The sequence below is a fragment of the Chiloscyllium punctatum genome, chromosome 41, assembly GCF_047496795.1.
Source record: "Chiloscyllium punctatum isolate Juve2018m chromosome 41, sChiPun1.3, whole genome shotgun sequence".
In the NCBI taxonomy this organism is placed as follows: Eukaryota; Metazoa; Chordata; class Chondrichthyes; order Orectolobiformes; family Hemiscylliidae; genus Chiloscyllium; species Chiloscyllium punctatum.
The window spans coordinates 12,461,098-13,614,530 of NC_092779.1; the positions used below are offsets into that span (position 1 = coordinate 12,461,098).

General features: G+C 41.3%; 9 protein-coding genes across 27 annotated transcripts; 4 read left to right on the plus strand and 5 right to left on the minus strand.

Moving 5' to 3' along the window:
* Positions 1-1,745: 1,745 nt before the first annotated feature.
* On the minus strand, positions 1,746-54,435 carry clec3ba (C-type lectin domain family 3, member Ba). 6 transcript variants are annotated; one of them, XM_072560379.1, is made up of 10 exons: positions 54,186-54,435; positions 45,096-45,197; positions 39,983-40,077; positions 38,167-38,332; positions 35,238-35,308; positions 33,284-33,407; positions 31,418-31,573; positions 9,122-9,269; positions 5,600-5,698; positions 1,746-2,753 (listed from the first exon to the last, which is right to left on the minus strand). In XM_072560379.1, exons 1-10 carry the CDS (start codon positions 54,240-54,242, stop codon positions 2,356-2,358), a joined length of 1,416 nt encoding a protein of 471 aa, XP_072416480.1. In that variant the 5' UTR covers positions 54,243-54,435; the 3' UTR covers positions 1,746-2,355. The 6 variants fall into 6 exon arrangements, with proteins under 6 accessions (XP_072416480.1, XP_072416482.1, XP_072416481.1 ...); XM_072560381.1 differs by lacking the exon at positions 54,186-54,435 and adding an exon at positions 54,112-54,130; XM_072560380.1 differs by lacking the exon at positions 54,186-54,435 and adding an exon at positions 43,574-43,707.
* A 59-nt stretch (positions 54,436-54,494) lies between these two features.
* LOC140464853 (palmitoyltransferase ZDHHC3) lies at positions 54,495-89,150 on the plus strand. 4 transcript variants are annotated; one of them, XM_072560389.1, is made up of 8 exons: positions 54,495-54,930; positions 55,749-56,075; positions 63,627-63,751; positions 65,678-65,774; positions 68,520-68,601; positions 71,317-71,447; positions 86,402-86,468; positions 87,927-88,020. In XM_072560389.1, exons 2-7 carry the CDS (start codon positions 55,776-55,778, stop codon positions 86,444-86,446), a joined length of 780 nt encoding a protein of 259 aa, XP_072416490.1. In that variant the 5' UTR covers positions 54,495-54,930; positions 55,749-55,775; the 3' UTR covers positions 86,447-86,468; positions 87,927-88,020. The 4 variants fall into 4 exon arrangements, with proteins under 4 accessions (XP_072416490.1, XP_072416486.1, XP_072416489.1 ...); XM_072560385.1 differs by lacking the exon at positions 86,402-86,468 and having other exon boundaries at positions 87,927-89,149; XM_072560388.1 differs by lacking the exons at positions 86,402-86,468; positions 87,927-88,020 and adding an exon at positions 76,300-79,431.
* A 25,187-nt stretch (positions 89,151-114,337) lies between these two features.
* tmem42a (transmembrane protein 42a) lies at positions 114,338-134,718 on the minus strand. Its single transcript, XM_072560390.1, has 3 exons — positions 134,512-134,718; positions 126,621-126,764; positions 114,338-115,562 (listed from the first exon to the last, which is right to left on the minus strand). Exons 1-3 carry the CDS (start codon positions 134,671-134,673, stop codon positions 115,419-115,421), a joined length of 450 nt encoding a protein of 149 aa, XP_072416491.1. The 5' UTR covers positions 134,674-134,718; the 3' UTR covers positions 114,338-115,418.
* Positions 134,719-139,194: 4,476 nt separating this feature from the next.
* Positions 139,195-217,271, minus strand: kif15 (kinesin family member 15). Its single transcript, XM_072560391.1, has 35 exons — positions 217,083-217,271; positions 209,977-210,013; positions 208,268-208,454; positions 206,220-206,296; positions 204,937-204,974; positions 204,323-204,423; positions 203,497-203,676; positions 201,498-201,707; positions 201,047-201,172; positions 200,623-200,745; positions 199,813-199,936; positions 197,403-197,503; positions 196,394-196,603; positions 192,959-193,136; positions 192,594-192,735; positions 189,906-190,047; positions 188,479-188,676; positions 186,914-187,021; positions 185,939-186,044; positions 183,658-183,823; positions 181,218-181,377; positions 180,199-180,284; positions 169,687-169,765; positions 167,215-167,301; positions 165,075-165,179; positions 162,250-162,372; positions 152,903-153,049; positions 151,825-151,923; positions 150,542-150,706; positions 148,047-148,144; positions 146,874-146,943; positions 146,593-146,630; positions 144,130-144,295; positions 143,577-143,708; positions 139,195-141,332 (listed from the first exon to the last, which is right to left on the minus strand). Exons 1-35 carry the CDS (start codon positions 217,099-217,101, stop codon positions 141,231-141,233), a joined length of 4,230 nt encoding a protein of 1,409 aa, XP_072416492.1. The 5' UTR covers positions 217,102-217,271; the 3' UTR covers positions 139,195-141,230.
* Positions 217,272-217,409: 138 nt separating this feature from the next.
* kiaa1143 (KIAA1143 ortholog) lies at positions 217,410-231,441 on the plus strand. Its single transcript, XM_072560392.1, has 3 exons — positions 217,410-217,657; positions 226,423-226,567; positions 227,397-231,441. Exons 1-3 carry the CDS (start codon positions 217,550-217,552, stop codon positions 227,609-227,611), a joined length of 468 nt encoding a protein of 155 aa, XP_072416493.1. The 5' UTR covers positions 217,410-217,549; the 3' UTR covers positions 227,612-231,441.
* A 116,029-nt stretch (positions 231,442-347,470) lies between these two features.
* On the plus strand, positions 347,471-384,556 carry ctnnb1 (catenin (cadherin-associated protein), beta 1). Its single transcript, XM_072560393.1, has 16 exons — positions 347,471-347,635; positions 372,596-372,653; positions 374,170-374,397; positions 375,004-375,257; positions 375,491-375,729; positions 376,160-376,361; positions 376,439-376,583; positions 376,668-376,771; positions 377,153-377,491; positions 378,521-378,679; positions 378,760-378,879; positions 380,511-380,661; positions 381,373-381,494; positions 381,668-381,728; positions 383,405-383,631; positions 383,787-384,556. The coding sequence occupies exons 2-15, from the start codon at positions 372,641-372,643 to the stop codon at positions 383,611-383,613; spliced, it is 2,346 nt and encodes a 781-aa protein (XP_072416494.1). The 5' UTR covers positions 347,471-347,635; positions 372,596-372,640; the 3' UTR covers positions 383,614-383,631; positions 383,787-384,556.
* A 14,284-nt stretch (positions 384,557-398,840) lies between these two features.
* On the minus strand, positions 398,841-894,123 carry ulk4 (unc-51 like kinase 4). 5 transcript variants are annotated; one of them, XM_072560394.1, is made up of 37 exons: positions 894,080-894,123; positions 889,465-889,621; positions 883,203-883,302; positions 881,771-881,910; positions 881,073-881,235; positions 880,000-880,101; positions 878,609-878,692; positions 876,434-876,509; positions 866,370-866,468; positions 862,705-862,826; positions 860,484-860,553; positions 859,674-859,767; positions 845,525-845,602; positions 841,213-841,273; positions 839,087-839,268; positions 814,961-815,007; positions 804,044-804,122; positions 753,136-753,243; positions 750,130-750,213; positions 735,787-735,948; positions 733,915-734,097; positions 727,520-727,647; positions 716,586-716,719; positions 697,176-697,297; positions 689,817-689,873; positions 678,299-678,350; positions 673,624-673,718; positions 621,835-621,886; positions 621,565-621,709; positions 620,254-620,346; positions 586,300-586,348; positions 556,001-556,106; positions 526,141-526,307; positions 517,496-517,594; positions 512,956-513,141; positions 408,316-408,404; positions 398,841-399,411 (listed from the first exon to the last, which is right to left on the minus strand). In XM_072560394.1, the coding sequence occupies exons 2-37, from the start codon at positions 889,600-889,602 to the stop codon at positions 399,348-399,350; spliced, it is 3,810 nt and encodes a 1,269-aa protein (XP_072416495.1). In that variant the 5' UTR covers positions 889,603-889,621; positions 894,080-894,123; the 3' UTR covers positions 398,841-399,347. The 5 variants fall into 5 exon arrangements, with proteins under 5 accessions (XP_072416495.1, XP_072416498.1, XP_072416497.1 ...); XM_072560397.1 differs by having other exon boundaries at positions 894,050-894,107; XM_072560396.1 differs by lacking the exon at positions 894,080-894,123 and adding an exon at positions 892,915-892,941.
* A 19,454-nt stretch (positions 894,124-913,577) lies between these two features.
* trak1a (trafficking protein, kinesin binding 1a) lies at positions 913,578-1,119,434 on the plus strand. Of its 6 annotated transcripts, none has more exons than XM_072560400.1 (18): positions 913,578-914,192; positions 994,182-994,274; positions 1,005,682-1,005,980; positions 1,023,664-1,023,858; positions 1,072,068-1,072,144; positions 1,078,739-1,078,855; positions 1,081,441-1,081,541; positions 1,083,677-1,083,785; positions 1,085,028-1,085,106; positions 1,089,724-1,089,854; positions 1,091,583-1,091,657; positions 1,093,132-1,093,269; positions 1,095,537-1,095,613; positions 1,100,390-1,100,629; positions 1,103,752-1,104,071; positions 1,106,913-1,107,239; positions 1,110,655-1,110,757; positions 1,117,383-1,119,434. In XM_072560400.1, the coding sequence occupies exons 2-18, from the start codon at positions 994,270-994,272 to the stop codon at positions 1,118,188-1,118,190; spliced, it is 3,201 nt and encodes a 1,066-aa protein (XP_072416501.1). In that variant the 5' UTR covers positions 913,578-914,192; positions 994,182-994,269; the 3' UTR covers positions 1,118,191-1,119,434. The 6 variants fall into 6 exon arrangements, with proteins under 6 accessions (XP_072416501.1, XP_072416502.1, XP_072416505.1 ...); XM_072560401.1 differs by having other exon boundaries at positions 913,579-914,192; positions 1,106,913-1,107,128; XM_072560404.1 differs by lacking the exons at positions 913,578-914,192; positions 994,182-994,274; positions 1,005,682-1,005,980 and adding an exon at positions 1,031,363-1,031,457 and having other exon boundaries at positions 1,023,756-1,023,858.
* A 17,270-nt stretch (positions 1,119,435-1,136,704) lies between these two features.
* Positions 1,136,705-1,151,202, minus strand: LOC140465113 (cholecystokinin-like). 2 transcript variants are annotated; one of them, XM_072560978.1, is made up of 4 exons: positions 1,151,115-1,151,179; positions 1,150,220-1,150,347; positions 1,145,640-1,145,885; positions 1,136,705-1,137,116 (listed from the first exon to the last, which is right to left on the minus strand). In XM_072560978.1, exons 3-4 carry the CDS (start codon positions 1,145,881-1,145,883, stop codon positions 1,136,980-1,136,982), a joined length of 381 nt encoding a protein of 126 aa, XP_072417079.1. In that variant the 5' UTR covers positions 1,145,884-1,145,885; positions 1,150,220-1,150,347; positions 1,151,115-1,151,179; the 3' UTR covers positions 1,136,705-1,136,979. The 2 variants fall into 2 exon arrangements, with proteins under 2 accessions (XP_072417079.1, XP_072417080.1); XM_072560979.1 differs by lacking the exon at positions 1,150,220-1,150,347 and having other exon boundaries at positions 1,151,115-1,151,202.
* Between the last annotated feature and the right edge of the window lie 2,231 nt (positions 1,151,203-1,153,433).

Sequence of the window (1,153,433 nt, forward strand, 5' to 3'; positions counted from 1 at the left end):
ACTCAGCAGTGGAGACTGGGCCATTCAGTGTATTTTCATCTGGGATGGAGGGATTGCTGAACTGTTGGAGAGCTGAGGGTTATGGCGAGAGGCAGAAGCTCAGATCAGCCATGACTTTACTGAACTGGTTGGAGGGGCTGAATGGGCTCTTTTGTTTTGCTTTTTTTTCATTTCCTGCTTTCTTTATTCCTATTCCTAAATCCTTTGTTTTTATTGCGATACAATTGCGCTAATAATAATTAGGGGGATTTAGAGACAGCAAATTATTTATTGACAGTAAATAAACAGAAAATGCTTAAAACACAGAGTCAGGCAACATCTGTTGGGAGAAGAGAGAGTTAACACGTTACGTTTGTGATTTTTCATCAGAACAGAGTTTGGGATAAAATGCAAGGGAAGGAGTGTAACTACAGAAGATCAAGTCTGTGATGGGGTGGGTGGAGGAGAGTGAGCATGAGCAGGATGGATTAGTCCCTATGTGTCTGGGTACAGTCCCAACAACGTTCAAGAAGCTCGACACCATCCAGGGCAAAGCAGCCCACCTGATTGGCACCACATCCACAAACATCCACTCCCTTTACCTGCGCTCAGTCGCAGCAGTGTGTACCAGCGACAAGATGCACTGCAGAAATTCACCAAAGTTCCTCAGAACAGCACCTTCCAAACTCACGACCACTTCCATCTGTAAGGACAAGGGCAGCAGATACATGGGAACACCAACCTCTTTCAACATGCCCCCCTCCAAACCACTCATCATCCTGACTTGGAAATATGTAACACCTGTTCCTTCACTGTCACTGGGTCAAAATCGTGAAATTCCCTCCCTCAGGGCATTGTGGGTCGACCCATATCACATGGATTGTAGCGATTCAAGAAGGTAGCTCACCACCACCTTCTCAAGGGGCAACTAGGGATGGGCAATAAGTGCTGGCCCAGCCAGCAATGCCCACATCCCACAAGTGTATTCCCTTCTCATTCAAGGGATTTGGGTGTTGTTGACTAGGCCAGCATTTATTGACGATGCAAGGTGAAGTGGGAGAGTAATGGAATGAAATAAAAGATAGTTGGAGGAGATACAAATGGCAAAGGCAAAAGATCTTATCAATGGCTGCTGTCTGAGAAATAGAAGCAATAGCAGTGATCTGCAACAACATTCATTCATTGTGGGGGTTGGAATCACTTTTTGGGCATCACTGTAATAATAATAATGCAACCTTCAATAAACTGTAATAGTAGCTGAAACTGAGCAAACCCCTCACGAGGTTTTGAGCAAACATGTGACATAATGTGTGTAGTTCCTGAAGTAAATTCAGATTTCAGAGAGAGAGAGAGAGTGTGTGTCTGTGAGGCGAGGGGCAGAGTTTGTGTCCAAGACCGTGCTGGGGCTGGGGGTGGTGATGAGGGAGAATTAAATGATGCACCTCCAGCTGCAGGAATTACAACTACCTTTTTAAGTGGGAGGGCACACACACACATACACACGCTCACACACACACTCACACACACACAACTCACACCAAAAAACACCACACACACAGCCATGCACATACATAAACACACTCTTACACACTCACACATAGACATGAACACACACATATACATAAATCAAGACATACTCACACGCAATCTTACACACATATGCTCTCACATGCATTCACACACAAACATACACAGGCGCACACTCACATGCACTTACACACACACTCACACACTCAGTTGGATGGGAATACAATACAGCAACTTCCTTTGTCTTTGAATGAATGGTTTTATTTCTGGTCACAACAGTAGCATGCATTACTGTGTTTACAATGGGCACGACAAGAAACCTGGACTAGCCACAGAGCCAAGCAAGCTATGAATTCCTGCACAGCTGAGTTAGCAAATAAACCACAACAAGGGGAGTACAACCAGGTGTACCTGTGCTTCAGTGTCGAAGCAGCCTGGCATGGGGAGAGATGATGGGGGTGGGGTGGTTTGACCAACCTAACCGCCCCTTCCAGCCTCCCCTACTCTGCTCAGCTCCTGATGTTCACTGTACTGCACTGAGAAAGACAAGGGCGGGGAGAAGGGGGCGTTCCACTGGGTTTTATCCGTATGGCCTGTGGTATTCATGTGGGTCCAGGATTGGTGGCATCCTGGCATCATGGTAGTTACCTTGGTCTACCATCTCCAAAACAGACATAGTCCTGAATGGACAGAATGTTAAGGAATGAAGAGGACAGTCAACCTGGGTCAATGAGAATCACTTTGTACCTGTACCGCTCGCAAGGTATCATCACTGAAACAAAAACCCCTAAAGCATCCGTAGCGAGACTAAACCAGTCAGGCTATACGTGAGGTGAAACTCTGCAGCTATTAAAGAATGTTAAATTGACAGTAGTAATTTTTCTGGAGCACACAGGAGTCGTCGAACCACCTGCCGTTAGCCGGGCCTGACATTGCCACACAATTGGCCTTTGTGCCACCATCAGGTTGGCGGCGAATGGTCTCCCAGTTGGTGTAGTTGGTGGCCTTTCCAGACACATCCACCCAGTCTCCCTCAGTTGCGATGTCAGTGATGCCAACCCAGATGTTGTGATCGTCCCCCAGGGTCGTCTTGGCATAGTTGTACAGCTCATTGTTCTCGTGGTAGTTGTGTGGCACGCCGAGGATGCCCCCATGCATGATGCAATCGTCAGACGCTTCATGGAAGTTCTTTTGTCCGTCCATGAGGAGGAAGCACTTACGGTAAACCTTGAGCCCTCTCAGGCACACTGGACAGAGAACATGGGGTGTGGGATGGGTTAGTGATAATGCAATGACTCGCTTCCCCAACATTATCTAATGTGGACATCGTTGGGTTTACTTTGGAAGGAAGACTTGTGTAGCTTCTTCTTAAGATGCACCCAACACCAGTAAACCATTATATAGATATTGTGCCATGTCTAGTTGCTTATGATCATTAAGTCAACGCCATCATCTGAGATTGCATTCATATGTGGGCTAGACTAGGTAAGGATAACATTTTTCTACCGTATAGGAAATGAATGAACCAGATGGGGCTTTCCAACAATCAACAATGGTCTGACATGGTCGTCATTAGAATCTTAATTCCAGATTTTTATCAAATTCAAATTCCATCATCAGCCTGGGAAGTTAGCTTCCCTTCATTTTTCCTAGTCATTCACAGGATGTGGGCATCACTGGAGATACTAGCATTTATGGCCCGTCCCTAATTGTCCAGAGGCCAGTTAACAGTCAACTGCATTGCTGTGGGACAGGAGTCACATGTAATCTAGGTCAAGAGTCAGGTGCTGGAAAAGCACAGCAGGTCAGGCAGCATGTGAGGGAGCAGGAGAGTCAATGTTTCGGGCATAAGTCCGTCATCAGGAATGATGATGAAGGGCTTATGCCCGAAACGCTGATTCTCCTGCTCCTCGGATGCTGCCTGACCTGCTGTGCTTTTCCAGCACCACACTCTTGGCTCTGATCTGCAGCATCTGCACTTTCTCCTCACATGTAATCTAGCCCAGGTGAGGCAGTTGCCTTCCCTAAAGGGAACTCAGTGAACCAGGTGGGTTTCAATGTGGTCAACAATCAACATGAGAATCTTAATGCCAGAATTTTTAAATTAGTTTCAAGTTCCACCATCTGCCATGGCAGGATTCAAACCCATGTCCCCAAAACGTTGGTGGTCTATTGATCAACCGTCTAGTGATAGTACCACTAGGCTACCGCCTGCTTTTATCAACCAGATTGAGTTTTTATAACAATCCAGTCATTTTATTCTTTGCTTCTCTGTGCCACTTCACAACTTATTAAAATTATTATTATTCGGTTTCATCACTTGTCATACGTGATATTTGAGTCCAAGTTGTTACACCTCCATAACCATAAGGGGACCACATTGAATATACCCAACCAGTGACTCAGAGACATTGTATCGAACATATAAGATCTTGAAGGGCTTTGACAGGGTAGATGCTGAGAGGATCTCTCTCCTTCTGGAACGAGGGGCACCATTTCAAAATAGAGATTCTCCCATTTAAAACAGATCTGAGGTAAATTGTGTTTTTTTTCTCTCTGCGTGTTTGAAAATCTCTTACCCTGAGCAGTGGAGGCTGGGTCATTGAACACTTTCAAGGACAAATTCGACAGATTTTTGATTGACAAGAGAGATGATCAAGGTCAGGCAGGAATGTGGAGTTAAGGCCACAATGAGGTAAGCCATGAGGTAAGTCACTGCCTGTGACCAAGTGAGGATCCAAGGTGGGACCTCACTCAGTCCATGTTCCTGATGACCGGGGAGTCCAAAACCAGGGGTTACAGTCTAAGGATTCAGGATAAATCATTTAGGTCTGAGATGAGGAGAAATGTCTTCACCCAGAGACAGGGGAAGCTGTGGAATTGACCACCACAGAGAGCAGCGGAGGCCAAAACACTGAATGTTTTCGAGAAGGAGCTGGATATAGCACTTGGGGGGGTTAAAAGGATCAAAATATATGGGGGAAAAGCAGGAACAGATTGTTGAGTTGGATGGTCAGCCAGGATCATAATGAATGGCCGAGCAGGCTCGAAGGGCTGAATGGCCTATCGCTGCTCCTATCTTCTATGTACAGAGGAACCTCGATTATCCGAAGGACACGGGCAGGGAGTATTTCGTTCGGTTTGTTGAATGCTGGATAATCAATGCCAGATAACACAGTTAGCCAAGCATCGGGACCTTGTGATCTTGTTCGGAGAATCTGAAATTCAGTTAATTGAATGCCAGATAATCGAGGTTCATCTGTATCTATAAGAAAGGTGGGGTGCGGTGTTCAGGCATTAGAGGGTGTATAGTTATTTTATTTTACATTAGGATTAATCCCTGGCACAACATCATGAGCCAAAGAGCCTGTTCTGTGCTGTATTTTTCTATATTCTATGTTCTATGTTCACCTTTCAATATGTTCCTCGCTCATCTGGATATGGTCTCAGCCTCAAGTCTCTGCCTATCCCCTATCAGCCTTGACTCCCGTCTCAATCAATATTAATATAATTCCGCCTTGAACATATTCAATGACCCAGCCTCCACTGCTCACTGACAGAGACTATTTCAAAGATTAATGAGACAAGAAAGTCCTGCTTATTTCTGCCATCTATAGTGGACTCTTTATTTTGAAACTGCCCCAAACCCCCTAAAAGGAAGCATTATCTGAGCAGCTACCCCTTCAAGCCCCCTCAGAATCTCATCGTTCAGTAACATCACCTCTCCAAGTGAGTATCAGCCCAACCCACCCAACCTTTCCTCAGGAAACAACCCCTTCCATTCCAGGATGAACTGTTTCCAGTGCAAGTATTATCCATCTTTAAGGAGAAAGTGAGGACTGCAGATGCTGGAGATCAGAGCTGAAAATGTGTTGCTGGAAGAAGGGCTTATGCCCGAAACGTCGATTCTCCTGTTCCTTGGATGTTGCCTGACCTGCTGCGCTTTTCCAGCAACACATTTTCAGCTCTTATCCATCTTTAAGTAAGGAGACCAACCTGTACAGAGTACACCAGGTACAGTCTCACAAACGTAAGGAGACTTCCCCACTTGTTTAGTTCACTCCTAGCACCATCCCGGCCCACTCCCCTTTACCTGTCTGCAGTGCCTGTTTCTCCTTCAGTACGTTCACCTCGTTAATGATCTGAGCAATCTGATCCTTGATGTCTTCGATCATACTTAGCGTCACCATCGCTGTCCAAAGGTGAAGGACATGAAGTGAGTGGTCATGCTGCAAAAGGTTGGGCGTGTAGAAAATCAATCTAAAAATACCAATGGGGAGTGGGGATCAAAGACATTGGCTACTTTTACCAGTTTGGTTGTGGAAGGGTGAATATCACTGACAAGAGTAACATTTTGCCAAATCTTTTCATTTTTCAGTCATCAGGACAAATGCAAGAATGCAAGAATCAAATGATGACAATAATTTATGCTAAGGATGTAAAGGGTGTCAATTGGTCATTCTGATTGGTTGAGACGTTGCCATGGATAAACAAATGGAATAACGAATGGGAAACTATAAGCTCCAAAAGCCTCATGGGTAATTCCCAAAGGTACAAGGCTAGACAGGAAGGTATATTGTTTCTCTGATGCATAAATAAGATACTTGATGAGCTAACAGGTTATTTTAATTGGTTGTCAATGCAGCCATTGGCACACTTGGGATTGTTAAGCGAGTGGTGCCCAGTTGTGGAATCCCATCTAATAACTCTAAGTTTTGTAGGCACCGTCAGTTGGCTGTACTCTGCCCACTTTGAACAATGGAACAAATATTTTCCTGTGTTTGGTCAGTCAATCGTTGGAACATTAGCTACACACCTGACATCACACTGGCATTGAAAACCATGGCCATCTTGCATTTGACCTGATGAACACAAGTCTGAAAGCTTTGGCAACCTGTATATTTTGTCACTATTTTTTTTAAATTTAAGTTGACTAAGAAGATGACTATGATTCAACAATATAACTCAGGATAATTGTTTTATTCAGTTATTTAAAATAGGTTTAGTCACAGATAGAGGATTCGACACTGGTTCCTGCTCAATATCTGTTATAATTCCGTTCTCTGTGAATGTCTTAGCTAGCATTAGGTTCCACCTCCTCCCTTCCTGGTTCTCTCTCTGTTCCGACTTCAATGATGCATTGTACCAGAATTTCACTTTCACAGCATACTTGCTATGCATCATCAAACCACTCCCCTCACCCATTACATCCATTCCCAGTCCCTTAATGAATCTTGCATTCCCAGCACAAAGAGGTGCCCTCAGCTGTAAGCTGGCAGCTATTTGACTCAGTAGGCATCACGACCTTTGACCTTACTTTGGGAAGGCATGCTGTAGCCAGTCACACGGCAAGGGCACCAATGGAAATAGATCGCCACACTCCAAGCAACTGCCCTTATTTCTGATATTCTTGGCTTGGATATCCAGTCAATCATCCATTAATAAACTCCATTGTTTGTAGAGGAAATACAGCCAATGACAGCCCTTATTGTACTGATACCCTCCATCCTTTACTCACATACATCTAGAAACTTAAGCACAATAGCTAAGCCTAACACTCCTGTGTGGTACTGAGGGAGTGCTGCACAGTCAGAGCTGCCGTCTTTTTGATGAGACATTAAACCAGGAACATGCCATCTCTATTAGGTGGTTGTTCAAGATCCCAAGGCACTATTTTAAAGAGTAACAGGGTTTCTGATAAAAGGGACATGCTGCTGAAGCTCTTCAACTTACACACATCAGGATCAAACACAAGAATTTCAAATTGCAAATGATCACAATTTATGCTACATGACAAAAGGGTGCTGATTGGTTGTCAAGTTGACTCTTAATGGGTGAAATGTTGCAACAAAGAAAGCAACTACAAATATAGGTTCAGCAAGCTCCAGGGCAATTCCAAAAAGTTTAATTAAGCGAGTCATTTAAACTTACTTGAAATGGCACACATTCAGATGCAATGACCCATTCTCTGCAAACAAAAGGAATATGTTCAAGCCTTGTATTCTTCTTTGAAAAACATGGGAGTTTGGGAAGCCTTTAGTTCCGCTATGTTTTCTCCATGGCAATGTCTTGGCTATTCAGAGTCAAGGTGCCAACAAATCAGCACCTTTTTCTCCTATGGTGTAAACTGTTGTGCTCGTCAGAAATTTGGCATTCTTGTATTGTGTCCTGATGAGTGCACATCAAGAAACTTCAGATGTATATCCCTCTTTGCAGTAGTGTATTATATCTCTCAGTGTTTGCAGTCAGAGTATCTCATGAAGTCAACTGTATGTAGTTTCTCTACAAACCTCTGTATTACCTAGTGACTAACAGAGTTGCATCCAGAATAACAGGGAAGTCATTCTGCTCAATTATAATGACCCCTCTATTATTATGTTCCATCTTAGTGAAGGACTCGCAACCTCCTCTGAATCAGAAGATTCTGGGTTCAAGTCCCACTCCACTGACTTGTGCACACAATCTCGGTGGTGGCTCCTGTTGCGTTATTGAGGGACTGCTGCATTGTCTGGGGTGGGATTTTTCAGATGTGATGCTAAGTTCCTGTTTGCTCTTGGAAGTGCAAGATTCCACATCTTCAGTGTCCCAATTATCCTGCCAGAAGTAAACTCTGTGATCAATGGGCACTGCCATAACCACTTTCCTGCGACATTTCACAGATGTGGAGGTGCCTGTGTTGGGCTGGGGTGGACAAAGTTAAAAATCACACGACACCACGTTATAGTCCAACAGGATTATTTGGAAGTGCCAGCTTTCTGAGTGAATTGAATAAATCGAAACCTGCAACCCATTCTAAAAGGTGAAAGATTTAACAGCAATTTAGGTTTGTTCCATATATCGCATCAGTGTATGACTCGATGGTCTTTTGCTATAAATTCTGTGTCCTATGACCCCACTCCACTAGCTGCCTGACAAAGGAGCAACACTCCAAAAGTTTGTGCTTCCAAATAAACCTGTTGGACGATAACTTTGTGTTGTGTGAATTTTAACTTTGTCCGTATTTCAGAAAGATTAGATTATTTCTTAATTGAGGACAAGTGACAGTGATTAATGAGAAATCAAAAATAGTACCTCGTGGCATAACCACAACTATTACATAAACCACATATCTGCACAGTTTGCAAATCTAATAAACACATTTGCTTGTAATGTCTAGTGAGATTACAGACCTTTAAGCATTGGGAAGCCTAACCACTGCCAACAAATTCTGGTATAAACTTCCTGATTTCATAAACAAAGAGGTGAAGATGTGAAATGTTGTCAGACAGTATTTTAACATGTATCTTCAGTTCTACTCACTCCACACTTATGTCTCCACTCCTCCTCCTCTCAGGAATATTGATGCATGCTGCAGCCCTGTAACACTCCCTCTATCCAGTCCCTTCCTGAAGCTCACCTCCCTCACTGGCTGTGTTGAAATGCTTGCTAGTAGATATTTGACACTGGTGGGCATCACAGTTTTGCAACTCCTGCACCTTGACAATCAGCAGACAGAGCTCATTACTGTCCATGCTACCTCCTCAGTGGAGGTAAGCACAGACCTTGGGTCCTTTAACCCCTGGCTGGCTCTGGAGTAAACCCCATCTGACCTCTAAAGGAGAGGGACCCAGCTTACCTTTCTTTGCAGCCCCATTCTTCCTCGGTTTGTTTCTGGCTACCTGCTCATGGGTCATCTGCAGGAGACACAGAACCAGGAGTACGAGGGGAATTGCTCTCAGCTCCATGGTGTCAGAGGCAATTGGAAGGAAGGCAACAGTCCTGCCCTGATTTATTCAGCAGAAAAAAAAAGTAATTGAAACCTTATGTCCAGTCAACACATCCAAAGAGAAATCATTCCAGATCTCTACCTCATAGTTCTGGCGATTAGATCCCCTTGCCTACACCACCCTCCCCAAGATATATCCCCACTTGGGTAAGAAACACAACAGTGGGTCAGTTATATTTGCTCACAAAGAGCCATTAAATTGAAAACAAACCATCGCAGCATTGTAACTTGCCAAAGATCCCAATCCAAGAGGTGAATCAAACACTAATCTTCCACAAGGGAAACGTCAAGGTTTGGGCTTGATTCAACAGTGGGATGGGAGCAGGAGGTACAGAGACCAGAACATGAAATCAGTTTATAGAGAAGTTCCACAGACAATCAAAGCCACAAAGGTTAGAGAGGCAAACTAATTGAGCAAAATTAGTTCATTTAAAAATCAAATTGCAGTTTGAATGCATCACAAAGGGATCCTCGGTTAAAGAGAGGGGACAGTAAAGTGTAAGAATGGGGAAAAGTAGCAATTAAATGATGAACTGCTGCTGTCAGTGAGACAGATCCTTAGTGGCATCAAGGCCCCAAGATTGATTCTGAACAGAGTGAAGGCTTGAACTGGGTGTATTTAGAATCCCTATAGTGTAGGAGCAGGCCATTCAGTTCATCGAGTCTACACTGACCCTCCAAAGAACATCCCACCCAGCCATACTCCACCTACCATATCCCTCTAACCCTGCAACTCCCATGGCTAATCCACCTAGCCAGCACACTATGAGCAATTTAGGATGTTCAATCCACCTAACCTGCACATCATTTGCCAGCCTTTGTTTCTGAGAGAGAGGATATTTTGCAGAAATGGTGTAATTTGGTGTCAGCAAGGGGAAGGTAACCAGACCACAGGGCTGTTCTCACATTAGAGAGAGATGACTGGTAGTGGTTTCACCTGAGGGTCAGCACACTTCAGAGAGGGGTGAGGTTGAGAATGTGAGTCCTTAATGGCAACCTCAGCTAATGCAGGAATTTAGCTCATGTTGCTGGCATCTCAAGGATTGCAAACCAGCCATCTGACCCCAGGGGGCAGGGTGAGAGGATGAGCTGAAAAATGTGTTGCTGGAAAAGCGCAGCAGATTAGGCAGCATTCAAGGAGCAGGAGAATCGACGTTTCGGGCATAAGCCCTTCTTCAGGAATTAAATTCCTGAAGAAGGGCTTATGCCCGAAACGTCGATTCTCCTGCTCCTTGGCTGCTGCCTGACCTGCTGCGCTTTTCCAGTAACACATTTTTCAGCTCTGATCTCCAGCATCTGCAGTCCTCACTTTCTCCTAGGGTGAGAGGATGGACAGGTATGGACATAGAGAAGGTTGATGAAGTGAATCAACTCGGAGTGCGATGGGGCAGGTAGAGAGGAGTAACAGAGCCTCACGAATGGCCATCAGAGGGTACGTACTGTACATGTGTGGAAGGAGAAACCTGTCAAGGACTGAGCAGACAGCAGATCAACAATGATGGATTTGTAGAGCACCTTTAACACAGCAAGACTTCCCAGGGAGGGGAACATACAGCAAAACTGAACTGGAACAACAAAGCTGAAGTAGCAGGGTTCAGGAGAGCTCTGTGATTGGTTAATGTATTACAGGTGTGATATGCTGTGATGTGGTTTGTAGATGAAGTTTTAGAATTTAAATCAAAAAGCTGATTCATGGAGAAGGACTATACATTGAGGGGGAGATAACTCTGAAAAGAGAGGTGAGTGGGATTTTATGCAGGATAGGATAGGGCCAACTGGACTTTGAAATCCAGATAGTCAGGCATTGAAGCTTAGCTCTACACATTAGAAAGGTGTGAGTGCACTTCAGCTAGAAAGGAGTGAATTGGAGGTTTCTCAAATTGGGAGTGTGTAGCCTTGTTTGTTGTATTAGGTAGTTAGGAGCTGAATAAATTGACCGATATCAGGCGTAAATAGCACATCTAGATCTGAAAGGACTGCTCCTGGGCAGAGCTAACCAGATGTCTGGTCTGCTTCTGAGTTTATCATCAAGGCTGTGTAGGATTGGTTAATAGCACCTGGCAATGTGAGTACACTCTTCCGTGGAGCCGGATGTCTCACAAGAGACTGTTGTGTATCTTAGTGATAATGTAACTAGCTACTCAGTAATATGTCATAAGCATATCTTGTTTAACTAAGACCGAGTCCATCTTCTGCCAGAGATTTCATGTGGACTCATGGTATCAGTACCTTAGACTAACACTGATAAGAAAGGTCAACCATTGTGATAATGAACATGGTGAACTGTGGTGCAGATTTATCCAGTTCATGCCAAGCTGAAGAAATCATCAACTTTACTCAAATCACAGCCATCCAAGAAGAAGGAAGAATTTTCCAAACAGAGAACTGTGACGGTCTGTTGGAATGTCCTGCAACTTAAAAGCAGATAGAGCCTGTGAAAGCAGCACAAAGAAGCCACAACACTATGCCTGCCTGTAAAATTCAAATCAGCTAAAGACAGCAAAACAAAATTGAGAAAACTGGTGAAAACCCAAGCGGAGTCTTACCAAAGCTTGAAGGGGAAGAATCTGAATTGTAAACCTTGGCTACAATGGTCAATATTAGGCAATCAATGTGGTTAAAGTCCCTCAGTGGAAGAGTGAAGATGTTTACATTTAAGGATAAATTTTCAGCTGGGAAGGGGAAAAAAGACTTTAAATGCTACATCAAACAAATTATCATTTAAAAGGCATCTGGATGGATTTATGAATAGGAAAATTTAGAGGGATATGGGCCAAGTGCTGGCAAATGGGACTAGATTAAGTTTGGATGAGTTGGACCGAAGGGTCTGTTTCTGTGCTGTACGTCTCTATCACTATGACTGTATGTAATTATTTTGCAATATCAGGAAAAGCTGCAGTAACAGCTTTCTAAAAAGGACACACTGTAAGAAAATTGGGAAAACTGTAGCATAACTTGACTAATTGGCATAAGGTGGAAGTACAATTTATTAAAAACATTATTGTGAAGGAGAAACAAGTTTTTGTTATTCAACTGAAAATATGTCAGTGTGGTGCCTTGTTTACAATATAACATGGCATAAAAAGCTCAGAGTAGAACAGACTAGAACCCAAGGGCACAACCTCTGAATCAAAGGATGACCCATTACAACAAGGATAAGGAGAAATTTCTTCAGCCAGAGTGTGGTGAGGCTATGGAACTCATTGCCACAGAAGGCTGTGGAGACCAATCATTGAATGTATTTAAGACAGAGAAAGATAGGTTCTTGATTATTAGGGGAATTAAAGGTTGTGGGGAGAAGGCAGGGGAATGGCATTGAGAAACCTATCAGCCATGATCAAATATGGGTGCGTAGACTCAATGGGCCTAATGGCCTAACTTTGCTTCTATAGCTTATGGTCTTGTGGTCTAAGATAGAAGTTAAAAATCTACATGAAGACAAGAAAGCTCTTAAGGACAAAGTTTTATTTACAATTCATCTTCATTATCCAGTGATGAAAGAAAACAATTACGACCTTTAGAAAATTTGCAGAGGAAAATGTAACATTAACACAGTAACATCAATTACATTTACAAAAAAAATTAGAAAATTCTTGCAACTGTACTCAAAGAAATCCTTTAAGTTAAAGAAACAACAACAGATAAATATGGAGCATGCAGGAAGATTTAAAATCACATATCCTTCAGACAAGGAAGTGAACAGAAGTATTTGGGAGAGACGATTCATGTGATATAAAATTGCTTCAGGATTAGAGAAGAAACCTAGAGAAGAATCAGTGAACTTCTTTCTTTACTCTGTAGGTCCTGTTGTAGATTATGATTTAAAATGACAAACTGTAACAGAAGAGCAACAATGGGAGTGTAATGGTGATGGCAGATGGTGGAATTTAAATTCAATAAAAATTTGAAATTAAGGGTTTAATGGTGATCATGAATTCATTCCCGATTGTCAGGAAAAACCCATCTGATTCACTAATGTCTTTTAGGGAAGGAAACAGCCATCCTTACTTGGTCTGGCTTACATGTGACTCCAGACCCACAGCAATGTCATAGAGTCATAGAGATGTACAAGATGGAAACAGACCCTTCGGTCCAACTCATCCATGCTGACTGGATATCCTAACCTAATCTAGTCCCATTTGCCAGCACTTGGCCCATATCACTCTAAAACCTTCCTATTCATATACCCATCCAAATGCTTTTTAAATGCTGTAATTGTACCAACCTGCATCACTTCCTCTGGCAGCTCATTACGTACGCGCACCAGCCCCTGCATGAAGAAGTTCCCCCTTATGTCCCTTTTAAATCTTTCCCTTCTCACCCTAAACCTATGCCCTCTAGTTCTGGACTCCCCCACCCCAGAGAAAAGACCTTGTCTATTTACCCTATCCATGCCCCTCATGATTTTATTAACCTCTATAAGGTCACCCCTCAGCCTCCGACGCTCCAGGGAAAACACAAACCCTCCAACCCTGGCAACATAGTCCTTTATCTGGTGCCCCCCAAAGTTCTACTTTTGGGCGTCTTAGATTTCTCGTCAACATGCTGTACCCTGACAACCTAATCTGAAAATAGCCCAGCAATTTCCACATGTGCTCTGATAACTCTAGGTCTGCCCTCACCTTCACCTCCTTTGATCTGTGCACCATCTCCAGATTCGTCATTCTTAACTGCTCTCTAGACAATTAGAGATGGGCAATACATACTGGCCTAGCCAGTGAGACCCTCACCCTTGAATCAATTTAAACAATATTCTAAGAACATTTTTGGCAATTATTTTATATCAAATGCCACTCAGATATTAGAGAGAGCAAGACTTATTTAAGAAAAATCCAAGAGAATCTGTTGACAACTTAATCAATGTTTTACACATAGCCAGAATCTTGTGACTCAGGTGATTTATGACCAGGATTATTTTGACATAGAAATATCAGTATCCCTGATAACTTTCAGTCAAGTATGTTTCAATCAAAACAGGCTCCCATACTGGCATGTGGTGTCCAGGTCATAGCAGAAGCTGAACTCTGAAGGCAACATGAGAAAATAATAGGTACAGAAAGCTCAAGAATCTCATCAGATAATGTTCACCCAAACAGGATTTGGAACTCTTTGTCTATAAGGATGGTTCAGGCCAGAATCCTCAAGACATTTTAGAAATATTCAAACAGTATGGACACGATGGGCCAAAGGGCCTCTTCCATGCTATAAAATCTTTATGGTTCAATGAATGATAGCGCTATTTCGAGGGGCCAAATGGCCTATTCCTGTTGCTTGCTCACATGTTCTATTTTGTATCCGACATCCTCACCTTAATGAATGTGCCAACGTGAGCAGACCTTTAGCATCACAGTTAAGTCTTGATATCCCTGCTGCCTCACAGCGCCAGAGACCCGGGTTCAATTCCCACCTCAGGCGACTGACTGTGTGGAGTTTGCACACTCTCCCCGTGTCTACATGGGTTTCCTCCGGGTGCTCCGGTTTCCTCCCACAGTCCAAAAATGTGCAGGTTAGGTGATTTGGCCATGGTAAATTGCCCATAGTGTTAGGTGTAGGGGAATGGGTCTGGGTGGGTGCGCTTCAGAGGGTCAGTGTGGACTTGTTGAGCTGAAGGGCCTGTTTCCACACTGTAAGTAATCTAATTTAATCTAATCCCCATCCAAAACCGACACCACACTTTCCAGCAAAGATTCCTTGGATCACAATCAGAAGGATCTAATGTTAGGCATGACTTTCCTGGCACCAGTCAAAGGCACTTAGATGGATTGCACATGTACAGTGGCTGAAGTTGGTCAAGTTAGCACAGACTAGGAATCAAACTGTTCATCTCTAACATAGTTAAAAATCACACAACACCAGGTTATGGTACAACAGGTTTAATTGGAAGCACTAGCTATCTAAGTGCTGCTCCTTCATCAGGTGGTTGTGATTTCCAATATTTTTCTGGTTTTCTTTCAGAGTTTCTTACTGATCTGTTTTGAAGGGTTCTTAAAAATGGGGAAGCTCCCCAGTAGATGCAAACAGTCCATTGAAATACATATTCTAATCAATCTACAGCAACCATTGGATTTTTCCACATTTTTCTGGACAGACGGATGGGCAAAAGTAGTGGAAGGATGGAGAAGGAGAGGGCACAAGCTAAAGGTGATTGGTAACAGAAGCAGCATTGACAAGAGGAGTAACTGTCTCCCTCAGTACATGGCCTGGAACAATCTGTCAGGGGAGTGTGCAGGATGCAGCTTCAATTGTATAATCCCTAAAGTGTGGAAGCAGGCCATTCAACCCATCGAAACCACACTGACTGTCCAAAGAGGATCCTGCCCAGAGTTGCCCCCTGCCCACCCAATCACCCTAACCCACTTAGTCTGCACATCCCTGGACACTATGGGGTAATTTAGCATGGCCAATCCAACTAACATGAACATCTTTGAATGTGCAAACTCCACACAGACAGTTGTCTGAGGCTGGAATTGAACCTGGGTCCCTCGTGCTAACCACTGAGCCACCGTGCTGTCCGAATCAGATTGAAAGGTTGGGAGAATGCTCAGATAAGATGCATTGCTCATCTGGAGAGCCTGCACATAGACAGAAGGGCCGAATGGCCCCCTCCTGTGCTGAGACACTCTGGTAATTCAGTCCTTACTCCTCCCTCACCCTCTGTTCCCCACCTCATCCCTCCCCAAAGTAAATCGAGCTTTGATATGTGTCGACGAAGCTGTATTGAATTCTTCCTGTTTTTGCACGGCCCTGTGAGCCCATAGAAACATCGATGAGTTTGTGTGACACTGAGACATTCAGGCAGTTCGTAGGCTTCAGAATGTTCGAGAACTGCATCCTCCTGTTTTCACAACAGCTGCAATGCCTTTACTTCACCCTGGTCCCAATCCAAGCTGGAAATGTGGCAGCCTGCCTGCAACAGGAAACAAGGGGCAAAGCAAGGAGGGAGTTCATGATTACTTCAGGCTGTTCTCAACTATTGCAAGTGTATCTGTCCTCCTCTGACCACAGAGTTCCTTTTCTGTGCTTTCTGCCTAACTCAGTTATTTTCCGAGCAGATTTCATTTTCCCTCAGGAATCATCTCATTCAGCATGACGCTCCGCAGTCTATCTGATCCTGTCCCAGGGAATAGAATTGGGGTCGCTCCTGAAGAACGGTCACTGGACCAGCAACGTTAACTGTTTCGCTCTCCTCAGATGCTGCCAGACCTGCTGAGTTTCTCCAGTGATTTCTGTTTCTGTGTCAGAATTAGGCTGTAATTATGTGGGGCAATGCTTTGACACGCACATTTTACAAAAGAAGATAGTTTTCATCTCTCCAGACCACCATGCCAATCCAACAAAGGGTTTTTGTCTTTGCTTGTTAACTCCTGAATTGATTCAACTCCTATCATTTTGTCCCCTTCCTTTCCATTCCTGGTCTTTTTTGCTTTGCTATTTATGGGATAAATTGACTGTCAACTTTCCAAATTGCAAAACTGAATTGAATTGAATTATCTTTATTGTCAAAATGACTACAAGGAAAGAAGGTCACCACTTACAGCGCCAGCTTAGGTACAATCCTCAGTTACAGAATAAAGAAATGAAGAAAAGTTACATTGCAGCTGACCATAGGTCAGAAAAACAAGTAGCAAAGTTATAAAGATGAACATCACAATCTTTCTCCAAAGTGTCTTCAGAGCAAACCAGTACAGGGGACCTCTGACCACTGGCTGCCACCACCCTCTGCACCGGGCCCCTACCTCCACCACCCTCCGCACTGGGCCCCTACCTCCACCACGCTCCGCACCGGGCCCCTACCTCCACCACGCTCCGCACCGGGCCCCTACTTCCACCACGCTCCGCACCGGGCTCGTACCTCCACCACCCTCTGCACCGGGCCCCTACCTCCACCACGCTCTGCACCGGGCCCCTACCTCCACCACGCTCCACACCGGGCCCCTACCTCCACCACGCTCCACACCGGGCCCCTACCTCCACCACGCTCCGCACCGGGCCCCTACCTCCACCACGCTCCGCACCGGGCCCCTACCTCCACCACGCTCCGCACCGGGCCCCTACCTCCACCACGCTCCGCACCGGGCCCCTACCTCCACCACGCTCCGCACCGGGCCCCTACCTCCACCACGCTCCGCACTGGGCCCCTACCTCCACCCTCTGCACCGGGCCCCTACCTCCACCACGCTCCACACCGGGCCCCTACCTCCACCACGCTCCGCACCGGGCCCCTACCTCCACCACGCTCCGCACTGGGCCCCTACCTCCACCACGCTCCGCACCGGGCCCCTACCTCCACCACGCTCCGCACCGGGCCCCTACCTCCACCACGCTCCGCACCGGGCCCCTACCTCCACCACGCTCCGCACCGGGCCCCTACCTCCACCACGCTCCGCACCGGGCCCCTACCTCCACCCTCTGCACCGGGCCCCTACCTCCACCACCCTCTGCACTGGGCCCCTACCTCCACCACGCTCCACACCGGGCCCCTACCTCCACCACGCTCCGCACCGGGCCCCTACCTCCACCACGCTCCGCACTGGGCCCCTACCTCCACCACGCTCCGCACCGGGCCCCTACCTCCACCACGCTCCGCACCGGGCCCCTACCTCCACCACGCTCCGCACCGGGCCCCTACCTCCACCACGCTCCGCACCGGGCCCCTACCTCCACCACGCTCCGCACCGGGCCCCTACCTCCACCACGCTCCGCACCGGGCCCCTACCTCCACCACGCTCCGCACCGGGCCCCTACCTCCACCACGCTCCGCACCGGGCCCCTACCTCCACCCTCTGCACTGGGTCCCTACCTCCACCACGCTCCGCACTGGGCCCCTACCTCCACCACGCTCTGCACTGGGCTTCGACCTCCATGCTCCGCACTGGGCCCCTACTTCCACACTCCACACTGGGGCCCTACCTCCACCCTCCACACTGGTCCCCTACCTCCATGCTCCGCAGTGGGGCCCCTACCTCCAAGCTCCGCAGTGGGGCCCCTACCTCCTACCTGGGGGTACGGGGTGCAATATCATTGCCTAAGTTGACCATCCTTCAGGAAGGATGTCAGGGCAGCAGAAGTTTACCAGAGTGATACCACAAATAAAGAACTTCAGTTTCATAGTGAAACTGAACAAAAGCTGAGTTTATTCTCTTGGGAACAGAGAAGATTACAGGGAAGATTTAATAGCAATTGGAGGACGATGATAAGGAGAGATTGTTTCCACTGGCAGGCCTGGTAATCGAGGAATAGAGATTTCTAATGATTGGCTAAGAATCACAGGCAACAGAAGGTTAAAACAAAAATTATGTAGGAAGTTGCCGTGATCTGAGATCCACTGACTGAAAAGGTGATGGGCACAGTAATGACTTCACACAGAGTCTGCTCCACCACTTACTGAGATCATGGCTAATTCAATAAATCCTCAATTCCACTTTTCTCCATAAACCCTTGATTCCCTTACTGCTTAAATATCTGTCCACCTTAGTTTTGCATATACTTAATGATGCAGCCTCAGCAGCTCTCGGAGGTAAAAACAATTAATTAATTTAATTAAATTCAAAGGATTTCTCAGAAAGGCCTCCTCCTGTGCTATTATACTTCTGAGATTTTCTGAAGCCATAAAATTGGAAAAGTTATTTTTGTTTCATTGCTAATTACCTCATTTTTCATGAATGAACAAGTTACAAGAAGGTTTAATAGATAATCCTCATTGAAGATGAGAAATATCACTCGCTATATTGCAACATTTATTTATAATAGAAACAGTGACAGCTTTTGTTAGCAGATAAATCTGCCAGTTAGCTATTTCACACAATGCAAATTTATAAGCTTCTTAATGACACCATCAATTGTATGCCATGTCATTTGTTACAATATCACAAAGACCATGTATGCAATTAAATATCACTGTATAAGGTAATGGTAAAGTCATTATAGTCCCAGATGACCTAAGGGCTATTCTCCCATTAGAAAGACATGACTGGTGGAGGTTTAACCAGAGGGTCACCATACCTCAGGTGAGGGACAAGTTTGAGAATGTAGGGCTTCCATGTAAACCTCAGCCAGTGTGGGAATTGAACCTGTGCTGTTAGCATCACTCCAACTGAGTTAACCGACTCCCTATTAATATATTACTTAAACGAAAGACATGTGCTGAAGCTTTCATACAGATGTCCATTTTCTACAACAAAAGCAACATATTCAAGCACTGTCTTTTTTGTATTACTCAAAGGACCCATTTATCTTCAGGGCAATCAAAATCAACTTGCCAACCAATTACCATCCCTTCTCACCTGTAGTATCAATTGGCGTCATCATTCAAAATTTGGAATTCTAACATTTGTCCTGATGAGTACAGGATAAAAACTTGGGCAACACCTCACCTTTACAGCAACATTGCGGTTCTATATGACCTGATTATTTCACTTCATAACAAGAAATACTGATCCATTGCTGATTATTTGAGGTCACTGATACTGGACTGGGACTCATTACTGCACCTTACTTCAGACTCGAAGTGGGAATGTGAGGTTAAAATTTGAAGTCAACACTAAAATTGGTGGGTAAAGCTAATAATGTGGAAAATACTCACCAAGATAGAGACATGCTTGCAGTGGGTGGTTATCAATGACAAGTGCAATTCGAGATAGCCAAACACAAGGTTGACCTTTTTTCTTGTTTGTTCATGGACATTGGCCATCACTAGTTGCCTTCAGGAAATTGGCGGATAGCCACCTTCTTGAACTGCTGCTGTGCATGGGTTGTGAGAGCACCTATGGTTCTGTCAGGGAGGGGGTTTGACCCAGCAACAATGAAGGAACTGTAATATAGTTCCAACACAGGATGGCGTGTGGTTCGAACAGGGACATCTAGATGGGGACATCGGTTAGAAATCATTGCCTTGGTGCTGCTGTTGGCCCCAATCCTAGCCCCCAGACCCTGACACAGTGGCTCTGGCCCTAATCAAGAACTCTGAGCCTCAAAGTATTTAGCTGATGTAACCCTTACTCTGGGCTCTGGGTAGTGGTGTTTCAATACTTTTGTTGCCTTTGCCCTTCTAAGTGATGATGTTGTTGAAGATTTCCTCTGTAAGATTCAGCATTTGCTTGACTGCTTCAAGTAGTCATTGGGCTTGTTAAGTGCCAAAGTTGCTAAGACCCTATAACTTTCTTCCACAATCATTCCGAATCTTTCAAAATCGGGAATCATAATTGAGCTAGATGTGCAAATTTGCTGCAGAAGAGGTGCCAGAGCCGTCAGTTTAATGGAATTTATCACTAATGTTACAAATCACACCCTTAGGGAAACACTGCTTTGCTGCTCAAGACCCTATGTAAGCAGAAAATTCAGCTGAATGGAAATGTATCAGCCAACATGTTCCCACACCCAGCAATGCCTCACACGGGTTATAATCGATTCCAGATGCATTAAAAAACAGAAACAAAACATTACAGATTCAGATTAGCATGCTTTTTCTTCAGAGGCTGTGAACAGAATGGTGGGGAGCGGTGGTGGTGGCAGGGGGCAGTGAATCCAGCTTACTTAATGGATATGGCAACTATCCGTGAAAGTTCCATGCAGAGTTCCAACATACAACAGCCATAGAAACAGCAAACAACAAATACTACGTTTTCTTTAAGCACTTTTTAAATAAAAAATGTTCCCTTCCTTTTTTTTCTCCTAAGTCATCTATCACTTGGAATAAAACATGGAGGAAACAAACAATAGCTTTAGAGCAACAGATGCATGAAACCTTCCTAGACTAGAACCTGGGGTCACGGTTGGAAAATGAGGGCTGTCCCATTTAAGACAGCAATGAGAAATAATTTCCTCTCTAAAGGTTGAAACTCTGTTGCCCAGAGAGCAGTGTAGGCAGCATCACGGAATATTTTTAAAGGCAGATGTAGGTAAATTCTAGACCAACAAGACAGTAAAAGGTAATTGAGGGGTAGTGGGATTCAAGCTTCAATCAAATTAGCCAGCATCTTATTGAATAGACTGAATCTAAATGTAATGACCCACAGCTCAGTAACGCTCAACATGGCTGACAACAAGGTAACTGAGGGCACATTAAATCCGCATCAGAATATTAAAATTAGCATTTATTTAAGGCAGTACCTCTATTTGGGTGTCACACAGGACTGATCATGAACTTCAAAATGCTATAGTTCACTCTATAATACCTCCATAATCTCAATCAAGTCACCACCACCACCCTGACCCCGAAGTTCTATTTTGTAATTATTGAACTATGTTGTTTATTCTGGAGAATAATTTCAGTCAGCTCCAGGGATTCAGAATTCATCAAAGGTTGCTGAAAATCTGATCTCCCACCGGGAGTCCAGGATATCATCTTTCCTGTGGTCACCTTTCCCCACTTCACCACCCTGCCCCCACTTCTCCCTTAATCTGCAGTTCCCCTGACTCCCACCCCCAGACCTGAAGAAGGGTTACACCCGAAACATTGACTTCTCCAGCTCCTGATGCTGCCTGACTCGCTGTGTTCTTCCAGCATCCTGCCTGTCTACTTTGGATTCCAGCATCTGCAGTTTCTTTGACTCTAAAAAGGTTACGTGAAGCTGCAGGGTTTGAAGCCAACTCACAATCTGAAGATGGTTCAGAGAAGGGGTTGCCCATGATTCTGCAGATAACATTCCCGACAGATCTTTCCAGAGAGAACATTTGAGGGGCTGAAAATGCATGAATACAGTAATGAGAAAAGAAAGCAGGAATTCAATGAAGGAAAAGGAAGCTAGTGCTGATGCAGAAATCTGAAATAAAATCTGAGTGTGTTATCAAATCCATACAGTATGGAAGCAGGCCATTCAGCCCATCAAGTCCACACCACAACTCCAAAGAGCACATTACCTAGACTCACCCCAATACCCCCAACCTATCACCCTACATTTTCCCCATGGTTAATCCACCTAGTCTGCACATTCCTGGACTTCATGAACAATTTAGCATGGCCAATCTGCCTAACCTTTATATTGTTGGACTGTGGGAGGAAACCAGATCACCCAGAGAAAACCTGTGCAGACGTGGGAAGAATGTGCAAACTCCATACAGATGGCTCCTGAGAATGCAATCAAATCCAGGCCCCTGGCACTGTAAGGCACTGAGCCAGTGTGCCACCCATACATCTATTGTGCAGCCAGCAGTTTTTAGAATTATACAATCCCTACAGTGCAGATAGAGGCCATTTGGCACCGCGAGTCTGCACTGATTATCCGAAGAGGATCCCACCCAAACTCAATCCCCCACCCTATCCCTGTAACCCTGCATTAACCATGGGCTAATCCACATAGCCTGCCCATCCCTGGATACTGCGGGAAAGTTAGAAAAGCCCCACAGCATAAAACATTTCGATCTTCTTCAGTCAGTGCTTAAGAGTGATATTTCACTCAAAACGCTCTGTATCTCTTTCATCAGATGCTGCTAGACCTAATGGGTTTCTCTTGCACTTTCAGGAATTAAAAAGCTTTCACAACAGGCTTATTATCCAGTGGTACTTGATAGAACCACTGGGTACAGAAGAGGTACAGTAGCACAGTGATAATGTTAATCTAGACAATGAGCAGTAAGCTAAACAGAAGTTTGAGAATTTGAATTCAACTTAGACAGAGGGAATCCAATTAGTGCATTTCCAAAATGCTTATTAATATATTTGCTCTTGTTTCTCAGACACTCGCCTGACTTACCAGAGTCCTATTGCCTTGCTGAGGCTCTCCAACATCTTGCTCTTTGTTCAGAATTCAATATTGTCTTTACGGAGATGTTCACACGAAATGTTTCCCAAAATGGTGACATTAAGTTCAAAGTAGCGAATGTCCCATTTATAAGTAAAATGAATTTAAAGACCAACAAATGATTTTTACAAGTCCCAAAATACTTTCCCAACTTCATCCTCAAAATTGGGAGCATTAATAAACAGCAGTGAAATTGAGACGACATAAGTATTGAATAGCAGAAAGATCTAAGGAGTTCTTTCAATAAAATGTTCGTTTTACAACACTGGACATAGGAGAAATGATAATGGAGAAGAAAATAATGGCAATTACAGTCATAGAGTCATAGAGATGTACAGCACGGAAACAGACCCTTCGGTCCAACTCGTTCATGCTGACCAGATATCCCAACCCAATCTAGTCCCACCTGCTAGCACCCAGCCCATATCCCTCCAAACCGATCACATTCATACACCCATCCAAAGGCCTTTTAAATGTTGCAATTGTACCCGCCTCCACCACTTCCTCTGGCAGCTCATTCCATACACATACCACCCTCTGCATGAAAACGTTGCCCCTTAGGTCTCTTTTATACCTTTCCCCTCTCACCCTAAATCTATGCCCTCTAGTTCTGGACTTTGTCTATTTACCCTATCCATGCCCCTCATGATTTTATAAACCTCTATAAGGTCACCCTCAGGCTCTGACGCTCCAGGGAAAACAGCCCCAGCCTGTTCGACTAGGTCCTTACCATCAAGTCCTTTTGCTTTCCCAAAATGCAGCACCTCGCATTTATCTAAATTAAACTCCATCTGCCACTCCTCAGCCCATTGGCCCATCTGATCAAAACCCCATTGTAATCTGAGGTCACCTTCTTCATTCTCTACTACACCTCCAATTTTGGCATCATCTGTAAACTTACTAACCATACCTCTTACATTCACATCCAAAATATTTATATAAATGACAAAAAGTAGCGGACTCAGCACTGATCCTTGTGGCACACCACTGGTCACAGGTCTCCAGTCTGATAAATAACCCTCCAGCACCACCCTCTGTCTCTTACCTTCGAACCAGTTCTGTATCCAAATGGCTAGTTCTCCCTGTACTGCACGAGATCTGACCTTGCTAATCAGTCTCCCATGGGGAACCTTGTCGAATGCCTTACTGAAGTCCATAGAGATCATATCTATCGCTCTGCCCTCATCAATCTTTTTTTTCTTAATTACCCTCACACTACCGCCTAACTGCGGTACTGCTTATTTTTTCCGCAGGCGTGCAGGTGTGAGACACAGCGAAAGACACAGGTGCACAAACCTTTATTCAGTTTCCACCACCAGGAGGAGAAGAAACACCCAAGTGGCCGGTGACAAGCAGCACCCTTCACAATCAAAGGGCAATGCTGCGAGATCAAACAGTGAAGGGAAGGGCATGGATTAAATCAAAATAGAGTTGGAGGGGGAAATAATGCACTCCACTCACTGCACCACCCACCTCTCCCTGAACGGCTCCAGGGTGTTGGTAGACACTACATACTCCCTCTCCAGAGACACCCGGGCTCTAACGTAACCGTGGAAGAGGGGCAGGCAATTGGCCCTAACGACCCCCTCCATGGCCCGCTGCCTGGACCTGTTTATAGAACATAGAAGAATACAGCGCGCAGTACAGGCCCTTTGGCCCTCGATGTTGCGCCGATCCAAGCCCACCTAACCTACACTAGCCCACTATCCTCCATATGCCTATCCAATGCCTGTTTAAATGCCCATAAAGAGGGAGAGTCCACCACTGCTATTGGCAGGGCATTCCATGAACTCACGACTCACTGAGTAAAGAATCTACCCCTAACATCTGTCCTATACCTACCACCACTTAATAAAGCGATGCCCCCTCATAATAGCTGACTCCATACGTGGAAAAAGGTTCTCATGGTCAACCCTATCTAAACCCCTAATCATCTTGTACACCTCTATCAAGTCACCCCTAAACCTTCTTTTCTCCAATGAAAACAGCCCCAAGTGCCTCAGCCTTTCCTCATACGATCTTCCTACCATACCAGGCAACATCCTGCTAAACCTCCTCTGCACCCGTTTCAGTGCCTCCACATCCTTCCTATAGTATGGCGACCAAAACTGCACACAATACTCCAGATGCAGCCGCACCAGAGTCTTATACAACTGCAACATGACCTCAGGACTCCGGAACTCAATTCCTCTACCAATAAAAGCCAGTACGCCATATGCCTTCTTCACTGCACTATTTACCTGGGTGGCAACTTTCAAAGATCTGTGTACATGGACACCAAGATCCCTCTGCTCATCCACACTACCAAGTATCCGACCATTAGCCCAGTACCCCATCTTTTTGTTACTCTTACCAAAGTGAATCACCTCACACTTAGCTACATTGAACTCCATTTGCCACCTTTCTGCCCAGCTCTGCAGCTTATCTATATCCCGCTATAACCTGCCACATCCCTCATCAGTGTCAACAACTCCACCGACTTTTGTACTTTCGTATCATCTGCAAGAATGGTCAGTTTGGCCAGGCCCAGGAGCAAACCTACGAGGTGGTCTTTAGACCTGCCCTCCCCCCTCCGTACCGGGTGCCCGAAGGTCAGGAGTGTGGGACTGAAGTGCAACCAAAAACAGAGAAGGTTTTTTAGAAAATCAAAAAGGGAGTGCAAACGCCCACACCCAATGTATACATGGTCCAGACTCCACAGCACAAGCAGGTGGGCTGTGAGTCAGTGAGCCACCGCAATCTGCGGTTGCAGGGGACTGTGCATGCAGCACCCTCCACCCCAGATCCCTGAGAGAAAGGGAGAGGACTCCCACATCAATCCTCTTTGTTACTTCTTCAAAAAACTCAATCAAGTTTGTGAGACATGATTTCCCATGCACAAAGCTATGCTGAGTACCCCTAATCAGTCCTTGCTTTTCTAAATACACGTACGTCCTGTCCCTCAGGATTATCCAAAAGCTTGCCCACCACCGACATCAGGCTCACCGGTCTATAGTTCACTGGCTTGTCCTTTCTTAAATCGGGGCATCACGGTAGCCAACCTCCAGTTTTCCAGCACCTCATCTGTGACTATCGATGATACAGCAATCACTTCCCTAGAGTACACCTGATCAGGTCCTAGGGATTTATCCACCTTTGTGTTTCAAGACATTGAACACCTCCTCCTCTGAAACATGGACATTTTTCAAGCTGTCATCATCTATTTTCCTACATTGTATATCTTCCATGCCCTTCTCTACATTAAAGACTGACGCAAAATACTCAGTTATGGGTATCTCCCCCATCTCGTGTGGCTCCACAAAAAGGCCACCTTGCTGGTTTTTGAGGGGCCCCATTCCCTCCCTCAGTTACCCTTTTTGAGAGAGAGGGGGGAAAGAGGGGGAGAGATCATTTAGAGATGGTGCCTGGGCTCCTACCGATGTCCAGGACTGTTCGATTTCAGGAAGTCTGGCTCATTTTTAATCATTGTCAAGAAAAGACGTGATCAGCATTGAAACACTGCTTTGATGGAATGTTCCTATCGGGACCTTGAGATCTTCTTTGGATAATTGATGTTCAGATAATTAAGGTTCCTCTGTACTCGTACTACCTTTATACTCTAAGGATTCACTCAATCTATCCTGTCTATACCTGACATATGCTTTCTTTTTCTTAACCAAACACTCAATTTCTTTAGTCACCCCTACACCTACCAACCTTATCTTTCACTCTATACTGTCTCTGGACTCCCGTTATCTCATTTCTGAAGGCTTCCAGTTTTCCAGATGCTCCTTTACCTGCAAATATCTGCCCCTAAATCAGCTTTTGAAAGTTCTTGCCTAATACCGTCAAAATTAGCCTTCCTCCAATTTAGAACTTCAACTTTTAGATCTGGTCTATCCTTTTCCATCACTATTTTAAAACTAATAGAATTATAGTCACTGGCCCCAAAGTGCTCCCCCACCAACACCTCAGTCACCTGCCCTGCCTTATTTCCCAACAGTAGGTCAAGTTTTACTTCTCTAGTAAGTACATCCACATACTTAATCAGAAAATTTTCTTGTACACACAACACTGTGGCAGTCCCAGTCTACGTTTGGAAAATTAAAATCCCCTACCATAATCATCCTATTATTCTTACAGATAACTGAAACCTCCTTACAAATCTGTTTCTCAATTTCCCACTGACTATTAGGGGGTCTATAATACAATCCCAGTAAGGTGATCATCTCTTTCTTATTTCTTAGTTTCACCCTGGTTGTATTTCCGGGAATATCCTCCCTCAGTACAGCTGTAATGCTATTCCTTATCAAAAACATCACTCCCTCCATCTCTCTTGCCTCCCTTCCTGAAGCATTTGTATCCTGGAACATTAAGCTGCCGGTCCTGTCCTTAAAAGGTTTTGTTTGGCCGTCACAGAAGACACAAACAGCTTCGCAGAAATGCGAAGGAAACAATGGTCTAGTGAGAAGGAGGAATTAAAGGAAATTAGTTTGCATTAAAAAAGGACAGTGGAGAAATTTATGGAACTAAAATCTGATACAAGATCCCTAAGGCCAGACAGGCGAAAGTGAAGACTGCAGATGCTGGAGATTAGAGTCGAGTGTGTGGTCCTGGAAAAGCACAGCAGGTCAGGCAGCATGCAAGAGCAGGAGAATCAACGTTTCGCGCAAAAGCCCTTCATCAGGAATGAGGCTGTCAGTCGAGAGGGTGAAGAGATAAACGGGGGGGGGGGGGGGGAAGAAAGGTAGCTGAGAGTGTGATAGGGGGTGACGGTGATAGGTCAGAGGAGGGCGGAGCGGATAGGTGGGAAGGAAGATGGACAGGTCAAGAGGGCAGTGCCGACCTGGAAGGTTGGAAATGGGATAAGGTGGGGGTATTGGAGGAATGAGGAAACTGGCAAAATCCACACTGATGCAGTGAGGGCAGAAGCTGAGACGTTCTTCCTCCAGGCATCGGGTGGTAAGGGAGTGGCGATGGAGGATGCGTAGGACCTGCATGTCTCTGGCAGAGTGGGAGGGGGAGTTGAAGTGTTCGGCCGTGGGGTTGGTTGGTGCGGGTGTCCCAGAGATGCTCTCTGAAGCACTCTGAAAGTAGGCGCCTTATCTCTCCAATGTAGAGGGGACCGCTTCAGGAGCAACAGATACAGTAAATGACACGTGTGGAAGTGCAGGTAAAACTCTTATAGATATGCATGGCTCCTTTGGGGCCTTGGACATGATGAGGTGGGAGGTGCAGACACAGGTTTTGCAATTCCTGTGGTGGCGGGGGAAGATGGTGGGAGGGGAGAGTGGGTTGGTGGGGACTATGAACCAGAGATATATTACCCTCCCCACCCCCTATCCACTTTCCAGAAAGACCATCCCCTCAGTGACTCCATCGTTAGGTCCACGCCCTGAGAAGGTGTGCATACGCAAGGCAGGAAGCAGGATATGAGAGATAAGGGTGTGAGCAGCCAAGATTGAGAGGGGTAAATGAGCAGGAGAGGGAATGAGGGTGAGAGGAAAGAGAGAAAGGGCTAAAGAGTCATTAGAGATAGATATCAATAGAACTTGCATAATTTAGGCAGTTTGTTGAGTGCAATGAAGAATACAAAATACCTTGATTTATCGGCCACTCTCCACAAACATCAGATGTAAACTTCAATATGCAAAGAGGATTCTCACTGGGCGCTAGGAGGGCAAATCAATTAGTCACAAATGAGTATTGATTGAGTGGCAGTGTCAATTAGAACACAAGGACTCAGCTTAAGAAGCTGGTTCCATCCAAGATAATGAAAATCTTTTGTGGATTTTCAACACATGCTTGAGTCAGAGATTCTAAATTGAAGAATATCCTTAAGGTGGAGAAATTGCAGTCCACAGGGACAACAGTAGGAAGGAATATCATGCTGACACTGTGACTGCTCCTGATAGTCAATTAGTCTAACCTTGTTTCAAAAGCAAGATGCCTTTTTCAGCATGAAACAAGTATATATAACACTTTCCAATCATGCAGATAATATGCCTCCAAAGTAGTATATCAAAAGATACAAGTTGTAATTTTTATAATGTACAATTAATTGTTGGGAAAAATATTAACTTCCCAAATTAAATACAGTAAATTCTCTTCAGCCGCACAAACATTTTAAATAATCTTTTATTAGAAAAACGTACAGTGCAGAAGTCAACCAAGAAATCCAACTTTTTGACGTTTCTTTCCTAAACTTTCTTCTTTCTCCAAAGCAGTTTGTAAAGATATATGCAATGCTTTTCCAACTCGATTTCCTGTCTGAGGGGGGGGAGGGGAGGAAATAAGGGGAGCGTAATAGGTGGGCGAGAGAAAGTGAGAGGGAGGGGGCAGAGAGAGATAGCGGGGGGGGGGGGGGGGAAGAGAAGGAGGGTGGAGAGGGAGGAAAGATTAACTTAAATATAAAACTTTTTTTTTGTTACTCCAGGTTAAGAGTGATTTTCCATCTTGGCATTGAAAGTTCCATAGCCTATTTGAAAACCCACTTCCTTAGTCCTTCGACACAGTTATAAATCTCACATTACAGGATGTTGACTCATCGGTCAAGTTAAGTCAACAGAGAAATATCAAGAAAGAGAGATTCCATTAGAGACTGTGCACAGACCACAGATTCCCTCAAGTTCAACATCTTTAACCTCAATGAGGCTCCTTTTCCCCGTGATTTCTCTAACCCCACCACCAACTGCATGGTCTCACCACAAACACAAACCTCCACCATTAAACAGACCAAATTTTCTGTAATATCACTTGATAGTGCTTTACCCTCAAGTATTGTTCAAGCAATAACCTAATGCAGCTTTTGTACAATAGCATTTTGTTTGTAACAGTTCCAATATGCCAGTATTCAAATAGAGTGTAGGAGGGTTTAATTCACATCGTAGCATCATAATAGAGTAGTATGATGGGAATCTATAATCTCCACTTCTCAGTTGCTTTCACTCCATTAAAAGCATGCATTTACTTCCAAAGCTCAAACACACCAGCAGTCCGGATTAGGAAGCTTAAAATTATTAATTTGGAGTGGGGGCCGGTGGTGGGGGGGGGGGGGCGGGGGGAGGTGGTGGTCTTTTTAACTGTGCAGGTGATTATTATTTCAACAGTGAAAACATTGAGTTGGACAGCTATGTTAATTTGTAAATTATGTAGGAAACCAAATTATGTTGGCATCTTGATGCGAGTGTCCAAATCAAAGTGACACTGAAAAGAATGAACATTCTGGACACAAGAACTGGCAAACTGAGCTTACAAGTTAAAAACAAAAAAACAACTGGATGTCTTCAGCTGCCAGGATTCCACCATTACCACTATGAACATTGTAAGCAGAGGCAGCAGAATGCATGCTTGTTTTGAACACCATCATGACCAATGCTGTTACTCACTCAGTGACAGAAACAAAAGGCTGCCTGGCATTGCTAACAGTTACTGCACATGAGCAACACATTGTGATTCACTTTCAACCCACCATGTTAGATTTGAGATTTGTTGAAGAGAAACAGGTAAAAATTTGAAATACTACCTGGGGGATGGGAGCACAGGGGGGCTCAGTTCAGTGGAAGAAGCAATAGCAGAAATAATTACATTTGACCCTCTACAACACCCACTGATAGTCTTCCTCTGACAATGGAGTTTGGCTGGAGCTGCACATTTCCATCAGTCAGCCCGTTCAATTGTGAAGACCATCATTGAGCTGGTGTTACATGATCCACACTGGGTCGAAAAGAACCATCAAATGTGAGTGAACTACTTTCACAGAGAAGGGAGAGGGAGGAGGTATTAGATTAGATTAGATTAGATTACTTTTTTGATTAGATTAGATTACTTACAGTGTGGAAACAGGCCCTTCAGCCCAACAAGTCCACACCACCCCGCCGAAGCGTAACCCACCCATACCTCTACATGTACATCTACATCTACATCTACCCCTTACCTAACACTACGGGCAATTTAGCATGGCCAATTCACCTGACCTGCACATCTTTGGACTGTGGGAGGAAACCGGAGCACCCGGAGGAAACCCACGCAGACACGGGGAGAACGTGCAAACTCCACACAGTCAGTCGCCTGAGGCGGGAATTGAACCCGGGTCTCCAGCGCTGTGAGGCAGCAGTGCTAACCACTGTGCCACCGTGCCACCCATGTGCAGACATTTCTACCTGTAATATACTTGCACACCACGTAGCAAATAATTGAGCTGTCCTGATGGTCAACCAATCATCCTTTCATTTAGGAAAGGACAAATGGTGATATAGTGGAAGCCAATAGGAGTGATTTTGTTCGCCTTTATGCTCAAACAAAGCTTAATTAGCTGACAACAATCAAACTGCACAGCAAGGTCAAAGCCCAAAACTACTTTCATCCTTTGGTTTGTTAAGGCAACTGACCCCAAACCCAAGCATTTAATTAACGTCTTGATTCATACCTCTAACATTTCAAAGATACTTTCTGGATCCAAACTGCCTCCTCCAACTTTCCTGAAGCAAGTGCTGGTCCCTTTGCTGGTGACGGAAACCAACAGGCTGGCCATGCAGCACGCTTCCTCCTGCGAAGTGGCATCAACTACGTGCCTGTGACCGATCTATGGAAAGCAAGCAACAGCAGTGATATGTTTAGCGCAATATGGAGTGGCTGCCTCCGCTAGCTGGAGAGTCTAAGAGAAAGGGTCACAACCTCAGGATAAGTGTTGCCTGTTGTGGACAAAGATGAGGAGAAAGGTCTTCACTCACAGGATTGTGCATCTTGGGAATTCTATAGCTCAGAGGGTTCCAGTTGCTCAGTTAATGAATAGGTTTGGCTAGTAAGGTAGTCAGGGTTTGGAAACCATGATCATATTGAATAGCAAAGCAGGCTACATGGTCTATCCCTGTTGCTATCTTTGATGACCTAATACAATTTGGCAAGTACCGTGGATAATGACCTCCAGTGGGAACACCGACTGAAATTTGGGGCTGACAGTTCCGATGCAGCAATGGCTCTCTCGTACCTCAGTGCTGACAGCTGAATGCTTCAAGAAGCCTGGGCCTCTTCTCTGCTGTCATACAGAGTAGTATCTCTCACTTTAATGCACAACACTGAATCAATATAGATGATTTGTTCTGTAAATATTATGCTGTGTATCAAACTATGTCAGCAGAAAACATGGCAATCTCTTAACACAAAATATTTTGAAAAAAATACAAGGAAACATACTTCAGATTAGGGCAAGACCATTTCGATGCAGCCTTTTCTGGGTAAAGGAAGTTTAGAACTTAATCTTCCTAAATGTCTTCAGCACTGAAAATTAAATGCTGGCATGGAAATTTCTTTGGTCAACAAGTGTTGCTAAGTGAAGCAGTGTTAGCAAAGTGTAAAGTTGGGTTCTGAGTGCTAAAGACATCGGGTAGCTTTTCATGTCTGTGGTATTTCAGACACAGGCTTGAAAATGTTCCTAATATTTCTTGATACTAATGGGCAGGCACACTTTTATCACCTCTGTTCATAGAGGTCGCATTCTACTTAACAGATACGCTATACAATGGCCTCTAATCAACTTCTAATTGGATTGGTTTTGGCAGAGGCCTGATAAAAACGAAAAGGGGTATTTAAAGGGGTTAATAACAAAGTGACAGATCAACTCAACATTACAGCTTATATTAATCTCACTGAAAGATGGAACAAGCACATCTGCTCATTCAATTTTCACACAATTATTATGGTGCAGTAAGAGGCCATTCAGCCCAGCATGCCTGCATGATTCTTTTCCCTCATCCCAATTTCCAGCTTTTGCCCCATATCTGTGCACACCGTTTCTATCCAAATAATCATCCAATACCCTCTTGAACACCTCAACTGATTCCTTCTTGTGGCACTTACCTGCTCACCTTTATGTTGTCCTGCATTACCTGACCATTCAAAGGCTTTTAAATAGCCAGAAGACCATTCACTTTCATTCTCAAAATCTTTCAAACAAATCCTCATTAATTATCCTCACCATTTACCTTTTAAAGGGAGAATCCTTTTTTGAAAAAAGCTACAGGAACTAGTGGAAATCAGTCCCTGCACAATACCTTCCACAGAGCACCTAGGTTTTAAAAAAAACTGCTATCCATTGAATGAGTAATCTTTTGAGAAGTCAATTTTTAATCAAATGTTTCTTTAGAAGTTGGTTGTAATACAGTTTTAATTACATAACTTAAACATGAAGATAATAGCTGTATTTCAATACCAATTTTATATGCAATTAGTAAGAGGTCATTTACTTAAAAGGCTTTGTGCAAGATATTTGTACATAGAAGTAGGTTTATCTTACTTTGCTTAAAGTGACTATGCAAGGTACATTTTCCACATTGAGTCGAATGCAGTCATATGGATCATCAGAGAGCTCAATTTCCTTGGCACCCTCATCATCTTCGAGCACTCGGACTTTTGGAATTCTTGAAAAGATGGAGAAAATAAAGTGAAAATGGTTACGTTGAACTTTATCTCCTCTTTGTAAAGAAGTGGTCTTTCAGCCAACTTCTCTGCATGAGTACCTACAGGAGTTATTTTGTAAAATGATAAACAATAGAAAAATTGAGAGATGTTAGAGCACACACAAATATAACAGACAGACACATGTTTGGCTCAGGAAGCACTACCAACATGTAACCAGGAGTCCGGAATCCAGGGGGAATGGTTATTGGGTTTCCATATGGATGTTCATTACTCTAGCATTTCAGCAAATTATCTCAAAGCTTTCAGAGAAAGACAAAGCTACAAATTCAGCCACAGCAGCTCTTAAGCACAATATCGATGAAGTTCTGGAGACATTTCTAACTACAAGTATTTAATTTCAAGCCATCCAACAGACTGGATATTTAACACTGTTAATTCATTAACAATCTTGAAATCTAATCCTAAATGAATGCCACTAGTTCATAGTGATGTTAAGTCTTGTAAGTTTATAGTCAGCAAGTTGATGTTGCATTCCTGAGGCACACCTGAACTGTTTTTGCAATCCAAAAAATACAAATAAGTAGCAACCGACACTTTAAAGTTTGACGGCTACTATTTTAAGTGTTGCCAGTTCATAAATACTGCTATATCAGAGAAAATGTGCTAAACACACAAGGAAGGAAAGTACAGTGGGTCATCTTGAGAAGGTAAATCGGAGAGAGAGTAAACAACCAACCCTTGGCTTATGAGTCAAGTTCTTATGATTTGGTATAAAAAGATTAATCAATTCAGTCAGTGGTCAGGATTGATAGTGTAAATGTTAATATAATCCCAACTGCTTATGTGACACCATTACCTTGCAGGTATAAACAGAGCGACAACCTGGACATGGGATTAAGGATTGGTATGCTGCCCTTGATGAATGTTCTTATATAGTTAATGATTCTGGTGCTCATGCAGTATCACAGAAGTATGATGCACCAAATGGTCATTCAGCCCAGTGTCTGCAGCAACTCTTTGAATGAGTGTAACGACTCAGTGCTAGTTGTCTGCCTTAAACCCATAATGCTGAATATTGATCCTACATAAATAATCATCCTGAATACCTCAACTGAACCTTGCTCAACCACACGACCAGATAGCGAGATCCAGACCCTAACTGCTTGTTGGAGGATCATAGAGATGTACAGCATAGAAACACACCCTTCAGTCCAACTCGTCTATGATGAGCCAGACATCCTAAATTAATCTAGTCCTATTTGCCAGCATTTAGCCCATATCCTTTGGATGAAAATGTTTTCTTCCTACATTACACTTGCATCTTTTGCAAATTATATCTGTGCCCTCTCGTTGTTGATGCTTTTATGTAAGGGAACAGTTTGTCCTTGTCTACTCTGTCCAACCCACTCATGACTTTTCTTTCCAATGAAACAAGTCCCAACACCCCCAGTCTAACTTTATAAGATTCTTACAAATCTCTTCTTCACTCTCTCTAATGCACCATTCACATCTTTCCTAAAGCAAAACCCCCCAGTGCTTTTTGTCGCCAAAAGGCTGAAGATACCATTTGCATGATCATATCCTACATGTTATTAAAAGGGGCATAGCATACGTTCCAAAAATACAACAAAATTCACACAGTTCATTCAGTGCAAGTGGTACTATGTTTAATAATAACTGGTGATCTAAATTACTTTTGGCAGTGCCCCTGAGATATATCTTTCCTCCAATTTATTTCTGCTGCTGCACAGGCCTATGAGCAGCTGTGTGGCCTAGTAGCTTAAAGGGAATGTTGCCCAGGACACAAAACACATGAATCCAACTCTTACCTAGTGTTATGAAGTGCTGCTTTGACTGCTAGAGAGATTGCATCAAAAAGGTTTCCACCACACTCCAACAACTGAAAAACAGACAACTTCAAGTTAACAAAAGTTGTATATTATGGCCTAGCCTTTTCAAAATGTACTCTTGGGAAGGTTGTGTAAAACACATAGTCAGATTGTAAAGGAGGGGCAGAGGGGAGAGAACAAGTCTTATTGAGCATATTGTCCTTTGTTGGGGAAACACGTGAAAAACATGCAAAAGGTTACTGCATTGCACAAATTGACCTAAAGCAGGACAGAACAGATTAGGAGAAGTGCACACAACACAACCATAGCTGTCAATGAATTGAAACTGGACAAATGTGAATACACACTAGAATACCCAAGCTTTGTAGCTATAATAGCTAGCCACACTAACCATATGAATGTTTTGATCATGCACAAAACATCATTTACTTGTCACTAATCCATAATCCACTGCAGAAATAAAGACTATACTTTCATATACATTTATTGAAGAAAAAGTTAAAATGATCAAACAAAATAATGCAAGAACAAAGACCAAAATTTTCAGACTAAAACGATTGCTCTCCAAGTTCTGTATCTACAGGAAAAAAAAATTGTCTCGTAGTACATTTTAATATATAAAAACTTGGAAATTTGACACAATTTTGCATGCCCAAAAAATGTTTCTAATTCACATATGTACTACTATACATGAATCACTGTCATCAAGTTCAGCCCAATGACGGTGTGTATGGATTCTGAACATCTCATCCTGAGATAAGCATCTAATTCTTACCATTCTCATCTTTTCACATTATTAGAACATAGAACATAGAAGAATACAGCGCAGTACAGGCCCTTCGGCCCTCGATGTTGCGCCGATCAAAGCCCACCTAACCTACACTAACCCACTATCCTCCATATACCTATCCAATGCCCACTTAAATACCCATAAAGAGGGAGAGTCCACTACTGCTACTGGCAGGGCATTCCATGAACTTACGATTCGCTGAGTGAAGAACCTACCCCTAACATCAGTCCTATATCTACCCCCCCTTAATTTAAAGCTATGCCCCCTTGTCATAGCTGACTCCATACGTGGAAAAAGGTTCTCACTGTCAACCCTATCTAACCCCCTAATCATCTTGTACACCTCTATCAAATCACCCCTAAACCTTCTTTTCTCCAATGAAAACAACCCCAAGTGCCTCAGCCTTTCCTCATAGGATCTTCCTACCATACCAGGCAACATCCTGGTAAACCTCCTCTGCACCCGTTCCAGTGCCTCCACATCCTTCCTGTAGTATGGCGACCAAAACTGCACACAATCCTCCAGATGCGGCCGCACCAGAGTCTTATACAACTGCAGCATGACCTCAGGACTCTGGAACTCAATTCCTCTACCAATAAAAGCCAGTACGCCATATGCCTTCTTCACTGCACTATTTACCTGGGTGGCAACTTTCAGAGATCTGTGTACATGGACACCAAGATCCCTCTGCTCTTCCACACTACCAAGTAGTCTACCATTAGCCCAGTAATCCATCTTTTTATTACTCTTACTCTTATTGATTGGGAAATAAGTATCGCTGGCTAGGCCAGTATTTCTTGCCAATTCCGAATTGCCTTGAAAGGTGCTGGTAGACCAGATTCCTGAATTGTTGCAGATTTTTGGATGTGGATCTACCCACAATGCTGTTACGGAGGGAGTTCCAGTGATGTTGAGAGAATAGTGGTATAGTTCCAAGTCTGGATGGCATAAGGCCTAGAGGGAAACTCTCAGGTGGTGTTCCCATGCATCTGATGCCTTTATTCTTCTAGATGGTATGGTCACAGTTTTGCAGGGTGCTATCTAAACAGCCTTGACAAGTTGTAGAAGGCACTCTATTGCTTCTTGGTGTCATGGTGGAGGAAGTGAGTTGATAAGGAAGGAGATGAATTGCAGATTAAACTGACGGCTTTGTTTTGGATGGGGTTAAGCTTCTTGAGTGTTGCTGGAGGCACTCATGGAGACAGTATACCATCACACTCCTCAGATGACTTGCCAATGGAAAATGGTTTTGGGAGTCAGGAGGTGAGCTACATGAGGCAGCAATCCTAGCCTCTGACCTACTCTTGTGGCCGTAGAATTTACAGGACTGTTTTAGTTTTTGATCAATAGTAACTCTCAGTATGTTAATGGTCAGGCTTTGTCCATGGAAATAACCCACACGTTTTAAAGATGTTGACATTTGTTAACAACTTTTTATCCTTTTATTCAATATTCCTACAGAAAGTTAATGTTACTGGTTGGACATGACAACTTGATGGTTAGAATAGTGATACGTACGTTATATGCAGAATCAATTCACTGACTGGGTGTCCATGGTTCTTTGTGAGAAAGTGTTTTTTTTCCCTGGGATAGAAACATTTAGCTGAAATTGCTAATTTTGTTTGGTAGCATCAGTCACCATGGGAACACACAAATTGACCCAGGGAGTCAGGGCTAGCAGCAAATCATTCCCGTTCTTCTTCAGCTTTCTTGCTGAACCCATTGTGTTTGACCAAGTCAGGCAATTTGATGCATTGGCTGTGTGGCTGCTTTGAGACAGGACTTTGATCAAATGTGCCCAAATGAGATCTTGCATCATTCAACAGCTGTGCCATACTTTCCCAGAGTGTGCAGCAATCGGACAGTCTAATTTCAGTGCTGTCTCACTTTGCATGACAGATGTCACCCCATTAAAATAAATCAGTTAAATCAATTAAAATAAATAAAATAAAGCCAAGGTCAATATCAAACTCTTCAATTCCTGGCAAGCTGAATTAGTGTTCCTTTCCTGCATTGAACTACTGTCTTTAAATCCCAAATCTGACATTACATAAACATATCTGTTTTAATTTTTCTAAATTTATGACTCCAACTTTCTGCTTTCTGAAGAAAACCTACCAGTACATCTACATACAGAATCCAGCAGTGTTCTCTGGGAGTAATGCACAGTGTCTTCAACTCCAAGGTACTGGTGTTATCAAACACTCTGTACAGGGTGTTGGCGATTTCTGTGCCCAGATCTTCTCCTCCTCGCCCTTCAAACTCAGGGGTTGCATTGGCAGAGCTAGTGAACAAAATCATATTTAAAATAACTCACTAATATTGTGTTCAGATATGATGAAAATATTGCATTTTGATTTATAAGTCAACGCTTTGACTTCAAATAGGTAGAGAAAAATTCCAGCTGATCCCAGCCCTCATTTCAGTCTCACATATTAAATGAAATCAATCAACATTAGAAAGCACTCCACTATCACCATCCAGTGGATTATTCATAGAAGTACAATTCACGTACATGCATGTTCAGTGCACTATGTAATGTAATGATTTGGAGGTGCCAGGTGTTGAACTGGAGTGTGCAAAGTTAAAAATCACACAACACCATGTATAGTCCAACAGGTTTAATTGGAATCACTAACTTTCAGAGCGTTGTTCCTTCATCAGGTGGTTGTTAAGCCCATTAATCGCTTGCTAACGACTTAGGAGCTATATAAAAAGGTGCTCTGTAGGAATATTTGAGACCGTTGCACATATAAGGGCCAAAAGATTGGTTGTAGAGGTAGAAAAGGTAATGGTGGTAACGTCACTGGACAAGTAAACCATATGCTCAGATGATTGGTTTGGGGACATAGGTTCAAATCCCACCACAGGAACTGGCGAGATTCAAATTCAGTTAATAACCCTGAATCGGATCATGACAGTGATCAATAGTTGTAGAGACCCACCTGGCTTGCTAATATCCTTGAGGAAAGGATATATGTTAGGCTTACCTGATGAATACATGTGATTCCAGGCCCACAGTAAGGTGATTGACTCTTGGCTGTCTTTTGAAACGGCCTTGCAAACCACATAGTTTAGGGACAATCATAATCCAATTAGGACTGGCCTATATCCTAAAAAGTACGTTTTTAAAAGACATTTTAAAAGATAGGTAAGGTAAGAATTTAGATTTAGGTAAGAATTGGGCTTGGGACCCAGGCCCCAAATTAAGGCATGAACATCAACAGCAGGGCAATTAAAACTGACGACACTTCAGAGGCCTAATTTTAGGTGTACAGTTATCTCAGAATGTGGAACTGAGAACATTACAGAGATAGGATGGGGCAAGGCCATTAGGGTAAAGGGGCAGCAAATTTAAAATATAGGAGTTGAGGAGAAACTACTTCTCCCAGAGGGTTGTGAATCGGTGGAATTCCCGACCCCAAACTGTGGTGGATGCTGGGACAGTGAGTAAATTTAAGGAGGAGTTAGACAATTTTAATTTGTAATGGGTTGAACAAATATGGAGTGAAGGCAGGAAAATGGGGGTGATTGAATGGCAGAGCAGATTCAATGGGCTGAGTGGCCTAATTCTGCTCCTATATCATATGAACGTATAAGGCAATGGATGAATTAGAAAACAGGATGAGAATTTTAAAAGTAAACTATTGTTTAGCCAACAGCCAATAGGCTCAATATGCAGAGAGATGATGGGAAAGGGGACTTGATATGAGACTTGGGAATGAGCAGGTTTTATTTTAGCCACAAGTTCACAGATGGTGAGAGATGGGAGGCCTATCAGGCCTGTATTCAAATTGTCATGTCCAGAGGTACAGAGACGAGGAATTTTTTTTATGCCTGTCATGATCTTCACATCTTTTCAGACAGATCCTTATTAATTAAGTGGATTAATGTGGAGCTTGCCTTGAGGTCTGTCATTTGACAAGCATCTTACCAGTCCACAAAGAATTCCAAAAAGCCTTCGTATGGTCTCTCCAGTTTAGGCGTGCCCATTTCAGCTTTAACACCTACGAGAATATCTGTGTGACCCTGTGAAAAAGTAAATACCAAAATACATTTTTTACTTCTCTTAAAAAAAAAGAACTTTGAACAGTACAGTAACACGAAGCATTTCCCTCAGTCTTTTAACAATTAAATCAATGTGACTAACATGCATATTGCTCAATTCAACCCACTCCAGTTAACCTTGCTATTGTATGTACCAGCATCAATACTGGTGGTGGACTGAAGGAACATCGTACCCGATATCTTTAATTGCCTTAAGTGCATCGCTGGCACTGACGCCTCCAGTGGTGACTACCATGCATGCTATAATACATTTTAGTTACATTGGGTTATAGATGGTACAAACCCTTCCCTGATTTACAACGGCACGACCGAAAGCATGCTAGATAGCTCTTTCCAAAAATAAACCCTCCAGCGCTAGTCCTAGAGGTTGGCAGCCTTCCCAACCCTGAAATGGTTAAAAGCAGTGTTCTCTTTCATCCTGAAATAAACTTGAAGCCATCTTTAAAAGTGGCTTATTTCCATCACTACAGCATTCCTTGACCCCAATTTTGCCTCAATCCATCGATATAAAAATGCCATTTTTGCCAAATGGTAGCTTAGCTTGCAACTCCGATTCAGAATGCCAAAGGCTGGTTTCAAGAAAACTGAAAGTCAGACACTCCGAGACTTTACACTAACTCCCCTCTTAAAGTTAGCAATCATTTCCTACTACTCCAAACCTCCTTGATTGCGATGGGATTCTACTTGATGAGCTCTGCCTAACAGTTTGGGCATTATTGCAGCTACTTACCTGATCTACCTTCACACAGACATTCTGGAAAGGCAAGAAAGGTGCCAGCCTTGACAGATAACTTGCACTATCTATTTTCCAATAACATTCACATTCCTAAACAAATCTTTCCTATTACAGTGTCTGTAAAATGTCCAGTGTACTACACTTTGAAATGCAGCGACTAATGAATAAACCAGTACAAAACTAGAATCTGAGCAAGCGCAGAATGGCATCCCCAGCACAAACACAATCGGCTGAATAGTCTTTTCAAGTGAAGCATCATTTTAATGTTTCACCCTGGCCCAGCTTAAAAAAACTACTCTCCAAAGCAATGAATTGCATCAAAGCTCAGAGCATTGCTGACCAAGTAAACTCAGAGTGCGAGGTGGATGTTGGTAACAGACTATGGTTGGCACCTTCAGCAACAGCCTGGCAGAACTGGACCCATTCCAACATCACATGTTTCGTGATGCAGAGGGAACATCTTGACTGCGTTTTCTTAAAGGAACAATTATACCAAGCGCCTGCATGTGATGTTGGATAAACAATAGATACAGAAGCATATTCATTGTGTTGACAGGCTGTTAAACTTGGTCCCTTGCAGATTTCCAAACTTCAAAGTTTTATCAATATCTTGTGAAACATATCTTGTCAGAACATAAATGAAGCTTGCAATATCTAAACAGCATTAGACACGATAAATACTTTAATTCTAACATCGAAAGCATAACAGCAGATTTCTGAAATTGAAAAATGCCTTTGAATCAGCCCAGTCTCTTCCTCTGAAGAATATGGACCTTGAAAATTGTGGTGCTTTTTTCTCTTGCATCTGATGGCAACCAACAAGCCTCAATACTTCCTTCATTCTTGCTCTCAAAAAGTAATACTTATGTTGAAAATCAAATCTACAGCATACAACACAGACAAATTCAAATTTTGTTCATAGCAAGATGAGGACTTGCAAGACATACTTACTACAGATTGAGCTGTTGTTTGAAGCTTGAATGCAATTGAATGCAGGAAAGCTACTCTGGAGTAGCACCAGGTTAGATCTAGCTTCACTGTTGTGCCTGAATAAAGTAACCATTTTAATTGGCTACATTCAGGGTGGCATTGTGACTGCCCAGAAAACACTGGTCACTTTAGTTATACTTTACTATGATTTCCTTCAGCTTCCAGTTAAAGACAACAGTTGTTGTCAGGTGTGAACATGGAGGTTACTGCACTCATACAAGGAACATAGTACTGAGAATATGTATAGGGAATGAGCAGGTAGGGAAAGAGTTACGTTTTGAGTTTTGTGAAACAAAAGGTTCAGCTAAGCATGACTCAGATCAACTAAGAACTTGCAGTTAACAATGGGGTGCTGAAGGCAAGGGTAATGGGTTAACAAGGTGGAAAAGTATTCATTATGTCGAGCCATTTAACATTATTGGAAGCATTCAGTATGTAAGGTCAGATTAATAAGGTGAAAAGTATTCATTATGTGAAGCCAGTTAAGGTTAAGAACATTCATTGTGTAACAGCAGATGGCTTAATCTTTACTATTGACACTCGCTGATTAGAACAGTAACCCAATCTACATGTACTTTGCCTTATCTGGATGTTTCTCCCTGTAAAATGACGCTATAATTCATTAAGAAACTGCTGTTTGAGTGAAGACTGAGAACTCATGTCTCTGTGCACATGGGTGAACATTCACTCTCCCTCCAGGGCCTGGAATAAAGATGAAGGAGGTAAAACTATACTGTGGCTCTGAGCATTTTGCTTCAACTGAGGGGGGGAAAACAGGACAACAGTACCATATGGCAAATTGGTCTGCAACACAGAAGAATTTGTGTCACATCATCCTTCTGGCTCCTTCAACACAGAATCACCCAATGGTTGCAGAGTAGGAGGTCGTCATTTGACTCCCTACTTGCACCAACTCTTCAAACAAGTGAAATTACATTGTGCCAATATCTTGATTCTTTTAACATATTCTCTGAAAACTGCAATAAGAGGTAAGATGTGGTGTTATATGATTCCTGTGCTGGAGGGAATCTGCATCATTGGCCTTCAAAGTGGTGTGGCGAGCAAACTGAGTCACCTCTGTTTCAGTGGTCCAATACGACAACTTTCATACAACAGGGAAAGATTTCAATGGGATGTCTGGCTGATTATCTTTTGAAAAGCTACCTGAGATGCCAAATAGAGAAATTAGGTGCCTCCTTCAATGGTTCCCAGCAGGCAGTGTTCCACCACCTGTGTATTATGTACTATTAATGAGAAAACATTGCTTCCTCTGATGATACAACCAATTGGAGACAATTCGCTAGATGAAAAATGCACCTAGACCACTCTGCCACCAGAACCTAATTTCCACAACAATAATCGTCTAAAAAAACCTTATTGATCGTCCAAGTGTATTTCAGCAAAGTCCTGCTTGAATAAGAAGTTGATGATGATGTCTCTATTAGCTTTTTATCTTGGAAAAGGAACTAGCATTCATGACTCTCACAGGAACAGAAGTAGGCCATTCAGCCCTCAAACCTGCTTCATTATTCAATGAAATTATGGCAGATCTGTGACAAACTCTATATCTGTCAGTATCTACTGTCTCTTCAATGCACACATTTTGGCCTGTCAAACCGAGCTGTTGTTAATCTTAGCCTGCCAATCCTCTAGAAATGCCAACTGTTTTAATTTGAAAGTATGTTGGGATAAACAGTGGGCAAACGGATTATCTCCACATTTTCAACTCACCACCAATTCACAGATTTGTTGGAAAGTTTCCTCTGGCCCAGACTTCTTTTGGCACAGTCTCTGAATCAAGCCAAGAGTCAGATTTTCATCTTTCACAGTGAAGAGGCAAGTGACCATGAAGTCAAGGGAACCCACTAGGAAGCAGACATTACAGTTCAGATGAGGATTATAAGAGACAGGATTTATAAACATCCAGAAAGGAACAAGTTGATTTGGGATAGTCAACACAGTTTTGTGAAGGGAAGGTCGTAGCTCACAAAAGTTCTTTGAGGTGACCAAACAGGTGGAGGAGTATAAAGCGGTTGATATGGTGTATATGAATTTCAGTAAAGCATTTGACAAGGTATGATATGCTATTGTAGAAAATATGAAGGCATGGGATTGATCATGACTTCGTGGTTTGGATCAGAAACTGTAAGAAGACAAAGGGTGGTGGTTGTTGGAAAAATGTTCATCCTGGAGACCAATTGCTAGTGGAGTACTTTAAGGATCTGTTATGGAGCCACTGCTGTTTTATAAATGACCTGGATGACAGTGTAAAAGGATGGGTTAGTAAATTTGCGGAAGACACTAAAGTTGGTGGAGTTGTGAGAAGTGTGGAAGGATGTTGTAGGTTAGAGAGGGACATAGATAAGCTGCAGAGCTGGGCTGAGAGGTGACAAATGGAATTTAATGCAGAAAAATGCGAGGTGATTCACTTTGGAAGGAGCAACAGGAATAGAGTACCAGGCTAATGGTAAGATTCTTGGTAGTGTAGATGAGCAGAGAGATCTGTGTGTCCATGGGCACAGATCCCCAAAAACTGCCACCCAGGTTGATAGGGTTGTTAAGAATGCATACGGTGTATTAGATTTTTTGGGTAGAGGGATTGAATTTCGGAGCCATGAGGTCAAGCTGCAGCAGTATAAAACTCTGACACGGCTGCACTTGGACTAGCGTGTACAGTTCTGGTCGCCACACTATAGGAAGAATATGGAAGCATTGGAAAGGACGCAGAGGAGATTTACCAGAATGTTGCCTGATATAAAGGGAAGGTCTTATGAGGAAAGACGGAGGGACTTGAAATAGAAGATGATCAGAAGATTAAATAGGGTGGGACAGTGAGAGCCTTTTTCCTTGGATGGCTCGCACAAGGAGACATAGTTTTAAATTGAGGGATGATAGATACAGGACAGGTATCAGAAGTAGGTTCTTTACTCAAAGAGTAGTAAGGGTGTGGAATGCCCTGTCTGCAACAGTAGTACACTTGCCAACTTTAAGGGCATTTAACTGGCCATTGGATAAATATATGGATGATAATGAAATAGTGTAGGTTTGCAACATCGAGGGCGGTAGGGCCTGTATTGCGCTGTAATGTTCTAAGTGATACTTTTTATGAACATACATTCTGGTGAGAGTTTGAAACATCCAGGTGACAATTCTGTCTCTTCCACCACTATCAAAGAATCACAGTTGATATTCAAATCAAGTGTTGTGATAAATTTTTCAATTTAGAATAAAGGCAGCACTGCTTAGTACTTACAATTTTCACTCTAGCAGATCCACTTGTGTTTGACACAACATCTGTTTCTATCTCAGTGTGTCTATAATCTTCACACCCACGACCGTCAATTCGTAGATCATCCTGAAGAATGGAGATTGGAGAAAGTCACTTAAAACATCAGTTCCCAACTGCAGAAAATCATATTATAGAAATTATATACATATATGTTATATATTGCAGAAACAAAAGGGACAATGCTTCTATAAAGAGATAGGATCCGAAGTAGACTATAAAGCTAGTTGAGTCTGCTCCAGAATTCAATGTGATCATAACTGATCTTGGGGTTCGACTCCACTTTTGCCACCATGCCCCAAAACCCTCAAATAAAAGCAAAATATTGCAGATGTTTTATCTGAAATCAGAAATACAAACAGATAATGCTGGAGGAACTCAGCAGGTCAGGCAGTATCTGTGGAGAAAGATACAAGAGTTAATTCAATTCTGAAACAGAATCTTTTGATGAGCAATAGTAACTGTCCAAAAACTCTGGGAAAGAGAATTTAGAAGATTTACCACCCTTTGACTAAAGAATTTTTTTTATCTTGGTCCTAAAAGATAGAGTCTTTATCCTGAGACTGCGCCTGTGCTGTAGATTGCCCAATCAATGGAAACAACCACTCAGTCTCCACCCAAAATGCATCTTTAGAATCTTACACATTTCAATGAGATAACCTCCAGTTCTTCTAAACTCCAGAGATCTAATTTCATCAGATTCTCATCATAGTCAAACCCATCACTCCAGGGATTAATTTAACAAACCTGAGCTTTACTAACTCAATGCAAACATACTTTTTCTTAAATGCAGAGACTAAAACTGCACACTCAGTTGGGGTCACACCAAAGCCCCTTATAACTATGACAAGACTTGCATGTTCAATTACTCTAATCTCCTTGCAAAATAAAAGCCAATATGCCTTTGGCCTTCCTAATTGCTTGCTGGATTTGCATACTAACTTTCTGTATATCTTGCACAAGCACACCCAAGTCAGTTTTTTTAACATATCAACAAAGAAGTTTGACAATTTTTTTAAAATGTTCTGTTTTTCTACCCTTCTTACCAAAAAGTGTATTACTTCACACTTGCTTTCTTTATAAACTGCCTGTTAACTTGGTACCCTCTCACTAAACCTGTCTATGTCTTTTTATGCCTCAGTGACCTCCCCACACTTACCTTTCCCCCTAACTTTGAATAATCTATAAATATACATAGATTACCTTGGCTCTTCAAAGTCTTGAATGTAGATTATAAATAGCAGAAGCACAATAACTGACTTTTAAGGTATTTGACTATTCAGTGCCTGCTAACCAGAAACTGTCACCTTTGTACGCACTCTCTGCTTCCTTGGTGCTGACCAATACAACAACTATACTTCTATTAGCCCTGCAGGGGGTTGATTAGCTGCCATCCAGTTGGCTGGAGGATTGGTATGCAATGCAAAAGTGAAGTCAACATTGCAGGTCCTACCGGAGATCACCATGAAGGTCCAACCTTCTCAATGTCTCCTCTCAAAGGCACAGTAACACTCAGTATCAGGTAGGAGACAGTTAGGTCTGCAGATCAGAGTTGATCAGAGCTGGAAAAGCACAACAGGCTAGGCAGCATCCGAGGAGCAGCAAAATCAAAGTTTCAAGCCAGAGTCCTTCCACATCCCTTCCTGATGAAGGGCTCCAGCCCAAAATGTCAATTTTCCTGCTCGTCAGATGCTGCCTAACCTGCTGTGCTTTTCCACACACTCAACATTTAAACCACTATCCGTTGTCTCTCTCTCTCTCTGGTAAGAGAGCAACTCCAGGGTCCTCTGGTACTATGTCGACTTTACCGTTGTAATGTTAAAAGATTAAGTTGTACTCTCTCCCTGGACGCTAATGTAATGTTAAAGGGTTAAACTGTACTATCTTTTTCCAGATGCAGAATACTTTGGAAGTGGGTGGGGACAACATTCATGCAGAAATGTGGATGACTCACTTCTTCTGGCCAGTCATTTTCTACTACTCTACTGCTATTATCAAATTAAACTCTCATTCAATCCCTTCCATTCAAAAAATGCTTTCACAGCCATCCCCCAGCCAATCAAATTTGTTTACACAATCATCCCCCAATAATGAAGCATTTCACATCTCCATTGTCTGGGGAAGTAGCAGAGCCAGAAGCAGTTTACAGGGTCGCCCTGAAGTTAGAACATATCACACCTACACTGTCTTGGGGAATCATGGAATCAGGAAATCGTTTGCATAAACGAGTCGGCCTTCCAGCCCTTTGAGCCTGCTCCACCACGTGGTCCCAAACTCCAAATTATCTATACAAATTGTAAATAATTGTGATCCCAACAGCAATCCCTTAGTCACACCACTAGTCACTGATTGCCAGCCAGAATAGCACTCATTTATCCCCACTCTTTGCTTCCTGTCTGTCAACCTATCCACGCTAATATTCTACCCCTAAACCATGCATCCTTATATTATGCAGTAGCCCCATGTGCGGCACCTTGTCAAGGGCCTTTTGGAAATCTAGGTACACCGCATCCACTGAGTCCCCATTATGCACCTTGTTTGAAATGTCGTCATAGAATTCCAAATGATTTGTGAAGCACGACCTGCCCTTCATGAACTCACGCTGCTTCCGTACAATGGGACAATTTCTTTTGAGATGTCCTGCTATTTCTTCCTTGATAACAGACTCAAGCGTCTTCCACATTGGTTAAACTCACTGGTGCAAAATTCCCCATCTCTTGTCGACTTCCCTTTTTCAACAGTGGTGTCACACTTGCTATATTCCAACCTGCTGGGACTGCCCTAGGGTTCAGGGAATTTTGGAAAATTACTGCCAGTGAACCTGCTATTTCTCCTGTCATCTCTTTTAGTACCCTGGGATGTATTCTATCCAGGCCAGGAGACTTATCTATTCTTAGATCTATTAGCTTATCCAACACTAGCTCTTCCATAATAATTGTTTCCAGGGGGTCCTCATCTACCTTAATCTCTTTGTCACTTATTGGCATGTTATTAATATCCTCCACTGTGAAGACTGATGCAAAGTGCCTGTTCGATGCTTCATCCATTTCATCATATTCCACAAATGTCCCTTCTCATCACCTGAAGGACCAACATTTACTTTAGCCACTCTTCTTCGTCTTACATATTTATAGAAACTTTTGCTGTCTATCTCTATATTCTTAGTTTTTTTCTCATACTCTATTTTACTTTTCTTTATATCTCATTTTTGAAGCTTTCTGTTGACCTTTAAAGTTTTCCCAATCTTCTACATTCCTGCTGTTTTTGGCCACTTTGTATGCCTTCTCTTTTACTTTGATAGCCTGCTTTATTTAGTTCGACACCCATGGCAGATTACTGCTCCTCTTACAGTCTTTCCTTCCTACTGGAAATGTCCAATGTCTAGATGTAGGCTTGCTCGCTGAGTCCAAGTGGGGTCCTTCCTTATCTGTATGTAAGGATACTAGTGAGAGAGGGTCATGTCATTTTGTGGCTAATTGGTATTCATGTATCCTGGTGGCTAGTTTTCTGCCTGTTTGTCAAGATACATACAGATAAGGAAGGACACCACTTCGACAGGTACAACACATCTATCCTCAGACAAGCCAAACAAAGACACGCACGAGAATTCCTAGAAGCATGGCATTCCAACCGGAGCTCTATCAACAAACACATCAAGTTCGACCCCATCTACCACCCCCTTAGAAAAGGAGCAGGAAGTGACTTCACCACAGGAAATAACATCACCAACCCAAAGAATCCAAACATATAAATAGAAAGCAGGAATCTTCAGCATTGCTTTGCCTGAGGCTCACTGAAGATGTTACCCAGTAGGGTAACGAAACGTCAGGAAATTTCAGCTCAGCGAACAAACCTGCATCCAAAACCTCAACGTGAGCTACAAATCTTCTCAAAACTGACCACGTTCAATGTCTCTCCAAAGTCCTTAAGATAGCTTATCCTGTCTCTCCTGCTCAGCAACCAACATTTGCATGAACAAATCTATTTCATTTTACTTCTGGCAAGTTTACTTGCATATTCTACTTTTTCCTTTCTCATTATCTTTTTAATAGGCCTTTGGTACTTTCCAAAGCACACTGAATTGTCAGACATATTAAGTTTTGGAAATAACTTCCAGACTGAGCCATGGATTGATCATCCTTGCTTAATTCTGGACTTTCAACAGAATGTACTTTTGTTGAATATTGTGGATTGTTTCTTCAAATGTTTCCTAGTTAGCTAAAGTGAGGACTGCAGATGCTGGAAATCAGAGTCTAGATTAGAGTGGTGCTGGAAAAGCACAGCCGGTCAGGTGGCATCCAAAGAGCAGGAAAATCGATGTTTCGGGCAAAAGCCCCTCATCAGGACTGAAGGCAGGGAGCCTCCAGGCTGGAGAGTTAAATGGGAGGAAGGGTGGGGCTGGGAAGAAGGTAGCAAAGAGTACAATAGGTGGATGGGGGTGGGGATGGAGGTGATAGGTCAGAGAGGAGGGTGGAGTGGATAGGTGAGAAGGGAGATTGGCGGGTGGGACAGGTCAGGAGGTTGGTGCTGAGCTGGAAGGTTGGATCTGGGGTGAGGTGGGGGAAGGGGAAATGAGGAAACTGGTGAAGTCCACATTGATGCTCTGGGGTTGAAGTGTTCCGAGGCAGAAGATGAGGCGTTCTTTCTCCAGGCGTTGGGTGGAGAGGGAGTGGCAGTGGAGGCGGCCCAGGACCTGAATGTCCTCGGCAGAGTGGGAGGGGGAGTTGAAATGTTGAGCTACAGGGCGGTGTGGGTGTCCCAGAGATGTTCTCTAAAGGGGTCTTTAATCTTAATCAATTCTCTCTCCCTCCTGCACTGACCTCACCATGTGCTTCCTTTGTCTGTTCTTCTCCCTCTTAAAACTGGTGTTCTTTTCATTTTTTTTTCCCCCAAAGTTCCAAAACAATGCAACAGCATATAAATCAGTAAATGCTGCTCCTGGAATTAGAGGAAATCACCTCCAGCACCTAAAATACCTCAAATAAAAGGAGCAGCTGTTACAGCCAGAAATTTTTCCCGTCGTCCATTTTGTTTTGTCTGCACATTTCCCAACAGGGGATCAGGTCAGGCAGGAACAAGGTAGGACTAATAAATTAAACTGCATTTATTTGAATTCAAGGGGCCTAACGGGAAAGGCAGATGAACTCAGGGCATGGTTAGGAACATGGGACTGGGAAATCAAGCAATGACAAAAACATGGCTCAGGGATGGGCAGGACTGGCGGCTTAATGTTCCAGAATACAAATGCTTACAGGAAGGATAGAAACAGAGGCAAAAGAGGAAGGGGAGTGGCGTTTTTGATAAAGGATATCATTAGAGCTTTGCTGAGGGAGGATATTTCTGGAAACATATCCAGGGAAGTTATTTGGGTGGAACTGAGAAATAAGAAAGAGATGATCACCTTATTGGGATTGTATTATAGACCCCCTAACAGTCAGAAGGAAATTGAGAAACAAATTTGTAAGGAGATCTCAGCTATCTGTAAGAATAATAGGGTGGTTATGGTAGGGGATTTTAACTTTCCAAACATAGACTGGGACTGCCATTGTGTTAAGGGTTTAGATGGAAAGAAATTTGTTAAGTGTGGACAAGACAATTTTCTGATTCAGTATGTGGATGTACCTACTAGAGAAGGTGCAAAACATTAACTACTCTTAGGAAATAAGGCAGGGCAGGTGACTAAGGTGTCAGTGGGGGAGCACTTTGGGGCCAGCGACCATAATTCTATTAGATTTAAAATAGTAATGGAAAAGGATAGACCAGATCTAAAAGTTGAAGTTCTAAATTGGAGAAAGGCCAATTTTGACCGTATTAGGCAAGAACTTCCAAAAGCTGATTGGGGGCAGACGTTCGCAAGTAAAGGGACGGCTGGAAAATAAGAAGTCTTCAGGAGTGAGATAACAAGAATCCAGAGAAAGTATATTCCAGTTAGGGTGAAAGGAAAGGCTGGTAGGTATTGGGAATGCTGGATGACTAAAGAAATTGAGGATTTGGTTAAGAAAAAGGAGGAAGCACATGATAGGTCATGAGCGTCCTTAGAAAAGTATAAAGGCAGTAGGAGTATAGTTAAGAAGGAAATCAGGAGGGCAAAAGGGGGACATGAGAGCGCTTTGGTAAATACAATTAAGGAGAATCCAAAAGGGTTTTTACAAGTACGTTAAGGACAAAAGGGTAACTAGGGAGAGAACAGGGCCCCTCAAAGTTCAACAAGACAGCCTTTGTGTGCAGCCACAGGAGATGGGGGAGATACTAAACAAGTATTTTGCATCAGTGTTTACTGTAGAAAAGGATATGGAAGATATAGAATGTAGGGAACCCTGTGTCTCACACCTGCGCACACACACCATGGGTGCTGGGGGAAACAAATAAGCACGACCGCAGTTAGGTGGTCGTGTGGGGGTTAAAAGAAAAAAATATATAGAATGTAGGGAAATAGATGGTGACACCTTGCAAAATGTCTATATTACAGAAGAGGAAGTGCTGGATGTCATGAAACACAAAAGTGGATAAATCCCCAGGACTCTGTGGGAAGCTAGAGAAGTGATTGCTGGGCCTCTTGTTGAGATATTTGTATCATCGATAGTCACCGGTGAGGTGCCGGAAGACTGGAGGTTGGCTAGCGTACTGCCACTGTTTAAGAAGGGTGGTAAGGACAAGCCAGTGAACTATAGACCAGTGAGAGCCTGACGTCGGTGGTGGGCAAGTTGTTGGAGGGAATCCTGAGGGACGGGATGCACATGTATTTGGAAAGGCAAAGACTAATTAGGGATAGTCAACATGGCTTTGTGCGTGGGGACTCATGTCTCACAAACTTGACTGAGATTTTGAAGAAGTAACCAAGAGGATTGATGAGGGCAGAGCAGTAGATATGATCTATATGGACTTCAGTAAGGCGTTCGACAAGGTTCCCCATGGGAGACTGATTAGCAAGGTTAGATCTCACGAAATACAGGGATAACTAGCCATTTGGATATAGAACTGGCTCAAAGGTAGAAGATAGAGGGTGGTGATGGAGGGTTGTTTTTCAGACCGGAGGCCTGTGACCAGTGGAGTGCCACAAGGATCGGTGCTGGGTCCACTACTTTTTGTCATTTACATAAATGATTTGGACACGAGCATAGTTAGTTAGTTTGTAGATGACACCAAAATTGGAGGTGCAGTGGAGAGCGAAGAAGGTTACCTCAGATTACAACAGGATCTTGACCAGATGGGCCAATGGACTGTGAAATGGCAGATGGAGTTTAATTCAGATAAATGCAAGGTGCTGCATTTTGGGAAAGCAAATCTTAGCAGGACTTATACACTTAATGGTAAGGTCCTATGGAGTGTTGCTGAACAAAAAGACCTTGGAGTGCAGGTTCATAGCTCCTTGAAAGTGGAGTCGCAGGTAGATAGGATAGTGAAGGCGGCGTTTGGTATGCTTTCTTTTATTGGTCAGAGCACGGAGTACAGGAGTTGGGAGGTCATATTGCGGCTGTACAGGACATTGGTTAGGCCACTGTTGGAATATTGCGTGCAATTCTGGTCTCCTTCCTATTGGAAAGATGTTGTGAAACTTGAAAGGGTTCAGAAGAGATTTACAAGGATATTGCCAGGGTTGGAGAATTTGAGCTACAGGGAGAGGCTGAACAGGCTGGAGCTGTTCTCCCTGGAGCGTCGGAGGTTGAGGGGTGACCTGATAGAGGATTACAAAATCATGAGGAGAATGGATAGCATAAATAGACAAAGTCTTTTCCCTGGGATGGGGGAGTCCAGAACTAGAGGGCATAGAGTTATAGAGATGTACAGCATGGAAATAGACCCTTCGGTCCAAACTGTCCATTCTGACCAGTTATCCCAACCCAATCTAGTCCCACCTGCCAGCACCTGGCCCATATCCCTCCAAACCCTTCCTATTCGTAAACCCATCCAAATGCTTCTTAAATGTTGCAATTGTAACAGCCTCCACCACTTCCTCTGGCAGCTCATTCCATACACGTACCACCCTCTGCGTGAAAAATTTGCCCCTTAGGTCTCTTTTATATCTTTCCCCTCCCACCCTAAACCTGAGCCCTCTAGTTCTGGACTCCCCGACCTCAGGGAAACGACTGTGCCTATTTATCCGATCCATGCCCCTCAATTTTGTAAACCTCTATAACCCCTCAGCCTCAGATGCTCCAGGGAAAATAGCCCCAGCCTGTTCTGCCTCTCTTAGTAGCTCTAATCCTGCAACCCTGGCAACATCCTTGTAAATCTCTTCTGAACCCTTTCAAGTTTCACAACATCTTTCCAATAGGAAGGAGACCAGAATTGCACGCAATATTCCAACAGTGGCCTAACCAATGTCCTGTACAGCCGCAACATGACCTCCCAACTTCTGTACTCAATACTCTGACTAATAAAGGAAAGCATACCAAACACCTTCTTCACTATCCTATCTACCTGCGACTCCACTTTCAAGGAGCTATGAACCTGCACTCCAAGGTCTTTTTGTTCAGCAACACTCCCTAGGACCTTACCATTAAGTGTATAAGTCCTGCTAAGATTTGCTTTCCCAAAATGGTTTAGGGTGAGCAGGGAAAGATATAAAAGAGACCTAAACAGCAACTTTTTCACACAGAGGGTGGTATGTGTATGAAATGAACTGCCAGAGGATGTGGTGGAGGCTGGTGCAATTGCAACATTTAAGAGGCATTTGGATGGGTATGTGACTAGGAAGAGTTGGGAGGGATACGGGCCGGGTGCTGACAGGTGGGACTGGATTGGGTTGGGATATCTGGTCGGCATGGACAGGTTGGACCAAAGGGTCTGTCTCCATGCTGTACATCTCTATGACTCAAATTCTCCCCTCACACCTGTGCAATTGCCTTTAAGTTGAGATTGTTGTTTGCATTCGGTGGACATCACTTTCAAATTTAACCCTGAATTCAAAGGTTTTGTGACCACTGTTTTGCAGAGAACGTTTTACCACGATATTACTAATTAACCCTGCTTCATGACACACCAGCCGAGAGGGCAGTGCTAGAAAAGCACAGCGGGTCTGGCAGCAGGAGCTTCTCCTTCCTTCCTGCCTCCTACCTGGACTCCATGCATCACATAAACCTTCTCCGCCTCGCTCAGCACCACGGTCGCCATTTTACACTCGCGTCATCACCATGCGACCCGCATGCGCCGACCCCACTCCCGCGTCGACCGACCAACCGTCATTTCCCCCCCCCCAACCGACGGAACTTTATTTTAAAACTCGGGCGGGGTCGATGGGGATCGGCGCCAGGACTGTGGGGGGGTGGGGGTGAAGAGTGAATTAGAACGCCACCCGATGTGACGACGATGTGGTTATTGTTGTTCACGAGGCGGTTGGTTGACCGTATTTTGTGACGTTGGGTCGCACCGGACGCCTGCGTCAATTCCGGTTGCACCCCACGGAATTGGAGGGTCGATTTCCGTTTCCGGTTTTCCTGCCCGCCCTCTGTTGAGCGTCCACGGTAACGGGAGGCTCAGTTTCCCGAGGGGTAATTGGCGGCGGTGGCGGTGTGGATGAGGAGAGCAGCGGGAGCCGCACGGAGCGCGGGGTGGGGTGTGTGTGTGTCTGAACGTCTCCACGGGATCGGCTGGAGTTTCCTCCCATCACACCCCCCCCCCCCCCCCCCTCTCTCTGGGCCTTACTCTCGGTGTTGATGAAGCCTGAGGCTTGGACTGGCGGCGGCTCCTCCCCAGTGTCTGCCTGAGGGTCCTCCCTCCCTCCCTCCGGTTGACTGCCCTGCTGTGTGTGTGTGAGGGGGGGAAGGATCCGCCCAAGGGGAGCAACCGGGTGTTTTAACGGGTGAGTGTCTCTCCTCACGTTCAAACCCTTCACTTTTCCAGTCAACGTCCATGTCCGTGCCCCCTGAGCTCACCCTCTCTTCTAGATATTCTTGGTGAAAACAAAGGTACCTGTCGAAGTTTTTTGTGTCGTACTCATGACCACTCGAGTTCTGTCTCACCGTCTGTTTTATAGAGTCATGGAGATGTACAGCACAGAAACAGACCTTTCGGTCTAACTCATCTGCGCTAACCTGATATCCCGAATTAATCTAGTCCCATGTCCCCCTAAACTCTTCCTTTTCATATAGCCATCCAGATATCTTTTAAATGTTGTAATTGTACTAGCTCCACCACTTCCGCTGGTAGTTCATTCCATGTAAGCACCAACCTCTGCGTGAAAAAGTTGCCCCTTAGGTCCCTTAGCTTTAACCTGTGCCTTCTCATTCTGGACTCCTGAATGACACTGAGCTGCCCTCTAAGTTGGCCCAGCAAGTTACTTAGTTGAAGGGCAATTAGGGATGGGGAATAAATGCTGACCTTACCAGCAATGGGCACAACCTTTTTTTTAATAAATCTCTCTGTCCCCAAAGTTGTTCTTCCAAGGTAATTTAGTTATTGCCCTTTTCTTTCTGACAGTTAGATTTATATATTGTGACTGAACCTGTATCATACCTGATATTAGGTAGCTTTGTATATAAAAATGTGACTTTTAATGCTGTTCAACGCCATTAATGTTTACATGAAGGTATTGTCAAAATTAAGGATCAGTTTTTGAGTTGACTTTTTAAAGTTATGTTTTTTTAAAAATTGAAAGTGCTTTCTTTTCTGCTCACACAGGTTTAATTATGGACTACTTATTAGATCATGTCATCCACTAATCGAAACAGGGATATTGAGCGGCGAGCTGAGTACCTGCAAGCTGACCAGTGTTTGCCACCTTCCAGTGATAACTCTATGGATAGGATCTGGTTCATCAAAGATGGCTGTGGTCTGGCCTGTGCCATCGTGACCTGGATGCTGATTTTCTACGCAGAGTTTGTTGTTGTTTTTGTCATGCTAGTTCCAGCAAAAGACTTATTGTACAGTATCATTAATGGGATTATCTTCAATACACTAGCTTTCCTTGCTTTGGCTTCTCACTCCCGAGCAATGCTGACTGATCCTGTAAGTCACTCACTCATAATTATGTTTGTGAATATCAAGAGTTTATCCCATACCATTTTAAATTCTTGTTATCAGTTTGTTCTCATTTCATTAAGAGAATGTGCGAAGTTTGGTTTATTAAATTGCCGTACAAGTAAACATTATGAAACTGCTTCTGACTACAAGCTAAATGCACCACATTGTGTCGTACTGGATTGTACAGTCCAGAAACGAGCAATTTTTGGTCTCTGCTGCTAGCTAATTTGGGGTATGGTTGAGATATTACATTTGACTTTCTTTCCTCTGAGATTGGTCAGGGGAATGAGGGTAGAGAGGGAACATCAGCTTGTTCGTGTGTCTGCAACTGTTCATTGCTTGGAAATGCATCTTGGGAGAGACCTGACTCTTGTTGTTCATCCACAATATCTTATCAGTTAGGTTGTTATTGCTCTTCCAATGCGAATGGCCCATGACAACAAATCAATGAGTGTTAGTGCCTCCAGGAATCTCTCCAAGCAAGTGTCTTGAGAGAGGTTAGAAAATATGAACAGAAGAAAATACAAATCTCTGACAGGGTCAAAGAATGACAGGATGTGACTCCTGCCCATTTTTGTATTTCCTGGCTCTTTGAACGAGTTCTCCAATTATTCCCACAGCTCTGGCTCTTTTTTTGTAATCCTACAGAGATTTTTTTCTTTCACCATACCTATGTGAATCTGCTTTTACCATCCTTTCATGCAGCATGTTCTAAGTAGTATTCAGTGCAAAGAGATAATTCTCTGGTTTTGTCACCTTCCATCCTTGTCCCCAGGTTCTTGACCACCTGCCATTGGAAACAATTTCTTCCTGTCTAATCATCAAAATCCTTTATCATTTTGAATGCCTCTATTAAATCCCTCCTTAATTTTCTCTGTACAGTGAACAGTTGTACTACTTCTAGTTTCTCCAATGTAACTAAAGTCCCTCATCCTTAATATTTTAATAATCGCCTTGCATCTTCCCTGGGGCTTTGACATTCTAATCTGATGTTCAAACTTGGACATGAAATTCTAGCTAAGATTTAATCAGTGATTTATAAACTTTAGTATAATTACTTCGTCCTCTGTACCTGAACAATCTTGCTGGCTTTCTACTTGCTCCTTCTGTTTTACTTTGTAGTTGTGGTTTTCAATCCACCTGGACTGGGTTTCTTTTAAGCTCATTAGAATCCATTCACAGCTGAGTGTTTTTTTTCTTCCCATTTGTTAAATTCAAGATAGTAAAACTTTTCAAAAAGCTTTGTACACATATTTATCCTAGCTGAATTAATGTGTCAACAAATGTGATATGCATTTATATATACAGTATAGAAAATGCCTTCAAGGCATCTTGCAGAACGCAATCCGACAAAAATGGAGTCTGAGCTGCGGTGGCAGTGAGCTAGTAATTTCACTGCACTAGTACTCTAGCTCAGATTCACGTTCTGGGAGCATTAAAGAATTCTGTGGGATTCAAAGCATTAACTCTGTTTCTCCCTCCACCGATACTGCCAGACCTGCTGAGTTTCTTCAGCTTTGTTTTATTTCTGGGAACGTGGATTTGAATTTCACAATGACAAGTGGTGAAATTTGGACGAAATAAAATTTTAGATCTGGGATTAAACGGGAGTCTAATGGCAAGCATGTAACTTTTATTGTAAAAACCCAAAGGGTTCACTGATGCCCTTTATGGAAGGAAATCTGCCATCTTTACCCAGATTGGCCCAAATGTGACTCCAGACTCCCCAGCAATTTAATTGACTCTCATTTGCCCTGTGAAATAACCTAGCAAAGCACTCAGTTCAAGGGCAGGAAGGGATGAGTTATAAATGCTGTCCCAACTAATGATGACATATTAGGACCAAATTATCTTTAAAAGCTATTTGGGAGGGATTTATCAAAGGTAGCATATGGGACGATCTAAAAGAAGTTGAAGAGGCATTGTTTGTGTTATCGAAACCAAAGCAGAGTGATGTTTTGGTGAGGACCTTTAGACTGGGGGAGGTTTAGCGCTTGGTGCGTGCAAGAATATGCAAGTTTTAAAATGGAAGCATTGAGGGCTTCAGTGTAGGTCAACAATCACACTGCTGCTGTAAGAGAGTGCCTCAATAAGAGTTGGACATGACTAGCAAAGCTTTGAGGGAGCTGAAGACAGTAGAGGGAAGAGGGTACTGGAACAGACAAGTCAGGTGTTTACAAGGGCCTGGAAGGAGGTTTCAACAGCATGTAGGCTGAAACAGGGAGGTAGTGAGGTTTGTGATGGAGGGGAAATGAAGTTCCATTCTCATTTTGGAGTTGAATTGGGTGTGATGGTACCAAGTGAGTGGAGCATGGAGACTGTTTTAATGGTACAGGAATTATGGTGAGAACAATCTCGAGCAGCAACCTAGACTTGGAAACAATTTCATTTCATTCTCATCTTTTTGAGATGTCCAATTGCTTTACTACTGTTTCAAAGTCTGATTTTGGTTCGGTGTATTTTATCTGAGAAATCCTCTTAGTAATAGAATCCTTACAGTGCAGACAGAGGTCATTTGGCCCACTGCTGCAACAACCCTCTGAAAAGCATCCCACCCAGACTAACCCCATCCCCATACACCTGTAACCCAATAGAAATAATCCAAGCAGCATAAATGTAGATACCATTATTACCAACTGACCAATTAGACAATATGCTGTGTTTCTTTCCTATTCTGGGAGCTACCACTCTCTGGGGTATGTGCTTCATATGCCCTATATGTTACTTCATTATGATCTCTAATCATCCACTTTACAGGAGCAATGGGTTCACAGAAAAATCAATGAACTCACCAATGCACAGGACAAGGGGACAGAATGCAACTATCTATCTGGTCAGATATATTTTAAGTCCATGGTTTACTCACAAATTTAAACAAAGCAGTTTGGTGGAAAAGATAAGCATATATAGGACCTAAAGGTTCATAATAGCAGCATTTAACAAATTAATTCAATAACATAAAACCTTTAATCATTGAGAAAAACTTACATTTAACCAAATATTAGTATCAATTGCAGTTCCTGTAGACTGTGCTTGTGCAGTCTCTGGTAACTATTAATTACAAAGATATACTTTAACTAGAACAGACAACTACTACAGGGTTTTTAAAAATTAGCAAAGTGCAATGTATGCTCAAGTTGGAGTAAGACAAATGCAAGTCAGCTGATTGCAGCCATGTCAGAAGTGAGGGCGTAGTGTTGTAGTTTATCTTGAGCTCTCTACTGAAACAAAACTAGCTAGTCCACTCTGGCTTCTAACTCATGACCTCTTGCAGTTCTTATATATATGACTTCTATTTTGTCTTCAGCCTCCTTCCCGCACCACCAGTCTGTTAGTCTCCAGTCTTAGTCTGGCTCAGTGGCCTGCTTTTGCTCAATGTTGAAAGTGCTGTACAGATCATGTTGTTAGGGATTACTTGTACGTAAGTGTTTTACCAGAAGGTGTCCAGCCCCCCCGTGTTTTAAAAAAAACAGGGTGTTCATGTCTTTTGAAGAGAAGAACAAATGAGCAGCACAAAGCAATGGTTTGTCCCTCTTGGTGGTTCTTGGCTGCTTCATGGTGGGAAGGATTTTTATTCTTGCCCCCGATGTTTGTATGTGATGTGCATGATATTACAGATTTATCAAGTGAAAGTGCACACTGAGAATAGTTGAGTGTGGATGTTGGGCGACACCTAAAAACAAAGAGGATTTACTTTATCTCCTGGGAGCTAGATAAAGTTGAGACAACATTTTTGTGCTGTTAAATTACTTTATTTTTTCTGTGCTAAAATAACAGGAAGTAATTTTTTTTTAATCTACAAGGTTAATCTTTGTTGACAATGTGTAGATTTTCTGTCTTGTCTGTCACCGTCCACATTCAACAGTCACTGCTGTACCCAAACTTTGTCTTGCTGTATCTGAGAGGAACAATAATTTCCTTTCAGGCCCTGCTTGCCCACCACCACTGATTTTTAAAAAAAATTGAAATCAAGAAATCTATGTGAAGAGAAATAGTTAATTCAGGCTGATGTAGCGCATCAGCCTTTGCATTTCCATTGAACGCATCTATTTTAAAGTTCCTGGATGTTTTCTGGTAATATCAGGTGTTTGTGCCCCTCAGACAGCAGTTATTAACTTTGCCAGACGTGGCCTGTAGTAATTTAAAGGTGTTCTCATTTTAGTGCATGTTTGTTCCAGTGATCAGAATAAATAAGCCTGATTTAAATTATAACAAGTGACCAGTATAATTGAAAAATAGTTTTTTATAAATAAAAATATAGTATGCAGTTGTATATGTGCTATCAACTTGGTAGATTTACACATATCAACTGTTTAGGGATATTTTCCCAATCAACTTGTTCAGATGATATTACGCACTGCTAGAGCAAGTGGGACTTTAATTTGGACCTCCTAACTCAAGTAGACAAACTACCAGTCTGACACAATCTTTCTCAGCCATTTGGATTAAAATAGAACAAAATAAGCTTAATATGATAAATTAGAGAAGCTTGGATTGTTAAAGACTGTAAAATGTTTAGGGAGGTATTAAATTAGAATCAGATAACCTTGAGGACAATGGTAATTGCATTTAGACCTGAACAAAGCTGATTTGGTGTGATTTTAGAAAGTATTAATTTTCAATCTGTATTGCCCAGATCTTCAGAGACTATAGGGTCATATTTATGCTTGCTTTAACTGGCATGCTTGATGTTGCTGCGTCTGTGCAGCTTTCAGTTAAGTTAGCTGAGAGCCCAGCTGTTGAAAGCAGAGATTGTAGGGTGAGGAAAAGACAAAACTTCAGAATGACCACTTTAGAATTACTTACACTCAAATCTGTTGTAACTTGCTGTGTTGCTCAATTCTCGCATGCAACCAAATGGTTGCAAGAGAATCGTCTCATTGCCTTTGAACAGTCATTGTTGAACTGCTGGGATCTGCACAAGCTATCTGATAACCAGAAGCTCAGATTTTTATTGTATAAATAATTTAGATTATTGGAACACTGAATGATAACAGTGGCTCTTGCGTACTGCTAAATACAGCACTCCACAGATGCAACAGTAATTATTATTCAAGCAAAGTAAGATTGCAATATCTAGGGCACTAGCAGATTGCCTTTGAAAGTCTGGGTATAGAATACCAGCAATATGACATTTAGCTATTCTATCCAGTTTTTTTTAAAGGTCACAGCATTTAGCACAGAGTAAGCAGATAGTAATCCAACATGTACTTTGTACTTAAAACAAGGTTAAATACAGGAAAACAATTTCCTGGGTTTGCTTAAGCAAAATATGTCTCCTCTGCCAATTTATTTAAATTGCTTGATGTCAAGGGGTCAATTTGTTTTTGAACTAGTGAAGTCTATATTGTATGATGGACTTTTGTAGCATATGTTGTCTTGCTATGTTTTTTAATCTTCCCTTCTCTCCTCCCCCAAAATACTGATCATGTTTCAAGCAAGATTGTATTTTCAGCTGTCAAGATGACCATTCTCCATGGTATCCCGTAAGATATATTGTCGGTAACAAAACATGGCTGAACCTAATCCGTTGTCACCTTCTGGCCACCTGTGCTTCCAAAAATGCATTATTGAATAGCAATTAGCTATTAACTTAACACCAGACTTGGCATTGGATCTAGTGCCGCCTTTAATTTTTTTATTCAGTCACTAATAGGATGTAAGGTTAGCATTTGTTGCCTATCCCAAATTGCCTTTGAAATTAGTGATGAGCCACTGCCTTATACTATTGCAGTCCAACTGGTGTAGATGCATTCAGTGTTGTTAGGAGGGAGTTCCAGGAATTTGACCGGTAACAGTGAAGGACCAGCAATATTGTTCCAAGTCCAGATGGTGTGTAGCTAGGATGGGAAGTTGCAAGTGGTGATTGTTCCATGTGGTGCTGCTTTTGTCCATTTTAGGCATTAGATGTGGGTTTAAGTGCTGCCAAAGAATATGTTGGGCCCAGCTGCAGTGCATCTTGAAGTTGGTACGTGTTGTGACTGTAGTGCTTTGGTGCAGAGAGTGAATGTTTAAGTTGATGGTTGCAGTGCTCCTGAAGTAACTGCTTTGTCCTGGATAACGTTAAGTTGGCTGAACAATGTTGGAGTTGCACTTATTCAGCCAAGTGGACCATATTCCATCACTTTCTTGTCTCTTATAAAATATGGTAAAACATTGGGGAGCTAGGAAGTAAGTTGTTCAGGAAAGGATACCTAGCCTCTGGTTAATTATTATTGCAGCAAGTGTAAATGCTGTTGAACCTGAAGGAGATAAGTGTAGATCTTTCTTGTACATTGACAATACAAAGCACTTGTTTGGGAAAAGTTTAACTTGCCACTTAGTGGCACAAGCTGGAATGTTGTCCAGGTCTCCTTGCATGTTGATGCAGAATCATTATAGTAGACTTTATTACTATTAGGTATGTTGTATTTTCCTGTGCAGCATTTGGAGCATCGTTTTCTCTATCCACATTGTGAAATTGGATTGTCTGATGGTTCTGGTGACATCCAATGTCTGCATTAATAAGTGTTTCCCCAGTGAGTTGTTTACATTTTTTCAGTTAAGATAAACCCAGTTTGAATTAACAATACTCAAGATATTTTCCATTTAAAGTATCTGGCTGATTTGAACAATTGATATCTTGGCAGCTAGGTACATTTAGGTCACTAAACCTTTCATTCTACAAGAACATAAAAACTTGAAACCTCAAACCACAAAGGCATTGAAATAAATGTCATGTGCATACAGTTCCTCCCCTTGGTTCTCAGTCAGCTTTTTTTTAACAAAACCTAAATCTTGGCTGATCCTGTTCCATTTTTGTCTTAACTCTGTTTCGTGGGCAATAAGGTGGCAGATGAAGTATAATATGGGGAAGTGAGACCGAGTGGCTTTAAGAACAGAAAACCTCAATTCACCCACCCCAGATTTTTAAGGAGATGAAAGGTTATTGAGTAAGTGGGAATGTAGATTTGAAGTTACGATCAGATCAGCAATGATCCATCTTATTCAGTGGCAGAGCAGGCTGGAGGGGCCAAGTGGCCTACTCCATCTTCTTTTACTTCTGCAAGGAGACAGTTACGATGCATGTTCACCAAACAATTAGGAAGCTAATTATCATGTATTGTTGAATTTTTTTTAGCCCCTCTCACCACCACCCAATCTAAACAGCTCTTTAATTTGGATGGAAATCAGTATCTTGGGGACATGGTTTTTTTTTTGTTGAAAGTTAAGGACATATTGTAATAAAGTCTAAGTAGGTCAACTGTAGCTTATACATCAACAGCCTTGTGAAATCTAAAACTTTTACCTTAATAAATTCTTCAGTTGAACAGGAAATTAATGTTCTGCAGTTGCTTTGTGTACTGTGAGATCTTGAGTCATGCTTATTTTGTAAGTGATTTTTAATCTGTTTTCCTACAGCACCAGTTTTACTCTCACTATATTACTTGCAGTGTTTCAGTACAAATAAGTGTTTCATGTTCAAAGCTGGAACGCAACAAGGTACCAGATACTTTGTGCTCACAAACTATGATGCCCTTATTCATTGTTTGGCAGGGTGCAGTACCAAAAGGGAATGCCACTAAAGAGTTCATTGAAAGTTTACAGTTGAAGCCGGGCCAAGTGGTATACAAATGCCCCAAGTGCTGCAGCATCAAGCCAGAGCGAGCACATCATTGCAGGTAACAAGCAATATCAAAATGCTGAACTCCAAACACTGGTTTCTCTTCTGAAATATTCCTATGTTTATCACTTTTAAAATTGGTAGAACAAGATTTACTCAAGTCAATTTAAGATCAACATTTCCAAGGAACAGGTTTCGAAGAGCAAAAAACAGAATAGCATAAGAGCAGGCCCTTCAGCCCATCAAGACTGGGACACACGATCTCTTTCTAAAGTAAAAAGTCTTTTATCTTTATGCTGTCTATATCCCTGTATTCCTGTCTGTTAATGTATCTGTCAGGATGCCTCTTAATCATTGTGATTGTATCAGCTTCCACCACCACCTGTACAAACAAAACTCCCGCATCTCCTTTTAAATGTTTTGCCTTTTACCTTAAACCTGTGTCCCCTAGTAATTGACATTTCTATCCTGGGAAAAAGTCTGATTGTGCCCTTCGTCATTTTTATAAACTTCAGTCAGCTTGCCCCCTCTCTTTTGACATTCATGTGAAAACAAATCAAGTTTGTCCAATCTCTCTTCATGGCTAATACCCTCCAAGCTAGTTAACAGTTTGTTTCCTCTCTAAAACCTCCATCCTTCTGCTAGTGTAGCAACCAGAACTGTATAAAATATTCCAAATGTGGCCTACCTAAAGTTCTATGTAGCTGCAACCTGACTTGTCAAATTTTATATTCTGTGCCTGACTAATGAAAGCAAGCCTGCCGTATACCTTATTAACCATCCTATCCACTGTGTTGCCATTTTCAAGGAACTGTGGACTGATATGCATGGATCCCTCTGTACATTAATGCTATTAAGGGTTCTGCCATTCACTGTATAAAACCAGAGACTATCTTATTACTTCACAATAATGACATTTCACTTTTTCTTGTTGAATATTAGGATCTGTTCTTTTTCTTAAAAAAAACCTCAAGAAATACCAAAATTTAAGTTGTATAAAGGCAGAACATCTGATCTGTACAGAATAAACCTTTCAGCATAACAAATATTGCTGGTCCTTTTAAGTGCCCTTTATAGCAAACAACGCTAACTTTTTAAACTTTGAAAAATATTTGACATTTCTGAACACAGTGGCTATAAATAAATGCAAATAAGTACAACTGTCAACTGTGACCAACTAAATAGTTTAAATCAACAGAATTTTCTCCTTAAATAAACTACATTAATTTACTAATTCTTCATGACATATATTCATTGTTGTTTACCAATTATCCTTTTAAGTGCTAGGGCTCAGGAAAATGTTCTTCCTTGAAATATGTTTGCTGTGGTAAAATTTCCACTGGCTTGACCCTTTAAGAAATTTGATTTAGAATCCTTGACTTAGCAGAAAAGCTACTGCGAGCACTAAGAATTAGGAAATTTTCCATTGCCTTCCATTCTCTGGGCCACGGTGACAAGTTGGCTGTCGGCTACCTCAGCTGGTTTGGGAATCAAATCTATGCTGTTGGCATTATTCTGAACTGCACTAGCGATCTAAACAACTGAGTTAATCAACCCCTGTGTCAGTAAGATACTCTGAAGAAAATATTGTATAGATAATTGGAGAAAATTCATGTTTGTGAAATTTAGTTGTCCCAACAATGCAATGGAATTTGGAATGCAGCTGTTTTATGTTCAGCAACCCTGTCTTGCTGCCAATTTGGCAACACCCATTCTGCTCAACAACAACAGTACATAGGAAGAATGAGATGAATCAGAATAAGTTGAAATATCATCTAGAAGATTGACCTTTATGCTATTTTTAATGTAGACCTAGGCAAGAGTGGGAGTAAGTGTTTTCTAGATGAAGTATACGCTAAGCTTTTTAAAAATGTCACCTCTAGTTTGGGATTACTGGAATAATGGGTATTACAATCGTTATTGTGTAGCTTGCTATTAAAAAAATCTGAAGAAGTTACTGGAGTTCTTTTTAAATACATTCCAGTGTATGCAAGAGATGTATTCGAAAGATGGATCACCACTGCCCATGGGTTAACAACTGTGTGGGAGAGAATAACCAGAAATACTTTGTCTTGTTTACAGTAAGTACTGCTAATAGTGTGTTTGCAATACTTGGATGCAGCCAAAATCATCTTGAAACAAATGTTGTGCTAAAACAGAAATAAAGTGCTGGAGAAACGCCACAGTTTTGGCAGCATCTGTGGAGAGAGAACTAAAGTTTCAAGTCCAGTATGACTTTTATCTGGAATTCATACTGACTCATACTAGACTCAAAACATTAACTCTGTATCCCTCTCCACAAATGCTACTAGACTCGCTGAATTTCTCTAGCCTTTTGTTTTTATTTGGGATTTTCATTATTGCAGTATTTTGCGTTACATAGACTGTGATGAGTTTGGTTTTCATATTTTTAGTTTGGTGGCGTTGTGAACTCCGTTGCATCACCTGAGCCAGACTGAACAGAATATTTAGGCAATCAAATGTGCAATGTATGTATTTTACTCCACATCTTAACTACAATGGAACATTCTGCACTGCTTGCTTCATAAGAGTGTGCAGTGAGACTACTGCTCTGTACGCTGACATGCAAGATCCCAGCAGTTCTCATTGTATTGGCTAGGGCATCTGTATACTGCAAGTCCCATCCTCTGACTAGTATGACTTCACTAGTATATAAACCAATTGGACATGCTGAGCAATTTCTCCTGGATAAAATGTAATATGTAATCACATTTCACAAGTCGAAGACTAAGAATGGGTAGGAGATTCTAACCACCCATTTGTTAACTCCAGTAGTTGTGGTTTCCAATGTAAGGAGGAAATAAATTTCTTAAATTACATCTGGGAGAACTATTAGCCAATAGTCTTAATGTAAAAAGGAAGAGGCAGTCTGGACCTAATATTTGGAAATTAATCTGGGTGAGTGGAAGACCTTGGTAAGGGAGCATTCTGGAAATAGTCACTATAAACTTTAGCCTATTATAGCAAACAACGCTAACTTTTTAAACTTTGAAAAATATTTGACATTTCTGAACACAGTGGCTATAAATAAATGCAAATAAGTACAACTGTCAACTGTGACCAACTAAATAGTTTAAATCAACAGAATTTTCTCCTTAAATAAACTACATTAATTTACTAATTCTTCATATATTCATTGTTATTTACCAATTATCTTAGCAAAATCATAAAATAGGACCGAGGTTTATGTGTGGGGGGGGGGGGGGGGGTGCAGTGGAGGAGGAAGAACAGTTTTAAACTGGGAAAAGCTACTGCTAAGATAAACATTTAACCCAAGTGGACTGGGAACAGTACTACTTGCAGAGAAGTGTCCGCAATGGGTGGCTTTCAAGAGGAAACTGTGAAGAATCCAGGGTAAACATAACCATATTCCCATAAATGGTGGGACCAGGACAATACTGGATCTACGTGGCCATAAATGTGAGAATTATTACGCCTCATTGGGGTGATGTGTTGGAAATGAGGACCTGCTATTCCAGGAGTTATCATGAAAAGTTGTTTTTTTTTAAAATGTGCACAATTTACTGTTTTTTTTAATCCAAATTGACAAAGCTCAGACCAGGTTTCAGTATTTAACAATGGTTATTTATTGCAAAGAAATAGATTCTAATTACACCAATAATTATGAATCATTGGCCTGCAGATGTAGCTCTGTTCACTAAAACTTTGATGCCCTTATAAGCTCCTATGCCGCATGAAAACACACAGGCAGGGAAGAACATGGAGGTTATGGGCGGGGGAAGGACTAGATCAATGGTTCCTGTCCACAGGATTCACTTAAATTGTCCTTTTTGACTGTTAGGATGTGTTTGTTCCTTCATTCTTGTTCTGCAGATGCTTCCACTTGCTGGAGGCATAGTGCGATTGGTTTGCAACTTATTATAGTCCCTGGCATAGTGGTTAAGAACCATCGTTTACAGCAACTACAGAGGGGGAAGTAAACTGGCTACCTTCAGGTTTAAGATGGTTTTTACTTTTGCAAAAAGTGAGTGCTTCTGCCCTCCAGAAGTCCAATGGATGCTGCCTATCTTGTTCACATCCTTTGGCTGGTCACTTACCTGGGGGCCAATTGCATAACTTGTTGGCAGGCATACAGCCTTTGTCATCAATAACAGGTCCTAGTCTGCAGACCTAGCAGCTACGTATTGGTGGCTGAACTTCTCCATACAAAACTTCTTGGCCCAAAAATGTGCAAAGAAGAATTGTATTAATGCTTGAACAAGCCACTGTGTAGAGTATCAGGTTTCTTGTTTTTAAAAAAGTGTAGTGATGCAGAGATCCTTCAACAATCCTTGCTTTTAAAACCGTCCATTTCAGTCTGCAATCAGGAACACAGAATAAAGATAGTCTCCACAAGATGAACAAAAAAAAGACGAAGGCAGATACCAGAAGCTCAATAAACCAGAGTCCAGTGAGGAGTATAAAAATGCGCACGGGGAATTTAAAAAGGAAATAAGGAAAACTGTCTGAGAAAGCATTAGCATATAAAACAAAAGAAAAGGGTTTTAAAAAAAAAAGAGTAGGTACCAAAAGGGTAATATGTGGGGGGTGGGGGGGAGGTACTGGAAGGGATTGGAACTGTCCTCCATAACTCTTTGTATTGGTCTTCACAGTGGAAAAGGGTGACATAGATATTGGACATTATTGTTTGCCTTTTTCTTTGTTTTGTGGCATCACTTGACCTAGTTTTGTACCTGCACTCTTTCCTCATGGTCATGCACTATTAACAATTTGCGTGGCATTTAACTTTTAGTTGTAATTCAAATTTAACTGAATTACTGAAAAAGTCTTGTTCTTTATTTCAGATGTACATAGCTTTGATATCACTACATGCCCTTATCATGGTTTGCTTTCACTTTCTGTATTGCTTTGAAGAAGAGTGGACAAGTAAGTATCATTCAGAAACTTCAATTCTGTTTTAGTAAATTAAATTTAACTTAATGAACACAAAGATGCCCACCAAGGATCATTTGGTAAAAAAAAAACTTTATAATTTGTGTCTTCCTACTGTGATGTAATTTTATGCTGAAATATAGGGTGTTTGTAATTGGGAAAAGAGCAAGTAAAGAACCATATTTTATATATGTCATATATACTTATGTATAGATTGATCACATGTATAAGCTGACCCCTTATTTCTGGCCAAAAATCTTGTATTTTCCATATCTTGCATATAAATCAACCCTAATATATTGCATTAAATTGCATTCGTTCATACCGGTAACACTATTCATTGCTCTTTGTTTACGATATCGCATCTCTATTCCTTCATTCATAACTCTACTTACCGCACTTAGTTTACTACAGCACATTTTGATTGATTCATTCGTTCGTTTAGACCAGTACTAAGTCTATCAGTACTTATCACGTTTTGTTCACCATACATCCAAAAGTTAATATTGTTAAAAAATGCAGCATGAATTTCAGCTCCTCAAAACTTGTACCCCTGTATTAGTTGACCCCCTAATTTCAGTTTTAAAAAGCTGTCTTCAAAATTCGACCTAAACACGATTATACACAGTATATTTTTATGACTGGCATAATGACTCATTGATTAGCATTGCTGTCTCAGGGACCAGAGTTCGATTCCTGCCTTGGATGACTGTCCATGTGAAGTTAGCATATTCTCCCTGTCTCTCCGTGGGTTTCCTCAAGATGTTCCAGTTTCCTGTCTGTCCAAAGATGTGTAGTTAGGAGGATTGGCCATGGGAAATGTGGGCTTGCATGGAAAGGATAGGGGGTTAAGTTTGGGATGCTGTTCAAATGGTCAGGGTAGACTCAATGGGCTATACAGATTCTAATAAAAAAGTTATATAGGTTGTCCCCTGCACCCTGGCATAAATTTATAATATCTGTGTAAAGCTTACACTTATGGGAGACTTAAGCTGCTTCTGATTCAGCCTTGTGTGCAGCCAAGATAGGATGATTTTCAGTTATCAGATTGGTCCAGGTTGGGGTTTTACTACATTCTGCAGACTGAAACCGCCAGTGGTGGGGTGATGCCAGTGAGGGGAAGGGAAGTAGTCTCTCATTTCATAGCTGGCAGTATCCTCTGTCTTAATTGTCATTTTTATTTTGAAATGTAAATATGGCTGTACCTTAGTGCTCAAATTAAGTATGATATATTAATTGAGACTCATCCATTCCAAAGAAAATATGTTTATGTATATATAGAAAAGTTTGATAATAGTGTAGATCTGCCCATGGATAAATCTTTAGTCTGAAGCATTAACCACCTATTCCATTTTCATTTGTTGATTCTCTTGTTTTCTGTTTTTGCAAAATATGCCGTCCTCTTTGAGACATCTGTTCGAAAGAGAATGGAGGTTGAGTGGAAATCAGGGCACCCCCTTCCCAGATCCCTTTTCTGAAGCAGCCTCAATGATTCTGATTTAACTGTATAGCCCATCTGTTGTTGCAGTTTGAGTGCCACATCTATTGTCATGCGATAGCATCCCTTTTGTCATTTAACTCTGCCTTCTACCTTATTGGCAGATGTTCTCTTTTGTTCATAGCTGCCCCATTTTGCCTGCTTTACCCTTTCCCTGCCACTCTGCTTAACATCTGTTACTTGTATAGAGGCTTCTAATTTTAATGGATGGGTCACAGAGCTGAAATGCTAATTGTCTTTCTCTCTCTGCTTACAGATACTGCCTGATCATCTGAGTATTTCCAGCAGTAACCCCTGCCCCCAGGGGTGTGGTTGTGCCATCAGGCATGCAATTGTTTGTAGTGCTCCCATTCAATGAAGATTTGTTAAACATGATCCAAAAAGCATTGTGAAATGTTAATGGTTTGGCTGTTGAACTTTCATTGTTTTTTTGTTAGAGATTGTTGGAAAAACAAGAAATTGGATGGAAATGTTTGCTTTGCTGTTTAATTTAAGAATGCTACTTCTGATTTGATGTTGTAGTATTTCTGGTTGTTTTGCCTGTTAAGGTAATTAAAATCCACTGAACAGTTTGTCCCTCTACAACAGACAGAAATGATTTTTCAAAGCAATAAAGTCTTCAGATATGTGTATTCTAAAAGTAATAACCAAATGCTACCAATACTTCATAATTCAATATTTTCCCTAACCATATAAAACTTTCATATGGTCTTTCTTAAAATGGAACTTATTTATTTTCAGTCAAGCCTGTGAATGAATGCAGATTGTATTCGCTAACCAGTATGATTGCCTATGATGTTGTGTGTCATGGGTTCTTGTGTGGCTGATGGGTCTGATACTAGGGCCACATCTCCAACCTGTTTCTGGTGGTGGAATTGGGCCTTGGCCTTGAGATTGCTTTCTCCAGTTGCTTTATCATGTTTCCCCTTGCTGACAGGGTTTCTCAAAGAAATGGCTCCCCTCATGTAGGAAGTTCCTCCAATTGGTTTCTTCTGAATGAGGGTCCCTTGTGTGTTGACATCTATGTTGCATTGCTTGAAGAAAACCTTCAGGGAGTCATTGAGAATTGTCATTCTCATTTAAGTGTCTTCCTTGAGCTGGGCAAAGATGGGCTTTAGCAGATGGCACTGCATCTGAAGCATGTGGTTGGCCTGACATGGTATATGTGGTACTTTGTGTTTGATATTAGTTTGTTCTATCTGTTTTCTTAGAATGCAGCTCATTCTCGCCACCATCCACAGTGATACTTCTCATTCTACTGTGCTTTGAGGGTCTTCTATTCCTTATTTTCACAGCCGTCATGTTTGGCACCCAAGTACATTCTATCTGCTCAGATGAAACAGTGAGTACTTAATGTTTTCACTCCATACATGTCAAAAGCATTCATTATTTATATTATTAAAGTCCCAGGAATAAGTGAAACAACCCACCCAGTCATTTGCTTATTATACATAGACTGTTATTAAAGGGCAGGCACCTAGTGAAATGCTTTCTCCTTGGAAGAGAGTGAGAGACCTGGAGTGCAGTGTGTGAGCTGAGGAAGGAAAAAGGGAATTTTAAAACAAAAACTTGCATTTGTTTGTCTAAAAGCCAGCCATGGCACTTAATACCTCTTGAAAATTCCTGCAGACACCTTGTGCGTATCAAGGTCTGTACAAGCAACAGTGAGGTAAATGGATTAATTAATCTGTTTTGCTTGGGAATGCTTCCCTGCTCTTCAAATTGTTTCCATTTGCCAATGTGAGGCTTTTTAATAATTGGAGAATTAGTCCTCTTAAGTTTCTGCATCTGCTTACAGATTCAAATCACATGGGAAGCATCAGGGTGCAACAAGCTTCCTATTGAGCCACTGTGCTTCAAAGTCCTCCCTTTTCCCATTTTCATGATGAGTATGGTTTCACCAATATTAGGATAGCTTCCTACTTTGATCAAGTGCCCATTTTTTCTTTTACATGTGAACTCTGAGAACCATCCAATGTGAGAAACGAGTATTGCAGCTGAATGTGACCCTTTTTATGGTGAGAGTGACTGGAAAGCAGCCTTTTGTTTCTTTCTCAAATCCCACCCCTGTAAGACTGGGAGAGATTCCTGGTCAGCCATGCGATGTTGGAGCCTCTAACCGTCACTTCTGACAATATCCATATTCCTAGGCTACAACAGACATGTGAAAGTACATGTTCTCTGAGCAACTCAAACCTTCTGTGAACCATTGTGCACTACCACTACCACCACCACCACTACAGTTAGCTTTCGACCAGGGAATGCAGTTAGTTTGAGACTTGCATTACTCTGTTGCGATTGTATTTATAGGTTGTAAACTTATTATAGTCAGATATGGGGTTAGAAGCATGCCTTGATGTGGGCTGCAATTTTTGTTTAAAGTTTCACTTGGTGACGATTTCAATGTTCAACAAAATGATTCTTGGTGACACCCAAGTAAATTTAAATTTGTATTTTCTCTTACTGTTGTGTTCCCAACAAATTGGCCAAACTTTAAAAATAGGTGCTGCTTCTTTCATCAGGGCTGTAGATTTGAACTCGTCACAATTGAATGCTAGCAGTAGTGATGCATATGAACTAATTAGTCAGCACCAACTTCCAAGAAAGTGATTTGTTCAGGCAGTATTCATCATTTATTTTGCTCGAAACGAATGTCAAAATCCCAGCATTCAAATCATTGTCATGAGAGATGACCCATGCAAAACAGGTGTCTGAATGGTTGCATTTTTCAGTTAGTCTTGTGGCGGAGTTTTGTTTATCAAACTGAGGGCTGTGTATGTTTACTGTGTTATAAAAATTCCCAGGCAGCAGGAAGTGTGGTCAGACCCAAGGGTGAGTTTCCTTCTTGCCATGCGCCAACCAAAATGTTCAAGATGCTGCACTGTAATTTGTAAGGGCTTTTGCCCATCAGCCCATACTGCTTTAGATCCATTGCCACTTAAATTAGAACGCGTTGTCATGTCTGTGGTCAACAGACACAGGAGTCTTTGATTCAATTGATCTAGCCAGGATTTGTATCCAGGTTCTGAAAAGGTTTGAATCTCACCCACTCCACAGCCCAGTAGCATGTTGTTTTAGTTCAATCATTTTGATTATATTCCAAGGATTTGAATAAATATCTGTTCATGAAAAATAACCACCAATAAGTCCCAATCAAAGTTGATCAATTAATTTAGGGTAACTAAGCAGATTTTTCGCAGTGACCATTTTTTTCCCCTTACTGGCCATGGGATATATCAATCTGGTTTGCAATTCCAGATTTCTGAACAAAAAGGCTCAAACGTCATGGTGAGCACTATAATAGCAAATCCATCTATCTTCTCAGTGCAACCATCTCTCTTCTAAGTGCAATGTCCTCCTTGTGCACAGTGTTTTCCATTCAAAAAAATAGTGGTGATTAGCCCAGTAATGCAAGTTAGTGGGGGTTCATTGTTTTAGAATGGGTTTAAAGCTTTGGGATTAGTTATTCTTGCAGTTTGTCTGTCTTTGAGTTGTTTGTAGATGCCAGAACTAATGTATAAATGCATGCTCACGTGTGATGGACTTTAGTTAAGCCTTTTGCCAAGTTTCCACATGTTAGACTGATTAAAGTTAGATCACATTGGATTCAGGGAGAGCTTGCTAATTGAAGATAAAATTGACTTAAGGTAGGTGACAGAGGGTGGTGATGGAGAGTTTTTCAGAATGGAGGATTGTGACCAGCTGTATTTGGAAGGGATCAGTGCTGAGTCCATTGTTGTTCGTCAGTTATGTAAAACATTTGGATGAGAATATAGGAGGCATGGTTAGTAATTGTGCAGGTGACACCAAAATAGTGTACAGTGAACAAGGTTATCTAAGATTACAAAGGGATCTTGATCAATTGGATTAATGAGCTGTGAAGTGGCAAATGGAGTTTAATTTGGATAAATACAAGCTATTGTATTTTGGTAAAATTAATAAGGGCAGGACTTATATTGTTAATGGGAGGGCCTGAGATAGTGTTGTTGAATAGAGAGATCTAAGAGTTCAGGTACATTAGTTATAAATTACACAACATCAGGTTTTAGTCCAATAGGTTTATTTGGAAGCACTAGCTTTTGAAGCACTGCTTCTTCATCAGGTACATAGTTCTTTGAAAAAGGTCACAAGTAGACAGGGTGGTTAAGGTGTTTAGCACGCTTGTCTTCATTGCTCAGACCACTGAATATTGGAGTTGGGCCATCATGTTGAAATTGTACAGCATGTTGGTGAGGCCACTTTTAAAATATGATGTACTGGTTGGCCTGCTATAGGAAGGATATTATTAAATAGGAGAGGGTGCAGAAAGATTTTCCAGGATGTTACTGGGAATGGAGTGTTTGAGTTTTAAGGATAGGCTGGGACTTTTTCTACTGGAACTTAGAAGGTTGAGGGGTGACCTTTTATATGTGCTTACAAAATCATGGGCATTGATAAGGTAAATAGTCTAGGTCTTTTCTCTAGGGTGGGAGTGTTCCAAACTGGGCATATTTTTAAGTTGAGGGGGGAAAGATTTAAAAGGGACCAGAGGGGTGGCTCATATGTGGAATGAGCTGCCAGAGGAAGTGGTAGAGCAGGTAGAGTTACAACATTTGAAAGACATTTGGACATTTCCTATTTATTAAAGGTTTAGAGGGAAATGGACCAAACACAGACAATTGGAACTAGTTTACTTTGGGAAATGTGGTTGACATGGACAAGTTGGACCGAAGGATCTGTTTCCATGCTGTTATGACTTTGATTGTAAATGTGTGCCTCGTTGAAAATCTGACCAAACTTACAGCAATGTTGACCATTTGAAATATCTCTGAACTAGCTGCCACTGTGTCATGCTGAAAGAAATTGCATATGTGCTCCTATAGGGAGATGAATGGCTAGACGATGAAAAAAGCAGGTGGGTAATGGCAACACTTGGGACAGCAGTTTGTATCCTGCACTCCATGCCCAAACACAACTGGAGAACTGTCATTGTTAGATAAGTGGTCCATGATTTTTTAGGAGGTGAATGGCCAAGTGAAAGTCAAATATTCGCACACTGCCAGTCATTTTATTTTTTATTGAGAGGTCATAGTTTTTGGATAAGGGGTAGAAGATTTAAAACAGGTGAAGAATTACTTTGCTGAGGGCGATGAATCTTTGGAACTCTGACGCAAATGGATGATGGGTATTGAGTAACTTTGAAGATCGTTTCAAGGAATTTGGGGAGCAGACAAAGTTGGGTTGAGGCTCAGATGAGATCAGCTATGATATCAAATATTTTCATCTGTCTGGGTCCGAAACTCCGTTATTCTCTCTCTGTGTTAGTGATTCTTCTCCTCTTTCTCCTCCCCTTCTCTGCTAAACCACACCCCCTCATCCCCCTTAAAACCCTCCTTTGACCAAGCATTTAATTACCTGACCAAATGTCGTCTTATTTAGTCTAGTGTAAATTTTTGTCACTTTGTTCTTTAGAAGCCTCTGGAGATGTTTTCTTTTGTTAAAGGCACCTTATAAATGCAAAGTATTGAATGTGTACCTGTTGGATATTTGATGTTGTAGTGTTATTTTGCTAAAGTGCTTTGTACTTGCTGTAGCAGTTTAATAAGACTGTGCCCAAGAATAACCGACCATTTTCATGTAGTTTTCTATATATTGTGATGTCACGTGTGCTCTAATTAGTGACTTTATTGATTTGAAATTTTCTCCTATAAAGAGGTGTGTTTAAAAATGTGGTCAACAGTTGGATTGATGGCATAGCATCTCAGTGCCCAGCTGTACTGCATCATGGTAGAACATTGGGGCACCCCCCTTATTAATTTCCCCTTGGCTAGTCAGTGGCTAAGTCCCAACTAGGCTACCTGCAGAGGCAATCCTTCTGAACAGTGGTGGGAGGAGAATTTGAAGTCTACATACATTGCTGTTCCCAGTTTCTGAAATGAGATTGACCAAAAACTGGGAAATCAATCACTTGGGCAGCCACTTACTAGAAGGCGAGATGATCACCCTTTGTAAATAGGTTGGGGGAAATTGAAAATTATATGCTTAACTACAACTATTTGGGTTTTTTAACTGATTGAAAATTTAATTGGATGTTCACTTGAGTGTCAGTGACCTTTGCTGATTGTATGTTCAGGTATTGTTTGTAGTGGGTAGAAAAGTCCTTCCCCCCCGCAATCTTACCTACGTGATTTAAGCTGTTCTATTTCTGTTTCCAGGGAATAGAGCAGTTGAAAAAGGAAGAGAGAAGATGGGCTAAAAAAACAAAATGGATGAATATGAAAGCTGTGTTCGGTCATCCATTTTCAATAGAATGGCTCAGTCCATTCGCAACTCCAGATCAAGGGAAGGTAGACCCGTACCAGTATGTGGTCTGAGTCATCCTAGGCCAGCAATCCAATTCAAACTGGTTACTTAATAACTATTTTCACAAGTACCAGTCATAACTTACTATATAAGTTATTTACAAGCGACTGTATCCTTCCTGATCCAAGTGTTTTTTTAGAAGCATGGATGATGAAAAAGGTGCACGCCATGGTTCGACTTTATTCCAGCAGTCTTTGATCCATGAAAATAATAAGACAGTAAAATGTCAAACTTCCTTTTCTCCGACACTGGGATATTGTATGATACAAGCAGGCTTCTAAAGTCTGCAGTTCGAGCTGTAAAATTGAAATAAAGGAAACTGAAGTAAATCAAGTGATTGAAAGTACTGTTAAGGATCAGGCATCCTTCTGAAACTTCAGGATATATAATAGGGTCTGGATTAATTCTTTAGACTTGATTTGCCTTTATTGATTTATACCTAAATGTTCTGTAACAATTACAGTTCTGAAGTATAAGCTGCCTTTATTAACCTGGTATTACAGTAATTATTGAGTGCTATGGGGTGTTGCTAAGGTGTGCAAATGCTAATCACAGATGAGATGAAACTGCTTGCTTAAATTTTCTGTCCCTACTTTGTAGCCTTCAAAATGCTGACTTCCTGATCTTACTCTGTCCTGTATTTGCTCTTGTGTGAATAATTTACACTCTGGTTCACTTGATCCATAGTGGGAGAGTGGTGTGCCCTGGCCTTGCCCCCTCAGTGTTGGTGGTCTTGTGCGATCCGCATTATACCAAAGAAGCAGATGACCCTCCTTGTTATTAGGAAATCACTTGGCCTTTTAAACTGACCGTTACTAAACAAATCCTGTAAAATGAAGATTGTTAATCAAGGTTGTGGAAAGAGCTTTTAATGCAATGGTGTATCCACTGATATTGGTTCACACCTGATGGCATTGCTCTTCCTCCACTTCTTTTCATGGTGTACATGTTTGTGACAAAGGATTTCATCTAATTTATGTGGTCATCCAATTTTGTGATATGACAAAATCATTGTTACGTGGACTGTCAACATGATACAATTTCTTTTGCATCTTTTAAAATTACTTTTTTCGGATGTTATTTTTTATAACTCTTGTCTGACCCATCTCCATTTTCCTTGTCCTTAGCATGTTAAGTCAACATAACAATGAATATGCTAAGAACTTTAGTTATTAATTCTTCAGGCTTGTCCATAATGTTAAACTATTATTGCTCGATGTCCTGTGTAAATTTATTCATCCCTAATATTTGCAGTTTTCAGCAGGCAGAGTAAATTCAGTCTTCCAAACACTGTAGGCAAAATGGCTTTTTTTATACACGTTCAGAAGTTACATTTAAAAGCATGACATTTTTAAAAAATCTTTTTAAAGAAAAATTCCGTCTATTACCTCATTTATTTTTAAACATTGTTGTGGATTTTTTTCAATGTTTTTCCAAGCTGTCATTTCTTTCCTTAAATTGGAACAGGAATAGGCAAATCAGTTGCTCAGGACTGTCCCATCATTAATGTACCTTACCCAACAAGAATATATAGATTTGTCTTTTTACAGCTTAAATTGAACCAGTGTCCATGATGTGCTAATGTGATGAAAACATTGCTTCTTGTCTTATCAGTCCACAAGTACAACTTAAAAAGCTCTAGTGTTCAGATCTGAGAACTGGGATTGAAGTGAAGTGATTCCTAGGGCTTGGTGTTGACTTTGTTCCTGACCAACCCTGCCAAACAGCAAGTTTTTATAGCCATCCTGTGGCAATGCTCCTATGTTCACAATCTATTCGTGCCATAAACAGAGGGCTTTATTCAGAATAGGCTAATGTTAGGGCTAGATCAAATTTTGTTCACAAGATTCTGTTTTGTGTTTTAATTATTTGCATCCCCAAATGTTTATTTTGAAGTTGTTAATTCTTGATGCATTTAGTCAAGTTTATAGACATGCATGGGTAGATACAAAATGACCACAAAAAGATTGAAATTGCATCTTTGAATCTCCATCAGCTCAATCCAATGGCTGTGTCTAAATGTATTGAAGACCTCTTCTTACTGAAACTCCAGTTAAGTGTTGGTCAGTCTCAGCTATGGTGGTTTCTGAAGCTCCCAGAATAGAAAACCGGAAAATCCTGTTTTTTTTTTGTTGAGCACTGCAATGTAGTCTGTACATTGGATAGTGTAGTGATGCACTGTAGACCCATTTTAAAAACTGTTACTTGCTGAAGGTTCTGTCAGGGCAGGTAGTACATGAACAATTGTACCCTAGCATATGTATACCTCGTAAAAGTAGTAGACTGTAGTTTGAGGACTGTTAGTATGAAGTTTTTGTTTTAAAACTGGTCAGAATTAGAGGAGTACCTCAATAAATATCATCGTTATTGTCTTTGTATATCGTGGGATTTTGAAGATATTGTCTTCTAATAAATGCAAGAAGATTTGAATTAATACACGTGCACATTTGAGTTTTTTAAAATTCAAGACCCAAGATGTTGGTTGCTTTTAAGAGTTGAGCAGTTCTAAAATTGGATTGTAATTTTGATGTGGGAATAGAACTTAACTAAACAAATTGAGCTTTTGTTTAAAAAATTTTAAAATTGCTGTGAAAAGAAGACATCTCCTGCAATGCTGGAATCCAGAAAATGAATATTCGTGTATTACTTGGTAGGCCATCAGAGGCATTACTTAAAATCAAGTCAACAAAACTCTAGGTTTTAGTCTTGCATTAAAGCTGCCAATTGAATTTGCTTTGCAGAAATAATATATAACTGATTTAAATGTTTTGTTATATAACAGCATTGCCAAAAATGCAATTAGATCATTATTTCTGACTCTTGTGACCTCTGTATATTTGGGAGAAAACGAAACTACATCTGAAGAATACATTTAACATGGGGCTTGGGATTTTTGTGTTTGTCTAATTGTTTGCTTCAGATGCAATCTGAATACTGTGTGAGTTGGGTGCTATTACTGAATAAATAAAACATTTTACAAATAATTTGTGTAGTGTTTGGCTTTAGCTGGTGTTTACTGATCTGCATGGCTAACCGTACTAAAGGAACAAAACAAAGTATCTTTGGGTTTTAGGGTTATTTCAGACACAGGAATTGAGATTAATCTGTTTGGTATAGAGTTGGGTGCAGCTGAAAATGGCAAGCTAGGAAACTAGTGAAAATCATAAAGGTTTACATTTTTCACTGAAGATTGAACAATCACCACTATGCAACTGACCTAATTAAACACCAAGTACCTTATCCTTCATTTACTCAGGATTTTTTGACTTTGGGTGAGCAGGGCTCATCGCTACACGAACTGTTGTGGCTAAACTTACTAAATGATGGGTCCAAAACGTCTCATTGTTAATAGTCAACAAGTCGTTTTTTGTCCATTATTTTCTATTGATTTAGCAATCATATTAAACACAAGCAAAATACATCCACATTAACAACACTTGCCAGCCTGGGAAATGAAAAATTGTGGATTCTGCTGTCTTCAGTTTAACCAAAATTACCTTTCACCATTCTATTCATTGTTTAGTACTTTCCTACAATCTGTTTTTAGTCACAAACTATGTTTGGAACCACCACTATTGTTCAATTGGAATTTTCCAGTATAACCAGCAGGTCTCACCTCCACAAGGTCACTCTGTTCACGACTTTTCCCTTCCTGCTTAACACTCATATTTTTTAATGTCTTTACAGGCTGATTAGATACACCTGTGGAACAGGTGGGAGTTTCAGAAACACATACCTCTTGCCTTAGAGGTAGGAACACTGCCACTGTGCTTACAAGAGCCTTTTGCTTAACCATTATAAACTTGGATGCTCCTTAGTCATGATGCAATTCTTAACAATAGCCATTGTCCAAAGGAATGCAGTTAATTCAACATTAGCTGCCTTGTTCTGGTTGACTGCAGCATTATTTTTGACACCTGTATTGAGTGTCTGTATCTGTTTACTTGCACTGCATTTGGCTTGTTAAGATAGCTATAACTTATTATTTTCAACCAATATTCCATAACCTGTTCACTCAGGCTGTATAGAGGTCTGCCTTTTAACAAAGGATTTTATTTAATAGCATGTGACCTCCATTAATACCTTCCAAGGTAAATGCCCTGTGTTTTTTTTAGGGTGAGGAAGGACGACCAGGAAATGGTTCCACAGCAATCTCAAATAGTACTCCTGGCAATGAAATGCAACTCTTGTCTGTACCATCACATCTTGGTCTAAACTTGCATTAGCTGACTTCGCAACAGTTTGCTCTTGGTGATGCTGATCTGTATGAGCCAATGCCTGAAACACAAGTTTATTACAAACTTGTGTTTCTATTTTGTTAAATTTTACTTTGCAATACAAGGACACTGACAGTTCCTTAACCACTTTGCAAGCAATTGCTTTAATGCAATTTTAATTATTATTTGCATTTGTGACTTGTTTGAACTGTTACAATATGGGGTATACTCTCCTGCTTAATTTAAACCGGCAACACTATTTATCTCATGCAGTAATCTGAAAATTCATAGGCTAAGAACTAGTTGAAATAAAAATTAACTATTTCTTAGTGTATAACAAAATAATTACGTAACAACTATTTACAACCCCTTCCTCTAACCTATCTTTTTACCTTCCCTTCTATAATACTAGTCCAATAAAACTCCCAATTACGATTTATAAAATAAAACTACTTTTTTCAAAACCAGGCAGCTTTCATGTCTTTTCTGTATTTTGGTAATCTTTTCTTGGGGATTCTGCTTCAGGTTGCTGATTGATAAAGGTACCTCCAGAGAGCGCTTTTTTTGGGCAATCTTTTCCTTGCTAGTGGCTTCACAGTTCTCCTCTTAACTTTTCAATTTTCCCTGGTCTTATACCCCCAAAGCATCAGATTGTGTCATTGGCTTTTAAGATTGTCAATGTACTAAATTCAAACTGAATTGGAGTTTGGTATTTTTCAGGATATAATTTAAACTGTTTTGCCTAATTCAAATCTGTTTTGTTGTTTCCAGGCAACCAGCTACCCTAGTAGCTGAACCACATGTTATCTAATTGAGAATACTTGGTGCTGTCACTGCTGGCTTTTTAACTCTCTTAAAGATACAGTACACCCACATCTTCATAACAGAACTATAGGTTTCTATTGAGAGCCTAGTACTAGTCAGAGTCTGGGGAGGCAACTGAGTAAATGTTCACGCAATGCTGTACAAACCTCCTTAGTATTCCTTGATCATAGGAGCAGGGTAGGCTATTCAGACTCTCAAGCCCGCTCCACTATGCTAGATTGTGGCTGATCATCTACACTATACTTATCTATTAAAATCATTAGTATCCAGAAATCTATCAACCTTTGTCTTTAATATAATGATTTGAGTTTCCACAAACATCTAGGGTAGTGCGTTCCAAAGATTCACCACCCTCGAAATGAAGAAATTCCTGCTCATCTCAGCCCTAAATGCATTCCTATCTACCCAGTTTATCTCTTCAAGAACTTTGTTCATTTAAATTGGATCATCTCACCTTCTAAACCCTAGAGAATACAAGTCCTACCTCCCCTCAAAGGACAGTCACTTCATCCTAGGAATTATCCTGGTGAACTTCTGCTTTTCTCACTCTATAGGTATGTCTTTTCTTGGTAAAGAGGCTGAATTAAGTTTTAATGTGTGATCTCACCCATGTTCTATCAAAGTGAAGCAAGACATTTTACAATAATAGTCAACATCCCAACTTGCCTTCCTAGTATCTTGCTGCATTTTAGCTTTCAGTGACTTATAAACAAGAACACCCTGATTTAACTAGCACATTCAGCAAGGTTTTAAACTTCTGATCACTATTTCAAGATCATTGCTGGAAGTGAGAACAGGACTATGTTTAGCTTTCCTGTTGTATCTTTGACTACCTAGCAAAACACATGCCTGGTAACAAAGAATGGCTGGCCATTCTAGAACTAATTCAGGATGGTGCATACCCACTCTGAGTGGAAAATTGGAGGCCAGGGAATTCGTTAAGATGCAAGTTAAGCTATGTGGACCCTCTTCACAACAAGGGTCCATTTTAGAATTTCTGGAAGTGTTTAAGATTGGAGGGAATGGCAAATCTTGCTCTCTGCTGTGAGCCATCTGCAATGTGTCACAATCTCCTACATTTCCATTGGGGTATGTTAGGAATATTCATTACTTTGGATAAGGTAAATGCTGAAGCTGACTTCATTGTTTGCTAACGGGATCAGTGGTCATTGTAAATTAATTAACCAGCGAAAACTAAAATTACATTAAATATTTCATGAAACCACATGGAATGGTACATACCTAAAATGTTACATAAGGTAAATGTGGCATAAATTTTTAAAAATGGGAGAAAGTATCTTGGACATTATTATCACCTCTCAATTTATCCGTGTTGTGGAGTCTTGTAACTTATAGTTTTCATTTTTGTAATTATATCTTAATATCTGTTAAAGATTTCTTCTTGTATCTGACTCCCTTTTTATATCAGTAGTTGCCTTATCCAGTGATTGGTTTATATAGAAAAGAAACTGCTTTAGTGGGTTTTACTGAAAGTGTAAAATTTTCACCTGTTGCAGATTTATCATCTTTTATTGTAGGGCTTTTATTATCAGCATTCTGCCCCAACAAGCCCAACTTTTCACTTTGTATCTCTAAGAGGGCACTCTATTTTAAATTGGGTCTTAAGGACAAGCAATTAGAAGCAAATCTGGCAAGTTTATTTCACTGCATTGCACCAGAGAAACTTTATGTTGCACATATTTCTTTTGTATTATGTCATCTGGGTTCATGGATAGCTGTTATTGTGGGCAGTACGTGTTGGATTGTCTTTTTCCCCATTTGGGCAAGATAGAAGTAGAAGCAGTGGGTTAAATGTTGAGACTCCCATGCATATTGTGTCTAGGTGAGTGAGGAGGAGAATGTAGAGGCTGCAATGGGATTTAGACTAATTAGGCAATTCGGCAAAAATGTGGAAAATGATGTAGCAAGTGCAGAAATAGAAAATTATCATCAGTAGCAACTGAGCAGGATCTTCATAAGAACCACAGTGGACTCAAAATGTTAACTCTGCTTCTCTCCACAGATGCTGCCAGGCCTGCTGAGTTTCTCAAGTACTTTCTTTTTTTATTTCAGATTTCCAGAATCTGCAGTATTTTACTTTTATTATTGGAAATCATCCGCTTGGGTGGAAAGAATGGAAAAACACTATCTTTTTAATGGGTGTGAGAGAAACTATTAAATATTTTTAGAGGTTTATGTATCCTGTACACAAAGCATAGACAGTTGAGGGTAATCAGATCAGCCATAATCTCATTTAATGCTGGAACAGAACTTTTGGACCAAATGACTGCCACAGGCTCCTACAATTGTGGTAAACAATTACCAAGGTAACTGACATGTTCGTCATTATTGCAAGGGGAATTTGGATATAACAGTAAGGAGCCTGACTGCAATTTTACAGGCTTTGGTCAGACTACATCTATAGTGTGTGCATATATACAAACATATGGATTAGGAGCAGTCCATTTGCTCCCAGAGCATGTACAATGCCCATTGTACAATTTTGACAACCCTACCTAAGAAAGGATATACTTAATACTGAGCATTTGCAGTGAAGGTTAACTGATGCCTGGCCTGAGAGGGCTGTTCCTGTGGTGAAGAAAGGTTGAGAAGAGTAGGAGTATATTCCCCAGAGTTTCACAGAATTAGAGCTGATCTGCTTGGAACGTACAAAATTTGTAGAGTGCTAGATGTTGAGATGCTATTTCCTCTCCTTGAGAATCTAAATATGTGTCACAGTCTTATGATAAGGGGGGCTCCCAGTTAGCATTGAAATGAGAAATATCTTCACTCAGGGTTGTGAATCTCAGGTATTCCCTAATCGGTTGCTGGATGGCTGGTTTATGATGCAGAGTGACATCGACAGCATGGGTTCATTCCTGCACCATCTGGGGTTACCTTCTCAATCTCTCCCCGAACCTGAGGCATGGTGACCCTCATGTTAAGACACTACCAGTCATCTCTCTCTAATGAGAAAGCAGCCCCATGGTCTGGTAAGACCATGCAACTTTCACTTTACCCCAGAGAGCTGTAGACGGTCAGTCTTTCAGTATGTTCAAGATTGAGACTGATAAATTTTGCAGACTAAACTAATCATGGGACATAGGGCTAGGAAGTTGAAATTGATGTCAAATTTAAACCATTATCTTATTGAATGGTAAAGGACACTTCATGAGCTGAGTGGCCTCCTAATTTCCCCATTTCCTCATCCCCAGAACTAGTAAGAGAACCTTGAGATAGTTCCTAATTTAACAGCAAATAGATTCTTCAAAAAGTCCCTAATTGGAGTGAAAGGGCATTAGAGGCCTGTTTCCATTTAAGGTTCATGCTGTTGAAGGATGTCTCAGCTGAGATCATCAATAATGATTCATTTCTGGAACTCTTCCTGCCCCCTTTAAACTCCCTTGCCTCTCCCGCAGCAATGTCCTCCTATTTTCAACCTAGGATAGCAGAAGACCTTATCATTCTCACTATAAACTCTAAAGCCATTACTTACACCACATTTCCTGACCAATTGCTCTGGACTGTAAAGCACTGGGGATCTGTTTGACTGAACTTTAAACACCATGTCTATATTGAATTACCAAAAATCACCTATTCCCATCCACTTTTTCCACATTTTTCTAGATTTGATAATTTCACTACCCTCTTCTGGCCCATCCCACAGATCCCCGTTATCCAAAGTACAGCCACATTTTTTTCTACAATCTCCTCTGTCTGGCCTTATGTCTTCCCTACCACTGCACAATGGTGGCAGATTTCTTGTCCCCATTTCTCTTTCTATCCCCCTGCTTTTCTTGCTTGAAAAGCCTCAAAAACTCACTCTGCAACAGGCCTGCAATTCTAATTCCTTACTCCTCCCACCAAGACTTGATATCCATTTCTCTGTTTACTTCTATTTGAGACAACCCTTGGGTTGTGTCATACATATTTACAACTTGTATTGGCCATCAGTGTGTAGTGCGAAGTTGTAGAAACTAATCATTTTATGCTGGAGCTGATCTTGCAAAATTATTCAAAATTCTGAAGGATAAATGCAAGGTAATCTGTTGGATATTTATGATAGTCACAAATACTACATAGGGCCAGACCCATGTAAACAATGGACTGAAAAAGAGAGCCTTATATGTATATAGAATCTTTCACAACCATAGTGTTTTTCAAAGCAATTTTGAAGCATAGTCATTGTTAAAACTTAAAACCAATTTACACCCAGTAAGTGATCACATTGAGCAGTTTTAAAATGTCCAGATTAGCTGTAATGTGACATTGACTGAGGGATAAGTCTTGACCAGGACACTGGGGCCAACTTGCTTTTCCTTCTTCAAGTTTACACCATAGAATCTTTTACATTCACCTGAGAGCAGATGGGTGTGTATTTAACATCTCATCCAAAAGTTAGCACTCTTTCAGAACACCATCTTTGTGCTATAGTCCTGGAGTTGGACTTGAAACCGCACCCATCTCACTCTGAGGCAAGAGTTTTAGGGACTGTTCTGTAGCTGAGAGGGCACTTCGAGAAGCTGATTTATGTCAACAAATTGATGGGAGAGTTAGGTGAGTTTAAAAAAATCCATCTCTTTGGCAATGTTTGGGGGAAACTATGGAATACTTCTGTGACACGTGAACCAACAGATGAATGAAGACTTTTCCAGTGCAAGTGAGGTGAAAATGTGTAATCTTTGAGATAGCAAAAGGAGCAGCCTCAGGTGAGCTGTTGATCACATTGATAAAGAAGAGGAACTACTGCATCAGTCTAACAGATTTACTGCTCATTTTTAATAATCATTAACATCAACGCAACATCTAACCATCATTTTCATAGTTTCAGTCTGTTTGAATAAATCTGTTTTTCACCTTTTTCTTCCTCTTTGACTAACTGACTTTTTTTTCTTGTCTTTTAACGCTGCAGCCTATCATGAGAGTAGTCTTGGTATCTGCACAAAACCTTTACTGATATCTGACCCTTAATAATCCAGGTATATGTTCTATGTGAAATATCCACGTGCTTCATTTAACTAAATGTTGCTTGTACTCTGGAGCTGGGTTATTCACCTTTTCCTTGATGGAATTGGAGCTTTTTGACTCTCAGCATTTAAGGTCATGCGGTATAATTGACTCCTGATGGTTTTAATGCATAGACCTATCCATGTCTCAGATATTTGAGAAAGGAATAATTATTCAGTGGACTGGAGAAATGCCCCAAGTAATAGGAATAACAAGCAAACTGGTTATTATTTTTATCAGATATTAAAGTAGGGATGCAGCTATGAACTGTATATACAAAGTATTGTAAAAGGAATCAATGTTTTATTTCACCCTAAAGTTAGAATATCATTACCACAACTTTCCTCTCATTTAAGCCATGTTAAAATAAAAATGCTCACCTGGGATATAGGCAAGGCCAGCATTTGTTGCCCATTCCTAAATGCCCTTGAACTGGGTGTCTTGCTAAGCTATTTCAAGGGCCCGAAACGTCAATTTCGAAGCTACTTGGATACTTCCTGAACTGCTGTGCTCTTCCAGCACCACTAATCCAGAATCTGGTTTCCAGCATCTACAGTCATTGTTTTTACCTTATTTCAAGGGATAGTTCACAGTCAACCTTGTTGCTGTGGATCTGAAGCCATACAGAGGCCAGACTAGTTAAGGACAGCAAATTTTCTATCCTGATAAAATAAGATAGATTTTTACAACAGTTGATGATAGTTGTCATTGTTATCATTACTGAGACTAGCTTTATAAATTTGGATTTCATTAGCTGATTTTAAACTCCTCCAATTGCCATTGTGGAATTTTAATCCAAATCTCCAGCGATTTCTAGTACAGTAATTATTTCTGTAAAGAAATTGCTCCCACTAGCATTTATGCTTATTTATGCAACTCTGCCAATTTTTCAATATAGAACTGACCTACATTAAATTAAACACTCCATGCGATTTGCAAAGTTAGTTTGCCTGAGATTGCACTTGTCTTTATTTGGTGGCCCACATCTGTGAACTTTCTTACTAAATGATATGTTTAACTTAGAGCTATGTGCATTTGTATAATAAGACACATAGGCACAATAAAATGCCTGCTGAGGAGCTTTTAAAACATTTCCAAAGGGTCTTCAGTTGAAGAAAGCATTAATAATAGGTTACCATATATTATCTTTCTGAAGGACTTTTGCTATAATTTACAATCACTATGCAATACAGAACTTGCATTTTGCTGAAAGAAAAGGCATGCTGTCACAGCTTTACATCAATAACAATTTATACCGGATGAAAGCAATCAGCACTTCTTTTCTCATGCAATATAAATTATTGCTCCAGTTGAAATTTGGCATTCCTGCAAGTGTCCTGAGAAGCCTCGAATTATGTTCTGGTGGATATATTTGACATCAAACTGATTTCACTGCAGCCATTATATTTTGTTGTCATAATTGTTTCTAGGGCATAGAGCGTCTCAAAAATGAAACACCCACCTGGGAGAAGAAATTGGGATGGGAAGGAATGAAGGCAGCGTTTGATGGAAACTTCTCCTTGGGATGGTTCAACCCTTTCTCTGGTCTTCATTGCAAGAGGAAGGGCAAAGCGGTTAATACAGATGACTTAGAAATGACTAAGGAAGATGTCACAGAAGCATTAACTGAGTAACAACACTAAGTCATTATTTAAATACTTGATAAAATCCATTTTAATGGGATGAAAGTTTTTTTTTCTCCACTTTGCTGGACAGTTTTAAAAACAAAGTTGCTTTCTGGACCACTGACAGATCGCAGTGGAGTGACCCATGTACTGACAACTAATGAGAAATGCATTGTGCATCACTGGGCATCATGCTTTAGTATTATTAGTGTTTTTATTAACATAATTTCCTGTGCTTCTGAAACAAAGCAAACATTCATGGGGTGTGGGTGAAAAGTAACTTTGGAAGCTGTTGAGTCATAAAATGCTTCAAAGTATTATAGCGTGAATTTTTAAAGTGTCATTTGGATCTGCATTTTCTACTCCTATGGCATGGAGCTTGGAGAGGACTGCCAGGCAAATAACTTCCAAGATCAACACTATCCCTCTGTAAAACAACCAGCTGTGGGCTCCTGAGCATAATAGCTCAAGCCTTGACCCTTTGCTGAATTATTAAGGCCTGTGTGCCGAAACCCCATCCAGTGTTACAGGCCCAAGCAGGACAGTCATTTTCTGAGAAATATTTTTGCAAAACTTAAATCATTGCTACTTTAGAAGTGTTCATGCCTAGTAGATAATGTATTTGTACCAACATTATGTGTGAGATTTTGTGGTTCCCCTTTATCTTATGTATAAATGGCCCCAGGAATCTAACAGTGAAACTTAAAATTTGTCCTATAATGATTGAAAGAGAAATTTGAACTATAACCTTCTGAAAGGATGACACTTTGAGATTACGTATAGTAAAAGTGCTTTTAAAATATCAATGGCTAAGGACAAAACACCATTAAACATTTTTGATAGAAAAATATTTTAAACCAAACAGAACCAAAATCTCCCATTTTGTTACATTACTCAACATCTTAAGTAGACATCTACATCTGGAACCAATCTAAAGTGTTTCATCTTTGTAACACAATTATAAAGTGGACCTTATGCGGCTTTATGTTTTGTGTAACTCAGAAGTATGTCTGCACCTTGTATAAATTAAACTTTTTTTTTTAAGAAACAATTTGGTCAGCGCATTTGTTCAGGCAAAGTTCAAGGATAAACCTTTTGGGAATCAGTGCTTGGAATTAAGATGGAATCTTACTGCATGAAATGTTAGAGAATTCCTTGAGCATATTTGTAAAGCACATACAAAGATCAAAACACTTACAGCCTTCTTTATTTCTTCACATTATGTGAGTTTGCTTCTCCAATCAAATACACTCCCACCCTCTTCTGGCCGAATCTCCTTTATAGATATTTTCTAATCAACCTGTTCAGAGATACCCTTACATACCTCTGGAACAAGTAGGTCTAGACACGGGCCTTCCTGGCTCCTCTTTATATACATTTTAATACAAACTAATTCACAATGCCTATGTGCCTTGTTAACTTTAGCTTCTAGGTATTTTGCATCCTATGAACAGAATGTAAGACTAACATGGCAAAGCACCCCAGGAGGGCCAAACAGCCTGTTTCTGCTCCTATTTCTAATGTTCCTTCGCATGGAATGTGAACCTAGAATTGTAACTCAGAATGAACACTTTCATGGAATGACTTACTTGTGCTTGTTTCGTAGACCAATATTCATATGCTGAATTAGGTAGCAAAAGACTTTCAGAGATTTACAAAGGTTTTATTGTCAATCTATAACTTAGCACAAATACAAGTTGTTGTGGTTCTGTTCGCCGAGCTGGGAATTTGTGTTGCAGACATTTCGTCCCCTGTCTAGGTGATATCCTCAGTGCTTGGGAGCCTCCTGTGAAGCGCTTCTGTGATGTTTCCTCCGGCATTTATAGTGATTTGAATCTGCTGCTTCTGGTTGTCAGTTCCAGCAGTCCGTTGCAGTGGTCGGTATATTGGGTCCAGGTCAATGTGCTTATTGATTGAATCTGTGGATGGCTGCCATGCCTCTAGGAACTCCCTGGCTGTTCTCTGTTTGGCTTGTCGTATAATAGTGGTGTTGTCCCAGTCGAACTCATGTTGCTTGTCATCTGCGTGTGTGGCTACTAAGGATAGCTGGTCGTGTTGTTTCGTGGCTAGTTGGTGTTCATGGATGCGGATCGTTAGCTGTCTTCCTGTTTGTCCTGTGTAGTGTTTTGTGCAGTCCTTGCATGGGATTTTGTACACTATATTGGTTTTGTTCATGCTGGGTATCGGGTTCTTTGTTCTGATGAGTTGTTGTCTGAGAGTGGCTGTTGGTTTGTGTGCTGTTATGAGTCCTAGTGGTCGCAGTAGTCTGGCTGTCAGTTCGGAAATGCTCCTGATGTATGGTAGTGTGGCTAGTCCTTTGGGTTGCGGCATGTCCTCGTTCCGTTGTCTTTCCCTTAGGCATCTTTTGATGAAATTGCGCGGGTATCCATTTTTGGCGAAAACATTGTAGAGGTGTTCTTCTTCCTCTTTTTGCAGTTCTGGTGTACTGCAGTGTGTTGTGGCCCTTTTGAATAGTGTCTTGATGCAACTTCTTTTGTGTGTGTGTGTGTGTGTTGGGGTGGTTCTTTCGTAGTTAGCTGGAACTGACAACCGGAAGTGGCAGATTCAAACCACTACAAATGCCGGAGGAAAGATCACAGAAGCGCTTCACAGGAGGCTCCCAAGCACTGAGGACAGAGGACGAAACGTCTGCAACCCAATTCCCAGCTCGGCAAACAGAACCACAACAACGAGCCCCCGAGCTACAAATCTTCTCACAAACTTTGAACAAATACCAGTTTCCACAACTCCCTCTAGACAGTTTTTTTTAAATCTAGAAGCCAACAGACTACTGGGGAATAACTTTGTTCTTTTGTTTTAAGACGTTTGGGCACAAAATTATTTTTTTCTTTTGTTCTGAAAATCAACAGTTTTATCACAAATAATCGAGCTGAGCCCACATGACCTAGTTATTTTAAATCAACTTGATCAGATGCGTTATTACACAACTCAGGAGCAGAAGGACTAGAACACAGGCTTTCTGGCCCAGAAGGGCATACCACTGCACCACAAGAATCCCAAGAACTCAGTTCTTTTAAAAGAAAACTCCTAATCACCCAAACAACTATTTATCAGATAACATAACACACTGCCCACCAGAGGAAGTGTCACAATAACAAAAAGAGGCAACTCTTTCCTGCAAAGGATGGTGCGTGTATGGAATGAGCTGCCCAGAAAGTGGTGGAGGCTGGTAACAACTACAACACTTAGAAGACGATGAGTACATGAACAGGAAGAGTTTAAGAGGGAAATGGGCCAAATACTGACAAATGGACTAGAGTAATTTAGGATATCTGTGACTCTATAAACCTACTCGTTTTTTCAAATTTCACCATTTGCCATAGTGGGATTTGAACCCAAGTCCCCAGAACATTAATTTGGGGTTTTGGATTACTAGTCCAGTGCCATTACTATGACACCAGCACCTCCACCTTAAGCACTCAACTTTATTTTTATTTAACCTATTTCTCTAATCAACCTGTTCAGAGATGTTATTACATACCCAGCAGACTGGTACTTGAACCCAGTCTCTTAGTCCAGGGGTAGGGACACCAACACAGCACCACAAAACGGCCCCCAAGAACTTGGCTCTTGAATAAAATATCCAATGAACAACAAATGCTTTCAAATGACTCTGGAGTTGTTCAATTTGAGCCTTAGAAAGGACCTGCATTTCTAACGCTGACAGTGCTGTCCCAGTGAAGAGAAGGCAAACTTCACTAGTTCACAAAGTCAGGGTAAACAGAAAGAGTGCTGCCTTAGTCTGCAAATCTCCTGATAGTCAATTTTGGAGCAAGATTATTTGAAAGCCCAAGACTAACAACAATGGATGGAAACTCTTCTTCAGATAAGGTCCTGTGTTCTTTCCACCTCCATCCTGAACTCTCCAAGGGGTGCACCTTGGTTTCACTCTGAAATTTCAGAGATCTTCAAGACAAATGAATGGTTTGGAATTGTGTTATAATCAGTGATGGCTCACCATTTTACAGGCTTTATTAGCTGCAAATTAAAGGTTCCATTTTCATACCGATTAAAGATGGACTAATGCACGAGATGATATTCAAACGTATGTCTCTTGGTACCAAGACTAAATATGTTTGAAATTAATGGAAAATTATGCACTCTACCTAGCACATCACATACAGGGGGAAAAAAATCCAAATCAAATTGTTTTTTTATTAGACTGTTTGAAAAGGAGAATAACAGTATTAAAGAACCAAAATCTTCTGTTTGTTAAAGATTTTATAGGAAGATAGCATTGACAATGTTTATTTTAGATTTTCAGAAAATCTTTGAAAAGATGCTGCCGACAGATTCTTTTACAAGGCTGGGTTTTATGGGATCAGTGGGAAATACTACCAACAAAAAAACCGCTGGGGAAATTTAGCAGCATCTGTGGAGAAACAGAGTTTTAGTTCCAAGGAAGAGTTATATTAGACTCGAAGTGTTAATTCTTGTCTCTCTCTCTCTGTTTGTCTCGTTTCCCCCCCCCCCCCCCCCCCATCCCCACAGATACTGTCAGACCTGCTGTTTTTCTCCAGTATTTTCTGTATTTCAGATTTCCACCATCTGCAGTATTTTGCTTCTAAATGGAAAAACATGATGTGTCCTCGTGGTTTGAGCTTCTATGGGTTCAGAACCCACAGTTCTGTCCTGCACTTTGGAGACTTTGCTAGCTTAGATTCATAGTCTTTTCTACTTGTATGTGACAGTTGATTTCCCCTTTAGCTATGAGTAATTACCGTGTGACTCTGGTTGGATTTTGCAAATCCTTCAATTTACATTTTACATACTAGAGGCTGGAAACAACTGTAATATGGAGCTTGTTCAAGGAACAGCTACTGTGTGTCCTTGATAAGTATGTACCTGTCAGGCAAGGAGAAAGTGGTGGAGCGAGTGAACTGTGGTTTACTAAAGAAGTTGAATCTCTTGTCAAGAGGAAGAAGGAGGCTTATGCAAAGATGAGACGTGAAGGCTCAGTTAGGGTGCTAGAGGACCTAAAGGGAGAGCTATGAAGAGCCAGGAGGGGACATGAGAAGTCTTTGAAGGTAAGAGCAAGGAAAACCTGAAAGCTTTCTACAGGTATGTCAGGAATAAAAGAATGACCAGGGTAAGATTAGGGCCAGTCAAGGACAGTAGTGGGAAGTTCTGTCTTGCATTTTGGAGACTTTGCGAGCTTAGATTCATAGTCTTTTCTACTTGTATGTGTCAGTCGATTTCCCCTTTAGCTATGAGTAATTACCGTGTGACTCTGGTTGGATTTTGCAAATCCTTCAATTTCAGTTCACTCGCTCCACCACTTTCTCCTTGCCTGATAGGTACATACTTATCAAGGACACACAGTAGCTGTTCCTTGAACAAGCTCCATATTTCAGTTGTTTCCATCCCCTACAGTTTCCTTCCTCATCCTAAATCTTGCCTAATCGTAATATAATTGCCATCACTAAAGTAAACAAAACTGAATTGTGGTCACTACCAAAGTGCTCACCCACCTCCAAATCTAACACCGACAACTCTGGTAATTATAGCTTACTTCAGTTGTGGTAAAGTGTTGGAAAGGATTATAAGAGAGGATTTATAATCCTCTAGAGAGGAATAATTTGATTAGGGATAGTCAACACAGTTTTGTGACGGGCAGGTCCTACCTCACAAACCTTGTTGAGTTCTTTGAGATGGTTACCCAACAGGTGGATTAGGGTAAAGCAGTTGATGTGGTGTATATGGATTTCAGTAAAGCATTTGATAAGGTTCCCCACGGTAGACTATTGCACAAAATGTGGAGGCATGGGATTGAGGGTGATTTAGTAGTTTGGATCAGAAATTGGCTAGCTGAAAGATGACAGGGTGGTAGTTGGTGGGAAATGTTCATCCTGGAGTTCAGTTACTAGTAGTGTATCGCAAGGATCTGTTTGGGTCCTCTGCTGTTTATCATTTTTATAAATGATCTGGATGAGGGTGTACAGGATGAGTTCAAAAATTAAACAGATGACACCAAAGTTGTGGACAGTGCGGAAGAATGTTGCAGGTTACAGAGGGACATAAATAAGCTGGGTTGAGAGGTGGAAAATGGAGTTTAATGTGAAAAAGTGTGAGGTGATTCATTTTGGAAGAAGTAACAGGAATAGAAATACTGGGCTAATGGGAAGATTCTTGATAGTGTGGATGAGCAGAGGAATCTCAGTGTCCATGTGCATAGATCCCTGAAAGCTGACACTCAGATTGGTAGGGTTGTTAAGAAGGCGTAAGTGTGTGAGCTTTTATTGGTAGAGAGATTGCGTTTCAGAGCCATGGAGTCATGTTGCAGCTGTACAAAACTCTAGTGTGGCCGCACTTTTAGTATTGTGTACGGTACTGGTCACCGCATTATAGGAAGGATGTGGAAGCATTGGAAAGGGTGCAGAGGAAATTTACCAGGATGTTGCCTGGTAAGGAGGGAAGATCAATGAGGAAAGGTTGAGGGACTAGAGGCTGTTTTCATTAGAGAGAAGGTTAAGGGATGACTTAATAGAGACATACAAGATGATCAGAGGATTAGATAGGGTGGTCAGTGAGAGCTGTTTTCCTCAGATGATGGCTAGCACAAGGGGACATAGCTTTAAAATGAGAGGTGATAGATATAGGACAGATGTCAGAGTTAGATTCTTTACTCAGAGAGTAGGAAAGCCAAGGAATGCCTTGCCAGCAATAGTGGTAGACTTGTCAACATTAAGGGCATTTAAATGGTCATTGGATAAACACAGATGGTGAGGTTAGATAGGCATAAGATTGGTTTCACAGGTTGGTACAACATCAAGGGTCGAAGAGCCTATAATGCACTGCAATTTTGTCTGTATGTATGTCTCTCTCTCTTTTGGGTTTACCAAACTGTGGTTGGGACACCAAATAACGTCAGCAACCAAGATTTTGGTGTTGTGAACTCCAATGCAGCAATGGCTACCATGGAGTTCCACCAAATGCTGACAGTTTTAATTACCTTTTCAATCTTGTACTTTGATTTTAACAGTGGCCATGGCCTAAGTTATGTCCTAAATCTAATAGGATTGTTTGTGCTTTTTACTTAAAGACCCTGTGGATTAAACAGATTCTCTCCATAACTACCACTCTCTTTCCAAATCCCCCATGCCAACAGGCATCCTATCCTCTTCTCCAACCATTTGTATTCCTAGATCTGAGACTTCCAAAATGAGGTCATAATGGCAAGAATTTGGGAAGCTTTGCACTCAGAGGTTTAGGAAGCCCTGTCATTGTTTGGGGAGCGCTGCTTAGTTGAGGATTAGGATGTTCTGCTCTCGTTGATGGAAAGCTTGGCTGTAGTTGAGGTTTGGAAGCTCCACTAGTTGAGGATTGGAAAGCTCTGCTCTCATTGATAGGGAATCTCTGTTCTAATTGAGGTTTGGAGAGCTTGCTCCAGTTGAGACTTGGGAATCTCTGCTCTCATTGATTGGGAAACTTGGCTATAATTGTAGTTTGGAAGCTCTGATTTAGTTGAAGAATAGGAAAGCTCCGCTCTAGTCGAAGATTTGGAAGCTCTACTCTAGTTGAAGTTTGGAAAGCTTTGCTCTTATTGATTAGAAAGCTTGGCTATAGCTGAGGATTGGGAATTTTGGCAGTAGCTGAGGTTCAGAAAGCTCTGTTCTGGTTAAGGCTATCTTTTTTACTGTCACTAAGATATAACTGCTAATGTTACTGCTACATCATCTTATGCATCACCACTTCATTATCATATCAATTTTTATTATCCAGCAGCTACAATGGATTAAGAATTGGTTATGTTCTGTGCATAGGTTTGTGATAGACAATAGACAATAGACAATAGATGCAGGAGTAGGCCATTCTGCCCTTCGAGCCTGCACCGCCATTCAATATGATCATGGCTGATCATTCCTAATCAGTATCCTGTTCCAGCCTTATCTCCATACCCCTTGACTCCACTATCTTTAAGAGCTCTATCCAATTCTTTCTTAAAAGAATCCAGAGACTGGGCCTCCACTGCCCTCTGGGGCAGAGCATTCCACACAGCCACCACTCTCTGGGTGAAGTAGTTTCTCCTCATCTCTGTCCTAAATGGTCTACCCCGTATTTTTAAGTTGTGTCCTCTGGTTCGGCACTCCCCCATCAACGGAAATATGTTCCCTCCTGCCAGAGTGTCCAGTCCTTTCATAAGCCTATACGTTTCAATCAGATCCCCTCTCAGTCTTCTAAACTCAAGGGTATACAAGCCCAGTCGCTTCAGTCTTTCCGTGTAAGGCAATCCTGCCATTCCAGGAATTGACCTCGTGAACCTACGCTGCACTCCCTCAATAGCCAGAATGTCTTTCCTCAAATTTGGAGACCAGAACTGTACACAGTACTCCAGGTGTGGTCTCACCAGAGCCCTGTACAGCTGCAGAAGCACCTCTTTGCTTCTATACTCAATCCCTCTTGTTATGAAGGCCAGCATGCTATTAGCCTTCTTCACGACCTGCTGTACCTGCATGCTTGCCTTCATTGACTGGTGGACAAGAACACCCAGATCTCTCTGAACAGCCCCTTTACCTAATTTGATACCATTGAGGTAGTAATCTGCCTTCCTGTTCTTGCCACCAAAGTGGATAACCAGACATTTATCCACATTAAACTGCATCTGCCATGCATCTGCCCACTCACCTAACTTGTCCAGGTCACCCTGTAATCCCCTAACATCCTCATCACATTTCACCCTACCACCTAGCTTTGTGTCATCAGCAAATTTGCTAATGTTATTGCTGATACCATCTTCTATATCATTTACATATATTGTAAAAAGCTGCGGTCCCAGCACGGATCCCTGCGGTACCCCACTGATCACTGCCTGCCATTTCGAAATGGAGCCGTTAATCACTACCCTTTGTTTCCTATTAGCCAACCAATTCTCTATCCAATCTAGTACTTTGCCCTCAATCCCGTGCGCCCTAATTTTACTCACTAACCTCTTGTGTGGGACTTTATCAAAAGCTTTCTGAAAGTCCAGGTACACTACATCCACTGGATCTCCCTCGTCCATCTTCCGAGTTACATCCTCAAAAAATTCAAGAAGATTAGTCAAGCATGATTTCCCCTTCATAAATCCATGCTGACTCTGTCCTATCCTGTTACTATTATCCAGATGTGCCGTAATTTCATCCTTTATAATAGACTCCAGCATCTTTCCCACCACTGAGGTCAGACTAACTGGTCTATAATTTCCTGCTTTCTCCCGCCCACCCTTCTTAAAAAGTGGCACAACATTAGCCGCCCTCCAATCCTCAGGAACCAACCCCGATTCTATTGAACTCTGGAAAATAATCACCAGCGCATCCACGATTTCCCGAGCCACCTCCTTCAGTACCCTGGGATGCAGGCCATCAGGTCCCGGAGACTTATCAACCTTCAGACCTAACAGTCTCTCCAACACCAAATCCTGGCAAATAGAAATTCCCTTAAGTTCAGGTCCTTCAGCCACTGTTACCTCGGGGAGATTGCTTGTGTCTTCCCCAGTGAACACAGATCTGAAGTACCCATTTAATTCCTCTGCCATTTCTTCGTTCCCAGTAATATATTCCCCTGCTTCTGTCTTCAAGGGCCCAATTTTTGTCCTAACCATTTTTTTGCCTTGGACATACCTAAAAAAGCTTTTACTATCCTCCTTTATATTCTTGGCCAGTTTACCTTCGTACCTCATTTTTTCTCTGCGTATTTCCTTCTTACTAATCCTCTGTTGTTCTTTAAAAGCTTCCCAGTCCTCCGTTTTCCCGCTTATCTTCGCTAAGTTATACTTTTTCTCTTTTAACCTTATATGTTTCTTTACTTCCCTTGTCAACCACGGCCGCCCATGTCTCCTCCTGGGATCTTTCTTCCTTTTAGGAATGAACTGATCCTGCATCTTCTGCATTATACACAGAAATATCCGCCATTGTTCCTCCACGGTCTTCCCTGTTAAGGTATTAAACCATTGAACTTTGGCCAGTTGCTCCCTCATAGCTCCATATTTCCCTTTATTCAACTGAAATATTGTCACTTCAGATTGTACCCACTCCCTCTCAAATTGCAGATTGAAGCTTATTGTATTATGGTCACTACTTCCCAATGGCTCCTTCACTTCGAGGTCACTGACCAATTCTGGTTCGTTACACAATACCAGATCCAGAATCGCCTTATCCCTGGTCGGCTCCAGCACCAGCTGCTCTAAAAATCCATCTCTGAGGCACTCCACAAAGTCTCTTTCTTGAGGCCCGATACCATCCTGATTAACCCAGTCTACCTGCATGTTAAAATCCCCCATAACAACTGTAGTAACATCTTTGCGACAAGCCAATTTCAGCTCCTGATTCAACTTACCTCCAACATCCAGACTACTGTTTGGGGGCCTGTAGATGACTCCCATGAGGGTCTTTTTACCCTTAGTGTTTCAAAGCTCTATCCACACTGACTCTACATCCCCTGACTCTAGGTCCGCCCGCGCAAGGGACTGAATATCCTCCCTTACCAACAAGGCCACCCCACCCCCTCTGCCCGTCAGTCTATCCTTACGATAACACGTGTAGCCTTGAATATTCATTTCCCAGGCCCTGTCCCCATGAAGCCACGTCTCAGTTATCCCCACAATATCGTATCTGCCAATTTCCAAAAGAGCCTCAAGCTCATCCACCTTGTGTCTAATGCTTCGTGCATTCATATATAGAATTTTTAATTTGTTACTGCTCTCACCCTTCCCCTCAACCCTTATTTCACTCAACTTTACAGCATGATGCCTTTTCCAGTTTTCTGCCTCCTTGATACAGTTGTCTTTCTTGACTTCTCTTGTTCTAACTACCCCTTCAATTTCCTTTTTAAACATCCAGCTTGTCCCCTCCCCCCCGCTACTTAGTTTAAATGTAGCGGTGTTGCAGCAGAAAACCTGCCTGCCAGAATGCCGATCCCTGTTCTATTAAGGTGCAAGCCATCTCTCTTGTAGAATTTATGGTTACCATAAAATATACCCCAGTGATCCAAGAACTTGAAACCTTGCTTCCTGCACCAGTTCCCCAACCACACGTTCAAGTCCATTATCTCCCGGTTTCTGGCCACACTAGCCCGAGGAACTGGAAGCAAACTGGAGATAACCACCTTGGACGTCCTGCTTTTTAGCCTTCTTCCTAGTTCTGCGAAGTCTCGCTGTAGTATGTTCCTCCTCTTCTTCCCGACATCATTTGTGCCGACGTGTACCACCACCTCGGGCTCTTCACCCTCGTCCTTGAGGATGTCCTGCACTCTGTCCGCGATGTCTTTCACTCTAGCACCAGGAAAGCAACACACCATCCTTAAATCCCGTCTGCTGCCACAAAAACCCCGGTCAGTTCCTCTCACGATGGAGTCCCCTATTACCACGGCTCTATGTGATGTCCGACTCTTCCGCTCTGCTTCTGCGGCAACTTTTGATTGACAAACATGGCCGCCTTGCGAACTGGTAGTGTCATCAGACTCTACTGTTTCCAAAAGTTTCAACTTGTTCCTGACAGGTACTTCTCCCGGCGTCTCTTGCACCTGTCTCCTCTCTGCCTTCCTCATCGTCTGCACTCTTCTGCTCTCTTCTGGCATGATTGGTGTAATAACATCACTGAAGGTCTTGTCCAGAAAGATCTCGTTCTCTCGGATGAGCCTAAGGTCTTCGAGTTCTTTCGTCAGTGCTGCAATATGCTCGGTCAATTGCTGAATGTGCGCACACTTTCCACACACAGGTGGTGATAGCTTTGGACATGCTCAAACTGCAGTTACTAACACAGTTGCTGAGTGATAGTTGATTGGAAGTTTAACTATCTTCACGAAAGATGATATATGGACTGAGGGAATGCTACACTCATCCTACAGGTGTTTCTGCCCCTTAAAGCCTCTCATTAGATCTGCAGTCAGGGAGACCTCCCATTCCCTGGCTGCCACAAGAAGGAGAGCAACAGGAGGGCAATGGAAGTCGCCTGCTGAAGAGTATAAGAAAGTTAAAAGTTCAGCTCACAGCTGAAGAGGATGCTAAGGCTGAAAAGAGACTAATTTGGCCTGAGAGTGTGGCTGGTAGGGGAAAGGAGAAAGTTTGTGTTGGATGGGTCAAGAAATTAGCTTTAATCCAGAGGAAACTATGGCTCAAGCAATTCTGGTTGTTGAGTGTGGAGACAAAAACCTCAAGGGAGGCTGTGAAGGGGTTAACACTGTACAAATATATCAACATGACTCTTGAAATGAGAAATGTTTTAAATATTTTTTCCTGCTATTCAGAGTTGATGGGTGAGTAAAACTTGTTTACATGAACTGCTCTATGTGGAGTGTTATTTCCCCCTTGTCTTGCAGTTTTCAAATTGAACAGTTACAGTTTTTATCCATTTTTCATAGTTCAGATATTATGATCCCTGTTTGGTTTGGGCTTCATAATTGTAATTGGCAATTACAGTCTGTCTTAAGAGTCTGAAGCACACATTTAATATCTGAACCTCAGCATTTGGAAATATGAGAAATTAAATTCAATTCCATTCACTGATTGAAAACAAACAGTATATAGTTCTAATGAAATACCCAACAATTTCAAATATTAATTCTCTCTCCACAGCTACTGCCTGGCTAGCTGTCTTTGCCAATATTTTCTGCTTCTCTTTTCACGAAAAATTGTATCTAAAGGGGTCTGAAATCTGGAAGAATTCACAAAACCCCTTTTTAAATGATCTCCCTTCATTTTCCTTTTAATGTTAGGACATTAAAGAACTTAACAGCAACTGAAACAACAGGAAATGATTCAGGACAACATGTTTTCCTGTATCTTTGCTGTAAAGCAAACAATCATACATTATTATGAGAAAGGATTGCACACAACTCAAGCCACGATACCATCAATTCTCTTTGCATTTATTAAAATACGAGACAAATCTGGTTAATTTAAAAATCATGTCACATTTTCTGTTAAATGTAAAATTCAATAGGAACATGGTTGTCAGTGAGATACTGTTTCTCTTGGTCATGGAATCATGTGGGGCTGTGATCCCACTAACTTTTTCATTTCTGCACAGACTTTTGAGGTTCCTGTGCAGCATCAAATCAGTAGTGCAATCAATAATTGCCATGCGCAGGCCCTCAGAGCAGCTTAGAAGGGATATTGGGAGGGACATCAGTCTCAGGATAAGGGGGTGTGCACATTTAGACATGAGATGCGGAGAAATTTCTTCAGTCGAAAGGTTGTGAATCTTTTGGAATTCTTTACTCCAGAGAATTGTGGATGCTATAATGGGTGAATATACATAAGGCTGGGACAAACTGAATTTTGGGGCTGGATATTATATTTGCCTGCAGGTGAGTTTGAAGAGCAGAGGCAAATAAAATCCATCTAGTGTTCTGCCCTTCCCAAACTGTTTAATATTTTTAAAAAAAAGAGTGCAAGGAAACTATATAAATTTACAGACAAGAAAATCCTTACCTCATCTGGCCTACATGTCACTCCAAATCTACAGAAATATGGTTGACTCTAAACAGCCCTCTGGGCAATTAGGGGAAAAAAAACACTGGCCCAGCCAGTGATGCCTCCGTCCGTTGAATACGTTAACAAACTTAATGGCTACCCAAAAGCCATCTCCCTGCCAAATGAATTTTAGCTACAGCAGGAAGTAGACCCATGCCATGCAGGTGGCCTGGCAACTTTATGACTATCCCTTTGCCCACACAGCGAGAGTCATAGAAATCTACAGCACAGAAAAGGGCCTTTTGGCCCATCACACCTGCACTGGTCAAAAACCACCTAACAATTCTAATCCTATTTTCCAGGTTTGGCCCATAGTCTCGTATTCCTCAGCATCACAAGTGCATATCTAAATACTTTTTAAATGTTGAGGGTTTCTGCTTACACCACCCTCACACATCTCTTCTAAATTTTTTTCCCTTTACCATATCCCCTTTTCATTTACCCCTCCATTAAAGGGGAAAAAAAATTTCTTCCTGTCTACCTTCTCAATTTCCCTCAATTTTATACATCATATTCTGTCAATCTCCTCTGCTCTATCCAATCTCTCCTCATAATGAAAACTCTAAGGCCCTGGCAACATCCTGGTAAATCTCTGGCTCTTCCTTTCCAAGGCTTCTCTAACTCCATTTCTGGGGGCAGGCTGTCCACTAATATTCATTACAAACCCAAGGATTCTGATATATCCCCCTACTGAACTTCCTCACACCTAATGATTCCATTCATTTCTCAGTGTCTCCATCTCAAATGCATCTATTCTGATGATGCCAACTTCTATAAACGGAACTTTCAACATGACTTCCATTTCCTCAACCAAAAGACACTCACCCATTATGATAGATGTTATTTCAACTGTGTCTGACCACCACCCCCTCTCCATTCCCCCACACTTCAGTTCTCACACTCTCCAAGAAACATTACATTCTACCCCAATAGCCTCAGCATTCAAAGCAGCATCTTCTGCCATTTCTAGCATCATGGCATCAAATACATTTCCCTGTCCTCATTTGTGGGTCCCTGACAGCATCAAAGGCTGCTCCCCAAAGATAACTCAATCCCTTTTAGCCTTTCCCTCTTGTATCCTGCTTCCACCAACCCCTCATCTTTCCCTTACTGAGACCCCAAGCCCAGACTTACCTAGGCTCAGGATGGGTCTGCAGTGGTCACAGTGCCTGGTAGCACTACTGTGCCCACAGAGCTGTCACTATTTCCAAATGGTCAGTAACTTTCTACCATGGAATTTAACTCCAAGAAAGGGCTGAAATCTTACTGCTTCTATGCTAATTTGTTGCAGGGCAACTGTGAGGATTATGGGCATGCTTCCCAAACACTATTTAATCAGGGTTGGGACAAGACACCATGCAAAATTCAGACCTTTTTATTAGGACATTGTGGGACATGACAAGTGGGGAGGAAAACTGAGCAGAAGCCAAAATCAGCATAATTCTGCTGAATAGCAGAGTGAGCTCGATGGGCTGACAGGTGCAGGAGTGGGCCTATCACATGAATTCTTGTGCGTTGAATGTGTTAAAAACAGGCTGCCTTTGTCAATTCAGCAAAACCCAAATTAACTTTTTTTGAATTTGCTTCAATTCTGCAAGATTACTTTGAGAAAAGTCTTGATAGCAGTGGAGATGCTTCAATGCATTATTAACCGCCTAAAATCCTAGCAACGCAGTGATCCCTGCTGGATTTCTCTTTATAATGACTTTATAACTCTTTCATAGATCTGGAGCACAGCTCCAAGCTGTATTACAGGATAGCAAACAGCAGTATTTTATTTTGCAAGTGGCAAATTGAAATATTCCCACCAAATCTTGACTTAAGTTAATCTTTTTACAGAAAATTTGAGCATTGGAGTGTTTATTGTTACAGTTAGGGAGCAGTGAAAAATCCTTGTTAGTTTTTAATGGGCTTGTGTCAAAAATCAAAAAATTGCTTAATCATATTTTGAGCAATGCACAGGCAAGTAGCAATCAAAGCCATTAGGTTAACACCTGGCTATTAGGGTACTTGAGTGGACCCTAAGGGTTTGAGTGCAACTCGATATTATCCTACTACCTGAGCTTGGTTCTGTATTTGAGATTAGTGACGTTGGGAAATATAAGATTGATGTAATAGAAATAAATTGAGCCTCACTTCACTAAGTCCTGATGAATGTAAACTGCTGAAGCTTTGACTGGCTGGCACCCTGCCTCACTGCTGCCAAGCACATATGATATGAATGGGGCAAAAGGAATTACTTATTAGTACATTAGTAGCAAAGCTGAGAGGCTTAGTGCATACATGTCAGCTGGTCTTTATTTCTCCCAGCCCCATAGAGTCTCTACTATCATAGATTTCTCTCTGGCCTTTTGGATGGAACACTGACTCCAGTCTTTACATTTGCTGATAATTTTGTCCTTAGTAGTGCAAATATTTTATGCTGTACCACAGAGGACAGGATAGTGTTAGTTCATATATTAAAGCATTTCCAGCAGAAAGAATGATTTTGTTTGAGGAATAAATATTGGCCAAACACACCGGGCAGAACACCTCCGCTCTTTTTTGAAATATTGTGGTCAGAATATAAATGGTCTGACTTAACTGTGTAAAGTTACATTTCAGTAACTGTGCTTTGAAGTTCTGGATCAGTGGGAGCAGAATTGTTTTTAACCAAAGACTGTGACCTTGCGGCCTGGTATATCCCTCACTCTACCTTTAACATCAAACTAAAGGATCAACCCTGATTCAAGAAGTGTGCAGAGGTCATGCCAGGAGCAGCAGCAAGCAAACCTAAAATGAGTGCCTACCCTGTGAAATACAAAACAAGGCTAGTTATATGCCAAACAGCAGGAAAAAAAAGTGTTAGACAGAGATAAATAGTCCCACAATCAACAGAATGTACAAACATATGAATTAGGGGTAGAAATAAGTCATCCACCCTTCAAGCTTGCTCCTTCATTCCATGGTTGATCTGTTCACATCCCAAATTCCACATTTCCATCTACCCCAATAACCTTTGATCCTCAAGAATTTATTACCTCCACCTTAAAAAAAACATTCAACAATAGTGTCTTCACCACCTTCTGAACCAGAGAATTCTGAAATTGCACAAACTTTCGAGAGAAAAAAAATGTAATCTCTGTCCTGAAAGAATTAACTTTCAAACAATGACGAGGCGAAAGTGAGGACTGCAGACACTGAAGATTAGAGTTGAGAGTATGGTGCTGGAAAAGCACAGTCAGGCAACATCTGAAGAGCAGGAGAGTAGACATTTCAGGCAAAAGGGCTTTTGCCTGAAACGTCAACTCTCCTGCTCCTCTGATATTGCCCGACCTCCTATGCTTTTCCAACACCACACTCTTGACTTCAAAACAGAGACTCTTAGTTCTGGTCTCACCCACAAGAATAAACATCCCTTCCATTTGCACTTTTAAGGATTGTCAGGATCTTACACACTTCATTCAAATCATCATGGAAACAGATCTTTCAGTCCAACTAGCCCACACCGACCATGTTCCCAAACTAAACTAGTACTATTTGCCTGATGTTGTGGTTCTGTTCGCCGAGCTGGGAATTTGTCTTGCAAACATTTTGTCCCCTGTCTAGGTGACATCCTCAGTGCTTGGGAGCCTCATGTGAAGCGCTTCTGTGCTGTTTCCTCCGGCATTTATAGTGGCCTGTCTCTGCCGCTTCCGGTTGTCAGTTCGAGCTGTCCGCTGTAGTGGCCGGTATATTGGGTCCAGGTCGATGTGTTTGTTGATAGAGACTGTGGATGAGTGGCATGCCTCTAGGAATTCCCTGGCTGTTCTCTGTTTGGCTTGCCCTAAAATGGTAGTGTTGTCCCAGTCAAATTCATGTTGTTTGTCGTCTGTGTGTGTGGTTACTAAGGATAGCTGGTCGTGTCGTTTCGTGGCTAGTTGGTGTTCATGTATACGGATCGTTAACTGTCTTCCTATTTGTCCGATGGAGTGTTTTGTGCAGTCCTTGCATGGGATTTTGTACACTACGTTAGTTTTGCTCATGTTGGGTATCGGGTCCTTCGTTCTGGTGAGTTGTTGTCTGAGCGTGGCTGTTATGAGTCCTAGTGGTCACAGTAGTCTGGCTGTCAGTTCAGAAATGCTCCTGATGTATGGTAGTGTGGCAAGTCCTTTGGGTTGCGGCATGTCCTCGTTCCGTTGTCTCTCCCTTAGGCATCTGTCGATGAAATTGCGAGGGTATCCGTTTTTGGCAAATACCTTATATAGGTGTTCCTCTTCCTCTTTTTGCAGTTCTGGTGTGCTGCAGTGTGTTGTGGCCCTTTTGAATAGTGTCCTGATACAACTTCATTTGTGTGTGTTGGGGTGGTTGCTTTCATAGTTTAGGACTTGGTCTGAGAGTGTGGCTTTCCTGTAAACCTTTGTGGTGAATTCTCCGTTCGGTGTTCTCTGTACCATCACGTCTAGGAATAGGAGTTGGTTGTTCTTTTCTTCCTCTCTAGTGAATCGGATTCATGTGAGTGTGGCGTTGATGATCTGGTGTGTGTTCTCTATTTCTGTGTTTTTAATTATTACAGAGGTGTCATCCACGTATCTGACCCAGAGTTTGGGTTGAATTTATGGCAAGACTGTTTGTTCTAACCTTTGCATTACTGCTTCTGCTATGAGTCCCGAGATCGGTGAGCCCATGGGTGTTCCGTTGATTTGTTCGTATATTTGGTTGTTGAATGTGAAGTGTGTTGTGAGGCACAAGTCCAGTAGTTTAAGTATGCCGTCTTTGTTGATAGGTTCAATGTCCTGTTGTCTGTTGTTATGTCTGTCCAGCAGGTTGGCTATTGTTTCTTTGGCTAGGGTTTTGTCAATGGAGGTGAACAGTGCCGTTACATTGAATGAGACCATAGTTTCTTCCTTGTCTACGTGTATATTTCTGATGATGTCCAAGAATTCCTGTGTCGATTGTATAGATTGTCTGGATCCGCTGATCAGGTGTTTCAGTTTCTGCTGTAGTTCTTTGGCCAGTTTGTGTGATGGTGTCCCTGTTAGTGATACTATGGGTCTGAGTGGGATGTCTGGTTTGTGCACTTTGGGTAGTCCATAGAATCTGGGGGTGTTGTTGCTTTCAGGTTTCATTCGTTGTAGGTCAGACCTGGTTACCTGTCCGTTTTTTTTCGTAGATTCCTCAGTGTGTTGTTTATGCTATTGGTGAGCTGTGGGGTGGGGTCAAACTCCCTCTTTTGGTAGGTGTTGGTATCTGCAAGTAATTGTTGTGCTTTCTGGATGTACTCTGCTTTGTCCAGGATGACCGTCATTCTGCCTTTGTCTGCTGGTAGTATAATTATGTTCTTATCGTTTCTTAGTGATTTTAGTGCTTCCCTCTCCTTGGTGTTAAGGTTATGTGTTTGCCTTTTTCTTGTTATCAGCGGTATGATACTTTGTCTCACAGTTTGTTGTGTCTCTTCTGTCAGTCCATTGTTCCTGAGTGTGCATTCTAGTGCTGCTAGGAAGTCTGCTGTCTTGGCGTCCCTGTGATTGCAGTTGAGTCCCTTGGTCAGTATTGTTCTTTCCATGTCTGCAAGCTGTCTGTGGGAGAGGTTTTTAACCCAGGTGTGTGTTGTGGTGTCCTCTTTGTGTGTTAGTTTGGCCATTTTTTCTTTTAGTGCCTTTTTTTGTGGTGTGTGGTCCTGTTCTGTCCTATAGTGACAGCCTGGTCTATGGTCCAGGTCCATTCCTGATTGGTGGCTTTTGAAATTAACGATTTTTGGCGTGCAATTTCTTGTCTGTATTTGTGTAGTCTGTTGTGATTGTCTGTAATTATTACCTGGATCATCCTGAATCCGTTCTGCCTACTGTGTCCCTGGCTTGTGGATTGTTGACTGGTGGTCTGTATCTGACACATAGTGGAAGGATTCGATTCTTTCGGCATTCATGCGGCTTTCCTCCAGCATTTGTAATGGCCTGTCTCTGCTGCTTCCGGTTGTCAGTCCGAGCTGTCCGCTGTAGTGGCCGGTATATTGGGTCCAGGTCGATGTGTTTGTTGATAGAGTCTGTGGATGAGTGCCATGCCACTAGGAATTCCCTGGCTGTTCTCTGTTTGGCTTGTCCTATAATGGTATATACCGGCCACTACAGCGGACAGCTCGAACTGACAACCGGAAGCGGCAGAGACAGGCCACTATAAATGCCGGAGGAAACAGCACAGAAGCACTTCACAGGAGGCTCCCAAGCACTGAGGATGTCACCTAGACAGGGGACGAAACGTTTGCAACACAAATTCCCAGCTTGGCGAACAGAACCACCACAACGAGCACCCGAGCTACAAATCTTCTCCCAAACTTTGAACTATTTGCCTGACTTTGGCCCATATCCCTCAAATCTCTCTTATTCATGTACTTATCCAAAAGTCTTTAAAATTGTCCACCACAAATTCACCTGCACCTCCACACACATCATCTATTGCATCCGCTACACCCGATGTGGCCTCCTCTATATTGGGGAGACAGGTCGCCTACTTGCGGAACGTTTCAGAGAACACCTTTGGGACACCCGGACCAACCAACCCAACCACCCCGTAGCCCAACACTTCAACTCCCCCTCCCACTCCACCAAGGACATGCAGGTCCTTGGACTCCTCCATCACCAGACCATGGCAACACGACGGTTGGAGGAAGAGCGCCTCATCTTCCACCTACGAACCCTCCAACCACAAGGGATGAACTTAGATTTCTCCAGTTTCCTCATTTCCCCTCCCTCCACCTTGTCTCAGTCAAATCCCTCGAACTCAGCACCAGCTTCCTAACCTGCAATCTTCTTCCTGACCTCTCCGCGCCCACCCCCACTCCGACATATCACCCTCACCTTGACCTCCCTCCACCTATCGTATTCCCAACGCCCCTCCCCCAAGTCCCTCCTCCCTACCTTTTATCTTAGCCTGCTGGACACACTTTCCTCATTCCTGAAGAAGGGCTGATGCCTGAAACGTCGATTCTCCTGCTCCTTGGATGCTGCCTGACCTGCTGCGCTTTTCCAGCAACACATTTTCAGCTCGGATCTCCAACATCTGCAGTCCTCACTTTCTCCTCTTTAAAATTGTGCCTACATCCACCAGTTTCTCTGGCAGTTCATTCCACACACAAATTATTCACGGCCTTTCTTGTCTCATCGCAAAAATATGTCACAGTTTCGAACGCCCCCACCCTAGGGAAAGATCCTTACTGTTAACCTTATCTGCGCCACTCATGATTTTATTAGATTAGATTAGATTAGATCACTTAGTATGGAGACAGGCCCTTTGACCCAACAAGTCCACACCGACCCTCCGAAAAGCAACCCACCCAGACCCATACCCCTTCACGTAATACTACGGGCAATTTAGCATGGCCAATTCACCTAACCTGCACATCTTTGTGACTGTGGGAGGAAACTGGAGCACCCGGAGGAAACCCACGCAGACATGGGGAGAATGTGTAAACTCCACACAGACAGTTGCCAGAGGCAGGAATTGAACCCGGGTCTCTGGTGCTGTGAGGCAGCAGTACTAACCACTGTGCCACCGTGCCGCCGCTATAAACCTCTATAAGGTCAGCCCTCAACCTCTTATGCTCCATGGAAAAAAGTCCCAGTCCATCCAGCTTATCTTTATAACTTACATTCCCAGCAACATCCTGGTAAATCTTTTTTGAACTCACTCCAATTTAATGATATCCTTCTTATAGTAGGGTGACCAGAAATATGCACAGTACTCCAGAAGAGACCTCACTAACATCCTGCAGAACCTCAACATGACACCATGACTCCTATACACAAAGGTCTGAACAATGAAGGCAAACATGCCAAATGTCTTTAACTTTCTATGTGTGACAAATTTCAAAGAATTATGTACCTTAACCCCGAGGTCTGTTCTAAAAAAACATTACTCAGGGCCTTACATCAATTGTATAATATATTGCTCTTCCAAACACCAGTTAAAAAAAAAGGCCAGTTTGCCAATCTTTCCTCCTTAAGCAACTCAATCATTCCAAGTATCAATCTAGTATATCTCCTCTGAACTGCCTTCAATGCATTTACATTCTTCCTTAAATAAAAGGAGATCTAAACAGCATAAGAAGGAGCAACAGGAATAAAGAGTATGGGCCAATGGCAAGATTCTCAGTAACGTAGATGAGCAGAGAGAGATCTGTGTCCATGCACATAGATCCCTAAAAGTTGCCACCCAGATTCATAGGGTAGTTAAGGCGGCACAGGATGTGTTAGCTTTTATTGGTAGAGGGATTGAATTGTGGAGCCACGAGGTCATGCTGCAGCTGTACAAAACTCTGGTATGGCCACACAGAGTATTGCATACAGTTCTGGTCACCGCATTATAAGAAGAATGTGGAAGCTTTGGAAAGGGTTCAAAAGCAGATTTGCTAGAATGTTGCCTGGTATGGAGGGAAGAAAGTGAGGACTGCAGATGCTGGGAATCAGACCTTAAAAATGTGTTGCTGGAAAAGCGCAGGTAAGGGAGCAAAGGAGAAAAGGCGGGGGAAAAGAAAATGAGGAACCCTCAGACTCAGCACCGCCTCCTTGACCTGCAATCTTCTTCCCGACCTCTCCGCCCCCATCCCCTCTCCGGCCGATCACCCTCACATTAACCTCCTGCCACCTATTGCATTCCCAACACCCATCCCTCAAGTCCCTCCTCCCTACCTCTTATCTTAGCCTGCTTGGCACACCCTCCTCATTCCTAAAGAAGGGCTTATGCCCGACACGTCGATTCTCCTGTGGTATGGAGGAAGGTCTTATGAGGAAAGGCTGAGTGACTGGAGGCTGGTCTCATTGGAGAGAAGGTTGAGAGGTGACTTAATTGAGACATAAGATAATCAGAAGGTTAGATAGGGTGGATAGTGAGAGCCTTTTTCCTAGGATGGTGACAGCTAGCATAAGGGAATTCGCTTTAAATTGAGGGTTGATAGATATAGGACAAATGTCAGAGGTAGTTTCTTTATTCAGTAGTAGGAATGTGGAATGCACTGCCTGCAACAATAGCAGACTCGCCAACTTTAAAGGGCATTTAAATGGTCATTGGATAAACATATGGATGAAAATGGAATAGTGTAGGATAAATAGGCTTCAGATTGTTCAGATCTGTGGAACCAGAAGGCCGAAGGGCCTGTATTGCGATGTTCTATAGCATACAGTATTCGCGATATGGTCTCTCTAATGCCTGTTTAACTGAAGTATAACATTCTGATTTTTCTGTTTAAATCCTCTCAATGAGATAACACTCCATTAGACTTCATAATCACTTGTTATACCTACACAACCTTTGACTCATGCACCAGAATACTCTAATCCTTCTGCACTTCAAAAGTTCTGTAGTTGCTCCTTTGGAAGAGATTTTTCACTTTTCCTGCAAAATGAGAAAAATGATTTTGCCACATTACACTCCATGCCTGATGTTTGCCTATTTACTTAAGCAGTCAGCATCCTCGTTGTGTGATGTTCACAACATATTTTCTTATTTACCTTTGTATCATCTGCTAACTTAGCCACCATGTCTTCAATCCCCTCATTTAAGTCATTCATCTAGATTAAAATTTGAGGGCCCACCAAAGAACCCTGCAGGAGCACATTTGTCACATCCTACCAAGGTGAAAAAGATTTTGTGTATTGTTTTCCATCAGCTAGCTAGTCTTCTACCCATACTAACATTTTAACCCCAACACTGAGCTTCTACCTACAACCCATTCTAAAAGATGAAAGACTTAACAGCAATCTAGGTTTGTTCAATATAATAATTTCAGTTGCATGACAGATCTTTTGCTATAAACTCGGTGTCTTATGATCCTGCTCCACAGATACTTGATGAAGCAGTAGCGCTCCAAAAGTAATACTTCCAAATAAACCTGTTGGTGTTGAGAGATTTATGTACAAATATCACACTCACAGGCACACTGGTGGCTAGGTTAACATCTGCATAAATTGCATAGAGCATTTGGTTCTACTAACATGTCATGCTTTAAGTGATCAGAGTGGAGATAGGCTACTGATTGTTATACCCTCAAGTCACATGCTATAAGGATATCATTAACATCTCTCAGATATACTTAACTAGCAGATGGGGATTGTGGTCAGTAGGAACCAGTTTGGGCTGAAGGGTCTGTTTCCATGCGGTGTTACTCTATGACATCAAGAGATAAAACAACACTGGGGTGGGAAAGCAGCAGATAAGAATGAAATTAAATTAGGGCAGTCTCATCAGTCTTGACAACGAGGGAAACAGATCAGAGGAGGATGGTATGGGCAATTATTTCACAGTCTTCAAGTTTTTGACTTGTCATTTTAGTAGTGTGGTAAGAAATAGATTTTCAGCAGGACGGTTCAAGGTCTGACAGATTAAGTTTGATAAATAGGGAGAATGAAAGCAAAAGCGGACAGACAGTATAAGGAGATCTTAGTTGCATGTTGGCACAAAAACTGTACACATTTCAGAGATCAAACTTCTCATTCCTTAGAAAAGTAAAAAAGTCAAATAAGAATCTGTTAAAAAAAGTGAATCACATTGAATGCGTACAATTTAGCAATTAATGTAGTTTGATTAAGCAATGCTGACTAAGTAAGAAGGGCAAATCACGTACGACAAATTTAGAAGATCTGAGATAACATGCAAGATAGATAAAAAGGGAAGCAGTGGACTTACTATCTGATTGAGAAGGCCTTTGTTAAGGTACCATAGTTTAGGCTGCTTAAGAGCACTATATTAGTATAAAGGATTGGTTAAACAATTGAAGATAGAAAATTGGGGTGAAGGGAATTTTTCAGGATGTAACTAGTGGAGTGCCACAAGAATCAGTGATGGGTCCACAATTATTTACAATAGAGGGCATAGGTTTAGGGTGAGGGGGGGAAAAGATATAAAAAGAACCTAAGGGGCAACTGTTTCACACAGAGGGTGGTACGTGTATGGAATGAGCTGCCAGAGGAAGTGGTGGAGGCTGGTACAATTGCAACATTTAAAAAGGCATCTGGATAGATTTATGAATACGAAGAGTTTGGAGGGATATGAGCCGGGTGCTGGCAGGTGGGACTAGATTGGGTTGGGATACCTGGTTGGCACGGATGGGTTGAACCAAAGGGTCTGTTTCTGTGCTGAACATCTCTATGACTCTATATTAATGACTGGGTGAGGGAAGCGAACATACTGTAGCCAGGTTTGCTGATTCCAAACAAAAAGGTGGAAAGGTAAGTAGTGAGGATAGCAAAGTTTGCAGAGTATACATAGATTAAGCAAGTGGGCAAAAATATACCAGATGGAATGCAAAAAAGTTTGAGATTATGCACTTGCACAGGAAGATTTAATGATGAGCTGAATAGTATTTAATGGAGAAAGACTGCAGAAACCAGGAAGTGGGAATCCTCATGAAATCACAAGGATAGCAGATAAGTTCAGCAGGCAATAGAGAATGTTGGCCTTTTTTAAAAAAGGGAATGGAGTATATAAATAAGGAAGTCTTGCTGAAACTATACAAGGCCACAGTAAGAGCACTGAACAGTTTTGGCCCCTTATCAACGATTACTGGCATTACAGGCAGTCCAGAGAAAGTTCAATGGGCTGTTACCAAGCATGAAGGGTCTGTCTTACAAGGAAAGGTTGAACAGGTTGGGCTTGTACTCAGCGGAGTGGAGATGACAGCCGACCTTATTGTAACATACAAAAAAAGATTCTTACAGGACTGGTCAGGGTAAATGCAGAAAGCTTGCTTCTTTTTAAAAAAAAGCATTCATGGGATGTGGGCTAGTCTCATTAATCTCAAATATTTAACTAAATTAAGATCTAAATTTGTTTAACAAGACCAAAAAACAATTTCCTAATGCAGGATTAGCAGAAACTTTCATCCTTTTTACAATGAGATTTCTTGTTGCTGTCCCATTGTCTCACATTGCCATTTTAGATGTGTTTTTCTTCTGTGCTCTTGAAGCTTCTGTTATGCCATTACCTGCATGGAACAATGAATCCTTAGAGCCATAAATTAAAGTTAACTTTTTCGTAACTTTTAAAATGTAAGATGGCCTCCACAGATGAACACATTTTTGTGGATTAAATAGTTTTATTTCTTGAGAAGACAAAGTTAACCTTTGATTTAATGTAGATCAGGGCTTCATTTATCTTTTCATACACAAAATGTTTTATTGTTGACCAAGACCTCAGTTGGGAGAAAAATTCAGACTGTTGATTAAATAATCACTGTCTTATTTAGGTCATACCCAGTATTCATTACAAGGTCATATAGTTCTGTGTTAAAAGCTATAAATTCAGAATAATTTCCAGACAAACGTCCCCTGCATCAGATAAACATCCAAGCATAATTAATATTTTGAAATAAATACTTTTCTTCCTTTGTTTACTTTAACCTATTTCATCATCAAGTTCTCCACAGAAATCGTTCTGAGCAGATCAATTAAGAATCATAACTGTAGGTTTTGTTCTACAAAGACTTTTACTTCAATCAAAGCAACTCAACTGAGAAACATTAGCTCTTCACCAAAACAGAGAGAGAGAGAGAGAGAGAGAGAGAGGGAGAGGGAGAGGGAGAGAGAGGGAGAGAGAGGGAGAGAGAGGGAGAGAGAGGGAGAGAGAGGGAGAGAGAGGGAGAGAGAGGGAGAGAGAGGGAGAGAGAGGGAGAGAGAGGGAGAGAGAGGGAGAGAGAGGGAGAGAGTTAAGCTCCATTCTTAATATTATGGTTCCATCTCCTGTGAAGGAAAGTTGCAAGAGTTAGACATCACATTTTTATTAACCTCTGGGGCTAGGATGAATGAAATAAAATAACCTTTTAATATACAAAAACTTGCTTCTGGGTTAAAATTGACTCAGGTTGAGTCTACAAAAATTATGGGTAAATAAAAAGGAAACAAAAAAAAGACTGACACTTGCCCTCATTTTATTTATGCATTAGATTTCTGATTTTCATCTTTCACAGAAAAAATACAATTTGTTCATCTAGAAAAAGGTAACTCACCTGAAATTATAGAAGTACAATTCTGACAGTGGAACTGGAAGCCTCAAATTTGGTAGTGATTTACTTACATTACTATTCCAAGCATTGTAAGTCCTCAATCTCTAGCAGATGTTGTGGTGAAACTGTGTAAATGTGTATCAGGGATAGCCTATAGGGTTTCTACCAATCACCAGCCTTTGTTATGCTAGGAACATGAAGAACCTTTGGAAAGTCTAGGTATCTACTTGTAAAGTCCTTATTCTAATTTTGTCATTACCTTATTTTTCAAAATACCTTCAGTACCAACAATTTTTTTTTGTGAAACCCTGAACAGCAAACATTTGCATTAGATCTGTTTCATCCTTTAGAAGAAGTGGTTTCAAGTATTGGAAAGCCTACATTTTAGCTGCTTAAAAACAAACTCAAAGTTAGGAATTGGTCTGATATTATGCACATTCAGCAGACAAACAAGTGCATTCTCTGGGACACAATGGTTCCTAAACTGTTGTATACCAAAGAAAACTCACCTGCTGGCATTAGCATCCAGGGCTGAGTGTTGTGTGGAGATGGATAGATAGCCCAGTTTGCTTCATAACTTGAGAAATTAAAATGGGTTAAGTAGAGAAAGGGTAGGGCTGATGTTGTGAAAAATTCATTCTTTTTGCAGACGTTCAGCAACACCTCTTCTAGTAATTGAAAAAAGGACAAGGTTGTCTGTCTTATTTGACCCTTACATTCCTCTTGATTAACAAATGGAGGGAAACATATCTTGAAGGTTGTCAAGTAACCATAGATTACACAGAAAGCTAATGGTAACTTCTGCCATGCTCTCAACAGTTTCAGTTCATTTATTTTCCAGTTATTTCATAGATGTGAGTCATTTCCCAAATACAGTTTATTCCTCTTTCTTGTATGCATCATTTTGGTCCTTCGTCTCCTTAACTGTGTGAAGCAGCAGCAATCCACATAAAGTTATTGTGACCCCAATCCACCATAACATTGCATGAACTTCTCCAAACAACAATTTTCCAAGAAAAGCCTGAAATAAATAAGCCATTGTCACTTTTTATATTGGAACATAGAAAGACATGAAATCTATGACAAGTTACTTATGAAATACTCAGTGCTTTGGAGAAAGGAAAGTAATCCGAGCAGTCAAGTTTGAATAGTAGCCAGAAGTGGCTTCCAGAAATTCAAAGGCCTACAAAGATACGATTCGCATTACTCATGGGTTTCAAATTAATGATTTCCAAAATGACTAGATTAAAACAGGAAGAGTCATGCCTCCATCCCCTCTACATACAGAACTGAAACAAACCCTTAGTCCAAATCAATCCACACTGAACACAGTTCCAAACTAAGCTAGCCCCACCTGCCTGCTACTAATCCATATCCCTCCAAACCTTTCCTATTCATATACTTATCCAAATAATTCTTTTAAAATGTTGCAACTGTCTAATAGATCCATCACCCTTTTCATAACCCTGTGTCCACTAAATTGTGGACCAGGGTGGAGAACCCAGAGCCTCAAGATTGCATGCGGCCTTTTGGGGAACTAGTTGTGGCTTTCTGCCTATTTGCTCGCAAATACTAAATCCATATTTTATACACGTGTACCATTTTAAAAATTTTGACTGGTAACCCAGTTATATCAAAAACTAAGAAAGGAACATTTTTAAAAAAGGGAAGAGAACAGAGTATTCAATGAAGAATGGGAATATCAGTATTACATAGTTGCTGTGAAAGATAAAATTTGCATTTGCTCTGCGATGCCATAATTGCAACAGTGAAGAAATATAATGCAACCACCTGAAGAAGGAACGGTGCTCCGAAAGCTAATGATTCCAAATAGACTACAACCTGGTGTTGTGATTTTTAAACATTGTCCACCCTAGTCCAAGATTGGCACCTCCAAGTCAAGAAACAGATCAAAAGCAGCAGCAGGTATTTAAAATGATATCAGGACAAGGGACTGACATCACTGATGCAACTTATAAAATAGCATATATTCTTGGAAGAAGATGCAAGCCATTTAGCAATATGGAAATCATAAAATAATGTATTGTTGAAGTTGTAGGATGTTTAGATTCAGATAAAGTTCATTAGTACAAACTACTACCGTTTCAAGAAGAATTCACAACTGATCGGCAACATGAATTAGACTTCAGTGTAACAGAACAACTTTATACATTTTGCTAAAGTGGAGACATTTATTATTCGATTGCCTTGGATGAATCCACTGACATTACTGACTCAGTGCAGGTGTTTTTTAAACTTGGTGTCATAACTGCAAATTTGCATTGCCACAAGGAATTACTGGTTTTGGGTACCTTTACGACGAGGACATGCAAGATGTCAATTCCAGTATCTATCTTCGAAAAAATGTCGTGAAGGAAAACTGAATTTATGTAATTTAGCAAACATGCACAGAGAGTACACCTTCCATGATTGGAAAACATGAAGAATTTTTTGCATTACTACAAAAAGGAATTGCCAGGTCCAGATACTTTGATTTCCTGTCATTGTCTTTTGCATCAACAGAACTTCTGTGCCAAATCTACTGTTAAGTGACACATGAAAAGAAAATTATAGGTACTGTAAACTACATCCAAACAAATGTATCACAGCAATTTTGCAACATGCTTCAGCTTGATGATGAAACCTTCAGTGTGGATCTGCCATACCATTCTAAAGTGCGCTGGCTGTCACAAGGACAAATATTTGTAAAACTTATTTTTGCAAAAACAAATCACAAGATTTTTTGAGGAACCAAACGAACCATGTGAATTTTGAAAAAGAGGATTTCTGTACAAATGCTGACATCACAAAAATGTAAAGCAAAATGATCTGAATTTTTTTTTTTACATAGTAAAACTAAATCTATATATGTGGCTAAAAATCCAGGCATTTCAGGAAAAGCGGACCTTTTTCAAAACTGTCCTTACTCGATTGGAACTTTCAGCTGAACACTTAACCGGCAAAGGTAATTAACAAACACGATACAAGCAAATCATTAAGAAAATGCAATGTGAAAGACTCCCTGATTGAAGAACAATGAAAGGTTTGCAGATTTTGACAAACTGGATCTCACACAAAACTAGCTTTTCTACCACCCTGGTTGATGCCTTCAAAGCAAATGACTTACAGATGGAATTGATTCACCTCGAAGATAATATTTTGAAGTCTCTATTCGATGCTAAGAAGGATCCTATTGAAATATGGCACATCCACATCCACATCGAATGCTGTTGTGTTTTGGCACAACCTGCTGTGAATCAACATTTTTATACGTGACAAATAAAGCTTGTTTGAGATCTCAGGATGGATATTCACCTGAAGGATCAACTAAAGCAAGGTCAACAGTGTTGGAATAAAACATCTGATTCCTATCTTGCAATAAGGAATGACAGAAGTCTTTAAATGCTTCCTTGTCTAAGTTTTTCGCTTATTAGTTCTATTGTCAACTTTGTCAAACATATATACAAACACACACACAAAAAAGTGACATTTTGTATGTTGACATTTTGTATATGTGTTAAATTCTCATCATGAGGCCTAATGGGATCTCAGTTAAATAAAATGTGACCGTACAATGTAAAAGGTTTCCCCACCATTGCCGTAGACCTTCTGATGCTTTCTTGTGCTGGTAAAAGCTGACAAGGTAAATACATCATTGATGCTCAGTAGCAACAATGTGCATAATCTACAAAATATATTGCAGAAATTCACAATGGCTTTGTAGGCAGCATCTTCTAAACACATGACTACCAACAACTGGAAGGGCAAAGGCAACATATCCATGGGAACCTGAATGTTCCCCTCCAAGCCACTCACCATTCTGACTTGGAAATATATTTCCATTTCTTAAGTGTGGCAGGGTCCAAGTCCTGGAATTCACTAACTGCATTAATTGATTTACTTACAGCAAACAGACAACAGCATTCAACAAGGCACCTTATCAAAAGGAAACGAGGATAATCAAATGCTGGCCAACAAACAATGCCCAATCTCTTATCTTTAAAATGCTGTCACCCCCAATTCTACACCTATCTTTCTTGGTTTATTAATTTCAAATCAAGCCAAAAAAAAGAGCCTAAAGTCACAATTACCATCTGAGTAATGCAATACACAAATATTCTGTAACCTTAGACAACTACTGCCTTAGCCAAAGTTCTTCACAGTTGGCCAACACAATAAGACCATCGTCACTTGGATCTACACTCATATCCAACTGCAACACCAGCATCTCTAGGTAAAAACAATAACTGTAGATGCTGGAAACCAAATACTGGATTAATGGTGCTGGAACAGCACAGAAGTTCAGGCAGCATCCAACGAGCAGCAAAATCGACGTTTCGGGCAAAAGCCCTTCATCAGGAATAAAGGCAGTGAGCCTGAAGCGTGGAGAGATAAGCTAGAGGAGGGTGGGGGTGGGGAGAAAGTAGCATAGAGTACAATGGGTGAGTGGGGGAGGAGATGAAGGTGATAGGTCAAGGAGGAGAGGGTGGAGTGGATAGGTGGAAAAGAAGATAGGCAGGTAGGACAAGTCAAGGAGACAGTGCTGAGCTGGAAGTTTGAAACTAGGATGAGGTGGGGCAAGGGGAAATGAGGAAACTGTTGAAGTCCACATTGATGCCCTGGGGTTGAAGTGTTCAGAGGCGGAAGATGAGGCGTTCTTCCTCCAGGCGTCTGGTGGTGAGGGAGCGGCGGTGAAGGAGGCCCAGGAACTCCATGTCCTCAGCAGAGTGGGAGGGGGAGTTGAAATGTTGGGCCACGGGGCGGTTTGGTTGATTGGTGCGGGTGTCTCGGAGATGTTCCCTAAAGCGCTCCTCAAACATTCCAGAAGATTCCCCTGGCCTCGGAAACGCCATCAGCCATGCGGCTGACGCAGATACCACCCCCATGCTGAGTGATGATGTCACTTCCGCCCCCATCATGGCCGCTCCCACAGCCACTTCCGGCCCTCATCATCGCTGATGCCACAGGCTCAGTGACTTCCCCTCCTGCCATGATCACCACCACTTCCAACTCCACCAGCGCCACTCACCTGCATTCTGCTGACACGCCCCCCACAGACCCCACTGTCACTATCCCCACCCCCCAGAACCCCGAGGGGAACACTACCCCTGCTCATGCCTCCACCCCCATTCCACCCACCATCACACCCACTCCAGGTACTGGCTCCGACCCCACTCCCAGCTCCCGGCCCTGCTGAGTTATCACCATCCCTCCAGAGCTCCCACTCACTGAGGACGAACGATCAGTCCTCAGCAAAGGACTCACCTTCATACCCCTCCGTCCACGCGTCAATGAATTTAATACACAGCATGACATCGAACACTTTTTCCGTCACCTCCACCTCCGAGCTTACTTTCACAATCAGGACTCCCGCCCACCTTCTGAGGACCCCTTCGCCCACCTCCAACACACTGCATCCACCTGGATACTCCGCGCTGGCCTATTACCTGCCCTCGACCTCTTCATTTCCAACTGCCGCCGGGACATTAACCGCCTCAACCTGTCAACCCCCCCCCCCCCCTCCCCCACTCCAACCTCTCACCCTCACAACGCGCAGCCCTCCAATCCCTCTGCTCTAATCCCAACCTCACCATTAAACTAGCGGATAAAGGGGGCGCAGTGGTAGTCTGGCGCACTGACCTCTACACCGCTGAAGCCAAACGCCAACTTGAGGACACCTCTTCCTGCTGCCCCCTTGACCATGACCCCACCCCCCATCACCAAACCATCATCTCCCAGACCATACAGAACCTCATCACCTCAGGAGATCTCCCACCCACAGCTTCCAACCTCAGTCCGGGAACCCTGCACTGCCCGGTTCTACCTCCTTCCCAAGATCCACAAGCCTGACCACCCTGGCCAACCCATTGTCTCAGCATGCTCCTGCCCCACTGAACTCATCTCTACCTACCTCGACATTGTGCTGTCCCCCCTAGTCCAGAAACTCCACACATACGTTCGAGACACCACCCACGCCCTCCACCTCCTCCAAGACTTCCGTTTCCCTGGCCCCCAACGCCTCATCTTCACCATGGATATCCAATCCTGCTACACCTCCATCCGCCATGACCAGGGCCTCCAAGCCCTCCATTTTTTCCCTCTCCAGACGTCCCCAACAGTACCCTTCCACTGATACTCATTCGTTTGGCCGAACTGGTCCTCACCCTCAACAATTTCTCCTTTGGATGCTCCCACTTCCTCCAGACCAAAGGGGTAGCCAAGGGCACACGTATGGGCCCCAGCTATGGTAGTCTCTTTGTTGGCTATGTAGAGCAGTTGATCTTCCGTAATTACACCAGCACCACTCCCCACCTCTTCCTCCGCTACATTGATGACTGCATTGGCGCCACCTCGTGCTCCTGCGAGGAGGTTGAGCATTTCATCAACTTCACCAACACATTCCACCATGAACTTAAATTTCACTGGACCATCTCTGACACCTCGCTCCCCTTCCTGGGCCTCTCCATCTCCATTAGTGACGACCGACTTGACACTGACATTTTTTACAAACCCACCGACTCCCACAGCTACCTGAATTACACCTCTTCCCACCCTATCTCTTGCAAAAATGCCATCCCGTATTCCCAATTTCTCCACCTCCACCGTATCTGCTCCCAGGAGGACCAGTTCCACCACAGAACACACCAGGTGGCCTCCTTCTTTAGAGACCGCAATTTCCCTTCCCACGTGGTTAAAGATGCCCTCCAATGCAATTTGTCCACATCCCGCACCTCCGCCCTCAGACCCCACCCCTCCAACAGAACGCCCCTGGTGCTCACCTTCCACCTACAAACCTTCAAATAAACCAAATCATCCGCTGACATTTCCGCCACCTCCAAAAAGAACCCACCACCAGGGATATATTTCCCTCCCCACCCCTTTCCGCCTTCCACAAAGACCGTTCCCTCCGTGACTACCTGGTCAGGTCCACACCCCCCTACGACCCACCCTCCCATTCTGGCACTTTCCCCTGCCACCGCAGGAACTGTAAAACCTGTGCCCACGCCTCCTCCCTCACCTCTAGCCAAGGCCCTAAAGGAGCCTTCCACATCCAAAGTTTAACCTGCACACCCACTAATATCATTTATTGTATCCGTTGCTCCTGATGCGATCTCCTCTACATTGGGGAGACTGGGCGTCTCCTAGCAGAGCCCCTTAGGGAACATCTCTGAGACACCCGCACCAATCAACCAAACTGTCCCGTGGCCCAACATTTCAACTCCCCCTCCCACTCTGCCGAGGACATGGAGGTCCTGGGCCTCCTTCACCGCCGCTACCTCACCACCAGACGCCTGGATGAAGAACGCCTCATCTTCCGCCTCGGAACACTTCAACCCCAGGGCATCAATGTGGACTTCAACAGTTTCCTCATTTCCCCTTCCCCCACCTCATCCTAGTTTCAAACTTCCAGCTCAGCACTGACTCCTTGACTTGTCCAGACTTGTTTGATCTGCCTATCTCCTTTTCCACCTATCCACTCCACCTTCTCCTTGACCTATCACCTTCATCTCCCCCACTGTACTCTATGCTACTCTCTCCCCACCCCCACCCTCCTCTAGCTTATCTCTCCACACTTCAGGCTCACTGCCTTTATTCCTGATGAAGGGCTTTTGCCCGAAACGTAGATTTCGCTGCTCGTTGGATGCTGCCTGAACTGCTGTGCTCTTCCAGCACCACTAATCCAGTACCAGCATCTCTAGTTATGGCTTCTCTTTCAGCTTGCGAACCATTATTTCCTAGCCTTGGTCCCTTCTTACCATGTCTCTTGATAATATAGTCGGAAGTATTGGGACCTAATTCCATATGTATGCTAACAAAATTTTCAGATCCCTTGTCAGTCTAGAATAGGCCAAAATTTACCAGAGTTAAATTTTACATTAAGCATTATATTCAACATTCAGCTGAACATAAAATTCAAACCATCACAAAGCCCCACTTGCTACTTGCACCTCAACAATATTACCTACTCTACCTCAGCAACCTGCTGCTTACACCAGAGCACCTCCCCTTCCATATCTTGGCAGTTCCAAACTTTACTATTCCAATGCTTTGACTGTCCTCCATCAATGAATTTTAAGCCATTTAATTTCTAACTTACGTTTGTATACTAAGCTTCTGAGGAACCTAAGCTGCATGCCAAAAGGATGTTACCCCTGTAGGACAGACTAAAACTAGGGACCAGTTTAAAAATGAAGTATCTCTCATTTAAAGACAGATGAGAAGTTCGAGGATTTTAAGTCTCTGGAACTCCATTCCTCAAAAAGCAATGGTGGCGAGGGTCATCGAATACTTTAAAAGGCATAGGCACAGAGATTCTTGACTAACAAGGGAATTAAACATTATTGGGATAAGCAAGAATGTGGAGTTAAAGCCTTAATCAAATCAGCCATGGTACAGGCTATTGGAGCCAAAAGGCCCAATCCAGAATGTACATACATATTGTTTCTTACAGATGTTTCAAATCACATCTTATGCAGCAATCACTCTTGCCCTTATTAGCCTACATTGTTCAAATTAAAAATTGATTCTTGTATTTAAATAGCTTCACTGCTTCTCAGAATGCTCCTGAAGGCTCATTTCTTTGTCTCAGTTTTTGTTCACCTTTCAATATTTTATTTCTTGGCACAGCATTCATCTCTCTAGACAACACTTTTGTGATTTCCCTTGATGTTTTCTCAGGCTAAAAGTGCTTATTTCAAAGCAAGAACTATGCTCCATGACCAGATTTCAAAAAGGTACAAAATGAAAAAAAACACAAAATGTTGATTCATCTTAATAGCACATGGGAAAAGTCAAACCATGCAGTTTTCCCGAATGAGCAGTGTTACGGCAGTCCTAGGAATAAATTAACACACGATGATAGAGACAAGAATACAAACAAAAGCTTCTTCCACAAAATCAAAAGGTAAGGGTAATCAAATAAACAAAACTATTCGTAATAAGAAAAAGACAGAATTATAAATATAATAGATTGACAGCAATTTTGTAGACAACAAATCCCACATGCTTAATGATTTTGAACAGGAATAGGAAGTTGGAGATCATTTAGTACATTAGGAGGACAAATGGTGGAATCTTACTTTTTTGCTTTGCTAATTGTGAGCCTTGTACAGTATGGAGTGATGGTCACTGCTAGGCCAAGTGAGTTTCCTCACTGTTTCTTCCTAAGTTTGCCATTTGAATCCTATTGGCAAAAAAAAAACATCACACTGTCCTGCAACTCCATCTTACATGTCAGCCTCAGAGCAACTCAATGGAGATCCTGAAAGTGATTATTCCTGGCAGCAGCACCATTTTAGAAGGCTACTATGCACCTGCAGTCTGGAGCTGTCTTGTGTGGCTCCAGGCCCAGGACTTGATAGACTGTGAAATCCTTGCCTATGGAGACTCCGCTGAATGGGGTAGTGCATGAATAAGATGATCACCTGCCTAAGGCCAGCAGAGGCCAGATCAGACCATGCCAGCCCAATCCAAAGTCACAACCTTCGAAACAAACAATCTCAACCTTCTAGAGGAATGCCCAGCCCTGCAGGAAGAAGGTTAATGTCCAGGTAACACTCAAATATCTCACACTACTGCACTTGGCTCCAACAAAAGCTTATGCTCCACCACTCTCTAATACATGCAACATCTTTCCCATTCACCCAGCCCAAACCGTGACACTAACTCTGCACTGCCCACTCACTTGCTCAGGAATTTTCCCTTCTGCATCAACAGTCATAGGTGTGCAGCCCACTTTCATCTTCCATATTACATGGAAACATAACAGATAGGAGGCAGTCAATTGGCCCTTCAAGCCTGCTGTTCCATTCATCATTATCATGGCTGATTGCCCTACTCAATAGCCTAATCCAGCTTTCTCCCCATTACCTTTGATCCCATTCGCCCGAAGTGTTATATCTTGCCACCTCTTGAATACATTCAATGTTTTGGCATCAACTACTTCCTATGGTAATGAATTTCACAGGCTCACCATTCCTTAGGTGAAGATATATCTCCTCATCTCAGTCCTAAATGGTGTACCTCAATCTTCAGACTGTGTCCCCCTGGTTATGGTCACACCCACCATCAGGAACATCCTCTGTGCATCTACCCTGTCTAGTCCTGTCCAAAATTTAAGTATCTTTGAGATCCTCTCTCATTCATCTGAACTCCAGCAAAAACAATTCCAACCTAGTGACTCTTTATATGTTAGTTCTGCCATCCCTGGAATCAGCCTGGTAAAACCTCTCTGCACTCCCTCAAGACACCAGAATGTGTCTCAATCCGTAACAGGGCCGGAAGAGTGAAGATGGGTGATATGCAGCCCATCATGTGACTTGTCATGCCCGATGAGGTCCTAATTAACTGCCCCAGGCAGAAACTGCACTTCCCTGAATGAAGGCTATCCCCTTTGACTGGTCTGCTGCAAACAGCAGTAGTCTTCTGGGCTTTGTGCATCTTTTAAATAGGGCACAATCCAGTTGCAATGAGAGTCAGGTATTTTTTGACTGAGGAGGGCCAGGTGGAAAAATGGTAAGGCAGGATGCTTTGTGTGAAAATTAACAGCATATAGAGAACCAAGAGATGCAACCTGGCACGTCCCTGAGCACAATGATTTTGCCGCAACAGTACAATGATAGTTGCCTATGCAGCCTGAAGTGAAGAGCTGAAGTGCAGAAATGCTATGCAAGTGAGTCAGATTTGCTTGATGGCTTATTGAAGCTGGCATGTCAGATGCAAATAGTGCATGTGGCCCAAGCTGTTGCTGCCTGGAATCCAAGAGGGAGGTCTTTTGAAGCAGGTGGCAAGTTGGATGCATCAAGAATCTGCCCTGCCCTGGTATCTAACAGTTTAGGAGAAAGTGAGGACTGCAGATGCTGGAGATCAGAGCTGAAAATGTGTTGCTGGAAAAGCGCAGCAGGTCTGGCAGCATCCAAGGAACAGGAGAATCGACATTTCGGGCATAAGCCCTTCTTCAGGAAGGGCTAACAGCTAGGTTGTCTCACAAATATAAGAGATCCAACTCATGGCAAGTTGGACTGTTAATAAGCCACTTAAAAAGTAATAAAGAGCATCATTTGGGAACTCGCGGCTCCTTAGTGAAAATCTCTCCAAATCATTCAAGTAAAGTAGGGTAGCTGCAGTGTGATGGTCAGTCAAAATGACCATGCTGTCTGATTCTACAATTCATCTCAGCATAACTCAGATAACAGCCTGATACAATTCTTAGTTATGAGGGGCATGAATAGGATAAATAGACAAAGTCTTTTCCCTAGAGTCAGGGAGTCCAGAACTAGAGGGTTTAGGGTGAGAGGGGAAAGATATAAAAGAGACCTAAGGGGCAACTTTTTCACACAAAGGGTGAAAGTGTATGGAATGAGCTGCCAGAGGAATTGGTGGAGGCTGGTACAATTGCAACATTTAAAAGGCATTTGGATGGGTATATGAATAGGAAGGGTTTGGAGGGATATGGACCGGATGCTGGCAAGTGGGACTAGATTGGGTTGGGATATGTGGTCGGCATGGATAGGTTGGACCGAAGGGTCTGTTTCCATGCTGTACATCTGACTCTATCCAGGTGTTGATTTCCGTGGAATGGATTATATTCAACAGTTTTTAAATTGCCATTTTTGCTTAATTGCATGTACAATATTTCCAAGTTTGAATTATTTTCTGTTGCTTTACAATTATAAAATGTGCATGGGTTTCTTCAATAGGAGGTAACGGTTTACCAAAGTATAAACCATTGACTTATTAGCTCTCAAAAATCATTCCACAGATGAAGATACCAGGTATATCAAAAGTGCAGCAGTTTTACTTCACTTAGCTGCTGTTTTACTGTAGGAGCAGCCTGGATCCAGAATGGAGACTTGCCCAACACCAGAGAGAAAGGAAGACCTGGGCTTCTGAAAATACACATGTAAATGCACCCTTCCACTGCACCCCTGAGCATCTTGGAGAGACTGTAAATACAATAGTCAGCCAGAGCTCCAAATTGGTAACTATCAATTACTTTGGGGTGTTTAGTCAACTGTTCTATACAGGCAAAACATTTAAAAATATAAGATGCTTTAATGAAGCAACCAATCATACTTACTGTGGAGAGAAAGTTTGAAGCAATGGTGGTCACAGATGCCTGTGCTGAAGACGAATATCGTAGTGCTTTGGCAAAAAATGTCCACATCAGAGCATTAAACAGGAATGCCATCCCACCACAGCCAACCCGAAGCAATATATGCAACTGCAATACAGTAAAATCTGAGGTTGGTCAGAAATTAGAATATCATTCACTAAACATCAGAGTTGACATTTAGAATTAAAACCATTGCAACCTTGCAGCAAACAGATGATATGGCTATTATTACCTAAATACTGGCATAAGTGCAAGGCAATTGCAATAATGTACTTTCAAGAAGAAATTCCAAGAATTTCACAGTATCTTCATCTGTGAAAATCTGTCAAATGGAAACTTCTCAATCCTTTAAGCAAATGAACAAAGCGCAAGCATCATAGAATGGAAGTGGACTGTGTAGTTTTGCTCAAAGAATAAATGGAATGTCATGCTTAACAGCTAGTACATATTTTGTTTACAGTACAGACTTTACAAATTGTGTACATACCCAATGATAGTAGTGAATTCAACAGCATGCACTGCCATGGCCAACACATCCAAACTGCAGTCCTAACAACTGGACAATCACATTCTAGTGTTTTCAGGAGGAAGTTTTTGGGGAAAGAACTGCTATTGATTCTGTTTAACCCATGTGAACAATGACACTTAGTGAACTAAGTCCCAACCTGGGATTTTTCTAAAGTATCAGGGGAAGATAGGCTGTTTTAGAATTGTGGCAGAATTTGAAAACACAGGTCAAAGTCTACAGTGTTGGTCTTCCCAATACTGAGCTGCAGGAAATTGTAACCACCATAATTGCTTTCAGATTATGTTGTTGGTCATCTACCCTCAAGCCTCTACGGTTTGGATTTCAGAGAGACAAAAAAAGTATGCCTGGGTGTTGGGCACTGCATGTATGAAATGGAATCCTTAACTGTCTTCACACAATATCATCACAGGGCCCTGAAGTCATCTAGACTTGGCCTGCTGTGATTTCAAGCATGTTTTATCATCACCACAGCTGTTGAAGAAGTAGTGGGATTAGAATTGTTCATTGAGCAGGACTGCATCTCTGGCCAACTTGTAGGGAGGTACCTCTGTGACTCTGTACATAGCCCCAGCCCACTTCTCCCATCTGCTCCTCCTTCCTCCACACCATCACCTACCCCTCATTCTCTGTCCCACTGCTACCCTATATACACACACAACACCATGTACTCAATTCCTCCCAGTTATCCGCAGATTTAACCTTTCCCCTCACACTCCATGTACATTTAAGATGCAAACAATTATTATTTATCTTCACAGAATTATAGAATCTCTATAGTACGGACACAGGCCCTTTGACTAACAAGCCCATACCAACCCTTCGACAAGTAACCCATTCCCCTACAACTCTACATTTACCCCTGACTAATGTACCCAACCACCATATTCCTAAATACTATGGGCAAGTTAGCATAGCCAATTCACCCTAACCTGCACATCTTTGGATTGTGGGAGGAAACCCATGCAGACACGAGGAGAATGTGCAAACTTCACACAGTCACTCAAAGCTGGAGTCAAACCCAGGTCCCTAGCATTGTGAGTTGAAGATTGTGTTGCTGGAAAAGCGCAGCAGGTCAGGCAGCATCCAAGGAGCAGGAGAATCGACGTTTCGGGCATAAGCCCTTCTTCAGGAATGTGAGGCAGCAGTGCTAACCACTGAGCCAGCATGCCTAAGACCACATACTAACCCCTTCATTTACACAATACATTCTCCGCCTCCCAACCCGCATGACCCTTTCCAACTGCACCAACCCTTCCCATCCCTGTAACCACCAATTCACGCCACTGACCTCGCTGCCTCTTCCCCTCCCTCCGCCCCTCCCCCCAGCTCTCTCTTCCCCTCCCTCCGCCCCTCCCCCCAGCTCTCTCTTCCCCTCCCTCCGCCCCAACCCCCAGCTCTCTCGCCCCCACCCGCCCGGCTCCCTCCGCCCCCCCCCCCTCCCCAGCTCTCGCGCCCCCCCCCCCCTCCGCCGCCCGCCCCCCCCCCCCTCCCCGGCTCTCCCGCCCACCCCCTCCGCCCGCCCCCCCCCTCCCCGGCTCTCCCGCCCCCCCCCCTCCGCCCGCCCGCCCCCCCCTCCCTGGCTCTCCCGCCCCCCCCCCTCCGCCCGCCCGCCCCCCCCTCCCTGGCTCTCCCGCCCACCCCCTCCGCCCGCCCCCCCTCTCCCCGGCTCTCCCGCTCCCCCCCTCCGCCCGCCCCCCCCTCCCCGGCTCTCCCGCCCCCCCCCCCTCCCCGGCTCTCCCGCCCCCCCCCCTCCCCGCCGGCTCTCCCGCCCCCCCCCCCCCTCCCCAGCTCTCCCGCCCCCCCCTCCCCAGCTCTCCCTCCACCGCTCTCCCGCCCCCCCCCTCCACCGCTCTCCCGCCCCCCCCCCCCTCCCCGGCTCTCCCGCCCCCCCCACTCCCCGGCTCTCCCGCCCCCCCCTCCGCCCCCCCCTCCACCGCTCTCCCGCCCCCCCCCCGCCCCCAGCTCTCCCGCCCCCCCCTCCGCCCCTCCCGCCCCCAGCTCTCCCGCCCCCCCCTCCCCAGCTCTCCCGCCCCCCCCCCTCCGCCCCTCCCGCCCCCAGCTCTCCCGCCCCCGCCTCTCCCGCCCCCACCCCTCTCTTCCCCTCCTCCGCCCCCCCGTGCGCCCCCCCGCTCTCTCTTCCCCTCCTCCGCCCCCCCCGTCCGCTCCCCCCAGCTCTCTCTTCCCCCCCGTCCGCCCCCCCAGCTCTCTCTTCCCCTCCTCCGCCCCCCCGTCCGACCCCCCCAGCTCTCTCTTCCCCCCCGTCCGACCCCCCCAGCTCTCTCTTCCCCTCCTCCACCCCCCCCAGCTCTCTCTTCCCCTCCTCCGCCCCACCCCAGCTCTCTCTTCCCCTCCTCCCCCCCCCGTCCGCCCCCCCCAGCTCTCTCTTCCCCCCCGTCCGCCCCCCCCCAGCTCTCTCTTCCCCCCCGTCCGCCCCCCCCCAGCCCTCTCTTCCCCTCCTCCGCCCCCCCGTGCGCCCCCCCAGCTCTCTCTTCCCCTCCTCCGCCCCCCCCCAGCCCTCTCTTCCCCTCCTCCGCCCCCCCGTGCGCCCCCCCAGCTCTCTCTTCCCCTCCTCCGCCCCCCCCCAGCTCTCTCTTCCCCTCCTCCGCCCCCCCGTGCGCCCCCCCAGCTCTCTCTTCCCCTCCTCCGCCCCCCCCCAGCTCTCTCTTCCCCTCCTCCGCCCCCCCCCAGCTCTCTCTTCCCCCCCGTCCGCCCCCCAAGCTCTCTCTTCCCCTCCTCCGCCCCCCCGTCCGCCCCCCCCCAGCTCTCTCTTCCCCTCCCCCGCCCCCCCCCAGCTTTCTCTTCCCCTCCTCCGCCCCCCCGTCCGACCCCCCCAGCTCTCTCTTCCCCCCCGTCCGACCCCCCCAGCTCTCTCTTCCCCTCCTCCACCCCCCCCCCAGCTCTCTCTTCCCCTCCTCCGCCCCACCCCAGCTCTCTCTTCCCCTCCTCCCCCCCCCCGTCCGCCCCCCCCAGCTCTCTCTTCCCCCCCGTCCGCCCCCCCCAGCTCTCTCTTCCCCCCCCAGCTCTCTCTTCCCCTCCTCCGCCCCCCCGCCCAGCTCTCCCTTCCCCTCCTCCGCCCCCCCCAGCTCTCTCTTCCCCTCCTCCACCCCACCCCAGCTCTCTCTTCCCCTCCTCCCACCCCCCGTCCGCCCCCCCCAGCTCTCTCTTCCCCCCCGTCCGCCCCCCCCGCTCTCTCTTCCCCTCCTCCGCCCCCCCCCGTCCGCACCCCCCAGCTCTCCCTTCCCCTCCTCCGCCCCCCCCAGCTCTCTCTTCCCCCCCGTCCGCCCCCCCCCCAGCTCTCTCTTTCCCTCCTCCGACCCCCGTCCGCCCCCTCCCAGCTCTCTCTTCCCCTCCTCCGCCCCCCCGTCCGCCCCCCCAGCTCTCTCTTCCCCCCCGTCCGCGCCCCCCAGCTCTCTCTTCCCCTCCTCCGCCCCCCCCTGCTCTCTCTTCCCCTCCTCCGCCCCCCCGTCCGCCCCCCCAGCTCTCTCTTCCCCCCCGTCCGCGCCCCCCAGCTCTCTCTTCCCCTCCTCCGCCCCCCCGTCCGGCCCCCCCCAGCTCTCTCTTCCCCCCCGTCCGCCCCCCCCCAGCTCTCTCTTCCCCTCCTCCGCCCCCCCGAGCTCTCTCTTCCCCTCCTCCGCCCCCCCCCAGCTCTCTCTTCCCCTCCTCCCCCCCCCCCCCGTCCGCCCCCCCCAGCTCTCTCTTCCCCCCCGTCCGCCCCCCCCAGCTCTCTCTTCCCCTCCTCCGACCACCCCATCCGGCCTCCCCCAGCTCTCTCTTCCCCTCCTCCGCCCCCCCGTCCGCCCCCCCCCCAGCTCTCCCTTCCCCTCCTCCGCCCCCCCAGCTCTCTCTTCCCCCCCCGTCCACCCCCCCCCCAGCTCACTCTTCCCCTCCTCCGACCCCCGTCCGCCCCCTCCCAGCTCTCTCTTCCCCTCCTCCGCCCCCCCGTCCGGCCCCCCCCAGCTCTCTCTTCCCCTCCTCCGCCCCCCCCTGCTCTCTCTTCCCCTCCTCCGCCCCCCCCAGCTCTCTTCCCCCCCGTCCGCGCCCCCCAGCTCTCTGTTCCCCTCCTCCGCCCCCCCGTCCAGCCCCCCCCAGCTCTCCCTTCCCCTCCTCCGCCCCCCCCAGCTCTCTCTTGCCCCCCCGTCCGCCCCCCCCCAGCTCTCTCTTCCCCTCCTCCGACCCCCGTCCGCCCCCTCCCAGCTCTCTCTTCCCCTCCTCCGCCCCCCCGTCCGGCCCCCCCCAGCTCTCTCTTCCCCCCCGTCCGCCCCCCCCCAGCTCTCTCTTCCCCTCCTCCGCCCCACCCCAGCTCTCTCTTCCCCTCCTCCGCCCCCCCCCCAGCTCTCTCTTCCCCTCCTCCCCCCCCCGTCCGCCCCGCCCAGCTCTCTCTTCCCCCCCGTCCGCCCCCCCCAGCTCTCTCTTCCCCTCCTCCGACCACCCCATCCGGCCCCCCCCAGCTCTCTCTTCCCCTCCTCCGCCCCCCCGTCCGCCCCCCCCAGCTCTCCCTTCCCCTCCTCCGCCCCCCCGTCCGCCCCCCCCAGCTCTCCCTTCCCCTCCTCCGCCCCCCCGTCCGCCCCCCCCCCAGCTCTCTCTTCCCCCCGTCCGGCCCCCCCCAGCTCTCTCTTCCCCCCCGTCCGGCCCCCCCCAGCTCTCTCTTCCCCTCCTCCGCCCCCCCAGCTCTCTCTTCCCCTCCTCCGCCCCCCCGTCTGCCCCCCCAGCTCTCTCTTCCCCCCCGTCCGCGCCCCCCAGCTCTCTCTTCCCCTCCTCCGCCCCCCCGTCCGGCCCCCCCAGCTCTCTCTTCCCCTCCTCGCGCCCCCCAGCTCTCTCTTCCCCCCCGTCCGCCCCCCCCCCAGCTCTCTCTTCCCCTCCTCCGCCCACCCCAGCTCTCTCTTCCCCTCCTCCGACCCCCGTCCGCCCCCTCCCTGCTCTCTCTTCCCCTCCTCCGCCCCCCCGTCCGGCCCCCCCAGCTCTCTCTTCCCCTCCTCCGCCGCCCCCTGATCTCTCTTCCCCTCCTCCGCCCCCCCCAGCTCTCTCTTCCCTCCTCCGCCCCCCCCAGCTCTCTCTTCCCCTCCTCCGCCCCCCCCGTCCGGCCCCCCCCAGCTCTCCCTTCCCCTCCTCGCCCCCCCCAGCTCTCTCTTCCCCCCCGTCCGCCCCCCCCCAGCTCTCTCTTCCCCTCCTCCGACCCCCGTCCGCCCCCCCCCAGCTCTCTCTTCCCCTCCTCCGCCCCCCCGTCCGCCCCCCCCCAGCTCTCTCTTCCCCCTCCTCCGCCCCCCCGTCCGGCCCCCGCCAGCTCTCTCTTCCCCCCCCGTCCGCCCCCCCCCAGCTCTCTCTTCCCCTCCTCCGCCCCCCCGTCCGGACCCCCCCAGCTCTCTCTTCCCCTCCTCCGCCCCCCCCGTCCGCCCACCCCCCAGCTCTCCCTTCCCCTCCTCCGTCCCGTCCACACCCCCCCCCAGCTCTCCCTTCCCCTCCTCCCCCCCCCCCAGCTCTCTCTTCCCCCCCGTCCGCCCCCCCCCAGCTCTCTCTTCCCCTCCTCCGCCCCCCCCGTCCGGCGCCCCCCAGCTCTCTCTTCCCCTCCTCCGCCCCCCCCAGCTCTCTCTTCCCCCCCCGTCCGCCCCCCCCAGCTCTCTCTTCCCCCCCGTCCGCCCCCCCCAGCTCTCTCCAGCTCTCTCTTCCCCTCCTCCGCCCCCCCCGTCCGGCCCCCCCCCCAGCTCTCTCTCTTCCCCCCGTCCGCCCCCCCCCAGCTCTCTCTACCCCTCCTCCGCCCCCCCCGTCCGGCCCCCCCCAGCTCTCTCTTCCCCTCCTCCGCCCCCCCCCCCCAGGCCCCCCCCAGCTCTCTCTCTTCCCTCCTCCGCCCCCCCCCCAGCTCTCTCTTCCCCTCCTCCCCCCCCCCCGTCCGCCCCGCCCAGCTCTCTCTTCCCCCCCGTCCGCCCCCCCCAGCTCTCTCTTCCCCTCCTCCGACCACCCCATCCGCCCCCCCCCCCAGCTCTCCCTTCCCCTCCTCCGCCCCCCCAGCTCTCTCTTCCCCTCCTCCGCCCCCCCCCCTGCTCTCTCTTCCCCTCCTCCGCCCCCCCCCCTGCTCTCTCTTCCCCTCCTCCGCCCCCCCCAGCTCTCTCCCAGCTCTCTCTTCCCCTCCTCCGCCCCCCCGTCCGGCCCCCCCCAGCTCTCTCTTCCCCTCCTCCGCCCCCCCCTGCTCTCTCTTCCCCTCCTCCGCCCCTCCGTCCGCCCCCCCCAGCTCTCTCTTCCCCCCCGTCCGCGCCCCCCAGCTCTCCCTTCCCCTCCTCCGCCCCCCCCAGCTCTCCCTTCCCCCCCGTCCGCCCCCCCCCAGCTCTCTCTTCCCCTCCTCCGACCCCCGTCCGCCCCCCCCAGCTCTCTCTTCCCCTCCTCCGACCCCCGTCCGCCCCCCCCAGCTCTCTCTTCCCCTCCTCCGCCCCCCCCGTCCGCCCCCCCCAGCTCTCCCTTCCCCCCCGTCCGCCCCCCCCCAGCTCTCTCTTCCCCTCCTCCGCCCCCCGTCCGCCCCCCCCCAGCTCTCCCTTCCCCTCCTCCGCCCCCCCCCAGCTCTCCCTTCCCCTCCTCCGCCCCCCCCCAGCTCTCCCTTCCCCTCCTCCGCCCCCCCCCAGCTCTCCCTTCCCCTCCTCCGCCCCCCCCCAGCTCTCCCTTCCCCTCCTCCGCCCCCCCCCAGCTCTCCCTTCCCCTCCTCCGCCCCCCCCCAGCTCTCCCTTCCCCTCCTCCGCCCCCCCCCAGCTCTCCCTTCCCCTCCTCCGCCCCCCCCCAGCTCTCCCTTCCCCTCCTCCGCCCCCCCCCAGCTCTCCCTTCCCCTCCTCCGCCCCCCCCCAGCTCTCCCTTCCCCTCCTCCGCCCCCCCCCAGCTCTCCCTTCCCCTCCTCCGCCCCCCCCCAGCTCTCCCTTCCCCTCCTCCGCCCCCCCCCCAGCTCTCCCTTCCCCTCCTCCGCCCCCCCCCAGCTCTCCCTTCCCCTCCTCCGCCCCCCCCCAGCTCTCCCTTCCCCTCCTCCGCCCCCCCCCAGCTCTCCCTTCCCCTCCTCCGCCCCCCCCCCCAGCTCTCCCTTCCCCTCCTCCGCCCCCCCCCAGCTCTCCCTTCCCCTCCTCCGCCCCCCCCCAGCTCTCCCTTCCCCTCCTCCGCCCCCCCCCAGCTCTCCCTTCCCCTCCTCCGCCCCCCCCCCAGCTCTCTCTTCCCCCCCGCTGTCCCCCCCGTCCCCCACTGTCCCCATTGTCCCCCCACCAACCTGTCCCCATTGTCCCCCCCCCAACCTGTCCCCATTGTCCCCCTCCCCGTGGTCCCTCCCTTCCCACACAGACCCTCACCCTGTCAGTTACTCACCCACTTGCCCATCCCCCGGTTTACTAGCTCCAGGACACTGTCGCCTCCGAGGGAGAGTTTGGCTGCGGTGGAAGCCAGAGCCCCGAATAAACCGGCCGCCAGGGCCATCGCCGAAGCGGGGCCACTCACCGGCCCCGAGCCGCCAGCGGAGACCGCGGGCATCCCCTCAGATTCAAAATTTAAATTCCAACCGTCTCTACAACCGCCGGTCACAACGTCACTTCCTGTAGTCACGCGGGCCACCAATGGCGGATCACTGTCAATATCAATATATTTAATAGTTTACCCTGTCAATAATCTATTAGATAATATCCAGCTCTGATAATAACATACTCTATTCATACTTGACCTCTATCAATAATACTTCACCCTATGCCAATAACTCCTTCCACCATTCATTATCCAATAAATAGTCCACCCAATAATGTTATCAGCAATACTATTCATAATCCAATAAGTAATACCTCATTCACTATTCATGATCAAATAACTCATACTTGATCCCTGCCAATAATTCTTAACTCTCTGTCCATAACAAAAGAACTGATAACTCACACCTGTGGTTTCCTTCCAGGCCAAAGATGTGCAAGTGAGGTGGATTGGCCATAGTAAATTGCCTTGTAGTGTCTTGGGATATACAGGCTTGTTGGGTTATCTGAGGGGTTCGTGAGGTTATAGGGATTGGGGGGGGGGGGGGGGTCTGGATCTGGATGGGATATTCTTCTGAGATTGGTACAGACTTGGGCTGAATGGCCTCTTTCTACACTGTATGAATTCTATGACAGAAACATTCTACGACATAAACTCACCCACTTTCCATAATCCATAAACTAATCTAAACCCTATCAATAATACATATTCATATGTAAGGTACCCAGTCTCTCTCCATAATCCAATAACTAACAGTTCAGCCAACATTCATGATCTAATAACTAATACTTCACCCACACCAATAATTCAGTAACTAAAAGCTCACACCTCATCCGTGATCCAATTAGTAATATTTGACCCCGTCAACAGAATACCACACCCTCTGTTTATGATCCAATAACTATTAGCTTACTTCAGTCACCAGTAAGTCATCTAATATTTCACCCCTTTCTGGATTAGTGGTGCTGGAAGAGCACAGCAGTTCAGGCAGCATCCAAGTAGCTTTGAAATCAACGTTTCGGGCAAAAGCCCTTCATCACTAATCCAGAATCTGGTTTCCAGCATCTGCAGTCATTGTTTTTACCTCCCTAATATTTCACCCCTGCCAATAATTTAAGATTCCCACTGTAAATAATGCAACATCGAATAGTTCACCAGCCATTGCTTCGCTTCAATTCGAGATCAATAAAAGTACTTCTGTACATCACTGTATACCTGAGACTGCAACAAATTTTAAATAGCAGTTAATAAAAAAAACTTGCTCAGCAGTAATTAACAGGTTCACTGCACCCAGTTTAAGTTGACATTGATTGAGGATCTTTTGGCACTTCTAGAAGATCTGGGCTCAAGTCCCACTTGTCCCAGAGGTATAGCATTAAATGTACAAACAGCTTCATTAAATAAATAAGGTGTGCATGGAGCACCTTCATGTGCCTTGGGAAAAGTGCTGATTATTACTAACCCAGAGCTGGAACTAGCAATGGTAGTGTCCCTACCCCTGAACCAGACAGCCAAGGTTCAAGTTCACTTGCTCCAAAGATGTGTTATAATATCTCTGAAAAATAGGTTAAAAGGGAACCACCAATGGTCTAATTTCCTGAATTGCACCAGCAGTTAGAAAACTGTCAAAAATCAATCAACACAAGACCTTCCTGGATTCAGAATGAACTTAATAAGAAAAGCTCTCTTGAGTTTTAAAATATACTTCAATGGGTATAAGATATTTACAGCACAGAAACATTCAACTCGACAGGTCCATCTTAGTTTTTACACCCCATTCAAGTAAGAAGTGTTAAAGATTAATGAAAGCAGCGAACAATTGTTGTTATGGAGTCAAAAAGTGTGACGCTGGAAAAGCACAGCAAGTCAGGCAACATCCAAGGAGCTGGTCAGAAGAGCAGAAGCCTTTCATCTCTCTTCATTGTCTATATGGATTTCAATGAGGTGTTCAACAAGGTTCTGCATGTTAGGCTGGGTTAGATCACATGAAATCCAGGGAGAGCTGGCCATTCAGATTCAAAATTCGCTTGAAGGGAGGAGACACAAGGTGGTTGGAGGGTTGCTTTTTTGGACTAGAGGCCTGTGACTGGCAATGTGCCACAAGGGATCAGTGCTGGGTCCACTGCTTTTTGTCCTGGATGTTGTTTGGATGTGAATATAGAAGATATGGGTAGCAAATTTGTAGATGACACCAAAATTGGTGCTGTAGTAAAGAGTGAAGGTTATCTCAGAATACAACAGGACCTTGATCAGACGGTCCAATGAGTGGCAGATAGTTTAATCTAGATAAATGTGAGGTGTTGCATTTTGGTAAAGCAAATCCAAGAGGACACATATACTTAATAATAGAGCCCTTGGGAGTGTTGCCAAACAGAGACCTTGGGGTACAGGTTCATGGTTCCTCATAAGTGAAGTCGCAGGTTGATGTGCTAGTGAAGGTGTTTGAAATGCATGTCTTTATTGGTCCGTATATGGAGTATGGGAGTTGAGATGTCATGTTGTGGCTGTACAAGACCTTGCTTAGGCCACTTTTGGGATACTGAGTTCAATTCTGGTCTCCCTGAAAAATGTTGTGAAACTTGCAAGGGTTCAGAAACTATTTACAAGGATGTTGCCCGGATTGGAGGGTCTGAGCTATAGGGAGAGGCTGATTAGATTGGGGCTACATTCGCTGGAGCATTGGAGGCTGAGGGGTGATCTTATAGAGGTTTATAAAATCATGAGGGGCGTGGATAGGGTGAATAGCCAAGGTCTTTTTCCTAGAGTAGTGGAGTCCAGAACTAGAGGGCATAGGTTTAAGGTGTGAGAGAGAAAGGCTTTAAAGGAACCCAAGGGGCAACCTTTTCATGCAGAGGGTAGTGCTTATATGGAATGAGCTGCCAGAGGTGGTGGAGGAAGCTGGTACAATTACATTTAAAAGACATTTGGATGGGAATAGTAAGAGTTTAGAGGGATATGGGTCAAATGGGACTAGAATAATTTATAGTATCTGGAGGGCATGGATGATTTGGACTTAAGAGCCTGTTTCTGTCCTGTACAATTGTGTAGCTCAAGTCTCTTCCCCATGCCCTTCATCTAAGCTCATTAGCATATCCTTCCATTGCTTTCATGTACCTATTTGCATGTCCATTGAAGAAATCTTGTTATTTCACCTCAACTACTCCCTGTTGTAATGTGACTCACTATTGGGTTAAACAAGGCTTTCCCAAATTTCATATTAAATTTTAGTGACCATCTTACATGAGAAATTGGAACTGGGGCTGTAAGTGGAAATATTTTCTCTACGTGGAATCTGTTATGTCCTTTCATAATCTTGAAAAACTTCTGTAGTTTCCCTTCTTTTGCCAAGAACCACCAAGAGTCCATTATTTTCTTCCTGATAGGTCTGATTTAATTCAGAGTTTGTACCCAAACTCTTCTTCGCATGTGCTCCAATTCTTCTGAATGGCCCACTTGCATTTTTAACTTCCCAGAAAAAAAACTGAGTAACGTGTAACTATACATAACTGCAAAATGAGGTACTCATTTACAGTTCCTTACATTGGGCTGTCAGTGGACAAAGATATTATAAGTAGAAATAGCTCTCTTCAATAAAAGGCAAATGCAACTATAGGAAACCTACGTTTGTACACAAATTCAATCCCAGTCTCCAATGTTCTTTCATGTGCGATCTGACTCCACCTTTTCAGGCATGTATATTGCAGCAAGTTACAGCTTTAAGCAGTTTGCAACACTGTCAACTTAACATAACTTTTTAATCAACATGCAAGATATTTAAATATTTTCAAGACAAGGCAAAGATATCCAATCGTACTCATCTTTAATCAGTGAAACAAATGAGTCTTAAAATAGATTTTGTGAAACCTGGAAATGTTCATTTAGAGTTAGTACACTGTCACAAAGCTGTTCCTTTTCCCAGTCTTTTTTCCGAGGGTTCATAAAGCACTCCAGGCTCCGAAACGACTGGTTTGGTACAGAGATGAAAGCCTTTTTGTTTACACATAAACAGATGAGACTTTGCCCCAAAACTTTTATGTTTTGAGAAGTAATCTGTACAAGTCAAGGGGTGTGGCCAGCTTTTTAGCTGAACAGTTCAGTCCTAGATACTGAAGTTTAGTTTGAGTCAGTTCAGCAATGGACTATGTGGAAACAGTCTGCTAGATTCTCTCTCCTTCTGCCCTTCTAACTTCGACCTGTAAGCCTTAGTATCATTTTTATTGTGTTTAAGGGGTTTGTATATTGGGACAGTTGTGCAAATTCAGAACAGCATAATTAAGTCTAGTTTGGATAGACTGAGTTCTGTAGGTGTTCTTTATTCTGTTCTTGTGTTTCGTTCTGTAATTTTTCTGTTTTAAAACCTGGTAATCAACCTAGCTACTTAGAGTAAGTATCACTGTACACTTACTGAAACAAATTGCAAAGTTATGGACTGCCTGAATAAGAATGTTTTGAGTGGTCTGGTCTAGTCCATTACAATAGCAAAAATTAATTCTACATACAAACTCCATGCAGTTGGACACCACAAACAAAAGACAAGGTACATAACTTTTAATAACTCATTTACAGTTTGAGCTGCCATTTTATTTACATTGTGTGACTAATAAGAATGGTGAATTGCTGGACTTAGTACACTCAGACTGCTTCTTTTTTATTCCATTTAGAAGTCTTTGCAGAAACTGGATCCCTTTCAATGTTCATCAACACTGTTTAGAATCTAGCATCTTACATCAGTCACAAATTATTCCAATAGCCTTGCACCATTAATGGCACAATTTCACATATTTTAAGACAAAATAACAGAGCTATTGTTGATTTCAGTTCTTGCCCAACTTTGCTTGCCAGGCCAGAATGCAGACATCCGATTTGCAAACGTAAAGACACATTACAGCCATACTCATCATTATTCCTTTAAAAATACAAGAAAATTTCATTTCAGAAGTTCATTTTTTAAAAAAGGAATCAATATAATTTTATTGCATACAGATCGGTCATATTTCATTGGCAATGTGTTGAAATGTGCGTCTCTTTCTTTTCAGGTAAGTACATACATACTTAACATTGTAAGTTAGCCACAAATCTTCTCAAAACTCGCTAACATACAATGCTCTATTACTCTAAGTACTTAACAATAATGTGCTTTGTTTTTGTTTCACCTACTAAGAAATACCAACCAGGCAGCAAACATGAATTACACTCTTGCTTCCCCTCTCCATCATCCATAGTGCTTGGCTCTATTTGGCATTGCTCCCACAGATAGTATGACCACGATACTAAACTTAGGGTGAAATCAATTGGGTAGATGCATGTACATCTGACTTAAGTGATTCATAAAAAAAAAAGCTGTTCCTGGCTCCACATTGCATGGAATGAGAAATGTTATGAAATATGCTATTAAACCTTTTGCCCATTTAAATTTATCTGATGGAGGCGAACAATGCATCAGTTAGTTCACATAATTACTTGTTTGTTTCTGTAAGAGGTAGAAGGCATTTTTGTCTGTCATCAGCTCCCAAAATGACAGCACGATAATAACCTCACATTGTTTTAACATTTTTACACAGTAATATTGAACTACATATACATACTTTCTGCTTCAGGAATATTAATTCTCTGCATTTTACTATTCTGATTTATTAATCTATGAAAATTAGTAGGTCCCAAACAGGTTCAAAACAGGGTGCTTTAATTAGCATTAAATCCTTGGATTTTGAGCAATAGGAGGAAAGAGGAAAGGAAACAGACTTTCTATCCTAGACTGCCATCTATAAATCTAGGCAGAACTTTCCCACATGCTCAGATATCAGACACCTATCCAGGGTTATGTAGAGCTACTAACTCTCATAATTATACACTTGCACCTATCATTTTCAGGAAGAGAATGAGAGGGAAATACAGGGAAAACCAGGCATGCCCAGTAAAACAGTTTATTTGCTTATGTCAGAAGTCAGTAAAACTATACTGAAAATTCAGGACTTGCAAGTTGGAGCACTGCAACAATCTGAAAATTATCACAGAAGTAGGAAGATGGAAGGTTACAGAGGTTACTGCAGTGACTCCCTGATAAATTTGATTTTGATTGTTTGCTGAGTCCGGACTGCAAGCTTGACTTTGACTTTACTTTGATTTGATCGAAATCTACTATGCAAGTTTAACATCTCTCCTCTCAAATCAAAAGAAAAATCCATTAACATATAAAGATGCATAAAAGTAAAATTACAATAAGTTTTGGTACGTTTTGGTACCAATTCTAAATAAAGAATAGCTCATGACAATCTAATGGTGGCAAAATTTACAATGAATTGTTCATTGGATATGCAGACAGAGCTAAAGGTTGAGACTTGAGAGATATTTCAACAATTACTAATTGAAGTTAACAGTTTAAAAAAAAACCTTCTGGGAGGCAACTACACCCAAGTATGAGGTTCACAACAATCATTACTTAATCAATTTCAACTCAGCTTTTCATAAGGACAATATGATATGGTACTTCAAATTAGATTGCTGTTGACAGATTTTTAAAAAATCAAGTTTGATATGGTCCACTAGAACTCAAAATAGAAAAATAACATTTACACATTATTTACACCATTCTCAAGCAAAGGAAATTCATTTGGATCATTCTTCTTAAGTTCTTTCAGTTTCATGTTCTCCAATTTCAGCATGTTTACTTCCTAAAATAAAACAAATATTAAAAATGTAATATGCTAAAGCCATGAAATATATATCTTGAGCTGCAAGTGACAGTGGAGAGTGCTTTATATTGTCCTAGGATGGCAGTAGTTAAACTTGCCTCAAAGTGGATCTGAATGTACACAGGAAAGTAGTTGTGAATGAATCTAATTTATTAAATCCACTGGAATATAAAAAAAGCATGACTGAGAATAAGTGGTGTAGCCACAACATACATATCATGCACAAGGTCAGGTCAAGGGCTGGTTATAATGCAGCAAGTAACGATTGTCCTGCCTTCCCAAATACATCCACCATTTACAAAGTACAAATCAGAACTATTGTGGCATATTCTTCACTTGTCTGGATGAGTGCTGCTCCAACAAAACTCAAAAGGGCTTAATACCTTCCATCTTCAACATTCACATTCTCCATTGATGCACAGTGCCAGCAGTGTATACCACATTCCACAGCAACTCATCAAGTGGCACTTTTCAAATTTGTGCCCCTCATAACCTAGAAAAACTGGGAAGTGATACGGGCAGAACACAAACTAAAGGTTCCTCTCCAGGCCACATATTGACCTAACTTGGAAATATATCACCATTCCTTCACTGTCATGGGATCAAAATCCTAGAATCCCTCTCCAGCAGCACCGTGGGTATGCCTAGATTAGTTCAAGGTGTCAGTTCACCACCATCTTCTCAAAGGCAATTTGAATCTGACAAAATGATAGAACAAAAATATTAATCTATGATCGAATCAAAAAGTTAATCTTTGGAAAGGAAATCATAGAATCCCTACAGTGTGGAAACAGGCCATTCGGCCCTACAAGTCCACACTGACCCTCTGAAGACGGACCCTCCCAGATCCATTCCCCTACTATTCTACAGTTACCCCTAACTAATGCACTTCCCTGAACACTATGGGCAATTTTAGCAAGGCCAATTCACCTAACCTCTGGAAACTGGAGCACCCGGAGGTAACCCACACAGACATGAGGAGAATGTGCAAACTCCACACAAAGTCACCCAAAACTGGAATTGAACCCAAGTCCTTGGCGCTGAGGCACAGAAGGGCTAACCACTGAACCACTGTGCCGTCCTAGGTGTGCACAATGGAGATAGGGGTAATGGTGATAAGTCAGAGAGGAGGGTGGAGCAGATAGGTGGGAAGGAAGGGAGACAGGTAGGACCAGTCATGAAGGTGGTGCCGAGTTGGAAGGCTGCAACTGGGCTAAGGTGGGGGGAGGGGAAATGAGGAAACAGGTGAAATCCACATACATGTCATGTGGTTGGAGAGTCCCAAGATGTAAGGTGAGGCGTTCTTCGTCCAGGTGTTGAGTAGTGAGGGAGGGATGATGGAGGCAGTAAAGTGTTCAGCCACGGAGCAGTGGGGTTAGTTGGTGTAGGTGTGTCGGAGATGTTCTCTGAAGCACTCTGCAAGTAGGCATCCTATCCCCTCAATGTAGAGAAGACTGCTCTGGGAGCAGCAGATACAGTAAATGACATGTGTGGAAGTGCAGGTAAAATACTGATAGATGAGGAAGGCTCCTTTGGGGCCTTGGACAGAGATGAAGAGGGAGGTTTTGCAATTCCTGCAGTGGCAAGGGAAGGTGCCATGAGGGGAGGGTGGGTTGGTGGGGGACATTGACCTGACAAGGGAGCCGCGGAGGGAATGGTTTTTACGGAAAGTGAATAAGGGTGGGGAAGGAAATATGTCTCTGGTGGTGGAGTCCATTTGTCGGTGACAGAAATGGTGTAAGGTGATGTAATCTGCTCCACCCTCCTCTCTGACTTATCACGATTATCCGCACCTACATCTATCTATCGTACTCTCAGCTACCTTCCCCCCAGCCCCACACCCCCCTCCCATTTATCTCTCCACCACCACCACCACCACCGCCCCCACCCCCCCACCAGCTCAGCCTCATTCCTGATGAAGGGCTTTTGCCTGAAATGTCAATTCTCCTGTTCCCCAGATGCTGCCTGACCTGCTGTGTTTTTCCAGCACCACAATGACCTCTACTCTAGTCAGTCAATGTCTTCATAGAAGTTGGGAAATATATATGAGAAAAAAAACATGATTGTAATTTGACCAATAAGGAATTGGAATGGAGAAAGAGAAGAAAAAGCATATGAAATAGCTTATTTATTGTGCTCATTGTGTGACTTCCAACAGAACAAAAATACTGCCCAGACAAAATCTAACAAAGATAAGATTTCCTGTGGTTTTAAAAATCATACCTCGAGGAGACGAACATTTTCCTTCTTGACTTTAACCAAATGCTGTATTTTTTGTTGCAAGTTCTGATGCCCAACTAATTTGCCATTCTCTTCAGTCAGGCTGGCCACTTGTTCCCTAAGAGTTTCAACCTCCTGCAATTTAACAATAGAGAATTAATAAAACTTCTTTATGAAAAAGATGGTGTGCCATTCTTCTGAACTTGGGCATCTGGCTATAGACCAAATCTACATGGAACCAAAACAGTTTCTTGTAATCTGGTTTTAAAGAATACTATATGAACAGAGATTTTAAAGTTGATAGGTGAGAAGAACTCAATCTTACTGGGCATGGGTCTGCATGGAAAAACAGAAGTTAATTTGCCATCTCACTTAGAAAAGTCACAAAAGGTGACCTGTGCACAAAATGAAGTTGGGAATTGAAAAAATGCAAGGTCAGAAAATGATTAGTTTTCTGAAGATTATGACAGTGTACAAAATTATCTTATTACTCTCCATTATTTAAATGGGGCCCACTCTCTATGCTCTCAACTTGACAAATTTGTTCATTCATTACCCAAATAAGTTTCTCTTTCTCTTCACAAGCAGATTCGAGTGCTGACCGAAACTCTTCTTTATCAGTGAAAGCTTTTGCTTCTAAACTTCTGGTCCGCTCCACTTCTTCCTGGAACCCTTTAATTGACGACTGAATAGTTTCAAGTGTTGATCTTTTCTCGGTTAGTCTATAGATGGAAGCGATTTGTATTTACAATTTACTAAGTGTAATTGCCAGGGCTACATTAACTTTTGAAGTCTTTTAAAACAAAAGCAAAGTTTGCATTGTATATAAAGCTATTTTGCCAAGTTATTTCTTTAATCTTTTTCAGACTTGTGTACTTAATTTTCTTTAAAAAATGACATGAAAAGGACCCTCTTTGCAGTGGACAATTTCTTTATAGATAAATGCATCATTTCATCTTGTACAATATAGACACAATCGAACACACAACTCTTAAGTACCAAAATCAATCTCAGCTGGAGAAGCAGCCAGGTTAGCCCCTCTGTTGTGGGTTAGAAGAATTGGTGGCAGGGGAAAAAACAATTAACCATGGTTTGCTCACAAATCATATCTAAATAAATCCATGCATGTGCAGGAAGTTGGGTTTGTGAGGCCTTAGTGGTCAATAGAAACAAAAAAAACTGCATGTGCTGGAATCCAAGATAAAGTAGTAGGAGGCTAGAATAACATAGCAAGCCAGGCTAGCTGGTGGATTCTGCACTGGATATAGCATTGTACAGCCCGGCTTGCTGTGTTCTTCCAGCCTCCTGCTTGCCTACCTCAGTGGTCAATAGGCATTCTGATGCTCAAAGTGAATGGTTAAGATATACTTAGCCAGGTAAAGTTATATCTTAGAAAGAATCAACACCACACCGTCAGAAATGAAAAGGGCAAAATAGCTGGGGAAACATACCATCCATCTTAAAACAGAATTATCATGGAACATGGAAAGAAATAGCTATCAGGAAATCTTTAAAAATACTCAACAATTACCAAAACACCTTTGTAAAAAGGATCTTTTCCATTATCAACTATTTGTTCATTGTTGGTTAGGCCACCCTTAATTGCTCTGGGGAAGAAGGTGGTAAGCTGCCTTCTTGAACTGTTTCACTCCTTAGGTTGCAGGGACACCTGCTGTTAGGAGCTATTAAGAATGCGGTTAGGAAACAAGTTCCAGGATGTTGATCAACAATAGTGATGGATTAGTGACATGGTTCCAGGTCAGGATGATGCATGGAGGTTAACTTGCATACATCAGGGACCCTTGGCCATGTACTTACATTTACCAGATGCTGCCAAAGGAGCTTTGATGAATTGCTGTAATTATAAAGGAGTTTTAAAGCTTGATTGCACCCTCTTATCCATAGACAAGAGGGAAACATATTTTCTCATGCTTCAGTGTGCCTAGTTTCACCTCAACAGCCTCCTTATCCAAAAATCAGTCCAGCAGACAGGTTTTGCTTCCAGGTAGGCAATGAACATGACTATGGAGGAGACTGCAGGACCTAGTCAGTCTTATATCTAAGAGGCACTGAGCAGGCACCCTCCTCCCAAAGACTGTCCATACCTTGCTGGAGCTGCCAATTTATTGAGTCACGGAAAGCCCAGTCCACAATTAAGCCCATTAAGCAAGTTAAATCAAATGATTTCTGCTTTAGCATATTGAAAAATGTCAACCTGGTCCTTTTCTCAGAATAAGCTACAGGTTTGAGATGAGGAGGAAGACCTTTACTCAGGGTAGTAAACATTTAGAATTCTCCACCCTACAGGGCTGTGGATCTTCAGGAATTTTGTAGTTCATGTTAGATATTGAGCAATTTCTAGATAGTAATTACACCAAGGAACATGTGAATAGGATGTGAAAATAGCATTGAAGTCGATCATCAGCTAAGATCTAGAAGTGTTTGTGGGGCTGAATGGTTAAGTCCCATATTTGTATTCACAGGAGGACTGCTCACTGTAGCCACCTCAGGAGAAACCTGGAAGCTAGCACAAAACATTTGCTGATTTAAATACCCTTCCCATTACCATTATCTCTCTTCTCTACTGAGAACAATATATATGTAAATATGATTCCAAAGCACGAAAACCTTCATCGGCAAGGCCAGACAGCTTACCAGCCTTCATCGATGGTCAGAGGAATCATAACTTTATGGTAGTGAGGTATAATGGAAAAGCAGGTATGACAGACCAAATAATTTACTCCCATTCTTATGTTCATGCAACTTCGATATTAGTGTAGTTCCCAGCAGATATTACTCGATAGCAACCCTGATGGGCTTTCCATCTCTAGCCCAGGGATGAAGCGATCCAATTCTAGGACCCATTTGCAGAAACCCTGAACACTGATGTATTCAATTAACAGCACAGATCAAACTAGTTATCTTCAGGATTGATTAACTGATTCATATGGTGACTTGATCAACTGAGCTGGGCAAATTTCATGTTATGGTTATATTAAAATGAAAATTATTCACTTACTCAGTTTCCACAATGGCTAGCTTTTGTAACGCTGCTTCCTGCAATTTTAAAATCAAGAATATCAATTTTGTGACCACAATAAGTTGTAACAAATTTTGTTTTTCAGGATGTATGGTCTAGCAATTGTGAGGAAGTATAACAAAAACACTTATAATGCTTACAAAGTTGTTCATTGTTGGTCTGGCACTCTGCACATTTGTAAACACAACTGAAGAATAAATTTGCTCACAAGACTGTATCCAATCTTGCTACACCAAAATGTCATAAGAAATTAGGAATACCTTGGCCTTCATTTCTTCTTTGAATTTCTTCTCAACATCGTTTAGATTCTCCTGGTTGGTTACATCATCTCTTTATAAAATATCCAAACAAATTTAATATAATTATGTCATACAAAAGAAAACATGAACCATAAAATCTAACCAATCTGAAAGTGATTAATTTTTTAAAAAGTGGTCCAGTTGATTATTTCAGTAATTTTATATTCATTAAAGCGTATTAGTAATCATCTTAATTTCATTTGTTGTTTATTTACTCATGGGATCCAAGTATCGCTGGTGCGACTATCATTTATTGCTCATCTCCAATAGCCCTTGAAATCAAATTTCATTCAGATGAAAGATCACAAAGATAAAATGCTAATTCCGTTTCATAGATACTTCCAGACTTGCTGAATATTTGTAACATTTTCTGTATTTATTTCAAATTTCCAAGATCTGCTGTGTTTTATTTTGGGGCCCTCTAAAATGCACAAGCATGTAGCAATCCAAAGTTTGTCAAGCAGGGGACAGGTAGTGCATCCATGAGTGGTTACCTCAAAGAAATATCATAGCATAGAAAAAGGGATGTTTCAAGGAAAGAAAACTAATGAAGGGAAAAGTGGGTCTCAGGGTTCAGCAAATGAACATCAGTTATGAGAAGTCAAAAGTAGAGAATTATTCTTTTATATTAAGTGGTCTTGTAGATGCATGTTTAGTCTATCTGGTAAACATACTAAAATGCTGAAAGATATCTGGTTGCTCTGCAGATCTATCTTCACATTAACTACTGATTTGTAACATTCAACTGTTTTTTTGGAGGCTACATGTTTTAAATTTATTAAAACTGACACAGTCATAAATAACATGACTTTTGAAAAAAAAATTATATGTCAAGAACATTGTCCACAATGGTTTTTAAAAGTGCAATTTAAAAATAAGTCCTCTGAAACATGATGCCCAAACCTGAAAGAACGGAGTCAACTGCATGAGACAGGGCAATTGATGCCAAAATGTTTCTGGGCATCACCAATTATTGCTTCAAAGAGTAAATTCACTCCAAAATAGGTGAGAATGTAATGAAAGATGAGGTGGTAGATTTTAAAATAAAAGCTTGTTACATCTGGACTCAAAGCTTTCAAATGGCAGTTTATTTTAAATGGTTGTTTTAAACATGAGTCTATAATAGACTTGTACCCGTTTTGTGCTTTTTCTAGAGAGCTTTCCAAATTCCGACAGTATCTCTCCAAAGCATCCATTTCCAAACGCAGATTCTTTGCTTCACATAACTGGCTCTAGAATGGTTTTGGATGGACAGAGGAGAAGAAAAAAATTGTCAAAAATTTTTAAAATTTAGATTTCATTATTATCAACTTTCCATTGCCTTACACTGTACATTTCAAGAGAACCTTCATGAACCAACATTGAATTTTGAAATCGTTTCAGCCTGAAATCCATCACTGCCTCCAGGTTCAGGAGATATTGCTCTACCTGGCAGTCTTATAAATGCCAGTCATTCAGGCAGTGACAAAAAGAGAAGTGCCAAAATATTATGTATATCTTAAACGCCCCATTAAGTAAGCCAAAAACAGATCCGCTGCAGATTAACAAACAAAATCTAAACAACTTAAAAATTAAAAAAATAAAGTTTGCATGTAAACCTTGAAATTCTTTGTAAAATACATTAGGTTACATATACATTTTCTCAACAGTATGATTGTATTGTGAAGGCACACTTTTCCATAACTAAGTTTTAAAAAAAGAAGTCTATTGGAAGTATTCATCACTGCATCATCAACTATAGAACATTCCACTAGCAATACTGTTGGCCACATGCTCCAATTGCTAATTTAAATAACACTACTGAATTTATTCATAATATCTGGACAACAATCTTTATGCCCTCATTGATGAATTCAGGATAATAGCCATTCTCTCTGACCTATATTACAGAGTCCACCACATGGTTTATTATTTTGATATAAAAATCCAAACGAACAAACAAAACCAGGCAACCCTTAAAGGAAATGTGCTAAAAAAAATCATTAGTGTAAGCCCTCTAAACTATAGTTGCATAATGCTTCTATGAAGCACAAGTTTTTCAATTCTTCCTTTCACTGTTTAAAGAGTTAAACAACTGAAGCTGAAATCTTACTTCAAAAACTATGACTGTTGATATGCCCAAAACGTTGATTTTCCTGCTCCTTAGATGCTGCCTGACCTGCTGTGCTTTTCCCGCACCACTCTAATCTTGACAGTTGATGTGAAGCACAGGCTCATTAACTATGAACTTGTGTAGAAAAAGAGAAGACAGACAAGTCCAAACTCTCTCAGTGGTTCAGTTGATCAATATATTGGGTGATGTATAGAACGCAGTACAATGTAGGTTCAGACTCTGGTCTAAAAATTAAGCAACCTCAGACACTATAATCAGGCTCACAGTCAAAATCTATAGAAGGAGTTTAAACAAAAGGCCAGCTAAGTCTCTATTTATTTGAAGTTTGTGATCCTTGTTGAAATTCTGCGTAGACAACTCTCAAGGACCATAATTCAGATGTAGCTGAGCTGCCCACTAGCACTTACTGACCATCTTACTAATTTCTACATGGCATTGGATGGGCATGGTTCTTGGAACCATCTACAAAACAGGTAACATCTCTTTCAGCATAAGGGGAAATAAGAAAAAATAGCATCTTTCCTCAAGATAAGCACAAAACATGCCCTGACTTTTTAATTTAACAATGCAGTAATTTTTGACTTCTAGGCACACAGCACAACCCCACTGACAAACGAGGTGAAGGACTTATTTTGGTGGTTCTAGTTGAAGGAGACATGTTGTCTTGTGTCCAAGAAAAGCTTCTTGCTAATTTTAAATAATGGCATGGGCTCATTCACATTCATTTAATTAACAGGGACAAGACAAGATTTCAGTTTAGCATCTTATTGGATTGACAATGTCGATGCCAATGCAGCACTCTCTCAGTACTGTACTGATTGTGTGCTTAAATCTTGGATTGAAACCTGAATACTCAAGCCTTTAAGTTAGAGGTGGCACTGAACCAATATGACCAAAGAGGAGAATTGTTGGAATATTCCAATACTTCTCAGCAGCAGTTTCGAATTCAAATAAACATGTGTCAGTAACTCATACCTTACATCCTCTAAAACTTAAATGGAACATTAAGTTCACTTTCCATGATGTACAACCTCACCCTTGTTCAGAAATCATGCATGTCTTCACCTCTACACAATCCTAATGTCCTCTAAGTTTACAACCCTCAAATGTCTGCATGTCTTAAATTCTGGCTTCTTGCACACCCCTATTTTAATTTATCTACCACTGGTGGCTGTGCTTTCAGCTGCCAAGCTTCCAAGTCCTGGAGTTCCACCCCTAAAAGGAAGAAAGAGGACTGGAGAGATTAAGTTACTTCTTAACCAGTTCCTGCTCTCTCCAGAAGATTCAACTTCCATTCTGGAAGACACTAGTTTACAGGCAACTTCGTTTTACTACAGCTAGCTTTGGATTAGTAGCAATGAAATTCTAAAACAGTCTATCTGCCTAGAGTTTGCTCTTAATGGCCAGCTATTCAATATGCAAAACACTTACATTAAACCGTTTTACCAAGCAAATATCTAAAACCAAATTTTTATCTACAGGAGTTGAATAATGAACATAAGCCCCCATATGTAACCTTGAGTTGTAGAATTTGTTCATTCTTGGCTGATCTTTCTGCTTCCATCTCACTCAACAACAGTTTTAAGGTGGCTTCGGATGCCCTTCGATCATCTAGTTTCTCTTGTTGTGACTCAAAAGATCTAACAGGATGTATATGGGAAATATAAGGTGTCCTTGGACTCTGGGGAAAGAAGGCATCTGTAAATAATCATACTTTTGAACACAGGTTACTACAATGGCAGTATAGGCAATCAGTTGTTGTTACACTTGTTATATAAGCCAAATTCTTAAGGGGATCAGAATACTTAGACTTACATGGGTAACTAGCAGTTATACCACATAGGACCACACCCACGACTGAATTTGCAAGGAAGCAAGGCCCAGTGTCAACAGAAAGAGGAGAGATCTCAGTTCATGTGGCTGGCACCAGAAGAAAATCTTATTTTGATGCTTCAAGGGTCTCTTCACAAATAGCAGCCACTTCCCCCACTACAAATTACTTTTTCCAATTCGAATTCAGTGCTCACAGCGAATCCCAATTTAGATATCCAGACAGGGAGCAATTCCATCTGACAGACTGGTATAACTGGTATGAACTGGTATACCAATTATAAAGTCCTGAGCAAGAGCAAGTGTGTGATAAATCCAGGTAAAGTCTCATTCCCCCATGGCAACACTGGCTTTGTAAGGCTTGGCATGAGCCATGAGACTTAGCACAGTATCTACTTCAAGACCAAATTCAAGAAACAATTACCATCAACTGTAACCATTCAAAATGCATTTGTGGACCACCATGACATTATTTTATTTCCAAATTACATCTGAGCACATTGCTCTTCAGTTTACAGTACTCTCTACATTTAGTATTCTGCTTCAATATTTTGCTCCGAGCTGGTCTTAACTTCATGTGGTGAACTTCAGCAACATTGAAATAGCAATGAACTTGTCTGTGCATAGTTTCTTCATGATGCTCAATAACTATTATATAGAAGAATTGCATAACAGCTACGCCTGATACAATTTGGTTGGAGTGAAAAAATGTCTCTGCAATAGGTGTCAGATGAAAATAGTGTGGGCAGCATAGCAATAGAAAGCTCAACTTTGTCAAACCTCAAAGCCAGCCCACTATTTGTAACCTTAAGATCTAAAAGCAGTGCTGGTATCAGCCTATAGTTGGGGAGCAACCACTTGGATGTGGTACCCAGAATATTTTTGTCGAGTACAGTTACTGCCTGTAGAACAAAGGGACAGAAAGGACTGGGGTTGGGGACAGAAATAATAACTTTTCAGTGGTCTCACCTGTGGCTTGTTAGCAGAAATGTCCCTGAAGGACTCAAGCTGAAGTTTCTGTTCGTATGTACTTTTTGTTGCTTGAATTTCAGCATCTTTCACCTTAAGCTGGAAAAGAATACAGCAACATTTATGAAGAATATTTTAAAAGAATGAACACAATATAATCCATGTGGTGTGGCGCATAATCACACATTCTATAGCAATTGAGTTACCTTCGAGTCAAATGCCATAGATGCTGGAAATCTTAATGAGAAACAGAAAACACTAGAAAGAGTCAGATCAGGCAGCATCGGGTGACGGAAAGAAAGTTAATGTTTCAGGCTGCTGACTTTCGTCAGTTCTGAAACGAGCAAAAAGATTAATTTTCTCAGAATAATACCTAATGTCATAAAAGTTCTCAGGAATAAGTCTTTATGTCATATTGGCTCAGATAATAATCAGTGTTCTAGGCAATTGTTTTAAATAGGCATTAGACCCCAAATTAATGTAAGCAGGGCCCTATTGCCTGTTTTGTACTCTTCTCCAAAATTAGTCAGAAAATGAGCATAGCAAGTCACTGCAGGAGGTTGCCAAGATCCTGTTAACCAAATGACAAGTTCATAAAGTTTGAAGTTCTTTGATTGTGGAACTGAAAGAGACAAGAGTACACTTCATGGTTCCATAGCAATGTGGATTGCTGCTAAGCTGTACCTCATTTACCCTGACCATCCCCAATATAATTTAGGAAAGCTGTCTAATCAGTTCATGCCTGAAAATATTTATTAAATTTCTTCCCATAGCCCCATTGTTAAAAGAGACTTAAAAGTCAAAAGAAGAGCAGATGGATTATATTTATTAACTAACAGCAAAAGGTCAGAACCTGCCACCTGAAACTGAAACCACCTGCACAACATAATGTTACTTTTACTTATATTTTAAAACTACCAAACTAAAATTCACTGTAAAGTGGAACTTATGACTTCAGTACAAAGTGATCAGCAAACATTCCAGCAGTTAAAATGCAACTATTATTGCAGAGAACTTGAGTGCCAACATCTTATCGTATTTTTACATCCAGAGAAGTAGAGACTTTTAATTTCATTACCTGATCATGAAGTTCTTTAATAGTCACTGCATTTTTCTCTGCTTCTTCTTGCATTATCTGCAATATTGTTGCCTGTTTTTTGGAGTCCTCAGTCAGCTGATCAAGCTGTTGAGTGGCATTGGTCAAATCTTCACAAAGCATCTCCATCTAAGGATTTTAAAAGCAATGTATGTGAACAGTGAGCAACATACAATTTAACATAAGAACACAACATCTTGCACCTGGGATTTGAGTTGGGATTTGTTTTTTCATTCCAGTAGCACAAGCAGAAGTTCTCAGATAAGGGACGTAATTTCTACAAAATATGAAACTCAACTGTACCGGTGGTACAATTTCTTTGCTGGTAAGCCACGCTTTTAGCATGTGCCATTGCAACTTCAAACCAAAATTACTGAAAAAGTCAAATGGGTGTAGTTGATTTTTCCACATACAAATAACAGACTCCCTCCCCATATACATTCATCAAACTCCCAGGACTTTAGCACAGAGACATTACCTAGGGTCCAAGTGCACAGAGAGGCACTGCTGGAATTCAATCAGCTAAGGCTACAAGTAGTTCTTCTATAACACAATGGATGCATTCTTGTGCAACCCCACGTTATAGAAAAATCAGGTTTTAGAAAGAGAGCTTAAAGTGTTGGCGATGTAATCACATTATAGCCAACACACATTTTAAAAGTTCGCAGAAACATTACCTTGTCAGTTTTGGGGATCAGATTTAACAATTTTACTACAGGGCTGGCAAATTCCTCATGCTCCATAGGTAGAGACTTACCTAGGCTCCAAAATAACTCCCTTTACTCGTATTTTGCTCCCTTACACATGCACACGTCTTTCTTCAGTTAATGCATCACATGCACAAAAATAGATTTAGTGAGAGTAACATGCATTGAGATGGATTCCTCCCTACTTCACTGAACAATATGCCACCCTATAACTATTTTGACCTTTTGTAACTATCTGCCTTTTTAAAAAAAAAAATTCACTTGTAGAACAAGGGTATTGCTGGCTGGCCAGCATTTATTGCCTATCCCTATTGCTGCACAACTCAATCATCCAATTCATCATTTCTGGATGTAGGATATAGGCTAGGGAGACTGTTCCAACCATAGTTAGGAAATGTGATCAATAAAGAAACCACAGGCAGGATTTAAAATCTACTGATAAGTGTAAAGAAAAATTAATATCACTGTAACTGATGCAAAATGGAAATAATCACAGCTTATTTCAGAGTTACAAATAAGTCACTGTGGAACAAAACTGAATACTATATGTAATATCTCCACTGAGGACAGTATCCCATCACAAAGTCACTCTTTATTTCTACATGGAGAGTCCTTGACACTGATCCTGCTCGGAGTGATCAAAACCTCTGACATTCATGTTTATATTGGTCAGCCATGGCTCCGAGTGGACCAGATTAAAAGCTGCAATCATAGAATTCATACCCTCAGGTCCACTTGGCCGACCTTGTTATAATGACTACATCCCTCCCCTGTGTTTGAGGACATAGGCCTGTTCTTTTGTTTTTTGTTGCTTCTTCTTGGGCATTTTCCAGGTTCGTCCAACTCTGCCTCTGATACAGTGCAGCTCAGCTCTTGCACCCGGAGGATCTTGGAAGAAATTCATTCTCCTCTTCAGGCTGCAAACGCATTGAGACAGCAACATCCACCAGTATCCATCTCAGATTCTGAGCTATTTTCCGATACTTGACAGAAAGGGAGAACGTACGGGTTCCTTAACATCGGAAATGGGGTTGAGGAACAGGGCACATTTTGCTCCCGAACCATTTGCAAGTTTGCAGCTTTCGCATGGTCCTTGCGCTTGCTCAGGACAGTTGCATCTCCTCAAACTGGACCTGACCTCACATTGACCATGTCTCTTATCCATGCAGGATCATTCCCATGGTTCCTACACCATATTTCATCTGCTGAAGTAAACTGCTTCTCCAGTTTAGCTGAGTCTCGTTTCTGGCATTGTTTCGCGCATCAATGCTTTTTCTGCCAGATCATTGGATGATGGATACCATTCAACTTTAAGAAATATTCAAATTCCCAGCTGGTAAACAATGGCTCATTATCTGTGACCAACAGTTACGGTTGTCCACGTAGTGCAAAACATTGAGCAGTTTTTTCTATTCTCGTCTCCATGTTTGACAAATGAACTCTATGCAACCAATCTGTCCAACCATTTTGAATGGGTGCCTATAATGACAAAAAAATATTGAACCCATAAAAGAACCTGCATGGTTGATGTGTAACCAAGTCCAGGGTTGACCTGGTCATCCCCACAAAATGCAGGGGGGCTGCCAGCAGTAATTTTTATCCTTGTTGGTGCTCTGGGCACTACACCACCAATACAGCTATGTCTGCATCCAACCCTGGACACCAGACATAACATCATAGCAACATCTTCATTTGGAAACTCCTGAATGACCTTGGAGTTCAGCCAGAATCTGGTTGCAACCTTGGCTTGGGACAAATCACTCTTACATCCCAAAATATTATGCCATCCTCTACTATGATTTGGTCTCTCTAGATACAAAAGGATTTCAATTCTGGTTATGACAACCCATTGGTTTCTCCCATCACCACCAGCTGTTTCAGTTTTGCCAGGAGCAGATGTTTCTGCATCCAAAGTCTGATATCGTCAGCTGCAACTGGAAGTGTGTCCAAAAAATCTAAAACCAATACAGATGCTTATTGTGGCAGTACCACCTGTGGTGTATCTGCCAGCTGGAGAGGGCTCAATGCATCCGAATTTGCTACTTGTCCTCCCAGACGGTGTTCCAACTTTTAATATTATGCACTTAGTATGTCAATGCTTTAGAGGATAATGGCAGTTTCTTCACTTTCCTAAAGGTCATGGCTTGGCTATGCAACCATTTTTAAAGCTGACCCCTTTTAACAGCTGATGCAAAGGTGCGAAGATGGAGGCGAGGCTGTGTGTAAACTTTCCATAATAATTCACTAGCCCAAGAAAAGACCTAAGCTTTGGTACGGACGTGGGAGCCAGGAGTCCGTTGATTACCCTCATTTGTACTTCCAACAGGTACGTTGTCTTATCGACTCAATAACCCAAATAGGTCTCTTGGGGTGCCTGGAACATACTTTTCCCTTCTACACCTGCCTGGGAGAAATGTTTTAAGGACTGTGTTCAAGTTCTCTAAATGCCCATTATTAGCACATCATCTAGATAAATGGCAACCTGGGGTAGACTTCCATCATCCACTGAAAAATTGCAAGGTTGACGATACCCCAAATTCAGTCTCATATTATTACAAACCCTTATGGGTATTAATTGCAGCATAATTCTGGATATCCTCATCTAATCACATTTGCAAATACCCATGGCTCATGTCCAGCTTCGCAAAGGCCAGACCCCCCACCTGCTTTGCATATAAACCCTCTAAGTGAGGGATTGGGTATTTATCCAGCTGTGAAAAGCAGTTTACCATCGTTTAAAATCTGCACAAAGATGAATCAACCCATTGGGCTTCACAATCAGTATGGCTGGTGCCACCCATTCTGTGAAGTGGACTAGTTTGATGAGTCCTCTGCTTTCCAGCCTTCTGATTTCTGCCACTTCTTTAGCCTATAAGACAGATGGCACTTGGACAGGCCTTGCAGAATCTTGGAATTGCTTCTTGGTCAATATACAAGGTGGTCTTGCCTCCCTTGATAGTTCCTAGACCTACCTAAAAAGCCTCCAGGTACTTAATTATGACTTGACTCAGGCAGCCATTTTCTAATTGAAAAATGTTCTCAACTAACTTTGCACCATCAAGCTTGGACACAAGCCTTTTACTAGAATCAGTGATAACTGAACCAGCTGCTTCTCAATAACAGACCAGAACCAAAGTTGTACACTTAATCTGTAGGGATTCTCTGGTATAGGTTTGTAGTCTAGCTGAAATATTGCGCAAACTTAAAGGTTAGAATCCAGAATAAATTTTGTTAAAGACTGGTTCTGCAATCACAAATGGCTGTATCAGTATTGAACCGGGTGACCATTTAACCAGATATTTATTTTGATTGTCCGGATTTGGATATTGCTAAGAAATTCAACAGTCCCAACCCAAATGGATGTGAAATTTCTGGGGTGTGCACACTCCTTGATATTGGCCTATGAAATCTCTTACTCAGTTTAAGTCAAGTGGGAGTCTTTTGTGGTCTCAAGTCCGCACACCAATAGGAACTACAATGGCTTGCTGACCAGGATCCTGAAGAAAATTTTAACAGTTTTGCCAAGACTTGGCTTTGTTTTGGGGTTTTGCAGTGGTCTGACCTAAAGTCCCTCTGTTCAGGATATGTCCTGAAGGCAATTGCTTTCACCCAAGTGGTGCTCTCCAAGCTCAGAGTGGCAATACTGGAATACCCTGCACTCATGCTCCACTTGCTGCATTCTTTTCTGATAAAACCAGGTGCGACGTCTGTTGAATTCTAGTTCAGCTTCAGCTAGTAGGTGCTTCTGCATAATTACATCATTAATCCCACATACCAAATGGTCTCTCAGCATCTCATTATGGTTTAAACCCAAGTCATAGAACGTGGTGTACCTAGATTTCCAAAAGGCCTTCGACAAGGTGCCGCAGAAGAGGCTGCTGCATAAGATAAAGATGCATGACATTACGTGTAAAGTATTAGCATGGATAGAAGACTGGTTGACTAAAAGGAAAGAAAGAGTCGGGATAAATGAGTTCTATTCTGGTTGGCAATCAGTAACCAGTGGTGTGCCTCAGGGATCAGTGTTGGGACCATAATTATTCACAATTTGTATAGATGATTTGGAGTTGGGGATTATGTGTAGTGTGTCAAAGTTTGCAGGTGACACTAAGATGAGAAGCACAGCAAAAGTGTGCGGAGGACTGTGAAAATTTGCAGATGAACATAGTTACTTTAAGTGAGTGGGCAAAGGTCGGGCAGATGGAATACAATGTTAATAAATGCTGCTACGCAGAGGGACCTGGGTCTCCTTGTGCATGAACCACAGAAGGTTGGCCTGCAGGTACAACAGGTAATTAGGAAGGCAAATACATTTTGTCCTTCACTGCTAAACAGATAGAGTTTTAAAGCAGGGAAGTTATGTTGCAGCTGTATAGGGTGCTGGTGAGGCCACACCTGGAGTACTAGGTGCAGTTTTGGTCTCCTTACGTGAGAAAGGATGTACTGGCACAGGAGGGGCTGTACAGGAGGTTCACTAGGTTGATTCTAGAGTTGAGGCAGTTAGCTTATAAGGAGACACCAAGTAGACTGGGATTATATGCATTGGAAATTCGAAGAATGAGGGAGGAACTTGAACAAATAAAATTATGAAGGGAATAGATAAGATTTCACTGGCAGGTGGCACTAGGACAAGAGGGCATAAACTCAAAATTAGGGGAGCAGATTTGGGACTGAATTGAGAAGAAACTTCTTTACTCAGAGGATTGTAAATCTATAGAATTCCCTGCCCAGTGAAATAGTTGACGCTACTTCAGTGAACATTTTAAAAGCTAAGATAGATTTTATTTGAACAATAAAGGAATCAAGGGTTACGGTAAGAGGGCGGGTAAATTGAGTTGAGGCCATGAAAAGATCTGCCATAATCTTATTGAATGGCGGAGCAGGCTCGAAGGACTGGATGGCCTACTCCTGCTCCTAGTTCTTATGTACAAGCCTCTGCCAGTCACTTCTGTCAAAAATCCCAATATAAATTTGCCTGGTTTTTCAATTGCCAAGTTAAACTGATGGTGTTTCAGAATCAGAAGAGGTTCGGGTTCATAATACTCCTTAACTAAATCTGTCAACTCTTGAAAAGTTTGCCTCAGGGAAAGTTGGGCTCCTAATAACTGAAAAAGCTGCAGTTCCACAAGCTGTCAGGAGAATGATTTGTTGATTTTCATCTGTCCCAATGTCATTTGCCCTGACACTGAAACATTCTTCTCGCATACTGGGTCTAGTCTTCGACGGCAGGATCAAACCAGTCAAGTTTGCCAAATAGCAGCATGATGCAAGAAATGCTTACCCCAACTCAAAGATGACTATGTGATCCAATTTCTTTAGGAGCACGTGATTTTCTCTTGTCACCACATGGCTTTCTCTTGCCACCACAGAGGAGAACATCCCATCACCATGTCACTCTATATTTACATATGGAGAATCCTTGACACTGATTCAACTCTGAGTGAACAGAACCTCTGAGACTCCTATTTAGATCTATCAGCCAGGACTCCCTGGTTGGGGCTGTTAATCTCGTCCAATCAGGGACCTCCTTCTATGAAATCTACCTGGCTGAATTTGTTACTGTTTAAACATTTTTGTGTAGTAATTGTATGTAAATATGCTAGCTTCAGCTGTAAAATATGAAGCACTGTGTTCGGTGGTCAAATTCCAGTGTTAACTGGTGTTCAAATGAGTCTGCACCTGCTTGATGAGTTTGTTAAACTTATGTAGCAAGCAACTTACCTTCTGACTCTCCAAAGCCTGGCCACTTTCTAGAAGGGTCAAGTCAGGAGTGATGGGATGCTGTCTACTTAGAGTCATAGAGTTGTACAGCACAGAAACAGACCCTTCAGTCCAACTTGTCCATGTTGAACATATATCCTAACCTATTCCACCCTGACCTTAAATTTACCTGGACCATCTCTGACACCTCGCTCCCCTTCCTGGACCTCTCCATTTCCATTAGTGATGACTGACTTGACACTGACATTTTTTACAAACCCACCGACTCCCACAACTACCTGGATTACACCTCTTCCCACCCTACCTCTTGCAAAAATGCCATCCCATATTCCCAATTTCTCCACCTCCACCGTATCTGCTCCCAGGAGGACCAGTTCCACCATAGAACACACCAGGTGGCCTCCTTCTTTAGAGACCGCAATTTCCCTTCCCACGTCGTTAAAGATGCCCTCCAACGCAATTAGTCCACATCCTGCACCTCCGCCCTCAGACCCCACCCCTCCAACCGTAACAAGGAGAGAACGCCCCTGCTGCTCACCTTCCACCCTACAAACCGTCGCATAAACCAAATCATTCACCGACATTTCTGCCACCTCCAAAAAGACCCCACAACCAGGGATATATTTCCCTCCCCACCCCTTTCCGCCTTCCGCAAAGACCGTTCCCTCCGTGACTACCTGGTCAGGTCCACACCCCCCTACGACCCACCCTCCCATTCTGGCACCTTCCCCTGCCACCGCAGGAACTGTAAAACCTGTGCCCACACCTCCTCCCTCACCTCTATCCAAGGCCCTAAAGGAGCCTTCCACATCCAAAGTTTTACCTGCACATCCACTAATATCATTTATTGTATCCATTGCTCCCGATGTGGTCTCCTCTACATTGGGGAGACTGGGCGCCTACTAGCAGAGCGCTTTAGGGAACATTTTAGAGACACCCGCACCAATCAACCAAACCGCCCCGTGGCCCAACATTTCAACTCCCCCTCCCACTCTGCCGAGGACATGGAGATCCTGGGCCTCCTTCACCGCTGCTCCCTCACCACCAGACGCCTGGAGGAAGAACGTCTCATCTTCCGCCTCGGAACACTTCAACCCCAGGGCATCAATGTGGACCTCAACAGCTTCCTCATTTCCCCTTCCCCCACCTCATCCTAGTTTCAAACTTCCAGCTCAGCACTGTCTCCTTGACTTGTCCGGACTTGTCTGACCTGCCCATCTCCTTTTCCACCTATCCACTCCACCCTCTCCTCCTTGACCTATCACCTTCATCTCCTCCCCCACTCACCCATTGTACTCTATGCTACTCTCTCCCCACCCCCACCCTCCTCTAGCTTATCTCTCCACGCTTCAGGCTAACTGCCTTTATTCCTGATGAAGGGCTTTTGCGCGAAACGTTGATTTCGCTGCTCCTTGGATGCTGCCTGAACTGCTGTGCTCTTCCAGCACCACTAATCCAGTATTTGCTTTCCAGCATCTGCAGTCATTGTTTTTACCTCTATATCCTAACCTAATCTAGTCCCATTTGCCAGCATTTGACCCGTATCCCTCTAAACCCTTCCTATTCATATAGACATCCAGATGCCTCTTAAATGTTGTAATTATACCAGCCTTCATCAATTCCTCTAGCAGCTCATTCTATACATGCACCACCCTCTGCATGAAAAAGATGCCTCTTGGGTCTCCTTTATATCTTTCCCCACTCACCCTAAACCTATGCCCTCTAGCTCTGGACCTCTCCACCCCAGGGAAAAGACTTTGCCTATTTATCCTAGCCACGCTCATCATGAACCAGATATCCTAAATTAATCTAGTCCCATTTGCCAGCACTTGGCCCATATCCCTCTAAACCCTACATATTCATTTACACATCCAGATGCCTTTTAAAATGTTGTAATTGTACCAGCCTCCACCACTTCCTCTGGCAGCTCTTTCCATACACGCACCACCCTCTGCATGAAAAAGTTGCCTGTTAGGTCCCTTTATATCTGTACCCTCTCACCTTAAACCTATGCTCTCTAGTTTTGAATTCCCCCACTCTGGGGGAAAAAAAAACTTTGGATATTCAGTCTAACAATCCCCATAATGTTTTATAAACCTCTATATGGTCACCCCTCAGCCTCCGATGCTCCAGGGAAAATAGCCCAAGCCTATTCAGCCCCTCTCGATAGTTCAAACTCTCCAGCCCTGGATGAGTGTAGTTCCAACAACATTCAAGCAGCTCAACACCATCCAGGACAAAACAGCCTGCTTGACTGATATCCCACTATTCACTTCTAATATTCACCTTCACCACTGACATACAGTAGCAGCACTATGGACCATCTATAAGATGCAATAACTCAGAGGCTCCTTTGACAACTAGTGATCCTTATTACCCTTTTATGACATAGACAGCAGAAGCATGGGAACACCAGCATCTGCAAATTCCCTTACAAGTCACACACCATTCTGACTTGGAATTATATCACCATCCCTTCACCAACCCTAGGTCAAAATCCTGGAAGTACCTTTCTAACAACATCGTGGGTATCTCTACACACCAGGTGAACCTATCAGCTATGCTCAGTAACGGTGACCATGCAATTATTGATTGTCATAAAAACCTTTCTGATTCACTCATGTTCTTTGGGAAAGGAAATCTGCTATCCCTATTTGGCCTGGCTGATATATGACTCCAGTCCCACAGCAACGTGATCAACTTTTAACTGGTCACTGAAATAGCAAGCCACTCAATTCAAAGACAACTAAAGATGGGAAACAAATGCTGGTGTCAGTGATAATGACATCTTATGAATGAATTAAGAAAAGGATTAGAATAATTCAATGCCTCCCGGTTATATCCAACAAAACAAGAAGTTATGTGTAAAAATTTGAAGAGTATTAAATTTTATGGTCTCACCTGCACATTGCATGAATTCTCCTTTCTCTCTACAGCCTCTTTCATGTCCAAGATTTCTTTCTCCTTTCTTTCAATAAAGGCTTTGTTTTCTTCCTTAGCAACCAGAGCAGCATTGTACTTTAACTGAAGCCGCAACAGAAAATATTACCGTTTTCAAGTATTTATTATCAAAGCAAAACTGAAATTTAAAACTTGCTGTCAATTTATTTCACATCATAAGAGCACTAGTGAAATTCCTAACTACAATTCTCAAGAAAAAAAACTCGGATTCTATTGCTCAGCAAGCCCACTGAAACCAGAGATCTTTGGGTCTACATCATGCTGCAAGTTAACACAATAGCTTTTTGGAGTTTCTTTCAGACCATATAAAAAAGGTGAAGTATTTTTTACTTGCTAGGAACAAGTGCTCCATTAAAAAAAAGTTTAAGCAATTTTAACACAGATCCAAGTGGGCATGAGTGCACAATAAACATTGTTAATTAAACATGTGTCAATAAAATCTTAGAAGACCACAGTTTCTCATGTCAAAGGGGGAAAATTGTCACTGTCTCTGAGGGCAACACTACAGTACACAATCAGGGCTCTCAGATCAGTAAATGAACTGTGGTATTGCCTCACAGCACCTGGGACCTAGGTTCGAATCTAACTGTCTGTGAGAAGTTTGCACATTCTCCCCATGTCTGCATGGGTTTCAACCAGACGCTGTGACTTCCTCTCAGTCCAAAGATGTACACATTAGGTGGATTAGCTATGGTAAATACAAGGTTATAGGAAGGGTCTCGATGGGATGCTCTTCAGAGGGTTGGTGCAGACCCTATGGGCCAAATGGCCTCTTTCTGCACTGCAGAGATTCTATGAAATGGCTAACCTGATGATTTGTGGGAACTTTATTTCCTTCTGCTAGGCATAAATGACCAGATACATGACAATGAATGTTGCAACTTGTCATGATATATTTTGGCACTGTAATGGCTATGGTGCCGGACGAATAATTCAAAGTGAGTTCAATGCAAAATAGTGTAATTGATTATTTACTGTTTATTTAACATCTCAAATAATGAACGATCTTATCATGAAGAAAGGTTTGTAGAGTTTGAAAATTATGGAAGATATACAGAATATCTATTTAGCAAATCAATAATGAGACAGTGTTAAGATCACTAGAAGGATAAAGAAGGAAATTAGAGTACTTTCATTAGAAAATAAAATCAGGTGATTAGTTATACAGCAACTACACTGAATAGAAAATTGGATAGAGTCGAAATCTGACTTAGATTATAGGGTCAGAAGTCACAAGACACCAGATTATAGTCCAACAGGTTTATTTGAAAACAACAAGCTTTCAGAGCGCTGCTGTTTCGTCAGGTGAAATGGAGGGAAACATATAGGCACAGATTCGAGATGCACAGAGATAGTGGCAGGATAATTCAGGCTATTAAGAGTGCCAAAAAGATAACTACAGACAGTGTGAGTGGAGGATTGACAGGCTGAATAACAAGTCTTTGCAGGTGATCAAAGCGTCAAACGGTGTGATTAACGTGTTAACATCTGAAAAGCAAGTGAAGGGATGACCTATGATCCAATTAATTAAGGCAGACAGATAGATAATTACACCAAAAAAATTTTAAAAGATAGCGCTTGAGACAAACCAAATGGCTGGAAGAACAGGATAGGTATAGAAGTTGCATAATGAGGGTTTATCCAAAGTAACAAAACTGTACAGATTTATTAAGATAGTGAGAGAAGTTATGTGATAGTGTCATAACAGATCATTAAGGTAGATTTTACACATAACAGTATGATGGGGTTACATGTAGCGCGGCATGAACCCAAGATCATGGTTGAGGCCGTCCTCATCAATACAGAACTTGGCTACCAGTTTCTGCTCGGTGATTCTGTGTTGTTGTGTATCTCGAAGGCTGCCTTGGAGTATGCTTAACCAAAGATTGGAGGCTGGGACGGAACACTTTAGTGGTCAAGGACATTCCGCCTCCAGTCTTCATTAAGGTGGGCTTCTAGATACACAGTAACACAGAATCATTGAGCAGAAACTGATAGCCAAGTCCTGTACCCGTGAGGACAGCCTCAACCGTGATCTTGGGTTCATATCACACTACATGTAGCCCCACCATACTGTTCTGTGTAAAATCATCTCTTCATTTGCTATTCAGCTGTTGACACCTTACTCACACCATTTGGCACTTTGGATCACCTGCAAAAACTTGTTATTCAGGCTGTTGACACAAAAACTTGTGATTTTAAATAAACCTGTTGGACTATAATCCGGTGTGGTAGGACTTGTGACTTTGTCCACTCCAGTCTAATACAGGCACCTCCACATCATAAATTATAGAGAAAGGACAAAGAAAAATAAATTATAATTAGCAATTTAATTTGAAGGGTTAGCAGAAGCATAGGTTTATTTGCTGATGAGCTGCCTACAGTGCTTTGATTTCTATAAATTTCCATGAAAAGAGCAGTTATCTCAATGCAACTTCCCAGGCTGGTATCCAAATTTGGGATGATCCTGAGGTGATGCATAAAAACTGTGAGATATCCTAGAAATACTTTCAACCCATTTTTGGGAAAAAGTTTTTCATTTTGCACTTAAAGTGTGCTACAGCAAAGTTAAAATCCATATTCAACATCCATTTCCAAAGCACAGTGATGCAGCAGCGATGCAACATGGAGGCATGCTGCTAGGTATAGTTAATGACTCTGTTAAAGGTCATAGGAGTTCAGTTTATAACACTAGTTTTACATCGCCAATAATGCTAAAAATCTGGAGTTACAGAAAGATTACTGTAGACTGTAATTTAACTCACCTTGATATCCTCCAATTCCTGAGTCAAGAGAGATACATCTTCTGTTTTCTGACTACATGAAACTCTCATTTCCTGTATTTGATTCATCAGGACTGTTACTACTTCCTATAAAAAGAAATTCTGAAATTAGTAAATTCTAATACTTCAGAAAAGGCTATGGGTGACTCATCAGTTGCAAGTGCTTAATTTTCAGCATTACTGCCAACTATTAGTTGCTGAACAAGAAACCATGGAGTTTTCAACTCTCATTCCAACATGTCGAACTTGGGTCTTTTTCAATTTGCCTGGTTTTAGTTAATTCAGGCTTTGGGTGCAGCTAGCACTATGTGAAAAAGATATATTTTTAAAAACCCAGATATATCCTCAAAGTACACCAGAAAATGTTTGGATTTTAGTCTGAGAATCTCACTTTCCATGTTACCCAAAAGACACCGCCAACATTTTCCACTAAAGGATCACCTTTAACATGTTTAGTCCAAGCATACAGTGATAGCTAGATGAGTGGCTATACTATGGTAACTAATGCACAGATGAATAAACTAGCAGTTTTAAATAAAGTTGAGAAATATAAGTAACTATAAACTATCAATATATGCTATAAATGTAAATTTATGTTCATACAGTATCAGAAGTCATACCATTAATTTTTTAAAATTAATGGCCAGAAATACCTAAAGCCACAGGGAGGTTTCACAAGATTGGTCTGATCACTTAACAAGTTATATTTCAGGTCCCAAAAGGATCCTCTTAAAACATTTTAGTGGTTAAAGTGTGTGCTTGCGTACAATATCCTTACTTCTGGACTGATCAATGTTGCAGATGGTTCTTTTTACTCCACATGCTCCAACAACTAAAACTTGTATTTTTATAACATTTTTTGATATCATACAACTTCCCAGTGTGCTTAAAGTATTAGGCACAAGTCTGCAGAAAATCTAGCAACTACATACAGTTCTGCCTTCAAATTTCTTTGCCACTTTATCAAGTACATGATAATATTAATTAAACAACACTTTGAAGATTCAACTGTCCTGGAAACAACTTGGGTACAAGATGTAGCAGTGCAACTTGGTCGGATTGTATCCCCATTTTCAATTTAGAGCAGTGGATGAGCTGCAGCCTCGGACAGTTTACTATAATATAAAGATAAGCAAAGATGCATAAAGAATAACCCATAAGATCTATCAAATTTGAACATCTGTTGCAACTACATCCGACTCAGTTGTACATACCTGTGCAGATTCCATGCTTATCAAAACAGCTAATGTTAAATAATCACACTTTTCAAAAGATTTTCAAAATTAAAATGACTCATACTGGAATAATTGCTTGACTAATTCTTAGAGAAAATCAATTCTTTTGAAAGGTAATGGATTCAGTATACACAACAGATCTTTTTATTTAAAAACAGATTTTGAGTTTAAAGTAAGAAAGCCATGTGTCGAGACCACTCAAATGCTACAACAGATTATGCTAACAAGTAACTAAGTAAAGCAGGCTAGGAAATTTCTAATCTTGCATGCTGTGCTATGTTGGATTGGCTCTCAGCATAGGTATTGTGGAAAGGAAAAGCAGGGACCGTTGACCATTATCTACTAGCATGATTGAAACTGCAGTTGTCAGTACAGGAGTATCAGATCAAACTCGACTGCAATACACCCTCTCAAGTAAAAGTTTGTTTTTAGAAAATGGAGGAGAAAACTAACAGAAAAAAAAGGTACACCATGGCAATGTACTCTGTTTAGTATAGGCACTGCTAAGAAGAATGCATCAGTCAATGATGACTGACAGCTAACTGTCAAAGTTTGATTAAATTTTCAACAACATAGCTTGTAACCAATCAGCACTCTCTTCTCAGAGTGTGAAATTGGCAACCCTCTACATTACATTCTTGCAAATTATCTGACAGGTGCAAGAGGAAAAGCTTCAACAAACTGTTTTATCAGCAATACTCAAATAAATATTAATTAGGCTGTGAAATAGATGGGGGCCAAATCAGTGCATCATATTCATTGTTTCCTTCGAAGAAAAGTTCACCAGATTTCAATTCCATAAACAGATGGAGGACAGAGCATTGGATAAGGTTTCCTTTTGGATTAGGAGGCAAAAATGCTATTGCTTTTCAGGTTGCTTCTCATACCTGGTCAGCAGCATTCTTCTTCTCTCGATCAGCGATTGTCTTTTTTGCATCATCCAGGCTCTGCTCCTTATTTTTCAGTTCTGTAGCCTTAAAAAGCCATGTAAAAGACAATATTCATAAATCCAGAAATTATCCAAAAAATATAACAGTACCACACCTCGTGGCACCTATTGGAAAAGCATCAGGGACAGAAGTATATGCCACTTCAGATTTCAGCTTTAGAATTGGAGATAAACTTGTTGAATTCACAACACATTGCAAATATACAAAATAGAAATAGCAATTCCCAGATTAAGCTGATTTTTTAAAGCAAGTGGCAAAGCCATTCTAATTTAGTTCAGTCAGTAGTTATTAAGGTCAAGTCATGGTCTGAAATCACATACTGGGCCCTCACAGCTTTTACTCAGTATTGTTTATTTATTGAAGGATATGTTATGTTAATTTGTAGAAGAGTATAAATAGTTTTGATAGTATCTGCTTTTAAAAGCACTACCTAAATATATTTTGAATGAGAATTTTTATAATGGGCGGCACAGTGGTTAGCACGTCTGCCTCACAACGCCAGAGACCCGGGTTCAATTCCCGCCTCAGGCGACTGACTGTGTGGAGTTTGCACATTCTCCCAGTGTCTGCGTGGGTTTCCTCCGGGTGTTCCGGTTTCCTCCCACAGTCCAAAAATGTGCAGGTTAGGCGAATTGGCCATGATAAAACTGCCTGTAGTGTTAGGGGCAGAGGTAAACGTAGGGGAATGGGTCTGGGTGGGTTGCGCTTCGGCGGGTCGGTGTGGACTTGTTGGGCCGAAGGGCCTGTTTCCACACTAAGTAATCTAATACTAACTGACAAATTAGCTGAACATTGTGGGGAACAATCAATCCTAACATATTACTGTTTTAATTTGCTCCCTAAATCAGATTTCAGATTGAGTACGAATTCTTAATTTTGGATGTTTGTCTAGTTGCAAATGATAATCACAGGAGATATTTACTGATTTTGCACATATACAGCAAATGCTCCCCCTAGTGTTGCAACACAAATAAACAGTCTTGTACCAATTACAGCACAAACGCTCATGTTATATTGACATGCCTATGGTCTCATAAGGAGGATTACATGTATGAGAATAAATCACCTTTAAGTGCAAAAGTAAATGACTTAAATGGATTTTTATTTTAACAGAGAAAACATATGGATTCCACTTCTGGATTCTTATTTGTTAAATCTTTTATTTGATGTCGCGTCAACAAATATAGATGACATTGTCCAATAATTGTACAAAAACCTTCACACCAACAGAACATGCTAAATGGTCCACGAAAATAAATTTTTCAAAGACCCTGCTGAAACCCTGGCTTGGATAACAAAAGTAAGCTGAAATCAAGTTTGCAATGTTCACTGGCTAAACTTGTCAGACTAATAGGAAAGCAAAGTGCTTCCTCTTGGGAATTTATCAACATTTTATTTTTTTAAAACCCAGATTTTTCAGAAAACTGAAAATGAGCTTTCAGTTCAGGTTTCCCTCACTCTTAAAATTTGAGCAGAAGTCAAGAGAGAGAACCTGGGAAAGAAGGAATACAACCAAATGAAACTTTAGGCGAAGCACAAAGCACAGAACTGCAGATGTACCCAAAAATACCCTCCAGGAAAGGGTGCATATAAGTGGGACAAACAAATATCTCAAGAAATTTGTAATTACTATAAATCTATGGCTGAGGTTAGGACAGAAGGGCAACTTTAGAAAAATCCAAGAGTTAATTTCTGAGCTACTCTATTACAATTTACTGGACATACATTAGGGTATATCAGGAAGCAACAATCACCAATAACGAGTTGAAAAACAATCCTTGTTAAAAAAAACACTCAGATGGCATGTTGCAGTACTTTTTTTGGATTCAGTCCAAAAAGTTCCCGAGAATCAGCTAATTGTGTCTTTAGATATTTTCTAATGCCAGATAGCCATATCAGCTAGAAGGCTTTTCAATAATTATTTAAACAACCCTGGTTGTCTGGATGTCCTTTTATTCTTGGATTGCAAATCTTGTCAATTGAATGAAATGGCTGGGAAAGTGGTCTCTGCTTTTCTCAATTTGTTTCTATTTGACAACGACCATCTTTGACCAAGAACTGTGTCCGTTTATGCTCAAAACCTGTATTTTCCCCCAGCCAGTTAAATGCCACAATAGGAAGATTGCTTCCCTGTAATTTAACTAGTAGGAATCTGAATACTGTAGAAAGATTGCAGGTTTAATTTCCAATTTATGCTAGTTAATAGAACTCAGCCATGGTCGCAGTCGAGATGGTAGAAAGGATGCTGGAAATATAGAAGCAATAAAGCCAAAAACAGAAGTTGAAGTTACACAAAAGTACAGTAGGAAATCTAGGATATTGGACCCTGCACAAAAGTGAAAGAGACTGATAAAATTTCAAAAAGGATATGCTCAGTTTCTATTCAGATTTCCTTAGAATCATATTTACCTGTTGTTCAGTCTTCAATATCAGACCAGATAACTGGTGTTTCAGCAGATCGTTTTCATCTAAAGCCTTTAAAAGCTCTCTGCATAAAAGATACATTAATGTGAATTAATGAAAAATAAACAAAGTCACAGTTCAGAACAGCTATTGTCAAAACAATAATACCTTTATTGAAAGAAGCAAAATATTTAATATAACTTTTAATAACCCAGTTAAAATGCCTTCTCCAGCACGATTTGGCCTATACAAGTACCCACTAGAAATGTATTAAGTACGTATCTGTACCTCAGTATGTTATCAAAGTTTGATAAATGTCGCTTAAAGTTAATAAGTTGTCAGAATACATAAATGCAAATGCAAATGCATACTGAAAGTATCAAATCTTTGCTCTTCTCCAATTTTCTACAACCCAATAGAAAGAGGAGGCAGCACCAGAAAATGTGAATTACATGATTGAAGAATACATGGACTAAGAACAAAGCAAACAATTACACAAGCTAAGCAACTACCTGCATTCTTTGTGGCTCACATTCACATCAACCTTGTTTTAAATAGAGAAATGCATGCTTAATGCCATGCTGTTTTAGACACGTGGATGGTACAGAATCCTGGATCTGTTCTAAGCACAAAGCTCTGGAACACTAAAAGATACCAGGGGTCCATTGTGAAAATTCAGAAGCAGGACAAAATCATAAACCACAAGGTTTTCTATCATGCAGGGCTCAAAAGATTTAAGATTACAATCCAGAAAGTTCAATTTACAGGTCAATAAGGATTAAAATTAAGTTTTAGTGTTTTGTGTATTCAAGTACCAGGATACAGGAGTAGTGTGAATAGTGTGCAAAGTTGTCATTCCTAGTGCTATCCTAGGTACAAAGATACCTAGTAACAAAATGTTAGGTATAAAGTAGAAAAATAAAGAAATAAAATTAGAAGTTCTCTTACAGAATTCTCAAACAGATCTGCAGTGGGGAACTGCATCAGGACAAATAATTAACGCTGTCAGTTTAGTGATTATAACAAGGTCAGCCAGGTGAACCTCAGAATGAGTTTCCTTATTGAGACTCTTAATGTGGTCTAATCACAGAGCTTTGGCTGACAGATATAAACAGGAATGTTTGATCACACAGCATTGCCCTGTGGTTTGAAGGGCAGTGCTTGTCACTGGCCACTCGGGTGTTTTTCCTATCTTCCTGGTGGTGGAAATTGAATAAAGATTCGTGCACTTTGTGTCTTTTCACTAAAAAAAATAAAAAAATAAAAAAAAAAATAAAGGGGATTGTTTTGATGTGAAGGGCACTGCTTGTCACTTACGAAAAAAAAAAAAATAAACAGGAATGTTTGATCACACAGCATTGCCCTTTGGTTTGAAGGGCAGTGCTTGTCACTGGCCACTCGGGTGTTTTTTCCGATCTTCCTGGTGGTGGAAATTGAATAAAGATTTGTGCACTTTGTGTCTTTCACTGTGTTTTACACCTGCACACACACACACCATGGGTGCTGGGGAATAAAAATTTAAAAAAAATAAACAGGAATGTTTGATCACACAGCATTGCCCTTTGGTTTGAAGGGCAGTGCTTGTCACTGGCCACTTGGGTGTTTTTCATATCTTCCTGGTGGTGGAAATTGAATAAAGATTCGTGCACTTTGTGTCCTTTCACTGTGTCTCACACCTGCGCACACACACCATGGGTGCTGGGGAAAAAATAAGCACTACCGCACTTAGGCGATAAAAAGAAAAAAAAAAGGGGAAAAAAAAACTTTGGCCCCGCCCTTTGATGTGAAAGGCCACTGCTTGTCACTGACCACTCGGGTGTTTTTCCCCCATTGTGTGGAGAATTGGATCAGTGTGGGGCTGTGACTCTGTGTGCACACACAAAAATAAGAAAAAAAAGAGAAAAAGATAAACAGGAATGTTTGATCACACAGCATTGCCCTTTGGTTTGAAGGGCAGTGCTTGTCACTGGCCACTTGGGTGTTTTTCATATCTTCCTGGTGGTGGAAATTGAATAAAGATTCGTGCACTTTGTGTCCTTCACTGTGTTTTACACCGGCACACACACACACCATGGGTGCTGGGGAATAAAAATAAGCACTACCGCACTTAGGCGGTAGTGTGGGGGTTAAAGAAAAAAAAATATAAAAAGGGCATCACATAGCATTGCCCTGTGGTTTGAAGGGCCACTGCTTGTCACTGGCCACTCGGGTGTTTTCCCTTTTGAGAAAGAGAAGAAAAAAAAGGAAAAAAAAGAAAAAGAAAAAAAAAAGAGAAAAAAAAATAAATAAACAGGAATGTTTTGGCTGCACTTCAGTCCCACACTCCTGATCTTCGGGCACCCGGTACGGAGGAGCGAGGGCAGGTCCAAAGACCTCCTCGTGGGTCTGCTCCTGGGCCTGGCCAAACTGGCCATCAACAGGTCCAGGCAGCGGGCCGTGGAGGGGGTCGTTAGGGCCGACTGCCTGCCCCTCTTCTGCGGTTACGTTAGAGCCCGGGTGTCTCTGGAGAAGAAGCACGCGATGTCCACCAACACCCTGGAGTCGTTCAGAGAGAGGTGGGCGCCGCAGGGAATGGAGTGTATTATTTCCCCGTCCAACTCTATTTTGATTTAGTCCCTACCCTCCCCTTCACTGTTTTGATCACACAGCATTGCCCTTTGATGTGAAGGGGGCAGTGCTTGTCACTGGCCACTCAGGTGTTTTCCCTTTTGAGAATTGGACCATTTCTGTGACTGTGACTCTGTGTACGTGCAAGGACTCTCCCTGTTGCTGCTTGGGGCCTGCCTCACTGCTGCTGCCTGGGACTTGCCTTGGGGCACCGCCCCAGGACCTCCACCACTGCTGCTGCTGCTGTGGCCTGAGGAGAGGCCTGCCTCCACTGCTGCTGCTGCCCGAGGCCTGCCTCCACCAGCGCTGCCTGGGATTCGCCTTGGGGCCCCTCCCCAGGACCTCCACCACCACTGCTGCTGTTGCCTGAGGCCCACCTCCACCGCTGCTGCCTTGGGCTCGATTTTGGGGCTGCCTGGGACTTTCCTTGGGGATCCTCCCCAACAGGCCGGCCCCCCCCACCACTGCTGTGACTGGAGGAACTGCCCGGGACTTGCCAGAGGCCTGCCTTCCGCCACCGCTGCCGGGGACTTGCCTTGGGGACCCTCCCCAACAGGCCTGCCCCCCACACTGCTGCGACCGAGGGCCTGCCCAGGACTTGCCGGAGGCCTACTTTCCACCACTGCTGTTGCCTGAGGCCTGCCTCCACCACCGCTGCCTGGGACTCAATTTTGGGGCTACCTGGGACTTGCCTTGGGGACCCTCCCCAACAGGTCTGCCCCACACCACAGCGACCGAGGGCCTACCTGGGACTCGCCTGAGGCCTGCCTCCACCACCATTGTCACCTGGGGCAGGTCTCCACCGTCACTGCTTGGGACTCACCTTGGGTGACTGGCCTTGGGCAAATCCCCAGAACACCCGGCAGCAGAGGATGGCGAGCCCGAAGGTCGCGGGGCCCAGCCGCACCTACGCCGGGGTAGCCGCTGCCTTAGGCTCGGCTGGCCCAGCCCCGGCTGCAAACCACACCCCCTTCAGGCACCTTACTAAACGCCTGGGGGTCAAGGCCTATCCCCACCCGAACATGACCATCGAGGCCTGCAGCAAGGCCATGGCTAGTGTGGTCGGCCCACTGGCCATAGTCGCTGCGGCCCGGATGTACGGGAAGGCCGTATTTTTCCTGAGGACCGAGCAGGCGGTCCACCTGGCCGTGGAGAGGGGGCTCGCTGTGGGCGGGACACATTTGCCCGTCGACCCTCTGGAGGTTACGGCCCAGAGGGTCGTGATCTCCAACGTCCCGCCCTTCATTGCCAGCGAGCTCCTTCTCCCCCACCTCACCACCTTGGGGGAGATCCGGTCAGGGATCCAACCGCTCCTGCTCGGTCTGAAGGACCCCGCCCTCCGGCACATCTACTCCTTCCGACGCCAGGTGTTTATTTGCCTGGCCCGGGAGGAGGTCACGGAGGGCTCGTTTACTCTCCTCCACGAGGGCGCGGCCTACCGCGCCTTCTGGACGGCGGACGGCGTGCGGTGCCACCTGTGCCGCGAGGTGGGGCACATCAGAAAAAACTGCCCACCCAGAAGGCCGCCCAGCCGTCGCCAACGGCTGACGGTGGTGCCGCCGTGCCCACTCCCCCTCCCCCACAGGCAACACCACAGGCCCCGACACCGGAGCCTGAGCCGGAGGCTTCCGATCCTCCAGCCTCCGGCAGGGAGGGGGGTGAGCGTCCAGCCGGCCGGAAGGCGCTCAGGAAGGCGCGACGCGTCAGGCCCGCCCACGGGGAGACCACCCTATCCCCATCCCCGACACCCAGCCCACGACCTGCCCCGCCCCGGCACGACAATGCCCTTCCGGCCGTGCCATCGTCGCCCCGGCGCGGGAACCCTGACCCCCAAACCCCCGAACCCGTACCCGACCCTGACCCCACTGACCCCACATCTACCCCCCGCCCCGATGGAGAAACCCCTGGGGCTGCGACGCCCGCCCCGGGCACTGCAACACCTGGCCCGGGGGACCCTGAGCCCGAGCCCGAGCCCCGCCCCACCCAGCCACACCCTGGCACTAACCTGGGGGGGACCACCGCTGCCCAACCTCCCGCAGCGACCGTGTCTCCGGGCCCCGGAGAGGGAACTGGGCCCCTGCCCCGCACACCATCACCTGATAAACCAGGGGCGGGGCAGGAAGTGACACAGCTGACCCTCCCCACTCTGGCCTCGCCCCCTGCCTTGCCCCAGCCAATCGTATTCTGGGAAAGGCTGGGGGGAGGGGCCTCAGGCCCCATGACCACCAAGGCGGGCGGGGAGGAAAAGGCCCTTAAATCCCCCCCTGTCTCTCTGGGGAGGAGGAGCTGGCCCTTGGAGAGGAGAGACAGTCCTGCAGCGCGCCGGCGGCGCTGCCCCTCTCCGGGGGACGGGCCCACGGTACCCCCCAATGATCCCGCACCGCGGCCTGACCTGCCCAATAACAACGACGAGGGCCGCGGTGCGGGCGTCGACAAAGGACCCTTTACTGGGTCACCGAGCGGCGGAGGGGAGGTAGGTGTTATCCCCGCTCCTCCCTCCCAGACTGTTTTTCCGGGAGCCTTGGCCCTGGGGGAATGACCTTTTCCTGGGGGACGATCTTTTCCCCGAGGAGCCAGGCGTCCCGGTGTCGGGAGGAGAGCGGGGCCCCGAGCCCCCGCCGCCCGACAACCCGAACTCGGGGCGTTCCGGGACGGGGTGCGCCGAGGAAGGTACCGCCGGTGACCCTGGGGGTGGGGTCGCCGGGGGTTCGAGGCTGGTTGGCGGCGCCGGGCCAGCCCCCATCCTCTCGGTGGGGGAGGGGTCGGCGACCGAGAGCAACCTCCCGGAGGAGGGTTCGGGATCGGTGGCGGACACCGGGGACGACGCGGACTCTGTCTGTAGTGACATTTTTGAGTCCCAGGTGCCCCCCGCCGATCTCCCCCTCATCCCCCTTGGGGAACTCTGGGAATTTGTCGAGGAAACTCGAGGTCGCCGGGATAGAGCCCAACTGGCGCTCGACCGCTGGAGCTCCTTCGAGAAAGTTTATTGGTCGGTCCACGCTGCTCGCCAGGCGCCTGGGCTCGACGTCAACGAGCGAAAGCGAGTCAGGAACTTCCTGGGGGCACTCCTGGTGAGGGCGAGGGACTCCTGTGCACCTCCCTCGTCCTCCCAGTAATTGTATTTGTTTTTAACTGTACTGGTGGTGGTAGCACAACGCTTCCGACATGGAGACAACTATAGCCAGCCTCAACATCAACGGCAGCAGGGAGTCACAGCGCAGATTCCAGACCCCCTCGGTCCTTCGGGACGGGAGGTATGCGGTGTGCTTCCTGCAAGAAACCCACACTACCCCGGGAGACGAAGCCACCTGGCTCCTGGAGTGGCGAGGGGGGGTCTACATGAGTCACCTCACCCGCAGATCTGGCGATCCTGTTGGCCCTGCATTTTCAGCCGGAGATCTTGGGGGTCAGGGAGCCGGTGCCAGGCTGTTTGCTTCACCTGACGGTTCGGCTGGGGGGCGTGGTGCTTCACTTGGTGAACGTATACGCTCCCCTGGCCGGGCCGAGGCAAGCGAGCTTCTTCGAAGAACTGTCCGCTCATCTCGCTTCCATCGACGAGAACCAGTGGGTCGTCCTCGGGGGAGATTTTAACTGCGTCCTCGAGGGCAGGGACCACGGCGGTGCCCGCACTGGCTGTGCGTCGGGGAAGAGGTTGGGGGACTTGGTCAAGTCCTTCGACCTGGTGGACGTCTGGCGGAATCTCCATCCCGACTCCATCGCCTTCACCTTCGTGAGGCCTGGGGTCGGAGCGTCCAGAATCGACTGCCTGTACGTTTCGCGGGCGTACGCCTCCTGTTTTCCGAAGGCCTCCACGCGGCAGGTGTCGTGCACGGTCCATCACCTGGTGTGGGCGGAACTCCTTCCGTTCGGCGTCAGGCTCGGCTCCGCGTACTGGCACTTTAACAACCTGCTGCTGGAGGACGAGCGGTTCCGGGACTCGTTTCGTCGTTTCTGGGCCGGCTGGAGAAGGAAGCGGGGAAGCTTCCCCTCCCTGAGGCTATGGTGGGACGTGGGCAAGGCTCACGTCCGCGTCTTCTGTCAGGAGTACGCGAGGGGGTCGACCAAGAGGCGGAAATCCAGGATCGTGGAGTTGGAGAGGGAGATGCTCGACCTGGAGTCACGCCTCAGTCAGCCCGATGCGGACCCGGCCCTGCGCGGGGTGTATGAAGAGAAGAAGGCCGCGCTCCGGGACCTGCAGCTCGTCGGGGCTCGGGGCGCGTACGTGAGGTCGCGGATCCAGCTCCTCCAGGACCTGGACCGCGGCTCCCCCTTCTTCTACTCGCTGGAAAAAAGGCGTGGCACCCGTCAGCAGCTCCTTGTGCTGCTGGCCGACGACGGGTCCCTCGTCTCGGATCCGGAGGGCGTCAGGGCCCACGTCCGAAACTATTACACGGCTCTGTTCTCTCCGGATCCGTCCAGCGAGGACGCTCGCAGAGTTCTGTGGGAGGACCTGCCGCAGCTCAGCCCGGAGGACGCCGGAAGGCTCGACGCTCCCGTCACTTTAGAGGAGCTGACCGGCGCCCTCGACCAGCTCTCGAGGGGCAAAACCCCGGGGCTGGAGGGGCTGACTGTGGAGTTCTTCAGGGCATTCTGGGACGTCCTGGGGAACGACTACGCACAGGTCCTGGGGGAGTGTCTAAATGCCGGACAGCTGCCCCTTTCTTGGCGCAGGGCGGTCATCGTCCTGCTGCCGAAGAAGGGGGACCTTCGTTCTTTGAAGAACTGACGTCCGGTCTCCCTCCTCAGCACGGATTACAAAATCTTCGCCAGGGTGTTGTCTTCTCGCCTGGCTTCCGTGCTGGCCCACATGATTCACCCAGACCAGTCCTACACGGTCCCGGGCCGGAGGATACACGACAACGTCCACCTGGTCCGGGACCTGATCCATTTCTGTCGACGGGCTGGTCTGCCGAGCGCCTTCCTGTCTCGACCAGGAGAAGGCGTTCGACAGGGTCGATCACTAGTACCTACTCGGGACTCTGCGGGCATTCGGGTTCGGGACGCGGTTCGTCGCCCGGATCCGACTTTTGTACGCCGCCGCAGAGTGTCTGGTTAAAGTTAACGGGTCCCTGACGGCGCCCCTTCGCTTCAAGGCTGCCCCCTGTCCGGCCAGCTGTATTCCCTGTGCGTGGAGCTTTTCCTGCGCCTCTTGCGGAGGAGGTTGTCGGGGCTGGTTCTGCGCGGTGCGGGCACGGGGGTGGTCCTCTCGGCCTACGCCGACTACGTGCTCCTCACTTTCACCGACCCGGCTGACCTGGGGAGGATGCACGAGTGCCAGGCCGTGTACTCGGCGGCGTCTTCCGCCAGGATCAACTAGGCCAAGTGTTCCGGACTACTGGTCGGTCCGTGGCGGGTGGACTCTCTGCCGGAGGAGTTACGGGGGTTCAGCTGGAGTACCACCCATCCCCTCTACCTGGGGGTCTACCTCAGCCCGGCTGAGGAATCCTGGCCAGCCAACTGGCAGGAGCTGGATGCCTAAGTCTCTGCTCGCCTAGGCCGCTGCACAGGACTGCTCCGAGTGCTATCTTACAGGAGTCGAGAGCTGGTGGCCGCCATGCTGTGGTACCGGCTGGTCACTTTAGTCCCTCCTCCTGGCTTTGTCGCTGACATCCAGAGAACGTTGGTCGACTTCTTCTGGGACAAAAAGATGCACTGGGTCGCCGCACAGGTTCTGAGTCTCCCTATTGAGGAGGGCGGTCAGTCGCTGGTGTGCGTCCGCACCCAGGTTGCGACGTTCCGCCTTCAGACCTTGCGGCGATACCTTTACGTCGAGCCTCCTCCTAGGTGGTGTGCCCTGGCGACGTATTTTTTCCGCCAGGTGCGTAACCTCAACTATGACACGCAGCTCTTGTTCGTCGACCGTGACGGTTTGGAGGTCGCCCTCCAGACGCTGCCTGTCTTTTACCAGGACCTGATCACTGTCTGGAACATGGTCGAATCGCGTCGCGCCTACCCTCCGGCTGGAGTAGCGGCTGTCGTCAGGGAGCCGTTGCTCAGGAATCCGCACCTCCGTACTCGCGGGTTCGAGTGGCTGTCGGAGGGGAGGGCCGTGGCAGCGAGGGCGACCAGGGTCGGGGACGTTCTGGGTGCCGGGGGCCTGGGCTGGATGCTGCCGCAGGACATAGCTAGCAGGGCAGCGGTAGACGCCCGGTACGTGGCCACTGCCATCCGACACCTTAAAACGGCGGTGCTCGGACCCGACGTAATGCACCAGTTGGAGGACGCTCAGGTGTGCGGTGGGATCCCGTCCGCGCTCACCCCGGCCCGGACGGAATTTCACATTGGCCCCAAGGTCCCGTACTTCCCGCGGGAGCCTGTGCCCCACAACCTGAGCCGCCTTCGGAATTTTAATTTTGTCCCCTTAAAGGATATTAAAAGGAAGGCCCTGTATCGACTGCTGCTGCACACCGTCCACCTCTTCTCCCTCATCCACCGTCCGGACATGCCTTGGCGTGCCCATTTGCCACCGGGCGGTGGAGATCCCCAGTGGAGGGCTCTCTACGCGGGAGTCCTCCCCCTTTCTCTCGGGGATCTGGGGTGGAGGGTGCTGCACGCAGCAGTCCCCTGCAACCGCAGATTGCGGTGGTTCACGGACTCCCAGCCCAACTGCTTGTTCTGTGGCACTGTGGAGTCCGTGGACCATGTATATATTGGGTGTGGGCGTTTGCACTCCCTTTTTGATTTTCTCAAAAACCTTCTCCTCTGCTTTTGGTTGCACTTCAGTCCCACGCTCCTGATCTTCGGGCACCCGGTACGGAGGAGGGAGGGCAGGTCCGAGGACCTCCTCGTGGGTCTGCTCCTGGGCCTGGCCAAACTGGCCATCAACAGGTCCAGGCAGCGGGCTGTGGAGGGGGTCGTTAGGGCCGACTGCCTGCCCTTCTTCCGGGGTTACGTTAGAGCCCGGGTGTCCTTGGAGAAGGAGCACGCGATGTCCACCAACACCCTGGAGTCGTTCAGAGAGAGGTGGGCGCCGCAGGGAATGGAGTGTATTATTTCCCCGTCCAACTCTATTTTGATTTAGTCCCTACCCTCCCCTTCACTGTTTTGATCACACAGCATTGCCCTTTGATGTGAAGGGCAGTGCTTGTCACTGGCCACTCGAGTGTTTTCCTATCTTCCTAGTGGTGGAAATTGAATAAAGATTCATGCACCTTATGTTTCACACACTCTCACTCACACACACACACACACACCCCATGAAAAAAAGAAGAAAAAAAAAAGAACAAGTGTGTCTGATCACACAGCGTTGCCCTTTGATGTGAAGGGCAGTGCTTGTACTGGCCACTCAGGTGTTTTCCTATCTTCCTGGTGGTGGAAATTGAATTACAAAAGGATAAACAGGAATGTCTAGGGTCTGGGGCCAGGTTTTGCTGTCTCTTGTATACAGCTGTAAATGTTAACTGTTTAATAAAATAAAAAAAAAACAGGAATGTCAGAGGTTCTATTCATTCAGAGCTGGCTCAGAGAGCTGGATTACTGTCAAGGACTCTCCACGTGAGGGAAAAAAAAAGGATGATTTAACAACAGGATACTGTCTCTATGGTGTTATTTCAGTCAGTACAAACAATACTAAAAGACACCCTTAAAAAAAAAAGTTTTACAGATATCTGCATTAAAGATCACCTCGCTTTTAGTAAAATTTGCAATAACCAAGTGTGCCCAAAGGAAACTGCAACTGCAGCTGCAGAAGCTCCCTGAATACTGACAACAAAACGATCTGCCAGATCTGCAGATACCATACCAATCCTGCACTGGATTCTTCAGTTTGGTGCAGGCCCCCATATCACAATAAAATCATCATCACCTTGGGCACATTTAAAAAAAAACAATTAAACACAAAACAAATTGCCAGTAGAAAGGTTTTTTCTTTATAGCTTGCAGTCTGTATACTGAGGTATAAAAGTATCTTACTTAGAGTTGATTTCAATGTCTTGTTGAAGTTGCGAAGCAAGTTTTTGAGTTCGTTCTTTTTCTGTCTCTAAATGCTCCATTAAAGACTACATTTAATGCAAAAGACAAAAAAAGTTGAGAAAATTCAAAATTAATTCCAATATGCATCAGGTAAAAGGAAACAATTCATATATATTTCGAAGTGGAGTTTTAAAACACATTGTATATGGATGGTATGGATAGTTAGATTTAGATTCATTACATGTTGGGCATGTTGAGTGGGAATAGCTGACAACAACAGCAACCAGGTTAGCTGATAGCACCAGGGGAGAAATCAATAACCATTTCCCATAGCAGTTGCTATTAATCAAGTAAGATTCACCTTTTGCTTTCCATATATTCAAGGCTACCACTCAATCAAACTAGAGAAACACAATAATTTTTAACTAAATCATGTACTACAAAACCAAACTACTTTTCTCAATGCAATTATATACATTAGTTCCAGTACAAACCTAGAGTTCTTAAATAATGTCAAAAATAAAACTGAATAGTCTCACCCAATGCTAACTAAGTTCTATGCTGAAAATCATACTTATTTGAAACTACTTTTGGATTCTTCACAAGACAATTGGAAAATTTGGACAATAATTGAGGGAAGATCATTATCATCAGTGGCTAAACTCTTCTTTAAGACACATGTCAGAAGGAATGTTAAGCTGTTCCAATTCAAAGCTTAAAATTTAAGATTCCCTCCAATAAAACAGAGATTGCAATACTAAAATAATGAAACATTAAATTTAGTGTATCACTTAATTAGAAAGTACCTTTCCTTTGTTCTCAAAAGCTCCTGACTTCAGGTGTCATGGTCAACAACTAACTGTTAAGGAAAACTTTGGTCCTTGTCACATGAATGCTTTTGTCAAATGAGCCTAGTGATTGAATTTCCTCCTCCCACCACACACAAGCCAAAATTAGGATAACTACAATCATTCCTTGTACACATCATTTACATACATTTAAGTGTCTCCTTTACTTACACAAATTTCAGTTCGTAACTCTCCATTTTCTACCTTCATCTGTTCTAGATTCTCCTGCAGATGATCAGTTTCATATGCCTTAAACTCCATAACTTCCTGTAGGTTATCATAAGTGTCTTGGAGAGACCTCTTCTCTTCCAGAATTTTCTCATGTTCCAGCCTAATACCAAAAGAAGTGTTTATGACATAAGAACCTTATTTATTTTGTACAATTACCAAACCAGTAAAGATTACAAAAGAAAGCTTTTCAGTTCAACTCCAATGGCACGTATTTTGCACCAGTAATGATGATAAAACTGTCAGCACTTAGGCATTACTCCTTTGAAATTTACAATTATCTGGAATCCATTGTGCAGTTAAATGTGGAAATCCAGAAGTTGCTATCAGGCAATTCTACGCTGCTCCATCAAGTGCATAGTTAAGATCCTCACAGACTTGCAAGCTATTATAAATCACTGAACTGGGAATTTTACCTTCCACATGGTAACATACAACCAAAAAACCAGATAGTTTCATCTCATTAACAACTGTATTTATATAGCTCCTTTTAATCTAATAAAGGCATCACATTCTATAGGTTCCTTAGTCATTGAACTACATAAGGGGTTATTAGGGCAGAATGATCAAAAGCGAGGTTAAAGAATTAGTTTTTATGCAGCAACTTTAAAGATGAAAGAAAGATAGATCAGCTGAGGTGTTCGAGGGAATATCAGAGTTTAGGGCTTTGACAGTTGAAGACATTGCCACTAGTAGGAAGCAATTAAAATCATGCAGTTCATGAGCACTGTATGGTTGGACATGTTTAGTGGAGGGTGCGGAAAGAGAGGAACCTGTAACCAAAGAGAAGAATTTTAAAATTGAAGCATCCATTAATCAGGAGCCATTGCAGGTCAGCAAGAAAAGCGTTTATGGGCGACTTGGTGCAAATTAGGACAAATAAGTTTTAGATGACCTCATGAATATAGAAAAATAGAAAATGGAAGTCTGGGATTGGAATAGTAAAGTCGAGAGATAAACTACAGAGTTTCAGCAGTTCCTGCAGTGAGGCATGGATGAAATCAACTGATGTTACAAAGGTAGAAACAGGTTGTTTGAGCGATGGACATGTAAACTCACAACAGGGACTAATGTCACTAAAGTTGCAAACACGCTAGTTCAGTCTCAGCCACTGAGAGGGACTGAATTGAAAGCTTGAGAGCGGAGTTTGTGGCAGGTACTGAAAACATGGTTTCAACCTTGTCAATATTTAAATTGAGGAAGTACTGCATGTCAGACCAGCAGTCCAACAACTTGGAGACAATGGAAATATCAAGAGAGATGGTGGTGGTGATATAGACATACATGTTATTAATACATATCTGGAATCAGATGTGCATTTGTTTGACGTTGCTGGGAAACAACAAAAATGAGGAATAAAAGGTGGCCAAGGATAGCTCCTGAGGGACACCATAGCTAACTTTGCGGAAGAAGAAAGGGGAGCCATTGCAAATAGTTCCCCAGCTACAAACAGAAATGATGAATTAGATCCTGGATGTTGGTGGACAGGTGTTCAAGGAGAATGGTGTGATCAGCCATATGAACATTGCTGTTTCGTTGGGCCATCATTGGCATGGAGATAAAGCAAGAAGAGTTACTTGTCAATTACCAATAGTTACCGAATAATCAGCACACTACTCTTACGCTATATAAAATGGTGTCCCTTTATTAAAATCTATTTCTTCCATTTGTGCTCCGACAAGTGCAGGTTAAGAAGTTTCAATTTTTAGCAATGCTTTACTGAAGTTCTACCAAACAATTATCCCAATAATGTCTTCAGGTTGGCAGGGAGAGACAAGGAGGAATAACAGTCACATTACATGCTATTTGTGTTTTGATAATCCATTTCAGTTAAGTGTGGTTTGGAAAGAGGGGCAGGGGAGAGGACTGATTAGGGGTATTCAATTAGAGTTCCAAGAAAGATGGACTTGCATAGATTCTTAGGTGAGGAGTAGCTAGATTTTAAATGATGTATCATGTCACACCTGCTACTGAAGAATCTACCTTACCCTGGAAAATTTGTTATATCATTTGTGTGGTACCAACTATTTCTTTTCTGATATAATCAAAGAGCTTTGAAATTTTAGTTCCTTTTTAAAAAACAAAGTGTAACTCCAAAACATTTATTTTTCACTTTTCAAATTTGAATAAAAGGGGTGAAGGTTGAGCAATGCATTTTACTTTCTGTTTTTGCTGCAATTAGTCATTAATACTGCTTGATGATTCACTGTTGCTAGGCCCCTCACAACAGAAGATTAAAATCAATGTTGGAAATATAATCCATGTCACAGAGATACTTGCTGTTTACCTTATGTAAAACTGACCACAAGATTCAGCCGTTCAATTAACAAATAGTTTATTTTTTTGAAAAATGCCATATTAGTAGACATGCCATTAACCATACCTGATTTTATCCAGCTGTAACTGGACATTAATGAACTGCTCAGAAAGATGACTATGTTCTGCATCTTGCTTAACTCTGTAGGAGCTGTATTCTTCCTTTACAGTGGTAAGTTCTTTGTCAGCTGAATGCAGCACAACACGCAAGTCATTTACTTCACTCTGTAATACTGTCAAAACAAAAGTAGTTGCCATCATTAATTCACAATTTTAGAGTCAACTACCATACATTTAGATAGTAACAAAAAGAAAATCACCATTAAAAGAGATGACTGGAAGAAAGCAGGCAAATTGAACTGTTCATGAGTTAAAATGGAAAATTCAGTATTCAATAGAGCAAGTTCCAAAAAGACAAGTTGTTTTCCAATTTAAAAAAAAACACATAATCGAAGTACATGTCAAAATGCTAGCCTTATGCCAACCACTATGAATTGACTATCCCAAGGGAAGAATAACCTCACTGAATTTAGTCACAAGTCTAATCAGTAAGTATCTGGTTCTTAAGCTTTTTCCACAAATGTATGAATTGCTTGCTATCGGAAGGATGTTGTGAAACTTGAAAGGGTTCAGAAAAGATTTACAAGGATGTTGCCAGGGTTGGAGGGTTTGAGCTGTAGGAAGAGGTTGAATAAGCTGGGGCTGTTTTCCCTGGAATGTCAAAGGCTGAGGGGTGACCTTTTAGAGGTTTACAAAATTATGAGGGGCATGGATAGGATAAACAGATTAAGTGTTTTCCCAGGGGTGGGGGAAAACTAGAAGACACAGGTTTAGGGTGAGGGAGCTAAACGGCAAATTTTTCACACAGAGGGTGGTGCGTGTATGGAATGAGCTGCCAGAGGAAGTGGTGGAGGCTGGTACAATTACAGCATTTAAAAGGCATCTGGATGGGTATATGAATAGGAAGGGTTTAAGAGGGATATGGGCCCAGTGCTAACAAATGGGACTAGATTAGGTTAGCATATCAGGTTGGCATGGACGAGTTGGACTGAAGGTCTGCTTCTGTGCTGTACATCTCTATGACTCTAAGTAATAAATTAACAATGAGATTCAGCAAAACACTAAAGAATTCATTGGATAATTAACTAACTCGAAGGCGGGGAAGAGCCAGAAAAGGTTATAAAGATTTAAACCAGTGATGAAATTTGGCAAATAAATGGGGAAGTAAAATGAGTAATGACAAATGCAAGTACGGCATGCTGGAAGAAAGAATGAGCAAAATAATGAATTAGTATGTGGAAGTGGTTAGAGAAACAGAAGAACAATAACAGATGCAGATTCACAATATAAGCTTGTAGTAAAAACAGAATGGTACAACGAATAGCCAAAACACTGAATCCAAGGTACATTGCTGCCTTTGAATACAATGTCAGATGTTACTTTTATTCTAAGGTTCTTGAGCTTATGATACTATTTAGATAGATATTTGTGAGGAGGAATCAGGCTAAATCCCAAACACACTTCATCCTGGGAATCATACAAAAGATTTAAATGGGAGAAATGTTCTGACATGCAATTGCAAATTGGAACAGGAGTGATGCATAAATGCAAGATCATTAAGCAGACAGGAATAAAAGGTATGTGTAGACACAGTGAGAGATGAAGTAGCATGAATATGGTGGCTGAAGACTCACATTTAGCATAAGTACAGAACTACATTAATTAAGCCAAATGGTCTAATGAAAGCAAAATAGTGTGCATGCTGGAAATCCGAAATAAACACAGAATGTTTGAGCAACTCAGCAAGTCTGGCAGTATTGGGTGGAGAGAGAAATAGAGTTAGTCCTTCGAGTCCTATATAACTCTTCTTCAGGCCTGGAAAGGGATTGTAAATGATGATTTTCATACTTTTGATGGAGGAGGAGCAAGGAGAAGAAATGGTGAGTGTTAGTGGGCTTGTAATGGTTATAGCTGGGCAGGCTTGAAACACAAACAGAAAGGGAGGGAAGTGTCAGCATATCTTTAGGACTGTGTGTGTTTGGACCAAATGATCTGTTTCTGTGCTGTATATTCTATATAAATTAGTGTTTTAAATATTGTTTGGCCAGCAGCAAGCTGCAGTATTATTTTAACTACAATTCAGATCAAGTGAAGATAGCACTGAATTCATGCATCTATTAGAATAATGAGTATCTGATCACCTCAGGCATTTTAAAATCTCGCTCAAATATGGAACACCAGAGCATTGACTAAAGCTAACATATGATCCAGAGATCATAATCTTCAGCACGAGTGAAAAAAACACAACGCATTACTGTTGCAATAATTTAAGCATTTATTTCACTTACTCTCATTTTTATTCTGACAATCCTGTAGCTCTTTCTCAAAAAATGCATTCTTCATTATCAGCTCCTGTTGGTCCTTGTTCCTATCATTCCGTTCAGATATGAGCAGCTAAGAGCATTCGGTCAAATAAAATATTACTCACATTAATATTGTAATGTATTTTAAAACTAGAATTATAGATATTTCTAAATCAACCTGTTCAGATGTTGATTATACACCTCTGGAGCAGTTGGAATTTGAATGGTATACTTACTCATTTCAGCAGTGATCGCTGCATTTAAAACAAAAAAAAGGAAAAGAACAAGGACTTCATTCAAAATTAATGGCAATAAGCTCCTCACTCCTTTCCATAGAGTGGAGGAAAAGAGAAGAAACATGTTATAGTTGGCAGTGGGGAAAAAAAAAGTCAGGGGTTGCATTTGCTTGCCAAGGTATCCCTCAATTCACCAAAGTACAGCAAGTCTGAAGAAAATTGGTGTTATTTAATTAGATCTAGCAAATGAATGACTAGACTAGGTTCACCTGTTTAAAACACTTAAGTTTACATCTGTTAGACTTGAGGAAACAGAGCTAGGACCATGGTGGAATAAAGACAAGGTTGAACAAGAGCAGCAGGTTTGAGACCGCTGTAACTGGGGAGGCTTAACAGCTGAAGTGTATGGAGGAACTGGGATTAGAAGATAGCAGGGAAATGTAAGCGATAAGGGATACAAAAAAAGGAGTGTTTCTCATCACTGACCAAGACATTATGAATAAAAGAGAGATTATGCAAGATGAAAAGGATAGAATGGCAATGGACAGGGGTGGAACAATTATTAGATGGACAGCAAAGAAGGGCAGTAAAAACAGATTTTTCAGCTCTGTAATAAATTGCAATTCTCATACTTCTCATCGACAAATACATATTTGAAAGTTTAAATGAAAACGTTACTGGGGACAAAGAACTGCAAGATTCACAGGTGTCTAAAAATATCTACCTCATTTATTTGAGCAGAATGATGTTCCAGTTTGTCAATGTTCTGTTGAAGTTTTACATTTTTGGTCTCGGCTTCATCCAGTTTAGTCTGCAGATTAGACAATTGTTCCTATAACAAGACCAGAGCCAGTTTTAGTTTACTTACACATTTAACCATTTCTAGCATAAATGAAAAAATATATTTTTAAAAAGCTAATTTCCAAATAAATTCACATTTAGAATAGATTATTGGCATAGAAGATGCCATTCAACCAGGCAGGCTCAGGCCACATGTTATAATAAAGATGACACTGAGTTCTTCTGGAGAATTTAAAAAGGTAGGTCATGGGAAGCAAAGAGAATATCAAAGATTCTCTCCACCGTACCCTTCTTCAGTTATTGCTGTGGAAGTGTAGATCCAAATTACTTCAATCCAGAAGCTGACATTAGTCAGTCAGTATCAATTTCATGCTGCAATAAGCAGATACTACAGCTGTAGATAGTCACTTAACTTGGTACTATTCCTCCACCTTTCCAAAATTTTTATTTCTTAATATATTTATCATGTTCCCATTTTGTATATATAAATAGATTTCACATCCACCACTGCAACTGGTATGGCATTCTAACACTCAATGAGAGTAAATGTCTAATTTAATTTAAGAGCTTTTGGTATTCCCAACACGGTTATCAGATGACCTCGTAAAATTCAGTGCTAATGCAAGACAGAAACGCAACAGCATTGATACAACCTGGGTTCATCAACTGTCAGAAGAGGCACCGGTGCACAGAATATTCTGCTGGTGAGACAATGATGCAATAACATGATATGCATAATTTTAATCAAAAAGGATTCCTGTTGGTTGCTGGTGCCAGATCGTCTAATTCATGAAGCCCACAATGACCCAATTATTTTCTGGGAACATCACTAAAATATTTCAAAGAACTGCTAACAAATTGTTGTTTTGCAAGATTAGTTCATTTCTATGAGGACACAGTCAGCACTCAATTCTTTTTCCTTTCCTGGATTTGTGATCAAGCTCTACTTTATGCCTTCAACATATAATCTAAGATTACAGCAATACCAACAGACTGCTGTACCATTGGAGGAGACACAATTCAGACAAGACATCAAAGTCTCTGGCCCTACTTGAAAAGCAGGGGTTTTGCCTGGTGCCATGTCCAACATTTATCCCCAAGCCCATGCCATTAAACACTAATTGACTGATCATTCCTTATTTGCCATTTTTGGGGGGCACTTTTACTCAGCTATGCAATTTATTTTGCACTGTTACCGACTTAACAAAATTACTGCACTCCAAAACTTTACTTTTATTTATTGGGGTTAAACCAGAATGTATTAAAGCAAAATATTCATGCAAGTTCATCTCTCATATCCACTTGTAATGATGCTACTTTTCTTATCCTACACAATCACTTTAAACATAAAATCACATAAAACAACTTATTCGCAATAAGCATCAGAAGTTATTAACAAAGAAAAATGTTTCCAATATAACATTATGTAATGTGTTTTGGTCAAAGCAAATTGTTGGAGTCATCCAACTGTCAAAAAAAAACACTAACCTGCACCATTCGAAGCTCTTCAGCAATCGCTTCATAAGCCTGTTCATTCATTTCAGGTGGCAAAGGCTCATTCATAATATCACCTTCTGGAGTCCCTGGCTCCATTTCTGTGCAGAGACCAGGCGTTCCTTCAGGACTCATTCGCAGAATCATTCGAGATCGTAGATTGTAAATAGACTTTGTTGGAGTGGTCAAATTCTAATGAGACATGAAATAGGTATTAGAACTTAACCTTGTAACAGTAAACATCATTATTTAATCCTGATCTAAGCACAATGGGATAGTAAATGGGAAAAGAGAAACAGCTACACTAGCTCAAAAACAACATTATTGTGGTGGTAGGAACTGGATGTATTTTGTTTTACTATATAAATTAAGGAATATCAGCAAATCACATACCATGATGGCTTGGATATGTTGAAAATCCTCATCATGTCCAGTTAGATTTTCCCAGTTAAATATACTGTGGGTTTACCTTCACGACAGAAAGTCATAGTGGTCTACAGAAAAAGGAACCTGCGCTGGTCAAAAAACTACCACTTAACTATTCTAATTAATTTTCCAGCACTTGGTCCAGAGCCTTGCACACCTTGGCATTGCCAGTGCACATCAAAATACTTCTTCTATGCTTTAAGGGTTTCTGCCTCTACCAACCTTACTGACACTGAGTTCCAAAGTCCCACCAATTCCCACCCACATTTTTTCTTACATTCCTTCTAAACTTCTTTCCCCTTACTTTAAATTTACTTTAAATGGACCTCTCCAGCAAGGGGAAAAATTCATTCCAGTCTATCCGATGTATGCTCCTCAATTGTATGTACCTCAATCATAACCCACCTCCCCCCCCCCCACTCTCTTCTGCTGCAAGAAAAATAATCCTCTCTTTCCAATCCATCTACAGACAGCAGTGGTTTAAGGCTACTCAAAAGCAACTAGGGATAAGTAACAAATGCTGGCAAGAAATTTCACTGCAATTATCCTCAGGGACTCATTTTACTTCTAAATTCTTCAACCAAAACAAAATATCCCAGAGGTTTTCAAAGCCTGTTCAGAAACAATTGAAAAAAAGGCATTTACACAAACAAACTCTGAATGAAATGGTGCTCTGGTGCATTCATTGACTCCCTAATGAATGATAGTATTGGTTCAAGTTGCAAGGATAATTTTCTCAACGGCATTAACTGTAGCAGCAATGGGCACAGTTTACTTCAATTCTAAAACTCCTTGGTTTTTGCAGCAAGATATTAAATTCTACGATTGTTAAAATAAAGCTTTTTTTGCCAAAATGGTGCAAATAGATGATGGAGTAAAGCCCTGAGAATCCAACTCTCCATTGAAATCAGTTATTTTTTAACAAACCACAGCTGTATTTTAGTGTTTAAAATGTCCTCATTATTTCAGTAATGGAGTGCACCAATAAATACTACCTTTATTGTCTCAACATGCATCTTATTTAGCTGGGAGACTTCCTGACGTGTGAGAGCCTTTGTTGCCTCCAAAATATTTTCTAGATGCTGGTTGGCCTTTTGAAGGGTGTGAACCTCTGATTCCAATTCCATCTGTCGCTTCCTAATGGTTATAATTTAATCAATCAGAACACAAAAATCAGTATTTGCATACTTTGCAATTATTTCCCTGAATTATAAGTAAAGCTTGTAAAGCCAGTATTCAAGTCACGACTTGTAGAAATTCTACAAAAATTAATGAAATTGAAAATATGGAATCTGTCAAAAATTGAGCTTCAAGCACATATATGCAAGGACATTAAAAGTGATAACTCTAAATGGGCTCGAAAGGAGCAAACAAGGATTTCTACAACACTTCACAGTAAAATTATAATGCAGAAAGAACACAAGATGTTGGTAAACTCTGGTCATCTTGGCTGGAAGGTAACTGTCCACATGCTGGATGAGTGATGCAAAGTAGGCTTTATTCAGAAAAAGAACTATGTACTGGCTTGGGAATTCCCTTTGCTTTCAAAAGCAGCTGATCAGTTTTATTAAATTGCTAGTTGCAGTGACCCTGCACAAACTTCTCCCAGGAGTTCAAATCAATGTCACAAATCCGAAGTGAAGCTTTCAGATTGTCCTGCACTGCTTCCTTTGACCACCATGTCAATGCACCCCAGTCTTAAGCTGAATAGAGGATTTGGTCTGGTAAGCGTGTCAGGCATTCTAACTACATGACCAGCTCAGCACAAATGTGACTGTCCCGATATAGTGAGGATACTTGGCATGCCAGCTCAACTGAGCACTTTAGCATCTGATAACTTGACCTGCTAGCTGACCTTCAGAAGTGACCAAACGCAGCTCAAGTGAAAGCGATCAGGTTTCTTGGATTGTCTATGTAGCACCATGCCAATTGCACAAGCATAGGCATTTTCAGCACTATACTTTATAGGCTTTAATTTCAATAGGCAGATTTCTTCCTCTGCACTCAAAACCTGATGCTCAAAGTCTGCCAAAAGTTACACTTGCTTTGGCAAATCTGATTTATGTCTAGTCATTGTAGACATCTCTAAAGCATGCTGCCGGGACAAGTGACCATTTCCACTACTGGTAAATGCTCGTCATGAATTGAAACTTTAAGTTTGAGAAGTTTCCTGGAGAAGGCTGGTATTGTATTTCAGTTTTCTTTATACTGAAACTGTTGCACGCACTGGAGAACAAGTCTGTGCTATGTTACTTATGAATCAGTAAACAGGAAATAACAAAAGTATGCCTTTTGATATCTTGTTCTTTGCCCAGAATAAATTTCAGATTGAACAACTTCCTGTCCATGCAATAACAGTAATGATCTCCTCTTACAGAAGGTGTGGGCTAAGCACAAGCTCCACGTCACCAACAGTTTTCCAGCTCCCTAATTACAAGATATCTTGCATGCAATCTCAGTTCATATATTGGCATCTAATTGATAATGTCATCACCAGGTAGAGGGACAGGAAGACGTGCGTATAATGAAAACCATGCATGGCACTCGCTGCTGGACTGGCCACCTTTGATTGTAGAAGCCAAATATCAAGACCTATCTTAAGATGGCCCTAGGGCGCATAGTCCAGAAGAATCTCAATGTCTCAAAAAACAAACAGGAATTTCTCAGGGAAAAGGGAGAGCTGCCAATGTACAAAATAAAAAGGACACTCATTGCATTTAGTGTACTGAGGATATCTGAGCAACCTTACAATTCTCTAGAGCAGGCCCCGGTCTTACCTTTCCCAAGAATTAAGACTGTTTCAATGAAAACAATAAAGGCAAGTCAGAAACATCTGAAGGTAGAAATATCATCTCTACAGCGTTTTAACTCAAGGATAGATCAAGGTGGAGGTAACGTTAATGTCAAACACATTTTAAAACAAAATGATAGATACAGTGGCTATGCAATTAACAAGATATCCATTAGTTGGTAATGCTTTTATAAATCTGGATGAGTAAAGAAGGATAGGAGAGCAAAAATAACGATTCTTGCTGGTAACAGACAAAGAACAAAAAGAACTGTTTGCATCGGAATCCATATATTAAACAAAATCAAAACAAAGACTCACGTAAACATTACAGAAGTGCTGTATTTTGAAATATTCATCTCAAATCATGAAACGGAAAACAGAACAAAATTCATAGACTTAATAAGGTCAGAGGTGTCATTTGAAAAAATTAAGTTCAATTCCCCATTAACCTAATTTCAGTTTCAGGCAAACAAACTTAAGATATTCATGGAAAGTAATCGTTGGGTCAGCATTATCCAAACATCCTCCGTGTCAATAGTTTAGTTTCATGGAGGCTGAATCAAACCTGCCCATTCTATTCTCCCAACTCCTCAAATTAAGAAAATAGATCAGCATACTGACAAAGTAACTAGCTGTAGTAAAAACAAAATGTTGGAGAAATTCAGTGGGTCTGGCAGAATCTGTGGAGAGAAAACAGAGTTAATGAGTCCTGTGTAGCCCTCTGTGTTCACAGATGCGACTAGACCTATTGGGCTTCTCCAGCACTTCACGTTTTTATTTCAGATTTCCAATTTCCAACAACCACAGTATTTTGCTTTTAAATAACTAGTTACGATGGATTGTACTTTATTAGTTGTTAAATGCCTCAAACATTGAATACAAATCAACTTACTTAGTCAGCTCCTGAAACTCTTCATATTCCTGTTTTACTGAAGATATGTCATTCTGAGCTTGTAGAAGTCGAGCTTTAAGCCTCTCTTGTGATACTGTAGAAACGTTTTCAACTTTGATAGGTGACTGGTACAAGGTCTGACCTAATAAATGGATTGACAAAGCACCTCTTGCACATCACAATTTGAGGGAACAACACAGCAGATATTAGGGCTAAACTAAGAACAGTGAAAAGAACACAAATATAGTCATTCATAATACTAATACATGCTTGTGGGTACAATCAATCAAGCTATCAGGCAGTAGTTTTATCAAGCAAATTAACCTCAGATGTTAAATTATAAAGCTGTATAAAAGAATATTTACCTCCAGGATTTTTATCTGAAGTAGATGCTTGCAAAAATGCCCTTTCTAATTCTGCTGCCATGCAGGAAGTAATTTCCTTAGCACGTTTCACTCTGTCCAAGGAGTTTAAGTACTTGTTTTCTTCCCGCAATGCACGATTCTCCATTGCATAACTGGCAACCCGAGGGTCTTGTTCAATCTAGTAACACAAGACAGCATTAATTCATATAAAATGCCTTATAGGAATTTTAATCAACGTACACCTCAGAAACAGAATATTTGGCTCAACCGATCCATGCTGACACTTTTCCACCTTATGAGCTTTCCTTCACCTGACCCAGTCAATGTATCGTTCTATTTCTTACTCTCTCACTAATTATCTAGATTCACCTTCAAGGAATCTATGCTTTAAGTGTTCCAGATTTTAAAGTATTAAAACGGTCTAGTCAAGTTTTTTTAAAAAAGACAATTTTACATTTATGACCCCAAGTTTTGGACTCCTTTCAAATGGAATACTTCTCTAAAAGTCATGACAGGGGAATCATAAAAGTCTCTTTATTAGTTCAAAATTCATCTTCTGCTTCCTACAGAAAAGAAACCCAGCTTGTCAATCTTTCCTGACAAGTATACTCATTCTTGTATATCTCTTCTGCACCATCTCAGTAGTTGTACGCTCCATTTATAGATGATAATAATGCACAATATCCCAATGTTCTACATACCAAAGTCCTAATGCAAAGTCAAAGACCTGAAACATTAACTCTGTTCTTTTCTCCACATATGCCATTTGACCAGCTCAGTATTACTGGTATTTTCTGTTTTATTTTGTATTTCAAGCATTTTGCTTTTAATTTTAAAGTCTTGTAGAGAGGAACCTCGATTATCTGAACAAGATCGCAAGGTCCTGATTCTTGGCTAAACTGTGTTATCTAGCAGTCAATTATCCGAACATTCGATTATCTGAACAAAACACGCCCCGCCATGTCGTTCGGATAATCGAGGTTTTTTTTAGATTAGATTAGATTAGATTAGATTAGATTATTTACAGTGTGGAAACAGGCCCTTCGGCCCAACAAGTCCACACCGCCCCGCCGAAGCGCAACCCACCCATACCCCTACATCTACCCCTTACCTAACACTACGGGCAATTTAGCATGGCCAATTCACCTGACCTGCACATCTTTGGACTGTGGGAGGAAACCGGAGCACCCGGAGGAAACCCACGCAGACACGGGGAGAACGTGCAAACTCCACACAGTCAGTCGCCTGAGGCGGGAAATGAACCCGGGTCTCTGGCGCTGTGAGGCAGCAGTGCTAACCACTGTGCCACCGAGGTGCCTCTGTATAAGTTTAACATAATGCGTGTGCTTTTTAATTCTTCCTCTAAATATGAACAAGTACAGTTAACATTTTGAAATGGAAAATGAAACTTGCGTTTGTTTCACATTTTCAGTATCTCCAGCTCTTTACTGTATTTTACGTATTAGCATTATTACACCTTCATTGATTTGTGTTATTGCTCTTTATGATTTAGAGCATGTACTTCTGGAACCATTTGTTCCACGGAAAGATGAAACTCAATAACATTTTCTTAACCTAATTGATTAAAAAAAAAAGCAACACCTTACATCACATAACTTATCATTTGAAGGTCTTGTACCACAACAGATATCAATCCTGCCTCTGAATGAAAACCTCCAGGATCATGTCCCACCTCAGAATTTGACAGCCAAAGGTTTGCTCATTATTTCGTGAACAGGTTTAATTATCAGCCTATAAATCCTTACAACATACGCCAATGGCTGGCAGTAACAGAAGAAATTCATGATCACCATACAATGAATAAAAAGTTGGCATTTCTATCTTCACTATCCATACCTTCAGGCTACAATAAGCATGTTAAAAAGTGCGTGATCTATTACACACCACCATTGAGCATTTTTAAAAAATGAAGTTAATCTTAAACAATTATTGAAATTGTTTTCAACATCTTGCTTTGTTTTTTTACAATTCTTTTCAACAAAGTAATTTCACAGTTCAAGAAGTTAGAAATTCAAATATACTATTGTATTCAAAGATAATTCACCATGGACCAGGTTAATAGGTTTGAACAGATTGATATTAAGAAAGTGCATGTGCTGTAAATTCTGGGAAGCATCAAGATTTACTGGACCAGATATGTAGGGTCAGAGTCATACCTCATACAGGGACAGGTCATGCCTAACAAGCCTTACTGAGTTCTTTGAGGATGTGACGAGACAAGTTGATGAGGGTCGAGCAGTGGATGTGATGTATATGGAATTCAGAAAGGCAGTTGATAAGGTTTCCCATAGTAGGCTCACTCAGAAAGTTAGGAGGTATGGGATACAGGGAAATTTGGCTGGCCGAAAGAAGACAGCAAGTGGTAGTGGATGGAAAGTATTCTACTTGGAGGTCAGTGGTGTCTGCAGGGCTCTGTTCTTGGGCCTCTGCTCTTTGTAGTCTTTATATATAACTTGGATGAAGAAGTGGAAGGGTGGGTTAATAGGTTTGCTGATGACCCAAAGGTCTGTGGTATTGAAGATAGTATTGAGGGCTGTTGAAGGCTACAATAAGACATTGACAGGATGCAAAGCTGGGCTGAGAAGTGGCAGATAAAGTTCAACCTGAATAAGTGCAAAGTGATTAATCTCGCAAAGTTGAATTTGAATGCTGAATAAAGGGTTAAAGGCAAGATTCTTGGCAGCGTGGAGAAACAGAGGATCAGGGGTCCATGTACGTAAAACCCTCAAAGTCGCCACCTAAGTTGATAGGGTTGTTAAGAAGGCGTATGGTGTTTTAGCTTTCATTAACAGGGGGACTGAGTTTAAGAGCAGTGAGGTTTTGCTGCAGCTCTAAAAAACACTGGTTAGACCATACTTGCAATATTGTGTTCAGTTCTGGATGCCTCATTATAGGAAGGATGTAAATGCTTTAGAGAGGGTGCAGAGCAGATTTATCAGGATGCTACCTGGATTGGAGGGCTTGTCTTATGAAGAGAGGTTGAGTGAGCTCAGGCTTTTCACACTGGAAAGAAGAAGGAAGAGACATGACTTAACAGAGGTGTACAAGGTAATGAGAAGCATAAATAGCGTAGATAGCCAGAGACTTTACCCCAGGGCAGAAATAGCTATCACGAGGGGTCATAATTTTAAGGTGATTGGAGGAAGGTATGGCGGAGATGGCAGAGGTAGGTTCTTTATACAGGGAATGGTGGGTGCATGGAATGCATTACCAGTGGTGGTAGTAGAGTCAGATACATTAGGGACATTTAAACGAATGCTGGTCAAGTACATGGACAACAGTAAAATCAAGGGGTGTGTAGGTTATGTTGATCTTAGAGTAAGATAAATGCTCGGCCTGTACTGTACTGTACTGCTCTACATTCTAAGTCAAGTTAAAATTCTAAGCATGCCAGCTTCCTGCCAAATATCTCACCTGCTCTTTTAAAGCTTGAATTTCTTCCCTCAGCTCAATGATTACTGCATCCTTTTCATCAGGAGGTAGGGTGTCTTGGGATTCCTTCAGGACCTTTTCCAAACGTGCTATGCTGGTTTCTCTGAACTTCACAATCATCTTGTTTGACTGAAGTATCTTTTCCTTTTTGGCGCACACATCTTTAAGTTGACCAATTTTTTCTTTCAGGTTCTGAAAAATAAAAATAAAAATAAAGAACCAAGGCACAAGTGTCTAACACACAAATTATAACAATTGGAGCAAGTACTTTCCTTTTCCACATTCACTAACCTTCAAACTCTCCAAAGAACACATGGAAGAGATGGTATTAATAGTTCCAAGTCAGGATGATTAATGACTTGGAGGAGTAGTGCTCCCATGATCTGTTGCCTTGTGGGTGGTAGATGTCATGTGTTTAGAAGGTGATATCAAAGGAGTTTTGCTGAGCAGCCACAATATCTCTTCTAATTAGTGTCCACTCTATGATGGTGATGAAGTGAGTGGATTACACGGGGAATGGATTGCCAATCAATGACTGCTTTGTCTTGAATAATATTAAGCTTCTGGATATTGCTGGAGCAGCATGGATGCAGGAAAGTGGAGTATAATATTCCATTGCTTCCTGGACAAGGACACTTGTAGACCATTGACAGGCTTCAGGGAGTCAGGAGAGTTACTTGGCAGAATTCCCAGCTTTCGCATTTGTATGGCTGATACAGTTAAGTTTCAGGCCAATAGTCACCCCAAGAATGCTGACGGCAGTGAATTCACGGATGGTAATTCAGTTCAATGTCAGAGGGAGATTGATTAGGTTCTGTCTTATTGGAAATGGTCATTGTCTAACACTTGTGAGCCCTGAATTGTTACTTATCACACAGTACTTGACATGGGAATACAGTGATGCCTTGCAGCTGCAGACATTGACTATTTCATTATCCAGGATTACCTGTACATCCCCTCAAAACAGAAATAAATTTAGCTGCAACCTAACCTGGTTTTGACTTTCACTATTCTCCAAAAGAAGCATGGCTTCCAAAAAGCGATTCTTCCATTCACTGTCATCTACTCCATTTTTCTCCACAGAATCAGCATCTGAAAAAAGTGAAAGAAAACATGCAAAGCATTCATTCGGTTGAGCTTTTAAAAAGCAAATTTCAGTAAACCTACATTAGTCTTATACAATAAAACTGAGCAAAAATGAAGTTGAAATAAACTAACTGTTCAGCAACAATTAACTGATTGATTCTCTGTTTTTTTATGTATCTGGTGGTCAACTGTACAGTCAGCTGCAGAAACTGAAGTAGACCACTTAGTTTCAACAGCATATAGTCGGCTAATCTCAAAAACCCTTCATTAGAGTCAGTAGTTTCCTTAATAACTGTAACACTAAACACAAGACTGATCAATGAGTCATTGATCTGTACATTCTCTTGCTCTTCTAGAAAGTATAATCAAAAGGAAAGTCTTGTTTTATGTAGTGTCTCTGACAACCTCAGGATATCTCAAAAGCACTTTAGAGATTATGAAGAATTTCTTATGTATTATAAAGTAGAAATCATAGCAGCCAATTTCTGCACAGCAAACTCCCACAAACAGATTTGACAAGGATACAGTTCTTTATATTTTTACAATAGTGGAATTTTGACTAAGGTATAAGTATTTATCCATTAGGGATAAAACATCTTTCTTTTTCTTGAGTTAACACCATGGTATCACTTGCATCCACTAAAGGATGAACAAGGCCCCAGGTCCACACTTCACCTAAATCAAAACAAAGCTTGTTGCTTGCAGTTCAGAAACAAAATCTATATTTACTGTTTCAATTCTATACAGTAAGTAATTGGAGCATATTTATAATGGTAACAATGCATTTAATACAAAAGTAAAATTCATTTAAGTATAAGCTTATTTATTTGGGCAGAAAAATAATTCTGATTGCTGGATCAAGTTAACACCTTCAGGCAAGAATAAAAAGCAATTTTACAAACTCCCCCAAAATATTGTAAAATGTTCATCATTTTTTGGAGGCAAAGAATTTATAGCAGGCCATCCTATGTCAGGTTCTGGATTAGTGGTGCTGGAAGAGCACAGCAGTTCAGGCAGCATCCAAGTAGCTTTGAAATCTACGTTTCGGGCAAAAGCCCTTCATCAGGAATAAAGGCAGTGAGCCTGAAGCGTGGAGAGATAAGCTAGAGGAGGGTGGGGGTGGGGAAAAAGTTTATCCTATGTCAGGGTTACTGCTCCACACATAAGCCACATCCCATTCTTTTACTTTGTCCTAGCTTATATGTTCTTCGATTCATTTCTCCTTTAGGTGCTTATCTATCTTTACCTTAAATGTATCTACACCATTTGCCTGTATTGGACCATATGTTGGTGAGTTTCATATTTTCAATACACCAAGTTGTTCAAGGGGCTCTTGGAGCACAGTGATAGTGTTTCCACTTCTGGGTCAGGAAACCAGAGTTCAAGTCCCATGTTAAGTGTATAATAACATCACTGAACAGTTGATTAGAAGATATCTTGTTAAAGCAATGCATCTAACTTTGGCCCAGAAAGGGAACAATTTAAAATAAATCTCCTCTATTTTCTATCGTACAGCAAACTTTGTTTTAATCAGCACTTTGTCACCTGGCAGTCTTGATAAAGCAGAAAAAAAACACGATCTACTGTGATGTCCGAGTGATGTGTATACCCCTCCATTACGTTCCTATTACTTACCGGGTGTTTTTACATTGATTTTAGAAGGTCTGCTGATGTTTTTACATTGTTTTTTTGAGAGACGGTGACATCTTGAAGCTTTGCTTGGTCAGGGTTTACAACAGTTTTGCATACCTCTTTATTATCTGGAATATTTGATCAACCAGCACCATCCTGGTCCCATGCTGTTCAGTCTTTCCTGTTAGTTGTACCTTCTCAGTTCTAGGATCACTCTAGTAAATCATTTCTGAATTTCAGCCAGTGCTTCTCTATCTTCCTGATGAGACCAGAATTGTGTACAGTGTTCAGAGTGTTTTTTAATCAAGGTCCTACAGAAGTTTGAAATATTTCTCTGCTTTCAATTTATCTGGAAAATGGACTCCAATTTTTGAGAGAGTTTATTCCTTTTTAAAAAACAGTTACCAATCTGTAATGACACTTTTAGTGAATTGCGTATCCATACTCTTAGATCCCTCTCCTCTACTTTCTTAGTTTCTAAGAATTAGGCAATCTCCTTATTCCTACAAATATGTACCATCTCCATTATCAACAATGAAATTCATTTTCCACTTGCAAGGCCATTCTACTGATTTGATAACATCTATCTGTACTTTGATAGTGTTTCTTCTGTATTAAACTTTACCATACCACCTCACATACATATATTCTTCAAAGCCTAAAATTTTAACTGGCTTCCTTACCTCTCTTAACCTCTACCCACTGTGACATTTGTCCTTTAGACAGCTCAGAAAGCTGTTCTTTCAGCTTCTTGATTTCTGCCTGTAGCTGGGGAATGTTGCCTTGAGTATCTTCATTTACTATGGCCTACAACAAAAGGTGAATAAGTTGATGTTACATCAATCAACAGCTTCACAGTAACCCATCAATAAAAACAAGGCACCAAATTATAAAAAGTCCTTACACAGCATTATCCATCTTCAGGCTTGGCTGACTATAAAGTTAAAACAAATATTGAAAAACAACCATTTTGTTCATAAGAGAGCATCTGCATGGATCATTACTGCTCAATTTCAAAATACTGAAACTAAATAGAAAGCCTAAAGGGATCATAACATTTCCAGGCATAAACATTACTCTTCACATTTTGTTATTTTAACATTATTTTCCCTGCACTCTTCCAAAACAACATTTGTTTTTGAAAGAATACATGACAGCAGGCTATTTAACTGACAGACACTGGAACCAAGCACATACACAAGTATTTTCCTTCCATCAATAGTCACTGGATATAATCTGGAACGGGACCATCTATTTCTCAGCCATAGTCTGGATTCTGAAACCAACCGTAAGACTTCTAAGGCTGCCCTAGTTGATTCAATCTACTATGGGACTAAACTTTCTTGGGGTTATATGGTTCAACTAGCCCATAACCAGATAAACAATTAGGGAGGCTGTTACATGGTCACAATTACATAAGACATATAACCATTACTTCATTAACTAATATTAAACACCAACATTGAACAGATTTTTAAAAAACTTCAACTCACTTTATTTTTGATTAGCTTAGCTCTACGAGCAAACTGAAGGGTGGAGAGTGTTTCACCAAAACATCGTGACCCAGGATGAACATTTGCAATAATATAAGTCTTCGCATTTCCTCCAAGAGAGTCCTGCAACAAATGTTTTATTTAACCAGTTGATAGTTCAGCTTTTTTTTTCCATAACAGTAGCAGGTAACCAATTCACCCAATAATTTGCTATCCATTGATATCTCAAAACTTCTAGAATATTAATCAGTACAAGTTGTTGAAATTTTACCTAAGATTCATTTATCCAAAAGCACAGTTTCAAATTTGCTAACAAGGCTCTAAAAATCTGTCCTTTTTCAAAATTATGTTTTTGATTAATGGCACATCGTCTTTAACTGATAAAATTTCCAAGAAATGATCAACAATCAAATGTTTACATTACCCTCAGCAAGAATGTCAGCTTAGAATCTCGGTAACAGATGTGGCGGCTTTTCCCATTAGCAAGATCAACAAGGCCCATAATAACATGTCCCAGACAACTCAGTGATCGGTTTATACTACTTGCCTCCTAAAAGGTGCAGAAACAAAAAGTAACAATTTTAAAAAAAATGTCTATTTTTAATCTCCTGATCTTCAAATAATGCAGGCTGATTAAACTTTCAATTAGCCACAAAAATTTACTAAAAGATAATTTGAATAATTTTTAGATTGCAATCAAGACTTATCCAGATGCCATGCGAATTTTATTGCAAAGACAGTTTCGTTTTGCACTTGTTCAACCCCAAATCTATATGCAGGGATGGAGTTTACAGGGAATTGTGGTTCTCGTTCTCTCTGGCTAAAAAGTCAGGAGGGAAACCAACTCTCAAATCTGAGGGCTGATGACAGCTTACCTTTAACCGAAGCCCTTCAGCATGTGTATCTTTCTGTCGTTCTGACCCTGCCAAATCAACTAGATTCAACTGCGATGTTCGGATGTTAACTAGGTTGTTGATCTTTTCCTTTGACTGTATTGTAACTGAGAAGACAGCATGAGACCGTGATGATTCTCGGTTCATTGAAGTGGAAGCTACACTTCTGTTGCGCCAACCCATGGATAACACCTATCAGGAATGAGAAAAACATAAGAACATACAAACTAGGAGCAGGAGTAGGCCATCTGGCCCTTCAAGCCTGCTATGCTATTCAATAAGATCATGGCTGATCTTTTTGTGGACTCAACTCCACTTACTCGCCCTCTCACCGTAACCCTTAGTCCCTTCATTGTTCAAATAAAATCTTAGCTTTAAAAATGTTTACTGAAGTAGCGTCAACTAGTTCACTGAGCAGGGAATTCCATGGATTTACAACCCTCTGCGTGAAGATGTTCCTTCTCAATTCAATCCTAAATCTGCTTCCCCTAATTTTGAGGCTCTTGTCCGAGTTTCACCCACCAGTGGAATCATCCTCTCCATGTCTATCTTATCCATCTCCTTCATAATTTTATACGTTTCCATAAGATTCCCCTTTGTTCTTCTAGCTTCCAATGAATATAATCCCAGTCCACTCAGTCTCTCTTCAGAAGCCAACCCCCTCAACTCTGGAATCAACCTAGTGAACCTCCTTTGCACCCTCTCAGTGCCAGTATATCCTTTCTCAGGTAAGGAGACCAAAATTGCACACAGTACTCCAGGCGTGGCCTCACCAACACCCTATACAGCTGCAACATAACATCTCTGCTTTTAAACTAAGCCCTTTTGCAATGGAAGGACAAAATTCCATTTGCCTTCCAAATTAGATTAGATTAGATTACTTACAGTGTGGAAACAGGCCCTTCGGCCCAACAAGTCCACACCAATCCGCCGAAGCCATTCTCCTACATTTACCCCTTCACCTAACACTACGGGCAATTTAGCATGGCCAATTCACCTAACCTGCACATTTTTGGATTGTGGGAGGAAACCGGAGCACCCGGAGGAAACCCACGTAGACACGGGGAGAATGTGCAAACTCCACACAGAGAGTTGCCTGAGGCAGGAATTGAACCCAGGCTCTGGCGCTGTGAGGCAGCAGTGCTAACCACTGTGCCACCGTGCCGCCCACAAAATTACTTGTACCTGAAGCCAACCTTCTGTGATTCATGCACAAGGTCACCCAGGTCCCTCTGCACAGCAGCATACAGCAACTTTTTACCATTCAAATAATAGTCCTTTTTACTGTTACTCCTACCAAAATGGATGAAATTTCATTCCTCACATTATGACCACAATCCTGCATATTTGTTCAAAAGGATTATATTTAAAATTGCTACTGTATTCATTTATTTTTCTATTCGAATCCCAATCTAATAGAATCACTTTAACATCTTGTTTCTTAAAACTGTGGTTATCACATTGCATAATTAAAACCTGGGTTTTCATAACAAACAGGATAAAACAAATTTATGGTCAATTATGGTTCATGTAATAAAGTAAAAACAAACTTGCAAATCTTAAAAATGCTTCAGCAAGTTTGTACAACAGCCCTCTTCAACATAATCAATGGATTAATGCCATTCCTGTAGTTTCCATGATAATTTATGTATAAAGAGTAGTTTTAATCATGCACAGACGCTTACACATCAACAAGTAATCTATTGCAGCATGATTCACTGTAACTGAGAATATGATAAAATATGATGTACTTTCACCACAGATACTATTCATTATTTAATGAACTCAATCCATTAGAAAACACCTGGATATAGAAACAATCCTCCTTGAAAATGACAATCTGCCAAAAAGTGATCTGGTAAATTATAATGGTGATCATAACTAAACAAAGTACATAGCAATTTGGATCATTGTATTTTTAAAATACAATCTGTTTGGACATGTTGTTACAACTGTGGCAGTGAAGAGATGTTAAAATTACCTGATAGGCCTCAGCTGCTGAAGTTATAACTTGTTCGACTACCCCTTCCACAAAGACACCAGTTTTTATATTTTCTCGAAGAAATAAGCCTGTTGAAGCAGGGTCTAACAGATCAAATATTTGTTCGTTGTAAATCTCAATAAAGGAGCACTTGCACAGAAAATCCTTGCCTTCACCACTCTGTTAAAGAATACAGAATTAGACTATGAAACTTTAAAAAAATGTAATTTAACGGCTTGTCTTAGTTGATGGCTTTCTCAGCTGTGGCTGGAGGTCTTGTAACTGAGTATGTATCATCCCTGCTACTGTGCCAGAATCGTCAGGTTAAAGTCCCACTCTAAAACTTATTGGCCACAGAAGGAACATTAATGATGAGGTTCAACAGGTTGATAATTATCCTGCTCACCCTTTCAAATCTTCCCTATCGTTCAACAAGGAAAATATACTTGGCATTAAAATCAAACTAACCATCAATCAGTCTCTGGCCCAGAAGGTGCACATTCAAACATAAGACTTAAGATTTGCAGTCCACAGTAGCATTGAAAGAATGTATGCTCTCAGAGATACTATGTTTTAGATGAGGCATTATATTGAAATGCTCAGCTGTAACAGAGGAACTGGCAAAGAACAGAGTCGTGTGTCTTAGCCAACATCATCCCTCAAATAATAACAAAAACAAATGCGCACATCATTATGAGTATGTTTATCTCTGCAAATTATGGTAATTCACTAAAGTGTTGAGAAGTATTTTAAATCTGACACTTCACACTATTTTAAAAACAATAAAAAGTAAATGTAAACAAGTGCTTAAAATTGTGAAAAATACCTTTTCCTTTTCCCGACTGATTAAGTAAAAGAGGTATTCAAAACTGCGAGGAATTACACCTCTTAAATTATGAGTGAAGTTATCAGAATCATCAGATGGACCTGAAAACACAAACCACAATGTTTATTACTAGATATAAAATTTAATGTCCGTAAATATGGTTGAAGAAAACAAATTATATGCCAAAGGTTAATTTTTGAATGACAATAGACTGACCATAGAATCACACTGCACAATTACTTATACATTAATCAGGCTTTATTCTCAACTGCCTTAATTAGAAAATTAAGCCTTTCAAAATTATTCCCATCATTTAGCTATGGGTTTTAGTACAAGCAAGTCAATGTCTGACAAAAAATTGCATTTATACAGCTCTTTTTATACTCTTGATTATATTCTAGAAATAATATTTAAAGGATCACAAAATAACATGTCACCATATTGTAACATTACAAGTTAAAAAGCATATCTTAATGCTTTCTTATAAGGTTTTTGTGAATTATACCTAATAATAGGTTAAATTGGCAATATGGATTTTCGAATTAGATTGGTAAATCACATCTTCCATCACCTGACAGAGTAAAATACAAAAATGTTCAAAATTGTCTACGCACCTAACATTGTGAATGTCTTTCCTGAACCAGTTTGTCCACTAAGAAAAAAAATAGTTTTCATTAATCACTTTGCAATGTTGATATGCACAATTCAATATTTTATGTTGCTGAGAATTTTTAAACAGTCTAAAAGTTTAGCCAGCTTTCCTTGTTCAATAGAACATATGAGATTAACAACTGTTTCAAATTCCACTGCTGACTCATTTTTAACAAACCACTTGAAAAATCACCCATTTCAGATTCAAAAAGCAACAAAACATCAAAAAGAAACAGAGTTGGAGAAAGTAAAAAAGATACACCAGAAAAGGAGCAGATTGCTGACAGAGATGATTGAAGTCATAAAGTTAAATTTATAATTTAGGTTTTTAACTTAATACATAGTGGAATGGCAGCCAATGCAGTTTTGCAAGGGTGGGGGTAATGGACAAACAAGTCTTGATGTATGACAGGAAATGAACATTTGCATTTTGGACAAAAAAAAGAATTCATGTAGTGAGGATTAAAAAACATTGCAATAAAACTGTTGGAATCATTGCACTTGGAGGTGAACAAAAGCATGGATTAGATTTCCAGAAGTGGCAGTGGGGCAATGTTGTGGAGATAGAAAGAAGCTCTTGTTCTTGACAAGGACAAGGCTGTTGTGTTTGGAGTTCGCATGAGTGTTGAACATGCTGCAACACCACACCACAACTTCTTCCAGCTTAGGTTACAGTACAAATCTCTGTTAGAACATACAAATAACGACTGATCTCAGGAATGCCACTTAAAGAAAATTTGATGCATTTACAAAACAGACTAATGATACCATATTGCAATCATCCAGTAAAGTGGGTAGATATCTGTTCTAAAGGTAAACAATGATTGCATTAGAAAAAGAACACTTACCCAAAGTTTCCAACATGAACATCGATATTCTTAGACTAGCTTCATGTCTGCATTCCTACAAATCTATCCCAGTCTAGAATATTCTACATTCCATCAATAAACTATGGTCAATTAGATTACAAATGGAATAGTTGAGTACTGCTGATCCAAACACTGGCAAAAAGATAACTCATCCAACACTTGCTACTGACACGGCAAAAACGAATTCTGACTGGAATTACACTGAACAGCTAAAAGCAAAACCTTTAATGATTAGGACAATTAGACTGAATGAATCCCAGCAACAAACTTGATTTTTTTTAACCACTTCATTATAATCTGATTATGATGCAGAACAACAATTATAACTCGTCAGTAAACCAATTACTTCATTGTAAAATAATTTACAAATTACTTACTAGGCAAAAATTGTACCATTGTATCCGTTCATGCAGGACTCAATAGTGCCCCGAGCCACAGCTGAAAACACTGCTTCCTGCAGAATGATGGTAAGAAAATGCATATTTAAGATTCAACATTTTCAGGACACATGAATCATTTTGTAACACTGCATCTTTTTATTTGAAATAATTTAATTGGAACAGCATAGATAGGTAATAAACGCTGATTTAGCTAGAGATGACCACACCCCATGAACAAAAAAAATTAGTATAGCTTTAAAACAATATTTATCCCTCAACACAAAAACCTGGTCATTATCAGAATTGCTGTTTGTGGTACATGGCTGTGGACAAGCTAGCTGCTACATTTCCCATATTGCAACAGTAACACTAAGAAAATCACTTAATTGGTTGTAAAGACCTTTGAACATTCTTAGGTTGTGAAAAGGGCTGCAAAAATGCAGGCAACAGTGGTTTTTTTTAAACCTAGCAAAATAGCTAACAACATTCCCACCTTTCAACTGTGAAGGCCTATCTTCAAAGTACTCAACTATTATCTCAGTAATAACAGGATTATGTTTTTTGAAGTTGTGGTTGACCTGGAACAGTACACAATGGTATGGATGCTTGTGGAGCAGAGAATCATCAGTCAATGTTTAAAATGACATGGGGAAAGGGGAGAAAGATATCTCAAAAATATATCAGTAAGAAACACCAGACGCAACCTCTCAGCCTGGCAGTGAAAGCTGTGAGATTGTGTCCAAATAACGACAGAAATCAGTGAGTGGCAAAATAATAGCCTCTTTTATTCAGCAATTACAGCAAAAGCTCGAGGGGGCAATAGAACCCCAAAATACAGTTCTTACAAGAGCCCCTTATACAGAGTTCTTAAATATATTAAAATTCCAATACTATGACATTACATTGTTTTATCTATACTACATAAAGGTTTGAAGGGCTTCAGTCCTGAGAGACAGAAGATGGGTTAAAACATGCTAAATGTTGGCTACTACTTCTGGTGGGATTAAGAGTGCCTGTCTGGACTGCTTGCATAATTAAGAGGTCTTAGTCCTTTTGTCTTTTAAGTTAGTAAATATTCTCAAAAATACTAGACCTATATGCTCTCAATAAGTTAAAAATTGTACCTATACTTAATAAAAGAATAAAGAGTATTAAACTGATTATCACGGCTGGTTGTGAGATTTGTTTACTATTCGCCAGTATGAGTTTCACTCAGGCATGCAATTTCATGGAAGCCTGTTTTGTTACTTAGTTTCTGAAAGGAATAATATTGTACAGGTACTTACTAACTGGGGAATCTATTCAGGTCCAGAAGATGGTTGTTAAGGGCTGATCAATATTATAATATTTCGTGGAGATTTGATGGGGATGGTATTGTTCTGTAAGCTACACTTAATCAGAGGTAAACACTGCTTGTAGCTAATAAGGTGTGAAAATGCAGTAATGGTTTTGCAAGGGCTGTTTGATTAGAAAGGGTTGTTTTGATTTGGATAGTAACATATGCTACAGAACTGCTGTTTTATGAATGAATGAAACTGTGTTGTAGTAATTAACAGGTTAGTAAAGGGTTATGAATGAACAAACAGGAACCTGGTATATTATTGAATATAGTGAGCTGGTGAGTGAGTTAATAAAGATAACCTATAACACAATATTGCACAACACAATATCTCACAAAACAATGCAAGCTAATTAAGTTGAAATTTTACATATAAATAAACATGGACCATTGTTAGAATTTCTGGGGTAAATTTTTGTTTAAAAAGTGCAATTAATACATTGTAATGTTCAACAATACTTTTCAGAACACTTTTATCTGCTGCCTGAAATGACAATGGGACGTTTTCATCCATGCAAAGCACATAATAAACAATCTAGCTGGACCAGTCAGGAGAAGCAAGATGATACGGTTCAAGCGTGGCAAAGAACTTAAAATTAAGAACACTTTCATGTTTCCTCTCCACGCATCATTTGTCAACGTTATGACATTAAAATTGATATTTATTCACTATAGAACTCCAGGTTTCATGTTATCTCTACAGTACCTGGGTAGTGTCCACATCAGCCACATGATCGTATGTGAAGATCCTGGCATCAGGTTTTGAATTAAGACGAATAGTGGTTGATGAGGTAACTGCCAAACACAGTCCTTGATCTCCATCTGTAAACAATTCTGTGTTCTTTGCTGGTGGTCGCACTCTTACATAGACCTTGATAGAATCACCTTCAGCACTGCAGTGACAAAACTTCAAATTGCAAAGTATTCTCCAATTCAAATATTACCAACAATTGAATTTTTAAAAAATATTGTCAGACTACATTTACTTTGGATTTCAACTTTTACTGATTTAACAAAGAAAATGGTTTTAAAGATGAAAGCCCCAGGACATCATTTCAAGTGTGCATTGATCAGAATGAAAACAACTAAAAGAAGATTAATGATATTTAGAAAATGCATCACTTTTGAATTCAAGTTTCAGTCCAGTCAGTACCCCATTGCTCAGTATACGTATAGTGTTGATTCATTCCAACCAGGATAAATCCAGATTCAATTGCCAATATGGCCTTATTAAATTAGAAATAAATCCAACAAAACTAGATTGCCCTCAGTCAAAGGCTGGGGGGTAAAATAGGTTTAAATAAAATGTTATCCTGAAATTAAAACATTTTCTGATTTTATTTCAGATTTGCCATTTTTGAGATTTGTAGCTCAGGTTGCGGTTCAGGTTGTAAGTTTGCTCTCTGAGCTGGTAGGTTTGTTACCATGCTAGGTATCATCATCAGTGAGCTTCCATTGAAGCACTGGTGTTCTGTCTGCTTTCTATTTGTGTGTATCTTGGTCAGTTACGGTGGGTGATATCATTTCCAGTTCCTTTTCTCAGAGGTTGGTAAATGGGGTCCAAATCAATGTGTTTATTGATGGAGTTCCAGTTTGAATGGCAGGCCTCATGGAATTCCCACGCATCTTTGTTTAGCCTGTCCTAGGATGAATATGTTGTCCCAGTTGAAGTGGTGTCCTTCTTTGCCTGTGTGTAAGGATACTAGTGATAGCTGATCATGTCTTTTGGTGGCTAGTTGGTGCTCGCGTATCCTGGTGGCTAGTTTCCTGCCCGTCTGTCTGGTGTATTGTTTTGTTGCAGTCCTTGCAGGATGTTATGTATATGACATTCATTTTGCTGGCTGTTGGTACAAGGTCCTTTTGGTTCATCAGTAGCTGTTTCAGTGTGTTGGTAGGATTGTGGGCTACATTGATGGAGTAGTCTAGTCATGTCACAGATGTCCACATCTCAGGAATTCCTTGAGGCCTGGCATTTAAACCAGAACAACAATCAATAAATACATCGATTAGGACCCCATCTCGAAACCTTTGAGTAAAATAACCAGAAATTATATCACCACCGTAACAGACTAAGACACATAAGTATAAAGCAGGACAGAACACCAGCACTCCAATGGAGGCTCACTGCTGTTGCCGAGCATGGTGACAAAACGTCTGAGAACAAACTTACCAGTTCAGCAAGCAAACTTACAATCTTTATTTCAGATTTCCAATATCCACTATTTGCTTTTGGCTTGTGGAACTGCATTTTTCTCTTCCAGCAGACATTGGATGAAAATCTCTCTTCGTCCAAATCCTAGACAATGCAACATTGACCACAGCCAACTTGTAATTTAAAAGACCAAGGATAACAAGTGTACGATATGCAGGAAATAATGCGACATTACTTTGTTCCATTCAAAAATAATTGCTTACCTTGGTAATTGAGCAGAAGACATATCCATAGCATCTCCTGAAGAAATACATAACAAGTCAATTGTAACAGTACAAAGGCTATTACAATCCAAATGGCGGCATTTTGTATGACACCATCAGGAGCTTAGTAACAACTTATATGGCATTGGCTGAGGCACTTTTAAATAAGGGTTTCAGGTTTTAATTTTTTTCTCTGCTCCCACTTGGCAAAACTTCCAAATGTAAATACCTCTCAGACCTTGTGGGGTTTGGGATCTTAAAGTACTTCCATCCTCTCCTTTCCCTTCTTACCCAGTGATATTTCCCTTTAACTAAGTAGGAGAAAAACCTACTTGGGTTCAGTGAGCCATTTCTCATTCAATAAATATTTCCTCAAATTCCACAAGTGTAGCGATACAAATGCCCAATTAAGAAAAGCTCGTTAATCCATTTACAAGATATATAGTGGCTTTTATAGTAGCTGTAAATGATTTCAATAAACTTCCTATAATTCAGTTATGAAGTTCTTCAATGCAAAACCACAATTTCTGATGGAGAAAGAAATAAACCTGCTCCTAACTGTAACTTTTAAATCATTCACTCTGCTCAGAATCAGAGTATAGTCCAGTACAGAAAGAAATCATTGAACCCATTCAGTCTAGGCTCCTAAATAACCATTAGCAGGAGTAAGCAATATCCAACTGCTTCAGACAAGTCCTAATCAATTTGAAACAGTCTGTGGTCCCACAATCACAACTACAAAGTATTTCTTCAATCAAACATCCTCTACCATTTCTTAGCTTCTTTTTTTAAAATCAATTCACCATCATCCTGGTGAATCAAATATACAAATATCATGGATCAAGTAAAATCTCAAAAAGTTTAGAATATGGATAAAGTGAAAACATCAAAAAGACAAATTCAACAGTAGTTAGAAGAATTCCTTAAAAAACAGGAGCAAAGATTTAAGTGAATGGTGCCACTCTGGAGTAAGTAGATAGGTTTGTCTATTTAGCACAAATAATAACAGACGATGGTAGATGTAATGTGGAAGTTAGAAGGACAGAGATTTTAAGTAGAAGACATTTTGTGAAGATAAGTTTCTTTTTGTTCACACATTCAAGCCCGTATCAGGAAAATCCTAGAAGATGCTACATTCTATCCACTTTCCTGAACCCCTCAGAAACATGGACAATAAATAAAGGTCTTGCAGAAAACAAACCTTTGAAATTTGGATGTTTAGACGCACACTAAATGCTACTCACGCCAAAAACATGACAAAGGAAGAGGTGCCTGAAATTGCAAGAGCAAAAAGAACTCTAAAAAAGGATATCCAGAAAATAAAATATTCGTCTTTCTACCAGTTGATCAGAGCTGGAAAACTCATGAAGTCAAAATGGAAGGCAACAGAAATAGGGTCAACCTATGCATGGTTGGATGAAGAGAATGACAAATGAGCATGCAATAATACAATAGCAGATCTTCCAGCAGGTGTAGCAGCAAAGAGCAGTAGTAGCAGCCACAAGTGTCCTGGCTCCTTGACCTGTTCCATTTCTTAACACAAAATTGGTTTGAAATAATTTTGTACTTTAGTTTTCATTAATACTTCAGGAATAAGCTCTTCCCCAACACTGACATGTTACTTCTAACTCTAAATTTCAATTTCCTCCACTTTCAGTCCATACATTCTACTTCAATATGCAGTATTTTAAAAGTCAAGTGTTTTGTTTTTGAAGTAGCATTATTTAACTGACATTTAATGCCTACAAGTGAAGAGACTCAATTTACAGAAAACAGAAATAATTGTCAGAGGTTAGAAATGGAAAAAAGTGAACAATGAACCTTTTACTTTGACAAGGATGCATTCCTTTTAGGATCTTCTGTAGACTCTAAAACTGTAGTCTAAGATACCGATATTTTGTCATGCAACTAATCTATAAAAGAAAGCATTAAAAGTAGATTTAGACCAATTAAATAGATGAGTTGAGGAACGGATTTTGACTTTAATATGGGTACAAATGCAAAATAATTCATCAAAATTTGGAGAGTATTCCATTTAAATGCTGTAATTGGTTCCATTGCTCAAGTTTATGCCACCAATTTATTTAACTGGGAAGAAGAGAGAAGACAGTCACTTTCATGGATTGGAAACATAGCAACTAAAGTAGGCAATTAAGTCCCTCAAATCCTATTCCATGTTTAAATTAGATCATGGTTGAATTCATTTCTTCCATATTCTTCAACATCCTTACCAAAGAAAAGACTATCACTTCTTTATGAATCAGGCCAGACCCCGTCAAAACATTTCAAGAAAATGGCCCAGACCCTAACTTTGCTGGTTGTTTTAAGCAGGTATAATGCAGATATTTCAGGAGAGATGTAGTTGGTCAAACCACTTAGTTTTAAACAAAACAGAATTTATTTACAAGATTACAAAATGAAACAAAAACAAAAGAGAACAGAATACCGAATAACTTAACATATCCAAAAACCCAACAGACTATATTAATTGATTATGCTGTTCCCAATACTTGCAAGAATCCCCATAAACACCCCTTGGCACAAAACGTAAAATCAAACACAAGGTCTTACAGGAGAGATGTCAGAGAGAGGACCAGCATGAACCTGTTTCTTTGGGTCCTGCAGCTTCACAACACAACTGCTTGCTAATCAAAACAAACCAGAGTAAAGCTGACCTGGAAGAGCTGGCCACTCCCCTTTCATTGTACAAGTTTTGTAAAAAACAACTTGAAAGCCTTTTTCCTGAGACAATATCTGCTGGCTATAATCAAACTGGCCCTAAACCCATCAAAGCCCAGACTTTTCAGAGTCTGTGTATTTTGTGACTGCCTGAGAAAAAAGCCAAGGACACCATAACCTTGTTAAAGGAGCAGCAGTGTTACACTCATGAGAAATGATCCAATATTCACAATATATTGCGGTGGCTAGTTATTGATTCCAAATGCATCTTTTTGTGGGATAAAATGCTTTGCAATTTCAGACTTAAATGAACCAGATCAAATCTTAAGATTATATTAGGCCAGATTTTCCAAGTGACAGCCAATCAGGTTGCAGCTTGGTTCCTATCTTTTTTTATTTTTAAGACAAAGTTTTGTATTTCTAGCACACAAGATTCCAATCAAGACTCTTGCAGAAACCAAGAACATACAGTGAATTCAACTGATCTCATTATGTAGGATAGTTAGCAGATGGCAAATCACAATACTTTTTCACAGTGGCTGATGCTGTGTTTTGTGGTTAAAATGTCCAGCAGGTCAGGTGAGCCACTTTGTCAAATTCTGTGAAAGTGTATGTAAGGCAAGTGCAAACTTAAGAGTGCCAGGTAAATGACTGAGAAATTAGGGTAGATTAGGATGGTTGGAGGAATCGGCTGGGTGAGAGAATTGGATCCAACAGGCAGAGGGGAAGAGGGACTTAGTCAGAGGCATGCAAGGGGGCTGGGGAAGCACAATTTGTCAATGGTAAGTTGCAGGGTTAGTTCAATAGTTACTCAAGAATTAGACAAGGTTTTTAATTGTCTAACATTTCCTAATTATCTTAACTATACCAGAATCCTCCCAAATTTTCCAATTAAATGGATATACTCAGGATTCCAGATTCACGTGATTTGCCCGTCAGAATCTTCAATTCCCTGAGACTGCTATGTAGGGAGGTACTGACATGCAACTTCCGACTGTGCTGCAGAAACGATTATTTGGTCGGCATAAAATCAGGGCTGTTGGCTTGTCAAAGTAATCTGTTAGCCACATATTTCCGACATTATTTTATATTATCTCTAACATACAGAAGTCTACAGATTTAATTTCTTACAGATCTGGCTCTTAAACAAGTTAATACAGCACAGAACACAAAGATGCAATTAGATGCTATCTTCAAAAGTGTGAGGGATGCTCAAGTGCTCTCCTCAACATAAGTAGTGGTGTGGTGGCACCTTGCATCGTCTGATTCATCATGGTGTGATGCTCCATGACATGGCGACACTGACCTTCACATTCAAGATGTGAAAAACTCAAGAATGCAAATTTTAACACTCACATTGGCCATTCCAGTTAACAGGAGCCAGCATAAATCCACTATCAGAATGAACTGAATTGTGGGATACATGCAGTATAAGAAATAGTGGCTCATTGAGCCAAAGTTCCCTGATTTTAAAACGGTGTCAACCAAATCTGCACAATGCAGACAGTTTGCGAGTTTTTTTTAAAACAATTCATTCTTTCACAAGGGCAAAAATTCCTAGGACAGTATTTATTGCCCAATTACCCTGAAGATGGCAGTACACCTTCTTGAACTGCTTCAGTCAATGTACTGTAAACATACCCATGACATTGTTAGGGAGGGAGATCTAGGACATTAAGCCAACAAGAGTGATGGGATGGTGATATAATACCAAGTCAGGGCAGTGCAGGACGTAGAGGACTTGTAAGGGGTGATGTTCCCACACATCCACTGTTTTGACTCTCTTGGATAGCAGACGCCACAGGTTTGGAAGGTGCCACTAAAGAGGGCTTGATGCATTGCTGCACTATAAGAACAAATTAAAGAATAACCTGAAGTGCGATGTGGCCACAAGTCCCAGACCCTGAAACATATTACATGGGAGGTTGAGAGATAACTTTATGGAAGTTGATAAAATAAACAGGGGTATAGATAGAGTAGTTATCTTTGCCATAGGATGGGGGATTTCAAGACTTGGGGGCATATTTTTAATGTGAGAGGACAGAGACTTTAAAAAAAAAGACACGGGGGCAGATGTTTTCACATGTGGCATGAACGTCCTGAGGAAGTTCATTGGATGTGGTACAATTATGTTTAAAAGACACTTAGATAAGTGCATGAATAGGGAAGGTTTGGAGGGATATGGGCCAAGAGAAGGCAGATGGGACTGGTTTAGTTTGGGATTATATTCTGCATGGACCGTTTGGACTGAAGAGTCTGTTTCCATGCAGTATGACTCTACGAACCAGCCCATTGAGATCTGCTGCAGAGCAATTTCATTTCTCCACTTGGCATTTCAGTAGACCAACAATTGGACAAATTAGGCATCCATAATACGTTTCCTGTCATATGAAAGTAATAGCAATACTAAAACACCATGTACACCTGTCCCTGAAGGTTTGTGTTTACCAAGCAAGCCACATCACAGCTGTCTACCATGTGTTCAGGCACAGAAATGGAGGTGGTTCTCGTGGCGCACTTCTACCTGAGCCAGGAGATCAAGGTTTAAGTCCCGTCAGTTCTGGAGGTGTGTAATAACATTTCTGAACAGGTTAATTAAAAATATCTGGCACATAAATTACCATAAAAATAATGGACAGTGTTAATATCTCTCTTATCGATACACAATTATTGAAGCAAGATAGGGGCAAATAAAAGGTTATACATGTAAATTAATTATTACTGACTGAAATACTCTGCATTTAGTCCCCTTGCTAATTGTGTTATCAATGAAATACATTGGCCAGCATGAAGTAGCTGTATTTGCAACAATACAGACAGACTAAACTCACCAGTTAGAAAATGAAGTGGGGAAGTTATTACTAAGTACTTTCTAGTCAATGTGATATGTTAGTTGCTGGCAGTTAACTTCCCTAATAATGCAAGTGAATTAATACAATTGCAGAATGTTATTCCTTCAGAGTCCAATTATCAGAGAGTTTAAAAATTTAAAGTATTTGCAAAGTTACTTTTCTGTTGTTCATTTTATTCGTGCACAAATTCAACTTTTCTTTCTCACTCTACTTCCCTTCCTGTACCTTAATTTGATATTGATTTCAAACTCAGCTTCTTTCTCAGTCCTTGTACTGTTTATTCACAATCATTCAATCTGATTTTGTTTTATGCATTCACAGGACGTGGATGTCACTGGCTTGATCACTATTTTAGTTCCCACACCTAATTGCCCAGCGGCACCTGACAGTAAACAACATTGCTGTGTGACTGAAATCATACGTAGGTCAGATAACGATGACAGATTTCCATCCTTTAAAGGACACAAGTGAATCAGATGGGTTTTTACAACATCAATGATGGCTACATGGTGGCCATTAGGCCAGCTCAAATCCAGAATTTATTAAATTCAAATTGCACCATCTGACCATGAGAGATTCAAATCCATGTCACCTGGACATTGACCTGAGGTTCTGTTTTACTCATTCAGCGACACTACTACTACGCAGCCCCCTGTCTTGACACAAGAACTGTTTGTGCTGTTCATGCATATCCTAGATCCTGCTTCTGTCACTATCATTATCTTGAGCTTTCAGCCCAACTAATGAAAGTAAATACGAAGAACAGATCCACTTATATGGTAAACTGTAGCAAATGATAAGTCACACAACACTAGGTTATAGTCCAACAGGTTAATTTAAAGTACAAGCTTTCAAAGCTGCCTGATGAAGAAACAGTGCTCTGAAAGCTTTTATTTCCAAATAAGCCTGTTGGACTATAACCTGGTGTTGTGACTTTTAACTTTGTCCACCTCAGTCCAACACTGGCACCTCCACATCATACTAAGTGATGCCAATGCCAGTCAAACACCTTGCTGAACATTCATTTGGGGGAAAGTCCTAGAAAGACAAACACTGACTATTGAAATGTAAATTAACGGAAGGTTATGATCGTTTAGTCTTAATTTTCCAACACAGGAAAATATTCAAAATTAAACAAACCTTGTTCCCACTTTTTAATAGAGGTAGCAACATTATTTCCATTAACACTGGAATCACGAGAAGTGTTAAGAATAACAACAAGCGGTGGAAATTAATCACAGAACACTCAAAAACTGACATTGCTGATAGGACTTAATTTAGATCATATTTCTTAGTCGCACTGCGTTTTGCAGCTGGTTGATAACGTTCCTGTTTCAAGGTGGAGGGGGTTTAATAGGATAAAGGCACTTTATAAATGCAAGATCCTTGCTAATGCAGATTAATTTTACCCTGGGGCGCAGAGTGAATTTCGTCAGTTTTGTTTGTGCGTTGTCTATTCATTCACTATCTTTCTGGGCAGAAGTTTATATATTAGTCCTGTCCCAGCAACAATTGCCGAGGAAGAGGAGACGACACACAAAGGGGGGAGGGGGAAAACGCAGGTCACATACTAACCTTTCCCAGTTGGAAGCATTTTCCTGCCTCTTTATGTGTGTATAGGAATACAACCAAAGTCCTTTTCTGATTAAAGTAATAAGTTTTCACTTTATCACTGTAAACATTGCTTTAAAATGGCGGCCGCCAGTTTAATTTAAATTTAGGCGCCAGCGAGAGCTCACGTGGTACTGTATGGGCGTGGGGATGGCAACGAACGTGTGATCACATGATCTGGCCCCAGGCCGAGTGGGACATCAAAGGGCGGAGAACATTGGGGAAGGACACGTGATAAGCACCCGACCTTTCAGAACAGGGGGCGTGGCCAAGTGGGAAGAGTGCGTCGGCCGCAGTTAGCCGCCCCATTGTCACGTGATGTAGTTGTGTGCCCCTGTTTTTCTTCCCCCACCCCGCTGCATGTCTTCCATTGACTTATCAATAACTGGGATTTAATGGAAGCGGTCGTCGTCAGCGTATACATGTAAAACATGAGTAAACGAAGCAATGTCTCGTATGTGAAGCCGGCCGAACCCGCCTTCCTCAGGAAGTTTAAGGAAGATGTGGGTTACACGTCCGGGCCGACGGTGGAAACCAAGGTCAGTCCGACCCCTTGAGCCCACCCCCAACATCAGACTAGGCCAAGTGTCATTCCCTTCGCTGATCTGGTTTGAAACCCCTTAAAATATCCGTGTTAAAGCAGGAATAGAATCCATTTACTGGGAAATGAGTGTAGCGCGCGGAAGCAAGAACATAAGTTGCTGGAAAAGCACGTTAGGTCTGGTAGCATCTGTGCAGAGAAATCAGGAACCTGATGAAGGACTTTTGCCCGAAACGTCGATTTCGAAGCTCCTTGGATGCTGCCTGAACTGCTGTGCTCTTCCAGCACCACTAATACAGACACAGTGGGCCGAATGATCTCTTTTCTGTGCTGTCGAACATAGAACAGTACAGGCCCTTCGGTCCTCGATGTTGTGCCGACCTTTTATCCTACTGTAAGATCAGACTAACCTACATAGCCTTCATTGTACGATTTTCCATGTGCCTATTCAAGAGTTGCTTAAATGACTCTACTACCACTGCTGGCAGTGCATTCCACACACCTACCAAGCTCTGTGTAAAGAATCTCCCTCTTCCCTAAACCTTCGTCCAATTAACTTAAAATTATGCCCATTCGTAATAGACATTTTTGCCATGGGAAAAAGTCTCTGGCTTTCCACTCTATGCCTCTCGTCATTTTTCATACTTCTTCGCTGCAGTGCGAAAAGCCGTAGGTTCCTCAACCTTTCTTCATAAGACATGCCCTCCCATCCAGGCAGCACCCTGGTTAAAAACCTCTGCACCTCATCTAAAGCTTCCACGTCCTTCTGATAATGAGGCAATCAGAACTGAATTTCATCATTTCCAGTGTGGTCTAACCAGGTGTCTGTAGAACTGCAGCATAACCTCCGCTATTAAACTCAATCTCTGCTAATGAAAACCAACACACCATATGCCTTCTTAACATTCCCATCAATTTGTGTGATAACTTTGAGGGATCTTTGGACAAGGACCCCAGAATCCCCCTGTTCCTCCTCACTGCCAAGATTCCTGTCTTTAACCTTGTATTCTGCATTCAAATTCAACCTTCTAAAATGAATCACTTCACACTTTTCCAGGTTGAACTCAATCTGCTACTTATCAGCCCAGTTCTGCACCCTGTCAATGTCCTGTTGCAACCTACAACATCCCTCCACACTATCCATAACTCCACCAAAGTTCATGTCATCAGCAAACTTACTAACCCACCTTTTTGCTTCCTCATCCAAGTATTTTTATTAAAAAAAATCACAAAGAGCAGAAGTTCCAGAAGCAGTCCCTGCAGAACACCACTGGTCACCGAGGTCTAGGCTGAATACTTTCCATCTGCCACCACCCTCTGTCTTCTATGGGCCAGCCAATTCTGTATCCAGATGGCCAGATTTCCCCGTAGCCCATGTGTCCTTGCTTTCTGAATGAGCCTACTATGAGGAACCTTCCAAACACCTTGCTAAAATCCATACACACCACATCCACTGCTCTGCTTCCATCAATGTGTTTTGTCACATTCTCAATAAATTCAATACAGTTTTTGAGGCATGACCTGCCCCTCTCAAAGCCATGTTGACTAATCAAAAGCCGAGAGTGTGGTGCTGGAAAAGCACAGCAAGTCAGGCAGCATCCGAGAAGCAGGAGAATCAATGTTTTGGGCATGAGCCCTTCACCAGCTACCTGACCTGCTATGCTTTTCCAGCACCACACTCTCAACTCTGATCTGCAGTTCTCACTTTCTCCTGTCTCTAATCGAACTATGGTTTTCCAAGTAATCATAAGTCCTGTCTCCCAGAATCTGCTCCAGTACTTTGCCCGCCACAGACATAAGACTGATCTGTAATTCACATGATTATCCCTATTCCCTTGAACAAGGGAATAACATTTTCTACCCTCCAATCATCTGGCACTACTCCAGTGGACAGTGAAGAAGCAAACATCATCGCCAAAGGCGCAGCAGTCTCTTCTCTCGCTTCCTGTAATAACCCATCTAGCACAGGGATTTATCTATACTTATGTTTTTCAAACTTTTCAATACACACTCCTTAACATCAATGTGTTTGAGCACATCGCTCTGTTTCATGCTGTCCTTAGAAACATCAATGTCCCTCTCAGTAGTGAGTACTGAAGCAAAGTATTCCTTAAGGACCTCCCCAACCTTCTCTGACTCCAGGTGCAAGTTTCCTCCACTATCCATGATCAGCCCTACCCTCTCTCTGGCCATTCTCTTGTTCCTCACATAAGTGTAGCATGCCTTCATGTTTTCCTTAATTGTACCATGCTGTTGTTCAGTGGTTCAAACATATTCTATATCAAGCTAGCCCACCTTTCAAAATTCTAATATAATACAAAATCCCATGCAAGGACTGCACAAAACACTACATAGGACAAACAGGAAGACAACTAACGATCCGTAAACATGAACACCAACTAGCCACAAAACGACATAACCAGCTATCCTTAGTAGCCACACACGCAGATGACAAGCAACATGGGACAACACTACTATTATAGGACAAGCCAAACAGAGAATAACCAGGGAATTCCTAGAGGCATGGCACTCTGTGGAGATTCTATCAACAAATCCATCGAATTGGACCTAATATACCGGCCACTGCAGCGGACAGCTGGAACTGACAACCGGAAGCAGCAGAGACAAACCACTATAAATGCCGGAGGAAACATCACAGAAGCGCTTCACAGGAGGCTCCCAAGCACTGAGGATGTCACCTAGACAGGGGACGAAACGTCTGCAACACAAATTCCCAGCTTGGCGAATAGAACCACAACCGTTTTAATGTTTTTTAAAATGCAGTATTTACAAGAATGGTTCCAAGAATGAGGAATTTCAATTAAGATTGATTTGAGGAGTTGAACTGTTTTCTTTGGGGGAAGAAACTGAAAGGAGATTTGATAGAGGTATACAAAGTCATGAGTTTGGACTGAGTAGAATTGGGAGAAATTGTTCTCACTTGTGAAGGGATTGAAACAAGAGGTGACAGATTTAAAGTAATTGATAATAGAAACATAAGTAATGTGGGGAAAAGATTTTTCTCAGTGAGCAGTTAAATTCTGAAAGGTACTGTTGGGATTGTGGTGAAGCTGTTCAATTTTGAAAGAGAATTAGACTGTTGCTTAAAAAGGAACAATATGCAGAGTTACGAGTAGAAGGCTGGAGAATGGCATCAAATGAATTGCCCATTTGGAGAGCCAGTGTTGACACACTGACTCAAATAAAAACCTTCTGCGCATAACAAATGTGATTTACTTTGTATCACTTTAATACCATAACATGCACTCCTTGGTGAAACTGCTAGCTCTCTGCGCTGCAAAAGGTGCAATTGTAGTTTGCTACTGCCTCCAAACTCCCCAGCAGCCACCAGTAAGGCATTGTAAGCAGGCCATTTAAAATCCAATAATGTAACCAATGAAATTCCTTTGTGAAAGTTTTTTTTAATTTTGTGAACATGTGTTAGCATCAGTAGAGAGGTAAAGATAAGTTTAGCTGTTTAAACTTTGGACAGAGAGGTTTTGACCTGAATGATTGCCTCCATAAATGCCTTTTCTCAATAAACCAATAAGAAGAGAGCACTCCTATTTTGTTTGAAAGGGTACAGCTCACAAAAAGCTAAACAGGTTAAAAATTGTATATATTACACACCACAAGGTTCAAACATGTAAATAAGCCTCACCTTCTTCACTACCACCTCCAAGGTCATCTGGATATGAAGAGACAAACAACCCACATGACACCACCTCCACACCCCCGTTGGGTGCATCTGACTCTCCCGCCTGACTCTCTGTTCCCAGTGAACTATTATCAATGCAGCTAACTTAATCAGTAGAAATGTTCAAATCACTGTTTACAGCAGACACTTTGCATGTTGGACCTGAAACCAATGTTTATCACCAGACTTGTCCGGTCTGTTTATATTTCAGATTTCCAGCACATGGAGTATTTTGCATCTCCTTTTTAAAAAATTTGACTATAAAATATGTTTACCCACAATTTGTTGATGCTGACACTGATGCAACAGGCCAGTGTCACTCCTCCCAAGTGTTGCTGGATAAGCATGAGAATTTGTCATTAATTTTGCTGATGTGGCTCCCTCTTTTCCCCTGCTTATGGTTGAAGTCCAGTGACTGTTTGCCTGGTAATATAATAGTGCATTGGAACAGAGGCCCCTTAGATCTGTTCCATCATTCAGTTTAATTGCAAGGGTCTCAACTGCATTTATTTGTTTCTGACGGCCCTCATCTCTCAAATTCCTTCCCTCAGTCTGTTTGAACCTCTGTCACCAATAGAGATGCTCCTCAGCACCTACTTCTGACAAGGCAATTCATCCCTTCTTGTAATATCTGTTTGTGACTTGGCATTAAATTTTGTTTTATAATTCAGCCTGTGAATTGATCATGTTCTACAGATTTCCAACCTGGAGAACAAGTAGCCTTTGCTTCTATATGATTTAGTATTTTATGGTAGATTTTTTTTATTGTTGGGAGATGCCAGAAAAGTTAACTGACTAGAGGTTGAGCCAGTGACATATGAGCCTAGATTGTGGTGGTAAGGGCTGTGAAACTGTCAGTGATTGCCGTCATAATGCTTTTGAAACTGACTCCAACTTTGGACGTCTAAATGTGCAGTTAAGTGCAGAAATTCATTGCCTGCTGTTAGTGATTCTATGCTTTTCAATAGGGTGAGCTGTGGTGGCACCATCAGACAGGAATCAATCAGAACTTATTGAACTGAAGAGATTTTTTAATGCTCTTAATCTTACTGTAAAAACCCTTTGAAAAAGTTGGATCCTGTTCAATAAATTGCAACGGGATGTTTGATGGTCTACTAATTTCTTAAATGCTAATAAATAGTGTCATTGGTCCAGAAAGAATTTTATATTTGTTGGGTTTTAAATTTCTCAAATGTGATAAATTTCACTTTTTTTCAAGTAAAATTATTAAAGTTATTTTATCTTCTAACTACATCCACTGTCACAACTCAATTGGGAAGATTGCACCAACAATTAAGTCCCACTATTCCACAAACCACCAAGATGGTGAATTTACTTGACTGCCTGCTATTGTCATTCACAACAGGTTTTGTCATTGCCAGGAAGGTAACTCATTATTATAAGAAAGCATCCCTTAACAAATGGCAAAGAAAAGTACTAATTTACTACTGTACGATGTAGATAAAACCTTTTAAAACTCAAAAAATATTCAATCATGAATAAGACATACAAAGCAAACAGTTTGACAGAAATATTATAGTTGGAAAAATATAGATGCAAACAAATTCTGTAAACCAAAGTCCAGATCGCAAAGTTGGTTTGATTTGTTTCTCTCAGTACATTTCTTTATATAATGTAACTGTGACACAAAGTTGTGTTTTATTCAGTAGCTGAATGGGTTGACCCAAGTCTTTTCTCGAGAGTCTCTCGGTGTTTTGTCTTTTTCACTGTCAATGAAAGTGCTGAGAGCCTTAGCTTCTGGATTTGCCTGATGCACTGCATTCATAACTATATGACAAACTGCAGCTGAATCAATTTGAAAGATGTCGTTGGGCAGTTTTTCCTTAACTCAAATACGACTGGTGCTACTTTAACTCATAAGGTATCTACCTCACTGCTCCAAAATATAGCAATTTTGTACAGCTGAGGTGCACACCACAGAATCTCACTAGATCTTCAAGTGGCAGGACAAAACTACTGCTGGTACTTTTTAGCTATATACTGGTATCCAACCTCCATTCTCCATTTCATACTCCATAAAGAAAAATATGTTGTTTCTTATAGCATCCAAGTTATTTTGTTGTCACAAAAAAATAGCAAGTTAAGAGTAAAGTATTTCAGTGTTTTTTAATGTCCTGGTTTGCTGTCTGAGAGAAAACTTTGTTATAATTGACTATGGATAGTTCTTCTGTAATGCGATGGTTGCTTTCTTATGCAACCTTGCATTATTGAAAAATCCCACTTTAGAAACAGCTTTGAGCCAATGCACATTTTAAAAGTTTGCGCTTTAGACAATGTCCTCAATTTGCCAATAATTTTCCAGCAAATTTGTACAATCACTTGTACCTACCTTTCTTGGCAATGCAGCAAACGTTTTTATTAACCTGCACCCTTTGGAACTAGGAGTATTTTAGTTGGTCAGATATTCTACTTGATCAACAGGTCCACATAATCAATGTTAAAACACACACTAAGTAATAAAAATATAATGCAGGAGGTATACACATTACAGTTATTAGATTAGATTAGATTAGATTAGATTACTTACAGTGTGGAAACAGGCCCTTCGGCACAACAAGTCCACACCGCCCCGCCGAAGCGCAACCCACCCACACCCCTACATCTACCCCTTACCTAACACTACGGGCAATTTAGCATGGCCAATTCACCTGACCGGCACATCTTTGGACTGTGGGAGGAAACGGGTATGTTTTACTTACAGCAATAATGACTTAAATAACAATGTGACTTAAATAAAAAAATTACAAAAGAGATCCCTGTCAATTGCTCCTTCAACTGATTATCACTATTTCCTTGAGGTTTGTGTAATGTAGTAAATGTCCGGTGTTTCAGATATGTAATTTTTGCTGGCTTATCAAGAGGTGCTGTATTAGTGATGCTAGCTTATTTTTCGAGAAGCTTGGGCATGTATTTACTGAAGTTTTGAAGGATTAGAGATAATCTCATTGAAGCAAACAAAATTTGTACATGGTTCAAAGGGATAGTTGCAAGAAAGATGTTTTCCCTGGCTAGGAGGGTTGTCTAGAACATGGGAACACCATCTCAGAATAAGAGAGAACACCACATAAGACTGAGGCAAGGAATTTCTTCATTCAAATGGTGACGCATCTTTAGAATTCTCTACCCCAGAGGTCTGTGGATTTTCCAAAATTCAGTATGTTTAAGGTAGATGTTGATAGATCTCTGATGCAAAATATACTAAATAAAGCATGGACCTTAATCATTCATAAAACTGGAGCCATGGAAGCAATGGCTGGGGCTCAGCGTGAACCCAGATGATGGCAGCAGCAATTGGCAGTTGGCAATGCTGGCACTGTCTGTGGTGACATTGTATGCTTTTCACTGGACTTTTGTACCCCTTACTTAAGTACACACAGCAATAAAACCTACATCTAAAATATGTCAGTGGTAACGGGAATAGAACCAGAAAAAGGCCATGATATCGAAGATCAGCCATGAACTTGTTGAATGGCAGAGCAAGCTTAAAGGGCTGAATGCCCTACTCCTCCAACTTCCTATAATTCTATGCCTGAAGATTCACTTGATTTCAGAGTCAAAGAAATGTATAATGTGGAAACAGACCCTTCAGTCCAACTTGTCTATGCTGACCAGATATCCAGAATTTAATCTAGTCCCATTTGCCAGCATTTGGCCCATAACCCTGTAGTCCCTTCCTATTCATGTACCCATCCAGATGCCTTTTAAATATTGTAATTGTACCAGCGTCCACCACTTCCTGTGGTAGTTCATTCCATACACGCACCACCCTCTGTGTGGAAAAAGTTCCCCCAAGGTCTCTTTTAAATCTTTCCCTTCTCACCTTTGCCCTCTAGTTGTGGACTCCCATACCCTGGGGAAAAGACCTTGACTATTCACCCAGTCCATGCTCCTCATGACCTTATAAATCTCTATAAGGTCACCCTTCAACATCCGACACTCCAGGGAAAATAGCCTGTTCAGCCTCTCCCTATAGCTCAAACCCTCCAACCCTGGCAACATCGTTGTAAATCTTTGCTAAACTTGAAAGAATTCAGTAACGTCTTTCCATATCAGGGAGGTCAAAACTGGCCTAACCAATGACCTGGACAGCTGCAACATGACCTCTCAACTCCCATACTCAGTGCCCTGACCAATAAAGGCAAGTGTACCAATCTTTTCACTATCCCATCTACCTGTGACTCCACCTTCAAGGAACTATGAATCTGTACTCTAAGGTGTCTTTGTTCGGCAATACTCCCTGGGACCTTACCATTATGTCCTGCCCTGATTTGCCTTCCGAACGTGTAGTACCTCACGTTTATCTAAATGAAACTGCATCTGCCACTCCTCGGCCCATCTCATAAAGGTTTCTTTAAGAGGTAATCCTCTTTGCTGTCCACTATACCACCAGTTTTGGTGTCATCTGCTAACTTAGTAACTATAGCTTCTATATTCAACCAGATTGTACTGATATTGGAGATGCAGAAATCCACACCATGGAAATGAATGAATGATTTATTGTAATATGTATCTTGAAGATACAGTGAAAAGTGTTTTGATGCTACAACCCAGTGCCATTTTGAGTTACAATAAGGATTAAAATAAATTATTTAAATAAAAGCTCAAATTGGGGTCTCAAGCTTAGCTTAAAGGTATTCCAGTCCTCGAAACTCACTCCGACGATGCCAATAGCCTAGGAGACCTGGGCTCGGCTGCTGCCATCACCTCACCAACACCCTGTAGAGTCCAGCCTCCCGGCATCAACACCAGGAGTCCTGGTTCATGCCACCAACGCTGTAGCTATTAACACCACCCCACCCTCAAAGTAGAAGAAGAAAAGAAAAGAAGACAAGAAGTACATAGAGAAAACGATGCCATCAGCCAGGAACGGTTGGGCTCCGAAGAGCCTGAACACTACCCACTGTGCTGATACCATCTTGGAGCCTCGGAGGGAAATCCTTGCCACTTTTTTGATTAACATGCTTAAAATAAAAGTGAAAGGTCACTCTAATAATGTTGTAAATCTAATTTTGAAAATTGAATTAATTTTTCGTTCCCTCCTTCAGAGCCAGCAGCTCACACCTGTTGATAGTGACAGTGGACAGAGCGATCCAGAAGACGAGCAGCCACAGGTTGTAGTCCTTCGTCAGGGGGACTTGACAGCTGAAGAAGCAGCAAAAATCAAACAGAATACAGTAAACTCAAAGAAATGTATGTAAATATGTAGTACTTGATCTTTGAAAGTACATTTAACAGCTTTCCTTTCTGTAGCCGTGTGCTGTATCCTATTTTTAACAGCTATGTGTTAAAAGTATCCAAATACATCTGTTATGAGCTGCTTGGATTCAGCTATTGATAGTGTGTGGAAAGGCATTTACTCAGTAATTCCACTTTCTCCAGTGGTTGAAAGGGTAAATGTGGCCTTGGCACGTTTTTTTTTATTTGTAGTGAAGTCACTCACCATCCATTGTTTTTGGGACAAAATCTTGGAACACTCTCCTAGACATGATTATAGTTGTACCTCTATGCCCTGCCATGGTTCAAGAAGGTGGCTTCACCAACATTTTCTCAAGGGCAATGTAGAATGGGCAATAAATGCTGTCCTTGTCACTGTCTCCTGTATCCTGTGAATAAAGAATACATTTTTTTAAAATGGGATGCAGTAGAGCAGTGTTTAAGTCAGGGAGAGTTGGGTTTAAGTTGGATCAAAACCTGTAATCTTACGATGAATTAAGAGGATCAGGTGATTAAATTCTTAGCTTCCTCTTTGTGTGCAATCCTCTGTATCTGTTGACAAGATGATTTTCCTGTAATCCCTCCCGCTCAGTCCATTGCTGTCTGACCTGATGGATTAGAAGGTGTTGTTCCATGGGTCACCCATCAACGAAAGCCAGAAGCTTTTTCATGAGTGGTGTGGATGTAAAAAAAAAGAGGAGAAAGTTCTCCAAAAGTATGAGTGTTTTGAGTAATAAATAGGGTATTTCACTGTAAGCAAATACTTTTCCAGATTATTCTTAAATTGTTTGTATTTTGTGACCAGCTGAGGATCCAGAGCCAGAGGATGGAAAGCATGTATTCAGGAAACCGGCAAAGCGTTCTTCAGGTGACAACTTTACAGGCCTGACTGCCACTTCTAGCAAAAAGAAAAAGGAAGAGCGAAAAGAGCAAACAGAACCCTCAAATTCAGAGAACAAACCAAAGCAAATAAAAAACAGCAGCTTGCTGTCTTTTGAGGATGATGAAGATGATGATTAGAGAGAGCAGGAAGTACTCTATCTCTGTTAGGTTCTTATTAATAGGAAGCTCATGGTAAGGGTATCCTGCAGTTGGATGAACCCAACTTATCAGCTCTGTACAGTTCAAAATTGATTTAGTTACATTGAGACGCAGCTAAGGCTGGTATTTTATTGCTTATAACTGTAGTAGTTAACTCAGTCTACTGTTGTTGTGTTGTTTCCTCCTTCGTCATGGCCAAGAGCTCAGTTGTTATTATAAATGTGTTAAAAAGAGTATGAGGAGGCTCGGAGGCAAAAGAAAAAGGGATATCACTCATCATCAAGCCAACTTAAATGCATATTGTTTTTGCAGCTGAAACCTGCAGCAAGCTGAGTGCTATATTTAATCTTCCTGTCATTGAAATCAATGGATGAGGCCCCAATGAGTGGTGTTTACAAGAGCAAGTGATGTATGAAATCAGAGTGGTGAGGAATCAAATTAAAATGAGAAATTTTTTAAAAAACAAGAATATAAATTAATTGTCAGTGTTTTATTTTGTCACTGTGTTCAACAAGTGATATTCAGCCCTATATCTGCCTTTAAATTTTAATTCACAATTGAGTGCATATTGAAGAAAAACAAAATTCTACATCTGATGAAAGGTAATTGACCTGAAATGTTAAGTTTGTTTTTCTTTCCACAGTTGTTGCCTGACTTGTTTATTGTTGCCAGAATTTTCTGTTTCAGATTTTCAGCAGCATCAGAACTTTGCTGTTGTACACTTACTATATTGTTTTTGGTGCAGTACGTAGGCTTAATCCCTTGCTGGCAATTCCTGAGTGTGAGCTGATGAATGAATATGAGAGAGCAACAGTCTTTACAATGTTAACAAGTTCACTTGACGTGCCTAACAGGGGAACTGTTGGAATCAGATTGGCTACCTGTTTTACATCCTGACAAATTCCACTTTCTATTCACTTCAATGCAAAATAAAATGAGGTGGGATGTTAGAATGGACAGTTGACCAGATCCCGCCACTTTCCTGCTGAGCAGGTGTGTTTAAACTAACCCATTTTCTGGGTCTCAGTAATGGCAAATGGCTTACTAGTTCGAGAACGCTCTCTTCACCTTTCCTGATTTGGCAGCTCTCCCACCCCCACTGGCCCCAGTTTCTCATGCACTGCCATGGAATATCCACAGAATCCACAAATCTGTGCCTGTCATTCCCAGATATTCCTGTTTGAGACTCTATGACTCTAATTGTGTTTCCGCCAATGCTTCATAGATCACATTGAAGTTGCTAATAGCATCTTGTGACTATGTTAAACTGTCCCTCTTTGTCCTTCTCAATCTGCAGCACTTGATTCCACTACATATTCTTCTTCAAACAGCTATCCTTCATTGTCTTCCTGGATGGAACTGCCATACTCGCCTAGTTCCATATCACGTTGTAGCCAGAGAATCACTAGCAGTGGCTTCCCTTCCTGTTTCCATAACTTTAATCCCATTGACCACCTCCTGTTTCTCACTTTCATGCTGGCCCTTAGCAACTCATGCAAAAGCACAGTTTTCAAACACGTTGACAACACCCAGCCTTGCGTCACTGTGACCTCTCTTAACTTGTCATTAAATTATCTGATTATCTATAACTGAATGTGCAGATATTTCCTCCAGTTAAATATTGTGAAGACTGAAGCTAATGCCTTTGATCCATGACTCAAACTCTGCTCCCTTGCCACCAACTGCTGTCAGACGTTGGATCAGACAGTTCACAACCTCGTGATTATTTTTGACCTCTATGTATTTTCCACCATATATCTGCTTTTAGTAGCATAATCTTTAAGGAGGTAGAACAACCATTCTCATTCCACGTGGGAATGCAGGTTATAAGCTTCTTTTTGGGAGCCAAACAATGTGTTTTTATTGTGATGTCACTGCATCCGTGGTTTTATCCTTTGTGAGATTTGTATTGAAATGCTCATCTTTGTGCATTTTTTTTTACTGTAGTAGCATATTAGAGAGACTGCTTATTTCCACCTCTGAAAAATCACCATCCACACCCCTTACTCAGTTCTTCTGATGCTTGAACCCTCATCCATGCCTCATTTGCTCCAAACTTGGTTTATCTGTCACAGGCCCACCTCCCAAATTCCACCCTCGAAAACCTTATGAAAATCTCTCTTACCTATATCTCACGTGAAGCCCATTCACTCTTCACCCAATCCTTCCTGGTTTACATTGGTTCTTATTCAAGTAGTGCCTCAACTTTTAAAACTCTCACCCTCATTTTCAAGTCTTTGTGAGGCGTAGTTCCTCTCCAATGTTGCAATTTCCTTAATAATTTCCAGTATAGTCGCTAAGTAAAAAGAGTGGTGCTGGAAAAGCACAGAGGGTCAGGCAGCATCCAAGGAGCAGGAAAACTGTCGATTTTCCTGCTGCTCAGATGCTGCCTGACCTGCTGGTTTCCAGCATCTGCTGTCCTCACTTTTGCCTAGTCTAAGTGAAAAGATGCTGCTGTGCTCTCCCTTTTAAGCAACAACTTGAGCATCTTTTTATCCTGTCATGGGAAAACTTGAAAAGCAATGTCATGCATCCTTTTTCACAGCACAGTTAGTAAATTACAGAGGTGAGTTGCATACCCAGTATATTTGTGCTTTGTACAGCTCCATTCACAAGTAAAATGATTCAGTACAAGTTCTGCAGTGCTTTCTTTTCCTTCAATAGCTAGAGAGTTTGCATTAACTCAGTGGCTGCCTCAGGATTGTAATAACTCTACACATATGAAATGCTCAGCAGGTCAGGCAACATTGCTTATGAGAAAAATAGAGATAACGTTTCTGGTTGATGACCTTTATGACAGATGCAAGAAAGCAAAGATAATAAAGATTTCCGCAGTATTTGTATCCCCTGAAACTGGACTGGTTCTACTGTATATTTTGGTTACTCAGGCTAATCAGCAACTTGGGTAAGAAGTTCAGCAACGCTGAATTCCAACTGGTTTGTCTCAAAAAATGTGAAATAACTTATTTGCATGTGACAATGGATTTATTGTTTAAAAATGGAGTAAATCTGCACATGGAGGTGATTTAGTTAACCATATACAAAAATCAGTGCATTTTCAACCTGTATATTTAGCTTTGAGTTATCCACAGAAATGGTTTCTGAAAAAGTGCATTTCATTGGTACTTGTCTATCACTTCACCCATTTTCTCCACTTCATTACTGGTGTCTCTTGCCCTCCAGCATTCCGCCCAAGTGCTGATTATTTTGAGAGGTTTTCACTGAAAATGGTAGAAGGATAATAGGAATGTAGAAACCAGCTTTATCCATGCATACCTAGTTCCTTATGGAAACCATCAGAGTGATTTCTCTTTGCGATTCCGAGCTGATTATCCACTTCTCCAATACAAAGGTTAAATAGAGAGTGCAATGATATTAAACCAAATGTGCATTTAAGGAGGTTTGAGTCCAAGAGTTTTAAGAATGCCAAAACATTGATTATTTAAATAATTACCATAAAATATCTGTGTCTCATGATAAGAAGTGAACACAATACCATTGGTTTGCCTAAGTAATAAGAGCTTTTAGTAGCATAATCTTTAAGGAGGTAGAACAACCATTCTCATTCCATGTGGGAATGCAGGTTATAAGCTTCTTTTTGGGAGCCAAACAATGTGTTTTTATAGAGATGTCACTGCATCCGTGGTTTTATCCTTCGTGAGATTTGTATTGAAATGCTCATCTTTGTGCATTTTTTTTTACTGTAGTAGCATACAAATTGACAATGTTTTTCAATTTTGAATGTATTTGAAAGGACAACTTTTACGAAATATACTGTGGTTTTCATGAATAAAGTGTGACATCAATCATTTCAATAGTGTACACTTTAATTAAAGGGGACATCATTTCAGTGGGATGAACTCTACAGTTCATAATGTTATGCAGTTATTTCCCGATCTATGGTGTGATATAAGACAGAAGAATCAAGAGGAGGCTAGTTAATCCCCCTCAAGAAGAAGGGGAATTTATAGAACACCTTTTAATATAATTAAACCTCCAAAGATAGTCCACAGGAGTGCTTTAAAACAAAATTTGACACTGAAATACCTAAACCGATCTTGTGGCAGAAAGCCAAAAGCTTGATCAAAGTGTTAGGGTTTAAGGAGTTCTCTAAAGGATGAAAGAGAGATGAAGTGGTTTAAAATGGGTGAGGGAAATTCCAGAGCTTGGGGCTTTGGCAGCCACTAGTAGAGCAATTAATTCAGGCATGCTCAAGAGTCCAGAATTAGAGGAGCATAGATATCTTGGAGTGTTATGGGACTGCAGCAGGTTACAGGGCTGGAGGCAGAGTCCATGCAGTAAATGAAAACAAAGATGAGAATATTAACAGCAAGTTGTTACTTAACAGGAACCAGTGCAGGTCAGTGAGCACACGGCTGATTGAGAACAATAATTTGTTCAAGTAAAGGTTTGGATGACCTCCAGTTTATGAAAGTTTGAAGATGGAAGAGTGGCAAGAACTACATTGAAATATTCAGGACGACAAAGGCATGGGTAAGAATTTCTGCAGCTGAGGCAGGGGCAGGGGCAGGCAATGCGCAGAGATGGTGGAGGGTGTTAGTGCAGAAACACATTTGGGAGGCCACCAAAGGCTCAAACATAGCAGCAAGATTGTGAACAGCCTCAGACCCATTGTTGAGGAAAGGGATTCATTAAGGTCTCACTGCTGGTTATAGAACTGCACAGGCATAAGCATTTATTTACAACCAGAGTTTTTGGTTTCAAGAAAGTATATTTTTATTCTGTGGGGTGGATTATGCACTGGATAGTTAAGTTCCAGCAGTGTCCAGGTGAACAGTTGGTTGTTCTTGGGTCTTAGTCCTGCCATCCAGTATCTAAGTTGTTTAAAGAGATCTGTTAAATATTTCTCTATATTAGAGCACATAGTGTATTGAGCAAACGGAAGGAGCTGATATTAATCCATCTTAGTGTTCTAGATTAGGCTTCACCAATGTGGCTACACTTAACGCTAAGATCAACCTTTCTCAAATATTCGGGCTTGGAAAGTTCAAATATTTGGGTTTAGAAAATTCAAACACCAGAAACAAGCAGAAATAGGCAAGTGACCTGTTCCAGCAAAATCTAGCTATGAATGTCGTCACTCTGTCTCATACACCATTCAACACAAGAGGAAGAGATTAAAATGAGGTCCTGTCTGCTTTGACATATGCAAATAGGTCTTGTTCAGAACAAAGTTAAAAATCACACAATGCCAGACTATAATGCAACAGGTTTATTTGGAAGTACTATCCTTTGGAGCGCTGCTCCTTCATCAGATAGCTAATGGGGCAGGATCATAAGACACAGAATTTATTGCTCAAGATCATAGTGTCATGCAACTGATACGATATACTGAACAAACCTAGATTGCTGTTAAGTCTTTCATCTTTTAGAATGGGTTGTAGGTTTTGATTCACTAATATGTTAATGCCAGAACTTCTTTCAAGTCACATTCCCGAGATAACATAAGGTTTTATATATATAAAAAAAGTGACAGCTCAGGCAATGCATTAAAGGTATGAGGTTAGAGTCTGTCTGTATTCCAATCTTGAGTCAGATTGGTTCTATTTCCAAAAGAGGAATTTATAAAGTGTCACATGGATTGATCGCCTGCAGCTTGGGTGTTTTTTGAGCAAAATACCTACAAATACAATTCTGCACACCACCGACACCTCCTCACCTTGTTCAGAACAGTCTTACAGTACTCAACTCTGTTCATCTCTCCACAGATGCTGCCAGACCTCCTGAGTTTCTCTAGCACTTTGTATTTTTGATTCCATTGCCTTACCTGAAGAACAACATGGATGTTTTGTTTAATATCCTGGCCAATATCTATCCCTTGAGACATGATGAAAACTATTTCTTGTCTTTTTTTTTCTGTCGTGGTGTAAGAGTGTCGCAGCCAGGCTGACTTAATTCCCCTCAAACTGAGTGACTTGCTCAGCCACATTAGAGGGTAAAGAGTCAATCACATTATTGTAAATTCCCAGTCAAATGTAGTTCAGACCATGAAAGGATGGCAGATATATTTCACGGCGGAGCATTAGTGAAATCGATGGGTTCCGAAGACAATAAACAGTCGTCACGTGGTCACCATTGCCAGGCTATCTTTTAATTCCAAATCTATGAACTGAATTTAAAATCCACTAGCCACCATGATGGGATTTTAACTCATGGCCATAGAGTATTAGCCTGGGATACCAGCCCAGTGATATTCACTATGCTAAACATCACCACTGTTTATGTTGTGCTTTGTGGGGCCAAGTGCAGAATGACTGCTGCATTTTACTATGTTGCAGAAGTTGGCTGTGAAACTCTTGGGGAATGTTGAGATGATGAAAGGCACTGTTTGGTCTCTGTCTTATGGAATCGTCTCTTGTGTCTAGTGTTCTAATGATATGATGTCTGCAGAGTTTAGGTAAATGAGAGTGTTTTCTCGTGGTGTAAAGAAGGCAAAACATTTCACAATTCCCCTAAACGGTAAAGTATTTCCACTTATGCTCGGGGTTTAAAGTGTTGGAACGAAGGTGAATATATTTCTGTGCACACAGGATATTATATTTTGTTTGGTGTCATGTTGTGGAAAATGTCACATCAGTGTGATCTCAATCTGTTTAACATAGACTGCTAGCCAACACAGATGAGGGTTTTGGCAGATACGGTGAGCTTAGGTTTGTTAAATTGTTAGGAATTAAATTTGTATTTTGCTATTCTAAGCATATTCCTCTTTGAAGTTTCTCTTCATGCAGTCTCATTTCTTGGGAAGATTTCACCATGCTTCTACATTCCATTAATAAATGGTGCGGTTACTGTAGAGTTTATCACTTTTTTCTAGGTCCTTCTGTTGATGAGGTATCACATTAAACCCCTCAGCCAATGGCCAATAGGAACCTACCCCTATTGTGACATTTATTTTAATAACCAACAAGACAAAGAATCACAAGATGCTTGATTGGCACTTACCTTAAAAGTGTTGACTCATGAATGTCAAAGAATTTCATTAGTTATTCATAAATCAAATATTTTTACACCATTGCAAGCTTCTTGCAGTCCATTGCATTTCATGGATCAAACCAGAATTTTCAGTTTGTGGTAAATAAATGGCAACTTTTAATTGCTGAGGCTCCAAAACAGTGTGTCTTCCTTTACAAGGAACCTGTGTGAGCAAAGTAAGCAGTAAAATGCCTCCTTAACCAATCAGATTGAAGAATCCTTACTGCAGAATCTAAGCCAAGAGGTTGAAGTTAGAATATTTGATTCAAAGTAAAATTAAGTAAGGGAAGCAAGGTAAAGAGACAGGAAGAAAGATTGCATTAAGAGAGAAAAAAAAATTCTTTCTAATTCACCCATAATTAAAAGCTGAAGGAATGAAAACCCACACTTGTAAAATAACTTTTTAAATTGCTCAATATGTTGTTTGGAAAGAATCAAGATGCATTGCACAGTTTAAAATTCAGTTACAATTGACTGGACAAGCCTCACCTTCTTTGGTATATGCAGAGGCTATCTAATAATAAATATTGCTACTTCCCTCTCCATGTATTTCAACATTGAATTTCTTCGTGAAGCAAAGCCAATGAAGGAATATGATAAATTGGACTGTAACTTTGTTTTCTGTATTTTAATGTTCTCGTCATAAGTTGCTGTCTGACTCACTCCACAACAATGTCCAGCAATAATACCATCACCAGTACTGTCATTGCAAAATCTATGATCTCAATTCTAACACCACAACTTACAAACAATCAGACCCTGAATGAAACAATGTAGATTTACAAATGTAACCCATATGTGGCATGATCCTATGAAATGTCGACCACTTTCAATATGTTTGGAGTCTCTTCTTGAAGGGAGACCGAGGTGACAAATTCTTTACCATCTCCAATATGCGAACTCAATTTTCAACCAATTGAGGAAGGGTATATGAGAACCAGGATCTTTCAAACCTGAGACTAAGGTCATGCCTTAATGATCCCAACAGAACAAGTTCTTCAGAAACGTGAACTGCGTATTCTCAGAGTAGTGGAGAAGAACCACCTGCAGTGCCTTTGCAGATCCAATTAATCCCATGGCAGGAAAGGCTGCTTGACAGCATCATCGTTTTCTAAACCTACTTGTGCGTGGGAAATCATGTCTCACAAACTTGATTGAGTTTTTTGAAGAAGTAACAAAGATGATTGATGAGGGCAGAGCAGTAGATGTGATCTATATGGACTTCAGTAAGGCTTTCGACAAGGTTCCCCATGGGAGACTGATTAGCAAGGTTAGATCTCATAGATACAGGGAGAACGAGCCATTTGGATACAGAACTGGCTCAAAGGTAGAAGACAGAGGGTTGTTTTTCAGTCTGGAGGCCTTTGACCAGTGGAGTGCCACAAGGATCGGTGCTGGGACCTCTACTTTTTGTCATTTTCATAAATGATTTGGATGCGAGCATAAGAGGTACAGTTAGTAAGTTTGCAGATGACACCAAAATTGGAGGTGTAGTGGACAGCAAAGAGGGTTATCTCAGATTACTACAGGATCTGGACCAGATGGGCAATGGGCTAAGAAGTGGCAAATGGAGTTTAATTCAGATAATTGTGAGGTGCTGCATTTTGGGAAAGCAAATCTTAGCAGGACTTGTACACTTGATGGTAAGGTCCTAGGGAGTGTTGCTGAACAAAGAGACCTTAGAGTGCAGGTTCATAGCTCCTTGAAAGAGGAGTCGCAGGTAGATAGGATAGTGAAGGCGGCATTTGGTATGCTTTCCTTTATTGGTCAGAGTATTGAGTACAGGAGTTGGGAAGTCATGTTGCGGCTGTACAGGACATTGGTTAGGCCACTGTTGGAATATTGCTTGCAATTCTGGTCTCCTTCCTATTGGAAAGATGTTGTGAAACTTGAAAGGGTTCAGAAAAGATTTACAAGGATGTTGCCAGGGTTGGAGGATTTGAGCTATAGGGAGAGGCTGAACAGGCTGAGGCTGTTTTCCCTGGAGCATCGGAGGCTGAGGGGTGACCTTGTAGAGGTTTACAAAATTATGAGGGGCATACATAGGATAAATAGACAAAGTCTTTTCCTCGGATCGGGGAGTCCAGAACTAGAGGGCATAGGTTTAGGGTGAGAGGGGAAAGATATAAAAGAGACCTAAGGGGCAACTTTTTCACGCAGAGAGTGGTACATGTATGGAATGAGCTGCCAGAGGAAGTGGTGGAGGCTGGTACAATTGCAACATCTAAGAGGCATTTGGATGGATATATGAGTAGGAAGGGTTTGGAGGGATATGGGCCGGGTGCTGGCAGGTAGGACTAGATTGGGTTGGGATATCTGGTCGGCATGGATGGTTTGGACCGAAGGGTCTGTTTCCATGCTGTACATCTCAATGATTCTATGATCAGCATGGAGGTCTTATCACTCAAAACAGCCAGCCCCACTGAGTGAAACATGGTGTTAATTTGCCTGACACCAGTTATGGCAGTAGAGTCCCAGGAGGACAGTTAAAAAAAATGTCAACACAGACTTATATAATAAGGCTTTGGCAAGGAAAGTTCAATTAAGTTGTTAAAAATGCATTAATGGAAATGTAATGGTTCATCCAAAAGTGTTACTCTGAAATTTGTGTTGCAAACTTGCATTAAATCAATATTTTTGGACTCTTTTTTGCTAATTTAAACATTATCAGAACACAGTTTTTATTTAACCTATTATTCTAATCAACTTGTTCAGGGATATTATTACACACCTCTGGAGCAGGTGGGACTTGAACTCCCATCTCTTGGTCCAGAGGTACTACCACTGCACCACAAGAGGGCCCCAGAATGTGATTTTTTTTTGACAAATTTGTAGATAAAAGATTATACATCACCACCAGCTGGTCTCAATTAGGAACAGCAAGTAGACACTAAACAGTTTAACTTTTTTAAATTACTTCAGACTTTGTGGTGAAGTTGCAATTGCAATGTTGCATGTTAGGGAGCTACAGTGTTTTGGCCCTGGAATGGTGAAGGAATAAAGGATTATTATGCAGTGTAAAATGTCCCAATTAAGAAGAAAAGAACAGCTCAAATCTACTGATTAAAAAGAAAAAGATAACCATAGGATTAGCTGTAATTATATCTTTATCTTCTGAGGTAGTCCTTTAGGATAGAAGAAGACCTGTTTCCACTCTGATTCAGTAGTATCTGAAATGTTTGATACTTCCAATGCATGATGATCCCATCACAGGTGGGGAGGATAATAGATATGCTTCAGGGATATCTTCAACAAATCCCTGAGGAGATCAAACATCCCATACTGGCTCCTGAGAGACTCTAACCGATGACTGTGCAAAATGGTGAAAGGTCATTCAGGAAGATGTCAAACACATTGGAAATATGCAGAGGGAAAGGTGAGTATTTAGGGGGGGAAAGCATATGCCTCCAACCAACTTATCTATCTGACCCTGGCCCACTTGTGATGGGATCTTCATTACTATATCAGTGACACTTAATTGCAACTTAAAAATGTATTGCTGAAGAAGGACTTATGCCCGAAACGTCGATTCTCCTTCTCCTTTGATGCTGCCTGACCTGCTGCGCTTTTCCAGCAACACATTTTTAAGTTCTGATCCCCAGCATCTGCAGTCCTCACTTTCTCCACACTTAATTGCAAGTTGTTGCATGCTCAAGGGAATCCCCAGGTCAGTTAACATTGGTTTTTATTACTCACTAGGATAACAACTTTTAAAATGTGGTTGTGGTGGAGGCTGTTTATGCAAGAGCTTTAGGACCCTGTGATGATGCTACAGAGCTTCTCACTGGACTTAAATAGCACATTGTGGGATTGAGAACAATAAAGAAAAATGAGAGAAGTATGTGGAGTAAACCAACCAGTATTATGTGATTAAATTTGTAGAATAGTCTTTCAATAATTTTAACAGTAAGATTTAAGCCTGATATATCATTGAATACCATGTATGGGGTATTTAGTTTATCTTTGAATACCATGTATGGGGTATTTAGTTTTAATATGTAATAAACATTGTTATAAAGAAGCCCAATCTTGAAATCACTCCTTGACCTTACCTTCTCTTCAACCAGTCTGTGTTGAACCCCAAACTCATGGCTGTGGGCATAAAACCACTAGAATCGGATGGGTAGCAGAAAGGCAAGCAATCAGGTTAGATCAAGTGTAAAAGATCCGGAATAAAAAGGGCTGTTAGGTACAGTTAGACAGAGGAAGACAGGCAAGTGTGAACATAGGAAATGAAGATCAGCAGATTTGTTCTGGCTATAAATGAAGGAGAAATTGAGCATAGCCAATAGAAGCAGTAAAACCGAGTAGGGGGCTAACATTGAGACATGCTCAGAGGAAGCTTGAGAAAACCAGAGAAGTCAGATAACAGTAATAGTGACAATAGATGAGTGAATATGTTTGAAATGCAGTCCAAACCACAAACTATGAACTTCATAACACTCCATTCTAGCCCAATGGAGAGATACTGGTAATATTACTAGACTAGGAGAAAGTGAGGACTGCAGATGCTGGAGAGCCAGAGTCAAAAAGTGTGGCACTGGAAAAGCACAACAGGCCAGGCAGCATCCGAAGAGCAGGAGAGTCCACACTTCGGGCTTGGTGAAGGGCTTATGCTGAAAATGTTGACTGTCCTGCTCTTTGGATGCTGCCTGACCTGCTGTGCTTTTCTAGGACCATGCTATTTGACTCAATATCACTGGACTAGCAATCCCAAGGTCCAGGCTATTATTTTAACGACAATTTAGTAGAATTTAAACTAAGTTAATACATAGTGCCATAAAGCTAACATTGATCCTTTATGAAACCCATTTGGTTCAATAATGTGGCTTAGGGAAGGAAATCTGCCATCCTTACCTGGTCTAGCTTATGCCTGACTCCAGACCCACAGCAATGTGGTAGACTTGAAACCGTCCTCTGAACTGGCCGAGTGAGCCTCATAGCTCGTTGGGTAATTGAGGATGGGCAACAAATACTGGCCTTGATAGTGATTCCCAAATTCTATGAAAGGGGAAAGATGAGACAATGCTATTTAATTGGATATGAAAGAGCAAAGTGAACAATCACTGTTCAGAACAATGATCAAACTCCATGTTGAGGCCTTATCGACCTATCAGTTGAGCCCAAACTTTAAGCTTGAAAATTATCTCCTTCGCTTTCAAATGTGAAAATGGTCTATTGACAATATGTTAAAGAAAAGTTTGTAAAAACATGAAGTCTGTGAATATAGAGTCTGTTTGAAGCTGTTTTGCAACATCCTGTGTACAAAGCACTGTCCTGAAGACATTCCAAATTGTCCCACATTAAAGGGCTGCAGTTGTCTTTGAAATGTTTGGTGAAACATCTTACACTGATGCCTCCTACACCTGTTGTAATCTGCTCCTGAGGCTGTCATTCAGTTTATTATTTGGCTTCTATACAGCCTCAATTACTCTTAATTTTCAAAAAACATTGACAGTTCCAAAGGAGATAATACATTTTTGTATTAATGTTGTAATAAGACTTTGATTATGACACACCACAGCAAATCCAGACAAGTTTGCCTTTAGATTATGTCCAGTTGGATAAAATTCACTCATCAGGATCCAGTGCTTCAGGCACAGAAGAATAGTGAAACAGCTAAATATTGAGCAGCTGTGGCTCAACATAGTGCTCTTAATTGAGTTCAAATTCCATCCCAAGACTTCAGTGTGAAGCTTAAGGCTGATATGTTCTGAAGAAGTGCCACAGGTGCTGTGTTTTGGATGAGCTGTTAGATTAGATCCCCTACAATATGGAAACAGGCCCTTCGGCCCAACATGTCCATACTGACCCTCCGAAGAGTAACCCACTCCCCTACTCCCTACTAATGCACCTATTACTATGGGCAATTTAGCATGACTAATTCACCTGGCCTGCACATCTTTGGATTGTGGGAGGAAACTGGAGCACCCAGAGGAAACCCATGCAGACACAGGGAGAATGTGCAAACTCCACACAGACAGTCACCCAAGGCTGGAATTGAATCCAGGTCCCTGGCACCGCAAGGCAGCAGTGCTAACCACTGAGCCACCATGCCACCCCTATTAGTCTTGAGGTCTCATCTACCTGCCTTGGAAGATGCAAAGGACCCAATCGCATTAGTTTGAAAAAGAGGAGGTTGTTATTAATTGAATGGTACTTTCTCATAAGTGGATCATCAGTGAGTTTAATTAGCTGGATGGCTGGTTTGCAATACAGAATGATACTAACAGCATGGGTTCAAATCCCACACCATCTGAGGTTACCTTGAAGGTCTCAGCCTCTGTACCTCACCCCTCACCTGAAGTGTGGTGACCTTCAGGTTAAATTCACCTCCAGTTGATTCTGTAATGAGGTCATAGCAACTTTTACATGTCAACAGAAGTATAATAAACAAAACAAGTCATGTTACCATAATTTTAATTGGTGCCTTCGAGCAATTCACATTATTGGCTAAAAGTAATACACAACCATTAACATGAAGGACTTGACATCATTGTGCTCAGCAAAACCATGCAAGTGGAAACTTATGCAACTTTGATCCAAGCAAATTTTCAATAAAATTCCATATTTTATGATTAAACATTTTGCAAGTGCTAGTGCTTATCAATCTTGGTAGATGATGATGTAATGTAAACTTACTGGACAAGTCCTACAGAGGCCCAGGTTAATTGCTCAGGAACAAAACATAAATTGCTGGAAAAACTCAGCAGATCTGGCGGCAACTGCAGAGAGAAAACAGAGTTAATGTTTTAAGTCCAGTGATCCATCCATGGCACCTGGTTGGATTTAAATTCAATTAATTAAATCTGGAACATAAAGCTAGTTTTAGTGATGGCAACCATGACAACTATTATTGATAATATCATAAAATCCCATTTGGTTCACTCATGCTCTTTAGGGAAGCAAATCTACCATCCTTACCTGGTCTGGCCTACATGATACTCCAGACCCACAACAATATAGTTGGCCTCTGAAATGATTGTTCAAGCCACTCAGTTTAGGAGCAATTAGAGATAGGCATTAAATGTTGACCTTGCCAGCAAACCTACATCCTGTGAAAAAATAAAATACTCATTTTCAGGAGTGTTTTTAGATACGGGACAATTTTTAAAATTAAAAGTACATTTTAAAGTACTATTTTCTATTAATGAGAAGAAATGGGTTAGATTGATCATTGTCAGGAACTGCTTTTTAATGAGCCACACGTTGGTGATCCCGAGATTAAGCTTTTGCAGATGTTAAGTTTTCTATTTAGTTTTTAATTCATTCATTCACGGGATTTGGGCATTGTTGGCTGGGCCAGTATTTATTACCTATAAAGAGTCTACCATAATAGTGTGGATTTGGTGTCACATGTAGGCCAGACCATGCAAGGACAGCAGTTTTCGCATTAGCAAACCAGCTAGGTTTTTATGATAAGCAGCGTTGGTTATAGATATTTTCTAATAACCAGGTCAGGTAAGTTATTACACATCTCTAGAGCAGTTGGGCTTGACCCTGGCCTCCTGTCTCAAAGATAAGGGCATTACAACTATGCCACTGGGGCTCTGCCTTGCAATTAGGCTAGTTTTTTTTATTCCACCACCACATCACCCCTCCTCCCCAAACACAAATTCTCATTGGCAAAGCAGGGGAATCAATTTCCCTCTGGGAAAATTGTCTTAGAAGTCAAGACATGTGGTGCTAGAAAAGCACAGCCAGTCAGGCAGCATCCAAGGAGCAAGAGACGCAACGTTTCAGGCATAAGCCCTTCATCAGGAATGTGGAGGGGAAAGGGGGCTGACAGACTAATAGGTGGGTGGGGCTGGGGCTAGGGGAAAGGTAGCTGGGAAGGTGATAGGTTGATGCAGGTGGGAGGGTGGGGGTGGTAATTGTGATAGGTCAGTGGGGATGGTAGAGGGGACCATGCTGTGGATTGCCAGCATTTGAGCAGATGAACGGCTGGGCTTTAAATATAGCACAGGCACCGGGAATCTGAGGAGATGCTGAAAATGGCCAGTACTTCCACCTGTGACAAATGGATGCCATAAAGGCATGGCTTTGCAGCAATTTTGGAAGTTTTGATGATAAACTCATGTCACAGAGAGAAATTCTCCAAAAATTACATTTTGCCGATTTCTGGGAAGATTCGTCCCTCTGTTTGGATCCAAACTTGTAGGTGAATTTTATACAAAATCACAAGGCTTCTCCTGAACAGCTTCCATCTCCTCAACAGCCTCCTCTCTTAAAATTTTTATCACCCTTTTCTGACAGGTAAAGACCCATTTCCGTAGCTATCACTGTTGCGTTCCATGTGAAGGTTAGTATGCAGTAAAATGTGATCATGATATCATCACTGTATTATAGCTTGTGACCCAACGGTATAAGGTCCCAGTCTCCAACTTACTGTGCCACTTGTAGCATGACATGTTGAAGAAGGAATACAACTGTTTTTAAATGAATTGTTCAGCACTATCCCAGATCTAGAAATTCCTGCAATTGCAGTATATACAGGTACTAGAGCTATAATAAACACCAATTGAATCTTTCAGCAAAAAAATTACAAGAGTTAACATCAGTAACCACTCTTTGTGAGGGTAGAATGGATCAGGCACATCCTGAGACTTGAACCCAATTCAAGCCTAGAGGCATGGATACTACTGCTGTGCCACAAGACCTTATTCTCGTATTGGGGAGAAAGTGAGGACTGCAGATGCTGGAGATCAGAGCTGAAAATGCTTTTCCAGCAACATGCTGCCTGACCTGCTGTGCTTTTCCAGCAACATATTGCCTGACCTGCTGTGCTTTTCCAGCAACATGCTGCCTGACCTGCTGCGCTTTTCCAGCAACACATTTTCAGCTCTTATTCTCATATGGCCCCTTTATGTAACTATGTAATTTAAGGCTTGTCTGGCATAGTAATAATGTCCCTAATTCTGGATGAGGAGATCCAGGTTAAAATCCCAGCTGCTCGTGACATGTATGATATTATGTCCTTCCCCACACCTCCACTACTAGCCTTTAAACAACCGCCAAACCTCAAACAGATCATTGTTCGTAGCAAGCTGCCCGGCTCTCAGGACAACTCCATACAACCCTGTCACAGTAGGCGTTGCAAGATGTGTCAGAGTTTGGACATGGATACCACCATTACACGTGGGGACACCTCCCACTTTGTACATGGCAGGTACTCATGTAACTCAGCCAATGTTGACTATCTTATACATTGCAGGCAAGGATGCCCTGAGGCATGGTACATTGGGGAAACCGAGCAAAGGCTACGACAACGGATGAATGGGCACTGCACAACAATCAACAGACAGGAGGGTTCCCTCCCAGTTGGGGAACACTTCAGTGGATCAGGACATTCGACTTTGGGATTTCGGGTGACCATCCTCCAAGGCGGACTTCGGGACGGGCAGCAGCGAAAAGTGGCCAAGCAAAGGCTGATAGCTAAGTTCGGTACCCTTGGGAGAGCCTCAACCGGGACCTTGGGTTCATGTCACATTACAGATGACCACCATTGCACTATATACACACTCACATACTCCTACACACACACTCTCACACATACACAGATACTCCTATACACACATACACACGGACACACATATACATAGACACCCACACACACCCTTACAGACACACACACTCCCACACTCACACATGCACCCCCTCACAGACTTAAGTCATTCTGCACTCACTACACACACACATACGCTTTCTCACCCTCACAACCCCCAACCTAGACAGACACACACAGACAGACAGACAAAGATCCACATGCATACGTATATTTTGTGGGGTGAATTTGTACTTGCAGGGTTACATTGTAGTTTGCTCAAAAACTCCATGCATTCATGTAGAACTCCGTTATCTCACTTTTTAGATTAGAATCAATCTAAACATCATGGCATAGACAGAGAACACAGGGGGCCAACACCTTCAACATATTATCTAGCTATCACCATTGTTAACAGCTAACCTGAGAATGCAACTTTTTTTATAAAAAGATTTTGTGATTTACAGATGGAAGAAGTGAAACTATCATGGTATTCTAACAGATGAAAGGCCTAACAGACAACCAATTTTTCAATGTATAATTTCAGTTACATCACACTGTAAATTTTTGCTATAAATTCTGTGTGTTAGTATTGAGCCCTCCACTACCACTTAATGAAGGTGTGACACTCCGAAAGCTAGTGTGCTTCCAATTAAACCTGTTGAACTATAAACTGGTGTTGTGTGATTTTTAACTTTGTACACCCCAGTCCAACACTGGCATCTCCAAATCCTGGATATTATGTCTGAGCAGGTTGACTAAACGAAAAATTCCTACATCCAAACCAGGAGACCTCAGTACAAGTCCCAAGCTCCTAATGTATGTCATAACATCTTTGAAGAGGTTGATTAGAAAATATACACATTCAAAAATGCTATGACACAACTTACAAGCTGATTGGACTTGGCCTGAGGCCTCCTGGTTTAGAAATAGGGATTTGTTTTGTCATCAACCTCTGGAGCAGATGAGACTTGAATCCAGGCCTCAACGATTTTGAACAGGTTGATTGGGAAGTATCTATAACCTGACAATTTACTCATCAGTCAACATCCTGTCATCAATTTTCCTTTTAACCTTAATTATTTAACATTAACTCAGTCTCCACAGAGCAGACTTCCTTCCTTAGCTGTCCCATTGTATAGAAGTGCAGGTTCTCCATCCAAACTTACTGACAGGGAGAGGGGAAATCCAAACAAGAATAATAAATTTTTTTTCTTGTCCAAGTGAAGATGTAGTGACTGGCATTTTAAAAGACTTGCATCACAGGTCATCTCTGGACCTTTATGGCTGCCACTATGCTTGTGTGATCTGGATAAGACAGAGAAAAGAGAGAACTCAGTGACTTTGAGTTATTTAAATTATTCCCATCCATGTTGGCCCATTGTGAAAGATGAAAGATAAATGCTTTCAAGCGACATCTTTGAAGTCATCCAAGAACGCACCAGAGATATGGTACATTCCTTTCAAAGCCCACTTGAGTTCCAAAACAAATTTGTGTGTTTAAGCTATTAAAATTTGGAAAATGTCTGTAATGACATTCATAATCAACAAAACTACCTTAGATGGCTGAGTGATTTTATCGCTTTGCCAATAATGTATTAATCTCTGGGGGTCAGTTAACTCAGTTGGCTGGACAACTAGTCTGCCATGCAGAATGAGACCAACAGCATGGCTGGGTGTTTAGTATGCTTTCTTTTATTGGTCAGAGTATTGAGTATAGGAGTTGTGAGGCCATATTGTGACTGTACAGGACATTGGTTAGGCATCTTTTGGAATATTGCATGCAATTCTGGTCTCCTTCCTATCGGAAGGATGTTGTGAAACTTGAAAGGGCTCAGAAAAGATTTACAAGGATGTTGTCAGGGTTGAGGATTTGAGCTACAGGGAGAGGCTGAACAGGCTGGTGCTGTTTTCCCTGGAGCATCAGAGGCTGAGGGGTGACCTTAAGAAGGTTTATAAAATCATGCACGGCATGGATAATATAAATAGACAAGGTCTTTTCCCTAGGTTGAGAGAGTCCAGGACTAGAGGGCATAGGTTTAGAGTGAGAGGGGAAAGATATAAAAGGGACCTAAGGGACAACATTTTCATGCAGAAGACAGTGCATGTATGGAATGAACTTCCAGAGGAAATGCTGGAGGCTGGTACAATTACAGCATTTAAAAGGCATTGGGGTAGATATATAAACAGGAAGGGTTTAAGAGGGATATGGGCCAAGTGCTGACAAATGGGACTAGATTGGGTTTGGATATCTGGTCAGCATGGATGAGTTGGATCGATAGGTCTGTTTCTGTGCTGTACATCTCTATGACTCTATGACTCTAATTCCTGCATGAGCAGAGGTTACCACAAAGTGCTTTCCTTTCCAACCTCTCTCATCACCTGAGGTGTGGTGACTCTCAAGTTAAACCATCACCAGTCATCTGTCTCAAATGAGTGAGCAGCTCAGTGGTTCAGTCAGACTATGACAGCTTTACCTTTTAATTTAATAACAATTTTGATTTAATGATGTGAACTCTTTTTGAACAAAATGATTCCACTATTTTGCTTGTATCTTCACGTTTCCTACATTACAACAGTAACTGTTCTGTAAAACAAACTTAATTGGCTACAGGGCATCCTGAGGCGCTACAGAAATGCAAGTTTTCTTTTCTTCTTCCTCCTTCCGTCTTTCAAGATACTGAGTCCAGGCTGGGGAACAGTTCCACAGGTAACATTCCCCTTTCAGCACTTCAGGATGCCCTGTCTACTCTTTGAGTTCAAGAGAGCTCTAATTTCATACAGTCACGGATTTTCAGCATTGCTGCCAATGTCCCTGGACGTTGTTTAGGAATAGGATCTACAGCAGATTCCTCCTCTTTGGGTGGAGATGTGAGATCACTGTTAGTGCTCCTGTACAGGATCAGGTAGTTTTCTATGGAAATGAAGTTAGGACAGTTTCTCAAACAGGCAGTTTTATACCAGATATGAATTGAAAATCTGCTCCAATGTGTTCATGAGAGGAGGAAAGATTCAGCCAAAAAAACAAGTGATGAAGTCATAGTTGATGGAGTTAATGAGGCTGACAGTGTAAAGAGTTATAAATAATTCCCTGTAAGTGCCATAGAATGAATCATAGTCAACCCAATAGTTTCACAAATCACAGCAATTCAAGTTGCAGCAAAAACATTCCAGACAAATTATGACAAGGTTTGTTTTCAATAACAGAAGAGATTTTGATACAAAACATTCGCAGCCCCACGTTTCCTGCTGGTACAATATGGTGTTGCAGTGCTGAAAATAACGGTGATTTGTAACCATAAAACCATTCAGGTACATATATAGGAAAAGGAGGAGATCATTCAGTCCCTCAAATCTGATTTGCTATTCAACAAATGTTGAGGTCACCTGCAAGTTAAATCCATAGAGAAACCTTATTGTTATTAATTGTATGGATGAAAATTAACACCACGAATCATTTTAATAAAAGTAATACATTTTAATGATAGAGTCTCAAGGGAAATGAGAGATGAGCATTAAATGCTGGCTAAGCCATGTTCCATGAGTGAATAAAAAATCAATGTCCTGTCCAACATTTATTCCTCAATCAGCAACAAATAAACAGATGATCTGGTTATTAGCACATAGCTAGTCATGGGAGCTGACTGTGTGAAAATCGGTCCTCATATTTCCTACACCACAAAAGTGACTATGTTTCAACAATAACTTTTCTGGATCTAAGCATCTATAAGACTGGTTCTGAAAAGCACTTTATAACTGCAAGTTGTTTGCACATTAGTGACATGCTATCCTTTTTTTGGTTAGGGCAGAACTCCGCCTGACAATGCAGGAATTGGTATGGGACCACATTCCCTCTAGACTGCAGGAAGCGCACAGTGATGTAGCAATCCAGAATGCACCACACAGTGCAACAATCAGGCTGTGCTCAACCTATCACGTCTTAAAGGGACTGCACTGTGCAACAATGAGGATGCTCACAACAAAGGAAAATCAGAGGGGCCACTAGCATGACCTGAGCATGTGTGCAGTCAGAGAGGCAGGGAGCAGCCATTCGAAGTGCGTGTGCTTAAACATGTGTGATTTAATGCCACATATATAGCCTTTTTACTCTTGTGTGAATACTATTGAAATTGAACTAGACCACAGTGCTGAGATTTTAGCAGTGCAAACAATTTATGCTATTTCTGAAGACAGCAGCAACATGTACCTGTAGTGGGCTATTAAAGTAACATATCATTTTATCACCATTCCCCGATGAAGCATAAATAAATTGCACACATAATAGCAACAGAAATAACTAGGAAATTAAATATTTATAAGGCTGAACTATGTAGTTTGAAAAAACAAGCTGCACTGCATAATTGATTTCATTGTATAAATTAAAATGTTGGAATATTATGAACAATCTTAAATTCAAAAAGGGAAGTGTAGATGATTGATACATGGAATTGCTCTGTTTATGCCGCTGTTAATCTGCTGGTACTTCATCAAAGTAAATTTATATTTATAAAAGCTTAAAGGCAAACAGGAAACATTATAATGCTGTTTTAATGAGATGTCATGACTCAGAGATATTACTAATGACTGTCTGTAAGAGCTCCTTTCAGTGTCCTGGCAATACTTAGCTGGAGAGCATGTTAGTTCTCACAACTAGTAATGTTGGATAGTTATAAGAGAAACAGTCAGCTTCCCGACGTTCAAGGAGAGACTGAGAAATTATAAGGATGGTATATCAACAACGCCTCACCTCCATGAACAAAACTGAGTTTTGCTATCTTCCTCATAAACTGTGATGCACACTTCTCTAAACTTGTCCGAAATGGAATGAAATACTTAGTGAGGCCTGGACGAATTGTCAAAATGCACAAACTTACCGATAACAAGTGAATAATGACCTCACTCCATCTCACTTCCCTTCTGCAAAAAAGGGAAACAAAATAATAAGCAGCATATCTGGTCCCATTTATGATCTGAATAACTTGATTTCAGTAAAGCTATTTTTCTCAATAGAATCTATCGACAAAATTTGATCTCCCGCACTGTAGCTCCCAGCTCCAAGCCCAAAGGACATCCCTTGTGCGAAACCCACCTGTCAGCAGACAGCATCAGTGACTGACAGTGCAGCATTCCCTCTACACTGTGCTGGAATAAGTGTCCCTGGAACAGTACTCGAATCTTCTGAGTTCAAGGTGAACAATCCACTGAACCAAAAAACAGCAACTTGACTTAGCTGTCAGAAAGTGTGAAATCTTACAGCACCCTCAAGATGAAGGGAACAATTACTGAAAGAACAAAAAAAAATCAATGGAGCTTTGCAGGGAGTACTGGGAGTAGTGGGTATAGGGTGTTAGTGAAGAAATATGTTGATAGGTCAATTAAGTGATTGGAATGTGAGAATGAAAGAACAATAGTGTGTCTCCTGCCAAACAAGGATAGTAAGGATAGTGGCGGCAGGATGGCTCAGTGGTTAGCACTGCTGCCTCACAGCACCAGGGATAGGGTTTGATTCCAGCCTCAGGTGACTGTCTGTGTGGAGTTTGCACATTCTCCCCGAGTCTGCATGGGTTTCCTCCGGATGCTCCGGTTTTCTCCCACAATCAAAAGATGTGCAGGTTAGGTGAACTGGCCATGCTAAATTGCCCAGAGAATTTAGGGGTGTGTAGGTTAGGTGCATTAGTTAGGGGTAAATGTAGGGTAATAGGGCTGCTATCAAGCCAGGTCATCATTTAGACATCTAAATCCTCATATCTACTCACTGTTAGATTTTGTTTGATGACACTCCAAGGAAACACCATGAGACATTTGTGCGCTCTGTACTTCCTCAGAATCTTGACAGTGACCCCATTTGGAAAATCATCATCTAATCAAAACAGGAATAGGTCTGGGTGAATTACTCTTCAGATGGTCAGCATGGACTTATTGGGCCAAATGGCCTGTTTCCACACTATAGTGATTCTAAGTTCTTATTCTAAGTGGGATGAAGAGGGAAGGACATGCTAACAAGCTAAAATAAAGGTAAGAAATGTTCAATTTTCAACTAACTATTAAGCCCAGAAGGTTGTAAAGTGCCTGGTCTGAAGATGAGATGAGTTGCTGCTGTGATTCAGTGGAACACTGCAACATGCCGAGGATAGAGATGTGGGCATGCGAGTAGTACGCTGTGTTAAAAGGAGCAGCTACAGGAACATCAGGGTCCTTCCTGCTTGTGCATAGACTGGAAGTATTCTGCAAAGCAATCACCCAGTCTGCGTTTGGTTTCTCAGTGTGGAGCAGGCCACACTGGGTTCCCCCCACCACTTTAAACTATTGCATAAATGCTGTCCCCTCCACACTTTACTTCAGCTCTGACGAAGAGTCAGCTAGACTTGAAACATTAGCTTGTTATCTCTCTCTGGATGCTGCCTGACCTGCTGTAATTTCCTCATTTGTTGACTTCAGTACAGATTCCAGCATCTTTGGTCACTTGTTCCTGAAAATTCTTATCCTTGTCTCCAAATCCTTCCATGACCTCTCCCCTCCAGAACTCACTGTTATCAAGCCAGGTAATCATTTAGACATCTAAATCCTCATATCGACTCACTGTTAGATTTCGTTTGATGACACTCCAAGGAAACACCATGAGACATTTGTGCGCTCTGTACTTCCTCAGAATCTTGACAGTGACCCCATCTGGAAAATCATCATCTAATCAAAAGAGTCATCATGGCATCAGAAAAAGGAAGTTATGTCTGACTAATGCATTAGAGGTTTTCAAGGAAGTCACAACCAGAGTTGATAGAGGGGAACTAGTAGTTGTGTTGTATTTGGACTTCCAGAAGGCATTTAATAAGATGCTTCACAAAAGGTTAAGTCAAAAGAGACCATAGTCTTGAAGGCCTATACCTGTATTAGCAAGGATAGACAATTGGCGCATGGACAGGAAACAGCAAATGTGGATAATGTTTTCAGGTTGGCAACCTATGACCAGTGGGGTTCCACAGGAATCACTGCTGGAACTGCAACTGTTTAACATATTGATTAATGACTTGGAGGGAGGAAGCGAATGTACTGTAGCCAAATTTGCAGAAAACACAAAAGAGGAGTGGTGAGAGAGATACAAACAGCTTACAGAGAGATACTGATAAGTTATGTTAGTGGGCAATATGTTAGTACATGGAGTATAATGTGGGAAAACGAGAAGTCATTCATTTTGGAATGGAAAACCAAAGAACAGTATATTATTTAAATGGAGAAACACTGCAGAAACTGGGGAATAAAAGACTTGGCGATATTTGTGCACGAAACACAGAAAGCTTGCACCCAGGTCCAGCAGGTAATCAGGAAGGCTAATGGAATGTTGACACTTATGTCAGAGTATAAGAATAGGGAAATCTTACTGCAACTGTGCAAGCTGATGAGGCCACATCTAGAGAACTGTAAGCAGTTTTAGTTCCTTTATTTAAGAACCGATATCATTTCATTGGAGGCAATTCAGAGAAGGTACACTAGAGTAATCCCCAGTATGGAAAGATTGTCTTATGAGCAAAGGCTAAACAGCTGGGATTGTACTTACTGCGGGTTAGAAGAAGGCTACCTCAGATCACAACAGGATCTTGATCAGATGGGTCAATGGGCTGAGAAATGGCAGATGGAGTTTAATTTAGATAAATGTTGCATTTTGGGAAAGCAAATCTTAGCAGGACTTGGACACTTAATGGTAAGGTCCGAGGGAGTGTTGCTGAACAAAGAGACCTTGGAGTGCAAGTTCATAGCTCCTTGAAAGTGGAGTTGCAGGTAGATAGGATAGTGAAGGCGGCGTTTGGTATGCTTTCCTTTATTGGTCAGAGTATTGAGTACAGGAGTTGGAAGGTCATGTTGCAGCTGTACAGTACATTGGTTAGGCCACTTTGGGAATATTGCATGCAATTCTGGTCTCCTTCCTATCAGAAGGATGTTGTGAAACTTGAAAGGGTTCCGAAAAGATTTACAAGGCTGTTGTCAGGGTTGGAGGAATTGAGCTGTAGGGGGAGGTTGAACAGGCTGGGGCTGTTTTCCCTGGAGTGTCAGATGTTGAGGGGTGACCTTATAAAGGCTTATAAAATCATGAGGGACATAGATTGGATAAATAGACAATTTTTTTTCCCTGGGGTGAGGGAGTCCAGAAACTGGGGAATAAAAAACTTGGCGATATTTGCGCACAAAAAACAGAAAGCTAGCACACAGGTCCAGCAGGTAATCAGGAAGGCTAATGGTTTAGGGTGAGAGGGAAAAGATATAAAAGAGGCCTAAGGGGCAACTTTTTCATGTAAATGGTGGCACATGTATGGAATGAGCTGCCAGAGGAAGTGGTGGAGGCTCGTATAATTGCAACATTTAAAAGGCATCTGGATGGGTTTATGAAGAGGAAGGGTTTGGAGGTATATGGGTCAGCTGCTGGCAAGTGGGTCTAGATTAGGTTGAGATATTTGGTCGGCATGGATGAGTTGGACGGAGGGGCCTGTTTCCGTGCTGTACATCTCTATGACTCTATGATTCTACGAATAAGAGGTGATCTCATTGAAACATATAGGATTCTTAAGGGTTTTGATGGGGTAACTGCTGATAGGATGTTTCCCCTCATGGGAGAGTTTAGATCCAGAGGGCATCATCACAGATTAGAGGGGCACCAATTTAAGACTGAGACAAGCAGGAATTTCTTCTCTCAGAGGTCTATGAGTCTTTGGAACTCCTTGCCACAGAGAGTTGTAGAGGCAGAGTCTTCGTGTATATTTAAGGCTAAAATAGATAAATTCTTGATCAGTCTGGGAATCTTGATCAATAGGAGAATCAATTGAAAGGACAGGAAGGTGAATGTGAGGAGTGTTGGATCAGCCATGATCCAATTGAATGGCAGACCAGGCTCAAGGTGCTGAATGGCCTACTTGCTTCCTATTTCTTATAGTCTTGGACTCCAAAATCCTGTTCCCATCAGCTACCTTGGTGTGGATTTGCATTAGGTTTTGCACCTAACTGTGAGCTTGTTCTGTTAAATGAGGACAGCAGGTTAAAATCTCCTGAACTTCAAGCTCAGCAGTGTGGTGTGCTAAATAGTTTGTCGCACTTCTCAGTCCAAGTCAAAATTGGGCCCTAGAGTTCTTTCATGCAAATAAAGAATCACTGAATAACAAACGTAACTGAGTCAATCCTTTTGATACTTTACTGTTCACCCTCATGGTGTCATTATACAGGTTGGTAGTCTCCCTGTTGCATGACTTTAATATCAATGTTAAATCTAATAACATTTCAAAACCTCACTGAAAATTCTCCAGCAGAATGAAGATTAAAATTGAGATTGGTTTTAAAAAATTGTACTTTCCTTCTTTGAACTGCACATTTATTCTGAAATCAATCGGTTAAAAGCAATGGAAAAAGATAGATGGATATGGAACCTGATCCAAGTCCTTGAATTGGCAATTCTAAATCATACTTATACCATTACAGCTTAATAAATATCAAAACCATCTCCTATAATGGACAACTCTTTTTGAGTAGGCACAGCACCAGGAGGTGACTAATTGCAATCAGCAAATGCATTGCATTGGCCTTGCAAGCCATTGAGCTCAAAGGCAATTAGAGATGGGCGTCTCCAGTGTTGCCTACATTCCATATAAGAATAATGAAAAGACTTGGCCCATCAGATCTGTATTTCACTCCATCCTCCACCACCTTCATTTATTGAAATATTCTTCTACTCCTTTCTCCTGCATGTACTATCCAGCTTCCCCTTAAATGTTTTTATGCTAGTTCGCAAGAGATAACTGAGAGGTGACCTTAGACTCAAAAGACTATTAAATGTTAAAATCCTGCACCAGGAGTTGTGTTTTAATGGAACAGGGATAGTTTGAGTGCCAGTAGTATCATATAAGGTACTGAACAAGTTAACTTACATGCTATATTGAGCTTCATGCTTTCTGTTGATGTCACACAGTCTGTGGGTGGAAATGATGAGTTCTACTATAGCCTTTGTAGTAAGCAGCTGAGTTCTGTACAGTTCCCAAGAGCCCTAGCCACTCTGCCTGACTAGTAATGTAGTTGTGTTACATACAATAAACCAGCTCATTAACAATTAAAAGGGCCTGTTTTGTAAAGACTCTTTAGTGGTGTATCATCTACCTCTGGGAGAAAGTGAGGACTGCAGATGCTGGAGATCAGAGCTGAAAATGTGTTGCTGGAAAAGCGCAGCAGATCAGGCAGCATCCAAGGAGCAGGAGAATCGACGTTTCGGGCATAAGCTCCTTGGATGCTGCCTGACCTGCTGCGCTTTTCCAGCAACACATTTTCAGCTATCATCTACCTCTGACCATTACACAGGGCCTGGACAAAGTATATACAAAGGAAGACTGGTGCCAGCGAGCTACCTCAAACAATTCGTACTCTGAACCACAGACGGGCAAAGATGGCACATAGCACAAGGTGCCAGCCATGGCATTTAGGGTCATGTCACAAGTGTCTCCCAGCACTTCACAAAAATGGTCAGGCATTATATGTCCAGGAATAGGCAACAAAGCTCCAAGGTTCAAAAGACATTATTGACTGCTATATGTGTGACAGCGGATTATTTCATTGTACTGAATAATGCAGAAATGTTTTTAAATCCTCAAGAGGAAGTCTTGTATTTATCTAACAATGTTCACAAACTCAGAACATTCCAAAGTACACTTAACATCATTGCCACTCTTATTTATTTTCATTTATTCATGGAATGTGGCCAGGTCAGCATTTATTGCCCAGCCTTAATTGCCCTTGGAAAGGTGGTGGTGAGCCACCTTCTTGATCCTCTGAAGTCTGTGGGAAGTAGGGACTCAGTGCCCTGAGGAAGGGAGGGAGTCCAAGATTTTGACTGAGTGAGGATAAAGGAACGGTGATGTAGTTCCAAGTCAGGATGGTGTGTGGCTTGGAGGGGAACTTAAGTTTAACGGTGTTCTCCTGTTCCCATCATCCTGGGAGGAAGCGGTCACAGGTTTTTAAGGTGCTGTCAAAGGAGGCTTGGTGATCTGTTAATGCAGGAAATGCAACGAACGATTTGTGCACAGCAACTTCCCACAAAACAATGTGATAGTGACCACACAGTCTGCTTTTTAAAATGATGTTGATTGACAAATAAACATTGATGAGAGCTTCCCTGCTCTTCAAATAATACCAAATGGCTTTTTGTGAGCAGGCAGGGTCTCAATTTAATGCCTCACACAGTACCCATCACCTCCTACAGTGCAGCACTCCCTCAGTACTGCATTGCAGTATCAGCCTAGATTTTTTTGTTTACATTAGCAGGGTGAGACTAGAGTCCAGAATCTTGTAGCTTTAGACATAGAGCCATAGCCAATACCTCAAGTGACTGTGTCACTGCTCAAATAGAATAATGGAATCATACAGATATACAAAACAGAAACAAACCTTTTAGTTCAACTCGTCCATGCCAACCAGATAACCTAAATCAATCTATTCCCATTTACCAGCATTTGGCCCATAACCCTTCCTGTTCATGTACCCACCCAGGTGCCTTTTAAATGTTGTAATTGTTCTGGCCTCCATGACATCCTCTGTCAGCTCATCCCGAACATGCACCACCTTCTGCGTGAAAAAGTTAGGCCACTTAGGTCCCTTTTATATCTTTACCCTCTCATTCTAAACCTATGCCCTCGAGTTCTGGACTCCCCACCCTGGGGCAAAATACTGTGAATGCCTGGAAATCTGAAACAAACGCAGAGAATGCTGGAGGAACTCAGCCTGAGGAAGAGTCACACCAGACTTGAAATGCTAACTCTGTTTCTCTCTCCACAGATAGTGCCCGGCCTGCTGGGTTCCTCCAACATTCTGTTTGTTACTGTGTAACTATTTGTTTCTCTACGAGTTGTCAGTTTTCATGGATCTATCTGTGACAACACTTTGATTCTGAAACTGTTGGTTAGTTTATGCTAGTTTTCTAGGTGGCATGCATGGGCATAACTCAGAACACTTTGCAAAGTTTTTGATTTAAGAGTTAGTTAACTCCCATTTAGCTGCATAAGATATTCAGCTGAATGCAACTGTAACCGCAGAGCACTGCACAGGGAAGCCCTCAGGCACTGCCTGGGACAATGAAAGGAATAGGTAAATGCTTCTCTGGTTCTTCAGGGAGCCACAAAGCACATAAAGGAAGATCATTAATCTAGCTGGAATCGAATATTCCGGTCACCAGTCAAGAGTTTTAATGAAAGGCAATGCAGCAGTCAGCTACCAAGGGTTCCTTGGAGGCCTCACAGATACAGTGTGGCTTGGGGAATGCACCTAAACATAATTTGTTGGGAAGATATTTGAGTGGATGACTTGCTTGATCTTGCCTTCCAACTGAAACTTTAAGAAAGAAAGGCTTCCATTTGCAAAGTATTTTCCACAACCACTGGATGTTGACTTACAGCTCCCTGCAGCTGGTGACGTGCTTTTGAGGTGTAGTATTGGCTGTATTGTGGGAGACTCAACTTGGCAACCAAAACAGAAATTGCTGAAAAAGCTCAGGAGGTCTGACAGCATCTGTAGACAGAAATCAGAGTTAATGTTTCGGGTCGAGTGATCCTTCATCAGAACTGATAGCAGCTAGGAAAATGTCAATTTATATGCAGAGGATAGGGTGGGGGGGAGGGGTTTAGGAGTAAATGATAGGTGGGTTAGAGCCAGAGAGAGAAGCACAGTTGGATAGACAAAGGAGTGGATAAAAATATGGCTAGGAGGGTGAATAGCTAATAATGGGGACTGTTACTGGCTAACGATGGATTGTGTGGAAAAAGCAGTCAGTGTGAAAACAAGACCTGGTATGTAGGAGTTAGGGTAAGGACATGGGAGAACTTAGGCCCTAAAGTTGTTGAACTTGATATTGAGTCCAGAAGGCTGCAGATTCCTCAAGTGAAGAATAAGGATCTGCTAACTTGGCAAGTTGCAACAGCAAATTCTCACGAACGGCAACCTGATCATGAGCAGTTCGCAATGTTAACCAGGTGATAAATATCAGTGAGGCTGCTGAAGGTAACTCCCCTGCTCTTCCTTAAAATAGTGCCACAGGATCTTTTCCATCCATCCGTGGAGGCAGATGGGACCTCAGTTGAATGTCTCATCCAAAAGATGTCACCACTAACGTGTGCAGCACTCCTTCAACTACCATATGGAGTGTTAGGCTCGATGCTCAAGACCTGGAGCTGAGCTTGAAATAGGACCACTACATCTGAGAGACAAGAATGCTGCCAAATTACTGACATTTATGGTGTCACATGGACCTCAAAGAATCTCTGCTCTATTCCATTTTCTAGCGTCTCCAAGCTGTCACACCTCACTGGAGGTAATGTGCTGGAAATCAAATCTAGCCATTCCGAGAGTCATCAGTAAACTTAAAAGATTTTATCAAAGCACAAAAAATCCTCAATTTACCAGTCTCTTTAGACCCAGGTTAACAAAAAGCATGGACCAGGTTTCTGTCCTAAAGAATTACTATTTATTACAAACAAATACATTCTAGCTCTAGGTGAACAGAAAATCTACCATGTCAAACTCTACCCCTGTTATAAAACTCTCCTACATACACACACGTGTTATGGATGGAGGGAAAATCTGGGAAGGCAGTTCAATGATTCCTGTTCATGGAGTTCAGTGACATAATCGTTTTGTCCTGCAAGGACCTTTCTCCAGCTGCTTTTCACTTTCTCATAGGAGGCACAATGTGACTGATTCACAAATTACAAAGTCTTCTGATTAAAAGCCAGAGCTTACAGCAACTAGTGAAAGAAAATAAATTGGCTTCCTACAGGCTTTCAATTTTTTTTACTGCAGAGAGAAAAATATATTCTTCCCCTTTCTTCTGGCCATATTGTTCAGTTACCCAAGAGCTATCACGTTGTTGCCAGAGGACAGCAGGCCTTTGTCATTGACATATGGTCACCACTCCAATCAGCTATTTGTTGCTGGCCGAATCTCACTTTGTATATGCCAGCCAGTCTACAGTAACATTCCCCTCCACTGTTGGAACAAGCAGCACTTGCAATGAGTGTTGGTAATTTGCTTTTTAAAGAAGTGCAGCAAATCTTCCATAATTCTTGGTATTTAAAGTAGTCTTTTTCCCATGTCATTCCACAATCAAAAATGCAAAAAAGTAAAAAGGTATGGTCTTCACAAAGAATACAATCTCCATCTTCTCTGATCCATGAATTTCAGGCCTTTAGTACCATCAGACTGTCCAATAATAATCACAATCCATCATACCCACAGCCAAGGTTTAAGTGAGAAGGTTGAATTTTAGGACTGGGACCTCAAGTTCATTTTACCCACGAATCCCCTAATACCTGCATGGAAGATACTGCTGTTGCTCATGATGAGGTCTCCTGACTCAATGCAGACTCATATTTATGTGTTTAATAGTTTCCTGAGTAACTATTTACTTAATGTTATCAGAACCTTCTGAATTCTCTGATTTAAATGGATACATTTGGAGGATCCCAGGTATAGGGAAATTGACCATTGGAATCTTCAATTTCCCAGACAATTCCTCTGGAGTTTGCTACAATGGAGACTTCGGGGTGCCCATGCACAGCTACCATCCCCATTGGCAAGAAGAAAATCCAGGTCAAAGTCATCTCTCTCACACCTAGGTCACAAGATTCTTGATTCAAACCCCACCAGAACAGAAGCACAAAAATCATGACCTACACTTCAGTGCTGAACCGAAGGTCTGCTGCACTGTCAAAGGTGTTGTCATTTGAGTCATAGATCCATCTCAGTTGGATATAAAGGATGCTGTGTCAGTATTCCAAAGAAAATTAGGAGTGTTCTTCCCAGTATCCTGACCTTCACCTATCCTTCAATCGCCATCACAACAAACAAATTCTGCTCACTATTCATCAGAACTCCTTAGATAGCATCTTCCAAACCCATGTCCACATCTGCCTAGTATAACAAGGGCAACAGATAATGGGGACACCGCCACCTTCAAGGTTCCCTCCAAACCACTCACTGTCCTGACTTGGCAACCATCCGAAGAGCATCCCAACCAGACCCACTCCATCTCCATAACCCTGCATTTCCCATGGCTAATTCATCTAGCTTAAACATCCCTGGACATTATGGGGCAATTTAGCACTGTCAATCCACCTAGCTGGGACATCTTTTGACTGTGTGAGAAAACCAGGGCATCCAGAGGAAACCCATGCAGATATAGAGAGAACGTGCAAACTTCATACAGTCACCCAAAGCAAAAATTGAATCCATGTCCCTGGTGCGGTGAGGCAGCAGTGCTAACCACTGAGCCAATGTGCCGTTGTCAAAATTAGGCCAAAATCTTGGAACAGTTCAAGAAGGCAGCTCACTAACATCTGCTCTTGGGAAATTAGGGAGGAGCAATAAAAATTGACCCAGACACTGAAGTCCACTTCCCCTACATAACTAAAAAACAATATTGCTGATTGCAAAAGCTGGCTGTTCAAGTATTAGCTGCCACGGTTCTTAAAGTACAACAGTGAGCATTCAGGCAAAACAACTTGAGACGTCTGGTAGTCGTGAGATGTACTATTTAATTGGAGTCTTTTTTTATTCTTCTTCAGTGCTTTTTAAGATCAGTCTCTCACAGTAACCCAGTGTGAATTGCTGTGCAGTAACTGTGCTATGTAGCTGCAGCTTGGGACTTTCCAGTGAAACTTGAACCATTAAAAAAACAAGAAAGTTCAATAGTTTTGCACCAAAAAAATCATTGGCATGTTTTATAGCACAGGCGAGACGGCTCTCCAATTGGAGCTTTCGCATAACTGGTTTTATCAGCTTGTGCGCTGTTTGACAGCAATTACCGGGTCATTTGAGACTTGGGTTGAACACTGGGCTGTGTCATGTCAGTACCACTCATTAATGAATACAGCTAAGGCGCTTTTGAATCTGAGTAGGGTTCCCAGGAGAACAGTGCTCCATTGGAAGGCCTCAAGGGCTGGCCTCTCCTATTCGCCTGTTTTTCCTCTTCAAATGAAGGACCCCTGTGAATGGAGAGTCTTACGGTTGCTGGCTTAAAGGCAAAGTGTAATCTGGCTCTGTGTTTTTACAGGTGAAGTGAGAGCCAACAGCAGCCTGGAGGACCCCCTGCTAAACAGGAAAGACTGATTTATGTAACACCATTCACAACATCAGGAGGTCCGTGAAGCATTTTGCAGTCAATTAGGTACTTTTAAAGTTACTCACTGTTGTAATTCATGAAACATGGCAGCCAATTTATACACAGCAACATGATAAAGGTTAAGTAATGTGTTCTTTAATTATGTTGATTAAAGAAGAACAACCATTGGGCAGTACACTAGAGATAACTCAGTCATTCTTCTTATAAATACAGTCGCAAGAACTATCCCCTCCATTGACCCGCCAACCACAATCAGTAAGGATTGGTGACAGCACCTGCTCCACAATAACCTTCAACACCAATGACCTGCAAGGTCATGTGCCCAACCCCAAACTATACTTCTTATACATCCACAACTGTGTGGCCAAATTCAGCTCCAACTCCATTTACAAATTTGTTGATGACATCACCGTAGTGGGTTGGATCTCGAGCAATAATGAGATGGAGTGCAGAAAGGAGATGGAGAGCTTATTGGCATGGTGTACAGACATACAGACAACAATCTCTCCCTCAATGTCAGCAAAATGAAGGAGCTGGTCATTGACTTCAGGATGCAGAGTGGAGAATACGCCCCTGCTTGTATCAATGATGCTAAGGTGGAGATGGCCGAGAGCTTCAAGTTTCTCAGAGTAAATATCATCAACAATCTGTCCTGGTCCGTCTATGTCGTCTCTACAGTCAAGAAAGCACAACAACGCCTCTACTTCCTCTAAAGGCAAAGGAAATTTGACATGTTCATGATGACTCTTACCAATTTTTATAGATGCATCATAGAAAGCATCCTATCTGGATGCATCATAGCTTGGTACAGTAACTGCTCTGCCCAAGACCACAAGAAATTACAGAGAGTTGTGAAAGCAGTCCAGTCTATCGTGAAAAGCAGCCTCCCATCCGTTGACTCTGTCCATACTTCCCACTGATTCAGAAAAGCAGCCAACGTAATCAAAGACTCCTCCCACCCCAGTTATACTCTCTTCCACCTTCTTCCATCAGGAAGAAGATACAAAAGTTTGAAGACATACCAACAGATTTAAGTACAACTTCTTCCCCACTGTTATCAGACTTATGAACAGAAATTGCATATATTAGAGTTGAGTTGAAAATGTGTTGCTGGAAAAGCGCAGCAGGTCAGGCAGCATTCAAGGAGCAGGAGAATCGACGTTTCGGGCATGAGCCCTTCTTCAGGAATGAGGAAAGTGTGTCCAGCAGGCTAAGATAAAAGGTAGGGAGGGGGGACTTGGGGGAGGGGCGTTGGAAATGCGATAGGTGGAAGGAGGTCAAGGTGAGGGTGATAGGCCGAATGGGGGTGGGGGCGGAGAGGTCAGGAAGAAGATTGCAGGTTAGGAAGGCGGTGCTGAGTTCGAGGGATTTGACTGAGACAAAGTGTGGGGAGGGGAAATGAGGAAACTGGAGAAATTTGAGTTCATCCCTTGTGTTTGGAGGGTTCCTAGGTGGAAGATGAGGCGTTCCCTCCATGGACCACTCCCTCCGTGACTCTCTCGTCAGGTCCACACCCCCCACCAACCCAACCTCCACTCCCAGCACCTTCCCCTGCAACCGCAAGAAATGCAAAACTTGTGCCCACACCTCCCCCTTTACTTCCCTCCAAGGCCCCAAGGGATCCTTCCATATCCACCACAAATTCACCTGCACCTCTACACACATAATTTATTGCATCTGCTGCACCCAATGTGGTCTCCTCTATATTGGGGTGACAGGCAGCCTACTTGCGGAACATTTCAGAGAACACCTCTGGGACACCCAGACCAACCAACCCAACCACCCCGTGGCTCAACACTTCAACTCCCCCTCCCACTCCACCAAGGACATGCAGGTCCTTGGACTCCTCCATCGCCAGACCATAGCAACACGACGGTTGGAGGAAGAATGCCTCATCTTCCACCTAGGAAACCTCCAACCACAAGGGATGAACTCAGATTTCTCCAGCTTCCTCATTTCCCCTCCTCCCACCTTGTCTCAGTCAAATCCCTCGAACTCAGCACCGCCTTCCTAACCTGCAATCTTCTTCCTGACCTCTCCGCCCCCACCTCCACTCCGGCCTATCACCCTCACCTTGACCTCCTTCCACCTATCTCATTTCCAACGCCCCTCCTCCAAGTCCCTCCTCCCTACCTTTTATCTTAGCCTGCTGGACACACTTTCCTCATTCCTGAAGAAGGGCTCATGCCCGAAACGTCAATTCTCCTGCTCCTTGGATGCTGCCTGACCTGCTGCGCTTTTCCAGCAACACATTTTCAGCTCTGACCTCCAGCATCTGCAGTCCTCACTTTCTCCTCAAATATATTAGAGTTGACCCAACCAACTTGTCACCTTCTCAAGCTGTGCCCACAAGTAGCCATTGTACTGTTGCCATTCTTACAAGGGAGTTAGCCAGTATCATCATGGTGAAAAGTCCCAGCCTCGGTTACAGAATAATACCAACATTCATCATATCCCTTTAAACCCTTCCTCTTATATACTCATAGTTTTTAAATGGTAATGTACCAGCCCCTACCACTTCCTCTGGCAGCTCCTTCCATATACACACCACCCTCTGCATGAAAAAGTTGCCTTTGGGTCTCTTTTATATCTTCCCCCTCTCACCTTAAACCCATGCCCTCTAGTTTTGTACTCTCCTACCCTGGGAAAAGACCTTGGCATTTTAACCTATCCATGCCCCTCATGATTTTATAAACCTCTATAAGGTTACCCATTAACCTCCGACTCTCCAGGGAAAACAGCCCCAAGCCTATACGGCCTCTCCCTATAACTCAGACCCTCCAACCCCGGCAACACCCTTGTAAATTTTTTTTGAACCCATTCAAGTTTCACAATATCTTTCCTATAGCAGGGAGACAGGAATTGAATGCAGTATTCCAAAAATGGCCCCACCAATATCCTGTACAGCCGCAACTTGACCTCCCAATTCCTATACTCAATATACTGACCAATAAAGGCAAGTGTACCAAGCTATCCTATCTACCGGCTACTCCAATTTCAAGGAACTATGAACCTGCACCCTGGGGTCTCTGTATGGCAACACTCCCCAGGGCCTACCATTAGATGTATAAGTCCTGTCCTGATTATTGATTGTACCTTATGCTTAAGTAACATGATACAATTTTCCCCACAGCTGTGGCTCATATGGGCTTCTTACTAGTTTGGACCAGGTCTAGGTTTTGCTCACTGTGCCTGATGAGGTTATCGTTATGAAGTTGTTCAACCAATCAAAGTAATCCTTTCTTGAGTTAGCAGCTTGGTCCCACAACGCAGCAAGACATGGCTCGAGATGATCTCATGCGGTTCACTGTTCTGGGCCGAGACACAGCATGTGCCACAACTCATAGAATGATCTTTCCTAACATTAAAGTCGCAGACAGCTCGCAAAAGCAAAGGGTCCAGTGATGTCCTCTTTAGCTGCAGCTCCCACTGCCAGCCAATTTGATTGATTGCCTGAAAACTTGGGGCAAGGGTAAAGTTCCTCCCTTCTGAATTATTTCTTTTCAGAGCTGTCGATATAGATGTGATGTGGGATTTTTGAGTTGTGAGTCACACACAGATGCCTGAATTATTGCCTCATATTAATATATTTATGAGCCTCCTCATGGTCGAGTAAATGAAAGCACTGCCTGGTGTGCTTTACAGACTAGACAGTCCCCCGTTTGTACTCCTGCTCAGTCACGCGTTCACTGACCTCAGACGGAGTGTATTTACGGTTTTGTTGTTCTTAGGCTGGGAAGAGGGAAATAACACCTGGAGAAGAAAAAAAGTACTGTGGATACTGGAGAAACTTAACAGGACTGGCAGTGTCTGGGGAGAGAGAAACAGAGTTAACATTTTGAAGATACTGGACAGACCTGCTGAGTTTCTCCTGGATTCTCTGTGTTGATAACAGCTGGAGACCCTTCTCTATCCAATGATTTCTAATGGAAAGTACTTGGCCTGGGGTAAACTGGATAGGGAGGCAGTTAAAATTATGTCAGCGAAGAAATTCATTATTTAACCACTTTTAAGGAGTCCTTGAGGTTGTGAATGTTGTATAAGGTAATGGTTGCAAAAGGGTTAATGTTCATTTACATTGGCTTTACCTATTCTAGGGACTTGTTCTGTTGGTGGACACAAGGAGTTCTACTCTTACTTTCAGATGGAACAGATGTATCTGTACCAGCTCTGTATGGTCCTTGTAATTATCCCTGACCAAATGGATTTGTGCTTCTTGCTATCATGCAATAAATCTTATTGCTACCTAAGAACTGTAACTCTTCAGTTGATATTTGACAGTGGTGTATTGTCTAATACTAAACACTTACATGTTCCCAAGACAAAGTAAAGACAAAAGGAGGATTGGTGGCAATGAACTACCTTAAAGGACCCTTTCCCACTAACACATCTTACTAGAGAAGGTGAAACCACAAGGTGCCAACATTGATCATCTTGGAAAATGCCACAGTGCATAGAATAGTAGCTACACCCTTGTAGTGTTCCAATTTATGTATAAATCTAAACTGAGTAAAAAGGACAGCATAGTGGCTCAGTGGTTAGTACTGCTGCCTCACAGCGCCAGGGACCTGGGTTTGGGTCAAGCCTCAGGTGACTGTCTGTGTGGAGTTTGCATGTTCTCCCTGTGTCTGTGTGGGCATCATATAGATGCTCTGTTTTCCTCCCAGAGTGCAAAGATGTGCAGGTTAGGTCAGGGCACTTAAGACTCCTCATTGTTATGGGTCTGGGGTCACATGTAGGCCAGACCAGGTATGGGAAGCGGTTTTCTTCCCTAAAAGACATTAGTGAACTAGATGGGTCTTTCCCAGCAATGGGTTTATGGTCATCAATAGGCTCTTAGTTCCAGATTATTTAAAATTGAATTCCAATTCTAACATCTATTGTGGTGGGATTCAAATCTTGATCCCTAGAATACTCCCTGGGTCTCTGGAATAACAGTCCAGTGATAATCCACAAGACCATTGCCTCCCCTGTCCGCTAACTTCTCTGCTCATTCCTCAAGGCCTGCCAATTTTCTCGCCTTCAAGTACTTATAAGGGGTTACAAGACGTGGAAGCAGAAGGAGGCCTTTCAGTCTTCAAGTCTGCTCTGTCATTCAATGATATCATGACTGATCTGATAATCCTCAACTCCATTTCCCTGCTTTTTCCCCATAACCCTTGATTCCCTGACTGATTAAAATTTTGCTTATCTCCACCTTGAACATATAGACTTAATGACCCAGCCTCTACTGCCCTCCAGAGTAAAGAATTCCACAGATCCACTACCCTCTGAGAGAGGAAATTCCTCCTCAGTTCTTAGTTGAAGTTGGCGATCCCTTAGTCTGAGACTATGCTTTCACAGTTCTCTTGTGAAAATTGCTGTTGAACCTTTTTCACCTTCAGGTGGTGCATTCCAGATAATGAGTTAGATATGGGCCTCTGTGTGAGATGCTGTGAAACAACAAATTATTTTTGTATAGCCCCTGGTCCTATGACACCAAACCACATAATGAGATGTTGGTTGGATGAATAAAAAGCTAGGTCAAACAGTAGGTGCTGTGGATGCTGAGGTATGTATTAATTTCAGGCAATTCCAGAGCTGATGCCTTGGAGATTCATGGTGCAGCCACCAATAATAGAGTGATTAAAACTGAGAATGCTCAAGAGGCCAAAATTGGTAGAGTGCAGGTATCTCAGAGATTTGAAAAGTTGGAGGAACAGAGATTACAGAGATGGCAAGGAGCAAAACCAGGAGGGAACCTAAAACAAGGAGATGAATTTTCTGTTTTGGAACTGTTAGAGCATTGGAGGAGGCCATTTAGCCTAACCATGCCAGCATTGACTCTCCGTAAGAGTAAATTAGCTCACCACATTCAATGTTTGTTGACCAAACATTATCTCATACCTGATCTGGTGAAAAAGGCATTGATCAGCCAGCTGACTATGCACAGCTGTGTTTGCCCCCCTAGCAGTGCAACACCCTCCAATCTGCAAATGAAGTATATGCGATAACGTGAGAAAAAATTTGCACGTAGTGAATTTTTAAAAGATTTGTTCATGGAATGTGGCCATTTCTTTCTAGGTCAGCATTTAGGAGTCAACCATACTACTGTGGGTCTGGCGTCACGTGTAGGCCAGACCAGGGAAGGACAGCAGATTTCCTTCCCTAACGGACATTAGTGAACCAGATGGGTTTTTCCTGACAATGGACAATGATTTCATGGTCATTATTAGACCCTTTATTCCAAATTTTTATGAATTCAAATTACACCAACCACCGTGACAGTATTTAAACTTGGATCCCTAGAACTTTACCTGGTTCTCTACATTAATAGCCTAGTGATAATATCAACCATTGCCTCCATGCATGTATGAAATGCACTGCCTGAAAATGTGATGGATCCAGGTTCAACTGAGACATTTAAGAGAGCATTGAATGATTGTCTGGATAGAAACAATATGCAAGGGTATGGGCACAAAACAAGAGATTGTCACTAGAAAATGATGCACATTTGAAGAGCCGATGTGAGGAAGATGGGCCAAATGTCCTCCTTCTGTGATTCTGAATTCAGGCTAGAGTGGCAGGCTGTCTCCTGGAAAATTGGTGATATTTTCTGATTCTTTTAGTTCCCAATCTCCTTCTGCCCCATCCTTAATTAGTACATTTGATTGACCAGAGAATGGAAATGATTCAGCTCCAGCATCTCACATGGGCTCAAAAGCATACTTTGTGGCAAAATTAGATCCAGGCCACCCTCCAGGCTTTACCAGAGATCACGGGTAGAATGTCCTGATGTGGGCTTCCAGGTCACACATTTGTGTATTGGCAAATTTAAATTAGAAACAGCGGTAGTGTCTCTGCCTCTCAGCCAGGAGATCTGGGTTCAAGCACCACCTCAGGATTTGAAAGAAAAGGAAGATATATTGGTAGCATGGCCAAATAGGCTGAATGTAAACTTCCAACACTATAATTTCCCCTCCCCTGTTATCAACAATGCCCTCAGTCGCATCTCTTCCATTTCCCAGACCTCCATCCTTGAACCCCCCCCCCAAACCGCAACAAGGATAGAATCCACTGGTCCACACGTTCCACCTCGCTAATCTCCAAATCCAGCACATCATCCTTTCATTACTTTCAGTCAGACCCTACCACCAAAAACATATTTCCCTCCCCACCCCATTGGCATTCTGTAGGGACCGCGACTCCCTCATTAGGTCCACACTCCCCACCAACTACCTCTCCACACTGGGACCTTCTACTACTGTAAGAGGTGTAAAACCTGAGCATACACCTCCTCCCCTCACCTCCGTCCAAGGCCCCAGAGGATTATTCCACATCCAGCAGAGATTCACTTGCATATCCTTGAAACTCATTTACTGCATCCGCTACATCGGAGAGACAGAGCGCAAATTCGCAGAATGATTCAGGGAACATCTCCAGTCCATGCACCAACCCCAGCTCCCGTGGCCATTCATTTCAACTTCCCCTCCCACTTCCCTCTATGGCATGTCCATGCTGGGCTACCTCCTCCATCGCCTAAACAAGGCCACCTGCAAACTGGAGGAGGAACACCTCAACTTCCACCTCGGGAGCTGACAACCACACGGCCTCAACATTGAATTCACCAGTTTCCAAATCTCCCCATGCCACCACTCCATCTCACATCCAACCCTCCAACTTGGTTCCACCCTCTTGACTTGACCTACCTGTCCATCTTCCTTCCCAACTTATCCATCTTCCTTCCCAACTATCTGCCTCACACTTCCCGCTGACCTATTGCAATCACCTCCTACCTTCGCCCGCCAGTCGCCATCCCAAGGACCTTACTTCCACCCCCACCCTCCCCCCCACTACCTATTTCTCAGCTCCATCCCCCTCCCGAATCCTGATGAAGGGTTAAGCCTGAAGCGTCAACTCTCTTGCTCCTCAGCTGCTTCCTGACCCTTCTGTGCTTTTTCCAGTGCCACACTTTATCGACTCTTAATATAAACATGAAAATCTGACCAAACAAGGGCAAATTATGAGAGTTGGAGTTTCCTCATCAACTACAGGATGGGACTGAAAGTTGAGGCTTCTGCCAACACTCCACATAATGTACAGGTGAAAATGTGTGTTGCCACTGCGATTTGGACTCCATGAGTGAACTGTAACGCAGAATCACCTGATTTAAGTTGGAGGAGATTTTAACTCATTCAAAACTGGGGGCCAAAGCTTTAGGAGCATCTTGATTTCATCTCCCACTCAAAAATTCAGCACAACTGAACGAACCGTCTGACTGGAACCAAACTGAGTTTACAGTTGCCTGTGCAATGATTGGCCCTGAAAACATACTAAAAGGTTCAACAGTACATTCTGAACTTGCCGTTAACTTGATTTCAACTTGCACCATTCTTTATGGAACTACTGACAATTTCATTTTAAACCAGTTTCTTGATCAAATGTACTAAAACTTAATCAGATAGAAACAAATCCTACTCTCCAAATGTAATTATTTTTCCTCAGAGTCCACATAAGAGGACTTGAGAATGGTGTTAAAGTAAATTGTGTCCAGCTGTATATTTTACAAGCTTTATTTAGAAATTTGTCTGGGAATCTTGCTGTGTCAGCTTTGTATAGGAAATGAAAGATCAGCAAGTGCAATTTTTTTTTCAAAGATACATTAATATTTATACCACGTTCACACTGAAAACTAGAGGAAATATAGTGGCCCTATTTCAAAATATACAACATTGCAATGACAGAGTGACACAAAGCAGCCGCATCTGAATTTCCCTGACACATATGCAACAAGGACATGACTTCTGCTTGAAGTATGAAGATAGGGGTTTTCAGTGCTCAATATCATGACTAGTGACCTCTATGCAGAACAAAGTTATCTCTGATGCCCAGGCCAATACTTATCCCTCAGCCAACATCACTGAAAAACAATACAGACAACAATTTATTATTCCAGTGCTGGCTGACTTCCCATATTTTATCTGAGGTGCTATTGATTGAAGAGTGATGTCCCATTAAGAAACTCAACATGCTAATAAGTCAGGTCATCACATGACCAGGGACACATTCATTTTACATGGTTGTACACTAGGTGAAAACTGTGTCCACAGATTATTCCATAGTGACCGTATTAGTCTAGCTGTAAATAAACACACCAGAGATTTACAAGTGAATGAAAACTACTTACTTTGTGTTGCACTTAGATAACATAAGAACATACTACACTACCCTCTGTATATTTGAGGTCATCTAAAACTCTCTAGTCCATGTGTAGTGTTCAGTAATTCTGTGTTTGATAATTTGAGTCTGTTTATTAGTGATGATCACTGTACTTGATTGATTATGCCTGGGTGTGGACTCAGAGAAAAGTAAATAGAGCTGCAGAAGGAGTTGGAGGTTGGAGCTAAAGTTTGGTGTAAACATATTAGAGTACTGTGCGCTAAATCTGTTACATGCAACAAAACAAAAGTAATTCCTGAAAGATTCTGAGATATAGACAACACCATAGCTGAAACCACACCAAGGTCCATTTATATCCAACCTCGTCTTCTTGCTGACCTGCACTGGCTACTGATTTGAAAAGTTCTGAGGATGGGTCACTGGACCCGAAATGTTAACTCTGCTTTCTCTCCAAAGTTACTGCCAAACATGCTGAGCTTTTCCAGCAATTCCTGTTTTGGTTTCTGAAAAACCTCATTCTTGCTTTCAAATTCCTTCAGAGCTTCAAGCTTCCTATCTCTGTGAGCCTGAACCCATCAATATGGATCTCAACCTTACAATCTCCCAATTTTAAACATTTTACCAAGGTGCCTTCACCTGCCAAGACCCTCGCCTCTGAAATTCCTTCCATGCATCACTTTGCTGTACCATACTTTGGCCTCCTTGAATATAATACTGAAGTTCTTGGTCATGGGTATGTAGGTTATCTGATCTTAGAGTAGGATAGAAGGTTAGCACAACATTGAGGGCCAAAGGGCCTGTACTATGCTGTACTGTTTTATGTTCTATGTTCTATATTTCCTTGTGTGATGTGCTCTCAAATTATGTTTGATAAAGTCTCTGTGAAATGCCTTGGGATGTTTTATGATGTTCACGGCTGTGAATAACTACCAGTTAAAACGTTACTCCAGGCAGGTATTTTGCCTCTCCATCACTCCCTTTGGCACTGGATGACTAACATTTCTGAAGGAGGCATAGATTCAAAGTAGGAGGATCAGGTAGGGGATAAGGAAACATTTCTTCCCCCAGAAGGTGGTAGCAGTCTAGAACTTACTACCTGAAGAGGTGGTAGCAATAAGAACCTTCACCTCAATTGAAAGGAAAAGCACCTGAAGTCTCATAACTACCAGGAATAAGGAAAGGTGCTGGGAAGTGGGATTGGGTATTTGGCCCCTTGTCCAGCTAGCTAAGACACAATTGGCAGAGTGGCTTCCTTCCACGCTGTCAGCTTTTCTACATTGTCTAAATCTTCTAAATATCTGAAGTGATATGAGAATATGATGGAGGAATGGGGCACTATTGAAATTCCACCTCACAAGGGTCAGCATGGGTACGATGGATCAGCATGAGTATGATGGGTCAAATGGCCTTCGTCTACGTCACACAGATTCTACAATTTGTTTGCTGAAGCTCAAGGTGAGCTTCTGCTCTTCAAATAGGGCCACAAGGGCTCTGACATTCACGTTGCCAGCTTAATCTGAGAGTTTAGTGTCCCATCAGAAAAATAAGGTCACTGTTTCACTTCACTACCATGCCAGAGCGTCAGCTTAGGCCTGAGGCCGCAATGTAACATGAAAGAAGATGTGGTCTGAACAGTATTCACTCTCAACAATCAAAAACTACAGTAGAGGTCCAAAGAGACTTGGGGTGCAGGTACACAGACTAATAAAAGGTCTTGAACATGTCGAGAAAGTAATCAAGCAGATTAATGCTTGCCTTTGTATAGAAAGACAATTAAAATTCAAGTGGGTAGAGTTTCAGATACACAAAGGTCTGGTTAGATCAATTTGGAATTATTGTGAGCAGCTCTGAGTATACTGGCCTTGGAGGGAATAGTAAGATATTAAGAGTGGAACTTATAGGGTAGGCAGTACTGAATTAGTTTCCCCTGGTTTTGGAGTTTGAATGATAGAACAAAGTCTAAAGGTTAGAGCCAAGCCTTTCAAAAGTAATGTTCGGTAACATTTCTTGGTGCAAAATATGGTGCAAGTTTGGAAGTTCCTTCCATTAACAGCAGTTGATATGAGATCTATTGTTAGTTCTAAAACTGAGATTAATAGACTTGTGTTCACCAACATTGTTAAGGAATATGGGGCAAAGATGAGTCGGTGCAGTTAGCTATGAACTCCTTGAATGGTGGAACAGACTCAAGATGCTAAATGAACTTGTCCTATTCCTGTGATGTTCATTTATAGAGCAACTTTAACAATCTCAGCACACTCCAAAGCACTGTACAGTCATGTAAAGTATTTTCGAAGGTTTTGTAAGTTTAGAGAGAGAAAGATCGCTCAATCAGTGTGTGCCGTAATCAGATCTTTTATTGACGTCAAGGGATAAATATTGGCAAAGACACCAGGGGGAGCTCCTCTTCCAATAACACTGGGATTTTATACATTCACCTGAGAGAGCTGAAAGGCTTCAGTTTAACTTTGCATCTGAAATACAACATCTCTAACAGTACTGCTTTGAAATGTCATCTTAGATTTTGGATTAAGATTCCAGCATGGTAATTGATCCCACAACCTCAATTACTTAGGGGTAAGAGACGCTAACACTGAGCCGCAGTATAAAATGATTCAAGTTTGCACAGACAAGTAGATTGTGTCCATATGGAAGGGATTAGAGAGTAAACTTTACAGGGCTTTTTCACATTGGTCAATTGTATTGCAAATTTCTTAGGTTAAGTCTGTTTTCCATAAATAGTTGACAGATTCATTGAATCTGTTTTACCTGAATTTACAAATCTGCTGTCATTCTGGAGCTACATTGAACAGGCTAAACATGGGGAATTACTTCATGTATGGCAGCTGACCAGAATTAGACTTAAAAGATCAATGTAAGACTCGACAGATTTCATGCAGACAGCAAACCTTGCCTGTGTGGATTTCTGGTAACTTGCTTCTGAGGCAAAAGCTAAAATTTCACCTTTGTTATGGGGCCCAGTCTGCACTGCTCTACTAATTAGAGGTATAGTGTTTCTTTTCACTTGGCATTATGATGCTTGTGTTTCTGCCAATCTTTTGTAATTGTTTAAATGTTTCTCCTAAGAACTGACTGGCATCAGGAACATGGTGAGCTCTGTGGCTTATGTACGCACAATCCGGTACTTGATAAGGTCAGCAAATGGACTCGCTTTTGGCATTAGGCACAGAAGCCTACACTCTGTGTTGCAGCAACTCCATCCAGATCCAGGAATTTAATGTTGTGTTAATGCTGTAGCATTTGACATGAGTCAGTTCTAAGCCATTGTCTGGGAGCCTAAAAAAACAGATAACCTGGAACGGGGCCATCCAGACCACAGAGGTTCCAGGTTCAAGCTCTGGTATGTGCTGCTGGCTCTCTTTCAGCTGGGATAATGGTTGGATAGCTTTGTCCCTGGGCTAGGGAGAAGAGAGTGAAATAAAATCAATTGTAGTTCCTACAATAAAGTCCACCTAAATGCCAGTCTCAAACTCCATTGTGATAACGCTGGGACGGAATGTCCTGTCAGTGTCCATTTCTTGATTTACAAGGAGGAATAGCTACACTGGACGAGATATCAAACAGCTGACCATGCTTAAGCATTATACACCTTATCCAAGGATGTAATGGTATTGTTCAGTGGCCCAGATGAGTGTCCTGGGGAATTGGCTTCATAATCCCACCATGGCAGCTAGGGTATTTAAATTCAATGAATGAATTTGGAATTATAAACAGTGACCATTAAATTCATGTTACAAACACAGAGAATTCTTGAAGAGAAAAGTAATATTGAAAATGAGTCAAAGGACTTAAAACATTAACCCCATTCCACTCTCTACAGCTGCTGCCAGCCCTGCTGAGTTTCTTCAGTATTCTCTGTGTTTGTTTCAGATTTCTGGTATCCTCAGCATTTTGCTTTTAAATGAATGTTGTGCATATAGTTTTAAACAATCCATCTGGGCCACTTAATACTTTATAGGACAAGAAATCTGACGTCCTTATCCAGTCTACATGTAACTCCAGGTACATAGCTTAACTCTTAATTACTTCCTGAAATGGCTGAACAAGCCAGCTGACCAAGGGCACTTACACATGAGCAGTAATGCCCACATCCCATTAGAGATTGAACAATTATATTGTATATAGGGTAAGCACTCAGCTACCCAGGTCAGTAACGACCCCTCCATTCTGGTTGAGGTCTCCTCAGTGTTATCCTGCTCAATGATCAATGCAATTGTGGACCAGCTCCAGCCTTAGGAGTGAGCACCCATTAGTTTGCTGAATCCTGTGTTAGATCACACTCTGGCACCTACTTGTCTCTGGTGCTGTATTCAGCTGTCTGTTGGCTTTAACAGAGTGCTGAAAATGCAGACATTTATTTTTGAATGCCAGCACTGGTTTCACAGGCTGCTTTACAATCCTTTCAGACTGTTACACACCAACAGACTGTTAGTTTCTTTATGTTTCCTGTTGCTGGCTACTCATTCAGCCATTTTAATACCTGGCTTTTGGAGCTCCCTAAATTCTAGCTTGCCAACTCCTCTGAAGATCACTTCAAAATGCTTTTTAAAATTATTATTCATTCTTCTGGGCTCCACTGGTGAGGCTATCGGCTCTTAATTGAGAAGATAATGCTGAGTTACCAACTTGAAGCTGCTGTTTATCCATTTGGTATAGATACACCCACACTGTTGTAAGGGAAGGAGTTCCCATCCTGACTCAGTGACAGTGAAGGAAAAGCGCTATAGTTCTCTCAGGATGATGTGTGGTTGGGAAGGGAGCTTGCAGCTGGTGATGTTCCCATGTCCTTTCAGGAAGTGAATGTTTAAGCTGATGCATATTCATCGACCAGCTTGGATGGTGTGCAATTTCTTGAGGATTGATAGAGTTGAACTTATTTGGCAACTGGAAAATATTCCATCGCAAACCTGACTTATTCCTTGTAAAAGATGGACAGACTTTGGTGAGTCAGGAGGTAAGTTACTCACCACAGAATTCCCAGAGTTTGACCTGCTTTTTGTAGCCACACCACTTATATAGTTGGTCTGGTTATGTTTCACACCACTAATCCACAGGATATTGATGGTGGAGGATTAAGTGATGGTAATGCTCTTTCACCAATGTCTTTGGTTATTGCATTAGCATAGCGATTACACCTCAAATTTACATCCCACCGATATCCCCCTTCCACATCGGTCAAATATGTTTTAACAAGCTCTGCCAAATGGATGTTATTTTGTGCTGATAGATCGTGACCTTGACAAGCAGACCACAGCTGGAATACTGTGGACAGTTTTAGTCCCCATATCTATGAAAAGATATATTGCCACTGGAGGCAGTCCAGAGACGTTTCTCTAGGTTGACACCAGTTATGGAGGAACAGTCTTAAGAGGAAAGGTTGAGTAGATTGGGCCAGTACTCAGAACGGGCAGTGACCTTATTGAAACATCTTAGGGGTGAGAGTGGGATGCTGGAAAAGCACAGCAGGTCTGGCTGCATCCAAGGAGCAGAAGAATCGATATTTCGGGCATAAGACCCTCATCAGGAATGAGGCTTGTGAGATGAATGAGAGTGGGGGTGGGGCTTGGGGGGAAGGTAGCTGGGAATGAAATAGATAGATGAAAATGAGGAAGAAGGTGATAGGTCGGAGAGGAGGGTAGAGCGGGTAGATGGGAAAGGTGATGGACAGGTCAAGAGGGCGATGTCAGGTTGGAGGCTTGGGACTGGGATAAGGTGGGGGAGGGGGAATGAGGGAACTGGTGAAATCCACATTAATCCCGTGTGGTTGCAGGGTCTCAAGGCGGAAGATGGGACGTTCTTCCTCCTGGCATCAGGTATTTAGGGTTTGGCGATGGAGGAGGCCCAGGACCTGCATGTCTTTGGCAGCGTGGGAGGGGGAGTTGAAGTGTTCAGCCACAAGGGGTGGGGTTGGTTGGTACGGGTGTCCCAGAGATGTTCTCTGAAATGATCCGCAAGTTGGCATCCTGTCTCTCCGATGTACAGGAGACCAATTGGGTACAACGGATACAGTAGATGACATTGGTGGAGATACATGTAAATTTCTGTTGGATGTGGAACAATCCTTTCGGGCCTTGGACGGAGGTGAGAGAGGAGGTGTGGGCACAGGTTTTGCACTTCCTGCAGTGGCAGAGGAAGGTGCTGGGAGTGGGGTGAGAGCTGGTGGGATGCATGGATCTGATAAAGGAGCTGCAGAGGGAATGGTCTCTCCAGAACATTGATAGGGACGGGGAGGGAAATATATCCCTAGTGGTGGGGTCTGTTTGTACGTGGCAGAAGTGGCGAAGGATGATGCAAGGTTGGTGGGGTGGAAGGTGAGGACTGGGGGGTTTCTGTCCTTGTTGCATTAGGAGGGGTGGTGTTCAAGGGCAGAGCAAATTGTGTTCTTTGAAGAAAGAGGACATCTGGGATTTTCTATGGTGGAACTGGTAATCCTGAGAACAAACGCGGTGGAGGTGGAGGAATTGGAAATAAGGAATTGCGTTTTTACAGGAGGCAGGGTGGGAGGAGGTGTAGTCCAGGTAGCTGTGGGCGTCTATTGGTTTGTAGTAGATGTCCGTTATTAGCCGGTCACCATTGATGGAGATGGAGAGGTTCAGGAAGGGGAGGGAGGTATCCAAGATGGTCCAGGTGAATTTGATGTTAGGGGTAAAAGGTGTTAGTGAAGTTGATGATCTATTCAACTTCCTCATCGAAGCATGAGGTAAAGCCGATATAGTTCTGTGTGTTTCTCATTTCCCCTTCCCCCCCCCCCATGTTATCCCAGTCCCAAGCCTCCATCTTGGCATCACCTTCTTGACCTGTCCATCATTAGATGGAGAGGAATTTGTTGAGAGTGCACAAGAACATTTTCTGATTCAGTATGTGGACGTACCTACTAGAGAAGGTGCAAAACTTGATCTACTCTTGGGAAATAAGGAAGGGCAGGTGACTGAGGTGTCAGTGGGGGAACACTTTAGGGCTAGAAACCATAATTCTATCAGTTTTAAGATAGTGATGGAAAAGGATAGACCAGATCAAACAGTTGAAGTTCTAAATTGGAGGAAGGCTAATTTTGATGGTATTAGGCAAAAACCTTCAAAAGCTGATTGGGTGCAGATGTTAGCCGGTAAAGGGATGACTGGAAAATGGAAAACCTTCAGAAATGAGATAATGAGAGTCCAGAGGAAGTATATTCCTGTCAGGGTGAAAGGAAAAGCTGGTAGGTTTAGGGAATGCTAGATGACTAAAGAAATTGAGGGTTTTGTCAAGAAAATGAAGGAAGCATATGTCAGTTGGTCAGGAAAGATCTCCATAGACAGGAGAGATCAAGTGAATCCTTAGAAGAGTATAAAGGCAGTAGGAGTATACTTAAGATGGAAATCAGGAGGGCAAAAAGGAGACATGAGATAGTTTTAGCAAATTAGCTTAGATTAGATTACTTACAGTGTGGAAACAGGCCCTTCGGCCCAACAAGTCCACACCGACCCGCCGAAGCGTAACCCACCCATACCCCTACATCTACATTTACCCCTTACCTAACACTATGGGCAATTTAGCATGGCCAATTCACCTGGCCTGCACATCTTTGGACTGTGGGAGGAAACCGGAGCACCCGGAGGAAACCCACGCAGACACGGGGAGAACGTGCAAACTCCACACAGTCAGTCGCCTGAGGCGGGAATAGAGTTAAGGAGAATCCAAAGGGTTTTTACAAACACATTAAATGAGAAAGGGTAATGAGGAAGCGAATAGGGCCCCTCAAAGATCAGCAAGGCGGCCTTTGTATGGAGCCGCAGGAGATGGGGAGATACTAAATGAGTATTGTGCATCAGTGTTTATTGTGGAAAGGGAAATGGAAGGTATAGAATGTGTGGAAATAGATGGTGACATCTTGAAAAATGTCCATATTACAGAGGAGGAAGTGCTGGATGTCTTGAAATGCAGAACCGTGGATAAATCCCCAGGACCTGATCAGGTGTACCCTAGAACTTTGTGGGAAGCTAGGGAAGTGATTGTTTGGCTCCTTGCTGAGATATTTGTATCATCGATAGTCACAGATGAGGTGCTGGAAGAGTGGAGGTTGGCTAACGTCATGCCACTGTTTAAGAAGGGCAGTAAGGACAAGCAGGGAACTACACACCAGTAAGTCTGACGTCGGTGGTGGGCAAGTTGTTGGAGGGAATCCCGATGGACAGGATTTACACATATTTGGAAAGGCAAGGACTGATTAGGGATAGTCAACATGGCTTTGTGCGTGGGAAATCATGTCTCACAAAATTGATAGAGTTTTTTGAAAAAGTAACAAAGAGGATTGATGAGGGCAGAGTGGTGGACGTGGTCTATATGGACTTCAGTACGGCAAGGTTCCCCGTGGGAGACTATTTCGAAAGGTTAGATGTAATGGAATACAGAGAGAACTAGCCATTTGGATGCAGACCTCCTTGAAGGTAGAAGACAGAGGGTGGTGGAGGGTTATTTTTCAGACTGGAGGCCTGTAACCAGTGGAGTACCACAAGGATCAGTACTGGGTCCACTTGGTCCACTACCTTTCGTCATTCATATAAATGATATGAACATAGGAGATATAGTTAGTAAGTCTGCAGATGACACCAAAATTGGAGGTGTAATGGAGAGCGGAGAAGGTTACCTCAGATTACAACAGGATCTTGACCAGATGGGCCAATGGACTGAGGTGTGGCAGATGGAGTTTAATTCAGATAAATGTGAGCTGCTGCATTTTGGGAAAACAAATCTTAGCAGGACTTATACACTTAATAGTAAGGTCCTAGGGAGTATTGCTGAACAAAGAGACCTTAGAGTGCAAAGTTCATAACTCTGTGAAAGTAGAGTTGCAGTTGATAGGATAGTGAAGAAGGCGTTTGGCATGCTTTCCTTTATCAGTCAGAGTATTGAGTCCAGGAGTTGGGAGGTCATGTTGCGACTGTAGGGGGCGTTGGTTAGGCCACTTTTGGAATATTGCGTGCAATTCAGGTCTCCTTCCTATCGGAAAGATGTTGTGAAACTTGAAAGGGTTCAGAAAAGATTTACAAGGATGTTGCCAGGGTTGGAGGATCTGAACTACAGGGAGAGGTTGAACAGGTTGGGGCTGTTTTCCCTGGAGCATTGGAGGCTGCGGGGTGACCTTGTAGAGGTTTACAAAATTATGAGGGGCATGGATAGAATAAATAGACAAGGTGTTTTCCCTGAGGTGGGGAGTCAGAACTCAAGGGCATAGGTTAAGGGTGAGAGGGGAAAGATATAAAAGGGACCTAAGGGACAACTTGTTCACGCAGAGGGTGTTGTGTGTATTGAATGAGCTGCCAGAGGAAGTGGTGGAGGCTGGTACATTTAAAAGGCATCTGGGTGGGTATATGAATAGGGTTTGGAGGAATATGGGCCAAGTGCCTGCAAATGGGACTAGATTAGTTTGGGATATCTGGTTGGCATGGACGAGTCGGACCAAAGGATCTGTTTCCGTGCTGTACATCTCTATGACTATATGACTATATGAATTTGTTACTGGGCACTTAGAGTATTAGAGTTATATCACATGGAAACAGACCCTTTAGTCCAACTTGTTCATACCGACCAGATATCCTAAACTGATCTAGTCCCATTTGCCAGCAATTGGCTCATGTTCCCATCCAGATGCCTTTTAAATGTTGTAATTGTACCAGCCTCCACCACTTCCTTTGGCCGCACATTCCAAACACGTACCACCTTCTGTGTGAAAAGGTTGCCCCTCAGATCCCTTTCATATCCTTCCCCTCTCACCTTAAACCTATGCCTTCTAGTTCTGGACTCCCCTATCCTGGGTAAAACACTTTGGCTATTTATCCCACCCATGCCTCTTCATGATTTTATAAACCTCTATAAGGTCACCCTTCAGCCTCTGATGCTTCAGGAAAACAGCCCCAGCCTGTTCAGTCTCTCCCTATAGCTCAAACCATGCAATCCAGAAAATTCCTTGTAAATTTTTTCTGCGCCCTCTCAGGTTTAATAATATCTTTCTTACAGCAGGGAGCCCAGAATTGAATGCAATATTCTAAAAGTGGCCTCACCAATGTCCTGTATAGCCAGCACCACATTTTTCAATCCTGTATAGCCACAACATGATGTCCCAACTCCTACACCCAATGCACTGACCAATGAAGACAAGTGTGTCAAACGCCTTCTTCACCATCCTGTCTATCTGTGACTCCCACCTGCACCTCTAGGCCTCTTTGTTTGCCAATGTTTCCCTGGGCCCAACTGTTAAATTTATTAGTCCTGACTTGGTTTGCCTACCCAAAATGCAATGTCTTACATTTATGTAAGTTGAACTTCATCTGCCACTCCTCAGCCCATTTTGCACACACCATTGGTTGATATACGTTTAGATCCCATCATGACAATTGGGAAGTTTAAATTCAGTCCATTAAATAATTCTGATTAAAATACAAACAGCTAATAATGACAACATGATGGGTTAGGCCAGCTATGACACTGGAATGGTTTGTGATCTGTAGTGGGGTCAAACTGGGTTATATTCAGGCACTAACACTCTGAAGTGTTTTTCTATTTGCTGCTTTCAATGCATGCACAGAGGGTATCTGTTTATCAATGCTACCCCTTAATTTTTTTTTCCCATCGTGTGGACCTCCAGGGCCTGTGTGTGGCAGGGACATTGCTATTTACACACTGAAACTGATGGAAAGCATTTGGGCCTTGCTCACCTGAAATTCATCACAAATAGCACCAGGTGCTCTTTGGAGTGGCTCCATGCTGACATTGCTGCATTTGCATTCCACATCTGCAGACACCTTCAGCAGTGAATCACCAAACTCTCTTCATTTTTAGTAAGAGCTTAGTTTGACAACCAGCAATCAGGAAGACAAAGGTCATGGTCCACAGGACTACCACAACGTCGTCCTCAGCCTTGACAATACAATGCTGATAACTTTACATCTATGCACATTACAATCGACAGTAATCTGTCCCTTTATAGAATCCCTACAGTGCAGAAAGAGGCAATTTGGCCCATCAAGTCTGCACTGATCCTCTGAAAAACATCCCATCCAGAATCACCCCATTCTACCTCCCCAACCCTGCATGACGTTTTTTGCCATGGCTAACCCATCTAACCTGCACATCCCTGGAACGACAGGGCACTTCTTTTTAGTATGGTCAATCACTCTAACCTGCACATCTTTGGAGTGTGGGTTGGAAACTGGAGCACCTGGACAGAACGTGCAAACTCTACACAGAGTCACCCAAAGTTGCTCCAGATGTGGTCTCCTCTACACTGGGGAGACTGGAGGCCTCCTCGCAGAGCACTTCAGGGAACATCTCCAGGACACCCGCATCAATCAACCCCACCGCCCTGTGGCCCAACATTTCAACTCCCCCTCCCACTCTGCCAAGGACATGCAGGTCCTAGGCCTCCTTCACCGCCGCTCCCTCACCACCCGATGCCTGGAGGAGGAACACCTCATCTTCCACCTCAGAACACTTCAACCCGAGGGCATCAATGTGGACTTCAACAGTTTCCTCATTTCCCCTCCCCCCACCTTACCCCAGTTCCAACCTTCCAGCTCAGCACCGTCCTCATGACCTGTCCTACCTGCCAATTTCCCTTCCCACGGATCCGATCCACCCTCCTCTCTGACCTATTACCTCCATCCCCACCCCCATTCACCCATTGTACTCTTTGCTACCTTCTCCCCAAGCGCCCCCCCATTTATCTCTCCACCCTGGAGGCTTCCTGCCTCTATTCCTGATGAAGGGCTTTTGCCCGAAACGTCAATTTTCCAGATCCTCGGATGCTGCCTGACCTGCTGTGCTTTTCCAGCACCACTCTGAACTAAACAGAGTCGCCCAAGCCTGGAATTGAACCCAGGTCCCTGGTGCTGTGCGGCAGCAGTGCTAACCACTGTGTCCACTTGATGCTGAAATCAGCACATGCTTGCAAAAGCTGTGGCTGTTTTGTCTAAGCTGAGTGAGAGAGAGCAGGCCAACAGCAACCCAACTGAGGATACCGAGCTGCGATTCTACGAAGCCCATATCCCCAGCATACTCCTCGACAGTATTGTTATGAAGTTGAAGGCGTGTCCTGTACCTTTAAGAGAGAGTGAGTGCTGTTTTGCACTGAATGCTTTGGAGCATTTGTCATGTGACTACCTAGCAGTCTCAGAGTGGACTGGAAAATTGAAAATATGTAACATTTGGCTGTGAAATAGATAACTGAGTTGGTTGTCGTTTTAATGACAATTTGAATTTTAACTAATCAGTTTAAATTATACCCCAGAATACAAAGACCCAATCAAATTTGAATTTCTTGCTTTTGCCAACATTAAACCAATGAGACAATCTGATGTTGGGGGAATAAAAAGCAGGCATATTGAAAGTCAGACAGAGTAACTGACGTAAAAAAAACAGGCTGTTCAAAAACATTCTCTATTGAAGGTACCTTTTTCCATATAAAAAAAATATTCACAGTAAGAGAAGGAAGATGACCCAGGGAAATCTTCAGCTGGAAGAAGATAGACACTGATGAGGACAGCTGCTGTGTGGTGTTGAAATTAAATTGATGTAATTTTAATACAGGTTTTATTGGAACAATATATTGTGACAGAGTTGGAGGCAGATAATAAGCAGTTAAGAGAAAGGGGGAGGTTTAGAATTGTGAATAGTTGTTGTTTAATGTTCACTTTTAGAGTTAAAGAATAAATTGATATTATTTTCTTTAAACAGTAGAATTTGGAAGTTCTCTGACACTCATATTGTAACAGATTACAAGTGAGGTGAGCTTTTCTGGTTGTGTGGTTTAATTAACAGAAGTGTTCACCATTGTGTTGTAACAGTATTGAGACCTAGGCGATATGTGCCAGGCAGGAGAAACAGGCAGTTTCCACCATTGTTGTCTTGGACAGCTCTTGGAAGGACAGAGGTCACCACAGAAGTCCATCAGAGTATCCTCACTGCTAAGCCAATGAGGTCTGTGCTAGGTCAGTCACCATCATCAGATGGATGGCAGTTGTATGCTTGAGATTTCCTGTACAGTTACCTGGACATTTGTGTTTCCATTTCCATGGCATCTATTCAACAGCCAGGTCATTAAATATATTGCCGATAAATGGGAGATGTTCATTGCTGGCTGTGACTTCTGCAGGCTGACTGATCAAGAGAGCATGGGGAAACTAGAACCAGAAACTAAAAGCTCAGCCAGTCAAGAAGAGAAAATTGGATTCTGATGAATTGTACACCTTCTCAACCCCCATCCTGTCTGCTCCAAATATGACAGGCACTACCATGTTTGAGTGGCATTCCTGAGTCACACCAGGTGATGCCTAACATATAGTTGACACTACGAGGCAACCATTATCCTGATAAGGTAGGACGCTGCTGCTTATAGCTGTGAAACTACTGAATCATTTTTTAAAAAAATAGCGTTTTGTCTTTAAGGGAAGGAAATCTTCCATCCTAACCTGGCTTAGCCTACATCTTTGGATGCAGATTTTAGATTTAGGTTTTATTGTCACATGTACTCAAGTATGGGCTACAAGGGTACAGTGGATGCTGTTTAATGTTGCCACACATGGTGCCATCTTAGGTACAAAGTACCAAGATTATTAAAGGATTGGACACTCTGAAGGCAGGAAACATGTTTCTGCTGATGGGTGAGTCCTGAACCAGAGGACACAGCTTTAAAAATAAGGGGTAGGCCATTTAGGACAGAGATGAGGAGAAACTTCTTCACCCAGAGAGTGGTGGGTGTGTGGAATGATCTGCCCCAGAGGGCAGTGGAGGCCTAGTCTCTGGATTCGTTTAAGAAAGAGTTGGATAGAGCACTCGAGGATTGTGGAATCAAGGGTTATGGAGATAAGGCAGGAACAGGATACTGATTAAGGATGATCAGGCATGATCATAGTGAATGGTGGTGCAGGCTCGAAGGGCAGAATGGCCTACTCCTGCACCTATTGTCTGTTGTACAAAATTCTTAGTTACAAAGTAGAAAAGTAAATAACCAAATTAAAAGTTTCAGCACTACAGTCGTCTTGGAATAAAAGTGACAAATAAAGAAGTAAGATTAAGAAGTCTAAAGTTGTGAAACTTGGAAGGGTTCAGAAAAGACTTACAAGGATGTTTCTTGGGCTGGAGGGTTTGAACAATAGGAAGAGGCTGAATAGCATGGGGCTGTTTTCCCTGGAGTGTTGAAGGCTGAGGGTGACCTTATAGAGATTTGTAAAATCATGAGGGGCATAGACAAGATCTTTTCCCCAGGGTAGGGGAGTCCAGAACACGAGGGCATAGGTTTAGGGTGAGAGGGGAAAGATATGAAAGGGACAACCTTTTCTCAGAGGGTGGTGCATGAGCTTCCAGAGGAAGTGGTGGAGGCCGGTACAATTGCAGCATTTAAAAGGCATCTGGATGGGTGTATGAATAGGAAGGGTATAGAGGGATATAGGCCAACTGCTGGGAAATGGGACTAGATTAGGTTAGGATATCTGGTTGGCATGGATGAGTTGGACCAAAGGGTCTGTTTCCATCCTGTACATCTCTGACTCCATGCCTCTAAGTGAAACGTTACATTCTTTTTGTAAGCCCTGGGCCTGTAGATGCTCCAAGCTGGGTTTTTCCAGTACTGGGCAGGTTTTCACCTGCATTGGGCTAAGACCCACCCATGCCCATTAGCCATTTTGGCCCTGACCACAACTTCCACCATAGGAGCAAGTGCTGGGTCCCAAACATTGCTGCATTAACCACCTCACTGCAGAGTCCCGCCCTGGTACTGCTCCGAACATCACTGACTGTGACATGTTGCCTCCATCCAGCTGTTGTCTTTGCCATTGCTGCCTCTGCAACTGAGCTGCCCCTAGAAGGTAAGTACTTAAAGGAAAACAAAACTAAAGGACTTTGGAGTATTGCATGCAATTCTGATCTCCTTCCTATCGGAAAGTTGTTGTGAAACTTGAAAGGGTTCAGAAAAGGTTTACAAGGATGTTGCCAGGTTTGAGCTATAGGGAGAGGTTGAATAAGCTATGGCTGTGTTCCCTGGAGCGTTGGAGGCTGAGGGGTGACCTTATAGAAGTTTACAAAATCATGAGGGTCATGGATAGGATAAATAGACAAGGTCTTTGTGGGTGGCACAGTGGTTAGCACTGCTGCCTCTCACCACCAGAGACCCGGGTTCAATTCCCGCCTCAGGCGACTGACTGTGTGGAGTTTGCACCTTCTCCCCGTGTCTGCGTGGGTTTCCTCCGGGTGCTCCGGTTTCCTCCCACAGTCCAAAAATGTACAGGCTAGGTGAATTGGCCACACTAAATTGTCCGTAGTGTTAAATGTAGGGGAATGGGTATGGGTGGGTGCGCTTCGGCGGGTCGGTGTGGACTTGTTGGGCCGAAGGGCCTGTTTCCACACTGTAGGTAATCTAATCTAATCTAGTCTTTTCCTTGGGGGGGGTTTAGGGTGAGAGGGGAAATTATTCACGCAGTGGGTGGTGCATGTATGGAATGAGCTGCCAGAGGAAGTGGTGGAGGCTGGTACAATTGCAACATTTAAGAGGCATTTGGATGGGTATATGAATAGGAAGGGTTTGGAGGGATATGGGCCAGGTGCTGGCAGGTGGGACTAGATTGGGTTGGGATATCTAGTTGGCATGGATGAGTTGGACTGAAGGGTCTGTTTCCGTGCTGTACATCTCTATGACTGTATGACTCTAAAACTTAAAGAAACAAAGAAGAAAAGAGGACAGGAGGAGAAAGAAAACCAGTCAGGGTGGACGAGCTCCAATGAGGACACCTATTCCGCTATAATTACCAACAGTAAATACTGTTGACTGTTATTTGCCCTCTGAAGTGTCATATAGTCGTAGAGACCTACATCACAGAAATAAATCCCTTTGGCCCATTGAACGTGCTGATCAACAACAACCACCTAACTATTCTAATTCCATTTCCCAGCACTTGGCCCATAGTCTTGTATTCCTTGGCATTGCAAGTGCACATCTAAATAGTATTTAAATATTATGAGGGTTTCTGCCTGTCCCACCCTAACAGGCTGTGAGTTCTAGATCCCACCACCCTCTGAGTGAAAATCTTTTCTCACATCCTCTCTGAACGTTCTGCTCCATACCTTAAATCTAACACCCTTGGTTACTGATCCCTACATCGTGGGAAATGTTTCTTCCTGCCTATGGTTCTCGTAATTTTATACGTCTTCATCATCCCAATCTGTCTCCTCTGCTCTAAGAAAAATAGACTGAAGAGGGTGCAGAGGAGATTTACTGGAAAGTTTCCTGAATGGAGAGTTTCAGTAATGAAGAGAGATTGCACAGACTGGGACTGCAATCACAGCCCTCCTATAACGTGGATTCCACTACCACACACACCAATACAGTTCCTCCCTGCTATTAAACTCTGTCTTGGCTAATAAAGGTAATTACGGTATCGTTATCATATGCCGCCTTAACCATTTTATCTACCTGCCCGAATACCTTACGGGACCAGTGTTTATGCACATCAAGGTCTCTCTGACTCTCAGTGCATCCTAGGATCCTCCCATTCATCATGTATTCCCTTACCTTGTTTGACCTGCCCCAAGTGTATCACCTCAGATTTACCGACCACCAGGTAATCATCACCATTGCCATCTTCTCAAGGACAATCAGCAAGGGGTCAATAAATGCTGACCTTGCTATCAACATGTGGCTTTTCGACAAGGTCATCTTGTTATCTGACACACACCAACACTGTGTATGACTCAGTATGTCTCTGCTACTTTGTCAATCGGCCATCGACTGGACATGTGATTCTGTTTTCCAGATTACAATTTGTTAAAGCCATAGTGTTATTTAAGGGATAATGTTTCAACTTTTATAACTTTTCTCCCACTGGATTCAGGTAATCCAGAAGAAGTGTTAAATCAAAGCCACATCTGTTTGCTCAGGTGGAGCTAAAGATTGTGTGGCATGGTTTGATGAAGAGTGGAGGAATTTTTCCAGAGGGCTGGCCAACATTCTTCCCTCAATAGGTCATTTATCTTATTTACTACGTGTGCATCTGAGTTCTTAAACTTAGGTTTCCTTCCCTCCCTGTTCCAGTAAACATTCTCACCCCTCATATCAAAGCATTTGGGAATAAGGGATTTTGTGAAAACTGTTGCCAAACCGATGACAATGTTTTCATTTTACTGCTGTTATGGTATCTGATGAGCCACATTGAACCAGCTTAAAGAACCTTGAATAAAGACAAGCCCATTATTTGTGATGGCCCTGTCAGACAAAGAAGTCACAGGTAGCCACTATCCCTGGGATTATCAATGTTCCTGAATTCAATATCTCTGTCATGGCCTTCTATACAAGAATGCATGTACACAATGTATTTATGAAGAGTCTATACCATCTATAATTATGGCTGAAAATGTGTTGCTGGAAAAGCGCAGCAGGTCAGGCAGCATCCAAGGAGCAGGAGAATTGACGTTTCGGGCATAAGCCCTTCTTCAGTTCTGATCTCCAGCATCTGCAGTCCTCACTTTCTCCATCTATAATTATGCACTTAGCGAAATAAGGAAGGATCTAGGCAAGGTGATGAAATTAACAGGGAGTGGGACCTGTCAACAAAAGTAACTCTCACCTTTTATAATTCCATGTTGAAGAATATATCCGATACCCAGGTGAGGAGATGTTTAAGGTGAAGTGTGGGGAAAAAAATGAAAGAGTGAAAGTGAGGGGCATAGGGAAGTGTTTGAACACGCTGGAAGAAATAGATTAGAATTTGAGGATTGGCTAACCAAATGAACAACTAGGGTATGAAGTGTGCCTTGGAATTTATAATGCAATAAAACCTTAACACCACCATAGGTCGGCCATTCACAGTCGAAAAGTGTGGCGCTGGAAAAACACAGCAGGTCAGGCAGCATCTGAGGAACAGGAGAATCGATGTTTCGGGTATAAGCCCACCATCAGGTATGTCGCTTCTGATGAAGGGCTTCTGCCCGAAATGTCAATTCTCCTGCTCCTCGGATGCTACCTGGCCTGCTGGGCTTTTCCAATGCAAGTCACACTTTTTGACTCTGATCTCCAGCAACTGCAGTCCTCACTTTCTCCTAGGTAGGCCGTTCAGCCCATCAAGTCAGTTCCATTTTTCAATGAGATCCTGGCGGACCTGATAATCCTCAACACCACTTTTCTGCTTTTCCCCCAACCCTAAAATCCTTTTCTGATTAAGAATGTGTCTCTCCTAATGATCCAACCAGGATATCTCACTGCAGTAAAGAATTCAACCTTTCGGAAGAAATTCATCCTCATCTCTGTACTAATTGGGATACCCTTTACTCTGAGATTATACCCTCTGGTCCTACAGTCTCTCTCATAAGGGATAACAACCCTCTATATCTACCCTATCAAGTCCCCTCAGAATCAAATATGTTTCGATAAGGTCACCTCTTCTCATTCTTGTAAACTCTAATGAGCGGAGGCCCAACCTACTCAACTTCTCCTCATGAGAAAATCCCTTCATGCCCATGATCAACCTACTGCACCTTCTCTGAACTGCTTCCAATATCAGAACATCATTCCTTAGATAAGGAAACCCAAATTGTTCACAATATTCCAGGTATCGTCTGGTGATTCCAGGTGATTTATGCAGAAGGACTCCCAAATCTCTCTGTGCTGCAGCTTTCTTCAGTCTTTCTCCATTTAAATAATAGTCAGCCTTTCTAATCTTCCTGCCAAAGCACATGACTTCACATTTTCCCAAGTTATATTCTACCTGCTAAACTTTTCTACACTTGTTAAACCTATCTATATCCCTGTGCAGACTCATTGTGACATCCTCATCACTTACCTTCCCACCTTCTGAACACCATGGATTTTTATCTTATTAAATAGTGATGGAGGAGGATAGACCAGATCTAAAAGTTGAAGTTCTAAATTGGAGGAGGGCCAATTTTGACAGTATTAGGCAAGAACATTCAAAAGTTGATTGGGGACAGACATTCGCAGGTAAAGGGATGGCTAGAAAATGGGAAGCCTTCAAAAATGAGATAACAAGAGTCCAGAGACAGTATGTTGCTGTTAGGGTGATAGGCAAAGCTGGTAGGTGTAGGGAATGCTGCATGACTAAGGAAATTGAGGTTTTGGTCAAGAAAATGAAGGAAGAATATGTCGGGTATAGGCATCAGAGATCGAATGAATCCTTAGAAGATTATAAAGGCAGCAGGAGTACACTTAAGAGGGAAATCAGGAGGGCAAAAAGGGGACATGAGATAGCTTTGGCAAATAGGTTAAGGAGAATCCAAAGGGATTTTATAAATATATTAAGGACAAAAGACTAACTAGGGAGAGAATAGGGCCCCTCAAAGATCAGCAAGGCAGCCAATGTGTGACACCGCAGGAGTTGGGGGAGATACTAAAAGAGTAGCATCAGTGTTTACTGCAGAGAAGGACATGGAAGATATAGAATGTGGGGAACTAGACGATGACATCTTGAAAATGTCCATTTTTACAGAAGAGAAGATGTAGGACGTCTTTAAAAGCATATAGGTGGATAAATCCTCAGCACCTGATCAGATGTACCCTACAGTTCTGTGGGAAGCTAGGGAAGTGATTGTTGGGCCCCTTGCTGAGATATTTGTATCATCGATAGTCACAGGTGAGGTGCCGAAACTGGAGGTTGGCTAAAGTGGTACCACTGTTTAAGAAAGGTGGTAAGAAAAAGCCAGGCAATTACAGATCAGTGATCCTGGCATTGATGGTGGGCAAGTTGTTGGAGGGAATCCCAAGGAGTAGAATTTGCATGTATTTGGAAAGGCAAGGACTGATTAGGGATAGTCAATATGGCTTTGTGCTTGGGAAATCATGTTTCACTAATTTGATTGAGTTGTTTGAAGAAGTAACAAAGAGGATTAACGAGGGTAGAGCGGTGGACATGATCTAAATGGACTTTGCTAAGATGTTCAGCAAGGTTCCCCATGGGAGGCTGGTTAGCAAGGTTAGATCTCTCAGAATACAGGGAGAACTAGCCATTTGGATACAAAACTGGCTCAAAGGTAAAAGACAGAGGGTGCTGGTGGAGGGTTGCTTTTCAGACTGGAGGCTTGTGACCATTGGTGTGCCAAAAGGATTGATGCTGGGTCCACTGTTTTTCATCATTTATATAAATAATTTGAATGTGTACATAGGTATAGTTAGTAAGTTTACAGATGACACCAAAATTGGAGGTGTAGTGGACAGTGAAGAAGATTCCTCAGAGTACAATGGGATCTTGATCAGATGGGCCAATAGGCTGAGGAGTGGCAGATGGAGTGATATTTAGATAAATGTGAGGTGCTGAATTTTGGAAAAGCAAATCAGGACAGGACTTATACACTTTGATGGTAAGGTGCTCGGGAGAGTTGCTGAACAAAAAAACATAGTTCCTTGAAAGTGGAGTCGCAGATAGATAGGACAGTGAAGAAGGCGGTTGGTATGCTTTCCTTTATTGGTGGAGGCTGGTACAATTACAACTTTTTAAAGGGCATCTGGATGGGTATATGAATAGGAAGGGTTTGGAACGATATGGGCCAAGTTCTGACAAATGGGACTAGATTAACTTAGGATATCTGGTCGGCATGGATGATTTGGTCTGAAGGGCCTGTTTCCATGCTGTGCATCTCCATGACTTTTTGACTTTAAGTAGCCTAATGTATGATACTTATCGCATGCCTCTTGGAAATACAAATATATGACAACCACTGGTTCTCCCTCGTCTATCCTGCTTGTTACCTCTTCACAGAATTCTATTAAATTTGTCAGGCATGATTTCCCTTTCATGGTTATATTACGTATTCCTAAATATTTTGCAGTTACATCCTTCATAATAGATACTGACACTTACCCAAAAACAGATGTTAAGACAACTGCTGATAGTTATCCATTTTCTGTCTCTTTCCCTTTTTTAATCAAGGTGTTCGATTGGCAGATTTCCTATTCCTCTGGCACTTTTTCTGGATTTTTAAGGTTTCCTTAAAGATTACCACCAATGCATCCAATGTCTTTTCAACTCCTTCCGTTAATATCATGGACGCATCCCTTTAGGTCAGGTATTGGGAAGCTTTAATAGACCATGTAAGAAATAAACATGCAATTAGGAAGATTGCTATAATTTGTGAGATGCATAATAAAGGGAATACTTAAAATTCATGCACCTTGTGTCTCTCACTGTGTCTCACACCTACACACACACACCATGGGTGCTGGGGAAAAATAAGCACTACCGCAGTTAGGTGGTAGTGTGGGGGTTAAATTTTAAAAAAGGTTAAAAAAAAGGGAATACTTACTATGCTATTGCATGCTGCTAATGGAAATGTAAGTATCATTGAAGACAGTGAATTTGAATGTAAAATATGCAATTTAATGTATATATCTAAAATTGGGCTAGGCCAACATGAAAGGCACTGACATACTGACATAAAAGGATAGGAAATGATAAAATTAGTGGAAGGATGAAGTATCACTTCTATAAAAGTCAGAGAAATAATATCAGCGAGCTTGCAATAAACCTGCAAAGATGTTTACAACAAAAATCAATAAACATATATCAAATAAGAGGGGAGGCGATGGCCTCGTGCTATTATCACGGTATTATTATTCTAGAGACTGTGTTCTGGGCACCCAAATTTGAATCCTACCATGGCAGATAGAATTTGAATCTAATAAAAATCTGGAATTAAGACTCTGCTGATGACTGTTAAACAATTGTTGTAAAACCCATCGGCTTCACTAATGTCCCTTCGGGAAGAAAATCTGTAATCCTTACCCGGTCTGGCCTACATGTGACTCCAGGCCCACAGCACTGTAGTTGACCCTAACTGCCCTCCAGATAATTAGGGATGGGCAATAAATTCTGGTCCAGCCAGTGAAGCCTACATCCTGTGACCGAATAAAACAAAGGTAGGCAGAACTTCTTAAATTAGTGAATGAGGTAATAGAGACTTATTCACAATGTGATGTAAAAGAAGATGGAAAGTGAAGCAATCAAGAAAGGTGATAGCCTGGTTAATGGTTCTCTATTGTAGATAACAAATGCAATCCTGTGATATGGAAGAGCAAGATATTAGAGCAGATGGAAAAAATGGATAAACATTCAAATGAAGATTATTTAACAAATAAACTAATGTAACAAAAACTGAAATGGAGTAATACTGAACTTGAAACATTAATTCTGTTTCTCTCTCCACAAATGCTGCCTGTCTTATTGAGTTCCTCCAGCTCTCTGTGTTTGTGTAAGGTTTTCATTATCCACAGTATTTTGCCCTTTAACAAATAACTTATTAATCAGGAAGACAATAAGAAGTCTCACGGTCTCATAATGACATTGTCCAAAATACAGAAAAACATTTTATAATAAAAATTCTGAAGTTGGATAAGGTATGCCAAAAAGAAATCTATAAGACTGCACAAAGACAATTTTGAAGTGACTAACTAGGAAAATGAGGAGTGGATCCAAAGGATTAACTATTCTCTTGGTATTAAAGAATTGGATGAAACTTTTGAACAAAATGGTAAACAAGTAATAGTAAAGCTGACATCAGTAAATTCTTATAAGCCATTAAAGAAGCTAACATCAATAGATATTAATGAGGTGGTTGGATTTAAAAATAATACAACTGCTGGCCTGGATAGAATTACAGTCTCTTGTCTTAAAGTTTCTTATGACCTTCTGGCAACATGCTTCAGACATCCATAATATCAAAGAATATTAAATTGTTCAAAATGGTGCTGTTAGTAAATCCAAAGATCCTGTAGTCCAAAGAATGTTTGATAACTAAAGACCTAAAAGAATTGGTTCTGTTTCATTATGCCTCCTTAATAAGATCACATCCAAGAGGTTAGTGGAAGCTATCAATATTAATCTGAGATGAAAGTGATTTGTTGTTGGTATGTTGGGATGTCACGTGACTATTTTACAAAATTGTTTTGAAAAGGTAGAGAGGGCTACAAAACAACTTGCAGTCATATTTCCCAACTTTGCAAAAACTTTTGAGTCAGTCCGGCACAAATTGAATAATAAAAGCTTAAAGAATTTGAGGGCTTGTCTCAAATTTATTAAATTTGTTGATATACTTGTAACGAATGTTACTGTGATGGTAGAAGGGGATGGAAGTAAAAATAGAACCTATTCAAATTATTAAATGGGTATACTAGGGTATACTACTTTGTTCTTTATTATCATGGACATCCTATTGAGCATAGAGGAGGATAGAGGATCGGAGATCATGATGGGTAATAAGTGGAGGCCAATTAAATGCACTATATTGACATCCACAGACAATATTACATTAATGATTCATATAGAGAACATTGAAAATTCGTGCATATCTTTTATCGAAATTTCTTGTCCAGTCTTAACACTCAGAAGGCAGCTGGATGTTTTATAGCCAGTAGATAAAACATTCCTATTTGATAATGAGGAAAGATGGATAATTAAATGGCTTTGAATTGGAACATGTAAGTCCAGGAGCTTTTGAAAAATATTCAGAAGCTCAAATTGATCTTTGGGCCAGTGTACAAGAAGAAGAATGATGTGCCAAATTACACAAACTGGATTAGGAGTTGGAAGTCTGGGGACTGACGCAAAGGGTGGAAGTTTGGAAGTCTTTCATGATCCCATTTTAATATTTGATGAGGTATTGTAGTACACATCAGTTGGTTTGGATAATGTTTATTAAAATGCAGTTCAAAATGTACCACATTTTTCAAATAAAAACCGAATGAACTGCCGGAAATCAGAAACAAAAACAAAAATTGCTGAAAAAGCTCAGCAGATCTGCCAGCATTTGTGGAGAGAAATCAGAGTTAACATTTTGGGTCAAATGACCCTTCTTCAGAATTATATTTTCCAGCTGGAACAACAGATGATGTATTAAAGAAAAATAGAACTTGAGGGATGTGTCTGCCTAAATTGGAATTGCAAATTCCTGTGGCAATCGACAAAGTGCCAGAAGAAATGAGGCTACCAAGGGACCCCATCATTAGGGCTACTTTCTCGTGTGGTGTTCACAGGGAGGATGAGATTGGACAGTGTATGAGATTAAATGTGTTACAGGAAGTGGAGGAGAACCTGGATGAAGAAGAAGGTGAATGCCTGAGGTTGAATGAGGAAACAGAAGATGATGGTGAATTTGATGGCAAAATATGAGGATGCATATGATAAATAGCGAGAGGCTGAATTTCATAAATGAGCTGCCTGGAGTTTAAGACATTGATATAAGCTATTTCTCTAATGATCCAACTTGGAGCCAGTGGCTGTATTTTAATATGTTTAAGCAATGAACATTAATAATGTTGCAACTCTGGTCAAGTACATAATACATGAAATACTTACTTGCTCTTGGAAGAACAGAATGAGCCATTTGGACATATTCTATTACAAAGAGCACATCTTATTTTTCTATATTTTTGCCTATGAACTGAATTGCAAAAAAAATGTTTTAAAAAAACAAGGATTGTGGAAGGAATTGTTTTTTTTAAAGCAAGCTACTAAGTATCTCTACGCTGCAGCTTGTTGCAGATACAGTTCCTCTCTTCTTCCCAACAAAGTACACATTTTCCTACATTATATTTCATCTACCAAGTTTTTGCCCATTCACTTCACTTGTCTATGTCCACTCTGAAGACTCTTTATGTCGTCCTCTTCCCTTGCCTTCCCACCTATTCTTGTGAGCTGTAACATTTATAATTGAACAGATAATTTCAGCAAGCTTCACTTTTGCTGGTCAGTTGAAATGCTTTTATCCTATTTCTTTAGTGGTGGTTTGCCTGGCAGCTCTCACAGCATGAGAGTCTTGCTAGATGGCTTCTAGTATTGAGAGAGAAACTATCCTTTTACCTGCAATACAGGGGTGGCTAGTGGGTACTTTTTCGTGTGACATTTACTGCGCACAAGAGCTGAAACCCAGGCTAATACACATGTCAGTTCACTAATACATCTTCTTCCACATCTTCTTTCTATCAGCATACACAGAATATGTTAGCAGTCAGTTTTTAACTTATTTCTTTGGAAAGGCAAAACACAAATAGAATCTGCAAGAAGTAACTTTATTCAGAGAATGATGGAGATTGTTGGATCCTTGTTAACTCCTCCTGTTACATTTCTCTTGCTGTTTGAAGTTTCTCTAACACTCGACAGATAAAGCATACCATAGATACCACATCAGGATTTTGCCTGATAGCACTGAATTTACATCCACGTTTTCTTTTCTTGGTCCATAGAAATCTTTCACAAAACACCTTTTGGAATTTAAAGGTTAAAAATGTCAATTTTTGGGGGAAGGGGTTTCTGATTTTGTCCTCATGACACCATTGGAAGTCTCAAAGTGTCTCATAGTCAATGAAGTACTTTCAAAGTATTGACAATGTTCTACTAATATTCACAGGAGAGGTGATGGTCTAATTGTATTATTGTTAGACTGTTAATCCAGAGACCCAGGTAATGTCCTGGGGACCTGGGTTCAAATCCCACCATACCAAACAGTGGAATTTGAGTTCTACGAAAATCTGGGATTAAGAGTCTAAGGGTGAATGTGAATTCACTGCCAATTGTTGGGATAAACCCATCTGATTTGCTAATGTCCTTTTGGGAAGGAAGCTGCCATCCTTATGTGGTTTGGTCTACATGTAACTCAAGACTCTCAGCAATGTGTTGGATTCTTAACTGTCTTCTGGTAATTAGGGATGGACACTAAATGCTGGCCTAGCCAGCAATACTCTCATCCCATGAACCAATTTTAGAAACATTGTAATGCAGGAAATACAACAGCTAATTTGTACGCAGCAAACTCCCATTGACTGAAATGTGATCATGACTAGATAATCTGTTTTTGTATCCTGCCTGTTGGAGCAAATATTAGCCAGGACACTTGGGGACAACATTCATGCTCTTCTTCAAAGCAATGCTGTGGGAGTTTTCATGTCCTTGAGAAGACAGAGATTACAGTGTTCATTTCCTGGCCTGGGATATGAACCGAGAACCTTGCAGTCTAACTCAGTCACAGATGACGACCCAAATGCTAAGAGACAGAGACAGGCATAATAGGTGGTAGGGTATCACTAAATGTTCTTTGTGCAGGCTACAGCTGTGGGAGAAATTTCCGAACAACAGATGTTAGGATCACAGCTCCAAAATTACTTATTTTGCCTTAGAATTTGGGAATATCCAGGTCAATTCCAAGTTGGTAGGTCACCAGCAGTGTGCCGCTCAAGGACTGATTCGGGATAGTCAACATGGCTTTGTGCATGGGAAATCATGTCTCACAAACTTGATTGAGTTTTTGAAGAAGTAATGAAAAGGATTAAAAAGGGCAGAGCAATGGATGTGATCTATATGGACTTCAGTAAGACGTACGACAAGGTTCCTCATGGTAGACTGGTTAGCTACAGGGAGAATTAACCACCTGGATACAGAACTGGCTCAAAGGTAGAAGACAAAGGTTTGCTTTTCAGAGTGGAGGCCTATGACTAGTGGTGTGCCAAAAGGATCGGTGCTGGGTCCAATTGTTTTTCGTTATTTATATAATGGTGAACCTAGGAGGTATAGTTATTAAGCTTGCTGATGATACCAAAATTGGAGGTGTAGTGGACAGTGAAGAAGGTTATCTCAGAGTACAACAGGATCTTGATCAGATGGGCCAATGGTCTGAGGAGTGGCAGATGGAGTTTAATTTAGATAAATGTGAGGAGCAACATTTTAGAAAGGCAAATCAGGGCAGGACTTATACACTTAACGGTAAGGTCTTGGGGAGTGTTGCTGAACAAAGAGACCTTGGAGTGCAAGTTCATAGTTCCTTAAAAGTGGAGTTGCAGGTAGATAGGATAGTGAAGAAGGTATTTGGTATCCTTGCCTTTATTGGTCTGAGTATTGAGTACAGGAGTTGAGAAGTTATGTTATGGCTGTATAGGACTTTGGTTAAGCCACCATTGGAATACTGTGTGCAGTTCTGGTCTCCCTGCTATAGGAAGGATGTCGTGAAACTTCAAAGGGTTTAGAAAAACTTCACAAGAATGTTGCCAGAGTTGGACGATTTGAGCTATATGGAGAGGCTAAATAGGCTGGGGCTGTTTTCCCTGGAGCATTGAAGGCTGAGGGGTGACCTTATAGAAGATTATAAAATCATGAGGGGCATGGATGTTTTCCCTGGGATAGGGGAGTCTACAACTAGAGGGCATAGGTTTAGGGTGAGAGGGGTAAAATTTAAAAGGGACCTAACGGGTAACTTTTTCAAATAGAGGGTGGTGTATGTATGGAATGAACTGCCAGGGGAAGTGGTGGAGGCTGGTACAATTACAGCATTTAAAAGACATCTTGATGAGTATATGAATAGGAAGGGTTTGGAGGGATATCGACCAAATGTTGGCAAATGGAACTAGATTTATTTAGGATATCTGGTTGACATCGATGAATTGGACTGAAAGGTCTGTTTCAGTGCTGAGTATCTCTATGACTGTATGACTCCATGCTGGAACCTCAGCTAACTGATAGTGAGGTATCCAAACTCAGAGTTACAAAGATAGGTAGAAAATTCAGTTTTGAGGAAAGTACAAAGGATCTGCAGAAGGATTGTAAGGTGGGGGTGAATGTCCTCCTTTCCTGTTGTTATGATTCTCTGTAACCCTATGAGTGAAGGTGAAGAAGGTGGCAGATGAAGTATAAAATGGGGAAACTTTCTTTAAAAATAATAAGATATTTTGTCTAGTGTTCAGAGTGGATTTGTTTGGAAGGCAAATAGTGTGATAGTCCTTATGACAAGGGTTTAGGAATAGAAGAGTAAGGAAGGCTTTTACAGAGTTCTGATGGGAGTTCTTGAGGAAATATCTATTCATTTCTATGTTCTGTCCTGCGTGTTATCTATCACAGATCAGCCAGGATCTCAGTAAATGGCAGAGTAGGCTCAAAGGGCTTATTCCTGCTTCTATTTTCTATGCGCTATATTCTTATTGAATGCAGGAGCTGTAGCTGCAACATACTTTCTTCATGGCTGGTGAACTGCAGCCCTCTATAGTACCTGTCCTCAGTCTTCCTGAATGAGCCACGGCCACTGAAGGTTACCACAGAGTTCGCTGTGGAGAAACTAGGAACGTTTTGAACACAGCTGGCTGTGGGCCTACACAGTGGCTCAGTACACGCATCTGCTCATTCTCTGGCTCTCCCTACTCATATGGCCATCATCCAAGTGAAAATAACAAACCATCCTTTGAAAAAATCTGCTCCTGCCTTGGTGTGTTTATGTCCAATTGCTCGCCACGGGCTGCAATGAAAAATATGGTTTTCCTGCCGGTTTAAGTTAGGGACTGTCTGAATCATCAGCCTAAATAAAGAATAGTTGTTTTTGCTTTGACATGAATGCTGCTCACAAGAAGGATTAAAAAATGAAGGGGCAGAGGCAGCACAGCTTCGAGAGCGTCTGTGTCTGAGTGGGACCAGAGGATTGATGGGTGTTGAAGATGAGAAATCAGGAGCAATAGGGGAGAGAAGTCCATAAGGAGGAAAATTTAAGCAGCATGTATATCATTCTGTCCCATTTCAAGGAAGAATTGAGGAACACTGACAGTGCACTCCCTATCTGACCAGCTTGGCAAGAATCTTCAAAGTATGAACATATGAATTAGGAGCAGGAGTAGGATACTCACCCACTCGAACCTTGTCTGTTTTAAATTAGTTCATGGTTGATCAGATTACTCCATCTTCTTATCTACACCACCCTCTTCCCAATAACCTCTCACCTCTTTTGTTATCAAAAATCAATCTACCTCCATCTTAAAATTCAAAAAGTCTGCCTTTTGAGGAACACAATCCCAAAAGCTTCCAACCTTCTGGGAGAAAGAAATTCTCCTTATCTTTGACTTAAATGGGCAACCCCAAATTTTGAAACAGTTGTCGCTCATTCTCGATTCCACTCCAAAGGGAAACGTCCTCTCCACTTCAACCTTATCAAGGCTTCTCAGCATCTTCTGCTTCAATCAAGCCGCCTCTTCTGAACTCTAGCAGACCCAAACCTAGTCTGTTCAACCTTTCCTCATAATACAACCTGTCCATTCCAGGAATTAGTCTGGTAAGCCTTCTCTGAACTGCTTCCAATGTGTTTTAGTTCTTCCTTTAAATAAGGAGACCAATACTGTTCATGGCATGATGTCCCAAAATGGGGTGTCTCTGTATAAAAGATCAACTTAAAGCTATTTCTTACTTTACAAAACTGTTCAAAGGTAAGACAACTAAGAGGGCTGAAAGATTTCTAAGCACAAAGATTTAACTCTTCACTTTAGAGCCCTGTTTGGAAGAATAGTATGCCAAGTAAAAACCATCCGTTCTCAGGCAGATGCCGCTTATTTAGAGTGGTCCTCACCGACTTCAGTTTGGAAAGGCAGAGTATACGTCAGTCTGATCACAGGTTCAAATCTGACAGAGGTGTGAACAGAAATGTAGGTTGTGACTTCAATGTGAATTTAAGAGCTAGTGTTCTGTTGGAGGTGCTGACTTTCTTGCTTTAAATAAACCTAGGCCTCTCAAGTGGATGCAAATGCTTTTGCAAAATGATATTAAAATAATGGTGTCCTGCTCAATATCTATCCCCCCAATTAACATCAACAAAACAGATTGTTATTAATGGCGATTATTATTAGTTGTGAGGCATTGCCTGTGTACACATTGTGCTGTGAGAATTCCTGTAATTTTGTTACATCAGAGAAGAACATTTACAGAATCTGCTGATATAAGGAAAACATGAACACTACCATGGTGTTACCTTGCCATGAGACATCAAGAGAAAGAGAATATAATGCTGTATCACTTCCTGTGATGATGTATACTGTCTTATCAGCATATCACACCGTCAAACCTAACCCCTTATAGTACAGTTCCATCAATGACTATACTTCAAGAAGTACTTCATTTTGGTATTTTGGTATCTCTTGAAATTGTGAAAAGATCTTTACAAAAATAAATCAGCCTTTCCTTTGTGATGATATTATGCCTTGAAGTGTATTTTGTCCTGGTTTTCTTTTACGGAGAAAGGTTGAGACAGAGGTGCTGAGCAGTCTGCTCAAAGCCAATAAAGTTAACAGTTTGTGATGCCTTGAGGATTTTTTAAAAATTGGAACAATAGGAGCCTGAATGGGTGAGGTCAAGCTCCCACAGAGCCAGGAGTTTTAGCTTTAGCTTTCTGCAGTTGCTGGGGCCTTGAAGCTGGATGTGGAAGCTTTTGTTCCTCTCTCTGTTACAGGTTAAAAGCTGTGTTCTCTTCCTGCTGCTAGGATTGCATGTGATACAATCTAATTTACTGAGTTTGCCTTTGCTGAGGGTGTGTCTATGGGATGTTACTATATTGCACAAGTTAATTAGTAGTAGTTTATATATATATATTATATATATATAGTTAAGCATTTCAATAGAGATACACTTAAGCCAATTCTTTTCTTTTCCTTTTGTCTGTATTTTAGCGGTGATGTAAAATAAAGCGTGTTTTGCTTAGAGTCGAGTAGTTTGACCAATTGAATTGTATCTGGAACACAATGCTTTACACTTTTCTTTAAAATAAGAAAAAGAAAGTGTTTAGCCTATCTTCTCAATATAGTTTGAGAGGGTTGGTCTGGTCCATAACAACAAACTGGGAGCTTTTGTCAGGATCAAAATCTCTAATTCCTGGTTGGGTTTAGGATTATTGGACTCAAAGGCGGTGAGTGGTAAGTGTTGGTGTTCTGTTTTCTGGCATTGCATTCAGTTGGGTTTAAACATGTCTTCTGTAGTAATGGCTCTTTCAGTCACTAAGAGTTTCCTGGGGACGAAAAAAAATCACTCTGGGAGGTTTAGAGAAAGTGAACAAGACAAGCACACTTGGAATTGGTAGACAAGCTAGAGTTGGGGTCATCATGTCCAGCCAAAGGGGAGGTAATTGGAGCAATAATTCAACATTCTGGAATATTGCTGGAAATTCCATCGGAATTATTAGAAACAACTAAAGTTCAATTACAAATGAAGCAGCTTGAATATGCAAAGGAAATGGATAAGTTTAAATTATGATTAAAAGCAGAAGAGAAGCAGAAAAAGAGAATAGCTCTAGCAGAGGAACAAGAAAAGGCAAGGAAGGTCCTAGCAGAAGAAAAGGAGAAAGAGAGAGTCTTTGAACTTCAGAGGTTGGAACTGAGAACCCAAAGTCAACATAAATGGTGGAGGTAGAGGTGAAAGGTTAGAGCAGTGATGAGAACAGTGATGGAGAGCAATCGCATTGTAACTAAAGGCCTGGTGAGAATCTGTTTATAAATATGTCCAAGTGTTGCCTCAATTTGATGAGAAAGATGTAGAAGACTTTTTTATTTAATTTCAGAAAATGGCTAAACAAATGAAATGGTCAGTGACCATGTGGGTATTTTGATCCAAACAAAGTTGGTAGGTAGAGCGAGTGAGGTATTTGCATCACTATCAGAGGAGGTATCTGGGGAGAATGGGGAGGTGAAGAAAGTCATCTTAAGTGTATATGAGCCAGTACCAGAAGCCTACAGACCAACTAAGAAGGGAACCTGGTCAAATGTACATAGAGTTTGAAAGGATCAAACAAAGTAATTTTGATAGGTAGATAAGGGCATTAAAAATAGATCAAACATATGATGCTTTCGGAAAGATGATTATTTTGGTAGAGTTTAAAAATTCACTTCCTGAAGTAGGGAGAACTGATTGTGGAAGAGCAGAGAGTTAAAACTGCAGGATTAGCAGTGGAAATAGCAAATGATTGAGTTGGTTCAGAAATCCAAGTTTGACTTCCAACATCAATTTCAATCCGTGAGGGACAGAGATTTTATAAACCTCTATAAGGTCACCTCTCAGCCTCCGACGCTCCAGGGAAAACAGCCCCAGCCTATTCAGCCTCTCCCTATAGCTCAAACCCTCCAACCCAGGCAATATCCTTTGTCTATCTTTTCTGAACCTTTTCAAGTTTCACAACATCTTTCCGATAGGAAGGAGACCAGAATTTGATTAGATTGGAATTATTGTTGTCACGTGTACCTAAGTACAGTGAAACATTGTGTTTTGCAAGCCATACAGGCAGATCATAACATACAAGAATGTATAGATCATAGCGTGTTTGGACAGTGAGGCATTGTTGGAATATTGCGTGCAATTCTGGTCTCATTCCTATCGGAAAGATGTTGTGAAACTTGAAAGGGTTCAGAAAAGATTGACAAGGATGTTGCCAGGGTTGGAGGATTTGAGCTATAGGGAGAGGCTGAAGGCTGGGGCTGTTTTCCCTGGAGTGTCGGAGGCTGAGGGATGACCTTTATAGAGGTTTACAAAATTATGGGGGGCGCGGATAGGGTAAATAGGTAAAGTGTTTTCCCTGGGGTGAGGAGTCCAGAACTAGAGGGAATAGGTTTAGGGTGAGAGGGGAAAAATATAAAAGAGACCTATGGGGCAACTGTTTCACGCAGAAGGTGGTACGTATATGGAATGAGCTGCCAGGGGAAGTGGTGGAGGCTGGTACAATTGCAACATTTAAGAGGCATTTGGATGGGTGTATGAATAGGAAGGGTTTGGAGGGATATGGGCCAGGTGCTGGTAGGTGGGATTAGATTGAGATGGGATAACTGGTCGACATGGACAGGTTGGACCGAAGGGTCTGTTTCCATGCTGTACATCTCTATAAGTCTGTGACTCTATACAAGGTTATGGCTGCACAGGAGGTGTACAAAAGCAAGATCAAACTTAGATTTGAAATTTGCAGTTTCATAACAGCAAAGAAAAATCTGTTCTTGAACCTGCTGATGCATGTGTTTGTGCTTCAGTACCTTCTCCCTGACGGAAGAGATTAGAATGGAATATTATCAGGGTGGGAGGGGTCTTTGATGATGTTGGCAGCCTTTCTGGGGCAATGTGAAGTGTAAATGGAGTCCATGGATGGGAGGTTGGCTTGTGTGAGGGTCTGGACTGTGTACACAACTTTCTGTAGTTTCTTACAGTCCTGGGCCGAGCAGTTGCCATACTAAGTTATTATGTATCCAGATGGACCGTGTCTGTAAACGTTAGTGAGGTTCCTTATGGATATGCTGTATTTCCTTAGCCTCCTGAGGAAGAAGGAGCTTTGTTAAGCCCTTTTGACTGTTGATATGTGGGAGATCCAGGACAGATTGTTGGTTATTGTCACTTTTAGGATTTTGACACTCTTGACCCTCTGCACCTTCGCTCCATTGATGTAGATTGGAGCATGTCCTCCTCCTTTCTTCCTGAAGTTAATGAGCAGTTTTTAAGTTTTGCTGACATTGAGGGAGAGGTGTTATCGTTGTACCATGACACCAAGCACTCCTTTCTGTATTCTGACTCATCATTGTTTTGATGTCCAGCCTACAGCGGTGGTGTCATCAGCGAACTTGTAAATGGCGTTTGTACAAAATTTGGCTGCACAAGTGTACTGTACGCAGGGGCTGTGTATGTATCCTTGCAGGGCACCAGTGTTGAGTATTATCGTGGAGAAAGTGCTGATTAATCTTCAATTCCTGTAGACTTGAGGCTGACCGTAGGGGATTGCGATCCCGATTGGGAATTCACAGCCAGTCAGTTAACCTCAGAGTAAAAGTTATTGTGTTCCACATCCAACCCTTCATTAGTGAAGATGATTTGGGTTTTTAGATGAGAAATTACATCCAAAATGCTGATTGACAAGCAGGTCCAATCCAACATTTGTTTGATTGCGTTTACGACCTGATCAGAAAGTCTGCTGATACAAAGTAGCCCTCGGGTGCAAAGGGTTAACTATCTTGCCAACTAATCATGGTTTACAATCTCTTACAAAGTAGAGTTTCACTTTGGGCAAAGACATTACTACCAAATAGATAATTACAGCCTGCATTTCGTGGTTGTCATGGAAAAAGGCTTTGTGCTGTAAATTTCATCTTTCTGGCGAAGAAGTTTAGTCTCAGACATGTCTGCAGCTGCTTGGAAACTAACAATAGATACTCAATCACCCCCACCCACACCCATGAATCATAGACTCTGCCCTTAGGCACTAAGAAGTTCTTTCATAGAAGTTTCTGCAGATATCAATTAGCTCTTCAGCTCTTTCTCTCTTGCCATGCATGTGTGCTTGTGTGTGTGTTACCAGCTGTGACTCACTATTGCACTTCATGTCTGAACATGCTTAAAATTGATGTTATAGCTCATGGTCTAATTAATAGTATACAAAGACATTTGCACAGGGAATAATTAATACATATAAATGATTACAAGGCAACTATTTAGTTGAGATATTCAGATGGGTTTATATATAACATAATGCACAGTAATTATAAGATGGCAATCTAATTGAGAGGTTCAGTTAGTTTCTATAGATAGAGAATCACGTGCTGGTCAATAAATGTCATTCCAGACACCACCAAAAACAAGATAACTGGTCATTCACCTCATTGCTTTTTGCAGGATATTGCTGTGAGCAAATTGGCTGCTGCACTCGCCAATGTAATAGTCTCTGTACTTCAAAGTTGCTCATTAGACATGAAATGCCTCAAGACGCTTCTGTAAGACTTGATAAAACCACTGCGCTAATGTAAATCTCTCTTTGATGCAAACCTGGGAGTAATTAAAGGACATTAACCTCATCAAGTGTTCAGACGGCTGTATATATATATAGAATAATGGGAGGGAATTTATGCCATTAAAGCAATTGAGCATTTCAGAGGATATTATAAACCACACAAGTAAAAGCCTATGTATTTTAAAAAATGACAAAAAAAATGATAGGTTTCCTACTCTTTGCCTTGCTGCCAGCAATTTTATGATCAACGTTCTCAGTAAAACAGTCACCTCACTATAATACGAAATTCACGAAGTGATATTTAAGTCATTTATTGCCAGCAGTGAATAAAATTTTATGTATATCATAATCAAAGGGCTGAGGTAGAATGGATAGGAAGGACCTACTTACCTTTGTCGACAGGTCAATACCCAGGCAAGGTAGGTTTAAAATAATTGGTGGAAGGTAAGTTGACAATATTTTCTCATGAGAGTGATGGAGATCTGGAATTTGCGAACTTTTTTTTAAGATTAAATTCCCTACAGTGTGGAAACAGACCCTTCAGCCCAACCAACCCTTTGAAGAGTAACCCACCCAGACCCATTTCCCCTCTGACTAATGCACGTAACACTATATGAGCAATTTAGCATGGCCAATTCACCTGACTTGCACATCCTTGGACTGTGGGAGGAAACCGGAGCACCCGGAGGAAACCCACGCTGATGCAGGGAGAATTTGCAGATAGTCACCTGAGGCTAGAATCAAACCTGGGATCCTGGTGCTGTGAGGCAGCAGTGCTAACCACTGAGTCACTGTGCCACCCATTAAGATTCATAGAATTCCCACAGCGTGGAAACAGGCCATTCAACCCAATAAGTCAACATCAACCTTTCAAAGCGCATCCCACACAGACCGATTTCCCTTATCCCTCCCTGCAGCTAACCTACACATCTCTGAACAATTTGGTATTTTAAAAAATTCATTTGTGGGACTTGGGCATCGCTGGCTAGCCTGTATTGATAGCCCATCCTTGTTTGCCCTTGAGAAGGCGGTGGTGAGCTGCCTCCTTGAATCACTGCAGTCCACTTGCTGTGAGTTGACCCACAATGCCGGTAGGGTGAGAGTGACCAATTTCCCCCTAACCTGCCTGTCCTTGGACTGTGGGAGAAACCAGAGCACCCAGCAGAAAGGGGAAAAACATTATTCCTTCATGAGATTTGGGCATTGCAAATATGCATTTCCCTTGAAGTGATTGTCTTGCTAAACTATTTCAGAGGGTAATTAGAAGTGAACCACTTATGGTGGGTCTGCAGTCACATGTAGACCAGTCCAGGTAAGGACAGCAGATTTCCTTCCCTAAAAGACATTAATGAACCAGATGTATTTTTATGACAATGAAATTTCATGATCACCATTACTAGGTTAAATTCTTTAATTCCAGGTATTGAACGAAGTTAAATTCCACCATCACTGCATTGAATTTGAATGCATGTCCCCAAACTGTTAGCTTGAATCCCTAATCTGGTAACAAAGTTAAAAATCACACAACACCAGGTTATGGTCCAACAGGTTTAATTGGAAGCACTAGCTTTCGGAGCGTCGCTCCTTCATCAGGTGGTAGTGAGCAACGCTCCGAAAGCTAGTGTGCTTCCAGTTAAACCTGTTGGACTATAACCTGGTGTTGCGAATTTTAACTTTGTACACCCCAGTCCAACACCGGCATCTCCAACTCATAATCTGGTAACAGTATCATGACGACACTATCATCCCTGAAATGGAAGCCAAGGGAGAAAACCTTATGTTTCAAAAAATTCTCAGATGTGCTGTTAAGGTGCCATGTTGGAAGGACCAACACTGAATTACTTCAGAGTGTGGCTCCTTTTCTGAGCCAATCAGCCTCCATATGCACAGCAAACATTCGGTCTTTGTCAGACAATAGCCTTTCACTGTCTCATGGAGGCAGCGTGGGGTCCAAGAAAACATTGACTGCTTCGGTTGTGCTAACATCACAAACAATGAAAAGGCAGGTATCACATGGTCACCTTACTCTCTCCCCTTTTGATGGTGGCACTCTCCATATCAGCAACCCCTTGGTACTTATGGAGAGCAGTCATTCAGATTTAAGCCAAGGTAGTGATTGGCTCAAATTTTCTATGGATTCCAAAATCCCTGTAAGGAGATTGATGGATGGTTTGGATCACCCAATGGACCAATGGTCTTCAGCTGACAGTGTAACTAAATTTCTACTCTGTCACTCATTTTCAGGTTGAATGAGAGCAGGATTAAAATTAATAATGTGCATTAATGTAGTGCCTTTCATAGCAACCTGATGTCCCACATCATTGAACAAATGTGGTTCCTTTCTTTCTGAAAGGTAGCCTTAATTATAATGTAGGAATTGCAGCAATCAATTCATACACAACAAAGTCCCACAGTCAGTTATAAGATTGAACAAAGATCAAGTCCTACTGGAATGTGCTTAACCAGCTGTGGCTCAGTCCATCGTGTTCATGGCTCTCAAACAGAGGGTTGTGTGTTGAAGTCCCACTTGAACAGCAATCATAGTACAGCACTGGTGGGTCTGCCTACGGGAGTAGGCCAGTGTTGGATGTTCTACCTTTCGGATGAGATGTTATACTGTATCTTTGTCCACTCTCTCACATGACCATAAAAGATCCCATGGCACTGTTTTGAAGAAGAGCAATGATGTTATTCCCTGGTGTCCTATCTGATATGCAAACAGCATCGCAAAAATAGATTTTCTGGTCACAACAGCATGGATAAGTTGGAGTCTTTCTTTTCCCCAGGTAGAAATGTCAATTACTCAGGGACATATGCTTAAGGTAAATCGGGGAATGTTTAAAGGAGATGTGGGAGGCAAGTTTTTACCCAGAGGGTGGTAAGTGCCTGGAAGGTGCTGCTGGAGGAGATATAATAACAAGGTTTAAGAGGCATCTTGACTGATAAATGAATAGGCAGGGAATAGAGGGATACAGACCACACAGAGGCAAAATGTTTTAGAAAGGTGTTGTATCTCAGTGCAGGCAAAAGGGCCACGTAGGGATGTTCTGTCTTTTGGGTGAGATATTATACTGTGTCTTTGTCCACCTGAAAGACAGAACATCCAACACTGGCCTACTCCCATAGTACAGCACTGAAGGGTCTCCCTATGATTGTTGTTCTGAAGTGGGGCTTGAACACACAACCCTCTGACTGAGAACACTGAGTCACAGCTGGTTAAGCAGATTCCAGCAGGACTTGATCCTGCTACCTTACCATGTCCACATTTTCTACCGCTTCCTCAGAGAGGTTGGCCTTGATTACTAGGCCCGTTGACAGCTTTCTGCACATAGATAAGCCACCTCTCTGAGATCACCTGACCATTTACACACAAAGAACACAAAAAACAGGAACAAGAGTAGACCTTTCAGCCCATTAAGCTTGCTCTCCCATTCAGTGCGAAGTGTCTCAATATTGAACTCCAATACAACTTTTCCATCTGCTCCCTATGTCCCTTGATTCCCTGAGAAGCCAACAATCTGTCTATCTCACTCTTAAACATACTCAATAGGAGAGAATTGGGATAGAGAATTCCAAAGATTCACAAACATTAAAGTGAAATAATTTCTCCTCATCTCAGTCCAAAATAACATCCATCTGTTAACATGAGACTGTCCCAGCCCTGTTATAGACCCCCCCAGTCAGTGGAAGCAATCTCTCGGAGTCTACCTTGTCAAGCACCTTCAGAATCTCACAAGTTTCAATGAGATTGTCTCTCATTCTTTGAAACTCCAGGGAAAATAGGCTCAATTTATTTGAGTTTCTCATCATGGGACTACTCTCTCGCCCCAGGTACCATTTTAGTGAGCCTTTGCTGTATCGCTGTCCAGTGCAAGTATATCCTGCCTTCAACACGGATCCAAAACTGCACCCAATTTGCCTGTCATGGGGAAAACCTCACTCATGTCTAATGCAGTACCACATTTCAGATTCCAGGGGAAGTGTAAGAATAATGGTACTGTCACTGAGGATAGTAATCCAGAGACTTGAGCTAATACTGGAAATATAGGTTCAAATCCCTCAAAAAGCATTCAAATTAATTTAGCAAAAATAAAATGTAGAATTCAAGGCTAATTTCAGTACTAAGTTAACAATCACACAACACCAGGATATAGTCCAACAGGTTTAATTGAAAACACTAGCTGTTGGAGCGCTGCTTCTTCATTAGATGGATGTGCTAGTGACCATGAAACCATCGTCAATTGCTGAAAAGACCCATTTGACATCCTACTGTGGCCGATGATGAAATTTAAACTCAATACAAACTGGAACGAAAAGCTAGTATAATGGTGAACATGCGACAGTTGTCAAAAAGCCCAACTCGTTCACTCAAGTCCATTATAGGAGAGGAAACCTACCATGGTCTGGCCTACACATGACTCCAGACTCACAGCGATGTGATTGACATGCCCTCTGAAATGTTCCAGCTAGCTATCCTGTTTCAGGACAATTAGGGATGGGCAACAAACACTGACCCTGTATCAACACCCACACCCTGGGGACAAATAAGGGGAAATTTAACCAGGAAATCTATGATGGAACCTTCCCAATTTCCTGAGCATACCTTTTAAGGAAGCCAAGATGGAATATCCCAGATCTCTTCCCTCATGTGTTTTACTCAATGCACAGTGTTCATGGTAGTGAAATTGTGAACTTGTAACTTTCTTAAAAATCAATGTAATACCTGAATTCAACCCTAATATATTAGTCTTTCTTCAATGTCGCTGGGTTGAAATTATGGAACTCCCTTCCTAATGGTATTGAGGGTCTACAGCAATTGAACTGTAGTGGTTCAAAAAGGCAGCTCACCACTACCTTCTCAAGGGCAACTAGGGACGAATAATATTTCCTAACCAATTATGATGCTCATGTCCCATGAATGAACTTTTAAAAAGATCCTCAACACTGCAGAATCAATGTAAGGGGCAACCTGTTGGAGCAGTTTGATCACTGTTTTAGTTGAGAAGCAGAGGAAAATGTAGGGATAACGATCTAGGGGAATACTGAATTGGTGGTGGGTGGTGGGGGGGGAGGTGTTTGTAATCACAGTTAGCTAATATCGACCTTTGACAATTTGGAGCAATTTTCTGAGTTTATTGAGTTGGTTAGGCAGCAGCAGTCTAGACATGATACATCAGTCGATCAGGCCAATTGAGGAAATATTTGGCCCTGGACAGATGAGAACTCTTTACTAATCCCAAAGGCACCCTGTGGAATAGAGCAGCAGGGGTAGTGAACCCCAAAGGTTTTGCAGCAGTGGAGTGTACACTCCTGATGTCTTATAGTTGATTGCAGCAGTCTTTGCTCTTCACTTGGGCTGCCCTTCCTGCTCTCATTCCCAGAAACAGAAAACGGGAGCCAGAGTAGGTCATTCAGCCTTTTGAGCCTGTTCTGCCATTCAGTATAATCATGACTGGTCATCCAACTCAGTACCCTATTCCCACTTTTTCCTCATACCCTTTGATCCCTTCAGCCTTAGGAACTCTACCTGAATCTTTCTTGAAAACATTCAATATTTTGGCTGCTTTCTGTGGCAGAGAATTCCACAGGCTCACCACTCTCTGAATGAAGAAATTTCTCCTCATCTCAGTCTTAAATGGCCTACCCACCATGTACTATGATCCCTGGCTTTGGACTCTGGTCAGTAGGAACATCCTTCTTGCAGTTACCCTGTCTGTTCCTGTTTAGAATTTTATAGGTTTTTATGAGATCATCTCCCCTCCCGCTTATTCTTCTAAACTCCAGTGAATATGGTCCTAACTGATCCAATCTCTCATGTGTTAGTCCAGCCACCCCAACAATCTGTCTGGTAAACCTTAGTTACCCTCCCTCCATCGCCAGATCACTTCACCTTAATTATAGAGACCAATACTGCACATAATACTCCAGGTGTAGTCTCACCAAGGCTCTGTACAACTGCAGCAAGACATCCCTGCTCATGTACTTGATTGATTTTTGCTATGAAGACCAACATACCATCTGCTTCTTCACTGCCTGCTGCACCTGCATGCTTACCCTCAGGAGCTGGTGTACAAGGAGAACTCAGGTCTCATTATATTACCCCCTTTCCTAATCTATCCCCATTCAGGTAATAATCTGCCTTCCTGTTTTGTGACCAAAGTTGATAACCTAACATTTATCTGCATTATATGCATCTGCCATGCATTTGTCCGTTCATCTGTCTTGTACAAATCACACTGAAGATGGTGGCTCATTCCCCTCAATCCTCTCACTCATCTATCTCTCCATCTACCCCTATTAGACCATAAAACCATAAAACATGAGAACAGAAGTTGGCTGTTTTCCATTCAATAGGATCATGGCTGATTTGACACTTCTCATGTCCATTTTCCTGCATTTCCCCTTGATTCCCCTACTGATCAAGAATCTGTCTATCTCAGCCTCAAGGACTCTGTCCCTTCAGCTCTCTGGAGTCCCAAAGAAATTCTGCCTCATCTCAGTCTTAAATTGGTACCCCTTAACACTGACAGTCCTAGATTCTCCCATAAGGGGAACCATCCTGTCAGCTTTCACCCTGTCAAGCCCCTTAAGAATCCTGTGTGTTTCAATGAGATTGCCTCCCATTCTGCTAAACTCAAGTGAGTAGAATCCCAACCTGTCTAGACTTTACTCATAAGACAATCCCTCCATACCAGAGATCATCCACATGAACCTTAGATAAGGAGACCAAAACCTCTCTCAGTACTCCATATGTGGTCTCACCAGCACCTTGTATAATTGCAGTAAGACTTCCCTACTCTTATACTCCAATCTTCTTGAAATATAGGCCAACATTCTACATATCTATTTTTGGGAGCTGGTTGTCCAAACTGTGCCAATCATCTCTCTAATCCCTCTTAGCCAAATTGATATGTCAACTATTCATGATGTTAGGATGATCATTGTCTCCTGCCCACCACCATTCGAAGGTTAGTTTACATCACTTTTGAGAACAAAAATGTCTCGCTTTCTCAAATTCTGCATCAGTAATAGAGTAGTGTGGAGCCTGATAAATCTTCGACATGAGTTATGACCACAGTGATCCTTATAATAGCTCCTGTGTTTTCACATGCTAGAGATCTGTATTTATTTGCAGAAGTCTAATTAGTTAGGCTTTACAGAGAAGACTAAATATGAAAAAAATTCAGTAATAAAGAGGACCCCAATTTCGAACAGAAAGACATGCCTGCAAAGCAGATAGGAATGCATCTGATTCACGGGAGGGGTGAAAGGTGATAAGGGATTTAAGAAAGAAAATACGATTCTACAGACAGGAAAGAAAGACAAGAATGAATTTGGACAGGAGAAATAACCCAGGGATATCATTTTTCAAAAAAGGGAGTCAGGTGCAGAAAGGAGGATTAAGACATTGGTTTGTTTGAAGCTGAAATTGAGACGAATCAGCTGAAGCTCAGGCTGACGGTGAGCTGGAGCTTCAAGATGCCTGTGACACCTGGCCAGAAAGTGTTTAGAGCATCACAACCCCCTCTGTTCATTACTTGCCAATGAATTTTCTGCACAGTGGTCTGGTAGGAGGCCTGATGATTTTGTCCCTACAGTGTGGAAACAAGTCCTTCAGCCCAATTAGTCCACACCAACCCTCTGAAGATTAACCCACCCAGACCCATTCCCCTCCCCTTTTATCCTATATTTACCCCTGACTAATGCACTTAACCTATGGGCAATTTAGCATGGCTAACCCACCTAACCTACACATCTTTGGACTGTGGGAGGAAATCCAAGCACCCAGAGGAAACCCACGCAGACACAGGGAGAATGTGCAAACTCCACACAGACAGTCACCCAAGGCTGGGGTTGAACCTGGGTCCCTGGTGTTGTGAGGCAGCAGTGCTAACCACTGAGCCAGCATAACATGTTAAACTTGACACCTGTGAAGACAATGCAGCTTTTGCAGTGGAGCAGGGGATGATACTTTATTCTGGACATGTAACATTTTTCATCCCTCCCACATTCCCTTACATACCCCTCACATCTCCTCAAACCTAATGTGCCCTGGGCTTGTGATGGTCAAATTATTTTTGTTGCATGTCTACCTTGCCTTTAAGAGAGCTCACCTTTAAGGATTCCATGTGCTGTGTCAATGAATATTGTGACTTTGCCTGGCAATTACGCTACTGTAATGCACAGACAGAAATCAGTTATCGTGCTGTAGTATCTACTTCATAACCTATAACGTGTTTGCAGTTTTAAATGGACTAGCTCACAATGTTAACGATTGATTATTGGACCATTATCACTGATATGAAAATTTTCTGAGTTAACAAGGTTGAGACTGAACTGAAATAAATACAGAAAATGCTGGCAGCGTCTGTGGAGGGATGGAAACAGAGTTGATATTTCAGATTAATTGCCTTTTTGTCAGTTCTAATGCAGATTCGTGGACCTAGTGTTAACACTCCTTCCCTTGTCATGCACACAGTCAGATCTGCTATTTCCTGCATTTTCTGTTTTTATTTTAGATCTCTAGCATCTGCAGGATTGAGAGATATTGGCTGATTTCAGTTAAGAATCTTAAGTGTCACCTGAAATACGGACAGCTGTAAATGAAAATGTCAAAGCTGTTTATAGTTGATTCACCATATGAATGTGTGGAACTAACGAACTTGATCATCAATGACTTCTTGCTTTGTGCTGAACATTTCAAGAACTTTTAATCCATAAATTGTGCTGAGCTGCAAAGGAAATAAGTGTCAATCCTGCACAAATCTCTCCTTGGGGTGTTTAAAAAGAGCTTGGTTGAAAGCAATAACATCTTTTATCCACAATTGTTTTCTCACTGCGACAATGTAAGTAATGAGTGAGAAAAGATTAAAAGATTAAACTTTAGGTTTACCTTGTAACCTGGAGCAACTGATAGGCTTCCTTTGAGAAATCTTGATTCTTCCTCATCTCAGCGTTCCGACCAGCCCCATTTCTCTTCACCACCTGAGGACATCAGTCTCTCCATCTGTCTATCCATCCATCCATCTATCCATCTGTCTATCCATCCATCCATCTATCCATCTGTCCATCCATCCATACATCCATTCCTCTCTCCCTCCGTCTGTCCAGAATTATGCTGTAGTCCGAATGTGGTCTCACCAATGCCCGATTATAATTGCAACTCTTGGGCTCAAATAGGAGGTAAACAATTGTATCTTCCCAGACACAGTCCCTGAGGATGGTGAGGCCACGGTGCTGAGGGTCTGCACCCAGGATTTAACAAAGAGAGCACTTAAGTTTTGTTGTGGGGCTTGTTGGAAAGTTTTGGTGATGATTATTATCAACAATCCAGAATCGTAATAAAGTGGCAATTCTTTGGGTGTTGCATGATGACTGACTGTGTCTTATTTTAATTCACTCCTGGCACGTGGGTATCACTGGCTGGGCCAGAATTTATTGCCCATCCCTAGTTCTTTTTGAGAAAGTGGTGCATTCTTGAATTGCTGCAGTCCATGTTCTGTAGATGAACCGAAATTAGGGAGGGAATTACAGGATTTTGACCCAACAACAGTGAAGGAATGGCAACGTATTTTCAAGTCAGATGGTGAGTGGCTTGAAGGGGAACTAGCAGATAGTGATGTTTCTACCTGCTTCCCTTGTCCTTCTAGATGGAAGTGTTTGTGGGTTTGGAAGGTGCTAAGGATCCTTGTGAACTTTTGTAGAGCATCTTGTAGACGGCACATGCTGCTACTGAGTTTGTGGATGCAGTGCCAGTCAGGCAGACTGCTTTGTCCAGGATGGTGTCAAACTTTTTTGAGTGTTATTGGAGCTGTACCCATCCAGGCTAGTGGGGAATATTCCATCACATTTCTCGCTTCCGTCTTGTAGATGGTGAACAGGCTTTGGGGAGTCAGAAGGGGTGTTACTCACCACATGATTCCTCACCTCTGACCTGCTCTTCTAGCCACTCTATTTATTTGGCTTGTCCAATTCAGTTTCTGGTCAATGGTAACCTCCAGGTTGTTAATAGTGTAGGATTCAGTGATGGTAATTCCGTTGAATGTCAAATGGCGGTGGTTGGATTGTCTCTTGTTGGAGATGGTCACTGCCTGGCAATTATGTGGCCCAAGTTTTACTTGCTATGTTTCAGCCCAAGTCTGGATATTGTCCAGATCTTGCTGCATTTGGGCATGGATTGCTTCAGTTTGTTGTCTGCATTGCGACTGCAGACATTCTGAGCCAGGCTGCATATTTGTGAAATTAGCCCTTTTTTACTTGTCTAAAAAAGAATTGTTTTGTTTATATCAGAACAGAGACACAATAGTGCCCCTCATTTAGTGGTCTCCGTTTCAATTACAGTGGAACATTTCTTTGATCTGAAAGTTTTTAAAGTGTTTTTTTGGCGCTACAAGTGATACCATGTGACATGAGATAAATGACTGATTTTATGACTTAAGCCCTGAAGGTATATTGGATCAAAATGCAACAATGGTATCATTTTATTATTTATATGACTGTTCTCCACCAATCTTACATTCCAGGAAAATTCACTGTCAAGCTTTGTGTTCAAAAAATTAGGGGATAGCAGCTGCAATGTGATTCTTTTAAAAGAAATACAGGAGGTTGCCTGTTTTTAACCCTCTTCCCAATAACATCACACACCTCCTCCCCCCTCCCCGCCAAACCAGCTCCATCATTAACATTTCACTAATAAATCCACAGGATGAGCAGCTTTAAATTGTGTGAAGTGTGAGAAGATGATTTGTGAACAGCTTGTCAATTATAGACACCACAAAAGGTATTATTGGGGTCTCACTTTTTTTTGCTGAAAAGGATATGCACTGGGTTCCCAAGATTTACATTATTTCCAACTTCTACTCAACATGTACCTTATTTCTACAAAGCTTAGAAAGATTTTTTTTTCTTTCTGATCAATTTAATATTAGTATGTCCTCCTACAGACATGGCGACCTCTCAGTGGCCCAGTGTGGCAGCCTCTCGGCCTAGCATGGTGGTCTTTCAGCAGTACGTGGCAGACTCTCAGCCTTACGTGACCTCAGTGTGAACTTCCAGTCTCAAAGTGATTCCTCGAAGTGTGGTCCCACCATGGCTAACCACTTAAGAAAGACTGCAATAGAGTCATAGAGATATACAGGATGGAAACAGACGTTCGGTCCAACCCGTCTATGCTGACCAGCTATCCTAACCTAATCTTAATCCCACCTGCAAGCACCTGCCCCATATCCCTCCAAACCCTTCCTATTCGTATACCTATCCAGATGTCTTTTAAATGTTGTAATTGTACCAGCCTCTACCACTTCCTCCGGCAACTCATTCCATACAAGCACCACCCTCTGCATGAAAAGGTTGATCCTTAGGTCTCTTTTATATCTTTCTCTTCTCACCTTTAACCTATGCCCTCTAGTTCTGGACTCTCTCACCCCTGGGAAAGTACCTTGTCTATTTATCCTATCCATGCCCCTCATGATTTCAATCAACCTCTGTAAGGTCACCCCTCAGCCTCCGACACTCCAGGGAAAACACCCCTAGCCTATTCAACCTCTCCCTATATCTCAAACCCTCCAACCCTGGCAACATCTTTGTAAATCTTTTCTGAACCCTTTGAAGTTTCACAACATCCTTCCTATAGCAGGAAGACCAAAACTGCACACACTATTCCAAAAGTGGGCTAACCAATGTCCTGTACAGTGCAACATGATCTCCAAACTCCTATACTCAATACTCTGACTAATAAAGGAAAGCATACCAAATGCCTTCTTCACTATCCTATCTATCTGCGACTCTACTTTCAAGGAGCTATGAACCTGCACTCCAAGGTCTCTTTGTTCAGCAGCACTCCCTCAGACCTTACCATTAAGTGTATAAATCCTGCTAAGATTTGCTTTCCCAAAATGCAGCACCTCGCAATTATCTGAATTAAACTCCACCTGCCACTTCTCAGTCCATTGACCCATCTGATCAAGATCCCATTGTAATTTGAGGTAACCTTCTTCACTGTCCACTACACCTTCAATTTTGGTGTCATCTGCAAACTTACCAACTATACTTTCAGCTTTATTTCTTTATTTTCTGTTTAAAACTAAGAATTATAATTACTTTTAACTTTTAAATGTTTAACTTTTAACTTTTGTTCTTTCTTCCTAACTTCTTCTTCTTAGGATTCTGTACCTCGGTCATTGTACCTAAGGTGGCACTGTGTGTGGTGACATTATACACTTTCACTCTACTCCTATACTTTTGTACCTGAGTACATGTGACAATTAAATCAAATCAAACTACATTAAGGTGATACATTGAGTCTCATGACTCATTCTGAAATAACTCCACGGAGGCCAGAATCCCATCACTAAGTCACCTTTTAATTACATGTGGAGAGTCATTGGCACTGATCCAGCTCCCTCAGAGCCAACTCTGAGTGAACAGAACCTTTGATATTCCTATTTATGTCTGTCAGTCAGGGTTCCCTGATTGTGTCATAGAGATATAGAATAATAGAGATGTACAGTGTGGAAGCAGACCCTTCAATCCAAATTGTCCATGCCAACCAGATATCCTAAATTAATCAGATTAACAGCCCCAATTAGGGAACTCCTATTCTCTGAGGTCCACCTGGCTGGCCTAGTTGCAATCATTGTATTGGCCTTATGGGCGGCACGGTGGCACAGTGGTTAGCACTGCTGCCTCGCAGCGCCGGAGATCCGGGTTCAATTCCCGCCTCAGGCGACTGACTGTGTGGAGTTTGCACGTTCTCCCCGTGTCTGCGTGGGTTTCCTCCGGGTGCTCCGGTTTCCTCCCACAGTCCAAAGATGTGCAGGTCAGGTGAATTGGCTATGCTAAATTGCCCGTAGTGTTAGGTCAGGGGTAGATGTAGATGTAGGGGTATGGGTGGGTTACGCTTCGGCGGGGCGGTGTGGACTTGTTGGGCCGAAGGGCCTGTTTCCACACTGTAAGTAATCTAAGTAAAATCTAAATCTAAGTAAAGCTTTCTGTGGTAGAGGATACCATCGTTGCTCTATTTTTAGACTTTCAAAACCTTGGGCTAATGGGGAAGGATGTTCCACATGGCAGTCAGATCCAGATCCATCTTTAGAATATTCTCAGGATCCCACTACCTCATGGGACTTCCAGTAGGTTAGGAGTCAGCCTGTTCAGTTACTTGAAGACATGGCAGTAACATGCAAACTCTAAGTGAACATCATCATTGAAATGAGGGACAACCGATGATGGATTGGGTGTACTGGATTTAGCAGTCGTCAGAAGGAAGCAGGTGGAATACTGTGAACAATTTTGGGCCCCTTATCTCAGAAAAGATATCCTGGCATTGGAGACAGTCCAGAACAGTTTCACTAGGCTGGCACTGGGTATGAAGAGACTGTCTTCTGAGGAGACATTTAGTAGGTTAGGCTTGTACCTATTGGAATTAAGAAGAATGAAAGATGACTTTATTGAAACATCCAAGTTTCTGAGGGAACTTGATACAGTAGATGCAAAAGAGTTGTTTTCCCTTGTGGGAGAGTCTGTGATTAAGCTGGATAATCTAAAAATAAGGGATAGCACATTTAAGAGAGAGATGAAGATGAACTTCTCACAGAGGGTAAAGAATCTGTGGAATTCTTTGCCATAGAGGGCTATCGAGGCTGGGTCTTTAACTATACTCAAGGCTGAGATTTTTAAATTAGGTGTGGAACAGAGGGTTGTGGGAAAAAGGCGGGAAGGTGGAATTGAGGATTATCAGATCAGCCTTGATTTCATTGAATGGCGAAGCAGACTGAATGGATTGAATAGACTACTCGCTGCCCCACAAAGAAAGTGAGGACTGCAGATGCTGGAGATCAGAGTCAAAAAGTGAGGAGCTGGAAAAGCACAGCAGGTCAGGCAGCATCCGAGGAGCAGGAGAGGCATAAGCCTTTAATCAGGAATGCTCCCTGCTCCACCTCCAGCGTCTTATGATCTTTCCTTCTTTAGCACTGCTCTGCCAAGGGGCTGGCATCAAACATGTGAGAGCCAAGCATTTTGGCTAAAGAGCCTTATGAACGAAGCTGGGCACTGATTGGGTGAACAGGGAGGGAGAGGCTACAGGATAGGTAAGCAATAATAAGTGACAAATCCTAACAGCCAAAGATATCAAGTATCCATCTACAAGGCATACATCTCAAAATGGAATCATTTGCCTGTGGACAAACTGATAGAAACTGAGATGTTCATTTAACGAGCATTCTGCATATTCATTTTAAGTTGATCAGACAATACTGCCCTGCACTCCGCTCTCCTCCTGTACTCTCAACTTCTGTAAGGAGATCAACTACACACACTGCAGGGGTTTCCATGTGCCTCTGGCAAGCCGCCAGTACCCAAGAAAAATACCGGCTAATTGGTGCTATTATGGCTCTAATTGTCTCCTGAGAATAATGGCTGGAGGTGGGAAAATGTCAGGCAGCCAGCCCACTGTGCTTCTTAATGACTTTCTCAATACCCTCGGCTTCTGAAAGTGCCCCCAACCACGTCCCTCCACACATGCACACACACGCAAACACATGTACACACAGACACACACACACACACACGTGCACACACGTACATGGACATACACATGCAGAGGGGTCTGGGAAGATTTCCCCTAATGTTTGCAGTAAGAATCCTGAACCAGAGACCTTTAAGAACAAGGTAGTGACTAATGAATCCAACAGGAAATAATGAAGAAACATCTTTACCCATAGAGTGTGAGAATGTGAACCTCACCACCTCAGGGAGAGGGCTCAAGGGAATAGTATCGATGTACTTGAGAGAAAACTGGATTACCTGCATGAGGAATAGAATGGTATGTTTGCAGGGTTGGATGAAGTTAGGGAAAAGTGGTGATGGTGAAGTTGTATCATTGCTCGGCTATTAATCCAGAGACTAAGTTATTGTGCTCTGGACCTGTGTTCAAATCCTATCGGGGCATAATTTTAACTTAAAAAAAGTCTGGAATTAAGAGATTCATGATGACCATGAAACCATTGCTGACTGTTCGAGGGATTGGTGGTGGAAACCCGTCTGATTTGCCAATCCCTTTGACAGAAGGAAATCTGCCATCCTTACCTAGTCTAGCCTACTTGTGACTCCAGACCTACAGTGATGTGCCTGAATCTTAACTGCCCTCTTGGGCAATTAGGTAGAAACAACAATGCTGGCCCAGTTCGCAATGCCCACATCCTGTGAATGAGTATAAGAAAGTAATGTGGGAGAAGGTTTGGGCCAAATGGCCTGTTTCTTTGTTTAAAAACATACTTCAATCCTGGAATGAGTCTTGGATCTTTCAGTTTACATGGTGATGCCTGGAGTGTACTGTGGATATTTGACATAACATTATAATTCAGTTTAGTGCTGCTCCTTGTTTGGTTGAGTTATCGTAGTCCTAAATTCCACATGGGTAACCCATTTCAAATAAACATTGTCAAAGAAACAGCTGAGTTGTATAAATCAATTTGTAGATTGTTTTTGAACTAAGTAAAAGTTACATTTTAACAAAATCTTCTGAAGCTGCCATCTCAACTTAAGCTCAGGTCCAGTTTGATTGGCTTTCGTCTTACAAGTACAAAATGCAATTTATCAAGAGGAACAGATAGGAAATTCTCCAAGGTAATTAATCCAATTTAGTAATGCTTGGTCAATGTATTGTTTTACAGATTGCCACAACACCCTTTAAGGAATGTATTGACTCTGTTATATACTAATCCACATTCATTTAATATCAACACTTAAGGGAGGGAATTGTCTGTATTGTCACATCTAATACAACTGAGTTGAGAATCAGTGTTGGCAGCTGGGTTATTTGATTACTATTCCGTAATCGGATGTTAAAGAAGCCATTTATCATCTCCACAGCAAGTAGTCATGGTGTTCAAAGGTCAAATGTTCTCACAATCTAAATGCTTGTTTAACATAAAGTGGAGACAAGCAGACAGTTACCATATTTCCAAATCATTAGCTAGTGCTCTCTTGTCAGGCATCTGTCAGCTCTCAGTGTTTGATGTACTTTACAAGGTAAACAATTGCTATCATTCACCCAATGACCTGGGATTGTGCTATGAAGAGTCATGGAGCTGACTAGACCTACATTCCCTGGAGTTTAGAAGGAGAGAGAAGGAGTTCTCAGTGAAACGTGTAATTCATTAGATTCATACAGGGCAGAAAATGCCCTTCGGCCCATCGAGTCTGTACTGACATCACTACTATTAAAGGTGCATAATTCCCAATTTCCTGCACATGGCCCATATCCTTGATTGTTACGATATTTGAAGTCCTCATCCAAATATTTTTTAAGGTTGTAAGGTTCCAACCTCTATTCCTAGGCAGTGCATTCCAGATTCCACCACCTACCGAGTGAAACGTTTTTCCCCATACACCCGCTGAATCTCTTGCTCCTTCTACTAAAACTATGCTCTTTCTTGATTGACCCCTCAACTAAGGGGAACAGCTGCTCTCTATTCACTCTGTCCATATCCCTCATAATCTTATACACCTCAATCATGTCCCCCTAAGTCTTTGCTCTAAAGAAAACAATTCAAGCCTGTCTATTTTCTCTTATTAGCTCAGTTACTCCATCCCAGACAACATCCTGGTGAACCTCTTCTCTACCACCTCTAGAGCTGTCACATCCTCCCTAGAACAAGGTGACCAGAACTGCACACAGTACTCCAGCTGTTGCCTAACTGTCTATACAACTCCAACATTACCTCCTTGCTCTTGTACTCTATGCCATGACTGATGAAAGCAAGCATTCCATACGCTTTCTTAACTATCCTATTACATGGTCTGCTGACTTCCGGGATCTGTGAATAATTACCTTAAGATCCCTCCATTCCTCTAAGCTACTCTGTTAAATAAATACTCCCTCATCTTGTTTCTTCTTCCAAAGTGCATCATCTCGGACTTATCAAGATTAAATACCATCTGCCACTGGTCTGCTCATCTGACCAACCCATCTATATATTCCTGTAATCTACCACCATCTTCTACACTATTAACCAGTCCACCAATCTTGGTGTATTCTGAAAACTTGTTTCACATTCCTTTCATATTTTCGTTTATATCATTTATCTATATAACCAACAATAAGGGTCCTAATCCTGATCCTTGTGGTACACCACTGGACACCAGCCTCCAGTCACTCGAACAGCCTTCTACCACCATCTTTTGTGTTCTATTACTTAGCCAGTTTCTGGTCCATCTCCCAGATTTCCCTCAATACCATGTACTTTAACCTTCTCAATCAGTCTCCCATGTGGGACCCTAAAAAACTTTGCTAAAATCCATATAAGCTACATCAACTAAACTTCTCTTATCTGTATAGTTGATCACGTTTTCAAACAAGTCTAACAAATTCTAATATGACCCCCTGTGGCAAAAGCAATGAGTTAAGTGGATATTAATTTTCTCCTTCAAATTTTCTCCAGTAGGTTCCCTATTACTGACGTGAAACTTACTGGTCTATAATTCCCTGGCTCAACTGCACATTACCCACTGTCCCAGCATCCACCACACTTTGGGGCAGTGAATTCCACAGATTCACAACCTTTTGGGAGAAATAGTTTCTGTTTTAAATTTACTACCACTTATCCTAAGATTATGATCTCTCGTCCTAGAATGCCCCACAAGAGGAAGCATCCACTCCATGTTTATTTTATCCATACCTTTTATCATCATCAACATCTCAATTTGATCTCCCCTCATTCTTCTAAATTCCATTAAGTGTAGGCCTGAACTGTTCAATCTCTCTTAATATGACAAACCTCTCATCTCTGGGATCAATCTCATGAACCTCCTCTAAACTGCCTCCAATGCCACTACACCTTTCCTCAAACAAGGGGATCAAAACTGTGCACAAGACTCCAGGCACAGTCTCACCAATGCCTTGTATAGTTGCAACAATATGTCCTTACCTTTCTATTCTATTCTATTCTATTCTATTCTATTCCTTTAGATAATAAAGTCAACTTTCCATTCGCTTTCTTTATTATCTGCTCTACCTGCATGCTAGTTTCTAGGACTTGTGACCAAGTACACCTAGATCCCTCTGCACCGAAGCATCCCATGTCAATACATTATCTCCTCTCCTATGTACTTTAATTTTGCTAATTGACCTTTTGTAGGGCAACCTTATCAAGCCTTCGGAAAATCCAGTGAATTCCTTTATCAACTTTACTCGTGATGTCCTTGAAAAGCTCCAACAAGTTCATCAAACGTGATTTCCCATTTGGGATTTTCTAGCTTCCAATCTGCAGGGAACAGTACAGAATCTATAAAGGTTTATAATCATCAATGCCTCAACTTGCTCTAAAGCCAGCTCCTTCAACATTCTGGGTTGGAGAATATCAGATCCTGGAGATTTATTAACTTTCATCCCCACTAATTTCTCCAGTACAACCTTCTCACTGATATCAATTTCCTTCAACTTCTCATTTGGATCTGTAATTCCAACAGATTTATTGGATTTCCCTCAGTGACAAAGACATATTGTAATAATTTAACTTCTCTACCATTTCTCAATTCTCCATTATACATTCTCCTGACTTTACTTATAGTGGACACATATTAATCTTAGCCAAATGTTTCCTTTTTATGTACTTATAGAAGCTTTTACAATCATTTTTATGTGTTTTTGCTAGAAGGCATCCATATTTTAGTCTCCCTTTTTTATTCTCCCTTTCCTTATCAGTTTCTTGGTCCTGCTTTGCTGTATAGTAAATACACCCAAATCCTCAGATTTACCACTTCTTCTGGCAACTTTATAAACCCTTTTTTTTAATCTTGTAAAATTTCCTTTGTTACCACTGTTGACTGACCTTTTATGAGGAGAAAGTGAGGATTGCAGATGCTGGAGATCAGAGTTGAGAGTGCAGTGCTGGAAACGTACAACAGGTCAGGCAGCATCCGAGGAGCAGGAGAATCGATGTTTCAGGCATAAGCCCTTCTTCAGGAATGAGGCTTATGGGCCAAGGGGGCTCAGAGATAAATGGGTGGGGGTGTGGAGCTGGGGGGGAAGGTAACTGAGAATGCAATAGGTAAATGAAGGTGGGGGTAATGGTAATAGGTCGGAGAGGAGGGTGGTGCGGATAGGTGGGAAGGAAGATAGACAGGTAGGACAGGTCAAGATGGCAGTGTCGAGTTGGAAGATTGGATCTGGGATAAGGTTGGGGGGAGGGGAAATGAGGAAACTGGTGAAATCCACATTGATCCCATGTGGTTGGAGGGTCTCAAGGTGGAAGATGAGGCTTCTTTCCTCCAGTTGCGGGTGGAAAGGGTTTGGCGATAGAGGAGGCCCAACACCTGCATGTCATTGGGGAGTTAAAGAGTATGGTCTCGGGGTGGTGGGTTTGTTTTGTGCGTGCGTCCTGGAGATGTTCTCTGAAGCGTTCCGCAAGTTGGCGTCCTGTCTCCCCAATGTAGAGTTGACTGCATCAGGAACAACGGATACAGTAAATGATGTGTGGAAATGCAGGTAAATCTCTGATGGATGTGGAAGGCTCCTTTTGGGGCCTTGATCTGCTCTACACTGGGGGGAACAGGACACCTACTTGCGGAACGCTTCAGAGAACATCTCCGGAACACACCCTCGAAGCAACCCCACCAGCTTTTCCAGTATCACAGTCTCGACTCAGATCTCCAGCATCTGCAGTCCTCGCGTTCTCCTGACCTGAAATCAGCCAAAGCAGTTAAATTCTCTGAAAATATATTGTATAACAACAATTTGCACTCATAAAGCATCTTGACGTTAGAAAGCACTCCCAAGGCTTGACAGAGGCCAATGAAATCAATTTTCTTTAATCCACAATGATGGTGTCATTCACTTAAAATGACCTCTCAGTAAAATAAAAGCAGAATACAGCCTGAAAATCTGAAATAAACCCAGAAAATGCTGGAGAGCCTCAGCAGATCTGGCAGAATCTGTGGAAAGAGAAACAGATGTAATGTTTTGAGTCCAGAGTGAGTCTTCTTCAGAACTGACACAGCTCTGAAGATGTCTTACTGGACTAGAAACATTAATTCTGTTTCTATATCCAAAGATGCTGTCAGACCAAGAGATTTCACAATATATTAATCATCAGAGTGTACATTTGCAACACAAATATGGCCACCATCATCGATTCATGCATGCGTAGTTGCGAATGGTATTACGCCAGTGTGGAAAAACCAACTGGCTAGTTCATGATCTGAGTTACAATTTTGTTTTCTGGTATGAATAGGTTGAGATTTCACAAGTTCACAGATGCAAAAGCTTCTGTGACACATTTTAGCTTTTTCTGAATCTGTAAAAACTCCAGAGAAGGCATCTCCTGGCTATTATTAGAGGCATGGAACTCTTGAAGGCTGTGAATCATCAATGTAACTGGACTTGTCCACTTAAAATGCTTCTTCAAGTCTGTCATAAATGCTGTGCCAAATGTGTTTTTCACAACCAGCTGCTTAGAGAAGACAGCAGTCACACATTTGAGGTACTATTTAAGAAAAGCAGAGAAAATAATTTGTTGAAATCACAATTCTGGTCTCAATAAAAAAGATTAATTGTTAGACAATGTCACACAGCAAAGCTCCTTCTAGTAGCTGGGTGCATAGCGTGCTGCTGCAGAATGTGATAGGGCAATGCTGAGTGTTGTGGAAACAGTGTCCCACATAGATCAGCACGTTTGTTTCATAGGTTGTTTCTGCTTTTACTTTTTGCTTCTTAGTGTCATGGAGTCATAGAGATGTACAACATGGAAACAGACCCTTCGGTCCAAATCGTCCATGCTGACCAGATATCCTAACCTAACCTAGTCCTATTTGCCAGCACTTGGCCCAAATCCCTCTAAACCCCTCTTATTCATATACCCATCCAGATGCCTTTTAAATGCTGTAATTGTATAACATGCTCCCAGAAGGATAAGGTGCGGTTCAGGGTCACTGTCAAGTATATCATGTTTGTATCATATTTTAATGGCCATTCATCCAGATATGTAATTATTTTTTGGCATTTGACATTGTGGAGGTGGACCACACTAGATAATAATTAATTTGCATTATAAGTAAGCCAACTACAGTAAGGGGTTAAAAAAATGATGATGCTTTGATTTTAGGATCAAAGCATCATATCATGAAAAACAGGGTTCATCTACATAACAAGAATAGGGATTAGGTGAATGGGCCAAAATTTGGCAGATGAACTTTAATGTGGATAAGTATGGTTTTATTCATTTTGGTCAGAAGAGCAGAAAAGCAATTTATTATCTAAATGGACAAAAATTTCAGGTGCTTTGGTGCATAGGGATCTGGATGCCCTTGTGCATGAATCAAAGAAAACTAGCATGCAAATAGAGAAGGTAATAAGGAAGGCAAATAGAACTTTGATTCCTTTTGCAATAAGTGTCAATCATAAAAGTAGGGAAATATTGCTGCGACTACACAAGGTGATAGTTATCACATTTGGAATACTGTGCACAAATTTGGCCCCCTTACTTGAGGAGGGGTGTTGTTGCATTGAAGACCATTTAGAAGAGGATCACTCAATTGATCCCTGAAATGAGGGTTTTGTTTTGTGAAGAGAGATTGAGCAGTTTAGTCCTATACACTCTAGAGTTTAGAAGAATGAGATGAGATCTAATTGGGGATATAAGATGCTAAAGGGGTTGACAAAGTAGACATGGAATGATGCTTCCTCATCTAGAACAAGAGATTATTGTTTGACGGTAAGGGATAGCAAATTTAAACAGAGAAGAGGAGGAATTATTTCTTTCAAAGTGTCATGAATCTGTGGAATTGGCTATGCCAGAGTGTGGTGGATGCTGGGATATTGAGTAAATTTAAGCAGGAGATGGACAGATCTTTAATTAGTGAAGAGTTATGGAGCATGGACAGGAAAATGGGGTTGAGACTGTCATGAGGTTAGCCATGATCATGTTAAATGGCGGAACTGGCTCGAGCAGCTGAATTGCCTACTCTTGCTCCCAGTTTTTAATATTCTTATAAAACCAATCAGCTTCTTGCTGCCAATCAAATCTTTATCTGCACACAACTCTTCAGCTCCAGTTTATCTGCAACTAAACTTCAATTATTGCTTGAAAAAGCTGCTGTGTAAACAATGCTTACTATAAATGTTAAAAACAGCTAGCAATCCTACAGCAGTCCTTACTTTAAAAACAATACTCTTCTCTGTTCAGAACACAATTTGAAAAATAGGAAATATGTCTTTAAAGGAGAAATGTCCAGGGTGTGTATAATATCTGGATTGTATTAATCTGGTGAAAGCTTGTTCAGAAGTCTAGCTGAAGACAATAATGATCTTGGCTTGAGACGCCCATATCAATTCTTCACACTGATTCAAATATCAGTTTTTAATCCTGTTGTAGGACATGGGGGATCACTGGGGGCCAGCATTTATTACATGTCCTTAGTTGCACTTGAGAAGATGGTGGTGAGCTGCCTTCTTCGGCCGCTGCAGTCCACATGTTTTGTGTTGAACCACAATGCCCATGGGGAGAGAATTCCAGGATTTTGACCCAGCAACAGTGAAGGAATGGTGATAAATTTCCAAGTCAGGATGATGAGTTGCTCTAAGAGGGAGGTGAAGGTGATGGTGTTCCCATGTGTCTGCTGACCTTGTCGTTCTAGATGGAAGTGGTCATGGATTTAAAAGGTGTTGTCTAAAGATCGTTGGTGAATTTCTGTAGTGCATCTTGCAGACAACATACACTGTGCTAGTGAGCATCGGTGGTGGAGGGACTGGATGCTTGTGAATGTGGTGCCAATCAAGCTTTGTTCTGGATGAATCAAGCTTCTTGAGTTTTTTTTAGATTCCCTACTGTGTAGAAACAGGCCCTTCGGCCCAACAAGTCCACACCGACCCTCCAAAGAGTAACCCACCCCCCTCTGACTAATGCACTTAACAACTATGGACAATTTAGCATGGCCAATTCACCTGACCTGCTGTTGTTTGTGAATTCTCTCTTTCTCAAACCTCAGTAAAAACGATCTAAAAGATATGTATTGTGGATGGTGTGGTGGCTCAGTGGTTAGCACTGCTGCCTCACAGCGCTAGGGACCTGGGTTTGATTCCAGCCTCAGATGATGGTCTGGGTGAAGTTTGCACATTCCCCCCGTGTCTGCATGGGTTTCCTCCAGGTGCTCTGGTTTCGTCCCAAAGTCCAAAGTTGTGCAGGTGAGGTGGATTGACCATGGGAAATGTAGGGTTATAGGGATAGGGTAGTGGGGTGGATCTGGGTTGGATGCTCTTTAGAGGATCAATGTGGACTCGATGGGCTGAATGGCCTGCTTCCAGACTGTAGGAATTCGATGATCCTATGAATTGGAATATTCCCAAAGGGGGCTAGGATTATAAACCACTTTTGAGGCACACATCTGACCACCTGCTCACAAACCCCCATCATTACCTGGAACCAGTAAGTCGTTCTAACAGCAGACTGAATTTTGAGAGGTGCTCACAAAACTCTGAAAGAGCACCCCCTGTGGAACTTATGAACCCAGGCGCTCAGAAACAATAATCTTAACATTGAGCGATTCCCCCTGGCTTTATGTCAACTCAGCATTCTCTCTGAACGTTTCAACTTAATGTTGGAGATCTGTCAGCTGCCTTTTGATCAGAGCGTATCCCATTTTCACTTCTCAAACTTTCCAAAGGCAAATCAAGAAATAATCACTGCATTTAGAAACCAAAACCGAACTGTTAACACACTTCATTTCACCAGCAGCAATGGCTATGATAGGGTTTATTTAAATCAATCAATAACTTAACACAGTCAAAAATTTAAGCTGTAGCAATGAAAAATCTTAATAAACACACTACACTTCACAATCAATGTTGACCATCCTGCTTAACTTAAACCCAAATAGGTTTCTAATCAGCCTTCTTAATCCCAAGCCCCTGAGTCTGTGAAAACCAGGCTTTACAACTCTTCTTCAAACCTGGTTGCCAGTATGTTTCTCTCCAACCCAGTGTCTCTGAGTGACATACAACTAGAGGGAGAGTGAATGCACACACAACTTGTTCTGAAGTTCTAGGATCTTGGACATCCCAATGCCTACACAAGAGATAAAACTGAGAAATCAGAAAGAAAAGGAAATCCGAGTTGCCAAAACTGTAGAACTGCTTGGAGTTGTCAATTTTTATGGAGTTGTCAATTTTTATGGAGTTGTCAATTTTTATGGAGTTGTCAATTTTTTTTGCTCATCCTTTGTATTTATCTGATTATCCTCAGGGAGGTGTCTCATAGTGGGGAGCATTCCTGTCACTGTGCAGACACTCTAGGCTTGGGTCTTCTCTAGGATTTAGAGTCATAGAGATGTACAGCACAGAAACAGATCCTTGAGTCAAACTCATCCATGCCGACCAGATATCCCAAATTAACTGAGTCTCATTTACAGCATTTGGCCCATATCCTCCTAAACCCTTCCCATTCATGTTCCCATCCAGATGCCTTTTAAATGTTGTAATTGTACCAGCCTCCACCACTTCCTCTGGCAGCTCATTCCATACATGCACCACCCTCTGCATGAAAAAGTTGTTTCTAACATCCCTTTTAGAGCTTGCCCCTCTTACCGTAAACCTGTGTCCTCTAGTTCTGGACTCCCCTACTCTGGGGAAAAAGACCTTGGCTATTTATCCTATCCATGCCCCTCATGATTTTGTAAACCTCTATAAGGTCACCCCTCAGTCTCTGATGCTCCAGGGAAAATAGCCCCAACCTATTCAGCCTCTCCTTATAGCTCAAACTCTTCAATCCTTGTAAATCTTTTCTGCACCCTTTCAAGTTTAACATCTTTCCTGAAGCAGGGAGACCAGAATCAAATGCAGTGTCCCAAAAGTGGCCTAATCAATGTCCTGTACAGACATATCATGTCCTCCCAACTCCTATACTCAATACACTGACCAATAAAGGCAAGTGTACCAAACACCTTCTTCACTACCCTATCTACTGTGATTCCACTTTCAAGGAACTATGAACTTTCACCTCAAGGTCTTTTTGTTTGGCAGCAGTCCCTGTGGTGAATGTGTGTTCATAATGTTGTTCATTAATTTTCACTGTGACGATGGCAGATGACATGCTTGATGGTGGGTGGTAACCCTCAAAGCTCTCACCTCTTTGTTGCAGGAAAAGCATCCTATGGAAGACAGATTCAGGCACTGCTTTGCCTCATGTGTCTCCTTACACAGGACGTCTAACAATCCTTCATTCACTCATGGATTTTGCTGGTCCTGTCTTTATCTGAAGACGCTGCTGTCGTTTCAGTCATGAATTTAGCTTGCTGGTCTGTTTCCACATTGGCTTTGTTGAGTGCACATTTGTAGTAGCCTCCACCACACCTCCAACACATTTAGCAATTAAAAAGTGCAAGCCTTTGAATGACTATCAAACAAATGCAAGTAATAATTAGAGGACTCAGAATCAAAGGGCTCAAAGGGAGATCCACATGTTACACAAGAGTTTGAACTTGGTAGTCAGCAACACTGACTGTATTACTACATGAAGCCACCACAAGTCCAGTGACTCTCTGAATCTTGCAATAGTCCCCTTCAAGCAACTCTATCCTCAACATTGTGCTGAACAGTGACAATATATTCATTGATTTTTGGCTTGAGTACCCCCTCCTTTACTTTCCCCATGTGGGGCAATTTTATTGCGTGTATCTTCTCTTTTGATGTTTTTTGTGTTTTCCTAAATCGCTGTGAGGTTTATGGTCTGATCCTGTGGGATATGATAAACAAATATCATCCCCTCTGTCTCCTGCAGGCCTGAGGGTGATGACAATCTCCTCTACACCACCTGCTATTCTTTTGTCTGTACCTCAGGCTTGCATGCAGCCTGCAGGTTTCCCCACAAACTCCCATTCCAAACAGCAGCCTTTTGTCTCTTTGACCCATCACTTTGTTATCACAGCACTTTTAACAGATTTGCCCAGCTGGCCATGCTATGATAGAGAAAGGACCCTGATGTTTTGTCTGTGCACTTCTGGGACTTCTGACATTACAAGTGTTCGCAGATTGTGTATGTTGAAGGGCTGTCTTTATTACAATTTTTGAGTGCTGACGTCAATATCAACATTGCTAATGCTTCACAACTTGAATTGCTTCAGTGAAGAATAGGAAAACATTGAGTGTCTTCCCTTAATAAAGCACTGATTGACTCACAGTATTGAATAAATGCTACCTGGCTTAAAGCTGCTTCAGTCAGAAAGTAAATTGAAAAACAGCCTCCACAGGAAATTTAACCCATAAATTATGGCACAGATTTTGCTGATCATTTGCTGGATCTTTCCTCCATATCCTTTAGCTCAAATTTTATTTTTTGACCTGTAGTTTGTTGGGAGAGACGCAACTTTTGCATTTTAAAGTCTCTAATGGAAATTTATTACTTGCAGGAATGAGATGTCACCACTTCTGTTGTTTCCTTTTGGGATCAGATAAAAGAAATACTTGCATTTATATAGCACCCTTCAGAACCTCAAGACATCACAAAACTCTTAACAGCCAGTGAAGTGCATTTGCAGTGCAGTCACCGTTGTAATGTAGGAAATGTGGAAGTCCTATTTATGCACAGCAAGCTCTCATGAGCAGCAATGTGACAATGTTAAGGGTGGGATAAATATTTGAGGAGCATCGCTCCGAAAGCTAGTGTGCTTCCAATTAAACCTGTTGGACTATAACCTGGTGTTGTGTGATTTTTAACTTTGTACACCAACACCGGCATCTCCAAATCAGGGATAAATATTGGTCATGATAAAGGCATTTGCTCCACTGATTTTCTTTGAAATAGTGCCATGGGATCATTTGTGTCCATGTGCAACTGCAGATAGGATCTCCATTTAACATCATATCCAAAACACAACATCTTCAACACTCTCTCATTAGGAATATCCGCTTTGATTTTAGGTCACGAGTTCAAGATTTGAATCATAAATTTTCTGACGCAGAATTAAGAGTGCCACCCACTGAGCTGGCATCAGATAAAATGACAGAGCAGGAACATGTTTGTATTGTTAAATATGTGGCAAGCTTAATTATCGATTAAAATGCAACTGCAGCAAAATCATAATCAACAGGAAGAATCTAAGACCACTTCTCCATCCCTGACCCTGGCACTTTCAGCAAATTATATTGATCATGGTCATGAACCAACCAAACTGTTGTAAAAACACATCTGGTTCACTAATGTCCTTTAGTAACAAGGAATTGTCATTCATACCTGATCTGGGCTATATGTGGCTCTGAACCCACGGCAATTCGATTGACTCTTTATTGCCCTCTGAAATAGCCCAGTAAGCCACATGGTTCAGGGGCAATTAGAGGATGTCGATTGTTCACATCCCAAGAACAAATTTAAAACAGAATGAAATGAGTGAAAGGAAGAAAATAAGAGAGGCAAATTAAAACATTCTATGTGAACACATGCACTTTGGTTTATTCATGTAATAAACTTCACATGATCTCTTTCGAAAGGGCTGTGGTAGGTTTGATTATGGCAATGATTGTAGAAGACAAGTTTGAAAATCCACCTCTGATTCACTAAAACAGAAATCCTCTTATTTAGCTGACAGTGCCAAGATCCCCATTCACATGATGTCTTAGATCATTTCCGGGACATGTTTGACCTTATTGAACTTTAAAGACCTTAGAACTGAGTTCCTCAATATGACACTCATGGCAAAATAAGCACACACAAAAGAAAGATCCCATGTTCAAACATCATCAATAAGATCATAAGATGTAGGAAGAGGATTAGGCCAATCAGCTCATCGAGTCTGTTCATCAGGTGAAGTGACCTGACCTCCTTCACCTAATGAAGGAGCAGCGCTCTGAAAGCTTGCGATTTCAAATGAACCTGTTGGACTATAATCTGGTGTCGTGTGACTTCTGACTTTGTTCACCCTAATCCAACACCCGTCTCTCCACATTGTGATCTTGTTGGGTGGTGCAGCAGGTCCGTGGGGCTGAGTTGCCTAATCCTGCTCCTAAGCTGAGCATTTGTATATGAGGTAGGAGCATAAGTAGGCCATTCAGCGAAATGAGCCTGCTATGTCATTCAACTAGATCAGACAAGGGGGAGTACTGCATTTGGGTGCAGTGGTCTTGGGATAGAGGGAGAGAAGGAGCTTGGCCAAGTTTCTGTTTCCTACTACTCGCAATGGTGAGATTTTGCACTGAGGCCTGATTATGCTGCATGGAGCCCCAGCGCTCCTCTTTTAGAGTCATAGAGATGTACAACATGGAAACAGACCCTTCATTCCAACTTGTCCATGCCGACGAAATATCCTAAACTAATTAGTTCCAAGTGCCAGCACTTGGCCCATATCCTTCTAAACCCTTCCTATTCATATACCTATCCAGATGTCTTTTAAATGTTGTGATTGTACCAGCCTCCACCACTTCCTCTGGCAGCTTGATTAATACACGCACCATCCTTGACATGAAAAAAATGCCCCTTAGGTCTCTTTCAAATCTTTCCCCTCTTGACATTTTAATGCACCATCTTGCTGTCATGTTGACATTTCTCGGCTAGGCATGCTGCAATACTCGAGTAAAGCCCAATCCAAGCTGGACAAAAAATATCTCTTTTTCTGCTTAGGAACTTTATGATTTTCAGGACTCAAGATTCAGTTCAACAACTTCAGAGCATGAACACTGTCCTCCACTTTGATTAAGTCTCTTTCCACCCCAGATATCTAATGTCCCTCCTCATCCCCTGAGTCCCTGAATTCCTAGCACCCAGGCAGGGATAGGAAAAAGTTAGGAAGCCATACCATCAGGGATGCTGGGCCAAAGTAATAGGAAGATGTCATTAGAATACCCCTTCTTCAAAGTGACTATTCAGCAAGTGAATCTGTACCTGACCAGTGGGGTGGGAATACAGGGCACCTGTGTGCACTCTGCCATATTTCCACTGGTGGAATTGCTCTAAAGACCTTCAGGCCTCATGAGAAGAGGCTTGCACTTCAGATACACATCATTTTGCCTCAAATCCAACACTTGCCACAATCTCAGTTTAAGGTGCCTTTGCACCACTCTGCGGGACCACCTCAAGCCATGAAATGAGCAATGAGATTTATCATGGAATGCTCACCACTACTAGTGTTACTACATATTTTCAATCCATCGTGCTAGTTGATCCATCTCTTCATTTAACAGTGCTGAAAAACAACATAATTTTTCTCTAAAAGTAGGCCCCAGCATGTTGTCTCAAACTCCTATTGTAGGCCCCCCCTAAAGAGGGCAGCGTTCTGAGCCTATCCTCTTGTAGGCTCACAGCTTTCGAGGTCAGTAGTGGAGAATCTAACACAGTCCTTCAAGACTGCAATCCAATCAGAGAGCTCAATGGTCCTCCACGTGAGATTATTGGAAGATTTCAGATGTTTAATATGTCATCAGTTTACTCACCACCTTACTGTGAGCTGTTTCCAGCATTCCTTTAACAAACACTTCTTCACATTTCGATTAACTCACCTCATAATTGTAAGCGTCTCAGGAGATTTCAAGAAAAGCTCGTGCAAAACAGAAACTAGTAATTGCGGCCCTGGAAAGGTCACGAATAATTTAAATTAAGTGCCTTCATTTCTTCCTCCAAGTGGTATTATCGCTGGACTGTTAACCCAGAGACCCAGGTAATATTCTGGGGACCTGGGTTTGAATGCTGCCATAGCGGATGGGGGAATTTGACTTCAATAAAAATCTGGAATTCAGAGTCTAATGATGATCATGAATCGATTGTTGATTGTTGGAAAAACTCATCTGGTTCACTGATGCCCTTTAGGGAAGGAAGCTGCCATCCTAACCCAGTCTAGTCTACAAGTGACTCCAGACTCATGCAATGTAGTTGACTCTTAACTGCCCTCTGGGCAATTAGGGGTGGACAATAAATGCTGCCTGGCCAGTGACACTCTCATCCCGTGAACGAATATAGAATCTCCAGTTCCCAAAGCAGTGCAGCTCACCCCTGTTGACGCTCCTGACCCTAGTGGTATGTCCTGCAGGACATTTTAAGGTAAAGGACAGATTTCTCCCGACATCAGGGTCAAATGATGAGAAAAGGGTCCGTAATTTTTCCTGAAATGGAAAATTAAGGATGGCAAGTCAATAGCTGGAACTGGAAGACCCAGCAGGAGGTCTTCTAGAATCACAATTGCAGAACTGTACAAAATAAGACCATTTGGCCCATCGTGTCTATGCCAGCTCTCTGAATGGTTATATCTGTGCATTTGTGTGAAAGGTTTTCTCAAGTATGAAGTCCTCCCTAAAGCACATGATGACTCACAGGATGTCTGTATTGGAGCCCTGACGGGCAGATACCTGAATCATCAATCATAGAGTAGTCATAGAGTCAAAATGTCCCTGCTAAAGGCTATTCGGCCCATTGACTCCATGCCTGATCTTCGTAGAGCAATCCAATTGGTCCCATTCCCCGCCTATTCCCACAGCAGTACACATTGATATCTTTTGAATAGTAATTTCACACACAAATGCTTAGATTTCTGCTTTAGCGGCCTTGAGCCTCCAACTCATAAGAGATTGTGTTTAACTCAGAATTACAGAATCATGGAATTGTTACAGCCCAGAGATAGGCCATTCAGCACATGTCTGAATGAGCACTTCACCTACCGTCCTTCCATCATGATCTCGCCCAGATCAAAATTCAATTCCAATTTGAGCGTCTTGATTGAATACACCTCCACCAAACTCTCAAGCAATGCTTCCAGATCCTCACCACTGTACGACATTAACCTGTTGCCATTGCCCCTTTTGACAATTACCTTAAATCTATGCTCTCTGGTTCTTGATCTAATGAGTAAGGTTTAAATGACAATAGAGGTAGGAAGAAAGAAAGACCTGCATTTATGTAGCATCTTGCACCACCTCAGTACGTTTCAAAAAGATTTTCAATCAATGAAGCAGTTTTGAATGATTGGAGGAATATGAGCCAAATGCAGTCAGGTGGGATTGGTTTAGTTTGGGATTTATGGTTGGCATGCATTGGTTGGACTGAAGGGTCTGTTGTATGACTCTATGACTCTGTGCTCAGTAGACATGTAGTGGCAAGAGGACTGGGCAGTCAGCTAGGAATTAGCTGAACTGTGAAGCCTCCCAGAGCTGAACAGACTGGCTATGCCCTTGTGACTTGCAAATGGGAGGATGAGACTCTTTGAGAGAATGCTGAGGATATTTCTCAGACTGTTTGCAGTGATGAAAGAGTTTGAGTATGAACAGTTGTTTGAAGAGGCTAGGGAAGAACCATAAGATGTTCTGGGTTGTGAAGGTTTAAGCTGGCTTTAGAGTTGATTGAGAAAAGTCAATGACTCTATCACTACAAACGATGTCCTGTTGGTCATTGTCAAAAAAGAATCTACTGCTATGAAAGAGAAGATGAAGAACAGGATCAGTAAAGAGTGTTGGTGAGATAAGGTGATACAGTGAAGAAAATTAATCAGGCACTTACACATAATATTTTCCATTCCTACACAAAGAATGTTGAAAAACCACTCCTTATATATTTCAAATATCATAAAGGACAATGATGGAAATTGACATTGAAATTCAAGCAGAATATTTATATATTTTGTTATGATCTCTCCAGGGACTGATCATTTTAAAGAGTCATGAACTTTCAGTTGATAGCTAAAAGAACAACACACCAAGATTTTACATTCCCAAAATTTTACTATGACAAATGACTGAGCAAGGGCAAGGTCAGAAATCATGGGCCCTGTTGCTGCTCCTGACCAGGGTCCCAAGGTTTGCCCCACTACCCTACCATGCCAGGCCATGAAGTTACAGATTGTGCTGGACTACAATTCTGCTGTTGATGGCCCACAGTACTTCATGGGTGTCCAGGTTTGACTTGCTAGAACTGTTCAAAGTCTGTTGGGCCTCATGGACATGGACAAAGTTAAAAATCACACAATACTGGATTATTATCCGACAGTTCTGTTGGACTATAACCTGGTATTATGTGAATCTTAATTCAAGACTTTTTTAATTTAATTCAATTTCTACCATCTGCAATGATGGGATTCAAACCCAGGTTCCCAGAACATTAGCTGAGTTTCTGGATTAATTGTCTAGCAATAAAACCACTAGGCCATCACCTCCCCAGAATCTTCCAGAAATCTAGACCCTAGTTCAGGATGCATCTCTTTGGCTAAGACTATCTTAATCCTCCATCTGGCTGCAGTAACTTGCAAAGTCAAGGAACCTTTTCTCTCTGTTGAGCACACACAATCTCTGTTGCCCATCTGTGATATTATTGGTTTGTAGGGAAGCCTGTAGCTGATTTCAAAAATAGCTTCCTCTGCCCTCTTCCTATGAAAATGTGAAATGTTAATCTTGCTTCCTGGTAGAAATGCTAATTAGATTTCCTTGATCCGAATTTCTTTCACCTTACAAAGAAATGCAACTCAATACCAACAACTTTCTGGTACTTTGGGATACTCAGAGTCTTCTCATTATAACCTTGGAGACTACTATGTTGTCTGCAAGTATGAATCCCTTGCACTTTCTTCCCACTAAGATAATATGAGCCTTATTTTGATTTCTGGCAATCAAACTTTCCCAGCTTATTATCAGCTTAAAAACATGTCAAATGAATACTGTATCCCAAACTGTTTTGAAATATGAACCTCACAATTGTAACAAATTCCAATTCGCACCTCTTCCCTCTTCTGCTCCTTTGAGGGCGCAGTCTTTTGTTGAAGTGCAGTGCTATGCAGGACCTCACCCACGTATTTGACGTTTTGCGCCTATATTGGCTTGCACAGCATCCCGCATTGCAGGGCTCAAGATTGTCAGCACGTAGAGGCTGCATGTACAAGGGGGGAGATTTTGGCCTGTTGCACTAATGGAAAATTTTAGTCCCGTTTACAACATTTTCCATTCAGGATGGAGATAAGACAATCATGGATTTATTTTCATCTACTTCAGCAAAGAAAGGAGTTCACGGTGGATCATCGATTGGGGTTGTTATGAAGTAAAACAATACAGGAAAGGGAAGAATCACAACCGCATTGAAAAATAACTTAGTTTTTAAAAATTTAGTTTGAAGCAACAATTAAACTTGACTCTTGATAAATGCAGATGATGCAACATTACAAAGCTAGCAGCCACACGCCACAAGTTCGAGTTCCGTTTGAGCTATATTCCCGTGAGCTTGATTTTGATGTGACACTGTATTTTTCTACTTGTCATGGGGGAAGGGAAGAGAGCATATCACTAAAACTTAAGGAAGCAAGCTGCTGGGCTTCCTTTATATCAAGCAGGAGAGCAGCAGGGACTCTCCCCAGTCCAGCTTTCTCCCGTCATGAGCTGAACTCTTTCATGTATTCTCACTCAGGGCAGACAAACTGCGCCTAAATCTGTTCCTGCTGAGACAAGTCTGCACGATTCCACAAGCATTACCCCCACCCCCACCCCACCACCCCACATCCAAGATCTTAATCTTCTGATAATAGCATGAAACAACGTCCCGGAAAATACCACGAGTTGCCTACTGGTAGAAAGCATTTTCGAAGAATTCAATTGTACTACACTTCATTCCACAAAATGTTAAGTGACAAAGAAATGCTTTAAAACAAACATTACAGCAACAATGTTGAAACCTAATTTCACCAGCTTGCTGATTGTTTTTTAATGATATGATTTCATGGTCTTTATGTGTGCTTAGTACCATTCATCTTTCTCTAAATCTCTTGTGGGAGTTTTATCACCCCTATTACTTCCATTTTTGTGTCAGAGCGTCACACCATACCTAAAGGGGCATCCGATCTGCTTTCGGGTGGACACAGCACAATTAGCCATGACTCTCCCATATTAATCTTCTAAAATTCACCTCGGCTATTGAGCTGCTGCTTTGTATCTACTGAGAAGGAACTTTAAATAAAACAGCGTACCAGAAATTTGGCTGCGATACATCATTAATAAAACTACAATGATATTAAGTCACAATCAATATCGGGTTATGGGGGTTCAAAGAGCACTGCATTAATTTATTTTACCACTTTAATTAGCTTATTACTCCTCTCTGTATTGTAGCTGCAGGATCATTCACTCCAAATAGCACATACCGGTATTAAATCTGCACTGTCTGCACCAGGTTATATTTTCCAGAGGATAAATTTGTAATGTTTGTTTTTTTTTGTTTCTCCTTTGGTTTCAATTTATATGGACGGACACACAAAGTATGTGTTCACTCAAAGAGGCCGGCAGTGAAGTGGCCCAGCATTTAAATCCCCTTTATTCGATATATGTGTTTTCTTTTGCTGATTTCAACAGTGAGTGTGAAAGAACATTCAAACAAAGATGGCGCAGGTTGAATTTATACGAGCGAATGTTATTCTAATATGCGCAGAGGGAAAATGGCGAAGATTTTGGGAGGGGGGGGAGAGTGGGGAAAGAATGGTTCAGTTTTCACAATATAATGGAAAAAGGCATACAAGGCTTGGTTTTCATTGTTGATAATACATATACACAGATGAATTCTGTCTTTCGTTTGTTCATGGTTTTCACTCTGCACAGCAGGGATGTTCTTAAGAACTTGCCCTCTGCGTAATTTCTCTAAATAGAAGCCACACACCCAGTGAGATGTGATTATATTCAGATCAGCCGTTCTCTCGGTACGAAAGTGTTATAATTTGAATCGATGAATGAATCGCACATTTTCATTACCGGGGATTTATAAATACGCATTTATTACTATTTCATTTGCTTGAGAAAATGCTGGGCACCTTCGTTGTTCAAAATGCATTTTAGTGATTGACAAGGACGTGTCTACTGCCTGCAGTCTCCGCAATAGCTCACCACGTTGCCTGCTGACCAGGAGATCAAAAATTATCGATTTCATGCAACTGCGTGCTTTGGATATGTAAGTGAGCTTTAAATTTGGACCTGAAAAACACAACTGACAAGTTTTGCAAAACCAACAAATGGTGTGGTTGCTTGTTGCGTTCCAGGTGATTTTCCTTTTTTCTACCTCCCTACATTTTGTGACCCAAAATATTCATTCTGATGATTATTGAAGTTTTTTGTCGCAGTCCACATCTGCAGTCCCAGAATCCTTTGTGGATCTAATCTTGCCTTCAATGTCTTGAACGTTTTCAATCTTTTTGAGGATTAAAGATTCAAACCGTTTCAAAATATGGGAGACGGACATTAACAACTTATAAATTATAGCATTTCATTTTGTATTTGTTGATAATTTGGAAAAAATAAGTATTTTTAAAGGCGATGGAGGGTGAAAGCTGCCCGCTTTTCTTCTGTTACTTGTACAAAGACGCATTACCACCCCCTACCCCTTATTATTTTGCTTTGTCAACTCACTTGATACGCTATTTTTTTGTTTTATTTCAAATGTCGCAGCACAATGTTCTAATCGCGTGCAATAGCCTGTAAGTAGTTTTAAAACATTATATACGCTTGCAATGCCTTTTCCAAGACAGTTCTTGGGTGATCTAAATAAAGGCTTTGGTCATCTACTGCAGTCACCTTCTTTGTGCAAAGGTGAATACTTTCAAGATTTGCAAGTTCCATTTTGCGCAACGTTCGAATCCTGCGTAAATTTGCAATATTTAATATGATATCGTTGAAGTCTGAAACCACTAAGTGAGTTTTATCCAAACAACGCCTTATTGGAGCAAAGCAAAATCTGCATTGTATTTTTGCCGTGTTGCCACAGAATAATACTACCAGGCATGAAGAGTTAAGTACGGTGCTGGCTAGATTTTATTAATTATTTTAATGTGAAGGCCAAAACACTGGCAATTCAAAGACTTTCTACAAACATTTATACACCGCGAGTTCTCAGGGAAAATGGTAGAAATCATATCGTACTTAAAAATACTTAATGAAATAAACTGTCTTTGCGCATGAAATGAAGGAAGTTGTTTTGCAGGAGAAAGGATAATCTGAATAAGTGTATGATTTGTGCTTTTCGGGAATAAAGGATTTTTATACAGCACTAAGTTTTACTTTTTATGGCATAGGAAATACATAATATTTCACGTTTGCCTATGTCAGTACACCTTGTGTAGCCATCCAGTAATTCGTGAATGGTCTTTGATTTTTCATTCACGATTTGTATTCAGTTGTAGCTGTGAACACTTAATAGCAATTACTGGACATGTAGGGGTGAACACATATGTGTATTTGTCAATGCATTATGGACATACTGTATGAATGGAGGTCATTTACTTAAGCAGGTTGAAAGTATTTCTATAGATTATTACGTGTAATGTGTATATATGTATATAATGGAGATTTCCTTACCACTGCAGTAGGGGTGGGGTTGCAATGTTAACGGTCAACTAATGCAGAAATACAATATTTGGTAAGAACTAAAACCAAAGCGCGAGATGTTAAAAAGCAATATTTGTGAATAGAATATTAGTAATGCCAACTCTGTGTGCCTATGAATACTTGCTATCATGCTGAGTGTGTATTCACTTCAAAAGATTAAACAGAGATGGAGAAAATCTATTTTATCCAAAGCAACATTAAGCACTGCTAAACTATTAATATCCAACCCAGTTTAATTACATAATATAAGCTGTTTTTTTCTTTCCAACTTTCTACATTAAGGGAATGAAAATATGTTCATTTTGAATAAGTATGTTAGCTGTTATTTTTATCTCTTGCCCACACCAACATATTTTAATACATTTCATTAATGTAAAGTGGCTTTATCTTTCTTGCAAGTCTCTGTGAGTGTATTTACGATTCAGTTGTTGCTTATAATTGGACCTAAATAATGCAAGCTTCAAATCTTAATTTAAAATATTTGTCTGGCCAAAGATACTTATTGCATTTACTTTATTTATGTTACAAAGGCATTGTGTAATTTTTCTTTACACATATGCACAAAAATTTAAGTTTTAAAATATTTAATGACAAGGCTAATATCACTTTGAACCTTTTTTTGCACGAAAAATAGAAAGGAAGGTAGCTTGAATAGAGCAAAGACAGGTTCAGAGAGGTAAGATTATCCTTTATGTGGGTTACGTATTCAATTTATAATGCAGTGGTCTAAGAAAGACTTAAATGTTTGAAAGCAAAGCTATTTAACTAAAATGGTATTAGTGTCCTTAGAGATTTCCTTAACGCTGCAATAGGGGTGCGGTTGTAATGTTAATAATGAGCTAATAGTTTTTGATTTTAATGAAGACAGAAGTGTGTGATATCCAAAATCAGTATTTATTAATAGAGTATTAGTAATACCAACATTAGCTACAAAAAATTACTTGTTTTCAACTTGAGAGTAAAATCTCTTCATTGTGCTATCCGTAGAGAAATCACATAAAACATATTTAAGAGTAAATTACAAATATCAGAGCACAAATGTATTTAATTTTGAGGATTTTAACTAGCATCCTCCTAAAAAAGTCACACAAATGTACTTCTGTATAATGAACAACCCAATATTTTAACAGTTAATGTATAGTAATGACAATCATTAATACATTTTGTGATAAAAAGAATTAAACTGAATTATTTTAAAATGTGTATGGTATTACCTGAATCATCAGTACAAAATTGAGTTAAAAACCAATCGAGTTATGGCTAATTATTTTGATTCACTATACTTGAACAGAAATTATCAGTTTAGTAATAATCAAAATTCAATATTTCAAAATTTTGGGAAATTGTAGGTCAGAAATTCCAATACAAGCCATTTCACCTAAAATAATTAGCACATAGGGTAATTAATTTGATTGAATGATACAATATCTGAATATAAAATAAAACCTTCCCTTGGGAGCCGTGAAAGAAGTAGTGCATAGTCGGGTATGTTATTATTCAGCTTGTCTCTAGTAAAAAGAGTTATAAGCAAATTTCTTATAGTGAAAGGTTACGATTACATGAATTATAATTTTGTGTTTGCTTTCACAACAAAGGAATGTGGTTGGGAACTATTGTCCATACAGGGAGTCCATGTTGCTGTGGCAACATACATTTTTACATGTGTGTTTTAGTGTGGAGCTCTGGACTGGGATGGTACAGGCTCCAACATTCTTTCCATAAAATTATTGGCTTGGAATCTCTCCCGCTTTCATTGCTTTCCATTGCTGTGTGTTGAAAGGATTTTCAGGTTGATGACCAATCTGTGTACCTGCATTATAAATAGCATCTACCTTGGCCTCAAATACAATCATAGAATCGTAGAGTTGTGCAGCATGGAAACAGACCCTTTGGTCCAACTCATCAATGCTGACCAGATATCCTAAATTAATTTAGTCCCATTTGCCAGAATTTAGCCCATATTCCTCTAAACCCTTCCTATTCATATATCCATCCTGGCGTGAGACTCAAATCTGGAGCTTATGGCTCAGAGGCAGGAACACTACACATTGTGCAGGCCAAAATGTCCTCCTAAATTGCTTACAAAGCTCTAAAATGCCATCATGTAACTTTGAACATTGATAAATTGGGAACTTGCACATTCTATGAATGAAAATTCTATATAAGGGCATTATATACATATGTATTTCCATTAGTTTATATTTGAAATTAAGCCTGGTCAGGACACAAACTGTTGAAATTCCTAATGTATCGATAATTCTATTTCCTGGTAAGTTATGTTACTCTGAGTCAGACGGCCCCACTGTCAGAAAACAGAATGCTTGTAATTATAATTTTAGAATTGTCAGTTTATTTCATTGTTGATGCAACTCCCTCATAATATTGCAGGAGTATCTTGGCACAAAAATCACTATCAATTCACAGCTTTAGTTCCAGAATTCTTACTTATTATGAATTTATTTTGACTCTGATTTGTTGTGGTTGTTTCATTCATACACATACAGTTTGATAATTATCAATAGCTGAAAAATGTGTTGCTGGAAAAGCGCAGCAGGTCTGGCAGCATCAAAGGAGCAGGAGAATCGACGTTTTCGGACATAAGCCCTTCATCAGGAATGAAGGGCTTATGCCCGAATTGTCAATTCTCCTGCTCCTTTGATGCTGCCTGACCTGCTGCGCTTTTCCAGCAACACATTTTTCAGTTCTGATATCCAGCATCTGCAGTCCTCACTTTCTCCTAGTTGATGATAACTATCAATTTTCTAACAGGAAAGATCATTGGTATAATATCAAGTGATTAATGATTCCTTCTTTCATCCATTCCTATCTTTTCATGTTGCAGTGTGTGTTAGACTGTGAGAAGTCTGGGGTTTGCACTTTGACTACCATTGCACAGTTTCTTCATGAAGTCTTTCCAATGACCATTATGACCAATTGTGTGGCATGTCTAGCTCCGTTTGTTTCTGATCATAAGTTCGTATACTGCTCAAATCCAAGAATCAAAAAATTCATTTGAGGGGTGTGGATGTTTCTGGCTAAACTAGCATTTATTGCCCATCCCTAAAAGTCAACCACATTGTGTGGGTCAGCACTTACATGTAGGGAATACTAGGTAAGGATGACAGTTTCCTTCTCTAAAGGACATTAGTGAACCAGATGGGTTTTTCCAACAATTGACAATGGCTTCTTGCTTATTATTAGACTCTGGATTCCATCTGGCATGAAGTAATTTGAATGAAGATCCCAAAATGTTGCCTGGGTGTCTGGATTAATTCCCTCACCCATTATATATTTATAAAACACCTCTCAAGCAGTGGAACGCCTTAACATATTTTACAGGAGCAATACAGGAATAAGGTTTAACAGCAAGTCACGCAAATCCCAAGAAAATAAGAAATAGGAGTGGGAGTAGGCAATTCAGCGGATTGAACCTATACCACCATTCAATAAGATCATGGCTCATTTGATTGCAGGCTTAGGCAAGATGACAAAAAGATTGTCAAAAAGGTAGGTTTTTTGAGGAGCATCTTGAAGAAGAGTAAAAGAGGAAGAGAGATAGAAGTTTTAGGAAAGAATTCCGGATTTTTGCAGTTGAAGGCACAGCTACCCAGGGGTGAATCATTTAAATTTGAAATTCTCAAGAGGCCACGACACCAATGAAATCTGTACCATAAGACACTAACACATAATATCCAGTGAGCAGGCTGCAATCAAAAGAATTAAATTCATGTTTATGTGTAGAAAATATCAAATACTAGTTGACAGAAGCACCCTACCTTGAATATTACTTGTGTTGAGTTGCAGGCCTTAATAATGCTTTCATTGGGCAGTATCACATAGATCAAAGTAATTCCACCTGAAGTGAAGTACCAGAGAGCTAGTTATATTGTGCAGGTATCAACCACATTCTAATGCCTGGAAAGAAGGTGGTATTGGCAACAGCCAGCAAACAGATATTGAGAACAAGCAAAGATAGATGTGGGGCAGATAAAGGGGAAAGGGGTCACAAAAACAAGGATACAATAATAAGACATGTGCCACAGGATTCCAGAATGTCATCCAACCTGTTGAGCTTATCAGACTGTGTATTGCAATCACATACACTCCCACTGGTGAAGGAACAGCACTCCAAAAGCTTGTGATTTCATATAGACCTGTTGGACAGTAACCTGGTGTCGTGTGATTTCTACCTTGGTCCATCCTAGTCCAACACCGGCACCTCCACCTCATCCCATTGGCGAGCTGTGTTTGATTGGGGTCATGCCTCAGATATTTATTGTTACTACCTCTGTCTTTGTCCCATATGCTCTTCAAGTTCAAGATGTTGTGGGGGGCACAGGATCAGGTGGTCACTCCCATAAAGTCATGTCTAAGTTTTTACTGCAACATAAACTGCAGCTGACCATTCAGTCAGTTGCTGCACAATAACACTCAAATGTGATGGGAGACTGTTAGATGATTCTGTAGTTACCTAGGGAATGATTAATTATCAAAGTATACAGTTGAATTTGATACGTAAAAAAAGCTGAGAATACATTTTAATATTGGTCAGCCATTTTTTGAAATTTGTTCAACAACTCATGGGAGAGCCTTTGGTTAGATCAGCATATGGCCACATTCTTAGTTGCCATGAAAAAGGTGTTAGTGTGTTGCCTTCATGAGCTGCTGCTCTCCTTGGGGTGTAGGAATATGAACAAACGAACGAGGAAGAAGAATAGGGCGGGTGGCCCTTTGAGCTTGCTACCCCATTCAATAAGATCATGGCTGATCTGATTTTAAGCTCAACTCTACATTCCGACATATCCACCTGATAATTTTTGATCCTACTCGTAGTCAAGAATCTATCTACCTCTGCTTTAAATATATATAAACATTCTGAATCCTCTGTCTTTTGTGGATGGAAATTCCAAAGACTCATATCTCTCTGGGAGAATTCTTTTCCACATTTCTGATTTAAATGGGTGACCCCTTATTTTTAAACTATGTCTCCTCATTCTAGATTCTCTCACAGGAGATTCACAAGACATCCACCTGCTCAAGTCCACTCAACAGGATTTCATGTACTTCAGTGAAGTCCCTCTGACTCTTTTAAAATCTTGAGGATACAGGCCTAGCATTTCCTCCTAAGGCTATCTGCTCAATCCAGGTATTAGTCTCGGAAACCTTCCCTGAATAGCTTTCAATGCATTAACATCCGCCTATAAGTGCTGACCAGTACTGTATACCATAATCCAGATGCGATCTCACTTAAGTCCTCTATAATTTGAAGCATAACCTCCCTCATCTTGCATTAAATTTCCCTTGCAATGAAACATACCATTCTATTTGCTTTCCTGACACTTGCTGTACCTATGCACAAACCCTATCTGATTCATGCACAAGGCACCACTCTCTGCATCTCAGAGCTCTGCAGCCTCTCACCAGTTAGATAATTTGCTTTTGTTTTGCTCTTTCTGCCAAAATGGGTAATTTCCTATTTTCCCACATTATACTCTTTGCCAATTCTTTGCCGACCCACTTAACCTATCCATATCGCTTTGTAGGATCACCATTGTACATACTACACAACCATGACACAATTTTGACTGCTCTATTGATTGACAGCCATGTGGACTTATACCGGTTGCTGAAGAAAAATATGTTCAGAAGTTTCGATTCGTGTGGTGCTGGAAAAGCACAGCAGGTTAGGCTGCATCCGAGAAGCAGGAAAATCGACGTTTCGGGCAAAAGCCCTTCATCAGGAATAGGAATTTTGTTTTTATCCATGTTCAAAAGTTTGCTAATTTGTTTTTAAACTCTTAAAATTAACTTCTTAATACTTTGACCATTACTTTAACTCAGACTTTTTTTTCTTTCACCGAATTAATACATCTTAACTGCTTTTCCAAAATAGTTTGTGAATTTAAATGAATAACATTTTGTTTGGTGAAGCTTCCTGTGTACAAATTGGCTGAGACTCTTCCACAACGGAATTTACTTCAAAAGTATTCATTGGCTGTGAAATTTTTGATGTCTTGAGCGTAAAAGCCTCTCCTTCTGAACGTAAAAATATAATTACAAATTATATGTCACATTTTTCACTAATAATGCGCAAGATGCCATCTTCGCCAAAGCGATTACAAATCAGAGTTTAAATACAACAGATGGGCTCCCATTTCATGGATTGTGGTGGTTACTTTAACGTTTACGAATAAATGCAGCAGTACCAAAAGCAATAAGTCAGAACTGCTTTAGCTTTGTTTTCGTTAGGTTGAGCCAAGAAGTTTCATGTGGAAAGTTCAGGGTAGTAGAAAATGAATTTTGTAAATAAAAGATCACATTGTTCTGGTCTTTTTTTTAAAAATCAGTTTTGCTTTCCGGAATCCAACCAGGCTGTAAATTAAGTATTTTTGCACACTGGAACTCTTTTTCCTCTAATGCTGCCGCATTTTTCCTTTGTGTGGGATGCCCAGCAGCGAACTTTGTGCATCTCTACTTCCGTCAATTGAAGTGACTTCTGGGTGAGTTCATTGCTTTTTGAAAGGCTGAACTTACACATTTCACAACCACGAAACTGTCAAGTTCACTCTCCTCCCCGAAAGAAAAATGGTGCGGGTTTCATTTTATCCTCATGCATCGTCTTTTGTGTTTGCAAAGTCTTTTGAAGTTGAGTGTTTCGAAAGTTTAAAACTTAATTGCAAAGAATGCAAGTTTGTTGGGAAAGGGGAGGAGAAAACAATTTTGGCAATTTATTTTTTTCAGTGCAGAAGCTTATGTGAAATTCGCGAACGAAGTCCAAATAAATGAAAGGATGTTATGCATATGGTTTATAGTCTCACACGAGCTTCAGTTGCAAACTCGTTCCGCTGAGCTGCTACTTGCAGCCTGTGTGATTCTACCGCTCCCTGACCACAAGGTGTTGTGGACACAGTGCCTAGCCAGTATCCCTCCGCAGACTCCGGGCCTGGGCAAAGGGGCAGTAGAAAAGAGGTAGGGGTGGGGATTGGGGAAAATAGAATCTATCAGCGAACAAAAAACAGATCAACATAACCCAACTCGAGACTGTGCTGTAAAGTAATGATTTTCAAAGAGGTTTATGCATGGTCTGTGCATGATAAAGGCTGAAGAAAGGTTAATTTGTCGTTAGTTATGTTCCGAACACCCCCATTTCCTTCTTCCCTCTGCCAGGTGTGGGTTGGAAAGTTACGCACTACGTTCCGCAGGCGGAGGGGCACTCGCCGTGTCGCTGCCTCTTTATAAGGAGGCGTTGCTGCCGGTCGCCATTTTGGTCGGAGTCGCTGGCGGCGGCGGCGGTTGGAGAGCGGGAGACGGAGCAGGAGTGAGTAAGAGAAAGTGAGTGAGTATGAGGGGAAAGAGCCGCTGTCAGAGCCTCTCGGAGTGGTGGAGGGTGTTGAGAGAAAAGGCTATTTTGAAATACATAAAAGTAGTCAAGAGTTCGCCTCCGCCCTCAGGATCACTGGGAGCCGAGCTGGCTGCTGGTTCCCCCACTTTGGAGGTGCCCGTCCTTCAGTGTCGGTGGGTGAGGGAGAGCCCGGCCTCCTCCGGCCCTTCCCTCACTGAGGGGGGGGGGGGGAGGGGTTGCTGTCGGGGTGGGTGTGCGGGGGAGTGGCCAGCTCCTCCCGCTTTCAGAATTAAAAAAGATCAAAAAGTCGATTAACTCTTCGAACAACGTGGCATCGGGGGAGGGGCGGGTGTTTATTACCGGGTGAAAAGGGATTGGAGTTCACACTGGCGGGGGGGGGAGTTTACACTGAGTATGGGAGACTGGAGTGGGCGGGACGTTACCCTGAGGTAGGGGGGGAGAGGAGAGGGTGGGGGGAGTTTACCCTGAGGGTGGGGAGGAGGAGGAGGAGGAGGAGAAGGTGGGGGAGATTACCCTGAGGAGGGGGGGGGAAGTTTACCCTTGGGGGGGGGGGTGAGGAGGAGAGGATGGGGGAAGTTTACCCTGGGGGGGGTGAGGAGGAGAGGATGGGGGAAGTTTACCCTGGGGGGGGGGGGGGGTGAGGAGGAGAGGGTGGGGGAAGTTTACCCTGAGGGTGGGGGGAGTGTTTACCCTGAGGGAGGGGAGGAGGAGAGGGTGAGTGAGTTCACCCTAAGGGTGGGGGAGTTTACCTTGTGGGGGGGGGGAAGAGGAGAGAGGGGAGGAGAGAGAAGGAGCAGAGGGTGAGGAGGTTTAGGTTTACCCTGGGGGGGGGGTGGGGGGGGAGAGGAGGAGAGGAGCAAAGGGTGAGGGGGTTAACGGGGGGGGGGGGGGAGAGAGGAGAGAAGAGCAGAGGGTGAGGGGGTTTACCCTGAGGGGGGGAAGAGCAGAGGGTGGGGGGGTCAGTTTACCCTGAGGGGGGAGGAGGAGAGGGTGAGGGAGTTTACCCTGGGGGGGAGGAGGGAGTGGGGGAGTTTACCCTGGGGTGGGGAAGACAGGAACAGGCAGTTTACTCCGGGGCTGGGGTGTGAGACAGGAGTGGGGTGCTGGGCTGGTGGGGGAAATCAAGAGGATGGGGACTTTACCCCAGATGGGCCAGTGAGAGGAGAGGATGAGAAGTTTATCCAGGAAGGGGTTTACCCTGAGATGACCTCAGGGATGGCAGAGTTTACATGAGATGTGGCAGAGAGGGGCAGCGGCAGTTACCTTGAGAGGGAGGACAAGAGAGGAGGGGATGTTTTTCTTGAGGGGTGGTTGATAGGAAACAAAAGAGAAGGTTACCGTGGTGGTGGTGGGGAGGAATGAAAATGGGGTTGTTCACCCCAAAGGGGTTGAGAGAGGAGTGAGTGTTTACCCTGAGGGTGATTGTGCCTATTACTGCCTGAGGGTGGTGGAACCAATGTTGTTTTAATCCCAAGGCGGGTGTGCGAAGATGGGTTTCTACGTGGTGGAGCTGATGTTCCTCCTCGGGGGAGGTCAGGAGGGTACATATACTGAAGGCCTGCTGCTTCGATCTGGGCAGGGGCGATGGGAGGGTGTTTAGCTTTGGATTTAGAGCTCAAGGGGCCAGTGTTTTCCTGGCCTTACGGGTCCTTGGGTATTCATTTGGCTACAAGACTGAGGCATGTACTTGTGTTACAAACATTGAAGATTTAGCTTTTTATCCCAAGTTATAAGAGTGCATGTGTAGGCTACAGGAGTGTGGGAAGGTGAATGCCTTAACTGGATGAAACCATAAAGTGGGTTTATATTGAGGTGATTTTGTTTTCTGAATTGGCAGCATGCAGCTTGATCCCCAAATTTTAGGTATACGTGAATATGCTCGTGTCATTGATAAATTGTCTGGAATCTCGAGCAGTACTTGTTGAAAAATCGGTGAAATAGGGCAAAACTTGCTCATTAACAATTGAGTAGGCAAGTTATGCAGCAGTCTAGGATTTGCATTTTAAGGTAATTTCACTGATAAATGCTTTGGGTCATAGGCAAGCAGATCTGTTTTTGTACGAGTATATAAATTTTGAGCACTGGCTTAACCTTTTAATGGGAAAGGAGCATCCAACATAATACAAATTTAATGCAAGAAAGGACAAGTTTAAAGTGTCTGTTTTGTTTCTTCCAGAATAATTCTTTCTAGTAATATGGGGTTTTCTTGTTGCCTCAGGTTTCATGTGAGGATGCCTTTTGCTGAGTAAATAGAAGTTTAATGTGACCACGATTGCAACAATTGTGGTTGTTTTCAGGTTTCACTATCTAGTCCCTTCCTTACGTTCTGCTTTTATGGATATTGATTTACATATGGTCAGTTTTGTTCCTGCATTTTATGCTTGTGTAAATCTCAAATGTTAGCATTGATAGTTACAGATCTATTATTCAGTGTAGTTGGTTCCTGAATGTATGATTTGCAAGTTTGTTTTCCTTACAACTCACTGGTTAGAGTTGCGAATGGAAATTAGGTGTGTGTAGAAGGAGGAATCTTGTGACTGTTGATACAGTTCAAATGTGAAGTTGAGGCACTTCCATTTTAAATGGGAGGAGAAGCATGATGTGCAGTATTGGACAATTTCATTGTTTTTAACCTAGAAAAAAATGTGAACTGGTTTGGACCAAGTGTATTTTTGTGTGGCAGTGACCAGATGTTTTTAGCACACTATAATATGGCCAGTGTATTAAAAGTAGTGTTCAAATTTCTGGGGAAATAGATGCAATCACAAAATTCAATTCCTGAAATCCACTTGTGGTATCTCATAATAGAAACAAAGTTTCCTACAAAGATCTGTGGTCATGATTTAAGGTTTGTACTACAGTGTATGCTTGCACTTGAAGACATTGGCTCAACTTAAAAGCTGTTCTATTTGAGTTTCTACACTGGTATTTCTTTATAGTTTTAATGTATTTTGGTGTCTCATTGGCTTTGGTAACTTTAGCTGTTTTACTTGAGCCTATTATAAGCATGGGAATTCATTTAATAGATTATTGGCGTCCACTGTTATTTTTGCATTCCACAGTAGAAGAATCATTAAGTTAGATAAATGTTGCACTCCAGTGACAGATTTTGGTTATCTCTATCTGGTTATGAAGTTGAGATAGCTGTTGAAAATGAGTTGTGTTTTGACCGATTTGTGTTCTCATAGTTTCACCTTAAGCAATGATGCATGAATTTTATCTGTGCATTTTTGAAAGTTGCATTTTATTGCAGGTGTTTTTGTTTGTACTAAAAAGTGTAGCAGAAAGGAATTTAAAGATGTTAAGTTAGCGTTTGTATTCAGATTATCCCTCTATCTCTCCTTCCCTGAACACTCTGGCTCCAGTTGGACTGTGCTTCAATGGCTGCTGGCCACCAATCGTCACAGTACTGTACTGGATAACTCTAATTGTAAACAATAGGGGGAGCAGAGAAGGATTTGTCAGTTGCGCTAACCCCTCCCTGTGCATATGCAAAGCAAGCTGGAGTCCTCGACTGCCCTTTTTTTTTGCTTCCTTATGAATTCTGTGTAGCTTACATGGTATCCTGTTCACTGTGGCCTTGTACTACATTTGTGGTGTGTTTTCTACGAATGAGTGTTTATTATATAACATCTGTATTCAGAAAATATTTCTGTTCTAAATCTTAGAATTGAAAAAATTTTGTTGACTTCGTTTTGCACATGCTACTGGAGTTTAACATGTTTAATAGATTCTCTCTAGCGTACAAAGTTTGAAGTAGCTCTGTTAATGCAGAAAATATGTTTACTGGTGTTCAGTTAGTGATTAACAATGCCTGCTGTTTTTTTAAGAAAGTCAGGTCACCTTTTTTAAGTCTCGGGCAGCTGTGACAAATGACTTTGGGGAATGGTGTTTAAGGCTGGAAGGGAGTTGAGAAAAAAGTTTTGTGTTTGCACGTGCCACTTTATTTCTGCACCTCGCCGGAATATTTCAAATTGTTCATGCAAATAATTCATTTTTACTTTTAAGATTCTGGCCTAATGTGAAGTAAACCAGACCCCTGTGGATTTATTTAACCAGAACAAAGAAAGCCACACTTGATAATCGGTTCAGTCAACCTGTTCCTGTTTAAATGCTCAGAATGAAATATTATAAACTGGATTTGAAGTTGGGAATTATTGAATGTATCAATTGTTCAGACAAAAGACTTCAGTGTTGCAACTAGGAAGAGTAACGTTTTTTATAAAAATGCTGTCCTTTGTTTTAATATTTTTTCCATCATCCTTTTGCTAGTTTCAATGGTTGAGTTAGGTGATGGATTTCAAGTCAATATTTGCTCAATTGAACATTCTTATAGCTTGTACTTGGTCAGTGCTGACTGTATACACTGTTTGCCTATATAACGGACAAAGCACCTGTTTGTGGTATAAGCAAAGATGAAGATGCTGAAAATAGATAACAGAATATGTTGGAACTCTCATCAAGTTAGCAAGCATTTGTGAGAGAATAGATGTGTTGATGCTTCACCTTTTTGGATTGTTTATTTTTCAGAACTCTTGCCCCTAAACTTAAAACATAAGCCTGTACATTTGCTGGGTATCTGCATTTTGTTATAGCCCCTTTCATTTCACGAAGTTTGAAATTCTTTGCAGCCAGAATTTTTTTGAATGAGGCAATATAATTGTAGGAAAATGCACAATTATTTGAATTTGACCTTAACTGCAACAGCATAAACGACCAATGTTTGTCAGATATTTTGAGGAGGTTTTAAAGCAAGCTTCTGTTTTCAGACAATGGAATATAAACTGTTTATAGATTAATTGTAAGTTGGCTGTTCTATATAAATGCATTCTGGTTCCCTTCATAATGGGAAGGGAGCTTGTTTGCCTGTGCCAGCAATGTAAATATGGCACATAGCTGCTTAAAGTATGGAAGCTATGTGGAATGTTTTGACGTGAATCTGGATTATTAGGCTGGGAATTGGTGCAGCCAGTCTTGCAGCAGCTGAAAAACTCAGCAACCTTTTGGCCAAGACAAGGCTGTCATTCTCAGTGAGCATACCTAAAACATTAGCCCATTTCCTAGTTGGAAGCTGATGAACCAGTATTTCTAGCATTTAAGTTTATTTTCTTTACATGTACACTGATATTTATGATGTGTATGTTGGTCTAATTGGAGTAGTTTTCAGGAGTATTTGGTGTAAACAGTGGATTAATGTTTTGCTCATCTCTGGGGAAACTATTCAGGGGGAATGGGTCTTGTGGTGTAAAGTTGCCCTTTTGCAGTGTTCCCCATTTTTTTCCATCAATTGATCAAGCAATTGCAGGACTAATTTAAATCCTTTTGTGCCCTTCCCCATTAATTGGGACAGTGCCATCATAACATTAGAATGTAGCCCAATTTTTTTTTTGCAGGTAGTTTGCTTTGATTTTCATTAATTTCAGAAAGATAAGACATTGGCTCTGGTGATCTGTATTTTGTACCCCCAGCTGCCTTACAGTAGAGCTTTTAATAGATTTCAAATGTGTCCATGACTGGCTTTCATAGTTCCATTTAATAATGGTTCCCTGCTTTGAAATCTGTAAAAAGCTGCAAAATTGGTCTTTGTACAATGCCTACATTATTTTGAAGAATTTTTAAAAACTTGTGCCAACACCAGCAAAGGATTGTCTGTAAAGTTGTGGTTGTAGAAATACATTCAGTATGGCATATTGGAAAGAATGTGGTTAGGGTAAGGTGTGTGGAGACTACTGGTCCTTTGAAGTTTGTCAAATGAATTCCATGTGTGTGAAGGAGTAGTAACAACTAGCTTTAGAAAATGGTGCAAATAGTTGATATTAAGCTTTTTTATTTTAGTTCGTTGTAATTTTTATACAGGGCCTGGAAATTCAAAATTAAAGGCTTGAAGCTGCTCTAAAGACTCTGGAACGCATTAAAGCAGGGTGTTGGTTCCTGTTAAGCTAGTATGAGGCATTGGTGAGAGAGACATCGCTGGTTGACAGTCACTGGAAAGTTCTATATATTATACCTGTTAACTTTAAATATCTAAAATCAGATGCTGAAATGTGGGTGCTTCTTGGATACTCTTAACTGATGTGATTTATTAGTGATTCGGCGCAAGGCTGCCATTCGGCCCATTGTGTCAGTGCTAGCTGTATTGAATGTTGGTTGGATGTGTCAATAAATATAACTCTGCCTCTACTTGTAAGCCATTCTTCCTGCACCAGGGTTCGGGTGAGGGATCTGCTCTGGATGTGCAAGCTTTTGTTTTGGTTCTAAAACATCAAGGGTTACAAAATTTATTGCCAATGCCCACAGTTCTTAGTTTGGATTTTAGAATTTAAACACCAGTGAGTCAAGTGAACTGAAAATAGCTCTTTGCACATTTACTAGTTTGAAAAAAATCAAACAACACAATAAGATTGTAAGCATGCAAATAGTACCATAAAGCAAATGTGAAACAGTAGCTTGGACGTTTGTGCTGTGGTACTTCTGTTACTGTATAGCATGATCCAAAATCTATCTTCAGTGGTGTACTTTCTTCAGAAATTGGATATTGGAGATGAGTGATTTTGGGGGCTTTTAGGAAGGGAAGGGGCTGGAGTAGAAGTGGGTAAGAGTCATAAAGGAAGCACCTATCTTGTTCTGTAAGAGCTTGTCATCCTTAGTACTGACTTGCACAAAGATAATATGAATTGTTTTTCAGTAAGGCTGATAATGTTCCTGCAAGTGGCATCACAGGTAGACAGGATGTTGAAAAGATGTTTGGCACGCTTGCCAGAACATTGAGTTTGAGTTGGGGCATCATGTTGTGGCTATACTGGATGGTTTTGAGGCCACTTCTGAGGAACCGTGTACGGTTCTGGACCCCATGCTATGGGAAGGATGTTATTAAATTGGAAAGGGTGCAGAAATGACTTAGAAGGATGTTAATGGGACTGGCGGGTTAGAATTATAAGGAGAGGCGGGGTAGGCTGGGACTGTTTCTCCCTGGATATAGCAAATTAAGGGTTTACCTTCGAGGTCTATAAAGTCATGAGGGGTATAGAGAAGGCGACTAACAAGGTCTTATCCTTGGGCTGGTGAAGCTCAAACTAGAGGGCAAAAGTTTAAGATGAGGGGAAAGATTCAAAAGGGACCTGATTGGCAACTTGTTCACACAGCATGGGACATATATTGAGTGAAGCGATGGGGCGTGGCTACAGTTACAACATTTAAAACACATTTGGACAGGTACATGAATAGAAAAGATTTAGGATATAGGCAAAAAGCAGGCAAGTGGAATTTAGTTTGGGGAACCTGATTGGCATGGACAAGTTGGACCAAAGGGTCTCTTTCCGTTCTATATGACTCTCTGGTTGTAGGCATGATGAGTATCCATATTTTGGTTTGTTTTGCCATTTTAAGTATGTCTGTTCTGAAAGGAACATGGTAATATTGGACTCACTTCATTGAAACCTGCGAAATCATGTTGTGTAGTTACTTGGGAATCCATTTCCGCATTATATAGCATGACAGTGGGTACGCTAATTTCTGGTGAGTGATTGTTATAGTGCCTGAATGTGTACTTGAGGTCAGGAATGTTGCCACTGGGATTGCAGCATCCTTATGCGTAAGGAAATTCGGTGCTATTGTGCATGTCCAGGTTAGTTCTGATCTGTCAGATGAACATTCAGAATGGGTTTCCTGTTGGGCACAAGTTTTCTATTTCCTGATAGCTGTGGCTGCACCTGAACATCAGCAAATGACAGAATGTTTGTGTTTTGGCCCACATTTACATGTTTACGTCTTTGAGATTGCTCAAGGAGGAGTCCTAGCATCTTGCAACAGGAATTATCATCCAGGCCAGTAACTAACCTAGGAATCCACATCAGGCTTCAGGCCCACCAATGCCACCGCATTACAATACATTCCAGGAGTTCTGCTTGGACCATCATTGCCACAACTGTAGTCCAGGAGTACCACCAGGCCAGCCATGCTGCCACTGATGCAACTGTTGCTCATGTCAACCTGCTTGGCAGCTGTAGCCCAACATCCTGATTCTGACACTATCTGAAAATGCTGCATTTCCTGACTGCAGAGGCTGACTGTCTCTGTCTCTGCCATCTTCAAACGGTGCTGCTGCAGCCTTGAGTCCTTCACTGGTGAGCCCATCAGTGTTGACATCCCCATGCTCTGGCGTCATCTCTCACTACTGAAGCTGTTGCTATTGTGAGCTCTAAGGGCTTGCTGACACTCGTAGCCACTGCACATGTTCACAATGCTGGGCTCGCTCTCACCCTGCGAAAGACAGCAAAACAGCTTTTTAAAGGACATCTAAAAGTTCTCCTCCCAGCCATTCACTATCCTGACTTGGAAATATGTTACTTTTCCTTCACTGTTGCTGAATCAAAATCCTGGAACTTCCCAATGACTATGAATCTCCCTACATCAAATAAACTGCAGTGGTTTGAGATGGCAGCTCATAGTTGAAAGTTTACAAAGAGATCAAATACAGCACCAAAGCTGTGAAAAGTGAACTGTTGGGACACTTGACCATGGTGAGTTGAGATGAGCTGAATTTGTAGGGAGATCTGAAGCTGGGGAGCTGAGCATTTGAAATCTTGGCTACCAGTGATGGAGTAATTAAATCTGGGAGGGGCAAGAGGCCAGGTTTGTAGGGTTAGTGTGGTTGAGAGATAAAATACTTCGTTATGGCCTCATGCTTTTTGTGTTGATTTGATGATGGATCTGCGTTGATGATGGCTCTGTCAAAAAATTTATATCTGCAGGAGAATTGTGGCCAGAAGGGCCAAGCTTTGAATCCTTGTCTGGTGAGCTAGGGGGCATCAACCAGTAGCCCTTTCCCAGGCCAGTGGAAAAATTGGCCCACCTTTCCTGGTCACGTTAGGTAGAATTTCCTTTGCCTCTGTTGAGTGGTGACAGAATTTTCCTGTAAGTTGTACAACCTGTATGCTGTCTGGGTTGATGTGAAAAGAACAGCAAATTGCTAGGAGGCTAGAATGTTCAAAGAATGTCCTGTATGAATAACTGCCTTCACGAATGGAAGGAAATTGTTTGGAAATAAGATGTTTTCTGAGTATTAATCTTGAAGACTGTCTTGTATTGAAGAAAAGACCTTCTTAAAGTAGAATGTCATAATGGCATTTGAGTATGGCATAACAAGTGATTTAAGAATCTTGGGTGCAGTGTCAGTAATTCATCCATAAAGCTGAATGCTGTAGTTGTAACCATAATTAATTTGAAGTATGAAAAGGAACAAATAAGCTTGAAGAAAAGGTTGTTTAGTTTAAATTCTGCACAACGATCCAGGCTTCTTGATAATGTTGGTAAATCCTTTTGCAGATCTGTATGTTGAGTGCGTTGTTTTGACCTGAATTTGTTGGTCTGTCTGTGCCATTCCAATTTGAGCCAATATACAGCTTGTTAGTGTGACCGTTTGTGGGTTTTTTTTCAAACTTGACTTTGTGCAGATCTGTCTGTTTGACATAGTCTTTTATGTACTGATTTAAAACTAGTATTTATCTAGCATAAATATGGACTCGGTGTTACCAACTTGTAGACAGCTCTACATTGTGCAGTGACCTTGCAAGGTAAAAGGTTTTAGAAACAAGGTTGTGTATTCTAAGTAATTAAGCAAACCATTCTTTAAAAATCAATGTTAATTCTAAATGTTGCATTCACTTTGAGAACAGAATGATATTTTAAAGAAATTCTTTCATCTGAAGTAAGTGGGTCATTCTTATGCGTAGAAAGCCAAAGATTCTGCAGATTGCTATTACAGCTGAATGCTTCAGCTTTTAAAGAAAAACACCCCGATTTAGGGTGTCTTTCATTTCTCCCCATAGCAGTATACCAGAATGATCAATAATTAAAATTAAAATTTAATTTGTAGGCCTTGATTTAAATGCATTTACTGCATGTTTTGTTGCATGGAATTATATAGAATTTAAGAAGAGCTAATGGTTTATTATGGTGTGTCTCTGATATTGGAATTCTTGATTACAGATGTGAGTAACTCTTTATATTCATTGAATCTTGAGGTTTAAAAAAAAACTTCCCGTTTGAGCCCTTAGGTTTCAGTCCTTTGCTCCAATAATACTGGTAGCTTGTTTCCTTGGCTGATTCTTTTCACACATTGGTCTGTGTTAATAGTGGTATATTTTTGCCTGCTTTTTTAAACAATGTCTGTCTGTTTGTCTGCCTTTTCAGCGGTCTACTCTCTTAGCTGACCTAGCATCCTTATCTGACTATTGGATAAGGAAGAACATTGCTCTACTCCCTATCCCTCCACCAAAACCCACATTGGTCACTGACTAACAGCCTTACTAGCTAGGGATTGCATGGTAGGAAAGTCAAGTGACAAAGGCATACATCAAATTGCTTGTATAATCAGCATTTTATATTCAACCTACCATTTTGTTTTTTTAATTAGTCTTTTTAAATAGATAATAAAAAATATTTTGGATAACAGACCCAATGTTTCTGTAATGCAATTTTCAGTTGTTTTCTGGTGATTGGTGTTTACAGCACAGTTGTAGAAGGTAGCTGTGATTAAGTTTGAAAGTCCAAGTTTGTTCCCTAAATCTGCCTCAATTTTGATCTCCAAGTCTTTCTGTAGCCTTATTGATCGGAGATCTAAAATGCATATTAATGTCCAGCTGTACTTGGTACGATTAAATGTATTGACCTCTGCTTAGCCTGTTTATAAGAGTTTTGTTTTTGTGGCTTTTGCTTTAGATAATGCATTCATTTTAAGTCCTTTAGAATGGAAAAGTTTTCCAATGACCTCAAGTGAAATTAAGTTGGTACTTTTTCCATTGAGTTCATCTTGAGGTCACTGGGGCCCTAGTTGGGCTTGCTTTGGCATGACTGAGCTGTTAGCATAGTAATGTGATTCAGATTAATTACAGTAGAATAATTGGTCTTCTGTAACCTGATTGGCTAAACCTGTGGACTGCACAGCACTTTTTGACATGGCTTTGGAGTATTGGCTTATGCCAGAACGAATTTTAGTTGATGTATGGTCTCTGCTAGTCTGGGTTTTCATTTTATTGCGAGATAGACATTTTGACTGAGTGCAAGTCTGGAGATATATTCGTGGAGTGTGTGCAACAAACATCTTGTCAATGTGTATGTTGCCCTCTTCTACAACAGCTTGGGCTTTTAAACTTATCTCATCTGATAATACCTTGAATTTATTTCCTGATTTTTTCCATTATAAAATGTATTAATTCTCCATACGAACTGGTACTGGCTGCTTGATTCTTTCAGGAAAGTGAGTGGACGTGTAACCCAGGAGCTCCTGTTTTCTCCCTCTCTTCCTGAGGAAGATGACTAATCTGGGCCAGACACTATTCCGCCTGCAGCTCTTTTTATGTCATTTCCTTTTGTTTGTCTATGGAATGAATTACCAAATTTCAGAGCTCTCTTGATTTTCTTCTGAGTGTGTAGGCATGTTTGCAGTACATTCTTGGCAAAGTTAATTCAGTACTGTGGTGTTTTGTTTGCTAATAGTGAAGTTCCAAAGTATAAGAGTAATGTTTAACATTCTGAAGAAAGGCATAATTTTAGCTGGGAGTTTATATTGGAAGTTGTAAGCTTTTCATCTTTTTGAAATAAATTAAATACATAAACCCCACTCTTCAGTACAAGTATGACAATAGCTAAGGTCTCCTGAATAGGCAGTGATATTGAATGGGTGACTAACATTTGTTGTAGAATGAGTGACGAGATCTTGAAATTAAATCTGTAAATGGTGTTGTGTAGAGTGACTCATATGGGTGTGGAAGAACTTTATGCCGCACAGCTCGAAACTGTTCAAAGTGAAACCAGATAAAGTTTCATTGATTGCAGAATCCAAATCTTGACCATTATTTTACTTAAAAGGAAATCCAGGGCAATAGTGAGTAAGGCCTGTTGACTACGGCAGAGGTGGTACAATAATAGCTACAGTATCCTGGTGGTCTTGTGATGAGGTAATTGTGATTTCTAATCAATATACTGGCTCTTGGTGACATCTGATAATGTAGTGTCAGTTTTGCCATGTATTTTGATACCACCCAGCTATCCCTCAACATTGCCACACAACTCTTGGATATCTGTAAATTAGTAAATTGCATGCTTAGCAACCAGAGCCAGATGAGCAGAAATTTCCTCCCAACTAAACCGTGGGAAGGTCATAGGTATTTTTCTTAGTTCCTTGTATTAATTGTGTTCCTTTCTACTATTATTATCTTTATTTCTGGCAACTATGAAGCTGAACCATTGTAACATTGGTCTTATACCTGACCTTTAAGAGCTTCTGACTAGGCATTCATGCCATCACTATGACTACTTGTTTCCACTTCTAGCATTGCCTCATTCTGTTTACTACTTGACTCCCCTGTTGAAACCTACAGCTGTTTTTCTCCTGTAGTCATGACTATTCCAGTTAACTCCTGGCTGTGTCTCATTCATAAAACTTGAGATCTTCAAAACTCTACCTGTGTCCATTAATCCAGGTTTTCCTGGATTGGCTCCTGGTTGACCAATACCTTAAACCTGCTGTGAAGTCCCACCAAGGCTTCAATGTTTACCTCCTTGTGTTACTTTAGTTTCAATTGCTGCACCATTATAAGACAAGCCTTTAGCTGCTAAGGACTTCAGCTTTGAGATTCTGACACTAAGCATTTTTGCCTGCCACCCCCCCTTTCCTGTATCGAATTGCTACTTTCTCAACTTTGTTTTTGTTTATCTGCCCTCATCGGTGCTAAATTATTTTATAACATTCTGAGGCTAGGGATATTTATGTAAAATGGTGCTGTATAAATGGAAATCATTGTAATCTAGAGACAATGATTAACAATTACAAATACAAGTGCAGAAAAGCAACGACATTATTCTTGAGGAACTCTACCTGATATTCATCATTTTTTAATTTTAATGATTATTGTGACTTGGTGTTTATCTTTAGGAAGCCAGTTGTATTCTGGCAGTTTTGGGAAGAGATACTGAGGAAAGGAAGGAACTGCTTTGTCAAGACTTGTTAAGGTGAAGTAGGCTACTTCATGGTGTCTATGAAGAATCATTTAGAATGTAAAGTGCAATTAAATCTCTAACCAACTGTTGTAAAATGTTACATTTTCATTTATCATTTCTGGCTTTGCTTATCATTACTTCCTGGTGAATGACGTTAGCTGATCTTGGGCTGGCAATTGGAACACTACAGTTGAGCTCTCTCTTTGGTATTGGGAGGACTGAAATTAACAAATCGATGAGAACATGGATTTTGGGAGAGTAGACGTTTGGGCTTGGCTGTTTGATTTTCCGTCATTTGAAAGGCTGCCAGCACTTCTTGTCTTAGACTTGTAAAAATGGTTGCTTCTGTAAGGTATCAGTTCTAAACACCTGTGAAACTACACCAGCATAAATCAGAAAAGAAGTCCAGATAGAACCAGTCCTCTGCAATGAAAGCAAAATATTCAGGAGGTCTCGTAGCAAATGTGGTGAAGAACAGAAGGTTTTTCAGATTAATTACCTACTGTCCAGCTTGAGGTCATGGACCTCATGTGTTAACTCTTCCTGTTCTGGAGATGCAGTCAATGAGTTTAAGTTTATTGTTTTTTTTAATTTCCAGTTTTCATAAATCTGACAATTCATAGATTTTGAGGAATCCTACTGATGAGATGTCGATATTAAGATTTGTTCACATTTCTGTTGTCTGAGGGCATTTGTGTTTGACGACTATGTTTGAGAATCTGAAGAATTAATTAGTTTTATTGGTTCCTTCTGATTCAGTCACTACCTACTTAATTTGAAGTGATTGCCTGTCACTTTTTGATGGTTTGCCCTGGTTGATTACTTAATGCTGGGTGCAATGCTTGTACATGGCTTTAGTCTGCTACTGTGCATCAGTATTATTGGGCTCTTACACCTCAACTAATCTTTCTTCCTGTGGTCTGTGGTAGGAAATCTTGTGTGTCTGTATTGCATCCTGTCTTGGTGATCTAAACCAGTTGTGTGGTTGAAATTGAGAGTTCAGTCAGTGCTTTGTAGGAACTGAAAGTATAAGTTACTTAATTGTAATGATTTTTGCTTTGGAGGTGAGATGTTTGACTGAGTTCTTTAAGTCATTGCTGTTATGTCAGAGTCCTTGTGGTAAGTTGTTCTTTCAGTCTTTTAACTTGTGTCCTGTGTTTAGTCACCTCGACTTCAGTCATGTTAGATTTCTTTTTGGTTTATCCGTCCTTGATGTCACCCTGTAGCTTCCATTGTCCTTGTCTATTGCCACTGGGAAATTTTCTTCAACTCTCTTACCCATTTATAAGTTTTCCTAGCTCCATTATCTTTGTCCAACTTGTCAGGCAACAAGGCCCAAGAACTGCAGAATTGGATTGTAATGTATTTAGTATCTAGAGTGTATTCTGGTGAAAACTCCCTTCCCTCTCTCTAGTTAGCCAAAATCTCTGACCAGCTCCAAGCTGCTCAATTTTTGACATGACCTGATCTTGTCAGTTTGCAACATCTGTCAGTCACCCAAGCCCAGGAGACTTTTGGTCTGCTGATTCCTCGTTGACCCCAGTTCTGCCCTTGCCCCTTGCCAAAATTATTGATAGATTCTGCTCTCTTTTAATGCTATTGTCAACTTTCTTCAAAGCTTGGATTTATTCTGGTTCCAGTCTCTAATTTTTTTTGTCCAACAGTCTTTACAGCATGAGTGTCACCTCCATTTCCTTTCCACATCTTTTCAGTATACTCTTTCCAATTATTTTCTAATACTGCAAGGGCTGAACCTATTTTTTTAATGTTTGAAAGGGTTGCAAACCTAGTTTATATTTTCCACTCTGGCTATTTTAATAGTTCAATGTACAGCTGAATTCCCAAGTATTAATACCACGTTACCTGACCTTGCTATTGCTGGTGTGCCTCAGCAGCCATTAATGTCTTGGTCATATCTCGCAGGCCCTATATAACACTTCAAATCTGGCCTCCTAATGCCTGATGAAGGATCAGTGCCCCAAAAGCTAAGTGCTTCCAAATAAACCTTTTGGACTATAACCTGGTGTTGTGATTTTTAACTTGGTACACCCCAGTTCAACACCAGCATCCCCAAATCTTGTATGCCTTGGCATTGCACATACATAATCTGTTCTGCTATAATGTGGTTATTCAATGCAAATTGGATTGATTGCGATTGAAGAACTTAAACCATTATTTGTAGAATGGGAACTTTGTTTACCTGTATTGGCTATAACATGATTTCAGCCCCGTTTGTTTAAATGGTGTGGCTATTGTGTGATTTTCTTGAAATGGAGATTGCATAAGAATGGAACTATGGTGTTATAATTAGAACTGACTGTCCCTATATTTTCTAGAATGTTGATGGTTTATGCCCGTTCCATCCTTCTAGGCAGTGAGTTCCAGATTCCCACTTGCTAGTAAACCCCTCTGCAAGCTCTTCAGTGCAATCACATTCCCCCATAATGTGGATTCCAGAACTGCATGCAGTGCACTAGCTGTGGTCCGACCAATGTTTTGTACAGTTCCAGCATAACCTTCTTGCTCCTGAACTGTCTTGGCTAATGGAGGTAAGTATCCTGTGTGATATGGTAACTACTTTATCTACTTGTCCTGATACTTTAAGGCGATGTGGGCATGAACACCAAAGTCCCTCTGTTCCTTCATGCTCCCTGGAGCTCTACTGTCCATGAATTCCCTTGCTGTTTGTCCTGCCCACGTTTAGCCTATCTGACCAACCCATCTATATTGTCCTAAAATCAAAGGATGTCCTCCATGTTATTTGCCAAACCACCAATTTTTGTATTGTTTATGATCTTATTTTCAAGTATATCATTGTTTCTGCCACAGGGGGTTCAGCACTAATCCCTGCAGAACCCTACTGGACACAGGTGTCCTGTTATTTAAAAACATCCCTTGACCATTACCTGCTTCCTGCCACTCAACAAATTCTGGTTCCAATTAGCTAAATTTCTTTGAATCCCATGTGCTCTTAGCATTGGTGTCAATCTCTCTGTGGCACCTTATTAAAAGCCTTGCTGAAGTCATAATTAAATACATTCCCATCATACATCTACGTACATGGCTACCTCTTTGAAAAATTCAATCCAGTTGATCAGACATGACATCCCTGAACAAAACCAAGCTGACTGTTGATTAATCAATGCCCTTTCAAGTGCAGATTTAGTCTGTTCCTCAGACTTGCTTTCAGTTGTTTTCCTTAGAGGTTAGATTGAATAAGTTGCAGTTTCCTGGTTTATCCCTTGCTCCCTCCTTGAATAACAGGACCACATTGACTGTCCTCCAAACCTTTGGCACCTCTCCTGTGACCATGGAGGAATTGAAAGTTATTGCCAGCAGCCTTGCTATTTCCTTCCTTGGCTCATTCAGTAGCCTGGGATACATTTCATCTAGTTGTGGAGATTTTTCTTTCACTCAGCTTCCTCTCTGACTCTTAATTTGTTTTAAGTATATCTGTCTTTATCCCTGATTTCTATACCATACTGTTCATCTCACTCGTGAAGACTGACCCAATTCATTTAGAACCCTATTTCCACCCATTGGCTCCAGTGACAAATTACCATTGTGATTCTTAATGGGCCCTACTCCATCCCTCATTACCCTTGTACCCTTGCGGTACTTTAGTACTGTGCCTTGTCCCATCAGTCACAGTAATTTGTAATTATACACAACAGCATCTTTAATGTAACTGGGTGTTTGAGATGCTTGAGAAACATGATAAAATATAATGGTACTGCTGCAGAGGGAGATATAGAGATATGTTTTAAGGACTGCCTTCAAGAAGGAATGTGCAAGAGAAGAGAGGTGAAGAACTTTAGGGAAGAAATTTCTGATTAGTGTTTCACTGGTTGGACAGTAATGTTATGGGAGTAGAAATTAGCAATGGCATTATGTAATTGAAAGTTAATTTGGGTCACCTGGCAAAGGTTGCAAATATCCTCTGCCCCCAACCCCCTGTCTAATGTACACTGCTCCCCTGAAGATTGTTTTCCTCCTTTTCTTTACACTTTCCCTCATCACCAAAACCCACATCACCATCACTGCCCAAATTTGAATGCAAGTTTCTCAAATGTAATGCATCCTACCTTTAAAGGTTCATCTTTAGTAAGATGTTCTGATCTTGATCCCTATCTTTGCCGCTTATTCTCAGACACAGAGCTGTAGGTTTTTTGAACAAAATCTTGTAGTTTTCTATTATTGACATGGTTGAAAATATTGGTAATTCTGGCTAATATGGAAACTTGCTGAATAGACTTGGAAGAGCCCGGGTTTGTTTTTGCAGTTGACTAACGTTGAGAATTTTCATTGCATTTGGGTAGCATAGCTGACCTGGTACTATTATTACAGGGTGTCATATCTATGGGAGTGGTGGTGAATTTTTGTTCCTTTTGTGTGGTCATCAGAAAGTCCGTTATACCTCACTGTAATGCTACCGTACTCAGGTCAGTCAACTTTGCATAATTCCAGGAGTTTCCAATTTTGTGGGTGATTCTATAATGTGGATGGGATGAAAAGTTGTGGAGAGAAAGTAGGATTAGGCTATTGAATTGGATGGTCAGCCATGATTGTGATGAATGACGGAGAAGGCTCAAAGGGCCAAATGGCCTCCTGCTCCTATCTTATGTTTCTATGTTTAAAAGGTGAAGTTTTGAAATCATGGGCATTTTGATGTCTCAATTTGCAAATACTGTTCCCCTCCAGTTTGTTGAGGTCATAATCAGATGTGCAGTATGGAAACAGACCCTTTGCTCCAACTTGTCCATGTTGACCAGATATCCTAACTTAATTTAGTCCCATTTGCCAGCATTTGGCCCATATCCCTCTAAACCCTTCCTATTCATATACCTATCCAGATACCTTTTAAATGCTGTAATTGTAGCAGCCTGCACCACTTCCTTTGATAGCTCATTCCATATATGCACCACCCTTTGTGTGAAAAATTTGTCTCATATGTCTCTTTTAAATCTTCCCCCAAACCTCCCCCTAAATCTATGCCCTCTAGGCAAGAGACCTTGTCTACTTATTCTATCCATGCCCCTCATGATTTTATAAACCTCTGAGGTCACCCTTCAGCCTCTGATGCTTCAGGGACGATAGCCACAGTCTATTCTGTCTCTCTATTTCGAACCTCCAACCCTGGCAACATCCTTTTAAATATTTTCTGTACGTTTTCAAGTTTCACGACATCCTTCGTATAGAAGGGAGACCAGAATTGCACGCAATATTCCAAAAGTGGCCTCACCAATGTCCTGTACAGCTGCAACATGACCTCTGAATTCCTATACTCAATGCTCAGACCTATAAAAGCCTCAGATGTCTCGTTGTTTGTAGTTTTTTAAAAAACAGTGCCCGGTTGATGTGAATGAGATTGATGTCAGGCTGTGGCTCTGTATGAGTTAAAATGTGTGAAATGAAGGGCCTGCAGGACATCCTTGTTAATCACTACTTAATGTGATCCTTTGTCCTGCTCAGAGTCAGACAGCAGCAAGTGCCACGGCTAATGAATATTTGCATTCATTTCCTCTTGAGCTTTTGTTGGGTTTTAACTCCTGCCCCATCTGATGTGCCCTGGCTTACTAAGTACTCATTTGTTTTGTGCAAAAAGCAGTGTGGCAGAATAAGTTAACACACTTGCCTTAAACTTGTGGTTGCTTCCTGAATGTGTACAGCTAATTATAAGAGTATGGAAATGATCCAGTGAAAACACAAACTGGGAGCGATTCCCAGCAGGATTATAAACCACCTTTTGCAGTCTTGCCTGCACTCAGGTGGCTGTCGAGTAGAGATGTGTTCACATGCCTTCAGTATGGTGCAAAGGATGCACCTTCATAGATACCAGCAATGCAAATATGTTCTCCGTTTTCTTTTTGTTAATTTCCTCTACAGTTAAAAGCCCAAATAAAATCAAAATGCCGTGTTTCACATTTCCAACATTCACAAAATACTGGAGAAAATCAGGATCGGCAGCACCTGTGAAGAAGGGATTATGGAACATTGTGACTTGTTCAAACTGAAATAGGTTGGAAGTTATTTTAATTCTCTTGACAGGTAGACAAGCAGCAGGGACAAATACAATGTGGAGGGTAAAGGGCAAAAGACATAGGGATAGTTAATTGTGTTGAGAGAGAAGATATATAAAATGTTCTCTACTGAGAGCAAAGGAAGCAAGACCCAAAAGACAAGGCTATTGGGAGGTACTGGGGTGGTGTGTAGGAATGTAAGCAAAATGGAGAACAGACATCATGCTGTCAGACGTTGAAGATGTGGAATTTGATATTGAGTCCTAGGGATTGTAAAGTGCCAGTGTGGAAAGTGAGGTCTTGTTTCTTGAATGTATGCATTGTTGGAATATTGCAGCAGGCACAGTACAGTAGAGCAGGAAGGTTTATTGAAATGACAAACAACTGCATGGTCAGAGAATTCTGCAAAGCAATAGTGGGGAATGGGGTGTGATTCATTGGGCAAGTAAAAAGATGTTATGTCAGGCCTTCCAGTGGAAGGTGGCACATCAGAAAGAAGTGATGGAGATGGAGAATTTGGGAGAGTGGAATGGAATCCTTGGAGGAAAGTAAAGTGAGAGGAAGTAATCAAGGTAATTTGGAGTCAGGCTTGTAATATTGGTGGACAGCCTATGCTCAAAAATGGAAACAATTGAGTTAAGCTAGGAAACGGCTAGCTAGACCAGGTGAACATGAGAGAAGGTTGGAAAATGAAGCAAAATTGCTTAATATATTTGTTTCTGAATGAGAGCAGTCAGCAGTGCTGATGATGACATATTGGAGAAAAAGTTGTGATCCTCAGTTTGGCTAGAACAAGAATGTTCGTGTGAACTGTTACATTTTAGTAAGGCAAATCAGGGCAGGACATATGCATTTAATTGTAAGACCCAAGGGAATGTTACTCAATAAGCTGCATGTGCATAGTTCCTTCAAGGTTGAGTCTCAGGTAGATAGCATAGTGAAGATGATGTTTGTTATGCTTGTCTTTATTGGTTAGTGCATTGAGTATAGGAGTTGGGATGTTATGTTGTGACTACAGGACATTGGTGAAGCTATTGTTGGAATACTGCATTAAATTCTGGACTCCCTGCTGTAGGAAGGATGATAAAGATTTATGAGGATGTTGCTGGGGTTGGAGAGGTTCTCCAATAAGGAGAGACTGTGAATAGACTGGGGCTATCCTCCCTGGAACATCGGAGGCTGAGGGAGAACCTTATAGTGGTTTATAAAATCGAAGGGTGTGTAGGGGAGTCCAAAACTAGAGGGCATAGGCTTATGGTGAGAGGGGAAAGATATCAAAGAGACCTAGGGGGCAACCTTTTCTTGGAGTGTGGTGCGTATATGGACTGAGCTGTCAGAGGAAGTAGTGGTGGCTGGTACAATTATGACATTTAAAAGGCATCTGGATGGGAACATGAATGGGAAGGGTCTAGAAAGATGCAGGGTGTTTTAGAAGTTTTTCTTTTTTCAGAAGAAAGCAAAATACTGCAAATACAGGTTATCGGATATAAAAACAAAGTGGAGAAGCTTAGCAAGCAATCTGCGGAGAGAGGAACACCTAACATTTGAACTGAAAAATGTGTTGCTGGAAAAGCGCAGCAGGTCAGGCAGCATCCAAGGAGCAAGAGGATCGACGTTTCGGGCATAAGCTCTTCAGGAACGAAACGTCGATTCTCTTGCTCCTTGGATGCTGCCTGACCTGCTGCGCTTTTCCAGCAACACATTTTCAGCTCTGATCTCCAGCATCTGCAGTCCTCACTTTCACCTAACATTTGAAATCCAGTTACCTTTTTTGAAAAGTTTTTATTTACAGTTGCAGTTATGAATTTTTTAGAGAAATGCTGACTGCAGTTATGACTTTTGAGAGCTTGCCTTTATCTTGCCACCTGGGTTTTAGTTTCTCAAGCTTTAGAAATATAACACTTCTAAGTAATAAGTCAAACGGAAGTATCCTTTCTTCAACATGCTTAAGTTAGATACAGAATCAGACATTGAGCAAACAACATTTTTGTTTAGCAGATTATTAATGATTGACATTAAACGGGCAGGTAGAGTTCAGATACACATCAGTCATAATTAAATAGGCGAGGTGTTGACCAGTCTGCTTTTGTTTGTGTGAATTCCACTGTATGATATGTTGCTGATGCTGTTGAGTTTCTGGTCATGTACCCTTCGATATATAACGCTCATGTACCCTTATTCTCAGTGTCCCTATTCAAACCATGTAGTTAATCTCTTGTTTCAAGCCCTTGTGGCCTTCCACGTTACTTAACCCAACAACACCTTTCATAGTGTCTTTAACATAGGAAAACAGTTCAAGACATTTTAAAGGACTCCCATCACATCAAATTTGACAGTCAGAGATTCAAACAGATTGTCCAATATCTTGATGAACTCTTTTTTTTAAAAGAGCATCTTACAGGAAGAGAGGTGGAGAGAATTCCAGAGTCTCAAGGCCCAGTAGCTGAGGGCTCAATTAATGATTGTGCTTTAAATTCCAAACTGTTTAAGGCTACTATTGGCAGAACGTAGGTATCTTGGAAAGGTTATTGGACTGGATAAGAGTGAGGTAATAGGATTTGAAAGTGAGCATGATACAGGTTTTGGTGCAAGTTTAGCAAAAGTTCACTGAATGAATTCTGATTTAAGTTTACAAAAAGTTGAAATCAAATTCATGTTGGAATACTTAAATGTAGGCCAACAAAAGACATTGATAAGGTTTCAGTAGAAGATGAACTCTGGCAGGACAGTTGGTGTTACTGGCATGGAGATGGCACAAATGTGTGGAACCATGTTAGTAAACAGTGTGGATCATTATTAGACAATTCTATGGAAGAGAGATGGAGTCAGTGGGCAACGGCACTAGTTTTGTGCCTTCCCGCAACTTAGACTCAGGAAATTTCTGCTTGCACCAAAACCTGTTCAATGTTATCCCTGAATTGCCTGTTAACTTTAAAATTGTGGTGTTGCTTTTCTGCTGGAAGTGCATAACTGATCCATCAGCATAGAGGATCAGAAGAACCTTGATGTGCATGCATGTCGTTCCCTTAAGGTAGCAGGACAGGTAGATGAAGTGATGAAGAAGGTATATATACTTGCCTTTATTAGCAGAGGCAAAGAGATTGAGAGCAGGGAGGTTATGCTGGAGCTATGTAAAATGTTGGTTAGCTCACAGGTAGTGTTGTGTGCAGTTCTGGAATCCACATTATAGGAGAGATGTGATCGCACCTGAGGCGATGCAGAGGTGATTTACCAGGATATAGCCTGGACTGGAGAGTTTGTAAAGAAAGATTGGAGAGAAGGCACTATTTTCCCTGAACCAGAGGTGACTGAGGGGGTCATAATTAAGATGCATGAAATTGAGGTTCATGGACAGGGTAAACAGGAAGGAACTTTTTCCCAGGATGGTCAGAGGGGATGTGATAACTTTTGAAGCAGATGGGAATCTGGAACTTGGGCATGCAAGGGTGCAGTTGGCTCTCCTAGAATGCATGCTGCTTCAATGTGAATTGACTGTGATGCGATTGAAAAATTTTGGTCATTATTTGTAGAACATGAACTTTCCTTACCTGTATTGACTATAATATGATTCCTCCCATTGGTTTAAGTGGTGCTGCTATTACTTGATCTTAATGTGGGATCGCACAGGAGTGGAACTATCATGTTATATCAGAACAGACTGTATGCTCATGATGCCAAGGCATACAAGGCTATGGGCCATGTGCTGGTAAATTAGTTTAGAATAGCTAGGTGATTTTTGACTGGTGCAGGCTTGATGGGCCAAAGGGCCTTTTTATGTGATGTAGGTCTCTGAGTAGACACAGCTGCTACAGGTTATTCCATGTGATACCTCTTTAAATTGACTTTAATGACAAGTGAATATAGATGATGAATTCCCTCTGGGAAGTGGCCACTGATAAATTGGTAATCTCTACTTCGTTATTTGATTGTGGCATGTCTAGTTCTACTGTTCCCAGAACTAGGGTAAGGGGAAAATCAGTCAGGTTTCTGTTTTGGATTACGACACAATTAATGTTTTGGAAAAGAGTGCATACATGAGCTGTGTCCTCTATGTATAGCCCTTTTGCAAAAGCTCTCATTAAAAGCATTTGTTGGAAATATGCTTGGGTATGGGATGATTCCTGACACCCATTTGAAAATAATGAAAAAGGAAGAATTTGATGGTGTATGGAAGCCCAGCTCAATTTAACTCAGTGTGGAGTTGGAAAAGCACATCACTCCTGAGGGAGGGCTTATGCCTGAAATGTTGACTCCTGCCCCTTGGATGCTGCCTGACCTGTTGTGCTTTTTCAGGGCCACACTTTTTGACTCTGATCTCCAGCATCAGCAGTCCTCCCTTTTCTCTCTGATTCCAGTCTACTGATAAATATTAGATCTCATCGTTGCCAAATATTGTACACTTATGGTTTTTGAATGTAAGTGCAGCTCCTATCGTTCACTTTGCAGCTAAGTTTTGAAAATTTCAGTTTGACCATCTGTACAGATCCAGCACTTTTTATCTTTTTACAAAAGTTGAACTATGGCTGATTTATTACCCCATGCATTGTTTCAAACTTCAAAATAATCATTCTCCTGGGTAACTGCTGTCATTGAGAGCAGTTGCATCCATTGGAACAGCAATTGTCAAGATTCTTCAGTTTTTCTGTTGGTAGTTTCTTTATGTATGCTCGCTGAAAGGGTGGCATAAAATTTATTTTGAAGAATTGACTGCATGAAGAGTGAGTTATGTTACTGGACTAATAGCGGCCTTAAATAAAGCCCGATGAAATTACTTAAATCCTGGTGGCCAGAGGCATTTAAAATCAATTAATTAAAAATATACTAAAATGCTGAAACTACCATGTTGTAATTTTAAAACTCCATCTGGCTGTTCAGTGTCCTTTTTTACGAAATCTATCATCCTTATCTTACCTGTTCTACATATAACTCCAGATCCATAGCAGTGGAGATTGACTCTTAACCATCTCTGAAATAACCTAAAACCATTCAGTTGTAGAACAAAAAACTGGGAGCCTCAAATCCTAATTACAAGAAAACAAGTTTGAGATTGGTCTAATAGTTGGTTGTTTGAACAGGCCTTTTAGTGGATTTCTTCTGCAAGGTTACCATGAAATAAATAGGGCTCGTCTATGAAAGGGAGTTTTTGTCACTAATATGATGACTTATCCAGAGCTAATTATCCCTCATGGTCAAATCATGGCATTAATCAGCAGATGAGATCATGGTAATATACTTCAAGTACATTCCTAGCACTGGCAAGTTTAATTTGTGTGTGCCTGCTTTCAGCTGTATCATTACTTGCCCTGTGACAACAGTTTCCAATAAGTGTACAAGTTATCTTGTTACATATTAAGATGAATTTGACAACAATAGAATTTAAGGTAGTTGTCATTCTGCAAGGTGCATGTCCCTTTGCACCTTATTCACCGCACAACAGAAAACTTCGACAGATTTTACCTATTGATGGTCTTTCTAACTCAAGTTTTGGGCATGCTACATGGTAGTTCAGAAAGATTCTGTGAAAGGGAATTTTTGCTGCCCTGATAACATAGCATTGTTGGGCTGTGTACTTTATAGAACTGAAGTTGACATATATGTCGTTAATCTCAAAACTCTTTGCCGAAAGTGCAGTCTGAATTTGGAGATGACAGGAGCTTCTAATGTGTTTAACCAAAGCCTAATTTGAAGTAACAGTGAAGTTTTGAGCATTGCAAGAACGTTAGGTTATAGTTTTTAGTTTATAGTTTAATGAAGTGTCATGGAATAATACCCTAAAATTGTTTATTTCACTTAGCCTCAAGTGTTAGTACATTCCACGAATCCCAATTATGCTAATTGACAATTTTAACATGGTTTTAATTAAGTGCATTGCTAATTTTGATTGAGTTTAATCTGTTTTCTTGATTTTAGGTGTTGGAGGCTAAGCAACCATTTCTGCTGAATTGAGCTGAAAAGATGACTACCTCAGGTGCAGTACTTGGCTTTCATTCTCTTAGCTCACTGACTCCGATGTTCAGCACTCTTCCACACTTAACACAGATGAAGTGGGGTTTCTACTTTCATAATAGTGTATTTGAACTGAACGTTTCTATTGTTGCTTCACATCCTCCATGTACTCATTAATAATTTTTGGCTAATTTGGAGATTAAAACCGTTTGGAGTGTGATGTTTCCTGGGTAACTGGTTCAGATTGTAGGCAGGAATGCTATTTCAGTCTGTTACTCCACCCACATTCAGAATACTGATCTTGGCAAGGTAATGAGTGTTACACAGCCAAAAGTAGCACAGTGAATATTTTATTCTAATGTTGAAATGTTTCTGTTCCTTGTTAAGAATTTTGAAGAACTACTGGACTGCTTGCGTCCAGTCCCCTCAAACCACTACTCTAGAGAGAGATTGGTCAAAAAAAGTGGATTTGTTGACACCTGTCTAGTTCATTGGATTGCTAAGTATATCCATTTGGCAGAGGATTACAGAGCACCATCAGTTTGCCATGTGCTGGTATACTTAGTAATTTGTCTGTTGTTGAACCAGCTCTAATGAGGCTGGTTTAGAAGCAGTTTGTCCAGAGAATGGTTTGGATGAACTTGCATTATGAAGTACTGCAATGTATTCTGTTCAGTGTCGCATGTTTTCAAATTGAAGGAAATCACCAACTTGTATTTATAATTTTTCCTATGGCAAAATAACACAAAGGAATGCACAAAGTTGTTATTGGGGATAAAATTAGTCTAAAGTGGAGGGCCAAGGTAAATGGCTGAAGGCTGGTGGGTAATGGGAAGTGTGTCATGAGCAAAGTGTCTGTGGCAGAGTTCTGTAGACCCAAGTGCAGAATTAGAGTGGTATGTTTATTGGATTGTGAATGAGGTTTCAGGCACCACTTCAAGGTGACACAAGTGATGGAAAGGTAGGACTTATTGTGGGAAGGCCTGTGTGCAATAGTTTTGAATGACTGTTAAAGCATAAAACACTAAGTTGGGTGGAAAATAGGAGGCTGCTGAGAAGTACAGAATAGTTGAGTCTAAAGATGAAATAAACATAGATGCTTACTGGCATGGCAAAATCTGCTGATGCTGTGGAGTTGGAAATAGGTGATTTTTATGAAGAAATATGTGGATTTAGAAGTTCAGACCAGGGTTGAATGGGATGTGAGTTGGCAGGTGATGTAGTTGGCTCCAGTCAAGGAATGTAATTGAATGGTAGCAAATGAATGAGTTAGCGGCATTGTCTAAAATGAAACTGGTGTCAAACAATGAATTGAATAATGCGGACTGATTCTACAAGGGAAGTAGAAGCACATGTAATCAGAGGGAAGTCCGGGTCCGTTCTTGACTTGAGACAGTAATAAGGTGGGAGAGGTGAAAAAGCTGAGGGTGGGCTCTAATCTGTTGGGTAAGAATCAGGAGTTACATGTCATGAACTAAATTTAATGCACCTTAAAGGCTCATTTTCTGCCACTTTTTTTTTCTCTTCCCTGACAATAGCTGATTTGATGGAACTGGACATGGCCATGGAGCCAGATCGCAAAGCCCAGGTCAGTCACTGGCAGCAGCAGTCATATTTGGATTCAGGCATTCACTCTGGAGCCACAACTACTGCCCCTTCGCTGAGTGGAAAAGGCAACCCAGAAGAGGAAGAAGTGGATACCAGTCAAGTGTTGTATGAGTGGGAGCAAGGTTTCTCTCAGTCTTTCACACCGGAGCAAGTAACCGGTTAGTCTGATTTTCAAGTATTTCAATAATTTTACAAACTTTGCTTGGACTCCAGTTAGAATGTATTAGTAGTTAATAAATGTGTGCCAGGATGCTAATTTTTTTCTCTACATGTATATAAAAGAATGAGCCCACCCTTAATTATCTTCATTCACAAACCTTAGAAGTAGTCTTGAGTTTTTATTCTTAGCAAATGGGCTTTGCTAGCAAGGTCAGCATTTGTTGCCTATCTCTGATTACCCTTGAACAGTGAATTGCTCGGCCAGTTCAAAGTCAGTGATATTGTATGGGCCAAGCTAACAACAGCAGGTTTTCTTTCCTTAAGGGCAAGAGTGAACTTGATTTCTTACAACAGACTTGTTGACCAACATTGAGGCTAGCAGTTTTAAAATTCAGGAGTTATTAATTGAAATTAAACCCCACCATCCTCAATGGTGGAATTTGAGCTCAAACCCAGCGCATTAGTCTAGAACTCTACTAATTGTGATTTAACCATTATACAGTTGTCTCTGATTGCACTAACATTCATGAATCGTTAGATTAGTGATTTTTTTTTCTGTGCAATTTCTTTGCATTATTTTCCTGAATATCTATCTTGTTTATTAGATATTGATGGGCAATATGCTATGACCAGGGCCCAACGGGTTCGTGCTGCAATGTTTCCTGAAACACTGGATGAAGGAATGCAGATCCCGTCAACACAGTTTGATGCTGCACATCCAACCAATGTTCAGCGTCTGGCTGAGCCATCTCAGATGCTGAAGCATGCTGTTGTTAACCTAATCAACTATCAGGATGATGCAGAACTGGCTACCCGTGCTATTCCAGAACTGACAAAACTACTCAATGATGAGGACCAGGTACTTTCATCATACAACTTTAAATGTTTTGAATATCAATTATTTTTTCATAGTCATGAGATTTATTACTTAAATATTTAGTGATTACAGCCATTCCACATTTGATAAAGATTGGTGGTATTTTAGAAATTTCTACCTATAATGAGAATGTAAAGCTTTGCAACCTTGACATCTCCAGGTTCAATATTCTGTACAAACATATTTCTATTCTCACTTCCCCATTTCTGGTTTAGGTTGTCGTAAACAAAGCTGCTGTGATGGTTCATCAGCTGTCAAAAAAAGAAGCCTCCCGCCATGCCATTATGCGCTCTCCTCAGATGGTATCAGCCATTGTCCGTACCATGCAGAACACCAATGATGTAGAGACTGCACGCTGCACTGCGGGAACTCTCCATAACCTCTCTCACCATCGTGAAGGATTGTTGGCTATCTTCAAATCAGGAGGCATCCCTGCCCTGGTGAAAATGCTTGGGTGGGTATTAAGACTTTGGATTGGTGTCATTTTATATCTGCAGTTTGAGTTCTTTTGTTAACTCATGGTGTTTCTCTGTTCCTCAGAGGTGCCCAGAACTGCTCAACTAACTCTGTTGAGCAACACCATGGAAGTGATGGGACATTGGTTTGTGCCTGAGATTCTCTGCAGGCAAAAGAGTAGAGGTCAACTGCTAGTACATTGGGGAAGAAATCAGAGCATCAGTGTGTTTGACCAAAATTTCCTCATAGCTGATTGTATTTTGTTGAAGAAAGATGCTAATCACCATAGCTTTATGATGGGTTGAACTTTCATTCGCAAATTGATACTTTTAGTAGTTGAATCTGGAAGATTTACTTCACAGTTGGATTTCACAGCATTTAATTAGGTGTATGTTTAATAGTGAATCAATTTCCTCTAACTTACGTAGGTCTCCAGTGGATTCTGTTCTGTTCTATGCCATAACGACCCTTCACAACCTATTGTTGCACCAGGAAGGAGCCAAGATGGCAGTGCGTCTAGCTGGTGGACTGCAGAAAATGGTGGCCTTGTTAAATAAGACCAATGTCAAATTTTTGGCCATCACAACAGATTGTCTTCAGATACTGGCATATGGCAACCAAGAAAGCAAAGTAAGTGATTTGTATAGATAAATCTTGCCACCAATTCTGTTTGCTTCATTTGTACTAAAAGGACTTGTGTTCTCTAGTTGATCATTTTGGCAAGTGGAGGGCCTCAGGCACTTGTCAATATCATGAGGACCTATACTTATGAGAAATTGTTGTGGACCACCAGCCGTGTGCTGAAAGTGCTGTCTGTTTGCTCCAGTAATAAACCTGCAATAGTGGAAGCTGGTGAGTGCTTGTTTCTTTCTGACGATCATCCTGTTGACTTCAGATCAATGGACAAATTCTAAATTACCTTCCACTATTTTTCAGGTGGGATGCAGGCTCTTGGACTGCACCTTACAGATCCAAGTCAGCGACTTGTTCAGAATTGTCTTTGGACCCTGAGAAACCTGTCAGACGCTGCAACTAAGCAGGTAATTATTTGTTAATTTTAGTAAGCGGGGGATAATAGAGAAATGTACCAAACCTGAGGGGGAAGTGTGTGGAAAGCAGTCACCATGTTGTCATGTAACAATTCTTTTAATTGAATCCTTTTCAAAACTCTGCTAGTCCATTCTTTGCATGAATGAATAGATACATATTTTAACAATGATTTTGGCCATGCTTGTTTGGAGTATCAGCAATGTCTAACTTGTTCTGATTGGATCTGGAATAGAATAACTGACTTTATTAGTGTGTTGGCATTCACTGCTTGCATCAGATTTGCTTATTTTATATGTTGATTCAAAGTGCAATAAGCATCCTATTCACTTATTTTGGGCACTTTTTAAGCACTGCTTTCTTTTCTACTTTAGGAGGGAATGGAAGGTCTGCTAGGAACTCTTGTGCAGCTTCTGGGGTCAGATGATATTAATGTTGTGACATGCGCAGCAGGTATCCTTTCTAACCTGACGTGTAACAACTACAAGAACAAGATGATGGTCTGCCAGGTTGGTGGTATTGAGGCTTTGGTGCGCACTGTCCTCCGAGCTGGTGACAGAGAAGACATCACTGAACCTGCCATTTGTGCTCTACGCCATTTAACAAGCAGGCATCAGGATGCAGAAATGGCCCAAAATGCCGTTCGTCTCCACTATGGGCTACCTGTCGTGGTTAAGCTCCTGCACCCACCATCACATTGGCCTTTGATTAAGGTAATACTGCAGGACATCTTTTCCAATGAGCTGAAGTTGGTAATGGGTATGAAAAATTATGAACTACTGTTTTGTTCTGCTCCTTCACTAATCCCTGTTCTTTTAAAAAAAAACGTATGCATTTGTCATATGTTAAAAGTTTGTTTATTTTTAATGAGTTTGCACACTTAAAGCTCTCAGTAGATTGCAGATTTTCCTTCTCCTTATCGTCTCCTCATTTTGTGCTGTTGCTGGACCTTGGCATACCTTGTATCGTGTTCTTTGGTAATTATTTTTCCTTTCAAGAACAGTAAGTATTAAATTCCTCTGCACAGCAGTCTTATGACTGTGCAGCAGGATAACTCATTAAGAAATCTGGTGGTCATCCTAACCTTTAAGCAGTTCCTGTAGCTGTCTATAAGCCCTACTGAAAATCTGATGACTGGATTGAAGCGTGTATTTTCTGGCTGATTTAGTACATCCCGTCAGTGAAACAGGATGTGGTCTGCTGGGGGTTCACTGAAAAATCCTTTTCATGGTATGGCAAGTGTTTGTCTTCCAACATTTTAGGAAATCTGTTTTATGGCAAAACAAATTGTTTATTGTAACTTTAAGCATGTCTTTGGCTGATTTTCTTCTGAATATTGCTCCTGCGATATAGATGACTGGTTTCCATCGTGTGTTCAAAATGTAAATATTTCCTTTAAGCTGGCTAAGATGATAAATGACCGTATGCAGCTCAAAGGATTGTGTGCTAGTTGGCCCTTTTTAATTATTGGGTATGAAGACTCGTCAAAATCATTAAGGGGGCTGTATTGAAAAATAAAAGAACATTGTCTTGTGCCTTTCAAATTTATAACCTAATTCCAGTGATAGTTCAGGAATAAAACTGAATTCTTTGAAACAGCTGTTTATATTCTGCATTCCCCCATGGGTTTTGTTGGCCAGTATTTGTTTCCCATTCCTAATTGGCCTTGAATATTAAAGGATTTATGAGAGTATAATCAGTCTGGACTTACAAGCACTTATAATGAATTCTGTGTTTATTAGGCTACTGTTGGTCTCATCCGCAATCTGGCCTTGTGTCCAGCTAACCATGCTCCACTTCGTGAGCAAGGTGCCATTCCAAGATTGGTTCAGTTGTTGGTTAGAGCACATCAAGACACCCAGCGTCGTACATCAATGGGAGGCACACAGCAGCAGTTTGTGGTAAGTTTCTTCTGGAATATCTTTAATAGTGAAATTAGAGTGAAAAAATCTGCATTTTAAATCTGCCCTAATTTTGCTAGGAGGGAGTGCGAATGGAGGAAATTGTGGAAGGCTGCACAGGAGCCCTTCATATTCTTGCACGTGATGTTCACAACAGGATTGTTATCAGAGGACTCAATACCATTCCATTATTTGTCCAGGTAAGCTCTTTTTGTGCCTGATTCTGCTTCCCTATTATTTTATGGATCAACAAAACCTTCTGGCACTTTGCCCAACTGGCCATTATAATTCCCTATGAGAGCTGTTTGTGTACATCTGACTGGGGAGCAAAGGAGGGTTGGAGAAAGATGAGTTAAAGACAATGCTGAGCTCAACCTGATTGTCTCCTCGAATGATAATCCAACCTCTGTTCTGTCCTTTCTGGTAACTGTTGCTCCAGAGAAGTGTGGAGTTGAGTAGTTTTGGCCAATATGTTTCTTTAACCCAAGCTGCCTGACATCAGTTAATTCAGCACTGACATACAATTAAACCTATAACCTTTCTGATCTGTATGGCTCAGCTATGTATGTGTAAACGTACTGAATCTTTAGGTAGCTGATGTACCCATCTTGTATTAAATTGGCTGTTTTGAATTCTCTCTCATTCTAATTGTCCTTTGGTTAGGAGTGTAAACAGGAAACCAACAACTATTGCAATGAGCCTGTCTTAATACCATGATGCATCTGTGCTCCCTCCTTGGAGTGCTCATCTATGTAAGGCTATCAAAGCAATTTCATTTCAATAGCTGAAGAATTTGCTAAAGTTGCAAATTGCAGCAGCCACAATTAGAAACTCTGCCTTTCCTGAACTGTTAAGAGAATTAGCTATCACCACCCACTGGAGCCTACTGACTTCAGTTATTAACAGCAATATGAAAATTAAACCACTTTGACATCATGTTAGTACTCTACTTATGAGCATGGTCTTCTTGTTTCCCGTACCCTGAAATCTAGACATAAAGATCTGCATTTCAGTGACGCTGTTCATGACCATGGGAGGTCCCAATGCATTTAACCAGTTTAGTTCCTTTGAAGTATGGTTCCTATCGTAATGTAGAAAATGTAGCAGCCATTTTTGTACAGATGAAGCTCTGAGCTGAAATGTGGTTATGGCAAGTGAGTCTCTTTTAGTATCTACATTTAAGGGACAGGTAATACCCACCCCACTGCAGATAATTCCCCTGCTGTTCTTTGGAGTTCTACCATGGGATATTTTATGCATACCTGAGAGAGGACCTGACCAGATCATCTCTTAATGAGAAGATTAAAAACAACCCAGCTAAATAAGGTAAAAACAAGGACTGCAGATGCTGGAAACCAGAGTCTAGATTGGAGTGGTGCTGGAAAAGCACAGTAGGTCAAGCAGCATCCGAGTAGCAGGAAAATTGACGTTTCGGGCAAAATTCCTGATGAAGACTTTTGTCTGAAACATTGATTTTCCTGCTCCCAGATGCTGCCTGACTTGCGGTGCTTTTCCAGCACCACTCTAATCTAGACCCAGCTAAATAAGCCTGTTGTATGGAACTGGCACTTGTTTGAGAAAGTGATATAAGTATCACAAGAAATTGCTTCTGTGCCTACCTTGTAGCTAGAAATGATTTCTACGTTTGACTGCTTAGCTGTATCTAACAGAATAAATGGTGACCTCCTGTGACAGTTGGTAATATTTGGGAAATGGCTACCAAATTGTTTATAAATTAGAATCTAAACTTCATTCCTATATCAGGTACGATGGATCTTTTTAATAACATGTGAAGGTCCAATTGGGCTTAGTACTAAACTTTCTCTTGTAGCTACTGTACTCTCCAATTGAGAATATCCAACGGGTGGCTGCTGGTGTACTGTGTGAATTGGCTCAGGATAAGGAAGCAGCTGAAGCTATTGAGGCTGAAGGGGCCACAGCACCTCTCACGGAGCTGCTACACTCTAGAAATGAAGGTGTTGGTGAGTATACTTTGCTGAGTAATGGTTGATGCCTAACGAAACTTGGCTATGCCTTGCCTGTTGGAAAACGACTGCAACCTATTGAGCCACTCTGACATATAATTTATGTGCAGAAGCAGCAGGAACTTCACAAATTTAACTGGTATTGTAACCTTCGAATGTGTTTCTCTGCATTATTTCCTGGACCATGTTAAATTCCATGTCACGATCTCTGACCAATGCCAGTAGAGCCAAGTACAATGTAGCCATCGATTGATCAAGCTTGTAATGACGCTAAAGTAAGATTTTGGGTTGTGCACTTCCTAAAATTAAGGCAAGGAATCACGAATTTAATCAAAACAGGAGATACTGAGCAATTCTGGCACAATCTGTGGCCCCGACAACTATTTGTCTTGGATCCATGACCACCTCTCAGAACCTGCACAGATGTGCTGAGGGTATCCAGTATTTTTGTTTGCATTCCAGTCAGCATCTGTAGCATTCTACATTTGATGACCTAGCACTTGGCTAATATGGAGTATAAAGACTATCTTTTCATTCTTGGCTCGCTCTTAAATTAGATCTACATTCTCCTGGTTTCTTTGTACAGATCGCAAGTGTGTGTGTGTGCATGGGAGCGACTTTTTGAAACTGACATTTAGAGATTGTGTTGAGCATATTAAATGGGATAAAAGATTAAGTCCTAACGAAGTCTAACTTGTGTTTATATAGCTACCTATGCTGCAGCGGTATTGTTCCGGATGTCTGAAGACAAACCACAGGATTACAAAAAACGTCTCTCGGTTGAGCTTACTAGCTCACTGTTCAGAACTGAGCCTATGACATGGAATGAGGTAAGCTTGCTCAGGACAGACTGCGCATGCATCAGTGATTTTTTTTTTGCTGTATTAAATATTTAAATTTAAAGTTAATATTTTATATCCTGATTTAAGATTCCCCATTGTTAGTTTGCAGTTGCCACTGAAATGGCCAATATAAACATTTTTCAAAACTTTATTGTAAACAGGCAGGAGATCTCGGAATTGACATAGGAGGCCAAGGTGAACCTCTTGGATACCGTCCAGATGGTATGTCTACTTTATCCTAGCTTTTGGTATAATTTACTATCGGAAAGAAATTAGATGTTTCTCTCAGCTGTTCAAACAAATTGCTACAGCTCAGTTTTACATTGGTATGTGATCTTTCAATGCTACCTTAATCGAGATGAGCTACAAATTATTTCCTTTCACTCCTGAAGTAGTTTTGTATTCACTTCATGTGACTATAGTTCAAAATGGGAGATGATATGACATCTCACTCATGACTGGCTTAAAAACTGAAAGTGCTGTTGTGCCTGGAAAGCAGCAGCAGATTGAGTCACTATAACGGTAACTTCCAAACACTTCACCAGAATGCAAACACTCGAGGATGCTAAGAAACGGAAAATACTGCATTGTAGTCTGGTGTGTTTAGGACAGTCACAACATTATATCTGAGCAGTGGAGGGGCACCAAATTGCCCATCATCTTGCAGCTTCTGGGTTAGTGGTGCTGGAAGAGCACAGCAGTTCAGGCAGCATCCAAGGAGCAGCAAAATCAACGTTTCGAGCAAAAGCCCTTCATCAGGAATAAAGGCAGTGAGCCTGAAGCGTGGAGAGATAAGCTAGAGGAGGGTGGGGGCATCATCTTGCAGCACCTAATGCTTGAATATAAAGATGTTTTACAATATTTGGCCGGCTGCACAGTCAGTCAGTGGTTTGTACTGCTGTCTGTCGGTGCCACGGACATGGGTTTGTTCCCAGCCTTGGGTGGCTGTCAATTTGCAAGTTCTCCCTGTGTCAGCATCAGTTTTTGCTGGGTGCTGCAGTTTCCCCACAATATGAAGATGAATTAGGTGGATTGCACATGCTAAATTGCGTCATGGTGTCCAGAGGTGGCAGGCTAGGTGGATGGATGATAAATGCATGATGGGTTGAATGGCCTCTTTCTGCACTGTAGGGATTCTGTGGTCTAAGCTATCCTGCTAGAATTTTTATTGTTGACTACGTATTCAAATCTTTTGGCTGATATGAGGCAATCAGGCTTCCGTTAGAAGCTTCAATTTAAATTTTTCCTTATTAAATGCTGAGCACTTAATTTTGGAAGTGGTAACATACTGGTGTTCATGGGGAACAGATGGCTCAATCTTTATTGAAAGTTTTTTTAGTTGAAAGCTTTGTCTTCAAAAATGGATTTCTAAGTCAGTTATATCTGAAATGTATGACGCTTTAATGGTTTTAGAAATGGCTAAAAGGTTACTTGAAATTCCTGACCTTGAGCTAATGAGCTGACTTTACAGTCATTGTGATTAGCACAAATTTTCATACTCATTTGTAAGAACAATTCTTGGTCTTTGACTAATTTACCTTGGCTGCCTCCCCCGAATGTAGCTTGTATGGTTTATTTCATCACTGATATCCTGCAGACAACATTGTGCCTTATGTCTGTGCAGTCTCTTTAGAAAAGAAAGGGCTTTTTATTTGAACAGTGCAGTAACTGTTGAGTAATGAATGTGGCCTCGGCCTTTTGTGCTTTTCAACTTTGCATTGCTGTTTTAAAAACTGGAGAATATGGATATGTTCGTTCACTTTTTTGATGGATGCTGTTTTAATGTCTCTTGTTTGTTCTTATTTTTACCCCCCCCCTTTCTGCTGTTCTTCCACAACCCCTCCTAACATTTAACCCATTTTCCTTTTTGCATGCCTACCATCATTCTGTGAATATAGATCCTAGCTTTCGCTCTTACCATCCAGGTGGATATGGACAAGACACCATGGGTATTGACCCAATGATGGAGCATGATATGGGTGGTCACCACCCTGGTGCTGAGTACCCAGTTGATGGGCTGCCAGACCTTGGACATGCCCAGGACTTGATGGACGGGCTTCCCCCAGGTGACAGTAATCAGCTGGCCTGGTTTGATACAGACTTGTAAATAGAATCTGCATAATAGGTATGAACATCATTTAGGGTGAATTGTTATGCATTGTTAGCTAACTTGGGACCATTGCAATTTCCACTTGCACTTGTGGTCAAACTTTTACCTAAGTTGACATTTGAATCATTTGACTTTCTGCTTCAGTAAATTTTTTTCTTTTCTTCCTGCAGTTGTACTGTCTGAATGAACTTGCGTTATGATTGGCCTGTAGAATTGCTGAGAGGGCTCGAGGGGTGGGCTAGTTTCTCAGAAAGTGCCTGACACTAACAAAAAGCTGAGTTTCCTGTGGGAACAATCAAAGTAAACTTTTTGTTCTGGTCCGTTTGGTCGAAGAGTAATGGAGGGAATGGATTTGAAAATGGCTGCCTACTTTTGAAGAATGCTGAAGATGGATCAAGAGATGGAACTTATTAAAAACTCTAGCCTTGCCTGTTAACTTTTTTATTATTTTTTTTAAATTTCTGTAATGGTACTGACGTAGCTTGCTTTGAAGTAGAATAGAACAGTAAACGATATTCCTTAACATAGTATTGTAGTGTTAAGTTATAGTGGCAATGTTATAGCCGTTCTTGATTTTTAATAACTGAAGTAATTGTGTAGAGCACTAATTCATAATAGATTTAATTGTATTCTGAAGTGTAACACTGTGTAGCTTTTGTATAAAAATGTGAAATTAGATGAAAGTCCACTTGCAGTTACTTTTAATACGTTGAGAAATGCAAGCAGGTGAAATGAAACGTGTTTGATCTATATTGCTTCATTCTAGGATTTCTGGGAGGGCTAAATAGAACTGTCTTTTCTGCAATGGTTGTAATAGTTTGAGAGGACACTCCTCCACCCCTCCTTAAACCCCCCCCAAAAAAAGCTATTGTATCCTGCAACGCAGATGCTTAATGGAAATATGCGGTTGTAGAAACAGAATTAAACTGGACTTATTTCATTTTTTGTGTGTGACTTACTTACTAGAACACCAATATTAAGTTTATATGTAGTTTAAGGAATTGATGACTCTTACGTAATTTCAAATATGTATAAGTTGATTGAATAAAAAAAGTTGAAAACTCCCAAAATCTTTCTATAGGATGCTTCATTTGAACACAATCTTACAGTCACACCACTTAAACTATGTGATGTGACCAACATTAATATATTAAGTCATACTGAAAATCTTTCCTTAAGAACTGGTAATTGCAAGCATGTTAGTATTAAGTTAATTATACTGTTAAAATGCCTTACTGTCTGCACTGTTATATGCTGACACTGTCTTGGTGTAGCATTTTGATGACTTCTGTTTGGATGCTCCAGTTTGTCTGAGCATTCACTTGGGCCAGTGACCTACCTGCCAGATGTGTTCCAGAGGAGTGACTGTTGCATAGTTTTAAAAATTCATACACAATGTAGTTGTCGCTGACTGAGTCGGGGGTCCTGAGGTGGAGATATCACCAGGTTAAACCCCCCCAGATCTCGGCCATGTCCTATGCCCACCCATCTTCAGCTACCTCGTCAATGACTTTCCCTCCTTCATAAGCCTCGAGATGGGATTTTCAGAGCACATGTTCAGCACTAATCAAAACAACTCAGACTGGTTTTTATTTTATGTCCAAATATGTCATTGACTTTGCTTGTCACTTAGGAGAAAGTGGGGACTGCAGATGCTGGAGATCAGAGCTGAAAAATGTGTTGCTGGAAAAGCGCAGCAGGTCAGGCAGCATCTGGTAGAGATGATGACCTGGGGGGTGCAGTGAGAGAGGAACTCACTGAAATCCTTGTAGAGGGAGGAAGAGAGCTTCTTCAAGGAGGGCATCCTTGCAAGAGGATTCGCAGTAGGTTAAAATCAACTAGGAGAAAGTGAGGACTGCAGGTGCTGGAGATCCGAGCTGAAAAAGGTGTTGCTGGAAAAGCAACATTTCTGAAGAAGGGCTTATGCCCGAAACGTCGATTCTCCTGCACCTTGGATGCTGCCTGACTGCTGTGCTTTTCCAGCAACACCTTTTTCAGCTTTGCTTGTAACTTATCAACCCATGATTAATCTCCGATGAGTAAGAATCCAACCACTGCTCATAAGTATTCAATGACATTACTATCACTGAATCTCCCACAATCAACAATCTGGGGGTTGACCAGAAATTGATTTGTCCAGTCATATGTTATGACTATAAGAGCAGGTCAGAGGCAGGTCATGAGTAACTCCTTAAAGCAAACTGCAAGGACTATGATGCAGTAATGTCCAGTTGTCCAGATTGTCAGCTCTTAAACTTGCAGTTTGACACCAAGCATTATACAATAGTTCTGTATTCAGCAGTCACTTCCTCCACCAATGCCCAGTGACTGTACCATCCACAAGATGTATTGCAAGAAGTTGTCAAGTTTCTTCAGGTAGCATTTACCAAATTTGTGACCTATCTTACTTTTGAATGACAGGGATATCAGTTGCATGGGGAACAGCATTGCTGTTTCCCTCCAACCCCCACAGTCATAATTTGACAATATATTGGTTTCCTTCACTGGCTGGATCAAAAACCTGGAATTCCCTCAACAGCACTGTGGATAAACCTACAATATATGGATTATAACTGTTCAAAAAGCCAGCTCGCCATCAGTATCTTGAGGCTGTTTAGGGATTGAATGTTGGTATAGCCAGAATCTCCACACCTAATGTATGATTTTTTTTAAAAAAAGGGGGTTTATCTGGAGTTCAAGATAATGCTCTTGAAAGTTCAACATTAGTTGGGAAGTTGAAGGTCTTTAAAAGGTAACTAGTTCAGAGAGCATGTTCCTGTTAGGGCAAAGCTGTCAGGTCTAAGGAACACTAGATGAACAGAGAGATTCCGGCTCTGGTCAAGAGACAGGAGGCATATATTGGGTATAGAAGGCTGAGATCGAGTGAATCCCTTGAGTATAAAAGAGCAGTTGGAGTACACAAAAGGTATATCTGGAGGGCAAAAACCACATGACATTGCTTTGGCCAATGCAGAGGAAGCTCGATTATCTGTCAGATACAAGCGGGGAGTATTTTATTAGGATAATTGAATGCCGGATTAGGGTGGCATGGTGGCTCAGTGGTTAGCACTGCTGCTTCACAGCGCCAGGGACCCGGGTTCAAATCCTGCCTCAGGCCATTGTCTGCGGAGTTTGCACATTCTCCCCATGTCTGCGTGGGTTTCCTCCCACAGTCCAAAGATGTGCAGGTTAGGTGAATTGGCTATGCTAAATTGCCTGTAGTGTTAGGTGTCTTAGGGGCAAGTATGGGAGCTGGGTTTGTCTTCAGAGGGTTGGTGTGGACTTGTTGGGCTGAAGGGCCTGTTTCCACATTGTAGGGAATCTAATCTAATCGTAATGTGGTTAGCCAAGCAGTGGGACCTTGCGATCTTGTTTGGATAATCAGAAATCCGGTTAATTGAAAGCGAAGTGGGTGGTAAGGCATAGGTCTGGTAGCTTGACTATGTTGTCCTTGCTGATGAAGTTAGTGGTGTTTGGTGCATGTGTCTTTAGTTCTTCTAGTAGTGTAGTCAGTGTTTCTTTGGCCAGTTCTTTTGGTTCAATAACAAAATCTACAGACAAACCAACAGAACACCAATGGGTCTCTGATATCTGTGTTCTCTGAGACCATCCAAGCCAAACTTTGGGTCCAACAAAGATGTGGATGACATCTTTGCATCACTAAATGAAACAAATTCGTGAAAACCTTCAAGACCACCAATAGCATCCTTACTGGCATAAAATTCACTAAAGAGGAGGAAAACAAAAACAAACAGTAGAGTGAATGCATGGAGAACTTCAAACCAGCATCTCCAGGAAAACAACCCATACGGACCAAATACTGAACTACAGAGGCAATCATCCCAACACCCACAAATGAAGCTGCATTAGAACAGTATTTCAATGAGCCACCAAACACGGCAACACAGAGGAACGATGAAGAGCAGAGGAAAATTACCTATGCAGTGTGTTCAAAAAGAATGGGTACCCAATGAATGCAGTCTGCTGGTTTCTCAGCAACACGCCCAAACAAGCAAGCAAAATGTGCCCAGAAACGTCTACGTCAAAGACATCTTTGAAATGACTGCCAGACTACTCGGACCTCTTAGCATCGTGGTAGTCCGAAAACCCACCAACACACTAAAACATCACTTAATGAACGTGAAAGACCCTATACAGACAAGAAGCAAGATGAACGTTATTTACAAAATACCTTGCAAGAACTGTAACAAACACTATATCAGACAAACAGACAGAAAACTAGCCACTAGGATACATGAACATCGACTAGCCACAAAAAGATATGACCCTCTCTCACAAGTATTCTTACATACAGATGAAGAAGGACACTACTTTGACTGGGACACCACATCCATTCTAGGACAAGCCAAATAGAGACATGCATGAGAATTCCTAGAAGCAAGGCATTCTAATGGAAACTCTATCAACAACACATCAACTTGGACTCCATCTATCACCCCCGAGAAAAAGAACAGGAATGACATCAACAACCCAAGGAAACCTGGACACACCGATCGAAAGCGGGACATAACACCAGCATTTCACTGGAGGTTCATTGATGATGTTACCTAGTATGGTGACGAAACATCTGAAAACAAACCTTCCAGCTCAGCCAGCAAACTTACATCCAAAAGCCGGGTAACCACAGACCAGCAATGCTCATATCACTGGAGTTACGTTGTTGGTAGGGAGTCTGTGGGACAGGATTTACATGCATTTCGAAAGTGAAGGACTGATAACAGATAGTCAAAATGACTTTGTGCATGGGAAATCATGTCTCACTATCTTGATTTAAGTTTTTTGAAGAGGTGACAAAGAAGATTGAAGGCAAAATGGTAGATGTCTGCATGGAATTCAGCAAAACGTTCTACCGCATGGTAGATGGATTGCTTTTCTGACTGGAGGTCTGTGACTGGCAGTGTGCCACAGTGATTGGTGCTCGATCCACTGCCTTTCATTTTTTATTTAAATGATTTGGATGTGAATATAGGAGGTATGGCTCATATGTTTGCAGATGACATCAAACGGTAGTATAGTGGGAAGTGAAGAAGATAATCTCAAAGTACAATGGGGCATTGATTAGATTGGCCAATGCGCTAGTAGTCGCAGATGGACTTTAAATGTGAGGTGTGCATTTTGGTAACGCAAACCAGGGCAGGGCTTGTACAATTAATAGTAAGGCCCTGGGAATTGTTGCCAAACGAAGAGAGATGGTGCAGATGCATCGTTCTAATCTCTTAAAAAGTCCTCAAAAGACTTTTACATACTTGATTAAATGAATTTCTTCACAAACACCTGGACTTAGGTTGCACATGATCACATTTTTGTTTAAAAAATTGTAAATTCTAATCTTTCATGCCCTTCATTGTAGATTTAACACAAGTCCATAATGCTGCATAACCCAAAACAAATTCTGGTCTGGCCCTGGGGACTTATCAATCTTAATGTTTGCCAAAATTCCAATACACCAACTTAATTAATAGTTTATGTACTACTCCTGGGCTTATTGACCTACATTGGATTTGATCTTGATTTTAAAATTTTCATAGAAGAGATTGCTGGAAAAACTCAGGTCTCATGGTGGGAGAACACTTTGGTGACAGTGACCACTACTGCCTCAAATTTAACATACATGTGAGAAGTTTAGAAAGCATAAATAAAGGGAAACTTCCCAATGGCTTAAGAATCAGCAACCAGACTGGCAAAAGGACCAGAAGCAACAGGTGATCAGAACTTGGAACGTAGTGCAAAAGAAAATTTTGCAGTAACTTCCAACGGAATCTGATAAATACTTGATACCTGAAGGAGAAAAGTGCTGGAGCAGTATGGGGAAGCAATCATGGAGGGGTAATAACTAGACTGCTCTTTAAAAGAATCAGCACTGAGTCAATGGGCCGATTGGCCTTGAACCACACCAGTTCTTTAGTTGCTCCAAAGCTATTTCAGTGCTCTCTTAGTGATCAATGTTCTTGCTCTGATACATACAGATATTCTGACTATTTTTACTGAATTCTGTCAAACCTTTCCTGTTCTGATCCAACATCATTTTTCAAAAGGGATTCAGAATTAGCATTAATGTCTGAACTCTCTTGAAACACTTACATAATGCCAGTACTTAATCTTTAATTCTTTTTGCAGAATTCACATAAAAACATTTTTAGGAAATTCTTGAATAGTTTATTTGGTTCCACCTTGCATGTTTATTAACTTGATCTCTATCATTTATATGTATTAAATAGTGACTAATAATATAAGCATCCTGTGTTCCCTGGTGTGAGCGGAAGTATATATTATGGCATTCCTGATTTAAATTAGTTTAAATACTTCACAGAGGCACCATCTATTTTCAGAACCAGCCTCCTAGCCTCCAGCCTATTCTGATGAATCTCGCCCTCTGAAAAATTGTTGCTCCTCAGAAAATATTTTCCAGATATCTCCAAACACTAGTTTTCCTTTTCAGTCCATCTTCAGCCAATTAATGAAACCAATGATCATTTGCCTTTCTGGCAAATTATCCAATTACCATCAACAATCCAGAGGCCACTAATTTATCTCCCTTCTCCTTAAATTTGCTATTATTCCCTTAAAACTGTCTTATTAAGAAGACAGATTTCCTATGCATTCTACCAATGGGCCAAGCAATTACAATTTCCTTAATTTCTTCCTTTGTCAAACAGCCCAGTGTAAGTATTTTAAATTGACTTATTCGGAAATGCTGTGACACATTTCTGGTGCAGGTAGGACTTAGAACATAGAACATAGAACAATACAGCGCAGTACAGGCCCTTCGGCCCTCGATGTTGCGCCGATCAAAGCCCACCTAACCTACACTAACCCACTATCCTCCATATACCTATCCAATGCCCGCTTAAATACCCATAAAGAGGGAGAGTCCACTACTGCTACTGGCAGGGCATTCCATGATCCTACGACTCGCTGAGTGAAGAACCTACCCCTAACATCAGTCCTATATCTACCCCCCCTTAATTTAAAGCTATGCCCCCTTGTAATAGCTGACTCCATACGTGGAAAAAGGTTCTCACTGTCAACCCTATCTAACCCCCTAATCATCTTGTACACCTCTATCAAATCACCCCTAAACCTTCTTTTCTCCAAAGAAAACAACCCCAAGTGCCTCAGCCTTTCCTCATAGGATCTTCCTACCATACCAGGCAACATCCTGGTAAACTTCCTCTGCACCCATTCCAGTGCCTCCACATCCTTGAACCCAAATCTTCTGCCCCAGAAGGAAGAATACTATCACTATGCTACAAAAGCATTAATTATGCTGTGTACTATGTCCTTAATCTTATCCCTTGAAAATGTGGGTGGCATGGTGGCTCAGTGGTTAGCATTGCTGCCTCACAGCACTGGGGTCCCAGGTTTAATTCCAGACTTGGGTGACTCTGTGGAGTTTGCGCATTCTCCCCGTATCTCCGTGGGTTTCCTCTGGGTGCTCTGGTTTCCTCCCGCAGTCCAAAGATGTGCAAGTCAGGTGAATTGGCTGTGAATTGCCCATAGTGTTAGGTGCATTAGTCAGAGGGAAATGGGTCTGGGTGGGTTACTCTTTGGAGGGTTGTTGTTGGGCCAAAGGGCCTGTTTCCACACTGTAGGGAGTCTAGTCTAAAAAATGACTTATTCTTAGTTTGTTACCCTAATGAATGGGTATCAAATTTCTAATTCCCAAAATTGGATGCATAGCATCTCCTACTGCCCTATGCTACACATCATTGTCTGCTCCTGTATGTACCATACTGTCTTTGTTAGCCAGAGTACTGCTGACCATGCAGAGATGCTGCAGTCTGGGGGTGGGCCTAGTTGGTCAAGGTTGTCCTCTAAGGTTATCTGCTGTAAACGAGCAGCCTCCACCCAAGCGTAAGCCCCTGGAGAAGCAACGTTTAGGAGGATGAAGAGAGGCAAAGGCACATGGAAAACAAGCAATAAAAGAAGGTTCCCAAAACTGGATCACAAGACGAGACTGCAATCACAGCAAAGTGGAGCTGTGGAGCTTGGATTGGTTTCTGACAGCAGAAGGTCCTTTCATACACTTACTCTTTTTTTGCTGGGGTCTCATGGACTGCAATCTCAGACCCTATTGCTGCTGCAAAAAGACACCTGGCAACAGATACATCCTTACTTATTTTGCAGACACTTAAGTAATTCCATGTGGACCAAGCACCTCTTCTCTCCAACATGCTCAATAACTGAAGCCTTTCCTGACATCCCTGTATCCCCATCCCCAAGGGTCATGCAAAATCTGAGACACCAAAATTAGTTCAAGCTGGGAAAGTCTGGAATGTACTGTGCTAAAAATGTAGGCATGCGTTTGAATTAATACATTTTAGACTGGTACGTGCATGTTCTGGTTGAATTTATTTTTTGTGTTGTCAGGAAAGGACAATGCAATATTAATGACAGAGGAAAGGTAAGGAGTGTGGGCTGTTGGTGAGCAGGGAAGTGCAGCAGAGGTTACTGATATCGCTAGTAATTGTTTGATCATGCACAGCCCAGAGAGAATCTATCCTCAACTTTTTACTCTACTGCTTTCAGCGTTTTGCTCTTTAAATGGTGGCAAAGAGCATTGCCCTCAATGACCATTTTGAACAGCTTGCAACAAACAAGTGTTACCACATCCGGAGTATTGTGAGGCTCCTCCAGAATGGTGCAGGCAGTAGAAATGTTACCCGAGGATGCTGAAGGCGTGGCATTCCAATATGGCCCTCACTATGCTTGTGTGTATGTGAGTTCCAATGTGGAGACATGAGTGGATAACCTTGTTGCTAAGCAACCACACAGTAACATTTGACTGGCTCAAACACAACTGGCAGAGAGGAATGCCAAAACTATGAGGGAATCCTGACTAGGATTCTGGATAAACAGTTACCTGCATGATCAGATGCCTGTGGTTACATACAAATTACATATGGAGTGAATGGAATTCCCTGCAGTTAGTGAAAATGGCTAAATTCATGCAAGGCATGTGCAAGACTTTCATGTCCATGCAGTGGACAGCTCATGTGTAAGGCTGCAGTCTGTGTAAAGGGAAAGAGATGAAGCCATCTGCCTGTGTACAGAGAGACTCGATGATCTCACTTATACAGCAGTATACAGTATGCTGCAAGATGTTGATGATAGCTCCCGAAATAGCCTGGAAAGAAGCAGAAAAGGCAGTATAAAAACAAAGAGCCTGCCGCTCGACAGCCAAAGACAATGCAGTCCTTGCCTTTTTCTGAGGCTGCAGTTGTGCTGCATCAGTTGGCAGATTTCAATCATGGCCTGTTCAATGACAGCTCAGCCACTGTGTCTCACTGAAATTGACTGTAAGAGCATTGCTCTCTAAAGATCCTGGGTGGATATGTCCCCCCCTAACCTAACTTAAAGTTCTCCTTTCCTTCCTAGCAGCTTGTCCTGCTCTGTGTGGCCTCTCATCATTCTCCCAGTGGTGCTCAATACCAAGTGGAAGACATATCAGGCCACCCATATCAGGAACTGCTAATGTTATCTACTGCATCCGTTGTACCTGGTGTGGTCTCCTCTACATCGGGGAGACAGGACGCCTTCTTGCGGATCGTTTCAGAGAACATCTCTAGGATAGCTGCACCCACCAACCCACTGCCCCGTGGCTGAACACTTCGACTCCCCCTCCCACTCCATCAATGATATGCAGGTCCTCGGCCTTCTCCACTGCCAAACTGTTACCACCCGACGCCTGGAGGAGGAATGCCTCATATTCCGCCTGGGGACCCTGCAACCATACGGGATAAATGTGGATTTCAACAGCTTCCTCATCTCACTTCCCCTCCACATTATCCCAGTCCCAATCCTCCAACTCAGCCCCACCCTCTGACCTGTCACCTTCTCCCTCACCTTCATCCACATATCGCTTTCTCAGCTACCTACCCCCAACACCATCCCCATCCCATTTGCCTTTCAGCCCCCTTGGCCCACAAGCCTCATTCCTGATGAAGGGCTTATCCCCGAAACATAGATTCTCCTGCTCCTCAGATGCTGCCTGACCTGCCGTGCTTTCCCAGCAGCACACTCTCGACACCCATATCAGGAAACAATTTGTTACAGCACAAGCTTTTAAATCAATGAAGATTGACTAAAGTACTAGCCAGACCAGTCCCTGTGAATTACTGAAACTTCAGGCATGAGTAGGAAACACAAAGTTCATACAACACACCATGCATCTGGAAGAAATCATCCCGCAATTGTTGATAATTGTTGAACTCTAAATAGCATTGGTGAGAAAGGGTGGGCTCCTTCATGTCGTTTACCATGGTCTTCAGCTCTGTGAAACAGAGCACGGGTACAGGCTGGAGAATGATGTTTGAAAATGGCATTGCCGGCATAAAGCCTGCCTTACAAACTGCCTGGTGATGTACTCTGCCTGCTCAGCTTGGTTAAGTACGTATTTGCAAACCTCTTTATCAAGGCAGAATCTGGCACACTTCCTATTAGAAGTGTACATGTGCACCTCTGGTGTCATTACTAAGCATTAGAAGGTCACGTAGCACATTTTTCTTCCAAGATTTTCATGCTTGTGCAATAAAGGTAGATATTTATCACCTCTCTTAGATCTTAACACGTCTTCACAATAGTACTTTCACTGACAGCAGTCTCAATTTCAGCAGTAACACTGGAATATAAATAACCGGCATCAATGCTGCAGGCTAACAGAAGCACATTTAACAAGCTGCCCCTCTAAAGTTTCTCTGGGGGGCAACAGTGATGACAAAAGTGTAGCTCAAACTTTGTCATTGAAGATTAAAGTCTCAGCTCGATCTCACAATCCAACAACATTGCTTTTACACTGCAGTCCTGCACTGCCTTTCCCCAGAGACTAGGGAAGCTCCGTGACTGGTGTAATAGTCCCAGTTGATATTGCTATTTGTTAAGCAGTCCTCAGACTGAAATGTGGCTTGATAGATCATATTTTTTATTTTAACAAGGTGGTCTCACTAATTTGATTTTAACAATAAAACATAAATTAATGGTGATATAATAGAATTGACCAATGGTTTAGCAAAAACAGAAATTGCATTCTCTGCAAGGATTCTCTGCAGATTTAGCACCATCTGTAGAGAAAAAGCACAGTCAACATTTTGGGTCCAGTGATCTTTCAGTTCTGAAGAAAGCTTCACTTCTGAAGAAGACCCATCAGATCTGCTTTATTTATATCTAAAACACACTTCCAAAGATTTTGAAACAAATTGTAAAAACATAATCTCATTAAATCCAAAAGGATCCCTTTATAGTACTTATGCCAGAGAGAATTCCTTTTTCTATCACCCCATTATGGCATAATTTAACTTTGGTTTCAACTCTCAGTCTCGAGAATCTAACACACTTGTTTGAAGCATTCATACAACTACTTAAACTTTCTCGGCTTCAAATAATCCTTTTAGGGTTTAAACAAAACACTTCTGGTCATTTACGAAACTTTGCACACTGAAGTAACCTTTCTCTTAAGAATTCTAAACAGTCTTTGCCCTTTTTCAGGAGCAACTGCTTTAAACATCCAGTTTCAGTCAAGTACCCTGTTAAACTGTCAAAACTGACATGAAAATCTTTTTCAAACTATGGGTGTCTCCTTTAATCAACCCCTGACGATGGAAATGGCAAACTGAATGTACAATGGTTGACTTTGTTCACTGGTAAACTTTTGTCAACACCAACAAAATTCTATTACTCTCCACATTGTCTTTTTCTCACATTGTATTTTAAAAGAAATCTTCATTGCTACAGAAATATTTAAAAGTTAATAAGTAAATCCCTTAAGATACACAGGGATCCCAATGACCATTATTTCAAACTCAAAAACCAAAAGTTTTGAAAATAGAATATCTTAAGACATACATATGTCATACACCTTATACCAGAAGAGAAAATTCACAATTAACATTTGCACATTTAATGGTTTCATTTTTGTCACTATTGCTTGGAGTCTATTCACATAGTAAATAGGGAGGATTTAATGTGTCATTGGGCTACTTATTTTTTTGGGGGGACATTCTTGATGATTACTTTATTAGCTGATACAGTCATGTAATGACATTATTTTCTGTATTTGTGTTGGCCTTGCATGGGAGAAGAATTCACCAATATCCTCAATTATCAACACAGCTTTCAACTTAAAGTCATAACACACGAAGAAAGCTTTAATTTCTGAGTCAATCCATTTCAAGTGCTGCATTTTGGGAAAGCAAATCTTAGCAGGACTTACACACTTAATGGTAAGGTCCTCAGGAGTGTTGCTGAACAAAGAGACCTTGGAGTGCAGGTTCATAGCTCCTTGAAAGTGGAGTCGCAGATGGATAGGATAGTGAAGAAGGTGTTTGGTATGCTTTCCTTTATTGGTCAGAGTCCTGAGTACAGGAGTTGGGAGGTCATGTTGCGGCTGTACAGGACATTGGTTAGGCCACTGTTGGAATATTGCATGCAATTCTGGTCTCCTTCCTCTCGGAAAGATGTTGTGAAACTTGAAAGGGTTCAGAAAAGATTTACAAGATTGTTGCCAGGGTTGGAGGATTTGAGCTACAGGGAGAAGCTGAACAGGCTGGGGCTGTTTTCCCTGGAGCATCAGAGGCTGAGGGGTGATCTTTTAGAGGTTTACAAAATTATGAGGGGCATGGATAGGATAAATAGACAAAGTCTTTTCCCTGGGGTCATGGAGTCCAGAACGAGAGGGGAAAGATATAAAAGAGACCTCAGGGGCAACATTTTCACGCAGAGGGATGTATGGAATCACGTGTATGGAATGAGCTGCCAGAGGATGTGGTGGAGGCTGGTACAACTGCAACATTTAAGAGGCATTTGGATGGGTATATGAATAGGAAGGGCTTGGAGGGATATGGGCCGGGTGCTAGCAGGTGGGACTAGATTGCGTTGGGATATCTGGTTGGCATGGACGAGTTGGACCGAAGGGTTTGTTTCCATGCTGTATGCCTCTATGACTCTAATAGGCATAAAACATCAGTGATAGGTTTTGCAACAGAGTTCTTTTCTAAATAATGAGCACACACAAAAGCAAGGACCCTAAGCATATTGCTACTACTTTGGTGGGATTTGAACTCAGGTCCCGAGAGTCTGGATCACTGAATTACTAGTTCCGTGACATTATCGTCACACCACTGTTTCCCCATATGTTTCCTAATTTAATTCCTGCAAGATCTGAGTTTATTTCTCACTCTCCATGGGAGTCGTACTGGAGGATTGGAGAGAGGCGAAAGTTGTTCCCCTTTTAAAGAAGGGTAATAGGTAAATCCCTGGCAATTACAGACCAGTCAGTCTTACATTTGTGGTCAGCAAGGTTTTGGAAAATTCTGAGGGATAGGATTTATGATTATTTGGAAAAGTATAGCGTGATTAAAGGCAGTCAGCATGACTTTGTGAAGGGCAGTCATGCCTCACAAATCTTATGAGTTCTTTGAGGAGGTGACGAGACAGGTCGATGAAGGTCGAGCAGTGGATGCAGTGTAGATGGATTTCCCCACCACTGGCTCATTCATAAAGTCAGGAAGTATGGGGTACAGGGAGATTTGGCTGTCTGCATTCCGAATTGTTTGGCTGACAGAAGGCAGAGAGTGGTTGTAGATGGAAAGTATTCTGCCTGGAGGTCAGTGGTGTCCCGCATGGCTCTGTTCTTGGGCCTCTGCTCTTTGTAGTTTTTATAAATGATTTGGATAAGTAGGTTATGGGGGGGATTAGTAAATTTGCTGATGACACAAAGGTTGAAGGTACCGTTAATAGTATCATGGGCTATTGCAGGCTGCAGCACAACATAGACAGGATGCAGAGCTGGGCTGAGAAATGGCAGTTGGAGTTCAACCTGGATAAAGGCGAAGTGATGCATTTTGGAAGGTCAAACTTGACTGCTGAATATAGGATTAAAGACAGGATTCTTGGCAATGTGGACGAACAGCAGGATCTTGGTGTTCAAGTGCATAGATCCCTCAAATTTGCCACTCAAGTGGATAGGGTTGTTAAGAAAGCATATGATGTTTTGGCTTTCAGTAACAGAGGGATCGAGTTTAAGAGCCGTGTGTCCAGTTGTGGTCGCCCTGTTATAGGAAAGATATGGAGGCTTTGGAGAGGGTGTAAAGAAAGCTTAGCAGGATGCTGCCTGGACTGGAAGACTTGTCTTATGAAGAGGGGTTAACTAAGCTTGGGCTTTTCTCTCTGTAGAGAAGGAGGAAGAGAGGTGACCTGATCGAGGTATACAAGGTAATGAGAGGCATGGTTGATAGCCAGAGACCTTTCCCCAGGGCAGGATTGACTTGGACGAGGGGTCATAGTTTTAAGGTATTAGGAGGAAGGTATTGAGGAGATATCAGAGGTAGGTTCTTTCCGCAGAGAGTTGTGAACGCATGGAATGCATTGCCAGCGATGGTGGTGGAAGCAGAGTCATTAGGGACATTTAAGCGACAGCTGGACATGCACATGGACAGCAGTGAGTTGAGGGATGCATAGGTTAGGCTATTTTATTTTAGATTAGGAATGATCCTCAGCACAACATCGTGGGCCTGTTCTGGGCTGTACTTCTCTATGTTCTATGTTCTGTATTTTCGCTAGTTCTCGGTTCCCCTTTCTTACTTACTCCTTTTTCTCCTCAATTCTCAGCCACGCCTGAATGATTCTTGCTTTCGCTCTCAGTCTTGCCTGGCAGACTAGCTGCTCCCCCAGTCTTGCCTGGCAGACTAGCTGCTCCCCCAGTCTTGCCTGCCTGCCTGATGAAGGGCTTATGCTCAAAATGTTGATTCTCCTGCTCCTCGGATGCTGCCTGACCAGCTGTGCTTTTCCAGTGCCACATTGTTCAACTCTGATCGAGTGATTACCATGGATAGAATACCAATGCAACATAAGAGGCCTTGAGAACAATAACTTGCCACAGAAAAATCATAAACTCCAGTATGGACTGGTTCTGTGTGGCTCAATATCTCACTGGGCAAGTGGGGGAAGCACAAGTTTCCCTTTTATTTTAATGGAGTTTCAATAGTGTAAGATACAATGACAATATCTCTAAAGCACAAATATTTTCTCTAATTATTCCTGTTGTTCACTGATACAGCACGAGTTGAAAACATTAAAAACAGACTACTCCATGGACCAAGCAGAAGATTTCTTGAAACTGTCAACAACAAAATGTCTGGTTGAGAGGAGACAGTATTTTAAAAACATTTTCACTGCCAAGCAGTAAGAAAATGAGAAAGCTGTTGTGGTGATCTTAAAAAATAATTTTATTATATTTTACATATTAATTTTAAACTGTTTATAGAGTAGAGTGAAAAGAAATGTTTTTCTCCACATTTGAAGATTGAGGATCTGACATCAACTCACAGAGAAAAAAAACACAAGTCTAAAGTGTCATAAGTTATCAGACAAATACAGTACTGGAGTGGAAATTTCTTCAAAGTACAGTCTCAAAAAAATCAGAAATCTATTAAGAAACATATGGAAAACACTGAATTTTATCATTTGTACTAAAACGTCATATCATGCTAAAGATGGTCAAAAACATATTTTTACCTGTTGCTAAACAATGACCTTGCAAAGTGATTTTCATTGCTATTTCGTTCTTCACAATTTTGGAGCAAATTGTTGAAGGAATTGCTCTTGCATCAAATCAAGCGTTCCTTTTGCTTGAAGAAAACCAGCCAACATAAAGACCAATGGACAGTGCGAAGTGACAGTGCGTTACTGGGAGTTGTATCACTGTTACTTCCTGTTCATTGCTCAATGATTTTTAGGATTTCAGAGGCCAAAGATCCAATGGCAATATCAGCATGGGAGCTGGAAGGTACAGAAAAAAATGCTGTAAATAACCAATAAAAGACTCTACATAGCCCTTTTGTCAAAATTTAATCAGGTCCAAATAACTGCACAGAAAAATTAAGTGATTCTGTTGTACGCTGTGGTGACAGCACAAAAGCTAAAGGAATATATATAAATTAAGTTATGGGCAAGAACTAGGCTGAGTAAATATAGTGTGGAGAAATTATCCACTTTGAAGAAAAAAATAGAAAAGCTGAACTTTATAAATTGTTGAGATTGAGCTACAAAGGTATTTAGGGAGGCCTATATGTTCCTGAACTCAAATCACAAAGTTACAATACAAGTATAGCAAGCAATTTGGAAAACAAACAGTATTATCCTTTATTACAAAGAGATTAAAGTACAAATGAAATGAAGTTTACTGTAACTGCATGGGAAAAAAGTGAGGACTGCAGATGCTGGGGACCAGTTCAGTCAGTTGAAAGGGTGTCAGTGGAAGGGTACTGGTTGGGTTGGCGGGAAAGGAAGAAGCGGAGGGCTTTGAGGCCTTCGTGATGGGGGAATGGAGGTGTACAGGGACTGGATGTCCATGGTGAAGATAAGGCGTTGGGGGCCGTGGAAGCGAAAATCATGGAGGAGGTGGAGGGCGTGGGTGATGTCTCGAATGTAGGTGGGGAGTTCTAAGGGGGACAGGACCGTGTCGAGGTATGCAGAGATGAGTCGGATATGTGGAACAGTCCATCTTCCGCAGCTACACTGGCACCACCCCCCACCTTTTCCTCCGCTACATCGATGACTGTATCGGCGCTACCTCGTGCTCCCACGAGGAGGTTGAAAAGTTCATCCACTTTACTAACACCTTCCACCCCAACCTCAAATTTACCTGGACCATCTCAGACTCCTCCCTTCCCTTCCTAGACCTCTTCATTTCTATCTCAGGCGACTGACTCAACACAGACATTCACTCTAAACCGACTGACTCCCACAGCTACCTAGACTACACCTCCTCCAACCCTGCCCCCTGTAAAAACACCATCCCATATTCCCAATTTCTTCGCCTCTGCCGCATCTGCTCCCAGGAGGACCAATTCCAGTACCGAACAACCCAGATGGCCTCCTTCTTCAAAGACTGCAATTTCCCCTCAGACGTGGTTGACGATGCTCTCCACCGCATCTCCTCCACTTCCCGCTCCTCCGCCCTTGAACCCCACCCCTCCAATCGCCACCAGGACAGAACCCACTGGTCCTCACCTACCACCCCACCAACCTCCAGATACATTGTATCATCCTTCATCATTTCCGCCACCTCCAAACAGACCCCACCACCAAGGATTTATTTCCCTCCCCTCCCCTATCAGCGTTCCGGAAAGACCACTCCCTCCGCAACTCCCTCGTCAGGTCCACACCCCCCACCAACCCAACCTCCACTCCCGGCATCTTCCCCTGCAACCGCAAGAAATGCAAAACGTGCGGCCGCACCTCCCCCCTCACTTCCCTCCAAGGCCCCAAGGGATCCTTCCATATGTGTCACAAATTCACCTGCACCTCCACACACATCATTTACTGCATCCACTGCATCCGATATGGCCTCCTCTACATTGGGGAGACAGGCTGCCTACTTGCGGAACACCTTTGGGACACCAACCGACCCAACCGCCCTGTGGCTGAACACTTTAACTCCCCCTCCCACTCCGCCAAGGACATGTAGGTCCTTGCCCTCCTCCATCGCCAGACCATGGCAACATGACGCCTGGAGGAAGAGCCCCTCATCTTCCGCCTAGGAATCCTCCAACCACAAGGGATGAATGCAGATTTCTCCAACTTCCTCATTTCCCCTCCCCCCACCTTATCTCAGTCCCAACCCTCTGACTCAGCACCGCCTTCTTGATTTGCAAACTTCTTCCCGACCTCTCCGGCCTATCACCCTCACCTTAACCTCCTTCCACCTATCGCATTCCCAACGCCCTCCCCCAAGTCCCTCCTCCCTATCTTTTATCTTAGCCTGCTTGGCACACCCTCCTCATTCCTGAAACATCGATTCTCCTGCTCCTTGGATGCTGCCTGACCTGCTGTGCTTTTCCAGCAACATATTTTTCAGCTGTAACTGTATGGGGCCTTGGAGTCCTGTGTAATGTATCAGACTCCTTATCTAAGGAGGATATACTTGAAGGGAGTTGACAAAGGTTCACTAGCCTGGTTCCTGAGAGAAGGAGACTGTACCAGAAGGAAAGAATTGGGCTGACATTTTCTGGAATTTAAAACCATCTGAAATAATTTTCTAAAATAAATGACTGCCTCAGAACAAGAAGGGGCCACTTTAGGAGTGAGATGAGGAGAAATCCCTTCACTCAGATGGGTATAACTCTTTGCTAATCCCAATCCCAGAGCACTGTGAATACTCAGTCATTGAGCAAATTCAGGACTCAGACTGGTAGATGTTTAAATTTAAGGAATGGGGGAAGTGTGGGAAGGTTAGATAATCAATTACGATTGCACCAAATGGCTATTTCCTTAAAAGCTGGTAAGATTGAGGTTTAGATATCAATTCTAAATTGCTATCTCCTTAGTTCCTCTCTTCAAGCTCGTACCACCTTTCACACCATGGATGCTGGAATAATCCATCAATGGACCTGTCCATTTATTATTCTGCATTTGCAAGCCTAGCAAATAAATATTGATAGGCCATTCAATTGTGAGGGAATCACAGCCAATGTCAAAATATTCTTGTCTGATGGGCCACTGAGGGGCATTTTCTGGTAAGGATTGTTGTATATCCACTGGTGATATAAATCTCCTCTGTGTTATTCTCTACTTTGCTTAACTGCTTTTTGACCAGTTGCCCAGCTGTTAGTAGCACTTTGACAACACAGCTAACTCACAACTGTGGATCTTCCTGGCTCACTGGTATTCTAGGAAATGGATTTAACCCCATTAAAAGGATCATGAAAATAGTTAAAGACTTGAAAAGTTAAATCACCTAAACAAATACATTCCATCCTATTGTGAATATCCATCTTTATAATGCAGAGTTGCTTTCAGGAACATCTATTTTTAAAACAGTTGTCCCCTGTTTTTATTAAGGAGACTTTATACTGATCTGTGCAAGAAGGCAAAGCTGGCATGTTGCACATCAATATTACAATCTGGACAATAAAGTCACTAATTCAGAAGTCACTGAAAACTAACATGTAGTTACAGCAAGCAATTAGGAAAGAGAACGGTAGGCTGGCCTTTATCACAACAGGACTTGAGTACAGGAGCAGATATATCTTTCAATAGTACAGTACCTTGTGCAATGCACCTGGAGTATCATGCAGTCTTTGTCTCCTTACCTAAAACAAAGGATATACGTGCCACAGAGGGAGTACAGTGGATGTTTAACTGACTAGCTGGGGGCAGTCAGAAATAGGGACACAATCTTAGGCTGAAAGGCAAGCTATTTAGATCTGGGATGAGCAGAAATTTCTTCACTCAGAGTCACACAGTCATATAGCATAGAAGAAGCCATCTGGCCCATGTATCTTCACTAATCTAATTTTTCAGCAGTCGCATGTTATAATATTTTACCTAAGTACTTTTTAAAAGTGTGAGGTTTTCAGCCTCAACTACCCTTCTGGGCAATGTATTCCACATTGCCACCATCTGCTGGGTGAAGACTATTTTCTTCAAATCCCCGCTAAATCTCTTGCTCTTCACCTTCAAATTATGCCCTCTTGTTACTGGCCCTTCAAATAAGGGGAACAGCTGCTTCCTATTCACTTTGTCCATGCCCTTCATAATCTTATACACCTCAATCTGATGCCCGTCAGCCTTATCGGCTCTAAAGAAAACAACCCGAGCCTATCCAGCCTCTCTTCATAGCTAAAATGCATCAATCCAGGTGATAGCTCAGTAAATCTTCTCTGCACATCTCAAGTGCAATCCCATTCTTCCTGTCATGTAGTGACCAGGACGGCACACAGTACTCCAGCTTGACCAAAGTTTTGTATAGCTCCAACATAACTTCCCTCCTCTTATACTCCGTGCCATGATTGATAGAGGTAAGCGTTCCAAATATATTCTTAATTATCCTATTCATTTGTCCTACTATCGTCAGGGGCCATGTCCACTTTTATGCATGCCAAACATTCCAATGCTTGCTCACTCCTTACATCAAACTGCTCAAGAACCTCATAGCTCCTGTTCCCAAATTCTGTAACAATATTTGGCCTCTCCCGGGTGAAGAGCAGAAGTGCAGTAGTCATTTTGCATCCTGCCAATGTCCTCCAGCTCCACGCACTGAATCCTCCCGTGGCCATTAATGGGCCCTAGTCTTTCTCTGGTTATCCTCTTCCCCTTAAAATACAGAGACAATATAGAGTCATTGAGTCCTACAGAATAGAAACAGACTCTTTGGTCTAACTAGTCCGTGCCGACCAGAATCCCAAACTAAGTTAGTCCCACCTGCCTGCGCTTATATACATCCAAATATCTCTTATTTAAATTTCTTTTAAATGTTGTGACTGTACCCACATCTACCACTTCCTCTAGAAGTTCAATCCACACATGAGCCATTCTCTGTGTAAAAAAGATTGTCTCGTCTTCTTTAAATTTTTCTCCTTTCTCCTTAAAAGTATGCTCCCCAGTCTTGAAATCCCCCATCCTAGGGAAAAGACACCTGCTGTTCACCTTATCTATACCCTTCGTGATTTTATAAATCTCTATAAAAGGTACCCTCAACCTCCTATTCTCCAGTGAAAAAAAAAGTCCCGACCTGAATAAGAAGGATTTAGAGGGATATGGGCAAAGTGCTGGCAAATGGGATTAGATTAGGTTGGGATATCTGGTTGGCATGGACAAATTGGACAGAAGGGTCTGTTTCTGTGCTGTACATCTCTATGACTCTCTCTCCTTATCACTCAAACTCTTCATTCCTGGCAAATTCCTGGTAAATCTCTTCTGAACCCTCTCCACCTTAATAATATCCTTCCAATACAGGACCAGGCCTGGACACAGTATTCCAGAAGAGACCTCACCAACGTCTTGTACAACCTCAACATAATGTCCCAACTCCTTTACTCAAAAGTCTGAGTAATGAAGGCAAGCATGCTAAATGCCTTCTTAACCAACCAATCTATCTGTGAAGCAAACTTCAAATGATTATGTACATGAACACCTAGATCTCTCTGTTCCACAACACTACCCAAAGCCCTACTTATAATTATATAAATCGTGCCCCTGTTTGGGATTATATCAAGGGATTTTACTTAATTTTACCCTTCAGTGTTTCTTCCTGCCCCCTCTTTCTATCCTAATTGCTTTCTTATGTTCCTTAAGTTCTTAAGTTGCTTCCTTAAGATGCCCTATGCAGTTTGTATTCTCCAATAGGGGCTCTATTAATTTGCTCCCTTCACAATGCTAAAAGCCTTTATTTTCCTTCTTATCCTGTCCTAAATATTCCTAGTCATCCAGGGTTTTCTGGACTTGTTTAGAGGTAGCGAACTGTTGAAATTCCCTACCCCAGAGGGCTGTGGAAGCTCAAACATTGAGAAAATTTGAGACAAAGATTGATAAATTTCTAGTTAATAATGACATAAAGGGATATGGGGATGGCATTGTAAAGTAGTATTGAGGTAGATCTACAGCTAGAGATCTACAATGATGGAGTGGCTTAAGGGGCTGAAAGGTCTACTCTTGGTCCTATATTCCCTAAGGTAACCTTTCTGGGCTCTGTAATACCTCTTAAAGTACTTCAGGGACCCCTGAGACATTGTATAATGTGGGAGCAAAAAAGCAACAAGGTAAGTCATGTAATTACAGTGGCTGAACAGTCACTACCTTCACACTAAACCAAATAATATTATATATTTCCAGTAGCAGTCACCCTGTAGTGTAATGGGTAGCATCCCTATCTCTCAGCCAGACCCTCAGGTTTGAATCCCATTCCAGAATATGAATGCGATGGAAGGGGCCGACATAACTGAATCAAATAGTTTGAGCATCAACTTGTAAATCAGAAACAAAAATAGGAATTGCTAGAGAACTTCAGGAGGTCTGGCAGCATCTGTGAAGGGAAAGCAGAGACAACATTTTGGGTCCAATGACCCTTCTTCATTTCTGAAAATGGTTCTGAAAATCATTTGTTCCCCCAACCCTATCTTCTGCATAAAAAAACAACTTTTTCTTAGCTACCAACAGTTCTTAAGAAGAGTCACTGGACCTGAAATGTTAACTCTGATTTCTCTCCACAGATGCTGCCAGACCTGCTGAGGTTCTCAAGCAATTTCTATTTTTGCTTCAGATTTCCAGCATTTGCAGTTCTTTATTTTTGTAACTTGTGAATCAGGTTGAGTATGAACTTGTAAATCCTTCCAAAACACATTAATAGCAGGTGACAAGAACAGGAGAGATTCCCAGCCAATCATGTAATGGAAAGATACTAAAGCCTCAACTATCAGTATCCATAGCTCCATACTACAGCATGTATGCAAATTTGTATGTTGCTAAAGCTACTTGGGATACCTTTGTTGGCTCATTTGAGTGGTACAGTGCTGATATGGATTTCTATTCTAGGTGAGGTGTTGTACACAAAATGGAGATTGCAATGCTGTGTGCCAGAGCTGCTTTCAAATAGTGAACTCAAAAACAGGAAGATATCCAGCAGGCAAATTGGACTCAGGGACCTTCATTTAATGTCATGATGGCAACTGTGAAATATTTGTTAAATACAATCACAACTCATTAATGTTCAGTACAGCAGAATTACACATTCTTTTGTGAGGGGTGAAGGAAGCAAAGATGTACTTATCAATGGATAAGGCATAGTAAATGAAAAATGAGTCCACACACTGCGAGGGAAAGGAGAACGAAATGTCTGAATGAGTTTCTGTCCATGTCAATATCTTTCTATGTTGGCTGGAGGAACAGACTTGGATACAATTTGTAATCTCCTCCTTGGTTCAATGACTGATAACACTCCTAACTGGCTGGACAAGGTATTAGAGAGCCAGGAGGCTCAATACCCCATCACACATGAAAATGAGCATCTTGACCTGGATGATTTGGTTTCTCTATGGAAACCACCACTGCACTGAAGTAATGTAAATCTTTGATACTACCTAGTCAAATAGTACAATTCCATTCTACAGTTTGTGAAAATAACCCTCAAAATAAGGAGAAGCTTCACCAGTTCTGTCAATTTTCTGTAGAACCATGTGTTGTCCCTTCACTGTGTCACCTCAGCAATCTATTTTCAACAGAATTGTGTATTTAAGCGTAAGTCTTGAAATATTTTCTGTCAAGTGCAGGGATGTATAGGAAGACCTGTTTAATGTAAACATCTTAGTAAAACCAATATAAACATGGCTGTAGTAAGATGAATCAAAACTAAATGCATAGTAATATCACACAGTGACTTACAATGGTTTTCTCTTAATCTGAGCAAATTTCAATTACAACATTTTATACAGTCATGGTCATACAGTCATGAGCTAAGTGTTTACTGAACTACATTGGCCCCAAAACTGCTCATGCCTCAATTCAACTTTATACTAATTATCTTTGTTCTCAAATCTTTCTATCGTTTCACACCTCTTCATCTCTGTAACATCCTCCAACCCAAAACCACTAGATGATCCTTGCATCATCTCCAATTCAGGCCTCTTGAAAATCCACTATTTCAATCAGTCCACCATTGGCAGATATGCTTTTGGTTCTGGAACTTTCACCTTAAAGCATTACATCTCTCTCTCCCCATCATTTTTTAAGATGTGCCTTTAAACCTAAATTGTTAGCTAAGCTTGTATTGTAATTGTTTCTCCCAATATCCCTTTACATGAATTGGTGTCAAACCTTTGCTTGATAATCTTCTCAAGAAGCACCAGAGAATATTATGATAGATTGATAATGCTTTATAAATGCAAGTTATTGTTGGCATTGCTGGAATAAAGGAGCCAAACATAACCTGTGAAAATTGCTGAAAGCCAGTCTTCTCAGTTTGAAATGAACAATTATTAGATATAAAACTGCATTTGGTGGTAAAGCAACGCCACCAACTTAGAGGACAATAAAGATCCTTATTGAATTAAATCTCAAACCTTTCCTGCCATTAAGGGCCTGATGAAGAGCTTTTGCCCGAAACATCGATTTTCCTGCTCCAACTGCGTATTCTGTCAATAACCCCACAGAATAATGGGCCCTGGGATTTGCATGGTGCAAAATAAGCCCCTGCCACAAGCATGCAGACACAAACAGCATGCAACTGGTGGCAGAACAGGAAGCATCTAATCCAACAGAAGATTGCAATGTCCACACAAAGCTTGTTTTATATCGAGAGATTAATATCTTCATATCTACCTTGGCCTTTGATAGTAGAAGATCTACACATTTACCATTGAAGGCTCTCACCTAAAATTAAAAAATATTGTGGAACATCATGAACCAGCAGACACGTGGATATTAGTCGAATTAATTTTTATGTTTTCCTGTCCTCCTTCTGTGAAGTTGTTTGAGGTGAAACCGGAAATTCATTGGATTTCTGTTTGTTAGGAATATAAACATTATTATGCCAGGAACGTACTTTGTGGCTTCAAAGTTATTTCAACTTAGTTCAGAAACTTACCATTCCTTTTGGGGATGTACAAAGCTAAGCTCAAGAGAAGCAGACAGTAAGCTCATAACTGGCTGCAAATGAAAGCAGCAACTTTCGGAATCTTTCATCATGCAACCCAACTCCGGCTTACACTAACAATTGATCAAAGTCAGTCTCAGGAAAAGGCTGGAGGCTTTCAAAGGCTGATTCAAGTGCAGTCTTACTCCAGTCGCGAAGCACTGTAACACGATATGTCTGTGGTATGTATCTGATATATATATATACACACACACATACACACACCGATACTTATTCAAAGGCTTGGAAATTCCTTAAGGCTTGAGGGTTCTCACCTGGTAGCTTGGGCCAGCCTTTGAAGGGTTTCAATGAGAATGTCTCCTTCACTCTTGATGCTTTCTGCGTGGTTCTTATTCGAGCTCACCTGACAAGGAGAGGAGAGTAGATTAGATTCCCTACAGAGTGGAAACAGGCCCTTCGGCCCAACAAGTCCACACTGACCCTCTGAAGAGCAACCCACCCAGACCCATTCCCTTACATTTACGCCTGACTAATGCACCTAACACTAGGGGCAATTTAGCATGGCCAATTCACCCTGACCTGCACATCTTTGGACTGTGGGAGGAAAGCCACGCAGACACGGGGAGAATGTGCAAACTCCACACAGACAGTTGCCCAAGGCGGGAATTGAACCCGAGTCCCTGGCGCTGTGAAGCAGCAGTGCTAACCACTGAGCCACTGTGCAATACTTGTCAACTCTGCATGGGGAGGGTGAATATTTCATTAAATAGATAACTGAAATGCATTCAAATGGATAATGCAAAGTATATTTAAAACTGTTTGTTCCTTAAATTAAGATAAATTCTCAAATTATTTAATTTTTAAAACAATTTGCTCATGGGATGTGGAAACCATTGGTTAATCAAGCATTTATTGCCCATCCCTTATCGCCCAGAGGGCAATTAAGAGTCAACCACATTGCTGTGTGCCTGGGTCACATTAGACCAGACCAGGCAAAGGCAGCATATTTCTTCCCCAGAAGAGTATTAGTGAACCAGATATGTTTGTATGACAGTCAACAGTGCTTATGTGATTAGGCAAAAGTGGGTACTGCAGATTCTGGAGATCAGAGTCAAGATTAGAGTGGTGCTGCAAAAGCACAGCAGGTCAGGCAGCAACCAAGGAGCAGGAAAATCGATGTTTCAGGCAAATGCCCTTCCTGATGAAGGGCTTTTGCCCGAAACATTGATTTTCCTGCTCCTCGGAAGCTGCCTGATCTCCTGTTCTTATGTGATTGCCATTTGACCACCTTTTCATTTCATATTTTTGTTGAATGGTAAGATTTGAATTCATGGCCCCAGAAAAATTTGCCTGAGGTTCTGCCTTACTAGCCCAGTGACATGCTACTGCCTCCCTCATTATAATATTTGGGCAAGATGGTCCAGGCTGGGTAAGCACACTAAATATCTCTGCAGGAAGCAAAGAGATTGGAGTTGGAAGTTAATTGATTGAGACCTACAATAGAAGAAAACATTTCACACAATTGTCCAACACAGGAGGGCACATTTGCTGTCAGCAGACATGACTTTTGCTGGGTCAGACATCCTGGAGCAACCCGGGAATGCTTCCAAACAGACCCGTGTAGAAACCTGGAATATGTCCAGGTCTCTTAGCTTGACATAACCACAGACCTGTGACTGTATAGTCCTGGGATACTGTCACCTGTCATAATGTAATCATCGGGAATTGGTCCTATACATTTTATGCCAATACAGCACACTGCAGAAGAGAGGTCTAGCTTAATAACAGCGATCTGTTTGGGGTGGCGCAGTGGCTCAGTGGCTAGCACTGCTGCCTCACAGCACCAGGGACTTGGGTTTGATTCCTGCCTTGGGCAACTGTCCGTTTGGAGTTTGCACATTCTTCCCATGTCTGTGTGGGTTTTCTCCCATAGAGTCATACAGTCATAGAGATGTACAGCATGGAAACAGACCCTTCGGTCCAACCCGTCCATGCCGACCAGATATCGCAACCCAATCTAGTCCCAACTGCCAGCACCTGGTCCATATCCCTCCAAACCCTTCCTATTCATATACCCATCCAAATGCCTCTTAAATGTTGCAATTGTACCAGCCTCCACCACATCCTCTGGCAGTTCTCTGCATTAGCCAAAGTTCAGGATGCATGCACTATTGGGCGTTCCTCTCCATTGGGCCCATCTATGAAGTAATATAAACCAATGCCATACAGGAATGAATCACGTGTCTATATCAGATCTCGCTTCAGCTCATTATGTGCCAACACCTTGGAGGATGATAGCTGTTTCTTCACTTCGCTGAAAGCTACGGCTTGGCTATGTGACCATTTCCAAGGCTGAAACGTTTTTAGAATTGATGCAAGTGTGTCAGGATGCAGGCCAATTATGTATGAACTTTCCATAATAATTCACCAGCCGAAGGAAAGACCTGAACCTTGCAAAATGTTTTCCATCATCTGCTAAAAAATCGCACAGACTGACAAACCACAAATGGTAGTCTCCTGTACTGGTAAAAATCCTTATGGTTATTAATTATGGGAATGCCTGGCTCATGTCCAGCTTTGTGAAGGACAGATCACCTGCCAGGTTCACTTTTAAATCCTGGAGATCACAGCGGGTCAAACAGCATCCATGGAGAGACAGTAAACTAAAGCTTTTGAGTCTAAACATCAGAATTGAAGTAAAGTGTGCATTTGCAGTAATTTGTTCATACCCACATGTAAGTCCTCTTTGGAAGGAATTGGGTATTTATTCAACTGTAAAAACTGATTTACTATTTGTTTAAAATCTCGGCAGAGGCGAACCGACCTACTGGACTTCACATTCAGTACAACTGCTGTTGTCCAACTTCTGCAAACTAAACTGGTTTGATAATGCCTTCACTTTCCAGCCTTCTGATTTCTGCCTTTACTTTTGCCCGTAAGGCAAATGGCATGGGGCAGGCCTTGCAGAATTGTGGAATGGTTTCCTGGTCAACATGCAAGGTGACCATGATTCCCTTGATCGTCCCTACACCTTCCTGAAAACTTGTGGGTATTTAATTAGGACTTCACAGGCAGACATTTTCTAATCAAAAAAATGTTGAGCCCATCCACATCAACCTTTCTCAACCAATTTCCACCAAAGATTGGGCCGAGCCATTTACTACAATCATTTGCAACCAAACTAACTGTGTCTCATAAGTTCCATCTTAGTCTAGCAGAGAAACTGTACAAACTTAAGGGTTGGAGTTCAGAGTGAATTTTGTTCTGCAATCACTGAAACGGCCATAGGGATTTGACCTCCATTATAGAGTCATAGAGATGTACAGCATGGAAACAGACCCTTCGGTCCAACCTGTCCATGCCGACCAGATATCCCAACCCAATCTAGTCCCACCTGCCAGCATGCGGCCCATATCCCTCCAAACCCTTGCTTTTCATATACCCATCCAAAAGCGTTTTAAATGTTGCAATTGTACCAGCCTCCACCACATCCTCTGGCAGCTCAATCCATACACGTACCACCCTCTGCGTGAAAATGTTGCCCCTTAGGTCTCTTTTATATCTTTCCCCTCTCACCCTAAACCTATGCCCTCTAGTTCTGGACTCCCCGACCCCAGGGAAAAGACTTTGTCTATTTATCCTATCCATGCCCCTCATAATTTTGTAAACCTCTATAACGTCACCCCTGAGCCTCCGATGTTCCAGGGAAAACAGCCCCAACCTGATCAGCCTCTCCCTGTAGCTCAGAATCTCCAACCCTGGCAACGTCCTTGTAAATCTTTTCTGAACCCTTTCAAGTTTCACAACATCTTTCCGATAGGAAGGAGACCAGAATTGCATGCAATATTCCAACAGTGGCCTAACCAATGTCCTGTACAGCCGTAACATGACCTCCCACCTCCTGTACTCAATACTCTGACCAATAAAGGAAAGCATACCAAATGCCTTCTTCACTATCCTATCTACCTGTGACTCCACTTTCAAGGAGCTATGAACCTGCACTCCAAGGTCTCTTTGTTCAGCATCTTACCTTAGGATCTTACCATTAAGTGTATGAGTCCTGCTAAGATTTGCTTTCCCAAAACGCAGCACCTCGCATTTATCTGAATTAAACCTCATCTGCCACTTCTCGGCCCACTGGCCCATCTGATCAAGGTCCTGTTGTAATCTGAGGTAACCATCATCGCTGTCCACTACACCTCCAATTTTGGTGTCATTTGCAAAATTACTAACTGTACCTCTTATGCTTGCATCCAAATCATTTATTAAATGACAAAAAGTAGAGGATCCAGCACTGATCCTTGTGGTACTCCACTGGTCACAGGCCTCCAGTCTGAAAAACAACCCTCCACCACCACCCTCTGTCTTCTACCTTTGAGTTAGTTCTGTACCCAAATGGCTAGTTCTCCCTGTATTCCGTGAGAACTAAACTTGCTAACCAGTTTCCCATGGGAAACTTTATTGAATGCTTTACTGAAGTCCATATAGGTCACATCTATCGCTCTGCCCTCATCAATCCTCTTTGTTCAAAAAACTCAACCAAGTTTGTGAGACATGATTTCCCACACACAAAGCCATGTTGACGATCCCTAATCAGTCCTTGCCTTTCCAAATACATGTACATCCTGTCCCTCAGGATTCCCTCCAACAACTTGCCCACCACTGATGTCAGACTCACTGGTCTATAGTTCCCTCACTTGTCCTTACTACCTTTCTTAAAGAGTGGCACCACGTTAGCCAACCTCCAGTCTTCCGGCACCTCACCTGTAACTATCGCTGATACATTTATCTCAGCAAGAGGCCCAGCAATCACTTCTCTAGCTTCCCACAGAGTTCTAAGGTCCACCTGATCAGGTCCTTGGGATTTATACACCTTTATCCAGCACCTCATCCTCTGTAATATGGACATTTTGCAAGGTGTTGCCATCTATTTCGCTACTTTCTATATCTTCCATATCCTTTTCCACAGTAAATACTGCTGTAAAATACTCGTTTAGTATCTTCCCCGCTTTCTGCGGCTCCACACAAAGGCTGCCTTGCTGATCTTTGAGGGGACCTATTCTGTCCCTAGTTATCCTTTTGTCCTTAATGTATTTGTAAAAACTCTTTGGATTCTCCTTAATTCTGTTTGCCAAAGCTATCACATGTCCCCTTTTTGCCTTCCTGATTTCCCTCTTAAGTATATTCCTACTGCCTTTATACTCTTCTAAGGATTCACTCGATCTATCCTGTCTATACCTTACATATGCTTCCTTCTTTTTCTTAACCAAACCATCAATTTTTTTAGTCACCCAGCATTCCCTATACCTACCAGCCTTTCCTTTCATCCTGGCAGGAATATACTTTCTCTGGATTCTCATTATCTCATTTCTGAAGGCTTCCCATTTTCCAGCCATCCCTTTACCTGCAAACATCTACCCCCAAGCAGATTTTGAAAGTTCTTGCCTAATACGTCAAAATTGGCCTTTCTCCAATTTAGAACTTCAACTTTTGGATCTAGTCTATCCTTTTCCATCACTATTTTAAATCTAATAGAATTATGGTCGCTGGCGCCAAGTGCTTCCCCACTGACATCGCAGTCACCTGCCCTGCCTTATTTCCCAAGAGTAGGTCAAGTTGTGCACCTTCTCTGGTAGGTACATCCACATACTGAATCAGAAAATTTTCTTGTACACACTTAACAAATTCCTCTCCATCTAAACCCTTAACACTATGGCAATCCCAGTCTATGTTTGGAAAGTTAAAATCCCCTACCATAACCACCCTATTATTCTTACAAATAGCTGCGATCTCCTTACAAAGTTGTTTCTCAATTTCCCTCTGACTATTAGGGGGTCTATAATACAATCCCAATAAGGTGATCATCCCTTTCTTATTTCTCAGTTCCACCCAAATAACGTCCCTGGATGTATTTCCAGGAATATCCTCCCTCAGCACAGCTGTAATGCTATCCCTTATCAAAAATGCCACTCCCCCTCCTCTCTTGTCTGCCTTTCTATTCTTCCTGTAGCATTTGTTTCCTGGAACATTAAGCTGCCAGTCCTGCCCATCCTTGAGCATTCTTTCTGTAATTACTATGATATCCCAGTCCCATGTTTCTAACCTTGCCCTGAATTCATCTGCCTTCCCTGTTAGGACCCTTACATTGAAATAAATGCAGTTTAATTTATTAGTCCTATCTTGTCCCTTCGTGCCCTGACTGTTTGACTCGCTTCTGTTCTCAACTGTACCAGTCTCAGATTGATCTCTTTCCTCACTATCCCCCTGGGTCCCACCTACCTACCACGCGCCCCCCCACCCCAGTAATCCTCCCGAGCAGCTCTAGCAAATCTCCCTGCCAGAAAGATAGTCCCCTTCCAATTTAAGTGCAAACCGTCTTTCTTATATAGGTCACTTCTACCACAAGAGATTCCAATGGTTCAAAAATATGAACCCTTCTCCCATGCACCAGCTCCTCAGCCATGCATTCATCTCCTCTGTCCTCCTTTTCTTGCCCTCATTAGCTTGTAGCACCGGGAGTAATCCAGATATTACTACTCTCAAGGACCTCCTTTTTAAATTCCTACCTAACTCTCTGTAATCGCCCTTCAGAATCTCAACCTTTTTCCTTACGTCGTTGGTTTCAATGTGGACAATGACCTCCTGCTGGCCCCTCTCCCCCTTGAGAACATTCTGCACCCTCTCTGAGACAGCCTTGATCCTGGCACCAGGGAAGCAACACACCATTCTTTGATCCAAACATGTGCAGGCCAGGTGAATTGGCCATGTTAACTTGCCCACAGTGTTCAGGATGTGTAGTTTAGGGGCATTAGTCTGGGGTAAACGTAGGGGAGCGGGTTACTCTTTGGAGGGTCGGTGTGGACTTGTTGGGCCAAATGGCCTGTTTCCACACTGTGAGGAATCTAGATTCAGACAGTATGTAAAAAGACGAGGCCTTTTAACAATGGTTCCGAAACTATACATTTTAACATTGAAGTACTCGCATTTAGGAGTTTCTTGATGTCTGATTTTTTACTGAACAGTTTGCCTGATATTGGATAGCTTCACACCCAATATTGTGATCTCCAGCACACATTCTTATGAAAGCATCAGTACAGAGCTGTGCTCATCTCTTTTGCTTGCCTCAGCAGTCTCAATACAATGGTGACCAAGATACAGGTTTGCTTTTGTAGACCCCCACACCCAATCCGTTGTCTCTCAAACAGGGCTGCATCTTCGCACACAATGGTGTTACCATGTACATGATGACATCGCTCCACCCTGTGTCCTGTTTTGATGGCCTCCAGCACTGGTCACTCTGCTTTTATGTTTATTCATGCAATGCTGATGTCACCTTTAATATGCTGCTCAAATGCACAGCTTCCTGCACTTCAAGCCCAAGAATCCGTTAAAAACAAGACTCTGAAGTAGTTCAGTTTGGTTGTGGAGAGGCAGACACTGGAGGTGTACAATTGCACAACTGTGACAAATGTGCACTGGGAACTGAGAGTAAAATACTGTGAATAAAAATAGTTCCCAGCAGAGTACACAATAGTCAATGCGTAACAGCATGGCAAGATGAAAGCAGCCAAGTGTTTATAGTAGCAGCTGAGTCTTAATGACATGCCTACATGCCCCTGACATTAGAGGAGAGTGCTCACTATGTGTATGTGAGAAAACTGCCAGATCAAAACCTTTCTGATTTAAAAGCTCCAGCGTCGCAGGTGTTAGATGTGATGCTGTTGTTTGTAAAGTCATGCTGTCTCTTTTTAAATTGCATTTCTCAATAAAAATACAGCCTCAACATGAAATCCTGCTTTATATTAGATTAACCAGCAGAGTGTCATACCTCATTTCTCTTGAGAGACAGCCCAAAACCTAGCTTTCATACAAACTATCTTAAGAGTTGGAGGGTATATACTCCATTTATATTGTTGGACTACTGCAGTGATATATTCTTTCAGTTTTGCATCAGTTTGCACTAACTCTTTGAGATCAGAGGGCATAACTGGGAGTGAAAAAGGACTAAATTACAAGTCCACTCCAAGTTTTTACTAGTATATGACTTATCATGTCAGACAACTCTGATTCGGGATCCACTGCATGTGGTATTGAACTCAACCTCTGATTTTGGGACTTCAGAAACATACATTTTGTGAAAACTGCTCAAGGCAGACCACAACGGGAATGCAACAGTGCATTGCCAAACAAAGTACCAGTCTCCCTACCAACCAAAGCTGAAGCTTTGAAAGCAAAAGAATGTTGTGTCTCTTCTCGGAGTGTAGGCAAGTCACATTAGTATCCAAACCCATGCAAAATGTAAGCTTTGGAGGAGATGTACAGCACGGAAACTGACCCTTCGGTCCAACTCGTCCATGCTGACCAAATATCCTAACCTAATCTAGTCCCTTTGACATCACTTGGCCCATATCCCTCCAAACCGTTCCTATTCATGTACCCATCCAAATGCCTTTTAAATGTTGTAATTGTACCAGCCTCCACCACTTCCTCTGGCAGCTCATTCTATACATGTACCACCCTCTGCGTGAAAAAGTTGCCCCATAGCTCCCTTTTATATCTTGCTTAATAGTTACAATGGTCAAAGATCAGGAACACCAGGTCAACCCCAGGTTCCACACAGTCATTGAGGCATAGAGATGTACAGCACGGAAATAAACCCTTTGGTCCAATTTGTCCATGCTGACCAGATACTCATGTATTAGAATGTATGAAGGTAGGTAAGTCTCTTGGTCCTGACCAGATATATCCAAGAACATTGCAAGAATCTAGACGTGAAATTGCGGGGGCGCTGGCTGATATCTTTGCATGATCATTAGCCACAAGTGAGGTTCCGGAAGACTTCAGGTTAGCGAATATTGTGCCTTTATTCAAGAAGGGCTGCAAAGAAAAACTTGGGAACTATGGACCAGTAAGCCTAACATCTGTGGAAGGTAAGTTACTTGAGAAGATTCTGAGATATACATATATTTGGAAAGACAGGGTTTGATTAGGAATAGTCAGCAAGGCTTTGTGCATGGGAGATCATGCCTCACAAATTTGTTAGAGTTCTTTGATGAAGTGACCAGGAAGGTTGATGAGGGCAGAGCAGTAGAAGTAGAAATGGCAAAGGGAGTTTAATATAGATAAGTGAGAGGTCTTGCATTTTGGAAAGTCAAATCAAGTTATGAGTTTCATGCTGAATGGTAGGGGTTTAAGGAGTGTAGTGGAAGAGAGGCACCTTGGAGTTCAGGTGCACGGTTCTCTGAAAGTGGAGTCACAGGAAGACAGGACAGTGATGAATGCTTTTGGGATACTGGCCTTCATGTGTCAGGGCATTGAATACAGAAGTTGGCAAGTTATGTTGCAGTTGTACAGGATGTTGGTGAGGCCATACTTGGAGTATTGTGTTCAGATTTGGTCACATTGCTATAGGAAGGATGCTATTAAACTGGAAAGAGCGCAGAAGAAATTTACAAGGATGTTGCCAGGACTCAAACGGTGTGAATTATAGGAAGAGTTTGGACAAGCTGGGAGCTTTTTCTTTAGAGCATAGGAGACTAAGGGGGGGGGGGGGGGGGCAATCTTGGATAAAAGGGAACCTGAGGGGCAACTTTTTTTTTACACAGATGGTAGTACACATATGGAATGAGCTGCCAGCAGAAGTGGTTCAGGCGGTTTCATCAAACAAAATTTAAAAGGCATTTGGACAAATACATAGAAAGAAAAGTTGCCCCTTTGGTCCCTTTTAAATCTTTCCCCTCTCACATTTAATGCATGCCCTCTAGGTTTGGATCCCCTACCCTGGGAAAAAGACCTTGGCTGTTCACCCTACCCATGTCTGCCATGATTTTATAAACCTCTATAAGGTCACCTCTCAGCATTGAATGCTCCAGGGAAAATAGTCCCAGTCATTTCAGCCTCTCTTGATAGCTCAAACTCTCAAATCCTGGCAGCATCCTTGTAATTTTTTTCTGAATCCTTTCTAGTTTCACAACATCCTTCCTATAGCAGGAAGACCAGAATTGCATGCAGTTTTCCAGTAGTGGTCTAACCAATGTCGTGCTTAGCCACAACATGGTCTCCCAATTCCTATACACAATGTACTGACCAATAAATGCATACATACCAAACTATCCTATTCTTAACTATCCTATCTACCAGTGATTTCACTTCCAAGTTTCAGCCGAAATATTCGGCAACAATTACCCAAATTTTCCAGTGAGCTGAAGAAAGGTCACCAACTTGAAATGTTATCTGTTTCCTCTCTCCACAGGCCCTTTCTGACTTGCTGAATGTTTCCAGCAATTCTTGTTTTTACCCAATTGTCTCAGCAGTTATCAAAATGTCAAACAATGTTAAGCATGTCTTGTTACCGACAAAATGCGATTAATTCAGGGCAAAAACAGGTTGGTATAAATGGTGAAGATGAGGTGGGGTGGGGGAATAGTAAACGAATGAAAGATTTGATTAGATACCCTACAGTATGGAAACAGGCCCTTCGGCCCAACAAGTCCACACCGACCCTCTGAAGAGTAACTCACCCAGACCCATTCTCCTACCTTATATTTACCCCTGACTAATGCACCTAATACTATGGGCAATTTAGCATGGCCAATTCACCTGACCTGCACATCTTTGGATTGTGGGAGGAAACCGGAGCACCCGGAGGAAATGCACGCAGACACGGGGAGATTGCGTGAACTCCACACAGACAGTCCCCTGAGACAGGAAGTGAACCCGGTCCCTGGCGCTATGAGGCATTAGTGCTAACCACTGAGCCACCGTGCTGAAAGAATGGCGATGGAGCCCAGAGAGAGAAAAACAGTCAGATAGGACAGAGGAATGGGTAAAGGTCAGCCCAGGAGAATGAATAGCATCCATTAATATCCCCAATAGCAGCTGATAATGGGTTGTTTGTGGTAGCAGCTCATGCGATAACAAGGCCTGCTGTGCAGGGATTGAAGTAAGGACATGGGAAGTATTCAATCCCTAAAATTGTTGAATTTGAGGTTGAATTCAGAAAGCTGCAGGGTTCCCAAGTGGATATTGAGGTTCTGTGCTGCTGGAGCACTCAGCAAAGCTTACTCCTTCTCTCTCCCTCTCCACCCCATCTTTAGGAGATGTATCAACCTTTACCCAGCTATAAACAGTTTTGAAGAAGGGTCACTGGATCCAAAATATTAATTCTGCTTTCTCTGCTCAGATGCTGCCAGGTTGCTGAGTTTTTACAGCAATTTCTGTTTATTTCTGAATTCCAGCATCTGCAGTTCTTTGGGTTTGTTTAAAATTCAGGACAAGTATCCATCCATCAAAGTTATTGCTTAGATGTATTGTACACCATCATCCAGAGGAATAGCTGATTAAAACATAGGTTCTATATTTAATAATTACATTCAAATTAAAATGGTAATGATCCAGAACCCAGCATTACACACACTGTCACTTAACAAATGTCCATTGTTGCTTGCAGGTAGTTTCCTGCTCAAACCCTGGGATCGGTAATGGAGGGAGACATTCTTGTTACGGTGAGGTCAATAAAAGTGTGGAGCTGGTAAAATCATTGCAGGTCAAGCAGCATCAGGGGAGCAGGGGAGTCGATGATTCACCTCCTACCTGCATCCACTTATCGCCATCCCACCTACAATTCCCTCAGCCCCACCTTCTCCCTCTTTTTATTTGTCTCCCTCCTTCCCCCTCCCCCAGTCCTGGTGAAAGGCTCCAAACTGAAACATTGACTCCCTTGGTCCTCTGATGCTGCTTGACCTGCTTTGCTTTTTCCAGCTCCACATACTTTTATAGAATCCCTACAGGATTATATCGACACTTTGCAGCTATTACCAAAGGTAAGGAACCTGGATGGATTCAATCCCCTCTACCATCAAGAACCAAACATGTAAATGAGCAAATTTTCATTAATAAATCAACATAAAGCAAAGCAACATAGTGCAAGAAAAGCATTTGGCTAACCTTTTGTTGCTTACTCCCACGTGTACATTTAATGCTTAAATAAATGGTGCAACAGAATGCACACTTCTTTAGCAACACAAAAAAATTTGCTGAGGCATTCTTTGGTGGAATCCAGTATACCTTTAACTCAAGATGCTTGTGCATATATCGATTCTTTTTCATTACTTTCTTTGGCAGTCTCTTAAGGTCACGGATGACTTGCTTCCACTCTAGAGAAGAGGGGCGGAATTCTGTGGTGGTTGAATTGTCCAATCCTAGAGCTCCGGCCTCTGTCCCAGATAGGACAGGTGATGTTTGAGGAGGACCATGGGTGGGACCCCATGGATTCTGCATGCTCTTTCTGCTGCTTCCGTTGGGTCTCCACTTGATCCACTCGGTGATGTTCCAAGTGGTTGGTGCCTTCGTGGATGCTTCTTTTTGAGTTTGTGCGTTTGACAGCATGTGATTCCTACAATTTGGTGGGCATGTTGCATTTGTTGAGGGAGGCTTACAGAATATGCTTGCAGTATTTCCTCTGCCCTCCTAGTGATCGCTTACCATTGCAAACCACTTCTTTAGGGAGGCTTGTGTTGGGTAAGCTGACAATGTGGCCCACCGGTTGTGTGTGACCAGCGCCTTGGTACTGGGAATAATGGCCTCAAGAGGACCATCACAAAGGTACACCTACCCTGCCAGTGGATTTACAGGATATGGTGAAGGCAGCATTTGTGCTAATGCTCCAGGGATTTGAGGTATCTGCTGTACATGATCCACATTCCTTATACACACAAGGGTGGTGGCCACAGCTGCTCTGTAGTTTGATGCTGGGTTTGAGGTTTCGGACTTTGGTGTCCTTCAAGCGTCCAAAGGCTGCACTGTCACATTGAAGTCAATGTTGAATTTCATCCTTAATGTTTGTTCACATTGAGAGGAGGCTTCCAAGGAATGGTAAATGATTTGTGTTGTCCAGGGCTCGCTGTGGAATTTGATGGTTAGGAGACAACACTGTGTGGAAGTAGCGGGCTGATAGAGAACCTTTGTTTTCCAGATGTTTAGTTTGAGGACGATTCCCTTACAGGCCTCACTGAATGCATTAGTGACAGTTTATAGCACGCACTCTGAGTGTGCACATGTGCAGGTGTTATCTGTGTACTGCAGCTCGATAACAGAAGTTGCGGTGGTTCTTGATTCTAGCCTGGAGGTGTCAAAGGTTGAAAAGTTTCCTGCTCGTCCTGATGGTTAGCTCCACTCTGTGGAGCTTGATGGGGATGGGCTGGAGTGTTTCAGCAAGGAAGACAGAGAAGAGCATTTGCCCTTGTATTGGGCTCTGTGGTAGATCCGTTGGTGAGGATCGCAGTCTGCATGTCATTGTGAAGCAGGCAAAGAATGATCAGAACTTCTGCGGGCAGCTAAATTTGAGGAGGATATTCCGAAGTCCTCAATGTTTGACAGAGTCAAAAGCCTTTGTGAGATTGAAAAAGGCCATGTACAGAGACTGGTGTTATTTCCTACATTTTTCTTGGATTTAATGCACACTGAAAATCTGTCGCCTGTGTCTCTGGACAGACGGAAGTCAAATTGAGACTTGGGAGCAATTCTTCAGCCACTGATAGGAGATAGTTGAGGAGGATTCTCATGATGACCTTTCCTGTAGTAGACAGTAGAGAAATCCCTCTGTAATTTCCACAGTTAGACCAGTCTTTTTTTTTGAAGGTAGTCACAATTATAATGTCTCATATTTCCTGGCTTGCCTTCTTTCTTCCAGACAAGGGCAACGAGGTTGTATATTTATGTCATGAGTCCCTCTCTACTGTATTTAGTGCTTCAGCAGAGATTCCATCTACTCTGGAGGCTTAGCTGTTTTTTAGCTTTCATAAAGCTTTTGTGACCTCACAACAGGTTGCCAATGCTGTGAGATGGCAATAGGTTGTGAGTTGTAGGTTGTGTCAAAAGCACTTGCCTCAAAGGCTGCATCTGAGTTGAGGACCTCAAACTGCACTCTCCAGTGGGTGTTGACTGCCTCTCTGTCTTGTATTAGGGATTCTCCACTTTTGGCTCTTAACCTACTGGCACAGGGCAATTGTATTACTGCGTGACTGAGATCATACACTTAGTATAGACTGGAATTCAAATCTGGATTGTTTTAGTCTGTTGGTTTCTCCTGCTGTTATGAAATGTGTTCAATTGCACAATTCATTTGCTGTAGGAATATAACCTTTAAGCTGTGGGGAAAATTAAATTTGTCAACTTGAGGCAATTGAAACTCCAGAATTCTGAAGTTGCCAGATCACCATGTCTACACATGCATCAAAGGTCCTTCCATGCATGCTTACATGATCAGAGTTAGAAGGGCTGATTTAGCAGACAGGCTGGGCAAGAGAGGACAGTACAACTGAGGAGAAGTGTACTGTCTTCATTTGAGATTTAAATTGATTAGTCAGGTCATTCCTTGGATCAAGAAAGGCTGGGGACACCACGCTGACTCAGTGGTTAGCACTACTGCCTCACAGCACCGGGGACTTGGGTTCAATTCTACCTTTGGGTGACTGTGTAGAGTTTGCACATTCTCTCTGTGTCTGCGTGGGCCTCTGGGTGCTCCAGGTTACTCCAAACATGGTCAGTTAGGTGAATTGGCTATGCTAAATTGCCCAGTGCCAGAAACGTGCAGGCTAAGTGGATTAACTATAGGAAATACAGGATAATGGGGACAGGGTACAGGGGTGGGTCTGGGTGGGATATTGTTTGGAAGGTTGGTGTGGACTTAATGGGTCAAATGGCCTGCTTCCACATTTTAAGGGTTCTATGAAAATCATCCATCCAAGTCTAATGAAGGCTCACTGGACCCAAAACACTGACTCTACTTTCTCTCCTGGGTGTGGCCAGAACTTCTGTGTTTCTCCACAAACTGTTTTTGTTTCAGATTTCCAGCACCTGCAGTTCTTTGTTTTTTTTTGTTATATCTATATACCTCTCTTATCAAGGGCATGATCTGAGAACTGAAGTTAATCAGGACATCCCAGGTGTGCCACGTTGCTGTGCGATAGTATACAGGGAAGCAACATTCTGCTTTGGGTTCTTCAGGCACAAGTAGACAAAGAGAGATAGTGATAGAAAGCTGACAGACTGGTTGCTTGGAATCAGCTGAGACTAGTAACACCATGATCTCATGGTCAAAGGGCTATTAGAAACAAGGGTGTTTTCTGATTTTAGTGTCATTGAACAAGAAAACAATGAACCCATGCTTGAGCTGGGGTGTTAACCTTCACGAGATCTTTACAGACTGTGTGGTAACCTGGCCAAATGTGTGTGGATTGACTTCAAGAAATCTCAAACCTCCGAATAGTGGGAACACTGAGAATAACCAAAGTGAATTTCTAATAACTGTGACATACCTTGGCTTGGCCTCAGGAAAAATAAAAGAATACTTAGGATCATGTAATTTATGGGAGACTCTTGGGTGCAATTAAAAACAGAACAGAAGTGGTCTGTTGAGATTTTCAGTTTTCTTGAATAAAGGCTTATGAAATATGGTGTTAGGTTAGTCGTGCTTCCTTTGTTTGATTATTGTACAGTAGAATTTTTGTTTAGTATGTGAAGCCTTGCAATGCCACATTTTCAATTAACAACAGGGAGTTTGAATTTCTCTTTAGATATTCATGGTCTCCCCCCTAATCATAACATTATACTCAGTACCCTCAATCACAGAAGTCAAAGGAACTGGTGCAGCATATTTTACTTCTATTGCATCCATGGTTTTGTGTGTGGTTGCAGTGTGAACTACAACTGCAACAGGTTTTTATCATGGGACGGGGAAACTATTGGCGAGGTCAATATTTATTGCCCTTCTTTAATTGTCCTTGATAAAGTGGTGGCGAGCTTTATCAAATTCTTGAACCACACAGGCTGCATGTACCACAGTACACTGAGAGAGGTAGTGATGATGAAAGGATGATGACATGGTTCCAAAGTGGGGGATGTGTGACGTGAAAAGGAGTTTACAGGCAGTGGTCACAATCTACCCTCTGCTCGTTATTAGCATTAGCTATTACTTCCATTCTCTACTGGAATCCTCCGAATCCTATGGAATTTACACATTCTCCGTGTCTGCGTGGGTTTCCTCTGGGTGCTCCGGTTTCCTCCCACAATCCAAAGATGTGCAGATCAGGTGAATCGGCCATGCTAAGTTGCCAATAGTGTGAAGTGTATTAGTCAGGGGTAAATATGGGGAATTTGTCTGGGTGGGTTATTCTTCAGAGGGTCGGTATGGACTTGTTGGGCTGAAGGGCCTGTTCCCATACTGTAGGGAATCTAATCTATAATGGAATGAAAATAAGTTAAAATTTCAATTCTTGAAGAGGATTAGCATTTGGGAATTTTAAATTTACTTTTGGTCTTTTAATCCTAGTGACATTTAAAGAACTTATACTCAACCACCTCAGAATTAAAATCAGTTCGAATAGTGGGGAAAACTGTCCACTCTGCCTTGAAACTGTACCATGGAATCTTTTACATTCGCCTGAATGGATGGACAGGCCTCATTTTCTGGGTTTTATATGGGGATGTGGGACCAGTGTAGGTAGTGGTGTATTTTTTGGTAGTACAAACTCCATGGGCCAAAGGGCCTCTTCTGTGTTGTCTGATTCTTATGATTCTATGAGCCACATCTGAAAGCTGGCACCTCTCACAGTGCAGCACTTCTTCATGACATTACAACACCTTCTCTCACTATGTTACAACAATTTATAGTTTTTCTTTTAAATTTTTCCATGGGGGGGGCTGATGCCACTGGCAAGGCCAGCATTTGTCATCTCCTTCCAATTGCCCCTGAATAGAGCTTAGCTTTTTTGGAAGGCAGTTAAGGTTCAATTACATTACCATGGGCTTCCAGTCATATTTATGCTAGACCAAATAAGGACTGCAGGTTTTCTTCCCTAAAGGACATAAGTGAAGCAAATGGGTTTTTAGGACAATTGATGATAGTTGTCAAGGTCACCATTACTGAGACTAGTTTCCAATTTCAGATTTATTAATTGAATTTAAATTTCAGTAGTTGGTGTGATCAGAGCATTAGTCTAGCTCTCTAGATTACTAGTCCGGTGACATTACCACTATGCCACTGTCTACTTCAATGCTATAAACTGTGTTGAGATGTTCAGTGGACACGAAAATGCTACATAATTGTAAATCCATCAGCATGTTTCCTTTAAATGATTGATTTCAAGCAAAGATGAATTGCACATCTTTTTCTCTAGATCTGGGTTAGCATGGAGAAAGATGACATTTTATACTGCAGAGCTAAACTGGTTTGACTTTAGCATTTCAGCACCATGACTAGATCCTTTTGCTGGTCATTTTGTTCAAGTTGTGATTGACGGGAACAGATTCTCGAGCGTCTTCACATGCTTTTTATCTAATGGCGAGAAATCTGGCTCCAGACAGCTTTCTGCATGACAATGAAACTCTGGCAGCTGTCCGCAACGTAATGCTGTTTTATAGCTAAGAGTGGCTCAAATAATCTGGTGCTGCGGTAACCTGCAGCGTGATTGCACAAACAAAACCTCCCTTCTCAGGAACAGCAGTTTGTTAACTGTTACCCTGGTGACCTCAGTGAGCATTCTCAGCTGAACACCCAACCTGGTGAACAAAAGGAAGCGATAACCCTGAAGTGTACACCTAAATGCTGTTTAATAAGCCAAGCTCTCAGTTCAACAGATGTTTACCACAGCAGGTATAACATCCATCTTTGATCATCTGTCTTTGTCAGATTTACAAGTTTATTAGAAAATAGTTAACTCAGATTGATGTGATAACAATAATAGTGCTAATAAAATACATTACTGTCGTAGTCAGTTTACAGGCAACTTGGAGGCTGGAAAAGCATTCGTTGTTTGCTTACCCGTTTGTAACAATGTAAGTCAGTTACAGGAGGGAAATCTTCCTCCCCAGGTATAAAAATATTGACTGGTGGTTGTAATGTGCAGATGAAAGCGATGTGTTTCATGAGAGACAGAAGTCTGTGCAATGTTTGAGATTAATTTCAAAACTATAGTCTTTGTGTCTTGTTCTTTCAAAGAGATTTGGATCCTTGGCAGAAGAGGAATTTGAAAAATGACATACGGCTTGATCACTGAAAATTACTTTTTATAAATGATTAGATTAGATTCCTTACAGTGCGAAAACAGGCCCTTTGGCCCATCAGGTCCACATCGACCCTCCGAAGAGCAACCCACCCAGACCCATTCCCCTCCATTTATGGGCGGCACGGTGGCAATGGGCGGCACGGTGGCACAGTGGTTAGCACTGCTGCCTCACAGCGCCAGAGACCTGGGTTCAATTCCCGCCTCAGGCGACTCTCTGTGTGGAGTTTGCACATTCTCCCCGTGTCTGCGTGGGTTTCCTCCGGGTGCTCCGGTTTCCTCCCACAATCCAAAAGATGTGCAGGTCAGGTGAATTGGCCATGGCAAATTGCCCGTAGTGTTAGGTAAGGGGTAGATGTAGGGGTATGGGTGGGTTGCGCTTCGGCGGGGCGGTGTGGACTTGTTGGGCCGAAGGGCCTGTTTCCACACTGTAAGTAATCTAATCTAATCTACCCCTGATTAACGCACCTAACACTACAGGCAATTTAGCATGGCCAATTCACCTAACCTACACATCTTTGGACTGTGGGAGGAATCCGGAGCACTCGGAGGAAACGAACGCAGACACGGGGAGAATGTGCAAATTCCACACAGACAGTTGCCCAAGGCAGGAATTGAACTCATGTCCCAGGTGCATTGAGGCAGCAGTGCTAACCGCCGAGCCACCGTGCCACGGACTATTTTACAGTAGATCGCACCGCCACCTTTTTAGATTGAGGTTTTAAATGAAAGAGGTTCTAGCACATCAATAGTGCATTATCTGATTAATTTTGTTACACAGGAAACTGCACTTTTGATTTCCCTGTATGCTGGTTGAGTGACCACGTGCAAAGGGTTTGATGAGTTCAGGTGGCGAGACTGCTAGATTATGGATTAGATTAACACCAGCAGCATGGCACTCGGTTCCTGTTCTGGCTGAGGTAGACTCAGGGCCTGCCTCTTCACGCCACTTGTAGTAAACAAAATCATGGCATTCTGACATGGTTTGTCAAATAATTGTCATGGCCCTTACAATCGGGCAGACAACTGAAGAAGAGGAGGCAGCAAGTGCAGGAGCAAAGCAAACATTCTAGGGAATCAGAGGCTATCAGAGCATGATGGGTCGTGAAGAGTAGGAAAATCTGAAAGAAAGGTTTGTGGGGGAGCTAGTACTCATTGCCTTCCAGACATGTCAAAATTCTCAGGGGTGGGTACGTTGCTGATCTTCCATCCTGGAGACCAATGGTCCAGCTGCCACTGACATTCTACCAGTAGCAGGGGGATCCTTTATTCCATGAGAAAAGAGTCAGTGGAAGCTGGCAACCTCCCTGCAGGCTTGGGAGATGGAGGCTTCCTGAGCAGACACTCTGTGGGGCTCACAGAACCACTCATGGCAAATACAGTGTCCACGGTGCCACCTCTGCCCAGGCCTTCAACAGCCACTGCCCACCATTCCTAGATGGGCTCCAGCAACTCTGACTCTGCTGCCCTGGATCCCAGGGTGGTGGTAATTACGTATGGTCCTGGCAATGAGTACCTGCTCCTGATGGCTCTCTGTGACAGAAGAGCTGCTGACCATCCAATTGAGAGAGGAACTCTAATGCCAGACAGGCAATCATCAGTTGTCACGGAATCAGATCAGGGCTTCCAGAAACAACCGAGGCAGGGTTAGCCCTGGCCTTTTCAGCTCCCCTTTGGGGGCCACTGTCACCCCAACAACATTCAGTCTAGATCTACTCATTCCCATGTGAGACACAAAATCCACACCCAGGTGAGGCTAAATTTAGGACGAAGAACAGGTATAATGTCTCCCACAGCCAGGCAGCATGCTGAAATACACCACTTAGGCTCATTCATAAAAGCATTTGGGCATGCTACTTGGTAGCTGCAGTTGTCTGCACAAATGTATCACAGCATAAATCAATACCTTCAGGACAGAAAAGGAAAGGATGGGATTGGGCGGGGGGGGGGGAGCTGGAGCAGTGGAGAAAGAGTTTGGACAGAATAAAAATAAAAACGTCTAACTTCCTATCATTTCTATAAATTGACACATAACATGCCTAAACAGCTCAGTGCTTGGAGAGAGCACAGTTAGTTCAATGCTGAGTGTTGCTGACATGAGCCAAAAACAGCTCAGGTGGGGAATTGCCATTTGCTTTTATCAAAGAGCTGCTTGACAGCAATTAATTTGTACAGGAAGCGCCCTAAAATTTGACTTACGAAGCAATTATTTTTCTTCTTAAAATAAGATGAGCAAAATAGCATGGGCATACATCAGTAGCTCTGCGGAACTTAAAAAACTCCACAGGAATTTCAGCTCCCAAAAAGCAGCATCTATCAACTGACGTTCCAATTTTAGTGTCAATTTCATTAATCCTACAGAATTGCATTTCAATATGGAATGGATCTTCGTAGCAAAGATAAATATTTAAATTATATCTTCATGCTTTCATTTGGCTATACAGACACTTTTCAGCTTTACTTGAGAGATTCAATGGTTAGTCCTGATGCCTCTGAGTTCAAGTCACTCTTCAGAGTTAGAATACAAAAATCAAGACTGACTGGAAGGCAGTACTGATGGAGTGTTACACTGTCAGAGGTACTGTTTTTTGAATGAGATATTAACAGAGATGAATGCAAAGGTTTTGATGTCATTGCTTCGAGGAAGAACAGGGAAGCTCTCCTCAGTGTCTGCCAATATTTAGTCCTCAACCAACATCACAAAAACAGATTATCTGGTCATCATCTTGCTGTTTGAAAGCCTGTTGTGCATAATTTGGCTGTGTTTCTTATAGCTCATAGAATCCCTACATTGTGGAAACTGGCCATTTGGCCCATCAAGCCAAATCGACCCTCCGAACAGCATCCCACCCAGAACCACCACCTACACTGCCCCTGCAGTTCCCATGGTTAATTCGTCCAGCCTGCAGATCCTGAACACTATGGACAATTTAGTACGGCCAATCCACCTGACCTGCACACCTTTAGAGACTGTGGGAGGAAACCGGAGCACCCGGAGGAAACCCACGCAGAGACGGGGAGAACGACCGAACTCCACAAAGACAGTTGACCGAGGCTGGAATCGATCCCAGGTCCTCGGCACTGTGTGGTAGCAGTGCTAACCACTGAGTTACTGTGCCACCCTAAAATAAAATATAAAAACTCCTTCCAGTTCTGTAAAAGAGTCATACAGAACTTGAAATGTTAATGCTGTTTCTCTCTCCACAGATATTGCCAGGCCTGCTGAGTTTCTCCCAACATTTTCTGTTTGTTTCAAAAGCACTTTGTTAGCTGTTTTGAGATATCCGACGCTCATGAAAAGCACTATATTAATACAAGTTGGCTTTTTAAATTTTTTTACTCAAATGCTTTGAACAAGGAGACTAACAGATGCAATGCTCTGGCATATGTAATACATCATTTATTTGCATAGTGGACTCACTTTCAACCTAACATATTGTGTCTGGCATCTCTGAAAACTGTGACTTATACAAATCAAAGTCATCAGATGTTAACAGGGTCAACCAATAAATCTCTACCAGAACCACTCTCAACAAGAGTGGCAAGATATATGGGACTATCATACTGGAAGGAATGCCCACATTCATGCCACTCTGGTGACTCCGTTCCACAAAAGGCTGCTTGATGTGGAAACTGCAAGAGCTTCTTGAATTATGATCTCTTAAGCCCTGAAATCAAATTGAACAATGACATATTACATAAGACATAGAAGAAGAAGTAAGCCATTTGGCCCATCAAGTCTGAGCCACCATTCAAGGATATCATGGCTAGTCTGATGACCCTCAACTCCACTTTCTTGCCTTATCCAATACCTGTTGATTCGATTACTGATTAAAAATCCATCGATCTTAGCCTTGAACATCTACAGCCTTATGCTGCAAAGGTTTCCAAAGATTGACTAAGCTGGAGAGGAGAAATTGCATCTCATCTCTGTGCGGGTTTCATAGTTACAGTGAATGAGGCAATTAAAATGTGGAAATTGTCTTGCTCACTGTGCCAAAATATAGTTGCTTATTTTTCTTACTGACAAATCTATCACTGGCACTTTGTACAGGAATGTCTACATTCTAAAAAGAGTTCCTTAATTAAGGCTTTCTGCAGGAGCACAGCTAAAGGAATGTGCCAAATTAAAAAAAGATATTTTCAGGTTTAAAATTAATTAGTGGAATTGAATCACTGATGTTCGGACAGTTTAGCCATTTTGATGTGGACATGAATAGTAGCTTCATTTGAAGAACTGGGAGAGCTGACCTTAGAAATCTGGAATACAAACAGGAAGTGCTGGAGAGACTCAGCAGGCCTGCCATTATCTGTTAAAAGATAAACAGAGTTAACTTTAAATCTAATGGCATTTCTTTGGAACTCCATTGTCATTGGACTTCAAATGTTAATTCTTTCTTTCTCTGCAGATGCTACCAGACCTGCCAAGTCTATCCAATGCTTTTTGTTTTTATTTTAGATCTCCAGCATCTGCAGTATTCTGACCTTGTAGAAATTTAGAACATTGATGAAAATTATTCAGACAATCTCACCAGCGCTGAGACAGCTAGCTACCTGGAGCCATTGACCATTACTTCCTGAGCGATATGATTCCCAAAATGCAGCAATGATCTGAATATTTTGTATGCCACTTTCCCCAACAGAAATATGGGAGAAAGATCATGGACCCACAATCTTATCTAATTTATCAAGAGGAAGTCTGACAAAGGGGGTCTGGGCAGTGTTCAGTTGATTGATATTTTGTGTGGAAACAACTTTGTGTACGGACACGACTTGGCAGTGAAGTGCTCCTCCTTTGTTGACTGTAAAAACACCTAGATGAATAAAGACGGCTTTAGTGATGTATTCTCATATCTGTGGCACTACCACTGGAAAGGAAAGTAAAATTGGTAGCGGTGGTCAACTTATTTATATATATATATATTAAAAAAGGAGTAGATGTAGATGTGTTAAACACAGCGAGCTAGACCCAGAGCAGAAATGGATTAAAGCAATAGTCTTCAATCCAAACTACCTTATTATTATATATTTGTCAACCAGAGGCACAATGTTCCTTTAATATAAGCTACAACTGCACTGGAGTTGACAAATAGCTTCTTTTATACGTTCAAACAGAATCTATCTATTCCAGCTACTATAAAAATAAATCAATTTAAGAAGCAGCAGACATTCCCAGATCTTCCTTTCCTGTCCACAGTCGATAACTTGGATAGAGACAAAAAAACTGCAGATGCTGGAATCCAAAGTAGACAGGCAGGATGCTGGAAGAACACAGCGAGCCAGGTAGCACCAGGAGGTGGAGAAGTTGACGTTTCGGGTGTAGCCCTTCTTCAAGACTGAGGGTGGGTGTGGGGGGAGCTGCAGATAAATGGGGTGGTGGGGGCAGGGTAGTGAAGTGGGGAAAGGTGAAGACCGTTGGAGGGTGTGACCTGGTTGGTCAATGGGAGGAACAGATTCGGTTGGTGGCAGGGAGCAGTGGCAGTGAGGGGGTGCAGCTGGGAAAGGAGTCAGGGGATGGAAAGGAAGGTTATTTGAAATTGGAGAACTCAATGCTGACCTTGGACACCTCCCTCCCTTTCTCGACCTCACCATTTCCATCTCTGGCAGGCAAATGTCTACTACAAACCTACAGACTCCCATAACTACCTGGACTACACCATCTCCCACCCAGTATCCTGCAAAAACTCCATCCCATTCCCCCAATTCTTCCACCTCTGCCGCATCTGCTCAGAAGGGGAGACATTCCACTCGTGAGCATCCCAGATGTCCACCTATTTTGAGCAATGTGCTTTTCCTCCCTCCATCCTCCAGACAGCCCTCCACCACACCACCTCCATTCCCCGTTCCACTGCTCTAAACCACCCCCTCCCAATGCAATAAGGACAGAGTCCCTCTTGTCCTCATCTACCACCCCACCAGTCTCCGCATCCAACACATTACGCTCAAACACTTCGGTCAATTCCAAATGGATCCCACCACCACCAAGAACATCTTCCACTCCTCACCCCTCTCAGCCTTCCGCAAGGACTGTTCCCGCCAATAGTCCTTGGTTCACACCACTCCCTGCCACCGAATGCTCAGGTACCTTCCCCTGCAATCAGAAAGATGCAAAACCTGCCGGTACACCACCCCCTCACCTCCAGCCAGGGCCCCAAACAGTCCTTCCAGGTGAGACAGAGGTTCACCTGCCTCTCTTCTCTAGTTTACTGCACCACGTGCTCCCAATGTGGTCTTCTCTACATCAGGGAGAACGAACTTAGGGAATGGCTCACCGAACATCACAGTCGGGTCTGCAGGGGGTGATCGGACCTCCCAGTCACCGCCCATTTCAATTCCCCTTCCAACTCCCTTTCTGGCATGACCATCCTTGGCCTTCTCCATTGCCAAAGCAAATCACAGCGCCTATTGAAGGAACAACACCTTATTTTCCGACTGGGCAACCTACAGCCCAGAGGACTCAACATTTCAAATTACTTCAATTTCAAATAACCTCCCTCCCCATCCCTGGACTCCCTTCTCAGCCCCTCCCCCTCAATGCCACTGCTCCCTGCCACCAACTGGATCTATTTCTCTCATTGACCAAGCAGGTCATACCCTTTACCTGTATTCATCTATCCCCACTTCATCACCCTGCCCCTGCCTCCCCCTTTATCTGCAGCTCCCCCCATACCCACCCCTAGTCCTCAAGAAGGACTACACTCAAAATGTCAACTTCTACACCTCCTAATGCTGCCTTTCTTGCCATAATTGAAAACTGACATTATTTTGTTTTATTCTATGGAACACATTTCTTTGAAATGCTATTTTTCCAAGTGCTCATTTATATCACATACTGCACTCTGAAACATGTTCAAAGAGAGATCATCCAAATATCTGGAATATACTTTTGACTATTTGTGCAATACAATATTTGTTAATTACTTTTGAAGATCTATGCAGTTTAATTAATCTGCTAATGAAGTTTTTTTTGTGCTTCTTGGATGGTGATTGAAACCAGGATTAAAGTCTATTTTCTACAGTAGTCTGGCTTTGAACACCTTCAACTGCAATTTAAATTAATGACAAAACAGTAAAGATGAAAGACTAAGGTTATAAACCTTGAAGCAAAAAGGGATATGACTGTTTAAACTGTGACAGCTTATCAGATGATGTCATGCTTCCCTAACACAAATATGTGCAGAAGATAAGATCTAGCAGACCTGGCACATTCCACAGAATGGACCAACAAGTGCTCTAAGCTGCGATTATATTCACTGAAAATAAATTAGCACTGGTGCAAAATTGAGCTCTTTGTAAATCAACAATTCCCTCTTCAGTCTTTAATTAATTTCACAACCTTTCCACAGAAGAATTCTATGATGCTGATTCTTTGAGTCCATTGTGGCTCAGTTGGTAGCCTCTTAACTCTAAGCCAGAAGATTGTGGTTTCAAGTCTTACTTTTTCCTCAACATTCTGCCCAAAGGCTGGTGTGACCCACAGTGCTGTGAGCTTGACCATGGGAAGGGAATGAGGCAGGTCTTGAATTCACTTCAGCCAGAATGGGAAACAAACCCCCACAGCGTTGGCACCAATCTTGATCTACATTGGCCATCCAACCACTGGAGCCTTCAACGAGTCCAAGTTGCTGTGGCAACATATACTTTGATATACATGTCACGGAGTGGACTGATAACTAGTCATGGTAGAAACTTTAGTTTTCTTTCCATCATGGCTGATCATGACTGCTTCTCACTCTTATTCCATCGGTATTTGTTGGAAGGATTTACAGCTGTTATTCAATCTCTCTGCATTATGAATGTTTCTTCCTGGAACATGAGCCCTGGAATGGTACACAAGGCAAAGCTTTCTGGCACAGGTGCAGTGATGCTACTGAATGCACCACAAGACCTCCTCCCAAGTCCCATTCTAGCATAAAAATTAAAATTTGAAACTTTAGTACAAAATCAAGGGATGCTACACTATTGCAAGGTGCCTTCTTTCAAATGTGATGTTAAACTGATGCCATCTCAAGTGGATGTTAAAGATGCCAGGCACCATTTTGAAGAACAGTAGTCAATATCATGGTCAATAGTTAGCATTCAAATAGCGTCACAAAAAAAAACTGTCTAGTCATTATTGTTGGAGCTTGCTGTGCACAAGGTGGCCACACAGTCTCTTATATTATATCAGTGCCTACACTTCAGAAGTACGCCATTGGTTGTATGACATACTACTTGTGTATCATTGTAGAACGTGAAATTGTGAAAGGTGCTATCCAAATGCAAGTCTTTAAAACATGAGAAACTTTAAAGAAAGCACTCCTAATGGTGCAAATTTATGTGAGAAACTGCATCAGACCGAATAGGAAAGTAAAGCTCTGGCCATTCAGGCAAAGTACTCCAGTTGGCATTGTGATCTATTAATTAGGACAAAAAAAACAACTAGAGTCTCTGCTCCTCTTCATGATCCATCGAAGTACATGCACATTGTTGGTGGAGAAAGTTGCTGAGACTCAACTGTGTTGATTTTCACAGTTCAATAAGTTGCTGACACTTATTCTCATAATTCACACCTGGCAAAGTACAGTGAGCCAACTGGTAACCCAGAAAGTTGACATGTTGGAGGAGAAATATGCAGGAGAAAAATGATAAAAGAAACAAAGTGACAATAATGAGTTTAACACTGCCACCTGAAAGTTCCCCTCCAAGCCACTTATCATCCTGACTTGCAAGTACATCGCCGTTCCTTCACTGTCGCCAGGTCAAAATCCTGGAATTCCCTCTCTAACTGGTCTATGGAAAGTGCATGGACTGCAGCAGTTCAAGAAGGCATGTCATCACCACTGATCATCTTGCCATTATCTCTCTGCCTATAAATTCTGTACCTGTACGCTTCTCTCCACTTCACCTGACAAAGGAGCAGTGCTCTGAAAGCTGGTGATTTCAAATAAATCTGTTGGACTGTAAACTGCTGTCATGTGATTTCTGACTATGTAACTTTGTGGCAGAACAGAAGTGGAAATTCTGATTGGTGTGTTCCTCCTTCCAAAGTCTTGGCATTGAAACCTATCCAGCACTCTCAACACTGGTTAAATTCAAATATCAGCAAACTCAGCTTAGAAAAGAGATGAGTCTTCAGGTTTATTTGACACTGAACTAGAACAGATAACCCTCAAGCTCAAAGTTTTATCAGAAGAGCTATGATCCACAGTGTTGACAGAGATTTGGGCATTCCAAAAAGATCATGAGGATTGACTCAATGCCCAAAGTGAGTGTGAAACATAGAAAATAGGAGTAAAAGTTGGCCAGTCAGCCCATCATGCCTGGTCTGCTATTCAATATGATCATGGCCAATCCTTCATACTCCCATTCTCTTCCATATCCTTTAACAGTTTGGATCTAGAAAGCTACTTATTTCTAAATAGGTTTAGTGACAACAGCCTTCTGTGGTAGAAAACTCCATAGGTAAATTCTGAGTGAAGAACTATCTCCTCACCTCTGTTTGAAATGACTTATTGTATATCCTTAGACCATGACCCCTTGATCTGAATTCTCTGGCCAGAGGAAACAGCATCTCTGCATGCAATCTGTCCAGTGCTGTCAGAATGTTATATGTTTCAATGAGTTACCCTCGTATTCTTCTAAACTCTCGTGAATACAGGCCCAGATGACCCACTCTCTTATTATATGACAATCCTACCATCCCAGGAATCAATCAGGTGAAGCTTATCTGCACTCCCTCTATGGCAAGTATATCTTCTCTCAGGTTAGGAGACTAATACTGAACACACAATTCTAAGTTTGGTTTCAATCAGGCCCTGTTAAGCAGCAGTACTTGCTCCTGTACTGAAACACTCTTGCAATGAAAGCCAACATACCATTTGCCTTCTGAACTGCTAGTTGCACCTGCATGCTTGTTTTCAGTGACCAGTGTAAAGGATATGCAGGAACATTTCCTAATCAATCACAATTTAAATAATAGTCTGTGATTCTGTTTTTCCTACTGAAGACAACAGCTTCACATATATTGCATCTGCCATGCATTTGCCCACTCAGTAAACTTGTCTAAATCATCTTGAAGTCTCTTTATATCCTTCTCATCACTCTCAATCCCATCTAGTTTAGTATCAGCAGGATACATGGAAATGTTACATTTGATTCCCTCATCCAAAGTAATTATATTTCGTGAACAGTTGGGGTCTGAACTAATGTCTAGATTAGAGTGGTGTTGGAAAATACCTAGAGTATCACACTTGTCACTGCCTTCCATTCTGGAAACTTTCCATTTATTCTTGTTCACTGTTCCCTGTCTGCTAGCCAATTCACCGATCCACATGCTTTGATTTTGCACAATGACCTCTTATGTGGGACTATATCAAACGCTTTCTGAAATCCAAATACACCACATACATAAGGACTTAAGTACTAGGAGCAGGAGTAGGCCACCTGACTCTTTAAGCTTGCTCCACCATTCAGTAAGAGCATGGCTGATCTTTTCGTGGACTCAACTCCACTAACCCACCCTCCCACCGTAACCCTTAATTCCTTTATTGTTCAAAAAAATCTATCGTAGCTTTAAAAACTTTTACCGAAGTAGCGTCAACTACTTCACTGGGCAGGGAATTTCATAGATTCACAACCCTCTGAGTGAAGATGTTCCTTCTTAATTCCGTCCTAAATCTGTTCCCCCTAATTTTGAGGCTATGCTCTCTTATCCTAGTTTTACCTGCCAATGGAAACACCCTCTCTACTTCTATCTTAACTATTCCCTTGATAATTGTATATACTTCTATAAGATTCCCCCTCATTTTTCTAAATTGCACCGAATATAATCCCAGTCTACTCAGTCTCTCATTAGCCAAACTCCTCAACTCCAGTATCAACCTAGTGAACCTCCTCTGCACCTCCTCTAGTGCCAGTACATCCTTTCTCAAATAAGGAGACCAAAACTGCACATAATACTCCAGGTGTGGCCTCACCAGCATCCGCTGGTTCTCTTTCATCTATTCCATGTACTCAAAGATTTCAGTAGGTTTGTTAAACAAGATTTCCCTTTAATAAGTCCATACTGGCTTTCATGTGATCCCGTTGGCGATTTCTATGACTCTGTTACTATATCCTTTATAAAGTTCTGACAGGAATAAATTGGTGTAGCATGTTGTATGAAGCCAGCATCGAAAAAGCCTTTCAGATTAGGGCTCCATTTGAATATCACGTTTGAGCTGAGAGGACCTTGCTACGTCTCCCAGATGCAGTAAATGTGGGAAATCTGTCAGTTCCTATACTGAATCAGCTGACTGGGTCAGAGCGAGTCCTGGGGTTGGTGGGTAACCTGTGAAAGTGGAGCATAACCTCACAGACATCAATACTGATGCTCAGAAAAGTTGCTGTGGTTACAATTTGTGAAGCTACATGAACCTGAAAGTTGCTGATGGCATTGTACAATGGAACTGGGAGATGGATCTTGGAGCAGGATCAGATGGATCTATTTATGAAAAGTGTTACAGAAGACAGTATTGCCCTTAACAGGATTTGCTTGTTAATGTTCAATCAGCCACATAGGTGTTTTCTTGATGGTGGAAAAAAAAAGTAGATTTGTGGGGGCCCTCTTGTGATGCAGAGGTAGTGACACTGCCCTGGACCAGAGAAGCCTGGGTTCAAGTCCTAGCTGCTTCAGAGGTGTGTAATAACATCAATAACAGGTTGATTAGAGAAATAGGAAAAGTGTAACAGGTCTGCTGAGGATGACAATGGTGGAGGTGGGATGCCGTCCCCTACCCGTCCACAGCAACAGCCCCAAATCCAGTACTCCACACTGGGGGAAGCAAATGGCCTAGTGGTATTATTGCTAAAGGTTAATCCAGAGACCTGGGCAATGTTCTGGGGACTGAGGTTCGATTGCCACTACAGCAGATAGTATAAGTTAAACTCTGTAAAATCTAGAACTAAGAGTCAGATGATGACCACGAATCCATTGTTGATTGTTGGAAAAACCCATTTGGTTCACTAATGCCTTTTAGGGAAGGTTTTTGCCATCTTTACCCAGTCTAGCTTATATGTGCCTCCAGACCCACAGCGATGTGGTTGACTCTTAACTGCCTTCTGGGCAATTAGGGATGGGCAATAAATGCTGGCTTGGTCAACGATGCCCTCATCCTGTAATGAATTCAGGCAGTAAATGTATCAGGTCACAGAAGAGAATGAAATTGTCAGACAGAAGGGATGAAGAAGGAAGAATTCCCCTACAATAACAGTATCCTGTTCTGAACATTCCAGTTATAGATGTCAAGAAGTTATACAGCATAGAAGAGACCCTTCGGCCCACTGAGCCTACACCAACCTATCTAAACTAATCCCAGTCTCCAGCACTAGGCCCATAGCCCTGAACGTAATGACATTTCTATTTTTTTTGTTTCCTGAATAAGAGTCATTCCAGATTTGAAGCATTAACTTGATTCCCTTATGACAACGTGTATTCAACAGTTCATTATCGAACATCACTGACAACATCAGAGAAGTGATCTGTGACAGTGACGATCAATACAGAATGTTTACTTTGGGAAGACAGACAAAAAAAAGAGAGAATACAATAACAGATAGCAACACTGGAGAAAGTACTTCAGAAGTTGGATGTTGAGAAATTATGTTGGTTCACTGTAAGTGGACGAACAAGATTGTTTTGGGCTTTCTTGATCTATATTGCTGTAAATGTCAAAACAATCTCCCAGAGCATTCGTGAAGAGAGTGAAATATAAGCAGGTGTTTAGCACAAAACTAGCTGGAGTGGCTCCCCAGAGTAAAGATACAGCACATTGTAAATATTCTTTTAAAACAAAATCAAAACCTTTAAAATCCTTTGATACCAAGTAACCTTTTGGTTGCTCAGTTACTTCACCATCATCTGAAGCCCCCTGTCATCAATCACGTAAGTGATCTACTATCAAATCAATGAATCACAAGGCAAGCAGCAATGTGCTTCTTCATAAAAATACTCTTTGTATTTAACACTACAGAGCAGGACAACCAACTCACTAACCAGTTATTTTGGTTAACAACTTTATTTCTGGAAACAAAGAGTTTTCTCAGTTTCTATCCTTCCCATTCTCCCGATCCAACCTTCCTCAACAGCATTGTTCATCTGACTCACCCAAGGTACAGTCTTCATGTGAGAACCACATGGGTGAATCCCAGCAGGCTATTCAGCCATGGAATGCATCACAGGTGAGTCCATTGTGTCATCTCATCTCCTAACTAATACCACAAAGCTCAGAGATTAAACAAGGTACCTTCTGAATTAGTTACATGTTGCCATTTAAAACAAAGTGGGCATTTTCAGTCTGTCACTCCTATATGCACTCACATATAAGCTTATAGCCTGAATTTGTTTTTGCAGAAATACATTTTATTTTGCTCAAAACCTGCATGAATCCATGTAAGACTCTGTAAAACTATACAGGCGGTTTGTCAGTCTGACATAGCATGGGACACTGACAGACTTCACACCTGCTGTTTAAAAACCTGAGCTATCTTGAAATGCAATTTAAAAGAAGTTCTGGGATTTACATATCAAAGAACAGAAACCAGCATATCCCAACAGAAACGATGAAAGTTTTAATCTAAGATTGTTTAGTCTATCACATTACCATGACACTGGACTCCTTTGGATATAAGTTTTGTGAGCATGATCTTAACCTCCACAACCAACTGATGAAGGAGTGGCACTCCGAACATTAGTGCTTCCAAAAAACCCTGCTGGGACGATAACCTGGTGTGTGATTTTTAATTTTGCCCATCCCAGTCCAACACCAGAACCTCCTAGTCATTTTCAGTCTCATAAGACAAAGGTTTACATTGCAGCATCCAACTTTGCACTGAGCAGTACCTGGATACCTGAGTTACGGGACAACTACCGTAGAGAAATAAAATCAAGGAGTCATTGCTCAAAGATTAGTGTGAGAAGAATGGGTTTCAGTTCTTGAGGTGCTGACACCAATAGTGGGGTAGAAGGGAGCTGTTCATTAGAATGGGTTTCATTAGAGTCTGATGGGACCAGTATTATGGCAAATTGAATAACTAGGGCAATATAGAGAGTTTTAAATGGTGGGGGGTACTTCTGGAGACAATGAACGATCTCATATGGATAAAAAGGCACATGGAATATTAAAAGCAAAGATTATATGAGTTAAGTAAATCTAACTTGATACAAAACCTTGGTATAAGAAAACAGCGTACTGAACAGGCAATGCAGAGGGTACGGTACATCTTCATTATGATGCTGTCCGATGGAGGATGTACAAGTGTAAAGAAATATTAAAACCAAAGAACTATGGATGTTGGAAATCAGAAACAAAAACAGCAATTGCTGGAAAAATTTAGTAGGTCTGAAAGTATCTGTGGAGAGAAAGATGAGTTAATGCTTCGGGTCCAATAATCCTTTGTTTAGAATAGATTGTAGCTAAGAAAAGGTTGGTACTTATGCTAAAGATGGATGGGTGATGGTGGTGTTGGTGGGGGGTTTGGGGAGTGTAGTGAATGATATGTGGAGATGGAGCCTAGAAAGAGAGAGGGAAAAACACTTGGGCAGACAAAGAAATGTGTAACGGTCAGCCTGAGAGAATGATTAGCTGCTGATGGGGACATTAGTGATTGAAAATGGGTTGTTTGTGTTATCACCCCATGTGATGCCAAGGCCTGATATGTCAGGATTGTGACAAAGATATGACAGAAGGTACCCAAACCCTAAAATTGTTGAACCCAATATTGAATCCAAGAGGCTGAAAGGTTCCCAAGTGAAACATGAGGTGCTGTTCTTCCAGCTTGCCAAGCTTCACTGGAACACTGCAGCAAGCCCAGGGTAACTTTTACGAACAGAACTGAAGTGTTCTGTAAAGCAGTCACCCACTCTGCACTTAGTCTCCCCAATGTAGAGCAGCGAGTACAGACACTAGATTGAGTGAAGTGCAGGATGCTCCATCAACATCAGTCAGGTAAGCAGATATTAAAAGTGACATGAAAATGACCACAGTTACAGAGGAAAGGAATAACTAACTGGCAGTGAGTTTAACCTGAGAATCATTGCACCTCAGGCATGAAGCAAGGCTGAGAAGGGAGGGCCAATAATAGCCAGTATTAAATTGAATCTGCACTGTTAGTTTCACTTTGCATCGCAAACCAAGCATCCAGTCAACTGAGCGAACTGACTCTTAAATAGAGACCATGGTGCCATTCAAGAATAGGCTGGATCAGAGGATGAAGCAAAGACAAAGATAGTAAATCCTCACTAAGTATTATGATTGCATTCCTGAAAGTCCCAAATTTAAGTGAATCAAAGTTACACATTTGCCTGGAGAAATAATCCACAAGTTGAAATACTATGTCATGCATGTACAACAATGTGTACTCCGAGCAGAAAATAACTTGTAAAAAAAAAATCATTAAATACATAAGAAATACATCACAACATACACCCTTTGTTATGGACTAGACCACTCAAAACATTCTTCAGCATGCAACCCAGATCATAGCTTTGCAATTTGTTTTGGTAAGTATACAGTGAGAATTACCTGGAATAAGCTAGCTAGGTTGACCACTAGGTTTTTAAACAGACAGAAATTTATTCACAAAATTACACAATGAAACACAAAGAACAGAATAAAGAACCCCTACAGAACTCAGTCTTTCCAAACTAGATTTAATTATGCTGTTCTGAAAAACACAGTAAGCAAACTCCTTGAAACACAGTTAAAAAATGGAACAGTGCTTACAGGTTGAAGTTAGAAGGGCAGAAAGAGAGAGAGTTTCCACAGAGCTCACTGTTTAACTCCTAACTAGTTTGGGACTGAACTGCTCAGCTAGGGAGCTGATCATTCCCCTTTCATTATACAGGTCACTTCTAAAATATGGCCTGAAGTCTCATCTGTTTACTTATTAACAAAAAGGCCTCTCAGTACTCTTTAATCTCTGTACCAAACCAGTCTAATCAGCAGTAGGAGATGTTTACAACCCCTCTGAGAAAAAATAAGGACACTATATACTTGAGAAAAGGAACAGCTTTTAGAAAAGGGACCAGCTTTGTGACACCTTTACAATATTTTTTGAAATATTTTTCAAAAATTCATCTATATTTTTTAGTTTAACCAAGCCCCATTTCATTGGAACAAATAGTCATCGGAGGGAGATGCAAAGTTCATGCCCCAACCAACCTTCGCTACTAGAAGGAGAAATTAAGTATGAGTTCAGAAGAACAGCGAAAAGAAAGGAATGGCCCAAAACAAGAACAGAGGGTAGGAAGCAACGCTGATACTTGGGCAGAGGTAAGCAAATCCAGCTGGGAAAAAGCAAGGTCAGCCAGGATGGTAATACCAGACAGAATCAAAGCCAGGGTGTGGAAGGGTCAATGGGGAAAGTACCCTGAGTGGAAAGGGCAGAGTGGAAAGGAACAATATTAAATCATAAATGCCAATGTAATTTGAGGAAACAAGCCTTAAAAATAAAACAATGTTAAAACAAAATGATGTTAAGTGGGGCAACTTAATGAGAGGAGGATAGAACTTACTGTAAAAGGGATACGGAGAGTGGGCACGTGGGATTAGAACTTCTTCTTGGCTGAAGAATTAGCATTGACGTTATTGAATTGGAATTTCTATGCAATGTTTTAATCATAGACATGGTTTTTAATGGAAAACTGGACATGTCTTATGGAAGTGTCATGGACTGAGGTGTGAGATTGCCTCAATATTTTTAGCGCACTCAAAATATAAAGGAGTGTTCTGATAGCACTGAGGACTCATGTCTCACACATTGCTGTTAGATTATCAGCTTCCTCTACTATGCTGTTAAAACGCTAGAGTTCCATCCGTGTGTTTGCAAACGTTGAAACGTTCTGCTTTCTCTATTATCTGACATTGTGCCCAAGACAGTGATGCCAAAAACAGATATAAATTTAGGGCAGCTTTCTAGCAGTGTAAAATAGGGGAGGTATCAGTGAGATTGAAACAGATACTTATACGGTCACAGTGTGCAAGATACAATACTAACACTAACCGGAAGCTGCATTTATTTTCAAATGATGGCACTATTCCTATAATGATAAACTTAATGCTTAGTATGGCAATTAAATGGATTACATCAATTTGCATTTATAGTCTGGCATGTCTCTTCACTGTTAGTAGAAAGTCACTTGAGAGTCTGAGACAATTCTAATTGGCTGTGATTTGAATAAATTCTAGGTAGTATGAAAATTGAATGTTCCTAAAAAAAAGGCATTTCGTCAAAGTTTTTTGTCTTGTATTCAAAGCAATTCGCAAGAAGCACCAAGGTAAGGGGGAAAGTTTACACTATATAAGAGGAGAGTGCTGGAGTGCTGATTGGTTGGTATGTACATTCTTGGTGCTTCCATGGAGAATGCACCAATTAATGATGACTTACAGTTAACTGCCAATTTCTGTTTAAATTTTAAACCATAAATTATGATTTTGATTGATCAGGGCATTACCCTTAAGAAGCAGAGAATGACTGTCATCTATCTTGTTGAGTTGAAAGAGGCACAGTGCGTGAACACATTCATAGAATCCCAACAGTGTGGAAGCAGGCCATTCAGCCCATCAAGTCTCCGAAGAATATCCCACCCAGAACAAGACCCCTACCCTGTTCCTGTAACCTTGCATTTCCCATGGCTAACCCACTTAGCTTACATGTCCTTGGGCAATATGGAAAATTTAACATGACCAACTGACCTACTCTACACATCTTTGGACTGTGGGAGGAAACTGGAGCACCTGGAAGAAACCCACACAGACATAGGGAGATTGTAGAAACTCCACACAGTTAGTTGCCAGAGGATGGAATTGAACCCGGGTCCCTGGCACTGTGAGGCAGCAGCTAACCTCCGTTCTTTCTGTCTGCAAAGAACAAGGTCCTGTGTTATATTTGTAGCTTCCAGTACGTTGTGATTTGAAGAAGAAAACTTCAAAAATATAAAACACAAAAAAGGGGCTGAAAGGGGAATGTATATAACATAATGTGAAAAAAGTAAAAATATTCTTTCTATAGATCTATATTTTCAGAATTTGTTGAATAAATTCAAGGAAATTTTAAAAGTAAGAATGCCTTGTCACAAAAATCATCTTGGTCAGGTGTTTATTTTTATCACTGCAAGAAAAAAATCTACCACATACAAATGATCAACTGAAACTGAGGTTTTCATAATCTAAATGTTAAGGTCACCTTGGAAGACAAGCATGCTAAGTTTTAACTCTCAAATTGAAGATAGGGTGCTTTGTAAAGCATTGCGTATCCATTATTCATTGCATGCTTTGGGGGGTGACTGGGCTCTTACGTTTATCATGGGCATGACCAATAATAACTATCTTGTGTCCAGCTCAAACCTGGCTAAATGTCTGTCAGAGAGTGTGTTTAGATCCACTGAATCTGTATATGTTATTGCATCCAATTTAGTAGGAAGCTGGAGGAGCAGATGCCCTACCAACTCCACCATCCCTTGCCAAATTAAAAAAATGTATGAAATGTCTATTATAGAAGTGGCATATTCAAGTACAGAGGCTTTATTCAGCAGGGTAAGAGCTGAAATGAATAATGAATAGTGGAAAGGCTGCATGGTATTTTGTCCCATGAAACAATCAGCTTAAGGTGTTAGCCTTTTTTTTGTAGCTGATTAGAAAAGCCTGCCATAATGTGGAATACAGAGTTCTTGAGATTTGTGGCTTGGGTTGTGAATGAGGTCATGGATTTGTTCACTGAGCTGGTGTGCTTTTCTGCAAATGTTTCTTTGCCTCGCTAGGTGACATCATCAGCGCGTCTTTGATAAGGTGTTGGTGCTCTGTCTTGCCTGGTATTTATATGTCTCTGTATGTTAGCACTTCTGATAGGTAACATTATCAGTGTGTCTTTGATAAGGTGTTGGCAGTGTTGGAAGTACCAACAGAGACGGATAAGTACCAGGCGGGACAGAGCACCAACACTTTATCACAGACACACTGATGATGTCATTTAGTGAGGCGATGAAACATTTGCAGAAAAGTACACCAGCTTGGCAAATGAATCCACAACTTCAATGCAGAATATCTTAATTATCAGCAAATGTTAAGGTTTAATACTTATGGGTTTATAAGACACTTTGCAGTAAATAACTGTTACCGTCAGTCTTGATATTTAAAGCTTGATGAATAGCTTGAGAAAGTCTTGACAGCCAACTCTATTAAATCAAGAGCTATTTACATCATTTTCATCTGCCCAACATGCAATTTATCCAGAACTAATTTTCTGGATTTATCTTTTCCATATGGATTTTAATATTATACATGATAATTTTTCAGATATTTGTCTTCAATAGTAGAACAATAAATAGCATTTAAATAAAATCTGTCGTGTGGAGAAACATACCGAGGTGCTTCACAAAGATATAAAAAGACATAATAAAAGGTCACGGTAAAAATGTGGCTTGCACATCTCGCTTCTTTCATAACCACTCTACATTAAAACATGCTTAAATGAATATAACAAACAGTGGCATCATGCTGGAGGAAGCTGAAATAGCAGAGGGAGCTGGTGGGCTAGAAGGTGAGGACCAAAGGACAAACTTATCAGGGGAGTGAGATCAGAACTGCAGGAAAGAGGACCTGTCAAACATGTTAAAGGGAATCCTTGGCTGAGAAAAATGGCTGTATCAGTAGAAGTTAACAAAAATGGCAAAACTGGGAGAATGAACATTGTCATTAAAGGAAGCAGATGTGAGGATGTGCAGTCAAGGTAGCTGAGAGTGTCAATTACTGACAGTGAATATTGGTTTATAACCTTTCCCCAGAAATGGAGGCAGAAAAAAAAACAAGCAAGAGATGAGTAAAGAAAGAAATGGACCATGTGATCGTGATAAAAAGATGGAAGTTGGAAGAAAACTTGATTACATTTTCCATTTCAGGGGTAAAGTAGGAAATAACACTGATGCAGTCAATGTATTGAGAAGAGAGGTGTGGTAGGAGTCCTAAACAGGACTTGAACAAAGAATATTCCACACATCCCTGATTCTTCACTCATTTTGTCTGGGAAGATCAGGAGCAGTATCCTGATTGCCACTTAGTACCTGACATGGAATTGAAGCTATTGGGTTCAACTGGGAAAATCCAGCCAATCAGGTTGAAAAGAATCATCCGCTGATCCATTTTGAAAACAATCTAAACACTGTGTACATAATGAAAAGAGCACTCCTGGCTTCTCCAGGATTCTGCACCATGAAACAGCCATACATTTCCTTCAACAGAACTAACAGCAAATCACGTGGGTTTACTCAATTTATGTTAGGTTGATTAAAGTTGCATATTAAAATATATACCTTGATCTCTCATATTCTTTAAATTCTTTATAGCATGAACTATGTTCCTCCTTGAGCTGTATGGCATACATCTAGCATTATTTTATATTCTGAGCTTTATTAACTGCCTAGAGTGGACCATTTGAACACACTAGGTAAAAACAATGACTGCAGATGCTGGAAACCAGAGTCTAGATTAGAGTGTTGCTGAAAAAGCACAGCAGTTCAGGCAGCATCCGAGGAGCAGTAAAATTGACATTTCGGGCAAAAGTTCTTCATCAGGAATACAAACAGAGAGCCTGAAGGGTGGAGAGATAACTGAGACGAGGGTGGGGGTGGAGAGAAAGTAGCATAGAGTACAATAGGTGAGTGGGGGTGGGGATGAAGGTGATAGGTTGGGGGGGGGGGGGGAAGGATGGATTGGATAGGTGGAAAAGAAGATAGGCAGGTAGGACAAATCAAGGGGTCGGTGCTGAGCTGGAAGTTTGGAACTGGGGTGACATGGGGGAAGGGGAAATGAGGAAACTGTTGAAGTCCACATTGATGCCCTGGGGTTGAAGTATTCCGAGGCGGAAGATGAGGCGTTCTTCCTCCAAGCGTCTGGTGGTGAGGGAGCGGCGGTGAAGGAGGCCCAGGACCTCCATGTTCTCGGAAGAGTGGGAGAGGGAGTTGAAATGTTGGGCCACAGGGCAGTGTGGTTGATTGGTGCGGGTGTCCCAGAGATGTTCCCTAAAGCGCTCTGCTAGGAGGTGTCCAGTCTCTCCAATGTAGAGGAGACTGCATCAGGAGCAACGGATACAAAAAATGATATTGGTGGATGTGCAGGTAAAACTTTGATGGATGTGGAAGGCTCCTTTAGGGCCTTGGATGGAGGTGAGGGAGGAAATGTGGGCACAGGTTTTACAATTCCTGCGGTGGCAGGGGAAGGTGCCAGGATGGGAGGGTGAGTTGTAGGGGGGGCGTGGACCTGACCAGGTAGTCACGGAGGGAACGGTCTTTGCGGAAGGTGGAAAGGGGTGGGGAGGAAAATATATCCCTGGCAGTGGGGTCTTTTTGGAGGTGGTGGAAATGTCGGTGGATGATTTGGTTTATGCGAGGGTTGGTAGGGTGGAAGGTGAGCACCAGGGGCGTTCTGTCCTTTTTACGGTTGGAGGGGTGGGGTCTAAGGGCAGAGGTGCGGGATGTGGACGAGATGCGTTGGAGGGCATCTTTAACCATGTGGGAAGGGAAATTGTGGTGTCTAAAGAAGGAGGCCATCTGGTGTGTTCTGTGGTGGAACTGGTCCTCCTGGGAGCAGATACGGCAGAGGCGGAGGAATTGGGAATACAGGATGGCATTTTTGCAAGAGGTAGGGTGGGAAGAGGGGTAATCCAGGTAGCTGTGGGAGTTGGTGGGTTTGTAAAAAATGTCGGTGTCAAGTCGGTCGTCATTAATGGAGATGGAGAGGTCCAGGAAGGGGAGGGAGGTGTCAGGGATGGTCCAGATAAATTTAGGTGAGGGTGGAATGTGTTGGTGAAGTTGATGAATTGCTCAACCTCCTCGCGGGAGCACGAGGTGGCGCCAATGCAGTCATCAATGTAACGGAGGAAAAGGTGGGGAGTGGTGCCAGTGTAATTACGGAAGATCAACTGTTCTGCGTAGCCAATGAAGAGACAGGCATAGTGGGGCCCATATGGGTGCCCATGGCTATCCCTTTGGTCTGGAGGAAGTGGGAGGATTCGAAGGAGAAATTGTTAAGGGTGAGGACCAGTTCGGCCAAACGAATGAGAGTGTTGGTGGAAGGGTGCTGGTGGGGATGTCGGGAGAGGAAGAGTCGGAGTGCTTGGAGGCCCTGGTCATGGCGGATGGAGGTGTAGAGGGATTGGATATCCATGGTGAAGATGAGGTGTTGGAGGCCGGGGAAATGGAAGTCTTGGAGGAGATGAAGGGCGTGGGTGCTGTCTCGAACGTATGTGGGGAGTTCCTGGACTAGGGAGGATAGGACAGTGTTGAGGTAGGTGGAGATGAGTTCAGTGGGGCAGGGGTATTTGAACACACTATCCTCCTCAATATGCTACACATTCTCATTTGAAGTTAACCACATTTCTAATGCTTTTACAACATATTTCTGTTATCTTTATGACCTAGCATCCGACCTCCGTGTCCTAATCCTACAAAAGTATATATATAAAGTCATCTCAATATGTATTTTCCCTCCTTTCACAGTCCTCATTGCCTGTCTTTTGCTAGTCTCCAAGTCATGCATGTATGTCTCAGATGGACTGTGAAAATACCCACATGCGTACTGCCTTCTACTTCATGTTCAGACCTGACTGGGATACGGTTTCTGCTCAGTCTTCACTACCATCTGATCAATTTAAAAAAAACATTTTATTGACTTTCTCCAAAAAATGACAGCAGAACAAGGTGCAATCACAAACAATAAACAATTGTAAACAAAACAAACAATAAACACCCTCCTCATGGCACACACCTCCCCCAAAACACAAAAATAAACAAACAACCCTAATAAATATAAACATATACAAAGCACAAAACCATAATAAATTAGACCAGCTGTAAGATAACTGCATTAGCAAAAGAAAAAGAAAAATTTGCCACAACAGAAGTTACCTCAGTCTGGAACAGTTAAAAAGACAAAACCCTTAACATATGAAAACAAAAGATTTCAGATTTTTGTAAATTTGTTGAGGAGCCAGATAAGGATATTTTAATCTTTTCTAATTTAAGAAAGTATAGCACATCTCTAACCATTATTCTGAGTAGGCAGAATTGGGGATTTCCATTTAACAATATCAATCTTATGGCCAATAGGGTATTGAATGCTATCATGTCATTTTTAGAGGAAGAAAGATTAGGTAAAGAAGGTGACACCCAAAATAAAGCAGTAATAGCATTAGGAGTGAGATTTTTGCCAGATACCTTCAAAAATATCAGTCCAATATCTACTTAAAGAAGGGCAAAGCCAGAATATGTGCATATAATATGCTGGGGATTGTTCACACACCGACCACAGGACGGAGACACCTCCTCAAATATTTTTGCAAGTTGAGCTTTGGTAGTGGGCGCGGTGTAGAATCTTGCATTAAATAAAACAATATTTCGCACTGATAAAAGATCTGTGCAGCCTTTGTAAAATCTCATCCCACACATCACCAGAATTACCTCTTCCAGATCTGCCTCCCAGATTGTTTTAATAAAGAAAATCTAAGCATACTTTATGACTGTTAGAATAAATAGCTGAAATAGCCCCCTTTAGTGAAGAAAGCGGTTTTAGAAAGATGTCAAAATCAGAATCATTAGGAAGGGCACGGAAAACCTGAAATGAACTACGGACAAAACTGCAAACTTGGAGATATCTAAAGAAGTGGTTTTTAGAAAGTGAAAACTTATTAACTAATTGTTGAAAAGATGCAAAAACATCATGAACGTATAAATCTTTCATAGACTTTATTCCTAATTTAGCCCAATCAGAAAATGCACTGTCCGCTAAAGATGGGGGGAAAACATGATGTGCTGCCAACGGGGCCTTAGTAGAAAATGACTGAAAACCAACATGGCGTTTAAATTGAAACTAAATTTTAATACAGGATAAAACAATTACATTGTTCGTGTAAATACAGGTTGAAGAAAGGAGAGGTGAGTGCAAAAAAGCCTTCAATGTTACCCGGTGGTGGAATTTGCCTCAATAGTCAACCAAATTGGGAGAGCATCAAGGTTCTCATTTTGGATCCAATAGTTCAAATTTCTAATGTTTGTTGCCCAATAATAAACAAAATTGTTTACAATTCCTCCCCATCCGCTCTCCCTGAAGTTTTGATATTTTTAGATGCTGAAAGGGCCTTTGATAGAGTGGAATGGAATTAACTTTTTATTACGGAGAAATTTGGTTTTGGAGAAAAGTTTATTTCTTGGATCAAACTATTCTATGCATCAACACAGGCCTCTGTTAGAACCAATGACATGAATTCTGATTATTTCCACTTTACACCTTGCATCTTACGGCTCTATAACAAGTGTTTTCATAACCTAGGAATCTTTTTATTCCAAATAAATTCAAAAAGAGACTATCTACATAAAAAGGAAAGAGGGAGAAAATTTGCTATGCATTGAAATGAATAAGAAAGTCGTGGAAAAATATTCATTTGAATGGAATCAATTCCACCAGCAACAGACAAATTAAGGAGAGACCATCGTTCGAGTCTTACTTAATTTGTACCAGTAATGGTTCAAAGTTTGTCCTGTATAAATTGCCTAGTGTATCTGTCACATGTACACCAAGATAAAAAAAAACAGAATTGGCAATTTTAAATGGTAAATTATCTAGTGGGTATTCCCTGGCAGGCTTACTGATAACAAATATCTCACTTTTGCTAAAATTCAATGTATACCCAGAAAATTTACTGAAAGATTCTAAAACTGAACGTGTGGTGGGAATGGAGAGAGGTAAGTTCGAGACAAATAGCAAAAGGTCATCTGCATAGAGGGCAACCTTCAACTCTACACCATTTCTAATAATGCCAGAGAAATCAGGATGAGTTCGTAGAGCAATAGACAGAGGCTCAATTACAATGGCAAACAGCAGCAGACTCAAAAGACAATCTTGGCTAGTGCAGTTATAAAAGTGGAAATAATCAGAATTCATGTCATTGGTTCTAACAGAGGCCTGTGTTGATGCATAGAATAGTTTGATCCAAGAAATAAACTTTTCTCCAAAACCAAATTTCTCCGTAATAAAAAGTTAATTCCATTCCACTCTATCAAAGGCCCTTTCAGCATCTAAAAATATCAAAACTTCAGGGAGAGCGGATGGGGAGGAATTGTAAACAATGTTAAACACCTGCCTAAGATTAAAAAAAAGGAGAGCTGTTGCGAATAAATCCAGTTTGATCCAAGGATATGATAGGTGGAAGGATGGTTTCTAAATGTCGGGCCAACAGCTTTGACAATAATTCAACATAATTCAAGGTCAGCATTTAGCAGACTTATAGGATGATATGAACCACGCACTAAGGGATCTATGTACTTCTTTAAAAACAAGAAAATTGATGCCTGAGTTAAAGTTTGAGGAAGACAGTCAGAATTAAATGCTTCAACAAACATGAACCAAAAGCGGAGCCAGCTTTTTCCAAAATGTTTTATAAAATTCAGCTAAAAACAATCAGGTCCAGGACATTTACCACTTTGTAGTGATCTGGCCACAGTCTCAAGTTCTATTGCTGTGATTGATTGTTCCAATTCCTTTGCCACATTTTGATCAATAGTGGTATTGTTAATCTTATCAAAAAAGGTCTCAAAATTTGCTGTAGCAGAAGAAAATTGAGATGGATAAAGTGAAATGTAAAATTCCTTAAAAGTCTTGTTGATTTCTAATGGGTCTAATGACACTTGAAATTAGCCTTAATTTATGGGATTAATTGAGATGAGGACATTTGGCGCAACTGATGTGACAACAATTTACTAGTTTGATCTCCTTGTTTATAAAACTTAGACCTAGAGTAAAGTAAAAGCTAGGTGATGTATTGTGACATTACAACATCATACTCAGCCGGTAGGGATATGCATTCTTTATATACTTCTGAAGATCTGGAGATTGCATAAAGAGAGTCTAATTGAGACAGACGTTGTGCTAACCATGTCAATTTCTCTTCCCTCTTATGTGCTGCATAAAAAATTCTTTCACCCCTGATGAATGCCTTCAGGGTTTCCCACAGCAAGGAAGCTGTAACTCCTGGGGTTTTGTTAAATTTTTAAAAAATCTATCCGCTGAGAGACTTTGGATTGAGACACCAAGGTGGGCGTGTATTAAGAAACTTCTGAAAGCGAACATTCATAGAGACAGATGCATGGTCTGATAAAACAATTGAATCATTCTTGCAACCAGAAATGGATGTGAGCAGTCTGTCATCCACTAAAAAGAAATCAATACGTGTAAAAGTGTGGTGGACATGTGAAAAAACAGAATATTCCTTTTTAGAGGGATTAAAGAATTGCCAGGGATCAACATTAAAATCTTCCATAAAAGTCTTAATTATTATAGCAGATTTGGACTGGGCACTTGGGAGAGGAAGAATGGCCTAAGTGAGGATTCAACCAACAGTTAAAATCTTCTCCCAAGATGACTGGTGTGAAGATAGGTCTGATAACATTGAAAAGAACCATCTGAGAAAAGCCTCATTGTGTTGCTGGAAAAGCGCAGCAGGTCAGGCAGCATCCAAGGAGCAGGAGAACCGATGTTTCGGGCATCAGCCCTTCTTCAGGAATGAGGAGTGTGTGCCAAGCAGGCTAAGATAAAAGGTACGGAGGAGGGACTTGGGGGAGGGGTGTTGGGAATGCGATGGGTGGAAGGAGGTTAAGGTGAGGGTGATAGGCTGGAGAGGGGATGGGGGCGGAGAGGTCGGGAAGAAGATTGCAGGTCAAGCCCGAAACGTCGATTCTCCTGCTCCTTGGATGCTGCCTGACCTGCTGCGCTTTTCCAGCACCACATTTTTCAGCTCTGATCTCCAGCATCTGCAGTCCTCACTTTCTCCTAAAAGCCTCATTGTCCCAGTTGGGAGCATAAACATCAGCCAAGATTACATCAATGTCAAAAATCTGTCCAGTAATAATAATAAATCTGCCAGTGGAGTCAGAGATGGAAAAAAAGGAATAGATTTAGCATGGAAAAAAAGGAATAGATTTATGTAAAAGAATAGCAACTCCTCCAGATCTGCTAGAAAAAGAAGAAAAATATACTTGTCCAATCCAACCTCGTTTTAACTGAGAACTGTCTATATTTTTCAAGTGGACTTCTTGTAAATAAATTATATGGCATAAATAATGTTAAACTTTACTGCATTTAATTGGGTTGATCAGGCCTTTGCAGTTCAGACTGGCAAATTTAATGTCCCCACCTACCAAAGGTGGTGAAGCATTAAATTGTGTCATATGTAATAATCACATGTAAAATCCCAACTGTGTAATAATTGATAAACAAATGTAAGCCTTGTAAAGGTGAGGTATGTGCTGCCGCCACCATTCCCCCTCCCCATCCCTATCCCGATCAGAACAAAACAAACTCCATCACCACCCCATAACAACATCCCCCCAAATGGAATACCTGCCCACAACCCCTCCCACTCCCAGAAGAAGCAACCTCTGGATCGGTGCATGCTCTTTCCCCATAGTAAAAAAAAGTCGTATTTTTTGTAGCTCAAACAAACTACACGGCAACCTTGGGGAATGTAAAAGCTAACTGTATAAAAAATACAAAGCAAAAATGAGTAAAAATGTAAATGTAATAAAAATATATACTATATGTAGGTAAACAATTAAACTCTACATTCTTTGGTACCAGTAGAGGAACCTTTCAACAAAATAAAGTCTTGAGGAAGAAAACATGTACTTCTTACAAATGAAATCAAATATAAGAAGAATACCAAATCCTTGTCCATAAACACAGCATACCGACCATCTTCATCTTCACAGCAAATGCCTAGTTGGCCTAGTTAGGCCCAACCATCAATCCAGCTCTGGAACTGCATCTTTTTAAGGTTTTTATTCACAAAATCTATTGCTTGACCCAGGTCATCAAACCTATGAGTTAGACCACTCAGTAAAATGGTAGCTAATATTGCTGGATAACAAAGGTCAAATTTAATGTTAGGACACGAGTGTAGCTGCTTCTTTACTTTGGCAAAAGGTGCATGCTGCTTAGCCACAATCGGGGTGAAATCTGTGAAAATATATACTCTCTTTCCATTATATATAATAGGAGATGCATCTCCAGTAGAATGGGATTTCTCACTTGAAACTGGTTCACCCTGACGACCATCGGTTGAGATAACTCGCCTTCCTTCGGTTTCGCACGCAGCGTGAGATCTGCCTTGTCCAACACGGGTTCAGCCTTAAGTCTGAACAAGTCCTGTAAAAGTTGGGCCATACATTCTGTGGGGGGAGGACCCTCCAATTCCTTGGATATACCCACAAGTTGAATATTATTCCACTTGGAGTGGCCTCCAAGTCTTCACATTTCTTCATCAGAGACTCAACTAAAGCAGATAACACACTAACATTAGTTTGGAGGCTAGCTATCTATTTATCATGATTATTAGCTGAAAATTCCGGGTCGAAAATAGTTCTGTATTGCGAAGAAACCTTTTCCTCCAATGGCTTCAGAGCAGTTACCTCCTTTTTAACCGTCTCTGAAATTATAGATTCAAACTTGGCAATGATTTCAGCCCACATACTGCCCACCATACCCTTAATGCTACATAGCACGGCCTCATTAGTATCTGGCTTCTGTGGAGACATGGGCTCAGGCAAATGGTACAGCCTAGCATGACTGGACTTGCTGACTCAATTTTTGTTCGAGAAGTCGCCATTTGAAGGGATACAGGTAAAAATGGGTCATGTTTAGAAAAAAATAGCCAAATGCCAAACTACATCCTACATAGTCCACGCTGACCAGCACTCGCCCACCACTTTTCCATCTGATTAATTTAAGCAATTCTCGGTTGTTTTAGTTAAAGGCAAGTGAAAGGTACTGCATTCAAGGTGTGACTAGATTAAACTACTTGACTTTAAGCAAACATACTTTATTCTTACTCCGTGGTTAAAATGCATACAAAAAAAGAATCAGCACTACTTTAACTCCATCAAAATACTTAACAAAATAACATTATTTAACTACTACTCATCAACAATTCCAATACAGCAGCATCGCATAAACACATGCTTGGCAAAGGCAAATTCAGAAAAGTTATTTCCCTCACTTGCTCTCATCTCTAGCTCAGGAGAAGGAACACTGATGGAATAAATCTCGTAACTCAGACTGAACTCAAGCTTTTGCAACAGCAGAGAAAGAGAGAGCTGTATCTAGTAGCTTCAACTCTGAAAACCCCAACTTAAACAACTGAAAGGAAAAACTAAAACCCTGGGTCTGCAAGAGCATGACTCCACCCGCTCATGCTTCTTTTGTCTAATTTAACATAAACCTAATTAAACATTTGGAAGCACGACAACCACCTGATGAAGGAGTGTTGCTCCGAAAGCTAATGCTTCCAATTAAACCTGTTGGACTATAACCCGGTATTGTGTGACTTTTAACTTTGTACACCCCAGTCCAACTTTGGCATCTCCAAAGCATTAAAATAAACCCAAAGCTATTTCCTCTTCTTTCCATGGGTCAGACACCTCTGTACCAGATATACAGCATGCCTCTCCAAGGGAGCCAGGACAGACAAATTTCTCTTAAGGACACATCGTCACACATCTATGTGGATGACCACCATTGCAGATCCTCTTATTCCCTTCAATATTCCACTGCAGTGTCCTGCTTGAGGTCCAACTGGCATTTTCATTGTAATACACAGTTAATGAAATAGTATAAAAAATAAAGTATTCCAGTTGCAAAGTTTAAATTAAGTAAAATTTAACTTGTGACATAAATTTAAAAGAAGAGCAGTAAGTGGACAAGGAAGCTGGTGATTATATTAACAGAAGTTGTTTGTCCCGCTGGCATTGTCTTTGGCACTACCCATTTTCCTGAGCAAGCTGTACACTATTAGTGCACTCTTTGTTTGTCTCGCACATTACAACTTTATCCAAGTATCTTAATTTTTCTTTCAACTTCAGCCTACATTATTGGACACGACCTGGAATTACTGAATTGATAGACTCCCTTTGGTATGTTTACAATCCTCATTGTCATCTTGTGCTGCACCACTACATCTATGTCCAGTTTATGCTGCAAGTCATTTTTCCCTTGTTTCAAGCGCAGACAGCTTTGTGAATTAAGTACTTTGTTTTAGCAAAACTTGCTTCTGTTACCATCCACAGTTCACGTAAAGTGGGTTTGGTTCAGTGCTCCTCTCTTCACACTGCTTGTCAGTTTTGCAAATGACAAAGCTTTGGTTTCAAATACCATGAATACTTTGCAACTTCTTGGTAATTTGCCTGAATACTGCAGTAAATTATCCTGGCAATCACAAAAAATGAACAAAAATATGAAAACATACTCACAAAATGCAAGAGAAACTCAAAAGAACTGGAAGCATCTGTGAAGAGTGAAATAGATTTGATGTTTTGAGTCTGAAGTCTTTTCTTCAGAACAGAATAGTTCTGAAAAAGTCTCATTGGACTTAAAACATGAACTCTGTTTTACTCTCTCCACTGATGCAGTCAGTCCTGCTGTATTTGTCCAGCATTCTCTGCATTTGTTTCAGATTTCCATCATCTGTAGTATTTTGCTTTTATTTGAAAGAAAAATATTAGGTACACAAACTATCAAAATATATATTATGAAAATTAAATCTTGTTAATTAACTTTCAAGAAGAGAGAAGTTGCACCCATGGAAAATCTGGTCGAGATTCAAATTCAAACGTTGTGAAATTAGATTCAGAATTCAAAAAGGCAAGACCTTCCCATAATCCAAGTAAATGCAATCAAATCTAGATAAATACAAACCTAAACTTGGAAGAAAGTGAACCAAAAGAGGGAATTATGTGCTTTGAGCGCTGAGGCTCCAACTGGTGCACAAGACTTTTTGAAAGTAATGAGGCCGTGCTTTGTCATGTCACTACATTCTTCCTGTATTGCTCAAAATTCTTGGGGACAATGCTTCTTACCTTGGAATGCTTTGCTACCTCTGTCTACTGGTGCCACAAAGTTTTGTCTACATCTTTTTTCTGATGTGTGGAAAAGTGATCTTCCTCCTTCTGCTGAATTCTTCCACCAATAGCTTCACAGCACTGCTGGATGTGCCTGCTGCTTTATCTCTGATCGCCACATTCTCTGTGCAACTGCAATTCAATTGAATGCAGTCAAACTGCACCTCTCCTTTGGAGAGGCGCTAGCACTAGTGACACCAGATTTCATTGTCCCCAACTGGGTGAGTTGCTAATGTGCAGTGGAAGTAATGCTAGCAACTTGCTAATTTTAAGCACAAGACCAATCTGGCTTTTATACATTCTATTGGGTGTACAGAGCAATCACTCCATTGATTTCCAGACCAATAATGGACCTTGACCAATTTTTCTCCCACTTGTATTCTTTGGTGAGGCAACATTGTTGATATGAGTTTTGATTAATAGCCATTTCTTCTGCAAGCACCATATCCCATTTGGCTTTTGACTCAGAGCAAATGCCCTGTAGGGCTTTGCTGAGAACCATCACATGAAAAATTAATTCCACACTTTATTTGTTACAGAGGACACAGAGGACATTACTTTAATTAATCTCTTCTTTCAGATATATAGAAGTTAAGGAAAACATTCATCATTACTTCAGCTGAGTTGGATTCCAAATCTAGCCCTCAGGGGTGAAAGACAATCTTCTAATAGTCAGCAACCTGTAATCTGTAACAAATAAATGTATCTCGTTACACCAGTGATAACCTTGGTGCCTCCATTAAGAGTGATTGCCTCAAACATCAGAAAGCAGTTGCTCTGTATTCTGTTACTCTCCAACAGTTGTCAACTAAAATAAAGATCTGTCAGTTAATTTCAAAGAGAGTGGCTTTGGAGCATTTTTACAGAATAACACAATGGTCCAATTTTCTCAGAATGAACAAGAATGAGAACGAGTGAGGCAATGTACAAAACAGCTCTGTCTGCGGCAATGGACTGGCCTGGCTCAGTCTTCCGATGAGAACCCATCTGTCACTTCAATTCACTTGCCTATAAATGCAGGAAAAGTTTAGCTAGAAAATTTAACTTGGGCTCTGGAATTCAAATGCTTTTAAGGGGAGAGAGAGAGGCAGAGAGAGAGAGAGTGGGTGAGTGCGAGAGTGATTGGGTTATTGTGTGTGGGGGCTGGGCTTATCAAAAAGACACAATACATAATCAGTCTCATTCAAAGGAAATATGGGAACAACACTGTCTCCTTTGATGCTGACTTGTTGATCTCCAGGATGTCTGTCAAAAGCAGTTAGCATACTTTGAAGACAATCGTCCAGTTAAAAAAATGGGTGAGAACTGCAGTGCAGGAGATTGTTGATAAACGTCATAAACACAGATCATAACCTTAGATCACCTAGAGACGCACTGTATTTTAAATTATGAGTCTTTGAAGCTAAATGCCGGCACAAAATGACCAAGAATGTAAATTTTGAGTGAAGTATTTCAATCCTGTATGGATTATCTCTAGCCTACAGAGAGACCCTGGAATTGCATGCCTTATGGGTGACAAAGAAGCTTCAAAGGGAGAAATGTACTACAATCTAAACTCGAAAGGTTATTTCACATTGTGAACATGATGGAGGAAAGGAGAGTAGTCTGGGTGAGAGACATGCTTGTGTTCTCCTTTTCAAGGATTTACAAGAGAAGCAGTGAAAAGCCAGTTTTAACCCTGGTCTGTGTGTGTTAGCAAATGAATGTATATGATGACGGTCACAAATGAAAAAACTCCTAGCCATTATCTATGCTGCAGGTAAAAAAAATCTTTGATGAAGACAGAAAGCAAATGAAACTACAGTTTAAAGGAAACAGGATCAATGCCTTTCAGGTAAGCTGCAATACCAGGCATCTCAAAATCAACTCCTCACCTACCAAAATCAATGCTCCTGCTATTATGCAATGCAACAGTTGCATATCCTATCCTCTATTGTCCAAGGAACTCAGAGACTGATCCATATGTCTTACCTAATTATTATAATTTTTTGCTTTCTCTCTCATTTATAACCTGTATGCATCTGTATTGCAATATTATTTCTTCTTGTGTTTAGTATAAATAAACTCACCCATTTGTTAACACAAAATTGCTTCCTAGGATGTGAGGGCTGCTTAATGATAAGAGATAGAGTAGAAGTGAACTGCATTCCTTGGAGTTAGGGAAAATGGATGGTGCTCTTATTGAAATAAGACGAAAATTCTTAGGGCTTGAGATAGTAGAAGCTGAGAGGTCAAACTCCTGGCTGGGGAGTTTGGAACAAGAGGCCATAGGGGTCTTGATCACTCCACCTCACCACCTTTCAGGAATGCCTGCCAAAATAAATGCCAATTAGGCACTTAACACAGTAAATGTGGGCCAGCCCTTTGATCAACGATTCAGGGGTGCAAGTCTCATCCATTGAGAGGCAGTTCTTCATCACTCAGCTGTACTACCTCAGTGGTGGTAGCTGTTGGTGTGGCACTGATTAGAGGTTAATGGTTGCAGTGAACTAGATGCAGCCGAGTGATCATTGGAGGGGAAGGTCATGGGTAGGAGAGGCGATGGCTCTCACCTCCTTTCCAATGTTGGGCTCCTGAATCCAATGAGCAACTCATTCCATAGATGCACCTACTTCTGCACAGAAAAGTTGCCCCTTAGGTCCCTTTTAAACTTTTCTCCTTTCACCTTAAACCTATGCCCTCTAGTTTTGGACTCTCCCACCCTGGGGAAAAGACCATGTCTGTTTACCCTATCCATGCCCCTCATGATCTTATAAACCTTTATAAGGTCACCTTTGATGCTCCAGAGAAAACAGCCCCAGACTATTCAACTTTTCACCATAGCCCAAACCATCTAACCCTAGCAACAGCCATGTAAATCTTTTCTGCACCCTATCAACATTCACAACATCTTTCTTTTAGCAGGGAGACCAGAATTACACACATATCAAGCACGTATTTAATGATGCGTGTTTGGAAAGAAAAAAATCTTCATCTACATTCCTGAGACATCATCTGGACACACTCTCAGCTCCAACTCCAAATATTTGATTTTCCTCCAGTATAAATTGTCATAGATAACATTCATATACACCCTGTGACCATATAAACAAAATTTGATAAGCATTCACATGAATATTGGGCATAGAAGTGTTATCATGGCCGAGAGTAGTTTCTGAGAGATGGTCAGAAAGCCATCAATAATGAACAGACTATCGTTGCAATTATTCTGAAAGGATTGAAAACTCTGGAAAATGAGTGGTGGAAGATGAGGACCAACCATTCTGCTGCCAAGAATATAGGAAGTAAGTGTAGGAGTAGGCCATTTGGCCCTCAAGTCTGCTCCACCATTCAATAAGATAATGATTATTTTTGTACCTCAACTCCACCTTCCCATCACATCCTCAAATATGCATCCACAAATATCTAAAGTAGAAATTTCCAAGGATCGACAACGCTTTGAGTGAAGAAGTTTTTTGTGATTTCAGGCCCTTAACCTGAAACTGTAGGCAATATTTAATGCCCTACTGCATGGTGAGTTTGTTGGTGGTCAGGCAGGGAATGCACTATCTTCACACCCATTGAGAGGCAGTTCTTCATCACTCAGTTGTACTACCTTAGTAATGGTAGCTGTTGGCGTGGCACTGATTAGAAGTTTATGGTTGCAGTGGACCAGATGCAGCTCAGTGATCATTGGAGGGGAGATCATGGACAGGAGAGGCGATGGCTCTCAGTGGGCCCACCTCCTTCCCAATGCTGGGCCCCTAAATCCAGTGACTGCTTTAGAACAAGAGACTCCCTTGGAAGCCCACAATCAACACTGACAGGATCTGCTTTTTTGGACTTGCCCCATGCCACATCTGCTGTCTAAAGATGTACAAGTTAAGTGGATTGGCCATCTTAAATTATACATAGTGTTCAGGAATGTGTAGGTTAGGTATGTTAGCTATGGGAAATGTTGGGGTATACGGATAGGGTAGGGCGATGCGTTTGAATGAGATGCTCGTCTGAGGGTTAGTGTGGACTCATTGGGCTAAATCCTCACACTGTAGGGATTCTAAGAATACAAATAGCACAGGGATAAAGTCCTTTGGTGGATATTAATTGCTCACAAGGGCTTCAATTAACAGCGAGACAGGAAGACCATCCATTGGCCTTCCAACTATGGACTTAATTGGGATAAAGGTGGAAGATAGTGGAATCCCTGCCTGACCACCAACAAACTCACCATGCAGTAGGGCATTAAATATTGCCTACAGTTTCAGGTTAAGGGCCTGAAATCACAAAAAAACTTCTTCACTCAAAGCATTATCAATCCTTGGAAATTTCTACCCTAGATGTTTGTGGATGCATATTTGAGGTGTGCATTCAATATTGAGAACAATATATTTTTGAGTACCAAGGAATACTGAAAGATATACGGAAGTGATGGGAAGGTGGAGTTGAGGTACAAAAATAATCATTATCTTATTGAATGGTGGAGCAGACTTGAGGGCCAAATGGCCTACTCCTACACTTACTTCCTATATTCTTGGCAGCAGAATGGTTTGTCCTCATCTTCCACCACTCATTTTCCAGAGTTTTCAATCCTTTCAGAATAATCGCAACGATAGTCTGTTCATTATTGATGGCTTTCTGACCATCTCTCAGAAACTACTCTCGGCCGTGATAACACTTCTGTGCCCAATATTCATGTGAATGCTTATCAAATTTTGTTTATATGGTCACATGGTGTATATGAATGTTATCTATGACAATTTATACTGGAGGGAAGTCAAATATTTGGAGTTGGAGCTGAGAGTGTGTCCAGATGATGTCTCCTTTCCACAAGGAATGTAGATGATGATTTGTTTTTCCAAACACACATCATTTAATACCTGCTTGACACTCTCAGTCATTTGGCTGAACTGGTCCTCACTCTTAACAATTTCTCTTTCGAATCCTCCCACTTCCTCCAGACCAAAGGGGTAGCCATGGGCACACGTATGGGCCCCAGCTATGCCTGTCTCTTTGTTGGCTACATAAAACAGTCGATCTTCTGCAATTACTCGGCACCACTCCCCACCTCTTTCACCGCTACATTGATGACTGCATTGGCACCACCTCGTGCTCCTGCGAGGAGTTTGAGCAATTCATCAACTTCACCAACACATTCCACGCTGACCTTAAATTTACCTGGACCATCTCTGACACCTCCCTCCCCTTCCTGGACCTCTCCATCTCCATTAATGACAACCAACTTGACACCGACATTTTTTACAAACTCACCGACTCCCACAGCTACCTGGATTACACCTCTTCCCACCCTACCTCTTGCAAAAATGCCACCCCATATTCTCAATTCCTCTGCCTCCGCCGTATCTGCTCCCAGGAGGACCAGTTCCGCCACAGAACACACCAGATGGCCTCCTTCTTTAGACACCGCAATTTCCCTTCCCACGTGGTTAAGGATGCCCTCCAATGCATCTCGTCCACATCCCGCACCTCTGCCCTCAGGCCCCAGTCCTCCAACTGTAACAAGGACAGAATGCCCCTGGTGCTCACCTTCCATCCTACCAACCTTCGCATAAACCAAATCATCCGTTGACATTTCTGCCACCTCCAAAAAGACCTCACCACCAGGGATATATTTCCCTCCCCACCCCTTTCCGCCTTCTGCAAAGACCGTTCCCTCCGTGACTACCTGGTCAGGTCCACGCCCCCCTACAACCCACCCTCCCATCCTGGCACTTTCCCCTGCCACCGCAGGAATTGTAAAACCTGCGCCCACATCTCCTCCCTCACCTCCATCCAAGGCCCTAATGGAGCCTTCCACATCCATCAAAGTTTTACTTGCACATCCACCAATATCATTTATTGTATCCTTTGCTCCCGATGCAGTCTCCTCTACATTGGGGAGACTGGACACCTCCTAGCAGAGCGCTTTAGGGAACATCTCCGGGACACCCGCACCAATCAACCACACCACCCTGTGGCCCAAAATTTCAACTCCCTCTCCCACTCTGCTGAGGACATGGAGGTTCTGGGCCTCCTTCACTGCCGCTCCCTCACCACCAGGCGCTTGGAGGAAGAACGTCTCATCTTCTGCCTCGGAACACTTCAACTCCAGGGTATCAATGTGGGCTTCAACAGTTTCCGCATTTCCCCTTCCCCCACCTCACCCTAGTTCCAAACTTCCAGCTTAGCACTGTCCCCATGACTTGTCCTACCTGCCTATCTTCTTTTCCACCTATCCACTCCACCCTCCTCCCTGACCTATCACCTTCATCCCCTCCCCCACTCACCTATTGTACTCTATGCTACTTTCTACTCTATGCTACTCACCTATTGTACTCTATGCTACCCCCCCACCCTCCTCTAGCTTATCTCTCCACCCTTCAGACTCTCTGCCTTTATTCCTGATGAAGGGCTTTTGCCTGAAATGTCGATTTTACTGTTCCTCGGATGCTGCCTGAACTGCTGTGCTCTTCCAGCACCACTAATCCAGAATCTGGTTTCCAGCATTCTGCAGTCATTGTTTTTACCTGCTTGATATGTGTGTAATTCTGGTCTCCCTGCTAGATGAAGAAAGATGCTGTGAATGTTGAAAAGGTTCAGAAAAGATTTACAAGGAAGTTGCCAGGGTTAAAGGGTTTGAGCTATGGGGAAAAGTTGAATAGTCTGGGGCTGTTTTCTCTGGAGCATCAAAGGCTGAGAGATGACCTTATAAAGGTTTATAAGATCATGAGGGGCATGGATAGGGTAAACAGACAAAGTCTTTTCCCCAGGGTGGGAGAGTCCAAAACTAGAGGGCATAGGTTTAAGGTGAAAGGAGAAACATTCAAAAGGGACCTAAGGGGCAACTCCTTTAGGCAAAAGGTGGTACATGAATGGAATGAATTGCCAGAGGAAGTGGCGGAGGCTGGTAAAATTACAACATTTAAAAGGAATCTGGATGGCTATATGAAAAGGAAGGGTTTAGAAAGAAATGAGCCAAATGCTGGGAAATGGGACTAGTCTAATTTGGGATATCAGGTTGGCATATACGAATTGGACCGAAGGATCAGTTTCTGTGCTGTGCATCTCTCTCTGACTCTATGTGTTTGAATTGCCTTTGAGTGATGTGGAAAGATGTCACAATTTGGCTGCTTCATGCAATCATGGTATGCAGCAACAAATAATGCAAAAATGTAACAATGAAAGCAAAAAATATCAAAAATGCATAAGTAGCACTTTCCAGCTGACAAATTTTGTGTAGTATCACAACATTGACCAAAAAGTACACAAAAAAATTCTTAAGAACTGTTTTACTCAGACCTTTGAGTAGAGAAGTTGGGAGATATATTGGGGTTGTACAGGACATTGGTGAGGCCTGTTCTGGTCACTCTGTTATAAGTAGGATACTATTAAGCTGGAGAGGGTTCAGAAAGATTTACCAGGATATTTCTGGGAATAGAGGGTTTGAGTTATAAGGAGAAGCTGGATAGGCTGGGACTTTTTCACTGAAGGAGGTTGAAGTATGATCTTATGGTGATTTATAAAATCATGAGAGGTGTAGATAAGGTCCATGGCAAGTTTCTTTTCTCTTAAGGTAAGGGATTTCAAGAATAGGCGGCATATTTTTAAGGTGAGAAGAGAAAGATTTAAAAAAGGTATGAGGAGCAATTTCTTTACACAGAGAGTGGTTTGTGTGTGTACTAAACATCTGGAGGAAGTGGTGGATGTGGGTACTATTACAACATTTAAAAGACATTTGAATAAGTATATGAATAAGAAATGCTTGGAGGGGTATGGGCCAACTGCAGGCTGGTGGGACTAGTTTAGTTTGGAATTATGGTTGGCATGGACTGGTTCGACTAAAGGGTCTGTTTATGTGCTGTATGACTCTATGACTCTGTAACTTCCAAGACCACCTGAGGATAACCATTACAACTGGCAAAGAGCAGTGGTTGATTCATTGTCCACAGTCATTCATTTGGGCAAGGGACAAAACTGTATGCAAACGATGCTCATGCTTGTCAGCAGCATAATCCCATTTTGCGCACAAAAGAAAAAAATCATCCTTCAGAAAATTAAGTGTTTGAGGCTCTGGTGCCTGCATGATCTTGGAAAAGTTAGCTCATTAAGTCAAACAGTAAAGATAGCACAAGTGAAAAGAAGTGCCACAAATCACTTGCAAACAACTTTGACAGGCTTTGTAATGGTCATTTAACAATGATATAAAAATAAATCCAAAAACCCCTCAAGGCATTTGGTTTAGTGAACAAACAACACATTATCTCCTGTCTGTAATTTATACCTTTTCTTGCCAGAGTTAGAACTGTGCAGCCTGCTGATTGTACTTATATTAATGGTAACATACTACATTAGACAAATGTTTTTTAAAAAATTAGTTCGCTCCATGTCATTTTGCACATGGTTGTGCAATGGTTGTGCCCAGGTGCCCTTGAAGAGGGTGCATGTGGAAGCATTAGCAGGAGTTGTGCACAATGGGGGCTAGTGTCCAACTCCATTTCAAAATAGTTTCCTCCATCTCTTTTCATCCTTCCCTATTTTTATTATTGTTACACAGACCCTGGTGGGCAATGCTTGTGACTTATTATTTTACCTAGTGATATGCATGATTTTGTGCTGATTTAATTTTTTTAAAAAAGTAGATTTCAATTTTAAAAAGCTGGCCTGTGTTATCACCAAAACCTCAAGAATGTAATGGTGGACTTTCTCTAGGTGGCTGTACTTATGGACTGTTTTCACAATTTCTTCACAAGCAAGTCACTGAAGCACTCTGTGCTTAAATACTTTATCTTGTGCTTCAATTTTATTTTCCTTTATTCTTTTATCAGGTGCAGGTATCATTGGCAAGGCCAGCATTTGTTGCCATCCCTAATTGGCAGTTAAGAGTCAATAACATTGCTGTTACTATAGGTCAAGTGTACATCAGACCAGGGGGCCCAGTGGCATAGTGGTAGGAGCTCTTCCTTAAGGCCGAAAGGTCTGGGTTCAGGTCCCACCAGTGTATCATAACATGTCCAAGAAGGTTGATTAAAATTAAGAGCTCTTGTGGCGCAGTGACGGTGTCCCCAACTCTGAGCCAGGAGAACCATGTTTAAGTTCCATCTGCTCCAGAGGTATGGTGGCACGGTGGCACAGTGGTTAACACTGCTACCTCACAGTGCCAGCGACCTGGGTTCAATTCCCGCCTCAGGCAAGTGCCTGTGTGGAGTTTGCACATTCTTCCTGTGTCTGCGTAGGTTTCCGCCGGGTGCTCCAGTTTCCTCCCACAGGCCAAAAAAATGTGCATGCTAAATTGCCCGTAATGTTAGGTATAGGGGAATGGGTCTGGGCGGGTTGCTCTTCGGAGGGTCGGTGTGGACTTGTTGGGCTGTAGCACCTGTTTCCACACTTTAAGTAATTCTAAATCTTTGAACAGGTTGATTGGATAATATTTACACCAGACTAGAGACAGAAGGTCTGAGTTCAAGCCCCACCTGCTTCAGACATGTGTCATAACATGTCAGTGAACAGCTTGATTAAAAATATCTACAGCAGACCAGGTAAGAATGGCAGATGTCATTCCTTAAAAACATGAGTGAACCACTTGGGTTTTTAACAACAATTAGTGTCAAAACTCCTGACTTATTAATTAAGTACAAATTCCACCAGCTACCGTGTTCCCAAAGCATTAGTCTGGACCAATAAATTAGCCAGGACCGCTGGATTACTAGTTAAGTGACATTAACTTTGCACCACTGTCTCCATATTGAAAAAAAATATAAAATAGAGCAATGATTCTGCAAATAGCAATGAACTATCTTAAACAACTTGAAAAGCAAGATACCTTCTTTTCTACCTTCTTGAATCTCATTCTTGAACTTCTCCAACTTTACTTCTAATGTCAATAACAACTTGCATCCAGATAGCGCCTTTGTATAATAAAATGTTTCAAACCACTTGACAGCAGAATGATCAGACACTGTGAAGCATTCATGGATTTAACTGTATTCAAGGTTGAAACTATTAATTGACATCTCCACAAAATATCCTGGTCATTTCCTACAAGACAAAAGTGACTACACTTCAAAAGTACTTCATGGCTTGTTAGATCTCACAGCAATTATGCGATGTTCCTTTAAGGATCATGCTCATGATGACATGTGACAAATGATATAAAGCTCATAAGCTCCATCTTACTGAGAGCTGTTCTCATGCAGCATTACATGCTGTGGGAATTGACAGAATTCACCCTGCAGTCTGAGAAGGAGAAGCTGGAATCAGGTGTAATGGTACTATCATTGAGTAAAAGTAACTAAAAAGACATCAGAAAGGAGCTGGACAGAGTTGGTTGGAAGGGAAATCTTGCAGGGAAAATGGTGGAGTTGCAATGCCAGGAGTTTCTGGGATAATATGGGAGGCACAACAGATATATATTCCAAGGAAGAAATATACTAAGGTGAAGACAAGGCAACCATAGCTGACAAGGGGACTCAGGGACAGCAGGCTCTTTTGGCACAACGGTAATGTCCCTACATCTGAATCGGAGGTCCAGGTTCAAGTCCCACCTGCTCCAGGGGTATGTGACAGCATCACTGGACAGGGTTGATTAGCCAAGTGGATAAAAAGAAAAAATATACAATGTGGTGAAGATTAACGGGGCGCCAGAGGATGGGGAAGCCTTTAAAGCCACCAGAGGATAACTTAAAAAGCAACTGAGGGAGAAAATGAAACGTGAGGGTAAACTACGTACTAATATAAAAGAAAATTGCAAGAGTATTTTTGAAGATATATCAAAAGTAAGAGAGGAAGAGTGGGCATTAGATTGTTGTAAAATTAGGCAGGAGAAGTAGTAATGGGGAACAAAGAAATGGTGGAGGAACTGAATAGGTACTTTGCAATGATTTCCATGGTGGAAGACCCCACTGGCGCACCAGAACGTCTACAGAGGAAGGAGGCAGAATAAAGCGTAGTGACCATTACGAAGGAGAATGTGCTGGGGAAACTGAATGGTCTGAAGGTGAACAAATCACCCAGATGAGATAGACTACCTCCCAGAGTTCTGAAGGAGATAGCTGAGGAGACTGTGGAACCTTTAATGGTGATTTTTCAAGAATCAGTGGAGTAAGAAAGTGTGCCAGAGGACTGGAAAATGGTTAATGTCACACCTGTTTAAGAAAGGTGGGTTAAGAAGGGAGAATACAGAAGGCAGGAAATTATAGGCTGGTTAACCTGACTTCAGTCCATTTTATTAAGGTTAGTTTGTGGAGTACTTAGACGTGCATGGTAAAGTAGGGCTGAGGCAGCATGGTTTTGTCAAGGGGAGGTTATGTCCGACAAATCTTTTGGAATTTTTAAAAAATATTTATTCGCAGGATGAAGGTATTGCTTGCTAGGCCAGCATTTATTTCCTATCCTTAACTGCCCAGAGGGCAGTGAAGAGTCAACCACATTGCTGTGGGTCTGGAGTCACATGTGGGCCAGACCCCATAAGGATGGCAGTTTCCTTCCCTCAAGGACATAAGGTGGGTTTTCCAACAATCAACAATGGATTCAAGGTTCTTGGAAAGATGCTGCAGAGGAGGCTCTAAATAAGTTAAGAGCCCATAATGTTCAGGGTAATTACTAGTCCAGATAAAGAATTGACTAACTGGTATGAAGTTGATGTGCTGGAAATTTTGGAAAACATTAAGATTGATAACTCCCCAGGGCCAGACCAGATTTATCCTAGGCTGCTCCGGGAAGCAAGAAAGGGGGTTGCTAAGCCGCTGGCGAGGATCTTTGCCTCCTCACTCTCCACAGGAGTCATACCGGAGGATTGGAAGGAGGCAAATGTTGTTCCTCTTTTCAAGAAGGGTAATAGGGAAATCCCTAGCAATTATAGACCAGTCCATCTTATGTCTGTGGTCAGCAAAGTTTTGGAAAGAATTCTGAGGGATAGGAGTTATGACTATTTGGCAAAGCAAAGTGTGATTGACTGGTACGAGGGGTCATAGTTTTAAGATATTAGGAGAAAGATATAGAGGAGACGTCAGAGGTAGGTTCTTTATGCAAAGAGTTGTGAATGCATGGGATGCATTGCCAGTGGTGGTGGAGGCAGAGTCATTAGGGACATTTAAGCAACTGCTAGACATGCACATGGATAGCAGTAAGTTGAGGGGTGCGTATGTTATTATATTATACATTAGGATTAATCCTCAGCACAACATCGTGGGCATAAGGGCCTGTTCTGTGCTGTACTTTTCTAAGTTCTCTGGTAGAAGGCACAGAGTGGGATCTTTCTCAGGGTGATAGTCGGTAACTAGTGGAGTTCCATAGGAATCAGTGCTGGGACCACAATATTCACATTAGATTAGATTAGATTAGATTTCCTACAGTGTGGAAACAGGCCCTTCGGCCCAACAAGTCCACACTGACCCGCCGAAGAGGGACCCACCCCCCAACCTAACAATTATGGACGATTTAGCATAGCCAATTCACCTGGTCTGCACATCTTTGGAATGTGGGAGGAAACCGGAGCACCCGGAGGAAACCCACGCAGATACAGGGAGAACGTGCAAACTTCACACAGTCAGTCGCCTGAGGTGGGAATTGAACCCGGGTCTCTGGCGCTGTGAGGCAGCAGTGCTAACCACTGTGCCACCGTGCTGCCCAAAACTGAATGCTGAGTTGCCTAATGCCGTTTTATGGGACTTTGAGATCTTGCTCGGATAATCTGAAATTCGGAAAATTGACATTCGGATAATTAAGGTTCTAACGTAAGTCCTGTCCCTCAGGATTCCCTCCAACAACCTGCCCACCACCGATGTTGGGCTCACCAGTCTGTAGTTTCCTTACCACCTTTCTTAAATAGTGACACAATATTAACCAACCTTCAGTCTTCCGTGTGGGCGGCACGGTGGCACAGTGGTTAGCACTGCTGCCTCACAGCGCCAGAGACCCGGGTTCAATTCCCGTCTCAGGTGACTGACTGTGTGGAGTTTGCACGTTCTCCCCGTGTCTGCGTGGGTTTCCTCCGGGTGCTCCGGTTTCCTCCCACAGTCCAAAGATGTGCAGGGTCAGGTGAATTGGCAATGCTAAATTGCCCGTAGTGTTAGGTCGGGGTAGATGTAGGGGTATGGGTGGGTTGCGCTTTGGCGGGGCAGTGTGGACTTGTTGGGCCGAAGGGCCTGTTTCCACACTGTAAGTAATCTAATCTAATACCTCAGCTTTGACTATTGATGATACAAATATCTCAGCAAGGGGCCCAGCAATCACTTCCCTAGCTTCCCGCAGAGTTCTAGGGTACACTTGATCCACTTTTTTGCATTTCAAGACATCCAGCACTTCCTCCTCTAAAGTATGGACATTTTTCAAGATGTCACCATCTATTTCCCCACATTCTATATCTTGCAGGTCCTTCTCCACAGTAAACACTGATGCAAAATACTCGTTTAGTATCACCCCCATCTCCTGCGGCTCTACACAAAGGCTGCCTTGCTGATCTTTGAGGGGACCTATTCGCTCCCTAGTTATCCTTTTGCCCTTAATGAGTTTTTAAAAACCCTTTGGATTCTCCTTAACACTATTTGCCAAAGTTATCTCATGTCCCCTTTTTGCCCTCCTGATTTTCCTCTTAAGTATACTCCTACTGCCTTTATTCTCTTCTAAGGATTCACGTGATCTATCCTGTCTATACCTTACATATTGTTTTTCTTAACCAAACCCTCAATTTCTTTAGTCATCTGGCATTTCCTATACCTACAGCCTTCCCTTTCACCCTGACAGGAATATACTTTCTCTGGATTCTCATTATCTCATTTCTGAAGACTTCCCATTTTCCAACCATCCCTTTACATGCAAACATCTGCCCCCAATTAGCTTTTGAAAGTTCTTGCATAATACGGTCAAAATTGGCCTTTCTCCAATTTAGAACTTCAACTTTTAGATCGGGTCTATCCTTTTCCATCACTATTTTAAAACAAATAGAATTATGGTCGCTGGCCCCAAAGTGCTCCCCCACTGACACCTCAGTCACCTGCCCTGCCTTATTTCCCAAGAGTAGGTCAAGTTTTGTACCTTCTCTCGTAGGTACATCCACACACTGAATCAGAAACTTTTCTTCTACACACTTAACAAATTCCTCTCCATCTAAACCCTTAACACTATGGCAGTCCCAGTCTATGTTTGGAAAGTTAAAATCCCCTACCATAACTACCCTAGTATTCTTACAGATAGCTGAGATATCCTTACAAGTTTGTTTCTCAATTTCCCTTTGACTATTGGGGGGGTCTATAATACTATCCCAATAAGGATCATCCTTTCTTATTTCTCAGTTCCACCCAAATAACTTCCCTGAATGTATTTCCAGGAATATCCTCCCTTAGCACAGGTGTAATTCTATCCCTTATCAAAAATGCCACTCCCCCTCCTCTCTTGCCTTCCTGTCTATCCTTCCTGTAGCATTTGTATCCTGGAACATTAGGCTGCCAGTCCTGCCCATCCCTGAGCCATGCTTCTGTCATTGCTCTGATATCCCAGTCCCATGTTCCTAACCATGCCCGGAGTTCATCTGCCTTCCCTGTTAGGCCCCTTGCGTTGAAATAAATGCAGTTTAATTGATTAGTCCTGCTTTGTCCCTGCCTGCCCTGACTGTTTGACTTGCTTTTAATTCTCAACTGTACCAGTCTCAGATTGATCTCTTTCCTCACTATCACCCTGAGTCCCACCTCCCCCCCCCCAACCTTACTAGTTTAAATCCCCCCAGGCAGCTCGAGCTAATCTCCCTGCCAGTGTATTAATCCCCCTCCAATTTAGGTGCAAACCATCCTTCTTGTAGTTTCAGAGCCATGAGGTTACGCTGCAGCTGTAAAAATCTCTGGTGCGGCTGCAATTGGAGTATTGTGTACAGTTCTGGTCACTGCATTATAGGAAGGATATGGAAACTATGTAAAGTGTTCAGAGGAGATTTCATAGGATGTAGTCTGGTATGGAGGGAAGGTCTTTTGAGGAAAGGCTGAGGGAAGTGATGCTGTTTTTGTTAGAGAAGAAGAAGGATGAGAGATCACTTAATTCAGACATATAAGATAATCAGAGGGTTAGATAGGGTGGACAGTGAGAGCCTTTTTCCTCAGATGGTACACTCCTGCGACCTAGCATCTCATTCTTTGCTTGGGAACTCTGCAGCCTTTTGGACATTATTGAGTTCAACAATTTTACGGCTTGAGTACCTCTCTCCATGCTTTTCTTCACCCTAACACACTAGACCTTGTCATTACACAGGCTGCTACTACTACACACTACTAATTGTCCCCATTAGCAGCTATTCGTTCCCCCAGATTGACCTTCAACTACTCCATTGTCTGTCCAACTGTTTTTCTCTCACTTTGGGTTCTATCTCCCACAATTGTTTACTCCCCCCTCTCCAGCTTCTGTTTTCAAATCATCCTTTTCCTAGCTACCATTTGTTCTGAAGAAGGGTCACTGGACGAAAAACTTTTAAATCTGATTTCTCTTCAGAGAAGCTGCCAGACCTGCTGAGATTTTCCAGCAATTTCTGTTTTGATTACTAAACTGAATGTGTAGGATTTGTAAGGTCAGTTGTTAAGATGCAATAAAGTTTCAAGTATTTCTGGAAGCTAGAAAAACTGGTGAGCTCATCTTGGAGCTGCCACTGACAGCAAGAGGCCACATACAAATAGGAACTAGTGGTATTTAACTCAATAGAAAAGCAGTGTATAAATATTCACACCAATTTCACTTGCTCAAAACAGCCATGGAATGAATCCTCATACAATCCTCTCCACTCCCAAACTGAACCATAAGCGGTGGCAACAAGGAATGAATCAGGGAATCGCCATCGTTGAACTGCAAGTTGAAAAGTTGAAGTCAAGATTCAGACCAGAGGATTGAGGCATTTCCTAGTGGCTGAGTATTAGAGGCAATCATGTGGCTGCCCTCACAAATTCAAGGTATCAAGTGAACTAGAGCAACAATAAAGAAAATTTATAGAAGTAAGTGGAAAAAAATACTGCATAGTAAAATAAATTAAAAGTCCTTCCTCCACACTGTACCATGACCACCAAAAATGTTGAATTTTGTTCAGCATAGTCATACTGTTGATCTGCATTATTCATGAAGGCAACATTTTTCCTTCTCTGTAGGATATTCTCTAGTTACTGGGAGTTCATGTAAGGTCACATGCTAAAATGAATGTGTCCGTTGGCCACTATATTTAGCATAAAAGATGGGAGGTGGAATGGAATTGTGTTTGTTAAATGTGCAGTAACACATTAGTACTCTACAGGGATTCAGGAGAGGAAGATTAGCTCCACTCACAAGGCTTCAGCATAGCAAAGCTGACCATGGGTCACCTCTTATCACTAATCTGCTGTCTGTGTAAGTCGTTTTTGATAAGTATGAATACAACTTTCTCTTCCAATCGATATGAAGAGCCTGCAGAATGAGATTCTTTAAAAGCTGCTCCACTGCTAATTCCTTGGTGGCTTCAATTATTAACTGGAAATGCATTTGGATATTAAAAGAATATTCCTTAGTGACTGTGTAGTCTAAACCTACAAGTGAAATGAAATAAATTAACACTAATTATAAGACCAGAGGTAAATTAAAGAATCTGTACATACTTACAATGCATTGCAAGATTACAAAAGGTAATTATAAATACATGCTGTTCACAGGAAGTGACCAAAAAATACACAGAATCGTTGCATAAAGTGTTCCCAAACAGGAGTCAGTCACATAGCAACTCACGTTACAACTGTGAAAATCAGCCAATATTTTACAGTCATAGAGATGTACAGCATGGAAACAGATCCTTTGGTCCAACTTGTCCATGCCGACCAGATATCCCAACCCAATCTAGTCCCAACTGCCAGCACCCAGCCCATATCCCTCCAAATCCTTCCTATTCATATACCCATCCAAATGCTTCTTAAATGTTGCAATTGTACCAGCCTCCACCACTTCCTCTGGCGGCTCATTCCAAAAACATACCACCCTCTGTGTGAAAACATTGCCCTTCAGGTCTCTTATATATCTTTCCCCTCTCACACTAAACCTATGCCCTCTAGTTCTGGACTCCCTGACCCCAGGGAAAGACTTTGTCTATTTATCCTATCCATGCCCCTCATAATTGTGTAAACTTCTATAAGGTCACCCCTCAGCCTCCGACGCTCCAGGGAAAACAGCCCCAACCTGATCAGCCTCTCCCTGTAGCTCAAATCCTCCAACCCTGGCAACATCCTTGTAAATCTTTACTGAACCCTTTCAATTTTCACAACATCTTTCCGATAGGAAGGAGACCAGAATTGCACGCAATATTCCAAAAGTGGCCTAACCAATGTCCTGTACAGCCGCAACATGACCTCCCACCTCCTGTACTCAATACTTTGACCAATAAAAGAAAGCATACCAAACGCCTTCTTCACTCTTCTATCTACCTGCGACTCCACTTTCAAGGAACTATGAACCTGCACTCCAAGGTCTCTTTGTTCAGCAACACTCCCTAGGACCTTACCATCAAGTGTATAAGTCCAGCTAAGATTTGCTTTCCCAAAATGCAGCTCCTCACATTTATCTGAATTAAACTCCATCTGCCACTTCTCAGCCCATTGGCCCATCTGGTCAAGATCCTGTTGTAATCTGAGGTAACCCTCTTCGCTGTCCACTACACCTGCAATTTTGGTGTCATCTGCAAACTTACTAACTGTACCTCTTATGGTCACATCCAAATCATTTATGTCAATGACAAAAAGTAGAGGACCCAGCACCGATCCTTGTGGTACTCCACTGGTCACAGGCCTCCAGTCTGAAAAACAACCCTCCACCACCACCCTCTGTCTTCTACCTTAGAGTCAGTTCTGTATCCAAATGGCTAGTTCTCCTTGTATTCCATGAGATCTAACCTTGCTAATCAGTCTCCCATGGGGAACCTTTTACGAATGCCTACTGAAGTCCATATAGATCATATCTACTGCTCTGCCCTCATCAATCCTCTTTGTTACTTCTTCAAAAAAACTCAATCAAGTTTGTGAGACATGATTTCCCATGCACAAAGCCATGTTGACTATCCTGAATCAGTCCTTGCCTTTCCAAATACATGTATATCCTGTCCCTCAGAATTCCCTCCAACAACTTGCCCATCACCGAGGTCAGGCTCACCGGTCTATAGTTCCCTGGCTTGTCTTTACCGCCCTTCTTAAACAGTGGCACCACGTTTGCCAACCTCCAGTCTGCCGGTACCTTACCTGTGACTATCGATGATACAAATATCTCAGCAAGAGGCCCAGCAATCACTTCTCTAAATTCCCACAGAGTTTTCAGGTACACCTGATCAGCTCCTGGGGATTTATCCACCTTTAACCATTTCATGACATCCAGCACATCCTCCTCTGTAATCTGGACATTTTGCAAGATGTCACTATCCATTTCCCTATAGTCTATATCTTCCATATCCTTTTTCACAGTAAATACTGATGCAAAATATTAATTTAGTATCTCCCCTATTTTCTGTCGCTCCACACAAAGGCCGCCTTACTGATCTTTGAGGGGCCCTATTCTCTCCCTAGTTACCCTTTTGTCCTTAATATATTTGTAAAACCCCTTTGGATTCTCCTTAAAGCTATCTCATGTCCCCTTTTTGCCCTCCTGATTTCCCTCGTAAGTATACTCCTACTTTCTTTATACTTTTCTAAGGATTCACTCGATCTATCCTGTCAGTACCTGACATATGCATCCTTTTTTTTCTTAACCAAACCCTCAATTTCTTTAGTCATCCAGCATTCCCTATACCTACAGCCTTACTTTCACCCTGACAGGAATATACTTTCTCTGGATTCTTGTTATCTCATTTCTGAAGGCTTCCCATTTTCCAGCCATCCCTTTACCTGCGAACATCTGCCTCCAATCAGCTTTTGAAAGTTCTTGCCTAATACCATTAAAATTGGCCTTTCTCAACTTTAGAACTTCAACTTTTAGATCGGGTCTATCCTTTTCCATCACTATTTTAAAACGAATAGAATTATGGTCGCTGGCCCCAAAGTGCTCCCCCACTGACACCTCAGTCACCTGCCCTGCCTTATTTCCCAAGAGTAGGTCAAGTTTTGCGCCTTCTCTAGTAGGTACATCCACATACTGAATTAAAAAATTGTCTTGTACACACTTAAGAAATTCCTCTCCATCTAAACCTTTAATACTATGCAGTCCCAGTTGATGTTTGGAAAGTTAAAATCCCCTACCATAACTACCCTATTATTCTTACAGATAGCTGAGATATCCTTACAAGTTTGTTTCTCAATTTCCCTCTGACTATTGGGAGGTCTATAATACAATCCCAATAAGGTGATCATCCCTTTCTTATTTCTTAGTTCCAACCAAATAACTTCCCTGGATGTATTTCCGGGAATCTTCTCCATTAGCATAGCTGTAATGCTATCCCTTATCAAAAATGCTACTCCCCCATCTCTCTTGCCTCCCTTTCTATCCTTCCTGTAGCATTTGTATCCTAGAACATTAAGCTGCCAGTCCTGCCCATCCCTGAGTCATGTTTCTGTAATTGCTATGATATCCCAGTCCCATGTTCCTAACCATGCCCTGAGTTCATCTGCCTTCCCTGTTAGGCCCCTTGCATTGAAATAAATGCAGTTTAATTTATTAGCCCTATCTTGTCCCTGCCTGCTCTGACTGTTTGACTCACTTCTGTTCTCAGCTGTACCCGTCTCAGATCGGTCTCTTTCCTCACTATCTCCCTGGGTCCCACCCCCCCACCTTACTAGTTTAAATCCTCCCAAGCAGTTCTAGCAAATCTCCCTGCCAGTATATTAATCCCCTTCCAATTTAGGTGCAATCCGTCCTTCTTGTACAAGTCCCTTCTACCCCAAAAGAGATTCCAATGATCCAAAACTGTGAATCCTTCTCCCATACACCAGCTCCTGAGCCATGCATTCATCTGCTCAATCCTCCTATTCCTGCCCTCACTAGCTCGTAGCACTGGGAGTAATCCAGATGTTACTACCCTTGAGGACCGCCTTTTTAAATTTCCACCTAACTCTCTGTAATCTCCCTTCAGAGTCTCAACCTTTTCCCTTCCAATGCCGTTGGTTCCAATGTGGACAATGACCTCCTGCTGGCTCCCCTCCCCCGTGAGAACATTTTGCACCCTCTCTGAGACATCCTTGATTCTGGCACCAGGGAAACAACACACCATTCTGCTTTTTCTCTGCTGGCCACAGAAACATCTGTCTGTACCTCTGATTTTAGAATCCCCTAACACAATTGATCTCTTGGAAGTCGTCGTACCCCTCGTTGCACTGGAGCCAGTCTCAATACCAGAAACTTGGTTGTTTGTGCTACGTCCCCCTGAGAATCCATCACCCCTACATTTTCCAAAACAGCATAGCACAAAAGATTTCTGCTCTCGCTGCCTACCTCTCTTACCCTTCCTGGAGTTAACCTATCTATGTGACTGTATCTGAGACTTCCCCCCCTTTCTATAACTGCCATTCATCACATACTGTTGCTGTTGCAAATTCCTCTTCGCTTCTATCTATCTCTCCAACTGATCCATTTGATCTGATAAGATTCACAACCAACAGCAGTGTAAAACTATCTGACTGTGCAGATTTGCAATTTCTATATACGCATGTTTTCTAGAAGTATAAAACATTGAGGTTTCTTCCTTAATTTTATCCAGCAATCACTCATGCTTACAATACCAGAAAAGACCATTTGGCCCATTGTGTCTTTGATATTTCATTGCTTAAACAATCCTAAACTAATCCTCTTGGCCACCCTATTTCCTAGAGACTTCATTTCAACAACAGTTTTCATACCTATAGCACTGCTGAAATAGTAAAATACACTAAGGCATTACACAGTAGCATTAGCAGGTATGGTCTGACATTGAGCTACAAGAAGAGACACTGGGACAGATGACCAAAAGTATGCCAAAGAGGTGGATCTTATGGAAATAAAAGAAGAGAGAAAAGTGGAAGAAAGGCAAGGTTGAGGGAAGGAATTCCAGAGCTATTACCTTGGCAGTGTTGATGGCGGAGCGCTTAAAATTGAGGATGCTTGGAGTCACCACATATATCTCAAAGGGGTGTATCGCTGAATGCCTCGCAAAGATTTGAAAATTGAACATTTGAAAATGAGACTGAAACCCACCAATGATGAATAAGTACGGAGGTAGTGGGTGAATGGGATCTGGTGTGAGTTAGGATGTGGGCAACAGTGTTTTAGATAAGCTCGAATTTATAATTGGAAGAAGACTGGTTAGGAAGGCATTGGAATAGTCAAGTCTGGGGGTAAGTGCCAAATTTAGAGAGCTGGCCCACAGACTCAGTCAAGCAAGGGCCTAACATTGACTGTAAAGTAGGATTCCATGACAATGGCAATGTACCAGAGACCACCACCACCATCACAATACATGAGCATGCCCTGTCTCACTGGGAGGACAAATCCACCAAAGGTGGTGGCACAGTGCTAACACTGCGATGGAGTTGCCTTGCGACCCCTCAATGCTGGTTGTAGATTCCATGAAGCTTTTACATAATCAAGTTAAACATGGATAAGGAAACCTCCTGTTGACTACCAGAAATATCCTCTACTCACCACCTCCCACCCCCGAGAAAACCATCAGCTGATGAATCAGCACTCTATATTGAAAACCAATTGGAAGAAGCTTTGAGGGTAACAAAGGGCACAAAATTTACTCTGGGTGGAGGACTCTGATGGTCCATCATAAAAAGTGGCTCAGTAGCATCACTACTGACTGAGCAGGCTCAGTCCTAAAGATCTCTAGGACTCTATGACATAGCTGTTCGACAGGTGGTAAAGGACCAACAAGAGAACAACTTACTTGACCTCACCCTTCCCTATCTACCTTGTGCATCTATCTATGACAGAATAGGAATGACCACTACAATGACCTTGTTGAGATGAAGACTTATTATCACATTTAAAGAGTGTGACACTACAACTGTGTTAAACCAGAGATGTCAAACAGATCAAGTGACACAAAAGTGGGTATCAATGAGGTGCTGTGGGCCATCAGTGGCAGAACTATACTGAAACACAATCTGTAACCTCATGGCCTGGCATATCCTGCATTACAATCAAGCCAGGGATCAGCCCTGGATTTAATGAAAAATGCAGACCAGCATGCCAGGAGCAGCTCTAGGAAAACCTACACATGAGATGTCAACCTGGTGAAGCCTACTTTCGTGTCAAACAGCACAAGCAGCAAGTGACAGATAGCGCTAAGTGGTCTCACTGGATCTGATATAAGCTCTGATATATGACCACATCCAGTCATGAATGGTGGTGGAAAATTAAATAAGACGCTGATAAAACAGGCTCAAAATATCTGTATTCTCGACAATGGGAAAGCCCAGACTGTCAGTGCAAAAGCTAAGGCTGAATCATTTACATCCAACCCAATGAATGATCCATCTTGGCCTTCACTTAAGGGCCCCAAAATCGTAGATCCTATTCTTTAACCAATTTTGATTGACTCCATGTGATATCAAGGAATGGCTGAAGGCATTGAAGATGGGATACTGCAAAGCCTATGGATCCTGACTATATTCCTACAATTGTAGTAAAGACATGCTTCAGAACGAGCTGTGCTCTGAGCCAAGCTGTTCCAGTATAGTTACAGTATTGGCACTTGTCTGACAATGGAAAACTGCCCAGTTCTGCCCTCTAGACAAAAGGCAAGACAATTGCAATCCAGACAATTACCACTCCAATATGTTCTTCATCATCATAAAGTGAGGGAAGATATTGTTGACAGCAATCATGAGGCACTGACACAGTATTAACTGGCTCACTCATGCTCAGTTTGGTTTCCACCAGGGCTCATGATCTTATTACACCCTTAGTCCAAATGTAGAAATCAGAGCTGGGGGAAAATGAGAGTGACAGCCCTTGACAACAGGCACCATTTGACAGTGTGTGACGTCAAGGAGTCCGAGCAAAACTTGAGTCAATGAGAATCAGTGGTAAACCTAGCACAAAGGAAAATGGTTGTGGTTGTTGGAGGTCATTCATCTCAGTCGCAGCACATTGCGACAAGAGTTTCTCAGGATATTGTCCTCAGCTCAACCATTGGTAGCTGCTTCACCAATGACCTTTCCTCCACAATAACATCAGAGGTGGCAATGTTTGCTGATAGAATCATATGATTCCAACAGTGATGAATGCGCAATGTCCAGCATCAGTTTTGACTCACGTAATAAAGCAGTCCATGTCCATATGTGGCAAGATCTGTATTAGTGGCAATTAACAGTTGTGCCACACAACTACCAGGAATAATCATTTCCAACAAAAGACAATTCAACCATCTCTCCTCGACATTCAATGGCATCATCAATGCAGACTCCTTCACTATCAACATCTTGGGGCTTATTATCGGCCCGAAACTGAACTGGGCACACAAATAGTGTAGCTTCAACAGCAGGTGGGAACTCTGTGGTGAGAATTTATCTTCTATTTTCCCAAAGCCTGTTCACCATATATCTACAAGGCATGAGTGAGAAATGTGACGGAATATTCTTCACTTGCTTGGAAGAGTACAGCTTCAACAACATTCAAGAAGATCTTCACTATCCAGGGCATAGTAGCCCACCTGCTAGGCATTCCATCACCACCTTAAGCATTTACTTCCTCCACCACGAATACACAGTAGCAGCCATGTGTACCATCTACAAAATGCATTGCAGCAATTCACTGGACTGCTTCCAGGTCTTCCTGGTAGAAGGGGGTGGTCTTAATAACAGAGCGGCTATGCAGTTTGAAACTCAGCTTAATATTGTGAATAGTTTGATTCACGCTCAGTCAGTGGTTAGGGAGACAGTTGGAGTCAATGACAAGGGGATGGAGTTTGTGGTGAAGACTGAATTCAATGGCATTTTAAAAAAATTCAACTGGAGGATGTTTCCATTCATCCAATAACGGATAATTAAACAAGCAGCATTACAAATCAAAGGCAGTGGAGGATTTCAGAGATGTATAATGGGGCAGTTGTCAACTTAGAGTCCACACTTTTTCAGACAAGGTTGCTGAGGGGCAGCATGCAGATAGGAACCAGAAAGGCACCCAGGATACAGCCATGGGAGAATCCCGAAGTACCAGCATAAAGGGAGAAAGAGAAGCCACTGAAGATGGCAAAGTGATGGAGCATGCAACATTAAGCATAAAGCAGAGATATCTGCTGAGATTGTATTTCAAAGTTCTTCTGGAGATGTCCAGAAGCAAAAAGTGTTGCTCCATTGCTTATTCAACATTGCCTCATGTGATGACATGGCATTCAGAGTAGGACAGCTGTGTAGCTTGGTCTCGGTTCCTTACAGCAGCCATAAGTCAAATCTGGAGAGGCTATTACTTGTCACCCAATTGCCAGCCTAATTGAAATAAAGGCAGCAAGGAGGATTGATGGAAACAATGCATACATTATAATCTTATCCTTGATACTTAAAATGCTAATATAAACTGATAAAGACAGGGCCATAAAGGGTAAACATAGGAAGAATTTTCCCAACGGCCAAAGAGTCCATAACCAGGGGTCACAGTCTAAAGATAAGGGGTAAGCCATCTAGACGATGAAACATATCATCACCCAGAGAGTGCTGACCCCGTGGAATTCTCTACTACAGCAAGTGGTGGAAGCTAAAACATTGAATATTTTCAAGAAGGGACTAGTTCTTAGGACTAAAGGGATCAAAAGGTGTGGGGAGAAAGCATGAACAGGGTACTGAATTGGATGATCAGCCAGAATCAGCTTGAATTACAGACTAGGTTTAAAGGACCAAAAGGCCTATTCCTGCCCAAAGTTTGAATCCTGAATGTATCATCCCCGGTTGAAAACCTGGCACACCCACTCTAGGTGTAACAGAAGATGTTTTGCCAATATTGCCTTTCCTCTGCCGAATTGCCCTCCATGCTTTAACAGTATTGATAACTATTGGGTTATGGCAATATTCCCACACTGTCCTCATTTTTCTTCAAACACAGCAAGCTAGTAAGGGGGCACCTTGCCTGGGAGGTTTCGATATCTAACCATATTGAAAGAGGGTCCCCACAGGCCCAATCATTCATGTAGAATAAAAGCGAGCTTACTTGATAGCTTTTAATGTCCAGGAGATCCACTCCCCCCAGTCTGTGAGACAATTGCAGTTTAGCTAATTTAACGAGAGGCCACTTACGATGCCATATAAAAGAGGTGAACCAGCCGTTCAGTTTCCTGAATATTTGCTGACTGAAAATCAGGAGGAGCATATGTATAGGATATAACAAATGGGGGAGAATATTCATCTTAATAAACGCTATCCCACCCAACCACGAGACCGGAAGTGCCTCCCATCTTTGAAGGTCTTGTTTGATTTTGTCAAATAATTGAACAAAATTAGCTTTGAACAGCCGATCCAGAACTGGAGTAATGAATATGTCCAAATACACCTAGCACTTTAGTAAGATCACCCCTCTGATTTTGCAGGATTAATCTTGTACCCCGAAAAGGTGCCAAATGCACGGATGCATTGTATCAGGTGAGGCACTGAAACTGCTGGATTTGACAATAAAAGTAGGACATTATCAGCGTACAACGAAATCTTATGTAATTTTGACCCCACTTCTGGAGCTGATATATTGGAATCCCTACGAATGGCCTCCACCTATGGTTCAATCAACAATGTAAAAAGCTGTGGCGAAAGGGGACAGCCCTGCCGGCTGCCCCTAAAGATGTTAAAATTGCTGGATCGCACCCCATTGGTATGACTGCAGTGAGAGAGTCACTGTTGAGAACCTTTACCCATCTTATAAATCTTTGCCCAAGCCAAACCACTCCAGAGTATACAAAAGATCCAGCCACTCAACTCAGTCAATGCCTTCTTGGCATCTAGACAAACCACCAATCCCTGTATTGACTGTTGTTGATATGCTTGAATCACATTAAGCAGCCTCCTAACATTATTGGAGGATCTGCGGCCCTTTAGGAAGCCCGTCTGGTCCTCTTTAACAGTAGAAGGTAACACAGTTTCCAGCCTTAATACAAGAGTCTTACAGAGGTTTTTAAAGTCCATATTTAAGAGATAAAATGGCCCTGTATGAAGCACAGTCCTCCGGGACCTTCCCTTTTTTAAGAATAAGCAAAATATTGACCTCTCTCAGAGATAGCAGGGAAAAATCATGGCTGTATGAGTCACTAAACATGTTGAGCAAAACTCCTTCTTTGCTGTCTGCGTGAGCCGGAATTCAATGCAGACCCAACGAGAGCCTGTCAAAGTAAGCCTTCTAGGCTGCCTTCAACTGTGCTTTGAGGAGACGTTGCTGCTCACCCTTCTGCCGCTTCCTACTGGCACAGTAGGAAATAACTAACCCCGGGCATAGACTTGGGAAGTTTTCCAAAGGACGGATGGGCTACTAACTGAGCCTGAGTTAATGTCACAAAACGCCCAAAATTCCCTAGAGAAGTACTCCACAAACCTATTACCTTTAAGGATAAAGGGATCCATTTGCCAGTGCCTCAACCCCACTGTAACGTCCTTAATCCTAACCAACAAGTACATTGGTGCATGATTGGAGATGGTAATATTACCAATCGTACAAGATGCCACCAAATCCAGGGTTGCCACAGGGGTCAGAAAAAAATCAATCCTGGTGTGACATCTGTGTGGATTGGAAAAAAATGTAAAATCCCTGTAAAAAATGTAAAAGACACCTCCAGACAGCTACCAACCCTAACCCCACACACAGATGCGCTCATTGTTTAGTTTGTACAGAGGGTATTGGGGGCCTTTGGGCAACCTGTCTACCGTGGGATCTATGCGACAGTTAAAATCTCCCCTTCTAAAAATATGCCAGGATCGAGACTGATCAGTTTAGAGAACGCATCTGCCAAAAATTTGAGGGAATTGGCCAGAGGGCAATAAACATTTAAAACACCACATTCTTCTCTGTTTAGCAGTGTGTCTTTAACACACTCTAGTAACTTAAATAGGAGATTCCTCCTAACCAATATAGCCACTCCCCTACTTCTGGTATTAAAAGATGAAAAGTAAACCCGATCAAGGCCATTCTGCTGTAGTTTCAATACTCCCTATCATCCAAGTGTGTCTCTTGTAACAAAGCAAGAAAAAAAATTAGGACAGTGAGGGAATATTGCCATAACCTGATAGTTATCAATACTGTTAAAGCACAGAGGGCAATTCGGCAGAGGGAAGGCAATATTGGCATAACACCTTCTGTTACATCTAGAGTGGGTATGCCGGGTTTTCAACTGGGGATGATAGATTCAGGATTCAAACATTGGGCAGCTAGGGGTGTGTCTTGCATGGGTGATTTATTTGAAGGATACACAATGATGTCCTTTGATCAGTTAGCATGGAAATACGAGCTATCTAATAGGGACCTCTTTTGTTTTTTTCAAGTTAGGGTTTTTATTCAAAAAAAGTCTAGACTTCTGAATGATCCCAACAAATTCGACTGAGAGGAGGATGCTCAGTGCTAAGAGTGATACCTTTCTGTCACCACTTTATATCATCAATTGGGGGATGCCCTTCAATCAACTCTGTAGGGTGTGGGAGAGAGGGCTAACTGTGAGGTCTCCTCAGAGGCATGGGAACATATTTGGGAAAATGCAAGAAAGATATCAATTTGCAATAGGACCCATGCTTTACAGTTGAAGATTCTCCACAGGGTCCACTTGGCTCTAGACTGTTTGTCAAAATTTAAACCAGAGGTATCTTCAACATATCCCAAGTGTAAGGGTTATACGGGCACTCTTACCCGTTGTCTCTTGTCCTGTGTCAAACATACTGGAGTGCTGTGGCAGGTGCAATGGAGAGGATTTTGGATGTAAGAGTGGAGAAGGATCTGATCTCTCTTCTTTTTGGCCTGCCCAGTGCGTTCTCTGCAGAGTCGCATAAGAAAAAAACTTTTCAACATTCTCACTTTCTGCGCAAGAAAGAATACCTTGCTCGATTGTGTATCCGAAACCCCCCCGAGCCTGTCAGGTTGACAGAAGATTGTTATGGAGCATATCCCCTTGGATTTTCTCACAAGTATGGTACATCACAAAACTGAGAACTTTAATAAGACATGGCAGCCCTTTTTGGACTATCCGGACACAGATTTATCTGCCACACTAATAAGAGCATTTATATAATCGTAATGATTGCGTTTTACGAGTCCAATATCCAGGGAGGAGGAACTGCGAAGGTATGAGTGTCTTGTTTGGCTGAGTTATCACTATCTATTAGTTCGTTGTAGGTTATTATTTATTTAGTTAAATAGTTAGTTGGGTTTTTTATTATATATTTTTCTATATTTATACATTTGTACATGAGGGCAGGTTGGGTTTTTAAAACTTTTTTTGTGTTCTTTCTTGGTATTGTCTTGTATTTGTTGTAATATTTTAAAAAATCTATTTTTTCAATTAAAATATATTTTTTTAAAAATCATACAACACCAGGTTATAGTTGAACAGGTTTATTTGGAAGCACTAGCTTTCGGAGCGCCACTCCTTCATCAGTTCACAGCCACCTGATGAAGGAACGGCGCTCCATAAGCTAGTGCTTCCAGAAAACCCCGATGGGCTAAAACCTGGTGTTGTGTGATTTTTAACTTTGTCCACCCCAGTCCAACACCGGCATCTCCAAGTCAAGATATTTCAAGGCAGCTTCTTGTAAAACTGGAAACACTATATCAGCTTTGGTTCAAGTGGTTCCCACAGAAACCTTCAGGGAGCAAATGAGCATGATAATCATACTAGTGAAATATACTTACAATTTTGTTTAGTGCCAAGTACAAAACAAAGTCCCAAATCATTTTGGATGCATTAAACTAAATTTTACTATCTCCACTGCACAAGCTTCTGTTCTGTGACAAACTCATAATTTGAGTTGAGGTCTATTTTTCCTTATTTATACTGTTCTGAACAGCATATCCCTTTGGCTGTTTATCACGGCAAGGTACTGGTACCCAACCAGCATGCCGGTTCAATTAAAAAAATACAACACTAGACATTATTCCACAACTGGACAACGTTTGCTAAATAATCAAGACTGTGCAAAGAATCATGTTGACAACCAATTTAGGATTGGCAGTTGGGTTTGCAGTGTAGCGCACTTGTAAATTCTGGAAGCTACATATATTAACATACAGAGCCCTGCTCTTTGCAGACAGAAAAAAAGGTTATACTCTGACTGTGCCTATTTCATCTCAACAAAATAGGTGAAAGCCTTTTTCTGGTTCACTCCTCGGGACAATGCCTTGACCAGAGTCAATCTGTCTGGTTCTATATTTAAACAAAACTTGAAAGTAACTGTCAGTCATCATCTAGCTGGTGCATTCTCCAAGGCAGTGCTTTTACCAATTAGAGTTCACTTGCCAACCAATCAGTAACTCATCTCATACTATATAAATGTTTGCCCTTTATATTCTTCATCTTGTATTAATTCATGTGAATTTTTTTGATGAGTGCCAAACAAAAAGTTTCAACAAAATGAGTCTTCTTTTAGGAATACGGGTTCTGTTTAGGCAGTTCTGTGCAACCAAATAACTAACAATTCCTTATCATGTGTCTCAGAACATCCCAAAACATTTCACCTACAATTAATTACATTCAAGCCCAATCATTGCCATGATGTTGAGAGCAATTCAGTATACAGCAAGATCTATTTACTACGATATAATAAATGACCAGTTAATTTGCTGAAAATAATAGCATTTCAGCGCAAGTGATTGCAAAATTTAAATTTAACACTGCTCAAAGAATTCGACCTATGGTCATTACTTTTCAGGTAAAACCTTCTACACCTGCACACTTTGTTATTTACTTGTCTGAGTGTCCACAGCAACACCCCATTTAAAAGCGACCAAGTAAAATTTGGCAAAATTGTTGCAGCAGTCACTGGACCAATATGCTTTATGCTTGCTTTGTAGCAAAGTGACTCATACTCGATGTTTTTCAAGGGATGACTATACTATACTGCAGTTAAATCTTGATTTACATTTTTATTGCCTTTTTATTAATTCACAGGAAGTCGGTGTCACTGGTTCAGTTGGCATTTATTGCCACCTATAATTGCCCTTGAGAAAGCTGCCTTTTTGAACTGCTGCACTGAGTACAGTGAACTATAAGGGTACTCCATGATTTTGACCCAGAAGTAGCGAAGGAAAGACAAAATATTTTCAAATCAGGACAAGTTGGGGAAGTTGATTTGAAGGGGAAGTTGGAGGTGGTGGTGTTCCCACATGCCTACTTCTCTTGTCCTTCTAGGTGCTACTGAATTAGCATTGGCAAGTTCCTGCAGTACATCCTGTATACGTTATATGATATTTGCCACTGTGTGCTAGTGCTGGAGAGAGTGAATATCTAAACTTGCAAATTCAGTGCCTACAAAATAGGCTGCTCTATGGTGGATCTAGATTAGAGTGGTGCTGGAAAAGCACAGCAGGTCAGGTAGCATCCGAGGAGCAGGAAAATATATGTTTCGGCAAAAACCCTTCATCAGGAATGAGACAGGGAGCCTTCGGGGTGGAGAGATAAATGGGAGGGGGGTTGGAGCTGGGGTGAAGGTAGCCAAGAGTACAATAGGTGAGTGGGGGTGGGGATGAAGGTGATAGATCGAAGAGGAGGGTGGAATGGATAGGTGGGAAGGGAGATTGGCAGGTAGGACAGGTCATGAGGATGGTGCTTCCTACCTATCCGCTCCACCCTCCTCTCCGACCTATCATCTTCATCCCCACCTCCATCCACCTTTTCCCCATCCCCACTCCCTGCCAATTATCTCTCCACCCCGGAGGGTCCCTGCTTCATTCCTGATTAAGGGCTTTTGCCTGAAACATCGATTTTCCTGCTCCTCAGATGCTGTCTGGCCTGCTGTGCTTTTCCAGCATCACCCTAATCTAGCGTCTGATCTCCAGCATCCGCAGTCCTCACTTTCACTCAATGCTGGATGTTAAGATCTCCGTGTCTTCAGAGCTGCATTCATCTAGTTACTCCTGATTCTGCCTTGTACGTGGTGACCAGATTTTGGCTAGGCAAGCTCCTTACTGAGGAATTTACTGCCTCTGACCTGCCTTTGCAGCCATAGTATTGACATGGTTGCTCCAGATTAAGCTTCAAGTCAATGCTAACCCCTAGGATGTTGATGGTGAGAAGATTTGGTGATGCTACTGCCATTGACTGTCAAGGGGAGCTGGTTAGGTTCTCTCTTGCCAGAGGTAATCATTGCCTGGCACTTGTGGTGCTAATTTTACTTTCCACTTATCTTCCCAAGTCTGAATGTTGTCCCGGTCTTGCCACATATGGCATGGATTATTTAGTATCTGAAGTGTTATAAATGACATTTTCAGAATTTCTCTTTTTATTTAAAAAAAAGGTACTGAAATGAAAAAGACCTGTTTTAAAAATCAGTTTGAAAGCAAGTAAGCTGACCACCATTACAGGCATCGTATAAACAACTGTTGAGCAAGCAGTAATTGTAGACTTGCACATGATTTGAAGCAGAGGAGATGTACTGATACAGCTTTTGCTGGCAACAAGAAATTGATTGATCTATGGATGAGTAAACAGTTATCAACAACACAGACCTTTTTTGCCTACCAACAACTGTCTGTTTGGTTGTTAAATAAATTAACAGTTCAAGATTGGGAACAAGTTACATAGCGAGAGAGCGAGAGAGAGAGACGTGTTCAGTTCTTCCCAGCTCAGGAACACTGTTTCTGTTCTCTACAGTCAAAACTAATTGTAAGCCTGAAAACAAACTAGCTTATCTGCAACAGTTGTTATATGCTGTGACTTTCACCTGATAAATCAGAGATATTTTACAAATGCACCAGCCACCCTGTGTCTCTCAGTAATCGGTGGAAGCATCCAGAGAAAGACAATTGAAGCTTCATATTGGGAAGCAGAGATCATCATCACAACAAGACCTGGGTACCAAGACTTCTTTCAGTTTTCTCCCCTCCACCATAATGTATTTTACCCTGTTAATCTGTCTGCATGTATAAGGATATTAGAGTTTTAATGGTTCATAATAGTGTACCTGTAACTAGAGTCAAAAAACTTGTAAGGAACTGTGATTTTTGTTCAGTTAAAAAAAACAAGCTGAACATTCTATAAATCTGTGTCTGAAAGTCAGGTAAATTGAAGGACCTTTATGATGAATTAGGAATACCAAGGCTTGACTTCCAGTGACCTATCCCAGTAAGTTCTAAAGTACTCGATATTGCTTGCTGATGACTGTGCATCACTTCAAGGGAAGTCACTTGCACCCCACCTTCATTTACTCTGTAACCCTATACGTACTGTTTCCCTGTTTCTTACTCCTTCACTCAGCTGGCAGGTATCGCATTGTCTTGCCCAGGATGTGTTACTACCTAAATCAACAGCACCATAAATGGGTTTTTGCCAAAAGAGAAGCTTTGCAGAGTGGAAGGACTTCCATTCATTGTTTTTTTGCTGCTGCGTCCTTCACTGAAAATGAGTGGCTCCATGGCTGTGACTTGTATCATTTTACAGCTCAACTGTGAGTCAAGAATGCTCAAGTTTACCTTGTTTCTGTAACATCAGTCTCAAGGCAGCCCACAAAGAGACTTCAGGCCAGCAGATCAACAACCACTAAACGCTTGCAGTATTCGTTACAAAGTAAATGAATTAATGGCACAAATCATCGTGAATGATTATGATGTGGTAGGCATCACAGAGACGTGGTTGCAGGGCGTTTAGGACTGGCAGTTAAACATCCAAGGATTTACAACTTATTGAAAAGACAGGGAGGTGAGCAGAAGGGGCGGGGTTGCCTTGTTAATTAAGAATGAAATTAAATCCATGGCACTGAATGACAAAGGGTCAGATGATGTGGAGTCTGTGTGGGTGGAGTTGAGGAACCTCAAAGGCAAAAAAGAACATACTGGGATTATGTACAGACCTCCCAGCAGTGGTTAGGACCAGAGACGCAAGATGAACTAGGAAGTAGATAGGGCATGTCAGAAAGGCAAGGTCATAGTGATCATGGAGGACTTCTATATGCAAATAGACTGGGTGAATAATGTTGCTGGTGGATCCAAAGAAATGGAATTCATGGAATGCTTACAGGATGGCATTTTGGAGCAGCTTGTGATGGAGCCCACAAGGGAGCAGGCTATTCTGGACTTAGTGCTATGTAATGAGCCAGACTTTATAAAAGATCTTAAAAGTAAGAGAACATTTAGGAGGCAGTGATCATTATATGGTAGAGTTCTGTCTGCAGTTTGAAAGAGAGAAGGCAAAATCGGATGTAATGGTGTTACAGTTACATAAAAGTAATTGCAGGGGCATAAGAGAGGAACTGATGAAAATCGACTGGAAGCAGAGCCTAGTAGGGAAGACAGTAGAGCAACAATGACAGGAGTTTCTGGGTATAATTGAGGTTCATCCCAAAGAAAGATTATCTGGGGCAGGGATTAGACAGCCATGGCTGACAAAGGAAGTCAGGAAATGTATCAAAGAAAAAGACAGAGCCTTTAAGTGGCCAACAGCACTGTAAAATCAGAAGATTGGGAAGACTACAAAAACAAATAGAGGATAACAAAGAGAAAAATAAGGAAGGAGAGGATCAAATATGAAGGTAAGTTAGCCAGTAGTATTAGAAATGATAGTAAAAGTTTCTTTCAATACATAAGAAACAAACGAGAGGCAAAAGTAGAAATTGGGCCGCTCCAAATTGATGCAGGAAGGCTAGTGCTGGAGGATAAGGAACTAGCTGAAGAACTAAATAAGTACTTTGTGTCAGTCTTCACAGTGGAAAACATGAGCAATATCCCAACAATTAAGGAGAGTCGGGGGCAGAATTGAGCATGGTAGCCATTACAAAAGAGAAAGTGCTGAAAAGCTAAAATATGATAAATCTCCTGGCCCCGATGGGCTAGAGTTCTGAGAGAAGTAGCTGAGGAAATAGCAGAGGCGTTGATTGTGATCGTTCAAAAATCACTGGAGTCAGGGAAAGTCCCAGATGATTGAAAAAATTGCTTTTGTTACCCGCTTGTTCAAGAAAGAATCAAGTCAAAAGATGGAAAATTCTCGGCCAATTAGTCTAACCTTGGTTGTAGATAAAATTCTCAAAACCATCGTTAAGGATGAGATTTCTAAATTCTTGGAAGTGCAGGGTCAGATTAGAACAAGTCAGCATGGGATTAGTAAGGGTAGGTCACGCCTGACAAACCTGTTAGAATTCTTTGAAGAGGTAACAAGTAGGTTAGACCAGGGAAACCCAGTGGATGTTATCTATCTAGATTTCCAAAAGGCCTTTGAAAAGGTGCCTCATGGGAGGCTGCTGAGTAAGGTGAGGGCCCAATTGTTTGAGATGAGTTACTGGCATGGATTGAAGATTGGTTGTCTGACAGAAGGCAGAGAGTTGGGATAAAAGATTCTTTTTCGGAATGGCAGCTGGTGACAAGTAGTGTTCCGCAGGATTCAGTGTTGGGGCCGCAACTGTTCACTTTATACATTAATGATCTGAATGAAGGAACTGGGGGCATTCTGGCGAAGTTTTCTGATGATACAAAATTAAGCCGTCAGGCAGGTAGTTCTGAGGAGGTGGGGAGGCTGCAGAAAGATTTTGACAGTTTAGGAGAGTGGTCCAGGAAATGGCTGATGAAATTCAATGTGAGCAAATGCGAGGTCTTGCACTTTGGTAAAAAAGAAGACAGGCATGGATTATTTTCTAAACAGTGAGAAAATTCATAAAGCCAAAATACAGAGGGATCTGGGAGTGCTAGTCCAGGATTCTCTAAAGGTTAACTTGCAGGTTGAGTCCGTGGTTAAGAAAGCAAATGTAATGTTGTCATTTATCTCAAGAGGATTGGAATATAAAAGCAGTGATGTGCTTCTGAGACTTTATAAAGTTCTAGTTAGACCCCATTTAGAATACTGTGTCCAGTTTTGAGCCCCACATTTCAGGAAGGCCATACTAGCACAGGAGCATGTCCAGCTGAGATTCACATGGATGATCCCTGGATTGATAGCCCTAACATATGATGAATGGCTGAGGATCCTGGGCTTGTATTTATTAGAGTTTAGAAGGTTGAGGGGAGATCTAATAGAAATGTAAAAGATAATACATAGCTTAGAAAAGGTGGATGCTGGGAATTTGTTTCTGTTAGGCGAGGAGACTAGGACCTGTTTGCACAGCCTTAGAATTAGAGGGGGCCAATTTAGAACAGAAATGAGGAGACATTTCTTCAGCCAGAGAGTGGTGGGCCTGTGGAATTCATTGCCATGGAGTGCAGTGGAGGCCGGGATGTTAAATGTCTTTGAGGCAGAGATTGATAAATTCTTGATCTTGCAAGGAATTACGGGCTGGGGGAGAGTGCGGATACATGCAGTTGAAATGCCCATCAGCCATGGTTAAATGGCGGAATGGACTCAATGGGCTGAATGACCTTACTTCTATGTCTTATGGTCTTAAATCTGTTAGTTATGAACATATTTCTCATGACAGAATTAGTGGATATATTTTGTCACTGGACTTACTTCCAAATTCAAATCTTTGGAAGGAGCAGGCACGTGCTGAAAAATGTTTGTCGCCAACTTCCGAACAGTTAGCTTAGTTCTACCTGACAGATGATGCTCCTTTCATCACGTCCTCTGCTAACGAAGCATCACACACAGAAGTGGCAGCTTTAACACAAGAATATGTATCAAAACTACAGCTCCAGTCTTTAGCTTCTCTGACTTGAGCAACTGAGAATGTGTGTAAGAGAGAAAATTTCCACCTTCATTGGGGCACTTGGCTGACATTTCATCTTCAATGTTTCCAGTGCAAAAATTGGTAAGGAGCTCTGTGCCATGAGTTATGCTGACAATTCTGCCAACATCACCATGATTTTCTACCCATTAACTTTAAAGGCAAAATATCGTGGGGCAACATGCCCAGTTTCCAGAATTTGACTTGCAAGTGCATTTTTTAAACATATGTGTCAACTTGGCTCACTTATATAATTCAGAAAGTTGAAGTCTTACTTCAGAGATTTGAGCACACATTCCAAAGATGAGATGCAGGGCAGCACTGAGAGGGCATTGCAATGTCATTTGCACTGTCCTTGGATCCAAAAACCCAGTGCACATTCCTCACACCTTGATTTGGGAAAGAACTGCGGAGTCCCAGTCTCTCCAGGTTACATTTCCTCTCTCAGCTAACAGTGGAAAATGAGATTATCTGGTCCTGTGTTTCATTGTTCTTTTACAGGTGAAATCCCTACAACATCGAAAAAAATTAAGCTATTGGACAAGACTTCACTTTAGCAAGTTTAATTTGTTTATCACAGTAAAAGTCATGTAGATGAAACATTAATTAACAGGTAGCTGATACATCAAACAAAGAAAAAAATGTAAAATGTACAAGTTGCCAGAGGACCATATACAGTTCTCACATTGAACACAGACAACTGGTGGTGAGGGGCAGGTTGAGATGATACGGTTTTCATTGTAATTTCAAGTGGTACAGTAATTGAACCTTCACTGTTGACAGCACTGCATCACAAACCAGCTGTCCAGTAAACCAAACCAAAAATATACCATTTGCATTAACTAATGGAAATAAAACGTGCTTTATTTTTACTCTATATCACACAAACATATAGCATTAAGAGCCTCATGACCTGTCCTACTGCCAATCTTCCTTCCCACCTGTCCACTCCACCCTCCTCTCTGACCTATCACCTTCATCCACCTATTGCACTCTTAGCTACCTTCTCCCCAGCCCCACCCCACTTCCATTTATCTCTCCACCCCAGAGTTCTCCTAGCTTCATTCATGATGAAGGGCTTTCGTCCGAAACGTCGATTCTACTGCTCCTTGGTTGCTGGCTGATCTGCTGTGCTTTTCTAGCACCACTCTAATCTTGACTTGGATGTAGCATTAAAAGACGGTCTCAAAGTTACTCCTAGCTCTTAGTAAAATTTCACTGCTCCCTGCCAATGCAAGGTGGAAACTTTCAGCGTTCACTCTGGATTTTCTGGATCCAAGTATCACTAATAGAATCACAGAATCCCTACAGTGCAGATAGAGGCTGGTCAGTCCATCAAGTCTGCACAGACCTTTTGAAGAGCATCCCACCCAGACCCATCCCCTCACTTTATCCCCACAACCCTGCACTTATCAGAGCTAATCCACCTACCCTGTAGCTCCCTGTAAAATATGGTGCAATTTAGCATAGCCAATCCACCTAATCTGCACATCTTTTGCTCAAACTGTGGGAGCAAACTGGAGCACTGGAGGAAGCTCGTGCAGACAATGGGGAGAATTCACAACTCCACATAGACAGTTGCCCAAGGCGGGAATCAAATCCAGGTCCCTGATGCAGTGACACAGCAGTGCTAACCACTGAACCACCATGCTTCTCCAAAGTCTCCACAATAATTCCCTCTCTCTCCCGTGTCAGAAGAACATTCAAGAAGCTTTACACCATCCAGAACAAAGTAGCCCCTTTGATTCACACCACATCCGAAAACATCCATTTCCTCTAAAACCAATTCTCAGTCACAAAAGTGTATACTATCAACAAGATGCACTACAGAAATTTACCACAGCTCTTTAGACAGGAAAGCCATGACCACTTCCATCCAGAAGGACAAAGGTAGCAGATGCATGAGACATCATCACCTGCAAGTTCCCTTGCAAACCATTCACTATTTTGACTTTGAAATAGATTGCATTTCCTTCACTGTCGTTGGGTCAAAATCCTGGAATTCCCTCCCTAACAGAATTGTGAATCTACCTACAACACATGGACCACAGCAGTTCAAGACAGCTCCCCACAACCTTCTCAAGGCAACAAGCAATGAGCAACAAATGTTGGCCCAGCCAGTGAAGTCCATGCCCCACGAGTGAATAAAAAAAAGTCCACTCTCATTCGTTTGGCCGAACTGGTCCTCACCCTTAAGAATTTCTCCTTTGAATCCTCCCACTTCCTCCAGACCAAAGGGGTAGCCAAGGGCACACGTACGGGCCCCAGCTATGTCAGTCTCTTTGTTGGCTAGGTAGAACAGTTGATCTTTCCGTAATACCAGCACCACTCCCCACCTCTTCCTTTGCTACATTGATGACTGCATTGGTGCCACCTTGTGCTCCCGCGAGGAGGTTGAGCAATTCATCAACTTCACCAACACATTCCACCCTGACCTTAAATTTACCTGGGCCATCTCTGACACCTCCCTCCCCTTCCTGGACCTCTCCATCTCCATTAATGACGACCGACTTGACACTGACATTTTTTACAAACCTACCGATTCCCACAGCTACCTGGATTACACCTCTTCCCACCCTACCTCTTGCAAAAATGCCATCCCATATTCCCAATTCCTCTGCCGGATCTGCTCCCAGGAGGACCAGTTCCACCGCAGAACACACCAGATGGCCTCCTTCTTTAGACACCGCAATTTCCCTTCCCACGTGGTTAAAGATGCCCTCCAACGTATCTCTATATCTCACACCTCTGCCCTTAGACCCCACCCCTCCAACCGTAACAAGGACAGAACGCCCCTGGTGCTCACCTTCCACCCTACCAACCTTTGCATAAACCAAATCATCTGCTAACATTTCCGTCACCTCAAACAGACCCCACCACCAGGGATATATTTCCCTCCCCACCCCTTTCCGCCTTCCGCAAAGACCGTTCCCTCCGTGACTACCTGGTCAGGTCGAACGCCCCCCTACAACCCACCCTCCCATCCTAGCACTTTCCCCTGCCACTGCAGGAACTGCAAAACCTGCGCCCACACCTACTCCCTCACCTCTATCCAAGGCCCCAAAGGAGCCTTCCACATCCATCAAAGTTTTACTTGCACATCCACTAATATCATTTATTGTATCCGTTGCTCCCGATGCGGTCTCCTCTACAATGGGGAGACTGGGCGCCTCCTAGCAGAGCGCTTTAGGGAACATCTCCAGGACACCCACACCAATCAACCACACCGCCCCGTGGCCCAACATTTCAACTCCCCCTCCCACTCTGCCGAGGACATGGAGGTCCTGGGCCTCCTTCACCCCCACTCCCTCACCACCAGACACCTGGAGGAAGAACGCCTCATCTTCAACCCCAGGGCATCAATGTGGACTTCAACAGTTTCCTCATTTCCCCTTCCCCCACCTCACCCTAGTTCTAAACTTCCAGCTCAGTAACTGTCCCCATGACTTGTCCAGACTTGTCCTACCTGCCTATCTCCTTTTCCACATTTCCACTCTACCCTCTCCTCCCTGACCTATCACCTTCATCCCCTCCCCCACTCACCCATTGTACTCTCTGCTACTTTCTCCCCACCCCCACCCTCCTCTTGCTTATCTCTCCACGCTTCTGGCTCACTGACTTTATTCCTGATGAAGGGCTTTTGCCCAAAACGTGGATTTTGAAGCTCCTTGGATGCTGCCTGATCTGCTGTGCTCTTTCAGATTCTGGATTAGTGGTGCTGGAAGAGCACAGCAGTTCAGGCAGCATCCAAGTAACTTCGAAATCGACATTTCGGGCAAAAGCCCTTTATCTTCAGCACCACTAATCCAAAAAAAAGTCCTGATGAGCCAGAATTCCAGAGATTCCTCGCTTTGACCCCTTTAAATTGATTAATTGATTCTCATAAAAATGTTTCTCCCCACAGAAAATTATACTTTTGGTCTCCAATATTTCTTAGATAACATAGAAAACCCCACCTCATTGCACTTCTATTTCCGTCTCTCTCCTAATGACAACCTAAGATCATAAAACCACGTCGTAAAGACAAATATATCCCTTTACAGAATTCTCGGGTTTCACTTTGAAGTAAAGGTACATTTTAAAAGGTAATGATCCTGCATGATTCACTGTTCATGACAGTTTGGAAATCCTGAGTATATGAAGGATTCAATATATTTTAAAAATAAATACAGAATGTAAGATTAGAATTAATATACACATTTTGCTAATGGAGAAAGTGAGGACTGCAGATTCTGGAGATCAGAGACAAGAGTGTAGTGCTGGAAAAGCACAGCAAGTCAGGCAGCATCCGAGAAGCAGAAGAATCGATGTTTCTGGCATGAACCCTTCCTCACTTGATGTGCTTTTCTAGCACCACACTCTCAATCCACATTTTGCTAATACCAATACAAATACAATAATGCTTGAACCTGCGAGTATCAAAGCTATTGTTGCAGTCTTTCATTCATATTTGTACAATTTATTTTCTTTTTTTGGATGTCACCTGCCACTGAACACATACTTTCACTTTGGATAATGGGACTGTCCAGGTCATAGACACTCTAATCATCAGGAATGTTCTCTCAAAAGGCAGCAGTGGATATCATTAACGTATCCAATTAAGGCAAATTACAAATTAGGCCAGGATGGGAATGGTCATTTGATCATTCTAATTCATTCATTCAAAAATGAACCCAACTTCTTTCCCAATGCAGTATTTGACTATTACATGTAATTTCAAGGTTCTGGTTCCATAATTGACCCAAATGTCTATTCCATGTGTTAATGGTTCTTTGTGTGAAACACTGCATTTTGATAATGTCAACCTTTGCTCTCTTCATTTCCTGTTGTAGTTTTATGTGATGTAATATTTTGAATTTATGTTTTATTATCCCATATGAAGTTGACTTCAATCACTTTCTTTCAAGTTTATGATTTTCCAGTTTTCCCTCATAACTCAGTCCACTGACAAAAGGAAACACAGTCTAGTGGCTGTGCTCTGCACAGGCTTTGGAATTTTAATTATTGCCACGGGAGCGACTGAGAAGCTTATGCCCTCTAGATATGTCAGCAGTAGGGTTTTACCTGTCTAATCACCTAACTAGTTTCCGAGTGAGTACAGAACTTCAGCACAGAACTTCAGGAGTGGCCTAACAAGAAAACAGTACCGTTTGAGCTGGATTTTATTTCACTGAACAGGGTAACCTTTTCAGTCAGGAATGCTTGGAACCAATGCTTTTCTGGACGTCAAAATTGCCTGCATTATAGGATAACATTAAAATGCCAAACCACAAGTATGTGAACCAGAGATACAAATAGGTACCTGAAACACAATATGAGTTCTGGCACTGTTCTAAGACAGAAAACAGAACATTTTCAAAACTTTTTATTTGTATGAAGTGGATGATGTATTATTGCATAGAGGACCAAAATAAAATTGAAAATCATCAAGAGTTAACCAATACGCTCCTTTATCAATCACTTGCTGTACCTGCATTCTAATGTCTGCAATTCTGCACTGCATTTTCCCTTTCACATTGTACTAAGATTTTTTAAGGGCTGACCTATAATCTGTCTAAAAGAAGATTCCAACATTTTCCCTTTGGCAGATATTAGACGAACCAGCCTGAGATTCCTGCTTTCTATTTCCCTTCTTTTCTGAATAGAGAAGTTGAATTTACAATTTTCTGATCTGATAGGACCTTGTAAGAATTTAAAGAATTTTGGAAAATCAAAAGTAATGCATCTATTATCTCAGCAATCATCTGTTTTAATACCATAGCTTGGTGTCATAGAGACGTATAGCATGGAAACTGACCCTTCGGTCCAACCTATCATGCCAACCAGATATCCCAACCCAATCTAGTCCCACCTGCCAGCATCCATATCTCTCCAAACCCTTCCTATTCATATACGCATCCAGATGTCTTTTAAATGTTGCAACTGTACCAGCCTCCACCACTTCCACTGCCAGCTCATTCCATACACGTACCACCCTCTGCGTGAAAACGTTGCCCCTTAGCTTTCTTTTATATTTTTTCCCTCTCATTCTAAACCTATGCCCTCTAGTTCTCGACTCCCCCACCCCAGGGAAAAGACTTTGTCTATTTATCTATCCATGCCCCTCATGATTTTACAAACCTCTAGAAGGTCACCCCTCAGCTTCCGACGCTCCAGGGAAAACAGCCACAGCCTGTTCAACTTCTCCCTATAATTCAAATTCTCCAACCCTGGTAGCATCCTTGTAAATCTTTTCTGAACGCTTTCAAGTTTCACAACATCATTCCAATAGGAAAGAGACAAGAATTGCACGCAATATTCCAAAAGAGGCCTATCCAATGCCCTGTACAGCCGCAACATGACCTCCCAACTCCTGTACTCAATACTCTGACCAATAAAAGAAAGCATACCAAACGCCTTCTTCACTATCCTATCTACCTGCGACTCCACTTTCAAGGAGCTATGAACCTGCACTCCAAGATCTCTTTGTTCAGCAACACTCCGTACGACCTTACCATTAAGTGCATAAGTCCTGCTAAGATTTACTTTCCCAAAATGGAGCACCTCGCATTAATCTGAATTAAACTCCATCTGCCACTTCTCAGCCCATTGGTCCATCTGATCAAGATCCTGTTGTAATCTGAGGTAACCCTCTTCGCTGTCCACTACACCTCCTATTTTGGTGCTATCTGCAAACGTACTAACTATATCTCTTATTCTCACATGCAAATCATTTATATAAATGATGAAAAGTAGTGGACCACCACTGATCCTTGTGGCACTCCACTGGTCACAGGCCTCCAGTCTGAAAAACAACCCTCCACCACCACCCTCTGTCTTCTACCTTTGAGCCAGTTCGGTCTGTATTCCATGAGATCTAACTTTGCTAATGCAGCACCTCACATTTATCTGAATTAAACTCCATCTGCCACTTCTCAGCCTATTGGTCCATCTGGTCAAGATCCTGTTGTAAGCTGAGGTAACCCTTTTCGCTGTCCACTACACCTCCAATTTTGGTGTCATCTGCAAACTTACTAACTGTACCTCTTATGGTCACATCCAAATCATTTATGTAAATGACAAAAAGTAGAGGACCCAGCACCGATCCTTGTGGTACTCTACTAGTCACAAGCCTCCAGTCTGAAAAACAACCCTCCACCACCCTCTGTCTTCTACCTTAGAGTCAGTTCTGTATCCAAATGGCTAGTTCTCCCTGTATTCCATGAGATCTAACCTTGCTAATCAGTCGCCCATGGGGAACCTTGTCGAACGCCTTACTGAAGTCCATATAGATCATATCTACTGCTCTGCCCTCATCAATCCTCTTGGTTACTTCTTCAAAAAAACTCAATCAAGTTTGTGAGACATGATTTCCCACGCACAAAGCCATGTTGACTATCCCTAATCAGTCCTTGCCTTTCCAAATACATGTACATCCTGTCCCTCAGGATTCCCTCCAACAACCTGCCCACCACCTCACTGGTTTATAGTTCCCTGGCCTGTCCTTACCACCCTTCTTAAATAGTGGCACCACATTAGCCAACCTCTAGTCTTCTGGCACCTCACCTGTGACTATTGATAATACAGATATCTTAGCAAGGGGCCCAGAAATCACTTCTCTAGCTTCCCACAGAGTTCTAGGGTACACCTAATCAGGTCCTAGGGATATATCCACTTTTATGCGTTTCATGACATCCAGCACTTCCCCGTCTGTATTATGGACCATCTATTTCCCCCCATTCTATACCTTCCATGTCCTTTTCCTTTGCCGATGCAAAATACTCATTTAGTATCTCCCCCACCTCCTGCAGCTCCACACAAAGGCTGCCTTGCTGGTCTTGGAGGGGCCTTATTCTCTCCCTTTTGTCCTTAATGTATTGTAAAAACCCTTTGAATTCTCATTAGCCCTATTTGCCAAAGTTATCTCACCTCCTCTTTTGCCCTCCTTATTTCCCTCTTAAGTATACTCCTTTATACTCTTCTAAGGATTCACTTGATTTATCCTGTCTATACCTTACATATGCTTCCTTCTTTTTCTTAACCAAACCCTCAATTTCTTTAGTCATCCAGCAATCCCTATACCTACAGCCTTCCCTTTCACCCTAAACAGAATATACTTTCTCTGGATTCTCGTTATCTCATTTCTGAAGGCTTCCCATTTTCCAGCCGTCCTTTACCTATGAACATCTGCCTCCAATCAGCTTTTGAAAGTTCTTGCCTAATACCGTCAAAATTGGTCTTTCTCCAATTTAGAACTTCAACTTTTAGATCTGGTCTATCCTTTTCCACCACTATTTTAAAACTAATAGAATTATGGTCGCTGGCCTCAAGTGCTCCCCCACTGACACCTCAGTCACCTGCCCTGCCTTATTTCCCAAGAGTAGGTCAAGTTTTGCACCTTCGCTAGTAGGTACATCCACATACTCAATCAGAAAATGTTCTTGTACACATTTAACAAATTCTCTCCATCTGAACCCTTAACACTATGGCAGTCCCAGTCTATGTTTGGAAAGTTCAAATTCCCTCCCATAACCACCCTATTATTCTTACAGATAACTGAGATCTCCTTACAAATGTGTTTCTCAATTTCCCTCTGAGTATTAGGGGGTCTATAATCCACTCCCAATAAAGTGATAATCTCTTTCTTATTCCTTAGTTCCACCCAAATAACTTCCCTGGATGCATTTCCAGGAATATCCTCCCTCAGTACAGCTGTAATGCTATCCCTTCTCAAAAACACCACCCCCCCTCCTCTCTTGCCTCCCCTTCTATCCTGCTGTAGCATTTGTATCCATATCCATGAGAATTTCGGGACTTGTCAGCTTTCAGTTTTAATTATTTTCTCAGTATCCTTCCCCTGGTGATTCCAATTGTGTTAAGTTCCTCCATTCCTTTCACTTTTGCTTTAGAATTATTTCTGGGGTGTTACTTGTATCTTTAACAATGAAGACAGATGCAAACTACCTATTCATTTTCCATTCCTTATTTCCTCGGACACATTCATTATAGGACAAGTTGTTTTAATTACTCTATTCCTTTTTCAAATAAATGTAAAAACTCTTAGTATCTATTTTTATATTTCTAAGTAGTTTTCTCTCACACTATTTTCCTCTCTCCTTATAATTCTTTGCTGCTTTTTATATTCTGTCCAAACTCTTATTTGACTCTTATTTACCTTCACAAAACTGCACACTTTTTCTTTCAGTTTGATACCATCCTTAATTTCCTTAGTTAGAGATAGATGATGCATTCTTTTCCTATAGTCTCTGTTTTAGATCTTTGAGTACTATGAAATATTCCCTTAAATATGTGCCACAGCATCACCACTGAATTATCCCTTAATCTAATTTCCCACTTCACTTTCGCCAAGTCTGATCCTGCAACTTCAGAATTCCCTTTATTTAAGTTTAATACACTAATCTTAGGCCCATTCTTCTTTCCTTCAGACAATCACTGATTTCTGGCAGTACCTTCATTATGAGATCATTAATTAATCCTGTTTCATTGAACATCTCCACATCTAGAATAGATGGCTCTGTGGTTGGAACATGGTACTCCAAGCTCTCGGCCCTTGCAATGCTCACTGTATAAATTTTAAACTGGAAGTGATATTAATTTCTGTAAGATGAAAATTCTGCCCTCTATATTGGGAGGCAATTTCAAACCCATCAGAATGCCTCCAACTATCTCATCCCAGCTGCATGAGATGGAGCACTGGCTGCAGCTGGGATTACAAGCAGTCCTACCATGAAAGGAGCCCAGGTAAGTCTAGGCTTCAGAGTCTCAGCAAGTCATAAGATTGCAAGGGGAACAACATTCAAGACTGGGGGTGCGCTAAAAGACACCTGGTCTTGGAACTATCTCCAATGGTCTCAGAAGACCTGAAAAGGACGCATCTACCTCCTTGACCAATACCTGCCCACCCAGCCAAAGATTCCCCTGCCTCCCAAAGTCTGAGGGTGAAAGAGAATCAGAGATGGAATGACACACTTAAATTGCCATTAATTGGCCACCTACGGGACTTGCTAAGCACAAAAATAGGCATCCAATATTTCTGTCATAAAATTGCAGACAATTTGGGGATGGGCAAGTATGAGTGGGTAGGGAGTGAGATAGCTATATATTGTATCTTACAAGACTCCTCATTAAGTTCACTAAAGATAACCAAACATGTCAGGATGCACAATTGCAATTTCAGTGTTGAATTAACTATCCTAATAAGCATAGCTGTGAAGGAAACAAAATAAATTCAAACTGAGTTTCTACTTCAGACTGCTATTTAGTGAAGTGGGCTGGAAAGTGTGCACATGTAGATGTCTGACTGAATCAAAATTTCAACTAAAACTCAGATAACCATGGCCAGTGCTTTCTTTACCAGCCAAAGCTTTGTAAAACCCGTCTGAGACATTTAGATTATTTTTGATCAGTTAAGCAAGTTAAGCATTTGCAAGGTACTTTTAAAAAAATACACACATACGTATAAAATATGTGTAGGTTTTGCTGAAACTTGAGCTAATTCAAGTTTTCACTTTATGGACTCCTTTTAGTTCAGGTTGTATCAAGTTGAAATAGTTTAAACGTATAACCCTCCAATATGGAGAAAAAGAATTAAACAGAATTCTGTTTTGCTGACATTTGATAAATGCAAAGCAGACTGAAATAGTATGATTTTATTTTCAAACTTCTTAAACAAGACTATTTTTAAAGATTATTTATTCACTGGACATGGACATTGAAGGCCAGGTCAGTTATTTTGTCCATCACCACTGTCCTTCTGAAGGTGGTGGCTGAGACATTTCAGACATTAATCAAGAATGATAGAGTCATACAGCATGGTTACAGACTCTTTGGTGCAACTAGCCCACACCCACCGTGTTCCTAAATTAAACTAGTTCCACCTGCCCGCATTTGGTCCAAATCCTTCCGAACATTTCCTATTCATGAACTTATTCAAATATCTCTTAAAAGCTGTAACTGTACCTGCATCCACCACTTCCTCTGGTAATTCATTCCACACATTAAACACTGTGTAAAAAAGTTGTTCCTCAAGGTTCCTCAAGTCCTTTTTATATCTTTCTCCTCTCACTTTAAAAATATTCCCCCTAGTTTTGAACTCCTCCACCTCAGGGAAAAGACCTTTGCTATTCGCCTTATCTATGTCCCTTGTGATTTTATAAACCTCTATAAGATCACTCCTCAACCTCCTACGCTCCAGTGGAAAAAATCCAAGCCTATTTTTATAACTCAAACCCCCCACACTCCTGGCAACATCCTGGTAAATCATTTCTGAACCCTCTCTAATTTAATAATATCCTATCTATAACAGGGCAACCAGATCTGCATTCAGTACTCACCAACATCTTGTACAATCTCAACATGACATCCCAACACCTATACTCAAAGGTCTGAGCAATGAAGACAAGTATGCTAAATGTCTTCTTAACCACCTGTCCACATGAGATGCAAACTTCAACGAATTATGTATCTTAACCCCCAAGGTCTCTCTGTTCTAAAACACTACACAGGGCCCTACCACTAATTGTGTAAGTCCTATCTTAATTTGTTTTACCAAAATGCAATAGCTCACATTTATCCAAATTAAACTTCATCTGCCACTCCTCAGCCCACCAACCCAGTTGATCAAGATCACTTCATAATCTTAGATAATCTTCTTCAATATCTACTATTCCACTAATTTAGGTGTCATCTGCAAACTTATTAACCATGCCTCCTATATTCTCATCCAAATCATTTATATAAATGACAAACAAAAGTGGACTCAGTACCAATCTATTGAACACCACTGGTCACAGGCTTCCAGTCCGAAAAACAACCCTCCACCACCACCCTCTGTCTCCAACAAGCTCTGTAAAGCCAATTTTGTGTCCAAATGGCAAGCTCATCCTGAATCCCATGTGATCTAACTTTACTAATTAGTCTAACATGGGGAACCTTATCAAAGGCTTTACTAAAGTCCAAGTAAATAACATCTATCAATTTGCCTTCATCAATCTTTTTGGTTACTTCCTCAAAAAACTCAATCAAACCATGCTTACTATCCCTGATCATTCTTTGCCTCTCCAAATGCATGTAAATTCAATCTTTCAATATCACCTCCACCACTGATGTCAGACTCACAGATCTATCATTCCCGGCTTCTTCTTGCAGCTTTTTAAAATAAAGGCACAACAGACCACCAGACCTCACTCATGGTCATCGATGATTCAAATATTTCTGCTAGGGCTCTGCAATCTCCTCCCTAGCTTCCCACAGCCTCCGGGATATGCTTGATTTGGTCCTGGAGATTTATCCACCCTTGTCTTTTCTAAGACCTCCAGCACTTCTGTAATGTGAAGTATTTTCAAAACATCAATCAAACCACCAAACATCAAACATTTCCTTGAGGTCTCTAGCATCTATTTCTTTTTCCACAGTAAAAACTGACACAATTATTTTAAATCTTTCTCATCTCCTAAGGTTCAACACTCTCTCTCGAGTTGCTGTTTTGCACGTTACTTTCAGAATCTCTTTGGACTATCCTTAACCTTATATGCCAAGGCTATCTCATTGCTCCTCTTTGCCTTCCTAATTTTCCTCTTAAGAATCCCCCTACACTCTTTATGTTCTCCAAAAGATTCATTTGATCTCAGCTGTGCATATATCTCATATACAATTGATTTTTTTTTATTCTTGACTAGAACCACAATATCTTTATTCATCCATGGTTCCCCAATCTTAGCTTTCACTCTAACAGGAACACAATCCTCTAAACTCTGGTTATCATAATTTTGAAAGTGTCCCATTTGTCAGTCACCCCTTTACCTGCAAATAGAGTCTACTCCATTCAACTTTTGAAATTTCTTGTCTCATACTGTTAAAAATTGCCTTATTCCAATTAAGAACTTTAACTTTTATGGAAGGCATTTTCTCTTTACAGTTATTTTAAAACTAATTGACTTATGATCACTAGTCACAAAGTGTTCCCCTATTAACACTTCAGTCACTTGCCCTGCCTTATTTCCCAAGAGAAGGTTAAACTAGTCACTCACAGCACAATGGATTTATAGTCACATATGGACAGACTGTGAAAGATTTTTTTCTATACAGGTTATGGGTGAACCAGTTTGATGTTTTACATCAATCTGGTTTTCTGGTCACCATTACAAAGATTAGATTTTTTTTCAAAATTTCTATCCATTTAATTAACTGAATTTAAATTCTCTAATTACTATGGTGGTATTTAAAATAACTTCTCCACTCTATTAAACCTCTGGATTACTGGTGCAATAACATTACCACTGTTCCAGTGCACCCATATATAAAAGTGGAATTTCAAATATGTGTTAAATGGGTTTTAATACATGCATATTATGTTTAATCTGCTTAATGTATACAGGCTCACATATTAGTAAAAACAATACACACAAGAATTTGGTATAGGCACATTAAGTGTGCATCTATGAACTTCACAGGGCGTTTTATCCTGTTTTTTTTAAGAATAGGAGACATTTTCACTAATGTGGATAACGAAGTATTCAAAAGGCATTCTTACATAGAATGGATTTTCGATGGTTTCACAACCTAACCATTACCTTAAAGGTCATCATAGTAAGGTATATGGTTCAGGTTGTGAGCTGTTTGCTTCAATTAAGCATAAATATTTAATGTGATCCAGTTAAAGAGTATTATAACTTTAGTGTAATGCAATTCTGAAAACTGTTGCTGCACTGTAAATGTTTTAGTACTACATTAAAAATGTACTATTGCTTTCAAAATATTAACTGTACATTTTACATGTCTTAAATTGCAAACCATTGAAGGATCGTCTGCAAGGATATTGTTACAATAAACTATTTAATCTTTCACATTTCAATGAAATTTTCCTCCTTTGTATAAACATAAATGCTACAGAAATTCTTGACTGCGAGGTAGTAAATTCACTCCTGAGGCAAAGTATTTATTTTATAAATTGCATTGTTAAAAATACTTACATTAACCCTTTTAGTGTTGAAGTAAATTATTTTAATCCTAAAACTGCATTTTATGTTTTTATAATTATATATAACAGAATCTGCAATCTCACCCTAAACTCCAATTACTTGAGGTCAATAACATTTTCTTTCAGAGAAAATCACATTTCAATTGTATAGAGATAGCTCTTTGTCAAGATCCGGTTTGGAATATTGCTTTTCAACTTCATCAAGCCTCAGACAGGATATTTTAGCTTTGAAGGAGTTGCCAAGATTATACAAGGCTTAAAGGATTTATGATAATAATATGGACGAGTTATATAAAATTGGTTTTTATTTCTTAGAATTTAAAAGGCTGGAAGATAATCTAATTGATGTCTTTAAAGTGACTAAAGTGACAGTGATTTAACGGTGTAGAAAAGAGAAGCTATTTCTTTTGAAATGCAGAACAAGCTAGGCCATTTGGGAGTGATATCATAAAGCACATTTTCAAAACAAAAAGGTAGCTAAAATCTGGTACACTCTCTCCTAAAAGACTTTGGATATGGAGTTAGTTGAAATTTTCAAGTCTGAAATCAACAGATATTTTCTGGTTGTGAATATTAGAAAATTGGGCAAAAAACAGGTAAATGACTGTAATATACAGAGTAGCAGCTATCCAACTGATTGGGAGAACAGGAGTATGAATGCAGATCTTTTTCTTTTGTTCATTGATATCCAGGCATCACTGATTTGGACAACATTGATTCCCTTTTTTTAATTTCACTCAAACACAGTGACTTGAGAAGCCACTGTAGAGGGCACTTAAGAGTAAATCAGATTGTTGCAAGTCTGGTGACACACATAGGTATGAGGAAACTGACCAGCACTCATATGCTGGATGGACTTTTAAAACATTAGTTGAATGATAGTTTTATGGCATCATTATTGAGACTGGCTTTCAATTAATTAATTGAACTATGAATTCGACCAGCTGCCATGGTGGACCACAGGACATTAGCCTGAGCCTCTAGATTACTTGAAGGTGTAGTGGACAGCGAAAAGCGTTACCTCAGAGTCCTAAGGTATCTTGATCAGATGGGCCAATGGGCTGTGGAGTGGCAGATAAATGTCAGGTGCTGCATTTTGGAAAGGCAAATCAGGGCAGGTCTTATACACTTAATGGTAAGGTCCTGGAGAGTGCTGTGGAACGAAAAGACCTTGCAATGCAGATTCATAGTTCCTTGAAAATAGAGTTGCAGTGTAGTTAAGAAGGCGTTTGATATGCTTTCCTTAATTGGTCAGAGTATTGAGTACAGGAGTTGGGAAGTCAAGTTGCGGCTGTTCAGGACATTGGTTAGGCCACTTTTGGAATATTGCGTGCAATTCTAGTCTCCTCCATAATGGAAAGATGTTGTGAAACTTGAAAGGGTTCAGAAAAGATTTACAAGGATGTTGCCAGGGTTAGAGAATTTGAGCTATAGGGAGAGGTTGAATAGGCTGGGGATGTTTTCCCTGGAGCGTCGGAGGCTGAGGGGTGACCTTATAGAATAAGAGGAGGAATGGACAGGGTAAATACACAAGGTCTTTTCCCTAGGGTGGACAAGTCCAGAATTAGAGGGCATAGGTTTGGGGTGAGAGGGGAAAAGTTTCATAGGGACCTAAGGGGCAATGTTTACACCCAGAGGAAGTGGTGGAGGCTGGTACAATTACAACATTTAAAAGGCATCTGGATATGGGTCAGTGCTGGAAAATGGGACTAGATTAGGCTAGGATATCTGATCGACAGGGACAAGTTGGACCAAAGTGTCTGTTTCCATGCTGTACATCTTTATGACTCTATGACTAGTCTAGTGATACGACTAATACACCACTATCTCCCCACTCCATGCATTTTTCTCCCCTCTTAATGGGACTAGCTGTTTACTAAGATTTGATTCCATGGGCACTGGGTGCCACTTGTTCTCCTTTATATGAGAACATTATTTGTGAGTGAATAGGCTATTGATCGTGGTGTGCAACATAGATAAGCCTATTCTTCATTGAAATGCATAGATTTCCAGTCAGGGTTGCTAGACAGTGATCAAAGGTGAGACTGTTTTGGATTTTCCTTGCCTAATCCCATGGAGATCAGGCCAGTTGTAATACTTGTGCTCTGGCTATCACAAGTTAATGGAATTTGTGGAGGATCAACCTTCACTGGTCTGTCAGGCTTACAGTTATTCACTGGATCATTGGAAAATACACCTGCCTCATTTATACAATTGTGATTATCTATCTAGCAGGTTGTGACAGACATGACAGCCTATGTTGAAGTATATAATAATAAATATAGCTAATATAGTAGATAATTAGATCGTACTTTGCAATTACTTCAGGGTCAACAAGTTAATGTCTTAAAGTTGCACAGCAACACAGTGTAAAGAAATTTTAGTATTTGGTACCATGGTCCAATCTAGAACTCAGTTATAAAGTCTATAAAAATAACAAATTCATTTGACTCATGAGTGAAAAGCAACTCATAGCAGCAGATGCATTGTAATACAACATTATCTTGTATTGTGACAATTTACTGCCCTCGTGCATGCATTAATAGTTTGATTTTCCTATTGAACATATGTAAAGAGCCTTCTTTAAGTATATCCTTATCTATTACCTTCTTTGTTAAACTAAAGAATAATAGGAAGACTTTCTCTTTACTGTGAGGCCTTCTGGAACTCAAACAAACCACACTTAGACAGGTGCCTACAAACTCCCACAGGCCAGCAATCATTTTTGAGCAGGATATCAACTGACATATCAAATTCCCCATGATCTCATTCTGACCTGGGTAGGTAGGAATCTAACTGCAATCAATCGTTTTCTGCTGGAAAACTTCTGACAGTTAAAAATCCCTTCTGTATTTTAAATTGCATCTTCTAACTAGCCAGCCATTTGGCTATATTGTCCAAAAATCCTTTGTAGCCCTTGCTGAGAGTACAGAAGGAATTTATATATCTTGATAGGATAAGCAAAGGGTGAGGGTGAGTTTTGCAAATTCACAGACATGCTGTTAGAAAAGTTTGAGATCATGTTGTCTATTATTCAAATCCGAATCATCAAGACATATTGAGGGCAGAAGCACTGACCCATGATGCTCGATTTTAAATGACTGGACAACTGATTAGAGGGAGCACTTGGCCCATTTTAAGGGAAGGGAGAGCCACAGGTGAGCGGGCACTATATCATTCCTGCTCATCCCAATCGTCTAACAGTAATATTAATGTTAGTTTTTTGGATCTCCTTTCTGCACTGCCAGCCAATGTTTATTCTAAGCTGCAGAACAATCTGAAAAGTTCCCTCATTTAACTAAACATGAGTGCACACAAAAAAAGTTAAGGGTATATGGCTGCTAGGTTTCACCAAGCAGAACATTCACATTGTTCAGAATGTTATAAATTGCATGGGGTCCTGTTAGCACCTCTGCACTCCAATTTGCTGAGATTAAATGAAACTCCTGATTCTGTGGAGCATTGGCAATTACTCCCTCCAGCAACATTTTTTTTTACCTTTCCATTTGAGCTGAATTTTCTGCTTCCACAATCTCTCAGGATTACAATTCTTCCATCTCTAGAAAAGTACTGATTTCCTCCCCATTTATCCCACAGAAATACTGAAACCTTAATCTTTGCCTTCAGTATCTTAAAAACTTGAATCTCTAGTTGCCAACTTTCCAGCTTCTAACATTCATAAACTTCAACCAATGCAGAAATGCATCGCCCAAAGTTACACATACCCATCAACCCTGTAGTTACTACTTCCATTAGCCTCCAAGCAAATGGCTTCAAATTCTTTAATACATTCCCTTTATGTTCTTTGAGTGATCTCTATAAATACCACACTATATCCTCATTCCTCTGACTCAGTGGTTATTGCCCACTCCCAAAGGAAACTAATCCATCAGCCCTGGCTTTGATTGGACTGTCTCCCAAACCTACTGCAAATTTGTTCCAACCCTCCTGGATTCTTAAACAATCTCAAATGTTGACCATAACTTTCTTTTCTTGCTTCTAAATTAGTTGTCCATAACCTATTCCTTATCTGGCTTACTTTTACCCTTATTGTTAATGTTCTGAGATAGTTGTGCTATGTGGGAGCACCGTTCAAAAGTGAGTAGCCATGCAAAGGCATTGATTGGAAATGCAATAGTTTCAACTCTTTGAATTATGAATTTAAAACTTTATGGTTGTAGTGGTTTCTGTCCCAACAGTTCAACAACTGTCCCCTTACTTATAGATGTGTGTCCCCTACAATACGGTATAACAGTTGCACTGTTTTTATAGCCGTGCAAGGATGCAATACAATTCCCACTCTCAATCTCTCTTGTAGCAGAACCATTTTTGAAAACTATCAGCTGCTGAATTTTACAAAAGAAAATCAGATGATACAGTTAAACAGAGCAAGTAAAACAAAATGCTAAATATCAAATGAGAAACACATTGGCGGTGCAGTGGGCAGTTAAGAACGTTATGCCAGAGTACAAGGGACTTTGATCAGATGGGCCAACGGGCTGAGGAGTGGCAGATTAAGTTTAATTTAGATAAATGTGAGGTTCTGCATTTTGGTCAGGCATATCAGGACAGGATTTATACACTTAATAGAAGGGCCCTGGGGAATGTTGCGGAACAAAGGGACCTATGAGTGCAGGTGGACAGTTCCTTGACAGTGGAGTCGTAGCTAGACAGGGTGTTGAAGAAGGCATTTGGCATGCTTGCCTTCATTAGTCAATGCATTGAGTATATGAGTTGGGACTAGATCAGTTTAGGATATTTGGTTGGCATGGCCGAGTTGGACTGAGGCATCTATTTCCGTGCTGTATAACTCTATGACTCCATGACTTTGGATAGATGCATCCAACATATGTTCTTGTAATATGGTACAAATCAGTCCTCTCAATCTACTAATTAAATCAATGGGACAATCTAATTTAAAAGCAAAGGCATAACATGGACGTTAAAATCAGATAAGCATTCAAAATTCTTGTCGTAAATGGTCTTTCTCACACGATTTATGCCTTTGGTTAAATTCAGAGTGCACAGAAAATGAACAGCTGGATCACCAGTTCTCCGTTCAGATTTGAATCTGTATCTTTGTGGCATTTCCACTATTTTTTTCAAGCTGACAATTTACTTTTCACCAAGTAGTTTCTGTTCCCTTTTGCTGAATGTGGAAATAGGGACTTGTGATCTCTTTTTCAATGCAGTAAATGATACGAATTTAGTCAATAATTGGGGGCTCCAAATAATAATGTTCACGTATATAAAAATTCCCAACTAAGAGAAAGTGAAGCAATTGCAGGTCTTTTAGTCAGAATTTTACAAAGCATTTTAGATTCAGGAATTGTGTCTTTGAATTAAAAATTTGCAAATGTCATGACAATATCTAAAAAGGGAGGAAACGAGAAACCAGTAAGCTTCAGACCATCAAAAGTCAGCATGAGTTTGTGAAGGCTAGCTCATATCTGACTTAAATTAGTTGAGTGGTTTATGATTACTAGCAGGTGGATGAGGAAAGTGTCTATGCATGTTGAATACAAAGGCTTTCAAAAGATATTAAATAATGCTCCAATGAAGGGATTATTAGCAAAATAGAAACACACAAAATTGAATGCCATCGAGTGAAGTGGATTAGTAACTTGTGGCTCGGCAGGACCAAGAGATTTGGGAAAAAGACAATATTCCCTTGGCAAGATATTTCAACAGTGTTACCCAGGGTTTTGAATTGGGATTTCACTCTCCATTGGATAGGCTAATGACATGCATGAAGGAAAAGAGCTTCGTTTTTCCAGGTTTGGAGACATAGTAAGTTGTATGATGCTCAGAGCTATTTTCCAACCATTCCTGGTTCCCTCTTTCTACTGCCCTACTCTATTAGACAGATGGTGGAGTAAGTTGAGAGCAAATTTCTCTCTCAGGCTCATGCTGTTAATTATGAACAATGACGTTCCACATCTGTACAGGAGCCAGCCTCACACCACAATTACAAACTTTGGGAGCATGCAGCTCAAGTTAGGCTAAAGAGAGAGGTACTGACAGCTTTAACTTTTTCTGAGGGTTTTTCCGACTTTACCTACAGGCGCTCTCACATGGCTAGGATCAGGGCTGAGTAAAACAAGTGTCCACAAGCTCCGTTTCTTTATTTTTCCAACATAAATGTTCTCTTTTTGCTCACAATGTTATTCAGTTTAGCTAAAATAAAAAGTCAACAATATGTTTAAACAAACAGGAAACCAGAAATGTCAAGTGTCATCTTTTCTGTACTCTGCGACTAGTTGTTTGAAACCTTTACTCACCAGCCTTTTAATGATTCGAAGTAGAAGTTTCTGTTGTTTTGGGTCCTTTCTACATTTCAGTGCTTCTGCAAAAGAGTCCATATTTTCTGGGGAGAGGCTCTCTTGGTTTTCACCACCGTACAGCTGAACCATGAGTGATAGAGAAAGCAGTGAACTCTCATGCACATCTGGATCATCACTAGAGAGCTGGAGATTAATAAGCAGTGGATTTAAAACAGTTAAGTTACATGTTCACCATATCTTGAATCTGTGTTGTACCTAACAAATTATTCTAAATCAAAGGTTTCTATTTGAAAATTTATTAAATAGCTGTTATAAAAGTAGACATAAGGTCACTTGACAACTTTCCTCTCCATTGCTAATACCAAACTAATCTCTCTTCAAATCAATACTAATCAACACTGTTTCTGCGCTGGATTACATAGCAAATTGAATACAAGCACAATTCCACAGATGCTTTAACTCTGAAATAAAAACAGAGAGTGCTGGAAAACTTCACCTGGTTTTGCAGCATCTGTTTAGAAAGAAGAAGAGTTAGTATTTTGAGTCCAAAATAATTTCTGAAGAAGAGCCAGATTGGATTCAAATCATTAACTCCTTTGTTTTATTTGCTAACATCCATAGGTTGAATTCGGCAGCAAAAGGGTCAGAGATTTATAAAGGCTTTCTTGTAAAGTGCAAGCAGAATTTTTCACCTTTCACTTCTAGAATATTCTCTTCTGGATAAGGGGTTTCCCTTATCCAGTAACAAACCCTACTGGGGAAGGACTCAGCTCTTATCTTTTGTTTTGCTTAAGTGCTCAGCATTTTGTTTTGTACTTTTAGAAAGACACCACCACGGTTTCTAATCAATTAAGGAGCTCAATACAGTTTGAAAATAAATGACCACCAAATCATCTGAGTCACTAATTACATTAATAAATTACAAACATCAGGTCATTGGAACACTAGCAAAAATATGGGAGTGTGGAAAGAGAGAGAGTAGCTAAATTAAAATGGCTTTGGACTGAACACTACTGTTAGATAATCTCTAATTAACCTGTTCAGTTTGATGTTATTGCATATCTCTGAAGCAGGTGGGACTTGAATCCAGGCCTTCTGGCTCAGATGTAGGAACACTACCACTGCCCCGCAAGAGCTCCTTGAGCTCAGATTTTTTTTAATATTGTTTTCTAGCCAAACTATTCAGAGGTGATATTGTACACACTTGGAGCAGGTGGGATTTAAACCTGGGTTTCCTGGTTCAGAAGTAAGGACATTACCACTGCATCACTACAGTCTGTGAACTCAGTTCTTCTTTTTAAATCTTCCAGCACAATTGTATTTAAAAAAGTCAAACTGATTTACAATACAGTCTGCAGGTGACTGGCAGAGCAGGCTTGAGGGTTGAATGACTTACTTCAGTTCCTATTTCTTATGGTTTTGTCTTTCCTCTCTTTCATTTTACCTCTGATCTGCCATTTTAAAATATGTTTCAATAAAGTACCATCACTATAAAATCAATGCAAAAATACAAAGATCTACTTTTTAAATTTTCATAAGCCATCAGCTCAGACCTTTAGTTCAGACCAGTGGTATTTCCAGTTGTCAAATGTAAATGTATCAATTTCACTGTTTTGCATTAATACTGATTCTTCATCTCCTGTTCTTGGTAAGTTTTAGAATCTTCCCAAGGATACAGTCCTTGGATGTTTACTGAGTCATTTAAATTCTCTTCCTTTGATTCTCTGTTTCGTTGTCGTCTTATTTTTATTCTTGCTTAATGGAACTTCAGGAAGTGGATCAATCTTCCTCTTCACTTTTGGACATCATTGCAAACAAGTGCAAATTCACAGAAGCCAGAAGATGAATTGGAGCGTCTGAACTTTAGCATTCTGCTTCTGCTCAGAGGGCCCTGACACTGCACAGAAAGTTCTGTCTGACTAAAACCATGCTCTTCCTCACACTCTGCTCAGAGTGGGGTCAGAAACCAAACACAGCAACTGCAGGACAAAGTTTTAAAATTAACTTGCTCAGATACGTTATGACACAAATCTTAGAGAGTCGGCATTTAAACATGGACGTTTTGTCCCAGGGACAACTTTAATATAGAAGTCCAATGAGCATCAAAATAAAAAATAATGAAAGAACCATGGACGCTGGAAAATCAGAAACCAAAACAGAAATTGCCAGAAAAGTTCAGCACATCTGGCAGCATCTGCGAAGAGAAATCAGAGTTAACATTTCAGGTCCAGAGACCCTTCTTCAAAACTGATGGTAGTTAGGAAAAGGTTTTGTTTTTATGCAGAAGATAGGGTGGAGGTTAAGGAGGCACGGAGTAAATGATAGGTGGAGATTGAGCCCAAAGAGAGAGAACAGTTGGACAGACAAAGGAGTGGACAATGGTTAGCCTAGGAGAAGGGATAGCTGCTAATGAGAACTATTTGTGGCTAAAATGGGTAGTGTGTAATAGCAGACTATGTGATAATAAGGCCGGAGGAGTACAGGTTGGGATACGGACATTGGAGAAGGTGTCTCAAGCCCTAAAATTGATTAATTCAATATTGAGTCCAAAAGGCTGTGGCCTTGTTATCACTTGGTCAGCTATTACATACGACCCATTGTTAGCCACTAGTAGTCTCCATAAGCAGCATATTCATTCACTTAGGCTGACCATTATCCACTCCTGTCTGTCCAACTGTTCTTCTCTCTCTCTCTGGACTCTATCTACACCTATTGTTTACTCCTTACCCTCTCCCCTCCTTCCTATGTTCAGATAAAAAACAACTTTTTCCTACCTACCACCAGTTCTGAAGGTTCACTGGATCTGAAACATTAACTCTGATCTCTCTCCACAGTTGCTGCCAAACCTGCTGAGACTTCTCAGCAATTTCTGTTTTTGTTTTCAATGAGTTTATTCAGCATTTTTTTTTCAAAACAGCAAATTGAATCCCCTTGTGAAAATCTTAAACAAATAATGAAATGTGAATTTGTTTCACATGACATAAGGCAGGGTTGTCAAAGCAGGTTCCCTCACCACAGATATTCAATTGGCCAGCGATGAATCTAGGAAAAATGGTTCACCATTACAATTTTTAAGAAAAACTAATCAATGGTTTTACACCATCAACTATTGTATCTGTAACACCTACTTAGAAACTTTGGGTAAGAATTCTGTTGGCCACTAAGCCTCACAGTCCAAAGCGTCCATGAAATTAATTGGTAATTTGTGTTGAAGTTAGGAAGAGTAGTGGTCTGGAATTATCATTTATATCAGCAGCTCCAGATCCTTCCACTTCACCATTATCAAGTACCTACATAGTAATTGTGGAAAGGCTCAGAAGGATGTGTTTTTTCTCTAGTTCATCTCCACACCTCTTCACTGACCTAACTGTTTTCTAGTAGTTGTTGGGACAGAATGTTTACTTCTATGCTTTGGAATAAAGCATTGTGCTGGTGATGAGTGGATAGGAAAATTAGACAGAGAATAGTACACATCCTTGAGACAGCCTTCATGTTTCATTAAAATGTCATGTAAATTCCACATCCAAGTACTCTATTTGACAGTACCCTTATGTTACTCTATACCCAAGTGGTGGAGAGGTAAATTCCCCTCCTTCTTTGACTCTGTTAAGACTTCAGTGAAGAATGACCATTTGGACAAGATACAAGCAGACTGCTTACGTTTAAGAACAATACTTAACAACGAGATGTTGCCTGGGAGATGGGGACAGAAAAAAAACAAGCTGGAAAGAAACAGTTGTGTGCTGATACTTGGATTTAAAAAATACGTTTCAGTTTCAAGGGGTGCAAAAAAAAGCTACTAAAATTAACAAAGTGAATATCTCATGATTGCCCCGACCCAGGTAAAGAGAATAATCTGAACAGATCCTGTTTCAATTTGAATTGTTGCTCATAAAAATTATATGTATAAGTAAACAAAAAATAATTGCGGCATTTGTGATGCAGTCTAGATGCTGATCATTGGTTTCTTGTTGCTTGGATACAGTGAAGGCTGCTAGCAGTGATACCAAAGCTGTGTTGGAATACTTTTTCGAAGTAACTTGCAGTGTCATCCCTGTACTGAGCCAATACAGCCTTATGTGGGGTTTTTTCTCCCCCTATCGTCTTTGGATCAGCTGGTCAAGGCAGTATCCGAGGAACAGGAGAATCGACGTTTTGGAATTATGCCCAAAGTGTCAATTCTCCTGCTCCTTAGATGCTGCCTGACCTGCTGTGCTTTTCCAGCACCACACTCTTTGACTCTGATCGTCAGCATCTGCAGTCCTCACTTTCACCTGTCTTTAGATTAGTACTGACTTTTGGTATTTCAGTACCAATATTAGGCTCACCTCTACTGTTTAATGTGATATTAATTGAAACATTTTGAGAAACAATCATTTAATGTTATTTAAGATTGCTTTTACTAATTTATCTGGCCTGAAGATATTCTACCAATAAATATTCTGGTTCACTCTACTGTGAAAAAGTGCAGGACAGCATCACAGTGTTTGAGCAAACCCAAACATTCCCTCAATCCAGAAATGAAATGAATTCTTACCAGTTGAATAAGCAGACTCATTAAGTCTGTCAGGGGTTTATTGATAAGCAGAAGTTCCTCAGCAGCCTGGGTGTCCCCTCCTGCGTCTGACTTCTGAGCCTTAATGAGAAAATAGAAATGAAAAGGAATCTTGCAATGTGTGAGGTACAAATGAGTCCCAGCAGGTGGTGAAAAATATCATCAGAAGATAGCAAGAAACATATTTTGTAGTACTTTCTGTAGGGGGAAATGTTTCCATCCATAATTAGCTAATTGTTAATTTATGGTGCATATCTGACATTTGTATTTCAACAAGTTCATGCTTATGCCATTTTCCCCAATCACATTTTACAAATAGAAATTGGAAAATGGTGTGATAACTTTGGCAAGTTGTGTCCACTGCACTCAAGGTTCATAAAGAGGCAAGTAAGATCCCATAAAGGCTGAAAGTTTTAATATAGAGATAATTAAAGTCCAATTAGAAACAAATTGCACCAACAATGCAATTGATCACGTCCCTTCTTTTTGAAGGTATAGACCTGAATTTCCACCAAGTTGAGGTGGCTTAGAACCCTTTAAAAATGGCGGGTGGGTTCCAATTCTGGGCGTCCGGACACCATTCCTGGGCTTTCAAATTTTTGGAATGCCTATCCAGGGAGGGTCTGATGCTGGCCTAGCCAGAGACATCACTTTCCATGAACAAATGAAGATAAATTCCTAATCCAACCACGATAATTTCTGGCAGTGTTTATTTATAAGAAGTCATGTGAATCTGAAATCCATGCCCATCACTTGCATAGAATTAATTACTATTAATATGCATGGCACCTGTATTAACTGTATGGAAGTGAGCAAAGGACTAGATTGGATAACAGGTTTTTCTCTTTGCATAGGATCACTGACTTTGGATCAAGTTATTGGCTTAAGTTAGTTCAGTGAATGCAGATTTGCTGCAAGTGTTCGAAAAGGGAGTTGGAAAGTTCCAGGCAAAGATTGACAATACAATGAATAAAAGCTAGGTGCACTATTGTGTGATGTGTCTTCTGTTTTGGATTTTATTTTAATCACCTTTAGGAATCAGATGGGAATTCCTAAATATTACTCTCTAAGGTTTTTTACTGTTTCTTTTCTGCCACCAAGATGAGTATGAATGGAGAGGAGTAATGGGGTTCCTCATGCTCAGTTATTGCCATGCCTATGTGAGCCGGTCTTTTCTTTCTCATCATTATTATGCATTTGTCTGTTTGTGTTGTAGTCAATTTTGGTTCCACATTGTTCAATCAGGGCAATGAAGTCATAGATCATGTTCAGCACCAAAAATGATAAACTATAATCATCTTTGTAAACAGAAAATGATTTGTTCCAGTCAAAATATTATTTATAATGGTTGGGGAAATCAATGATGGTAGCTGTGGGGGCAGTTGTCAACTTAGAATGATTTAAGGAAGTGAGCACAAAGATAAGGGGGAAAAAAGTCTTGAAACAAACGGTTCTTGGAGCATGGAATGATATTCACACAGAGAATTTGAAGCACAGACCAATGCAGCTTTTAAGGAAGCAATGGATACATACTTGAAACAGAAGATGATTCAAGACTATGAAGAGGAAAAAGGGTAATGGAATTTGTATTGAATGTCTTTATCGCAGAGAGCACAGATGGGCGAGTTTTGTCCTTTTGTCTTATGAACCTCAATAGTTCTTCACCCAAATAAATCCCTAATGTGCAATTACCTTGTGTGTACATCACTATTTTGGAGTGTATTGAACTCTTTTGTTAACAATTTGGCTCTTCTGAGCAATGTCTGTGGTGGCACAGCCATTTACCATTGATATGAAACAATGCAGCTTCTCATGATTCTGTAGTTTTGTGGAACCCGCTCACTAAATACATTTGTTACAAAGGAATTTTCTTTGTTCTTTTTGCTCTTACACAGTGAAGGGACCATGTCATTGTGTGAAAAGGTTTGTGAGGGTGGATCTTTTTCACGAAGATGTAATCGACAGAAACATTAATTAAAGGTTGTTTATGAATGATGCAAGCTCTCTGATAACAACTTCAAAAGATGTTGGGTGGCATAAATACTCCCACTATGTCCATTGTAAGATACATGTTTAGAGAGAATAACTCACCAAGCCATAAAAATAGCCTTAGGCCCCCCAGGTGGCATTTGCGTGTCTCTTGTAAATATTCACTTGTTCTGTCTGCACACCTGCATGAGCCACAGGCTATATAAGTCAGCTGGAGTATTAACAGAACAGCAAATGACACACAACTTATATACTCCAACAAGTTATTCCGCAGAGAATTTGGACTCACATAATTTCTTGAATTTTAACCTCCCACAGTCCAAAGATGTGCGAGTTAGGTGGACTGGCTATGCTAAATTATCCAGAGTGTCCAGGGATATATAGGTTGGGTGGATCAGCCAGGGGAAACACAATGTAATAGGGCTGGTGGGTGTCTGGTTAGCATGCTCTTCATGAGGGCTGATGTGGACCTGATGGGTGAATGGCCTGCCACCCTGTAGGGATTCCATGATTCTATATCTCGTTGATACTTGCATTCCAAAATCACAGAACCATTTGCATCACAGGACAATAGCATTAAATAAATTTCAGACTAATTATACTTTCTGGTCAATGAGAATTCCCTATCAACATCCTAGGGTTTACCATTGACCAGAAATTGAACTGGACTAACCACAAAAGTATTGTAGGTGGAACAGCAGGTCAGAGGCTCAGAATTCTACGTTGAGTAATTCACCTCCTGCCTCCCCATTGCCTGTCCACTATCTACAAGGCACAAATCAATAGGGTGATGGAATACTCCTCACTTGCCTACATAAATACAGTTTCAACAACACAAGAAAGTTCATACCATCCAGGATAAAGTAGCCCACTGATCGGCATCACACCCACAAACATTCAGTCCCTTCATCGCCAACACACAACTATAAGATGCACCATAGTAACTCAACCAAGGCTCCTTTGATAGCAACCTCCAAATCTTGTCCTCTACCATCTGGAAGGAGAATGGCAGCTGATGCATGGGAACACCACTGTCACACAACATCCTGTCTTGGAACTATATCACTGTTCCTTCATTGTCACTGGGGATCTCCTTTCACCCAAAAGACTGCAGCAGTTGAAGAAGGCAGCTCACTGCCTCGTTCTCCAGGGTAATTAGGGATGGATAAAAATGGTGGCTTTGCCAGTGACACCTATAGTCCGTGAATGATTAAACATATTATATTAATGTGAAGCTATGGTCCATCATTAAAACTCCCCCAGCTTCACTATCCATCTTCTTGTATTTCCACAAGCCTGCTTTCCATCTTACACAAACGCCTTCATATAACTTATTTAACTAAGATCTGCTTTGATGTATATCATTGCTTGCCCAGCTATGTTACATGTAATCAGCCCTTCAACAGAAACATACTAAGATCGAGTGACACGCACAGAAATTACTGGAAACACTGGAAAAGTTCTGAAGAAGCGTCTCTGGACCCGAAACGTTAACTCTGTTTTTTCTCCAAAGATGCCGCCAGACCTGCTGAGTTTTTCCAGCAATTCCTGTTTTTGTTTTTTTGATTTCCAGCAAGTGCAGTTCTTTCAGCTTGTTCTTATATCAAGTGAAGGCATGATGTGGAGGTGCGGGTATTGGACTAGGGTGGATATAGTTAAAAATCACTCAACAACAGTTTATAGTCAACCGGCTTGTTTGGAAGTACTAGCTTTCAGAGCGTTTCTCCTTCATCAGGTAACTTGTGGGGCAGGATCATAAGACACTGAATTTATAGCAAAAGATCTTAGTGTCATGCAACTGATAAGATATATTGAACAAACCTACATTGCTGTGCAGTCTTTTAGAATGAGGATTTTGACCCAGAAACACAGGTGCTCAATTACATCTAACATCACTTGATTGAAATATTAAATTGAGATGCTGTCTACCAGCTCCATTGGCATGAGAAATCCTGTTTGAAGAGGAGCAAGTAATTCTGCAGGATCTTGGCCAACAATCCTAGCTCAACCAGTTCTACCATCGGAACAGGTTATTTAATAAATCATTCAGTTGGTAATGGTAGGGGTTAGCTGTGTCCATTCAGCTGTTGAGTTTGTCCACTTAGCAACAGTGGCTATGCTTAGGACTGCTTTATGAAGTAACCCACTGCCTGTGACTGTACCATGATATTGTGCTAACAGTTTATGCCTGATGGTCACATAAAGCAGTGTGTTCACAACAGATTGCTCAGTGGCATGTGATTCTACCCACAGTAATTTCCTTACATTACTATGGTCACTTGAGGGGATTTGCTTTTTCACAAAGAGAGGGGGGAAGTCAATCAGAGAAATTAATATAGATTGACAACAACCAACTCAAGAACAGCGAAGGCAGGGAGCACTAAAAACTGATGCAAGCCTTTATGGTAAGGGAAACCTTAAGATGTAAAAAGTAATTTTAAGATAAAATACAACAGATTATCACCCAAACTGTAGAATGGGTTGCATCCTAGGATTTTAAAGGAAGTAGGCCGGAGAGATGGGGGGTGCACTGGCCATGGTCTTCCAATAATCCTTAGATCCTGGAAAAGTCCCATCTGATTGGAAAATTGTCAATGTAGCACCTTTATTTGAAATACGAGGAAAACTAAAAATGGTAATTAAAAACCTGTTAGCTTCACATCCATTGTTGGGAAAATGTTGAGTCTATTATAAAGGTCGTAAGAGCACAGCATTTTGAAATACACAATACAGAGGAACCTCAATTATCCGAACGATACGGGCAGGGAGTATTTTGTTCGGGTAACTGAATGTCTGGATAATTGAATGACAGACAACACAGTTTAGCCAAGCATCAGAACCTTGCAATCTTGTTTGAATAATATGAAATTCGGATAACTGATGCTCGGATAATCGAGGTTCCTCTGTAATCAAGCTGAGTCAGCATGGCTTCATGAAGGGGAAAGCATATTTGATAAATTTATTGCAGTTCTTTGAGAAGCCAACAAGTATGAAAGGTAAAGGGGATCCAGTAAATGTAATTATATTTGCACTTCTAAAAAGCATTTGATAAGGTGTTGTACATTGGTGACACAATAAAATAAGAGCTGAAAATGTGTTGCTGGAAAAGCGCAGCATCCAAGGAACAGGAGAATTGATGTTTCGGGCATCAGCCCTTCTTCAGCCATTCCTGAAGAAGGGCTGATGCCTGAAACGTCGCTTCTCCTGTTCCTTGGATGCTGCCTGACCTGCTGCGCTTTTCCAGCAACACATTTTCAGCTCTGATCTCTAGCATCTGCAGTCCTCACTTTCTCCTCAATAAAATAAGAGCCCATTGATTTGGAATAGTATATTAGCATGGACAGGAGTTTGACTAACTAATAGAGGACAGAGATTTGGGATAAAAGGGCATTTTTAACTGGCAACCTGTAACTAGTGGAGTACCAAGGGCATCAGTGCTAGGGCCACTATTATTCACAATATATATTAATTTCTTGCATGACAGAATAGTGGGCGGCACAGTGGCACAGTGGTTAGCACTGCTGCCTCACAGCGCCAGAGACCCGGGTTCAATTCCCGCCTCAGGCGACTGACTGTGTGGAGTTTGCACATTCTCCCCGTGTCTGCGTGGGTTTCCTCCGGGTGCTCCGGTTTTCCTCCCACAGTCCAAAGATGTGCAGGTCAGGTGAATTGGCTATGCTAAATTGCCCGTAGTGTTAGGTAAGGGGTAGATGTAGGGGTATGGGTGGGTTGCGCTTCGGCGGGGCGGTGTGGACTTGTTGGGCCGAAGGGCCTGTTTCCACACTGTAAGTAATCTAATCTAATTGAATGTTTTATCATCAAGTTTGCAGATAATACAAAAATATGTGGGAAAGAAAATAGTGATGATAACACAAGGAGTATACAGAGGGATACAGACAGGTTAAGTGAGTTGGCAAAAATTTGGCACATGGAGTAATATGGAAAATGTGAAGTTATGCACTTTAGCTGGAAGAATGGAAAAACTAAACAGTATTTAAAGAGGGTAAAGCTGCAGACAGCTGCAGCACAGAGGTATGTGGGTGTCCTTACACATTAATCATAAGAAGCTAACATCCAAGTTCAGTGGGTTCCAGGGAATGCAAATGGGCTGCTGGCCTTTACTTCAAAGGGAATAGAGTACAAAAATAAGGAGGCTTTGCTAAAAGCATACAAGGCACTGATGATATCACAAGTGGAATACTATGAATAGCTTTGGTCCCCTTATCTAAAGAAAGATATGTTGGCATTGAGAAAGTCCAGAGAAGGTTCACTTGGTTGATCCAGATATGGAGGGAATTTTTTTACTGGTAGAGATTGATTAGCCCTACTGGTTGTGCTTCTCCAGGGTTTTAAGACACTTGCTGTATTCAGTCCAGATCTCAGAGTCATACAGGAGAGTGGATATCACTTCTGCTCTGTAAACAATGAACTTAGAGCCAGGTTTGAGGTCTTGTCTTCAAACACACAGTCGTCAGGTGAAAGAAAACCACACCGACATACTGAAGGCAGTGTTGAACCTTGGTGTCGGTATCCACCCTTATTGACAGCAGGCTCCCAAGGTATGGAAAATGGACTATGTTGTTCAGAGGCTCATTACGGATTTTGATAACCTGGAAGTTTTGGTGGGTGGCAATGAGGTGAAATAGGCAGATTGGTAGAGCATTTTTTCACTATGAATATTTAGCATCTGGCCCATTCTCTAGTAAGCTATGGTGAAAGTGTCACTACTACCTTTAACTGGATCTTCAACAGATCATTATTAATTTAGGATTTACACAGTTTAAATAGATACACATAGAAGGCAGCCTTTGCCAGCATAAGTGTGTCCCATGCACAGCAGCACGACTGGACAGGAGGCTCAATTCAACTATTTCATGTGCCAAAAGACTGAAGCAAAAATATTGGCCTTCAGTCTACCAAGGGGCTGTTCCCATCATAAATTATGCGGGAGAATAGAAGCAATAATATAAATAGCCAATTTCAACCATTTATGCAATCATTATGGGAGATAGGAATGATCCCACAGAGATTCAGGCTGCAGCATTTACACCAAATAACTGTGTTAGTAGAATTCACTTGTAGCTTGCACCTTTATTAGTTCAATTTCCCATGAACGCAATTCTCAAGGGGGCAAGAATGAATGAGTCCACCGCACATTGTCTGTTTAAAGCCAGCAGATGTAATTGGTATACGATAATGTCACTTTTCACAGCTGGAAAGTTACTGGCTGAAGAATATGTGGTAGTTCAGCATTCTCAGATAATGACAACAATTCGCCCTTCAGCACTGCATTATTACTGGGCTATATATCTTCATCACCCCCACACTGTTTTGTGCTTTGTCACTGATCTGTGGCCCAGTTAGGCTGAACAGGATTGCAAGCATTTGGTTTAAGAGTACAAGAAATATTCCTGATATTTCTTCCTGCTTTGTTTCTGTATTTTTGTCTGTATTTTAAAAGCAGTATTGGAGATTTTGAATTAACAGTTACAAGATATGATATCAGACAACATACTGTGCTGATATTTTAGCATCCATTTGCAAAAAGCACCACGTACTCAAGCCTCTGAGAATATATCTGTTTTCTTCCTTATTCAGCTTCCCTGTGCTCCACTTCATGCATTACCTCTGAGGATGATAACTCAGGATCCTCAGAGGAGGTACCATCCTAGCATTTACAACTGCTCTGTACCCAGCCAGAAACTTTTACCTTGGCAGGTGCATATCCTAGATTAGTCTTGATGTCAAAATCTGGTGAAAACAATGATTCTTCTAAACTCCAGGCAGTAAAGGCCCATTCTACTCAACCACTCTTCATAGGTCAATCCTGTCATCTCAGGTATCAATCAAACCATCAATGAATACTTCCTCCATTGTGGTACAGAGGGATCCTCACAAAAAAAATAGACAATGCCACCCATTTTGTGTTTTGGTATCATGTATTTATTTGTATTCTTTATTTTCATAACCAGATAATTCTGATGGGTAATCTGTTCCAATGTTTGAGATTCTAAGGAGGGTTCTTCTCTTGTGGGCAGCACGATGGCACAGTGGTTAGCACTGCTGCCTCACAGCGCCAGAGACCCGGGTTCAATTCCCGCCTCAGGCGACTGACTGTGTGGAGTTTGCACATTCTCCCCGTGTCTGCGTGGGTTTCCTCCGGGTGCTCCGGTTTCCTCCCACAGTCCAAAAATGTGCAGGTTAAGTGAATTGGCCATGCTAAATTGCCTATAGTGCTAGGTGTAGGGGAATGGGTCTGGTTGGGTGCGCTTCGGTGGGTTGGTGTGGACTTGTTGGGCCGAAGGGCCTGTTTCCACACTGTAAACAATCTAATCTAATCTCCTGATACTGTTGGTTTATCTTATTAGCTCTTAACTTTGATTCTAATTGGAAATTCTGGGAAGCACTATGATTGGAATAGGTCCTGTCCCACAGCAATGAAGACAAACAAAGGTAAACAATACTTGTCATTGCTTGCCCATTGTCCAATAAGCTGGGAAAAGATATCCACACCCTTTATTTGCTAAGAAAACCAAAGAAAAAATACAAAGCAAACTACTGAAGGGGAGAAAAATATAAATTTGATCTAGGACTAATAAAAATCTGGAAACAGATAGACACTCCGGACATGTTCTTACCTGCAAAGCAGAGCGGACAACATTGGATGTATGCTTCAGCATGTTGTGTAATGTATCAATGAGAGATAACAACAGATTATTAGTTGACTTCAAGCCACTTTTCTCATCCATTTCGAAATAGATGGCCGTCATTTCAATAAATAAGTTACGGACAGAATCAACTAGACCTGTGGGGCAAGAAAACAAAACTGAAACCAGATCTGATGCTTCAACACAAAATATTTCAAATATTTCAACACATACTATAATGGGGCTGACTTGCTCTGTAAGAGCCTGTGTATGTGTTAATTATGCATTAGAATTTTGTAGCCATCTTAGTTATTGTTAGAAACCATGACTCTTGAGGAGTATTAATACCAGGATTGTAATTGGACCAAAGAGTCTGTTTTCTGTGCTGTGTATTCTATGTAAAATAAACTATATGTAGTTTTGATTATTGTTGAAAAAAGATATGCTGTCAAAGCTTTTCATTACACACTCAGCAGGGAAAGGACCAAACTTTATGCTGCATGAGAAACAATTGTGCATTGGTCAACACGTTAACTCTGATTGGTTGAAGGTCTGGCATGGAGAATTCACCAAGGAACCATTGAGTAAGCATGGTGTTGTCAAAGGAAAATCATTTTAAACCAATTTATTGCAGTTGAAGGAGTAATTTGCCGTGGATAAAGGCAAGCTTACAGACATATTGTATATGGTTTTGCAAAAGGCTTTTGATAAGGTGTCACAGCAAAGGTTATTGCAGAAGATATGAGCTCATGGTATGAGGGGTATCATAATCACATGGTTAGAAGACTGGATAGTTGACAGAAAACAGTGAGCATATATAAATGCATCTTTTCAGATTGGCAGGATGTAAGGCACCTGTACTGAGGCCTCAATTTCTTACAATTTACATCAATAACTTAGATGAGGGCAGTAAAGGTATGGTAGCTAAATTCACAGATGACAGCAGGATAGGTAAGAAAATACAATGTGAAGAAGACATAGGAAGCTACAGAATGAATGGGAAAATATCTGGCAGATGGAGTATAATGTGAAAAAAAGTGAAGTTGTTCATTTTGGCAGGAGGATGAAAATGTAAACCATTACTTAAATGGAAATGAGTGCAAAAGAATTTATTTGTTCCAGTGGATGAGTCACAAAATGTTTGTCTACGGAATAGCTCATAATCAAAAGAGCTAATGAACCTTTACTTCCATATCAAAGAAAGAATGCGTAGTGATTGGAACCAGGTGGATTTCATTGACTATGGGATGCTTAATTGAGGTTGTTAAACTGGGCCAATCGGGGAGCCCTCAGTAACAGATATAGACAGGAGATCACTTGGGTGTTTTCCTATCTTCCTGGTGGTGGAAATTGAATAAAGATTCGTGCACTTTGTGTCTTTTCACTGTGTCTCACACCTGCAAAAAAAAAAAAAAAAAGAAAAAAAAAAAGAAAGAAAAGAAAAAAAAAAAAATAGACAGGAGATCACTTGGGTGTTTTCCTATCTTCCTGGTGGTGGAAATTGAATAAAGATTCGTACACTTAAAAAAAAAGAAAAAAAAATAGACAGGAGATTACCGCAATTAGGCGGTAGTGTGGGGGTTAAGAAAAATAAAAAAAAGTTAAAAATATATAAACTGGAGAAAAAAAAGAAGAAAAAAAATAAACAGGAGATTGTTAAAAAAAAAGACAGGAGATTGAATAAAGATTCGTGCACTTTGTGTCTTTCACTGTGTCTCACACCTGCACACACACACACCATGGGTGCTGGGGGAAACAAATAATAAGCACTACTGCGGTTAGGCGGTAGTGTGGGGGTTATTAAAAAAAGAAAAATAAATAAATAAACAGGAGTGTTGCATTAAAAAAAATAATCAGGAGATCATCGCCTTTTGGTGTGACGGACACTGCTTGTCACTGGCCACTTGGGTGTTTGAAAAAAAATTTTCAAAAATAAAAAAAGAGAGAGAAAAAAGACAGGAGATGGTGGCACAGTGGTTAGCACTGCTGCCTCACAGCACCAGGGTCCCAGGTTCGATTCCAGCCTCGGGCGACTGTCTGTGTGGAGTTTGCACATTCTCCCTGTGTCTGCATGGGTTTGCTCCGGTTTCCTCCCACAGTCCAAAGATGTACAGGTCAGGTGGATTGATCATTCTAAATTGTCCATAGCGTTAGGTGTACTAGTCAGAGGGAAATGGGTCTGGGTGGGTTACTCTTCAGAGGGTCGGTGTGGACTAATGGGCCGAAGGGCCTGTTTCCACACTGAAAGGAATCTAATCTAATTTCACAGCTCTTTCACACTGCCTGTTATCCAGGGAAAAGAGGTTTATTGAAATGTTGAGTCAAACAAGGCATTTGTGGATGATGTGCTTCAGTTTGGACAATTATAAGCTGGTAGTTCAGAGCAGTCTAAGGGAGACCAGAATTGTTGGAGGCATCACTCGTGATCCATGTTTGGCTATTCTGGTGGCTCAATTCAAAGTTTAGAGAAAAAAATAGACAGGAGATTTCCCCTTCACTGTTTGATCACACAGCATTGCCCTTCGATGTGAAGGGCAGTGCTTGTCACTGGCCACGCGGGTGTTTTCCTATCTTCCTGGTGGTGGAAATCGAATAAAGATTCATGCACCTTGTGTCTCTCACTGTGTCTCACACCTGCACATACACACCATGGGTGCTGGGGAAAAATAAGCACTACCGCAGTTAGGCGGTAGTGTGGGGGTGGGGAAAATTTTTTTAAAAAATAAACAGGAGTGTAAGGGTACTGCTTGTCACTGGCCATTTGGGACAAAAAAAGACAAAAAAATGAAAAAAAAGGACAGGAGATTCAGAGGCCTTCTCAGTTTAGGGGATTGACTCTGTTTTGGCTGGTGCTACAGTCAGTATGTTACTGTTAGTTTCTGCTTCTCTATTTTTTGGAGCGGGAAACCTGATTTCTGAAGTACTTAGCCAGTTTGTTAACTGGCATTCCTTTTAGTGAGGACTGATTGTTATACTTCTGATGCACACAGTGTTTCAGGTGTAACTCAGTTCTCATTAGGGGTGTGTTGTTTCACTGGCTGGTTACAGCCTGAGTTTCTCTTTTCTCTTTTGACTCTTTGAGAAAAGGATGATAATTTTGTGGTATGGCTTAGTGCTTGGACTCTTAGTTTCCTTTTGTTTTTTTGTATGTGTCTTCACTTTTATTGGTGTGTGGATTGAGCCCTTGTGGAAGACATACATTTTACCAGAGTAGCTGTACTACTATTATAGGACAAGCCAAACAGAGAAGAGCCAGGGAGTTCCTAGAGGCATGGCACTCATCCACAGATTCAATCAATAAGCACATCGACCTGGGCCCAATATACCGGCCACTGCAATGGACAGCTGGAACTGACAACTGGAAGCAGCAGATTCAAACCACTACAAATGCCGGAGGAAAGATCACAGAAGCGCTTCACAGGAGGCTCCCAAGCACTGAGGATGTCACCTAGACAGGGGATGAAATGTCTGCAACACAAATTCCCAGCTCGGCGAACAGAACCACAACAATTGTGCCCAATTTGGAACCCAAGTTTTCACTTAATAATAGTAATATATCATGAACTTTCATCACAAGTTTCCTCCATCTTTATGACATGAGTAGAGCTACAGTTCACCACAGAGAGAGCTGCAATTTGTAATTAGAATTGTGTCAGTGTGATCAGTGTGTTTACTTTGGAGGCCACCCATTCTGAGCTGGCTCATTTAGGAATTGGGAAGAACAATCAAGTTTCTAATGGCCATTGAGACAGCTTTGCCAATGTAGGAAAGTGTGAGTGCTCTTCAAGGCTGCTAATGGAATAGGTTCTCATGCTCACAGCTTGTATAGTCAAAATAGAATAAACGGCAAATGCACAGTTTAATCCAAAACAATAACATTAGTTTGTAAGCATTGGGAAAGCTTAGCTAGATGCATACAGCAGCATGTAGAGAAAGGAAAGCCCTCATAATAAAGTGTTCCATGTGTCAAGAACACTCATGTGAGTGTATAGTACATGGATCATTAGTAGTGGGAAGACCTTTGGTCCTGTGGTACAATGTATTCAGTTAAAATCTGTTGTTGCATTATGTACTCAGGGTCAACATATTAATAACAAAGAATTGCCAATAACTAAACCCATTCATATTCAGTCCATCATTACAGTGGCATGACTGAATTTCATTTTCTCAAGGATACAAATGCAGATTGTCTGAGCCCAAGCGAAGAGATGTGAACAAATTATCCACTTCAGAGTCAGAATCATAGAGATGTACAGCACGGAAACTGTCCCTTTGGTCCAACTCGTCCATGCCAATAAGAAATCTTAAATTCATCTAGTCCCATTTCCCAGTACTTGGCCCATATCCTTCCAAACCCTTCCTATCCATGAACTCATCCAGATTGTACCAACCTCCACCACTTCCTCTGGCAGCTCATTCTATACAAGCACCACGCTGCGCAGGAAAAGTTGCCCCTTAGGTCTCTTTTAAATCTTTCCCCTCTCACCTTAAGCCTACACCCTCTAGTACTGGACTTCCCCAAGCCAGGGAAAAGACCTTGTCTCTTGACCCTATCCATGCCCCTCATGATTTTATAAACCTCTATAAGATCACTGCTCAGCCTCCGAATAACCAGGAAAAACAGCCCCAGCCTATTCAGCCTAACCCTATAGCTCAAACCATCCAACCCTGGCAACATCCTCATAAATCGTTTTTGAACCCTTTCAAGTTTCAAAACATCCTTCCAATAAGAGGGAGAGCAGAATTGCACACAATATTCCAAAAGTGACCTAACCAGTGTCCTAAACAGCCACAACATGATCTCCCAATCCCTATACTGAATGCTCTGACCAATAAAGGAAAGCGTACCAAACACCTTCTTCACTATCCTGTCTACCTGAGACTCCACTTTCAAGGAACTATGAACTTGCACTCCAAGGTCTCTCTGTTCAGTAACACTCTCGGGACTTTACCTTAAGTGTATAAGTCCTGCTAAGATTTACCTTCCAAAATGCAGCACCTCATATTTATCTAAATTAAATTCCATTTGCCACTCCTCAGCCCCTTGGCCCAACTGATAAGAGATCCTGTTGTACTCTGAGGTTACCTTCGCTGTTCACTACACCTCAAATTTTGGTGGCATCCACAAACTTACTGTTTATATCTCCTATGTTCACATCTAAGTCATTTATATAAATAATGAAAAGCAGTGGACCCAGCACTGATCCTTGTGGCACATCGCTGGTCACAGACTTCCAGTCTGAAAAGCAACCCTCCACCACCACCCTCTGTCATCTTCCTTCGATCCAGTTCTGTATCCAAATGTGATCTAACCTTGCTAATCAGTCTACCAGGAGGAACTTTGTCAAACGCTTTACTGAAGTCCATTTAGATCAAGTCCACTGCTCTGCCCTCATCAATCCTCTTCAATACTTCTTCAAAAACTCAACTGAGGTAATGAGACATGATTTCCCATGCACAAAGACATGTTGTCTATCCCTAATCAGCCCTTGACTATCCACATACATGCAAATCCTGTCCCTCAGAATTCCCTCCAACAACTTGCCCACCATCAATGTCAGGGTCACCAGTGCATAGTTCCTTGGCTTTTCCTTACAAAGTGGCACCACGTTAGTCAACGTCCAGTCTTTCAGCACCTCACCTATGACTATCGATGATCTAAATATCTCAGCAAGGGGCTCAGCAATCACTTCCCTAGCTTCTCAGGGTTCTACAGTACACCTGATCAAGTCCTGGGGATTTATCCACCTCTATGTGTTTAAAGACATCCAGTACCTCCTCTTCTGTAATATGGACATTTTTGGGTATCATCTTTCAAATGATACATTAACCAAAGCCAACAAACCAAAAGTGCCATTCATCTCAATTTTTTAAATGGAACCCTTGGATTTGTAAATTGGTTTTTAGATTAGGTTAGATTCCCTACAGTGTGGAAACAGGCCCTTCGGCCCAACAAGTCCACATACCCTCCGAAGAGTAACCCAACCACCCTCTGGCTAATGCACCTAACACTAGGGGCAATTTAGCATGGCCAATTCACCTGGCCTGCACATCTTTGGACTGTGGAAGGAAACCTGAGGACCCGGAGGAAATCCATGCACACACGGGGAGAATGTGCAAACTCCACACAGACATTTATCCGAGGCCGGAATTGAACCTGGGACCCTCGTGCTGTGAGCCACCATGACGCCCACTGAGTACCTGCTGGTTTATTAATATATAACAGGACCTCCAGCAGCAGGTGGCAATAGCAAAGCACAGCAGCAAGCAGGTCACTTCTAGCAGTTGTGCCAGGATCTTCACAAGCAGGTGAAGACAGTGAGGGAGGTAAATCAGTAGGGTGACCAGAACATTTAAATGGATCCTCTCTGGAGGAAAGGTCTCTTTTTGGGAAGGAGTTTGAAATAACTCCATAGAGGCTGGTATCACATGACCAAGTTTTGTTTGATTTACACATAGAAATTTCTTGACACTGATCCAGATTCTCCAGAGCCAGCTCTCAGAGCGAACAAAATCTCTGGGACTCTTTTCTATATCTGTCAGCCAGAACTCACGGATTGGACCAGATTAACAACCACAATCAGAGAACTCATATTCTATGAGGTCCACCTGGCTGACCTTGTTATAATCATTACATCTTCCCTCTCTGAGTCTGAGGACATAGGCTGGTTCTTTTTTTTTGTGTAGCTCATCCTGGGGCATTTTAGCACCAGGTCTGGTTCCTCCCACTCTGCCTCTGACATGGACAGCATGTAAAACACACAGCTAGCCTGGGGTGTCTTGGAAAAAATTCATTCACCTCTTCAGGTAGCAAAGGCATTGAGGTAGCGTCATGTGCTTTGTCCATTTCAGATTCCTAGGTATCTTCAATACGATAGAGAGGGAGAACCAATGGGTTCCAAAACAGTCAGAAAGGCAGTTGAGGAACTGGGCACGTTTTTCTCCTGGACCATTTGTGAGTTTGCAACTTTCACATGGTCCACATGCTTGTTCAGGACTGTTGGACCTATCCAAATGTTACACATCACTGGACCTGACCTTGTGTTGACCATACCTCTTACCATTGCAGGGCCATTCCCGTGGTTCCTACACCAAACTTCTTCCCCTGAAGTAAACAGTCTCTCTCGCTTAGCTGAGTCTTGCCTCCAACACTGGTGTTCCTGATGTCATTTCACCCTCCCCCCACAGCTCTCGGAAGATTAGATTTAACCTTGTGTGGCATTTTCTCCTCCTTAGGAATTTTACTGATGCTATCCCTGTAGTTGCATAGGGGTGGTCCTATAATCAAACAGGAACTTGGACAGTTTAGTATTTAGTGAGGCTAAGAGAAGATGTGAGGAAAACCTTTTTTTCACCCAGAGGGTGTTGGTGAAATAACTCCATAGATGCCGGTATTCTGTCACCAAGTCACCTTCTATTTACCTTTTTTTGACACTTATCCAGCTCCCTCAGATCCAGCTCTCAGAGTGCACAGAAACTCTGATACTGCTGCTTATATCTGTCAAAAAGGGCTCCCTGGTTGGACTAGACTAACAGCCCCCATCAAGGAATTCATATTCTATGACGTCCACCTGGCTGACTTCGTTACAGAGTTCTCATGGGGAGAAGGATCTGCCAGATGAACGGTTTCTTCAAATGGATAGAGACCAGTCTTCCTTGTTTAACCTCAATTTCCCTTCACTTCTCCTGTTTGTAACAACTTGATTGTAATGAAATAAAGAGTCACCAACGAGCCACCACACACTGCAGCACAGAGGAACTACTCAGAGTAGAAGAAAATCACCTATACTGTGTATTCAAAAAGAACAGGTACCCAATGAACAGTCTGCAGACTTCTCAGCAAAAAACCTAAATAAGCAGACAAAACATGTTCAGAAACCCTAGCCACTCTCCCCTACATTAAAGACATCTCGGAAATGACTGCCAGACTACTCAGACCTCTTGGCAACATAATAGCCCACAAACCTACCAACACACTAAAACAGCAGCTAATGAACTTGAAAGACTCTATACAGACAACAAGCAAAACTAATGTCATTTACAAAATACCGTGCAAGGACTGTAAATAGCCACCAGGATACATGAACATCAACTAGCCACAAAACGACATGATCCTCACTCACTAATATCCTTACATACAGTTGAGGAAGGACACAACTTCGACTGGGACAAAACATCCATCCTAGGACAAGCCATTCAGAGACACGCACGAGAATTCATATAAGCATGGCATTCCAACCAGAACTCTATCAGCAAACACATTGGCTTATACCTGATTCAGACCCCCTGAGAAAAAGAACAGGAAATGACATCACCCACAGGAAATGATATCACCACAGGAAATGACATAACTAACCCAAAGAAACCCAAACATATAAATAGAAAGCAGGAATTATCAGCAATGCTTCTTCCGGAGGCTCACTGAAGATGTTACCTAGTATGATGACAAAACATCTGAAAACGAATCTTCTACCTACAAATCAAAGAGTCCTTACATCATGATCTTTGGACTGACTGCATATTCAAACCTCATCTTACAAATGATGCAGAAAAGACTTCATTTAGAAAGCTAATTATTAACTGTGAAACAATCACTGAAGACCTGAGCTTTCCTTTTTCATTCTTTCATGGAATGTAAATGTTACTGGTAAAGCCACCATTTGTTGTCCATCTGTAACTGCCCTTGAAGTGAATTGGTTGGCAGCTTGTTTCACATTCGTGTGGCTCTGAAGTCACATGTGGTATCAGATGAGCAAGGTTGTTGTGTTGGAGGGGGTTCTGGATTAGTGGTGCTGGAAGAGCACAGCAGTTCAGGCAGCATCCAAGTAGCTTCGAAATTGACGTTTCGGGCAAAAGCCCTTCATCAGGAATAAAGGCAGTGAGTCTGAAGCATGGAGAGATAAGCTAGAGGAGGGTGGGGGTGAGGAGAAAGTAGCACAGAGTACAAAGGGTGAGTGGGGGCGGAGATGAAGGTGATAGGTCAAGGAGGAGAGGGTGGAGTGGATAGGTGGAAAAAGACTTTATTATCCCTCTCTCTCAATTGATCTCAATGTATCCCTATGCATTATCTATGTATCTTGATATTCATCCACTTGAGAGCATTCTTCCTTGAAAGGGGACAGAAGCAGAGTCTTTAAATACTTTTAACAGAGAGTTTGATATACTCTTGATCAGCAAGAGAATGAAAGGGTATCATGGATAGGCAAGAGAGTTGAAGCTGGGGCCAGAGAAGCACAGCAGGGGTTGGTGCCAGGGAGTCAGAAAGGGGATGAGACTCGACAGTTGGAGCAAGAATACGGCCAGGATATCAAAGCAGGAGCTGGGGCCAGGGAATTGGAACAGTTGCTGGTGCATTGGAATGCAGGCTGGAGACTGGAGAGTTGGGTGGGTGACAAAGAAGGAGAACTAGAGCTACGGAGGTGAAACTAGTCTTGGGGAGTTGGAGTGAAATGAGTTGAAGCTGGCCTGTGTCCTGGAATGAGACCGGGGGATTTAGGTGTTAGAGCCATAAAGGAAGCCACAGGTATGTCCAGAAAATCAAATATTTTTGGACAAGAGACAAGAAGAAATGTATGATTAGTCTCCAAGTTGATGTCCTGGAAATATGGGAAAGAGCGTCCTGGGAGATAGTTACAGGAAAGTCCCGTAAAATCATAAACAATAATCAATGATAATGGTCATGGTCACCATTTTTGAGATCAACTTATAATTCCAGATATATTAATTGAATTTAAATTCTACCAGCTGCTACAATGAGATTTCAACCCATGTCCTCAGAGCATCAGCCTGGGCCTCTGTAATACTGGTCCAGTGACCTTACCATGACACTACCATCTCCCTCATGTGAAAATTATAATCTGAATGCATGTTTATTTCTAAAAAGATGTACTCGCTGTCTTTGCTTTGTCAAGACTTCACTGACTGGTATTGGTAATTTAGAAACGTATGTATATCTCTTTACCATTATTTACAATGACAAATATTAACAGCTTTGCAAATGAGCTGGCATAATGACATATAATTGGGTCTATATGCTGTCCCCAATATAATAGACATTAATTAACTGCATTGGAAATAAAAAAATTCTGGAAAAGGAAAAATTAGGTTTACTAAACTGTGTTACTAACTGTTATCCGTACCAGTGAAGGGTCTCTGCCTAAACATTAATCTCCAATTCCAGATGATAATGAATTGCTCTGTATTAACATGGAAAATCAGTGTTAACGTTTTGGGTCTGGTGATCCTTCCACTGGTTTATCTTCTCAGATGCTGCCGGACCTGCTGGGCTTTTCCAATGGCCTCTGTTGTGTTCCAAGTTATTCCAGTCATTTGGTTTGTCTCCAGCACCCGAATGCCTCACTTAATCGGATTATAGGTTATCCCTTTGGTTGTTATTCAACTATTGACACGTTACTCAGACCATCTAACACCCTTAGTCACCTGCAGAGACTTATTATTTGACACTCCATTCACACCATTTGTATGATCTTATGATCCCTTTGCCCTTGATCCCTCTGCCCATAAATTCTCTGTCTGTGTACTTCCCTCTCACTTCACATGATGAAAGGACTTTGCTCCGAAAGTTTATGATTTCAAATAAACTTGTTGGATTATAACCTGGCATCCTGTGACTTCTGATTTTGCCCATTATATATATATAAACTAACAAACAAACTGAACTGTGCTCTTTCAATTTTGGATATCACATGAGGTCTTTCAACAACTGTCACCTTCTTGAACAAAAACATACTGTAACACAAAAGCAGAAATTCCTGGAGAAACTCAGCAGGTCTGGCAGCATGTGTGGAGAGAAAATAGAGTTAACATTTTGAGTCCAGTGGTCCTTCTTCAGAACATATTATCTGTCTTGCCTGGAAAAGGGTTCAGATTTGTTCATTACTAGAAATATTCCCCAATGAATGATCAATTCACCACAGTTTATGTATGTGTTTATGAATTATGACCTCCCAACTAATGCAAATAATTACAATGAAACAGTATAGCAAAACAAACTAATCACATCATCACTGAATACATTATTGTGAAACAATTGGGCCAATCACATGACATTTAGAATGACGAAAAATATTCAGACACTAAAATTGCACTTAGAATGATAACAAACTCCTTGAATACAAAAATAATTTAATGATTTTATCATCCAAAGGAAAATGCCAGTGTAATCATATTCTACACTTAAAATAACCTCATTATTGCAGTGTGAATTTTTTTAACTGTATATTCATATTGTGTTTGCTTTAAGAAACATCTCCCTGGAGAGCTGAACACTGCGATCATTGGCTCAACAGATCAACAGTGGATGTGAAAATATTGAGAAAAACAACAGGTAGCATTACAGTAGGTATGTTCTATAAAACACAGACTGAACCATTGTTTGAAACCCCTTTGATGTGCAGCAGGGGAAAGGTAGGAGAAACAACAAGTTGGCTGGGTAAACAGAATACTGTCTTTCATGTAATACCTTCTCAAATTGCTTAACATCTAAATTTGTATTCTAACATTCCTGTGAAACAGTTAGGAGCATTTTATTATATAAAGGTGCAATGTAAATATATACAGGCTTCATGGATTAATATGCCAAATGTTGTTCACCCCCTGTGCCGTAACTGACTATGACTTTTTAAATTTGTTCCCCTATTATATATCAAAAGTCTTGATGTTCATTTATTCTAATGATTACTATAGAGTTCTGACAACAAATTAAAAACTATTAATTTCCATTTCAGAATAATGTTATAACATTGTTCTCTTCATGTGAGTCTTGGTCCATATTCTTGGAGTTACTAAAATTATGGGATACATATTGTGGGAGGTATGCATTTCACAAAATTACCATATAAAAATGTAGACACCAGGTTTTTTTTGTAGTTCCCATATTCTCTAATTACTTTCAAGTTTTAAATAAGTAACAGATAGTTTCTGCATTTGCTGCCTTTTAATTAAAATGCAGATTTTTAAGATTGTAATTAAGATTGTTAAGATTACAATTTGAAGATCGTACACAATAACAAGTGTACATACACCACATGGACTGCAATGCTTCAAATGGTACAATTAAGGATGGACAATAAATACTGGTCTTGCCAGTGATGTCTACATGCAGTCAACAAGCGCAAAAAAAGGATGACTCTCACAAATGTGAAAAGGGAAAATTGATTAAAGTTAAAAAACAGATGCCATGGTGATCAAATCAACGTCAACCACAAAAAAGTGACTGAAAGCTGACTTTGAAGTAAAATGAATTAAAATTAAAGAGGTACTGTATAGTCCAATAACGTGAGTAATAACAAAGATTTTAAACAGAGGGTAAGGTTGCACATTACAGACATGGGTAGCACTGATGAAGGCTATTCAGCCCATTAAGTGTGCATTGGACCTTTTGAAGAGGAATCCAGTTATACAGTCACAGAGTCATAGAGTCCTACAGCACAAAGACAGGCCCTTTGGCACAAACTGGGCCATGCTAATCAAAATGTCCAACCACACCAACCCCATTTCCCTGCACTTGTTCCATATCCTTCTAAATCTTTCCTATCCATGTGTTTGTCCAAATGCTTTTTAAATGTTGTTAACGTATCCGTCTCAATCACTTTCACTGGCAGCTCATTATATTTGCATCACCCTCTGTGTAAAAACGTTGCCCCTCAGGTTCCCTTTTATTCTTTCCCCTCTAACCTTAAACTGAAATCCTCTAGCCCTCGATTCCCCAACCCTGGGGAAAAGACTGAGTGCATTCACCTTATCCAAGCCTCTCATGACCTCAAGGATCCTCCCCCAGTCTTCAATGCTCTAAAGAAAGAAATCCTTGCTTGTCCAACCTCTCCCTATTACTCAGACCCTTGAGTCCTGGTAACATAATTGTAAATTTCTTCTGTACCCTTTCCAGTTTAATAACATCCTTCCTATAGCAAGGTGACCAAATCTGAACATAATACCCCAAATGTGGCCTCACCAATATCCTGTACAACTGCAACATAACTTCCCAACTTTTATGCTCAATGCCCTGACTGATGAAGGCCAGTGTGCCAAACATCATCTTCACTGCCGTGTCTTTGTGTCACTCCACTTTCAGAGAACCATGCACCTGAACTCCAAGATCCCTCAGATCCACTGCACTTCCTAAGGTCCTACCATTCACCATGCAACTCATACCTTGATTTGACTTTCCAAAATGCAAGACCTCACACTTGACTACATTAAACTCCCTTTGTCATTTCTCGGCCCACTTCCCCAGCTAGTCAAGGTCCTGCTGCAATTTCTGAGAACCTTCCTCACTGTCCATGATACTGCCTATTTTAGTGTCATCTACAAACTTATTATTCATGCCTTGTCAATTCTCATCCAAGTCATTGATAGAGGTAACAAACAGCAATAGGCCCAGCATTGACCACTGAGGCACACCACAAGTCACAAGCCTCCAGTCAGACAAGCATCCTCTCACTATTATTCTCTGCTTCTGACCATCAAGTCAATTGTCTATCCAATTACCAGCTTCCCCTCAATTCCATGCAATCTAACCTTCCAGGGCAACCTATCATGGGGAATCTTATCAAAGGCCTCACTGAAATTCATATAGACTACTTCTACCGCTCTGCCCTCATTAACCCTCCTGGTCACTTCATCAAAGAACTCTAACAAATTTGTGAGGCATGATCTCCCATGCACAAAGCCATGATGACTACTCCTAATCAAACCCTGTCTTTCCAAATGCATGTATATCTTACCTCTCAGATCTTCACAAGTAACTGACCTACCACAGAAGTTATACTCACTGGCCTATAGTTCCCAGATATTTCTTTGCAGCCCTTCTTGAATCAGGGCACAACATTCACTACCATCCAGTTCTCTGGGACCTCAGCGCCCACTCTCCCTCTCTCTCTCTACCCCCTAACTCTAACGATGATGCAAAAGTACCAGTCAGGGCCCCCGCAATTTTTTTTTCTACCTTTTTGCAGTGCTCTTGGATGTGTCTGGTCAGGACCAGAAAATTTAACACATTCATACATTCTCATATGTCCAGCACCTCCTCGAATGTGATACGAATTATCCCCAAGGTATCACCACTAACTTCTCCAAGTTCCCAAGTCTTCATGAGTTTCTCCATGGTAAACACAGAGGAGAAATATTCATTAAGGACTTTGCCCATCTCCTTTGGTTCCACAAATACATGTCCACTATGGTTCTTGAGGAGCCTTATTCTCTCTCAAGTATGTTAAAGAAAAAACAATAACTAAAAGAAACTCTTTGGATTCTCCCTAATCTTCTCAGCCAAGGCTATTTCATGCCCCCTTTTTGCCCTCTTGATTTCCTTCTTCAGTAAACTCCTGTATCCCCTACACATCTCCAGTGACTCCCTTGATCCCAACTGCCTGAACTTAAGTTAGTCCAACTTTCTTGGTTTTGGCACATAAGCCTATAACTTTTTCTCCTTCAACTATTTATCCAATTTCAAAGTATGCTTAACAACATTAAGAAGTTTTTTTTCACGCTAGTACAAAGTCAAGCTGGTCTTCTTATCTTGGTAAGGAAATACTTGTTTAGATTGAATGCAAATGAAGTTCACCAGACTAATCCCTAGAATGGCAGAATTTCCTTAGAATAGATATTGACGAGAGTGACTCCAACCCCCAAACTGGCAGCCTACCCCTGCATTAGTTCAGCAGTCAGGTAGGCTGCTGTTTCTTGTCCCACCCGTAGCTGAAGTACTTGTAGCCCAGGGACAGGAAGAAGCCCCTAAGTCATTGTTAAATGGTCATTTAAGGGCCTCAATTACTAGTGGGGCATGAAGGTGGCTGACCATCATTCTGCCTAAATACATTTACTTTGGACTTTCAGGCTCACCACCTCTGGGCCTGGAATATTACACCTAATATTAGCTCCCTTTATCGGGTTAAGAAAATTCCAAAGATATTTCCATTTGAATAAATGTGTATGTGTACAAACAAACTCACAAAGGTAACCACCATGATTCATACTGGTCCATAATGTGCTGAACAATGCCGTTTTGTGAAGGCATGGGAGTTCCGTGCTAAAGGTCAATCACTTCCTGTGAAATTGCAGATTTTAGTGTAAAAGAACCTGCCTAAGATCCTTGGTTGTCAAGAAATCACCAAGATAATCACCTGAATTTTGATATTTCTCTGCGTTACAAACATTCCTGAAAATGGGAAATCTCAATGTTCTTAGAAAAAAGTCTCCTAAAAAATTGTTAGCCTCTCTGAAGTGAAAGGAATAGGTTTCCAGAGCAAGCTAAATTCTAAGAGTTGAATAAATAATTGAGATTCAGGATGGAACCTTTGCTAATATTTGGAACTCCTCAGAATATTGAGCGAACAGGAGAACTGTAATTGGGATTGTTAATTTAAATATGGCAGTGCAGAGTAACTCCATCAATAAATACAGAAACAACAACTCCTCCCCATTCCAATGAAATTCTTCAGCACCATTTCCATCCATGTTTTCTTTCCCAAAACATTCCTTCTCATTTGTGGCTGATAGACAAATCCAAAACATTGAGATTCCAAATGTTACCTGGTTAATATGTAGCTCTTCAGCCCTCACATATTTCACAACTTTTCAAGTTCACACACAGGGCATCAGGGCTTTGAAATGCATAGAGATTATGAAACTTTCCAATACTTGGTTTAACAGAAACTCAAAGCTGGTTTAACGCGCAAGATGTGAAATACATTAGAATTGTTGAGCTGCAAATGGGTTTAGAACATTGTTAAGAATTGTCATCATCCCAATTCAGAATATCAGATGTTTGCTTACTGACCCCCTTCGTACCTAACTGTAATCAACACATAGTTGACTCATCTCGCTAGATGAAAAAGCATACAGGTGTCACGTAGCAGATATTTCTGTAATCACATATAAACTTTATGCAATTAATCAAAACTAATATCATTTACAAAATACCTTGGAAGAACTGTAACAAACACTACATTGAACACACAGGCAGAAAACTAGCCACCAGGATATATGAACATCAACCAGTTACAAAAAAAAGACCCACTCTCACCAGTATCTTTACATACTGATGAGGAAGGACACCACTTCAACTGGGACAACACATCCATCCTAGGAGAAGCCAAATAGAGACACACATGAAAATTCCTAGAAGCATGGCATTCCAACCAGAACTCTACTAACAAACACATTGACTTGAATCCCACTTACCAACCTCTGAGAAAAACAGGAAATGACATCACCGCAGGAAATGACATTGCCAACCCAAGGAAACCTAAGCACACAAATAAAACGTTGGCCATACCACAAGTGCTTCCCAAGAGGCTCACTGATGATGTTACCTAGTATAGTGACAAAATGTCTGAAAGCAAACCTTCCAGCTCAGTGAGGAAACTTACATCCAGTTTATGCAGACACAGTGATTGCTGTCTTATCTCAGTTGCTAGTATTCTTGTTTCCCAAAGCTATCCTTGGGAGGGCTTCAGGGGCCAGGGACAAATTACACTGTGTGGGCACTCCACACGCCCTGGAGAAAATCATGAAAGCTTGGCTCTCCAGTGTTTCCTTCCATTCTGCAAACCAAAGTCTCCAAGTCCCTACAGATGTCTGTGGTAACAATGCAGGCTTCTCAAAGCACAAGACCTAAAGTGGTCCCCTGGTTCATCTTCCCTAGCTTCTCATTTTGAACTGGTAACCTCTGCTGACATTGTTAATGGTGTTGTGTTATTGCCCATTCCGATCCTTCCTGTGATCTCTGAAGATTCCATTGCACTATTCGAAGAAAAACAATAAAGACTCCAACCACCCTCCCTCACACACTGACCTTGTAGATTAATTGATCAGTTACCTTACTGCTGTCTGTAGAACTTTGCTGTTTACAAAATGATTGCTATTTATCAACATAACTCTAATAATTTCACAGCACAAGTGCTTTGGAATGTTTGTGAAGAATGTGACAATGTCTTCTAGAACATAGAACACTTCAGCGCAGTACAGGCCCTTCATCCCTTAATGTTGCACGCCCTATGAAACCAATCTGAAGGCTTGCTAACCTACACTATTCCATTCTTGTCTATATGTTTATCCAATAACTATTTAAATGCCCGTAAAGTTGGCGAGGCTACTACAGTTGCAGGCAGTGCATTCCACTACTACTGAGACACTATACAGGCAACAAGCTACCTCTGACATCTGTCCTATATCCATTGCACCTCAGTTTGAAGCTATGCCCCCTCATGCTAACCAATACCATCCAAGGAAAAAGGCTCTCACTGCCCACCCTATCTAACCCTCTGATTATCTTATATGTCTCAATTAAGGCACCTCCCAACCTTATTCTCTCCAACGAAAACAGCATCAAGTCCTCAACCTTTCCTCATCAGACTTTCCCTCCATACCAGGCAACATCCTAGTAAATTTCCTCTGAACCCTTTCCAAAGTTTCCATATCCTTCCTATAATGCGTGACTAGAACTGCATGCAATACTCCAAGTGCGGCCGCACCAGAGTTTTGTGCAGCTGCAGCATGACCTCATGGTTCCAAAATCTGATCCCTCTACTAATAAAAGCTAACACACCGTATGCCTTCTTAACGGCCTTATCAACCTGGCTGGCAATTTTCAGGGATCTATGTACATGGACACTGAGATCTCTCTGCTCATCTACACTCCCAAGAATCTTACCATTCACCCAGTACTCTGTATTCCTGTTACTCCTACGAAACAGAATAATGTACACTTTTGTACATTAAACTCCATTTGCCAACTCTCAGCCTAGCTCTGCAGCTTATCTACGTCCCTCTGTAACCCATGACATCCTTCGGCACTTTCTGCAACTTTATCCACGACCTTAGTGTCATCTGCAAATCTACTAACCCATCCTTCTACGCCCTCATCCAGGTCGTTTATAAAAATGACAAACAGCAGTGGACCTAAAACAGATCCTTGCGGTACACCCCTAGTAACTGGACTCCATAATGAACATTTCCCATTTCAATAAATGAACATTCCTCCTGTAAATGGCTGAGCTACTTTGTGGAACTCAGCATAGCAAATTGCTTCTAAACAGTTTTGAGCACATTTTTCTCACCAGAAGCCATCTTATCGGCACTGCCTCTTTTGGAGAAAGCAATCTTTTGAGATTGGGAAGTCCCTAAACCTTCAGATATATTTATCACAATATACTTCTGCTTTCAAAATAATGTTTTTCTTTCCAATGTGAAAATACTAATTACTGTCTCCTGCACTATCAAAAGCCAATGTCCATCAAAGGAAGCAATTGTAGAACTGTTCTGCCAGGTAAGAAAACACAGTACACCAAAAAGTAGCCAGTAAAGCCTTCATAGTCACTATGAAAGTTGGAAAAACAACACCAATGTTTCCAACAAGCTGCAGGTCAGGTGGCCCCTGTCTATACTATCCAAGCCATGACCGATCACCCTAATGTGATGTTTCTTCATTCAGAAATTTTGAAACTCTGAACAAACTAGTCCAGCTATACCTTCTTGATGATTTTGCCTCTAATGAGTGTAAGTTGTTGGAGGTTTCTACAGTTTTGTTTCAACAGCCGAAACAAGCTTATATTTCATCGCACTGTTCCATATTCTATAACGATAAATTCAATAGATTCTTTTTTGGTATAAGCACTCATGGTGAGTCAGCATGCTGACCAACTCAAGCCTGTTCTATAAAATGATGTTGCCAGGGAAAGTATTACTATGTGGTGTATTATATAGTCATACAGCATGGAAACAGACCCTTCGGTCCAACCAGTCCATGCCAACCATAATCCCAAACTAAACTAGTCCCATCCACATGCTCCTAGTCCATACCGCTCCAAACCTTTCCTATCCATGTACTTACCCAAATGTCTTTTAAATGCTGTAATTATACCAGCATTCACCACTTCATTCCACACACAAACCACCCTCTGTGTAAAATAAATTTGCTCCTTGTGTCTTTTTAAAATCTTTCTCACCCTAGTCTTGAAATCACCCATCCTAGGGAAAAGATGCTTACCATTAACCTAACCTATACCACTCATCATTTTATAAGGTTGCCTCTCAACTGCATTGGAGGCACGGTAGCACAGTGGTTAGTACTGCTGCCTCACAGCACCAGAGACCCAGGTTCAATTCCCGCCTCAGGCAACTGTCTGTGTGGAGTTTGCATATTCTCCCTGTCTGCGTGGGTTTCCTCCAGGTGCTCCGGTTTCCTCCCACAGTCCAAAAATGTACAGGTTAGGTGAATTGACCATGCTAAATTGCCCGTAGTGTTAGATGTAGGGGACTGGGTCTGGGAGGGTCGGTGTGGACCTGATGGGCCGAAGGGCCTGTATCCACTCTGTAAGAAATCTATATCTAACCTCCTACGCTCCAGTGAGGACTGCAGATGCTGGAGATCAGAGTCGAAAAGTGTGATGCTGGAAAAACACAGCAGGTCAGGCAGCATCCAAGAAGCAGGGCAATTAATGTTTCAGGCATAAACCCTTCATCAGGAATGTTGGGGGGCAGGGAGCACTGAGTGATAAATAGGGTGGGGGTGGGGATGGGGGTGGGGATGGGGATGGGGATGGGGATGGGGATGGGGCTGGGGGAAGGTAGCTGGGAAGGTGATAGGTAGATACAGGTGAGGGGTGATTGTGATAAATCAGAGGAGAGCGTGGAGCAGATTGGTGGGAAGGAAGATGGACAGATGGGACAATTCAAGTGGACGGTGCTGAATTGGGATGAGGTAGGGGGAGGGAAGATGAGGAAACTGGTGAAGTCAATGTTGATGCCGTGTGGTTGGAGAGTCCTAAGGCAGAAGATGAGGCGTTCTTCCTTCAGGCGTCAAGTGGCTTGGATTTGGCAGTGGAGGAGGTCCATTGGAGAAGAAAAAACTAGACTATGGCTGAAGTACATGCACAAAGTCCAATCTTACTGCTGAAAGTAAACTTCAAGGATGGAGTTTTACACTCAGCATCACAATTGCTGCTTTCAGATGGATGTATAAATTATTCTTGCAGCTCACAACATCTCCCCTTTACCATCTTTGGCAAGGTATCTATTATTTGTATATTAATAAGCAGGGTGAACAAATCTGCAGAGTCAAACTATTGAGCAGAAGTGTTCAGCATACCAGAAATCAGAGTACCTGATTGATATCCCCACCTCTTTTCCTCCTTGACACCTGATAGAATAGATTTATTTTAAAACTTTGTTAAGCACGGATGTGGTGAACAGGCCCAATTTACAGCTGTCAGAGAAAGATGTATAATCAATTGCCATCCATCAGTCAATGACTCAATGGTTAGCAAACTGGTCAGTAAATTCAATACAATCTGAACATCAAGAAAACAGCTACAAACAAAAAAATTACAAACGGATTTATTCACTGCTGAAACTGGTGTTGGCTTCATTCCAAGGGAATTTTTCTGGTTCTCAGAAGACTCCAGATTGCATCTTCATTGCAGCTGTGCATACTGCATGTGAGATGAACAGTAGCAAGTGAGCTCATAATACCATGTGTAGTCAATGAGTTAAATGACAATGAGTTTCTTGTTCTTGCAGTATAATATATATTGGACAGTGCATTCTTTATTTCTTTTATTGCTTCCCATCCTCAACCTTTCTCTCTCCTTTCTTGAATGCAGGGATTCAAAGCAAAGCATTGATATGGTTCTATATGGCTCCAAAAGCACTGGCAACCATCCACGACCTCATTTAATTGACCCCTTTTCTGCTTCAGTAGGGCATAAAAATAAGATAGCTATTAACAGAGCGAATGAAGAAATTACAAGAAATTTCTTTACACAATACAGTACTCAAAGCTTGGTACCAATGGGAGTGGTTGAAATAGATGATACTGTTATATTTAAGGGGATGCTTGGTACAAACATGAAGACGTAGGAATAAAGAGGGTTGCGAGAAGAAATTAGAGAAGGAAGAGAGGTCTAGTGGAATACTGGCATAGAGAGGGAGTTGGTTAGCTCAGTTGGCTGAATGGCTGGTTCGTAATGCAGAAGTGATGCTGACAGCACAGGTTTAATTGCTGCACCAGCTGAGGTTACCATTAAAGACTCTTCTTCTCACTTTCTCCCCTTGCCTGAGACGTGGCAACGTCTCAGGTTAAATCACCTCTCTTTACTGACAAGGTGACCCTATGGTCCAAAAGAACTATGGCATCTTTAGGTACAGACCAGTTGGGTTGAGTGGCCTGTTTCTGCATTTTAGAATGTCATGATCTATATTGGATAAATAGGGATGGAAGTATCCCTAGCAATGCATAAAGGAAACATTTGTTCAAAACAGGGAAACATTGTTGAACATGTAAAAAACTGCTTGGAATCTTCAAAGTGTTAAAATTGATCAGTTAGTGACATAATAGTTCACTGCTTTACACAAAAGTCTATTGGGCAGAACTACTCTCGCTTCCCAATATAAAATGATGGTGCAACAGCATATTAATATTCATTCAGGAATGTACCACTTGTTGTTATGTATTTTCAGAAACAACTCACAAAGGGCCTATTGTCAGAGCTGCAGTACAGACAGAAGCGAGTAAAGTAACAGCAAACTGTTATCTTCAAAGGTAGTCCACACAGCTAGGCTATAGAGAGATGGTTCTATTTGCTTGAGCCATGAATTTTTTTTCACTGTGTTACGCCAACTCTTGGAAATTTAGCCTCGACATTGGTTTCAGGTTGCAGCGAATGCAATTACACAACAGAGATAAGTCTGACAAGTATACATAACAAGAAAGTTATCTAGTATTAAACAAAAAATCAAAATAAAGCTAAAGAGAAGACGGTGTTTTGTAGTTTGCTTCCAAATCATGAATTTAAAGCCATGCTATATTTATTTGATTAATCTTTCTAATGCTTAATAAGAACTCCAGAGCATGAGAAATAAAAGGAGTAGGCCTCATGGCTACTTAACCTGCTTGGTCATTGACTGAGCTTTGATCCAGCTCCACTTTCTTTCTGATCCTCCCACATAGGTGAATATTTCAAGCTTGTTCTTTATTTTCTCTCACAGTATATTTCACATCCACACTGTACTGTTTGGTCAGAAGAGCCAAACTCAGCCTCCTAAATTACAGTAAAAAAATTGCCCTTGCCCCAGAAGACCGCAGGTCAACTCTCTTTCATTAGAGATAGATGACCATTGGTAAGTTTAACCTGAGGGTCACCATGCCTCAGGCGAAGGAAGAGATTCAAAAAGCAGAACATTAATGACAATAAATGCTCCTCTACCCTTTAGGACACTTGCCTAGAAGAGGAACTTGTATCTCCCTGTTCTTCGAAAGATAGCACAACACCAAGTCTACAAAATCTGTACTGTAGGAAAAGTAACAGTATGACCAACATTGAGGTGGTGCACTGGAATTTAATGAAGGTGGCCTGATGCCCACTATAAAACTGGTGACACCAAGCCCCCTCCCTCCTACCTGATCTCCAGTAGTTCCAAGAAAACTGTCCCTAATTGGCAGTAGGAAGTGTGTTGCTAAGGCTTCTGACTGAATAGGGAGCATTTATTGCTTGCTACACTGCATCCCCTGTGCCCCCCATCTATAGAAATACCATCACAAAGATGCTCTCTAGTTAGTGAGTTTTGAGAAGATTTGTAGCTCAGGTTGAGGTTCTGGATGTAAGTTTGCTCACTAGGCTGGAAGGTCCATTTTCAGACATTTTGTCACCATACTAGGTAGCATCATCAGTGAGCCTCCAGTGAAGCACTGGTGTTATGATCCCCTTTCTATTTATGTGTTTCCTTGGGTTGGTGATGTCATTGCCTGTTCTTTTTCACAGAGGGTGGTAAATGGGGTCCAAGATGTGTTTGTTTTTAGAATTCTGGTTGGAATGTCATGCTTCTAGGAATTCTTGTGTGTGTCTCAGTTTAGCTTGTCCTCAGATGGATGTGTTGTCTCAGTCAAAGTGGTGTCTTTCCTCATCTATATGTATGGATACTAATGATAAGTGGGTCATGTCTTTTTGTGGCTATTTTCTGCCTGTTTGTCCGATGTAGTGTTTGTTATAGTTCTTTCAAGGTATTTTGTAAACGACATTAGCTTGTTGCCTGTATAGTGTCTTGCAAGTTCATTAGCTGCTGTTTTAGTGTGTTGGTGGGTTTGTGGGCTACCATGATGCCAAGTGGTCTGAGTAGTCTGGCAGTCATTTCTGAGATGTCTTTGATGTAAGGGAGAGTGGCTAGGGTTTCTGGACGCGTTTTGTCTGCTTGTTTGGGTTTGTTACTGAGAAATCAGCGGACTGTGTTCTTTTGGTACCTATTCTTTTTGAATATGCTGAATAGGTGATTTTCCTCCGTTCTGTGTAGTTCCTCTGTGCTGCAGTGTGTGGTGGCTCATTGAAATACTGTTCTAATGCAGCTTCATTTGTGGATGTTGGGATGATTGCTTCTGTAGTTCAATATCTGGCATAAATTCACAAAAGAGGGGGAAACCAACAATAAACTGCCATTCCTAGATGTCACAGTAGAGCGAACAGCCAATGGGGAATTTCAAACCAGCGTCTACAGAAAACACCACATATGGACTAAGTACTGAACTACAGAAGCAATCATTCCAACACCCACAAACAAAGCTGCATTAGAGCATTATTTCAATGAGCCACCACACACTGCAGCACAGAAGAACTACGAAGAGCAGAGGAAAATCACCTATACAGCGTATACCCAATGAACATAGGCAAAAGTGAGGACTGCAGATGCTGGAGATTAGAGTGAAGAGTGTGGTGCTGGAAAAGCACAGCAGGTCAGGGACCATCCGAGAAGCAGGAGAATTGATTTTTCAGGCAAAAGCCCTTCATCAGGATGATGACCCGAAACATTGATTCTCCTGCTCCTCGAATGCTGCCTGACCTGCTGTGCTTTTCCAGCATCACACTCTCAACCCAATGAACACAGTCCACCGATGTCTCAGCAAAAAACCTAAACAAGCAGACAAAATACATCCAGAAATCCTAGCCACTCTTCCCTATATCAAAGACATCTCAGAAATGACTGCCTGACTACTCAGACCCCTTGGCATCATGGTAGCCCACAAATCCATCAACAAACTAAAACAGCAGCTAATGAACTTAAAAGGTCCTATACAGACAACAAGCAAAAAGAACGTCAATTACAAAATACCTCGCAAGAACTGTAATAAACACTACATCAGACAAACAGGCAGAAAACTAGCCACCAGGGTATATGAACATCACCTAGCCACAAAAAGACATGTCCCTCTATCACTAGTATCCTCACATACAGATGAGGAAGGACATTACTTCAACTGGGACAGCACATCCATCCCAGAACAAGCCAAACAGAGATATGCACGAGAATTCCTAGAAGCATGGCATTCTATCAATAAACACATCGAATTGGAACCCATTTACCACTCGCTGAAAAAAAGAACAGGAAATGACACCACCACAAGGAAACCTACATACATACATAGGTAGCACGTCATAACACCGGTTCTTTACCTGGTATGTTACCTAGTATGGTGATGAAATGTCTGAAAACTAATCTTCCTGCTCAGCGAGCAAACTTACATCACTGCTCTCTGTTGAGCAGTGAGAGTGGTGGCTGTTGTTGGTAATATGGTTGGGCCTACACCAGAATTTATCATCGCTGCCCTAGAAAAGGATTAGGGCAAGACTGGGTCATGGCGAGGGGGTCATAGGTGAGAGTATGGGGAGGGGTGAAACACAGGGATTGAGGACAGAGTTTGGGAGTGGGGGGGGGTGACTCTGAGCAGAACTCTCCTTTCCAATTCTATGTCCCTCAATCGAGCACTGTGTCTTTAAACAAGGGTACACCCATCCCATCCCAACCCATCCCAACCCATCCCATCCCATCCCATCCCATCCCTAAAAAGAAGGCTGAAGTAAACCCAACAGGATTTATTTGTTCCCCACCCCTCCACTGAGTCCCCCCACCCTTAAGTGTGCATCAATTATCCATTTAAGGGCCTCAATTGATGTCTGATTAGGCAAGTCACATGGAAGCCTTTCCACCCTAAGCTTAATGGGGAGGCGGTAGGGGTAGAATTCATGTCCTGTCCAATTGCAACCTCATCTCCAAATCTGCCATTGCAGTTGTGAGGGTACAATCTACCCCAGGATTCAAATTAAAAACTCCCACTAGCTAAGAGGTGTAGTGTTAAATGTGCCATTAAAATGGTGTGCAGCTTTCACTATTTCGAGATGCCCTTAAGTGCTTTACAGACAAAAGAAGCACTATTGAAGTCTTATAAGTAGCAAACACACCAAATTGTTCACAGGAAGGTCAGACAACCACCAATGTAATATTGACCAGATTCTTTGCTTTGATGAGACTGGTTGTGATTTAAGTATGCATCAAGACATTAGGGAGAACTCTCCTGTCCTTTGAAATAGTGTCATGGAGTCTTTTGCATACACTTGTCAGGGAAGTTGGGGCCCTAGATTTAACGTCTTACCTGAAGCTGCGCCCCCCCCAGCAGTGCAGTGCTCCCTTAGTACTACATTGACCTTTCAGCCTCTATTATTTGCACAGTCTCCAGAGTGGGAATTGAACCCAGAACTTTCGGAGAATGCTAGCAACTGAGTTACTGATCCAACCTTCTGACATTAATGGATGCGCTGCATTTAAAAGTTAAAAAACAGATATAGCATTTGAAGTCCTTGCGCTGAATTTGACCAAAAATTGTCTGTGTCAATTTTGATGAGTTTCATGCAGGATTTCTCTCTTACTGTGTTTTCCCCAACTGTAAGTTGCATTACTATACATCAATGCCTCTATGGTGCCTCAGTCATCATATTTTCCACTCCTGGTACTGACTCTGTCTTTAAGGCCCAGCCATGCACCTGAGTCAAGTACTGGCAGTCTGCCATGCATGGTTCCTAGTCAATTTGCCCAGACATGTCAAGACGGGAGAAATTGACCCCCAGCTTTGCCAACGGAACTTTGAGGTCAAGGTGAACTGTGTTGTCAGGCTCATGCAGTGGGCCCTGAGAAATTGGCACCTGGTGTTCCAAATAGAGGGCTGAAGGAGAATGCATTGAGCTGGAATACCAGGTTAGTCCTCTGGCATGCATGTAGGGAATTGTTGCCATTTACTTTCTATCTGATGGGTGGGGTGATAGGAAATTGCATATTCATGAGACAACATGATATTATAATGGGGATGCTATTGCATGTAAAAAAGCTCCTGCTGCTCACGAGCAAGAATCTTGTCTTGCCATTCCACATGGATGAAAACGGGACTTTCTGCTCTCGATATTGGCAATTCCATTTATTTTACCAATTTCATGCGACTCTCCCAAGTTTTTCGCCAATATCAGCTGTTGAGAGTACAGATGGCAAAGTGGATTGGATAAGAGGAACTCAGAAACTTCCTCATCATGCTCAATGTAGAAATGTCTGACCTTTTGGAACCAGAGTCAGATTTGTGCAGCATAATTGATGCATTGTCCAGAAGTAATAAAAGCTTGTTTACAAATCCTCTTCCAAGTCACACACCATCCTGATTTGGAATTATATTGCCATTCCTTTGGTGTCACTAGGTTAAGATCCTGAAACTCCCTTCCTAGCAGCATTGTGGGTAGATTATATGAATTGCAACACTTCATTTACTACCACCTTCTCCTGGCAAATTAGGGGTGGGCAATAAATGCAACACTAGATTCAACATCACTGTTACAAAGTAATGTTTCCACATTTATTGGAGAGACTATTTCCCTCACACAATTTCATTTTTCTGTTACATAACCCAACAGGATAACAGTTTTTCTGTAATGGCAGAAAGATCAGAAATATCCAATGCACAATGTCATCATAATTTAGAATGCTAAAATATTACACTGATTCCTTCTTATCTCAGTTTTGCCAATATTCCTGATTTATTCCAGGGTCAAGCAATTTTCATTGTTTTTTAAATGCTTACTATTCTATACAAGAACATTAAATATGCAGAAAACTGCATGTTTACATTTTCAGGATGGTTTGCAAGCATTGGAATTTCAAAGAATTACAAGAATTTGCAGGTTTGGAAATGAATTGTACATTTTTCATTTACAGTGATGAAAGAAAAGCAATCCTATGAATGCTACTCCCCTGTTACCACTTACTTTCACTGACAGTTATGTATTTACATACAGCTTACAAATTAACAGCTACATTCAACCCTCAGGTGATCTTACTGCACTCTCACTCAAGTAGCTACTCTCAAAAGGGCCATTCAATGCAAAGGTGGAAAATGCTATAAGGAGAACTCAAAAGGCGTGGCTATGTCCCAACAGTGAAAGGATGGCTCCATTGTAGGACTTTTCATGAGAAAGCCTTTCAGCGAACTGGATGGAGAGGAGGTTGATATAAACTTTCTGCCTTCTCCCTCTATGTTGGAGAAATTTGCTGCTGTTTCCTCAGGCCTACCAATGCTTTCTATTTGGCAGGAGCAAATTATTGCAGATACCGGAATCTGCACTGAAAACAAAAAAAATGCTCGGGATTGCAGCTGGTCTCGCGGCATCCATGGAGATAAAGAGTAAGAGCTGATGGAGACCGATCTGGACTTGAAACATTAGCATGCTTTCTCTCCATGATGCTGCCTGACTTTCTATTTGGCAACCTGGGAAGTAGCAGTAACTGGGCTGACCAGATGGTGAACCTGCTTGGGACGTTTGCTTAGGGCGGCACGGTGGCACAGTGGTGAGCACTGCTGCCTCACAGCGCCAGAGACCCGGGTTCAATTCCTGCCTCAGACGACTGTCTGTGTGGAGTTTGCACATTCTCCCCGTGTCTTGCATGGGTTTCCTCCGGGTGCTCCAGTTTCCCTCCACAGTCCAAAAATGTGCAGGTTAGGTGAACTGGCTATGCTAAATTGCCCATAGTGTTAGGTGAAGGGGTAAATGTAGGGGAATAGGTCTGGGTAGGTTGCGCTTCGGTGGGTCGTTGTGAACTTGTTGGGCCGAAGGGCCTGTTTCCACACTGTAAGTAATCTAATCTATTCTTCGTCACATGGAGTTCTAAGGCGAAAGCAAGTCTAAGCACTCAACCATTTCACTTATTTTAGATGGATTCACTGAGGAGAAATTCCTCACTCTCAGCATCCTGGTGGGTTGTTCACCATTGATCAGAATCACAACTGGAGCAGCAATATAAATGCCATGACTGGATAATGCAGACCAGAGACTAGGTGGTTCACATCCATGATTTTCCAAAGTTTGTTAACTAATGGCAAAGGCAAAACTCAGGAGAAAACGGAATGGATGCAGTTGCAACAACATTCAAGAAGCTCAACACCAGCTTATTTTGATCAGGATCCCTTTTATCAGCTTAAACATTCACTCACTTAATTATTGGACATACCACAGACACAGAGTGTACCTGCTACAGGATGCAATGTGGAGAGTCACTGAAGATCTCTCTACGACAAGTTACACAGGACACTGATTTGGTCATGTATGGCTGTTCATATTTACTATCGTCAAATCCTGGAACTTCCTTTTCTACAGCAAAGTGCAAGAATGTTTGTTGCATGGGTTGAAATACTTCAAAAGAAAGTGGCTCATTAGCACCTTCTCACAGCCAATTGGCAGAATTTTGCATTTCACTTCAATTGCTGCCTTCCAAAATTGGTCAAAGGGGAGGTTGAGCTTCCTGTTAGATCAAGGGACCAGGTTAACCAGGATGGAGGATAGAAAACAGACACAGAGTTACTCTATCACTTCTTCATTTTGCAACATTTCTGAAATGTTTCACTAGAAGTGAGGTTAGATTCTTGATTACCAAGAGATGAAACATGAATGCAGCGTTGAGGTTAAAATCCGATCAATCAAGATCTTATTGAACGGCAGAACAGGCTTAAAGGGCCAAATGGCCTATTCTTGTTCCTTTTACATATGTTTGTGTGCATGTCTTGTGGTAGAAACATACACAATAGCAATGTTTAAGAGGTATCTTGACACATGCAAAAAGTGGCAGGGAAAGGAGGGATATGTACTGCAGAGAGGAGAAAGGTTTTTAATTTAGAAAGGTATCATGTGCTGGCACAGGATTGGTGGGTTGAAGGGCCTGTTCCTGTGCTGTAGTGTTCTTTGTGGATTTACATGCCCCCTAAATCCATTCCTAAAGCTCCTGCAGGGTTCCCTTCTGACATTTTCCTCTCCGAAAATTTTCCCTTCTCCAGCAGCCCACAACAGATGTTTCCCATTCTCAAAACAACCCTTGTCTCAGTGTTATTCCCTGCTCTAATCTTAGATCCTGGTCTACAGTTCAATTCGGCACTTTGTGCACATTCCTGTCCTGCTTGTCATTTTTTTTTACAACACAGTACACATAATAGAAAACATAGTTTTTCTTTTAAACTGAAGTTAAGAATAAGTTATGTTGTTTTGGGTAAGTTTATCATTGAAGTACATTTTACTACTTGCTATACTTTACAAGCATAAATTGTGCACAAATTTTATTTCAAACTAACGCAGATTAATGGAATTAGTATACTTATCCTCTATAATCTGTATATATTAATAAATAGGGATAACAAATTGTTTTTAACATCCCACTTTGAATGTTAAATTTAATTGACTAATGCTCAGGGTGTAGCGATTACAAGACAAATGACAATTGCATTCAGAAGTGAAACAATTAAAACTTTAGAAGTGAAGGGCCATGAAAGTATAATAATTACTGTTGACACAATCCATTTATCATTTACCCAATTAATCAGAACAATTGGCCCTTTAAAATGAAACAAACCTGAATACAATAAATCCATTTCCAAAAATAATGATTTTAAACAGAACGATTAAATCTAAATTTGCGGAATTCAATAAGAACTTTCAAGTTAAAGTTACATGCATTCTGTAATGTTTTTTAACAAACTACATACCTTGCTCATAAAGCATTTTCATGCTGGCTCCTTTATAGGCAACTAGGTTGTTGAGAAGTAATACCACACTTTGCTTGGCAGTGCCTAGTACACTGTCCTGCTGGTCCTGTGAATCAAATAAACACGTGATAGCGTGAAACACAAAAAAAATACAAATGCAACCTCAAGAGTCTGATAACAAAAAGCATACTATAATATTTATAGAATAATGGCATGGCAGTAATGGAAAGCAGACAACTTTAGTGTGACAATACAGCAATATATGTAAGGGTCGTCAACAACAGCCATGGACCAAGTTGCCACTAATTTTATGTCCAGAAGTCAATCTTTTATCATTATTCGCTGGCAGGATATGGACATTGCTGGCTGGTCAGCATTTGTTGCCTGTCCTTAGTTGTCCTTGAGAAGGTGGTTGTGAGCTGCCTTCTTGAACTGCTGCAGTCAGGTGCTACAAGTAGACCCACAATACTCTGAGAGAGGAAATTTCAGGATGGTGAATGGCTTGGAGGAGAACTGGTAGGTGGTGGTGTTCCCGTGCATCCACTGTCCTTGTCCTTCTAGATGGAAGTAGTTGTTAGTTTGCAAGGTCATGTCTAAGGATCTTTGAATTTCTGCAGTGCACCTTGTAGATTGTACAAATGCTGCTACTGAGCATCAGTGTGGCTGGTGTGGGCCTGGTGCCAATCAAGCAGATTGCTTTGTCCTGGATGGTGTCAAGCCTCTTGAGTGATGTTGGAGCTGCACCCATTCAGGCAAGTGGAGAGTATTCCATCACCAACCTGACTTGTACCTTGCAGATGATGCACAGGCTTTGGGAAGTCAGGAGATGAATTAGTTGCTGCTGTATTCCTAGCCTCTGAGCTGCTCTTGTAAGCCACTGCATTTATATGGTGATTTCAGTTGAGTTTCTGGTCAATGATAACCCCCACCGGACAATGACCATAGACGGAACTATCTTCACAAGGTCTTGTTCAATACAGAGCTCAACACGAGCTTCAAGAGCTGCCATATAGGGTTAGTGATTATAACTGGTGATTATAACTGCTTGCTGCGGCCTGAAACTTAGTTGCAATTCCTGGGTGTAAAGTTGCAATACTGATCAATTGAGGGGAATGCTATAGAGCAGCAACTTGCCTTGCCATTAGCTCATACCGCAGCAAGTACACTCATCAACAACTAAACAAATGATGTGTGCTCAATCTCTTGGTAACTTGGCTGGTTGGTGTGTCACCCTTGTAGCACAAATTTCCATTACATTTTTTTTGACCATCAATTCTTCATCCCTTCTCTCTTCAAATTTGACAAAGTTCACGAATTGGCTTCTGGATCCTTTCAAAGTCTTCCAGCCTTTGTATCCCTTATTCCAACATTTCCTTTTAATTACCTCCTTCCATGTAAATTTTACTGCCACACAGATTCCAACTCCCACCACCAATGAGTTTCCTGAACTCATCTAAATTTACAGTATTCAAGGCAAATGAACTAAAGTGCCAAGGTGAGCGCAAACAGCATATTTTGATTTGAGCGTAAATAAAATCCCCATTCATCACTTGGCTCTGAGGCATACCAATACTGTACATTCAAAGCCATAATATTATTAAGAAAGAGGGCAGAAATACACTAATTATTTGGGTTGAGTTAAAAAAACTAAGATTGCAATATTAAACCTTTGTAGTTTGAGGACATGCAATGGATTTGTCTCAATAGATCAATGGATTTATTGCCAAAGTTAAAAAATGTGGAGAGTGTTAGCCTAAAGGCATGCTCCAAGACTTATTAATGTTCACTACAAAATCAGAGGACATAGATCGAGTTTACAAATTCCCAGATGGATAATTATTGGTCTCAAGTGGTCTACTGGAGATCCAAGATTTGGGAGGATTTTTCCATAGTCAGACTTAGAATAGAAGTGGAGAATGGATCCATCCTGCTTACTTTTACATAGCAATGACTCACTGGATTGCAGAACAGCTGCACTGGCAGACCCCTGGCAAAAATGAATCAGTCTGTACTTTCAGAAAGATCATGGTGAGCGACAGAAAAATAATCACTAAGAAAAATTGGCAACAAGAACAACTTGCATTTACACAGTATGCTTAACATGAAGAAATGTCTCCAGTGCTTTGTGGAAGCATTATCTGGCTTGGTCTATATGTGATTCTAAACTAACAGTAATGTAGTTGACTCGTAATGCCCTCTAAAATGGCCTATCAAACCACTCAGTTCAAGGACACTTAGGGGTGGTCAACAATGCTGGTCTTGCCAACGACATCCACATCCCATATAATAATGAACAACAATTGATGTGGTTGAACAAGAAGATATTAGGAGAGCTGATTAAAAGCTTACCTGAAGAGGTAGGCTTTAGTTGGATGTTAAAGAAAGAGAAAGAGATAGAAAGACAGAGAGGATTAGGGAGGAAATTTAAGATACTACTGCTTAGAAAACTCTAGGTATAGTTACCTATGGTGGACACAATTTAGGAACACCTGACCCTTACATTACCAGTCTCTATACAGGTTAATAGAAGTTGCCAATTATAACCACTCTGTGATGTTTAGACCTCTCTGATTTCCTTGCAGGTTTTGTTCCTCTACATCTTTTCCACTAGTTGGGAGCCTATAGATTACACCAAACAATGCAATCACAATTCTTTTTATTCCTTAGCTCTAGTTGAATCAAACTCTCTAAAAATTCTTTTCCTCCAGCACTGCAAAGCTCTCCTTAACAAAACACCACTTCCCCTTTTGTTTTCTTGCCTATCTTTTCTTAACGTCTTGTAATCAGAAATATTTAACAACCAGACCTGCCCTTTGAACTAAACTTTTGCTATCATCACATCAAAGCCCACATGGCAAACTGTGCCTGTAACTCTCCAGTCTTATTAACTATACTTTGTACATTCACATACCTGCATTGTAAACATGATTTAGATTTCATTACTTTCTCCCTTACTCCAACTGCATGTATTAATTTATTATTTTCTATTTTAATATTATGTCTCTCACAACATTTTGCGCACCTGGTATATCTTTCTAATATCCTCTCCTAGTTCCCAAACCCTGCTGAAATAATGTAAACCTCTCCTAACAACACTAGTACTGCAAGGGCATCCATGTGCTCTGTCTACAGAATCATACTTTCATTTGTCTCATTTGCGTATCAATTTTTGCTATGGTGAATTGCTTAGTCTGAACTTAGATTTTTTTTTAGTGCTGCTGCAACTGTTCTCATCCAACAGTAGTAGTTTTAACATTCTCACAACTTTTCAGGCTGTACTGTAGAGAAATCTTTGCTGCTCCAATCAATTCTACTTCTCTGCTTCCCCAAACCAAAATATATCAGCCTTAAAATGAGAAGTTAATTATCACTGCCTGCCTGGTTCAATTATCTCCTGCCTTCTCATGCAATATATAGCACAGGTACCGACAAGTTGGGCTAAATGACCTGCTTCTTTATGTTCCATGTAATTTGATACAATATGCTTGATTATGACTCCACAAATGCAACACCATGAGATGATTGACAATGGTTTTACAATACCAAACCTTAAATATAGTTTCATACAGCTCAACAGTGACCTTTTATTTGTGCTCATTATCTAAAGAAGCGTGTTACAGAATTCCAGAAAAATTCACATGAATTAACAGCAAACTTTTATTCTGTGCCATCCAATAAACTTATCTCAAGTGCACAAATGAGTTATTAAGCCAGAGACACCAATGTGTGAGCAGTGCAATGAGCAGTTTCAGTGAAACATCGCTTCCACTGTACTGTGAATGATAATTAAAGTTGAAATTACCATCTTCCACTTGTTTTGTGTGAGGGTTTAGTTTGCTCATTAAAATGTATTGCCTCTAGCACTCAGACTGTGATTGTACACGAATGAATAACAAATATAACTGATTATTCAATGTTGAGTGTATGTGAACTAGGTGTTCTCCTGTGGCATTGCTCACAAAGGAAATTAAAAAAAAAGCATTGATCTGTCATAGTAGTTCAAGCTTAGCAACAGGCCAATCAGCCCGACTGATCCATGATACTATTTATTCCACAGAAGCCTTCTCTTATGGTTTCATCTAACCCTAGTAATATATCCTCTATTCTTATCTTTCTCTTATATTGTATAGTTTCTGCAGGATACTCAAAGTCAAATAGAGGCACTTCGCTAAAGACAATTCCTCCACCTCAAGTCATGATCATGTGAAATCAACTCCACTGGTCTGGACATTGCATCAGCATGCCAAATAATCAGTTTCCGAAGGAAAGTTTTGTTTTACAACTTAAGGATGGCACTTGATTTCAATAAGGGCAGAGAAAACCTGTTAAGGACATTCTGAAGGCAACTGATAATGAGATAAATTGACACCTCTGCATGGGATGAACCTGGTGTAAAGCATGCTAAGTGGTAACATATTATCCAACAAATTTCGATTGAATATCTGAACGCATATCAGAAATGAACTTAAAGACAAAAAAAATTTCCAAGGTTTTCTTAAAAGAGTTTGATACATTCAGAAACGTTCTGATGATTTAAGCAAGTTGTAAACTCTGACATTGCATCAATTCACAAAACTTCTTTGTCTATGGAAGTGTTTTCACTTTTATTCATTGTTGGCCATGTGGTTGTAACTTGTAATGACAACACTTTTTGCCCTTGAGGAAGTGGTAGTGAGATGGCTTCTTGACAACCGTGTGGCTTGTTAAACCACATCTCAGAGGATCTAATGCAGAGGCAGTGGCCTTGCCCAGCAGCTGGAAAGTTGAGGTGAGGCCATCTTCACTCTCATGGGTGAGAGTGGCAGCTATTCTTCCGAAAATGTACTTAAACAAATCAGCTTGATATTTATGGCAATCTGGTAGTTACAAAATTGCAAACTGGTAATAGATTTTATTACACCAGATTTTTTTAAAAATTGAGTTTAAATGCCAAGTGGTATGATGGGATTTAAACATGTCCTTGTGTCATTGGTCTATTTCTCTGTATTACTAGTACCAATATACTCCTGTTGTGTAATAATATATTTGGAAAGGCAAGGAGTGACTAGGGATAGTCAACATGGCTTTGTGCGTGGGAAATCACAAACTTGATTGAGTTTTTTGAAGAAGTAACAAAGAGGATTGATGAGGGCAGAGGGGTACACATGATTTCATGGATTTCAGTAAGGCATTCAACAAGGTTCTCCATGGGAGATGGAATACAGGAAGAACCAGCCATTTGGATACAGAACTGCCTCAAAGGAAGAAGCCAGAGGGTGGTGGTTGAGGGTTGTTTTTCAGACAGAGGCCTGTGACCAGTGGAGTGCCACAAGGATCGGTGGTGGGTCTATTACTTTTCGTCATTTATATAAATGATTTGGATGTGAGCAGAAGAGGTATAGTTAGTAAGTTTGCAGATGACACCAAAATTGGAGGTGTAGTGGGCAGTGAAGAAGGTTACCTTGATCAGATGGGCCAATGGGCTGAGGAGTGGCAGATGGAGTTTAATTTAGATAAAAGCGAGGTGCTGCATTTTGGGAAAGCAAATCTTAACAGGATTTATACACTTAATAGTGAGGTTCTAAGGAGTGTTGCTGAACAAAGAGACCTTGGAGTGCAGGTTCATGGCTCCTTGAAAGTAGAGTTGCAGGTAGATAGGATAGTGAAGAAGGCACTTGGTATACTTTCATTTATTGGTCAGAGCATTTATTACAGGAGTTGAGAGGTCATGTTGGAGCTGTATAGGGCATTGGTTAAGTCACTTTTGGAATACCTCGTGCAATTCTGGTTTCCATCCTATCAGAAAGATGTTGTGAAACTTGAAAGGGTTCAGAAAAGACTTACAAGGATGTTGCCAGGGTTGGATGATTTGAGCTATAGGGAGAGGTTGAATAGGCTAGGGCTGTTTTCCCTAGAGTGTTGGAGGCCGAGGGGTGACCTCATAGAGGTTTATAAAATCATGAGGGGTATGGATAGGGTAAATAGACAAGGTCTTTTCCCTGGAGTGGGGGAGTCCAGAACTAGAGGGCATAGGTTTAGGGTGAGAGGGGAAAGATATATAAGAGACCTAAGGGGCAACTTTTTCATGTACAGGGTGGGTGTGTGTGTATGGAATGGGCTGCCAGGGGAAGTGGTAGAGAATAGTACAATTGCAACATTTAAAAGGCATCTGGATGGGTATATGAATAGGAAGGGTTTGGAGGGATATGGGCTGGGTGCTATCAGGTGGGACTAGATTGGGTTGGGATATTTGGTTGGTGTGGACGAGTTGGACCGAAGGATCTGTTTCCATGCTATACTATGCTATGCTATGACTCTACATTGAATCAAAATGAAAATGATGACGCCTTCAAAATTGATTCTGTTGTTTCAAAGACACAAACAATTCCCAAAATAGCGGAATCATTTACAGAGATTAATTTAGTGAAATATTACAAATACCAAAGTGAAATGAATATAAGGAGAAAGAAAGATTAATTAAATATCCAAAGTTATATACCTCTTTGGAACTTTTGAACCTGATTCACAAGGCTGCAAGAACAGAAGAGTTCAGAATACACTTAAATTAAACTTCAAATTTAAAGTTCAGAATAAGAGAGGTTAATAAGGTAGGATGAAAAGCCACAACAGGTAGATGCAATAAGTTATTAGCCATAAAGGCTATGGCCTTCTGGGAGTCCGAATACTCTGGTAGGTACATAACTAGAGGAACGAATTAAGTGAACATTCACGTCGTTGCTATGGACCAATTGTCTCACCAGATAGGAAAATTACTCAACATTTTTGTTGAATATAGTTAAGAAGACATATCTCGTCAGCACTTTATGAAACAAGTGATAATATGATAATTTCCACAGCTGAGGCAAAAACTTATATATATAACTTCAGTTTATATACATTCTTCAATCATTTGCCACTTGTTGTTTCCATACACATCTCTTAGCTGCATCTACCATAATGTGCAAGTAATAGTTCCTTACAAGTGATTGATTGAAATTAATGTAAATGAAAAGCGCACAAAAACATCTGCCCCCATTGTTGGATAAGAACGAGGTGTGAACACTGCCATAATCAAACAGGTGACAATCTCCTTCTCATTTGCCTTTGTCCTCTTTTTCAAACAGAGAGGTGCATCAAATATGCAGCCTTCAATTATTAAACAAATTAGCTTTGAGCATGACAGATGCGACAAAAGTGAACTGTTTATATTAACATAGAAAATGAGTGTTTGAATTCCTTTTATCACCTCTCCAGTATACTAATATATCTTTATATTCAAAAATCCAAATCTTCTTCAAATGTTTGCTGCCTACTAAATTTAATAGGTTGACATTTCCATTATTTTGAACTTTTAACAAATAGAGATCTTATAAACATTTAAGTTTTGATAATTCTGGATCGTTCTTCATTTATAAATAAGGTTTAATCGATACTAATAGTGAAGAAATGATTTCTCACTAACATCCGTGCTTTAAACTGGAACCCCAACAGATTCTTCTATTAGTTCAGCCATTTTAGTTATATTAAGGATCCAATAATATAAACAATTATTCAACTTGACAAACTGCCTGGTCCAGGATTTTTAATAAATTAGGTCTTTCTTTCAAAAAATATTCATTTTTAATCCACTGTAACCTCTAAATTACAGACACCAAAATGACTGATGTCAACTGTACTTTCCTTATAGATGTACTTATTTTTATAATGATCATTGCATGTATTGATGTATTTTTCCTGATAGTCTTGAAACATCAGGGATGATAATCAGAGCCTAAGCAGTTGCAACAATGCTAAAAACCACCCTCTGACTTAACAGTAGTTAGTTCATTTTTAACATCTAACTTAAAATTCCATTTCAAATCTGTTCCCATTTCTACTCATCAGACTACGACATAGGGTGACAGTGCAGTGGAAGGATGTACCAGTAAATTGCAGCATTTCAAAGGCAAATCTTAGAACAATTATATTTTGCATTTATATATTGTCTTTAATGTACTAAAATGTCACAAGACTATCCACAAGTGTGTTATCAAACAAACTTTGACACTGAGCCACACAAAGAAATATTAAAGCAGATGGTTAGAAGCTTGGACAGAGAGTTAGAGAAGGAATACCAGACTTTTGGGCTTTGGCAGCTCTTAAGCATGATTATGTGTGATGAAGCAATTAGAATAGATGTGCAAGAGGTAAAAGTTGGAGCAGCACAGAGATTTCAGAGGGTTCATAGAGCTGAAGGAGATTATCGAAACTGGGAGGAGATGTGATCGTGGAATGATTTGAAAACAAGGATGGAAATTTTTAAACTCAGGGTGCTGTTGTATTAGAAGCCACAGAGGTGAAAGTTGAATAAAACTTTGTGCATATAAGTTACAAGCAGCAGAGCGTGGTTTCAGTGGTTCTGTTGGCAACACTCTTACTTTGAGTCAGTTTAAGAAGTTCCAAGTTCAAGAATCCATTCAGGGACATAAATATGAAAATCAAGGCTGACACTCTAGTGCAGTACTGAGAGTGTGCTGACTTTTGAAACAGATGCTAAAGCAATGCTTTGACTACCTTCTCAGGTGGACGTGAAAGGACAGACACCATTTCAAAGTTCAGAAAATGGTCTTATGTCATCTTTAAGGCTGTGCTACCATTGTCTTGCATAGGTGAAGGGATGCCAACCATTTCGAAGAGCAGCAAGAGAATTATCTCTGAAGTCCTTGCCAATATTTATGCCTCAATCAAAGTCAAACAGATTATCTGGTTGTTGCTGGTTGTGGGAGCTTGCTGTGTGCCAAATATCAATCATATTTTATACATTACAACAGTGATTAAATTTCAAAAGGACTTCATTGGTTGCAAAATTTGACACGTCCTGTGAAGGATACTATATAACGGCAAGTTTTTGGAGAGCTGTAAGAATAGTCCAATACTGTTGACTGTCCCTTGATTCAAGAATAACATTAACTCGGGGTCATGAGTTTCTGCCATGGGTCTTCATGTGACTGAAGAGGCCGTTGATGAAGAATCACCAGACTCAAAACCTTAACTATGCTTTCCTCCCACAGATGCTGACAGACAAACTGAGTTTCTCCAGCAACTTATGTTTTGATTTCAGATTTCCAGCATCCATGGTAATTTGTTTTATTTATATTTTAAAAATTGTTTAGTTCCTCTACATATTCTTCATTCTCAATTCTCCTCTCCTTGGCTAATTTCTTCTTTTCACACAGCTAATAGGCTTGCAGAGCATTCAGTTCTCCTTTCCATTTCTTCACCAATTTCTTGGTCACTCTTTACTGGATTTTGCATTGCTCTAACTGGGCTTACCAATTTTCCTGGCGACTTCTGATTGGCCAGCATCTCTTGGCAGGCAGGTTGTTCTATTATATCCAGTTAACTACTTTAATTCAGTCAGATCTACCTAAATAGAGGTGGTGTGGAACTCTTTGCTGGTTCTCCAGCCAGCAATGAGACTCAAGAGACCAGAAGATGTAGGAGCAGAAGTACGCCATTCAACCCATTGACTCTGTTCCATCATTCAATGGCTGATCTGATAATTCTTAACTGCATTTTCCTGCCTTTCCCCCATAACACTTGATCCGTATCACCTCTATTAAATACCATCCAATGTTTGCAAACGCAACAGGAATCCTGAAGAAGGGCTCCTGCCCGAAACATCAATTTTCCTGCTCCTTGGATGCCGCCTGACCTGCTGTGCATTTCCAGCACCACTCTAATCTTGACTTTAACTCTCCTTCACCTACTTGAAATCAGGTGGGATAATAAGAAAACTTCAAAAAGAATGAAGTGATTTAATCCTCCAATCCTACTGGCTTTTCAACAAGTCCAAATATTAGCCTGCACATTTTTGCAATGTACAGATCCCTTTGTTAAGCTGAAAGTGTCTTGGTTAATTCATGTCAAATATTTTAGTCAGAGGCCTGAGCAGAGTTCGTGGTTTCTCCATTAAGTCAGAATTGTCAAGAAATAAATTGTGGGGCAGAGGAGGCCCTCAAAGTTGGGTTTTTCATATATTAGGCTTCCTATGGTACCAGGTAAGCTCTCCTGTCTGTGATCTTTCACTGCCACCCTCCATCCAGGTCGTATATCTAATTGTATTCATGAGAGACTCCAACTAAGTTATGGCAATGCTACCTGATTGCCAAGGACCACGCTCCTGGATGTGCTGCCTACTTTGGACCTTGCACAAATCATAACACCCCTCCCCACCTCTTTAACATGAATTTTCTTCTATAGGAAAGTCATTAAATCCTGCTATAAACTGGTAAAAATGACAAGTGTAAACTAGTCTTTTGGATCACAAACCTCCTTCATTATATCCTAAAGGACTGCTTCTGCATGATGCTAGAAGGCAAAGAAATTTGTCAAAATGCTCTATTCTGGTGAGTATTCCAATTCAAAGGTTGATATTAATCATCAGTATTTGCAGGATAACTGAAGCAATATTGTCTCCGTGAAAGAGCTATGAAATGTTGTTACTTTAACATGAGATGAAGATAAATTTACTTGTGCATGCAGAGACAGCAGGAGGAAAGAAATCAAAGCACTTAACTCTGCATAAAAATTGCATTCGAGTCACAAATCAAGTTTAAACAATATTTCTTTAAAGAGCACAGTGATCAAATAACTTTTCCCTAGGCGCGGTTGACAGGTGAAGATAAATGGAAAAAGATTGCTTTTGCCTGAACCTATGTTTGCACTATTTAACCTTTTGTATTGTTCTGGCAACAAATACAGTGAATAAAATGGTTTTGAACAGGCACTAACTGAGTATTGTGCCCTCACATGTAGAAGATGATCTGTTACATTACTTTTCAAAAGACAATCAGTGTTTCCCGTGGGTTTTTCTTTTGCTAAAGCAATTTACACTGTATATTCTTGCAGCATAGTCTCAGGAACACTTAGAAGTATGTTAGGTCAAGTTCAGAAGGCAATAGTTTGTGAAAAATTGTCTATTTTATATAGGGAAGCAGGTGGCTAAGAGAATGCTGTTAGGTAGTATCACACTGAGGGAATTAGAACATAAATTTTCAATCTGAGATCCAATGTGATTCACAAAGTCATCTGTGGATTGCTTCTGGGTCTGGTACACTATGTGTATCACAAGCAAGTGTGCCTAATGCTCTATCTTCTATATTTCTATGCATCTGTTGATTTACTGGTACATTATTTACGTTGTTGTGTTCTAATATAACCGGTATTTTTGGAATAACACCACTCCTTCCTTTGGATAGTAGACATATTCTTTGTGGTAAGGACATAGCATTCTGGAGATTGGATAAGTATTTGCAGAGAAATATGTGAAAACTACTGTTTCAAATAATAGCTGAAAATAAGAGATTTGATTTGCCTCATCTGAACTCTAAACCATTAATGCCTCAAAACAAAGCCTCAAATAATTATTGCTTAGAACGTATAAATAATAAGTTATTAATAAATTCTAGTTATAAATGTAAGAATTAGGAGCAGAAGCTTATCATATGGTCTCTTGAATTTGTTCCTTATTCAATCTTCTGTCTATACTCTACTTTTTTGCCTATTCCTCATCTTTGTACAAATTAAGATTTCAAATAAATGTTCTTGCTGTATGACTTAGTGATACTGCAATACGTAACTCAAGCTTGTGTTGTAGCATCTCATTTTGTTGACTGATATACATTGCATTTTATTACAACATTGTATACTGTTTGAATTATGTGATTTCCCTTTAAAATTGTGTTTTTCTTTACCAGTTTTCTCTACTCCCATCCAAAAGCACTAATATTTTGCTGGGTACAATTCCAAGGAGTCACTCACTCACTTGTACATCAAGTGACTATTATTAAAAATTGTTAAAAGAAACTAGAAATTAAAGCCTTGAGAACTAGGATGCAAGAAGCATAATTAAAAGAAGAGATGCTGTTTTATACAGCATGTGAAATAGGCTATCATTGACCTGGAGTTTCAACATTAACAGTTAATTGTCAATCTTCATTTTCAAACCAGACAAGTAGATTTTGATTGGTCAGGGTATTGCCATGGGATATAATGGACTTACATGCTTGCATAAAGCAGGGCTCCGCATATTTATATGTGTAGCTTCTAGCATGCATAAACACACCTAGTTTATCTTAAATTGGTTTCTGTTGTAATTCTGAGCAGAGTTCAGGTTATTTAATACATGATTCTCAAAAGCAGAATCACATCTAATGGTGTGTATGAGTTTTAGAAGTTTGCAAAAATGGACTATTTGAGAGCAAATGGCATAGTGTACGAAAGTGAAGAGATTGCAAAAACTTCATTAAAAAAGAATAGTTTGGAGTATTGAGGTATTTGGATAATTGAAGTATTGTGTCCACTTCTGAACATCATTTAATTAATAATATGAAATCTTTGGATAAGGTACTCTTCAAAATTTTCAAGATATTAAGTGCGACAGCTAAGATAGATTGACAGAAATTATTTCTACTGCTTGGGGAGTTTAGAACTCAGGGCTATAATATAAAAATGAGGGCCAGACTTTATGGGAACAAAATTAGGAACATTTCCACAGACAAAAGGCAGCAGGAGTTTTGAACTCTCTTATTAATTCCAGATCAAATGTTCATTTTAAAACAAATTGATAGATTTTTATTAAACAAAGGGAGGAGGGGAGATAATGAAGCAAATGGCCTGAAATCTTGTGCTCCTGGATGTGATGAACTCAGTGGCAAGTAGCATATTCATTTTGGCAGGATATTATTACCCAAATCCCACCACCCTCTCGCCTTCTGTTGTATTGTGCCCACGGCAGGAATGCTCATGGTCAATCTTTCCAGCCAGCCACCAACTGAGGCCCTTGGGTAGCCAATTATAAGAAATTTAAGGACCTCATCCCACCACTAGGATAACCCAGATAAAAGCAGGCTTACTATAATGCGGCATGCCCAACAAGTCAACTTCAACCTGTTATGAACATTGTGGCACCTTGGGGGTCCCTCCATCAAAGGGATTTAGTGTCTGATTCAGGGACTGGATATAGCAAAGGGACATATTCATTGAAAGCACACTACCACACAGCCGTTAGTTCTGAACTTTATGCTCCCTATGCCTGTGATTCCTAATTGCAGAACCAAAGGCACACTCCCCAAAATGACCACTGGCACCTCAACAAGATAGCTTACTCAGAAACAAAAATAGAGATTGCTGGAAAAGCTCAGTAGGTCTGGCAGCATCTGTGGAGAGAAATCAGAATTAACATTTTCGGTCGAGTCACCCTTTCTCAGAACTATTATCGAGATAGCTTACTGTGGCAATGGAATTCATTGCCATAGAAGGCTGTGGAGCCAGGACATTGAGTGCATTTAAGACTGAGATAGACAGGCTCTTGATTGTCAAAGGGAGAAAGTGGGAGAATGAGGTTGAGAAACGTATCAGTGATGATTGAATAGTGGAGCAGATCTGAAGGGTTGAATGACCTAACTCCTGATCCCATGTCTTATGATTTATGGTCTCATTGGTCATCTGTGATCTTGAATGTCCTTCAGGTACCTACCTGTTTGGACAGGACTTCCATTCCCAGGATCTTAATTCCAGGCAAAGGCTCACTGGCACCCAATTCTCATTACATTCAGTGGGACTTCCCTTAAAAAGTATCAGCTTGGGTTTCTTGCCAGGCCTCCTGCTAGCTGATGAGATTCCTGCTGTCTATAATGCTATGATCAATCATGAGAACCAAGCAGATTTTAGGAGCTCAATAATCCAAATCGACTGAAGTAAATGCAGCACTTGGACTGGTAAACCCAGTTGGTATCAGTTAAAACAGCACAGTTCACTGATGGAACCTTTCACCTATCTGGTTTGTTGGAATCATCAACTCATTGTGTAAAATCCTGCACAGCAGTAGGTGGGAGTGTCTCATTGCTCAGATCTTGTAGAGGATAAGGTTAACCAGGTTTCACATTCCAGTTTAGTAATCTCAGATGGTACTACTGTATACATGTCACATGAGGTTAGATTCTGATTTGCAGGTCATGTCTCTGCAGTCAAATAATCTCAAATATCTGTCTGGAATCAGACATAACAAATGCCGATTAGGTACAGTTCAACACTTGGAATGTGAAAACTTAATCCTAAGTCAATACCTGCAACAGAAAAGGTTGCGAAAAAAATCAGCAGCAATGTAATACTTATTTAATTTTTTTTGTCACTGGCAGTATGATTCTCTTGCTCAGCCATTATGATTGAGTGTAGAAATGAATAAACATTTCACTGAGTCAAATATAAAATATGCTACGATTGCTTTTGTGGTAACTAATTTCCAAGCACAGGTGGGGGGGGGGGGGGCGGTGGTGGTGACAGCAAAACAAAAGTGTAATAGAAACAACTGATAATATGGGTTATCTATTTTACAAAAGACGCTTTATCACAAAGGTTTCAATCTTTAAGGCATCTTTATTCAAGACAGCCCTTTGTTTAGCAATTTTAAAATTCGATTTCCAATATGCAATAATTAACCTGTTTTTAATAACTGAATTTCATCTTGACAGACACCTGTTACTTGTGGTATGGTTCTTGCTTTGCCTGCACAAGGACTATCAAATGTATGGTCTGTAGATCAGTTCTAGCTGCCTTACAGGGTGCAGTACTGAATCCTGGAATAGGGCGCAAATCATCCAAACTATTAAAACCAGAATTTTATATTTCATGCTGCAGCTGTTGGTTTGATAGCTGGTATCAGAATTCATGGTGGGGGTGGGGGTGGGGTGTGGCTGGTTACACAAGAGACGTTGTCCTAGGCCTCCATTGGGAGGTCAGAAGTGGGGATGATCACTGAAGTTTGCATAATGTTCAGCACCATTCACTATGTCTCAGATACTGAGAAAGTATATTACCATATGCAGTAGGACTTAGACAACATTTAAGCTTGGGTTGATAAGTGATTAGAAATATTTGCAGCACAAGTGCCAAACAATGACCATTGCCAAAAGGAGGGAATCCATATAATTATCATCATTGATATCCTCCAATATCAACATCTTTGAGTTGCCATTGACCAGAAACTGAACAGCCATATAAATTAAGTAGCTTAAAGAGCAAGTCAGAGGGTCGGAATTCTGCAGTCAATAATTCACCTCCTGTATGTCCAAAGCCTGTCCATAATCTATAGGATTGTGATTGAAAACTCTCCACTTACCTGGTTGGGTGCAGATCCAAGGACACTTAAGATGTTCAACACCATCCAAGACAAAGCAGCTTTCTTGATTGGAATCCAATTCTCCATGTTCAACATTCACTCTCTTCAGCTAAGCACAGCAGTTTCTGAGTGTACCATTTACAATATGCAGTGCAACAACTCACTCATGCTCCTCTGATAACACCTTTCAAACCTGTGATCACAATCACTTAGAAGGACAAGGGCAGCAGATGCATGGTTCCCCTCCAAGCCATTCGCTATCCTGACTAGAAATTATCACCATTCCTTCACTGCTGCTAGGTCAATATCCTGGAATTCCCTTCCTAATAGCATCATGGATATTCCTACACCCCAAGAATGATCAGGGTTCAAGAAACTGTTTCCCAACCTTCTCTTCAGGACAATAAGTGATGGATAGCCAACAATGGCCACATCTTTATGTTCTTTATAGGCCCAAAAATCAGGCAAAATATATTTTAATTCTAACTCAGTGTGTCCAAATTACTTGCTGAATGTGGGCAGATGCCTCGATGGTTGTCAGCTTAGCAATGTTTGATAGCCCCTTAGACTTTTGCAAAGTTTTTGTCATAAAACCATTTCCATTTCAAGTGGTCTTATAAAGATAGTTTGGAATTGGTGTGGGATATGCCCGATCCACTAGTACAGTTGCTTACAGCATGCAGAATGCTAATTTCCAGCTGTTGAGAGCTTGCATGGTTCTATTGAAAAGTTCAGATTGGTCAGACAGCAGAAAGTTAGGCCAGCAATCTGTCAAGGTCACTGAGCATTTCTTTCACCTGAGCTCTGGGAAGCACTTTTTACTGGTGGCCTTGAGCCTTTGGAGACTGCTGCTTCCAGCACTGAAGAACATAAGTGCACTATTTGGGTAGTAGAGTCCTTGAACTGTCAATTCAGACACCAAACAATTCTAAAGAACACTGGTGCACATCTGTGCAATTACTTTCTTCACTATTTATAAAATTTGTTAAATCCTGAATGATTTAATAATTTAAGGGCTAAAGGTCATCAATGTACTCTGGCATTCCAAAATATGTCAACACTTACATTATGCCTCAGTGTTATAAAAATAGTTGCCTTTGATAGAAAGAAAATAGAGTCGTCTGAAATGTGAATGCTAAGACATAGTGAAAACTTCAATATAAACACAATAAGACAAAGAGGTTCTTGAAACTGAAGGGAAAATGTCAGTATTTTGACCGTTTGATTAAAGCCAAAAAGCTATGAAGATTTCTTCAAGAGGGTAAAGTGATGGGCAGCAGAAAGGGTGGTGGACCTAGGCGTAGTTGGATGAGGAACATCACAGAACGGTCATGGATGAGTTTCAGTAGATGTATGAGGATGCAACATAGACAAGTGTGGGATACCACAGTAGCAGATCTCCTAGCAGTTTTCGCTACAAGAGGCAGCAGTAACTTAGGCATAATTTATTAAGTTCGCACTGCTGGCGTTTGTCAAATTTGAGTGCATATTGCCCATGATTTTCCGATCAGGAAATAGAAAACCATGGTATTGGCTTGCACACATTCCTGATGAAGAGCTCATGCTCAAAACATCGACTCTCCTGCTCCTTGGATACTGCCTGACTGGCTTTTCCGGTGCCCCATTTTTGACTCTGATTAAGCATTCAGTCTACAACAGTGATTGGTATAGTAGCAGGTGGCCATTAGCATTATTATTTTGATTTTAATGCTATATTAGGCTCATACACACCCTATCATACATCCAGAATATTTATCCATTGACAGAAACAACACAGAATTTGACATATGGGTCTTACTGAATACTAGGTGAACATCCTGATATAGTTTGGAAGTCTCCTCACCGCCATATCTTGTGCTGTTCCCATATCAACAATCACTTTGATCAACAATGGTAAAGAAAGCTTCAAAGCATACAGATAAAGCATTACAGTTCAATCTTATGTCTTCATTATAAAACTACTGTGTATGCTCACAATTGTTTATTTATCCACCAAAGAATACCAGCAATCACTCACATTCACTTAGGATCTTGCCTGCCTCATGACCACATGCACTACTGTGGCACTGAGCCATACATATCAACAAAGTTACAGAGCCAACCCTTGGTTAGTCATAAAACAGTTAATCTCAGCAAGGTAGGATTTATGGAATCAGCTTTTCCAGCTGTCTGGCCAGTTACACCATTGGAATAAATCTGGCAACTGCAAGCCTAAATTGGGGAGAAGATTAATCAGTCAAAATCAACCTTCCTAATCACTATCCAGAGATTGCCCCTTAAAGGCAAGGTGGAATGAGGGCAGGATCATTTTACCATGATATTCCTCAGTACTGGCTATTCTGCTGATATTCCCAGTTTTCCTAAGGATCTGTACTTTGTACTAGGAATGGCTGTGCTGATCTATGTATTTTCCTCTAGTCAATACCTGATAAGTATCTCACCATTCCCACTGCTATGCCTTGCACACTGATGAACAGATTCATGTAAGATCATAGGGCTGAATCGTTTTATTTGGATAAGCGCAAGTTATGTCAAGTTTTTTGGAGGCATTTGTACCATGAAGCCATGCAAGATTTCTACCTTATCTTACCAAATACACCTCATTTACTCTTATCCCACCCCTATGAAGTCTCTCATGCCAATTCGAGCCCCTTTAACAATACATCGTTCTCAGAACAACTCACCATTCACTAGATATCCAATCACAGTCAGAAGCTGAACATGTCAAAAAGAGAAAATGGCACTACAATTTTCTGACAGAAGGTCAAGGAGATGGTGCAACGTAAAGAAGTCTTCTTCCCAGGGGATGTGCAGAGGAGGCCATGCCACTGGAACCTGGCAGCTTGGTCTGAGGTCACCACCTGCGCAGCGTCATCTCCATGGTCGGGAGGAATGGCCAGCTGTGCTGTAGTAAGATCAATGACCTTCTTCCCTCTACCAGGGTAGGTGTCATACTCTTTACACATATCTCACATTCACTCATTTCCACTACCATATCCATCTCTCACCAAAGCCCATGCTTGACTACCTTTGTTATTGCCTGCAACATCTTCCCTCAGTTGCTTTTATTCTCCTCCAACCTCCAACACTTTATCCCTTCATGCCTCTATACTGGCTCTTCGCTCATTGATACACCTCACCATCTTTTGACCACTTGCACCAGCACTAATAGTTATTCCACCCACTTTCAGCTCACCCAATCCCTTTCTATCACCAACTTGAAGAGAAGACAACCTACAATGGAGAAGCAAGGGCCCAGACAGGTGGAGGAGTGTCCAACATTCAACTCCTCAGCCCGATGGTGGGAGATGGGGGAGGGTGGTGGGAGAGGTCCTTGCAGAAGAAGATGAAAACCACTACTGCAGGGATGCTAAAACATCTATATCCCACCAAGTGATAAATATCACCCTTAATTCCACACCAATTTTCACATTAACTCCACTGGCAGTATCATTGCACATCACTTCTATTCACTGCCTGAGATGCCTTCTCTCTCCCTTTGTCTTGTAGACAAAGTCCACTGCTGACAATTCCACCACATCCTCAATAAGAAGGAGAATAAAGTGATGCTAAAGAAAGCATCAGTAAAGCTGACTCCTGTGCCCCCATGAGCTCAGAAACTGACACCTCAGTGGGAACATTTGCTTTAGAAAATTTGGAGTACAATTTGGTGTGCACCGCACAGTGACAGCTCTGCACGTAACCAAGGAAGAAATGTCCCAGATTGCTGGCACTTGGAGAACTGAAAACCAGACACTTGCTCAGCTCTAGGCAAGAGAAGACCTGGTGCATCAGCAATCAGATACTTTGTCAGAATGCACATGGAGGAACAGGAGTGGCAGAAAGGATTGTGATAGATAGTGCCCCACATTGCAGTACAGCAACTCCTGTGGTCATCTGGCTGCCTACATGGACAGCCAGGTCCAGTACCCTCAGGACCCTGCTGAATATGCACTCCATTACCCCAACCAATGGCTTTTGGAACTGGGCACTTCGGCAAAGAAGAAACCACACTTCAGAAGTCTCCCCTCAGGATATCACCCCTGAGTAACTCCCGCCCCGGGGTGCCTGACCAAGCTTATCTGTCTAACTGTCAGGGAGTCACCCTCTACTGTGGCTTAATAAAGAGTAAATACATTTTGATGTAGTGGGAAGGAGAGAAAGAAAAAAACCTATTGAGGATGCTTTGGTGCCACAGGTGACAATGCAATGTACATGAATTCTCATGGCTGTATAAATTTTGCTGTTTTGACTGAGAATCTGTGTGCTTGAGCTGCTCTGCAGCCCCAAATGTGTCAGCATATTGGGCCAATTTTGGGTTCAACCTCAAGAGGTGGTAAAACATTCTCTGCTCAATGCTCTTTACTTGAAGTAGGATCAATGGGGTCTTCTTGTAGTCCCAGCAGGATCTTCCCCTAGTTCAGATTGGTCAGCATCTCCATAGGGTGGGACCTTCTATTATTTGAGCGACATAAGTCACACTTTCACCACATTAGCCCATGTGTGGTGTGTTATGTCTGTGGAGCAGGCTTCTTCCAGGCCTGTGGCTAGACACCAACTTTCCATCGGGGATGCGTGGTGGGTGTGAGTACTTATAATTTCATGGCATATGCATGTGTAGTCCAAGCTTAGTGTGCATTCTTGCAAAAATGGTAAGCTAAAAAGCTAAGAATACGTTTGATGGGTGTGAGTGGTTGCTTCCTGAATGGTAGAAGAAAGACACTTATATTTATATAGCACACTTCAACCTTAGGACATTCCAAGGCCAATGAAGTATTCTAGAAGTGTAGTCACTGTTGTAATACAAGAAGTGTGAGAACTAATTTATGCCTGTGATTTTTAGTATTCAATGGAGAGAATAGATTAGGCCTTCCTTTAACATGCCAACTGAAGGACAGCACCTCCCTCCATACTGGAGTATAATATCACTACAGATATTTTCACTTAAATCCTAATGTGGAATTCAAACACTCAACCTTCTGACTCCATGACATTAATGGCTATCAACCGAGCCACAGCTGGAAACTAAATCATGCTGCATCCTTGTTAAGTAAATATACACGTGAGCTCCATTTATAAGTATGCAAGACATTTTCTATAATAATTAGTGCATGTGACAAAACAATGTTGCCACTGCCATACATGCAGCTAGTCAGCAATTCTATAGAACACGACTGCACAGTTTAGTCCAATCACTAACCCATTTAAAATAAATTATGTAAAAAGAAGCAGACAGAAAATATTAAGTGCCATGTGAAACACTGCCTCCAGGAGGGAGAAGAAAGATGTGAAACTCTTAGCCGTCATTTCTCTGACAAAGACCTGTCCATTTATTTAATTAAAAATGTAATAACTCACCAGAGTACAAACTGGAAAATCATCACAAGTATTGATCCATGAGAACTGGAAATAATCTGCAACATGTCCAGAAGCAAGTTGGTTTACACACTCTCCACATCATTCATAATGTGAGCATTAAACTTAAAAATCCGTTTTCAAATTACGAGTAATCAAATCACCCAGGAACAGTGTTTAGCATGGCAGGTTTGGTTTAATACTAGCACACGACACAGTAAAACACATTCTTACATTTCCTAATAGATTTTCTGCACAGCACATGTCATCTATGACATATACATAAAATGTAAAATATCCTGAACTGATGACACAATGACAAGTCTGAATAATTAATCTGAAAGATTTGTTTATATAGTACTTACATCTTAAATCACCAGCTTGCAGATTGCAGAGTTTCCTTTAATCTGAAACCATTACTGCAGTATAGTTTGCTTAAAAAATTATACTGTAAAAATCTGACTTGATAAGCCTTTTACATAGGACATGAATGCCTATGGGGAAAAGCTTATTCCATACTCATTTGTATTCAGGCTCCATACAGACCTGCAGTATCCCTTTTACAATGATGTACTTGCTAACTTAAGGTCAATATTATAAATTCAAAATTGACTACTGCACCTTGCTATAACTGGGAGTATGGGCTGAATGAGAAACCAGATGAGTCAATAAAGAGTTCTAAAATGTAAATGATTTGATTATTAAAAACATACAAGGTATCAAGTTACATCACTGCAGTAATAAAACTACACAGAATAGATTTAGAAATTACAATTGTAGCTTCTTGTATACTTGACAGGAATTATACTTTTTAGCCAAAAACTGGGGGCATTTGTTTTTAAATTATTTATTTTCAAGCAGTTTTACATTCCTCACATATTTGTGAAAAACAGACATGGCACAGAAGGTTTTACTCTTGCATTCATCAGGACAGGCACAAGAATGAAAATTTTCAAAGGGAACATCTATACTGCATAAAGTAAGGGTACCAGTTGGTTGGAAGGTCAAATCTGATTGGTTAAGACATTACCATGGAGAATGCACTAGGTAGTTATTGCCCCCAGGCTTTTGTTTAATTCCCCAAATGTGTAAAGTAATGTCAGATATGTTCCTTTTCTTATAAAGGACTGGTCCTTGCATTTGAAGATATAAAGCTTCTAATTTCTGAGCTGCAGGAGAAGTCCAACTGATAATCTAAAATTATTCGATTGTAAAATTCTTAGCACATTTGAGGTTTTTCAACAATTCCTGTCTATTCCTTACAGGATAACTTGACATGTCTCATTCGAGGTTTCTTAAAGTGAACAATTTACGTTACGGTACAGAAATAGGCAATTTGGTTCAACCATTCATGCCATGGTTATTGCTCCATATCTAAGCCAGTAGAAGTTAACCCAGAATTGAATTTTAAACCCAACATCCTCTCCATCACAGAGATCACCTACCAATACGATACCTACTGTTCAATATTGCTTGACTTCAGTCCACCTGAACTCCTACTCTTCTGAAATCCTCATAGTGTGACTTTGCCATTTGGATTAGTTGACTTTCCACCCTGTTTTCTTCACAAATTTCAACATTATGGAAAACAATCTCTAAGTTCTATAACCCATTAATTGGGGCTTTGTTAAGAAACCCTGCATCCTCATCCTCATTTCATGTTTTCTCCTACTTTTCTGAAAAACTCTCACCCAAAATTCACTGTTCATCTGTATCTGGTCTGCTGTACATCATCCTTCCCACTATCTCTTCATTTTTTCCCACTGTTGGCAATATCATTCTCAGTTGCTTTAGTCCCAGTCTTTGGAATCCCTTTCCTAAACATCTTCAAATGTCTTTTCAACTTAAAACATTTTTGTCCAAGTCCTTGCAGCCTCTTAACTTCTCCTCAGCAAGTTTGGAATATGTCTCAGTTGTCCTTTTCTGAAAAATACTTTGGGGCTATTTTTATCTTAAAGGCATTATGTGGGTGTAACTTCTTGTCCCATCAGTGTGATACATCTGAAAATCCGCTCTATTATTTCTCCTTTTCTTTAGTAAGTTAACCCTTGCTAATTGTAGGTACTTACTAATTTACATCCCTCTGGAATGTAAATTAGGCACTTTGGATAATGATGAATACCATGGCATAGGATGATAGAACATATTTCAGCATCAGAAGTATTGTTAGTATTGAAGCAAAACTCAGTTCTGAGGAAAGATCATGTGACCCGAAACATTATCTCTAATTTCTCTTCACCACTGCTGCCAGACCTGCTGAGCTTATCTAGCAATTCTGTTTTTGTCTTTGAATAAAAATGACTTGGCGTCATAACATGTCTGAATTATAAATAACAAGACTGTTGAGAGGTGGAAGAAGAGGAAATATTTCTGGATTAACCTATAATTATAAACTCAGTGCCATGTAAATTCATTTTGTGAATCATGATGGTGGAATAGACATTCCACCAAGAAACCTAACAAATTTTTAATCTGTAATAAATGTAAAGTATTATGCTAATTTGTTTCAAAATTCATGAAACCTCAGTTACCATTTTCCTGCACAATGGCTTTGATTTAGTGTGGCTTGTAACACGTTCAAATCAGAAAGAGTCAAGAAGTTGCAGACTTTGTTTATTTCATTCACCATCAACCCCCAAGTTATGGCAAAATCCTGAAGTCTGCTTGCATTATAAAGTAAATCTCAACTTCATAATATGCATCTAACCCACTCCTAAATGTCCCAAATAAGTAACATTTGTTTTCTGTAATAGATTGAGCTGCTAAATCTGCTATTGATGTGAGTAGCAAACTGTATTTATAATACATGTAGGCCAGTATATTTCTTGCTCCATTTTTTCTGAAAAGCATGGAAGAACCTTATCAGGCCAAACTATTTTTATTACAAAGCTTTCATTAAAGCAGTTTTTGTCGAGTGAACTATTTTAAGTATGACATGGACCAATGGGAAACGTTAAACCTTAATATAGTTAGAACCATTATGTTTATCCTGAGCTTGTAAATAATGTTGTGCATCTTTAAATCCTTGTAATCTGCAAAGTCCAGGTAAGAGTTTCTTATAATTTTGCATCTCTGATATGAAGATGCTCAACAGCTGTGTGGAAATGCACAGGATCAACAATAATTACTGCCTTGCCTAGGTACTCACCTTGGTTACTTACTATTTTCCATATTAAAAAAATATGGAAGGCATGTTAATAATGAATTATTATTACTTATTATACCTGTGCTCCCAGTAACTATGGCACACAAGTTATGGAGACATTGATATGACAATGAAACAACTAAGATTTGACATAACTGTACAAGTTCAAATGTGGACCACTTAATACTCAATGCAGAAACCCACAAGTTAATGTCTGTGACAAATTATCACATCCCCTAGTAACAGGTAAATATTTCAATCTGTCGTGTTACAATAAGGAACATTCCATTCACGTCTTCCTTTTAACATCCTCAGTCAAACTTGGCAGCCTTCAACTGTAGATTGTTTCAGTCAATGTTCTCCCATGGTGTGGATTCTGTCAGTCAGTTTACTTCATACATAACAGGGGCAATAACCTTCACTGCCCGATAAGAAAGCAAGTCTTTCAAAGGGAGGGTAGTGTACGTTTTTTTGACAAAATATAATGTATGCTGCATGCGCTGTTCTTCATGCATTCTAAATACTTGCAGTAAGTGCATGGTTCTGTGCCAAGTTTTATTTGACCGTGATAATGATCATTTCCACAGTACACTCATTACTACTACCATACAGATTTTTGGGTTTAATAGTTTACAGCAACTTTATTTCCCACAATCAGAAAAGCTCATTCTCATTTCTGTTAAAAACCTCCTCCAGAGACTGAACTAAACAATTGGCTGTCCATCAGCTGTGAGACATAAGTATCAGCAAGATGAAGACTGCTTTTCATACTGTAGTCAAGTTCGTTAAGACATCATTAATGTCCCATTCTGCAGCAACTTACACACATAAGAATCTGTGAAACAGAAATGCCATTCACCCAGTCAAGATCTCTATTACGCACACTAATGAGGCAGAGAACAAGCACAAACCTAGTCTCATTCTCCTGGGGCTGTGCACTAAATGCAGACAACATAGAGGATGGTATTAGAACTATCTTTCTTTTCAGGAAAGAGAGTAGAATATAATCCAGGTCTCCAGTGTTTTCACAGATTTCATTGTTATCGATCAAAATGCTGTTGTTTGCTTTTAGCTGTGTGCTCCTAAAATGCCATACACATACAAATACTGCTCCGGGTGTGTATGCCAAGAATGCACAATAACTGGGTCTGAACTTATGGTGTGTAATTTTTTAAAATGCTTTTAATCTTTGGACTGAATAACTTCATAAAATCTATTGTTACTGTACAGAAGGTGGCCATTGACTGGTCAGGTCTGTGCGGACTTTCTGCAAGAGCTACTAAACATGTCCCACGGCCCCAACATTACCTCACAACCCTGTAAATCTTTTCTCTTCAAATAATTATCAATTCCTTTTGAAAGTCATAATTCAACCTGCCTTCACCACATTCTAAGGTAGCTAGAATTACAGATCCTAATCACTCAATGTGTAACTTTTCCTGTTACCTTTGGTTCTCCTGTCAATCACCTTAAACTTACATTCTCTTGCTTTCATACCTTTCACGAATGGGAACAATTTCTCTTTATCTATTCTGTTCTGACCCTTCTTGATTTTAACACCTCTATCAATCTCTTGTGAAACTTCTATTCTTGAAGAACTCCAGCTTTGCCAATGTCTCTACATGCTGGAAGTGTCATCTCAGGATCTATTCTCATAAGTCTTTTCTGCACCCTCCCCAATTCCAGAGATTAAGTTATTAATATTTAAAATAATCAACTAAAAGCTGTTTTCTAAATTATTGCACCAATTTCACTAAACTCTTTTAATAACTGGTGTAAAGTTGCATGCACAGATAATTGGCATTTCACACCAGAAGCTACAAATGTATAATTACAATAGAAGCTTTATGTTGTTTTATACAAATCAAGCCTTTATTGTAAAACTTACATGAATACAATACCTTGAATTTAAACTGTTGTTTAAATTCATTCTTGCCTTTGTTCCTCCTCTCTATACAGGTTTCATCTCTCTATACTTCTCTGAGAACTCAGCATTTTTATACACACCCATTCTCTTCACCCAACTACTGCAACCACATTTTCAATGTCAAAACTTTCCCTAAGTAGCTCCGCCTCACCACTTTCACCCACTGTTTTCATAAAATCATCCACTTTGAAGATGCGGTTATAGATGCTTTGGTTGACCATTCATTTATGTCCATTACACCTTATCATATTTGAAGTACATTTTTCTGCATTCATTTCGGTCTTCTCCAATAGGACTTTTTTTTGGCTGCTGCAACATCCCACTTTGCAGGTAACTGTAGTGCTGTACAGAATCTGTTTGATATCTTAGAAATCCATGGGAGCACTTCGTCCAAAAACAACAGCTGGATTTTGGGGATCCAATGTTCAATAAAGAACCATAACGGTTGACAATAGTAAATGAAAATTTACCTGTCTATTACTTTGCAGTAAATCAGGACTTACATCTTGCCAGCGCCCTCTCTTCCTCACCTGAATGCGCTGACTTCTTGCTTGGGCGAGCATTCACACGTGCAGACACTCACCAGTAACTTTCGAAGGTCAGCATTACAATTGGATCAGCTTTGACACAGAATCATACAAAATAGGAACAGGCATAGGGCACTCAGCCGTTCAAGTTGGCTCCACCATTCAATATAATCATGGATGATCATCCAACTCAGTACCCTGTTCCTACTTTCTCCCCATACCCACTGATCTCTTTTAGCCCTAAGAACTACATGCACCTCCTTCTTGAAAACTTTCACTATTTAGACCATTAGCACTTTCTATAGGAGAGAATATAGGAGATGCATCAATGCATCATCCTCAAAATTCACTCTCCCACCCGTCTTTCAGTCATTTCCAAATTTGGAGATATTACATTTAATTTCCCTTGACTAAACCATTAATATATACTGTGAATAGCTGGGGTCCAAGTACTGATCCTTGCGGTAAACCACTAGTCACTGGCTACCACTCATAAAATGAACCGTTTATTCTGACTCTTTGTAACCTGTCTACCAGCTAGTTCTCTATCGAGATCAGTACATTAGCCCTCCTATCCCATGCATTTTAATATTACATGCTAATCTCTTATGTGGGACCTTCTTGAACACCTTCTGAAAGTCTAAGTAACCACATCCACTGATTCCTCCTCATCAACTCCACTTGCTACATCCTCAAAAACTTTCAATCAACTTATGAAGCACGATTTTCCTTTCATGAATCCATTCTGACTCTGTCCAATCTTATCACTGGATTAGTGGTGCTGGAAGAGCACAGCAGTTCAGGCAGCATCCAACGAGCAGCGAAATCGACGTTTCGGGCAAAAGCCCTTCATCAGGAATAAAGGCAGTGAGCCTGAAGCATGGAGAGATAAGCTAGAAGAAGGTGGGGGTGGGGAGAGAGTAGCATAGAGTACAATGGGTGAGTGGGGGAGGGGGATGAAGGTGATAGGTCAAGGAGGAGAGGGTGGAGTGGATAGGTGGAAAAGAAGATAGGCAGGTTCGACAAGTCCGGACCAGTCAAGGAGAGTGTGCTGAGCTGGAAGTTTGAAACTAGGATGAGGTGGGGAAAGGGGAAATGAGGAAGCTGTTGAAGTCCACATTGATGCCCTGGGGTTGAAGTGTTCCGAGGCGGAAGATGAGGTGTTCTTCCTCCAGGCGTCTGGTGGTGAGGGAGCGGCGGTGAAGGAGGCCCAGGACCTCCATGTCCTCGGCAGAGTGGGAGGGGGAGTTGAAATGTTGGGCCACGGGGCGGTTTGGTTGATTGGTGCAGGTGTCTCGGAGATGTTCCCTAAAGCGCTCTGCTAAGAGGCGCCCAGTCTCCCCAATGTAGAGGAGATCACATCGGGAGCAACGGATACAATAAATGATATTAGTGGAAATCTTATCACTGTTTCCCAAGTGCTTTGCTATAAAATTATTTATAATGAATTCAACAATTTTCCCAGCACCAATGTCGATAAGTTCCAGTTTTCTATTTACCTCCTTTTTTAAAATAATGGAGTTACATTAGCAATCATCCAAGCCATAAGAACTGTTCCAGAGTCTGCAGAATCTTGCAAGACGATTCATTTGCTCTCCAACATTTTTGACACATTATTTATGCCTTGCTTTGTGAGGACAGAAACAAAATATGTATTTCTTGGCTAGTGATCTCTTTAATTCCCATTATAACATTCCCTGTCTCTGACTGTAAGGGACCTACATTTGTCTTCACTGAACTTATTCTCTTCACATACCTATATTAGTTTTTACAATCAGTTTGTACATTCCCCACAAGATTACTCTCGTACTCTATATTCTCCTGTTAATCAATCCACTTATCCTCCTTTGCTGAAACCTAAACTGCTCACAATCATCCAGTCTGCTGCTCTTTTGGCCAATTTGTATGTCCCTCCCTTGGATTGAATACGATCCCTACTTTCCCATGTTAGCCATGGCTGGGCCATCTTCCCCATTTTATTGTTGTGCCAGACAAGAATGAACAATTGTTGCAGTTCTTTCAGACATTCTTTTAAATGCCTACCATTGCCTATTCACTGTCAATCCTTTAAGTAACACTCCCCAATTTATCATAAACAACTCATGTCTCATACCAACATTCTTCTAAACACAGTAGCCCAGTCTCAGAATCAACTATGTCACTCACTGTCTTAATGAAGAATTCTATCGTCACTCATCCCCAAGGAACCTTACACAGCTAGATTGCCCACTATCCATTTCTCATTACACAGTACCCCAGTCTAGGATGGTCTCAGTGTATTGATCCAGAAAACTATCTCGTATCCATTTCAGGAATCCCTCCTCTACAGTATTTTTACTGATTTAATTTGCCTGATCTATATGCAGATTAAAGTAGCCTATAATTAAAGCTATACCTTTACTGCTTGACAGCAGGTGCTGCCATGCAAATCAAACAAAAGGTTCTTAAACTCTTCCACCAGGAGAGATTTGATAACACCAGCAATTCTCTCTATCTCTCCTTTATCGGTTAATTCAATGGCCATATTGTCACATTTGAGGCACTGGTGAGATTTTGGCATAGGGTTGAGATCAACCATGGATCATTTTTCTGTATAATTTAGCTTCTGGTTGAATACGGTGGATGAGCACCATTAATGTACAATCCATTTTTATACACAATGATACCTACACTGTAAATATTCTTTGAAGCCTTCAAGGCAGAGCGTCATTTACAGAAATTTGCAAAACAATAACTCACTCCAGCCTTTATTCCTCAAATTAAGCCTTCAATTGAATGATGACACAAACTTATTTTTTAACTCAACACTTTGTTCAATTTGCCAGTACAGGGCATACGTTGATTTGATCTGAGAATGCTTTACAGAGCTTCCTATCAATAGCGGAGATACGAATGATCCTATGTCACAAAATGGCCAATTTATTCTACACGCACTTAGCTTGTGTGCTGGAAATGAATATCCTCATTAAAGTATTAGTCTTTAGCTCACACTATGAGACATTCATTTTACAATTTTTTTCTTTTCACTGTAGTAATGTAGTAATTGTATAGAAATTCCCAATTTATTTGAAAAGTTTGAAAACTTCATTCTGTAGATTTGACAAAACATCTTCAACCCCAGGGTTTCTATTTCTAACTATTTTTCAGTATACCTATTGAAAGAAAATATGTGGGTGCTGGTCTATATTGAGCTGAATTGTGATACCATGCAGTTAAGACTCAGACATGAAGAGCTGCAACTTGGCTGAGGTGCCAGAGGACATGTGAAATTACTCCAGCAACAGCAATTGCCTTCAGGAATGGAGAAGTTACAAAGTTCACAAAAAAATGAGTTAACTCACTGTCAGATTCTCCCCTATCAAGCAAATTTGAAGTTTCAATATAACTGCAACAAAATTCAACTTTGCATAAACTCTGAGTGTCAAGAAGAAAGAAATTGTTATATTGATGCCTTCTCTCCAGGGACAAAACATGAATAATTGCCATGACATGAAGATTTAAAATGAACTTATTTGAATTTATTTGCCAGCTCCCTCTGAATAAGCTGTGCTCTGCTGTGTTACCAGATTGGTTGATGCCTACAATTTCTTTTCTGTCACTTTCTTCTTTCTCTCCTCATCCATTTTTCCCCCATTCTCTCTCTTTATTGCTTTTTTTGCCTAATTTGACTCAAATGCACCTTGGTTCTTTCTCAATCCTTAAACAAAATGGTCATGACAACAGCGCTTTCACACCATGGCTCACCGACATCTTAGATGCTCCATAGTCGTAGGAGCGTTGTTATCAGCATGTTACGATGCAAAATTATCCATGGCTGAAAGATGCAGGGCAAAAGTATAATTATTCGGGCATGATATGGATGCTTTGCTCTAACTATCTCTGGCCCACTATGTTATACTCCCTGCTTCATTCATGGTAAAGTACTCCATGGCCCTGTTCCTGTGAAAAATATTCGTCTAACTTTGCCTTTGGTCTTCTAACGATAATTTTTGGTCTATTCACATTTGTTACCGATTAGAAAAACTCTTTCATCACACTCAAAATCCTGAATAATTTCAGAAACATCTGTTAAATATTGGATGTTTCCACAAGCCAGGCCAAAAGTGGTTAAATGATGATAAGGTGGTTTCTGTGGACTAAAGAGGAGTGGATTGCATTTAATGACTAAAAAAAAAGAAAAAAAAACTCATCATACTTGGTACTCACCAAAATAACCTGGAAAAGAATGGGCACAACTTGGCAGTCTTCAATTAATCTGGAAACATACATAATTAGCATCATATAATTAGAACACAGGCACGTTTTCACTTTCATTAAAAGATACAAAACTGATCTTGCTATTGATACATAAATGAATGGCTCAGTGTGAATGGCTATGCAACAAATATCGATAGGTGAGTGACCCACAACACTGACCCCTGACTAATGCAGTTGGTAATTTAGTCTTTGTATACCTCATAAACATGGACAACGTTACAGTTTATTGAAAATGACTCACTGCTTATTCCATTGATCAAAGCTAGAAATTCAAAATACGGTTGAAAACTTTACAAGACATGGAAGTAAACAATAATAGAACGAATAAAAGGTCATGAATTGTGAATCAGGTAAAATCCAAATGCTGGACTTTTTAGCATTTTTACAAAAAGTGTGTTGATTTAAAAAAAGAAATGTGCAACAAACTTCATCTACCAACATCATCAAAAAAAATCCACAAAGTAACATTTTCTATTCTTCAAAAGAATTGCATTAGCTTTAAGATTCTTTGGAACGTCCAGAGTTTGTGAAAAGATTTTACATGTTTGCAAGTACATGTTTTGTTCATAAGGTAGAGTTTTGGAAGGTCCAATTTTCCAAGCACTATTTTAACTTGCAATTTACCACCCATTCATTTAGGGAGATGATAAAAAAACCTCTATTTAAAGAATTGGTAAGCCATAATTGCACTCATGAAAGAACCAGATGCCAAATAACCTAGCTTATATTTATGTTATAGGAGATGATTTTAGCCTTCCCTTTCTGAAAAGTGCTGATTCATTTAGGTCACTGGCCATGATCCAGTTTCCCCTTCATCTGGCTGTTTCATGATAGTCAATAGTATAAGCTATCAGCCTGTGGGGGTTTCAGCAAGGATAAGAGAGGCAATTGCCTAGTGGTATTACCACTAGATTATAGTATTAGAGATCCAGCTAACGTCCTGACGATCTAGATTTGAAACCTCCTATGGCAAATGATGGAATTTGAATTCAATAAAAATCTGGAATAAAGAGTCTAGGGTAATCATGAAATGATTATTGGAAAAACCCATTTGGTTTATGAATGCTTTAGAGAAGGAAATGGCTGTCCTTTCCTGGTCTGCCCTACATGTGGCTGCAGACCCTCAGCAATGTGCCTGACTCTTTACTGTCTTCTGGGCAACATATGCTGGCCTACATCTTGTGAATTAATACATTTAAAAAAGGTAAGATATTTAGCAGATCAGGAATCTATGGTTAAGTTTCATACTTGTTAGCCTGTAAACAGTGGGTGAAGGGAGAAGAGAGACTTGCATTTCTGTCAAAGTGAAGAATTCTTGATCTTCAGAGTTCCCTGCTTAGTTAATTCTCATTTTTATTTTGTTTTTCCATTTGCCACTTTGCTAGCTTTAGCTCAGCTAAAAAACAAATTTCTAAAAATAGACTTTTATTTCAGCTTTCCATATTTCATTCGTGGAGGTACAATCTGTCAAAATCTTTATTTTTGCCAAATTTTCTTCAGCTAATATTTCTTTGTTTTCACATAGAATAGAATGATTGGTCAGAGAGCTTTAAAATTCAACTGCATATCGTGGACCACAGACTCATTTTGGGAGAACATCCTTTCTCTGAAGATCATTTGTACACCCTTTAGTGGTCATGTTTTTATTGATTAACATACCAAAAATGACTGGATTCGTTTATCTCAGTTTCTAAATTTACTATGGTGGGATTTGTTTTCCTAATCTCTTAATTACTAACTTGTGCTTATCAATTGACTTTGTTGAATATGATTGGCAATCATCATCCAATCCTCTGACTCCATGCTCTTTAGTTGACCAGAAGCAAGACATTTCATTAGCCAGAGTCTATACTCTGGAACTTTCAAGACAATCGTTAAAACCCATCAGAATGTCTTTCACCAACTTTTGTTTCAATCTTTAGAACCACTTTCTCTTAGTCGTAGCAGCTGTCATTGCTACCACACTCCTATAAATTGCCTGGGGACATAGTTTTATGCTAAAGAAAGCTATATAAATATCATAACTAGGAACAGAGCAGGCCATTTGGTCCATCGAGTCCGCTATGTTTTCCAATGAGATCATCACTGATCAAATAGGGCAGCATGGTGGCTCAGTGGTTAGCACTGCTGCCTGACAGCACCCGGGTCCCACGTTCGATTCCAGCCTCGGGCGACTGTCTGTGTGGAATTTGTACATTCTCCCCGTGTCTGCGTGGGTTTCCTCTGGGTGCTCCGGTTTCCTCCACAGTCCAAAGATGTGCAGGTCAGGTGAATTCGCAATGCTAAATTGCCCGTAGTGTTAGGTCCATTGGTCAGAGGGAAATGGGACTGGGTGGGTTACTCGTCGGAGGGTCGGTGTGGACCTGTCAGGCCAAAGGACCTGTTCCCATACTGTAGGGAATCTAATCCAATCATCAAAAATAATCCTTGACTCCAATTTCCTGCTTATCCTCATAACCCTTGACTCCTTAATAATTAGATCTCTGTCTATCTCAGCCTTGAAGAAACTTAATATTCAGGACCTAACCTTAGTTTCTCTCTTCAATAAAACATTCTACACATTTCTCACCACCTGGAAGAAAACATTCCTCCACATCTCTGACATCTTAAATGGGCTATACTTTACTCTGAGATTATGCCCTCTGGTATTAGACGATCCCACAACAGGAAACAACCTCTCTGGATCTACCTTGTCAAGCTCTTAAGAATTTTATAAGTTTTAATAAGGTCTCCTCTCAAAGTTCTAGATTCCTTTGAGAACAAACCCTCCTTATTGATTGGATGTTGCATTGATAAGTGGTTTCTCTTGTGATTAAATACTGTTGCCAACACATCAGTTTCTAACTTGCAATAGTTTCAGCCAAGTTGATTAAACTAATTTCGTTTGCAAATCTGTCCAAAACTAATGTGAGGCTACTGACTGGGATAGGAGAAGAACCATTAAAGAATGTTGTTAAACTTGAAAGGTATAATATTCTGCTGAATGTCAATCAAATATTCTCTGACAATTTTCTCTGATTCCTATTAACTCCAGTTTTTCCAGAGCTCTTTAATACTGTATTTAGTCAAATAGTGCTTTAATTACAAGAGCAGCCAGTCTCACCTCTCCTGTGGTATTCAGCTCCTTTGTCTATATTTCAACATATGTTAAATGAAGTGAATGAAGTCAGGAGATATCCGTGATAGAACCCAAACTGAGCACCAGTGAACAAGTTATTCCTTTCTAAGTGCATCTGATAGCACTATCAATGATCCCTTCCATCACTTTACTGATGATTGAGAGTAGACTGATAAGACTATGATTGGCTGGGTTGGATTTGTCCTGCTTTTTGTGCAGAGGATATACTTTTTTTTAGTATTTGATGTGTAAAATTGTGACAAACACAGTGATTGGCAGAGCCACGCAGGGAGCTTAATACTCCTGTGTCACAGGGTCATGACGGTATAGAAGGAGATCATTCAGCCCATCGAGTCCATGTCAACTCTCTGTGGAGCAGTCTAGTCAAGTTTCATTGCTCCTTTCCAGATCCATAATCCTGAATGTTTAGTTTGCTCTGGTACCCATCCCGTTTCCTTTTAAAATGATTGGTTATTTCCACTTCCAGCACCTTCTTGGCAATGACTTCCAGGTCATTAGCAATTGCTGTGTAAGTGCCTGACCAAAGCTTAGACATCAGTTGAATTCAAAAGACAGTTGGATGTATTCTTTGAAGAGGTGACAAGTAGGTTAGACCAGGGAAACCCAGTGGATGTGGTCTATCTAGACTTCCAAAAGGCCTTTGATAAGGTGCCACACGGGAGGCTGCTGAGCAAGGTGAGGGCCCATGGTGTTCGAGGTGAGCTACTGGGATGGATTGAGGATTGGCTGTCTGACAGAAGGCAGAGAGTTGGGATAAAAGGTTCTTTTTCAGAATGGCAGCCGGTGACGAGTGGTGTCCCGCAGGGTTCAGTGTTGGGGCCACAGCTGTTCGCATTATATATTAATGATCTGGATGAAGGGACTGGGGGCATTCTAGCGAAGTTTGCCAATGATACAAAGATAGGTGGACAGGCAGGTAGTACTGAGGAAGTGGGGAGGCTGCAGAAGGATCTAGACAGTTTGGGAGAGTGGTCCAGGAAATGGCTGATGGAATTCAACGTGAACAAATGCGAGGTCTTGCACTTTGGCAAAAAGAATAAAAGCACAGACTACTTTCTAAACGGTGAGAAAATTCGTAAAGCCAAAGTACAAAGGTATCTGGGAGTGCTAGTCGAGGATTCTCTAAAGGTCAACATGCAGGTTGAGTCTGTGATTAAGAAAGCGAATGCAACGTTGTCACTTATCTCAAGAGAGTTGGAATATAAAAACACCATTGTGCTACTGAGACTTTATAAAGCTCTGGTTAGGCCCCATTTGGAGTACTGTGTCCAGTTTTGGTCCCCACACCTCAGGAAGGACATACTGGCACTGGAACGTGCCCAGCGGAGATTCACATGGATGATCCCTGGAATGGTAGGCCTAACATATGAGGAACGGCTGAGGATCTTGGGATTGTATTCATTGGAGTTTAGAAGATTAAGGGGAGACTTAATAGAGACGTACAAGATAATACATGGCTTGGAAAGGGTGGACGCTAGGAAATTGTTTCCGTTAGGTGAGGAGACTAGGACCCGTGGACACAGCCTTAGAATTAGAGGGGGTAAATTCAGAACAGAAATGCGGAGACATTTCTTCAGCCAGAGAGTGGTGGGCCTGTGGAATTCATTGCCGCAGAGTGCAGTGGAGGCCGGGACGCTAAATGTCTTCAAGGCAGAGATTGATAGATTCTTGTTGTCTCGGGGAATTAAGGGCTACGGGGAGAATGCGGGTAAGTGGAGTTGAAGTGCCCATCAGCCATGATTGAATGGCGGAGTGGACTCGATGGGCCGAATGGCCTTGCTTCCACTCCTATGTCTTATGGTCTTATGTAAGCTTGGGAACATAATATTATTCAAATTGGAGATCCAGTGGAATGAATAGACTTTTTAAAAATCTCTGACCTTTCTTGTATGCCTTTTGATCCATCAGGCTATACTGCACCTACAATGATAAAGTTGTAAACTGATCCAATATCAAATAGAAAACTTATCAACATCAATTTCTGAAAATGCATACATTTTGGTCCAGATTACATTGATGCATGCAATAAAACCATCTAAGTACCTAAACCTGATTTCCCAAAGAAATCACAAGTGTTGTAGTCAGAAACTTTGCATTTGACATTTCAAATTTCCACTTTTAATTTTCCAGGCTGTTAAAACATTATTAAATAATCAAAACAACACTTCCTTCTTCACGTTATTTTAAATTGAGGTAATCAAAATATCTAAAATATAACAGAATTTTTTGAGGGATGTAAGGTAGATCCTGGATAATCATATCTCAAAATGATTTAAATTGACTTTCAAACAAGCGTGGAAACGTTTCATAGCTGAATCTCTATCTCTTTGCTGAGTATAAAAGAATTCAATGCAGTCAAAAACTTTCCATACCAAATAGGGATGCTTTGTGAAATTAGCGTTCTGATCAACAACATGCCTTCAGTCATGCAGTGTACAATTTAGTTGTTTTGAATTGCAGTGAAGACCGAATTCTGTGCTTGACTCATACTCTATTTATATTGCAGTGAATCTCTGGAGGTAACCATATGAAGGGACAGTTATAATAGAAATGGGGTGGCAATCACAAATCCTGTGGCACAAAACACCATACACAAGGTGGACTTAATAGTGTTGGGGTAGGGGTAGGAGGAAATGGATCTGATGTTGAACCCCATTTTATTCAGTCCACAGGCATCTTTGGGCAGTATTCCAGAGGCAGAATCTCCAAGTGGTGAACATAACTCGCAAACAATTTTGCATGTACATGATAATGCACACACAGTAGTTTTAAAATCTATTATGCACGCTTATCAAGTGTTACAAGAAATGATTCACATTTTCCAAATGATAAATCAAGCAAATTGAAAATATCAACAAGTTTTACTGTATAACTGGGGTTTTGGGTTAGCTTTGGAATGTCCACTTATTCATATCATAAAGCAAATAGTCCTACTGCTGCTACAAACAGACATCAAATAATTAGTATCCCTTTTGTTCTGCAAGACAACAAGTTGTGGGCTGATTGGCCTCTTGCTGTGCCAAACGATTCTGTGAAATTACACGTTAGAGTTTAACCCCAAACCCTGTAAAACTTTCAAAGTTATTTATTTTCCAAATTCTTTTAAACCACTAAAAATGATAGGAGAAAATTATATATTTTTTAAATCAGGAGATCTTCATTAATCTATCATTCGGACAGTTTTAAATTTTATGCAATCTCCTACTCTTAAATATTACATACAGGGACATATATCTAAAAGTTTAGTCTCATACTGAGTTTAATTTTCCCTGGAAAATTATGCTTCCAAGATTCTTCAATGACCAAATACTTTTGTTTATTTCACCTCAGTTTTGACTTAGGATGGGCTAAAAATTGCAAAGTCAAAGAAAATCTCAAAAATACACATCGGAAATCATGAAAAGATATTGATCATGAATCATCGACCTTTGCAATTGACTCTATACAGTTCAATAAAATATACAATGCACAAATGAGTCTGCTTAACAGATTTACCTCAATTATGTAGTACTACCTTTAAACACTGGCAATAGACTAGTTTGTCTTTTCTTACAAGGTGCAACCAGATATCACAAATTGAAGAACTCCAGGAGCTCTGGAATGTGTAGCATATGTGATAAATGACTCATCAGCTCATTCCATTCATAGTACAAGGTATTTCAGTCATCTGCTGAATATAACAGCAACTCACAGCAGTGCAGGATGTCCAGCTGAAAGAAACAGCTGTAAGTGCAGTTTTTGGTGAACTTCAGAAAGTAGGGTGGAAGATGAAAACACTGAATCAAAAAATGTTTGCTCAAGTTTCTTCCAACTACCTTGCTGCAAACTAGCTCAGCAAGAGCTATACACATCAGGAAAGTAAGGAAAACAGTCAATCATTTTATCATTGGATCAGACAAATATTTATGTGGAGTTGATTGCACATTTGAGGGTAAATCATGAAGATGTAAAGGGTGTTTCCTTGGAAACAGCATCTCTGATCATGGTAAATTCAAGGTGAGGAATTGTTTGAGAAATGAGTGCTATCAGTATCCACAGAAGATTGCCATGCTTTTTCTTGCATGTGCTTTTAATTCCACGGTCATGAAGCTGTTTCTCCTCACACATTGTGGATTAATTGTGCAGTACTCCTCAAAGGAACAGTTTTCCTAAAATAATGTTATTGGTGATGGGATGCTGTTATTGTACCAACAAGAAGAGGTTAGTAAAATAAAAATGGCTTTTCTGTGGACTGTTACATTGTGGTAAATGCACAGTTCAGCTTGATAACATTTCAGTAAAGAGATTCGTATCATGAATCCTCCATGTGTCAATGTACAAAAAATAGCCGGGAATTAACAGTGGATACTCATAAAAACATACCATTAGCGCAAGAGAGATTTTTCCAGTCAAATCACAATATACACTATGGTTCAGAGTTCAGGGATCGCTCTTCTTCTGTTTTCAGAGGTGGTTGGGTGAGAGCGGTTATGGTAACATCTGAGGTTCACCTGATTTTGAGATTCACGTCTCAATGTCTTGAGCTGTACCAGCAGGTTTTTAAAAAAAATTCTGGGGTGGGGAGGAGCACTGCTGCATCTCCCAGCTCCTCAATGAATTAAATTAATTATTGTCTTTGTTGAAGATGTTCCAAAGTGCTGGTCTCCATGACTGCAGTCCACAACATCAGCTTCCACAAAAATTGTTAAACTCTTTACTTGCATCTGTACACAAAGGGGCTAACACCTGCATCAGGTGTTGTTGAAGAATGAAGGACAAGACAAATCAAATCTAATGCAGAGAAATACAGTTGGTTCTGATATAACACTACAGTTCTGTTCTTGTGCTAACTTGGGTTACAAGAAAATTGTGCAATAGTCACTCCATATAAACTAATAAAGCCAGAATTGTGTTAAAGCCAATACAGGCAAGGAAAGTTCGTATTCTACAAATAGCAGTCTAAATTCTTCAATCGTGTTAAAAGGCAATTCACGTTGAAGAAACACACATTATAACAGAACCGACTATATAAAGTGATTCATTTTGGTATAAAGAATGTGGAGAGACCCAGTTTCCTCCGGGTGTTCTGGTTTCCTCCCACAGTCCAAAGATGTGCAGGTTACGTGGGTTGGCCATGCTAAATAGCTTCCAGCACCGCTAATCCAGAATCTGGTTTCCAGCATCTGCAGTCATTGTTTTTACCTAAATTGCCACAGTATCCACTGACGAACAGTCTATGTGGATTATCCATGGCAAGTGCAGGGTTACAGGGGCATGGGTCTAGGTGGGCTGCTCTTTGAGGGTTGATGTGGACTCAATGGGCCAAATGGCTTGCTTCCACACTGTAGGGATTGTATGATTCTAAAGGATATAATTCCAAAAGGTTGGAGGAGCAGACAAACCTGGGAGCATATGTGCACAAACCATTCAAGTTAGAAGGGTAGGTTAAGAGGTTAATAAAGTGTAAAACTTCTTGGTTTTTATAACAGAAGTGTAGAATACAGAAGCAAAGAAATTATGATAAAGCTATACAAAACATTGGTTCAACTGGAGTTTGTATCCTGAGCACCACACTTTAGCAAAGATTTGAAGGCATTAGTGAGTGTTAAAAGAAAATTGACAAGCAGGTTCCATGGATGAAGAACTCCAGTTATATTAATACATTGGAGAAACTGGGGCTGTATTCCCTGGAGAAGAGAAGAGATTATTTGATACAGGTATGTCAAATGAAAAAGGGTTCAGAAGAATAGATTGGGAGAAGCTGTTCCCATTGGTTGTAGGATCCAGAAGCAAGGGGCATAAATTTACAGTGTTTAACAGAAGAAGCAAGAGTGACTGATCAAACAACTTTTATTAGTTTGGCCAATTCACTTAACCTGCACAGCTTTGGACTGTGGGAGAAAACTAGAGCACCTGGAGGAAACCGAGACGCTCCTCATTCTTTCTGTTGAAATGAACTACTCCAGAGTTCTCCCCATTCAATTTAATTTGCCGTCATCCATGATGTGGAGGTGCTGGTGTTGGATTTGGGTGGACAAACTCAGAAATCAATGATGAAATGGCAGCGATCTAACAGGTCTGCTTTGCTGAACTCTGCACCCTAACTCAGGCGAAGTGGTGTTTTTATCCTCCCCAACTACAGTAGCGCCTCGACATACGAACGACCCTGTTCACGAACAAATCGGTTTACGAACAGGATTGTACGTAAAATTTTGCTTCAAGGTACGTATGAAATTCAAGGTACAAACGAAGGTACGAACGCAAAAAGCCCGTGTGTGACCACGTGGTTTCATTGTTCTGCTTTGCTACGCGCTTGTTGAACACAAAAGCTCTCGGGCCCCGTGTGATCTCATTTAGTTCATCTTTGGCGCGTGCACTGTGAACAGCTGACATGCATTCTTATGCTTTCCGAGCAAAGGGAAAAATTGATTCAGTTCGCGAACTTTTCGGTTCGTGAACCGGGTCCCGGAACGGATTAAGTTTGTAAGTTGAGGCGCTACTGTAGTTTGAAGAAAATTGATATTTAATATTAGTAGAATTGCTACATACTGTTTTGTTTTGGTAAGTGAAGATGACCAGAGGCAAAGGACAGAAAAAAATCACAACAGGCAGGACACTCCCCTGCAGCATCGGACAGGCCTGCAGCCTCATTGCGGCCTCCCGTAAAATCCTGATGAACTCACATACTCAACAAGGCCTGGCTATGGGGTTCGCGCAACTCCGGGAGAAGATTGAGGCATCGATTGAAGAGGAAGAGATCCAAGCCAGGCTGCAACCGATCTCGGCCATGCTGCAGGAAGCATGAGCAGGAGCCACAGAATCTTGGGATGCGAGTGGAAGAGGTCGAGCAGTGAACTGCGATGTCAGAGACTACGGTCAAGTCTTTGGTGGGATGTATCTAGGCCTTGGAGAAGCGGGTATGGGCCTTAGTAGAACAGGTCAGTGACCTCGAGAATTGAGAACAAAAAATATCCAGGTGGTCAGGCTGCAAGAGCGAGGGGAAGGTGAGCAGCCAACCAGTTTTTTCGAAGAATGGCTACTGTGGTTTCTGGTCTGGGAGGCTGAGGCGGACTAGGTGCAGATTGAGAGACCTTGCCGGCCGGTGATGTGCAGGCCCGGTTCAGACCTAGTGTGAGTCCAGTCCATTCGGGACAAACAAAAAGTAATGGAAGCCTCCAGATCACTGAGGATCCTCGGGCCCTGATTATAAAAGGATCAAAGATTGTGTTTTTTCAGGACTTTTCTGCTGCGGTGATTTGCAAGGAGGAGACTGAAGGACCTGGATATTCAATATTCCATCAGGTACCTGGCAGTCCTCCATTTAATAATGAAGGGTCCGTGCATGTATTTGACTCCCCAGAAAAAGCAAATAACTTTCGGACATTTTGAAATAGACTGGATGGTCCAAAGAACATGGACAATAATGGGTTCTCTTTTCTTTCCCCTTTTTCTCTCTACCTCATGTACTTCTCTTTTTTTTTGTTTATTATGTTATTACAGAAAGTGCTGTTGGTCTTTTTTAGTGATAATTGAGGTCAATGTAGGGTTGGGGATGGGTGAAGTGTCTACTTTTAGTTTCTTTGTCCATAATACCTATCCTTTGCCTGAATTTGGGGCTTGGCTTGAGCTACAAGGAATTATGGAGGTGCATGCAAGTAGTGTAAGTGCCCCTGTGGGCAGGGGTTGAGTTTCCCATCAAGTGTTTTTTGTATGCTGTAATTAGTTTAGTTTGTTGATTTTTAGTAGAGGTAGTTTTTGCAAGTTTTGTTAATGTACTTTTAATGTGTGTATTTTTTAGACTCTATGAATCTCCATTTATTTACACGTGGCACTTTGTGAATAGGGCTCTTTCTCTTGGGGGTTCAAGAGTTGTTATAGAGGGATATGGCCAAGTGCCTCCTTAAATGGTGCACCTGGAATATTAAAAGGAGTCACTTGCGAGTCAAGAGAAAAAAAAGTACTTTCGAGTCTCAGGAAGGAGAGGGTTGATATTGCCATGTTGCAAGAAACCCATCTTGAAGATAAGGAGCACGTAAAGTTACAACAGGTTTGATTGGGTGTTTTCTTTTGTCTAAGAGCAGAGCAATTGCCATACTTGTACAGAAGAGTCTTCTATTTAAGTTATTAGATCAAGTTCAAGATGAATATGGGCGGTTGACAATTCTTAAAGCTTTAATACATGGTGAAGAGTGTCTCATCCTAAATGTTTACTGTCCCCCTGCACATGCCCTCATATTTCTGACTGATGCAATTTCTAGGTTGATTGCCTTTGGAACGTGACACACTATCATGGAGGAAAATCACGTCATGGACTGCATAATGGATAGAATGCCCAAAGGTCCCCAAAATACCTCTCTGCAATCCAAGCAGCTGTGTGGAATTGGGGGATGGTGGATGTTTGGAGATGTCTCCACCTTACGGGCTGGGACTTCACCTTTTTCTCTAATCCACACAAGTGTCATACCAGGATTGACCTTTTCCTAGCACCCTTGGTTTTTCTGGATTTGGTGATGTCCTGTAAAATTGGAAACATAGCCATTTCCGATCATGCGGCAGTGTATTTGGAGGTTGAGATTTAGGGCAAAGGAACCGGTTCCTGGCATTGGTAAATGGATCCTTTCATTCTCAAGGACAGTAAGTTGGTTGAGTACTTCTTGAGTGAATTTAAAGCTATCAATTCAAGTACGTCTAGTAACTCATCTATACTCTGGGAGATTGCTAAGGCCTATGCTAGTGGGATAGTTATCTCTTATTCGGCTTGCCGGCAGTGACAGAAGGGAGAGCAACAACGTCTGCTCGAGGCATGGCTGAAGGCAGCCGAGACAGCATATTTTAATAGGCTGTCAGTGACTAAATTGCAGCGAGTCACAGCTCTCTGGGTTGCTTTGAATTTCATCCTCACTTCGACAGCGAAGAGAAAACTCTCTTTCACGAAGCAAAGGCTGTTTGAGCACGACAATAGGCCAGGCAAATAGCTGGCATATCTGGCCAGAAAAAAAGAGCACCCGCCAATCCATTACATTAATTAGAAAAGGCACTGAGATTCTTATGTGTGACAAGGATCAATGTGGTATTTTGGAGTTTTTACTCAGAGCTATATCGGTTGGAACACTGCGAGGATAGGTGGGCTAAGATGGAGACTTTTTAAAGAACTTGGACCTTCCAGGTTTGACCTCGGAACAGGTGCTTCTTCTTAACACACCCTTAACAGGGTGAGAGATACAGGAGGCAGTAAGACAGCTCCAAAGTGGGAAGGCACCCAGCCCTGATGGTCTCCTGAGTGAATTCTACAAAGTATTTATAAATATCCTGTCAGGGCCAAGGCTGGACACAAAAAACTATTCATATAGTCATGATTGCATCCCACCATCCCTCAGAGAGGCTAACATCTCTCTCATTCTCAAGAAAGGGAAGATCGTGGAGGACTGTGCTTTGTTTAGGCCCATTGTGCTGTTAAATTCGGACTTTAAAATTTTACCCAAGACATTTGCATTCCGATTGGAGAAGATGTTGCTCTATATTGTTAAGGAGGACCAGACGGGTTTTATAAAGGGCAGTAGGTCCTCCAATAATATTAGAAGAATACTGAATATGGTCCAAGTGTGTCAGCAATGATCAGTTCAGGGTTTGGTAATCTCTTTAGATGCAGAGAAAGCATTCAATCAGGTGGAGTGGCCACATCTTTTTATACGCTGGAACGGTTTGGTCTGTGTGAGGTCTTTGTCAAAAGGGTGGAGGTTGTGTATAGTGACCCTCCGGCTGCAGTTCTCACCAATGGTGTAAGATCCAGTAATTTCAGTATTGGTAGGGGCAGTCGGCAAGGTTGTCCCCTTTCACCACTACTGTTTACATTGGTGATTGAGCCGTTGACAGAGGTGATCTGTAAGGATCCTAACATAGCTGCCCCGGAAGTGGGATCAAGGGCATATAAGATTACATTATATGCAGATGATTTTCTCCTCTTCTTAAGAAATCTAGCAGTTTCTGTACCCCATTTAATACAATGCGTTAATTTATTTGACTATTTTTTGAATATAAAATCAATTTTGCAAAGTTGAAGGCTATGCCCGTGGGAGTTCTTAAGGGCATACCTGGGGGCGGCACGGTGGCTCAGTGGTTAGCACTGCTGCCTCACAGCACCAGGGTCCCAGGTTCGATTCCAGCCTTGGGCGACTGTCTGTGTGGAGTTTGCACATTCTCCGTGTCTGCGTGGGTTTCCTCCGGGTGCTCCGGTTTCCTCCCACAGTCCAAAAGATATGCAGATCAAGTGAATTGGCAATGCTAAATCGCCCGTAGCGTTAGGTGTATTAGTCAGAGGGAAATGGGTCTGGTGGAGTTGCTCTTCGGAGGGTTGGTATGGACTCCAACCTTTGATCAATTATTTAAGGCTAACTTTGCTCGCTTGCTTGACAAGTTTAGACAAGACCTTCAAAGATGGGAGGCCCTTCCAATCTCTTGGTTAGGTCAAGTAGCCCTTTTGAAAATGAATGTCCTTCCACATTTGTTAGATCCCATGCAAATGCTCTCCCTGATCGTTCCCAAGCAAACGTTGCACAGACTCACTGGTTGGCTTAGTTCTTTTATTTGGCGTCACAGATGGTCCCTCATTAAGCTTGCCAAATTACAGTTATCCCAAGGGTTGGGGGGAGTAGACTTTCTGGATATTAAGAGATACCAATTAAGCTCCCGTCTGTCCTTTATAAGTGACTGGTTTGTGATCAATATGGTTGGAAATTGAGGCCTCCCAGGCAAAGTGCCCCTTACTAGTTTGTTCTTTATGGAGATGGACAGTTATGGAATACTGTCAGAATCCAATCATTATTAATATGGTCAAAGTATGGACAGCAATGCAACAGAGTGAGTGCAGTTTATCTAAAACCTCCTTTCTTACCCCTATAGTTGGTACGCTGGGATTTCAGTTAGAGATGATGGATCCTGGATTCAAACTGTGTGCAACTAGGGGAGTCTCCTGTTTGGGAGACCTGTTTGAAGGGGAGGTCATGATGTCGTTTGACCAAATGAGCTACAGTATAGATTGCCAAGCAGAGATCTTTTTTGTTACTTTCAGGTTAGGTATTTCATCCAAAAAGAACTTCACTTTTGACCAACCCCTATAGGTCTGACACAGAGAGAAGAGTGCTTCATGCCACAAGCGCACTCTCGCTTAGTGCTCTCTACCACCTATTGGGGTGCGGTGCCTCGAATGACATTGAGCGACTTTGTGAGATCTGGGAGCAAGAGTTGGGAGTGGAGATGCCCTCAGAGATATAGGAAGACATTTGGGAGAATATGACGAAGATCTCAATCTGTAACAGAACACACGCCATGCAGTTGAAGGTTCTTAATCAAGTTCATCTGGCCCCAGATCATCTTACGAAATTCAAAAAGGGAGCATCGCCACTGTGCCCCAAGCGCAAAATAGTTATCCTCACTCATAGTTTGTACTCATGCCACAAGCTTCATAGGTACTGGAACGCTGTGACAGAAGTAATAGAGAGGGTCCTGGGGACTGAAGTGAAGGTAGACCCAGTCTTCCTTAGACGCACATGGGAAAAAGCTATTTAGCATTCTCACTTACTGTGCGAGGAAGAACATTTTGATGAACTAGGTGTCTGAGAATCCTCCGGCCCTGTTGGCGTGGCTTAAGTTAATTATGGAACACATGCCTTTGGATTTCCTCACCAACACGGTGCACCATAAAATGGAACTTTTTTATAAAACATGGCAACCTTTTTTGAATTACCTGGATGCAGACTTGTCTGCCATTTTAATTAGGGCATTTGTTTAGCCATGATGATGAGGTTTAATGAGCCTTGTGCCATTGGAGGAAGAATCCCAAATAAGTACGGGTGTAATAATTATTGCTCCCGAAGGTTGGGAGCTTTGATGTGGTTGCACTGAATGGCAGTATTTATTTGTTGCTTTGTAGTGAGTGTAGTTTTGATTTTTGTAGAGTAGGGTAGTAGTTAGTTCATTGTAATGTTGTTATAATTTTAAATTTAAATTTTTGCAATTTTATAATTTTGTAAAGGAAAAATTTTTCAATAAAAATAAAATGTTAATAAAATCACATGACACCAGGTTCTAATCCAGCAGCTTTATTTGAAATAAACCTATTGAGTATAATCTGGTGTTGTGTGATTTTTGACTTTATCCTTCATGTAGATGATTAGAATCTAGAATGGGATTCAGATTCAGTTGTAGGGCTATGAGAAAAATATGGGGCAGGGGACCTAGATGAGTTGCATACACAGGGTCAGCATGAATACCAAAGGTCAAATGGCCTATTTTCTGTTCAATGACAGGCACATATTGCATGAAACAGTTCAATGTGATATATGTTTTTCTTTTGGGTTTCTATTCTAATCAGCAGTGCTTGATCCAGTCTTCAACCAACAGTCACAGAGACTTTATCAGCTGTAAATATAGAGCTCTCCTCATCCCAGTCCAGGATACAAAAGTCAACTGCACTAATTCCTTGACTGTCTCAGTTGAGAACAGCTAACCAAGTGATGATTACAGACTGCACTTGGGACCCTCTTGTTTTGCAATACTCAATACTATGGAAAAAAAAGGACGGCAAATTCTGGAGATCAGAATTGAAAAGTGTGGTGCTGGAAAAGCACAGCAGGTCAGGTCAGGCAGCATTGGAGGAGCAGGAGAATCGATATTTTGGGCATAAGCCCTTCATCAGGAATGGTGGGGTGGAGGAGGGAAGGGGGCTGAGAGATAAATGGTTGGATGGGGCTGAGGGGAAGGTAGCTGGCAAGGCGATAGGTGGATACAGATGGGGGGTGATGGTGATAGGTTGGAGTGGAGGGTAGATCGGATAGGTGGGAATGAAGATGGCCAGACAGTTCAAGAGGGCAGTGCCGAGTTGGAGGTTTGTATCTGGGATGAGGTGGGGGGAGGGGAGATGAGGAAACTGGTGAAATCGATGTTAGATTAGACTAGATTAAATTCCCAATTTGATGTCATGTGGTTGGAGGGTTCCAAGGTGGAAGATGAGGCATTCTTCGTCAAGGCTAGGATCTGGCAGTGGAGGAAGTCCAGGACGTGCATGTCCTTGGTGGAGGGCGGTGGAGTTGTTTGGTGTGTGTGTCCCAGAAATGTTCCCTGAAACTTTCCGTGAGTTGGCCTCCTGTCTCCCCAATGTAGAGGAGACCACATCGAGAGCAACGGACACACTAGATGAGATGTTTGGATGTGCAGTAAAATCTCTGCTGGATGTGGAAGGATACTTTGGGACCTTAGATGGAGGTGAGGAGGGAGGTGTGGGCGCAGGTTTTACACCTCTTGCGGCGGCAAGGCAAGGTGCCGGGAGTGGAAGGTGGGTTGGTGAGGGGCATGTACTTAATGAGGGATTCGCGGAGGGAATAGTCTCGGAGGAGTGCTGATAGGGGTGGGGAGAGAACTATATCTCTGGTGGTGAGGTCTGTTTGTAGGTGGCAGAAATGGCAGAGGATGATGCACTGTGTCTGGAGATTGATGGGGTGGAAGGTGAGGACCGAAGATTCTATCCTTGTTGCTGTTGGAGGGGTGGGGTATAAGGGCGGAGGTACGGGAAGTGGAAGAGTTGCGCTGGAGGACATTGTTGACCACGTAGGAGGGGAAGTTGCAGTCCTTGAAGTAGGAGACCATCTAGGATGTTCTGGAGCAGAACTGCTCCTCCTGGGAGCTGAAACAGTGGAGGCGGAGGATATGGGAGTCAGGGGTAGCCTTTTTATTGGAGGAGAGGTGGGAGGAGGTATGGTCCAGGTAGCTATGGGAATCGGTAGGTTTAAAGTAGAAGACCATGTTGAGCCAGTCACTGAAAATGGAGATGGAGTGGTCCAGGAAGGGAAGGGAGGTGTCCGAGATAGTCCAAGTGAACTTGAGGTCAGGGTGGAAGGTGTTCATAAAGTTGATGAACTGTTCAATCTCCTCATGGGAGCATGAGGTTTAGGTTGTAGCTTTGCTCGCTGAGCTGTAGGTTTGATATCCAGATGTTCAATTACCTGGCTAGGTAACATTATCAGTGGTGACCTCCAAATGAAGCGAAGCTGTTGTCTCCTGCTTTCTATTTATATGTTTGTCCTGGATGGGGTTCCTGGTGATGTCATTTCCTGTTTGTTTTCTGAGGTGTTGATAGATGGTATCTCGATCTATGTGTTTGTTTACGGCGTTGTGGTTGGAGTGCCAGGCCTCTAGGAATTCTCTGACATGTCTTTGCTTAGCCTGTCCCAGGATAGATGTGTTGTTCCAGTCGAATTGGTGTTTTTTTTCATCCGTGTGTAGAGCTACGAGGGAGAGAGGGTTGTGTCTTTTTGTGGCTAGCTGTGTTCAGGTATCCTGGTGGCTAACTTTCTTCCTGTTTGTCCTACGTAGTGTTTGTGGCAGTCCTTGCATGGAATTTTGTAGACGACGTTGGTTTTATCCATGGGTTGTACTGGGTCTTTTAGGTGTCGCCAATCCAATAATACTCAATATTACACCAGACCTTGCACTCAAGACCTTATCTACTGGAATAATCTGATTGAATTTCATTTTTAAATTAGAAAAATGGCAACACATTTTTTTCCATAGAAGTGAACAAGGCATTCACTTCGAAGCTGTGTTATTGACAGTGTTAAGCTGACAACATTGTGTAAATAAATTTTTAACTTGAGTGACACTGTTTTTAAAAAGAGAATAACATATGATCAAACAAATCAGGGCAGGAGTAGGTCACTTGAGATTGCTGTGCCATTGAACAAGATTGTCACTGATCTTATTACTTCATATTCCTACCTGCCCCAATAACCTTTCACTCCCCTGCTTATCAAGAATTTATCTACCTCTGCCTTCAAACTATTCAAGTACTTTGCTTCCATCCTTTTGAGAAAAATGTTGGTTGAACCCCAGTCACCCATGATCATCAGCAACAGAAAAATTCTGAAGTTCTATTTTCTGCATTGTTTCAATTTTCTGATACTACCAAAAAGTACAATTAAATATTTAAATAGAATAATCACTTCAGAAACAGTGATCCACAATTCATAATCCATAACTATGCCAGGAGAAATTTACGTTACACAAATTAACTTTAATTCTTTTGTTTTATATATAATGAAAATAAACTCAATTTTATTGGGAAAAAAAATTTCATTGATCAGGTTCCTTTTATGAAAACCCTTCAAAAGCTTTGCTCTAAGTAAGTCATGTAAGTCCTGTCTTCTGACAAAAACAAAGATTTGAAATTGTCTAATGTTCATATTACGTGTTCATTTGACAAATTCAACTCTTCTCATCAATTCCCTCCTTCTGTCCTGCAAGTGCTTGTTTTTAAATTAATTTAGAGGTAAGATTAGCCAGATAGTTGACATTTTCAATGTTAGCAAGCCAGTTGTTTTGGTCCTACCTACAATAAATAAACAAATATTTATTCTGCTAAAGTAAGGCATTTCTAATAAAGCAGACCCTTGAACTGCTGTGTTGTGAGGTTCCTTGATATTAAAAGTAAATCTTCTGTGCCATCTAATTAAATAAACAGCTCTGGTCCATTGAATTTTGGTGATTAAATCTCTTTTGAGTAATCATTATTATTGACTGACTATTCTATTTACTTTATTGTCTAATCTGGCAATCCAACTGGATGGCAGATTACCAATTTTTCCATAACATTACTGCTCAGCTACCGAGGGATGAAGCTGTCTGACAGATGACTTCAAAGGATTCTGTCAGCCATTTAATCTCTGGAAATCTGATAGAATGCTTACCCTGCTTCAGTCTCACTCAGAGATAAACATTGCAAGGGTTAGATACTATCATCCAATCTAAATATTTTCTCATTGCATCTCTTACAAGCAGTCTTTTAAAACATCAAATAATGTTCTCCAACCAAGAGTAGTCTCAGTGAAAATAGGCACTTCCACTATTTTGCCACCTTAAGTTGGAGGACACAATGTTTTAGAGCATGTGCTCACCAGTAACATCTTCTACCCCATTCTCGGAATTGTCAGAGATGGCCTTCTGCAACAGAACTATTCTATCGCTTGCTGTTGGCAGACATCGTATTCCATATTCAACAATCTTGCTATAACAAGGTCTCTCACCCTCTCTCCTTTATTTCAGTTAGGTTTTCTGCTCAATACGCTCTTTTCCTATTAAATTTTATTCTATAATTTCTGCCAGTGTGGCTCAATAATGATACTTTCCTAAACCTAAAAATGCTTTCTTCCCAATATACAAATAGATATCAAGGAAGCTGAAAGCACAACAGTTCAAGAGCCTCTTTTATGAGAAATTCCTTGCTTGAAACGAATAAGTATTTGTTTATATATTGCAGCTAGGACCAAAACAACTGGCTTGTTAGCATCAAAAATACCAACATTCTCACTGAATCAGCATTAATATCTGGCTAATCTTAGCTCCAAATGAATTTAAGATAAGTATCTCCATCAATATATGAATAGCTTTCAGCCTTACTTCCTGAATTACTGAAGGTTTTTAAAAACTAATTAACAAAATATGAACATTGTACATAAGCCTTGCATCTACTATCCATCCCCAAATGCAAATGTGGTAAGTCAGCTTCTTGGTATATATAAAATAGTGAAACAGGCGCTTAGTATGCTTTCCTTTATTGGTCAGAGTACTGAGTATAGGAGTTGGAAGAGCATATTGCGGCTGTACAGGACATTGCTTCGGCCACTTTTGGAATATTGTGTGCAATTCTGGTCTCCTTCCTATAGGAAGGATGTTGTGAAAGTTGAAAGTGTTCAGAAAAGATTTACAAGGATTTGTCAGGGTTGGAGGACTTGAGCTATCGGGAGAGGCGGAATAGGCTGGGGATGTTTTCCCAGGAGCATCGGAGGCTGAGGGACGACCTTATAAAGGTTTATAAAATCATGAGGGGCATGGATAGGGTAAGTAGACAAAGTCCTTTCCCTGGGATGGGAGAATCCAGAACTAGGGGGCATAGGTTTAGGGTGAGAGGGAAAAGATATAAAAGGGACCTAAGGGACAACTTGTTCACGCAGAGGGTAGTGCATGAATGGAATGAGCTACCAGGCTGGTACAATTGCAACATTTAAAAGGCATCTAGTTGGGTATATGAATAGGAAGGGTTTAGAGGGTTACGGCCCAAGTGTGGCAAATGGGACTAGATTAATTTAGAATATCTGGTCGGCACGGACGAGTTGGACCAAAGGACCAGTTTCTGTGCTGTACACCTCTATGATTCTATGTTCAGAAGATCGTCCTACAGTTCTGTTAAGTTCTCGGATTTTGACTCAGTAATGGTGAAGTAACAGTGACATAGTTCCAAGTCAGGCTAGTGGCTGACGTTGGGAGAATGTGCAGGTGTTGAGTGCCAGTGTGCCTGCTGCCCTTGTCTTTCCAAGTAGAGTACACAGGTTTTGGAGCTGTTATTACAAAAGCCTTGGTATAGTTCATAGGTTCATTAAGATATGGAGCAGAATTAGGCCATTCAGCCCATTGAGTCTGCTCTGCCATTAGACCATGGTTGATATGCTCCTCACCCCCATTTTCCTGCACTTTGTCCATAACCCTTCAACCTATTACCAATTAAAAATCTGTCCAACACCTCCTTAACTTTACTCACTGTCCTAGCATCCACCACACTTTGGGGCAACAAATTTCACAGATTCACAACTCTTTGGGAGAAGCAGTTTTTCCTCAAATCTGCTTTAAATTTACTACCTCTTATCCTAAGACTATGATCTCTCTTCCTAGAATGCCCTATAAGAGGAAGCATTCATTCCATGTCTATTTTATCCATACCTTTTTCATCTCTAATATCTCAATTTGATCTCCCATCATTATTCTAATTTCCAGAAAGTATAGGCCCAAACTGTTCAAACTCTCTTCATACGACAAATCCCTCTTTGTGATCAATCTCATGAACCTCCTCTGAACTGCCTTCAATGCCACTACATCTTTCCTCAAATAAGTGGATCAAAGCTGTGTACAATACTCCAGGTGCAGTCTCACCAATGCCTTGTATATTTGCAACAATATGTCCTTACCTTTATATTCTATTCCTTTAGCTATAAAAGCCCGCATTCCATTAGTTTTTTAAAATTATCTGCTGTACCTGCATGCTAGCTTTGTGGGACTCATGGACAAGCACACCTAGATCCCTCTGCACCGGAGCATCCCAATGTCTCTCCCCATTAAGATAATAGGTTGCCTTTCTATTTTGTCAACCCAGATACATGACCTTTCACTTATCCACGTAAAGCTCCATCTGCCACAGTTTGGCCTACTCTCCTAACCTATCTATATCCATTTGTAAGGTTCTTATTTCCTCAATGCAATTTACTATCCTGCCTATTTTTGTGTTGGCCGCAAATTTAGCTAAACTGCCTTCTATCCCTGTATTCAGGTTATTAATGTAGATTGTAAATAGCTGGGGTCCAAGGACTGAACCCTGTGGCAGCCCACTACTTACATCTTGCCCTCCAGAGAAAAAAGATCCTGACTCTCTGTCTTCTGTCCATCAGCCAGTTATCTATCCAAGCTAATAAATTACTGCTAATCCCATATGATCCAACCCTGTGAATTAATCTTTCGTGTGGCACCTTATAGTACACACCTTCAACTTCATAACAAGTCCCTAAGGTGAACGTTGGTCCCTTGTAAGATGAAACCAGAGAGTTAATAGTGGGGAACACTGAGATGGCAGACATGCTGAATCAATATTTTGCCTCAATTTTTACAGTGGAGGACAAGAGTACCATGTAGGTAAAAACAATGACTGCAGATGCTGAAAATCAAATACTGGATTAGTGGTGCTGGAAGAGCACAGCAGTTCAGGCAGCTGCTCGTTGGATGCTGCCTGAACTGCTGTGCTCTTCCAGCACCACTAATCCGACAATAGTACCATTCCTATTGGAACAGGCAATTCAGATGCAGTAGAAAAAGTAGAACTAGAACAATCAATATCGTGTAGCACTTTCCAGAAGTTCAGATATATTACATCTGGATCCCCATTATCCACTTTGCTTGTTATACCTTTGAAGAACTCTAGCAAATTAGTCAAACATGATTTGTCCTTCATAAAACTGTGCTGATTCTGATGGATAGTATTTTGATTTTCCAAATGTCCTGATATTGCTCCCTTGATTATTGATTCTAACACTTTCCCAGCAACAGGTGTTAAACTAACTGGTCCATATTTTCCCACATTTTGCCTCCCTCCCTTCTTGAATAAGGCATTTCATTAGTTATTTTCCAATCACTGGAGACTTTCCCGTATCCAGAGAATTTTGGAATATTGTAACCAATGGATCCACTATCTCCAGTGCCACTTCCTTTAATACCCAAGGATGTAGGCCATCAGGCCCGGGAGACTTGTCTGTCCTCAATCCTATTAGTTTGCTGAATATCTTTTCCCTATCGATATTGATTGTTCTAGTTCTACTTTTTCTACTGCATCTGAATTGCCTGTTCCAATAGGAATGGTACTATTGTCCTCCACTGTAAAAATTGAGGCAAAATATTGATTCAGCATGTCTGCCATCTCAGTGTTCCCCACTATTAACTCTCTGGTTTCATCTTACAAGGGACCAACGTTCACCTTAGTGACTTGTTATGAAGTTGAAGGTGTGTACTATACCTATAAGAGTGTGTGAAAGCTGGCAAGCATCTGTCATGTGACTGAATAGCAGGCACAGAGTGTACTGGAGAATTGAAAGATGTAACCTTAAGATGTAACCTTTAGCTGTAATCTAGATACCTCAATTGTTTTCACAGCAGTTCAAATTTAACCAGTTTAAATTATGCCCTCAGATACCAAAACTCAATTGAATTTGAATTTTACAGTTTTGACAACATCAAACCAATGAGACGATCTGATAGGGTATAAAAAGCAGGCATTTTGGACAGTTAGCCAGAAGGAATACCACCTGCCATTGTCAGACAGACTGCCCTGACTCTCTATCAAAAGGTACCTTTTTTATATGAAACATCTGTGCAGAAGATCAAAGACGACCCAAGGAGATCTACAAACAGAAGAAGATTGACACCGCAGATGACAGCCGCTGTCTAGTTTTGAAACTTGAGTTGTTATACATTTAATAGGGGCTTTATTGGATCAATATATTGTTATAGAGTGGAAAGTAGATAACAAACCTTTAAGCGAAAGGAGGTTTAGAGTTGTAAATAGTTGTTGTTTAATGTTGACTTTCGAGTTTAAGAATAAAATTGTTTTTTTTGCTTTGAACAGTGGAATTTGGGTAGTTCTCTGTCACTCATACTTTAACAGATTGCAAGGCGAGCTGAGCTTTTTGTGTGTTTGGTTTAATTAGCAGAAGGGTTTATCGCCGTATTGCATCAGATTTTCTTCCCTTTTATATAACTATAGAAGCTTTTGATATCCTTGTTCATATTTTGTGCGAGTTTCTCTTGTAATTTACCTTAGCTCCTTTTATTAAATTTTTAGGATCCTTTTGTTTACATTTGAGTGTTTCCCAATCTTCCAGCCTGCCACTGACCTTTGTAATATGGTATACCTTAGGTTTTGACTTCATATTGTCCTTGACCTCCTTGTTTAGCCATGGATATCTTTTTTTAAGCTCCCCCCCCCCTTTACCATCTTTCTTCCTCCCTGGTATGTTTCCCCCCCCCCCCCCCCCCCCCCTTTACCATCGTTCTTCCTCCCTGGTATGTTTTCTCGTTGTGAGGAATTGAGTAGCTCCTTAAACATCTGCCACCGCTCATCCGCTGTCTTACTATTTAGCCTTCCTACCCAATCTACTCGGGTAAAATCTGTTTTCATGCCGACATAATTTCCTTTGTTTAATTCCAGAACACTGCTGTGGGATTTCACTGTCTCACCCCAAAACTGAATTTTGAATTCCATCATACTATGGTCACTGCTCCCTAGAGGATCCTTTGCTATGATGTCATCAATTAATTGCTCCTCATTAACCAATGTCAAATCCAGAATAGCCTGCTCCCTGGTTGGTGCTGAACTGTATTTGTAGATAATACATATGGCAACAACTTTGTGCCAGTGATTGAGGGAGTGGTAGTTAAGATGATGAAAAGAGTGTAGGTCAAAATTATCAGGAATCTTTGCACTGCAGATGTGTTACTGGACTTTTGTCCTTGCTGTTGATGAATACTGGCTTTGATCTTCAAATGCGAATCTATTCCTATGTTGAAATCCCTTTATGGCCTTGCCCCTCCCTACTTGGGTAATCTTCAGCTTAATAAACTGCTCCCAACACCACTCACTGTTCTCCTGGTTTATTGTGTATCACCTTCTCCATCTTATTGTGTATCACTTTATCCTTTGCCCTCCCAATAGTGGATTCCATGTCTTCATCTTTATGTCATCTACACACGGGCATTCCCTTTTGCAAACATCTCTGACTTTGCAACTCCCTGAAAATGTTGAAACCCAACTCTTCAACCAAGCTTTTGGCTCACCCCTCCAATACCTCCTGCTTTTGATTTGTGATCCATTTATTTATGATTACATCCCTGCAAAACACCTAGGGATATTTTTCTACACTAAAGGCACCACCTACATTCTAGCTGTTGTGCAGGAATATTCTCAATACATTAATGACAATCAGTTTGCTTATTTTCCACCTTGCCATAATGTGCACAGGCTGAAGTATCAAAAACCTTTTATTGACTTGGTAGACAGGTTTTTTTATAGATATTTTTAATCAACCTGTTTAGATATATCTGAAGCAGATGGGACTTGAATCCATACCTTTTGGTCCTGAGGTAGAGCCCTTAACATGACTATTATGCCATGATCTCCCACATGAGAAGTAATTATGTTAAACAAGCTGTCCACATATGTTAGGACACACCTCTAAAGCACATTGGATTTGAACCCAGGCCCTCTGGCCAAACGACAGGGGCACTATCACTCAACCACAAGAACCCTCCCTGAAGGACAGCAGTGGACCCGATAGGTTTTTATGACAATTGATAGTGGCTCCACGGTCACCATTAGGCTAGGTTTGTATTCCATTTTTAATTCAACTTTTACCATCTGCCACAATGATACTTTAACCCATGCTCAGTTCCATATGCTGTACAGCCTTTGCTATCTCCAGATACCCTAATGGTACAAAGATCTGGCAATCTTGATGATAACATTTCTCGAAAAGATTAGATTTCTTCAGTCTTTGGCAGTACCTTCCAAGCAAGGATTATGCAGAAGAAGTGTTTTTCTAAGCAAGGAGCTATAATGGAATCCATTATCATATGTTTCCATCTTTAAAATGCACCTTCAAATTTTTGTGGTGTGATTGAGCTTTCCTCATACTAAATCTGCATTTGTCTTAATTTCACACATCAAAGTAAATCCAGGAGCAAAGGAGATCAGGGTTTCCTGGAAAGGCATTGTGAAGGCATCTGTATTGAAGCATAGCAGCTACTATACAGAGGGATAGCAGTCAAAACTGAAGAGTTTGTGACAGAAGATTTCTTAATACAGACATTTACGACCAGGAAAGGCTTCTTCAAGTGGCATTTTTCAATTCTACACACAGCCACCAAACACATAGTTGTAACTGCTTTAGATCATTCACAGATTTTTGGACACTCAGCCATTTTATCCATTCAATGCTTCTCAAGAACATGCACAGTATTTGCTGGGGGATACCTGTTATATGATTATCATGCGGGGAAAAGTACTACAGGATGGTTCAAAGCATCATTTAATGCAAGAAGCATTATGACATGCTTTCATTGATGCCTCCACTTCTATAGCATAAAGTCTATATTTGATTCCACAGCCTGATCAATCTCTTCCTGAAATACAGGGACATTCCTTCAAACCAGTTTCACTCTACAATGGTGGCCAATCCCACCGAGCAGTGGGGATAACCACGCGTGTGTTCGCTATGAGCTAACCATGTACCATTAGCTCCCTCTTTGGTTCTACCTTATTTATTTTGGATTATAGATCTATGTTGTTGCCTGGGATGTTTACAGTATTAAGTGGTGCATGTATTTTTTGCTGTGTGTACAAGGGGATCACTGCCTAATCAGCATTCTAATGTTGAGAAGGATCAGAAAAATAAAGCAGTGAACAACTAGCCTTTCAGCAATTATTTCTTTTGCTGTTTGTGCAGGTGCACCACCTTCTACTTTTCTCATCAGTTTGATTACCTCAGCGTTGCTGTCAGATAATGTGTGGATTAACAGCTTGTCTTTCTTTCTCATTGAAATTAAATCAATTAGCTGAATCTTGAATAATGTGTTAAAAGAAAGCTTACCTGAGAGATAAAAAAAGGGTTGGCTTGACATCATTGGTTTCAATGTACATGTATGGATAGGCCATATATCTGCTAGGTATATATACTCCTGATTAGAATTAAAATGTGTTGACTCAAGAAATATGTATAAATCTCCTGTGGGTTATAGGTAGCCACATTTAATTCTTCAATAAAAGAAGCAATGTTACTCATTTTATTGAAACTTTAGGCTAAAGTGTCTTCTAGGAAACACAGAAAAGGCATGGAAAACTGTTAAGATATATGTTGGAGAGGTCATTTTCACTTGCATTGTTTTTCTGGAAACTGGCCGAGTGGATTTTCCACCAGTTCTAAACTGGTCTAATTTGAATCTCATTATAATCAATGCGATGGAAGTTGAGAGGAGTTCTGTAGTACTTCTATGATCCATTCAGTTACATCACTGTCCTGGTGAAGATGGCACTTCTTGAGCTGCGCTGCTAATGAAGGTAGTCAAGCGTATTTGAAACAGCAAAAAATCAGAAGAACTATAGATGCTAGAAATTAGAAAAGAAAACAGAAATTGCTGGAAAAAGTCAGTAGGTCTGGCAGCATCTGTGGAGCAAAATCAGAATTAACATTTTGGGTCCAGTGACACTTCTTCAGAACTCATAGTAGCTCGGAGAAGATTGATACTTGTGTAGAAGATGGGAAGGGGGAGTGGGGGTGAGTAAACGATAGGCGAAGATCGAGCCCAAAGAAAAACAGTTGGACAAACAAAGGAGTGGTTAAAGGTCAGTCTGGGGGAATAAATAGCTGCTAATGGGAGCTGACAATCAGTTGTGTATGGAAGCAGCCTACGTGATGACAAGGCCTGGTGTACTGGGGTTGGAGTAAGGACATGGATTCAAGCTCTAAAATTGTTGAACTCCATATTAAATCCAGAAAGCTGCTGAGTTCCTAAGCGGAAAATGAGGTGCTGTTCTTCCGGCTTGCATTGAGCTTCATTGGAGCACTGCAGCAAGCCTGAGACAATGATGTTGACCAGAGAACAAGGTGGTGTATTGAAGTGACAACTGGAAACTCAGGGTCTTTGTTGCAGACAGAACATAGGTCACCCAGTCTGGGTTTCATTTCCCCAGTGTACAGAAGAACACATTGTGAACAGTGAACACAGTAGACTAGATTGAATGAAGTACAGGTAAAGTACTGCTTCACCTGGAAGGAATGTTGGGGTCTTGGATGGATATCCATAGGATCCCAAGTCATCACCTGTGTAGTCACCCTGTAGTGACTCTCAGTTCCTCAATGCTTTCAATTCAAAATCTCATTTTGAAGTCTGAATACCTTCAATGGTTAGTCATTCCATGTCACTATAACCTCTTCTTACCCCACATTTCCCCAAAACGGTCTCTGTTCTTCTGATGTCCAGTGTAACATTGACAACCATGTCTTAAGCGACAGCTATTCCCTTACCCACAAAACCCTGTAATACTCCACCAATCTTCCCTGCCTCAGGACCTACCTCTTTGTTCCTCCCTGACGTATAATTCTTTGTGTTGGAGGGTTTTTTGTCTAATTACACATCCATGAAGGAACTTGGGATGTTTTTCTATATTCAAGGTGCTATATAAATGCATGCTATTGTGATATGGCTGTTGTAAAAATTACAGCGCTGGTCAAGTAAAAACAACAATCTTTCTGAATTGGACAATCAATTGCAACTGAATTGATTACTATTTAATCCCATGCCTGCGCTCCACTTCATACATCATTTTACAATTTTGAATCTAATGACATGGCCTGCAAATTGGAGCAACAAATAAATAATTTTAAACTGGAATCAAAACAAAATGTGGGGAAGGGAGAGGGCAAGATTTTATATAGAGCTGTGATCTGCAGTCTGAACTTAACTGCAAGTCAGTTCTGAGGAAATTCAAATAATAGAAGCAAAAACACAGGAAGAAAATTCAAGCTCTATAATTGGAAGTATTGCTGTTTACCTAACACCAACACTCCAATGACGATTGCTGACTGCATGCTTTCCACGTATTAATTCTGACTGTGCTTGTGTGTTTTTTAAAACTTAAAACTTCATTTACATTTTATTTACCATTTTATTTATCTTACCTGGTATAGTCTTTGATTACATTTGTTTCATTATTAGATATTTTTCACTGTGTTTAACTACATTTACGAGATATCACTGCTAGTGCACACGCCCAAGCATAGTCAGAAATCTAACACCTGTATGCTGATATGTTTTAAGACTTATTTTTTGCCGATCACACTTCAGCTGTTAATCTGTATAAATTCAAGTTTGTATGTTACATGCCTGGTTAAAATTAAATAGAAATGGTGTTGTCTATTCCCAATACAGTTTGTACGACTCTAAAGTATTGGCTCCTATGCCATGCATGGCCAACATATAACTTTTGAAATGTGCAGATATACTGTACTTCTGATGTAAGAAAAGCAGGTGGAGCTCTAAGCACTCAACAACTTGCCAGTTGAGGCTGAGCTTTTCGATTATACAACCATGCTATTTGGAGTTGTCTCATTTGACCTTGCTACTTCCCTCTTTATCTTTGAACTATCTAAAACACTCTTCTATCATTGTGTTTTCAATTTCTTTGCCTTAATTTTTCTTCATCTCCAATTCATTTGTCCTCTTCGATTTGCAAATTGCTCCCAGATTTTCTCCTATGTGATGGGTCCCCTACATAACTATAATACTTAAGAAGTGCTTTTTAAACTGTCATGATTTTTGCAAAAAAACGATTACACTTTAGTATTATTTTTCAGGACTGAAAACATGTAAGAAATGCTGTTCATGGTGATTATGCAATATTTATATGACATTAAAATTAGGAATTCAAATTCTAGCAGTGGTTTACAGCTTCTTAATACTTATAGGGAAGTGATCAGTTGATCACTAGCTACTAAAAATTAACATCTCCAAGGAATCACAAATGAGGGACAGCACTCTCGCTGCTAAATAACCTCCTCATGAGGGACAATTTGATGTTGTAAAGGAAAGAGATAAAACAGAAAAAACCCAAAAATAAACGTATAAAGATCCCTTTCATTATTCTAAAACAGTTACAAATTTTAAAGCTGTTGCAAGAACTATATCACTATGAACCAAAGCAAAACTTTGCACTTGGACAGCAGTGCATGTGATCCTATGTACATTGATTAATCACTGGAATGGCATTCAGAACTGTTGCTTAGAAACAAATTCAAAGGACCTTTGCAAACTACTCTTACTCAGAATTTACACAGCATTAAGTTTCAATTTATAGGATCCCAACTGAACATTCAGCATGTGACTGTTTTTATGTTAAAAATGAACAATGTGCCTTGGATTTTTACTTCAGATCATAACAGGTTATTTCTCTTATTTCACATGAAAATGGAAACAAAAAAGGCCACATTTTGTTTGCTGGTTTCATAAAGACCTATTCCTGCCCTTTGCCCCGGGACTTAAGGATGGGAAATAAATGTCAATCTTGCCAACAGCATCCGCAAAAGAATGAAAGAGCCACTTGGTAGTACAGAGCTTGAGTACTGTTGTGCAGTTGAAGCTTTTCATCTTGCACTCATCAGGACAGAGGCAAGAACACCTAATTTTAAAGGGAACAATAATTTATACTGCATTTGAAATAGGATGCTGACTGATTGGCAAACAGACATTGGTTGTCAAGGCACAGCCATGGAGAATGTACCCAAAGATTTTGTCTAAATTTCAAAAAAGACATGTTGATGCTGATTGGTCAAGACACTGCCATGGGGAATGCAGCAGGGATCAGCTGCTCCCCAAGTTTTTGTCTAATTGAAATGGCGCAATGCTTTAACAAAATCCTTCTTCTTGCAGAAGACCGGATTCTGAGTATGAACATATGTAGTAGCTTCTAGTACATGTAGAGGATCCGTTACATCTGTTGGCTGGACGGCTTGCTTGTGATGCAGAATGATGCCATTAGTATGGGTTCAAATTGTGTACAGACTGAGTTTACCATGAAGTCTCTGCCTTCTAGATTAGTTGCCCGCAAGTTAAACTCATCATTACTGTCTTTTTCTAAGAAGAGAGCAGCTTATGGTCCACATTCATTTAGATCAGTCAAATTGTGAGCCTCATTGACAATTTTAAATAGGTTGTCAGCATAATTTCTGGTACACTCAGAGCTTACTGTTTAAAATTTTAATAACAGTTCGGCCTTCTAAGGGACTTCTGATGGCAAGTCTCATTTTTTTAAATTCACTTGCGGGCTGAGCCTACACTTAGTGCACATCCCTAGCTGCCTTTGAGAAGGTGGTGGTGAGCTGCCTTTTTGAACTGCCAGAGTCCTGTGATGTAGGGACACCCACAATGCCATTAGGGAGGGAATTCTAGGGTTTTGACACCATTGAGGCAATGCTTCAATCACTGAGAATTCACTTGCCAAAAATTAACATCCTGTTTCTCATGTAGTATGAGTTGTCAATCCTTTTAAATTTTGTATTTTTGTGTCTGACCTGGTAACTGTAAGATGGAAAGCTTCAACAGCATTTATCGTTTCTCAGCAATAAAAGAGCAGACCATTTGACAGAATGTGTGTGTTTAGTGTCTTGTGGAAAATATACAATAAATTGTTTAAAATAGAACTGCGACAATTTTTAAAAGTGCGACCAAATCCTTTTATGACTTTTACTAAAACCTTCCTGTAAGTTCTTGTACACCATTTAATGTTTCCCCCATGTCATGTAGTGTTAACTGCAACTGAAACAAATGAGTAAACATTAAAAATTGATTCTAGTTTTACAATTATGAATATTTTTAGTTACTTATGTTAAAGCTAGTTACTGTCTATCTTTTATTAAAACTAAGGTACACGTAAAATAATCAAGTGCAAAAGACCATTAATATGGTAAAATGTCAGCAGCTCACTGCTAACCTTCATTTCAGATCAAAACTTATGGTTTAATGTGTTAGCTGGCATTGGCATGATGAATTATGAACCAAGGATACTATTTACTTGATAAGTTTTACTTTATACTTAATAGTCAAGAGTGTGGTGCTGGAAAAGCACAGCAGGTCAGGCAGCATCAGAGGAGCAGAAAAATTGACGTTTCGGGCAAAAGCCCTTCATGAGGATTAGCAACTCTTAAATTTATAAGAAGACAAATTTCCATTCAGGACCTGAGTGTAGGGGACAATTTTTAAATCAATGAGAGGATAATCAGGCAGCTTCTGCAATGTGTAAGACATCTACCTTACAAGGTAATCATCCAAGATTAAAGCTGAAAACTACTCCCTTACTCTTTTAACACAATTGTATTCCTGGGCAGTACAAATGCCAACATTGATCACCTCATAGGAAATGTCTCCCTCCCTGGTTATCATCAAACTCTCTTCAACACAATATTTTTAACTTCACTTTGATTTATGGCTGTGACTTGTATGATTTGTGAGAATTGAGCATTCATGCACAAAAAGACAGCTGCGTCACTGGTTTAAAAACAGAGAGGAGTAGCCAGTCTCGAAGATGGCACTTCAAAACATGTGTGTTTAGAAGAGTTCTTCAGATTTCAAAATAGCTTTTAAATAAGAACTAATGAACAAAACAGGCACCTTGGCTCCCTACCCCCCCCGGTCAGCAGTGAATGTGCTGATAATGACATCACTGCACATAGATTGCAGTGACATCATTAGCTCATGCGCACACGCTTCCTATGGCCTGCCCTGTTGCAGTCTGCTGATGTCACCGGCTCTATCTGGAAGAGTGTTTTGGCCATTTTGATTGTATTGGTTTTCACTCCAATCTTTTACTTGTACCACAATGGGCAGTGCTGTCTTGTTCCTCCCAAAATAAAGATTCAAAGGAATATCTACCCAAGCTACTGTGATTTCCAGGAAAGCCAACACAGGTGGGAACTTTGTAGGTTCTAGTTTCCTCTGAAAAATTGCACTCTACCTGAAGTAGTAGGTTGAAAAATTTTGACCTAAGGAATTTCAGGTCCTCAGCTTGCAGTAAAAAAAGTCATATTTTTATTTCCTATTCAAGAGAGTGATATATTGCTATTGAATTGTGTTTTATTTTGATACAAGTTGTCGGAAGCAAGTAGGTATAGGTATTTAGATAAGAATTTTTCAGGTTGTAAAGTACATGAAATTGTTAACATATTCATGATTTGGAGATGCAGATGTTGGACTGAACAAAGAACATTACAGCACAGGAAAAGGCCCTTCGGCCCTCTATTTCTGCGCTGATCCATATCCTCTATCTGAATCTGCCATCTATTTTCTAAGCATCTGTATCCCTTTGCTCCCTGCCCATTCACGTATCTGTCTAGATACATCTTAAATTATGCTATCGTTCCCACCCCTACCACCTCCTCTGGCAAGGCATTCCAGGCACCCATCACCCTATGCATAAAGAATTTTTCCCTCTCACCTTGAACTTGTGACCCCTAGTAATTGAGTCCTTCATTCTGGGAAAAAGTTTCTTGCCATCCACCCTGTCTGCACCTCTCATGAGTTTGTAGGCCTTAATCAGGTCCCCACCTCAACTTTGTTCTTTCCAATGTAAATAATCATAATCTACTCAACATCTCCTCATAGCTGGCAGCCTCCATACCAGGCAACATCCTGGTGTACCTCCTCTGCACCGTCTCCAAAGCATCCACATCCTTTTGGTAATGTGGCAACCAGAACTATATGCAGTCTTCCAAAAGCGGCTGAACCAAACTCTTAATTGTAACATGACCTGCCAGCTCTGGTACTCAATACCCTGTTCGATGAAGGAAAGCATGCCGTATGCCTTCTTGACCACTCTACTGACCTGTGTTGCTACCTTCAGGTAACAATGGACCTGAACACCCAGATTCTGTATACATCAATTTTCCCCAAGGCTTTTCCATTTACTGTATAGTTCGCTCTGGAATTGCATCTTCCATTATGAATCACCTTGCATTTGTCTGGATCGAACTCCACCTGCCATTTCTCTGCCTAACTCTCCAATCTATCTATATTCTGCTGTATTCCCTGAGAGTCCCCTTCACTATTTGCTACTCCACCAATCTTAGTGTCATCTGCAAACTTGCTAATGAGGCAACGCACACCTTCCTCCAAATCATTTATATATATCACAAACAACAGTGGTTGAAGCACGGATCCCTGTAGGACAACACTGCACACAGGTCTCCATTTCGAGAAGCTCCCTTCCACCACTACTCTGTCTCCTGTTACCCGACCAGTTCTCTATCCATCTAAATTTGTTTAAGAACTATAACCTGGTGTTGTGCGATTTTTAACTGAAGTTGTTTAATATATCATTACAACTCCATGACACTGTAACCCTTTTACTATAAATCCTGTGTCGTATGGTCATGTTCCACAACCACCTGATGAACAGGCAGCACCTTGAAAGCTAGTCCTTCCAAATAAACCTGTTGGACCATAACCTAGGGTTGTGTGATTTTTAACTTAATGCATTCATGTAGATTTCCTTTGATCAGTACTTCTAGAGAAATAATAAGCAAAAAGTATTCACTGACGTGTTTATGATGCGTTACATATCATAACCTGAAGAATTCTCCCATTTAATTAGAGCATACCTGATGAAAATTGGACTATGATCCGTCAGGGTAACAAGCAACTTCAAGGCATATAGTGGCACTGGATCAGGTTCCATCAAAATCTGATCATACCTGAAATTTTTAAAAAGGTCATAAGCATCTTGAAAATCAGTACACTCATCCACCTATCCTTCCTCTTTGCTGAAATATGGCTGTTTTTAAAAAATTGGATGGACAGAATCCCTCCTCGTAGGCTGTATTTATTACAGACAATGAGTTCCCATCTCTAATACGTCTGTGGTCTAATATATTACTTTAAACAAGTTTGTTACGATATTATGAAGGATAAAGTAATCTCAATCATGCTACCAGACTTATATCCTGGCTGGGACATGGAAGAGGTCTGAAACCGTTTTTTTCTTCATAAATAAATCCAATACTTCTCCAAAGGAACAAAGAAATTGTCTAGGAGGATAACGTGCCAGCCTGATGATACAAATAGGCCTCCTGATCATGCTGTTTTCATTCGTGCTAGAGTTCACTTGTAACACTGGATGCCGGGAGCTTGCAGGGTCCAAATATGTTGATACATTTTCTTCCCATGATTTGTTCTGCTTCTATTTGAAATGGCCATGGAAGTAGGAAGGGTTCATAATTGATCAACCTGACTACATTCTACACCTGCTCCCCTGGAACAAAGATCCTGCTATTCAGGTAAATTTCTTTTGAGGTGGGAGCAGTGAGCCTACTCCCACTACACAAATCAGGAGAATCCCAGGCCTCAATGCTCTGAATTGGAGACCAAAATGGCACTAATGTAGCCAAATCCGCTGCGATTCATATTTGGCTTGAGGACCTTAATTCTGATCTATTGGTCTGATCACGTTATGATCACAACATTTCCTTACACAGCCATTTCCCAACTCGTAATGGAGCAATTACACAGTTCACCAACAAATTAAAAACTGCACCTTCTACTGTTTTCACTCCAACCTGTCTGATGAAACAAATTTCTCCATAATTAATGCCAGCAAACCAACATAACAGAAAGATTGCCAGTATATATACACTGACAATCTTACTAAAATATATATCTTACTAAAAAGACAGTTGAAGTGAGTTTATAATTTTACTTGTTGAGAAAAGGAATACTTGAAATAAACATCACTGCCTGTAAGCTGTTCTCTTCAGTTTTTTAAAGCAAAAGACATAGGAATTTGAAACTTCCTCTTCATGGCTTGAATCTTCAATGATTCTAAAATACAGCATTTGAAGGTAAGGGCTTTTTAATAACTATGGACATTTCACGTGATTAGACAAGATAAATTCCAAAATGATGTATTGACTTACTGAGGGAGCAGTGATTCCTGGAAAAGAGTCAGCAATTTGCTGTTTGTCATAAGATTTTCCCCTTTCTCTCCTAACATTGCCTCATGGTTTGCCACAAGAGATAAGGTTTCTGATAGTAACCTCAGGCTGAAGATCCGCCACTCCGCTTAAAAAAGAATCCATAAACATGAAGGGGTTAACATAGTTCCACAAAAGAAATGAAAAACGAAAGGCGGAATTGATGAAAATTTTTATCACTATTGTGCTTCTTCTTTACTGGCAAATACTTACCATTCTGACTAAGCACCAAGGATACCAAAGGTGGGAGAATGCAGTCAACAATCTGAAAACCAGAAATAAGCAAAGATTAAAGGAAAATATGTGGTGTTTGAGACAATTTTAACTCAAAACGATACTTACTAAAATGCAGTACATTACACACATTTGTATTTCTTTGATGTCTCTTTTTTGGCCATTTTTTTTGCCATCATTTGTTCTTCTCCTTGAAGGTTCTGCCTCTTGCAGTGATGTAATTTCACAAAAACATAGCACTCTCACTCGGTGGTCACTCTTACAACCTACACAATGAGTGTCAGAAGTGACTGTCTGGGAAAAGCACATCATACTTGAGCACAGTCCAGATCTCCTCAGATAAGTTCGCTCTCATTTTCAACTGGATTGTTATTCCAACATGTCGACCAGGCAGAAAACAGAGTGTTATAATTCAAACACCTGTTCCAGGTACATCCCAAATTCTATTACCATCAATTTTGATGGACTGTCAGTTTTACATTTGGATGACATGATTTAAAGCTACCCTCTATTTTGTCAGTTGGAGCACAAGTACTTTCAAGCAGACGAAAGTGCTATGCAGTCAACTTGATTGCAGATTCTTATCATGCTATTTTATATGTATTTCCTTTGAAACTGTCAGTGGGCCACTCAGTATAAACTTGACACAGCAAAAAGGATAACCTTCAACCTTTCCCTCCTGAAGTTCCTACCAGTAACCATGATTCTTTGCTTTCCCATCTCTTTCTCCTTATTTCACTTCCATCTGATTCCTTGCTACCTTTTTATGTCTGATCCCATCAGTCTACATACCAGTGACTGATAAATACTGTGTTAACAAAACTCTTTGATCAACAGCAACACTTTGAAGTTGACACCATTTATCAAAGAGGCCCAATCTATTCTCATTACAGTACACCAGCAGGGTAGAGAGGCTCGTCTAACCAAATCACTGTATGGGAACTGAGAGAATCCAATAAGGGAGGATGGAGTTTGATTATATGGTGAAGGAAGAATTGAGCTGGATCAAAAATTTATGCAATTGGATGGATTTGGTTCACTTAGGTACAAAAGGGAACAGTTCAAATACTTTTTAAAAACCCAATGAAGCTACCTGGATCCATACGCACGGTGTTTCCCACGCAGGATCAACATGCTTGCTATTGCCTTGTCAACTACTTTGGTTCTAATTGTCTAAAACACACTGTTCAATGTAGTATAAAAGATAGATATCTCAAAGTATGTTGATGTTACAAAGTTGAGCATGAAGTGGGAGGCTGGAAGCTAGAGATTAAATTATTGTTTAAATGATAGGAGAACAGGGTATGTGGTCCCTTTAACAGATAGAGTGATTTTCAAAGCTTGGAGATTCTAAAATAAAATGTGCCTGCAAGCAGCTGTAGATGCACAGACAGTTCTAAAATGGAAACATATAATAATTGGCTGTGAGAATAGAAAACCTTAGGCTTTTTTTTTGTTGTTTTGGCAACAAGCTTGAATCAACCAATTAATTTAAACCAAACCCTTAGATACTGAAAACCTATCACATTTAAACCTGATGGTTTTAACTATCTGGAAGCAATCTGATTGTAAAGAAATTAATAGGTCATGAAGGGTAGAAAGATGCTGGTATTTTGAAAATTTAGAGAAAGCCAACTGCCATGTGAAGTGAGAGCACACCCCTCACCTGAGAAAAACATCTTGCTCACACATGAATTTTCCACACTCTCTAAAAAAAAACCATCTATTCATAAAGGTACATAGCATTCTCCAGTAATATTCCTTACACTAGAATTCAATGGAGACAAGCATTCAGAACAGAAGAAATTACAAAGGAAACATTCCTAACAGCAGAAGACTGGAGGGATAGTAGAACATTCTGGAACACATGTTCAGAGTGAACTTTGAGAGACTAAATTTTATTGTTTTGTTATATAAGTGGAACTTGTATTTATTTGAACAGCATCCTATTAGAATCTTGTTTTATTCTGAAGTAGGCAGTTAGAGAGGAATTGCTCAGATTGTTAGTTGTTTTGTTAATCTGTTCACAGTTGCAGTTAGATAAATAAATTGTTATTTGTGATTGTAGAGTCAATGAAAGTATTTCACTTCATTTAAGCATTCCTTTATAACAGATTGAGAGGAAGATTATGCACTTGTCACACTTCTCTATCGGATTACAAGGTGAGGCGAGCTTCTCTTGGTGTTTTGGTATTAATTATCAGAGGATGTCGACCTCCATGCTGTAACAGTTGATTAATGAAACATAATCCCAAAACATTCAATATAGTTTATAACTTTTGTATAATTGCCAGACTCCCACTTATTAAAATCCCAGCAAACTGCTACATTTCCTACTAACAACTTGCATTTTATAGAGTCTTTAACACCTCAAAACATCCCTGCTGGCTTACAGGAGTGCATACAGGTCAACATTTACAGTTAGCCAAAGAAAGAAACATTTGGAAAAAGTCACTATTCATATGGTCCAAGCAGTAAGTTTTAAGGAGGCTAAGAGGGATAAGACTTTTGACAGGCTTCAATAAGAATGAGAATTTCAAACATGCTGCAATGGGGCAGCATGGTGGTACAGTGGTGAGCCCTGCCTCACAGCGCCAGGGACTTGGGTGCAATTCCAGCCTTGGGCGACTGTCTGTGTGGAGTCTGTACATTCTCCCTGTGTCTGCTTCCTCCGGGTGCTCCAGTTTCCTCCCACAGTCCAAAGATGTGCAAGTCAGGTGAATTGGTGATGCTAAATTGCTCCTAGTGTTTAGGGACGTGTAGGCTAGCTGCATTAGTCAGAGGAAATGAAGAGTAATAGGGTAGCAGAATACTTACTCTGCAGACAATCAGTGTGAACTTGTTGGGCCAAAGGGCCTATTTCCACATTGTAGGGATTCAAGGATTCTACGGTGATGTGTAGACAGGATTTGATCCATGTGAGATTAGGCACAGCAAAGATTAGGATAGTTTGTGAATGGTGTTAGATAAAATCACAGAATCCCTACAGTGTAGAAGTAGGCCATTCGGCCATCAATTCCACACTGACCCTCTGAACTGCATCCCACCCCCACTACTCTATCCCCGTAACCTGGTGTTTCCCATGGCTAGAACATATAACAGTACCGGCCCTTGTTGTTGTGCCGACCTTTTATCCTACTCTAAGATCAAACTAACCCACCTACCCTTCATTTCTCTATCATCCATGTGTTTCTCCAAGAGTGGCTTAAATGTCCCTAATGTATTTGACTCTACTACCACTGCTGGCAATGCATTCCACACATCCATCATTCTCTGTGTAAAGAACCGGCCTTTGACATCTCCCCAAAACTTCCTCCGATCACCTTAAAATTATGCCCCCTCATGACTGCCATTTCCACCAGTGGAAAAAGTCTCTGGCTATCCACTCTATCTATGCCTCTCGTCATCTTGTACACCTCTGTCAAGTCACCTCTCGTCCTTCTTCACTCCATCAAGAAAAGCCCGAGCTCCCTCAATTTTTCTTCATAAGACATGCCCTACAATCCAGGCAGTATCCTGGTAAATCTCCTCTGCATCCTCTCTAAAGCTTCTACATCCTTCCCATAATGAGATGACCAGAACTGAACACAATATTCCAAATGTGGTCTAACAAGGGCTTTATGGAACTGCAGCATAAACTCACAGCTCTTAAAGTCTATTCCCCCTGCTAATGAAAGCAACACACCATACATCTTCTGAACAACCCTATCAACTTAGGTGGCAACTTTGAGGGATCTATGGACATGGAACCCAAGATGTTGCTCTTCCACACTGCTAAGAATCCTGCCTTTAACCCTGTAACCTGCATTCAAATTTGACTGCATTCAAATCTGCCAATAGTTTGCAGATGACACCAAAATTGGAGGTGTAATGGACAGCAAAGAAGGTTACCTCCGATTACACAGGATCTTGACCAGATGGGCCAATGGGCTAAGAAGTGGTAGATGGAGTTTAATTCAGATAAATGAGAGGTGCTGCATTTTGGGAAAGCAAATCTTAGCAGGACTTATACACTTGATGGTAAGGTCCTAGGAAGTGTTGCTGAATAAAGAGACCTTGGAGTGCAGGTTCATAGCTCCTTGAAAGTGGAGTTACAGGTAGAGAGGATAGTGAAGGCGGCGTTTGGTATGCTTTCCTTTATCGGTCAGAGTATTGAGTACAGGAGTTGGGAGGTCATGTTGCGGCTGTACAGGACATTGGTCATGCCACTGTTGGAATATTGTGTGCAATTCTGCTCTCCTTCCTATCATAAAGATGTTGTGAAACTTGAAAGGGTTCAGAAAAGATTTACAAGGATGTTGCCTGGGTTGGAGGATTTGAGTTATAGGGAGAGGCTGGGGCTGTTTTCCCTGGAGAGTCGGAGGCTGAGGGGTGATCTTATAAAGGTTTACAAAATTATGAGGGGAATGGATCGGGTAAATAGACAAAGGTTTTCCCTGGGGTCGGGGAGTCCAGAACTAGAGGGTTAGGGTTAGGGTGAGAAGGGAAAGATATAAAAAAGACCTGATGGGCAATATTTTCACTCAGAGTGTGGTACATGTATGGAATGAGCTCCCAGAGACAGTGATGGAGGCTGGTACAATTGCAACATTTAAAAGGATTTTGGATGGGTATGTGAATAGGAAGGGTTTGGAGGAATATGGGCAGGGTTCTAGCAGGTGGGACTAGATTGGGTTAGGATATCTGATCAGCACGGACGGGTTGGACCGAAGGGTCTGTTTCCATGCTGTATATCTCTATGACTCTATGACTTCCAAAATGAATCACTTCACATTTTTCGAGGTTGAACTTAATCGATCATGTGTCTACCCCTTTGGGTTTTATGGATCAGAACCATAAAAAGATGCCTGCCTCTCCTTTGAACTAAATGGTATTGCAGTGACAGAAATGGGCATCCTGTAAATTATGCCTGACGAGCCTATATACTACATAGTAATGCAAGCAATAGAATCTGGCAGCCTTGAAACCAGGGTAAAGTAAGTGAGTGCTAAGAAAGTAAGCTAAGTGCCATAAGAGGGATTATGTGTACATGCTTGAGATGTGTACATGTCTATGTGTGAAAGCAACCTGGCAGAAGCATGCAAGGCATAAATATCCTTGAGTTCCATAGTGAAGTCCTAAAGTACTGAAATGGACATGATGATTGGTGAAGCTAGTAATTTGGCAATGCCATTTGTGTGGAGAAAAGGTGGAAGAGGACAGTGTTCATGGAGCTTGCAGGGAAATGATAGTGAAGCTGCAGCTATAGAAGGCCCGGAGAAGTAAGCATCGAGCTATGGCGCCAGGCAACCCGTTTGACTTTCATGTCAGGAATTGGTGCATACAGTTTCTCAGCGAATAAGGGGAGAATTGGAAGCTGTATAGAGATGAGGCAAGCTTAGCTATTAATCAGATGCAAACGTATGGAAACAAAGTAGTCACCTCTCATTAATGATATTCAGAACATGTCATGTAAAAATTAGGAGGCAAATCATAAATGTGTTTTTCAATGCTGGGAACCTGATTTTCTTCATTCTTGCTGTATTTTCCCAACTTTCTCACCATTGCCCATGCCATTCCAAGGTATGGGGGAAATTCTGCCCACAGTTTCTGCCACCTTCCCTCAATAAACATTGAGCAAAATAATTGTGCAGCAAGACCATACAATTCAAAAGGTTTCCAAGTTAGATTCTTGGCTTGTAATATCATTGTGATTTATAGATTGTTTCAGCAACACCCCTTGCCCAAAAGAGAACAACAACCCATGGTTCCTGCTTTTAGTTACCAACCCATGATGCCCCCTGGGCTGCACTATGTAGACAGTGGCTAAAAACTGGGGCATGTATGAAAGCCAATTCTTCCTATTTGCCCCATATGCGTTTCTAAATTGAATAGGCTGGTGGCATGCAATTATCTCCAGTGGGAACATGAGCATTTACTTAGAAGAGGGAAAAAATGGAACCACACCCCATCAGTGTCCCCCGGAAAGCACAATGAAAGAGGACACAAAGAATGTCACAATTAAACTCTTCCATCTTTTACCAAATAAGTTTCATCAACTTGTTTTAAGATTATTCTAACTGAGTTATAAAAACCTCTTAATTGTGCTTGAATTCCCATCCCAATACTCTCATTTGTAGATTTATGCATTTCTTTAAAAGGTGAAAAAAAGTCAACAATCACAGAAATGACATGATAAATAAGCACTGGCATCAATTCACCTTTTAATGTTTGAATATTTCATATTTGATGATAAGAAAAGTCTTGGAAGTGGGTTGCTTTCTCAAATAATTTCAATATAAATAATTTATGCAACTTGATAACAATTTCCTCCTTCATGATACAATGCTCTAATACCTTTATACACTCCATTAAGCAGTCATACAGAGTAAAACAAACTTGCTACAGCCAGGGTAGTGCAAAACAAATGTCATCTTTTTACTTTGAGATTTGTACACTTATTGCGACAAAAGGTATATTTCTGCAAGTTGCAACAGCTTTTTTTAAAGGTTATTGGGAACAATCCAATATCACACACAGCAATCATCAATTTCACATGAGCCAGCATTTTGCAGGCCCTGTTGAGGTGGCAGCATTTACTAATGAACATCAGTGACACTCATTCCCAAGTAATGGTGTTTATGGAAGCGATTCTAACTGCTACCATATGAGGTGGGAATTCATGTGGAAACAGGAATTCACACCTAAGTTACAAAGTGGTTGGAATAACTTCCATTAGCAGTGGGGTACCAATGGAAAAAGGTAGATAGTCAAAGAGTCATGGAGATGTACAGCACGGAAGCAGACCCTTCTGATCCAACTTGTCCATGCCGACCAGATATCCCAATGTAACCTAGTCCCATTTGCCAGCTCTTGGCCCATATTTCTCACAGGAGAAAGTGAGGACTGCAGATGCTGGAGATCAGAGCTGAAAAATGTTTTGCTGGAAAAGCACAGCAGGTCAGGCAGCATCCAAGGAGCAGGAGAATCGACGTTTCGGGCAAAAACTCTTCTTCAGGAATGAGAAAGGTCTGCCAAGCAGGCTAAGATAAAAGGTAGGGAGGAGGGACTTGGGAGAGGGGCATTGGGAATGCAATAGGTGGAAGGAGGTTAAGGTGAGGGTGATAGGCCAGAGAGGGCGAGAAGTCGGGGAGAAGATTGCAGGTCAAGAAGGTGGTGCTGAGACCGAGGGTTGGGACTGAGTTAAGGTGGGGAGAGGGGAAATGAGGAAGCTGGAGAAATCTGCATTCATCCCTTGTGGTTGGAGGGTTCCTAGGCAGAAGATGAGGCGCTCTTCCTCCAGGCGTCATGTTGCCATGGTCTGGCGATGGAGGAGGCCAAGGACCTGCATGTCCTTGGCGGAGTGGGAGGGGGAGTTAAAGTGCTCAGCCTCGGGGTGGTTGGGTTGGTTGGTGTGGGTGTCCCAGAGGTGTTCTCTGAAACGTTCTGCAAGTAGACGGCCTGTCTTCCCAGTGTAGAGGAGGCCACATCGGGTGCAGCGGATGCAGTAAATGGTTTGTGGAGGTGTAGGTGAATTTGTGACGGATGTGGAAGGATCCCTTGGGGCCTTGGAGGGAAGTGAGGGGGGAGGTGTGGGCGCAAGTTTTGCATTGCTTGCGGTTGCAGGGGAAGGTGCCAGGAGTGGAGGTTGGGTTGGTGGGGGGCGTGGACCTGATGAGGGTGTCGCGGAGGGAGTGGTCTTTCCGGAACACTGATAGGGAAGGGGAGGGAAATATATCCTTGGTGGTGGGGGTCTGTTTGGAGGTGGTGGAAATGATGAAGGATGATACAATGTATCTGGAGGTTGGTGGGGTGGTAGGTGAGGACCAGTGGGGTTCTGTCCTGGTGGCGCTTGGAGGGGCGGGGTTCAAGGGCGGAGGAGCAGGAAGTGGAGGAGCTGCGGTGGAGAGCATCGTCAACCACGTCTGAGGGGAAGTTGCGGTCTTTGAAGAAGGAGGCCATCTGGGTTGTTCGGTATTGGAATTGGTCCTCCAGGGAGCAGATGCGGTGGAGGCGAAGGAATTGGGAATATGGGATGGCGTTTATACAAGGGGCAGGGTGGGAGGAGGTGTAATCTAGGTAGCTGTGGGAGTCGGTTGGTTTATAGTGAATGTTAGTGCTGAATCGGTCGCCCGAGATAGAAATGGCGAGGTCTAGGAAGGGGAGGGAGGAGTCTGAGATGGTCCAGGTAAATTTGAGGTCGGGGTGGAAAATCATGGAGGAGGTGGAGGGCGTGGGTGGTGTCCCGAACATAGGTGGGGAGTTCTTGGACTAAGGGGGACAGGACTGTGTCGAGGTATGCAGAGATGAATCGGATATGTGGAACAGTCCATCTTCCGCAGCTACACTGGCACCACTCCCCACCTTTTCCTCTCTTACATCGATGACTGTTTTGCCGCTACCTCGTGCTCCCACGAGGAGGTTCAACAGTTCATCCACTTTACTAACACTTTCCACCCCGACCTCAAACTTACCTGGACCGTCTCAGACTCCTCCCTCCCCTTCCCAGACCTCTCCATTTCCATCTCGGGCGACCGACTCAACAGGGACATTCACTATAGACCGACCGACTCCCACAGCTACCTAGATTACACCTCCTCCCACCCTGCCCCCTGTAAAAACACCATCCCATATTCTCAATCCCTTCGCCTCCACCGCATCTGCTCCCTGGAGGACCAATTCCAGTACCGAACAACCCAGATGGCCTCCTTCTTCAAAGACCGCAATTTCCCCTCAGACATGGTTGACAATGTTCTCCACCGCAGCTCCTCCACTTTCCGCTCCTCCGCCCTTGAACCCCTCCCCTCCATATGCCACCAGGACAGAACCCCACTGGTCCTCACCTACCACCCCACCAACCTCCAGATACATTGTATCATCCTCCATCATTTCCGCCACCTCCAAACAGACCCCACCACCAAGGATATATCTCACTCCCCTCACCTACCAACATTCCGGAAAGACCACTCCCTCCGTGACTCCCTCGTCAGGTCCACATCCCCCCACCAACCCAACCTCCACTCCTGGCACTTTCCCCTGCAACCGCAAGAAATGCAAAACTTGCGCCCACACCTCCCCCCTCACTTCCCTCCAAGGCCCCAAGGATCCTTCCACATCAGTCACAAATTCATCTGCACCTCCACACACATCATTTACTGCATCCGCTGCACCCGATGTGGCCTCCTCTACATTAGGGAGACAAGTGGCCTACTTGCGGAACATTTCAGAGAACACCTCAGGGACACCCACACCAACCAACCCAACCACCCCGTGGCTGAACACTTTAACTCCCCCTCCCACTCCGCCAAGGACATGCAGGTCCTTGGCCTCCTCCATCGCCAGACCATGGCAACATGACGCCTGGAGGAAGAGCGCCTCATCTTCCGCCTAGGAACCCTCCAACCACAAGGGATGAATGCAGATTTCTCCAGCTTCCTCATTTCCCCTCTCCCCACCTTATCTCAGTCCCAACCCTTGGACTTAGCACCACCTTCTTGACCTGCAATCTTCTTCCCGACCTCTCCGCCCCCACACCCTCTCTGGCCTATCACCCTCACCTTAACCTCCTTCCACCTGTCGCATTCCCAAAGCCCCTCCCCCAAGTCCCTCCTCCCTACCTTTTATCTTAGCCTGCTTGGCAGACCTTCCTCATTCCTGAAGAAGGGCTTATGCCCGTAACGTCAATTCTCCTGCTCCTTGGATGCTGCCTGACCTGCTGTACTTTTCCAGCAACACATTTTTCAGCCCATATTTCCAAAACCCTTCCTATTCATATACCCATCCAGATGCCTTTTAAACGTTGCAATTGTACCAGCCTTCAACACTTCATCTGGCAGCTCATTCCATACATGCACCACCCTTTGCATGAAAACGTGGCCCCATCGGTCCCTTTTATATCTTTCCCCTCTCACCCTAAACCCATGCCCTCTGGTTCTGGATTCCCCCACCCCAGGGAAAAGACCTTGTCTATTTATCCTATCCATGCCCATCATGATTTTATAAACCTCTATGAGGTCACCCCTCAGCCTTCAATGCTCTATGGCAAACAACCCCAGCCTGTTCAGCCTCTCCCTGTAGCTCAAATCCTCCAACCCTGGAAACATCCTTGTAAGTCTTTTCTGAACCCTTTCAAGTTTCACACCATCTTTCCGATAGGAAGGGGACCAGAATTGTGTGCAATATTCCAAAAGTGGCCAAGACAACATTCTGTACAGCCACAACATGACCTCTCAACTCCTCTACTCAATACTCTGACCAATAAAGAAAAGTATACCAAACGCTTTTTCACTATCCTATTTACCTGCGACTCTACTTTCAAGGAACTATGAACTTGCACTCCAAGGTCTCTTTGTTCAGCAACACTCCCTAGGACCTTACCATTAAGTGTATAAGCCCTGCTCTGATTTGCTTTCTCAAGATAGGAAGAAGGAGAGAGGAAAGCAAAAATTAATGGCAAGAAAATAAATTGGAAGGGAAAAATAAGTGGCAATGGCAAAGGGATAAGTTTGAAATTACTAACAAGGATAGAAAAAAGGTGGAAAATGATAGCATAAATGGATAGGGAAGAGTGGAAATGGATAACAACAAAATAGAGCAGTGAGAGGGAAGTGAACAACAACGAAAGGAAAAAGGGAGAGAAAAACACAAAGGTGGTTAAGGAAAGGAGAAACTGCTGATATTAACTGAAGTGGAGAAGGAATATCAGCTTGAAGACAAGAGTATAAAGAGATTGCTGATGTCCAATGGGGCAAGAGAAGAATGGCAGCCTACAGGGTGGAAGAAGAGTACTTGCTTTTATCAGGTTGGAAAGGGAGAATAAAATGGTGTGGGTGTGTGTGTAGAGAGGAGTCTGAGGAAGAACATTACATTAACTTGGAAGAAGAACAATTATCAATACGAACTGGGTGGATTTGAAACAGAAGGGGGAGATGGCAGCATTGCTGTAATGTTACTAATCCAGAAGTCCAGACTAATGGTCTGAGAACATGGGGTCAAGTTTCACCATGATAGTTAGCAAACTTTAAATTCAATTAATAAATCTGAAATATAAAGTAATAATGACTATCACAATTCTCATCAGTTGTTGTACAAGTACATCTGGTTAACTGCATTTTTAAGTTCTTTTCAGGAAATCTGCAGTCCTTACCTGTTCTATAGCTTATATATGACTCTAGACCCACAGTAATGTAATTTGCTCTTAAATTGCCCTCTGAAATGGCCCAACAAGTGACTCAGTTCAAGGTTAAATAGTAATGGGCAACAAATATTGGCTTTGCTAGCCACATCCACATTCCATGAAAAACTAAATTAAAAATAATCTTTGTAAAAGGTTGGTATGTGAATGGAGAATAATGGGATCTAAATCTGTTGGAATAGAATGCCTTTGTTAGTTGCTGTGGAATTTGGATGCAGGAAAGGAGCAATTAGGGAAATGGTTGTGTGGTTGAAAATTTAAATGTTGCTTTATTTTGTATTCACTCATTTGATATGAGCATCACTGACAAAATGGCATTGATTGCTCACCCCTTGTTACCCTTGAGATGATGGTGAGCTGTTTTGAATCGCTACAGCTTACGTGCCCTTAGGGAGGGAACCCCGGAGTTTTGCTCAAGTGACAATGAAGGTGAGGTGACATATTTCCAAGGTAGGATGGTGACTGGCTTGGAGGGGAATTTGCAGGCAGTGGTATTCCCACGTTTTTGCTGCCCTTGTCCTTCTAGATGGAAGTGATCATGGGTTTAGAAGGTAATGTCTAAGGATCTTTGGTGAATTTCTGCAGTGCATCTTGTGGATAATACATACAGCTGCTACTAAGCGTAGGTGGTGGAAGGAATGGATATTTGTGGAGATGCTGCAAATGAAGCAAGCCACTTTGTCCTAGATGGTGTCAAACTTGTTGAGTGTTTTTGGAGCTGCATCCATCCAGGCAAGTGGGGTGTATTCCATCACACTCCTGAGCTTGTGCCTTGTAGATGGTGGACAGGCTTTCAGGAGTCAGGAGTCAGGAGTTGAGTTACTCGCTGCAGTATTCCTAGCCTCTGACCTGTTCTTATAATCACTGTGTTTATCTAGTGAGTCCAATTGAGTTTCTGTTCAATGGTAACTCCAAGGATGTTAATAATGGAAGGTTCAGTGATGGCAACACAATTGAATGTCAAGAAGCAGTGATTAGATTATCTCTTATTGGAGATGGTCATTGCCTGGCATTTGTGTTGCTGACTAATAGCATGCCAACTGGCTCCAAGATAGTGCCAATGGTCCATTTTTAAGACAAGGCACCCTTGCTATATGGTCAGCACAATCGAGACAGTAAATGAACATCCCACTGGATTGGAGACAAGCACTGCTGGCATCAAAGTAAGTGAAGAAGAGAAACAGGGATGAGTTACATATGAAAGAGGCCAACAAATTTTTTTCGGCAGCCCAGTGTAAACACTTCAACTCTTCTTAGCACCAGAAAAAATAATTTAAACAGAAGATTATCAATGGTCCTTTGGCTGCACAGTCTGCCCAGTTGTGTCCACAGTGTCAATCAGAAAACCACATATGTCACAGGGGACCAGTTTTACATGAGATAAGGACTCACAGGTTGAGTCAGGTAAGTCCATTGCTACTGTGCATTAAACCCTTCACTGACACTGATCCATTTCCATTCTAAAGGTTATGATGAACAGCATTTGCCACCTTGAGTGGAGATCTCCTATTGCAAATGTATTTGAACTTAATGAAAGTCATATCACTGTTTATTCAAATGCCACATTTCTCTTTTACCCTATGCTTTGTTTCTAGTTTAAAATAAGGTGTGCAGGAGCAAACACAGTCAGAGATTAAGCAGGAACAGTATTCAAAAGCCAGTGTTACATCAGTGTTTACAAAACATAAAATGCACTGCATAACAGATGACTGGTGAAAGTACTGGACATATTTCTCCTTATATGATTGTCTGACCCCAGCACTTAGTATTTCTAATGAAAAGTCATCAAACTGAAATGGGAACCATTTCTCTCTCCACAGATTCTGCCAAATCCGCCCTGTGTTTCCAGAGTTTTTTATTTTAATTTCAATTATTCCTGACATTAGTTAAAAATATACCAAAGCTTGGAATCCCAATGGACTGATATTCTCAGACATGACTGTGATGGGTCCGAGAAATACCCGCTAGTGCAACTACCACTGCAAGCTGTAATATGATACATTTCCTCACTAGTAAAATGCAAACCTCCTACAATAAACATACAGCTGGAATATATGTGAAATATAACCCAATCAGATCTATATCTGGTACAAACCATTAACTGATTACTACAAATTCAAATGTGTCCAATTTCAAAAATACAAGTGCATTATGCTCTAAGGGCAAAATAATTATCGGTGGAAGGTGCAACTTGTTAATATATGAAAAGCACAAGCAAAATTAAGATGAATTTTTAAAATGAATTTTTTAAAAGGACAAGAACCACTGTCACAGCACATTATGTAGCATCAAATTTATGACATCTCCCTCAGAGAACTTAAACACGTTCAATATTCTGGAGTTTCGGTACTAATTAGCAGAGAACCAGTTATTCCCAAGTGTTGCAGCATCCTTTGTAAATACTGCTTTAGCTAAAAGCCAGAGATACTTTGGCTAGAGAAAAGTTGTGAGAGCACAAACTTCATTATCGTGTAAATTACCATTAATAATTTCACTTGTCTCCTGATTCTTATGCAAAATGAGTATTTTTTGATTATGTTCCAGTAGCTATCTTTGCTCCAACAATAAATGAGAGGAATTCTCAGGAGGTCAAAGAGTTGCTTTGAGAGATGATTATTTTGGCAGCAGGCCAAAAGCCATGCATCACAAGACCCACTGGGACATGACCTAAATGGATACCATTGGACTGGATGTTTTAATTGAGTAGATATCATGTGTAAATTTTAATTTATTTTGTGCAACCTTAGAAATGTGTTTTATTCTGTATTTAAAATGTGCTCAACTACCTAACATTTAAATTAATGCAATGACATAGATTTGTGCACATTTTAGTAAGCAACTGGAAACTAGATTGCAAAATACTTCAAGATGTAATTAATTAAAACTTATTACAGTAAATTGGTATTGGGTATTTTTAACTATACTCTTGCATCTCAGTTCAATACAAATATTGCATTTCTTTAATCTGTGCGAGTGATGACTTACAACTGTACTTAGTCCTGCCGTACTAAATTTTACAGTGGCCAACATTCTTACCCAGTATTTAATGAATGAATAAACAGCCATCATCAGACAAGGGCTTCAAAATGGATGAAAGATCATCAACCTGAAACTTGAATTCTGATTTAAGATCCTCCCAGTCCTGCTGAGTAGTTCCAGCACTTTTTTTTTTTGTTTTTATTTCAGATTTTCAGAACCCATATTTGAGTAACTGCTTCGGGATGCCTTCTACAGATCAATGTTAAGGAAGCTGACTAATCTTGGAATTTGAGAATGCAATAATTATTATGATAGATATTCATTTTCTAAAGGTTTATCATGGTACTTGTGGGACTTTCTCTCCCTCCAATTCCTCATACCAGTTCATAGCATCAGTTGTGTCACTGGAAAAAGATAATATGATCGCGACCACCCCACATGTTATCAGAATAACTCTGCCAAAGATTAGATTAGATTCCCTACAATGTGGAAACAGGCCCTTTGGCCCAGTCAGTCCACACTGACCTGCCAAAGAGTAACCCACCCAGACCCATTTTCCCCACAACTAATGGACCCAACACTATGAGCAATTTAGCATGGCCAATTCACCTGACCTGCACACCATTGGACTGTGGGAGGAAAGCGGAAACCCCAGAGAAAACCCATGCAGACATGGGGAGAATGTGCAAACTCCACACAAACTGTCACCCGAGGCTGGAATCGAACCTGGGACCCAGGTGCTGTGAGGCAGCAATGCTAACCACTGAGCCATCGTGCCGAACGAATGGCGATGGAGCCCATAGAGAGAAAAACAGTCGGACAGGACAGAGGAGTGGGTAAAGGTCAGCCCAGGAGAATGAATAGCATCCATTAATATCCCCAATAGCAGCTGATAATGGGTTGTTTGGGGCTGTGATTTTCAAACTGAGACCAAGGTGGAATTAACATCTTTCATGAGTTCACACCCTTTCTCCTGAAAGACCAAACCCATCAGCTCAGAGGGAAAATCATGGGAATAGTACGTTATGTGTAAGGTGTGAGGGATGATGGTGAGGTGCTAACAAAGTCAGGGGGGCAAGGGAATTAGGATGTTTACAATGCAATATGGATTCCATGACCTTAAAACTGCAGCCACCACGCCATTCACAATTTCAACCCCCACATAATCGACACTCACCTACCCAGGTCAGCCTGAGTATCACCACCTGCCTGATCCTGCCCCCTATCGAATATCCCAATCCCACTAAGCCATCTGCCAAAGCCAGACAATCTGTGAAGCCAGTACCAGACACGTGCTCCTGATCCATTGTCACTGTTTCGGCTGTGTCTGCATTGTGTGCATGTGTACCTAAAAAAAGGCAGAGAGTAAAATGAGGGAAAAATGGTATCCTGAAAAAGCGAGAAAAAGTTGAATTCTGCACTCGTTCCAGAAAATCCACTTCTCCAAAGCCAGTATGCTAAAGTTAATGACCAAAAGCTTAACTGGATCACTATATGAACACTGTAGCTACAAGGACGGGCTCAGATGCTGGAAATTCTGCAGTGATTAACTCAACCACTAACTCCTGAAAGCCTTTACACTATTTCTAAGACATTGTCAAATGTGGATGGATTACCAAACAGCATTCAAGAAGCTCAACACTGCCTGGCAAAGTAGCCTGCTTGATTGGCACTGAGAACACAGAACAGTATAGCACAGGAACAGGTCCTTCAGCCCACCATGTCTATGCCAATGGTGATGCTGTTCATGACATCCCATCTGCCTGCTTGTGGTCCGTATCACTCTATTCTCTATGTTCGTATATCTGTCTAAATGCTTCTTACTTTTTTTAACGTCTGTGTCTACTGCTTTCCCTGACAGCGTAATTCAGGTATCCACTACCCTCTGCGTAAAAGACTTTATTTGCACCTCTCCTTTAAACTTTTCCCCATTACTTTAAACCTATGTGCCCTAGTTTTTGACATTTGTACCCTGGGAAAAAAAACTCCAAATGTCCACCCTATCCATTCCTCTCATAATTTTATATACTTCTATCAGGTTGCCCCTCAGTGTTCGAAGCTCTAGTGCAAACAATCTAAGTTTGCCCAATCTCTCCTTTTAGGTAATACACTCCAATCCAGGCAACATCCTAGTAAATCTCTTCTGCACACTCTCCAAAGTCTCCATAATCTTCTCAAAGTGCAGCGACCAGAACAGGGAACATGTGACGATCCTATCACTTTAAAAAGGTTATTTTGTCCTCGGTTTTTTTGAAGAGAGGTCATAAAGGCAGAGATACCAAAGAGTCTAGTTTAACAATGGAAGGGGAGTGGCCAGTTCTCCCAGTTCAGGTTTTTCCTACCTTGTTTTAGCTGTAGCATTCACAAGATGTGAGTCCACAGGAGTTGCAAGCTTCAGTAAAGAATTGCTCTGACTTTCTTCTGAAATCTCTCTCTGGATTGGCTCTCTACTGCCTGTAAGAATCTGTGTTTGAATTTATCTTTCTGCCAAGGTGTGTGTTTATGGGATGTTACTGTCTTGGAGCAGTTAATTAGTCAAGTTGCCAAATCAGGTCAGTTTAGTTTTCCAATAGTTAAGCTAAATTCTGCGTTCTTTTGTTCATGTTTCAACTGTAGTGTTTAGATAAATTCTGTTTTGCTTAAAGCTGAGTCGTTTGACCAGTCACATCATACCTGGAACACCCACTTCACATGTGCCTTTAAAATAAGAAAAAAGTTAGGCTCTAGGCTACCTTCTTAAAATATTTTGAGGGCATCTGGCCTGGTCCATAACAGACTGGGGGTTCGTCTAAGATTGATTCTGTAATTCCACTTTGTGTTTAGGGTTGTTGGACTTAAAGGTGGGTGAGTGGTAAGTATTAGTGTCTTTCATTCTGGGTATTGAATTTGGTTGGTTTAAGCTGTGCTTTGTGTAGTAATGGTTCTTTCAATCACTAAGACTTTTCTGGGGGGTGTTGGAAGTGACTTTGGGGGTTTTACAAAAGGTGAGCAAGGCAAAGCTGTTGGAATTGGGAGACAAGCTGTAGTTAGGGGCTGCCTTCGTCTGTGAGAAAAGGAGGTAATTATAGCAATAGCTCGACATTTAAATTTCTTGGAAACGCCACTGGAATCTTTGGAAATAACTCAAATTCAATTACAGATGAAGCAGCTTGAACATGAAAGGGAACTGAAACCATTTGACTTATGGTTAAAAGCAGAGGTAAAAGAAAGGGAGGGGACGGCCTTAGCAGAAGAAAGGGAAAAAGAGAGAGAGGAAAGGAAGAAAGAGGGACAGCTTGAACTTCAGAAGTTGGCATTTAAGACAGGAAAGTTGGCTGAAAAGGATGGACGTGAAAGTAGAAGGAAGGCTTAGTGTGAAGGATAGTGATGATGAGCAAACCCGTTGTAATCAAACGCCTGGTGGGGATCTTTTAAATATATCCAAGCATTGACTAAATTTAATGAGAAGTATATAGAAGCCTTTTTCATTTCATTTTAGAAAGTAGCTAACAAATTAAGTGGCCAGTGGCAATGTTGGTTTTATTAATTCAACCAAAGTTGGGAGAGGTAGAGTTAGTGAGGTATTTGCATCACTATCAAAGGAGGTATCTGGGGAGTATGAGGAGGGGAAGAAAGCCATCTTAAGTGCATATGAGCTTGTGCCAGAAGCCTGCAGGTAACACTTCAGGAATCTAAGGAGGGACCCTGGTCAAACCTACATTGAACTGGAAAGCATCAAACAAAGTAATTTTGATAGGTGGATTAGGGCATTAAAAATAGAGCAAACCTAATATGCTCTAAGAAAGATGATTAAAATGGCAAGAGTAGTGCTAAAATGACTGATGCTTATGAGTTAGTTCATAAATCAAAGTTTGGCTTCCAACATTAATTTCAATCCATGAGGGATAGAAACTAGGGGGAAAAAGAAAACCTCATGTGGTAAGGGAAAAGTAGATCTTGGTGAAGATCATAAGTATAACTTACCACAGGGTAAAAAGGAAACCCATGGGGAAAGAGAAGTTAAAAACTCAGAAATTATCACTGCAAATTAGACCACATTAAGTCACAATGTTGGTGGCTTAGTAAAAACACAGGGATGCTGGATGTAGGCAAACAGGATAAACCTCTGAATTTTGTTCAAATGGTAAAGGAAAGCACAGTAGAGGCTAAAAAAAACCGCACTGGAATGCACAACCAGGGTTGGAGATTCGTTGAGAAGGAAGTGCCAGATCTTCTTAAACCATTTATTTGTGAAGGTAAGGTGTATTTGGTTAGGCCAGGAGCAGCAGATAAAGAAGTTACAGTATTAAGGGATACAAGGTCATGACAATCTTTGATGTTGACAGATGAGGAGATATGTAACTCAGATGGACTATTGCCAGAAAAAGTGCGAGTACACGGAATTCATGTGAGACAAGAAGTACTCCATTATGTAGAGTGAGGTTGGAGTGCCCAGTGAATTTTGGAGAAATCCTAGTAACAGTACTAGACAAACTCTTGGCTCCAGGAATATATTCTGGATTAGTGGTGCTGGAAGAGCACAGCAGTTCAGGCAGCATCCAAGTAGCTTCGAAATCGACGTTTCAGGCAAAAGCCCTTCATCAGGAATAAAGGCAGTGAGCCTGAAGCGTGGAGAGATAAGCTAGAGGAGGGTGGGGGTGGGGAGAGAGTAGCATAGAATACAATGGGTGAGTGGGGGAGGGGGATGAAGGTGATAGGTCAAGGAGGAGAGGGTGGAGTGGATAGGTGGAAAAAAGGATAGGCAGGTAGGACAAGTCCGGACAAGTCATGGGGACAGTTACTGAGCTGGAAGTTTAGAACTAGGGTGAGGTGGGGGAAGGGGAAATGAGGAAACTGTTGAAGTCCACATTGATGCCCTGGGGTTGAAGTGTTCCAAGGAGGAAGATGAGGCGTTCTTCCTCCAGGCGTCTGATGGCGAGGGAGCGGCGGTGAAGGAGGCCCAGGACGTCCATGTCCTCGGCAGAGTGGGAGGGGGAGTTGAAATGTTGGGCCACGGGGCGGTGTGGTTGATTGGTGTGGGTGTCCCGGAGATGTTCCCTAAAGCGCTCTGCTAGGAGGCGCCCAGTCTCCCCAATGTAGAGGAGACCGCATCGGGAGCAACGGATACAATAAATTATATTAGTGGATGTGCAAGTAAAACTTTGATGGATGTGGAAGGCTCCTTTAGGGCCTTGGATAGAGGAGAGGGAGGAGGTGTGGGCGCAGGTTTTACACCGGCACCACTCCCCACCTCTTCCTCCGCTAGATTGATGACTGCATTGGCGCCACCTCGTGCTCCCGCGAGGAGGCTGAGCAATTCATCAACTTCACCAACACATTCCACCCTGACCTTAAATTTACCTGGACCATCTCTGATACCTCCCTCCCCTTCCTGGACCTCTCCATCTCCATTAATGACGACCGACTTGACACTGACATTTATTACAAACCCACCGACTCCCACAGCTACCTGAATTACACCTCTTCCCACCCTACCTCTTGCAAATATGCTATCCCGTATTCCCAATTTCTCCGCCTCCGCCGTATCTGCTCCCAGGAGGACCAGTTCCACCACAGAACACACCAGATGGCCTCCTTCTTTAGAGACCGCAATTTCCCTTCCCACGTGGTTAAAGATGCCCTCCAACGCATCTCGTCTACATCCCGCACCTCCGCCCTCAGACCCCACCCCTCCAACCGTAACAAGGACAGAATGCCCCTGGTGCTCACCTTCCACCCTACCAACCTTCGCATAAACCAAATCATCTGCCGAAATTTCCGCCACCTCCAAACAGACCCCACTACCAGGGATATATTTCCCTCCCCACCCCTTTCCGCCTTCCGCAAAGACCGTTCCCTCCGTGACTACCTGGTCAGGCCCACACCCCCAAACAACCCACCCTCCCATCCTGGCACTTTCCCCTGCCACCGCAGGAACTGTAAAACCTGTGCCCACACCTCCTCCCTCACCTCTATCCAAGGCCCTAAAGGAGCCTTCCACATCCATCAAAGTTTTACTTGCACATCCACTAATATCATTTATTGTATCCGTTGCTCCCGATGCGATCTCCTCTACATTGGGGAGACTGGGCGCCTCCTAGCAGAGCCCCTTAGGGAACATCTCCGAGACACCCGCACCAATCAACCAAACCGCCCCATGGCCCAACATTTCAACTCCCCCTCCCACTCTGCCGAGGACATGGAGGTCCTGGGCCTCCTTCACCGCTGCTCCCTCACCATCAGACGCCTGGAGGAAGAACGCCTCATCTTCCGCCTCGGAACACTTCAACCTCAGGGCATCAATGTGGACTTCAACAGCTTCCTCATTTCCCCTTCCCCCACCTCACCCTAGTTCTAAACTTCCAGCTCAGTAACTGTCCCCATAACTTGTCCGGACTTGTCCTACCGCCTACCTTCTTTTCCACCTATCCACTCCATCCTCTCCTCCTTGACCTATCACCTTCATCCCCTCCCCCACTCACCCATTGTACTCTATGCTACTTTCTCCCCACCCCCACCCTCCTCTAGCTTATCTCTCCACGCTTCAGGCTCACTGCCTTTATTCCTGATGAAGGGCTTTTGCCCGAAACGTCGATTTCGAAGCTACTTGGATGCTACCTGAACTACTGTGCTCTTCCAGCACCACTAATCCAGAATGCATAAAGATGTAGTTGAATTTTGTAAGATATGTCATACGTGTCAGAAAAAGGGAAAACCACAGACAGCAATAAAACCAGCACCTTTAATATCGATTTCTACATTTGAGGAAATTTTTACAAGGGTCTTAGTTGATTGTGTCAGATCCCTACCTAAAGCAAAATGTGGGAATCAGTAATTGTTAACAATAATGGATGTATCCACTAGATTTCCCAAGGCTATTCCATTATGCAATATTACAGCTAAAGGGATTGTAGAAGAGTTATTCAAATTTTTCACTAGATTTGGAGTACCCATAGAGATACTATCAGATCAATGGTCAACTTTTACGTCAAAATTATTCAAGGAAGTTATGGATAGCTTAGGAATAAAACAATTTAAATCCACTGCATACCATCCATAACTACAAGGAGCACTAGAAAGATGGCATCAAACTTTAAAAGACCACATTGAGGGCTTACAGTCAAGACTATTCACATGGTTGGGATAAGGGAATTCCGGTTGTACTTTTTGTCATTAGGGATGCACCAAATGAATCAACCAAATTCAGTCCATTTGAATTAATTTCAGGTATGAAATGAGAGGACCACTGAAATTAATTAAGGAAAAATTAATGGATTGAAATTCAGAGATCATATATTTGGACTATGTGTAAAAGATTTTAGGGACCGATTAAATAGAGCCAGGGAGTTGTCTAGACAACATTTAAAAATATCACAGCATACATCGAAACAGGAAGCAGACAAAAAAAATCAAAAGCTCAAAATTTTGTGGACAGAGACAAAGCACTAGTGTTACTTCCAATGATAGATTAACCTTTAAAAACAAGATTTAGTGGACCTTATAAAATCGAAAGGAGATTGAGTGAGGTGAACTAATTGATAAGGACTCCCAGCTACAATTAAATGTCACAGACTGTGTCATATGAATATGCTTAAAAGGTATTTTGATAGGGAAGGATGGCAAAAAGAGAATGGTTACAACACAAACTGAAAACCAAATTCAAAGCATTCTGAATTGGAATTCCTCAAATTAGATTGGATAATGAGGAAGTTATCAAGAATTGGGATAAATCATTGAGTTACCCTAGAGAGGAAAATCAAAATGACTTGAAAATGTTGTTGCTATCACCTGGAGAGATATGTGGGAATAAGTTGGAAGTACTAATCTCTAATTATGCATCATATAGTTATAGGAAATTCTGTTCCAATTAAGTAACAACCTTACAGACCTAACCCTGTAAAGTTGACACAGGTTCAAAAGAGATTGAATACATGCTCCAAGACAACATAATCAAGGTGAGTTGCTGCGACTTGAGCTCATCCATAGTAATGGTGCCAAAACCAGATAATACCCAACAGTTACGTGTAGATTATTGTAAAGTCAATGAGAAAGAAAATCTGATTCATATCAGATTCAACGTTTGGAAGACTGTGTTGAGAAGGTGGGACAAGTACCATTATATTTCTAAGTTTATTATGGACCAGGCCAGAGCCCCTCAAAACATTTTAAGAAGATAGCCCAGAACCTAACTTTTCTAGTCGTTTTAAGCAGATGTAATGTGAATATTCCACGAGCGATGCAGCTGGTCAAACCACTCGATTTCAAAGAAAACAGAATTTATTTCGGAACACATGAACAAAAGAAAACCAAATTTACAAAAGCATAATTATTTGAAAACTCAAATTAACAAAGAGCTATTCTGATTTCCCGCAACATCCCATAAACACCCCCTTGGCAAAAAGGTAAATTCAAACACAGGTTCTTACAGGAGAGAGAGAGGGGATCAGCATGGAGCTGTTTCTTTGGTCTCAAGCTAAAACTAACCCAAAAGTAGAAAAAAACCATGAACTAGGAGAAGTGGCCACTCCCCTTTCATTGTACAAGTGGTCTAAAAAAACCTGAAAGTCTTTTCTGATTATTAACTTAGGTAGCATTTGTTAGCCATTAAGGTAGCCAGTTCAGACATTTCAGCACCTCTGCCTTTACAACTTGCTCTCTGAAAAAATAACAAGGATCTTGTTCTCGGAGCAGCATGTTCACATCTCCCCCCACCTTAAAAAAATTAATATCCAAAGATGGCTTCATTTTAAAACCCTTTAATCTTAAACTGTTAGTACACTACAACACAATGTACTTCCCAGTGTTTTTTCTAACCCATCAACACTGTGATTTCATTTGACCTACTTTACTGCAGTGAAAACACTGGAGCTTTTTAACTTCTCTTTCCCCTCCATGGGTTTCATTTTTACCCTGTGGTAAGTTATACTTATGATCTTCACCAAGATCTACTTTTCCCTTACCACATGAGGTTTTCTTTTTCCCCCCAGTTTCTATCCCTCATGGATTGAAATTGATGTTGGAAGCCAAACTTTGATTTATGAACCAACTCACAAGCATCAGCCATTTTAGCACTACTCTTGCCATTTTAATCATCTTTCTTAGAGCATATTAGGTTTGCTCTATTTTTAATGCCCTAATCCACCTATCAAAATTACTTTGTTTGATGCTTTCCAGTTCAATGTAGGTTTGACCAGGGTCCCTCCTTAGATTCCTGAAGTGTTATCTGCAGGCTTCTGGCACAAGCTCATATGCACTTAAGTTGGCTTTCTTCCCCTCCACATACTCCCCAGATACCTCCTTTGATAGTGATGCAAATACCTCACTAACTCTACCTCTCCCAACTTTGGTTGAATTAACAAAACCGACATTGTCATTGGCCATTTAATTTGTTAGCCACTTTCCAAAATGAAATGAAAAAGGCTTCTATATACTTCTCACTAAATTTAGTCAAAGCGTGGATATATTAAACAGATCCCCACCAGGCTTTTGATTACAACGGGTTTGCTCATCATCACTATCCTCCACACTAATCTTACCTTCTGCCTTCATCTCCATCCTTTTAAGCTAACTTTCCTGTGTAAGTGCCAATTTATGAAGTTCAAAACTTCCTTTCTTCCTTTCCTCTCTTTCCTTTCCTTTCTGTTCAGCTTAAAGTGATTCTGTCCTTTTCTTTTTGTTCTGTTAGGCCTTTCGTTCTTTCTCTTTCCTCTGCTTTTAATTGTAATTCAAACAGTTTCATTTATTTTGCCCTTCCCAATTCAATTTTAGCCATCTCCAAAGATTCAGATGGCATTTCCAGCAAATTTAAGTACTGAGCTGTTGCCATAACTATCTCTCCTTTTCTTACGGATGAAGGTAACTCCAACTCCAGCTTGACTACCAATTCCAACAGCTTTGTTTTGTTCATCTTTTGTAAAGCCCCCAAAGTCACGTCTTCCACCACCGGAAAATTCTTCATGACTGAAAGAGCAATTACTATCCCAAGCACTATTTAAATCAACTGAATTCAACAAGCGAAACAAAAGACACAAACCCTATCATCCACTGCCTTTGAGTCCAACAACTCTAATCCCAGATCAGAAAAAAAACCCACAAAGAGCCCCCAGTCTGTTATGGGCCAAGCCAGACCCCTTCAAAACATTTTAAGAAGATAGCCCAGAATGTAACTTTTCTAGTTATTTTAAGCAGAATATTCCAGAAGTGATGCAGATGATCAAACTACTTAGTTTTAAACAAAACAATTTATTTACACAAGAACAAAATAAAACCAAATTTAGAACATAACTAGTTGAAAACCCACCTCACATGAAAATGCAACTTAACAAAGAGTTGCAACAAAAGACAGAATAATATTGTTAAAGGAGCAGCATCGTCACAAGTTAGACTTACTCAAAGGATACTGGCAGGTACCTTTATCTGAAACAGCGAAGACCATTTTGGCATTTGTAACACTGAATGGACTATACCAATTTAAAGTCATGCCATTTGGTATGAAAAATGTGCCAGCCACATTTCAAAGACTAACTAATAAAGTCATTTCTGGATTACCCAAGCGTGTGGTATACCTCAATGACCTGGTGATTTTTAGTTACACATGGAAGGAACATTTGCAGCATTTATTGGAATTCTTTGATCAACTTTGGGAGGCAGGCTTGGTGATAAACTTGGCTAAGAGTGAATTTGCTAAAGCCCAACTCACGTTCCTGGGCCATGTTATTGGACATGGACAGTTGGCACCACACATTGTGAAAACAAAGGTTATTGGGGAATTTCCCATATCATTGATGAAGAGACAAGTACTATGATTCCTGGGATTGAGTAGATTTTATCAGAAATTCTTGTCAGATTTTAGCAGTGTGGGTGCATCACTCACTGACTTATTGAAGAAGAGCAGAAAATTTCAGTGGACAGCAGACTGTCAAAAGTATTTGACAGCCTGAAAACTGTGTTAACCAATGCCCCAGTATTAGCTACACCTAATTACACAACTCCACTCAAAGTGGCTATTAATGTGAGTGATGTGGGTGTCGGTGCTATACTCTTACCCGAAGACAACAAAAAGATAGCAAGACCTATCAGATATTTCTCCAGGAAATGGAATATTCATTAACAGAAATATTCCTCAATTGAGAAGACCTTGAGCTTGGTGTTGGCATTACAACATTTCCACATTTACATTGCTGGCACTTTATAAAGGTTATTTTGTCCTTGGTGTTTTTGAAGAGAGGTCTTAAAGGCAGAGATACTAATGAGTCTAGTTTAACAATGGAAGAGGAGTAGCCAGTTCTCCCAGTTCAGGTTTTTTCTTAGTTTTAATCGGATATACCCATTAAAGGTTTTGGAGAAATTTAAGGACAAAAGTTCCAGACTATTTAGGTGGAGCTAATTATTACAAATATTCAAAATACAGACATAAATGTGGCAGGATGAGAAAATGTAATTGCCGACACGTTATCAAGACTTGGATGAAAAAAAACAGCGGCATTCAGTGGTAGGAGTAAATGGACTGAAATAGAATGTACCAGTGAATGTTTGCAAGCTTAGAGTCAATGTAATATACACATTTTGTAGTGTACTAAAAGAATAAGACGAAGGGGTCTAAAATGAAGCCATCTTTGTATGTTGATGGTTCATGTTTTTTAAGGGGAGAGATGTGACATTGCTGGCACTTTATAAAGGTTATTTTGTCCTTGGTGTTTTTGAAGAGAGGTCTTAAAGGCAGAGATACTAATGAGTCTAGTTTAACAATGGAAGAGGAGTAGCCAGTTCTCCCAATTCAGGTTTTTTCTTAGTTTGCTTTAGCTGTAGTAGTCATAAGATATGAGAGTCCAGGGGAGTTGTAAGCTTCAATAAAGAATTTCTCTGACTTCCTTCTGAAACCTCTCTCTGGAAGTTGTTCCCCCTTGCCTGTTAGAATCTGTGTTTGAACTTACCTTTTTGCTAAGGTGGGTCTTTATGGGATGTTCCTGTTTTGGAACAGTTCATTAGTTAAGTTGCTGTGTCAGGTTGGTTGTGTTTCCTAATAGTTAAGTTATTTTAAATTCTGTTTTCTTTTGTTTGTGTTTCGATTGCAATGTTTAAATACATTGTTTTGCTTAAAGCTGAATGGTTAAACCAATTGAATCACAATTGGAATACCCATTTTACATCTGCCTTTAAAATAAAAAAAAGTTAAGATCTAGGCTACCTTCTTAAAATATTTTGAGGGAGGTCTGGCCTGGTCCTAACACACAATACTTCAAACCTGGCCTGGCCAAAGCCTTAGACAGTTGCAACACGACTTGCGAACTTTTATATTCTTTGTTCCAATCGATTAAGGCAAGCATGCTGTGTACCTTTTTTTTTACCAGTTTATCTATTGTTTTGCCACTTTTAGGGATCTATGGACTTGTTCTCCAAGGTCCCTCTGTATATCAATGCTCCAAAGGGTCTGGTCATCTACACTGCACTTCCCTTTGACTTTCTAAAATGCATCACCTCACACCTGTCCAGATTAAACTCCATCTGCCATTTCTCCACCTAACATTCCTGCTGCATCCTTTGATTTCCTTCCTTACTATCCACAAACCCACCAATTTTTGTGCCATCTGCAAACTTACTAATCAGCCCATTGACATTTGCATAGGAATCATTTGTATACATTACAAAAAACAGAGGTTCTAGCACTGATACTTGTTGGTCACAGACCTCCATTTAGAAAAACATCTTTCCACAACTACCCTCTGCCTTCCATGGCCAAGCCAATTTTGTATCTAATTTGCCAACCCACCATGGATCCCATGTAACTTTATCTTCTAGACCAAGATCTTCTTGTTAATTGCTTTAATAAAGTCCATGTAGAGACTGACAACTGTCTTACCCTCATGAAATATCTTTGTCACTTCCTCAAATAACTCAATCAATTGTGTGAGACAAGATCTCTCCTGCATAAAGCCATGCTGTCTATCCTAATAAGCTTGTGATTTTAGAGAAGATTTGTAGTTCAAGTTGTGAATCAGGTTGTAAGTTTGCTTGCAGAGACAGTAGATTTGTGCTCAGACATTTCGTCACCATGCTCGGTGACTTCATCAGTGAGTCTCCGATGAAGCAGTGTTCTGTCCCGCTTGCTATTTATGCATGTGGGTCTGTTGTGGTGGGTGCTATCACTTCTGGTTCTGTTTCTGAGCGTGTGGTAAATGGGATGCAAATCGATATGTATGTTAATGGAGTTCTGATTTGAATACCAGGCCTCTAGGAATTCTTGTGCACGTCGTTGTTTAGCCTGTCCCAGGATGGCTGTATTGTTCCAGTCGAACTGGTGTCCCTCTTTGTTTATGTGTATGGATACCAGTGATAGTTGGTCATGTCTTTTGGTGGCTAATTTCCTGCTCCTTTGTCCAATGTAATGCTTGTTGTAGTCCTTACAGGGTATTTTGTGTATGACATTCATTCTGCTGGTTGTTGTTTCGGGGTCCTTTAAATTCATCAGGAGCTGTGTCAGCGTGGTGGTAGGTTTGTGGGCTACCACGATGCCTAGCGACCGGAGTAGTCTGGACGTCATATCCAAGATGTCTTTGATGTATGGCAGGATGGTTAGAGTCTCTGGGCATGTTGTGTCTTCCTGTTTAGGTCTGTTGTGCAGAAATCAGCAGACTCCGCTTATCAGGTACCCGTTGTTCCTGAATACATTGTATAGGTGATTTCCCTCTGCTTCTCGTAATTGCAGGGTACTACAGTGTGTTGTGGCTCGTTTAAATAAAGTCCTGATGCAGCTCCGTTTGTGAGGTGTTGGGATAATTGCTCCTGTAGTTGAGTATCTGGTTCATGTGTGCGATTTTCCTGTTGAGCTGAAAATGTGTTGCTGGAAAAGCGCAGCAGGTCAGGCAGCATCCAAGGAACAGGAGAATCGACGTTTCGGGCATCAGCCCTTCTTCAGGAATGGCTGAAGAAGGGCTGATGCCCGAAACGTCGATTCTCCTGTTCCTTGGATGCTGCCTGACCTGCTGCGCTTTTCCAGCAACACATTTTCAGCTCTGATCTCTAGCATCTGCAGTCCTCACTTTCTCCTCGAAGACTTTCCTGTTGATGCTAGTCTGCTGCTCTTCACTGGATTTTTGTTTCATTATGACATCGAGGAAAGGGAGTCTGTTATTGTGCTCTTTCGGAAGCATAGGAAGATTTAGGAAGCATAGGATGGGGAAGGAAACTGCAGGTGATGGGCACATTAGAAAAATGTGGAGCTTATTCAAGGAAAAGCTCCTGTGTGTCCTAGATAAGTATGTACCGGTCAGGCAGGAAGGAAGCTGTAGAGCGCGGGAGCCGTGGTTTATGAAGTAAGTGGAATCTCTGGTCAAGAGGAAGAAGGCGGTTTATGTTAGGATGAGATGTGAAGGCTCAAATAGGGCACTTGAGGGTTACAAGGTAGCCAGGAAAGACCGAAAGAGAGAGCTCAGAAGAGCCAGGAGGAGACATGAGAAGTTGTTGGCGGATAGGATCAGGGTAAACCCTAAGGCTTTCTATAGGTATTTAAGGAATAAAAGAATGACGAGAGTAAGATTAGGGCCGATCAAGGATAGTAGTGGGAAGTTGTGTGTGGAATCAGAGGAAATAGGGGAAGCACTAAATGATTACTTTTCGACGTATTCACTCTAGAAAATTACAATGTTGTCGAGAAGAATACTGAGATACAGGCTACTAGACTAGGTTGGATTGAGGTTCACAAGGAAGAGGTATTAGAAATCCTGCAGAGTGTGAAAATAGATAAGTCCCCTGGGCCAGATGGGATCTATCCTAGAATCCTCTGGGAAGCCAGGGAGGAGATTGCCAAGCCTTTGGCATTGATCTTTAAATTGTCATTGTCTACAGGTATAGTGCCAGAAGACTGGAGGATAGCAAATGTGGTTCCCCTGTTCAAGGAGGGGAATAGAGACAACCCTGGTAATTAATGACCAGTGAGCCTTACTTCAGTTGTTGGTAAAGTGTTGGAAAATTTTATAAGAGATAGGATTTATAATCATCTAGAAAAGAATAATTTGATTAGGGATAGTCAGCACGGTTTTGTGAAGGGTATGTCCTGCCTCACAAACCTTATTGAGTTCTTTGAGAAGGTGACTAAGCAGGTAAATGAGAGTAAATTGGTTGATGTGGTGTACATGGATTTCAGCAAGGCCTTCGATAAGGTTCCCCACAGTAGGCTATTGTAAAAAATGCGGAGGAATGGGATTGTGGGAAAAATAGCAGTTTGGATCAGTAATTGGCTTGCTGAAAGAAGACAGAGGGTGGTGGCTGATGGAAATGTTCATCCTGGATTCCAGTTACTAGTGGTGTACCGCAAGGGTCGGTGTTGGGCCCACTGCTGTTTGTCATTTTTATAAACGACCTAGATGAGGGCGTAGAAGAGTGGATTAGTAAATTTGCAGACGACACTAAGGTCGGTGGAATTATGGATAGTGATGAAGGATGTTGTAGGTTACAGAGAGACATAGATAAGCCGCAGAGCTGGGCTGAGAGGTGGCAAATGTTGTTTAATGCAGACAAGTGTGAGGTGATTCACTTTGGTCAGAGTAACCGGAATGCAAAGTACTGGGCTAATGGTAAGATTCTTGGTATGGTAGATGAGCAGAGAGATCTTGGTGTCCAAGTACACAGATCCTTGAAAGTTGCCACCCAGGTTGACAGGGTTGTTAATAAGGCATACAGTGTTTTAGCTTTTATTAATAGAGGGATCGAGTTCCGGAACCATGAGGTTATGCTACAGCTGTACAGGACTCTGGTGCGGTCTCACTTGGGAGTACAGTTATGGTCACCGCATTATAAGAAGGATGTGGAAGCTTTGGAAAGGGTGCAGAGGAGATTTACTAGGATGTTGCCTGGTATGGAGGGAAGGTCTTACGAGGAAAGGCTGAGGGACTTGAGGCTGTTTTCGTTGGAGAGAAGAAGGTTGAGAGGTGACTAAATAGAGACATATAAGATAATCAGAGGGTTAGATAGGGTGGACAGGGAGAGCCTTTTTCCAAGTATGGTGACGGCGAGCACGAGGGGGTATAGCTTTAAATTGAGGGGTGATAGATATAGGACAGATGTCAGAGGTAGTTTCTTTACTCAGAGAGTAGTAAGGGTATGGAATGCTTTGGCTGCAACGGTAGTAGTTTTGCCAACATTAAGTACATTTAAGTCGTCATTGGACAAGCATATGGACGTACATGGAATAGTGTAGGTTAGATGGGCTTCAGATTGGTATGACAGGTTGGCGCAACATCGAAGGCTGAAGGGCCTGTACTGCGCTATAATGTTCTATGTTCTACCTCTTTGGTGAACTTTATACCGGTAAGGATGTTGTTTGTGTGTTTCTGCTAAAAGTCCTGGTGATCCCATAGGCCTTCAGTTAACTTGTTTGTAGATCTTGTCATTGAAGTTGAAGTGGATTGTGAGGTACAGGTCTACTAGTTTGAGGATGCTGTCCTTGCTGATGGAGTTGGTGTTGTCAGGTGTTTGTGTCCTTGATTTGTCTAGCAGTGAGGTCAGTGTTTCTTTGGCTAGGGTGACGTTTATTGATGTGAATAGGGCTGTCATGTCGAAGGAAACCATGACCTCGTCGTCCTCTATCATGGTGTCATTGATGATGTGCTGCAATTCCTGGGTGGAGTGGATGGAGTGGGTTAAATCTTCTACCAGGTATTTCAGTTTCTTTGCTAGTGTGTATGTCAGTGTGCTGGGAAGTAAGACTGTGGGTCTGAGGGGGGCCCCTGGTTTATGCACGCTTAGCAATCCGTAGAAGCAGGGTGCGTTGGATCCTTCAGGTTTCATTCTTTGGAGGTCTATCTTGTTAATTTCACTTGCTTGGTGTAGTTTTCTCAGGGTTGCTGTAATGCAGTTTTCTAGCTATGGAGTCAGGTCCATCATAGTGTGTTTGCTTTTTCAATGTATTGTGTTCTCTTCTGGGTGACAGTCATGCGCCGTTTGTCTGCCTGTAGGATTATGATATTTCTGTCTTCTGAGTCCTTCTAGGGCTTAACTTTCCAATGTGTTGAGGGTGTCCCCTTCTTTCTTTCTGCTTAGTGTTGGTGCTACTGTCTGTCTGAAGGCCTGCTGGGTTTCTTCCATAAGTCCGTTGTCTTTCAGAGTGGCTTCCAGGGCTGTTGGACATCCTTTTTGGCAGTGTCCCTGCGGATGAAGTCCCATGCAGATAACATCTTTGTTACTATGAAACGCAACAAATGAGAAGAAACCCATAAACAAAGAAATAACATCCTTACGGGTATAAAGTTCACCAAAGATGAAGAGAATAGCAATACTCCCCTTCCTAGACATCACAGTGGAATGAAAAGCCAATGGAGAGGTACAGACCAGCATCTACACGAAAGACACACACACTGACCAGATAGTCAACTACAGGACCAATCATTCCAACATCCCAGCTGCATCAGGACATTATTTAAACAAGCCACAACAAACTGCAGCATCCAGGAAAAAAAATCTATACATTGTATTCAGGAACAATGGTACCTGATAAGCGCAGTGCGCCGATTTCTGCACAACAGACCTAAACAGGAAGACATGACATACCAGAGACTCTAGCCACCCTGCCGTACATCAAAGACATCTTGGAGATGGCGATCAGACTACTCTGGCCCCTCAGCTTCATGGTAACCCACAAACCTACCACCACATTGAAACAGCTCCTGATGAATTTAAAGGACCCTGAAACAACAACCAGCAGAATGAATGTCATAGACAAAACACCCTGCAAGGACTGCAACAAGTGTTATATTGGACAAATGGGTAGGAAACTAGCCACCAAGATACAAAAGGGGCCCTTCTCCTCATCCTGAGATTTGGAACTAGCAGTAGCAATGGAGTTCCTGCAAGTAACATCAGTTACTTTAAGATAGGAAAATAAAAAATAAGTCAAGGTATCCTGCTCCTGACCTTTAGAATCTGTGCGTATAAACACAGAACAGAGTAGGATAAAATTTGATTATGATCATTTCTTAGAACTAAATTGCCTAGTATTCAATCTATCATACAAAAAATACAACCAGGTAATATGCGATGGCTAACATTGAACTGTACCATAATATCAACTACATACTGCCAGGCGGGGAGAGAAAAAGGACAAGTCAGAGAGAGGAAATATTACAAAACAAAATTATGCTGTGTGTTTCTTGGAAAAAACAAACTTATGCTAAGAATAATTGTTTAAAAATTTGAAATAAAACCAATGGCTACATAAATCTAAATAAGCTTTTCTATAATGGACAGAACTATAGAAAATCTAGTCAGGGCTTTCCCCCATAAATCTTCCTGAATATTATTCACATTACTACACTTAAAATGGCATTGCCCTGATTTAAGCTTTGTATGCTTTTTTATGCAAATATATTGTGCCACATTGTTAAAGAGCTTGTAGGGGTTGTCAGATGGACATACGATTTTGAAGGGAAATTAAATTTGAAATGTACACACACTACCCCTCACCTGACCCACACTAACTAATAAACCTGAAAACAAGTGAATTACTGTTAATCTGGACACGAGTATGCCAGGCCTAAAGATGGAAGTATGACATTGCAAATGTGCAACTCTGCTGGAAAGGAAAACATATGTCATTGAGGCAGACGGAAGGGGCCTGGGATTAATTGTATGCCTGCAGCTTTTCATACTAGATTGGGGGGTGAAGTTTGTACCATGTGATGGTTAATCTGGAAAACAGTGCTCCTGGTTCAGACAGAGTCGGACCAGGGAGGAGGTCAGACGATGGTGGTGGAACACTGACTGGGTGTTCAATAATTTGCAATGATAGTTTCAAGGATTGCAGGGCAACAGTCCAGGGTAGATGCCTGCCACCAAGGAGATGAAGCAGCAGATGTGGTTATGAGAAGATTACAAAAAGACACAACAGTTTCTTTTCTAGTTGGGAAACAGCCAAAATATCCAACCAAAAAGGATGCTAAGCAGAGGGGTGATGGCTGGCCTTAAAATGAGACCATCTGTCCCGAAGATTGGGGGGGGAATGTGGAATTAATAGCTAATGCTGCTGACAGCATCTGTCTTGAAACAGAAGGGAAGTGATGCGAGGTTAAGATGGAAACAATTTAATAATCACATCTTCATGCTGACAGGAACTAAAGACTTCTTGAATAAGTAGCTATATTTAGAATGCAATTATATTGAGAAACATCAAATAAGAATATCCCTGTCTATTGCACTGCCAAAATGGAAAATTACAGCAAAAATGCAACATGACTGACAGTTCCTATATAAAGAACTGACAAGTTAACATTTTGAATGTCAGTCTGAAAGTCTATCTTTATAAAAACTTTACTGAGTTTTCCATTTTTGTATTGGATTTTCTGCATTTGCAGACTTTTTCCTTTGCTTTAATACTGTGTATTAATTTTTGTGCATTAATTTCTTTATCAAGTTATAGAAGGATACAGCATAGGAGGAGGCTATTTGAACAAATGTGTTTGTGCTGGCTCTCTGAAGGTTATGCTCAATTACTCTCATTCCCATACTCTTTTCCAAGTAGCTATCTAATTCCTTTTCAAAAATTACAATTGAATCTGCATTCACCACTCTTTCAGTTAGCACTTTCTTATAATTTCCCAAGTACACCTCTGATTTTTTTGCCGATGGTTACTGACTCTCTTGTTACTAGGAACTGTTTTCTTATTACTACATTTTAAGGCCATCATCATTTTTAGCACCACTATTAAAGTTCTTTGGTCTGAGGAGAACAGTTCCAGCGTCGTCAGTCTTTCTATGTAGCTGAAGTTCCTCAACCATGGCATAATTCAGGTAAATCTCCTGCACTCTCCAAAACTTTTCTTACTAAAGTGTAGCACGTGAAATTGGACACAATACTTCAGCTGAGGCCTAATCAGTGATCTATAAAGCTTTACTATTAAGTTTATGCTCTATTCTTCCATTTATAACATTCAGGAACCCATACACTATTTTTTCTTTCACAGACTTATCAAGTTATTGTGCCATCTTCAAAGATTTTGTGTGTAGGCTCACAGGTATGTCTGTTCCCGCACTGCCTTTAATAGCTGTACCATTTAGTTTACACTACTTTCCTCATTCTTCCTTTACTTAATCTATCCAAAGATTTTGTAGAGAAACAAATTAGAATACATTCTAGTCTTGAAGGATAAGAACACAACAGAATGAATTATAAAACAAATGTCTATTCACTGGCCATACTAAATACTCCAGACAGATGCGTCCCAGGTCATTAAAATGCTAGGGATAGCTTCACAATAGTTGTTTCAAGTAATGACTGTCAGAAGCTAAAGTGAAAACAGTTACATCACATAGCAACGGCAAGCCAGCCTGTAGACTACGTACAAAAGCATTTCTCTAAATATTCCCCTATTCATAAAAGAATAAAAATACTGTGGCAATTATCATGTAGTTATATATTACTGTTATGAAGTTGTGGGTGTACTGTACCTTTAACAGAGTTAAAAGCACCAAAACTACCTCACAGAACCAAGTGTTCTGAAAAGAAATATAATGCAACATTTGGTTGAACAACTTGATTAGCTGGTTGCCTGGAAACGACAAAACAGATTCAAACTAGGCCTATCAGTTTAAATTATACCCTGAAAAATACCAAAGTCAAATTCAATTTGAAGTTAGTATATTGACAATCCTAAAATCCAATGACACAATCCAACATTTTGAGAGTTTAAGACTAGGGAAAATTGAACAGTTGAGAGGAGAACTGCCAAGTCCCAGCATGTAAAAAGACTGCCCGAAAAATAGCTCTTAAAAGGTACCTTTATCCATCAGTGACATGTGAAGCAGATATCCTTAAGATGAAGAAATGAAGACAGGGATTCAGAGGAAATGAAAGCTGCCTGGTTTTGAGAGAAAAAGTTTTTTTTGTAATTCATAATAGGGAGTTTTATCGGACTAGTATCAAAAAAGGGAAGCGAACAGGTAGGTTAGAATAAATAGTAATTAGTTCATAATTCTCTGTTATGCTTTAAGAAATAAAGTTGTTAAATTTTACTTTAACTAGTTCTTTGCCTATCAAATTTTCACAGATTACTGCATGGGATAAATCTTCTCTGTGCTGCTGGTTTTAAATTAAGCAGGAGAGTTTACCCTGTATTGTAACAGTTTGGTGGCTTGGGTCTGTGATTTGAACTGGTTTAGACAGATTTGAATAGATTTGGGGGTACAAAACATCCCTTCATATTTAAACACTTGAAGGTTAGTGTGAGGCAATTTGTTTAATTTTAGTGATTTGTGTATGATTAAATTAAAAGTGAGAGAAATGGCTCTTAAAATTGCTAAAGAGGAACTGGGATTTGCAGATGATTCTCAAATTGGCCAAAAAAGTTTAGAAAGAAAGAAAAGGGCCATACTTTTAGAATAAGCAAAAAAAGTTAAGATTTGGTTTTAACTAAGGATAAAACTAAAGTTGAAATTGTAAGGGAATTACCCAAACACTTAGATGTATCAGAGAAACAGACAAGTGCAGTCGAGGTAGAAAAACTTTAACCACAATTGAGGAAAATGAAGTTACAAGATAAACAAAGGGAGAGAGAAAGATAAAGTTAGAGAGGAGAGAGAGACAGACAGAGGAAAGAGAGAGAGCTAAGGTTTATAGCTGAGCAAAGGGAGAGACATATTGAGTACAGGAGTTGGGAGGTCATGTTGCGACTGTACAGGACATTGGTTAGGCCACTGTTGGAATATTGCATGCAATTCTGGTCTTCTTCCTATCTGAAAGATGTTGTGAAACTTGAAAGGGTTCAGAAAAGATTTATAAGGATATTGCAAGGTTTGGAGGATTTGAGACGTAGGGAGAGGCTGTACAGGCTGGGGCTGTTTTCCTTGGAGCGTCGGAGACCGAAGGGTGACCTTATGGACATTTACAAAATCATGAAGGGCATGGATAGGATAAATAGGCAAAATCTTTTCCCTGGGGTGGGCGAGTCCAAAACTAGAGGGCATAGGTTTAGGGTGAGAGAAGAAAGATATAAAAGAGGCCTAAGGGGCAACTTTTTCACATAGAGAGTGGTACGTGCATGGAATGAGCTGCCAGAGGAAGTGGTGGAGGCTGGTACATTTGCAACATTTAAAAGGCATTTGGATGGGTATATGAATAGGAAGGGGTTGGAGAAATATAGGCCAGGTGCTGGCAGGTGGGACTAGATTGGGTTGGGATATCTGGTTGGCATGGATGGGTTGGACCGAAGGGTCGGTTTCTGTGCTGTACATCTCTATGACTCTAAAAAGAGAATTTGAACTTGAGAAGTGATTTTGTCAGCAAAGTCAAGTTAACAGGATGGAGATGAAAAGAGAAGGTAATGATATACATAAATATGTCAAAACTCGGCTACATTTTGATGAGAAAGATGTTGAAGCCTTCTTTATTTCATTTGAAAAATTGGCTAGGCAGATGGAGTGGTCCAAAGATTTTTGGGTAATGCTACTTCAGACTAAACTGGTAGGCAGAGCTAGTGAGGTATTTGCCACATGTCAGGTGAGGTATCAAGAGATTATGAAGAGGTTAAACAGGCTATTTTAAGTGCTTATGAATTGGTACCATAAACATATAGACAGTGGTTCAAAAACACAAAGAAGGAACCAGGTCAGACTTACCTAGCACAGAAGACCTGGCAATGATGTTAGAGGGTGGACAATTGTCAGAAAAGCAACGACAGCGCTTACTAAAACCTCCCAATGAGTACGGAGCATGGCGAGAGTGGGAATACGAGAAATGGAGTAAGATGTTATGCCAAGGAGATGGCATTAAATACTTCCAGGAAGACAAGATATCCAATTCCTGGCTCAAGCCGCACACAAACACCAGATCTAGAAACTTTATCGCCAGCCTGCTTCTCAGATCTAATCTGTATTCGACAAGGACGACCTTGTCCAGGGGCAATCCTCATGCGAACAAAAGATGTAGACGATGCAACAGCCAAAATGAAACGCTGGCACACATATCGGGACACTGTCTGTACGTTAAGAACAAGAGGATCAAAAGGCACAACGTGGTCCTCGAACATTTAAGAAAACACGTTGGCAAGTATGGATGGACATCATACCTGGAGCCAAGGTTGGTGACCTCGGATGGCAAACTATGGAAACCGGACATCATCTTCAAAAAGGATGACAGCTCGAAAGTGGCGGTTGTAGATGTCACTGTCCGGTTCGAATCGATGGGTGTGTGCTTTGAAAAAAGATATGAATTTTGAGGTTCTAAGAGAGATTATTGTGTTGGAGGAGTTTAAAAACTCACTTCCAGAGATGGTAAGAATTCACGTGGTGGGACAGAAAGTTCAGGAAGTGAGAAGGGCGGCAGAATTAGCAGATAAGTACATGTTGGTGCACAAGACAAGCTTCCGGCCAGAATTTCCTCCCGTGAGGGATAGAAGTTGGGAGAAAGGGAGACCCTACATTACTAAACCAAGAGTAGAGAGCACTGGTAAGAATTTACCACAGGATTATAATAGAAGCCCATGAGGGTGGAAAGGAGGTGAAATCTCGGGTGTTTCTACTGTGGTAAAGTGGGGCACATAAAGACACAGTGCTGGCCGTTAAAGAAAGGCACTGTGGGAAAAGTTGTGATAAAAGAAGCTAAGCCAGTGGCATTAGTGATGGTAGTAAAGGAGACCGCAAGAAGAGTCAAGGAGCTGCAGGCGAGTGCAAAGCCTAGGTAGGGGCTGTGTATGGAGTTGTACCTGATCTCTACAAAGAATTTGCCTCTATGGGTAAAGTTTACTCAGAAAGAACACTGGAAGAAGGGCAAGTAGTTATAATTTTGAGAGATACAGAGTCTAACCAGTCACTGACAGTAAAGGATGAGCAAATATGCACTCTTTCTGATCTGTTACCTGAGTGTGTGGTAATTTGTGGGATAGATGGACAGAAATTTAGTGTTCCCCTACGTAAGATCAGGTTGGAGTGCCAACTTAAGACTGGGGAAGGTACAGTGGGAGTGATTGACAGAGTGTCAGTTCCAGGAATTCAGTTTGTTCTTGGGAATGATTTGGCAGCATCCAAGGTGGGAGTGATACACCTTGTTGTGGAAAAGCCCAAGGAAGACCAAGAAACTGAGGAGTTAAACAGAAATACCCTGGTGTTTTCCCAGATTGTGTGGTAACCAGATCCCACTATCATAAGTAAAAGCACAAAGCAAAAAGTAAAGAGAAAGATGAAGGAGTTGAGGTTCAGTTAGCAGATACCCTATTTGATGTAATGGTGTAGAAAAGACCTGAATAGGCAGAGGTTCAGACAGAAGTGTTTAGTCCTGAAAGGCTAAAGGATTTGCAACAGCAAGATAAGATGATAAAAGATATATAAGACCATAAGACCATAAGACATAGGAGTGGAAGTAAGGCCATTCGGCCCATCGAGTCCACTCCGCCATTCAATCATGGCTGATGCGCATTTCAGCTCCACTTGCCAGCGTTCTCCCCGTAGCCCTTAATTCCTCTAGACAACAAGAACCTATCAATCTCGGCCTTGAAGACATTTAGCGTCCCGGCTTCCACTGCACTCCGTGGCAATGAATTCCACAGGCCCACCACTCTCTGGCTGAAGAAATGTCTCCGCATTTCCGTTCTGAAATGACCCCCTCTAATTCTAAGGCTGTGTCCACGGGTCCTAGTCTCCTCGCCTAACAGAAACAATTTTCTAGCATCCACCTTTTCAAAGCCATGTATTATTTTGTACGTCTCTATTAGATCTCCCCTTAATCTTCTAAACTCCAACGAATACAATCCCAGTATCCTCAGCCGTTCCTCATATGCTAGACCTGTCATTCCAGGGATCATCCGTGTGAATCTCCGCTGGACACGTTCCAGTGCCAGTATGTCCTTCCTGAGGTGTGGGGACCAAAACTGGACACAGTACTCCAAATGGGGCCTAACCAGAGCTTTATAAAGTCTTAGTAGTACATCTCTGCTTTTATATTCCAACCCTCTTGAGATAAGAGACAACATTGCATTCGCTTTCTTAATCACAGACTCAACCTGCATGTTTACCTTTAGAGAATCCTCGACTAGCACTCCCAGATCCCTTTGTGCTTTGGCTTTATTAAGTTTCTCACCATTTAGAAAGTAGTCCATTCCTATATTCTTTTTGCCAAAGTGCAAGACCTCGCACTTGCTCACGTTAAATTCCATCAGCCATTTCCTGGACCACTCTCCCAACCTGTCTAGATCCTTCTGTAGCCTCCCCACTTCCTCAGTACTACCTGCCTGTCTACCTAACTTTGTATCATCGGCAAACTTCGCTAGAATGCCCCCGGTTCCCTCATCCAAATCATTAATATATAATGCGAACAGCTGTGGCCCCAGCACCGAACCCTGCGGGACACCGCTCGTCACCGGCTGCCATTCTGAAAAAGAACCTTTTATCCCAACTCTCTGCCTTCTGTTAGATAGCCAATCCTCAATCCATCCCAGCAGCTCACCTCGAACACCATGGGCCCTCACCTTGCTCAGCAGTCTCCCGTGTGGCACCTTATCAAAGGCCTTTTGAAAGTCCAGATAGACCACATCCACTGGGTTCCCCTGGTCTAACCTACTTGTTACCTCTTCAAAAAATTCCAACAGGTTTGTCAGGCATGACCTCCCTTTACTAAATCCATGTTGACTTGTTCTAATCAGACTCTGCTCTTCCAAGAATTTAGAAACCTCATCCTTAATGATGGATTCTAGAATTTTACCAACAACCGAGGTTAAGCTGATTGGCCTATAATTTTCCATCTTTTGCCTTGATCCTTTCTTGAACAAGGGGGTTACTACAGCCATCTTCCAATCGTCCGGGACCTTTCCTGACTCCAGTGACTCTTGAAAGATCTCAACCAATGCCTCTGCTATTTCCTCAGCAACCTCTCTCAGAACTCTAGGGTGTATCCCATCGGGGCCAGGAGATTTATCAATTTTAAGACTTTTTAACTTTTCTAGCACTATCTCTTTCGTAATGGCAACCATACTCAACTCAGCCCCGTGACACCCTTTAATTTTTGGGATATTACTCCTGTCTTCCACTGTGAAAACTGACGCAAAGTACTTGTTAAGTTCTCCTGCTATTTCCTTATCTCCCATCACTAGGCTCCCTGCATCAGTTTGAAGTGGCCCAATGTCTACTTTTGCCTGTCGTTTGTTTCTTATGTACTGAAAGAAACTTTTACTATTATTTCTAATATTACTGGCTAGCCTACCTTCATATTTGATCCTCTCATTTCTTATTACACTCTTTGTTATCCTCTGTTTGCTTTTGTATCCTTCCCAATCTTCTGATTTCCCACTGTTCTTAGCCACTTTATAGGATCTCTCTTTTTCTTTAATACATTTCCTGACTTCCTTTGTCAGCCAAGGTTGTCTAATCCCTCCCCGGTTAATCTTTCTTTTCTTGGGAATGAACCTCTGTACAGTGTCCTCAATTATACCTACAAACTCCTGCCATTTTTGCTCTAGTGTCTTCCCGGTTAGCCTCTGCTTCCAGTCTATTTTAGTCAGTTCCTCTCTCATGCCCTCATAATTACCTTTATTCAACTGTAACACCATTACATCAGATTTCGCCTTCTCCCTTTCAAACTCCAGACTGAACTCTACCATATTATGGTCGCTACTTCCTAAGGGTTCCCTTACTTTAAGATCTTTTATAGAGTCTGGTTCATTGCAAAGCACTAGGTCCAGAATAGCCTGCTCTCTTGTGGGCTCCATGACTAGCTGTTCCAAAAAGCCATCCTGTAAGCATTCCATGAATTCCCTTTCTTTAGATCCACTAGCAACATTATTTACCCAGTCCACCTGCATATTGAAGTCACCCATGATCAATGTAACCTTGCCTTTCTGACATGCCTTCTCTATTTCCCGGTACATGTTGCGTCCCTGGTCCTGACCACTGTTAGGAGGTCTGTACACAACTCCAATTATGGTTTTTTTGCCTTTGTGGTTCCTCAATTCCACCCACACAGACTCCACATCATCCGACGCTATGTCATTCAATACCATAGATTTAATTTTGTTCTTAACTAACAAGGCAACTCCACCCCCTCTGCCCACCTCTCTGTCTTTTCGATAAGTCGAAAAACCATGGAGGTTTAACTGCCAGTCCTGACCCCCCTGTAACCAAGTCTCTGTGATATGTGTGGATATATGTGGATGTGTACTCTGAAAAGAAAGCAGAAAATATTCTGGTAGGTTATTGTCTGAAAGATAGAATCCTAAGTCAGAAATTGAATCCATGGCAGGTTAGTTCGGAGGAGAAATGGGCCAAGGTGCACCAGACTGTGTTGCCGGTAGCATACAGACAGCAAGTGTCACGGGTAGCACATGAACTACCTGTAGTAGGTCACCAGGGAGTATGAAAACTCCGCAGAGTGAGGAATCAAATCCAGATGATTAGGATTTTGATGTGCCTCAAAATAGGTTAAAAATGAAGAAGCCTTGCGGACTGGGATAGGTGAGTAAGCTATCTGTTTCAGGAGCCTAGAAGGCAGTTGAAAGATTTGTTACTGTAGTATAAGGACACATGTAAGAATCAGATGGGGAGAACTAATGTTATTGGACATGAAGTAGATGTAGATTAAAGTTAGGTCTGCAAGAAACCAAACTGAGGATCAAAGCTGTAACTTTTAACAAGTGGTTGTAAAGTTCCTGATAAAATAATAAGTTATTCCTCAAAACTGTATTCCGCTTAACTGGAATTATGTAAGAGGCCTAAGGATAAAGGAGTCAGATTGGAATGAATAAGTGAAGTGTGTTATGCAGCACAAGGTTCTAGTTCTTTAAATTCATTTGTGGAATATGGTGACCCTGACTGACCAGCATGTATTGCTTGTCCTTAGGTGCTCTTGAGAAGGTAACGGTGAGCCGCCTTCTTGAAACACTGCAGGCCATCTGCTGTGGGTTGACTCTCAATGCCAGTACTCAAAAAAGGCAGTAGGAAAATGAGATTTGCTGGTTAATTCATGAAGCATGCAACTAGGCAGTAGAGATACGCTAACAAAATACCAAAGCATTTCTTCAGTTTTGCCTTCCAATTGTACAGAACAATGAGCAGCATTCTCACTTTAAAAGGCTGCTAGAGGTGGGAATATAATGTTCACCAGAACCGAGCCCCATAAACACGGTAAAATTGGTAGACAGCTCACTGTAAAAAAGGGAATGAAGCCTTGAAATTATTTAGTGTGTATTTGTCTTCAAGTGAGACTGCAAAATTACACCATACACCAGCTAACTCAACACGCAGCTGCAGTGGTCCTGGTATCTTGAATATCCTGGTGTTCTTCTTGTATGTGCTCCATTACAAGACTAAAGAATTCAGGTTTTTAAAAAAAATTCTCTTAACATCCATGGGATCAGCTTTCTGGCATCCCTTTTACACAACTTGCAGTGATTAGATATTTTCATTGTGCTTCAAATAATAAAAGCAGTATAAGTACTGAAATCTGGAATCTGAGATAAAAACAGAAAGTGCTGGAGAAACTCAGGAGATCTGGCAACATCTGTGAAGATATAAAATGAGCTAATGTTTAGAGTCCAATCTGACTTCCTTCAGACTTGATGGGGACTGTGAAAGTGATGGGTTTTCTGCTGTTAAAAAAAAGGAGTAATTAGAACAGATACTAAAAATGCTCCAGAAGAAAAGGCAACTGGAATTCTTGTGATAAGACAGAATTGATATAGGTGAAGGATAGGTGCTAATGATATGTGTTAATAGGGAAAATGGGTCTGCTGTCCTGACAGCAAACCCTTGCAAGGAAGATGCTGGTGGTGGGGGAGTAATCATAATGGAGGACAGAATTTATGTTCTGAAGTTGTTGAACTCAGTGTTGAGCCCTGAAGACTGTAAGTGCAAAAATAGGACTGTCCTGTGTACAAATTGCCCACTATATTTTCTTACATAACAGGACCAACATGGCTTCAAATATAATTCATTGATTGCGGAGCTCTTCAGAACACTTGTAGTGCAAAGAAAGATACTTCATCAATTGAAGTATGAATTTCAAATATAAATTCCTTATGGACATAATGCCCTTGTACTTGTTCACATCTATATGGTACTCTTTACATTGAGCTCAAATTTTTAATCATTTCTGATGATAACAACATCATTTTCCTTCTCCAAAGTCCTTCTCCATAATCTCTGCACACACTCCTTCACACATGTTCACTGTTTAGCAGAGATAAGATACATTTACTATGAGGTGAGATTAATGAAGTATCATTTTCACCCACACGTTGCATGCTGTGCCTCATGAGAAGTGTCAAAAATAATCGCTCATAAAGCTAGCAAACTCTTATATGATCCCACTGGGCTGGTGACTAAATGCTTAAAACATTGTGTGTAACTTAATGGTTGCACTCATGAGTGTCTATCAAACACTTATTGTTCATTGCTCTGTGGAATAAATAGTCATGGAATACAATGAATGAACTGGCACCAATAATGTAAAGTCTCAGAATCTGACCATTTGACCTAGTTAGCCTATATTGGTGTTAATAAACAAAATCGGTCTCCCTACCGTTTTCAGTGAAAAGATATATACTTTAATGGGAGCGTTGATCATTAATCTATTTAATTTAAATTAGTTTGTCAGACAATTTACTTTCCCTCAATGGTTTACAAGTATTATTGAACAATTTGATGCTGAGCCACTGTTGAGTATTGGACTAGATGACCTAAAGCATGGCCAAAGATGTAGACTTTAAGAATGACTTAAAGAGTTGTAGCAAGGTTGAGGGTCAAAAAGATTTAAGGAAGAAATTTCAGAGCTTAGGGTGTTGACAACTGATTTAATGTCATTTAATATAAGTTAGAAGACTAGATTCAGCAAATCAATTTCCTATAACTTGGAATCCACAACATCAAGCTAATTTAGTTTTGACATTCAATTCATTCATTATTGTAAGATGCTACAAGTTGACAGCATGGAAAGAAAATATTATCTTGGTGGAATAGGGAATTCCAGATACCCTCTCAGTGTGATGATGCTTGTTTGCAGCAATGCATTTGTACAAAGTGTCATGCCTGACCTCTCATGTGACGTCTACCATCATGGCAGCTCCATTCACTTTAGTTTGTGGCAGCCATTAAAGCATATTGGATGAAGCATCATGTCAGATATGTGAAGTTAGGATTGACAGACTCAGAACTGTAAGAGAACCAGTTGCTATTTTTTAAATAAAAAAAAGAATTAAAGCTGCAATCTGCAACTTTGAAGTGCTGTTAGAATGACCTATTGCTGTGGGAATGAAAGATTTTAGACAGAATTTACTTTTTTTCAAATTTCATCAGCAAAACTGTGAGCTGGATCTTAATTTTTTTCCCTAATTATGAATTGCATTGAGTTTTTTGAAGGGATTCTCACCATGAGGCCTAGTGAGGTTTCTTGCTATATATTACCAAACACTGTCCTTCAACTCCCTATCCTGCCCTGTGTTATCCCTCACATCTGATTCTGGTCTTACCTTACCGCTTGATGCTTCCAGTAGAACTTGTTACTCACCAGTTATCCGCTGAAAGACCTGCATCCCTTGTGCTTGTGCCATCTTTGAGAGGCCACTGATGACATAGACAAGCATTGGAAATCTGCACTTGCTCCTCAATGGCAACTTACGTCTCAGCAATCACAAAGCCTTGCTGCCAGTGACACATGGTTGACACTCTCTTGCACATGCAACCCAATCTCTCTCACGAGTTAGTGTTTCACTACCATGTTACCCTGATTACTTGCCATTAGGTACTTCCCATCTGAAGACTCTCTCTGAGTCAGTGCTACTGTTTTGCCTTCTTCCAATGATCACCTGCACCTCTCATTATCCAAAGAGTGGAACAAGATATGCAAATAAGCATTCAGATACATCCAAAATGAGTTTTTATTGACAGCCAGCTATAGGGAAAGAAAGGAAATTAATTCAGTCTGCAGTTTGCATCCACTATGTGAACTAAATGTAACAGTGCACAATGTATTCTCCACCCAACTAACATCTACTAGTCCCATGGTCAATCAGGTCCTGCCTGCCTTACAGCTCCAATTCAGATGAGCTCTGTCATTCACAAGAAGAGCTTCCTGTAGCTCACTGTTTTCATCCTCCTCCTTGGAAGACTGCTCCCATTACCCTTGCTTTTCACCATCCATCACATCACCTTGTTGCTTGTTCTGTTTGTACAGAACATGGCCTGCCAGGGTGGTGCAATGTACCCTGTTCAGACTATATTTGAAGACACCCCCAGCCAGATCCCTGCAAGCCATGGAACCATACCTTCACTAAACCTATCATTTGTTCCATCATGGTCCTGACTGTAACATGTGCACGAATTTGGTGAAGATGCTGTGCCACTGATGTGACCAGTACATTTTGTATCTAAAGGGGAGAGGCTGCTGTGTTCTGATCCCCCATTTTTATCCCACACCCACTTCAACCATTCCACTTTCCATTGCATTCATTAAAATCCATTGTCATACTCAATGACATATGATGTAGTGATGTTCCCCTCATCCCACAGCACTCTTGGAAGTTTCACAAATGATGGGGAGCTATTGGCAGTACTGGTGGCCTTTGGCTTTGGGTGAAGTGCCAACACACTAACTGCCATGGCAGACAAGACAGTACAAGATGGGCAGAGATATAAACTATCTGCTAAGTGCTAAGTAAGCAAGTACAAAGAGAGCAAGTGAGCAGTCCTGAGATGCAGCCTGGTCCAAACTGAGAGCTTGTCCTTGCATACAAATTGTCCAAACTGCAGCTTTTCACCCCACTTTACCAGTATGCCCTGCAATGCACATCTGTGATTCCCAAGAATCCTGCAAATATATTACAGAGGTGCCATGATGGTCATGAGAGCTTGGCAAGTGTTTGATGCCAACGTCTATCAATGAATGGTGCATATGGCTGGTGCCCATGGACGTCCCCTGAAATGCTGTAGATTATCAATCAACATGTTAGCTCCTCACTGCCAGCAGCAAGCTTAAGTAACTAGGTACCTGCTCTGATTTCAATATGCAGTTTACTTGATGTGTGCTTGATTGGCATATATGATTAGATAAGAAGCTATCTTTTAGTGAGGCAAGTTGTTTCATTAACAAGTTGTTTAACAAGCTACAATTCCCTCTTAATTGGCATTCACCACTACCTAGTGAGAAGCTCACTTTGTCATTTAGCAAAAGCATAAAAGATGGAGCAAGGAACTCTCAATATCAAGAAAGACCTTGCCACACCTCTCATCCAGTTTTGATATGAATTTCACTAATATTCACTCTATAAGATTCCACTATTTGTTATAGCTACAGAATTGATTAAAAATACAAGTAACTGACCATCTTGTCAGTGTTTAGAAAAGAGTGTTATGATCTGTACTTCACCCTAAACCTCACTACGGAGCAGATTAAGCTCCATTTTAATGCTATCTATCAATTGTATGTGTTCAGCATTGAAGCACAATAGAATTGCAATAGAATTGTCTTAGGCACAATCCTGAAATCCTCCCGTGAAATCAAGTCTTTTGAAAAGGATGAAATGTGCTCTCAAGAAAGTTATCAATGCATGCAGAAACTCTGAGATTGGCAATAGAACATAATAATCTGAGAATAAGCAAAGCTTTACATTATGCTGAGACACCTTCCAGTCTAAACAAAATGGTGAGAAAATGGAACAGATATTTGCAGAAAAGCCAGCCAAAAGATCTTGTCCAGAGCACGGGATGGAATTATTGCAGAGGGCATCACACAAAAGAAAAGAAAATGGGTTCAGCTTTGGAAAGCAGTGTTTCATCAGTATGTTACTGAATCTCTTTGCATACAAGTGTTTAGCTAGATAGGAGCAAAAGCAAGTTGATAAAGATGGTCACAGCAGAGATGTCAGCTGATCATTCTGACAAACGCTACACCAGGCAACAGGTTGCACTTGTCAGGCCTTAGTTTCTGACTGTTAGATGGTGACCGCAGAAAGAGAGCAACATGTTAATGTTAGACACGAATGCTTGTGCGAAATCATGAATTTCACAGAGCTCTGTGAAGTAGATCAAGATGGTGCCTCAAAATTAAGTTCTTGAAAATAAGATTGAGGGTGTACGATGGAACAATACTCACCCAAAATAGCAAATAAATTGAGGGTTATATAATGGGGAAAAATTAAGATCTAGAATTCCATATAGTAGATGTTAAACAAAATCCACTTTCCAAGTCGTAGCAAGTCTAAAGCTTACACTGATAACCCTCCTTATGCCAAAAGAGATATGAAGTGAGTGTTTTGAAAGCTACTAAACTATTGACTGCTGAACAGATCCGAGAAGATCACAGGAGATTCTTACAGGCTTTGAATAGCTCCCTAATAAACATCATGTCAAAGTAAATAAGAATGTGAGACCAACTCACCACCTGCCAAACACAGTTTCTGCTGCCCTCAAGTATAGCCTAAAAAACAAGACTGAGGAACTAGCAGCTTCATTAGTCAGGTGGTCCTAAAAAATAGAAAGAACAATAAGGCCAAGAAATCATTCTGAGAGGATCTGGCAGCTGATGCTCACCAAGTAAAATCAGAAAGGTAGTCATCACAGTACAACAGAAAAAGAAGTATTTTGAGAAAAAAGAATGGAACAAGAAAAACATACAATTGAAAATCCCTGAATCAGGTACTTAGGTCATGTACTGGCAGCAAAGGAATATGTCACAGACCTCGACAAGGTCAGAGCTATTGCAGAGATGCAGTGACCAACAGATGTAAAAGCAGTGGAACAATTTGTTGAAATTGTGAACTATTTAGCAAAGTTCTTGCCTAATTCTTTTCTCAGACTTTGAAGACCTACTCAATCTCACTGTTAAGGCTGTACAACAGGATTGAGATGTAAAACGAGAAGCAGTTGTCACTTGAATCAAAATCCTAGCAACAACAACTTGATTTGCTTTAGAAGTCATAAAACCAGCAGTAATACTCTATCTGAAATCCAAATGTGTTGTTCTAATCAAGCACTCAATACTGGAACAATATTCTCCACAGATGCAACATTACTACAGGAATGATCAGATACTGGATAAACTAACAGTAACTCCTATGCATGTCATTAAAAATCTGAATGCTTAAGAGCTAGTCGATGAAATGCATATGCAAATACTGATGAAAGCAGGACAGATTAGAATTGCACAATTTTATTCAGGTCTGTTAATTCTTTTATGGTAGACCAGATAAATCGGCTCCCTTGGGTAATGTTACAACACAGGGTAAACTCTCTTGCTTAATTTAAAACCAGCAACACAGAAAAGATTTATCCTGTGCAGTAATCTGTGAAACTTCAATAGGCTAGGAACTAGTTAAAGTAAAAATTAATAATTTTATTTCTTAAAGCATAATAGAGAATAATTAACATGCAACTATTTACAATTCCTTACTCTAACCTAATTGTTATCTTCCCTTCTATAATACTAACCCAATAAAACTTCTGATTATGGTTTACAAAACAAAACTTTTTTCTAATCTCAAAACCAAGCAGCTTTCATTTTCTCTGAATTCCGGTCTTCTTTCCTTCATCTTAGGGATTTCTGCTTCACAGGTTACTGATTGATAAAGGTACCTTTCAAGAGATATTTTTCTGCAGTCTTTTTACATGCTGGGGCTTGGCAGTTCTCCTCTCAACTGTTCAATTTTCCCCAGTCTTATACCCTCAGATTATTGGTTTGTGTCATTGGTTTTTAAGATTGTCAATATACTAAATTCAAACTGGATTGGAGTTTTGTATTTTGGGTATAATTTAAACTGATTGTCTTAATTTGAATCTGTTTTGTCATTTCCAGGCAACCAGCTAATCGAGTTGTTTGACCAAATGTTACACTATATTTCTTTTCAAAACACTTGGTTCTGTCAGGTAGTTCTGTTGCTTTTAACCCACATCTTCTTTACACCTCCCCCCTTAAGAAAAAAATGAACCATCATAATGAAAAGATGGCTTCATTTTCTTCCTTTACTTTTTAAACACATTACCTTAACATTCAGAAAACCTTGATATAAGTTCACCTTAACTTCTTCTCAAAAACCTGTACATATATAAAACATTAAATAAAAACAAATCTCATCTAAACTCTATCAGTTAATTCTTTGATAACATATCTTCGATTACATTCTTCTGACCCGCAACATGAATGATTTTTAAATTAAAAGTCTGTAGCATAAGACTCCAATGAAATAGTCTCATGTTTTGTCTTTAAAACATTCTAAGAATGTAAGCGGATTGTGATCCATATATACAACCGTCTCCGACACATTTGTTTGTGACATACGCATTAAAATATTGTAAGGCCAGTACCAAACTCAATAGTTCCATTGCTATTGTGGAATATTGCCTCTGGCGGATGTTGATGGTCTTCAAAAAGGTAACCAACAATCCCACCCTCATCTTCCTGTAGGAGTACAGCTCCAACTACTATGTCACTAGCATCAATAGAGACTTTAAAAGGTTTTGAAAAGATTGGTGTAGCTAAAACTGGTTTAGTGGTTAATATTGATTTCAAATGGTTGAATGCCTCCTGGCATAGTTCCGTCCACTGAAACTTTGTGTTCTTCTTCAGCAAAAAGGTTAACAGTGCCACTACACTGCTGAAGTTTGGAACAAACTTCCGATAGAATCTGCTGAGTCCTAAGAATCGAAGCACCTCTTTCTTGGAGGTTGGTTGTGTAAAGTCCTCGATGGCCTTTGTCTTTGCATTCCATGGGGTCAACCTTCCATAACCGATATTACATCCCAAGAACGTCACCTCTGCTTTCGTGAATTCTGTTTTAAGTTTATCATCAGTTTTGCTTCTTGTAGTTGTTCAAAGAGCTCTGCTAACTGTACCATGTGATCTTTCCAGGACTTACTAAAGATCACTACATCACTCAAATAGACTGCACAGTTTGTTATCCCAGCCACAACTCTGTTCATGATTCTTTGGAATTTAGTGGGTGCATTCTTCATTCCAAAAGGCATCACTTCAAACTGATATAGCCCATTTGAGATTACAAATGTAGAAATTTCTTTCCCCGTCTCTAATAAAGGTACCTGCCAGTGACCACGCATTAAGCCCAACTTGGAGATGAAACTGGCTTGTCTCACTTTCTCAAGACAATCCTCCAATCTAGGATATGGATAGGAGTCCAATTTTGTAATGGTGTTGACCTTCCAATAATCCACGCAGAATCACTGAATCCCATTCTGTTTGGGAACTAAGATGATTGGCGAACTCCACTTGCTCTGGCTTGGTTCGATGATGTCCTCATCAAGCATGGCCTCCACCTCCATCTGGCTTTGAAAGGATTAAGCTGGTACAGGTTTTATCTGAGCAGTATTGCCTACGTCTACTTCATTTACTTAGACTTCTAGAAAAATTTTAGAGAACTGTATTGTGTTGATTTATGGAGAAAGAGCTCAACAGGATTTGGGCAACCATCTAAAAACTGATATTAAATCAGTTTTAGCTTTTCACTTTGCAGGGGAACAGACCACCCAGTCAGTTGTAAATCTCCATTTCAAGCGCTGGCCCACAACCACCTCAAGCCTATAAAATCATAAGGCACTCAAGTGGCTACCTCAGGGTTACAGTTGACCTTGAGTAAGAAGGGCACTATGCAGCTCTGAGATTGATCAGGGATGGATGGAGAGTCAGTAAGAAAGCAGTTTCCCCATTAAATATCCTCCTGCAAAACAAAATGGTACATTCCACATCTGAACTCGGCTTGGCTGGGGCTTGGGGCTGGGGAATAAAGCCTACCTTGCATTTCCATCACATGCTGTCTGCAAGAAATGAAGTTAAAAATCACACAACACCAGGTTATAGTCCAACAGATTTAATTGGAAGCACTAGCTTTTGGAGTGCCAGCAGTCCAACACCGGTATCTCCAAATCATAAGTAAGAGACAAGAAAACAGAAATCGCTGGGATAGCTGAACAGGTCTGGCAGCATCTAAGTCTTCCTGAAGAAGGGCTTATGCCCGAAATGTCGATTCTCCTGCTCCTTTGATGCTGCCTGACCTGCAGCGCTTTTCCAGCAACACATTTTTAAGCTCTGTGGAGAGAAATCAGAGTTAACATTTTGGATCCAGTAACCACTCCTGTTCAGAGGAAGAGTCACTAGACCTGAAATGTTAACTATGATTTCTCTCTACAGATGTGCCAGACCTGCTCAGCTTTTCCAACAATTTTGTTTCTGCTAGCATCTGCAGTGCTTTCAGAAATAAGAAACACATCTGGCATATATGTGAAGGAGGTTCTAACTAGCCGTATCACTGAGTTCTGTTACAGAAATTTGGTAGTTGGGCTAAAATAGCTATTTAATTGACCAATTAGCTGTAAAGAACTGCTGTGTACTGCAGTATGTAGTTGATTAGGGCAGTGTCAACACTTGAGTCACAGGCGAAGAAAATTCCACATTTCATCCCTGTGCTGTGCTGAGGTAGTTGATTAGTTATGGGTTGGAGAAGGGATTCTAGAATTGGTTAGTGGAACTAAAATTAGCTGAAGGTCCTAGTCCTAATCACTCCATCCAAGTGATTCTGCTGTGCTTGCAACAATATGAAACATAAGTGATGAATGATGTCTGACTTGCATGGCTGCTTTATTAAATTAGTAATATGTACTTTCAGGATCAAAATCCACAGATATTGCTCCCACAGATTTACTTGTATATGCTGATATGTATTACTTACGGTAGAATGGTAGGTAGTCAGTAGCATTGGATGCTGAGTAATGGCCTCCCATGATGAGAAAACTATTCTGATAAATTCTTCTGAACCAGTTTGACCTAAGGTTGAATTTAAAAGAAAAATATTATTCAAAAAACATATTTTCTGAAAAGTGCTAAATATATATCTTGCATGATAGTCTTTATCATCCTGTCAAATTTTATTCTCCAAAAACAGAATGCAGGCTCCAGATATATTACTTGTTCATTTCAACTTGCAGCTAAGCAAAAGATTCCAAGTTAATGCATGGTTTGTGAGCATTTCTGTAATTTCAGCTGGGCTAGACAACTAATATCTTCTCATTTTGAAGCTACATTGATTGCTGTATTGCAGGGTATGATCAAGATAAATAGCCATTCTGCAAAACAAAACAAACATCGTTGATGCCCACAAAATCACTGCTGAGCCCATGTCAGTTTTTCTGACGTACTGAGATTAGGGGCCACAAAGGAGATGAACTTGAATTTATGGAGCATTTTTGATGTTCGCAAGTAATGCCCCCAGGTGCTTTAGAGAAGTATTACAAGACAAAGGTCACATGAGTTCAGATGGCCAAAAGCTTGGTCACACTGGTAGTTTCATGAGGAAAAGAAAATACCAAAAAAAAGGTGCTGGGAGAAGAATCTAAAGCTCAGAGGCCAGGCGACTGAAAGGATGGTCACCAATGGTGAAATGATTGAAATCAAAGAAGTGTGAGAGACCAGATATTTTTGGTGGGTTACTGAGAGTAAGGAGGATTACAGTGATAAATAAGGGCAAAGCCATAGAGGATATAAAACAGGACAAGAACTTTAAAATCAAGGCAGTTCCTTGACCAGTAGCCAATATAAGTCAGTGAGTGTAGGGATGAAAGATAAGCAGGAATTTGTTTGAATTAAGACATAAACAGCAAATTTTTAGATGGCCTCACGTGTAGAGAGTCGAATGTGGAGGAACAGTCAGGTTTGGAGGTATTGAAGGGAGGAATGACAAATGTCAGCAAAATGATAACAATGGTCTTTTAAGCCAGTGCTGACTCCTATCGACAACACTCCAAGAATTCTGGGACTTCTCTGGCAAACAACAATGAAAATCAGGCACCCCACAAATGAAAATACACCCGAAGGTGGTGTTCTCAACCTTCTGACTTTGCTTCTCGCAGTTATGCAAGTAGAGGGCCCAAATGCAGGGACATTTCAAAACTCTAATACTGGACTTGTGCCAAGGACCCAAATCAGACAGAAAGGAAGTCAGGCAGCAAGACATGGAGGATTGAAAAGTAAAGCCCCAAAGTACCAACCTTATGGCACAGCAGATCTTTAAGGCTGTTTTAAAATATTTATAAAAATTTAAGCTGAAATGTGATGCAATTCAGGCTGACACCAAAAAAAATTTACAATTACATGGAGCCTTTCATGATCACAGGTTGTCCTAAAGTGCCTTATAACGAAAGAAATGCTTCTGAATTATAGTCATCAGTAAACAGCAACACACAAATACAGGTAGTTCTCCTAAACGCCATAATTGTGTTCCAGCGAAACTTGTGATTGATTGTCTTCTGACTGTTTCTTGGGGTTGGATTAAAAAGATATCCAGTTTTTGCTGCTTTGCCCTTTCTCTTCTGTCTTGAAGCTGTTCATAGGATGCCAGATGATATCTGATCGAACGAATTGCTACCCTGCTACATTCTGCATTGTAATCATTGTCCTCTAACAGCTGCAAATACCTCTCAATTTCCCTCAGTATAGAAGACTAAAGAGAAGTGGAAAGCTCTCGTTGTGCTGCATCCTGGATTCTTCTTTTTCATTTCCTGCTTCCACTTCCCCCTCAAGAATATTCTTGTTGTGGTTCTTTTCGCCGAGCTGGGAATTTGTGTTGCAGACGTTTCGTCCCCTGTCTAGGTGACATCCTCAGTGCTTGGGAGCCTCCTGTGAAGCGCTTCTGTGATCTTTCCTCCGGCATTTATAGTGGTTTGTCTCTGCCGCTTCCAGTTATCAGTTCCAGCTGTCCTCTGAAGTGGCCGGTATATGGGGTCCAGGTTGATGTGTTTATTGATAGAATCTGTGGATGAGTGCCATGCCTCTAGGAATTCCCTGGCTGTTCTCTGTTTAGCTTGTCCTATAATAGTAGTGTTGTCCCAGTCAAACTCATGTTGCTTGTCATCTGCGTGTGTGGCTACTAAGGATAGCTGGTCATGTCGTTTCATGGCTAGTTGGTGTTCATGGATACGGATCGTTAGCTGTCTTCCTGTTTGTCCTATGTAGTGTTTTGTGCAGTCCTTGCAAGGGATTTTGTACACTACGTTGGTTTTGCTCATGCTGGGTGTCGAGTCCTTTGTCCTGGTGAGTTGCTGTCTGAGAGTGGTAGGGAACAGGGTTGGGGGTGGACAGGGTTTGGGGGGGCGGTGTTGGGGTGGGCGAGCTCTCACGTGCGGTGTGCTCTGCTAGTCTCCTGAACAGAGAGCAGACTTAATAGAAAACTCCAAGTCCCAGAGGAAGGGCACTGAATTGATTAACTGAATAATTAATTATCTGAATGAAATAGTGCCCACCCATCTCGTTCGGATAATCGAGGTTCCCCTGTACAGGTAAGTGTTCTTGAAAATATCATTCCCTAATTTTTCATCGACGTTATAGCCAAATCACATGCTTTATATTACAAGTACATGTGGATCATTTAGGCCTGTTGGGTCTGCTCTGCTAATCCTTATGATCATTAGATTAGATTAGATTCCCTGCAGTTTGGAAACAGGCCCTTTGGCCCAACAGATCCACACCAACCTTCCGAAGAGTAACCCACCCAGACCCATTTCCCTCTGACTAATGCAACTAATACTATGGGCAATTTAGCCTGACCAATTCACCTGACCTGCACATCTTTGGACTGTGGGAGGAAACCCACACAGACATGGGGAAAATGTGCAACTCCACACAGACAGTCATCCAAGGTAGGAATCTAACCCGGGTCCCTGGTGCTGTACGGCAACAATGCTAATCATTGAACCACCGTGCCACCCCTGATCATCTACCTCAATGGCTTTTCCCCACACTATCCCCAAATTCCTAAGAAGGCAGCATGTCTCAATGACTACCACCCTAACTTTGATGGTCATGAAGTGCTTTGAAAGGCTGGTCATGGCATTAATCATCTCCAGCTTCCCCACTAGTCTTGACCCACTCCAATTTGCCTACTGGACCAACAGATCCCCATCAGATGCCATAATACTTGCCCTTCACTCTTCCCTAGAACATCTTGACACTAAGAACAGCTACGTAAGGATCCTACTCATTGACTACAGTTCAGCCTTCTACACTATTATCCCCTCGACACTGATTACTAAACTTTGTGATCTTGGACTAAGCTCCACTCTCTGCAACTGGATCCTCAGTTTCCTGACCCACAGGTCACAATCAGTGAAGACTGGGGACAATATTTCATCCCCACTAACACTCAACACTGGAGCCCCCCAGGGATACTATATACCATGACTGCATTGCCAAATACCAGACTAATGCCATTTACCACTACGTCGAATCTCAGATGGTGACGAAACAGACTACCGACAGGAGGTGGAAGATCTGGAAAAATAGTGCACTGAGAACAACCTAGCTCTCAATGCTGGCAAAACCAAGGAATTCATTACTGACTTTCAGCGGGATGTTACTCATGCACCCCCTACACATTAACAGAACAGAGGTGGAACGAGTGGAGTGTCAAGCTCCTGGGAGTGATCATGCACAACAAGCTTTCTTGGACTCTTCATGTGGACGCACTGGTAACAAAGGCTCTTTTTCCTCAGGCAGCTGAGGAAATTTGGCATGACAGTGAATTGCCAACTTTTATATGTGCGCCATCAAGAGCATTCTGTCAGGATATATCACTACCTGGTATGGCAAGTGTACCATTCAAGATCAGAGACAGTTACAGAGTGGTAAACTCAGCCCGGACAATCACAAAGGCCAACTCCCATCTACAGAATCCACCTACCAGGCCCGCTGTCAAGGAAAGACTGCCAGTTATCTCAAATACCTATCCCACCCAGGCAATGCTTTTCTACATCCTCTACCATTGGGGAGAAGGTATAGATGCCTGAACACACACACCAGCCGGTTTTGTAACAGTTTCTACCCTACTGTTATTAGGATACTGAATGGACTCACAAACTCTTAACATTCGCCTGTACCTGTGTTTTTGTTTTTGCTGCTGTTTACCTATTATGTACTTATCTATGCTACTTAACTCTGTGATCTACCTGTATTGCTTGCAAGACAAAGCTTTTCACTGCGCCTCGGTATAAGTCACAATAAATTGAATTCAATTCCTTTAGATCACTGGAATTTTGAAATTTGTCAATCTCTGAACATACTCAGTGATTGAGTTTCCACAGGACTCCGGGGTAGAAAATTCCAAAGATTCATAACCCTTTGAATTCTCCTCAAATAAGACATTTGCCTCTGTGATCTGTGTCAAAATGCTAGCACCAAGTGTTCCAAATAGTAAAGTTGCTAAAAGTTCAAGACACATTTATCTTATTGTAAGAATGTTTCCTCATTTCTGTCACATCCCATGCTATGATGTCAGAAACCTGTCTATATGAAAATTAGACAAATGTGGAAAAACAGATTTTATATTTCATCTTAAATTAAAATGATGTACTTACCTACTGCACTTTCTAAATTTGTCTCTCCAGAATCGATAGATTTAATGTGATTCTGAAAACAAACCAACATGCAAAGGTCATGTTGCGATATTTTAAAATGTGTAGTCCTTATTATTTTTGCAGCAAACACAGAAGCAGCGTATATAATTTAACAGGCAAAAATTTATCAATCCTAAAAATTACTTATTTCACAAATTTTTGCCCTTGAATATTACATACACTTCTTGTCAATGCTTTCAGCAGCTATGATGCTCAATGCCGAAGATAATTTCCTTTTTCAAGTCTCGTCTTATTCCATGTTAACAGTGACAAGGGTTGGAGCTCCTATGTGAACATTAACTGGCAAAAATGAGGAAATATAGAAAATAAACAAACCTAATTGCCATAACCTGGGATATCTGGAGCTGCAAGGCGTGAATGCAATGTCAGGATCTACAAACAGTGCCCTTATATGAAACTCTGAAAATAAATCGGTGACCTAAATTATTTTTTGGAAATAAGAGTCATAGAGTTGGTGAGGCCTCTTCTGGAGTACTGTGTATAGTTCTAGTTGCCTTTATAAGAAGGATATTATTAAACTGGAGAGGGCTCAAAAAAGATTTACAAGAATGTTGCCAGAAATAAAAGGTCTGAGTTATAAGGATAGGCGACAAATCTATGACTCGGAAAGGGGTTTAGCAGAAAGGACAGCCAGTGAACAATGGCAAACATTTCATAAAAAAGCTCATGACTCAGACCAAAGATAAATCCCAGTGAGGAAAAAGATTCGCGGAAGGGGTTAAACCAACCATGGTTAACCCGGGAAATTAAGCACATTATCAAACTGAAAGAGAAATATACAACGTGGCAAAGTGATAACTCAGGAATGGGGAAGTTTTAAATGTCAACAAAGGATGACCCAAAATAAAAAAAAGGAAAAAAATAAACTAGCAAGGGCAAACTAGCAAGTACCATAAATTCAGTAAAAACTTCTTCAAATAATTAAGGAAAATAAAGATAAACGTTATCACTGGCCTCTTAGACAGCAAGGGTTAGTGAAATGAGAATGGTGAGCTAGGAAATGGCGGAGGAGTTGAACACATACTTTGCACCAGTCTTCAGAGCAGAAGCTACTAATCGCATCACAAACATACAAAATAACGAAGGGGCTAAAGAGACTAAAGTGGAGGCTGGCGGGGAGCAGGAAATAAACACAATAACTATTACTCGAGGAAAAGTATAAGGGGAAATAATGGGGCCAAAAAGACCCTTGGACCTGATGGGCTCCATCTAAGAATCTTAAAGGAAGTAGGAGCAGAGATATTGGATACATTGTTGTAATCTTCAAGAATCCAAAGACTCTGGAAAACTTGCAGAGGATCGGAAAACTGCCAAAATAACACCTTATATGTAATTTATGAAACCAAAAGGAAAGTGAGGAATAAAGGTTACTAAAGGCCAGTTAGCTTAACATCTGTTTGCAGTGATTGTAATGAGGTCAGCCATATGGACCTCATAAAATATGAGTTCCTTGACTGGGACTGTTGACCTCATCCAATCAGGCAGCACTGGCTGACAATATCCCTACCCTTCCTGATCCCTGTCCTCCCCTTCACTGTTTGATCACACAGCACTGCCCTTTGATGTGAAGGGCACTGACTGTCACTGGCCACTCGGGTGTTTTCCTATCTTCCTGGTGGTGGAAATTGAATAAAGATTCGTACACCTTGTGTTTCTCACTGTGTCTCTCACCTACACACACACACACCATGGGTGCTGGGGGAAAAAATAAGCACTACCGCAATTAGGTGGTAGTGTGGGGGGGTTTTAAAAAAAAATAAACAGAGATTTGGCCACTCAGGTGAAAATAAGAAAAAAAAATCCCTACCCTTCCTGATCCCTGGCCTCCCCTTCACTGTTTGATCACACAGCATTGCCCTTTGATGTGAAGGGCACTGCTTGTCACTGGCCACTCGGGTGTTTCCTTTCTTCCTGGTGGTGGAAATTGAATAAAGATTCGTGCACCTTGTGTCTCACAACTGCACACACACAACATGGGCACTGGGGAAAAAATAAGCACTACTGCAGTTAGGCGGTAGTGTGGGGGTTTTAAAGAAAGAAAAAGTAAAAAAAAGAAAAAAAACCAAGAATGTCAGAGGTTTTGTTCACTCTGAGAGCTGGCTCTGAGGGAGCTGGGTCAGTGTGTGTATGTGCAAGGACTCTCCTCCTTGACTGTGTCTGAGAGGAAGGGGACTGTCTTTGGACCAGGTGCTCCACATCCAGAGAGCTCCGAGAAGAAGGAAGGAAGAAAAAAAATAAAAATAAAAAAAAATCCCTACCCTTCCTTTCACTTTTTTGATCATGCAGCATTGCCCTTTGACGAGAAGGGCATTGCTTGTCACTGGCCACCCTAGTGTTTCCTTTCTTGGTGTTAATTAAATAAAGATTTGTACAATGTTGTCTTTCATTGTGTCTCACACCTGCACATATACAAAAAAGATTTTAAAAAGAGAAAAAAGGGGTAAAAAGGAAAAAAAAAACAGATTTGCCCTTTTTAGTTTTAAAAAATATATAACAGAAATGTCAGAAGTTCTCTTCACCCAGTTGGCTCTGAGGAAGTCGGACCAGTGTCAAGCACTATGAACGTGTAAATAAAGGGTAACTTGATGAAGGGATACTATCCTCAGTGGAGTCATTACAGTGGTAGTGAGAGAAAAAACTCTTCTGAAGAAATTCATTCGCACCAGTCACCTTTGAGTTGGGATAAGCATTGTTGGCATCATGTACTATCTGGAAGCTTGACTCGTTCAATCCTGCCATCAAAGATTAGGCCCAGTATGTGGAAAGAACGCATTATTTTTTCCGGGCAAATGAAAAGCAACGAGTAGTTCTCCTGACAGCTTGTGGACCTGCAGGTTTTTTTTCAGTTATAAGGAGCCTAACTTTCTCTAAGGCTCCAGATATGAAAACCTTTCAAGAGGTGACGGATTTAGTTAAGGAATATAATGACCCCAAGCCTCCTCTAATTCTGAGGCACTATCGGTTTTACTTGGCAATTCTTGAACCATAGGAATTCGTAACAGGATTTTTGAGGAGGTTAAGACGACTGGTAGAAGCACATGACTTCAGTTTAATCCTTCATGAAATGCTGAGAGACCATTTCGAATGTGGGATTAATGATGTAACTATGCAAAAGTATCTACTAGCTGAAGCCCAACTGGACTTCAAACAGGCACTACAACTGACATCATTAAAAAAATGCGGCAAGTGAGTAAATGCTTTGCAGGATTTTCTGACGGAAATTAACACCCTTGGCAGTCCGAATAAGCTTGGGGAACACCACTTGAGTGAAGGCAATTGCACAGACACACTCAAAACATACAGGGACAGAACATACAGAAACACAGGGACTCTAGGCCAGTCTTTTGCAAAACAAAGCTAAGTCACAGCTACATGTTAAAATTATCTTTAGGATCTGGATTGACAAGCTATTGCAGTTGTTGCCAAATGCAGATTCTAGACAGCAAAAAGAGTCCCACTGGAGCTAAACTGAAGAACTCATAGGCTAGTATCTAGAAGAGTGCACACCCTGGAAAATCCACCTACATCTGGTTTGGAAGTTAACTTGCTTAGCAGCATTCAAATCAGAACCAACCAAAAAAATAATCTGGTTAAATGGTCACCTGGTTCTAACGGAGGTCGATACCCGTGTGGCTGTTTCAGTTATCGCAGAACCAGTCTTTAACAAAACTCACTTTGGACTCCAACCCTTACGTTTGGGCAAAACTTCGGCTAGACTGAGAACTTATCATGGGAAACCTTTACAGATTAAGGATTCAACTTCTGTTCTAGTCTCTTATGAGAAGCGGCTGGCTCAGTTACAAATGATTGAAGTAAATGGCTCGGGCGTAAGCTTGATTGGACAAAATTGGTTTTGAAAGACCTACTGCGAGTCTCTCAACATTTTTCAATTAGAAAATGTCTGCCTGAATAAAGTCATAATTAAATATCTGGAGGTTTTGCAGGATAGTCTAGGGACTATCAACGGAGCTAAGGCCACTTTACATGTTGACTAGGAAGCAATTGTACAGTTCAGCAAGGCCCACCCAGTGTAAGTTGGACTGAATTAGAGACAGAAATCAGAAGGATGAAAGGTGAAGGAATCCTCAATCTAGCCCAGTTTATGGAATGGGCAGCACCGGTCGTACCAATTGTGAAGCCTAACAGATCAATTTGCCTTTTCTGGGGTTTTTAAACAAATGGTAAACCACTTTTCATAGGTGGATAAAAACACAATCTCTCACACAGACTATATGCAAAGTAGATGGGGGTGGTGAACTTCACAAAACTGGACTTGAGCCATTCATACTTGTGATCAGGTGAGGATTCCCAGAAGTATGCTACCAACATTACTGATAAGGGTTTGTACCAGAACAATGGCTTGCCACTCGGGTTATTGTAGCTTGCGCAATCTTTCAGCAGATGGAGAACATTTTCCAGGTGGAGGTGGTGCAGGTGGAGAACATTGCTGATGAAGGGCTTTTGCCCAAAACGTCGATGTTCCTGCTACTCCAATGTTGCCTAAGCTGCTGTACTTTTCCAGCACCGCACTCTTGACTCTAATCTCCAGCATTTGCAGTCCTCACTTTCACCTAACATTTTATAAGGTCTACCCCAAGTCGCCACTTATCTAAATGACCTGCTAATAACAGGGAACACCAATAAGGATCACTTAGAGAATTTGGACATAGACCTTAAATGTTTTCCCCAAGCAGATGCAAGTCTTAGAAAGGGAAAATATGTTCCAAGCACCCCAAAGGGTGAATAGTCAAATTCTTTACCCCAAGGTAGGGGAGTCCAAAACCAGAGGGCAATATTTAAGGTGAGAGGAGAAGGATTTAAAAGGGCACACGGGGAAACCTTTTCACGCAAAGAGTGGCATCTGTATGGAATGAGCTGCCAGAGGAAGTGGTGTGGCTGGTACAATTACAACATTTCAAAGGCATCTGGATGGGTATATGAATAGGAAGGGTTTAGAGGGAAATTGGACTAAATTAGGTTAGGATATCTGGTTGGCATAGACAAGTTAGACTGAAGGGTCTATTTCTATGCTGGACTCTCTAATACTCATGCTACAAGAGTTGACAAGACCCGATTACACAGTTGGAAGATAAAGTGAGGGCAATCAAACATGCCCTGGCTCTCACACCTATACTGGAGCTTAAGTCTTTTCTTGAACTGATGAATTATTATGGAAAGTTAATGCATAATCTGGCTTCCATCCTGTCACCATTGCATCAACTCTTAAGAAAGGGTCAGCCTTGGAAATGGCCATGAAGATAAGATGTAGCCTTCAGCAAACTGAAGAGACAACTATCATCCTCTAAGATGTTGACATCTATATCCCAAACAAGATCTGGTATTGGCATGCGATGCCTCCCTGTATGGCATTGGGATAGTATTAGGTCATAGGTCGCCCGATGGAGAGTAATGCCCAATAGCATATACATCCATGACTTCGGCTAATGCAGAGCATAAATGCGCTAAGATAGAGAAGGAAGGGTTGGCAGTCATATTTGGAGTTAGAAAGTTCCACCAACAGCTTTTTGGTCATCAATTTGTAATTATAATGACCACAAACCCCTGTTGACCTACCTAAAGACGACAAGGCAGTACCTTAGGCTGAGTTCAGCAATTGGATCTGATACTAACTGCGTATAATTAGAAGTTGGTACACCGTCTGGGAGGCCAAGTAACAAATACAGATGTATTGAGCTGCCTCCTGCTGGCGGATACACCATTCATGGTACCGCCACTGAAACAGTTTGTAAGAGTTTTAAATTTTCTGGACATACTTCCAGTTACATCTGATGATCTCACCCTTTGAACTTAGAAAGATCAGTTTTTGGTAAAACTGAAACAGCTGGTGGTAATGGGGGAAACCAAAGGACTGTCACATCAGAACTGAAACCTTTTTTGACCTGGAGAGACCAGATCACAATAAAAGACTGTATATTATTATGGGGTACAACAGTGATCAGCCTGAGCAAAGGTTACCACCAGATACTGACTGAACTTCACCAGGGTCATTTGGGGTTTCCAAAATGAAGATGTTGGTGAGATGTTATATGGGGTGGCCAGGTTGGATGCACACATAGCAGCATTGGTGATGCAGTGCCCAGAGTGCCAAAAAGGATAAAAGGTACTGCCAGCAGCTCCCCGCATTTGTGGGAATGGCCAGGCAAACCCTGGCCTCAGTTACACGCCAACTATGCAGGTCCTTTCAACGGCTCAATGTTTTTAGTCATTGTGGACACCCACTAAAAATGGCTGGACGTGCGTAGAGTTCATTCATCAAACACGGTGTCGACAATAAAATAAGCGTGCATCTTTTGCAATACACAGACTCTTGGAAGTGTTAGTCACAGATTATGGGCCCTTCTTTACCAGCAGGGAATTTGAGTATTTCATAAATTTGAATGGTATTTGACATATAAGGACAACTCCATGCCATCCATCATCCAATTGTCTGGCAGAAGAGCAGTCCAAACTTTGAAGGCAGTCTGAAAGAAACAGTCCACAAATTGTCCCAGCTCCTGTTTGATTATAGAATCACCCCTATTGCAACAACAGGGTTAGCTCCAGCAGACTCTGCATCAGGCTAAATCTTACCTTCCCAGACCTGGAGTGAAACAGCATCAGGATCACTGATGTTGGACATAACACTCTGCTAAGAAAGAAAGACCATTTTCTTCATGCGTTGACGAAAGCTGCAGTCACAAACAGAGCAGGAGCAAAATGTGCGTGGCTCCTCAACTGGCCTTCCAACTATTCTGGAATCCGGGAGTTCTCCCTCTTTGGTCAAGCATTGATGATACCTCGGAATTTGAGACAGACACGACGGATGTTGCCCCCTCAACGCCTTTGTCACGTGAAAAGGAAAATTAATTTCTTCCAAGAGTTTCCAGGCATACAAAGTGAGATACTGTGCATTACATAATGCCCTTATCAGAGGCAGAGCTCGAGAAACCTGACCCAGTGCTAAAATGCCCAGGGGGAACCACAACAAAAAAAAGAACCAGCCTACATCCTTGGAGCTGGAAGGGGAGAGATATAGTGATTGTAATGAGGTCAGCCAAGTAGATTTCATACGAGTTCCCTGACTGGGGCTGCTAATTTGGGGTGGCACGATGGCTCAGTGGTTAGCACTGCTGCTTCACAGCGTCAGGGACCCAGGTTGAATTCCCGCCTTGGGCAACTGTGTGAAGTTTGCACATTGTCCCAGTGTCTGCATGGGTTTCCTCCGGGTGCTCCGGTTTCCTCCCACAATCCAAAGATGTGCAGGTAAGGTGAATTGGCCATGCTAAATTGCCCATGGTATTAGGTGCATTAGTCAGGGGTAAATACAGAGTAGAGGAATGGGTCTGGGTGGGATATTTATGGAGGGTCGGTGTGGACTTATTGGGCCAAAGGGCCTGTTTCCATACTGTACAGAATCTAATCTGGTCCAAACAGGGACCCTGCCTGACAGATATGAACAGCAGCATCAGAGGTTCTGTTCATTCTGACAGCCGCCTCTGAGGAAGCTAGAATCTCCATGTTTAAATAAAGGGAGATTTGGTGAAATGATACTGGCCTCCGTGCATTCATTTCAAGGGAATATGTGTTTGGTTATGGCATCCCATTGGAAGTGGCAGAAATGACAGCTTAAGATTCTCTGAATGTGGAGGCTGGTTGTGTGGCAAATGCAGACCAGAAGGGACCCTCTCCCTGCTGTGGGAGGGAAGAGAAAGAGTGAGGGTTGATGCATGGGAGAATGGTTGGTCAAGGCCCCCAGGTAGCAGGGAATCTTCAATTGAGGAAACAGGTGGATATTTCTGAGGCCCACCTGCAGAAAGTGGCATCAGAGCAGATGTTATGGAAACAGAGAAAATGACAGAATGGAATGGAGACCTTACAGGTAGCATGCCTTGAGGATGATACTCAAGGTAACTGTGGGAGTTAATGAGTTTGCAATGGATATTAATGACCAGTCTATCTCCAGAAATGGAAACAGGTGTCGAGAAAGGGAAGGAAGGATTCAGAGATGGACCAAGTTAAGTTGAGAGCAGGGTGGAAATTGGAAGCAAAATTGATAAATTCTTCTTGTTCCAAATGAGAGAGGGAAGCAGTACCGATGATGATACCTGTTTGATCTGAGGAAAGTGAGAGGATTTAAAGAAGAAGTTGTTCAAACTAAGGATGAGCTCAGCCAGGTGAAAAATGGTGGTGGTGAATACAAACAGTTCAGGCCTTTTTACCAGGAAGAAGCGGAGAGCCCTCAGACCATCCTGCACATATAAAGGGACTGTATGGCCATGGTGAAGAGGAGGCAGCTGGTGTCTGCAAACTGGAAATTTTGAAACTGACATAAAGCATCAAAAACATTATGGATGTAAGTGGGTAGGGACTGGACAAAGAGAGAACAAAATCAAGACGAGGTAGAAAGAAATAAGTTCCATGGGGGCAGGAACAGATGAAAACAATGGGTCAACCCAGGAAGACCTGTCTGTGGATTTTGGGGAGAAGGCAGAGGCAGCTGTACATGGTTCGGGCAGTATGAGCTTGGAGGCAGGTGGGGGGGTGGGGGATCCCCAGATGAGATGAAATTGGTGACAGCAATGGACACACTGGCCTGATGCTTGATTGTGTGGTCACAGTCGAGGAGGAGGTGTCTGAGAGCTGACATTCAGCTTCCACAATGTAAAGGTCAGTATATCCTATACAACAACAGCACCATCCTTGCTGGCATACTTGGATCTGAGAGCACGGAGTGCAGTCAGTCAGAGGGAGATATTTTCAAAAACATGAGGGGAAGTAGAAAAATCGATCTGACTGATGTAATTACATCAGAGCGGCATGGTGGCAGTGTTAGCAGGTTTGATTCCACCCTCGGGTGACTGTCTGTGTGGAGTTTGCACGTTCTCCCTGTGTCTGTGTGGATTTCCTCCGGGTGCTCCGGTTTCCTCCCACAGCCCAGAGATGTGCAGGTTAAGTGAATTGGCCATGCTAAATTGTCCATAGCGTAAGGTACATTAGTCAGGGGTAAATATAGGGGAATGGGTCTGGGTGGGTTGCTCTTCGGAGGGTTGGTGTGGACTTGTTGGGCTGAAGGGCCTGTTTCCACACTGTTGGGAATCTAATCTATTGTCAACATTTCTTAATAACAGATTGAAATAACCAGACAGAGGACAATATCCCGTCACCAAGTAACCCTTTATTTGCTGTGCACAGTACACTGGCTGTGGCCAGCCAACTCAGAGACAGTCCCCTGAACTGAGGACATTCTAAATCCACTGTTTATTTTTGTCAGTCAAGGCTCCCTGATTGGCCCAGGTTAACAACCACAATCAAGGACCTCATAGTCAACAAGATTCACCTGGTTCCAATCACTGCACAGGTAAATGGCTAGAGGGAGGGATCCAAGCGGAGGACGATGTTGAAAGCTAGTGAAGGGGTCTGTGGGATAGGGAGAGGACTCCTGCCCAAAGAAATGGGCACAGAAGCAGAGGTGAGGGATGAAGAAATCGATGGTATATTATGCAAGAAGTCATTGAGGTGGGGCGCAGAAGGAAAAAAAACTAAGACCTTTGCTGAGTACAGAAAGTTCAGTATCAAGAGAGTGACAGGTCAGAAAGAATAGTAAATACATGACTAGAGGTAGGGTTAGAAGAAAGGATGAAGTCAGAGGGAAAAGGAGGGGAGGAGGGTTCCACAGCAGCATGGGTATCTGGAAATAGTTGCAGCTTGGGGACCCTGCAGCCTCTATGACACAGCATCGAGCTCAATAACTTTAGAAATTGATTCTGTCCATTCATTTTTTTTTACCCATCCCCACACCCAGTCCCATGACAAGGACTGCTTTCAGCACAGCCAACCCTTTCTGATCTACTCTTACTCCTATTATCACATGGCATGGGTTGTTTTCAGTACAGTCTATCCATTCTCTCTTCCTATGCTCATTATTACTTATTCAGCTTCTCTTCTGTGCTGGCCTAATATCAATAATCCCCTTATTTGCTTTCTCCTTTCATCTCTCTGTCTCTCGGCTCCATTTCCACCTATCAGCTCGTCTCCCTACCAGCCTGTCTGCACTATAAATACCCTTTTTCCTACCCTTCTAAACAAAGGTCACTGGACTCAAATGTTAACTCTGCTTTTTCCCGACAGATGTTGCCTGACCAGCTGAGTTTTTCCAGCAATTTCTGATATGCAGCATCTGCAGATCTTTGTTTTATTGAACTAAAGAAGCTTGAGGACAAAATTTTGAATTAAATATTCAGGCGGCTTGCAATCATATTTCCATTTTTTATGCAAAGTTGAGGATTTGCAACACAGTGACTGCAAAAATAGAGTGTTTCTAAGTATTTATTAGGCACATAGTTAGACTTGAGCCTTCAGTATTTAAGTCCATTCAAAAATTCAGCATCATGTCATGGCCAATTAGTGAAGCCACTGTGAAAACTGCTGCAATACAATTAAACCAGATGATGACTTGCTCTCTATTAATGAGTAGGAAATGGGATTGTAGTTGTGGAAATACTTAGATCAAATAGCATACCTTACATCTGGCAAATGTGATTTACTCAGCACTTTGTTTACATGTGCATGACAGCAAAGTCAACAAAGTCCATTATTAAAAAAACTAACAAAAGGAAGCAGAACTCATGATAAACATTACAACAACTTCACCCAATAAAAGCAAAGTTATGTCTCTCACAGAATGTAGTAACCGATAGTTACATCCAAATTATGTTAATAGAATCAATCCTAGTCACTCACAACAGTCCAGACTTGACCGAGTCTGGAATTAAATAGTCATCCTCATTCTGAGGAGGAATAGTGGTGTCACTAAATGCCATGGAAGTTGTGCAGATCCATTAAAATGTCGGAAAGCAATCTGCACATTTATATGGAGAAGCACCTAATAAGAGCAGCAATTATTATGACTGGAGGATGATAATTCATAACACTTTACAATAAAAAGATAAATTTTTGATTCATTCCTTATGAAAGAGGAGTCCCATGTTATGAACAAGTTGTTTTTTCCATTGTTTTTAAGTCGAATGTGAGAGTCGGAACAGATACGAGCTAATTAGTCCGCCTGTTCTTTAGGACGCAACGTTGTACGTGAGTCTGATATTTGAAAATAATTTTTAAAAATGAGAAGCCAGAGGTTGATTCGTAAGTACGGGACATTTGCAAGTCAGACATTCGCAACCTGGGGACTTCCTGTACTCTATTTCTTCAATAATGTAGAATGCAGTAATGCTTCTGAAGAACAGATTGATTGCTTATCTCATTTCGTATTTATGGGTTCTTGTTGTATATGAGTTTTTTTTTCATTTGACTGGGCTTCAAAAGTAAATGATTGATTGATTGATTGATTGATTCTGAATAGTATATGATAACCTGAGGATGTCATCAGGCAAGATATATAAATCCATGCTCATTCTTTTTATTGGAAAACAATTACGGCAATTAGTAATTCTTTACTTACAAGCAATGCTCCACAGCTGACAAGAAACTCTTCAGTGATAACCTGGGGTCTAAATATCTGAAAAACAGATTGTTCGTGGTTCATGCCACAGTAACACTACTTTTTAAAAACAGCATCTGCAAAATTTTATGCATCCTTAACACCATTGTGCTTAGCAGTACAGATCACATTACAGCTGTGTACTTGCCACAGAGCTCAGATAAATTACTTTGTTTCAACTCCATGGGCCATTGAATACTGATACGAGCACCCCAAACCTTCTCAACCAGGACTGCTTTATCATGTCCCATGTCAACGAGTTACCTTGCTACTGTTTGCCTCCAGTGCCTTTGTGAGTGAGGGGTGAGTGTATTGGAGGGCTGAAGGGTGGGGATAATCTCGAAGGGGTGACCAATGCTAGGTCCAGGTGACTCCAAAGGAGGCCATCAGCTTGTCCGACTCCAGCCCATACAGCTGAAGCTGCTGGGTTTCCCACATGGTTTGGTCCCCCCTTCACTGCAGGTAACAACCCAAGTCTTTAAATGGTCAATAAACCCATTGGGACACGCATACATCGCCTACATTTCAGGCAGTGTGGGATAGGTAGGCAAGCAGAAGGCCAATTGATAGATTTTACCTACCTTCAAACCAACCAGTGGGGAGCATAAGATCTAAATATAGAATATAAGAACTTGGAGCAGGGATAGGCCATCTGGCCCTTTGAGCCTGCTCCACCGTTCAATAAGATCATGGCTGATTTTTTCATGGACTCAGCTCCACTTCCCTACCCTCTCACCGTAACCCTTAATTCCTTCATTGTTAAAAATAAACTATCTTACTTTAAAAACATTTACTGAAGTAGCATTCACTGGGCAAGGAATGCCATTGATTTACAACCCTCTGCATGAAGAGGTTCCTTCTCAATTCAGTCCTAAATCTGCTCCCCCTAATTTTGAGTCTAGATTAGTGTGGTGTTGGAAAAGCACAGCAGGTCAGGCAGCATCCGAAGAGAAGGAAAATCGACGCTTCGAGCAAAAGCCCTTCATCAGGAATAGAGCTAGTTTCACTTGCCAATGGAAACATCCTCTCTAAATCTATCTTATCTATCCCCTTCATAATTTTATATGTTTCTATAAGATCCCCCCATATTCTTCTAAATTCCAATGAATATAATCCCAGTCTACTCTGTCTCCTCATAACCCACATCCTCAACTCAGGAATCAACTTAGTGAACCTCTTCTGCACCCCCTCCAATTCCAGTACATCCTTTCTCAAGTAAGGAGACCAAAACTGCATGCAGTACTCCAGGTGTGGTCTCACCAGCACCTTATACAGCTGCTTTTAAACTTAATCCCTTTAGCAATGAAGGAGAAAATTGCATTTGCACCTTCCTAATAACCTGTCGTACCTGCAGATCAACTTTTAGTGATTCATGCACCCAGGTCCCTTTGCATAGCAGCATGCTGCATTTTTTTTTTCCATTCAAGTAATAGTCCTTTTTACTGTTACTCCTACTAAAATGGATGACTTGACATTTATTAACATTGTATTCCAACTGCCAGACTTTTGCCCACTCACTTAAAGTATCTATGTTCCTCTGAAAGTTTTCACAGTCCTCTGCACACTTTGCTCTGCCACTCATCCTAGTGTCATCTGCAAACTTTGAGAAACTTTGACACATGGTCCCCAATTCCAAATCATCTATGTAAATTGTCAATAACTGCAGTCCCAACACTGATCCCTGAGGCACACCATAGTTACTTACTGTCAACTAGAATAGCGCTCATTTATCCCCACTCTTTGCTTCCTGTTAGTTAACCAATCCTCTATCCATGCTAATACTTTACTTGTAACGCCATGCATCTTTATCATGTGCAGCAGCCTCTTGTGTGGCACCGTGTCGAAGGCCTTTTGGAAATCTAGGTACACCACATCCACCAGGTCCCTGTTGTCCCCCATGCTTGGAATGTCTTCATAGAATTCCAAATGATTAATTAAGCATGGCCTGCCTTTCATGTACCCATGCTGCATCTGCCCAATAGGTCAATTTCTATCTAGATGCCTTGCTACTTTTTCCTTAACAATAGACTTAAGCATCTTCCCCACTACAGAAGTTATTCAGCTAACTGGTCTATAATCCCCCAATTTTTATCTATCACCCTTTTTAAGCAGTGGTGTCATATTTGCTGTTTTCCAATCTGCTGGAACTACCCCAGAGTCCAGCGAATTTTGGAATATTACCACAGTGCACTTGCTATTTCTCCTGACAACTCTTTTAGTACCCTGGGAGGCATTCCATCAGGGCTAGGAGACTTGTCTATCCTTAGCTCCATTATTTTGCCCAACACAACCTCTCCCATGATGATTGTTTCCAGGTCTTCGCCTACCTTTGTTTCGTTGTCAATTACTGACATGTTATTAGTGTCCTCCACTGTGAAGACCTATACAAAATACCTATTCAATGCCTTGGCCATTTCATCATATCCCATGACTGAGTACCCCTCCCTTCTCATCCTCTAAAGGACCAACGTTTACTTTAGCCACTCTTTTCATTTTATATGTTTATAAAAACTTTTGCTATTTGTCTTTATATTCTGTGCTAGTTTTTTTTCATGTTCTACCTTTTTTTCTTTATAGCTCTTTTTGTGACTTTCTGTTGACCTTTAAAGCTTTCCCAATCTTCTAGTTTCCTGCTGATTTTGGCCACTTTGTATGCCTTCTCTTTTGATTTGATAGCCTTTCTTATTTCCACAGACACCTATGGCAGATTACCCCTTTTCTTACAATCCTTCCTTTTCACTGGAGTATACTTTTGCTAAGCACTCTGAAAAATTACTTTGAAGGTCCTCCACTGCTCATCAACTGTCTTACCATAAAGTCTTGCTTTCCCGTCTACTTTAGCCAAGCCCTCCCTCATCCTATTGTAGGCTCCCTTGTTTAAGCACAGGACCATGGTACTGGATTTTATCTTCACACTCTCCATCTGTATTCTAAGTTCAACTATACTGTGATCACTCCTTCCAAGAGCATTGCGAATGATGAAGTCATTAATTATTCCTGTCTCATTACACATAACCATATCTAAGATAGCTTGCTCTCTCGTCAGTTCCATTTGATATGGTTCAAGAAAACCATCGTGGATATATTCAATGAACTCTTCCTCAAGGCTACCTTGACCGATGTGGTTCGACCAACTGACATGTAGATTAAATCCCCCAAAGTAATTGCAATACCATTTTTACAGGCACTTGTTATTCCTTTGTTTATTGCCCGCCCCAATGTGATGTTGTTATTTGGTGGCCTATAGACTATGCCTATCAGTGACATTTTCTTTTAGAATTTCTAATTTCCACCCAAATGGATTCAACCTTATTCTCCATAGAACCTATTCATTCTCTCAGCACCGCCCTGATGTCATCCTTGAATATCAGAGCTACGCCATATCTCTTAGCTACCCGTCTGTCGTTCCGAACAGTCTGATACCCCTGGATATTTAACACCCAGTCGTGACCATCCTGTGATCATATCTCCGTAATGGCTACTAAATCATATTCATTTGTGATGATTTGTGCCGTTAACTCATTGACCTTGTTACGAATGCTATGAGCATTCAGGTAAAGGACCCTTATGCTAGTTTTCATGTTCTCATGATTTCCAACATCTCTAATAATATCTCCTGAGTTATCCTTCCTTTTTACTTTTTTCATACTCTGCCTTGTAGTTAAACCCTTTTGCACAAATGCTACCCTGCTGCTTACCTTTTTGTTTACCATCAGAAACCCTTTCAACGGTTTCTTTTGGTCACAGTCAACACTTTGGTCCTCTCCTGTTCTTCATCCCTTTCCCACTATTCAAAGTCTTTCTCCCCTGCTATCTGTTATCTTTTTATTCACTGCTTTTGGTTGAATTTTATTACTCCCCCACCCCATACACCACTTTACTAGAATATATCTCTTAATTTTGATTCATTATTTACAACACCACAGGAGTTCAAGAACAAACTATATCTGTGTGGACTAATTTTAATAGTGAGGATGTACTGTGCCAGATGATCAAATGTTTAAAGTGGTGGTTTTCAGGAATGTCTTAAAGGAGTTGCAATGAAACCAGTAAGCTTACAATTTGAAGGAATTTTAACACTTTCCATTATATGTAAAATGGAATCTGAACAACAAGAATATTTGGTTTTATTGCATATCATTATTTCAAATATTAGTTTTGGCATTACCTTGCATAAACTATTTACTACACATAACTTTAAAAATACTCAGTCGGTAGATCAAAGCAAATCAATGAAATTGGCTTCGAATGTATTTCCCCTTCACAAAGTTCCTGTCTTAATTGATTCCTGCCTTTGATGAATATTTTCCAACCCATATCATTTCCTGGTGTTGGCCTTGATACTTTTTCCACAAAGCAGAAACAACTTAGAGTTGTGGCAGCATAGTTAGAAAATATGAGTTCAATGTGCATTGAGAAACCACTATATTGAGAAATAAACTTTGATATTTTAAAAACAGTTCACATTACAAAAGAGGAAGTTCAGGACGTCTTACAGAATATAAAGGTGGATAGATCTCTGGGACCTGATCCATTGTATCTCAAAACGTTATGGGAAGTAAGGGAGGAAATTACGAGACCCCCTGCAGAAATATATGCAACATCTATAAATATGGGTGAAATGCCTGATGACTGGAGGGTGGGTAATGTTGTACCCCTTTAGTTAAGAAAGGTTGTAAGGAGAAACCGGGGAACTATATACCTGTGAGTCCGACTTTGGTTGTGGGTAAATTGTCGGATTATAAAAGACAGGATTTATTTAGAGAGGCAAAAAATTTGAGTAGGGACAGTTTTATGCAAGTAAAATCGTGTCTCACAAACTTGACTGAAATTTTTGAGGTTACCAAGAAAGTTGATGTCAGCGCAGTAGACGTTGTTTATTTGGAATTTAGTAAAGCCTTTGACATGGTTCCACGTGGTAGACTAATTGGAAATGTTAAGTCACATGGGATTCAGGGTGAGCTTGCCAATTGGGTACATAATTGGCTTATTGGCAGGAGACAGGGAGTAATGGTGGAGGGTCGCTTTTCAGACTGGAGGCCTGTGACCACTGTGTTCCACAAGGATCGGTTCTGGGTCCTCTTTTATTTGTCATTTGTATAAATGATTTTGATGAGAATATAGTAGCCATAGTCAGTAAGTTTGCAGATGACACTAAAATTGGTGGCATAGAAGACAGTGAAGAAGGTTTTCTAAGATTACAAAAAGATCTTGATCAAATGGGTCAATGAACTAGATGGAGTTCAATCTGAATAAAGGCAAGGTATTGCATTTTGGTACAACAAATAAGGGTAGAACTATAAGGGTAGAGTCATGGGTAGTGTTGTAGAACAGATACCTAAGGGTGCAGGTACATAATTCTTTAAAGTTTGCATCAGATAAAGGCAGGATGATTAAAAAGGTGTTTGGCACACTTGCCTTCATTGCTCAGTCCTTTGAGTACAGCAATTGGGACGTTATGTTGAGGTTGTACAGGACACTGGTGAGGCCTCTTCTGGAATACTGTGTCCATTTCTGGCCGCCCAGTTATAGGAAGGATATTATCAAGCTGGAGAGGGTTCAAAAGAGATTTACCAGGATGCTGCTGAGTATGGAAGGTTTGAGTTATAAAGAAAGGCTGGATGGGCTGGGACTTTTTCACTCGAGTATAGGAGGTTGAGAGATGACCTGATAGTTTATAAAATAATGAGGGGTATAATAAGAGTTGATAATAGTTGTATTTTCCCTATTGTGGGGAATTTCAAGACTAGCGGGAACATTTTTAAAGTGAGAGGAGAGTCATTTAAAAAAGACATAAAAGGCAAATATTTTACACAGAGGGTGGTTCATGTATGGAATGAACTTCCCGAGGGAATAGTGAAAGCGGGTACAATTACAATGTTTAAAAGACATTTAGATGGATACATGAATAGGAAAGATTTGGAGGGATATGAGCTAGGAATAGGCAGGTAGGACTATTTTTAGTTTGAGATTATGGTCGGCATGGACTGGTTAAATCCAAGGGTCTGTTTCCATGCTGTATGACTTGATATGCAATGGTTGTTCTTGCCTTGAAGACTTCTGAACTAAAAACAAGAAAATCATTACTATTCTTGAATATCCACCCTTTTCCAGGGCAACACTTGATATTCTGTAACAAAGCTCTTATTTATGATGACAAGTACTATTTGAGATGATGTACAACTGCATGTTTTATTACTTTCAAAGTCAATATTTGCTTGCAAAAATTACTTTATGACTATTTAACTATTTGTCCTACCTTCCCTGGCTGAATATGCGGCCTAGAACTTTTGATGGAATATACAGACAAAGGTTGGGTGTCAGGACTATGTGCAAGTCCGAATGCACTCAGCACTTGCCCTGGAAGTTAAAGCTTCCGACTGACAATTAGCAACATCTGGAGCTCTCTGAAAAATTCCCAAGTCTGAAATAAAATGGGAAACTTCAGAGGTGTCCATCTGATTCAGCTCAATAGTTATCCAGGAAAGAATCAGTGGAATTAAAACATGCTTAAACTCCTAGTTAGTTATAAAATTGACCCCTCAAACACCACCATGCCAACTCACCACTGATCTCCCTTCAGTAAACTCTTCTTTAAAATCTCATGAATCCAATGCCTAACCAGATCTGACTATCCAATTCCCAAGACCACGACCCCCACTGGAACAGCATCCAGCTGGACAGTCCCAACTCCCTCCACCCTAACCTAATCTACACTTAACACTCTTTTTCTACCCTACCTTTTACCCACCTTCTTATCCTAACCCCTCATCCACTTAAACCCTTGCCCATCTGGTACCCAAACCCTCGGCCACCATTTTGGTACCAACATGATTCACCCATTTGTCACTGTACCTTTACTCAACTTTCATATTTGCCTTATTACACGAAGGATGAAAGTGGCTTCTAGACCTTTAAACCCTGGAACATGACAGGAATTATCATGGAACAACTGGATTCATAGCCTGGACTAAACTGATTCCTGGCCCAGAAGTTGGCTGGGAACTCCTCTGAAGGTGAATTTTATTTAATTCAGATCAGGGCTATAGAGTTTACTTTGTTATTCAGTCCCAATTTCCTCATAAACACATGAGAATCATTTGGAGATTTTCATGATTGTCTTCCATTTCATACAACTGCAAGGTAGGGGGAATGTTTCAAATATAACAAGGTAGTGTAGTTTTATGCTTACTTCTTAAATTAATTTGTTGGCTGTGAGGGAGAGAAAAAACAAAAGTATTTGGTTTTCAGCATTGGAAGTCTTTAATGATCAAGCCCTTTCTCTTCTTGGTTACCAGATGAGTGCCTAAATTAAAGTACCTGAGCTGTCACAAGATGGAGCATAACAGGCATCATGGGTAGACACATCTTCAAATGTTTTGCTTGAATTGTTGATGGATGCTTGCGCCCAGAAACATTACACAGTGCAGAGAGAACACCACCTATTAGATAAATAATTTCTGTGAGTTGATAATTAGGTTAGCTCATGTTTGAAATGATTGACAATTAATTGAAGCTATCTTAGCAATCTGTGATAAAAATAAGTAAAGTCATCAGAGGTCTTCAATGATCAATACTGATCTGAAATTGTAAAGCAAACCTACAAAATTATAAATTACTCTGGCACCCAAATTGAACAGATAACAAACACTGTTGCCTACATTTCACATTTTAGCTTATTTAAAGATTGAGAAAAGAGCCACGAGAATGATTTGGGGGATGGAATACTTGGATTATGAGAAGTAGGTATTATCTAAATTGGGTAAAAACAATGATTGCAGATGCTGGAAACCAGATTCTGGATTAGTGGTGCTGGAAGAGCACAGCAGTTCAGGCAGCATCCAAGGAGCAGCAAAATCGACGTTTTGGGCAAAAGCCCTCTTTATTCCTGATGAAGGGCTTTTCCCCGAAACGTTGATTTTACTGCTCCTCGAATGCTGCCTGAACTGCTGTGCTCTTCCAGCACCACTAATCCATTATCTAAATTGGGCATATTCTCACTGAAAAAGATTGGAAAGTGATTAGATTTTTGCTTTTAAAAATATGAATGAACTAAATATGTCGAACATAACAACATGTTTCACCATATACAGAACATCAGATCTAGAGGATGGTTTCTGAAATTGAAAGGAGGGGATTGTGGAAGATTCAAATCTACAGATAGTCCCTGGGTTGCAAATGGAATCTGATCTGGATTCTTATGCAAGTTGGTTTATACACAAGCCAGAACACAATGCAGGATAATGAATTGCAGCTGCTCCTAAGTATGAGAAATGTTTGTTTGTCAAGACTTTAAAATTACAATCATTAAGGAATAAGGTTTGCAAGTCGGACCCTTGTAAATCGGAGTCCCCCTGTAATCAAAAACACCATTTATAATGTCAAGAAATCTCATAGTGCTTTATAGTTAATTAGGTATTCTTGTAATCACTGGTACAGCATTGGAAAAGCAGCAGCCAATTTGTATACAGCAAGCTCTGATAAACAGCAATTAGAAAATAATGAGATAATCTGTTTCTGAGGTGTTGATTGAGGTAGAAGTATTGGCCAAGACACTGTGGACAATTCCCCTGTATTATTTCATTCGGAGCTACCTCCTGTGCTAGGTCTACAGATTCTCCTGCAGCGTGTTTCACAATTCTGTCACACTTTTCCTGATGAATCCGGGCTGCATCAAATAAAAGAAAGAAAAAAACTGAGGAAATCTGAAATAAAAACAAACAGTTGTTGAGAAACTCAGCAGATCTGGCAGAATCTATGGAGAGAGAATCAGATTTAATATCTTCAGAAATACAAACTTTGCCACAGACAATGTTGTCCTGTGAGATCAGTATTTCCTTTCTAACTGCATTCAGTTAGCAGTAGAGAGGATAATGGTTCATTTAACTATAATTCCTCAACTTATACTGTGATAACATTGCAGTTCATTGGCACTTAAATTTCTTCCTACTCCTTCTTCCTTCCAGGCAGCATTGATACAACTCCACTTCTACATGACAACTGATTGTGCTAAGGGAGCTGTTTGGAGAATATAGCAAGTGCATCATCCCAGATCTGTTGGAAGCTACTGGATGCCTTGGTTTCCCAACTGCTCAACAGTGGACCCATCAATCAGCATGCAATTTGCTGTTGGTCTCATTAAACACCTTCAGATTTTTGACAAAGGCTAAACTGAAAGTGATATGAGGGATACGTGAACATTGCTTTTGACCAACCGAGGGAAGGAATTATATTAATGATGCTCTTGTGATGTGTACATAAATTCAGATCTGAGTTTATCATGGCTAGCTTGCTGCCAATACCTCATGTCCTCCAAAACTGGATGAAACGTCTCTATCCCTTTTTGCTCTACTGCATTTAGCAGATGCATCTGAAACATAAAGATAGAGGAAGATTGTCCTAATAGGAGGTTTACATCAGTCCTAATGAAGAAACAAAAATAGAAATTGTTAGAAAATCTCAGCAGGTCTGGCAGTATCTGTGAACAGAAATCAGAGTTAATGTTTTGTTTTATGAAGTTGAAAGTGTATACTGTACCTTTAAGAGACAGCGAAGGCTGTTTTGGCAGTGAGTTTGCAGGCAACTGCCATGTGACTGACTCGCAGTCACAAAGTGTGCCAGAAAATTGAAAGATGTAACATATTGCTGGAATGTAGATATCTCAGTTGTTTTCACAGCAGTTCAAATTTAACCAATCAGTTTAAGTTATGCCCCAAGATACTAAAATCAAAACAAATTTAAATTTTACTGTTTTGACAACATCGAACTAATGAGATGATCTGATGTTTGGGGTATAAAAAGCAGGCATTTTGAACAGTTAGCCAGAAAAAGCACCATTCGCCAGTTAAACAACTGCTATTCACTCCCTCTCTGTCAAAGGTCCCTTTTTCGTATGAAACATCTTTGCAGCAGAAGACCGAAGATGACCCAGGGAGATCTACAAATAGAGGAAGATCGACAGTGGAGACGACAGCCGCTGTCTGGTTTTGAAACTTGAGTTACTGTAAATTTAATAGGGCTTTATTAGATCAGTATATTGTTATAGAGTGGGAGGTAGATAACAAACCTTTAAGAGGCTTAGAGTTGTAAAAAGTTGTTTTTTAATGGTCATTTCAGAGTTAAAGAATAAAATTGTTATTTTTCCTTTAAATAGTGGAATTTAGGTAGTTCTCTGTCACTCATACTTTAACAGATTACAAGGTGAAGTGAGCTTTTCTGCGTGTTTGGTTTACTTAGCAGAAGGGTTTATTGCCATGTCATAACATTTGGATCCAGTGACCCTTCTTCAGAAACTGATGGTATCTAGGAAATACTTGTTTTTTACGCTGAAAACTAAGTGGGGCGAGGGTATAAGCAGTATACAATAGGTGGAGTTATAGCCCAAAGAAAGAAAGTTGTACAGACAAAGGAATAGACAACAGTCAGCCTCAGATTTGGAGATGCTGATGTTGGTCTGGGGTGTACAAAGTTAAAAATCACAAAGTACCAAGTTATAGTCCAGCAGTGGATAAAAGCAAATGACTGCAGATACTGGAATCTGAAAGCAAAAGAGAAAATGCTGGAAAATCTCAGGTCTGGCAGCATCTGTAAGGAGAGAAAAGAGCTGACGTTTCGAGTCTAACTGACCCTTTGTCAAAGCTGCCAGACCTGCTGAGATTTTCCAGCATCTTCTCTTTGGTTATAGTCCAGCAGGTTTATTTGGAAGCACTAGCTTTCAGAGTGCTGCTCCTTCATCAGGTGGTTGTGGAGTATAAGATCATAAAACACAGAATTTATAGCAAAAGTTTACAGTGTGATGTATCTAAGATTATATATTTGAAAAGACCTGGATTGTTTGTTAAGTCTCTCTTCTTTTAGAATGAACATGTTGGTTTCAGTTCTTTCATATATAAATCGCAGAACATTTTTAAACTTCTTATATTCTCAAGTGAACTTTAACAATTGGTGTCATGTCAGCCCAGATAATACACTGAAGGTGTGAGGCGCCCCGTGTGAGACTGTCTGTGCCACAATGTTCAGACTGATTCTAATCTAAAAAAATGGATTTACAGAATCTTACATGGATTCATGCAGTTTTTGTGCACAACACAATTTAATTCTGCAAGTATAGCCAACATGACATCAAATGTTAAAGTAACTTTAAAAATGTTCTGCGATTTACATATGAAAGAACTGAAACCAACATGGTCATTCTAAAAGAGGAGAGACTTAACAAACAATCCAGGTATTTTTCAATATATAATTTCAGTTACATCACACTATAAACTTTTGCTATAAATTCTGTGTCTTATTGATCTTATACTCCACAACCACCTGATGAAGGAACAGCACTCCAAAAGCTAGTGCTTCCAAATAAACCTGCTGGACTATAACTCGGTGTTGTGTGATTTTTAACTCTGTCAACCTAGGAGAATGAATAGCTGCTAATGGAACTTTAGAGGCTAAGGATGGGTACTGTATAATAGGTGACCATGTGATAAGAAGGCCTGGTGTATAGGGGTTGAGGTAGGGACATGTGAGAAGGTGCCTCAAGCCCTAGAATTGTTGAACTCAATATTGAGAACAGAAGACTGTATAGTTCCCAAGCAGAAAAAGGGGTGCTGTTCTTCCAGCTTGTACTGAGCTTCAATGGAACACTGCAGCAAGCCTGAGATAGAGTGTTGGCCAGGGAACAAGCTGATACGTTGAAATAACAGGCAACTGAGAGCCCTGTCTTTTAAGTGGCAGAACAAAGGTGTTCTGCAAAGTGGTCACCCAGCATATGCTTTGTTTCACCAATGTGGAGAAGGCCACATTGTGACCAATGAATGCTGTAGACTAGATAGAGTGAAGTGCAGATAAACCGCTGTTTTATCTAGATGTGTTTCAACCCTTGGATACTGAGAAAGAAGTAAATGGGAAGGTGTTACACCTGCTGCCGTTTCTGGGGAAGTTGACATGGGCTAGAGGTTTGTTGGGAGTGACTGAGAAATGGACCAGGGCATCATGGAGGAAACAGTCCTTGCTGAAGGCTGACAAGGGAGGGGAGGGGAATACATGTTTGGTGGTGGCATCCTGCTAGACATTGTGGAAATGAGCAGCTCATGATCCTCTGGATGTGGATGCAGGAGGGATGGTAGGTGAGAACAAGGGGGACCTTAATGCTGTTGTCAGAGGGAAGAGATGGGGTGAGGATTAAATTGCAGATGATGGGTCGCACCTGGCTGAGAGTCTTGTCAATTACGATGCTGGGGAATGTTCTGTTGAGGAAGGTGGTGGACATTTTAGAGGCCCCTGTGTCAAAGTTGGCGGCATCTGAACAGATGCGATGGTGACTGAGGAACTGGGGGAATGGGATAGAGAGTCTTTACAGGTGTGCTTTACCTGCACTTTACTCAATATAGTTTACTGCATTCACTACTCACAATGTGATCTCCTCTACTTTGGGGCAACAACGTATAGACTGGGTGACTACTTTGCAGAACACCTTTTGTTCTGCCTGCAATAAAGACGTTGAGCTTCCAGTTGCCTGCCACTTCAACATACCACTTTGTTCCCTGGCTAATATCTCTGTCTCAGGCTTGCTGCAGTGCTCTAGCAAAGCTCAGTGCAAACTGGAAGAACATCTCATTTTCTGCTTGGGAACCCTCCAGCCTTTTGGACTTAATATCGAATTCAACAATTTCAGGGCTTGAGGTACCTTTTTGTCTTTACCCCAAACCCCACATATCAAGCCTTACGATCACATGGTCTCCTATTACACACTACATATTGTTAGCCCCAACAGACCCCATTAGCAGTTATTTATTTGCCTAGTCTGACAGTAATCCACTCCTTTCTCTGTCCAACTGTTTTTCTCTTCTTTGGGCTCCATCTCCACCCCTTATTTATTTCTTATTCCCAGCCCCCTCATCATGCATGCACACACCCCCATACTTAACCCTACCCCACCCGATCTTCTGCATTAAAAAAAACTTTTTCCGAGCTACCATCAGTTCGAAGAAGGGCCACTGGACCCGAAACATTAACTTTGATTTCTCTTTACAGATGTTGCCAGATCTGCTGAGATTTTTCAGCAATTTCTGTTTTTGTTTCTGATTTCCATCATATACAGTTCTTCCTGGTTTGTATTTAGTTCATTTTAATGAACAGTCATAGCAAACGAGGAACTCTGTTTTACCCTCCATAGACGCTGCCATACCTGATGAGTTTGTCCAGTATTTTCTGTTTTAATTGCAGATTTCCAGCATCCACAGTATTTTGCTTTTAAGTTATTATGAGCTAATTATTTACTATTTAATTGAAAAGCATAACTTATCACAACAATCACAAGATGGAGTGAATAAAAACCTTAGCAATGGATTTGTTCTTTTTATTTGTCAATAACCTACTTAATCCATCTAGTGTGAAAACTGTTAATGCAGCGATAGATGCTTAATCCTGTTTAGTCAATGGATGCATTCACAGTAGCAGAGGTGTGAAATAGATCGAGCATGACTATGCCAGTTGGACCTTGTGTTATAAATTTTCAGATCAACTGTTAAAAGCCCAAGTCCGTTAGAGTTGAGAAGCATAACAGCTGTGTGAGCCAACTCTGTTTGGGCACTTGTAGAACAGCTGAGTGTCCTATCTGATTGAAATACTAGGATGTTGCAGAGTCAGGGAACAAGACAGTCAGCTGTGACATTCAACTCTGTTTTCCTCCTAACTCTGTGATCTCCTAGCATTTCAATCTCTTGGTATTTCAATCAGTTGTGAGACTCAACTGTTCTAACGACATGCAAACAAATTTGGTCCCACAGCTAGCTGTTCTGTTCCTGACTGCAATATCCTGGCATTTCAATCAGTGGCAAGATCCAACTGTTATGCCTGGAGAATTTGCTTAAGATGAAGCAAGCTGGTAGAGAGTCTGTTCTGCTCAGTTCCTCAATGGACCCTATAAGGTAACTTAAATTAATTGAAAAACCTTTCTGTGGAACCAAGAGAAGTAGCACTCCCTGATTCCACAGTCACTAAGTATACATCTCTCCTGTCCCCTGCTGAAAACAGCCCCACCACCTACTCGCCCACTAGTCAAAATAAGTGATTCACCATTCAGCATCTTAAGGGATATAGGCCAAAGGCATGTATGTGAAATTTGGCCATAAATAAACCATATCTCATTAATATAGCGGAACAGGTTCAAAACACTGAATGGCCTATCCCTGTTCCCATGTCTAAGGAGGACAAACATGTAGCTAAAGTACAGACATTGTTTTCAATCATACATTAGGAACCTCTAATCCAGGATTCCTGCCATTTAATAACATTCTTCCAGAACCACTAGCAAGTCCTTGGTAATCCTCAAATGCCTATTAACTTCATCGATGGCAATGACAGTGGCTCCCCAATACAGTGAATCAAAAGTATCATTCTCATGAATAATTTTCACCATATTCTCTTCCATCCTAATTCCTGCTGGTGCCCTGTGCTATTTGAAAGCTTTTTGTTCTACATTTCCCCTTTTGATGATACAGCCTTCACCTTAATATGCTTCTGCTTTCTGTAATTCACTTCCTAAGTTGCTTCACTTTGCTTCACTCATCTTCCACCTTTAAGTAAAGCTACATCAACCAGAAAATCCACCAACCTTTTCAACTCTTCTTGAAGGCATGATTAGTAAGTTTGCTGATGACACTAAAATAGGCCATATCATGACAATGAGGAAGTTATCAGAAATTGCAGCAGTACCTTGATGAGATGAGGAAGTGGGGCGAGGAACGGCAAATGGAATTTAATATAGATAAGTGTGAGGTCTTGCATTTCGGAAAGTCAAATTAAGATAGGAGTTTCATGGTGAATGTTAGGGCCTTAAGGGGTGTAGTGGAACACAGGGATCTTGGAGTTCAGGTTCACAGTTCTTTGAAAATGGAGTCACAGGTAGACAGGGCGGTGAAGTAGGCTTTTGACACACTGGCCTTCTTCAGTCAGGGCATTGGGTACAGAAGTTGAGAAGTTATGTTGCAGTTATACAGGATGTTGGTGAAGCTGCACTTGGGAGTATTGTGTTCAGTTTTGGTCACCTTGTTATAGGAAGGATGTTATTAAATTAGAAAGAGTGGAAAATAATTTACAAGGATGTTGCCTGGACTCAAGGGTCTGAGTAATAAGGAGAGTTTGGGCAAGCTAGGACTTTTTCTTTACAGCATAGGAGACTGAGGAGGGACCTTATAGAAGATCATCAGAGGCATGGATAGGGTGAATGCACTCCATTTTTTTCCCAGAGTTGGGGAATCGAGGGCTAGAGGGCATCAGTTTAAAGTTAGGGGAAAATAATAAAAGCGAACCTGAGGGGCAACCTTTTTACACAGAGGGTGGTACACATATGGAATGAGCTGCCAGCAGAAGTAGCATTTACACCAATACTTAGATAGGACAGGATTAGAAGGATCTGAGCTAAGTGTAGGGAATTGGGGTTAGCATGGACAAACACTTTGGTCAACGTGGACCAGTTTGGGCCAAAGGGCGTGTCTCCGTGTTGTATGACTCTATAACTCTGATTCAGTATCCAAAACCTGCGATGCATGTTGACATATTTTATTAAACTGCAATCAAAGCATATAATTATTGTTGAGGCAGTTTGAGGATAAAACAATAGCTAGAGATCCAGTAATGCTAAGTCATCAAAATAACATGATTTAGCAATCCCAAGTTCAAGTTTTAACAACATAATTGGCAACTGCTCAGACAGACTGAACGTACACTTGATTGCTTGTGTATGGTTGCCTTTATGCTCCGAATAGGATTCAAATTCCACATAGAAATGATAAGGCCATTACCCAAACAGGCACAAAACATTTGCACAGAGTTTTTTTTAAGATCTTGGCATCGCACAAATCCTTAAGTTACCATCAGCCCCTGCTGCGTCAAAGACTTCAGTTTGGTATTTCAAGGATGTGGTCACATAAATATCAAGTTAGTGTAGGGGAATGAAACAGACAAAAATAGGAAGTTCCAGAATCTCCAAGTGAAAGACAAGCAAGATGCAGACAAAGAGGAAATAATGTACAACATGGGTTGAGCTGGTATCTTTAGAGATTAACAAAGTGCAGGTCAATAATTGATAACTTGTTCACCTTTCATATAAAATTGAATTAAGAAAAAATAACTGAGAACAAAATTGAAAAACTCAAGGACTTTATCTTGAAGGCAGCTTGAAACTCAAGTGCACAAGCACTTGCTGTCACAGGCTGTCAGATCATTAGAATATTTCACATTGCTGCCTGGCAGCTAGCATCATGAAAGGAAGGTACTGAATAAACGCCAAGTTCTTGGTATGGCAATTATATTAGGTTGGCCAGGATGTAAGATAAATTCACCATTGCTAATGGGAGTTGTACCCAAACGGAGCAGGCTAGAGATAGGGTTAATAACTATGTTGGGCCAATTCTCTAATTCTTGTTGCTTTTGAGTCTGGATCCCAGCTAGGAAAGATCAATCTATTCATCCACTATGAGGGTGAACCAAATCTACACATAATAGGAGCTGTTGGTACCACTCAGATATCTTCAAGTTTATTTTCTCTTCTTTGATACTCCTCTCTTGTTTCCATTAAAAAAGGTTTTTTATAAGTCCCCAGCATGCTGGTCACCTTTGACACTGTCAAGAGTTATGATTCACCATCTGTGTTGAAAAATGGAGACTATGTACACACTGGCACAGGAAAAATCTCACAAAGATCTCTTGACACAAATAGGAAATGAACTTGTTGCCCAACATGAATGTTTTTAACTTTCATTTTTGTATTGTTAGAATTAGATCCCAAGGTATGAGCTGTTAAGACCACATGAGCATAAGCAACAGCAGCAAGGGATCAGCTCAGGACAGGCAGTTATGTCTGGAAAAGATTCCAAGGTTGTTTTATCCTATGCAATGATAGTGCAGGTGTTATCTGTCAAACTAGTAATTCCAGGGAACAATATGTACACTTCCAAATTTCAACTTTCCAGCTAAACATCAATCAGCAATTAAAAAGCAGAGAGTAAAACCCTGTTTGATATCCTTACGCAAGGACTCTGTCTTAATCACTCCATATCTCTTAATCAGCATTCCAGAACTCCTGAAGAAACTAAACAGTAGGGTTAATCTGATTTAGAATCTCATAAGAGCCACATACGGACTAGATGTTCAAATCTTCTGCACAGCACCAATCACCTTGTGTAACTGTCATTAAAACAGTCTAGTCTCACAACTGATACAAAGAATAATCCCATTCAACTTTATCTAAGACAGATGTGGGAGAATGAATCAAGTAGTTTACAACTTTCTCAAATGCATAAAAATATGTGACATAAACAACTTGAAAATCATCCCTATTCACAGTTCCACTGCATATCACCCTAAAAGAACTTTGGAGCACAGGAATGATAACATCTCGTTTAAAGAACAATAGACCTTCCAAAGAACAGGTGGATCAAGAAACTGAGCATCTGAAATAAACCTGAAAGCCCTCTTAAGAGACTCAATGAATATATTTTCTAAACAACCTGCTCAGAGATTTTAATGCAGACTTCTGGAGCAGGTGAGTCTTGAACCCAGGCCTCCTGGCTCAGAGGAAGGACATGACCCCTTCACCACAAGAGTCCCAGAGCCTCAATGAATGAGAAATTAGAAAATGAGAACTTCTATATTGACCCTTGAGTGTCAATTATTTGGAGCCCTTTCAGACATTGTTCCATCATATTAAAAAGAAACTACCTCTAGGTCACCGAGTTGGAAAGGGGAAGCAACCCAATTTATTAATAAGTAGCCCTTAGGGAGAGGTGTTCTTACAACATTCAATTTCTGTAAACTAGAGACTCTATGTATCAATCCATAATTAAAGCAACAACACTTTCTACATGATCTAGCATGAGAGTAGCAACCTCCCCTCAGTTGTACACAAGGGAAGTTTTCCCATTATTCAGTGTGATAACTTTGAGTTTCCTCATAGTAAGTGTAACAGCCCTAAATCAGCTTCAATGAATGAGAACCATCTCAATTATTTAAGTGAAGACTCAAGAAACACTAATACAGAAGTGATAAGCATAAGGTTACATAAAAGTGATACAAGAGAGACAAGCAGAATACGTACAATTTTAATTAGGGTCTGTTGCAATAGTGTTGGAAAACAGGCATTGTCAGTTCATTAGACCTTTACTAATGATGGTGTGTCACTGATGAAGACAGGCTGCAAATGTCAATGCTTAAAAATGTGTTGCTGGAAAAGCGCAGCAGGTCAGGCAGCATCAAAGGAGAAGGAGAATCGATGTTTCGGGCATAAGCCCGCTTATGCCCGAAACGTTGATTCTCCTTCTCCTTTGATACTGCCTGACCTGCTGCGCTTTTCCAGCAACACATTTTTAAGCTCTGATCCCCAGCATCTGCAGTCCTCACTTTCTCCTGCAAATGTCAATGGGCTTTTTTCTATAATTAAGGCGTTTGTAGAGTGGTAGAACAGAAGTTTTCAAGATTGTGAAGGATTATGAAAACAGGGATTGATTTTTTTCATTGGTTTTCCAAAGCAGTTATTACTTTTTAATAGTCATAAAATAAAAGGACATTAGAAAACTAAATATTTAGAATGTGCAAACCTCTGCTTGTAATTCAGGAATTTCTCACCACTTCCTCTTCTCATTGTTGAGTATTCAATCAGTCCACATTAGTAGAAGTACTTTTTTTAAAAGTGACACAAATTAATGGAATGAGAAGTTGAAATTTCCAGTCTGGGACATTTTCATGCCAGGAAATGTGAAGTTTTAGGCTAAATCTCAGTTCATTTGGATATGCAGTGAACCTGCCACACAGCAAATACAAGCTGTTATAAAAAACTACCCTCTATATAAAAATCACCCTTGAAATAAAACTTTGCCTCTCACACCTCATAGAATCCCTACAGTGTGGGAGCAGGCCATTCGGTCCACTGAGCCCACAGTGACCTTCAGAAGAGCATCCCATCCAGACCGACCCTTCACATTCCTGGACAGTATGGTCTATTTAATACGGCCAATCTTTAACTTTCACTTCTTTGGAGTATGAGATGAAACCCATTCAGACACAGGAAGAATGTGCAAACTTCACACAGACAGTTGGCCAAGGCTGGAATTGAATCCAAGTCCTTGGTGCTGTGAGGCAGCAGCGTTAACCATTAAGCTACCATGTCGCCTCAAACCCCATCTGCGACCTACCTGCCCACTCCAACAACTTGCCAATGCCCTTGTGGAGTTTCATACTGTCCTACTCACAGTTTACAAATCTTCCAAGTTTAGTGCCACGTGCAACCTTTGAAATTGTTCCAGTCACACACAAGATCCAGATTACTAACATTTATCAGGAATAGCAATGGTTGCGATATCGATTCCTGGGGAGATCCACTATAAATCTTCCATGAGCCCATAAAGTATCCACTAAGCATTATTCTCTAAGTCCTATAACTCAGTCAATCTTGTATTCACATTACTACTGTTCCTTTTATACCATGATGTATAATTTCCCTCACAAAGCTGCCATTATTAGAGTAGATAGGGAGGAGGGCTGGAAGAACACAGCAAGCCAGGCAGCACCAGGAGGTGGAGAAGTTGACGTTTCAGGTGTAATTCCTCTCCAGGACTGGAGATGGGTGTAGGATTTAGAGTAGAGCCAAAATGGAAAATAAAACTCATAAAAACTAATTTAAAAAAATTTAATATTATTTTCTAAGCCATAAGCAGGCTCGGCCAGGGACTAACATTAATTTTGTAATGTGACAATGAAGAGCAGAAAAATAAAACCAAAAATACACTTATGAAAACATTATTGTAACAAGTGTAGGAGAGACCCTTACCTGACTGAGCTCAGGGAAATAATGACAGACGAACTATTATATTACAAAACTAGTGATAGCATAAATCAACAAACTGTTTCTCTCATAAACAAAGACCAAAAGAACTGCGGTTACTTGAAATCAGAACCAAAAACATAAATTGCTGGAAAGACTCATCAGTTAAGAAGGGACACTGGATGCGAAATGTTAGCTCTGATTTCTCTCACAGAGCTCAGACCTGCTGAGTTTTTCCAGAAATTTCTGTTTTTGGTTCTATAATATGTTTAAATCACTTGTGATTGCTTATACAATGATAAAAAAACTATACAGTTTATTTTAATAAATATCTCTTTGCATTGCTTTTCTGGAGAGAATTTCCATTTAAGTTTTCCACATTCTGAAGTAATTCAGCAGCTTTCATCTGGATGCTTGTTTGAAGAACAATTTTTAGTGCAAATGAATTATCTGTTTCCAAACATGGCCAGATTTCCAACGGCAGTGTCAACAGCTAAGTAAGACGAACCACTTGAAATCTTACCACAGTAATCAAAACTCTGAGGACTGAATTTTCTTGCCTGGCACTTCCTGGAGTTGCAAACTATCTGACAGAAAGTCCCAGGAAGGTGGAAATCCACTTTAGTGGTGTGGTTTACTTTAGTAGTGACCCCGGAATGAATGGGGAAGATGCTGCGAACAGAGGCGTTCTGGACAGATGTACCCTGGGGCTTCAGCACTGTGCCAAAATATTAAAAAGAATAAAACATAAAACATCTCTCATCTCTAACACACTTCACAGAGCCCACCACGTACACACATACCATCTCATGAGTTCCATGCCAACTTATGCTCTGTACCCATTCTTATGGCCATTTCTCACTCAATGTCAAATTAATGTCAATTCATGCCAGTCCTTGATTCCATGCAGACTTATATGGGGAGCTTAAAATGAAGGAGCCCCCTAGACAGCAGTCATCATAACATGATAAAATTCACCCTGCAGTTTGAGAGGGAGAAGCTCAAATCAGATGTAATGGTATTACAATTGAGTAAAGATAACTCCAAAAGACATGAAAGAGGAGCTGACCAGAGTTGATTGGAAGGGAAACCCAGCAAGGATGACAATGGAGCAGCAATGGTAAGAGTATCTGGTGGCAATTTGGGAGGCATAGCAGAAATTCATTCCAAGGAAGAAGAAATGTACTCAGGGAAGGATGAGATGTGGGAAGTTAGGAATAGCATAAAAGTGAAGAAAAAACACGCAAGATTGTGAAAGTTAGTGGGAAACTAGAGGGTTGGGAAGCCTTTAAAAACCAGCAGAGGATAACTGAAAAAGCAATAAAACAGGGAGAAGATGAAATATAAGAGTAAACTAGCTAGTAATATAAAAGAAGAATGCAAGAGCGTTTTTAAAACTATGAAAGGTAAGAGAGAGGCAAAAGTGGATATTGTACTGGTGGAAAATGAGGCTGGAGATGTAGTAAGGGGGATCAAAGAAATAGTGGAGGAACTGAACAGGTATTTCGTATCAGTCTTCATAGTGAAAAACACCAGTAGCATAGTAGAATGTCAAGAGAGCTAGGGGGAAGAGGTGAGTGTAGTGGCCTTCACTAAGGAGAAGATACTGGGAAACCTGAGGGTTCAAAGGTAGATAAATCACCCAGATTGATGGATTACACATGAACGTTTTGAAGGAGATAGCTGAGGATACTGTGAAGCCATTAATGGTGATCTTTCAGGAATCACTGGATTTGGAAGGATTCCAGAGGACTGAAAAATAGCTAATGTAATACACCTGTTTAGGAGGAGAGAGAGGCAGAAGACAGGAAATTATAGGGTGGATAGTCTGTCATGAGTTGTTAGTGATATTTTAGAATCCATTATTAAAGATCAGAGTGTACAGTATTTGGAAATGCATGGTAAAATAGGGCTGGGTCAGCACAGCTTCATCAAGAAGAGGTTATGCCTATTAAATCTGTTGAATTCTTTGAGGAACTAGCAAGCGAGTTAGATAAAGGAAAGCCAGTGGTCATGACCTATTTGGATTTCCTTTGATAAGGTGCCACACAGAAAGTAACTAAATAAGATAACAGTCCAAGGTGTTAGGGCAAGGTACTACTTGGAGAGAGGACTGGCTGATTGACAAAGAATGGGAATAAGGGAGTCTTTTTCACATGGCATTCAGTGACTAGTGGAGTTCTACAGGGTTAGTGTTTGGACCTCAACTATTCATGTTCTACATTCACAATCTGGAAGAAGGAACTGAGGTCATTGTTGCTAAGTTTTCAGATGATACAAAGATTATTGGAGGGACAGGTCGTGTTGGGGAGGCAGTGACGCTGTAGAAAATCTTGGACAGGCTAGGAGAGTGGGGAAAAAAGTGGCAGATGGAATACAATGTTGGAAGGTGTGAGGTTATGCAATTTGGTAGAAAGAAGAGAGGCCTAGTCTATTTTCTAATTGGGGGAAGGTTTTGGTAATCTGAAGCACAAAGAAATTTGGTAATCCTAGTTCAGGATTCTTTTAAGGTTATCATGCAGATTCAGTTAATAGTTAGGAAGACAAATAATTTTTTAAAAGCATTTACAGGATGTGGGCAACACTACCTTGAGCAGCATTTATTGCCTATTCATAAAAGCCCTGTGGGCAGTTAAGAGTCAATCACATTGCTATGGGTCTGGAGTTACATGTAGGCCAGGTAGGGATGACAGTTGCCTTCCCTGAAGGACATTAGGGAAGGCTTTAGATCATAACAGATCATAAAGGTTTGTCCAACAATCTACAACGTTTCATGGTCATCATTAGATCCTTAATTCCAGATTTTCAGTGAATTCAAATCCATCAGCCAAGGTCTCTGGATTAATAGTCTAGCAATGGTACCTCGAGGCACTGCCTCCTCTCTAAGGTACTCATTAATTTCAAATGGTCAGGTACAGTTACACCATTTAAAAGACGTTTGGAGAGTTCATGAACAGGAAAGGTTTAGAGGGATGTGAATCAAATGTAGGCAAGTCAGACTTGGTCAGCATGGACGATTTGGTCCAAAGGATCTGTTTCTGTGCTGTATGATTCTATGACTAGAATTCAAAATCAAGGATGTATTGGGCTATATCAAGCTCTGGTCAAACTGCATTTAGAATATTGTGAGCAGTTTTTGGCCCTGTATCTAAGGAAGAACGTGCTGGCCTTGGAGAAGATTTACAAAAATGATCCCAGAGATGAAGGGCTTGTCATATGAGGCGCAGTTAAGGATTGTGGGTCTATACGCAGTGGAGTTTAGAAACATGACAGGGGAATCTCAATGAAATTCTCAGAATACTGAGAGGCTTTGATAGAGTGGACATGGAGAAGATGTTTTCACTAGTAGGAGAAACAAGGACTTGAGAACACAGTCTTAGCATGAAAGGACGATCCTTTAGAACTAAATTGAGGGGGTATTTCTTCAGCCAGAGAATGGTGAATCTGTGGAATACATTGCCGCAGAAGGTTGTGGAGGCCAAATCATTGAGTGCAATTAAGACAGAGATAGACAGTTCATGACTAGTAAGGAGATCAAGGGCTATAGGGATAAGATAGGTTGAGTAACATACCAGCCATGATTGAATGGCAAAGCCAATTCAATAGGCCAAATGGCCTAATTCTCCTCCTATGTCTATGGTCTTATTTTATCTTACCTCTCCAAAAGGGAACCGTGGTCAGTGAATCAAACCAACAAAGTTCAGACCAGATTTAATCAGCGCACATCCTGACTTTGCACTCCTACATTACCAACATCACACACGACCAGAGGCAGCTGCTGATTTATTTGGGTAACTACCTTGCCGAAATGCGCACCTCCCATCCTGAACACATTTCCACCTCCGCAACTATGGCATGCTTAGGGTCGGGACTTTCTCTTTCAGGCAATTTCTGCCATTTTTGCAACAACTGAGAAACTCTCCACTGTTACAAAACTCCATGCTTGAATGTCAGAAAAAAATCATGAGGCCACACTTCAAATGTTACATAGAGTTTTCACGTAGAGATAACATTTCAATGGCATTCTGCCATGTTTGGAGCTGCCAATTTGAATCTTTGGATCCTTATAGAGTCATAGAGATATACAGCATGGAAACAGACCCTTCGGTCCAACCCGTCCATGCCGACCAGATATCCCAACCCAATCTAGTCCCACCTGCCAGCACCCGGCACATATCCTTCCTAACCCTTCTTTTTCATATACCCATCCAAATGCCTCTTAAATGTTGCAATTGTACCAGCCTCCATCACATCCTCTGGCAGCTCATTCCATACTTGTACCACCCTGTGTGTGAAAAAGTTGCCCCTGAGGTCTCTTTTATATCTTTCCCCTCTCAACCTAAACCTATGCCCTCTAGTTCTGGACTCCCTGACCCCAGGGAAAAGACTTTGTCTATTTACCATATCCATGCCCTTCATAATTTTGTAAACCTTTATAAGGTCACCCCTCAACCTCCGAACTCCAGGGAAAACTGCCCCAGCCTGTTCAGCCTCTCCCTATAGCTCAAATCCTCCAACCCTGGAAACATCCTTGTAAATCTTTTCTGAACCCTTTCAAGTTTCATACCATCTTTCCGATAGGAAGGAGACCACAACTGCATGCAATATTTCAAAAGTGGCCAAACCAATGTCCTGTACAGCCACAACATGACCTCCCAACTCCTGTACTCAACACTCTGACAAATAAACGAAAGCATACCAAACACCTTCTTCACTATCCTATCTACCTGCGACTCCACTTTCGAGGAGCCATGAACCTGCATTCCAAGGTCTCTTTGTTCAGCAACACTCCCTAGGACCTTACCATTAAGTGTATAAGTCCTGTTAAGATTTGCTTTCCCAAAATGCAGCACCTCGCATTTATCTGAATTAAACTCCATCTACCACTTCTCAGCCCATTAGTCCATCTGGTCAAGATCCTGTTGTAATCTGAGGTAAACCTCTTCGCTGTCCACTACACCTCCAATTTTGGTGTCATCTGCAAACTTACTAACTGTACCTCTTATGCTCGCATCCAAATCATTTATGTAAATGACAAAAAGTAGAGGACCCAGCACCAATCCTTGTGGCACTCCAATGGTCACAGGCCTCCAGTCTGAAAAACAACTCTCTACTACCACCCTCTGTCTTCTACCTTTGAGTCAGTTATGTATCCAAATGCCTAGTTCTCCCTGTATTCCATGGGATCTAACCTTGCTAATCAGTCTCCCATGGGGAACCTTATCGAACGTCTTATTGAAGTCCAAATAGATAACATCTACCGTCTGCCCTCATCAATCCTCTTTGTTACTTCTTCAAAAAACTCAATCAAGTTTGTGAGAAATGTTTGATTTACTATGCCTTTTTGATTTACTTCCATTTTCACAGCACAAATTTTATAACCAAATAATTGAACTACACCATAAGATATAATTAAGATCAAAGATAAGTAACATACAATTTTTTAGTAGAGTTACTTTGTGATTGACATCTTCAAATATCAATGTTGTATTATTTCAGATGTAGAAAAGTTAAATAGTGAGGTAAGCCTTCTAGATCTCATGATCATCCATACATCTGTACACACTAAATTCAATACATCATTGCAATGATATATTTTATCATCTGCAGGTTTAGACCTATATTTTATTCTCATGTTTCAGAAATTTACACCCCACACAACTGAAGAAACCTTTGGATGAAGTTATTGCTGAAAACCAACGATGCAGGCAAATCCAAAACAAACTCCTTCAATCTTTGAGGATTTGAAGTAAAATCACAAACATACTTTTACTTACCGGTTAATGAAGGATAATATTCCAACTCCATGAGAATAATCATTATGGGTACAAGTACATTAACAACCGCAACGAAGCCAAACCAGAGATTGTAACTTACACCACATTTGAAATGCATATTACCAGTGTTCACAACATATCATCAATTAAAATGTAATGAGATATTCCTTTATAAGTAAATAATTAGATTTATTAAGCTAATTAAACTAATAGTCCAAAAAGGACAATAGGCATCTCTTTTAGTTAGAGTAACAGGTGGTTAAATATAGCTTGAATGGTACTTAGGTACTTTTTTTTAACAAATTGTGCAATAATTTCTTAAATTTATGACTTGAAATTGGTTTGCACTGGAGGCCAAACCAGGTGTATGAAATGATCGCTACTCTGGAACTTTAGGCCTGTTAGATCTGAGAGATGTATCCAGTTGCATACAAATTTAGTTATGTATATTATGCATACTTTCTTCTAATTAAATTTATTTGTTTGTGGCAACTTCCAACCAACCCTTTAAGGACCTTTGTCAGACTCTATGGAGACCAAATTTTCCTGAACCCAGCTGGTCCATATGTATTGAAAAGTGTCCAACATTTGCTAACACAGTAAATCATTCCATGATGTTTAAACTCTGTTAATGTTAGGTTATTGCCAGTCTTCGGGAAATGTACAAGAGTGCAACAAAGCAAAACAGAACCAATGCCGTGCCTTTCAGTTGAAAAAGCTTCTTAGTAGATAGCTAAAAGCAGTACACTTTCAATCAAAGATGAATAAAAGACGTGGTTATGACCATCTGAACCTTGTATCATTGAAAATGTTTCAGGAAACATTAAAAAATATTTGAAGACACTGAATGATACTGAACTGTAACCTATTCTATGCCATATTTGTTTTGGACCTAAACCTTTTTAATCAAGTTTGATACAAGCTTTTAATTGACTCGTATCTCCTTCAGATTACCAGGTTTCTGTTGATGTCTCAAGTGTTAGAATATCTGCTGTAATGCAAACAACTTGGTATTCTTGTTAACGAAGGCAGACATTCTGTTACAATAGCAACTCTGCACCAACTGCACATAATGTAGAGTCAGAATTTGATTAGTAAACTAGTCTTCCCCATATTTCATACATTATTTGTTCAGTTTACCTATTATTCCTGGTAACTCCTGGACAATATGACAGATTAACAGATCCAGGCATTTAGACAGGTACTCATTGTTGCTTTGCTGTTCCTTTCCCTGTGTGGCTTTTCTGCTGTCTCTTTCAATATACATCACTAACCTGCAGGTAACAAAACATAGTTGATTAGTACCAAAGACAAATGTTGAAGTATGTTAGCTTTGAAAGGTTCCTCATGATAACCCCTATTTTCTAACTTTACACAGAGTCAATCTTCTCTTATAGTCACCTAACCCATAAATTTAATTATTAGCTTACAACATATATACTATATAATTTCCCAGTAATCAACTGCACATAACATACAATCATAATATTTTCACCATATTAGCTCAAACTAATATTTGAAATATATATGTACTACCTGCACAAGAAAGAATCTCTGCATTAATAAAAGTAAATTTAAACCAAGATGAAAATTCAAATTACAATTTTAAACTACAAAGCCACCCCCCCAAAGATTGTCATTCAGAATAGAACAGATTACTGCAAGGAAGTGTACCGACAACTGAGCAACCAGGAATACTACAGGCAACTACCAGCTGATCCGACCAAAGAACACACCCGAGAATTAAACACACTGATCAGAACTTTGGATCCAGTCCTTCAGAGCTCCCTACGCGCCCTCTTCCCACGTACTTCTCGTGTAAGCGACTTCTACTGCCTTCCAAAGATACACAAAGCCAACACACCGGGACGTCCCATCATGTCGGGCAATGGGACTCCAAGTGAGAATCTCTCTGGCTATGTGGAAGGCATCTTGAAACCTATTGTACAGGGGATCTCCAGCTTCTGTCGCGACACTACGGATTTCTTACAGAAACTCAGCACCCACGGACCAGTCGAACCGGGAATATTCCTTCTCACAATGGACGTTTCCGCACTCTACACCAGCATCCCCCACAAGGATGGCATCGCGGCAACAGCCTCAGTACTCAACACCAACAACTGCCAGTCTCCAAACACCATCCTACAACTCATCCGCTTTATCCTCGATCATAACGTCTTCACCTTTGACAACCAATTCTTCATCCAGACACACAGTACAGCCATGGGGACCAAATTTGCACCCCAATAGGCCAACATTTTTATGCACAGGTTCGAACAAGATTTCTTCTCTATGCAGGATCTCCAACCAACATTGTACACCAGGTACATTGATAACATTTTCTTCCTCTGGACCCATGGCGAGGAGTCACTGATAAAATTACGCAGTGACATCAACAAGTTTCATCCCACCATCAAACTCACCATGAACTACTCTCGACTGTCTGTCTCATTCTTGGACACGTGCGTCTCCATCAAGGACGGATACCTCAGCACCACACTCTACCGCAAACCCACAGACAACCTCACAATGCTACACTTCTCCAGCTTCCACCCAAAACATATTAAAACAGCCATTCCCTATGGACGCATACACTGGATCTGCTCAGATGAGGAGGAACGTGACGGACACCTGGAAGTTCTCAAGGATGCCCTCACAAGAACAGGGTACGATGCTCAACTCATCGATCGCCAGTTCCGACGTGCCACAGCAAGGAACCGTAATGACCTCCTCAGGAGACAGACACGTGCTGCAACTGACAGGGTACCCTTCCCCGGGGCTGAAAAATTACGCCATGTTCTTCATGACCTGCAACACATTATCAATGAGGATGAGCACCTCACCAAGACCTTCCCCACACCTCCACTACTTGCCTTTAAACAACCACCAAACCTCAAACAGATCATTGTTCGTTGCAAACTGCCCGGCTCTCAGGACAACTCCATACAACCCTGTCACGGTGGACGCTGCAAGACGTGTCAGATTGTGGACATAGATACCACTATTACGCGTGGGAACACCTCCCACCTTGTACATAGCAGGTACTCATGTGACTCAGCCAACGTTGTCTATCTTATACATTGCAGTCAAGGATGCCCGGAGGCATGGTACATTAGGGAAACCGAGCAAAGGCTACGACAATGGATGTACTGGATTAGTGGTGCTGGAAGAGCACAGCAGTTCAGGCAGCATCCAACGAGCGATGCTGCCTGAACTGCTGTGCGCTTCCAGCACCACTAATCCAGTATTTGCTTTCCAGCATCTGCAGTCATTGTTTTTACCTCTACGACAATGGATGAATGGGCACCGCACAACAATCAACAGACAGGAGGGTTCCCTCCCAGTTGGGGAACACTTCAGTGGTCCAGGACATTCAGCCTTGGACCTTCGGGTGACCATCCTCCAAGGTGGACTTCGGGACAGGCAGCAGAGGAAAGTGGCCGAGCAGAGGCTGAGAGCTAAGTTCGGTACCCATAGGGAGGGCCTCAACCGGGACCTTGGGTTCATGTCACATTACAGGTGATCACCATTGCACCACACACACACACGCACACACACTCTCTCACATACACACGGACACAGGTACACACAGACGCGCACACAGACACCCACACACACCCTATAGACACACACACTCCCACACATGCACCCCCTCACAGACTTAAGACACCACACACACACACACAGACAAAGACCCACATGCACACATATATTTTGTGTGGTGAATTTGTACTTGCAGAGTTACATTGCACTTTGCTCAAAAACTGCATACATTCATGTAGAACTCTGAGCTGAAAAACTTCATGAATTTATATAAAATTCTGCTATCTCACTTTTTAGATTAGAATCAATCTAAACATCAGGTCATAGACAGAGAACACAGGGGGCTAACACCTTCAACATATTGTCTAGCTATCACCATTGTTAACAGCTAACCCGAGAATGCAACTTTAAAAAAAAGGGTTTTGTGATTTACACATGAAAGAAGTGAAACTATCACTGTATTCTAACAGATGAAAGGCTTAACAGACAATCAATTTTTCAATGTATAATTTCAGTTACATCACACTGCAAATTTTTGCTATAAATTCAGTGTTACGATCGCGCCCTCCACAATCACCTGATGAAGAAGCGTCACTCCGAAAGCTAGTGTGCTTCCAATTAAACCTGTTGGACTATAACCTGGTGTTGTGTGATTTTTAACCAGATTAGCTAATGTTCCATTTACATGACAGAATTGCTTGAAGAAATTATTCTGAAATATGGCCTAAAGCTATCAATGCTGCAGAAATCTAACAGATGTTTAGTTTCTGTTAACATCCTCAACATGATCTACCACAGTCCGATTTATGATTATATCCCACCAAGGTAACTGATTTAGAAATATTTACATAGAATTGACTTTTATCCACCTGTGCAATATCCTTGAATTTTATGTTGTCAATTGACATTTTTGCAATCTTGACAAAGCAATATTGGTAAAAGCTACGCAACATTACCAATAAAATGTTTAATGTTGCGAAATTCTGTTATCCTGGTGGCAAGGTTAGGATACTAGAGCCTAGTCTTTATTCACTTCCAGGCTTTTATTCACAGAGACACACATTGCATTTACTCCAGACTTCCAAGCAAAATCTCTCATTCAGCGTACTTCCATATGAAAGCACAGATGAGCCATCAGTTAATACTGATCACCTGATAGTGATCTTTGAGAAGATTTGTAGCTCCAATTGATGACATGAATGTAAGTTAGCTCGTTGAGCTGGAAGGTTTGTTTTCAGACGTTTCATCACCATGACTAGGTAACATCATCAGAGTCTCCGGTGAAGCACTGGTGGTATGTCCCAACTCTCTATTTATAGGTCTTGATTTCTTAAGGTGGGTGATGTCATTTCTGTTTTTTTTAAGGAAAGGTAGATGGGGCCTAAATTGATGTGTTTATTGATGGAGGTCCGGTTAGAATGCTAGCCCTCTAGGAATTCTCATGCATGTCTTTGTTTCGCCTGTCCTAGGATGTGTATGCTGTCCCAGTCAAAGTGGTGTCCTTCTTTGTATGTATGAAAACTAGTAATAGTGGGTCATGTCTTTTGATGACTAGTTGGTATTCATTATTCTGGTGGCAAGTTTCCTGCTTGTTTGTTCGATGTAGCATTTTTTATAGTTCTTGCATGGTATTTTGTAAATTATGTTAGTTTTGCTGGTAGTATCTAATGGATCGTTTAGATTCATTAATTACTGCTTAAGTGTGTTGGTAGGTTTATGGGCTACCATGATGCCAAGGGGTCTGAGTAGAGTGGAAGTCATTTCTGATATGTCTTTGATGTAAGATAATGTGGCTATAGTTTTCAGTTGCATTGTGACTGCTTGTTTGGATTTGTTTCTGAGGAATCGGCGGACTGTGTTTGTTGGGTACCATTTTCCTTGAAAATGTTGTATAGATATTCTTCTTCTGTTGTTTGTAGTTCTTGGGTGCTGCAGTGTGATGTAGGTTGTCGAAATAATGTCTTGATGCAGCTCCTTTTGTGGGTATTGGGATAATTGCTTCTGAAGTTAAGTATGTGGTCTGTGTTTGTTGTCTTTCTGTAGACACTGATTTGAAGCTCTCCATTAACTGTACATTCAACTGCCACGTCTAGGAATGGAAGTCTGTTGTCATCCTCCTCCTCTTTTGTGAATTTTATGCCTGTCAACATATTGTTGATGGTTGTATGTTTCCTCTAACTTGTTCCACTTTGTGATGACAAAGGTGTCATCCATTTAGTGGACCCAAGGTTTGGGTTGGATAGATGTGAGCACTACTTGTTCTAGTCTCTGCTTCCGCTATGAGTCAAGAATGTGGTGCTGGAAAAGCACAGCAGGTGAGGCAGCATCCAAGGAGCAGGAGAATCGACGTTTCAGGCATAAACCCTTCATCAGGAATGGCTTATGCCCAAAACATAGATTCTCCTGGTCCTCAGATGCTGCCTTACCTGCTGTGCTTTTCCAGCACCACACTCCCAACTCTGATCCCCAGTATCTGCAGTCCTCACTTTCTACTGCTTCCGCTATGGGCACTGATATTGGGGACCCTATGGGTGTTCCGTTGATTTGTTTGTAGGCTTTGTCATTGAATATGAAGTGGATTGTGAGGCACCTGAAAACAATGAATATGATTAACACACTTGAGGGTCTTGTGGCACGCTGTCTTTGAATCAAGGGACCTGAATTCAAGTCCCACTTGCTCTGGAGCATGAAATAGACTGATTAGAAAATATCTCCCAATTTCTGAACCGGAAGGATTGGGTTCAAGTCCCCCTGTAAGATGTGATGTCAAGCATGTCACAAGAAGTCCAAATAGGCTGCTCTAAAAGTATATGATTAAGAACTGAATTTATGGAGAGCATAGCAATGTTCAGTCTCATCGCAAATTGTTCATATTTGTAAGTAATAAAGCATGTTAAAATGATCAATTATGAACATATTACTTGTCAAATGCACATCTGCTCCATGTACGATTAAAGATAATTAGAAATTTGACTCAAATGTTTGCTTTTCATAAACTGTAAGCTATTAGAGGAAATTGTGGCTGAAAGCTAGTTGCCTCAAAATTCACGTGTGTGTGTGCGCGCGTGTGTATATATATCTGTGTGTGTGTGTGTGTGTGTATATGTGTGTGTGTGTGTGATTGCCAGATTTGACTGACCATCTTATTTGTAAAGTTATACATACAGGTAGCAGACGCCTCAAGAGGGTATCAGATTGTTGCAGAAACTGCAGGTTGTAAGATCAGATATGACAGGGAATGCACTGCTATGTACAATAACTTTGCAGAATAAGGAACAGATTTTTTTTCTTCACATAAACTGAACTGGGGGAATGAAGAAAATATAGGAGGAAACATTTCCCAGTAACATTACCCAGTTAGATCTTAAGAAACAGCATTGTGAGATTTATATCATATGGATCATATGGAAAAATTGAAATCTGAAAGACTTTATATCAAGAAACATACTCTATTGTATGTGAATAAAATTGGTGGATGTAATTTTAATATATTTCAATAAGAAAATTTATTAAACATAACTTTTACTATCCCTGAGAAAGTAATGCTAATCAAGCCTACTTTAAATGTATATTGATAGTTCATAATTCGTAATTAGATTCCATTCATTTTCAGATTGCAATCATTTGATTGACATTGACAACAGCAATGAATACACTATCTTCCTCTACATGGGCTATAGTTTATAAGTATTAACAAAAATAATGTTTTCTGCATTACAGGATTTTCATAAAATTACATTTGACACAAATAAATCAAAAACTGGTACAATAGGACTTCTGTCGTTGGAAAACCCATTGGAAGGAAACACCAGTTGTCTGAAAATCCTTTGAGCTGATCCAAGCAACTCTCAAACTCTGGACTATAGCACTTTTCTTCAGAGATATAGAAAATCAAGTACGTGGATAAGTAAAATAGTTGTTATTATTGCCTATAATACTTTGTAACTGTTTATTGCTTCAGGCAAATATTTATTTGTCAGCTGTTTAGAACTCAGCAATTCTGCGCCATTGATGATCACTGTTGGTCTTGCAGGCATGACAGGAGTCATGGATTCCCTGAGCTGCATACTAAGTCTTAGACCAATGGTCAGGAGGCCCAAGGCATGCCCTAAGTTATGGGTCCTCCTATCCAAATCCTCATCCATGTAAAATGTAATCTATTTTTATTACAGTTATGGTATGGTTAAACATTCTAACGCCATTTTGTAGTGTAAAAAATTCCAAATTTTAGAAATAACTTGGTTCTATATGTTGCAGACTGGAGAGTTTACAGTGTAAAACAAAAAAAAAGTACTACAGGTTACAGAAAGAACACTACATTCAATTCAGTTTCTTACTGGAATGCTGGCAATTGCTAATAGCAACCAGTATGTTATTCACTATCCGCAAGGTCACTTTCAAAAACAAAATAAATTAAGCAGTTGTTCACAGTTCCTTTGCACATCAAAACTCGATGTAACAATAGCTTTTCAAAGGTCACTTCCCTCACGTACTATCAACAGTTATGATAAACCTCAGGAAGACTACGCCATCATTGCTTAGCATTCTCAAGAATATAATTACAACTGAGAACATATCTGTTGAAGCCATCAGTCCTTCGCATTGCAGTGGGAGATGGCACTGGGCAGGGTGACACTAGGCACATGCTCACACAAGATGGCTGCTGAGCCATCAGTTGGCCACTCGACACATAAGATGGCCTCTGGATTACAATAGGGAGAGAGACAACAGAGAAAATATAGACACTGCTTGGGGCCACCAGCATTATGCACTCACAACCTAGTTGATTAGTTTAGGGCGGATTGGGCAAAGAATACACATGAGTAACGTACACTGCCTGCCGAAGTGTCTGGGTCCAGCCAACACCTTTGATAGAAACGCTAACGCAATACGAAGTGCTAATAGTCAGGGCTGTAGTAATCATCCTTCTCAGGAAGAGCAATTAGTGCTCATTATTACAGCAATGGACTTCCGCGCAAACATTGAAACTGACAATGTCTGCATTGAAACTGGCAACAAACTGCGCTGAAATTAACAAAGGTTGCACTGGAACTGACAATGACTGTATCGAACTATCAACGATTCTGCAATGATTACTATAAACAAATCATGTTACAAAGAGAATAATCTGATGACTGACCTGTTATATCACAAGATGTATAAAAGTATTTGACATGTGGTCCGAGTCGAGAGAAGCACCACAGCTGACCACAGTGCTGTTGGTGACTTTCTCTCCCAGGAGCTCCGGTATTTCCTGGTACAATAAACTCTGTCATTGATTCCTGACTTTGACTCCGAGACTAGCGATTTTCCCCATAACAGCATTTTATTTTTTTGCCAGATGGGGGCATCACTCATTTTTAGGTAGCACAATCAATCTAGAAGGCTATGGTCTATTAAACTTCCATCCAAGGGTTGTGACACTAGTCTTCATGACCAATTACTTCTTCAAGAGGACTTCAGCCATCTTTGTTAATTTCAGCGCAGTTTAACACATAAAAATGAAGGCTTCTACAATTTTCCTCCAAATTCAAGGGGTCATCAGGAGCAATGCAATGCCACTACAAACTGGCAAGTAAAATGGAGATGTTGCGGCACTCTCTTCAAAGTCAGAAAATCTATATGAATTCTGTCCAACAAATGTAGATAACAATATGCTCAATGATACAAACAGTGCAACCAGAAAATTACTTGAGATATTTTGATGCCTAATATGGTCTGCTAATTTACCTCTGTCCTTCAACATGCAATGTGGCCAATTTAGTGACTTGCATTCAGTTGAAAGTTTCGCAAAAATTGCATTCATGTGCAGAAACCAGAAAGCGCAGTGGAGTACTGTATCGCAGAAGATGAAGATCAGCTATTGCTGCTTCTGTACCAAGATATGACACACTAACAGACTCTATGCACAGCAAATTTCCAATGGCATTACTTACATTAACTCAAATTATGTTTTGTAAAGTGCTTTCTCCATCCCATTATGAAAATCAAGAAATGTATCTTTCTTGAGTCTGAAAACATCATCGTGTTGTTATTTATACACCTATCCTTGTAATATATCCTCTACCCTCCTCTACAGAAGACATTGGGTATGAGGATTTAAAATTTGAACTTAGGCTGTTGTCAGAAGCAACAAATATATGTAGGTTTTTATTAACAACAAAATGGCTTTTCAATTTAAAATAACACAAAATAGCTGCAGGTTATGATTTGATTTTGTGAACCTGTACAGTTACTTTGCTGGATTAGCTGAAAAAGAAGATAAGGCAAACAATGGAGTTTTCATAAAATGAATACTGACACATTAATTGACCATTCGAATGAACCTTGAACTCCTACCATAAGTTGGTGATTTACATAATTAAGAACCCTTTTCCAGGGAATATCATTGGATTAAACTGCTGCCAATCACTTCACCATATTACAGTTGATTGGACTTTTCTTGTAATTAAGACTGTATTGTCTCTCAAAAAACATAATAAAAATGCTTATTTTTCAATTGTAATTGCACAATTTCTCCACGGAGCACAGAAGCTTTAACCTCTGTGTTGCTGGACAGAATGGAGTCAGGCTGCCTTGCTTAGTACGGACCACATTGATTCTTTTGGCCGATATCGAGACCGAGGGATCCCGCCTGGCACCATATCTTCAGGTGCAGAGGTAAACTTTTTCTAATTTCAACCGTGTATACTTAGAAAACACACAATACATGTGACTACAAACATCTTCTGCTTTGTCGGAATAGTGAAACAAAATCAACTGCAATTCCTATTAAATTAAAAAAAACAGGCACATTTCTAACTAACCATTTTTTACATAGCTTCTGTGGGAGAAATTAGTTCCTTCTTTTAATATGTAATCATATTTCATAGAACCATTTCTTTCCTTTAAACTCTGATATTTATCCTGCAATTAACTGTAATGATCCTTTAACCTGAAGTCCATTGATCATTAGCTCAGTGTGCTGCAAATGAGGAAAGAAATGAGCTGCTAAAATAGTTTGTTTGGAGATAAACATGGCACTTTATTTCATTTGAATTCTCCTGATATCATGAGAGGTAGCAGGAATGGGTTGTATTTGCAGGGGTAGGGCCAGGTGAAAGTGAGCATGGGCAACATTACAAGAGGAATTCAGACAAGTATCAAAAAGCAGGAGATCAGGCAGCAGAAAGGCAGTCAAACAATGGGCAAGAGGGTAAGATGACATTTTTTTTTGGAAATATAAGGTATATTTAGTTTTTCAGTTTTGACATTGTAGTAGATGGTTGTACTCATAAAATACAACTGACACAGGTTTCTCTGATTATGAATGTCAGAGTGATACATTTGCAATCAAACCAAGTAAGAAAAAGAGTCAATTTGTAAAACTGGATCCTTTTTTCTTAGCTGAGGTCCAAATATAATGATGGGGTCATTTTTGTATGATTACTACCTTATTTTTCAGCACAAATGGGAAGTAGAAGGACAAAACTTGAAAAAATGAATTTCTGCAGAGTTTCTGCCCAAGGCAAGCTATTACAGTTTGCAACAGACAATATTTTAAGTCATCTGTATTTCTATTCAAAATAGGCAGGAGTCTTGGGTGCGTATTTAAATCTGAGTCTAATGAAATACATGTAGGATCATGCTGCAATTTTGGGTTTCCAGTAGTTAGACTTATGCAACTTAACTGCTCAAGTCTTGCTGCATAGCACGGAATACAGAACAAATCAATCAACAGTACTTAGTAGGAATCCTAAGAGGCTACTTGGAAAATATGATGAGCTTTTTAAAAATCAATTCACCTTCTGCTAAAGTGAGCATGAATGTTTTCTTGTCCACACAAAAGTCACCCTGTCATCTGTCAGTGCCTCTGTGGTTTTTCAGCCTCTGCTGGGCACTACTAGGTTTCCTGACTCACTCCACCTACGTATTGGTGCTCATTTAGAAACAACAGAATAGCAATTTTGTTTACATGAGACCAGAGCCCCAAAATCAAATGGACATCCAACTTATGACATCAAATTGGCAGTGCACTCGTCCCTTGCAATTTCTGTCACTTCAAATTATCCTTAAATACTCCACACTAATAGGTAGCAGCAATGCAAACAGACAAACCATTTTACCACCCCTATAGTTTTGGAAAATAATGGCTTGTTGATACTATCCATCATTAAGTTACCAGTACTCTTACAAAAAATAATCAAAATTCTATTATTTCCTTCAACTTCCTTGTGGTATCTAGCAGTAAGTCTTTCATCTTGCTTTCCCAATTTAAAAAAACTTAGTTATATAAAATTTCAAACAACCTTTCTTCTGTAATCTGAAAGTCTTAACAAAATTTCATGCATATTAAATATTGCCCGAATCAAATTGAAAGGATCCAGATGCAGCTCAACAGGTACTGAAAAAAATTGTGAAGTATATTCATAGTATTCAGAACAACCATAACTGTGTAGCTTGTAGATAAAATTCATTACCAGATTATCAGTGGATAAAATTAAGTGAATGACAACATAATTTTGTGCGTGGATTCTTATTGTTCTCTTTACCTTGTCTGGCAACAAAGCAACAACATCTCCTTGTTGTTTCTTAAAACTTCCAATAAGACAAGGAAAGCTTTTGCTCGAATTACTGTTGAAGGACTTTCTAATAAACGAGCAACTTTTGTGACAAATTCCTGCAAGAAAGGAAAAAAAATGCACTGAGAGAAAGTACTACAAATGTATGAAAACAATTTACAGATGCATAATGTTTTTTGCAAAATCGGTATATGTTTACAGTTAAAATAATCAACCTTACGCAGGCAATGGACATGGTGGCAACATAATTATACTATTGGTCTAGTAATCCACAGGCCTGGCCAAAAATCTGGAGACTTTCCAAAAGTGTAGTGTGAAAGTTAAAATCAGTTAATTTAGCACATCTGTAATGCAAAAGCAGAATCAATACTGACCATGTAACTTCCAAAATAGAATTTTAAAATACATTTTTGGGATTTTTCAAAGTTTCTATTGTTCTCATTCTTTTCTGAGATTCCGTTTTGGGGAATGATCGGAATTTACATTGTGGGCTGAGAGCTGGTCATAATTGGTACCGGGCTGTACTGTGTAACATGTACGGCCAGGCTTTTTATACTCACATTACCAAAAGCAGCAGCCTTAATACAACCAAATAAAACAAAGAACTGCAGATGCTGTAAATCTGAAATAAAAACAGAAAAATGCTGCAGAATTCAGCAGGTCTGGCAGCATCTGTGGAGAGAAAACAGTGTTAACATTTCTAATCCACTAGTCTGAAGAAAGGTTAGTGGAGTAATTTTTGTTTACATTTTTATAATACATTTTTAACCTAGTTTTGCGTGATGTGTGACTCAATGACACAGGACAGGAGCTAATATAAGGTTAATTTTATATTTACATCCATTGTTCTTCAAGAGGTTATCAGCAAATTCCATTTATGGTAGTCCAAATTATTATTATTTCCAGGTATTTGTACCAATATGAATTAACTTTTGAGAATGAGCCTTTTTACTTTCTTCTCTATATCAATTACCTTTCCTATATCAGATTTATCTTTAACCAACCTCTCAATGACTTCAGCTGGTGAAGACACTTCCAAGAAAGTTGGAGGTGCAGGTTTCCGATTAAGCCAACAAGGCAGTGGCAAAGACACCAACAAAGGCAACTATCAGCAGCACAATGTTGAAATTTCAGGTAGAAGCAGTGACAGATGGGTCAACTCCCTGAAGTAGCATGGAAATCAAACAGTCTTATTTTAATGTGTGTGGTCCCTGATAACTGACAGCCTGAAGAGGCCTGCTCTGTCCTCAAAGCTTCCACTACCTGTGAGAAAGTTGTCCACCTACTAGTGACAATCTGTCAGATTTGAGCATATTGTTCATGAAGTGGTCAATACGAAGTAAGAAATGGCATTTGTTCCCAAGTCAGGGGATACAATTCAATGCATTCAGCTCTCTCAAAGACCATTCTGAGGAATGTTCCAGCATGCTGCACAACAGAGTCTTGGAATGTTGACCAGTTCCCATGATTTCTCACGTAAGTTCCTAATTTCATCTGTTCCAAAATGGAAATGCTGACTGATGTTTTTACATATGCTGCAACTGCTCAGATTGCTTGATGTCTAAGGAGCTTTTCTTGTGGTCTCACCCCGAATATCATCAAAAACAAATTATATTTGTACAATGCCTTTAACAGAATGAAAGATCCCAAGGTGCTTCACAGTAATGTGATAAAATGAAGTATGATTCTGAGCCACATTAGGAGGTATTAGTTTAGAGGACCATAAACTTGGTTAAAGTTAGATTTTAAGCAGCATCTTAAAGAAGGGCATAAGGTGGAAAGTGCAGAGAGGTGTAAACATAGAAAATAGGAGCAATAATTCTGCTATTCTGGGAAACAAGTCTGGTGAGCCTTCACTACACTTCTTCTTTGATAATTATATCCTTTCTTGGGTTCTTGTATAAGGACAGTTTTTAAGAGCTTTGAGCCTAAGCAAGTGAAATCATAATGACCCATGATGATATGATTAAAATTGGGGATGCTCAAGAGACCTTGATTAGAGGAATGCAGAAATCTCACAGGACTGTGGAGCTGGTGTAAATTACATATATAGGGAGGAGCAAGTAAAGAATAGTGCTGAATCTCAGTTCTTGCAATTTCTCACAGCCTTGCAGGATGTCACCATTGCAAAATAACAGAGTGAAAAGCTTCACCCCAAGCTACAGGTGACAAGGATTTGGCTGCTTTGGCAGTAGTATAAGCCTCACTGATCGAAGATCTGTAATGATCAGTCCATTGCAGATTTTGACATTTCTCCCTTTTGAATCTGTTTCCCAATTCAGATTTTAGCTACATTTGAACATGTTGAATGCTATTTCCAATACTGCTTACAAAGCATGAGCAATTAAAAGACATTTTGTAAGTTGCAGGGCTCAAATATGAACAGCAAATGTTTGTAATTCTTAATTTTGAGAATACAGGTCTCATCAAATATTTGAAAAAAAAATGACTTGATTCATTAGAGAAGTGAATTTTAAGGCATACCTTTTTCTCAAGAATTTAAGTGCACGGGCTACAACATTAGATGTCTTACTTAAGGATGAATGAGAAGGATCACACCTGCCTATGAATTAAACAATCCACAACGGACTCCTTGGTATAAGTTCAAGCACAAATTTCAAGTGCACACACATTTCAGATGAAACCCTTTGCCTCTATCTTAGTAAATTTAATCTTTCATGGGATGTAGGTGTCACTGGCAAGCATTTGTTCCCCATATTTAACTGTCCTTGAACTGCAAGGTATGTTTGATTATTTCAGATGGACTCACATGGAAGCCATACAAAGTAAGAATGGGCAGGAGGCTGGAAGAACACAGCCAGTCAGGCAGCACCAGGCGGTGCAGAAGTCGGTGTTTTGGGCGTAACCCTTCTTCAGGACTGGGGGTCGGTGTGGGGAGCTGCAGATAAAAGGGGGAGGCAGGGGCAGAGTGGTGAAGTGGACGTAGGTGAAGGCTGGTAGAGGGTATGGCTTTGTTGGTCAATGGGGAGAATGAATCTGGTTGGGGACAGGGAGCAGGGAGGGGAGGAGAGGGACTGGGAAGGGAGTTGAGGGATGGAGAGGGAGGTTATTTGAAACTGGAGAACTCAAATGTTGACTCCTCTGGGCTGTAGGGTGCCCAGACAGAAGGTAAGATGATGTTCCTCCAATAGGAGCTGTGGTTTGTTTTAGCAATGGAGGAGGCCAAGGAAGGTCATGTTGGAAAGGGAGCGGTTGGGAAAATTGAAATGGGTGGTGACTGGGAGGTCCGGTTGGCTCCTGTGGACCCATGTGATCGTACGTTATAAGAAAATTGCACAATAACTGCACCATTTAAACTAATGGAGCCAGAACTGCACTATAGCCATTACAAGTAAGGAAAGTTTGCGTTCTACAAATATCGGTCAAAATTCTTCAATTGTGTTAAAGTCAATTCGCGTTGAAGGATCACATGTTATAGCAGAACTGATAGTAATTCAAATCTTCCATATGCGGCAACACCCAGGTAAATCTCTTCTGAACCCTCTCCAGCTTGAGAATATCCTTTGTTTAACTGGGCAACCAGAACTGGACACAGTCTTCCAGAAGAAGCCTCACCAATGTCCTGTACAACCGCAACGTAATATCCCAACTCCTATACTCAAAGCACTGAGACATGAAGGCAAGAGGTCAAATGCCTTTTTAACCACACTGTTTATATGTGATACAAATTTCAAAGAATTATGTACCTGCAATCCTAGATCCCTCTGTTGTACAACACTATCCGAGGCCCTACCAATAATTGTATAAACCCCACCCTTGTTTGTTGTATCAAAATGCAATATCTCGCATTTATTCAGAATGAATTCCATCTGCCATATTTCAGCCCATTGACCAATTTGATCAAGATCCCATTGTAATCTTAGAAATGGTTCTTCATTGTGTACAATGCCATCAATTTTGTTGTCCTCTGAAAACTTACTAACCATGCCTTTTATATTCCCACCCAAATCATTTATATAAATAACAAATAGAAGAGGACCCAGAACTGATTCCTGTGGAACATCACTGGTCAAAGGCCTCCAGTCTGAAAAGCAACCCTCCACCTTACTCTCGGTCTCTTGCCATTAAGCCAATTATGTATCCAATTGGCAAGCTCACCCTGTATACCATGTGACGTAGTTTTACTAATTAGTCTACCATCCTGAACCTTGTCAAAGGCTTTGCTAAAATCTAAATAAACAATATTACATAGGGACATAGCTAAACTGCAGAACTGGACTGAGAGGTGGCAAATGGAGTTTAATGTGGAAAAGTGTGAGGTGATTCATTTTGGAAGGAGCAACAGGAATAAAGAGTACTGGGCTAATGATAAGATTCTTGGCAGTGTAGCTGAGCAGAGAGATCTCTGTGTCCATGTACAGTACATAGATCCCCAAGTTGGTAGGGGTGGACAGCGTGTTAACTTTTATTGGTAGAGGGACTGAGTTCCAAAGACATAAGGTCATACTGCAGCTGTACAAAACTCTGGTGCAGCCGCATTTGGAGTATTGTGTACAGTCCTGATCACCACATAATAGGAAGGATGTGGAAGCTTTGGAAAGGATTTACAGGCAATTTATTAGGATGTTGCATGGTATGGAGGAAAGGTGTTATGAGGAAAGGCTAAGGAAATTGAGGCTGTTTTCATTCGAGAGAAGATTGAGAGGTGACTTAATTGAGACATATAAGATAGTCAGAGGGTTAGATAGGGTTGACAGTGACAGCGTTTTTCCTCAGATGGCGATGGCTAGCACGAGGGGATATGGCTTTAAATTGAGGGGTGATAGATATAGGACAGATGTCAGAGGTGGTTTCTTTACTCAGAGTAGTAGGAGCATGCTAACATTAAGGGCATTTAAATGGTCATTGAATAAACATATGGATGAAAATGGAATAGTGTAGGATAGATAGGCTTCAGATTGGTTCCACAGGTCGGTGCAACATTGAGGGCCAAAGGGCCTGTACTGCACTGTAATATTCTATGTTTTAACTCCTACTGCTATGCCATCAAAAACTCAATCATCTTTGTGAGACATGACTTTCCTCACAAAAAATCATGCTATCTCTAAACGTTCATAGATTCTATCTTTCATAATCACCTCTAATAATTTAACCACAACCGAAGTCAGACTCACAGGTCTAAAGATTCCCGGTTTCTCCTTACAACCTTTCTTAAACAAAGATACAACATTAGCCACCCTCCAGTCATCAGGCACCTCATCGACATTTATAGATGATGCAAATATTTTTGCAAGAGGCCTCATAATTTCCTCTCTTGCTTCCCACAACATTCTGAGATCAGGTCAGGTCCCAGAGACTAGATCAGGTTTCAGCGATTTATCCACTTTTATATTCTCTAGGACCTTCTGAAATTCCTCTTCTGTATTGTGAATGTGTTTTTAAAGCATCAAAGTTTATTTCTCTACATTCTCCAGAGTCCATTTCTTTCTCCACAGTAAAAACTGACACAAAATATTCATTTAGCATCTCTCCCATCTTCTGGGGTTCAACGCAAAGATGACCTCCTTGATCTTTAACTACCTCTCTGTTGTTATCCTCTTGCTCTTAATGTATTTGTAGAATCTCTTTGGATTATCCTTAACCTCAACTGCCAATGCTATCTCATATCCTCTCTTTACCTTCATGATTTCTCTGCTAAGAATGTCCCTACAGTCTTTATATTGAATAAGAGATTCAACTGGACCAAGTTATCTTTATCTAAAATAAGATTCGCTTTTATTCTTGACTCAAACCTCAATATCTTTAGTCATCCGTTGTTTCTAAATCTTGTTAGCCTTGCCTTTCACTCTAACAGGAACAAAATGCCTCTGAGCTCTTATCACATTCTTGAACGCCGACTTGTCAGAAGTCCTTTTACCTACAAACAGTCTAGTCCAAGCAACTTTTGAAAGTTCTTGTCCCATACCATTAAAATGTGCCTTCCTCCAATTAAAAACTTGAAATTTTGTGGAAACTTATCCAGTTCTATTACATTTTGGTGGACTGGAGTCATTAGCTTAAGGAATGAGTATAAGAGAAAAAAAATGTATAGAGTAATTTTAGGTAAAGTTAGGACAATGATCTAATCTGTGGTGTTTGTTTCTGTATATGAATGATCCAAACCTTTTCAGCACTGTGAATGCTGAGAGACGTTAACCTCCATATAGAAATACATGCCATTTACTCAATTGCTATCCACAACTCCATCTTTACAGATAGCAAAAGAAGTAATGAGATATGGGAAAAATAAGTTTCACACCCTTACTGTGAAAAATGAGCCCAATTTCAGGTCTGAAGATATTTCAAAAGCAGAAACAGTGAGATCAGGTCAACATGAACTGAACGAAATGAATCTTGTGCCCTACCTTTTCCTGCACCAGTCTTTGCAAGTGGACACCAGATGACAGCATAGCAATAAACATGGTCAACATGTACTGTTGAACACGGCTTATACCAGCTACCAGGGAATTCAGTACTGCTGTTAGGCCGACCTTGTCAATGACACTTTGAAAAGCACTCGCAGAATGGCGAGTAATCCTACATAATGCCTGTTGGGACCAAAGAAAAATTTTATACATATACTTTAATTAAACACCAAATATAAAGCATTGTACAATTTGGGCTGAAAAGTTTTCTGACTGTTTTTGAATTCCCATTCGTTTCACTTCAAATTTGCACTAGCTGATCGATTTGGAACAGTCCTTTAAAAAACAAGCACTATTTTATAATAAGGAATTAATTCAACAAGCAGACCAGGAGATCAGCTGGGATTTAAATATGTTTACTGCAGCTTTATTAAAATGCATTTCTTGAGTTAGTTCTATTTTGTTGGTATGTTACCCTTTTATCTTTGCTTTCTTAAAATTTGTGCAAACATCAGTCAGAGAAGTAAAGCCCACGGTCACAATCAATACTGTTTATTAGCTGAACGGTTTGTGCGCAGAGAGATGGAGCGATGGGAAAAGATGTGAACATGCTACAGCAGTTTAGCCAAGAATGAAAATTTGTCACCTGGGAACTGGGTTGTGTGGATAACTGCCCTTACATTTTTGGGCTCAAATCCAGATTATATCGATTGCGAGCAAGATCTGTCACTGTTTTGACTACAAAGATCCTATTTTGAGTTAGTTTAAATCGATTCAATCTGGTTCCCATTGGAAATGAGCTTGGATTACATTTGACGATGAATAGTCAGAAAATGGTGCACAAACATTGCCTGTAATTTCGCGATCTTACTCTGAACAGGAGAGTAATGTATTAATAGGAAAATTACAGTGGTTCTGAAGCTAAGATACATTAATGGGCCACAGTTGGGATGCTATATATGGAGAGTGTGTTGCTGGAAAAGCACAGCAGGTCAGGCAGCATCCAAGAAGCAGGAAAATCGTCATTTCAGGCATAAGCCCTTCATCAGGAGAAAGTTGAATGCAGACAATGGCTAACCAAGATTTTGTGGAGGAGGGACATTGGAGGGTGATGCAGAATGACCAACTAGCATCTTAAAAAATAATTGGAGAAATATAAGGGTATGGGGAAATATCAGAGATTTGTTTGTTGGCTCATAACCTTGTTAGATGCAAGTGCTGGCTAGAGATTAAGCTAAAGCATCACACTCCACATTTTCTGATATCAATTCTAATGAGGCACTGGGCCTGCAGCAAAGGCTCACAAAAATATTTTAAGTACACAACTGAAACTGGGATTTAAACCTCCTGTTTTTCAATCAAGACAAACAAACTTAAATAATAATAACATTTAACCACTAACCTAGGGACATTTTGATAGTAGCAGTTAAGCTTAAAGAAGTATAGAAGTGGACTTGATTTGAGAGAGTGATATAACTGCATGATGTTGGACCACTGAAGTGCTGCACTTGGTTGAATCATTCACTTTATAGGGGTATCACTAATAACTTTGCTGGTGCTGGGAATCATCAAGTTAAGAGGAGTGACTTTCCAACAATATGGAAGAAAGAAAAACCTGACAAAGAGAGTCAAGCTGGCTCTCCTGTCAGATGAGAAAGTTGTACAGCAAAAACTGTGGAAGTTAGACATCTTTTTTGTTTTTTCAGATATGGCTGATATTTTGGCCAGTACAGAATAAACTGGATAAAAGGAAATTTTGAGGGTTCCTACCTCAAAAGAAAATGAATTTGATTTAAGTGCTTGCATTATTAAAAAGAAATCCATACATACACAACTGCATAGTAATAAATTAAGTTCATATTCATAGTTTACCGAAATAGTTGTCACCCGCAGAGAGTCCATGGTTGAATGTGTAAACAAGAACCAAAGCAACAGACCAATTTCTCCAGTAATGAATCCTTGAGCAGGAGATGAATTAGTGGTACAGACATTTTCCACAATCTTTGCGGCTAAATGATTAGTAACAGGATCTCCCTATAAAGAATAAACACATTGGAAATGAATGCAGTGACCCTTTTGGAGTCATTTCAAATTTGTAAAGATAGGACAATCAAGGTGGTGGTATACAGAAGATATGTTGTATGCTTATTTTAATTGTGATTGTTGAGTCATGGTGTGCTACCACCAATTATTTTCACAATAGCAAAAAAGCATCCTGTTCAGAGTAGCTTGGTTAGGCCTGGGTGGCCCTGCAGCACTTTGGCAATGACGAGTATACCTAACATCTTTTGCTGCAACTTTTTTTTTCATTAAACATGTTGCATCAGAGGCCATGTCGTGCTCAATTACTGTGGTAGTGTGGTGAGCAGTCATCAAATAAAACTCATGACAACATGTTCAGTATTCACGGGATTTCAGCTCATCAAGGAAACTTCAACAGAAAGCTGGTGGGAGGAACACAGTAAAATAAATCCCTTATGGTGCCACCAAATTTAAAAGGATTAAAGTGCATTTTTTCTCACAAAGAAAGACTATAATGTTAGAATAGGGCCAATTTAAAGAAGCACTGGCAGTTCCCTGTATCACGATGATATAAAATTTAATCAAAACACATTGCAAATAAATCTATTAAGAAAGTGATTTTTTTATTTTGTTCACAAAGTCTTGCTATTTCTGATCATAGCTCATTGACTAAGTGTCCCTTGAGGCTGTAAGTCTTGAAGCATTGCAATATAGCCCCAAGCACTGGTTCTGTTTTTAGAAGCTCAGTATTGGTATGATAACAAGCTGCATCAGATAAGGAGCCAAGTATATGGAGTACAATAGGGATAAACAAGCTGATCTTATAAATTACTTTACTGAAAATGTCTGAGTGAAATATTATAGGGCTTATAGGTGGTTTGGGATGCTGAGGCAGATTTATAATATTGAGAAGTTAATATTGGCAATCAAAGCTATTCTGCTTGGCATCAGCTAAAACTTTGCACACTGATTGTTATCTGACTACTATCCTTGGCTATTTTTGTAGACTGTATCATTTAGTGCATAAACTCAGACATAACTGTTCCAAAACTGTGCATCACATCTCACATAGAAAGAACAAAGAATATTACAGCACAGGACATGCCCTTCGCACACACCCCCCCACTGCCCCCCCAAGCCTACGCCGATTCATACCCTCTATCTAAATCTGGTACCTATTTTCTAAGGATCTGTATCCCTTTGCTCCCTGCCCATTCATATATCTGTCTAGATACATCTTAAATGACGCTATCATTCCTGCCCCTACCACCTCCGTTGGCAATGCATTCCAGGCATCCACCACCCTCTGCATGAAGAACTTTCCCCAAATATATCCCCTAAACATTTCCCCTCTCACTTTGAACTCGTGACCCCTAGTAATCGAGTCCTCCACTCTGGGCAAAGGTTTCTTGCTATCCACTCTATGATTTTGTAGGCCTCAAACATGTCTCCCCTCAACCTCCTTCTTTCCAATGAAAATAATCCTAACCTACTCAACCTCTCCTCATAGCTAACAGCCTCCATACCAGGCAACATCCTGGTGAACCTCCTCTGCAACCTCTCTATAGCATCCACATCCCTTTGGTAATGTGTTACCAGAACCGTAAACAGTAATCCAAATGTGGTCGAACCAAAGTCTTATACAACTGTAACATGACCTGCCAAATCTTGTACTCAATACCCCATCCGATGAAGGAAAGCATGCTGTATGTCTTCTTGACCACTCTACTGACTTGCATTGCCACCTTCGGAGAACAATGGACCTGAACACCCAGATCTCTCTGAATATAAACTTCCCCAGGACTTTTCCATTTACTGTATAGTTCGCTCTTGAATTGCACCTTCAAAAATGCATCACATCAGATTTACACAGAACATAGAACAATACAGCGCTGAACAGATCATTTGGCCTTCGATGTTGCGCAGACCTGTGAACTAATCTAAGCCCATCCCCCTACACTATCCCACCATCATCCATGTGTTATCCAAGGATTGTTTAAATCTCCCTAACATGGCCGAGTCAACTACACAGGCAGGCAGGGCATTCCATACCCTTACCACTCTCTGAGTAAAGAAACTGCCTCTAACATCTGTCTTAAATCTATCACCCCTCAATTTGCAGCTATATCCCCTCGTACAAGCTCACATTATCATTCTAGGTAAAAGACTTTCACTGTCTGTCCTATCTAATCCTCTGATCATCTTGTGTGTCTCTATCAAATCTCTTCTTAGCCTTCCTCTTTCAAATGAGAACAGACAAGTCTCTCAGCCTTTCCTCATAAAACCTTCCCTCCAGATGAGGCAACATCCTGGTAAATCTCCTCTGCACCTTTTCCAATGCTTCCACATCCTTCCTGTAATGGGGCGACCAGAACTGTACACAATATGCCAAGTATGGCTGCACTAATATCTTGTATAGTTGCAGCATGACGATACAGCTCCGGAACTCAATCCCTCTACCAATAAAACCTAACATGCCGCATGCCTTCTTAACAGCACTATCAACCTGGGTGGCAACTTTCAGGGCTCCAAGATACCTCTGCTCATCCACACTACTAAGAATCTTTCCATTGACCCAGTAGTCTGCCTTCCTGTTATTCTTCACAAAGTGAATCACCTCACATTTATCTGCAATGAACTCAGTTTGAACTCCATCTGCCATTTCTTTGTCCAACTCTCCAACCTATCTATATTCTGCTGTATTCTCTGACAGTCCCCTTCACTATCCGCTATTCCACCAATCTTATTGTCATCTGTAAACTTGCTAATGAGACACCCTACACCTTCCTCCAAATCATTTATGTATATTACAAACAGAGGTCCCAGCACGGATCCCTGTGGGACACCACTGGTCACAGGTCTCCATTTTGAGAAGCTCCCTTCCACTACTACTACTCTGTCTCCTGTTGCCCAACCTACCTTAGGAACCTTATCAAACGCCTTACTAAAGTCCATGTAAATGACATCTACACCCCTTCTCTCATCAATCAACTTTGTCACCTCTTCAAAGAACTCTATTAAGTTTGTAACACATGACGTTCCCTGCGCATCCTAGCTATATCGACAATTTTTGTTTGTCTGCTCATAGCCTCGTGCTTCATATCACTGAAAAGCTAATCAATTCCTTTAGACATTTTTAGGTCCAACTTCTTTATTGTTAATTGGAACAGCAGCCAACCATTTTGCTCATGCAAACTGTTCTGCCACTTAAACTCACTTTAAACACCCAAATAAGTTTAGAAATTACTTGTGACACCAGTTGATTTTGCATCATTTGTCTTCTCAAGTAAAGCTTTCCACATTTACTTGAAAATAGTTCATCCTATCTTTATTTTCAACCAAACAACCAGAAGTTCTAAAATTACAATCAATCATTCTGGGTTCACTACTCAAGGCCAGACTCGTTCCCCTCACTTGTCAATTTCCTTCACTGTTTCAAACACCTCAGTCATATCGTCCCTTTATCTCTTCATCTTCAGGTAACGATAATCAAATTTACCCAGTTTCTGTTCATAATTTTTCCTCTTTATCTTAGCTACTATCCCATTGAATCATTAAGCAGATTGGTCGTAGCAAATCAGATTTCATTAATACTCCGTATAATTTCAGTCATATCTTCTTGCATTTATATTCTGTATCTCATAATATGATGATCAGAATGCATTGCCGTTGTTTTAAAACAAAATTGCTAATTTGTCCTGAAGAAAAGTTGGCTTGAAATTATATGGATTGACTTTTAAATTTCTTTATTCATCGACAACCTCTGTGCTAGAGAATTAAACTTTTGAATTGCACTTCCATTCTTCAGTCCAAAGTGCACTACTTTATATTTTGTTACTTAAGAATAATTATTTAATTATGTTGACACCTTCATTCTGTTTATCTGTTTAGTACTGGCTGTTTGATACACCTTATCGAAAGAATGAGACAAAGGAATAAACAAAGTTTATAAGTCAGTGATATTTTTTTCCCTCACAGTTCATCAGAAATCTTAGCTTAGTACATAATCAAAGTGGAATCTACTCCCTCCTGTTCACAAATTAGGAAATTAAATATCATGACATGGCGGGAAGCCAATCATGTCATGTTACATTGAATTTTACAGCAGAATCAGGACATTCAACACAACAGTTCTGTGCCAATGCATAAAGTTGCCATAGTCCCAGAGGCCATAGGGTTATTTTCTCGCTGTGCTGGTGCAAATGTTCTCCAGAAATCTCACTGCACCTTACTTTAACTTAAACTTTCAATCCATCTATTTATTTGTTCTTCATCTACCTATCTAACTTCCCATTAAAAATATCTATCCCACTTGCCTCAACAATTCCAGTTGGTCTGGAATCCACAATGGCACTATATTGTTCAGTCAAAGAATTCCTGCCAAACTTCTCTTTGGGGGTTTATTATTAACTAACTTATTTATTTCCCTAATTTTAGGCCCTGCCCACAAGTAGAAACAATTTCTCTACAAGTTCTGCGATTCATCAGCAATTTCAAAATTGGATTGAAGCTCAAAGATTTTAACAACAAAAGATGCCAAAACATCAGTAAGTCCAAATTTGCACTGATACTAGTAATATTTTCAGTAGACAAAGTTAAACAAAGTTAAACCAACCCCCAAGGCTCCTAGCCTCATTCCTGATAACGGGTTTTTGTCAGAAATGTTGATTTTCCTGCTTCTCTGATGCTGCCTGACCCGCCGTGCTTTTCCAGCACCACACTCTTGACTCTGATCACCAGCATCTGCAGTACTCACCTTCGCCTAGCCAACGTTAGATCAACAACAAATCCTTAGCCAGAGTGAAAAACAACATTCCAACATTACATAAAATTGACGGTTTTATTTGCACCCAGACTTTAGTGAATTAAATCCAGGTTAATGGGAGCTAGTGGCTGAAAATCAATGTTAAAGTAATTTTGGTCCACTATCTCAAAGTTGACAGAATATGTTGCCTGCATTTCACTTAATGGTCAGACAGGGATTGCTAATCGCCAGATTAATAATATAGAGAGGACATTGCTTATCTGAATCATTCATATTGCCTTGGCAGACATTGTTGGTATTGTTTCTAAGATGAGAAGTTAAAAAGTAAAATTTCCATTTTCATTATTCCAATTCTAAATCTCTTCAGCACATGTAATACTGAGGCAAGATAATGTCAAACACTGTGGAGCTCAAATAATATTCAGCAAATTGTGGTGATTAGTCTTTATGAAACTTTACACATTTGAGATACAACTGAAATTACGCATACGAAGTGTGGTTCAAAGTCAGTCAAATACAGAGCAAAAAGCACCAATGGGTATAGGCTCCAACCTCTGGAAGTTCCTCCCAAAACCTTTTCATTTCCTATTTTAAAATACCCTTAAAAACTACGCCTTTGACCATGCTTTTGGTCATCTGTTCTAATATTATCTGATGTGGCTCACTGCCTGATTATCTTTATAGATTTGAAGTGAAACGCGTTAGAACTTTGTTTTTTTTACACTAAAGACACAACAAAACTCCAAATTGTTGCTGTTTTTGAGGTTTGATCATTGGCTTGTGGAGAATGAGCTGATCTCACCCAGAGTGCCAAATGAATGATGCACTTGATCTTCATGCCCCTTAGTCTCCTGTGATACTAATGATGGCTAAATAAAATAATTATTTTTTAGATGGACATTGATGAAATACTGGAAGGCTCTCTCCACTTGCAAAACATACTTGAGCACGACACAATGGGGGTGGGGGGGATAGAGTGGAGAAAACTAAATTGGGAAAATAACAGGGCAGAAGTGTGATCTAATGTTATTATTCCTGCATATGTCACCTTGAATTGACAGGCTACCAATTAGCACAAATAGCGTCATTAATAATTAAAATTTGAATACCCTGTGGACGTCAGTCATATTCTTTGCGCTAGTGAGAAACCCCACAATTTTATAAGCACTGTTGGTTTCATAGCATTAAGAACAAATTTATCCATCAACAATAATGATTGAAGAGATCTACAATATTAAAAATAGGACTTGCGCTGTAAATTTCACTTCAGTGAACAGTCAGCAGGTGAGACAGCTGGGCAGTGAGTGGGTTTCAATACCCAAAACAACTTCTCTGTTCTCCACAGCGGCTGCCTGATTTACAAAGTGTTTCCAATGCATTTTTTTGTTTCAGATTTCCAGCATCTGACTTTTTGTTCACTCCAGTGAAGCTGATTTTAAGACTCATCATAATAATATATCATTTGATAATATAGTAATAGAGAGCGAGGATAAAGGAGCTCCATTCATATGCAACAGTGGAAGTCAGCTCAAATGCATGCATTTTTAATCTGCCATCTGTAATGTCTGTTCATTGTGCCTATTGAGGAAAATGGGATGATTAACCATTAAGTAGAAAACTGAAAGACCTAACCTTTAACACTACTAACAGATGCTGTCAGTTTAGTTAATTGTGAACTGAAATGTGACTGGATAAAACTTTTATGTAGACAGCACAGCAGGAGCTTTAAAAAAAACTCATCACCTTAAATCCACTGCAGAAATGTAATAGGATGCTGCCATAATTAGCACACAGGGGAACACTGCCAATGTGGTATTAATAAAGAACAGTTCGCTTCATTATATTGCCTTCTCCATTTAACTGCATATCTGGTAAGGGTACATTAAGGCTATATGTATTTCAAAAGCCAATTTATTTTCTTATTTGCTTCTGTGGAATCCTGTTCCATTAAATGCTTGGCTTAAACACTCTATATGTATATACTTAAGTATTTTATCACTGGTATAATTTACCTTTCTTTCATGGACTCACTAATTTTATTTGCATCTATTACATTTAGAACCGATTAGTATTCAATAATTATTTTTTAACAATTAATTATAAATCTGAACCTTACCCATCATACTGTGGTAATAATTATGGTTTGTCTTCTGGCCCATTTTTCAGCAGGATTGTAGCCAGGCCAAAATTTTTAAAAACTTGCTGACATAAGTACTCAGAGGCCAGTATCCCATCACCGAGTCATCCTTTACTTACATGTGAAAAGTCCCTGACACTGATCCAGCTTCCTCAGAGCCAACACTGAATGAATAGAACCTCTGACATTCCTGTTTACATCTGTCATCCAGGACTCCCTAACTGGACCAGATTAACAGCCCCAATCAGGAAACTCATATTCGATGAGGTCTACTTGGCTGGCATCATTACAATCATTACAATCACTACTTCCACTACATTCCCCTGCCCCACCCAGGTCCAAGGACATAGGCCAGTCTTTTTTATTTTGGAACTCCACTTGGGGAGTTTTAGCACTGAGTCAGGTTTCTCCAACTCTGCCTCTGAGAAGGGTGGCATGTAATGCACAGTACCTTGCCTCTTGCACCCAGAGTGTCTTGGACTAAATTTATTCTCTTCTTCAGGTGGCAAAGGCATTGAGCGGTGACATCTTCTGTGTTCATCTCAAATTCCGAGGGACCTTCAATGCTTGATGGGGAGAGAGAACCCATAAGTTCCAGAACTGTTAGAAGGCTGTCGAGGAGCCAGGCACGTTTTTCTCCTGTACCATTTGAGTGTTCGCAGCTTTCAGATGGTCCACATCCTTGTTCAGGACATTCGCACCTATCCAAACTTTATTATTCACTGAGCCTGACCTTGCATTGACCATGCCTCTTACCCATGCAGAACCATTCCCTGGTTCCTACACCAAATATCATCACCTGAAGAAAACTGTCTCTCTTGCTTAGCTGAATCTTGAGTCCAGTATTGGCGCCCTGATGCCATTTCACCCTACATTCCAGGTCCAGGAAGATCAGATTTAACATGGTGTGGAGCCTTCTCCCCATCAGGAATTCTGCTGGAGCTATCCCTGTAGTTGTATGAGGGTTGGTGCTGTAATCAAATCGGAACTGAGACTGTTTGGTGTCTAGTGAAGATGTTGGTTTACTTCTTTAAGCCTGCTTTCAAAGTTCGGGCTGCTTTTGTCAGACCATTGGATGATAGATTGTATGGAGCTGTCCTGACAATATGAATTTAGGAAATGCTCAAATTCCCTGCTGGTAAGTGATGGCCCATTATCAGTGACCAATGCTTCCAGGAGCCCATGTATTGTAAAAGATGCAGGCAGTCTTTCTATCGCCATTCTGTGTTTGATGAATCAATTCTGTGCACGACTAGCCACGATGAGTGGGTATCCATAATGACAGAGAACATTGAACTCATGAAAGTACCTGCACAGTTGACATGTAACTGAACCCAGGGCTTACCTGGCAATTTCCACAAATATGAAGGAGCTGCAGGCAGTAATTTTTGTCCTTGTTGGCAATCTGGGCACTAGCCCCACTGGCCACTAATCATAATGTCATGCCAACACCTTCATTTTGGAAACCCCTGGATGACCCTAGTGGATATCAGCCAGTATCTGGCCTTATCTCAGGATAATCACTCTTGCTCCCCATGTGTTGTCTCTTCAGTGATCCAGTCTCTCTGGATCCAAAAAAGATTTTAATTCTGGTTATGAAAACCCTTTGGTATTTCCCATCATAACCAGCTGTTTCAGTTTTGCCAGGACTGGATTTTTTTATATCCAAAGCCTGACACTGTCACCATTTAAAACCATTACAGTCTCTTCCAGTGACATACCATTGGTGATGTATCTCCTAGTGGCAGGTGCATTTGCTACTTGGCCTCATGGACAGCATTCCAACTTGTAATTATAGACAATTAGTTTTGCAGCCCACCGCTGAATTCGGCCTGAAGCTATGGGTGACGCTGCCTTGTCCTCTTTAAGTAGACCTAGTGGGGGTTTGTGGTCCATTATTAATACAAAATTACATCCATAAAGGTATTGGTGGAACTTCCTCACTCCAAATATGATCACCAAAACTTCCTTTTCAACCTGGGCTATTTATACTCTGCATTAGCCAAAGTTCTTAATGCATATGCTATTGAACATTCCTCACCACTGAGCCAGCTATGAGCTAATACTACCCGATGCCGCACGAGGAGGCATCACAAGCCAATACCAGATCCCACTTGGGATCATAGTGTGCCAACACCTGAGGATAATAGTTGTTTCTTCACTTCCCAGAAAGCTATGGCTCGGCTCTGTGACCATTTCCAAGGCTGACCTTTTTCAAGACCTAAAGCAAAAGGTGCGAGGATGGATGCCAGGTTATGTATGAACTTTCCATAACAGTTCACCAGCCCAGGAAAGACCTAAGTTCTGGTACAGATGTGGGAGCTGGGGCACTTCTAATCACTCTCCAATTGGTGTAACCCAGTCTTATCGACTCTATAGCCAAAGTAGGTCAACTGCGGAGCCTGGACCACACAGTTTTCCCATCTAAGGTGATTACCTGCCTGGGAGAAATGTCTAAGGACAATATCCAAGTTCTTTAACTGCGTTTTATTGGTCTTCCCTGTTATTAGCATCATCTGGATACAAGGGTAGACCTTGTAAAATGTTCTCCATGGTCTGCTAAAAAGTTGCACATGCTGACAACACCCTAAATGGCAGTCTCATATATAGGCACAAACCCTTATGGGTAAAAGTGTCCCATACTTCTTAGAACCTTCATCTAATCATAATTGGAAATACGCACGGCTTAAGTCCAGCTTTGTGAAATCAGCATACTACCAGCTTTGTATATAAATCCTCAATGCGAAGAACTAGATATTTATCCAGCTGTGAAAAACTATTTACTGTTTATTTTAAATTCCCAAAAAGGCAAATCAAACTGTGGAGCATCACAATCTGAATGAACAGTCCTGCCCATTCCATAAACTAGACTGGTTTGATGATTCCTTCACTTTCCAGCCTTCTGATTTTTGCCCTTACTTTTGTCTGTAAGGCAAATGGTACTGGATGGGCTTGTAAAATCATGGAATTGCTTCCTGGTCAATTTCCTTGGCTCCTTTGATAGTCCCTAGACCTTCCTGAAAAACTTCCAGCTTTTTAACTAGGACTTCACTCAGGCCATTTTCTAAGCAAAAAATGTTGAACCAATCTATGTAAGTCTTTCTCAATCAATTTCACCCCATCAAGCTTGGACCCGAGCCTTTTACTACAATCAGTGGTAACTGAACCAGCTGCTCTTCATAAGAGACCAGAACCAAAGTTGTAGCTTTAACTTGTAAAGGTCCCCTGACATAGATTCTCAGTCCAGCCGAAGGCTTGCATAAAATTAAGGGCTGGAGTCTAGAGTGAATTTTGTTAGGCTGGTTCTGCAATCGCTGAAATGCTCACACCGGTTATCGACCTCCAGTAGTACCAGGTAACCACTTAACCAGATGTTTATTTTGATTAGTTCTGATTTGGATGTTGCTAAGTAATTTAACTGTTCCAACCCATATGTAGGTGAACTTTCCATGGCATTCACTTTCCTGGATACCAGCTTGAGTTCTCTTACTCCATTTAGGTATAGTGGGACTTCTTCACTGTCTAGAGTCAGCATACTGGCAGAAACTACAATGATTTGCCAGCCTGACTCCTGAAGAAAATTTTAACCACTTGACCATGCCTTGGCTTTGTTTTGAGGTTTTCCTGTGGACTGACCTCGAGTCCTATGTCCTGAGTGGGGCTCTACAATTATCTTCATGAAAATGGTGCTCCCCACGCTCATGTCAGACTGGTGAGGGTGTTCACTTCAATACCCTGCAATTATATGTTGCAGTTGCCACATTTTTCAATGATAAAGCCAATAGTAGTGTCTGTTTGAGGTCCAGTTCAGCTTCAACTAGTCTGCACTTGTCCATGGTTGCATCTTTAATCCCAGTCTCGTCGTCACTGAAACATACCGAAATAACTCCACAGAGGCCGGTATCTAATCACCAAGTCATCCCTTATTTGCACATGGGCAGTCCTTTACACTGATCCAGTTTGCTCAGATCCAGCTCGGAGAGTGAATAGACCGTCTGACATTCCTGTTTATATCTGTCAGCCAGGGCTCTCTGATTGGACCAGATTAACAGCCCCAAATCAGGGATCTCATTCTATGAGGTCCACTTAACTGACCTCATTACAATCACTGCACTTTCCACTATCATTTTACCTGAGTCTAGCCTGCTACCATTGTCAAGCGGGTCTGTCTATGGATGACTTGCACTCCATGGCTTTATTAAGTAAATTCTGGGCTTGTGACATTTATAGGATTCCAATGGCATCTTCCTGCAGAGACAGCACAGCAATGTACCGAGAAAAATAAAAATCACTGGATCCCATGCTAATAAAGTGAAAATAATGATGTGGTGGGCATTTTATTTCAGCAACAGAATTAGCATAATAGTCCTTTCGATGTTTTGATTAGAAGATTCCCAAATGTTAGTACTCCTATTTGTCACCCATTCTTCCAGGGGCCAGTCTAATTCATTCCTTCAATTGCATTATGCTAGCTCAGTTCTGTCAATGAGACTAGAGATTTGACTAGCTCTCAGACTGTGTGTTGTCTGTCAGTAAACTGGCAACTAATCACTTCCATGCAATAAGGCCCAAATAACAAAATAAATCTGGCTTCTCATGGGTTACATAGGTGGACATTAAAATTATTGCAGCCATCAACTGCTTCTGTGTTCTCCACTTCAAAATCACTCAGCATGTCTCCATAGGAGATGGGTCAATCTCGTATTAACCCACACAATTCGTGTTCACTCTTCAGCTTTTATTGATTATCTAGGATACACAAGTACTCATAACATGGAGACAGGTTTCCATGCAGCTTTCGCCCATGGCTATTCTCTTTAAAGTTTCCAATTTAGGACATGATTGAAGGTTGTAAACTATGATTATTAAACTTCTTTCCGCAATCACTCAGCTGATCTTGATGTAGGCTCATTAAGCAGCAACTCCGAGTGTTTCAGTAATAACTGATGTCAATGGTAGCCATGGTGTGGAGATGCCAGTGTTGCACTGGAGTGGACAAAGTTAGAAGTCACATGACACCAGGTTATAGTTCAACAGTTTTATTTGAAATCACAAGCTTTCAGAGCTCTGCCCCTTCGTCAGGGATTAAATGCTTGTGATTAACTGAGCAAGCCACTCATTTCAAAGGCAACAGGAAAGCATCAAATGCTGGTCTTGCTGTGACATCCAGATCCCATGGAAGTATTTTTAAGAGCTTCAAAAGTAGCAATAAAGACAAAATACTGTGATGTTGGAGATCTGAAATAAATCTTGAAAGTGCTGTTAATTCTCAGCAGATCTGGCAGCATCTTTGGATACAGAAACAAAGTTAACACTGACTTCAAGATGACTCTTTTTCAGAGGAATATCAAAGTCGTCATATCAAACGAGAAACATGAATTCTATTTCTCTCTCCACAGATACTGCCAGATCTGCTGAGTTTCTCCAGTACTTTCTCTTTCAAAATTAATTTCTTGGATATGAAGTAATTTGCAATGTTCAGAAGATAATAGGAGCTACACGATTAATAAATCTTTCATCTTTCTTATTCCAGATTGGATACAATTTAAATATTTCCTTCAACACAAACAGTTTATGCTTCTTCAATCTAATTTGTAGGACTTACTCCCTCCAGCACTTTATAAATTTAGTAATATCAAATCAATGTGAACGCATAATGGGTTTTATTGCACATGAATATTTCGTTAAGCAGGTTTTGCAGCACCATAAAGACAGGAAAAGTGAACTGTTGCCCATTTTTTCATTGAGTTCCCATCACAATAAGCTTCCTGCACTATCCATCTTGAAGCAGTTGATGCATTTGCACCAACACAGCAATAATTGCAGCCTCAGTCAAGTTGCTAAAGGGTTCACTTGGACAGAAACCTGCTTTGTTTTTGCTGTGCCTCATCTACATATGACCATCATTGCATTAATTTGTCAGTGTATCATATTAGTGTTCTGATCATTAAATAAGGTGGTGAGACCACCATCATAAACTAAATGGGTCTTTGGACAGCATAAAATGCAACTGAAATCAGATTAAATTAAGAGAACCTATAACTGGTGACTGGAAACTATTCCCTACTTTCAAACAAAACTACCCATCAGAAATCAGCTGCCAGGTTTAATCGAAAAATAGGCAATCATTAATTATACAGAAATATTTAATTAAAATTAAGATACTTGTGGGAGTGTTTATTAATATTCAAATATATTCATACATGTTGTTTGGCTATAATTACAGCTCCACTGCATATTGTTTCTTTTCCACCTTAGGGTGCATAGCACCTCTTGATATTATCAGAAGACCCTGAGATGAGGCATCTGAATGCATAGTAATGATGGCTACTTATCACTGCTGGTGAATAAAGGTCAAAGTTTGTTTCACTGCTGTATATAAGCTTAATAAGACTGTCGCACTAATTCAATTTGCAGCCACCAGAGATTTGTTATCACAGTCCCTTTGGGATTAATGTTTCCCCTGCCTGTAGAAGCACCAGGACCCAGAGCAGTTACTGCTTAATTAACACAGGGAAAGAAGCTTCAATGAAACTTAGTGAGGATGTTTCTTCCTCCCTACCTGCACCCCAGCTCCAAACCCAGAAAACGTGTTTCCAAATTTATAAACAAAAGCCAACATGCCAAAATTATATACTGCAAAATTGCCGAGTGAAATGAACTGAGAAGCTGAACTAGGACTGAAACCATGAATATATATTTTGCTCCTTTAAAATGCAATGAAATTGGGCTGAATCATTTCGCAATTTACATTTGGAATCCAGCTGCAATTCACTGAGACACAGAATAGCTGGTATGCGAATGATTGGCAGTTTGTTGCAAGATAGGAACCAAAAGTTTGAGCATAAATAAAAGCTGACAATTTTTATTGCAATCAAGTTGTGACTAGGTACACACCCAATTTAGCACAGAACAACTGAACTATTCTAAATATTTATATGCATTACCAATAAGTTAGTTGAGCAAACATCTTTGATAAGTGCTTTTGCTTTCAGAATAATTTCCCATTCTTTTAATAAAGTCACAACCCTGTGGGAATCACTGTACTCCTAACGAGGAATTTTGAAAACAACATCTGTGCATTTATTTTATCAAAGCTTGACATTTTCAGACAAAAACAACAGGCGCCACTGGGACATGGCAACTGAAACTTTCCCTGTGCAGTTTCAATTTAAGAAATGATATGCATAAACTGCAGATGTATAAATATAAACCCAGAACGTGCTTGCAATGTCTGAAGTAAAATGCTGTTACAATTGCTCATTTCTCTGGAGGCAAGAAACAGTCTTACCCCTTCCCGAATGCATCTCATTAGCACAGTGTAGGCAATAGAGGGGATGGCCCAGCGGTCTCTTGCTTGCAGGCTTTTTTCCTCCTGTAATGAAGTGATTGAAGTAACCATGGAAATGTCAGTATAAATGAAATTAGCCAACAGAAAAAAATGCAATGAAAAAAAAAGATTTTTTTCCCCTAAATACAAAACGTAATATAAAACTTCAATCCTATTTTACATTCAAAGGAAGGTTCTCAATTTGTCACACCCCAAGACACTCCCCTCTCGGGTCAATGGTATATAGCCAGGGTTGTTGCAAGGACAAATGCCACAGAGAACTGTACTTCACATATATGACTATCCTTCAAGGTCTGGTTCATCTGGGGACAGAGATCTTGGAATCACCTCTTTCCTGCCTTTTCCCAATTTGGCTTGTCCTGACACATATCCAGGTCCTGGTCTAAGATTCAGGGAGAACTCCATTCTTGATCAAGAAATTGTTTAAAAAACTGCACAATCTCAAAATTGCTATCACCATAAAGGCAAATACTGCTAGTAATTCAGGGCAGTGAGTCCAAAAACTAAGAACTTGATGCACCTTCTCTGGTCAGATATACTCTATCCCACATTACCAACAAAGTAATGAGTGTTCTATGAAGCGTTGCGCTCACTAGACATGTAACTGGAATTAAGGGTATTGATACAAGAGTAATTGTCACATAATGTAGGGAATGAATTAACCATATTTATGAACCTTAGCGTATTTTGAAATTGGAGCAAAACAAGAATCTCTTGTGGTTTTGGTTTCCAGGAGATGATAAGGCTTCCCAGGGTGAAGCCTTCACCTTCTAATTGTATTTCCATTAAAATAAACTTGGACTAGATTATTGCTGTACAATAAAATGTTGAGGTACCACAAAGAATGAGCATTGCCTTCATCGTTCAGATTTGGCGATCACAGTAGGACTACCATGATCTTGAGGATCTCTGGTGTGGCTAGCTGGTTTATTTTGGAAGTTGTACAATTTTGTGATATCCCCTTTTTTTATAGCACACACATTAGTTAGTGTAATTTTGGATATGGCCCAGTGACATTTTTCGCATTTGGATTTATTCCCATTCTTTCCTGTTTAGTCAATTTGACTGCTGGGAAACACTGAATGCAACTTCCATCATGTTCTGCATGCAGAACAACATTATCATCTCCTGGAAACCAAAACCACAAGAGATTCTGGTTTTACTCCAATTCCCAAATCATATGCTAAGGTTCATAAGTATGGTTTAGTTCATTCCCTATATATATGTGACAACTACTCTAATTCCAGTTACATGTGTAGTGAGCACAACACTTCACAGAACACTCATTGCTTTGTTGGCAATGTAGGATAGAGTATATTTGACCAGAGAAGATGCATCAAGTTCTTAGATTTTGGACTCACTACCCTGAATTACTAGCAGTACTTGCCTTTATGGTGATAGCAATTTTGAGATTGTTAAGAAAAACTGCACAATCTCTTGAGCAAGAATGGAATTCTCCCTGTATCTTAGACCAGGACCTGGATATGTGTCAGGACAAGCCAACTCGGGAAAAGGCAGGAAAGAGGTGATTCCAGGATCTCTGCCCCCGGATGAATCAGACCGTGCAGGAGCTTCTATGTGTTGTAACTTGGACTAAATTCAAAGTTAAAGAGGCCCTGACACGGTGGCAAGTAAAACAATATCATTCACATTTCACATAATATCCTGGGGAAAATAAATTCTTATTAAAGTCTTACAAAAGTTCAGAAATTGTAAACTCTCTGGTAAATCCAACCTGTACCTCAGCAAAATATAATGAGCTCATTTATTATAAGGATTTGTGGCTACAGTGGTGTCAAGAAGAAAGAACTGAGAAATTTTAACAACACAACATGTCTAGTAATCAGTCCCAACATGTTTGTTTGTAGACCTCATTACAGTAGTGTCCAGTCAGATTTCTGCGATTTCTGTTCCGTTAAAACACATGTGTACAATGATTTCAGAATATAGGTTTGGAAAATACCAAGAGATGTGTGGTTCAATTAATATGCCTCCCATCAACGTAATACTTCTTGAACAAGAACATCATCCAGTGTAGTGGAAGTCCAGAATGCAAAACACAAAAAGTTAACAGTAGGTCAACTGAATCTCTCAAAGCTAAGATTAACAGATTTTTCTCAGTAAGGGCAAGAATGGAAGAAAGGCAGGTAAACAAAATTAGACCATAAGACGATAAGACATAGGACTGGAAGCAAGGCCATTCGAGTCCACTCCTCCATTTAAATATGGCTGATGGGTGTTTCAATTAAACTTTAATTAAGAGCAATTAAGAGATGAAGAGAAATTAAGAGAAAGTGGGTAACGGAGCAAACTCAAAGCAACAACAAGTGTCGGGAGGTTTGCCTGTGATCATAGTTCACGATATATTTGATTGTTTGACACAAATATTTTAAGCCATCAGTGACATTCTGATTGATGAACATTTTGAAAGTAATTTAATTAATGTTGCACAAGAACATTTAGTCACACCATCTTTCTGAGTCTTAGATTTGTTATCACAGAGAGTATTGCTGCCAATGTCACTCGCCCTTCACTTAACGCAGGTTCAAACTTTGCTTGTTGCTTAAAGGTGGAAGTAATCAAATCACATGATCCTTAACAGTCTGAAATTTATGGCCCTGTTTTTGATCACTGCCAGTGGAGGATCCAGCCCATTACAGAGCCTCTGATTATACTAGAATATAAAGTGAATTTCTGACACAATTACAATGCAGACTCTTTGCATGGAATCATCATATTTCATTTGTAATGGAAAATTATTCCTTAAGATGATGTATTTATCACAATTCATTGCACCCAGTCTCCTTTTCTCATTCTTTTCCACAATCAATATTAATTTATCGCATAGCTGATGTCAATGATAATTGATTGCAGAAAAAAATTGGTTGCAGTATTAAGGATGCACAATGAATTCCTACAAATTTTCATTTCCTAGGTGTCTCCTACCTGGTTAGCCACAAGGTACAGGAGTTCTCCTAGTGCAGGTATCAGGCAATGCTTCAGCTTTGTGTTCCTGAAGTTTTCTCGTGTCAGTTCAGTTAACAGTGTGACAGCCTAAACCATAAAGGAAGAAACATTAAGCAGCAGTGATTGTATTTGGTGGCAGTTTGTTTAATTTTTAAAAAACTTGCATCAGTACATTTCATATGACAATGTATCTTTGTTTTAAACTGAACTTTTCCTGTTTTAGAGAAAATTGCTGCATTCTCTAACACAAGGAATTGTAGACAACTCTTTCAAATTTTGCATTAAATCTCTTTTTTCCATCTTAAAAAGGACTTTATCAGAATTAGACTATAACCATTTAAGTGAGCTTTTCTCAGAAGTTAGCCTTTTGACCCGGTATCATCCTTGTTAATTTGTGCAGTACACTCTTGAAGGCCTGTTTTTGTTCTTCTGGAAGTGGAGAGTCCAAAGCAGAATTCCAGGGACTAAAGTTAGTCAACACCAGTAGGGTGAAGTGAGCTCCGAGTAAATCATCAGCCCATTTTACTATCCAATTTATTTTTATCAGATAAGTCTACATTGTTTCCCCTTCCATGGACAAATTTCACCCGATTACTTCAGATGGATACTAGCAAGGCTCTTGACAACTGAGGAATTAGTTCCTCACTTGAGTATATTGAGATTCTGATTCACTTGAAATATAGACCAACAGTCCATCATTTTTTTTTGATTGCTCGTTTGTATCTGTTAATGAAGTTTTAATGATTTGTATACATGAACACCCAAATCCCTTTTCACCTCCACCACCCCATGTATGTCACTATTAAGGAAACAGTGCTAATTGTCCTTCTCAGAACTCAAGTGAATGACTTCAACTTGTGTATAACGCAATCCATTTCCCATTACTTAAGGCAAAGTCATCATAGTTCTAGAGGACCGACAACTGCTGGTGGTTTAACTAGAGATCTGAAAATATCCCCTCAACTTCCTGCTCCAATCTATGCAACATGTACAAAAACTGCATCAATCCATGTAAAATTCCGTAAATCCGTTTTTTAGATTAGAATCAGTCTGACCATTGTAGCACAGACAGCCTTACAGGGAAACTCACACCTTCAATACATTATCTGGGTCGACATGACACCAATTGTTAAAGTTCACTTGAGAATGTAACTTTTTAAAAAACGTGTTTTGCGATTTACATATGAAAGAACTGAAACCAACATGGTCATTCTAAAAGATGGTAGATTTAACAAACAATCCAGGTCTTTTTAATATATAATTTCAGTTACATCACACTGTAAACTTTTGCTATAAATTCTGTGTCTTACAATCTTACTCTCCACAACCATCTGATGAAAAAGCAGCTAGTGCTTCCAAATAAACCTGTTGGACTATAACCTGGTGTTGTGTGATGTTTAACTTTGTACACCCCAGCCCAACACCAGTGTCTCCAAATCAGGTAAATAAAGTACTTCGTCCTTTCCTAATGTATGTTTTTCAATTTTAAGTAGCAAAATACATCCCTGAAATTTTGCAAAATGTAAACCGATTATCATTGCTTTTTGATTTTATGGTCACAGCAATTACAGTACAGGAAAGTCGTTAATGTTAAAAGAGAACATAAAATATTAGGCCATATTTAGAATACTGATTCTGATCACCAAACCATCAGAAGGATGTGGAGGCTTTGGAGAGGATATCAAAATTATTTACCAGGATGTTGCCTTTTTTGGAGGTTATTAGATATGAGGAGAGATTTGTACAAACTTGCGAATTCTAATAAAATAACAATTCCTGGATCCATAAAGCTTGACCAAATAATGGCTGATGCATCTGCAATTCGTATACCCATTTCTTTCACTCCTCAGGACTAAAAATTTTCAGATCCTGACAACTTGCCTATCCTGTGTCCCATTATTTTCTACCTCAATTTTTGCTTTCTCTTACCAAACCCACTGCATTCTCCTCTTGGTTGATTTTAGCTTGGTTGATATTATGTCCTTTTCCTCCACAGGGAAAATGCACAATAATTTAATAAGCCTGCAATTTTTGCATAGTCCATTGTGGGATATAGGGAAAGTAGTGTTACTTCTGCAATCATAATTACTTATGCAAGGTAAATGTACTCATACCAGTGTATAATTGTTTCAGCCAAGAGCTGAGTCAACAAGAATGAAAACTATGTGAAGGAAATACATAATTGTTTTTGTATTAGCTAAAATGTGCATGCAAGAACGAAATGTGCCTGCGAACAATGGTAGATGTTACAGACAAATAGATGAGGTGCTGTGAGGGGAGAAGTTAAGCTAGATATGCCTGTACAAACAGTAGTTATAAGCATCTGTTTCCCGCTTCTGCAAAAACAAGAACAAACCACAATCAAGAAGTCATGAGGTCATAAGATCATAACAAGTGAAGGAAATAGATGGTAGTGAAGAAGGATATACCTAACAATGAACCACAGCAGGATGTGGTCAAATGGCCTTGTGAGGCCAGAAATAAGCATCTTGTCACAGACGAGGCCAGATAAAGCAAGAGATAAACAAGAGTAATGGGCGCCGGTCTTAGAGAGGTGGGAGATGTAAACAGGGGAGGAGCAATGGGATGAAAGAATAGGAACCAAATTACGTCAATGTTGTGTACTAGTTGAATTCAGTGTGTGTGTGTCCCTGCCTTATGGACAGTGAACACCACACCCTCTTGCAAGAGTGAAATAAATGACACTACTGATTTAGATCTTGTCTCGGACTGAAATTATTGAAGTGAGTGAGCTTCGTTTCTCACAATTGGGGGCCATCCGGGATATTCTTCCATCGCCGGCGGGGTGGCTGGCCCTGGACACTGGGAAGACGCGTCCCATTCCCGATTGAGGAGCGGTCTCGTGTCCCAGTTTGGTCCGCTCCCTTGGGCAACTGGTATGAATCCCACAAGAGAGACATCTGAATCAGACAGTGAAAGAAGGTTGATAGGATATACGGCTGATAGGAAATACGGCAAAAAGGGGCCAGGCAACTCTGTGCACAGACCAAGGTAAGAAAATTGACTTTTAAGTACTGCCTTGGTGGCCAGGATTGAGTTTTAGTAGTTAATAAGGGACTAACGAAGGAACTCAATATGGGCTGTGCCGTGGATAAGGAAAAAGGCTCCAGGGGAACAAAAGAATAAAACGGTAATGAAAATGGAGGCGGGGTCCCTTACAACATACCTCCAAAAATTCCGTTGGGCAGGATGTTATAGAATTGGAAAAATAATACTTGTACAAGGGAAAATGATAGGAAAAAGATGATTAAATATTGTTGCTTTGTATGGACTAAGGAATCCATTCTTCATCCCGCTGTCTTCTGGCCAAAGTACAGGTCGGACGAAGATTGGGTTTATAAATATTTGAATTTATATGTCAATGAAAAACAGCCTTACAGTCAGGAGGAATCAGATTATGCTTCAAGTCAGAAGGGCTAGTTGCTGAAGAGCTACTGAGGGTACACTTTGTAACTAAATCATGGCCAGACATCCAGAAACATATTCAAAAGATAAAGGGCTGAAGCGAGGAGTACCCAGAGGTGTTGTTGCGGGAAGGTCAGAAAGTGTCTGTGAGAAATGGTGTGTGAGAAAGAACGAAAAGAGCTGTACAGCTGGTAGAAAGTTTAACCCTTTGTGATTTGGTTTGAATGCACAATTGTTTGTTGGTGATTGAATGTTTGTGCTTTATTCCCTGGAGCTTGAGTTCCAGGACTGTTTTGAACCTGATTTTTATTATGGAAACTTAACATGATTTCTTTTAAGGTTAAGGATTCTATAGTGATTATGAAATAAAATGATAACTCCAGTTCTTTTTACAGGGCATGACTGCCTTACTATCAGTTTCTAACTAATCTCTTTTATCCTTACATAAAAGCGATTTATGGAGGACAGTTGAAGTTTCAGTTCAACATTAGATTGCAGTAAAAAAAATCCTATGGTTAATATCTGTGACCTTGGATTCGGCCATTGTTCATGCATTACAAGTTTTGTTTTTAACTTGAATAGACAAATCCTTTTAAGGCAGTTCCGATTATTTCACGATTGTAATTGAGCAATGATTGGTCAGGACTACTTAAGAAAACTAATTTTGGATTTAAATTAAGGGACTAAAACTGGGTAATTATAGTGGATTTCAAAGTTGGGAACTGTATGTACATTTTAAATACTGAATAAATGCATTTATAATATATATATATTTACAAGTTAGGAACAGGCTTTAAAGTTAGACAAGCATAAATTGATGAATTGGTATTTGAAGTTATGGGGAGCAAGAAATATTGCAATATTTCTTAAAAAAAAATTCTCAAGGTCTAAATAAAACATTGGGTGATGAAGAACGGCCATTAGGTGGCCCTAAGGCTGTTCAGTTGGTTAAATCGGGTCAGCAATTGATCTGGCAACGTAACATGAGAAGTAGAAACAAAAGGCAAAAATAATGATAAGCCACAGTTGATGAGATAATGAAGAAAAGGACAAAACTAAAGGAGAAAGAAACCGGAATGGTCAGGGAGGAGATGTTAAGGGGTCTGGTGGACAGGAACAAGGATCAAAGTGGAAATCCCCACAGGCAGGATGTTATTCCTGTGAAAGGAAGGGTCACTTTAAGAAAGAGTGTCCAGGTTTGAAAAAGGAAGTAAAGACAGTACCGTTTTTTCATAATAGGTTCATAATAGGAGTGTCAGGAGTTAATGCCCCTGGGGACCCACCAGAAACCCTTGATAAATTTAAAGGTGGGACTTTATAAAGAGGACATAGTTTTCCTAGTCGATACAGGGGCAGCAAGGTCATCCTTAAACTTAAGCCCAAGGCAGTGAGAAAGAAAGAGTTACTTGGATTATGGTGACAGTTTTGTGATGAGAGACACGAAGAATCAGTTTTGCGCTCATGACAAAATACTGCCACCAAATTGGGATTGAGTTAACTGCAAATGGTGCTATGAAATCTGTTGAGGTTCTTAAAAATGAATGTGCTCAAGCAAAACAATTACAGAAACAGAATGAGAAGTCACAAGTGACTGGTACACAAACAGAACTGCGCAATTACAGTTTTAAAAATGTTTTGGTCATTTGTTGCGTTTCCACCCTGAATTACAGATAATGATTTTTATATATATATAATTAATAATTAATATTTATAATAAATCAATTGTGCTCGCCTGAATCAATATTAATTGGCAGGATCCCTTCACACATTCTCAGTAACCTGCCATATTGATTCATGGTTAATTTAAAACATGACTGCATTAATTCATTGTTAATTAAAGAATGGAAAGCTACATTACTGGCCTATGAGGTAACTAAAGAAGCAGCTCTGAATCCACAAGAAGCAGTGGTTTATTCCCTAATATCTACTGTCCCAGGCCACTGCCAATCCCAGAAACTAAAGATTTGCTCTTAAAGTATTATATACTGGGCTTGTCCTCCTCTTTGTCTTTCCTCAGGAAACAGGGTTTATTGGCACAGACTCTGCCCCGCTGTTCATCTGATTCGACTGGGAGATTGGGTCTTAGTAAAATCATGGACAGAGACTAAATTGCAACCAGACTGGGAAGGGCCGTATCAGGCTCTTTTGACCCCTGAAACAGTGATAAGAACGGCAGAAAAAGGTTGGACTCACTACATTCTGATCAAAGGGCCAGTAGAATCTCCAGTTGAGGAAGAAGTCTGGACAGCCAAATCAAAGCAAGAACCACTGAAACTCAGGCTAAAGAGACTTTGAGTAACCGATTATACAGTGGGGATGTGAGTGCGGGATTATTTCTATGGGATTGTATATTAAGTCTTTTGCTGCTTCAACATGATTTTTAGAATGCTGGGGATGCTTAGGGTTATGATATAAGCTCTCTTAATATTGGGATTTTGTCAAACATTATTTTCATATGTGTTATTAACGGTTCCTGAGTCTGATAATCCACAAGTAATAGACCTGATGCATGTAGCTTAGTAAATTGTGGGGATGTAGATAATCAGAGACAGTACAGCAGCTCAGATATACATCTTAAGTCCTTTGGGGATGGTACTTGGTATAATGGTCTTGTCACAATACACCAGGCCCCCTTCCAATCAGCTCTCGATTTTCCTGATAAAGAGAGTAACCCAATATACCTAACGATAAAGAAAACCACACGGCACGAAGCATTTCTAGGGGTGGGGGGGGGAGCACCTATGAGATACAATTAGATGAAACATTTGGGATAGAAATGAAAGCAAACGGGAAGGATTTCTCGGGCTGTTGTTTTCGAATTAGCATAGGAAAGGGAAAACAGACAGAACAACTGGATAATAAGATACAACCCTTCACCCCTCCCGATGACCCTAAAGTAGTAAAAATTATAGAGGTAAAGGACTTGAAATAGAAACTGGATATGGGGATACAAATACCTGGGTTGAATGGGTAAAGTATACTGTAAAAAGATTGAACAAGAGCAATTGCTATGCATGTGCCTCCGGTAGACCAATGGCCCAGGTGGTTCCCTTTCCGCTCGGGTGGAAGCAAGACAGGAAGGTCATGAAATATATGATAGCCCTGTACCAGGATGAGGCTGCATGGAATGATAGGAACTGTGCCTCCCTATTTTTGATGTTCCCTCCCTTGGAGAAGAAAGACTTGAAAGCACTCAGCCGCAGTTGGAAATCACAAGTCGTGTGTGCGTAGACGAGGTAGAAATCGGTCTAGAGATTTAGGGGAGCTGAAATTATGTACAGACATTAAGACTGTCACCGAAACGGACAAGGGAGGAAACTACTCAGCACTAAAGGTTCCCCGAGCGCATCTGTGGTGGTACTTTGGAGGCAAAATATTGAGACCCACCCTACCTCCGGATTGGAGAGGGATATGTGCTATTGTTCAATTGGCAATTCCATTTACCCTGGCATTTCAGAAGGAAAAGATAGTAGAGAGAAAGGGAAGGAGTAAGAGATCACTGTTAGACACCTCTTTGATGGCAGGATTTATCTAGACTCTATAGGAGTCCCTAGGGGATTACCTGATGAGTTCAAGGCTCGCAATCAGATTGCAGCACACCTTGAGTCAGGTCTCTTCTGGTGGGTAACAATTAATAAAAATGTAGATTGGATAAATTATGTTTTCTATAATCAACAGTGATTTATAAGCTATACAAGAGATGCGGTTAAAGGAATATCAGAATAGTTTGATGTGACAAGGAGGACGGCATGGGAAAAACAGAATGGCCCTTGATACGATTCTGGCGGAAAAAGGGTGTGTGTGTGTGTGTGTGTGTGATGTTAGGAGGAAGCTGTTGTACCTTTATTCCTGATAGCACTGTGCCTGATGGTTCAATTACTTGGGCCTTAAGGGGACTGACTACCTTAGCAGAGGAACTGGCTGAGAATTCAGGAGTAGACACATCTCTCACAGGATGGCTTGAATCATGGTTTGGAAAATTGAAGGGGGTGTGATTTCCATTCTTACTTCCCTGAGAGTAGTAGCAGAAGTATTGGTAGCCATTGGCTGTTGTATCATACCCTGTATATGAGGGCTCACCCAGAGACTGATTTGATGATCTTAATGAAACAAATGCCCCTAAAGAACAATCGGAGAGAAGGGCTCTACCTGCTAAACAACGAAGGAATAAGTGACCTCAGGGAGATTTCCAAAATAAATGAAATTTTGGGTAAGATGCTTGTCAATTTGGAAGTGACATATCAGAAAAATGCAGAAGGTAACAAATGATAATTAAAGGAAAAGGGGGAAATTGTGGGATATAGGTAAAGTAGTGTTACTTCTGCAATCATAATTACTTATGCAAGGTAAATGTACTCACACCAGTGTATAATTGTTTCAGCCAAGAGCTGAGTCAACAAGAATGAAAACTATGTGAAGGAAATACATAATTGTTTTTGTATTAGCTAAAATGTGCATGCAAGAATGAAATGTGCCTGCGAACAATGGTAGATGTTACAGACAAATAGATAAGGTGCTGTGAGGGGAGAAGTTAAGCTAGATATGCCTGTACAAACAGTAGTTATAAGCATCTGTTTCCCGCTTCTGCAAAAACAAGAACAAACCACAATCAAGAAGTCATGAGGTCATGAGGTCATAACATCATGCCAAGTGAGGGAAATAGATGGTAGTGAAGAAGGATATACCTAACAATGGACCACAGCAGGATGTGGTCAAACGGCCTTGTGAGGCCAGAAATAAGCATCTTGTCACAGACGAGGCCAGATAAAGCAAGAGATAAACAAGAGTAATGGGCGCCGGTCTTAGAGAGGTGGGAGATGTAAACAGGGGAGGAGCAATGGGATGAAAGAATAGGAACCAAATTACGTCAATGTTGTGTACTAGTTGAATTCAGTGTGTGTGTGTCCCTGCCTTATGGACAGTGAACACCACACCCTCTTGCAAGAGTGAAATAAATGACACTACTGATTCAGATCTTGTCTTGGACTGAAATTACTGAAGTGAGTGAGCTTTGTTTCTCACATCCATCATTGTCTCGTCCACATCGGTCTTTAGCAGGTCCACATTCTCATTGCTTTATCAATATATTTACAAATTCCAATCTAGAGAGTGAGGCAGAAAACCAACACATTTTCCATCACAGGTAGAGTTTTTAACTATTCGGTCTTATAGCTCCTTTCACATCGTCTCCACCAATATGGATAGATATTTTTAATCAATCTATTAATTTGCGTTTTGACATGCCTCTGGAGCAGGTATGACTAGAATCCAGTCCTCTTGGTTCAGAGGTAGGGACACTACCACTATGCCACAAGATATGGATATTTTCTAATCAACTTGTTCAGACTTGTTATAATACACACCTATGCAGCAGGTGCAACTTGAACCCTGGACTCAATTACAAGACTCCAAGTTTTTTAATATATTTTCTAATCAACCTGTTGAGATATGTTATGACACATCTCTCGAGCAGATGTGACTTGAACCAATCCTCTTGGCTCAGAAAGACACGACCACTGCACCATGTGAGCATGGGCTCAGACAATTAATAGCTTTCACCTGTTATGTTTTCTCTTAACCATAAATAAAAGTTATTTCATAGATGATTTGCTGGTGAGAAAAGCTGTTCGGTTGTGTCTAAGAGCACTTTGGAAATTAAAAATAGCCAGTAATATACTTAACAATGTGATAACCTAGATATTAACAATGAAAACATCTCCTGTTGGCTTTGCTACCCTTGCAACAACTTGAATATTCCTTTCGAAAACTTACTTTCTTTTTGGTGCTCCTCCAGTGCCATGTATTTTCACTTTTACTTGCGTTTACAAAGAAGCCCTGTAGCTTGATCCTGGCTCATATTTTGGCCATGATTGCCTTATGACACAAGGGAATCCACTGTCTATTAGGGGGCACACTGATACTGCATTGTAACAAATACTTTCTCTAATTTGCATTGTTAATAATAATAAAGGAAATGGCCAAACAATATTCATTTTAAAAAGTTTCAGAAGGCAAAAAATGGACTGCATCTTAAAATTGTGCAGATTCTAGATCGAACTAATGTTCAGCTTCTTGATATTTTGTGCTTTTGTGTACAAGTAGTTTTTAGCTGCTTTTTAAAGATTTGGGTGAATGGTGCTGTCTCATGGCAGCCTACTGCAATAAAATACAATCAGAAAATAAATATTTTACTGCAATTCACCAAGACTGAATGTTAGGGAGACTTACCATGTATTAAGTATAGATTTTATTTAAAACTTAGAACAAAATAAGGATGCCAACAGTATTTTTGTTTTCCAAAAAAAAATCACATTAAAACAAGACATCCGAGCCTTTCAGCTGTTCCTAAACATCTGGTCCCTAATTATTTTCAGTTGGAGACCTACTGCAAGTAAGTTCTGGGGAAAAGGGTGCACTCACTTTCTCTCTGCAAGCTGGATGATGGTTAGTTAATCAACATCAGCAGAATCACTAGAAGTTTTGTAAACAGACAGGCTGTTCACATTTTATTTCAAGTGGTTTTAGTGATATCTTTAATTTGTGCATACATACATGCCTACCAGTCATAAGTCTGAAAATTAAATGTCTATTTAGACACAGTTACTGGTGGAATTGACTTAGTGCTTTGTGAGGTTGCCATCCCTGTATAAAAATTTGGCAAAAATGTTCACTTTAGAAACTACAATCAACTTTAAGAACAATCATAACTCTATGATTATGAATGGAAATCTATTGCATTGTCCAGCCAGCAACAGTATATGCTGTAAGGCCACAGCTAACATGGTTGAAACAATCAAATTAATTTAACACAGTCCTTATGATCAGCAGAGGGGTAAGTGAAACCAATGGCATGATATTCCAGATCTTAACTAGTACAGGCTGTTCTATTATAATGCGTGTTTCGTCAATGCAAATTCACTGAAAAGTGATTGACGAATTGGGGACATTGTTTCTACAGCACTAACGTTTAAAATGTGTGTTGACTGTAACACGATTACAGCACGTTAAAAAGTTTCTAAAGCACGATTTTTCTATAACGCGGGATTGCATAAGAATGTAAACATTGCGTTATAGAAGAACTGACTGTATTTGAATATCTGAAGACTACAGGCTTCCCATTTTCCCATTACTCATAGCTTTGCTGTTGTGTATCACTTATTGATCTATTCCCATAGTACACAAGATGGATGTGATGCTGCAGAGCACTGAATAGTTTAATGGTGATTTCTTTCCAATTTCTATTGATTAGATTATACACTGCACATTACTTTAGCTTTAATGATTGCTGTTCCATAATGATTCAATATTTTGAGTGGAGTCCACAAAAACCTTGGACCTTTATCAGTTTGTTTCTCAGAAAGCTCAACACTATTCATGGGACAAAGTAGTCCAGTTGACTGACACCGTACTTACAAACATCCACAACTGACGCTCAGTAGTAGCAGTGCATACTACCTACAAGATGCAAGACAGAAATTCACAAAAGAACCTTAGATAGCACGTTCCAAAACCGTAACCACTTCCATCTGGAAGGACATGGGCAGCAGATACATGGGAACACCACCACCTATAAGTTCCCCTTCAAGCCACTCATTGTCCTGACTTGGAAATATATTGCCATTCCTTCATTGTTGCTGGGTCAAAATCCCGGAATTCTCTCCCTAGTAGCATTGTGAGTCAACTCGCGCATGTGGACTGCAGTTGTTCAAGAAGGCAGTTCATCACTATCTTCTCAAAGTCAACTAGGGACAGGCAATAAATGTTGACCATCCAGCATCATCATGTCCCATGAATGAATAAAAATAAAAAAGGCTCAAAGTTCAAGCCAGCATTCTGAAGAGTAATCTAAATAGTCCCACTCCCTGATCTTTCCCCAGATCTCTGCAGTTTTTCTTTCAATTTCTTTAGCCAATTCTACTTTGAAGATTACAGTCAATTGGTTTCCAACAAGCTATCAAGCAGTGTATCCCAAATCATGACCACTACTTGCATGTAGAAAAGGTATTTTTAAATTTGGGCCTGGATATTGTCAGTTTTGGCTACTTTTCCAGTTTGGCGTGTCTGTACAGATTGTCTTATGCTGTCACGTTACGTATACCTGCTGCTTGCTAACTCATGATCTGAGGACATGTAGAATTGATGGGAGGGAGATGAACTTTCAAAAATGAAGAGAGAGAAATACACAAACAAACAGCACACAAAGCAAGAAAATGGAGCACTCAAATGTGTTGAGCCTGTCTTTAATCCCTTTTACTTAAGGTCTTTACAGCAAGGAGGAAGAGAAGACTTTGTTTGCATCAGTCCATTTGCACATGGGCTGAAAACCCAAGGTAGACAGATGAAAGAACGGCATGGCAACCGTTTAAAACTATGGAGGTAACTTAGTTATCCCGGGTTAGACAAGAAAGGATTTTGTGAAGGTGGTTAAATTGTTTACTGTGTGTAATCAGAAGCCAACCTTACAAATTAAGGTCAACTAAGTAACCGTGTGAGAGGCAGGTGGGTCACAATGATAGCAACCTGACTTCAGATTGTAGCAACAACATAGATTTAACATCTCCAGGGTTGGTTTGACTCCATCAACACCTGCTGGAGACAAGAATCCCCCAACTATAGTGAAATATGCCTGCGGCAAGTCGAATGTTCGAGTACAGACATCTCTCTTGCTTAATCATAAAACCACTGCTAAGCACAGCTCCTCTACTTCTTTAAGTATTTATGATGGCTTATCAGGTTTCTACCTGTAAAATATCATGGTAAATTGTTTCCGACTGAGTGTGTCCAGCTGAAAATGACATTTGATCTTCAGACAAACTTTGTTGTAAATGAAGAACCATTCAGCTGCATTATGCTTATTTCCACTACCTCCTGCAAAGAGACTCTGCAACAGCACTATTGACTTGAACCAAATGGGGTGACACAGTGGCTCAATGGTTTGCATTGCTGCCTCACAGTGCCAGGGACCTGGGTTCGATTCCAGCCTTGGACAATTATCTGAATGAAGTTTGCACATTCTCCCAGTGTCTACTTGGATTTTCTCCGGGTCCTCCGATCTCCTCCCACAGTCTAAATATGTGCAGGTTAGGTGAATTAGCCATTCAAAATTGCCTATAGTATTCAGGGGATGTGTAGGTTCTGGGCATTAGTCAGGGGAATGGGTTTGGGTGGGATGCTCTTCAGAGGGTTAGTGTGGACTTGTTGGGCCAAATGGCCTGTTTCCAATCTATAGGGAATGTATAACCAGTGCAACCACTGTGTAAAGGTTTGTTGTTGTTTGTACTATTAGGCTACTGATCACCGTCTGGTGTAAGATCTCAATTCAGCATTCTGCAGTTAATTTGAGACAGTTGCTGACAGTATTTTGCTGGTGCTAGACTCCTTCCATTATGAGGCTCTTCTGGTGTTGTAATAATGTCACTACCTCTGAGCCAGGAAGATGGGTTAAAGTCCTACCTGCTCCAGAGGTGTGTAATAAAATCTCTGAACCAGTTGATTAGATAATTAGACTATTCCCAGTGGAGGGCTTTTGTGACACTGGTACCCTCCTATCTCTGAACCAGAATATTTGGTTCAGGTCCCAACTGATTCAGAGGTCTGTAATACCATTTCTCATCTGGTTCATTAGAAAATATCTAGAGTACTTCCATTAGCCTTCAAAACAATTTTATTGCTATAATGAGGTCAGCCAGGTGGACCTCAGAGAATGAGTTCCCTGATTGGGCCTATTAATTTGGTCCAATCAGGGAGCCAAGGCTGACAGAAAAGAACAGAACAGGAGTGTCAGACATCCTGTTCACTCTGAGAGTTGGCTTTGAGGGAGCTGGATTAGTACCAATAAAGGGTGACTTCGTAACGGGATATTGGCCTCTGTGAAGTTATTTCAATTGCAATCATGAAAACCTGGTAGGTCTGCCTTTGGGAATGGAGGAGCAGCAAAGAAGACGAGTGAGACTAGAAGTAGCTAATAGAGGAAGGTATCCATACAGCAGACTATTTGAGGAGGGTACGACACAGGAGACCTTACACATTGTGACATTTCAGAATACATTTCTGACCTCAGGTCATAGAGCATGAGAATGGACTCTTTGGTCCACCTTGAGCATGCTGATCAAGTTTCCCAAACTAGCTCCATTTCTCTACATTCCTCAAAATCTTTCCTATCAATGTACCTGCTAAAATGTCTTTTAAATATTTTAACTGTACCTGCATCTACCACTTCCTCTGGCAGTTCATCCCACATACGAACCACCTTCTATGTAAAAAAGCTGCCCCTCAGGTCCCTTTATATCTTTCTCCTCTCACCTTAAAATTATACTTTCTAGTTTTAAACTCCGTTACCCGAAGGAAAAGACCTTTGCTAGTCACTTTATCTACTCCCCTCGTGATTTTATAAAACTCTATAAGGTCACCCTTCAACTTCCTGCATTCCACTGAAAACGTTTCAGCCTATTCAGACTCTCCACATAACTCATAATATTCTTGTAAATCTTTTCTGTACCATCTCTAATTTAATATCTTTCCTACAGCAGGGCGATCAGAACTGTACACAGTATTCCAAAAGTGTCCTCACCAATGTCCTGTACAACCACAACATGATGTTCCAGCACTTACGAGAAACACCAACTAAGGTGCCATCACTTCACTGAGGATAATGTCCCTGAGCTCTGTCAGCTGATCAAGCCATTAGTGTAGACTCAGAAATAAGGAATAGAGAGGAGTGGAGAGCTTGATGGAGGAAGAAGGAGCTGCAGATGAGCATTTAAATGTCAATAGTCAAAGATTGTTGATTAAGTCAGCTTGGTAAAAAAAAATCTTGTGATCCATTTCACCATTGAAACACAACTCAATTACATTAACCTAATGAATTTTTACAGTAGATGCAAACTAAACATGCCACAGCAAGTTAAATCTTACCATTATACCTGGCTTACGTACCTGACTCTTACACTTGCAAGAAGTGTGTCCAGTACAGCTCTTGTTTGACCAGAAGACAGTGAATGGGTGACCAAAAGGCAGAGAAAGAGTAGGAAGGCAGTGCAGGTGTCCCTTGCGGTCATCTCCCTCCAAAACAGGTATACAGTTTTAGATACTGTTGGGGGAGATGGCTCACCAGGGGAGGGCAGCAGTTGCCAGGATCATGGCATCGCGGTGGACTGTGCTGTTGAGAACAACTACAGAATCATGAAGAGTATAGACAGGGCAGATAGACAAGCTTTTTCTCAGGGTGAGGGATTCAATAACAAGAGGTCCTGTGTTCAAGGTGCAAGGTGAAACGTTTAAGGGGGATATACGCAGCAAGTACTTTACATAGAGGGTGGTAGGTGCCTGGAACGCATTGCCAGCAGAGGTAGTAGAGGCAGGCACGGAAGATTCATTTAAGATGCATCTAGACAGATGCATGAGTAGGTGGGGAGCAGAGGGATACAGATGCTTAGGAATTGGGCGATAAGTTTAGACAGTGGATTTGGATCGACTCAGGCTTGGCGGGCCGAAGGGCCTGTTTCTGGGCTGTAAATTTTCTTTGTTCTTTGTACAAGCAATGGTGACATTGAGATATATTAATTACTGCTAATCAATCACACAGGTGCTGAAAATTAACTCTTAGGAGTGTGGCGCCTCATTCCCTCAATTATTAATTGTTGGACATTTCATAATGTCAATTTTTAAACATTTTTCCTTACTCACTTTCTCTTTCCCTCAATCCAATATTTCTGTGCTGCTTTATACTTCTTTCAGTCATTAAATTCAACCATTCTATTTTACACATCCTTTCTCCGTCATTCTTTTTCATGTCACAACCATTCAATTTGATTAATTGAGGAGATATGCTTTTGCTTGTCTGTTCCTTCAAGTCAAAAATATCCAGTTTTCCTGGCTGTAATGTTATCCGCTTGCGCTATGAGCACTTGCCTTCTCTGTCGATGGTTGCACGAGAGCAAAAACAGCATTCTACGTTCGTGCTTGCACATTGGTTAACAACCATTATATCATTAAGCTTGTTTGGGATCCTACTTCCTTCGCATTCTTCCCAACTAATTGAAATTACAATAGTCTCATTTGCTCATCAACTTTCTTGGCAAATCTTGTTCTTTCTCTATCATCCAGAGCTTCTGCACAAAAAGTAAGTGAAAAGGGATGGGTTAGATGACTCTTCTACACAAATCATGAGACTATATTTAGCTCTTTCCTAATTAGTCAATTGAGAAATCCCTTGAACATTGACTTGAAATTGTTTTGAAATTATGACAGTTCTTCCTGGGTTATTTTTCCTAACTACTGAGCCAAGAAAAAAAAGTCTATTCTTCCTAAATTGAAGACATAACAACACAAATCTCACAAAATGTGCATACGTGGAATACATTTTCACTTTCAAGATCATTCTCCTTGTTTTGCAATTTCTTGCCACACCTTTCTCTGTTTAGCAGTCAGTGCATCTCTTTGTCACTGGAAATTGGCCATACAGCGAAAGTCTTTCACCTCAGAATTTCAATCCGGGTATTAAAATCTTCTCCATAAGGAAAATTCTATTTAAAATAAGCTTGGGGAATCCATATCTAGTTCCTAAAGGTAAAACCATACAGCACAAATTAAATAACGTTGCCAATTTAGTGACAATGTGGACAGACATTCATAAGTATTTTAATCATATCATGACATATCATGACACAACTCGACGGAAACTGGTACTTAAACTTGTTCCTTCTAGCCTAGAAATTGGGAAATATCACTATACCAGAAGAGCCTCTTGGGCATACATTCATCTTTAAGTACTGGTGACGTTAGAATTATGGGAAAAATACATGGATAACACTCGAGCTGGGGGACCCATGATCAAACAGAAAGACTGCTCCACTTCAAAGTACAACTCCATACTTCCTATCCATACAAAAAATTGATTTGGTAAAAACTGAATGGCTGCAACATTCTGTGAATTACAAATAGTCTCAAGTAAAAACAAAATTGTTCTTTTACACACCGGTGCCACACTAATTTACAAAATCAATACTAAAGTAAAAATTCTATGTAAAAAGCCTTTACATACTCCCAGATCTAGTCAGGCAATTTTTGTCTATTAATGCATTTTTAGTTGATTTTAATTAATTGCTTTCTCTTTTGAGTTAAGATGTCAAGTGTACTAACAATAAAAGTTACTCTTTGCCTTTAGAGAAAATATTGGGGGCATTTCTGAGTGAAGACTCATGGGCCAGGAATTTCTGTTCCTTCTTCTCCCACTGCTCTTTCTGTTGCCATAATTTTGCCAAAGGCAAGGGAAGAATCTCTTTAGAGACCTAACTAGAACAAACAACTTAATGGTACCAACTGGGTTTTCACCACTGGACTGAATTCCCCATTAAGTATTGTTAAAATACTTGGGCATCTTCCATTAATGTTACATTTGTCAACCCATCTGATATTGTCTCACATCTGTTTCAGTTCAAAATTTCAACTTTCAAGTCAGAAAGCAAAACTAAATTACTTTTTCATTCATCTAACTAGGCTTCATTCAAAATGAAGTTAAGTTAATGCTACTATTTGTGAAACATTACTTAATCATATAATTTCTTACAGCCATTGCTCCAAGATGCTAATTTATAAAGATATTCCTTTTTATGCATCTTCAGCAATCACTCAAACATTTTACTTTGAATCTGCAAGGGCAGTCTTTACATAGTTTGGCTATCAGCATGATTGATCAACCATACCCAACAAATCCAACTTTGTTTACATTAATTTCCATTTTGCCTTTACTCCTTTTCCCAGAGCAAATATACAATTAAATCAATCTTTAACAAAAGCTGTTGTAAGAAACACAGTTTGAACAGGGTGGGATGATTTCCTTCCACAAAATAATTAAAGGACTCCTTGTATACAATAAAAGTATTGTAAACAGCAAAAGGGTTACACCCTCAGGGTAGGAATCTCTTATTGAACCATTCACCTTCCATCATATTATCATTGGACTGCATGTGCCATGTATTTGTTTGACCTGTAAAAGGCTGCAGGCAATTATTAGAGATTGCTTTTCCTATCCTTAATTAAGGATGTTTCAAGGGCTCCACTACTGATGACTCAGCAAGTTCAATTCATGACTGCCCAAGTCATTCTGAAAAGGATGATTGTGTTGAATCTCTGGTCTGTGCTGACGTAACTGAAATCATGCTCAGGAATTATAGGGGTACAACACATAGGCAATTTAGGATGGTAATGGCCACCTGATTATGTCAAGCCTAAAGAAAGAAATGAAATCTGATGGATCCACTGGCACCAACACACTGGAAAAAATATTGGCAAACATAGCCATGTTGACTCTGCAAAAGTTCTCCTAACCAATAGCTTTGGTCTTGTGCCAAAATCGAGAGAGTCAAGGACAGCCTCAGAAAGTCACTACAGTGATTGAACAAGATCAGCCAGCTGGACCTCAGAGAATGAGTTCCCTGATTGGGGCAGTTAAACTACTCCAATCAGGGAGCCCTGATTGACATATAAAAAGGGTGAGTGTCAGAGACACTGACACTGTGGTACCTGACTCTGAATGAGGCAGTATCCAAGTCAAGTGCTGTTCATGTATAAATAAAGGGTGACTTGGACACTGATACCAGCCTCTGTGGAGTTCTTTCAGTGGTGAATGACATTATGGCACATGACAAACAAACAATCCTCCCAACAACCTGTGGAGATGCAGTTTTTTTTCTGTTCTTAGGAGTCTAACTTTCCTTGAGTCACTAGATTCTAAAACCTTTCAAGAATCGATGGATGTAGTTAACACATATTACAACTCCTAACCACCTCTAATTCTGAGACACTATTGTTTTTACTCGGCAATTCAAAAACCAGGGGAATCTATATGCAGACTTCTGGTTAAATTAAGAAGACTGGCAAAAGCATGTGAGATTCTAGTTTAACTCTTAATAATATGTAGGTGTGTGGAATTAATGATGTAACTATTGAAGCCCAAGTGGACTGCAAACAGGCACTACAACTGGCTGAAAAATGAAGCAAGTGGAGCATACATGTTGTAGGGTATTCTAATGGGAGTGGATATCCTCAGCAGCCTGACTGAGCTTGGGGAACACCACTTGTACGCAGGCAATTGTTTAGCTTTATTCAGGATATATTCTGATCAGACGGACTCTAGATCGGCCTCCAGCAAAATCCCAACATAAAGCTAAGCCTCAGCCGAACGATTAACATTTTCTTCAGGATCCTGGCCAGCAAGCCATTGGTATTCAGCAAAAGAATACCTATGGACCTAAACTGAATAAGGTAATTCAAATGCCGGTAACCAGGAAAGGTCATATCCTAGAAAGTCCATCCTCCTCTGGTTTAGAACAGTTAAATGCTTAGTAACTCCAAAATTAGAACCAATCAAGATAACTATCTGGTTAAATGGTCATCTGGTTTAAATGGAGGTTGATACCAGCACGGCCATAACAATGATCACAGAAGCAGTTTTTAATACAATTAACTCTGAACTCCAGCCCTTAACTTTGCAGAAGATCTCAGTTAGGCTGAAAACCTATACTATGGAACCTTTACAGATGAAGGGTACAACTTTGGTTCCAGGCTCATATGAAAAGCAGCTGCTTCAGTTACCAGTGATTGTGGTAAATAGCTTAGGCCCAAGCTTGGGCAAAATTGGTTGCGACAGATTCACCATATTAGTTCAAAATTTTTTGATTAGAAAATGGCTGCCTGAGTGAAGTCCTAATTAAATACCCAGAAATCATCCAGGAAGGTCTAGGAACTATTACAGAAACCAAGGCCACCTTGCATGTTGACCCGGAAGTAATTCCATGATTCTGCAATTCCATCTAGTGCCTTTTACCTTACAGACAAAAGTAGAGGCAGAAATCAGAAGGCTGGCAAGTGAAGAAATGACCAAACCAGTTTAGTTTGTGGAAATGGGCAGCACCAGTTGTACCGATTTTGAAGCCCGATGGGTTGGTTCGCCTTTGTGGGGATTTTAAACAAATAGTAAACCACTTTGTGCAGCTGGATAAACATCCAATCCTTCAGATGGAGGATTTATACGCAAAACTGGCAGGTGGGCTGTTCTTCATGAGACATTTAATACAATTAATAACCATAAAGGCTTATATCAATATGCGATTGTCATTTGGGGTATCGTCAGCCTGTTCAATTTTTCAGCAGACGATAGAAAACATTTTGCAATGTCTACCTCAGATCACCATTTACCTAGATGATGTCCTAATAACAGGGAAAACTAATGAGGAACACTTAGAGAACTTGGATATAGTCCTAAGGTGTTTTCCAAGGCAGACGTATGCCTAATAAGGAAACAATGTGTTCCAGACCACCCAAGTGACCTACTTGGGCTACAGAGCTGACAAGACTGGGTTTCACCCTTTGGAAGATAAAACGAGGGCAATCAAAGGTGCCCTAGTTCTTATGACTGTCCAGGAGTTTACGTTATTTCTTTGAATTATTATGGAAAGTTTATACATATCCTGGTACCTTTGCGTCAACTTCTAAAAATAAATCAGCCTTAGAAATGGTCATATAAAAAGGGTGAGTGTTAGAGATAATGACAATGTAGTACCTAACTCTGATAGAGACAGTACTAAAGTCTAGGACTGTTTGTGTGTAAATAAAGGGTGACTTGGTGAAGGATACTAGCCTCTGTGGAGTTATTTCAGGAATCATATCTCACAATGCCCTGAAGACAACTATCACCATTCCTGGATTAGTGGTGCTGGAAGAGCACAGCAGTTCAGGCAGCATCCAACAAGCAGCGAAATCGATGTTTCGGGCAAAAGCCCTTCATCAGGAATAAAGGCAGTGAGCCTGAAGCATGGAGAGATAAGCTAGAGGAGGGTGGGGGTGGGGAGAGAGTAGCATAGAGTACAATGGGTGAGTGGGGGAGGAGATGAAGGTGATAGGTCAAGGAGGAGAGGGTGGAGTGGATAGGTGGAAAAGGAGATGGGCAGGTCGGACAAGTCAAGGAGACAGTAACTGAGCTGAAAGTTTGAAACTAGGATGAGGTGGGGGAAGGGAAAATGAGGAAGCTGTTGAAGTCCACATTGATGCCCTGGGGTTGAAGTGTTCTGAGGCGGAAGATGAGGCGTTCTTCCTCCAGGCGTCTGGTGGTGAGGGAGCGGCGGTGAAGTAGGCCCAGGACCTCCATGTCCTCGGCAGAGTGGGAGGGGGAGTTGAAATGTTGGGCCACGGGGCGGTTTGGTTGATTGGTGCGGGTGTCTCGGAGATGTTCCCTAAAGCGCTCTGCTAGGAGGCGCCCAGTCTCCCCAATGTAGAGGAGACCACATCGGGAGCAACGGATACAATAAATGATATTAGTGGATGTGCAGGTGAAACTTTGATGGATGTGGAAGGCTCCTTTAGGGCCTTGGATAGAGGTGAGGGAGGAGGTGTGGGCACAGGTTTTACAGTTCCTGCGGTGGCAGGGGAAAGTGCCAGAATGGGAGGGTGGGTCGTAGGGGGGTGTGGACCTGACCAGGTAGTCGCGGAGGGAACGGTCTTTGCGGAAGGCAGAAAGGGGTGGGGAGGGAAATATATCCCTGGTGGTGGGGTCTTTTTGGAGGTGGCGGAAATGTCGGCGGATGATTTGGTTTATGCGAAGGTTTGTAGGGTGGAAGGTCAGCACCAGGGGCGTTCTGTCCTTGTTACGGTTGGAGGGGTGGGGTTTGAGGGCAGAGGTGCGGGATGTGGACAAATTGCGTTGGAGGGCATCTTTAACCACGTGGGAAGGGAAATTGCGGTCTCCAAAGAAGGAGGCCATCTGGTGTGTTCTATGGTGGAACTGGTCTTCCTGGGAGCAGATACAGCGGAGGCGGAAAAATTGGGAATACGGGATGGCATTTTTGCAAGAGATAGGGTGGGAAGAGGTGTAATCCAGGTAGCTGTGGGAGTCGGTGGGTTTGTAATAAATGTCAGTGTCAAGTCGGTCGTCACTAATGGAGATGGAGAGGTCCAGGAAGGAGAGCGAGGTGTCAGAGATGGTCCAGGTAAATTTAAGGTCAGGGTGGAATGTGTTGGTGAAGTTGATGAATTGCTCAACCTCCTCGCGGGAGCACGAGGTGGCGCCAATGCAGTCATCAATGTAGCGGAGGAAGAGGTGGGGAGTGGTGCCGGTGTAATTACGGAAGATCAACTGTTCTACATAGCCAACAAAGAGACAGGCATAGCTGGGGCCCATACGTGTGCCCATGGCTACGCCTTTGGTATGGAGGAAGTGGGAGGATTCAAAGGTGAAATTGTTAAGGGTGAGGACCAGTTCAGCCAAACGAATGAGAGTGTCAGTGGAAGGATACTGTTGGGGACGTCTGGAGAGGAAAAAACGGAGGGCTTGGAGGCCCTGGTCATGGCGGATGGAGGTGTAGAGGGATTGGATATCCATGGTGAAGATGAGGCGTTGGGGGCCGGGGAAACGGAAGTCTTGGAGGAGGTGGAGGGCGTGGGTGGTGTCTCGAACGTATGTGGGGAGTTTCTGGACTAGGGGGGATAGGACAGTGTCGAGGTAGGTAGAGAGGAGTTCAGTGGGGCAGGAGCATGCTGAGACAATGGGTCGGCCAGGGTGGTCAGGCTTGTGGATCTTGGGAAGGAGGTAGAACCGGGCAGTGCGGGGTTCCCGGACTATGAGGTTGGAAGCTGTGGGTGGGAGATCTCCTGAGGTGATGAGGTTCTGTATGGTCTGGGAGATGATGGTTTGGTGATGGGGGGTGGGGTCATGGTCAAGGGGGCAGTAGGAAGAGGTGTCCTCGAGTTGGCGTTTGGCTTCAGCGGTGGAGAGGTCAGTGCGCCAGTCTACCACTGCGCCCCCTTTATCCGCTGGCTTAATGGTGAGGTTGGGATTGGAGCAGAGGGATTGGAGGGCTGCGCATTGTGAGGGTGAGAGGTTGGAGTGGGGGTCGACAGGTTGAGGCGGTGAATGTCCCGGCGGCAGTTGGAAATGAAGTGGTCGAGGGCAGGTAATTGGCCAACGCGGGGTGTCCAGGTGAATGCAGTGTGTTGGAGGTGGGCGAAGGGGTCCTCGGAAGGTGACTTCCGCCACCCCTACTGCCATGATCACCACCACTTCCGCCCCCATCAGTGCCACTCACCTGCATTCTGCTGATATGCACCCCACAGACCCCACTGTCACTATCCCTACCCCCCAGAACCCAGGGGGGAACATTACCCCTGCTCATGCCTCCACCCCCATTCCCCCCACCATCACACCCACTCCAGGTACTGGCTCCTACCCCACTCCCAGCTCCACACCCACACCAGATCCCAGCTCCCAGCCCTGCCGGGTTTTCACCATCCCCCCAGACCTCCCACTCACTGAGGACGAACGATCAGTCCTCAGCAAAGGACTCACCTTCATCCCCCTCCGTCCACGCATCAATGAATTTAATACACGCCGTGACATCGAACAATTCTTCCGTCGCCTCCGCTTCCGCCTCCGAGCTTACTTTCACAATCAGGACTCCCGCCCACCTTCCGAGGACCCCTTCGCCCACCTCCAACACACTGCATCTCCTTTTCCACCTATCCACTCCACCCTCTCCTCCTTGACCTATCACCTTCATCTCCTCCCCCACTCACCCACTGTACTCTATGCCACTCTCTCCCCACCCCCACCCTCCTCTAGCTTATCTCTCCATGCTTCAGGCTCACTGCCTTTATTCCTGATGAAGGCTTTTGCCCGAAACGTCGACTTCGCTGCTCGTTGGATGCTGCCTGAACTGCTGTGCTCTTCCAGCACCACTAATCCAGTATTTGCTTTCCAGCATCTGCAGTCATTGTTTTTACCTCATTGATTTTATCACCATTCCTGTCTATATCCTGTTCTACTGGCAGAACAGGCACACAAAACATGGTGCATAGTGGTATACAGTCAGAAACTAATTGCCCTGGGACTCCTCACCTTTGACTCTGGACTCCATGAAATCCGATGACATCAGGTGAAACATGGGCAAAAAAATCTCCTGATTACCATGTACCACTTCAGCTGAATTCTGTGGTTTTCCACATAGGGAAGCACTGAAGATGAAAAGGGCAGAGAATATATTCTGGATGAAGGGCTTCAATGTTCATACCAACAATTGCTTAGTAGCACCACTAATAACCAAGCTGCTTGGGTGCTAAAGGATACAACTGCTGGACTGGGACTGTGGCAAATATTGAAGGAACCAAATACCAAGAAAAATTGATTACCTCACTCGCAGCAATCTGCCTGTTGCAGATCTGTCTGCATTGCTGAGAAGACCAATGCACAAGTCTTTAAAGATACAAAGTCTCACCTTCACTTTGAGGACACCTTCCAAGTGGTTGTGGTACTACCATCATGTAAGCCCACAATTAATGGGATAGATCAAAGGTCTGTAAGTCTGCCACATCCAGTTGTGAACATTACTGGGCAATTAAACAACTAACAAGAGGTGGAGGCTCCAAAATATACATATCTTCAAAAAAAAGGGAAGCCTACACATCAGTGCAAATGACAAGGTTGAAGCATTTGCATCCATCCTCATCCTGAAGAGTCACTTTGATGATCTATCTCAGCCTTCTCCAATGGTCCCCCAAAAAAGCAATGAGAATCTTCAACCAATTCGATATGAAAAAATAGCTGAAGGAACAGGACACTGCAAAGGCTATGGGCGTTGACAACATTCTGGCAAAAGTACTGTATGTTTGTGTTCCAAAACTGGCCTCTTGCCAGACTGTTCCAGTAAATCTACCTGACAATGTGGAAAATAACCCGGGTATGTCCTGAGCACGAAAAGCAGGACAAATCCAACTCGACAAATTACCATCTATCAGTCTACTCTCAATCAACAAAATGATGTAAGGGATTGTTGACAACGCTATCAAGTGGTAAATGCAAAGGATTAGCCTGCTCACTGAATTTCAATTTCAATTCTGCCAGACCACTTGGCTCCTGACCTTATTACAGTGTGGGTCCAAACAAAGACAAAATACTGAACTCCAGAAGTGAGTTGAGAGTGACTACCCTTGACATTGAGGCATCATTTGATCGACTGCAGAATCCAGGAGGCCGAGTAAAACTGGAGTCAATAGGAATCAGGTGGAAGACTCTCTTCTGGTTAGAGTCATACCTAGCACAAAGATCAACTTCAACAACACAATCATATCAATCACAGGAGCACAACAGGGTAGTATCCAGGTCCAACCATCTTTAGCTATTTTATGAAGGACATTTCCACCATCAAAGTCAAAAGTGGGAATGTTCGCTGATGACTGCATAACATTCAGCACCATTTGTAATATGTCAGATACAAAAGCAATCCATGTTCAGATGCAGCAAGACCTGGACAACATCCAGACTTGAGCTGATAAGTGGCACATAACATTCATGCCACATAAGTGCCTGGCAATGATCACAGAGTCATAGAGACGTACAGCACAGAAACAGACCCTTCGGTCCAACTTGTCCATGCTGATCAGATATCAGAACCCAATCTAGTCCCACCTGCCAGCACACGGTGCATATCCCTCCAAACCCTTCCTATTCATATACCCACCCAAATGCTTTTTATATGTTGCAATTGTACTAGCCTCCACCACTTCCTCTGGCAGCTTATTTCATACAATGTACCACCCTCTGTGTGAAAAAGTAGTCTCTTAGGTCTCTTTTTTTATATATTTCCCCTCTCACCCTAAACCTATGCCCTCTAATTCTTGATTCCCCCACACTGTCTACTAATCCTATCCATGCCCTTCATGATTTATAAACTACCATAAGGTCACCCCTCAGCCTCTGACGCTCCAGGGAAAACAGCCCCAGTCTGTTCAACCTCTCCCTATAGCTCAAATCCTCCTTGTAAATCTTTTCTGAGACCTTTCAAGTTTCACAATATCCTTCTGATAGGAAGGAGACCAGAATTGCACGCAATATTCCAAAAGTGGCCTAACCAATGCCCTGTTCAGTCGCAATATGACCTCCCAACTCCTATATTCAATGCTCTGACCAATAAAGGAAAGCATACCAAATGCCTTCTTCACTATCTTATCTACCTGCAACTCTATTTTCAAGGAGCTATGAACTTGCACTCCAAGGTCTTGTTGTTCAGCAACATTCCATAGGACCTTACCATTAAGTGTACAAGTCCTGCTCAGATTGGCTTTCCCAAAATGCAGCACCTTGCATTTATCTAAATTAAACACCAGCTGCCACTCTCAGCCCATTGGCCCATTTGATCAAGGTCCCATTGTAATCTTAGGTAACCTTCTTTGCTGTCCACTATACCTCCAAGTTTGGTGTCATCTGCAAACTTACTAACTATGCCACTTATGCTCGCATCCAAATCATTTACATAAATAACAAAAAGTAGTGGACCCAGCACCGATCCTTATGGCAGTCCACTAGTCACAGGCCTCCACTTTGAAAGCCAACCCTCCACCACCACCCTCTGTCTTCTACCTTTGAGCCAGTTTTGTATCCAAATGGCTAGTTTTCCCTCTATTCCATGAGATCTAATCTTGCTAACCAGTCTCCCATGGGGAACCTCGATGAAAGCCTTACTGAAATCCATATGGATTATGACCACTGCTCTGCTCTCATCAATCCTCTTTGTTATGACTTCAAAAACATCAATCAAGTTTATGAGACATGATTTCCCACGCACAAAGCCATGCTGACTATCCCTAATCAGTCCTTGCCTTTCCAAATACATGTACATCCTGTCCCTCAGGATTCCCTCCAACAACTTGCCCATCACTGATGTCAGGCTCACCAGTCTATAGTTCCTTGGCCTGTGCTTACCAGCTTTCTTAAATAGTGGCACCACATTAGCCAACCTCCAGTCTTCCGGCACCTCACCTGTGACTATCGATGATATAAATATCATCTTCAACAAAAGAGAATCTAACCATTTTGCCTCAAGTTTTAATGGCATTACTCTTGCTGAATCGTACATTATCAATGGACCGGATATGATCACTGACCAGAAATTAAGCTGATCAACCAAATAAATACTGTTGAGTGTGTGTTGCTGGAAAAGCACAGCAGGTCAGGCAGCATCCGAGGAGCAGGAAAATTGATGTTTTGGCAGAAGCCCTTCATCAGGAATGAGGCTGGGGGCCTCAGGTTGGAGAGACCCCCGAGGGTCCCAGCCTCCACAATCATCAAGGTAAGCGGTAAGTATTTCATTACAGGACAGGTGGTGAGTTAATCTCTCGCCTGTGAGCTAATCTTGTAACCACAGTATTTATTTGGGAGACAGTGAGGTCTGCAGATGCTGGAGATCAGAGTTGAGAGTGTGTTGCTGGAAAAGCACAGCAGGTCAGGCAGTATCCAAGGAGCAGGAAAATTGACATTTCGAGCCAGAGCCCTTCATCAGGAACAAGGCCTCGGGGGTGTCTCCAACACGAGGCTTTCAGCCTCATTCCTGATGAAGGGCTCTGGCTTGAAATGTCGATTTTCCTGCTCCTCGGATACTGCCTGACCTGCTGTGCTTTTCCAGCAACACACTCTCAACTCTGATCTCCAGCATCTGCAGACCTCACTGTCTCCCAAATAAATACTCTGGCTACAAGAGTAGCTCACAGGCAAGAGATTAACTCACCTCTTGTCCTATAATGAAATACTTACCACTTGCCTTGATGTTTGTAGCTCTAACAATGCTCAAAGAGCTTGACACCATCCAGGAAGAAGCAGCCCACTGGAGTTGTATCCCAGCCGTGTGCCTTCAATATTCAATCCCATTACCATTGAAGCACAATGGCTGCAATGTTGGTTGCAGTGTGTAACATTTATAAGATGTGCTGCCAGAACTCACCAAGGGTCTTCCAAACCTGTGATCTCTACCACCCAGAAGGTCAAGGGCAACAAATGCATGGGAACACCACAACTTATCATCCTGACTTGGAATTAAATTGCCATTCAATCAAAATCCTGGAGCTTCCTTCCAAACAGCACTATGGGTGCACCTACATGACTGCAGTATTGATGTTTTATCTTCGCTATTTTAAAATTTTGATTAAATCCACAAAGTTCCTCCCCTTATTTTCAGGTGCACCGGGCACATTATTCCCATTTTCTCCATTATGAAAACACATCTAAGAAGTTGATATTTTTATTTTTTTTTGTTTGCCATAGAATCATTTACATCCACCTTTAATCATCCATAATTTGCTTTAACCGATTAACTTTTCACAGAATACATATGAAACATAGGCTGTTCATACCTCTTGTACTTTAATGTCTAAAAGCAAAACATTGACATGTATTTATTAGTCGTTTTGACATTCCCTTGCAGTTGAAAGCACTCCCAGTACATATATTGTCTCCTAAATCAGCTAAAATCTGACAAAAGTCAACTGAACTGAAAAAAAACTAAAATCTCTGATTGACATTATGCTGCTAATGCTATTGGACTGCCTTCCCTATTACTGGATATTATTATGTAATTATTTTCCCATTATTACTTTGAGAACAGAATACACTGTCTTAATTTTTCTACAGAAACTTAAAGTACTGATGAGACAATTATATACATTTACTGTCACATCACACATCTGCAAAAACATACAAAGACATTGATTTTAGCTATGGATCTAATAAACCAGGATAAACACTTAATTTCTGAGACAAACTGACGTCTACAGCACTTCATTTTTTCAAGATGAAACAGTGCAGAGCAAATAAGGCTTGACATAATATTTGATTCACCCTCTCAAATTTAACTAGTTCAAAGGAAAAAAGATCATGCTAGAAAGTGAAATATGCTTCTGAGTGTGCTTTGCAAGAGCAGAAAACTTTACCTTGCATAACATAATATTTTATAATGTAAATAAATTGGGAAGCATTTTTCCAACTTTTATCTGCTCATGTAGGAAAAGTGAATAAATTATGCTTATGCATTAATCAATACTAAGCTGTTAGTGTGGGAAATTATGAGCAAAATTAAGAGCTACTACTTTCACACAAGGATTGCCAAAATGATTGCTTCAGTTTATTTTCCATTCTTATCTTAAAGGAGTAGGACGTTTTTAACGCCAGTGTAAGCAGAATTATAGTTTTGAAAAACCTCAATGTATCAAAAGATCTAGATGTTGTAAAATGCATCCCGATTATATTGCAAAGCTGGTTTTACAATACCACTTCAAGAGAAGGATGATAATACAGATGTAGGTCCTTACATTATTGCACTTTGCAATGTTTAAACCTATTATACAATGGCTGGCAATTAATTAGCTGTTACAAATTGCTGCACATGTCACAATCAGTAAAACATGACTTTTTTAAAAAACCTGATTTCAAAATAAATGGATGTAGGTTTGCTCGCTGAGCTGGAAGGTTCATTTTCAGACGTTTCATCATCACACTAGGTAACATCTTCAGTGAGCCTCCCGACGAAGCACTGCTGATGTTTCCTGCTTTCTATTTATATGTTTGGATTTCTTTGGGTTGGCGATGTCATTTCCTGTTCTTTTTCTTAGGGGTGGTAAATGAGGTCCAACTCAATTTGTTTGTTGATAGAGTTCCGGTTGGAATGCTATGCTTCTAAAAATTCTCGTGCATGTCTGTTTGGCTTGTCCTAGGATGGATGTGTTGTCCCAGTTGAACTGTTGTCATAGACAACAAGCAAAACTAATATCATTTATAAAATACCGTGCAAGAACTGTAACAGACACTACATTGGAAAAACAGGCAGAAAACTAGCCACCAGGATTCATGAACATCAACTAGCCACAAAACGACATAACCCTCACTCACTAGTATTCTTACATACAGATAAGGAAGGACAGCACTTTGACCGGGACAAAACATCCATCCTAGGACAAGCCAAACAGAGACATGCACAAGAATTCTTAAAAGCATGGCATTCCAACCGGAATTCTATCAACAAACACACTGACTTGGACCCTATTTACCACCCCCTGAGAAAAACATGAAATGACATCACCATGGGAAATGACATCATCAACCCAAAGAAACCCAAATATAGAAATAGAAAGCAGGAAACATCAGCAGTGCTTCATCCGGAGGCTTACTGAAGATGTTACCTAGTATAGTGATGAAATGTTTGAAAATGAACCTTCCAGCTCAGTGAGCAAACCTACATCCAAAACCTCAAAGCTGAGATACAAATCTTCTCAAAACTCACTTCCAAAACAAATAATTACTTTTTTTAATTCAGTGATTGAGCAGTGAAAAGAAGTTACTCAAAATTGGTTGCATCAAACTTCATGAAATGATTGTTAAATAACTGACTTGGATACATTCCTTATGTTCCTCATGACAGACTGGTTTGATCCAAAAACATAAAAGGATAACAGTGCCATTTTTTTTTAGTGGTCTAGTTGCTGGTGCACCAGTATACTCAGAGTATACAAAGGCACTACAACTTTTGAAAATGTAAATATATGTACTTATATCTGTATTCTGACAGGAGTAATACATGCTGGGATGCAACCACACTGGCCGAGCATCTGTCTGTTGGTCTCCTTCAACTCATCTAAAAGGCAAAGACGTTGGTTGGGTTCTGTTTCCACAGCGAAATCAACGGTGACATTAATGCAGCTTCAAACAAGTTGCCATAAATGTTATGAAATACTGTTAAAACAGCAGAAAGCAGTTGCATCCAGGATAAAAAAACTGAAATGGTGTAAAAACTATTCAAATTTTTTAGTTGGTAAGATAATGTTTTGTACCCAGTAACTCAAGATAGTCATTAAAACGGATGATGCTTTACCTCACATCACTGTTGAGATTGTTTACAGTTAAAAATCACACAACACCAGGTTATAGTCCAACAGGTTTAATTGGAAGCACATTAGGTTTCGGAGCGACGCTCCTTCATCAGGTGATTGTGAAGGAGCGTCGCTCCGAAAGCTAGTGTGCTTCCAATTAAACCTGTTGGATTATAACCTGGTGTTGTGTGATTTTTAACTTTGTACACCCCAGTCCAACACCGGCATCTCCAAATTGAGACTGTTTATATCATTTAAATAGAAATTAGATATGATTATGACAATGGAGAATATACAAGAAAGAAATATGATTACAGCAGTAATAACAGCTTACATTTATTTTGTAGCTTTAACATAATAAAATGTCTTCACAGTTGTGCCATCAAACAAAACATGAGCCTTTTAAAAAATTCATTTATGGGATATGGGCATTACTGGTTGGACCAACATTTATTGCCCAAACCCAACTATCCTGGAGGCAATGGTGAGCTGCCTCTTGGCAGCTATGTAGGGTGCTGGTGAGGCCTCACCTGGAGTAGTGTGCAGTTTTGGTCTCCTTAACTGAGGAAAGGATGTACTGGCACTGGAGGGGGTGCACAGTAGTTTCATAAGGTTGATTCCGTAATGGAGTGGGATGGCTTATGAGGGGACTTGGAATAGATTGGGACTATACTCATTGCAATTTAAAAGAATATGGGGGGAATCTTATAGAAACATAAAATTATGAAGGGAATAGATTGTTTCTACTGGAGGGTGAAAATAGAACTAGGGAGCACGCCCTAAAAATAAGGGGAAACAGATTTAAGACTGAGTTGAGGAGGAACTTCTTTAGCCAAAAGATTGTCAATCCAGTTAAGCAGTTGACACTATCTCGTTGAATATTTTTAAGGTAAAGATTAATCGATTTTTGAACAGTAAAAGAATTAAGGGTTACGGCGAGTGGACGTGTAAGTGATGAGTTCACAAATAGATCAGCCATGATCTTACTGAATGTGGAGCAGACTCAATGGGCCATATGGCCTACCTTTTCTCCAATTTCTTATGTTCTTATGAACTGCTACAATTCATCAGGTGTAGGTAGGCCCACAATGCCATGGATGACCCACTGATACTGAAGGAACGACAATAATTCCAAGTTAAGATGGTGGGTAGTTTGGAGGGGAACATGCAAGTGATGGCGTTCCTATGTATCTACTGTTCTTTGTCCTGTAGATGACACAGCTCATGGGTTTGGGAGTTCTAAGGAGTCTGATTACACAGAGATAGGAGTGTGTATGACCTAAACACTTGGTCAAAAGTAGGTTTTAAAGAACAGTCTTAAAGGTAGAAAATGAAGTAGAGACATGAGATTTGTGGAGGGATTTGTAGTGTAGTAATTGAAGGCATAGATATCAATAGTAGAAGGAGTAAAATCAGGGATGTTCAAAGGTCTAGGATTGGCTGAGTGCAGATATCTGAGAGAACTGTGGCACTGACTAAATGTGTGGAGACAGCAAAGGATTTAAAAACAAGAGTCTTTTAAAATCAATGTTTTGCTTAGCTGGAAGCCAATATGAAATAGTGATAACAATGGAAATGTGTGAACAGCATTTGGTGATACTTCGGACACAAAAGACATTTTGTTGACATTAAGTTTAGGGATAATTTACAAGACAGCTAAACAAATGAAGTGGCACTGGCATAATGCATCCAGTGGCTTGCAACTCTATTTTTCTGGATGAATGTTTCCTTTTTTTTTGTTTTAAGTGCGTGTACCCACCATCGAGAAAACTCATCCAATTTCTTATTAAGAACTGACATGCAGGCATGGGAGAATTTCTCAGAGGATCACAGGCCTTGCCACTTGTATCCCAGTTTGGTAGAAGCTGCCAGTCCTAAAGCCTGCTGATCAAGGCTTCAGGGGAACCAGCTGCAAGAACGCAGTTGCTTTAAGTAATCTTCTGCAGGATAGGCCTGACAAGGAAAAGGATGCTTCCGTCTGTGGGTCTGATTGCCCCCAGACAGATCACCCTGGTGTCCCAAATACCCTTTCCACTCACAAAACAGGCAGTTGGTGGGCAGGTAACAAGTCAAAATTTATAAACAAACACAGAAATTGCTGGGAAAACTCAGCAGTTCTGGCAGCATCTGTGGAGAGTATTCAGAGTTAACATTTCGGGTGGTGGACGTTTCCTCAGACCCGTTGAGTTTTTCTGGCAAGTTCTGTTTTCGTTTCTGATTTACAGCATCTGCAGTTCTTTCAGTTTTTAGTCAAAAGTTTTAAGTAGTCTTAATTGACAACTTAAGGGCCTTAATTGGTGATGGGTCAAAATGTTGCCCAATGTTCTTCAAATACAAAACTTAATTGGTGAGGTTGTGAGAGGGGAATGAGTTTCCCTTGTTACGATACCGTGGTGAACCCCTCTGTTAATTAAACACCCAGAAATGTTCAACTCGCCTCGTAATCTGTTAAAATATGAGTGACACAGAACTCCCAAATTCCAATATTTAAAGAAAATAATATCAATTCCATTTTTAAGTTGAGTAAACATTAAACAACAACTACAGAAGGCGGCATTCTGCATGCTTTCCTTTATTGGTCAGAGCGTTGAGTATTAGAATTGGGATGTCATGTTGTGGTTGTACTGGACATTAGTTAGGCCACCTTTTGAATATTGTGTGCAATTCTGGTCTCCTTCCTATCGGAAGTTGTGAAAGTTGAAAGGGTTGAAAGGGTTCAGAAAAGATTTACAAGGATGTTGCCAGGGTTGAAGGATTTGAACTATGGGGGAGGCTGAATTGTCTGGGGCTGTTTTCCCTGAAGTGTCGGAGGCTGAGGGGTGACGTTATACAGGTTTATAAAACAAGAGTGGCATGGATAGGGTAAAGGTCTTTTCCCTGGTGTGGAGGAATCCAGAACTAGAAGGCATAGTTTCAGGGTGAGAGGAGTAGGATACAAAACGGACCTTAGGGGCAATGTTTTCACGCAGAGGGTGGTGCATGTATGGAATGAGCTGCCAGAGGAAGTGGTGCAGACTGATATAATTACAGCATTTAAAAGGCATCTGGATGGGTATAGGAATAGGAAGGGTTTAGAGGGATATGGGCCAAGTGCTGGCAAATGGGACTAGATTAGATTAGAATATCTGGGTGGCGTGGACAAGTTGGACCAAAGGGTTCGTTTCCAGGAGGTATATCTCTATGACTCTATAACTATTCATGACTTTAAGCCCACCTTTCTCTTAACTGCTTATTACCTGCCTCCAACTCTATAACAATATACTGCTCCAATAAAACACTTATTAAAATTATATCAACTTAATTTCAAAACCATCCAGCGGCTGTAATCTCCGTTGCCTGTCTTCTTCTGGCCAAAGATCTCCCTGTGTTATCGTCTTTCTTTTCCTGCGATTATGTTTCATATGAAAAGGTACCTTTGATTGAGATTGTTTCAATCTTTTGAGCCTCTCTGTCTCTCTTGATGGCAATTATACTCATGATTTTCAAAATGCCTGCCTTTTTTATAACCCCAATATTGGACCCTCTCATCGGTTCCATGCTTGCAAAACAATAAATTCAAACTCAATTGGGTTTTACCATCCTGGGACATAATTTAAACTGACTGGTTTAATTCAAATTGTCAAAGCAGCAACCAACTCAGGTATCCATTTCACAGCCAAATGTTACATATTTTCAATTTTCCAGTACACTGAGACTGTTATCTAGTCATATGACACAGGTGCTTGTAAGCTCTGCGCAGAACAGTATTCACTCTCTCAAAAGGTACAGTACATGCCTTCAACTTCATAACACCTACCTCTTTAGAAAAAAATGAACCATCATACTGAAAAGATTACTTTTTTTTTCTAATTCTTAATCCCATTACAATGAAATACATCGGTCATTAATCTAAGTTCATATTAATTTCTGCACACACACACATATTAGATATATATATATATAAAACACTGGAATCTGTTCAACCTTATCTATACTTTTTCCTTTAAATCCGCAATTACCCACCTCTGACCTTCTTATGACCCACAACATGTAAAATTTGAAAATTAAAAGTTTGTAACCTAAGACTCCAACAAAATAGTTTCATTTTCTTGGGACGATTTAAAGACAAAAAATGTAAGAGGATCATGGTCTGTGTATACAACTGTCTCCACACATCGTTTGTCATGTAAACATTGAAATGTAGTAAAGTCAGTACCAAACTCAATAATTCTTTTTCGACTGTAAAGTACTTTCTATGGTGGGTTTTGAATTTCTTTGAAAAGTAGCTGATTGGCTGTTCAATTCCATCATTATCTTCCTGTAGCAGTACAGCTCCAACTCCTCTTATACTGCGAGCATCAATTGCAACTTTGAAGGGTTTCAAAAACTTTGGTGTAACTAAAACAGGTGCAAATGCCTCCTGGCATTGTTCTGTCCACTGAAATTTTGTATTCTTTAGTAAATCTGTAGTGGTGCCACCACACTGCTGAAATTTAGGACAAACTTCCAGTAGAATCTGCTTAGTCCCAAAAACCGAAGCACCTCTTTATTCAAGGTTGATCATGGAAATTCCTCGATGGCCTTTGTCTTGGTGTTCCTTGGGGTCAACCTTCCATGACCGATGTTATGTCCCAAGAACATCACCATTAGCTTTGCGAATTCTGTTTTATTTAAAATTTATGACCAGGTTTGCTTCCCATAATCATTCAGAGTTCTGCCAACTGTATCACATGATCTTTCTATGACTCACTAAAGATCATCCAGATAAACTGCACAATTTGTTAACCCAGCCACAACTCTGTTCGTGACCCTTTGGAATGTGGCTGGTGTAATCTTCATGCCAAAAGACATCACTTTGAATTGGTATGGCCCATTTGGGGTTGCACAGAGAGAAACTTCTTTAGCATTTTCTGATAAAGGTACCTGCCAATAACCAAGCAATAAGTCCAACTTTGTGATGTAACTGGCTTGTCCAACTTTCTCTACACAGTCCAACAATCGTGGTATTGGGTATGTGTCTAATTTTGTTACGGCATTGACCTTCCAATAATCCACACAAAATCATTGAGTCCCGTCAGGTTTGGGAACCAACACTATCAGTGCACTCTACTCACTCTGACCCGGTTCGATAATATCTTCATTGAGCATCGTACCCACTCCTTCTGGACCTGGGTGGCTTTGAAAAGATTAAGTCTGTCGGGATGTTGTTTTATCAAAACAGCATTCCCACACTTCAACCTCATGCACAACAATATTAGTCTTCCCTATCTTATTCCTGCACATGTCCTCGAACTGCTGCAACAAACCTTTCAACTGGGTTCTTTGCTCCCAAAACAGTTAGTTCATTAGCCTATCCCACTCCTCACAGAGTGAGGAAATTAACATATTTTGAGGCACATCAAACTCCACAACATCTGGATTTGATTCCTCATTCTGCAGGATAGTAATTAACATCTGTTTTTCCAGTTCCCTGCCTCTGTTAAAGGAAGGTCTCAACAAATTCACACAACATATCCAATACAGTTTTTTTCTATCCAGCATCTTTACCAGATAGTTTACCTGACTCAATCTTTTCTCAATTTGATCGGGACCACTAAACCTGGCTTTGAAGGGATCTCCTATCACTGGTAACAATACTAATAGGTCATCCCCACGGGAAAACATCCGAATTTTAGGGTTTTTAATCTGCCACTTGCTTCATTCTATGCTTTGCCTTCTTCAGGTACTGTTTAGCTAACTCACTACCCGATTTAATCTCTCCCTCACCTCAGATACATAATCCAAGTATGAGATCTCTGACTGCGGTCTTGTCAAATTTTCTTTAATTAATTTTAAAGGCCTTCTCACTTCATGCCTGAACATTAACTCAAAGGGAGTAAATTGAGTTGATTCTTTGTGGCCTCTCTAATGGCAAATAATATGAATGGGATACCTTTATCCCAATAATCCACCTAATCCTGTCAGTACACTCTTAACATGGTCTTTAGGGTATGTTGCCACCTTTCCAAAGCTCCCTGGGATTCAGGATGATAAGCACTTGATTTAATGTGCTGTTTGCCTAAGCTGTCCATGACTTACTTAAACAGCCTAGTAGTAAAATTAGACCCTTGATCTGACTTAATCTCTCTGGGTAGCCCATACCGCATGAAGAAAGCTACTAACTCCTCTAACCACCCTTTTTACCTTGATACTCCGTAATTGAATTGCCTCTGGAAATCTGGTAGACACATCCATTATGGTTAGCAAGTACTGGTTCCCACTTCTAGTTTTCAGAAGGGGACCTACACAATCAATCAAAACCCATGTGAAAGGTTCTTCGAATGCAGGAATTGGCAACAAAGGTGCTGGTTTTATTACTGCCTGTGGCTTGGCATGTATAATACATATGGTAAAAGGTAACCACAAGTTTGTGCATTCGAAGATAACAGAAATGCTTTTGTACCTTAGCCAGAGTCTTCCTTACACCTAGGTGACCTCCTACTGGTAATTCATGTGCTACTCATAATACTTCCTGTCTGTATGCTACCAGCAACACAATCTAGTGTATTTAAACCCATTTCTCATCTGCACTAACCTGCTGTGGTCTTAGAATTCTATCTTTAAGATAAGAACCCTCAGAAAAGGAATTAGAATGTATTCCTGAGTATGCATCTAGATAGACCTTATATTGTCCCGTCTTTCTGTTGTAAGTCCACTACCCTTTCAGGACTAAACACTTCTGCCTGACTGTTCAGGTTTTTCCTGCACCATTGCATCAGAGTGTCCGCTAACCGAACCTCAACTCCTTTGTTTTTCTCTTTTGCTTTCTGCTGTGATTTTTTATAGTGGAATCTTGTTACTACACAGTCTGGAAAGGCTCCAGGGCTTTTTTTTTCACTCCTCAGTGTCCTGGTTTTCCTTTGGCTTCTCCACAACAAGGGGTGTCACTCCCAGCTTGGATCCTGCTAAATCAGTGTCAAGAACAAACTGTATTCCTGCAACTGACACTGTCAATCAATCCCACTGTTACTTCCCCAGTCTTGAGTTGGCACTCCAACATGATCTTACACAAGGGAACGCTAAATTTCTGTCCATCTATTCCACAAATTACCACTCTCTAAGGTAACAGATCAGAAAGAGTGCAAATACGTTCATCTCTTTACCTTAGATCCTTTACCTCTCAAAATTATAACTTTTTCCCTTCTCCACCTGTTCTTTCTGAGTGAACTTTACCCACAGAGGTAAAATCTTTAGAGAGATCAGGCACTAACTCAATACCCAGCCCCTGCCTAAGCTGTGCACTCTCCTGCTGCAACTGTACTTTTCTTAGGGTTTCCTTTACTACTTTCCCTAATGCCACTGGCTTAGCTTCTTTTAACACATCTTTTCCCACAGTGTCTTCAACAACTAGCACTGTGACTTTGTGTCCCATCTTCTGGAAGTGAAAACATCTTTTCACAGTGCCCTTCTAAAACCACCAGCACTGTAACTTCTTGTGTCCCACTCCATTACAGCGAAAACACCTGAGACCTTTCACCTCCTTTTCACCTGTGGTAAACTGTTACAATTGTGCTGGATTCTTTGTTTTGTAATTAGAATCTCCCCTTCTCCCAATTTCTATTTCTCACAGGATGAAATTCTTGCCAGAAACTAAATTTTGCCTTATTCACCAATGCATACTCATCTGCCATCTCTGCCACTCTTCTCACTTCCTGAACTTTCTGTTCATCCACATGAACTCTTATCATTTCTGGAATTGTGTTTTTAAACACTTCCAGCAGAATAGTCTCTCTTAAAATTAGATAAGATCTATGAGGCTTTAAGACCTGCACCCATCTATCAAAATGACCATATTTAATTCTTTTGAACTTAACAGAAGTCTGACCTGGTTCTTTTTGTTTCTGAACTGCTGTCTATACGCTTCTGGTACCAATTCATAAGCGCTTAAAATAGCCTGTTTTACATTTGCATAATCTCTTGACCACTCATCTGACAGCGCTGCAAATACCTCATTAGCTCTGCCTACAGCTGATCACTCCTGCTTAGCCAATCTTTTAAATGAAATAAAGGCGGCTTTGGCATCTTTCTCCTCAAAATGTGGCAATGTTTTTGCATATTTGTATACATTTGCATACCTTCTCTCTTTTCCATCCTGTTAACTTGACTTTCCTGACTAATTCACAACTTCTGAAGTTCAAATTCGCTCTCACTTTCTCTTTCTTCTTTCTCTCTCTTTGCTCAGCTAAGAACCTTCTCTTTCTCTCTCTCTTTTTCCCCTCTCCCTTCTCTCATGCCTCTCCTTTCCTTTATCTTATAACCCAATTTGCCTCAATTGTAATTTAAGTTTTTCTAACTCTACTGCACTTGTCCATTTCTCTGATACAACTAAGTGCTTGACCAACTCCCTTACAATTTCAGCATTCCTTTAGTCCCTGGTTAAACCCAATTCTAACCTATTTGCTAAGTCTAAAGGTATGTGCTTCCTCCGTCTTTGTAAACTTTCTTGGCAAATCTGAAAAGCATCTTCAAACCCTGGAACCTCTATAGCAATCTTAAGGGCCATTTCTCTCACTTTTAATTTAACCAATGACAAGTAACCGAAATTAAACAAATGCTCTCACCCAAGTTTTATTTAAAGATCGAGAACATTAATCGGCAAATGTTTAAATCTGCAGGGATCTTTCGTAGCCCAATTCTGTTCAAATCTCAGACTGGACTTATCTAAACCTGTCCAAATCTTGGATCCAAGCCCCCAAACTATTATGACACCACGATTAGAGTGGTGCTGGAAAAGCACAGCAGGTCAGGCCACATCCAAACAGCAGGAAAATCAATGTTTCGGGCAAAAGCCCTTCATCAGGAATTAGCATCTGCAGTACCTACTTCTGCCTATTACGATACTGCGGTGAACCCCTCTGTTAATTAAACTAAGCACCCAGAAAAGCTCACCGCGCCTCATAATCTGTTAAAATATGAGTGACAGAGAACTCCCAAATTCCACTATTTAAAGAAAATAATGTCAATTTATTCTTTCATTCTAAAAGTGAACATGAAACAACTATTTACAATTCTAAGCCCCCCTTTGTCTTAACTGCTTATTACCTGCCTCCAACTCTATAACAATATAGTGTTCCAATCAAACATTTATGAAAATTACATAACTTAATTTCAAAACCATACAACGGCTGTCATCTCGTGTCTTTCTACTTCCAGCTGAAGATCTCCCTCGGTCGTCATCTTTCTTTTACAGCGAATATGTTTCATATGAAAAGTTATCTTTGATAGAGAATGTTTCAATCTTTTGGGTCTCTCTCTCTCTCTCTCTCTCTCTCTCTCCATGGCAATTACTCTCATAATTTTCAAAATGCCTGTTTTTCTTAATATCCCCAACATCAGGTCATCTCATTGGTTCAATGCTGGCAAAACAATAAATTCAAACTCGATTGGGTTTTTGAATCCTGGGGCATAATTTAAACTGATTGGTTACATTTGAATTGTTGTCAAAACAGCAGCCAACTCAGGTATCCATTTCACAGCCAAATGTTATATATTTCAATGTTCTAGTACTTTCTGTTGTTATCTAGTCAGATGACACAGGTGCTTATAAGCTGTCAGGGAAGAATTGCAATCATTCTCTCAAAGTTATAGTACATGCCTTCAACCTCATAACACCCTCCAGTGCCAACCTGCTTAATTACTTCCCCTTTTCACCATCTCTGGGGAAGACAAATCACACCTTTCATTCTGATGGGCTACATTCTAAACTACATCAAGCCCAACACATGGACAACTGAGCTGCAGTTGACCGACATAGGCTGCAGTTCCACGAGGGCCATCAAGCTAAAATATTATATCCTATGAAAGCCTCATGCCTCCTAATTTCTACAACGTTTTCCAGCCCAACAATACATGATATCAGAACTCTGCATTCCCTAGTCTCTTATCTTTCCCCATCCCCCAAACCTCCCGTCAGCTCATCAATAGCCACCGTGCTTTCAGAAATCCAGAGCCTATAGTCTGAAAATTCATCACAAGATGTCTCCTCCCTCTTCCCTAAGATCACACCACTTCAACTAAGCTTTGAACCACTGCTCTAATTCACTCATTTTGTGGTTCAGCAATGTTGTTGGTTAAATACACTTCATAGAGGTTTCTTGGGACAATTTTTCCATGGTGAAGGTATCAACTGTTGTGTCTTTGTGGAAACACTGAAGAAGTGTCACCTTCATGATAATGTGGAAAGAAAAATATATTTAAAAATTAAGTTAAACATCTGACTTCGCTGTACTACTTGTGAGATGAAGGATAAATAGTTTGAAAATATTGATATTATTTTTGAAAACTGAATTTCAATTAGAGGCTGACAGATGTTAGTTACTTTTGAAAAGGGTTTTCTTTTTTAAAAAAAGGCAGAGTGCACTTCCTGAATAATGATTTAAATCAAACATCTTGTCATAAAGCAGATGTCTGTGGATTCTCGTGGTGATAACGGAAAGACGTTTATACAGTTCAGTTTACAACAAGTAGAGCAAATATCAAGGCTGTTAGCTTTGTTTTCTGTTGAGAAGAATCTAGGTTGAGTGAATTTTCTTTCAAAAAATTCTATTCAGAAGACATCAGTATTGAGTTTAGAAGCAAGACAAGTTGCTCTCATGGAAGGAGGATTCAGAGCAGTTCAAGGAAAAAGGCAGCTCAGCAAAAGGATTTTGTCTGTGCAACTTTCAATCGAAGACTTTGTTAGGAATCTGCAGTTACTAAAGTGACACAGTTTAGGCCCCCCGATTTCTGAGAAGTTCATTTTGGCAGATTTGGAAAGGACTCATACTCCACAGAAAATAAACTGTCAGGAGTTAGTTATGTATAACTGAAAGCGTTGAAGTAGTCGTGATGTTTCTCTGAAGTCTCCATAAAAAAACTTTAATGTCTGTTTTAAGATCATTCTATCATTTAGGTTTAGATAACTTGGTTTGTTTTTCTTGTTTTTTCTTTGACAGAATAACTTTTTTTCTGTTCTAACGAAAATCTATCCATACAGCTTCTTGTGAATATGTATCTCAGAAATTAACCATCACATATACTAACTAAACTAAAAGCAAAAAAATTCAAATCAGATTTCATTCTGGTATTACAATCAGCTGAGACCATAATACTTGCCCTGCTCTTTGTTATAGATTAAAAACTCTAATTTTACTTTGTGTAAAATATTCTTTTATATATTTATAAAAATAAGCTTGTCTCGGATACGCATGTGCATAATTTAACAAATATAAATAAAAGTTGATTGTTAGAAAAGTGCATGAAAAGACTTGCCAGCAGCCTTCTCAAGCTGTCAAATCAAAATAGAATTGGTGCATCCATTTCGGGTTAGCTACATACTATTCAATGTGTGACTCCATGCAAAAATGAACCTAGTCTCTCAAGGTACCTGTCATTTTGTTTCATATTGATAATGTAACTTGTAGAATAGTAGAAAGCAGTAAGTTCAGCAATAATGGGTTGATTTAATTGCCTTTTTTTCCCTCCCAGATCACATTCGAATAGATGCTAATGAAATGCAGGAATTAATCTACTCTTGCATTCTTGCAACTACCCTTTATAGTACTGTAGGTCAAATTATCTTAAAATGGTAAAATACCACTGTTCCAGAACCACTTCTACATAGGGATGAAATCCAACAGAGCCTGCTAATCATCTAATGCTCCAAAAAGTTTAGCTGCTGCAGCATAATCAATTTTTCTTTTGCATTTTTGAGGATTAGTGCAGTGTCATGTCAATCATTTCAATGCAGTCCTTCATTTGCTTAATTTTATTTGCATAGATTCTACCACACTTGAGAACATACTTCAAAGTTTTAGCAATAGATCAGAGATTTGGCACAATAATTTCTTTGAAGCAACCCAAAGCAAATTTCCATTCCTGGTTTTGGAAATAGCATTAATTCAGATAAATTAGTGCTTTGAAAATTGAATGCAATACAAAATTTGTTGCAATATATAGTAAGGATTTATACCTGTTAAAATTATTGCTTTGCTCACCTGCATTGAGCTACTTTGCTACACTTTGTCTAAATTTGAGAATAGACTGACAATGAAATTGTGATGTAAATATTCAACTCTCTTGTAATTTAATGTGGATATTAGTCTTTATTCAGAAATGGGTGAACATGAATGGATAATGAGGACTAAAGAAGCTTACACAAATGCATCGAAGACTGTCAATATCTCTCACCATAATTTTCAGTCTTAAGCTGTTTTTAAAAAGTGGACTTCTGGAGCTAATTAATCACAGGACACTCATGAAAGGAGAAATAAGTTGGAACGTTGCTCCAAAATAACTTAGGGTATCCAATGCCTTACCTTTATCAGGATATTTACAGCTCGGTGAGAATAGAAGATTCCTTGATTTTTTTTTGGAATCTATAAGTGAATGGCTTCAAAGCCAAGATTAGCTTTGGGCAATTGTAGATTTTTAATTTGGATCCATTTTATGTTGATTGTTGATTTGTGATGCTCCACTCTCTGGGATGACATTTGAGGCAGTCAGAATTGTTCAATTTGAAATGGCCTACTGGGAATCTTTGACATTTTCAAAAATCAATTGTAATCGACGATGCATGCTAAACATAAAACCCTTAATCAATTAAGTTAGCTATGCCTTGGGTATCAGAAATGTAACATTTTATGAATAGAGTTCACATTTCAGATAGTTCCACTGGGCCTTAATTAAAAGATGTAAAAGCGTAGATCCGTGACAGCTTTAAACACAATTACAATGCTCAACGTATCTAATCTATTATGATTTGGAAATGCCAGTGTTGGACTGAGGTGTACAAAGTTAAAAATCACACAACACCAGGTTATAGTCCAACAGGTTTAATTGGAAGCACACTAGCTTTCGGAGCGCCACTCCTTCACCTGATGACCTGGTGTTGTGTGATTTTTAACTTTATCTAGTCTGTAAGTAAGCTTAAATACTTTACCTGAGTGTTCTAGCATTTAGAGAGAAAAATCCAGACTTTTCAACTACTCATCACACGTCGGATTGCCTTTCCACATTGCTCTTGATACCTGGATATTTTGTCATAACATAGCATCAGAATTGCAGACTGTTCACCATCCCTGTAACCCTGCATTTCCCATGACAAATCCACCCAGACTGCATATCCCTGGACACTATGGGCAATTTAACATGGCCAATCCACTTAACATGCACATCTTGGGATTGGGAATGTGGAAGGAAACCAGAGCACTGGGAAGAAACCCATACAGACAGTCGCCTGAGGCTGGTGTCAAACCCACGTCCAGGCACCATGAGGCAGCAATGCAAATCACTGAGCCATCATGCCACTTCTATTCAACATTATTTGGATCTCTGAGTAGCCAGTTTGCTTTGCCCTCATCTCTCCCATTTTGGTAGCATCTGTAAACACCAATAGCCTTTTATCACTAGTTCCAGGTTATGTACACTGTAAAGACCAATAACCTTTGCACTGATCCCTCTAGAACCCTGTTAGTAATTTCTTGTTTAGTCAATGCACCCAGGTTGCAATCACTGTAGGCTGTACCAGAGACAGCAGATATATAATCCAGCTCAATTGCTTCCCTGTATTCCATATTTTCTGACCTGTGTGGCTTAATAGTAAATATATTGTTGAATTATTGTAGAACATATGTGCCAACAAGGCTCACTATTGCATCAAAGAACTCCAGAGGTCTTCAAAACGAAGTAAAGTTCTGATAGTACAGACATACAGAATGTATCTTTTTGGGAAAGTGCATAACTTGAAGCCATTAATACAGAACGATCACCAAGAAATCCAATATGGAATTCAGAGGAAGTTTCTTTACTCAGGGTGGTAAAAAGTGAAATTTGCCAACATTCGGAGTAATTGAAGTGCAGAGTATGGACACATTTAAAGGGAAGCTCGACAAGCATGACAGAAAAGGGAATATATGAATTCTGATGGTTGATTTAGATGAGGAAAGATTGGGGTAGACGCAAAGTGGAACATAAATACTGACTAAGATAGATTAGGCCATATTGCCTGTTCAGGCCGTGCATCCTATGCAATCCCACATAATTGGTTGTTAGATCTTCTATGAATCCACACTGACTTACATTTACTCCATCATATCATCCATTTATCAGGTATTATCTTGAATTAATGGCTGCACTTGGCTCTCAACTATCTCTGCCGGTTGTGGGATCTTGCTATGTGTACATTTACAGCCATGTATCTTACATCAATAAACACACATCATAAGTACCTGATGTCCTGAGGTTGCAAAGGTTCTTATATGTTCAAGCTCTTTCACTTTTCTTACATTTTCTCCTCTTTTCATGTCACCCAACAGAGAAAATGCCTCCCCACTGCCATTTGGAAATAAATGCCAACCTTGCCAGTGATATCAACATTTCAACAATCAATAAATAAGAGCATTTATCCAGAGGAGATTTTAGGCTCATTGGTTTGCAATTTTCTGCACTGTCCTGGTGGTCATTTTTACAGATTGATATTATCACAGCTACATTCTAATCTTTGGGCAATTTATTTTTTCAAATGATATGCCAAACTGATATGGATGCAGCCAATCCCGAAAGCCACTTAAACACTGCTTCAGGAACACCATCAAACTAGGTGTCATGATCATCTTCAGTTTAGTCAGTTCATCAATATCCTCTTCATCTGAAACTGAAATAACGACATTGAGGCTGGTATCCTCTCAGCAAGTCACCCCTTTATTTGCTTTGGAAAGTCCTTGACATTGATTCAGCGCCCTCAGAGCCAGCTTCCAGAGTGACAAGATGATTGACACTCTTGTTTTTAATTGATCAGGCAGAGGCCCCTGATTGAACCACACTACCAGCACCAGGCAGGGAACTCATAGTCAATGAGGTCCACCTGGCTGACCTTGTTGCAATCAAGACATCCCTCCCCCTGAACCCAGTGATGTAGGCCAGTTTTTTTGTAGTTCCTCCTGGGGTGTTTTAGCATCAGGTCAGGTTCTTCAGACTCAGCCTAGAGTACAGGAAGCATGAAACGCTCAGTAGCTCGCCTCTTGCACCTGGACGATCTCAGAAGAAATTTATTCTCAGGCGACAACATCTGTTGCATATATTTCAGATTCTGTGGTATCTTTGATGCTTGATGGAGAGGGAGATCCAGCGCAGGGAGAATCCACATCTTTCTGACTATTCCAAGGAGTCAGGCATGTTTTGCTCTTGCCCTGTTTGTAAGTTTGCACCTTTCATATGGCCGACATATTTGTTCAGCACCATTGCATCTACTCAAACCTTATGTGTCACTGAACTGACCTTGTGTTGACCATGCCTCTTCCCTATGCAGGGCCATGCCTGTAGTTCCTACTCCAAACTTCATCTCTTGAAATGAACTGTCTCTCTCGCTTAGCTGAATCTTGAGTCCGGCACTGGCGTTCCTGAAGCTGTTTCACCCTCCCCCTATGTCCGGGAAGATCAAATTCAACCTGTTGTGGATTACTCTCCCCAAGAGCAACTCTGCTGGAACCATCCCTGTAGTTGCATGAGGGGTGATCCTGTAATCAAATAGAAACCCATACAGTTTGGTTTTAGTGTAACTGCAGGCTGTTTCTTTAAATCTGCCTTCAAATTTCAAGCTGCTCTTTCTTCCAGACTATTGGATAATGGATGGTCTGACCTGGCCTTACATGACGAATACCACTTGACTTTAGGAAATACTCAAAAATGCTGCTGGTAAACGATGGCCTAATATCTGCGACCAACATTTCCGGGAGCCCCTGTATTGCAATGGATGCATGCAGTTTTTTTCTGCTGGCATCTCAGTGTTTGACAAATGAACTCCATGTATGCCCAGCCACTTTGAATGTGTGTCCACAATGACCAAAACATTAAGCCCGTGAAGGGATCTGCGTAATTGATGTGTAACCAAGTCCAGGGTTTACCCAGTTATTCCCACAAATATGGGGAAGCTGCTGGATGAAATTTTTTTGTCCTTGTTGGCACGCTGGGCACTGCCCCATCAATGCAGATATGTCTGCATCCAACCCTGGTCACCAGACATAATTTGTCACCAATGTTTTGGCAATCCCTGGATGACCCTGGTGGAGTTCAATCAGTATCTGGCAATGATCTTTGCTTGTTCCCCATAATGGTATGCTGTCGTCTACTGTGAGCTGCTCTCCAAGTCCAAAAAGGTTTCTATTCTGGCTGTGACGGCCCTTTAGTTTCCCTCATCACCACCAATTGTTTCAGTTTTGCCAAGACCAGACCTTTCTGCATCCAAAGTACACTAATGTCTGCTGTGACTGAAGGTGTGTCCAGAAAATTTAAAATCACTGTGGACTTTTCCAGTGGTCATTCCACCAGTGGTGTATCTGCCTGGGGGAGGTGGCTGAATGCATCCGCATTGGCTACTTGGCCTCCGGGACAGTGTTACAGCTTATAATTATATCTATTTAATATTGCTGCCCACCACTGGAGTTTTGGCAGCACTGTCTTGTCCTCTTTAATTATACCTAGCAGGGGTTTGTGGTCCGTTCTTATTACAAATTTATGTCCGTAAAAATATTAGTGGAACGCTCCTTCTCTTTTTGGGTATATTTTCTCTCTGCATTAGCCAAAGTTCAGGATGCATGCACTATTGGGCGTTCCTCTCCATTGGGCCCATCTATGAAGTAATATAAACCAATGCCATACAGGAATGAATCACTTGTCTATATCAGATCTCGCTTCAGATCATTATGTGCCAACACCTTGGAGGATGATAGCTGTTTCTTCACTTCGCTGAAAGCTACGGCGTGGCTATGTGACCATTTCCAAGGCTGAAACTTTTTTAGAATTGATGCAAGTGTGTCAGGATGCAGGCCAGTTATGTATGAACTTTCCATAATAATTCACCAGCTGAAGGAAAGACCTCAGACCTTGCAAAATGTTTTCCATCATCTGCTAAAAAAATTGCACAGACTGACAATACCACAAATGGTAGTCTCCTGTACTGGTAAAAATCCTTATGGTTATTAATTATGGGAATGCCTGGCTCATGTCCAGCTTCGTGAAGGACAGATCACCTGCCAGGTTCACTTTTAAATCCTGGAGATCACAACGGGTCAAACAGCATCCATGGAGAGACAGTAAACTAATGCTTTTGAGTCTAAACATCAGAATTTAAGTAAAGTGTGCATTTGCAGTAATTTGTTCATACCCGCATGTAAATCCTCTTTGGAAGGAATTGGGTATTAATTCAACTGTAAAAACTGATTTACTATTTGTTTAAAATCCCCGCAAAGGCGAACCGACCTACTGGACTTCACATTCAGTACAACTGCTGTTGTCCAACTTCTGCAATCTAGACTGGTTTGATAATGCCTTCACTTTCCAGCCTTCTGATTTCTGCCTTTACTTTTGCCCGTAAGGCAAATGGCATGGGGCAGGCCTTGCAGAATTGTGGAATTGTTTCCTGGTCAACATGCAAGGTGACCTTGATTCACTTGATCGTCCCTACATCTTCCTGAAATCTTCTGGGTATTTAATTAGGACTTTACAGACAGACATTTTCTAATCAAAAAAATGTTGAGCCCGTCCACATCAATCTTTCCCAATCAATTTCCACCAAAGCTTGGGCCAAAGCATTTACTACAATCATTTGCAACCAAACTAACTGTGTCACATAAGTTCCATCTTAAGCTTGTACAGGTTCTCAGCTAGACTAAGGGTTGGAGTCCAGAGTGAATTTTGTTCTGCAATCACTGAAACGGCCACGGGGGTTTGACCTCCATTAGAACCAGGTGACCATTTAACCAGGCGTTTATCTTGATTGAGTCTGATTTGGATATTGCTAAGCAATTCCAAACCAGATGGAGGTGGACTTTCCAGGGTGTGCACTCTCCTAGATGCCGGTCTACGAGTTCTCTTACTCCATTTAGGTTTAGCAGGACTCTTTTGATATTGAGTCCGCAAACTAGCAGCAACTAAGGAGGCTTGCTGACCCAGTTCCCGAAGAAAATTTTAACTATTTGGCCAAGGCTTGGCTTTGTCGTGGCTGACCTTTGTTGTGAATATGTCCTGACAGCAGCTATGCAATTGTCTTCACTCAAGTGGTGTTCCCCAAGTTCAATTAAACTGGCAAGGGTGTCCTCTTCCAACAGAATACCCTTCAACTCATTTGTTCCACTAGCCACATCTTCCAATAATAAAGCCAGTTGTAGTGTCTGTTTGGGGTCCAGTTAGGCTTCAGCTAGTAGGTGCTTTTGAATGGTCATTCTAAAAGTTGAGAGGTGTAACAAACAATCCAGGTCTTTTTCAATATATAATTTCAGTTGCATCACGCTGTAAACCTTTGCTATAAATTGTCTTGCAATCTTACACTCCACAACCACCTGATGAAGGAGCAGCGCTCCGAAAGCTCGTGCTTCCAAATAAACCTGTTGGATTACAACCTGGTGCCGTGTGATGTTTAACTTTGCACATGAAAGAAGTGCTTAAGTGTACACTAATCTTCTGGTATCTTTCTCCATATGAAGTGGAGTAAGTCTACCTTCCAAACAGAAAGTCTTTACAACAATAAGCAAAATGATAACCACACTACTTGCATTAGAATAATTTTCAGTCAGGAGTATTTTAGTCCTCAGTTTGTTACAAAATTATTGAGATTGTATACGAGGATTATACACTTCATCAAGCAAAGGCTTTCCCTCTATGCCAACACTAATTCTGTTGTGAATATGCAAATATTTTATGAGGAGCACTGCTTGATAATCATCTTAATATGTTGTTAAGATCAAAGGCACAGAGGAATTTCACTGCTCAAGTGTTGCCAAGTTAAGACTGAACATACAAAGATGAGAACCAAAATTAGTGGTCAACTGCTGCAAACTGTAAACTTTGACATCACCATCAGCTTACAGTCCAAGATGAGCACAATAATAACTTACATTGATACAAGATTCTTAATGTGGATGACCCTAAATGGATACACACTGGTCTGAAATTCACAAGCTTACACCTCCACAGAAGAGGGAGTGAAAGTTAGACCAATTAGTGTACTGAAAAATTTGGGGCTGTTTAGTCTCATATTATTAAAGTTTACCAAAATTACATGCACGAATAGTAGCATTTTTACTTCTGCATACATTTATCTAAATAATCATGAATCTCTGCTAAGTGCAACCATTTTTTGAAAACAGATTCATACAACAACTTCCACTGTATCACATGGTTTATCCACATACTTTTATAATTGCTGAATAGGACTCAGTATTTGACTCTGTTGATTTATACGTTCAATACATCAGTCTCTATTTCAAAAAAATTACATTTAACAAAACAAACTATTTGAAGAACTCTGCAGTTTCTCTTCAGTTAGTTAGGAAGCATAAGTGAGAAATTAAACATTATGGCCAAACCTCTTCAAATGTTACAAATTTACACAGGTATTGATTTATAAAGCATGCTTAGGATCCTCTAAATTGTGATCACATTGACTGTTCATTTAAATAAGTTTAGGGTGCACTCTAAACTTATGTGTAAAAGTGTTTAAATTTCTAGGTCAAATGTAACAATTTTGGGATGATAGTTCAAATTATTTCAGTTTTAGAATTAATTATTTCAGAAAAAGCTTTTATGCTTAATCATTTGCAAAACAGAAAGATAAATGTACATCTTCCCCCAAAAAATCTGAGATTTCCCATTTGTGGAATATTAGTTTCTCCTCCAGTTATGCCAATATTATGTGACTCTTGGTCTTGTTGCACTTATAATTTTGAGGCTGAAATGCAAACAAAGTATTATTGTTGTAAATGCAGGTAACTCCCCAAGGTAATCTTTTGCATGGAGGCTGATCTATGTAAATAAACAGTAGGGGCTTCGACAGACATAACTGTAACAGTGGGCAATCAATTGAGAAGATTTGTGCACAGCGATGCTTTGGCAATAAACTGCATTAATCAGTTATGTGCAGATTTCGGCAGAAGAAAAATGAAACTAATTCACTTTTGCACCGTAATTACATCAAAACATTCCAAGAAATTACAGGCTGCTGTGTTAACAACTGAGGATGTTACAGATATGCATATATTACTGTCATCCATACTCAGTGAAAGAGCCATTTCATATGACAGCCTGTGGAACTGCAAAATATTAAATTACCAGTTGAGAAACATTAGCTTTTGGGTTAAATAAATGAAAGCTTCTTAAAAGAATCGAGCTCTTGGCAAACTGAAATGTCAATGCTGTGAATAATCACATTGCATACATTTGATAAATGAAGCATAAATGTCACCAGAAACATTATTTATTTTAAGGTATTACTTACAATGTATTTGGCCTTTTACAGCAGGAAATTACCATCCGTCAACTCAGTCTGCCTCAATATTCTCTCTAGTCCAGATAATACATATCCCTCAATAGTTCTGAATTCTACATTTCTGCTTTGCAAATGCTGTTATCCAAATTGTTTAACTTGAATTATGTTTTCTGTTTAAAACAAGCTAGATGATTATCTTTGTGGACATAAAAATGAGATCAATAGGTCTAAACTTGCGCAAGAAGTATGCTGTCACAGGTAGATGCATAGTTGCTTGATGATGCTTATATAGAAGCACAATTTTTCTCCTAAACTACACTCCTAGATCTGCAGGGACATGTGAAGAACAATGTAAAACAAGTTGAGGATTGCTAATTTATAAAGCTGGAAAGTTGCAATCAGTCCAATCACCTACTCCCAATTAAAAAGTGTGTCTTGCTAAGGCCTGAGATATGAAATTGAGTTCTATTAATTAGGAATTGATGTACACTTGCACCATCCTGCATTGAAAATAAACTCTCTTACTTCTGCGATTGGTACATCATCCTTCAGTTCAGTTGTGTGACATGCCAGTAAGCCAATCAGACGAATCATTTTGGCACGACTGAAAGGAAGAGAACGGATGTTAATTTACTGAATTCAGAATGAAGTCATACCAGCAATATTGCCATTGTTCTGATACATCTACTTATATCATTTTGATTTCTTATTTTCAACTGGACAATAACAACACCTCAAACAATTTTGATTTACTTGCATTGTTCATGCATTTAATTTACACAGAAAAGTCATGACATAAACTAAACAAGTTCATTTTTTGAAGAATACCTTATAACTACACAAACTAATTTTGGACCATGAATCTTCAGCCATGCTAATGACTGAGAGGAAGATTTCATGCTGATCTTTTTGGTATCCATTTTAATTTTTATGCAGCTTTCAGCATACTAATCCTGGAATTATCTTTGCAGATATTCAGGCCAACTTTCCTTGTTAAGTTGCGAGATCCAAAATGGAATACAAGTTAAGAAAATATTCCTGGAGTTGTAGACTCATGACAGTAGTCACAAAACATAGTCCTGCAAGTCTCAAAAAGTCTTTATGTTTACACTGTCCTGAGTCAGACATGACATTGTCAAACTATACATAATGCAGAAAAAATTGACTAAAGTCATAGACCTTTCAACTGCAAATTATTACTGCCATCTTGTGGCTGATAAATTTTACATGTCTACAATTTAACTGAATGCTGGGTTACTCCAATTTTGATATTATTCGGTTGAGAAATTTATAAGGTTTGACCTGAAACTCTTCAGAATAATTAAATTATCTGGCCACTGCCACGTGGAGATTTTTAAAAAAGCTCCTTAAACAAAAATTAACTCATTTTCCTCAGCACTTCCACCTTGTCATTTTACTCAGGTTTCAAAAGCCTCCTGACGTCCATTCTCTACAATTTTGCTTCTGACAAATCTTTAAATGTCTGTCTTCTCTTTCTTCCTCATACTCAGTGTCCACAACCATGCGAAGTGCTCTGGACATCTCTATAAGTGAGGGGTGCACCAGAAATAGTAACTTAGCACTCATATTAAAAATAATCTCAAACTCCTACCAGCAGCATCACCTCAATGGAAAGTGACTAATTTGAATGACTCCTTTCATTTGCAAATAGCTCCAAACTCCTTTCAACTCTGGGAAAATCTAGGTCAAAAATGTTCTACTTCTTTGCAGATTTGGAGTTCCTCAGAAAGATTACATCGAATATTCCTTTATTCAACTGGATAAGACATGGATGCATCCATAGTATTTTCTCAAAGCACTACTGTCAGTTCCCATTTCTAAATGTTTGTTGCCCGTCATTCTTCAAAGCCTAGATATCTTTCCTACAAAAGTTGAGTCAGGCCAATGTACTTTGTACAAACTGTACGCCGCAAGATTCTTTTGACCCTTGTCATTAACAGTTAGAGTCATAGATGTATAGCATGAAAACAGACCCTTCCGTCCAACCCGTCCATGCCGACCAGATATTCCCAACCCAATCTAGTCCCACCTGCCAACACCCGGCCCATATCCCTCCAAACCCTTCCTATTCATATACCCATCCAAATGCCTCTTAAATGTTGCAATTGTACCAGCCTCCACCACTTCCTCTAGCAGCTCATTCCACACACGTATCACGCTCTGCGTGAAAACGTTGATCTTTAGGTCTCTTTTATATCTTTCCCCTCTCACCCTAGACCTATGGCCTCTAGTTCTGGACTCCCTGACCCCAGGGAAAAAATTTTGTCTTTTTATCTTATCCATGCCCATCATGATTTTGTAAACCTCTATAAGGTCACCCCTCAACCTCAGATGCTCCAGAGAAAACAGCCCCAGCCTGTTCAGCCTCTCCCTATAGCTCAAATCCTCCAACCCTGGCAACATCCTTGTAAATCTTTTCTGAACCCTTTCAAGTTTCACAACATCTTTCCGATAGGAAGGAGACCAGAACTGCATGCAATATTCCAACAGTGGCCTAACCAATGTCCTGTACAACCGCAAAATGACCTCCCAACTCCTGTACTCAATATTCTGACCAATAAAGGAAAGCATACCAAACGCCTTCTTCACTATCCTATCTACCTGCGACTCCATTTTCAAGGAGCTATGAACCTGCACTCCAAGGTCTCTTTGTTCAGCAACACTCCTTAGGACCTTACCAATAAGTGTACAAGACCTGCTAAGACTTGCGTTCCAAACTGCAGCACCTCACATTTATCTGAATTAAACTCCATCTGCCACTTCTCAGCCCACTGGACCCATCTGGTCAAGATCCTGTTGTAATCAGAAGTAACCTTCTTTGCTGCCAACTACACCTCCAATTTTGGTGTCATGTGCAAATTTACTAACTGTACCTCTTATGCTCGCATCCAAATCATTTATATAAATGACAAAAAGTAGTGGACCCAGCACCGATCCTTGTGGCACTCCACTAGTCACAGGCCTCCAGTCTGAAAAACACCACCCTCTGTCTTCTACTTTTGAGTCAGTTATGTATCTAAATGGCTAGTTCTCGCTTTATTCAGTGAGATCTAAGCTTTGCTAACCAGTCTCCCATGGGGAACCTTGTCGAATGTCTTACTGAAGTCCACATAGATCACATCTACTGCTCTGCCCTCATCAATCATCTTTCTTACTTCTTCAAAAATCTCAATCAAGTTTGTGAGATGTGATTTCCCACGCACAAAGCCATGTTGACTATCCCTATTCAGTTCTTGCCTTTCCAAATACATGTACATCCTGTCCCTCAGGATTCCCTCCAACAACCTGCCCACCACCAACGTCAGACTCACTGGTCTTTAGTTCCCTGGCTTTTCCTTACAACCCTTCTTAAACAGTGGCACCACGTTTGCCAATCTCCAGTCTTCCGGCACCTCACCTATGACTATCAATGATACAAATATCTCAGCAAGAGACCCAGCAATCACTTCTCTAGCTTCCCAGAGAGTTCTAGGGTACACCTAATCAGGTCCTTAGGATTTATCCACCTGTATGAGTTTCAAGACATCCAACACTTCCTCTTCTGTAATATGGACATTTTGCAAGGTGTCATCATCTATTTCCCTACAGTCTACATCTTCCATATCCTTTTCCACAGTAAATACTGATGCAAAATACTCGTTTAGTATCTTCCCCATTTTGTGCGGCTCCATACGAAGGCCGCCTTGCTGATCTTTGAGGGGCCCTATTCTCTCCATAGCTATCCTTTTGCCATTAATGTATTTGTAAAAATCCTTTGGATTCTCCTAATTCTATTTGTCAAGCTATCCCATGTCCCCTTTTTGCCCTCCTGATTTCCCTCTTAGGTATACTCGTACTGCCTTTATACTCTAAGGATTCACTCGATCTATCCTGTCTATACTTTACATATGCTTCCTTCTTTTTCTTTACCAAAACCTCAATTTCTTTCGACATCCAGCATTCCCTATACCTATCAGCCTTTCGTTTTACCATAACAGGAATATACTTTCTCTGGATTCTCGTTATCTCATTCCTGAAGGTTTCCCATTTTCCAGCCATCCCTTTACCTGTGAACATCTGCCCCCAATCAGCTTTTGAAAGCTCTTGCCTAATACCATTAAAATTAGCCTTTCTCCAATTTAGAACTTCAACTTTTAGACCTGGTCTATCCTTTTCCATCACGATTTTAAATCTAATGGAATTATGGTTGCTGGCCCCAAAGTGCTCCCCCACTGACACCTCAGTCACCTGCCCTGCCTTATTTCCCAAGAGTAGGTCAAGTTTTGCACCTTCTCTAGTAGGTACACCCACATACTGAATCAGAAAATTTTCTTGTCCACACTTAACAAATTCCTCTCCATCTAAACCCTTAACACTATGGCAGTCCCAATCTATGTTTGGAAAGTTAAAATCCTCTACCATAACCACCCTATTATTCTTACAAGTTTGTTTCTCAATTTCCCTCTGACTATTCGAGGATCTATAATACAATCCCAATTAGATGTTGAAGGGTGTATTCTATTAAAATCCTTCTGTTAAAATCTTGTGACATTTACTGTGTAAAATTTACTCTCTTATGCTGTTCTCTGACATATTTTCTTCTTGAGAGCTTAAAAATGTGTTGCTGGAAAAGCGCAGGTCAGGCAGCATCAAAGGAGCAGGAGAATCAACGTTTCAGGCATAAGCCCTTCTTCAGGAATCCTGAAGAAGGGCTTATGCCCGAAACGTCGATTCTCCTGCTCCTTTGATGCTGCCTGACCTGCTGCGCTTTTCCAGCAACACATTTTTAAGCTCTGATCTCCAGCATCTGCAGTCTTCACTTTCTCCTAGTTGATATTTTCTTCTTCAGTTTTACATTTTCCCACATTATCCAACATTCTTGATTCATAACTCCCTGAAGTCACTTCACATGTTCCCTATTCCTGAAAATTTGCTATCATTGAGTACTTTTTAACTGTTCCTCTCTCCCATCATTCAAATACATTAAAAAATATTGACATCCACTCACCCCAGGAGGTAAGTGAACGGCGTTATGGTGCTTGGGGGCAGGATCAGGCTCTCCACCACCCCCAGGTGCATAAAACGGGAGACGGAGTGTAATGGGCTACGTACCACACTTTACAAGCCCCATCACCTTCAAACTTCACATTTGGTTTTGTTCCTCGCTTTTGCCATTGTAGAACAAATTTTCAGCTCCCCTCAACTACCAATAGCTTCTCATGTTTACCATTTCTTCACTAAATGATGATGCAGCTACTCTACTTGTAGGTTTCGTGACCATCTGATTTACTTGGAATTCTGCAATAACTTGTAGAAATAGACAAGTTACTAATTCTGTTTGAAATGCAAAATGAAATCCCCATCACAATTTCATTAACACATTTCCTAGATCTGAGAATAACTAGCAGCACATGTAATCTTTCCTGACTTACTGGTCCATAACAGACTCAGTTAATCATCGTTTCTTTTTTCCTCTATTATTTCAACTAACTCAAAAAGTTTGCAACTCTGCTGAAAGAAAATTATTCATGACTTACTGACAATGTTCATTTCGATTATTATTCAAACACATCCTCTAGAATGCAAAACCATCGCATGCAGATACTTAGAGCGGAAGTTTTTTTGAAACGGAAAATTCATAAACAATAACCAGAATTAAAACATAAGACATGGGAGCAGAAGTTAGGCCATTCAGCCCATCAAGTCTGCTCAGCCATTCAATCATGCCTGGTAAGTTTCTCAACCTCATTCTCCCACCTTCTCCTGGTAACCTTTGATTCCCTTAACAATCAAGAACCTCTCTACCTCTTCTTAAATATACTCAATAACTTGGCCTCCACAGCTTTCTGTGGTAATGAATTCCAAAGGTTCACCACTCTCTGGCTGAAGAAGTTTCTCCTCATCTCCGTTCTTCAGGGTCTTCGCTTTACTCTAAAGCTTTGCACTCGGGTCCTAGTCTCTCCTACCAATGGAGACATTTTCACAAGGTCCATTCTATCGAGGCCTTTCAGTTATCTGCAAGTTTCAATTAGATTCCTCCCTCATCCTTCTAAACTCCACTGAGTATAGACCCAGAGTCCTCAAATGTTCCTCATTTGTTAAGCCTTTCATTGCTGGGATCATTCTCTTGAACCTCCTCTGGAACCGTTCCAGGGCCAATATATCCTCCCTGAGATATGGGGCCAAGCATTGCTCACTATATTCTAAATGTGATCTGATCTCAGCCTTATAAAGCTTCAGAACTATATGCCTTCTTTTATATTCTAGTACTCTCAAAATAAATGTCAACTTTGTATTCGCCTTCCTAACTACCGATTCAACCTGCAAGTTAAACTTTAGAGAATCATGGACTAAGACTTCCAGGTCTCTTTACCCTTCAGATTTCAGAATTTTCTTCCCATTTAGAAAATAGTCCATGCCTCTCTTCCTCCTACCAAAGGGCATAACCTCGCACTGTCTTCTTTGCCCACGTTCCTAACCTGTCTAAATCCTTCTGCAGCCTCCCCACCCCCTCAATACTACCTGTCCCTCCACCTAGCTTTGTTCTTCAACCTTTGCAAAGGGTCAAATTATAAATTTAGCTAATATGGTAGTTGCTTTTCTTATGTTAATTAAAGAGTTGTCTACTTCTGAACTTTGTTCTTGGTACACTAATATTTGTTATTGGTGCATTGATTGTTGTGTCAACTTATGAACTTCAAATAATATGGGAAAATAACTAACTGAAATTTTCTGAATCCTGCAAAGCACGACAAGTGTGAGAAACATTACAAGAAAAACTGCTTGAAAAGGTTAACATTTACAGAAATCATTGCTGATAAAATAGTATTTATATTATTCTTTAATTTGGTCATTTTGTAAGTAACTCCATTCATATGCAGATATCATTTTTGGAAAATTTATTTTCCAGGCATGGATAGAGAATTGGCTGACTGATGGCAGAGAGTCAAGATAAAGGTGTCCTTTTCATGATGGCAGTCAGCGACTAGTGGAGTTCTGCAAGGGTCCATGTTGGGACCACAACTAATCTGGACGAAGGAACTGAGGGAATATTTGCTATGTTTGCAGATAAGACAAAAATAGGTGGACAGACAGGGGCTGTTGAAGAAGCGGGGTGGCTGCAGAAGGAGTTGTACAGACCAAGAAAGTGAGCAAAGAAGTGGCTGATAGACTACATAGATTGTGCAACAGTGTGAGGTTATGCACTTTGATTGGAAGAAGAGGTGAAGACTATATTCTAAATGCTAAAAGGCTTTGAAAATCTGAAGTACAAAAGGACTTGGGAGTCCTCATTCAGGACACTGTTAAGGTTAACATGCACATTCAGCTGGCAGTTAGGAAGGTAAATACAACATAGAAACATAGAAAACAGGAGCACGAGTAGGCCATTCGGCACTTCAAGGCTGCTCCGCCATTCAATATGATCATGGCTGATCATCCAACTCAGTGCCCTTCCCATACCTTTTGATCTCTTTAACCCTCCGAACTCAACCTTACTTCTTTTCCATTCAATGTTTTGGCCTCAACCACTTTCCATGGCAGAGGCCTCCACACAGGCTCCATGCTCGCTGGGTGAAGATATTTATCCTCATCTTAGTCCTACCCTGTTACTTAGACAGTGACACCTGGTTTTGCACTCCACAGTCATCAGGAGCATCCTTCCCACGTTCATCCGGTACGCTCCTGTTAGAACGTTAGTATTCATTTCAAGAGGATGAGAATACAAGAGCAGTTGTACTGCTGAGGCTGCTTAAGACACTGGTCAGACTGTATTAGGATATTGTGAGCACTTTTGGCCCTGTATCAAAGGAACGATGTGCTGGTCTTGGAAAGGGTCCAGAGGAGGTTTACAAGGATGATCCCCGAATGAAGGACTTGTCATATTAAGAGTGTTTGAGAATTCTGGGTCAGTAGTCTTTGGATTTTAGAAGGATGAGCGAGAATCTCATTGAATTTTACAGAATACTATCAAACTTGGATAGAATGGATGTGGAGAAGGTATTTCCACTAGGAGGAGAGACCAGGACCAGAGGGCGCAGACTCAGAGAGATGGGGTGACCCTTTCTAACTGAGATGAGGAGGAATTTCTTCAGCCAAAAGGTGATGAATCTGTGGAACTCATTGCCGCTGAAAGCTGTGGAGGCAAATCATTGAACGTAGTTGAGACAAACATAGATATGTTTTTGATTAGTAAGGGGATGAAGGGTTTTGGGAAGAATGCAGGAAAATAGGGTTGAGAAACATGAGGTCGATCTTAGAGCCTTAAAGCTTTCAATCTAACCTAATCCCATTTGCCAGCATTTGGCCTATATCCCTTTAAACCATTCCTATTTATATACCCATCCAGATGCCTTTCCAATGTTGTAATTGTGCCTGCCTCCCCCACTTCCTCTGGTAGCTCATTCCATATATGGATCACCCTCTGTGTTAAAAAATTACTCCTGAGGTCCTTTTAAAATCTTTCTCCTCATACCTTAAACCTATGCCCTCTTGTTTTGGACTCCCCACTTTAGGAAAAAGACTTTGGCTATTCATCCTATCCATGCCTCTCATGATTTTATAAACATTACAATACAGGATTGGTTCTAAATTACTGGTTTTGCAATCTTTCATTATTGCAATTTGTTGCCTGTCACGGTTTATAGCTTGACTGATAACTCCCAAGTACATACAAACCCTTCAAAGTGGGGCTATGATTTCAAATGCTTATTTTTCAAGGGGATTAAAGAAAGTTAAAAATAGTGAATGAGGTTTTATCTGAACGTTTCCTGAAGAGTGAATATATTTACAGACACATAGAAACTTTATTTCATCTCAGCATGGGTTCCAAGGTCAAAGTGGCTCAGTGGTTAGCACTACTGCCTCACAGCGCTAGAGACTTGGGTTTGATTCCACCTTCGTGCAACTGTCCATGTGGAGTTTGCATATTCTCCCCTTGTCTGCATGGGTTTCGTCCGGGTGCTCCGTTTCCTCCCACTGTCCAAAGATGTGCAGTTTAGGTGAACTGGCCATGGGAAATGTAGCGTTACAGGGATAGGTTATAGGGGGTGGGTCTGGGTGGGATGCTCTTTGGAGAGTCGGTATGGACTCAACAGGCCGAATGGCCTGCTTCCACATTATAGGGATTTATATTGGGGAGTTGTCATGGTAGCTGTCAGAGAAGAAGATGGAGGGGTTAGGCATTAGCATGAGTTGGACCTACTTGGAATAGGACTTATAAAAGGACATGGTGCAGTATAGGGGCACTGGCTGTCATGGAGGGTATATGACCATGGGGCTGAGTACTGCAGCATAGTCAATATAGATAGTATGAGGAGTAACGAGTATGGGTGGCGGAATGAGTTGGCATGTATAGGGGATGAGGATGTTTTCTATTTCATTACCTCTTTTCATATTTTCAAAAAAGCACTAGAGCACTGGGGCTGGCTTTGTTATTCCACCTCTGTACTCAGCCAATGTCCAAACTCCTTCAAGGAACACCTTCCATTGTCACCCTCCCTCTCCCAGAACAAAAATTTGATCTTCCTCTGCACTTCTTCCCAAGCCAGGTTTATCCAGCCTGAAATGATCTTAACTTGGGGCAAAACTTCAGGCCTCTAAGTCTGGATTGGCAAGATTGCGCTTGATTTTACCATGAAATTTGACATATGGGATCATTTTCAATAACTCTTATTCCTTTGGAACTTACAGCTGTTTCCCACTGTGATCCATGAATGGTCCTACTATTTCCTTGTCTATCAAGTGCTATAAATATCTCACCACTGCCCTATGTATAAACAACAATTTACAAACAGCTTCAGCTTCCAGCATTTCGCAATTCCAAAAGTAATTTGGAATACTACAGGTTAGCTTTAGCAACACTGTGGAGAATCCATTATCATTTATGAAAAATTGTTCACACTGCATTTTCTATACCCTGCAACATTAATTCTATTTTCTACATCATTGCTTCTGACCAGTTTCCTATCACATATATGCAAAAATTAGCATGAAGCAAATGCTAAATTTACCAACTGAAAATTGACCATCAAGGACTGAAACGCCTCTGAAGCAAGGCACAGTGTGATTCCCACTTGTCTCATGCTTCACCTTGGTATCAAGTCAAACCATGAGACCATGCTCTGGAGTCAATTATTCTGTATTGACAGAATCAGTGAGAAGTAAAATTACTTCAAATTAATACTACTACAATAATGTGAAAGCACAGATCTTTCTTTCTTCTATTCATCACGGTCTCTGTTCTCCTTATAGAAATACACCATAATTAACTCCATTCTCTATTTTTCTTGATGTAATTAAGTTAAAAGTGTTGTATTAGGTTATTTTAAATATTCATTACTCCTTCTGCCTTACCAACATGATATAATCCAGCCTCTAGAATTTTCATTAATTTCTCCAGCATTCAACCTGCTGTACTTCTTCCTTTCTCTGTTGCATGCTTTACTTTCAACTCAGCAATATGCAACTTCGGTTTTGGTCCCATTACCTCACCACTATAGAGACTTCTCCAAAATTTGAATAATCTAATACGGAGTGAACCTCGATTATCCGAAGGAGATCTTGAGGTCCCGATAGAAACATGACATCAAAGACGTATTTCCAACAGTGATCACATCTTTTGTTTACAGTGATTAAATAGGAACTGTCCCCAAATGACTGACTTCCTGCCTCCCTCTCTCCCCACACTTTCCCTGGAGTTCTACAGAGGGCTGTACCCTAAACCCCCACCCCACCTTACCCCAGATAATCTGACCAACGTTGTCCTGTACAGTGCAGAGGTAGAACCTGTCAAAGAATTGCAGTAAAAAGGTGTGTGGCTGTGGCTGTGTGTGCGCGCGTGCTATTTGGAAACTTATCCCACAAAGGTGGAAACAGCAGCAGTTTTGTCGTTGCTGTCCAGTCCAGCTGCCCTGGAGAGGGGCAGGGTTAGATGGTGTGGGGGGAGGGCAGGGGGCGAAGGTGGGGGTGCAGTGTTGGATAGTTCGGGGATGGGGAGCGGGGAGGGTGGTGTTGGACGGTGGTGGGCGTGGGGGCTCGCGCGCTATGTGCTTCTGCAGTTGCCTGAACGGGGAGCAGACTTTAAAAACTCCAAGCCCCAGAAAAAAGGCACTTAATCGATTAACCGAATAATCGATTAACCAAACAAAATAGTGCCCACCCATCTCATTCGGATAATCGGGGTTCCCCTGTTTATCAGAGTAATGCCCATAAACCTGGTAGCATTACTTTACAAAATACAATGGTGCAATTTGTTTTTTTTGAGTTAAGCACCCTGACAAGATATATTTAGCATCACCAGCAGGGGTCATCCAAATTGTAAATCAATTAAATGTGAATGATTTTAGGCAGATCTGCCACTTACAGAATCCCTTCCAAGAACCAATAATCATGACGCATGAAACAGATGCATCCTATTCTTATGTTGAAGCATGCCATACTTACATATCCCAATTTGGAGCTGCACGCAGTTGCTGTGTTAACACTGGAAACTGGAAACAAATACACAACAAAAATGTTTTGAATATTTGTTTCATATGGTCATCCTGAGCAGTGTTCAAACTCTGAGATACATAAATACATGAACATAGATTGCTTACAACAATATTTATCATCTGATATTAATGAAGGTCAGAGGCATTTCACTATTTTCTAGACAGGCTGCAAAGTGGCTGTTACTGTGACATAAATTGCAAAAAATCCACAACGTAAATTCATAAGAAGAAATGCTTAAATCGAATCAGTTTGTAAACTACTTAGAGCATTTTCAGCAAGTCACTCTCCACTTCCAACTGGGCAAACAAATACACTCAGAAACAACTGATATGCTACTACAAGGTCCCAAGGTCAATGACACCACAAGCCCTCCCCAAACAAAAATCTTTCAAAAAAAATAAGTTGAATTCAGGTCCTAGAAATAAAAAGTGAACAGCTAAATGTGTCAGCTAAATAGCAACATATTTATGAACAACATTGACAAAAATACATTTAGTAAATAATGATTTACTTTATTTAAAAGAACTTTGCATAAATTTCGTCACAATGGTGTAAAATGAAGTGGACACAGTGATGCATGTGAAATCACTGCACTGCATTGCTATGAAACCACAAAAACATTTGTGGGCCACTTTTTCTGATGACATCCCAGAATTTATTAATATTGCTACAAGTATCTTAATTCCAAGCAAGGCAATAAATACTGTTAGGTAAATGGTCTAACTTAAACAAGAACAAAATTAACATAAAATAATAGCGAGACTTTAATGCAGTCATACATCTAAGGGCACTTGATAAGCGTGATGAAACAAAATTTGACCCTGCAGCATGTGAAGATATCCAAAGGCAGATGGCCAAAAGCTTGATAGAAGACAAACATTTTAAACTGATTCTTATGGAAGGAAACAAAAAAGAACTGCAGATGCTGGAATCCAAAGTAGACAGGCAGGAGGCTAGAAGAACACAGCAAGCCAAGCCAGGCAGCATCAGGAGGTGCAGAAGTCGATGTTTCGGATGTACCCCTTCTTCGGGACGGGGGGAGTGTGGGGGGGCAGGGTGGTGCATTGGAAATAGGTGAATACAGGTAAAGAGTATGACCTGGTTGGTCAATGGGAGGAATGAATCCGGTTGGTGGCAGAGAAGGGGAGGAGCTGTGAAGGGAGTCGGGGAAGGGGAGGGAGATTATTTGAAACTGCAGAATTCAATGTTGAGTCCTCCAAGCTGTGGGGTATCCAGGTGGAAGATAAGGTGTTGTTTCTCCAATAGTCGCTGTCGTTTGTTTTGGCAATGGTGGAGGCCAAGGATGGTCATGTTGGAAAGGGAGTGGTTGGGGGAATTGAAATGGGTAATGTTATGAAGGTGAAGGTTACTTTTGAAAAAGTAATAAAGTGGATTGATGAGGGCAGAGCTGTGGACGTGATCTATATGGACTTCAGTAAGACATTCAACAAGGTTCTCCATGGGACACTGGTTAGCAAGGTTAAATCTCATGGAATACAGGGAGAACTAGCCATTCGGATACAGAATCGGCTCAAGGGTGGTGCTGGAGGGTTATTTTTCAGACTGGAGGCCTGTGACCAGTGGAGTGCCACAAGAATCAGTGCTGGACCTCTACTTTTTGAGATTTACATAAATGATTTGGATATATAGTTAGTAAGTGTGCAGATGACACCAAACTTGGAAGTGTAGTGAACAGCAAAGGTTACCTCAGATTACAACAGGATCTTGATCAGATGGGCCAATGGGCTGAGGAATGGCAAATGGAATTTAATTTAGATAAATGTGAGGTGCTGCATTTTGGGAAAGCAAATCTTAGCAGGACTTATACACTTAATGGTAAGGTCCTATGGGAGTGTTGCTGAACAGAGACCTTGGAGTGCAGGTTCATAGTTCCTTGAAAGTAGAGTCGCAGGTAGATAGGATAGTGAAGAAGGCGTTTGGTGCTTTCCTTTATTGGTCAGAGTATTGAGTACAGGAGTTGGGAGGATATGTGGCTGTACAGGACATTGGTTAGGCCACTTTTGGAATATTGCACTTTTGCAGACCAGTTTTAGTCTCCTTCCGATAGGAAAGATGTCGTGAAACTTGAAAGGGTTCAGAAAAGATTTACAGGGATGTTACCAGGGTTGGAGGATTTGAGCTATAGGGAGAGGCTGAATAGAGTGGGGTTGGTTCCCTGAAGCATCAAAGACTGAGAGGTGATCTCATCGAGGTTTAAAAAAAATCATGATGGGCATGGATAGGGTGAATAAACAAAGTCTTTTTCCCTGAGGTGGAGAGTCCAGAACTAGAGAGCATAGGTTTAGGGTGAGAGAGGAAAGATAGAAAAGAGACCTAAGGGGCAACATTTTCACGCAGAGGGTGGTACATGTATGGAATGAGCTGCCAGAGGAAGTGGTGGAGACTGGTAAAACTGCAACATTTAAAAGGCATCTGGATGGGTATATGAATAGGAAACATTTAGAGGGATATGGGTCAAGTGTTGGCAGGTGGGAGTAGATTAGGCTGGGATATCTGATTGGCATGGATGAGTTGGACGAATGAGTCTGTTTCTGTGCTGTACATCTCTACAACTATGACTCTCGAATTTGAAGACATTACAGCACGGGTTAAATCATTTCTGCATTGCATGTTTAAATTAGCCGGGGGAAGAGTTCACCCCGTGTCATAACAGCAGTGACTGGGAGGTCCCGTCGGCCGCTGCAGACCCGGCTGCGATGCTCGGTGAGCCATTCTCTAAGTTTACGTCCAGTCTCCCCATGTAGGGAGGACCACGTCGGGAGCACCTGATGCAGTAAACTAGGTTGGAAGAGAGGCAGGTGACCCTCTGCCTCACCTGGAAGGACTGTTTGGGGTCCTGGCTGGAGGTGAGGGGGTGGTGTACCAGCAGGTTTTGCATCTTTTCTGGTTGCAGGGCAAGGCACCTGGGGGTTCGGTGGCAGGGATGGCGTGAACCAAGGACTGTTGGAGGGAACAATCCTTGCGGAAGGCTGAGAGGGGTGGGGAGGGGAAGATGTTCTTAATGGTCTATTTGGAGTTGGCACAAGTGTTTGAGAATGATGTGCTGGATGTGGAGACTGGTGGGGTAGGGTACGTGAGGAAAAGGGGGACTCCTTATTACATTGGGAGGGGATGGTGGTTTAGAGTGGTGGAACGGGGAATGGAGGTGGTGGAGAGGAGGGCTGTCTGGATGATGGAGGGAGGAAAAGCCTGTTGTTGAAAGTAGGTGGACATCTGGGATGCTCGTGGGTGGAATGTCTCCTCGTCCGAGTAGATGTGGTGGAGGCGGAGGAATTGGAAGAATAGGATGGAGCTCTTGCACGATACTAGGTGGGATGAGGTGTAGCCCAGGCAGTTATGGGAGTCTGTAGGTTTGTTGGACACGCCCATCTGGAGACTGTCGCTGGAGGTGGAAGTAGTGAGGTCAGGAAAGGGGATGGAGGTGTCCAAGATGGACCAAGTGAATTTGAGGGTGGGGTGGAAATTGTCAGCGAAGTCTTTGAACTGCTCCAGTTCAGCCTGGGTGCGGGACATTGCGTCGATTCAGTCATCGGTGCAACGGTGAAAGAGTTAGGGTACAGTGCCTGTGTGGCTGCTGCGGAGGGACTTTTCAATATGGCTGACAGAGGCAGGCGCAGCTGGGACCCATCCCTAGCCACCTCCTCGATGTGGAGGAATCGGATGGAGTTAAAGGAAAAGTTATTGAGGGCGATGATCAGTTCGACGAGGCAGAGGAGTACTCGATGGGTCGATTGGAGAGGAAGAAACGGCGGGCCTGGAGGCCATCCTTGTGGGGTATGGATGTGTATAAGCACTGCACGTCCATAGTGTAGAGAAAGTGCTGTGAGCCAGGGAACTGGAAGTTGTTGAAGATATGGAGGGTGTGGTTGGTGTCACGGATGTAGGTGGGAAGTGCCTGAACTAAGAGGGAGAGGATAGTCTCGAGGTAGGACAAGATGAATCTGTGGGACAGGAACATGTCAAGATGATGGGTTGGCCAGGGCAGTTGGGCTATAGATCTTGGGGAGCAGGTAGAACTGGACAATACAGGGCTGGGGGCTTATGAGTGTGGAGGCAATGGAGGGGAGATCATCAGAGGCAGAGGCAATGAGGACATTGATGATGTTTTGGATTTGGGAATGAAGGGTTGTGGTGGGGTCGTGGGCAAGGGGAAGGTAGGATGTGGACTCGAAGAGTTGGCGTTCGGCCTCTTTGATATGAAGATCCGTCCTCGAGACAACCACCACCCCACTTTTGTCAGCTGGTTTGATGGCAACAGTCTTTAGATAGACATCGACTACAAACCTACAGACTCCCATAACTACCTGGACTACACCTCCCCTCACCCAGTATCCTGCAAAAACTCCATCCCATTCTCCCAATTCCTCCGCCGCATCTGCTTGGATGAGGAGACATTTCACTCGCGAGCATCCCAGATGTTCACCTATTTTGAATAACAGGCTTTTCCTCCCTCCATCATCCACACAGCCCTCCACAGCACCACTTCCATTCCCCGTCCTACCACTCTTAAACCAACATCCCCTCCCAACACATTAAGGACAGAGACCCCATTGCCCTCACCTCCATGCCATCAGTCTCCGCATCCAACACATCATCCTCAAATACTTGCGCCAACTCCAAATAGACCCCACCACCAAGAACATCTTCCCCTCCCCACCCCTCTCAGCATTCCACAAGGACTGTTCCCTCCAACAATTTTTGGTTCACGAAACCCCCTGCCACCAAACACCCAGGTACCTTTCCCTGCAACCAGAAAAGATGCAAAACCTGCCAGTACACCCCCCCCCCCCCCCTCACGTCGAGCCAGGGCCCCAAACAGTCCTTTCAGGTGAGACAGTGGTTCACCTGCCTCTCTTCCAACCTAGTTTACTGCATTAGGTGCTCCCGATGTGGTCTTCTCTACATGGGGGGGGGGGGGGGGGGGGGGGAGACCGAACATAAACTTAGAGAATGGCTCACCGAGCATCGCAGCCGGATCCGCAGGTACCGACCAGACCTCCCAGTCACTGCCCATCTCAATTCCCCAAACGACTCCCTTTCCGACATGACCATCCTTGGCTTTCTCTATTGCCAAAACAAACCACGGCACCTATTGGAGGAATAACACCTTATCTTCTGCCTGAGCACCCTACAGGCCAGAAGACTCGATACTGAGTTCTCCAATTTCAAATAACCTCCCTCCCCATCCCCTCCCCTTCCCTGCCATTGCTCCCTGCCACCAACTGAATTTACTCCTCCCATTGACCAACCAGGTCGTACCCTCTACCTGTCTTCACCTCTTCCTACTTCACCACCCTGCCCCCACCTCCCCCTTTATTTGCAGCTCCTCCCACATCGACCTTAGACCTGAAGAAGGGATACATCCAAAACGTCAACTTCTGCACCTCCTGATGCTGCCTGGCTTGCTATGCTCTTCCAGCCTCCTGCCTCTTATAGAAGGAGAGACAGGCATAGATGTTTGAGAGGATTTTCCAAATCTTAGAACCATATCAACTGGTGGCACAGCTGCCAATGATGGGAGCCATGCAACACAAGGAAATTAACGAGGTCAGAAGTGAAGGAGTACAGTGAGGGCTCCAGATGAACCAAGTAGTAAAGATGTGAAGAAGCAAGATCCCCATGGAAAGATTTAAAACAAGAATGAGGATTCTACAATTTTGAACAGAAACTAATGTAGTTCCGCATGCAGATCAATAGTGGATGAACTTTTTGAATGTTATGGCAGGAAGGGTTTTGCATTACATTATGTTTACAAATCATAGAAAGTGAGAAGCAAGAATGCCATGTAATACTCATGTCTAATGTGGATAAAAGTATGGATGAACTGAGGTACAGATACAGTCAGACAATGTTGGAAGTGAAAACAGGTAGTCTTAGTGATAGCACACATCTTGAGTTCAAATATGTTGAAATGGCTGGGAACAGTCTATTTCAGTCTCACACCATTGCCAGGGAGATGAATGTAATCAGTTGCAAGGGAATTGACAATATTTTTGATCTTCCCAATATCCACTGTATGAAACTGCTGTTCATTTAATACTGGACAACAGATATGTAGTGTGATGATTTAAGAACAGTGTGGCATGTCAAGAGTGTTGGTGGAGAGGTAAAGCTGGGCATTGTTAACATACCTCTGAAAACTGATTATGTGCTGTTAGACAATATCATTAAGGGCCAGAATGGATACAAGATGCCTGGGTAACCGCAACTCCAACAACACTCAACAAGTTTGATACCATCTAGGACAAAGTAGTCCACTTGATGGGCACCTCATCCAACACTTCAACATTCATTCCCTTATCCACTAATGCACACAGGCAGCAGTGTGTACCATCCATGAGATGCATTGCAGCAACTTGCTAATGTTCCTTCAGCAGCACCTTCCAAGCCCACAATCATGACACCAAGAATGGCAAGGACAGCAGATGCACGGATAGGATAAACAGACAAACTCTCCCTGGGGGTGGGAGAGTCCAGAACTAGAGGGCATAGGTTTAGGATGAGGGGGAAAAGATATAAAAGAGACCTAAGGGGCAACTTTTTCAAGCAGAGGGTGGTATGTGTATGGAATGAGCTGCCAAAGGAAGTGGTGGAGGCTAGTACAATTGCAACATTTAAATGGCAGCTGGATGGGTATAGGAATAGGAAGGGTTTGGAGGAATATGGGCCAGGTGCTGGCAGGTGGGACTAGTTTGGGTTGCTGTACATCTCTATGACTATGACTCTATTCACAAGAACACCTACACCTGCAGATCATCATACTAAATTGCACTCCATCCTGACTTGAACTATATTGCTGTTCTTTCACTGTCACTGGATCAAAATGTTTAAACTCCCTTCCAAACAGCACTGCTGGTGTACCTAACTCCTTTGAAGTGCAGTGGTTCAAGTAGCTTGCTATCATTTTCTCAAAAACAATTAAGATGGGCAATAAATGTTGACCTAACCAGCATTGCCTACATCTAATAGATATTTAAAACAAGAGAGAGCAACATGATATACAATCTGCCAAAATCTGCATAAAAATGGTAATGTAGTTCTCCTAGAATGCTGTAGTTGCATTCCCATGTGATGTTATAGAAAGTCTTGCAATAGAAATAATAGGGCCTATGAGAAAAACATGGTTGGGGCAAACCACCAAAAATACCAGTAAAAATCAAAACAAAAATTATAGTTAGCCTAACACAAATGATCGCACAGTCTAAACAACTTTTGACCAGTTATAACTGACCTGTTATATGACACTGTATAGTACAATTCATCAGAATCGTCAAATGATTACTCTTGATTGACATCTGTACCTACTGGTTGCACTACATTCTAGCCAGTCTTCTAATTCCATCCAATGGTAACACTGGACAAGTCAGATTCCATAATGAAACCTGCCTTGACAGATCAAGGGCTGAATCTTAATTTCTTCCGCTAAGTGTCAGTTTTGTAAAGTTTTACAGAGGGTTTCACATCATGTTGCTTGGAAACATCTATCACCTTATTTTACAAAGCCTGCCTGATTTATTATCAACCCTACTCTTTGGGGCCCCTCTCACACATTCTAGCACCATTATGCCATGTGCCATTTCCAAACCAACTCACCACTTCCTGGATATCCCAGAATTGACCAGCATCTGTGGTGCAGTACTATTTTTAAAAAGGTATTGTGCACCCAGGCAACAGCTATCAGTCCGCTGCAGTATCAGCCCTGCATGGTTCCTGACATTGGTCCTGAATGTGGCAGGCAATGGAAAATTGCTGCGTCTCTTTATGGGCAGGTACATGGAGATGCTGCTGATTGGGATAGGGTGATGCAGAGACAGGACGCCTTTTTCTCCCAGGCCAACATAGGATGCTATTCTACTGGAACCACGTCAACCTGGACCAGTGTTGCCATCTAAGCCAGTGCAGGTAAAAACAATGACTGCAGATGCTGGAAAGCAAATACTGGATTAGTGGTGCTGGAAGAGCACAGCAGTTCAGGCAGCATCCAACGAGCAGCGAAATCAGGAAGAGGGCTTTTGCCTGAAACGTTGATTTCGCTGCTCGTTGGATGCTGCCTGAACTGCTGTGCTCTTCCAGCACCACTAATCCAGTATCTAAGCCAGTGCAGCCTCATCCATCTGCAAGAATGCACAGAATGCAGGAAGAAGATCAACCACCTTCTCCACTCTGCCAGTGGAAGTGCCACCATCTTCTTGTTGATATCTCACATTCACTCTATTTCTGCTGCTGTACCCACCATTTCCTGCAGCATCTTCCCCACTCATTCTCATCCTTGCAAACATCTGACCCTGACTAACCCTGAATCTCTTCTGCACAACCTACTCAACACCAAAGGACATCTCCATACATGCACCAAAAGTAACAGTGTGCCACTCACCTTTTTCTCCTTCACTCACTATGTGCAGAGTTTCCTGACTCTAACCACCCTGAGAGGCTGACTGACCAAGTCTAAGCCCTTGTACTGGCTCTTAAATTAACAGATTGCTCCCAGCTTCTTGTCCTCAGGCTGTAGAGACATTTTCATGATGCTTTCCCAAGTCTACTAGCACAAACATTTCACAATATCTTTAACGAAGCTCTTCAAAAGAAAGCGCAGGAACCGACTGATCACATGATGCTGACGTGGAGTCCAGTACTCCATGCACAGTGACACTTATTTTCAGGAATGAGAACTGCGTACCAGCAAATGGAAGTTCGCTTTATTAAAAACGGTTGGCAATTCACAAATCGCATTACAGACAAATCGTGTTTAATGAACGCGCATTATAAGACAACTACCTGTATCTTTAGATGATAATTACCAGAAGAACATTGATTCCTTAATCAACTTTGGCCTCATAAGCACAACTTATGTTCAGAGAGGTATTACAATTTCAGGTTGTTGACAGAACCACCTTCTCTTACAGCAGTGCAGCAGCACTTGCACGAAGTTAACTGCAACCTCAATGATTAGGAAGGTACAACTATCTTCAACAGCATTAACGCACATGATCAGCAATTATTTCACTTGCAGTAATCCGTTTACATGAGTTAACATACTTCAACTTTACAGTAATCTGATTGTGGTGTTCACTTGGCACTTTCTAAGCTGTTGGTCTTCTGCAACAAACAGCAAACCCAGTACCTGCCAGACTGACGTAGGCTTAGAAGTTTGTTTAAAGGACAGTACAGCATTGCTGCATATTCCCTTCAAAGAATAGTTGTGAAGGCTAAAGGAACAAATTTAAAAGTAATTAACTTTTTCTTTCTTGTACATCTTTTGGAAATTCTTTTATTTGGAATGAAACATAAATATGAAGCACAAAAAAGCTAACAAAACCAGAACACACAAAAACATTCATATAATGAACTTGCATTTTTATAATACTTTAAAGTACGACAAGATTGCAAGTTACATTAAAGGAGTTTCAAATTAAATAAAATAAATCCGAGATAGAGTTGCATATATGAGGACAGGTGACTAAAAACCTGGTCAGATAGAAGAAGAATCTTTAAGGAAAAAGGGGACCGAAGCAAAGTTAAGAAAAACAATCATGGATGAAGGTTCCAGAAACAGATGAGCTGAGCAGGGGTGAAAGTGGGTAACATTTTGGATGTTAAAGTGACTGTTTTGGTGTTGAATCAGAAACATGGTTGGAAAAAAATCTTTATGTCAGCTTTGAGACCAAAGTTGTCAGCAATGTGGTTCAAATGCCAAGTGTAAGAGCTGGCTATATTTTTGCAACCGAGGTTGCAGTACAGTCATAGAGCTGTACAGCACGCAAACAGACCCTTTGGTCCATCCCGTCCATGCCGACCAGTTATCCCAACTCAATCTAGTCCCACCTGCCAGCACCTGGCCCATATCCCTCCAAGCCCTTCCTATTCATATATCCATCCAAATGCCTCTTAAATGTTGCAATTGAACCAGCTTCCACCACTTCCTCTAGCAGCTCATTCCATATACACGTACCACCCTCTGCATGAAAATGTTTCCCCTTAGATCTCTCATTTCTTTCCACTGTCACCTTAAACCTTGGCCCTCTAGTTCTGGACTCCTCGACCCCAGGAAAAAGACTGTCTATTTATCCTATCCATGCCCCTCATGATTTTGTAAACCCCTAAAAGGTCACCCCTCAGCCTCCAACGCTCCAGGGAAAACAGCCTCAGCCTACTCAGCCTAGTTCAAATCCTCCAACCCTGGCAACATCCTTGTAAATCTTTTCTGAACCCTTTCAAGTTTCACAGCATCTTTCCGATAGGAAGGAGACCAGAACTGCACACAATATTCCAACAGTGGCCTAACCCCTATATTCAATACTCTGACCAATAAAGGAAAGCATACTAAACAGTTTGTGTGGAAAGCTTCTACCTATCTAATAAACTGGTCAACAATGACCAGACAGAATTTCTTTTTCTGACTTTGTGGGTGTGGTCCTATAAAGTCCATTCGATGTGTTCCCACAGTCCAGTGGATGTGGCTGATGGCTCATTTTGATTTTAATTTCCTGTCCTGGTTCTGTCTTTGCACATGCAGAGCATCTCTGCCAAAATTTAGTTATGTCTCTTCCCATTCCTTTCCACATGCAGCATTAGATATTAGCTGTATAATTTTAACCCTCCCTACGTGTTCCAATCCATGGTAAGCACTACATGGGGTCTGTTGGAAAATGTGGAAGCTACCACCTTACCTTCCTTTAAATATCATCGGCTACTAATACTGCCCCATCTTTAATCCATTCCACTTTTTCCTGTGAGCTAGCTGCTTCTTATAAACCTAAAGGGTTCCATTCATCATCTTTGGCTTCTTGATGTCTCACAGCTGCTATCGTTATCACTTTCTGTTCTAGCATTGATTTTGCTGCATACTCGTTACTTCTCGCTCTGTGCCTGAATTGGTGTGCTTTTACTTTATTTACTGTGGCCTCTTTCAGCTCGATTGCTGCAGCCATTAGGTCCTTGACTAGGGTCTCATGTTGAATTATACTACCACCCGAGGTAACATAATCTCATCTTGTCCATGACATCATGTAGTCAAGGACCACATCAAAAGCATATCTACTGTCTGTCTAGATGTTAATACTTTGTCCTTTTCCTAACTGCAGAGCAGCAGTAAGTACTTTTAGTTTGATGACATCCTTCTATCCTATTTCCTGCCAAATGTTCCCCTTTCAAATTAACTACGGCTCACCCCATACAGCCTCACCTGGATATAATACATCCATGCTTTAACTCCAAACATACATTTCACATCTGGCCCCACTAATGGCTCTTCCTTAACATAGAACATAGAACATAGAAGAATACAGCGCAGTACAGGCCCTTCAGCCCTCGATGTTGCACCGATCAAAGCCCACCTAACCTACACTAACCCACTATCCTCCATATACCTATCCAATGCCCGCTTAAATACCCATAAAGAGGGAGAGTCCACTACTGCTACTGGCAGGGCATTCCATGATCTTACGACTCGCTGAGTGAAGAACCTACCCCTAACATCAGTCCTATATCTACCCCCCCTTAATTTAAAGCTATGCCCCCTTGTAATAGCTGACTCCATACGTGGAAAAAGGTTCTCACTGTCAACCCTATCTAACCCCCTAATCATCTTGTACACCTCTATCAAATCACCCCTAAACCTTCTTTTCTCCAATGAAAACAACCCCAAGTGCCTCAGCCTTTCCTCATAGGATTTTCCTACCATACCAGGCAACATCCTGGTAAACTTCCTCTGCACCCGTTCCAGTGCCTCCACATCCTTCCTATAGTATGGCGACCAAAACTGCACACAATATTCCAGATGCGGCCGCACCAGAGTCTTATACAACTGCAGCATGACCTCAGGACTCCGGAACTCAATTCCTCTACCAATAAAAGCCAGTACGCCATATGCCTTCTTCACTGCACTATTTACCTGGGTGGCAACTTTCAGAGATCTGTGTACATGGATACCAAGATCCCTCTGCTCTTCCACACTACCAAGTAGTCTACCATTAGCCCAGTAATCCATCTTTTTATTACTCTTACCAAAGTGAATCACTTCACACTTAGCTACATTGAACTCCATTTGCCACCTTTCTGCCCAGCTCTGCAGCTTCTCTATATCCCGCTGTAACCTGCCATATCCTTCCTCACTGTCTACAACTCCTCCGACTTTCGTATCATCCGCAAACTTGCTCACCCAACCTTCTAACCCTTCCTCCAGGTCATTTATAAAAATGACAAACAGCAATGGTCCCAAAACAGATCCTTGCGGAACACCACTAGTGACGGCACTCCAAGATGAACCTTTGCCATCAACTACTACCCTCTGTCTTCTTCCAGAGAGCCAATTCCTAATCCAAACCTCCAACTCGCCCTCTATGCCATATCTCTGTATTTTCTGCAGTAGCCTACCATGGGGGACCTTATCAAACGCCTTACTAAAATCCATATATACCACATCGACCGCTTTCCCCTCATCTACCTCCTTAGTCACCTTCTCAAAGAATTCAATAAGGTTTGTGAGGCACGACGTGCCCTTCACAAAACCATGCTGACTATCCTTGATCACATCATTCTTATCCAGATGTGCATAAATCCTATCCCTTACAATTCTCTCTAAGACTTTGCCCACAACAGAAGTGAGACTCACTGGCCTATAGTTACTAGGATTATCCCTACTCCCCTTCTTGAACAAGGGAACCACGTTTGCTAGCCTCCAGTCCTCTGGCACTACTCCTGTCGACAAAGAGGACACAAAAATCAAGGCCAATGGCTCTGCAATCTCCTCCCTTGCTTCCCAGAGAATCCTAGGATAAATGCCATCAGGCCCAGGGGACTTATCTATTTTCACCCTTGCCAGAATTTTCAACACCTCTTCTCTACATATCTCAAAGCCATCCATTCTACTTATTCGTGCCTCAGTATTCATATCGACAACAATGTCCTGTTCCTGAGTGAATACTGACGAAAAGTATTCATTCAGTGCCTCCCCAATCTCTTCAGCCTCCACACGCAACTTCCCATTACTATCCTTGATTGGACCTATTCCTTCCCTAGTCATTCTTTTATTCCTAACATACCTATAGAAAGCCTTAGGGTTTTCCCTAATCCTACCAACTAAGGACCTTTCATGTCCCCTCCTTGCTGCTCTTAGCTCTCTCTTCAGGTCCTTCCGGGCTACCTTATAACTCTCAATTGCCCCTATTGAACCTTCACGCCTCATCTTTACAAAGGCCGCCCTCTTCCATTTAACAAGGGATTCCAACTCCTTATTAAACCACGACTCCCTCACACGACCCTTTCCTCCCTGCCTGATAGGTACGTACTTATCAAGGACACTCAATAGTTGCTCCTTGAACAAGTTCCACATATCAATTACGCTCTTGCCTTGGAATCTACTTTTCCAATCCACACATCCTAAGTCATGCCTCAACGCATCATAATTTCCCTGCCCCCAGCTATAACTCTTGCCCTGTAGTACACACTTATCCCTCTCCATCACTAGAGTAAAAATCACCGAATTGTGGTCACTGTCCCCAAAGTGCTCACCTACCTCTAGTTCTAATACCTGGCCTGGTTCGTTACCCAGAACCAAATCCAGTATGGCCTCACCTCTTGTTGGCTTATCTACATATTGTGTCAGGAAACTCTCCTGCACACATTGCACAAACACTGACCCATCTAACGAACTTGAGCTATAGCTCTCCCAATCAATATCAGGAAAGTTAAAGTCTCCCATAACAATCACCCTATTACTGTCACTCTTCTCCTGAATCATCTTCGCAATCCTTTCTTCAACGATTCTAGGACTATTAGGAGGCCTGTAAAAGACTCCTAACAGGGTGACCTCACCTCTCCTATTCCTAACCTCAACCCAAACTACCTCAGATGGCAAATCTTCGTCCATCTTCCTTTCCACCGCTGTAATACTATCTTTGACAAGCAAAGCCACACCCCCCCCTCTTTTGCCCCCACCTCTGACCCTACTAAAACATTTAAACCCTGGAACCTGCAACAGCCAATCCTGTCCCTGATCTAGCCACGTCTCCGTAATAGCCACAACATCGAAGTCCCAGGTACCAACCCACGCTGCGAGTTCACCTACCTTATTTCGTATACTGCTCTCCCTCCCCCTTAAGGACCCGGAAAACACGATCAGAGACATCACGTACCCTTGCACCTGGGAGGCAACATACCAAACGTGAGTCTCTCTCGTTCCCACAAAACCGCCTATCTGTGCCCCGAACTATCGAGTCCCCAATTATTATGTTTCCCCTTTAACATGGGCCTGTTTCTCCTCTTCCTGCTCCATGAGGGGGTTACAATCATGTGTCTGTCCTTCCTGATTCACATAGCTTGCTGGGTTCTCCCTATTATCTTTAACCATTTCCAAATGCTTGTCTCCTGGCAATAGTGTGGATTCAGATTTGGTTTGCCAGCCGTCTGTAACACCTCTCAGTTGGTCAGCTTCTAATTGCTGGACGATTCTATTTTTTTTGTTTTTTTCTTTTCTTTTTTCTTTTTTTTTTGTTAATTTAACCCCCACACTACCGCCTAAGTGCGGTAGTGCTTATTTTTATTCCCCAGCACCCATGGTGTGTGTGTGCACAGGTGTGAAACACAGTGAAAGACACAAAGTGTACGAATCTTTATTCAATTTCCACCACCAGGAAGATATGAAAAACACCTGAGTGGCCAGTGACAAGCACTGCCCTTCAAACCAAAGGGCAATGCTGTGTGAGCAAAACAGTGAAGGGGAGGGTAGGGACTAAATCAAAATAGAGTTGGAGGGAGAAATGATGCACTCCACTCCCTGCGGCGCCCACCTCTCCCTGAACGACTCCAGGGTGTTGGTGGACACCGCGTGCTCCTTCTCCAAGGACACCCGGGCTCTAACGTAACCCCGGAAGAGGGGCAGGCAGTCGGCCCTAACGACCCCCTCCACGGCCCGCTGCCTGGACCTGTTGTGCTGGACGATTCTATGTGGGGATTAAAATACCAATTTCCCTAATTGTGTCAACTGGGAGGATGTCATTAGTGCCCATGTAGCACATGGGATGGCCAGACACTCAAGTGTAGTTCCATCATGGTAAAAACAATGACTGCAGATGCTGAAAACCAAATACTGGATTAGTGGTGCTGGAAGGGCTTTTGCCCGAAACGTCGATTTCGCTGCTCGTTGGATGCTGCCTGAACTGCTGTGCTCTTCCAGCACCACTAATCCAGTATGTAGTTCCATCATGACTGGATCCATTTTATCTGAAGAGTATCCCACAAGCTAGAGCTTGTCTCTGTGTCTGTAACACTACTGCAGGATGACTGCCCTTGGCTTTCTTTGCAAAAGAGATGAAAGGGCTTTTTCAGGTCAAGGAGTCCTAGTGCTGGTGCGGAGGCCAGTGTCTATTTGATTTTAACAAAGGCCATCTCTTGCTCAAATCACCATTCAATTTTCTCTGAGCTAACCCACCCTCCTTTGCTAAGGTCTTGCAGGGGTTTAGCTAGTTTGCCGTAATTTTTGACAAAGTTCCTGCAATAGTTAAAAAGTCCGAGGACTTGTCTTATCCCTACGACAGTAAATGAATTTTTTTTCATTTCCAATATTGCAATTGAATTATTATCACCTGTCCAGTTCCAGAAATCTGGAGAGATTCACAGTCCATGGAGTACAGCCTTGTAATATTTTAAAATAGAAGTCAAATATTTCTGTTTGATTCAAACAAAACATAGTTTGTTCTTTCTCTGAGATGTCCCATTTTTTAAAAAGTTAGTTCATAACTCATTCTAGATATCTCTATGTAAATTTGTCCAATTTCAAAGTTCTGTTTTATTCTCTCAATGTCACTAACAATTTTTATACACTGGAATTTCTAATACCTTAATACTTTTAATGTTTCCACAGTACTTCTCCAATGATGACAAATAAAAAAACCTCAAAACATTCCACATCAAGCAGAATGGGTTAATTATTAATTCCATCATCCTTATCTCCTCCTGCAAGAAAATAAGAGTAATGCTTTAAGAAAAAGCCTACCTTTGTTGCCTTTTCTAATTCCTCTATCAGTTTTTGCAGATTTTAGAACATATCATCAGAACTTTGTTCAGAGAATTACATTTCCAAGATTCCAAATTTTCTATTATTTGCATACTTTCACACCAAAGTACATTTATAATGAGCAAATCTTATAATCCGGAATTAAAGATTCACTCGTGTTAAAATGGTATATGGAAGTTCACTCTGGCAAAAAAGTGCAATTCCAAATATGATAATTTCTGGAATTAAAATTTACCCAATTCGAAACACACCCCAGGGCAAATTCCAAAAGTAATTTTTTACCAAACTTTATAAACCAAAAATTTAAATCAACATTCCGTTGCAGATTTCTGCTTGACACACCCATTGATAGTTTCTTAATAGGACATTACAGTAACTATGCATGTCCCACATTTATAGAGGCATACCACACTTTTACATCACCATAGATTCCCAAAATGTAAACTAACGTCAAAGGATATCCAGATCTCAAGCTCCAGGGAACAAAAATACACAAATTGCACAAGACAATGTTTAGCAACCAACCAACAAAGGTGCATTCAAACCAGACCGCAAAGAATTAACCCTTCTACAAGGTTGAGTGAACTAGCACAGAAAGCTGTCTCCCTCTCTCCCTTTCTCACTTGTGAACATTGCAGCTGTTTTAGCTTGTTTCTATCCCTTTTTCGCTCTGCTTAAACAGAGCCGCAAGAATGATGAACCCTTTCTGTATCTTTCCAAGTCTGGAATTAATACCTTAATTTATTCTCAAAAACAGTCTGCAGAATAGAATTATAGGGACCCCAGCAAGTCTTATCCTTTCCATCACTTCTTTTGCCACTTCCCCGGATTTCCTCCCAACGATGTCTGAGGCAATCCGCTGCTTCTAATCATCGTTTTTTTTTGCCCACAGATTTCCAAACATTTTACAAATCTTTTCCTTACACTTCCGAGGCACTCTGCCTCATGCTTTTCCTTGCACATTCGCTCCCGAAGCATTCTACCTCGCTCTTTTCCTTGCGGTTTCACACCCCATCCACCATTTTGCGTCTAAATGCTGAAGTAGGCTGTTTAATTCTGTTTATCCCTTGTCGGCCATTTTGTATCTTTCAAATATAGGCAGCCCTTACACCAAGGATGGAATCATGTCAGGTACAAGGGAAAGGACATGGTGACCGAGTCAAAGGCAATAGCCTCAGATTCCCCAATGTTTAGCTGGTGTAAATTTCTGCTTCGTTAGTAATGACAGTAAGATGAAAAATGACAAATTAGAGGCAGTGAAGGGGTCAACGAAGATAGTAACGTGGTAGAGCTGGGTGTTGCCAGTGTACATTCAGGGTCTGTCATTGTATCTTTGGATGAAGTTGCCAAGGGGTGACAGACATGTAGATGTGAAGTAGCAGAGGCTAAGAAATGATATTTGGAGGACACTAGAAGAATAAAATTGCTGGTTTATTAGGAAAATGCTTCCAGTTCACCATCTCTTGAAACTTTTACAATGGCCTTCATGAATTAGAGAGGAAGTTTCATCCCCATATACAGAATCATACAGCACAGAAAGCAACCTTTTGTACCAATTCGCCCATACCGACCAAGTTTCCCAAGCTAAACTAGTCTCCGTTTATCTGCATTTGGCCCATTTCCCTCTAAACCTTTCCTATTTGTGTAGTTATCTAAATGTCTTTTAACTGTTAAAACTGTACCTGCATCTACCATTTCCAGTTAAGTGTACCTACAAACCACCCTCTGAGTGAAACGTTTGCCTGTCAGGTCACTTTTAATCCTCTCACCTTAAAAATATGCCTTCTAGTTTTGAACTCCTCTAACTTAGGACAAAAACATTTGTTATTCATCTTATCAATACCACTCATAATTTTATAAACCTCTAAGGTCACCTCCTAATTTCCTATGCTTCAGAGAAAAACATTCCAGCCTAACCAGTCTCTCCTTATAACTCAAAACCTCCAGTCCTGGAAACATCCTCAAAAATCTTTTCTACACCTTCAATTTAATAATATCCTTCCTATAGCTGGACGACTAGAACTGGACACACTACTCCAAATGTAGCCTCACCAACCCCCTGTATGACCACATGATGTTCCCAACTCCTACACTCAATGGTCTGAGCAATGAAGGCAAGCTTTCCAAAAGCCTTCTTTACCACCCTGTCTACCTTTGACACTGCTTACAAAGAACTATGTACCTGAACCCCTCAATCTTTCTGTTCGTATATCAGATTTTAATATTAAAAGGATCCATCAACCAGATTTCTTAATAACCAATTATGGGATTATTGTTTAATCAAAAAATGCCCAATAAAGATTCTATAATGGATTAATTTACAGTCAGTAAAATAAAAGTACATACACCTACAAACATTCCAGATCTTCATAGGTGTTTTTTTTTAAATGGCTTTTTTCCACCTCACCCAGAAATTGCATGGTGGACTGATAGAAAGGTGATGGACAGGGCTTATGGAGTGCATATGTCATGCAATAACTGTACATCACAGGCTCAAAGGAACAATTGATCATTCACTGTCCTTCATGACCCTGTGTTTATAAACAAGTACGTCTGTAGACTCAATAAACATAAATGGTACCCACCATCTCTCCAGCCACATGCAAGCAACTCAGAATCTCTCAGAGCAATGCAGGCTGCTTGATCTGCACCCCAAACATCAACTTAAACATGTACTCCTTCCACAACCAGCACACAGTGGCAGCACTGTGTACCATGCACAAGATGTACTGCAGCAACTCATCAGTAATCCTCAGATAGCACCTTCCAAACTCACAACCTCCATCACCTGGAAGATAAAGGCAACGGGTGCATGGGAACTAACTTCAAAATATGTTGTGCATTGATGCGTCACAATCATGAGATCAAAATCCTGGAACTCCCTTCCTAGCAGTAGTGAGAATATATTTGCAGCTGATGGACCACAGTTGTTCAAGGCAGTGGCTCTCCACTACCTTCACCAGATGGACAACAAATGCTAGTCTTGTCAACAACATCCACACCCCATGAAGAAAGAAAAAAAGATCAGATCTGTAGTAGAAATTAATACACAAATTTCATCCTCTCAAACTGCATGGATCAGTTGGAGCGAGAGCTGAACACACTGAAGACACATATGAGGCAGTGTGTGTGAAAGATAATAGGTTTAGGTAGTTGGTCACAGTGCATTTCAGTCGATAGATGGTTGACTGCTAGGAGAGGTAGGCATGTCGTACAGGTGTCTCCTGTGGCTAGCCCCCTCTCAAACAAGTATACAATTTCAGATCCTTTTGAGGAGGACAGCCTTGCAGGGAAAAATAGCAACAGCCAATTCCTTGGCATGACTGCTAAACAGTGTATGGCAAAGTCCAAGTGAGCAATTGTGATAGGGGACTCTCTAGCCGGGGCACAGACAGGCGTTTCTGCGGCTGTGAGCAAGATTCCAGGACGGTGTGTTGCCTCCCTGGTGCCAGGATCAAGGACATCTCTGAGCAGTTGCAGCAAATTCTCAAAGGAGAGCATGAACAGCCAGAGGTCATTGTCCACATTGGTACCAATGACACTGGCAGAAAAAGGGCAGAGTGAATATAGGGAGTTAGGCAGGATGTTAAGGAGTAGGTCTTCAAGGGTAGTAATCTCTGCATTAATCCTGGGGTCATGTGCTAGTTAGAGCAGGAATAAGAGGCTAGGGCAGATACATGCATGGCTGAACAGCGGGTGTAGGGAACAGGGATTCAGATTTTTGGATCATAAGGATCTGTTCTGGGGCAGAGGTGACCAGTACAAGAGGGACAAGTTGCACCTGAACTGGAGGGGGAACCAATGTCCTGGTGGGGAGATTTACTAGAACTACTTGGGACGGTTTAAACTAGTTTGGCAGAGGGGTGGGATCCTAAATGTAGTGAGACAAAAGAAAATGTTGAGGCAAATATAACAGTTAAAAAGAGCAAGTTAAACAGGGCAGGCAAGAGCATGGCAGGGAATGAGTGAAGACTGATCAATAAAAATGCATTTATTTCAGTGCAAGAAACCTGACAGATAAGGCAAACATACTCATGTATGATTACGTACATAGGACTGGAATATTATAGCGATTACAAAATCATGGCTGAAGGAGGGACAGGAGTGGCACCTCGATGTTCGGGGGTACAGATGCTATAGGAGGATAGGAGGAGAGGCAAGAGAGGATGGGGTGAGGCGTTTTTGATTCAGGAAAAACTGTGGCAGTAATAAGAGAGGATATTCTTGAGGGATCGTGAAGCTATATAGGTGAAAGTGAGAAATAAGGAGGTGATCACTTTGATATGATAATATAAACCACTCCATTAGTCAGCAAGAAATTAAGGAACATATATGTAGGGAAATCGCAGATTGCTGTGAGATAGCTGTAAGAAAAGATTGTAACAGTCAGGGATTTTTACTTTCAAAATGTAGACTTGGACTGCCATTGTGTTAAAGGTTTGGATGGTGAGGAATGTAGATGGCTATACTAGAGAAGGGGCAAAACTTGACCTCATGTTGGGAAATTAGACAGGGCAAGTGACTGAGGTAGTAGTCAGGGAGCACTTTGAGACAAGCAACCATAATGCTATTAGTTTTGAAATAGATATGGAAAAGGATAGGTTTGATCCAGAAGTTAAAATTCCAAACTGGGGCAAGGCCAATTTTAATAGTATTAGAGAAGAACTTTCAAAAGTTAATTGGAGGAAACTGTTTTTTGGGTAAAGGGATGTCTGGTAAGTGGGAGGCTTCCAAAAGCAAGATAATGAGAGTTTAGCACCAGCATGCTCCTGTTAGTGCAAAGAGCAAGGTTGGCAGGATTGAGAACATTGCATGACGAGAGATATTGAGGCTCTGTTCAAGAGAAACAAGGAGGCGTATGTCAGGTATAGGCATCTGGGATCAAGTAAATCCCTTCACGAGTACAGAGGGTGAGAAGTACACTTAGGAAGGAAATCAGGAGGGGAACAAGGGGACATCAGATCGCTTTGGCAGATAAGGTGAAGGAGAATCCAAAGAGATTCTAAATATATTAAAAGCAAAAGAGTAATTAGGGAGACAACAGGATGGCTTAAAGGTCAACGAGGTAATCTATGTGTGGAAACACAGGAGATGGGTGAGATCCTAAATGAATATTTCTTATCAATATTTATCGTACAGAAAGACATGGAAGCTAGGTAACGCAGGGAAATAAATAGTGACGTCTTGAAAAGAGTCCACATTGCCAAAGAGGAAAAGTGCTGGAGGTCTTAAAACACAAATCTCCAGGACCTGATCAAATTCATCCCAAAATATTGTGATTAGATTAAATTAGATTCCCTACAGTGTAGAAACAGGCTCTTCGGCCCAACCAGTCCACACCGACCCTCCGAAGAGCAACCCACCCAGACCCATTTCCCTCTGACTAATGCACCTAACACAATGGGCAATTTAGCATGGCCAATTCACCTGGCCTGCACATCTTTGGATTGTGGGAGGAAACCGGAGCACCCGGAGGAAACCCACAGAGACAGAGGGAGAATGTGCAAACTCCACACAAAAGCAGTTGCCAGAGGTTGGAATCGAACCTGGGACCCTGTTGCTGTGAGGCTGCAATGCTAACCACTGAGCCACCATGCCCCCTGGGAAGCTAGGGGAAAAGGTTACAGGGCCCCTAGCAGAGATGCTTGTATCATTGACAGCCATGAGTGAGGTGCCAGAAGCTGAAGGGAGGCTAATGTTATGCCATTATTTAAGAAAGGCTACAAAGAAAAGCCTGGAAACTACAAACTGGTGAGCCTAACGTCAGTTGTTGGAGGAGATTCTGAGAGACAGGATCTACATGCATTTGGAAATGCAATGACTGATGAATGATAGTCCTCATAGCTTTTTGCATGGTAAATCGTGTCACACAAATTTGAGTGATTAATTTGTAGAGGTGACCAAGAAGATAGATGAAGGCAGAGTGGTAGAGATTGTTTACATGGATTTTAGCAAGACCTTCAACAAGACTGGTAGATTGGTTAGTAAGGTTAGATCAAATGGAAAGCAGGGAGAGCTAGCCAATTGGATACAAATTGACAGAGGGAGACAGAGGGTGGTGGTCAAAGATTGTTGTTCATAGTGGAGGCCTGTGACCAGCAGTGTACCGCAAGGATCAGTACTGAGTCCACTGCTGTTCATCAGTTATACAAAATGATTTGGCTGAAAACATAGGAGGCATAGTTAGTATGTTTGCAGATGACATCAACATTGGTGATATAATGAACAGTGAAGGATGTTATGATTAGATTAGATTAGATTAGATTCCCGACAGTATGGAAACAGGCCGTTCGGCCCAACAAGTCCACACCAACCCTCCGAACAGTAACCCAGCCAGGCCCATTCCCCTACCCTATATTTACCCCTGACTAATGGGCAATTGAGCATGGTCAATTCACCTGACCTGCACATCTTTGGATTGTAGGAGGAAACCAGAGAACCCAGAGGAAACCCACGCAGACAAGGGGAGAATATGCAAACTCCACACAGACAGTTGCCCCAGGTAGGAATCGAACCAGGGTCCCAGGCGCTGTGAGGCAGCAGTGCTAACCACTGAGCCACAGTGCCACCCCATGTTATCTAAGAATACAACAGGATCTTGATCAACTGGGCAGAAGTGAGGACTGCAGATGCTGGAGACTAGAGTCAAGATTAGACTGGTGCTGAAAAAGCACAGCAGATCAGGCAGTATCTGAGCAACAGGAAAATTGACGTTTTGGGCAAAAGCCCTTCATCCTGGCCTCATTCCTGATCAAGGGCTTTTGCCTGAAACACAATTTTCCTGCTCCTCGTATGCTGCCTGACCTGCTGTGCTTTTCCAGCGCCACTCTAATTTTGACTCTTGATCAACTTGGGCCAGGGGCCGAAGAATGGCAGATGGAGTTTAATTTAGATTAATGCAAGGTGTTGCAATTTTGTCAGACAAATGAAGGCAGGACTTACATAGTTAATAGTAGGGCCCTGGGGAGTGTTGTCAAAAAAGAGACTGATGGGTGCAAGGACATAGTTCCATGAAAGTAGTATCGCAGGTAGACAGGGTGGTGAAGAAGGTATTTGGCGTGTTTGCATTTATCGGTCAGAGCATTGAGTAAGGAGTTGGAACATCATCTTACAATTGTACAATACATCAATAAGGCCACATTTCCAGTACTGAATACAATTCTGGCCACTCTGCAAATAGGAAAGATGTTACTAAACTGGAAAGGGCGCAAAAAAAATTCCAAGGATGCTTATGAGACTGGAAGGCTTGAGTTATAAGGAGTGGGTGGATAGGCTGAGACATTTTCCCATGGAGTGTAGGAGGCTGAGCCCATATAGAGGTTTTATAAAATCATGAGGGGCATAGGAAAGGTGAATAGCCAGGATCCTTTCGCCAGGATAGGAGAGTCCAAAACTAACAGGCATAAGTTTAAGGTGAGAGGGGAGAGATTTAAAAGGGACCTGATGGGCAACTTCTTCCACACAGAGGGTGGTGCATACATGGAGTGAATTGCCAGAGGGAAGTGTTAGTGGTGGGTACAATTACAACATTGAAAAGACAGCTGGACAGGTACACGGATAGGAAAGGTTTAGAGGGATATGGGTCAAACACAGGCAATGGATGTAGTTAAATTTAGGAAGCCTGGTCAGCATTGTCTAGTTGAGGCAAAGGGCCTGTTTTTGTGCTGTATGACTCTATGATGCTATTCCAATATCAGGTTATTATCTTCAAGTACGAAGTAAGTAACACCTTCCAATCTGATCATTGGACTAGAGACTGGAAGAAGGACTATGCTGCTTTCAACTACTCCCACAGCTAAACAGCCAAATTTCTTGCAATAAGCCTGTAGATATGCAGTGGATTTAAAATGTCAAAATGCCAGCAATACAGAAAGACTGTTTTGTCCCACTTCTGGAATTCAAACAAAATCAAGTTATACCATGACAGGGTCAAGTGGTCATAAATAGAAAATTATGTCATCATTCTAAGAATTCATCTTACATACTAATGGAATGCTTGGTCTCTGCAGTCAGCTATTGAACACTGAAGATTCGTCACTTACCAGTCGCGAGTCGATTAGTCTTGTAGCAGCTTCTTTGTGACTGGCCACTGAACAGAGATAGCATATCAAGTTCAACTTAGCTCTTGGAGCCCCTGACGTCTTCTCTCCAGCTTCAATCAATGAGCACAGGTGCTGTATGTAATTGTTCCAGTCCTGTCCCTTTAGGGATACCAGTTTCTCCGCTGCAATTTACCAAACCACAATTACACTTTTTTTCAAAACTTTACAATGTAATGGTTTGCTTAGACAGCCCTAACACATTCTTTAACTATTAAAGCATCATCAGCAAGGAAAAATGCAAAATGCTGTGAAGTTAACATAACCAACCGACAGGTAAACACTCAATTGCTCAAGTGGTTGAAGAGTTATTCTTTAGGCCTCTTGTGGTGCAGTGGTAGAGTCCTACTCCTGAGCCAAGAGGCCCGGTTTGATGCCTCACCTGCACCAGAGGTGTGTAATAATATCCCTGAATAGGTTGATGAAAAATATCTAAAGGACTGGTAGCGAAGAAAAATAGCTGTTCATTGTCTATCCTTTTCTATTTGGAATTTTGTGGAACACATACCAATTGCTCTTCTGAAATCTCAGGATCCAAAAATGTCATCTAAATATGGCAGATGTTTACCTTATTCATATAAAATTGTCATTGAGCAGTAATAAGAATTCAAAATCATTTTATCCATACTTCCCAGATATAGAAATAGTGATCATACCTTTAGATAGTGTCAGAGGGAAACAAATATGAATAAAATGTAATCAGCACATCTGCTGGGAAGGACAATACAACATAATTTAGGAATACATAATTTGACTAGAGCAGAGGTTTTCTTTATTTTAAAAGTGACAGCTCACAGCTTGCTAAAGTAGCATGTCCTTCCCCAATAAGAAACATCACCAAAGTATTTTGATTCACTTTTTGTAGGCTAATCAACATAAAGGGGAATTGTAAAGCAGATTATTTAATAACTAGCTTTAGGGGTATTTTCTGCAAGTTTGCTTATTCAATAATTGTAGTCTGAGCCAAGAACTGAAAGCACTTCCGTGGTAAATAAGTTCTATTTTCTCTCACATCGAGTTATTTTTGTGCCTATCTGAAATAGGGAAAGGACACCATAGGGGAAAGAAGTAATGAATATTGATAGGCAGCGATCAATAAGAAATGACCAGGTTAGTTGGCTAATAGCTCTCAATAACATTAGCTTAAGTCAAGGTTAAGTATACTAACTTACAAACCAGAAGCTTTCAGTTTCAAGTAATAATTCAAGAAATGTTGCAGGGAGTTCTATATTGAAGGAGCAATCTTTCAGATTAGATTTGAAACATAGGCTCCGTCATTTTCTTCTAATAATGGTTCAACAAAATTCCATTACACAATTTAAAGAAGATGGCGATGGATGGGCATCTGGCCAATCTTTGTTCTGGCAACTATTCCCATGAAAACCCAATCTATAGAACCACAGAATCCCTAGTGTGGAGGCAGGCTTTATGGCCCAGCCAGTTCACACTGATTTGCTGAAGAGCATCCCTATCCAACACATCCCCTCCCGATCCCTGTAATCCTGCATTTCCCAATGCTACTATATCTAGCTTGCACATCCCTGGACACTATGGGCAATTTCCCATTGCCAATCAACCTAACCTGCATATCTTTGGACTGCGGAAAGAAACCAGAACACCCAGAGGAAACTCACGCAGATATAATGAGAATGTGGAAACTCCAAAGACAGTCACCGAGAAGAGAATCCAATCTGGGTACCCAGTGCTACGAGGCAGTAGTGCGAACCACTGAACAATCATGCCGCCCCAACATACTCCACTATTTGCCTCATTTCCACAGCTTCCAGGGAGCCAGACTCTCTGTTCAATAGAGGTCGAAGTTCTCAATTAAACTAGCTAAACAAATAATTTTCTGGAGTTATTAACTTCTATTCCTTTGTCATTACTATCACTCCAACATCCCCACCAACTCACTCAGGTTGAAGATATAATCCAAAAACTGCTAATCAACCTGAGCTAAGTTTCAAACCTCACTTTCTCTACAGTACTAAAATTACGGGATTCTATCTCTACTCCAACCTTATTTTCTCCTTTCTTCATATTTCTATCAAATGTGTATTTACAGTTACCTGAATAAGCTGGAACACTTAGTGTTTTAAGATCAAACTTCATGGGTGTTGGTTTCAATATCTGTAAGAAAAAATGCACAGAAAATATGTTTATAAGGGCAGCTTACAGTTTAAAACTGCTATGTTTTACAACACAAAGAGATATAGTAAATAGTATCTTATGGATTTATTGGATAAACAATAGAATATCTAAAACAAATTACAAAGTATCCTATCCTACTAAGCCTCAAGTTCCATGCACTCTAATTTTCATCTCAATGCTGTTCAGTTCAAATCATTTGATTTATTTTCAACACAATTCCTCCTTTACTATGTTGATAATTCGCTGAATTCAAATCAACCTTGTTTCTCAACTTCAAATTATAAGTATATTATATTCTTCAGACAATAAATTATTTATCAGACAGCTTTCAATAGTCACAAAAGTGGTCCTTTTCTCAAAAGCTGTTCCTTTTTCTCAAAGTTACTGTGTCCTTGATTGTTCTCAGAGATGTCAAAAACAGACCAGGCTCCAAAACGGTACAGAGTTGATAGAGAGATGAATGGTTTATTGGGCCCATTTTGTTTATCCCTAAACATGTGACACCCGAGGCCAAATTCTTTCATGCCTTAGAAATAACTTGTATAACCAGTCCTGGTAGCGGAGGTGTTTTGGTTCAGTTACAGCAGGAAATGTGTGAAAAGCTACTGGACTTCTCCCTCTCTCCTTGCAAACTGTAAGCCTTTGTTTGATCTTACCTTCTGTGCTAAGGGGTGTGTGTATTGGGACTGTTGCATGTAGTTTTGGAACAGCATCATTAAGTCAGGTTTGGATATGATAAGTTATCTGGTATTCTATTTTCTGTTCTTTGTGTTTCATTCCGTAATTTTGTAAATAAATTTTATTTGTTTAAAAATTGGCAGTTGACCCAGTTAACTTACACTGGGAACATCCACTATACACCTAGCTAAACAAATAGCAAAGTTACAGTCTGGGCTACCTGTTTAAAAATGTTTCAAGGGTATGACCTAGTCCATAACAGATTGAGGGTTCTTTGTGGGATTTAAATAGCGAGTGGTAGGTATTAGTGTCTTTTATTTCGGGTGTTGATTTGGTGGTTTAAATAGCGCTCGGATAGAAAATAGCAAACAGACAATACAACTTCTTCCTTTCTGCAGCTTATCGAAGAATCCCAACTTCAAATTCTTTGGTTTTGAAGGAATATTTTTTGCCCATAAGTGGGAGGGCAATTTCCTAATTCCTTATTCTGAACATAAGTACACAAATTTCTCAGTGAATAGGCTTTACAAAAAAATGGATTTTTGTAAGTACTTCCATTCATATTAAACATAGAAAAAAACAGCGCAGTACAGGCCCTTCGGCCATCGATGTTGCGCCGACCGAAGCCTACCTAACCTACACTAGCCCAATAACCTCCATATGCTTGTCCAATGCCCGCTTAAATGACCATAAAGAGGGAGAGTCCACCACTGATACTGGCAGGGCATTCCATGAACTCACAATCCGCTGAGTAAAAAATCTACCCCTAACATCTGTCCTATACCTACCACCCCTTAATTTAAAGCTGTGTCCTCTAGTAACAGCTGACTTCATTAGCGGAAAAAGGTTCTCACTGTCAACCCTATCTAAACCCCTAATCATCTTGTACACCTCTATCAAATCTACCCTAAACCTTCTTTTCTCCAATGAGAAAAGCCCCAAGTGCCTCAGCCTTTCCTCATACGATCTTTCTACTATGCCAGGCAACATCCTGGTAAACCTTCTCTGCACTCGTTCCAATGCCTCCACATCCTTCCTATAATATGGCGACCAAAACTGCACACAATACTCCAGATGAGGCCGCACCAGAGTCTTATACAACTGCAACATGACCTCAGGACTCTGGAACTCAATTCCTCTACCAATAAAGCCCAGTACACCATATGCCTTCTTCACAGCACTATTTACCTGGGTGGCAACTTTCAAAGATCTGTGTACATGGACACCAAGATCCCTCTGCTCATCCACACTACCAAGTAGTCTACCATTAGCCCAGTAATCCATCTTCTTGTTACTCCTACCAAAGTGAATGACTTCACACTTAGCTACATTGAATTCCATTTGCCACCTTACTGCCCAGCTCTGCAACTTATCTATATCCCGCTGTAACCTGCCACATCCTTCTTCGCCGTCCACAACTCCACCGACTTTCGTGTCATCCGCAAACTTGCTCACCCAGCCTTCAAGCCCCTCCTCCAGGTCATTTATAAAAATGACAAACAGCAATGGTCCCAAAACAGATCCTTGTGGAACACCGCTAGTAACTGCGCTCCAAGATGAACCTATACCATCAACTACTACCCTCTGTCCCCTTCCAGCCAGCCAATTCCTAATCCAAACCTCTAATGCACCCTCAATGCCATACCTCCGTAGTTTTTGCATTAGCCTGCCATGGGGTACCTTATCGAACGCCTTGCTAAAATCCATATACACCACATCTACTGCTTTACCCTTGTCCACTTCCTTGGTCACCTTCTCAAAGAATTCAATAAGGTTTGTGAGGCACGACCTGCCCTTCACAAAACCATGCTGACTATCCTTGATCACATTATTCCTATCCAGATGTTCATAAATCCTATCCCTTACAATTCTCTCTAAGATTTTGCCCACAACAGAAGTGAGACTCACTGGCCTATAGTTACTCGGGCTATCCCTGCTCCCCTTCTTGAACAAGGGGACCACATTCGCTATCCTCCAGTCTTCTGGCACTATTCCCGTAGACAACGACGACATAAAAATCAAGGCCAATGGCTCTGCTATCTCCTCCCTAGCTTCCCAGAGGATCCTAGGATAAATGCCATCAGGCCCAGGGGACTTATCTATTTTCATCCTTTCCAGAATTTCCAACACCTCTTCCCAACATACCTCAAAGCCGTCCATTCTAATTAATTGGGACTCAGTATTCACATCAGCAACAATGTCCTGTTCCTGAGTGAATACTGACGAAAAGTATTGATTTAGTGTCTCACCGATCTCTTCCGCCTCCACACACAACTTCCCACTACTATCCTTGACTGGACCGATACCTACCCTAGTCATCCTTTTCTTCCTGACATACCTATAGAAAGCCTTTGGGTTTTCCCTAATCCTACCAACTAAGGACTTTTCATGTCCCCTTCTCGCTGCTCTTAGCTCTCTCTTTAGATCCTTCCTGGCTACCTTATAACTCTCAATCGCCCCAACTGAACCTTCACGCCTCATCTTTACATAGGCTGCCCTCTTCCCTTTCACAAGGGATTCCAATTCCTTGTTAAACCACAGCTCCCTCACAAGACCCTTTACTCCCTGCCTGACTGGTACATACTTATCAAGGACACCCATTAGCTGTTCCTTGAACAATCTCCACATATCATTTGTGTTCTTCCCTTGAAGCCTATTTTTCCAATCCACGCATCCTAAGTCATGCCTCACCGCATCATAATTTCCCTGCCCCCAGCTATAACTATGTCGTTGGTGTCAATGTGGACCATGATCTGGGGCTGCTCCCCCTCCCCCCTTAAGGACCCGGAAAACACGATCCGAGACATCACGTACCCTTGCACCTGGGAGCCAACATACCAATCTGTCGCCCCCGCAAAACCGCCTATCTGTGCCCCTCACTATTGAGTCCCCAATAACTATCGCTCTACCTTTCACCACCCTTCCCTTCTGAGCAACGGGGACAGGCTCCGTGCCAGAGGCCTGAACCTCGTTGCTTACCCCTGGTAAGTCATCACCCCCACAAGTATCCAAAACGGTATACTTGTTCTTGAGGGGAATGACCGCAGGGGGTCCCTGCACTGGTTGCTTCCTCCCACTCCCCCTCACTGTCACCCATCTCTCTATAACTTTCGGAGTAACTACTTCTTGAAGCTCTGATCTATGACCACCTCTGCCTCCCGAATGATCCGCAGTTCATCCAACTCCTGCGCGTTTTTATAAGAAAAAAACCTTCCCAGGTAAGCTAGCGCGACACCAGCTTCCGGGTCCGCTAGGCGCTTAAAAAAAACTTTAAATTTTAGCTGTTATAAAAAACAATAACTGGACTTTACCGCGACTTAAAAAAAAACACCAGACAGCCGTTACCTGCTCCGCCCAGAGAGTGAGGCCGAAGGCTTGGAGCTGCGCTCTTTTATAAGAAAAAAAAACCTTCCCAGGTAAGCTAGCGCGACACCAGCTTCCGGGTCTGCTAGGCGCTTAAAAAATGTCTTGATCACCATTGAACAAAACAGAAAATTGCTCTTAAGACTTACATTTAAAACATTATATAAAAGCAAATTTGGATCTGATTACCTTAGGGTTATCGATAATGGGAGTCACTGTGAGATCAGCCTCAGTGTATATAAGCCTTCTTATTTTGGAGTCCATATCCTGTTGGTTAGCAGAACAAGGATACAAGAGAATCATAGTCACATGAAAGAAAGATATTTTCATTCAAATAATTAGTCACAAAATCTACTAATACATTAAAAATACTGCATCTGCAAGCACAATCTGTCAAAATTTCCATAAAAAAGTGCTTATCCATATTTAAAATTGAAAGTACAGCAATTTTAGCCTTCTCCAGTTGATGTAATTAAGCATGGCAAGATGACATAGTTCATTTCCGTTACAAACATGGACATGGGATTTCAAAGTACAAGGAAAGAATACTTGACATTCTAATTGAGGACTGATTTATTTCTGTTTTTCCCTAGTCCATTATCACTTAGCTTACAACCTTGGACTGAAATTAGTTAATTCTGGGTAGCTGAAGGAAAACATTGGCATGGTTATATCTGGAGTTGTCACAGGTTACAATAGCAGGATGAGGTAGACTGTAGTTTAGCAATGTTGAAAGATGAAAACATAGATACAGATTACGTGTGGATTTTTACATAGTTTAGGGATGAAATAAGATATCAAGGTTCAGCCTGCCACAGTGCCTTTGAGACTGAAGTAAAATGAGAAGAAAAGGAATTTGTTTTATTGAAAAGACTGAAATCTTGGTATTTGGTCTTCCAAACATTTAGCTAGAGAAAATTACACAATATTTAATACTGGATGTTTAATGACCTAACAACTACGAAGGACTTGAGAGAGATGGTAGAAAAGTGGAGCTGGATGTCATCAGTGTACATGTAGATACTGATTCTTAATCTCTTGACTATATAACTAAGAGGAAACATTTAAATGAGAGTGAGAAGAGGGCCAAGGATAAAACTGTGAGACATCAGAGGTCAGTGGACATATGTGGAAGCCTTTATTGAAGGCTCTGTGCTTACAGCTGAAAACAGAAAAGTGATCCAAGCAATGTAAGTCTCACTGGTTTGGACAATGGAGCACTGGAGTAGAATGGGGAGATTGATCATGTCAAAGGCTGCAGAGTCTTTGATGAGATAGAGTTATAGAGATGTACAACATGGAATCAGACCCTTTGGTCCAACCCGTCCATGCCAACCAGATATCCCAACCCACTCTAGTCCCACTTGCCAGCACCTGGCCCATATCCCTCCAAACCCTTCCTATTCATTAACCCATCCAAATGCCCCTTAAATGTTGCAATTGTACCAGCCTCTACCACATCCTCTGGCAGCTCATTCCATACACGTACTACCCTCTGCGTGAAAACGTTGCCCCTTAGGTCTCTTTTATATCTTTCCCCTCTCACCCTAAACCTATGCCCTCAAGTTCTGGACTCCCCGACCCCAGGGAAAAGACTTTGTCTATTTACCCGATCCATGCCCCTCATAATTTTGTAAATCTCTATTCAGGTCACCCCTCAGCCTCCGACGCTCTAGGGAAAACAGCCCCAGCCTTTTCAGCCTCTCCCTGTAGCTCAGATCCTCCAACTCTGGCAACATCCTTGTAAACCTTTTCTGAACCCTTTCAAGTTTCACATCTTTCTGATAAGAAGGAGACCAGAATTGCACACAATATTCCAACAATGGCCTAACCAATGTCCTGTACAGCTGCAACATGACCTCCCAACTCCTGTACTCAATACTCTGACCAATAAAGGAAAGCATACCAAACGCCTTCTTCACTATCCTATCTACCTGCGACTCCACTTTCAAGGAGCTATGAACCTGCACTCCAAGGTCTTTGTTCAGCAACACTCCCTAGGACCTTACCATTAAGTGTATAAGTCATGCTAAGATTTGCTTTCCCAAAATGCAGCACCTCGCATTTATCTGAATTAAACTCCATTTGCCACTTCTCTGCTCATTGGCCCATCTGATCAAGATCCTGTTGTAATCTGAGGTAACCCTCTTCACTGTCCACGACACCTCCAATTTTGGCGTCATCTGCAAACTTACTAACTGTACCTCTTATGCTCGCATCCAAATCATTTATGTAAATGACAAAAAGTAGAGGACCAGCACCGATCCTTGTGGCACTCCACTGGTCACAGGCCTCCAGTCTGAAAAACAACCCTCCACCAGGTCTTCTACCTTTGAACCAGTTCTGTATCCAAATGACTAGTTCTCCCTGTATTCCATGAGATCTAACCTTGCTAGTCAGTCTCCCATGGGGAACCTTGTCGAATGCCTTACTGAAGTCCATATAGGTCACACCTACAGCTCTGCCTTCATCAATCTTCTTTGTTACTTCTTCAAAAAACTCAATCAAATTTGTGAGACATGATTTCCCATGCACAAAGCCATGTTGACTATCCCGAATCAGTCCTTGCCTTTCCAAATACATGTACATCCTGTCTCTCAGGATTCCCTCCAACAACTTGCTCACCACCGAGGTCAGGCTCACCGGTCTATAGTTCCCTGGCTTGTCCTTACCACCTTTCTTCAACAGTGGCACCACGTTTGCCAACCTCCAGTCTTCCGGCACCTCACCTGTGACTATCGATGATAGATATCTCAGCAAGAGGCCCAGCAATCACTTCTCTAGCTTCCCACAGAGTTCTCAGGTACACCTGATCAGGTCCTGGGGATTTATCCACTTTTAACCATTTCAAGACATCCAACACTTCCTCCTCTGTAATCTGGACATTTTGCAAGATGTCACCATCTATTTACCTACAGTCTATATCTTCCATATCCTTTTCCACAGTAAATACTGATTCAAAATATTCATGTAGTATCTCCCCAATTTTCTGTGGCTCCACACAAAGGCCACCTTGCTGATCTTTGAGGGGCCCTATTCTCTCCCTAGTTACCCTTTTGTCCTTAATATATTTGTAAAAACCCTCTGGATTCTCCTTAATTCTATTTGCCAAAGGTATCTCATGTCCCATTTTTGCCCTCCTGATTTCCCTCTTAAGTATACTCCTACTTTTCTTATACTCTAAGGATTCACTCAATCTATCCTGTCTATACCTGACATATGCTTTCTTCTTTTTCTTAATCAACCCCTCAATTTCTTTAGGAGAAAGTGAGGACTGCAGATGCTGGAGACCAGAGTTGAAAAGCATGGTGCTGGAAAAGCTCAGTGGGCCAGGCAGCATCCGAGGAGCAGGAGAATCAACGTCTGAAGAAGGGCTTATGCCCGAAACGTCGATTCTCCTGCTCCTCGGATGCTGCGTGGCCTGCTGCAGTTTTCCAGCACCTCAATTTCTTTAGTCATCCAGCATTCCCTATACCTACCAGCCTTCCCTTTCACCCTGACAGGAATATACTTTCTCTGGATTCTTGATGACGTATTACAACAAAGAATATTGTTTATGGTTTTAGTCAGGGCCATTTTTATTGCAGAGTTAGATAAAAAAATGAGGTTCAGGGCAGAACCAAAAAGCTGTTCCCTCACAGTCAAAGCACAGAAAACAGACCCTTCAGTCCAATTCATCCATGCCAACTGTAATCCCAAACTAAAATAGTTCTTCTTGCCTGCAACTTTCTCCTAAATCCCTCTAAACCTATTTTATTCATGTACATTACATATCCAAATGTTTTTTAAATGCTGTAATGTACCTGTAACTACCACTTCCTCTGGTAATTCATTCCACATATGAACCACCCTCTTGTGAAAAAGCTGGCCCTCAGGTTCCTTCTAAATCTTTCTTATCTCACCTTAAAAATATGCCCCCTAGATTTGAATGCAGACCTTTGCAATTCACCTTATCTATGCCTCTCAGGATTTTATAAACTTCTGTAAGGTCATCACTCAACTTCCTATGCTCCAGTAAAAAAAGGTCACACCCTACCCAGTCTCTCAAACCGTCCAGTCCCTGCAACATCCTGGTAAGTCTTTTCTGAACCCTCTCCAATTTAATAATCCTAGCCATCTCAAACAACATTTGCAAACAAAGTCTTCACATGAGAAGGGATAATTTGGGCTTTAAAGAATGTATTAAATGATATCCAGGAAATCAATTGTTGACACAGTAAGAAATATATTTTGATTTCTGTCAGTGAAGTAAGCTCTAATTAAATGAGCAAATTTCTCAACTTTCTTTATTTGTATATTGACTATTTTGAGTGACCATGATGCTTGCAATTTCACTTTAGAAATGGTTAAAATATATGTGTGATCTTAATATGATGCTGGACTGCATTCAGTTAAAATACCATTATAGATTCTCTATCTTCCTTTCTCCTGTTAGACACCATTTCCTGCCTCCCGTAGAACTCACCTCTCAGAAATCTCTAAGTCAGCCTTCTAAATAGTAACACAACTGGGCGCTTACAGTTGTTGGATAAGAAAGTCTACATTTTTATTTTTGATTTAATTTTGTTTGCTGTTTGTGGTTGGCATTAAACTAAAATCTAAAGAGGTCTTGTGATGCAATGTCCCTGCCTCTAGGTCATGTCCAAACAGGTCGATGAGAAATGAAATAATTTATTTTGAAATCTTCAGTTTAAGTTCAGTAGTTGCCAGCCTGAAGGTAGGTTTAACGAGGCTTCCTGTGGAAGGACAGTAAGGCTTAATCAAAACTAGAGCCTTATCAAGTCAAATTAGCTCAGCCTTTTCTCTTAGGAGCACAAAATCCAAATTTTTGTTCTAGCTTGCAGATGGTAGCGGGGGTTACTTTGCAGAGTCAACAGAACAGAGTTTGTCCTTTACTCAATGCCAGGTGGTCTGTCCAATTTCATTCCTTTTATTTCAGAGGATTTTAAACTAAATAAACTAATGATTGATACAACTGAATGGCTTGCTGAGCCATTTTAGAATGAATTATGAGTCAACCACAGTACAGTAGGTCTGGAGTTACAAGTAGACCAGACCCACTATTTAGCTTTTCTTTCTTCCTTAAAGTACCTGATGGGTTTTTATAACAGTCAACAATAGTTTCATGACGATCATTAAAGTTTTAATCGCAGATTTTTGTTGACTTCAACTTGCACCATCTTCCATTGTGAGATTTGACTCTGGATCCTCAGAATATTATCAGACTATAATTCATAGAAACAGAAGTTGGCTATTCAGCCCATTGAGTCTGCTTCTCTATTCAATGAGATCATAGCTGAAATGATAATCCTCAACTCCACTTTCTTGCCTGTTCCCCATTACCCTGATTCCTTTATTCGCTAAAGGAATCTATTTATTTTCTATCTTAGCCTTTAAATCACTTAATAACTCAGTCTCTACAGCCTCCTGTGGTAAACAATTCCATTGATTCACTATCCAGTGACTGTAAATTCCTTATTTCTTTTAAATGGGCAACCTTTCGTGGGTGGCACGGTGATTAGCACTGCTGCCTCACAGCGCCGGAGACCCGGGTTCAATTCCCGCCTCAGGCAACTGACTGTGTGGAGTTTGCACGTTCTCCCAGTGTCTGCGTGGGTTTCCTCCGGGTGCTCCGGTTTCCTCCCACAGTCCAAAGATGTGCAGGTCAGGTGAATTGGCCATGCTAAATTGCCTGTAGTGTTAGGTAAGGGGTAAATGTAGGGGTATGGGCAGGTCAGTGTGGACTTGTTGGGCCGAAGGGCCTGTTTCACACTGTAATGTAATCTAATCTAATTACTTTTATTCTGAGGTTATGCCCTTGGTCTTAGATTCCCCAAAAAAGGAAGCAAGCTTTTCACATCTACCTTGTTGAGCCTCCTAAGATAATACCACACTTATCACAACTCTCTGTTTTGTATTACTTAGCTAACCTTCTATTCACAGCAATATACCAACATTAAGCAGCTTAATACATGGCATCTTATCAAATGTCTTCTGAAAATCCAAATATATTACATCTGCTGCTTCCCCTTTATCGATGCACCTTGTTAGCTCCTAAAAAGAATTCCAATAGATTTATTAGGCATGACTTCCCCTTTGTGAAGCTACGCTGATTCTGCTTGATCAAATGTGTTTCTAAATGCTCTGTTATTTCATCATTTATATTCAACTTCTTAACATTCTCCCAATAACAGACGTTAACCTAAGTGGACAATAGCTGCCTTTTTTTGTCTCCTTACTTTTTAAATAAAGTAATAATTTGGCAGAATTTCAATCTTCCAACACCTTTCTAGAATCTAATGATTTTTGAAATATTACTAACAATGCATCTACTGTCTTTGTAGCTACTTCTTTTAATGTACTAGGATAAATCCCATCAGCTCAGGAGACTTATCAGTCTTTATCCCTATTAATTTCCCTACATACTCAGTATGAGGAGTAGGCACCAGATGCAGTCTCTCAGTGCCCTGTGTAACTGAAGCATAATCTCCCCACTTTAGAATTCAGTTCCCTTCATGATCGATGATAGTACTATATTTAACATTCTCATTACCTTTTGTACCCGCATACTAACCTTTCATGATTCTTGCAAAAGGACACTAAGACCCATCTGCATTTCAAAACTCTGAAGTCTCTCATCGTTCAGATAATACACTTCATATCTATTCTTTCTGCTAAAATGGACAATTTCAAACGTTCTATTTCATTCTTCATAAGTCACTTACCTATGTCACTTCTTACCTATGTATCTGCTTTATGAAATATTCTCTTAAATGCTGGTCATTGCTTTCGAATTGACCTCTAACCTAATTTAACGATTCACTTCTGCTATGCTTTCATGACATCAAATTTTGTTAAGCATGGAAAAGACTGTTTATCTGGGTTAAGTGGGAATGCAGTTTTGTGGTCACAATCAGAACAGCAATGGTGGAGCAGGCTTGAGGGGCTGAATTGCTGACTCCTGCTCCTATTTCATTTATTGGTATGCTCTCTTAGTTTGATATCCAGTTGTTTGATTATATTACTATGAAGATCTTTGAGATATTTTTATCCACTAAGATATGATTATAAATGTTGGTTTACACAATTACAATAATGGGGTGACAATGTAATTATGAACCAGAATTTCAGCACAGTAAAAAGAAAATCCAGACTTCAGAGTCACATACCCAGATGTACGAACAAACTATATGCCTTGGAAATATAAAATTGAACTTTTTAAACAACACTTATTTCTTCCTTTTCTTTTCCACCTAAAGTTATCTGTTCATATTCATACTGTCTGTTTAAGGGGGCAGAATAGAACTGCCATCCCAAATTCAATCATAAGTTCTTCAGCCAGGAGTTGTCTTTAGCTATGAATAAGGGCTCAAATTTCTCCATTTATTCAAAAATCTTGAAATCAGCCCAAGGAGAACCCATTGTTCAAATGTCAATTCATACTTAATTTTTATTAAAGGTGTTAAATATGCCACAATTAATAGCACTCTAGGCTCTCAGTTGGAAGATTCACCTGTCTTCAGACACGCAGAAATGCTCTTCTTGGTATCCTGACGAACTAGGAACTCTTCACCTAACAGCTTTTGTGTGCACCTGCAGTGCCCAGAATACAGCAATTCTAGAGGTGTCTCATTACCACCTTCTCAGGAACAACTTGGCATGGTAATACTCACATTCCATGAAAGACAAAGAAGTTAATCTTTCAACCAAGGTCAGTTTAAAAAAAAACTTGTTCATTGTTCTATCACCTGTGTGATTTTACCATGCCATGTTCCCTACATTACTTTAATAGTTCACTTCACAAAACATTTTATTTACTTTAATGCACTTTGGGATGGCCTTGGGTCATGAAAGATGCTACTGAACTTAGTTTTGCTTGCCTTCTTAAGAGATACCATAAGTAACATGACAAACCTATATCAAAAATATCTGTAATGGACACCAGCTACAAATATTTCTACCTTGTGCTCTTGGAAAATGAATAAGGTGTTATGATTTAAATGTTCACATTACTACTCTTCAAGCTTATGGACTTTGGACATTCAAGTTTTTGTAAAAATAAACTGATCTGTATCTAACACACAGGTTACTGGGCAAATTATCAGCTGTTATATTCATAACAATTCTCAATTTCCTTCCAAATTTGATGTCAGGTCTTATTTCTGCCCTTCAACACAAAGTCAAATTCCCTGGCTTGCAGCTTCAATGTTTCTTAATCCCTGACTGACAGACTGAATAAATCACATTACTCAATATAGTCCAAATGTAAAATGCTTCAGGTCACTTGATTTCTCTTCCTTCTCATGTGAAAATAATCTTATCCACTTTCCTTTATTTTCATTTGCATCTGGATTTTTCATATTTAGTGCTCATGTCCCAGCGTTCATCCAAATTTTAATCCTTAATAAAATTCATAAAGAATTGTAACAATTTATTTTCAACTTTATCTTTTCAACCTTGGTGCCCTTCACCAAGGCTGAGGCTCTTCCCCTTCCACTTACTTTCATCCAAAAAGCCATTTTTGGGGTTTAGAGACATCCATCTTAAAAATACATGAATTAAGAGCAAATGTAGGTCTCTCGAGGCTGCTCCACCATTCAATGAGAACACAACTGACTGTTTGTGTTTCAAATTCCATGTTCCTATCTACTTCCAGTAACCTTTGATTCCACTGTCTAATAAGAATCTACCTCTGCCTTAAAAATACTTGATAACTCTGCCTTCTGAGGCAGACAGTTCCAAAGTTACAAAACCTCTGAAAAAGCCTCCACCCTAAAAGGGCACCTCTTTGTTTTAAAACAGAGTCCCTTAGTGCTGAAGTCACTCAGAAGAGGAAGCATTCTTTCCATAGCCACCTTGCCAAGGACTTATACACTTCAATCAGGTCACTCTTCTCTCTTCTGAAGAAACCTAGCTTGCCCATTTTCGTAAAATAACCCACATAATCAAGTTGGCCTTCACTGAACCACCTGCAATGTATTTACATCACTCCCTAAATAAGGAGACCACAGACTATTCAAGATGTGGTCTCACCAATGCCAAGTATAGCTGAAGCATAACATCATTACTTTTCTGTTCAATTCCTCTAGTAGTAAAGGATAGCAACCCATGAGCCTTCTTGATTACCTAATCTACCTGCATACTTACATTTTGTGACTCATGTACTGGAATATCTAGATCTCTCAGCACCTCAGAATTCCAGTCATTCTCTACTCAAGTAATATTCTGCTTTTTCATTCTTCCTGCCAAAATTAACAACTACATTTTCCCACATCTGTCAGATTTGTGCCCACTTACTCAACCCATCTATGGCAGCCTGTAAGCTCTTGACATCTTCACATCGTACTTTCTTGGTGTCATTTTAAGTTTAGTTACTGTGATTTTAATACCCTCATCAAAGTTATAGATGTAAATTTTAAAAAGTTGAAATATCAGCAAAGACTCTTGCTGGATTCCACTTGTCACATCTTGCCAATCAGACAAGGACTTACTTTGTGTATTCTTTGCTTTCTGTCAGCCAACCAATTGTCTTTCCATGTTAATATACTATCCATTATATATGAGTTTTTGTTTTTGGCAATAACCTTTGATGTGATATCTTATTAAATGCCTTTGACTGGCTTACTCATTCATTCTGAAGTGTCACCTCCTAGCTAAACATATCATTTTTAAAAATTATTTCCTTATATGGTAAACAATGATAGTCTTCTTACGGTTTTGTCTTTTGCTAACCATGCAGGAATTCTAGGGAACAGAGTGTAAAGGTCCAAAACGTGGAAAATTATAATTCCAAATAATTCATGAAGTGATGTGGCCAGGACAAGGTGAGGTGTTTTAAGGAGAAGAATACATGAAAACCAATTCACAGCAACTGACTATAAGAGAGTGAATTCAGAGAACTAATAGGAGGTTCTTTCTTAGATCCCACTGGTATGAAATGGCCTGAAAGCAGAAGATGCATAATACATGTTTTGCACACTGTGTGGTAAATTTTAAATGTCAAAACTGTCACAGATGAATACAACAGAATTACCCTTTTCAACATACTATATTCTGTGTACAGATCATTAAATGTAATGGTTTGCTACTCCACAATTCAGTGACAATAACAGCATAATCATCAACTTAATGTCTCTGGAGAAACTCAAAAGTATAAATGAAAACACTATTTGGTAATTAGCACAGATGTATATTATCTGCAAACTATTATTGTTGCTTATGTTGGTTATTAGTCAGAGGATTGATATAATGAATGCTTTATTGTCACGTGTATTTTAGTGAACAGTACAATAAAATATGGTGAAAAGCTTCAGTTGTTGACATGATTCGACGCCATTTTGAATAGCTTAAGAATATTAAAAAAAGCTGAGTGTCCATCTTCATTCTATCATCTCTGCCATGAGTCCTGAGCCAGCTCACCAACAATGCCTGCGCCAGCACCCCTCCTCCATTGTCTTACTGCTGCCTGCATCAGACCCACCAATGAGGAGTTACACCCCACAGGTGCCATTTTTTCACCACTGAGCTTAATTCACTAACACCACAGTCAATGCTCCTCCGTCATGCCACCACCTGTACCAGACCACCAATATTGGAGTCAACACTCTACAGATGCCATTTGGCTGTCACTGAGCCAATGCTCCTCTGTTACCACTTTGCCACCTTCTGTGCCAGACCCAAGAACATCAAAGTCGCCAATCATTCAGACACCATCTCACTGACATCACCTCTGTTGATGTAGCAGCCACTGATACCGATGCCAGGTACCATGCTAGATCCAGATGACCCTCCACCGATAAAAGCTAAGCAGCAAAGAAAATGAGGAAAAGCAGACAGAAAAAGGAGCAGACAAGCCCTGGACTCAGGAGCCCGAACTCCGCCTAGACCTCCGCTGCCAGCTTACTGGAAAGGGACACTGATCTTCTTTACAAATCTGCTTTATAAAACACAATGTAAATTCTGTGAAATCTGAATTCTAAATTAAAACTCTTGCAAAAAAAAACTTGGCTAAATGCCAAGGCATAAATGGCTGAGAAGTACCTGTGTAACATCACAGCAGTGGAAAGAATCATTCCAACAGATTCTATGTTTATGCTTAGATAGGACAAAGCCTCTTTTTGGAAAACTTTACAGTGAGGTGACTTGAATCTTATCGAAAATTATCCAAACATGCTTCTCAGTCAGACTGAGACAATATCTTTCTGAAACTGTTGCAAATTGTTTGCTGAATCTTAGAATCCCTAAAGTGTGGAAGCAGACCATTCGGCCCATGGTGTCGACACCAATCCACGCCCAAGAGCATCCCACCCATCCCCACCCCAACCCCCTATCCCACATGGCTAATTCTCCTAGCCTACACACCTCGACATTATGGGCAATCCAACCTGTACATCTTTGGGCTGTGGGAGAAAGCCAGAACACCCAGAAGAATGTGAAAGCTCCACACAAACCGTCGATACATCCTTATGTAACAAACCAAAAATTACTGACAGAAAAATAGTTTTGTATGTCCAAAATTTCTACCAAGCTAATGTTAGTTCAAATAATCTAGTACAAATGCTAACAAAAGACTCACTCATGTAAACTGCTTTTAGCCAACAATAGTAGCACTTACATAAACACCCCTAACTTTTGATTTCCACTTTCACAATGGCAATCAGTTATGAACTTGCCCCATGCAAAAACAGGAGAGTCAAATTTGCATCTTAAAGCCCAACCATGCATCATTGTGTTTAAATGTCATTTTTTCCCACCACCAATAACAGTGATAGCTAAAATCCAATGTGTCAAGGATAAGGCTCCTGATGTGCCTCATGTGAAACAAGAATAAACTTTAATGTTCAAAATGGACTTTCCCCAAAATATCTCCTTACTGTTATGAGATGCAAAGAGAAAAGAAATAGCATTTTCTTACTTTTTCTAAGTAAATAATCATGAAAACTCCTGTCCTGATCTTGGCCAAGAGGAATAATCAGCCTAAATCGGTTTATAAAGGTTTTGACAGCTTCTTTATTTCTGACCTAAACATGAGTTGTACCTTGAGCCATAAGGGGGCAGAAGAAAGCTGTCAAACAGTTCCAGTTCTAAAACAAGTTAAAGAAATAGACATATTTTTAAATGCAGAAACTTTGTTTTTTGTAGTGCAGTAGCAGTAAAATTCAGAGGAAATTCTTGCTGCTAAAATGACATTCATTCTACTAAGGAAAATATATGTAACTGCATCTACAATTGGAATTTACAGAATCATATTCAGTCTAACATCACTGTGAATTCCTCGTTCAAGGATAAATCCTACAGTATTTTAAATAAACAGGCTATGTCCATGATGACACAAAAGCCCTATTTTTTCGAAGGAAGATATTTGTGAAGAATCTTAAAGTGACCTTCAAAGACTCATTTCTAAATTATTGTTGATTGATTTTAATTTACATGCATTGTTGAATTTCAGACTTAATAGAAATCATGCTGTCCCATGCATGTCTATTGTGCTGTATGGCAGGCAAAACAATTTTGATCAAAGCTTCCAAAATAAATAACTAATGAAGTTTCGACAGTAAGTGAACACGAAAAGTGCAGATAATTCTGACACTTCATCACCTTCCACTTTTGCCTTCAAGGTCATTCCCATTCATCTGCAATCTGTGCAAGACTGATTTTAGAATAATACTTCAAAGTTTCCTGAAGATTGCTTTGCAGGTTTTTAACTTTTGAAGTTTAATCAACATGTGAATGACAAGTAGCTCATCATTCAAACCAGGATCAGAATCAAATCTGCAACATTGATCAAAATAAACTCATTTGTCATCCTTCCTAATAGCTCATTTTCATAAATTGTTCTAACCTGATTTTAATGCAGCTTCAACTTTTTTTGGTTAACCAAAACCAATATGATGGCCCTCAGTGATTTATATAGGAACAATGGTGCGTCCAGAACTAGGGTCAAAAATATATATAAGAGGTACTAATAAATTCAGTAGGAGATTCTGGAAAAACCTTTTTGACCAGTGAACAGAATGTAAGACCCATTGCAGGGGGTAATTAAAATGTAAAAGTATAGCGTGATTGACTGGAAGATGGATTAACATGAAGAATAAATGAATAAAAGCATATGTTAATGCAATTAGATAAGGAAGGATTGAGGATGTTTGGGTAGAAAATAAACACGAATATGGACATTTTAGGGATTCTGTACTGCAAATAGTGGTAATAATTCCAATACTTTAATAATAAACTCTAGTCCAGACAGTACAAGCGGGTACAAGTTTCCATGGATCATATTCAAACTCTCTAATGTTCTGAAGAATTAAGCATATTCAGTCAAGAAGTATGCTGGCTTTGAACTGAACTTGAGTACAAAAGTCAAAAATAAATAAAGGATAAAATAAGATCCTCGAAGAATCACCATGGTAAGTTAATGCTATATTATAGCAGTTAATAAGACGCATGGTCTGACCCCCAGTCTGTGCTAAGGTGCTTAACAGTGACAAATATGGAATAATAACAGCAGGTGAGAAAGGCAGAACAGCCAAACTTAATGGTGTCTCATTCCCATCATGGCACTAAGTTCCTTTCAGCACTAGTGCCAGAATTATGCATTTCTGGATTTCAGATTAAGAATGCTATCAGACCTTTTTATAAGTGCCTTCAACTGTTGAATGGGCTGTCATTACTCACAGTCATAACAAGCAACAACCTCGCAGGGATGTAACCAGCACCTTGCAGCCAAGAAGGAACTGCACTTGAAATGATGGGAAGGAAAGGGAAGTAATAGAAAAAAATTGGAATAAAAGCAGAACAAAAATAAGAGAAGTCTATGAACAAAAATGCAGAGGTTTATTGCTACCAATTTGTTTTCTTCATAAGATTAAGGGAGGAGTATCATGCAAGGGAATGTTCTTAATACTTGGAAGCTTCACAGTATCAAGTTCAAGCACATCAGCTCCTCCTGCATTTCAAACACAAACAAGGTTTCTCTTTCATCTTTTCAAAAAAAAACATTTTTTCTGAAAAAGGACCCAATTTGTCAGAGGCCAGTAACGTAATTTTCTCAAATCTGCCAGGTGACCACTCTTTGTCTCTTGCCCCTCCCTCCTGACATTGCACTTCTTGATACTCAAATTTGCAATTCTTGGTACAGCTGGTAGAGATGAAATGCATTTTAAATACATAGTTTTAAAAGGCTGTTCTCTGTTAAATGCCAAACCCAGCAAAGTACCAAGCTCCTTCCCTCGCCAAGAACAAAATATATTCTGAAACTGGAACACAGAACATACATTACAGGTTAACTGAAAAGTATAAATTCAATCATAAGCAAGTAAGTGCCACAATTTTAGTTTACCTGTGGTGAAACAGAGGAGCCTTTTGGTGGAGCACTCCGAGTTACATTGCTGCTGTGGCTTACATTCAAGCTAGTTCTTGGTGTTGGATGGGAGCTGTTTCAAATAAAGGGATGAATGAGCTGAGACTGCATTAATCCCTTTCACACACACTTAAAGTCAATGTTAAAAAAAGGGGGTGGGGTGATAAGATAGCAGAAATGGAGCTGAGGGAAAGATTCGGGAGACAGAGGGATGGATTATAGCATACTCAGGAGAAAGAAACTGACAAAGAGGACTGCAAATAGGTGAATAGGGACTCGCTGGACTGAAAGTAGCCCATGTCATGAAAGGGCCTTGGTGTGAGGGTCAGTGTTCAGAATCATGAGTCATTTGAATAGAGCATATAAGGATAAACTGCTCCTACTCAGTAAATGGATCAACAAGGGGCCATAGATTTAAGGTAATTGGAAAAAGTAGTAATGGAGATCTGATCAGAAATATTTAATGCTGTGAGTGGTTAGGATCTAGAATAAATTGCCTGAGTGTGATGGAAGCAGGTTCAATCAAGGCATTCGGGAAGGAATTGGAGCATGTAAGGGTTATGGGGAAAAGGGGAGAAATGGCATGAAATGAATTGTTAATTTAAAGTAGTGCAGACATGCTGTGCTGAATGTGCTGTAAAATTCTATGATAGAGCTACATTAAAAAGGTAACTTTATTCCTTGACAATCAGCAATTCTTCAGTACAGTTAAACCTCATTCCAAACTCTCAAACTTTAGTGAGAGAAATTATTCAATAATACAAGGTACATTTGTGAGTTTATGAGTACCTAAGTAAGAAGATGGATTCCTTAGAATTTAAGTCCTGGGCACTTTTTGGCTGTAAATCAGCAGGGTTTTCTGCAAAATAGTGAGTAAATATCAATTTAAAATAGAAGTATTGTATATGATGAAGAAAACACAATAACACAAACTGAAGATTTTTCAGAAGTAAGCTACTTTAAAAGATAGAACAATTGTATGAAATTATTTAACAATATAAGAAAATAATATAAACAAATACTTTACAATATAAAGTGAAACAATTGACTGACTACTGTCAATCTTGTTGCCTTATCTGACCAGGCTAAATTCCCAAATTCACTACTATTACCTAGGCTGCCATTTCCACCTCCATAATATTGCCTATCTCAGCCCTGGTTTCAACTCATATGCTACTCAAATCCCCAACCATGCCTTTTACTTGTACACTTGGCTAATGCAAAAGTTCTGTCCATAAACTTGAGTTCACCCAAGGTCTGCTGCCCATACCTCACAATGCACCAAGTCCTATTCACACATCGCCTTATGATTTCCATTAGATCCCAGTGAAGCAATGCCTCAATTTTAAAATTCTCATCCTGATTTTCAAAGCTTTCTAGATCTTGCTTTTGCTCATCTCTGCAACCTCACAGCCTTCTAGGGTCTTTGTGCTCTTCCAATTACAACCTCTTGTACTATCTAGGTTTCCTTCACTCCATCACTGGTGCAAAGCCTGAAGCTCCTGATCCCAATGTTCTTGAATTCCCTCCCTAAACATTAACATTTCTCTTTTCTCCTATAATATTCCTTAAGTCCTTGTTCATTTGCTAAGTTTTTTGTCATCTGTCCTAACATGTCCTATGGTTCATTGTCAATTTTTGTTTGTTAATACTCCTGACCAGTGCCTTGAAGCATTTTATGAAGCTAGAGGTGGTGCATAGAGGTGGTGTAAGGGACTAAATATCATCAACTGTGAGCCAAGTCTCAATTAAAGTCTTATTATCAATATATATATGTGAGATAAATGAACAAGCATTCCTGGTTATAGGAGGATATATTTTCTGTGGATGTATACATATATTTAAAAAAACACACAATCTCCTTGTTCTCTTAATTTATTCTATAATCAGAATAGCCTGACTTCACTGATCAGGCTGAAATAAAATTTTCATCCTTCAGCATTATAGCACTGACTGCACATAACAAAAATGCAATGTGTCTTCATATTTGTGTCTCTGACTCCAAGACTGACTACCTTACATCTATGAAATGAGGGTCCTTCCACAGACTCTCATTCACAGAAGATTGACTAATCCAAGTAGCTGTGCTTTCCTTTAAACCTCAGAAATAGCTGTCAATCTAACTGATGGCTCACCCTTAAACATTTATTTTCTATCTAGAACGACCATACACGCACCACATATGCACACATACACCCCACTTCAACCAACATGTTGCACAAATTGAATGTCATTATGTCATTAACAATCTAATAATGAAGGGTCATTGGACACAAAATGTTAACTTGGTTTTCTTGCTGCCAGATCTGCTGAGTGTGTCCAGCAATTTCTGTTTTCATTTAAGATTTTCGGCATCTGCAGTACTTTCCTTTAGTTTATTGAAATACAATAATGCTGCTGTGAGGTTCGATTAACAATATGCAGAGATATTTAGAACTATAAATAATTTAGCACCTTGGGATGATTAATTAAGCATTTCAAAAACTCGTGTGCCCAAATAAATGAGTACATCGACAGAAATCCAGCAAAGAAAGTGATTAGCTTAATGTCGAATTAAAGAAATTCAATGTGGGCAACAGCCTGGTTTACTACCATAATTGAAAGTGCGCTCTTCACACAGTAACAGGTCAAATTGCCATTTGAAGTTTGAATAGCAAACCCTTATCCATCACCTTTCAAACCATCTGTTCCAAACAACGATTACTCATTTCAAAAGAAATGCTTGCTGTTCTCTAACCAAATTCTTTTCCTGCAGACAAATGCAAAAATCTGCAGATACCATCTGACATTTTATGTTTTAATTGCTTTTCCTACACAGTTTATTTGCATTTCTGTCCAAATCAAAAACAACCCATATTAACCGACCAGTCAAATCTCATTTTTAATAAACTTGAAAGCATGTTTGTTCATGGGTTGCAGGCATAATAAGACATTTATTTATAGTTCATCACTTGATTCTCAAAAGTATATACAATGAAAAGAGCACTACCAATAATAAGTTTTATTTTACTTAATTTGTAGGATTTTTGATGCTGGTTGCTGTCCATTTGAATGCTTGATGTTTGCAGGCTTTTCCTTCCTCCAATCTGTTGCAACTCACTAGTGATGACTGGCGAACAAATTTCATTGTCACTAAAATTCAAATGCAAGATGTGTGAAACAGTTCTAATTTCTAGAGTTAGAATTGCAAAACAAAGTACATGGAATTTTGGTACACCTTGTACGCATGCATACTTGTGATCTCTAATCGTTCAAAATAATCCTGATGTCAAAATCAGTGGTAAAGAATACCCAGTCAGTAATGTCCAGGTCCTGGTTTCACCACCAAAAGCAATTAACTAAAAACATTTGCAATAGTGAAGCTTCCTCTGCTTCGTTTAACAATAGGAAAGAAAAGCAAAATCCATCGAAAAGCTTTTGAACAATTCATGTAAGGGTGGCCCATGCTTTAAGACACAAAATGGCCAACAAGGGTTAGACAGGCAACACTGCCTGCTCCAGCATTAAGATGCAAAATGGGCTGACAAGAGATTAAACAGAATCAATAGTCTGCTCTAACATTTACGTGAAACATAATGATACCTTTGAACAAGACTATTCCAAGGCCAGTGGGCAGCCTTGAGGGCAACCATCCAAGACTATTTGATAAGAGGATGCCAAAGCATAGACAAGTGATTGATTCCAGCCTCATTAATGAGAGAATGTTGTCCCCTTAAGTGAATAGTACCAGCAAGAACAAGGGGTATAAATCTCAGCCCATGAACCAGCCAATCTAACTCATCGAACAGCTGTGAAACCAGCAGCCAAAGTTATTTTGCAGTAATTGGTTGTTTCTTTGAAGTAATTCACAATGTTAATAAATATTGTGAATAACTTCAAAGGAATAGATTTCAATTATAAGCATAGACATACGTATAACCAAAAGTATAACAGAAGTGTTTGGGAAAAAAATTTAAACATCAATGTGAAAGTTAACTAGTCTCAGAAAACACTTTCTTTTATCTCTAAAGACGCCCAGAATGCTGAATGAAATAGATTAGTTGCAACTTATTAATCACAAAGTGCCAATACTAGAGTTAGCTATATAACTCTACGCTTTATAAATAAATGTATAAAAGAAATTAATATTACAAATCTTACAGTAATGAGTTAAAATAAACGGTATTTTGTATTTATTTATGTATATATTATATATATATTGGGACAGTGCAGAATACAATGAACATCAGAATTCAAGCAGTCATTGGAGATAAGCAAGTCTGGGACAGACCAGAAGGAGTATAATTAGTAACTGTCAAATGTTAATTAACGATGCATACAAAGATCCCAAGGCCTAGAGATTACAATGTCTGCTAAACATCATGAGAATATGGGTTGGACCGAAGGGCCTGTTTCCTTGCTGTACATCTCTATGACTCTAATATGGCAACCTGGGGCTGTCCATAGTGATGCCCATCATTGATTAGGTGTCTCACAGGATTAGGTATATGGAGTAAAGGGGAAGGAAATAGTGACCATGCTGTATGTGATTATTGTAATACAAAATGTATAAAAATGCTGTTTTTCACTGCTGTAAAAATCAATATATCATTGATCTCTCTTCCAATCTGAGCCAAAGACCAAGAGAATCTTTGGATTCGCACATCGAGGCCAGATTTGGGGAAATTCTTTGGCCCTCTCCCTGCATTGACCAGTTTCTGCTCGAATAAAGGTCTGCCACTTGCCTGAATTCTGCCTGCCTCCCCAGTCTTCATCCCTGGTCAGGGGCTATGCTCCTACAATTCATTTTAAAAAACTGATACATTTATGTGTAATACAGACAATAATTTTAATAATTGTAGTAAATCACTTCAAATTTTATTTCAATATCTGACAGGTTTGCAAGCACCAAATTAAATGGATTCCTGATTCTTGATGCATCTAAATGCTGTAAATTAATAATGTAAGAATTCAGTTAATAGCATTTCCCTAGTAACTTGACATACGGTATTAAACAAAGACTAGCTATATTTCCTAAATCGTTAATGTTCCCTGTTATCCAATTTGTAGTAAACTGTTATTGAATTTCACAAATTTACTGAAAAAGAACAGAATTTAGATCATGTAACTGAGTTGCTGTAGCTTAGAACACACATCAACCGTTCACCAGCTGTTTGCTTTTCCAATTTTGTTTCATGTAAAATGATCCATTTATTTATTCTTAACTACAAAATTTGCCTGTATCTCAACCCAAAAATCGTTGCCCTTTTTGTCAAATTCATGTTCATGATGTGGGTATCACTGCTAACGCCAAAATTTATGACCCAGCCCTCATTACCCCAGGAAGGTGGAATCCATTCTATCCAGGCATGTCAGTGTTCTGCAAGTTTCAATGAGATGTTCCCCCCGCCCCCACCCATCCTTCTAAACTCCACAAGTACAGACCAGAGTCCTCAACCACTTCTCATATGAATCTCAGAATCCCTTTAGCCCATTGAGTGTGCACCAACCTGCCAAGGAGCATCCCACCCAAACCGAGTTCCCACCCTATCTCTGTAACATGCCTTTACCATGACAAATCCAACTAGCCCGCACCTTTCTGAATACCTTGGAGTAATTTAGCATGGCTAATCTACCTCACCTACATATTTTTGGACCATGAAAGGAAACCAGAGCACTCACAGGGCCAGAAAGAACGTGCAAACTCAGCACAGACAGCCACCCAAGGCTGGAATCGAACCCTGGTCCCTGGTGCTTTGATGAAGAAATGCTAAGTACGAAGCCACCATGCCATCTTTCATCTTCAGGAACATTTTTGTAAACTCCTCTGGACCCCTTCCAAGGTCAAGTCCCCTTCCTTACATACAGGGCCCAAAACTGTTCATAACATTCCAAATGTGGTTTGATCAGAGCCAAATACAACTTCACCAACGCAGTCCTGCTCTTGTATTCTAGCCCTCTTGAAATTATGGCACCCTAATTGCAAATGAACTGACATAGTAACTTTAAGAGAATCCTGAATTAGTACTCTTAAATGCCTTTGTGCTTCAGCTTTATAAAGCCTTTCTCCACTTAGTACCTATGCCTCTATTCTTCCTTCCAAAGTGCATAACCTTACACTTTCCCACATTGTATTCCATCAGCCAATTCTTTGCCCCCTCTCCTCACCTGTCCAAATCCTTCACCAGCCTCGCTGCCTCCATAACCTTACCTGCCCATCCACCCATCTGTTGGGCAAAGGGTTTCCTAAATGAGCAGCTCATCTAATAAAATTGCTGGGCTATCATTTTTACAGACCCTTGCCCCACTGTGTGCAAAACAGCAACAGGGTCTGAATAAGACACTTATGCGCTCAACGTCTCTATCAACTCTGTAAAATAGAAGACAGATTGGGAGGTGGTCAGACAGGCATTTTATGGCACCCTCCACACCAATTTTAAACCCAGTGTGGAGATCGTAAAACTTCACCAATTTTGTTTTCACATGCAACTGCATCGGAAGCAAAGACACTCAATCACAGAGGGTATGCAATCTTTAAACATTAAATACAACAGTTACAACCCAGTAAACACCATTTAATTTAAATCAAGAACTGTAATGCTAAAAGTGAAGAACAGAAGGCAGCTATGACTGACAACAGTGGGGCTTTGGAATTGAATTTAATGTTAAATACTCAAATCTCCTTCTGCTACTGACCTCAAGCTTTTTCTGTTCTTTTCTTTATTTAAGGATTTTTCACATCCAGCAAAGGCTCCTTGCCAAAAAGGATGATGTAGTAAATCTCTCCAATTTAACCTATGAAGCAAAAAGTGGAACTTTATTAATTTGGAAGTAAAGTGTTAAATGTAAATAATCATTGAAAGTCTAATGTATTCTCCAAAAGCTGAAACCATACAGTACCTTTTCCAAATTTAATGGCTTATCTTTAAAAAAATCTATACTAAAAATACATCACAGTTAATATTCTAAAGTGCAAATGGACATGGTTTCTAAGTTGGCTTTTATTTGGAATAATCTAGACTTTGAGGTTAGTAATGCATCAAATTTCTATTACCAATATTCAAATTGAATTACAATAATACTACTAATTCATATATGTGGGCTAAAGTTTCACCAAGTCTGTCTCAGTACTGTCACAAACTGGGAATGACCAATTATTGCATACTGCCACTAAAATTGACGTTAACATGTTATATAAGGTAACCAACTCCACAAGGTGGTCTGCAATTGACCCTGTTTTCACATCCAGCCACTGCAATAACATTGGCATGTATGGAAGGTTAGGAGAAAGTGAGGACCGCAGATGCTGAAAATGTGTTGCTGGAAAAGCGCAGCAGGTCAGGCAGCATCCAAGGAGCAGGAGAATCGACGTTTCGGGCATGAGCCCTTCGGGATTCCTGCAGAAGGGCTCATGCCCGAAACGTCGATTCTCCTGCTCCTTGGATGCTGCCTGACCTGCTGCGCTTTCCCAGCAACACATTTTCAGCATGTATAGAAGGTTAGTTAATTCACAGGAAACAGAGTCAGAATAAAGGTTGACAAACAGTAACTAATCAGGTGCCACAGGGATCAATACTAGGACCTCAACCATTTACAATATTTACTGATGACTTGGATGAAGTGACTGACTGTATTGTAGTCACATTTGTTGATAAATAACAACAATAGATGGGAAAGCAAATTGTGAGGAGGAATAGATTTTATTGTCCTGAATCAGGACTGAAAGGTGTTGGGCAGACTTTAAAAGGAGCAGCCAGGAACTTTATCTGAGATTTCCACTCTAATTTCTGGCACCAGCAGTTTTCCAAAGTGCGTAAAAAGAGGAAGGTCAGGCCCTGCATGCTACAGTCTTAATGTTCGCTCCAACCCCTTAATGAAAGCAGGCATTTCAGAACTTCTTAATTTTGATGGGAGCGTAAATTTGATTTGAGTTATTATTGTCACATGTACCGAGATACAGGGAGAAGTATTGTTTTGCGTGCTAACCAGACAAATCATACCTTACATGAGTATATCAGGGTAATAGTACAGAATGCAGAATATAGTGCTACAGCTGCAGAGAAAGATCAACTCTAATATATGACAGGTTCTTTCATAAGTCTGATAAGTGTCAAAGAAGCTGTTCTTGAATATGTTGGTACGTGTCTTCTAACTTTTGTATCTTCTGCCAGTTGGAAGAGGGTGGAAGAGAGTATAACCAGACCATAACCGATTATGTTGACTGCTTTTCGTAAGGAAGCAGAAAGAGTCAATAGAAGGAAAGCCGGTTTTCGTAACGGGCTGAAATGCATCCACAACTCTTTGTAATTTCTTGCACTTGGACAGAGCAGTTGCCATACTAAGCCGTGATGCATCTGGAGAATACACTTTCTATGGTGCATCTATTAAAAAATCAGAGTCATTGTGAACATGTCGAATTTCTTGAGCCGTCTGCGGAGATAGAGGCATGAGTGTGCTTTCTAGACTGTAGCATTGACATACATAACCCAGAACAGGTTGTTGGTGATATTTACTCCTAGGGACTTGAGCTCTTGACCACCTCTACCTCAGCGCCATTGGCACAGGCAGGGGCATGTCCTCCACGCCACTTCCTGAAGTTGATGATCAGCTCCTTCATTTTGCTCACAGTGGGGGAGAGATTGTTGTCTTTACACCATGCTCTTAAGCTCTCGATCTCTTTCATGTACAGGTCCGAATATCAATTATCCAAATATCGGAATTTCCGAAGGGGATCTCAAAGTCCCGATAGAAACATTACATCAAAGAGCTGTTTCAACTCTGATCGCGTCTTTTGTTTACAGGTACAATGATTAAACATGAACTCGGCTCACTGAAATGCTGCCATGAACAGTCATAGAGTCATAGAGATGTACAGCATGGAAATAGATCCTTTGGTCCAACCCATCCATGCCGACCAGATATTCCAACCCAATCTAGTCCCACCTGCCAGTACCTGACCCATATCCCTCCAAACCCTTCCTATTTATATACACATCCAAATGCCTCTTAAATGCTGCAATTGTACCAGCCTCCACCACTTCCTCTGGCAGCTCATTCCATACACGTACCACCCTCTGAGTGAAAACGTTGCCCCTTAGATCTCTTTTACATCTTTCTCCTCTCACCCTAAACCTATGCCCTCTAGTTCTGGACTCCCCGACCCCAGGGAAAAGACTTTGTCTATTTATCCTATCCATGCACCTCATAATTTTGTAAACCTCTACAAGGTCACCCCTCAGCCTCTGATGCTCCAGAGAAAACAGCCCCAGCCTGTTCAGCCTCTCCCTATAGCTCAAATCCTCCAACCTTGGCAACATCCTTGTAAATCTTTTCTGAAGCCTTTCAAGTTTCACAACATTTTTCTGATAGGAAGGAGACTAGAATTGCACACAATATTCCAAAAGTGGCCTAACCAATGTCCTGTACAGCCGCAACATGAACTACCAACTCCTGTACTCAATACTCTGACCAATAAAGGAAAGCACACTTCTTCACTACCCTATCTACCTGCGACTCCACTTTCAAGGAGCTATGAATCTGCACTCCAAGGTCTCTTTGTTTAGCAACACTCCCCAGGACCTTACCATTAAGTGTATAAGACCTGCTAAGACTTGCATTCCAAAATGCAGCACCTCGCATTTATCTGAATTAAACTCCACCTGCCACTTCTCAGCCCATTGGCCCATCTGATGAAGATCCTGTTGTAATCGGAGGTAACCCTCTTCACTGTTCACTACACCTCCAATTTTGGTGTCATCTGCAAACTTACTAACTGTACCTCTTATGCTCACATCCAAATTATTTATGTAAATCTCAAAAAGTAGAGGTCCAGCACCAATTCTTGTGGCACTCCACTGGTCACAGGCCTCCAGTCTGGGAAATAATCCTCCACTGCCACCCTCTGTCTTCTACCTTTGAGCCAGTTCTGTATCCAAATGACTAGTTCTCCCTATATTCCGTGACATCTAACCTTGCTAACCAGTCTCCCATGGGGAACCCTGTTGGGCACCATACTGAAGTCCATATAGATCATATCTACCACTCTGCCCTCATCAATCAATCCTCTTTGTTACTTCTCCAAAAAACCCAATCACGTTTGTGAGACATGATTTCCTGGCACCATCTCTAAACGACTGACCTCACTCCCTCTCTCTTTCTCCCCCCACATTTTCCCTGGAGTTCAACAAATGGGTGAACCCTAAACACCACACCCCCCCCCCTTCCCCAGATAATCTCTCCAACATTATCCTGTACAGGGCAGAGGTGGAACTGTCAAAAGGTTGCAGTAAAAAGTTGTGTGTGCGCGTGCATTCTATTTGGAGACTTACCCCGGCTGCCCCGGATATGGGGCGGGGGTGCAGTGTTGGGGACACGGCGGGGGTGGGGGTGGGGGTGGGGGGGGGGTGGGGCGTGCAGTGTTGGAGATGCGGGGCGGACAGCATTGGAGGTGGGGTTGGGGGCAGATGGGGTTGGGATGCAGGGTGGGTTCGGACGGGGTTGGGAGATGGATGTGGTTGGATGTGGGCGGGGGGGGGGGGGGGGGGGGGGGGGGGGCGGTGGCGTGCAGTGTGCTGTCGCTTAGTTTCCTGAACGGGAGCAGACTTCACAGAAAACTCTGAGTCCCAGAGAAAATGAATTAACGAATAGTCAATTATCCAAATGAAATAGTGCCTGCCCATCTTGTTCAGATGATCGAGGTTCCTCTGTATTGTGTGTCGTCATTGTTTGAGATCTGATCCACTATAGTGGTGTCTTCAGCAAATTTGTAAATGGAGTTAGAGTTGAATTTGGTCACACAGTCATGAGTGCACAAGGAGGATAGTAAGGGGCTGAGTACGCAGCCTTATGGGGCACCAAGGTCAATAAATAGGAGTCTGACGTAGGTGTCCTTATTGTCCAGATGTTCCAGGGATAAGTGTTGGAGCCAAGGAGATGGCATCTACCATGGACCTATTGCAACAGTAGGTGAATTATACAGATCAAGGCAATCTGGATGGCTGAATTTGATGTGTGCCATTACTAACTTCTCAAAGCATTTCATAATGATGGATGTCAGAATCACCGGGCAGGAGTCATTAAGTCACATTGCCTGATTTTTCTTTGGCACCAGGATGATAATGGTCTTCTTGAAGCAGATGGGAACCTCCTATTAGAGTAAAGGAGAGGTTAAAGTAATGTGTGAATATCCCCACCAAGTCTGCACAGGATTAGGGGAGTGGTGTAGGATATGAGGGGAGGTTTCACATCTGTCCACAGAATTGGACCGATATCTCCTTGAACAAAGGCGACACCTTTTAATTTGACTGCCTCAGTGTCAGCCCACCTCCAGTTGCAGGCTGAGACCAGGTTGTGTCTACCGCTGCTAGATCAAAACCCAATTGAGCAGTACCGTTGAGTAAGAGGTAGGATTGCAACACTGGGAAATTTCCCTGCTTCAAATACGAAAATCCAGGTAAAAGAATGTGCTAAGTGATATAGGTAAGTTCAGTGAGTCAAACATCAGCGAAGTGTTATGTGTGAAACTACAAAGCTATCCACTTTGACAGGAAAAATAGAATTTAAATGGCAAGGCCCAAAACATTACTTCAGAACAATGGGATCTAGATAACCTGTACTTGAATCACAAGAAGTTAGCATGTAGATAGAGAATACTTACCACAACTATAGAGGGTGCTGTTCAGACCACAAAGAGCCTCACACAAAATTTTGGTCTCCTTATTTAAGAAATGATATGTTTGCATTGGAAGCATTTCACAGAAGATTCCTGAGATAAAAGGGTGACCTTATCAGGAAACCGAGCATCTACTCATTAGAGTTTAGAAGAATGAGGAGTAATCGTATTGAAAGATAAGATTCTGACCAGGCTTGATATAGTAGATGCCTAGATTAGAATGGTGCTGGAAAAGCATAGCAGGTCAGGCAGCATCCAAGGTAGCAGGAAAATTGACGTTTCGGGCAAAAGCCCTTCATCAGGAAGGGTAGGGTAGATGCTGAGAGGAAATTTCCTCTCATGGGGAAACCTAGAACTAAACCTAGAACTATCAAAATAGAGGTGTCCATTTAAGAAGAAGATGAAGATGAGGAGTTTCTTCTCTCAAATAATTTAAGAATGTAAAAAATAGCAGCAGAAGTAGACCATTTGGACCATCAAACCTGCCCCACCATTCAACAAGATCATGAGTAATCTGCCCCAGATCTTACCAACTCTCTGATATTCCAAAAACATCCAGACCTGCACAGAATGACCTCCGCAAAGCCATCAAAGATGCCAAGAGGCAGTCCAGGACCAAGTTAGCAGCCCAAACCAACCATATAGACACCTGCCACCTGTGGCAAGGCCTAAACAACATAATGGATACAAAATGAAGCAGGGCAAGATAGTGGAAAAGACACATCCCTCCCTGATGCACTCAATGCTTTCTATGTTTGGTTCGAACAGAATGCCAGCAGCGTGGTATCCCCTGCCCCTGTATGCACCTGTTCCCTCTGTCACCACTGCAGATTTCAGATCAGTCTTCCTGAGAGGCAACCAAAGGAAGGTGACGGTGTGGACGGTGTCCCCAGGCATGCTCTTAGACCCTGTGCGGACCAGTTGGCGGAGGTATTCACTGACATCTTCAACCTCTCCATCCTACAAGCCAGTCCCCACCTGCTTCAAGAAGACCACCATCATTCCAGTACCAAAGAAACCATAAACGACGTGGCTTAATGTCTACCACCCAGTGATTCTGACCTCCATAATCACAAAATGCTTTGAGAGGCAGGTCATGGCCCACATCAACTCTAGCCTCCCAGCTTGCCTGGATTCCCTGTCATTTGCCTATCGACGTAACAAGTCCACACCAGACGCTATTTCTTTAGTTCTGCACTCATCCCTGGAACACATGGACAACAATGACACCTATGTTAGACTCCTACTAATCAACTATAGGTCCACCTTCAATAGCATTAATCCCTGCGGACTGATGCCAAAACTCTAAGAGCTAGGTCTCAGCTCTGCCCTCTGCAACTGGATCTCAGCTTCTTGACCCATAGACCACAATCAGTGAAGATAGACAACTGCACCTCCTCCACGAAAACTCTCAACAGTGGAGTCCCCCAAGGATGTATTCTCAACCCCTTACTGTACACCCATGATAGTGTTGCCAAATTCTGAATGAACGCCATCTACAAACTTGCTGACAACATCACCATGGCAGGACAGATATCAAACAATGATGAGTCAGAATACAGAAAGGAAATATAGAACTTGGTGTCGTGGTGTAATAACAATCTTTCTCTCAATGTTGGCAAAACAAAAGAACTGATCACTGACTTCAGAAAAAAGGAGGAGTAAATGCTCCCATCCACACTAACACTGTGGAGGTTGAGAAGGTTGACAGTATCAAGTTCTTAGGAGTGACAATAACTGACAACCTGTCCTGGACTTGCCATGTAGGTGCGACAATCAAGAAGGCACAACAACCCCTCTTCTTCCTTGGGTGACTTAGGAAATTTGGCTGTTCATAAGGACCCTCACCAACTTTTACAGATGCATCATAGAAAGCATACTATTCAGGTGCCTAACAGCCTGGTACGGCAACTGCACTGCCCAGGACCTTAAGAAACTCCAGAAGGTTGAGTGCATACCTCAGACCATCACAGAAGCTAACCTTCCATTTATGGACTCTTTTACGCTTATCATTGCTGTGGAAAGGCTGCCAAAACATCAAAGACACCTTCCACCCCAGTAATGCTTTCCTACAATCTCTTCCATCAGACAGAAGATACAGAAGCTTGAATACATGCACCAACACAGCAGCTTCTTCCCGGCTGTTATTCGACTGATGAATGGACTCTCTAACTTCAGACAATGTTGATCTTGCTTTGTGCACCTCCTGTGTAGCATTACTTGAATGCCTCACTTTGTCTAAGCACCCTATGATCTGTATCTCCTTATTTACTATGATCTGCAAACATAGCTTCTCACTGTATTTAGGTACACATGACTACAATAAATCAAATCAAATCCTCTACATCCTCTTTAAACAGTTTGTGAACTATCCACCACAGCTAAAAAAAAGCCAAAAGAACTCTGTAAATCAGGAACAAAACCAGATATTGCTGGAAAAGCTCAGCAGGTCTGGCAGCATCTATGGGGAAACATCAGAGGTAATGTTTTGGGTTGAGTGATCTGAGGAAGGTTCTGAGGAAGGGTCACTGGACAAGGAACATTCACTCTGATTCGTCTCCACAGATGCTGTCACACCTGCTGAGTTTTTCCAGCAATTTATGTTTTTGTATCAATCACAACTCTCTGGGGTACTGAATTCCAGACATTCATAAAACCACAAGATATAGGAGTAGAATTAGTCCATTTGGCATATCGAGTTTGTTCCATCATTCAATCATGGTTAATATGTTTCTCAACCCCATTTTTCCTGCATTCTTCTCATAACCGTTTATCCCCTTAGTAATGAAGAACCTGTCTATTTCTGTCTTAAATAAACTCAATGACTTGGTCTCCATAACCATCTGCAGCAATGAGTTTCACAGGTTCACCAGCCCCAGGCTGAAAAATTGCCTTCTTATCTCAGTTCTAAAGGGTCATCCATTCACTCTGAAGGCTGTGCCCTTGGGTTCTACTCTCCCCTAGTAGTGGAAACATCTCCACGGTCCACTTATTACTCTCTCTGGTTCTAATTTCTGCTGCATTCAGCATACATTTTTCACCCCGCCCAGTCTCACTTTAATTATTATTTACCTCTTCACTACCCCATGACCTTGCTGTCTCATTTCCTTTTGATTTTATAATTTTCATTCAAGTGAACCTTCCCCCAACTAAATAGTTTAAGACTCTATCTAGAACCCTAATTATACAGTTTGTCAGGACATTGGTCCCAGCTTGGTTCAAATGAAGCCCATTCTAACGGGCAGCTTATGCCAATGCCAAATGAAACAGAACCCACCAGCCTTTGAACCATGCATTTCATCTCATCTCAGACCTGACACCAATTCGCACGTAGCTCAGGTAATAATGTGGTGATTATTACCCTTGTGGATCTACTTTTTAATTTAGCCCTGAGCTGCTCATAATTTCTCAGCAGAGGTTGGTCAATCTTTGAAATTCTCTTCCCAGACAGCAATGGAGGTCTGAATCATGAATTATAGTCTTGGTTGAGTTCAATAGATTTTTGATCCATAAAGGATTATAGGTGACAGGCAAGAAGGTGGAATTGAGACCTTACTGAGATCAGCCATGATCGTATTAAATAGTCGAGCAGACCTGAATAGTCAACTGGCCTACTCCAGCCCCTAGTTCTTATGTTATTATAGCCAGGATTAGTTTGCTTTGACAAATGCTTAAGGACCAGCTTTCAGGTCAGTTAAAATACCAGCCTTCTATTCAAAGAAAGTGAATTATTTCTCCTCCCTTTTCCCATATATGAAGGATATTATTAAGCTGAAGAGGGTTCAGAAGAGATTTACTGGGAATGAAGAGTTTGAGTTATAAAGAGAGGCTGATTAAGTTGGAACATTTTTCACTGGAGTGAAGGAGGCTGAGGGGTAACCTTATGGAGGTTTACAAAATCATGAGAGGTATAGATAAAGTGAATGGCAGATTTTTTTTCACCTAGGGTGGGGGATTTCAAGAAGAGGGGAGAAAGATTTTAAAAAGACATGAGAGGCTTTTTTTTTGCACAGAGTGGTTCATGCATGGAATGAACTTCCAAAGGAAATGGTGGATATGGGTATAGTTACAATGTTTAAAAGGCATTTGAACAAGTACCTAAGTAAGAAAGGTTTGGAGGGATAAGCACAGGCAGATGGAACTACTTTAGTTTGGGATTATGGTTGGCCCGGACTGGTTAGACCAAATGGTCTATTTCCATGCTATATGACTCTGTGACTCCTCAGCTTCTCTGTCCATATCTTCCCTACCTGTAACTGTTCTGGGGTGCCCCCAGTCCAACACCGGCATCTCCAAATCAGTTGTAACTGTTCCATGCTACACGTACTGATTGCAGCAGTGTAATCACATTCTCTGGGCTCCAGAGGTTGCTGTGTCATCTGAAAGCATTCAATTCTTCCCCAGTCCCTGTTCTCCAACTCTCCTTTTAACGTGTGCAAAGCTTCATCATTCCTCCCTCCTCTTTTTGATACCCTACCCTTCTATGCCTTAACTCCCTTCACCAACTACATCATACTCTCTGTTCTACCTTGCCCCTCCACAATTCTCCTCTAACCTCAGGGTATTCAACTCACAATAATTCCCCCCTCTGGACTATGCTGGTTTGCAGAATTAGTCATTCCTGATCAAATTATTGCCATCCCTCTAGCCAAATTATTTGTCTCAACTCCCTGCCTGCATTAGGATCAAGAAAACAATTTTTGAAAATATATTCAATAGCCTTCAACAAAAATCTCAACAATTTAACTAGCATCTTCTGTTTTTGTACTACAGCAGACCCAACTTTGTTTTTGCCTTTGTTGTAGGTCTTTGAATAAAATGACACAATTTTTGAGCCTCCACAGCAGAGTATTGTAATATATACCAAAATAATTAAAATCAGTCCACAAACAGAAAACATTAAATGACATTAATGCCTGAAGGTGTTCCAACAAAATTATAATCTAAACACAAAATATACAATCAAGCTGTAGTCAGTCTATAGCCATCTGTTGCATTTATGTCAGATTATTATTAAACAGGAAACTGATTTCTCTTGTCACCCATAGTAAGTTAGCATTAAAATCCCCCGGTGAGGTTACTGAATTACCTTTTTGAAGGATCTTTCTGAAGTAAGTCTTCAATCAAACCAATAAATTCAATGGAAGATTTTTGTTCAGTAGATTCTAACAAAGAAGAGTAAAATTTCAGACTTGATAGCAACTTGCCCATAACTAACAAGTTAAGCCGCAAAATAAAATTTTGTGGGATGTCTTCTGCTTAAAATTATTCACAAATTGTACAAGTAAAGTTGGAGAATTTGCATTCACTTTAATTAAGTCTCACTGAACTCAACAAACTAAATCTGGACTCTTAGCTACATTCTCTGTTTGCAGAAACTGAGAGTATGGAATCAGGATTGTAAATTGACTACAGCAATGAATTAGATGATAATCCAAAGGTTAGGTGGTTGGGCAGGCTAAAAATTTCCCCATCATGACAAGGGCAGTGCATGTCAGATGGGTTAGTCATAGTAAAAAAAGACATGGGGGAAGGGGGTTGAGGGGATGGGTTTGGGAGATATGCTTTTGGAAAGTTGGTGCAGACTCGATAGACTGAATGGCCTCTTTCTGCACTCTTGGGATTCTATGATAGATGCCCTTAAAACGTTTACTTACCTGAAAGGCAAATCTGTCTTGCAGAATAATAGCTAGAAGGAAGAACATGTGTAAAATAGCCCATGAAGTTCTGCTATGGGAGGACCAGAAGCGGTCACTTGACAGAAAATACATTAACATGTTTTCATATCTTCACACAAGGATAAGTAGATTCACTTTCTCCATGTGTAAGTTATAGCACACAGAGTCATAGAATCAAAAGGCTTGGAAAAAGGCCTTTTGGCCTAATTTGTCCATGCTGGCCAGGTTTCCTAAACTGAACCAGTCTCATTTGCCTGTGTTCGGCCACATCCCTCTAAACTTTACCCATCCATGTATCTGCCCAAATGTCTTTCAAATGTTGTAGTTGCACCCGCCTCTACTACTTCCTCTGATAGTTCATTCCATATAGGCAGCACACTCTGTGTGAAAAGGTTGCTCCTGAGGTCCCTCTTAAACCTATGCCCTCTATGTTTGGACTCCCCCACCCTGGGGAAAAGACCTTCGCTATTCATTTCATCTATACCCCACATGGATTTCATACCCCTCTAATTGTTCTTGTAGCACTATTGGCAGGTTCTTAATCCAGTTGACAGGCTAGGAATTGAACTCCCTGACAATCTGTTCCCAATCTCTTCTGACAGTCATGCTCAACGATTTCCTGCCCACCCACCTTGGATAAACATTGCATTTTTCATCTGATCTCTACAACATTTTTGATTCTAAAGTTCTTGCTCACCGTGCTGGTGATTCATTTTCCTTGTTTAAAATTGAAGCAACAGTATTCAACAGCTGCCTCTGGTAATTAAATGTAACTTCATTTTAAAGAGTCAGATTGAGAGTAGCTGCTCCTTGTGATATTGGCAGAATAGATTTAGAACTTAGAAAGAAATCATTTGTTTCTCTTTTCTGTTGCATGTCTGTTGCAACACAGGTCCAGGGCACATTTACAACGTGTTGCCCCGGTGCCTTTTAATGAGTATTTACATACTATACAATGAATCAGACTGGGACTATACCTGTTGGAAAGGAAAATAGGAAGAGGAACAACAACACGATTGCACAGAGCTTTCAATGCAATAAATAACACAGGGTACTTTGTGAAAAGAAAATAGAAAGGCAAGCAGGCATCAAGCAATTTAAGTAGAGTTTAAGAGGAGTGAAGAGAAGATTGATGAAAAATCTGGGTTTCAAGAAACGTTTCATAATGAGTTGGAAAGAATAGGACCAAATTTTCAAAGGCTCTTCCACCAATGAAGAGGTAATGCTTAAATAGCTAGAGCAAGAGAGAATTAGAGTGTGGCTAAAAGTGATTTGATAGAATATGACATAGCCATGAACAGGTTTTGAAGATGATTAGCATTTTAAATGTAATGTTTTGACAAATGAGAAATCAGTGCAAATCAGCAAAACTAGGCTCAATGGGATGTCAATTTTGAGTAAGACAGTGGACCATTTGAGTTGTCTAAATTAGAAGTTAAGGTTTGCGAAGGATGGAAGGCATTTTACAAACCTAGGATGCAAAAGTATGGATAAAATTTGTGACAGCAATAGGAATGAGGCAAAGGAACAATAGTCATCCAATAGTGACTTCGGCATGTTCAAACATTTTTTTTAAATTACTGAACCTTGAGGTTTGAGTGGTGATGGATCTTCATACAAAATCATCTCAACCAATGCAGAATGGTTTTCTGAGAAAAATGGTGGTTTTCCTGTTAAAAAAGTATGGCAGTCGTAAGTTTCAAACTTTGATATCAATGCAAATGGCAATTCTAGGTTTCAGTTTAAGCGTCACACTCTGTGCATCAATACTGAAATGCCTACAGAGACACCATCTTAATCATTTATTGCTTTCTGAATCAATTCAAATTTTCATCATGATCTGCAAAATTTACTTTCAATAATTCACAGTAATTTTTTATTTTTCTTTCTACATTTTTGTGATAAAGGGTGAAGGATGTTACATCCAGAGAATTAATTCAAGTACACAATGGCAGTATCAAATACTTTCATGACAGGTTAATATCATCAAATGCAGAGTAAAGCTTGATTAATCTTGCCCAATGTCTCTCAGCTCCAGCTTCATAACAGTACCACCTACGGTACGAGTAAGATGTACCAGGTTTCCTATGACATTCCCAAGTAAAAATGTCAATCATTGTTGCACTTAGTATAAACATGTGGAGTATTGTACTCCAGAACCACCTGACGAAGGAGCAGTGCTCCGAGAGCTCGTGCTTCCAAATAAACCTGTTGGACTATAACCTAGTGTTGCGTGATCTTCAACCTTGTTGCATTTAGGGAAGGTTTATGAGTTCAGTGGGTAGAATAAGCACTTGAACTCCAAAAAGCCTTACACACAAGGACGCTGATAAAATTGATGTCCACATAGCAGGAAATATCAAAACAAAACACGGGCAAGGTAATGTCCTGATAGCTCTTAACCGCAGCATCATGACATATATTACAGATTCAAACATTCAGTCTGTCTCAAGTTACTTCATACAACAAACTATAGGGATGGCAAAAAATGTAAGGTTCCCAAGCCCGATTCATCCACTAACCCTCAGACAGGCCAAGGTTGTGACATTTTAATATTTGTATTGGAGAATTCCAGATTTTAGTAAATGCAAAAACTGAAAATACTGTTGGGGACTATCATAACTGTTGACATTGCATATCACAGAAAACTTTACACAGGAATAACTTTTATAATGCAATAATTCGGTTGAACGGCTCATTTAACACACCAATTCAACAGAATGGTACTTATATCAATTTTTCCATGAAGTAGTAACTCTTATGTCTGCACATTTTTCAGAGTGACATGGTCACATTTACCAGCAGTCTTTCGACTCAGGTTTTAGAAAAACAAAAATGTGAAGTGGAGTGACAGAGAAAGAAGGGGGAGACCATTGGCATTTACAGACATCAACGTGTAAAACTTGTGACTTTTCAATACAGTCATGACACAGATAGAGAAAATAAAAGTTTCAAACGAACATGTTCAAAAACCAACCTGTGAACATCTCATATAGCACACATCCCAGAGACCATAAATCACTGACTGGAGAATAATCTTCACCTTTCAGAATTTCTGGAGCCATGTAAGTTAAAGACCCTAAAAAGTAAGTTTGGATCAATTGAAATATACCAAAATAACTTGCACAGTCGCACTTGAAAGAAATATGCCATTCTTGCAGGAGGTCAAATTTTGCAAAAAAAAACGTAAACAAGTTGTCCATTAATTGATTGAGCTATTTTTCACTTTCCAGAAAGGACAGAAGAAATTAGTGACACCCACAAATATACTGTAATTCAGATGTAATTATCAAATATGGACATAGTTAACTCAAACAAAGTAGGGTTAATTCTTAAGAAATTTGCCCTGCTTGTGTAAAGTAGCCTCAGATGTGAAGGCAATACATGGTTTTGGACCACATACCGAACTGTTAATAAACAATGCAAAACTCCCCTCATCCTGGAATGTCTGTATAAATTTTGATCTCAAATCTTCAAGTGGCTTGAAGTTAACAATTTGAATGCTAAACTGAGCCAGTTAACTTATACTTTTATTCAGGACAGTTCATTAATCATATTTTCTTAGAAACGCAATTCAGAAGGTACAACTATGCAAAATAAATTCATAAGTGATGAATTAACTGAAGCCCTATGCCTATCATGAACAAAACATCAGAGATAGCTTTTAACCATAGATATTCAGATGACTTATGTAAAAGTGTAAAAAAAAGGATAAGAGAACACACTTTACTAATGCTTGGCTGCACCAGTGTCCAATTTTATTCCTTCAACAGTGCAGAAAAATACTCTGAAATTTTGCAACAACTTGTCTTCTTTGGATGAGTCAGATAGCAAGTCACTACCAGGTATACAATTGAGTCATTCAGATGCAGATGGCAGGTTGTCCAAATATTTATAGGCGGTATTCAAACTGGTCTCAGAGTTCAACTGTGAGACAGGCATTAAGAAAATAAGCCACTTTCCGAATCCTGATAATTAGGTTTAACGGTGATTTCAAATTTCACATCATCTATCAATCCTACATAGGAATACTTAGTGAGGGATTGTTACCTCTGGCCCGAATTTTACACTTTGTTCTTTCTGTGCCATTGTTGCTTTCAACCAAGTCATCTTCTCCACTAATTAATGAAAAGAATTCATCCAGATTCTCTCCTTCCGCTTTGGCCAGACTGAAATTACTGTATTTCAGCGTGCCTGGTCCATCCAGTAAAATCTGTATAAAGAAAAAGACCTGAGAAACTGGCAATGCCACAAGCAAAAGACAGCTTTGAACAGCGCGTTCAATCTTCAAAAAATTAATTTACAAAACAAAATTGGTATCATCTTTTGTGCAACAGTGCATTTTAAATTTGCATCTTTAAATTCCACGAGATAGCTTATCATTTACAGTAGCAACTTACTTAATCAGTCCATTTAACACAGCAAAATGTCACACAGCAATTTTGAAGTTCCAAAAGGAGGAAAAAAAAATGAATGTCAAGCCAAAGGAGATATTGGGAGAAGTGAATGGAACCTTGCCCAAGGTTTCAAAGGAAGGCATATAATGGAAAAGGAGTACAGAAGCAAAGCCAGTGCAATTGCTTCTCTCAAATGATCAGGAATCCAAGGAATTCACTACCCAAGATGTGGTGGATGCGGGGACACAATGTTCCTGCAGCAAAAATGCTAAAATTCAAAACCCAAATGCACTCATCCTTCAACTCCCGCTAAAGCTCTGTGCCTTATGATAAACAATAGTGTCCATTTACCTTAGCAGGATTAAGATCACAAAAAATGATGCCCAGCTCATGAATATGGCGCAAACCCATTACCAAGTCAATACCAAACTGTCTAATTACATCTTCATGTAAATATTCATCTTGGGCAATGACCGTTGCCAACGAGCCTCCTGCAATGGACAAGGGAGGATTAACGGTATGAAGTTAGTAGTAAAAATACAAGAGAATACAATCTACACCTTCGTGCTAACTGTATTAGGAACTAAATTAAATTATTCTCCTCCTACAGCTTTTCTATTCAGTGACTGGAATGCAAGGACTGAAGGTGTTAAAAAGAGCAAGGAAGAGAAACACATAACTTTTTTAAAGTGTGTCCTTCACAACTCCTTCACGAATAATTTAATGTATGTCCTTTCATTGTCTAATGGGACAAAATAAATGAATAAATAAATGAACCACTGGTTATTCCCTGTCAGTTTCATTTCTTTCAATTCAGGGAATATGAATATTGTTGGCTGGGCCAGCATTTTCTGCCCATCCCTAATTGCCCTCAAGCAAGTGATGTTGAGTTGCCTTCTTGAACTACTAGAGTTTGTTTGGTCATAGTGCTATTAGAGAGTTCCAGGATTTCAGTCAGGTGACACTGAATTACCAGAGATCTAGTTCAAAGTCAGGACAGTCTGTGTTTGGAGAGGAACTTGCAGTTCGTGATGTTCCTATGTATCTGATGCCCTTGGCCTTCTAGATGCCCTTAATCATGGAGTTCGGAAGGTGCTGTCTAAAGAGACTTTTTGTTGAAATTTTGCAGTGCATGTTGGAGGTTGCATTTTACAAAAGCCAAGGTTGCTAAAGCCCTCAACTATCACCTTTTGCATGAATTTTACGAACAATTCGTAAGAATAATTTAGCATGCTGAATTCCACATTTTGTACTTAAAAATGAACCATACAGATTGGAATCAGGAAACTATCATTTTTGTGGTTGTGATCTATAACTGAAGTTTATGTAAGGACTGCCTTGATCAAAGAAAATCTTATCTAAGAAGAGTAACTCAAAGCGCCCAAGGTACCTCACAATTAATTACTCTGAACTGCAGATTAAATTCACAAAGATCTCAGTTTAGATGAATGAACTAGAGAAGCAATCAAGCCTTGTCATGAAATCTTATTTCATCCAAGTCCCAACAATTATAGATTGCACAATGGACTGGTAACTAAGTTGTGCTGAAGTCCCAGAACAATGTTTCTGCTGAGAAATGAGAATTCCACCAAATGAGCAAATGCAAATAAACGTTTCTCTAACAAATAATGCCAATATTTGGTAAAACCATTCAAAAATGTTAATCTAAGTACTACAATATAAATTTTTTCATACTTCGTTTTTCAGACTTGTGCAGGGGATGCACAACTACTCATACCAACAATGTAAATTGAGAACACTTTTACATACACTTTTGAATTACCTGTGCATAGTTCCACAACAAGCCACAGGTGATTGCTGGTTTCATACCATTCATGAAACAGTACGATGTTCTGATGTTCAATGCCATGAGTAAGTCGGACCTATATGAAACATACATTTCAAAATCAAATGGTTACTTTCTTGTGATTAAGCAAGACATAAATTATTTTTTTTAGTAAATTGAGGAACCATGATGAAAGGTGAATATCCACAAAATAGAAATCATGAGTTTAAAATGCACAAGACAGAAGATGGAGCAAATCAAGAAAGACAGATTAGGCTAGCAAGAAAAGGGAAAGGTTAGGGAAACCCACAGTAGGCAAGTAATGAAAATGAATAGACAATGGAATTGTTAGTAATATGTCTTACTTTCAAAATATCAAGGATACAAGGAGAGGGCGAATGTAGATTGACATATCTGAAGCATCAGGAAAATAACCTTAAAGGCACTTATCACAGCATAGTATGGCAACTGTTCTTCCCAAGACCGAAAGAACATACAGAGAATTGTGAACATAGCACAGTCCATTATACAAACCAGCCTTCCATCCATCAACTCAATTGGTTGCTTTACTGAGGTTCCCACTGCCTCAGTAAAGCAACCAACATAATCAAAGAACCCTCCCACCCCAGTTATACTCTCTTCCAGTCTCTTCTGTCAAGAGATGATATAAAGGTTTGTATTCACATATGAACAAATTCAAGAATATTTTCTTCCCATTGTTATCAAACTTTTGAATGGACTTTAATGTTAATGTTGATCTCTCTCTGCACCTTCTCAGCAACTGTATTTGTAAAATGCATTCTGTTCTGTTACCCTGATGCACTTGTGTAGTACAATCTGCCCACAAAGCATGTAAGAGAACACTTTTCACTGTAGCGAGTTTGAAAAAGATTTGTAGCTCAGGTTGAGGTTCTGGATGTAAGTCACATAAATAAAAAGCAGGTTATAACATCAGTGCTTCACTGGGGGCTCACTGATGATGTTACCTACTATGGTGATGAAACATCTGAAAACGAACCTTCTAGCTCAGCGAGCAAATTTACATCCAGAATTTTTCACGTACCTCGGTACATGTGACAATAACAAATCAAATCAAAGTAACATCAGTAAAAGAAAGAAGGCAGAAAAAGGTATAGGGAAAGGGAACAAGAGATATTCCTTGGAGGTTTGGCAAAATTTTCATCTTATATCCTGTATGGTAATGTAAGCAAGTTGCTAGAAGTCCAATATATCCAACAACAATCTGCTTGTCCTACGCACAATTTCTTCAAGGCCATTTTCAAACAATAACTACCATTCAGGTTATGCCTTCAATGTACTAAAATGTCCCAAGGTACTTCACAGCCATGTAAATAGGCAATGTTTGACACTAAACCACATATGGAGACATTACTAGTGACCAGAAAATTGGTCAAAGTGGTTGAATTTAAAAGCGTCTTAAAAGAGGGAGAAAGTCAGAGATTTAACAATAAAAGGGCTGAGACAACTGAAATCGTGAGCATCACCAAAAAGGCAAAGTACATTGGAATGCACAACAAGTCATAATGGAAGGCAGGGGATTTGTCATCAATTTGTGGATCTATAAGACATTACAAAGGATGACAGGGATTTGAACACAAGGATGCATGATTGAAATTTGAAGCACTACCATATTGTGGCAGTGGCATGGTGGTTCAGTGGCTAGCACTGCTGCCTCACAGCGCCAGAGACCCAGTTTCAATTTCAGCTTTGAGTGACTGTGTGCAGTTTTCATGATCCCCCTGTGCCTGCGTGGGTTCCCTTCAGGTGCTCCAGTTTCCTCCCAAGTTCAAAGATGGGTAAGTTAGGTTGATTAGCCATGCTAAGCTGTCCCACAATGCCCAGGGTTGTGAGGATTGGGTGGATTAGCCATGGTAAATGTAGGGTTACAGGGATAGAGTAGGAGGCTGACTCTGGGTGGGATGCTCTTGGAAGGGTTGGTGGGGACTTAATGAGCTGAATAGCCTTTTTCCAGCACTCTAGGGATTCTATGATTGTATTTTGGGAATTAAAAATGTATTGACAGATGAACAGGACTTGATCAAGTCTGAATAAACTCAACACTTTGGGAGAGGTCGGCCGGTCAGAAAAGCATTGAACAACTTTCAGTCTGATAACTTTCAGAAATAGAAATGTGTGTTCCATTTCAATTTACAAAGCAGAGTGATATTTTCAATGTTTTTGAGGTTCTCAGAGCATTAACTACAGGCTACGAGGTTCAACTTCTGCTCTATGTGGGGTTATTGGATCTCAATCAGGACCATAGTTGGAATGTCAACGTCAGTTTCAACACTTTGCTTAAAAAGTATCTTATGATTCCCTCACCTGATCATTTTTTAAATTCACTCATGGAATATGGACACCTTTGGCTAGGCCAGCGCTTATTGCCCATCCCTCATTGCCCAGAGGGCTGTTAAGAGTTATCTAGATTGCTGTGGGCTTGGAGTCACATGTAGGCCAGACCAGGTAAGGATGGCAGATTTCCTTCCCTAAAGGACATTAGTGAACCAGATGCAGTTTTCCTGCCATTCAACAATGGTTTCATGGTCATCATTAGATCCTTAAATCTACCATCTACCATTTACCATGGCAGAATTTGAACCCATGTGCCCAAAACATTAGCTGAGTTTCTGGATTAATAGTCTAGTAATGATACCACTTGGCCATTACCTCCCCCATTGGGAAGTATTAGCTGAAGACAAGCTATGACTCAGTTGTGTCACTGTCCAGTAGAATGACGGCCACGGTTGCACTCTTTCTTTTCAGCCAGCAGTCAGGTTCCTCTTCAGAGATATAAGTGCATAAGCTATACTGACAGGTCAGTGGCAGGACTGTGAAGGTGCTGCACTGTTGAAGGTGCCAAATCTTGGAAGAAACTTCAAACTGAACTTTATCTTCCTGATGGCACTACTTTAAAGAGGCAGAGAAGTTCTCCCCAGTGTCCTGGTCAATATTTATCCCTTAACCGGCACCTGAAAATAACTTGGTCATTATTTCATTGCTTTTAATAGCACCATACAAATTGACTGCTGCTTTCTCCTCAATCACAACTTTGATTACACTTCAAAAATAAGTTTTTGGCTGTAAAATGATGTCTTGAGGTTGTGGAAGGTCCAATATAAATGCAAGCTTTTCCTCAAGTGGTTTTCCTCAGCTTGTACACAAGTTAAGGTCCATTCGCTTAGCATCATGCAATAACATCCCAACAAGAAGTATGAGTGGGACTGAAAACCAATGGGAAAAGGCAAGTTACGATTATGTATTTTGTTTCTGTTAACAACATTATGTCAACTCAAAAGGTGAAGAATGAGAAAAACAGTGCTTACTTTCCATCAATATAAGATATTCTCATTCCCCCTGTTATGGATCAGGCCAGAGCCCCTAAAAATATTTCAAGAAGATAGCCTAGACCCTAACGTTCTCTTATTTTAAAGGCAGATGTGAAGCTGATATTCCAGGTATGATGCAGTTGGTAAAACCTTGCAGCTTTAAGCAAAAGAGCATTTACTTAAACACTACAGTTCAAATACGAACAAAAGAAAACAAAATTTAGAATACAGGTAGTTCTGGAATAAGCCGCATTTAGGCAGCTCAATTTGGCTATAATGTATAGAATCATAGAATCCCTTGTTATGAAGGTATAGGTGTACTGTATCTTTAAGAGACAGAGGAAACTGGCAAGGACTGAAAGCACAGAATGTGCTGCACATTTTAAAAATGTAACATTTGGTTGACAGAAATAGCTGGTGCTTTGTTGTCATGGTACAAAAACAAATTCAAATTTAGCCAGTTTAAATTATGCCCCAGATACCAAAATCAAATCGAATTTGAATTTATTGTTTTGATGACATCAAACCAATGAAACGATCTGATGTTTTGGGCTATAAAACCAGACATTTTGCAAAGTTAGGGAGAACAACGAAGAGCACTCACAAGTAAAGACTGCCAGCAGAATAGCTCTCTGAAAAGGTACCTGTCCATAAGAAATTTGTGTAGCAGAATACCGAAGCCGACCTAGAGAAATCTATAGAGAAAGTTCAACTTCCGAAGACGACAAATGGGTTTGAAATTGATTTGCTGTAAATTTAAGAGGGAATTTATCAGACCAGTATTATAGAGTGGGAGGTAAAAGATAGGAAAAAGGAGTTGCAAATAGTTGTGGTTGTAATGTTCTCTGTTGGACTTAAAGAATAAAATTGTTAATTTTTACTTTAAATAGTGAAATCTGGGATAGTTCTTTGCCTCTCCCAATTTAACAGATTACAGCACGAGGTGAGCTTCTCTGTGTGTCAGGTTTAAATTAGCAGAAGGGTTTACCTTGTGTCATAACACCCTACAGTGGGGAAATGGGTCCTTCAGCCCAACAAGTCCACACCGACTCTCCGAAAAGTAACACATTCAGACCCATTTCCCTACCCTATTATCCTATATCTACCCCTGACTAATGCACCTAACTTCTACATCCCTGAACACTATGGGCAACTTAGCTTGGCCAATTCACCTAACCTGCACATCTTTGGATTGTGGGAGGAAACCAGAGCACCCAGAGGAAACCAATGCAAACACGGGGAGAATGTGCAAACTCCACACAGACAGTCGCCCCTGGCTGGAATCGAACCCGGGTCCCCGGCGTTGTGAGGCAGCAGTGCTAACCACTGAGCCACAATGCTGCCCTGTTGCTGAAGAATTAGGGAATGGTATTTTGGAGAACGCTTAACTCAGTTGGCAATAGCACAATTCCAGTGGGGAATCGGTTTGTGTGCTTCAATCTGCAAATGTGCCAAAGTGTGGACCAAAATTTCCGTGCCGTTTTGCGCATGTGCCGATGTACATGCATGCGCAACACAGGTGCCCATCTGCATGCTGTTCTATATATGCGCTCAAGTGTCTGCACGGTTCTTCGCATGTATGATGGCAGCCCCAGTCCTCGTGCCATTCCGCGCATACATTGATGTCAGCTGCCAACAGAGCAACTTTCTGTGAGAGCTACTGTACAGATAGCAGCTTTCTTACATTTGTTAAATGTACTGTGTTAAATTTACTTTTGTTAACAAATATGATTTCAACCTTCATTCAGGCTGTGTTATACTTTGCATTAGACTTCTGGTTGATTTTTGAGCAACTGTGAATGATATATTTTGCTGGTCTGCCCCTAACCCCACTTTTCCCATAGGCCCCATTTGTTCTATTTAGTGATGTTCTATTAAGCAAAGTTTCGCTGGAACGCAACTACAGCATTATAGAAGAACTACTACCTGTAACTCAACTATTTGAAAACTCAACCGACTTGATACCGCAACTTAACTAAGGAGCTGTTCCAATTCCCATAACATCCCATAACCACACCCCTTGACAAAAGGTTAATTCAAATGCAGGTTGTTACAGGCAGGAGAGACTTCAGAGAGAAAAGTCTGCCAGAGATCATGTGCAAAAGCATGGCACCTTTTTCCCTGCAGTAGAGCTTCTGTGCCTGCTACCAGCAGCTTCTCTGCTACAACTAAACCAAACTATAAAAACACTGAATTGCGAAAACTAGTCATTTCCCTGTCATTGTTAAACTAGACTCTTTGAGACCTCGTTTAAAAAAAACCTGAGGACAAAATAACCTTGTTAAGGTGACCGCATTGTCACACATCAGCTCTCAAGTTTTTTTTCAATTAATTATTGCATTTTTAAAACTATTTGGAAAAGACCCATTATGGGATACCCCAGCTTCTGCTGACATTCTATCTTTACCTAAAGACAGTGGTAGCATCTGAGAAAAGTTTCACAAAGCAGCAGCCATTTAGTAGCTCGTTGATGTATCCACTTATCTTGTGAACCTTGACAATGAGTGCAGGCTGACCTCTTGTTTATGATGTTACAGTGCAGCCTGATTCATATCTCACTTGATGTTCACACATTTGAACTTTCAGCAGCCATCACTGGGCAGGAATCAGGCTCCCACAGAGATTATTTCCCTCTTTGTTATTCCAGCTTCACAAAGACAGTATCCCTCTCTTGCCCAATGGAGATGAGCTACGTTAACACTCAATCTCCTAAATCTGTACCGCTGTATTTCAATACAAAGGTATAATTATCTCCAACAAATTCAAGCAACACAACCCAGATTAGCAACATAAATTCAAATATGCCAAGGCCTATCCTGTTGATAACATGTTGGGTCCACAATACTCTGCCAATATGCTTCTTGAATTATCTGAGAATTCAAATTCTAAAGCTACTATCAAGTACTACTCACCCTGTTAGTGATCTCTGGCCGTTTTGATTTGTCAATACATAAAATTGCTACAAAGTTGATAGTTCCCTTTCTTCTGCCTTTATAAACAGTTGATTTATTTCCTTTTCCAATTTCCTCATAAAGGACAAAGTTTTCCATTTTTTTGTACCTCTATCAACTGAAAAAGGAAGAGATAAATAATTATGGGCATATATACACAATAAACTTATAATCAATGTCCTAGCATTTGAGATTACAAAGACAATGATCGCAGCATCGAGACATGGGCACAAAAGGAGAGATTCATCAACGGTTATTTTATAAGACTACAACTCCAAAAACATAAATTCATATGCCACCACAGCAGCTAGGTGATTAAGTTCAGATACTAAAGGTAATCAGGATTTGAAAAACTAGTGTGACAAACGGTGGTCAGGTAACTAGCAGATTGCCATGAAAACCCATTTGGTTCGCCAAGGTCGTAAGCAAACGAAATGTGTTCTCCTTACCTGGTCTAGTCAAATGACAGGCAGAGGTGAGGAGCCCATAGGAGTTAATGAACAGCAAAGTCACAAACTAGCTTGAACACAAAGGTGACAATTTCATATTTATAGCATTGAGGCATAAAAAGCCAATGTGGTTCAGCAAGGACAGGGGTGGTATATGAGCTGGATTTAATGCAGGACATGAGAAAAGCAAAAGATTTGAATGAGTCTCTGATAGGCTGATAGTCCAGTCGAGGTTGAAGGAATTGCTACACTGTCAAGGACGAGATATTTCTGATAAGACATTAAAGTTGAGGTTCCATCAGTCCTCTTAGGTGGATGCAAAAGATAAATTGGTACTTTTCAAAGAAGGACAAATGAAATTTTGGTAAATATTTATCTATCATCAGGTTATATGGTTATTACACTTGGGACCTTGCTGTACAAAGTTGATGGCCATATTTCCCATACTACAGTTCCAACTCCACTTTCAAAAAGTACCTCTGGCTGTAAAAATGGTTTGATATAGCCGAAGGCCACAAAAGTGCATTGTTTTAATTATAGGAGAGCTAAAAGGATGCAATAGATCACTTCAGCTTACAAGGATGAGAGCTGGAAGTATCAGAAGTAGGTAGGATGAGGTTGGATGGAAAAGAGGTGATAGTGAGGGAGAAGTAGGTAATCTTTCTGATAGCAGACAAACGTACAAGCTCATTGAGGTTTGAATAGAATACTACAGTTCTTGCTCATCCAAATTAGGGACAGTGGTGTACAGCATGTCCCAGAGGGAAGTTTTGGTGTTCCCCATATTTAACTAGAAAATTTTGACTGAGTTCATCCAGGACTTAATTCGAGCAAAGCATCTGATGACACAGGGAAGTTACAAAAAGATGATGCTGAGGAAGGGCCAGTTTCAGTGAATTGTTTTATTCGTATATCAAATATGGGCATCACTGGTTATTTGTCCTTCCCACCCATTGCCCTGGAAGATATTGGCTCTCCAGACTATTCCAAAGCATAATTATGAGTCAACTGAATGGGTGAGGAGTCCAAAATCACATGTAGGCCAAGCAAGTACAACAAATTTCTTTATCTGAAGGACATCTGTGAACCAGAAGAGTATTTATGACAATTGACATTGATTATAAAGTCACCATTAAGTTCATAGAATCCCTCCAGTGAGGAAATAGGCCTTTTGGCCCAACAAGCCCACACTGACCTCCACAGAGTAACCCACCCAGATCCATTCCCCTACATTTACCCCTGACTAATGCACCTAACACTATGGGCAATTTATCATGGCCAATTCACCTAACCTGCATTTCTTTATTTTTTTTTGTGCTCCTTCTCCAGAGACACCCGAACTTTTGTTTATTTTTTTTTGTGCTTATTTTTATTCCCCAGCACCTATGGTGTGTGTGTGCAGGTGTGAGACACAGTGAAGGACACAAAGTGTACCAATCTTTATTCAATTTCCACCACCAGGAAGATATGAAAAACACCCGAGTGGCCAGTGACAAGCACTGCCCTTCACATCAAAGGGCAATGCTGTGTGATCAAACAGTGAAGGGGAGGGTAAGGACTAAATCAAAATAGAGTTGGAGGGAGAAATAATGCACTCCACTCCCTGCGGTGCCCACCTCTCCCTGAACGACTCCAGGGTATTGGTGGACACCGCGTGCTCCTTCTCCAAGGACACCCGGGCTCTCACGTAACCCCGGAAGAGGGGCAGGCAGTCGGCCCTAACGACCCCCTCCACGGCCTGCTGCCTGGACCTGTTGATGGCCAGCCTGCATTTCTTTATACTGTGGAAGGAAACCAGAGCACTGGAAGAAATCTATGCAGAGACAGAGAGAATGTGCAAACTCCACACAGACAGTCGCCCGTGGCTGGAATCAAACCCGGGTCCCTGGCGCTGTGAGGCAGCAGTGCTAACCACTGGTCCACCATGCTGCCCACTACCTTTTAATTGTAGATTTTATTGAATTGAGTCACACAGCACTCGGGGACTCAGGTTCAATTCCAACCTTGGACAGCTATCTATGTGGAGTTTGCAAGTTCTCCCCGTGTCTGCGTGGATTTCCGCCAGGTGCTCTGGTTTCCTCCTACAGTCCAAAGGTGTGCAGGTTCGGTGGATTGGCCATGCTAAATTGCCCCGTAGTTTGCAGGCTAGATGAATTAGCCATGGTTAATGTGGGCATAAGGTGAGGGGAGTTGGTCTGGACGGGATGCCCTTCACAGGGTTGGAGTATCCTCAATGGGCTGAACGGCTTTTATCTGCACAGTAGGGATTCTAAGAATTCAAATTTCACCCACGTCCCCAAACCATTAGCCTTAGCCTCTGGATTATTAATCCCTCCTGTGTTACCATCTCTCCTATACATGGGATGCTGTCACCAAAAACTAACATGTAATGAGGCATCTTTGGTGTGAGGTGGGAAATACTCTGGCTATGGATACATAAGTGAGAGTGCAACCTCTTGAACAGAAACCAGTTGCAATTTGTTCAGACACTAACACTCTTGTGATTAGGCCGTGCAAATGCTATATAAGGTTGATGACGCTCTGACCACAGAATCCCCATCCAGACCCAAAATAGCCAAAACCTTGCTCACCATTATCTTATTTCCTCCCAATACCTACATCCTCTCCAATCCATCTCCCGAGACACAAGAATGACCACTCTCACCCTCTATGGACACTCGACAACCAGTACCTCCACACTGACCACAGCCTCTTTGTCTATCTCTCCAGACCCTGCCTGCCAACCATATCCTACTCCAGTCCCACTACCTTCACTTCCAAACACCCCGAGAGACCACTATCTCTCTCTTTGAGCACTGTTGTTGCACCACTATCCAAGCACTTCTCCATTCTATTACATTCCTCTGTTGACACCTGCTGACCACAGACTGCAGACCATCACCTCCCTCCCTGGACACTCACTGACCACCACCTCCCTCCCCGGACACTCGCTGACCACCACCTCCCTCCCCGGACACGCGCTGACCACCACCTCCCTCCCCGGACACGCGCTGACCACCACCTCCCTCCCCGGACACGCGCTGACCACCACCTCCCTCCCCGGACACTCGCTGACCACCACCTCCCTCCCCGGACACTCGCTGACCACCACCTCCCTCCCCGGACACTCGCTGACCACCACCTCCCTCCCCGGACACTCGCTGACCACCACCTCCCTCCCCGGACACTCGCTGACCACCACCTCCCTCCCCGGACACTCGCTGACCACCACCTCCCTCCCCGGACACACTCTGACCATCACCTCCCTCCCCGGACACTCACTGACCATCACCTCCCTCCCCGGACACTCGCTGACCATCACCTCCCTCCCCGGACACGCGCTGACCATCACCTCCCTCCCTGGACACTTGCTGACCATCACCTCCCTCCCTGGACACTCGCTGACCACCACCTCCTTCCCCAGACACTCGCTGACCACCACCTCCCTCCCCGGACACGCGCTGACCATCACCTCCATCCCCGGACACTCACTGACCATCACCTCCCTCCCCGGACACGCGCTGACCATCACCTCCCTTCCTGGACACTCGCTGACCATCACCTCCCTCCCCGGACACGCGCTGACCATCACCTCCCTTCCTGGACACTCGCTGACCATCACCTCCCCCCCGGACACTCGCTGACCACCACCTCCCTCCCCGGACACGCGCTGACCACCACCTCCCTCCCTGGACACTCGCTGACCACCACCTCCTTCCCCGGACACTCGCTGACCACCACCTCCCTCCCCGGACACGCGCTGACCATCACCTCCATCCCCGGACACTCACTGACCATCACCTCCCTCCCCGGACACTCGCTGACCACCACCTCCATCCCCGGACACTCACTGACCATCACCTCCCTCCCCGGACACTCACTGACCATCACCTCCCTCCCCGGACACACTGACCATCACCTCCCTCCCCGGACACTCACTGACCATCACCTCCCTCCCCGGACACACTGACCATCACCTCCCTCCCCGGACACTCACTGACCATCACCTCCCTCCCCAGACACTCGCTGACCACCACCTCCCTCCCCGGACACGCGCTGACCATCACCTCCCTCCCCGGACACGCGCTGACCATCACCTCCCTCCCCGGACACGCGCTGACCACCACCTCGCGATCCGGCCGTTGGTGCTACGTTGACTCCGCCGGATGTGTGATCCGTCTGAACCACTATTTCCAAACGGGGGGGGAATTCTTCCTGTGGCTCCTTCACTGCAGCAACAAGAGCGCAACCATCGCCTTCAACTCTACTAATCATGAAATGTTAAATATATACTACTTGAATATGTGTTCCAGATGTAGACCTGTATAAATTCTGTTGAACAGTCCTTCCATCTCTGATCTTTCCTCCCTCTGTCTGTGTAAAGGATGGATCCGTTCCTTGGTTACCGCTGAGGCGATTGCTCTTGGCAACCGAGCCCAGATTGACAGGAGCAAAGCCCAGGGACACAGGGCAGGTGGAGTGTAGGCGCTGGCTGCCTTGAAGAAAGACACACCATCACCATTTGCAAAGTTTAATTGAAATTAAAACTTGGAATGTATTGTTTCCTCCAATTTCATATTTAAAAAGGCCAATTGTGAGTAGAAATACTTCCACATCAAAATTAATCATCATAATTGATTAATTAAGAATTATAGACACTAAGAATCAAAATTATGATTTTTATTTTTCATTTTATTGCTTGAGCCCCTTTAAAAAGGAGACACTTGTGTTCTGTGAATAGCGATATCACTAATTAGCAATGAAGAGAGGAAAGAAAGAAAGCAGAAGTTTCCTTGTATTTATGATTTTGCTTTATGATGTTTTGCTCCTTTGTTCATTTCAGTGTTAATTGATCCTAGGTACTATTTAGAAACAAATTAGGTAGTACGTTTGTGTTTTTAGTTGAATCCTCAAGGAGATACTGATTTATCTCAGTGTTATTAAACAACAAAAATGAACAGATCTTTCAGCTTTTTAAAAGAGGGACCCAACTAATAGCACCCAAATCACAAAACTAAAAACATATTTGATTACATAATGTTTTCACCTTTTTCTTTACGCTCCCAGTCTTGCTGTATCTTGAAGTTCTGAAAGGTGCCTTTGTTCTTAGCACTTGTTTATAGTGTAAATCAGGATATAGGTTTGCTTGCTGAGCTGGAAGGTTCATTTTCAGACATTTCATCACCATACGAGGTAACATGTTCAGTTAACCTCTGAATGAGGCTCTAGTAGTGTAGCCCACTTTCTGTTTATATGTTTGAGTAGCCTAGGGTTGGTGACATCATTTCCTATGGTGATGTCATTTCCTGTTCCTTTTCTAAGGGGCTGGTTAATGGCATCCAAGTCAATATGTTTGTTGATAGAATTCCAGAATATCATACTTCTAGGAATTCCATGCATGTCTCTGTTTACTAGTTCTAGGATGGATGTGTTGTCCAAGTCGAAGTGGTGTCCTTTATCATCTGTATGTAAGGATACTAGTGAGAGTGGGTCATGTCGTTCTGTGGCTAGTCAATGTTCATGTATCCTGGTGGCTAGTTTTCTGCCTGTTTGTTCAATATTTTGTTTGTTACAATTTTTGCAAGATATTTTGTAAATGACATTCCACTCCACCCAAGAATTCCTGAAGACCATCAAAGACACCAAGATAGAAGAGGATGAAATAATGGTCTCCTTTGATGTAACAGCCCTGTTCACATACATCAACATCAATCTGGCCAAGGAACACTGACTACATTATTAGAAGAACCAAAGACATAGACACCAAACACCACCAACTTCATCAGCAAGGACAGTATCGTCAAGCTAGTGGGTCTATGCCTTACCACCCACTTCACCTTCAACAGCAAAACCCTCAGGCAAACCAACGGATTCTTAAGGTTCTTAGCAGAGGCAGTAATGCAGAGACTCAAACAAATAGCTCTGCCAACCATCCAACCCAAACTTTGGATCTGCTACGTGGATGACACCTTTGTCATCACTAAACAAAACAAATTAGAGGAAACTTTCAAGACCCTTACTGGCATAAAATTCACTAAAGAGGAGGAAAACAACAACAAACTGCCATTCCTAGATGTCGCAAGTAGAGCGAATAGTCAATGGGGAACTTCAAACCAGCGTCTATAGGAAGAAAACACATATGGATCAAATATTGAACTAGAGAAGCAATCATTCCAACATCCACGAATGAAGCTGCATTAGAACATTATTTCAATGAGCCACTACACACTACAGCACAGAGGAACTATGCAGAGCAGAGGAAAATCAGTGTATTAAAAAAGAACAGGTACCCAATGGACACAGTCTGCTAATTTTTGAGCAACAAACCCAAACAAGCAGACAAAATGTGTCCAGAAACCCTAGCCACTCTCCCGACATCAAAGACATCTCAGAAATGACTGCCAGACTACTCAGACCACTTGGCATCATGGTAACCCATAAACCCACCAATGCACAAAATCAGCAGCTAATGAACTTGAAAGACCCTATACAGACAACAAGCAAAACTAATGTCATTTACAAAATACCTTGCAAGAACTATAACAAACACTATATTGGACAAACAGGCAGGAAACTAGTCACCAGGATACATGAACATCAACTAACCACAGGACGACATGACTCACTCTCACTAATCGCCTTATATACGGATGAGGAAGGTCAACACTTCGACTGGGGCAACGCATCCATCCTAGGACAAGCCAAACAGAGACACGCATGAGAATTCCTAGAAGCATGGTATTCCAACTGGAACTCTGTCAACAAGCACATTGACTTGGATCCCATTTACCACCCACTTAGAAAAGGACAGTAAATGACATCACCATAGGAAATGATGTAACCACAGGAAATGACATCAACAACCCTAGGACACTCAATCATATAAACAGAAAGTGGGCTACGCCACCAGAGCTTCATTCAAAGGCTCACTGAAAATGTGACTTAGTATGGTGACGAAACATCTGAAAACGAACCATCCAGCTCAGCAAGCAAACCTACATCCAGAACCTCAACCTGAGCTACAAATCTTCTCTAGACTCACTAATAGTGTAAATCAAAATGCTATTATAAACGTAGTTAACACTAAAGCAAATATGATAAAATATTTACAAATGTCTATTATTGGTCAGAGGCTGCTTAAAGCTTATAACTCCAACTAGTATTTTTCCACATGCAAAATGCTATTTTTGAAACAAAGCATGAGCGTAGCACATGCAATATTTTATTTACAATGGATACTTTTATCCTGACAGCATGTTCAAAACCATATCTGCCATTCTCAAGGCTACATCTGATCAGCCAGTTAATCTAAGTGTAATGTTGCTGTATTAAATATGATTATCTTCAACAAAGGTACACTAATTAGATACATCAGCAATTATTTTCAATATTCTATGATATACAAACCAATTGCCAAATTATCCAAAGTATTTTCAAGTTGTAATAACGGAATGTTTAAGTTTTAAGAAGGAATCTTTTTAAGTTAATCCACATCAGTCATTTTACCTTATATTGTGGCATTTTTCTGTTAGCATTGTGAACGCTGCTTAATAAAGACAGGACAGGTAAAGAAAGCAAGGAAATCTTAAACTTAGGGTTCTGTGTTACAAACTAAGCAAGGAACGAAGATTATTCTAATATAATGTTAGATAAATGGTGAATTCCTAATTTATTAGATTAGATTCCTTACAGTGCAGAAACAGACCCATTGGCCCAACAACACTCCAAAGAGTAATACACCCAGACCCATTTCCCTCTGACTAATGAGCCTAACACTATGTGCAATTTAGCATGGCCAATTCACCTGGTCTGTACATTTTTGGATTGTGGGGAGAGTGTGCAAACTCTACACAGACAATTGCCTGAGGCTAGAATTGAACCTGGGACCATGGTACTGTGAGGCAGTAGTGCTAACTGCTAAGCCACTGTGCCACCCATTTCTGTCTTTAATTTCAATCATATTAGTCTTAATGCTTTCATTTTTGATTATGGCACAAAAAACTAAGTCCAAATCTGATTTCTATTTGGTGTAGCCCTATGGAGAAATGTTGGTGAAATGTTTATACCACTAGATTTGCATTCCAGAGACCCGTGCTAGTGCTGTAAGGATATTGGTGCAAATCCCATTAATGTAGCTTTTTTTAAATTTATTCACTCATGAAACATTGGCATTGCTGACTGGCCCAGCATTTTTTACACATCCCTAGTTGCCCTTGAGAACGTGGTGGTGAGTTGCCTTCTTGAACCATTGCAGTCCACATGTTTTTGGTAGACCAACAATGTCCTTAGTGACACTGAAGGAATGGCAATATATTTCCAAGGCAGAATGGGGAGGTGCTAGTGTTGGACTGGGATAGACAAGGTCAGACGTCACACAACACCATGTTATACTTCAGCTGGTTTATTTAAAATCACAAGCTTTCGGAACTCCTTCTCCTGCATAATAAACTGGTGTTGTGTGACTTCTGACCAAGTCAGAATGGTAAGTGGCTTTTGAAGGGGGGGTGGGGGGAGGCTGTGGCGTGGTGTGGGGGTAATGGGTGTCTTGCAGATGGTAGTTCTCCCAAGTATCTGCTAATGGAATTTTAATTCAAATAACAAAATCTGACAACCACCTGATGAAGGAGCAGCGCTCCAAAAGCTAGTGCTTATAAATAAACCTGTTGGACTATAACCTGGTGTTGTGTGATTTTTAACTTTGCAATTGATTGGTAATGGTAACATGAGGTTATCATTGGTTGTAATTTAAAAATAACACATCCAGTTTTCTAACATCACTTAAGGAAGGAAATCTGCCATCCTCGCCTGGTTTGGCCTACATGTGACTCCACACCCACAGCAATATGGGTAATGCTGAACTGACCTCACATGCCACTCAGTTCAAGGGTATTTAGGGATAGATAACAAATGCTGGCCTTACTGAAGATGTCCACATCCCATGGAAGAATAAATTTATAATTCTTTTTCTGTTTGTCCTATCCAGATTGCAAATGGATTTCCAGTTGTTCATTGGGTTTTATAATATGTTCAATGATTTGTTCAAAACCTACTGTTGCTGATGGATACCCCAAGCCATTCACTGTGTCCTAGGTCTGACAGCTGGTGACCTTTTTGACTGGTGATGCATTGTTAGAGAAGACACTTCAAGCCAACATGTAACCACGGCAATACACCTCCCCTACAAAATCCCACTGGAGATCTTATAGCCTGTGCAACTTCTTTTCATATTGCAGTGTCAGACAACATTTTCTTTTAAAATTGTCCTTTGAACTTCTCCTAGGGTTTGGGATCCAAGAACTAAAACATCGTGGAAAATGAAATGTCATGAAATATTACAAAATATTTCATTAATATTTGCTGCTTAATGTTGTCTAAAGTGCATTCACTAAAAATTCATTCTTGGCATGTTCCCACAGGATGTATCAACTTTTATATATATTTGTATAGTGTCTTTGGCATAGTAAAGCATCCTAAAGTGCTTTGCATTGGTATTATCATGTGAAGTATAATGCTGAGTCACAAAAGGAGATGTTAGAGCCAATCATGTCCACAGAGATAGATCTAAGGAGGATTCTAAAGGCAGAAAGAGTTAGAGAAGTTAGTAATAAAATTCTAGAGCACAGCACCTTAAGCAGCTAAAGGCATGGCCACAATTGATGGGGAGTTTTTTTTATTTCCGTATGAGTTGGATATCTCCGACAAGGCCAGGTTTGTTGCCAATTGCCATGCCAATTGCCTTGAACGGCATGGATTGCTGAACAGTTTGAAAGGGCAGTTAAGAGTCAACCACATTGTTGTAGGATCTGGAGTCACATGTAGGCCAGACTGAGAAAATGTGGCAGATTTACTTCCCTAAAGAACATTAAAGAACCAAATAAATTTTTATGATAATGTTTTACCACGAGTCTAGTTAGAAATCCAAATGTTTTCATTGAACTTAAATTTCATCATCTGCCATGTTGAGATTCAAACCCATATCCCAGAACATTGACCTGGACTCTGCATTACTAGAACACAGAACAGTATAGCACAATACAGGCCCTTTGACCCTTTATTTTGTGTCATCCTTTTATACTACTCTAAGATCAGACTAACCTACATACCCTTCATGGTACTATTTTCCATGTGCCTATCCAAGAGTCGCTTAAATGTCCCTCATGTATCTGACTCTACTATGGCTGCCGACAGTGCATTCCATGCATTCACCACTCTGTGTGTAATGAACCTACCTCTGACCTCTCCCCTAAAGCTTCCTGCAATTACCTTAAAATTATGCCCCTTCATTATAGACATTTTTGCCATGGGCAAAAGTTTCTGGCTATCCACTCCATCTGTGCCTCTCAACGTCTTGTACACCTCTATCAAGTCACCTCTATCCTTCTTTGCTCCAATGAGAGAAGCCCTCTCTCCCTTAACCTTTCTTCATAAGACATGCCCTCCAGACTAGGCAGCGTCCTAGTAAATGTCCTCTGCACCCTCTCTAAAGCTTCCACATCTTTCCTATAATGAAGCAACCAAAACTGAACACAATATTCCAAGTGTGGCCTAACCAGGACTCTGTCAAGCTGCAGCATAACCTCATGGCTCTTAAACTTAATCCCCCTGCTAATGAAAGCCAACACACCATACACCTTCTCAACAACCCTATCAACTTGGGTGGCAACTTTGAGGGATCTATAGACATGGACCCTAAGATCCCTCTGTTCCTCCATGCTAACAAGAATTCTGCCTTTAACAAGAATTCTGCATTAAAATTCCACCTTCCAAAGTGAATCACTTCATACGTTCTCCACAATAGTTTGGGGTGGCATGGTGGCTCAGTGGTTAGCACTACTGCCTCACAGTACCAGAGATCTGGGTTCAATTCCCACCTCTAGCAAATGTCTGTGTGGAGTTTGCACATTCTCACTGTGCCTGCGTGGGTGTGCTCTGGTTTCCTCCCACAGTCCAAAGATGTGTAGGTTAGGTGAATTGGCCACGCTAAATTGCCCGTAGTGTTAGGTAGATTAGTCAGGGGTAAATATAGTGATGTGGGTTTCTCTTTGGAGGGTCGATGTGGACTGTTGGGCCGAAGGGCCTGTTTCCACACCTTGGTAATCTAATTTTAAAAAAACACTTTTCCAGGTTGAACTTCATCTGCCACTTATCAGCCCAGTTCTGTATCCTGTCAATTTCCCTCCACATTATCCACAACTCCACCAACCTCTGTGTCATCAGCAAACCTACTAACCCACATCCAAGTTGTTTATAAAAATCACAAAAAGCAGAGGTCCTAGAACCGATCCTTGCGGAATACCGCTGGTTACCAAGCTCCTGTCTGAATACTTTCCATCTACCACCACCTTCTGTCTTCTATCGGCTAGCCAATTCTGTATCCAGCCAGCCAGATTTCCCCGTATCCCATGCCTCCTTACTTTCTGAATGAGCCTACCATGGGGAACCTTATCGAAAGCCTTCCTAAAATCCGTGTACACCACATTCACTGTTCTACCTTCATCAACATGTTTTGTCACATCCTCAAAGAATTCAATAAGATTTGTGAGGCATGACCTGCCCTTTACAAAGGCATGCTGACCAGCTCTAATCAAACTATGATTTTCCAAGTAATCATAAATCCTGTCTCTCAGAATTCTCTGCAATACTTTGCCCATCACTGACGTGAGACTGACTAGTCTGTAATTCCCAGGGTTATCCCTATTTCCTTTCTTGAACAAAGGAATAATATTTGCCATCGTCTAATCATCTGGCAGTAATCCAGTGGACAGTAAGGACACAAAGATCATCACCAAAGGTGACTCGTCTTCCCCTAAAAGTTCTGCCTGTCAAGAATTCCCTTAAATTGCTCTTTATTTCTGTCCTTGAGTTCAAATCCAAGGTCACCTTCCCTCCTCTCTAATTACGTAACTTCCTCCAGTCTTACAATTCCCTGAGAATTTCATACTAGCACTATGATAAAAATACAGGTGAGTTGTGTCAGGTAAGTGTACCATATGGAGAGATAACACAGATACAAAGATCAGACCAGCCTGTTACTGTGGTCTAACTATGCTATGATTCAAATTTCTTCATAACTGGCTTGCCACAGTTCTCTGCATTAGTTTGAGGGTAGAAGGTAGGTGTGGCTAGACAGACAAGAGTTCAATATTTGCTGTTGTCAGTCCCCCAGTCACACTAAATTGTCAGCCAGTCTATTGTGTTCCTCCTCCTCAGCACAATTTCAAACACACATCAAATTCTCACAGAAAGTGTTCATTTTCTCTGCCAATTTTCTCCCCTCTTTCGAAGAGTTTGACCCTTCACTCTTACTAGACATTTACAGTTGTGGAATGTATCCAGCTCCTTATTTAAATGATTATTACTCACAGTAATGATTGTCATTCAGTAATTCCTTTGTGGAAAACTCACTGCTTAGCTCGCACCGTATACCAATGCATTATCAATAAATGGTGATTAGATTTTGAAACTTTGACTCAAATATGCAACTCTTAAATTCAGAGGGCTTTATTTCCCAAAAATACACTTTTTTTAATAGATATTTTTATTAGAAATTTAACATTTTTACAAGTTTACAAAAATAAACAAAACTCTCAAGTACAAACATTGATATACAATTAAATCTTAAATATATAATAACCAAAATTTAACAAAAGAAAAATACCAAGAAAAATAAACAAAACTCAACTAACTACTAATCTAACCTACAACTAACCAGAGTGTATATTTAAGTCTCTTACATTATTCAAATAAGAGAAAAAAAACAGCGGATAACATAGAAATTGGGTAGTGAGATACATGATCAGAATGTGTTAACATCAAATGTAACAAAACCCGTATTCGTGCGGGATTCCTCTCCCAAGGGGCCCAGGACCAGCCAGATTCGTAATCTCAATTAAATAAAAGCCCTTGTTAGGATAGCCGAAATATCTGTATTCATATAATTCAAGAAGGGCTGCCATAATTCGGTCTTTCGGTGCACCATATTTGTAAGGAAGTCAAGGGGAATACATTCCATAATTAATCTGTGCCAGTTTGAAAGTCCAGGGGGGCCCTCAGCCACCCAGTCTACCAAAATATTTTTTCTTGCACAGAAAGAGAGAATAGAAAATAGTCTCTTCCCATGCATGTCCAGGGAGGATAAGTTCGAAAAGCCCAAAACGAGAGATACGGGGTCCACTTTAATTTCCGTTCCTAAAATTTCTGTCAGGGCACTTGCTACTTTAATCCAGTATCTACGGATCTTATGACAGGTCCAGAGACAATGTACAAGAGTGCCCATCTCTATTTTACACTTGGGACACATTGGAGATGCCCCTGCCTTAAATTTTGCCAATCGATCCGGTGCTATATGGGCCCTATGAAGTATCTTCAGCTGGATAGCCTGAGTTCTGTTACAGATGGTGATTCTTCTGGCATTTTCCCAAATGTCATTCCACGTTTCTATAGAGATTTCTAGTCCCAATTCCTGAGCCCATGTTTTAAGCAGATTGTCCATATCTCCCGATACTTCATCATTTAGTAAATGATAAATGGTACTGATGGAGGATACCCCCATTGGTCGTAGTACTCTACATTCTCTATCTGATTTATAAAGACTATCTAATAACACAGTCTTTTTCTGTATATAGTCTCGAATTTGGAAGTATCGATAGAGGTCCTTATTAGGTAATCTGAATTTCGGACGCAGCTGTTCAAAAGACATCAAGACCCCATCTTTAAATAGGTCCCCTAGACATGAGATACCCCTGGATCTCCAGAGTTTAAAAGTGGCGTCTGTAAACCCCGGTTGGAATCCCCATGCTCCCACTATCGGCGCATAGGGGGATGTTTTATGTGAGTTGCCCTCATTTTGCCGCATTATATTCCAAGCTTTAATTGTATTTACTATTATAGGGTTTTTACAGTGATCCGTAATGATTTTCCTCTTGTCTGAAAATAAAAGGTTAATAAGTGGGCATTTTACTTGAGAAGCCTCGATGTCCAGCCAGATTGATTGTGGATCAAACAAGACCCAATCAGCTTTATAACTTAATAAGGAATTTAACTGATATTTCCTAAAATCTAGGAAATCCAATCCTCCCCTTGCCTGTGGAAGCAGTAGCTTCTTCAGCTTAATGAGGGGCCGTCTATGATTCCAGATAAAGGAACCCAACCAGCCATATAATTTACGTAGTGCCAGCCTCGGAAGCATCATCGGAAGCATTCTCATAGGGTATAGGAGACGGGGGAGGACATTCATTTTAATTAGTGCTATTCTACCCAGCCAGGAAATTGGAAGGTCTCCCCATCGCTGGAGGCCCTGTCTTATCCTTTCCAGTAAATGCACAAAGTTAGCCTTGTATAACTGACCAAATACTGGGGTAATAAAAATGCCTAAATATAAGAAACCCTCTAGGGACCAACAAAAAGGAAAATGGGATCCATCCACTAAGTGGGGTATCATAGCAAGGCCACCCATTGGCATAGCCTCCGATTTTGAGAAATTAATTTTATAGCCTGAGAATGCACTAAATGTGTTAATAACTTGGATTAAGCGAGGTACGGACATCAGAGGATTACTGAGGAATAGAAGAACATCATCTGCATACAGGGTAATTTTATGTTTACCTGTACCAATCCTCGGGGCCGTTATATTAGGATCAACCCGTATAGCTTCTGCTAGTGGCTCAATTATTAACGTAAATAACAATGGCGAGAGAGGACATCCCTGACGGCAGCCCTTACCCACAGTGAAGCTATCCGAACCTAGTCCATTGGTAACCACAACTGCTTTGGGATCACTATACAATGTTGAGACCCATTTGGTAAACACCTTTCCAATGCCAAACCTTTCCAATGTGTAAAACAAATATGACCATTCAACCCTATCAAATGCCTTTTCCGCGTCTAATGAAACTACTACTCCTAGTATCTTTCCCTGATGGCAGGCTTGAATCATATTCAAAACCCTTCTAATATTATTGGATGATCTACGGCCCTTAATAAACCCCATCTGATCCTCCTTTATGATATATGGCAGTACCCTTTCTAGTCTCAATGCTAACGTTTTAGAAAGGATTTTAAAATCTACATTTAGCAAGGATATTGGTCTGTATGACGTACAATCTTCTGGATCCTTTCCTTTTTTAAGGATGAGAGATATTTGCCTCTTTCAGCGAAGGCGGGAGACAGCCCTGACTATATGCATAGTTATACATGTCCATAAGTGGACCAGCCAATATTTCTGTAAATTCTTTATAGAATTCAGCTTGAAAACCATCTGGGCCAGGTGCCTTACCGGTCTGAAGTTGCCTGATTGCGTCAAGTATTTCTTGGACTGTTAGGAGAGCATTTAAGACCAATACCTGTTCGGAGTTAGGCCCGGAAAGGTCAAATTTTTAAAAAATAATTGCATCCTCCTAGTCCTGTCTTCACAATCCTGCGATTTATATAAATCAGAATAAAATTTTCTAAAGATTGCATTAATCTTTTTATGATAATGAGTCAAAATACCCGTACTTTCCTTGATCGACGTGATAGTTTGAGGGGCCTTTCTTTTTCTTTGCAAGAAATGCTAAGTATCTACCCAGTTTGTCGCCAAATTCATATAACCTTTGTTTTGCAAATAATATTTCCCGCTTAGCTGTTTGGGTAAGCGTAGTGTTTAGAGCTGTCCTAAGGGCCGTAATCCTTTGCAATTTAATAATAGAAGGTCTATCAGCGTATGCAGTTTCAGCTGCTTTTAAGCGAGCTTCGAGCAGGCGCTGTTGTCCTCCCTTTAATTTTTTCTGGGTCGCTGAGTAGGAGATGATCAAACCTCGCGCGTAAGCTTTGATGGTCTCTCACATCATTGATGGGTTGCTAGCCGTACCTAAATTAATTTCTAAAAAAGTTTTAAATTCTTGAGAAAAGTACTTTACAAATTTACTGTCTTTCATTAGGAAGGGGTCCATACGCCAATGCCGAGGGGATGTCCCATTATTCCTCGCCTTGGTTTCCATATATACAGCAGCATGGTCGGAAATTACTATACTACCTATTTTACAGGATGATATGGAATTTTTAAAAATCGAGGGGGCAAAGAACATATCAATTCTGGTATGGCATTTATGTGGATTAGAGTAGAAAGAAAAATCTCTGCCCTGTGGATGAAGACATCTCCATACATCTACTAATCCTAATTCTTTGTTCAGATCCACAAATTGTCTAGATCTGGGAGATACTCCTGCAGTACTCTTGGGAATCCTATCTATTTCCGGATCCATAATACAATTAAAGTCTCCCCCTATAATTGTATGACGGGCACCAAGAGTCATCAATTTTATAAATTGATGTTATAAATTTAAAGGGGTGTGCCGGGGGCAGTACAAATTTAAAATCCCATATTCTTCTCCATTTATAAGGGCTTTAATGAGAATATATTGTCCAGATTCATCTCTTATCTGATTTAGGATTTTGAAAGGGAAATTCTTCCAAATAAGAATAACAACTCCCCTACTTTTTGAGCTAAAAGAAGAAAAAAAGGCCTGATCAAATCCACCCTGTCGTAATTTCAAGTGTTCTTTATCCAACAGATGTGTCTCCTGTAGGAGAGCTATATCAACTCTTTCTTTCATAAGATTTGATAATATTTTCTTCCTTTTGACTGGCGAATTACTCCCCTTGACATTCCAGGTACACCACTTAACCGACTGATCAGCCATAATCATCCGGGCAAATCCGAGCCCTCTCGGGAGGGGAAACCCTATCCAAAACATCCCGCGCATAGAGCATATAAAATTCACAAAAATAAAGGCTCTCTAATACACTCACTACTGTATAACAAAATACTATTTCTAAATAATAAAAAAAAATAAAATGTATAAAACGTATTTAAATGGAGATTTTCCCCCTTGTTCCCAGGGGTGTCACTTCCTTTCCAAAGGTCCATCGTATCCTCTCCCAACCAATGCCCCACCCTTGACCCAGGTGCTCCTCAATAGGATGAGGAGAATTCAGATATAATACAAAGCTAGAGTTAACTGTGAGCACCCTACCCCCACCCCGCCCCACCCACACCTGGATATATTTGGTAATGTTAATACCATGTATAAACATATATAACTATAAAATTACAACCTCAGCAAATAATAATTAAATATAATAATACAAAATAGCAAGGGAAAAACAACCCCGCTCCTAGAGACAGAGGTAAAATAGAATAAGGTAACCACCTCCCCCCACCAACATTAACTAACCCCCCCCCCCCCCGGCTTATATATATACACATATATACATATACATATATAAATAATAATATATACACACACACACACACATATATATATATACTCACATACATACATAGTTAAATAGAGAACAAATAAATAAATCCCTCTTCCCACCCCCCAAGATAATATTAAACAGTAAGGTAAGAAAAAAGAAAAAAAAGGGGGGATATAAACCGGAGTGGGGGGGAAGGTAAACCAACATCCGTTGTCTCTTACAATTTATCTAAGAGAGTCCAAAAATTCCTTAGCCTTTTCTGGCGATCCGAAGTTATACACGGATCCTTCATGGTTAAAGCATAGCATCGCTGGGTAGCTTAAGGAGTATTAAATATTTAAGTCCCTTAAACACTTCTTCGCCTCATCGAATGCCTTCCTCTTTCGGACCAGAGCTGGGGAAAAGTCCTGGAATAACATGATCTTGGATCCTTTATAGATCATGGCTTGGGAATCTTTTCCAAGATTTCTAGAGGCTTCTATCTGCCTCTCCTTATAGCTCTGCAGCCGGAACAGGACCGGGTGAGGGCGCTGGTTCGAGCCGGGCCCGCGTATTGCAACCCAGTAGGCCCATTCCACCCTTACCTGGCCTGATCCAGCTTCCAAATTTAAAAACTGTGGCAGCCACTGCTCGAGAAACGCTGTAAGCTGGCCTTCCTCTTCCCGTTCGGGAAGGCCCAGCAAACAAATATTTTTTCGACAACCTCGATTATTGAGGTAATCAATATGATTCTCTAAGGTCCGGACTCGCTGTTCGAGAGTCCGGACCCGATCCACAGCCGATTGTGCTGTAGTTTCGGAGGTCGAGGCCTTTAGCTCTGCCCCTCCGACTCGGCGCCCGACCTCCTTAATGTCTCGGTCGTGCCCCTGTAGCGTGGCCGAGAGTGAGTCCCATCGACCTCGGGATTCTTCAATGAAAACGTTGATCTTCGCACCGAGTTTAGAGATCATCTCCACGAGGCTTGCCACCGTAGGCAAGTCCCCCGGGGCGGCTGCGGACGCCTCTGCTGCAGCTGGAGAGGATGGGGGAGGGGTTCCTGCCTGCCGAGAGCTGCGGGCTCCCCTCCCCGCAGTCATTTCTGCTGAAGATTAAATTGTTTAAATTCAACACTGAGCAACTAATTAAATTAAACAGTTATTTTAAATGATTTGGTGAGTGTGGTGGGGGTGGGGGACCCACTCAGCCCAAGTCTTGGGAGGAGCACTGTAGACTCAGACTTGCTGGGTTGCCGCCATCTTGGATCCCCCCAAAAATACACTTTATTCATAACATTTGTAAAGAAAATTACATAATTCACAATTAACATTACATGAGTTGTGATATAGTTTAGTTTATTTTGATACACTACGTGAGGTGCTTCACTACATTTGGCTTTATGAGTTATTCTTACAATATAAATTTACACTTCAGATTAGACATTCTCTAGTGCATACAGTGAGGGACTTCACATAATTTCTAGAATCTTGGTGTGTTATGGTGAAAGGACCTTAGACAATGATCTTTCTCCTATTAAGCATTTGCAATGGTCACTCCAAGCCATCTCATGTATTCCTTAGCACACAGTCCTGGAACTTGGAATATGCCAATCTGCAACACTTGGCATCTATAGCTCTTTGCACTGGAAGACCAGCAGGTTTCTGGCAGACTCACAGTTGTGTAGATCAATTGTACTATTCCTATCACTGCCTTGATAGAGATCTAAAAACACCACAGACTCGAGACCAGAATCAAAGATTATGGATATATTACATGACTGTTAAATAAAAAAATCTAACAAGTCATTGTCTGATTCTGATTTATTTTGGTCTCTTCCATCCTCTTAACCTCCATCTGTTAATAATGCATTCCTGCCTTCAAGGTTCATGACACAACTGACAGGACCATCACTATGCTGGATTCACGTGTCACGAATTAACATGTTAATAACAATCCATTAAACTGAAGTTACTGTGGCAATCCACGAGAAGAATAGACCACTGAACATAGATTTAGAATACATGTTTTCCAACAAATGGAGAATATTGTGAAAAAATGTGAACTTGTCCACTTTTGCAGGACAAATAGAGAAACAGCATAATATTTAATTGCAGAGAGATTACAGAAGTTGGTTGTACTGCAGGATCAGGGTGTACTGGTATATGAATCATACAAAGTTACCATGCCAGACTGTAAGTGATTAGGAAGACAAATGGAATGCTGTTGTTTATTGCAAAGTGAGTGGAATATGTAAGTGGGGAAATGTTGTTATAGTTTTACATGGCATTGGTGAGACCACATCAAGACAGTTTAAGAAAGGGTATAACTGCATGTGAAACAGTACAGAGAAGGTTCTCTTGGCTGATTCTTGGGATGAAGTGGCTATCTTATGAAGGAAGGTTGGACATTTAACCCTCTGTTCATTGGAGTTTAGAAGAATGAGAGATGATCCTATTGAGACATACAAAATCCCTGAGTAGACTTGATTGGGAAGATGTTGCAAGAATGTTTTCACTTGTGGCAGAGACTAGAAATATTTTAAAAACTGTCGGTCTCCTATTTAAGATGAGGATGAGTTTTTTTTCTCTCAAGAGGGTGGTGAGTCTCTGAAACTTGCTTTCCCAGAGAATGGTAGAGGCTAAATGATTGAATTTTTAAAGGCTGAGATAAGTAGATTCTTACAATGGTCCCAGAGTATCATGGGTTGACAGGAAAGTGGAGTTGACGCCTCAATCATGTCAGTCATAAATAAAAACAGAAACTCAGTAGGTCTGGCAGTGTCTGCGGGGAGAGAAACAGAGAGAAGTATTTGAGCCCAATATGACTCTTCTCAAGAACTTCAGCATTGATCATATCAAATAAAAGAACAGACTTGTGAGGCAGAATGGCCTAGTCGTAACTGGTATGTAAAAATATACATTTTTAAAAAAAGAACTGTTTTGCATGTTGTGATTTTTAACAGCAATTGGAGCACAACTTCAAAAAGCGAACCTGACATATGGGACAGTAAAGGGATCAGATCTGACCAAATACAGAGAATGCAGGAGAAACTCAGCAGGTCTGGCATCATCTGTGGAGAGAGAAATAGGACTAATATTTCAGATTTGAAAGTTCTGAAGAAGAGTCATACTGTTTGTTAATTATGGTAATGGCTTGGATGTGAATGTAGAAGGTGTAATTAGTAAGTTTGCAGATGACACAAAAAGTGGTGGTACTGTTGATAGTGAGGAGGATGATCTTCGGCTATAGTGTGATATTGACCAGCTGATAAATTGGGCAGAGCAATGGTAGGTAGAATTTAGAACATAGAACATTACAGTGCAGTACAGGCGTTTTGGCCCTCGATGTTGCACTGACCTGTGGAACCAATCTGAAGCCCATCTAATCTACACTATTCCATTCTCATCCATATGCCTATCCAATGACCATTTAAATACCCTTAAAGTTGATGTGTCTACTACTGTCGCAGGCACTGTGTTCCACGCCCCTACTCGTCTCTGAGTAAAGAAACTACTTCTGACATCTGATAAGTGTGAGGTAATGTACCCTGGGAAAGTCTGATAATGGAAGGGGTTGCTAGGAAGGACTGGGGAACAAAGGGACAGATCCCTGAAGGTGTCAACACAGGTAGGCAGAATGGTGAAAAAGGCATATGGAGTGCTTGCCTTCATTAGCTGGGGCATAAAATATTGGATCAAGACTCTTTATAAAACTTTATAAAACATTGGTTAGGCTACAGATGTAATAGTCTGTGCAGTTCTGATCACCACATTATCAACAGGACATGACTGAGAGTACAGAGGACCTTCACTAGGATGTTGCTTGAGATAGAAAGTCTCAGTTATGAGGAGAGACTGGAAAGGATGGATTTGTTTTCCTTGGAGCAGAGAGGAGGGGATGGGTTCATATTGAGGCATACAAATTATGAGATGTATAGATAGAACGGATCACGAGAATCTCTTCCCTCATTGATAGACATCATTGAGTCACACAACATGGAACAGATCCTTCGGTCCAACTCATTCATGCTGACTTGGTTTTCTGAACTGAACTTGTCCCATTTACCTGCATTTGGCCCATATTCCTCTTTAACTTTCATATCCATGTACCTGTCTGGCCTAAGAGCCTTGAAGTGAAGCCTGTCAGACTCAGCATGGATTCCTGGCCTCAAAGTGAATCCAGAGTGGACGCCTAGCCTTGAGGTGAAGCCCAGCCCTGGCGGAGAGGACTAGTGCAGACTGAAGGTGAGGCCTTGCCTGGGCTGGAGGCGAGGTGCCGACGCAGACTGGATTAGAGGGACTGTTATTCTGAACTTTAAATTTCTTTGATTTTCTAATTTATTCCTGTGGGTTTGTATTTTGCATGTAAGATGGCGTGAAGGTTTGTTGGACTTTTTATTTATTTTTCTAATTTTTTTCCCAAGGACTTGAACTTAACAAAATCTGGACCTAGGTACCTTTGTACCTAAGATGGCACTGCAAGACACAACTTCAACTTTTCACTGTACCTATCTGAGTATGAATGACAATAAGGCTAATTCTAATTTTACTCGCCCCTACCATTTACTCTGGCAGTTTGTTCCATACATGCACCACCCTGTGTGTGAAAATGTTGCCCCTCAGGTCCCCTCATATGACAATAAATCTAATCATAATTTTACTCACCTCTACCATTTCCTCTTTTAGTTCGTTCCATACATACACCATTCTCTGTGTGAAAACATTGCCCCTCAGGTCCCTTTTAAATCTTTCCCCTCTCACCTTAAACCTGTGTCCTCTAGTTTTGAACTCCCCTACCCGAGGCAAAAGACCTTGGCTATTCACCTTACCCATGCCCCTCAGAATTTTATAAAATTTTATAATATCACGGAGGCTCAGTGGTTAGCACTGCTGCCTCACAATGCCAGGGACCTGGGTTCAATTCCCGTCTTGGGCAACTGCCTGTGTGGAGTTTGCACATTCTCCCCGTGTCTGCGTGGGTTTGCTCCGATTTGCTCCCACAGTCCAAAGATGTGCAGGTTAGGTGAATTGGCCATGTTAAATTACCTGTAGTGTTAGGTACATTTGTCAGGGTTAAATGTAGGGGAATGGGTCTGGGTGGGTTGCTCTTCAGAGGGTCGGTGTGGACTTGGTGGGCTGAAGGGCCTGTTTCTACACTGTAGGGAATCTAATCTAATCACTCCTCAGGCCCCTACACTGAAGGACCAGAGGATTCTAAATTTAAGGTGAAAAGCAAGTGGTTTAGGGGAGATATGAGGAAGAATTTTTTCACCCAGAGTGTGGTAGAAATATAAGAGAAAAATATCCTGCAAATGCTGGAGATCAGAGTCAAAGATTGTGGTGCTGGAAAAGAACAGCAGGTCAGGCAGCATCCGAGAGCATAAGCCCTTCATCAGGAATGAGGCTTGTAGGCCAAAGGGGCTGAGAGAGAAATGGGACGGGGGTTGGGTTGGGGCAGAAATTAGCTGTGAATATGATAGGTAGATGAAGGTGGGTGTGAAAGTGATAGGTCAGAGAGGAGGGTGGAGTAGCTCGGTGGGAAGGAAGATGGACAGGTGGGACTGTTCAAGAGGGCAGTTGCCGAGACGCATGGTTGGGACTGGGATGTGGGGAACTGGTGAAATCAACATTGATCCCATGCGGTTGCAGGATCCCAAGGCAGAAGTTGAGGCATTCTTCCTCCAGGCCTTGGGTGGTTTGGGTTTGGCAATGGAGGAGGCCCAGGACTGCATGTCCTTGGCGGAGTGGGAGGGGGAGTTAAAATGTTCAGCCATAGGTGGTACAATTGGTCAGTGTGGGTGTCCCAGAGATGTTCTCTGAAACGATCAGCAATATGGAACATGATGCCCAAGCGGGCGGTCAAGGTAGATACAACATTTACTAAGCATCTGGATGCACATTTAGAAATCCAGGGGGCTATGAATCAAATGCAGGTAAAAGGGAATTAATTATATAGTTTGGTATTTGTTGGTCAGCATAGACATGATGGGCCCAAGGGTCTGGTTCCATGCTGTATGACTGAGTCGAAACATTAACTCTCTTTTCCTTTCTTCATAGATGCTACCAGACCTGCTGAGTTTGTTTTTTTGTTTGTTTCCGATTTCCAGCATCCGCTGTTAACTTCAAACCTGACCATATTATTCTGATTCTGGATTAGTGGTGCTGGAAGAGCACAGCAGTTCAGGCAACATCCAAGGAGCTTCCTGAACTGTTGTGCTCTTCCAGCACCACTAATCCAGAATCTGGTTTCCAGCATCTGCAGTCTTTGTTTTTAACCTCATATTATTCTGATTCCACGTGTGGATTTTTACATTGCATTCCGTAGGGCAAGACAGGAAACAGACCAACGAGAGAGAGGAAAAACAGACAAAGGGGGCGGAGGAAAGACACAACGGTTTCCAATGGGTTGAACCTTGAGTAGATGTGAGAGACAAGTTTCACTTCCCCCATGGTGAGCGGTATTGGCTGACGTAACCCTGAGTATCAAGTCTCCGCCTTTGACAACCAGAGAGATCCCGGTGAAGAGAGCAGCATGGGGAAGGGAAGCGAGCGCTTGGCTCTCTTTGCATCGGAGGAATAAAGAGATTGGAGTCGCCAGAGAGAGTGCGTTTTTACTCCGGCAGGGCTGGGGTTAAGCCGGCTTGGTTGGGGAAGCAGAGGGCAAGTGGGATGAACGCTGGTTCCCTCCTGGATACACACGCCCCATTTGTAGACTGATGCTGTGACATCGTGCGGTAGAGAGGGAAGCTGAAGGCAGGGCGAATAAATGAAGAGTGGGACATGGAAAGTGGACAAAAGACCATAGCAGCGCTGTAAAACGGGCGAGCTACACAGAGACCACAAATGTAGCGTTGGCAGTGGGGGAACTTTGTTTAAATAGCTCTTCTCTCTGAGAAGCCGGAGACTCAAAAGGGAGGCAAACACAGAGGTCGAAGAGGACACGGCAAGGACTGGGCGGCTGACTGGCAACTAAGAAAACCGGCTTGTTATTTGTTGAAGACTTCCTTACCCTGCGAACACTCAAGTAAGTACCGAACCACCGAATGGTTTACTGAAAGATAAAAATTCCGCATTACTTGGTGTTCTGTCTATCGCAGAGGAAGCCATATGGAAGCAGGAGGGCTCTCATCTCCCTCTCCCCTCCCCTTGAGTATGAATGCCAGGGCATGAACAATGTGATTAAAATGAGCTGAGCTCAATTATCATCAGAATTGGAGGCTGGCTATCAGTCCCCGCGTCTCAGTGGAGGGAGAGCGCTTTTGTTTATACGTGTGTGTATTTGCATGCAGTATTACTTTAATAATACCTCTGGCCTGTCCATTTTCTCCCCCTCCCGGTGACGGCTGTTATTTTTAAAAGATAAATTGCAGTTCCAATAGAGTGAAAAGCGGATGCCTCTCCAATCTATCTTGCTGATTGCAATGTGGTGACAAGAGGAGAGGTAAACGACTGATTGTGGTGAAATGAGGTTTCTGAGCCCGAAATATTGTCGTCTTTGCCACAGAAACTACATCTGAATTGTTCAACATCCTTTGGTGTTGGGGGGAGGGGAGGGCATTTGCTGGAGACTCCATTCCCATAAATCCACTGTGTGTGTATATATGGTAATTGGATACACATACTTCTCTCCAATATTCTGCCAGATGTCATGGTTCCCTACCACATTCATTCCTCCCATTGACCAACCAGGTCATACCCTCTGCCTATCTTCACCTGTCCCCACTTCACCACCCTGCTTCTGTCACCCTCTTTATCTGCAATTTTCTCTACACCCACCCCCAGTCCTGAAGAAGGGTTGCACCCAAAACATCGACTTCTCCACCTCCTGATGTTGCCTGGCTTGTTGTGTTCTTCCAGCCTCCTACCTGTCTATTTTGGATTCCAGCATCTGCAGTGTTTTTGTCTCTAGCTCTTGACATCATGGCTGTACTGACTGAAGGTAGTAAGCAGGGCCCTAGGAAAACTGGAACCAATGAGTATAAAGGGCAAATTTTCTGGTTGGAGTCATACCTGGCACATGGGAAGATGGTTTTGGTTGTTGGAAGTCAGAACATCTCTGCAGGAGTTCTTCAGGGTTGTGTCTTAGGCCCATCATCTTCAGTTGCTTCATCAATGACCTTTCCTCCATCATAAGATCATAAGTAGTGGATATTTGCTGATCGTTGGTGCTGAACATTGTGCATTCGCAACTCCTCTGATAGTGAAGCAGTCCATGTTCAAATGCTGCAAGATCTGGACAATATCTACGCTTGTGCTGACAAATGGCAAGTAACGCTCATGCCACACAAATACCGGGCAATGACCATTCCCAGTAAGAGACAATGTAACTATTGCCTCTAGACATTCAATGGTGCTGCTGTCACTGAATCCCTCACTATTAACATCCTTGGTGTTACAATTGACCAGAAACTCGTTTGGACTTGCCACATAAACACAGCAGCAGATCTGAGGCTATAAATCATTCGAAAAGTAATTCGCTCCTAATTCTTCAAAGCTTGTCCACTATCTACAAGGCACAACTCAGGAGTGTGATGGAATATTCCCCACTTGCCTGGATGGGTGCAGCTCCAACAATACTCAAGAAATTTTAGGACAAAATAGCCTGCTTAGTTGGTACCACGTCCACAAACATCCACTCTTTCCACCATCGATGCTCAGCAGCAGTGTGTACCATTTACAGGATACGCTGCAGGAATTTATCAAAGATCCTGAGACGTCACCTTCCAAACCCATGATTACAAGGGCAACAGATACATGGGAACACCACCACTTGCAAGTTTTGCATACCACTTGCCATCCTGATTTGAAAATATATCACTGTACCTTTTTATTATCTCTGGGTCAAAATCCTGGAATTCACTCCTTAAGGACATTTGAGTCAATCCACAGCATGTAGATTATGGTGGTTCAAGAAGGCAGCTTGCTGCCACCTTTTCAAGGTCAATTAAGGACATGCAATAATAATGCTGGCCCAGCTAGCAAAGCCCATGTCTCTCCAATTAATAAAAATAACAGTACCTGAGCCTTATAGATAGAGGTTGAAAGCAAGGAAGTATGATTTTAAAAAAAATATATTGGTGACCCCTTGTGTCTCCTGCCCTTTGGGAAATGTACCCAGGCATTCAAGAGGGGGCAGAAAAGTTTTGTGAGTGATGCTAAAGGTGAACGACTTTGGTTACATTGGGGAATGACCCCAGCTTCCCTGGAGAAGAGAAAGTTGTGGAGATTTGGGGCTCAAAATCATGAGGAATCTGGGCAGAGTAAAGAAAGGAAAACTTTTACACTGTTAGAGGACACCAGTATTTCCATGACTGATCATTGGTGATATGAGAGAAACTTTTTTATTTTATTGCGCATTGAGAGGCTAGATAGTGCATTCCAAATCCTGAGTGTGGAGGAGGCAGATTCTGTTGTGATTTCAGAAAGATGTGGATCATTATCTGAAGATAGACAAGTTTCAAGGTTAAGTGGTAGAAACAGGCGAATAAAACTGGTTGAGTTGCTGTTGCAGAGAGCTAGTGCAGACATGAAGGGCCAAATGGCTGCTTTTCTATGCTGGGGCTGTTCTGATTTTTGAATGGGTGTGAGATAGATAAATAAATATTTAGAGAGAGAAAAGCAGGCTAGTTTAAAAACAAATGACGGTTTGAGTGAGCGCTGGCTAATCCTAATGGAAACTGGCTCAGCTGTTTTTAAATCACTTTGACCATGAGCAGTTGTTAGAGTGAAATTTGAGCTGATACTTCAATCCAGTCCTTTTTTATGTGTTGTTTTGCCTTGTGATACTTGTACAGCACATTGCAATGACACCAGAAAGCAGGAACTGCCTTTTCGTCCTGTACCACAACTGACCTTCACTATTTGATGGGAGTAGGGAAGAATAAGATGAATCCAGTCAAGCTCAAGTTGCTTGGCTAACCTTGACAGGTAAACAGCTTATCTCTTCAGTTTGGAGTGTTTTGCCTCAGTGCCTAGCCATGACTGCCTTCAGTCGTGATGGTCTGAGGAAAGAAAACTCTTGCCTTTGCTTGTTTTGGCATCACAGACTAATGTTTATATTCCACCAGCATTTAAGTGGAAAGTGTTAGCTAAACCAAGTCAGGAAGCTTGCATTTACATGGAGGTGATTAGATTTGCCCTGAGCAGGTTGGGGACTGGAGGAAAGGAAATCATGCAGTAATCCATCCTTGGTCACCATCTAGCGTCCTTTGTTGAATACATACCAAAGTGGTTACAGAAGGATCAGCTGTAGTCCTTGTTCAGTAAAGTACCTGCTGATCGTCAGTTAATGGCTGCTTGGTTCCCACAGCAGGTTCTGACTCTTAATGAAATTGTTTGGTGTTTTGAAATGCAGTACTTTTTGAAAGTTACACCTACAAGGAAAATCAACAAGCTGTGCATAAAATGAAGCAGTTTAAAAAAACTGATGGTATAACACATTTAATAATACCCCTTCTGTCTATATATTGTTCCTATCAGCATGTATGTAACACACTTTATTCTAATGACTTTGATTAAGGAAACAGATGTTTACTAAAGGTGGAGACTAGAACTCATTGATGGGGGATGGGAAGAAGAAAATCCAACAGCTTGCTCTTTGTTTAAAAGCCTGAGATCGAATGCTATCATTTTTGACATGTGCCCTTTTCTGGAAAAATATGAGAGTCAGGGGTTGACTGGCAATGACTGAGAGCTGAAGTGGTAAGTCAACTGACCACTTTGCTGCAAGAGCCCTCAGAATGTTGTACAGACCTGATAGGCAGATTTAGTTACTTTGCAGGAGAGGTTTCTGATTTGCAGAAAGGGAACAAGAATTGGCTAATTGAAGACAGATTGAGCACAGTACCATTTAGTGAGCTGCATGCCACAGTCTCTCACTAAGCAACATCTTTAAAATGACCTGTTCTAATTCTTCTAGCAAATCCCAATGTAGACAGTGTGTCAGAAAAGAAATTCTGCAGATGGATGTATAAATGTTCCATATCCATTTACATAAATGGGAGCTGAGGCTGGTGAGAGGGTGAGATCAACTAGGAGAAAGTGAAGACTGCAGATGCTGGAGACCAGAGTTGAAAAATGTGGTGCTGGAAAAACACAGCAGGCCAGGCAGCATCCGAGGAGCAGGAGAATCGACGTTTCGGGCATAAGCCTGGCCTGCTGTGTTTTTCCAGCACCACATTTTTCAACTCTGGTGAGAGGGTGAGCATATCTATTGATATTGTTGATTTTACTGTTTATTGATTTGATTGTGGCAGAGTCCTTGAAATAGACACTTCTGTATACAGTGGTGGTCCAAAATGATATTATTGAAAATGAATGTAGTAAAAGGAAGCAAATCAGAGAAGGTCCATTAGATTAATTCTAGAGATGAAAGACTTGGTTTATGAGGAGAGATTGATCATTTAAACCTATACTCTAGTAAGAATAGGCCTATTTGAGACAAATACTAGATTAGTGGTGCATCTCCTCCCCCACTCGCCCATTGTACTCTATGCTACTCTCTCCCCACCCCCACCCTCCTCTAGCTTATCTCTCCATGCTTCAGGCTCACTGCCTTTATTCCTGATGAAGGGCTGTTGCTCGAAACATTGATTTCGCTGCTCGTTGGATGCTGCCTGAACTGCTGTGCTCTTCCAGCACCACTAATCCAGTATTCCTGCTCCTAGTTCTAGTGTTCTAAAAGGTATCCCTATACTTTTGAGATAAATTGTCAGCTGTTTGCCTGACACAATGATATGCTTGTTAATCACTCAAGTTTCATTGCAATTCTTCAATTCATTTGTAAAATCATTGTTCATGTAGTTTCTTACCTAAATTTGTTCAATATTATTGTTGTGGACAGTAAAAGTCGGTCTTGGCTTTGAGTAGGAGTAAATATTTTCTCCTGGTATATCATATCACCAAGACTGCCTAATTTCACACCCTTTCATTGGCCATTTCTGACCTTGCTTTGCCTCATGTGTTCCAGTTGTAATTCATGTCTTTTATTACCTCTGGATTTGATTATGCTAATGCTGTCCTATCCGGCCCCTCACGCTGCATTAGGCATGATCTTGATCAGCCGTATCTGCTGCCCCATAACCAACCCAGCAATGAATCACATTCACCGGTCGTCCTTGTGCTTAGTGACCTATGTAGACTTTTTGTCTGACAATGTCTCCATTTTAAAATTTGCCGCCTTGTTAACAAGTCCCTCTGTGGCCTCAATCTGCCCTATCTCTAGAATCTACTCCAGCTCCCTTTGTTGAGGTATTGACAGACATTCAATTTTGCCACTTGCACGCCACTGGTTTTGGTCACTGGTTTTAGCCACCTTGGTCCTAAGCTTTGAAATGTCATCCCTGAACCTCCATAATGTTTTTGCCTATCTCTTCCTTTTTACATGTTCCTTTAAAATCTCATCACCTGTCTGAAAATTATCTTGATTCTTTGGATTCAACAACATTTGACAGTGAAATGGCTGTGTTTGAGGTACTGTTATAAATACCAGCTGATGTTTATGGCAAGATCATTAGATCATCAGTGTATAACTCATCAATTGCCTTCAAGTGTTTTTGAAGGTTCACCTTAACTATAGCTAGAAGAGTTGTTGGCCCCAGTGTCCAATTTGGGTGACTGTAGTTATTTACAGCATTGCTAGAAGCAGAGATCAAAGTGATCTTGAGAAAGAGTCATTTGTGTTTCTGGAATAGTTTATGTCTCTTCATTTATGGTCTGAAGCTCTACTGAAGCCATTCCTAAACTTAAATGAGATATATCCTGCACACGTGCAATTGAAATGCAGAGCATACAATTGTGCTCATGCGTATTCTTCTACCCCACTTCCTTTCCAGATGTTTTGTTTACAGTATCCATGCTGACAACACTTTCATTCCTGACTTGAAGCATTTAGCTTCCAATTCAAATTTTGATGAATGTGCACTGTTGTTTTCAGTATTAACCCCATCTGCCACCACCAGTACAGTGCCAATGTTTTTAAATCTGAATAATCTGTTAGTGGAAGGTTTTGAAGTTGGATGGTGTTGTATTTATTTTAGTGTGTATAATTCAGCTTGTCTGACAAAACCACAAATAGGTAGCTTGTTGGAGGTAAAAAAGTACTGAGAGCAAAACCCATAGTAATTTGGTTTTGCTTTTGTGTTTTGTTGGGTCATAAGACTCCGTACTATGGAATGATGTGGTCATAGTGTGCATTGGTGTCTGGTTTCTGAATACACTAGTGACTGATGGTCAGAGTTAAGCTAGAACAAATGGTTACGTTCATCTGAAATCAAATGCAAAAGCATTCATTGCTGTTGACCTTTTTAACTGTTTCTCTCTGAGAATCGTAGAATCCCTACAGTGTGGAAACAGACCATTCAGCCTATTTTCCACACCAAACCCCCACTCCCAGTAGCTTTGCATTTCCCATGGCTAATCCACCTAGCCTGTACGTCCCTGGATACTACGGGCAATTTAGCATGGCCAATCCACCTAACCTGCACATCTTTGGACTGTGGGAGGAAACCCTTGCAGACATGGGGAGAATGTGCAAACTCCACACGGGCAATTGTCTGAGTCTGGAATCAAACCCAGAACCCTGGCACTATGAGGCAGTCAGTACTAACCACTGTGCCACCATGCTGCCGTGCACTAAGTGTCAACAAATCCAGAACCTTCTGCTCAGAAGTATGCCTGATGCTTCATCAGTAAAATACTTGGGGGAAAAATTATAATCCCATTGGAAGAGTTCTTAACCTGGAATCCCACTGGATGCTGGAAAAGTCTTGCAATTCTATCCAACTGTATATAATACAGTAATGTTCAACAGCTGAGCTTTGTTTTAGATTGAAAAGAATCATTACTTTCAAAACTTTAATATTCTGATTTTTGACAGCTGTAAACTAAATTTTCTGATAATTCTGGAATGACATTTATGCAAAACATTGATAGCTTTTCTGTAAGTTGTAAAGTATCGTAACCATTTTTCCTGGGTGGATTCCTCCTAAGAGTTCAGACTGCCAAATTTAAATAAAAAATGCTGCATTTACATTGGCCTGTATGAAACATTCCCTTGTGGGCAATACAGTTTGCAGCCAAACTGTTGGTCACAAGTATAACTTTTGAACAATTGTATATGTGTAACTGGTTATTGTATTGCTACTATTGGTCCAAAATGAGAAAAGGGCAGATTCTCGTTTTGTTGTAGAAGTGGTTTGGTAATCTTAGCTATTGCAAGATTTTGTTTAGAACAAATTTGTAGGCATTGAACAGCTGCTGAGATAAACACTTCTCACATTTGCACTAATTTTCACAACAGTAAATGCTTAAAAATGATTACCATTCACTATATAGGGTGTCATGTCTTGCCTAGGGACTGTTGGGATTTTATTTTGCTTTGTTTGATTTAGTTATTAACTGACAAAAATCATCATGTGGTTTATGCTAAATAATCCTTTGGTTATGCCACTTTATTTAAATAGCATATAATTCTATGCTTCCACCAACAGCAGCAGTTCTCATATTTCCAATTCATTTTTCAAAATGTTCAATATAGTAACTTTTGGAAGGGGGAGCAGAGAAGTGCTAAGAAAGCTTGCTACACCAATACATTAATGAGGGCCTTGCCTTACGTGGAAAAGCCAGACAGGCTTGTCCTGTATCCTCTGGAGTTTAGAAGAGTCAGAGATGCCTTAATTGAAATGTATAAAATTCTGATGGGGCTTGACTAAGAGGATGTCAAAAGGATATTTCCTCTTGTGGGAAAATGGAGAACTTGGGGTCATAATTTAAAAATAAGGAGGCACCCATTTAAAAGAGAGCCGAGGAAACGTTTTCTTCCCTGAGGACTGAGAATCTTTCGAATTACCCTCCTCAAAAAGCATTAAATGTGGAATCTTGAAATATTTTTAGAGGCAAATTTAGGTTATTGATTACCAAAGGGATAGCAGATACTCCTGCAAATGCAGAAATGTAGAGTTGAGGTTAAAATCAAATCCATCATAATCTTAAGGAACAGCAGAGCAGGTTTGAAGGGCCAAGAAGCTGAAAATTGTTGTTTGTTTATATTTTCTTAACCCAACTATACAACCTTTCCTCATAAAACAACTCTGTCTTATTGCAAGTATGTTTGTATGTCACCTCCCGAAATGAAAACAGTCACGCTAATATTGTTTTTCTTTTGAAAAAAAATTCTAAAGTCTTGGATCAATAAGTACAGAAAATGTAGGCATTTTGTGCTTGACAGTTTGATGTGCCATAACGTGAGCACACTCGCACATCAGATTCCTCCCCTACCATCACTTAGAATTTAGCTGTTTCAGCATTGTTTCATATTTGGCGCAATTATGACTTATCTGTCATTTTACTTTTTTAACCAAATGTATAGGGATACACACAGAAAGTGAATCAATCAAATTTGAAAACCAATTAGTCTTGTATCAACTGCTGCTTATTTAATCAAGTTCAAAGCTTCTGTCGCTCGGTGTAATAGTGCCTCCTAATTTCACTCCTTAATTTGGGCTCTAATTTTTAGACTCTTGTCTGCTCAACCAAAACTCACCATGCTACCAGAATAATTTAACGCACTCCCTGGGGACCTTGGCTTGAAAACCTGGCAATAATGTGTTTGTATGGAGCAATCAAGTAGGTTCCTGGCTTCTAGCTTTGACTTCATGTGACGCTTCCCTGTAGCTTGGCCTCTGGGGGAATTATTGGTAGTTTCAGTTGATCATCCAGTGCTGTAAATGCTTTTTTATAATGGAAGGGGAAACTGGATCCAATCTGAATGAGAATCATTTTCACTTTTGTGAAGTTGAAATCAGCCACATCAGATGTAATGGTGTGTTGTCATTGACCCAACCGCACTTAAAATTGAATTGAGTAATGACCTTTACAAAGTTCTATTTTTAAGCAAGCTTATTCAGCCCAGCAGCTCGTACTCTAACTAGCAGTTTGATTGCAGCAGGAAGCAAGCACAATAGTTAAATATGTAGTCAACAAAAAGATTCGAGCAGTTAGAGAATAGATTTTTGTTTGATTTTTAAAATTTTGAACTAAACTTAGGAAGATTTGCACATTGATAGCACTTTATCTGCAACTTTGAAATCTCCTCATGGTAATGGCTCTTTTATGCTTCGTTTGAAATATTTAAAAAAAAATCTCCTTCATATTTTCTTTCATGGGCTTTAGAAACAATTTATTTTGTTCAATGCCAATGATGGCTGTTATAATTCCATAAGACTCCAATGCTTTTTTTGGTTTTTTTTTAAATGCAGCATGGAAACCATTTTGTAATACCAAGGTCTTGTCAACATAGATTTTAAATTTTAACTTGGAGTTTATAATAGCTAGCTGGTACTACTTGATAGAAGATTCAAGCCAGATTTTCAAATTCCATCAAAATAAATTTTTAGTTTAGTTACCACAGTTCCCAGAAAGATTTAGTAAACTAAGGCAGCTGCTAAAAGGAAAGCTAAACTGTTCCTCTTGTAATCTGGCTGTGAACTGATGCCTGTTTCCCATATGAAGCAATGATGTGTGACACCAACTCTAGGAGCTAGCCCATCCTCATTTGGCTTATCTGAAGTCTAATTGCAATCTGGTTTGAATCATAGACTAATAACTGAATTGTCTGAACACAATTGGGTATTCTCATTTATGTAATACCCACTGTTATTTTATTAACTTATTTGTAACTGTGCTTGTCTGTTAAGAGGCTCTGTTCAAATTTCATACCTCACTTCATTCCCACTTGAGCTGACCCTAGTACAGGGCACTTGTGTTTGCTGAGATCTTGGGTAGACTAACGCCTCTGTACACTGGAGAGCCCTTGAGTTGTGTCTTGGGTAATGAGGACAGCTATAAAATCCTTACCATTTGAAACAGTGTGTTAACATGGATTGCCAGCTTATATGGAAATGAAGAGAATGTTTTTCATTCTGATGACATTACTGAATTATTTTGTATGCTTGATGGGATAGATTTCTTATTCCAACTGTAATACGGAATGTGGTGGCGTAGTGGTAAAGTCACTGGGTGAGTTAATGTGCTTGGGAAATGGGTTCATTTCCCACCACTGTAAGTAGTGAAATTTTAATTCGATTAAAAAGCTGGAAGAAAACACTAAGCTAATGGTGACCATGTAACTAATATCAATTGTTGTAAAAACCTGTCTGGTTTATTAAAATCTTTTTGGGAAAGATAATCTGCTATCCTTACTTGGTCTGACCTACATGCAACTCCACATCCAGAGAAATTGCCTTTGGACAGTTAGGGATGGGCAAAAAATGTTGGTCCAGTCATGATGCCTAAACGCAATGAATGTGGCTTTTGATTCTTGGGTTGCAATGAAAAGTGTAATTAATTCATTTAGCATGTCTTCCTAATGTAGTGACTTGTGGAAAATTGATTTTTGGAAACTCTGTGACATTGTGCAAGATGTTAAAAGGCACCTTGTTTTTTCTAAAACAAAAGGATCTAGTATGAGTGTGGATTCATTTGGGATGTTATGTTAGATATTTAGTGGTTGACTATTGTAGTTTTGCAGAAGTAAAATCATGGACATGCAAGTTTAAACATCAAACACTGATTTTAAAAAAAAATACAGGCACTAGTTAATACAGGATTTATGCAAAATTTTGCTACTTTTTCTTCAACAATCTGCACAAACATAGTTACCTTATTAAATGTAGAATAACACCCTCAGCATTTCTGAAATGTAATCATTTGAGCCTTACCAAGCTAAAAGAGGAGTCTTTTGGTCAAGTGATTTAAAAAGTCTGAGTCAAAATGGCAAGTTTGTAGGAGAGAAGGGTGGAGACAGTTATGGTAGGATCTTTAGTTTGTGGTCTTGGTGGCTGAAGACATGACCAAGGGGTTTAAGGATGCGGTGGATGCATTGAAGCCAGTATTGAAGGAATGCCAAGCTTTATGGATTGAGAATCCTGGGGAGGGCTACAGAGATAGGGAAGGGAAAAGACCATGGAATCATGAATCTTGGAATTTTATGATGAAGGCTGGCTCAGGACCTCAAGTTAGTAAGTTAACATATGGGCAGCACAATTTTGAATGGGTTAAAGTGCATCGAGGATGAAAAATGAGAAGCTAGTTAAGAAAATATTGGAATAGTGAGTCTGGAGGCGATAAATACACAGATGATATTTTCACAGGCCGAGTCATAGAGATGCACAGCATGGAAACAGACCCTTCGGTCCAACTCGTCCATGCAGACCAGATATCCTAACCTAATCCAATCCCATTTGCCAGCATGTGGCCCATATTCCTTCTACACCCTCCTATTCATATACTCATCTAGCTGCCTTTTTAAATGATGTAATTGTACAGCCTCCTTCACTTCCTCTGGCAGTTTATTCCATATATGCATGAAAAAGTTGCTTCTTAGGTCCCTTTTTAAAATTTTCCTCTCTCACCCTAAACTTATGCTCTCTAGTTGTGGACTCCCCGCCTCCACCCCATTGAAAAGACCTTGTCTATTTACCCAATCCATGCCCCTCATGATTTTATAAACCTCTATAAGGTCACCTCTCAGCCTTTGATGCTGCAGGGAAATCGGCCCCAGCCTATTCAGCCTCTCCGTGTAGCTCAGATTCTTCAACCTTGGCAACATCCTTGTAAGTATTTTTTTCTGAACCCTTTCAAGTTTCACGACATCCTTCCAATAGGTGGGAGACCAATTGCACACAATGCTCCAGAAGTGACCTAACCAGTGTCCTGTACAGCCGCAACATGACCTTCCAATTCTGTTCTCTTCCAATACAAGAAAGCATACCAAACACTGCCTTCACTTTCCTATCTACCTGTAATGGTATTGCAGTTAGGATGATATTGGACAATATTGTGATAGTAGTGGACAATCCGTTCGTGTTAGAGAAGATGGGGTTGCCGTGGTCAAGCCAGATGTTGAGATATTGCTGAAGAAGGATGTTACATGAGTGGTTAGGGCTGAGTTGTGAAAGGGCTTCACAAGAATGGCTTCAGTCCTCCTAGTGTTCAATTGCAGAAGACTTTAGCTGATCAAGGACAGAATTTTAGACAAACAGTCTGACAGCATTATACCAGCAAAAGGTTCAGGGGAGGTGGTGGTGAGATGGAATTGCATGCCATCAAAGCATAAGAGGAACCTGATGCCAAAGAGTAGCATGTGACTGAAATACAGGAATGGAGCAAGGATAGATTCTGAAGTAAAGGTATGACAATAGAACAGAGTCATTGCTAGAAATCTTTTGCCTACAACACCAACTGCTTCCATTTCTATAACTACTTTGGAGTAAAAATGTCTCCCAAGCTTCTCAGAACATTAATGACACAAATATAACACAAAATGACATAGCGACGTTAAGGTTGATGATCAAAAGCTTTTATGTATATTTTTAAGGTTGATCGCAATCCATTGCAAATGTAGTGAGTTTTACCGCCAGGATATTTGTACCTGGCAAGGCAATACTTAGGTTAGCTTCCGCAACTTTCAGACCTACATGTGAATAAAATAGCACTGAAAGATGCAATAAATGTTTGTTACAGCTCCTGGTATCTAATATATGTTATAATCACAGACATTACTGTGTTTGGATTGGTACTGAGTAATTTGGTTACAAGCTGTAGCACAATTTCCTTTGTGTTATGCTCTAAGTGTCCCCAGTAAGCTGAAGACTGAGACATTTATACCATCTAATCACATACCTTGATATGGTGATGATATTGTGAACGTATCTTTTAAATGTGTATTCCATACTAGCTGCACGATCTAACACAACAAAGATGTGACCTGAAATGAGGAAAACAACGTGAAGAGGTTTAAGAAGGGAATTTTGAAACTTAAAGCCTTGTTAACTGAAATCACAGTTACCAATGTTGTACTGATGAAATTTCGAGGAAGAGGTAAGAGGCCAGACTTTGAAGTTTAAAAGGATGCAGAGCTGGAGGAGATTATAGAAATTAGGAATGAGCAATACAATGGGATGACAGAGTGGAACGAGACAGGGGTGGGTCCACACACCTGAAAAATGGAGGACAAGACATAATAGAAGGTGGTATCATCAGTGTCAAAAGCTTGAGTCACACCACAGAGGAATAAACATCATGATCTCAAGCCCAGAGATGTGAATTGGATGTGGGGGAATGGATCTAATTATTGGTGAATAACACGCTTAACAGCTTAAACTTTTTCAAACAATTTATTCATATTAGTTTTAAACAGTGTAGCTGCATGGGAATTGTGAAACTTGTGCCAAACCATTTTTGGCTCTCTGCTATTAAGTTAAATATTTAATGGTCAAAAACACTTCTATGTTGCACGAGTTTTCATAAATGTGCGATATGCACCTACATTTGTGAGATGCTGATTTTCCACTCCAGTGGCACAACTTCTCAAGACTCTTATTAGCGGACAACTTTATTTTTCAATCTTATTCAGTTTTGTTGATTTCAAGCCTGTTTTTTTTAGGTTTTGTTTTAGGAAATGTTTCATGGTGTTTTTGTAAGGAGGTTGTATGAAAATATCTGTTTTAGTAAACAAATTTGTTATGAACAGAATTTGCTTGTTACAGCATTCCGTTAGGCCATACGGAATTTTAAAGATTAATCGGGTATCTTTCACCATTTGGAGGGGCAGACAGAAATTTGATTACAAGGCTAGCTTGTTGTGCATGACATGTCAAAGTAGAAATCGCACTGCCATCATACATCTGGGCAAGGCAGCCCTGAAGCAGCTGAAGTGAAGAAAAGTGACTAGTAACATGGTAGTAAAATGATCGTCCCTCTGAGATCAAAGTTGTGGATAATGAAGTTTCCCAAGAATCTGGAATGGACAGCTGTCTATTCTGCATATTAGGCTGAACGGACACTTATCAATGTTTTGAGGTCACTAACTATCCCACAGCAGCTGTGCCAATGAGAGGAAGGGAAATTGGAAATGGAGTGTACTGAGTTGTCCTTGGGCTTCTGCCCAGAAATTTGATAATATTGCACATTGAAACACAAAATAACCACCAACTTAAAATGGGTGTCATGAATTTGCTACTTAATCATGCAAGTGTTGACTTTGAAATAACAATGTAAGTTGGTTCAATTGTGCTAATTCCATATGCCTTTTTGTGGAAAAAGCAAATGATGGAAATAAAAACTCCGATTATTTTCTATTTAGGTTATACTGGCACATATGTATTTTCTCATTCCTCAATTTGTACTGTATCTGGAGGTTACTATTCCCATTGTGTCCAATACCTCTAACTCTGAAAATCAGAATCCCATCTTGTCCACTTACCTTCACAGTCATGTTTTGTATGCAGACTGTGTAAATCCAATTTTGTATATTGGCAACAGCATGGCACACTATCGCTGTGTAGAATTAAAAATATTTGGAAGAGAGAACTCTCTTTCTGCAGAGTATGGTGCATATTTTGAGAGATGGGTATAGAGTTGAAAATCATCATAGCTCTACACCTAAAATCTCCTCTTCTCTGCTTTTAGATAAGTGATAGCTGATTGCACAATACAAACTTTTTGTTCCATGCAGAGAAAATCATACCATTGTATTCACTGTAAGCAACAACTTTTATTTCTGACAACCAAGATTAAAAGTCAGTGAGATGCTTCTTAGTTGTTTGTTTGTTGACTAACAAGAGTATCGACATGTGATTTGAAGTGTATTAAAATCTTACTAGAGTTAGTTTTAAAATTTAATTTTGGTTTAGGGAATTGTCCCTTTAAGCTCTCCCACTCCACCCTGAAGAAAATCTCCCCAGCATGAAAAAAATATAAGAAATAGGAGCAGGATGTGACCCCTCCAACATATGCAGCTATTCAATTTGATCATAGCAAATCATTGGCCTAAACTTGGGAGTGAATGAGAGTGCTCATACCGACTTCGACACTTCAGGGCCGAGCAGCTCAGCCGGATTTGATCCGGCGGTTCTGCCGACTGTCTTGCCTTCGAGGTAGGAGTGTTCTCTGGGTTCTGGACTAGATTAGGTTGGGATACCTGGTCAGCAAGGATGAGTTGGACCGATGGGTCTGTTTCCGTACTGTACATCTCTATGACCATGACCTGTTTGTTTCTTGTCGTTTGGGCAGTTTATGTCCGGAGAGTAACGTTGGTCATCTTGCTGCAGGTCAGAAAAGGTTCACTTGACTGAACGCTGGGAATCACGCATCACTAGGTTATAGTCCAACGGTTTATTTGCAATCACAAGCTTTCAGAGTGCTACTCCTTTCTCCAGGCTTCACCTGATGAAGGAGCAGCATTTCAAAAGCTTGTGATTTTAAATAAACCCGTTCGACTGTAACCTGGCGTCATGTGGCTTCTGACTTTGTCCACCCCAGTTCAATAGCACAACATGATTGTTGGATTGAAGTGGTTATCTTAGGAGGTGATCTTATTGAAACATGGAATTCTGAGTGTGGATGTTGAGAATGTTTCTGCTTTTGGAAGTGTGTAGAATTGGTGATGGGAAGGTCACCATTAAAGACACTAGTGGGGAGAATATTTTTCCCCTCGGGTGGTTGCTTGTCTGAGGAACACTGCTCTAGGGAGGGGTGGAGGCCAGTGTGTAGAATATTTTAAATGCTGAGTTGCACAGTTCCTTGATTTACAAGGGATTCAAAGAATATTGAGAGAGAAGCAAAGTTGAGTTGAGGCCACTACCAACATGATGTGGTCTGTATGCTACTGCAAGTAACACATACTACAATAGCTGAAGTGTTTGAGACATAGTGGATGGTGATGGGATAGTGTAGGGGGACGAGCTGAGAATAGTTCATGGGTCGGCGCAACATCAAGGGACGAACGGCCTGTTCTGAGCAGTATTGTTCCATGTTCTATGTTCTATAACTTGAGCATCAACAATATTTATTTACATTGCTTTAATATCCTTTTTATAATTGAGATTCTGCGCTTCTTGTTAATGTACATTCCATAATGACTGAACATATTACACCAAGATGGTGACTGAAGGTGAAGCAAGTGCCGTTATATTGGATTGGAACCTCATGTGCCTAATGCCATGTAAATGTCTCAAAGATACAGTGTCTGGGGTGGAGGTGGGGTGGGGGGGATCTGAAATCTGCAATAAGAATTTTTATTTGTTCAGTGACTCTGAATATATTGGTTTTTATTTATAGTGTATTTAGAGATTCATTATAATGCCAGACGGTTGGCCTTGCTACATCTTTTGCTCTTTCTGCTTGCTCTGAAGTGTTTGATTCCCTGAAACTTCCAGCACCTTGCCACTTCTTGTGCCTTCAGGTTATTGAATGGCTAAGCAATGGTGGTCATGTTGCATTCAATCCTTGTCAGCAGTTTGTGGTCGTCATGTGGCATCCAATGTGGAAAAAAATGAGGTATTTAACAAAATTTTAATTAACATTTTAAAGTATTTCAAGATTTTAAAAAATATTGCTGTGTTAAACTTGATGTGAATTTTCACCTGATGATGCTCCCAAAAGTGCCTCAGGATGTTGTTAGAATGTTAAGGGCACCATAAAATGCGAGTTGTTGGTGAATGGTCATGAGGAATGACAAGGATACAATACCTCCATTAGAATAAATGACCGACAGACAAGGGAAGGTCCTTCTAGCTTCTTCCAAACCACAATTGGTACATTCACTACCCCACTTTTAAAACTATCTTTAATCTGCTTGGATGTGACCAAACAAAATCAAAAACTTGAGTGGGGGTGGAAGATGGTGAAATTGTAGCAGATTCCTCTGACTCTGTTTTGATGTTCAAAATGAATTCAGGAAACCATTCCCAGCCCTGATTAACAGCTAGCAAATCTTCAGTTCACAAATGAAGAAATGATCACCACTAGCTTTCGGAGTGACGCTCCTTCATCAGGTGATCAGGTGATGGTGACAATCGCCTGATGAAGGGGCGTCGCTCCGAAAGCTAGTGTGCTTCCAATTAAACCTGTTGGACTATAACCTGGTGTTGTGTGATTTTTAACTTTGTACACCCCAGTCCAACACTGGCATCTCCAAATCATGATTGTTGAGCTAAGTTGCTACGGTGACCCAGCATTGACAAATAAATTGAGAATTGACTGATTTTTTTTTCTTTCTGTGTGAAGTGCTTACTGAGGAATTAAATCAAAATCTTTGCAAGCATTTTTTGTTCAGCAATGTGATGTGGGTGTCATTGGCTTGACAAGATGTTGCAGAGCTGCCTTTGTGAATTACTGCAGTTCATGTGGTGTTGTGCCTATGTTCAATGATGCCATTGGGCAGGGAGTTCTAGCATTTTGACCCAGTGACACTGAAGGAACCAAAATATATTTCCAAGTCAGGGTGGTGAATAGCTTGGAAGGGACCTTGCAGGTAGTGGTATTCCCATGTATTTATAGACCTTGTACTGCTAGATGGTGGTAGTCTTGAGTTTGGAAAATGCTATCTAGGGTGTCTTGGTGAATATCTGCAGTGTATCTTGTAAATGGTACACACTGCTGTTGCTCTATGTCAGTAGTGGAGGGAGTGAGTGATTATGGATGTGATCCAATTCAAGTGGGCAACTTTGTCCTGAATGGTGTCAAGCTTGTTGAGTGTTGTTGGAGATGCACTCATTCAATCAAGTGGGGAGTTTCTATCACACTCCTGGCTTCATCCTTGTAGATGGTAGACAGTTATTAGAAGTCCAGAAGTGAATTAATCATTGGAAGATTTCTAGCCTCTGACCTACTCTTGTATCACCTGTATTTATATGGCTAGTCCAGTTGAATTTCTAGTCAATAGTAACCCCCAGGATGTTGATACTGGGAGATTCACTTTTGGTAGTACCACTGACTGTTGAGGCGCAATTGATTAGATTCTGTCTTGTTTGAGGTGATCATTGCCTGGCACTTGTGTGACACGGATATGACTTGCCATTTGTTGGTCCAAGCCTGGATTAGATGTTTAGATTCCCTACATTGTGGAAATAGGCCATTTGGCCCAACAGGTGCACACCGACCCTCTGGAGAGTATCCCACCCAGACCCTTTCCCCAACATTTACCCCTGACTAATGCACCTAGCACTATGGGCGATTTAGCATGGCTAATTTACCTAACCTGCGCATGTTTGGACTGTGGGGAGAAACTAGAGTACCCGGAGGAAATCTACACGACACGGGAAAAATGTGCAAATTCCATACAGACAGTGGCCAGAGGCAGGAATTGAACCTGTAACCCTGGTGCTGTGAGGCAGCAGTGCTAACCACTGAGCCACCATGCCACCCATCTGGATATTGTCCAGATATTGAACATGGACTGCTTCATCATCTGAGGAGTCATGAATGATGCTGAACAATATATAGTCATTGGCAAAAAATTTCTGACACGGAGTGTTATTGATGAAGTTGGTGAAGATTATTGGACTTAGGACACTATCTTAAGAAACTCCTGAGATGACTGACCTCCAAGAACCACAACCATCTTCCTTGGGGTCAGGTATGACTCCAACCTGCAAAAAGCTTTCCCTGTCTTCCTGTTGATTCCAGATTTTCTCAGGCTTCTTGATTCCACACTCTGTTAAATGCAAAAGCTGCATTTGACAGACAGTCACTTCCCTCCTCTCTCAATTCTTTTTGTTTTCTATATATTTGAATCAAGGCTATAATGAGATCAGTAGCTGAGTGGCCCAGGTGACTCTCCAACTGGGTGTACTGAGCAGGTGCTGCACAATAGCACTATTGATGACTCCTTCCATTACTTGACTGATGATTAAGAGTTTGCTGATGGGGTGGTAATTAGCTGGGTTGGATTTGCCCTGCTTTTTGTGTGTAGTACATTGTTGGGCAATTTTCAACATTGCTTGGAAGATGCCAGTGTTGTAAAGTAAAATACCAAAATGCTGGAAATAGTTGTAAAGATGTACAGCACGGAAACAAACCCTTCTGTCCAACCCGTCCATGCTGACCGGATATCCTAAACTAATCTAGTCCCATTTGCCAGCAGTTGGTTCATGTAAATTCTTCCTATTCATATACTCACCCAGATGCCTTTTAAATATTGTACTTGTACCAACCTCCACCACTTCCTCTTGGAGCTCATTCCATGCATGCATACGTGCTGAGCTGATGGATTTGTGGTCAAAGGTGTTTTCATTCACACATTTCTCCATGAAAGACCAGTGGTACCGAACAGTCCAACTACTTTTTGGAGTGTTCTGCGGCAGTGAGGCTAGGCCCATCCTTTGCAACACCGGGTACAGTAGATCCTCTGTATATAGTGGCACTTAGTGTTTGTGTCCTGAGGGTAGCGTTGGTTTCTCTTCCTTTCCCCCCCCCCCCCCCAAACTTTGTCTGGATCTTCATACAGTTAATGATAAGGTCCTGTGGAGTGTTGCTGAACAAAGAGACCTTCGAGTGCAGGTTCAAAGTTCCTTGAAAGTACAGTCACAGACAGGATACTCAAGAAGGCGTTTGGTGTGCTTTCCTTTTATTGGTCAGAGCATTGGGAGGTCATATTGGTTAGGCCACATTTGGAATATTGCATGCAATTCTGGTCTCCCTCCTATCGGAAGGATGTTGTGAAACTTGAAAGCGTTCAGAAACTATTTACAAGGATGTTGCCAGGGTTGGAGGATTTGAGCTACACAGAGAGGCTGAATAGATTAGGTCTGTTTTCCCTGGAGCCTTTGAGGCTGAGGGATGACCTTATAGCGATTTATGAAGTCATAAGGGACACGGATAGGGTGAATAGACAAGGTATTTTCCCTGGGGTGGGGGAGTCCAGAACTAAAGGGCATAGATTTGGGGTGAGAGGGGAATGATTTAAAAGGGACCTAAGGGGCAACTTTTTCACGCAGAAGGTGATACAGAAATTGCTGGAAGTACTCCATAGGTCAGGCTGCACCTGTGGAGAAAGAAAGAGTTCATGTTTCACATTGGCGATGACAATGCTGAAGAGCTTTGCTTCTGTTTCTTTCTGTACGTGCTGCTGACCTGAGCAATTTTGTTTTCATTTTATGCTTTCATATATCCAGTCTTTTAAAAAATTTTAGCACTTATCTGTAGTCAAATTGGAAAAAAGAACCAACATTTGTATGTCTTCAATTTCTACCTCATGCAACGTTGACATCACTAGCTGGGCCAGCATTTATTGACCATCCCTCGATGCCCTTGATAAAGTGCTGGGCTGCTACCTTGAACCACAACAGTTGATTTGGTGCAAGGACACTTACAGTTCAGATAGGAAGTGACTACTAGGAGTTTTGACTCCATGGTGGTGAAGGAATGGCAATATGCTTCTGAGTCAGGATACTGAATGATTTGGAGAGGAGCTTGCAAGTGGTTGTGTTACCACATGCCTGCAGCAGTTGATTTTTTTTTTAGATAGTTGCCATGGGTTTGGAAGCTGCTGGCTGTGAGCCCAAGTAATGAATCCATCCCTTTTTATTCTCACAAACCTTGTATTCTTGTCTGTGTGGAAGGATTGAAAAGCATTGTGTGCAGATTTAAGGTAAAAGGGAAAAAAGTGACGTACTTCTCAAAACATTGACAGTAGGAACAGGACCTTGTGCCCTTCAAGCCTACTTCACCATTCACTGTAATCAATGCTGATATTCCAACTCAATCGCCTCTTTCTCCTTTCTCCCCCAAATCCTTGGATGACATAAAACCATTCATGATAAGTGTAGCTAGGATCTGGAAACTTATTTGTGTATCTGTGGTGGAGGCAAGCTTAAACAAGTCTTTCAAGAGTCATAGACATGTACAGCATGGAAACAGACCCTTTGGCCCAACTTGTTGAAGAGGAGCAGATATCCTAAATAAATCCTAGTCCCATTTGGCCCATATCTTTCACCTCTCCTCTTAAACCTATGCTTGTTAGTTTTAGAGTCATAGAGATGTACAGCATGGAAACAGACCCTTCAGTCCAACCCGTCCATGCCGACCATATATCCCAACCCAATCTAGTCCCACTGCCAGCACCCGGCCCATATCCCTCCAAATCCTTCCTATTCATATACCCATCCGAACACCTTTTAAATGTTGCAATTGTACCAGCCTCCACCACTTCCTCTGGCAGCTCATTCCATACACGTACCACCCTTTGTGTAAAAATGTTGGATCTGTTCCTGCAATTGTTCCATCCCTTTAGCTTCAACTGGACTTTCTGTGAATATATAACTTTCACTCCTGTCAAATGATTCCCCAGAAGTAAATCAACTCTATTTCCATGTATTTTTTATAACTATCTCAATGAGCCCAGACTTCAAATCCCATTCCAATTGGAACTTGTAAAATGAAACTGGGATATACTCTCCACCTATCCCATTTACCAACCCTTCGGCTTGTTATTTAAATGTCTGGAGGGAAAACTAAATCCTTGTCCTGCAAGAGAGTTTGAGTAGTCCCTGTATTCCATAGTATAGTTATGGGCTTCTCTGCATCTTGGTTCTGAAAAGAAGGAATATGCAGAGAAGTTTTATGCAGAGAAGTGAATTGTTCCTTCAAAGAGTCACTGCAGTCACTGTGAACTAAATGAGCCCCTATTGTGCTGGAATAATATGATCATTCTAATGTGGAATCAATTAATGCACATCTCTAAACGAGGTTTGTGTAAGGTTATCACTGCCTTTTTTTTCTCTGCACTACCTGTGAGAGAACCTAGAATTGAATTGTGATTTTTCGGAAAGAAAAACCATTTCAATCTAAATTGTTGTCCACATAGGAACAGGAAATTCAACCACTCAAATCTTTCCTGCCATTACCCTGAGCTCTATATGTAACTCCATCTACTAATCTTGGTACCTGCTTTGGTAGGAGAACAGGTATGTGTAGAGTTTTTTTTAAATTGTAAGAGTTTTGAAAGTGTACATGTATAAAGGGACCTAGTGTGTTCTTGTTAGTCAGTTGTATACAAGTACAGAAAGCTATTAGGACAATTAATGGAATGTTCGCCTTTAATTGCAGGAAGATTTGAGTACAGGAATAATGAAATCTTGCTACAGTTTTAAAGGACTTTGGTTAAACAATACCTAGAATATTGCGTGCAATTCTGGTCTCGACTCAGGAAAGTTTATTGCCGTAGCTGGATTGCAACAACGATTCACCAAGATGGTCCTTGAAGAGAGATTAGGCAAACTGAGCTTGTATATTCTAGAGTTATGAAGAATGGGAGGTGATCTCATTCTAACTTAGAAAATATTTCAAGAGATGAATAAGGTAAATATAGGAAGGATATTTTTCTTTGGAGATTGTAGAAGTGGGGTCACAGTTTAAAAATAAGGGAGATGACACTTAGGTCTGTGACGAGGAGTTTTTTTAATATGAAGATTGTGAAACTTTTGGAATTCTCTGGCAAATACTTTTGAAGGCTCAGTTTTTTGACTATGTTCAATCTAGAGATTGATGGATTTCTGATTACTGGTGGTATATAGGGTTATGGTGATGGGGTGAGTAAAATGATCTTTTTGAATGACAGGGCAGGTCTATTGGATCTTTCTTTGAATGAGCGAGAGCTCTATAAATGTGATCTTTATATGGTGGAGTTGGGAAGGCCAATGAGTATTATGTGGGACAAACCAAGCATGGAGAGAGTCAGTAAGGCAATGCCTGGATAAGTGCTTTAGGTAATGGGGCAAGGTAGGGTGGAGTTTGTCAATATTTAAGGTAGACACTCCAGTAATGAACTGAAAGTGGAACTTGAGGCCAAGGTCATGTTTAATGTCAAAAGTTATCCTTTGCTCAGCTGGAGCAAGGAGCAGAAAAAATTAGAACAAATGTATGGCATGTGGTGGTAAGCTGATGAAATTTCATAATGTCTCGTGCTAATGCAGTCAATCTTTATATTGGTGGGGACAGAGTCTTATAAAACATAATCCCTTAAATTGATATATTTTGCCCATTGCCATGAGTTTACTAACAGTTAGTTCAGTTTATTTCCTTTGCCAGACGTTATGCTTTTTGGTGATGACTTTATTCAAGCTTCACAACATTGATCATGTTGCCAAATCCTCTATAATCCCTGTGAGAAATCTTATCCTCTTTACCTTAATGAAGTTCATCTGTCTGCGACGACTCAGTGGGTCAGAGGCAATCTTGCCCCTCCAAATGATGCCTTACCAAGCTGAATATTAATTGTATTTTTTAAAAAAAACTTTTATTCAGAAACACTTTTCACTTTGTTTCTTGTTCATAAAATTGAATAGATGTAAATTGTGTTTTGTGTTAATTGTGTTCCTTAATTCTTTTGCACCTTGAGAACAAAAGAAGCACTTTTTTTTAATAGATCAGACTACTCTGTGCTAATTAAAATGAGATGGGCTCTTGCTCATTTAAATACTTTTTTTGGAATGAAGCCCTGCAGTGACGCTATCTTGTACTCGGAACTTTGGAGCATTTGAAAGATGTTTCGCCCAAAGTTGAAGTGTTTCAGATTTGTGCTTTGGGCCCCAAAACAGAGAAAATAATTGGGATGGTGAACGCCTTTAAGCTTCAGGAGTTTATGTTAAATTTCTTTTTCTAAAAGTAACTCTGCTAATTTTATAATGTTTTTAAGGGCATTATATTTTGTAATTGTATCTCTTGTATGATTGACCTTCTGCATTTTTATGTCTCAGTTCATGAGTTAAAATGAATCAATCCTGTTAATTTTTTTTCCATTAGAAATTCCCATGCCTGGGTTGATCTGGGAAATATTGAAATTGTAATGCCCCACCCCCTCAGTTGTAGCAAGGCAACGTTTGGAAATATGTAAATGTGATATGATTATATTTGCAGTTTCTATTACAATTATGAACTCGGGCATTTACAATGAAAACATAAGAACAAAATGTGTAATCTTAAAATAGGAGCTAATGATGGCATTTTTTTCTACCTCCCCCTTTTGGCTTAATTGCATCCTTCCAGCTTCAAATGCCATTCATACAAAGATTACTCTTGGACAGAATCCAGACCAATGCTGTGAGAATCAATTAGTGTTTTTGTCTAGCAATGTTTTACCACTTGAACATGGCAACTTGGGTTAGCATATACTGCTGTGGTAACTTAACAAGTTAGATCCTTTTGCAAAATGGCCAACGTTTACGAGCATTTCAAGACAAACTAGTCAACAAAACTGGTACTTATGTAGCACCTTTGTAGCATAATAGAATGTCTGAAGATCCTTCAGTATACTTTTAACAAACAAACTTTGATATCGAGGTCCACAAGGAGATACTGGGATATTTGATTAAAAGGTTGGTCACACAGTTTGTGAAATTATTCCGAATGATGTGATTATTGAAACTTGGGACCAGTGCAGTGTATTCCTCATTTGAAGTTTGATTTGTCTGGTTTCCAAATGGGGTTTCTGAAGTTCATAATCTGTGATCCTACAGAATTCTCTTTCCCAGAACAAGCTAGTTTGACTGCAGTAGTATTTGTAATTACAACACCTAAATTATATGTGAGCTATATAGTGTAATAGCTGATAATCTTATTATCTGGCCTCTTTTTGGGAGGTGTAAATGCAGTCTGTTCAATATGGGCTGTCTGCAATTGAACATGTTCATCTCTGTGCAGTACATAATGCGTAACAATGTTCTTTATAACTTCACTAACACACTATCCACAATAAAACAGAAAAAAGAAACCTGTTCTGTTTGACCCTGTTCTAATATGGTTCCCTTTACCTCTTGCCATCGCACTTTCTTCTCCTTGAATTAATACTTGCTGTTTAAATTAGTATATATTTTTGAGAACAAGGTACATCAAATGCATTGAATGCATGTGCTCTATTTTTGATTTCATGTGCATTGTCTTAGTTGACTGCTAAATTTAATAAGGCAAATGCATTTACATGTAATAATCTTCAGGATAACATTTAAAATGACATATTTTCATGTAGGAGCAATGATGGCACCTTAATCAGAGCAGCTTGTTGGAAATGCAGTGGAGAAATGAGCAATTTCAGTTGCCTCCACCCCTTTCATTTTATATATTCTAAAATCCACTTTTTCCTTGACATTTTACTCGCCAGTCTTTAGGTTTGTTGCATGGATTTTGTACGCGTGGAACTGTTGGAATGGCTTCCATTTGATGAGTAAATGTTTTTTTGCATCTTAATTTCCTTGCAACCACCCAGTCATTTTCTCAGAGATTCTTTGTGTAACAGGCTTGCTCATCTTTAAGCAAATTTAATTGTCGTGCGCTCGGGAGTGTGCTGACAATAACCATTACATATAATAGTGTACCTTAAGGGTATAAACTGATTTGAATTGATTATTTTTGACTTTTGCTTGTGCAAACCCATCCTTTTGAAATATGGACTGAGAAAATAGGGTAAAACAGGTAGATATGAATCAAGTTGGGCCTGTTTCCACACTGTAATGTAATCTAATCTAATCTAAAATTGCAGCAAATCATTAACCACTTGCTTTGCTGTATGATTGTTCTCATTGTACGTGGCACTGGCTTTTAGAGCCATTCAATTAGTCCTATGTTTCCCTCATAGCCATGCAATATGTTCCTCCTTTTGAATATTTATCCAATTCCTCTTTGAAATTCTTGTTGAATCTGCTGTCATTTAAGCACTGCAGTTAAGATATTCATGGCTCTGAGTACATTTCATTCTTTTCATCCCTCTCTTTTTTTGGTCCTTTTGCTTCTTCAATCCAGACTCTCTGGTTACTGACACTCCCTGCTGGTGGAAACCGTTCTCCATTAACATTTCGGGCATGATACGATTTGTTTAATCGGTACAACATGTATTTTGGATAAGAACAAACGTGTTCTTTGCCTAGCCTGAATTAGCCCATAAATGTACAACTTAACTTTGAATCTTCTCAAAACTTTGGGTGTGTCCGTCCTTATGTTTTTAAAAACTGATTGCCTCTCTACCTGCCTCTTTTTTTTTATCTTTATCCATATTCTAATGGGGTCAAAAGCCTTCCAAAATATGGATTTTATTTGTTACTGATGCAAGGCTAACTAATTTTTTTTTGTTTTTACAGTTCTGGGGAAACTGCATTCAACCTTAACATATTCACAGTCTCATTTTAAATCTGAGTGCTCTTACACCCTGTCCTTGGGCGGGGTTCTTTAATTTGTTACAGTTTCAGCTGGGATATCTCCCAGTCATTGAGCACCTGTTAAGGAAGGTTGACCTGGCACCCCATGGTTATTAATTCTTCCCCCTTGGTTGGTCGTGACAAGGTTAGTTTTAAGAAGGATCCTTTCCATTGTGGATACTCTTCCCTTCCAGATGAACTTGTTTTAAAAGGAGACAACTTTTAAACCGGCTTTCTTGAATTAACAAAATTAGTGCATTTATTAATTACTAAACATAAGAAATAATAAAACTATACACAACCCTCTGATTTCTAATCTGTGGGTGAATCCAAAAGTAGAGTTTTTAACAAATCGACCTTTTGAGCTATTTGTAAAATGCAAATAGACGATTGTTGTGAATGTCGTTGGTAATGAACAGTTTTTTTTTGAGATTCTTGGCTTTGTAGGTTGTTTAAAATCCTTTTGTCCTGATTTTCTTTTTAGCATTGGCTGACTAATATCTCTCATGAGAGAGAGACCTTTTGCTCTTCTGCCTGCAGTGCAGGGATGTTTAGGTAACTATTCTCAGAGCTGTGACCCTCATTCCACACAATGCTAGGATATCACATCGCTAGTGAACACAGGCTACTGTTATCATTGATTTGAATAATTTTCTTAGCATAAAACAAAAAGCACACATCCTGTGTGAGATACTTAGCCCACTAGTTATTTCTTCCTGTTAAGTTGCTCTCTTGACACAACTTTTAAAGGGAGGGGAGATAGGTATAAGACAGATATCAGAGGTAGTTTCTTTACTCAGAGTAGTAAGGGTATGGAATGCTTTGCCTGCAACGGTAGTAGATTCGCCAAGTTTAAGTGCATTTAAGTTGTCATTGGACAGGCATATGGACGTACATGGATTAGTGTAGGTGGTATGGGCTTCAGATTAGTATGATAGGGCGGTGCAACATCGAGGGCCAAAGGGCCTGTACTGCGCTGTGATGACCTATGTTCTATGTTCTCTCTCTGAAATTTTCCTGAAACTCTCAGGTAGGACATTCAATTGTCCCACACAGCTCTTTACCAGACGTAGCTCTGCATTTTAAAAAAAATATAAAACACATTTTGGAATTTAAAAGTTAACAATGTTCACATATTTTGTGGTTTTGATCCATCGTCATGACGATGCTGTTTGGGCTTTTAAGCCAATATTTCAAAGTAGCCTTCCCTCAGTTCCTTTCATTAGAATAATGGTCAGAAAATTAAATTACAAACTTCCCATCAATTTCCCCCGAAGCTCCTTCCAAATTTTGAAATATTGTTAAATTGCCATTAGGTTGCTTAGATTAAGAAGAAAATCTGTCATCCTTGCTTCGTCTAAATGGAGTAGATCTGGAGTCACAATGTGGTTTACTGACCTCTCAAGTGATCCTAACAAGAAGACAATTATGGATCACAATAAACACTTAACTCACTGGTGATGCCCACATCCCATGAACGAATTATAAAATAATTTTGGGAATCCATAACCAACTTTAACAGTAAGAGCAAACTGTTGCAATACTTAATGCTGACTTTACCTCATTGTCTAGCTTGTCCTGTGATGAATCAGCTACTGTCTGGAGGCTGGAAATGTGCCGCACCCTGAAGAAAAAGCATTGCTCCTGCAATTTTCTTGTGGTTGTTCAGCTGAGTACTTCCAGAAGGTGTCATATTTTAATTTATGTATTCCAATGTGTCACTCATTTTGGTGCCTCTATTGTGAATTCACCATTTAAAAGCCATATATTTCTCAGAACCTATGAAACCTTAAACAGAACAAATGAGATTTTACAAAAAGCGCACACTCCACTAAATATTGTTGAGTTGTCCTTTTGTATCTAAACCTGGATAAAGATTCCACATGATCCATGACCTTTGAAAGGAATATTCATTGGAGAACTTCTTTCAGTCATTACGCTGCTAAAAAGATTTGGTAAAATTTGTTACAGAAAACCATTTAAACTTTCAAAAGAAAATATCTTCCTTTGTCTGAACTATTATAAGCAAATTTAAGATTTTGTGGGTGAGTAATTTTGAGCTCCTGGTGCATATATTTGAGTTGGAGAGTTCAAGAGAACACCCAATTAATGGTGCATACCGAGATGACCTGTTCCTGCAAGATCAATCCCTGTTTAATTTCTTATACAAACACAGGCACTTGTTTCAAGCTATGTTTGTGATCACTTTTTCAAATTGTTTTCTGTTGCTTTTTAATGTAGTGGTCTGATTTGTTATGCTCACAAGTTTCTTTGTTTGAGAAAAGGCGAGTTACTCATGGCGGGAGTGTGGAGCAGGAAGAGAAGGCTGACTCTTCTGAGCTAAGCCTTTCAGTGGTTATCATCCTACTGAGAGGATTTCGAAATGTTTTCCAGACTCTGAAGTTGTCAGGAAGCCAAGATACTTTTCAATTATGTTCCTATTTATCTTCTAGGGCTCCAAAGCAAACTGTCAGCAGATTTAAGGTTAATTCTCAGATGGCATTTTATACAGTTGTCATATAGTATTTGAAAGAACAAAAATGCAAACATGGATCATGGGATTTCTACATTGTTACTGTTTGTTTTGTTTCCTTGGATAATGCTATGTTTTTAAAAACAAATGATGTTAAAATGTAACCCAATGAACTAATTCTCAATTGTTCTTGGTGACTCCTGCAAAGCTGCAACAAATTCTAAACAATATCATCTGCAGAAGAGGTTCATTGGCAGTGCTGAAATGATTGATTGCTAAAATCTTCAACTCTGAGACCACTGACAGACAGAGGGTTCTCTTGTGTGAGTTGTGGTGGGTAAAACATGGTACTGAAACAGGGAACATTTTACAACCGGAAAACTAGTTGAGCTGTATGGGTCATCTGAAGTGAAGCCTCTGTTTATCCAGGTTTTCAGCTGTGTTGGCTGGATGGCTGGCATGCGATGCAGTGTGATGGAATTCTCATGTCACCTGAGGTTACCATGGAAGTCTCTCGTTGTCAACCTTGCCCCTTGTCTGAGGCATGGTGTCCTTTAGGTTAAACCACCACCAGTCATGTCTCTCTCTGGGAGAGTAGCCCAATGGTCTGCTAACACTGTTATGATTTGAATTTTCTTTTACTTAATGTGTAAATGTGGACAGCCGTAGGGGGTAGAGAATTCCAAACATTGACAACCTCTGAGTGAAGGAAATTCAGTCTTAAATGGCCAACCCCTGGTTATGGGCTTATTTCATCCCTCTACCCAACAAGGAGAAATATCTTTTCTGCAAACACCTATCCATCCCTTTTAAGAATTTTCTATGTTTCAATGAGAACACTTCTCACTCTACCAAACTCTAGTGAATACAACCCCGATTTTGTTAATCTGTCCTCCATAAGACAGTCCTTCTGTCACAGGAATCAGTTTGGTGAGCCTCTGCTGCACTCCCTGTACGGTAAGTATAGCATTCATTAAGCAAGGGGGATCAAACTTGCACATATACCCCAAGTGTGGTCTCACCTAGGTTCTATATATTTGAAGCAAGACATCTTTTATTCTTGTACCTCAAATCCTCTTGCAAAAATGGGCAACACCTTATTTGCCTTCCTAACTGCTTACTGTAGTAGTTCCACTCTGCAGTAAATAAACATCTTCAAATACTTATTAGAAATACATGTAATTACTTTGGCTCAAATGACTTTTTTTTTCTGTCTCTGTTCTATGATAGTGAAACTTTCAACTAACAATTTTTTTTTAAACAAAATTTCTCTTTTATTCAGAACTTCATTGGTCTTTTTCCTTTGCTTCACACTGGGCATTTTGTAATATTTTTGTTTTAGTAACATTTTCAAGCTTTTGACTCAATTTATGGTCACAGAAGAATTTTACAATGTTGGTTATTGCTTCTCTTGCCATTGGTAGCATCTATTTAAGTGTGTTGCTTTGCTGGCTACTAAGTTTCAATTTTGCTTGGAGGTCAACATTTGTGAGATCTTTACAATTTTTTTCATTGTTTCAGCATTTTAAATTTTTGAGTCTAAGCTTATTTGAATACTTCCTTGATTATCCTCTATTCTGTTATCTGTACAGTATTCCAAGCATGGTACATTCCCTCGGGAAGCCTCCGTAGCACTACCGTCAGCAGCAACACTCCCAGTGGTGCTGCTCCTAGTCGTTGTTCTGGTTGGGTGGGATTTTTGCGGGTGGACCCTAAATCCTGGGGAAGACCTGATACCCAGTTAAATGACTGAGGGGCACTTGATTCAGTCAGGCCTGGCATGTGAACACAACCCCACTTTCCCACCAATTTTCTAACCAGCAGTTGGGACCCAGGCCCGTGGCCTTTGAATTTTGCTCAGTAGCCACAAGAGATTTGATATAATACATGTTGCCTTTCTTCTCTTCTGATTTTTGACCTCCTGAACTCATTTCTTTGCTTCCCATAAATGTTGCCAATTCATTTCCAACTCTTTCCGGGACTTTATTAACCCTTTGTGAATTACATTGTTGAGCACCACCATAATTTATGACTCTGTATTTAATTTCAATTGTTAAGTTGTATATTATTGTCAAACCAATTACTCCTGGTTTGCTTTTTCTTTTCTCCTACCCAGAAGTATCATCACACAACTGAGTGACCTTCCCAATGCCATCTTGACATTTTTTTGCTTGCTTTTTTAATCTAATGGCCCCCACCAGTCAAAACACTTATGTAGCTAGTTGAGTATTTACAAGCAAAGCCCATTATGAGCTTTGCAAGCCATCAAAGGTGGGGGACAGTAGAGAAAGCGGGAATAGACTAACTCAAAATGGAATTGGAAGAGGGAATAAAGCACCCCTGTGGTGTCCACCTTTCTCTAAAGGCATCAAGAGCCATTGGACACTGTCCAATCCTTCTCCAAGGACATCTGGGTATCAGAAGAGGGGCAGACAGTTGGCAAAGTTGACCCCTCCACAGCCTGCTGCCTGAATCTGTTTACAGCCAGCCTGGCCAAGCCCAGGAGGTCCTCTGATCTGCCAACGCCCCTCTGCATCAGATGCCCAAAGATCAGGAATGTGGGACTGAAGCGCAATCAAAAACACAGCAAAAGGTTTTTCAAACAAATACGCACAACCATGTTTTTGGCTGCTAAAGCTAAACTCAGAATATGTACCAATCGGAAATTGTATAACTTTCTGCAATTTGCCACGATGTGTTGATGTCACCTGTTGCACCTACATTGGTAATTGTTAATGATCTGTGCAAGCATCACATCCTTGCACCCTGCGCACCTCTAACACTGACCTCGTCCTCCTCCTCCTTCAAGTTAAAGTTAAAAATCACCTGACACCAGGTTGTAGTCCAACAGGTTTATTTGGAAGTGCAGACTTTTAGAGCGCTGCTCCTTCAGTTAGCTAATGGAGTAGGATCAAGGGACACAGAATTTATAGCAAAAGGTCACAGTGTCATACACTGATGCAGTAGGATCAGTGTATGACACTATGATCTTTTGCTATAAATTTTGTGTCCTATGATCCGACTCCACTAGTTACTCAATGAAGGATCATTGCTCCAAAATCTAGTGCTTCCAAATAAATCTGTTGGACTATAACCTGGTGTCATGTAATTTTAAACTTTGTCCACTCCAGTCTAATGCTAACACCTCCATATCTTCTCTAGGTTAGGCTGAACTAGCCTTTTGACAAATTTGTCTTGTTCAATTCACTGTGTCAGGTGGCATATTCACCATCTCACCAAGACGGTCTACTTCTATATCTGTAGTATGCTCCCTTAAGCAGTCCTTCGGGATATCAGCTATCTCTGGCTTTGGCTAAGCTCATTTGCTGTGACAATAACTTAATCCTTATTCAAATCCATGCTTCTCAGCTCTTAAGTTTCTTTCCTAAGTGCCTCAAACCGTCTTTTTTAAGATGCTGCTTAATACCTACCTTGTTGATTTAAGTCTGGAGGTCTGTTAGTTGAGATGACTAGATGGCTTGAATGTGTCATAGCATTGTACCAAGTGTGTGAGTTGGGACCGTGTGCTAGCTATGGTAGTTGGGAGCAATCTTTCTCTTCACCTTGCCCAATGTTTGCAGATTGGTGCCACTTGGGCCATATACAACCAATTCTTGTTCTCAAACTGTTGAAATCTTGCGAGGATTGAAATGCCAGTGTTCTTTTTTTTGGATTACATGACATATTGCATGACTCTGTACATATGTTAAATAAAGAGGATAACGAGGGAGAGGGTAGGGCCATTCAAGGTTAAATGAGGCAACGTGTGCTTTGAGGTGGATGTGGGTAAGATCCTAAATGAGTACTTTGAGTCGGTATTCACCCAGGAGAAGGACATGGAGGATATTGAGATGAGTGTGGAGCATGCTAATATGTTTGGGCATCTTGAGATCTCCAAAGAATTTTTTTTCAGTGAGGGTTTTGACAGGGTCCCTCATGGTAGGGTCATCCAGAAGATTAAGATGCATGGGATTGACTTGGCTGCTTGGATTCAGAATTGGCTTTCCCCCATAGAAGCCAGAGGGTAGTGGTGGAAGGGAGTTTTCTGGCTGGAGGTCTGTGACTAGTGGTGTTCTGTAGGGATCCATACTGGGACCTCTGTGACTTTTATAAATGACCTGGTTGAAAATGTAGATGACTGGGTCAGTATGTTTGCAGGTGACACAAAGGTTGGTGGAGTTGTAGATAGTGTAGAATGTTGTTAAAGGATACAGCAGGATATAGATCAGTTGCAGGTATAGTCGGAGAAATGGCAAATGGAGCTTAATCCAGGCAAGTGTGCGATGCAACACTTTTGAGAGATCAAATGTTAAAGAAAAGTATACAGTTAATGGCAGGACCCTGAACAATATGCCTACATGGTAGCTCAGTGATTAGCACTGCTGCCTCACTGCCAGGGACCCAGGTCCGATTCCAGCCTCGGACGACTGTCTGTGTGGAGTTTGTACATTGCCCCTGTGTGCGTGTGGATTTCCTCCAGGTGCCTCGGTTTCCTCCCACCATCCATTGATGTGCAGGTTAGGTGCATTAGCCATGCTAAATTGCCCATAGTGTGCAGAGATGAGTAGCTTTTGGTACATTTTGTCAGGGGTAATGGAGTGTAGAAGAGAATGGGTCTGGGTGGGTTATTCTTTGAAAGGTCACTGTGACCTGTTTCCACACTGTAGGGATTCAATGATGAAGATTGAAGTACAGAGGGATCTTACGGTTCAAGTCCATAGCTCTCTGAAAGTGGCCACATCAGTAAATGTAGTGGTAGCAATGGCAGATGGCATGCTTGCCTTTTATTGATCAGGGAATTTAGTACAAGAGACAAAGATGTCATGTTGCAGCTTTGAGACTTTGGTTAGGCCACACTTAGGAGAAAGTGAGGACTGCAGATGCTGGAGATCCGAGTCAAAGAGTGTCGTGCTGGAAAAAGCCCAGCCGGTCAGGCAGCATCCGAGGAACAGGAGAGTCGACGTTTTGAGCATAAGCTCTTCATCAGATATATTGCGTTCAATTCTGGTTGTAATATTACAGGAAGAATGTGGAGGCTTTGGAGTGGGTGCAAAAGAGGTTTACCAAGATGCTGCCTAGATTAGAGGAGATAAGCTATTTGAGCAGGCTCGTAAAACTGTTTTTTTTTTCTCTGGAGCAGTAGAAGCTGAGGGGGTGGACTTGTTAGAAGCCTATAAAAGTAGGAGTTGCGTATATAGCATTGACAGTCTGAATATTTTTCCGAGAGTTGAAATGTCTAGTACTTAGGGACATGCCTCTCACATCTCCCTTTGAACTTCTCCCTCTCTCCTTTTAAATACAAGTTATTTTTTTAACATACTGGTAGAAGATTGTATTCAAGGCAGATACAATATGGGCATATAAGGGGCTTTTAGATAAGCACATGAATATGCAAGGAATGGAGAGTTTTGACCAAGTGCAGACAAAAGGCATTAGTTTAATTTAATGTCATGTTTGGCATAACATTGTAACCGAAGGGCCCATTCCTGTTCTGTAGTGTTCTGTGTTCTCCTAAGATCTTCTCATGAGACTTTGGTCAGAATTATTTGTTCGATAAGGTTGCTGTGAAGTGCTTTTGCATGTTGCCCTGCTCAGGAGGCATATGAAAATGCATGTTAATTTCTCCTTTTAGTCTGTTTGTACCAATGATAGCTTTTCATTCTTCCACTTGGGTGATTCTCTCCTGGACTTTTTTTTTGTAGTTTGGCCAACCCCGATGTGCCTGAAACTTTGTCAAAACCAACTGTTTCAGCTGAACTTTACATTTAGCTCTTTCTAACTCTTTCTTAATCCCACCACTTTTTTTTTCCCCTCTTTTTTTTCATAATGCTTATCCTCAGGTTTTTGATGTGCTTTCCAGAATGAGAGGCACAAGCATCAATTACAAGTTTATGATGAGCGTCTGACAATAGGGATGGAACTAAGATGGAGAGTTGAGAAATGGCGTCAAATGGTTAACTTAGTTTATTAAATTACTTCATTCCTCTTCTATCCAATCCTTTATCATTTTTCTTAGGGCTGATCTACACTGAAAACAAAGCACTCCATTAATGCAGGGTTGAAAGCAAAATGAGTAAGCTGACAATATGCATATGTTACAGCATGCCTTAGATGGAGAGGACTGATTGCAGATCCCATTAGCAAATGAGGTATTGAGAATATGCTTTTTGAGACCAACTCTGTGAATTGTCCCAGTTGATATAAAAATGACTAAGGCAATTGTTGAGAATAAATTTAATTTTTTTTTTGCAACTAGCATCTGGAAGATACAACTTGATTAGGCCATAAGGCTGCATTTTGTTTGGGTAATGCAATATGTAAAGATTCTTGAACAGTGCTGCTGTGTTTCACAGTTCATGGTGATCAAAATACAAGGTGGGCTGCTTGCCAGCCTAAAATTCCTTCTTTAAATGAATCAGCTTTGTGCTATTTGGCTAGCATTGATGTTTCAAAAAAACTGAATGCATCTTATGGTCAAAATAAGGGTTATTAGTCATACATAACAAAATTCTTAATATTTCAGGGCCCGATGTCAATGATGGTTCCCTTAGTTTTTTGTACGACTGAGCTTCTTGGACAAAAGTATCCCCCCAGGTTGCCTCAGTCTAGGATTTGGCAGAAGAACCCACACTGAACTACAGCAGTGTTTTGTTTCTTATCCATTTCCCACGTTGATCATCCTGGGGTTTCCCGAGAATGAGTTGCCAGTTAATGCGAATTTTCAGACATTTGCATCTTGTAAGCCAATTCTCATTTAGGAACTAGATTTGTGGAGAGATTAGGAGAAAGTGAGGACTGCAGATGCTGGAGATCAGAGCTGAAAATGTGTTGCTGGAAAAGCGCAGCAGGTCAGGCAGCATCCAAGGAGCAGGAGAATCGACGTTTCAGGCATGAAGAAGGGCTGATGCCCGAAACATCGATTCTCCTGCTCCTTGGATGCTGCCTGACCTGCTGCGCTTTTCCAGCAACACATTTTCAGCTCTTGTGGCGAGATTAACAAAGACAATTCACCAAAGAGCCTTTTTGCAGCATGCAAACAAGCCAGAACATACATTTGATCAGTCAGTCTGATCTGGATTTGATTTCGGATTGCAAAGCTGAAGGGATATTATCATTAACCTGTTGTCTGTCACTTAAAAGTAGTAATAAGTCTGGAAATTTTCTTTTGCTTCTTCAGTTAAATGTAAAAATAATTGAGTGATAAAAGTGAATTTAAGTGGGATAAAATTGAATTTATTCATTTACGGGTTGTGGAATTTTCTTCTCTAGTGAACAATGAAGTGTTGGTGTTGGCTACTCAGTTCCCCACTGCACAGTGGCAGCAGTGTATACCATCTACAAGATTAGATTAGATTAGATTACTTACAGCGTGGAAACAGGCCCTTCGGCCCAACAAGTCCACACCGACCCGCCGAAGTGCACCCACCCCACACCCATTCCCCTACATTTACCCTGCACCTAACACTGCGGGCAATTTTAGCATGGCCAATTCACCTAACCTGCACACTTTTTGGACTGTGGGAGGAAACCGGAGCACCTGGAGGAAACCCACGCAGACACGGGGAGAATGTGCAAACTCCACACAGTCAGTCGCCTGAGACAGGAATTGAACCCGGGTCTCTAGCGCTGTGAGGCAGCAGTGCTAACCACTGTGCCACCGTGCTGCCCACTAATGTACTGCAACAACTCAAAGGTTCCTTTGACTGCATCTTGCCTCTGCCACCAAGAAGGACAACGGCAGCAAATGTGTGGGAACGCACCACATGCAAGTTCCTTACAAGCCACACACCATCTTGCCTTGGAACTATATGACTGTTCTTTCACTGGTCGATTTGAAATCCTGGAATTCCTTGCCTAGCAGCCCTGTGGGGATCCCTATGTTCCCAGGGCTGCAGTGGTTCAAGAAGACAATTTATCACTACCACCACTTTCTCCACGGCATTTTGGGGTCAGCAATAAATACTGGCCTAGCCAGTGACTCCCATTTTCCATAAACAAACCAGACAAAAGTATATAGATTAGAGGCTAAATTCACTGGATTGTTGACCTAGAAAGGAGTCTAGGGGTGAGGGGGGCAGGCAGGAAAGTGGATTAAAAGCTCTGATCATATTGAGTAGTGGAGGGTACTGACTGCTGATCAGCTTACTTGTCCTACTCTCCTCTTATGATCGTAGTTTGGTGCATATTGTATGCAAACAGTAAACCAGCAAATCTTTGAAAAAGCTGAGAGATATCAAAATGTGGAATTTTGCTGACTGATCAGGGACAGTTGGCTTCCCCAATTTTGGATAAACATGATTTGGATACTGACCTGCATGTGTTTTAAAAGCAGAGTATTGTAGTGGCATGTCCCATAGTGCACTGTTGTTGGTCTTTGCCCAGTATGGGCTGCTTGCTGAATTCCTGCTCTCCAGATGGGTTAACATATCAAAATTTACAAAGCCAGTGATCTCTCAGAAGAGAAGAATTAGAATATATACATGAGTTTTGACTGTTCAGCCTTCTGAGCTTGCTTCACCATTGTCCAAACTTCTATATCAACTCCCAATTGACAATCCTATTCACCTCAATGTCTTGAACTGTGATGACTGCCTTCTTAATGACTCTGTTTCTTGACTTCTGTGTAGTATGCAAAATTACAAAATCATTTTACCAGCAGTTCATGTGTTGTTCATACATGAGAAATAACCCAGACATTTAAAATAATTCCTGAAATCACCAATTCAAGAACCGCTTCTTCACCATCGTGAATTAGACTGCTGGATTGACCTCTCATTCTAAATTTAATGTTGGTCTCGCTCTTTGTGCAACTTCTCTGCAACTGTAACATTGTATTCCTCGCTCTGTTCTATTACCCTCATGTGATTTTGTATGATGTGCCCAAACTGCATGCACAACAAAATTTTTCACTACTTGGGTACATTTAACAAAAATCAAATCAAATCAAATCAAATTAGAGAATTCTAGGTAGTTGGGCATTTACTTACATTTTTGTGATCTCATTTTGAATTAAAAGAATTTCAGATTTGAAGATGAAAACAATTTCTTTTTTCAAAAAAATGCATAAATGATTTATGACTATTCTTCAGTTTCTATCTCTATAACCAACTGCAGCTTTAAAAGCCTCCCAGATCTGTTGTACTGCTCCAATTCTGGCCTGTGGAAAAGGCCTGACTTGTTTTTAAATTGCTTCACCATTTGCCAGTGTATCTTCCACTTGACCCTGAGCTCTGCAATGTCATTGAACTAGTAATTTAAAAACCCCAGCTAGTGATTTGGGGACCTGCGTTCAAATCCCCCGTTGCAGCAAGTAGAATTTTCATTAACTTCATAAATCTGGTATTGAAAGGGACCCTGTATAGGTAGCTTAGTTGGTATGAAGGCTGGACTCGATAGTGGTTATAATACCACCATCGAAAAGCACATTTGGTTCACTGTGCCCGTTCAGATGTAGTTGATCAGACTGGGGAAGGACAACAGATTTAGATGTGACATCAGTTCCACAGTAATGTGGTTGACACCTAACTGCCCTCTGAAATGGCTTAGCAAGCCGCTGTACTGAACAGAGATAGGCAGTGTGTACTGGTTTTGCCAACAATGTCCAGATTTCATGAAAGAATTAAAAAATTACTACCCCTCTTTTCACCTTCCAAAAATTAAAACTTACTTCATTGACAAAACTTTAAATCATGTGTCCTAATGTAACCTTGTGTGGTGCATGTCCCATTTTCTGTCACTTCTGCTCAATACCCTTCTGTTTGTGACAGCTTCAACGTAAGCTGTTATCATCACTATTCCACTGTAACTTTTTTTTTCCTTTGGAGTTTTCTTTCAAAAATGTATGCATCTTGAAATCAAAGAGGATTGCTGAAACTTTGTAATGAAAAGACTTTGATATCTTGCAGCTGTTTAAAGGGAAGCTGCTATATGCAGTCCTGGCAGAGATTTTGGAAAAATGCTACGTCTGTACACAGCAATCAGGCAACACCAGTAAATGATTCAGTGTGACGTAAAGGGAAAATAAATGTTAAACTCAATAAGGGAGAGGTTTGGAAAGAAAATTAGACTCTGGTCATAAGGAAACCTTGAAAGCAAACTGCAAATTGTTCAAATTATATATAATTACATTTGATGCTGTGCTTGTACCTGGGAACCATTTGCTATTGGGTTTTAAGGGATTCAACCAAACTGTGTTGTGTTTTTGGAATTGTAAAATTTTCCACACGTTGAAAGTTTTTCTGTTTTTAAACTAGTGAATTCGAGTCAATAGGATAGGGAACATAGAAGGGGAATCTTGGCAAAGTTCACTGACAAGCACAGTTTAGATATTAGAGCTGTTAATAGAACAAGGTCCCTAAGTGCAGCTCCTCACGTATATCCAAACTCCTTCATCTATTAATGTTCATGGGTGACTTGAGGGATGATTGCCCTCTCCAATGTCACTTCAGGATAGTGTCACCAAGATGATTGATGATGCGGTGATTTCAGTGGCCGAGATAGTTGATTCTACTTTATAAAGCAGAGTTCTTTTTAACAATGCACTCAAGACCATTTTCATGTTTTTTGGTTTCTCAAATTTGTAGGCAAAGAGCATTGCAATAATCACAGGCCGCTAACTTCTATGATTTGGGGCCAGTATTACAGTGGATAATAAAAAAAACTGAAAGACTATGAATGCTGTAAAACAGAAATTGCGAGAAGAGCTCAGCAAGTCTGGCAACATCTATGAAGAGAAATCGGTTGACGTTTCAGGTCAAGTGACCCTTCTTCAGAACCAGTTCTGAGGAAGGGTCACCACAACCCACATAAAGACTGATTTTTCATCACAGATGTTGCCAGACCTGCTAAATTTTTCCAATGATTTTTGTTGCTTACAAAGGACAATGGTCACACTAAAGTCAATACAAAAGGCTGCTGTAATTTGCTTTCCTAAATGTTGTTTTTCCCTTTAATTAAAAGGAGTGATTCGGATTAACTGTGAAATTGAGGGGAAAGTAAGGTCTACCACTTTGGTTGGAATTGCTGGATTTGCTTAAGTTCCCTTTTTCCTGTACTTTCCCAGTTATTACCACTCAAGATTTAAACAAATGCTATAACATCTCAAATCTGAATATTGAGTGTGTACATACATAAATTTGCTTTGTTGCTTTGCAAATTGCATCTATTTTGGAATTAGTTCTCATAATACAATAAAAAAAAGACTACCTGTTAATAATTGGAGTTCTCTGCTATTGTGAAGTTGATTGCACAACAAGTACTTTGTGCAGTAAATAATGCCCAACCGTCATTTCTTGAAAAGAAGTCTTCAAATCAGAAAATTATTTTTATAACTTAATGATCTCAGCCACGATTTCAATTCTGAGTAGGGAAAGCAAATGAAATTACTTTTTCGTTAAACTATCAATGTGGAGCTATGATTATAATGAGATAAAGTAGCTTCATGTGCAAATGGGCAGGATAAGTTTGTGCTGTAATGTCAGCGAGATCAGTCTTAAGTTACCACAAATACTGCAAAGAGCTTGTGGACTTCAGAGCTTACATACTATGTTTTCCCAATGAAATTAGCCATGGAGGTTAGATGATGTGGGAATTTGCTTTTGGCTGTGGTTGATATTTAGTAGATGACAATACCACACTGTCAAACTCAGTTAGTCAATGAGGATGGCAATCTCTTTTTTTTAAGGTAACTTGCTGTGCATTTCCTGCTCCAAGATTCCCAGTATTTGCAGTATCCTTGCCTCTTTAACTTGGAAGGGGTATCTAATTGAAGGGAACAGGCACTAGGCTGATATGTTATCTTGCAATTCACAGCCTAATATCGGCACAGCTAACTATTACTTTGCCAGCTTTCGCTATGTGTGCAGTTTTTAAATTTGGGTCTAAACTTGTGAACCTTGACACTCCTGAAAGATGAAATGCAAAGTAAGAGCTAAACTTGAAACGCAGAAGAGTCAAACTGGCACAATGTACTTCTGTGCTGATGCATTCAAGCAGTTCTTTTTTTTATCTTGAAAGGAACACTTTACCTTCTGTGTCTGATCAAAAGCACCAATGTAGCTTGAATCACATGCAAATGAGTAGATTGAAGTCCATGGAGTTAAAGGTGCATAGGATGTGCATAATTATGAACCGCAGAGTATTGTAATGTCATTGTTTAAAAAATAGTTTACAATTTAGTTATTTTTAAAGTTGTGCTGCTTATTCTGTTCAGTTGGTTTCTCTTTTAATGTTGGTTCAAGTTCCACTCCAGGGCTTAAGTACAAAAGCCGACACTCCAGTACAGATTGGAGGGTGTGCTACACCATTTGATTAGCTGTCTTTCGGATTAAACAAATAATTTTGAGGTCTTGTTTGCCCTCTTGAATGCGAAGGATCCCATGGCACACTTTCAAAGAAGAGCACAGGATTTACCCTGGTGCACTGACCAATGTTAATACCTGAATAAACATCACAGCATTAGCGAGTTTTGAGAAGATTTATTGCTCGGGTTGAAGCTCTGGATGTAGGCTTACTTGCTGAGCTGGAAGGTTCGTTTTTAGATGTTTTGTCACCATACTAGGTAACATCAGCAGTGAGCCTCCAGATGAAGCGCTGGTAGCATAGCCTGCTTTCTACTTGTGTTTAGGCTTCCTTGGGTTGGTGATGTCATTTCCTGTTCTTTTTCTCCGAGGGTGGTAAATGGGATTCAAGTCATTCCAAACACTTTGACTTGGATCCCATTTACCACCCAGCGAAAAAGAGCAGGACATGACATCACCATGGGAAATGATGTCACTGCATGAAATGACATCACCAACCCAAGGAAACTTAAACACATAAATAAAAAGCGGGCCATACCACCAGTGCTTCAACTGGAGGCCCACAGATGATGATGCCTAGTATGGTGATGAAACATTTGAAAATGAACCTTCCAGTTCAGCAAGAAAATCTACATCCAGAACATCACAGCATATTTATTATCTGGTTATTGTTATTTGTGGAAGCTTGCTATGTGCAAAAAGGGTTCTGAATTTCCTGTACTCTAAAAATGAGACCACTTCTAATTGGCTGCAACATACTTTTGAGCTGTCTGGTGGTCATGAAAATACTACATAACTGCAACTCTCTCTTTCTTTCAAAGTTTTCTGATTGACTATTACATTGCTTTCGAACTTCTCTCTTTCACAAGCCACACCCCCTTAAAAAAAGTATCCTGTTTCATCCATTTCACACAGATTTTATTTTAAATTTATGTAAATAAATGTGTTAGAAAGTTAATTTCTTGTATTACTTAATCCTGAGAGGAGTACTATTTCATCTGAAATACAAGGTGGTTCAGCAAATTTGGGAACAACTATCAATGGCATTAAAATTTAATTTCTGTAATACAAGTCATTTTGTAGCTATAGTTATGAAAGACTCAGTGTAATTTTGTCTTTACACAAGAAGTTTAAACAAATAAGTGTGAAAATTCTCCTATCATCTTATTTTGTCGAGAATCTTCTCTTTTTCTCCCTCCTCACCCTAATCCCCACTGAAAGATCAACATGAAAGGTGTAAAATGAGTTCTGTTGGAAATTGACTATGTGAATAGTTAAGGATTTTTCTTTTTGCTATCAAAAAAAAGAGTCAGTGTTTTAGCCACTTGATCAGCTCTGAAAAGCTACAGAAATCTCCCTTGTGAAGGGCAGCAGAAAGAGGTGTTTGCAGATGGATATCACAATGTTTGCAGAGGAGTTGGGCTGAATGGGTGAGGGATTTCATACCATGGCAACAAACCTTGTGATAAGAATATTTATGAGCAGCAGTAAGGAGATGCAATCACTGATTTCTTTTATTTTTCTTACTATTCTATGAAACAATGCTTAACTGTTTAACTCTCATTTCTCTTACTACTTTGTACCTAAGCCTTATTTGTACCCAGATAATTTGATATCTAAGATGCTGCCACGGTGGCAAAGTTATACACTTTTCACTGTACTCCGTACTAGAATACATGTGACAATAAAATTTAAACTGTCCAAGTGAAGGCATGCCCATAGACTTTGAAACTAGAATGTAAGCTGTTGGGGAGTTCTAAGGGGAGTGCAATGACTGGAGGAGGTTGGAGCTGAGTATTGCTATTAGAAATGCAGGTGTCTTTAAGGCTCAACCAGAACAGCTCCAAAGTTGATGTAAGTAGGCAAAGCTCATTGGGGTGTCCCTTGGGTGGAAAAATTAAGTCCCACCTGCTCCTGAGGTATGTAATAATGTTGAAACAGGTTGTTTTTTTTTCAAAACTAACTGGGGGCTGTACATTTAGAAGTAGCACCACAGGGGTTGGTGTGCATTATTTCCCCGTTTAACTCCCTTTGTAATTTAATCCACCCCCTCACTGTTTCACTGCACTGCTCCTGGTGGGTGGTGCTTGTTATTTGCTTAAATAGTAACACAGGTGATTTGGTGACAGCTTTATTTTGAATGTATTTAAACTAACTCTAAGACTGGGGAGTTCTTGTGGTGCAGTAACAGTGTCCCTACTTGTGAGCCAGGAGGTCTGGGTTCAAGTCCCACCTGTTCCAATGATCGTAGAGCTATATAGAGATGTACAGCAAGGAAACAGATCCTTCAGTCCAATTCGTCCATGCTGACCAGATATCCTAAATTAATTGAGTCCCATTTGCCAGCACTTGGCTCATTTCCCCCAAACCCTTCCTATTTCTATACCTATCCAGATACAATTTCAGCATTTAAAAGGCATCACCCTCCCCCACTTCCTCTGGCAGCTCATTCCATTCACACCACCCTCTTGTGTGAAAATGTTGCCCCTTAGGACCCTTTTAAACCTTTCCCCTCTCACCCTAAACTTATGCCCTCTAGTTCTGGAAAAGACCTTGTCTCTCCACCCTATGCACACCACTCATGATTTTATAACCTTTCTGAAAATGTTGATCAGAAAGAAATTTTAAGAAATTAAAATAGCTGCTTGTGTTTTGGAGGTGGGGGGAGGCGGCAGCTTGTGGCACAGTGGTAGTGCCATTATCTCTAAGCCAAGAGGCCCCAGTTTGAGATCCACTTGATCTGAAAGTGATAATCCATTAGCTGCTGCAACTGAGATGGGGATAGAGACTGATGTGCCAGAGGTGGACTGTGTGGAAAAACAAAATTATAGTCAAATCCTGCTACTAGTGTCTATCCTTTGTGAAATTGCTTATCCATGCAACACTTAGTGTGCACTTTTTCACTAATTGCAAATTATGTCTGTGATTATGAAGAAAAATAATTACAAGAAAACTTAATTCCTAAAGTATACACTGTGCATGCAAGTTGTCTGCAGTCTGCCGTTTATGCAATTGCTATCCCCTTGTGAATGGTGGGATATTACTCTGGGTTTTGGAAATTTCAAAAACACAAAATGCTGGAAATATTCAGTAGGGCAGGCAGCATCTGTTGTAAGAAACAGAGTTAACATTTCAATTTATGGACCTTGCCGAACTGGGGATGTTTAGATCTGCATTTGGCATTGACAAAGGGCCAAAGGGAATGGTAATTGGACTAACTAAAGCAAAAGCTGGCCAATAAAAATAAAATACTGCAGATGCTGGAAATCTGAAATGAAAATCGAATGTCCTGGAGAAATTCTACAGCTTTAGCAGCAACAGTGAAGACCGAAGCAGAGTTAATGTTTCAAGTCCACTTGTGTCACTTCCTCAACAAAAGTGTTTCTTTGTCGACCTGCTGCGTTTCTCCAACATTTACTATTTTCTGGCCTAGAAGCCATGCCTAGAGCAAGTGTGCCACTGCCTGAAAGTGAATTTAAGAGGAAATCTGCAATGACAAGCAAAATGGGATTCTGGTCTAAAATTGTTGAAAGCTGTGAAGTGCCTAAGCAAATGAGGAACTGCTATTCCTGAAGCTTGCTTTGTGCACTGGCACAGTGTGCTGAACAGTAACAGTAATAGGGGTGCTGTAAAATTTCAGCTTGGGTTCCAATTAGGATACTGAAGACGCAAATAGTCTGGTCCTGGCCAGGGAGTATTTTGAAATCCATGTGGAAATCGAATAAATTAATTACTAAATCCATGGGCACAGTGGAAGACTTTTAAATCTTCAGTGTCCAATAGCAGTGCATCCTGGACTGGATGTCTGGCCCAAGCAATCTAATAACAGTGAAGTGGGCTCTTGTGGTGCACCTGTTCTACAGGCATATTATGACACACCTGAACAGCATTTTCTTTTTAAAAATGCTCCATTTTTCTCTGCTTACAGCCAGAGAGAAAACTGTGCTTTATTAACTAGACTTATAAACATAACGGTTAAAACTTTTAGCAACAGTGGATAGCTTGAGAAGAGGGTGGTGATGAGGCACAGCTGGATTTTAATGGACATGTGCAACCTGTTGTATTGTCATCAATAGCAATTCAATTGAGCTTTAGTCCAGTAAATATTTTTATTGAAACACCAACGTTGATGCTTCAATGCAGAATTTAGGGCTATGAAAGTCTTTTCAAGTGTGTGCGTGTATGAACTCTGCAAAACTTTGATCAGAGAAGTGTACCTGGTTTGACTATGAAGCTGACATTTACGAAATTATCAATTTATCATCCGCATACCTCCCAGTGTTGTCACAAATAACTGTTATGGATAATAGAACTTAGTTAAACATCAAAAGTACCTATTCTCACAAGAAATTATTAATTTACTAGATTCATGAAGCACAGTTGATTTGTACACGATAAACTTTTCTCATTAAATTTAGAAAAAGTCACAAAGCAGTTTGCAGTTAATGATTTACAGTTGATTTAGAACTTGGTCTTATGATGGATTATTCCATATAAATGCAATGAAAGTCCTTCAACAATGGGAAGCATTAATATTGAGTGTGTAGAAGAGATTCATTATTGATCAAGTTACTTAAGTGATGGAGAAGAGATGAGCCAGGAGCACTGGTAGGACAGACTGTTGATTGAATCTACTTTGTCCTTCACTGCAATCATGGCAGTTCGGATTATGGCTTCAACTGCAAATTTCCATCTGCCCCTGATAACTATCAGCTCCCTTGTTAGTAAAAATCTATCTACTTCTGTGTCTTGCCCCCTTTCTGGGTTTTCGAAGGTTCCAAAGACACTTGACCCTCAATAATTCTCCTCAGGTCCATCTTGGATAGTACCCCCTCATTTTTAAACTGTTTCAGTCTCCTCCACCCAGGTGAGAATGTGTACAGGATATAAGCAGGCAAGGAAAGAGTTAAGTTTTGTGAAACAAGAGGTTCAGCTAAGCATGATTCAGATCAGATAAGAACTTGCCGTTTAACATGGGGTCCTGCAGGCAAGGTAATGGGTTAACAAGGTGGAAAAGCATTTCATTATGTAGAGCCATTTAACAAGATGAGGTAGCAGTCAGAATGCGAGGTCAGTTAACAAGGTGAAAAGTATTTATTATGTGAAGCCAGTTATTTATTGTTTAACAGCAGATGACTTAATCTTCACTATTGACACTGGCTGATTGTAATGTATATATGTTGCCTTATCTGGATGCTTCTTCCTGTAAAATGACTATATAGTTCATTGAGAAACTGCTATTCCAGAGAATGTAGTGAAATCGTGTCTCTGTGCAATCATTCTCTCTCCCTCCAGGGCCCAGAATAAGGATGAAGGAGGTAAAACTATACTGTGTCTCTGAGCATTTTGCTTCAACCGAGGCAGGGTGGGGGAAGGTGGGGGGGGGGGGGGGGGGGGGGTGAGAATGGGATGACAAAGGGAGCTATCTTTTGAGCACCCACCCTTCCAGTTCAGCTCAGGAGCTTGTATGTCTCAATAAGGTCACATTTCATTCTTGTAAATTACCGTGGAACCTGGCCTTGCCTGTTCATCCTTTTCACATACCCTCACCCGAAATCCTGGGTTTGAATTGAGTGAACCTTCTCTCAATGCTTATTTTTTCATTTATCCTTTCATGGGATGTGGATGTTGCTGGCTGGGCCAACAAGTATTACCTGCCCCTGGCTGCCCTGGAGAAGGAGGTGGTGAGCTTCCTTTTTGAATTGCTGTAGTCTAATTGGTGCACCCACCGTGCTGTTGGGAAGAGCACTCCCAATGGCTCTTGATTTTGATTCTGTTTTACATTGTGGGCGTAACAATTGATTGTTCACTTTGTAAGGATCAATACAGGGAGCCATTTTCACATTGTGCCAAACTTGACTGCAGCACATCAATTCACTCTCATAAGCATTAATCTAAAGAAAGAGTGTATACTGAGCAGTTGAGGTTGAATCATCTGGATTATGAGTAACACGGAACCACAGTATATCCTTCCCTTTAGACACTGCTTATAGCCTGAAATAGATGGACACTGTCATGGTTACAATAAGCAGAAACAAATTAATTCCTGGCTGCTGTTAGAAATGCTGAAATTATGGGCGGCACGGTGGCACAGTGGTTAGCACTGCTGCTCACAGCACCAGGGTCCCAGGTTCGATTCCAGCCTCTGGCGACTGCCTGTGTGGAGTTTGCACATTCTCCCTGTATCTGCGTGGGTTTCCTCCGTGTGCTCCGGTTTCCTTCCACAGTCCAAAGATGTGCAGGTCAGGTGAATTGGCCATGTAAAATTACCCATAGTGTTAGGTGCATTAGTCAGAGGGAAATGGGTTTAGGTGGGTTACTCTTCGAAGGGTCGGTGTAGACTGTTTGGGCCAAAGGGCCTGCTTCCACACTGTAGGGAATCTAATCTAATCTAAAGGGTGGATAATTCTCTGGGCTGTCTAAACTACCCTGGCCTGCATGTACCATTCAGGTTACAGATACAGAGATTCTTCTTGTGGGTAGATGAGTTTTGTTTTCTTAAATGTGTATATTTATCGGATTCTTAATTGCTATAACAAATTCAGGTTTGTCAATTCAATGTGCTGTTGCTTTAATGCTCTCGTCTTTGTATTTTGGGAGGTTGTGTACAGCAGAAATTGAAACTGCTGTGTTGCAGTTTCCAATGAAAAATTGTGGAAAGTGGGAGTAAGAGCAGAAGAATTGGACGTAATGTTCCACCAGAAAGAGCATGTACATGTACATAATATAAAATATTATGATATTCTTTTTGTATTAGTATTTACCAAGCATATGATGCTGGAATTTTTAGCATTCATTGAAAATCAAAGTCACAGTGAAAACCCATAAATGAGCATAATTTTGGTCTAATGCTCTTTTTAGGATGTACTCTGATGCAAGTTTCATGAACAGATTCTATTTTTAGTCCAGTGTGGCTGCTTGCAGTCATTAATAACACTGACGTTTTGTGAAAAAAAAACTTGTTCCTTGCCAACAAATTGAATTTCCCTTTATTTAGATGTAATGTTTCTGTTTCCAAAATAGAAACAATTAATGTCCCTCACTTTTCCACCCACCCCCCTCTTGGTCCCTCCTTTTCTTGCGCGCGCACGCACACACACACACGCACACTCCTTTTTTATTGCCCGCGCGCGCACACACACACACACACTCCCACTCCCCCCGCCCCCCAACTCTTCTCTCCTCTCCAACCCCATCACCATCTCAGTCCCTCCTTTCTCCCCTACCCTTTCAAAGATAACAACATCAAGTGAAACCAGCATGTTGCCTTTTTTGTATTAGTTTACAGAAGAGGCACACTATCGAAACTATTCCTCTTGCACTCATCACAACAGATGCAAGAGTGCCAAATTATTGAACCCTTTTGAAATTTTACATCCGTGCATCTGTCGTGACGAGTGCATGTAAAAAAGATTCCACAGCATATACCCCTTAATTTTTCAGTAATGCTGTGTCTACATGCATTTTCCTTCCCCTTTGGATGAAAAGCAGAAATTATAAGACCAACGATGGTTGCAATGTCATAGTGGTCATGTCACTGGCCTAGTAATCAAGTGCCTCAGACTAATCATCGAGGGAACATGAGTTTGAATTCCAACCAGGCAGATGGTAAACGTTTTAAAGTCACTAAAAATCTGGAATTGAATGTTTGTCTAGTTGCATCTGTGTAAGTACTGTTGATTATCATAAAATGTTCTTTAGTTCACCACTAATGTCTTTTGGAAAATACATCTTCTATTTGATCTGACCTACATGTGACTCCAGACCCACAGTGATGTAATTAACTGCCCTCTTGAATGTCCCAGCAAGCTGCTCAGATCAGGGGCAATTAATGTTGCCCAAGACTTTGAGAGTGCACCTTTTACTCTTGGGCTATGTGCAGAAAACTTGTCAATAGCCGCACGATACTGTACAATAGATAGCTGCAAGGATGTGGGTGTTGTCACCCCAACATAGTTCACTTTCCTCCCTTTGTGTAGCAATTTATGAAGCCATTCCAAATATAACAATGAATGTTTCCAAACTAAATTTAGTCTTTTCTTTCGTCAAAATAATGAATTAAATTTAAACAGCATATCTAGTTTTCCTTCACCTTACATCTGGTATCTATCATTTGAATTATGTTGATTGTCAATCATCTATTTCCTAGGTATGAATAAAGCAGAAATTGAAAGTTCATGCATATTCATATTTTCAGTGGATGCAGTAGAGTATACAAGATTATTCACAGTAAAGGCAAACAGGTGAAAGTGTTTGCCATTGTTGTGCGTTTGAAATGAATCCTATGAAGGGGTAACGATCCTGACTTTTCTCTCCAAATTGGAAGTGCAGCACTTTTTCATTTACCTTGTAATCATCTACCATGAATGTTTTGTGGGATTTATCAGCCAGGACTTTGTCCAATCTAGTGTTTTTCCAGAATGATTATATTACACGGCATGTAGGGAACAGGCTTAGCAACAGCAAGATTCTTCAATCTGTCAGAGTCCAAACCAAGGAGTATAGAGCTTGGAAATATAAATTGGATATAAATGATCAGGAAGCAGAATTTGAAATGTACACGGGCAATTAAGGGAGAGCAATGCCAGACAGACAGTATAGATTTAAACATTTTTATAAAAACTGCAGCTAATTGTTCTTCGGTGTTGGAGCAGTATGACACTCCACACTTGTGAAAGTATATTTTCAAGTTTCGCGAAGTTGTTCATGAGGAATTATCACTTATCAGCTTTTTAAAAGTAAAATACTTCTTCTGAAGAACCAGCCTAACTTGGAAGTCAAATACAACAGGATTACGTATTTGTTAGTCCAATGCTGGGTTTATCAATGAGGACTATAAAAGTGCATCTGTTGATGAAGACAACATGTCTTCCATTTAACCTATGGATTTCTGCGTTTAACTGTCCAAACTTATAATCCAGGTTTCGTTATCTAGATGTTGTCAACTATACTGAATAATCTCATGCTTATTGTCATGAAATATGCCTGCCCATCATGGCTTGTTCCAGTAAACTGGAGTATTGCTTTTTCCTATAGTTTGTGTAACAAATATTTCCTCAAATCAATTCTTATTCTTTTTGTAAAAATTGAAAGAACTATCCTGACATTTTATTTCTAATCATTTTCACATTTGGGTTATAAACACTTTTATTTTACATCCAGCCCATGTTGTGAAGCTTGAGTCAAAAATAAATGTGTATTCTTAACAAATTTGGCAAAAAAACACTTCTTAAATGAATTCCGTTTCAAACCAGTATCAAGATTTTTACTTTTGTACAGAACAATCTAGTTCAACTGACGGCTTTAGGTCTTAACTTGTACCCTGCAATTGGAATGTAAAATGAGTGTCCAAGTAACTGATCAGCTTACTGCTAGTGCCATCTTTTCCATTAGTATGACTGCATTGGGAAATGGGTCCTTCTGTACAGAAGCACACACTCCTGAAGTGGATTAATTCGGGTGAAGCCAGTGATAATGTAACCAAGATCAATAGCTCAAGTATTCATCCTTGGATGATGGGATGCAATTGGAGAAATTGCTTTGGGATGTGCAAGTGACTGATTTCCCGGAGGCTGCTGCATGCTCAACAACTCTTGTCCACCAAGTGCCATTAAAATGAACTACATAAAGTAAAGAATTGCAGGTGAGTGGACAGTCTGTGAGCGGTATTGTACTGATGAAAGTGTGAGAAGAAGTTGTATTCTATGAAGTCCTCTAATATAGCGTTTTGTTTATACTCCACCCCCACCCTGTATTTGTGAACCAAAAATATTCTAGCTTAACCTCTCTATTACTGTGTGTTACTTCCAATTTGTACCAATTTAAGGTCATTCTGAAGTGGTTTAAACGTGGAGAGTGTGTGGAATTTCAAATGGATAGTAATTTGGCACTTTGAACAGTATGTGGTTAAGAATACTTGCTGAGGGATTTACCGTGCAGTAAATGACCCAAAATTAGGTTCCGACCAGGATGTACTGTTTTCAAGTGTCATTCAGGCTGGGTAGTAAATGGTGGCTTTTAAAAATAGCTGAAAATTGGTCAGATTCTTTGAATGATAAAACAGTTTTTCCCGCAGTTTAACGTTGTACATGATTTTCTATCTTGGAGGGAAGATTATAAAATACCATTAAAGTGTATGAAGGGATTTGACAGCGAGGACTTAGCAATTTTAGTATTGCAATTTGGTAATGTAAATGAGTGAGTGACTGGGTTTTGTATTTGACCTGAACACATGGACTCTGTTGGGAAATGGCTTGACTTCAGGGACCTCCTAGACAAATGATGTTGGGATAAAATTTGGTGTTTTTACACCCAATGTGAAATATCCAGCAAAAGTCAGTTCAAATTGAGATTCCATGAAATTTTGGTGTTGACAGGTTTCTTGAGGAGTTTGCGTATTTAGCTCCAGACCAAGTTTATCCTTCACCAAAACAGTAGACGAGTGAAGTTTGATAATAGCTGTAGCTGTCACTTGCTAGTACGCATACATTTAGCAGCTATTTTAAATGTTCACTGAAAGGTTTTCAACACCAGTAGAAATGTGGTCTGTAATATATGATGGGAAGATTTCAAAAAATTCTGTCTCTGAAAACTCCTGTTTGACTCCTGAAACTCCTCCAGTGCTTTACAGATTTAGGAACTATAACTTAACCAATTTCTCAACTACAACAGCGATTTATGTTGGATAGCACCTTTTTGACAAATAAAATCTCCCAACATGTTTCCCAGGGAAAATCCAGTAATACCAGGAAATAAGTGTATTAGTCATATTGGAAGGCCAGTTTGAGGTATATGAGGCAAGATGTAATTAGATTGTCATGTCATGTCCAAAAGCTTTACTAGCTTTTCCTTCTGGGCAGGAGCATTATAAATAAAAGTATCATATGGAGCCAACTAAGGAAGAGGTATTAGGTCAGATGGTTGCAGGCTTAGTCTAATAGCTAGATTTTAAAGGAGTATTTTAAAGGGAGAGAGTGAGGTGGAGACGTTCGGTAGGGAATCCTGGAAATTGGGTTTGAGGTAGTTGAAAACACCACCGTAATCATGAATCATTTTAGCAGCAAGGATGCTGAAGAGGTAAGAATTAGTGGAGTGAAGCTAGATTGGAGGCTTTTAGGATTGGAAAAAGATTTGAGACATGGAATGATCGGTCCATGGAATGAGTTAAAAGGGAGGATAAGCATTTTAACATAGAGGCCATGCTTGAGTACAGGTCACTGTGGATCAGTGCACACAGGAGTGTTAGGTGAACAGGGTTTGCTGTGATTTAGGACATGGACAGCAGATCAGGGCCTCATGTTTTCAGACTAAGTATTCAAGATGGCTAAGAAACATAGATTAAAATGCTGATGTCAAAGCTCCTAAGCTTCACAATGAACTCATGTTCCAGCAGCGTATGTGTCACCAGAGTGAAGTGCCTTTGTTGCTCATAGATTGAAGGTACTTTTAACAAAGAAAGGAAGGAAATTACATTGATAAAAATTGTGCTGTTTACACCCATTACACTGGGCAGCTCTGGAATTGAGACTGGTGAAATATATATCTCTGCTGACTGAGAGATTGTGCTTAGAAATTTCTCTTCTTTTTCCAATAGAGATCAATGTTTTCAACCGGCTGTGTCAGAAAACTAACAATAGCTACTTCTATAATGTAGTTTTTCTTTGTTATTGAGGCTAACATTTATTGCCATAGTTAATTGCGCTTGAGAAGGTGATGCTGAGCTGTGGTTTTAAATGGGTAGAGTCTGTGTGGTGTACATATGTACAGATTAGGAGTGGGCCATTTGTGCTTTATCCACCAATCAATATAAGATCATGAGTGATGCGATTGTTCACATGGTTCAATGGTCTTTCATAAATCTTGCTCTCGTGTTCTCTCTCTCTCTCTCTCTCTCTCTCTCTCTCTCTCTCTCTCTCTCTAAACCCTGTCTGAATTCCATTCAGCACATTTTATATCCTTCCTTACATAAGGTGAAAAATACTGTCCATAGTACTTAAAATATGGTTTCTTACGTTCTCCTGCATTTATATTCTATTTACCAATCTTTCCATACTCACATTATCTATATCTCTTTATTGATTCCCAAGTCCTCCTCAAACATTCTTTTTGCCTACCTTTTATTGTCAACAAATGTAGCAATCGTAACTTTGGCCTCCTCTTCAAGGTAATTTGAAAAAGTTATAAACATTTGAAGCCTCAACAGTGATCACTGTGGCATATCGCTTGCTAATCAGGAAAGACTCGTTCATGCTTGCTTGCTTTCTGCTTCCAGTTAGCTAACAAACCCAGTCTGAAAAGCAGCCCTCCATCACCACCCTCTGTCTTCCACCTTCGAGCCAGTTCTGTATCCAAATGACTAGTTCTCCCCATATCCAATGAGATCTCACCATGCTAACCAGTCTACCATGAAGAACCTTGTTGAATGCCTTACTGAAGTCCATATAGATCACATCCACCACTCTGCCCTCATCAGTCCTCTTTTTGTTACTTCTTTAAAACACACTGTCAAGTTCATGAGACAGATTTTCCAGGCATAAAGCTATGTTGACTACTCCTAATCAGTCCTTGCCTTTCCAAATATATGTAAATCCTGTCCCTCAGGATTCCCTCCAACAACTTGCCCATCAATAATTATTAGGCTCACCAGTCTATATTTCCCTGGCTTTTCCTTACCTCCTTTTTAAAATAGTGGCGCCACGTTAGCCAACCTCCAGTCTTTTGGCACCTCACCTATGACTATCGATAATACAACTATCTCAGGTAGAGGCCCAACAATCGCATCCCTAGCTTCCCACAGTTTGCGGGTACACTTGATCAGGTCCTGGGGATTTATCCACCTTTTATGCATTTCAAGACATCTAGCACTTCCTCCTCTGTAATATGGACATTTTGCAAAATGTCACCATCTATTTCCCTACATTCTATATCTTCCATATCTTTTTCCACAGTTAATACTAATGCAAAACACTTGTTTAGTATCTTCCCCCATTTTCTGCAGCTCCACACATAGACTGCCTTACTGATCTTTGGGGGGCCCTATTCTCTCCCTACCTATTCTTTTGTCCTTTAATGTATTTGTAACAACCCTTTGGATTCTTCTTCATTCCATTTGCCAAAGCTATCTCGTACCCCCTTTTGTGCCCTTCTGATTTCCCTCTTAATTATACTCTTTTAAGGATTCACTCTATCCCTCCTGTCTATACCTGACACATGCTTCCTTTTTCTTAACCAAAACTCACCCTTCATCTGAATAATCAAGGTATTTTGTGACTAGCTGAACAGCAATGATCCCTGCCGTACCCAACTAGTCACTGTCTGCCATTCAGAAAGAGACCTATTTAATCCTACTTTTGTTTCCTGTTTCCCAACCAGTTTCTATTCAGTTCAATATACTACCTCAATCCCACGTGTTTTAATTTTGCACATTAACCTCTCATGTGGGACTTTGCCGAAAGTTCTTTGAAAGTCCAAATAAATCCCATCCAGCAACTTCCGCTCATCAACTCTACTTGTTACATTCCTGAAGAATTAGTCAGAGATGTACAACATGGAAACAGACTCTTTGGTCCAATTTATCCATGCTGACCAGATATCCTAAATTAATCCAGTCCCATTTGCCAGCATTTGGCCCATATCCTTCTAAAACCTTTCTATTCATATATCCATCCAGTTGACTTTTAAATGTTTTAACTTTACTCACCTCCCACGTCCTTGGCAGCTCATTCCATTCAAGCACCACCTTCTGGGGGAAAAAGTTGGCCCTTGGGTCCCTTTTAAATCTTTCCCCTCTCAGTTCAAACCTATGCCCTCTAGTTTTGGACCCCCCCCCCCCCCCGAGCGAAGATCATGGCTATTTACCTCATCCATATCCCTCATGACTTTATAAACCCCTCCGCCTCCGACTCTCCAGGGAAAATAGCCCCAAACTATTCAGCTTCTCCCTATAGATCAGACCCTCCAACCCTGGCAATATTCTTGTAAATCTTTTCTGAATCCTTTCAAATTTCACAACATCCTTCCTATAGCAGAGAGACTGGAATTGAACTCAGAATTCCAAAAAAATGGCCTAACCAATTCCTGTACAGCCGCAATATGTCTGCCAACTCCTATACTCTATGCACTGACCAGTAAAGGCAAGCATACCAAATGCCGCTTTCACTATCCTGTCTACCTGTGACTCCACTTTCAAGGAACTATGAACGTGCACTCCAAGGTCTCTTTGTCTAGCAACATTCCCCAGGAGAATTGTAGTAGATTTGTCAAGCGTGTTTCCCTTTAGTAAGCGCATGCTGAATCTGTCCAATCCTGCAATTGTTTTCCAACCTTCCTAGAATCTGGGGATTTTGGAAAACTACGGCTAATGCATGGAGTCATAGAGATGTACAGCATGGAAACAGTAACCATTTCTTTCAAGACCCGAGGATGAAGACCATCAGGACCCATGGTCTTGTCTCTAATTCTAACTATTTGTTCAGTTCCACTTCTTCCCTGGTGATTTGCAATTGTCTTTGCGTTCTTGACTAAGAGGGTTATAATTCAAATGATCATTTTGTTTTTGCAACTATGGAGAAGCATTTTTATTCTTAGTCTGTGTTTCCTCACTGAGTATTGATTCCTTGTATGGATGTAATTTATGATTCTATTGGTGTCGAACATCGCCACATAGATTAACCAGTTAACTATCATGTAAGGTTTGGTGGTGGGTGGTGTTGAGAGTCATCTTGATGCAGACAGCAGAACACAATTCTGGCTTCATCCATTGTGAACACCCACTGTGTAATATGATTTGGCAATAGTTCTTGCTACTCTCTGAGGCTCAGCTGTTCTGTAAACTCACCAGATCACTATGGAGCTGTATAAATAAAATCATGCATTTCTGTCATGCTTTTTATGACCTCCGAGGCCAAATAGTACTTTGACTGCTAATGGCATTCCTTTTAAACTGGAGTTGCTGGTAGGGAGGGAAACATGGCAGCCAATTTACATACAACAAAGCATCCACAAAAAGGAATGTGATGACGTCCAGGTAAACTCTTTTTTTCCACTGTTGATTGAAAGATACATATTGGCCTGAACTCCATGGGGAAGCTCTCCTTCTCCTCTTTGAAGAATTGCAAAAGAGCCTTCTGTCTACCTGAGAGGGCAGATGGCATTTTGGCTTTCAGCAGCAATATTAAAGCAACACCTCTGACAGTGTAAGCCTTGATTTTTGTGCTCAAGTCTCTTGGTGAACATGTATGTTTAATAATTTCTTTCAACCAGCAACATTCACCCAATTAATGTTTAGACATCATTACGTCTACTCATTTGGGGTGTTGTAGAGCTGACCTTCTAAGTGTCCTGGCTAACAGTGATCGCACAGTTCTAAAGAAGGATCATCAGAACCTAAGTGTTAACTTGGCTTTTTTTGCGGATACAGCAGACCTGCTGAGATCCTCTAGCAATTTTTGTTTTGTTTCTGACTTGAATGTCTGCAGTTCTTCATTTTATTTTAGTGACTGCACAGTATTGTTTCTGAGGTCACTCTTTTTCTCCTTTTGCATTGCTGTTTGAGACTTTTTTTAAACAAAAGAATCAGTGACTTGATTTCCCTTCTTTGCAGCATTGAAATGGAATGTAACGATGTAAAAGGCACTACAGAAATGCAAACTTGATTTTCTAGCATAGGAGGGTCATGCACGCGAAAATGAAACAAATTTCTGACCACATGCGGAAAACCTTGATTCAAAAGACATATTGACAGTTCAATCATCATTTGCAATGATTGAAGGTTATGTTGGTTGCAGATTTGCATCAAATATGATTTTTTGTTTTTATATACAGGATCACTGGAAACGTTAACAGCTTAATGATGAATTGGTCAAGTGCTGTATTGTATGGCACTGAATAATGGGTGATTTAAAATTATTTTTGTAAATGACCTGGAGGTGCGCTATACCATTTTAAGTACATACTGTGCAAAGGATGGGAACTTTTTGTGTTTGCTGATTTCTTCCTGACGCAGAATGTCTACATTGGAGATTTGTGTTTGTCTCTTGTTAAATCTATAAGGCTGGTTTGGTATGTAGCCAACATGATAATTGAGTATTCGTCACCAAGCAACGGCATAACTAAATCTTGCAGCTGTATTTTTGTAGCCAGTTTTATTGCGTTGTGATCAATGGTCTTGAGAAATTTGCGAAAATTAGCATTTTGTGTTTGAATTCCTGCAAATTGCCAAGTAATCAAATGCCTGTGTTTAAATGTAAACTGTTTGGAATGAGATGTTGTCATTTTTGAGATTAATCTGTACTGTATTAAACTGTCAACACTCAACGGATCATTGCAGCTAAGTGGTGGAGGGTGGGTGGAATTTTTTTGGATTGCGCATATTACCCTGGATTTAATATTTGTGCTTGTTTGCTGTTCAAGTTTTTTTTTGGCAGTGGTTTCCAGTGGAACAAACACTTGACTTGGAAGTATTATAAATGCTATCATCTACATAATATCAGAAACGCCATGTTTTGACTCCACACAGTTATCTATCTTTTAGAATGGAGGTTTTCTTTTTAAAAAATGGTACACGAGGGCTGCAAGCATTTTCATGTCAGATCATTGACCTGAGTTCTTATGTGTTTTCAGTAGTCGAATTTGGAGAGTAAATTGGTAATTTACATATATAGCCCTTAGCAAGTTCATTGAAACACTGTAATTAAAGCTTTCTGTAATTAGAAACATTAATGTTAATCGTTAATTTTCCTGCATCTAAAACATTTTAGAATAACAACAACTATGTTTTAAAAGATCATTCAATGATCCCAATTAAGAAGTGTATGAGCCTGTCTAACAGCCTATTGAGCTGTACATGATAGGAACCTGTTAGCATCAGTGATATGATATATTTGGGATGGTTGGCTGTAGCCTGCAGTCTCATGACACTTAGAATGCAAATGGTTTATTAATAGACTCGTGTAAAAATTCTGCAAAGGAAAAACACCAAAGGGGGCACTGTAAGTAACGCTTTGCTGTTCTTCACACATGATTGTGAAGGTCATGGGAATGTTGCCTTGTTCTCGTTTTCGCCAGTCTGGACAGATATTTGTTGAGGCCAGGGACATGCCTATTTTGAGTGTTACAAGACAAAAGGGTTCCTGTAGTTTGTCACGGAGCACATTTTCTGTGTAATATTGGGTGTTGTGTTGGTTTGTGTTTGTCGTGGTTATTCTGACGAGCAGCTCTGCTGCTGTGCCACTCAGGAAAAAGGAGAGGGCGTGTGAAGGACACAGTTTGACATATTTTGCATGAAGAAATAAGAAAGATCGTGAGAGACTACTTCTAGATGTTTATAGTAAATAAGATCATTTCTAGAATAATTTAAAACAAAACTTTATGAATTTTGAGTAATGAGTTCGAGCACACTTTTTTTTGGGGAGGGGAGAAATTCATGCTAACAGATTTCTGCTTGAATTTGACAAAATTTTCCACGTTGTCAAGGGGGGCCTGGCCCCACCTTAGTTCACATTTGAGCTGAGAATGAGACTCCAGCTCATGTTTGTGTTGTTAGAATGGAAACAGGCAGTCTTACTAACATCCTGACTTTGCCCCACCCATGTCCGTTCATACACTGAAAACCTTAGTTGTACTTGTTAGCTGCTAGACTTGACTATTTCAGTGCACTCCTTATTTCCCACCTTCTACACTCTATTGATCTGAGGTCATCAAAATTCTGCCAGTGGCTTTAACTTGCTCCAAGTCTCCATTCCACTGTCACTTATGTTTTTGCTGACCTGCTCTGGCTGCTTGTCAAGCAAAGTCTTGATTTTGAAGTTCCAAACTTCTTTCCCTTTCTCTGTACTGTAATCTTCCACAGCCCTCTGAATTATCTGTGCTCCTCTAATCTTGTCTGTTTTGTCGCCCTGATTTTGATTGCTACACTGTTGGCTGCTGCCTCTTAGTCTTCCCTTTCCTCATCCTTAAGACGATCCATAAATATTCGTCTTCGAACAAGCTTTTGATTATCATATTTGGTTTTACAATAATTTTATGAAGTTCTCTTTGAATCTTGCATTATATTAATGGTGTGACCTAAATGTAGGTTGTCCATTCATTTTGTGTATGATGTGTATTGCATATTAATTAATTATTACTTTAAGAAATGCAAGCTTCCTTTATCATTTTTACCTCCCCATTATATTGCCTTTGCCAATGAAAAGCTTCAGTACATGGATGTGGGTGACATGACAGTAGGTACCATTGCAGCTAATGTGGATACTATCTCCTTTCTGTATCCATAGTACCTTTCAGAGACATTTACTGGATAAAAATCAAAATTGGGGACATTTTTTAGCATTAAACATGCCTCTGTTTGCTAATGTTAGTTAGCTGTTCCTAACTTCCTGTCCACCTGTGTAGATGGATTAAATTTTTGCCTGGTTTTTGAGCAACAAGAGGGGCAAAAGTGTGCAGCCTTGATCTTGAGGGCCGCGAGATCTTCCTATTACAAGATGTATTTTTATTGTGTCCTCAATTATGCAGTTTTGGGAGGGGCGGGGGGAACATATTTTAATTTTGATCACTAAATGGTTTGAATTTGCTAAGTTTCGTCTCTAGAGTTAATGAACTCTTGCCATTTCTAGCCATTCGAACATAAATTAAAAAGTGACTGGGCCTCAGTTTCTGTAGGTAGTATGGTGCACGTGACAAATTGGGGGAAAATCACAGAGCCCTCCCCCAACTTAACTTGATAGGGCAAACAGCATCATGATTGAATACTCAAGCTGATGTAATGTGATGGAAAACAAATGTGCAAAGAATTCAATTTTTATTGGCACCAAATATAATGTGGGCAATGGAGATAAGCAGATTATGTGCCATGCAGATATAAAGAAAGAAATAAATGTCAGCCACCAGCCTTGGTGCAGTTTGTCCTCAGTGGATACATTTCCCACCTATCCTTTATAAAGCCTACCCCTAACCCTTTGTGGTCAGTGACACCCCAATCTTAAATGGAAGGATTTATTGGACAAACCATTGGAAATTGTTTGTTTTTCTTTCTCTATTTCTTCATTTCCTATCATCTTCTCCCTCACTTTCTTTCCTTTCATTTACCTTCCTGCACACTTCTCATCTTCCTACTATCTTCCTTCCCGATTTCCCCATCCCTCTGCAGTTTCATCCAGCTTCTGTATATTGGTTATATAGACCATGTCACTCTGCCCCATTAACTCATGGCTCCAGTACCTCTGTGGCACACATAAGTGAAAGGTACTATCTCAAAATAAGTTGCTGCTCTGTCAAGATTGCAATCAATGATACAGCAATGGAAAATCAATAAAATTTACTGAGGTTTAGAGGGAATAACTGATGGACTTGTTGACCATTATCTCACATTTACTAAGTTGCAAAAGGAAAGCATCAATGAATATAACTGTTACCCGATTTCCGATGGAACCTTCATGTGGATTTTTTTAAATTCCTAAAAGCTGATGACTTGAATATGTGAAATGGGGCTATCTAAGGGAGCAACCAGGACACCGGGTACAAAACCAGAAATAGTACTGTGCAGGTATTTCAAATCATCAACTGCTGAATCATTTCACCAGATGGGAGAACCAAAGGTTAAAGGATTGCTATACTTTCAAGTTGGCAACCAAAGTGATTTCTTTCCCCCCCCCCAACATAGATTAGATTGATGCAGAAGGAAGGAGGTGTGTAAATGGGTTCGTGAATGATCAGGAATGTACTTGCGTGTAATCAAAACATGTATTCAGGGGCTTTACAGGGACAAGGTGTGGGGTGTCTCTCCATTGCAGGAGAGTTGTATGGCAGGAGCATTTAAGGGAGGGCCTGAGGGAAATGAAATTGAATAAGATAATTGGGAAATTCAAATGGAAAATGAAGTGGAGCCCAGGACAGATTTTTCTAGTCAACTTTTTATAGAGATGATTTCAAGGTGCCAGTGTTGGACTCGGGTATACAAAGGTAAAAATCATACAACACCAGGATATGGTCCAGCTGGTTTATTTGGAAGCACTAGCTTTCAGAGCGCTGCTCCTTCAGGTGGTGTGCACTAGAACATGTTGGACTATAACGTGATGTTGTGATTTTTAACTTTATTTAGAGGTGTGATTACACATTTTTGGAGAATGAACATAGGCCTCCTAGTTGAGAGGTAGGGACACAACCAGTTGTTACATAAAAGCCCCTCAGAAGCCCAGTGCAGATATTTTCTGATCAATCTGTTGATTTCATGTTTCTCCTGCTGTCGAGGTGTGCACCCAGGCCACCTAATTCAGAGACAGGACACTACCACTGCACCACGAGCCCCCTGGAACCCAATGCATCAGCTGAGATGAAATTTCTTGATATTGCAGCACTTGACGAAAATAAATTATAAACTCTGAACCAATGCACATTTCCATTGCCTCAACAATCCATAAGAACTGAAGAGAGACTCTCACTGTTATCATGATTTTAATTATTAGTAACATCATTTTGATTCAATTTTTCTATTACTGCATCCAGAAGATAGGAGGAATGTTGCTCAAAACTGACTCATTTGAAGCATGTTTCCTGTTTTCTGCCTCCAATTGGAGCCATAGTTTTAGCACTAATGTGTTCAAATAGTGAAGTGAAATTGCCTTGAGAATGAAGTTTTTAAAAGTCAGTTTCTGTCCCAAATAAAAACTGGGTTCTTTTGTGGTTGCCCATCATTTTGAATCTGCCCTCGCTATTGTTTGTTTCTCTACCCCTAAAGCACAGTGGGAACTGTTCTTTCCTTCATGTAAAGTAACATTCGCCGAAGTGATTATAATGTCTTGCGAAATGTAAATTGGTACCGTGATTGGAGGGCGCACCTTTTGTTGACTCGGTTAAGCTGAACGGTGCTTTCAGTTGCATTGAAATTGTTTGCAAAGCTGACAAGGCTTTTTGACTGATGACATTGAAATTGTAGCAATAATCTAATAAAGTATAGTGATGGCCGTCTGCTGGGTATTGACTACCTGCAATTACAATAACCTTAATTCTTTATGACACCATCAACATGCATTTTCCTTTTCCACTTATGGCTTAGTTCCAACATGGTACAAGTTTTAAAACTGGTATGGGATCTCATTGCCGTCCTTGCTGTGTGAGAAATAGTTATAACACTTGTGGTTCAAGATCTTCCGATACTGGAGAGGTATTGATTTGGCTGAGTTTGCAATGCTGTCCAGCCTTTGGTGCTCTGAGGAAGTGCCTATGAGCACATTGGCAGTACTTACATTGGGCATTTAAACTTTAGATTGTCAGTTATACCCTGCCTGAATTTTTGTGACTGGCCTGAACTCTGCAGAATTAGGTGTTTCACCCCATGTTTACCCTGCTGCTTACACAGATTTCCTTTTGAGTTTTAGATCCATAGTTGTGACCCTGAGCAGGGACCTGACTGTAAGTAACCAGCTGGATTATCAAAGTATCCAGCACCCACCACACTGTTCAAGTGGACTTGTGGTCACATGACATAGTTTAACTGGGCCCTCATGTTAAAGCACCTATTCAACTGCTCAGGGAATCCCTGATGACTCGACCTGTAAGTTTCTCGTGGTTCACCCTGGAGATTGTACTCTGGTAATCTGGAATATAAAACTTTTGCAGGTTAGTTTAAATTATAACCTTTATTTACCAATGATATCAATGTTCCACTGTAACATAACTCAAGCCTGGCTTATAGTTATCTCACGTTCTAAAACCATTAGCAGATTAGCGGCACCAGCTCTCAACCCTAAGAGCTCTCTCCGGCTACTCCCCTTATTGCTGCTAACAAGCTGTCTTTATACAGAATTTGGTATTGAAATTACAAAAATGCCAATGTCCTTTAATCAGGTAAGCAGTAATAAATGGCAAAAGTTTGCAGAGGAAAAGAAACTTGTTGACAGGTCTGAGTATACTTGACTAAGTAAATTACATGCACACCAAAGTGGGAAACCTTGATTAAGCCAGACCAAATGGTCAATTGCTTTGGCTCGTACATCATAACGAGAGACTAGTCTAAACTATGTGAAAAAGGTTATGAGGTAACCTTGCTCAGCTAACACGTCCAATATCATTGTCCTGCAAAATGGCTTTTTTTTTTGAAAATCATCTTAGATTCCCAGAGTGCAAATTAAATTCATAACATTCCCATAACTTGAGCTCTAGGGAACAACGCACAAACATTCAATCCATGACGAGCCAGTGTTCCCTCACATCAGACTACAAAGAGTTCATCTTTCCACCAGCTTCCGTCTCTGCCTGTCCATCTCTTCAACCCTTCGGTCAGTGAATGTAATTTACAGAAGAATGTTTCGTCTCTCTCATACTCCTATGAACATCTTCCAACTTTCTCACTCAGTTTCAGCCTTTGTGTTTTCCCGGGTTGTACGGGTAATGAGGCATTTGCCTTCCAGAACAGTCCAGATTAAGGAGCTGAGCTTCATAAACTCAAATCTGCTCAGTGTGCATTACATGAAAATCTATCAGGACTGTCTATTATGTTCATATTCCACTCAGCTTATTAAATTACAAGGCAAAAGTGAGGACTGCAGATGCTGGACATGAGAGTCTAAATGAGTGGTGCTAGAAAAGAAGTGACCTATACAAGAGGCTCCTCGGATGCTGCCTGACCAGCTGTGATTTTCCAGCACCACTCTCATCTAGACTTATTAAATTACAAGTTCTTTCTCTATTGAGTATGAGCTTTGTGAAGAGTCTTCAATGTAAAACAGATATTTAGTTATCTGACAAGGCAGGTAGAGGCAATGCGGAATTCACGAGCAAGGGGATGTGATGGCTGGCAGTTGGTGGGGGCCAGGCTCAGATGCAGTCACATATCTCCAGGAAAGGTAAGAGAGGTAGGCAGGTAGTGCAGGAGTCTTCTGTGGCTATCCCTATTTTAAACAAGTATGCTGTTTTGGAAAATGTAGGGGGTGATGAACACTCAGGGGTATGTAGCACGAACAGCCAAGTTTCTGGTATTGAGACTGGCTCTAATGTAATGAGAGGTACTTTAGGTTCCAAGTGATTCATTGCGTTAGGGGACTCTCCAGTCCGAGGTACAGACAGACGTTTTTCTGGCCAGCAGCGAAAAAGCAGAATGGTATGTTGCTTCCCTGGTGCCAGAATTAAGGATGTCTCCGAGGGTGCAGAATGTTCTCCGAAGGGGAGAGGGACCAGCAGGAGATCATTGTACACATTGGAACCAGCGACATAGGAAGGGAAAAGGTTGAGACTGTGAAGGGAGATTACAGAGAGTTAGGCAGGAAATTAAAAAGGAGGTCCTCGAGAGTAGTAATATCTGGATTACTCCCGGTGCTGCGAGCTAGTGAGGGCAGGAATAGGAGGATAGAGCAGATGGATGCATGGCTGAGGAGCTGGTGTATGGGAGAAGGATTCATATTTTTGGATCATTGGAATCTCTTTTGGGGTAGAAGTGACCTGTACAAGAAGGACAGATTGCACCTAAATTGGAAGGGGACTAATATACTGGCAGGGAGACTTGCAACAGCTGCTTGGTGGGATTTAAACTAGTAAAGGGGGCGGGGGGGGCGGGGGTGGTTGGAGATGTTGGGACCCAGGGAGATAGTGATGAAAGATTTAAATCTGTGATTGGTACAGTTGAGAACAAAGGCAAGGCAAACAGTCATAGTCATAGAGATGTACAGCATGGAAACAGACCCTTCGGTCCAACCCGTCCTTGCCAATCAGATATCCCAACCCAACCTAGTCCCACCTGCCAGCACCCGGCCCATATCCCTCCAAACCTTTCCTATTCATATACCCATACAAATGCAATTGTACCAGCCTCCACCACTTCCTCTGGCAGCTTATTCCATACTCGTACCACCCTCTGTGTGAAAAAGTTGCCCCTTAGGTCTCTTTTATATCTTTCCCCTCTCACCCTAAACCTATGCCCTCTTGTTCTGGACTCCCCAACCCCAGGGAAAAGACTTTGTCTACTTACCTGATCCATGCCCCTCATAATTTTGTAAACCTCCCTCAGCCTCCAACGCTCCAGGGAAAACAGCCTGTTCAGCCTGTACCTATAGCTCAAATCCTCCAACCATGGCAACATCCTTGTAAATCTTTTCTGAACCCTTTCAAGTTTCACAACATCTTTGATAGGAAAGAGACCAGAATTGCACGCAATATTCCAACAGTGTCCTAACCAATGTCCTGTACAGCCACAACATGACCTACCAACTCCTGTGCTCAATACTCTGACCGATGAAGGAAAGTATACCAAATGCCTTCTTCACTATCCTATCTACCTGCGACTCCACTTTCAAGGAGCTATGAACCTGCACTCCAAGGTCTCTTTGTTCAGCAACACTCCTTAGGACCTTACCATTAAGTGTATAAGTACTGCTAAGATTTGCTTTCCCAAATTTGCAGCACCTCGCATTTATCTGAATTAAACTACATCTGCCACTTCTCAGCCCATTGGCCCATCTGATCAAGATCCTGTTGTAATCTGAAGTAACCCTCTTCGCTGTCCACTACACCTCCAATTTTGGTGTAATCTGCAAACTTACTAACTGTACCTCTTTATGCTCACATCCAAATCATTTATATAAATGACAAAAAGTAGTGGACCCAGCACCGATCCTTGTGGCACTCCACTGGTCACAGGCCTCCAGTCTGAAAAACAACCCTCCTCCACCACCCTCTTGTACCTTTTGAGTCAGTTCTGTATCCAAATGGCTAGTTCTCCCTGTATTCCGTGAGATCTAACCTTGCTAACCAGTTTCCTATGGGGAACCTTGACGAATGCCTTACTGAAGTCCATATAGATCACAGCTACCGCTCTGCCCTCATCAAATCTCTTTGTTCCTTCTTCAAAAAACTCAATCAAGTTTGTGAGACATGCTCTCCCACACCCAAAGCCATGTTGACTATTCCTAATTTGTCCTTGCCTTTCCAAATACATGTGCATCCTGTCCCTCAGGATTCCCTCCAACAACTTGCCCACCACTGATGTCAGACTCAGTGGTCTATTGTTCCCTGGTTTGTCCTTACCACCTTTCTTCAACAGTGGCACCACGTTTGCCAACCTCCAGTCTTTCAGCATCTTACCTGTGAGTATCGTTGATACAAATATCTCAGTAAGGGGCTCAACAATCGCTTCTCTAGCTTCCCACAGAGTTCTAGGGTACACCTGATCAGGTTCTGTGGATTTATCCACTTTTATGCATTTCGAGACATCCCGCACTACCTCCTCTGTAATATAGACATTTTTCAAGATGTCATTATCTATTTCCCTACATCTCTTTTTCCACAGTAAATACTGATGCAAAATACTTGTTCAGTATCTCCCTCATCTCCTGCAGCTCCACACAAAGGCTGCCTTGCTGATCTATGAGGGGCCCTATTCTCTCCCTAGTTATCCTTTTGTCCTTAAGTTATTTGTAAAAGCCCTTTGGATTCTCCTTAACTCTATTTGCCAAAGCTATCTCATGTCTCCTTTTTGCATTCCTGATTTCTCTCTTAACTATATACTCCTACTGCCTTTGTACTCTTCTAAGGATTCACTTGATTTATCCCGTGTATACCTGACAGCTTCTTCCTCCTTTTTCTTAACCAAACCCTCAATTTCTTTAGTCATCCAGCATTCCCTATACCTACAAGCCTTCCCTTTTCACCCCAACAGGAATATACTTTCTCTCGACTCGGGTTATCTCATTTCTGAAGGCTTCCCATTTTCCAACCGTCCCTTTTACCTGCGAAAATCTGCCTCCAATCAGCTTTTGAAAGTTCTTACCTAATACCGTCAAAATTGGCCTTCCTCCAATTTAGAACTTCAACTTTTAGATCTGGTCTATCCTTTTTCATCACTATTTTAAAATAAATAGAATTATGGTCGCTGGCCCCAAAATGCTTCCCTACTGACACCTCGGTCAATGGCAGATATTTCTGTGTATAATGCAGAAGTTGCAGGATCAGTTCATTCCAAAAAGGAGGAAAGATCCTATGAGGAGGCAGGGGTGGCCGTGGCTACGAGGGAAGTTAAGAAACATATAAAGTCAAAAGAGAAAAAGTATAACATAGCAAAGATGAGTGGGGAAAACTAAGGACGAGGAAGCTTTTAAAGAACAACAGAGGATTACTAAGAAGGAAATACACAGGAAAAAATGAGGTTCGAAGGTAAATTGGCCAAAAATATAAAGGAGGATAGTAAAAGCTTTTTTAGGTATGTGAAAGGGAAAAAAATGGTTAAGACTAAAATTGGGCCCTTGAAGACAGAAACAGGGGAATATATTACAGGGAACAAAGAAATGGCAGAAGGGTTGAATTGGTACTTCAGATCTGTGCTCACTGGGGAAGACACAAGCAATCTCCCAGAGGTAACAGTGGCTGAAGGACCTGAACTTAAGGGAATTTATATTTGCCAGGAATTGGTGTTGGAGAGACTGTTCGGTCTGAAGGTTGACAAGTCCCCTGGGCCTGATGGTCTACATCCCAGGATACTGAAGGAGGTGGCTCTAGAAATTGTGGATGTGTTGGTGATTATTTTCCAGAGTTTGATAGATTCAGGATCATTCCTGTGGATTGGAGGATGGCGAATGTTGTACCACTTTTTAAGAAAGGAGGGAGAGAGAAAGCAGGAAATTATAGACCAGTAAGTCTGACCTCAGTGGTGGGAAAGATGCTGGAGTCAATTATAAAGGATGAAATTACGACACATCTGGATAGCAGTAACAGGATAGGTCAGAGTCAGCATGAATTTATGAAGGGGAAATCATGCTTGACTAATCTTCTGGAATTTTTTGAGGATGTAACTCTGAAGATGGATGAGGGAAAGCCAGTGGATCTCGTGTACCTGGACTTTCAGAAAGCCTTTGATAAATTCCCACATAGGACGTTAGTGAGCAAAATTAGGGCGCATGGTATTGGGGGCAAAGTACTGACTTGGATTGAAAATTGGTTGGCTGACAGGAAACAAAGAGTAGTGATAAATGGCTCCCTTTCGGAATGGCAGGCGGTGACCAGTGGGGTACTGCAGGGATCAGTGCTGGGAGCGCAGCTTTTTACAATATATATTAATGATCTAGAAAAGGTATTAATAGTAACATTAGCAAATATGCTGATGATACAAAGCTGGGTGGCCAGGTGAAATGTGAGGAGGATGTGTGACCTGGACAGGTGAGGTGAGGGGTCAGATGCATGGCAGATGCAGTTTAATGTGGATAACTGTATGGTTATCCACTTTGGTGGCAAGAACAGGAAGGCAGATTCCTACTTAAATGGAGTCAAGTTAGGTAAAGGGGTAGTACAAAGAGATCTGGGTGTTCTTGTACACCAGTCAATGAAGGCAAGCATGCAGGTACAGCAGGTAGTGAAGAAAGCTGTCCTTCATAACAAGAGGAATTGAGTATAGAAGCAAAGAGGTTCTTCTGCAGCTGTACAGGGCCCTGGTGAGACCGCACCTGGAATATTGTGTGCATTTCTGGTCTCCAAATTTGAGGAAAGACATTCTGGCTATTGAGAGAGTGCAGCATAGGTTCACGAGGTCAGTTCCCAGAATGGCGGAAAGATTGGAGCGACTGGGCTTGTATACCCTTGAGTTTAGAAGACTGAGAGGGGATCTGATTGAGACGTATAAGATTATTAAAGGATTGGAGGCAGGAAACTTGTTTCCGCTGATGGGTGAGTCCCGAACCAGCGGACACAGCTTAAAAATAAGGGGTAGGCCATTTAGGACAGAGATGAGGAGAAATTTCTTCACCCAGAGAATGGTGGGTGTGTGGAATGCTCTGTCCCAGAAGGCAATGGAGGCCCAGTCTCTGGATTCATTTAAGAAAGAGTTGGATCGAGCTCTCAAGGATAGTGGAATCAAGGGTTATGGAGATAAGGCAGGAACAGGATTGAGCATGATCAGCGATCATGAATCAGTCATAATGAATGGTGGTGCAGGCTCAAAGGGCAGAATGGCCTACTCCTGCACCTATTGTCTATTGTCACCTGCCCCGCCTTATTTCCCAAGAGTACGTCAAGTTTTGCACCTTCTCCAGTAGGTACATCCACATACTGAATCAGAAAACTTTCATGTACACACTTAACAAATTCCTCTCCATCTAAACCCTTAACACAATGGCAGTTCCAGTTTACGTTTGGAACGTTAAAATCCCCTATCATAACCACCCTATTATTCTTCCAGATAACAGTTCTCCTTACAAATGTGTTTCTCAATTTCCCCCTAACTATACTACAATCCCAAGAAGGTGATCATTTCCTTTCTTATTTCTCAGTTCCACCCAAATAACTTCCCTGGATGTATTTCCAGGAATAGCCTCCCTCAGCACAGCTGTAATGCTATCCCTTATCAAAAAGGCCAATCCCATCATCTCTTGCCTCCCTTTCTGTCCTCCTTGTAGCATTTGTATCCTGGAGGGTGGGGGGGAAGAGAGCTGTGTGGAGTTGGCTGCACAGCCAACTTGACAAACTTGACCTTGTATTTTTGTTCATTTGGCAGTAGATTTGCATCCCACTCCAGCATTTGAATTTTAAAAAATCAAGCATACCTTCCAGTGGTGCACTCTCATGGACATATTAAACAGAGGTCCTATCGCCCAGTTGGAGTGAATGTAAAAGATCCCATGAAAAAGAGCGTGAGAGTTTTCCTCTGTGCCCAGGTAGTATTTACTACCGAGTCAAAATCACAAAATCAGTTGCCACATTTCCTACATTACAAAAATAAAAATGCTTCAAAAGTACTTAATTGGCTGTGAAGTGCTTTGAGGTCATGGAAAGTCCCATAAAAATGGTAGCCTTTTTCTTTTTAAAATAATCTAACATCATGTAGCTGTGTTCCAGATGTTGGCATCCCTGAAATTCCATAGTAATCTCCTGTTTTAGAAGTGTTTAGAATCAATATTTATTGGAGACATTTCAAAATAAAGTATTTGTCAAAACATAGATTTCTCAATGCAATGGGATGGTTTGGTGAACAGAATCAGAGATGTGTTGTTTGCTGTCTGTCAACAGTGAATGAAAATCATGGAAACTGAAACCCAAATTTCTACCTGTCCAATAAATTTCCCACACTTTTACTGTGAGAAATGACTGAATGCAGGGTGCATTGCTATACCGCAGCATAAACCTGGTTACAGACTGGGAAAGCAATATACTTGCTGTGCTTCTGATTTTCTGCTGTGGCTGTGTTTGGATAAGGATGAGAATTATTGCAAAGGTGATTTTTTTTTTGAAGCAAAAAGATGAGCAGACTTTGTTTCTGAGGCCAAGACAATTAAAATTTGGATTTTTAAATTGACTGCTTACCCTCAAAGATTTATTTGTATAACTGGATCATTATTGTAGCAGGTATGAAGCAATTGTCTGTTGCTATAAACTGAACTCTTTAATCTGCATCATTTAGGCTGTTGTGAAGTAATGTCTCATCAAATTGTGGAACTTCAAACGATAATCTTTAATGTCCTCTGACTCTGGATGAGCAGAGTTGATAGACAGCATAGTGAGTTGAAGGAAACATCTCTGACATTTCACTAAACTTTATTTTTAAGGCTGTTTCGAGTTACTATTTAATGCACTTTTCAACCTGTCAAAATGGTGTGATGAAACATGGATCCTTCTTGTGAAATCGAACCAAATTAAACTGCCTGTTAAGCAAAACTTTACTTCACAGCAACAATGCACATTTTGAATGCAGTGGGCAATCGATATGGTGTGTATATACTACCATCACCTGAACCTGGGTGATAGCAGTAACGATGCCCCCTACCTTTTGAGCCAGAAGGTCTTGATTCAAGTCCCACCTGCTCCAGAGGTGTGTCATAACATGTCTCTACAGGTTGTTTGCAACATATCTACAAAATATTTTCTTTAGTTCTTATTGTAATACCAGAGGCCACAATCTCCTGATAAGGGGCAAACCTTTTAAGACTGAGAGGAGGAAGAATTTCTTCACCTTGGAAGTTCATGTACCTTTGAAATTGTCAAGTCCGGAGAGCTGTATAAGATCAGTACCAAAGCATAAGTGGTTATTTTACTTTTATACGAAGGGACCAGCCCGAAGGATCCATCACTTAATAATGAGAAGAGGAAGTGGAATGTTTTATTGCAGAGGGCTGTTGGGCCTAGGTTGTTAAGCATGTTCAAGACAGACAGATTTTTGATCAGTAGGGGAATTTCAGTTTATGGGGGAATAGCAGGAGAGTGGAATTGAGTGTATGGGGTTATCAGATCAGCCATAATCTCATTGAATGGAAGTGCAAATTCCTATGTCTTGCAGTTATAACATTTTAATGGAACGTTCTTTTAAATTTCCTTTTCAAATTTTTTTTCCCAGCTTATATGTTTGTTTTCTTCAATTGCTTTATGTTCTGAAATTATATATTTTTTTTGTTCCCCCAAGTAGGCATGTGCTTTTTTGGAGCTGTTTTTGAGACACTTGCAGTGTACTTGAAGCATACCTATGATTTTTATTCTGAACTGCCATATAATCGCTAGCTGCGTGGCTGTATGCCATAATCTTGTGAATTAAAAATCACATAACACGAGGTTACAGTCCAACAGGTTTATTTGAAAGCACTAGCTTTCGGAGTGCCGCGCCTTTATCAGGTGGTTCATAATGAGCGGCGATGCAAAGCTAGTGCTTCCAAATAAACCTATTGGGCTATAACTTGATCTTGTGTGATTTTTAGCTTTGCCCACCCCAGTTCAACACTGGGACCTTCAAGTCATTATCTTTTGGCGAACATTTGAAGGTTTGTTTTGCCGAGGTCATCTTTAACAATTTTTTATTTTGTTTCTAACCATTCATCTTGGTGAAATCAGCTGCTTTTATTCTATGTCATAACTGGCTAAAGCACTTTAAGAATTAGGAATTGTGCTTTTTTTTGTATAACATGAAAATAGATATAGCGACCTCTTACACTGTCCAAAAATAATTAGATTGTGCAATGTTATTTAGTATGGAAAAAGAGGACATTGATAAATTGTACTTGGATCCTCCTCTTAAAACTAATTGAAAGCAGAATTTCCTCGAAATATTCCAGCTGGTGATCTCACAATTTTGTAACTTGCACAAGAAGAGATATCTAAGGTGTTGGGTATTTCTTAAACGTGCACGAATTGGCAAGTTTTGATGTTCAAGGGCATCTGGCTATCCTTATACATATGTCACTGAAAACTAATGTATAGTTGCAGCAACAATTAGGAACGCAAATAGGATATTGGGTTTTTATTGCAAGAGAATTTAAGTATAGGAGTAAAGACTGCTTTTTTTTCAATCGTATAGAACCTTGATAAGGCTGCGTACCTGGTGTATTGTGTGCTGCTTAGGTCCCCTTACTTCAGGAAAGGTATGCTACCCCTGGAGTGAGAGTTTAGTGGAGATTCACCAGACTAATTTCTGGGATGCTGAGACTGTCCTGTGAGGGGAGATCGAAGGGACTGAGCTTATCTTGTGTTTAGAAGAGTAAGAAAAGATCTCCTAAAAGTTTTAGAAAGTTATTTAAAGGGCTAGACCGGTTAAGTGCAGAAAGAATACTTAGCTTGGTTCTGTAGAAAGGGCATTGTGGTGAGAAAGCACTTCAAGTCCAGATGCTGTCAGACCAGAGTTTTTCCCGTGATTTGATTTGTTATTGTCTTATGTGCTGAGATACAGCAAAAAGTATTATTTTGCTTGCTAACCACACAAATCATGTTTTTACTTGAGTACATCAGGGTAATTAAACAATGCAGATTATAGTGTTAAAGCTGCAGAGAAAGATCAACTTTAATATGAGAACTCTGTTCATAAGCCGGATCATAGAATATAGAACATTACAGCACAGTACAGACCCTTCGGCCCTCGATGTTGCGCCGCCCTGTCCTACTAATCTGAAGCCCATCTAACCTACACTATTCCATGTACGTCCATATGCCTGTCCAATGACGACTTAAATGCACTTAAACTTGGCGAATCTACTACCGTTGCAGGCAAATCATTCCATACCCTTACTACTCTGAGTAAAGAAACTACCTCTGATATCTGTCTTATACCTATCTCCCCTCACTTGAAAGTTGTGTCCCTTCGTGTTTGCCGTCCCCATACTTGGAAAAAGGGGGGACACAAGGTGTCCCCAGTCCACCCTATCTAACCTTCTGATTATCTTATATGTCTCTATGTCTCTTAGATGTCGCCTCTCAACCACCTTCTCTCTAACGAGAACAGCCTCAAGGCCCTCAGCCTTTCCTCATAAGACATTCCTTCCATACCAGTCAACATTCTTGTAAATCTCCTCTGCACCCTTTCCAAAGCTTCCACATCCTTCTTATAATGCGGTGACCAGAACTGTATACAATACTCCAAGTGTGGCCGTACCAGAGCTTTGTACAGCTGCAGCATAACCTCCTGGTTCCGGAACTCAATCCCTCTATTAATAAAGGCCAAAACACTGTATACCTTCTTAACAACCTTGTCAGTCTGGGTGGCAACTTTCAAGGATCTGTGTACATGGACACCGAGATCTCTCTGCTCCTCTGCACTCCCAAGAATCTTACCATTAGCCCAGTACTTTGCATTCTGATTACTCCGTCCAAAGTGAATCACCTCACACTTGTCCGCATTAAACTCCATTTGCCACCTCTCAGCCCAGCTCTGCATCCTATCTATGTCTCTCTGCAACCTATTGCATCCTTCGTCACTATCCACAACTTCACTGACCTTTGTGTCATTCGCAAATTTACTAACCCACCCTTCTAAGCCCTCATCCAGGTCATTTATAAAAATGACAACAGCAGTGGATCCAACACCAACCCTGGCGGTACGCCGCTAGTAACTGGACACTAAGATGAACATGTTCCATTAACTACAACCCTCTATTTTCTTTCGGCAAGCCAATTACTGATCCAAACTGCTATGTCTCCCACAATCCCATTCCTCCGCATTTTTGTATAATAGCCTACTGTGGAGAACCTGATCAAATGCCTTGCTGAAATCCATATACACCACATCAACTGGTTTACTCCCACCTACCTATTTGGTCACTTTGTCCAAAAAGTCAATAAGAATCATTAGGCACGACCTACCCTTCACAAAACCGTGCTGACTGTCCCTGATCAGATTATTCTTTTCTAGATGGTTATAAATCCTATCCCTTCTAACCTTTTCCAACACTTTACCAACAACTGAAGTGAGACTCCCTGGTCTGTAATTACCAGGGTTGTCTCTACTACCCTTTTTGAACAAGGGAACCACATTTGCTATCCTCCAGTCCTCAGGCTCTATTCCTGTAGACAATGATGATTTGAAGATCAATGCCAAAGGCTCGGCAATCTCTTCCCTTGCTTCCCACAGGATCCTAGGATAGATCCCATCCGGCCCAGGGGAGTTGTTATTTTCACACTCTGTAGTATTTTTAATACTACTTCCTTGTGAACCTCAATCTCTTCTAGTCTAGATGCAAGTACCTCTGTATCTTCCTCGCCAACATTTTCATTTTCTGTAGTGAACACTGTCGGAAAATATTTATTTAGCGCTTCCCCTATCTCCTCTGACTCCACACACAACTTCCCACTATTATCCTTGATTGGCCCTAATTTAACTCTCGTCATTCTTTTATTCCTGACATACCTATGGAAAGCCTTGGGGTTAACCCTGATCCTATCCACCAACAACTTCTCATGTCTCCTCCTGGCTCTTCTGAGCTCTCTTTTTAGGTCTTTCCTGACTTCCTTGTAACCCTCAAGCGCCCTCAGTTTTCATGCTTTGTCCTAACATAAGCTGCTACCACCTTCTTGACCAGGGATTCCACTTCCTTAGTAAATCACGGCTCACGTGTTCTATGTCTTCCTCCCTGCCTGACAGGTACATACTTATCTAGGACCCACAGGAGCTTTTCCTTGAATAAGCTCCACGTTTTGAATGTGCTCCTCTCCTGCAGTTTCCTTCCCCATTCTACGCTTCCTAAATCTTTCCTAATTGCATCGTACTTCCCGCCCCAGCTGTAACTCTTGCTCGATGGAGTGCACCTATCCCTTTCCATCACTAAAGTAAACCTGACAGAATTGTGATCGCTGTCTCCAAAGTGCTCACCTACTTCCAAATCTAACATCTGGCCAGGCTCGTTACCCAGTACTAAATCTAAAGTGGCTTCGCCCCTTGTAGGCCTGTCAACATGCTGTCAGGAAGTCCTCCTGCACACACTGGACAAAAACTGACCCATCTATAGTACTCGTACTGTAGTGATCCCAGTCAATATTTGGATAGTTGAAGTCCCCCATGACAACTACCCTGTCTCTCTCACTCCATGTACGTCCATATGCCTGTCCAATGACGACTTAAATGCACTTAAACTTGGCGAATCTACTACCGTTGCAGGCAAATCGAGAATCATCTTTGCTATCCTTTCCTCTACATCTCTGGGACTATTCGCAGGCCTATAGAAAACTCCCAGCATGGTGATTTCTCCTTTCCTGTTTCTAACCTCAGCCCATACTACCTAAGTTAACGAGTCCCCAAACATCCTTTCTACAACTGTAATATTGTCCCTGATCAACAATGCCACACCGCCCCCTCTTTTACCATCTTCTCTGTTCTTACTGAAACATCTGAATCCCGGAACCTGCAACAGCCATTCCTGTCCTTGCTCTATCCATGTCTCTGTAATGGCCACAACATCGAAGTCCTAGGTAACAACCCACGCTGCCAGTTCACCCACTTTATTTCGGATGCTCCTCGCGTTGAAGTACACACACACTTCAAACCAGGTTCTCGCTTGCCAGTGTCAGATACTTGATTTTGGAACTCCCTGCTCTCATCCTCTTCTGTACCTGTCCTACAATTTTGGTTCCCATCCCCCTGCTGTATTAGTTTAAATCCACCTTAATAGCTTTAGCGAATTTCCCACCCAGGGTCACAGTGGGGAGGAAGCTGTTCTTAAATCTGGTATATGTTTTAAAACTTTCATGTCCTCTGCCTGATTGGAGAGGGTGAAAGAGAATATAATTGGGGTGGGAGGGGTCTTTGATAATGTTTGCTTTCCTGAGGCAGTGGGAGCTGTAGACGGAGTCAATGGAAGAAAGGCTGGGTTTTGTGATGGATTGGGCTGTGTTCACTGTGTTTCTTTTTTGATTTCCAACATATGCAGATTTTTAAAAAAAAAACTTGTATGGAGAGCAAGGACAAGAACTAAGGGACACAGTAGCAAGGTAAGGGGCAAACCATTTGGGATTGACATGAAGAGGAATTTCTTCTCTTGCAGGGTAATGAATCTTTGGAATTCTCTTCACCTGAGAGCTGTCGAAACTAAGTCATGAATCTGTCTTTTTAATACATTCAATTGATTTTTTTTCTGTAGATGATATTGAGGAATATGGGATCAGTGTGGTAAAACTGGTGTTAAGATGGATGATCAGCTATGATCCAGAAGGTTGGAACAGAGTTGAGAGACTGAGTGACCTACACCAGCTCCCATGTTTCTATAACTATTATGGTAGTGAGAAACCCATCGGATGAAATAGTTTGTTTTACCTAAAGCATATAGCACTATGTAAGTACACCCATCATTCCCCCAAAAATCCCTGTCCTTAAAATGTATAAGTAATTTTTGTGTTCAGTTCTTGGCACTCAACTTTGGAAAGGATGTTGACATCTTGCAGAGGAGAGACACTAAAATGACTCCAGAGGTGAACAAAGTTCAGCTGTAAGCAGGGATTTGGAAAGCTGGGATTGGACTCGTTATGGTAAAGAAAGTTGAGAGGAGACTTACTGAGGTGTTCAAAATTGTGAATGGCCGAGTTAGAATAGATACAAAGAAGGTCCTGCTGGTGACTAAAGGTTTGGCAATCAGTGAATGCAAATAAGGTAATTGGCCAAAAAATGCCGTGCGAGAACTGAATTAGTTTCTTACACATCACCTATAAAGTTGAATGAAAAGGGGAAGTAGTGTTCAAACTGGTAGTGGATATTTACCTTTTCAAAAAAAAAAGTACGAGCATGTGGAGAAAACGTAGGAGAATGTAGCTGATTTGATATCTGTGCAAGAGAGCAAGCAAAATAAATGAAAATGGCCCCCTTCTATGATGTACCATTCTATGTCTGCATTGGGGAACTAAGATATAGACTGCTGGCTACAACTGAACGATCTGGAGAGCCTTGTTCATATTTATAGTGCTGTTTTCCAAAGCAGTCCACTTAAAAACCACAGTGCTTACGTAAACTTAAATAGTTACATTTGTTTTTAAATGCCACAGGCTGAGTATTTTCCAAGTGTCGATACTTACTTCTACCCCTCTGACGAAAACATGTGAGGGGCAAGACACTGGACCCATTCAGATCAGTTCACCTATACGTTTTGCTTGCATCAATGTCACAGGCGAAATATGTAATGGTATTTGAGGCCCGTGATTTGTTTTGATTTTCTGGCAGATGGTCATTTATCTCTGGAATATTGTATTGGGGTTCTCTCATCCCAGAGCCCTTTTGGCCCAATAGTCCCATTCTGGTGCAAAAACCGAGAGAGCCATCAGGACTGACAGTATCCGTGGAAAGAAAGCAGAGTTGACATTTTGGTCAACTTTTGAGTTTTACTGCCAGCTTTAATATATATCAGTATGTGGATTTGCTTTATAGTCAATTTGGTCTCATGTACATGATAAACACTGTGGGATTAGAAAGTTAGTGACAATGGGGAAGCTACACCTGCATTTTCATTTCGCAGTGCACATGCACACCCTCCACGACTACCCTCCGAGTTGAGGGCATGCAAGGTGTGCACTGCACATATACACAGAACTGGAGAGCCGGGGTGGGGAGGTGGGGGGGGGTGTGGGGGGAGAGGTGGGTGTGGTAGGGAGAATCAAGGAGACCTCTCCTGTTTCTGTATCCCCACCCTCCCCCCTCGAACATTTCCCCACCCCACTTTGAGCATACTGTGTGTGCACCTTGATGTCAGCAGATATAGCCTTCTGAATAGCCACGGTTTTCCCCAGGGTAGGGAGTCCAAAACTGAAGACAGCACAGGCTTAAGGTGAGGGGGAAAGATTTTAAAAGGGACCTGAGGGCAACTTTTTCACACAGAGGGTTGTGTGTATATTGAATGAGCTGTCAGAGGAAGTAGTAGGGACAGGTACAATTATAATATTTAAAAGGCACTTGGATGGGTACATGAATAGGAAAGGTTTGGAGGGTTACGGGCTAAACACAGGCAAATGGGGCTAGTTCAGTTTAGGATTCCTGGTTGCCATGGACAAGTTGGACTGAAGGGTTTGTGCCATGCTGTATAACTCCATGACTCTGCCTGTAAACCACTGTGGAACTTACAGGAGCAGAATTTTCTCTTTGTTTGATGGAAATGCATATTTCTTTTACCTTGGCATGATGATAACACTCTGAATTAGAAGGTTTATGGATCCAAACTACATTGAAGAGATTTGAGAATATCTTCCAGGTTGACAGCTCATTGTCGTCCTGAGGGATGCCACATCATCAGATGAGTTTTGACTTGGAGCCCTTGTCTGACCTGTTTGGTGAACAGAAAAAAGCCACAGCACTAGCACTGATGTTGTTCATGTGTTCTGGGTTGTTTGGCCATTATCACATTGCAGTTTGTGAGAAGCTGCTGTGCATAATTTTAGTTTCCTTGCATTACAATCCGACACCACCAGTGTAAGATCATTTGAAGAAATCCAGCTGAGGATTCAGAAGAAACCTCTTCACCCAAAGAGTGGTGAAAATGTGGCGCTCACTTCTGTGGGGATAGGGCTAATAATTCACAACTACAGGTTAATAGGCTGGGACATCGGTTTAAATCCCACCAAGACAGATGGAAGAGGTGAAACTCAAGGAAAATCTGGAATAAGAAGCTAGTCCAATGATGACCCATGTAACCACAGTCAATTGTTTTAAAAACCCATCTGGTTCACTCATGCTTTTTAGAGAAGGAAGTTTGGTGACTTTACCTAGCCTGGCTTACATGTGATCCCAGACCCACCCTATGGTTAATGCTTAACTGCCTGCTGGGCAATTAGGCATGGGTCATTAACGTCAGACCAACCAATGTTGTCCACATCCTGTTGCCGACCAAAAAGAGCAGTGAGACGTCTAGGTGCATTTGTGGGGAAGCTAGATATGGGAGAAGAAAGGAAAAAAAGTTTGTGGTTGGGCGAGAAAGAGTTGTGAGAAATCTCAGGTGGGTTGAATGACCTCTTTCTGTGCGTATTCTATGATACTTTGATAAAACTTGATAAAATACTTTATTGGCTGGAAAGCACTTTGGGACATTCTGATGTTGTTTTTTTAAAAAACTCTTAAGTCCATGTTCTGTTCTTCCCCAGAAAGATGCTTATTCTCTGTAGAAACTGAAATAATTTGGGTACAGATTAGATGAAGCTGTAGCTGGTGACTGAAATTTTGTGTGAATATAGGAGTTAAGGCAACTGAAACCTTGCACCTAATAGTCCAGGGTACTGACTTAAAAACACCACACTATTGGTTATAACTTGCACAGTTAACTTGAGCCAAAGTTTTGAGAATTTCTGATCCATACGAAAGCTCTCTTTGATCCAGTCACATCAAGCCATTTGCTTAGTCTAAGCGTAGTTCAGAAACATCTGCCTCTGGTATCTGGGATCTAAATCTTTCAGAGATGAATTTGACATCTCTGATAGATTATCTTGCAGTTAGTTTGACCATTTTTTTTGTATGTTGCAAGTCCAGAAAAAAATACATTGTTCAAATATTTGTTGTTCTAAAAGCCAATAGTTTGCCTGCAGTAAACATTTTTTTGATAACTCAGATGTGTGCAATTTTAAAAAAAATGCATTGATGTTATTTTTATCAATTTGTCTTCTTGCTAGAGTTTAATATTTTTCCAGATTCCATGTACAATTTGTCAGGGAATTTGAAAATTGCTTTATTGTTACATTATCTTTTTATGTGATGATGGTTTTGATGGTGGATTTATGCTTAGGGCACTGGCCAATAAACAGATACTTTAGTATGATCTTGCAGTTCAAAATAGCCAAATAGCATCCCATCATATGATGAGTATAAAATGTATTGCAGTACTTCTATGGTGACAATTTACAACACACTGGTTAAAAATGGTTGCTTAGATTTTCCCCTCTTATCCTCCTTGGTCAGACATTGCAAAGCTTGACTATTCTAAATCCTATGTGGATATAATCTGAAATGTTAATACTTGGACAGAAACAGCTTAAAAGTAAGAATATCTGTGTCAATTGTATTTTGTTTCTTGTAGTAATGAATGAAGCCGTACCTTCTGCTTCATTGATTACTAACCACATGCAAACTCAAACCTTATTTCTTTCAATAGGGGCTATACGCAGGCAACAAGCGGCAAAAGGCCACATAGCTCAGTTGGTGACTTTTTGACCCATGCAGGATACAACGTTTTACACCTAATGCTGTGAGTTGATTTGTTACTTGGCATGCGTGTTGTTGTCCTGCATAGGTTATGAAACAGGAAGCAGACAGCTGATTTAACCAAAGAGTTCCTATCATTTTCTTTTTGGTGAGGATGCAATCTTGTGCTTTGCTCATTTGAAGAATGTTCCTCTGGTTTGTTTGAATATTCTAAAAACAAGCATGTGATATTTTTGTGCAACCATCCTACAAACTGTCCTTTTGAGATTGAAGTAAGATGGTAATTGTGCATGTTTTGACTATAAAGTCTTCCGGTGGTTTAATTTTTAACTTCACTAACTTGCTTGTATTTGGCGTTTCTGAGCTTTATAACACTTGAGAGTAGTGGAAGAATACAGAAGTACACAGGTCCATCTCTGCTGATAGTGGGAACAGTTTGTGATGGTTAAAGATTATCACAGAAATTTACTCGATTAAAATATTCTATGCCCCCCCCCCCACCCCCCCAACCTCTCAAAACAAACACAGCCATACACGTGCACATGAAGTACAAGGGCATGTAATCTTGTAGTATATTCATGCTGATTATATTGGAAGAAGTTTATTACAAAACAGTTCAAAATGCATTGACTAGTTGATATCTTGGAAGACTTTTCTTCCTCAATTATTTTTAGGGTAGAACTATCTGTCAGGACCTGAAGCAGGCCATTTATTGCTTTGAGATGCTGTGTGTTTGGTCATTTTTTTCTTACCCCCCCCCAAATTATAATGAGATCATGACTGACCAGTAACCCACTATGGGATGACACGGTGGCTCAGTGATTAGCACTGCTGCATCGCAGCACCAGGGATCCAGGTTTGATTCCACCATCAGGTGACTGTCTGTGTGGAGTTTGGACGTTATCTGCATGGGTTTCCCCTGGGTGCTCTGGTTTCCTGCCACAGTTCAAAGATGTGCTGTATAGGTGAATCAGCAATGGGAAATGCAGGGTGACAAGATTAGGGTAGGGGATGGATCTGGGTAGGTTGCTTTTCAGTGGGTCAGTGTTGCCTTGATGGGCAAAATGGCCTACTTCCACACTGTAGGGATTCCATGATTTGATTCTATATTCTTAAGTATGCTTTCCTCACCAACCTGTTCAGAGATGTTATTACACACCTCCGTAGGAGGTGGGACTTGAACCTGGGTCTCCTGGCTTAGAAGGAGGGGCACTACCCCACTGTACCACAAGGGCCCCTATCCAAATCCCTATGTTCTCCTTTGCTGCCTTCACTTGATATTGATAATTTACAACAAATTGTTGGTCTCTAATCTGATTGCATAAATTGTCTTTTATTCCAGAGAATTTCACGCTTTGCATGGAGTGGTTTCCCAGCTTGACTCCTGAAGTACCTGGGTCTAATTTTTCAACCATGTTGTCCTTTACTAATATTTTTAGTATCTCAATTGGAACACCTTTTGACTTTAAGCAAACCTGGGTGCAGATCTGTCAAGTGCAGAATTATAACTGAATTTTCGAAATCTTTGGGGCAGCATGGTGGCTCAGTGGTTAGCATTGCTGCCTCGCAGCACCAGGGACCCAGGTTCGATTCCTGCCTCAGGCGACTGTCTGTGTGGAGTTTGCACATTCTCCCCGTGTCTGCGTGGGTTTCCTACCACAATCCAAAGGCGTGCAGGTTAGGTGAGTTGACCATGCTAAATTGCCCGTAGTGTTAGTTGAATTAGTCAGGGGTAAATATAGGGCAGGGGAATGGGTCTGGATGGGTTATTCTTTGGAGGGTTGGTGTGGATGTGTGAAGGACCTGTTTCCACACTGTAGGGAATCTAATCTCACCCTTTTACACTTATAATCAGGCAGGAGCCTTGAGATAATCTTTGTTCACTCTCATAGCCTAACACTGGCCTGCTCAATGCAGTATTCACTAATTTCTTGCAATTGCACTACTCCAAAATGACTAAAATTAAGCCTAAAATTAAAATGATCCTTGCTGAGGCATGAACTTCCTTTTCTATTTTTTTGATATGTTTTAAGGCTTTAATATCAGTTGCAGATTTAACATGCCTTTGTGCTTGATGACTTGAAGTATTTTCATTTTCACAATTAAAGATGGAATGTATTGAATAAATGACATGATTTCCGTTACTCCCCAAAGCAGGTTCCTGGTTGTTCACACTGAGTTTGATGTTTGATGCTAATGGGATCGGCACCAAATCTAGGTGCAAAATTAATATAGCTCCAGCTAGATTGCCAGGGGAAGTTTGACTTATTTTATTGTATTACTGAAATGTTTCTCCTCCCCCACAGCACACTCCTGTGCCACATTTTTTCTAATCGGTGGTAGTTACTTTGAAGAAATATTCATGGGTTGGATTTAATAGTGATGGCAGGGTCTTGCCCTTTGGCTGAACAACTGGTGACTGCTCATGTTGCCTCTTTTGGGGCAACCCTACCACATTAAATAGATACTGGCAGACCTTCTCTAAGGATAAAAGCTCTTGAGGTGGAAATTCCAGGTGCCAGGAGCTGCCGGGCAATCCAACGCAGAAATTTCTGTTGTAAGACAGCACCACTGAGGAGATGGTAGTCACTGATTTGCAGCTAAGATACTTGATCCCTGGTTAATTCTGAGGAAGGGTCACTGGACCTGAAATTTTAAGTCTGATTTTTCTCTCCGCTGTTTGCTGCCAGATCTGAGCTTTTCCAGTAATTTCTGTTTTTGCCTTTGATTTCCAGCATCTGCAGTTCTTTTGGGTCGTATTAAATTTCTTCCAGGGTCTTTGCTTCCCTTTCTGGAAGAGGAATCATTTACTGTACTCCTGTTTGGAAGCTAATCATCCGTCTCTTAACAGATGAACCACTCTGTGCTTCTTTTAGATGTGATGTCAATAGTGAAATCTGTGCAAGATACTCAGGCATTTACACGATTGCGTGTACATATAAGAAATTCTGAAGAAAAGCTCAACCAAGGTGGACAACTGAACACACTGCTGATGATTAAAAGGGTTGTGATCAAGAAGCAGAGAGTATTGACTGACATGGGTATTATTGTGTTAGATAGGACAGCAGCACTTTCAGGACCTATATTACTTATTCACAATATTGTTTAGTTACTGATTGACCGGACGTATTTGTGTACTCAAGCACATGACACAGGGATTTTAAAAAGTGCTTTGAAATATGTAAACATTTGAAGGGAACCAGAGTCAAATACTTCAAAGTACTTTGGACAGAATTTTTTTTTCTCCTGACTAGTTGAACCAAAAGAATCCAAAGCATTTAAAGCACATTTGAATTGCTCTCTGATATTTGGTTTACATCAAATCATTTTGTTTCACTGTGCATGTGCCTTGTGGAGCAATTTTATTTTGTTTTTAAGATGCAAAATCTTTTGGAAATGCACCAAATGGACCTAGCATTGTGTTTGAGAAAGTTCGTTGAGTTGTCCATTGGCCGCAACGCAATCTTTGGGATCAAATGAGGTGCTATGCAAACGTTTAATGGGATGGATGTGATTCCAAAGGAAAAGGCGATGAAGCCATGAACAAACTCAAGGTGGTAATGACATAGCGATAATTTTACTGCGTAATAATCCAAAAACCCAGGTTAAGTCTCTGGGGGCATGGGTTTGAGTCCATCCATGGCCCATGTTGAAATTTTAAATTCAATAAAAAATGCAATATTAAAAGAAAAACTGACCCAATGTTGATTTTAGTAAAAATTCATGTGGTTCACTAATATCCTTCAGGGAAGGAAATCTTCCATCCTTGCCTGATCTGACCTACACGTGACTCCAGACCTATGGCAATGTGGTTAACTCATAACTGCCCTCTGGACAATTAAGGATGGGCAACTGATGCTGGCCCAGCCAGTGACAGCACATCCATGACAGTAAAGAAAGTGCTGCAAGGACATGCATACCATTTACTGAAAAATGTGTTGCTGGAAAAGCGCAGTAGGTCAGACAGCATCCAAGGAGCAGGAGAATTGACGTTTCAGGCATAAGCCCTTCTTCAGGAATGGGTGTATGCCCGGAACTTCGATTCTCCTGTTCCTTGGATGCTGCCTGACCTGCTGCACTTTTTCAGCAACACATTTTTCAACTCTGATCTCCAGCATCTGCAGTCCTCACTTTCTCCATGCATACCATTTAGTCAGTCACTTGGGCATTAAAAATAAAAATGTCTACGTTTGAGAGGCACTATGTTGTAAATAATAATGGAAGGCTTCTTAGAAAATATTTGCAACAAGAACTGTGGTGTGGGAGAAATATCTGGAGGATGTGAACCTTCCCTTTATAAGTTGTAGATACTTGGCAAAGATAAACTGGTCAGTGAGCCTACTAGTAATTGCTTATTAATGCCAACAGGATTTAAAAATGACATTGGCATTCCTGTTAATGTGAGCCTTAGCTCAGTTTTTCTTCACCTACAAAGCGGGAGTAAGAAGTTTAAGCTCAGTCGTTATAACTCCAGTCAGCCCAAGATACAACCAGCAATTGAAATTCTCAGCTTAACCCCCAAAGTTGTCAAGAATAAAGGTGAACAAGTATTTGGAACCATTTTGAGGATTATACAAAGTGGGATACAGCACAACTCCAAAGGTTGCCTAATCCAGGATTCTTGGAATGAGATATATCATTGTACTGTTAAATGTAATGGAGCTGATGAATGATTCATTTGAAGACCGATCCAAAATAATCATCAGCTTGAAGCAAAATGGATACATTTTGTTTGAATCAAATCCTTGAAACATCCATGTCTGTTGAGGAGATTGTCCATCGTCTGCAATTGATGAACTATTTTGACATCATTTGAGAGATAAGTATTTTCTCATAATTGAGATGTTAGTGTTGGTAAGTGGTGCTGACTAAAGTACCAGGCTCAGTGATTTATTTCTATTTAGCTGACAGTCAGTCAAATGTAGATTGCAAGTGAAATTACAAAGACTCAAACAGTGCTTTCATTTGCCACATGGCCAATATTCAAATAGAAGGCCCTCAATGCATTTTCAGTTAGATACTTTAAGACTTCCAGAAAACTTAATCTTTGGGGATTGCTGCTTATAGTTAGAGGGCTGATCATGTTGTGTTCCTTGACGACGGAGCTTGGTACCAATCATCAAAGAATCTTGAAAGTCAAGAGGTAGAAATGAACATGTCTTTCTGTGATTTAAGATTGATGATGGAGTTAAGGTGATGGATGTGGTGCAATCAAGTGGCCTGCTTTGTCCTTGATGGTGTTGAGCTGCTTGTGTTGTTGAGGCTGCACCGAAGTGGACAGGATTGTATCACACCCCAGACTTGTGTGTCGTGGTTAAAGGACCCACTCTGTACGACATCCTCAGGAGAATTCATACTCTCAACAAACAGTATTTCAATTCCATCTCAAACATCAAAAACTGTAAGTACAACAAACTTTTATCCACCCACCTCCATAACCAGCGCTCCTCAAACAATCCAGAAGATTCCCCTGGCCTCGGAAACGCCATTAGCCATGCGGCTGACGCAGCTACCACCCCCACGCTGAGTGATGATGTCACTTCCGCCCTCATCATGGCCACTCCCACAGCCACTTCCAGCCCTCACATCATCGTTGATGCCACACGCTCAGTGACTTCCCCTACTGCCATGATCACCAACACTTCCGCCCCTACCAGCGCCACTCACCTGCATTCTGCTGACACGCCCCCCACAGACCCCACTGTCACTATCCCCACACCCCAGAACCCCAAGGGGAACATTACCCCAGCTCATGCCTCCACCCCCATTCCCCCCACCATCACACCCACTCCAGGTACTGGCTCCGACCCCACTCCCAGCTCCACACCCACTCCAGATCCCAGCTCCCGGCCCTGCCGAGTTTTCACCATCCCTCCCACTCACTGAGGACGAACGATCAGTCCTCAGCAAAGGACTCACCTTCATCCGTCTCCGTCCACACATCAATGAATTTAATACACGACGTGACATTGAACAATTCTTCCGTCGCCTCCACCTCCGAGCTTACTTTCACAATCAGGATTCCCGCCCACCTTCCGAGGACCCCTTCGCCCACCTCCAACACACTGCATCCACCTGGACACCCCGCGCTGGCCTATTACCTGCCCTCGACCACTTCATTTCCAACTGCCGCCGGGACATTAACCGTCTCAACCTGTCGAACCCCCTCCCCCACTCCAACCTCTCACCCTCACAACGCGCAGCCCTCCAATCCCTCTGCTCTAATTCCAACCTCACCATTAAGCCAGCGGATAAAGGGGGCGCAGTGGTAGTCTGGCGCACTGACCTCTACACCGCTGAAGCCAAACGTCAACTTGAGGACACCTCTTCCTACTGCTCCCTCGACCATGACCCCACCCCCCATCACCAAACCATCATCTCCCAGACCATACAGAACCTCATCACCTCAGGAGATCTCCCACCCACAGCTTCCAACCTCATAGTCCGGGAACCCCGCACTGCCCGGTTCTACCTCCTTCCCAAGATCCACAAGCCTGACCACCCTGGCCGACCCATTGTCTCAGCATGCTCCTGCCCCACTGAACTCATCTCTACCTACCTTGACATTGTCCTATTCCCCCTAGTCCAGAAACTCCCCACATACGTTCGAGACACCACCCACGCCCTCCACCTCCTCCAAGACTTCTGTTTCCCCGGCCCCCAACGCCTCATCTTCACCATGGATATCCAATCCCTCTACACCTCCATCCGCCATGACCAGGGCCTCCAAGCCCTCCGTTTTTTCCCTCTCCAGATGTCCCCAGCAGTACCCTTCCACTGACACTCTCATTCGTTTGGCCGAACTGGTCCTCACCCGTAACAATTTCTCCTTTGAATCCTCCCACTTCCTCCAGACCAAAGCCGTAGCCATGGGCACATGTATGGGCCCCAGCTATGCCTGTCTCTTTGTTGGCTATGTAGAACAGTTGATCTTCCGTAATTACACCGGCACCACTCCCCACCTCTTCCTCCGCTACATTGATGATTGTATTGGCGCCATCTCGTGCTCCCGCGAGGAGGTTGAGCAATTCATCAACTTCACCAACACATTCCACCCTGACCTTAAACTTACCTGGACCATCTCTGACACCTCGCTCCCCTTCCTGGACCTCTCCATCTCCATCTCCATTAGTGACGACCGACTTGACACTGACATTTTTTACAAACCCACCGACTCCCACAGCTACCTGGATTACACCTCCTCCCACCCTACCTCTTGCAAAAATGCCATCCCGTATTCCCAATTTCTCCGCCTCCGCCGTATCTGCTCCCAGGAGGACCAGTTCCACCATAGAACACACCAGATGGCCTCCTTTAGTGACCGCAATTTCCCTTCCCACATGGTTAAAGATGCCCTCCAACGCATCTCGTCCACATCCCGCACCTCCGCCCTCAGACCCCACCCCTCCAACCGTAACAAGGACAGAACGCCCCTGGTGCTCACCTTCCACCCTACAAACCTTCGCATAAACCAAATCATCCACCGACATTTCCGCCACCTCCAAACAGACCCCACCACCCAGGGATATATTTCCCTCCCCACCCCTTTCCGCCTTCCGCAAAGACCGTTCCCTCCGTGACTACCTGGTCAGGTCCACACCCCCCTACGACCCACCCTCCCATTCTGGCACTTTCCCCTGCCACCGCAGAAACTGTAAAACATGAGCCCACACCACCTCCCTCACCTCTATCCAAGGCCCTAAAGGAGCCTTCCACATCCATTAAAGTTTTACCTGCACATCCACCAATATCATTTATTGTATCCGTTGCTCCCGATGTGGTCTCCTCTACATTGGGGAGACTGGACGCCTCCTAGCAGAGCGCTTCGGGGAACATCTCCGCGACACCCGCACCAATCAACCAAACCGCCCCGTGGCCCAACATTTCAACTCCCCCTCCCACTCTGCCGAGGACATGGAGGTCCTGGGCCTCCTTCACCGCCGTTCCCTCACCACCAGATGCCTGGAGGAAGAACACCTCATCTTCCGCCTCGGAACACTTCAACCCCAGGGCATCAATGTGGACTTCAACAGCTTCCTCATTTCCCCTTCCCCCACCTCATCCTAGTTTCAAAATTCCAGTTCAGCACTGTCTCCTTGACTTGTCCGGACTTGTCCGACCTGCCTATCTTCTTTTCCACCTATCCACTCCACCCTCTCCTCCTTGACCTATAACCTTCATCTCCTCCCCCACTCACCCATTGTACTCTATGCTACTCTCTCCCAACCCCCACCCTCCCCTAGCTTATCTCTCCACGCTTCAGGCTCACTGCCTTTATTCCTGATGAACGGCTTTTGCCCAAAACGTCCATTTCGCTGCTCGTTGGATGCTGCCTGAACTGCTGTGCTCTTCCAGCACCACTAATCCAGTATTTGGTTTTCAGCATCTTGCAGTCATTGTTTTTACCTAGGCTGTAGGGAATCTGGGGGGGTAGTATAGTTCAAGCTAGTTCAATGTAATCTTACTCTTGAACTCCATGTTATTATTGATAAAGGATACTGTATGCTTCATTAACCCCTCTCGCAACCTGTCCTGCTACCTTCAATGACTTATTGGTAATCTTTTGACCTAGATTTGCTTTAATAATAATGGGTAAACCTGATAGCAACCTCTGACACCCACTCACAACTAAACATGAAAATGCAGAAACTGGTGTAAGAACCAGACTACCCCTCTGCAGGTTAATCTATTACAGTTCCTAGTCATGGGCATAGAAGTGAAATCGTTATAATGCTTGATCTAGCTTTATCTTCCCACTATGTTCACACTTTTATGCTGACTGGAAAACTTTTAAGTTTGCATTTAGGAGTAAATGACTTCACAAGTGTGAAGACTCATTCCCTTAAGTTTTTATACTCATAGTGCATGTATTACTTGCACTCGACAGCGTTTGTATTTTCATGATTTTTGCTTTGTTTTATGTTCACAATTTAAAAGTAATTTATGTTCTGCTTCATACTGTAGTTGGATTCCGTGTCTCTCTCTGAAGATACTTTAGTTTAACTGGTTGACAAGCATTACCAATTAATTTTCCCTGTTCTCAATGCACTAGTGATATCCTGTAGAGGGTGCCACTCTGGAACTAACACCAGATAAGAGGAAATCACGGTTAATAAGCTTATGCTAAGTTCACAGTGAGGTGAACAGCAAATGCTGACCCTATGCCACAGACCAAAATATCCGGGCTATGATCTTTGTATGGGCTAAGCATTGAATTTGTTTTTGTGACATTTCTGTGAAATGCCTTGTGATATTTTACGAGGTTAAATTTGCTATATAAATCCATGTTTTTAATTCCAGCCAGTATTTCCTCTCTAACAGTGTCCCAAAAAATTGATTAATCTCATGTTTATTTCACCCCAGGAGGTTGCTGTGTGCAAAAGACTTGTGTTTGCCCGTTATATAACAGTCATCAGGCTAGAGTTGCCACTGGTTTGCAGCATGGTAGTGGTTAACACTACTGCCTCACAGCACCGGGAATCCAGGTTCAATTCCAGCCTCAGGTCACTGTGTCTGTGTGGCGTTTGCACATTCCTCCCAGTGTCTGCGTGGATTTCCTCCGGGAGCTCTGGTTTCCTCACACAGTCCAAAGATGTGCAGGTTAGGTGGCTTGGCCATGCTAAGTTGTCCATAGCGTTCAGGGATGTGTAAGTTAGGTGCATTGGTCAGGTTAAATATAAGGGAGGGGTTTGGGTGGGTTGGTGTGGACTTTTTGGGCTGGAGGGCCTGTTTCTATGCTGTAGGGATTCTATGATTTTATGAAATTGCTCTGAGATTAGTGTAACCGGTGCAGCAGACTGTGGAATTTTAAACGCTCATTGCATTTGGTTTGACTCCACTGTCTGTAAACTATTTGGGCCAGTTTTTTATTATTTTTGCCCTGGAGGGAGGACCCTATCAACACCCAGCCATGAATCTGGAATGGGTTAATGACTGTTGCATGTTTATGCTCACTTGTGGCGTTTGGAGGTCACTCTCAAAATTGGGCTCAATCAGCCAGACACAGACACTAGTTCCTTCCTTCGTGCGCACTCAACCAGAAGGCAAGTTCTTGATCCAGTGCCTGCTAATGTTTCATCCTGTCCTGTTTGTCTTGGTAGTTTTTATCAGTGCTGGTCTGCCATTCTCTCCAGGGCAAGGGAAGAGGTCTCCCGTCAGCTGTATAAGCCCCTTAATACCTGAAATTATGAACTGACACCATTTAGATAAACTCATTCTATCAGGATATAAAGGACTGTGTTTCTGGAAGGAGCTAACCAGTGTGATTAAACACTGTTCCAGTAAGAGTTTGAAATGCTAAGATCAACATAAATATCACCAGTGTGTACTCACTCTTAGGTTGAACCTATTGGAGATCCTCCTGGAACTCAGCACTTGATGACTAGTTACATGACCTATACTTATCCTTTCCTGTTTTACAAGATTGAGCCTCATTTCTGCTGATGAGTATGTGATGGCATTGTGCCTGTATTGGACTAATAATGAGAAGGATTAGTATAAGTGAGAAGAATTGATGGCAGTAAATCTACCCAGGACATCTTAAGTCATTTGGCTAAGCATGGCCCTGACATTGTGCCATTTTGACAGTTGGGTGGGTTTCACTATATAAACTAAAGTCTACGTTAGATGGAACTGGAATCGAACCCATGCTGATGGTGTTATTCTGAACTGCCATTTAGCCAACTGTGCTAACTATTCTCCTCCTGTCTGCTTTAAAAGGATTTGATTGATTCGTCTTAAACTTCACGAATGAATTGACTAACTATATCCCAAAATAACTGGAAAATAGTTTGTTGTATTGTTAAGTCATTTCAATGATTTTACTTGCCGATTGTGGGTTGATGCTGATTTTGAAGATTGTTTTTCTTTCGTGATTAAAGCTATTTTCAGTTGCATTGGTCAAACTTTCCTGAGGCAGTAGCATTGAATACATTGATAAATATTTTAAAAAAAATACCTGGACAAGTTCAAAGTTTTATGGGAGAATTTGCAGTCAGCAAAAACGAGTGCAAATTTGGCTATGATTTGCACCAAAATCACTCTTCCCAAAGCACAAACTCTACCCTTTTTAGTTCTTTGTCTGTTCAGATGAAAGGTCATTGACCTGAAATGTTAACTTGGTTCTTGCACTCTCGCTCTCTCACTTACATACACCTGACTTGTTAAGTGTTTCAGTATTTTCTGATTTTGATTTAAATAACCAATAGGGCAGAGTTTCTCACAAAGCAGGAAATCTTAAATATTTTACTATAAAGATCTCAAGTGTTTTGATAAGGTTTTTGTTCCTTATTTAAGTTTTAGGACAGTATTGAAGTACTGAAATGCTGCACGACCATGTTGTTCTGGATTTATTTGGTTTTTAAAAGAAATTCTGGTTTCTGTGAATTTGTTATTAAGTTTGCAAGGCGAGAGTTCCAAGCAATACTATTGTATACCATTTTGTCTTTTAGGTGCGTTGAGGGTACCAGGAGGGTCACAGAGCCAGGACTGGTTTTCAGTCTGTCTGATCAAGGTGCCAGCACGTGTCCTATCAATGGCAATTTCCTTGATCCTGTGAAACCTGTCAAGCTGGACGCCACAGCTATCAGTGAAAAGACCTCGGCTGACACTCTGTCTGCCTCAGAGACCCTTGATTGCCCATTTCTAGCCTGCACAACAGGCTCCGATGAGGTGCAGTACGTGAGTGAGGCAGTTTGCCCAGAAGATGCTTCCAGCAGTGATGCACATAGGGATGCCTGCACCATTACTGGTAAGTAACGTACATTTTGAATAAGCAACCAATTAAGTACTGTGAAGTTGCTGTTTTTGTTGCAACCATCCAAGACAAAACTAATTTGCAATTATAACCTCTTTGCTGAATTTCTGATCACATAATCATGCCATCGCTAAGACAGCCTCTTTGCACCTCTCTCAGCTCAGTGATGGAAACACCTTTTGTGCCTTTGTTACTTCATGGCTTAATCATTCCAAAGCACTCCTGGATGATTTCCCACATTCTCTCCCACTTTGTAAATGAAAGTCACCCAAATCTCTGCAATCTGTCTTGACTCGCATGCCAAGACTGGTTGACCTGTCAGTTCAATGCATACAAAACTAAGAGGGGAAAACAAGGTGAGTGAGTGAGAGAGAGAGAATCCTTGTATTTATCTAGCACTTGTAATGAAATACTGATCTTCACAGGAACATTATAAAGCAAAGCTTGACACTGTATCACATAAGGAAACACTGGGGCAGGTGACAAAAACTTGGACAAAATTGTAGGCAGCACCTTAAAGGAGGAAATTGTGTAAATTTGCCTCCTGGGTGATGTGGCAATATTTGTTATATCTACTGTAACATATACTAAGCATAGTGTGGTTGAAGAATCCAACAGCATTAGTACAATTAACTATTACGTATAAACATTACATTCCTCAGGCACATAGTGCCTGGGTTAGTATTAAGCTATTTATATATTTCAAAAGAGCATGCTTCCAGTCGAGCGTCATGCTTTAGGTGATGAAGTAAGATGGAATATTTTTATATTCACTGGTCACATGCTATAACACTGAAGATTTCACAAGAATGTCGCTTGAAGACATAACTGACCTTGAGACACAACACAGCTGAATGCCAGGTTGGAAACATGAGGGGTTGTAGAGCTTCAGATCTTGGCAACTGAAGGCACAAGCGCCAGTTGTGCTGCAGTTGAAGTTGGCAGTAGTCAGAAGACATTAGTGAAGGCATTAGGATACATTAGTGGGTTGTGGTGCTGTAGGAGATCGCAGACGTAGTGAGGGAGGTGAAGCATGGTAAGATTGATGTTGCTTGACTGGGGGACACCCATTGTCAGTCAGCAAGAAAAAGGGTGACTGTCACATGGGAGTTGTTGCAGCTTTAGGCACAAGGCAACGGGGTTCAGAATGACCCCAAGGTTACAGAGAGCAAAATGTGGGCCCGCCACAAGTGCATCGAAGTAGTGGAGTCTAGAGGTAATGGATGAGAATTAGAAGAGAGGTAGGAAGAGAACAGAAGGAAAAATAAAGTTTAATGTGTCGATAACTCATGTTACTGAAATCAGCAGAGCAAGCAGTTCACATTTTGACAGTTGAAGGTAGCATTATTTTTGGTTTAGTTCATTTTGAATGTGAGTATCCTGCAACAATAAGACCGTGAGAAATAGGAACAGGAGTGAGCCATTTGGCCCCGTGAACCTGCTGTGCCATTCAATGGGATCGTGGCTGATCTGACATTCCTCATGTCCACTTTCACTCTTAAATATTGACAAGGACTCTGCTCCCACACTCTCATTAGTTATTTTACAGGAGAATGCTTTTAAATTTGAAGGAAAAGTTTTAGAGTGCCTCAATGCTGTACCTTTGGTAACAGTGTGAAAACTTCAACTACCACACCCAGTGTTGTTTTATTCTTACAGCACGGACTGAGCACCATCTAAAGTGAAGCAGGTATTACTACATCGCAGATCCTCATTGTCCAGTGTTGGTTCAATATTGTCAGCTTGGAGCACCATCCAGTGGTGAAAAACTGTGAACGTATCTTCTTTTTTTTTCAAATCTGTATGTCAAAGTGGAGTCAATGGAAATATTATGCGCTAATGCAACGACTTCTAGGGATGAATATACTGTTTTTAAGAGAATTATTTTTTGTGTATGAAGAATGTAAATGCACTGTAGGAAGTTAGGAGTTTAATGGATTATGTCCAGAGATTTGGGTGGCACGGTTAGCACTGCTGCCTCTCAGCACCAGAGACCTGGGTTCAATTCCCACCTCGGGCAACTGTCTGTGTGGAGTTTGCACATTCTCCCCGTGTCTGCGTGGGTTTCCTCCAGGTGCTCCAGTTTCCTTCCACCATCCAAAAATGTGTAAGTTAGGTGAATTGACCGTGCTAAATTGCCCGTAGTGCTAGGTGAAGAGGTAAATGTAGGGGAATGGGTCTGGGTGAGTTGCTCGTTGGAGGGTCGTGTGGACTTGTTGGGCCAAAGGGCCTGTTTCCACACTGTAAGTAATCTAAGTAATGAGGGATCAGTCTTTCTGTTGAGAGATTAAGCAGTTTGGACCTGTACTTTCTGAAGTTTGGAAGAAATTGAGATTTAATTGAGATATATAAGGTGCTAAAGAGGATTAAAAAAGGTAGATGTTGAGCAGAAGTTTCCTCATGGGGCAATCTATAATGAAAGGTCACAGCTTGATGATAAGGGGTAGCAGATTTAAGAGTTAAGGGCTGACTTTTCTCAAAGGAATTCACTCTCCCAGAGTGGGTGGATGCCAGGGCATTGAGTAAATTTAAGTAGAAGATAGACAGGCAGATTTTTAATTAGTGATGGGTTGAAGGATTATGGAGAGCAGGCAGAAAAATGGAGTTGAGGCCAAGATGGTGTCAACCATGGAGTTCTCGCCGTGAGTTTTGAAGAAGGGTCACTAGACCTGAAATGTTAACTCTGCTTTCTCTGCACAGGTGCTGCCAGATCTGTAGAGCTTTTCCAGCAATTTCTGTTTTGGTTTCTGATATCAACATGGATTGTAATAAATGATGGAACAAGCTCGAGGGGCTGAATTGCTGACTCTTGCTACTAGCTCTTATGTTCCTACATGCATGTTCAGTCGGAAAAATGCTGGTTAAGTGTCAGCCTTGGTTCAATAGGTAGTCCTCTCACCTTTTGGAGTCAGGTAGATAGGTAGGTACACCCACCGTGCTGTTTAGCGAGGGAGTTCCACATTTTCACCCAGTGACGGTGAAGAACTGGTGAATGGTTTGGAGGGAAGCATGCGAGTCATGGGTCTTATGTATCTGTTGCCTTTACCCCTTTAGATTGCATAGAGTACAGGCTTGGATGATGCTATCGATGGAGCCCTGGTGAGTTGTGATAGTGTTGTTGTGGGTAAATCACCACAAGTTACCTTTAATTCAGCTACTTATTAAGAAACTCCGGCAATCAAGTACTAAAACAACAATTTGAAACTTTATTGCATGTAGCAACCAAAATAAGTCAAGAAAGCAAGTTAAGCTTCACAACCCAAGTTGGTTATTAATGATAGCACTTGGCCAGATTCCACGAACGGTGTTTGTCTGTGGAGGTTTGTGAGGTAACATTATTGATTTATCTCCCATATAGATTATACTATTGAAGACCTCAATAGTCTGGCTTACCTTCTTATCAAAAGTAGCTCCCCTGTTCCTTGTGCATTTGGTATTAACTGCCCATCTAAAACATAGCTTTTCCTGCAATTCACCCCTTTCGTGATGGTGAATTCACATATTGCTTTTAATTCCTCTATAACAACTTCTCCTTATGCTTCCACCTCAAGAAACCACTTATTCCAGAGAGTTATTGCTGACTGTTTGAAGTTAAAGTTCTGAAGTTCATATTGTCACAGCATCTTATAGATGGCTGATATGGCTGCCACTGTGCATCATAAGTGGAGGGAGTCAATGTTGAATCTATTAGATAAGATGCTGATCAAATGGGATGCTTCAGCCTCAGGTGTTGAGTTTCTTGAATGTTGGTACTTCACTCATCCCATGCAAGTGGAGAGTATTCTATCATACACCTAACTTTTGACTCTACAGGTTTTTGGGAGTTAGGACATGATTTAGGTTCTGTAGGATTCTGAGCCTTTGGCATATTCTTGCAGTCATAGCATTCTAGATAACTAGTCTAGATTAGTTTCTGGTTAATGGTAATCGCTAGCATGTTGAAAGTTGGATAATTCAGTACTGTCATTGAAAGGCAAGAGCAGAATGTTAAATTTCCCAGTTGGAGAAGTCATTCCCTGGCACTTGGTACAATTTTTGCTTGTTATAAGTCAGCCCAAACCTGTGTGTTGTCCAAGTCTTGCTGCATATGGATGTGGACTGCTTCAGTATCTGAGGAGAACAGGATTTATCTGGGCAATTTTTCATATTGACAGGTAGATTCTCATGTTGTAGCTGTGCTAGAACGACTTAAGGTACACCTAATTTTGCAACATGCATGTTCAGTGCTGTTGCTGGAATGTTGTTAGGGCCCATAGCTTTTGCAGCAGGACAGGGAGTATCCATAAATGATGGTGTCTGGGAGCACTGCCACTCACTCAATCTGACTCCATCCCTCAAGGTGTTTGGTGAGCTCAGGTTGCTGGACAGCTGGTTTGCCATGCAGGAGAACACCAATGGCATGGGTTCAATTTCCATATCAGCTGGGGTAACCAGGAAATTCTCACCTTCTCAACCTCTCCCCTTGCCTGAGGCATGGTAACCCTCAGGCTAAACTGCCCACCAGTCATCTCTGCTTCCTAACAAGAGAGTAGTCCATGGCAAACTTACCTGTAACCTTCTGCAAACAGTGTCATCCTTACTACTTCCCTTCCCATCTATTTTTCTGTCATCTGCAAACTTGGTTATGGCACAAGTCATTAATACTTATTGCAAATAATAGTGGCTTCAATACTGATCCCTGTTGCGCACCACCTAGGTACAGGAGTTTGGACTGTTTCCTCTTGGAAGCATATATAAGACCAGCTCAAGTTTATGAGCAACCTGGCAGAGTAGGTAATGAGAAAACATCCTATTGTGGAAAGATTGAGAACGAGAGAGCACGGAGATTTTAGATAATTGGCAATGACCAAATAAAGGAAAATACTTTCCATGTGGCTAATGGTTAGAGAGTGGAATGTGCTGTTGGAGAGATTGATGGAGACAGATTTAATGGAAGCATTTAAGAAGGCACGAGGTTCTTGTGAAAAGGAAGAGTGTACAAAGGGCGCAGGAAGAAGGTTGGGCAGTGCCACTAGTTAGATTTTTCTGACAGATACTGTGGGCCGAACGGCTGCCTTCTGTCCTGTGTTGGTGAAAGTTTGGTGACTTTGGGCAAATGAGGTTTCCTTTTGTTTTAAAGTCAACACAGATTTCTGGAAATTGAGAATTGTAGCTCGGGTGTGTAATAATTCCAGAGTGCATTTGCTATCAAGGATGTCTCATTCTGTGTGGGGTGGTTTTTGCATTCATTTGGCTTGTTGACTTGTCTGTTCCCTGGAGGAATTGCCTGAAGCTGAAGAATGAATAAAGGAATGAGAGATGCCGGCACAATCAACAGAAGTGCGGTTGCAACAGTTGCAGGGATTGAGTACAGAGAGTCAATTTAGAAACAGAGACCAAAAATGATGTAGATCAAGTTGAATACAAAAGTGCTTGGAGGGAGATGAGAACAAACCAAACCGGAAAATCATACAATCTGCACTAATGAGTCTGAGTGTCTCTCAAGCAGCTTTTGCCGAATGATATCAATAATACTTATATTGATGAAAACTGACTGCAGGCAGACTGAATAATTAATTGAAAGTGGATCAATTCAGGTCCATGATTATGGTTCATAAATAGGAAATAGCATTTTGAACAGTCTGACAAATTGATCTTTCAGCTCTGTTTAATCCTGTCCTGTTTGGCAAATTCAAGCTTTCATGAACCAATGTGGTTTTCTGACTCACCTCATGAACTTTGTCCTTTCCTCGTCTTCCCAACTCCTCCCCCTCCATCAATGCGCCCAAACTCCCCCCTAGCCACATGAATACAAGTTCAAGTGATTTATCCAACTTTATATAGCTTGCACAGTTTGATTGGAAACACCTAAAATACATTGTTACACACATTTTTCTTTCTTTGGAAGAAAAAACGCACAGGAGTGTCCAGTTGAGCAATGTAAAGGCCTTCTCTGTGCTGCTGGTGAGCCGCATGCCAAGCTAGTTAAGTATTCCAGTTAATAAAATTAGGCAATGCTGAACATTTACAGAAAGAAGCTTAAGAAAGGTCAGCCTGACTGTGGTGTTGATAGCAGTCTGAGAAAAGTCGGGATCGTTTTTTACTTTACACTTCTAGTTTTGTTGAGTGTTGTGTTTGCTGCCTTCCTTGCACTTATGTCAATCAACCCTGCTCTGCTTTCAGGTAAATATTTTGGATGACTTTTTAAATGCATTGAGTTTGTCTAATCTTCAAATGTGGATGGTCATTCCTTGCTACAAGAGCATGTGATAAATTATATCTGTACATGCTGAATTCTGGAAAGGCGATTATTTTTGTTCAGCCTGTCTTTTCCTCCCTCCCCCCCCAAAAAAACAGCCAAATGCAAAATTGCATAATAATTTGTATGATCCATGTGAAAGTGCAAGTAGTTCAAAACTGAAACATTCCTCTGTGTTTTTCATTGCATGTTTATCATTGTCAACCCTTCTATTTTTTTAAATATCTCTTCCTACACTGTCTTCCTCTGTCTGTATTGTCCTATCCCATTCATTACCTTCCCAATTGCCTCCTATTTCAATTCATTCTCTTGCTTATTTACAAATGCACCTTGGAGGGATCTCCCCAGCCTTGCCTCTAAGCTACTTCGCAAACTTTGATCATTACCCTATCCTCCTCACTGTCCCACTCCTCCCCAAGGAACAACAATTTTCTTCGAGCCTCTCCAATCCCAGCAGGTTTATCAATGTTTTAAAACTTCTCCACCCACCTTTTTTGTCTTGACCCACGAACCATTTTGATGCAATTTGACCCCGTCTTCACCATCAAGTTTCCCTTGCTGCACACCACGTCTCCTTATGCATCACCCAATGGCATTTTGACTATGCATTTGCTTGCATACAATGAGAAGCCTGTTTGGCCTCACATAATGAACCCTCTTGCACCTCAACTGAAGTCATATGTATTCTTTACCAGCTCCCTATAATTCTACAATTTCCCACCTCCACCACCTCTTCCCCCCCCCCCATTTCCTGTCCACTTTGCCATTTCTTGTTTCTCTCTTTCTTTTCTCTCTTCCTTCTCTGTACTGTCCTATCTTTTTTATTAACTTCCCAGTTGCCTCCTATTTCAATTCATCCTCTTGCATATTTAGCTCCTCACTATTTGCTTTCTCTCCCCCACCCCTTCTATTCATTCTTGCTCCTCTTGTCCCTCCTTTAACTTGTTTCATGCCTCTTTGTCCTTTGTTGAATTTTCTCCCTCCTTATCTCTCTGGTTTTGGTAAGTGTACTGTCACACAGGTCAGGCCCATTGAGTATTTAAATAGTATCTTCTCTGAGCAAATGCTTGGCAGGTTGTTGAATCGTGGCTGAGTTTGAGTTGTTCTCGTTTGGTATTCATGCTAGACTGGACCCTCAGTGGATGTTGATTGAGTACAACAGCATGGCTACTTTGTCGTTGTCATTTGATTTGTTACAGTTTGCACTGGTTATGCAGGATGTTTCATAGTAATGTTTTAACTTTTAACATCAACCCATCAGCATATAAAATAAGAACAGGAATAGGCCATTCAGCCCTTCAGCTGTTCGATTCAATATGGTCATGACTGATCATCCAACTCATTCCTCTGTTCCTGCTTTCTCTCCATACCCTTTGAACATTTAGCCCTAAGAACTATACTAATTCCTTTGTGAAAACATTCAAAATGAGTTTTGTTTTTGTCTGGAAACCAATGTAGGTCAGCAAAGACAGAGTGCTGAAGGAATCCGGATTTGCTGTGAGTTTAAGACACGGGCGGCAGGGCTTTTTGAATAAGCTCAAATTTTCATTTGGTTGAATCTTCTTGGTCCTTTTTATCAGGCTGGAACAGTTTCTTCCTATCGAGGTAAAAACAATGACTGCAGATGCTGGAAACCAGATTCTGGATTAGTGGTGCTGGAAGAGCACAGCAGTTCAGGCAGCATCCAAGTAGCTTCGAAATCGACGTTTCGGGCAAAAGCCCTTCATCATGAAGGGCTTTTGCCCGAAACGTCGATTTCGAAGCTACTTGGATGCTGCCTGAACTGCTGTGCTCTTCCAGCACCACTAATCCAGAATCCAGTTTCTTCCTATCTACTTGTCCAGACCTCGTGTGATTTTGAAAACTATCACATCTCACCTTAGCAGGCTTCTCTCCATGGAGATCAGTCCCATCTTCTTCAATTTATCCACATATGTGAAGTTTCTCATCCCTGGAACCATTCTTGTATCCAACTTCTGCACTGTCTCAGGTTATCATGTTCTCATGTTAACATATTCAGAACTGCATACAATACTTGGGCTGAGAACTTATAAGTATCTTGTTAAAAATTAAAAATCACAACACCAGGTTATAGTCCAACAGATTTATTTGGACGCACTGGCTTTTAGAGTGCTGCTCCTTCAGGAGTTTCAATCACAACCACCTGATGAAGGCGCAGCAGTCTGAAAGCCCAGTCTGAAGTCATGGGCGGCACGGTGGCACAGTGGTTAGCACTGCTGCTTCACAGCGCCAGAGACCCGGGTTCAATTCCCGCCTCAGGCGACTGACTGTGTGGAGTTTGCACATTCTCCCAGTGTCTGCGTGGGTTTCCTCCGGGTGCTCCGGTTTCCTCCCACAGTCCAAAGATGTGCAGGTTAGGTGAATTGGCCATGCTAAATTGCCCGTAGTGTTAGGTGCAGGGTAAATGTATGGGAATGGGTGTGGGTGGGTGCGCTTCGGCGGGTCAGTGTGGACTTGTTGGGCCAAAGGGCCTGTTTCCACGCTGTAAGTAATCTAATCTAATCAAACCTGTTGGATTATAACCTGGTGTTGTGTGATTTTTAAAGTTTGTATACCCCAGTCCAACACTGGCTCTTCCAAATCTTGTGAAAGTTCTTGCTATCCTGGTCTCTGTGCCAGTTGAAGCGGCCTAGAACACTGTATGCTTTGTTATCTGCTCTCTCCAACTGTTCTAACATCTTTTCTGATATCTGCACATAGAACACCCAGTTCCCTGTAGCCCAGCATCCCCTTTATTTCATCTCTCCATGTCCTTCTCACCAAAATGCATCACTTTATACTTCTCCAGAAGATCTAACTGGATTCCTTTTGACCTCCTTATGTCGATGAAAGATCCTTAGTGCTCAGCACAGACTTGTGCGCCACTGTTTAGGTAGGTTGGTGGGTAACAGAGAGAGGACTGGTTTCACCTCTGCAGTCGGTTTGGCCAAGAACATTGATGTCTCCAGTATTGTTGGCGTGGGGAGGGGTGGTTCAGGAATGGTGTGACAGAGGCCTCTGGGCTCGACGTCTGGTGTGGAATCAGATGTCTCCAAACCAAGATTGACAGTGATTTGAGATGGCTACCTGTCTTTTGATCATTCCATACCATCTCAGCATCAGTTTTATTGCAGGAAGCCAATGTATTAGCTGACTATCTCTACACAGGCCCATGTTACAAGAGGAAGCAGAATTAAGTATCTGGCATTTCCTCTGCATATGTCGGTGGCCTAATGCTTTTGACTTGGATGAAAGATGGCTGTTGCTGGCTATGTGGCCAACTTGAGCATTGTGTCCATGTGATAGAGTCATAGAGATGTACAGCATGGAAACGGACCCTTCGGTCCAACCTGTCCATGCCGACCAGATATCAAACCCAATTTAGTCTCCCCTGCCAGCACCTATATCCCTATAAACCCTTTCTATTCATATACCCATCCCAATGCCTCTTATATGCTGCAATTGTACCAGCCTCAACCACATCCTCTGGCAGCTCATTCCATACACGTACCACCCTCTGCGTGAAAAAGTTGCCCCTTGGGTCTCTTTTATATCTTTTCCCCTCACACCCTAAACCTATGCCCTCTAGTTCTGGACTCCATGACCCCAGGGAAAAGACTTTGTCTATTTATCCGATCCATGCCCCTCATAATTTTGTAAACCTCTATAAGGTCACCTCTCAGCCTCCGACGCTCCAGGGAAAACAGCCCCAGCCTGTTCAGCCTCTCCCTGTAGCTCAAATCCTCCAACCCTGGCAACATCCTTGTAAATCGTTTCTGAACCCTTTCAAGTTTCACAACATCTTTCCGATAAGAAGGAAACCAGAATTGCATGCAATATTCCAACAGTGGCCTAACCAATGTCCTGTACAGCCACAACATGACCTTCCAACTCCTGTACTCAATACTCCTGACCAATAAAGGAAAGCATACCAAATGCCGCCTTCACTATCCTATCTACCTGTGACTCCATTTTCAAAGAGCTATGAACCTGCACTCCAAGATCTCTTTGTTCAGCAACACTCCCTAGGACCTTACAATTAAGTGTATAAGTCCTGCTAAGATTTGCTTTCCCAAAATGCAGCACCTCGCATTTATCTGAATTAAACTCCATTTGCCACTTCTCAGCCCATTGGCCCATCTGGTCCAGATCCTGTTGTAATCTGAAGTAACCCTCTTCGCTGTCCACTACCCCTCCAATTTTGGTGTCATCTGCAAACTTACTAACTGTACTTCTTATGCTCGTATCCAAATCATTTATATAAATGACAAAAATTAGAGGACCCAGCACCGATCCTTGTGGTACTCCACTGGTCACAGGCCTCCAGTCTGAAAAACAACCCTCCACCACCACCCTCTGTCTTCTATCTTTGAGCCAGTTCTGTATCCAAATGGCTAGTTCTCCTTGTATTCCATGAGATCGAACCTTGCTAATCAGTCTCCCATGGGGAACCTTGTCGAACGCCTTACTGAAGTCCATATGGATCATCTACTGCTCTGCCCTCATCAATTTTCTCTGTTACTTCTTCAAAAATCTCAGTCAAGTTTGAGAGACATGATTTCCCACGCACAAAGCCATGTTGACTATCCCTAATCAGTCCTTGCCTTTCCAAATACATGTACATCCTGTCCCTCAGGATTCTCTCCAACAACTTGCCACCACTGAGGTCAGGCTCACAAGTCTATAGTTCCCTGGCTTGTCTTTATCACCCTTCTTAAACAGTGGCACCACGTTTGCCAACTTCCAGTCTTCCGGCACCTCACCTGTGACTATCGATGATACAAATATCTCAGCAAGAGGCCCAGCAATCACTTCTCTAGCTTCCCACAGAGTTCTTGGGTACACCTGGTCAGGTCCTGGGGATTTATCCACCTTTAAACGTTTCAAGACATCCAGCACTTCCTCCTCTGTAATCTGGACATTTTACAAGATGTCACCATCTATTTCCCTTCAGTCTATATCTTCCATATCCTTTTTCACAGTAAAAACTGATGCAAAATATTCATTTAGTATCTCCCCCATTTTCTGTGGCTCCACACAAAGGCTGCCTTGCTGACCTTTGAGGGGCCCTATTCTCTCCCTGGTTATCTTTTGTCCTTAATATATTTGTAAAACCCCTTTGGATTCTCTTCAATTCTATTTGCCAAAGCTATCTCATGTCCCATTTTTGCCCTCCTGATTTCCCTCTTAAGTATGCTCTTACAGAGTGGCAGCAGAGTTGGACACCAAATGGGACCCGTGGCTCTGAAAACCTGATTGTTGCAGAACTCAATTTTGAGCTGAATGGCTTCAGCTTTCCCCATATGTAGAAGTAATTTCAATTCCTAAATGCTGCATGCTGCATGGGAGGGGGTATAACATGTATGAGAGGGGGTATAACATGTATGAGAGGGGGTATAACATGTATGAGAGGGGGTATAACATGTATGAGAGGGGGTATAACATGTATGAGTGCCATTTCTTTGTGCAGCCTTTCATTATCAGAAATGAATCATTTGTTCGAAGGAGTCCTGGATTAAGGTTGTAAATGAATGGAGAGTGAAAAACACATCAGCAGTTTGCCTGGTCATTGTCATGACTTAATCCATGCTTCGTCAGGGAATTAATAACTCACATGACAACCACTGTTGGCATCCTGAATACTGGTTAGAATCTGTTAGATGCTCTGTCTTACTGTGTTGCCTGTTCCATCTCTTATGAGGGCATTTGAAAGCGACAACTTTTAAAATGTAATTCTTGGAGTGTTGAGAGCAAACTGAGAGCAAAAGTCATGAGTGAGTAACCTATTTTCAATAGTGCAATTGTTCAAAAAACTTCTGTTCCAACATTTGAGACATTGTCAGTTTGGATTCAGAACTTGTTTGGTTGCATGGGTCCTCAGGGGAATTGAACTTGATTTAATTCTGCTGGAAAATCTGCACTTCAAGCATCCTTGATAGCAGTAAGGACTGATTTTGTTTCATGTTCTTTGTCTAATCTTCTTTCCCTCTTCCATTGATTGTTTGTCTCAGTGTACTTTTTGTGAACAGCATCAGTTTTGGTTGAGATTCTGTGGCTTGCGATTGGATGAAGAATTTCCTCAAGTTTATTCACTTTTTTTTTCTTTAATTTTATGAAATTAACCATATTTTCCAGTTTCTTTCACATTTTAATAATTGTTGGTCATTGCTGGGCTTCAGCCAGTGGTGCTGTCGAATCCATTGTTGGGTTGCATGCATTGAAGTTCTGAAGCTGAATTACTTATTCTGTGCTTTCATAATTTTCACTGTACACTGAGTCTTCACAGCCAAGATTCAGAATTTGCCATGAGGTACCAAAAGGACACTTGTATCTGTGTCTCTTTTTTTGCAGAGGCAGAACAGTTCGACATCTTTCTAACTGACAATTAGATGGATTGATTTTGATTTTATTGTCATGTACACAAGTACAAAAATACAGGAGTACAGTGAAGTATGTATAAGGTCCCCACACAAGGCACTAAGTTAGGCACAAGTACCGAGGTACAGAATCTTAAAAACAAGTTAGAAGAAGGAAGTTAAAAGTTAAACATTCAGTAACTATAGTATAGCATAAACATGCAAACTAAGATTAAAAGTGATACATTGCAGACCACCTTAGTTTTAAGTAGAAAATAAAGAAAGCTGAAAGTTTTAACACTAAATGCTTAGCCACGGTGAGACCGCACTTCAATGAATCTCATTGGACCGAGAGACTGTCACATACTGCTGAAAGGCCACCGTGCTGGGCTGAGACACTGCCCCGCTGGGTTGAGTCAGGGGCTGGCAGTCCATGGCCTAGAGAAGAAGGGGGATAAAAATTGAAAGAAATAAAAGTGAAAAACAGAAAAACAAATGGGCTTCATCTGAAGTGTCCTACGCTGCCGTCATCTTGGGCTTTTGCGACACAGGACTCCGATTGGACACAGGACTCCGATTGGACACAGGACTCCGATTGGACACAGGACTCCGATTGGACACAGGACTCCGATTGGACACAGTACTCCGATTGGCTGAAGAAACCTCCTCCCCACCAGCTTCTGGTTGCTCAACTCTCCAAGTGGCCGTTGTTCCAAGGAGGACAAAGACGACCCTACTAAGACGTTCTGAATCTTTCCTTGAAGCACTGCCTCATTAACATTAATCTCTGGGAGGGGCTTGCTATGGATTATTCAAAATGTTGACAGCATGTCCATTGGATTGTGACATGCAAGAGATGGAAATCAATCTTGCTTTTCGGATCCTGCCAACTCGTGGGATGTCCTGCCCCATATGCCAAAAGATCTTCAGGTTGAGAATCAAGTTGCAACGTCACGTGAAGAACTACAGCAGAATCCTGTGACCTTGCATGGATGCCATCCTCTAATCAAGGGGCAGCTGATGATGTGAATAGATTTCATATTGGCTTGAGATGTTTCACTGCAAGTTTATTGCTTCGATCATCACAAGAATGGTCTGTGGGATGAATGCCTTGTCACATGAGGAACAGTTGAAGACTGTATGGAGTTTAGAAGGATGAGGGGGAATCTCGTTGAAACTTAAGAATACTGAGGCATGGATAGAGTGGACGTGGAGAAGATATTTCCATGAGTTGGAGAGACTGGACCTGAGGGCATAGCCTCAGGATGAAGATATCCTTTAGAACTGAGATGAGGAAGAATTTCTTGGCTAGAGTGTTGTGAATCTGACGAACTTATTGCAGAGGGTTGAGAAGGCCAAGTTGTTGATTGTATTTAAGGGAATTGAGGGTTATGGGGCCAGTGCAGGAAAATGGGGTCAAGGAGTGTATCAGCCATGATTGAATGATGGAGCAGAATTGATGGGCCAAAATGGCCTAATTCTACTTCTACATGTTATGCTCTTATGATTTTTGTAGAGGGTGTTGCACTCATGTTCTATCAACATTGGCATGTCAGAAACTTTTATAACCCATTTGGTCCAAATATTTATAGTTCCCAATGGATTTTTCTGTTCTCCCATGTGATGATTCAAGGAATATGAGCAGGAAAGTGGTTTTGAGACCGATGGTCTAATTGAATAGTGGAGCTGTCTCAGTGGGCTGAATGGCCTACTTCTGCTTCTACATTCTGATGTTTGAAGATGATGTACAGAAACAAGAGTGAAAGGACATAGATATAAAGTGCTGAGCCAACAAAAGCAAAGGTGATGTGAGAAAAATAATGTTTTCACACAGTGAGTAGTGAGGGACTGGAACATATTGCTGGAAATGTGGTGGAAGTAAGTTTAGTTAAGATGTTCGAGGGCATTGGCTAATTATTTGGATAGAAGTGGTGTGCAGTGAGGGGAAAAGGCAGGAAATTGGTATGAGATAATAAACAGTGGGCCAAATGGCAGCCTCCTGCACTGTGTAACAAATCTGATTCTGAGCAACTAGGTCAGGAAGGAGCGGGAGACAGACTCCGAGTCAGTGAAATATTAAGAGGATTATGTGGTTTTTCTTCGAGTATTGCAGTGGTCAATTAAACAGTGAGACTTGGCAATCTTGAAAGAATTGCTGGTAGTCCACTTTCAGGAAATGATGGGAAAGACATTCTGAGCCTATTCGTTTTGGAAGTCCATTGGAGCTTTTAGTGTAGGACAGTGGGGCTAGCTAGCTCAGTTGGTTAGATTGCATTGTGGTTCCGAATAATGACAACGGTGGTGGGATTCCTGTTCTGTCTAAGGTAGGAACTTGGGAGACTTGTCTCCTTCCTCTGCTCCCAAGTGTGAGATGCAGTGGTAAGTTACTGCCAATGAATCTCTGCATCATTCTGAGCCAATGAGCTAAGGGCCTGTCTTCTGACAAAGTATGCACACTGACCTAACATCCTTTAAGGAAGGAAACTGCGGTCCTTAGCTGATCTAGTTGACACATGACAATTAGGATTGGGCAATTAGGGAGGGCACAAATGCAGGTCCACCAGCAATGCCCATTTCCTATGAATGGTTAGGCCTGCAATTTTATGTCTGGCCACAAGGTGGGATTGTGCCAATGCTGGCAAAGTGATTGGCAAAGGCACATCTCAACTACACCCAATGCAACTAAGGAAAATAAATCTAATTTAGCTTTTAAATATAAATTGCACCTTGAGTTTGGATTCTTAAACCATCCAATAAAAATATTTTAAAATCAACTAATACAGTTTAGACCTGACTGTGGAATGTTTTTCTAGGTGCTTGGCAGCAACTCCAACTTGTCCTCTTCTCCCGAAGTCAGTGTGTTGGCACTTCTGTGCGATTCTGATTCTATCGCAAAAACTGAAGTTCTGGGAAGTCGAATTTCTGAAAGAGGACCGGTTGGCTCAGCAATATTTAACAACTAAATGTTCCACATCTAAACCCAGACTCAGGATGAGATTTCACAAACCAGGGCTGTGTTTCCTGAAAATTAGAAGACTGAAAGGATGATTCCATCAAATTTGTCAAGATATTGAAGAACTTTTGAGGCTGATTATTTTGTTAGTTCAGAAATTGAAGATTTTGGAGTTATTGTCTAAAAATCTGAGATCATTGGTCATGAAATTAGCTGATCCTTTACCTGGTACAAGTTTGTAACTCTTCCATAACATGGGTGTTGATGCTGAATTTTGTTAATTGTAAATCTGATTGGTAGATTATTTTTATTGAAAGCTGAATGGATATAAGGCAAGGTGGCATGTTCACAGATCAGATGAGTTCTTTGCTGTTTGGTAGAGCTTGAATCTTACTGAGAAAATACACGTTTTGTCAAAACTTTTCATCTTTCACTCATCAGGACACTTTTTGCAAGCATACCAATAAAAGTGAAAATTAATTTGTAGTGCATGAGAGGAGAATGTTGATTGGTTGGCAAGTGGACACTAGAAGATGCATTGCCATGGAGAATGCACCAGTTTATGATTTTTGAAAAATAAAAGCCTTGTTTCAATTTTAAACGAGATTAGTCTGGTCACCGTGTGCATGTGTTGATGGACATGTTCTTTCCATCAACGAAGAACAGGTATTTCTTGCTAGTTGTTGCATTGAGAACAAGGCAAAAAACTTAGACAAAATTGCTACGTTAATACTGAAGACTCAGTCTAATGGAATGATGCGCCAGGTTTGGTCGGCTAAATGGTCTCTTCCTATATGTCCTAATCAAAGTAGTGCAAGTACTAATATAAATTAGAACTGGGTGCCTGACACCGAGCATAATTGACGTTTACTCCGATTGAATATGTTCACCATTTCAGTGGTTGTTTTTGACAATTGTTCTTTGCCTGGCATCTGATCTGAGAGAATTTGACCATGCAAAACAAATCGCTTTGAATTTGAATCAGAAAGTTTAGATTAGATTAGATTAGATTAGATTAGATTACTTACAGTGTGGAAACAGGCCCTTCGGCCCAACAAGTCCACACCGCCCCGCCGAAGCGCAACCCACCCATACCCCTACATCTACATCTACCCCTTATCTAACACTATGGGCAATTTAACATGACCAATTCACCTGACCTGCACATCTTTGGAGTGTGGGAGGAAACCGGAGCACCCGGAGGAAACCCACGCAGACACGGGGAGAACGTGCAAACTCCACACAGTCAGTCGCCTGAGGCGGGAATTGAACCCGGGTCACTGGCGCTGTGAGGCAGCAGTGCTAACCACTGTGCCACCGTGCCTTTTGGAATGTCTCTTGACTTTAAATGCTCTGATGTAAAGACGTTCCTGCTTTTCTAACTAAGAAGGTGACCAGAGATGAGTACTGTGGTGCTCAGGTTAGTTTTACTTAAGGTCTGTTGTTCAGGTCATTCTGGTAATTTGGTCCATTTTTGCCTCTGAGGAAGTAGCTGCTGCATTGAGCCAGTATCATTACTAACTGAAAGGCATTGACAAACTTCAACCATTTGCAATTTTGTTTGTGACCTTTCTCTAAAACCCTCGGAACTTTCCACTCCAATTCTGGCCTTTTTCCAAATCTTCCATTCAAAATTGCACGAAGTTTGGGTGGCATATGTTGAGCTGCCTGGGCCTGAATCTTTGGAATAGTTTAAGTGCCTCTTTCTCTTTGTGTTTTTTTGTTTGTTTGTCTGTTTGTCCCTCCCTGTTTAACATGTATGTTCTCTTGTGTTCTCTCATTTGTTCCATCCCTCCTTCCCCTTCACATACTCTCTTCCTTATCCCTCTTCTTTGTGCACTCTTCCTCCCTCCCCCTTGCTCTGCTCCTTCAACCCTCACCTCCTTTCCTATGTGCACTTTTTTTCCTTCCTTCCTCCCTCCCTTCTTCCTTCCCTTGCTCACCCTCGTGCCCTCTCTGTCTGTCTGTCTTCCTCCCTCTCTATCCCCCTCCTTCCTCTCCCACACCTGATTTAGCATCACTTCTTTGATTTGCTTTGGAAATTGCAAGTTGTTGCAGATCTTTTGCGATAGAGTAGTGAAAAATTAATCTGTGGTTCTAATGCAATTGCCTTGATTTGCCTCCCACCAGATGTGTGCAACAGTACTGACCTTCCAGAAGTTGAAATCATCAGTCTACTGGAAGAGCAACTGCCTCATTACAAGCTAAGAGCTGATACAATTTATGGTTATGACCACGACGACTGGCTTCACACCCCTCTTATTTCTCCAGATGTTAATCTTGATCTCACCCATGAACAAATAGAAGAGACACTAAAATACATGCGTAAGTACAATCTCAATAACATTGTTAAACTTTGTGGCTGGGTGGGTTGTCTATGGTCAAAGGTGAGTGTACAATTTCAAATAGGGTGGCCTGGTAACAGCTGTGATTCTTGAATGTGCATTTACAAGCTGAATTGGCAGTCATACGTTTGTTTCTCAGTGGATAATTCTGTAAGACATTATTTCCACACTTTCCGCTGCATGTTCATCTTTGGTTGAGGTCAGTGGAAGAAAAATAAACTGTTTAAGCATTTATTTTCCTGCAGTGTGACCCTGGAGCTGAGATGACTGACCTCCAACAACCACAACCATCTTGCTATGTGCCAGATATAACTGCAACCAGTTTGGATCCCACCCGGACCCCTCAGCTCCTGACCTTATGCTACCTTGGGTCAAATATGGGCGAAAGAGCTGAAATCTAGAGGTGAGCTGAGAATGACAGCCCTTGACATCAACACTGCATTAAATAAGCGTGGCATCAATGAGCCCTAGCCAAGCTGGAATCCGGGAGCAAGTTCTCCACTGGTCGGAGTCACCCTTGGCACATAGAAAAATGATTTCTGGTTGTTGGAGATCAGTCATCTCAGCTCTAGGACATCTCTGCAGGAGTTCCCCAAGCTGGTGTCCTAGGCCTAACCATCAATGACCGCCCCCACATAAGGTCAGAAGTGGGGATGTTGGCCAATGATTCCGCAATGTTCACTACCATTCATGACTCCTCAGATGCTGAAGCAGTTTGTGATCAAATACAACACCATGTGCACATGGAGTTCACAGTGAGCTTACCAATTGGTAATGAAATTGGCTTAATGTTTTCCGCACTGGAGGCCTATGACCAACAGTGTTCCACAGGGATTGGTACTGGGTCCATTTTCATTTGTCATCGATATAAACAATTTAGCTGAAAATCTAGAAGGCATGGTTAATAAATTTGCGGATGACACAAAGATTGGTGGTATAGTGGTCAGGGAAGATGGTTATCTAAGATTACAACAAGATCTCGGTCAATGAGCTGAGGAGGGCCAGATGGAATTTACTTTGATAGCGAGGTCTTGCATTTTGTTAAAACAAATGAGCAGGAATTATACAATTGTTGGTCGGGCCCTGGGTAGAGTTGTAGAAAAGGTACCTAAGGGTTCAGGTGCATATTTCTTTGAAATTTACATCACAGGTACACAGGATGGTTAAGAAGGCATTTAGCATGTTTACCATCGTTGCTCAGACCACTGAGTGTCGGAATTGGAATGTCATTTTAAGGTTGTACGGGACATTGAAGTCTCTAATGCAGCACTGTGTGCAGTTCTGGGTTGGCCTGTTATAGGAAGGATATTCTTAAATTGAAGGGGTTTCAGCAAAGATTTACCAGGAGCTTGCTGGGAATTGAGAGTTTCAGTTGTTCAAAAAAGAATTAGTTGGGACATTTTTCACCGGAGTGCAGGAGGTTGAGAAGTGTCCTGATAGAAGTTTGTAAAAACATGACTGCCATAGATAAAGTGAATAGCAAGAGCCTATTCCCTAGGGTGGGGGGAGTTCAAAACTTAGGGGGCTTATTGTTAAGACGTGAGGACAAAGTTCTTCAAGATTCTGAGGAGGCAACTTTTTTTTTTAGTGGTTCGTATGTGGAATGGACTGCCAGAGGAAATGATGGGTGCAGGTACAGGTACAACATTTAAAAAATGTTTGGTTAAGTACCTGAGTAGGAAAGGTTTGGAGGGATATGGGATTAGTGGTGCTGGAAGAGCACAGCAGTTCAGGCAGCATCCAACGAGCAGCGAAATCGACGTTTTGGGCAAAAGCCATTCATCAGGGGCAAAAGCCCTTTATTCCTGATTTCGCTGCTCGTTGGATGCTGCCTGAACTGCTGTGCTCTTCCAGCACCATTAATCCAGTATTTGGTTTTCAGCATCTGCAGTCATTGTTTTTACCTTGGAGGGATATGGGCCAAATGCAGGCAAATGTTTAGATTAGTTTGGTGTGGGCTAGTTTGACCAAAGGGTCTGTTTCCATGCTGTGAGACTCTGGACAATGTCCAGCTTAGGCTGACAATTGGCATGTAACATTGGTGCCACATAAATGCAAGGCAATGACCATCTCTAATAAGAGAGAATCTAGTCAGTGTCTTTTGACATTCAGTGATGTTACGATCACTGAATCACCCACTATTCACACCCTGGAGGTTATTATTGACCAGAAACTCAACTGGACTTGCCACATAAACACAGTCGCTACAAGAGCAGGTCAGAGACTAGGAATGCTGTGGCAAGTAAATCACCACCTAGCTCCTCAAATGCTATCCACCATCTACAAGGCACAAGTCAGATGTGCGATAGAATACTCTCCACTTGTCTGGATGAGTGTAGCTCCAAAGTATTTGAAGCTTATACCATTCAGGACAAAGCAGCCTGCTTAGTTGGCACCACATCTACTAACATGTATCCCTCTTCCACCAATGCTCAGTTGCAGTGTGTACTATCTACAAAATGCACTATAGATTGTTAGACAGCACCTTCCAAATCCATGACCACTTCCATCTAGACCATCTAGGACAAGGTCAGCAGATATATGGGAACACCACCAACTGCAAGTTCCCCTCCAAGCCACACACCATCCTGACCTCTAAATGTATTGCCTTGTTTGGTCAGAGAATTCACTCCGTGAGGGCATTGTTGGTCAACCTACAGCACATGGACTGCGATGATTCAAGGTGGAAATTTGTCACCAACCTTCTGAAGGACAAATAGAGATGGGCATCTCTGGCTGGACCAGCACTTATTGCCCATGTCTCACAAGTAAATTTTTAAAATTCCCCTCATCCCTATTAGTTCCAGTTTTGCTAGAACTCCTTGATACCTAATTTTGTTGAATGAGAACTCGATGCCAATGGCAGTCACTGTCACCCCACCTTTTGGAATTCAGTTCCTTTGTCCATGTTTGAACCAAGACTAGAATGAGGTCAGGAGTTGAGTGGCCCTGGTGGAACCCAAACTGTGCATCAGTGAGCAGGTTATTGCTGAGCCAGTTGTGCTTGATAGCACTGATGACAATACCTTCCATCACTCAACTGATGGTTGAGTGTAGACTGGTGGGGCAATAATTGGCTGGGTTGAATTTGTACAGGACGTGCCTGGGCAATGTTTCACTTTATCACCTAATTCCAAAATTCTGACTGTACTGAAAGAACTAGGCTAGGGGAGTCCTGGAGCACACGTCTTCAGTTCTACTGCAGAAATGTTGTCAGAGCCCATAACTGTTGCAGTATCCAGTGACTCCAACTTTATCTTAATATCTAATGGAGTAAATAGAATTGACTGAAGATCAGTGATGCTGGGCACCACATTTTATTTTGCAGTTTTTCTTTCAAATAAAAATTGCCAACTCTGTCTTTGAATGCTTCGATGTGGACTAGAGCTCTAATATCTCAGTTTTAAAAAGGAGAGAGGTAATCCTGATCACAATGGGCCAGTACGCATAATGCTGGGAATGAGGAAACTGAGACAAAAATTCAACAGAGGTTCTGATGTGTCCATGAAATCTACAAGTTAACAGACCAATTGAAGGTAGAATGTGCTTGAATAATTTCAGCTGAGTTCTGGTAATGGGAAAAGGTGATGAACATGGGATTGCTGTGTTGGTGGGCATGCAAAATGAGTTTGATAAATCACAACAAAATAGGCTTGTTGTAAAATTGATGCCCCCCCTGGGAATGAGGCACTGAGAGCGTGGAATTGGCAGTCATGATTGAATGGTTGTTTGTGTTTTTTTGCACAAGAGTGATGTTACTCCTCTGAGAGTCACTCAGAATCAGATGACTTCTTTTCTGGTTTAATGGGTTTTTTGAGAGTGCATTGGACTAATCGGCTGTCTGTGAACTCTCCACATGTCACGGGACCAGATTAGTGATGAAAAGCATTTTTACCCAGAATTTACTACGTGAAGTATGTTACCTGAAAAGATGGTGGAATCAGACTGAATTATAAATTTAATGCTCTATGGATAAAACATTATCTAGATGTACAGTAAGGACAGGATTGGGACTAACTGGATATTTCCTTTTGAAGAGATTGTGTGCACAATGCATCAGATGATCCCTTCCTATGCCATGCCAAATGTTTTCCATGGTTCCAACTACATTGAGTAAAGGAAATGGAATTCGAAGCAAAAATATCGATTTCTGGCAGGATGCAACGTAGTTTCAATCTGGATGTTCAACTGGATCAAAATATTGAAGATCAAATTTAAAATATTGCAGGTGAATTAAAAACCGAAAATGAGGAGGAGGAGGAGCAATGTCTTCACTTTGGGAGTGGTCGGCCGATGGAGTTCTCTGCCATAGCAAGCAAGAAGGAATTAAGAGTGTATTCTTGGGGCTAAATGGAGCAAAGGGTACAGGGAGAAAGTAAGAACAGGGGACTGAGTAGGATGCTCCATCATTATCATATCGGATAGTGGAACAGGCTTGAATGGCCTACTCCTGCTCCTCTTTTCTATGTTTCTATGTAAAAATGCACAGCAGGATTGACTACTCATACTGAGGCAAAAGCAAGTTGAACGTGATTTCAAGCACTCCTTTTTTTAATTGTTCATTCACTTGATGCGGGCAGAACTAACTGCACAGAAGCCGGTATCCTGTCACCAAATCACCCTTTATTTACTTGTGCACAGTTCATGGGCTCTGACCAGCCAGCTCCAGAGGTATTCCCCAAAATGAGGAGACTCTCTCTGAATCTCATGTTTATATGTCTGCCAGGGCTCCCTGCTTTGCCCAGGTTAACAACCCCAATCAAGGATCTCCTACCAAGTCAGAGATCCACCTGGCCCATGTTCTAATCAATAGGGCATGGCTGTCTGGGTCAGCATTTATTGCCCATTCCATAACTTGGTGTCTGATGAGGCAGTTTGTTGGCACTCGGGATAGTCATGGATGCAAGGAAGGCATTGAAGAGGTTTCAGATGGAAGTTTCTGAACAATGTGGTGAATTATCCTCCTGCTTGGAGGAAGCAGCATGTAGTAAGAATGATAGAAGCTCTGTCAGAGGATTTGTGAATACATGGGTGTGATATACATCCTTAGTTACTAGAATGTAAACTTGTGTAATTTAATGAAAATCATTACTGATGGAGCTTTTTACAGCATGAATTTGAGTAAACTCTCCTAGTGAAGGATTTGATATGTACTAAACGTGAGTCTTCTATAATGAACGCACCAGCCAATTGATTTTTGATTCCAAATTAAGTGTGTGCTCTTGTATTTGTGTATTTCTGCAAATAGTGGGAGCTTAATAATTTAATTAAAATTTATGAGTTACCTAATGATTTTAAACTAGTTTATGTTAAGCAAAACAAAGTGACATTATAGGGTTATTGTAGATAAGAACTTCATTGCACGTTTAATTTTGCTTTGTTTGTTGACCAGATTTAGACTTTGACAAAGCAGGCATTTATTATTCATTCCTGTTACCCTTGAAAAAGTGGTGGTGAAGCGCCTTAAATACAACTGAGTGATTTGCTAGGCCACTCCATGGACTCTTTAAAAAACAACTCCACTGTTGTAGCTTATAATCATTTAGGCCAGACCAAATAAGATGTGCAGATTGTATGCCCTAAAGGAGATACATGAACCAGAATAAGTTTTTACAAAAATCCTGCAGTTATAGGTACCATTATTGATCTCCGCTTTTTATTTTAATTTTGTTTAATTACTTAATTTAGAATCCCCAGTTGCCTTGCTAGGATGTGCAATTTTGTTTCTGGATCATTTAGCGTAAGTCTCTGAATTAATACTTCAGTAACAATTGCTACCTTGCACGCACACCTTCTGCAGGTACCATACTCTGAGGGTTTTGGCAACCATAGGCCTCCATTTGGTTTTGTGTTCATGGATTCCCTACAGTGCTGAACGAGGCCATTTGGTCCATTGAGTCCACACCGACCCTCCTGAGGAGCATCCCGCCCTGACCTATCCTCATAATCCCACATTTGCCATGGCTAATGCATCTAACCTGCACATCTTTGAATTGTGGGTTTGTGTGGGAGTAGGTGGAAGCTCTTTCTAGCTTGATCACCCAAGGGAAAATAATAATACTGAAAGCCTGACTTCTACAGTCTTTAAATTAAGACCATAAGAAATAGGTGCAAAAGTAAGCCATTCAGCACCTTGAGCCTTTTACCCCATTCAGCATGGCTGATCCAACATTCCTTATCTACGTTCTTGCCTTTTTCCATGTAGCCCTTGATTCCCTTACTGACTAATAATCTGTCTACTTCAACATTAAATATACACGCCGACTCTTTTTTTTTCCCCCACAGCTGTCTGTGATGAGGAGTTCCAAAGACACTCCACTCTCTGACAGAAGAAATCCTTCCTGATGTCAGTCTTAAATTGGCATGCTTCTATTTTGAGATCATGCTGTCTTCTCCTAGAATATAGAACTTCTTCGTGTTCCCAAGCAAGGACACTTGATGAGCAGATTTTTTTAATGGCACACTATGTACCTTGAGGGGTTGGTTAGCTTAGTTAGCAAGATGGCTGATTTATGATGAAGTGATGCCAGCAGTGTGGGTTCAATTCCTGCACCAGCTGAGGTTACCATGGAAGAAGTCTTCCCCAATCAATGCTATCCCTTGCCTAAGGCATGGTGACCCTCTGGTTAAACCACCACTAGTTTTTCTCTAATGAGTCAGAATTTACATGACAGCAGGTTATAGTCTAACAAGTTTATTTTAAATCTCAAACTTTCAGAGTGGTGCTCCTTAGTTAAGTGAAGTGAAGCACTCCGAAAGCTTTTGATTTCAAATAAACATGTTGGACTCTAACCTGATGTCATGTGAATTCTGACTTTGTCCATCCCAGTCCAACACTGGCACATCTTTAATGAGAGAGCAGCCCTATGGTCCAGTAGGAATGTTGCAACTTTACCCCTTATAAACCTCGTGGGACTTCATATAGCTCTTTGGTAAGAGATTTTTATTTGCCAGTATTCCCATGACCAATATTTTACATAAGCAAGCTATAATAGTCAATGTTAGAAAATCACAAAATGGTGGATGACCGAAACCAGCCATGTGGTTCAGTTGAATCATTTTATCAGGTAATCAAAGGTTAGTTGTTTTCAAACAGAAGCACAATCTTTAAAAAATGTACTTGAAAGTATGTGCCTGCCTGCTCAGTGTTTGTTTAAAGTTGTGTATGGTTTATTTTATGGTGTGACCTTTTTCTTTATTGAACATTCCAGTGTTTTTATTTCCTTGCATGGGTTGGGAATGTTGAACAATTAAAATTAATGTGTAAAAGTTCAAAGGCTTTGTAGCTTTTTAGGGATTTCTTGACAGCATTTCTGAAACTTTACTGGCTGCATGACCCTAAGGGACTGAGGAATTCATGTCACAGACCTCAGTAGGATTATAAAATTTCAGTGAGAGTGGATCTGGAGATGTGTTGTAAAACCATTATGTTAGTATATTGTTCATCTCAATCCTACCCAGGGTGTTTTTTCTATATTTCACAGATAATTATTTTGGTAAATCTTTGAGTGTGTTGTACCCTGGAAAGTCCAGCTTTTTAAATTCTCGCAAGAAATCGTGCTAGCAACATTTATTAAAGGTAAAAGATTATTTTGCCTGTTAAAAGCAAAAAAGTTGTGTTTGGGGATGGGGGTGTTTTGTTGTCTGTTGGTTGTACATGGGAGGCTTTTCACAGATTTCATTTCTAACCTATTGTTGGAAAGTAATCCTTAATGTATTTCCAAGCCCAATCCAAAGAGCATTTTACAGTGACATGGTTGTCAAGTTCTTAGTTTATTCCAGATAAATTGGAAAAACTAAGGTGATGTTTCACCAAATATATCTTAGGATGTATCAGATTAATTTAATTTAAATGGTGTATGTTACTGTGCTAGAAGTTTGAGAATGCATGTTTATAGTAGTAATAAATGTCCCCACCAAGAATCTTAACTGTGAGATTACCTACCAAAAAATGTCTTGAGATTTGTTCCAGATTACCTCTAAAATGTTGACTCAAATATCTATGTTTAGTTGTTTTTAATCAAACGGTTTGGATATGTTATGACACACTTCTGGGGCAGGTGAGAATTGAACTTGGACTTTTTTGGCCCAGAGCAAAGGACACTAGCACTTAACACACCACAAGAGCTAAGAAAGCAGTGTTTAGAAAAAATTTATAAATCGATGGATTGGTTTCTACTGCAACAGCTATGGAGCTGTGGTTCTTTGCATTTGTTCATGTATATAGCTCTGTCTGTGTGATCTGTTTGTCTCTTTGAGAATTAGGTCTGACTGATGTTGAACATTCCTTTTTTTTAACTTAAGTCTTTGTTCTAATTCAACAAACCCCAGCCTGATAATATGTGCTTTCCCATTAAACCAATTGGTTAACTGTTTTTAATAAGCTCTTTGACATTGATGTCAGTGCAGTTGCATATAGCAACTAACATTTCCACTCCATCAGATTAGATTAAATTAAACTAGCCATTTGTCCTTTGCTGAATTCCGTATGGTGGGGTCGTGTTTCTCAGGAGCTTAAAACGAGCAGCACAATGCCAAGCTCAAGATGGGTGTGGTAAAACAGGATGAATAATTTAATCGGATCTTGATTGTATTTAACTCAGTGGTCGGATCGCTTAAACATTTTAACTTTCAATGGATTGCAGTTCACCTGAAAGCTTTGTTTTGCAAGCCTTGTGCATGTTAAATTTTTCCACCAATTTTCAATGTGCACAATAATATCCAAGTGATATTTGAGATGGTTGCCCTAGTTATTGTGCAAATATCATGGGGCAGAAATCAGATTTCTCAAGAAAACTGCACATAATAAAGCTATAGCTGGAGATGTACCCAAATTATCGAGTGTATAAAGCACATTAAATTGGATCCTTGGGCTGTATCCTCCCAAGACAAGAGTCTGTTAATTAGGGTCAGCATTTCTACTCCTGCCCAATATATGGTTACAATTCCTCCTGGTCACATCCTCTCACTTGCAAATTAATGTATGAAAATGAACACAATGTAGGAGGAGTTGACCACATCATCTCTGGTGTCTGCTTTCATTTCAGTAAAGTGATGGCTGATCCACCTCAACTTTACATTCCCTTTTTCTTGTCTCTTAATGCCTTATTATGTTCAAAAATCTATCAATCTCCGGCATGAATAATTTAACCTGAGGAAATGTGAGGATATGAACTTTACGAGGGAGTATTGGCGAGTTGAATATTATTTAAATGGAGAAAGACTGCAGATAGCAATGCAACTGAAGGATTTTGGGAGTACTTGTCCATTAATCACAAAGGTAGCATCCAAATTTCAGCAGCTAATGGGGAACCAAATGGAATGTTGACCTTTTTATTTCTAAGGGAATGGAGCATAAAAGCAGGAACATTTTGCTAGAATTATACAAGGCACTATTCAGACCACAGAATGCCATGAGTAGTTTTGGGCCCATTATAAAGAAAACGAAGGTTGCAAGCAATCTAGAGGAGGTTCATTAGGCTGATGCCTGGTATGGAGGGGCTATGCTATGGGGCAAGGATGAATAGATTGCACTGTACTTTTTGGAATACAAAAGAATGAGAGGTGACTATTCTTGGAAGATCAACAAATCCGGAATAATTTTTCCCCTTTGTGGGGAGTCGAGGACCAGAAGACACCATCTTTAGAATAAAGGGTCACATATTTAAAACAGAAATGAGGAGGAATTTTCATTTTGAGGGTAGTGAATCTGTGAATTTATTTTATTGCAGAGGGAAGTGAAGGGTGGATCATTGAGTATATTCAAGGCTGAGATTGATCTTTTAATCAGTGAGTGAATCAAGGGTTATGGGGAAAAGAGCAGGAAAGTGCAACTGATCAATCAGCCATGATCTGAGTGACGACAGTGCAGACTTGATGGGCTGCATGGCCTACTTCTGCTCCTACGTGTTATGGTCTTAACTGATCCGACCACAAGTGGCTCAAAACCGTGTCATGGTCCTAAACAGCTGACACCATTATTTTAACTTAGACTGTGACCCAAAATTCTGAAGTGTTCAGCCAGGGAACAAGCCACTTACTGTACAGCCTGTCACCTTCTAAAATGCTTATGCTTCATTGAGATTACCTCTTATCCTCTAACCTCCAGAGAGTAAATCAATTTTGCAGGAGATGTCATGGCCCACACAAAAAGTATGCATTCTTGTGGTCTTACCAGTTTTGCCAGCAATTTCTAATTAGTTTAATATAAGTAGCAGAAGGTTCAAATGTGTACAGAGGAACCTTGATTATCCAAACGAGAAGGGTGGGCACTATTCCATTCGGATAATTGATTCAATGCTTCTCCTCTGTGGCTCTGGAGTTTTCTGAAGTTTCCTTTTTCCTCGCTTTGCCTCCCTTGCTCCCTCTCTCTGTCTCAGGGTTTGTTTCTGAGCAGGGGCATACCCTTGGGTGTAAGAGATCTTGCTGCAGGTCTTGCCAGTCTACTGTTCCAGGCTCCTATCATCAGTTTGCTCAATTGACTGGATAACTGATTTGGGATAGTGTGACACCAACAGTGTGGGTTCAATTCCCACGTTGGCTAAGGTTGCCACGAAAGTCTCACCGTCTCAAGTTCTCTCCTCTCCTGAGGCATGGTGACCCTCAGGTAAAACTACCATTCTCTCTTTTAGGAGAGAACAGCCTGATGGTCAGGTAGGACTATGGAGAATTTACTGATTTTTTTTTTTCAAATTGTCTTCCATAAAAATACCCACAAAACTATAGTAATAAACATATGTTTTTGTGTTAAAAGTATAATGGTAGCCTCATGTGAATATTTTCAGTGACTGTCCAGACAATAACCAACTGCAAAAATAAACCATAAAATCCAGAATCCCAGAAGTTATCCAGGAATGCAATGTGACAACTGTTGTCGTCATCCTGGGATCACTGGTGATTTTTCTAAATTCTTACTCGCTCTAGAGAATACTATAAAATTAACTTGTGACTTGACACAGAATAAATTAAATATGACCTCTCTTTCCTTAGAAATTGCCGCACCTCAAATTGTTGAATGAATGTCGTTGATCTAATGCTTGACTGCCTTGCCAGAAAAGAATGTGAAGATAAAGTCTATTGTGAAACAAGGCACTGCCAGGAGCAGTATTTTACCTCGACAATATGTGCTTCCCTGTACTTCTATTGTAACCACCCCTTATTTCTAATAGACTTTCCATGACTAAGTTGTTGTCAAAATCTTTTGTGAACGCCAGTGAAACATTAATATTTATACCTGCCCTTTGACACCTATCTTACACATCTATTTGTGCTATTTTATAGAAATAAAAAAAATACTTTTGAACATTATACTTCCACAAGCCTTCAATAAATGCTGAAATGTCTAGCACAGTTGGCACATGAGGCCTTTGCTTGGATGTTGATCTTCCTGCCACAAGAACACAGTACACCTCTGCTACTTGCCAACGTAATTAGATACCCACATAGAGAAAGGGAAGGAACTAATTGGGTGATTTAATAAAACGGATACGAGAGTGTCAATTTAGCCCATTGCACATTCTGCCATTCAGTGTGATCATGGCTGATCTGTGACCTAATCTTTAATATCTTTAGATAACAAATCCATCAATCAATTTTAAAATTGGTAATTAATCCAGCATCTCATTTCATTTGGGAAGGGAGTTTAAAAGGTTTCACCTTTTTGTTTAGGAGCATTTTGTATCTTCTCTCTGATTTTTAAATGGTGCTCTTTGGTGCCAGATTCATCAACTACCAGAGAGTAGATGGGAAGAAACTGCCTGTTTTAAGATTTTGAAAATTTTGACGAAATTGCTCCTTTGAATTTCAGCTGATCCTATTAATTATTCTTTCAAGGGTTAACGTTTGAGACCGGGTGGAACTTAATACAATCTTCGGTGAAGAATTCTGGGAAATAGCTCTCAATTTTAAAGGGACAGATGCGTCTTCTGTGTCTCAATTTTCTTACTGGCAATGTCAAATCAGCTAATTTAACTTGTCCTTAATTGCTATCATACAATAAACTACATCGTGTTAAGACATGAGCCACTAATTATTAAGACTCGTTAGTGGGTGTTACTGTGCCACTGCAAACCAAATGGGCAGTCAAAGAGAAGTGGTGCCAGTATCTCTCTACCAATGCAACCTTAGTTTGTGTATGCAATAAATTATATCACCTAAATATTACAGCAGCAATAGAGAATAAAATTGACGCTCACTATTATAACTGCAATTAGGCACGATTCCTATTACTGCCTTAGATTGAAGGGAAAATTTATTTTGTCATTAATGAGTAACAAAAAAGAGAGACCATAGACTAGAACAATAAACAGGAACCTACTAACAATTATCTGATTGAAACTGATGATTAATGCTTAGGTAAATACTGAAGTAAGGATGGCGTATTTATTTTCTTGGCAAGTGTTTGGATCAGTTTGACTTCACTGATTATGCACTTGAATCGAGTATTTGAGCTCTCCCGTTCCACTTTAGGGTTGAACACATAATCTTTGGGTAAGCAGTGTGCAGTCTTCCATGAAATCTGACCTGCTATCAGATTTAACTCTCTCTGGAGCACTGCAGCTTTCTTCAATCCTTCCAATGGGTAGAAATAACCAAGTTGTTAAGATTTTAAAAGGAAGGTTGTCTGAAACTCCTAAGCCTGGGCCCACAGCATCCACTCCCAGGAGCAATCAATACTGTTGCTTCCATTGGAGCATTGTGGTTTAATAAAGCAGGTTCCACCTGAAGTCGTACGTATTGCCTTTGGATTTGGACGTGCGCGTTAATGCCTTGCTGTCTTGTGCCAAGCTCAGTTTTTGCCACCTGAGTTTAGTCTTGAATGTTCTTTGGAACCTATCAATTGTTTGTACCGTTTGGTTTCACAAATGAATGTAAGTCATAAAAAGAAAAGTCTATGCTCAGCCAATTCCTCTGTCATTGCAATGGCTTCTCTCTTGTTCTATACTTACCCCAGATTTCTAGTAGTTCTGAAGTTAAGGGAATTATACATTTAATCTATGAGTATCTATTGAGCATGTGTATAGTATATTAGGTTATAGTAACTTCAGGTCAAATGTGACTGGGGCTTGGGTCTGCAGCACTCCAGATAAGATGTTCTCTTATACCACTGTAATAAATAGTTACATTCAGCAAAATCTGTTCATGTTCACCAAGTGTGGACCTTCATTGGATAACAATATCCATGTCTGGTCAAGGATGGATTTGACGAAGGTTTTTCTTTCCATTGTCCTCAGTACCAGCACAAACTGAATTGGGGAGAATACGTAAGTATTGACCTGGGCATCAGGGATGAGATGTTTGCTTTCCTCCTTTGCCTTGCCTCATCATGAACTGGGTTAGGAGTACCCTTTTGAGCAAGAATAAGTAACTAGCCTGAAGTGACGGTGAAGAGTGGAAGAATGAATGGTTGAAAAAGGATAAGACTACCAGCAACTTGAACTGAGGTCAGGCATTGTGGATTGGATTGAAGTGGGGGCGGGGCGGGGGGGGGGGTGGGGGGGTGGGTGGAAGAGGTGGATAAGTGTGAAAGTGAGCAGAGAACTTTTGAAGAATGAGGAAGTAGGTCAGTAATAGTGATGAATTTTGTAGAGCTGTTTGGAATTAGTCCTGGAGGGGGTTGAATTCCTCTGAACTGACATGGGTTTGAATTTTGGAAATTGACTAAATGTCTGTAAACAAGCAATGCAAATGATAGGAATCATAAGCCGATTTGCTCTTGACCTTCAACATTGCTTCTTGTAGTTCAAAATGTAAGGGTTGCCATCATCTCTACAACCAATCACTTGGTAAACCTGGTGTGGATTCTGCCAGTGTTTTTGAAAAATTCTGAATATGGATACACTGTACTTAAACTATGAAGTTTGCATAATTATGGTTCCATAATAGTCTGGGTTAGTTAGTCATGATCTCGTAGTTTCTTTTTGAAGCTTTGAATTGTCCTCCAGAATTGCTCGGTAATCAAGTAGAACTTCTAGTTAGAAGCATGCACCTTTTTAGCCCAATATCCAGCTTCTAAAAAGGGTACTGAGTTCACAGATGTTTCTTTCTGCAGAATTTGTTGCCAACTGTGAATTTATATGCATCGATTTGCACTATAATGCCTTCTAACTTGGGTTTTTGAATAAAGGAAATTGACAATTGCTGAGGATCAGTCTTAATTCAAAGTTTAGTGCTCCTCTAACCCCAACCTACTTGTGTCTACTGCTACCATGAGGTCTTCTACTGTGGTATGATGCCTTTTTCATTGCAAATATTGAGGCTTCTACTGTGTAAGGTCCAAGACAGGTGATTGGGCACTAATCTTCCCAAGTGTCGTGGCACTGCCCCAGATGTGTCTCACATCTTGCCGCCTTCTAGATTATGAAGTTCTAAAACTTATTTGGATTCTTTATTCAATCACATGATGTTGACATCACTGGTTGGACCAGCATTTATTGGGCCAGAGTCCATCACATTACTGTCGGTCAGACTAAGTAGTTTCCTTTCCCAAAGAATATTAGTGACCGAGATTATTTTTTACAACAATCAACAATAGTCATGTGGTCATGATGAGACTCTTAAATTCCAGATTATTTATTGAATTTAAATTCTACAATCTGCTGTTATGGAATTTGAATCCAGATCCCCACAACACCACCAGGGTCTCTGTGTAAATAATCTAGCAATAATATCTCAACCCCTCCCCACCCCCTCACCCTGTCCCTTACTGCCATGCTCCAGTCTTTGTGCGTTTGGAAGAGCTGCTACTGCTGTGTCACCCCAACCCAAAGATCTAAATCGATTTTGATTTATTGTAGACATGCGTACCTAAGTACGGTGAAAAGCTTTGTATTGCATTAGAGCGAGGCATACAGGTTACAACTGCACAGGAGGTGTGCAAAGCAAGATCAACGTTATTTGAAGTTAGACTGAATGGCCTAATAATGGCAGGGAAGAAGCTGTTCTTCAACCCGATGGCCCCTTAATGTTTTGTTTATTCTACTTTTCCCTTCTTAGTGAATTACGATTCTTTGTGGCAACTCCGTATGCCAAACCAGCTGCTTGAAGTCATAAGTGAGTGTTGGAGAATGTTGAGGCATCTGTTTTCCCCTACCCCAACACCCTTTCCATGTGTGTGTGGAGTTTGGAAGGCAGTAGAGATTGCCACCTCTCCAAATATTTACATAGATTTCATGCACACTATCTAAATTGAGTCCAATTTCTTAAGCAACGTGCAAAACCTAATGGTTGCTCATGCTAGATTACGAGGAGAAATTGAGGGATGAACTGCCAGATTAACCATTTTGCCACCATATCACTTTGCAAACAGGCTGTCTGCAGCCACGTTTTAGCAAAATCCGTTAGATGACCCCCTCCATGTCCTGTTGCCTGGACCTTTAATCTCCACACCTCTCAGCCAGGCTCCTGAGAGATCTTCAAAGCATTAACTGGATACTTAATACTTTCCACCCTTTTTATGTTTAACCTGAAAAGTAGAATAAACAAAACATTAACATGTTTGACTGGAAACAAGAGGTGACATATCTTTCATGGTCTAGTTCTCTTTTAACATGTGTTTGCTTCCCTCTAACATTTTCCTTCTGTCACATGTGAACAGAAATGTTAGTGCCATGGATTGGCTTGCAATATGAATACTTATAGTTGTGGGGAGGTGGTGATGTAGTGGTAATGTTAGTGGACTAACACCCAGGCTAATGTTCTGGGTTCAAATCCCACCATGGCAAATGGTAAAACTTGAATTCACTAAATCTAGAATGAAGAGCTAGCTTAATGACGACATGACCGTTGTTGATTGTGATAAAAGCCTATCTGGTTAGTTAATGTCCTGAAGGGAAAGAAATCTGACATCCTTACCTTGTCTGGCTGATGTGTGATTCCAGACCCACAGCAATGTGGTTGACTCTTGACTCTTGGGGGAAATGAGGGAAGGGCAATAAATGCTGCCCTAGTCAGTGATGCCCACATCCTGTGAATGGATTTTTTAAAAAAGTGCAAGTTTTGAATATTTGTGCAGACTTCCTGCTGCTGATCTCCATATCTCACTATGGGAAGGGCGCATGGAGATGAAAGACTCCGATAATAACTCCCCTGTGCCCGTCACCCCCTTCGTTCCTCCACATGGGACTGAGGTAAAGGCTTTTATTGGTGCATTTTTTTTTTCCCCTTGCCTGATTTGGTGTGCTCTGTTCCATGAATATCAGGCAAACTCCCTTGAAGGGGTAGTTGTCTATCACTTGGATTTACCTAATGGTGCCTAATGTGTTTGTCAACCCACCTAAGTTCAGTATGACATTTGAAAGATTTGGGTTCTTGCTTCTGGCTTTGAATTGAATTGAATATTCACTTCCCAGTCCAGGGCTTGGCTCAACAATCCTTGCTGACCCTTCCAGTGTTAGAGATATGATTTGGAGATGCCAGTGTTGGACTGGGGTGTACAAAGTTTAAAAAATCTCACCAACACCAGGTTATAGTCCAACAGATTTAATTGGTAGCAAACTAGCTTTCGGAGCACCACTCCTTCATCAGATGGTTGTCACCTGATGAAGGAGCGGTGCTCCAAAAGCTAGTGTGCTTCCAGTTAAACCTGCTGGACTATAACCTGGTGTTGTGATTTTTTAACAGTGTAGAGATATGAAGAGTAAAGATGTAAATAGTGGGGCTGCTATTTTTTTGGATGAGATGTCAAACCAATGCCTTGTTTGCCAACTTGGGTGCCACAAAACCTGAGCACATTTCTGTTGATGCAAGTTTGCTGAATGCTAATTAGTTGCTGCATTTTCAGCATCACAACAGTGACCATACTTCATGGGACGTAGAGCATGTTGAGGCATCCATTGGTTATGAGAAGTGCAATAGGAATGCCACTCCCTTTCCTTTTAAACTCGTGGGATAAGACTGTAACAGTACCTGTCCTTGTGCGCGTGACTGTTTTGAGACAGTGGAGATGTGGCTCTGGCTAACTGGCTGGAATGCCAGCTGCAGGTAGGAGTCTGGGACTGAGCTTCAATTTAAATGAAACCTTTAAAATACTTTGCTCAACAGATGTAAACGCGAAGGAAAAGAATTCCAAGTCAGCAATGAGGACTTGAAACCTGCTTGTGGGACAGAAGAGAGAAAAGCAGAAATTGCTGGAAAATTCAGAATTCAGTTCCAAGGAAGGGGTCACTTGACTCAATGTTAACAGATTTCTCTCCACAGATGCTGTCTGACCTGAGCTTTTTCAGCAATTTCTGTTTTTGTTTCTGACTTACAGCATCTGCAGTTCTTTTTAGTTTTTATTAAGAAGAGAGAGAATTACCTAACTATCTCGCACACTCTTTCTTCAGACATCCACAATGTTGATTCCCTGTTTAGACAAGATAGAAGGTTCACAGATCCACATCTTTTAACAAGTCTAGTGAATTTTCTAGCATTTGACTCGCCCCTAGATGTGCGGAAAAAAAAAAGACCTGGGAGGATGTAGGGAATTGGCCTGCATCATCTCTGAGCATGTCACCCTGGCAACCAGCTACAAATGAGATGGGTTGTTCTTCAGTGGAACAGTTACTGCCTGGCAGTGGTGTGTGTCTCTGACGTAGGCTGGATGCAGCAGACTGAGGCTACATGATAGGACGCCTTTCAGACACCTACCCAAGCTCCTCAATTAAAACCATTTGCTGCACAGCATGTGATTTGAGTTTCTGGCAGATGGATGCACTTTTTTTTCCGCACCCCCCTCCCTCCCTGAAAATTCTGTATGAGCATCTCTCTTTTTATTCTACTCCCGTTAGTGTATTTTTGACTATGTGTCTTTTACTTTGGATCTTGTATCACCATCTGAATCACTTGCTGTGTGGAGCTGGAAGTCTGTCCTGGCTGCGTTTTTCTTGACCTCAGAATGTGAAGTAGCTGAATCTTCTTTGAAGGGCATTGAGTATGCAGAGATTTGTGAAGGAGGACTATTATGAGCTTGACTGGTACTATGAAGAGTGTGCTGATGGTAATGTTTCCCCTGGTTTATTTGATTGTTGATTTGGTCAGGCATTTAAGATCATCATGTGGGGTGTGAACTGGTAGCTCACATAGCTTTGTTCAATCGATGTCTATTATCTGTGCGACTGAGCAGGGCATCATCAGAAGCAAGGGGGGGAAAACATTTCTCCCCTTGCAAAGTGTCAGGCAGTAGCAGATGCTTCATTATCAGCAGCCTGGATGTGGTGGCAAGGATTTTTTGGCGTTTGTGCTAAGCCTCATCATGATGTGTTTATCTGCATTTTATGTGAAATACAGTGACATCTTGCATTCTCAGCATTGTTTCAAGCACTTCCCATATGTTAATTTTTTATCAATATCCTGTGAGAGAAATTGCAGTTGTGTAGAGTAGTCAGAAATAGATTAGAAGGAATTTAGAATAATCTTTGATGTTGAAGCTATATGCTTTAAAATTGATGCTATTCTTCCATACCTTCCACAAAAAATAATTGCTTACCGCTCTGTCTTGATGGGTTTTGTGTAAAATAGCCCCAGTGGGTGTTATGTAAGTGTCTAAAAGCAGTTAAGGTTGATCATTTCAGAACTTGACAAGGATATTTTCACTCCAGCATACAATATCAATATAATTCCGTCCACATTTCTTGCCTTAAAGAAATGTTTTATGGTAAGACGTGCAGCTGTGGGCTTAAGATGTCAAGTATTGCAAATTTTTACTGTGATTAAAAGATCACATAATTAAACAATAGGTCAGTGATTGACCATTGCCACAAAATGATGTAATTGAATCTAGTCATTTTTGTTCATTGCTTTATTATTGCATTATATTCAGCAGCTGGAGAAGGTATAATGTATAATTATGAAACCTCACTATAATTGCTATGGATATGCATTCTGTCATTCCCCCGGTTCTAATGCAACGTTTTCTCACATTACATTATCCAAGAGTAGTAAGGCAGCAAATTATTTTTTTCGATGAATAGTACAATGGGAAGGATTGCTGATTCATTCAGTTGTGAGGTGGGTGTGCATTGGATTTCTGGGGTTTATTTCTTTTGAGGAGGCTGAGGAGAGACTGAGTCAAGGTCTGCCAAATTAGAAAGGCCTAAGAAAGAGTGGGTCAGATTGACCTACTCCCTTTTGCACAGAGGTTAACAAATGTGGGTAATAAGTCGAAAGCCATTGGCGGAAGGATTTTGGGAGTTTTGGTGGGAAGAAAAATCTGGAACTCTACTAGAAAAGGTTGTAGAAGCATCAACTCAGCACATGAATATTAGAAATGTGCTTTGACGTGCACTTAGCATGCTGCAACCTCGCAGGCTAAGAGGAGGTGGAAAATGGGGTGAAACGGATACCTCCTTGCTCAGCTGGAACAGACAGAATGGGTTGACTGGCTTCCTTCTGTTATGTGAATTTCTATGAATATATGTGATGTTTTTAATCAATTAAAAATGTTTTGGAAGTCCGATCTTATTAGAGTTCTTATAATATAGTTCTTACACATTGAATAAATTTGTGGACTTCATGCATTCTGGCATGTTCTGTCCCAACTTTATATTTGGGCGTAACTATAATTTATGCAGACATTCCTAACTATAGAACTCCAATATATTTTAAGTTGTAAAGAGGTTCATGTATGGATGTGCAGGAGTTGCCCACATGAAAGCTCTTGTTGATGCATCTCATAGAGTCATAGAGATGTACAGCATGGAAACAGTTCCTTCAGTCCAACCCGTCCATGCCGACCAGATATCCCAACCCAACCTAATCCCACCCTCCAGCACCCGGCCCATATCCCTCCAAACCCTTCCTATTTATATACCCGTCCAAATGCCTTTTACATGTTGCAATTGTACCAGCCTCCACCACTTCCTCTGGCAGCTCATTCCATACACCTAACCCCCACTGTGTGAAAAAGTTGCCCCTTAGGTCTCTTTTATATCTTTCCCCTCTCACCCTAAACCTATGCCCTCTAGTTCTGGACGCCCCACCCCAGGGAAAAGATTTTGCCTATTTATCCTATCCATGCACTGTAATAGAATTTGCATTATTTCCTTGAGTTGTCTCAATCAATTGATGAATTGGTGATTAAAGTATTTGGTAATACCTTTCAGTTGTGGACATCCAATATAGTCGTTAGAGTTGGGGGAAAATGTGAAAGTTACTTTGTGTCTATTATAATGACCATGTCTTTTTATTGGTTCGTGTTTCTGTTGTCTGAAATGGGAAATTGACTGTTCGCTTAATAAAAACAAGTATTGTGAAAATGATTACCACACTTTTATGAGAGGCAAGTCACCTGACACAATTGCAAATAATGTTTACACACCTGTTTGTTCAAGCAGTAGGAGATGTTGACCCCATACAAGCTGCAGCCATCAGTTATGTACAAAGGGAGATTTGGTTAACAACAAGTAGCTGAATGGTAACCATTTGTCCACTTAGGCCTTCTATGTGACTGTGATCAGTTTCCAGGGAGCTGAACAGCTTGGGGTATGAATGTTTGTTTGATAAGAGGCCATTGGACCTCCATAAAGGAAGAAGCTTTTGTCTTCTCAGAGAATCATAGGGTCCCTATAGTGCGGAAAGAGGTCATTTAGCCCATCAAGTATGCACTAACTCTCCAGAGACTATCCCACCCTATTCCTGTAATGCCACATTTACTATGGCCAATCCACCTAATCTGCACATCCTTGGACTGTGGGAGGAAATCAGAGCACCTGGAGGAAACCCACACAGATGCAGGGAGAATGTGCAAACTCCACATCGACACTAGCCTGAGGCTGGAATCAAACCTGGGTCCCTGGTGCTGTGAGGCAGCAATGGTAACCACTGTACCACTCAAGCCTGAAGAAAGCCAGTGTACTTCCTTCATCAGTTGCTGTAAGCTGTGGCTCTGAATCAATATGTCAGAGATATTGTGAACCAATCGCCCTGTGTATCCTGCAAATGAGTGGAAGTGTTTGGGGTAGGAAGATCGAGGAGCAGCAGAGCTTCACAAGCCAAAAGGGTTTTCTCAGCAAACCCTGTGGGCAGGGACCATTGAAATGCTTTCGCAGTCTCTCCTTCCACCCCGGCAACTATTTTTCTTCTGCATGTATTTAGAGTTTTATAAGGATTTTAGAGTTCTAACTATTAAAGTTATGTCAGCAGTTCATAATTGTTTACCTGTAGCTATAATTGCATTTATTAGAAATAATTGTTAAATATGGAAACCTGGTCCATGCTTTCTGTTAACCTGAACCTAAAGAGACATGTACTTTGGGATATTTGTGTACTTTTAGAAAATCTTTAACTTTTGTGATGACTTGGGGAAAAGTCTTGATTGCCACAGCATGTTACCCCAGTGAGATGTAGCAGTCTCCTATTGACAGGTTAATCCATTGATGTGTACTGAACAGTTTTGGTTATTGATTGAGACTAGCCTTGAAGGATTTGATTGGTTCTGTAAATATTGCCTTTTATGGTTTATAAGTTCTGAACTTGTGCTGAACACCTTGCCTTGTGTGAATCATGCTCACTGAGACTGTTCAAATCTCCTAATGTGTTTAAATAATTGTTCTTGATATCTGGTGATATCTCTTGAGGCTGCATTCCAATCACGAGTTGACTTGCTAATGGAACTTAGCAAGTGAAATTTCTCTTTGAAATTGTTACAAAATGTTTAGGTGACTCCTGAAATAAAACATGCAAAAAGCATTTGAAGTGGTGGACTCAGTAGTTGAATCAGATTTCAGAATGAATAAATGTTTGGTGCTAGCAGCTATTTTTAATTCACTTGTGGAAGATGGGCATCCCTGGCTGGACCTGCATTTATTGGCCATCCCTAGTTGTCCTTGAAACTGGTGGTGAGCTGCCTTCTTGAACCATTGCTGTCTATGTGCTGTTAGTAAACCCACAATGCAATTAGAATTGGAATTCCAAGATCTTGACCGAGCAACATGAAAGGAATGTTAATATTTCCAAGTCAGGATGGTGAATGGCTTGGAGGGGAGCTTACAGGTGGTTGGTATTTCCAAATCTCTACTGTCCATGTCCTACTAGACAGAAGCGATCGTGGATTTGGAAGGTGCTGTATAAAGGTCTTTTGAATTTCAGCAGTACATTTTGTAGGTAGTACACACAGCTGCCACTGAGGGCCAGTGGTGGAGGGAGTGGATGCTGTGCTAATCAAGCAGGCTGCTTTGTCCTGAATGTTGTCAAGCTTCCTGAAAGTTGGAACTGCAGTCATCCGGGCAAGTGGGGAGTATTCCATCAGGAGGTAAGTTCAAGTATTCCGATCCTCTGACCTGCTCTTGTAGCCATTGTATTTATGTGGTGAGTACTGATCAATGATAACCTGCAGGATGTTGATAGTGGGGAATTCAGTAATGGTAACACCATTGAATGTCAAGAGGCGGTGGTTAGATTGTCTGTCTCTTATTGGAGTTGAGTGTGTGGTGCTGGAAAAGCACAGCAGGTCAGGCAGCATCCGAGGAGCAGGAGAATCGCTGTTTCAGGCATAAACCTTTCAAGAAGAAGGGCGTATGCCCGAAACGTTGATTCTCCTGCTCCTCTGCTGCCTGACCTGCTGGGCTATTCCAGCAGCACAATCTCTACTCTGAACTCCAGCATCTGCAGTTCTCACTTTCTCTTATGTCTGTTATTGGAGATGGTCATGTCTGCCATTTGTGTGACGTGAATGTTACTTGGGTAAATTGAGAAGTAGTTATTAGCCAGTGAATTCCAAGTACTGGCTTTGCATTGTTCATGATTATCTCTCAGGTTGCTAGGGAACCTGCCATTAACAGTATTGTTTTCATTGAGCAGAGAGTTATTCCAGCCAAAGTTAATCTAAGATACGTATAACTCTGAATCATTTGTTTACTTATGGGTTTGGCTGTGATCTCCAAGCGTGGTGGTGCAATGCTATGTGTGCAGCCATAAGTTGGCACAGTCAAATGTGGATTGCGATAAGAAGGATGTTGCAAAGAGATGATTTGGACTCTGTGTGGTGCAATGTGTTGAGAAGATTGGATATATACAGATCAATGTTGTCACTCACGTTCCTAATTGCAACACGATCTGGTAAAGAATCCAGGGATAGGAATTCATTATGTAGCCATCCAGAGAGAGACTGACAATGGGACCTTCTCATTTCAGTCTAGAATCACCAAATGGTTACAATGCAAAAGAGGCCTTTGTTGATGCTGCAGTAATTTTGCTGGTCTCATTCCCCCACTCTTCCCTATTTTGGACATTTTAAAAAGTTGTTCTTTTTTCACTCCAATTGTAAGCTCACTCATTTGTATCTCTGCATCACCATTGTACTTGCTTCAAGTCAGTTCCATTTCCTTTTCTGACTCTTTCTCTTCGTTTCAGAATCTTGGATGCAGAATCTTTCAATATGTTTAAAACTTATAGGTTCTTGATTACCAAGAGTCTGAAAGACTATCTGGGTTATGCAGGCATGCAGAGTTAAGGTTATCATCACATCAGTTGCGATCTTCTTGAATGGTGGAACTCTCGTTCCTTAGTATGTTTCACACATCTGCCAGAACCGTTGAGTATTCTTAGCAATTTATTTTCTTTTGTATTTTAGATTTCCAGTATCTGCAGTATTTTGCTTTTTTTTTTAAATTTGGCTTCTTCCTCTGTTGGCCATGGTGAGGAACAAAGGAATGAACCTTGTGCTGATTTTGTTTAAACAAAGCTATGCAATAATTTCTATCCTAAGGAGATGAGTCACAAATGTAATTCAGTCATGTCGTTATGGTTCATATTTAACGGACATTACTTCCAAATATGTCATTGGGTGGGACCATTGTGATCAAATTTTGTGCTTTAGTCATGGAATCACGCCTGATTCTTAATGCCAAATTTGTTTTATTTTGTCCTTAAAATTGTGATAGAACATTTTGTACCCAAACTCCGTGGATCAAGACAGGATTTCTGTCATGAGTTACGTTGCAGGTTTAAATATTTTGCATTTTGTTTTACGATTGAGAGTTTTGGTTTGAACAGGAATTCTTATAGATTCATTTTGGCAGGTATTGGGTGAAAACAAACATGTATTCCTGATGACTTAGTGGAATAAAGTATCCTTTGGCTACTTTCCTGTGAGGAAAAACCATACATAGGGACTAGAACAGAATTATTTCAAAAATGTTTCTTTTCATTTCGATGCCTTTTAAAACCTCTTAAACAGTTCTATGGTTCCAGTGGTGCAAGTTTAATATTTTCTGTTGCCATTATCAAACAAATAACATTTCAGTGCATGAAGTGTTCTACTTGGCTCTGTATAAGTGCTGACTCAGTGCAGGTCTGTGTCCACATTTACTGATTTAGTTGTTTCTCATTCCAAAACATGAAGCAGTTGGATCTTTGTTACATTACCAGTCAGGCTTGTACCTTTTGTTTTAAGGCCATTACCTGATGTGTGATCACAGAATCGCAACTGTAACGGCATAAAAAGGCCATTCAGCCTATTGTGCCTATACTGGCTCACTAAATTGGCACTATTACCTAATGCAATCCTTCCTCTCTAGAACCTTGGACATTTATTTTTATCCAAATGATCATCCCCTTAAATGCCTCAATTGAACCTTCCTCCACTACACTTCCAGGCAGTGAATTCCATACCTGAACTACCTCCTGAGTGAAGATGATTTTCTTTGCTGCTTTTCCAGATCAGTTGAAATCTATGCCCTTTCGTACTTAGTCTTTGTACGAGTAGGAATGGATTCTCCCTATCTGCTTCATCTGTTTCATCCACCGTGCCTGGAGGCTACAGACCTCTACGAATCTTCCAGTTGTTTCAGAATAAAGTTTACCTGCCTTCATGCCCTGTGTAATGGAGTTAGTGTAGTGTGTTCAGTCAGTCAACTATGTATGTTTATAACAGACAATGTCATTAAGCGCAGAATTCAGACTATGTGTGTGTGTGTGTGTGTGTGTGTGTGTGTAAACATCGAAAATAGGAAAAGTATTAGGCCATTCAGCCCTTCAAACCTGTTTTGCTATTCAACATGATCACCTTTTGGCTGAGCATCCTTCTCAATCCCCGGTTCCCACTTTTGCCCCATACCCTTTGATCTCTTTAGCTCTAAGAACTAAAACATCCTCTTGAAAACATTTAATGTTTTGGCCTCCACTGCTTTTTGTGGTAGAGAATTCCACAGGCTTGCCACTGTCTGGGTGAAAACATCCAAAGTATCTGTTTCCGTGCTGTATGACTCTATGATTTCTCCTCCTCTAAGTCCTAAAAGGGCCACACTGTATCCTTGGACTGTGTTCCCTGGTTCTGGGCTACCTGGTCATTGGGAAAATCCTTCTTGTGTTTGCCTTGTCTAGTCCTGATGGAAATTTTATAGATTTCTGAGCGACCGCCCCCCCCCCCCCTCCTCATTCTTCTAAACTTAGTGAATATGGTCCGAATCATAAGTATGTGATATTATAACTGTATAAACAGCTAGTGTCATAAATAAACTTAAAGTCTTCTGTCTCAAAAACAGCCCTATCTTCATGGCATATGTCACATGGACTAATGTGTAGAAAAGGACAACAAATATCCATTTCTACTGAAATAGTGTCAATATTAAAGGTGTGGATGTGCTTGTATTGGACTGGGGTGAGCAAAATTAAATATCACACAATGCCAGATTATGATCCTACAAGTTTATTTGGAAGTACTAGCTTTCGGAGCACTGCTCCTGATGAAGCACTTCCAAATAAACCTGTTGGACTATAGTCTGGTGTTTCGTGATTTTTAAATATTAAAGGTGTCATCTATAATGAGCCAAAGTCGTGCAATTGAACTCTAAAGTTGCTATTCTATGTTGTAACTTCTAAAATCTGTGAATCCATTGCAATTTTAAGCGGTTTTGTCTACCTGTCCAACCCAAGCTTACTCTCCATCCTTGGTTGTGACTCACTCCTTCCATGACCTCTGATCTCAACTGGTCTCTTATAGGATTTGACCCTTTGGCTGTCAGTCCAATCAAGCTATGGTGTGTAACACCTGGATAACTCTGCAGGTAAGCCCTTGGCCCCACGTGGATATGGTCAGACTACCAAACTTCAGCTCGACTTCCCACTGAATTGTGCATTAGCGTTGGGCTCCCTTTGAGCAAAATAAATGGCTATAGAGTGAGACATTGTCTGACTTTCTTCTTGTCCAAATGCATTGCTGTAGAGAGTGACTGAAAAATTTTGGAACAATAAACCGAGACTGTGCTTGTACGTGCTCAGCCAGCTAGCTGAAATGGTTTTATCTGAGAGCAGTAATTTCTCTGATTACATAGTTGCTTGTAGTAGATGTTACTGGTGACAGACTCGTGACATTTAAAGGCAAATACCTTCATGCACTAAATTGAGTTTACTGACATTAAGTCATCCACTTTGACTATTTAAGGAACTTATTTTGAAAAGTCTTCCAAACCAAAATTCTTCATGTCATCAGTGCAGAAAGATGATTATTGAAAAAGAATTACGACTAGTGATTTTGTAGGGTAGGTCTTGTTTACAACACACCTTTTACATGCTTCCTCATGAGGTTGCTATGGCATGTAGATTGTGCCATTTTACTTTGGATTGTAGGGGTGAAGCTTTAAGTTTTGAATTCTCGATGGTGTTTAACAAGATCAATTATCATGTCGGAAAAAGTGGTTTGTCACACAGTGAAATTATTTCTGGGTAACATTTGTATTCCTTCAAATTAGGTTCATGAACGACGTGCTGCAAAATATGTTAATTGTCGTGGCTAGGAATCTGACATCCCTCAGTCTGTTTTGAAACAATGGATTAACCATACCTGTTCTGTAACCATACTGATCACTCACCATTTTTAGATGGTTCTGTCTTGAAGATGTCTGTCTTTGTGTTTGGTGAGGAAAACCTAACGTTAAACTGGCCACTCCTTTCTCAAGAGTGCAAAGGGATGGCACCGGTTTCTGGGCAATGCCATCTGCCCTTTTAGCAGGTTTTAGATTCTGATGATGTCTAAAGCACTGGAAATCTCTCTTGAGAAATGCCTGGAGAGTGACAGCTGTCCAGCAAGTGAACTGAATGGTAACAGCAGTCTCTTTACTTTTGAGAACGAACAATGGACCCTGTTGGAAGAAGGTAACAGTTCTTGATCATTTTTCTTATTTTAGTAAGATCACTTTCTGTGGATTTTAATTTCACTGACTCAAATTTCATCTGAAATTGCAAGAATACATTTTTCTGCGCAACTCTTTAGCAGTAATTTGAAAATTTTTAAATGCTTTCTTTTGCACTCTCCCCACCTCCCCTTCCCTGCCCCTCCCCATACAAAAAGCAAATATCAAGCTTTGATGATGATCTGGCATCAACAAATGATTTATCTAAAGGACGTTATGCTGTACGGATCCTTGATTTTTGGAGTGCATTTTATCAAAAGTGCTATTTTCATATTCAGAACTGCCTCTTTGTGACCATTTGAAGCAAGCAGGTGACATATCTGACCCACAACAGAGGTGCTTAGCAAGTGATGTCCCGAGTGACATGGGTGTTTCTAGATTCAGGGTTTTGAAATAGCCCACCAGTAAGGGAATAGTAATAAATAATTGTGTGTTGACCTGTCCACCAGTTTCGAAGTGGATGCTGTACCTGCTTTGGGCTGTGAATCTTTGCCAGTGACATTCAGAAAAGGTTATGCAAAAGTATTAAGGTTGCAATTTCAACTAGAGAACAGATAAACATTTGTCGTTCTCTGATAAAACTAAAATAGCTACATGTGACTTGAGTAGATTGGCATAAAGGATAATGGAGAATGGGCTGACAAGTGGAGTGGAATGGACCTGAGATTAGATCAGATACAATTGTATTAAATGGCGGAACAGGATCGAGGGGCTGAATGACTGTGTCTCCTAATTCTTAAGTTCTCGTTATGTACTGTTTAAAATTACTTTTAAACATAAATCAGGCAATAATCTTGTATTCATTAAGTTTTGTTTTATTTTGAGGTGTCAATGAAAAATTGGTAATCCTGATATAGGGAAAAAAAAGGCCTTTCTTTGTGTTAATGGAAAATGAGAGTTGAATGGTAAAGCTAGCACTTGCTGCCTGTCCCTAATCCTCAATATGGAGGGGGGTGCTGAGCCACTACCTTAAGTTGCTCCAGTCCGTGTGGCTTTGATTCTCCTTTCGGAGATTTTTTAATAGGGTGGGTGGTGGTGGGGGTTGGGGTTGGGGGTGGGGGGGGGGAGGGGAGGGGAGAGAGAATGCTGGCGAAGGAGGGAGAAAGGTCCCAGCACTTTATCCCAGTGACAGTGAAGGCATCATTGATGTCCTGAATTGGAAGCTTAAAGTGTAACTTGGTGCAGAGTTTCTTGTAGCTGGTCTTCCTGTGTGCCTGCTGACCCTGTCCTTCTATTTGGTTGAGGTTTTGGATTTGAGAAATCCATTCGATGATCTTATTTGAATCGGGCACAAGGTTCAAGGGATTGAATGGCCTGCACATGGTCCTGATACAGGCATGTTTATGTCTGACAGAGAAGACTTGGCAACTGTGCATTTCCCAGATGGCATCAGCGGTAAAGGGGGTGAATGATTTTTATATTAAAAAACCAGTGGTTGGAATGCTTCGTCTTGGATGTTGAGGAATTTGAGTGCTGTTAAAGCCTGTCCTGAGTGCTTTTGTTTTAGAAAAAGCTAAATGATTATGTATCCTATTTCATAAGAACATTATAAATTGAAGCAACAGGAAGCCGTTCAGCCCTTTTCCTTGCTCTGCCATTTAACAAGGTCATTGTTGATCTGCTTCAGATTACTACTCCTCTTCTGTTTGCACTCAGTATCGCTATCAACTGCCTGACCTTTCTTCAATTAGTCAATCCATCTCTGAAGTGCTTTGTGATCTAACCTATAATAGTCTCAGGATAGAGAATTCCAGATATCCACAACCCTCTGGGAAAAGAAATTCCTTCGCACCTTAGTCTTAAATGAATATTCCCTTATTCTGCAGAAATGCCCCTAATTGTGAGATTCCCACACTAGTGGCAACATCTCAACACCTACCCTATTAAACTCCCTCAGAAAATTGAATGTTTCAATAAGATCAGCCCTCATTCTTCTAAACTCTAATGAACAAAGACCTAAGCTATTTTAGTTGTTCTTGATTCATTCCAGGAATCAGCCTAGTAAATCACTTTTGAATTGCTGCCGATGCCAGTGTGCCTTTCTTTCAATACAGGGACCAAACATTTTATGCAGTATCCCAGGTGCAGGCTCACCAACGCTATGTGCAGTGGTAACAAGGCTTCCCTGTTTTTGAACTCCAAACCCCCAACAATAAAAGAAACAATTCCATTTGTCATTTTCATTACTTGCTGCATCAGCTTGCTAACATTTTGAGTTTCATGCACAAAAACACACTCATTCCTTTGCACTGTCCTTTTTATTTTGGTGTTTCTCTCTACTTGAAGAATAATCTGCCTTTGATGTTTCATACCAAAGTACATGACCTCAAACTTTCCTACATTAAGTTCCACCTGCCAAGATTTTGCCCACTCATTCCATTTATCTGTACCCCTGTGCAGCTTACCTCATCATAACATACCCTCCCACCCATTTTCTATCACCAGCAAATTTGCGTTACATGATGCCCCTTCCTCCAAATCATTAATACAGATAGTAAATAATTGAGGACCTAGGATTGATCCTTGCACAACTCCCCTAGTTAGTTGTTTCCCACCTGAAAAATTCCAAATGTATTATATCTACCGGTTCTCCTTTATCAACTTTGCTTATGATATCCTCCAAGAACGCTTGCAATTTGTCAAACATGATTTCCCTTTTGCAAGCCCATGTTGTTTCTGTTTGTTTGTATTAAGTCTTTCCAAATGTCCTGGGGCTAAATAATGCCTCAGAAATAGGTGCCTACCTATTGTGCACTTCTAGTAATTTATACTCATTAAACGTATTGGTGTCAAACCTTTTAGAAGAATCTCTAGGGAGCTAAGAAATTCAGTATTGCGGGATGAGAAACTGTCATTGAAAAGAAAATGCAGGGATGAGCTATGTTTTCTAAGAGTATGCTTGATTTCTATTGATATTTCTATTGAGGAGGTTTTTGTGTTCTTCATCTGATTCCAAGAATTTTCCACAGGTTGAAATTGCTGTTGAGAAATGGGGTGACGCATCGGAAGATCAGAGGAGAATGGCAACCCACAATTGATTATATTGACCATTGTATGGACAAAACAGTTTATAATCGGAAACAAATAAATATCCAACAAACTAAATTCATACTTCTGCCTTCAAGAAGGAGGACATAAATAACATACCAGAAATGCTGGGGAACCCATGATTTAATGAGATGGAGGAACTGAACCAAATCTGTACTCGTAGAGGGAGGGTGTTGGAGAAATTAATGGGATTGAACAATCCGCAGGGCCTGCTAGCCTGCAACCCAGAGGACATAAGACATAGGAGTGGAAGTAAGGCCATTCGGCTCATCGAGTCCACTCCGCCATTCAATCATGGCTGATGGGCATTTCAACTCCACTTACCCGCATTCTCCCCGTAGCCCTGAATTCCTTGTGACATCAAGAATTTGTCAATCGCTGCCTTGAAGATATTTAGCGTCCCGGCCTCCACTGCACTCTGCGGCAATGAATTCCACAGGCCCATCACTCTCTGGCTGAAGAAATGTCTCTGCATTTGTGTTCTGAATTTACCCCCTCTATTTCTAAGGCTGTGCCCACGGGTCCTAGTCTCCTCACCTAATGGAAACAATTTCCTAGCATCCACCCTTTCCAAGCCATGTATTATCTTGTAAGTTTCTATTAGATCTCCCCTTAATTTTCTAAACTCCAAAGAATATAATCCCAGGATTCTCAGCCGTTCCTTGTATGTTAGACCTACCATTCCAGGGATCATCTGTGTGAATCTCCGCTGGACACGCTCCAGTGCCAGTATGTCGTTCCTGAGGTATGGGGACCAGAATTGGAAACAGTACTCCAAATGGGGCCTAACCAGTGCTTTATAAAGTCTCAGTAGCATAACGGTGCTTTTATATTCCAACCCTCTTGAATAAATGACAACATTGCATTCATTTTCTTAATCACGGACTCAACCTGCATGTTTACCTTTAGAGAATCCTCGACTAGCCCTCCCAGATCCCTCTGTACTTTGGCTTTATGAATTTTCTCACCGTTTAGAAAGTAGTCCATGCTTGTATTCTTTTTTCCAAAGTGCAAGACCTCGCATTTGCTCACATTGAATTCCATCAGTCATTTCCTGGACCACTCTCCCAAACTGTCTAGATCCTTCTGCAGCCTCCCCACTTTATCAGTACTACCTACCTGTCCATCTAACTTCGCTAGAATGCCCCCAGTCCCTTCATCCAGATTTTTAATATATAACGTGAACAGCTGCAGCCCCAACACTGAACCCTGCGGGACACCGCTTGTCACTGGCTGCCATTCCAAAAAAGAACCTTTTATCCCAACTCTCTGCCTTCTGTCAGACAGCCAATCCTCAATCCATACCAGTAGCTCACCTTGAACACCATGGATCCTCACCTTGCTCAGCAGCCTCCCGTGTGGCACCTTATCAAAGGCCTTTTGGAAGTCTAGATAGACCACATCCACTGGGTTTCCCTGGTCTAACCTACTTGTCACCTCTTCAAAGAATTCCAACAGGTTTGTCAGGCACGACCTCCCCTTACTAAATCCATGTTGACTTGTTCTAATCCGACCCTGCTCTTGCAAGAATTTAGAAACCTCATCCTTAATGATGGATTCTAGAATTTTACCAATAACCGAGGTTAGGCAAATTGGCCTATAATTTTCCATCTTTTGTCTTGATCCCTTCTTGAACAAGGGGGTTGCAACAGCGATCTTCCAATCATCCGGGACTTTCCCTGACTCCAGTGACTTTTGAAAGATCTCAACCAATGCCTCCGCTATTTCCTCAGCCACCTCCCTCAGAACTCTAGGATGTAGCCCATCGGGGCCAGGAGATTTATCAATTTTAAGACCTTTTAGCTTTTCTAGCACTTTCTTTTTTGTAATGGCAACCATACTCAACTCAGCCCCCTGACTCTCTTTAATTGTTGGGATATTACTCATGTCTTCCACTGTGAAGACTGACGCAAAGTACTTATTAAGTTCTCCAGCTATTTCCTTATCTCCCATCACTAGGCTTCCAGTATCAGTTTGAGGTGGCCCAATGTATACTTTTGCCTGTCGTTTGTTTCTTATATATTGAAAGAAACTTTTACAATCTTTTCTAATATTACTGGCTAGCCTACCTTCATATTTGATCCTCTCTTTCCTTATTTCTCTCTTTGTTATCTTCTGTTTGTTTTTGTAGCCTTCCCAATCTTCTGATTTCCCAGTGCTCAAAGGCCACTTTATAGGATCTGTCTTTCTTTTTCTTTAATACATTTCCTGACTTCCTTTGTCAGCCATGGCTGTCTAATCCCTCCCTGGATAATCTTTCTTTTCTTGGGGATGAACCTCTGTACAAGTATACCCACAAACTCCTGCCATCTTTGCTCTACTGTCTTCCCCGCTAGGCTCTGCTTCCAGTCTATTTTCGTCCGTTCCTCTCTCATGTCCTCATAATTACCTTTATTTAACTGTAACACCATTACATTCAATTTTGCCTTCTCTCTTTCAAACTGTAGACTGAACTCTACCATATTATGATCGCTGCTTCCTAAGTGTTCCCTTACTTTAAGATTTTCTATAAAGTCTGGTTCATTACATAGCACTAGGTCCAGAATAGCCTGCTCCCTTGTGGGCTCCATGACAAGCTGTTCCAAAAAGCCATCCTGTAAGCATTCCATGAATTCCCTTTTTTTGGATCCACTGGCAACATTATTTACCCAGTCCACCTGCATATTGAAGTCTCCCATGATCACTGTGACCTTGCCTTTCTGACATGCCTTCTCTATTTCCCGGTACATGTTGCGCCCCTGGTCCTGACCACTGTTAGGAGGTCTGTACATAACACCCATTATGATTTTTTTTGCCTTTGCGGTTCCTCAATTCCACCCACACAGACTCCACATCATCCGACGCTATGTCATTCAGTGCCATAGATTGAATTTTGTTCTTGACTAACAAGGCAACCCTGCCCCTTCTGCCCACCTCCCTGTCTTTTTGATAAGTTGAAAATCCTTGGATGTTTAACTGCCAGTCCTGACCCCCCTGCAACTACGTCTCTGTGATGCCTACCACATCATAATCATTCACGATGATCTGTGCCATTAGTTCATCTGCTTTGTAACAAATGCTATGAGCATTCAGGTAAAGTGCCTTAATGCTAACTTTCTTATCGTTAGAGATATTGGAAGTCATAAGATGTCCTAAGTTATCCTTTTTGCTGCATTCCCAGTCTGCCTCAAGTTTAAATCCGCCTGCACACATGCTATCCTGCTGCTTATCTTTCCATTTAACTCCATACTCCCTGTCACTTTCACTTTCCCTTCCTGTCAACTCAGAAGTTTAAAGTCCTACTGACCATCCTATTTATCCTCTTTGCTAGAACCTTGGTACCTGATCGGTTCAGGTGGAGACCGTCCCAACGGTACAGATCCACCTGGTTCCAAAACTGATGCCAATGCCCCATGAAGTGGAATCCCTGTTTCCCACACCAATCCCTTAGCCACGTGTTTACTTCCCTAATTTTCTTATCCCTATGCCAATTGGCACGTGGCTCAGGCAGTAATCTGGAGATTACTTTGGTCATCTTCCAAGATTCTAAAACTCTGCAACTGTTCCGACAGATTGGAGGGTTGCTGATGTAACCCTTCTATTTAAAAAGGGAGGTAGATGTCAAACTCATTGGTGTATAATTCTGTTTTCTATCAGTAATGGGGAAGATGCTAGAGTCCATTATCAAGACTTTTATAGTACAGCACTTAGTAGTAGAATGAGACAGTCAGCATGGATTTATAAAAGGTAAATCATACTTGAGAAACCAACTGGAATTCTTTGAGGATGTAACTAGTGGAGTTGATCAGGAGAGCCAGGAGATGTGGTTTATTTAGAATTTTGGAACGCTTTTGAAGTCCCACTTAGATTAATGTATAAAAATTAAACTGCATGGGATTGGGGGGGTAGTGTGTTGAGATGGTTGGAAAATTGCTTAGCAAACAGGAAACAAAGTTTTTAAAAAAAGGGTTGCTTTTCTGAATGGAAGGCAGTGACTAGTGGGGTACCACAGTTATATATTTTAATGATTATACATATTGGAGGTTTATACCTATGCTAATAGGAGGGAACTAAATGTAATATTTCAAAATTTGCAGATAACACAAAGCTGAGTGGAAGGGTGAGCTGTGAGGAAGATGTAGAGATGCTTCAATGTGATTTGGATAAGCTGAGTGAGTGGACAGATGCAGTATAATGGGGATAAATGTGAGGTTGTACACTTTGGTAGCAAAAATAGGAAGGTGGATTATTATTTGAATCTCCTAAGTTGAGAAAGGGGAATGCTCAATGAGACCTGGATGACCTTGTGCACCAGTGGCTGAAAGTAAGTGCACAGGTGCAGCAAGCAGTTAAGAAGGTAAACGATGTGTTGGCCTTTTTAACAAGAAGATTCGAGTACGGGAACAAGGATGTCTGTCTTCAATTATACTGGGTATTGGTGAGGTCACACCTGGAATATTGTGTGCATTTTGGTCTCTTTATCTGAGGTGGGATACTGTTGCAATCGTGGGAGTGCAGCAAAGGTTTGCCAGACTGATTCCTGGGACAACAGGACTAGCATCTGAGAGGTTGAGTCAGTTAGGACTATATTCTCTGGTGTTTAAAAGAATTGGACGGGATTGGTATTTTACCAGATTCTAACAGGTTAAATGCAGGAAAGATATGATCATAGTTTAGGGATAAAGGGTAAATCTAGTAGGACTGAGAGGAGATATTTCTTCAGCCAGAGAGTGGTGAGTCTGTGGAAATTACTGCAGATAGTAGTTGAGGCCAAAGCATTATGTTTTCAAGATGGAGGTAGATAAAGCTGCGGTGTCTAAAAGGATGAAGGGATATGGGAGAGGATAGGCTTCGGTTATTGAACTCAATCACCCATGATCATATTGAAAAGCAGAACAGGCTCAAGGGGTGGATTATCCTGCTCCTATCTTTGGTTTCTGTGGTAATGTTTCAGTAACTACCCCCATTCAGTGAGTTATATGTAAATGAATGAAGGTGTCTAATGTGCTCAGTCTTCACCTTTTTTATCCTAAAAAAAAATACTTTTTGTCGTTCACACTATTGTGATAAATGTTTGCAGAATCCTGTTAGCATATTGTTATGACCCTACCTGATTGGTGTTACTGAACAAGTCATCCCAGAATGAAACCTGGCTTGGAAGTGAGTTAACATGGTGGTTTGTCACTGAGAAATGTTGATATAAGGCTGTAGAATTTTTTTAGTGCAAACAAAGAAACAAAACACAGCAAACAATCTAAATATTGAAGAATGACCTCGCTGCAGACCAAAATTTCAGCCTGCTTCCCAACACTATCTGATAGAGATTACAGAATTTATATGCATCTCTCAATTCTTGTGGCACAGTGATTAGCACTGCTGCCTCACAGCGCCAGAGATCTGGGTTCAATTCCCGCCTCAGGCGACTCTCTGTGTGGAGTTTGCACATTCTCCCCGTGTCTGCGTGGGTTTCCTCCGGGTGCTCCGGTTTCCTCTCACACTCCAAAGATGTGCAGGTCAGGTGAATTGGCCATACTAAATTGCCCGTAGTGTTAGGTAAGGGGTAGATGTAGGGGTATGGGTGGGTTACGCTTCGGCGGGGCGGTGTGGACTTGTTGGGCCGAAGGGCCTGTTTCCACACTGTAAGTAATCTAATCTAATCTAATCTAATCTTCACATTCTAATTAACTGTCATTTTACCATTTCTTTATTGTGGAGATGATTCTATGGCTGCTTTCCAAGTCTGTCGATATGATCTTTTCATAAATCCTAGAGCCTAAATAATCTCATGTCTAGTGACCTGCAGATTTCTAAACAAACTCTCTTGTTTCAGAAGCTTAACGAACTGCTGTCCTGCTGAGGTGACTTATTCCATAAACTGTCTTGATCTCCTCCCTAGGAGAGAAGCTAAATTTGCTTCTGCACAGATTTTTTTTTAAAATTGTTTAATCCTAGACTCTTCTGATTCAAAAACCAGGTTAATGCATTAAATATACATGTATGGGTATCGAGTGAGTTCACAACACATTATAACACTGGAGGGACCAATTGTTTGAATAATGGAGTAACAGCCTTGTGTCTCAAAATGTTAGCTTGCACCTTGATAGTCCACTGTTGAGCATCATCTGCTGTGGCTCAGGCACCCACTTGAGCATGGCAGTCTCTCCATTTATTGCAAAGGATGTCAGTGAATTGAGATGGTGCAGAATTCTCTGGTGAGCTTTCATTTCTGCTTGCCCCTTCCAAACGGTCAACCTCCAGAAGTCACAGCTGTCATCTAGTTGTCAGTATCTATTGTCTTTACGTCTTAGCAATTGGAGTCATTGTAGTGGAGGTATGGACCTGTTGTAAGTCACAGCCCAATACTCAGCTCGCTGTACAGGAAGTCTCCAGATATATAACAGAGAAATACCTAGTGACTGTAACTGAAATGCCATTGGCTTAGCAATGAATGTCTGCTGATGGAACTAGCATGCACGAGAAGCTCCGTTAAAGGTGTCCTGACAAAATTTCACAGTTACGTCTAAAATAATGGAGGTGGAAACTGCTCATTTTTTTTCTTCTGCCTGACCCAAGCGACACCACGGTAGAGGAGTGCAGAGGACACTGGCTTGGTAGACTTGCAATTTGGAGTGCTTAAGTCAGTTGCTGTTATTCCTTTATTCAACAGGTACATGACAGCTGCAGTTTCTGCAATTCACAAGGTGATTTCATCCATCAAGTGACAGATTGCTGGCAATTTCATTTTCTTTCAGTGGGATACAGCTGTTGCTGGCTGGCTCAGTGTTTATGCCCATTGCTAATTGCTCTTGAGGTTATGGTGAGATGCCACCTTGGATTACTGCAATCTGGGGGCATGCCCTTAGGAATGGAATTCAGGGATTCTGACCCAGCAATGGTGAAGAAACAATGATGTAGTTCCAAATCAGGATGGGGCGTTGGAGGGGAAATTGCCAGCAACAGTGTTCCCATGTAGTTGCTGAAATTATCGATCCCTGTTTTGGAAGTTGCAGACGAAGGAATCTTGCAACTTGTTGATGGTACAAACTGCTGTTACTGTGTGTGGAGGAGTTAATGTTGAAGATGTTCGCTGGGATGCTAATCGAGTGGGCTGCTTTGTACTGAATGGTGTGGACCTTCTTGAGTAGTGTTGGAGCTGCACCCATCCAGGCAGTTTGGGAGTATTCCATCACACTTCTGACTTGTGCCTTGTGAATGATGGGCAAGCTCGATGAGCCAGAAGGTGGGTTACTCGGTGCAGGATTCCTTGCCTCAGAACTGCACTTAGAGCCATAGAGATGTACAGCATGGAAACAGACCCTACGGTCCAACCTGTACATGCCGACCGTATATCCCAACCCAATCCAGTCCCACCTGCCAGCACTTGGCCCATATCCTTCCAAACCCTCCCTATTCATATACCCATCCAAATCCTTTGGTTGGTCTGGTTCAGTTTCTGGTCAATGATAAACCTCCAGGATGTTGATAACTGGGGATTCAGTGATGGTAATGTCATTGAATGGGGCTGGGATATGTTAGGCCATCAAAAACCTCTAGCATCAATTTTTCAATACTGATACCTTGTTGTAAGGTCACATTTTAGAACATGACATTTATCTTCTGATGCTGATGGCCAGGACAAACACTTAAATGATAGATGAGAGTCTGTCCATTTGCTCTTGAAGGTGTTCCTATATATAGGATATTTGTGCAGCATTTTCAGCTTGGAGCCACCCACTGGCAAGAACATAATATAGTTGTGTCTTAGATTTTGGGTAAGAAAAGCTGAACTATTTTCATCAATGTTGATGTGAGAGTTAAAAAGGACCATAGTCCTCCTGGATCACAAGACTGTGCTGTCATTTTGGAGGGGCAGCCAGTGGTGGTTTAACTGAGGGCACCACACATCAGGTGAGGTGTGGGGGGGTAACCTTGGTCAGTGCTGGAATTGAACCCATGCTATAAGCACCAGTGTGTATCACAAACCACACATCCCGGCCACCTCCGTTCAACTGAGACAGTTTTGTGCAGGTGCTGCAGGAATACAGGCTTTCTATGCTTTGAGTTCAGTCAGTATAATATTAGCATCTGGAACTTTGCTCATGGCAGATGAGACCCTTTTTTTTCTTTGTTATCTCCTCCGATGAGGGTTTGCCCATAACAGGCAGCCTTTCTTTTGTGTCTGGAGCTTCTTTGAAGACTCTCTTCTCTCTAGAGTACAACTTAAAGTAATAAACCATCCATTTCTCCAGCTGTTTGTCGTCGTGAGTAATGGCCACCCTAGTCTGTATGTATTTCTGCCATTTATTTTGCTGATGGACCTTCTCCATTTTTAATTCCTTCATATATGTCCCTTACAGTTGCTGTGTTAAAGGACAAATGAGAATTTATTTACAATTGCTACCAGTAGTTATTGTCACACTGACTAACAGTTACTTAACTTTACTTTGACCATTACTCAGTGCATTGAGTCTTCTCAATTGGATCCTTCTTATAGTTAAAGTAGGCCACTTGTCTTCACTGATGGGTTCCTTCACAGTGTTGCAAGCTTCAAACCAGTCAGTGTTTTCAACTGTATTGGTCTCTGTCCATTTTCATTTATTTTTCCTAGGCTATGATGCTGGAGGTGGGGTTGGCCATGACTCATCTCAGTGCCCCTACATTGATATCCCACCCTGTTGGTGAAAATGATCCGAGTTAAAGATTCTGTTGAGATTAATGTTAAGTTGCTTGTTGAAATGATCTTTCATCTCAAGTGAAGCACAATATTGTAACATAGTTACCCATGAAATTACTTGTGTTGAAAAGTGTGGTGCTGGAAAAGTGCAGCAGGGCAGGCAGCATCCGAGGAGCAGGAGAATCGACGTTTCGGGCATAAGCCCTTCTTCAGGAATGAGGCTGGTACGCCAAGCGGGCTGAGATAAAAGGTAGGGGGGAGGGAATTTGGGGGAGGGGCGCCGGGAATATGATAGGTGGAAGGAGGTGAGGGTGATAGGCCGGAGAGGGGGTGGGGACGGAGAGGTCGGGAAGAAGATTGCAGGTCAAGAAGGCGGTGCTGAGTCAGAGGGTTGGGAATGAGATAAGGTGAGGGAGGGGACATGAGGAAGCTGGAGAAATCTGCATTCATCCCTTGTGGTTGGAGAGTTCCTAGGCAGAAGATGAGGCACTCTTCCTCCAGGTGTCGTGTGGCCAGGGACTGGCAATGGAGGAGGCCAAGGACCTGCATGTCCTTGATGGAGTGGGAGGGGGAGTTAAAGTGTTCAGCCTCTGGGCGGTTGGGTTGGTTGATGCGGGTGTCCCAGAGGTGTTCCCTGAAACGTTCCGCAAGTAAGCAGCCTGTCTCCCCAATGTAGAGGAGACCACGTTGGGTGTAGCGGATACAGTAAATAATGTGTATGGAGGTGCAGGTGAATTTGCAATGGATATTGAAGGATCCACTGGGGCCTTAAAGGGAGGTGAGGGGAGAGGTGTGGACGCAAGTTTTGCACTTCTTGCAGTTGCAGGGGAAGGTGCCACGAGGGGAGGTTGGGTTGGTGGGGTGTGTGGACCTGACGAGGGAGTTGCGGAGGGAGTTGTCTCTCCGGAACGCTGATAGAGGTCGGGAGGGATTTCTCCAGCTTCCTCATTTCCCCTCCCACCCCCCCATCCCCCACCTTACCTCAGTCCCAACCAGCACCACCCTCTTAACCCGCAATCATCTTCCCGACCTCTCCGCGCTCCCCCTCTCCAGCCTATCACCCTCACCCTCACCTCCTTCCACCTATCGTTTTCCCAGGGCCCCTCCCCCCAAATTCCACCCTTCCCAGCTCTTACCTCAGCCCGCTTGGCACACCAGCCTCATTCCTGAAGAATGCCCGAAATGTCGATTCTCCTGCTCCTCGGATGCTGCCTGGCCTGCTGTGCTTTTCCAGCACCACACTTTTCAACTCTGGTCTCCAGCATCTGCAGTCCTCACTTTCTCCTCCATGAAATTACTTGTTCTGTCCAACAACAGGGACATGTTCTGAACAGTTTCTGGGGGGCAGGAGGTGCTAACATCAATTACACAAATTGCTTGTAGCAAAGCCTATATTTGTTCACGCGTCGCCTCTGATCTCCAATGGATGTTTACTTATTTTTCAGGTTTTTTATCTCCCTTCACCTTCAGCTCTCCTGAGGTGCCCACAAGACAGAAGAACTGTCTGTCTATTGCTGGCACCTAGGTTCATCTCAGTACTGGAGTGTGTTGATGTACCAGTGGGCCCACACACTGCATATTAAGAAGTCCAAACCTCCTCTTGAGTACTTCTGAAGCCAACATGCATTCCCAAGTGTCACTATGAGGAGGTGCTGCTAAGGACTTCTTGATGGAGAGACTGTGTACTGACCGAGAGAGACTCTCCTTTAGTGTTTTGCTGCCAGTTGGCTTTGTGCACTATAAAAAGGTAGCAGCTAGGGCATGTAAAAGGGGAAAGCATGTTCACTGTCTTCAACCACACAGTAGACACGTTGGCTCAACAAGATCCTTAAGCCCAACATGTTAATATGAAGCATCGTGTTTGAGTTTGGATGCAGAAAGATTTTTAATAATTTCTCGCGTTAACATGGTTTCCTCCACAAAGCTATGAACCTCAGTCCTCCTTCCCTCTACTGTAATTCCACTATGTTCATAAACACCTTTTTCATATTTCCTTGCACAGTTCTGTAATTAAGAATTAATATCCAGCTTGGAGTTTAGACAAAGAAACAAATGTCCAATTAATGTGACAACATTTTTAAAGTGACAGTATTAGTGATAACTATTAAGGAATGAAGTGTAGGAATTATGATTGTTCTTTCACAGCTATTCCTCTCAACTCTTGGCATTGTTCTTTGATTCTGCATATGCTAGAGGTGTTTAATAACCGGGTTGAGTAAATTTAAAAAGGAAATTGGCTATATGTTGACATTTCAAATATTTATAAGACTGAGTCTGCATTCGCGTGTAGGTCTGACCAGGTAAAGATAGGAGTCTATCTTTCTTGGTCTGTCTCCCTCTTGAGTCTGTCCCCCTCCCTTGATTGAGTTGGAGGACTCTTCCGAACTGCAGGCATGATGGGCCCAGTATCAAACTGATTTTCTGAATTTAGTCTTGAACCTGCTGTAACAGGTTAGCTCACATGCAGATTTGAAGTGTTGCTGGTAGTTTTCACAATCAGATACATCTGGTGGATGTGACGAAACTGCATGAATCAGTGTATAATTGGGGAATTTCAGAAAGCATTCATTTCAGTTTGACCAACTCCAGAGATTGTCAGTTGCCCTGCCATTTAATTATAGACAAACAGTGGCTTGTTTGTTATGTACTATTTTATTTTTATTGTGGAGCAGTGAACGTGCTTTCTGGCACACCCGAAGCATTGCAGTTTGTACAAAAGTCCAGAGTCAACACTGGCGATAATTAGTTTACAACTGGTAGATCGATCCTGTGTGTGCATGTGTATGCAGTTACATTTGTGCATTTTCAAGTTTTCTGTTTATAATGTGTTGATAGAAACATATTTTTATTTTCAACATGTTCAGAGATGTTATTGCTTCTCTTTGGAGCAAGTGAGCCTTGACCCAAGACCCAAGCCTCCTGGCTCAGAGTAGGGTCAATCCCACAGACATAGAACATAGAAGAATACAGCGCAGTACAGGCCCTTTGGCCCTCGATGTTGCGCCGATCCAAGCCCACCTAACCTACACTAGCCCACTATCCTCCATATGTCTATCCAATGCCTGTTTAAATGCCCATAAAGAGGGAGAGTCCACCACTGCTACTGGCAGGGCACTCCATGAACGCACGACTCACTGAGTAAAGAATCTACCCCTAACATCTGTCCTATACTACCACCCCTTAATTTAAAGCTATGCCCCCTCGTAATAGCTGACTCCATACGTGGAAAAAGGTTCTCATGGTCAACCCTATCTAAACCCCTAATCATCTTGTACACCTCTATCAAGTCACCCCTAAACCTTCTTTTCTCCAATGAGAACAGCCCCAAGTGCCTCAGCCTTTCCTCATACGATCTTCCTACCATACCAGGCAATATCCTGGTGAACCTCCTCTGCACCCGTTCCAGTGCCTCCACATCCTTCCTATAGTATGGCGACCAAAACTGCACACAATCCTCCAGATGTGGCCGCACCAGAGTCTTATACAACTGCAACATGACCTCCAGGACTCCGGAACTCAATTCCTCTACCAATAAAAGCCAGTACGCCATATGCTGCCTTCACCGCACTATTTACCTGGGTGGCAACTTTCAGAGATGACACACAAGAGTCTTTGTAGTGTATTAATATACTGATGAAAAGGCAGCACAGCTATGGTCCGTATAAATAATACTGATTGCTTTGTTTCCCGTTGATGTGCATGTGGACTTTATCCGTCAAATTTTGCTTTCAGTTTGTAGTTTTGGGTTCCATGCGCATGGGTGTATTCTAGGTTTCTTGGATTTCTGTCGTACACGATGGTAAGTTATTAGCTACAAATATTTTTTAATTTAGTGCATTGTGGCATGTAAACAGTCGGTTTGAGATTCTTTATTGCAACAGATATCGTGATGGGTGGTGAACACCACGTAATGTTGTTATGCTGTTAAGTTTGGAATCTACAATCTTGCTGACAATGACAAAGCATTAGTCATCTCTAGTTGAATCGTATTCAAATTTTCCTCCTTTATGCAAAAAAAACTTTCCATTTCTGAATTCTAATTAATCACTTACCACTGAATCAGAGCTAACTCCAAAATGACAAGTAATCCCTTCGAGCAATAGAATCAGTTTGCTTCGTGATATATTACTGCATTGGAGGATTCGGGGAAAAAGTGTAAGTTCCTGTCAGAAATAGGAGCAGTTCATTGACGTTTGATTGCATAGTGTTGTGGGATGTTGATCTGATCTCAGTTATCTTTACAACAGGAAGACTCAAGTTAAAGCCAGTCTCTTACCCCCAGTAAAATGAAGGCTGCAGAATAGGAGAGTGTACTGGGGAAATTACCAGTGAATGGCTTTGCTTGGTCCACGTGAAATGCAGGATTAAGCATTTGTGGGTGGCAGTCAAAGCAAAGGAATAAGCAGTAAACAGAATAGATAGAGGAAGTGAGAGATTTTGGAGGGAATGTCCTTATCTATCTGCCCTGTCAAGGACCTAAGGTGGTTAAGGAGGCATGTGGATGCTTCCCTTCATTGGCTGAGGAACTGAGTACAAAAGCAGGGATCTAATGCTGGAACCATATAAGACACTGGTTAGGCCACAATTGGAGATTGCTGGTACCCACGGTACAGGAAGGATGCAATTGTTCTCGAAGTGTGCAGAGAGGATTTAGAAGAACATTGCCAAGATTTGAAAATTGCAGCTTGGAGGCAAAATTGGATAAACTTGTGTTTTCCTTAGAGGAAGCTGAGGACTGACTTACTTCAGGTGTACACAATAATAAAGGGCTTGGATAGAGTGGGCAGGAAAGACCTGCTTACCCTATTGGAGAGGTCACGTACCAGGGGACACCTATTTGAGGTGATTCTAAGAAGGACTGGAGGGCAATCTCTCACTCCTGCTGGGAAGTGGGCCTATAGTGGATGGCTGGTTTACTAAGCAGCCACAGATACATTGGACTGAACGGTGTGTTTCTGTGCTGTAGTTGTTCTATGGTTCTACATATGTGAATGCTCTCAAACCACCTTATTGACAGAACTCTTCTCCATTCCTTTGTGAACTTCCCTTTCAATGACCCACACGTTTCCATTTCTGCCAGTTGACTGATCATTCCTCCACCTGCGTTCATATTTGTTTTGCCCTGATCTGGAATGCACTGCCAATGCCGGTGATGGATCCAGGATCTGTTGTATGAGTTAGTTAGTGCCCTTATGGGTTATTCTAAAGGGGACATCACGACATTAACTTCACCTGAAAGGGTATAGAGAACTGTTCCTGGGAGCTGCTAACCAATGGGTTTGAGCTGTTCAGTTATCTCTAAGTTGAGTACCAGAATGTTTTAGTCATTATAATGAGTACTTTCAATTATAACTTGAGGCCTTACAAAACACTCTCTTGTATCCTCTTCATGTCAATCAAATACACACAGCTATCCACATTTGTAATAAATCTAATTCTCCAAGACTGAGCCTCTTGTTGACATCCTTCCTCCACTTGGTATCAGTAACTTAAACTAATACCAATGAGAAGGATTGATGGCACTGAATCTATGCATCTCGGATCACTCTAGTGGACATGACTACAACCTATAGCATGCTGGCAGTCTTGGCAACCAAAAGTTCAGCAAATTCCGCTACGGCTTTCAGAAGGATGAGTCGGCAAAGGAGAAGATGTTCAGTTCTGGTAAAAGAGTCAGGGAAGTGAGGAGAAGCTAAATTGCTCTTGCAGAGAGCCAGCACAGGTTAAACTGGCTGAATAATGGCCTATTGTGCTGCCACTATTCTCTGAATATATTTGCAAAAACTACATCTGCTTTACATGGGCAAATCGAGTATCATTAACTCTCTTGCGATTCGGGAAGTGAAAACCGTGCTGGCCAAAACTGAATAGATTTAAATTTGATGTTAACCCATTGTGAGTTTCAGATATAATAGTATCTTTTTAGCATATGAGAAATAAAATGTTATGGTTTGAAATTGTAAAACCATAGGTACTTTCTCAACAAATTTAAATCTTGTTAAATTTGAAATCTTAACTTTTTTGTACTTGCAATGCTTTGGAAAACAATTTTTCTGTTTCAAATTGGTGCAAGAGCATTTTGATCAATTCAAGTTGAAATATAAGAATTGTTCTCAGCGTGTAATTTAGGAGTTGTCCATCCTGCTGAAAGGAGTATCACCCTGCCCTCATACATAATGAAACGTAACACTAGATGATTCCTATAATTCTGTTATTCAAGCTTCAAGCCTTTATGTTGAACCTGAAAGAGGAGTGCTTATCTGATGTCGAGTGCTCAATGCTTATCGGAAGAACAAAAGAAATGATTTGTTCTGTTTTGTTTTGTAAATTATTTTTTCTCTCTTCAGCTGCACCTAATTTTGAACATTGTAGACTGAAATCCAGTGTCTCTGACCTTGCCAAGAATCCAATCATTGGTGATTCAAGTCATGCCAACGCAATATGTATTTGATAGCATTTCAGTCTGGATCACTTGATCAACTATTCTATTTTAATGAGTTTTCTATGATGTGGAAGCCTATTTTTCACAACATTCTGGAAAGTCAATAGTGGGGAAGTGATGGTACTGTTTTTCCAATTTCTATTTAAAAGAATCCCTTGGAGAATTGATCTGACAGCACATGTTGAGATTTTTGTTGCATTAAAGCTTTCTAACACAGAATATGCAATAAGCAACCAACTGCTTTTTAAGGACTTACATGGATTTCAACTTGAGTGCTTTTTAAAATTTTTATGCGATTCATAAAGGTCTGATTTGCAGCAGTGTAATCAGTTAAATTTACAGCCATGTTGGATAAATTCCAAGCAATATTTTCAATATATTTTATTGTTTCACATAAACGCTACAGGTTTTATAACAGATCATGGTCTTTTTGACTTCTTAAGTAGGAGCTTTTTGAATTTCCATAAAGGTGACTTTTTGCTAGCAATCAAAGCGCCTTAAAAAAATCCAATTAAATGCTTTAAAAGAGAGCTGCTCCTTTGTTTGCTGTACCTCAGACCAACTACAAAGATGCTTCTCAATTACAAAGAAATTGTTGGAGAAACTTGGGGTCTGGTAGCATCTGTGGAAGGAAAGAAGAGTTAATGTTTCTAGTCCAGTGACCCTTCTTCAGAATTGATAGTAGGTGGCTGGCAAGGGGGTGGGTGAGAGAGCAGAAAGGTACCCAGAGAGAAAGTGAGTTGGGTAAACAAAGGTGTGATTGAGTTGATTTTGTGGTGCTGGAAGTCATAGCAGGTCAGGCAGCATCTGAGAAGCAGGAGAATCTACATTTCAGGCATAAGCCTTTCATTGGGAATGAGTCTTGTGGGACGGGAGGGCTGACAGATAAACAGAGGTGGGGGGGGGGGGAGGGGGGAGCTAGATGAAGGTGGGGGAGAAGGCAATAGGTCGGGGGGGTGTGGAGAGGATAGATGGGAAAGACAATGGACAGGTCAGGAGGGTGATGTCGAATTGGAGGCTTGGGACTGGAATAGTGAAGTGGGGGGAAGGGAAATGAGGACACTGGTGAAATCGTGATGAGCCAGGGAGGAAGAAAAGCTGATAATGGGGGACAACGAACAGGTGAAAATGGGTTGGCTGTGCTGAAAGCAGCCCATGGCATGATAGGGTGTTTTGTGTGGGGATGCGGAAAGTATATGGAATGAGGTGTTCAGGGTCTAAAATTATTGAACTGGACATTGAGTCCTAGAGGCTGCAGGGTCCCCCAGCGGCAAATGAAATGCTGTCCATCCAGCTTGGAATAAGGTTTGCCAGAGCACTACAACAAGCCTGTGATACAGATGTTAGCCAGGGAACCAAAAGCTCTTAGTCATTTTTGTGGATAGAACAAAGGTGTTCTGCAAAGCAGTCACCCAGTTTACGTTTTGTCACTTCAATGCAGAAGAGATCACATTGTGAGCAGTGAATACAGTAGACTCGACTGAGTGAAGTGCAGGTAACTCGCTGTGTCACCTGATTGAGGGAAAAAAGCGGATATTCTGAGGCTCTCCTGTGGAAGGCAGCATCATCGGAACAGATGGAGGCGGAAACTTGGAGAATGGAATGGAGTCCTTGCTGGATGCAGGGGGATTGAGAATGTACAGTCCAGGTAACTGGGAGTTGGTGGCTAGCCTATCCCTAGAAATAGAAACAGATGTTGGGAAAGGGAAGTGAGGACTGAGCGATAAGGGAGGCTGTGCTTGATCACAGAAAACACTTCATTAATAGAAATGTTTTAGCCGAAGGGTTATCTGCGTTCTCCAGTTCACGTGCAGTGCGTTTCCTTGGATGTTGGTAAGGAAATTCCTAGTATAGATATTAGTGACCTAGTTTAACATGATGTTGGAAGTCTGACTATATAGGTCACTGAGATTGACTTGTCAGGTTTATGACTTAACAGTTTCTAGTTTATCTAGATTTTTAAAAAGCATCATATAGATCATTGTCATTGTGGAATCAGAGCTTTATTTAATATAGACATGTTAATAGTCATAATGGAAAACAAAATAATCATGTCTAACAGTTTGTGTTGTTTGGTTATAATAGTAGCCATTGTTGGATAATTAAATATTTTGACATTATTTTTCATGCTGTCTTATTTTTGATTGACAATTTTTTTGCTCCTTTTGAAGAACCTGATAGTAGGCTACCTTTTCTATCAGACTTGCACAAACAGTAGTATTTGACTGTCAGATTATTCACCGCCAATATTTTCTTCTTATTTGTGTACCTTGTAAGGATTTCAGAGGAGTGTAGGAAACACGAAAGGCCTTGTCTATGATTATCGTGTGTTACATTTTATAAAAACTTCTGGCAGCATCTGTCTTATTCCTTTGCTCGCTTGCATTCTGAAATATCCAGCTCTTGGAAGCAATGTGGCATTATTGAAGTGGAGTTTGAAATTCGTGTCCAATTTCTGGGCGACTTTGGCAATTGCCAATCTTGATGAACCCCACCAATATTGACCATTGTCAGACTATCGCGTACGAGCTTCACTTTTGGGTTGTGAGTGAGTCTGTAACACTGCATAATTTCTGAACCCAAATAAATTGACTAGTGGACTGGAATCTATTTTCTTCTTTTTATTTCCTCCTTTTTCTTACCATAACCATTTTAGTGTTAAATGTTTGATTCAAAGGATCGTTCCCTAAAGGTTTTTCATGAATTTTATTTCAGCCAATGTTCACTTCGTTTTGAATCGACAAAATATGGATTTGTCTGAAAGAAATTAAGTGGCTGATTTAATTTTCTTGTTTCATTAAACCATAATTAATTCTTTTAAACAAACAATTCAATGAATTAGATACCAGTAACTTTCTGTTGAATTTGTATTTGCATGCTGACCAAGCTTTGCAGTTCTGTGCCAATGGTTAAAGTTGTAAATCTCTTTCACTTTTCAGTTCTATGTGCTGAAAGAGTGGGCCAGATGACTAAAACATACAATGATATAGATGCTGTCACTCGTCTGCTAGAAGAGGTAAGTGTTTATTATAGAAACATAATGTTCGATCAAAGCAAAAACAAGATTCATTCCTTTTAATGTGAGCTGCTTCAAAGTTGCCAGTTAATTACTATTATGACTCATAGAATCGTAAAGCCCTTCAGTGTGAAAGCAGGTCGTTGGATCCACACAGGCTGTCTGAGCATCCTGCCCAGACCCACTCGCCTACCCTATCCCTGTAACTGATGAAGGGCTTTTGCCCGAAACATCGATTTTTCTGCTCCTCGGACGCTGCCTAAACTGCTGTGCTTTTCCAGCACCACTCTTATCTATAATCTGGTTTCCAGCATCTGCAGCCCTTGTTTTTACCTATCCCTGTAACACCTAGCCTGCACATTACTGGACACTACGGGCAATTTAGCATGGCCAATCCACCTAACCTCGACATCTTTGGAATGTGGGAGAAAACCAGAGCACCTGGAGGAAACCCACGCAGACATGGGGAGAATGTGCAAATTCCACACAGACAGTCGCCCGAGGCTGGAATTGAACTTGGGTCCCTGGTGCTGTGAGGCAGCAGTGCTAAGCACTGTGCTGTTGAAAATTTCGCAGAAACTTAAAGATTCAATTTCAAAACTTGACAGTTTACGATAAAAAGAGAAGCAGTAATCCTGAATTATGTAAAAGTAAGGAGAAAGTGAGGACTGCAGATGCTGGAGATCAGAGTCGAGAGTGTAGAGCTGGAAAAGCACAGCAGGTCAGGCAGCATCTGAGGAGCAGGGGAATCGATGTTACGGGCATAAGCCCTTCATTAGGAATGATTGCCCAGATGAAGGGCTTATGCCTGAAATGTTGAGTCTCCTGCTCCTCGGATGCTGCCTGACGTGCTGTGCTTTTCCAGCACCACACTCTCAACTCTGGCTTAAAAGTATGCAATAAAGAGTGCAGTTAATGTCTCGACATAGTAGAAAGTTAGATTTGGTAGCAATGACTTGGTTGAGTTCAAAGCAATGATTTTAGTGAGTTTTGAGAAGATTTGTAGCTCAGGTTGAGGTTCTGAATGTAGGTTTGCTCGCTGAGCTGGGAGATTCATTTCCAGACATTTCATCACCCTACTAGGTAACATCATCAATGGGCCTCAGGCGAAGCACTGTACATGATTCCTGCTTTCTATTTCTATGTTTGGGTTTGTTTTGGTTGGTGATGTCATTTCCTGCTCTTTTTCTCAGGTGGTGGTAGATGGATAGTGATTTTAGTGTAGTAACCAGCCTCCCATCTATTGACTTGATCTATACTTGCCATTGCATCAAAAAAGCAATCAACATGATCAAAGACCCCTTCTACCCCGGTTATACATTTTTCCATGTTCTTCCGTCGGGCAGAAGATGTAAAAGTTCGTACTAACAGATTCAAAAACAGCTTCTTCCCTGCAGGTATCAGACTTTTGAATGGATCTTTTTAATGTTAATCTCTCTCTGCACCTTCTCATGTTGTATCCTGTACTCTGTTCTGTTACCTTGGTGTACTTGTAGAGTACGATCTGCCTGTAAAGCACATTTTTTCTGTCATACGTACCAAGGTACAGTACAGTAATAAATCAAATCAGAGTCTTATAAGACAGTAGTGGAAGTAAGGCCATTCAACCCATCGAGTCCACCCCGCCATTCAATCGTGGCTGTTGGGCATTTCAACGCCACTTACCCGCACTCTCCCTGTAGCCTTTAATTCCTTGTGAGATTAAGAATTTATCAATCTCTGCCTTGAAGGCATTTAATGTCCCACTGCACTCCGTGGCAATGAATTCCACAGGCCACCACTCTCTGGCTGAAGGAATGTCTCCTCATTTCAGTTTTAAATTGACCCCTTCTAATTCTAAGGCTATGCCCACAGGTCCTAGTATCCCCGCCTGACAGAAACAAATTCTCAGTGTCCACCCTTTCTAAGCCATGCATTGTCTTGTAACTTACTATTAGATCTCCCCTCAACCTTCTAAACTCTAACAAATACAATCACAGGATCCTCAGCTGTTAATCATACGTTAGACCTACCATTCCAGGGATCATCCATGTGAATTTCTGCTGGACACGCTCCAGTGCCAGTATATCCTTCCTGAGGTGTGGGGCCCAAAACTGGACACCATATTCTAAATGGGGCCTAGCCAGAACTTATAAAGTCTCAGTAGCACATCGTTACTTTTACATTCCAACACATGACAAAATTACATTTGCTTTCTTAACCATGGACTCAACCTGCTAGTCAACCTTTAGAGAATCCTGGACTAACACTCCCAGATCCCTCTGTACTTTGGCTTTATGAATTTTCTCACCGTTTAGAAAATAGTCCATGCCTATCTTCTTTTTTACCAAAGTGCAAGACCTCGCATTTGCTCACATTGAATTTCATCAGCCATTTCTTGGGCCACTCTCCTAAACTGTCTAAATCTTTCTGCAGCCTCCCCACCTCCTCAGAACTACCTGCCTGTCCACCTAACTTCGTATCATTGGCAAACTTCACCAGAATGTCCCCAGTTCCTTCATCCAGATCATTAATGTATAAAGTGAACAGCTGCGACCCCAACATTGAGCCCTGCAGGACACCACTTGTCACTAGCTGCCATTCTGAGAAAGAGTCTTGTGACATGGTGGGAGCTGTCTCTACCACTGAGCCAGAAGTACCGGGTTTAAGCCCCCCTCCAGTACCTGATGGCCAAGGTATGTGCTTTCAGGACATGGCCAAACATTTTTGTGTGCCAACCTGCAAATACTATGAACATATGCTCATGGCAGGTGGGCAGACCAGGAGCGATGGGAAGAACATTGGAGAGTCTGCCAGCACTACCTAACTCTGGACTACAACACTGACAGCAACTGAAACTACAGCTGAACTGTGACACACCATATATAATTTTATTTCCTGGTGCATTGCTCATGGGAGTGAGTGGCTGGACTGTTTGCCTTACAGAATCTGGTTAGAGATTCAAGTGGAAACTTGGTCAGGGGAGAGGTTTGTGTTGCTTGGGTAGTTTATGGTACAAGCTGGACAATATATTGTTGTGTTGGAATTCAGCAGGAGTGGCTGGATGTGAGGTAGAAGAACAGAGGAACAAAGGCAGATAAGTATAGACAAAGTTAAAACTCTCACAACACCAGGTTATAGTCCAAGAGGTTTAATTGGAAGCACACAAGCTTTCGGAGCAATGCTCCTTCATCAGGTGATTGTGGAGGGCTCGATCGTAACACAGAATTTATAGCAAAAATTTGCAGCGTGATGTAACTGTGAACATATTGTCTAGCTATCACCATTGTTAACAGCTAACCCGAGAATGCAACTTTTTTAAAAAAAAAGGTTTTGTGATTTACACATGAAAGAAGTGAAACTATCACTGTATTCTAACAGATGAATGGCTTAACCGACAATCAATTTTTCAATGTATAATTTCAGTTACATCACACTGCAAATTTTTGCTAACAAATCCTGTTACGATCGAGCCCTCCACAATCACCTGATGAAGGAGCGTCGCTCTGAAAGCTAGTGTGCTTCCAATTAAATCTGTTGGATTATAACCTGGTGTTGTGTGATTTTTAACTTTGTACACCTCAGTCCAACACCGGTATCTCCAAATCAAGTATAGACAAGCTTGTGTGAAGGAATGGCTAACTTGCATGGTGGTTAAAAAGGTTTTTACATATTGTGGTTTGCAAGCACCGATGTTGGAGTTTGGCTAGTACATAATTAGTGAAATGTGTTGCAATATAACAATCCTACCATACAGACAGTATTATAAATAGATATGTTTATATGTTGTGTAGGAAAACAAGCTCCCTTATTTTGGTTATGTGAAGTAGGTGACTAGACCTTTGTTATTATATGAGCACTTTCTTTCTAGAAGAACGTGGCAGAGTAGCAGTTGAAGTGAGAAATCCAAAAGCACTTTTCTCTGGGGGCCAAAGACATTCATTACAAACAGTATTCAAGCTAGGGATTGGTCATTCTGCCCTGTAGCTTAAAACGCTGTTGTTTTCAGTCTTTGTGGCAATTGGCTGCAGATGTCTGGGAATGTTACGGCAACTGAGGGTACAGCAAACTAATGAAATGGAGTTTCCCTTTTTTTAAACTCAGCAAGCACACTGAAAAGTGCTAGTGTTTGGGATAATTCCCAGGTTTATTTTATTCAGCTGATGACAAGGTAAAGAGAAACAGTAAATTGTACCATTTACTGTTGTTTCCTCCTATAAATGTGCTGTGCTCATTTATCTTGTTTTGAAAATGTATCTTAGTCATAGATTGTTGCAGCATTGACTTAGAATATTACCAAATGTGACTACTTGCAGTCAATAAAATGTTTGATAAAATTGAAAGTGAAATATTATTAAAGTGTGTTTGCAAGCCTAGATTAGACTTTTTTTCCTGACAAACCTTCAAACAGCTTATAATTAAGGGAATGCTTTAATTTTATTTGAAAATTATCAAGCTTTATCACAATGCACAACTCTTAAAGTATAAACCTGCCATGTCAAAATGTTTGATTTGTTTCATTGGAACAATGAGTGGGACAATAAATGTATTGAGAAAAACTGGCTCTGTTTGAATCATGTATAGTCTCATTATCTGAACAGATGTAAACTGGGACTGATTGCTGGGTTGGCATCTGGCAGCCCCATTTTGAAACTCATGACCATAAGATCATGAACGCAACAACTGGAGATCCTGCCATAAGGAACTTTCTGCAATGATGTGAGGCTGTATACTTAACCTCTGAAAGCTTTCACTATCAACTTTGCACCAACGACAACTTAGAGTTATATCGCACCTTTAAAGTAAGGAAACATCCAAAGCTGCTTCCAAGGAGAGTTGTAAAGTACACCGCTGAGCCATTTAAGGAGATATTGCGTCAGAGGAGCAAACATTTAGTCAAAGTTTTTTTTTAAAATAACTGTCTTGGGAATGGAATTCATTGCCTGGACATGATAAAAATTGCAAAACTTGAAGTTATTGTCCAATAAGTTTATTTGGAAGCTAGCTACCTGATTAAAGAGCAGCACTTCAAAAGCCAGTGGTTTCAAATAAATCTGTTGGACAATAACGTGGTGTTGTGATTGTTAATTTTGTCCACCCGAGTCCAACACCAGCACCTCTGCATCTTGTCTGGAAATGTGATAGTGGCAGGTGCAATTGAGTCGTTTGGGAGAGGCATTGGATGATAATTTGAATTGACATGATGTGTGGGGAAAAGGCCAGCGATTGGCACCAGGTCACAGAATTAGTGTAGGCTTGATGGGCTGAATGGCCTCTTCCTGTGCCATAACAATTCTGTCATTAAAGGAGGAAAGTGAGACGGAGGGGTAGAAGGAAGGAATTCCAGAACTTGTGGCTCAGTGAAGCGAAGTCACAGCCTGTGGTGGTGGAGAAATGTGAACTGAATTTGAGAGGCTAGAATTAAAGGAATGTGGAGATTTTGGAGGTGTGTAGGGCCAGAGGAGATTATGGAAGTAGGGATGGACGGAGCTGAAATTGTAAACAAAGATGCAGTAATATAGAACATAGACCATGGAACAGTACAGCTGAATAACAGGCTCTTCAGCTGACCATGTTTGCGTTGACCATAATGTTCTAAACTAATCCCATCTGCCTGTACGTGGTCCATTTCCTTCTACTCTTTTTATAATGCAATGGGAGGCTTATATCTCTACGTAATGCTATCTATTCTTGAGTAATTTTGCTGAACAAGCTCATAAGATAAAATGAGCAAAAAAGAAAATGACCACTTGGAGTAAGGAATGGGAGGTCAAAGAACGGACCATATCCAGCAGTGGGTTTGCTGTCCTTGGAATTGGAAGTGAGAGCATTGACAATAATCAAAGTAACTTTAATTAAAAAAACAAATTTCTTGCTAATAGAACATGTACACAGGCACCATGTATCATTTTCCACTTGGATTCAGAAACCTATTACAAGCAATTGTGTGATTTAGTATTGAAGGGTGAACAGAATAGATAGTAACCTGATTCCTTAGCTCACCTAAATTATAGTTGTGTTGCCTGAAGCCAGGGTGATGTCTTCTGCTGTCATAATACTAATTTCAGAGGTGTTTTGTCATCTTTGTTGACCTGCTCAATTAGTTTGAGACTGACAGGTGCCTTGAATCCTTGCCTGCAGTTCTATACCAGAAAACAGTTGGGCAGATGATGAGCTCACGTCCGAAAGAAACAAGGGGAAATCTGTAGATGCACAGGGGTGGGAGTGTGAATTTATTGCTCTAGATGTGCATTGAAAGTCTGTTGCTCAGTATATTTTACACTGCATTGCTTTGGGAGGAGGAAGCTCAGAGTCATGGAGTTTACAAACTTTGTTTCAAGCTTTGAAAATATATGAATAGAGGAGGTGTTAATTCTATCACTTGAGTTGGAGTGTGTACATTGAAGGGCATTGATTTGCTAGTGACTTGAGCATATACAGATTGACATGGAATGAGTCAAACTTGGAGATTAATGAGCCACTCTGTAAATTCTTGTCAGTAGGTAAATGGTAGTACAGAACTGAGTTTTGCTGAGGCAAAAAAAACACCCTATTGTCAATGTTTTCATCTTTCACTGATTCAGATAATGTTAAATTTTGTGTTGTCACTTGCAGAAAGAGCGTGATTTAGAGTTAGCTGCACGGATTGGTCAGTCTTTGCTAAAGAAGAACAGGACGCTAACTGAAAGGAACGAACACCTTGAGGAGCAAGTGGAACATGCGAGGGAGGAGGTGAGTGCATCTTGGGCATTACGATTGCATGCCTTTTTAGAAAAAAACTTTGCTATCTGGTAGATTTAGTTGTACCTGCTGTGTTTTCAGTTTTCTTGATGCCTCTTTATAGTTTGTGATATAGAAGAATTGGAAAGCTTCAACATCAGAGTCATTGATGCCTACAGCACAGAAAAAGGCCATTGGGTCCATCATGTCCATGCCCGTCAAAAACAATCACCCAACTACGCTATGCCCACTTGCCAGCACTTGGCTCATAACCTTGTGTGCCTTGGTATGGCAAGTGCACCACTAAATGCTTTTAAAATGTTTTGAGGGTTTCTGTCTCTACCACCCCTACAGGCAGAGAGTTTCAGATTCCCATCAACCTCTGGATGGAAACAAACTTCTCCTCAAATCTCCTCTAAACCTCAGCCCTTCACCTTAAATCTTCAGTTGCAGTTGATCTTCTAGTGGAGTCCAGAAGGGATTCTGTACTTTTTGGATGTTCCATCTCTTGAATGAGATATTGACCTGAGGCCCCATCTGCCCCCTCAATTGGACTTAGAAAATCCCATGGTCACTCTTTTAGAAGAGAGCAGTGGAATTATACTGGGTGTCCTGACCACCATGACAAAGTTTAGATTAGATAGATTACTTACTTAGTGTGGAAACAGGCCCTTCGGCCCAACAAGTCCACACTGACCCGCTGAAGCGCAACCCACCCATCCCTCCACATACCTTCACCTAACACTACGGGCAAATTAGCATGGCCAATTCACCTGGCCTGCACATGTTTGGACTGTGGGAGGAAACTGGAGCACCTGGTGGAAACCCACGCAGACACTGGGAGAATGTGCAAACTCCACATAGTCAGTTGCCTGAGGCTGGAATTGAACCCTAGTCTCTGGCGCTGTGAGGCAGCAGTGCTAACCACTGTGCCGCCCACTTAGTAGAAGTGATGGCATAGTGATATTGTTGTTAGACTATTAATCCAGAAACTCAGATAACGTTCCGGGGAATTTGAATTCAATTTTAAAACAAACCACACCTGGAATTCAGAGTCATGAAAGCCATTGCCAATTGATGGAAAAACCAATCTGGCTTACTAATGTCCTTTGGTGACCCTTACCTGGTCTGGCCTACAAGTGACTCCAGATCCAGAGCAATGTGGTGGACTCTCATCTGCCCTCTGAAATAGCTTAGTAAGCCATTCAGTTCAAGGGCAACTAGGGGTGGGCAATAGGTGTTGGACCAGCAACGCTCATGGCCCACAAGTGAATTTAAAAGAACAGAAGTAATAAATGTGTAAAATGCTGGTAGTGCCAAGTTGCTCATGTGAAGATATTTTTGAACTGTCCCAATGGTTATTGTATTGTTTTTCCTTCCAGTTTCTCAAAAATTAGATTGGATTTGAAATACAAATTAGGAGAAAGTGAGGACTGCAGATGTTGGCGATCAAAGTCGAAAAGTGTGTTGCTGGCAAAGCACAGCAGGACAGGCAGCATCCAAGGAGCAGGGGAATTGACCCTTCGTCAGGATTGTGGGGCTGGGTGATGGGTCTGAGAGATGGGTGGGGCTGAAGGGATGGTAGCTGAGAAGTGATAGGTAGATGGAGTAGGTCAGAGCGGAGGGCGGAGTGGATAGGAGGGAAGGAAGGTGGACAGGTAGGACAGTTCAAGAGGCCTGTGCCAAATTGAAGGGTTAAATCTGGAATAAGGTGGGGGGAAGGGAGATGAGGAATCTGCTAAATTGACGTTGATGCCGTGTGGTTTGAGGGTACCAAGGTGTAACATGAGGTGTTCTTCCTCCAGGTACTGGGTGGCTTGCATTTGGCATTGGAGGAGGCCCAGGACCTGCATGTCCTTGGCAGAGTGGGGCGGGGTTGTTGATATGGTCGGCCACAGGGCGGTAGGATTGTTTGGTGCGAGCATCTTAGAGACATTCCCTGAAATGTTCCCCAAGTTGGCATCCAGCCTTCCCAGTGTATGGGAAGACCACATTGAGGGGAGCGAGCACAGCAGATGAGGTGTTTGGATGTGCAGGAAAATCTCTGCTGGATGTGTAAGGACCCTCCAACCACACTGCATCGATATCGACTTCACCAGTTTTCTGATCTCCCTCACCTCCCCCTCCATCACCTCATCCCTGATCCAACTTTCCAACTGTCCATCTTTCTTCCCACCCAACCATTCCACCCTCTCCTCCAGCCTATCACTATCACCCCCACCTACATCTGCCTATTGCCTTCCCAGCTACCTTCCTCTCAGTCCCCTACCCATCTATCTGATGAAGGGCGTATGCCTGTAATATTGATTCTCCTGCTCCTCGGATGCTGCCTGACCTGCTATGTTTTTCCAGCACTGCACCTTTTGACTCTTGAAATATAATTTCTTCTGTTCTCTTCACAGAGGTTGCCAGACCTGCTGAGTTTCTCCAGTGTTTTCTTTTTCATTTAGATTTCCAGAATCTGCAGTATTTTGCTTTTGTGTTCTGCTGGTCATGGTATCATGGTTTTTTTTTCGCTCCGTGTACTTTCTGTTCTCAACAGTGTTTTTTAAAATTTCTCTCTTATGCCCCACCCCCCCATCTCTGGTACTGACCAGGTTTCTCAACTCCGTCATGAGCTGTCTATGAAAGATGAGTTACTACAATTCTACACCAATGCGGCAGAAGAAAGTGAGAGTGACTCCACTTCCTCCACACCGTAAGTATTCTGTTCAGTCCTGTCAAGTAGCATCATTCAGAAGTGTCCCTGAACCAGTGGAAAAAAAAGAGTTAAAAATGGGAGCATGCCTGAACCATGAAACTTATCAATAAATAGCTGTGAGGCGTATTAATGCATTTTGTTTTAATAACGTCGACGACATGGCGGCCTCTCAGCGTCAGAGACCTGGGTTCAATTCCTGCCTCAGGCATCTGTCTGTGTGGAGTTTGCACATTCTCCCCGTGTCTGCGTGGGTTTCCTCTGAGTGCTCCAGTTTCCTCCCACAGTTCAAAGATGTGCAGGTCAGGTGAATTGGCCATGCTAAATTGCCCGTAGTGTTAGGTGAAGGGGTAAATTTAGGGGAATGGGTCTGGGTGGATTGCTCTTCGGAGGGTTGGTGAGGACTTGTTGGGCCGAAGGGCCTGCTTCCACACTGTAAGTAGTCTAATCTAAACATGGATACCTGTGCCTGAAATCTTTCTTTTTTAAAAAAAAGTCTTCAATTCAGACATCTGTAATTTTTTTTCTTTGACACCAGGAGAGAGCCATTTTAACGTGAATGTAGTGGATCAAGAAGGCAGCTCAGCACCACTTCCTTGAGGGTAATTAGAGATGGGAAATAAATGTTGACCAAGCCAGTGACACTCACGTCCAACAAATGGATTAAAAAAGTGTAACAAGGGATTAAAATTATATCTGATGGTCCTGACAATGGCACTTTTGACATTGGCAGGGTGATGGTGTAGAGCTGTTGGTCTTTAAAATGTGGTTTTGTAAGAGTGACATCAGTGTTTTGGGTTAAGTGTGATCAATGGCCAGGAAATTGCCCAATAAAATTCTGCCATTCCTGTAATGCTAAATTGGCATAAAGAAATTGTTTCCACGAAGATATTCTGCCCTATTATACTACAATGTGCATGAAGACAGTTTACCATTATCTTATGCATAGCTATTAGGGATAGCAAATGGAGTGAAGGCTTTTATTCCAAAGAGATGGAGTATGAAAGTAGGGAGGTTTTGCTTGACATTATTTTAGTCAACCCACAGCTGGAATACTGTGAACTGTTTTGGTCCACTTCCCCAAGGAAAGATGGACCAGCATTGGAGACAGTCTGAGAAGGTTCACTAGGCTAGTCGTGAGTAAGGGCTGCTGGACCTGAAACGTTAACTCTGATTTCTCTTCACAGATGCTGTCAGACCTACTGAGCTTTTCCAGCAACTTCTGTTTTTATTTATGATTTACAGCTCCCACGGTTCTTTTGGTTTTTATTCACAAGGGCTGGTAGTAGCTATAGAGTACTACTTTTATAAGGGAAGGTTGACGAGGTTGGGCCTGTGCTCATTGGAGTTTCACAGAATGAGAGATTCTTAGGCAATTTGACAGGATAGGAGTGGAAAAGTAATTCCCCTTGTGGAACAGTCTAGGATCAGAAGGCATAACCTCAGGTTGAGCTTGCCCGTGTAAGATACCAATAAGGAATTTCTTCTGTCAGAGGGTAGAAAATCTTCACCGCAAAAGGCTGTCAAGGCTGTGTCATGAAGTTTATTCAAGGTTGAACTCGACAGATTTTTACTTGGGTAGGGATTAAAAGGAAATGCAGGAAAATGGGGCTGAGGATTATCAGAACAATGTAATCTCATTGAATGGTGGAGCTGACTCAATGGGCCAAATGACTTATTCCTGCTCCTGTACCTTATGGTCTTGTAGGCAGTGATGCCACATTCTGTGAGTAAAAAATGTAGTTGGATGTCAGTAGAAATCATTAAATGTGGTTTTTGTTTTATAGCAAATCAAGGCACTTAGCATTGCTTGAAAAAAAGCACACCCTGTTGAAGCTTTTTGTCTTGTACTCCTCAGGACAATTTGCAAGACTGATGAATGGAAGGTTATAAAAACTAGAATAAAATGTCTTTTTTTTTCTAGCAAGCCTCAAGTTCAATGTGATCAGATGATATTTTATAAAAATATTTGTTTAAAATTTTAATTTGTCGCAGGCTACATTTTTCTAAGTATTAACAAAAACTCAATTGTGGTTTATTTCTTGAGGCTGATTTTGTAAATGAGTAAAACCTTTGTTATGAACAAATGAGCACAAAATGATCTTGAGGTTTTTTTTTCTTTGTTATGCCCTCAGGTTGAGACGAATTGAGTCTACCTCATCTGTACAGAATTATTTTCATTTGGATTCTCTTCAAAGGAAGCTGAAGGATCTGGAAGAAGAAAATGTTGTTTTAAGAACAGAGGTAAAATAAATCTGTTTTCCACTCCCATTCAAATCAAAGCCAGATGAAAATATTATTGACCAAGGAATGTCTGCATTTGTAGGTTTTTTTTATTAACCTGTCATGCAGCTAGGATTGCAGTTGATGTTGGTTACAGTCAGAATTGCAGTGGCCAGGCTTAATGCTTTATTGGACATCTATACACCGCTTGTTTGGAATGAAGAGAAATCAAATAGCTTTATTTTGCTAGTTATGCAAAGTTTATTTTGGTTGAGTGCTTTGCTTTTTCATCTATTCTCCCTGGCTTAGAGTTGTAGAATCATCAGGCATCTACAGAACAGCAAAAAAGCACTTCAACCCATCAAGTCTGTGTCAGTCAATAACTAACTAATGATTCTAATCCCATGTGGAGAAATGATTAATTGTTAGCTCCCACTCTAAACCTTTTCTTTCTGGTTGGCCAGTCAGAATTGGGTACTTTGTGCATGAGGATGGGTACATTGTTTTGTACAACAGTGGCTTAGCACGTGAAGTGTTCATAAGTTGATAAGTAAAGTTTCAACAGTTTTGTTACGAAGTTCCTGTAGCACGTCAAAGTGGAGCACAATACCAATGCTAGAAAATCTGAAATAGAAGCTGGTTAATCCCAGCAGAAGTATCAACGCCCATACATGTAAATAGAGGCAGTTCTTTGTCATCTGAGGGAGCTTACATGTGTGCAATCTACTCTGTTTATCTTGGCCACACAGTCCATAGTAATAAACAATATCATCCATCTGTGGTGGTTATTTCAGTAGCTTGTTGATAGACAGTAGTCCACACCCTTGTCAGTGAATTTCACTATCTCTTGAATGTATAGACTACATACAGGAGAGTGTAAGAGGCAGCAACTCTGAAACCCTATGCATTTGGTTCCATTCTGTGTGAATTGGCTTTATGCAGGTGTGTAAGGAATTATCATCAGAATAAAAATGATAGCTAACCTTTTACTCCACAGTCTAAAAGAGACTTTTGTTGCTGATGAGCATTTAGAAACCTTTGCATTAACCTCCTTGGTAACCTTCTATTGGCCAGAAGAGATGTACGTACTATTGTTGCTTGTGTGGTATTTCTCCACTGTCACATAGTAATGTAGAGGAGCCAAGGTTTGTTATTTAATCATCTACGATACATCCTGAAACATTATAATAATTAATAATAAAAAAAAATTTGTGGAACTGTTACTTGTATTGTAATACAATGCATTTTTATCTTGACATTCAGACTTGCCATCTGCAGACTGAGACCATTTCATACGAAGAGAAGGAGCAGCAACTTGTCAATGACTGTGTGAAGGAGCTAAGTATGTTTCAAGTGCCAGGACAATCCTACAAAATTAGTCATTTCAAATGACTAATCATTTCCCCCATCCTGTGTATGACTCAACTACAGCGGGTGGCGTGGTTAGCACTGCTGCCGCACTGTGCCAGGGACCTGGGTTCGATTCCAGCCTCTGGTGACTCTGTATGTGGAGTTTGCACGTTCTCCCAGTGTCTACATGGATTTCCTCCGGGTGCTCCGGTTTTCTCCCACAGTCCAAAGATGTGCAGATCAGGTGACTTGGCCATGCTAAATTGCCCATAATGTTAGGTGTATTTGTCAGAGGGAAATGGGTTTTTGTAGGTTACTCTTCGGAGGGTTGGTCTGGACTTGTTGCACTGAAGAGCCTGTTTCCACACTGTAGGGAATCTCATATACAATATTTTTTAAATCCAGGATATTTTATGGCTACTTGCACCCAGATGATTTTGTAATCAAAGTTCAAGGTTAAGATCAAAAGCAATGCATCAGTCACCTTTGAATCTTTTGACGTCAACTTAGTTGCTGGAGAGGTTCTGCAATATATCAAAAATGCAAGCTTTTCAACAACTGCTTGTATTTTTAACACACCTCTAAAGTAGTAAAACATTCCATTGTGGTTACTGAAGTCAATAACCATCAGGCAAAGAATGACACCACCCTGCGTAAGAGATATTAGGTGGTTTTCAAAATCTAGGTTAAAAAGATAGGTTTTATGGAGAGTCTTAAAAGATCTTAAGAGGATTAGGGAGAGAATTCTGGAACTTAGGGTCATGACACCTAAAGGTATAACTGCCAATTGTGGAGAGAAGAGGATTGGGGATGTGCCAAGATTTCAGAAGGCTTGTGTTGGAGGAAGCCATGGTGAAAAAGAAGGGCAAAGCTATGAAGAGATTTTAAAAATGGAATGGTTTTTAAAATTGAGGCCATACTGTGCCTAGATCCTTAGTAGGTCACTGAGCTTAGAACAATTTTGGATTTAGGCTCATTGATTGCAAGGTTTTCCCTGGTAATAGAAATAAGCTGTAAGTGAAACAATGAAGCAAAATTTGTTTTGTTTTGAATAGCTAATATTGTGCACACTTCAGTTCTATGAAGCATAATGCACAGCTCACCTTTCATCTTCCACTGATGCAATTTACAGTCAGCTTCACCATCTGAAATAAAATAGAAGAAATAAAAATATTAACATCAAGATCTAAAACTTTCGAAACTAGCCTTTCATATGCCTCAACTTTGCCTCTAACATGTACAAATTTAAAGTTAGCACAATGGCTTTATAAACATACAGTATTTCCCCTCCTGTCTGATCTTCAACAGTCACCCTTCCTCTTCCCAAGCGAATGTCTTATACTGCAATATGGAACTGACTTTTACTGGCCCTCAGAAGGTAGAATAGAAGGTGGAAGGAGGAGCCAGTTTAAAAAAAAGATTGTGGGGAGTCAAACTTGATTGGCTTCCTCATGGGATCTTCTCCATGGGGCATTTTGCAGATGACAGTACTTGACGTGGTTAGACTGTCCGACTGAAACAGATGGGTACTGTTCACGTACCTTGCCTTGAAGAGAGCTCACCTTTTGGAGTTCTGTGTTGTGTACAGAATATTGTATAATAACTGGGAAAACTGCACTGATAACTTTGTTCCCCTGATCTGCAAACTTGCCAAATATGTAACATCTCAATGAGTCCATCAAGATAACCACTTTGCCCGACTGCTGTTCAGGGCAAAAGTAAATCATATCAGATTTAGTCATTTAACAGAAAACAATACTTTATTGTGACTTTAATAAATGGCAGAAGAAAGAATAGATTCCTAATTTATTTCTATGTCACTTAAACCATATCCCTTTTAAAAACCCCAAAAATTCATACACATAGCAACTCCCCCTTTTCCCTTGCGCACACACACACATTTAAGACAGACAAAAGGCAAAATGTTTAACACTGTTTATGGGTAGAGGAAGAATACAGACAGGGTAAACAAAATTCTTAAGATCCCAAGTCCAAATTTCAGTCGTGAGTTAATTTGTTTCTTTTTATTTTTAGAAGTAATAACCCGCTGTTGTCTATAAAGTGATGATCGTTCTTAACTTGTCTTTTCACCAACATGGAGAGACGGTAGAAGAGAGAGATGCTCAATGCACAGTCTCTGGATGTAATGATCCTGGCTGATGTCATTATTGGACTAGTCTCATCCCATGTTGAAATCTGACTTGTTGGATAATGTTTTTGTTTTAAGGAGATTGTCTGCATTTCAGTTAAAGACTATCAAGGTTGCAGATTTGGGTTTAACAATAAATTAAGTTTACTGCGCAATGGCAATGAAGATAGACTAATCTAAAATATTTACATTTAACATTAAATACAAAATATTTTGGAACATGGTAAAATGCAAGTCCATTAAACTCAAAAGCACTCTGCAGTACTCCCACTAGGGAGAATTCCCTTCCCTTTCAAATCTCAATTTAAGTCTTGATTTAACTGTGCTTTCAGTTACCCGTCATGAGACTCCCTCACTGTTGTAACCAAATGCTTTGTAATTTGGATTTATAAACTAAATAATAAACAGTAATGTGACCTATTGCTTAACAGTCCTAATTCTTGGCAACAACTGTTTTACACATCCAGCTTCACCCAAGGCTTTTGTAAACCTGCCCTAACTGAAACTCAAGCTTTTTTTAACCCAAGCTATGTATGTTTCCCTTTGGCCCAAAGGAGTAGTTACAGATACTTCCAACTAAAAGCTTAATGGACTTCACTGTTTACTTTGTTCAATTGTAAACTCTCCCAATCTAAACATCTCGTCAGTATTCAGAAAGTCTCCTGACTAGTGTTTTAAAATAAATTACCATGTCCATAGAAATACTTGCCAATTAATCATTGCCCTCTTGATAGATTCCACTAGTTAAAAATTCACAAATCCAAAGTAAATTATATTAAATGTAACATATTTCACACCTGGTATCACAATGCCTCTGGCCGTACTGCACTTAGACCTTTGTAACAAACTGTAGCTCATCCAATCAGAGAGCTATTGTCAGGCCGTCATTCTTTAACACAGACTCTTTTTGCTCTGCTGTGTAAAGGGAATCCCTCTCATTGCTCAGAAAAGTAGTCTTGCTTTGCAGAGCTAAAAATGTGCACCACTTGATTTTTCTAAGTTGCAAATCTCTCCTGGTATTTCCGCAAACCAGCAGTTGTGCTTCGATTTCAGTTTATAGTCCAGAAAGGAAAAATATTTAGTCCTTTCTGGTTATGACTGTACCAATTAGTTTGCTGTGTGTATGCAAGCCACACACAAATCAGTTGGTTGCTGTAACAAATGCTTCTCGACTTGTGTTTTACTGTGTTAAGTGTTTTAAACCATTGAGTTAATCAATTCCTAACAAATGATTAACTATTAGATTATTATTAACTTGATGGTGGGCAACAAAGGCATAAATAGAGGCCATTTGGTAGTTCTGTGAGCATATTACCAATAGTGGATAAGTCTGCCAATTCCTCACTTACTTAAGCTTGCAATTTGAATAGGAACAAAGGCACCAGTGTAGGCCATTCAGCCCTCGAGCGTGTTCCATCATTCAATGAGATCATCGCTGATCTGTGGCCTAACTCTCTCTGCTTGCCTTTTGGCCCATGTCCCTGGGCACCTTTTGCTTAACAAACATTTGTCTACCTCAGATTTGAAATGAATTGATCCTGCATCAGTTGCCATTTGTGGAAGAGAGTTCCAAACCACCACCACTCTTGTTTAGAAATGCTCCCCAACATCTTTCCTGAATAGTCTGTTAGCTAAATGGCGATGGCTTACAGCAGTGGTGTGAGGAGGGGTTAGAGTGTGTTCTGCAACAAAAAGATGGGGTTGGCACGCTGGTTAGCACTTCTGCCTCACAGCACCAGGGGCCCGTGTTCAATTGCAACCTCAGGCGACTGTGTGGAGTTTGCGCATTCTCCCTGTGTCTGCATGGGTTTCCTCTGGTTGCTCCGATTTCCTCCCACATAGATGTGCAGGTTAGGTGGATTGACCATGCCAAATTGCCCATTGTATTCAGGGACATGCAGGTTGGGTGAATTAGCTTTGGGAAGTATGGGGTTACAGGGATAGGGTAGAGTTAGAATCTGGGTGGGATACTGTTCAGAGAGTTGGTGTGGATTTGTTGGACCAAATGGTCTGTTTTCATACTGGAGGGATTCTTGGGCAAGGAGGATGAATTTCTATAGCTTAACCATTTCCCTGCAGAGGTTTCCCCTGTCTGTCTTGTTAAAAATCACAACACCAGGTTATAGTCAAACAGGTATATTTAGAAGCACGTGCTTTCAGAGTGCTGCTCCTTCATCAGGTGGTTGTCCAAAAGCAGTGCTCCGAAAGCTTCCAAATAAACTTGTTGATTTAGTACCTAGGGTTGTGTGATTTTTAACTTTGTACACCCCCGTCCAACACTGGCACCTCCAAATCATGACTACCTATGTTTCTCCTCAGTGTTGTGGCTACTGCTCCTCTGGGGAGAGAGCAGGTGGTCATACCTGGTAGAATAGCATCCTTTTATGTTATTCTTTGACTGAACTGTGTTTGATATTCTGAGTGCATAGTTGACTCTGCTTCTCTTACCTAATTGTCCAGGGGATGCAAATCTACAACTCGTCAATCTCGCAGAGGAACTGGCAAAGAAGACTGAAGACTCAGCGCGACAACAAGAGGAAATTACTCATCTTCTATCACAAATAGTCGACTTGCAGAAAAAGTCAAAAGCTGTAAGCTGATGATACATTTGTTTCCTCGTCTCCACCTTGACACTTTTGTTAATGAGTTATGAGACTCCGTTTATGACGTGGAACGTCTCCATATCAAACTTTAATAATGTTCCAAGGGTTTTCATTTAAGAGTTGTGAACGATCACCCCAGTGCAGGGCCATTTCTTCTCTAAATCTTTGAGGAGAAAATGATGGAATTTTTAACTCATGGTTATAGCCAGTCAATTGATTTGAAAAGAAAATGGCACTGATTAATTACCCGAGACCAACAGTAATGTAGGTTAACTCTTAATTGCAATTGGGGATGGATGATAAATGCTGGTTTCACCAGTGATGCTCTAATCCCGTGATTGAATATATAAAAATAATTAATACCAATTGCTATCAATATTCTGAACAGGATATTGCCCCAAAAAACTGATGCTATCTTTGAAAGAAAGGAGTGCATGTAGTCAAAATACGATAATAGCTTTTAAGATCTTTGTTCTGTGACATGTCTAGGGATCACTGAGATAAAAGCTTTGATTTTAGTAATTTTATTCACTGAAAGAATTTTGCGGTGTTTACATATTTATTGTACTTCTTGCTTGGGGAGACACAGACCAATGGTGATTGCATACATGCTGTGAGCATATTACCAAATATCATTTTTGTTAACTGTTTAAAATTTTAAATATGTGCAACTTTCAAGTTTACATCTGAGAATTTGACAAAGGAATCCAGGGTTATGTAGGGTTGGCAAGAGATAGGAATTGAAGTCACGACCAGATCAGGCAAGGTTTTATTGAATAGCAGAGTTGGCTTGAGGGGCCAAATGTCCTAATCTTGCTTCTGTTTCTTACTAACTTACAAATTCAACTAATGTTTCATTGTAACCTGTTTAAGCACTAATCTCATAATTCATATTGTTTAAAGGTAGGGGCATAAATAGAATAATTGTTTTTAAACCTTTGAATATCAAAACAGCAAATCTAATCCGATGTTAAGGTAGCCATGAACACCCATGGTAAAGACTGTCGCAATATAGTCATATGACAAAATTTGAGATTGCAACATTGTCTTTCAGGTGTAGCATCAGCCCAAAATTAAAGAAGTCAAATTGTCTTCCAATATTTGGAAGCAGCTTTGAGTTCTGACCAAGTTTCTTGTTGGAAGTTGGAACCTGTAACTATAATTTCACGACATCACAGGATGATCAGAGTGCGAAATAATGTTTGAATGAGCTAATCAGACTGGACTTCAAAACTCTCAACATCTAGAGCAGGTTTTGTAGTATTCTTGTGTCTCTACTTCTTCCCTCCGAGAAAGCCTTGTCCAAGAACCATCAATTACGTCTTTGTACAGGACTGAATGTGGGGGAGGTGAAGTGGTATGAGAAATGTCCGAGTTTTAGGGAAATGTCAGATGTAGTTTTGGAGTTTTTGAACCTATTTTTCCCAGGCCCAAAATCAGAAAGAAATGTTCCTGTTCAGAGCTGCTAACGGCAAAGGAAGTGAGTCCTTACACAAGAGATATTCACTTTGTATGGAAAATTCAGCCTTCTTGTGACCCAGTCAGGACAGCAGGCCCTCTTAAATTATTTTCCATAGATCTTGCCATAAAAACTCAATGAATAATGCAGAGAGTTTTAGAAAGAAGCAGTTGTGCTGTGAGCTGGGCTGTGTAGTTAACACCACAAGTTGTATCTATGATCAATGATTATTAATGAATGGTTTGTCTTTGCTGCAGTATGCGGTAGAAAATGAGGAACTCACTCAACATCTGAGTGCAGCTAAAGATGCCCAACGGCAGCTCACAGCTGAGGTAAGTCGGTCATGGTCTCCATGAAGTAACTTAGTCTTTACCTTGTGCCAATCTCCTGCTTCCTCCCCATATCTTTGCACACTTTTAAAATCCCAATACTTATCTAGTGTCCTCGTTGAATGTCTCATATCTTGAAGAATGCTACACAGAATATGCCCAGAGGTCATTGAAGATGGCAGGGCGGGTTGACAGAGTAGTTAATAACAACATGGGGTGTCCTAGCCTTATTAATGCGGCCGTACAGTGCGAAGAGCAGGGGGGGTTGTTGAACTTACATAAGACACTAGTTAAGTCTCGACTAATGTGTTGCAAGCAGTTTTGAGCACTGTACTTTAGGGCGGCTGTGAAAATGCGTAAAAAAGATGCACAGGGATGTTTTGGGCAGGGACGAGGAACTTCAGCTATAAAGATAGGTTGGAGAAGGTGTATATGGGTGAAAGCAGGTAGGGAGGCGATTTGACAGAGGTATTCAAAACCGAGGGTTTGGGCAGAGTTGGGCTTCTGAGAGCAGACGGAGAAACATTCCCATTCGGGAAAGGATCAAGGATGAGAGTACAGATTGAAGATTCAAAAGCGAAGCTAAAAGATAGTTTTACACATAGTGAATAGTTAACGTTTTGGAAAACACTGCTCGAGGGTATGGTGGAGGTAGACTCAACTACCTGTGTTCAACAGGTAGTCTGAAAAGGAAGAATGTGCAGAGTTATGGAGAGAACCCTGAAGAATGCCCAAAGTAACTTGCTCATTTGAAAGGCCAGAAAACACATGATGGGACTGAATGACCACCTGCGCTGTGTGAATTCTCTAATGAGAACAAAAATATAAAAATGGCAATTCAAGCAACCTACTTGGACAAAGGAAGTGTCAGATCAATGATCTTTCATTCTGATGAAACATTAATGACCTGAAATATTTGGTTTGCTTCCTGTCCATAGGTTGACTATTTCCAGCATATGTTTCCTCTTTATTCCAGATTAACACATCTATATTGTTGGAGTCATGGGCTGTGGATTGATTCCAGTGTAATTGAGTTCCTGATCTCAGATGTGCTGCTGTGTTCACTGTTAGAACTCAGAGCAGGCACTTGCTCAAAAAGCTTCTGTGCAAATGCAATTCCAAATAAACAGATTTTTAAAAAAGAAATGAGTATAATGCTAGCAGCCAAGATACAGATAGCTTCCTCGCTTAACTGCTATTGGTGCATGATGTAGTAAAGTAAAATAACTATTTGGAGGGGAATGACATTTGTTCAAAATGATAGGCTGTAAATATTTTTAGTTCTGTACTGCAAAGTTGACATTTCCATGCTATTGTAACCCTGTAGGCTGGTGCTGTGTGTTCAAGGGAAAGTGAAATTTACTCAAAATAAATGTTTGGAGAATGACTTTTTAATTACTGCTGCTACGTCATTGTGCAACCATCGAACCTTAATGATAGTGGTGTATCTTTAGGATGTGTGTATTTTTGTCCACAGTTGCGAGAGCTGGAGGACAAATATGCAGAGTGTATGGAGATGCTGCACGAAGCACAGGAGGAAATCAAGAACCTACGTAACAAAACAATGCCAAACAGCACACCACGACGCTATCATTCACTGGGCCTGTTCCCTTTGGTAAACATAAACCTGTGGAAGGGCCATATTGCAACGGTCCACTTGCCATGCAATCTGTTCCGTTTGGGCATGTTTGGAGTGCTAGTTTTATTCTGCTAATGTGGACTTTAGCAAGGCTTCAGACAAAGATTGGAGGATTGCCAGAGGATACAACAGCATATAGGCTGGATACTCGAGCAGAGCAATGGTGGATGGAGTTTAATCCAGACTAGTATACAGTAATGGCAGAATACTTAGAAGCATCAATGTAGAGGGATCAAGGCATATAGGTCCACAGTTCCCTGAAAGTGGTAACACAAGTGGAAAAGATGGTCAAGAATGCGTCCAGTATGCTTGCCTTCATTGGTCAGGGCATTGAGTATTAAAAATTGGTAAGTCATGTTACAACTTTAGTAAGGCCACATTTGGAATATCGCATACAATCCTGGTTGCCAGGATGTGGAGGCTTTGGAGAAGGTACAGAAAACATTTACCAGGATGTTACCTGGTTTAGAGGATATTAACTGAGGGAGTGGACAAACTTGGTTTATTTTCACTTGAATGTCAAAGGATGATATAATTTTGTAAAATTCTGAAAGGTTTGGATAGGATGGGTAGTTGGAGTCCTTCATCCTAGGGTACAAATGTCAGTTACTAGGAGATGTGGAGTTAGGATAAATGGGGATAAAGGAGATGAGAGGCAATTTCTTTTTAATACAGAGGGTGGTAAGTGCTAGGAATGTGCTGCCAGAGGAGGTGGTAGAAGCAGATACATTAGCAATGTTAAAGAGGCTTCTTGACAGATACAAGAATAGGCAGGGAATAGAAGTATACAGCCCATGTCAAAAAGGCAAACATTTTTAGTTTGGAAAGGTGATGTGTGCACATAGATTTGGTGGGCTGAAGGACCTATTCCTGTACTGTAGTGATCTTTGTTCTTTAACTGGAATTTACTACTCCATTATAATTCCTCTTTAGCACAGATTAAAGTTGCAAGTCTGTTATCCTGTGTTTGTTACTAAGTAACAGAAACCTCCAAATACAGTAAGATCACCAGCCGAGTAGCTGTTGGACATCTTACATGCCACAGGCTTTAGTGAAACAAACAGAACCTGCTTTGGGATTCTAAGATGAAGTATTCAAGAAAACCCATAAGGAATAGGAGCATTTTGCCCACAGAGCCTACTACACCAGCCATTAAGGGGATTCCTGAGGTTATGAAGTCTCGATAGATGTACCAATATCCTTTAATTATCATCATGTTCCACTCCACGATCATTGAGGCCGTGAACACAGAGCTTTCTGGCTCAGAGGCAGGGACATAGTCCACTGTTTCAAGATAACTTTTGTTGTAACATTGCATAACAGAACTTGTGCCATAGCTGGAGCATCAGAGGAATACAATATAAATTCCCATTCTGATGATGCTATTAAAGAATTTTCTTTCACGACATTGAATTTCTCATGTCCTTGAGCCTTCCCAGACCCTGATCGCAGTGATCAAGTGGAATTCCATTAAACACTAAAGGCACACCCTCTAAATGGTCAGTCTTGGCTATAGCCTGAGCAATGGATTCTGATAGAGTTGTGAACCTGCCAGAGCTATTGATTCTTTCTTCAGAGCCTCTACCTTGTGAGTCCCTTATTAGTTCAAAGTGCTCTCATCAATACTTAAAGAATGGTATTAGCTAAGAAATCTTAACTTGCCCAAGGTATGAAACATAAAATGAGTTAACAATTTGTGTCCAATGTGACTCTGCAAGGCTAAAAGGTGTTGGAAGTTTTTTTTCAGTATTCTTCTGGCAGATGCAGAGGCCCAGTGCAAAAGACAAAGGTGTTGCCAATGGTGGAGGAAGAGGAAAATTGATGTAAAATGGGTGTGAGTTAAGGTGTGAAAGGGAGAGAATTGATACTCTACTAAGAGCAGAGTGAACAAGACAAACAAAAACTGCTGATTTTCTAGCATTTGCAGTTAATTGTTTTTCTAACAAGGCTCAATCTAGACAAGGCTGGGGGTGGGATGGAAGAGCAGACATAATGTGGTCAGTTTCTGGAGTTAAGGGACTCAATACCTTGAGGATGTGAAGTGCCCAAGCAGAAAAGGAGATGATGTTCCTTGAGCTTACATTGTACAGTTTATCAGTTTGCACATAGAGAGAAAAGTCATTTTAGCATTTATTGTTTGTCCAACCTGAGCTTGGGAGATCTGGAGGAACGGACTTCTGGATGCCTTGTCACTTAATCCAGTGCACATTTCTATATGGTTCACGTTTCGTTTTATTTCACAGGATTCTTTAGCTGCTGAAATCGAAGGGTCGATGCGTAAAGAACTGCAGATGGACACCTCACCTGCCCTGGAACAAAAGTACGTCCTGAAAGAGCAATCTTTAACTTTTGTTTGTCAAAAAATAATCCCCCTCAAGTTCTACCTGGTCAGCCCTTATTATAAACCACTTCCTTTCTGTAATTGTCACCATTTCAAATTATTTACAATTGTGTAGAAGCTGAAAATAATTAAATCAGCTTCAATATTGTTAATAGCTGTAGGTAGAATGTACTTAAATGTTGTGAGTTTAACTACTTTGTAAAATAGCTACTTAATTTCAACATATTTTTGCAAAACACTTGCCCGTTTATTGGAACTAATGAAGGACCCCTGTCATTAAAATGTTAAAACAAAACTGGTTTTTAATAACCTTTTGTTTAGAATTTTCTTTAATCTGTGTTAGCTTGGGTACATTCCTGTTCTCTGACTGTGCTGTGGTCTTGTTGTTTTAAAATAAAAAGAACATGCGCTGTGCATCACTCAGAGTGACACGTTTATAGGTATGCACATGTGGAGACGAGTTGGTTTGGACTGCCATTGTTTGCCTGCCCCTACATTCTCCCGTAACCAAGAAACCGCCCTCTGCCATCTACAATTTTTGTAGAAGCTTCTGTGAAACATTGTCACCATTTGGATTTCTACCTCAAACTGGGTGCTCTGGGAGCACTAATGATAGTGAGCTGCAAATTTCAAAAGAACTTCAAAAACAGACATTTGGACATAAGTATAATACGTACCCTAACATTTTAGAATCTTGCAGTTCCAGGCGCAATGAATTTTGCTCTCTTTTGTTTGAATTCAGACACTTGTAATTTATGTCATTAGTGGGAAATAAAATTCACTTTCCCACTGGTTTTGGGACTTTGGCAGAACAAAGCTCAACCAGAGAGAAAATGACGTTAGAACCACTGCTCTCCAACCGACCACTCATCCATTCACCATTAGGAATGGTTTGAGCACCAGTTATCATTCATTTACCATTGACACTTACATTCATTGAACTGTTTTAGGTATACCTTATACTTATTGTACCTCTGGTCTCTAGGACTGTGAGCCCTATGCTGTTGGAAATCAATTGGTGCATTTTTGTATATGTTTTTATTTGTTCCCGGGATGTGGTCCTCATTGCCTAGCCCCACATTTTTGGCCATTCCTAATTGCCTTTGAGAACGTAGTAGTGAGCTGACGTCTTAAACTTCTGCAGTTCATGGCAGGTAGGCTGATGAAAAGGAACTTTCAATATTTTGACTGGTAGAGGTGACAAGTCTGGAAGTCACTGTCGAAGCTGTAGATGCACAACAGCAATGGCCCCTATCATCCATGTTTCTGGATGTTGTACAAATCAAATAGGCTTCTTTGTCCTGTCAAGCTGCTTGAGAGTTGTTGGAGCTGCACTCATCCAGGCCACTAGAGGCTACTTCATCATTCTTGTGCTTTTTAGATGGTGGACAGGCTTTGGGGAGTCTGAGTGACTTGCTGCAGAGTCCTGAGATTTGCTATTCATATTACTATTCATATTTATGTTATTTAAACGTGAAGTTTTTTAAAGGTGAAAGATTTGTTCATGTTTGTCTAGCAGTAAGCCAAAATTCATTTAATTAGAGAATCCCTATAGTGTGGAAACATGTTCTTCATCCCAACAAGTCCACACTGACCCTACGAAGAGTAACCCATCCATACCCATTCCCCTACACTATAATCCTGTATTTACCCCTGACTAATGCACGTAACCTACATATCCCTTAACACAATGGGCAATTTAACATGGCCAATTGACCTAACCTGCACATCTTTAGATTGTGGGAGGAAACTCACGCAGACAGAGGGAGAATATACAAACTCTATACAAGCAGTCACCTGGAATCGAACCTGGGTCCCTTGCAGTATGAGGCAGCAGTGCTAACCACTGGATCACTCTGGTGTATTTTGCAGATAAGAAAAAATATGGTGTATAGAGTGCCTGAGAGACTATGTAATTTCATTTACATTCCCATAACGGAGTGTTCATGAATTTACTGACCCACATTGCTAAATTCAATTACTAAGAGTTGTGTACATAATGTAATACAATGGGAAAGCAAAGGACATTATTTGGGAAAGGTATTGTCAATTAACATTGCAGCAAAATTGAATTTGTTACCTGAGTTAAGTCACTGCATTTTCAGATCTAGTTTGGCCTGATATGCATATGACTCAGTTTCCACAATCCCTTGTGTTTTACCTAACACAGCTGTTGTGTGTACACAAATAAATAATTAAAATTTGTTTAGCTTTGAATACAGCCGAAGCTCAGCTATGTTCTTGAAAAGTATTTAAAGTAGTTTAGCTGTACCTCTGAGACCCTCAGCAGGGCATGAAGTCATGTTTCAAATGGTGCAAAAACATTTATGGTACAGAAGTAAATAGTTTTGCTGCAAATCTTTCTACTAACAATGTGTGAACATATATCTTAAAAAAAAAACTTGAACAATCTGGCATTTTGAATCTCGTGTTATATCGCACAAGTAGGAAAAGACAGGGTAGATGGTCAGGGATTCTCGAACTAGGGGCCATAGTCTAAAAGTTGGGGCCAGATTGTTCAGGACAGATGTTAGGAAGCACTTCTATACACACAGGTTGTTAGATGTTTGGAACACTACCACAAATGGGAGTGGATCCGTTAATTTTAAATCTGAGATAGATTTTTTTTTGTTAAGCAAATGTATTAAGGGATATGGGCCAAAGGGCAGGTGTACAGGTCAGCCATGATGTAATTGAATGGTGTAACAGGTTTGAGTGGCTGAACAGCCTGCTCCTGTACCTGTGTTCCTGTTATCTGTTTTAATGAATACAACCAGGCCTTGGCCATTTAAACATATGAAGCGGGGGAGGCCATTCGTTAAAATAATGCCTGATCTGATTATGAGCTCAGTCTCCACATTCTCACCTGACCTGATCAATCTTTGATTCCTTTGTTAGATAAGAATCCCATCTACCCTAAAAAAAAAATTCTGTTCCCCTGAGTGTGATGGAGGCAGACCTCTAAAGATGCATGACCCTCTGAGACAAAACATCCCCTTCTCTGTCATAAACTGAAAACCCATTATTCTTAAATTGTGTCCCCTCATTCTACTCTGTGCATTGTCTTAGAATCCCACCCGACCAAAAGTCCCATCAGGATATTACATGTCTTGATCAGGAGTGGCAATGGACTAGTGGTAATGCCACTGGACGTTAGAACAATCCCGAGCTTCAAGCTACTGTCGTGGGGACGTGAGTTCAAATCCATTATGGCAGATGGTGAAATTCAAATTCAATTAGCAAACAAAATCTGGAATAAAAATCTAGCCTAACAGTGACCATGTTAGTCACTGTTAATATTCACAAATATCCATCTGATTCACCAATATCGAGACACACTCTGACACATTCGAGGGAGCTGGAGGTTGAATCTGGATGTTCTGAGGCACAAGATCCCTCTCTTTTAATATTCTTTTGGCAAAAACAACAAACCAATTGAACTGAAGTAAAAAGAAAATAAGACTAATTTCTTTCTTCTTTGTGAAGACAGTTTTAACATGGAAGGGCAAAATGTAGAGATGTAGGCTTGGAGGCCAAAGGGCCTGTTCCTGTGCTGTACTGTCCTTTGTTGATATAATTAGATCAATCCCAACGTCTATTTTTCTTAGCATCTTAACAGAGTTAGGTTCTAACAAACCACAGTTTAAATTGAACGTATTCATTTTTAAAAAGTATCTTGCTGAACTTTGGGTACGGTGTTAACCTAGTCCTCATCTGACCCCTCAAGTGGATTAAGTTATCCCATGGCACTATTTCAAAGAAGGACAGAGGAACTATTTCCAGTGTCCTGACCATTATTCATCCTTCAGTCGACCTGTTCTGCTTTACAAAAAGTGGTGTTATCTGGTCATTAATGCATTGCTGTTGATGGAAGCTTTTATGTGCAAGATTGCATTTCCAACAGTGCAACAGTGATTACACTTCACAACATACTTCATTGGAAGTGTTTTTGGCTGTTCTACAGTCAGGAATGTAAATGCAAGTCTTTTCTTATTGACCCTTGATTCTTAAGATTTTGGTGACTTCTTCCATATTGTCCACATTTAGCCTCGAAACAAGCTTCATTTGGTGGAATTATGGAAATAGTGGAACGATTTTTAAATTTCATTCACGGGATGAGGACATCACTGGCTAGACCAGCATTTATTGGCCATCTCTAATTGCCCAGAGGGCAGCAGAGAGTCAACCACATGCTGTGGGTTTGGAGTCGCATATAGATCAGACCAGATAAGGCTGGCAATTTCTTTCCGTAAAAGGCATAAGTGAGCCAGATGGGTTTTTCTGACAATCGATTCATGGTTATCATTAGGTTTCTTAATTCCAGATTTTTATTGAATTCAAATTCAACCATCTGTCATGGCAGGATTCGAACCAATGTTCCCAGAATGTTATCAGAAATAATACCACTAGTCCATCGCCTACCCTAGATCCACAAATCAATGCATTCAGTGAAAACATATTCTGCAATAGGAACAATTAATTCCATTCATGGCACGTTCTATTTTCACGGGTTGAGAAATGCCAGTGGAAAATTCGGTTTGCTTCATCTACCTTGATGCGAATCTTGCCTTCGTGTCCAGAAGCTGCCACAATGTACTGTCCTGTTTCTTAAATTCCAAATTAATTTGCAGGTTAATTGTCAGCTATGAGGAGTTGTGTAGCAAATGTGCACCATGTTGCAGCCCCAGCACGTTCTGTACGTGTGTGCCAAGCGCAGCAGTGATCAGCCTGTTAACAGCTTTGTTATTCCTGCAGACATCAGCAGAAACGGGTGTTTGAAACTGTACGCACAGTGAATCAAGCTGTGAGACAAAGATCGCAGGCACCGTCACCAATGAACATCCCAGGGTCTAACCAGTCCTCAGCAATGAACTCTGGCTTCTCAAGCTGTATCAGCACTCCTCGGTCTAGTTTCCACGGTGGCGACATCACCAATATAGTCATAGACAACAAGACGAACAGCATCCTTTTAGAAACCGAATCAAATGAAATAGGGTAAGAGATATTGACTGCGAACTGGAGTTTTTCTTTTTTTTTTGTTCAGATCATTTCAAAGATAAAGGAATGGAGGTCACATCTTGATTGTGATAGGGTGTGCACTTGTATGAGTGAGGCACCTCCATCGTTTAACCAAGGTGTTTAATGTTCAGTTAAGCGGGAGTCTTCCCAAAAGCGCGCGAGGTTATGCCACTGGCACGTCACTGCATAAGTGTATGAATGTTATCGCAATAGAGAGGAGGCAGATGAGAGAATCCAGGATGTTGCCAGGACTGGAAAAAGGCAGCTATGAGGAAAAATTGGATAAGTTGCAGGTCATTCTCCTTGGAACAGAGGAGACTGAGGGAAGATTTGATTGAGATCTACATCTTTATGAGAAAAGATGGGATGAAAAGAACCTAACTATTTTAGTGGTGTGGTCAGTGATTAGGGACGTTGGTTTAAGCAATTGGGAGAACAATTAGGGCAGAGATGATTGGTGGGGGGGAGGGGGGGTGGTGTGGGGAGGAATGGGTGGAAAGAAGTTCAGGGTCTTGAACTCACTACCTAAAAGAGCAGATGTCAGGATAGGTACTGGCAACCTCCAGGGATATGGCCAAAGGTTGGAAATTGGAGCTTGATTTTTGGGCATCACAGGCATAATGGGCCGAGCGGCCTCGTTCAGTGATATAAACCTTCCGTGACTTCTATGAGACAGTGTTGAAATTCCCTGTGCCACTGGAAGGAGATCAAATGCGGTTTTAACTGAATTCACCTGTTCACGATTTGTTCGTAATAATTGATGGTGCCTGCTGTGGTTTTCCAACAACACTCTGCAATCTCGCAGCAGGCCTTGTCCTATTGCACTCCTGAGAATCTTGAATTCTTTTCACGTACCTAAATTTTGAAACTGGTGCCTCCCGTCTCAAGTTGTCTTGAAGTAAAATAAGTTAGCATTTTATCCTGTCTCCAGCACTGTGTCCCATTCATTGTTGCTGCTTTCTAGAAGGGGCTGGGGAACACATGAGTTTGAAATGGTACAGTGGCTCAATGGTTAACACTGCTGCCTCATCGTGCCTGGGACCTGGATTTGATTCCAACCTTGGGCGACTGTCTGAAGTTTGCACATTCTCCCTTTGTCTGCGTGGGTTTCCTCTGGGTGCTCCCACAGTCCAAAGATGTGCAGGTTAGGTGGATTGGCCATGAGAAATTGCCTGTAGTGTCCGGGGATGTGCAGGCCAGCTGGATTAACCATGGGAAATGTCGGGCAATAGAGTAAGGGAGTGGGTCTGGATTGGATGCTCTTCGAAGGATTGATGTGGATTTGAAGGGCTGAATGGCTTGCTTCTATAAAGTAAATCTGTTGTTAGCGGATGAAGGGTCAATGATAAGGGCGCACAGATTTAAAGCAATTGACACAAGAACCACAGTTGAGGAGGGGAAATAAAAGCAGAAATTGCTGAAATGCTCAGGAAAGATGGATAGAATATGTGGACAGAGAGAACTGTTAATGTTTCAGGTTGATGACCTAAAAATGTAGTCTTTCCTGCTTTTGTTTCCAGCATCTGTAGTAAGTTTGCTTTTGTGATGTAAGGAAATGCTTTTTTTTAAATGCAATGAGTGGCTAGGATTTGGAGTGCACTGCCCGAGAGGGTGGTATACTTGGATCCGATATTAATGCCCAACTGGGAATGGGATAAATATTTGAAGAAGAAAATGCTCCAGGGATTGCAGAAAGAGTTGGGGGGGTTGGAATAAATGGAATATGCTTTGGAATAGTAGGTACATTCCTGATGGATCAAATGGTCAAAGTCTGTGGCATTCCAGTCCACAATTGGAAGCAACTCTTTCATTTTGACATGCGCTGATCAGAGACATACAAAAATACTGAAGGGTATGTAAAATAAATCAAACAGTGAACTGTTTAATGAATTAGCATGAATTAAATTGTGAAGTATAAAGATCTTTGCCCTCCCCTTTCCCTGATTGGTAAAACTCACTTCATCTCCCTTGATCAATATTTAATTGATTCATGTTCTGTTCCAGTGAAATTTTGGGCTCCATCCTTTTTGAAACCAGACTGATCTTTTGGATACTGGATTAGTGGTGCTGGAAGAGTACAGGAGTTCAGGCAGCATCCAACGAGCAGCAAAATCGACGTTTCGGGCAAAAGCCCTTCATCAGGAATAGCTTTTGCCCGAAATGTCGATTTTGCTGCTCGTTGGATGCTGCCTGAACCGCTGTGCTCTTCCAGCACCACTAATCCAGTATTTGGTTTTCAGCATCTGCAGTCAATGTTTTTACCTTGATCTTTTGGATACCAGCCCATGGCTGACGGTACTTTGTATAAAAGAATGATTGCCCCCAGGCAATGGGAAAGAAAGGAGCGGAACTGGATCAGCATTCCCCTCAGTGACTCTTTCATGAGTCTTGCTAAATTTGAGATTAGCCAGAGTTGATCAGAAACTCGAGGGAAATGTTTCAAAGTGATCCAAACTGGCTTTAATTCCACACCCACCCTCGACTCTCATCAGTAAACTGTTCAGAGGAGACACTGTCACCAGCTACAGACACCAGCACTCTGATGAAACATTTAAAAGGGACCTGAGGGGCAACTTTTTGACACAGGGTAGTTTAAATGTGGAATGAGCTGCCAGAGGAAGTGGTAGATGGAAGTACTTTTAAGACATTTGAAAGATATTTGTATAGACATGAACAGAAAGGGTTTTGAGGGATATGGGCCCAAGGGACTCATTTTGTTTGGGAAACTTGGTCTGCATTGACGAGTTGGGCGGAATGGTCTCTTTCCGTACTGTATGACTCTACGCAAAGGTAAAAGGTTTATATTAATTGCTCGCTTGCCAGCTTTGACCAAAGCCTTACTGAGATGTCCCTTATCATACCCATGGAAAATATCACTCTCTGGTGTACAGGCGTGTTGAGATTAGCTTACGTTTTTCAAAGTAATCCCCTTTGTGTGTCTTGGATTCAGCCTCCAGTCCCAGAGGTGTTGAATTGACGTTGTTGTTCCAATTGTTGATCTGTTAATTATTCAGCTAGCATTAGACCAGGGTTTTTTTTTTTGGCTTGGTGTTTAAATATGGACTATAAGTGGCTTTATTTTTACCCCTCTGTTTCAGAATTGAGGACAGTGATAAGAAGCTAGGGCAGCCAGGGACTCCCGGATCCAGGGATTTACAGGCAGCTCTCCGTCGCCTGTCTCTAAGGAGAGAGAACTATCTCTGTGAAAGGAGGTTTTTCGAAGATGAGCGGGAGAGGAAGTTGCAAGAGCTGGCAGAAAAGGGGGAAATCTCGAGTGGCTCTGCAACACCGACCGAAAGCATCATGTCACTGGGAACCAACCTTTCTGGAATATCTGATTTCACGAGGTTTTCAGGAATGTCTTTCAGCAGCCGTTCATACCTGCCAGAGAAACTGCAGATTGTGAAGCCCTTGGAAGGTGATACAAGGCAACGCTCTCTCTCTGTCCTGGTCTTCGATACTCTTTGGTCTCTAATGCATCATAAAACATCAGGAGCGCTTTGTACCAAATATTCTTTCTATTTCAGAGATAGTCAGCCACGGTGTTGGTTTGAGGTCCCTCTGAAATAATCCTGGCTTTTGACCCTTCAGAGAATTGTTACAGTGCTCGCTATTGTTGGAAAACCAACAAAATTTTTAATATTAAAGAAACTGCCATCAGCTACCTTGATTAAAGTACTTGTTTGTGTCTGTTTTGAATCTTTTACTACTCTTAATTAACAAACTGAGACCATCATGTTCATTAACTGCAAAGGAAATTTAGTGCTGAATGGGTTAAATATAAAGGAATATTTCTTACTCCTCCTGTAATTAAAAAAAAAATTCACTTTCTTAAAAGCTCAATTTAGTTATGTATTTAATGAAAAAGATACATTTATTATTATTAAGAGATGCAAGCTTGTTTAATTTGTTTCAACCTTTTCACCCATTTTTCAGTTCATGCTCTTGAGATAGAACAATGCTCATTCATTCATTCATTCTTGTTACAAATAAAATGTTCATTGGATTTCTGCCTTTCACTTTTTGGTTTCTGTCTCTCATTTCTATTCGTTCTTCCTTTCCATCTCGTGTGTGTGTGTTGGCAATCTGTTTGTTTTCAATTTTTTTTTCTACCGTTTTAGGTTTGTTTGCATTCTTTCAATTTATGCCATTAGGTACTGTGATATATATTTAAGCAAGAGCGAGAGATCCCAAGTGATGGTAAAGTCAAGTTATCAGGAGAATCAGATTTTGAATTATTTATTGATAGTAATACCTTTTTAAATTAAAAATAGTTAAGACTGTTTGGGAAGGTGCTGTATTTTCCAACACATTTAGCTTCTGCTCCAAATACTTGTCATATTTATGGTAATTGTTGGTATTTGGTTTTGAGCCAGAATAACACAGAATCTTCTTATACTGATCAGATAGATATGGACGAAACATCATTTAAAATCAGACTTGCTGAGGGCAAGACCAGTTCTTTTGAACTGACTAACTTGAGCAACAGTGATGGACTCACGGCAATGTTTATTCAATGGGAAGTGGCAAAGAAACTGCTCGTAACCCAGAGCCTTGTATTTATGCACAGCAAAAGGCATTTATTCGGTCAAGTGATTAGAAGTGTGATTGTGAAATGTTTTCATAAAATTATATGATGGTATTTGTGAAATCAATAACTTTGATATCTACCCTGATTGTGGTCTTTGTGCGATGATAAAAGTTGGTGCAGCTTATAAACTGCTCCTAGCCTTTTTACGAGCACATACCTCTTGTAGCCAAACATTTGACTGACAAACAATTGGGTGTTTATGTTAGAGAGCACATCCTAGTTAGTCTTTTGTAGACTGAATTTCCTTTGCAATGCAATATATGAACATGATTTTTGGTGATCCTTTTTGGAGTTATTTTGTAAATGGGCAAACATTGGGGAAATTGGTTGTTTTTCATTCATGTATATTTGAAACAACTAGATCACGCTGCTTTTAAAATTCTCTTACTTTAAATTATTATCTATCTTGAAACACAAGTACAGCATTATTCCCATGTTTAAAAATGGATTAATTGAAAATGCGTAAAGATACTTGCATCATCAAAAGTATTAGCTTGTGATGCAGTCTTTTGCTAAGTTTTCAATTGACTTTAGGCTAGATCCGTTGCTTGATAATATCCCAAAACTTAGCAACCCAGACAGCTGCAATTTCTGCCACTGTTTTGTGTTGACTTCGTTCATCTCAGCCATATGGGGTCCTATAATTGGTCTCTGCGGACTCCTGTCATAATTGCTGTCCAGTACCTTAGGCTGGAGTGTGAAGTGTGTTCTCTGGTGACCTACTGGAAGTTTGTCATTACCCATGAGAGAGAATATCCCAGTGTGAATCAGTACCTTAGTGAAAGGTAAAAATAAACGCTTTTTAATTCCTGAATTTGACCTTCATCTGAATAATCAATTGCATGGGTGACAATGAAACCAGCAAATTTCTTTTTAAGAGGCTAGTATACGCATGTGGAAACAGATTACTTTTATCTTCACCTGTAAGTGTGAACGATTGTGCAAAGCTGACACCTACAACTGGAAGTGGACGCATATATTTGCAGTGATCCCTACTGGTAATATTATCAGAATATTGACTGCTGAAGGCATTTGTTAACAAACGGATGCTAACAATTGGAAAATGCTTCTTTAATTTGCCTTGAGCATTACTTGTTTTGAAATGTTTATTCTCTCACTTATTTGCCGCTAACCCATCACGATTGACCGCTTTGTACTAATTTTGCTTCAAAAGTGACTAACGCTAATATGTTATCTAATGGTGAAGGTTTGCCAGAACTATCCTAAAGGAAGGAATTAAATGGCACTAATTATAATGACTAAACTGAAATTGTACCTTGCAATCTCTAATGGGTAGCAATAATAGCATGCTCGTCTCTTAAAAGGTTAAAACATCTCATGGGATGACAAAATCTGTTATGTTACAGAACATCAGTGGGGAAGGCAGACTTCCAGTATTTCACAGTTTCCTATTAAATTGATCTCTCTCTCTTTTTTTCAAAAAAGAGCACTGTTTAATGAAATCAAATGAGTTGATGTGCATATAGCATGTAATATTAGAGAAACTATTTTTAAAAATTAGATGCTTAATTTGTTAATGCATTAAAAGCGCATGCATGACTTGGCAGTATAACACTTCCACCTACTGCTTAAATCACTGCTATTAATTGACTTTATTTCAATAGCCACCTTATTTGATTATAGATGCAAATGTGTTTGTTTTAACAGGTTCAGCAACTTTGCACCACTGGCAACAATTGGCCCAGCCAAACCTTGGAGGAATCCTTGACCCACGGCCTGGTGTTGTCACCAAGGGCTTCAGGCCTCTTGAGCTGGACACTGAGCAGGTGTACCACTTAACGGATTATGAAGAAGATGAACCTGGCGACCCTTCTTTCCGGGGCCTAGCTACCTCAACCCCGGTTCAGCACAGGGAGACCTCAGGTGAGAGGTCGAATGAACAAGTGCCTGTATCACACAGCAAGACTTTAGTGATGCAGTGTCAGCCAAACAAAGTGGAGACACAGGAGACAGCGGATGGTGATGAGGCTTCTGGTGAGGGAGCATCTCCTGTCACATAGAATTACTATTCGACAGGATGTTAACTAAATGTTGGAGCATTTGGTTCAGGTCAAACTACTACCTCTACATTGTCACACATTATTAAGTGGTGCACTTTCATTCTCAGATCGGTTTCTGATTTAAACCGTAATGTAGCATAGAAACCAATGTTTGGTTAAAAACCCCCACTCTCTGCCATTCTGTTAAAAGCTGTTATTTATGATTCAGTATATCACTTTTTTAAAAACGTGAGCTAGGTTTTGCACCTTACTTTCTGTTTCTGTTCCTTTGTTAGCTCTTCACTCTATGATGTGTCAGGATATTATGTTTGTGGATCTTTCTGCTCATGTGTTAGTCCAGTAAGGAACAGTTATTTGAGAGCGGGAAACCTGGACCCTAAATTGTGTCAATTTACATTCTGGACGTTGTATAAATTCCTCTTGGGCATCAGATGAATAGGTGTAAACTGTAGGAAACTTTGCCATGTTTTTCAAATCATTTAAATTCCGTGGGGTTGATATTCTCTCTTTTACAATGCACATGGCAAGTCCCTTAGTTAATTCTTCTGTTTGGATGTTGTCAGTATGATGGCCAAAGTGTGAAAGTATGTGAGTTAAACTGTTGATAGACACTGAAATGCCAAAGATAAACTAATTTCTTGTTTCTGTGCGTTTCATGCCAAATCTGCAGTTATTTTACGCAATGCAAATTTAGCAGTATACCCGTTAAGTCACGTGCAACTTATTTTAAACATTATAATTGGGAAGTTTGACAAAAGTATAAAATTTCCACCAACTTGGTGACTGTTTTCACTGAATTAGTGACCAATCATTACCATAAATGTATACATTGTGCATTTTTAATGTGGAGCATCAAGATTGCAGCCCCAGAGGAGGCAATGAAATGGGGAAATGCTCATGAAATTTCCAGCTTCAATGGGGCTTCCCAATGGCTTTTTGTCCTTTTTTTTTCCTTTAAACATTTCCTGCTGCTTGGATCAGAAATATTGGTCACCCTCTAATATTGACTAAGTCAATGGCTCTTTATTTGTGAATGAACTTGTGAAAGTTGACTTGTGTGTAGTATTTACAAATAAGCTAATCATGCCTTTGGCTGATATTACTGCCTGCCGTCTCCCAATGGGGATCAAGACCACAAACCCTGAATTTGTTTTTTAAACTCCCCCCCCCCCCCCCCCCCCCCGCAACACACACACACACACACACACACACACACACACACACACACACACACACACACAAGCTAAATGTATTATTTAATCTAATACTGCTACTTAAGGGTAGATGGGATATTCCTGGTCTGAGTGGCTCAACCATACACCAGTTAAAGTTGTTGTGCTGTTCTCAATAAGGGTATACTTATTGGCCAGCAGCTTTGTAATCATGTCCCAACATTAGTCATTGCTTCCAGGAAGGAGGAGAGCCAGGTTAAGGGGTGAAGGAAAACTGATGTCTTGACGCTTTCTTCCATTTGATGGTTCATTTGCATCGCTAATTATTTTCAGAAAATCAGTTTATGGAGGGGAAGGTGATTCAAAGAAATGTATTGTAACTGATGTAGAGTACAAATGCAACAAGTTAACCAGTTTGTAATCTAGAAACTGGTGACATTCTACCCTTCCAGGTAATAAGGTACTTAATATAAACCCAACTTTGCTAGTTTAAGAATGGAGTTTTGTTCCATCTTCTAACTTCCTCAAGTTTCTCTGGAGTTTTAAAAAAATTACTTGCTGATTTGCATGGATTAATTGAATAGATATTTTCTTTAATTAATGATTCATTATTATTTAAGTTCACTACCCACCTGAAATGTTTTTTAAGGTATGTTCATTTAATTATGTTCTCTTACATGTTAAAAATTTTTCTAAAGCCAAGACTGAGGCTGATGAATGAAATGATTAGAATATTCCCTGTAAAATGCACCCTTAAAAACTCTTGGACGCAAGATTGCAGTCATGGAAAAAGGGGCATACACATTTGGACAAATCAATAAAGTAGATCTGCATCTAGAAGTGCACTAGAAAGCTAAATGACAGTGTTTTTTCTAAAACAAGAAATAATTTCCCTTGGCTTTTCTCATGTATGTTAGTCTTATTCTTCCTGTTTCTGAAAATTATGAAGTCTTTTAAGAAAGTGAACTTTGCCATTTAAGCTGCAAGTAGATTCGATCATGTAGATTTGAAGAAAACCAAGCTATTGCTGTAACGTTAACTATTATTTAAACAGAAAATGTAGTTTTGATCTCAATATTTCATATATTTATGGCACAACACAATCCTCACTGTGGATCCAAATGGATTCAAGCCAGTCAGTCAGACAAAACAAGACATGTTTCTTTGTGAGAGTTTATTAACTAGTCCGTCTAGCAGGTCACTCCACACTTCACTTGTACCCCCTTCACCCCAATCGCATTTGTTCCCCTTTTATATCTACCCAGTCAATGATATTTTCTAATTGACTTCTTCAGAGAAGTTATGACAAACCACTGGAGAAAGTGGGACTTGAACCTTGACCCAGAAATAGGGACACTACCACTGTGCTGCAAGAGAGCCTTCAACCCACATTATATTTTTTGTCCCAGATTTTATTACACACTTCAGGTGGGGCTTGAACCCAGGCAACCTAGCCCAGGGGTATGGACACCACTAATGTGCCACAAGAGCCCTTGTTTCCTCTGTCCAACCTATTTTTCTAATTAACCTGTTCAGAGATGTTATTACACACCTTTGGAGCAGGTGGTGCTTGAAGGTAGGCCTCCTGGTTCAGGGATAGGAACACTGCCAATTGCCCCCCCCTGCATATGCACCCAGCCAATTAATCAGTTTATTAACCCCAATCACCTGTCTAACTACTTTCTGTATTAACGTTGTATGGAAGGATTTATATTCTTTATAATTACCAACTCTTATGTGCTAGTTCCTCAAAGTCGTTCTGGAATCAACTTACCTGAGTTCATCGGTTCCTGAGTAAGCTGATGCATTCATGGCTGAGTGTTTCATATGTGTAATTCTTTCAGCTTCAGCATGTTCCAAGCAGAGTCATTGATCTTGCTGAGCATTATCAGTGTGTTGATTTGGGATGTTGAAATAATGCTATAATGAGGTTTAAAAATGAATGCCTTCTACCCTTCCCAGTCCAGGCAGACCTGAACTCCTGTGGAAAAAATAAATTTTAAAACAATAAGACAATACAAAATCTGAGAATTGTATCTAATTTTGGAGAAAGATGGATGGCTGGTCTGGAAAGGGTTACATAGTCTGGGGTTGACTTTGTCAAAAATTTGATTATTAGCTTTAAATGATTGCTGCAATAGCTGCTGATGTCTGTGTTTTCTGCTGTTTTCCTTTCCTTCCCAACCGCAACCCCAACCTCTCGATCTCTTACTTCAGTCTACTATCCTGGTAAATGTATGTCACACACCAGCTCCACCTTTACCTTCACAACTTGCCGCATTCTTCACCCCTCTGATGAACTCGCACAAGTCACTTCAAGGTAAGTGCAGGGCCTTCTTCACGTTTGTGTGCCGACAAACCAATTTTAACTTGTTTTGTTTTTTTAAAAAACCTTAAGGAAACTTAAGTGCATGAGGAATTACTGTTCTGAGTAAGGTTTATACCGGGCTCTGATGCTCTCCACTGATGCAGCGAGACCTGCTCAGTTTCTCCAGCACTTTTTTTGGGCGTAAGGAATTAAATTATTTATTGCTGCTTTTGTCGGGAACTTTCAGATGTGTATAATCTATATTGTAAAGTCTTGCCTCCTGTGCAGGTATGTTAAATTTAGAACTGGACAGAAAACTGACTGTAATAGGGTAGGACTGGGGTTGGGAAAGATCCTTTGAATTATGATTAATTTACTGCAGATGTCTCACTTTAAACTACCTTAATTGTAGATAATTTTGAAATCATTGACTAATCTTCCTTGTTAAAATAAATAGATTTTTCAATTCATATAGACTAGTCAGTCCTAAACAAGTTTGTTAATGGCTGTATCCATCAGATATTGTTACAATGCAAAGCCTATTCATATGAGCATACATACAAATTATGAGCAAAAATAGGTTGTTTACCCCTTCGAGTCTGTTTTGCCATTCAGCAAGTTCATGACTTATCTGCCTGTGTTCCAAGTTTCTCTCACCATCGATCCCTGATAATCTTTCATTCTCTTGCCTGACCAGGATCACTCTGCCTCTGCATCTGCCTTAAAATATCCAACTTCATTGGTTCCATTGGGGCTGCACAGTGTCTCAGTGGTTAGCACTGCTGCCTCACTGCACCAGGGCCCCAGGTTCAATTCCAACCTTAGGTGACTGTCTGTGTGGAGTTTGCACGTTCTCCCCGTGTCTGCATGGGTTTCCTCTGGGTGCTCCGGTTTCCTCCCACGGTCCAAAGATGTGCAGGCCAGGTGAATTGGCCATGCTAAATTGCCCGTAGTGGTAGCTGCATTAGTCAGAGAGAAATGCATCTGGGTGGGTTACTCTTCGGAGGGTCGGTGTGGACTTGTTGGGCCGAAGGGCCTGTTTCCACGCTGCAGGGAATCTAATCTAATTGCCTTTTGAGACCGAGTTCCAAAGTTGCTCAGCCCTCCGAGAAAAAGGACATCGCCCGCATCCTAAAAGGGGGTTCCTAATTTTAAAACCATGCCTCCTAATGCTGAACTCCTCCACACGAGGAAACACCCTTTCCATGTATCTTATCGAGACCCTTTAGGATCGTATAAAATTCAATTGAGTAAACACTTACTCTTCTAAGCTTTAATGAAAACAAGTCCAGCCTGTCCAACCTTGTCCATAAGCCAGCTCACTCGTTCCAGGTATCAGTGCCATAAACTTCCTCTTGACCAGCTCCAATGCATTTACATCTTTCCCAAAATAACTGACAAACAACACCCTGACTTTTGTTATATTTCTCATAATAAAGAGCAGCACTTCAATAGCTACCTTTCCATTTGTTGCATAATGTTTTGTGTCTGACGTGCATGAACACCTAAATCTCTCTGCACTTCAGAGTTCCACAGTGGTTCCATGTTAAAAAAATATTCTGCTTTTATTATTTTTCCTGCAAAGTGAACGACTCCCATTTATGTTCACATCTGCCAGATTTTGATGATTCACTTAAGCCAGCTGCAACAAAATAAAACTCAGAACTCTGGATGCTGACGATCTGAAACACACAAAGACCGAAATTGCTGAAGAAATTCCACATGCTGGCAGCATTTGTTGGGAGAGAAAATAGAGTTAACATTTTCTGTGTTTTCTTGCTACCAATGCTGAGTTATTTCAGTCTGCATCTTCATTCGGTCATCTTTGCAACATATCTTCCTACTTAATTGTGCACAGGTCTGTGTCCCATTATCTCAGGAAGGATGTACTGGCCCTGGAGTGTGTTCAAAGGAGGTTTATGAGAATGGTCCCAGGAATGAAAAGCTTAACATATGAGAAATGTTTGAGGGCTCTGGGTCTATACTCGATGGAGTTTACAGGGATGAGGTGAGGTGGGAGGATCTAACTAAAATATAGAATACTGAATGGTCTGAACAGAGAAGATATTTCCATTACAGAGAAGATGTTGGGAAGATGTTTCCATTGTTTGAAGGACTAGGACCCAAGGATTAAAAGGAAGACCTACTAGAACAGAGATGAGGAGAAACTTCTTTAGCCAGAGACTGGTGAATGTATGGAATTTATTTCCACAGAAGGGTGTAGGGGCCAGGTCATTGAGTATATTTAAGGCTGAGATAAATAGGTTCTTGAGGATCAAGGGTTACAAGAAGAAAGTGGGAGAATGGGGTTGAGAAACTTATCAGCCATGATTGAATGGTGGAGCAGACTTGATGGGCTGAATGGTCTAGTTTCTGCTCTTATGTCTTATGGTTTTACACTTGTCATGCTTACAAACTAACTTGCTGTGCATTTATTTACAGGATCACTGTTATAAAGTAATGTAATTTGAAGGGACTTATAGATAAAGATGCTGGAATAAATTAGTAGATTTGCATTATTTAAACCAGGCACAGACTAATTAAACCCATCATGTTCTTGACTTTAATATTAATTTGGGAAACCAAGTTTTAATCTCAGATTTTACTCTTTTCCCTAGAAATGAGGCTGTTAAATGTGGAATCTTCCTCTAAGTTTTGTCAGTGGTGTATATCTGGTTTTTAAAATGTGTGTATTTTAACATCAGCAAACCCTTGGAGGCATGCCCTGGAGTTGAACAAATATGGCACTAATAGACCTAATTTGTGTGATGATTTATGAGTTTGAAGATATGGACCAACCTAAATTTGGGTGCAAAAATTGTTTGGTCAAGTAACTGAAAGAGAACCGGTCACCTTCCGTTATATGATTCTACAACTGAATGAGTTGGAAAGCTATAAGTGCAGGACAATGCAAATGCTAACAATATCGGCATAAAATGACACTGAACAACTCTCTAACAGCTAATGATCTTCCGCAGGTCTGATGAGGATGATGAAATTGCAGTATATCACCGTATTTGAAGGGAAATATAGGGCAAAGGTTGACCCACGAGGGTGAGATGCACTGCCAGTGATATCCAAGCTGGCCCAATAGAGGTGGAAGTGAGGCATGTGGAAAACTTAATAATTCTAACCAAGTAGCTGTTGCTGTACTATCCCTAACCTTGTTTTGTCTAGTGCTAGGATATCAAGCTAACAGTTGCTTGCCATTCAACATAGCTCCATTATGTAGTTGGTACATAGGGGCAATATTTGAAAAGTGCAAGTTGTAAGAAAGCATAGAGAAAGATTTGGTGATAAGTGAGTAAATTGGCAGTGTTTGAAGTGTCCTGTTTTAGCAGTCTCAAGTGACTAGTTATCAAGGAGTGTTCCCTGTTGATGAATGTGGTCTGTTTTGATTTCCAATTATTGGTGGTATGGTATTGTTTATTTGCTATTTCGCATTAATTAAGGTGGAAACCTAAGAAAGCATGCCACAAGAATTGGAAGTTTTGATTTCTTGCACAGATCAGGCACCTATTTACTCTTGTGGATTCTGTCTGAACTGTTTACTCTGTTGAGGGAAAACTCTGTAAGTATTCCCTATCTCTACAATGGGGTGCTGATGTTGCAGAATCCCAGAATATTTGCCAGTCCCAACTCCTCTTCAAATTTTGCTAGTCTTTTGTGCTTCAGCGAATAGTCCGATCTGAGCTCAGGCAACACAGCACCAATGCCACACTTGATCATCTCAAGTTGTACTGATCTTAATCTCACTCCAGCTCCTTTTGATTTGTTAAATAATACAACATTGACTTATTTGTTTTTAGAAGCAATGAGTGATGGGGATGTTTTGACACCTAGAAACGCATTATCTTTTTAACGGGAAAATAGGCTGATCGGTTTGTACATGGGCCATGTTATGTAGGATGTGGCAGTATATGCATCTACAGAAATATTTGTGTATACTCACTTCTGCCAGTTTGTTTAATTTGCGCAAATGTACCTTATCTCATGTTGGTTAAACCAGGTCCAGTTATTGTTCCAAAGATTGCACAAGTGTCAAAATAGTCACAGGGCTTTTAAACATGTGTGATTAAGTGTGTTGTGGTTATTTGGTTACAATGACCTTGATGGAGGGAAAGTGTGCTGGAAATCAAGTTCCACTACCCTGTGAGCCAAAAGTATAAATGCCTTGTGCCAACACCAAAATCATCAGCTTGTTTCTTATTATTGTTACCTAGAATGAGAGACTTTCACCAGGTTTTGTAAATAAATTCAAAATAAATTTGATAAAAGAATAATGTTGTTCTTAATAAATAGCTAGCAAATGGGCAATTAACTAAGCTACTATGTTCCTGTTACTCCAAGCACTCATCAGTCATAGACAGAATAGAATGCAGTGCCTGAGAGTGTGGTGAGGCACATTCGATGTTGGCTTTCAGAAGTGAAGTTGGGTGATGATTTGAAGAGAATGTGCAGAACCATTGGGGGGAGCGGGATTCTTTTGCATTGGGTCAGCATTCAATGACACATCAGATGGTCTGTAGCTAGCGTTGGGAGAAAGTGTCTTATGACCGTTAGGCAGTTTCCCAGAGTCTGGGTGGAGACCGCTTGCCAGAAAATGCAGTGCGTTTTTGATCAGGAATATACTTTTGTGGGGGGGGGTGGTTTACTGAACATTTAGAAAGTTGATTAATGTGGGGTTCTAGATGGCTGTAGAAGGGAAATGCAAACGACACCTGGTTGTTTCCAGGGTTCCATCAAGGTGAAATTGTATAACCCAATCATGTAACTACTTGTAATTTGGAAGATTTAAGGGTTGATCTGATTGGATTTTTTTTTCGCATTTTGATAGGGATAATTGAGGCAAAGAGAGGGAAACATTTTCTGTCGGTGGATGAGTCCAAGATGAAGCAACATAATCTTTGATCTTTGTTAGGCAAATGTGTTAAAGATGTGGAGCTGTAATAGTTAAGGAGATACCACCCATAATCTCTCCGAATGGTGAAACGTGCTGAAGACAATGGAGTGAATGCTCCCTTTTCCCACGTAGTGACTTTTCTTCTTTTAAACGGAACTCCGGGTGAACTTTGATAAGTACAAGAAATTTGGGAAATCTCAGTTCAATTCTGAATAGGCAAGAGTTCCTAGATCAAATCTCCTACTCGTTTTAACATTGTCTTGGTGACAATGCCAAGTTTTTTGATTGGGTATGCATTGACGTGTTTGTGTGTGATTATGTGTCATAGGGAAAGTCATTGACTTTGGAAATGTGGGCACATTGTTTGAGAGAGAAGGCAGCCCATCTCTCTGTCCAAAAGCCAGTAATACAACAATGCCAAAAATAGGAGCAGGGGTAGATCATTCCATTTGGCCCATCTAGACTATTCCTTATTCAACATAGTCAAAAATTGCACAACACCAGGTTTAGTCCAACAGGTTTATTTGCAAGTACTAGCTTTCGGAGCACTGCTCCTTCATCAGATGGAGGGGCTGCGCTCTGAAAGCTAGTACTTCTAAAGAAACCTGTTGGACTAAACCTGGTGTTGTGATTTTTAACTTTATCCAACCCAGTCCAACACCGGCTCCTTGATATCTTGTGCAGCTACATCTCAGCTTTCTGGCTCACCTTCCATATTGTGTGTGAGATTGTCCCTTAATGAGGGTGAAAACTCCTTGTGTGATTTTTTTTTTTACAAATCATTTGTGCAGGGAGGGTACTTGATTTTCTCCAGGTTGTCGCCATTCTGAATTAGCAATTAATTGTCAGAACATAATGAGGGAAATAAGTTTTCTTTTGAGTGTCTCCAGGGAGCTAGTGTGCTCATTTCCTTTGACCTTTTCATAGCCTCCTATCATGAAGGCTCACATCACTTTACTAACAAGCTAAGGAATTAAGAATTCTTAACAACAATTAATCATTGATCACCAATATGAGGAATACTTGAGAATTTTCTCTCTTTTTGTTACTCTTTTTCTATCTCTTTTCTATTGTAACTCTGCTTGCCTCTGCTCGAGATTTTAACTCACTGTGTCAGCTGTTTTTTTTAATGCAAATTGATGTCATGCTTTTCTGTGTTAAATACAATCATAAATATAGATGCTTTGGGCTTTTCAGCCTTCATTGAAGCATGAGTATTTTACATGTACTGTTCAGTCACAATATTTCTGTGATTTCAGTATATTCTGTGTCTGTTTCTCTGGGGTTATGTCTATTCGCATTAGTGAGCTTTTTAAACTATTCTGTTTTTTTGTTTAAAAAGTTAATTGAGACTGTTGGCTTTGCTGGGGCCAGCATTTATTGCCTATACCAAGTTCCCCCGAGACGCTGGTGGTGAGCTACCTTCTCAAACCACCACAGTCCTTATTGTGTTGAAACACTCAATGCTACTAGGGAGGGAGATCTAGGGTTTTGATCCATGACAGTGAAAGAATGGGGATATAGTTCCAAGGCGGGATGATGTGTGACTTGGAGGGAAACTTGCAAGCAGTAATGTTCCTCCTCCTCCTCCTCCTCACTGTAATTTAAAAAAGTAGAATGCCTCTTGTTACTTAGGGAGCCATTATTTCAAAAATGAGTTTCATGTATGTATAACAATGGGTGCAATGGACTTGCTAAGTGTTTTTGTTTCCTGTTTTCTCTCCCCACTCTTAGTGTTCACTCTGCGCCTGCTCCAGTTTGTGGGATCTTGAATAATATAAAATCAACTCCAGTTGGTACTCCGTGTACACCTCGGCGCTTGAGCTTGGCTGAATCCTTCACTAACCTCCGTGAAGGTACTACCACAATGAGCATCTCTCTGGGCCTGGTTAAGTTACTGAAGGAGCGAGGGATTTCAGCAGCTGTGTACAATCCGTACAGCTGGGACAGGATGGGCCTCAACAACACTGCAAACTTCCATATTCCCAAACCAACCTTTGTACCGTCTACCCCACCCAACTCACCATTGTATTCCATGTGCCCATCTCCATCTCCATTTGAATGTAAGGGCACTTGCAGTCACTATGATAATTTCCTGGCCTCCAAGCCAGCCAGTTCCATGTTAAAGGAAATGAGAGGGGACAAACCAGTGAGGCACAGTGAAAGCCAGACAGATGTGAGTATCTCCAAAATCAACCTGGTTGACAAAGTGAAGAGGCTTGGCATTGCCAAAGTAGTCCAGCCAAGTGTTACACCCATGCAGGAGTCTTCAGTGATGGACAACAAAGGACCTTTTCTTAACAGGGCCCCAGGGTCAGTGAACGCCTTTGCCCAGGGCAGTCTGATGGGTGAGAGCCTCGCGTTAGGCTGCACCCAAGTGGTCACTGGTGCTATTGGAGGGATTCAGCTGAACACCGGCATCCGACGGAATCGCAGTTTCCCCACTATGGTGGGGGCCAGCATGCAAATGAAAGGACCTGCTCCAATGAGTTCAGGAATCCTTATGGGAGCCAAAATACCCAAACAGACTAATCTACAATAAGGGTTAAGCACAGTGTTGGTTGACTACCGATGAACTGACTTTGTGTTTGATACATTGACTTAGTGCCTGATAGGAATAAAACAAACTTTGTAAAATTATGTATATAGATTTACAGTCTGAAATTCATTGTACGCAACTAATTTAAGGACTTAGCTATACATATGTATATATATATATATTAAGGAAGTACTCTTCTGTGATTTAAAACATGCACTCACATTGAAGTGGATGTTCTAAGATTAACTTTTTAATGAATGCAGGTAGATTGAATTTTGCACTGTTTAATGATGATTTGACTACACAGTACAATCAGACACTTGGAGCTGCTTTGTACTTACTATGCGGTCCATTTCAGTGTCATCACTGTGTACCTGTTATGGACATGCAGAGGACATTGTTTTAACTAATGCACTGTATTTTAAAGAAAAATAACTTGTTTCATTGTATGAAGCATCATTTTTAAAGTGTGTGTTTTTGCTATTAACTTAAAATGTTGTTTTGACAGCCACATTTATTCATGTACTGAACCCCTTGTTGAAGGATAACTGTAGTCTCTAGGTGTGTGCAATGGAGTAAGATTAGCTCTAGTAATTATTACAGAATCCAGTGTTTGTGACTTTTATAAATCACTTGAATTAATGCACGATGTGAGGGGAAAGGGAACTTAAATACAAAATTCCCAATTGCACTGTTAGTTGTAAATATATGTTGGTGTCAAACAGTTCACAACCAACAGCTGTCAGGCCCCTTTGAATCTTGAGTTTATTTTCTCTAAGGTAACCCACCATGGTCTCATGCATTTATTCTATATATTTTGGAAACAAATAAGACAATTACTGCATGTGTTTTAACTGCCTCCTTCTGATTTCTTACTGTGCAAATTTTAAAAAAAAATGAATATTGAGATTTTGTTTCCAGTTTTACACCATGTTGTGAATGCTGGTCCTCGGCAATTGAATTTCTGTTCATTTGAAGAGGGGGATCAGGAGTGATTTTGAATGTATTGGATAATATAGCCTGCCTGATGCGGTTCCCTATATTGTAGGTCACTACTGGTCCATTAGTCAGTCTGTTGAAGGAAGATGCCAATTGTAAGCGTACAATCAAGGGGAGTTTCTCCACCAATCAGGCCGTGCATGTATAGGGACACAATAACACTTTACGATTGGGATCTAATGTATGAGACAGTTTCAACAGTAAGAATTCATCTCCAGAGGAGTTGGAATAAATCAGTGTAAACTACTTAAAAACTGTGTCTTTTTAAAAAAAAATGTCCTTGACTGTCATGTATGTTTTAAAAAAGAAATCCTTCATTTAGTCTACACTCTCTTGTCAGGGGGTCATGATAAAATCTAAAAAAGGAGGGCCCTTGAGGTTTATGGTAGTGTCCCTACCTCTGAGCCAAGAGGCCTGGGTTCAGGTCATGCCTTTTCAGAGGGTGTAATACCATCTCTGAATGGGTTGATTAGAAATATCCAAAATCTGATAAGGAACATGTTAGAGCTGGAACCTCACACCCCATAAGTAATTTGGTCTAATGAAAGGCTGTGGCATGTGCAACCTATGCTACAGTAGTAGTCCATGCATCCAATATTTGTTTTGCAATCACTGAAGGTTCAGTTGCAATTCTGAGCTACTTGGTCTCTCAGAGTAACAAGCACAAGTTCACCTTTGGAAGTTGATGGTCAGTCTGCCTGAGTGGAGATCAGGTGAGGCCACAAGCAGTCACTGCTTTCCTGGTCGTGTCCCATGTTAAAAAAGCTTTATGCTACCTGCACTTTGTGACCCACTTTCTTCACAATCCGGGTAACCTCGAGGGCAAATTGGAAATAGTAGGCAGCTTGTGGATCATAACCTTTTCAAATATCAACATCCTAGAGGGAAACGGGACAGGGTGTAAGCAGATTCTGCCGAAATGAGCAAAAGGCATGTAGTGCCTGAATTGAAGCTATAGTTTGCAAATAACTTTTACTGATCTTTTTGAAACTCATCAAATCCTGAAGGGACCTTGACAGGGCGGCTGCTGAAAGTGAGTTTCTCCTCGCAGCAGAGAATGGAACGAGGGGACACCATTATCCTGGCATTCTGGACACCTAGTCTAGTGACGTTATCACTAGAACACTGCCACCTTGCTAAGAGAAGAGGAGAAATTATTTCTGAGATTTGACAATTTGTGGAACTCTTCCCAGCGCAATGGAGCCTGGGTCATTGAATACTCAGATGGCCGAGGTAGGTAGATCCTTGATCAAGGAAGGAGTCCAAAATCACCACAGGTAGGTGGCAATGTGGAATTGAGACCAAAATCAGATCAGTCGTGGATCTGATGATGGGGGCTGAATGGCTGCCTTCTCCTAATTAGCATGTCGTTAGATGGCAGGAGGAGAAGGCTATAACCAACATCTCTCACTTTCATAAGTGCCACTCATTCTGTATTCTGGAAAATTCTTATCCTGATTCTTAACCAGTTTTTCTCACTTAGTTGCTGTCAGACTGTCCTGGTTTTCGGTCTTCCTGCTTTTACTTCAGTCCAGCATTGGAAGTTTTCATTTTTATTTTTAACAATAAAAATATCTAACATATTGCAGCCCACTTTCTAACATCCATGCGGTAAAGAATATTTACAAAACATGTTTAAAGGCTGTAAAGCGGTTTGAAGATTCTGCTGACAGCTGGCAATGTTTTATCCTTATCAGTAATTTAGATACTGTACATAGTCATAGAGATGTACAGCATGGAAACAGACCCTTCAGTCCAACCTGTCCATGCCGACCAAATATCCCAACCCAATCTAGTCTCACTTGCCAGCACCCAGCCCATATCCCTCCAAGCCCTTCCTATTCATATATCCATCCAACTGCCTCTTAAATGTTGCAATTGTACCAGCCTCCGCCACTTCCTCTGGCAGCTCATTCCATACATGTATCACTCTCTGTGTGAAAACGTTGACCTGTAGGTCTCTTTTATATCTTTCCCCTCTCACCCTAAATCTATGCCCTCCATTTCTGGACTCCCTGACCCCAGGGAAAAGTCTTTACCTATTTACTCTGTCCATGCCCCTCATAATTTTGTAAACCTCTATGAGGTCACCCTCAGCCTCCAAAGCTCCAGGGAAAACAGCTCCAGCCTGTTCAGCCTCTCCCTGTAGCTCAAATCCTCTAACCCTGGCAACATCCTTGTAAATCTTTTCTGAACCCTTTCAAGTTTCACAACATCTTTCCGATAGGAAGGAGACCAGAATTGCATGCAATATTCCAACAGTGACCTAACCAATGTCCTGTACAGCCGCAACATGACCTCCCAACTCCTGTACTCAACACTTTGACCAATAAAGGAAAGCATACCAAACGCCGCCTTCACTATCCTATCTATCTGCGACTCCACTTTCAAGGAGCTATGAAGATCTCTTCGTTCAGCAACACTCCCTAGGACCTTACCATTAAGTGTATAAGTCCTGCTAAGATTTGTTTTCCCAAAATGCAGCACCTCACATTTATCTGAATTAAACTCCATCTGCCACTTCTCAGCCCATTGGCCCATCTGGTCAAAATCTTACTAATATTTGAATAGTTTTTAAATTGTGAAGGTTGTACGTTTATCTAATGTTGTAAGTGATTTGATTGAAGTATTCAAGACATTAACAGGAAATGATGGGGTAAATTAAGAAACCATTTTCACTGGTTGGGAATTCTAGAACTGGGGGGGTGTCCTGTGAATTAGGACCAGATGGTTCAGGAGAGATGTTAGGAAGTACTTCTACACACAAAGGGTGATAAGTTTTTGGAACTCTTTCACCATCAGTAATTTGGTGTCAGATCAGTTAATTTTAAATCTGAGGTCAATTGTTTTCAAACAAAGGTGTTTAAGGGGTTATGGGTCAAAGGCAGGAACATGGAGTTGGGCCACAGATTGTCCTGATCTCATTGAATGGTGGAACATTGTTGAGGTGCTGAATGGCCTACTCGTGCTCCTATGCTTTCTAAGTTGTTGGTGCTTAGAAAATGTGAGAAAAGTTAAATCCTGTTCATTTAACAAATGTCAGTTCATTGCAAAGCAGCCAATGAACAACAAGTAACAAAAGGAACTGAGCAGTTGAATACATTTTTGATGGAATTAACATTTAAATCCTTAAACCCAGCCAACTACAACTTCTCTTAATGCGAATCTGTATCAATCTTTGTTTTAATTCACTCAGGAAATGGGCAATGCTGACTGGACCAGCATTTAAGTCTTATCCCTGGGTGCCCTTGAGAAGTGGGTGATGAGCTGTTATTTTGAACTGCTGTGGTCCACCAGGCTCTTAAGGAGGGAATTCCAAGATCTTTACCCAGCGAGACTGAAGGAAGGACTATTTCCAAGTCAGGCTGGTGATTAGCTTGGAGGGAACCTGTAGTTAGAGGTGTTTCCATGTATTTGCTGCCCTTGTCCTTCTAGATATAAGTGGTCATGGGTTTGGAGGGTGTAGTTTTGGGAGCTTAGGTGAGTTTCTGCAGTGTATCCTATAAGTAGTACATGCTGCTGCTACTGAGCATCGGCGGTGGAAGGAGTGGATACTTATGGATGTGGTGCCATTCAATCGGCTGCTTTGTCTTGGATAATGTGGAGCTACTTGAGTGTTGTTGGAGCTGCACCCATCCAGGCAAGTGGGGAGGATTCATCACACTCCTGACCTGTGCCTTGTAGATGGAGGTCAGACTTCAGGTAATCAGGTGAGTGAGTGTCACTGTATTCCTAAACTCAGGCCTGTTCTTGTAGCCGTTGTGTTTATGTAGAAAGTCCAGTCAAGTGGTCAGTAGTAACCCCAGGATGTTGATGGTGGGTGATTCAGTGATGGCAACACCATTGAATGTCAAGGGGATGGAGATGGTCATTGGCATTTCTGTTGTGCAAATGTCACTCGCCACTTGTCAGACTAAGACTGGGTATTGTCCAGATATTTTGAACGAAGACGGCTTCAGTATCTGAGGAGTCACGAATGGTGTTGAACATTGTGCAATCATTGACCAACATCCCCACTTCTGACCTTATGATGGAGGGAATGTCATTGATGAAACAGTTGAAGATGATTGGGGCCAGGGCACTACCCTGAGGAACTCCTGCAAAGATGTCCTGGAGCTGAGATGACTGACCTCCAACAACTACAGCCATCTTCCTATGCGCCAGGTGTGACTCCAACTAACAGAGCGTTTGACCCTGGATACACTGCTTCCGGTTTTGTTAGGGCTCCTTGATGCCACACTCTGTTGAATGTGGACTTGATGTCAAGGGCTGTCACTCTCGCCTCCCCTTTTAGCATTCAGCTCTTTTGTCCATGTTTGAACCAAGGCCTAAATGAGGTCAGGAGCTGAGTGTCCTGCTAGAACCCAAACTGGGCATCACTGAGCAGGTGCTACTTGAGAGCACTGTTGATGACACCTTTCATCCCTTTACTGATGATTGAGAGCAGACTGATGGGGGGTGGTAATTGGATTTGTCCTGCTTTTTATACACTGGACAATTTTCGACATTATGGATAGATGTAGCTGTACTGGAACAGCCTGGTGAGGTGATTAGCAAGTTTTGGAGCATGTATCTTCAATACTGTTTCCAAAATGGTATCAGGGCCCATAGCCTTTGCAGAATCTAGTGTCTTTCATCATTTATTAATATCACATGGAGTGAATCGAATTATCTGGAGGCTGGTAAATCTCATGCTGAGGGCCATTGGAGGAGGCAGAGATGGATCATCTACTTGGATCTTGTAGCTTAACATTGTGGTGAATTCTTCAGTCTTATCTTTTGCGCTGATGTGTTGGGCTCTTCCATCACTGAAGATGGGAACATGTGTGGAGTCGCCACCTCCAGTCAATTGTTTAATTGTCCACCATTCACAACTGGATTTGATAGGAATGCAGCGCTTAGGTCTGTTCCGTTGGTTGTAGGATCACTGGATGCTTATGCTATTTGGTATTCAAGTAGTTCTGTTTGGTAGCTTCACGTATAGTTGACGGCTTTTATTTTTAGGTACGCCTGGTGCTCCTCCTGCACTCGCTATTGAACCAGAAATGATCCCCTGGCTTGATGGTAGTGGTTGAGTCGGGCATATGCCAGGTCATGAGGTTGCAGAATGTGTTGGAGTACAATTATGCTGGTGTTGATGCCCCACAATTGATGCCCAGTCTTTAGTTAGATCCATTTGAAGTCTGTCCCATTTAGCACTGAGATAGTGCCACACAACACAATGGAGGGTATTCTTAATGTGAAGGTGGGACTTCATCTCTGCAAGGACTGTGTGGTGGTCATTCTTACTGATACTGTCATGGACAGATGCATCTGCAGCTGACAGCTTATTAATGATGAGGTCAAGTATGTTTTTCCCTCTTGTTGGTTCCCTTGCCACCTGCTTTAAGACCTGACCAGCTTGATCAGTAGTGCTGCTGCCCAGTCACTTTGTTCCCTGCTGCTACTCTACGTTCTTGCCAACAATTCCATCTCACCTTCCCACCCATACTCCAAGGCTGTAGCAGCCATTATACCACAAACATACTCACATTTTATAAAGTCACTGTGCGATTAAGGATGCATTAAGGTATTGAATATGTCGTGGTAAAACATGCACTTTTAGCATTCGTTCACCTCAAAAGTCTGAAAGCAGTGAATGTCTTGAATTGTATGGTACAGAATGCATTAATTGCAATATCAGGCTGGTAAGCACAAGAAAGCAGTGGAAAAGGAAGGTCACGAGTTTAATCCCGAGTTCGTAGAATGTGATGATGGGCCCTGAATTTGATTGTGTGATAATGATCAGCATCTATGAGAGCCTTTGCTGAAAGGGTCTACCTCGTGTGTCTTTGTTTTAACATGAGGTTGTGCATCTTAAGTGCATCACTGGTATGGCAGCCAGGAGGTCATTCAGGGCAGAATATTTCTCCAGAGTTTGTTAAAAAGACTGAAAATATTGATTGTTACCACCTCAGCTTATGTTACCCCACTTCCAATGGCAACTAGCTTATTGGGAGCAAACTGGTCATTTCTGGAGGACTTTTAGCGCTCCTGCAATATCGATCATTTTCCCCTATTCACATAAAACAGTAGAAAATAGAAACAGGAGTAGGCCATTCAGTCCATTGAGCCTACTCTGCCATTCAATTGGATGGCTGATGGAGGTTTGAAAACCTTTTGTAACACAAGTCGGTCCTTGAAAGTTCCAATGTACAGGGAGTGTATGAATAGTTGTTAGGGAGTACAAATCTTTACTATTGCTCAATAAGTAGTAATGTCAAAGGTTTTTTTGTCCTGTAGTCATTGGGACAATAACCATTATAGTGAAAGGCAATAGACAGTGGATATTTCAAGGATGAGCAGGTGAGATGAACTCTCTCACTGCAGCTACAGGACATCCTGGCTCCTCAAGTTCCACCCACTTCCATGGATTTGTGCTACCCCTCATTCGGGACCTGAGTTGTCCTGAATGCTGTGTCCCATTCTTCGTCCTCAGTGGAAGTGGAGGGGTGAGGCTACATACACAGCTTCTGGGGAATTACAATTCCCCAATGTTCCACTACTGAGCAGTGTAGTGCCTATAGGTGTGATTCTATTGCAATAATTAGCCTGAAAATTCTGAGTTAGAGCCACCCATTCAAACCAGTGTTTCATATCAGCACAGCACTCATTCAGAGCTTGTTTCAAGCCTTTGGCCAAATTTGTCCCATTCTCATTACCAGCTCGACTATTGTGATTAACGATTACAGTTACTAGGTATTATCGTTCTCTGGAGAAATACATTATAGTCAGGTGATGGATCTGTACAGTGCTGTCCTCTGCTGGCAACAATAAATACAACAGTCAAATATTATTCTCTTCATCCTTTGGTTTCTCTGCTTAAAAAAAAAACACTCCAAAACTTTGGTATTTTTCTTAACTTGAGCCTTTTCCACTCTTTCTAGATATTATAATAAATAATTTCAATAGGAATTCAAACTTTTTTCTTCATTTTGCTTGTTCATTTTGTTATCTCTCCCTCCCTCTCCCACTCTCTCATGCATTCTTCCTCTCCCTTGTTCTATCACTTTCTTTCTCTTCCTTTCCCTTCCTTTCCCCTTCTCTCTCTTAACCATCTTCAATTTCTCTGTTCCTCCCTCTCATTCCTTCTCTCATTCTGTCTATCTTGTTTTCTCACTCTTTTATATCTCTCCCTCTTTTCTACCTCTTTCTGTCTCGCACTTTTTTTTACTCTTTGTCACCCTCTTTTCTGCAGTCTCTCTTTTCTCACTCTCACCTTTTTTCTCTCTCTCTCTCTCATTCTCATTTCCTTGCATTCTGTGTCTCATTCACTTGCTTTTTTTTATCACTTATTCCTTTTTTCCCCTCTCTTGTTTTCTCTTTTTATTCCTTTAATTTTCCCTCTCCCATTCTCTGTCTTCCATTCACTCTCCCTCGTGTTCTTTCTCCCTCATTCTCTCATTTTCTCTTTCTGTCCTTTTACTCTTTTCTCTGTCTCTTTATTTCTTTCCCTTCTCTCTCCATTCCTATCTTCTGTTCTTTCTACCACAAGTTCTTTCTTCCTTGTTTTCTCACTTTTTTCTTTCTTTTACTCTTTCCCTCACTTCCTCACTGTTTTTCTCTCTCTCTCTCTATTAGCACTGCTGCCTCACAGCGCCAGAGACCCGGGTTCCATTCCTGCCTCGGGCGACTGACTGTTTGGAGTTTGTGCATTCTCCCCGTGTCTGCGTGGGTTTTCTCCCACAATCCAAAAATTTGCAGGTCAGGTGAATTAGCCATGCTAAATTGCCCGTAGTGCTAGGTGAAGGGGTAAATGTAGGGGAATGGGTCTGGGTGGGTTGGTCTTCGGAGGGTCTGTGTGGACTTGTTGGGCCGAAGGGATTGTTTCCACACTTTAGGGAATCTAACCTAATCATAGCCACTATCCTAACGCAACGTCGTGCTCCATGGAATTGCCCGTAGTTAGACCAAATTCGAAGAATTTTTAAAACATTTTAAAGATGGGATTTTTCTTTAACATCGCAAATGTATGTGGACTCTAAAACACAATGGCTATTCTTTTAGGACAATATATATTAATCTAGACATTATTGCACATTTATTTCTAAATGATTCAGTTTCACTGCATCAGTGAAGTTGTGTAATGAAACTGCAATTTCACTGAAATGCAGTAGCTGGAGAGAGCCAGCAGAGTGCGCTCTATCACCTTATTTGGCCATTACAAAAATATATATAAGCGACATATGATGATAGCAATTTTCAGCCTTTGAACATTACGATACTGTTGGGTTGAGTAATTGGATACGGTTTGGATTTATGACCAAACCTTTAATAATTTGTACCTTTTTCTGTATTATAAAATTCACACGTTTTACCCAATTCAAAACCAGGCATGGTATGACAGGGCAAGATCAGATTGGCCTTATGGCTAAATGTTATTTTCTTAGTGGATTAAAAAACAAATGAAAAAGAATGGAAGTCTATAAGCACACAATGATTTGGACGTGAACGTAATAGTAAGTAAGTAAGTAAGTTTACAGATGACACCAAAATTGGAGGTATAGTGGACAGCGAAGAGGGCTACCTCAAAATACAACGGGATCTTGATCAGATGGGCCAATGGGCTGAGGAATGGCAGATGGAGTTTAATTTAGATAAATGTGAGGTGCTTCATTTTGGGAAAGGCAAATCAGAGCAGGACTTATGCACTGAATGGTAAGGTCCTAAGGTGTGTTGCTGAGCAAAAAGACCTTGGAGTGTAGGTTCATATTTCCTTGAAAATGGAGTTGCAGGTATACAGGATAGTGAAGAAGGCACCTGGTACACTTACACTGCATGCACTGACCAATAAAGGTAGGAATTGAGAGGTCATGCTGCGGCTATACAAGACATTGGTTAGGCTGCTTTTGGAATATTGAATTCTATAGCTGGGAGACTTGAATTGGAAAGGTGTTGTGAAACCTGAAAGGGTTTAGCAAAGATTTACGAGGACATTGCCAGTGTTGAAGTGTTTGAGCTGTAGGGAGATGCTGTATTGAAAATTTATAGGGGCCCATGAATTGAAACATAAGTTCACATGAAATTTTTTCTGTTTTCCCTGGAGTGTCAGAGGCTGAGGGGTGACCCTATAGAGGTTCATAAACTCATGAGGGTGCATAGATGTGATGGACAGCCAAGGTCTTGTCCCTGGGGTGGGGGAGTCCAAAGCTAGAGGGCATAGGTTTAGGATGAGAGGAGAAAGATTTAAAGGGAACTAAGGGATAACTTTTTCACACAGATGGTTGTGTGTGTGTGTATGGAATGAGCAGCCAGAGAAAGTGGTGAAAGTTGGTACAATTACAGCATTTCAAAGGCATCTGGAATGGGTATATGAATAGGAAGGATTTAGAGGAATACAGGCCAAGTGCTGGCAATGGAGACGAGATTAATTTAGGATATCTGGTCCCCATGAATGAGTTGGATGGAAGGGTCTGATTCCATGCTGTAGAATTCTGAGTGAAGGGGAGGAACAAGAATAGATCATTTGGCCTCTTGATCTATAAGATACCAAACTGTTGTAGACCAGAACGTTAGATAGTGAGGGTGGAGATTTTTTCTTTTCATCATTTAGCCAATTTCTCCTCTTAAAGCCTGCTGTTGGAAAGTGTTGCATTTGTCAAGTAGCCAATAAACATATTCTGCATGTTCTTTGACCATTTAAGTTGTGAGCTGGAGTTCGAACCTGGATCTTCAGGTGTGAATTCTGGATTCCTGACTGAGCAGAATGTTTAACAGCTGCAGGCATTTCCCTGAACTGCTGGTTTTGTGCTTAGTGGTTTGGGATCGTTATCCGACAACCCAAAGTGGATGCCCTGACCATTTTTTTTTTCTTGTTTTTGTTTGCATCATTGGGCACGACTTTCCCATGGCCTGTTGTTGGGAGACCAAATGGATTTCCCGATCCCATTCCAGTGAAGCTATGTTCCCCAAGACAGCCTCTTGGCAGCTGTAGAGAGTGAGCAGCCTGAATGGGAGAGGTGGGTGCTGCTGAGTGAATGGTTACTCGAGCAGGGGACAGCACTCCAGTTAGGGGAGGTGGTGACATAATGGTGAAATCATTTGACTAGCAATTCAAAAGTCCGGGTGATATCCTGGCAACAAGGGTTTAAATCTCCCACCATAGTAGATAGTCTGTTTCTTTAAGTTCAACTTTGGCAAATGGCACCATGCTGTTGCATAAACCCATCTAGTTCATGAATGTCCTTTGGGGAAGGAAATATGCCACTTTTACCTCGTCTAGCGTACATGTGACTGCAGACCCACAGCAATGTGGTTGACACTGAAAAACCCTCTGAAATAGTAGAGCAAACCAGGGGGAATGGATGATGAATGCTGGCCTTGTCAAAGACACCCACATCCCCTCAAAATAACTTTTTAAAAAGTAAACTCAAAGCTTCTGTCAACTTTATAGTAGAAGTGTTTTCTAAATCTGCTCCTGAAAGTCCTGGTCTAGTTTTTACATCTCCTAGATTTGACTCCTCCACCTTCTCTCTGTTCAATAGAGCTGAGGGGAGCTGAGACTGATCAAATTAGTTTTATTCCAGTAAGAAATTAAAGTATCAAAATGTGAGGTACAAATTCCCAAAAGAGACAAATCTGTGATGTAGTAAGGTTACAGTTTTTGCAAAACAGTTTTGAGCAACATAAAGGAGCCCATTACAGACATGTCATATCTAGGGTGAGAAAGAGCAGGTATATGTGAAAGTTGGAAAATTTTGAGAACAAATCTTCGCAATAAAAGCCCAAAGAGAAGTTAGTTTTTTTATAAGATTAATGGATCAATTGAATCATGTTGCACACTCTGAACAAGCCATAACTGTTTTTAAAAAGCCAGAAGAATCACAGATGCTGTGAATCAGAAACAAAAACTGAAATTGCTGGAAAAGCTCAGTAGGTCAGGCCACATCAGTGGAGAGCAATCAGAGTTAAAGTTTCATGTCAAGTCACCCTTCCTCACAAGCTATACCTGAAGTAGAATATTCAGCTTCATAGGACAAGGGTCAGGAGTCATAAAGTGGTATCCTTTTAAGAACAGATTTCACATGAGCGTATGTTTCAATTTGTAGTTTCTATAAATTGGGTTAAATGTATCTATTCCAGATTAGCTGATCGGTGTCTGATTCCTGGAGCCCACTCGCCCTCTGGGGTGAAATTAAGCATTCACCTTCTATATAACATACTTTGTATGCTTGGTTTTGCCCAAAATTATTATCGAATCACTGTATGAAGCATTCAAAGTTGTTGTGTACTGCCGGATACTACCATTTTACTGAGCCGAACATCAGAGTCTGTCTAATGGGCAATCTCACTGTTTTCACTTGTTGAGTTGTCAATTGCAGTGGGATCGTAGGATCCACCTGTCAAACAGACATGTGTGTGGGAAATGGATTGACTCTTCACACCTCAGAAGCAGCTGTTTGACTCAATTGCCCAGATTAAGGGTAACTAACAGCCTTCATGTGCATCATAGAGATGTACAGCACAGAAACAGACCCTTCGCTCTAATTCATCCATTCTGACCAGATATCCTAACCTAATCTAGTCCCATTTGCCAGCACTTGGCCCATATCCCTCTAAACCCTTCCCATTCATATATCCATCCAGAAACCTTTTAAATGTTGTAATTGTACCAGCTTCCACCACTTCCTCTGGCAGCTCATTCCATACATGGTCCACCCTGTGTGAAAATGTTGCCCCTTGGGTCCCTTTTAAATTTTTGCCTTCTTCCCCCTAAACCCCCACCTTCCACAGGAGAAATGCTCACACATCCAAGGAGGTTCCTATTGTGCCAATAATCAAATCTTTTAAATTTAAAAAAAAATCGTTCACAGGGAATATGGGGTATCTTATCCCAGGCCAGCAGTTATTACCCACAAGGCAGTAAAGAGTCAACCCCACTAGGGTCACATGTAATCTAGACTGGGTAAGGATGGCAGATTTCTTTCCATAAAGGGAGTTGGTAAACCAGATAGCTCTCCATAGTGATTGGTGATAGTTGCACGCTCATCATTACTGGTTCAGCATTTAAGGAATTGCACTGAAATCTCACCAGCTACAGTAATGGGGTCTGAACCATTTGCCTTGAGCATTAGCCTGGCCCTCTGGGTTACTAGGCCAGGGACATTATTGTTACGTCACATCTTGATTTCCAGAAACAGCAGTCAATGCTAGGTCAGTTGTTAGTTTAATATGTGTTAGTTTTTAATAAAACAAACATCATGTCGTTATGGAACCAACATCATATGGCATATTCTTCTTTTTTTGCTGCTATCACATGCCTTTGGTTTATCCCCAGGGTTTTCTCCTTACATTCTGGAGTAGTCTGAGAGAGGCCCAGCTTTGCTCACCACCAATCCAACACAGAGGGAGGCTGGGTCCTCACCGAGGACAGGCTCCAAGCTGGTGAAGATGACCAAGTGTTCTGCACCAAGGGACATCAGCAACAAATGGACAGACTCTGTCACACCAGGAAAGAGTTTGGTTTAACCATCAGCAGCAGGGAGACAAATGGTCATGGAAAAGTACAGCACAGAACAGGCCCATGATGTTGTGCTAAGGATTAATCCTAACCTAAAATAAAATAGCCTAACCTACACGCCCCTCAACTCACTGCTCTCCATGTGCATGTCCAGCAGTCACTTTAATGTCCCTAATGACTCTGCCTCCACCACCACCGCTGGCAATGCATTCCATGCATTCACAATTCTGTGTAAAGAACCTACCTCTGACGTCTCCTCTATACCTAACACGTCTCCTCCTAACACCTTAAAACTATGACCCCTTGTGCCAGTCAATCCTGCCCTGGGGAAAAGTCTCTGGCTATTGACTGTATCCATGCCTCTCATTACCTTGTACACCTCGATCAGGTCACCTCTCTTCCTCCTCCTCTCCAGAGAGAAAAGTCCGAGCTTATTCAACCTCTCTTCGTAAGACAAGCTCTCCAGTCCAGGCAACATCCTGGTAAATCTTCTTTTGCACCCTCTCCAAAGCCTCTGTATCTTTCCTGTAATAGGGCGACCAGAACTGGACACAATATTCCAAGTGCGGTTTTGTAGAGCTGCAGCAAAATCTCACGGCTCTTAAACTTGATCCTCTTTTAATGAAAGCCAAAACACCATTTACTTTCTTAACAACCCTATCCACTTGGGTGGCAACTTTGACGGATCTATCTACTTGCACACCCAGATCCCTCTGTTCCTCCACACTGCCAAGGATCCTATCTTTAATCCTATATTCAGCTTTCAAGTTCGACCTTCCAAAATGCGTCACTTTGCATTTATCCAGGTTGAATTACATCTGCCATTTCTCAGCCCAGCTCTGCATTCTGTCTGTCGCGCTGCAGCCTGCAGTAGCCCTAGATACTATTGACAACACCTCCAACCTTTGTGTCATCTGCAAATTTACTAACTCACCCCTCAACCTCCTCATCCAAATCATTTATAAAAACTACAAAGAGCAGAGGACCAAGAACAGACCCCCCGCTACCCCACTCAACACGGTCTTCCAGGCAGAATACTTTCCATCTACAACCACTCTCTGCCTTCTGTCAGTCAATCAATTTTGAATATAGACAGCCAAATCTCCCTGTATCACATACCTCCTGACATTATTAATGAGCCTACCATGGGGAACCTTATCAAATGCCTTGCTGAAGTCCACATACACCATGTCCACTGCCAACCTTCGTCAACCTGTCTCGTCACTTCCTCAAAGAACTCAATAAGATTTGTGAGGCATGACCTGCCCCTCGCAAAGCCATGCTGACTGTCTTTAATCACACTATGCTTTTCCAAATAGTCATAAATCCTATCCCTCAGAATTCTTTCCAAAACCTTGCTGACCACGGACTTAAGACTGACTGGTCTGTAATTGCCAGGGATTACCCTATTACCCATCTTAAAAAGAGGAACAACATTCGCCTTCTTTCAATTCTCCAGTCCAATGCCCATGGAGAGTGAGGAAGCACAGATCTTTGCCAGTGGTTTAGCAACTTCCTTTCTCCCTACTCGGAGCAACCTAGGATAAATCTGGTCTGGCCCCAGGGATTTATCAATGTTAATGTTTGCCAAAGTTTTCAGCACATCAGCTGTGGGATTAGTTGGGAATGAGAGGGCAGCGCTGTGGGAATAAGGGCATCAGTGTGGGAATAGTTGGGAATGAGAGGGCAGCGCTGTGGGAATAAGGGCATCACTGTGGGAATTGGGAATGAGAGGGCAGCGCTGTGGGAGTAGTTGGGAATGAGGGTGTCACTGTGGGAATAGTCAGGAATGAGAGGACAGTGCTGTGGGAATAGTTGGGAAAGAAAGGACAGCGCTGTGAGAATAGTCGGGAATGAGGGCAGCACTATGTAGTTGGGAATGATAGTCCAAAGGTCACAGCTGATGCTCTGGGGAAGAGTAAGGGAGTGCAGGGAGCTGGAGAGGTCCATCATTTCGATGAGTCATTGTGCCAAGGTGAGATCTTTCAGGAGGATGTGAAAGATTCCGTATTGTCATTGTGAGCAGCAGTTGGCTTATTTCCAATATTTACCTCTCAATCAACAACCGCTGAATCAAATTATTTGATCATCATCACATTGTTGTTTGCAGGAAATTGCTATTGCACAGGTCACACAGGTCAGATGTCTGGTTTTCTACATTAGTATAGTGATAACATTTTATTGTCTCATGCACTTTCAGACATCCCGTTATTCTGAAACAAGAACTACATCTGTATTGCTCTATATGCAATGCAAGGTTTCTTCTCATGCTTGTGATGATTTTTTGTAAAGACAATTCCAATTTAGAAAAATGCAACTGGTCTTTCCTTAGAACCATGCAGACTTTTCCTAAGGAAGTTTTTATTCAATTCACCTCTGAAGGTTGCTGTTGAATTTGCTTTGATCAGACATTTACTCAATGTATTCCAGATAAAATATTCTATTATCATAGAATTCCTAAAGCGTGAAAGCAGGCCATTTGGCCCATTGAGTCCAAACCGACCCTCCAAAGAGCATTTCATCCAGATCAACTCCCCTACCCTATAACCGTGCATTTCCAACAGCTGACCCACCTAGCCTGCACACTACTGGGCAATTTAGCATAGCTAACCCACCTAAGCTGCACATCAGGATGAAACCAGAGCACCCGGGGGGAAACCCATGCAGATTCGGGAGAATGTGCAAACTCCACATAGACAGTCACCCGAGTTTGGAATTGAACTCTGGTCCCTGGTTGCTGTAAGTCAGCAGTGCTAACCACTGAGCCACTATGCCGCCATTGTGTGATATAAAATCCTCACTCCCTTCCTGTTGTTTGGATGATTTTCTTAAATCTGTATCCCACTGACCTTCCAGCTAGAATTTATTTTGTATTGTATCACAACTTTGAAAGTCTCTGATAAATTTCCCCTTAACCGTCCCTACTCTAAGGGGAACAATCCCACCTCATACCCTGAAGTCCCTCAGCCTGGTATCAGTCTTGTGAATTAAAATAAATTACTGCAGATGCTGGAAACCTGAAACAAAAACAGAAGAAATAATGGAGAAACTCAATGGGGTTGGCAGTATCTGTGGAGAGAGGAGACTCATCCTGGACTGGAAACAAAAGTTTCTCTCTCTACAGATGCTGCCAAACCTGCAGAGTTTTTCCACCATTCTTTGTGATTCTAACAGTCTGGTGAATCTCCTCAACATCTTTTCTAGTCATTAATATCCCTCCTAACTACTGCTGCTCAAAAGTATTGTAATGTGCCTCTAAGGGAGTGTATCTTAAGCTGTTGTCCACCATCCATGTGACGGGACATGATGTATAATTGAACGGAATCTATTGACATAAGACAGCAGCCAAACTGCAGGTGAGATGTGTCTACATAGCCTTTCAGTTACATTGTAAGTATGTAAATTTATATATATAGTTACAAAGATCATGTGGACTGTAATGAACTCATGTTATTGTTTTATGCTTGGTTTCTGTGTGATAAATGGAAAAGTGGAAAATGCATTGGACTCCAGCTGAGATGTAAGTAGTGATTTCAAGAGATTTGAGATGATTTCCTTGCTTCTGTTCTGAATACCTCTACTTGTATAGCCAAGATCTGGTACGCATGTTTAAAAAATACTTTATCAATCTGCAGGTTTGCAAATGTGAATTGAACAGATCCCTCGATTTTGCTCCCTCTGTAAAACCACAAACTATGATCCCTAGCACAGTGAAAGGTAAGATTCAATCAAGTTGGTTTACTCTGTATGATATTAAAAAGTAACAAGATGCATTGAACACAAGGAAAACTATTTGGCAACATCTCAGACCAAGCACTGAAGACACACCAGAATCTATCCACCTTGCTAGTCAAACACCCCTCATGTAGCAATGGCGCCTGTTTGAAGTGACCCTGTATATAATTTCCATGAGAAACAACACAGGAAATCTAACACAAGCAATTGACATTTCAATCCACCTCCTCCAAATGATCAGCCTGGTCATGCAACACATTATCATTGGTGTTATCACACTGCACCCCTCTCAATAAAATAGATTCTCCTCAATCTATTTAGCTCCAAATTTCATCACAGTTGTATGATTGTTATGTTGATGTAAATGTAAACACTGAGCTCTGGACAAGGGCTGAGAGTGGCTGCTTTCAACATCAAAATGGAATTTACTCAAATAGCACCAATTAGCTGAACAGAAGTCAATAGAATATAGATGTTAGCGCAGAGCAGTAATCATTGCAGCCTAATGGTATCTTTGCAGTTGTTACTCAACCCAGACTGTGTGGCTCAGACACCATCAAATCGTACAATGGTTACAGCAGAGAAGGAAGATATTCAATCCATTGAGCCTGAATGGCATTTTGTCTTGTTTCAATTTCACCCTGTTGTCCTTTAGCCCTATAATACTTCTCCTCTTTAAATGATTATCCAATCCTCTCTTGTAAACTACGATTGAGTGCAGTGCATTCCACATCACAGCACTATCTGTGTTCTAAAATTTACATTTTTATATTAGTTTTACATCAGTGTCCTGGTTTTCGACCCTTCCATTAATGGACACCATTTCCCCCTCTGCCTGTTTCGCTTCCTCGTGGTTCTGAACGTTGGTCTCCTTACTCTCCCTTTAAAACAGGAAGAACCCCAACTTCTTCAATCCAGCCAGTAATGGAAGTAATGCACCCGTTATTGTATATCTTTCTTGCCCTCTCTTGGAACCTTCACTTCAGCTGCTCTTTGTAGAAGGGGACATGTTAATCTGTGCACTAATGGTTTTGCAATGGTCAGCTTCTTTCACAACCCCTTCCTCAGAGCTGTTCTAAAAATGGCAATGTTTGACATTGTAGCATTGGGGCAACATGTCACTTGGACATTCTGAAGTGACTAGAGGTCTTCAGTGTGAATCATTGCATGCCAGGAATGAAGTTACCTTCCATTCCTCATGACCAATAGGTCTCAACGTTGAGAAAGAACTACCTTCCCTTGCATCTGTTTTCTCCATGACATGTGTTAAAACATTAAACAAAGTTTCTGTTTTGCTTCTTTTTATTGTGATGTACTAAATTGACAGACGAGATACTGAATTATTTCGATCTTATATCATTAATATTAATAAGAAACTGGACACAGCCAGACAATTCTGCAAAAACCTTCATATGTATATTGCATTATAATGTCTTACAAACAAATTCACATTAAGGACCATAGTGAATAGAATTTGAAACACTCATTTTTAAGACTTCAAATCAAAGTTTTTTTCTTCTTTTGTACAGACTTGGGAATGTGGTTGTACTATAATTTTTTTACGCTGCGTATTCATATTCTTCAGCGCTGCGTCGACCAAAATCCATCCATCCCACATAATCCCGATCACTTATCCTGTGGGAGGGATCCAGGTTCTGCAATTTGCTTCCCACAAGGGTGCCTCTATCCAAAGAACCTGGGAAGACAAAACACAAAAACTAGGTCTGAAGAATGTTGTGCGTAATCACCACTTCATTTCGACATGAGACATCGAGCGCAAGAAATAGGAACAGAAATAGACCAGTCAGCCCTCTAGCCCAATCCACTGCTCAATCACTTTCCTAATATAGGTGACCTGATGAGTAAGTTTGTGGATGACACAAAGCTGTGGATAGGGAGGAAGATTACCAGAGAATACAGCAAGGTATAGATAGACAGGAGACTTGGGCAGAGAAATAGCAGATGGAGTTTAATTCAAACAAGTGTGAGGTGATACACTTTGAAAGATCTAATGCAGGAGGGAAGTATACAGTAAATGGCAGAACCCTTCATGTTAGCAACATAAAGAGGGATCTAATTGTACAGTTCCACAATTCTCTGAAATTGGAAACACAAGTAGATAAGGTGGCCAAGAAGGCGGATGACATGTTTGCCTTCGTTGGTCAGGGCACAGAGTATAAAAATTGGCAAGTCAGGTTGCAGCTATGTACAACTTTAGTTTGACCACATTTGGAATATTGCACACAGTTTTGGTCATAACACTACCAGAAGGAGGTTGTGGAGAGGATAAAGAAATGGTTTGCTGGGATGTTACCCAACTTGGAAGGTATCAGTTATGAGGAGAGTTTGGACAAACTTGATTTGTTTTCACTTGAATGGCGAAGGATGGGGGCAAGCTGATTGAGGTTTACAAAATGATGAGAGGTGTGGGTAGAATGGATAGTCAGAGTCTTTTTCCCAGGGTGGGAATATCACTTACCAGGGGAAATAGGTTTAAAGTAAAAGGGGTTAAGTTTAAGGGAGATGTGAGAGGCACGCTTTTTACACAAAGTGTTAAGAACCTGGAATATGCCGCCGGGGAAGTGGTGAAGGTGGATAAGTTAGCACATCTTGACAGATACATGAACAGGTAGGGAATAGAGGGATACAGAGGCAAAAGGTTTTTAGTTTAGAAAGACATTATGTGTCACTGGAGTCTTGGTGGGTGAAGGGCCTGTTCCTGGGTTGTACTGTTTTTAGTTCTTTGAGGAGCAGAAGGCCGACAGGAGATTTTTGTAAACCATGATGTTGAAAATATTGGTCAAACATTTTACATCATATATCATATTTTGCGAGAGTCATAGAGTCGTGCAACATGGAAACAGACCCTTCGGTCCAACCAGTCCACACTGACCATGTTCCCAAACTAAACTAATCCTACCTGCCTGTGCTTGGCCCATATCCCTCCAAACCTTCAAAGTGTTAATTTATAACATTTTACGCCAGACCATTAATCTGTAGATGTGACAGGTAGACAAGTGAGACAATGATCAGTTTGGAGGTTTTATATATATATATATATGAAAACTGCTGAGTAATCTCAATTCACAGTTTACTTTAACCAAAACTTTAAACATGTTAAACTAGTGCTTTTGAAGAAGGGAGGTGTTAAGTTTCCTAAAAGCATATGTGGGTAGATGGAGTGGACACATTATGATGTACATTGTTAACCATAGCCATCAGTAAAAATGGCCTTTCATAAACCTTGTGGATAATTAACACACTTGATAGAAAATATGCTTTCATTTCAGAATGTATAGATTAAACAGCTAAAACTCTTGGGCTGTACCCTGTTGATCAGTTAAATTTAACAATAGTTTTTTTTTCTCTTTAGGTTAGATTTAGACATTAATGTTCCATGTAAATGAGATAGAACTAATTCTGATTTTGGGTGCATCAACAATTAATCTATATTTTGTGCATTATCTTCTCATCATAGATTTGTCCTAACTATTGCATTCAATGTGATGTCCCAACCCATATACTCAATGAAGGCAAGTGTGCCAAATGCTTTCTTCACTATCCTATCTACCTGGGAGTCCAGTTCCAAGGAACTATGCACCTGCATCCCTAGGTCTCTTTGTTCAGCAACACTCCCCAGGGCCCTACCATTACCTGTAAAAGTCCTGCCCTGGTGTTCCTTATCAAAATGCAAAACCTCACATTTGTCTCAATAAATCTTCGTCTGCCTCTCCTTGGACCATTGGCCCATCTGTTCAAGGTCCCATTGTACTCTGAGATACCTTTCTTCACTGTTCATTACATGACCTATTTTGGTGTCATCTGTAAACTTATTAACCAAGCCTCTTATATTCACATCCAAATCATCTATATAAAGGGTGAAAAGACGTGGACCCAGCATTGATCCCTGTGGCATACTGCTGTTCACAGGCCTCCAGTCTGAAAAGCAATCCTCTGCCAGCATCCTCTATCTGCTGCCTTCAAGTCAATTTTGTATTGGCTTGCTTCCCCTGCTTCACGTAGAGACCTAATCTTACTAACCAGTCTACCATACGGAATCTTGTTGAACGTTTTGCTGAAGTCCATATAGACAACGTCTATTGTTCTGCCTTCATCAATCTTCTTTGTCACCTTTTCAAAAACCTCAATCAAGTTAGTGAGACATAATTTCCCATGCACAAAACCAAGTTGACTGTTCCTAATCAGTCCTTGCCTTCCCAAATGCATGTAAATCCTGTCCCTCAGAATTCCCCCAACAACTTACCCATCACTGATGTAAGGCTCAACAGTCTACAGTTCCCTGGCTTTTCCTACAGTCTTTCTCAGATATTGGCACCACATTAGCCAACCTCCAAATTTAGAAGGCGTTTGGCCTGCCTGTCTTCATTGGTCAGAACACTGAGTATAGGATTTGGGAAGTCATGTTGCAGCATATTACAGAACATTGCTGAGGCCACTTATTGAATACTGCGTACAACTCTGGTCACCCTTCCATAGAAAGGATGTTGTTAAACTTGACAGGGTACAGAAAGATTTACAATGATGTTGCCGGGACTGGAGGGTTTGACTTATTTTCTGGGAGAATTGGACACTGAGGATGACCCTATTGAGGTTTATAAAATCATGAAGGGTATGGTTAGAGTGATTTGCCAAGGTCTTTTTTCTAAGGTAGGGTAAGTCCAAAACTAGATGGCATAGGATTAAGCTAAGAGGGGAAAGATTTTAAAAGGACCTGAGGGGTAACCTTTTCACGCAGAGACTGGTGCATGTATGGAATGAGCTGCCAGAGGAAATGGTCGAGACTGGTACAATGACAACATTTAAAAAGTGTCTGGACTGGTACATAAATAGAAAGTCTTTACAGAGATATGGTCTAGATGCTGGCAAATAGGACTAGGTCAGATTGGGATGTCTGGTTGGTATGGTTGAGGACCTAAGGGTCTGTTTCTGTGCTGTATTACCCTGACTTGATAATATGTGTCTTACGACTGTGAAATAAAAGTTTATTTTTAAGATTGAACTACTTTTTTTAAACATGAGATGTTCTTAGCCATCACTAGTGTAATGTTGAATCCAATGCAATGTTTAGAGCATTGTTTAATTTGAATTGTTTGTATTTCAAAGTCTTGTAGAATCAGCCTTTCCCTGTTCAGGCTGTCAGGTGTAAAAAAATTAATATACTTTGAATGATTTCTAAAATAAATCAGTATTTTTGTTTAAATCTTTCTTTAAAAGCCCATCTTTTCCAAATTGGATTTTTGCTGATTTATAATGACAGATGTAATAAGCTAGAAACATGGGCAAATGTTCTCAGTACTTCCAAGGAGAAAATGTCCAATTATTTGATTACTTTGCAGCTAATAGTCTACCATAAATCTCAAACAAATTAGCTCTGCATTTACATTCCAGATAATTGCATTCGCAATATGTTAACATATAAAACAAAAAATGATTAATTTCTAACCAGATGGCACAATCATAATTTAATCTCGTATTTAGTGTAGAACAGAGTATTCTTTCAACGTTTAAACATGAAAGACGTTTGTCATCAAATACACTTTGAGAGTTACTGCAGAATTTCACATCAACTACAATTGTTGTTTATATGAATTAACCTAAATGAGTTAACAGCACATTTGTTTTCGGTGGACATCATGTTGCAAAGATGGAAATCAAAGGCACGGTGGCTCAGTGGTTAACACTGCTTCCTCACAGTGCCAGAAACCCAGGTTCAATGTCCGCCTCGGGCAACTGTGTGAGTGGAGTTTGCACATTCTCCCCGTGTCTGCGTGGGTTTCCTCCGGGTGCTCTGGTTTCCTCCCACAGTCACAAAGATGTGCAGGTCAGGTGAATTGGCCAGGCTAAATTGCCCGCAGTGTTAGGTGAAGGGGTAATTGTAGGGGTCTGGGTGGGTTGCTCTTCGGAGGGTCAGTGTGGACTTGTTAGGCTGAAGGGCCTGTTTCCACACTGTAAACAATCTAACCTATATTCCCCAGAAGAGGCAGGAAGAATTGAAAAGCAGGAAACTTGTTCACCATGGGGATACCTCTGTGTACCTCTGTGTACCTCATTTGGGAGATGTATTTGCGTGACTAAGAGTAATTCCCTTGTTTCAACCCTTTCCTGCATCATTGAGAAAGTGCCTGGTGGGCATTCATTCTGTACCCTCTACCATGGAACTATGGTCTTGAATAATTGCTTCTGGAGCATTGTACACAATATTGATTCCCTCATTTGCAGAAGGCTATGAGTGTGTCGGATGCAGTTTAGAGAAGCTGGAATGAACAGGTTATCTTATAAGGAAAGGTTGGGCAGGATAGTTTTGTATCCACAGGTGATTAGACTAGTAAGAGGTGGCTTAATTATAACATAAAAAGCTCCTAAAAGTCTGTGATAAGATGGATAAGGAAAAGTTTATTTCCTCTGGTGATCAAATCTAAAATAATTGGTCACTGTTTAAAAATAAGGATCACCCATTTAAGACCAAGATTAGGAGAATTTATTTTCTCAGGGAAAGTCATGAATTTTTGGAAATCTCTTCATCAACGGTGGTGGATGCAAAGTTCTTTTATATTTTTGAGATGGGGAGAGAGAGAGAGAGAGAGAGAGACAGGCGGACAAGGGGTAAAGTTTTGTCAGTGGTCGGCAGGAATGTGGAGTTGAGGTTACAATCCGATTCACCCTGATCTTATTAAATGGCAGAGCAGGCATAGAGCTGAATGATCTATTCACTTGTTCGTATGTGTATGTTTGCAAGTATGTAAAACCTGCAAACTACTGATGCCAATTAAACATTTCAGCACACTTCCAACGCTGAGCCACTATTTAAAGCAATTGGTGAAAGGATTTGATGGGGATTGAGGCAAAACTATTCTACCCATTAGATGTGGGAGGCTGAAGATCACCGTCTGAAAGAATGATAGAGCCAGAAACTCTCATTGCACTTGGGAATAAAACCCCAGTGATGCAATTAAGTTTAGCAGTCTACAGAGCTACGGACTAAAGGCTGGAAAGTGGGACTCAGTTGCAGAGCTGTTTCTTAGCCCACACAGGCATGATAGATGGGAAGGAATATATTTGTAAGTTTCCGTGATCTAATAATCATCCGATTATGGTTCTGCGGAGGTTAGGGGAGCAGGGGAAGGCGGGAGGGTGGTAATGGAGGTCGTTGGGGAACTGAACCAGAGGCAGTGATGTGTTTGAGCCGATAGAAATACTGTGAAGCCAAGGAGCACCACTTATTTCTCATGAATTAACATCATAACAAAAGAGGTTAAGCTGCCTTTCCATTTATGGTATACAACTCTTTTAGGTTGATTTTAAAGATCCCTTAGGACTATCAATGAGACTACTGTACATCCTCAGCTAGACAAGGTGTAGCCAATTCTCTGTCTGCTTCATGGCAAATTTAGAAGGGAGTGTCTTAACATGTTCAAAAAAACATTACAATTGGTTCAGAAGGACACCCTGCCTACATGGTTAACATGGCTTCTAGTTAGGGGTTCAGTGCATGTCCCAAGGGAGAAAACAAGATATTGCAAAGATATTGAAAGTAAGTAAAATGCTTGTGGGTCCTCCATTCCTGCAGGACCTGTCCCTTGCGTTAGCTATTGTTGGCTCCTTGTCCAGCTGGGGGTTGGTTAGTCCACTTGACTGGATGGCTGCTTTGTAATGCAGAGTGATGCTATCAGTGTGGGTTCAATTATTGCACCAGCTGAGGTTACCAAGAAAGACCGTACTTTTGCCTGACACATGGTGACTCCAATGTTAAACACACCACCAATCATCTCTCTCGCTAATGAGAAAGCAGCACTGTAATCTGGTAGTACTATGGCAACTTTATCATTGCCAAAGTTTGAAGTCAAATCTCAAATTTTTGACAGAAATGAATCCGATTAATTAAGGTATCAAACAATTTGTTAAATTTATTGATCCTTTTTGAGGTGTCCTGGCTTGTGATGGGGCTAGATATTGGTTTCCACAAAATATTGTTCAGCTGCTCTTTTTGAGACTCTATTACAAAACAATCTTTTTTTTATTATGAGATGATTGCATGACTTCTAGAGATAGAGAACAAATAAAACAGGCAAAATTAAAATATTTTAGTGGGGGTGAGGAGTTCGCTGGGTGAAGGCAAACATTGGAACTGTTCCATTAAGTGCAAGCTCATGCAGTTCAAAAGACACAAAGCAAGTGGATCAACTTATCTATACCAAAGGCTAAAATGCTATCATCTACAGTATTATTCTGATAATTCACAGAATCACTACAGCACAGAAGGGGGCATTTAGCCCATCACATTAATGCAAGCTCTCCCAATGAGCATTTCAGTTAATGCCATACAATCGCTTTCTCAACATAATCCTGCCCACAACCCTTTACAATACCCACCTACCCCCTTCTCTGTTTTAACTGCCTCTGCTACATTCTCAAGCAGTGCATTCTAAACCCCACCATTCACTTTTCCTCATCTCACCTTTTCCCCAACTGTTTTAAATTTTTGCCCTCTTGTTCTCAATCCACTATCCACTCTGTCCAGACTCCTTCATTTTGAATACCTTTACTAGATCCCTATGATGCTGCATTGCCAATTGTATTGTGCCTGAAGGCAGACCCTTGGCTGCTTAGACTTTATCCTAAGCTATTTTCCTGGTAGTTTTGGTCAGTGATAAATAGGCAGTGCCTTCCATTCTCAGAGGCAAGTTGAGGAGGCAAGTAATAAATCTACTTCAGTTCAAAAGGAATCAAACTCTCATGGCATTATTCTGAACTCGGCATAAAACGTTTGTCCAAAAAGACAGCTATGATGAGCTAAAGTTGGCACTGGATTGTCAAAATATATCCCAATGTGAATGTCTGTCCAAGATCTAATGTTTTGACAAACGTAGACAAGTGCAGCAAACTCAAGAGATTCAATCACCTGAAGTTGGGCATTGCTGGTTGCATGTCATCAACAAATAGAACATTATTCAATAACATTTGGAAGCATCCAGCCTATACTCTGAGATGGTCAAGGCTAAGTCTTTAAACATGTCAAGAAAATCACATCAGGGGCTTCCCAAACTTTGACCCAAGAAAGCATTCTAGGAGAAAGTGAGGACTGCAGATGCTGGAGATCAGAGCTGAAAATGTGTTGCTGGAAAAGCGCAGCAGGTCAGGCAGCATCCAAGGAGCAGGAGAATCGAGGTTTCAGGCATGTGCTCTTGTCATTCCTGAAGAAGGGCTCATGCTAGAAACGTCGATTCTCCTGCTCCTTGGATGCTGCCTGACCTGCTGCGCTTTTCCAGCAACACATTTTCAGCCAAGAAAGCATTCATAACTTATTGTGGATTGAAATCGCAAGGGAGTTGTAACTGCACTATTACTTGCACTTGGATCTGATTCAAATCATTTTCAGAAGAGGCTGCTCCTTCTGAAATGTGCACTGTTTCCCACTGGAGTTAAAGGATGAGGGCAGGCAATGTAGTGTAGGGGTTTACTTAGATTCAGGGAACAAAGAAAAATATTTCAGTCATCTGCAAACACACAAATGCACTGACTCCCTGTTTAAGGTTGTTCATACAACAAGTTAATGAGAGTTATAATTTGTTAGACAAATACCCCATTGCCAATGCAGTTGCTCTGAATTTCGGTATTGATTTTCAAGTGATTGGTTAAAAGAAGAGGAAAATAATTTGAGGGGAGGAAGATGATGTGACGGTGCGGACCAGTGACATGTTGCTGAACCAATGCTTCCAATACAGAATCTGCGTAATGTTTCAATGTTCCAGAGATAGTCGGCTTCAGCTTTTTTCCCGGTCTCATAGATGATGGTAACCTTTGAAAAGGGTGTTTGTGGCATTTTTAGGAGCTGTATTTGGGCACTATTCATAAACCAGCAAAGCTAAAATTAAACCGACAAGGCTTCTTTCATTGCACAGTTATAGCCTTGACGTCAGCTCTTCAGGTCCTCTGCTGGCACTGAATCTTTAACAAAGTGATATGTCTCCCCCACGTCTCCAAGCAGAGATGCAGTATGATAATTTTTGGGCAGGCTGTTATAATTGGTGTTGCAGGAATGAAGAATTCTGATGCTATCTAGAGATCTACATACTGAGACTTGCCAGAAAACAAACCTCTATACATTCAGCCACATGTATTCAGTGAGCAATTGCAGAAATTGTTGAATAGTAAGTTCCATTATAATTGGCAACTTTACTTTGTAGTTGGTGTAACTCACCTTTCCTGATTTGTTGAAGGTATTGTGTGAGCAGAGCTCCCAAGTTGGCTCTTTGCTCACTGCTCTGGAATGGTTTCACCTGCTCAGTTGACTGGGCTTCCCGAAGTTGCCTTTGGTGCATGGCAATGCTTTGCTTCAGCTCCCTGCCAATTGGACTCCCATCATCAGACCCGTTGATGAGTCTGCCGATGCAGCCAGAGTAGAGAACCGCAAGAAACACACACACGCAGATCCCACTGTTCATAGCTGGAAATAAAAGGAAGTACAGACGAGGTGTAGTGAAACCCATCACCTCAAATAGGCACACGTCAACCTTGAGCAGTCAATTGTTTCAAAGCTTTCACACCAGTGCAACAGGTTCACAACAATTGGGACAAGAATGCTGAGGATATACGTCCAAATAATGCCTACCAACAGCCAATGCTTTTTGAATAATTGACCTAACTTTTTCACATTATTTGCCACAAATATCTTTCTCATCACTGACAATCCAACGGGAATAGGCTGCTAAAACATTGCACCTGGAATACTGAGCTATTCTTAAAATGAGTACTATTGGATAAAGACATTTTATTGAAATATTTCCTCTTTCACTCATCAGGACGATGTAGGAAAACCAACATTTATACTGCATGAGAGGGGAGTGCTGCCTGAGCACTTAGTATTCTCTTCATCACTCATCATTCTCCTCTCCTTCCTGTTGGTTAGCCCATGAAATTGTGTTCTTGTGAATGGTCCTGATGAGTGCATGATGAAAAACTTTAGCAAAAGCTTCTGTACTTTTAAATAACTATTTTGTCTTAAAATCTGAATTGTTGTTTGAGAATTGATTTTGCTTTTCAAATGCCTCAGCTGGGTTAAGCAAGCATCTGCATTATTTTAATTCAGTGTTTGAAGGTGAGCTCTCACTATAGGACTGGCTGTGTTTTTTCTGCTTTGTATCAAAGCTCCTTGTTCTTGTCAAGGAGAGGAATTGTAACACCCGGGATTGGAAAATCGTCAGCAAAAAGTATCGACACCATTATCAGCTAAATCAGGAATAGAACTGTTAAATTCAGAATAAACAACGCTGCTCTGATTATAACCCCACAGCCAGTTATGAGTATTTGGAAATTGTGTGCGGGTTCCATACAATTTATTGTCCTTTGAAGCAGGAAACATCCAAGCCAGTTTGTTACTGCCTCATTGGTCTACTCTTGATTATCCGCAAAGTGATGAAAGGGGTCCTCAACAGTGCTATCAAATTACACTTGCTTTGCAATAACCTGCTCATTTTAAATTTTGTCAGGGTCACTCAGCTCCTGGCCATATTCTGGCATTGGTCCAAGTCTGGACTAAAGAGTCAAAATCCAGAAGTGAGGTTGCAGTGAGTGGCTGTTAGTCAAGGCAGTTTTTGACCAAATGAAATATCAAGGAGCCCGAGCAAAATTATAGTTAATGGGAACTGGGAGGAAACTCTTCACTGTTTGGAGTGAAGTCTGATATGATGGAGAATTCCCAATATGTCCCAGTGAACAAGACTCCACAAAGAAAGCTTGTGTTAATAGAATATATCATGCATTGAATTTGTTCATTTAAGTGATCAGATTTTCACATACTACATGCCAAATCCAGTTGTTGTGCAATCATACCACTCTAGCACATAGAAAATATAAATCTCAGAGCAATATCAATACCATACAAACGAAAGAACTGTGGGTGCTGTAAATCAGAATCAAAAAACACAAATTGCTGGAAAAACTCAGCAGGTCTGGCAGCATCTGTGAAGAGAAGTCAGAGTTAATGTTTCAGGTATGGTGACCCTTCCTCAGAACTTCAACGTCATTTGGCTGTGGACACACTCTTGCTTACTCAGTGTTGAAAATATACAGCAATGTAGGTATTCACCTAGAAAGGAGAATGAGCTCTCAGTGAGGTGTAAACTCATTGTGAATTGTCCAATTTATATAGCACTCAGCAGTGCAGCATGACCGTCTCGAATACAGAGTTAGTTGTAAGTAAATCATGATAGGGACTACCGGGCAATGATCTGGACCAACAGTGAGGGTCCACAGGTATGAAGGCCTTTCATGTCTGCGTGGACAAAAAGTACAACTAGAAGCATAGATATTACACTAGGAGATAGCATAAGCCTTCAATGAAACCTAACCTGATATTGAAAATGTAAGACAACATCGCAAGCAAAATCTTTTATATTATGAAGTGACCAGATGCAGATACTTTTGGCATAAAGGCAAAGTGTTGCAGGTGCTTTAAGTCTGAAATAAAAATTTAAAAATGCAGGAAAACTCTCAGCAGGTTACGCAACGTCTGTTGAAAGAGAAAGAGAGTTAACATTTCAGGTCCACAGCCTTACCTGACACCGGGAAAATTATTAAGATATAAGAGAGGTTTTATGCAAGTCCAGAGGTAGAGAAAGAGAGCAGGCAAGAGACAACAAACTTCACGTGCGGAATAACTTAAACGATGAATGGGCAGAGGTATAGAAAGAGAGCAGGCAAGAGACAACAAACTTCACGTGCGGAATAACTTAAACGATGAATGGGATATTGTTGCAAGTTAAACGGAAATGGAAATATGGGAAAAGTAAAGAAACAAAAGACGGATCTACAAGAGGCGCAAATGTCAACAGCGGAATGCTGCTGTCCAAAAAATAAGAGCAGTAGTTATCGTCCGAAATGTTGAATTTAGTGTTGAGATTGAAAGTCTGTAAAGTGCCTGTTTTGTGCGAGGAGCTGATGTATCTCTAGTTTGCACTGAGCTTCCTTAGAACAGTGTGGAAAAGTAAGGACAGCGAGATCAGAGCAGGAGGGAGGCAGAAAATTAAAAGGGCCTGAAGCTTGTATAGAGACGCTCTACAAGGTGATATGAATTTTGTCCATCTCACATAGAGCAGCCACATCTCAAGCAGCAAGTACAGTACACAAATTAACGTAACTACAGCTATTACACGTGGAGGAGTATTTGAGGCCTTGGACACTGGGAAGTTGGGAGTGGTGAAAGTGAAAATGTTGCCTTCCCTGCATTTACATGGTTAGGTGCCTCGGGAGGTTTATAAGTTCTGTTTAACTAAAGATAAAGGCATTGTAGAAATCCATCTGCCCCGTGATTGCCTTACTACATGACCGACTGAGTTCATTTTCATTGTTGAGAGCTATGTCTAGTTTGTGTTGCTGCTGACTTTGTGTGTTGGTTTTCTCTTTGGAAGGTCGCTTTGAAATGTACCATTTGATGTCAGTTTATATCAAGCGCTCAGTAGTTACATTATCCTACCGTCAAACAAAGACACTTTCCAATATTCTGTGTCAAATGAAAGAACAAACAAAAACAGAAATTTCTGGACAAACTTATCAGGTCTGACAGCATCCATGGAGAGAAAACAGAGTTAATGTTTCAGGTCCAGTGACTCCTCTTCAGACTGTTCTGATCAGACAAGATTAACTTAATTTCAACAAAATCCAACAAGTTCAAATCGGTGATGGGTGGTTTCAGCTTTTACCAGTTTTATTGGGGACTGTTTGTTTCATGAAACACTTACATGTTTGATAAAACAGCATGGATCAGAGGGAGGAATAGGGAAAATCTCAAATGATTCTGGTCTTCATTTTGTGTGGATTTACACTGAAAATTCATTGGCAACTTTGACACAGTATCTGAGCGCTGCTCAGACCGGGAGACAGCTGTTACCTGTCAGTAACAACCAGCAAGCAACAACATTAAGACTGTAAGCCTGGACCAATGTATCTCCACTTCTAAATTCTTTAATAATTCACAATACCTGGTTGATCAAACCCTGTGTTTGTTCACCTCACCTCCTGAAATATATATGTATATATAAAAACATTGCTCGGCAGTGTACCTGAACTGAAGAAGTTATCCAGTAACTCTGTTATGCCTTTACCACAGCTAGAAACAGTACACAGTGCAAGTGGAGAGGCGCTTGTGTGAACACTACGCAAATCAGATTCAACTGTTTTACTGCAGGCATTTCAGAGTAGGTTCACGAGGATGATCCCCGATATAGAGGGATGGTTGAGCAAACGTTAAACAGATTGGGACTCCACTCACCGACGTTTAGCAGAATGAGAGGGTTATCTTATTGAAATATATGGGATTCTCAAGGGCCTCGACAGGGTCAATGCTGAGAGGATGTTTGCCTTCGTGGGAAAGTCTAGGACCAGAGGGCATTGTATCAGAATAAAGGGGCACCAATTTAAGATGGAGATGAGGAGGAATTTCTTCTCTCAGGGATGTGAGGGTCTGGAACTTTTAACCACAGAGAGCTGGGGTGGGGGACAGGATCCTTGTGTGTATTTAAGGCTGAGATAGATTCTTTATCAATAGGGGAAATCAAGAGCTGTGGGGAAAAGGCAGGAAAGTGGACTTGAGGAATGTTGGATCAGCGGTAATTCTATTGAACGGTGGAGCAGGCTAGAGGGCTGAATGTCCTACTCTAGTTCCTATTTCTCATGGTTTTATGGACTAACTGAACTCAAAGCTCTGAGGCTCACTTACCCACTAGAAGCAAAGAGTGTGATTTCAGTTGACTGCTTCTGAAATACTACCAGAGAGCTACTTGCCTTAATTGGTTCAGATTACTTCTCAGAGGTCGTTTCTGTGACCTGTTAGTGCTGGCAATGAAGGAGAGCAGTACTGGGGCTGCTGAAAACCCAGGGGAAACTGAGAAACTCAGCAGGTCTGGCAACATCTGTGGAGAGAGAGAGAGATGGAGTTCTGAAGAAGTCAGACTGGACTCGTTATGTTAACTTTGTTTCTCTCACACCGCAGCTGCTGCCAGAGCTGCTGAGTTTCCCCAGCACTCCCTGGGTCGTTAGGGGTGTCTCTAACTGCCCTTTCCACTGCTCCTTTCACCGACCAGGCACAGAATTCCCGCTGGGGGCTGACACCGTATGGGGATACTGCAAAAGCTGAATGGCCGTGGGCAGAGAGGGGGGATTGGATCCTCCAGGGAACACGGGTCTCGTTATTCTGTGTACATCGTTACACCTCGTTTCAATAAAGCATCTTGTGTATCTGTGTTACGGATGGGTGACAAGACCACAGGAGTTATCGGTGAGGATTTGTCTTCAGTCCTATAGAGAAGGATCCATATTTAATATGAGCTGAACTGGGGAGCACTTGCAAGATTCCGAGGGGAGATAACTAACTTCAAAACACAACTCTCTAACTCCCCAATATTTCCAGTGTTTGCAAAACACAGCACACACACACACATACAAAGCTCCACTTTATCCCAGCAGGTTAGATATTTTAACGAATATTTATTAATTAAAAACAAGATAGCTTTTTTGCTTCGCGTTATTATCATAGCCCAGGTAACGCCCACCTCACTCAATAGTCCTACTGCATCTGTTTTTGTTTTAACTTTATCTAGGGATGATCAGCAAAAGCTACCCCCTTCCCCTTCCCCTTCCCCCCCCCCCCCCCCCCTCCCCCACAAAGGGGGCATCTTACCGGTCGGTGTAGTGCTCCCAGACTGATCGTGAACTCTCCTCCTTTCAGGGAGAACGGAGATCCGCCGCTGGATGCAGCAGCGCTATTTATAAAGGCAGGAGGAGGAGGCAGGACCAACCTGGATTGACGGGCGGGAGTTGGGACAAAACATATCCAAGAGCAAAGTTGGTGAAGCGTAACTCCTGCCCTCTACCCACATCAACCAAACCTCTCAGAGGGATGGAGGGAGTGGGGGGGGGGGGGGGCTTAGGGAGGGAGGGCCTTCTAGAGGGAGGGAATGAGGGGCTCGGAGGGAGAGGGAGGGAGTGAGGGGCTCAGAGGGAGAGGGAGGGAGTGAGCGGGTGGCAGTGAGGGGGAGACACTGTGGGGATTGAGTGTATAAGGGGCTGGGGATGAGCGTGATACTCGGAGCTGGGGGAGACAGGGAGCTTTCCCCTGGTCACCGGGAGCCCCGGGGTGGGATTAACCCGGGCTGGGGGGTTGGGGTGGGGTTTGTCTGGGGGTGGAGTGGGAATTTCCCATCCCTCTCCTCAGCCTCTCCACAGGATTGCCCACCAGTGCCCAGCGCTGGCATTCCTTCCACTCTGACTTTAACCAAAACATTGCATGGGAACTTTGAGCCGAGCACCAGCCACACAGTGTGGATCCGATCTGTGACAGCACCTTCTGTACCCAACACCCCCACCATAGGCACCTACACCGGGAAACTCAGCGACAGCCCCTCCAAATGGTCTTCACAATCTCCATCAGCCCGGTCCACAGAGAATATCTGACAAGCAAAGGGTCAGTTTCCAGGTGAAAATATGTGTGGTCTGTGGGGAGGGTCAGAAATCACAAACTTAACTCACCACAGTGGTCTCAGTTTAAGTGCCGTTGCTAGTTAAGTTTGCCCTGTAACCCCCTGCTTTAACACTCTAAATATCGATTTGTAAACCCTGGCTTTAGCCACACAGTACTTCAATACGATAATAGCTTTGCCTATTTAACCCTAACTGTATAACATTGATCTGAGGATCTCAGGCAAATTGGGGGACGTAGCGGATAGAATGAAACCCATTAATTTTTGTTTTAAATCGCGGCTTTTACAATTACAGTCTCGCTGTTCATCTGCTTTTATGTTTTTAGTATTTACAGATGAATTAAACTCACGTTTCTACATTTCTTCGCCAATATTTATTTGGATAAGCCAACCCATTCCCCGTTCGCTACCAATTCCCACACATCCAAAACATCGAAGCTTTCAAAATATGCCGTTCCATATCGCTGGGGTTTTATTTTTCTCAAACGGAGCTTAGCGCCCGGGCTGAGGTTTTGGGAGTTTTGAGTCGAGCAGGAGCTGGGAGGAGGCAGGGACACAGAGTCAGGAGCTGACGCCCTGCTCGGGAGGAATACAGCCCATTAACGTGCCTTCAGAAAAGTCCTTAGAGTATGCTGAGATCCCAGGTAAAAACAATAACTGCAGATGCTGGAAACCAGATTCTGAATTAGTGGTGCTGGAAGAGCACAGCAGTTCAGGCAGCATTCAATCGAAGCTACTTGAATGCTGCCTGAACTGCTGTGCTCTTCCAGCACCACTAATTCAGAATGAGATCCCAGGTTCCCGAGACTGTAGAGTTTAGTTCCATATCGGTTTTGAATTGCATTTTCAACATGTAATTAGACACGAAAAAAAAATGCAGTCAGGCTGCACAGAAACATGTCAATAACTCTACTTTGCCAATTAAATTAAAAACTAAATTTAAACATTTCAAATCGAGATTCACAAGAATTACAGTATCACAGAATTGTAAGAGGGAAGGAGGCTATTTGGCCCATCCAGTCGGCTGGGGCTCTTCAAATGAGCATCGTTACCTCCTACCAATCTTCTGCTTTTTCTCCACATCCTTGCACATTATTTCTGTCCAAATAACCATCCATTTCACACGCTAACTAAAACAGAAATGGCTGGAGAAACTCAGCAGGTCTGGCGGCATCTGCGGAGAGAAAGCAGAATTAACAGTCCAGTGACCCTTCTTCAGAATTAAAGCCACGTTGTCCTACCAGACCAAGGTGCTGCTGTCTCACTCGAGAGAGATGTCTGATGGTGGTTTCACCTGAGGGTCATCATGCCTCAGGTGAGGGGAGAGGCTGAGAAAGTGAGTCATTCATGGTAACCTCTGTTGTTGCGGGATTTGAACCCATGAGTTAGCATTAATGAGAAGTCATAGCACAATTTAGATCAGTGCAAATACTTCTTATAACAAGGTGAAAACCATTAGTTACTTTCAAATATCCTCTCCGGTTCTGAACATTAAAGGTTACAAAATACGAAGTCCTATT

Bases quoted from the DNA above. Each gene is read 5' to 3' on its own strand.
- clec3ba (XM_072560379.1), bottom strand. From the start codon at position 54,242: ATGGCGACCGTGGTGCTGAGCGAGGCGGAGAAGGTTTATGTGATGCAT. The intron at 35,309-38,166 runs GTAGGTTTTCTT...TCTGTTTTTCAG, and splicing joins TTCTGTATGTAGATGTACTG to TTGTTGGAGTGTGGTGGAAA. The intron at 2,754-5,599 runs GTAAAGGGGAGT...TTCTCTGTCCAG, and splicing joins GAAACAGGCACTGCAGACAG to TGTGCCTGAGAGGGCTCAAG.
- LOC140464853 (XM_072560385.1), top strand. From the start codon at position 55,776: ATGTCATCCACTAATCGAAACAGGGATATTGAGCGGCGAGCTGAGTAC. The intron at 56,076-63,626 runs GTAAGTCACTCA...ATTGTTTGGCAG, and splicing joins GAGCAATGCTGACTGATCCT to GGTGCAGTACCAAAAGGGAA. The intron at 71,448-87,926 runs GTGAGTACTTAA...AATTGTTTCTAG, and splicing joins CTATCTGCTCAGATGAAACA to GGCATAGAGCGTCTCAAAAA.
- tmem42a (XM_072560390.1), bottom strand. From the start codon at position 134,673: ATGCCCGCGGTCTCCGCTGGCGGCTCGGGGCCGGTGAGTGGCCCCGCT. The intron at 126,765-134,511 runs GTGAGTAACTGA...ACTGTATTGCAG, and splicing joins ACCGGGGGATGGGCAAGTGG to TTGCATATATTGCTTCGGGT. The intron at 115,563-126,620 runs GTAAGTATGATT...TATTTATTTCAG, and splicing joins CTTCAAACTTTCTCTCCACA to GCTTTTCTTGGAAAATTGTT.
- kif15 (XM_072560391.1), bottom strand. The intron at 196,604-197,402 runs GTTAGGTTGCAG...TTTATTTTTCAG, and splicing joins ATAGTGAAAGTCAAAACCAG to AACCTGAAAGAAAAAATTGG. The intron at 153,050-162,249 runs GTGAGACCATAA...TAAAATCCTTAG, and splicing joins AGAATTCATGCAATGTGCAG to ATGGAGATGCTTTGTGAAGA.
- kiaa1143 (XM_072560392.1), top strand. From the start codon at position 217,550: ATGAGTAAACGAAGCAATGTCTCGTATGTGAAGCCGGCCGAACCCGCC. The intron at 217,658-226,422 runs GTCAGTCCGACC...TCCCTCCTTCAG, and splicing joins GGCCGACGGTGGAAACCAAG to AGCCAGCAGCTCACACCTGT. The intron at 226,568-227,396 runs GTATGTAAATAT...TTTTGTGACCAG, and splicing joins TACAGTAAACTCAAAGAAAT to CTGAGGATCCAGAGCCAGAG.
- ctnnb1 (XM_072560393.1), top strand. The intron at 376,362-376,438 runs GTAAGTGATTTG...TGTGTTCTCTAG, and splicing joins ATGGCAACCAAGAAAGCAAA to TTGATCATTTTGGCAAGTGG. The intron at 377,492-378,520 runs GTAATACTGCAG...TGTGTTTATTAG, and splicing joins CACATTGGCCTTTGATTAAG to GCTACTGTTGGTCTCATCCG.
- ulk4 (XM_072560394.1), bottom strand. From the start codon at position 889,602: ATGGAAAACTTTGTCCTTTATGAGGAAATTGGAAAAGGAAATAAATCA. The intron at 621,710-621,834 runs GTAAGTATTTGC...TTCTTTTTTAAG, and splicing joins CTTGGTGCTTAGTCAGAATG to CGGAGTGGCGGATCTTCAGC. The intron at 586,349-620,253 runs GTATGCTCTAAT...GTATGTTTCCAG, and splicing joins CATAGTCCAATTTTCATCAG to ATTAATTGAAGACTGCCAAG.
- trak1a (XM_072560400.1), top strand. The intron at 1,072,145-1,078,738 runs GTAAGTGTTTAT...TGTCACTTGCAG, and splicing joins TCACTCGTCTGCTAGAAGAG to AAAGAGCGTGATTTAGAGTT. The intron at 1,081,542-1,083,676 runs GTAAGTATTCTG...TTATGCCCTCAG, and splicing joins GACTCCACTTCCTCCACACC to GTTGAGACGAATTGAGTCTA.
- LOC140465113 (XM_072560979.1), bottom strand. From the start codon at position 1,145,883: ATGAACAGTGGGATCTGCGTGTGTGTGTTTCTTGCGGTTCTCTACTCT. The intron at 1,137,117-1,145,639 runs GTGAGTTACACC...TTGTCTTCCCAG, and splicing joins CCTTCAACAAATCAGGAAAG to GTTCTTTGGATAGAGGCACC.